The sequence below is a fragment of the Bufo bufo genome, chromosome 4 (genome assembly GCF_905171765.1).
Source record: "Bufo bufo chromosome 4, aBufBuf1.1, whole genome shotgun sequence".
In the NCBI taxonomy this organism is placed as follows: domain Eukaryota; kingdom Metazoa; phylum Chordata; class Amphibia; order Anura; family Bufonidae; genus Bufo; species Bufo bufo.
Window position 1 is genome coordinate 430299834 of NC_053392.1, and position 1153433 is coordinate 431453266.

The 1153433-nt window shown below is 43.9% G+C and overlaps 3 protein-coding genes across 13 annotated transcripts; 1 reads left to right on the forward strand and 2 right to left on the reverse strand.

The window, feature by feature from the left end:
* Positions 1-72430: 72430 nt before the first annotated feature.
* WDR27 (WD repeat domain 27) lies at positions 72431-768776 on the reverse strand. 5 transcript variants are annotated; one of them, XM_040429334.1, is made up of 26 exons: positions 768568-768776; positions 767636-767719; positions 761400-761602; positions 751789-751930; positions 743949-744073; positions 715854-715961; positions 715627-715678; positions 708989-709059; positions 705232-705352; positions 696434-696539; positions 679918-680021; positions 678042-678106; positions 677088-677221; positions 671103-671173; positions 640592-640670; positions 585694-585765; positions 582610-582716; positions 576607-576696; positions 522233-522354; positions 481807-481940; positions 410110-410207; positions 408428-408549; positions 326293-326390; positions 274152-274254; positions 239484-239582; positions 72431-72549 (listed from the first exon to the last, which is right to left on the reverse strand). In XM_040429334.1, exons 2-26 carry the CDS (start codon positions 767667-767669, stop codon positions 72502-72504), a joined length of 2508 nt encoding a protein of 835 aa, XP_040285268.1. In that variant the 5' UTR covers positions 767670-767719; positions 768568-768776; the 3' UTR covers positions 72431-72501. The 5 variants fall into 5 exon arrangements, with proteins under 5 accessions (XP_040285268.1, XP_040285267.1, XP_040285271.1 ...); XM_040429333.1 differs by having other exon boundaries at positions 761400-761599; positions 767630-767719; XM_040429337.1 differs by having other exon boundaries at positions 767636-767658; positions 768711-768755.
* An 83-nt stretch (positions 768777-768859) lies between these two features.
* Positions 768860-790356, forward strand: C4H6orf120 (chromosome 4 C6orf120 homolog). 6 transcript variants are annotated; one of them, XM_040429345.1, is made up of 2 exons: positions 768860-768962; positions 788826-790356. In XM_040429345.1, the coding sequence occupies exon 2, from the start codon at positions 788836-788838 to the stop codon at positions 789388-789390; it is 555 nt and encodes a 184-aa protein (XP_040285279.1). In that variant the 5' UTR covers positions 768860-768962; positions 788826-788835; the 3' UTR covers positions 789391-790356. The 6 variants fall into 6 exon arrangements, with proteins under 6 accessions (XP_040285279.1, XP_040285277.1, XP_040285276.1 ...); XM_040429343.1 differs by having other exon boundaries at positions 768901-768994; XM_040429342.1 differs by lacking the exon at positions 768860-768962 and adding an exon at positions 768971-768994 and having other exon boundaries at positions 788831-790356.
* A 4779-nt stretch (positions 790357-795135) lies between these two features.
* PHF10 (PHD finger protein 10) lies at positions 795136-945456 on the reverse strand. 2 transcript variants are annotated; one of them, XM_040429338.1, is made up of 13 exons: positions 945313-945456; positions 942948-943075; positions 932573-932703; positions 908890-908973; positions 905191-905324; positions 887440-887493; positions 887215-887355; positions 880366-880475; positions 868333-868486; positions 855255-855404; positions 826883-826991; positions 802226-802414; positions 795136-795784 (listed from the first exon to the last, which is right to left on the reverse strand). In XM_040429338.1, exons 1-13 carry the CDS (start codon positions 945385-945387, stop codon positions 795699-795701), a joined length of 1545 nt encoding a protein of 514 aa, XP_040285272.1. In that variant the 5' UTR covers positions 945388-945456; the 3' UTR covers positions 795136-795698. The 2 variants fall into 2 exon arrangements, with proteins under 2 accessions (XP_040285272.1, XP_040285273.1); XM_040429339.1 differs by lacking the exon at positions 887440-887493.
* Between the last annotated feature and the right edge of the window lie 207977 nt (positions 945457-1153433).

Sequence of the window (1153433 nt, forward strand, 5' to 3'; positions counted from 1 at the left end):
CCTTGGTAATAAAACTGCCCTACTAATGCCCACTACAGTGTCCCCATTAAGTTCCTTCAGTGCCCATAGTAATGCCCCCTATATCATCACTAGTGTTGATCAGGAATATTCGAATTTCGAATTTTTATCGCGAATATAGGTACTTCGAAAATTCGCGAAAATTTCGAATATAGTTATATATATTCGTAATTTCGAATATTCAAATTATTTTTTATTTTTTTTATCAGTACACATGATCCCTCACTGCTTCTAGCTTGTGGGCCAATAAGAAGGCTGCAATATACTTGACTTTAGGAGTAGTAGTGTTTGCGAATTTTGCTCTATATTCGTTTTTTTTGAATATTCGCTATATTGCTATATATTCTTGTTTTAGAATATTACGAATATTCGAAAAAACAAAGTTATAGCAATATAGAGAATATTCGAAAAAAATCGAATAGAGCAATTTAGCTAATATAGTGCTATAATCTTCTTTGTCCAATAGTTGTAAGTTGAAAAATTCGCAATAAAAAATTTGAATCCGAAAATTCGAATTCCGAAAATTCGCATATTACACAATCATTACCTTTCCGGTTTTTAGAGTAAAAAAAAAATCGTGAATTTTCGAATTTGCAAATTTTCAACGAATATTCTACAAAATAAAATATCGCGAATTCGAATATGACCCCTGCCGCTCATCACTAATCATCACACCACTTGAAACCTGGCCCAAGCAGTCGCAGTGTAATTGCTTCATGACTGCCTGTGTTGGTCTACTAGCTCATAGGCTTCAGATGTAGTGGCCTGTGACTGATTTGGGAGAACAGCAGGGGACCATTACCTAACATTCCCAGTGTTAATTAATGCTGGGTGTGTCAGATGTATGTATCTGGCTGCCGGCTATATTAACAAATAATGACAGACTAAGGTCAAGCTCACTAAAAGTAAGTGCAAAGTCACACAATTAACCATTAAGGACAGGACCAATTTATGTTTTTGTTTTCCTGGAGCCAATATTCTATTCACATAGTTGTATGAGAGCTTGTTTTTTGTCGGATTAGTTGTACTTTCTAATGGCCCCATTTTATTTGGCATATGATGTAGTTGGAAGCTGGAAAAAACTTCCAAAAGGAGTGAAATTAGAAAAAAATGCCATAGTTTTATGGGTTTTGTTTTTAAAGCATTCGCTACGCCTTAAAAATTACCTGTTCGTTTCATTCTCTGGGACAGTACAATCGAGGTAAAGGAAGAAAAAGAGAGGGTTAATCCTGTACTCCTATGGAAGGAGATATGGGATAAACGCACAGGGCGCCAGAGGTGGAGACCAGAGTGGAGAGAAAAGTATATGATAAGTAAGAAATAGTTAAAAGTCCAGGAAATACTGAACAGTGAGAACCTAGCACAGAAGCAGGGCAGCCTAGGTGATAAACTATAAGCAAGAATGCAATATAGAAATAGTGGACTGGAAAAAAAAGAGGAAAAAAATCACCAAGTGGCGCCTGACTGGTTATGCAAATGAATGTATGTAAATCAATAAAATATACACCAATGGTAAGAACTGGAGATGATAAAAAATAAAAAAGTGGATAACTACCCCTTGCCAATAAAAAAGGAGGGGTGAACTGTAATACTCAGTAGCCATATGATGAAACCATATATCAGCTGGTAATTAATATCAGATTGAAAATAAAAACATATAAAAGGTGATAAACACCACACTCACTTCACCAGGTTGAGGTGTACTGGGATAAAGCTCAAGACACCCAGAACAACCACCTACCTCGCCTGGGTCGCTTATAGAATATCTGGAAAATACGGCAGTCCACTGCTTACCGTGTTTCCCCGAAAATAAGACCTACTTCCAGTTTTGCCTCTCGCTGTAATATAAGGCATCCCCCCGAAAATAAGACCTCCCCGATAATAAGGCCCCTCCGGAATATAAGGCCCCCGAAGCTACCGTAAGGCGTCTGACTCCTCTGGACCGTAGCGGTGGGTGCAGCCGCGCAGCTCACTGATTGGCCGCAGCGCAGCCAGAGCTGTTCAGGCAGTGCGAGGTCTCTTTAAATCAGAGAGCCCGCGCCGCCGCCAGGACAAGCTGCCGCCTGCTGCTCGCTCTGCCCTGACGGAGTCTGGCTGACTCACAATTAGACAGTGAGTGAGTCGCGCGGGGGAGGAGTCGGGCACATTGTGTGGAATCTGGCCAGCACGGACACACAGGGGTGACTGAGGGCGGGGAAGGGGGGGGGGAATGCCTGATAAAGTGGTGGGGGATGTCTGGTGAAGGTGGGAGGGGGGAGAGACTAAATAATCCACCAGCACAGGGGAGGGGGATCACTTAAAATGACATAGGGGGATCAAAATGACACAAGAGGATCAGAAGGGGGTACTAAAATGGTAATCCCCCCTCTGATTCTCCTGTGCCATTTTGATTCCCCCTTCTGATCCCCCTGTGTCATTTTGATTCCCCCTTCTGATCCCCCTGTGTCATGGAAAAATAAGACATCCCTGAAAATAAGACCTAGCGCATCTTTGGGAGCAAAAATTAATATAAGACACTGTCTTATTTTCAGGGAAACAGGGTAGAACTTCTGGTATAATCCTTTAATAAATAAATAGGTCAGGTGGGCTCAACGCGTTTCGGGGATAAACAAACCCCTTCCTCAGGAGAAGAGCAGGTATTAGGCTTATACAAGGTGTTATAAAAAACATACAGCTAAATATAGCAAGTCAGATTCAAACTAGAAGGCGTTATTGGCGCAAAAAAAAACACGTCAGTGTCACTTCCGGTTTACGTATAGGTAAAGACAAATGCAGGAAAAAACAGAACAAGTAAAGCTATGTAGTATACAATAAATATTTATACATATACATACTAGTCTTTATGGCCGCCCTGTAGAAAAATACAGAGGGACCAAAAATTATATATTGCAAGCAACGGGCGGGCGGGGACTGGAGTTCCGGTATATGGAACGCACCGGCCGGAAGTGCGTTCCAAATCGCGGCGACACAGGGAATAGACTGGGACGGGATAAACAGTTTTGAATACTAGTAAATGATGGATCGGTGGGGGTAGTATTCTATGTGTAAAATCTTTTGGGCCGGGCAGGGGAACATTATTTTATTGAACGCACGGAGACGAAAAAGTTGGTTCCGGTGTGTGGAACGCAACAACCGAAAGTGCGTTCCACCTCACATTATCCAAGGGGGGGGGGGGGCGGGATTAAGGTAGCTATGAATGGAATGCAAATACAGATGTTGGCATGGAGATTTGCGTTCCATTGGGCCTAAGTGCCGGAAATATCTATAATGGGATAGTGGGTGAGAGGGAACAGGAGTGACTAGAGGACTGATTAGAAGAAATATCGATATATAAAGGTAATAGGACAAGTGTGTTTTGAGCATCAATGATGGTAAAAAGATGTAAAACAATAAATGTATATAAATATTAAAAATATCGATATATAAAACAATACATATAATAGATAAAAATAAAAATAAAATAAAATAAAATAAAAAATAAAAAATGGTAAATCGATCCTACAGATACTAAAAGCTCATAAAAACAACTATAGAAGCACTATAGGTGAAAGACATACATATATAAATACATATACATACACAATATATATATATACACTGCTCAAAAAAATAAAGGGAACACAAAAATAACACATCCTAGATCTGAATTAATTAAATATTCTTCTGAAATACTTTGTTCTTTACATAGTTGAATGTGCTGACAACAAAATCACACAAAAATAAAAAAATGGAAATCAAATTTTTTAACCCATGGAGGTCTGGATTTGGAGTCACACTCAAAATTAAAGTGGAAAAACACACTACAGGCTGATCCAACTTTGATGTAATGTCCTTAAAACAAGTCAAAATGAGGCTCAGTAGTGTGTGGGGCCTCCACGTGCCTGTTTAACCTCCCTACAACGCCTGTGCATGCTCCTGATGAGGTGGCGGACGGTCTCCTGAGGGATCTCCTCCCAGACCTGGACTAAAGCATCTGCCAACTCCTGGACAGTCTGTGGTGCAACGTGACGTTGGTGGATAGAGCGAGACATGATGTCCCAGATGTGCTCAATTGGATTCAGGTCTGGGGAACGGGCGGGCCAGTCCATAGCATCAATGCCTTCGTCTTGCAGGAACTGCTGACACACTCCAGCCACATGAGGTCTAGCATTTTCTTGCATTAGGAGGAACCCAGGGCCAACCGCACCAGCATATGGTCTCACAAGGGGTCTGAGGATCTCATCTCGGTACCTAATGGCAGTCAGGCTACCTCTGGCTAGCATATGGAGGGCTGTGCGGCCCTCCAAAGAAATGCCACCCCACACCATTACTGACCCAATGCCAAACCGGTCATGCTGGAGGATGTTGCAGGCAGCAGAACATTCTCCATGGCGTCTCCAGACTCTGTCACGTCTGTCACATGTGCTCAGTGTGAACCTGCTTTCATCTGTGAAGAGCACAGGGCGCCAGTGGCGAATTTGCCAATCTTGGTGTTCTCTGGCAAATGCCAAACGTCCTGCACGGTGTTGGGCTGTAAGCACAACCCCCACCTGTGGACGTCGGGCCCTCATATCGCCCTCATGGAGTCTGTTTCTGACTGTTTGAGCAGACACATGCACATTTGTGGCCTGCTGGAGGTCATTTTGCAGCGCTTTGGCAGTGCTCCTCCTGTTCCTCCTTGCACAAAGGCGGAGGTAGCGGTCCTGCTGCTGGGTTGTTGCCCTCCTACAGCCTCCTCCACGTCTCCTGATGTACTGGCCTGTCTCCTGGTAGCGCCTCCATGCTCTGCACACTACGCTGACAGACACAGCAAACCTTCTTGCCACAGCTCGCATTGATGTGCCATCCTGGATAAGCTGCTCTACCTGAGCCACTTGTGTGGGTTGTAGACTCCGTCTCATGCTACCACTAGAGTGAAAGCACCGCCAGCATTCAAAAGTGACCAAAACATCAGCCAGGAAGCATAGGAACAGAGAAGTGGTCTGTGCTCACCACCTGCAGAACCACTCCTTTATTGGGGGTGTCTTGCTAATTGCCTATAATTTCCACCTGTTGTCTATCGCATTTGCACAACAGCATGTGAAATTGATTGTCACTCAGTGTTGCTTCCTAAGTGGACAGTTTGATTTCACAGAAGTGTGATTGACTTGGAGTTACATTGTGTTGTTTAAGTGTTCCCTTTATTTTTTTGAGCAGTGTATATATATATACATACATACAAATATATACGCATATACATACGCCTCTGGGTCAAAAATATCATATAGAAAACCCCTAAAGGAAGTATAGCAGAACATATATGTGTATGGATACCCATATATGTAATAACATATGTGCATATGTGCACTTGAAGGGTATATAAAAATAAGTCTAGGGGTATATAAGACAGAGGAGGCAAAGGCCGCCAAAAAGAGTAATTATTTAATATTTTGTGTACTCCAAACTCTCATTTAAACCAAAGGGTGTCAACGTGTTCATGCAGTAGATCCAAAACATTTCTTTTCTGGCCAGGTTCTGAAATGAGGACGGGACCAATTCAAGTGGAGTAACTTTCAAGAGATGTGGGTCACCATCATGTATTACCGAGAAATGTCTGGAAACACTGTGGGTCAATATTTTCCTTTTTATATTCGACGGGTGGTCATTCATACGTTCTCTGACCGTCTGAGTTGTTCTACCTATATATTTGAGTTGGCATGCACATTCCAATACGTATATAACATCTTTTGAGCTGCAGCTCAAATGATGTTTGAAAGTAAAGAGTTCCTGTGTGTCTGGGATATTAATTTCCTTCCTCCCATGTGCAATCATCCTGCAACATTTACACCTGGTCTTATTACATTTAAAAACACCCAAGGGGTCAGTTAAAGCTGCCATAGGTCCTATTATGTCTCTGAAGGTGGGCATAGGAGCGTGTTTCTGTTTCAGTTTAGGGCAAGAGGGAGCCAGTATGTTTTTCAAAGTAGGGGCTCGTCTAAATGTAAGAGAAGGGGTAGGGGGAATGATTTTCCCTAATATAGGCCAATATTTGGTTAATATTTCCCTGATTTTTTTATGTTCAATGTTATATCTAGTAACAAGGTGGGATTGAGTAGCCATTCCTTTGGTCGAGCGTTCTTTCTTGTCGATGATCCTAGGCCTGAGGGACTCTTCCTGGTCTAATTGTAATACCCGTTTCTCAGATCCTATTATAAGTGATTTGGGATAGCTTTTTTCTCTAAAGCATTTTTTTAGGGCAGATAATTGTGTTTTAAGTGTCTGGTCCTCTGAGCAGTTCCTTCTCAAGCGTTTCATTTGACTAAAGGTAATGTTCCTCTTCCATTTCAGATAATGACAACTGGTAAAATCTAAAAAACTGTTGGCATTCACTTTCTTAGGCCTCCTGCACACAACCGTTGTGTGCACCCGTGGCCGTTGTGCCATTTTCCGTTTTTTTTTCGCGGACCCATTGACTTTTAATGGGTCCGTGGAAAAATCTGAAAATGCACCGTTTTGCAGCCGCATCCGTGATCCGTGTTTCCTGTTCGTCAAAAATATATGACCTGTCCTATTTTTTTGACGGACAACGGTTCACGGACCCATTCAAGTCAATGGGTCCGTGAAAGAACACGGATGCACACAAGATTGGCATCCGCGTCCGTGATCCATGCCCGTAGGTTACTTTCATACAGACGATCCGAAGATCCGTCTGCATAAAAGCTTTTTCAGAGATGAGTTTTCACTTCGTGAAAACTCATATCCGACAGTATATTCTAACACAGAGGCGTTCCCATAGTGATGGGGATGCTTCTAGTTAGAATATACTACGAACTGTGTACATGACTGCCCCCTGCTGCCTGGCAGCACCCGATCTCCTACAGGGGGCTGTGATCCGCACAATTAACCCCTCAGGTGCTGCACCTGAGGGGTTAATTGTGCATATCATAGCCCCCTATAAGAGATCAGGGGCTGCCAGGCAGCAGGGGGCAGACCCCCTCCCTCCCCAGTTTTAATTTCATTGGTGGCCAGTGCGGCCCCCCCTGGCCCCCCCCTCCCTCTATTGTAATATCATTGGTGGCCAGTGCGGCCCCCCCGGCCCCCCTCCCTTTATTGTATTATCATTGGTGGCCAGTGTGCGGCCTCCCCCGGCCCCCCTCCCTCCCTCTATTGTAATATCATTGGTGGCCAGTGTGCGGCCCCTCCCCGGCCCCCCCTCTATTGTATTAATATCATTGGTGGCCAGTGTGCGGCCTCCCCTCTCCCCCCCGACCCCCCCCCCATCATTGGTGGCAGCGGAAATTCCGATCGGATTCCTACTGTCTGTGACCGGCCGGGAGCTCCTCCTACTGGTAAGTGACAGATCATTAAGAAATGCGCCGCACAGACCTGTCACTTACCAGTAGGAGGAGCTCCCGGCCGGACACAGACAGCGCAGCAGGTAAGTATGATGCTTCTAATATTGTAATATTGCTAAGTAACCATGGCAACCAGGCCTGCAGTAGCGTCCTGGTTACCATGGTTACCGATCAGAGCCCCAGAGCGATTAAACTGGGACTCCGATCGGAATCTCCGCTGCCACCAATGATCGGGGGGGGGGAGAGGGGAGGCCGCACACTGGCCACCAATGATATTAATACAATAGAGGGGGGGCTGGGGAGGCCGCACACTGGCCACCAATGATAATACAATAGAGGGAGGGAGGGGGGGCCGCACACTGGCCACTAATGATAATACAAAAAAGGGAGGGAGGGGGGGGCCGGGGGAGGCCGCACACTGGCCACCAATGATATTACAATAGAGGGAGGGGGGCCGCACTGGCCACCAATGATATTACAATAGAGGGAGGGGGGGCCGGGGGGGGTCACACTGGCCAGCAATGAAATTAAAACTGGGGAGGGAGGGGGGTCTGCCCCCTGCTGCCTGGCAGCCCCTGATCTCTTATAGGGGGCTATGATATGCACAATTAACCCCTCAGGTGCAGCACCTGAGGGGTTAATTGTGCGGATCACAGCCCCCTGTAAGAGATCGGGTGCTGCCAGGCAGCAGGGGGCAGTCATGTACACAGTTCGTAGTATATTCTAACTAGAAGCGTCCCCATCACCATGGGAACGCCTCTGTGTTAGAATATACTGTCGGATATGAGTTTCACGATCTAACTCATATCCGACAGTATATTCTAACATAGAGGCGTTCCCATGGTGATGGGGACGCTTCAAGTTTAAATATACCATCGGATTGGAGAAAACTCTGATCCGATGGTATAATAGGGACTCCTGACTTTACATATTGTGTCAACGTCAAACGGATCCGTCCCCATTGACTTGCATTGTAATTCAGGACGGATCCGTTTGGCTCCGCACGGCCAGGCGGACACCAAAACGACTTTATTTTCATGTCCGTGGATCCTCCAAAAACGGTCACGGATCACGGACCAACGGAACCCCGTTTTGCGAACCGTGAAAAAATACTGTCGTGTGCAGGAGGCCTTAAAGAAAGTTTTTGTCTTAATAGTATTATTGGTAGAATTGAGATTAATATCTAAAAAGATAGCTTCTGATGGGTGGTGCTCCACGCTAAAAGATAGGCCCCAATCATTAGTATTCAATGTATTAAAAGAGGCTAAAAGTTCATTATCGGTACCCTCCCAAATAGAAATAATATCGTCGATATAACGGTGGTAAAATTTAATCTTGGGGTTGTGTAGGAGATTGTGTAGCTCTTCAAAAAGGCCCATAAGAAGATTAGTGTACGACGGCGCGAATTTCGTCCCCATCGCGGTCCCTTTCTGTTGGATATAGAATTTATCATTAAAAGTAAAATAATTGTGATGAAGGATAAAATCGATCCCCTTACAGATAAATTCTTTTTGTGCATTTAGTAATGTCAGATCTCCTTCCAAAAAGTGTTTAACTGCCTTAAGGCCTAAGTCATGTCTAATATTGCTATATAGAGAGGTCACATCAAGGGTGACCCAGATATAATTATCTTGCCATTGTATATTTTTCAGAAGGTTAATCAGATGAGAGGAGTCTCTTAGGTAGGACGGCAAGAGTTGGACATATTTTTGGAGGAAAGAGTCGACATAAGCTGAAAGATTAGTAGTGAGGGAATCGATCCCTGATATGATAGGTCTACCAGGAGTTTTTTTTTTTTCATTTTTGTGAATCTTGGGAAGAAAATAAAAAATGGCAATGGCCGGGTGGAAAGGAATAAGGAATTTCTTCTCCTTTTTGTCTATGATCTCTGAGGCATAGCCTTGTTCAATCAGTGATGTAAGGGATTTTTTTGAAAATATCTGTCGGGTCCCCATCAAGGGTCCTATAATAATCTGGGTCTGAGAGTATTTTGTTTGCCTCTTTTAGGTAATAATCGGTATCCATAATTACAACCCCTCCTCCTTTATCGGCATTCTTCATAACAAATTCATTGTTGCTTCTCAGGTTCTTCAAAGCTCTTTTCTCTTTAGAAGTTAAATTATGATGTTTATCCACAGAGGGTAATTTATTAGTGGTGGTAAGGGATTTGAACTCATCAATGACTTATAGTAGCTCTCGAGGTGTGGCCCCTTACTCTCTAAGGGATAAAATGACAATTTCATTGAGAGTTTAGATCGTATAGGAAAAGGGCTGGTAGGGGAGTGAATTTCTTATGTAACCGCTGGTTGGGTGGAAGGGTCGACGATGGATGGTGTAGCTACTATCGCAATGTCGGCAATAGCCGTATTGGTGAGTTCTTTAATTTTAAAGTGGTGCTTAAGTGTGAGATTCTGTATAAATTTATTAAGGTCAACGAAGAGTTCAAAAGAGTCAGGTTGGTTGGATGGACAAAAAGATAGCCCTTTACTCAATAATTTGATTTCATCTGTACAGAGGGTATGTTTGGACAGGTTGAAAATACCTTTGGCGGTAATAACTTCGATTGAAGGGGGAGTCTCACCTATTGCGTTGGTCACGGAAGCAGTGGGTGCCTTACCGGGATCGGAAGTGCCTAATATGACAGAGGACCCTTCATTTTTATTTGGTGTTAATTTCCCTAAAAAAGGGCTCTCGGACCAGTTTTTTGGAAGGGCTAAAAAAAGATCATCATGGGTGGTAGATGTAGAATAAATGGAGAGGTTGAGTGTGGAATCTGCTGGATGTTCTTCTAGTGGTGCCTTGGAAGACTCCTCGACTATACCACTATAAGAGGATGTAGCCGCTAGTTTGCTACTAGTGGGTGGTGTTAGAATAGGGGTTGGCGTGATGTAGGTAGATAGTTCCAGGATGTTATCTACCATGGTAGTGGAAGTCTGGGGTCCCTCATCATGGGTAAAAGAATCTTGATTGAGGTTGGTAATATTGGTAAGGGGCTTGTCCTTAAGTGGTAGGTCAGGGGCTGTCTTAGGTGTAGCCAGCTTAATTGGATCTCTAGTTGGAAAAGACTGATGGGGGTGATCATTAGAGTGTTCTCTAGAGGGAGCTGTTTTTTGATGTTTGTGATAGTTCTTGTTATAGAAGGTTATTCTCTGTTGGGGATATGTGATAGGGTGAATATGCTCACGTCCCAGAGGCATCAATGGGGGAATTTGGGAGGGTCTAATGGTGTGAAGATTTTGGAGCTGAGCACTATGTTTCTGGGGCCATTTTCGTTCCCAATTCCTGATTTTATCCTGTCGATAGTCATTAAGATCCCTCAGAAGTTTACTACATTTTTTGCGTACCTCATTATATTCAAAGGACCTCAGGATACTATGTTTAGCGGATATGTTGGGATTGGAATTGCTGGGAGATAGAGATAACCCTAAATGGTCCAAAGTGTCCCTACGGTCTTGACAGATCAATTTTCTTTTTTTTATTAAAATTTTAAGAAATTGGACTGAGCAGGCATTGCTGATGTCCAACCATTTTTTAGAGAACAGCACATCGTTGTCAAAAGTTGGTTTTAACGGCAGTCTGAGGCCTCGTGGTATAAGTCCCAAAGCAATATAGCAAGAGAGAAAAAAACCAGTCAATCTCACTGTGTATGTAGTTCTTGGCGATGTCAATTAGATGTTGAACTCCTTTATCCGTCTGGAAATTCCGTTGGCGGTCATCCGGAGTCGGTTGAGTTCCCAAGATGTGGGCATCCAGTTTATGAAAATCCTCAATGGATAATGTAGAGCTAAGCTCCCTTCGGATTCTTTTGAAAAGATCAGGTAGATCTTTCTCCACATAGGTCCAACCTGAGTCAGCCTCTGCTCCTCTAATCGGCCTATGGTCTCCCATCGGCCGAGTAATGAATCGAGGTAAAGGAAGAAAAAGAGAGGGTTAATCCTGTACTCCTATGAAAGCAGATAAGGGATAAACGCACAGGGCGACAGAGGTGGAGACCAGAGTGGAGAGAAAAGTATATGATAAGTAAGAAATAGTTAAAAGTCCAGGAAATACTGAACAGTGAGAGCCTAGCACAGAAGCAGGGCAGTCTAGGTGATAAACTATAAGCAAGAATGCAATATAGTAATAGTGGACTGGAAAAAAAAGAGGAAAAAATCACCAAGTGGCGCCTGACTGGTTATGCAAATGAATGTATGTAAATCAATAAAATATACACCAATGGAAAGAACTGGAGATGATAAAAAATAAAAAAGTGGATAAATACCCCTTACCAATAAAAAAGGAGGGGTGAACTGTAATACTCAGTAGCCATATGATGAAACCATATATCAGCTGGTAATTAATATCAGATTGAAAATAAAAACATATAAAAGGTGATAAACACCATACTCTACCGGTCAGACGGTCAGAGAACGTATGAATGACCACCGGTCGAATATAAAAAGGAAAATATTGACCCACTACTATGGTAGATAACATCCTGGAACTATCTACCCACATCACGCCAACTCCTATTCTAACACCACCCACTAGTAGCAAACTAGCGGCTACATCCTCTTATAGTGGTATAGTCGAGGAGTCTTCCAAAAGACCACTAGAAGAACATCCAGCAGATTCCACACTCAACCTCTCCATTTATTCTACATCTACCACCCATGATGATCTTTTTTTAGCCCTTCCAAAAAACCTGTCCGAGAGCCCTTTTTTAGGGAAAATAACACCAAATACCACCCCACTTCTGCCCACACCACCAGCCACACCCACACTGTGCAGTGTCCAACAACTCACCCCATTCCTCACACCAACAGGTCTATCACCCCACAGGATGACAGCCGACAAACAAAACCACAAGATCACCCAATTTTTCACCCCCTTATCTCAATCAAGAAAAAGGCGAAACGTTCTAGAGGATGCCGTGGAGGCAAATTTAAGTATACCCGAAAAAAAAAAAAAAAAGAAGGGTCCTCTGTCATATTAGGCACTTCCGATCCCGGTAAGGTACCCACTGCTTCCGCGACCAACGCAATAGTTGAGAATCCCTCTTCAATCGAAGTTATTACCGCCAAAGGTATTTTTAACCTCTCCAAACATACCCTCTGTACAGATGAAATCAAATTATTGAGTAAAGGGCTATCTTTTTGTCCATCCAACCGACCTGACCCTTTTGAACTCTTCGTTGACCTTAATAAATTTATAAGGAACCTCACACTTAAGCGCCACTTTAAAATTAAAGAACTCACCAATATGGCTATTGCTGACATCGCGATAGTAGCTACACCATACATCGTCGACCCTTCCACCCAACCAGCGGTTACACAAGAAATTCAGTCCCCTACCAGCCCTATTCCTATACGATCTAAACTCTCAATGAAATCGTCATTTTATCCCTTAGAGAGTAAGGGGCCACACCTCGAGAGCTACTATAACATAGTCCTTGATGAGTTCAAATCCCTTACCACCATTAATAAATCACCCTCTGTGGATAAACATCATAATTTAACTTCTAAAGAGAAAGGAGCTTTGAAGAACCTGAGAAGCAACAATAAAATTGTTATTAAGAATGCTGACAAAGGAGGAGGTGTTGTAATTATGGATACCGATTATTACCTAAAAGAGGCAAACAAAATACTCTCAGACCCAGATTATTATAGGACCCTTGATGGGGACCCGACAGATATTTTAAAAAAATCCCTTACATCACTGATTGAACAAGGCTATGCCTCAGAGATCATAGATAGAGTTGAGCGAACACCTGGATGTTCGGGTTCGAGAAGTTCAGCCAAACTTCCCGGAAATGTTCGGGTTCGGGATCCGAACCCGACCCGAACTTCGTCCCGAACCCGAACCCCCCAGGAAAGGGCTAGAGGGCTGCAAAAGGCAGCAAAATGTAGTTAAATCCCCTGCAAACAAATGTGGATAGGGAAATGAATAAAAATAAAAATAAAATAAATAAAAATTAACCAATATCAATTGGAGAGAGGTCCCATAGCAGAGAATCAGGCTTCATGTCAGCAGAGAATCAGTCTTCATGTCATAGCAGAGAATCAGGCTTCACGTCAGCCAAAACTGGAACAGTCCATTGTCAGATATTTAGGCCCCGGCACCCAGGCAGAGGAGAGAGGTCCCATAACATAGAATCTGGCTTCATGTCAGCAGAGAATCAGTCTTCATGAATTAGGCTTCATGTCATAGCAGAGAATCAGGCTTCACGTCACCCACCACTGGAACAGTCCATTGTCAGATATTTAGGCCCAGGCACCCAGGCAGAGGAGAGAGGTCCCATAGCAGAGAATATGGCTTCATGTCAGCAGAGAATCAGTCTTCATGTCATAGCAGAGAATCAGGCTTCACGTCACCCACCACTGGAACAGTCCATTGTCAGATATTTAGGCCCCGGCACCCAGGCAGAGGAGAGAGGTCCCATAACAGAGATTCAGGCTTCATGTCAGCAGAGAATCAGTCTTCATGTCATAGCAGACAATCAAGCTTCACGTCACCCACCACTGGAACAGTCCATTGTCATATATTTAGGCCCCGGCACCCAGACAGAGGAGAGAGGTCCCATAGCAGAGAATCTGGCTTCATGTCAGCAGAGAATCAGTCTTCATGTCATAGCAGAGAATCATGCTTCACGTCACCCACCACTGGAACAGTCCATTGTCACATATTTAGGCCCAGGCACCCAGGCAGAGGAGAGAGGTCCCATAGCAGATAATCTGGCTTCATGTCAGCAGAGAATCAGTCTTCATGTCATAGCAGACAATCAGGCTTCACGTCACCCACCACTGGAACAGTCCATTGTCATATATTTAGGCCCCGGCACCCAGACAGAGGAGAGAGGTCCCATAACAGAGATTCAGGCTTCATGTCAGCGACTCAGCAGAGAATCAGTCTTCATGTCATAGCAGAGAATCAGGCTTCATGTCACCCACCACTGGAACAGGCCACTGTCAGATATTTTTAGGCCCCGGCACCCAGACAGAGGAGAGGTTCATTCAACTTTGGGTTGCCCCGCAATATAATGGTAAAATGAAAATAAAAATAGGATTGAATGAGGAAGTGCCCTGGAGTACAATAATATATGGTTAAGGGGAGGTAGTTAATGTCTAATCTGCACAAGGGATGGACAGGTCCTGTGGGATCCATGCCTGGTTCATTTTTATGAACGTCAGCTTGTCCACATTGGCTGTAGACAGGCGGCTGCGTTTGTCTGTAATGACGCCCCATGCCGTGCTGAATACACGTTCAGACAAAACGCTGGCCGCCGGGCAGGCCAGCACCTCCAAGGCATAAAAGGCTAGCTCTGGCCACGTGGACAATTTGGAGACCCAGAAGTTGAATGGGGCCGAACCATCAGTCAGTACGTGGAGGGGTGTGCACAGGTACTGTTCCACCATGTTAGTGAAATGTTGCCTCCTGCTAACACGTTCAGAATCAGGTGGTGGTGCAGTTAGCTGTGGCGTGGTGACAAAACTTTTCCACATCTCTGCCATGCTAACCCTGCCCTCAGAGGAGCTGGCCGTGACACAGCTGCATTGGCGACCTCTTGCTCCTCCTCTGCCTTCGCCTTGGGCTTCCACTTGTTCCCCTGTGACATTTGGGAATGCTCTCAGTAGCGCACCTACCAACGTGCACTTGTACTCGCGCATCTTCCTAATACGCTCCAGTGCAGGAAGTAAGGTGGGCACATTGTCTTTGTACCGTGGATCCATCAGGGTGGCAACCCAGTAGTCCGCACACATTAAAATGTGGGCAACTCTGCTGTCGTTGCGCAGGCACTGCAGCATGTAGTCGCTCATGTGTGCCAGGCTGCCCAGAGGTAAGGACAAGCTGTCCTCTGTGGGAGGCGTATCGTGATCGTCCTGCGTTTCCCCCCAGCCACGCACCAGTGATGGGCCCGAGCTGCGTTGGGTGCCACCCCGCTGTGAACATGCTTCCTCCTCCACCTCCTCCTCATCCTCCTTGTCCTCCAGTAGTGGGCCCTGTCTGGCCACATTTGTACCTGGCCTCTGCTGTTGCAAAAAACCTCCCTCTGAGTCACTTCGAAGAGACTGGCCTGAAAATGCTAAAAATGACCCCTCTTCCTCCTCCTCCTCCTGGGCCACCTCCTCTTCCATCATCGCTCTAAGTGTTTTCTCAAGGAGACATAGAAGTGGTATTGTAACGCTGATAATGGCGTCATCGCCACTGGCCATGTTGGTGGAGTACTCGAAACAGCGCAACAGGGCACACAGGTCTCGCATGGAGGCCCAGTCATTGGTGGTGAAGTGGTGCTGTTCTGCAGTGCGACTGACCCGTGCGTGCTGCAGCTGAAACTCCACTATGGCCTGCTGCTGTTCGCACAGTCTGTCCAGCATGTGCAAGGTGGAGTTCCACCTGGTGGGCACGTCGCATATGAGGCAGTGAGCGGGAAGGCCGAAGTTCCACTGTAGCGCAGACAGGCGAGCAGCGGCAGGATGTGAACGCCGGAAGCGCGAACAGACGGCCCGCACTTTATGCAGCAGCTCTGACTTGTCGGGGTAGTTGCGAATGCACTTCTGCACCACCAAATTCAGCACATGCGCCAGGCAAGGGATGTGCGTCAAAACGGCTAGCCCCAGAGCTGCAACGAGATTTCGCCCATTATCGCACACCACCAGGCCGGGCTTGAGGCTCACCGGCAGCAACCACTCGTCGGTCTGTTGTTCTATACCCTGCCTCAACTCCTGTGCGTTGTGGGGCCTGTCCCCCAAACATATGAGTTTCAGAATGGCCTGCTGACGTTTACCCCGGGCTGTGCTGAAGTTGGTGGTGAAGATGTGTGGCTGACTCGATGAGCAGGTGGAAGAAGAGGAGGAGGAAGCTGAGTAGGAGGAGGAGGAGACAGGAGGCAAAGAATGTTGCCCTGCGATCCTTGGCGGCGGAAGGACGTGCGCCAAACAGTTCTCCGCCTGGGGCCCAGCCGCCACTACATTTACCCAGTGTGCAGTTAGGGAGATATAGCGTCCCTGGCCGTGCTTACTGGTCCACGTATCTGTGGTTAGGTGGACCTTGCCACAGATGGCGTTGCGCAGTGCACACTTGATTTTATTGGATACTTGGTTGTGCAGGGAAGGCACGGCTCTCTTGGAGAAGTAGTGGCGGCTGGGAACAACATACTGTGGGACAGCAATCGACATTAGCTGTTTGAAGCTGTCTGTGTCCACCAGCCTAAATGACAGCATTTCATAGGCCAGTAGTTTAGAAATGATGGCATTCAGGGCCAGGGATCGAGGGTGGCTAGGTGGGAATTTACGCTTTCTCTCAAATGTTTGTGAGATGGAGAGCTGAACGCTGCCATGTAACATGGTTGAGATGCTTGGTGACGCAGGTGGTGGTGTTGGTGGTACATCCCATGTTTGCTGGGCAGCAGGTGCCAACGTTCCTCCAGAGGCGGAGAAAGAGGCCGAGGCGGCAGCAGCAGCAGAAGAGGCCGAGGCGGCAGCAGCAGAAGAGGAAGCAGGGGGAGCCTGAGTGACTTCCTTGTTTTTAAGGTGTTTACTCTACTGCAGTTCATGCTTTGCATGCAGGTGCCTGGTCATGCAGGTTGTGCTAAGGTTCAGAACGTTAATGCCTCGCTTCAGGCTCTGATGGCACAGCGTGCAAACCACTCGGGTCTTGTCGTCAGCACATTGCTTGAAGAAGTGCCATGCCAGGGAACTCCTTGAAGCTGCCTTTGGGGTGCTCGGTCCCAGATGGCGGCGGTCAGTAGCAGGCGGAGTCTCTTGGCGGCGGGTGTTCTGCTTTTGCCCACTGCTCCCTCTTTGTCTTTTGCTACGCTGTTGGCTCGGTCTCACCACTGCCTCTTCCTCCGAACTGTGAAAGTCAGTGGCACGACCTTCATTCCATGTGGGGTCTAGGACCTCATCGTCCCCTGCATCGTCTTCCACCCAGTCTTGATCCCTGACCTGTTCAGTCTGCACACTGCAGAAAGACGCAGCAGTTGGCACCTGTGTTTCGTCATCATCAGAGACGTGCTGAGGTGGTATTCCCATGTCCTCATCATCAGGAAACATAAGTGGTTGTGCGTTAGTGCATTCTATCTCTTCCACCCCTGGGGAAGGGCTAGGTGGATGCCCTTGGGAAACCCTGCCAGCAGAGTCTTCAAACAGCATAAGAGACTGCTGCATAACTTGAGGCTCAGACAGTTTCCCTGATATGCATGGGGGTGATGTGACAGACTGATGGGCTTGGTTTTCATGCGCCATCTGTGCGCTTTCTGCAGAAGACTGGGTGGGAGATAATGTGAACGTGCTGGATCCACTGTCGGCCACCCAATTGACTAATGCCTGTACCTGCTCAGGCCTTACCATCCTTAGAACGGCATTGGGCCCCACCAAATATCGCTGTAAATTCTGCTGGCTACTGGGACCCGAGGTAGTTGGTTCACTAGGACGTGTGGCTGTGGCAGAACGGCCACGTCCTCTCCCAGCACCAGAGGGTCCACTAACACCACCACGACCATGTCCGCGTCCGCGTCCCTTACTAGATGTTTTCCTCATTGTTACCGTTCACCACAATAAGAATAATATTATTTGGCCCAATGTATTGAATTCAAATACAGGCCTTTTTTTTACAGACACCTAAAACTATCTGGCTATCTATTTAGGTACCGTATTACACTAATAAAGGCACAGCAGTAACGACAGATTTAGCTGAATATAAATTTGAGGCCTAGTATTTAGACGCTGGATGACAGGTATACGTTTACGGACAGAATTAGACTTGGAATTGCACAGTAGCGTGTGTGTGAAGTTATTGAGAATAACCCTATCTGCACCTTGAATCTTATATACCCTTTTAGGGATAGATTTAAAGTAGGCCTGATACAGCAGAAACCACTAATTTAGAGAATTGTAAAATTGGGAATTGTATTTCAACCCAGAACAAAAACTGTGCTTTGACGGACACTAAATAACTTGACCAGCTAAAGCAATAATGACAGATTTGGATGAATATAAATTTGAGGCCTATTTTTTAGGCGCTGGGTGACAGGTATACGTTTACACACAGAATTAGACTTGGAATTTCACAGTAGCGTGTGTGTGAAGTTATTGAGAATAACCCTATCTGCACCTTGAATCTTATATACCCTTTTAGGGATAGATTTAAAGTAGGCCTGATACAGCAGAAACCACTAATTTAGAGAATTGCAAAATTGGGAATTGTATTTCAACCCAGAACAAAAACTGTGCTTTGACGGACACTAAATAACTTGACCAGCTAAAGCAATAATGACAGATTTGGATGAATATAAATTTGAGGCCTATTTTTTAGGCGCTGGGTGACAGGTATACGTTTAGACACAGAATTAGACTTGGAATTGCACAGTAGCGTGTGTGTGAAGTTATTGAGAATAACCCTATCTGCACCTTGAATCTTATATACCCTTTTAGGGATAGATTTAAAGTAGGCCTGATACAGCAGAAACCACTAATTTAGAGAATTGCAAAATTGGGAATTGTATTTCAACCGAGAACAAAAACTGTGCTTTGACGGACACTAAATAACTTGACCAGCTAAAGCAATAATGACAGATTTGGATGAATATAAATTTGAGGCCTATTTTTTAGGCGTAGGGTGACAGGTATACGTTTACGGACAGAATTAGACTTGGAATTTCACAGTAGCGTGTGTGTGAAGTTATTGAGAATAACCCTATCTGCACCTTGAATCTTATATACCCTTTTAGGGATAGATTTAAAGTAGGCCTGATACAGCAGAAACCACTAATTTAGAGAATTGCAAAATTGGGAATTGTATTTCAACCTAGAACAAAAACTGTGCTTTGACGGACACTAAATAACTTGACCAGCTAAAGCAATAATGACAGATTTGGATGAATATAAATTTGAGGCCTATTTTTTAGGCGCTGGGTGACAGGTATACGTTTACACACAGAATTAGACTTGGAATTGCACAGTAGTGTGTGTGTGAAGTTATTGAGAATAACCCTATCTGCACCTTGAATCTTATATACCCTTTTAGGGATAGATTTAAAGTAAGCCTGATACAGCAGAAACCACTAATTTAGAGAATTGCAAAATTGGGAATTGTATTTCAACCCAGAACAAAAACTGTGCTTTGACGGACACTAAATAACTTGACCAGCTAAAGCAATAATGACAGATTTGGATGAATATAAATTTGAGGCCTGTGGCGAAACCAACCTCGCCACTGGGTTTTAGAGAGGCCTGGCTGCTGGCCTCTTGCCCCAGGATTATGGGCCATACTATTTTTTAAACCCCTGAACCGATTCAAGTGAATTTTGGATAGGTTTGTCCCCAAGTTATACTGTTTAAATTGATGTAAGTTATATGTATGGCCAATGTAAACTCACAAAGTTGTAACAATTTATAATATGTGTAACTTGTCAGCTTGGGAGGAAAATGCTGGGTGTGTTTCTATTGTGCCATTGTCCCATTGTGTGTTTAAAGGGTGATGTCTGTCCTGTTGTCTGCGCATGTGTATTGGTGACTTCTCTTTGTCTTGAGAGATAATTGGATTACGCCATCGGTTGTCTCCGGGACAGAGAGGAGGAAACCATGATGCATTGTGGGGATGTATTGTCTCTGTGTATCCTACAGTGCTGCATATCTGTCCTATGTCACAAGTCTTCCTTCTGGTCCCCTAGGGGCGTGTACTTACATTGTATGTGTTGTAACATATTGATTGGCTGTATTTCAAACCCCTGTGGGCGGACCTGTATTTGCAACAACTGTAATAAAAACCAGGCTGGGTGTGCCAGCGCCTCAGACCACTGCTTGACCCTCAACACGGAGCCTTGTCTCGTTATTGGGGGGATTCGCTGTATGCTGTTATTAGACCGATTGCCAGAAGTGTAAGCTGATCCCTGTTCGTCTGCTAGCAGCTAATTGTGAGGTTCCAGTTTGGAGTGCTACTTTGTATCCCGTTCGGGAGGTTGGTGTCCTGCAGTAGCTGTGCCTGTCTCTCAGAAAGGGGCACATCGCCTGAACGGATTTTAACCCCTTGTCTGCTGAAACGGTCCGTTACAAGGCCTATTTTTTAGGCGCTGGGTGACAGGTATACGTTTACACACAGAATTAGACTTGGAATTGCACAGTAGCGTGTGTGTGAAGTTATTGAGAATAACCCTATCTGCACCTTGAATCTTATATACCCTTTTAGGGATAGATTTAAAGTAGGCCTGATACAGCAGAAACCACTAATTTAGAGAATTGCAAAATTGGGAATTGTATTTCAACCCAGAACAAAAACTGTGCTTTGACGGACACTAAATAACTTGACCAGCTAAAGCAATAATGACAGATTTGGATGAATATAAATTTGAGGCCTATTTTTTTAGGCGCTGGGTGACAGGTATATGTTTACACACAGAATTAGACTTGGAATTGCACAGTAGCGTGTGTGTGAAGTTATTGAGAATAACCCTATCAGCACCTTGAATCTAATATACCCTTTTAGGGATAGATTTAAATAACCACACTATTGATGGTTAAATGGACTTGGTGGCAACTTGCCCCTGATGTAGGATATAGCCAAAAAATAACCACACTATTGATGGTTAAATGGACTTGGTGGCAGCATGCCCCTGATGTACGATATAGCCAAAAAATAACCACACTATTGATGGTTAAATGGACTTGATGGCAGCTTGTGCTGGCGCACCACAAGCCACAAAATGTCCGCCGATCACCCCAGAAAAAAGTGACTGAAAAACGCTCTGGGCAGCCTAAAAACAGTGAGCAATTGAATAGCAGCAGTTCAATGTTCCACAGCTGTAGATCGATCACTGTCTTAAGTGTTTTGGAGGAGTTAATCACTGCCTAATCTCGCCCTAACGTCGCAGCTGCAACCTCTCCCTACACTTGTAACAGCAGAGTGACGTGCAGCGCTACATGACCCAAGCTTATATAGAGGCTGGGTCACATGCTGCACTGGCCAATCACAGCCATTCCAATAGTAGGCATGGCTGTGATGGCCTCTTGGGGCAAGTAGTATGACGCTTGTTGATTGGCTGCTTTGCAGCCTTTCAAAAAGCGCCAAGAAAGCGCCGAACACCGAACCCGAACTTTTACGAAAATGTTCGGGTTCGGGTCCGTGTCACGGACATCCCAAAATTCGATACGAACCCGAACTATACAGTTCTGGTTCGCTCATCCCTAGTCTTTATCTGAAATGGAAGAGGAACATTCCCTTTAGTCAAATGAAACACTTGAGAAGGAACTGCTCAGAGGACCAGACACTTAAAACACAATTATCTGCCCTAAAAAAACGTTTTAGAGAAAAAGGCTATCCCAAATAACTTATAATAGGATCTGAGAAACGGGTATTACAATTAGACCAGGAAGAGTCCCTCAGGCCTAGGATCATCGACAAGAAAGAACGCTCGACCAAAGGAATGGCTACTCAATCCCACCTTGTTACTAGATATAACATTGAACATAAAAAAATCAGGGAAATATTAACCAAACATTGGCCTATCCTACAAAAAGACCCTATATTAGGGAAAATTATTCCCCCTACCCCTTCTCTTACATTTAGACGAGCCCCTACTTTGAAAAACATACTGGCTCCCTCTTGCCCTAAACTGAAACAGAAACACGCTCCTATGCCCACCTTCAGAGACATATTAGGACCTATGGCAGCTTTAACTGACCCCTTGGGTGTTTTTAAATGTAATAAGACCAGGTGTAAATGTTGCAGGATGATTGCACATGGGAGGAAGGAAATTAATATCCCAGACACACAGGAACTCTTTACTTTCAAACATCATTTGAGCTGCAGCTCAAAAGATGTTATATACCTATTGGAATGTACATGCCAACTCAAATATATCGGTAGAACAACTCAGACGGTCAGAGAACGTATGACATTTCTCGGTAATACATGATGGTGACCCACATCTCTTGAAAGTTACTCCACTTGAATGGGTCCCGTCCTCATTTCAGAACCTGGCCAGAAAAGAAATGTTTTGGATCTACCGCATGAACACGTTGACACCTTTTGGTTTGAATGAGAGTTTGGAGTACACAAAATATTAAATTATTGCTCTTTTTGGCGGCCTTTTCCTCCTCTGTCTTATATACCCCTAGACTTATTTTTATATACCCTTCAAGTGCACATATGTTATTACATATATGGGTATCCATATATATACTGCTATACTTCCCTTAGGGGTTTTCTATATGATATTTTTGACCCAAAGGCGTATGTATATGCGTATATATATGTATGTATGTATATATATATATATATATATTGTGTATGTATATGTATTTATATATGTATGTCTTTCACCTATAGTGCTCCTATGGTTGTTTTTATGAGCTTTTAGTATCTGTAGGATCGATTTACCATTTTATTTTTATTTTTATCTATTATATGTATTGTTTTATATATCGATATTTTTTATATTTATATACATTTATTGTTTTACATCTTTTTACCTTCATTGATGCTCAAAACACACTTGTCCTATTACCTTTATATATCGATATTTCTTCTAATCAGTCCTCTAGTCACTCCTGTTCCCTCTCACCCACTATCCCATTATAGATATTTCCGGCACTTAGGCCCAATGGAACGCAAATCTCCATGCCAACATCTGTATTTGCGTTCCATTCATAGCTACCTTAATCCCGTTGTATAGTATTCAAAACTGTTTATGCCGTCCCAGTCTATTCCCTGTGTCGCCGCGATTTGGAACGCACTTCCGGCCGGTGCGTTCCATATACCGGAACTCCAGTCCCCGCCCGCCCGTGGCTTGCAATATATCATTTTTGGTCCCTCTGTATTTTTCTACAGGGCGGCCATAAAGACTAGTATGTATATGTATAAATATTTATTGTATACTACATAGCTTTACTTGTTCTGTTTTTTCCTGCATTTGTCTTTACCTATACGTAAACCGGAAGTGACACTGACGGGTTTTTTTTGGCGCCAATAACGCCTTCTAGTTTGAATCTGACTTGCTATATTTAGCTGTATGTTTGTTGTAACACCTTGTATAAGCCTAATACCTGCTCTGCTCCTGAGGAAGGGGTTTGTTTATCCCCGAAACGCGTTGAGCCCACCTGACCTATTTATTTATTAAAGGATTATACCAGAAGTTCTAAGCAGTGGACTGCTGTATTTTCCAGATATTCTACAAGCGACCCAGGCGAGGGAGGTGGTTGTTCTGGGTGTCTTGAGCTTTATCCCAGTACACCCCTCCCTGGTGAAGTGAGTGTGGTGTTTATCACCTTTTATATGTTTTTATTTTCAATCTGATATTAATTACCAGCTGATATATGGTTTCATCATATGGCTACTAAGTATTACAGTTCACCCCTCCTTTTTTATTGGTAAGGGGTATTTATCCACTTTTTTATTTTTTATCATCTCCAGTTCTTACCATTGGTGTATATTTTATTGATTTACATACATTCATTTGCATAAGCAGTCAGGCGCCACTTGGTGATTTTTTTCCAGGACAGTACAATCACAGAGATACCACATTTATATAGTTTTGCTTGTGTTTTAATATTTTTAAAAAAACGATATTGGTACCATTTTGGAGTGTGTACGACTTTTTGATGATTTTTTATTCAAATTTTTTGGGAGATGAAGCGACAAAAAAAAAAAAAAAAAAACAGAATCAGCCATCAGAGATAAATACAGTTCTATTTTAGTACAGGAGTTTTGAGACATGGTGATACCCTTTTTTATTTTGTTTATGTTTATTTTTAATATAGGGAAAGAGATGATGTTTTTTATATATGGAAAGAGGTGATTTTTTTAAAATATATTTTTAAAAACCTTTTTTTACTTTTTTTTTTACACTTTTTAAAATTCCCCTAAGGAACTTTAACATAAGATCCGTCTGATCACTTCTACCATGGACTGCAATGAATTGAACTATTGCAGCCTATGTGACATTTGCTATGTTCCTATGTAGCCCTTCCACAGCTAGGGCTGCATAGGAAGCAAAGCTGTGATTAAGAAATTGGGCATAGGGGGCACACCAAATCTGAACTAGTGCCAACCACGTTCTCAATCATATACAATACAAAAAAGATATACTGCATACAGGGCTGCACCTCTTATTATAAAAAATATAAAATTTATTATAAAACACAAAAACTCAAAGGATAAAATTTTTTTTTATACAATTGAAACAATGTGTGTGGACTAGACGTGTCCAACAAACAAACCTACACACACCAGTTTCTATATAGAAACATACAAATACTGCCAACATAATGCAAAAGCACATGAATATAACATCAAAAGTGATAAATATGCATAAAAAAAAAATCACAGATACTCATCATAATATATAGATCAGTGGGCATGGTGTGTAGGAGAATACACCCTACGAGTATCGCTAGGTCAAACTGGCTCAGTAGTCCATAAACTAAAGTAGATGTGCGGTTTATATATACACATATGCAATTAATAATAAATATCACCTGTAGAAAATGAATATGTCAGAGACAAGAGGGAGGAAAGGCCTATCTTTTTCACCAATGAGCACGCTGGATAAGTTTGAATTTGTCAAAGATGTTTATTTGTTTTGTTGACAGTTGTGTTAAAACACAACTGTCAACAAATTGATGTATGACCACCCATCGATGGTTCATGACCTTGCAGAAGATGAACGAGGTTTTTTCTTAGACCTCATGGATTTGCTTCAGGAGAACGATTCCAATACAGGTAGGAGGTGTTTTACTTTAAGAAGACCCTCTACAGTTACACTGTCTTTGGGCCTTTTTCCCAGCATTGGTTTGTTTTTTCAAGCAATTCTTCAGGAGATTCAGAAATTGACACCGAATAATATTCATGGCACAAATCTGGGGAAGGCGGAGCTTACCACGATTTGGAGTTTACAACAAAATACATAATTTGTGATTAAGGAGGTGGACAAAGGTGGGACTGTTGTTTTGTGGGATACGGACCTCTATGTTTTATACTCCATTGCCTTCAGATCCGACTGAAGTTTTAAAGAAAAAACTGGATAAGCTTCCAACTACAGCAATGAATATGAACATCATTACAAAGAGAGAATTTCAGTTTTTAGAGGTTTGTTATCCCATTATACCCACCATTTATATGCTCCCCAAGGTCTATAAGAGCCTCAAAAACCCTCCTGGCATTCTGATTGTGGCTGGAATCGGTGGCCTTTGTGAACAGGCCTGTATTTAACTTGATTTTTTTCTTCAATCTTATGTTCTAGGTTTAAGGTCGTATACTTGCGATTCCATGCATTTGATTGGAAATCTACATGATGTTACTCTACCGCCAAATATTTTGCTGGTTACCTGTTATGTTGAATCATTATATTCCAACATAGCACATACGGATGGTATTGCTGTTACAAAGTATTTTTGTCTAAATCATCGATGGGTAATCCAGCACACCGTACCTTTTTGGTAAGTCTGTTGGAGTTCATACTCAACCATAATTATGTCGTATTTGATCGGACTTTTTACAGGCAGGTTTCCGGTACAGCAATGGGTGCTCATTGTGCGCCCTCCTATGCCAATTTTTTTTGAGTTGGTGGGAGGAGACACGTGTGGATCCATTGGTTCTGTTTCGGGAACATGTTATTGGTTGGTTCCGCTACATCGATGATGTTCTATTTCTCTGACATGGACCTAAAGAGGCATGTGAACAGTTTATTGTCCTACTGAACCAGAATCGACTAAATATTTTTTTAACACACAACATCTCGGAGACGGAGGTTGATTTTCGGGATTTGAAGATTCGGATAAATGGTAACTGTATTGCAATATCTCTGTTCCGTAAGAGCACTGCTACCAATAGTTTACTTCATTACCAGAGCTTTCATCCAACTCATTTCAGAAAGGGAATGCCAAAAATCCAATTTCTGAGACTCCGCCAAAATTGTACATCTATGGCGAATTTCAAAGAAGCTTCCATCGAGTTATCATCGTGTTTCCGGAAGAGGGGATATCCCCAAATTTTTTTCTCATAGGCATATCGTTTGGCTAGTGAGTCTTGCTCTGTTTCAGCCACCATCTAGGATCAGCGACAAAAAAGTACGTCCCATCACCCGATACAATAACCTCGGACAAGAGATTAACCCGATATATTAATGCTAAGCCAAAAATTGTTGCCCGTAGGGAAATTAACCTGAAGGATAAATTGGTGCGCAGTCACTGTCAACACCAGGAGACCAAAAGGCACATACCCTTGTGGCAATTGTAATATTTGCCAATTTATGTTATGTTTTGATATCTTGACCAACCCTGGCAACCAAAAGAAAATTGTGCTCAAGCACTATGTGAATTGTCGCTTCAAAAATGTGGTTTATGCGCTACTGTGTCCCTGCGAAAAGCTATACATTGGAAAAACGACACAAGAGCTACGCAAGAGAATACAGCAACATCTTTCCAACATTGGATTGGCATCTTGTGACAAATTTAAGAAGGACAAACCCTTGACGTCAGTTGCTTCTTATTTCCTGGAAAATCATGGTGGTAGGCATAGTGGTCTGAGGATTGTGGGGTTGGATCTCATTTGTGGTAACATTAGGGGAGCACGCATAGTTCCACGGTTACTTAAATCTGAATCCAGCTGGATTTTCAACCTGGAATCTCTTACACAGTATGGTTTAAATAAAGAACTTACCTTCGCGGAATTCTATGCACAGTGATTTATGTACTTTTCCTTTGCACATTTATTAACGTTGTTTGTTTTGTTTTTAGATTTCTTCTGGGTGGTTTATTGGACATTTAGACATTTTGGCACGTTGAGCACATGCCACTTTTGGTTGGGATTCATACTATATGACCATAGGTTGGATTATCTTAAAGACACGTTTGAGACCACGCTACAAAGGACTTTGGGCCCTTTTGCCTACCATCGCATTTATATGAGGATTTATAAACTGACTTGGACACTCTGGGCCTATTCCTTCATAGTCGTGTTTTGGACTTGTTTGCATTTATTTATATCACCTCTGTTTTGGTTACCCGGGGCAGACAAACCCACATGTTTTTTTTTTTTTACAGAAGCCTGTGTTATAATATACAATACTACCCAATATATATGTTTGTGACATACATCATTACGCTTCAAAGGACTAATTGTATAGATACATGGGTTATTCATTATTTATTTATTATGGGCTATATATTGTGAATGTGTTTCATTACATATATTATGAATTTATTTATTTACATATTTATATAGTATGAATTTATTTAATTACACATATTCATTTATTTATAATGAGAAAAGTATATGAATTATATGGGTTTTGTCGGCTATAATAATCAGTGTATTATATTTTAATATTTTCGGTGAAATTCGATACATGCATGTATTATTTTTATTTTATAGGTGTTGGATATTACTATTATCACTACTTTATTGAATCATGAATTCATATATTTTTCATATATATACAGTACATACCAAAAGTTTGAACACACCTTCTCATTCAAAGAGTTTTCTTTATTTTCATGACTATGAAGGCATCAAAACTATGAATTAACACATGTGGAATTATATACATAACAAACAAGTGTGAAACAGCTGAAAATATGTCATATTCTAGGTTCTTCAAAGTAGCCACCTTTTGCTTTGATTACTGCTTTGCACACTCTTGGCATTCTCTTGATGAGCTTCAAGAGGTAGTCCCCTGAAATGGTCTTCCAACAGTCTTGAAGGAGTTCCAAGAGATGCTTAGCACTTGTTGGCCCTTTTGCCTTCACTCTGCGGTCCAGCTCACCCCAAACCATATTGATTGGGTTCACGTCTGGTGACTGTGGAGGCCAGGTCATCTGGCGCAGCACCCTATCACTCTCCTTCGTGGTCAAATAGCCCTTACTTTCAAAGTTTTCCCAATTTTTCGGCTGACTGACTGACCTTCATTTCTTAAAGTAATGATGGCCACTCGTTTTTCTTTACTTAGCTGCTTTTTTCTTGCCATAATACAAATTCTAACAGTCTATTCAGTAGGTCTATCAGCTGTGTATCCACCTGACTTCTCCTCAACGCAACTGATGGTCCCAACCCCATTTATAAGGCAAGAAATCCCACTTATTAAACCTGACAGGGCACACCTGTGAAGTGAAAACCATTTATGGGGACTACCTCTTGAAGCTCATCAAGAGAATGCCAAGAGTGTGCAAAGCAGTAATCAAAGCAAAAGGTGGCTACTTTGAAGAACCTAGAATATGACATATTTTCAGTTGTTTCACACTTGTTTGTTATGTATATAATTCCACATGTGTTAATTCATAGTTTTGATGCCTTCAGTCTGAATCTACAATTTTCAGTCATGAAAATAAAGAAAACTCTTTAAATGAGAAGGTGTCCAAACTTTTGATCTGTACTGTATATATATATATATATATATATATATATATATCTTGTATTACCTTTCGTTTAAATTTTTATGAATTATTTAATAAATTTTTCTTTCTTTCTAGTCACGTTTTTTAGCATCAATGGTGTAGTTCTGTTTTGATATTTTAGTTATTAATCAAGTGACGTCATGTATCATTATGATTATTTTCACTCACAGGGTTTACTATATAATTATATATATATATGTGCATATATATGGTGGGGTTGTTTTAAGTATGTCTCTGATCTGTATTATCACTTTTCTACATCACGTGATAATTCTCTTACTGAAATTTTCTGAGTTTTAGACGGTGCTGCCGGATCTGTATTTATTTATTTATTTATATATTTTCCTTTTTTTTTGTATTTAAAACAGTATTTCAATTAATCTGCTGTTTCTATTACTTTTGTCTGGTATGCATGATGGCACGCAGAGTTTGTATCCGGCATCCAATTATTTTTACAGGTACGAAGCGTTTCCGGTCTTTGGAACGCATCGTTTACTTCTTCCGGCCAGGTGCCATCTTGTACATGCCCGGTTTACTATCCATGATGCCGGGACACACTTTGCGGCGCCATCATGGTCTAATGTGGGTTGTGCAACCCTCCCTCTTGTCTCTGAAATAATCATTTTCTACAGGTGATACTTATTATTAATTACATATGTGTATATATACTCCGCACATCTACTTTAGTTCATGGACCCCTGAGGGAGCCAGTTTGACCTGGCATACCGCGTGGGGCGTAGTCCTCTACACACCATGCCCATTGATCTATATATTATGATGAGTATCTGTGATTTTTTGATGCCTATTTATCATTTTTGATGTTATATTCATGTCCTTTTGCATCATGTTGGCGGTATAGAAATTGGTGTGTGTAGGGTTATGTGTTGGACACATGTCTAGTCCAGACACATTGTTTCAATTGTATACAATGTTTTTATCCTTTGAGTTTTTGTGTTTTCTAATAAAATTTATATTTTTATAATAAGAGGTACAGCCTTGTATGCAGTATTTCTTTTTTGTATTGTATAGGAAGCAAAGCTGTGGCACGCCAGAAAGCTTGCAGAAGGCCCAAGGCTGCCACAGTACAGCTCCCCAAAACTCAGCACGGGTAGCCATTCAAGTCCCAGGAGAGCAGTGCTCTTGTGGAAAGCCCTCTCAGATATTATGGTTGCTATTGACTACAGCATCTGAGGAGTTAAATGTCTGATTATCACTGATCACAAACATTGCCTCCGGGTGTCTGCTGTGTAAAAAGGAGGTAATCAGTGGCTATGGTGCCTGCTCAGCTTCTGAGCAGGCACCATCTTTAAATCCTGGCCTTGCACTGTATATATATATATATATATATATACACTCACCTAAAGAATTATCAGGAACACCTGTTCTATTTCTCATTAATGCAATTATCTAGTCAACCAATCACATGGCAGTTGCTTCAATGCATTTAGGGGTGTGGTCCTGGTCAAGACAATCTCCTGAACTCCAAACTGAATGTCAGAATGGGAAAGAAAGGTGATTTAAGCAATTTTGAGCGTGGCATGGTTGTTGGTGCCAGACGGGCCAGTCTGAGTATTTCACAATCTGCTCAGTTACTGGGATTTTCACGCACAACCATTTCTAAGGTTTACAAAGAATGGTGTGAAAAGGGAAAAACATCCAGTATGCAGCAGTCCTGTGGGCAAAAATAAAATAATGAAAGAGAAAAAGAAATGAATCGCACATCCACTGCTAATGCTATGATCTCATCCCTGCATTTCTGCAGGAGACAGCACTAAATAGCGCATGTGTACTACCTCCATGCTACACGCTAAATGAGGCATTTGTGTACATTTTGATCAAAAGGCAATAAGCCCACTCACCACGCCAAGGTTGCCTTTATAAATGGGTTCTAACCTAAAATTGGCGCGGCGCTGCACGGCGACCGCACAGCGCTGTAGCGCCATCCCAGCCGGCGGCGGGACCCAGTGGCCAAGCAGCACCCCTGCTGCTTGACCATCAAAAGGTACACAAATGCCTCATTTAGCATGTAGCATGGAGGTAGTACACATGCGCTATTTAGTGCTGTCTCCTGCAGAAATGCAGGGATGAGATCATAGCATTAGCAGTGGATGTGCGATTCATTTCTTCTTCTCTCTCATTATTTTATACATAGAACCCTGTGGGCAAAAATGCCTTGTGGATGCTAGAGGTCAAAGGAGAATGGGCCGACTGATTCAAGCTGATAGAAGAGCATCGTTGACTGAAATAACCACTCGTTACAACCGAGGTATGCAGCGAAGCATTTGTGAAGCCACAACACGCACAACCTTGAGGCGGATGGGCTACAACAGCAGAAGACCCCACCGGGTACCACTCATCTCCACTACAAATAGGAAAAAGAGGCTACAATTTGCACGAGCTCACCAAAATTAGAATGTTGAAGACTGGAAAAATGTTGCCTGGTCTGATGAGTCTCAATTTCTGTTGAGACATTCAAATGGTAGAGTTTGAATTTGGCGTAAACAGAATGAGAACATGTATCAATCCTCTGATGGCTACTTCCAGCAGGATAATGCACCATGTCACAAAGCTCGAATCATTTCAAATTGGTTTCTTGAACATGACAATGAGTTCACTGTACTAAAATGGCCCCCACAGTCACCAGATCTCAACCCAATAGAGCATCTTTGGGATGTGGTGGAACGGGAGCTTCGTGCCCTGGATGTGCATCCCTCAAATCTCCATCAACTGCAAGATTCTATCCTATCAATATGGGCCAACATTTCTAAAGAATGCTATCAGCACCTTGTTGAATCAATGCCACGTAGAATTAAGGCAGTTCTGAAGGCAAAAGGGGGTCCAACACTGTATTAGTATGGTGTTCCTAATAATTCTTTAGGTGAGTGTGTGTATATATATATATATATATATATATATATATATATACATATACATATACATTGCTCATCCTGAGGGGGTTAAATTATATAGTTGTGGTCAAAAGTTCTGAAACTGACACAAATTATAATTTTCACAAAGTTTGCTGCTTCAATTTTTATGGTGGCAATTTGCATTAACTCTAGACGGTTATTAAGAGTGATCACATACAGTGCAATGATTTGCAAAGTCATTTGATGCTATGAAAATTTACTTAATCAAATAAAACCCATTTCCACTGCATTTCAGCACTGCAACAAAATGACTTGTTAACATCATTTTATTGATCGTTACGTTAGCTCAGGAGAAGGTGTTAACGAGCACAAGGCTGCTGACATCACTTTGTTATGCTGATTGAATTCGAATAGCAGATTGGTTGCTTTAAAAGGGGAAGGGGGTGCTTGAAATCATTGTCTTCTTCTGTTAACCATGGTTAGCTCCAAGGAAACATGTGCAGTCATCATTGCTTTACATCAAAAGGGCTTCACAGGCAAGAACTGTACCGCTTATAAGATTGCACCTAAATCAACTATTTATCAGTTCATCAAGAACTTTACGAAGATTTTCAATTGCTGTGAAGAAGACTTCAGGGTGCCTAAGAAAGCCCATCAAGTGTCAGGATTGTCTCCTAAAGAGGACTCAGCTATTGGATCAGGTCACCCAAAGTGCAGAGCTTGCTCAGAAATGGTAGTATGCAGTTGTGAGTGCATAAACATGCGCCATGAGGTGGAGGCTTTTGAATGCAAATTGACATTCTGCAGGACATATAGGGATTGTACTAAAAAGGACTGGAGTAAAGTTATTTTCTCTGATGAAGCCCCCTTCAGACTGTTTTGGACATCTGGAAAAATTATTGTCCAGAGAAGAAAAGGTGACTGCTACAATTAGAGTTGAGCGGACACCTGGATGTTCGAGTTCGACGGGTTCAGCCGGACTTCACAAAAAAGTTTGAGTTCGGGGCCCGAACTTGACCCCGAACCCCAATGAAGTCAATGGGGACCCGAACTTTTGAGCACTAAAATGGCTGTAAAAATGTCATGGAAAGGGCTAGAGGGCTGCAAATCAAAATGTGGTTAGGAGCATGGCAAGTGCTCTGCAAACAAATGTGGATAGGGAAAATGACTTTAAATAACATAAAATACGTAAAAATTTAAAATAATTATCTTGATCTAGGAGGATGAGGTCCATATGGAGTAGGAGGTTGAGGAGGCGGTGGATGTGGCGGTGTAGGTGGAAGCAGCTGTGGAGGAGGAGGTAGCCTACATTGCTTTTTGGTTTTAAATTTTTTTTATTTTTTTTTAATTAGGGTACACCTCAAAATATTGGGAAATATAACCTGTGATAACCCCCTCCAGTCATGCTAAACACACGTTCAGACAATACACTGGCTGCGGGTCAGGCCTCCAAGGCATAAAGGGCAAACTCAGGCCATGTGCCCAGTTTGGAGACCCAGAAGTTGAAGTAGGCAGACCCATCATTCAGTACGTGTAGGCTTGTGCACACATACTGCTTCACCATGTCGCAGATCCCCGTGATGTCCACGATTCAATTGGATATCTTCTCTATCAAATTTCGATGTTCTTTTATGCGCCTACCATGGTGATCATGGGTGGCAGGGAATCAGGGTTCCAGGCCGGAGAGGGAGCCTGAGAAAGGGATACCACATCCAAGGGAGGTCAATGGATAAAATTAAATGTAATCGAGCTGAGGTAGTGATGATAAATAACAATACAGGACTCTTAAGATGCCCTGCTATTTGAATGATTAATTAAATATTACAGGGAATGTCAGTGCGGTATTTTGGATTAGGAAACATTAGACAATAGAGGCCCTGCTGCCGCTTTGTTGACTCGAGATAACTTCTGCTAGATCGCACGTCCCTGTGACGTCCACCATCCATTTGGATATCTTCTCTATCAACTTTTGATGTTCTTTTCTGAGCCTACCATGTTGATCACGGTTATCGGCGAATCAGGGTTCCACGCCAGAGAGTGAGCGTGAGAAAGGGAGACCTCATCCAAGGGAGGTCAATGGCTGCAATGGGATGAAGCGGAAATGTGGGACAAATTATTAAAGCAGAAGGATCGAAGGAAAGGGGGGCCAATTAAAGACAAATTTTCGAATTTTAAGTCCCTGTCACCTATGCATAGCAGGGGTTTCTATCCGTCAAAATTGGTAAAATGTCACCTGACAATGTAATAAATGATTTTTTTAAATTTATGTTCCTGTCACCTATGCAGAGGTGCCCCCATGATGTCCACCATCCATTTGGATATCTTCTCTATCAACTTTCGATGTTCTTTTCTGAGCCTACCATGTTGATGATAGTTATCGGCGAATCAGGGTTCCACGCCGGAGAGGGAGCGTGAGAAAGAGACCACATCCAAGGGAGATAAATGGATGAAATTTTGTTTTGATCGAGCGGAAATATGGGAAAAGTTATTAAAGCAGAAGGATCGAAGGAAAGGGCCAATTAAAGACGAATTTTAAAAATTTAAGTCCCTGTCACCTATGCAGAGTAGGGGTTTTTCATCGCCAGAAATGGGTTAATGTCACCCACCAATGGAACTGATTATTTTTAAAAATTTCGATCCCTGTCACCTATGCAGAGCAGGGGTTTATTCACATCAAAAATTGTAAACTGTCAACCCAAGAATGTAACAGAAAAATTAGTGAAATTTATTAACCTGTCTACTAGGTAGAGCAGGGGTCTATCACAGCCAAGAATTGTTTAATGTCACCCGAAAATGTAAAATAAAAATTTGTGAAATTTATTAAGCTGTCAACTAGGTAGAGCAGGGGTATATCACAGCCAAAAATTGGTTAATTTCACCTGAAAATGTAAGACAAATTAGTGAATTTTTTTAACCTGTCTACTAGGTATAGCAGTGGTATATCACACCCAAAAATTGCGGAATTTCACCTGAAAATGTAACAGACAAATTAGTGAGATGACATAAAATAAAATACGTAAAAAAATTTAAATAAATTTGATTTATGAGGTGGAGGTCCATATGGAGTAGGAGTTTGAGGAGGCGGTGGATGTAGCAGTGTAGGTGGAAGCGGCGGTGGAGGAGGCTGTAGTCAACACTGGTTTTTGGTTTTAATTTTAATATTTTATTTTTATTAGGGTACACCCCAAAAGAGATATATCAAAAATACAACAAGGAGCAATTGCGCTGTAGTATAACAATGGCTGGGTAAGGCCGGGAATCAGCCGGTATGTCTATTCTGCACAAGGTACAGACAAGTCCTGTGGGATCCATGCCTGGTTCATTTTAATGAACGTGAGCTTGTCCACATTCGCTGTGGACAGGCGGCTGCGCTTGTCTGTGATAACGCCCCCTGCCATGCTAAACACACGTTCAGATAATACACTGTCTGCAGGGCAGGCCGGCACCTCCAAGGCGTAAAGGGCAAACTCAGGCCATGTGCCCAATTTGGAGACCCAGAAGTTGAAGGGGGCAGACCCGTCATTCAGTATGTGTAGGCATGTGCACACATACTGCTCCACCATGTTGGTAAAATGCTGCCTCCTGATAAGACGTTCCATATCAGCTGGTGGTGCTGGTTGTCACAATGACATATGCAGCAAAGGCTGCATAATTTAGTTTTTTGCCCAAAATGGGTGTTTGTTTAAAAACAGAATATGACAGCAGTATATAACCCTTGAATTTCACACGTGCAGATGCAGCAGGGGCTGTAAAATTGTGTATTTTGCCCAAAAAGGGTGTTTTATTAATAGCATAATGGAACCACAGTATCTAAAGTGTGTATCTCACACGTACAGATCCAGACTAGGCCACAATTAAAGTTTTTGGCCCAAAATGGGTGTTTTGCTAATAGCAGAATAGAACTACAGTATCTAAAGTGTGTATCTCACAATGACATATGCAGCAAAGGCTGCAAAATTAAGTTTTTTGCCCAAAATGGGTGTTTGTTTAATAACAGAATATGACAGCAGTATATAACCCTTGAATTTCACACGTGCAGATGCAGCAAGGGCTGTAAAATTGTGAATCTTACACGTACAGATCAAGACTAGGCCGCAATAAACGTTTTTTGCCCAAAATGGGTGTTTTATTAATACCAGAATAGAACCACAGTATGTAAAGTGTGTATCTCACACATACAGATCCAGACTAGGCTGCAATTAAAGTTTTTGGCCCAAAATGGCTGTTTTATTAATACCAGAATAGAGCCACAGTATGTAAAGTGTGTACATCACACGTACAGATGCAGACTAGGCCGCAATTAAAGTTTTTTGCCCAAAATTGGTGTTTGCTTAATAACAGAATATGACAGCAGTATATAACCCTTGAATTTCACACGTGCAGATGCAGCAAGGGCTGTAAAATTGTGTATTTTGCCCAAAAAGGGTGTTTTATTAATAGCATAATGGAACCACAGTATCTAAAGTGTGTATCTCACACGTACAGATCCAGACTAGGCCACAATTAAAGTTTTTGGCCCAAAATGGGTGTTTTGCTAATAGCAGAATAGAACTACAGTATCTAAAGTGTGTATCTCACAATGACATATGCAACAAAATAGGGTCTCCTGAATATGTGTTGGACTCTATATATCGCAACAATGTTCCTTTGCCAGATGGCAGTATGTATCCAAATCAATCGTGTTGGGGATACTGTCTCTTTAAATAGGAAATGTTACCAAGTCCATTAGTATCCTGCCCAGTGTCCACAATATATTAGCTCAATTGACCTTGGATCCGGATCAATTGAGCTAATATATTGTGGACACTGGGCAGGATACTAACGGACTTGGTAACATTTCCTATTTAAAGAGACAGTATCCCCAACACGATTGATTTGGATACATACTGCCATCTGGCAAAGGAACATTGTTGCGATATATAGAGTCCAACACATATTCAGGAGACCCTATTTTGTTGCGTTTCTGCATATATTTATATAACCAGTGCATTGTATTTTATTCCTTTTAGGGGTTTTTTAACGATTAATATTGTTTTAATTGTAAATTGTATCCATTGCTGCTATCACTCCACTGTTGAGTTGGCGGCTAATAAATAGTTGTTTGATGTGAACCACATAGTGAGTGCCATATCTCACTTTATGTGGTAATAACTTTGGAACGCCTTTATTTATCCAAGTCATTCAGAGATTGTTTTCTCGTGACACATTATACTTTATGATAGTCATAAATTTGAGTCAAAATATTTCACCTTTATTTATGAAAAAATCCCAAATTTACCCAAAAATTTGAAAAATTCGCAATTTTCTAAATTTCAATTTCTCTGCTTTTAAAACAGAAAATGATACCTCATAAAATATTTATTACTTAACATTCCCCATATGTCTACTTTACGTTGGCATCATTTTGGAAATGTCATTTTATTTTTTTAGGACGTTAGAAGGCTTAGAAGTTTAGAAGCAATTCTTCAAATTTTTAAGAAAATTGCCATAACCCACTTTTTAAGGACCAGTTCAGGTCTGAAGTCACTTTGTGGGGCCTACATAGTGGATACCCCCATAAATGACCCCATTGTAGAAACTACACCCCTCAAGGTATTCAAAACCGATTTTACAAACTTTTTTAACCCTTTAGGCGTTCCACAAGAATTAAAGGAAAATGGAGATCAAATTTTTTAATTTCACTTTTTTGGCAGATTTTCCATTTTAATCAATTTTTTTCTTTAACACATCGATGGTTAACAGCCAAACAAAACTCAATATTTATTACCCAGATTCTGCGGTTTACAGAAACACCCCACATGTGGTCATAAACCCCACACCCCACCCCACATGTGGTCATAAACTGCTGTATGGGCACACGGCAGGGCGCAGAAGAAAGGGAACTCCACATGGTTTTTAGATGCCATGTCCCATTTGAAGCCCCCTGATGCACCCTTACAGCAGAAACTCCCAAGAAGTGACCCCATTTTGGAAACTAGGGGATAAGGTGCCAGTTTTATTAGTACTATTTTTGGGTACATATGATTTTTTGATCATTCATTATAACACTTTATGGGGCAAGGTGACCAAAAAATTGGTTGTTTTAGCACAGTTTCTATTTATTTATTTTTACAGCGTTCACCTGAGGGGTTCAGTCAAGTGACATTTTTATAGAGCAGATTGTTACGGACGTGGTGATACCTAATATGTATACTTTTTCTCATTTATTAAAGTTTTACACAATAATAGCATTTTTGAAACAAAAAAATTATGTTTTAATGTGTCCATGTTCTGAGAGCTATATTTTTTTTTATTTTTTAAAAGATTTTCTTATGTAGGGGCTCATTTTTTGCGGGATGAGGTGACGGTTTTATTGGTACCATTTTGTTCACTTTTGATCACTTGGTGTTGCACCTTTTGTGATGTAAGGTGACAAAAATTGCTTGTTTTTACACATTTTTTTTTTTTTTTACGGTGTTCACCCGAGGGGTTAGGTCATGTGATATTATTATAGAGCTGGTTTTTACGGACGCGGCAATATCAAATATGTCTATTTTATTTAATTTTTTCTATTTTTAACTTTTTTTTTTCATTCCTTACTTGGGGACTTTTTTTTTACATGTGAAACTTTTTTTTATTTTTTAATTTTCAACCTTTTTTATTTTTTTTATTTTACACTTTTCGTCCCCCATAACCTCTTGGGGACATTTACTTCACTTTTTCTTTTTTTTTTCACTGTTGATTTCTCCTGTAACTGGGGCTGACATAGTAGCCCCAGTTACAGAAGAAATGCACCCCCCAGAGAGGCTGTACAGCATAATTCTGCGCTGTACAGCCTCAGAGCAGGGCTGATCAAGGTCTCTGAAAGACCTCACACAGCTCCTGCACTCTCCGGTCCCGGCGGTGACATGACCGTAGCGCTTCCTGCTCTGCATACACAGCGCTCGGTGAGCGCTGTGTCTGCAGCGATCCAGAAGGCAGGGACACCTGGGAACTGTCCCTGCCTTCTCTCTGGGTTGCCCTGCTGTCACTGACAGTGGGCAACCCGATCAGCAGCTGCACGATTAGCGTGCAGCTGCGATTTCTGAAAGGACGTTTTAAAACGTGCTTTCAGAAATAGAGGTCCACCCGTAGGACGTTTATATCCTATGGGCGGACGGAAAGTGGTTAATACCAGAATAGAACCACAGTATGTAAAGGGTGTATCTCACAATGACATATGCAGCAAAGGCTGCAAAATTAAGTTTTTTGCCCAAAATGGGTGTTTGTTTAATACCAGAATAGAACCACAGTATGTAAAGAGTGTATCTCACACGTACAGATCCAGACTAGGCCGCAATTAAAATTTTGGGCCCAAAATGGGTGTTTTGCTAATAGCAGAATAGAACTACAGTATCTAAAGGGTGTATCTCACAATGACATATGCGGCAAGGGCTGTAAAATTGTGCATTTTGCCCAAAATGGGTGTTTTATTAATAGCAGAATGGAACCACAGTATCTAAAGTGTGTATCTCACACGTACAGATCAAGACTAGGCCGCTATTAAAGTTTTTGGCCCAAAATGGGTGTTTGTTTAATAACAGAATATGACAGCAGTATATAACCGTTGAATTTCACACGTGCAGATGCAGCAAGGGCTGTAAAATTGTGCATTTTGCCCAAAATGGGTGTTTTATTAATACCAGAATAGAACCACAGTATGTAAAGTGTGTATCTCACATGTACAGATCCAGACTAGGCCACAATTAAAGTTTTTGGCCCAAAATGGGTGTTTTGCTAATAGCAGAATAGAACCACAGTATCTAAAGGGTGTATCTCACAATGGCATATGCCGCAAAGGCTGCAAAATTATGTTTTTTGCCCAAAAAAAATGTTTTTTAAAACCCAGAAAATTATAGCTGTATTAATAGCTTAAACTGCACACTGACTAATGTGGCAGAGGCCCAAAATGAAGGTTATTGCCAAAAATGGGTGTTTTTTCAAAGCCAGAATATTATTTAACTATTTCAAGCTTGTTTTTAACAATCACAGATGCAGCAAGGGCTGCAAAATTAAGTATTTTGCCAAAAAATTGTGTTTTTAAAAACCCAGAAAATTATAGCTGTATTTCTAGCTTAAATTGCACACTGACTAATCCTACAAAGGCACCAGATGTAGGATATTGCCAAAAAAAAGGGTGTTTTTTTAAAACCAGATTATTATTGAAGTATTTCAAGCTTGGATTTGAATGTCACAAAAGTACAAATGCAGTGCTGGTGTTCTGAGCTTGCATAAAATGCCCGCCGCCGCCCACCTAACTAACAGACGGATAAAAGGTTTTTTTCTCTGTCACTGGGCTCAGGGCAGGGTAAAAAGATTGTGCACTGCACCCACACAACTAAATCTATGTAGAGCGCTGAGTTCAATTGGAGTTCTGATAACAGATTCTGTCCTATTCTCTCCCTCACAGCAGCATCCTCTCCCTACACTAAGAACAGCAGAGTGACATGCAGCGCTACGTGACTACAGCTTATATAGAGGCTGGGTCACATGCTGTACTGGCCAATCACAGCCATGCCATTAGTAGGCATGGCTGTGATGGCTTCTAAGGGCACACAGTTAAACGCTAGTTGATTGGCTGCACTGCTGCCTTTCAAAAAGCGCTAAGAAATCGCTGAACACCGAACCTGAACCTTTACTGAAATGTTCGTGTTCGGGTCCGGGGTCCAAAAATTCTAAAGTTCGGTACGAACCTGACTCATGTGTCATACCAACAGTAAAGTATCTGAGATCATTCATGTGTGGGGTTGCTTCTCATCCGAGGGAGTGAGCTCACTCGCACTTTTACCTAATAACACCGCCATGGATAAAGAATGGTATCAAAACATCTTCCAAGAGGAACTTCTCCTAAAAATGTGATAACTAAGTGGCTCAGTGAACAAAACATTGAAATCTTGGGTCAATTGGCCAGAAACCTCCCCAGTTCTCATTCCCTCTCAAATAGAGAATGGATAAACAAAAACACAAAAAATGATACACTAAGCACTTATTAGGCAAAAATGTGTTACCTTCAACCAGGTTTTTGCACAGAAGCTGATATCCAGCATGCCAGAGCAAATTACAGAAGTCTTAAAAAGGAGGCTCCACACTGAAAATATTAAGTCTTCACAAAAACTTTATTTATTTGTCAATAAAAGTTAAGAAACTTATAAAATACATATAGTTGCACTTCTGACAAAAAGGTCTAAAAACACTGAAGCCGCAAACTTTGTGAAAATCATAATTTGTGTCAGTGTCTTTTTATTTTGGCTGGAGTTTCTATTGTATCTTATGCTTGAAAATAACAATGGGAAGATCTGGGTAAATGTTGACCATCTGTTTCCACAATGAAAATGCTTCATAAACCCAAAATATTCTACATGTGACTGCTGTCTTAGATTAGTTCATTATAGGTTCTTTCCATAACCCTAATTAAGGCAAAAAGACATAAAATACAATTCTGACAGTGGCACATAATACTGTCTGGTAAAACAAACCTCAATATATCCCTCAGTTTTAGGAATGTAACCTGCATATCCCCTACTTCTATTAGGCAATATGTCAACATCCATTTTGCAGTCATTTAATACAACTTGAAGCCTACAAATGGAAATTGAATTAAATTGTTTATAAACTTCATCACAATGACACTAAACACGTAACACAGCAGATTGGACAGTCAATTATGTTTTGAAATACTTGTATAAGTGTTCTGTAAATTGACAAATATTACTTACAGGCAAAAGGGGATATTTGCACCTGTTTTGACAGGTAATGTATTATATTTCCCATTGAGGTTAGAAGGGGAAAAATGCTAAATTGTCTACCTGGAGATAATAACCACAAGTGAACTGAATAAATCCTTAGTATATTATAGTGAAATACAGGATACAATCAGGGGAGGATTGGTGCCAGCTGTATTTCACAAACCAAGAATTCACTGGAGGGCATATTGGATAAATTGGATAAAATTAATAAAATTGACTAAATTTGTTCCAGTAGTTCTGGATATGAACAATAATCATCATTGGCATTTATAATTGAGGCCTATGTAGACTCTGAATTATCCTTGTCCCAGAAAAAGGAAATGTTCATATGAGTTAACCCTTGTAGTGATTATGCTTGTGGTGATAGAGGAATCCAGATATTAAAATTATTGTTAGGAGTAGGCAACCCCTCCCTTTGCATTCCTGTAGGGTGTCATTACCTCTTCCAGGTCCGTCCAGGCCGGAGATTTCAGCAATAAAAATCAGCAAGATGGAACAACACAGAAAACCAGAGACCCCTATCATAAAGTGTGAAGATGTCAGATACCAGCGACCAGAACCATTAGAGTGGTTAGGAAAAGGCTAGTGACCTTTCCACTGAGGTCACACATGAAACCCCTATCTTGCAATATACATGGAAGAAATAAGTGGACAAATGCATATTTGAGCCAAGTGCTTCCTCCTGAGAACTCCAGCCCTGTATATGCATCCATGGTATTAAAACCAAATCGATATCAGCTCAGTAAGGGGCAGCATTTAGATAACTACAGCTATCCTGCCGTTACCTCCGCCATGTTTTGTCCAGATGTGTGCGGGACATTCAGACGGAGTGGATGGTGAAATATGAAATTGCTAAAGTGAATATCCAAAAAGATATTTCCATACAAAGATTTTGAGGCAGACTTGGTTTCCAGCAAGTGGTTGTAAACACGGTCATAAAAGGTCATTACCATACTCCCTGGCCTCCTCTGACATCACAGGTGGGAGGGTGATGGGGTGGATGATACTGACCCTTTTTAACACATGCAGAGAGTAAAGTAAACGGTCATTCTTTGGGGATCATTAGTTTGATACACTGACTGATATTTCTGCTTCCCCAGGCAACCAGGCTTAACCGTCGCGTAACGTATTAAGTTCTGTTTTTATCCCTGTTATTTTGCACTGTATGTATACTGTATGTCTGTGTATTTTATTTTATATTTTCTATGATAACCCTATTGTTTGTACGCACTGTCCTTTTTTGATATTAAAACTTCACTTTAATAAGAGCCTTCTTGTGTTCTAACGATTCCATGACCGTAGAAGAAGTGTTACCTAGATTGAGTTATTAACCCTGTGAATGCTAGCAGTTGTAGCGTGTACTTAGGTGTTAAGCTTAGGCAGGAATAGGCTCTTCTCCATCACCCTAAACATCCCCAAACATCCTCAAAGCCAGATTCCTGACAAAAGCGACCCTTGGGCAGAGATATGGCAGTCCCCCCATTTAGAGCCTATCTGTAGTGGGATTGATGACACAATTAAAGTTACCAATAACTAACAAGGGACATTCGGGCCATTGCTCCATAAAAGTTAACAGAGAATTAAGTACATAGAGGGAAAAAGGAGGTGGGATATAAACAAAGGCCAGGATATAAAGTTTTCCAGCAAGTTTACAATATAAGAAAACAAATCTCCCCTGCTTATCAACAGAGGATGCCTCACAGACAAAATCAATCGCCCTATGAATAAGGACTGTCACTCCTCTAGAATAACTAGTAAAGGTAGAGTGATAAGTCTGGGCAGCCTATCCCCTGTCAAATCGCAGGGAAGTCTCCTCAGTAAATTGAGTCTCGACAAATGATCGCTGGTAGATGTCTCTGTACCAGATCGAGAACCGCTAGTCTCTTTAATTTATCCCCCAGACCCCAAACATTTCAGGTTAAAATTCTGACATTAAATTGGGCAACAACTCCCCAACTATGGGGATTTTCAATAACCCCATCCCCCTGCTCCTATCCTATGACACTCATAGCAACCCCCCCAAAAACCATATTTACCCCCCCAATCTTCTTGATCCGCCACATTCTGAAACAGATCTCTTAACTAGGACCATCCCTCCCCTCTCACGCCCACATAGCTCCACCACTACTACCAATCAGACCATTAGACAATGGGGGCATATCGCTAGGATATGCCCCCATTGTCTGATAGGTGCGGGTCTCACCTCTGGGACCCGCACCTACAAGGAGAACGGAGCCGGGGAGAGCTGTGAAGTGAAAGGGAGCGCACCGCGCATGCACAGCCACCGGTTCCAATTATTTCTATGGGGCCGACGGAAATAGCCGAGCCAGAGCTCGGATATTTTCGACGGCTCCATAAAAAATGAATGGAGGGTGGCTGCGCATGCGCAGTGCACCCTCCTCAACTTTTTCCGCTCCGTTCTCCTTGTAGGTGCGGGTCCCAGAGGTGGGACTCGCACCTATCAGACAATGGGGGCATATTATCTAAGATGGGATAACCCCTTTAAAGGGTAACAGTGATATTTTTTTATTTGCTAGTTTATTAGAGCTAGACATGTATACCTGAGTTAGTCTGTCAATGATTGTCAAAAGATCTGTACCTTATAATAACAGCTTTCATTTATGTCCTCTGTCCCTTTCCACTGCTCCCTTAAAAGACCATTACTACGGCTTGTCTGTCACCAAACTTAATGTAAACAGAAGACAGAGGGGCGGTCCTTCACTCTGCATGTCTGCATTAGGCTTCAGAGTGAGGAGGCGTGTCTCTCAGTAATCCAGTCTGATTGGCTGGCAGGGAGCTGCTGGCTACAGCAAGCGTGTATGGGAAGTGAGGGAAAGCAGTTTTGGCTTCAGAGAACTGGCAGAGGAGCCATCTTGAGAACGTCCTCATATTGTAAATGTTTAAACAGCCGTAACTAAAGGAAAAGCTCAAGGAAAACAGTGGTATGTGAAGAAACTAAAGATTGCTTTATGTATAATGCTGCTGCAGCAGTAACTTATGCTAAAATTTATTTTTTTGATGAAAACATAAGTTACCCTTTAATATCCTTTTCCTGTAGAAGTTTTTTTTACTGCGGTGAAACTATTTCTTCTTTCTTGGATCTCCTTGGAAAAGTCTGGAAAAAAAGACAGTCTACTCCCGTTGTATAGGATGGGAGGACAATCCCTCGCCCTTCTCAGTATCATATCTCTATCTCATGAGGCCAGTATCTTCACCAAGAGTGCCCGTGGCTGCCTTCCAGGAATTGGTTTACCCCAGGGAACCCAATGTGCCCTTTCCACCAGAAACAATGGAGAAAAAATTTATTTTCCAAACTTCTCCAAAATCAACATTTGTATCATTTGAGCAGTGCCCTCAGGTAGCCCCAGAATTCTCATATTACATCTCCTTGATCTGTTCTCCCGATCCACAACTTTTTTTTGAAGCATATTAAGATCCATCTTTAAGGTGGAGATTTCAGTTTTAAAGGGTTTCTGTCACCTGAAAAATGGGTATTAAGCTGGCTGACATACTAATGTCAGCTGAACATAACTATATTAGTGCCATCTCACTGCCTAAAGCCTTTATTGAGAAAAACATCCTTCACTCACTGCACCTGTGCCGAATACTGAATGGCGCGAGATTTACACTGCAGACACGGCCGGCGGGAGGAGAGCAGCACTGCCCTGGCCCTGTCAATCAAGAGAAGAAGGGCGTGAAAAGAGGTGGGCAAACGGAGCCTCTAGGAGCAGGTGCAACGCCCCCCCTGCTCCTAGAGGCTCATTTGCATATTATAAAAGTTAGTTTTTCTCAATAAAGGCTTTTTTGTGAGATGGCACTAATATTGTTATGTTCAGCAGACATTAAAACAAAAACTTTATTTTCATATTTATTAAAATAGTGGCGACCCACCACATGATAAACCTATCAGGCTAAGTCTGGAGGACACCACAATTGTATGGGTACAGCCTCTACCTCCACACTTATTGAAACAGTGTGTATTGTCTGGATGTATGAGGATTTCTTGTGTATCTCTATATACTCTCCTGCCCAATTATCCAGACACACTGTAGGTCAGGCATGCTCAACCTGCGGCCCTCCAGCTGTTGTAAAACTACAACTCCCACAATTCCCTGCTGTAGGCTGATAGTTGTAGGCTGTTCTGGCATGCTGGGAGTTGTAGTTTTGCAACAGCTGGAGGGCCGCATGTTGAGCATGCCTGCTGTAGGTGCTTGCTACGTGCGCTGAATACATATGTTTTTATTTAGGTAATTTATATCCACAGTCATATACAAAGTTGCAACTGTTGAAATGGTTGCAAAAGTGTATTGCACTAACAAACTTCTGCAAAAGGCGGAATAGGGTGGAAGTACTGCAGGTGAGAGCTATATTTATTGTTAAAGCTCTGCCCTGTAACCTGCTTCTCCCATCCTATTGATATCCATCACCATTTACAAAATTGTCAGGACTGTCCCTGCCTAATCCTGCATCTGCTCGACGCGTTTCTATATCACTGTTAGCGATATGTCCCCAGGAGCAGAGTCTAATGTTGGCATGAGTACAGTTCTCCCCATTTGTTTGTCGAGACTGACACTCTGCCTGCAGGTACACGCCGCTGCACGCTCCTGTTAGAGCCTCCGGCTCTGTTTACGGCCGTCGGGCGGCCGCTCGACCGCCGCTCTCATATTAAGATAGCCACTCCCATTAGGCGGAGCTCCTCAGCATGCGGATACGTCACCTAAGGAGGTGAGACATCATCTTGCTTCGCTATGCCCATTCTAATCATGCTAACCGCTGTCATGGTTATTCTTTTATGGGCAGAGAAAATTGCCTACCATGTCAGGGGATGTACTGAAAGATGTATCATCATCCTAGAGGTACATAAAAAAGGGAGGGGGGGGGGTGGCCACATCCCCGATCCCTCAGAGAGTCACTTAAATCAATGGTGACATATTTAATAAGAGTGTGACATGCCCGAGGATGTAGTTATCTATATCTCATATACCACATATACTGTAGATATATTGAAAGGATATACATGAGAAGTTGTTTTATTGTTTCCATAGACAATAACCACACCTCAGCATACATATGGAATCACCCTTAGCAACCAAATTTACTAGAGGGATATATATAAGCTGTAAAGGTGTTTTTCAAAAGTATATATACACTCACCTAAAGAATTATTAGGAACACCTGTTCTATTTCTCATTAATGCAATTATCTAGTCAACCAATCACATAGCAGTTGCTTCAATGCATTTAGGGGGGTGGTCCTGGTCAAGACAATCTCCTGAACTCCAAACTGAATGTCAGAATGGGAAAGAAAGGTGATTTAAGCAATTTTGAGCGTGGCATGGTTGTTGGTGCCAGACGGGCCGGTCTGAGTATTTCACAATCTGCTCAGTTACTGGGATTTTCATGCACAACCATTTCTAGGGTTTACAAAGAATGGTGTGAAAAGGGAAAAACATCCAGTATGCGGCAGTCCTGTGGGCGAAAATGCCTTGTGGATGCTAGAGGTCAGAGGAGAATGGGCCGACTGATTCAAGCTGATAGAAGAGCAACGTTGACTGAAATAACCAATCGTTACAACTGAGGTATGCAGCAAAGCATTTGTGAAGCCACAACACGCACAACCTTGAGGCGGATGGGCTACAACAGCAGAAGACCCCACCGGGTACCACTCATTTCCACTACAAATAGGAAAAAGAGGCTACAATTTGCACGAGCTCACCAAAATTGGACTGTTGAAGACTGGAAAAATGTTGCCTGGTCTGATGAGTCTCGATTTCTGTTGAGATATTCAAATGGTAGAGTCCGAATTTGGCGTAAACAGAATGAGAACATGTATCCATCCTCTGATGGCTACTTCCAGCAGGATAATGCACCATGTCACAAAGCTCGAATCATTTCAAATTGATTTCTTTAACATGACAATGAGTTCACTGTACTAAAATGGCCCCCACCGTCACCAGATCTCAACCCAATAGAGCATCTTTGGGATGTGGTGGAACGGGAGCTTCGTGCCCTGGATGTGCATCCCTCAAATCTCCATCAACTGCAAGATGCTATCTTATCAATATGGGCCAACATTTCTAAAGAATGCTATCAGCACCTTGTTGAATAAATGCCACGTAGAATTAAGGCAGTTCTGAAGGCAAAAGGGGGTCCAACACCGTATTAGTATGGTGTTCCTAATAATTCTTTAGGTGAGTGTATATACACCTCAGTATCCGTATGGAATCACCATTAACAACCAGTAAATCACTTTTGTATAGATCCCTATAGCTTTGGGATATTCAATTTGATAAATCCTGGGAATTGTCCTTTTAGATAAAACATGTGTAAGAAATAAAATTATTCAGACCAAAGGGTTTTACAGTTTTTAATGTGAATGTCCATTGCGCCTCTTTCCTCAGCAGCAAGTTGTCTATGTCCCCACCTCTCGGAGAGCCTCTGACATGTTCAATACCCTGAAAGGATATACATTGTTTCACTCCTGGGTGACATTCCATTACATGTTGGATGATTGGAGTATCATCCTCATTGTTGATACTAAGCAAATGCTCTCCAATCCGTCTCCTAAATTCCCTTTTATTTTGCCTACGTATTGTTTTTGGCAGATACACGTCACCACGTAGATCACCCCTACCGTATTGCAGTTAATGAAGGACCTGATGACGAATTCTCATTCTGTTGTGGTGCATTTAACTATATTGCCCTTTTTGATGGTTTTACATGCAACACATTTACCGCATTTAAACATGCCGGGTGGTCTATTCGGTAGCCAGGTTGATTGTACTGGGGGACTGTACAGACTGTGCACCAGTTGGTCTCTTAAATTGCTGCCTCTTCTGTACGTGATAAGTGAGGATTCGCCCACAAGATGTCCAATCACCGGGTCTGATTTTAAGATCCCCCAGTTTTCCCTGATAATGTTCCGGACCTCCTTGTTGGCCTGATCATACGTACAGTTGTGTTCAAAATTATTCAACCCCCAATGCTGTAAAAGGTTTTAGGGAATTTAGTGTACATTTGTAATTGTGTTCAGAATGAAATCTTACAAGGACTTTTTAAAGAACCAAATGCAACTAAAATGACATCAATTGTTTTTGTAATAGAGTATTCAATTTTTTTGGGTGATTTCTTCATTTACACAATTATTCAACCCCTTAAAGACTACCACTCTTAAGAACAGAGGTTCATTCAAGTGTTTTCGATCAGGTATTGAAAACAACTGTGGATGTCAAGGAGCAGCAATCAAGCATAATAAGCACCAATTAGGCAGATTTAAATGGACTGTGATACTCAGCTCCTTCTAGACATTTACTGGTGTGTTTACAAACATGGTGAAGTCAAGAGAATGGTACAGGAAGACAAGAAAAGAAGTGATTTCTCTTCACAGGAAGGGCAATGGCTATAAGAAGATTGCAAAGATGTTAAACATACCAAGAGACACCATAGGAAGCATCATTCGCAAATTCAAGGCAAAGGGCACTGTTGAAACGCTACCTGGTCGTGGCAGAAAGAAGATGCTGACTTCGACTGCTGTGCGCTACCTGAAGCGCAAAGTGGAGAAAAGTCCCCGTGTGACTGCTGAGGAATAGGGATGAGCGAACCCGAACTGTATAGTTCGGGTTCGTACCGAATTTTGGGGTGTCCGTGACACGGACCCGAACCCGAACATTTTCGTAAAAGTCCGGGTTCGGTGTTCGGCGCTTTCTTGGTGCTTTTTGAAAGGCTGCAAAGCAGCCAATCAACAAGCGTCATACTACTTGCCCCAAGAGGCCATCACAGCCTTGCCTACTATTGGCATGGCTGTGATTGGCCAGTGCAGCATGTGACCCAGCCTCTATATAAGCTTGGGTCACGTTGCGCTGCACGTCACTCTGCTGATTCGAACATAGGGAGAGGTTGCAGCTGCGACGTTAGGGCGAGATTAGGCAGATTAACTCCTCCAAAAGACTTCATTCTGTGATCGATCTGCAGCTGTGGATCATTGAAGTGCTAATATTGACTTGCTCACTTTTTTGAGGCTGCCCAGAGCGTTTTTAGATCACTTTTTTTTCTGGGGTGATCGGCGGCCATTTTGTGACTTGTGGTGCGCCAGCACAAGCTATCACCAAGTGTATTTAACCATCAATAGTGTGGTTATTTTGTGCTATATCCTACATCAGCTGCAGGCTGAGCCTGTGTCACAGAAGTGCATTTAACCATCAACAGTCTGGTTATTTTTTGGCCATATACTACATCAGCTGCAGGCTGAGCCTGTGTCACCGAAGTGCATTTAACCATCAACAGTCTGGTTATTTTTTGGCCATATACTACATCTGGTGCAGGCTGAGCCTGTGTCACCCAAGTGCATTTAACCATCAACAGTGTGGTTATTTTTTGGCCATATACTACATCAGGGGCAAGTTGAGCCTGTCACCCAGCGCCTAAAAAATAGACCTGACATTTCTATTCAACCAAATCTGTACTGTTTTAGCTGGTCAAGTTATTTTTAGTGACCGTAAAAGCAGACTTTTTGTTCTGGGTTGAAAAACTATTCCCAAATTTGCCATTCTCAAAATAACTAGTTTCTGGTATATGAGGCCTACTTGAAATCTATCCCAAAAAGGATATCTTACATTGAAGGTGCTGATAGTGTCATTCAGAAAAACCTAAGACACACGCTACCATGCAGATAGAAGTCTAATTCTGTGATTAAACCTATACCTGTCACACAGTGCAAAAAAAAAACAGGCCTCACATTTCTATTCAACCAAATCTGTACTGTTTTAGCTGGTCAAGTTATTTGTAGTGACCGTAAAAGCAGACTTTTTGTTCTGGGTTGAAAAACTATTCCCAAATTTGCCATTCTCAAAATAACTAGTTTCTGGTATATGAGGCCTACTTGAAATCTATCCCAAAAAGGATATCTTACATTGAAGGTGCTGATAGTGTCATTCAGAAAAACCTAAGACACACGCTACCGTGCAGATAGAAGTCTAATTCTGTGATTAAACCTATACCTGTCACACAGCGCAAAAAAAAAACAGGCCTGACATTTCAATTCAACCAAATCTGTACTGTTTTAGCTGGTCAAGTTATTTGTAGTGACCGTAAAAGCAGACTTTTTGTTCTGGGTTGAAAAACCATTCCCAAATTTGCCATTCTCAAAATAACTAGTTTCTGTTATATGAGGCCTACTTGAAATCTATCCCAAAAAGGATATCTTACATTGAAGGTGCTGATAGTGTCATTCAGAAAAACCTAAGACACACGCTACCGTGCAGATAGAAGTCTGATTCTGTGATTAAACCTATACCTGTCACACAGCGCAAAAAAAAAACAGGCCTCACATTTCTATTCAACCAAATCTGTACTGTTTTAGCTGGTCAAGTTATTTGTAGTGACCGTAAAAGCAGACTTTTTGTTCTGGGTTGAAAAACTATTCCCAAATTTGCCATTCTCAAAATAACTAGTTTCTGGTATATGAGGCCTACTTGAAATCTATCCCAAAAAGGATTTACATTGAAGGTGCTGATAGTGTCATTCAGAAAAACCTAAGACACACGCTACCGTGCAGATAGAAGTCTGATTCTGTGATTAAACCTATACCTGTCACACAGCGCAAAAAAAAAACAGTCCTCACATTTCTATTCAACCAAATCTGTACTGTTTTAGCTGGTCAAGTTATTTGTAGTGACCGTAAAAGCACACTTTTTGTTCTGGGTTGAAAAACTATTCCCAAATTTGCCATTCTCAAAATTGTGGTGAACAGGAACAATGAGGAAAACATCTAATAAGGGACGCGGACGTGGACATGGTCGTGGTGGTGTTAGTGGACACTCTGGTGCTGGGAGAGGACGTGGCCGTTCTGCCACAGCCACACGTCCTAGTGTACCAACTACCTCAGGTCCCAGAAGCCGCCAGAATTTACAGCCATATTTGGTGGGGCCCAATGCCGTTCTAAGGATGGTAAGGCCTGAGCAGGTACAGGCATTAGTCAATTGGGTGGCCGACAGTGCATCCAGCACGTTCACATTATCTCCCACCCAGTCTTCTGCAGAAAGCGCACAGATGGCGCATGAAAACCAAGCCCATCAGTCTGTCACATCACCCCCATGCATATCAGGGAAACTGTCTGAGCCTCAAGTTATGCAGCAGTCTCTTATGCTGTTTGAAGACTCTGCTGCCAGGGTTTCCCAAGGGCATCCACCTAGCTCTTCCCCAGGGGTGGAAGAGATAGAATGCACTAACGCACAACCACTTATGTTTCCTGATGATGAGGACATGGGAATACCACCTCAGCACATCTCTGATGATGACGAAACACAGGTGCCAACTGCTGCGTCTTTCTGCAGTGGGCAGACTGAACAGGAGGTCAGGGATCAAGACTGGGTGGAAGACGATGCAGGGGACGATGAGGTCCTAGACCCCACATGGAATGAAGGTCGTGCCACTGAATTTCAGAGTTCGGAGGAAGAGGCAGTGGTGAGACCGAGCCAAAAGCGTAGCAAAAGAGGGAGCAGTGGGCAAAATCAGAACACCCGCCGCCAAGAGACTCCGCCTGCTACTGACCGCCGCCATCTGGGACCGAGCACCCCAAAGGCAGCTGCAAGGAGTTCCCTGGCATGGCACTTCTTCAAACAATGTGCTGACGACAAGACCCGAGTGGTTTGCACGCTGTGCCATTAGAGCCTGAAGCGAGGAATTAACGTTCTGAACCTTAGCACAACCTGCATGACCAGGCACCTGCATGCAAAGCATGAACTGCAGTGGAGTAAACAACTTAAAAACAAGGAAGTCCCTCAGGCTCCCCCTGCTGCCTCTTCTGCTGCTGCCGCCTCGGCCTCTTCTGCTGCTGACGCTGCCTCGGCCTCTTCTGCTGCTGCTGCCGCCGCCTCGACCTCTTCCTCTGCCTCTGGAGGAACGTTGGAACCTGCCGCCCAGCAAACAGGGGATGTACCACCAACACCACCACCTGCGTCACCAAGCATCTCAACCATGTCACACGGCAGCGTTCAGCTCTCTATCTCACAAACATTTGAGAGAAAGCGTAAATTCCCACCTAGCCACCCTCGATCCCTGGCCCTGAATGCCAGCATTTCTAAACTACTGGCCTATGAAATGCTGTCATTTAGGCTGGTGGACACACACAGCTTCAAACAGCTCATGTCGCTTGCTGTCCCACAGTATGTTGTTCCCAGCCGCCACTACTTCTCCAAGAGAGCCGTGCCTTCCCTGCACAACCAAGTATCCGATAAAATCAAGTGTGCACTGCGCAACGCCATCTGTGGCAAGGTCCACCTAACCACAGATACGTGGACCAGTAAGCACGGCCAGGGACGCTATATCTCCCTAACTGCACACTGGGTAAATGTAGTGGCGGCTGGGCCCCAGGCGGAGAGCTGTTTGGCGCACGTCCTTCCGCCGCCAAGGATCGCAGGGCAACATTCTTTGCCTCCTGTCTCCTCCTCCTCCTACTCAGCTTCCTCCTCCTCTTCTTCCACCTGCTCATCCAGTCAGCCACACACCTTCACCACCAACTTCAGCACAGCCCGGGGTAAACGTCAGCAGGCCATTCTGAAACTCATATGTTTGGGGGACAGGCCCCACACCGCACAGGAGTTGTGGCGGGGTATAGAACAACAGACCGACGAGTGGTTGCTGCCGGTGAGCCTCAAGCCCGGCCTGGTGGTGTGCGATAATGGGCGAAATCTCGTTGCAGCTCTGGGACTAGCCGGTTTGACGCACATTCCTTGCCTGGCGCATGTGCTGAATTTGGTGGTGCAGAAGTTCATTCGCAACTACCCCGACATGTCAGAGCTGCTGCATAAAGTGCGGGCCGTCTGTTCGCGCTTCCGGCGTTCACACCCTGCCGCTGCTCGCCTGTCTGTGCTACAGCGTAACTTCGGCCTTCCCGCTCACCGCCTCATATGCGACGTACCCACCAGGTGGAACTCCACCTTGCATATGCTGGACAGACTGTGCGAGCAGCAGCAGGCCATAGTGGAGTTTCAGCTGCAGCACGCACGGGTCAGTCGCACTGTGGATCAGACACACTTCACCACAATGACTGGGCCTCCATGCGAGACCTGTGTGCCCTGTTGCGTTGTTTCGAGTACTCCACCAACATGGCCAGTGGCGATGACGCCGTTATCAGCGTTACAATACCACTTCTATGTCTCCTTGAGAAAACACTTAGGGCGATGATAAAAGAGGAGGTGGCCCAGGAGGAAGAGGAGGAAGAGGGGTCATTTTTAGCACTTTCAGGCCAGTCTCTTCGAAGTGACTCAGAGGGAGGTTTTTTGCAACACCAGAGGCCAGGTACAAATGTGGCCAGAAAGGGCCCACTACTGGAGGACGAGGAGGACAAGGATGAGGAGGAGATGGAGGAGGATGAGGATGAAGCATGTTCACAGCGGGGTGGCACCCAAAGCAGCTCGGGCCCATCACTGGTGCGTGGCTGGGGGGAAACACAGGACGATGACGATACGCCTCCCACAGAGGACAGCTTGTCCTTACCTCTGGGCAGCCTGGCACACATGAGCGACTACATGCTGCAGTGCCTGCGCAACGACAGCAGAGTTGCCCACATTTTAACGTGTGCGGACTACTGGGTTGCCACCCTGCTGGATCCCCGGTACAAAGACAATGTGCCCACCTTACTTCCTACACTGGAGCGTGATAGGAAGATGCGCGAGTACAAGCGCACGTTGGTAGACGCGCTACTGAGAGCATTCCCAAATGTCACAGGGGAACCAGTGGAAGCCCAAGGCGAAGGCAGAGGAGGAGCAAGAGGTCGCCAACGCAGCTGTGTCACGGCCAGCTCCTCTGAGGGCAGGGTTAGCATGGCAGAGATGTGGAAAAGTTTTGTCAACACGCCACAGCTAACTGCACCACCACCTGATACGGAACGTGTTAGCAGGAGGCAACATTTCACTAACATGGTGGAACAGTACCTGTGCACACCCCTCCACGTACTGACTGATGGTTCGGCCCCATTCAACTTCTGGGTCTCCAAATTGTCCACGTGGCCAGAGCTAGCCTTTTATGCCTTGGAGGTGCTGGCCTGCCCGGCGGCCAGCGTTTTGTCTGAACGTGTATTCAGCACGGCAGGGGGCGTCATTACAGACAAACGCAGCCGCCTGTCTACAGCCAATGTGGACAAGCTGACGTTCATAAAAATGAACCAGGCATGGATCCCACAGGACCTGTCCATCCCTTGTGCAGATTAGATATTAACTACCTCCCCTTAACAATATATTATTCTACTCCAGGGCACTTCTTTATTCAATACCATTTTTAATTTCATTTTACCATTATATTGCGGGGCAACCCAAAGTTGAATGAACCTCTCCTCTGTCTGGGTGCCGGGGCCTAAATGTGTGACAGTGGCCTGTTCCAGTGGTGGGTGACGTGAAGCCTGTTTCTCTGCTATGACATGAAGACTTATTCTGCGCTGACATAAGGCCAGATTCTCAGTTACGGGATCTCTCTCCTCTGTCTGGGTGCCGGGGCCTAAATATGTGACAGTGGCCTGTTCCAGTGGTGGGTGACGTGAAGCCTGATTCTCTGCTATGACATGAAGACAGATTCTGTGCTGACATCAGGCCAGATTCTCTGTTACGGGACCTCTCTCCTCTGCCTGGGCCTAAATATGTGACAGTGGCCTGTTCCAGTGGTGGGTGACGTGAAGCCTGATTCTCTGCTATGACATGAAGACTGATTCTGTGCTGACATAAGGGCAGATTCTCTGTTACGGGACCTCTCTCCTCTGCCTGGGTGCCTGGGCCTAAATATGTGACAGTGGCCTGTTCCAGTGGTGGGTGACGTGAAGCCTGATTCTCTGCTATGACATGAAGACTGATTCTGCGCTGACATAAGGCCAGATTCTCTGTTACGGGACCTCTCCCCTCTGTCTGGGTGCCAGAGCCTAAATATGTGACAGTTGCCTGTTCCAGTGGTGGGTGACGTGAAGCCTGATTCTCTGCTATGACATGAAGACAGATTCTGTGTTGACATAAGGCCAGATTCTCTGTTACGGGACCTCTCTCCTCTGCCTGGGCCTAAATATGTGACAGTGGCCTGTTCCAGTGGTGGGTGACGTGAAGCCTGATTCTCTGCTATGACATGAAGACTGATTCTGCGCTGACATAAGGCCAGATTCTCTGTTACGGGACCTCTCTCCTCTGTCTGGGTGCCGGGGCCTAAATATGTGACAGTGGCCTGTTCCAGTGGTGGGTGACGTGAAGCCTGATTCTCTGCTTTGACATGAAGACAGATTCTGTGCTGACATAAGGCCAGATTCTCTGTTACGGGACCTCTCTCCTCTGCCTGGGTGCCTGGGCCTAAATATGTGACAGTGGCCTGTTCCAGTGGTGGGTGACGTGAAGCCTGATTCTCTGCTATGACATGAAGACTGATTCTGCGCTGACATAAGGCCAGATTCTCTGTTACGGGACCTCTCTCCTCTGCCTGGGTCTAAATATGTGACAGTGGCCTGTTCCAGTGGTGGGTGACGTGAAGCCTGATTCTCTGCTATGACATGAAGACTGATTCTGCGCTGACATAAGGCCAGATTCTCTGTTACGGGACCTCTCTCCTCTGCCTGGGTCTAAATATGTGACAGTGGCCTGTTCCAGTGGTGGGTGACGTGAAGCCTGATTCTCTGCTATGACATGAAGACTGATTCTGCGCTGACATAAGGCCAGATTCTCTGTTACGGGACCTCTCTCCTCTGCCTGGGTGCCTGGGCCTAAATATGTGACAGTGGCCTGTTCCAGTGGTGGGTGACGTGAAGCCTGATTCTCTGCTATGACATGAAGACTGATTCTGCGCTGACATAAGGCCAGATTCTCTGTTACGGGACCTCTCTCCTCTGCCTGGGTGCCTGGGCCTAAATATGTGACAGTGGCCTGTTCCAGTGGTGGGTGACGTGAAGCCTGATTCTCTGCTATGACATGAAGACTGATTCTGCGCTGACATAAGGCCAGATTCTCTGTTACGGGACCTCTCTCCTCTGCCTGGGTCTAAATATGTGACAGTGGCCTGTTCCAGTGGTGGGTGACGTGAAGCCTGATTCTCTGCTATGACATGAAGACTGATTCTGCGCTGACATAAGGCCAGATTCTCTGTTACGGGACCTCTCTCCTCTGCCTGGGTGCCTGGGCCTAAATATGTGACAGTGGCCTGTTCCAGTGGTGGGTGACGTGAAGCCTGATTCTCTGCTATGACATGAAGACTGATTCTGCGCTGACATAAGGCTAGATTCTCTGTTACGGGACCTCTCTCCTCTGCCTGGGTGCCTGGGCCTAAATATGTGACAGTGGCCTGTTCCAGTGGTGGGTGACGTGAAGCCTGATTCTCTGCTATGACATGAAGACTGATTCTGCGCTGACATAAGGCCAGATTCTCTGTTACGGGACCTCTCTCCTCTGCCTGGGTGCCTGGGCCTAAATATGTGACAGTGGCCTGTTCCAGTGGTGGGTGACGTGAAGCCTGATTCTCTGCTATGACATGAAGACTGATTCTGCGCTGACATAAGGCCAGATTCTCTGTTACGGGACCTCTCTCCTCTGTCTGGGTGCCGGGGCCTAAATATGTGACAGTGGCCTGTTCCAGTGGTGGGTGACGTGAAGCCTGATTCTCTGCTATGACATGAAGACTGATTCTGCGCTGACATAAGGCCAGATTCTCTGTTACAGGACCTCTCTCCTCTGCCTGGGTGCCGGTGCCTAAATATGTGACAGTGGCCTGTTCCAGTGGTGGGTGACGTGAAGCCTGATTCTCTGCTATGACATGAAGACTGATTCTGCGCTGACATAAGGCCAGATTCTCTGTTACGGGACCTCTCTCCTCTGCCTGGGTGCCTGGGCCTAAATATGTGACAGTGGCCTGTTCCAGTGGTGGGTGACGTGAAGCCTGATTCTCTACTATGACATGAAGACAGATTCTGCGTTGACATAAGGCCAGATTCTGTGTTACGGGACCTCTCTCCTCTGCCTGGGTGCCTGGGTCTAAATGTGTGACAGTGGCCTGTTCCAGTGGTGGGTGACGTGAAGCCTGATTCTCTGCTATGACATGAAGACAGATTCTGCGCTGACATAAGGCCAGATTCTCTGTTACGGGACCGCTCTACTCTGTCTGGGTGCCGGGGCCTAAATATGTGACAGTGGCCTCTTCCAGTGGTGGGTGACATGAAGCCAGATTCTCTGCTATGGCATGAAGAGACTGATTCTCTGCTGACATGAAGCCAGATTCTTTGCTATGGCATGAAGAGACTGATTCTCTGCTGACGTGAAGCCAGATTCTCTGCTATGGGACCTCTGTCCAATTGATATTGGGTCATTTTTATTTTTTTAATTTTTATTTTAATTCATTTCCCTATCCACATTTGTTTGCAGGGGATTTACCTACATGTTGCTGCCTTTTGCAGCCCTCTAGCTCTTTCCTGGGCTGTTTTACAGCCTTTTTAGTGCCCAAAAGTTCGGGTCCCCATTGACTGGTTCGGGACGAAGATCGGTTCGGGTTCGGCCGAAATTCTCGAACCCGAACATCCAGGTGTTCGCTCAACTCTACTGAGGAACTGAAAAAAGATTTGTCAGATGTGGGTACTGAAGTTTCAGCTCAGACAATAAGGCGCACACTGCGTAATGAAGGCCTCCATGCCAGAACTCCCAGGCGCACCCCCTTGCTGTCTCCAAAGAATAAGAAGAGTCGACTGCAGTATGCCAAAAGTCATGTGGACAAACCACAAAAGTTTTGGGATAGTGTTCTGTGGACTGATGAAACAAAATTAGAACAGTTTGGGCCCATGGATCAACGCTATGTTTGGAGGAGGAAGAACAAGGCCTATGAAGAAAAGAACACCTTGCCAACTGTGAAGCATGGCGGGGGGTCAATCATGATTTGGGGCTGTTTTGCTTCTACAGGTACAGGGAAGCTTCAGCGTGTGCAAGGTACCATGAATTCTCTTCAGTACCAGGAGATATTGGATGAAAATGTGATTCAGTCCGTCACAAACCTGAGGCTTGGGAGACGTTGGACCTTTTCAACAGGACAATGATCCCAAGCATACCTCCAAGTCCACTAGAGCATGGTTTCAGATTAAAGGCTGGAACATTTTGAAGTGGCCATCGCAGTCACCAGACTTAAATCCGATTGAGAACCTCTGGTGGGACTTAAAGAAAGCAGTTGCAGCGCGCAAGCCTAAGAATGTGACTGAACTGGGCGAAGAATGGGCGAAGATACCCGTAGATCGCTGCAAGAAACTTGTGTCAAGCTATGCTTCACGTTTAAAAGCTGTTATAACTGGAAAAGGATGTTGTACTAAGTACTAAGATTGAATGTCACTTGGGGGTTGAATAAAACTTCCCATGGCCACTCCCCTGAGCTGGTGGTAGAACTTACGATCAAATGTGAACACATTATGGCTCAAGATAAATTTTTATGTACCTCTAGGATGATGATACATCTTTCAGTACATCCCCTGACATGGTAGGCAATTTTCTCTGCCCATAAAAGAATAACCATGACAGCGGTTAGCATGATTAGAGCAAGATGATGTCTCACCTCCTTAGGTGACGTATCCGCATACTGAGGAGCTCCGCCTAATGGGAGTGGCTATCTTAATATGAGAGCGGCGGTCGAGCGGCCGCCCGACGGCCGTAAACAGAGCCGGCGGCGTGTACCTGCAGGCAGAGTGTCAGTCTCGACAAATAAATGGGGAGAACTGCACTCATGCCAACATTAGACTCTGCTCCTGAGGACATATCGCTAACAGTGATATAGAAACGCGTCGAGCAGACGCAGGATTAGGCTACTTTCACACTAGCGTTCGGGGCTCTGCTTGTTAGCTCCGCTTGAAGGGGCTCACAAGCGGCCCCGAACGCATCCGTCCAGCCCTAATGCATTCTGAGTGGAGCCGATCCGCTCAGAATGCATCAGTCTGGCGGCATTCAGCCTCCGCTCCGCTCAGCAGGCGGACACCTGAACGCTGCTTGCAGCGTTCGAGTGTCCGCCTGGCCGTGCGGAGGCAAGCGGATCCGTCCAGACTTACAATATAAGTCAATGGGGGACGGATCCGTTTGAAGATGACACTATATGGCTCAATCTTCAAACGGATCCGTCCCCCATTGACTTTCAATGTAAAGTCTGGACGGATCCGTTCAGGCTACTTTCACACTTAGAAATTTTTCTAAGTTATAATGCAGACGGATCCGTTCTGAACGGATACAAACGTCTGCATTATAGGAGCTGATCCGTCTGATGAAACATCAGACGGACCCGCCGTGAACGCTAGTGTGAAAGTAGCCTAAGGCAGGGACAGTCCTGACAATTTTGTAAATGGTGATGGATATCAATAGGATGGGAGAAGCAGGTTACAGGGCAGAGTTTTAACAATAAATATAGCTCTTACCTGCAGTACTTCCACCCTATTCCGCCTTTTGCAGAAGTTTGCTAGTGCACTACACTTTTGCAACCATTTCAACAGTTGCAACTTTGTATATGACTGTGGATATAAATGACCTAAATAAAAACATGTATTCAGCGCACGTAGCAAGCACGTGTGTCTGGATAATTGGGCAGGAGAGTATATAGAGATACACAAGAAATCCTGATACATCCAGACAATGCACACTGTTTCAATAAGTGTGGAGGTAGAGGCTGTACCCATACAATTGTGGTGTGAGCCATTCCTCCAGACTTAGCCTGATAGGTTTATCATGTGGTGGGTCGCCACTATTTTAATAAAAATGACAATAAAGTTTTTGTTTTAAGTGTTTATTCAGGCAGTAAAAATACAAATAATATATAAACGCAAAATTACCCCTATAGTTAAATCTTCAGCTGACATTAGCCCATCGTTAATGTCAGCCAGCTTAAGGCTACTTTCACACATGCGTTCGGAGCGGATCCGTCTGGTGTCTGCACAGATGGATCCGCTCCTATAATGCAAATGCTTGCATCCGTTCAGAACGGATCCGTCTGCATAACTGTTTTTTTCAGATCTGATTTTTCACTTTGTGAAAACTCAGATCCGACAGTATATTCTAACACAGAGGCGTTCCCATGGTGATGGGGACGCTTCAAGTTAGAATATACTAAAAGAACTGTGTACATGACTGCCCCCTGCTGCCTGGCAGCACCCGATCTCTTACAGGGGGCTGTGATCCGCACAATTAACCCCTCAGGTGCCGCACCTGAGGGGTTAATTGCGTGTATCATAGCTCCCTGTAAAAGATCAGGTGCTGCCAGGCAGGAGGGGGCAGACCCCCTTCCCGCCCTCCCCTGTATTTAACTCATTGGTGGCCAATGCGGCCCCCCCCTCCCTCCCTCCCCTGTATTTAATTCATTGGTGGCCAGTGCGGCCTCCCCTCCCCCTAATTAAAATCCCCCCCACCCCCCCCATCATTGGTGGCAGCGGAGAGTTCCGATCGGAGTCCCAGTTCGCTGGGGCTCCGATCGGTTACCATGGCAGCCAAGACGCTATTGCAGTCCTGGCTGCCATGGTTACTTAGCAATTTTAGAAGCATTATACTTACCTGCGATGTCTGTGACCGGCCGGGCGATCCTCCTACTGGTAAGTGAAAGGTCTGTGCTATAAGCAATGCGCCGCACAGACCTTTCACTTACCAGTAGGAGGACCGCCCGGCCGGTCACAGACATCGCAGGTAAGTATAATGCTTCTAAAATTGCTAACTGACCATGGCAGCCAGGACTGCAGTAGCGTCTTGGCTGCCATGGTAACCGATCGGAGCCCCAGAGATTAAACTGGGACTCCGATCGGAACTCTCCGCTGCCACCAATGATGGGGGGTCGGTCATTTTAATTAGGGGGGGGGGGAGGGGAGGCCGCACTGGCCACCAATGAATTAAATACAGGGGAGGGGAGCCGCACTGGCCACCAATGAGTTAAATACAGGGGAGGGAGGGAGGGGGGCCGCACTGGCTACCAATGAGTTAAATACAGGGGAGGGAGGGGGGCCGCACTGGCCACCAATGAATTTAAAACTGGGGAGGGAGGGGGGGGGGTCTGACCCCTGCTGCCTGGCAGCACCTGATCTCTTACAGGGGGCTATGATACGCACAATTAACCCCTCAGGTGCGGCACCTGAGGGGTTAATTGTGCGGATCACAGCCCCCTGTAAGAGATCAGGTGCTGCCAGACAGCAGGGGGCAGTTATTACACAGTTCTCAGTATATTCTAACTTGAAGCGTCCCCATCACTATGGGAACGCCTCTGTGTTAGAATATACTGTCGGATCTGAGTTTCACGATCTAAATCAAATCCGATGGTATATTCTAACATAGAGGCGTTCCCATGGTGATGGGGACGCTTCAAGTTAAAATATACCATCGGATTGGAGAAAACTCAGATCTGATGGTATATTAATAGGGACTCCTGACTTTACATTGAAAGTCAATGGGGGACAGATCCGTTTGCAATTGCACAATATTGTGTCAACGTCAAACGGATCCGTCGCATTGACTTGCATTGTAAGTCTGGACGAATCCGTTTGGCTCCGCACGGCCAGGCGGACACCCGAACGCTACAAGCTGCGTTCGGGTGTCTGCCTGCTGAGCGGAACGGAGGCCAAACGGTGCCAAACTGATGCATTCTGAGCGGATCCGCATCCACTCAGAATGCATTGGGGCTGTACGGATCCGTTCGGGGCCGCTTGTGAAAGCCTTCAAACGGAACTCACAAGCGGAACCCCAAACGCAAGTGTGAAAGTAACCTAATACTCATTTTTCAGGCGACAGGAACCCTTTAAGTGTTTTAAGTTCATTCTGTAGAACACCAACGGACTTTTCTATACCGTAGTAGTAACTCTGTACCGAATCTTCGATACATCGTCCCTTATAAGGGCGACATCAGACTGGATTGTCCCAAGCTGCATTGAAATATCATGTATTAATTCCCCATTTTTTTTACTGCCACCAATATTTATTTTAAAGGGGAAGATTCAGTGTTGGATAATTCTCCTTCCTCCACCCTCTCCATCCCTTGGGAATGTTCATCCAATGTTTCTTCCACAGTTATTGCGGAATTATTACTTCTTTTAAGATTGATACCCTGCATCCCTTTTTGTCTTGCTCTTGTACTGATCTTTGGAGATTTCAAAAACTGGTAAATTTTTGCTGATTCCAGAGGTCTCTGGCCTGTTTCTAACCCAGAGAAGTCTGCCGAGCGGCTATTTTGCTTTGGGCCCTATTTTTATTTTATTTTTTTCTCTCCCCCCTTTCTTTTTTTTTCTTTCTCCTTCCTTTTCTCTCCTACCCCTCTCCTTTTCTTCCTCTGCTCTTTTTCCCTTTTGAGGTTTTTATAAATTTTCCTTGTTTCCTTTTTTCCCCTTCCTTCCTCCCCTCTTCTTTCTTTTTTTTTTTTCTCCTTCCTTTCCTTTTCCTTTTTTTGTTTCTGACCAAGCTACTTAACCCCTTCTACCCCGGGCAATTTTCACCTTCCTACCCAGGCCATTTTTTGCAAATCTGACATGTGTCACTTTTTACAATATACAGTTATGGTGGCTCACTCCTCTGCAGTACATACTAGAAACCCATTGCAAAGAATAATTATATCCTCCATTCCAGCTGCCACTTACCAAGATGGCTTACAAACATACCGACTAGCCAATTTAGAAGACTAAAAAGAAATTGTACGGAAAATAGTCAATTTGAGGTAGAAGCAAATAGTCTAAAGAAAGAATTTTTGGCTAAAGAATATCCAATGAAACTAATAGAAAATTCCTTCGAAAAGGTGAAATTAATGGACAGGAACACTTTCTTCTCCTCATCACAAGATTCAATAAAAACCGAAGATGATAATATTAGATTAGTAATACCCTTCAACACACATTATAAGAAAGTAGAAAAGATAATCTACAAACACTGGCACCATTTATTGAAAGACAAATTAATAGCTAACATGCTTCCAGCGAAACCATTAATCACGTACACTAAGGCCCCAAATTTAGGCCTCAAAATAGCCGCAACAATAAAAAAGAAAATTAGCAGTATCAATTCCAACTGGCTATCACTAAAAGGTTTCTTTAGATGTGGAAGATGTAAAAACTGCAGAACTACAAACTTCCCTAAAAGAACGAACATAGTCCATTCCACACTAAATGACTTCACATATCAAATCCGTGAACATCTTTCTTGCAACTCTACGGATGTAATCTAACTATTACAGTGTCCTTGCCAAAAGCAGTACGTAGGCAGGACCAAAAGACTTTTTAAAACAAGAGTATCAGAACATATGGCGAATATTACCAAGGGATACGAGTTACATACAGTATCGAAACATTTTAAAGAACACCATAACAGTGACCCCTCATTATTGACCTTTATGGCTTTCGAAATAATAAAACGACATTGGAGAGGGGGAAATCATATAGAAAATATGTTGAGGGTAGAATCAAGAAGAATTTTTGAATTTGATACAATGATACCTACAGGCCTTAAAGGGGTTTTCCCACTTCATTAAATAGGTTTACCCTGATTTATTTTCCCCCTCTGAACATTTATTCCTATATATGCCTTTTAAAAAAAACTTTTCAATCTTCAGCAAACAGCTTCTATTAGAATTGTTTGTTTACACTTGTGTCCCATGGATACGGCCTCAGTTCGGGCGAGTCAGCGGAGTGAGCGGACGGACGTCGGAGGAACGGGATACTGTAAGTATAATATCTACTGGCCCACTAATCGACCAACGATTATTGAAAACTCTGCAATAAAGGGGGTTCATAGTGAATTCAATGGGGGCATTTTTATATACACTTTGGGCAACTATATTATATCTATTCACACTGGGGGCAACTATATTATATCTATGGACACTGGGGGCAACTATAATGTATGGAAACTGGGGGCAACTATATTATATCTATGGACAATGGGGGCAACTATATTATATGTATGGAAACTGGGGGCAACTATATTATATCTATGGACACTGGGGGCAACTATATTATATTTATATAAACTGGGAGGCAACTATATTATATCTATGGACACTGGGGGCAACTATATGAATTTTATGCACAATGGGGGCAACTATATTATATCTATGGACACTGGGGGCAACTATATGAATTTTATGCACAATGGGGGCAACTATATTATATCTATGGACACTGGTGGCAACTATATGAATTTTATGCACAATGGGGGCAACTATATTATATCTATGGACACTGGGGGCAACTATATGAATTTTATGCACGATGGGGGCAACTATATTATATCTATGGACACTGGGGGCAACTATATTATATCTATGGACACTGGGGGCAACTATATGAATTTTATGCACGATGGGGGCAACTATATTATATCTATTGACACTGGGGGCAACTATATTATATCTATGGACACTGGGGGCAACTATATTATATCTATGGACACTGGGGGCAACTATATTATATCTATGGACACTGGGGGCAACTATATGAATTTTATGCACAATGGGGGCAACTATATTATATCTATGGACACTGGGGGCAACTATATGAATTTTATGCACGATGGGGGCAACTATATTATATCTATGGACACTGGGGGCAACTATATGAATTTTATGCACAATGGGGGCAACTATATTATATCTATGGACACTGGGGGCAACTATATGAATTTTATGCACAATGGGGGCAACTATATTATATCTATGGACACTGGGGGCAACTATATGAATAAGATGGGTAATAGGTCAGTGATAATATCAGACACCGGGAAAGCTGGGTAATAAATCTGTAATAATATTGTACACCGGGAAAGCTGGGTAATAGGTCAGTGATAATATCAGACACTGGGAAAGCTGGGTAAAAAGTCTGTAATAATATTGTACACCGGGAAAGCTGGGTAATAAGTCAGTGATAATATTGTACACCGGGAAAGCTGGGTAATAAGTCAGTGATAATATCAGACACCGGGAAAGCTGGGTAATAAGTCTGTAATAATATTGTACACCGGGAAAGCTGGGTAATAAGTCTGTAATAATATTGTACACCGGGAAAGCTGGGTAATAAGTCAGTGATAATATCTGATACCGGGAAAGCTGGGTAATAAGTCTGTAATAATATTGTACACCGGGAAAGCTGGGTAATAAGTTAGTGATAATATCAGACACCGGGAAAGCTGGGTAATAAGTCAGTGATAATATCAGACACCGGGAAATCTGGGTAATAAGTCAGTGATAATATCAGACACCGGGAAAGCTGGGTAATAAGTCTGTAATAATATTGTACACCGGGAAAGCTGGGTAATAAGTCAGTGATAATATCAGACACCGGGAAAGCTGGGTAATAAGTCAGTGATAATATCAGACACCGGGAAAGCTGGGTAATAAGTCAGTGATAATATCAGACATCGGGAAAGCTGGGTAATAAGTCAGTGAATATATCTATCTATATCTAGCACAGATCATATGGCTACTAGCTAACATGCATTTGGGCTGTAGTGATTTATTGTTTTTGCTGCACAGAATGGGTTTGTAACACAGGTTTTATGTGTAAAAGTGTATTAGAATGCAGGACAGCCACAAGTTACTACATTAGTTCACTAGCATTGGTCAGTGGTCACTGAGTGATTCCCCTGAGTGATGGGCTTTACATACTCTGCAGGCTCCAGAAGGATGACTCATCCACATGAACGAGCACACAAGGACTGAGCTCTCAGGGTGAGTCATGAGGAGGTGTGGCCGGCCTTCACTCAACTGCCTGAGCCAAACCAGGAAGTTATCAGGACATTTACTGCTGGTAAGATTGAAAAAGCAAAGTGGGACAACCCCTTTAATGCCGAAATGGAAATATTAGGTTTTCTGTGACAATAGGATGACATTCAACATTAGGGTGGGATGTCCCCTGGTGACGCGGAGTCAAGTGTCCGGCTGCTTACCAGCACCTTGACCCCGCCTCCCGGGTGACCTCTCACCCCCATCGACTATAAATAGAATAGATACGTCCATCAAGATTAAAATATGTTTAGTAAAGAATATGCACATTTCCAGCAGTTTAATTAATTGAAAAAACAGACTAATATATATTTTTAAATATATTTTAAATACTTTTTTAATCGATACTTTTCTGTTGATTTTATATCAATTTACCCCTAAATTACGACAAATCGTGTTATCCATTTAATTACCTATCTATACACCTATTTATATACAACCTAATTCCTATTCCATTTATCTATATTTCATATTTTATAGTTTATATTTTATATATTCTTCTTATTTAATAATCAACCTATCTAAATTCCAGTCCATGTTTTACTAAAATCAGAAGAGGAGCCTACAACCCCCTCCTCCTAATCAATCAATTAATCAATAATGACAAAAGAATATATATGGGCAAAAGGACTATGGCTACTCATACCCACTGAAGAAGGAGCTGAAGGCTCTGAAACGAGTATGGGGAGAGAGCAGCCATAAGTCTCATATTTCTAATTATACTGGCCAGTATACTGAAAGATTGCGGATTATACAAAAAACCCGCCATTTTTTCAAAGATCCCGCTCAACAGAACACGTGGCACGCCAACTGCGGGGTTTCAAACACGTGACACGCTGACCGCGAAAATCTTCATCACCCCGAAGTGACGTTACCGAAAGAAAGAAAGAAAGAGCGTGAAGGCGATACTCGTGTAACCCACGTGCGCAATGATAAGGACGCCACCCACCACCCGGACGGCCGCAGAATCACATAGGAGTCGTAACGTACCCATGTGAAATCTTTATCTTCCAGGTGGAGATCCGGCCTCAATACAAATGCAAGCTCCCATATAAGAGCATATACAGACACTATTTACTTGTATTTACAACTACTCCTATTCACCCTTTTATTATAAGGGATCACCAATCATTTTATATTCAAAGAGACTAATATTGGGACCATCCAACCATTTATATGAACTGCCTTTCGTGATTTTCTTATATATTTAATCCAGTTTTGCTTCTCTTTATGAACTTCTTATAATTTTTGAACTATAGGAATTTTTTATGAATTTTTTTAAGGACCCTTTTTTGATTATATGAACTCCTGATTTTATGAATTGTATGGTCTTTTTATATGGACTTTTTTGGACTATATGAATTCTTATATGGACATAAATTCACATATGGACATTAATTAATATTTATCTTCTTTTTATATGGACATTTACTTACATCTTTTTATGGACATAAATTAACATCTTTTATAGGAACCAATATTTATTTATCTATTTACTAATTGTTTATTCTCTAAGGAGTGCGCACATCCTAACTTTTACTAAAACCATACAGAATAGATATACAACTATATGTTAATTACCATCTGGTATTTTTAAACTCCCTTATCCTTATAACCTAATAAATAATATCCATAGATCCCATTTGTTGCGAGTGCCGTCCATTAATTCCATTTTTATGTGTCACTTTATGTGGTAATAGCTTTGGAACAATTTTACTTATCCAAGCTATTCTGAGATTGTTTTATCGAGACACATTGTACTTCGAGATAGTTATAAATTTGAGTCAATATATTTCACCTTTATATGTGAAAAAATCCCAAATTTACCATAATGTTTAAAAAATCCCAAATTTTCTAATTTCTATTTCTCTACTTTTATAATAGATAGTGATACCTCATATAATAGTTATTAGTTTACACTTCCCATGTGTCTATTTCATGTCTGGATCATTTTGAAAATTAAATTTTATTTTTTGGGGACGTTAGAAGGCATAGAAGTTTGAAAGCAAATCTTGAAATTTTTTGGAAAATTTCCAAAACCCACTTTTTATGGACCAGTTCAGGTCTGAAGTCACTTTGTGAGGCTTACATAATAGAAACCACCCAAAAATGATCCCAAGTGGAAACTACACCCCTCAAGGTATACAAAATAGATTTTACAAACTTTGGTAACCCTTTAGGTGTTCCAAAAGAATTAATGGAAAATGGAGATGAAATTTCAGAATTTTATTTTTTGGGCAGATTTCAAATTTTAATCAATTTTTTCCAGTAGCAAAGCAAGGGTTAACAGTCAAACAAAACTCAATATTTATTACCCTGATTCTGCAGTTTACAGAAACACCCCACATGTGATCGTAAACTGCTGTACGGGCACACGGCAGGGCACAGTAGGAAAGGAACGCCATATGGTTTTTGGAAGGCAGATTTAGCTGAAATGGTTTTTAGAGTCCATGTCCCATTTGAAGCCCCCGTGATGCACCCCTACAGTAGAAACTCAAAAAAGTTACCACATTTTGGAAACTACGGGATAGGGTGCCAGTTTTATTGATATTTTGGGGTACATATGATTTTTAATTGCTCTATATTAAATTTTTTGTGAGGCAAGGTAACAAAAAAATTGATGTTCTGGCACCGTTTTTATTTTTAACAACATTCATCTGACAGGTTATATCATGGCAATTTTTATAGAGCAGGTTTTACGGACGCAATAATATCAAACATATCTACTTTCTTTGATGTCTGTTTCAGTTTTACATAATAAAGCATTTTTTTAAATAATAATTAGGTTTTTGTATCTCCATTTTCTGAACGCCCTATATTTTTCGTCTTGTGCACGGGCTCGTTTTTTTGCAGGAAGAGTTGACGTTTTTATTGGTACCATTTTTGGGTACATATGATTTTTTGATCATTTATTATTACACTTTATGGGGCAAGGTGACCAAAAATTGGTTGTTACGGACGTGGCAATACCTAATATGTATATTTTTTTTATGTATTTCACTTTAGCACAATAATAGCAGTTTTGAAACAAAAATACTTAAATACGAAATAATGATATTTTAGTGTCTCCATGTTCTGAGAGCTATAGTTTTTTTTTTTTTGGCCGATTTTCTTAGGTAGGGGCTCATTTTTGTGGGATGAGGTGACGATTTTATAGTGGGACATACGCCTTTTTGATCGCTTGGTGTTGCACTTTTTGTGATGTAAGGTGACAAAAATAGTTTTTATTTGTATGGTGTTTATCGGACAGGGTGTGTGATATATTTATAGAGCCGGTCATTACGGATGAGGCGATACCTAACATGTGTGTTTTTTTTTCTTTCTGTTTTTTATTATAAAATAAGCGGAAAGGGGAGTTTTTTTTCTTTTTTTACTTTATTAATTTTATTACTTTATAAATGTAATTAAAAACACTCTGTAATGATCCCCTCTGTAATGGATCTCTTGATCCCCTCTGTAATGCATTACAATACATCTGTATTGTAATGCATTGCCTGTTCGTGTACTACAGTGAGTAGTACACTAACAGGTTGTCTAGGAGACCCAGCCTGAGGCTGGCTCTCCTCGGCACCCATAGAAGGTCGTTCCCGATGCCGTGCAAGGCATTAGGCAACCTTCTGACACATCGAGTCCCCACCACAGCAGAGCGGGGACTCGATACGCTCCCTCACGCGACACAAACCCCTTTTATGTAGCGGTCAGCATTAACAACGATGGTTTGGAATGACTCGATTAGCTCAACTCTAATCATATAATACATGACAATCTCTTTCTAACAAATTTACAGCTCCCTCTATTCCTTGCTCTAGTTGCTTTGCTAGGTTCTCTTCAGCCTACAATCCTGGGGGTGTGTCCTTTATCAGGTGGCATGTCCTTTCTACTGCAGCAGCTGCCACCTTTGCTAGTGGTGTAAAAAGAATGAGCTTGCAATTGCACATTTTAAGTACACTGGGCAGATGGCAGCTGCTGAGGGAAACAGAACAGAGGAGGGAACTAGAAGGGAGCAGTATCAAGAGATGGAATCCACCCTCTATCCCTAGGCTTCTCCATGCTCCTAAATCCCTGCCTGCTTCTCCTGGCCCCTTGTTTGCATTGTAAATTCCATGTGATAAAGTATTCACTGTGAATGCACTAAGAGTGAAGCCACACACACTCCTTGCCCGGACAGACAGGGTGGTGGAGTTGGCCTCTTCCTATCAGGTAACTGCTCCTTCAACCCATCTCCACCATTTCACAACCTCCCCTCTTTTGAACTCCACTCCGTCCGCATCTTCTCTTCGTCCAACCTCCAAATAGCCTTCATCTACCGTTCACCAGGCACTGCTACTGCTTTTTTCGACTATTTCAATACTTGGCTTCTACACTTCCTCTCCACTGACATCCCCGCCATCATGAAGCATTTCAACATCACTATTGATAGACACACCTCTGCTCCCTATCTAACCTCTCAATCTCTCCTCTCCCCCTCTCTGACCACAATATTTTTATGTTCTTAACGACTCTCTCCTCAACTGCCCCTCCAGTGCATAAACTACCACACCCTCATATAAACCTTAAACATCTCTCAATTCACACACTGTCTGACTCTCTCTCATTGCTGTCCCCCATAGTTTACCTTAACGATGCTGACACAGCCACTGCTTTATATAACACCACAATTATTTCGACCTTGATTCAGTCTCCCCTCTCACACACACTAGAACCTGGCAAATCAATCGACCACCCTGGCACACTCACCAGACAAAAAAACGGAGACAAGCTTCCATAATCACAGAATGACGTGGGAAGTAAACCCACTCTAAAGAAGACTTCGTCCTATACGAACAAGCTTTTCTCAAATTCAAGTATGTACTCACCGATTCTAAAAAGGACTACTTCACTACGCTCATATCTCTTTCCTGCAACCCCAAACAACTGTTTACACCTTTAGAACATTATAAAGGGGATAATTTTTGCACTGGCACGCATTATAAAGGGGGATTTTTTTTCTACTGGCTCACATTATAACAGGGCATATTTTTACTGGCACACATTAAAAGGGGGCATTTTTGTATTGGTACACATTATATGGGGGTATGTTTTGTGCTGGCACACATTATAAGGGGGTATTTTTCGTATTGGCACACATAAGGGGGATTTTTTGTACTAATCCACATTATAAGGGGGTATTTTTGTACTGGCACACATTATAAGGGGATATTTATTGTACTGGCACACATTATAAGGGGGTATTTTTGTACTATCATACATTATAAGGGGATATTTTTTGTATAGGCACACAACATAAGGGGTATTTTTGTACTGTCATACATTATAACGGGGCATTTTTTGTACTGGCACACAGCATAAGGGGGTATTTTTTTGTACTGGGGCACTTTATAAGGGGATATTTGTTTGTACTGGGGCACTTTATAAGGGGGTATTTTTTGTGTACTGGCACACATTAAAAGAGGTATTTTTTGTGCTAGTGCACATTATATGGGGAGATTTTTTGTACTGACGCACATTATAAGGGGGAATTTTTTGTACTGCCACACTTTATTAGGGGGGATTTTTGGTACTGGCACACATTATAAGGGGATATTTTTGTAATGTCATACATTATAAGGGGGCATTTTTTGTACTGGCACACAACATAAGGGGGTATTTTTCATACTGGGACACTTAATAAGAGGGTATTTTTTGTACTGGGACACTTTATAAGGGGGTATTTTTTGTACTGGCACACATTATAAAAGGTATTTTTTGTACTGGTGCACATTATAAGGGGGTATTTTTTTGTACTGGAACACATTATTAAGGGATATTTTTGTCCTGGCACACATTAGGGGACATTTTTCTACTGGCGCACATTATAAGGAGAATTATTACTACTGGGGGAATTATGGTAAGCTTTATTACTCCTGGCGGACAATGGGGAACATGATTACGAATGTATAAGATAAGGAACATTTAGGAACATAAGAGGAAATCACTGGATGTAAGGTATTCTGCACTGTATTAACCAGTATGTAATTTTTCCATATATGTCTCTAACAGTAGGGATAAGTGAAACGGTTAGGTTGGGAATTTGGCATGGGGGGTGGCACAGTTAAAATTTTTGCCTCAGGCAGCAGAAAGGCTAGGTGCACCCCACAGTAGCTACTATGGCTGCTAAAGCAGGTGTTACACCACTGTGACTGTAAATTTATGGATTATTGGAAAACATGAAGAGACCTATTCTTTCTTGATTGTCTTAACAGCTGGAATCTTTGATTCACTTAGCCAATAAAAAAGATATCAGATAATTACTCTTCCTGCACATAGTTTGTCCATGAAGTACAAAATAATTCTTCAACATTACTATTTAGTTTTCTGTTGTCAATGTTTATTTCATATTTACAATTACAAAAGTACAACCGTAAAATAGATGTTAAACTGGCACTTTGATGAACACTTCATGCCATTGCCAGCTATCACTCCTTTCAAGGAACATACGTCTGTAGTTTTCCATCCAAAGTACAAGTTGTTAACTAAAAGAAAGAATAAAAGAATTGGATTATCTTAGAACTCACTTTCAATAGCATCATGACGGTTTGAGAGAGAATAATATAGGCATGTAGATCATGTTTGCAATTACAAAGGTTTTTTTTTAAACTAAAAATGCTTCTGGACAAAAAAATTGGTATAGAACATGTGCTTAGCATCTAAGAAACCGATAAAATACCACATTAAATACAAACTGCTAAGCAAATGCAGTACAGTATAAACAATACATCATTTGGCTATATGATACCATTATTTTTATGATTTCAAGAAGTCATTGTTCTGTGGATTAAGATGCCAATATTACGTGGATTTATTTAATTATGGTTATGCCACAAGGTTATTATATTTCATCAGTGAAATACATTCTTCTGTTTTAATATAGGATTTCCATACACTCTGTAATAGAGGAGGTGGTGATTTATGTATTTGTCTTAGCGTTTATCTATAAAAATTGTTTAAAAGAAGGCATTATGCTACAGTTTACCTTACATATCCCTTCCACTGACTATGGTACTGACCATGTTAGCAAAACATAATTTAAAAGGATTTCTGTTTTGCACATTCTAAGTATTATTTTTAAAAGGGTGTCGTCCTAATAAGCTGATCACAGTGCTACTATCCTCAGTAATCAGTTGTAATATGCCCAAATAAACTTACAATCAAAGCGGGGGGGGGGGGGGGGGGGGGGGATCCTGTGCATTGCAGGTGGTTAAGGATAAAATAAGAGGAGTGGAGATTGTGGAATGGGAATTTATATGCATGATAGAGAAAAAGAGTGCATTTAATGGCATTTTCACTTTCTAGATGTTGTCTGGAGGGCGTAAAATTATTTTCACAGTTGCTCTTTAAAAAAGGGAGAGCCCACTTTGGGTAGTGTACCTTAGTGAGTTATCGCTGACTGCTAGACATGCCTCTACAACACACTCAAGGACATTTTGCCCAATTGACAGATTTTGAGAGGAGCAGGATGGTCATTTTGATGAAATGGCCATCTAGGCTATTCTAACCTAGCTGTTAGGAGGTGTTAGGGGCAGTGGTTACGTGAGGACACACACACCAGGCAAACAGGTTCCAGATGTCTTAGACAGACCATGTTTTATCTGCCGACAAGCACAAGCAGCTTCCACAGTTCTGTTATCCACCATCCAGACACAGGTGACACCTTCATGACATACTCTTGTCTCTGCCCAGACCATGCCCAGACACTTTACAGAAAGAAATTTGGTGTGGCGATGCTCATTACGTGTCTTACCATCAGCAGCCATCGATCGTCGCCTTTGTTGACAGGGTGTACTGAACCAGAAACCTGAACTGCTATGGACTGGAACTCTATTGTCTTAAGTGACTAATTCAGGTTCTGTCTGGGATCCTATGACAGTTAGTAATAAGTATGGAGGCCTTGTGGTGAGTGCTTCAATCTTGCCTTTGCTGTGCAGCATACTGCCCCAAAGGCTGGTAATCCACTGCATACGATAGTTGGTCAACCCTAGTAGTGATATAAGGGACACTACCAGCTCAGCAAAATGTGCAGGACATCCTTCGGCTACATGTGTTGCCTCTCATGGCAAGAATTCCAACTGGCATTTTTCAGCAATAATGCTCGCCCACACAGGAAATGTCTCTGCCAGATGGCAACACTTCCCTAGCCTTCCTGCTCGTCAGATTTATCAGCAAATCAAGCATTTATGGAACCAGTGGGATGCCAGATTCTGCAACGTATGAGTCTGGCACAGGCTACCATACAGAGCCTGTACGCCTCCATGCCAAAACGTATTTCATCTTTTACCTAGGCTAGAGGCAGCCCAACATGGCACTAGAGCTTCCTGTCAATTGTACAGTTTCCCCAATAAACTTATCCTTTCACTCTAATATTGTAATCATTTTCATATATTATCACATTCACAAATACAAAGATACATTTGATACCAACAACTCCTTCTTGGCACTTTTTATTTTGCCAATGAATGTTTATAGTAGAATATGAAATTAATAATATCACAGCAGTAATGAGCAATTTTTCCAACATTCAATACATTTGATAACATTTATTAAATACATTTGTACTTTGTAAATGTAGTTATTCTCAAGGTAATACATAAAGAATAGAATAGGGACCTGAAGCAAATATCAGAAAACACACTTTTGGGAATTCCATAGAAGTGAATGAAGAGAGCTGCATATACGAGGCGACCACTCCATTCAGACTCCACTCCATGTCCCTGTTGTCAAAATAGGTGTGGGTCCAAGAGGTGATCTATTAAACATTCATAGGGGATGTGCCATAAATGTCTTCATGGGAAAACCCCTTTAAATCAACTAGTTGACTGAACTGTCACCTTTCCTTAGACCTTATACAGCAGGCCTCACGGTCATTCCTCCCATACTCCTTTTCCATCTAAAGTAGAATGAAAGGACAACATGACACAAATTCCTCTGTATGGTAACTCTGCATTGCCTGGGGATGGTGGGCAGGAAAGTAGATAATTTTTGTTCATATTTATATTATCCTAATTTTGCTTTATCTACCATACATCTAATTTTAGATACAGCCATGTTCAGCTTTATGTAATACTAGCAGAAGGACCAGGCTTCGCACGGGTATATTTCATCTATTTCATTTAATGTTTGCGTGTGTCGTTAAAAGATATCGACAGTATCCACTATAACAGTAAGTCACAGCTAAGGGTACTTTCACACTAGCATTATTCTTTTCCGGCATTGAGTTCCGTCCTAGGAGCTCAATACCAGAAAATAACTGATCAGTTTTATCCTAATGCATTCTGAATGGACAGCAATCTGTTCAGGATGCATCAGGATGTCTTCAGTTCAGTCTTTTTGCCTTTTCAGGACGAAGATAATACCGCAGCATGCGGTATCAAAATGCTGATCCGTCTGACAAATTACATCAGTTTGCATACCTATTGACAGATTCAGCAGGCAGTTCCGGCAACGGAACTGCCTGCCGGAATCCTCTGCCGCAAGTGTGAAAGTACCCTAAGATAGTAACCCGTCAAAGGGTAAAATCAATGTAGATGGTATATATCTCAACAATTGAATCACTGACTACCACCAATTTAAAATGTAGGCTTTAATAAATCACTTAAAAAACAACCACAAAATTAATCAATGATGTACACATAATGAAAACAAAACACACACCACTCGATGGTAGTAACTGAGGCGATCTTATAGGTATGGCTTGAGACTGATAAATAAAAGGGGGTGCTGACCCTAGGTCTCACCCTACGTTCAAGACCCTACCTAAAAACGGAATAGCCGCCCCGATAGGGGTGATCCCGTATCAGGAACCTCCTGAACACCCTAGGATGGCCCTGATAGTGGATGTGCGGCCTGCTATAATACCTGACCTCAAGTAACAATATAGATCAACTACCATAAGTACACAAAACAACAAAAACACATATAGTGATGTGGTAAAAAACAAGTGATTAATAAAACCATATCAACTCTTTATCGGTAACACCATATTCAGTTGTCACCATAATAGCTTGATGGCAAGGTGGTAAATCAATTTGATGCCCCAATTCCAACGCATTTCGCCCAACACAATTTTGGGGGCTCATATGGGGACGAACAAGGAAAACTCAATATAGAGAGTGTCAAATATATAGTTAATACTAAATAGTACACAATGAACCTTCTGGGTAACCCTCCTCATTGATAGTGGTATTCAATAATTGTGGCATAATACTGGCGTGCCTTTAAGAAAGGACAATGTGTAGACACGAGATGACCAAAGCTGCCATATCAGAGAGGCGTCATGTGAGGTACTCAGATGTGCGTGGCGTCCGCAATGGCGTGGCATCAGTGGTGGCATAACAGTGACATCTACAGTACCCCGCCCCCTTAACAGTGACCTCCACAGTGACCACCCCTTTATTAGTGACCTCCACAGCACTCCATCTCTTTAACAGTTATTTCCACAATAACTCCGCCCCCTTAACAGTGACCTCCACAAAGCTTCATTCCCTTAAAATGTGACCTCCACAACACCCCGCCCCTTAACAGTGGCCTCTACAGCACCCCACCTCTTAACACTGACCTCCATAGCGGACCATCCCCTTAACTGTGACCTCCACCGTTCCCTGCCCCTTAAAAGAGACCTCCACAGCCCCCACCCCTTTAACAGTGACCTCCACAGCATCCCACCCACTTAACAGTGACCTCCACAGCAGCCGACCCCTTTAACAGTGACCTCCACAGCATTCCACCCCCTTAACAGTGACCTCCACAGCAGCCACCCCTTTATTAGTGACCTCCACAGTGGCCGCCCCTTTATTAGCGACCTCCACAGTACCCTATTTCCTTAACAGTGATTTTCACAACGCCACGTCCCCTCCACAGCATCCCACCCTCTTAACAGTGACCTCCACATCAGCCTGCCCCTTTAACAATGACCTCCACAGCAGACTCCCTTTTATTAGTGACCTCCACAGTACCCCATCTCCTTAACTGTGATTTCCACAACACCCCGTCCCCTTAACAGTGGCCTCTACAGCAATCTGCCCCTTAACAGTGACCTCCATAGCGGACCATCCCCTTAACGGTTACCTTCACAGCAGCTTGCCCCTAGGGTTGCCAGATGTCCGGTTTTAGGCCGGACAGTCCAGCTTTCAGACTCCATGTCCCGGTCTGGAGCAGGGCCTGGATGGATACAGGAATGTCCTTTTGAACAACTCACTCTCAGACAGCAGCACTGTGCTGTCTGAGCGCGAGCTGCATGGAGAAATTCACCCTCCCTCTCACCCCTGCAGCTGACAGAAGTAGATTTTTACCTTCATTTTTTCAATCCACGTCTGCTGCGTGGGAAGGGCGTGGCCTAACTAGGTCGGGCTCTGGCATAGTGGGACCTGGGGCACTGACCTCCACAGCACTCGGCTCCCTTAACAGTGTCATCTACAGCGCCCTGCCCCTTTAAAGCAGTAAAGGAAAATGGCTGTGTTGTTATGGAAACCTGGTGTAAAACGGTCTGTATGTGGAGACTAAAGGCCTGCAAGCTTCTATTGGCTGATAAAGGTCGTGTTTGGCTAATGCATTTTTTTGGGAATATCTCAGGATTCAGTACGTGCTAGAGAGCCAGTCAAAAACCTTCCCGGAGACCTAATGTACCTGTGTGCCAAATTTTGGGATTGTAAATGCCATGGTGCGGATTCCTTTAGCGGACATACATACACACAGCTTTATATATTAGATTTCTGAATGTGTTTTAAATGTTTAATATCATATCACTGCAATAATATTGTTTCTTCAAAGGTTAACTGAACGTGAAATGTGATGGTACTGCTTTATGTTAGTCTTCTTATCTTAAATTAACATGAAGCACAAACTAAATTATCTTGACTGAGTCAGGGATTCCTTTCCGCTACTGTGCAGGAGAAATACTGTTTTACTAGAATTACAAACTACAGTATATCCAATTTTATGAGGATATGGAGCTAATATAAAAGATAAGTAGACAAAATTGCATCCATACTTCATAATCAGAACCCACAGAGAAAAAGTTATGTTAGAGGATGAAAAACAAAAAAGGCTAATGATCCCACAGGTACTAGTTTAAATGGGAAACATAACTAGTGATGAACAGCACAAAAAAATTCAATACATATGTACCATTCCCCAGTTGTTATGCATTGACAGGAGGCTGGACAAGGCTACTTTCACACTAGCGTTTTCAATTTCCGCTATTGAGATCCGTCATAGGATCTAAATAGCGGAGGAAAACGCTTCAGTTTTATCCCCATTCATTTTCAATGGGGACAAAACTGAACTGAATAAAATGGAATGCACCAGAATGCATTCTGTTCCGTTTCATTGCGTTCCCATGGCGCAAACAAAAGCGCAGCAAGCGGCGTGTTTGAGTGTATTTGGGATGCGGAGCAAGACTAATCCGTCGTGACTCACAATATAAGTCAATGGGAGCGCTTTCTCGGACACAATAGAAAACAGATCTGTCCCCCAGTGACTTTTAATGTCATGGCTATTTTAAACATAATAAAACCGGATTCATTCATAACGGATGTAGACGTTGTATGACGGATCCAGCAACAAACACTGGTGTGAAAGTAGCCTTAGCAAGTAGGTAGTAGCAGAACAAAAGTGCTAGCTGGTGTTAGGGCTGCCACTAGAGGAAACTGTTCATAGGCAGCATGGTGCATCTACCTTTGCTAGCTGTTCATAGGCAGCATGTTGCATCTGCCATCTGAGCAACCATCATTTTGATAGCTTGTATGCTACTACTAATACATGTGCAAAGGGAAGGGGGGAAGAAATTAAGAATAGTGGAATATGGGAGGCAAAAGAATGAGATGCAATACACTGATATCAGACTGTAAGAAGTACAGAGACTGACAGTAAAAAGCTAAACAGATGCATTGAAATAAAACAAACAAAAAGAGTAGAAATCAGAAAGTCTTAGGGTGGTTTCACATTACCGTTCTATTTTCCATTTTGGCAATCCGTTTAAATGAGATTAAAATGGAAAATAAGGGAAATGGCCAAATGGAATGCAAAACGGAAGGCATTCCGTTTAAATCCGTCATAATAGAAGTTTATGGTCACGGTTCCATTAATTAGAACAGAAACAAAAGTCCTGTTGACAGGATTTTTTTTCCTGTCCTACATAACGAAATTGTGATGGAATGCAGCTTTCCATTTTTTTCACATAGACTTCTTTTATGACGGATCAAAACAGAATGCCTCCTGTTTTGCATTCCGTTTGGCTAATTCTGTAATTTTTCTTTTTAATCACATCTAAATTGATTGCTAAAACGGAAAATAGAATGGTAGTGTGAAACCACCCTTAATAGATTGTTTGGCTGGCAAAAAATTTAAAAGTTTAAATAATGAGAAAGTTTTAGTCTGCAATCTTCATTTCTTCAATCATTTTCAGACCTCCCCTATCCAGTGTGCAAACTGTTACTAGTTTCAGAATTTTATTGTTGGTGTATCCCTCCAGTAATTTATGCTGGATTTGTGTGTTCAGGATGCTGCTTTCCTCCCTCCTGCAAACTGCCTTGTGTATGATTTATTTTCTATCTACAGCCTGTATGAGCTGTCTTCTTTGGATTCTTGTGAAAACAGGCACAAATTAAGATAAATGCGCTGGCCCCACCCTTCCCATGCCCCTTTTCCAAAAGTGGCGAGGGCAGCAGAAAAATGTTACTTGTGCCACAATTTGTCACAAGTGGCATTTAAAAAACTGTAAACACAGCATTTGCAATTTTTCATGGCACAAAAGTGGAACAGGAAGATGATAAATCTCTCCCTTATCATATTCTTTTTGCAAAATATCTCCCTATAACTATATGAACTATTACTCTTCACAGATAGATTTCAAAGACAAGTCAATGATTTCAGAAATAATTTTACTTTAAAAGTTACTGTAGAAAAGTGTAATGATATAAAAATAACGATTTAATCTCTGTCCATATCACATTTTAACAGTATTACTGTATGCTAGAGATGGCCTTGTGGTTCGCCCGGCAGTCGTTTCGCGGCAAACTTTGCACATTCGCGATTCGCACGCGCCATATTTTTTTGCACAGCGCCGAACTTTGACCCATGACACATCCATCAGGTAGGACAGGACAGCAAATTGAGACGTTTCAGCACATGGACACACCCCCACCCTATAAATAAACCCGATATGGCAGCCATTTTACATTCAGTTTTTTGCCAGTGTAGGGAGAGGTTGCTGTGTGGAGCAGGGACAGACTGTAAGGGATACCAAATGGTAGCCAATAGGGCCACAAAAGTCCTTTTAAGTAAACTGGTATAGGTGTGCTATCGATAGGAGTGACATACTGAGGGGTGTGATATACATAGAAAGTATATTATAGTGCATTTTTATTGTGCAGCAGTTGTGTGCGGTTCTGCAGCTAGACAGAGGGACTAACGCTATTGGAATAACTAATTGCAACTGGTGTGATATACCCCCCACCCAAAAAAAAAAAAAATGATTGAGGGGTGTGATATACCTGTAATATACCTTCTAACATAGAAAGTATATTATAGTGCATTTGTATTGTGCAGCAGTTGTGTGATGCTATTGGAATAGCTACAGTAATTGCAACTGGTGTGATATACCTGTTGCCCCCCCCCCAAAAAAAAAATATTTGATTTAGGGGTGTGATATACCTATAATATACCTTCTAACATAGAAAGTATATTATAGTGCATTTGTGGTGTGCAGCAGTTGTGTGCAGTGCTGCTGAGATACCGCAGCTAGATAGAGGGACAAATGCTATTGGAATAACTAATTGCAACTGGTGTGATATACTTGTTGCCCCCCCCCAAATAAAAATTATTGGGGGTGTGATATACTTTTAATATACCTTCTAACATAATTATAGTGCATTTGTATTGTGCAGAAGTTGTGCGCGGTTCTGTTGAGATACCACAGATAGATAGAGGGAAAAACGCTATTGGAATAACTAATTGCAACTGGTGTGATATACCTGTTCCCCCCCCCCCCCCCCAAAAAAAATCTGATTGAGGGGTGTGATATACCTATAATATACCTTCTAACATAGAAAGTATATTATAGTGCATTTGTATTGTGCAGCAGTTATGTGCGGTTCTGCTGATATACCCCAGCTAGATAGAGGGACAAACGCTATTGGAATAGGGTGTGATATACCTATAATATACCTTCTAACATAGAAAGTATATTATAGTGCATTTGTATTGTGCAGCAAGTGTGTGCGGTTCTGCTGAGATACCGCAGCTAGATAGAGGTACAAACGCTATTGGAATAACTACAGTAATTGCAACTGGTGTGATGTACCTGTTGCCACCCCAAAAAAAAATCAGATTGAGGGGTGTGATATACCTATAATACACCTTCTAACATAGAAAGTATATTATAATGCATTTGTATTGTGCAGCAGTTGTGTGCGGTTCTGTTAAGATACCGCAGACAGATAGAGGGACAAACGTTATTGGAATAACTAATTGCAACTGGTGTGATATACCCGTTGCCCCCCCAAAAAAAATAATCTGATTGAGGGGTGTGATATACCTATAATATACCTTCTAACATAATTATAGTGCATTTGTATTGTGCAGCAGTTATGTGCGGTTCTGCTGATATACCCCAGCTAGATAGAGGGACAAACGCTATTGGAATAGGGTGTGGTATACCTATAATATACCTTCTAACATAGAAAGTATATTATAGTGCATTTGTATTGTGCAGCAAGTGTGTGCGGTTCTGCTGAGATACCGCAGCTAGATAGAGGTACAAACGCTATTGGAATAACTACAGTAATTGCAACTGGTGTGATGTACCTGTTGCCACCCCAAAAAAAAATCAGATTGAGGGGTGTGATATACCTATAATATACCTTCTAACATAGAAAGTATATTATAATGCATTTGTATTGTGCAGCAGTTGTGTGCGGTTCTGTTAAGATACCGCAGACAGATAGAGGGACAAACGTTATTGGAATAACTAATTGCAACTGGTGTGATATACCCGTTGCCCCCTCAAAAAAAATAATCTGATTGAGGGGTGTGATATACCTATAATATACCTTCTAACATAATTATAGTGCATTTGTATTGTGCAGCAGTTATGTGCGGTTCTGCTGATATACCCCAGCTAGATAGAGGGACAAACGCTATTGGAATAGGGTGTGGTATACCTATAATATACCTTCTAACATAGAAAGTATATTATAATGCATTTGTATTGTGCAGCAGTTGTGTGCGGTTCTGTTAAGATACCGCAGATAGAGGGACAAACGTTATTGGAATAACTAATTGCAACTGGTGTGATGTACCTGTTGCCCCCCCAAAAAAAATAATCTGATTGAGTGGTGTGATATACCTATAATATACCTTCTAACATAGAAAGTATATTATAGTGCATTTGTATTGTGCAGCAGTTGTGTGCGGTTCTGCTGAGATACCGCAGCTATATAGAGGGACAAATGCTATTCGAATAACTAATTGCAACTGGTGTGATATACCTGTTGCCCCCCAAAAAACTGATTAAGGGGTGCTATATACCAGCTTCCACAAAATACTGATTGAGGGGTGTGATACACTAGCTTCCACAAAATATTGATTGAGGGGTGTGATACACCAGCTTCCAGCAAATACTCATTATTGGGTTCTATATACCTGTTTCCACAAAATACTGATACAGGGTATTGATATACCGGCTTCCACCAAATATTGATTGAGGCCTGCGATACACTGGCTTCCACCAAATATTGATTAAGGGGTTTGATTTACCGGCTTCCAGCAAATACTCATTATTGGGTTCAATATACCTGTTTCCACAAAATACTGATAGAGGGTATTGATAAACAGGCTTCCACTAAATATTGATTAAGGGGTTTTAATTACCAGCATTCAGAAAATACTCATTATTGGGTTCTATATACCTGTTTCCACAAAATACTGATAGAGGGTATTGATAAACCGGCTTCCTCCAAATATTGATTGAGGCCTGCGATACACCAGCTTCCACCAAATATTGATTAACCTCTTCAGGACACAGGGCGTACAGGTACGCCCTGATGTCCTGGTACTTAAGGACACAGGGAGTACCTGTACGCCCTGTGTATTTCTGATCACCGCCGCGCGGGGCTGTAGGGGATGTAGGGGGGACCCGATGGCATGGAAGGCAGCGCGATGCCTAAGGAAGGCATTGCGCTGCCTTTCGGTGACGAGCCTGTGAGATCCAGCCCCCTGGATCTCACAGGCCGGAAGCTGTATGAGTAATACACACAGTATTACTCATACAGCCAATGCATTCCAATACAGAATTATTGGAATGCATTGTAAAGTGATTAGACCCCCAAAAGTTCAAGTCCCAAAGTGGGACAAAAAATAAAGTGAAAAAATAAAGTTTTCCCTCCAAAGAAATTTTAAGTTTCAAGTAAAAATTAATTTCGTTTTCCCCAAATAAAGTAAAAAAAACTTGGTAAAAAATAGGGGGGGGGGGGAGTATACATATTAGGTATCGCAGCGTCCATATCGACCGGCTTTATAAACATATAACATGACCTAACCCCTCAGATGAACACTGTAAAAAATAAAAACTGTGCTAAATAAACCATTTTTTTGTCACCTTACATCACAAAAAGTACAATAGCAAGCGATCGAAAAGGCGTTTGCCCACCAAAATAGTACCAATCTAACCGTCACCTCATCCCGCAAAAATGAGCCCCTACCTGGGACAATCGCCCAAAAAAAAAAAAAAAATATAGCTCAGAATATGGAGACACTAAAACATCATTTTTTTTTTTTTAAAGCTGTTATTGTGTAAAACTTATATAAATAAAAAAAACTTATACATATTAGGTATCGCCGCGACCGTATCAACCGGCTCTATAAAAATATCACATGACCTAGCCCCTCAGGTGAACACCATAAAAAATAAAAACTGTGCTAAATAAACAATTTTTTGTCACCTTACATCACAAAAAGTGTAATAGCAAGCGATCAAAAACTCATATGCACCCCAAAATAGTGCCAATGAAACCATCCTCTCATCCCGCAAAAAATGAGAACCTACCTAAGATAATCGCCCAAAAACTGAAAAAACTATGGCTCTCAGAATATGGAGACACTAAAACATGATTTTTTTTTGTTTAAAAAATGATATTATTGTGTAAAACTGACATAAATAAAATAAAAAAGTATACATATTAGGTATCGCCGCGTCTGTATCGACTGGCTCTATAAAAATATCACATGACCTAAACCCTCAGATGAACACCGTAAAAAATAAAAAATAAAAACTGTGCTAAATAAGTAATTTTTTGTCACCTTACACCACAAAAAGTGTAATAGCAAGCGATCAAAAAGTCACACGCACCCCAAAATAGTGCCAAAAAAAACGTCATCTCATCCCGCAAAAATAATACCCTAACCAAGGTAATCGCCCAAAAACTGAAAAAATTATGGCTCTCAGACTATGTAAACACTAAAACATGATTTTTTTTTGCTTCAAAAATGAAATCATTGTGTAAAACTTACATAAATAAAAAAAAAGTATACATATTAGGTATCGCCGCATCCGTATCGACCGGCTCTATAAAAATATCACATGACCTAACCCCTCAGATGAACACCCTGTAAAAAAATTAAAATAAAAACTGTGCTAAATAAACAATTTTTTGTAACCTTACATCACAAAAAGTGTAATAGCAAGTGATCAAAAAGTCACACACCCCCCAAAATAGTGCCAATAAAACCGTCATCTCGTCCCGCAAAAATCATACCCTACCGAAGGTAATCGCCCAAAAACTGAAATAATTATGGCTCTCAGACTATGGAAACACTAAAACATGATTTATTTTGCTTCAAAAATGAAATCGATGTGTTAAAACGTACATAAATAAAAAAAAAGTATACATATTAGGTATCGCCGCGTCCGTGACAACCTGGTCTATAAAAATACCACATGATCTAACCTGTCAGATGAATGTTTTAAATAACAAAAAATAAAAACGGTGCCAAAACAGCTATTTCTTGTTACCTTGCCTCAAAAAAATTGTACTATAGAGCAACCAAAAATCATATGTATCCTAAACTAGTACCAAAAAAACTTCCACCCTATCCCGTAGTTTCACTTTTTTGGAGTTTCTACTCTAGGGGTGCAACCAGTCCAGCAAAATCTGCCTTCCAAAAACCGTATGGCATTCCTTTCCTTCTGCGCCCTGCCGTGTGCTCATACAGCAGTTTACGACCACATATGGGGTGTTTCTGTAAACTACAGAATCAGGGCCATAAATATTGAGTTTTGTTTGGCTGTTAACCCTTGCTTTGTAAAAGTAAAAAAAATATTAAATTAAAAAATCTGCCAAAAAAGTTAAATTTTGAAATTGTATCTCTATTTTCCATTAATTCTTGTGGAACACCTAAAGGGTTAACAAAGTTTGTAAAATACCTTGAATACCTTGAGGGTTGTAGTTTCTTAGATGGGGTCACTTTTATGGAGTTTCTACTCTAGGGGTGCATCAGGGCGGCTTCAAATGGGACATGGTGTAAAAAAAAAAACTGTCCAGCAAAACCTGCCTTCCAAAAACCATATGGCATTCCTTTCCTTCTGCGCCCTGCCGTGTGCCCGTACAGCGGTTTACGACCACATATGGGATGTTTCTGTAAACTACAGAATCAGAGCCAAAAATATTGAGTTTGGTTTGGCTGTTAACCCTTGCTTTGTAACTGGAAAAAAAAATATTAAAATGGAAAATCTGCCAAAAAAGTGAAATTTTGAAATTGTATCTCTATTTTCCATTAATTCTTGTGGAACACCTAAAGGGTTAAAAAAGTTAGTAAAATCAGTTTTGAATACCTTGAGGGGTGTAGTTTCTAGAATGGGGTCATTTTTGGGTGGTTTCTATTATGTAAGCCTCGCAAAGTGACTTCAGACCTGAACTGGTCCCTAAAAATTGGGTTTTTGAAAATTTCTGAAAAATTTCAAGATTTGCTTCTAAACTTCTAAGCCTTGTAACATCCCCAAAAAATAAAATATCATTCCCAAAATGATCCAAACATGAAGTAGACATATGGGGAATGTAAAGTAAGAACTATTTTGTGAGGCATTACTATGTATTATAGAAGTAGAGAAATTGAAACTTAGAAATTTGCTTTTTTCTGGAAAAATTTGGGTAAATTTGGTATTTTTTTATAAATAAAAATTATTTTTTTAAATTAATTTTACCAGTGTCATGAAGTACAATATGTGATGAAAAAACAATCTCAGAATGGCCTGGATAAGTCAAAGCGTTTTAAAGTTATCACCATTTAAATTGACACTGGTCAGATTTGCTAAAAATGGCCTGGTCCTTAAGGTGAAATAAGGCTGTGTCCTAAAGGGGTTAAGGGGTCTGATTTACCAGCTTCCCGCAAATACTCATTATTGGGTTCTATATACCTGTTTCCACAAAATACTGAAAGAGGGTATTGATAAACCGACTTCCACCAAATATTGATTGAGGCCTGCAACACACCGGCTTCCACCAAATATTGATTAAGGGGTTTGATTTACCAGCTTCCAGAAAATACTCATTATTGGGTTCTATATACCTGTTTCCACAAAATACTGATAGACCTGATTGATATACCGACTTCCACAAAATATTGATTCAGGCCTGCGATACACCAGCTTCCACCAAATATTGATTAAGGGGTTTGATTTACCGGCTTCCAGCAAATACTCATTAGTGGGTTCTATATACGTGTTTCCACAAAATACTGATACAGGGTATTGATATATTGGCTTCCACCAAATATTGATTGAGGCCTGCGATACACCAGCTTCCACCAAATATTGATTAAGGGGTTTGATTTACCAGCTTCCAGTAAATACTCATCATTGCGTTCTATATACCTGTTTCCACAAAATACTGATACAGGGTATTGATATACCGGCTTCCACCAAATATTGGTTGAGGCCTGCGATACACCAGCTTCCACCAAATATTGATTAAGGGGTTTGATTTACCGGCTTCCAGCAAATACTCATTATTGGGTTCTATATATCTGTTTCCACAAAATACTGATACAGGGTATTGATATACCGGCTTCCACCAAATATTTATTGAGGCCTGCGATACACCAGCTTCCACCTCCCTGGGGGGAGGAGACGAGGACAACATTCTCCTGGGCGATGAGCAGGAGCCACGCCGTTGCATCGCTTCCAATTTAGTGCAAAAGCATAAAGGGCAAGGACCAGTATTGGGTGGCAACGTACTTAGACCCTCGGTACAAATACAAAATGGCAGGCATGTTGCCAGCATCACAGAGGGCTGTCAGAATGCAGCATTTCCAGGCCTTGCTGCGAGAGATGCTGCATTATGCTGTTGCAGGCGCTGGCAGAGGAATTTCCACTCAAAGAGAAACAGTTGCGGGTACTAATCCTATAGCGCATGCAAGAACAGTGCGGTTTGAAGATGTGTTGGTCACTTCGGATATGAGATCATTCTTGCAACCAACCCATCGTCAGCCACCCTCCAGATACAGACTCAGGGAACGCCTAGACCGACAGGTGTCCGGCTACATCAGTTTAACAGCCGATGTGGACACTCTGAGAAGTGAGGAACACCTTGAATACTGGGTGTGCAGGCTTGACCTGTGTCCAGGGCTGGCACAATTTACCATGGAACTCTTGGCATGCCCCTCGCTGAGTGTCCTGTCCAACAGGACGTTCAGCGCAGCAGGGGGGAACGTGACCAATAAGCGCACTCGCCTAGCTCACGACAGTGTGGACTACCTCACATTTCTAAAAATGAATGAGGCATGGATCTCGGAGGAATGCAACACCTGTGATGACCACGTTTAATAGAATTTCCTCATGCCAGCTCACACATATCCACCACCACTCAGAACAAATAATGGTCCCTGTCTTATGTAAATACAGCGGCATAAAAGGCTTTTTCTGCCCGGTGAATGCCTAAAGTTTAGGGCCACGGAGGAAATCAACACCTGTGACGACCACCTGTTTTTAATCCAATTATATATTTTTATTTTTTTTAAATATAAGTATCTGGCCTGAAGTAAATATGATATTCAATGACAGTCTAACCTCTAGACACATAATCACGTTGTCAGGACTCGAACCCGTGGCCGGTCATGTCCCAGGCAGTAGCTCTAGAAAGAGACTCCAGGCGGCGAAAGTCTTTATGAAACTCGATCTTCGAGGGGGGATCTTCGAGGGGCCTATAATCTGGTTCGCATTCGCCTCGGGGATGAATGGAAGACCGCCTTTCGCACACAATATGGACATTTTGAATACTTAGTTATGCCCTTTGGACTTTGCAATGCCCCAGCCACTTTCCAACATTTCATTAATGACGTCCTTAGGGACATGCTAGATCTGTTAGTAGTGGTATACCTGGACGATATTTTAATTTTCTCTGAAAATCTCGAACAACATCGCGAACATGTCCGCAGGGTGTTACAAAGACTTCGCGAGCAGTCCCTTTACATCAAGCTCGAGAAATGCGAGTTCGAACAGACCACCACCCAGTTTCTCGGTTACATCATTTCCCCGGAAGGGCTGAGTATGGATCCTCGGAAAATTCAGGCTGTAATAGATCAGCCTCCCCCTAAGAACGAAAAAGAGATACAGAGGTTTGTCGGCTTCGCCAACTTTTACCGAAAATTTATTCGGAACTTCTTAAAAATCATTACTCCAATTACCAAAAAGACTGTGCCCTTTTCCTGGACACCCGAAGCACAGGAAGCCTTCACCAAGCTTAAATCCCTCTTCACGTCTGCTCCAATTCTGATCCATTCTAATCCTGAACTGCCATTCACAATCAAAGTGGAGGAGTACATTGTCTCAAAGATCCTTGACTCCAGACTCCATGGGGCAAAATCAAATACTTGATTTCCTGGAAAGGCTATCCTCCAGAAGACAACCCCTGGAAACCGGAGGAGAACATTCATGCCCCCAGACTTGTCAGGGAGTTCCATCTGAGTCACCCAGATATGCCTTCTCCTGCAGTGCCCAGAGGTCACCTTGGAAGGGGGGGAGTACTGTCAGGACTCGAACCCGTGGCCGGTCATGTCCCAGGCGGTAGCTCTACCCACTAGGCCACCGTCTCTCCTTGGACTGTTCTCTAGCTAACTTCTAACTACCTCTCTTGTTCTTGCCTTGACCTGCTGATTATTCCAATCTCTTGCACCTGCTACTTCCCTATAAAACCCAGCCCTTGAACCCAGCCCTCTGCTGGTTATTGTGCCTCCAAGCCAGTAGCAAGCTTCCTCTCTGCTCTTCCACCACTTTTGCTGATCTACCATCGTTGCCAACCCGGACCGTTTTGACCTCACTGAATTGCCGCCTGCATTGACTCACTGCTTACCACCGACCACGCCTCCGTCTACTCCTGCTGTTATCTCGCTGCCATCTCTGCTGCCAACCCGGACTGATCGACCACGCTACCTGCCTCCTGCTTCTGTGGGCCTCTGGACTCCATACTTCCAGCTCGGGTGTCCTCAGACTCAGGTGAGCCTGGATTGATACTACCATCCCGTAACACACGTGTTCTTTTCTGTACATTGAATTAATAATTTTTGGGGCCTGTACTCCACTGGCCTGAAGTAAATTTGTTATCCAATGACCGTCTAATATACCTCCAGCCACATATTCACTTGATGTTTTCTGTCCGATGAATGCCTAATGTTTGAGGCCTGTACTCCAATGGCCTGCAGTAAAATTGATATTTAATGACTGTCTAATATACCTCCAGCCACATAATCACTTGTTCTTTTATGTGCGGTGAATTAATAATTTTTGGGGCCTGTAGTCCACTGGCCTGCAGTAAAAGGGACCTCAGTCATGAGGAATGCTCTCTGCAACATCTGGACATAGCCAGCAGCCGTTTGACGCCCCTGCACTTCCTGAAGCTCCATTGTTCCACTGAAGGAAAAAGTACCCCAGACCATTATGGTGCCCCTACACTGTGGCACGTAGAAAACATCTCAGGTGGGATCTGCTTGTCATGCCAGTAACGTTGGAAACCATCAGGACCATCAAGGTAAAAAAAAATCTCATCCGAGAATAAAACTTTCTTCCATCTTTGAATGTCCCATGTTTGGTGCTCTCTTGCAAAGTCCAAACGAGCAGTTCTGTGGCGTTCAAGGAGTTGAGGTCTTTGAAGACGTTTTTTGTTTTTGAAGCCCTTCAGTCTCAGATGCCATCTGATGGTTATGGGGCTGCAGTCAGCACCAGTAAGGGCCTTAATTTGGGTCGAGGATCGTCCAGTGTCTTGACGGACAGCCAATTGAATCCTCCGGCTCAGTGCTGATGACATTTTTTTGGATCTTCCACTTGACTTTTTTGTTCCATAACCCTCATAATCATTTAAGAAATTCCAAACGACTGTCTTACTGCGTCCCACCTCAGCAGCGATGGCGCGTTGTCAGAAACCCTTCTTATGCAGTTCAACAACCCGACCACGTTCAAAAAGGGAGAGTTTTTTTGCCTTTGCCATCACAACGTCTGACTACCTGACAGAAAAGGACAATGAATCAAATCTTTGCACAGATTTGGCCTTTTAAAGGCATGTGGTCCTAAAATTTTGATCAGCTGAAAAACAGCCTGTTTCAGTTTAATCGTTATTTTCAATTAATTGAATGCTCAAAAAATGTTTTGTCTCACTCTCATTTCTTCTTATTGCATGTTGAAGCTCTACTTGGAACCTTGTTAAGATCCAACAATGTAAAATATGAATTTTTGCCATTTTTCAAGTGGTCTTAAACTTTTGATCAGAACTGTATTTTCTGTCCGGTGAATACCTAATGTTTGGACCCTGTACTCCACTGGCCTGCAATAAAATTGATATCCAATAGCCGTCTAATATACCTCCAGCCACAAAATCACTTGATGTTCTCTGTCCGGTGAATAAATTATTTTTGGGGCCTGTAGTCCACTGGCATGCAGTAAAATTGATATCAATTGACCGTCTAATATACCTCCAACCACATAATCACTTGATGATTTCTGTACGGTGAATGCCTAAATTGTTGGGGCCTCGGAGGAATTCAACACCTGTGACGACCACATGTTATCGAATTTCACCTATTATCATTTGGGGTTTATTCAAGAGGGGGGATTTCGTTAGCCATGTTTTTAATCCAATTTAATATTTTTAGTTATTTTAAACATATGTATTTGACATGTATTTGTACTGGCCTGCAGTAAAATTGATATCCAATGACCGTCTAATATACCTCCAGCCACATAATCACTTGTTCTTTTCTATACGTTGAATGAATAATTTTTGGGGCCTGTACTCCACTGGCCTGAAGTAAAATTGTTATCCAATGACCGTCTGATATACCTCCAGCCACATAATCACTTGATGTTTTCTGTACGGTGAATGCCTAATGTTTGGGGCCTGTACTCCCGTGGTCTAAAATAAAAATTTTCTAGGCTCCAGCAGGGCACATTTTTGACAGTTTCCCTTTAAGATGCATATTATTTAGTGTCCGTCAAAGCACAGTTTTTGTTCTGGGTTGAAATACAATTCCCAATTTTGCAATTCTCTAAATTAGTGGTTTCTGCTGTATCAGGCCTACTTTAAATCTATCCCTAAAAGGGTATATTAGATTCAAGGTGCTGATAGGGTAATTCTCAATAACTTCACACACACGCTACTGTGCAGATCCAAGTCTAATTCTGTCCGTAAACATATACCTGTCACCCAGCGCCTAAAAAATAGGCCTCACATTTATATTCATCCAAATCTGTCATTATTGCTTTAGCTGGTCAAGTTATTTATTGTCCGTCAAAGCACAGTTTTTGTTCTGGGTTGAAATACAATTCCCAATTTTGCAATTCTCTAAATTAGTGGTTTCTGCTGTATCAGGCCTACTTTAAATCTATCCCTAAAAGGGTATATTAGATTCAAGGTGCTAATAGGGTAATTCTCAATGACTTCACACACACGCTACTGTGCAGATCCAAGTCTAATTCTGTCCGTAAACGTATACCTGTCACCCAGCGCCTAAATAATAGGCCTCAAATTTATATTCAGCTAAATCTGTCATTACTGGTGTGCCTGTATTAGTGTAATACGGTACCTAAATAGATAGCCAGATAGTGTTAGGTGTCTGTAAAAAAAAGGCCTGAATTTGAATTCAATACATTGGCCCGAATAATATTTTTCTTATTGTGGTGAACGGTAACAATGAGGAAAACATCTAGTAAGGGACGCGGACATGGTCGTGGTGGTGTTAGTGGACCCTCTGGTGCTGGGAGAGGACGTGGCCGTTCTGCCACAGCCACACGTCCTAGTGTACCAACTACCTCAGGTCCCAGTAGCCGCCAGAATTTACAGCCATATTTGGTGGGGCCCAATGCCATTCTAAGGATGGTAAGGCCTGAGCAGGGACAGGCATTAGTCAATTGGGTGGCCGACAGTGGATCCAGCACGTTCACATTATCTCCCACCCAGTCTTCTGCAGAAAGCGCACAGATGGCGCATGAAAACAAAGCCCATCAGTCTGTCACATCACCCCCATGCATATCAGGGAAACTGTCTGAACCTCAAGTTATGCAGCAGTCTCTTATGCTGTTTGAAGACTCTGCTGGCAGGGTTTCCCAAGGGCATCAACCTAGACCTTCCACAGCGGTTGAAGACATAGAATGCACTAACGCACAACCACTTATGTTTCCTGATGATGAGGACATGGGAATACCACCTCAGCACGTCTCTGATGATGACGAAACACAGGTTCCAACTGCTGCGTCTTTCTGCAGTGTGCAGACTGAACAGGAGGTCAGGGATGAAGACGATGCAGGGGACGATGAGGTCCTAGACCCCACATGGAATGAAGGTCGTGCCACTGACTTTCACAGTTCGGAGGAAGAGGCAGTGGTGAGACCGAGCCAACAGCGTAGCAAAAGACAAAGAGGGAGCAGTGGGCAAAAGCAGAACACCCGCCGCCAAGAGACTCCGCCTGCTACTGACCGCTGCCATCTGGGACCGAGCACCCCAAAGGCAGCTTCAAGGAGTTCCCTGGCATGGCACTTCTTCAAACAATGTGCTGACGACAAGACCCGAGTGGTTTGCACGCTGTGCCATCAGAGCCTGAAGCGAGGCATTAACGTTCTGAACCTTAGCACAACCTGCATGACCAGGCACCTGCATGCAAAGCATGAACTGCAGTGGAGTAAACACCTTAAAAACAAGGAGGTCACTCAGGCTCCCCCTGCTACCTCTTCTGCTGCTGCCGCCTCAGCCTCTTCTGCTGCTGCCGCCGCCGCCTCGGCCTCTTCCTCCGCCTCTGGTGGAACGTTGGCACCTGCCGCCCAGCAAACATGGGATGTACCACCAACACCACCACCTGCGTCATCAAGCATCTCAACCATGTTACACGGCAGCGTTCAGCTCTCCATCTCACAAACATTTGAGAGAAAGCGTAAATTTCCACCTAGCCACCCTCGATCCCTGGCCCTGAATGCCAGCATTTCTAAACTACTGGCCTATGAAATGCTGTCATTTAGGCTGGTGGACACAGACAGCTTCAAACAGTTCATGTCGCTTGCTGTCCCACAGTATGTTGTTCCCAGCCGCCACTACTTCTCCAAGAGAGCCGTGCCTTCCCTGCACAACCAAGTATCCGATAAAATCAAGTGTGCACTGCGCAACGTCATCTGTGGCAAGGTCCACCTAACCACAGATACGTGGACCAGTAAGCACGGCCAGGGACGCTATAGCTCCCTAACTGCACACTGGGTAAAAGTAGTGGCGGCTGGGCCCCAGGCGGAGAGCTGTTTGGCGCACGTCCTTCCGCCGCAAGGATCGCAGGGCAACATTCTTTGCCTCCTGTCTCCTCCTCCTCCTACTCAGCTTCCTCCTCCTCTTCTTCCACCTGCTCATCCAGTCAGCCACACACCTTCACCACCAACTTCAGCACAGCCCGGGGTAAACGTCAGCAGGCCATTATGAAACTCATATGTTTGGGGGACAGGCCCCACACCGCACAGGAGTTGTGGCGGGGTATAGAACAACAGACCGACGAGTGGTTGCTGTCGGTGAGCCTCAACCCCGGCCTGGTGGTGTGCGATAATGGGCGAAATCTCGTTGCAGCTCTGGGACTAGCCGGTTTGACGCACATCCCTTGCCTGGCGCATGTGCTGAATTTGGTGGTGCAGAAGTTCATTCGCAACTACCCCGACATGTCAGAGCTGCTGCATAAAGTGCGGGCCGTCTGTTCGCGCTTCCGGCGTTCACATCCTGCCGCTGCTCGCCTGTCTGCGCTAAAGCGTAACTTCGGCCTTCCCGCTCACCGCCTCATATGCGACGTGCCCACCAGGTGGAACTCCACCTTGCACATGCTGGACAGAATGTGCGAGCAGCAGCAGGCCATAGTGGAGTTTCAGCTGCAGCACGCACGGGTCAGTCGCACTGCGGAACAGCACCACTTCACCACCAATGACTGGGCCTCCATGCGAGACCTGTGTGCCCTGTTGCGCTGTTTCGAATACTCCACCAACATGGCCAGTGGCGATGACGCCGTTATCAGCGTTACAATACCACTTCTATGTCTCCTTGAGAAAACACTTAGGGCGATGATAGAAGAGGAGGTGGCCCAGGAGCAGGAGGAGGAGGAGGAGGAGGAGGAGGAGGAAGAGGGGTAATTTTTAGCACTTTCAGGCCAGTCTCTTCGAAGTGACTCAGAGGGAGGTTTTTTGCAACAGCAGAGGCCAGGTACAAATGTGGCCAGACAGGGCCCACTACTGGAGGACGAGGAGGACGAGGATGAGGAGGAGGTGGAGGAGGATGAGGATGAAGCATGTTCACAGCGGGGTGGCACCCAAAGCAGCTCGGGCCCATCACTGGTGCGTGGCTGGGGGGAAATGCAGGACGATGACGATACGCCTCCCACAGAGGACAGCTTGTCCTTACCTCTGGGCAGCCTGGCACACATGAGCGACTACATGCTGCAGTGCCTGCGCAACGACAGCAGAGTTGCCCACATTTTAACGTGTGCAGAGTACTGGGTTGCCACCCTGCTGGATCCACGGTACAAAGACAATGTGCCCACCTTACTTCCTGCACTGGAGCGTGATAGGAAGATGCGCGAGTACAAGCGCACGTTGGTAGACACGCTACTGAGAGCATTCCCAAATGTCACATGGGAACAAGTGGAAGCCCAAGGCGAAGGCAGAGGAGGAGCAAGAGGTCGCCAACGCAGCTGTGTCACGGCCAGCTCCTCTGAGGGCAGGGTTAGCATGGCAGAGATGTGGAAAAGTTTTGTCACCACGCCACAGCTAACTGCACCACCACCTGATACGGAACGTGTTAGCAGGAGGCAACATTTCACTAACATGGTGGAACAGTACCTGTGCACACCCCTCCACGTACTGACTGATGGTTCGGCCCCATTCAACTTCTGGGTCTCCAAATTGTCCACGTGGCCAGAGCTAGCCTTTTATGCCTTGTAGGTGCTGGCCTGCCCGGCGGCCAGCGTTTTGTCTGAACATGTATTCAGCACGGCAGGGGGCGTCATTACAGACAAACGCAGCCGCCTGTCAACAGCCAATGTGGACAAGCTGACGTTCATAAAAATGAACCAGGCATGGATCCCACAGGACCTGTCCATCCCTTGTGCAGATTAGACATTAACTACCTCTCCTTAACCATATATTATTGTACTCCAGGGCACTTCCTCATTCAATCCTATTTTTATTTTCATTTTACCATTATATTGCGGGGCAACCCAAAGTTGAATGAACCTCTCCTCTGTCTGGGTGCCGGGGCCTAAAAATATCTGACAGTGGCCTGTTCCAGTGGTGGGTGACATGAAGCCTGATTGTCTGCTATGACATGAAGACTGATTCTCTGCTGACATGAAGCCAGATTCTGTGCTATGGGACCTCTCTACTCTGCCTGGGTGCCGGGGCCTAAATTATATGACAATGGACTGTTCCAATGTTGGGTGACGTGAAGCATGATTCTCTGCTATGACATGAAGACTGATTCTCTGCTGACATGAAGCCTGAATCTCTGTTATGGGACCTCTCTCCTCTGTCTGGGTGCCGGGGCCTAAAAATATCTGACAGTGGCCTGTTCCAGTGGTGGGTGACATGAAGCCTGATTGTCTGCTATGACATGAAGACTGATTCTCTGCTGACATGAAGCCAGATTCTGTGCTATGGGACCTCTCTCCTCTGCCTGGGTGCCGGGGCCTATATTATATGACAATGGACTGTTCCAATGTTGGGTGACGTGAAGCATGATTCTCTGCTATGACATGAAGACTGATTCTCTGCTGACATGAAGCCTGAATCTCTGCTATGGGACCTCTCTCCTCTGCCTGGGTGCCTGGGCCTAAATATCTGACAATGGACTGTTCCAGTGGTGGGTGATGTGAAGCCTGATTCTCTGCTATGACATGAAGACTGATTCTCTGCTGAAATGAAGGCAGATTCTCTGCTATGGGACCTCTCTCCTCTGCCTGGGTGCCTGGGCCTAAATATCTGACAATGGACTGTTCCAGTGGTGGGTGACGTGAAGCCTGATTCTCTGCTATGACATGAAGCCTGATTCTCTGCTATGACATGAAGACTGATTCTCTGCTGACATGAAGCCAGATTCTATGTTATGGGACCTCTCTCCTCTGCCTGGGTGCCGTGGCCTAAATATCTGACAATGGACTGTTCCAGTTTTGGGTGACGTGAAGCCTGATTCTCTGCTATGACATGAAGACTGATTCTCTGCTGACATGAAGCCTGATTCTCTGCTATGGGACCTCTCTCCAATTGATATTGGTTAATTTTTATTTATTTTATTTTAATTTTTATTCATTTCCCTATCCACATTTGTTTGCAGGGGATTTAACTACATTTTGCTGCCTTTTGCAGCCCTCTAGCCCTTTCCTGGGCTGTTTTACAGCCTTTTTAGTGCTGAAAAGTTCGGGTCCCCATTGACTTCAATGGGGTTCGGGTTCGGGACGAAGTTCGGGTCGGGTTCGAACCCGAACATCCAGGTGTTCGCTCAACTCTATTCACAACTTAATATTTCAATATTATAGATTAATTAGTAGGCACTTTCCCATCTGAAATGACCTGGTTGAAATCCAACATATATCAATAAAATATTGTTTAATAAAATCATATAACACCAAACAGCAGGGCCCTTGCTGTATAATAATGTATTAAAAATATCAATCCAGTACAATAGAGTAATCACATATGTGTATGTTCATATAGTTCTAAATGTGTTATATGCACAAATCCCAGTTAGTTCATTTATAAACTGCACAAGAAGCAAAAGAGTTGCGCCAAAAAGATACTACTGTAATACTGTCTCGCTGTAGCAACACCATTTCCACCATATATGGATATGCAAAGTATGATGTTAGTTGTGTGCTCGTAAGAACAGGTGTATTTGTGAGGCCGCTATCGCAGTCCTGATATCATCTCCTCCATGTGCACTGTTACTCTCTAGATCAAGCACAACGGTCGTGTAAACCCAATGATGGCCATAATTGCAGCGGCATCTCCTAGTCTTGTGGGGCAAAAGTTGTATTCCCCGTTGGGTCGGCAACCTCTGCAGGTTGTAGTCAGGACAAGGTGCCCACGAAGATCCTCGTGTAGACATTGAGCCGCTCTGATTCGCTGGATGTAATTTGCCTTGCATGGATTGGATTAGAGGAGTGCAGCTGATGATTCAGGTTGGTGGCATTAAAGTCTGAATATTTTCATAACCTTTCAATACCAATAGATTCCAGACGCATTTCGGAGTACATTTACTCCTTCCTCAGTGGCCATAAAATAGTCATTATCCCTGACTGTTTGATCACACTTCAGCAAACACCAAAGACGATAAGGATCTCAAATAAGGATACAATAAATACTTAAAAAACTGTCTGAATGTTTATTTATCGTTACAATAATCATTACATATAGTTTGACAATTCTGTCTACCATATACACTAATGCAATTGTGTACTTTACAATGGGATACACTTAATTGCATTTCATGTGTGTTTTCTCAGCATTTTTTATATATGAATTGATATATAAACATATACCGCTATATATAAAATGAAAATAAAAATATTAAAAATATGAAATTGATAAAAATTATTTTATGGCCACTGAGGATGAAGTAAGGTTACTCCGAAATGCGACTCTGAAATTCATGAAAGGCCAATTACATCCAGCAAAGCAAAGCGACTCATTGTTTACAAAAGGATCATTGCGGGCCTTGTCCTGGCTATTAGCTGTGGATGTTGCAAATACAACTTTTGCCCCGCAAGACTAGGAGACGCTGCTGCGATTGCAGCCATCATCGGGTTTACACGGCCGTTTTGCTTGATTTGGAGAGTTAACAGAGCACATGGAGGAGACACTATCAGGACAGCGATAGCAGTCTCACAGATACACTGCTCTCATGAGCACACAACATTGTAACTCTTCCTTTTTAAGGATCCTTTTGCTTCTAGTGCAGTTTACAAATGAAATAACCGGGATTTGTATTATACGAACATGCACATATGTGATTATTGTACTGGATTGATATTTTTTATATTTTGAATATATTGTTATGCAGCAAGGCCCCTGCTGTTTCGTGTTATATGATTTTATTAATAAATAATATTACATTGGTATATATTGGATTGAACCAGGTCATTTCAGATGGGGGAGTGCCTACTAATGAATATATAATGCATCTTGATAAATATTTTGGCAGTGTGTTGGTCAGATAGTAGAGCACCCCCTTATCTATACTCCAAATAGTGGAGAGCCACTGTATTTCTTTTATTATACTTAATATTTCAGTCAACAATTTTTCTGTTGACCATAAAGTAATATGCTGAGAATACATTAAAAATTAAGATAATGTATACCGTTTTTCTTTTGAAGCTGGAAAAATAAGAAATATTCGCTATGAATAAAGATGCCTTAGAAGTGACCTTATTGGTTGTAGTAGACCAAGAGCTACCACAAGAGGTAGCAATTAGAGGTAAGCGACTAGAGTCTAAATGAATCAAGTATGTCTCAAATTACCCAAAAATTCAGATTTCCATCTTTTGTGATCCGGTTCGGATGAATCTGTCAAAATGGTGGCCACCATTTTACAGGTCAGAACACAGAGAAGGCCATGTTTTAATTTAAAAAAAAAATCTGACTGTGCAGCGTGTTTTTAAACAGTCCGCTTTTTAAAACAACTCAGCCATATATGTCGCTGTCACTTCCTGCCTTGGTGTTAAAAAGGTGACCTTAGAGTGTCATGCACAACCGTTCAGGGCAATCTGAGCACTTTTCACTTGTGTCTAATCTCTGTACCTGAATTGAATCTGCAGACTAATTCATAATAATCTAAGCAAAAACTAATTTCAATAAATTTGCTTATCTCTAGTAGTAATGACAGATACTTTCACAGGATTTAAATTAATCTCCAATGTAAGAAGTCTAAATAATTATGTAAATTATATAAAGGCTTCATGGAGTATGAAAGAAATGGAACCCCATTCACCTCCCACCATGTGGAAATTTCTATCCCTTTTTTTCCAAGCTGAAATAGAAATACCATCTATACCCACAGAAAAAATTTGAAAGTTGCAGATTACTCTATTGTTATTAAAAGTAAATACCAGTTTAAATAGAACATAACATAAAGAAAATGTAAGGAGTGCATGAATAGTCAGTAATTTTCAGCGTTGCTCCTTTGGATTTGGCATCCATAATCTTCAGTAGTCAGTGTAACATTAGGAATAAAGATCCAGCAGACATTTTATTAGCTGACTAGTGGCAGAAGGCAATACTTGGTAAGGAAAGCAAATGTTTTCCTCTTTAAATATAACTAGCAAGGCTGCACTGAAGATCTTTAAAAAAAAAGGCTATATAGTTTTATACAGGGATGACAGATGTAGTGTAATACACTGTGTTATTGGGTGACAACATCTGTAATGTATGTTTGGTAAAGTGTAATAAAATACTAAGATACCGGAGAATGAGGCTTTGTTGGGTTCTTGGAGTTGTGCCAATGTATGCAGTAGAAATGTGCAATGCAACCTTTCAAGAATATCAGTCTTGTGTTATAATTCAAGGATTAAAAATAAAGGGCTTCTGTCAGCCCACTAAACCGTTTTTTTTTTTTGTTTAATAATAATCCCTACACTGCGATCTCTGCATACATAAGTAAAATAATAATTTTCGTTCAGTAGAATTTGATAAAACGCTATTTTTATAATATGTAAATTACCTTGCTACCAGCAAGTAGAGCGGCTACTTGCTGGTAGCAGCCGCATCCTCCGATCCTAATGACGCCCCCTCCGCATTGTGATTGACAGGGCCAGGGAACGGAATCGTTCTCTGCTGGCCCTGCCTGTTTTCATTCAATATCTGGCGCCTGCGCCGCGGCCGTACGTATCTTTAATCTGCGCAGGCGCACTGAGAGGCGGCCACTCACTCGGCCGCTCCATCCTCAATGCGCCTGCGCCGATGACGTCACATCTACACCCGGCGCAGGCGCATTGAGGAGCGAGCGGCCGAGTGAGTGGCCGCCTCTCAGTGCGCCTGCGCAAATTGAAGATAGGTATGGCCGCGGCGCAGGAGCCAGATATTGAATGAAAACAGGCAGGGCCAGCAGAGAACGATTCCGTTCCCTGGCCCTGTCAATCACAATGCGGAGGGGGCGTCATTAGGATCGGAGAATGCGGCTGCTACCAGCAAGTAGCCGCCCTACTTGCTGGTAGCAAGGTAATTTACATATTATAAAAATAGAGTTTTATCAAATTCTACTGAACGAAAATTATTATTTTACTTATGTATGCAGAGATCGCAGTGTAGGGATTATTATTAAACAAAACAAAAAAAAAACGGTTTAGTGGGCTGACAGAAGCCCTTTAAGTATCTTTACAGTATCCTGCTTCAATGAAGAAAATTAAGATTTTCTTTTCTATGCACAGTATATTTAAAGTTCAGTTGGTTGTTAAAAGACAATTAGCAGGAATATCCCATAAATGCCAAAACGTGCTTCTTAAATGATTAGAAAAGATATTGACAATGGAAACTAATCGGCAACTATTTAACAGCCCAACCTTTACAGTAAATTATATCTAAGTATCTTTGGTCAAATTGCCACTGTAAATCCCAACGGGGTATTATAAAAGCCATATGTTTTTAGTATTTCCACTTAGTTACTAAGCAGATATGTACAGATAAGCACATTTCTTTACGAAATGGGACTGAGGTATAAAGTTTCCATATATTGTTACATTTTCATCTGGATTTATTGAATGATTGTGTTACAGCAGTTACTTATAAAAGATTTAAAAAAAAACTTAAAATAAAACTTGTGAACATTAATTGGTCTTGAATCTGCATAGACTATGTTAGCATTGTGGGTAATAAATTCCACATATACACAATGTATTTTAAGCAAAATAAGCACAATATATACAGATAAATAAAGAGAACAGACTGCCCAGGGCGCAGAGCCACTAACAACCAGCAACTCTTGCTCTGATCATTTCAATCACCTGATACGGAATACTATATTTCCCCTAAAGGACAACGCAACACACATTAGGATCCAATAAATATTTTCAACTTACAAAATAGTATTTACTGCATGGGTCAGATAGCTTTTGTGCAGATATACTCTTGCTGAGAGGCACATCATTTTCTCAAAGTTCCCCGTAAGTGCAAACTCCTATTCAAACACACTCAAACGTTCTACCAAACTACCCCTTTTCTCATTAACCTTTTTGACATATATATATATATATACACAGTGGATATAAAAAGTCTACACATCCCTGTTAAAATGTCAGGTTTCTGTGATGTAAAAAAATGAGACAAAGATAAATCATTTCAAAACTTTTCCCACCTTTAATATGACCTATAAACTGTACCACTCAATTGAAAAACAAACTGAAATCTTTGAGGTGGAGGGAAGAAAACAAAAAAAAAAATATGTGGTTGCATAAGTGTGCACACCCTCTTATAACTGGGGATGTAGCAATCACATTCAAAATCATGTTAAATAAGAGTCAGCATACACCTGCCATCATTTAAAGTGCTTCTGGTTAACCCCAAATAAAGTTCTGCTGCTCTAGTTGGTCTTTCCTGAAATTTTCTTAGTCGCATCCCACAGAAAAAGCCATGGTCCACAGAGAGCTTCCAAAGCTTCAAAGGGATCTCATTCTTAGGCCTCATGCACACGACCGTTGTGTGCATCCGTGGCCGTTGTGCCGTTTTCCTTTTTTTTTTTCGCGGACCCATTGACTTTCAATAGGTCCGTGGAAAAATCGGAAAATGCACCGTTTTGCATCCGTGATCTGTGTTTCCTGTCCGTCAAAAAAATATGACCTGTCCTATTTTTTTGACGGACAACGGTTCACGGACCCATTCAAGTCAATGGGTCCGTGAAAGAACACGGATGCACACCAGATTAGCATCCGCGTCCGTGGCGTAGGTTACTTTCATACAGACGGATCCGAAGATCCATCTGCATAAAACCTTTTTCAGAGATGAGTTTTCACGTCGTGAAAACTCATATCCGACAGTATATTCTAAAACAGAGGCGTTCCCATAGTGATGGGGACGCTTCTAGTTAGAATATACTACGAACTGTGTACATGACTGCCCTCTGCTGCCTGGCAGCACCCGATCTCTTACAGGGGGCTGTGATCCGCACAATTAACCCCTCAGGTGCTGCACCTGAGGGGTTAATTGTGCATATCGTAGCCCCCTATAAGAGATCAGGGGCTGCCAGGCAGCAGGGGGCAGACCCCCCTCCCTCCCCAGTTTGAATATCATTGGTGGCCAGTGTGTGGCCTCCCCCGCCCCCCCCCCCCTCCCTCTATTGTAATATCATTGGTGGCCAGTGTGCGGCCCCCCTCCCTCCCTCTATTGTATTATCATTGGTGGCCAGTGTGTGCCCCCCCCGGCCCCCACTCCCTCCCTCTATTGTATTATCATTGGTGGCCAGTGTGCGGCTCCCCCTCCTTCTATTGTAATATAATTGGTGGCCAGCGTGCGCCCCCCCATCCCTCTATTGTAATCTCATTGGTGGCCAGTGTGCGGCCTCCCCCCCCCCCCCCCCGATCATTGGTGGCAGCGGAGAGTTCCGATCTGAGTCCCAGTTTAATCGCTGGGGCTCCGATCGGTAACCATGGCAACCAGGACGCTACTGCAGGCCTGGTTGCCATGGTTACTTAGCAATATTACAATATTAGAAGCATCATACTTACCTGCTGCGCTGTCTGTGACCGGCCGGGAGCTCCTCCTACTGGTAAGTGACAGATCATTAAGCAATGCGCCGCACAGACCTATCACTTACCAGTGGGAGGAGTTCCCGGCCGGTCACAGACAGCGCAGCAGTTAAGTATGATGCTTCTAATATTGTAATATTGCTAAGTAACCATGGCAACCAGGCCTGCAGTAGCGTCCTGGTTGCCATGGTTACCGATCGGAGCCCCAGCGATTAAACTGGGACTCCGATCGGAACTCTCCGCTGCCACCAATGATCGGGGGGGCGAGAGGGGAGGTCGCACACTGGCCACCAATGATATTACATTAGAGGGAGGGGGGGCGCACGCTGGCCACCAATGATGATACAATAAAGGGAGGGTGGGGGGGCCGGAGGAGGCCGCACACTGGCCACCAATGATATTACAATAGATGGAGGGAGGGGGGGCCGGGGGAGGCCGCACACTGGCCACCAATTATATTCAAACTGGGGAGGGAGGGGGGTCTGCCCCCTGCTGCCTGGCAGCCCCTGATCTCTTACAGGGGGCTATGATACGCACAATTAACCCCTTCAGGTGCGGCACCGGAGGGGTTAATTGTGCTGATCACAGCCCCCTGTAAGAGATCGGGTGCTGCCAGGCAGCAGGGGGCAGTCATGTACACAGTTCGTAGTATATTCTAACCTGAAGCGTCCCCATCACTATGGGAACGCCTCTGTGTTAGAATATACTGTCGGATCTGAGTTTCACGATGTAACTCAAATCCGATGGTATATTCTAACATAGAGGCGTTCCAATGGTGATGGGGACGCTTCAAGTTAAAATATACCATCGGATTGGAGAAAAATCCGATCCTATGGTATATTAACTCCTGACTTTACATTGAAAGTCAATGGGGGACGGATCCATTTGCAATTGCACCATATTGTGTCAACGTCAAACGGATCCGTCCCTATTGACTTGCATTGGAAGTCAGGACGGATCCGTTTGGCTCCGCACGGCCAGGCGGACACCAAAACGACTTTTTTTTCATGTCCGTGGATCCTCCAAAAATCAAGGAAGACCCACAGACGAAAAAAAGTGTGCATGAGGCCTTAAAAGGTATCAGTCAGGAGAAGGGTACAAAAGAATTTCCAAGGCATTAGATATACCATGGAACACAGTGAAGACAGTCATCAAGTGGAGAAAATATGGCACAACAGTGACATTACCAAGAACTGGACGTCCCTCCATAATTGATAAAAAGACGAGAAGAAAACTGGTCTGGGAGGCTACTAAGAGGCCTACAGCAACATTAAAGGAGCTGCATGAATATCTGGCAAGTACTGGCTGTGTGGTACATGTGACAACAATCTCCCGTATGCTTCATATGTCTGGGCTATGGGGTAGAGTGGCAAGACGAAAGCCTTTTATTACAAAGAAAAAACATCCAAGCCAGGCTATATTTTGCAAAAACACATCTGAAGTCTCCCAGAAGCATGTGGGAAAAGGTGATATGGTCTGATGAAACCAAGGTTGAACTTTTTTTTGCAAAAGATATGTTTGGCGCAAAAACAACACTGCACATCATCAAAAGAACACCATACCCACAGTGAAGCATGGTGGTGGCAGCATGATGCTTTGGGGCTGTTTTTCTTCAGCTGGAACTGGGGCCTTAGTTAAGCTAGAGGGAATTATGAACAGTTCCAAATACCAGTCAATATTGGCACAAAACCTTCAGGCTTCTGCTAGAAAGCTGAACATGAAGAGGAACTTCATCTTTCAGCATGACAACAACCCAAAATATACATCCAAATCAACAAAGGAATGGCTTCACCAGAAGAAGATTAAAGTTTTGGAATGACCCAGCCAGACCTGAATCTGATTGAAAATCTGTGGGGTGATCTGAAAAGAGCTGTGCAAAGGAGATGCCCTCACAATCTGACAGATATGGAGTGTTTTTGCAAAGAAGAGTGGGCAAATCTTGCCAAGTCGAAATGTGCCATGCTGATAGACTCATACCCAAAAAGACTGAGTGCTGTAATAAAATCAAAAGGTGCTTTAACAAAGTATTAGTTTAAGGGTGTGCATACTTATGCAACCATATTATTTTATTTTAATATTTTTTCTTCCCTCTACCTAAAAGATTTCAGTTTGTTTTTCAATTGAGTTGTACAGTTTATAGGTCACATTAAAGGTGGAAAAAGTTCGGAAATGATTTATCTTTGTCTCATTTTTTTACATCACAGAAACCTGACATTTTAACAGGGGTGGGTAGACTTTTTATATCCACTGTATATATTGAACTCCCTAAAATAAACCCCCTAACATAAGCTTTGAAATTTTCCTAGTTGAACCTACTGAAAAAATGATAAAATTTCATTATCCACCACCTCTGATCTAAGTACAGTAGAAAGCCATCCTGGATTTATTTTAAAGACATTCATGCCATATCCCCTCCTGATCGAGCTGGACAGACACCGTGAAATGATCTGATAACCTCCTCACCCCATATTTCAAACTAGAAATTAAAGGAATTATAAACCCATTGGCTAACGCCAGATGTATCCTAGAAGCAGAATTATATGAAGCAGAGAAACAAGAAAAAAAAGTTTATTTGGATTTAGTTGACATTTTAACTTTATTATTTTGTGTCAGTTGTATACGATTATATGTATTATAGGCACCAAACTTGTGGTTTTTGCAACGCTTTTCTATATAGAAAAAGTTTTTTTGAATGCTTTTTTTGTTTTTGTTTTAAGATTACTTTGCGTTCATCTTCAAAATCACCAGAAATGGAAAGACTAAAAATCTTTTTTTTACGGTACAAATTTTAAGAATGAAGAACCAATGAAACATGCTGAAAAGGGGTCTTAATAACATGCCGGTCTTATTTGAGGTCTGAATGGGGGTCTTAACATTGGGGTACTGATCTTAGCGTCTGAATACGGGTCTTATTAACATGGGGGTCTGATCTGGGGTCTAAATAGGGGTCCTAACACTGGGGGTCTGATCTGAGGGTCTGAATGGGGGTGTTATTAACATCGAGATCTGATACGAGGTCTGATTAGGGGTCTTATTAACATTGGGAGTCAGAACTGAGGTCTAATTGGAGGTCTCATTAACACTGAGGGTCTGATCTGAGGTCTGATTTGGGCTCTGAGCTGAGGTCTCATGGAAATTTTTTTTTTTTATTATTTTGCTCCTCTAAAACCTAGGTGCATCTTTTCGGCAGGTGAAAAATATGGTACATCCAAGCAGAGGTTTACACACAATAACAATGTTAATAAAATATATCATGATGTTAAACACTGATATATATTACATCAACAAGAGCATTTGCTCTCAAAAACCCTGAAACATAGGCCATGTAATATTTGGCCATTATCCACAAATGTGTGGATTATATACTGTATATGGCAAACAGCTATTATATTACCAAAGTATACAACATACTGAGCCAGATTTACTACAGAAAATGTGCTAGGTTGGCCTAGTTCCAGTGAAGGGAGATCTTGATGATTCAGCATAGCAAGACATTTTGGACAATTGTATGCCTCCAACTTTGAAAGAACATTTTGAGGAAGGCCATTTTCTGTTCCAGTAGGACTGTACCCCAGTGCACAAAGCAAGGTCCATAAAAGGATGGTTGGATGAGTTTGGTATTGAGGAACTTGACTGGCTCACACAGAGCCCTGACCTCAAAAACCTCAAACACCTTTGGGATGAACTAGAATCGAAATTAAGAGCCAGGCCCTCTCTCTCTCTATCTATCCAAGTTTTTGACATACATGTTCATGTTTAGTACACATGAATCCATCTCTCATGTTTCTTGTGTGTATATTTGATATATATTGCATAAGAATATGTGTATACAATATACATACTTATTTAATATATATATACACACATATGGACGTTTCTGTGTAATTCAGAGTCATATAGCAGCCAATTGTCTAAATATATGCACATCTTGATAATATTTTGTTATGTCTTCTACTAATTAGAGACAGATGGCAAGTTGCCCCCTTTATTGTTGTTGCACAGGGGCACCCTACTGTATACAGTATGTCAACCCCTGCCTGATATTTAGTGACAAGCTGAACGGGAGAAGAATGTTACTAGTAGCATTATTTCTATGCCTTCACTGTTACAGTCATATTTAAAAGAAGCAGAAAAAACTTTTAAAGATGTCAACATTAAACAAGCTATTTCTCAACAACCTTTGGCTCTTCACCAGCACTTTTTGGATTATTTTAGTGAAATCTCAATTAACAGTATCACTGTACACAGTCCCTTTTCTGAAGATTTGACATATATCGAGATTCTTTCACATGAGGCCGAAGAAAACTTGACAGCTAGACTATCTGACATGATCTTGAAGCAGTCAATTGGAGTAATGTCATAAAAAAAAAAGGTACTCCTGAGGATTATCCAAAATTGGTTTAAATATTAAAAGTGTCAGTGCCATTATGCTCTAAACCCTCATGTGAATCTGCTTTCTCTGCCCTTTTTTCAATCAAAACAAAATAAAGAACCTCTCTCCATTTGTTGTCCCTGATTAAGGGCTTATTTAGACAAGCAAATTAATATGGTTTCTGTGTTCTGTCTGTCCATTTTTTCTGTCAGTAAAAAGAATGCCCATCTAGAGTTTCTACAAGAACAGCTCAGGCAAGACGGCAGCCCCTTTAATCAGGTTCAGAAAATAGAATAAATACATAAATCTTTAATCTGAGAATAAAAACAGATTAGAAAAAAAGGGTATGTGTTGCTATTTGGTTATAACTGCCAGATAAAAGTTTTGGTGACACATTTAGTTTAGAAGTCTGTTTGAAGAATTATGCAAACCACCCCTTCAACCTGCTGTGTAATGTTAAACACCAATAGCATTATTATTTAATTTATTAGAATTAGAGAACAAATTGTATTGGGTTGTGACGGCTCACCTCGTTGTTCTATATGGAGCGGGTGCTCCAACCAATATAGACACACCCTATGAGGCAAAGAATAAATATAAAATGTAGGTTGGTTGTGCACACCTCATATGGAATATGTATATATATACACAGAGGCTTTGTTATATACGTATTAAATGTATTATACATATAAAACAATGTGTTAAAATATTGAATGGAATCACTGATATTCAAGATATTCGTCAAAAAAGGTCTTGATATCAAGACCTTTTTTGACGAATATCTTGAATATCAGTGATTCCATACAATATTTTAACACATTGTTTTATATGTATAATAAATATTTAATACGTATATAAAGAAGCCTCTGTGTATATATATACATATTCCATATGAGGTGTGCACAACCAACCTACATTTTATATTTATTAGAATTAGTTTTTAATGAATGTCATTTTGTTTACAAATAGAATTGTATGACTTGCTTATAGACACATTCATACAGGTCACTACTAATCAAAATAAGATCAGGAAAGCATGTCCTACATTGGAGCAAATAATATTTCCTAATGGTAAGCTCTTTCGTACAAATGATTTTGCAATACAGGTTCAAATGGAATTTTAATAGGAACAGTCCCTTAAGGTAGCTCTGTCCTCTTCCCAAAGCTGTGGCCAGTAATGTATTATTCCATACTGTTCCTTAGCGTAAACCTCTGCAGCCTGTGAAAGAGTACAGAGCAGTGGTGCTGGATCAAAGCGGGAGCAGGAAGGTAAGGTAAGTTTTTTTTTCTTATTTACCCAGGCTCCCGGCCCTTTAAGTGTTGTGTGACTTGGATTGCCAACACAACATTTGCTTGAAGGGTGCACATATTTTTCCCAGTCATGAACTATACTGGCTTCAGTTGCAGCAAGTGCAGAAGGTGTCAAAGTTGCCAGACACTATCTGATGGCTCAGACGTATCAGGAATCGGCATCCTGAAAAGACAAACATGGGACAGGTGTCAGCTTCAGTCAGATCCATCAGGGAAAGTACCTAAAGACCTTTAAACATATTACAGTGCCAACTTAAAGGCGTTGTCCACTTTCGTAATATTGATGACCTATCCTACGGATACGTTATCAATTTCAGATTGGTGGGGGGCCACCTCCTGACAGCCCCACCAAGGAGTACTGCCTCCTCTTCAAACAGACGGGGGTGGGGGGGGCAGGTTGTCGGATCTCTGCTGATCGGATATTGATGACCTAGGATAGGTCATCAATATATATTGTCTGCACAACTCCTTTAAGGGCAATTCTGAACAGGAGATTAACAGTAGTGAAGAATCATGTTTCTAGGGAATTGCATGATCTCAAATCCTGTAAAATATACAGATTTGTGTCTATGAAACTGTCTGACCTGTTACATGTGTGCTTGGCTGCTGAAGGCATCTGTTTTGGTCCCATGTTCATATTTGCCTGCACGGCTGAGAAAAATGAAGTTTTCATTCATGCAAATAGGCCTCTAGGATGGCAGTGGGGGTGTTGCCGTTACACCTAGAGGCTCTGCTCTCTCTGCAGCTGCAGGCCTTCTCTCTCGGGTTGATTGATAGAACTAAACAGTGTAAAAGTGATCACACCTGGCCCTGACTTCTCCGGAAGTGAACCAAAATACAGAGGATGCAGCAGTTGCAGAGAGAGCAGAGCCTTTAGGTGTAATGGCAAGCCCCTATTGCTCCGAGCGGCTCATTTGCATATATTAAAATATCACTTTTCTCAGCATGCGGGCACATATGAACATGGGACCAACACAGATGCCTTCAGCTGCCAAGAGCACATGCAACAGGTCAACCAGTTTCATAGGAACAAATTTGCTGACAGATGGGCTTTAAGGGTGTGTTTTCAACAGTTATATCAGTGATGGATTAGGTACCGTGTTTCTACTTCTAACATAACTGTACATAAACCTACAGCAACACATGCAGATGTAGCAGCCATTCACTTGACAGAGAGAGCGCTAACCTATTAACATAGTGCAAGGTTCTAGCACCCCATCTGTCCAGTTAACGGTACTACATCTGTGTCCTAATTCTTTTGGTAAGATTCTCCTATGCCACATATATAGTATTGTGACCTGAATGCTCTTTCACCACTTTCAGCAGCCATTTTCCATTTTTGTGTTTTTTATTCCATGCCTTCCAAAAGCTATAACTTTTAATGTTTCAATCCACATCGCCATAGGAGGGATGGAAACATAAGCCATTCGGGCACTAGAACCAGCGTGGTCCCAGTAAATTAACCCCTTAGTTACCACCCATAAGCCTTTTTATGGCGTTCACCAAGGGGCCTTAGGCTGGGCCTCCGCTTTTTATGGCGGCCCAGTCTAAGTGCTACACATGAGAGCCGCGGCCCTGCTCTAACTGCCTGGACCGGCAGGAGTGCAGATCTGGGCTGTTTAACACTTTATATGCCGTGGGCAATGGCGCCCGCCGCATGTAAAGTGCTGACAGAGGGAGCAGACTCCCTCTGTCTCCCATCGGCACCCCGCAGTGTGTGAAGGCTGGCAGGGCTCTGATGTAGGCCCCCAACCACTCTTCAGTAATTTCCAGCAGGCTTCGCCCCTCTGGCTCAGCCTGCTGGTCAAAGTTAGAGAAGCATTGCCATTAAAGGCAACTATAGGGATAATGCATTGCATTTTAAAAGCAATCAAAATGCTGTCTGTTATAGAAAATACGCTTTTCAATGAAAAAAGTTGCAAAAATAAAATAAAAAATCTCCTCCATATGTTTGGTATTGCTGCATCCGTAACTATCCGGACAACAGAAATATCACATGAATTATCCCCTACGGTGAATGCTGTAAAAAAAAAAAAAAGACAGAATTGCTCATTTATTCTTAGTTGCCACCGGAAAAATGTAATAACAAGTGATCAAAAAGTGCCATTTACTCCAAAATGATACCAATGAAAAATACAAGTTGCCCTGCAAAAATCAAGCTCTCACACAACTCCATGGAAAGAAAAATTTAAAGTTATGGGTCTTGGGAAGCGGTAATGCAAAAACATTTTTTTCCTTAAAAAAAGGTTTTATTGCAAAAAAGTAGTAAAACCTTAAAAAAAATACCGTATATGTATTTGGTATCACTGTAATCACACTGACCCAGAGAATAAAGATATTATGTTATTTATACCGAAAAATGAACACCATAAAATTTATAACGTAAAAACACAGTGGCAGTATTGCTATTTTTCCCATCTCCCTTCCAGAAAGAGTTAATAAAAGTTAATCAGAAAGCTATGAGTACCCCAAAATGGCGCCATTAAAAACTACAACTTGTCCCGCAAAAAACAAGCCATCATAAAGCTATATAGACGGAAAAATAAAAAAGTTATAGCTCTTGGACCGCGATGATGAAAAAAGGAAGAAAAACGCTTTGTCACTAAGTTCCAAAACAGGCTGGTCACTAAGGGGTTAAATTTCAGATACCATTGTTGCAAATGACCAAGGCACCTAAAGGGACTAAATATTCGTGATCAGAGCTGTATAAGCGGGCACCATTTTTAAAGACCCAACATCTGCTGTACATGTATAATGGATGTCGGAAAGGGGTTCAACTTGATCTATTTTTCAGTCTTCCAGATTGGAACTCAGCATCTATACTTTTGACATAAAATGTTAAAGAGGGTTACCTGCATAAAAATATCTAAGGGGGTAGTCTAAGTAATTTTTTTTAAACACCAGGGTCTATACCATTAACAGATTTATTTAACCAATCACTGGCAACAGGAGTCGTCACAGAAGATTGGAAATTAGCAAATGTGCCCATTCACAAGAAAGGTAGTAGGGAGGAATCGGGCAACTATAGGCCAGTAAGCCTGACATCAATAGTGGGGAAATTAATGCAGGGCTCCAGACTAAAAAAAATATCAAGGAGCCATTGGCTCCTAACCTGAAAAATTTAGGAGCCAAATGAAATTTTTAGTCGCCAAATTTAAAATACATACTATAGCTGGGATGCTTAGGAGCATGGGGTTTTCTAGGCTACAGCCCACGCAGTTAAAGGAGTTGTACACTCATTTCCATGACCTGTCAGACTAGCCAGATTCACGTTGATAATCCCTAGGTGCTGGGTCCCGGCTCATTCGCTTCCCGGCCTCCGCTGCTTGTCTTGGCTTTCTCCATGAAAACGTTTGGCTGCAGTGGCATCAAGACAATCTCTGGCCACGGTGGAGATCTGCTCCCCTGGCATCACAGGACCATTTAACATAATGCATGGGAAGCAGTGGTCAGTCATTGGCTGTAACACCGTCAAATAGGAGGTTTTCATGAAGGGACTCAAGACAAGCAACAAAGGCTGGGGAGCAAATGAGCCGGGACCCCGCACTGGGCATCAGGCAAGTATGATCACCAACAAAGGTCCTGCCAGTCTGAGGTCCAGAAATTAGTGTATCCAAACCCTTTAAGGAGTAATTTTTATATTTTGGTTTCAAACCAGTATTATTCTATATGTGACACAGAATGGGTTCAAAAAAACTATCCCCACTGCACTCCTTAAAAGGCCAATCACTTGAGAGTCGCCACTGCAACCAGTGACCACATCAGCAGGCATCAGTTGTGAAGACGCTGGCGACTCACTTCACTTAGGGGAGGGGGGCATTTTAGTTGGGGGGGCACAGCATGATGTAGGGGGGGCCATGGCCCCCTCTGGCCCCCCGGCGACGCCACTGGGCATCACGTGTTGACGGGACCAGCATGACAGTGGGGGTGGGGGGAGGGCAGCTTTTTTTTAATTTTTTTACATTAAGAAAAAATATAACAGCTAAAAATATAATACTACACGAGCTTTACTCTTTATTCTCAACCCCTCTGCTTGCCTGTCAGTGAATGAAAACCTCTTGTTTGCTGTTGTTTCTTGAGGAAAGATCGCCCATATTCTAGTGCTGCTCACTGTGGCTGGACATGGACATTCAGTCTGTCAATGTCAACCTTAAAGGTTTCCATTCACTGCCAGCAAGCAGAGATGTAGGAAAGCTAGGGGACCTCCTCTGGCAGCTGAACTAGCCTGTGCTTAACCCCTTATAGGCTGCTTCAGTGCCATTTTCCCTCTTTTTAACTCTACCACATGTCTTTGCAGTTAAGGGCTCTCTGCCCATCACCCCCGTGTCAGTAAGGAGCCGTGCACGGACATCGCCCTCCTTTTCTAGAACGTGCGCAGTATAGGCGGCAATCTCTCCTTGTCAATTGGTTTCACACCGGAGTCTGTCTGCAGGAGCTCTGCACTGTCGGGGTCGCAGAGCATTATATTGATTTATGATGCTATGTAACCCTTACAGTTCTGGAATGTATTGGATAACACTGACCGCATTAGGTCAGTGTTATCCAGTACATTCCAGACCTCTAAGGGTTACATAGCATCATAAATCAATAAAATGCCATGCGACCCCGGCAGTGCTATGCAGACCAGGACAGCGAGTGTTAAAGCAGCACAGCCGATGCTTATACTTGTTCTTACGGATCTCTGCCTTCTCCTTGTGACCCCATAAGGACCCAGTCCTATAAAACACACTAATAAATCTGCCTACGGGTGACTCGCCTCGTGTTATCAGCCGTGGACTGTGCGACCCTAGTTGAAGTGTCTCCAGCAGCCCAGCGCCGCAGCACAGACTCCACTCCAAAACTTGCCAGACTGCTGGAAGCGGGAGCACAAGCCACGCCCACCCTCTATGCCGGGTAATCTGAGGGGTGGGTCTTCACCCAGCAGACGTCTGCAGCGTGTCTCTGTCTGCTGGATGAAAGCCTTTTTTTTTTAAGAGGCAGAGCAGCGAGCGGAGGGTCTAGGCGCAAATGGCGACAAGACTACAAAGTCTTGTCGCCATTTAGCAGTTCTAAGTCGCATTGGCGACCATTTTGGTCGCCATCTGGAGCCCTGTAATGGAAACCATACTTAAGGAGAGGATTGTGGAACATCTAAAATCCCATGGATTGAAAGATGAAAAACAGCATGGATTTACTTCAGGGAGATCATGTCAAACTAATCTTATTGATTTTTTTGATTGGGTGACTAAAATAATAGATGGCGGAGGTGCAGTAGACATCGCTTATCTAGATTTTAGTAAGGCTTTTGATACTGTCCCACATAGAAGGCTTATCAATAAATTGCAGACTTTGTGCGTGGACTCCCATATTGTTGAATGGATTAGACAGTGGCCGAGGGACAGACAACAGAGGGTTGTAGTCAATGGAGTATATTCAGACCATGGTCTTGTTACCAGTGGGGTAACACAGGGATCTGTTCTGGGACCCATATTGTTTAATATCTTTATCAGCAAAATTGCAGAAGGCCTCGATGGTAATGTGTGTCTTTTTGCTGATGACACAAAGATTTGTAACAGGGTTGATGTTCCTGGATGGATACACCAAATGGAAAAGGATTTAGGAAAACTAGAGGAATGGTCAAAAATCTGGCAATTAAAATTTTATGTTGATAGGTGCAAGATAATGCACCTAGGTGGTAAAAACCCAAGAGCAGAATATAAAATCAGTGATACAGTCCTAACCTCAGTATCTGAGGAAAGGGATTTAGGGGTCATTATTTCAGAAGACTTAAAGGTAGGCAGACAATGTCATAGAGCAGCAGGAAATGCTAGCAGAATGCTTGGGTGTATAAGGAGAGGCATTACCAGTAGAAAGAGGGAGGTGCTCATGCCGCTCTACAGAGCACTAGTGAGACCTCATTTGGAGTATTGTGCGCAGTCCTGGAGACCATATCTCCAGAAGGATATTGATACTTTAAACATGTATAGCTTGGAAGAAAGACGAGACAGAGGGGATATGATAGAAACTTTTAAATAAATAAAGGGAATCAACAAGGTAAAAGAGGAGAGAATATTTAAAAGAAGAAAAACTGCTACAAGAGGACATAGTTTTAAATTAGAGGGGCAAAGGTTTAAAAGTAATATCAGGAAGTATTACTTTACTGAGAGAGTAGTGGATGCATGGAATAGCCTTCCTGCAGAAGTGGTAGCTGCAAATACAGTGAAGGAGTTTAAGCATGCATGGGATAGGCATAAGGCCATCCTTCATATAAGATAGAGCCAGGGGCTATTCATAGTATTCAGTATATTGGGCAGACTAGATGGGCCAAATGGTTCTTATCTGCCGACACATTCTATGTTTCTATGTTTCTATATTAGAATAATTGAAGAAAAGTTATACTCAACTTTCCAAACCTCCTAGGTTCCATTACCGCTGCCCCATCCTCCATCCAGTTTTTTTTTGTCCTGTTTGCCATAGTGACGTGCCATATACTGCATGTAACCAATGCAGTCAATCACTGGCCTCAGCAGTCTTATGCTATATAGCGCTAATGCCAGTGATTGGTCTCAGTGGTCCTGTCAGTATACAGGCACATCACTGCAGCAGCGAAAATATTTTTGCTATAGATGCAGCGGCATTTAAAAAAAATAACAACCCCTTTTCTGCAACCCACTCACTCAATGTACCACCAAGGCTTTGATGGGCATTCTTTCCTTAGGACAGCAGGCATTTCCTCAAACCAGCACTGCTCCTTACTTCTATATGCCTTCCATAATGATCTGTTGCTGATTTTGTAACAATAGCTTATTTGATGTGTATGAAAAAGCGCTTTTTAGAGCATTTTCCTACAACCAATAAAAAAGGACAGTGAGTGAACCTTCTGTGAAATTTAACTGTAGTCCTAACTCAATTGGATTTGGATTTATGTAATCTTGGCTGCTTCTGTTTCCTGTTCATGAAAAAAAGAAATCCAAAGAATGCAATGTATAATTCCTAACGATTATTTTCAATTTCCATATACTTAGATTTCAAAAAGGATTAACTGTTCCCTATGTGCCTGATGAGATGTATGCTCAAAGCTGTGCTTTGCAATTACATAACAGAAACTATCTCCACCGTTCATTACTTTAGCAGGCTAAGGTTCAAACCGCAATGTCTTCAATGGAGTCTATGATATGATTATATATGATAAATCATCATGCTTCACAGCATTCCAAGGTATTATAGCAAGTAGTTCCTAGCATAGTCCAAAAAAACATAAACAATGTCTGTTTATAAGGTACCACCATAGTGTAGATACTAGCTCATTTGAAATATTGAGATGAAAGTTCCATATGTTGCGTAATATGACGCTCTTGCGTACTCTAATCGGATGCTGGAGCTGACCTATATTTCTACATTTTATACAAAAAAGAAAGACTAGTGGTTTTTCTGTATGACAATGAACTGTTGGGTAACATGAAATATCCTTATAACTGAAAAGTATTCGCAAAATTAAATTACACAATAAAAATTTCTGGTACAGTCCTGATCAAAAGTTTAAGACCACTTGAAAAATGGCAAAAAATCATATTTAGCATGGCTGGATCTTAACAAGGTTCCAAGTAGAGCTTCAACATGCAACAAAAAGAAATGGAAGTGAGACAAAACATTTTTTGAGCATTCAATTTAATGAAAACAACGAATAAACTGAAACAGGCTGTTTTTCAGCTGATCAAAAGTTTAGGACCACATGCCTTTAAAAGGCCAAATCTGTGCAAAGATGTGGATTCATTGTCATTTTCTGTCAGGTAGTCACACGTTGTGATGGCAAAGGCAAAAAAACTCTCCCTTTTTGAACGTGGTCGGGTTGTTGAACTGCATAAGCAGGGTCTCTCACAGCGCGTCATCACTGCTGAGGTGGGACGCAGTAAGACAGTCATTTGGAATTTCTTAAATGATTATGAGGGTTATGGAACCAAAAAGTCAAGTGGAAGACCCAACAAAAATTTCATCAGCACTGAGCCGGAGGATCCAATTGGCTGTCCCTCAAAACACTGGACGATCCTCGACCAAAATGAAGGCCCTTACTAGTGCTGACTGCAGCCCCATAACCATCAGACGGCATCTGAGACTGAAGGGCTTCAAAAACAAAAAACGTCTTCAAAGACCTCGTCTCCTTGAACGCCACAGAACTGCTCGTTTGAACTTTGCAAGAGAGCACTAAACATTGGACATTCAAAGGTGGAAGAAAGTTTTATTCTCTGATGAGAAAAAATTTAACCTTGATGGTCCTGATGGTTTCCAAAGTTACTGGCATGACAAGCAGATCCCACCTGAGATGTTTTCTACGCGCCACAGTGGAGGGGGCGCCATAATGGTCTGGGGTGCTTTTTCTTTCAGTGGAACAATGTAGCTTCAGGAAGTGCACGGGCGTCAAACGGCCGCTGGCTATGTCCAGATGTTGCAGAGAGCATTCCTCATGACTGAGGGCCCTCGTCTGTGTGGTAACGACTGGGTTTTTCAACAGGACAACGCTACAGTACACAATGCCCGCAGGACAAGGGACTTCTTCCAGGAGAATAACATCACTCTTTCGGCCCATCCTGCGTGTTCCCCTGATCTAAATCCAATTAAGAACCTTTGGGGATGGATGGCAAGGGAAGTTTACAAAAACGGACAACAGTTCCAGACAGTAGATGGCCTTCGTGCGGCCGTCTTCACCACTTGGAGAAATGTTCCCACTCACCTCATGGAAACGCTTGCATCAAGCATGCCGAAACGAATTTTGGAAGTGATAAACAATAACGGTGGAGCTACTCATTACTGAGTTCATGTTTGGAAGTTGGATTTCTGTTTTGGGGGGGTTTAGTTTTTTTGGGAGGTGTGGTCCTAAACTTTTGATCAGATGAAAAACAGCCTGTTTCAGTTTATTCGTTGTTTTCATTAAATTGAATGCTCAAAAAATGTTTTGTCTCACTCCCATTTCTTCTTGTTGCATGTTGAAGCTCTACTTGGAACCTTGTTAAGATCCAGCCATGCTAAATATGATTTTTTGCCATTTTTCAAGTGGTCTTAAACTTTTGATCAGGACTGTATCTTACAAAGCTTATCAGAGCCAGACCACCGCCAACCAAATACCATTCCCTTCCCCACATAGGAATAAATATAATTTTTTGCTAATTGTGTCGAGATGTTATTTAAAATAATATTAAGAAAATGTTAAGCATCACTGTTTATTCAAGTGCAGTTATTCCAGAGTATGTAATGCCTGGCGATAAAGTAGATGTTATCACTGGTAGACTCCATCTTCATGATTATGTTACAGTTATTCCTCATTCACACATCAGTGTTTTGGTCAGTGATTTCCATCATTGATGGTGAACCAAAACCAGGTGTAGATCTTTCCCTTGTACCTTGTGGTCTGTGGAGGCTCCAATCCTGGTTTTATCTCACGATCACTGATGGAAGTCACTGACCAAAACACTGACGTGTGAAAGAGACTTTAATGGTTGATGCTTTGTCCCAAGCAAACTAATTCTTTGTTCTCCCACAATGTCTGAGCGCTGGTCTTAAATTGGTGTGTGTAGACATGGTTATAAGGGAAAATAATAGCATTCTTAATACAGAATGCTTACTAAAATGTCAATTGAGGGGTTAAAAATAAAAAAACTTAACTCACCTCATCCACTTGATCGTGCAGCCGACATTGTCTTCTTTCTTCTTCTTTCAGGACCTTCAAAAGGACCTTTGATGACGTAATCGCGCTCACCACTTGGTGAGCATGGTGACATCAGCGCAGGTCCTGCTGAATGAAGATAGAAGGATCTTCTATCTTCATTCATTAGGATCTGCGCTTACATCAACTGAGCATGATTACGTAATCAAAGGTCCTTTTACAGGACCTGAAATAAGAAGAAAGACAATGTCGGCTGCACGATCAAGTGGATAAGGTGAGTTAATTTTTTTAATTTTTAACCCCTCAATTGACATTTTAGTAAGTATTCTGTATTTAGAATGCTATTATTTTCCCTTATAAGCATGTTATAAGGAAAATAATAAAATCTACAGAACACTTAACCCAAACCCGACCTTTAGTGAAAAAGTCCTTGTTCGGGTCTGGGTACCACATTCAGTTTTTTTATCACGCGCGTGCTAAACGCATTGCACCCGCGTGATAAAAACTGAACAACGCAAAGCAATCACAGTCAAAACTGACTAAAATTGCGTGCACACTCGTGCGGGTTTCCCGCAATGCACACTCGACGCATCCGGAGAAAACCTGGGACAACCGTGTGAAAGAGGCCTAACAGTGTGTCACCTGCCATCGTTTAATGGATAAGGCTGTCAATGCATTACAATACAGGATGTATTCTACTGCATTGTAGAGGGGATCATACCCCCCAAAAGTTGAAGTCCCACAGTGGGATAAAAAACTAAAAGTAAAAACAAAATAAAAAACAAATAAATTTTAAAAAGTTTCACGTAAAAAAATGCCGCTTTGCAATTATAAAGATATATAAAACTGTGAAAAAAAATAGAAAAACAGAAAAACAGACATATTTATAGAGACCAGCTCTAAAAAAATATCACATGATCTAACCCATCAGGTGTACGCCGTAAAAAATAAATACATAAAAACTGTGCCAAAATAGCCATTTCTGGTCACTTTGCCGTACCAAAAAGTGTAATACCAAGCGATCAAAAAGTCATATGTACTCCAAAATCGTACCAATAAAACCATCATCTCATCCCACAACAAACAAGCCCCTACATAAGACAATCACCTGAAAAAAATTATGGCAGAAAATGACAACAGAAATTATTTTTATTTTCCTTTTGAAAAATGCTTTTAACTGTGTAAAAATTAACAAAAATAAAAAAAGTCATATTAGGCATCGCTTTGTCCATAAATACTTGGTCTATAAAAATATCATATGATCTACTCTCTCAGGAGAATACTGTAAAAAAGATTTTTTTTTTTTAAAAAGTGTGCCAAAACAGCCATTGTCAATTTGCCCCAAAAGATTTAATATTGAGCGATCAAAAAAATTATATCCATCCATAAATGTTACTAATAAAAACATCAACTCTTCCTGCACAAAGCCCCTAGACAAGACAATTGGCCGAATTTTTTTTTTAAATATGTCTTTCAGAAAATGAAAACTCTTTTACATATAAAAATATATAAACAATAAAAAAATAAACATATTAGGTATCGCACATCTGAAAATGTCTGAACTATTAAAAAATATATAAAAAAAAAATCATGCATGGTGAACGCCATAATGGGAAAAAAAATGAAGAACGCATGGTTCGAAATTGTTTTGTCATCTTGCCCCCCACAAAAGTTAAATAATAGTGATCAAAAAGACGTATATACTAGAAAAATTGTACCAATAAAAAAATCCAGTTCGTTATGCAAAAAACAAGCCTCTATACAGCTCTGTAGACTGAAATATAAAAAAGATGGATGTTAGAATATGGCAATGCAAAGAAAATTTCGATTTTTTTTTTCAAAGGTTTTTATTTTTTTAAAGTAATAAAACAAAAAAAAAAATTTGTGCTTAGACAAGTTTGGTATCGCCGCATTCGTATTGAGAAACAGAATAAGGACGTCAGGTCATTTTTAGCATGCAGTGATCGCTGTGTTTAGAGATGAGTGAATCAAAGCTGACGAAGTGGAATTCGATCCGAATTTCAGGAAAATTTAAGATTACACTCACCGGTAATCACTTTTCCATGAGCCCATGACAGCACCCTTGAGAGACCGCCTTCATCCAGGACAGGAAACAGGAACTTTCGTGGACAGCTCTTAAGGAGGGGCACTGATCCTATACCACCAGTTAATCGCGAGAACTTGTCCTAAAATACACTTTCACACAAAATTCCCCGTTTTTATTTTTTATTATATATATATATATATATATTATTTTTTATTTCACATATATATATATATATATATATAATCCAAATAAATGTAACGCAGCACTCCTTAGATAAAAAGTGAAAAAATACAAAATTTATTCAACACATGTTGATACAGACAAAGTTTCAGCTCTCTCACAGAGCCATTATCAAGCCAAGCGACTTTTTATCTAAGGAGTGCTGCGTTACATTTATTTGGATTGTGTTTGGACCCCAGGACACAGGGGAAAATGCTGGCACCTGAACCATTTGCATCACTTGAAGTGAGGAGTGCTGCCCTGCCATGCTTTGGATATATATATATATTTACCAGGGCCGGAATAAATCCCGGGTGCTGTCATGGGCTCATGGAAAAGTGATTACCGGTGAGTGTAATCTTAAATTTCCCTTACGCCAATGACAGCACCCTTGAGAGATGACTAGAATTGTAATCATTTCAGGGGTGGACTTTATATCTATGGTGGCCATGAAGCAGCCCTCGAATAAATGTTTTAGATCCGACTGTACACTGCGTGCAGAATTATTAGGCAAATGAGTATTTTGACCACATCATCCTCTTTATGCATGTTGTCTTACTCCAAGCTGTATAGGCTCGAAAGCCTACTACCAATTAAGCATATTAGGTGATGTGCATCTCTGTAATGAGAAGGGGTGTGGTCTAATGACATCAACACCCTATATTAGGTGTGCATAATTATTAGGCAACTTCCTTTCCTTTGGCAAATGGGTCAAAAGAAGGACTTGACAGGCTCAGAAAAGTAAAAAATAGTGAGATATCTTGCAGAGGGATGCAGCACTCTTAAAATTGCAAAGCTTCTGAAGCGTGATCATCGAACAATCAAGCGTTTCATTCAAAATAGTCAACAGGGTCGCAAGAAGCGTGTGGAAAAACCAAAGGTGCAAAATAACTGCCCATGAACTGAGAAAAGTCAAGCGTGCAGCTGCCAAGATGCCACTTGCCACCAGTTTGGCCATATTTCAGAGCTGCAACATCACTGGAGTGCCCAAAAGCACAAGGTGTGCAATACTCAGAGACATGGCCAAGGTAAGAAAGGCTGAAAGACGACCACCACTGAACAAGACACACAAGCTGAAACGTCAAGACTGATTTTTCTAAGGTTTTATGGACTGATGAAATGAGAGTGAGTCTTGATGGGCCAGATGGATGGGCCCGTGGCTGGATTGGTAAAGGGCAGAGAGCTCCAGTCCGACTCAGACGCCAGCAAGGTGGAGGTGGAGTACTGGTTTGGGCTGGTATCATCAAAGATGAGCTTGTGGGGCCTTTTCGGGTTGAGGATGGAGTCAAGCTCAACTCCCAGTCCTACTGCCAGTTTCTGGAAGACACCTTCTTCAAGCAGTGTTACAGGAAGAAGTCTGCATCCTTCAAGAAAAACATGATTTTCATGCAGGACAATGCTCCATCACACGCGTCCAAGTACTCCACAGCGTGGCTGGCAAGAAAGGGTATAAAAGAAGAAAATCTAATGACATGGCCTCCTTGTTCACCTGATCTGAACCCCATTGAGAACCTGTGGTCCATCATCAAATGTGAGATTTACAAGGAGGGAAAACAGTACACCTCTCTGAACAGTGTCTGGGAGGCTGTGGTTGCTGCTGCACGCAATGTTGATGGTGAACAGATCAAAACACTGACAGAATCCATGGATGGCAGGCTTTTGAGTGTCCTTGCAAAGAAAGGTGGCTATATTGGTCACTGATTTGTTTTTGTTTTGTTTTTGAATGTCAGAAATGTATATTTGTGAATGTTGAGATGTTATATTGGTTTCACTGGTAAAAATAAATAATTGAAATGGGTATATATTTGTTTTTTGTTAAGTTGCCTAATAATTATGCACAGTAATAGTCACCTGCACACACAGATATCCCCCTAAAATAGCTAAAACTAAAAACAAACTAAAAACTACTTCCAAAAATATTCAGCTTTGATATTAATGAGTTTTTTGGGTTCATTGAGAACATGGTTGTTGTTCAATAATAAAATGAATCCTCAAAAATACAACTTGCCTAATAATTCTGCACTCCCTGTATTGACTCCATCCTGAATTTTTTGTAACAGAGAAACTGATTTAGATCTTTTAAATTTAAAATCATCTGAACGTTCCATCTGGTTTGGGAACCAGAAAGAGGGGCGATGTCACCGCCAGATCTCTGACAGACGTTCTTCAGTACCTCTTGCAAGATGTTCTTTTGTTTTGGTTTCGTTTTGTCATCTCTCCTCCCTCTCCCAGCTGTCATCTATTTGCAGTGATCGCCTCCCTTTATATCCCCTCCCATACTGCTTCACTTTGCGGTTTATACCACTTCCTGGATTGTGCTCACTGCTAGATGCTACAACTGCTGGTCCCTCAGATAAGTCTATTTCTTTTTTTGTGTTTTGTGTTTTCCCAGCTTGATTCTAGGTGACCCTGACTCCCTCCGTATTGAGTGCAGGGTGGTCGTGTCCCCTCACTATTATAGGGTTTTCAGGTGTTACTCAGTCTAGGTACGGGGGCATGCAACTTTCTATCATTAAAATCTTTGCATGGGCTGAGCAGTCAGGGAGAGCTCTAGGGCTTTTATAGGGCTCACCCATATGTTCCTTAGTTTGGGATCAAGTCAGTCGGATCTTTATTTGTGACTTCTAGTTTTCTGCAACACCATCCGTGACAGACGAGTAGAAACCTTTCCTTTTTTCTGAGTCTGGGAATGGAACCAGGACATTTTTCTCTAAAAGAGAAAAAACCTCCTGTCTTAAAGCTAGGTTTTATGCAGAATTTTTAAAGATGTTTGTGACTCTGAAACTTTCCGGTGGACGAGAGACAAACTCCAGACGAAAACCATACTTTATAATGCCCAAAATCCAAAGGCTTGAGGAAATTTTCTCCCAAACCTGAAGTAAACGAGTCTGCCGCCCACAGGAGAGAAACCATCATTGTTGAGTGGGTCTGAATCCTGAGGAGGATTGGGAATTGAAGAGAAACCCCTTGTCTATTCTAATTTTATTTCCTCCTCTGAAATCCTTTCTTTATCCCCTATAGAATTCCCTTTTATTTTTCCGAAAAAACTGCTGTTTTTTGGGAGGTCTGGAGACAGGGAACCCTTTTTTATTATCAGACGCCTTATCCAGAAGGTCATCCAAAACTGACCCAAAAATATAATAGCAAAGGAATAGCACAAAGTTTATTCTTAGATCCTGTGTCTCCAGACCACCCTTTAAGCCAGATAGCTCTTCTTGCTGAGTTAGAGAGTTCTGCTGATCTAGCATTTAACTTCAACGCATCCGCAGAGGCATCTGATATAAAGTCTACCGCCTTAAAGATGGTGGGAAAGACAGCTAGAAATAGATTTCTTGAAGTTTTATTTTGCATGTGAGATTCGAATTCTTGTAGCCACAATTTTAAAGACCTAGCAGTGGAAGTGGTGGCAATATTTGGTTTGAACGCTTGAGCAGAGGTCTCCCAAACTTTTTTCAGGTAAACCTCAGCTCGTCTATCCATAGGGTCCTTAAGGGTGCCAAGGTCCTCAAATGGTAAGGCAGACCTTTTTGAGATTTTGGCAATGGGGCATCCAATTTAGGAGGCCTATCCCAACTAGCTGAGTCAGCTTCATCAAAAGGATATTTCCTTTTTACATTTTTTGGAACAAAGAATTTCTTATCAGGTTTCTTCCATTCTTTTTGGATCCGAAACTTTATATTCTTATTTACTGGAAAAAACACAGTTTTTTCTATGTCCTAACAAGTATGCAGTAGAGATGGAGGCAGGGAGTCCCTCCGAGTCACTTGCACAAACGGCCCGATGCATGCTCACTTGCTTGCGTAGTGACAGACGAATTGACACCATTAGGCAGAGGGATGACTTCTGGCTCTCCACCTTCTTGGACCCTCGCTACCGGTCCAAAATGGGGGCCTTTTTTACACTCGCTGAGAGGGAGGACAAACTGAACTACTATAGAGATATCCTATGTAGTCTGCTGGTCATTGCCTATCTTCGTCTTCATCCATCCTCTCGCAGGTCTGACCGGGGGGCCCTCTGCGCTCACGTTCTACTGCCATGGCTGATGGGGAGGGGTGGGGTGGCAGGAGCAGTACCAGCTCCATCAGCAGCAGCCTGAGTCTAGAGTCGCTGATTAGCAGCTTTCTTCACCCTCCTAGTGAAGAGACTACCCACCAGCAGCTAGACATAGAGAAGAACCTGAACCAGCAGGTGGTGGCATACTAGGAGTGCACCCTGCCAGCCGTCATTGAAGATCCGCTGGACTACTGGACAGCCAAACTGGATTTGTGGCCGCAACTGGCCGAGTTTGCCCTGGAAAAGCTGTCCTGCCCAGCCAGCAGTGTGGCATCAGAGCGGGTGTTTAGTGTGGCGGGGGCCATAGTTACCCCAAGGAGAACTCGCCTGTCCACCCTAAATGTGGAGAGACTGACATTTGTCAAGATGAATCAGGTGTGGATCAGCCTGGATTTCCACGCACCAATGGCTGATGCATCAGATTAGATCATCCATGGTGCCACACCAACACTTTGACAAAAGAGACCAATTTCTTCTGGCTACCTGCCTCAGCTACTATTTTGATGCTGCCACCCACCTGATGCCACACATCTGATGCCAAGTGCTCCTTCTTTGACTCACCATCTTCAGTGGGTACTGGTATTGCCACCCACCTCCACACTCTGTCACCTTGCCACTCTGTGGATTCCTCATGCTGCTGCCACCTCCACACTATGTCACCTTGCCACTCTATGGTCTTCTGGTGCTGATGCCACCTCCACACTGTGATTGTTCCACTCTGTGGCCTCCTGATCCTGCCGCCACCTCCAGACTCTGTCATTGGGCCACTCTGTGGTCTCCTCATGCTGCTTCCACCTCACCACTATGTCATAGGGCCACTCTGTGGACTTCTCATGCTGTTACCACCCTTCCTACTTCATGACTGGGCCACTATTTAGCCTCTTTGGCTTGGCTGACATCATCATTTATTTGACCCTTCTTCTGATGTCAGAAGGAAGGAAAAATGAGACGCACAATGGATCCTCTCTGTGTAGCAGCTGTAAGGCCTGTGTGGTCCCATCAGAATTGGCTTATGATTTGGTAGCCAAAAGCAGGAGTGGGTACAAAACACATTAGACATGCAAATATTCCGTTCACGTATCATATCTGTTTTGGATACACTGCTGTTTTTTTGGCATTAGCAATACTGATGGATTACTGACCAAATGCTGACCGAGTGAAGGTGGATGATCCGTTTTTTGTGCGTTATTGTTCTGACAGATCAGAGCAAGGGAACAATAATCAGTGATGTCAACACGAACTTACTGCTGACACCCTCTCCACTCTGTTGGGGGGCTCTACTTGTATAAACGTTTAATAGAACAGGTTCTGTAGACATCTATGTGGAATCAGCTGACGACGGTGTAAAAGGAGTGCGCTTCTTCTTGACGCTAACATAGACCTGAGTTCATACTTGAGTTATTTGGGCAGTTTTGGCCCTGTGACTGCCCAAATAAGTGAAGTGTGCAGTGATTCTAAGGCCCCTTTCACACGGGCGAGTTTTCCACACGGGTGCAATGCGTGAGGTGAACGCATTGCACCTGCACTGAATCCAGACCCATTCATTTCTATGGGGCTGTGCACATGAGCGTTCCATTTCACGCATCATTTGTGCGTTGCGTGAAAATCGCAGCATGATGTATATTTTGCATTTTTCACACAACGCAGGCCCCATAGAAGTGAATAGGGCTGCGTGAAAATCGCAAGCATCCGCAAGCAAGTGCGGATGCGGTGCGATTTTAACGCATGGTTGATAGGATGAAAGTCTATTCACTGTATTATTTTCCCTTATAACATGGTTATAAGGGAAAATAATAAAATTTACATAATACTGAACCCAAACCCGAACTTCTGTGAAGAAGTCCGGGTTCGGGTCTGGGTACCAAACATGCCGATTTTTCTCACGCGAGTGCAAAATGCATTAAAACGCTTTGCACTCGCGGTGAAAAGTTGTGCATGTTCCTGCAACGCACCCGCATCTTTTCCCGCAACGCCCATGTGAACCCAGCCTAAGAGCGACTCCTGTTATCTGCATGTTATACTGACTCACAGTATTATTTCACTACCACAGTGTTCTGCACCACTATAAAGACTTTTTGTAGCCAGGAAATAGACATTTTTTAACACGATTTGCCATGAATAAATTCAGATTGAAGAAATTTAAAAAAATAATAATTAGGCGAACCGGTGAATCGAATTTTTAAAAAATTTGCTCATCTCTAGCTGTGATGTCAAAACCCCCAAAAACTTGGTGGAATTCTGGTTTAGTTTTTTTCAATTTTGCCGAAGAATTTTTTTCCGGTTTTCCAATACGAGATATGGCAAATTAAATGGTGGCATTAACCCCTTAAGGACTCAGCCCTATTTCAACTTAAGGACCAGCCCATTTTTTTGCAAATCTGACCTTTAAGTGCTGATAACTTTAAAACGCTTTGACTTATCCAGGCCATTCTGAGATTGTTTTTTCGTCACATATTGTACTTCATGACACTGGTAAAATGAAGTAAAAAAAAAAATTTTTTATTTATAAAAAATACCAAATTTACCAAATATTTGTAAAAAATTGCAAATTTCCAAGTTTCAATTTCTCTACTTCTATAATACATAGTAATACCTCCAAAAATACAGGGTGGGCCATTTATATGGATACACCTTAATAAAATGGGAATGGTTGGTGATATTAACTTCCTGTTTGTGGCACATTGGTATATGTGAGGGGGGAAACTTTTCAAGATGGGTGGTGACCATGGTGGCCATTTTGAAGTCGACCATTTTGAATCCAACTTTTGTTTTTTCAATAGGAAGAGGGTCATATGACACATCAAACTTATTGGGAATTTCACAAGAAAAACAATGGTGTGCTTGGTTTTAACGTAACTTTATTCTTTCATGAGTTATTTCAAGTTTCTGACCACTTATAAAATGTGTTCAATGTGCTGCCCATTGTGTTGGATTGTCAATGCAACCCTCTTCTCCCACTCTTCACACACTGATAGCAACACCGCAGGAGAAATGCTAGCACAGGCTTCCAGTATCCGTAGTTTCAGGTGCTGCACATCTCATATCTTCACAGCATAGACGATTGCCTTCAGATGATACGAGATGTGCAGCACCTGAAACTACGGATACTGGAAGCCTGTGCTAGCATTTCTCCTGCGGTGTTGCTATCAGTGTGTGAAGAGTGGGAGAAAAGGGTTGCATTGACAATCCAACACAATGGGCAGCACATTGAACACATTTTGTAAGTGGTCAGAAACTTGAAATAACTCATGAAAGAATAAAGTTACGTTAAAACCAACCACACCATTGATTTTCTTGTGAAATTCCCAATAAGTTTGCTGTGTCAAATGACCATCTTCCTATTGAAAAAACAAAAGTTGGATTCAAAATGGCTGACTTCAAAATGGCCGCCATGGTCACCACCCATCTTGAAAAGTTTCCCCCCTCACATATACTAATGTGCCACAAACAGGAAGTTAATATCACCAACCATTCCCATTTTATTAAGGTGTATCCATATAAATGACCCACCCTGTAGTTATTACTTTACATTCCCCATATGTCTACTTCATGTATGGATCATTTTGGGAATGATATTTTATCATTTTGGGGATGTTACAAGGCTTAGAAGTTTAGAAGCATATCTTGAAATTTTTATGAAATTTTCAAAAACCCAATTTTTAGGGACCAGTTCAGGTCTGAAGTCACTTTGCGAGGCTTACATAATAGAAACCACCCAAAAATGACCCCATTCTAGAAACTACACCCCTCATGGTATTCAAAACTTATTTTACAAAATTTGTTAACCCTTTAGGTGTTCCACAAGAATTAATGGAAAATAGAGATACAATTTCAAAATTTCACTTTTTTGGCAGATTTTCCATTTTAATAATTTTTTTTCAGTTACAAAGCAAGGGTTAACAGCCAAACCAAACTCAATATTTATGGCCCTGATTCTGTAGTTTACAGAAACACCCCATATGTGGTCGTAAACCACTGTACAGGCACGCGGCAGGGCGCAGAAGGAAAGAAATGCCAAACGGTTTTTGGAAGGCAGGTTTTGCTGGACTGTTTTTTTTACACCATGTCCCATTTGAAGCCCCCAGATGCACCCCTAGAGTAGAAACTCCATAAAAGTGACCCCATCTAAGAAACTACACCCCTCAAGGTATTCAAAACTGATTTTACAAACGTCGTTAACCCTTTAGGTGTTCCACAAGAGTTATTGGCAAATGGAGATAAAATTTCAGAATTTCACTTTTTTGGCAGATTTTCCATTTTAATCAATTTTTCCTAGTAACAAAGCAAGGGTTAATAGCCAAACAAAACTCAATATTTATGTCCCTGATTCTGTAGTTTACAGAAACACCCCATATGTGGTCGTAAACAGCTGTACGGGCACACAGCAGGGCGCAGAAGGAAAGGAATGCCATACGGTTTTTGGAAGGCAGATTTTGCTGGACTGTTTTTTTTTACACCAAGTCCCATTTGAAGCCCCCCTGATGCACCCATAGAGTAGAAACTCCAAAAAAGTGGCCCCATTTTAGAAACTACGGGATAGGGTGGCAGTATTGTTGGTACTAGTTTAGGGTACATATGATTTTTGGTTGCTCTATATTAGACTTTTTGTGAGGCAAGATAACAAGAAATAGCTGTTTTGGCATCGTTTTTATTTTTTGTTATTTACAACATTCATCTGACAGGTTAGATCATGTGATATTTTTATAGACCAGGTTGTCACAGATGCGGCGATACCTAATATGTATACTTTTTTTTAATTTATGTATGTTTTACACAATGATTTCATTTTTGAAGCAAAAAAAATAATGTTTTAGTGTTTCCATAGTCTGAGAGACATCATTTTTTTCTGTTTTTCGGCGATTACCTTGGGTAGGGTATAATTTTTGCGGGATGAGATGACGGTTTTATTGCCACTATTTTGGGGTGCGTGTGACTTTTTGATCGCATGCTATTACACTTTTTGTGATGTAAGGTGACAAAAAATGGGTTATTTAGCAATTTTTTTTATTTTTTATGGTGTTCATCTGAGAGGTTAATATGTATACTTTTTTTTATTTATGTAAGTTTTACACAATAACAGCTTTTTTCAAACAATGATATTCTGAGCCATAGTTTTTTTAATTTTTTGGGCGATTGTCTCAGGTAGGGGCTCATTTTTTGCGGGATGAGGTGACGGTTAGATTGGTACTATTTTGGTGGGCAAACGCCTTTTTGATCGCTTGCTCTTGTACTTTTTGTGATGCAAGGTGACAAAAAAATGGTTTATTTAGCACAGTTTTTTATTTTTTACGGTGTTCATCTGAGGGGTTGGGTGTGATATGTTTATAGAGCCGGTCGATACGGACGCGGCGATACCTAATATGTAAATTTTTTATCAATTTTTTTTAACTTTATTTGGGGAAAATGACGTTTTTGTTTTTTACTTGAAACTTTTAATTTTTTTGGGGGAAAATTTTATTTTTTCAACATTTTTTTTTCACTTTATTTTTTGTCCCACTTTGGGACTTGAACTTTTGGGGGTATATTCCTTTACAATGCATTACAATACTTCTGTATTGGAATGCATTGGCTGTATGAGTAATACTGTGTGTATTACTCATACAGCTTCCGGGGCCTGTGAGATCCAGGGGGCTGGATCTCACAGACTCTTCACTGGAAGGCAGCGCAGAAGCCTCAGGAAGGCATCGCACTGCCTTCCATGCCATCGGGTCCCCCCTACAGCCCCATGGGGACCCGATGGCACCACCGCCACACCAGGTAAAAGCCGCAAACCGCAGGTCTGAATTGACCTGCGGTTTGCGGCGATCGCCGACACGGGGGGGGTCACGGGACATTTAGTCGAGGTGCCTGCTCAATGATTTGAGCAGGCACCTTGTTCCGATCACCGCCCGCCAGGCGGCGGTGATCGGAACAACACATGAAGTACCGGTACGTCATGTGTCCTTAAGGACTCGGGAAACATGCCGTACCGGTACGTCATGTGTCCGTAATGGGTTAAAAAATGCATCTTGTTCCACAAAAAATAAGCCTTCATACTGCTATGTGAACAGAAAAAAAAAAAAGTTATGGTTATTGGAACGTGGGGAGGAAAAATCCAAAATGCAAAAATTAAAATAGGCCTCAACGCCAAAGGGTTAAAAGCAGAGAAATTCTAATTTAAGAAATTGAGAATTTTTCAATTTTTTTTGTACATTTTGGATTTTATTATAAATAAAGATAAGACATATTGACTAAAATTTATCACTAACAAGAAGTAAAATCTGTCATAAGAAAACTGTCTTAGAATGGCTTGGATAAGTAAAAGCATTCCAGAGTTATTACCACATAAAGTGACACATGTCAGATTTGCAAAAAATTTCCCTGGGATTTAAAGTGAAAAGAGGCTTGGTACTGATGGGGTTAAAGGAGTTGTCTCACTTCAGCAAATAGTATTTATTATGTAGAGAAAGCTAATACAAGTCACTTTCTAATGCATTGTTATTATCCATATTGCTTTCTTTACTGGCTGGATTCATTTTTCCATCACATTATACACTGCTCGTTTCCATGGTTATTACCACCCTGCAATCAAGAAGTGGTGGTCGTGCTTGCAGGGTGGTCATATCCATGAAAACGAGCAGTGTATATTGTGATGGAAAAATAAATCCAGCCAGCAAAGAAAGCAATATGGACAATCACAATACATTAGTAAGTGCCTTGTGCTAACTTTCTCTACATAATAAATGCTATAAGTGAGACAACCCCTTTAATTTAATAAGTTATACTAAATCCTTTACCAATATCTGCTCAGCTCCTTCTGCTCTATAACACACTGCTGGCAGTTTGCACTGCATTATCATGGTGATAGGTTCCCTTTAAATCTCTGCTTATTGTGAGTTTAGGATTCATTTGGGTGGGCCTAATCAGTAACCAACTGCGTTCTACGTGCATATACCAAGGTCCAGTAGCCGTCAATCACTGATAGGACTGATGATCTAGTAGCGGAACCAGAGCACTCTGCACTTGCACAGCGGCGCAGGTTGAGATGGTCAGGGCCAGCCGAGATGTCTGGCCTTGTCAATCAGGCAACATGGGAAGCGTCTACAGCAGCAGAAACCCCCCCCCCCCCCCCCCCCCCAGGTGTAGAACTCTGCTTGATGAGAAAAATTTATTCTAATTACAATGTACATGTATATAAATGGATAATACAGAGATATTTCTATTTTTCTATACCTAGCCCTAGCGGAAAGAAAGTTTTACCGTCAACATGGTAGTTTTTTTTTACTCTAAGTGCAGCAAGATATCATATCAGCAATGTAACTGTTAATTTTCAAATAATATGTGCAATGTTGGTACAGTAGAGAGCATCTGATTCTATGATTTAGGCTTTATTTTCTTTTTTTAATTTTTACTTATTTTTACTTTGATTATGTTTTCTACTTAATTCAGGTCGTAAGAGATCTGTAGTGGACGCTGTGGGGGAGATTTATCAAAACTGATGTAAAGGCAAACTGGCTGACTTGCCCACAGCAACCAATCAGATTGATCCTGAGAAATAGAAGGTGGAATCTGATTGGCTGCTATGGGGAACTAAGACAGTTTTCATTTTTACCGTTTTTGATAAATCTTCACCTGTAACTTCATATTTAGTTTTTAAATACCTGTACATACGATTGCCACAACAGCTCTTGAGTAGTTGCTTGCTACTAATCCAGTCATTAAAGTAAGTGATTACATTTCTGTGTAATAGCTGACCAACATGACCTGGTATGTCAAATTTGAAGTATCATGATAATATTCTAGGTGGTACTAAGATAAATTATATCAATTCCATTTCATTGCGGTTTAAAATGTTCTGTTCTATGACAAAGTGTAACTTTAGAACAGAATTAAATTTAGTGTTAAAGACAGATGCAGAACATGCTGTCCTGAAACTTCGTGTTAAAATATTATTGGAATCAGCTGATGTGAAGATACTTCCATCAATTGACTTCCTAAGCAAATGTCTAAGGCATGAAGTGTTTTTATTTTATTTTTTATTTATACATTCAGAATTATATCCAATAAAGCGCCAAAAACAAAAACACAACAAACCATGCTGTAATGACAGAAAACTGCCAGAATATGTTTGCCTTTCACAGCAGAGCAAGAAGCTAATAAACAAGTAGAAGCAAGAAGAAGAGACAGAAAGAATAAGAAAACAAAAGAAAGAAAAAAAGGAAGAGGATGAAAAAACAGGAAAGTTTAACTATAATTCACCCCAACAGGGCAATGTACTAGGCAAATGTTTAATACAGTGCACCCCACTTTCTTCTATGCAGGCTTCTTAACACTGGTATGGCCATTATTTTATAAATTTCTGGGGACCTATCTGTCTTCCTTTTGGAGTTCAACTCAAGTCTGGCTGCCTTAAATAATCTATTACCCACATTAATCTATGGTGTCACAGGACAAACTTAATTCGGTAGCAGGGTTAATATAAGATATCATGACATATGTCTGTATGATGAGTCTGTCCCGGCAGATATGTATCATACTCCCCCTAGACTGACAATGACACAAGCAATGGTCTGAATAATTTAAGTAGGATTGTGCAAATCTGAGACGGGACAGGTACCATTATACTGCATTTTATGAGTGTCTTCTAGATGACTTTAAAAAATGTCTACTGGACCATCTTAATGATTGGAGCCAATTTTGCACGAAAAATATCTTTCCTAGATCAGTTTTCCCGTTTAATAATTCTCTTGTAGCTTTAAGGGGTTATCCGCATTTTGTTTCTTAATGGTTTTCCACCCTTTCATGTGATTAAACACTTTAACAGCGATAATGTTGAAAATATTCCTACCAGGTCAGAGCTGCGCCCCCTGCACTCCCCGGTGATTAAGGTAATCACAGAACATTGCAGACACTTCCTGGGTCACGTGCCATACATTTGGCATGTGATCCTAGCACAGTTACAACCTGCAATGCACGTGTGTTGCACCTGAGCAGTCAGGCAGCCTTGGGCACTTCGAGCAGTCAGTGCCTGAGGCTGCCTAACTGCTCATGAGAACAGCTTGTCTTTTACTGTAAAGTGCTCCACAGCATTTGAACAGAGCCATTGAACGGAGGGGGCCAATTTAAAAAAATAAATAAATAGCGCAATGAAATCTGCTCAAGGTAGACTACAGTATGAGTTTGCTCCTGTGAGTGTTTTGGACTGTTATTTTGTATTTGACTTCGGCTTGCCTTTGACCTACCTCTGTCTAGTTATTTTGTACCTTGATACCCGTCTGGTTTGGACCTTTGGCTTGGCTATTTTTGACTACCCTCCATCCTGTGATTTGGTACTGTATTGTCTTCCTGGCTTTGACCCATTTCTTTACGACCCTTTTCTGTGTGTTTGTATGTCGGGTTTCAGCTGTGTAAACAGGTCCCTGCAGTTTTTATCATGGGTGCTTGGATTTGGTCCCTGCACTTAGGGTGTCAAGAGCCACGTCTGACTCCGTTATACCCGGGGTCAGGAAGTCGCAGCGGGTGGCTGCGCGTTCGATGTACAAAGACAGTGCTGTTTCGTAATGGTAGCTTTCTGGGTTTGCCTTGCAATACTTTTTGGTTCACTCAGGGATCCGTAGCTTCTCCTCCTCAGCTGTTTCTTGTCCAGCAATCCCAACCTCTTTATATTCCCATCTCCCACTTCTCTGGTTGCCAGACATAGAGCTTCCTGCCTGGACTTCTATACTGACCCACTGGAGCTGAGTAGCTGAGATCCCTGGTTGTTGTTCAAGAGTGTTACCCTCCAGATCCCTGTTGGGCCTTGGTGGTCTGCTGTTGTCGCCCACCTGGGATTATACGTTTGTCTGTATTGTCTGTCCTCTCCTTGGTGTTTTCCTCTTAGTGTCAGTGGTGCGGACTAGTGATCCCACCGCCCTGTTCACTACACAGGGCTCATCTTAGGGAAAGCCAGGGTTTAGGCACGTGATCGGCGTACGGGTGAGGAACCCATCTAGGGACGTCAGGGCAGTCAGGTGCCAGCCGCAAGGTGAGTCAGGGGTCACCACCTTTCCCTCTCCCTTGGACAGGGCCTTCCCATCTCCCTCCCTTTGCGTGACGCCGGTCATTACACATAGGGACGGTCAACCATTTACAGATTGCGGCTTGCACTGCAAGTTGGCAGGGACACCGGGTTGGGTTCCAGTTAGGGCTTACTGTGTGTGTGTGTGTGTGTGTGTGTGTGTTTCCTTGTCTACGGCCATGACACTGGAAAAGCACTTCAATGTTTTAATGTTAACCTCCTTCCTGTCCCAATTTTTTTTTTTTATCCCACCTATGTGACTTCAGCATGTGATCATTAGATCGTTTCTACCATAGCCTGCAACAATTTACCATTGGAACTTTGCTATGGCAAGCCTGGGAGCCTTCACAAGGCTCACAGCTGCCATAGCAATAGTCCGGCTCCCAGAAGCAGTCTTCTCCCAGTAAATGACCCCCTTACAATTGACCATGGCATCTGAGAAATTAAGGGGATCATTTATTATCAGATATATGCCTATAGACTTTCCCCCCATCACAACAGGTGTAAAAAAAGAGGGCATGGGCAGAGAAGGGCCAGGCCGTCTCATTTATCATTTTCTATGCCTGTTTTAGGTGTAGAAATGATCTAAATCTACACCAGCAAGGGAGCTGGTGTAAATTTGGACATTCGGTGGATGCGCTTAAGTTATGTAGAGGCCGATGCCTCTACATAACTTTAGCGCATCCACCGCCAGCGCTCGGGGTATTAAGACCAGCATCTAAAATGCCGATCTTAATAAATGACCCCATAAATGTCTATAATCGGAGGTGCTTCTGATCAAGGACACTGCCAATGGCTGACTGTCGTGCAACACACCAGTCATTCGCCAGATACAGTGGCGGAAATAATTATTTGACCCCTCACTGATTTTGTAAGTTTGTCCAATGACAAAGAAATGAAAAGTCTCAGAACAGTATCATTTCAATGGTAGGTTTATTGTAACAGTGGCAGATAGCACATCAAAAGGAAAATCGAAAAAATAACTTTAAATAAAAGATAGCAACTGATTTGCATTTCATTGAGTGAAATAAGTATTTGAACCCCTACCAACCATTAAGAGTTCTGGCTCCCACAGAGTGGTTAGACACTTCTACTCAATTAGTCACCCTCATTAAGGACACCTGTCTTAACTAGTCACCTGTATAAAAGACACCTGTCCACAGAATCAATCAATCAAGCAGACTCCAAACTCTCCAACATGGGAAAGACCAAAGAGCTGTCCAAGGATGTCAGAGACAAAATTGTAGACCTGCACAAGGCTGGAATGGGCTACAAAACCATTAGCAAGAAGCTGGGAGAGAAGGTGACAACTGTTGGTGCGATTGTTCGAAAATGGAAGGAGCACAAAATGACCATCAATCGACCTCGCTCTGGGGCTCCACGCAAGATCTCACCTCGTGGGGTGTCAATGGTTCTGAGAAAGGTGAAAAAGCATCCTAGAACTACACGGGAGGAGTTAGTTAATGACCTCAAATTAGCAGGGACCACAGTCACCAAGAAAACCATTGGAAACACATTACACCGCAATGGATTAAAATCCTGCAGGGCTCGCAAGGTCCCCCTGCTCAGGAAGGCACATGTGCAGGCCCGTCTGAAGTTTGCCAATGAACACCTGAATGATTCAGAGAGTGACTGGGAGAAGGTGCTGTGGTCTGATGAGACCAAAATAGAGCTCTTTGGCATTAACTCAACTCGCTGTGTTTGGAGGAAGAAAAATGCTGCCTATGACCCCCAAAACACCGTCCCCACCGTCAAGCATGGGGGTGGAAACATTTTGCTTTGGGGGTGTTTTTCTGCTAAGGGCACAGGACAACTTATTCGCATAAACGGGAAAATGGACGGAGCCATGTATCGTGAAATCCTGAGCGACAACCTCCTTCCCTCTGCCAGGAAACTGAAAATGGGTCGTGGATGGGTGTTCCAGCACGACAATGACCCAAAACATACAGCAAAGGCAACAAAGGAGTGGCTCAAGAAGAAGCACATTAAGGTCATGGAGTGGCCTAGTCAGTCTCCGGACCTTAATCCAATCGAAAACCTATGGAGGGAGCTCAAGCTCAGAGTTGCACAGAGACAGCCTCGAAACCTTAGGGATTTAGAGATGATCTGCAAAGAGGAGTGGACCAACATTCCTCCTAAAATGTGCGCAAACTTGGTCATCAATTACAAGAAACGTTTGACCTCTGTGCTTGCAAACAAGGGTTTTTCCACCAAGTATTAAGTCTTTTTTTGTTAGAGGGTTCAAATACTTATTTCACTCAATGAAATGCAAATCAGTTGCTATCTTTTATTTAAAGTTATTTTTTTGATTTTCCTTTTGATGTGCTATCTGCCACTGTTACAATAAACCTACCATTGAAATGATACTGTTCTGAGACTTTTCATTTCTTTGTCATTGGACAAACTTACAAAATCAGTGAGGGGTCAAATAATTATTTCCGCCACTGTATGTGCCAATATTACAGTACTTTACAATGGACAATCATGTGGTAAAGAATTAGCTTCTTTTCATAAGAAAATTAAGCACAAATTCCGTTTGTAAAGTACATTAAGGGTGGATTTTCTGCAGGGGAACTTGTATGTCAGAAATATCCACAATAAATGCACAGCAAAATTAAAATGTTATATCTGAATTTTTTGTGTATTCTGTTGCACATTTTTAACCTATGTATTGCAGGGTGAAATCCACTGTTCAAATCAGCAGCGTAAACTGACATGCTGTGGATTCAAAATCTGCACTACAGGTAAAGTTCCACTGCTGATTTATTTTTATTTATTTTTTTACCAACATCTGGATGAAATTTTGTAAAATATACACCAGGGATAAAACATATTGTAAAATTTATTTTATGCCTAGCATAAAAGCAATAGCCATTGTTTAAGGTCCTTTTAATTCACAGCAAATGACTCATATAATAGCAATATCATGTTTGCTGTAGCATAAAGAAGCTATTTTTTTTATATTTATACTGATTTTCATTTAAACAGTCCTAGATTTGTATTCTGATGGCATGATATGAATAAGTAAAAAAATAAAAGAACCTTACAAAACCATACAATACTACAATGTTAAAACTGTAAGACTGTCTCAACTGTTTTCTTTATCACTTATCTGTACTGTCCATACCATTATGTCAGTGAAGCCAAATAGTCTGGTCAAAATATGCAGATAAGCAATTACAATCAGAAAGGACACTTTGTTTTGTGGTTCTAAAAAAAACTGCAGTGCAGCAGAATGTAGCTAGTGGCAATATGGCAACAGTCCTTACCCATGTTGTTATTCCTGTTGAACATTTTGACACTCCGCAATGCTGAGATAATGTTAGGAAATGATAGAATTTGAAGCAATGCCAAAAATATATAAAAAAATAAAAACTTTTACTTGGCCCATCAAATCTTTCCCAGTAAAGCAGAAATGAACAGAACCTTGTTGACCACGTAAAGCATAACAGCATAAGGTGATACATGAACAAAAGAAATAAAGGCACCAAAACCAACATACAGACCACAGGGTATAAATACAAATGAACATATTGCCCTCAAAGGCCCTTTTCGAATCAATATACAAACACATGGTTACATCTAAATATATGCACACTAACCAATTAGTGGGTTCCGCTGTGATATTGATACTTTTTCACATTACATGTCCAATCAAAGTGTGCTGCCAGAGTTACATGCTGTTTCATGGAAAATGCCTTTACACTTGTCCAATCACATGACTGTCACATAACCGACTCCCAGCCAGCAGAACAGCACAATGATTGGTTATTCAGATCACTATAACCATGGGACTGTTTTCTCACTCCACACTGTTACAATGTGTTACAAAGCCTCCTGCAGAAGATGTAGACACACTGGATTCCTAACAGATTTGGCGCAGGGCTAACAGGGGAGCAAAGGCTAAGGGATTGTGAGTTCTTCATCAGTTATGGACTATCCACAGGCAATTCCCAGGTCAGTACAACTGGAGTAGTCTCTGTCAGCAACAGCTGGCACATGGATGGATGCTGTCAACTCAGTTGGCACAATGCTTCCAAAACCATTGTCGGTAACAATAAGACAAGGTTAAATAACAAGCTGGATCAGTAACAAATCAATATGGAACAGCACAACTTTGCAAAGGAAAAGAACCTAATGGACCTTAACCACTATAGGACCGCCGTACGCAGGATTGCGTCTTTGCAGCGGCCCTGTTATTCTGGGTGGACGCGCCGTTGCGTCCTCTCGCAAGACGCGAGTTTTCAGGCAAAGCCGGCCCGCGCATGCGCATCGCGGGCCGGCAAAAGTTAAAAGACAAGTTCGTCATCAGCCTGCCAGCCAATGATCGTCGCTGGCAGGCTGATGATTTTCAAAAAAAACGAATCAGAAGCCAGTTAACAAATTATATTTATAAATATAATGTGTTAAATGGCTTCTGTGCTCCTCTGCTGGTCCTTTTCGTCGGTTGGTCTCAGCAGAGGAGCACACATCACAGTGAGTACACCCAACACTACACTTAGCCCCCAGATCACCCTCCATCACCCCAATTAACCCCTTGATCACCCCTGTCAATCACCTAGTGAAAGGGAAAAAAGTGATCAGTGTAAACTGTCACTTTTTTTTTCCAATGGTATTGACTGTTAGGTTTTAGGATAGTTTAGGCCCCTTGATTAGGTAGTTAGCGATCTTTTAGCGCCCAGCCCACCGCAGTCACTGATTCACTAATTAGCGTATCGCTAATTAGCATTTGTACTTTTATAGTATCTGTAAGTGATCAGAACTGATCACATTCAGATCTACAAACCGGATTCCCAAAAAGTTGAGACACTATACAAATCGTGAATATAAACTGAATGCAATGATGTGGAGGTGCCAACTTCTAATATTTTATTCAGAATAGAACATAAATCACGGAACAAAAGTTTAAACTGAGAAAATGTACCATTTTAAGGGAAAAATATGTTGAGTCGGAATTTCATGGTGTCAACAAATCCCCAAAAAGTTGGGACAAGGCCATTTTCACCACTGTGTGGCATCTCCCCTTCTTCTTATAACACTCAACAGACGTCTGGGGACCGAGGAGACCAGTTTCTCAAGTTTAGAAATAGGAATGTTCTCCCATTCTTGTCTAATACAGGCCTCTAACTGTTCAATCGTCTTGGGCCTTCTTTGTTGCACCTTCCTCTTTATGATGCGCCAAATGTTCTCTATAGGTGAAAGATCTGGACTGCAGACTGGCTATTTCAGTACCCGGATCCTTCTCCTACGCAGCCATGATGTTGTGATTGATGCAGAATGTGGTCTGGCATTATCTTGTTGAAAAATGCAGGGTCTTCCCTGAAAGAGATGACGTCTGGATGGGAGCCCATGCCACACGCACTCATGCAACCCCATACCATCAGAGATGCAGGCTTCTGAACTGAGCATTGATAACAACTTGGGTTGTCCTTGTCCTCTTTGGTCCGGATGACATGGCGTCCCAGATTTCCAAAAAGAACTTTGAATCGTGACTCGTCTGACCACAGAACAGTCTTCCATTTTGCCACACTCCATTTTAAATGATCCCTGGCCCAGTGAAAATGCCTGAGCTTGTGGATCTTGCTTAGAAATGGCTTCTTCTTTGCACTGTAGAGTTTCAGCTGGCAACGGCGGATGGCACGGTGGATTGTGTTCACTGACAATGGTTTCTGGAAGTATTCCTGAGCCCATTCTGTGATTTCCTTTACAGTAGCATTCCTGTTTGTGGTGCAGTGTCGTTTAAGGGCCCGGAGACCCTTACGCACAGAGATTGTACCAGATTCTCTGAATTTTCGGATGATGTTATGCACAGTTGATGATGATAGATGCAAAGTCTTTGCAATTTTTCGCTGGGTAACACCTTTCTGATATTGCTCCACTATCTTTCTGCGCAACATTGTGGGAATTGGTGATCCTCTACCCATCTTGGCTTCTGAGAGACACTGCCACTCTGAGAAGCTCTTTTTATACCCAATCATGTTGCCAATTGACCTAATTAGTGTTAATTGGTCTTCCAGCTCTTCGTTATGCTCAAATTTACTTTTTCCAGCCTCTTATTGCTACTTGTCCCAACTTTTTGGGGATTTGCTGACACCGTGAAATTTTGAATCAACGTATTTTTCCTTTAAAATGATACATTTACTCGGATTAAACGTTTGATCTGTCATCTACGTTCTATGGCCTCATGCACACGACCGTATTTTTTTGCGGTCCGCAAAACGGGGTTCCGTTTTCCCGTGATCCGTGACCGTTTTTTCGTCCGTGGGTCTTCCTTGATTTTTGGAGGATCCACGGACATGAAAAAAAAGTCGTTTTGGTGTCCGCCTGGCCGTGCGGAGCCAAACGGATCCGTCCTGAATTACAATGCAAGTCAATGGGGACGGATCCGTTTGACGTTGACACAATATGGTGCCATTTCAAACGGATCCGTCCCCATTGACTTTCAATGTAAAGTCTGGAGTCCCTTTTATACCATCGGATCGGAGTTTTCTCCAATCCGATGGTATATTTTAACTTGAAGCGTCCCCATCACCATGGGAACGACTCTATGTTAGAATATACTGTCGGATATGAGTTAGATCGTGAAACCTCATTTCCGACAGTATATTCTAACACAGAGGCGTTCCCATGGTGATGGGGACGCTTCTAGTTAGAATATACTACAAACTGTGTACATGATTGCCCCCTGGCAGCACCCGATCTCTTACAGGGGGCCGTGATCAGCACAATTAACCCCTCAGGTGCCGCACCTGAAGGGGTTAATTGTACTATCATATCCCCCTGTAACAGATCAGGGCTGCCAGGCAGCAGGGGGCAGACCCCCCCCCTCCCCAGTTTCAATATCATTGGTGGCCAGTGCGGCCCCCCCCCTTCCTCCCTCTATTGTAATAATTCGTTGGTGGCACAGTGTGCCCCCCCCTTCCTCCCTCTATTGTAATAAATCGTTGGTGGCACAGTGTGCGCCCCCCATCGGCCCCCCCTCCCTCTATAGCATTAACAACATTGGTGGCCAGTGTGCGGCCTCCCATCTCTCCCCCCCCCGCCCGATCATTGGTGGCAGCGGGTTACTAGCAATAGTACAATAGTAAAAGATTCATACTTACCTGGGAGCTGCGATGTCTGTGTCCGGCCGGGAGCTCCTCCTACTGGGAAGTGACAGTTCATTTAGCAATGCGCCGCACAGACCTGTCACTTACCAGTAGGTGGAGCTCCCGGCCGGACACGAACATCGCAGCAGCAGGTAAGTATGAATCTTCTACTATTGTACTATTGCTAAGTAACCATGGCAACCAGGACTGTAGTAGCGTCCTGGTTGCCATGGTTACCGATCGGAGCCCCAGCGATTAAACTGGGACTCCGATCGGAACTCCGCTGCCACCAATGATGGGGGGGGGGAGATGGGAGGCCGCACACTGGCCACCAATGTTGTTAATGCTATAGAGGGAGGGGGGCCGATGGGGGGCGCACACTGTGCCACCAAGGAATTATTACAATAGAGGGAGGGAGGGGGGGGGCGCACACTGTGCCACCAACGAATTATTACAATAGAGGGAGGGGGGGCCGCACAGGCCATCAATGATATTCAAACTGGGGAGGGGGGGGGGGGTCTGCCCCCTGCTGCCTGGCAGCCCTGATCTCTTACAGGGGGATATGATAGTACAATTAACCCTTTCAGGTGCCGCACCTGAAGGGGTTAATTGTGCTGATCACGGCCCCCTGTAAGAGATCGGGTGCTGCCAGGCAGCAGGGGGCAGTCTTGTACACAATTTGTAGTGTATTCTAACTAGAAGCGTCCCCATCACCATGGGAACGCTTCTGTGTTAGAATATACTGTCGGTTCTGAGTTTTCACAAAGTGAAAACTCAGCTTTGAAAAAGCTTTATGCAGACGGATCTTCGGATCCGTCTGTATAAAAACTAACCTACGGCCACGGATCACGGACACGGATGCCAATCTTGTGTGCATCCGTGTTCTTTCACGGACCCATTGACTTGAATGGGTCCGTGAACCGTTGGCCGTGAAAAAAATAGGACAGGTCATATTTTTTTCACGGCCAGGAAACACGGATCACGGATGCGGCTGCAAAACGGTGCATTTTCCGATTTTTCCACGGACCTATTGAAAGTCAATGGGTCCGCGAAAAAAAACGGAAAACGGCACAACGGCCACGGGTGCACACAACGGTCGTGTGCATGAGGCCTATTACAAATAAAATATTGACATTTGCCATCTCCACATCATTGCATTCAGTTTTTATTCACAATTTGTTTAGTGTCCTAACTTTTTTGGAATCCGGTTTGTATAATAGTATTAGTGTCACCTTAGTTCGCCCTCCACCCAAAACGCAGTGTTTGTCCAATCAGACCTGATCGGTCGCCCACACGTGCGTTCACCCACACCCGCCCCGCCGCAGTGACAAATTTTTTTATTTTTTTTTATCACTGCACAATCACTTTACAATCGCAGCGGCCTCCGGTACTTCGCTAGCCTCCCATTTGTAAGACAGGCTTGCTTTTTTTCTTGGGTAGTCTCAGGGAATACCCCCTAAATTTAGTTGACCAAATGGCAAACAAGGGGTATTCTTCTGAAGAGGCCTACAGGATTCTGACCCAGTCAGATGAGGAATGGGAACCCTCATCTGACGAATCCAGCGGGTCAGAATATGAACCTGTAGAAAGCAGTGGCAGTCTGACCCAAAGTTCGGACGAGGAGGTTGAGGTCCCTGATACCACCAGGCATACCTGGCCCCATGTTGCTACACCACAGGTTGCGCAGGATCCGCTTCAAGGGCAGCAGAGTGGGGCTGGCGCTGTCGGATTACCTGGTGAGGCATACACCAGCAGCGCAGCCCATCCTGGACCTAGTACCAGCACTGCCGTACAACATGGTGAAGTGGCGAGCACCAGAAGGGCAGTTGAAGCTGGTGCGGTGGCTGCGACGGGGGAACTAATGCACGTGCCACCGTACCAGCTTCAACTGCCCTTCTGGTGCTCGCCACTTCACCACAGACAGGCCCGTAGAGCCCCTAGAGTCCCTGAGGTGCTGGCAAACCCTGATTGGCAGCCCCCAACTTCAGCCGCACCAGTAGTTCCCCCTTTCACCGCCCAGTCTGGAGTTCGGGTTGAGACAGCTCAGATCGGTTCGGCACTGGGGTTTTTTGAGCTGTTCTTGACTGCGGAGCTCTTGGACTTAGTTGTGGCAGAAACAAACCGATATGCCACTGAATTTATAGCCGCCAACCCGTGAAGCTCTTATGCCCAGTCTTTCCGGTGGAAACCCGTCCAAGTTTCTGAATTTAAAATTTTTCTGGGCCTTCTCCTCAACATGGGCTTAACCAAAAAGCATGAATTGCGGTCATATTGGTCCACGAACCCAATTCATCACATGCCCATGTTCTCTGCTGCCATGTCCAGGACACGATTTGAGACCATCCTGCGTTTCCTGCACTTTAGCGACAACAGCACCTCTCGTCCCAGAGGCCACCCAGCTTTTGACCGGCTCCACAAAATTCAGCCCCTCATAGACCACTTCAACACCAAATTTGCAGATTTGTATACCCCTGAGCAAAACATCTGCGTAGACGAGTCCCTTATACATTTTACCGGGCGCCTTGGCTTCAAACAATACATCCCAAGCAAGCGCGCCCGGTATGGGGTCAAATTGTATAAGCTCTGTGAAAGGGCCACAGGCTATACCCACAAATTTTGGATCTATGAGGGTAAAGATCAGACCCTGGAGCTGGTCGGTTGCCCTGACTACCTGGGGAGCAGTGGGAAGACAGTCTGGGACTTGGTGTCACCCTTATTTGGCAAGGGGTACCATGTTTATGTGGACAATTTCTACACAAGTGTGCCCCTCTTCAGGCATTTGTTCCTAGAACAGATTGGCTGCTATGGCACCGCGCGACCTAGTCGCCGGGGCTTCCCCCAACGGCTCGTTACCACCCGTCTTGCAAGGGGGGAGAGGGCTGCCTTGTGTAACCAAGAACTGCTCGCGGTGAAATGGAGAGACAAGCGTGACGTTTACATGCTCTCCTCCATTCACGCAGACACGACAATCCAAATTAAACGAGCAACCAGTGTCATTGAAAAGCCCCTTTGTGTCCACGACTATAATTTGCTCATGGGAGGGGTGGACTTCAATGACCAGATGTTGGCTCCTTATCTACTTTCCCGCAGGACCAGACGCTGGTATAAGAAGGTGTCTGTATATTTGATTCAATTGGCTGTATATAATAGTTTTGTTCTCTACAGTAAGGCTGGGAGAACAGGATCCTTCCTCAACTTTCAGGAAGAGATCATCGAGAACCTCCTGTATCCAGGAGGTTCCGTGGCCCCATCCACCAGTGTAGTGAGCCGTCTACACGAGCGACATTTCCCCAGTGTCGTTGCTGGTACCGCCACCCCAAAATTTTTTTTGTGTCTGTAGCAGGAGTGGAATAAGGCGTGACACTCGCTATTTCTGTCCTGACTGCCCTGACCACCCTGCCCTATGCTTAGGGGAGTGTTTCCGGAAGTACCACACACAGGTTCACTTAGCATAGGGATTGCGTTTCACAGGACAGGCACACAGGGCTATTAGGGCCCTTTCACTCACAGCTGCTGCAAACCTCTCCTTTCACCTGGGACAAAGTGCATAATGTACTTCGCCACATCTTTGGGCGATTTGCGCTTTGCACATTTTCCCATGGGGAAGGAGAGGTCTGTCCTATAAAGGTAAAAAAAAAAAAAAAAAATCACCGGTAAGCAAAAAAGTTAGCGTTCTGTTCAAAAAGTTAAATAAAGTTTATATGTTCCGTTCAAATGTTATTATAAAGTTAATAAATTGATTGCGTTGCGGCCTGGTTTTTTCTTTTTTACCTTCTAGGTGGACCAACCGATGAACCAGCTGCAGCACTGATGTGCATTCTGACAGAAGCATTGCGCTGCTGTCAGATTACACAAAAGTCGGTGAATGCGGCGCTGCAAGACGAGATTTCTCCTCTGCAGTAAAAGATATGTTTGCCGAGGCATATGAGCTGAGGGGCGCGGTGTTCATATGCTTTGGCAAACACTTTGTATATAAAAAAAATAATAAAAAAATCCCGGCAATGATTTATTCATCCACATCGATTGATGTGAATGGAGAAATCGGGTTTGCCAGGGCATACGGGCTGAGTGGGTTTGGATGTTGGGCAGAGCTCCTATATCCTGGCAGAAGCCTTTCCCCTCCTTTTTTTTTTTGGGGCAGAGATTTTTTCATCCACATTGATCAATGCGAATGAAGAAATCTGTGCCGTTCATTTTTTTCTTTCAGCCCAGAGGCTGAACGGAAAAAATATATATCATTAACCGTATGCTCAATATAAGGAGAGTAGCAGAAACTCCTAATGCTGGCCATACATGTAATGATTGCAGAGACCCTCAAATGCCAGGGCAGTACAAACACCCCACAAATGACCCCATTTTGGAAAGAAGACACCCCAAGGTATTCGCTGAGGGGCATATTGAGTCCATGAAAGATTTAAATTTTTGTCCCAAGTTAGCGGAAAGGGAGACTTTGTGAGAAAAAAAATAAAAAAATTTCCGCTAACTTGTGCAAAAAAAAAAATCTTCTATGAACTCGCCATGCCCCTCATTGAATACCTTGGGGTGTCTTCTTTCCAAAATGGGGTCACATGTGGGGTATTTATACTGCCCTAAAGCGTGAGAAGAAGTCTGGGATCCAAATGTCTAAAAATGCCCTCCTAAAAGGAATTTGGGCCCCTTTGTGCATCTAGGCTGCAAAAAAGTGTCACACATTTGGTATCGCCGTACTCAGGAGAAGTTGGGCAATGTGTTTTGGGGTGTCATTTATATATACCCATGCTGGGTGAGATAAATATCTTGATCAAATACCAACTTTCTATAAAAAAATGGGAAAAGTTGTCTTTTGCCGAGATATTTCTCTCACCCAGCATGGGTATATGTAAAAAGACACCCCAAAACACATTGCCCAACTTCTCCTGAGTACGGCAATACCACGTGTGACACTTTTTTGCAGCCTAGGTGGGCAAAGGGGCCCACATTCCAAAGAGCACCTTTAGGATTTCACAGGGCATTTTTTACACATTTTGATTTCAAACTACTTCTCACGCATTAGGACCCCTAAAATGCCAGGGCAGTATAACTACCCCACAAGTGACCCCATTTTGGAAAGAAGACACCCCAAGGTATTCCGTGAGGGGTATGGCAAAGTTCCTAGAATTTTTTATTTTTTTTTGTCACAAGTTAGCGGAAAATGATGATTTTTATTGAATTTTTTATTTTTCTTACAAAGTCTCATATTCCACTAACTTGTGACAAAAAAATGAAAACTTCAATGAACTCACTATGCCCATCACAAAATACCCTGGGGTGTCTTCTTTCCAAAATGGGGTCACTTGTGGGGTAGTTATACTGCCCTGGCATTTTAGGGGCCCTAATGCGTGAGAAGTAGTTTGAAATCAAAATGTGTAAAAAATGCCCTGTGAAATCCTAAAGGTGCTCTTTGGAATGTGGGCCCCTTTGCCCACCTAGGCTGCAAAAAAGTGTCACACATGTGGTATCGCCATACTCAGGAGAAGTTGGGCAATGTGTTTTGGGGTGTCATTTTACATATACCCATGCTGGGTGAGATAAATATCTCGGTCAAATGCCAACTTTGTATAAAAAAAATGGGAAAAGTGGTCTTTTGCCGAGATATTTCTCTCACCCAGCATGGGTATATGTAAAAAGACACCCAAAAACACATTGCCCAACTTCTCCTGAGTACGGCGATACCACATGTGTGACACTTTTTTTCAGCCTAGGTGGGCAAAGGGGCCCACATTCCAAAGAGCACCTTTAGGATTTCACAGGGCATTTTTTACACATTTTGATTTCAAACTACTTCTCACGCATTAGGGCCCCTAAAATGCCAGGGCAGTATAACTACCCCACAAGTGACCCCATTTTGGAAAGAAGACACCCCAAGGTATTCCGTGAGGGGTATGGCGAGTTCCTAGAATTTTTTATTTTTTTGTCACAAGTTAGCGGAAAATGATGATTTTAATTTTTTTTCTTCTTACAAAGTCTCATATTCCACTAACTTGTGACAAAAAATAAAAACTTCCATGAACTCAATATGCCCATCACAAAATACCTTGGGGTGTCTTCTTTCCAAAATGGGGACACTTGTGGGGTATTTATACTGCCCTGGCATTTTAGGGGCCCTAATGCGTGAGAAGTAGTTTGAAATCAAAATATGTAAAAAATGCTCTGTGAAATCCTAAAGGTGCTCTTTGGAATGTGGGCCCCTTTGCCCACCTAGGCTGCAAAAAAGTGTCACACATGTGGTATTGCCGTACTCAGGAGAAGTTGGGCAATGTGTTTTGGGGTGTCATTTTACATATACCCATGCTGGGTGAGATAAATATCTCGGTCAAATGCCAACTTTGTATAAAAAAAATGGGAAAAGTTGTCTTTTGCCGAGATATTTCTCTCACCCAGCATGGGTATATGTAAAAATACACCCCAAAACACATTGCCCAAATTCTTCTGAGTACGGCGATACCACATGTGTGACACTTTTTTTGCAGTCTAGGTGGGCAAAGGGGCCCACATTCCAAAGAGCACCTTTAGGATTTCACAGGGCATTTTTTACACATTTTGATTTCAAACTACTTCTCACGCATTAGGGCCCCTAAAATGCCAGGGCAGTATAACTACCCCACAAGTGACCCAATTTTAGAAAGAAGACACCCCAAGGTATTCCGTGAGGGGAATGGCGAGTTCCTAGAATTTTTTATTTTTTGTCACAAGTTAGCGGAAAATTAGACTTTGTAAGAAAAAAAAATCATCATTTTCCGCTAACTTGTGACAAAAAATAAAAAGTTCTATGAACTCACTATGCCCATCAGCGAATACCTTAGGGTGTCTACTTTCCGAAATGGGGTCATTTGTGGGTTTTTTCTACTGTCTGGGCATTGTAGAACCTCAGGAAACATGACAGGTGCTCAGAAAGTCAGAGCTGCTTCAAAAAGCGGAAATTCACATTTTTGTACCATAGTTTGTAAACGCTATAACTTTTACCCAAACCATTTTTTTTTTACCCAAACATTTTTTTTATCAAAGACATGTAGAACAATAAATTTAGAGAAAAAATTTTATAGAAATGTAGTTTTATTTGAAAAAATTTACAACTGAAATTGAAAAATGACATTTTTTTGCAAAAAAAATCGGTAAATTTCGATTAATAACAAAAAAAAGTAAAAATTTCAGCAGCAATGAAATACCACCAAATGAAAGCTCTATTAGTGAGAAGAAAAGGAGGTAAAATTCATTTGGGTGGTAAGTTGCATGACCGAGCAATAAACCGTGAAAGTAGTGTAGTGCAGAATTGTAAAAAGTGGTCTGGTCATTAAGGGTGTTTAAGCTAGGGGAGCTGAGGTGGTTAAAGGGGTTTTCCGAAACCTAAATACTGAAGACCTGTCCTCTGGACTTTCCGAATGCATTGTATACTGTAACAAATAAGTAGATGTATACTGTATGTTAATTAGAAGTACTGCACTCTGGAAATCTGTTCCTGGCCTGTACACGTTTCCTTTTCCCCATTCTTTAGCATTTGCTTCTGGAAATGTGAAATTTCTGTGTTGATGGCTGGTGTAGAGGTCATGCCCTTTGCATTACAGTAATTTTTGGAATTGCTCACTCATCCTGATCAATAAGATGAGGATGGCAAAGATATTGTTAGCACAGGACATCTAGAGCCCATGCTCATATTTTTCATGCTATGTCTTGGGTAGACGGGTGACCTCCACATTTAAAGGATAACTGTCATTATTTTTATTAATTTTTTTGCTAAAGTGTAGGGCAAGTGATAGGTAACAGTTTTACAATAGACTTTATTTTGCCAAAACGTTTATTTTTGGTAGAAAACTGGGGCTGAAATGGCCCTCAGCAGCACTCTTCAAATGAGCGTTGCTAAGGGCCATCCGTCTCCTATTAGAAAAGGGGAGATGGGCTGTGCAGACGCTGTGCTGCTGACTCCCGTGCTTCCTTGGGAGACAGAAGGCTGGGCACAGGAGTCTTAGGAGTTAAAATTACATTTATATTCCCCCTTTCTATGCAATCTAATGCTCTGTTACATTCACTGACCTGCAATCCCTGTGATAATAATTCATGAAGCAGCAGCCGGCTCACTGCGTCTACTTCCGGCAGCTGTTTCATGAATTATCACAGGGATCGCAGGTCAGTGAATGTAACGGAGCATTAGATTGCATAGAAAGGGGGGATAATAATGTAATTTTAACTCCTAAGACTCCTGTGCCCAGCCTTCTGTCTCCGAGGGAAGCACGAGTCAGAAGCACAGCATCTGCACAGCCCATCTTTTCTAATGGACGGATGGCCCTTAGCATTTTGAAGAGTGCTGCTAAGGGGCATTTCAGCCCCAGTTGTCTACCAAAAATAAACGTTTTGGCAAAATAAAGTCTATTGCAAAATTTTTACCTATCACTTGCCCTACACTTTAGCAAAAAAAAGAAAATTTGACAGTTATTCTTTAACTGTATCCATATCCAAAGGACATACAGTAGATATGCTGTAGTATGACACAAATACTATGGCAAAGCTGGAACCTGTCCCTTCATGTCCCTTTATTCCCTATACAGATGGCGCACACGATGCAGTGATGCCATTGCTCTGACTGTTAGCCCACTACATGGGACATGAGCCACTCTGCTCCACATGGAATGTGGATGAGAAATTTGCTTTATTATTTATGAAGGCACATGTTGAGCACTGTTATTGTGTAGGAGGCACTATTATTTTGGGGCACAAAGGGGATATTTTTTCTTTGTGAGGGCACTCAGGAGAATTATTCTTTTTTATTTAAATTATCAAATACAATTCTAGCCACCTTTGGAACAGAGAGAAAGACAAAATATAGAAATATAGTAAAAAATAAATAAAATGATTGTTCCAAATTGATCCAAACCAAGGTGTCCACAATGTAATTACCATAATAAGTACTCAGTGTTTTTTTTCTCGAATTCATATTTACCCACTGCATTGAACTAACCCACTTCCTGAAAAGGAACTGCAGGATTCATCCTTTTACTAACTATAATTTTCCTAGCCACAAAAAGGGCACTATTTTTGCTTATTTATACAACTTCAGACTTTTACCCAATGCAGTAAATGTGGTGACACAGACATTTGTTCAGTAATTTAATATATTTGTTACAAAAACCCTTGAAGATTTGAGCACCTCTATAACAAATGAGAGTTGCCTGGTATATGTCACATTTGGGACAGTTTGAGTTGTCCTCCTTCCTATTTTCTACAAAAAAACATGAATAATACAGTCCTGATCAAAAGTTTAAGACCACTTGACAAATGGCAAAAAAATCATATTTAACATGGCTGGATCTTAACAAGGTTCCAAGTAGAGCTTCAACATGCAACAAGAAGAAATGGGAGTGAGACAAAACATTTTTTGAGCATTCAATTTAATGAAAACAACGAATAAACTGAAACAGGCTGTTTTTCAGCTGATCAAAAGTTTAGGACCACACCTCCAAAAAAAAACTAACCCCCCCCCCCCAAAACAGTAATCCAACTTCCAAACATGAACTCAGTATTGTTTATCACTTTCAAAATTCGTTTTGGCATGCTTGATGCAAGCGTTTCCATTAGGTGAGTGGGAACATTTCTCCAAGTGGTGAAGACGGCCGCACGAAGGCCATCTACTGTCTGGAACTGTTGTCCATTTTTGTAAACTTCCCTTGCGATCCATCCCCAAAGGTTCTCAATTGGATTTAGATCAGGGGAACATGCAGGATGAGCCAAAAGAGTGATGTCATTCTCCTGGAAGAAGTCCCTTGTCCTGCGGGCATTGTGTACTGTAGCGTTGTTCTGTTGAAAAACCCAGTCGTTACCACACGGATGAGGGCCCTCAGTCACGAGGAATGCTCTCTGCAACATCTGTACATAGACAGCGGCCGTTTGACGCCCCTGCACTTCCTGAAGCTCCATTGTTCCACTGAAGGAAAAAGCACCCCAGACCATTATGGCGCCCCCTCCACTGTGGCGCGTAGAAAACATCTCAGGTGGGATCTGCTTGTCATGCCAGTAACGTTGGAAACCATCAGGACCATCAAGGTTACATTTTTTCTCATCAGAGAATAAAACTTTCTTCCACCTTTAAATGTCCCATGTTTGGTGCTCTCTTGCAAAGTCCAAACGAGCAGTTCTGTGGCGTTCAAGGAGACAAGGTCTTTAAAGACGCTTTTTGTTTTTGAAGCCCTTCAGTCTCAGATGCCGTCTGATGGTTATAGGGCTGCAGTCAGCACCAGTAAGGGCCTTAATTTGGGTCGAGGATCGTCCAGTGTCTTGACGGACAGCCAATTGGATCCTCCGGCTCAGTGCTGATGAAATTTTATTGGGTCTTCCACTTGACTTTTTTGTTCCATAACCCTCAGGATCATTTAAGAAATTCCAAATGACTGTCTTATTGCGTCTCACCTCAGCAACGATGGCGCGCTGTGAGAGACCCTGCTTATGCAGTCCGACCACGTTAAAAAAGGGAGAGTTTTTTTACCTTTGCCATCACAACGTGTTACTACCTGATCATCACAACTTTTGATCAGGACTGTATAAGGTGAAAATTAAAAAACTGAGTGATAGTTAATGCATAACACTGACAGCCTTCTGTCATATTATTCAACATTACCACCCAATGTCCCAATTTGAAAGGGTCCACATATTTTTCCCATTTATATTTTGTCTTAACTGAGAATGTTTCCACCCATTTATTTACAAGTTTGTCATAAGTAAATGTGATCATTTTCTTTTTACCCTGAAGTGTGAACTCAGCCTTACAGGTCAATGTTAGAGTCAGGTATAATTAATCATTGTGGACTTAACCGTGCAGTGGCCCAAGATTCAAGTAGTGGTCCCATGACCGTTGGGGAGGGTGTCAGCAGTAAAGTTGTGTTCACCTCACTGTTTATTTTTCTGCCAAAAAAAGGGGATCCTGTATTTTGAGCATCCGCCTATAAAACCGTCAGTATTTGGTCAGCATTTAATCAGTATTTGTCAGGCAAAAACAGGAGTGGGTACAAAACAGAGATAATGTGATGGAAATATTTGTATCTGTTTAGTGTTATGGACCCACTCCTGATTTTGTCTTCCAAATCATGATCAAATCCGGATGTAAAATACTGATCGTGTCATAGACGCCACATGCTCAATTTGCATGAGTTTTGACCATTTGTATATGAAATTGGTTTTATTCAGACAGTGATAGAGGTCTTATGGATGCTCAAATGACAGGACCCGTTTTTTTTGTTATCTTTGTCCGCTCAGAAGAATGGAAAAATAAACGGAGATGTCAACTTGGCCAAACGACATTTGTGGCCTTGTAACAGACTGGTGAGAGTGGCAACAGCATGAAGAGTCACAGTAGTGGCCCCAGAACAGAGGGGTGAGGGTGGCAACAGCATGAAATGTAACAATAGTGGCCCTGGAACAGTGTCGTGAGGGTGGCAACAGCATAAAGAGTCACAATTGTGGCCCCAAAACAAAGTGGTGAGGGTGGCAACAGCATGAGGAATCAAAATAGTGCCACCGGAAAAGAGTGGGGAGGGGGAGCAACAGCAGTGGCAGTAACAACACAAGATGGTGGCAGATCACAGTAGGAACAGATGGCAGTAGAAGCAGCCAGCTTGTGGCATCTGGTGGGTGCAATTGGGCAGAAGTATCGGGCCATTTGTCACAATGTTCTGGTGTGGCAGCACACTAGTCAGATTATTACTGCCCGAATGATCTAATCTGTTGGATCAGGCACAGATGTCTGGAAATCTTGGTTTATCCACGCCTGATTCATCTTTATGAAGGTAAGTCTCTCAACATTTTGTGTTGAAAGGTGCTTGTCACATCCCTCCCTATGCTCAGTTCACAGTGAAATGCCGGGGATTGGCTGGCTGCATGGCATTATGGGTGACCTTGCGTTCCCGGGCTTCTTACTTTCACTTTGTAACATGTGTAGCTGTCATTTTAGGGGGAAAAAACTATTCGTTCCACTTGGTTAATTTCGATTTGCTCAACACTAGTCAGGAGATCTGTCTGTGAGCTGAATCTCAAGAGAATGTGAGTCACTCAGCAAGACAAGGACCCTAAGCCACAAGTCATTCTACCAAAAAATTGTTAAAGAATAAAGTTAAAGCTTTGGAATACCCAAGTCTAAGTCTTGACCTTAAATAGAAATATTATGGAAGGACAAGGACCTAAAGTGAGAAAATCATTGGAGCAAACCAACCAACAATGCTGAAGCTGTTTTATACAGAGGGATGGGCTAAAATTTCACCAAGCCAATTTGCAGGACTAACCAACAATTAACAAAAACGTTTAGTTGCAGTTACTGCTGCAAAAGGGGAACACACCAGATACTGAAAGCAAAGGTTTACATACTTTTACCACTCACAGACATGTGATATTGCCGATATTGATTTCTCAATACATAAATGATCAAGTATAATATTTTTGACTCATTTGTTTGATTTGGTTATCTTTATCCACTTTTAGGACTTGTAAGGAATTACAAATTAGGTCAAATTTACTCAGAAATATAGAAAATTCTGTGACAGCCAGGGACCCTGAGGAGAAGACTTAGGAAGCAGTTTGCTATTAATTCTGCCTTCTCCCTTCCTCAGTGCATAGTGCTCAATAAATGCTATGCAGTGAATGGAGGAGATGGATATGCTAGTTCCTCTACTGGACCCGGTGATCATGTGATCGTCGGGTGTCCTAGGCATAGGAGAGCTGCAGGGTCTTAGCAGATCCTGATCAGCTCTGCTTGATTACAATCAAGAACCAAAGATGGCTGTTTTCCTCTGTAACTGGAGCTCCTTTTGGATGCCCCAGTTACAGTGGCAATAACGCAAAATACAAAGAAAATGTGTCAGTGTCCCCCAGAGGTTTTTAGTGACCTTTGGGGGACACGTTATGTGTCAAAAATACAAAAAAGTTAAAATATAATAAAAATCCAAATAAATAAAAAACAAAATACCCACACCATCTGAAACTGATCGCTCCGTTCATGCAAAACTATACATATTATATCAAAAAGACTGAAATAATTTATTTCGGTGTCGGTTTGCATATTGTGTATATATAGTGTAAAAAATAAATAAATAAGAAGCTATAGTGTAAACAAAATTACTTTTTAAAATATTTGCACAGTAGTACTCAAGTAATTTCAAAAAAGTTGCTAAAAACATTTAAAAAAAAGCCCAATATGCCACAAAAAAATTTGCTAAAATTATTTTGGTAGAAATTTATTTAAAAAAGTTAAAGCCATGAAACCACCACATGCGCTCAGTCACAAAAAAAGTGTCTGGTCATTAAGACCTTTTCAGTCCTGGTCATTTAGGAGTTAAGCAACAGCAAGCAAAGTCAACATTACATAAACATTGCTGAAAATAATAGGACAACCACTGTAAAATCTGTTTTCCAGATAAACCAAGTAACTTTGGTTATCTTGGCAGTAGCTGAATACAGTTTAATCCGCAACTTCCTGTCTATGTTGCCAAATTCTCCAAGGAGTTTGACCTTATTTCACCAGCTGTGTAAGACGTTTACCTCGAAGTGTCATATTCAAACTCAGACTACAAAGTAAAAGTACTAGACAGAAGTCTGCAACACCACTATATTTTATTTATTTTACTCCCTTATATAGCGCTGACATACTGTGCAGCGCTTTAGACATTATCATCACTTTTCTGTCCCTAGCTTACAATCTGAATTCATGATTACTATGGGGGACCTTTACTAAGCATGTTGCACCAGAATTATGGTGTAAAATGAGCCAAAAAGAATGGAGTTTTGATTTGCACAAATACATCAACTGTTTTCTCCAGAATTTTCACCATAAAGAATGCATCACGCCAGAAATGAGTTATAAATGTCAAAGTGGGTGGAGCTATCAAACTGGTGCATATTACTCATCATTTATCATACTTTTACCAGTAGAAATGGCCCAAATTGTTGCAGAGAATTAAGCCAGCTTATGTGGTGGTGTTTTGTGTAAAAAGTCGCATTTATGGCATAAAGACGCAACTTTTTGTCAAAAAGTCGCATTTATTAAAAGTAAAACCAAATCGTCGTGGGAACAAGTGATAGATAAGTAATAAAACAGGACACATTTATTTCTATCTAATATAAATGAGCTACAGTAAACAGCAGGGTTCTGTGAGTAAAGTGAGATTCAACAAAAACGTCCCAAGTCTGAGACAAAAGTTGCAATTTACCACTGGAAATATGCTTCAAAAGTCCCAAATATGTTTCACAAGTGTAGTCTGGCAGCAATGACTGAAATGGAGCATTTTGGTTTAAAAAAGTCGCATTTTAGTGCTATTGGCACAGGAATGTAACACCCACATAAACATATAGACATTCTACAGTCATCATTGTCCCCAATCTCTTCCTTCTCCTGTTCTGATCTCACTGCAGAACACTGAAATGATACCCTCAGAAGTACCCTAGATGAAGTAGTGCCCCCTACACTCAGAATCTCTCAAAAGAAATGAAAGCAACCCTGGCACACACCTCAAACTCGCCTTCTCCAGGGGTGCTCCAGGAGTGCTGGACACCTATGGAGATAAGCTCATACACCAGATTCCTCCATTCCAAATTTATGCTGATAACTTGGCCCTTCATCACACTAAACAGACATATTTCACGACTCTGCTCTCTTCACTAACCGATATCCAAAAAACACTCCCTCCTCAGTTCTAAAGTGCAAGTGCCTCTTACAGACATCTGTGGTGTAGACCTGGCCACTCATGAAATCATGTCCCAGGCTCCAAGTATCAACGATCCCCTTCCCCACCACACCTCCTAAGGTTCAATTTCATAGCCCCCTTTGGACAGACTATCAGTAGATTTTGTTTTAATATGATCTCTATGCTGATGATCCCCAACTATATACTTCCTCTTGTGAAATCACCGTTGTAATACTACAAAACAACAGTGACTGACCGTCCGCTGTCTCTAACATCATGTCATCACTCTATCTGAAAAAACCTATTTCAAAAACGGAACTTCTTGTGTTTACACCATGTACTAACCTACCTAAACCTGATATCTCCCTCTCACCATGTAGCACTACAATAATTCCTGGGCAGCACGCCTGCTGTCTCACTGTTATGTTTTACACTGATCTTTCCTTTACCAGCTATATTCAATCATTTGCCCACTCATGCTGCCTGCACCTCAAAAACACCTTTAGAATTTGCCCCTTTCTTGCTGTGGAAAAAACAAAAACTCTCATTGTTGCCCTGATCCATTCCTGTCTTGATTACTAGTGATGAGCGGCAGGGGTCATATTCGAATTCGCGATATTTCGCGAATATTTTGTAGAATATTCGTCTAGAATTCGCGATTTTTTTTTAATCTAAACATCGGAAAGGTAATGATTGTGTAATATGCGAATTTTCGGATTCAAATTTTTTATTGCGAATTTTTCAACTTACAACTATTGGACAAAGAAGATTATAGCACTATATTAGCTAAATTGCTCTATTCGATTTTTTTCGAATATTCTCTATATTGCTATAACTTCGTTTTTTCGAATATTCGTAATATTCTAAAACAAGAATATATAGCAATATAGCGAATATAAAAAAAGAATATAGAGCAAAATTCGCAAACACTACTACTCCTAAAGTCAAGTATATTGCAGCCTTCTTATTGGCCCACAATCTAGAAGCAGTGAGGGATCATGTGTACTGATAAAAAAATAAAAATAAAAAATCGGAAAAAAAAAATTAGGAAAAAAAATCGAATATTCGATTATATTTTATACCTATAATCGCGATAAAAATTCGAAATTCGAATATTCGTTATCAACACTATTGATTACTACAAATCATTACTAATCAGTCTTTCCCTCACTAAACTCTCCCCTTTCCAATCTATCCTTAATGCAGCAGTTAGGCTAATCTATATGTCTAACATCTAGTGTGATGCCTCCAACCTGTGCCAGTTATTCTCACCCAAAGATATCTATGGTGCTGCATCCCCCTGTATCTCCTCCCTCATTTCTGTCTACCACCCTACCCGTGCTCTTCGTTCTGCTAATGAATTATGACATCCACCATTATGCGAACCTCTCACTCCCATCTTTAAGACTTCTTTCAAGATGCACCAGTTCTCTGGAATGCCCTCCTCCAAGAAATTAGGCTAATTCACAGCATCCAGGGTTTTAGGTGCTCCCTATAAACACATCTTTTTAGGGTGGCCTATCAAATCCCTTAACCTAACCAGACTCCTGCCCTTCCTCCTCTTCACTAACTCTCGATTCACTGCTCAGATCCATCTTCTGTGACGACAGGCTGCCTGCTCACTAAAGGTTCAGTAAAGGAAATTCTGATCATACGCAAAATCACTGGTTCAAGCAGGTCTCTGTAGGTGAATCTTCTTTATTTACATAATAGGCATATGTGCATAGAACAATGCGTTTCGGGGCTCAAACTGTCCCCTTCATCAGGTTAACATGTAGTCACAATAACTAGTAATAGTTACAAGTTTATATAGATGTAAAAAAAACACCAAAAAACGGATTACATGAGGGCTGCCCACAGGTGGGAGGGGCTAGCCCCAGGTATAATGTCATATATTAAGATATAACCATTTTCAACCCTTTTACAACATCAAAATACATATCATTCTATACTAGTATGGATTCATTTATAAAACTATTAGAAAGATGTAAGCAAATAGATAAAACTAGAATAAGTATAATCCGGCCGAGAAACAAGGGTCACATGACCGCCTCACTGCGATCACGTGATAGGGGTGGGCCGGCTGGTGAGTTCACTGAGCGCTAGCGCATGCGCTCTGTTTACCTCTATTTCCTCTGTAGACAGCCCGGTCATGTGATCGCCAGACCAGCGGTCACATGGCCGATCTCCATGGCAGCAAGGACGCTTATGTGCGCCTCAATGGAGCGCAGTGCCTGCGGCTGAGAGCCATCGGTCACAGCGCGATATACTAAGGATGTAGGAAGTATATATATAAGGGGACATATCGATATGTAGGGACCAGTAGCAGGGTACAAGTAGGGATCAATATGACAATTAGATGTATATAGGTATATATACACAATAGGAACACACATATAGTGTGATCAATTATGTAAATGAATATATATAGTATCGGACTTATCTAATACTTGAGGGGAATGAGTGGAGTTAGGAGGTGAAAATTAGAGGGCTGGCCCACTAGAAGGAGGGGCGGAGGTTTGAAGATTACAATTATATATAGTTAGGTGTAGATAGATACACAAATAAATAAATGTAGTGAATGTCCTAAATATATGACCTAAAAAGATGGCTATATACTATGTATTGGAATTAATCAGTAGGTCTGGAGAAGTGGCCTATATTTGTATATATAGGGAATGATTGTAAATCTTTCTCATAAGGAACTCTTATATAAAAAAAACTCTTGTATATATAAAAAGGGTTTATATAATCGATACAAGCGATGGATAAAATGAATCAAAAATACCTACAGGGAGTGCAGAATTATTAGGCAAGTTGTATTTTTGAGGATTAATTTTATTATTGAACAACAACCATGTTCTCAATGAACCCAAAAAACTCATTAATATCAAAGCTGAATATTTTTGGAAGTAGTTTTTAGTTTGTTTTTAGTTTTAGCTATTTTAGGGGGATATCTGTGTGTGCAGGTGACTATTACTGTGCATAATTATTAGGCAACTTAACAAAAAACAAATATATACCCATTTCAATTATTTATTTTTTACCAGTGAAACCAATATAACATCTCAACATTCACAAATATACATTTCTGACATTCAAAAACAAAACAAAAACAAATCAGCGACCAATATAGCCACCTTTCTTTGCAAGGACACTCAAAAGCCTGCCATCCATGGATTCTGTCAGTGTTTTGATCTGTTCACCATCAACATTGCGTGCAGCAGCAACCACAGCCTCCCAGACACTGTTCAGAGAGGTGTACTGTTTTCCCTCCTTGTAAATCTCACATTTGATGATGGACCACAGGTTCTCAATGGGGTTCAGATCAGGTGAACAAGGAGGCCATGTCATTAGATTTTCTTCTTTTATACCCTTTCTTGCCAGCCACGCTGTGGAGTACTTGGACGCGTGTGATGGAGCATTGTCCTGCATGAAAATCATGTTTTTCTTGAAGGATGCAGACTTCTTCCTGTACCACTGCTTGAAGAAGGTGTCTTCCAGAAACTGGCAGTAGGACTGGGAGTTGAGCTTGACTCCATCCTCAACCCGAAAAGGCCCCACAAGCTCATCTTTGATGATACCAGCCCAAACCAGTACTCCACCTCCACCTTGCTGGCGTCTGAGTCGGACTGGAGCTCTCTGCCCTTTACCAATCCAGCCACGGGCCCATCCATCTGGCCCATCAAGACTCACTCTCATTTCATCAGTCCATAAAACCTTAGAAAAATCAGTCTTGAGATATTTCTTGGCCCAGTCTTGACGTTTCAGCTTGTGTGTCTTGTTCAGTGGTGGTCATCTTTCAGCCTTTCTTACCTTGGCCATGTCTCTGAGTATTGCACACCTTGTGCTTTTGGGCACTCCAGTGATGTTGCAGCTCTGAAATATGGCCAAACTGGTGGCAAGTGGCATCTTGGCAGCTGCACGCTTGACTTTTCTCAGTTCATGGGCAGTTATTTTGCGCCTTGGTTTTTCCACACGCTTCTTGCGACCCTGTTGACTATTTTGAATGAAACGCTTGATTGTTCGATGATCACGCTTCAGAAGCTTTGCAATTTTAAGAGTGCTGCATCCCTCTGCAAGATCTCTCACTATTTTTGACTTTTCTGAGCCTGTCAAGTCCTTCTTTTGACCCATTTTGCCAAAGGAAAGGAATTTGCCTAATAATTATGCACACCTAATATAGGATGTTGATGTCATTAGACCACACCCCTTCTCATTACAGAGATGCACATCACCTAATATGCTTAATTGGTAGTAGGCTTTCGAACCTATACAGCTTGGAGTAAGACAACATGCATAAAGAGGATGATGTGGTCAAAATACTCATTTGCCTAATAATTCTGCACGCAGTGTATAAATAGATGCTTAAAATACTTATAGGGATAATGAACATTACGCGCACAAATGATATATAAAAATAATATTACAATAAATAAACCAAAAAGGCGGTAATAAATATATAAATATCAAATACTGGTTCTACCTAGATTTAAAATACTTGGCTTTTATAAATTGATCTCAAATGCTTCATTGAGACCATAGGGATTCAAACTATTCAATTTGAAAATCCAGTACATTTCTCTGCGTCTAATGTACTGAGTGTCTTTATATAGGTGACTTGGGATTTGTTCGATCGGGGTCACATTGAACCCAGCTGAACTACCCTCATGATGTTCTGTCGCGTGTCTGGATACATTGTGTTTCAAATATTTTTTCTTGATGTTTGATCTATGTTTGTTCAGTCTGTTCCGCAGTGTTTGAATCGTGCGCCCCACATACTGTAAATGGCACGGACACTCTAAGAGGTATATAACGTGGTTAGATTCACAGTTTAGACTACTCAAAATAGGGAAGGACTCCCCACTAACTCGGCTATAGAAAATAGATTTCTGACATATACTGGAGCAGCATAGACATCTTTTATGTCCGCACCTTGAGCTGCCTTTGGGGACGATGGTACCATGGTTCTCAGTACGATGTTTGACTGGATTCAGTTTACTAGGTGCAAGAATATTTTTTAGAGTGCGCGCTCTCTTATATGGGAGTTTCGGGGGCTCTGGAATAATTTGGTTCAGAATGGGGTCTCTTTTTAAAATATGCCAGTTTTTCTAAAATCGCTTTTATGGACATATGGTTTTAGTTGTAAGTAGTAATAAAATTGCAACTGTATCTCTCGTTACTGTTGTCTTTTTTCTTTTTAGATAAAGGAATCAGACATTCGTCTTCAGTGAATTCTGTGGCTTTTGTTCTTGCACCAGAGATAATATTAGAGGGATAGCCTTTTTGGCTTAACCTGGAAGCCAGAATTTCACACTGTTGGATGAAGTCGTCTTCAAGAGTACAATTTCGTCTCAGTCGTTTGAATTGACTGAAAGGGATGTTTGCCTTCCATTTTCTATAGTGTGTGCTCTTGAAGTCTAGATAGCTGTTACTATCAACCTTTTTGAAAAAAGTGCGTGTGTTTATTTTATTGTCCTGAATAAAGAATTCTAGATCCAGAAACTCGGTTTTTATGTTGTCGTATGTTCCAGTGAAGGAGATTCCCCAGTCATTGGTATTGAGGTATGAAATAAAGCTATCAATAGATACTGAGTCCCCATTCCAAATGAAAATCAGATCATCGATATATCTGCGAAAAAAGACAATATTGTTGTTGGCCCAGAAGCTTAAATGGTAGATAAACTCCTCCTCGAACGCCCCCATAAATAGATTCGCGAAACTGGGCGCAAAACGCGTCCCCATTGCGGTCCCACGTATCTGCTTGTAAATATCATTTTGGAACGTAAACACATTGTGCGTGAGTATGAATTCAATGCCCCTCATAATAAACGCCTTTTGTGTAACAGGCATTTCAAGATCATTATCTAAGAATCTGGATGTGCACTTCATACCTAAATCGTGGGAGATGTTTGAATATAGTGCCGAAACATCCAGAGTCACCCAATAGTAGCCATCTAGCCACTCGATATCTTTAAGTAGAGTAATGAGGGATGCAGAGTCTCTCAGATGGGATTTTAGGTTGAGAACAGGTCTCTGTTATATACGTCTTAGAGTGTCCGTGCCATTTACAGTATGTGGGGCGCACGATTCAAACACTGCGGAACAGACTGAACAAACATAGATCAAACATCAAGAAAAAATATTTGAAACACAGTGTATCCAGACACGCGACAGAACATCATGAGGGTAGTTCAGCTGGGTTCAATGTGACCCCGATCGAACAAATCCCAAGTCACCTATATAAAGACAATTACAGTACATTAGACGCAGAGAAATGTACTGGATTTTCAAATTGAATAGTTTGAATCCCTATGGTCTCAACAAAGCATTTGAGATCAATTTATAAAAGCCAAGTATTTTAAATCTAGGTAGAACCAGTATTTGATATTTATATATTTATTACCGCCTTTTTGGTTTCAGCTAATTTTAATAATCATTTTATTGTTGTTATAATAATTTTATATTCATTGTAATATTATTTTTATATATCATATGTGCACGTAATATTCATTATCCCTATAAGTATTTTAAGCATGTATTTATATATTTATAGGTATTTATTTGATTCATTTTATCCATCGCTTGTATCGATTATATAAACCCTTTTTATATATACAAGAGTTTTTTATATAAGAGTTCCTTATGAGAAAGATTTACAATCGTTCTTTATATATAAAAATATAGGCCACTTCTCCAGACCTACTGATTAATTCCAATACATAGTATATAGCCATCTTTTTAGGTCATATATTTAGGACATTCACTACATTTATTTATTTGTGTATCTATCTACACCTAACTATATATAATTGTAATCTTCAAACCTCCGCCCCTCCTTCTAGTGGGCCAGCCCTCTAATTTTCACCTCCTTACCTCCCCTCATTCCCTTCAAGTATTAGATAAGTCCGATACTATATATATTCATTTACATAATTGATCACACTATATGTGTGGTCCTATTGTGTATATATACCTACATATACATCTAATTGTCATATTGACCCTGCTACTGGTCCCTACATATCGATATGTCCCCTTATATATATACTTCCTACATCCTTAGTATATTGCGCTGTGACCGATGGCTCCCAGCCGCAGGCACTGCGCTCCGTTGAGGCGCACATAAGCGTCCTTGCTGCCATGGAGATCGGCCATGTGACCGCTGGTCTGGGAATCACATGACCGGGCTGTCTACAGAGGAAATAGAGGGAAACAGAGCGCATGCGCTAGCGCTCAGTGAACTCACCAGCCGGCCCGCCCCTATCACATGATCGCAGTGAGGCGGTCACGTGACCCTTGTTTCCCGGCCAGATTATACTTATTCTAGTTTTATCCATTTGCTTACATCTTTCCAATAGTTTTATAAATGAATCCATACTAGTATAGAATTATATGTATTTTGATGTTGTAAAAGGGTTGAAAATGGTTATATCTTAATATATGACATTATACCTGGGGCTAGCCCCTCCCACCTGTGGGCAGCCCTCAGGTAATCCGTTTTTTGGCGTTTTTTTTACATCTATATAAACTTGTAACTATTACTAGTTATTGTGACTACATGTTAACCTGATGATGCGGACAGTTTGAGCCCCTAAACGCATTGTTCTATGCACATATGCTTATTATGTAAATAAAGAAGATTCACCTACAGAGACCTGCTTGAACCAGTGATTTTGCGCCTGATCAGAATTTCCTTTACTACAAGCACCCTTTGGGGGATTGGGCACCTGATCCCAAAGATACTTCTGGATCCTAAAGGTCTATATATACCTATAAATCTACGATAGAGTTGTGTCTATTTTTGCACAACCCTAAAAGGTGAGCACCCTTATCTGTCAATCAATTCATTTTGTATTGAACGTACTACCCTATTGTGCGCCCCCCACCCTCTTCTCTCGTCTCTCTATTCCCCTCGTGACCGACTGGAATTTAGATTCGCCCGTGGTTGCCAAGAACACTAAAGGTTCAGGTCAATTACGCAGAATTCTATGGGGGGAGAAGGGAAGTGCTGCAGTCAAGAAGAGGCAGGGAGACTAAGAGACTGCAGCTTGTTTGTAAGTGATTTACATCCCTATTTAACTGCTGGATTCACATCTAATCTGCTTAGTTAAGCAGTACAAGTAAAAAAAAGGTTTTACAAATATAAAAAAAAGGTTCAAATCAGCCCCCTTTCCTTAAAATTAAAATACTTAACCAATAAAAAAAATAAACATCATGGGCATCGCCGCATGCAAAATTGCCCATACTATTAAAATATAACAATATTAATGGCATACAGCAAATGGGGTAGCGGGAAAAAATATAAAAACAGCTAATTTGCCATTTTTTGTCACTTCAACTGCCCAATAATTTCTTTTATAAAAAGTGATCAAAAAGTCACACACACTTAAAATTGGTATCACTGAAAAGAACAGATCGTTCCGCAAAAAATTTGCCCTCACACAGCCCCGTACACATAGCTACAAAAAAGTTATAGGGATCAGAATATGGTTATGAAAATTTTTTTTTATTTAAATTTAAGGTTTTAATTTTGTTTTCAGTATAAAAAACGCAAGAAAAATTATACAAGTGTGATATCGTTGGAACCGCACTGACCTGGAGAATGAAGATAACAGGTCAGTTTTACCACATAGTGTACAGTGTAAAAAATACAAATAAAAACCTTTATTAGAACTGCGTTTTTTCCCAATTCTACCCCATTTGGAATTTTTTGCCTGCTTCCTACTACATGGTATGCAACCGTAAATGGTGCCATTAGAAATTACAACTTGTCCCACAAAAAATAAGCCCTCATAAGGCTATGTAAATGAAAAAAAAAAAAAAAAGTTAGGACTATGGGAAGGCGGGGAATGAAAAACAAAAATGCAAAAATGGAAAATCCCAGGGTCCTTAAGGGGTTAAGATCAGAGAGGTTCACAGTAAATAGAAGACAATAGCTAGTTATATTTATAATTATTTTACATAGAGAGGTTTGAAAGACAAGAGTCAGTGTGTCACATTGTGTAACTAATACAGGCTGCCTCAGGGGAGGCTGGTTTGGCCAGCCCTGTGAATCATACCAATCTTCATCACATGATTCAAAATCACAGACAGTAAATCTGCAACCATGATGTTATTTAAATAGGCATTCCGGTTATAGAAAGTTATCCCTTAGGCCTCATGCACACGACCGTATTTTTTTGCGGTCCGCAAAACGGGGTTCCGTTTTCCCGTGATCCGTGACCGTTTTTTCGTCCGTGGGTCTTCCTTGATTTTTGGAGGATCCACGGACATGAAAAAAAAGTCGTTTTGGTGTCCGCCTGGCCGTGCGGAGCCAAACGGATCCGTCCTGAATTACAATGCAAGTCAATGGGGACGGATCCGTTTGACGTTGACACAATATGGTGCCATTTCAAACGGATCCGTCCCCATTGACTTTCAATGTAAAGTCTGGAGTCCCTTTTATACCATGGGATCGGAGTTTTCTCCAATCCGATGGTATATTTTAACTTGAAGCGTCCCCATCACCATGGGAACGCCTCTATGTTAGAATATACTGTCGGATATGAGTTAGATCGTGAAACCTCATTTCCGACAGTATATTCTAACACAGAGGCGTTCCCATGGTGATGGGGACGCTTCTAGTTAGAAAAGACTACAAACTGTGTACATGACTGCCCCCTGCTGCCTAGCAGCATCCGATCTCTTACAGGGGGCCGTGATCATCACAATTAACCCCTCAGGTGCCGCACCTGAAGGGGTTAATTGTACTATCATATCCCCCTGTAAGAGATCAGGGCTGCCAGGCAGCAGGGGGCAGACCCCCCCCCTCCCCAGTTTGAATATCATTGGTGGCCAGTGCGCCCCCCCCCCCTTCCTCCCTCTATTGTAATAATTCGTTGGTGGCACAGTGTGCCCCCCCCCTCTATTGTAATAATTTGTTGGTGGCACAGTGTGCGCCCCCCCCCTTCCTCCCTCTATTGTAATAAATCGTTGGTGGCACAGTGTGCGCCCCCCATTGGCCCCCCCCTCCCTCTATAGCATTAACAACATTGGTGGCCAGTGTGCGGCCTCCCATCTCCCCCCTCCCCGATCATTGGTGGCAGCGGGTTACTAGCAATAGTACAATAGTAAAAGATTCATACTTACCTGGGAGCTGCGATGTTCGTGTCCGGCCGGGAGCTCCTCCTACTAGTAAGTGACAGTTCATTTAGCAATGCGCCGCACAGACCTGTCACTTACCAGTAGGTGGAGCTCCCGGCCGGACACGAACATCGCAGCAGCAGCCAGCAGCAGGTAAGTATGAATCTTCTACTATTGTACTATTGCTAAGTAACCATGGCAACCAGGACTGTAGTAGCGTCCTGGTTGCCATGGTTACCGATCGGAGCCCCAGCGATTAAACTGGGACTCCGATCGGAACTCCGCTGCCACCAATGATGAGGGGGGGGGGGGGAGATGGGAGGCCGCACACTGGCCACCAATGTTGTTAATGCCGCACCAACGAATTATTACAATAGAGGGAGGGGGGGGCCGCACTGGCCACCAACCTATTATTACAATAGAGGGGGGGGCCGCACTGGCCACCAATGATATTCAAACTGGGGAGGGGGGGGGAGGGTCTGCCCCCTGCTGCCTGGCAGCCCTGATCTCTTACAGGGGGCCGTGATCAGCACAATTAACCCCTTCAGGTGCCGCACCTGAAGGGGTTAATTGTGCTGATCACGGCCCCCTGTAAGAGATCGGGTGCTGCCAGGCAGCAGGGGGCAGTCTTGTACACAGTTTGTAGTGTATTCTAACTAGAAGCGTCCCCATCACCATGGGAACGCTTCTGTGTTAGAATATACTGTCGGTTCTGAGTTTTCACGAAGTGAAAACTCAGCTTTGAAAAAGCTTTTATGCAGACGGATCTTCGGATCCGTCTGTATAACGGCCACGAATCACGGACACGGATGCCAATCTTGTGTGCATCCGTGTTCTTTCACGGACCCATTGACTTGAATGGGTCCGTGAACCGTTGGCCGTGAAAAAAATAGGACAGGTCTTATTTTTTTCACGGCCAGGAAACACGGATCACGGATGCGGCTGCAAAACGGTGCATTTTCAGATTTTTCCACGGACCCATTGAAAGTCAATGGGTCCGCGAAAAAAAATGGAAAACGGCACAACGGCCACGGGTGCACACAACGGTCGTGTGCATGAGGCCTTATGCATAGGATAGGGGATAGCAGATTGGCGAGGGCCCTACCGCTGGGATCCCCATCAATCATGAGAATGGGGGCTTTATAGCCTGTGGAGCCCCCTGAAATGCATGGAGTGGTTGGTTGCCAAAGCGCTCTGCCTCTTCATTCATTTCTATGGGAGCACAGGAGGAAGCCAAGTATATCTCCAGAGCTCCCATAGAAATGAATGAAGAGGCAGTGCGCTTTGCCAATCAGCACCTTCATCCATTTTAGGGGGCTTCACAGGTTATGAGGCCCCCATTCTCATGATTGGTAAGGTCCCAGTGGAAGGACCCCATAGATCGTATAGTTTTCCCCTATGCAGGGCTGTATGAGGTCTCATTTTTTGCGGGGTGATCTGTAGTTTTTACTGACACCATTTTGGAGTGGGTACAACTTTTTGTTCACTTTTAATTCAAATTTTTTGGAAGATGAAGCAATGAAAAAAACGGTGAATCGGCCATTTAAATCCCCCCACCCACCCCCGTTACACTGTTCGCTGTGCAGGATAAATGCTTTTATATTTTAATAGTACAAGTGTTTTATGAAATGGGGATGACAATAATCTTTATTTTTTATTATTTCAATTTTTAAATGGGGAAAAGGGAGTGATTTGAATGTTTATATTTTTCTATTTTTACTTTTTAAAGTTTCCCCAGGGGATTTGAACATGCGATCGTCCGATCGCTTCTGATCATGTTCCTATGGAGCCCTGGTAGGCACAGAAGCTACTAGCAGGTTCCAAGCTGCCACAACGTGAATCAACAACTTTCTTGATGTCAACACGGGGAAGTAGTTCTGGGATTTCACTGCACAGGTGCCGTGTAGTGTTGAGCGAACAGTTCGAGCATAGTTCGGGTCCGTACCGAATTTTGGGGTGTTCGTGACACGGACCCGAACCCGAACTTTTTCGTAAAAGTTCGGGTTCGGGTTCGTCGTTCGGCATGTATTTTGGCGCATTTTGAAAGGCTGCAAAGCAGCCAATCAACATGCATCATACTACTTGCCCTAAGATGCCATCGCAGCCATGCCTACTATTGGCAAGGCTGTGATTGGCCAAGTGCAGCATGTGACTCAGCCTCTTTATAAGCTTGTGCGCACGTCGGGACGTGCTCACTCCCGATGTGAATAGAACAGGGATAGACGCAGCTGATGCTAGGGCGAGAATAGGCAGGGATAATTGAATAACTGGAAGCAAATTTCTCTCCTCCACCTGTGATTCATCTGAACAACTGCAGCTGAGCTGCTTTTTTGATAGGGATTGGCTATTTTTAGAGTGGCCAGAGTGATTTTTCCATCCACATGTACCTGGGCTGACCGCCGGCCGCCATTTTGCGACTTGTAGTGCTGCAGCAGAAGCTGCCACAGTGTGCATTCCAAAGCTCCAAACAAGTCAGACATCTACACCTGGGATTCAGACCAATAGCGATTTAGCAGCACAGTCCAAGGCTATTTTTTTTAAAGGTTGTGCAGACCATTTTGTGGCACATGTTACTGGGCTGATAGGCGGCGGCCATCTTGGGACTAGTGCTGCAGCACAATCTCTCCCAACGTCCATTAATCACTTGTAATAGTGGTCTGTGCCATAGAAATCCTACATCAGGGACTTGGGTGTGCTTGTGTCACCCCTACTAATACCAGTCCACCTGTAATCCATACAGTGAAAAGCCATAAAGTATTACAGTGAGGGAATTTTTTTTTTATTTAAAAAAGGCCAAGTTAGTTTATCTGGCGTTCAATATACTAGATACAGTTAGGCCTGCGTTTCATACATCTGGAATTAGCAAACTAATGTGCTGGGGTTGGGAAAACATATATGTACCCATACTAGAATCTGTCAAAGAAAGCGGTACTCACATATAACAGTCATTCCATCTGTAATCCATACAGTCAAAAGACTGAAAGTATTCCAGTGAGGGAATTTTTTTTATTTAAAAAAGGCCAAGTTAGTTTATCTGGCGTTCAATATACTAGATACAGTTAGGCCTGCGTTTCATACATCTGGAATTAGCAAACTAATGTGCTGGGGTTGGGAAAACATATATGTACCCATACTAGAATCTGTCAAAGAAAGCGGTACTCACATATAACAGTCATTCCATCTGTAATCCATACAGTCAAAAGACTGAAAGTATTCCAGTGAGGGAATTTTTTTTATTTAAAAAAGGCCAAGTTAGTTTATCTGGCGTTCAATATACTAGATACAGTTAGGCCTGCGTTTCATACATCTGGAATTAGCAAACTAATGTGCTGGGGTTGGGAAAACATATATGTACCCATACTAGAATCTGTCAAAGAAAGCGGTACTCACATATAACAGTCATTCCATCTGTAATCCATACAGTCAAAATCCATAAAGTATTCCAGTGAGGGAATTTTTTTTTTATTTAAAAAAGGCCAAGTTAGTTTATCTGGCGTTCAATATACTAGATACAGTTAGGCCTGCGTTTCATACATCTGGAATTAGCAAACTAATGTGCTGGGGTTGGGAAAACATATATGTACCCATACTAGAATCTGTCAAAGAAAGCGGTACTCACATATAACAGTCATTCCATCTGTAATCCATACAGTCAAAAGACTGAAAGTATTCCAGTGAGGGAATTTTTTTTATTTAAAAAAGGCCAAGTTAGTTTATCTGGCGTTCAATATACTAGATACAGTTAGGCCTGCGTTTCATACATCTGGAATTAGCAAACTAATGTGCTGGGGTTGGGAAAACATATATGTACCCATACTAGAATCTGTCAAAGAAAGCGGTACTCACATATAACAGTCATTCCATCTGTAATCCATACAGTCAAAAGACTGAAAGTATTCCAGTGAGGGAATTTTTTTTATTTAAAAAAGGCCAAGTTAGTTTATCTGGCGTTCAATATACTAGATACAGTTAGGCCTGCGTTTCATACATCTGGAATTAGCAAACTAATGTGCTGGGGTTGGGAAAACATATATGTACCCATACTAGAATCTGTCAAAGAAAGCGGTACTCACATATAACAGTCATTCCATCTGTAATCCATACAGTCAAAAGACTGAAAGTATTCCAGTGAGGGAATTTTTTTTATTTAAAAAAGGCCAAGTTAGTTTATCTGGCGTTCAATATACTAGATACAGTTAGGCCTGCGTTTCATACATCTGGAATTAGCAAACTAATGTGCTGGGGTTGGGAAAACATATATGTACCCATACTAGAATCTGTCAAAGAAAGCGGTACTCACATATAACAGTCATTCCATCTGTAATCCATACAGTCAAAAGACTGAAAGTATTCCAGTGAGGGAATTTTTTTTATTTAAAAAAGGCCAAGTTAGTTTATCTGGCGTTCAATATACTAGATACAGTTAGGCCTGCGTTTCATACATCTGGAATTAGCAAACTAATGTGCTGGGGTTGGGAAAACATATATGTACCCATACTAGAATCTGTCAAAGAAAGCGGTACTCACATATAACAGTCATTCCATCTGTAATCCATACAGTCAAAAGCCATAAAGTATTCCAGTGAGGGAATTTTTTTTTTATTTAAAAAAGGCCAAGTTAGTTTATCTGGCGTTCAATATACTAGATACAGTTAGGCCTGCGTTTCATACATCTGGAATTAGCAAACTAATGTGCTGGGGTTGGGAAAACATATATGTACCCATACTAGAATCTGTCAAAGAAAGCGGTACTCACATATAACAGTCATTCCATCTGTAATCCATAGAGTCAAAAGACTGAAAGTATTCCAGTGAGGGAATTTTTTTTATTTAAAAAAGGCCAAGTTAGTTTATCTGGCGTTCAATATACTAGATACAGTTAGGCCTGCGTTTCATACATCTGGAATTAGCAAACTAATGTGCTGGGGTTGGGAAAACATATATGTACCCATACTAGAATCTGTCAAAGAAAGCGGTACTCACATATAACAGTCATTCCAAATGTAATCCATACAGTCAAAAGACTGAAAGTATTCCAGTGAGGGAATTTTTTTTATTTAAAAAAGGCCAAGTTAGTTTATCTGGCGTTCAATATACTAGATACAGTTAGGCCTGCGTTTCATACATCTGGAATTAGCAAACTAATGTGCTGGGGTTGGGAAAACATATATGTACCCATACTAGAATCTGTCAAAGAAAGCGGTACTCACATATAACAGTCATTCCATCTGTAATCCATACAGTCAAAAGACTGAAAGTATTCCAGTGAGGGAATTTTTTTTATTTAAAAAAGGCCAAGTTAGTTTATCTGGCGTTCAATATACTAGATACAGTTAGGCCTGCGTTTCATACATCTGGAATTAGCAAACTAATGTGCTGGGGTTGGGAAAACATATATGTACCCATACTAGAATCTGTCAAAGAAAGCGGTACTCACATATAACAGTCATTCCATCTGTAATCCATACAGTCAAAAGACTGAAAGTATTCCAGTGAGGGAATTTTTTTTATTTAAAAAAGGCCAAGTTAGTTTATCTGGCGTTCAATATACTAGATACAGTTAGGCCTGCGTTTCATACATCTGGAATTAGCAAACTAATGTGCTGGGGTTGGGAAAACATATATGTACCCATACTAGAATCTGTCAAAGAAAGCGGTACTCACATATAACAGTCATTCCATCTGTAATCCATACAGTCAAAAGACTGAAAGTATTCCAGTGAGGGGATTTTGCTTATAAAAAATAATATATTTCATTGTGGTGCGAGTTGAATCGCAACAATGAAGAAAAATACTATTAAGGGACGAGGACGCGGTCGTGGTGGTGTCCGTGGAGCCTCTGTTGCTGGTAGAGGACGTGGCCGTTCGGCCCCAGGCGCACACAGTAGGGAACGAACTCCCTCAACTAGCCGGCAGAATGTACCGCAATATCTCGTGGGGCCCAATGACGCTCTTAGGATGGTAAGGCCTGAGCAGGTACAGGCATTAATCGATTGGGTGGCCGACAGTGCTTCCAGCACGTTCACCACATGGTCTTCCACCCAGTCTTCTGCGGAAAGCGCACAGGTGGCACCTGAAAACCAAGCCCATCAGTCTGTCACATCACCCCCAAGCATATCAGGGAAACGGTCTGAGCCACAAGTTATGCAGCAGTCTCTTCTTCTGTTTGAAGACTCTGCTTCCAGGGTTTCCCAGGGGCGTCCACCTAGCCCTTCCCCAGTGGAGGAAGACATACCATGCACTGACGCACAACCACTTATGTCTCCAGATGAAGAGGACATGGGAATACCACCACAGCAGAGTCACCGACTCTCTGATGATGACGAAACACAGGTGCCCACTGCCGCGTCTTTTTGCAGTGTGCAGACTGAACAGGAGGAGGTCAGGGAGGGAGACTGGGTGGAAGACGATGCAGAGGACGATGAGGTCTTAGACCCCACATGGACTGAAGGTCGTGGCGATGACTTTCACAGTTCAGAGGAAGAGGTAGTGGTGAGACCGAGACAACAGCGAAGCCAAAGAGGGAGCAGGGGGCCAAAGCAGACGAGCCGCCGCCCCCAGAGTTCGCCTGCTACTGGACATCGCCAACAGGGACCCAGCCCCACAAAGGCAGCTTCAAAGAGTTCCCTGGCATGGCACTTCTTTAAACAATGTCCTACCGACAAGACCCGAGTGACTTGCACGCTCTGCCATCAGAGCCTGAGGCGAGGCATTAACGTTCTGAACCTCAGCACAACCTGCATGACCAGGCATCTACATGCAAAGCATGAACTGCAGTGGGGTACACACCTTAAAAACCAGGCACTCGCTGAGGCTCCCCCTGCTCCCTCTACCGCTGCTGCCTCGGCTTCCGCCTCGAGAGGAATGTTGCCACCTGCCGAGCAGCAAACAGAGGATGTGCCACCGACACCACCACCACCGCCACCGTCAACTAGCGTCTCCACTATATCACACAGCAGCGTTCAGCTCTCAATATCTCAAACCTTAGAGAGGAAGCGCAAATTCCCCCCGAGTCACCCTCGAGCCCTTGGCCTGAACGCCAGCATTTCTAAACTGCTGGCCTTTGAAATGCTGTCATTCCGGCTGGTGGACACAGACAGCTTCAAACAGCTGATGGCCATGGCTGTCCCGCAGTATGTGGTTCCCAGCCGCCACTACTTCTCCAAGACAGCCGTGCCTTCCCTGCACATGCAAGTGTCCGATAAAATCAAGTGTGCACTGCGCAACGCCATTTGTGGCAAGGTCCACCTAACCACAGATACGTGGACCAGTAAGCACGGCCAGGGACGCTATATCTCACTAACTGCACACTGGATGAATGTAGTGGCGGCTGGGCCCCCGGCGGACAGTTCCTTGGCGCACGTCCTTCCGCCCCCTAGGATCGCAGGGCATCATTCTCTGCCTCCTGTAGCCTCCTCCTCCTACTCGGCTTCCTCCTCCACTGCTTCCACCAGCTCATCCGGTCAGCCACACACCTTCACCACCAACTTCAGCACAGCCCGGGGTAAACGTCAGCAGGCCATTCTGAAACTCATATGTTTGGGGGACAGGCCCCACACCGCACAGGAGTTGTGGCGGGGTATTGAACAACAGACCGACGAGTGGTTTCTGCCGGTGGGCCTCAAGCCAGGCCTGGTGGTATGCGATAATGGGCGAAATCTCGTGGCAGCTCTGGGACTAGCCGGTTTGACGCACATCCCTTGCCTGGCGCATGTGCTGAACTTGGTGGTGCAGAGGTTCATTCACCACTACCCCAACATGTCAGAGCTGCTGCATAAAGTGCGGGCCGTCTGTGCGCGCTTCCGCCGTTCACATCCTGCCGCTGCTCGCCTGTCTGCGCTACAGCGGAACTTCGGCCTTCCCGCTCACCGCCTCATATGCGACGTGCCCACCCGGTGGAACTCCACCTTGCACATGCTGGAGAGACTGTGCGAGCAGCAGCAGGCCATAGTGGAGTTTCAGCTGCAGCACGCTCGCGTCAGTCGTACTGCCGAACAGCACCACTTCACCACCAATGATTGGGCCTCCATGCGAGACCTGTGTGCCCTGCTGCGCTGTTTCGAGTACTCCACCAACATGGCCAGTGGCGATGACACTGTTATCAGCGTTACAATACCACTTCTATGTCTCCTTGAGAAAACACTTAGGGCAATGATGTTAGAGGAGGTGGCCCAGGTGGAGGAGGAGGAGGAGGATGAGGGCTCGTTTCTAACACTTTCGGGCCAGTCTGTTCGAAGTGGCTCAGAGGGAGGTTTGTTTAAGCAGCAGAGGACAGGTTCACAAGTCGCCAGCCAAGGCACTGTACAGGAGGACGAGGAGGAGGAGGAGGTGGAGGGGGACGAGGATGACGCAAGTTCACAGCGGGGTGGCAGCCCAGGCCCATCACTGGTGCGTGGCTGGGGGGATACGGTGGACGATGACGATACGCCTCCCACAGAGGACAGCTTGTCCATACCCATGGGTAGCCTGGCCCACATGAGCGAATATATGCTCCAATGCCTGCGCAACGACAGCAGAGTTGCCCACGTTTTAACGTGTGCAGACTACTGGGTGGCCACCCTGCTGGATCCCCGGTATAAAGACAATGTGCCCACTTTAATTCCTGAACTGGAGCGCGACCGTAAGATGCGCGAGTACAAGCGCACGCTGATAGAGGCGCTCTTGAGAGCATTCCCACATGTCACAGGGGAACAGGTGGAAGGTGAAGGCAGAGGAGTGGCAAGAGGTCGCCAACGCAGCTGTGTCACGGCCAGCTCATCTGAGGGCAGGGTTAGCATGGCAGAAATTTGGAAAAGTTTTGTCTCCACGCCACAGCTATCTGCACCGACACCTGATACGGAACGTGTTAGCAGGAGGCAGCATTTCACTAACATGGTTGAACAGTATGTCTGCACACCCCTCCACATCCTGACGGATGGTTCGGCCCCATTCAACTACTGGGTTTCGAAATTGTCCACGTGGCCAGAGTTAGCATGTTATGCCTTGGAGGTGCTTTCCTGCCCGGCGGCCAGCGTTTTATCTGAACGCGTATTCAGCACGGCAGGGGGCGTCATTACTGACAAGCGCAGCCGCCTGTCCACAGCCAACGTGGACAAGCTGACCTTCATAAAGATGAACCAGGCATGGATCCCACAGGACCTGTCCCTCCCTTGTGCAGAGTAGTCCTTATTAACTGCCTAAAACATGTCTTGTTGTGCTACGGGCCACTTCTTTATTTGATACAAATTTTATGAAACCCACAGTTGAATGAAACTCTTCTCTGTCTGGGCGCCGGGGCCTAACCAGATGAAAGTGGCCGGTTAAACTAACGGGTGACATGAAGCCATAACCTCTGCCATGCTACCTCTGTCTTCTGTCTGGGTGCTGAGGCCTAAGTCAAATAAAGCGGTCTTCTGCTGTGCTGGGGGATATGAAGCTAATCTCTGACCTCTCTCCTCTGTCTGGGTCCAAAGGCCTAAATCACTGAAAGAGGCCTTCTCCTGTGGTGTGTGATATGATGCCAGAATATGTGCTGTGGGGCCTCTCTCCTCTTCCTGGGTGCAGGGGTCAAATAAACTAAATTGTGGCCTACTCCTGTGGTGGTTGATATGATGCCTGATTCTCTGATGTGGAACCTCTCTCCTCTGTTTGGGTGAAGGGGTCAAAGTAACTAAATGGTGGCTTCTCCTGTGGTGGCTGATATGATGCCAGAATATGTGCTGTGGTGCCTCTCTCCTCTTCCTGGGTGCGGGGGTCAAAGTAACTCAATAGTGGCTTCTCCTGTGGTGGCTGATATGATGCCAGAATATGTGCTGTGGTGCCTCTCTCCTCTTCCTGGGTGCGGGGGTCAAAGTAACTCAATGGTGGCTTCTCCTGTGGTGGCTGATATGATGCCAGAATATGTGCTGTGGTGCCTCTCTCCTCTTCCTGGGTGCAGGGGTCAAAGTAACTAAATGGTGGCTTCTCCTGTGGTGGTTGATATGATGCCTGATTCTCTGCTGTGAAACCTCTCTCCTCCATCTGGGTGTAGGGGTCAAAGTCTTTCAAAGTCGCCTTCTCCTGTGCTGATTGATATGAAGCTGATGGTTGTGCCATCTGACATGGTTGCCGGGGTCCCATTAAATTGGGGCCTACTCCTGTGGTGGGTGATCTAAATGCCTGATTCTCTGCTTTGAAACCTCTCTCCTCCGTCCGGGTGTAGGGGTCAAAGTCTGTCAAAGTCGCCTTCTCCTGTGCTGATTGATATAAAGCTTATGCTTGTGCCATCTGACATGGTTGCCGGGGTCTGATTCAATGGTGGCCTACTCCTGTGGTGGGTGATCTAAATGCCTGATTCTCTGCTGTGTAACCTCTCTCCTCCGTCTGGGTGTAGAGGTCAAAGTAACTAAATGGTGGCCTACTCCTGTGGTGGGTGATATGATGCCTGGTTCTCTGCTGTGGGACCTCTCTCCTTTGTCTGGGTGCTGTGGTCAAAATAATAGTAAGTGACCTTCTCCATTGGTGGGTGACTTGAAGCCTGATTCTGTGCTATGGGACCTCACTCCAATTAATATTGTTTAATTTTTATTTATTTTATGTTAACTCATCATTTCCCTATCTACATTTGTTTGCAGGGGATTTAACTACATTTTGCTGCCTTTTGCAGCCTTCTAGCCCTTTCCGGGTGTGTTTTACAGCCTTTTTAGTGCCCAAAAGTTCGGGTCCCCATTGACTTCTATGGGGTTCGGGTTCGGGATGAAGTTCGGGTCGAGTTCGGATCCCGAACCCGAACATTTTTCGAAAGTTCGGCCGAACTCGTCGAACCCGAACATCCAGGTGTTCGCTCAACTCTAGTGCCGTGGTCACAACTCATTGCTGATCGTGGACATTGCCCCTAGGTGTCTGCTGTGTAAAACTTATCAATCGTATATTGTAGTGGACTCTGCCCAACTGACCATTTAAAAAAATGTAATTTTTTTTTTAAAGTTTCAGTTGATTACTTTAGATTAGTGTATCTGACCTGGTATATTGGTGTGCATCACAGTTACCAACAACATATTGTAGTGGACTCACTGTCCAATTGACCATTTATAAAAAAAAAAACATTTTTGTTTCATCAACATTAGTGTACCAACCAACCATATTAAGAAGAATAGGACCCAGGACAGATGTCACGGTGCGGTTCACCGTGACGTGGATTTCCATGCAGGCTGGCTGCACACCTTTTGCGTACTGGCTGCAGTGTTCCGTGCAGGCTGATTGCTTTTGGCTGCGGGCTGGCTGCGATATCTTGTGTGTTCCTGCCCATGTGTGTGCGTGTGCCTCCCTTTGGCTGTATGGTCTCCCTGTGGGTATTCAGGTCTGTAGCGCTCTTGCGTACTGGCTGCGGTATTCCGTGCATGCTGGTTGCTAGGAGCAACGTTTCTGTCTATATTTGCCTTGCCAGGTTTTGCCCTTTGCTACTGACCCAAGGGGTCCGGCCACCTACGTCTCGGCATGTACCTCCTGGTTCTGCATTGTTGTCTTCTGTCCTGTACCTTGCTATGTCTTGTCCATGCTTTGCACCATGCCTTGTATCATGCCTGGTTTCTTTTCTGTATTTTTTCACCTAGCAGTGCGTAACTGCATCTTGTCCATGTTCGCCTAGCACTGCGTAACTGCATCTGATAGCCTAGCAGTGCTTATATGCGTCTGGTTAGCCTAGCACAGCTGATCTGCATATGCTCCTGTTCATGTCTGTTCCATGTTCCTGTTATTGTCTGTCTGGCAGTCCTTACTGCTTCTGGTATTCCGTTCATGTCTGTTTCTGTTCTTGTCAGTCCATGTCCGCCTTCGGAAGAGGGTTCCTGTGTTGCCCGGAGGGGGAATGCCCATTCTCTGCCTTGCTATGCCTTGTCTATCTCTATGTCTTGTCTCTGTTCTGTACCATGCTATGCCTTGCTCATGTACTGTCGGTACCTTGTCTGGTATCTCCTTGCCGCCGGCTCCTGCTGCCACTGACTTGGTTTAAGCTCTGGAGTAGCCCCTGGCAACTACCGTGGCTCAAGTCTATCCTCACCACCAGAGGCACTAGTGAAGACCGGGTGTTGCTTAGTTACACCTCTCTAGAGAGTATTGCTATTCAGTGGCGCAGTGGGTTCTCACCCACTGATCTGGTTCAGTACATTGAGGTCTTCTATTATTGTCATTGTCACGTGTCTTGATTCCTTTGTAATAGTTATGTGTTCCGTGGTCCTTGACCTGTTTTGTCTTGTCTAGCTCGTATTGCGTTCTGGAGGTTCCCCTTGAGACCCCCGGCATGTGACAACAGATCCTTGAGGTACATCACTTGTAACATGGCTTTCATCAGAATGCAAACCATTAACAACAACACTCTGATATCTATTGTTAGTGGAATCTATAAGTCAGTTATAAAGTCCATTACAATATGAGTCTAAGGAGAGTCTGGTGCAATATTCCAGCAGGGTTCTGACATGAACCTTTGTTTTGTGCACACATAGAGCAAGCTGCCACAAAGTCTTTGATGTCACAAGCCTAGGGGTACCAATAATGGCCAGAGACAAAATCCATGGTCTTCCATACTCCTCGGTCACCTGCCAATTTAGAGAAGTAACCCCAAGAAAGAATTTTCTTCCTCCCCAGGAAAGAAATTGCTTACCCCTGACTTTCCTAGAGTAATGTCACAAACTTGGACTGGAATGACCGAAAAAAGGGGAATTGGGATAATAATATACTAAGGTTCAGCATTCATATCAGATGAGTCAAAATACAGAGAGAAGGTATTGGACTTTACATTCTTATCTGCAGGACGAAAATGAAGATAAAAGTCAAAGTGGTAAAAAATACAAACCAATGTGTTGACATAGAATCAGATGATGAGTGACTGTAAATATTATAAATTACTATTGTCTGTAAGGATGGTCACTGGGTTTTTGTGACAGGACTGCTCTGACAACTACATAAGAAGCATCAACCTCCAAAAAGAAGGGCTTAAAGGTGTGTGGGGATTTGCTCTGGTAGGCAGCTTAGCGGACACAGTATAGAGGCAATCACAAAGACTTTAACTTAAATAGTTCAATGTTTATTCACACAAAGGGCAAAACAAAATAATTGTTTGCAGTATTGGTGTATGTTCACACCATGGAAAGTTCACAGAACACAAACGTTCACCTGGTCAGCAATGCGGCTCTCAGCCCTTTAGCACGGCACACCTCATGCAGATCCCAAAACCACAGCGTCTCCACAGCTTTACTGTGAAGTGGAGGATAATCCACACAGCTGAGACTGCTGGCTGGGTTTTTATATCCCAAACCAAAACCCAGACTGGAACGTGGGGAGAAGCCACCCACCCTGCTCCCAGTAAGACCCGGTCCGGATCGGCTCTACAGCCATACTAAATAACAAATAGTGTCAGTCAGCACTAACTGCTGCTGACACTTAAAATTATTGGCGCTTACCTCACCGAGGTCAGGAATCTTGGTGACACATACCTTCCGTCAATGACGGACCCTTGCGCCTTCATACATACCTCCCTCCTTTGTTCAACCCTGAAGGGGTGAACACTTGACAGACAGTGTACGCGGGACAGGGCATCCGCGTTTCTCTGTAACCTGCCTGCCCTATATTCCACAGAAAACTTAAAGTTTTGTAAAGACAAGAACCGCCTGGTGACCCGAGCATTCCTCTCTTTGGCTTGGCTCATCCACTCGAGAGGGGAGTGGTCGGTCACCAGATGGAACTTTCTCCCCAACAGATAATAGCGGAGAGACTCGAATGCCCACTTCATGGCCAGGAGCTCTATCTCCGCTATACTGTAACTAGTCTCGGCTGCGGTAAGCTTTCGGCTCAGGAAAACAACAGGATGTTCCTCCCCATTGATGTCCTGAGAGAGTACAACTCAGAGGCCTTCAGAGGCATCGGTCTGTACCACAAACTCCCTCTTGAAGTCGGGCGTCACTAATACCGGGGATCCACACAGGGCCGACTTCAAAGCTGAGAAAGCCTATTCCGCCTGCTCATTCCACTGGACAGTCACTGACTTGCGTCCCTTCAAAAGGCCTGTCAATGGTGCGGCGACTGTAGCAAATTTGGGGACAAACCTCATATAGTACCCCACCATACCCAGGAACGACTATTGCCTACATTTTGTTCACTTGAGGTTTGATCATTCCGCGCCCAATTACATACCCCAGGTACTTGGTCTCTTCTAACCCTATCGCGCACTTTTTTGGGTTAGCGGTTAAGCCAGCCTTCCTAAGGGAGTCAACTACAGCCTGTACTGTAGGTAGGTGACTTTCCCAGTTGGTGCTATGGACAACGATATTGTCCAGGTACGCCGAAGCGTACCGACGATGTGGACGGAGTACAATGTCCATTAGCCTTTGAAACGTGGCGGGAGCACCATGTAGACCAAAGGGTAATACCTTGTACTGATACAGCCCCTCTGGCGTGATGAAAGCCGTTTTTTCCTTGGCAGCCTCCGTCAAGGATACCTGCCAGTACCCTTTGGTGAGGTCCAACACAGAAAAATACCGGGCTTGGCCTAAATTATCAATAAGCTCATCTACTCGGGGCATGGGATACCCGTCAAACTTGGACATCTCATTCAGTTTGCGGAAATCGTTACAGAACCGCAATGCCCCGTCCGGCTTGAGTATTAAGACTATCGGACTGGCCCATTCACTTTTTGATTCCTCGATGACACCTAGCTGGAGCATAAGCTGCAGTTCCTCCGCGATGGCTTATCGCCGAGCCTCGGGTACCCGGTATGGTTTTAACCGGACTTTTGCCTGAGGCTCAGTGACAATGTCATGCCGGATTATGAACGTGCGTCCAGAGAGGTCCGAGAACACATCTGTGTTCCGACTAATGAACTCCCTGGCTTCCTGAGCCTGTTTAGAGGAGAGGCTGTCAACAATTTTCACTGTGGCAGCCGCTTCTTTTGCTTCAGACAAAGAGGCCGAAACCGCTTCCACTAGGAACTCTGGTCGTGGGCTGTCTTCCGTACAGGTTTCCCTATCTTTCCAGGGTTTGAGCAGATTCACATGGTACACCTGCTCCGGCTTTCACCTCCCTGGCTGGTGTACCTTGTAATCTACCTCTCCAATTTTTTCAAGTACCTCATAGGGCCCCTGCCACCCAGCTAGGAACTTACTGTCTACGGTCGGTACCAGAACCAACACCCGGTCACCCGGGTTAAAGTTCCGGACCCGAGCCTGCCTATTATAGACCCTACTCTGGGCTCGCTGTGCTGCCTCCATATGTTCCCTAACCAGAGGCAACACTCTTTCCATCCGTCCCTGCATCTGGGTGACGTACTCAACCACACTTTTGTGCGGTGTGGGCTGTTGTTCCCACGCCTCTTTGGCGATGTCCAACAGACCGCGAGGGTGTCTGCCGTATAGCAGTTCGAAGGGCGAGAACCCAGTAGAGTCCTGGGGCACTTCTCGCACTGCGAACATGAGATAGGGCAGAAGAAGGTTCCAGTCCTTCCCATTCTTAGACACCACTCTTTTTAAAATATTTTTTTGTGTTTGATAAAACCTCTCTACCATGCCATCCGTTTGCGGATAATACACAGACGTCCGTAGCTGTTTTATGTGGAGCAACTTACAGAGTTCCCGCATGACCTTGGACATAAACGGGGTTCCTTGGTCAGTCAGAACCTCCTTAGGCAGACCCACTCGAGAAAACATCTCCAATAACTCCTTAGCTATGAGTTTGGCTGATGTATGAAGCAGCGGCACCGCCTCCGGGTACCGAGTGGCATAGTCGAGGATGACTAAGATGTGTTGGTGCCTCTATTGGACTTCGGTACTGGGCCTATGAAATCCATAGCGATCCGCTCGAATGGAATCTCAATAATCGGGAGAGGGACCAGGGGACTACGGAAATGTGGCTGGGGGCTGGTTATCTGGCAAGTTGGGCAAGACTTGCAATACTCTTCCACCTCTCTGAACACACTGGGCCAGTAGAACCACTGTAGAATCCAGTCCTGCGTTTTCTGCTGGCCCAGGTGTCCACCAAGAACATGGTGGGCTAACTCTAACACGAGCTTGCGATACGCCTTGGGCACCACCAGCTGTTCAATATGCTCACCCCAAAGTAGATTTACCCGGTACAGCATCTCCTGTTGAACCACAAAACGGGGGAACATAGAATCGGCCCCCGGTTGCTGCGGCTCACCCTCAACTACTACCACATTTTCCCAGGCTCGAGATAGAGTTGGGTCCTGGTGTTGTGCTGTACCAAAGTTATCTCCGGAGACGTTGAGATCTGCCAACTCCAGACCCGGCGGTAAGTCCTCTACATCTCCCACCATCACACTTAGTGGGGTTGTCTGCCCTTCTTCCACCAAAGTGGCGGGCACCCCTAGTGCTGGCCCTTCGAACTCAGGTTCCCAGGGTTCTGGTCTCCCCCCTGAGCTGGGACACTCTGCTAGGGTCACATCTGTCTCCCGGGTATCGGTAACTTTCATCTCCGGCTATAGTGCATAGAGAAGTCTCTCCCAATTATTAGTTCATAGAGCAACTTTGTAGCGACGGCCACCTCATGAGTCCATATGCTGGCCACCGTGGATAGTGACACCAGGGCGGTGGGATAGTCCTTTAAGTCTCCATGGATGCACACTACACCTACTTTTCGGCCAGTATACTCGGCGGGCCGCACCAGGGCAGATCTTACCAGGGAAACCAGGCTCCCCGAGTCCAGCAGCGCCACTGCAAGGGTATCTTCCACTTGCACCTGGCACAGGTGACTATTGTCTATTGTCTCGGGGTTACTGGATGCACACAGCCTCCTGGCATACATTGAGGGGCAGTAGCCAAAGTTAGTGTCCATGGGTTCACCCCGATGGGGACAGTCGGCCCTTATGTGTCCAGACTCATGACACCGGCAGCAGACCACCGGGGCTGGGTATGCAGGGGGTATGTCCTGGGCGGTTTTGGCTGGCAACAGCTGCCGGGACTGGGGTGAAGATTTCCGGGGTTTGACTGGCCGCCTCCCAAAAGAACCCCTCTGCAGATTTCTGGTGGCCTCGTAGCGCTCCACCAGGTCGACCATCTCTAGGGAATTACCAGGAGACACCTGGCCGATCCAGTGCTGGAGAGGGTACAGTAAAGCCCTCCAGAACACATCCGCCAACAGGCGGTCCAGTATAGCAGTGGGACTCAGTACGTCAGGCTGCAGCCATTTTTGCAGCCGCTGTAGCAATCATAATACTGCGGTCTGGCAAGTTCAGCCGGGTTAAATTCCCACTGACGCACTCGCTGGGCCCGGACCAATACATTCACCCCCAGTCTTGCCAGAATCTAACCTTTTACGGTCAGGTAGTCGGCCGCTTGGTCAGCTGGTACGTCGAAAAACACCTGCTGGGGTCCAGGCGCCAAGAACGGAGCGATGACCTCAGCCCATTGGTCTCTGGTAGAGTTGAGCGAACACCTGGATGTTCGGGTTCGAGAAGTTCGGCCGAACTTCCCGGAAATGTTCGGGTTCGGGATCCGAACCCGACCCGAACTTCGTCCCGAACCCCATTGAAGTCAATGGGGACCCGAACTTTTCGGCACTAAAAAGGCTGTAAAACAGCCCAGGAAAAAGCTAGAGGGCTGCAAAAGGCAGCAACATGTAGGTAAATCCCCTGCAAACAAATGTGGATAGGGAAATGAATTAAAAAAAAATAATAAAAATAAAAAATTAACCAATATCAATTGGACAGAGGTCCCATAGCAGAGAATCGGGCTTCACGTCAGCAGAGAATCAGTCTCTTCATGCCATAGCAGAGAATCTGGCTTCATGTCAGCAGAGAATCAGTCTTCATGTCATAGCAGAGAATCAGGCTTCACGTCACCCACCACTGGAACAGGCCACTGTCACATATTTAGGCCCAGGCACCCAGGCAGAGGAGAGAGGTCCCATAACAGAGATTCAGGCTTCATGTCAGCAGAGAATCAGTCTTCATGTCATAGCAGAGAATCAGGCTTCACGTCAACCACCACTGGAACAGGCCACTGTCACATATTTAGGCCCATGTACCCAGGCAGAGGAGAGAGGTCCCATAACAGAGATTCAGGCTTCATGTCAGCAGAGAATCAGTCTTCATGTCATAGCAGAGAATCAGGCTTCACGTCACCCACCACTGGAACAGGCCACTGTCACAAATTTAGGCCCAGGCACCCAGGCAGAGGAGAGAGGTCCCATAACAGAGATTCAGGCTTCATGTCAGCACAGAATAAGTCTTCATGTCATAGCAGAGAATCAGGCTTCACGTCACCCACCACTGGAACAGGCCACTGTCACATATTTAGGCCCCGGCACCCAGACAGAGGAGAGAGGTCCCGTAACAGAGAATCTGGCTTCATTTCAGCACAGAATCAGTCTTCATGTCATAGCAGAGAATCAGGCTTCACGTCACCCACCACTGGAACAGGCCACTGTCACATATTTAGGCCCCGGGACCCAGACAGAGGAGAGAGGTCCCGTAACAGAGAATCTGGCTTCATGTCAGCACAGAATCAGTCTTCATGTCATAGCAAAGAATCAAGCTTCACGTCACCCACCACTGGAACAGCCCACTGTCACATAATTAGGCCCAGGCACCCAGGCAGAGGAGAGAGGTCCCATAACAGAGATTCAGGCTTCATGTCAGCAGAGAATCTGTCTTCATGTCATAGCAGAGAATCAGGCTTCACGTCACCCACCACTGGAACAGGCCACTGTCACATATTTAGGCCCAGGCACCCAGGCAGAGGAGAGAGGTCCCATAACAGAGATTCAGGCTTCATGTCAGCAGAGAATCAGTCTTCATGTCATAGCAGAGAATCCGGCTTCACGTCACCCACCACTGGAACAGGCCACTGTCACATATTTAGGCCCAGGCACCCAGGTAGAGGAGAGAGGTCCCATAACAGAGATTCAGGCTTCATGTCAGCACAGAATCAGTCTTCATGTCATAGCAGAGAATCAGGCTTCACGTCACCCACCACTGGAACAGGCCACTGTCACATATTTAGGCCCATGTACCCAGGGAGAGGAGAGAGGTCCCATAACAGAGATTCAGGCTTCATGTCAGCAGAGAATCAGTCTTCATGTCATAGCAAAGAATCAGGCTTCACGTCACCCACCACTGGAACAGGCCACTGTCACATATTTAGGCCCAGGCACCCAGGCAGAGGAGAGAGGTCCCATAACAGAGATTCAGGCTTCATGTCAGCAGAGAATCAGTCTTCATGTCATAGCAGAGAATCAGGCTTCACGTCACCCACCACTGGAACAGGCCACTGTCACATATTTAGGCCCAGGCACCCAGGCAGAGGAGAGAGGTCCCGTAACAGAGATTCAGGCTTCATGTCAGCAGAGAATCAGTCTTCATATCATAGCAAAGAATCAGGCTTCACGTCACCCACCACTGGAACAGGCCACTGTCACATATTTAGGCCCAGGCACCCAGGCAGAGGAGAGAGGTCGCGTAACAGAGAATCTGGCTTCATGTCAGCACAGAATCAGTCTTCATGTCATAGCAGAGAATCAGGCTTCACGTCACCCACCACTGGAACAGGCCACTGTCACACATTTAGGCCCCGGCACCCAGACAGAGGAGAGGTTCATTCAACTTTGGGTTGCCCTGCAATATAATGGTAAAATGAAAATAAAAATAGGATTGAATGAGGAAGTGCCCTGGAGTACAATAATATATTGTTAAGGGGAGGTAGTTAATGTCTAATCTGCACAAGGGATGGACAGGTCCTGTGGGATCCATGCCTGGTTCATTTTTATGAACGTCAGCTTGTCCACATTGGCTGTAGACAGGCGGCTGCGTTTGTCTGTAATGACGCCCCCTGCCGTGCTGAATACACTTTCAGACAAAACGCTGGCCGCCGGGCAGGCCAGCACCTCCAAGGCATAAAAGGCTAGCTCTGGCCACGTGGACAATTTGGAGACCCAGAAGTTGAATGGGGCCGAACCATCAGTCAGTACGTGGAGGGGTGTGCACAGGTACTGTTCCACCATGTTAGTGAAATGTTGCCTCCTGCTAACACGTTCCGTATCAGGTGGTGGTGCAGTTAGCTGTGGCGTGGTGACAAAACTTTTCCACATCTCTGCCATGCTAACCCTGCCCTCAGAGGAGCTGGCCGTGACACAGCTGCGTTGGCGACCTCTTGCTCCTCCTCTGCCTTCGCCTTGGGCTTCCACTGGTTCCCCTGTGACATTTGGGAATGCTCTCAGTAGCGCGTCTACCAACGTGCGCTTGTACTCGCGCATCTTCCTATCACGCTCCAGTGTAGGAAGTAAGGTGGGCACATTGTCTTTGTACCGGGGATCCAGCAGGGTGGCAACCCAGTAGTCCGCACACGTTAAAATGTGGGCAACTCTGCTGTCGTTGCGCAGGCACTGCAGCATGTAGTCGCTCATGTGTGCCAGGCTGCCCAGAGGTAAGGACAAGCTGTCCTCTGTGGGAGGCGTATCGTCATCGTCCTGTGTTTCCCCCCAGCCACGCACCAGTGATGGGCCCGAGCTGCTTTGGGTGCCACCCCGCTGTGAACATGCTTCATCCTCATCCTCCTCCACCTCCTCCTCATCCTCGTCCTCCTCGTCCTCCAGTAGTGGGCCCTGTCTGGCCACATTTGTACCTGGCCTCTGCTGTTGCAAAAAACCTCCCTCTGAGTCACTTCGAAGAGACTGGCCTGAAAGTGCTAAAAATGACCCCTCTTCCTCCTCTTCCTCCTGGGCCACCTCCTCTTCCATCATCGCCCTAAGTGTTTTCTCAAGGAGACATAGAAGTGGTATTGTAACGCTGATAACGGCGTCATCGCCACTGGCCATGTTGGTGGAGTACTCGAAACAGCGCAACAGGGCACACAGGTCTCGCATGGAGGCCCAGTCATTGGTGGTGAAGTGGTGCTGTTCCGCAGTGCGACTGACCCGTGCGTGCTGCAGCTGAAACTCCACTATGGCCTGCTGCTGCTCGCACAGTCTGTCCAGCATGTGCAAGGTGGAGTTCCACCTGGTGGGCGCGTCGCATATGAGGCGGTGAGCGGGAAGGCCGAAGTTACGCTGTAGCGCAGACAGGCATGCAGCGGCAGGGTGTGAACGCCGGAAGCGCGAACAGACGGCCCGCACTTTATGCAGCAGCTCTGACATGTCGGGGTAGTTGCGAATGAACTTCTGCACCACCAAATTCAGCACATGCGCCAGGCAAGGGATGTGCGTCAAACCGGCTAGTCCCAGAGCTGCAACGAGATTTCGCCCATTATTGCACACCACCAGGCCGGGCTTGAGGCTCACCGGCAGCAACCACTCGTCGGTCTGTTGTTCTATACCCCGCCACAACTCCTGTGCGGTGTGGGGCCTGTCCCCCAAACATATGAGTTTCAGAACGGCCTGCTGACGTTTACCCCGGGCTGTGCTGAAGTAGGTGGTGAAGGTGTGTGGCTGACTGGATGAGCAGGTGGAAGAAGAGGAGGAGGAAGCTGAGTAGGAGGAGGAGGAGACAGGAGGCAAAGAATGTTGCCCTGCGATCCTTGGCGGCGGAAGGACGTGCGCCAAACAGCTCTCCGCCTGGGGCCCAGCCGCCACTACATTTACCCAGTGTGCAGTTAGGGAGATATAGCGTCCACTACATTTACCCAGTGTGCAGTTAGGGAGATATAGCGTCCCTGGCCGTGCTTACTGGTCCACGTATCTGTGGTTAGGTGGACCTTGCCACAGGTGGCGTTGCGCAGTGCACACTTGATTTTATCGGACACTTGGTTGTGCAGGGAAGGCACGGCTCTCTTGGAGAAGTAGTGCCGGCTGGGAACAACATACTGTGGGACAGCAAGCGACATGAGCTGTTTGAAGCTGTCTGTGTCCACCAGCCTAAATGACAGCATTTCATAGGCCAGTAGTTTAGAAATGCTGGCATTCAGGGCCAGGGATCGAGGGTGGCTAGGTGGGAATTTACGCTTTCTCTCAAATGTTTGTGAGATGGAGAGCTGAACGCTGCCGTGTGACATGGTTGAGATGCTTGGTGACGCAGGTGGTGGTGTTGGTGGTACATCCCATGTTTGCTGGGCGGCAGGTGCCAACGTTCCTCCAGAGGCAGAGGAAGAGGCCGAGGCGGCGGCAGCAGCAGAAGAGGCCGAGGCGGCAGCAGCAGAAGAGGTAGCAGGGGGAGCCTGAGTGACTTCTTTGTTTTTAAGGTGTTTACTCCACTGCAGTTCATGCTTTGTATGCAGGTGCCTGGTCATGCAGGTTGTGCTAAGGTTCAGAACGTTAAAGCCTCGGTTCAGGCTCTGATGGCACAGCGTGCAAACCACTCGGGTCTTGTCGTCAGCACATTGTTTAAAGAAGTGCCATGCCAGGGAACTCTTTGAAGCTGCCTTTGGGGTGCTCGGTCCCAGATGGCGGCGGTCAGTAGCAGGCGGAGTCTCTTGGCGGCGGGTGTTCTGATTTTGCCCACTGCTCCCTCTTTGTCTTTTGCTACGGTGTTGGCTCGGTCTCACCACTGCCTCTTCCTCCGAACTGTGAAAGTCAGTGGCACGACCTTCATTCCATGTGGGGTCTAGGACCTCATCGTCCCCTGCATCGTCTTCCACCCAGTCTTGATCCCTGACCTCCTGTTCAGTCTGCACACTGCAGAAAGACGCAGCAGTTGGCACCTGTGTTTCGTCATCATCAGAGACGTGCTGAGGTGGTATTCCCATGTCCTCATCATCAGGAAACATAAGTGGTTGTGCGTTAGTGCATTCTATCTCTTCCACCCCTGGGGAAGGGCTAGGTGGATGCCCTTGGGAAACCCTGCCAGCAGAGTCTTCAAACAGCATAAGAGACTGCTGCATAACTTGAGGCTCAGACAGTTTCCCTGATATGCATGGGGGTGATGTGACAGACTGATGGGCTTGGTTTTCATGCGCCATCTGTGCGCTTTCTGCAGAAGACTGGGTGGGAGATAATGTGAACGTGCTGGATGCACTGTCGGCCACCCAATTGACTAATGCCTGTACCTGCTCAGGCCTTACCATCCTTAGAACGGCATTGGGCCCCACCAAATATCCCTGTAAATTCTGGCGGCTACTGGGACCTGAGGTAGTTGGTACACTAGGACGTGTGGCTGTGGCAGAACGGCCACGTCCTCTCCCAGCACCAGAGGGTCCACTAACACCACCATGACCATGTCCACGTCCGCGTCCCTTACTAGTTGTTTTCCTCATTGTTACCGTTCACCACAATAAGAAAAATATTATTCGGGCTAATGTATTGAATTAAAATTCAGGCCTTTTTTTACAGACACCTAACACTGTCTGGCTATCTATTTAGGTACCGTATTACACTAATACAGGCACAAAAGTAATGACAGATTTGGTTGAATATAAATGTGAGGCCTATTTTTTACGCGCTGTGTGACAGATATACCTTTAATCACAGAATTAGACTTGTATCTGCACTGTAGCGTGTGTGTTAAGTTTTTCAGAATGACACTATCAGCACCTTCAATCTAAGATATCCTTTTTGGGATAGATTTAAAGTAGGCCTGATATAGCAGAAACTACTAATTTTGAGAATGGCAAATTTGGGAATAGTTTTTCAACCCAGAACAAAAACTGGGCTTTTACGGTCACTAAATATAACTTGACCAGCTAAAACTGTACTGATTTGGAGGAATAGAAATGTCAGGCCTATTTTTTACGCGCTGTGTGACAGATATACCTTTAATCACAGAATTAGACTTGTATCTGCACTGTAGCGTGTGTGTTAAGTTTTTCAGAATGACACTATCAGCACCTTCAATCTAATATATCCTTTTTGGGATAGATTTAAAGTAGGCCTGATATAGCAGAAACTACTAATTTTGAGAATGGCAAATTTGGGAATAGTTTTTCAACCCAGAACAAAAACTGTGCTTTTACGGTCACTACAAATAACTTGACCAGCTAAAACAGTACTGATTTGGAGGAATATAAACGTCAGGGCTATTTTTTAGGCGCTGGGTGACAGGCTCAACTTGCCCCTGATGTAGTATATGGCCAAATAATAACCACACTATTGATGGTTAAATGCACTTGGGTGACACAGGCTCAGCCTGCACCTGATGTAGTATATGGCCAAAAAATAACCACACTGTTGATGGTTAAATGCACTTGGGTGACACAGGCTCAGCCTGCACCTGATGTAGTATATGGCCAAAAAATAACCACACTGTTGATGGTTAAATGCACTTGGGTGACACAGGCTCAGCCTACACCTGATGTAGTATATGGCCAAAAAATAACCACACTGTTGATGGTTAAATGCACTTGGGTGACACAGGCTCAGCCTGCAGCTGATGTAGGATATAGCAAAAAATAACCACACTATTGATGGTTAAATGCACTTGGTGGTAGCTTGTGCTGGCGCACCACAAGCCACAAAATGGCCGCCGATCACCCCAGAAAAAAATGATATAAAAACGCTCTGGGCAGCCTAAAAAAAGTGAGCAATTCAATATCAGCACTTTAATGATCCACAGCTGGAGATCGATCACTGAATTAAGTCTTTTGGAGGAGTTAATCTGCCTAATCTCGCCCTAACGTCGCAGCAGCAACCTCTCCCTATGCTTGAATCAGCAGAGTGACGTGCAGCGCTACGTGACCCAAGCTTATATAGAGGCTGGGTCACATGCTGCACTGGCCAATCACAGCCATGCCAATACTAGGCAAGGCTGTAATGGCCTCTTGGGGCAAGTAGTATGACGCTTGTTGATTGGCTGCTTTGCAGCCTTTCAAAAAGCGCCAAGAAAGCGCCGAACACCGAACCCGAACTTTTACGAAAATGTTCGGGTTCGGGTCCGTGTCACGGACACCCCAAAATTCGGTACGAACCCGAACTATACAGTTCGGGTTCGCTCATCCCTACTAATGAGCGCTTCCATTATGGAAGCGCTCATTAGTACTGGAGGTCCGGGAAGCAGTGAAGGCTTTGTACTCACCGCTTCCTGGTCCTCAGCTGTCGGCTGTGAAGGCTGCGCACAGCGTGACTGCGCTCTGTGATCTCATGCTGTGCGCAACCTTCACAGCACAGCCGGAAGACAGAGCACGCTGGAGGATAGGAGCGCCGGCATCCAGGAGCAGGAGAGGTAAGTGGTTTATTTATTTTATTAAACATGAGGGCAATATAAGAGACAATGTGGGCAATATGAGAGGCAATGGGGGCAATATGAGAGGCAATGGGGGCAATATGAGAGGCAATTGGGAGCTACAGAGGGCTGATATGAGGCAATAGGGGCTGCTGGGGGCCAATATGAGAGGCAGTGGGGCTGATATGAGGTCTGATTGGGGTGTGAGGTCTGATTGGGGGTCATTCACATGACTTGTTGGGGTCTTATTAACATTGGGGGTCTGATTGGGGCTGTTAGCTAAGGTATGATCTGAGATGTAATGGAATATTTATATTTTTTTCTAAAGCCTAGATGCATCTTGTGGGCCAGTCTTATAGGGTGAAAAATACGGTAATAAACAGTAAAATAAAAATTATTGGTATGAGTAGTCAAGCTCTTTTGCAGTTGAATAAAGCAAGGAGATAAAGAGTAAATGCATTATATATATAAATAACACTAGAAAGGTTTATAAAGATTTGGAATTGTTACATTCAAAACATTAATAACACTAAGAAAACAACAAATGAAATGTCAAATAATATGAACTTAAGTGAAAGGAACAATTATGAACACTTAGGCAATGATGCAAGGGTGTGAGTTCAGAAATGGCAGCCCTAGCGGATACTGTTGTCCCTAACAGCCGGGAGAACAACCCAGCTAGTAGTTGGGGAGATGGTAGTGCAGGTAGGCCAGACAGTTAGTGGTTATAGGGGATTCTATAATCAGGAAGACGGATAAAATAATTTGTCGACAAGATCGGTGTCTCCCTGGTGCCAGGGTTCGGCATGTGGTGGAACGGATAGCTAAATTACTGAGAGGGGCTGGGGATGACCCAGCTGTCGTTGTCCATGTTGGTACCAATGACAAAATAAATGGTAGGTGGAAGGTCCTTAAGGATAATTTTAAAGAACTAGGCTCCAAACAGAAGGGAAGGAACGCCAGTTCTTTGGAATACTACCTGTGCAATGCGCTACACAGGGCCGTCAGTGGGAGCTTAGGGAGTTCCTCTTGGTGTAGAGCAGAAGGGTTTGGGTTCCTAGACCGGGCTGACTTTTCACTGGGGTACAATCTGTTTTCCGCAGATAATTTGCACCTCAATGGAGAATTCTGGCTGGGGTGGCAATGCATTTAAACTAGGGACGAGGAGGGAGAATATGGCTATAAATATGGAAGTAGATAGGTTAGAGAGGGGTCAGAATATATTGGTGGGGGGAATGGATGGTGGGGGGAGGATTAGAAAAGTGGATAACGAGATCTGTCAGTCGCAAACCAACTCTGAAGGAGGAAAAAATAATTATAAAAAAAAATCAAAAAATAAATTTCCTAAAAGTGAAAAATTTGATGGCAACTTAAAATGTATGTTCACAAATGCCAGAAGTCTAGCAAGCAAAGTGGGAGTGCTTGAGGCCTTTGTACTGGAAAAACATATTGATGTAGTTGGTGTTGCTGAGACATGGCTGGTGTCTTCTCATGATTGGACTGTAACTCTTAAAGATTTTACACTTTTTAGAAACGATAGGGATAAACGCAAAGGTGGTGGTGTATGTTTGTATGCTAGGAGTGATATGAAAGTAAGTGTGAAAAAAACAAATGTGGATAAAGGTTGTGAGGATGTTTAAACCTTGTGGGTGGAAATTCAGAGGGAAAAAAATAATGAAAAAATAATTCTTGGTGTGATCTACAGACCCCCAATATCACTGAGAAGATAGAAATTCAGCTGAATGTGCGAATGGAGCAGGCGGCGCAGGCTGGCACAGTAGTTATAATGGGAGATTTTTACTATCCAAACACAAATTGGGAACATGGTTCTGCCTCTGCTGCAAAACCGAGAAAATTCCTCAGCTTTTTGCAGGATAATTTTATAGGCCAGTTTGTAGAAGATCCTACTAGAGGCGATGCTCTTCTGGATGGAGTAATTTCTAACAATGCAGAGCTTGTAAGAAATGTCAATGCAGAGCTTGTAAGAAATGTCACTGTCCATGAAAACCTTGGTAACAGTGACCACAATATAATTATATTCCAACTAAACTGTAAAAAACAAAGGTCGGTAGGGCAAAAACACTTAATTTCAAAAAGGCGAAGTTCCCAGGGTTGAATGCTGCACTTCAGGACATAGACTGGGAGCAACTATTGTCACACAATGACACTAATGCTAAATGGGAGTGCTTTAAATCTACTTTGGATAAGTATATTGTTAAATACATTCCTAGAGGTAAAAAGTACAAACGAATAGAAGAAATACAAATCAGAGGGGTCAGTTGTAACCTTAAAAAGTATAAAGAACTAAATAAATTATGTAAGGGGGTAATAAAATCTGTGAAAATATACAATGAAATACAGGTGGCCAAAGAAAGTAAGAACAGCCCCAAAACATTCTTCAAATAAATAAATGCAAAAAAAAACAAGGTCAGAACATGTAGGACCCCTAAATGATGGTAACGGGGTGTTGGTCAACCAGTCATAGCAGCATACACCTGCACTTTGGGATGTGCTGACCACCCCCTTTTGTGTTTCCCTTGTATTTTGTACTGAAGGTGTGGCTGACTCCAGTCGGTCGTGCACTCCTAACCAGCCTGCCTGCCTCATAGGCTGATTTTAATTAGCATGAGTATAAAGCTTAGCCTGCTCCTCCCCACTCACTCAGGAGAGGCATGGAGTGGGTAGTGGACTCGGCATGCATGTTGGTACTTGCATCCCCTGTATTCAATGGAGGCCATTTTGGCACCAAAAATGATAAAAACCGAAGGGGAACCAACATGCATGTGGAACCTACATCCCCTGAATTTCATGGTCGCTGTCATGGCACTTAACAGGTAGAACTTAATGTTAGGTTCCCGTTTTACAGAGATCACCTTGACGTGCGGCAGACGGGCTCAAATAATTTTGTACAAAATGTATTTGCCAAGCATCTCTACTTTATTAGGATAGCATTAGCATTACAATATGTTTTTGTACTTTATTTGGTTCGCAGAGAGCTGTTGCATTATATGTTGTGTTGTTTTGGGGTGTTGGTCACTGGGGATCGAGAGAAGGCAGAGCTCCTAAATGGGTTTTTTAGCTCTGTATATACAAAAGAAGAGAGGGCATCTCATGAGGGTGGCGCCACTGGTGGAAATACCTCAAATAACATACTTACCTGGCTGACTGTAGATATGGTCTTTAATATGCTAAAAAATAAATAAAAGTGAACAAGGCCCCAGGTCTAGATGGAATACTCCCTAGATTTCTGAAGGAGCTCAGTTCAGTTACAGGTATTGCTTTGCCTCTGTTCATAATATTTACAGATTCTTTAATGACCAAGAGACTGGCGCAAGGCGAATGTAGTGCCCATTTTCAAAAAAGTGCTAGGTCTTCACCAGGAAATTATAGACCAGTAAGCTTACCATCCGTAGTAGAAAAATGTTTGAGGGCCTTCTAAGGGACTACATACAGGATTATGTAACTGTCAATAATATAATAAGTGATAGCCAACATGGTTTTACTAAGAACAGAAGCTGTCAAACTAACCAGATTTGTTTTAATGAGGAGGCGAGTAGAAGCCTGGACAGAGGAAAGGCTGTTATTCGATATTGTGTTTTTGGACTTTGCAAAGGAGTTTGATACTATCCCACACGGACGACTAATGGGTAAATTGAGGTCTATTGGTTTAAAAAATATAATTTGTAATTGGATCGAAAATTGGCTTCATGATCGTATCCAAAGAGTTGTGGTCCATGATTCCTACTCTGAATGGTCCCCGGTTATAAGGGGTGTACCCCAAGGTTCTGTGCTGAGTCCGCTATTATTTAACTTATTTATTAATGACATAGAGGATGGGATTAATAGTGCGGTTTCTATTTTTGCAGATGACACCAAACTTTGTAATACAGTCCAGTCTATGGAAGATGTTAATAAGTTACAAGCTGACTTGGACAAACTTACTGTTTGGGCCTCCACTTGGCAAATGAGGTTCAATAGAGATAAATGTAAAGTTATGCACTTGGGGGCTAATAATCTGCATGCAGCATATGTCTTAGGGGGAGTAAAACTGGAAGAGTCCCGTGTTGAGAAGGATCTGGGTGTATTAGTAGATCATAGATTAAATAACAGCATGAAATGCCAGTCAGCTGCCTCTAAGGCCAACAGAATTTTGTCTTGTATTAAAAGAGGTATGGACTCGCGGGACAGGGATGTAATATTACCACTATACAAAGCGTTGGTGCAGCCTCAACTGGAATACGCAGTTCAGTTCTGGGCACCAGTCCAAAAAAGGATGCCCTGGAGTTAGAAAAAGTACAGAGGGGAGCAACTAAACTCATAAAGGGCCTGGAAGATCTTAGTTATGAGCAAAGATTAATTGAAGTTAATTTGTTTAGCCTTGAAAAAAAGACATCGAAGGGAGACATGATTAACCTGTACAAATACACTGCTCAAAAAAATAAAGGGAACGAAAAATAACACATCCTAGATCTGAATTAATTAAATATTCTTCTGAAATACTTTGTTCTTTACATAGTTGAATGTGCTGACAACAAAATCACACAAAAATTAAAAAATGGAAATCAAATTTTTCAACCCATGAAGGTCTGGATTTGGAGTCACACTCAAAATTAAAGTGGAAAAACACACTACAGGCTGATCCAACTTTGATGTAATGTCCTTAAAAAAAGTCAAAATGAGGCTCAGTAGTGTGTGTGGCCTCCACGTGCCTGTATGACCTCCCTACAACGCCTGTGCATGCTACTGATGAGGTGGCGGACAGTCTCCTGAGGGATCTCCTCCCAGACCTGGACTAAAGCATCTGCCAACTCCTGGACAGTCTGTGGTGCAACGTGACGTTGGTGGATAGAGCGAGACATGATGTCCCAGATGTGCTCAATTGGATTCAGGTCTGGGGAACGGGCGGGCCAGTCCATAGCATCAATGCCTTTGTCTTGCAGGAACTGCTGGACACACTCCAGCCACATGAGGTCTAGCATTGTATTGCATTAGGAGGAACCCAGGGCCAACCGCACCAGCATATGGTCTCACAAGGGGTCTGAGGATCTCATCTTGGTACCTAATGGCAGTCAGGCTACCTCTGGCGAGCACATGGAGGGCTGTGAGGCCCTCCAAAGAAATGCCACCCCACACCATTACTGACCCAATGCCAAACCGGTCATGCTGGAGGATGTTGCAGGCAGCAGAACGTTCTCCACGGCGTCTCCAGACTCTGTCACGTCTGTCACATGTGCTCAGTGTGAACCTGCTTTCATCTGTGAAGAGCACAGGGCGCAAGTGGCGAATTTGCCAATCTTGGTGTTCTCTGGCAAATTCCAAACGTCCTGCACGGTGTTGGGCTGTAAGCACAACCCCCACCTGTGGACGTCGGGCCCTCATATCACCCTCATGGAGTCTGTTTCTGACCGTTTGAGCAGACCCATGCACATTTGTGGCCTGCTGGAGGTCATTTTGCAGGACTCTGGCAGTGCTCCTCCTGTTCCTCCTTGCACAAAGGCGGAGGTAGCGGTCCTGCTGCTGGGTTGTTGCCCTCCTACGGCCTCCTCCACATCTCCTGATGTACTGGCCTGTCTCCTGGTAGCGCCTCCATGCTCTGGACACTACGCTGACAAACACAGCAAACCTTCTTGCCACAGCTCACATTGATGTGCCATCCTGGATAAGCTGCACTACCTGAGCCACTTGTGTGGGTTGTCGACTCCGTCTCATGCTACCACTAGAGTGAAAGCACCGCCAGCATTCAAAAGTGACCAAAACATCAGCCAGGAAGCATAGGAACTGAGTAGTGGTCTGTGGTCACCACCTGCAGAAACACTCCTTTATTGGGGGTGTCTTGCTAATTGCCTATAATTTTCACCTGTTGTCTATCCCATTTGCACAACAGCATGTGAAATTGATTGTCACTCAGTGTTGCTTCCTAAGTGGACAGTTTGATTTCACAGAAGTGTGATTGACTTGGAGTTACATTGTGTTGTTTAAGTGTTCCCTTTATTTTTTTGAGCAGTGTATATAAACGGACCATACAAAAAAATATCAAGGAAAGCTATTCTGTGTTAAACCCCCTCAAAAAGGAAGGGGCCACTCCTTACGACTGGAGAAAAAAGATTCAGTTATAAGAGGCGACAAGCATTCTTTACAGTAAGATCTGTGAATCTCTGGAATAGCTTGCCGCAGGAGCTGGTCACAGCAAATACAGTAGATGGCTTCAAAAAAGGTTTAGATTACTTTTTATTTCAAAATAACATTGAGGCTTATGACAATGTATAGAAATCTTGTTCTACACACCCTTTCCCTTTGGCCCAACCCCTTTTTAAAAAGAAGATGGACATTGATCAAGGGATCGATATAGGAGAATTACAGGTTGGACTTGATGGACTTTTTTTTTTTTTTCAACCTTAACAACTATGTAACTATCTAACTTGATATACCGTAACCACTGCATGTATATAAAGACAGTGAGGTCCAGAGTCAAAAAATTATTTGTAATCAAGGTTGTTGGTAATCGAAAGAAAATAACAAAACCTTTATTATAAATAACTTCTTAAAACTTATGGGCAGGACTTTATTTAATAATTGTATTTTATTTTCAGGCAGTGATTTGATGTCTATTCGGGTACAAATCTTCTTACATTTTTGAGTCAGTGGCTTTTGTTAGTGATCAATATGAAGCATTCTAGCCCTTAAAAAGTTATGCAGAAAAATACAAAATAAAAACAAAATGTTATGTCCAAACAGTATATGTATACCAAAATCAAACCAGCTCTGTATTGAGAGCAGGAGTCGGTTTGTGCATGTCACCCATTTTGGAATTTACTGCTTTTATTGTAAAATTCTGACATGTATGCAGGTCCAAACCAATGTGTTTTTTAAAGCAACTCTATTAAATATACTAAAAGTTCATGTTACAAAGATCTGTAATTGTAAGAGTGGCAACTTCGAAGAATTCTAGAAATCTCAGATCGCTATTAAAAACGGTCAGCAAAAATGTAGAAAAGGCAAACAACTGACATAACTATAAACAGTGAGCTATCAATACACATCACCAGAGAACTACACAATGTACGCAATACCATCACTCAACATTTTTTACTTCCTGTAGTAATAGAGTAATGAGCGAGCACTCATACACTTGGCAACCAAATTGACATGTGCAGAAAATATTTATTATATCCCCATAAAATACAAGTAATACAATTTATAAGAACAATGTAGCAATAATATACAACATTACAGTCACATATATTGTGGTAGATATGATCAACACTATATTCATATGACTCAATAGTGTCGATAAATTCAATAATATATATCACACCAAGAAACTTCAAGTATATGCTGTTATTTGGGAAAGAGGGGGTATTATCTTCTAGCGCTCTATCCCAATTTGGGAAACTGAATGTCACTGAAAATGCTGTAGGTGTATTCACTGGGAGTGCAATATGTTCATAAAGTGTCCACAGGAATCCTGATAATGTGAAAAGTCTCTTATAGCATATCCTTTTATGGTCGATATGAGGTTTGGATTGAAGAAAACTTTAAATTGATATTTTGCTTACCGTCTAGCGTCTGCTTTCTCCCTATTGCTTCAATGGAGCTTTAAATATTTGCCGGTTTATTCAGTCGCTCCATACAGCAAGCTGGTTTAAATTTCGCGGGAGTTCCAAAGATCGCGGGAGTTGCCACTCTGTTCCGCAATTTCCTTTGGTGCAGCTTTCGACGATAAGAATAGTTAATCCTTTACTGTAGAGATTTTCTTCTGTATGGCCATACAGTATTATCGGAGGCTTTTCAATGCAGGTACATCACTTGTTTCACCATACGCGTTACGGGTAGATTCACTCTCCCTTCCTCAGTGGTCAAGTGTCTGCCTGCTCTGCCTCCATTTTTATCCATTCCTTTGATTGCTTCCCAAATCTCGGACACCTGTTGTTCATGCTACTCCCAGTTTGCAAGGGAATCCTCCCACATAATCAAGGGATAATTCTATACATTCTTGATTTAAAAATATATATATTTTTTTTTTTCCCTCTTGCAGTTTCCATGCGTTTTTTATGCGTTTTTTTGGGGACACATGCGTTTTTTGGCCCAGATGTCCCAATTGGTGTGATATATCATTATGTGAAATATAAACTTGATATCTGATTGCCAACACTTATAAAATGACTTTTTATAATAAAATATTATTAAACAAATTTTCAAGATTAAAATATCAATATAAGAATATAAAACAATAAATAATAAATGTGAGGAATCTTGAAAGTTTCATAGGAATCCTAGAGTTTGATACAATTATTCGGATTTGATAGAGAAAGAAGGGTGGGTATCTCGGAGCCAAGGACACGTCGCAGCGCCGATAGACGGCCTAGCATGCGACGTGCCGTCGGCCTCGAGACATCCAACCTACATAAATCCAAAAATTTCCAACTCCGAATTAAGGCCTTTCGGTTGTAGAGATCCAAATTCATAAATGCGTCTGGATTCTATCCTAGACATTTGTCTGATAAAATCACTGCCTCTCCAGTGTTTCTCCACCTTCTCCAGTGCCGTAAACACCAGACTTGATGGATCCTGATTATGCATCTCTTTATAATGTTTAGATAGGGAATGTTTATCGTACCCCTTCCTGATGTTGGCAATATGTTCGGCCACTCTTTTGTTGAATGGCCTCTTGGTACGTCCTATATATTGTCTGTTACAGGGGCACTGGAGAAGGTAGATAACTCCACTGGAGTCACATGTAAGACAATCTTCTATCTCCCAATTATAGTTGTTCTGAGTCGAGGGGACATTAGTCGTCAGGCGGGGTTTTTTATTCATTCTACAACCCATACACCTTCCACATTTATAAAAACCCTTCAAACTCAGCCAAGTTCCTGAAAAACTCAACTTATTCTGTTTCCACGGTTTTACGGTAGGGGCCACCTTGATACCTAGATTGGGTGCCCTAGTGAAGGTAATCGTCGGAACAGTCGGGAGTAAGTGTCCCACAATTTTGTCATTCAACACATGGTGCCAATGGGTTTTAATAATTTTCTGAATCTTCTTATAATTCTCATTAAATGGAAGAACAACTCTCATGGCTTCTTTATTTAGTGTTTTATCTTCCTCATTATCCATCTCATTTTTATCTTTATTGTCCTCCTTATTAAAGAACTCTCTTCTATCTAATTTCCTAATTTGGTTGAGTGACTCCTCCACTAAGTTTTCAGGATATTCCTTCTCAATAAATTGTCTTTTCATCTCAATGGCTTCCATCTCAAAAGTATGTCCCTCTGTGCAGTTCCGCTTAATCCTACGGAACTGACCAGAGGGAACATTTGTCAGCCATTTCGGCAGGTGACAGCTAGAAAAATCGATATAACTATTTCTAGCTGTGGATTTACAAAATGTCTCACATATATATTTATTATCAGATTGTATGATTAATAAATCCAAGAATTCGGTGCTCTCCTTTATGTTTGAGGTAAAGACCAGATTTAAATTATTAATATTGATTGTTTCTAGGAATTTCTCCAATTCTTCTTTACTCTTTTTCCAGATGAAGATCACATCATCTATATAACGGCGCCACAGGGCCAGATCCGTCCCCAGCCTTGGCTTGATGTGGTTATATTCCCACTCGGCCAAGAATAAATTAGCATAGCTGGGGGCGAATCTGGTCCCCATGGCGGTACCCCGCTTCTGCAGGAAGAATTCCCCCTCAAAAAAGAAGTAGTTGTGGCTCAGGATATACTCTATTCCTTTCGTTATAAACTCTTTTTTTATTGCTCCATACGAGCCATCTCTTATTAATTGCATTTTTACAGCATCAATTCCTTAATAATAATTTGTTTAATAATATTTTATTATAAAAAGTCATTTTATAAGTGTTGGCAATCAGATATCAAGTTTATATTTCACATAATGATATATCACACCAATTGGGACATCTGGGCCAAAAAACGCATGTGTCCCCAAAAAAACGCATAAAAAACGCATGGAAACTGATTTAAAGTTTTCTTCAATCCAAAGCTCATATCGACCATAAAAGGATATGCTATAAGAGACTTTTCACATTATCAGGATTCCTGTGGACACTTTATGAACATATTGCACTCCCAGTGAATACACCTACAGCATTTTCAGTGACATTCAGTTTCCCAAATTGGGATAGAGCGCTAGAAGATAATACCCCCTCTTTCCCAAATAACAGCATATACTTGAAGTTTCTTGGTGTGATATATATTATTGAATTTATCGACACTATTGAGTCATATGAATATAGTGTTGATCATATCTACCACAATATATGTGACTGTAATGTTGTATATTATTGCTACATTGTTCTTATAAATTTTATTACTTGTATTTTATGGGGATATAATAAATATTTTCTGCACATGTCAATTTGGTTGCCAAGTGTATGAGTGCTCGCTCATTACTCTATTACTACATTTGCCTTTAAGAGAGGGTGGGGTGATTCCCTCTATATGAGCTTGCAGCACCATACCTTAACTACTTGCTAGTGAGCCACCACAACCTACCACTATTTTTTACTTCCTGCATTCCTCCCCACCAAGGAGGCTATATGGCAAACTTTGTCAGTATAGAAACTGTTCTATTGCATTTGATGGTAGCATAAGAAAATTAAGAAACGGTATGTGTTCCTCTAATGTCAGATTATAAGAGTTGTATGCTAATTATCTGGTATATACTCCCAATAAAAGTTTTCCTTAATGAATACATGCTCTCAATAAAAAAATATATATATATTTTCTTTCAGTAATGCCTGCACCTGATAAATGTATTTTCAGTAGTGTCTTAAATCATGAATTGGGCAGCAAGGCACTAGCTGGGGTGAATACTGGAACAGAGTTCACCCTTGTGGTGATCATGGGGTCCTGAACACCCAGTTTTAGAATTTATTACCTAGCCAGTAGATAGATGATAAATGTTTTTGGCTGGAATACCCCTTTAATTAGAAAGCGGATGAAGTTAATATTTAAGAAATCTTAATAACCATAATACTCATATTCTTAACAGTGCAGTCATCCTTTGTACTCATTAACAATGCTGTGTTATATGTGGTGCTGAGGAATAACCCCACATATAAATAAAGACACACATACCGGACAAACACCACACATGTCACTCACACAATGGACACATACTGCACAAGCATTACTGCAATCAGTATCATACCTGGCAGGGACTGGTTGAAGAGTCTCCTTCTCCTCTGTAGCCAGACTACAGCTGTACTCTGGGGGTTGGTGCAGAAATGAAGTCTAGAACTGTAACTGGCTAAGGTTCGACCAACCAGGGATAGGTCCAATATCTACATGCAAAGCTGAGACTGGTTCTCCTTCTCTTTTGCAGGACACTAGATTTACCCATGTAAGCTGATAAGCTGGAATTTGTGCAGAAAACAAGTCTATGCCTGATTCTGCTCTGCTACACAGCAAAGCATCTCCCAGCAAGATACAGTTTTAAACACCAGGGGACAACAACCACTTTAATGTTTGTGCCTCAGTTTACTATCCAAAACAGATTGTGTGAAGGGCCAGCAGCCACAGCACCTTTACTGGCCCATTTGCCAATTGCCAGTCTAGCTATGGTTTGTCACTCTAAATGTGTAAGCAAGACACAAAACAAGTAACATTCGACAATGCTGTGCTATTACCTGTAGACAGCAGCACATATCTCAACCTGGACCCCTGTATGTTATTATTCACTACAACTAAAATATGGTTATGATGTTTCTTATAATAAGTCTCACATGGATTTTTAGTTTGCAATCGTACTGTTTGATATCATGACAACAATAAATACCCTGCTGCTAAGTCTAGCCTCAATTAGATTTTAAAATTAATGAGGTGTGATTAAATACTTCTGATGCTGGCAGAGCAACAGACTTCCCAACGTGTGATCCCGGAAAGAATGAAAAGCCAATGCTGAGGTAAAGCGAAGATTTATTTAAGAACAATCAAAGCCAACGTTCCATACACACGGATCTAAAACAGACTTTTCCATATCAATACAAAGAAATGCTTTGCTTGTGGAAAAGTACTGCTGCCAAACATTAAATGATCAGTTAGGGGTATTCATTCAAGACAACAACCACAATTTAAGCTCTAGTTTGTTTAATCCATGCAGGGAAAACGTATGTGTTAATGTTAAAACAGATCAAATATAAAGCATTTGTTGATATTTAATACATAATACAGCACAATTATTCTTGGATAAAGCACTTCAAATGTTTTCAACAGAAATGTGATAAAAAAAAGGGGAAGAACCACATGAGGATCTTTGCTCCTTTAAAGCTTATGAAGCTGGAAATACTAAGCATGCAAAGTCTTAATATTCAGGAAAGCATATAGGCATGAGATGAAAGGCAGTAAGTGCAGTGCAGATGTAGGAGGCTTTAAAGGGGTTTTCCAAGATACAGCCAGGTCCATAAATATTGGGACATCGACACAATTCTAAAATCTTTGGCTCTATACACCACCACAATGGATTTGAAATGAAACTGACAAGATGTGCTTTAACTGCAGACTGTCAGCTTTAATTTGAGAGTATTTACATCCAAATCAGGTGAACGGTGTAGGAATTACAACAGTTTGCATATGTGCCTCCTACTTGTTAAGGAACCAAAAGTAATGGGACATAATAATAATAATCATAAATCAAACTTTCACTTTTTAATACTTGGTTCCAAATCCTTTGCAGTCAATTACAGCCTGAAATCTGGAACACATAGACATCACCAGACGCTGGGTTTCATCCCTAGTGATGCTCTGCCAGGCCTCTACGGCAACTGTCTTCATTTCCTGCTTGTTCTTGGGGCATTATCCCTTCAGTTTTGTCTTCAGCAAGTCAAATGCATGCTCAATCGGATTCAGGTCAGGTGATTGACTTGGCCATTGCATAACATTCCACTTCTTTCCCTTAAAAAACTCTTTGGTTGCTTTTGCAGTATGCTGTGGGTCATTGTCCATCTGCACTGTGAAGCGCCGTCCAATGAGTTCTGAAGCATTTGGCTGAATATGAGTAGATAATAAGGCCCGAAACACTTCAGAATTTATCCTGCTGCTTTTGTCAGCAGTCACATCATCAATTAATACAAGAGAACCAGTTTCATTGGCAGCCATACATGCCCACGCCATGACACTACCACCACCATGCTTCACTGATGAGGTGGTATGCTTAGGATCATGAGCAGTTCCTTTCCTTCTCCATACTCTTCTCTTCCCATCACTCTGGTACAAGTTGATCTTAGTCTCATCTGTCCATAGGATGTTGTTCCAGAACTGTGAAGGCTTTTTTAGATGTTGTTTGGCAAACTCTAATCTGGCCTTCCTGTTTTTGAGGCTCACCAATGGTTTACATCTTGTGGTGAACCCTCTGTATTCACTCTGGTGAAGTATTCTCTTGATTGTTGACTTTGACACACATACACCTACCTCCTGGAGAGTGTTCTTGATTTGTCCAACTGTTGTGAAGGGTGTTTTCTTCACCAGGGAAAGAATTCTTCGGTCATCCACCACAGTTGTTTTCCGTGGTCTTTTGGTGTTGCTGAGCTCACCGGTGCGTTCCTTCTTTTTAAGACTGTTCAAAACAGTTGTTTTGGCCACGCCTAATGTTTTTGCTATCTCTCTGATGGGTTTGTTTTGTTTTTTCAGCCTAATGATGGCTTGCTTCACTGATAGTGACAGCTCTTTGGATCTCATCTTGAGAGTTGACAGCAACAGATTCTAAATGCAAATAGCACACTTGAAATGAACTCTGGATCTTTTATCTGCTCATTGTAATTGGGATAATGAGGGAATAACACACACCTGGCCATGCAACAGCTGAGAAACCAATTGTCCAATTACTTTTGGTCCCTTAACAAGTGGGAGGCACATATGCAAACTGTTGTAATTCCTACACCGTTCACCTGATTTGGATGTACAGTACAGACCAAAAGTTTGGACACACCTTCTCATTCAAAGAGTTTTCTTTATTTTCATGACTATGAAGGCATCAAAACTATGAATTAACACATGTGGAATTATATACATAACAAACAAGTGTGAAACAACTGAAAATATGTCATATTCTAGGTTCTTCAAAATAGCCACCTTTTGCTTTGATTACTGCTTTGCACATTCTTGGCATTCTCTTGATGAGCTTCAAGAGGTAGTCCCCTGAAATGGTCTTCCAACAGTCTTGAAGGAGTTCCCAGAGATGCTTAGCACTTGTTGGACCTTTTGCCTTCACTCTGCGGTCCAGCTCACCCCAAACCATCTTGATTGGGTTCAGGTCCGGTGACTGTGGAGGCCAGGTCATCTGGCGCAGCACCCCATCACTCTCCTTCATGGTCAAATAGCCCTTACTTTCAAAGTTTTCCCAATTTTTCGGCTTACTGACTGACCTTCATTTCTTAAAGTAATGATGGCCACTCGTTTTTCTTTACTTAGCTGCTTTTTTCTTGCCATAATACAAATTCTATTCAGTACGACTATCAGCTGTGTATCCACCTGACTTCTCCTCAACGCAACTGATGGTCCCAACCCCATTTATAAGGCAAGAAATCCCACTTATTAAACCTGACAGGGCACACCTGTGAAGTGAAAACCATTTCAGGGGACTACCTCTTGAAGCTCATCAAGAGAATGCCAAGAGTGTCAAAGCAGTAATCAAAGCAAAAGGTGGCTACTTTGAAGAACCTAGAATATGACATATTTTCAGTTGTTTCACACTTGTGTGTTATGTATATAATTCCACATGTGTTAATTCATAGTTTTGATGCCTTCATAGTCATGAAAATAAAGAAAACTCTTCGAATGAGAAGGTGTGTCCAAACTTTTGGTCTGTACTGTACATACCCTCAAATTAAAGCTTATAGTCTGCAGTTAAATCGCATCTTGTTCGTTTCATTTCAAATCCATTGTGTATAGAGCTAAAAATTTTAGAATTCTGTCGATGTGCCAATATTTATGGACCTGACTGTATATCTACTGATCATGGGGGTCCGGCACCCAAGACACCTGCCGATCAGCTGTTTGAGAGGACATTGCCGCTCTTAGCAGAGCCGCAGCATTCTCACAGCTTTGACATCACGCTTATTGGCCACGTGGGTTAGGTACAGCTCAGCCTCATTGATGTGAACGGGCCTGAGCTCCGATACCAAGCACAGCAGCTATCAAATTGACAGCAATGTTCTTGGTTAGCAGAGAGAAGGCTGAGGCGCTATTGTGAGTGCAAGTGCCTTCCCAAACAGCTGTTTGGTGGAGGTCCTGGGTTTTAGACCCCCACCATCAGTTAATGATGACCTATCCAGAGGACATACTGTGGGGGAATTTATTAAGTCCTGCACTCCAGATTCTGGCTTCGAATGTCAATGCGTATACAAAAGGTGTGAGCATTTTTGAAACACACTCTAGTTTTGAAAATTGCGTGGGAAAATGGGCAGGGTTAAGTATGTAATTAGTTTCACTCTAGATTTATCAACTGAGACCAAAGAAAAAGTCACACACTCTAGTAGGAGGGTGCATTAAAACCTGGAGCAGCATTTCCAGACAAAGGCATTAGGTTTAAAGATGCACCAATTTTAACGAAGAAAATGCAACATTTGAAAAAATTGCCACAATGTACACCAACGCAGACTGAAGAAAAAATTACTTGGAAGTTCGAATATCAGTGCTATGCTGCAGCTACCCCTAATAATGTGCAACACAATATACACTGCTAAAAAAAAAAAAGGGAACACAAAAATAACACATCCTAGATCTGAATTAATTAAATTTTCTTCTGAAATACTTTGTTCTTTACATAGTTGAATGTGGTGACAACAAAATCACACAAAAATAAAAAAAAAATGGAAATCAAATTTTTCAACCCATGGAGGTCTGGATTTGGAGTCACACTCAAAATTAAAGTGGAAAAACACACTACAGGCTGATCCAACTTTGATGTAATGTCCTTAAAACAAGTCAAAATGAGGCTCAGTAGTGTGTGTGGCCTCCATGTGCCTGTATGACCTCCCTACAATGCCTGTGCATGCTCCTGATGAGGTGGCAGACGGTCTCCTGAGGCATCTCCTCCCAGACCTGGACTAAAGCATCTGCCGAATCCTGGACAGTCTATGGTGCAACGTGACGTTGGTGGATAGAGCGAGACATGATGTCCCAAATGTGCTCAATTGGATTCAGGTCTGGGGAACGGGCGGGCCAGTCCATAGCATCAATGCCTTTGTCTTGCAGGAACTGCTGACACACTCCAGCCACATGAGGTCTAGCATTGTCTTGCATTAGGAGGAACCCAGGGCCAACCGCACCAGCATATGGTCTCACAAGGGGTCTGAGGATCTCATCTCGGTACCTAATGGCAGTCAGGTTACCTCTGACGAGCACATGGAGGGCTGTGCGGCGCTCCAAAGAAATGCCACCCCACACCATTACTGACCCAATGCCAAACCGGTCATGCTGGAGGATGTTGCAGGCAGCAGAATGTTCTCCACGGCGTCTCAAGACTTTGTCACGTCTGTCACATGTGCTCAGTGTGAACCTGCTTTCACCTGTGAAGAGCACAGGGCGCAAGTGGCGAATTTGCCAATCTTGGTGTTGTCTGGCAAATGCCAAACGTCCTGCACGGTGTTGGGCTGTAAGCTCAACCCCCACTTGTGGACGTCGGGCCCTCATATCACCCTCATGGAGTCTGTTTCTGACCGTTTGAGCAGACACATGCACATTTGTGGCCTGCTGGAGGTCATTTTGCAGGGCTCTGGCAGTGCTCCTCCTGTTCCTCCTTGCACAAAGGCGGAGGTAGCGGTCCTGCTGCTGGGTTGTTGCCCTCCTACGGCCTCCTCCACGTCTCCTGATGTACTGGCCTGTCTCCTGGTAGCACCTCCATGCTCTGGACACTATGCTGACAGACACAGAGTGAAAGCACCGCCAGTATTCAAAAGTGACCAAAACATCAGCCAGGAAGCATAGGAACTGAGTAGTGGTCTGTGGTCACCACCTGCAGAACCACTCCTTTATTGGGGGTGTCTTGCTAATTTCCTATAATTTCTACCTGTTGTCTATCCCATTTGCACAACAGCATGTGAAATTGACTGTCACTCAGTGTTGCTTCCTAAGTGGACAGTTTGATTTCACAGAAGTGTGATTGACTTGGAGTTACATTGTGTTGTTTAAGTGTTCCCTTTATTTTTTTGAGCAGTGTATAAGCACAGTACATATTACAAGAGGCTAGGACACTACATACTTTCTTCATAATTGAAATTGCATCACCAAGAAAGAAAAGTCATGGATTTACGGAAATCAGAGGATTAACAGACATGTTAATGATATGCAAACGATAAAAAAAAGAAACAAAACTACTCAATACACCTCAATTTATTTACTATCGAGTGTGAGCACCATGCACAGAGATATACGCACTTACATGCCTTTGTACGGTATCAATGACTTTATTAATAGTTGTCTAAGGAATGTTCTGTCAGGCTGAATGTGATTTATCAAGCAAATCATCAAGATCCGCTGCTGGTAGATCCCTTTTCAATTGCCAACCAATGTCTTAGATGTGCTCAATGGGAGATAAGTCTGGAGATGCTGCACTCACAGTAGCATGAGCAACATGCAGCTTGATGTTGTCCTGTAGAAAAATGGTTTGTGGGATACTCAGGAGAAACTTCCGTGCCTCTAGTTCCACAACCAAATCAATGTAAAGCTGAGCTGTTAGTGTACCTGAAATGAAGACAAGAGGGCTTCCTACATTATGCCATCCCATACCATAATCCCTGTAGTAGGACCAGTGTGACATTCCCTTGTAAAGACCTCTTCATGATGTTGCCCACGTGGTCTCCAGACCAATCTCCAGCTACCATTGAGGCCAAGAAAAAAGCTGGTCTCTTCGTTGAAGAGGACAGACCTCCATTCCAGCGTACATTGCTGTCTTGCTGCGCACCATGATAGCTTTTGACAGCGGTGGCATGAGGTCCATGGAACACCTGTAGCTTCACATCTGGCTCATAGCCCAATGTCATGCAAATTCCTTTTGATGGTTTGTGTAGAAACTGTTTACCACCCTAGGCTTGGGATTTGACATCCAATTTCACTTGGATCTACGACATGCCATTCTTCTAAATCAGATGATCTGACCATGCAGAGTTTTGTCTCTGTGCACTTCTTGCAGTCATTCCAATTCTTCATCTTTCTCTTAAGCACTGGGAAACACAATGTTGAGCAGTGCTGACATCTTGGCCTAGGCATGTACCAATTTGCCAGAGAGATAAACCAAGGTTTCTTAGTTCAAGGATTCTGTCCCTCTCATTTTGCAACAAGTGGCAATAACTGGCACGTCCTTCTTTGTGTTGCAATCTTAATGTTGAGGAGTGTATATAAGTAAATAGCCATGACTTGGGCATTCCACGTAACCAATGGCACAAATAACTGACCCTCCACTGAGATTCATGAAAATATCAAAGCTTTAATAAATCAATCAGCCACCATTTGGATGTACCTGAATATAAGGCATAGGTTTGAAAGCTCAAAATGTAGCAGTGCTAATATATTTGGGGTAATAGAGTCATAGTACTTCACAGTCTAGTGATGATATGTATACAGTGAAATACTGTATAGTGGTATATGGATAGATATGTTGCATATAGCATATAACAGTACTTTAACTACATTATATGGACACAAGTAGAAAAATTGCAACCTCACAGACGTCCACCTAACTAACAGATGGATAAAAGTTATTTTTCTGTGTCACTGGGCTCAGGGCAGGGTAAAAAAAATGGTGCACTGCACCCACAAAACAAAATCGCTGTAGATCGCTGAGTTAACAAGCACTTCTGATAACAGATTCTTTCCTATTCTCTCCCTCACAGCAGCAGCATCCTATCCCTATACTAGTAAGAGCAGAGTGACGTGCAGCGCTCCGTGACTCCAGCTTATATAGAGGTTGGGTCACATGCTGCACTGACCAATCACAGCCATGCCATTAGTAGGCATGGCTGTGATGGCTTCTAAGGGCACACGAGTTAAACGCTTGTTGATTGGCTGCTCTGCAGCCTTTCAAAAAGTGCCATTAACTCGCCGAACACTGAACTCGAACTTTTACTGAAAAGTTCGGGTTCGGGTCCGGGGTCCAAAAATCCTAAAGTTCGGGTTCGCTCAACCCTAATAATGATGTTTTACAGACAGGTAACTTTTCATTCAAAAGCTAAATCTTTTTATGCAGTAGCTGGACCCTATCAATATACTATCATACATTTAGACTAACCTACCTATTTGGATAATTAAAGGAACAACCCCAAATCATACTTTCAAAATTGTTTTCACTCTGGAGAGGACAGGATTTACATCTTAGCTTAACCCTTTCACCCCCGGATTTTTTTTTTATTTTTTGCGTTTACGTTTTTCACTCTCTGCTTTTCCTAACTTTTTTATTTTTCCATTCACATAACTGTATAAGGGCTTGTTTTTTGTGGAACAAGTTGCAGTTTGTAATTCCACCACTTAATATTGAATACGATATATTGAGGTAAAATTGGAACAAAAATGCAATTCCGCGACATTTTTATGGGTTTTGTTTTTACAGCATTTGTAAGGTAAAACTGACCAATTACTTTAATCTCCAGGTCAGTATGATTACGGCAGTACCAAATATGTATTTTTATACTGAAAAAATAAATAAAAACCTTGAAAATATATATTTTTTCTTTTTGTCGCCATATTCTGACCCCTATTAACTTTTTTGTAGTTGTGTGTATGGAGCTGTGCGAGGGCTCATTTTTTGCAGAGGGATCTGTACTTTTCATTGAAACCATTTTGGGGTGTGTATGACATTTTGAACACTTTTTAGTTTTTTGTGGGAGGAGAAGTGACCAAAAAACAGAGAATTGGCCATTTTGATGTTTTCCGTATGGAATAAATATTTTTATATTTTATTAGTATGGGCTTTTTCACACGCAGCAATGCTCATGATTATTTTTTTATGTTTTTTTTATTTTCATTTTGGGAAAACTTGAGTGATCTGTATTTGTATATTTTAAAAAAAAAAATGTTTCATTTTTAAAAACATTTTCTTTACACCTTTTTATAGTTCCCATAGGGGACTATAACAAGCAATCATTACATTGCTTCTTTCATAGACTACAACGCATTAGCATTGGAGTCTATGGATATTATACTATGTTCCTATGGAGCCCTACCACAATCAGGGGGCTCAATATGAACTAATGTGCAGAAGCCTCCTTGTCACGACTGTGACTGATCCAGACAGGTCTGGGAGGAGAAGGTCGCAGCGACTTGCTACTCGCGATAGCTTGTGAGTTTGCTCCGTGGTTCAGGGTATGTAATCCGGGTTTTGCCTTGTGAACCTTTTTGTCCTGACTGGGAGTTTGTAGGCATCCTTCTCAGGTGAGTCCTGTCTGCCACTCCCAGATACTATATTAGTTTCAGTTTCACTTGCAGTCATTGCCAGATATAGTCCTTACTTCCAGTGCTATTCTGACCTTTGAAGGACATCGTTTGACGGTGTTGCTGTGGAGCTCTTGTCCGGCGTGGACTGTCGTGTTTGGGATCGCCTTCTCTGCTCGTGACTGGATAAGTCTATCTCTGCTGTTGATTGTTTGTTTGTTGCTGTCTTCCCCTGTTGTTCTCCTAGACGTGAGTGATGGTGACTAGTGCTCCCATCGGCCTTTCCCCAGTCTAGTCTTGTTAGGGTGACTGAGGGTTTAGGCATCCTGCTCGCCGCACGGGTTCACACCCCGTCTAGGGTATCAGGGCAGACAGGTGCCAGCTTAGGGTTAGACAGGGGTGGCCATTCTATTTCCCATCCGTAGATAAGGGTCCACCTTCCCCTCTGTCTGGTGCGACACGACTGCTGCTTGGATAGCGGTCGTGACAGTATATCTGGCCTTTAAAAAATAAATAAAAAAAAGTGACATTTCTTTTTTTTTTTTTTGCTTGCTGTTTTGCTTTGTATTTTTTCTGTTCCACTATGGATCCGGTTACGGTTTTGGCGAAACAATTAAAGGGGTTATCCCTTGAAGTGGCAGGATTAAAAGCAACAGTGCTGCAGCAGCAGCAGCAATCCTTGGGTTCCACCGTTGCTACAGGAAACCAAGGTACTCCTGAGCCAAAAGTGGCTTTGCCTGATGGTCTCTCCCTCCTGAGAACCTAATTTGTAACCTTCAGAGAAGCTTGAAAATTGTTCTTCAGGGTACGCCCTAGATCCTCCGGCGGTGAGGAACAACGGGTGGGCATTGTAATTTCTCTCCTGCAAGGAGATCCGCAGGCTTGGGCTTTCTCCCTACCATCAGACTCTCCGGCCTTACGATCAGTAGAGGAGTTTTTTGAAGCCTTGGGTCTCGTATATGATGACCCGGACAGGGTCTCACTGGCTGAGTCTAAGCTACGTAGACTTCGGCAAGAGAACCGGTCTGCTGAACTATATTGTTCCAAATTCCGTAGGTGGGCTACTGATACGTTATGGAACGACTCGGCCCTTAGGAGTCAGTTCTGCCAGGGGTTGTCTGAAAAATTAAAAGACGCGCTAGCAGTATACGAGGTCCCTGGGTCTCTTGAGGCTGCTATGTCTCTGTCCATAAGAATCGACAGACGACTCAGGGAGAGACTATTAAATTTTACGGAGGCCTCTATAGGGCAGGGATCGGTTTGTTATGATCCAATCGAACCAATGCAAATAGGGGGCGCCACTAGATGGGTGAATCCTCCTAAGTTCCGCCGTAGGTCAGAGGTTTGTTTTCGTTGTGGGGGGAGGCGTCATTTTGTAAAGGTTTGTCCCTCAGAACCCAAGAGACCACAAACAAAGGAGCCACCAGAAAACTAGAGTCCCCAGATTGTGCGGAGGATAACAGTCTGGGCGTATTTGTTTCCTCCATACGCATGTCTCAGTTTTTGTTGTCCGCTACCGTTGAGGCGGGCAATAAGACTGAGATCTGTTCTGTCTTTTTGGACAGTGGGGCGGGGGTCAACTTGGTGGATTCACGGTTTGCTCAGGCACTGGGTTTTACTCCGGAACCGGTACGCAGAACTATTCCTGTTTTTGCCATCGACTCCTCCCCTCTTACTCAGAGAGAGTTAACTCAGATCATCCATAATATCCATCTGCAGGTAGGGGACCTCCATAAAGAGCATATCTCTTGTTATGTCCTGGACGGTCTTCCGGCTCCTATGGTATTGGGGCTTCCCTGGCTGGTGACTCACAATCCAGTGGTGGATTGGCAGGCCGGGGAGATTGTGGAGTGGAGTGAACATTGTAAGGACAACTGCTTGAGTAGTAGGTGCTCTACACTCTCTGTAACATCTCTACCTGCCTTTCTGTCAGATTTTATGGATGTGTTCTCTGAGAAGGGTTGTCAGGGGTTACCACCTCATCGTCCATATGATTGCCCGATTAATCTATTACCTGGGGCAAAACTACCTAAAACCCGGTTATACAATCTTTCCGGCCCGGAGAGGAAGGCTATGCAAGATTATATTTCGGAGAGTTTGGCTAAAGGACACATCAGACCCTCTTCTTCACCCGTGGCTGCAGGGTTCTTTTTCGTTAAAAAGAAAGATGGGGGCCTGCGTCCTTGCCTGGATTTCCGGGAATTAAACCGGATAACTATCCGAGATCCCTATCCTCTTCCTCTCATTCCCGACCTCTTTAATCAGGTTGCTGGTGCTAAATGGTTCTCCAAAATGGATCTCAGAGGAGCCTATAACCTGGTTCGCATCAAAGAGGGGGATAAGTGAAAACGGCTTTTAATACTCCGGAAAGGGCATTATGAAAATCTGGTCATGCCATTTGGTCTTACTAATGCGCCTGCGGTGTTCCAACATTTTGTCCACTATATTTTTAGTCTCCTTATTTGTTGTGATATATCTTGATGACATCCTGGTCTATTCCCCGGATCTGGATACACATAAGATCCATGTGAGACAAGTGCTGCAGATATTAAGGGCCAACAAATTGTTTGCTAAATTAGAGAAATGTGTGTTCGCCGTAAAAGAACTGCCATTTCTGGGGTATGTGTTGTCAGATTCAGGTTTCCGCATGGATCCAGAGAAAGTCCGGGCGATTATGGACTGGGATCTGCCTGAGAACCTGAAGGCATTGCAACGCTTCCTGGGGTTTGCCAATTTTTATAGAAAGTTTATAAAGAACTATTCCTTGGTGGTCAAACCACTGACGGACATGACCCGAAAGGGATCCGATTTTTCCAAATGGTCACATGCAGCAAAAACTGCCTTTACATCTCTGAAGGAGAGATTCACATCGGCCCCTATTCTCGTACAGCCAGATGTCTCGCTTCCTTTTATTGTAGAGATTGACGCATCAGAGGTGGGGGTGGGTGCGGTACTATCTCAGGGCCCATCCCCTGGTGAATGGCATCCGTGTGCTTTCTTTTCGAAGAAATTGTCTACTGCAGAAAGGAACTATGATATTGGCAACAGGGAACTTTTGGCTATTAAGTTGGCCTTTGAGGAGTGGCGTCATTTTTTTGAGGGGGCGGTTTATCCCGTCACGGTGATTACTGATCACAAAAACGTATTATATCTGGAGTCTGCTAAACGTCTCACCCCTAGACAGGCTCGGTGGTAGTTATTTTTTACTAGGTTTAATTTTGTAATAACCTATCGCCCGGGGGCAAAAAATACTAAGGCAGATGCATTGTCCCGAAGTTTCCCTGGAGGGGGTGATGTTGATGTACCAGAGCCCATTTTGCAAAAGGTGGTGGTCTCTGCATTACACTCAGGTTTAGAGGGGAGGGTGTTGGAAGCTCAGGGGGACGCCCCGGCCTCCTGCCCCTCGGGTAAACTGTTTGTGCCAGAAAATTTACGCCTGGAGATACTAAAAGAACACCATAACTCCACAATGGCAGGACACCCAGGTAGTAGGGCAACCTCTGAGTTAGTGTCTCGTCGGTTCTGGTGGCCTAAGTGGCGCCAGGAGGTGTTGAATTTTGTCTCTGCATGTGCTACCTGTGCTCGTTCTAAGGTAGATCATACTCGTCCGGCAGGGCGTCTTTTACCTCTGGCCATCCCCAACAGGCCTTGGACGCACCTATCAATGGATTTCATTACAGATCTACCAGTATCAGAGGGGAAGACTGTTATTCTTGTAGTTGTTGACAGATTCAGTAAAATGGTGCACTTTATTGCTCTTGCCGCATTGCCTAATGCTAACACACTGGCTCAGGTTTTTATTGACCACATCGGGAAGCTTCACGGGGTCCCTTCCGATATTGTTTCAGATCGTGGTACCCAATTTGTTTCTAAATTTTGGAAAGCTTTTTGTTCTCGTTTAGGGGTTCATCTGTCGTTTTCTTCATCTTTCCATCCGCAGTCCAACGGTCAGACTGAACGTACCAATCAAAACCTAGAGACATATTTGAGATGCTTTGTTTCCGAAAATCAGGAGGAATGGTCATCTTATTTACCGTTAGCCGAGTTTGCCATTAATAATCGTCGTCAAGAATCTACCGATAAGTCACCATTTTTTGGTGCGTATGGTTTCCATCCTCAGTTTTGTACGTTTAGTAAGGGGGGGCCGTCTGGGATTCCCGAGGAGGAACGATTTGCGTCTTCACTTTCTTCAGTGTGGCAGAGTGTGCAAGAAAGTTTGAAGAGAATTGGTGGTAGATACAAACGTGTGGCTGATAGGAAGCGCTCTGAAGGTCCGGACCTTGGGGTGAATGACTTGGTGTGGTTGTCTACCAGAAATATCAAGTTGAAGGTTCCCTCGTGGAAATTAGGTCCGAGATTTATTGGTCCTTATAGGGTAATTAGGATCATTAACCCGGTGGCTTTTCGTCTGGAGCTACCTCAGACTCTAAGGATCCATAATGTCTTCCACAGGTCTCTGCTTAAGAGATATGTAGAACCTCCTGAACCATTGCCACTACCGCCTCCACTGGTGGTTGTTGATGGCAGTCTGGAGTTTCAGGTAGAAAAGATTGTTGATTCACAATATGTTCGCCGCTCTCTTCAGTACCTGGTGCACTGGAAAGGTTATGGTTCCGAAGAGAGAATGTGGGTTCCAGCATCAGAGATAAAAGCGGACAGACTTATTCGGGCTTTTCATAGCTCCCATCCGGAGAGGCCTGGTCTTGAAGGTCCGGGGGCCCCTCGTAGAAAGGGGGATACTGTCACGACTGTGACTGATCCAGACAGGTCTGGGAGGAGAAGGTCGCAGCGACTTGCTACTCGCGATAGCTTGTGAGTTTGCTCCGTGGTTCAGGGTATGTCATCCGGGTTTTGCCTTGTGAACCTTTTTGTCCTGACTGGGAGTTTGTAGGCATCCTTATCAGGGGAGTCCTGTCTGCCACTCCCAGATACTATATTAGTTTCAGTTTCACTTGCAGTCATTGCCAGATATAGTCCTTACTTCCAGTGCTATTCTGCCCTTTGAAGGAGATCGTTTGACGGTGTTGCTGTGGAGCTCTTGTCCGGCATGGACTGTCGTGTTTGGGATCGCCTTCTCTGCTCGTGACTGGATAAGTCTATCTCTGCTGTTGATTGTTTGTTTGTTGCTGTCTTCCCCTGTTGTTCTCCTAGACGTGAGTGATGGTGACTAGTGCTCCCATCGGCCTTTCCCCAGTCTAGTCTTGTTAGGGTGACTGAGGGTTTAGGTATCCTGCTCGCCGCATGGGTTCACACCCCGTCTAGGGTATCAGGGCAGACAGGTGCCAGCTTAGGGTTAGACAGGGGTGGCCATTCTATTTCCCATCCGTAGATAAGGGTCCTCCTTCCCCTCCGTCTGGTGCGACACGACTACTGCTGGGATAGCGGTCGTGACACTCCTATCACACAAACAGACAGGGGCTGACACACACACAGACTCCAGCTTCCCTGATGCTTGCCGAAGGGAGCCAGAGCACATAAGGAAGCTCGCTCTTCCGGGTTTTAACGTGTCAAGATGCTGTGGTCACATTTGACCATGGCATCTGAAGGATTAAAAGTCCGCAACTGTTAGCGAGCAAGCGCCATCTTTAAAGTCCCAGTCAGTACTTTACATGTACAGTGCTGGTCGGGAAGGGGTTAAAGACACAAATTACTCGATGGTAAAATTCTGATTAGCCAGTTGAGTACAATTACATCACACTTCTTCACAAATTCCCACTGTATGACAAATACTGATAATTTGTCTTTGACTCTGAAAACCAGGCACCCTTCTGCATGTGGCTATCCATATTAAGAGCATGTTCAGACCCACAGAACTTTGAGGAAGAAAATGATAAAGCAGCCATTAGATTCAAGGAGAGACGTTTCAGCGTTAGAAATATTCTAAATGCCAAATACAAGGTTGCTATTAGAAACAGGATGGAGCTGTTAAAAAAAAAACAAAAAAAAAACATCTCGTTTTAATGTTAACAACGAATGATAATTCAGTTACTTTTTCCACTAGCTTCTCTTCAGAGTATAATGAGATAGTCCGTATAATTAGGGATGAGCGAACCCGAACTGTATAGTTCGGGTTCGTACCGAATTTTGGGGTGTCCGTGACACGGACCCGAACCCGAACATTTTCGTAAAAGTTCGGGTTCGGTGTTCGGCGCTTTCTTGGGGCTTTTTGAAAGGCTGCAAAGCAGCCAATCAACAAGCGTCATACTACTTGCCCCAAGAGGCCATCACAGCCTTGCCTACTATTGGCATGGCTGTGATTGGCCAGTGCAGCATGTGACCCAGCCTCTATATAAGCTTGGGTCACGTTGCGCTGCACGTCACTCTGCTGATTCAAGCATAGGGAGAGGTTGCAGCTGCGACGTTAGGGCGAGATTAGGCAGATTAACTCCTCCAAAAGACTTCATTCTGTGATCGATCTGCAGCTGTGGATCATTGAAGTGCTAATATTGACTTGCTCACTTTTTTGAGGCTGCCCAGAGCGTTTTTAGATCACTTTTTTACTGGGGTGATCGGCGGCCATTTTGTGACATGTGGTGCGCCAGCACAAGCTATCACCAAGTGTATTTAACCATCAATAGTGTGGTTATTTTGTGCTATATCCTACATCAGCTGCAGGCTGAGCCTGTGTCACCGAAGTGCATTTAACCATCAACAGTCTGGTTATTTTTTGGCCATATACTACATCAGCTGCAGGCTGAGCCTGTGTCACCGAAGTGCATTTAACCATCAACAGTCTGGTTATTTTTTGGCCATATACTACATCAGGGGCAAGTTGAGCCTGTCACCCAGCGCCTAAAAAATAGACCTGACATTTCTATTCAACCAAATCTGTACTGTTTTAGCTGGTCAAGTTATTTGTAGTGACCGTAAAAGCAGACTTTTTGTTCTGGGTTGAAAAACAATTCCCAAATTTGCCATTCTCAAAATAACTAGTTTCTGGTATATGAGGCCTACTTGAAATCTATCCCAAAAAGGATATCTTACATTGAAGGTGCTGATAGTGTCATTCAGAAAAACCTAAGACACACGCTACCGTGCAGACAGAAGTCTAATTCTGTGATTAAACCTATACCTGTCACACAGCGCAAAAAAAAACCAGGCCTCACATTTCTATTCAACCAAATCTGTACTGTTTTAACTGGTCAAGTTATTTGTAGTGACCGTAAAAGCAGACTTTTTGTTCTGGGTTGAAAAACTATTCCCAAATTTGCCATTCTCAAAATAACTAGTTTCTGGTATATGAGGCCTACTTGAAATCTATCCCAAAAAGGATATCTTACATTGAAGGTGCTGATAGTGTCATTCAGAAAAACCTAAGACACACGCTACCGTGCAGATAGAAGTCTAATTCTGTGATTAAACCTATACCTGTCACACAGCGCAAAAAAAAAAACGGCCTCACATTTCTATTCAACCAAATCTGTACTGTTTAAGCTGGTCAAGTTATTTGTAGTGACCGTAAAAGCAGACTTTTTGTTCTGGGTTGAAAAACTATTCCCAAATTTGCCATTCTCAAAATAACTAGTTTCTGGTATATGAGGCCTACTTGAAAACTATCCCAAATAGGATATCTTACATTGAAGGTGCTGATAGTGTCATTCAGAAAAACCTAAGACACACGCTACCGTGCAGATAGAAGTCTGATTCTGTGATTAAACTTATACCTGTCACACAGCGCAAAAAAAAAACAGGCCTCACATTTCTATTCAACCAAATCTGTACTGTTTTAGCTGGTCAAGTTATTTGTAGTGACCGTAAAAGCAGACTTTTTGTTCTGGGTTGAAAAACTAATCCCAGATTTGCCATTCTCACAATAACTAGTTTCTGGTATATGAGGCCTACTTGAAATCTATCCCAAAAAGGATATCTTACATTGAAGGTGCTGATAGTGTCATTCAGAAAAACCTAAGACACACGCTACCGTGCAGACAGAAGTCTAATTCTGTGATTAAACCTATACCTGTCACACAGTGCAAAAAAAAAACAGGCCTCACATTTCTATTCAACCAAATCTGTACTGTTTTAGCTGGTCAAGTTATTTGTAGTGACCGTAAAAGCAGACTTTTTGTTCTGGGTTAAAAAACTATTCCCAAATTTGCCATTCTCAAAATAACTAGTTTCTGGTATATGAGGCCTACTTGAAATCTATCCCAAAAAGGATATCTTACATTGAAGGTGCTGATAGTGTCATTCAGAAAAACCTAAGACACACGCTACCGTGCAGATAGAAGTCTAATTCTGTGATTAAACCTATACCTGTCACACAGCGCAAAAAAAAAAACGGCCTCACATTTCTATTCAACCAAATCTGTACTGTTTAAGCTGGTCAAGTTATTTGTAGTGACCGTAAAAGCAGACTTTTTGTTCTGGGTTGAAAAACTATTCCCAAATTTGCCATTCTCAAAATAACTAGTTTCTGGTATATGAGGCCTACTTGAAAACTATCCCAAATAGGATATCTTACATTGAAGGTGCTGATAGTGTCATTCAGAAAAACCTAAGACACACGCTACCGTGCAGATAGAAGTCTGATTCTGTGATTAAACTTATACCTGTCACACAGCGCAAAAAAAAAACAGGCCTCACATTTCTATTCAACCAAATCTGTACTGTTTTAGCTGGTCAAGTTATTTGTAGTGACAGTAAAAGCAGACTTTTTGTTCTGGGTTGAAAAACTATTCCCAAATTTGCCATTCTCAAAATAACTAGTTTCTGGTATATGAGGCCTACTTGAAATCTATCCCAAAAAGGATATCTTACATTGAAGGTGCTGATAGTGTCATTCAGAAAAACCTAAGACACACGCTACCGTGCAGATAGAAGTCTAATTCTGTGATTAAACCTATACCTGTCACACAGCGCAAAAAAAAAAACGGCCTCACATTTCTATTCAACCAAATCTGTACTGTTTAAGCTGGTCAAGTTATTTGTAGTGACCGTAAAAGCAGACTTTTTGTTCTGGGTTGAAAAACTATTCCCAAATTTGCCATTCTCAAAATAACTAGTTTCTGGTATATGAGGCCTACTTGAAAACTATCCCAAATAGGATATCTTACATTGAAGGTGCTGATAGTGTCATTCAGAAAAACCTAAGACACACGCTACCGTGCAGATAGAAGTCTGATTCTGTGATTAAACTTATACCTGTCACACAGCGCAAAAAAAAAACAGGCCTCACATTTCTATTCAACCAAATCTGTACTGTTTTAGCTGGTCAAGTTATTTGTAGTGACCGTAAAAGCAGACTTTTTGTTCTGGGTTGAAAAACTAATCCCAAATTTGCCATTCTCACAATAACTAGTTTCTGGTATATGAGGCCTACTTGAAATCTATCCCAAAAAGGATATCTTACATTGAAGGTGCTGATAGTGTCATTCAGAAAAACCTAAGACACACGCTACCGTGCAGACAGAAGTCTAATTCTGTGATTAAACCTATACCTGTCACACAGTGCAAAAAAAAAACAGGCCTCACATTTCTATTCAACCAAATCTGTACTGTTTTAGCTGGTCAAGTTATTTGTAGTGACCGTAAAAGCAGACTTTTTGTTCTGGGTTAAAAAACTATTCCCAAATTTGCCATTCTCAAAATAACTAGTTTCTGGTATATGAGGCCTACTTGAAATCTATCCCAAAAAGGATATCTTACATTGAAGGTGCTGATAGTGTCATTCAGAAAAACCTAAGACACACGCTACCGTGCAGATAGAAGTCTAATTCTGTGATTAAACCTATACCTGTCACACAGCGCAAAAAAAAAAACGGCCTCACATTTCTATTCAACCAAATCTGTACTGTTTAAGCTGGTCAAGTTATTTGTAGTGACCGTAAAAGCAGACTTTTTGTTCTGGGTTGAAAAACTATTCCCAAATTTGCCATTCTCAAAATAACTAGTTTCTGGTATATGAGGCCTACTTGAAAACTATCCCAAATAGGATATCTTACATTGAAGGTGCTGATAGTGTCATTCAGAAAAACCTAAGACACACGCTACCGTGCAGATAGAAGTCTGATTCTGTGATTAAACTTATACCTGTCACACAGCGCAAAAAAAAAACAGGCCTCACATTTCTATTCAACCAAATCTGTACTGTTTTAGCTGGTCAAGTTATTTGTAGTGACAGTAAAAGCAGACTTTTTGTTCTGGGTTGAAAAACTATTCCCAAATTTGCCATTCTCAAAATAACTAGTTTCTGGTATATGAGGCCTACTTGAAATCTATCCCAAAAAGGATATCTTACATTGAAGGTGCTGATAGTGTCATTCAGAAAAACCTAAGACACACGCTACCGTGCAGATAGAAGTCTGATTCTGTGATTAAACCTATACCTGTCACACAGCGCAAAAAAAAAACAGGCCTCACATTTCTATTCAACCAAATCTGTACTGTTTTAGCTGGTCAAGTTATTTGTAGTGACCGTAAAAGCAGACTTTTTGTTCTGGGTTGAAAAACTATTCCCAAATTTGCCACTCTCAAAATAACTAGTTTCTGGTATATGAGGCCTACTTGAAATCTATCCCAAAAAGGATATCTTACATTGAAGGTGCTGATAGTGTCATTCAGAAAAACCTAAGACACACGCTACCGTGCAGATAGAAGTCTAATTCTGTGATTAAACCTATACCTGTCACACAGCGCAAAAAAAAAAACAGGCCTCACATTTCTATTCAACCAAATCTGTACTGTTTTAGCTGGTCAAGTTATTTGTAGTGACCGTAAAAGCAGACTTTTTGTTCTGGGTTAAAAAACTATTCCCAAATTTGCCATTCTCAAAATGACTAGTTTCTGGTATATGAGGCCTACTTGAAATCTATCCCAAAAAGGATATCTTACATTGAAGGTGCTGATAGTGTCATTCAGAAAAACCTAAGACACACGCTACCGTGCAGATAGAAGTCTGATTCTGTGATTAAACCTATACCTGTCACACAGCGCAAAAAAAAAACAGGCCTCACATTTCTATTCAACCAAATCTGTACTGTTTTAGCTGGTCAAGTTATTTGTAGTGACCGTAAAAGCAGACTTTTTGTTCTGGGTTGAAAAACTATTCCCAAATTTGCCATTCTCAAAATAACTAGTTTCTGGTATATGAGGCCTACTTGAAATCTATCCCAAAAAGGATATCTTACATTGAAGGTGCTGATAGTGTCATTCAGAAAAACCTAAGACACACGCTACCGTGCAGATAGAAGTCTGATTCTGTGATTAAACCTATACCTGTCACACAGCGCAAAAAAAAAACAGGCCTCACATTTCTATTCAACCAAATCTGTACTGTTTTAGCTGGTCAAGTTATTTGTAGTGACCGTAAAAGCACACTTTTTGTTCTGGGTTGAAAAACTATTCCCAAATTTGCCATTCTCAAAATAACTAGTTTCTGGTATATGAGGCCTACTTGAAATCTATCCCAAAAAGGATATCTTACATTGAAGGTGCTGATCGTGTCATTCAGAAAAACCTAAGACACACGCTACCGTGCAGATAGAAGTCTAATTCTGTGATTAAACCTATACCTGTCACACAGCGCAAAAAAAAAAACAGGCCTCACATTTCTATTCAACCAAATCTGTACTGTTTTAGCTGGTCAAGTTATTTGTAGTGACCGTAAAAGCAGACTTTTTGTTCTGGGTTGAAAAACTATTCCCAAATTTGCCATTCTCAAAATTGTGGTGAACGGGAACAATGAGGAAAACATCTAATAAGGGACGCGAACGCGGACGTGGACATGGTCGTGGTGGTGTTAGTGGACCCTCTGGTGCTGGGAGAGGACGTGGCCGTTCTGCCACAGCCACACGTCCTAGTGTACCAACTACCTCAGGTCCCAGTAGCCGCCAGAATTTACAGCCATATTTGGTGGGGCCCAATGCCGTTCTAAGGATGGTAAGGCCTGAGCAGGTACAGGCATTAGTCAATTGGGTGGCCGACAGTGCATCCAGCACGTTCGCATTATCTCCCACCCAGTCTTCTGCAGAAAGCGCACAGATGGCGCATGAAAACCAAGCCCATCAGTCTGTCACATCACGCCCATGCATATCAGGGAAACTGTCTGAGCCTCAAGTTATGCAGCAGTCTCTTATGCTGTTTGAAGACTCTGCTGCCAGGGTTTCCCAAGGGCATCCACCTAGCTCTTCACCAGGGGTGGAAGAGATAGAATGCACTAACGCACAACCACTTATGTTTCCTGATGATGAGGACATGGGAATACCACCTCAGCACGTCTCTGATGATGACGAAACACAGGTGCCAACTGCTGCGTCTTTCTGCAGTGTGCAGACTGAACAGGAGGTCAGGGATCAAGACTGGGTGGAAGACGATGCAGGGGACGATGAGGTCCTAGACCCCACATGGAATGAAGGTCGTGCCACTGACTTTCACAGTTCGGAGGAAGAGGCAGTGGTGAGACCGAGCCAACAGCGTAGCAAAAGAGGGAGCAGTGGGCAAAATCAGAACACCCGCCGCCAAGAGACTCCACCTGCTACTGACCGCCGCCATCTGGGACCGAGCACCCCAAAGGCAGCTTCAAGGAGTTCCCTGGCATGGCACTTCTTCAAACAATGTGCTGACGACAAGACCCGAGTGGTTTGCACGCTGTGCCATCAGAGCCTGAAGCGAGGCATTAACGTTCTGAACCTTAGCACAACCTGCATGACCAGGCACCTGCATGCAAAGCATGAACTGCAGTGGAGTAAACACCTTAAAAACAAGGAAGTCACTCAGGCTCCCCCTGCTGCCTCTTCTGCTGCTGCCGCCTCGGCCTCTTCTGCTGCTGCCGCCGCCTCGGCCTCTTCTGCTGCTGCTGCCGCCGCCTCGGCCTCTTCCTCTGCCTCTGGAGGAACGTTGGCACCTGCCGCCCAGCAAACATGGGATGCACCACCAACACCACCACCTGCGTCACCAAGCATCTCAACCATGTCACACGGCAGCGTTCAGCTCTCCATCTCACAAACATTTGAGAGAAAGAGTAAATTCCCACCTAGCCACCCTCGATCCCTGGCCCTGAATGCCAGCATTTCTAAACTACTGGCCTATGAAATGCTGTCATTTAGGCTGGTGGACACACACAGCTTCAAACAGCTCATGTCACTTGCTGTCCCACAGTATGTTGTTCCCAGCCGCCACTACTTCTCCAAGAGAGCCGTGCCTTCCCTGCACAAACAAGTGTCCGATAAAATCAAGTGTGCACTGCGCAACGCCATCTGTGGCAAGGTCCACCTAACCACAGATACGTGCACCAGTAAGCATGGCCAGGGACGCTATATCTCCCTAACTGCACACTGGGTAAATGTAGTGGCGGCTGGGCCCCAGGCGGAGAGCTGTTTGGCGCACGTCCTTCCGCCGCCAAGGATCGCAGGGCAACATTCTTTGCCTCCTGTCTCCTCCTCCTCCTACTCAGCTTCCTCCTCCTCTTCTTCCACCTGCTCATCCAGTCAGCCACACACCTTCACCACCAACTTCAGCACAGCCCGGGGTAAACGTCAGCAGGCCATTCTGAAACTCATATGTTTGGGGGACAGGCCCCACACCGCACAGGAGTTGTGGCGGGGTATAGAACAACAGACCAACGAGTGGTTGCTGCCGGTGAGCCTCAAGCCCGGCCTGGTGGTGTGCGATAATGGGCGAAATCTCGTTGCAGCTCTGGGACTAGCCGGTTTGACGCACATCCCTTGCCTGGCGCATGTGCTGAATTTGGTGGTGCAGAAGTTCATTCGCAACTACCCCGACATGTCAGAGCTGCTGCATAAAGTGCGGGCCGTCTGTTCGCTCTTCCGGCGTTCACACCCTGCCGCTGCTCGCCTGTCTGCGCTACAGCGTAACTTCGGCCTTCCCGCTCACCGCCTCATATGCGACGTACCCACCAGGTGGAACTCCACCTTGCATATGCTGGACAGACTGTGCGAGCAGCAGCAGGCCATAGTGGAGTTTCAGCTGCAGCACGCACGGGTCAGTCGCACTGTGGATCAGACACACTTCACCACCAATGACTGGGCCTCCATGCGAGACCTGTGTGCCCTGTTGCGTTGTTTCGAGTACTCCACCAACATGGCCAGTGGAGATGACGCCGTTATCAGCGTTACAATACCACTTCTATGTCTCCTTGAGAAAACACTTAGGGCGATGATGGAAGAGGAGGTGGCCCAGGAGGAAGAGGAGGAAGAGGGGTCATTTTTAGCACTTTCAGGCCAGTCTCTTCGAAGTGACTCAGAGGGAGGTTTTTTGCAACACCAGAGGCCAGGTACAAATGTGGCCAGACAGGGCCCACTACTGGAGGACGAGGAGGACGAGGATGAGGAGGAGGTGGAGGAGGATGAGGATGAAGCATGTTCACAGCGGGGTGGCACCCAAAGCAGCTCGGGCCCATCACTGGTGCGTGGCTGGGGGGAAACACAGGACGATGACGATACGCCTCCCACAGAGGACAGCTTGTCCTTACCTCTGGGCAGCCTGGCACACATGAGCGACTACATGCTGCAGTGCCTGCGCAACGACAGCAGAGTTGCCCACATTTTAACGTGTGCGGACTACTGGGTTGCCACCCTGCTGGATCCCCGGTACAAAGATAATGTGCCCACCTTACTTCCTACACTGGAGCGTGATAGGAAGATGCGCGAGTACAAGCGCACGTTGGTAGACGCGCTACTGAGAGCATTCCCAAATGTCACAGGGGAACCAGTGGAAGCCCAAGGCGAAAGGCAGAGGAGGAGCAAGAGGTCGCCAACGCAGCTGTGTCACGCCCAGCTCCTCTGAGGGCAGGGTTAGCATGGCAGAGATGTGGAAAAGTTTTGTCAACACGCCACAGCTAACTGCACCACCACCTGATACGGAACGTGTTAGCAGGAGGCAACATTTCACTAACATGGTGGAACAGTACCTGTGCACACCCCTCCACGTACTGACTGATGGTTCGGCCCCATTCAACTTCTGGGTCTCCAAATTGTCCACGTGGCCAGAGCTAGCCTTTTATGCCTTGGAGGTGCTGGCCTGCCCGGCGGCCAGCGTTTTGTCTGAACGTGTATTCAGCACGGCAGGGGGCGTCATTACAGACAAACGCAGCCGCCTGTCTACAGCCAATGTGGACAAGCTGACGTTCATAAAAATGAACCAGGCATGGATCCCACAGGACCTGTCCATCCCTTGTGCAGATTAGATATTAACTACCTCCCCTTAACAATATATTATTCTACTCCAGGGCACTTCCTCATTCAATACTATTTTTTATTTCATTTTACCATTATATTGCGAGGCAACCCAAAGTTGAATGAACCTCTCCTCTGTCTGGGTGCCGGGGCCTAAATGTGTGACAGTGGCCTGTTCCAGTGGTGGGTGACGTGAAGCCTGATTCTCTGCTATAACATTAAGACTTATTCTGTGCTGACATGAAGCCAGATTCTCTGTTACGCGACCTCTCTCCTCTGCCTGGGTGCCTGGGCCTAAATATGTGACAGTGGCCTGTTCCAGTGGTGGGTGACGTGAAGCCTGATTCTCTGCTATGACATGAAGACTGATTCTGCGCTGACATAAGGCCAGATTCTCTGTTACGGGACCTCTCTCCTCTGTCTGGGTGCCGGGGCCTAAATATGTGACAGTGGCCTGTTCCAGTGGTGGGTGACGTGAAGCCTGATTCTCTGCTATGACATGAAGACAGATTCTGTGCTGACATAAGGCCAGATTCTCTGTTACGGGACCTCTCTCCTCTGTCTGGGTCTAAATATGTGACAGTGGCCTGTTCCAGTGGTGGGTGACGTGAAGCCTGATTCTCTGCTATGACATGAAGACTGATTCTGCGCTGACATAAGGCTAGATTCTCTGTTACGGGACCTCTCTCCTCTGCCTGGGTGCCTGGGCCTAAATATGTGACAGTGGCCTGTTCCAGTGGTTTGTGACGTGAAGCCTGATTCTCTGCTATGACATGAAGACTGATTTTGCGCTGACATAAGGCCAGATTCTCTGTTACGGGACCTCTCTCCTCTGCCTGGGTGCCTGGGCCTAAATATGTGACAGTGGCCTGTTCCAGTGGTGGGTGACGTGAAGCCTGATTCTCTGCTATGACATGAAGACTGATTCTGCGCTGACATAAGGCCAGATTCTCTGTTACGGGACCTCTCTCCTCTGCCTGGGTGCCTGGGCCTAAATATGTGACAGTGGCCTGTTCCAGTGGTGGGTGACGTGAAGCCTGATTCTCTGCTATGACATGAAGACAGATTCTGCGCTGACATAAGGCCAGATTCTCTGTTACGGGACCTCTCTCCTCTGCCTGGGTGCCTGGGCCTAAATGTGTGACAGTGGCCTGTTCTAGTGGTGGGTGACGTGAAGCCTGATTCTCTGCTATGACATGAAGACAGATTCTGCGCGGACATAAGGCCAGATTCTCTGTTACGGGACCTCTCTCCTCTGCCTGGGTGCCTGGGCCTAAATGTGTGACAGTGGCCTGTTCCAGTGGTGGGTGACGTGAAGCCTGATTCTCTGCTATGACATGAAGACAGATTCTGCGCTGACATAAGGCCAGATTCTCTGTTACGGGACCTCTCTCCTCTGCCTGGGTGCCGGGGCCTAAATGTGTGACAGTGGCCTGTTCCAGTGGTGGGTGACGTGAAGCCTGATTCTCTGCTATGACATGAAGACAGATTCTGCGCTGACATAAGGCCAGATTCTCTGTTACGGGACCTCTCTCCTCTGCCTGGGTGCCTGGGCCTAAATGTGTGACAGTGGCCTGTTCCAGTGGTGGGTGACGTGAAGCCTGATTCTCTGCTATGACATGAAGACAGATTCTGTGCTGACATAAGGCCAGATTCTCTGTTACGGGACCTCTCTCCTCTGCCTGGGTGCCTGGGCCTAAATGTGTGACAGTGGCCTGTTCCAGTGGTGGGTGACGTGAAGCCTGATTCTCTGCTATGACATGAAGACAGATTCTGCGCTGACATAAGGCCAGATTCTCTGTTACGGGACCTCTCTCCTCTGTCTGGGTCTAAATATGTGACAGTGGCCTGTTCCAGTGGTGGGTGACGTGAAGCCTGATTCTCTGCTATGACATGAAGACTGATTCTGCGCTGACATAAGGCTAGATTCTCTGTTACGGGACCTCTCTCCTCTGCCTGGGTGCCTGGGCCTAAATATGTGACAGTGGCCTGTTCCAGTGGTTTGTGACGTGAAGCCTGATTCTCTGCTATGACATGAAGACTGATTTTGCGCTGACATAAGGCCAGATTCTCTGTTACGGGACCTCTCTCCTCTGCCTGGGTGCCTGGGCCTAAATATGTGACAGTGGCCTGTTCCAGTGGTGGGTGACGTGAAGCCTGATTCTCTGCTATGACATGAAGACTGATTCTGCGCTGACATAAGGCCAGATTCTCTGTTACGGGACCTCTCTCCTCTGCCTGGGTGCCTGGGCCTAAATATGTGACAGTGGCCTGTTCCAGTGGTGGGTGACGTGAAGCCTGATTCTCTGCTATGACATGAAGACAGATTCTGCGCTGACATAAGGCCAGATTCTCTGTTACGGGACCTCTCTCCTCTGCCTGGGTGCCTGGGCCTAAATGTGTGACAGTGGCCTGTTCTAGTGGTGGGTGACGTGAAGCCTGATTCTCTGCTATGACATGAAGACAGATTCTGCGCGGACATAAGGCCAGATTCTCTGTTACGGGACCTCTCTCCTCTGCCTGGGTGCCTGGGCCTAAATGTGTGACAGTGGCCTGTTCCAGTGGTGGGTGACGTGAAGCCTGATTCTCTGCTATGACATGAAGACAGATTCTGCGCTGACATAAGGCCAGATTCTCTGTTACGGGACCTCTCTCCTCTGCCTGGGTGCCTGGGCCTAAATGTGTGACAGTGGCCTGTTCCAGTGGTGGGTGACGTGAAGCCTGATTCTCTGCTATGACATGAAGACAGATTCTGCGCTGACATAAGGCCAGATTCTCTGTTACGGGACCTCTCTCCTCTGCCTGGGTGCCTGGGCCTAAATGTGTGACAGTGGCCTGTTCCAGTGGTGGGTGACGTGAAGCCTGATTCTCTGCTATGACATGAAGACAGATTCTGTGCTGACATAAGGCCAGATTCTCTGTTACGGGACCTCTCTCCTCTGCCTGGGTGCCTGGGCCTAAATGTGTGACAGTGGCCTGTTCCAGTGGTGGGTGACGTGAAGCCTGATTCTCTGCTATGACATGAAGACAGATTCTGCGCTGACATAAGGCCAGATTCTCTGTTACGGGACCGCTCTCCTCTGTCTGGGTGCCGGGGCCTAAATATGTGACAGTGGCCTCTTCCAGTGGTGGGTGACATGAAGCCAGATTCTCTGCTACGGCATGAAGAGACTGATTCTCTGCTGACATGAAGCCAGATTCTTTGCTATGGCATGAAGAGACTGATTCTCTGCTGACGTGAAGCCAGATTCTCTGCTATGGGACCTCTGTCCAATTGATATTGGGTCATTTTTTTTTATTTTTTTTTTATTTTAATTCATTTCCCTATCCACATTTGTTTGCAGGGGATTTACCTACATGTTGCTGCCTTTTGCAGCCCTCTAGCTCTTTCCTGTGCTGTTTTACAGCCTTTTTAGTTCCCAAAAGTTCGGGTCCCCATTGACTTCAATGGGGTTCGGGTTCGGGACGAAGTTCGGTTCGGGTTCGGATCTCGAACCCGAACATTTCCGGGAAGTTCGGCCGAACTTCTCGAACCCGAACATCTAGGTGTTCGCTCAACTCTACGTATAATTAAAAAAATATTTGCCCATATTAAATCAGGACAAAATTATGAGACATCCTAAAAAAGGATTATCCCTCGGAAGTATTGTAGCGCCATCTCCGTACACATCACCAACACCCCAACACCCACCAGTGAAACTTGGCTTAGGGGGAGTTCACATCACCGTTAGGGTACTTTCACACTAACGTTTTTCTTTTCCGGCATAGAGTTCCGTCACAGGGGCTCTATACCGGAAAAGAACTGATCAGGCATATCCGCATGCATTCTGAATGGAGAGTAATCCGTTCAGAATGCATTAGGATGTCTTCAGTTCAGTCATTTTGACTGATTAGGCAAAAGAGAAAACTGTAGCATGCTACGGTTTTATCTCCGGCGAAAAAAACTGAAGACTTGCCTGAATGCCGGCATTTCTTTTTCTCCATAGGAATGTATTAGTGCCAGAATGTACAAAATACCGGAATGCCGGATCCGTCCTATAGGTCTGCGGGAAAAAAAAGGTGAAAAAAGTAAATGCCGGATCCGTTTTGCCGGATGACACCGGAAAGACGGATCTGGCATTTCAATGCATTTTTTTGACTGATCAGGCATTTTTAAGACTGATCATGATCCTGATCAGTCTTACTAATGCCATCAGTTGGCATACGTTTTGCCGGCGACGGAACTGCTTGCCGGATCTTTCTGCTGCAAGTGTGAAAGTAGCCTTATTTTTCCATTCATCTGATCTGTCAGAAGAACAGAAAAATAAAGAAAAAACGGATCCTGTACATCAGTTCTGCACATTTGGCATCCGTTTGAGCCATTTCCACCAGAGACCCCTTATTTCTGACGGAAAAAAGCCCTGCATGCAGTACTTTTTTTCCCATCCAAAAAAACTTATCTGTGATGGAAATGGCTAAAACAGATGGCAATTTCTATATGATGCTACAGATTACAGTTCATTCTATTGTATGACACAGGAGATTATAAAGCTGCAGGGTGAGAAATCAGACATGTGCCTGACACACACAAACTGTTTAGAGGGCGGAGCCCTGGGAAATGAGCGGGCGGCGGGGTTGGTCTCCATACAGTATATATATCTATATGTTCAAGGGATGAGGCACCTGCTCCGCCGCTATCTGCTTGGCAACCGTTGACGCCTTCTTCCTTCTCTTCTAGCTGAGAGCCGTTGCTCTGCACACCGGAAGCTCTGACAGTCACGTGACTTTCGGGTCGGGCTCCTGCAGTCATATTGAGGGAAAGCGCCGGATGTGGGGGGGGGGGGCTTGGCGCTGGGGTGCGCAGCCAGGGCCGGCCTTAGGTGTTCAGGCGCCCTGTGCGATCTAACCTTGTGGTAGTGTTACCTGCAGTCCTATGTAAAACCACAGATAACACTAGTGCTGAATAATGTAGTAGTGTTACCTGCAGTCCTATGTAAAACCACAGATAACACTAGTGTAGATCATGTGGAAGTGTTACCTTCGTCCTTAGTGTGCCTCCCTGTGTCTATCGCACGGACTCCATGCTGGCGCTGCCTCCTCTTCCATCTTCTTCTTCTTGCCCCGCACAGAACGTTCTGAAGCAGCTGCGTCAAGACATAGGAACACTGTGGGCATGGTGATACACACAGGGAGAGACACACACACACAGGGACGGACACACACACACAGGGACGGACACACACACACAAAGGGACAGACACACACACACAGGGACGGACACACACACACAGGGACGGACACACACACACAAAGGGACGGACACACACACACAAAGGGACAGACACACACAGGGACGGACACACACACAGGGACGGACGGACACACACACACAGGGACGGACGGACACACACACACAGGGACGGACACACACACTGGCACACTCAACATCAGCAGCAAGGAGTTAAAGTCCAACCCTTAATGGCCCCCAAAATCCCTGGGGGGGGGGGGTTGATGTAGTAGCAGGAAAGCACACACTGTCCCCCTGTCCTCTATGAGCCCCCTCATGGCACATTTCTCCCACTCCTTCATGGGTCAGTGGCAGATGGGATCCATCCAGTTGTTATCTTTGTACAAAATTGTACTTTGTTCTACCAAATACCTGTAAGTTCTGTTAGTTGCTTGGCTGGCTCAGGCTGTGTCTGTTGTGGCTTCTGGCTGGGGCTCGGGCGCGCTCCGCCTCCTTCTTCTCTCTGCCTGTGCGGCAGCTGCATCACGCTCCAGCAGCCACTGGTCTGCTCTGTTAAAGAGACAGGCAGGCCAGGCAGCAGGCCAGGCACTCAGTCTATTTCTATAGTCCGGACCGTGACTTCGTGATGTTACATGGCCGGCGGCGGCAACAAAATATAGGGGGCCCAAGTAAATTCCAAGTAAAATGCTGCTTGGGCCCCCCAGGATCAACTGGGCCCGGGGCAGCTGCCCCTTTTGCCCCACAGTAAAGACGGCCCTGGGTGGGGGTGCCAGCTGTTGGACCCCCGCTGATCTGATATTGATTAACTATCCTTTAGATAGGCCATCAATAAAATAACTTGAACAACCCCTTTAACTGTTAAATTGTGTGCCGTCTAGATTGTAGTGGTGGTGCAGTGTAATTACAACTGTTCATCCTATTCTGCGCGAGAATTGGGGAATCACGGCCGCACTGCAGGCTGTCACTCTCAGGCAAGAGGGGACGGTTAGGGGGCGTAGTTACCTTGACTCGAAGCAAGGAGGCCGCTGCCCCCTTGACTTCAAGCTGGCCGGCACTATAGCGCTGATGAAATATATGATTATTAACAGGCTGCGGGCTACTATGAGGTACTGCTGGCGGGTGTAGATGCATTTTTGAGGTGACAGGTTCCATTTAAAAAAATGAGAGCGGAATCTGGAAATTACCCCTGCATGGCCTAGGCTGCCTGTTAATTTAAATCATTTTGACCACGTAATTTAATCAAATGTTCATTTGTTCTCAACATTCTTTCAAGTGGAAGGAAAATATGTCCTACTGTGAACATGCTGAAAATATGTTTTTAATTAAAATTTTATGTGAAAAGCAGTTTATAACAACATTTTTTTCTTTACTAAAAAGCAGATTAACACTATAGTGTATGCAGTATGGTTGTCATAGATCTTCATCAAGTGTCTGCATTATGGCATCCCCCCAGACAACAATCATTCAGCTCAACAAAAAGCATAAAAGAAGCAACCTGTACACACTGAGCCGTAAAAAACATTCACTGCACATGCACTTATGGTACTGCTACCAGCGCATGGGTGAGATTTCAAGGCCAAGCATCAGTGTAGTGAGGATGCCTAGCCCTGTTAATTTCACTAGGAGGCAGAGTAACAGTGGGGAGAGGAAGAAGTGAAATGGATCTCCAAGGGGTTCATTCTATACATTATTAAGCTATGAATTATACATTTTAACCACATTTTAATAATATGCTGAGTTAAGCAGTTACAGATGATTGTTAATTCATCCCCTTAAAACCGTACAAAGAAATATAGCAAAGCAGCAGCAAATAGAAAAAAAAACCCATATATATCTCCATATGAACTGCAGTAACCCTAGCTATTGATACATCCTCATCCACACTTCGTACCAGTAAAAATTGCCCTAAAGAACTGTAAACTAGACATATGCGTATTTTTTCTCCTTAAACTGGTTCTCTAAGAGTGGTATAAAAATGGTCTCCAACAACCTGTGTGTGATGTGGTGTCTCAATGTAATGAACTCCCAGGGGATGCTTTGTCTGTTCAATTCATATGATCATTTTATTATCATGGGTAAATATCCATAAAAGGGCGCGTTTCGGCCCGTCCAGCCTTCATCAGTTGATGAAGGCTGGACGGGCCGAAACGCGCCCTTTTATGGATATATACCCATGATAATGAAATGATCATATGAATTAAACAGACAAAGCATCCGCTGGGAGTTCGTTACATTAAATTTGCTGGAGTCTCTCCTTCCCGGGCCGAAGCAAAGTAAATTGGGTGCTGACCATCTTTTTATATATGAGAGAGCAGTCCGACAGGAAAGGGGAGCAAGACTGCATCCCTCCTCCCTGTTCTTGTAAGGCTGCTCAGCCATAACGGTATATTGCACAGAGGAGTGCATCTTTACTATCTATTGTAGAATGTAGAACAGAGTTGTGCTCTACAATAGATAGGAATGGAGTGATTGTGCATGAGATATGCTGTCAGGCTGAGTAGCCTGACAGCAAAGCTTAGCAATGTGAAGTGAATGCAGGCATCAGAGTGCAGTGGAACAAGGCACTGTCCCAATCCCCTTCACCTCCCTAAACAGCTCTGCAAATGGAGGCAACTGTCCTTATTACATTCTAGGACAGGTTGCTGGAGGCCATTTTTTTAATCGTTCCCCGAGAACCCCTTTACGTACAATGTCAATAGCCATTGTTCATTAATATAATCCCACCTTAAAAACAGTAAACACAAAAAATTTACTAAATCTCAGCAGCCACATGAAATTATTCCCACATTTTAGTTGTGTCTTTCTATTCTCCCCATGCAACCTCAAATTATCTGAAGGAGTTATCCAACAAGTATTGCGCCACCTTGATTATTTACCAGGCACAATTCCATACTCTTAGGGCTCATGCACAGGACCGTATGTATTTTGCGGTCCGCAAAAAACAGATCTGCAAAAAATACGGATGATATCCGTGTGCATTCCATATTTTGCGGAACGGAACAGCTGGCCCCTAATAAAACAGTACTATCCTTGTCCGTAATGCGGACAATACTAGGACATGTTCCATTTTTTTGCAGAACGGAAATACGGAAACGGAATGCACACGGAGCAACTTCAGTTTTTTTTGCGGACCCATTGAAAGGAATGGTTCCATATACGGTCCGCAAAAAAAAAACCGGAACGGACAAGGAAATATACGTTTGTGTGCATGAGCCCTTAGTAGTGGTCTGACATTACAATTCAAGTAAGGGTCCATTCACACGTCCGCAACGTGTTTTGCGGATCCACGGATCCGCAAAACACGGACAGCGGCAATGTGCGTTCCGCATTTTGCGGACCGCACATTGCCGGCACTAATAGAATATGCCTATTCTTGTCCGCAATTGCAGGCAAGAATAGGACGTTCTATTTTTTTCGGGAACGGAATTGCGGACCTGGAATGTGCGGACCACATCGTGCTGCCCCATAGAAATGAATGGTTCCGCAATTCCGTTCAGAAAAATGCTGAAGGAACAGTGCAAGTAAAAGAACAGACCTGTGCTTGGTGAACTGGACAAGGTGTTTATGGAGTGCTGCAGCCACTTCAAATAACTGATTGGCTGCGTGCTGAGACTCAGTCCTCCACAATCTAATTCTGCTGGCCTATCCCAACAATTGACCATCAATTTAACTTAATTTAGCTTATAATGTTTGGTAAATGTTACTTATTTACTTATGTGCTGTGGAAAAGAAATAGGTACTGACAGATATATTCCTGTCTGGATGTATTTTAAAGTGACATTCGCAAGAAGAACAAGCAGCATCTCCCACCTAAATTTGCAAGCAAGTGTGGAAGATGGAACATCGAAGAAAGCAGTACCATTTTTGAGACAATTATGTGACACCCAAAGCAGCCTCCTGCAGAACTATTTCTCAAAAGTCCATAGCAATTTTACAAACTGAAAGAGGAAAGAGCTAGTATTGTTAGAGATCTGTATATGCCTTTATAAATATCTAACAAATTGTGAACTGTTGACAGGTCCTCTTTGGGAATACTACCCTAGAATTAAAGGGGTTGTCTCATCTCACCGTTACTAAGGCGAGATAAGACTAAGCCCAAAAAAACAGGTGGCCAGAAACAGCTGAGCGGGCCGGCGCTCCCATTGCCGTACATGGAAGCTATGGAAACAGCGTAACACAGCAAGCTCTGCTGTTTCCAAGTTAGGGTGGCTTAGTCCCATCTCGCCTCAGTAACAGTGAGATGAGACAAACCCTTTAACTATATAACCACCTTTTAAAGGGATTGTTAGGTATTTCTGTACTAGAAAGTACATTGAGACAGTGTCTGGTGGCCACACACTGATCAGTCCCATTAAATGAGGCTAATTAACGTTTGGAACGTGGCAGAAACCCTAGGATCAGCCTCAGCTCTCTGCCGTTAGTTCCACAAGCAAAATACTCATATTTTTCCAACTTGTATTTTGCCCTGTGAACTTACTGTATCAATGGTTTTCAAGGCCACGCATTCAAATAAAGGTCCTAGGATGTACAATTGGGCTGTAAATTTTGAGCCACACATTTATCTAAGCTTCCAAAGAAAAAGCTATTATTCAGACATGGCATGCTCCTTCCACTCGGACAAACTAATGCTCTCATCAGACCTAAAACATTAGACATGAATAGAATATGCAGTTTGCAGAAGAACAGTTTGAATTTATTGTAAATGAAGCATAGTTTCTATTTCACATTCATAAACTGTCTGGTATTCACATTAGCTGCTATTTTAAATCTTGCTTACCCCATGTTATTAAAAAGGAACTTGCCTTTAACACTGAAATTACCTGTAGGGCACAAGAGTATTTCATGTGGCATGCTAATGGAAAGCATTAGGGCTCTTTCACACTTGCGTTCTTTTCTTCCGGCATAGAGTTCCGTCGTCGGGGCTCTATGCCGGAAGAATCCTGATCAGGATTATCCCCATGCATTCTGAATGGAGAGAAATCCATTCAGGATGCATCAGGATGTCTTCAGTTCCTGAACGGAACGTTTTTTGGCCGGAGAAAATACCGCAGCAAGCTGCGCTTTTTGCTCTGGTCAAAAGTCCGGAACACTTGCCGCAAGGCCGGATCCGGAATTAATGCCCATTGAAAGGCATTAATCCGGATCCGGCCTTAAGCTAAACGTCGTTTCGGCGCATTACCGGATCCGACGTTTAGCTTTTTCTGAATGGTTACTATGGCACCCAGGACGCTATTAAAGTCCTGGGTGCCATAGTAGTAGTGGGGAGCGGGGGAGCAGTATACTTACAGTCCGTGCGGCTCCCCGGGCGCTCCAGAGTGACGTCAGGGCGCCCCACACGCATGGATGACGTGATCACATGGATCATGTGATCCATGCGCATGGGGCGCTCTGACGTCATTCTGGAGCGCCCCGGGAGCCGCACGGACTGTAAGTATACTGCTCCCCTGCTCCCCACTACTACTATGGCAGCCAGGACTTTAATAGCGTCCTGGGTGCCATAGTAACACTGAAAGCATTTTGAAGACGGATCCGTCTTCAAATGCTTTCAGTTCACTTGCGTTGTTACGGATTCGGCGGGCACCTCCGGCAAATGGAGTGTACGACGGATCCGGACAACGCAAATGTGAAAGAGCCCTTATCCCATCATTTTAAACCACAGCAATTTTTTTTGTAATTTAAAGGAAGCTCTAGTTTAAGGCTACTGTAACTCGTATAATAGGAAACTTACTCACAGTGACTGTTGTGAACCCAAGCAATACTTCATGACAACCCCAGCCTGAACTCCATTCACAAAATGCAAGGTGCTCTATTGTGCCCTGGTGACTGACAACACTGGAGCTTCACTTTAATCCAAGACAACTGAATTAAATGAACACACCAAGAAAAACTGACACATTGAGGGAGATCAACTAAGCAAAATGTGCCAGACTCTGGCACAAATAGTGGCAAAAAAGTGGTTTACATAGTGTGCACCAAATTTATTGTGTTTAGCCAGTTTTTTCACCTTCTTCAAGAGTTTTGAAAAGTGTATGGGAAAAGGGTGGCTAAGATGACTTCAGATTTTGTTGCGCACCATTATTTTTGTCCAAAATATTTGTGTAAAGTATGCCAGGCAAGAGGTGGCATATGAAAGAAAAAAGTACCAAAAATCAAAAAATTTGTCAAACAGTCTGCACCACCGTGATGACTTTGATGACGTTTCTACCTGTTCTGTATAGTTTTATTCTGCCTAAATTTAAGAAAAAAAAGTAAATCTCCCCCACGGTCTATATAGTTAACAAATGTAAAATCGACTCCGTGTCTAATATGTAGCTTATAATGTTTGGTAAATTTTACTTATTTTTTATTCTTTTTATGATGTGTGGTGTGGAAAAGAAATCTCTACAGACAGATATATTCATGTCTGGATGTATTTTAAAGTGACATTCGCAAGAACAACAAGCAGCATCTACCACCAAAATTTGCAACTATGTGACACCCAAAGCAGCCTCCTGCAGAACTATTTTTGGTCCACACTCAAAAGTCCATAGCAATTTTACAAACTGAAAGAGAAAGGCGCTAGCATTGTTAGAGATCTGTATATGCCTCTATAAATATCTTCAGAATATGTCATATTATTGTGGTTAGTTTTATATGCATGTTCAATCTTAACACAATAGGAGCAATTATTGTTGTCAAGTAAATTGTAGTAAAAATACAGTACTCATGCAGAAAGAGTCCAAAACATCTGAACTTTTGGTTACATCTTTTAAAAGGGAACTGAACACTTTATAAATCAACCTACTGTTTTTAAAGTGATTACTTAATATTTTTTAAAAAAATCTACTGAAACATACCTGTGGAGAAGACGGATTGAATGCTACATTGATGACAGATTCTGAATGTTCTGGAAGCTTTTGCAGGTATATGCTGGAACGTGTTTCATAAATGTATGCCTGAAATGATGTATGAATACAGAGTATTTAGATTTTCCAAGAATGCAGATAATACGCTTTTGCAAGCAATATGGATTTAAGAAGCTTTCCCATTGGGACCAGGTTGCATTTGTGGCAGGTAGGGAAGCTAGGTATAATAATATACTTTGTACTGTTACTCCTATGCACAACATAGCAAGGTATCTATGTGACGCACAAAAAGCTTTCAACCTTGTGCATTGGTGCTTTCTGCATGCTTCCTTGAATCAGACTGGTTTATATTCCCAATTTATATAACACCTGATGGTACTATAATCAACACAAATGGCATGCGTGAGAGTAAATGGTATTACAGAAGCCACATATCTCTTTCCTTAATTCTCAAAGAATTTGACAGATTTGGTAGCCGCAGTATCTTTAAAGCCATCCTGTCAAAGACAGAAGCTTAGTTAGAGGAAGACACCCTCTACACCCATGTTCACCAAAAACCCTTATTTGATGAACATGTGTGCAGGAATATACGTTGAAACGAGTATGAATAAAATCTGAGATTTATTCATGGTTGTGGATGTCACTGAACAGATTTGCCTTATATTAGTGCCCCCCCCCCCCCCCAGTTCTTCTTCCTGTAACCCCTATACAGGGATCTGGACTCTGCTGCAGAGGAACCACCAGGCTGGCAGTCTCTGTTCACTGAAATATGACACAGGCAGGTCATTGGTGTGTAGCGCCGAGGGGACAGGCTAGTCAAAGGACGAACCAAGGTCAGGGTAGGCAGAGGTTGTTCAATCCGGTAATCAGTCCAAAGGTCGGGGCAGGCAGCATGGGGTCAACACAAGATTCAAGCTGGTCAAGGTCTGGTCAAGTAGCTGAGGGTCAAATTCACTAAATAGGCAGATGTTGAGCATAGGAAGTCAAAATTTAATACAGCGGACATTTGCAGGAACTTGAGATCTGGAGTAATTGTGGTGCACCAACGGTTTGATACAGGTGAGATACGGAGAAGGAGTTGTTGGGTATACAAAGGGATGGTGGCAGATGTAACCAGTAACATACTGGACTGATCCACCCCCGAACTTCATAATGACAGACGAAACGTGAAACAAACTTAAGAGAGTACCATCCGACAAATCTTTTCAGAAAAAATTTGCCTCCAGGAGTATGCTGGAGATGTTTGTTTCCAGTCAGCAGACTTTTTTCATATGGATGGCCACCTTGTCCAGAGAAGTTTTCGTCTCTTTCCAGGTCTGGAGAAATCAACAGCCGAAACAGAAGTTGGGAGCAAAATCTGCAGATGCTGACCATATACAATGAAAAATGGAGAGCTGCTGACAGACTCGCTAAAGTGATTGTTATATGAGAGTTTAGCCAAAGGAAGCAAAGACTCCCAATCCTCTTGATGAGTAGAAATAAAATGATGTAGGTAATTCTGCCTGTGACGGCTCAGCTGTGTTAAATCCTGGCATCACACATCTGGTTTCTGTACCGATGCACTATGCCAGGATTTAGCTGAGTGGAGCGGACACAGGCAAACGCAGCAATATTTTCTCCTTCCAGTACAGTGCTTGCTGTGTCCCCCATTCTATCAGTACAGTGGAACCCATACCGCCATTCACAACTGACATGTCAGTGGTGCATAAGTCTACTGATTCCAAAGTGCGATAGACACCTAGAACGGTAAAAAAATAAAAAAATAAAGTATATTAGAAAAATGTATTTCAGGCAATTTTTGAATAAAAGTTGTCTAAAAGGTTAGCTACCCTTTAACATCCAGTAATCTGCAAAGAGACCTCCAGAGCAGGGTCTGTCTGGGACGATGTGCTGAGGTATCCCATGAGGTATTCCATGTGTTTGATGAACAGGTGGACAAGACGAAAAGCAGAAAGAAGACCACACAACGGGACAAAAGGCGCCATTTTTGAGAAATGGTCCACAGTCACCCAGATGAAAGTGCAGCCAGGGGATCGGGGCAGATATGTGATAAATCCGATATGTTTCCACTGAGAATCTGGCAGGCCTCTGCTTTAAAGATTTGTTTTGTGCATATGTGTTGCAAGAGTCAACATAGTTGAGAATGTCCTGAAATAATGTAGGTCACAAATAGTGCTAGGAGACAAGTTTAAAGTCTTGCGGAGACCGAGACGTCAAGTAGAATTACACTTACATCCCCAAGCTGGGATCTGGTTTCTGTTAGGAACAAAGATTGTACCAGGTAGAATATTCTTGACCAAGACAGGAGCTACAGGTACAATTCAGATAGAGTCAATGATATTAATGATGATGATGTTTTTCTTGGCAGGACAGAAATGCAGAATGAAACTGAAGCGAGAGAAGAATAGAGACCAACTGGCTGAACAGATTTGGTTTATGTTAGTGCCTTTCTGCAGCCCCAAAACCTGACAGATCTAGAGAAGATCTGTGTGGAGGAGTGGGCCAAAATCCCTTTTGCAGTGGGTGCAAACCTGGTTAAGAACTACAGGAAACGTTTGACCTCTGTAATTGCAAACAAAAGCTTCTGTACCAAATATTAACACTGATTTTCTCAGGTATTCAAATACTCATGTTCAGCAGTTCAAGACAAATAAATTCTTTAAAAATCATACAATGTAATTTCCTGAATTTTCTATTTTTTTATTCTGTCTCTCAGAGTGGGAATGCACCTACAATGTGAATTTCAGACCCCTCCATGTTTTTTAAGTGATGGAACTTGCAAAATCGCAGGGTGTTCAAATACTTCTGTTTCTCACTGTATATGAAAGTTACCAATTGGGAAGGATTTATATACATTTGAGTCTGAAAATGAGAATTTTTATAGTTCTCACTAGCTCCGATCAAGCTGAAAATGGAACTGTATCGCTCCAGGAAGTTTGCGAGCAGGGATTTCTGTATAGGACGAGTCAGTCACTTAGGAGGTTACTCATAAGGAGGTAAAATTGCAGGTGTTCTTGCGTATGCCAAAGTGGTGGTAGTGTGGGGTCCAGATTCCTACCAGACGCGTTTCGAAGTCTCAAAGGTACTGACTTCTTCCTCAATTCAGACCTGCGGTTTGCTGTGCTTTCTGCCGGTTCTGATCGGATCAAACTTTAAAATGCCCCATATAAAGTTTTTTTCACCCCCCCTGCACCCCTGAATGATATTATGGCGGCGGGTGGTGCAGGGGGGGATGTTGCAGGCGATGCGGGTGGTGCTGGAAGCGGGCGGTGCGGCAGACGGGATCACGATCTCCTGCCCGCCTCCTCTTGAATAATCATTGGTGTTCAGTGGGTATACCAGAGTGTCAGCACATTGCTGACACTCTGGTATAAACGGCTGACATCTGTGATGCGATGTCAGCCGTTTAACCTTTTCCATACCGCGGTCCATACGGACCGCTGTATGGAAAAAAATAACAGTAAGATGGGCCTCCCTCCCTCTCCCATCGGGGGGCTGCTGTGCCTTTGCAGCCCCCCGACAGGATGGGGTGACAGAGGGAGGGAGCCCCCCTCCTTACCCTTCCCCGTCTGCCCCGTGGCCACAACTGAGCAGACGGGGAAGGTTCCCATGGCAACAGGACGCCTTCTCAGGCATCCTGCTGTCCATGGTGCTGAACAGATCTGTGCTAAAGGCATAGATCTGTTCAGACAAAGTGTAAGTAAAATACAGTACAATACCCTATATAGTGTACTGTACTGTATTATACAGACATCAGACCCACTGGATCTTCAAGTAAAAAAATGTGAAAAAAGTTAAGATAAAAAAAAAAACATTTATCACTGAATAAAAATTTAAAAAATAAAATACACTACACATATTAGGTATCGCCGCGTCCGTAACGACCTGATCTATAAAATGATAGATAAACCAACACTGTTTCCCTATTTTTTATCAAGTATGTGATCCATTATCACTCATAGCGTAACCAATAAAAGATATATGGATATATATAAATTCCAAATCACAACTCAAGCAACAAGATTTTATACAAAATCACTGATGTTTATTAGTACAAAATAGAGTTGTGACCACTGGCCACACAGACATTAAGAACACTTAAAATGTCATTCAGACCGCAGATGTGTGGTAATTACAATACATATACGTAAAGTGCAAGTGCTAAAATACTTTACAACAATAAGATACAGTCAGTGCCTAGCAGAGAGTATTGTCCTGTCTATGATGTATTATCAAAAGGTCAGACAGTGGACCCTAGACTCTATGGACATCAACTCACACTATATTATCTGAAAGGTAGTATAATGAACAAAAGATAAAGCATACTGACCAAAGTATCTACCACAACACTAGCAGTCCGTGCCCCGACGAGCGTTTCGCCGTCAGCTTTTTCAAGGGGTAATCTGCGGTCTGAATGACATTTTAAGTGTTCTTAATGTCTGTGTGGCCAGTGGTCACAACTCTATTTTGTACTAATAAACATCAGTGATTTTGTATAAAATCTTGTTGCTTGATCTATAAAATTGTCATGTTAATTTCCCCGCACGGTGAACGCCATAAAAATAAAAAAATAAAAACTATGAGGAAATTGAAATTTTGCCCACCTTACTTCCCAAAAAAGGTAATAAAAGTGATCAAAAAAGTCGCATGTACGCCAAAATAGTACCAATCAAACAGTCATCTCATCCCGCAAAAATCATACCCTACCCAAGATAATCGCCCAAAAACTGAAAAAACTATGGCTCTTAGACTATGGAAGCACTAAAACATGATTTTTTTTGTTTCAAAAATGAAATCATTGTGTAAAACTTACATAAATTAAAGAAAAGTATACATATTAGGTATCTCCGCGTCAGTATCGACCGGCTCTATAAAAATATCACATGACCTAACCCCTCAGGTGAACACCGTAAAAAAATAAAAATAAAAACGGTGTAAAAAAAGCCATTTTTTGTCATCTTACGTCACAAAAAGTGTAATAGCAAGCAATCAAAAAGTCATATGCACCCCAAAATAGTGCCAATCAAACCGTCATCTCATCCCACAAAAAAAGAGACCCTACCTAAGATAATCGCCCAAAAACTGAAAAAACTATGGCTCTCAGACTATGGAGACACTAAAACATGATTTTTTTTGGTTTCAAAAATGAAATCATTGTGTAAAACTTACATAAATAAAAAAATTGTATACATATTAGGTATTGCCGCGTCCGTGACAACCTGCTCTATAAAAATACCACATGATCTAACCTGTCAGATGAATGTTGTAAATAACAAAAAAAAAAACTGTGCCAAAAAAGCTATTTCTTGTTACCTTGCCTCACAAAAATTATAATATATAGAGCAACCAAAAATCATATGTACCCTAAACTAGTACCAACAAAACTTTCACCATATCCTGTACTTTCTAAAATGGGGTCACTTTTTTGGAGTTTCTACTCTAGGGGTGCATCAGGGGGGCTTCAAATGGGACATGGTGTCCAAAAAAACAGTCCAGCAAAATCTGCCTTCCAAAATCCGTATGGCATTCCTTTCCTTCTGCGCCCTGCCGTGTGCCCGTACTTGCAGTTTACGACCACATATGGGGTGTTTCTGTAAACTACAGAATCAGGGCCATAAATAATGAGTTTTGTTTGGCTGTTAACCCTTGCTTTGTAACTGGAAAAAAAATATTAAAATGGAAAATCTGCCATAAAAGTGAAATTTTCAAATTGTATCTCTATTTTCGATTAAATCTTGTGCAACACCTAAAGGGTAAGCAAAGTTTGTTAAATCAGTTTTGAATAAGTTGAGGGGTGTAGTTTCTTAGATGGGGTCAATTTTATGGAGTTTCTACTCTAGGGGTGCATCAGGGGGGCTTCAAATGGGACATGGTGTAAAAAAAACAGTCCAGCAAAATCTGCCTTCCAAAAACCATACGGCGCACCTTTCCCTCTACGCCCTACTGTGTGCCCGTACAGTAGTTTACGGCCACATATGGGGTGTTTCTGCAAACTACAGAATCGGGGCAATAAATATAGCATTTTGTTTGACTGTTAACCCTTGCTTTGTTACTGGGAAAAATGGATTAAAATGGAAAATTTGCCAAAAAATAGAAATTCTCAAATTTCATCTCCATTTGCCAATAACTCTTGTGCAACACCTAAAGGGTTATCAAAGTTTGTAAAATCAGTTTTGAATACCTTGAGGGGTGTAGTTTCTAGAATGGGGTAATTTTTGGGTGGTTTCTATTATGTAAGCCTCACAAAGTGACTTCAGACCTGAACTGGTCCCTAAAAAGTGGGTTTTTTAAAATTTCTGAAATATTTTAAGATTTTCTTCTAAACTTCTAAGCCTTGTAACATCCCCCAAAAATAAAATATCATTCCCAAATTGATCCAAACATGAAGTAGACATATGGGGAATGTAAAGTAATAACTATTTTTAGAGGTATTACTATGTATTATAAAAGTAGAGAAATTGAAACTTGGAAATTTGCAATTTTTTACAAATTTTTGGTAAATTTGGTATTTTTTTATAAATAAAAATGAATTTTTTTTACTTCATTTTACCAGTGTCATGAAGTACAATATGTGGAGAAAAAAACATTAAAATCGTATAAGTATACCCCCTGTCCACCTTATGAATACAGTAAACTCATGTTTTATAACCTGATAGAATCGTCTTCTTTCTGCCCAAGGGGCGGCGTTTCAGCTTCACTTGCGCCCAGCCAGCCGCCCCCAACCGCCGTTTTGAAGCGCCGCCCAGCTCATCAATATTCACTTCGCTGGGCGGCTTCTGCTGTCCCCGACGTTACGAGATCCAGCGCATGCCCAATACAAAGCTATGGGCATCGGACCCCATTTCATCTTCAGCGCATGCGCCCGGCACCCTCACTGGCCGCAATAGTATTAACCCCTTCTGATGTGTTTGAGAGCAGTGCTCTGAAGCGCTGCTCTGAAGAGTGCCCGGGGCAGGCGCAGAACGCAGAGGCTGAATCGGCCTCTAAGAAGCAGAGGGGACGCAGGCACGGATCTCGTAACGTCGGGGACAGCAGAAGCCGCCCAGCGAAGTGAATATTGATGAGTTGGGCGGCGCTTCAAAACGGCTGGGCGCCGCCGCCCCTTGGGCAGAAAGAAGACGATTCTATCAGGTTATAAAACATGAGTTTACTGTATTTATAAGGTGGACAGGGGGTATACTTATACGATTTTAATACACATTAGAAGACCTGTGCAGTCATATATATAGCTAAATATGCTTATTGGGCCTGTCAGTGTCCCTTTAAAGAACTTTGACATAAAGGTAAATTGCTTTGGATTTATAACATTTTAACCCCTTAAGGACTCAGCCCTATTTCACCTTAAGGACTTGGCCATTTTTTGCAAATCTGACTAGTGTCACTTTAAGTGCTGATAACTTTAAAACGCTTTGACTTATCCAGGCCATTCTGAGATTGTTTTTCGTCACATATTGTACTTCATGACACTGGTAAAATGAAGTGCCCAGCCAGCCGCCCCCCAACCGCCGTTTTGAAGCGCCGCCCAGCTCATCAATATTCACTTCGCTGGGCGGCTTCTGCTGTTCCCGACGTTACGAGATCCGGCGCATGCCCAATACAAAGCTATGGGCATCGGACTCCATTTCATCTTCAGCGCATGCGCCCGGCACCCTCACTGGCCGGGATCACATCGTGCCTGCGTCCCCTCTGCTTCTTAGAGGCTGATTCAGCCTCTGCATTCTGCGCCTGCGCCGGGCACTCTTCAGAGCAGCGCTTCAGAGCGCTGCTCTCAAACACATCAGAAGGGGTTAATACTATTGCGGCCAGTGAGGGTGCCGGGCGCATGCGCTGAAGATGAAATGGAGTCCGATGCCCATAGCTTTGTATTGGGCATGCGCTGGATCTCGTAACGTCGGGGACAGCAGAAGCCGCCCAGCGAAGTGAATATTGATGAGCTGGGCGGCGCTTCAAAACGGCGGTTGGGGGCGGCTGGCTGGGCGCAAGTGAAGCTGAAACGCCGCCCCTTGGGCAGAAAGAAGACGATTTTATCAGGTTATAAAACATGAGTTTACTGTATTTATAAGGTGGACAGGGGGTATACTTATACAATTTTAATACACATTAGAAGACCTGTTTAGTCATATATATATAGCTAAATATGCTTATTGGGCCTGTCAGTGTCCCTTTAATGTTCTTGGCAAAATCTACTAAATTTATCACTAACATCAAATATGTCTACCTTGTGATTATTCTCATACAAAATTTTCTACTTGACTGAAATTACAAAAAAACAACAACTTTGCTTTGCTAACATTCAAGGTTAATTCTCTTCATATTTAACCGCCTCCGGACCGCCTAACGCAGGATCGTTTTCCGGAGGCGGCAGCCCTGCGCAGAGTCACGCATCTACGCGTCATCTCGCGAGACGCGAGATTTCCTGTGAACGCGCGCACACAGGCGCGCGCGTTCACAGGATCGGAAGGTAAGCGAGTGGTTCTCCAGCCTGCCAGCGGCGATCGTTCGCTGGCAGGCTGGAGATGCGATTTTATTAACCCCTAACAGGTATATTAGACACTGTTTTGATAACAGCGTCTAATATACCTGCTACCTGGTCCTCTAGTGGTCCCTTTTGTTTGGATCGACCACCAGAGGACACAGGTAGCTCAGTAAAGTAGCACCAAACACCACTACACTACACTACACCACCCCCTGTCACTTATTAACCCCTTATGAACCCCTGATCACCCCATATAGACTCCCTGATCACCCCCCTGTCATTGATCACCCCCCTGTAAGGCTGCATTCAGATGTCGGTATGTTTTTTACGGATCCACGGATACATGGATCGGATCCGCAAAACACATACAGGCGTCTGAATAGAGCCTTACAGGGGGGTGATCACCCCATATAGACTCCCTGATCACCCCCCTGTCATTGATTACCCCCCTGTCATTGATCACCCCCCTGTAAGGCTGCATTCAGATGTCCGTATGATTTTTATGGATCCACTGATACAGGAATCGGATCCGCAAAACACATACGGACATCTGAATGGAGCCTTACAGGGGGGTGATCACCCCATATAGACTCCCTGATCACCCCCCTATCATTGATCACCCCCCTGTCATTGATCACCCCCCTGTAAGGCTGCATTCAGATGTCCGTATGATTTTTACGGATTCACTGATACATGGATCGGATCCGCAAAACACATACAGACATCTGAATGGAGCCTTATAGGGGGGTGATCACCCCATATAGACTCCCTGATCACCCCCCTGTCATTGATCACCCCCCTGTCATTGATCACCCCCCTGTCATTGATCACCCCCCTGTAAGGCTGCATTCAGATGTCCGTATGATTTTCACGGATCCACTGATACATGGATCGGATCCGCAAAACACATACGGACATCTGAATGGAGCCTTACAGGGGGGTGATCACCCATATAGACTCCCTGATCACCCCCTGTCATTGATCACCCCCCTGTCATTGATTACCCCCCTGTAAGGCTGCATTCAGATGTCCGTATGATTTTCACGGATCCACTGATACATGGATCGGATCCGCAAAACACATACAGGCGTCTGAATGGAGCCTTACAGGGGGGTGATCACCCCATATAGACTCCCTGATCCCCCCCCTGTCATTGATCACCCCCCTGTAAGGCTGCATTCAGATGTCCGTATGATTTTTACGGATCCACTGATACATGGATCGGATCCGCAAAACACATACGGACATCTGAATGGAGCCTTATAGGGGGGTGATCAATGACAGGGGGGTGATCACCCCATATAGACTCCCTGATCACCCCACTGTCATTGATCACCCCCCTGTCATTGATCACCCCCCTGTAAGGCTGCATTCAGATGTCCGTATGATTTTTACGGATCCACTGATACATGGATCGGATCCGCAAAACACATACGGACATCTGAATGGAGCCTTACAGGGGGGTGATCACCCCATATAGACTCCCTGATCACCCCCCTGTCATTGATCACACCCCTGTCATTGATCACCCCCCTGTAAGGCTGCATTCAGATGTCCGTATGATTTTTATGGATCCACTGATACATGGATCGGATCCGCAAAACACATACGGACATCTGAATAGAGCCTTACAGGGGGGTGATCACCCCATATAGACTCCCTGATCACCCCCCTATCATTGATCACCCCCCTGTCATTGATCACCCCCCTGTCATTGATCACCCCCCTGTAAGGCTGCATTCAGATGTCCGTATGATTTTTACGGATTCACTGATACATGGATCGGATCCGCAAAACACATACGGACATCTGAATGGAGCCTTATAGGGGGGTGATCACCCCATATAGACTCCCTGATCACCCCCCTGTCATTGATCACCCCCCTGTCATTGATCACCCCCCTGTCATTGATCACCCCCCTGTAAGGCTGCATTCAGATGTCCGTATGATTTTTACGGATCCACTGATACATGGATCGGATCCGCAAAACACATACGGACATCTGAATGGAGCCTTACAGGGGGGTGATCACCCCATATAGACTCCCTGATCACCCCCCTGTCATTGATCACCCCCCTGTCATTGATTACCCCCCTGTAAGGCTGCATTCAGATGTCCGTATGATTTTTACGGATCCACTGATACATGGATCGGATCCGCAAAACACATACGGACATCTGAATGGAGCTTTTCAGGGGGGTGATCACCCCATATAGACTCCCTGATCACCCCCCTGTCATTGATCACCCCCCTGTAAGGCTGCATTCAGATGTCCGTATGATTTTTACGGATCCACTGATACATGGATCGGATCCGCAAAACACATACGGACATCTGAGTGGAGCCTTATAGGGGGGTGATCACCCCATATAGACTCCCTGATCACCCCCCTGTCATTGATCACCCCCCTGTCATTGATCACCCCCCTGTCATTGATCACCCCCCTGTAAGGCTGCATTCAGATGTCCGTATGATTTTTACGGATCCACTGATACATGGATCGGATCCGCAAAACACATATGGACATCTGAATGGAGCCTTACAGGGGGGTGATCACCCCATATAGACTCCCTGATCACCCCCCTGTCATTGATCACCCCCCTGTAAGGCTGCATTCAGATGTCCGTATGATTTTTACGAATCCACTGATACATGGATCGGATCCGCAAAACACATACGGACATCTGAATGGAGCCTTACAGGGGGGTGATCACCCCATATAGACTCCCTGATCACCCCCCTGTCATTGATCACCCCCCTGTAAGGCTCCATTCAGACATTTTTTTTGGCCAAGTTAGCGGAAATTATTTATTTTTTTTCTTACAAAGTCTCATATTCCACTAACTTGTGTCAAAAAATAAAATCTCACATGAACTCACCATACCCCTCACGGAATCCAAATGCGTAAAAATTTTTAGACATTTATATTCCAGACTTCTTCTCACGCTTTAGGGCCCCTAGAATGCCAGGGCAGTATAAATACCCCACATGTGACCCCATTTCGGAAAGAAAACACCCTAAGGTATTCCGTGAGGGGCATATTGAGTCCATGAAAGATTGAAATTTTTGTCCCAAGTTAGCGGAAAAGGAGACTTTGTGAGAAAAAAAAAATATATCAATTTCCGCTAACTTGAGCCAAAAAAAATAAATTCTATGAACTCGCCATGCCCCTCATTGAATACCTTGGGGTGTCTTCTTTCCAAAATGGGGTCACATGTGGGGTATTTATACTGCCCTGGCATTCTAGGGGCCCTAAAGCGTGAGAAGAAGTCTGAAAATGCCCTCATAAAATGAATGTGGGCCCCTTTGCGCATCTAGGCTGCAAAAAAGTGTCACACATCTGGTATCGCCGTACTCAGGAGAAGTTGGGCAATGTGTTTTGGGGTGTCATTTTACATATACCCATGCTGGGTGAGATAAATATCTTGGTCAAATGCCAACTTTGTATAAAAAATGGGAAAAGTTGTCTTTTGCCGAGATATTTCTCTCACCCAGCATGAGTATATGTAAAAAGACACCCCAAAACACATTGCCCAACTTCTCCTGAATACGGCGATACCACATGTGTGACACTTTTTTGCAGCCTAGGTGGGCAAAGGGGCCCACATTCCAAAGAGCACCTTTCGGATTTCACAGGTCATTTACCTACTTACCACACATTAGGGCCCCTAGAATGCCAAGGCAGTATAACTACCCCATAAGTGACCCCATTTCGGAAAGAAGACACCCCAAGGTATTCCGTGAGGGGCATGGCGAGTTCTTAGAATTTTATATTTTTTGTCACAAGTTAGCGGAAAATGATGATTTTTTTTGTTTGTTTTTTTTCCTTACAAAGTCTCATATTCCACTAACTTGTGACAAAAAATAAAAACTTCCATGAACTCACTATGCCCATCACGAAATACCTTGGGGTGTCTTCTTTCCAAAATGGGGTCACTTGTGGGGTAGTTATACTGCCCTGGCATTTTAGGGGCCGAATGCGTGAGAAGTGGTTTGAAATCAAAATCTGTAAAAAATGGCCGGTGAAATCCGAAAGGTGCTCTTTGGAATGTGGGCCCCTTTGCCCACCTAGGCTGCAAAAAAGTGTCACACATCTGGTATCCCCGTACTCAGGAGAAGTTGGGCAATGTGTTTTGTGGTGTCTTTTTACATATACCCATGCTGGGTGAGAGAAATATCTTGGCAAAAGACAACTTTTCCAATTTTTTTATACAAAGTTGGCATTTGACCGAGATATTTATCTCACCCAGCATGGGTATATGTAAAATGACACCCCAAAACACATTGCCCAACTTCTCCTGAGTACGGGGATACCAGATGTGTGACACTTTTTTGCAGCCTAGGTGGGCAAAGGGGCCCACATTCCAAAGAGCACCTTTCGGATTTCACCGGCCATTTTTTACAGATTTTGATTTCAAACTACTTACCACAAATTAGGGCCTCTAGAATCCCAGGGCAGTATAACTACCCCACAAATGACCCCATTTTGGAAAGAAGACACCCCAAGGTATTCGCTGATGGGCATAGTGAGTTCATGGAAGTTTTTATTTTTTGTCACAAGTTAGTGGAATATGAGACTTTGTAAAAAAAAAAAAAATCATAATTTTCCGCTAACTTGTGACAAAAATAAAAAATTCTAAGAACTCGCCATGCCCCTCACGGAATACCTTGGGGTGTCTTCTTTCCAAAATGGGGTCACTTGTGGGGTAGTTATACTGCCCTGGGATTCTAGGGACCCAAATGTGTGGTAAGTAGTTTGAAATCAAAATCTGTAAAAAATGGCCGGTGTCATTTTACATATACCCATGCTGGGTGAGATAAATATCTTGGTCAAATGCCAACTTTGTATAAAAAAAATGGGAAAAGTTGTCTTTTGCCAAGTTATTTCTCTCACCCAGCATGGGTATATGTAAAATGACACCCAAAAACACATTGCCCTACTTCTCCTGAGTACGGAGATACCACATGTGTGACACTTTTTTGCAGCCTAGGTGGGCAAAGGGGCCCACATTCCAAAGAGCACCTTTCGGATTTCACCGGCCATTTTTTACAGATTTTGATTTCAAACTACTTACCACACATTAGGGCCCCTAGAATGCCAGGGCAGTATAACTACCCCACAAGTGACCCCATTTTGGAAAGAAGACACCCCAAGGTATTCGCTGATGGGCATAGTGAGTTCATAGAAGTTTTTATTTTTTGTCACAAGTTAGTGGAATATGAGACTTTGTAAGAAAAAAAAAAATAAAAATCATCATTTTCCGCTAACTTGTGACAAAAAATAAAAAGTTCTATGAACTCACTATGCCCATCAGCGAATACCTTAGGGTGTCTACTTTCCGAAATGGGGTCATTTGTGTGGTGTTTGTACTGTCTGGCCATTGTAGAACCTCAGGAAACATGACAGGTGCTCAGAAAGTCAGAGCTGCTTCAAAAAGCGGAAATTCATATTTTTGTACCCTAGTTTGTAAACACTATAACTTTTACCCAAACCATTTTTTTTTTACCCAAACATTTTTTTTTATCAAAGACATGTAGAACAATAAGTTTAGAGAAAAATTTATATATGGATGTCATTTTTTTTTGCAAAATTTTACAACTGAAAGTGAAAAATGTCATTTTTTTGCAAAAAAAATCGTTAAATTTCGATTAATAACAAAAAAAAGTAAAAATGTCAGCAGCAATGAAATACCACCAAATGAAAGCTCTATTAGTGAGAAGAAAATGAGGTAAAATTCATTTGGGTGGTAAGTTGCATGACCGAGCAATAAACGGTTAAAGTAGTGTAGGTCAGAAGTGTAAAAAGTGGCCTGGTCATTAAGGGTGTTTAAGCTAGGGGGGCTGAGGTGGTTAAAATACCACTTTATGCTGCTGAATTTTCTCTAAAAACAGAACCAAATCACTTTTGCTCATGAATACTGGGTTGTCTCTTCATCTCATTTAAAGATCAATTTTTTTTTTAATCTAACTATTCCATGGACTTGCCTATGCGTGACTGCCTGAACCTTATTTTGCAACTATCATATGTCATGAGTTATAAATCATTGTTGCAAGTAAATTCTTTGTAGTTTTATCAAGTGCCTTCAACCCCTTCATTTTGATTCCTTGGATCATTTCACTACAGAATGCAGTGTAATGAACACTTTAAATATACAAACTTTGGGAGGCCAGGGATGAACTGGTAGTATAAGAATAGGAGAAGAAAATGTAACTAGAATACAAGGAAAACTGCATATGTTTTATTCTTTTCTTGATCAGAACTTTTACCTTTTATCTAATTCTAGTTTCTTTATTGCTTGTTCTATACTAATAGAATAAGCCAGGGAATACTTGAGTAAATTGATATCACAATTCTCATTCCAGAATGTGCTAGATGAAAACACAGATACATACATACATTGCCAGTAATAAGTCAGAGCAAGTGGACTTGTATATTTTCTGTTAAATACGTTACACTAGTCATCCAATTGACTTTCTCAGTTAGAATGGCTTGCACAAGAAATTTCTGGGATTAAATACTAATGACTCAAGCTGTTTGTCATAATCAACTTGAGATCAAAGAACTAAAGTAAGATGTTGATTGCAATTTGCATGAATGAAGCTATTACATGTGAATAAAATGTCTTGTGTGATAGTGGATGGTCCACCTCATATCATACATTATATGTTATGTGATTTTATGAATTATATCATATGCCCCATGTGAGAGAGTGACTGGAAAAGTAGTAGAGAATCGTTATATTTCACCTAGGTTTCTTTCATATACCATGTACTATGCTACAGGAGGTGGATATCTCAACTAGGAAACCTGGGTGAGATATCAGAAATCCAGGAAAAGATGGTCTGCTTTAGCATAGCATAGTTTGCTGAGGACTTTGGTAAATTGTGTTGTCGGGCCTGGATTTTAATGGATTGAGGATGCAGGTTGGTAGCGGGGCTCCTCATTCCCTTCCTGTCCAGAACAGGTTTCATATAGAGCTCTCAGCCAGGTGATGGTGTTTAGTTCATTTCTGGGCTATCAAGGTTTGCACTATGAGCATGTCTGGGTGGGGACTGGTTGAACTGACTGGCTTTCACCATTGCTGCTGAAGTCTGTGCAAACAACAAAAAGGACACTGTGAGTTTATTTTGAATTGTGTTGTGTGGCTGATAGTAGGCCACCCGTATAGAAAGGGTGACTTTATGTTTAGTTAGTGCTCAGCCGAGCAGGGATTTATTTTGTATCGTTGCCTGAATGTAAAGGCCTTATATTTTGTTTGTGGATGAGAATAAAGAAAACAGGCAAACCCCTGTGTGAACTGTGCCATTGTGTCACTGTCTCTGACTGCTGTGCCTACTACTATTGAGCTGACCCCCACATATGGTGTCGGATGCGGGCACTTGGATCCAAAAATGCAGTCTTAAAGAGACAGACACCTAAAAAGTTTGTTGCACAGACCTGCCAGTTCACTTCACGGGTGGTGTAATGGAGGACTTTGGCAAACAGTTTGGACAAGCCATTATTTAACAGCAACAGCTGATTTTGTAGCAGCAGCAAACCTTTGCACAGGCTGACAAACGACAGCCCAGGCACAGGCCAGGCAGGATGATATGAATTGCCAATTAATGGAGAAAATGGCGGTGCTGAGTGAGGCAATGGCGGCTTTGCGACTTACCGGTGAAAATGCTGCCGTGTCAGGAAGCCGGGGAGCGTAACCAACAGCACGGGCTGCGGTACAAAGTTCACTCCAAAAGATGACGCCCACAGATGATGTGGAAGCCTATCTCATGGTCTTTGAGAGAGTAGCAGAGCGTGAAAAGTTACCAGTCGACCAGTGGGCGGATGTGGTGGCGCCTTTCTTAACTGGGGAACCGCAGAAGGCCTACTACGATTTGGGTGAGCCAGAGGCAAAAAAGTATGCAAAACTTAAGGGTGAGATACTTGCTCGACTTGGAGTAAACATGCATGTGCGTGCAGGCCGTGTGCACAACTGGACTTTCTCTGAGAGCTTGCCACCCCGTTCACAGATGCACGATCTGATCCATCTTGTGAGGAAATGGCTGCAGCCTGAGGAAAGTACCCCAGGTCAAATTGTAGAAAAAGTTGTCCTGGATAAGTTCATCAGGTCAGTACCCCCCAAGATCCAGCGCTGGGTTGGACAAGGAGGACCTACAACTGCTGACCAATTGGTGAGTCTCGTGGAGCAGTACAGTGCAACAGAGGACCTACTCCAAGCATCTTCCAGGTATGCCAGCCCCAGGGACAGCAGGTCACCGAAGTCTACTGGTAAGACGGTACCAATTGCTAGAGACGTGAGAAATGCTTTAAGGGGAGATGGCTCAAAGGGGGAGCCAGCTGGGCCACGTTCCGCTGGGACCTGGAGGTCCAGGCCAGGGTCCCAAAATGGGGAACAGTGCTGTGTATAGTGCTGGCGGTGTCATGAATTTGGACATGTGGTTGCTAATTGCCCCCTCACAACTGAGCCAATGGACTGCAATATGTCCAGACGTATTTATCTGTTTGCACAACCCGTGTATTCTGCAGAAACTGTGTCTAAGTTAGAACCTCAAATGTGTACTGTGTCCATAGGAGGTTGTACAGCTGAGGCGCTGTTGGACTCTGGGAGCTTGGTGACCTTGGTACATGGCTCTCTGGTAAACCCTGGGACATACAGTGGACATACTGTTGGGGTACTGTGCATACATGGAGAAACCAGAGAGTACCCAACTGCTCGGGTCACAATAGAAACTCCATGTGGTGTATCATGTCATGAAGTGGGTGTGGTTAAATCACTAATGCATAGTGTGATACTGGGAAGAGACTTTTCCCTATTCTGGGACTTATGGCAGAGCAGACATGTAACCTGTGGAGAAAATCTGACTGATAATGTGTGTACTGAGGTTACCCCTGAACCATATGACCCCGATTCTGAGGTTCCCGCAGTAGGGGTGACCACTGACGAAGTTGATAATTTTCCTCTAGCCGTTCTAGCTGGTGATACTGAAGATGTGGGGGGAAGGTTCCACATCTTCAGTATCGCAACTATATTTCTGTGTTTTTGTCTTGTTTTATATGTAGTGTATGTGCCTTTACCTGGCATTTAAACACTCTTTTGCACCTGGTGACCTCCATCACAGGGTCTGATATGGGTGTGGCTTGCAGTCTGGCTTTGTTCACATTGCACTAGTTGCCCTGCTAGGCGTTTGTGTGGAAGCCTGGCTGTGAGCTGGATTACATCACCTTCAGACCTTGTTCAAACCATAGTTAGCGTAGTGGTAGGACCCTTTGCCATGCTGAGTGACCGTGACGTGGTGCATGAAGGGCTCCGATATTTTCCTGTCAGGAATATATTGGCGAAAGTCTCAGCTTTTAATATCTGCATTTATGACTAGCCAGTATAGTCAGTGGCATATCCGTTTGGTGCATTTTTTCTGTGATTTATATGATTGTATTTACATCCGCACAATGCTCCGTTTTGTGTAGGATGCCCTTGTGGTGCATGTGGACCGCGCCGACATCCTCCACCGTATGCATTTTTTGCTGGGCATAGTCGTTTGCTGCGGTCCACATGCGGTGGGGCTGCTCCCCCAATGAAAAACACACTACAGTGTTAGGGGTTGAGCAGCTCCTCCAGTATTGCCACTATATTTCTGTGTTTTTGTCTTGTTTTATATGTAGTGTATGTGCCTTTACCTGGCATTCAAACACTCTTTTGCACCTGGTGACCTCCATCACAGGGTCTGATATGGGTGTGGCTTGCAGTCTGGCTTTGTTCACATTGCACTAGTTGTCCTGCTAGGCGTTTATGTGGAAGCCTGGCTGTGAGCTGGATTACATCACCTTCAGACCTTGTTCAAACCATAGTTAGCGTAGTGGTAGGACCCTTTGCCATGCTGAGTGACCGTGACGTGGTGCATGAAGGGCTCCGATATTTTCCTGTCAGGAATATATTGGCGAAAGTCTCAGCTTTTAATATCTGCATTTATGACTAGCCAGTATAGTCAGTGGCATATCCGTTTGGTGCATTTTTTCAGTGATTTATGGGGTTCCTGATATGCCTAATTTAGAGGTGTCTCCTGACAATTTTGGGACTGCTCAGCTCAGAGACCCCACTTTGACACTATCAAGGGAAAATGTGAAGGTGTTGAATGGTGTACGACAGTATCCAGGTGCTGATGGTGAGTTTCCCCATATGGCTGTTAACCAGGATCTATTATACCGGGTAGATAAAATACGTGGGGTAATTGTTGAGCAACTGGTGGTGCCCCAACCGTATCACAGACTGGTATTGGATCTAGCACACAAGCATGTGCTGGGAGGTCATCTTGGGTCTGAAAAGACCAGAGAACGCATCCTCCAGCGTTTTTTTTGGCCAGGGATTTTTTCTGAGGTACAGAGGTTTTGTGAATCCTGCCCAGAGTGTAAACTAACCTCTCCTGTGTCACGTTTTAGAAGTCCTTTGGTACCCTTGCCCATTATAGAAGTACCATTTGAAAGCGTGGCCATGGATTTGATAGGCCCTGTTGTAAAGTCTGCACGGGGACATCAACATATACTTGTAGTGTTAGATTACGCCACACGCTATCCTGAGGCAGTGCCTTTACGAAACACCTCTGCTAAGCTTATTGCCAAGGAGCTTTTTTACATGTTTTCTCGCACAGGCATACCAAAGGAGATCCTTACGGATCAGGGGACTCCTTTCATGTCCAAGGTCACTAAAGAAATGTGTAAGCTCTTGAAGATTAAACACCTGCGTACTTCCGTGTATCACCCTCAAACTGATGGCCTAGTTGAAAGATTTAACAAGACACTGAAGGGCATGTTAAAAAAAGTGGTTAGCAAGGATGGAAAGGACTGGGATTGTTTATTACCTTATTTGATGTTTTCAGTTCGGGAAGTACCGCAGTCCTCAACAGGTTTCTCCCCATTTGAGCTCTTATATGGCAGACACCCACGTGGTCTCCTTGACATTGCTAAGGAAACTTGGGAACAGGAACCCACCCCTTACCGAAGTGTAATAGAGCATATTGCTCTCATGCAAGACAGAATAGCTGCTGTCATGCCCATCGTCAAAGAACACTTAGAGCAGGCTCAAGAGGCACAAAGTTGTGTCTACAACCAGTCAGCTAAAGTTAGAACCTTTAACCCCGGTGACCGAGTGTTGGTGCTAGTGCCCACTGTAGAAAGTAAATTCCTGGCTAAGTGGCAAGGGCCATACGAGGTAATAGAAAAAGTGGGAGAGGTAAATTATAAAGTTTACCAGCCTGGTAAAAGAAAGCCTGAACAGTTGTATCATATAAATTTGCTCAAACCCTGGAAGGACAGAGGGACTCTGTCAGCAGTGAGTTCCCTTGGCAGTGTAGCCCCAGAGTTATCGGCAAACAAGATAAACAACCCTTGTAATAATACTGTAGGTGTGCATATTTCAGAGTCCTTGTCCAAGTTTCAAATGCAGGAGACAAAAGAATTTGTCTCAAAAAACACTTATGTGTTCTCAGATTTGCCTGGGCGCACCTCAGTTATCAAACATGACATAATCACTGAGCCGCAGGTACGAGTTCACTTGAAACCATTTAGCGTACCTGAAGCTCGGAGACAAGCTATATCTGAAGAAGTAAAAAAGATGTTAGAACTTGGGGTGATTGAAGAGTCGCAAAGTGAGAGGTCCAATCCCATAGTCCTAATCCCAAAGCCAGATGGTACAGTGAGGTTCTGTAATGACTTCCGAAAATGAAAGTTTGACGCATACCCAATGCCAAGAGTAGATTAATTAATTGAGAGACTTGGCCATGCAAGGTATTTCTCTACCCTTGACCTAACCAAGGGGTACTGGCAAGTGCCCCTTACTGACAGTGCTAAAGAAAAAACGTCTTTTGTCGTTCCAGAAGGCCTTTTTCAGTATGTCACCATGCCCTTTGGGTTACATGGGGCACCAGCAACCTTCCAAAGGTTAATGGATGTCATCCTCAAAACTCATCGTAGATATGCCTCTGCTTATCTAGATGATATCATCATTTTTAGTGATGACTGGGAAAGTCATTTACCAAAAGTGCAGGTGGTGCTGGATTCCCTCCGGGCAGCCGGGTTAACAGCAAACCCTAAGAAGTGTGCTTTAGGTCTTGAGGAAGCACGTTATCTAGGGTATATAATTGGGAGAGGTGTAATAAAACCTCAAGTGAATAAGGTAGAAGCCATCCAAGATTGGCCCCGGCCCATAACAAAAAAACAAGTGAGAGCCTTTTTGGGAATTGTGGGGTATTACCGTAGGTTTATCCCAAACTTTGCTAGTGTAGCAGTACCCTTGACAGACCTCACCAAGGGAAATAAGTCGGCCATGGTAAAATGGAGCACAGAAGCTAAGAGTGCATTTCAGGAGTTAAAGTCTGCCCTTTGTAGACAACCAGTGTTGATGACCCCAGATTTCAAAAAGGTGTTTACTGTACAGACTGATGCCTCTGATGCTGGTTTAGGGGCAGTCCTGTCACAGGAGGTTGGGGGAGAAGAACACCCCGTGACATACCTGAGTAGAAAACTTACTCCTGCAGAGAAAGATTATAGTATTGTCGAACGGGAATGTCTGGCAATTAAATGGGCTCTAGAGACTCTAAGATATTGTTGGGTTGACAGTTCAGGTTGGTGACAGATCATTCCCCCCTTACATGGATGAGTCGGGCCAAGGAGAAAAACGCGAGAGTCACAAGGTGGTTTCTGACTTTACAAAACTTTAAATTTTTGGTTGAGCTCAGGTCAGGCAAACTGCAAGGGAATGCCGATGCCCTGTCCAGAACACACTATTTGGTGAGTAAAAGTGTTCGGCCCCACAGGTTCGAACAAAGGGGGAGGGTATGTGAGAGAGTGACTGGAAAAGTAGTAGAGAATCGTTATATTTCGCCTAGGTTTCTTTCATATACCATGTACTATGCTACAGGAGGTGGATATCTCAACTAGGAAACCTGGGTGAGATATCAGAAATCCAGGAAAAGATGGTCTGCTTTAGCATAGCATAGTTTGCTGAGGACTTTGGTAAATTGTGTTGTCGGGCCTGGATTTTAATGGATTGAGGATGCAGGTTGGTAGCGGGGCTCCTCATTCCCTTCCTCTCCAGAACAGGTTTCATATAGAGCTCTCAGCCAGGTGATGGAGCTCAGCTCATTTCTGGGCTATCAAGGTTTGCACTATGAGCATGTCTGGGTGGGGACTGGTTGAACTGACTGGCTTTCACCATTGCTGCTGAAGTCTGTGCAAACAACAAAAAGGACACTGTGAGTTTATTTTGAATTGTGTCGTGTGGCTGGTAGTAGGCCACCCGTATAGAAAGGGTGACTTTATGTTTAGTTAGTGCTCAGCCGAGCAGGGATTTATTTTGTATCGTTGCCTGAATGTAAAGGCCTTATATTTTGTTTGTGGATGAGAAGAAAGAAAACAGGCAAACCCCTGTGTGAACTGTGCCATTGTGTCACTGTCTCTGACTGCTGTGCCTACTACTATTGAGCTGACCCCCACACCCATTATACGTCTATGGATAATATTGTATGTTGCTATGAAGCAATCCCTGGTGCTCAGCTGGTCTTATGAGTATGATAATAGAAGCCTCTTATGCTCCACTAAGTCTGGGATACTTTGTGGTGGTATAAACATTTTCCAGACTAGCCTTTGTGATCCATTTGCCTATCATATGCTAACACCTTTTGGTGGTACAACTGCTCTGTCCCATGGAGATTCATGAAGGGACTAGACAATGAGTCTGCACTCACACCAGAGGGCCTGGCGACACGAATGTCTCTATGAGTGAATAAACAATAGGCTATAAATCATTCTTGCTTCAACCTAGGTGTTAATAATTTTCATTAGCACATTCGGAACATCATGCACTTCGCATGAAGCCCAAAGACCACATATCTTACTGCCTGTGCCCCACTTAAAGGGGTTGTCCCAATAAAAATATTCCACAGTTTTCAAGCCAGCACTTGGATCTGAATCTTTTTGTAATTGCATGCAATTAAAAATTTTGTATAGCCACTGAGTTACTCACTGAAATCTATCTGTATAGCACCACCTGCTCTTAGTGTTTTTCTTATTTCTTTCTCCTGCATACTGAGAAGGCCACACATGCTCAGTTTCATCCCTCAGCTGCCTCATGTGTTGTGATAGGGAGAGCATGGACATACCTCCTGAGCTGTGAGAGCGAGCATGGACACGCCCCCTTATCTGCATCAGAAAAGACACTCCCTTTGAGCTGCCAGCTTGATATAAATATAGCAGAATAATAAATGGAGAGATCTCTGGATCCATGTGAAGTACAAGACTGGTTCTAGCTTTGTTAGAAAGGTATTGCTGTGCACTATATGGTGTCTAATTTCCATTTATTTACAATAATCATGGGATAACCCCCTTTAACCACATAACTGTTTTGCCTGGGTCCAGCTCGGGCAGAGGGAAAAGTAGCTAACTGGAGGGGGGAGGGCTGCTTTAGATGTTGCTATCTCCTGAATGGTAGCCGCTAGAAACATGATGAAATTTGAATTACAGTGGGAAAAATAAGTATTTGATATACCAGCGATTTTGCAAGTTTTCCCACTTACAAAGAAGAGGTAAGTGGGAGAGGTCTGTAATTTGTATTGGAGGTACACTTTAACTGTGAGAGACAGAATCTAAAAAAAAAAATCCTGAAAATTACATTGTATGATTTTAAAATAATTAATTTTCATTTTATTGCATCAAATAAATATTTAATCACCTACCAACCAGCAAGAATTCTGGCTCTCATAGGCCTGCTAGCTTTTCTTTAAGAAGCCTCCTACTCTACACTTATTACCTGTATTATTTGCACCTGTTTGCACTCGATACCTGTATAAAAGACAACTGTCCACACTCTCAATCACACACCAACTTTTCCACCATGGCCAAGACCAAAGAGCTGTCTAAGGACACCAGGGACAAAATTGTAAACCTGCACAAGGCTAGGATGGGCTGAATGACAATAGGCTAGTAGCTTGGTGAGAAGGCAACAACTGTTAGTGCAATTATTAGAAAATAGAAGAAGCACAAGATGACTGTCAATCTTGCTCGGTCTGGGACTCCATGCAAGATCTCGCCTTTTAGGGTAAGAAAGATTCTGAGAAAGGTCAAGAATCAGTCCAGAACTACACAGGAGGATCTGGTCAATGATGTGAAGAGAGCTGGGACCACAATCTCAAAGATTACTGTTAGTAACACACTATGCCGTCATGGATTAAAATCCTGCAGGGCACGAAGGGTCCCCCTGCTCAAGCCAGCACATGTCCAGGCCCGTTTGAAATTCACCAATGACCATCGGGATGATCCAGAGGAGGCATGGGAGAAGGTCATGTGGTCAGATGAGATCAAAATAGAACTTTTCTGTAAAGAGGACAGGATAACTGCACCGTATTAAAGGGAGGATGGATGGGGCCATGTATTGCGAGATAAATCGCGATAATTTTTTTTCAATTGGTCTTTATTTAAAATATTGAGCCATTCTGACACAAAGGGTTAACTGTTTTTCTAGCTGTGTGAATCAGTCTTTCACTTTGTGCCGGTCTATTTTAAGCCACATTCTTATCAGTAAGATAAGAATTCAGCTATAATGAATGTTTACAAGGTCAGAGATAAGGAGCCCATCAGCTAAGCTGCCTGATGGAACAGAGTGAAAATTCAGATCCTCTTAATAGAGAAAATCAAGGCTGCACAAAGACAGTGGTACAAGAAAAGACCAACTGAAAAAAATGATTTTTCTCTCAAAATGCAGTGTACAATGCAATAAAAAAAAGAAAAACTGTTCCCAAAGGTGTGCACAGCCTTTAACCACATAAGGACCCGCGCCGTTCATGTACGTGGACGTGACTTAAGGACCAGCAACGTAAATGTAAGACAGGCTGATCGGGAAGATACAAGAGCTGCGCCCGCCCGATCAGCAGCAGGGGTCCGACAGTCACTGAGAGCCGGACCCCTGCTGTATGCACAGGCATCGGTGAAAACACTGATGCCGGCGCATTAATCCTCGCACTGCCGCTGTCAGCGGTGACTGCGGCACGTACAGGGTGGCCATCGGGTCCCCACGCTGCTGCTGTCCTTTTCCCAAAATAAAAGTAAAAAAAATTGTAAGGGCTGTTTCACACGAGCGGATGCCGTGCGTGACATCCGCTCCGTGAATGACAGCCAAGACCCGATGCAGACTGCAGAAGCACGGAGCATTAACATGACTGATAATGCTCCGTGCCTCTCTGTGATCTCTTTACTACGAAATCACAGTGACAACTTTATCTCACTGTGATTTCGTAGTAAAGAGATCACAGAGAGGCACGGAGCATTATCAATCATGTTAATGCTCCGTGCTTCTGCAGTCTGCATCGGGTCTTGGCTGTCATTCACTGAGCGGATGTCACGCACGGCATCCGCTCGTGTGAAACAGTTCTAAAAGATAGGGAAAAAAAGAAAAGTAGACATTATGTAGCGCCTCATCCGAATCGACTGGCTCTAAAAAAATATCACATAACATAACCCCTCAGGTGAACACCGTCAAAAAAATAAAATAAAAATCGTGCTAAAAAAAACATTTTTTATGTCACTTTACCTCACTAAAAGTGCAACACCAAGCAATCAAAAAGGTGTATGCCACACAAAATAGTACTAATATAACCTTCACCTCATCCCGCAAAAAATTAGCCCCTACTTAAGAATATCGCCCAAAAAAAAAAATAATAATATGACTCTCAGACTATGGAGACAATAAAACATGTTTTTTTTTGTGTTTAAAAAATGCTTTTATTGTGTGAAATGTAAAAAAAATAAAAAAGATGATATATTAGGTATTGCCGCGTCCGTAACAACCTGCTCTATAAAAATACCACATGACCTAACCCTTCAGATGAACTCCGCAAAAAAGATAAAATAAAAACTGTGTCCAAAAAATTTGTTTTGTCACCTTACATCACAAAAAGTGTAATACCAAGCAATCAAAAAGTCATATGCACCTCAAAATAGTACCAATCAAACCATCAAAATGAACCCCTACATAAGACAGTCGCCGAAAAAAAACAAAAAAAACTATGCAGCAGCCAGACTCCTAGCCAATGCCCCACGTGGCTCACACATCTCCCTAGTACTGCAAACTCTTCACTGGTTGCCAGTAAAATGGAGAATTCATTTTAAAATCTGCCTGATGACATTCAAGGCACTAAACCACAGGGGACCCAAGTACATAGCGGATCTATTGGAACTTTATACCCCTACACTGCCCCTCCGCCAATAAGATGAATTTGGTTATTCCCAGGATCCATTTAAAATAATTTGGTGCAATTAGTGCGAGAGGCGCCTTCTGTGGACAGCTTTAAGATAAGGCTATAAACCCCCCTCTTTTCCCGAGCCTTTGAGACTGCAGAATGCAGAGTCACAGCGCTTTGAGTCCCCAGGGATAAAAGAGCTATAAAAAATATCATTATTATTATTATTATTATTATTATGGCTTTTAGAATATGGAGACATAAAAAAAAAACATTTTTTCAAAAATGCTTTATTATGAAAAACTGAAAGTAGTCATATTTGGTATTGTCGCGTCCGTAACAACCTGCTCTATAAAAATATTCGGCACAGGCGCAGTGAGTGAAGGACGCACTTCTACTGCCAGCTTCCTTCCTTCGGCGCAGGTGGAGTGAGGAAGCCAGCAGCAGGAGCGCGTCCTTCACTCACTGCGCCTGTGCCGAATACTAAACGGGATGGAGCATGCGCGGGTTTTACGGGATGATGAGAACTCGGACGTCAACCAACTGGACCTGGGCGTGCCAAAGGGTGGGTAGACTGAGCCTCTAGGTGCTGAAGCAATGCCCTAATAGCACCTAGAGGCTCATTAGCATATTTTAAATGTCTTTATTTTAAGAGAACGGCGGCAGGCAGGGAGTTATAAAGCATACTGTTATGTACTGCTGACATTAGCACATCGCTAATGTCAGTCAGCTACATAACGTTATTTCTCATGACAAAAATCCTTTAAAAATAATAAAATAGACAAATCGCCAGGATCAGATGGCATACACCCCCGCATCCTAAGAGAATTAAGTAATGTCACAGCCAGACCCTTATTTCTGATATTTAAGGACTCTATACTGACAGGGAGTGTTCCACAGAATTGGCGCATAGCAAATGTGGTGCCAATATTCCAAAAAGGTCCAAAAACAGAGCTTGGAAACTATAGGCCAGTAAGTTTAACATCTGTCGTGGGTAAACAGTTTGAAGGTCTTCTAAGAGATGCTATCTGTGTACCTCAATGAAAATAAGCAAATAACGCCATATCAGCATGGCTTCATGAGGGATCAGTCATGTCAAACTAATTTAATAAGTTTCTATGAGGAGGTAAGTTTTAGACTTGACAGCGGCGAATCAATGGATGTCGTATATCTGGACTTCTCCAAAGAATTTTACACTGTACCGCATAAAAGGTTAGTATATAAAATGAGAATGCTTGGACTGGGAGAAAATGTCTGTATGTGGGTTAGTAACTGAATCAGTAATAGAAAACAGAGGGTGGTTATTAATAGTATACACTCAGATTGGGCCACTGTCACTAGTGGGGTACCACAGGGGTCAGTATTGGGCCATATTCTCTTCAATATATTTATTAATGATCTTGTAGAAGGCTTGCACAGTAAAATATCAACTTTTGCAGTTGACACTAAACTGTGTAAAATAATTAACACAGAAGAGGACAGTATACTGGAGGCTTTTTAAGATAAGTGGCAGAAGAGGTTTAACACTGACAAATGTAAGGTCATGCACATGGGAAGGAATAATGCAAGTCACCAGTACATACTGAATACTAAAAGACTGGGTAACACTGACATGGAAAAGGACTTTTAGTCAAAAGAATTTTAGTGAAGAACAAACTAAACTGTAGAAACCAGTGTCAAGCAGTTGCTGCCAAGGCAAATAAGATAATGGATTGCATAAAAAGGGGCATAGATGCCCGTGATGAGAACATAATCCTGCCACTTTACAAATCACTAGTCACACCACACATGGAGTACCGTGTACAGTTCTGGGCACCTGTGAACAAGGCAGACATAGCAGAGCTGGAGAGGGTTCAGAGGAGGGCAACTAAAGTAATAACTGGAATGGGGGGATTACAGTACCCTTAAAGATTATCAAAATTAGGGTTATTAACTTTAGAAAAAAGATGACTGAGGGGAGATCTGATTATTATGTATAACTATATCAGGGGTCAGTACAGAGATCTCTCCCATCATCTATTTATCCCCAGGAGTGTGACTGTGACAAGGGGACATCCTCTGCGTCTGGAGGAAAGATGGTTTGTACACAAACATAGAAGAGGATTCTTTATGGTAAGAGCAGTGAGCCTATGGAACTCTCTGCCTGGGGAGGTGGTGATGGTGAGTTCAAGAGGGGCCTAGATGTATTTCTGGAGTGTAATATTATTACAGGTTATAGCTACTAGAGATGGGTCATTGATCCAGGGAGTTATTCTGATTGCCTGATTGGAGTCGGGATTTTTTAAGTGGGGAAAATTGGCTTCTACCTCTAGTTTTTTGCCTTCCTCTGGATCAACTTGCAGGATAACAGGCCGAACTGGATGGACAGATATCTTTTTTCGGCCTTTTAAACTATGTCACTATAGAGCAACCAAAAATCATATGTACCCTAAAATAGTACCAACAAAACTGCCACCTTATTCCGTAGTTTCCAAAATGGGGTCATTTTTTGGGGAGTTTCTACTCTAGGGGTGCATCAGGAGGTCTTCAAATGTGACATGGCAACTTAAAATTATTCCAGTGAAATGTGCCCTCCAAAAACCATATGGCGTTCCTTTCCTTCTGCACCCTGCCGTGTGCCCGTACAGAAGTTTACGACCACATATGGGGTGTTTCTGTAAACTACAGAATCGGGGCAATAAATATTGAGTTTTGTTTGGCTGTTAACCTTTGCTTTGTTAATGGAAAAAATTTATTAAAATGGAAAATCTGCCAAAAAAGTGAAATTCTGAAATGTCATCTACATTTTCTTTAATTCTTGTGGAGCACCTAATGGGTTAACAAAGTTTGTAAAATCAGTTTTGAATACCTTGAGGGGTGTAGTTTCTAAAATGGGGCCATTTATGGGTGGTTTCTATTATGTAAGCCTCACAAAGTGACTTCAGACCTAAACTGGTCCTCAAAAAGTGTGTTTTGGAAATTTTCAGAAAAATTTCAAGATTTCCTTTAAACTTCTACGCCTTCTAAACGTCCCAAAAAAAGAAAATTTATATTACAAAATGATCCAAACATGAAGTAGACATATGGGAAATGTAAAGTAATAACAATTTTGGGAAGCAGAGAAATTGAAATTTAGACAATTTTGGTAAATTTGGTATTTTTATAAATAAAAATGAAATATTTTGACTCAAATTTATTACTGTCATGAAGTACAATATGTGATGAGAAAACAGTCCCAGAATGGCTTGGATAAGTAAAAGCGTTTTAAAGTTATCATCACATAAAGTGACACATGTGAGATTTGTAAAAAAAAATGGCCTGCTCCTTAACCCCTTATTTCACCTAAAGGACTTGGCCATTTTTTGCAAATCTGACCAGTATCACTTTAAGTGCTGATAACTTTAAAACGCCTTTACTTACCCAGGTCGTTCTGAGATTGTTTTTTCGTCACATATTGTACTTCATTACACTGCTAAAATTGGGTCAAAATAGTAAATTTTTTTGCATAAAAAAATACCAAATTTACCAAAAATTTCGAAAAATTAGCAAATTTCAAAGTTTCAGTTTCACTACTTCTGTAATAAATAGTAATACCGCCAAAAATTGTGATGACTTTACATTCCCCATATGTCTACTTCATGTTTGTATCATTTTGGGAATGATATTTTATTTTTTGGGGATGTTACATAGCTTAGAAGTTTAGAAGCAAATTTTGAAATTTTTTTGAAATTTTCCAAATCCCACTTTTTACGGACCAGTTCAGTTCTGAAGTCACTTTGTGAGGCTTACGTAATAGAAACCATCCAAAAATGACCCTGTTCTAGAAACTACACCCCTCAAGGTATTTTATACTGTTTTTACAAACTTTGTTAACCCTTTAGGTCTTCCACAAGACTTCATGGCTAATCGGCATAAAATTTAATAATTTCGATTTTTTTTTAACATTTTACCAAACGGGGAGGACATAAAAGGAGGGGAATGCCATATGGTTTTTGCAAGGCAGATTTTGCAGGACTGGTTTTGTTTATACCATGTCCCATTTCAAGCCCCCCGTTGCACCCCTAGAATAGAAATTTCAAAAAAGTGACTCCATCTAAGAAAGTACACCCCTCAAGGTATTCAAAACTGGGTTTACAAACTTTGTTAACCCTTTAGGTGTTCCACAAGAGTTAATGGCAGATGGAGAAAAAATTTAGAAGTTAAAATTTTTGGGAAAATTTTCCATTTTAACCCATTTCTTCCAGTAATAAAGTAAGGGTTAACTGCCAAACAAAACTCAATATGGGTTGCCCTGATTCTGTAGTTTTCAAAAACACCCCATATGTGGTCGTAAACTACTGTTTGGCCAAATGGGAGGACATAGAAGGAGGGGAACGCCATATGGGTTTTGGAAGGCAGATTTTGCAGGACTGGTTTTGTTTATACCATGTCCCATTTCAAGCCCCCCGTTGCACCCCTAGAATAGAAATTCCAAAAAAGTGACTGAATCTAAGAAAGTACACCCCTCAAGTTATTCAAAACTGGGTTTACAAACTTTGTTAACCCTTTAGGTGTTCCACAAGAATTAATGGCAGATGGAGAAACAATTTTGGAATTTCTATTTTTTGGAAAATTTTCCATTTTAACCCTTACTTTATTACTGGAAAAAATGGGTTAACAGCCAAACAAAACTTAATATGGGTTGCCCTGATTCTGTAGTTTGCAGAAACACCCCATATGTGGTCATAAACTACTATTTGGCTAAACGGCAGGACATAGAAGAAGGGGAACGCCATATGGTTTTTGGAAGGCAGATTTTGCTGGACTGGTTTATTTACACCATGTACCCTTTCAAGCCCCCTGATGCACCCCTAGAGTAGAAACTCCATAAAAGTGACCCCATCTAGGAAACTACCGGATAAGGTGGTTGTTGTTTTTGGACTATTTTAGGGTAAATATGATTTTTGGTTGCTCTATATTACACATTTTTGAGGCAAGGTAACAAAAAAATGTAATTCTAAAATTGTTTCTACATTCGCTATTTAGTTTTGTGGAACACCTAAAGGGTTAAAAAAGTTTGTAAAGTAACTTTTGAATACCTTGAGGGGTGTAGTTTCTTAGATGGGGTCACTTTTTTGGAGTTTCTAGTCTAGGCTACATCAGGGGGGCTTCTAATGGGACATGGTGTAAATAAACCAGTCCATCAAAATCTGCTGTCCAGAAACCATATGGCGTTCCCTTCGTTCTATGCCCTGCCATGTGGCTATATAGCCATTTACGACCACATATGGGGTGTTTCTGCAAAGTACAGAATCAGGGCAATAAATATTTAGTTTTGTTTGGCTGTTAACCCTTGCTTTATTACCGGAAAAAAAGGATTCAAATGGAAATTTGGCACAGTTTTTATTTTATATTTTTAACGCTGTTCATCCGAGGGGTTTGGTCAAATGTTATTTTTATAGGGCAGATTCTTACGGACGCGGCGATACCTAATATGTTTACATTTTCAAATTTATTTAGATTTCACACTATATTATCATTTTAGGAACCCCAAAAAATTATTTTAGTATCTACATAGCCTGGGAGCTACAGTTTTTTTTTTTTTTTTGTTGGGCGACTATCAAATGTAGGGGCTCATTTTTTGCCGGATGAGATGGCTGTTTTATTGGCACTAATTGGGGGTGCATATGACATTTTGATCACTCGCTACGGACGCGGCGATGCCCAATATGTGTGGCTCTCAGACCTTGGAGACACTAAGCAGGCATCCTCAAACTGCGGCCCTCCAGATGTTGTAAAACTACAATTCCCACCATGCCCTGCTGATGGCTGTAGGTTGTCTGGGCATACTGGGAGTTATAGTTTTACAACATGTGGAGGGCCGCAGTTTGAGGATGCCTGCACTAAAACTAATATTTTTTTGGGGAAAAAAATTGTTTCCGTGTCTTCAAAGTCTGAGAGCCAAAGTTTTTTATGTTCTCTAGGGGACTGTTGGGGATTATAAAAATTTAGTACTCCATGGAAGTGTGATACTCTCTGAAGCAATCGATAACGCAGAGGCCCGGATGATCGGGGCAAGTGTCACATTGAGTGGTGGTGTCCTTCCGTATCCCCCTCTTGTGACACACTCTGATCCGGGCGCCTTCAATTCCCAAGGTACTCCGGCCTGCTCTTTTCCGGTCTGAAAAAATCAGGTCCTTGAGGACTGCCTCATAGAATTGGAGGAATGTCCCTGTGCTGCCAGCGCTTCGGGATAGTACAAAAGAGTTGTACAAGGCAACCTGTACCAAGTAGACCGCAACTTTTTTGTACCATGCCCGGGTTTTGCGCATGGCATTATATGGCTTGAGGACTTGATCAGAGAGATCAACTCCTCCCATATATCGATTGTAGTCGACGATACAATCGGGCTTGAGAACCGTTGCCGCGGTACCTTGCACAGAGACGGGGGTGCTGCTGCTACCGTGGATTGTGGACAGTACAAGGACATCCCTCTTGTCCTTATACCTGACCAGCAACAGGTTTCCACTAGTAAGGGCACGGGTCTCACCCCTGGGGATAAGTACCTGGAGAAGGGTGGGCAGGGAGGCCGCGTTGATTTTTCTGCACGGTCCCACAAACGAACGTGGATCTGGCGGCAAGGGACCTGAACAAGGGAATGCTAGTATAAAAGTTATCCACGTACAAGTGGTAACCCTTATCTAGCAGTGGGTACATAAGGTCCCACATGAGTTTCCCGCTAACACCCAGAGTGGGGGGACATTCTGGGGGTTGAATACGGGAATCTCGCCCCTCATACACACAAAATTTGTAAGTGTACCCTGAGGTACTCTCACAAATTTTGTACAGCTTCACGCAATACCTTGCCCGCTTAGTGGGAATGTATTGGCAGAAACTGAGTCTCCCCTTGAACGCAACGAGAGACTCATCAACCGCGACCTCCCTTCCAGGTACGTAGGCCTGCTCAAATTTGGCCCCGAAGTGATCGATGACCGGCCGTATCTTATACAGACGGTCATAGGCAGGATCACCTCGGGGGGGACATGCTGCATTATCTGAATAATGCAGACATTTCCGGATGGCCTCAAACCGGGGACGTGTCATGACCATACTGTAGAGTGGGGTCTGGTAGAGGACGTCCCCACTCCAGTATTGCCTGACACTGGGTTTTTGCACTAGACCCATGTGCAGCACAAGGCCCCAAAATGTCCTCATCTCGGCTGCACTGACCGACATCCAGCCACCGGGTCTAGCCAAAAAGGGCAAGTGGTAGGGGGGGTCTAGGGTCTCAAAGCAAGAAAATAATAAGTTTAGATAAAGCGTTTTTTTTTGTTTTTTTTTCTAACTAACTTTTCCCTTCTATCCCTGCCTAACGGTGCCTCTCACTCACTGACCCTAACCTACCTGGAGGGTGATAGGTGCAGGAGGGTGATGGGTGCCGATGGGGGGGATCGCAGGAGCATGGTAAGGACGGTGCTGCAGGGTGCAGGTGCTGAACAGGAAGAGGAGGGGAGAGAGGAGCGCAGGAAGTTTGAATCTCGCGCCTCTCTCCCTGCACCAATCAGCACACTGGACAGCAGCATTCAGCACCGAGGACAGCACCGCCTCTCCCAAATGTTCGTACTGTGATTGGTGGTGTGTAATCACACCACCGATCACAGTCTTTTTCCGGTTCATCGGGTCCCTGGAGACCCGAATGGACCGGAAACGCACCAAACCGCAGGTCTGAATTGACCTGCGATTTTCTGCAATCGCCGATACGGGGGGTCACATGACCCCCCCCCTCCCCTGGCGTTGTGACAGGATGCCGGCTGAATGATTTCAGCCGGCATCCCGTTCTGATTAACCCCCGCGGCGCCGCAATCGCATTTTAAAGCTATGACGTTCCGGTACGTCATGGGTCCTTATAAGGACTCGGGAAACATGCCGAACCGGTACGTCATGCGTCCCTAAGGGGTTAAGGTGACAAATGGCAAGGTCCTGAAGGGGTTAAACTGTAGGTACACAGCTGAAACCTGACCACAGGTGTTGGCACTTCTGTGCTGGGCCATATGCAGTTTTTAATTAACATTGCATACCTGTCTGCTTTAAAACCAGCAACACACGGAGGCAGCAACTGGTTCACTTAAAAAACACAACCCTGAAACAACCCATTGCGCACCCACTCGGTCCTGGCTATAAGAGAGGCCAACACTTTTTCCTGGTGTGCAAGCACATCCACCGCAGCTGGATTACAGGGTGGTCGTAACCCCTGGAAAGAACAGTGTATAATGTGATGGAAAAAACAATTAAGCCAGCAAAGGAGGCAATATAGACAATCACAATACATATAAAGTGCCTTGTATTAACGTTCTCTACATGATAAATGCAATTTGCTGAAGTGAGACAAAACCTTTAAGTCTAGTGTATTTTAAGGGTATTTTTTAAGTACTGATTAGTTCTGTCCCTTTAATTCTGTTCACTTTTATTATTACCATTCTGTGTAATGATGTGCCTTGTAATCTAGTACCCATCCCCCACTGTGCTGATAAGACCACATTCCTGATTGATCTCAGAGACATGCGTGCTGCACACTGGAGGAGGGGCTAACAGGTTTAAACTCTGTGAAACACATTCATTCAGGGCATTCCATTGAAGAATTCATTCTAGATAGGATGTAAGTATTGATTTGTCCTATTTCTCGTACACCCTGGGGTGTCGTCAATGTGCTACAACATGGCGACCGGAGTGCCACCCCATATTGCATGTTGTATATTTAGGCTAGTGATGTCTATTTATATTTATTCACTTAGCCTGCGTAAGCTTATTCATTCTAAAATCTTTTGAATTCACATTATGTTACATCTAGTATAATTCAGTAATCCTTGAAAATGTTTGCTATATATGTGACTTGTGGTAAAAGCTAATTGAACATAAATAGAACAGGAGTTATTGGTATAGATTTCAAGATGTAGTTCTTATAATAATAGCTTATTTTTAAAACATGAACTGAAAAGATGACTTACACATTTATCTTCTGATCCACAAGCAATAAACCTCCCACAAGGACTCATAGCAATACCACATGATTGGTAGCGATTTAAATGACCTTCAAAGCAACGTACACACCTAATAACAATTATAAATTAATAAAAATTAATAAAAACAAATGAAAGACAGCTTTCATACTTTTATTTCTGCTTGTACACATTAACTCCTAGCTAGGTTTTTTAAAGATGTGGCCTGCTGAGAGGCTGAATGGGAGAAATAGGTAGCAGGCACCTATTTACACAGCAGACACTTGCTGGCAGACTCACTGATCAGAGTTAGCAAGGATCACAGATGTTTAACTCATCAGATGCCATTGTCAATTGCACATCATTTGTTCCTTTTTTTTTTCATTTTCATTTGAAATTACAACTGTACTTTAGTGCATTCAGTTACTGGGGTTACGATTAAGAACACACCTGTGTTCAAAACGCGTCAACTTTTTCTTGGGTGGAGGACTATGTCTATGTGAGTCATTTGCTACAAGAATAAATAAAGCACAACAAAGTTTTATTGTGAGTGCTGGAACCTTTTATCTTCTTTTCCTTTTTGTGGGATTTGCCTGGTTCGTCCTCTGGGCTGTGGAATGTAAGGTGAGCTGGATATTTCTATATGCAGTTACTGCATCACCAAACATGCATTCACAACACAGATATAGAATTTAGCCAGTTTGGCACCTAATTAAGCACTGGTGTTCTACATAGCAGAAATTATCTATATGATTTAATTAATTGCAACTGGCTACATACAAAAAGGCATTGGGAATGTATCGCAACTGCATGTCGCAACTGCATCCTAACTCTGCAAATAATTACTGATTTGGATAAATGCAGATATGGTCCAAGCTAAGGTTATCTGGTTCTGCAGCTCAGCCCAGTCATTTACTTAAAGGGAGTCTGTCAGCAGTTTTGACCAGGCTAAACTGTTGACAGCTCTAGGTAGGGGTTGCTGAGCGCGGTACAAATATAACTTTTGTTGAGCTTTCAGTATCAGTAGTGTGAATATGATGATTAATTCTGTGATGCTCTGCTCTTGCAAGTGCCCATGGTAGGCCTTCACTGTAAACTTCTCTCTGCATGGAGCTGATTCATAGCCCATCCCATCTTTTGAGGGACAGATGCACTCGTCTCCTGGTTAGATACAACAACTGTCACTCACAACAGAGGATAGGGACTGTGAATCAGTTGAATGCAACTTCACAGTGAAGCTTTGCCTTGGGAATTTTCAAAAGCAGAATCTAGCAGAATACAACTTCATATTCTCACTAATCCTGATGAGAAAAGCTACACAAAAGGTATATTTGTACTGCTCTTCCCAGACCCTACCTAGTTCCTGCAGAATCCCTTTAAATGGATGTACCTATAAACCTGTCTGACCTGCTGCATGTGCCTGCATTACTGAGAAAAATTATATGCATATCAGCTTCTAGGAGCAACGGGGTGTTGCTGTTAGTTCTAGAGGTTCAGTTCTCTCTGCAACTGCCGCATTCTCTCCATTCTAATTGACAGGGCCAGGTGTGATGACATTTTTCACTGCCTGACTCTGTCAATCAATGTGCAGAGGGTGCGGCAGTTGCAGAGAGAGCAGAGCCTCTGGTAGTAATGGCAATGCCTCTGTTGCTCCTAAAGGCTCATTTGCATATATTAAAACATAGGGGGATATTTATCATTTGAGATTGTTTCCATGTGACTTTTAAGTCTGGTTTTGCATTGTGTGGTTGCACCAAACTTATGATATGGTGCACTGTTTTCATGTATTTGGTGTAACTGCATTTTGTTGTATGACTTTGTCTTAAAAAATACAACAGAATGCTGTATGGCGTAAGATGCGACTTTACTGCAATATTTCAAGTATCGCAGATAGTAAATGTGTAATAATCCAGGACTAAACTCAGTTTTCAGCCTTTAACATCCACCACATTGAAAAGCGGCGTGTCTCCTAAATGTCGCAAATCGTGATCGTGCAACATTTTTACACCAAAAAGTTTGCACTCACATAAAGATCTGTATCCTGTGGCCCATTAGAAAGGCACATGATGGAAACTTTATAGAAGGTAATTGCTGAATTTGTGAGTTATCCAATCCCTTCTGGTCCTCAGCTGTGTCGCATGACAAACACTCTGACTCTCCAACTGACACAGTATCTTATGTGTTGATAAGAAGTCTGTTACGCATTCCTATCAGACAGACATTGGGGCTCCCACATGCGCATGGCTGCTCCCTTCATTTCTATGGGAGTTCCGGAGATATCCGAGTACACTATCTCTGGAATTCCCATAGAAATTAATGGAGTGTCCGCGTGCATTCCCGACTGGCTGTTCCGTTCATTTCAGGGGGGGGGGGCTATAGGGAGTACGGGGCCCCCATTCTTGTGAACGATGGGAGTCTATTGCCACCGCCATGCACTGAAGAAAAGTCTGGTGTCACTATGGGCATTAAATTTTCACCATCCATAGGGAACATATATATGATGCAGTGGTAAAAAAAAGGTTTTTGTTGACTTTTGAGAATGATTATGCCCCCTAAATAGTCTGGTATGGTTGTTACATTGATAAATTATATTTGTGTGGTCTGGAGATGTGGCAGCAATACTGGACTATTTATAGCTATGGTAATGGTATGGTAATGTGAAATGTTCTTGCCTCGCTTCATATCACCCAGTCAGGGTTTTCCTTGGATTTGTAAAGATATGAGAAACAGGAGTGTGATTGGCTCTTTCAGGCTATACTCTTGTACAGCATTTTATCATTAGTAAGGGTCTGTACGCAATGACCTGAAATGCGTAGATGCTGATGTCTGTTTGCATAAATAAACTAAGCGGGTCATTTATTAACCTGAAATATGCCTATATTATATTGCACCGCAATTTGTGACTTTTCCCTGCTCAAGGCAGTTAAACAAAAAAGTGGGCATGGCACAGGTGGGGAAGGGGCGGGCCGGCAGGCCCGTCTCATTCATCATTTTCTACACCTGTTTCTACGCCTGCGCTTCTACATAACTTCGGTTATCCACAGCCAGCGCAGGGGCTTTATTAAGACTGGTGTCTAAATAATAAACGACCCCCTAAGTGTTTTTGTGGAAGCTGGATTTCTCCATAATTTTGTCATTTTGGGATGTGTATGACTTTTTCATCACTTTTTATTCAATTTATTGGGGGAGGTGAATCGATGAATTTGTCATTTTGACATTTTTTCTGTTTTGCCTTTTGCTATATGGGATAAATATTTTTATATTTAGTACAGGGGTTTCTAGATGTGGCGATGCCTATGATGTTTATTTTTCGGATTGTTTATTTATATTTTTATTCTAGGGAAAGGGGGTGATTTTAATTTTTAAAATCATATTTTTTGTTTTTTTTTAACCTAACTCTAGGCAACTATAAGAAGCATTCATTAAATTGCTTCTGCAATAGATTGCATTGAAGTGGTTAAGTAAGGCTACTTTCACATCAGCATTTTCAATTCCACTATTGAGATCCGTCATAAAATCCAAATAGCGGAAGAAAACGCTTCAATTTTGTCCCCATTCATTGTCAATGGGGACAAAACTGAACTGAACGAAATGGAGTGCACCAGAATGCCTTTCGTTCCGTTTGGTTGCGTCCCCATCGCGGACAGAAAAACGCTGCAAGCGTGGTGCGGAGCAAGACGGATCCGTTCTGACACACAATGTAAGTCAATGGGCACGGGTCCATCTTCTTTGACACAATAGAAAACGGATCTGTCCCCCACTAAGTTTCAATGGTGTTTATGACGGATCCGTCATGGCTATAGAAGACATAATACAACTGGATTCGTTCATGACGGACGCATGCGGTTGTATTATTGTAACGGAAGCGTTTTTGCAGATCTATGACAGATCCGCAAAAAACACTAATGTGAAAGTAGCCTAATTCAATGCTCTACTCTCAATGTTCTTATGAAGCCTTGCTACCTGCAGGGCTCCATAGCAACTACAACTCTTACAGCCGGTTCAGACCTGAGCGTACTGACCTGAGCGCTTTGTATGCGCGATTCTCCGGGCGTTTGACATACGCCCATTGTATGCGAACGCCCATTGTCGCGCGTTCCCGGAAGTCTATGTACGGGAACGCGCGACACTACGCCCCAAAGAAGCTCCTGAACTTCTTGGGGCGTCGGGGCGTTTTACAGCGCGATCGTACGAGCTGTAAAAAGCCCAGGTGAGAACCATGCCAATAGGGAAGCATTGGTTTCTCTGTGTTGAGCGTTTTACAGCGCGTAGGAACACGCTGTAAAACGCTCAGCTCTGAACCGGCTGTTAAAGCCCTGGTTTCTTCAGCAAGACAGGGCTTTCAATTTCAACCGCCTTTCCCGACTGCTGCACTGGGGATCCATGTTCATGGATTTTTCACTTCTCAGATGCCATGGTCATGAGGGGTTAAAGAGGGCCTATCATCAAAATATGCAACGTAATCTGACAGCACCATGTTATAGAGCAGGAAAAGCCGAGCAGATTGATATACCATATTTTTTGCTTTATAAGACGCACTTTTTTTTTAGCAAGAAGTCAGGGAGATCCAGCATGGCCAGACCTCCCCTGGCTGCTTCCTTAATGATCCGGCAGAGTGCACATTCAGCGCTTTGCCTGATCAGTGAGAGAGCTGTGCCTCTGCACTCACCTCTCTTTTCTTGCTGACACCGATCTGTGTGATCAGTGGCAAAAGAAGGGCACATGAGGGGGGGGCATGGCCTGAGCATGCAGCCGTGAAGACGCACATCTCAGAGCTCCCTGATCCCAGGCTCTTTTATACGCTATTAAAAGCAGCAATTTGAATGACACCGACCTAAACAGGATGGTCAGCCGCGCGGGTCCACATTTATGACCTCGGAACCCCATATCGCGAGGTATTTCTCTGCCACACCGGCTCCTGTACCAGAACCCTCAAAGATGGCACCGATGGAGGATGACGCGGCGCTGCAGGCTGCTTCCGCAGACCAAGTGAGTGACTGCCCCATTCAGACACGAGTGGTCTCCCCTTCGCCACTCTCCCTATCTTTGGACTGGCCTGAAGTGTTGGCAGCCAACACAGGTCTTACATACATACCGGGCAAGAAGTCCTATGTCCAGGCGGCCTCATGGTCCAAGATGGCGGCTGAGGGTCCGCAAGGGATGGTTACTACCCTCACTCCTGCCGTACCGGATGGTTCACGGGACTCTCCTAAGCAGGCTTCACAGCAGCCGGTCCCGATGCCCTTTAATCCTGCCTGTGGCGGCCCGCACCTGCAATCTCCTGCGTCTGCTCCCGGGCCCATGAACTCCGGCGAGACTCACAAGTTTACTCCGTTGAGTGAGACGCATGGTGACACTGCGCCTAGGCCAATCGCCGACAGCCTGCCGGCTTTGTCTCAGCTGCCTTGCCGCTCTGAGCCCCTTGCCCCACAGCCCGATGGACGCAAAACCACACTGGCGTCCCAACCACACGCACCTAATCAGTGGGCCCAAAACGGCGCGCAGGCCGCAATGAGGGATGTACAGCCATTACAGACTCCGTCTATGGATCTCCCCTCCACTCCTGCCATTTTCCATCCCTCGGCCGCTTCAGATTTATCTGAAGCATCATCATCTGCCTCCTCCTCTCATGGTAGAAGAGCTAAACGTCCTAAGCTGAAGGACATTTGGTCTCTCCTTAGTATGCTCCCAACTAAGTCAGACCTGGAGGTGATTATACAGAGGGTCGAAGCCAAACATGACCAGGCCATAGCTGAAGTCAAAGCTGACCTAACAGCTATTTCTACCAAAGTGACCTCGCAGAATCAAATCTCGGCCGAGCTAGATGCCCGCCTTACTACTGTGGAATAGACTGTCGCCTCACAACAGGCATTAAACAGGCACCTACTGTTGCAGTTGGACGATCAAGAGAACAGGGGCCGACAAAATAATATCAAGATCCGCGGGATCCCTGAGGATGTCAAAGCCACGGATTTAAGGAAAGCAGTGACCGCTGTCTTCAACTCTCTCTTTGACAGACCAGAGGAGTCTGAAATAGAACTGGACAGAGTGCACAGGGTCCTGGGCCCCAGACGTTCGGAAAATTCTGCTCCACGTGATGTTCTATGCAGGGTTCACTTCTTCAGGGAAAAGGAGGAACTTTTACAAAGAGCCTGGAGACAGGGTCCAGTATCCTTCTGTGGCGCACAGATCCAAATCTTACCTGACGTATCCAGGAGAACTTTGCTCATGAGGCGCACTCTTAAACCTCTTCTGAAAATTGTTACCAACTCTGGAGCCACATACCATTGGGGTCACCCATTTCACCTGATAATTCGTAAAAATGGTTCCACTTTTGCTCTACACTCCCCAGACCAGGCGGGTGAGCTTAGCCAGTTTCTGGACAGTCCGCCCATCTCTCTACCGGACTGGCTCCCCAATAACTGGCCCCCCGCCACGCCTGAATAGTGGTTCCCAAAGAGTCCGACCTCAGGTCCCACATTCTCCAGGATAGGGGACTGTTTTTCTCAACAAATCGTTCCTGTTACTAGGGGTTAAGACATACCCTTATTATATGTCCCACAGTACTTGAAATTGTCCAAGACGGGGAGCAGACACAGAGGACAGAGTGTAGTTTTAGCCCTCTCAACAAATGGGCTAGATCACTGGTAGCAATTTATTGCTGTTTTCCTCTGTCCTTTTGTGTCTCCTTCTGATACCTTTATATTGCTGTTTAAAAAAAATAAAAAATAAGGAAATCTGGGCCGGGGGAAAGGGTAGCCTCATAGTCTGCTCTGCTTAACCCCTACTAGGTCCGTGAGTCTTGGCTCACTCATTTTTGGGCTTCCCAAGAGTCGCATAGTGGATTCCACCTTCCACTGTTTTATTCATATTGGTTTTGTCTGAACTGGACTAGCCAGTTTTGATTCTTCGCCTTTCTCTTTTTGGCGTAGTTGTATCTGTTGATCTAATCCGTTTGTGTTGTCTGTCCACCCTTGTGTTCCTTATCCCCCCCATTTCTCCCCCCCCCCCCCCCGACTGTCTTCTCCTTTATTTCTTGTTTTCTACAGATCCTGAATATGTCTGAGATCACCTGTGTAGAAAGGTACAGATTGCCCTCATTCAGGAGACCCACTTCCGCAAAGACACTATACCGAAATTTAGTTCTCCCAGATTCCCAGATGCCTACCACAGCTGTTACGACTTATCCAAATCTAGGGGTGTGAGTATCCTTATTGCGAGATCTACCCCATGGGAATTCCTGGATTCAAGTTCGGATGATACCGGCAGGTTTATGTTTGTCAAAGGTAGATTAGGTGGCCAGGTGTATACTTTGGCTAACATATACCTGCCTAATACAAAGCAATTGAGAGCCTTGACAGGAATTCTATCCAAATTAGATGATTTTGCGGAAGGCACTCTATTGGTCGGAGGAGATCTAAATGTAGCACTGGACCCACTTGTAGATGTTTCTAAAGGATCCTCTCACCTAGCCTACTCCTATATCCGCCGCAGTAGGAGCCTTCTCCATACTCATCAGTTGGTGGATGTATGGCAAACAGTTAATCCTGAAACTAGGGATTACACGTTTTACTCGGCCCCTAGAGATGTATTCTCTAGATTGGATTATTTTTTGCTTAGACACTCGGCAGTTCCACTCATAGCTTCTTCCTCAATTGACCCTATCACTTTCTCTGACCACGCCATGCTGCATGTCTCCTTGAAATCCCCTCTTCCCATGGCTAGATCGTGGCAGTGGCGCCTTAATGAGTCGTTATTGCGGGATTTGGTAGTCTCACAAGACATTGGTCTGGCTCTCTCCCGCTATTTTGAGGAGAACCAGGTTAACGACACCTCACCTTTGACGGTGTGGGCCGCCCACAAATGTGTGATAAGAGGGGAGTTCATTATACATGGAGCCCGGCGTAAGAAGGAAAGGGCACTGGAAATTTCTCAAATCCTAAAGGAAATTTTGGAGCTGGAGCAGTTGCATAAACGCTCTCATGCGCAATCGACTCGTTCAGCTCTCTTATTGGCCAGATGTAAACTCAAGGACAAGTTAGACACCCGTACGAAATTTCTTCTTTCCAAGGGTAGAAGACATTTCTTCGAGTATGGTAATAAGTGTGGTAGACTACTAGCCAGATCATTGCGGGAACAGAGAGCTAGGAATTACGTCCCCCGCATCACTCCTCCACGGGGCCACGCTCTGAGCAATCCTAACTCCATAACGGAGGCTTTTGCCCACTTTTATCAGAATCTTTATAATCTCCCACAGTCTACCCAAGCTAGTTCGTCCCTGGATTCAGCCATGAGTACGTACCTGTCCACTTCAGGTCTACCCAAACTGCCGAGTGAGGCCCTTGGGGGTTTGAGTAGCCCGATTACTGCTGAGGAGATAGGTGAAGCCCTAAAGTCCATGCAGCCTAGTAAGGCTCCAGGCCCTGATGGCCTCCCGGCCTCATATTATAAGAGATATCTTCCCCTTCTCCAACTGTCTCTTACTAACGCCCTGAACAAGGTAAGCTCCGGTACTCCCCTCCCCAGGGATATGTCGCACCCTCTCTTATCATGGATACGCTCTCTCTACTCCTCCCCCTCGGCGTCCACAAAGGTTAATGGAGTGCTCTCACCTCCCTTTGATATTAGGAATGGCACCCGCCAAGGTTACCCCCTATCACCCTTAATTTTCATCCTTACCTTAGAACCCCTTCTGAGATCAATTAGGAAAAACCCTGACATCTCTGGTCTGGTAGTGGGGAGTCAGGAATTTAAAATAGCAGCTTACGCAGATGATCTGATGTTTATGATTACAAATCCCCGGATCACTTTCCCCAACCTAATTGCTGAATTTCAGGAGTTTCACAACTTGTCCAACTTGAAAATTAACTTACAAAAATCCGAGGCTCTTAATATATCCATACCAAACTCCCTAGAGGTGGAACTGGCTGGCTCCTTACCTTTCAGATGGACGAAAGGTGCCATTAAATACCTGGGCACGATGATCCCCAAGAATCTAAAGGAAGTGTTCTCTAGAAACTACATTCCCCTCTTGAGTCGGATCAGGGTGGACCTCAAGAGATGGTCCAAAGGCCTGTATACTTGGTTTGGCAGGTGCGCCATATTTAAAATGAATGTCCTCCCGCGCCTGTTATACTTATTCCAAACTCTCCCCATCCACATACCAACTAGTTTCTTTAATTCTGCTCACCGTGACCTCTTCAAATTTATATAGGCGGGAAGACATCCAAGAATTTCTAGATCCTTGCTGCATGTCCCGAGGGATAGGGGGGGGTCTAGGAATACCTGACTTAAGGAAATATCATGCTGCCTCCATGTTTCAGCGTGTGGTAGACTGGTGCCGACACGTCCCATTTAAACAATAGATTTCTATTGAACAACTCTCTTCCCGAACCCCGTTGGCTTTACTACCATGGGTTGATAGGAAGACTCCGACTGCAGTCTCCTCACACCCTATCATGGGCCCTACTCTACTTCAATTCTGCAAATACCAACAAATTTCCACAATCTCCCCTACACCATCCACGATGTTCCCAATTTTGGGACACCCGGACTTCCCGGCGAGTAGCTCGGGAGGCCCATTTGTGCAGTGGAGACGGAGTGGGAGGTGTCGTGCACCTTTCTTTAGAATCGCGGGACGCCGGCTTACTCACGCTGAACTCTTGGGGCAGTCTGAAGCCTGTACTTTCGGCCCATGGAGAACTAGGCAACTGCACCACTTCCATTCCTCTATTCCCTCTTCCCCGGACAACTAGGCAACTGCCCTTACTCCCTTTGAAAAAACATGCATAGGCTCAGGTGTATACCGCCACTCTCTCTCGGAATTGAACAAAAGGTTGTTAACGCCTGATGGAGATTTTTAACCTTCTTACGTGGACAAGTGGACTCAGGATCTGCAACTTGATATCTCTTCCGACCAATGGCTCAAAATATTTCAATTAGCTCATAAATCTTTCATTGCCAGTAAGTATCAAGAGGCCAGTTACAAAATATTGTCAAGATGGTACTATGTTCCGACCCGTCTCCAGAGAATGTTTCCGACAGCGTCCCCTTTGTGCTGGCGTTGTGAAACGTCTCAGGGTTCGCTTCTCCATATTTTCTAGCAATGTGACAGAATCAGGCATTTTTGGGACTCAATTCATAGGGCTTTGACGTCCATTTTCTCTTTCACCATTCCAAACTCGCCAGGTTTTTTCTTATTGTTTCACTCGGATCTACCCATGAGTTTATTCCGATGCTCCTGTTTGCGCCATCTGGTCACTGCGGCCAGATCTTGCATCCCGGTGAAGTGGAAATCCTCTGCTCCACCATCGTGGATTCAAAAAGTGGAAGAGATCCGGAGAATGGAGGAACTAACGGCATCTTTGAAGAGCAACAACAAAACTTTTGTTACAACTTGGACCCCTTGGTTTACCTTCCAAGATTCAGCCGAGTATCAATCCTTACTTACCTGATGGTGTCCTTTACGCTTAACCTCCTCTTAGGTCTTCTTCAACTGGATATGTCCTTCCCTCCCCTTTGTGGTGTGTCTTGTCTCTTCGTCAGCTATATTTGATACTATTGATATTATGCTAAGAATACTCTGTGCTGTGCCACTTTAGGAAAGTGGCTTTTCTTATTGTCTTGTCTTGTTTTTTTTTTATGTTGCTCAGTCACTATCAGGGATATCATATGCTATATATATTCAGATTCTATTGTCTGAATATCAATATGTTACTCATGTCTGTTTGCCGGACTGGTTTTCGGCTGTGCCATTTTGTTATATGTGATTTAACATATTACAAGTCTTGTCTTATTCTTGAAACTTATAAATAAAGAATAAAAAAATAAAATAAAAAAAGAAGGGCACATGAGGAGGAAGGTCCTATAGCTGTACTGAAGTAAATTAAAACTCCAAGTACACCTGACAGACCTTTGATGATGTCATCAATGAGATGGGCCAGAGCAAGAAAACTATACAGCCGGCACTAGGGAAATGTGAGATTTTTTTTTAAAGATGATAAATGTGTGTGTGTGTGTGTGTATGTATATGTGTATAGAAGAGCTGTAAGTGTGTACCAGACTTGTATGGATGTAGCAGAGCTGTATGTGTGTAAAAGAACTGTATGTGTGTAGTAGAGCTGTATTGGTATAGCAGAGCAGTATTTGTAAAGCAGAGCTGTATGTGTGTAGGAGAGTTGTATGTGTGTAGAAGAACTGCATGGGTGTAGCAAAGCTGAATCTGTGTAGCAGTGCTGTCTGTCTGTGTGTGTGTGTCACAGATAAATACCCAGACATTAGCCCCTAGTGTCTGATGCTTGCTTGCGGCTATGGTGCTTGCTCCACTCTGGCCTAACTAAAGTTGCTACCGCTGATGTATATAGTTGTACAGCAGTAGGGAAAAGGTTAAGTAATGCCTAGTTTTTACAAATCTGGTAGTGTATCATAGAAAGGCCTGACTAGTGAAAGCCCCCCACTCTGTTCTGACTGACAGCTGTAGAATCCAACCAGGAGACCATTACAGCTACCACTCAGAACAGGGGAGAGGGGCTGTGTGGCAGCTCATGTAGAGATCAGACAGCACTTTACAACAATGCTCTTCCCAAATTCTCCTAATGCTGTCAACAGTTTAGCATGGTCAAAACTGCTGACAAACGTCCTTTAATAAAAAAAAAATTTATGCATATCATATATTTATATAGTGTAGCCAAAAGAGCTTACTGTCTGAGCGGAATAGGTTATTCTGTCTTAGAGATGCAACATACGGATTGCTCTGGTGGTATAAAAACTTAATTATAACCTCCATACTAGGAGATGAGTAGTTAACAAACAGAGGTTTACCTTTAAGGATTCCTTTTTACTAGCCTGGGAAGAAACGTACAAAGACACCACTCTGTTGTGAGTATATCAGATCACTGAGCTCAGTGTAATGCCTCAGTGGGTACATCTGGTTATCAGGCTCAAAGCAGGCTCATGGCTGGGGAAAGTTTCCACTAGAAAAGGGTTGTCGAAAATGAACCCTCTTATGTCTCTCATATTTTATACATTAGTTACATTACATTTTGCAAGACAATATCAAAGAAGGTTTAACCGCAGTCTCATAAGAACACTCAGACAAGTACCTAGCACTTTTATGACACATAGTATAAGAGCAAAATTGATGGATTGAGGGATTTTTTTTTCCGGGATTTTTGCTAATGGCAGAAGTTAGTCAACAGAGAATATTTTCCTTGTACAGTCTAATACCTTTTCCCATGATTGATTACACAAACAGTGACCACCTCATAGTAATTTATATCTCCAGAAAAGAAGTGCTTAAGACAGAATGGAACAAGAAATAGAGATAAACCAGAAAAGAATGATGCAAAGACTAGTCAGAAACATCTAGACACACAGGAACATATCAAAAAGAATGTGGTCTGCAAGTCAGACATGACTCAGCCGGCAAGAGCATATGTGATCAATAAATAGATCAAATAACAAATGGAAAGACAACTTACTAAGATATATAAATATGCATTTTAATATTTCTGGAATGAAAATACCACAGGATGCCCCAAATGTGTTTGAATGTATACTATTATGGTTAGCTAAATTAGACTTTGTTGGCAAAAATATCTCCAAAAAAAAGAAATGTAAGAATCAAATTATGATCAAAGTTCCTTACAATCTTCAGATTTTGCATTCTGGTTAACTTAATATCATATGAAAACTATTAGTGGTCAGTGAAAGCAGTTAATGGCTCTTCCATATTGGATGCTATGAATTATAATACAAGCACAGTTTTAAGGTATCTTTACTTTGAATCAATGAAGAATATAAATGTTGGGTTTCCACAAGTTTTAGTGCAAGACATAGCCTTAACCCCTTAAAGGGGTTGTCTAAGTTATATTTATTAATGACCTATCTTCAGGATAGCAATAAACAAAGTGTAGAAGCAGCACCACTCGGTCCTTGTTGATGTATCCAAAGTATTTTATTCAAAATGAAAGTAATTGTGCACATCATATAAGATATATAAAATGGTACAGGAGTAAAATGCACCACGATAGGCATGTCATATATGCTAAGCAGGTATCATTACATCCAAATGGAATATGATGAAAAGTAAATAATGAGAATAACAAAAATAATCCAAAAAATAAAGCAAAATTAAATAAAATAAAATAAATTAACATATGGAGATCACATCCATGAGCCAAATTAGACCAATGCAATGATAAAAAATATTTAGAGACACATATCCGATGTATCCAAATAGATGCAACAGCCTCACCGATGGCCTTCGATCCAACGGCCAGAATATATAGAAAAATGCAGACGGTGTCAGCAGCATCTCACATCATCGACTTTATTCAGACTTCAAAGCAGTAATACAAATGGCAACGTTTCGGCTGATACACAGCTTTTGTCAAGCCTACTTACATTGTGTTACATACATTAATTTATAGTAAAAACAAGTGCGCCACCCCCATCCGGATTATCCAATTGCGGGCAATGTAACAGACTGTCCAATGAGAATGCGTATTCACTAAGTCAAATTCACCTATATGCCTCACCTGGGTATCCAACAATCCTCCTAAAGGTTAACCCCATCATCGCATACTTGCTGAGTCTCAAATATAAAGCAAAACAACACTTGCCATATCCGGTGTTCCTTACCTCTCAGTGCGCATGTATACCCAGCTGTCTAATCATTCACATCATCATTGATCGTCTACGTCCTGCGTCCGTGGGTCCGCCCCTAAGCATCACGTTGCTCCGTCCTCTACTGCCGACGTCATCCGGTCGCGACAATTGCTCCCGATTACATCATCCTGGCGTTGACGCGCAACTTACTGACCTCACGGAAGGTGTCCCACTGTTACCGCGGAAACACACAGAAACACTGAAGGTATCCAGGGATCCATAAAAGTCCCATAACTATAAACAGTGATCGATTGCATGCATAAGGGAAACTTAATGATCAATGATCCCAATCTACAACCCGGATTCCAAAAAAGTTGGGACACTAAACAAATTGTGAATAAAAACTGAATGCAATGATGTGGAGATGGCAAATGTCAATATTTTATTTGTAATAGAACGTAGATGACAGATTAAACGTTTAATCCGAGTAAATGTATCATTTTAAAGGAAAAATACGTTAATTCAAAATTTCACAGTGTCAACAAATCCCAAAAAAGTTGGGACAAGTAGCAATAAGTGTCACGACCGCTAGCCCAGCAGCAGTCGTGTCGCACCAGACGGAGGGGAAGGGGGACCACTGACTAACCCTAAGCTGGCACCTGTCTGCCCTGATACCCTAGACGGGGTGTGAACCCGTGCGGCGAGCAGGATGCCTAAACCCTCAGTCGCCCTAACAAGACTGGACTGGGGAAAGGCCGATGGGAGCGCTAGTCACCATCACTCACGTCTAGGAAAACAACAGGGGAAGACAGCAACAAACAAACAACAGCAGAGATAGACTTATCCAGTCACGAGCTGAGAAGGCGATCCCAAACACGACAGTCCACGCCGGACAAGAGCTCCACAGCAACACCATCAAACGATCTCCTTCCAAGGTCAGAGTAGCACTGGAAGTAAGGACTATATCTGGCAATGACTGCAAGTGAAACTGAAACTAATATAGTAGCTGGGAGTGGCAGACAGGACTCACCTGAGAAGGATGCCTACAAACTCCCAGTCAGGACAAAAAGGTTCACAAGGCAAAACCCAGATGACATACCCTGAACCACGGAGCAAACTCACAAGCTATCGCGAGTAGCAAGTCGCTGCGACCTTCTCCTCCCAGACCTGTCTGGATCAGTCACAGTCGTGACAATAAGAGGCTGGAAAAAGTAAATTTGAGCATAACGAAGAGCTGGAAGACCAATTAACACTAATTAGGTCAATTGGCAACATGATTGGGTATAAAAAGAGCTTCTCAGAGTGGCAGTGTCTCTCAGAAGCCAAGATGGGTAGAGGATCACCAATTCCCACAATGTTGCGCAGAAAGATAGTGGAGCAATATCAGAAAGGTGTTACCCAGCAAAAAATTGCAAAGACTTTGCATCTATCATCATCAACTGTGCATAACATCATCCGAAGATTCAGAGAATCTGGAACAATCTCTGTGCGTAAGGGTCAAGGCCGTAAAACCATACTGGATGGCCGTGATCTCCGGGCCCTTAAACGACACTGCACCACAAACAGGAATGCTACTGTAAAGGAAATCACAGAATGGGCTCAGGAATACTTCCAGAAACCATTGTCAGTGAACACAATCCACTGTGCCATTCGCCGTTGCCAGCTGAAACTCTACAGTGCAAAGAAGAAGCCATTTCTAAGCAAGATCCACAAGCTCAGGCGTTTTCACTGGGCCAGGGATCATTTAAAATGGAGTGTGGCAAAATGGAAGACTGTTCTGTGGTCAGACGAGTCACGATTCGAAGTTCTTTTTGGAAATCTGGGACGCCATGTCATCCGGACCAAAGAGAACAAGGACAACCCAAGTTGTTATCAACGCTCAGTTCAGAAGACTGCATGGTATGGGGTTGCATGAGTGCGTGTGGCATGGGCAGCTTGCATGTCTGGAAAGGCACCATCAATGCAGAAAAATATATTCAGGTTCTAGAACAACATATGCTCCCATCCAGACGTCATCTCTTTCAGGGAAGACCCTGCATTTTTCAACAAGATAATGCCAGACCACATTCTGCATCAATCACAACATCATGGCTGCGTAGGAGAAGGATCCGGGTACTGAAATGGCCAGTCTGCAGTCCAGATCTTTCACCTATAGAGAACATTTGGCGCATCATAAAGAGGAAGGTGCAACAAAGAAGGCCCAAGACGATTGAACAGTTAGAGGCCTGTATTAGACAAGAATAGGAGTGCATTCCTATTTCTAAACTTGAGAAACTGGTCTCCTCGGTCCCCAGACGTCTGTTGAGTGTTGTAAGAAGAAGGGGAGATGCCACACAGTGGTGAAAATGGCCTTGTCCCAACTTTTTGGGGATATGTTGACACCATGAAATTCTGATTCAACATATTTTTCCCTTAAAATGGTACATTTTCTCAGTTTAAACTTTTGTTCCGTGATTTATGTTCTATTCTGAATAAAATATTAGAAGTTGGCACCTCTACATCATTGCATTCAGTTTTTATTCGCGATTTGTATAGTGTCCCAACTTTTTTGGAATCCGGTTTGTATATATATGTATATATATATATATAATCCAGAAAATGGACAGCACTCCAGTTAGATGAAAAAAATGTGATTCCTTTATTCAACCATCCGATGCAACGTTTCGGCTCTAACTGAGCCTTTTTCCTGCTTGAAAAAGGCTCATTTAGAGCCGAAACGTTGCACCGGATGGTTGAATAAAGGAATCACATTTTTTTCATCTAACTGGAGTGCCGTCCATTTTCTGGATTTTATTGCGGGGTAAGAAGTCTATTCCCTAGGAACGTGCACCCTATTTTTCTCATTAATAGCCAGTGCCGCCATTTTTCTTCTATATATATATATATATATATATATATATATATTATAATAGTGACTGTTTCGCCTTAGAAAATATTGCATATATTATTTATGAATTCATTACCGTTACAACCCTTATTTTTTATAGTTTTTGATAGTAACCAGAAAAGACTCCACAAGAAAATTGTATAGCAATAAATGCATATACTTTCCGTTATTGATAAAACACAAGTTTGACTTATTTATTTGTATACATACTGTAGTAGAGGAATGGTTATCTAGAGTTATATGGCATTTGCATTTTCATGAGGCCTTTTTTTTTATAGAACCTTACCGTACATGATCATTTTTTAAATAATGTTTTTTATTGGTTTTCAAACATTAAAAAAAAAACACTCCAAATCGACTATTAAGTCAAAAACATATAATGTACAAAAACAGTAATACAACTGTCTCACATTGGTCAGCATCATATAACACGAAGGGCTAGAAAATAAAATAAAGCAGGTCCATCACATCATGTCATAATCCCGCACATAGCACTTATACAACACACCCCATCCTCCTTGAATCGTCATCCCAGGAGCAATTATGGATCCAAAGTACCCCGCAATTTCCTGGTAAGATACCAATCTGTGAACAGAGCCATAAGCTGGAGTAACTCAGCACATGCAAGATGACCATAAAGGGCATCCGTTTCCTATAAAAATTAGGCCGTCAGCCTGCTTTTAGGTTTCTCTGCATCTAATGTCTCCATCATCATCACCGTGGGTGTAGTGGGCTGTAACCACATTTGTAAAATGTTAAATTTAGCTACTAGACAAACAGTATGGAAGAGGTGAGGAGGAAGGATACTGCGTTTTCTGAGTTATCCCATCACCAGCCCTATCAAAAAAATGAAATAAGTAGGCCATGGGGGAACCAGTGAAATCCAAAGGCCCATATCAAACATCATTTTGAACACCTGGTTCCAGAAAACTACACTGAACAAAAATATAAACGCAACACTTTTGGCTTTGCTCCCATTTTGCATGAGGTGAACTCAAAGATCTGAACATTTTCTACATACACAAAAGACCCATTACTCTCAAATATTGTTCACAAATCTGTCTAAATCTGTGTTAGTGAGCACTTCTCCTTTGCCGAGATAATCCATCCCACCTCACAGGTGTGGCATATCAAGGTGCTGATTAGACAGCATGAATATTGCACAGGTGTACCTCAAACTGCCCACAATAAAAGACCACTCTGAAATGTGCAGTTTGATCACACAGCACAATGCCACAGATGTCGCAATGTTTCAGTGGCGTGGGCAGGGAAGGGGATACAGTTATTGCCATACAGTTATTGTATACCACCATCATACAATCACCAGATAACACCTCCATACAGTAACTGGATAACACCACCATACAGTGACCGGATAAAAGAGTATAAGAGGGCATAGTACAGGGTGGGGGGCACAGTTACGTGACCCTGTGATGTTAAAAGGTTCTTATGGTGCATGTGGTTTACACACCACCATAATGAGAGGCAGAGGAGTGAGACAGGTGACTGGGGCCCTGGATGGACAGGAGGGGTGGACACAGCAAGTACGTGGAAGGGGCTCTGAGGGGGATTGATACAAGAATTAGGGGTCAGGAGGTCTGTGCAGGGTAGCAATAGGAGATGGGAGGGTGGAACAGGAGATTTGGATACATGAGGGAGGAAAAAAGATAGCAGAGGCTTAGAGAAGGACAGGATATGGGGGGTAGGTGTCATGGAGGCAAACTGCTTAATGAGGCAGTAAAACAACTAAAGCATGAAGCTGCTGGTCTACTACAACATCCAGCAGAAGCTTGAAGAGTTCCCTGACATCAACCCCCCCTACCCCCCCCCCCCCGTCCCCGTCCCACAGAGAAGAAACACAGTGCAGACTCACTCGCAAAATGCATCTCTTCACACTGCTGCGCCAGCCCTGCAGTCTCTCTCCTCCTCAGGCAGCACGTCCTGTGTAAAGGGGGCTTGTCTGAAGCTTGTCAGGCAAGATGTCCTGCTCTGCTGAATGGAGTGAAGAGGGTGTGTGTCCGAAGCTCCGCAGCACAGGAGCTTGTAAGGGGAACAGCAGCAGCCGGCCTCATGTGACTATAAGAGGAAACACCAGAGGATGCTCCTTTGCTCCAATCTGAGCTGCGTACAGTAAGTGAAAGGACTGCAGCTACCTGCCTCTAGCAATGAGCTGTCATGTTCGGGTATGGGAGGGAAACACCCCACCGAACATAGGATGGAAAGGGGAGAGGGAATAAGGCCTGGAAACTAGGGAAAGGAGATGGACACCTCATAGTAAAACCCTAATCAAAGTCCTGACTAACTACCTATCACGGTCGGCGTGGCTATCACATACGTGACACAGAGGGAGGGAACGAGGAAGGCCCTGCCCAAGTGAGAGGGAAGATGGTGACCCCTGACTCACCTGGCGGCTGGCACCTGGCTGCCCTGACGTCCCTAGACGGGTTCCTCACCCGTACGCCGATCACGTGCCTAAAGCCCTGGCTTTCCCTGAGCTGAGCCCTAGGTAGTGAACAGGGCGATGGGAACACTAGTCCGCACCACTAACTCTAAGGGAAAACACCAAGGGGAGGACAGACAACACAGACTCAACATATATTCCCAGGTGGGCGACAACAGGAGACAACAATAAGCCCAACAGGGATCCGGAGGGTAGCACTCAGGAACGACAAGCAGGATTCACCACTCCAGTGGGTCAGTATAGATGTCCAGGCAGGAAGCTCTATAACTGGCAACTAGAGAAGTGTGAGGGGAGAATATAAGGAGGTAGGGAGTGGCAGACAAGAAACAGCTGAGGAGGAGAAGCTACGGATCCCTGAGAGAGACAAAAAGGATAGCAAGGCAAACACAGAAAACAATCACTAAAAAACAACGTGATCTTTAGATATAGAGCGCGCAGACACCCGCTGCGACTTCCTGACCCCGGGTATAACGGAGTCAGACGTGGCTCTTGATACCCTCGTGACAGTACCCCCCCTTTCACGAGGGGCCTCCAGACACTCAGGACCAGGTCTCTCTGGATGAGAGGCATGGAAAGTCTGAATTAACCTGTTGGCGTTTACCTCTGATGCTGGAACCCACATTCTTTCCTCGGGAGCGTAACCCCTCCAATGCACCAGATACTGAAGAGAGCGGCGGACCCGACGAGAATCAACAATTCTGGCTATTTGAAACTCCAGATTACCAGCCACAATGACAGGAGGTGGTGGCAGCGGCGATGGTTCTAGAGGTGGAACATACTTCTTGAGTAACGATTTATGGAAGACGTTATGGATCTTAAAAGTCTGAGGTAGCTCCAGGCGAAAAGCCACAGGGTTAATGACGGCTACTCTTTTATAGGGACCAATGAACCTAGGACCCAGTTTCCAAGAAGGAACCTTCAACTTAATATTCCTAGTAGACAACCACACATAGTCATTCACTCCTAGGTCCGGACCTGGCGACCGTTTCTTATCGGCCATGCATTTATATTTACCACTCATCTTTTTAAAGTTAACTTGCACCTTCTGCCATACCGATGAAAGAGATGAAGAAAACCTTTCCTCTTCGGGAACCCCAGAAGACCCCCCCTCTTTGAAAGTACAAAATTGGGGATGAAAACCGTATGCACCAAGGAATGGTGACTTGCCAGTGGACTCCTGATAATGATTATTTATGGCAAACTCAGCTAACGGTAAATATGATGACCACAACTCTTGGTTTTCAGACACAAAACACCTTAAATATGTTTCTAGGTTTTGGTTGGTACGCTCAGTCTGTCCATTCGACTGAGGATGGAAAGCTGAGGAAAAGGACAAGTGAACCCCCAAACGGGAACAAAAAGCTTTCTAAAACTTAGAAATAAACTGGGTTCCCCGATCCGAAACCACATCGGAAGGGACCCCGTGAAGCTTCACGATTTCACTGATAAACACCTGAGCGAGAGTTTTAGCATTAGGAAGTGCGGGTAGCGCAATAAAGTGTACCATTTTGCTAAACTTGTCTACTACTACCAAGATAACTGTTTTACCCGCCGACAACGGTAAGTCAGTGATGAAATCCATTGACAGATGTGTCCATGGCCTATTGGGGATGAAAAGTGGCAATAAAGACCCTGCTGGACGTGTATGAGAGACTTTCGCGCGTGCACAAGTAGAACAAGTAGACACGAAATCCATTACATCCTGACGCAACCTTGGCCACCAAAAACGACGAGATAAAAGCTCCAAGGTTGCTTTACTACCCGGGTGTCCAGCAAGTGCCGAATTATGATGTTCTTTTAATAATTCAAGACGCAGGTTTAACGGTACAAACAATTTCTCTGAGGGGCAAGAGGCCGGGGCGTCCCCCTGAGCCTCTAACACCTTTCCATCAAGAACAGAGTGTACAGCAGAGACAACCACTCCTCTTTGTAAAATAGGTACCGGATCACAAACATTACCCCCTCCAGGGAAACTACGAGATAATGCGTCTGCCTTGGTATTTTTTGCCCCAGGACGATAGGTGATTACAAAGTTAAATCTGGTAAAGAATAGCGACCACCTAGCTTGTCTAGGGGTGAGACGCTTAGCCGATTCTAGGTACAGAAGGTTCTTGTGATCCGTAATCACCGTGACGGGGTGGATTGCTCCCTCTAAGAAGTGACGCCACTCTTCAAGCGCCAGTTTAATCGCCAAAAGTTCCCTATTTCCAATATCATAATTCTTCTCCGCAGAAGATAATTTTTTGGAAAAGAAAGCGCAAGGACGCCATTTGCCAGGAGACGGACCCTGAGACAATACAGCTCCCACTCCCACCTCTGACGCATCTACCTCGACAATAAAAGGCTGGGAGACATCAGGTTGAATTAGAACAGGTGCCGAGGTAAACCTCTCCTTTAGAGAGGAAAATGCATCTTTAGCGGCGACAGACCATTTGGAAAAATCCGTCCCCTTCCTAGTCATGTCGGTAAGGGGTTTAACGATCACTGAATAATTTTTAATGAACTTTCTATAGAAATTAGCGAAACCCAAAAACCGTTGTAGGGCTTTAAGGTTCTCAGGAAGATCCCAATCTAAAATTGCCTGGACCTTCCCAGGATCCATGCGGAAACCTGAAGCAGATAATAGATATCCCAGGAACTGTAATTCCTGAACAGCGAAGACACATTTTTCAATTTTCGCATATAATTTATTTGTCCGTAGGACCTGCAGTACTTGCCTGACATGCACCTCATGTGTTTTCAGATCAGCCGAATAAATTAAGATATCATCTAGGTATATGACTACAAACCTGCCGATGAGATGACTAAAAATATCATTAACGAAATGTTGGAAGACAGCAGGGGCATTGGTCAGACCGAAAGGCATAACTAGATTTTCATAATGCCCCTCAGGGGTGTTAAAAGCTGTCTTCCACTCATCCCCTTCCCTGATACGAATCAGATTGTAGGCCCCCCTAAGATCAAGTTTGGAGAACCACTTAGCACCCGCAATCTGATTAAAAAGGTCAGGAATGAGAGGAAGAGGGTATGGGTCACGGATGGTTATCTGGTTTAACTCACGGAAATCTAAGCAAGGACGCAGGCCCCCATCTTTCTTTTTAACAAAGAAAAACCCTGCAGCCACGGGTGAAGAAGAGGGTCTGATGTGTCCCTTAGCCAGACTCTCGGAGATATAATCTTTCATGGCTTGTCTCTCGGGACCCGAAAGATTATACAACCTGGACTTGGGTAATTTTGCCCCGGGAATCAGGTTAACAGGGCAATCATAAGGACGATGAGGTGGTAGCTTCTGACAACCCTTTTCAGAAAAAACGTCCTCAAAGTCCGAAATAAATGTAGGTAGGGAAGCTATGGAGGCGATTAAGCAATTGTTATTTAAGCAATTCTCTCTGCAATGCTCACTCCACTCCAATATCTCCCTGGCCTGCCAATCCACCACTGGATTGTGCGCTATCAACCAGGGAAGACCCAATACCACCGGAGAGGGAAGGCCCTCCAGAACGTAACATGAAAGACACTCATTATGGTGGTCCCCTACCCGAAGGTGTAAATTACGAACAATGTGGGTGAGGTTTCTCTGAGACAGAGGAGCAGAATCTATAGCGAATACGGGAATAGGTCTCTGCAGCGTACAGAGAGACAAACCCATAGTGCGGGCAAAATGGGCACCAATCAAGTTTACCCCTGCTCCACTGTCTAGAAAAACAGAAATAGACTCAGTCTTAACACCAAAAACAATGACCGCTGGTAACACAAATTGAGATGTTCGTATGGAGGAAACGTATACTCCCCGGCTGACATCCTCCGCACAGCCCGGGGTTAGTAGTTTTCCGACGGTCTTTTGTTTTTGAGAAAGGAGGGACAGACATTAATGAAATGACCCCTCCCCCCACAGAAAAAACAAGCCCCCCCCCCTATGGCGAACCTCGGGAGGACGGACCTGACGAGAAGTTCCGCCTAGCTGCATAGGCTCATCTAAGTCAGTACAGGCTGACTGTTGCTTGGGAGAGGTAACCAATTGCTCCGGAATTTTCGATCTCTCCCTAAGACGTCTATCTATTCTGATAGAGAGGGACATAACAGCATCAAGGGAAAGGGGGGTCTCATACAGCGCCAGTGCATCCTTAACCCTTTCAGATAACCCAGAGCAGAACTGACTCCTGAGAGCCGGGTCGTTCCACTGAGTATCCGTAGCCCACCTACGGAACTCTGAGCAATATTCCTCTGCTGACGATCTCCCTGTAGGAGTCTCCGTAACTTCGACTCAACCAGGGCGACTCGGTCAGGGTCATCATATATGAGACCCAAAGCCCCAAAAAATCCCTCCACTGACCGAAGAGCCTGAGAACCAGGGGGTAACGAGAACGCCCAGGATTGCGGATCCCCCTGAAGCAGGGAAATGACAATCCCTACCCGCTGTTCTTCATGACCTGAGGAGTAAGGGCGCAACTTAAAATATAATTTGCAGGCCTCACGGAACGTCGCAAATTTGTCCCTTCCCCCAGAAAATCTGTCGGGAAGAGCAACCTTGGGTTCAGTGACAACCTGGTTACCCATAGCAACCGCTGGGGGTGCGGTCTGCTGCATTTGCTGCTGTTGTTGGAGAACAGACGCCTTCAATCCTGCCACCTCCAAAGACAGGCTTTGAAGCTGTTCTGCCAAGGCATCAATAGGATCCATATTGGATTCTAAGTAGAGAGAGAGAAAAAAAAACAACAAATAAAAAATTATATAAATTTTATTTATTTTTTCTCAAAAAGTAAGGGCCAGTTATAATATCACGGTCGGCGTGGCTATCACATACGTGACACAGGGGGAGGGAACGAGGAAGGCCCTGCCCAAGTGAGAGGGAAGATGGTGACCCCTGACTCACCTGGCGGCTGGCACCTGGCTGCCCTGACGTCCCTAGACGGGTTCCTCACCCGTACGCCGATCACGTGCCTAAAGCCCTGGCTTTCCCTGAGCTGAGCCCTAGGTAGTGAACAGGGCGATGGGAACACTAGTCCGCACCACTAACTCTAAGGGAAAACACCAAGGGGAGGACAGACAACACAGACTCAACATATATTCCCAGGTGGGCGACAACAGGAGACAACAATAAGCCCAACAGGGATCCGGAGGGTAGCACTCAGGAACGACAACCAGGATTCACCACTCCAGTGGGTCAGTATAGATGTCCAGGCAGGAAGCTCTATAACTGGCAACTAGAGAAGTGTGAGGGGAGAATATAAGGAGGTAGGGAGTGGCAGACAAGAAACAGCTGAGGAGGAGAAGCTACGGATCCCTGAGAGAGACAAAAAGGATAGCAAGGCAAACACAGAAAACAATCACTAAAAAACAACGTGATCTTTAGATATAGAGCGCGCAGCCACCCGCTGCGACTTCATGACCCCGGGTATAACGGAGTCAGACGTGGCTCTTGATACCCTCGTGACACTACCAGTATGAACAGACCCCAGAGGTAGGTGAGTTCATACACAGGAATACCTAATGTCCTAACTTACCCAACAGGATCCTGGTACTAATGTCAGGACTGAGACAACATGTTCCTCCAAAAGGAAGGACGAACAGGAATCTCACTCATAATATAAATGACAGGGAAATCCAGCACACAGAACTTAAACAAAATACAAAAGGGGAAAGGAAATACTGGAGGTGGGCCAGAGAACCAGGCAAGAAACAAGGGACGGGTCAAGATGGGCAGTTACCATCTTCCTCCTTGGCCTCCTCCTCTGGCAATGTGAATACCTCCGCCTCTTTTTTAGCAGTTGCCATATCATTTACGAGACAGAAAACTGTGCTCTGACAACTCCTTACAGATCATAAACCTTTCCTCACGGCTATTGAGTGAGGTTGAGATTGGCGTGCTAGGGAGGGGTATATCCTTTGTGCCGGCTGTGGATTTCAGACCCTTTACTTGGGTCAATGATCTGCCCCTCTTTTTCAGAAAGTTAAAATGGCATAAATTTTGCAGAAAAAATAGGCAGACGTGTGATAAATTGGAGATAAGTGAGGAGGACTTCCATGACCTACAGATCTTTTTAGACCTTATGGAGTTAGGCTCTAAGGGGGCTGGTGAGGGTCCATTTGCAAACCTATGCCCCATGAGTACCAGATTGCCACCCTTGTTCAACTATGAACACAGGGCTCCAGATGGCGACCAAAATGGTCGCCAATGCGACTTAGAATTTACAAATGGCTATTTGCGACTAGACTCGCCGCGGCAGCTTTGCAGTTGAATACCGGAGATGATAGTTCTCTGCCCCGCCGCCAATGTTCTTCTCAGCAGCGCAGTGGAGAAGTCTCTCCCCCCTGTGCTGCTGCCGCCAATAAGAAGAGAGACGGGAGGAGGAGGGGAGGGGCTGTGGACACTGCGCCACCAATGAAGATAACTGACCTGTTAATACAAATACAGGAGGCGGGTGCCGGAATCAAATACCCGACACCCGACCTCTATGACAGGGAGCGGCACCTGAGGGGTTAACTGCAGCGGATCGCAGCTTCCTGTCATAGAGGTCGGGTGCCGGCTATTTGATTCCAGGACCCGCCTCCTGTATTTGTATTAACAGGTCAGTTATCTTCATTGGTGGCGCAGTACGCCCCCCCCCCCCCCCCCCAACACCCCAGTATAATAAACATTGGTGGCGCAGTGCGCCTCCCCTCCTCCAACACCCCAGTATAATAAACATTGGTGGTGCAGTGCCAATGAGGGTTAAAAAATGAAAAAAAATATTAACTCCCCTCCTCCAATTGATCGCACAGCTGCAGGTCTCCTGTTCTTTCTTCAGGACCTGTGGTGACGTCACTGAGCTCATCACACGGTCAATTACCATGGTGATGGATCATGTGATGTACCATGTTTTTTTAACCCTCAATTGACCTTCTACTATGCATTCTGTATTAAAGAATGCTATTATTTTCCCTTATAACCATGTTATAAGGGAAAATAATACAGTGAATAGACTTTCATCCTAGCAACCATGCGTGAAAATCGCACCGCATCCTCACTTGCTTGCGGATGCTTGCGATTTTCACGCAGCCCCATTAACTTCTATGGGGCCTGCGTTGCGTGAAAATCACCGCTCATGTGCACAGCCCCATAGAAGTGAATGGGTCCGGATTCAGTGCGGGTGCAATGCGTTCACCTCACGCATTGCACCCGCGCAGAAATCTCGCCCTTGTGAAAGGGGCCTAAGGGTGAATAGGACAAGGGTTCCAGCCCCTAAAGCCTCATTCACACGTCAGTGTTTGGCCTCATGCACACGACCGTTGTGTGCATCCGTGGCCGTTGTGCCGTTTTCCATTTTTTCCTCCCTCGGCCCCCCTCCCTCCCTCTATTGTATTATCATTGGTGGCCAGTGTGCGGCCTCCCCTCTCCCCCCCCCCCCCCTCCGATCATTGGTGGCAGCAGAGAGTTCCGATCGGAGTCCCAGTTTTATCGCTCTGGGGCTCTGATCAGTAACCATGGCAACCAGGACGCTACTGCAGGCCTGGTTACCATGGTTACTTAGCAATATTACAATATTAGAAGCATCATACTTACCTGCTGCGCTGTCTGTGACTGGCCGGGAGCTCCTCCTACTGGTAAGTGACAGATCATTAAGCAATGCGCCGCACAGACCTGTCACTTACCAGTAGGAGGAGCTCCCGGCCGGTCACAGACAGCGCAGCAGGTAAGTATGATGCTTCTAATATTGTAATATTGCTAAGTAACCATGGCAACCAGGCCTGCAGTAGCGTCCTGGTTGCCATGGTTACCGATCGGAGCCCCAGCGATTAAACTGGGACTCCGATCGGAACTCTCCGCTGCCACCAATGATAGGGGGGGGAGAGGGGGGGCCGCACACTGGCCACGAATGATATTACAATAGAGGGAGGGAGGGGGGGCCGCACACTGGCCACCAATGATAATACAATAGATGGAGGGAGGGGGGGCCGGGGGGGCCGCACACTGGCCACCAATTACAATACAATAGAGGGAGGGAGGGGGGGCCGGGGGTGGGGGCCGCACACTGTCCACCAATGATATTCAAACTGGGGAGGGAGGGGGGTCTGCCCCCTGCTGCCTGGCAGCCCCTGATATCTTACAGGGGGCTATGATATGCACAATTAACCCCTCAGGTGCAGCACCTGAGGGGTTAATTGTGTGGATCACAGCCCCCTGTAAGAGATCGGGTGGTGCCAGGCAGCAGGGGGCAGTCATGTACACAGTTCGTAGTATATTCTAACTAGAAGCGCCCCCATCACTATGGGAACGCCTCTGTGTTAGAATATACTGTCGGATATGAGTTTCACGATCTAACTCATATCCGACAGTATATTCTAACATAGAGGCGTTCCCATGGTGATGGGGACGCTTCAAGTTAAAATATACCATCGGATTGGAGAAAACTCCAATCCGATGGTATAATAGGGACTCCTGACTTTACATTGAAAGTCAATGGGGGACGGATCCGTTTGAAATTGCACCATATTGTGTCAACCTCAAACGGATCCGTCCCCATTGACTTGCATTGGAATTCACGACGGTCCGTTTGGCTCCGCACGGCCAGGCGGACACCAAAACAACTTTTTCTTCATGTCCGTGGATCCTCCAAAAATCAAGGAAAACCCACGGACGAAAAAACGGTCACGGATCACGGACCAACGGAACCCCGTTTTGCGGACCGTGAAAAAATACGGTCGTGTGCATGGGGCCTTTTGTCAGTGATTTCCATCAGTGATTGTGAGCCAAAACCAGAATTGGAGCCTCCACAAACATAAGGTATAAGGGAAAGTTCTGCTCCTGTTCTGTGATTAGAGCCGCACCTGGTTTTGGGTCACAATCACTGATGGAAATCACTGACCAAAACACTGATGTGTGAATGAGGCTTAAGGGGGCTAATAGTAAGTTAAAAAAAAACACACAAACACTAAGGCTACTTTCACTAAGGCTGATCTGGATGTGACTGAAAGCATTTGTGAGACGCATCCGGATGCGGATCCATCTCACAAATGCATTGCAAGGACGGATCCGTCTCTCCGTCTTGTATATTTTTACACATTTTTACCGGTCTGCGCTTGCGCAGACCGGAAGGACGAATCCGGCACTAATACATTCCTATGGGGAAAAATGCCGGATCCGGCATTCAGGCAAGTCTTCAGTTTTTTTCGCCGGAGATAAAACCGTAGCATGCTACGGTTTTATCTTTTGCTTGATCAGTCAAAAAGACTGAACTGAAGACATCCTGAATGGATCACTCTCCATTCAGAATGCATGGGGATATAACTGATCAGTTCATTTCCGGTATAGAGCCCCTGTGACGGAACTCTATGCCGGAAATGAAAAATGCTAGTGTGAAAGTACCCTAAAATATTAAGTTTAAATCCCCCTTTTCCCAATTTTACATATAAAATATATAAACAATAAATAAATAAACATATTACATAGAGCTGCGTCCGAAAAGTCCAAACTATTCAATTATTTAAAAATATCTCCTATGCGGTGAGCACCGTAACAGACATAAATAAATAAAACCATGCGATTCGCCATTTTTTTGTCACCTTGTCACCCCAAAAAATAGGATAGGACTGTTCTATTATGGGCCGAACATTTCATAAAATGCGAAATGCACACGGCTTTTTTTGGTGTTTTTTTTTTTCTTTGCGTGGTATTAAGTATCGCATATGGTTTTATGGTGACGAAAGCGAATCAAAATTTTGGTATTGAAACAACACCGATCTGATCGGCGTAGCGTTGTCACGATACCAAAATTTTGATTCGTTTTCAATTTGGCGACTAAAAATGTAATTTGGCTCCTAAATTTTTCAGTTCAGGAGCCAATGGCGACTAGGTATTTTTTTTAGTCTGGAGCACTGGAACATATTGACATTTTCCTTCAACTTGTCATTTCTGATCTCGAGAAGTTGGACATTGGACATCTGTCTAATCGGAATCTGTCCAAAATTGAGACAGAGGCTCTGTGAGGGCTTGAAAGAGATAAAACCATTGTCATAAAACCATCTGACAAGAGTGGCAATTTGGTTATTATAAGCCATGATAACTATTGTGGAATGTGTGTTTATCTGTTAGAAGACAGAGGAACTATGAGATTTTGACATCTGACCCGAGTGCGGACTACTTGAGGGAATTGGAAAGGATTCTTAAGATTGGGATTGACAGGAGGGTGATTAGTCAAGCAGAGTTAAATTTTATGCTGCCAGAGAATCCACAAATCACAACTTTCTACGGATTGCCCAAGGTACACAAGGGGACAAATCCGTTACGAGGTTGCCCCATTGTTTCAGGAGTTAATTCCAAAATTGCGGTATTTATCTAGATTGTGTACTGAGAGAATTTGTACTTGCATTGCCTTCCTATACGAGGTATACCATGGATTTCCTGAGCAAGATAGAAACTATCAATGTTGATCCCTCTTGTCGGTTGGCTAGCATCGACGTAGAATCTTTATACAGTAGTATTCCCTATGAGAAGGGTTAATTGGCAGTCTATCACTATCTACGCACTCAGGGCATTTACTGCAGATCTCACAATGAATTTATCCTTAACCTCCTTAGTTTTGTCCTCACTCACTGTACCACCAGCAAAGAGGTACAGCAATGGGGAGCCCATCCGCCCCACCTATGCAAATTTGTTTCTGGGATGGTGGGAGGATATGATTGTTTTCCCTGACCACCAAATGTGGTGGCATAATAATATCATATTATGGACTCGTTACATCAATGATGTTTTCATCCTGTGGAATAGCAGTAGGGCTGAATTTACTAAGTTCGTGGACAGTCCTAACATCAACGAGGTTGGCCTGAAATTTACTTATGAAATCCATGAGGAGTCTATCACCTTCTTGGATGTCAGGGTCTCCAAACAGGGGGAGAAACTAGTGACAACTATCTTTAGGAAACCAACTGCGACCAATAATGTTTTGCATTGGGATGGTTGCCATCCTCTCCCCTTGAATGGGTATACCTAAGGGTCAATAATTAAGAGTAAGGAGGAATTGTTCCAATCCAGAGGAATTCCACAGTGAGGCCAGGAAGCTCTATACTAGGTTTTGTGATCGTTGCTATCCACAGGGGGTCTTCAGGAAGGCCTTTCAAGAAGTGCAGACCATAGATAGGAGGGACCTCTTAATCCCTAAAACATCAACGCAAAATCAGACTCCTATCCAAATGATCTCCACGTTTGATAGTGCTAATGTGGAGATGAAAAGGATCCTCAACAAACATTGGTCTATCTTGCTGATGGACCCTAACCTTACTGATACGATCACAAAGTACCCTAGCGTTACTTATCGTAAGGGCAGGAGTCTCCATGACTATTTAGTTCATAGCCACTATGTGGCTCCACCTGGTAAAGACACCTGGTTGCCTAGGAAACCCATCAGTATGTTTAAATGCGGAGGTTATAAGGCATGCACCTTTATTTCTATCTCGAAAACACTTACGTGTTTGGTCGGCAACCGCATTTTTTCGATTAGGAACTTTGTCAACTGCAAGACTAGGGGGGTGGTTTATGTCTGTCAGTGTCCTTGTCCAATGGACTATGCTGACAAAACCACCCACGAGTTGAGGAGGAGAGTCTGTGAACACATTAATGACGTTCTGAAGAAAAAGGATACCCCATTAGCCAGCCATGTAATGGAGAAACATTCAGGGCACCCTAAGGTACTACGGTTTTCGGTGCTGGAGATGATTCCTCCACCACTGAGGAAGGGGGACTGGGATAGGAAAATCCTACAAAAGGAATCAGAATGGATTTATCGTTTCCCATCCCAGTCCCCTAGAGGTTTTAATGAAAGGTTGACCTTTAGTTGCTTTCTGTAGATATAGGTTATTTTCCTTTTCTTTAAAGGGAGTCTGTCACCACATTTGAGCATATTAGACTGATCAAATAGCGTTATATGTGCCACCCAGAACTTAAAAACGGTACCTTTGTTGTATCTAATGGAGTTTTCTTTCAGCCAAAAATGAACTTTTAAGATTCTGTAAATACGCCCTCTCAAGTGCCCAGGGCGGCTGCGCTACGAATTTGACCGCGCAGCCGCAGTGGAAAAGGAGAGAGGAGGAGAGTAACTGGGCGGGCAGAGGCACACGGAGGGTGGGGTTATGAGCCGTTGAGGAGGTGCTGCCTGGGGCTCGGACGATTGAGACGCCGCCCTGGGCACTTGAGAGGGCGCATTTACAGAATCTTAAAAGTTTATTTTTGGCTGAAAGAAAACTCCATTAGATACAACAAGGTACAGTTTTTAAGTTCTGGGTGGCACATATAATGCTATTTGATCAGTCTAATATGCTCAAATGTGGTGACAGACTCCCTTTAATTCCCTTTAGCGGCCAGGGATGCGCAAAGCATCTGAGTTAATACGTGGGTGACTTTTATTATGCCACCCGGTTGTAACCATATAATGTATCTTTAGGAATTTTGCCCCCTTTTTCAAAAAAATAGGGCCGCTTCATCTTGGCACCTCTGGTGGGGCTGGACGAATGAGAATATGGACATAAGTGAGGAACCAGGCCATTCATACAATTGATCACATGTCTGCATCAGATATCTAAGTATCAACCAGCCCCACCTTCTTGGCGTGACCTTTCCCCTGTCCTCCACAGGTTTTGAGAAGTAGTGGATGGGACAGTCAGTGCCTTTGACTAGCTCTTTCTTTACCCTGTGTATGTACCACCTAAAAAACCCAAATGCTGGGGAAAAATGTAACGGGGTATTTATTGGCGTTTAGGGTGTTTTAGGGTTATCCAGGGTAGGTACGGGGACGGATGATCACCACCATCAGGGAATACCTCCGGGCTGAGGATTAGTTGGGACCTGTGTAGGGAAAGAACCTTGCCTTGCATGGTTATATCCTCACATATACCTGCTCCTGGACCCAATGTTTATCTGAATAAGGGTTGACCAATCAGGATCTTTTTATAGATATCAAATAAAGTATATATTTTTTTAAGGGTTCCATTATTTTTTTAGCTACTTTCGAAAGGAAATATTTAACTTCAAAGGAGCAATAGAAGCACCAGGAACTCCGCCGAGATCCACACACCAGCAATCCACAACTGAAACTGAAGCTATAAACCACACAGCATAGTGGGAGAAGCAACTATAAATAAGGAAGGTTAAATGACATTAGCAACACCTGAGGCAAGGGGTGTGGCCATTACCAGGAACAACACAGATGCCTATAGATCCACAAGGAAAACCTGTCAGATCAAACCACATGTTGCCAGTCTCACCGATCTCCTGCCACCTGTCGTGGGAACGTCCGTGACAGTACTCCCCTTTCTACGGGTGACCTCCGGGCACCCAGGACCGACCTTATCCGGGTGAGACCTGTAAAAAACTTTCACCAAACGACTGGCATTCATGTCAGATGCCGGTACCCACATCCTCTCCTCTGGTCCATAACCCTTCCAGTGAACAAGATACTGAAGAGATCTACGGAGAACTCGAGAGTCAATTATCTTGGCGATCTGAAATTCCAAACTACCGTCCACCATGACAGGAGCGGGTGGCAAGGAAGACAGCTCCAATGGTTTAACATATCTCTTCAACAAGGACTTATGAAACACATTATGAATTTTCAGGGCCTGAGGAAGTTCAAGACGAAAAGCTACAGGATTTATAATGGCAGTGATCTTATATGGATCAATAAACCTTGGACCCAACTTCCAAGCAGTCACCTTCAACTTAATATTTCTTGTGGACAGCCACACAGAATCACCCACTCTTAGGTCCGGACCATTCATACGTTTCCTGTCAGTCACACGTTTATACTTGTTGCCCATATTCATCAAGTTATTTAGAATTTTCCGCCATATTGATGACAATGAGGACAAAAAACATTCCCCCTTAGGGATACCAGAAGTATCAGAACCAGAAAATGTGCCAAACTGCGGGTGAAACCCATATCCCCCAAATAACCGAGTTACCAGTGGACTCCTGTCTATGATTGTTTATGGCAAACTCTGCCAAAGAAAAAAACGAAGACCACTCCTTCTGGTTCTCAGAGACAAAACATCTCAAGTAAGTCTCCAGACATTGATTAGTGTGTTCCGTCTGTCCGTTCGACGGAGGATGAAAAGCCGATGAAAAGGACAGTTGAACCCCCCAGTCGAGTACAGAACGCCTTCCAGAATTTGGAAACAAACTGAGTCCCACGATCCGAGACCACGTCAGAGGGAATGCCATGGAGTTTCACAATGTTGTCAACAAACACTTGTGCAAGTGTTTTAGCATTAGGTAGGCCCGATAATGCTATAAAGTGCACCATTTTACTAAAGCGATCAACTACCACCAGAATAACGGTCTTTCCTGAAGAATTAGGTAGATCAGTGATAAAATCCATGGATAAGTGAGTCCATGGTCTGGATGGGATGGGCAACGGAAGTAGAGATTTGGAAGGCCGAGTATGTGTCACCTTAGCACGTGCACAGGTACTACAGGCTGACACATAGTCCTCAACACACTTACGCAACCCAGAATCTATCTAGCTTGCCAATCGATGGTTGGATTGTGCTTGCTTAACCACGGTAAACCCAGAACCACCGGTGAAGGGAGACCCTTCAACACAAAACACTAGATAAATTCTAAAATTTAAGATACTCAATCTGATGATATGCACCACTTGAGATAAACATTTCTGAGCTAGAGGTGCAGAATCAATAGCAAAATTGGAAATGTTTTCTTCTAATACATTCGGTGACAACCCATGCATACGGAGGAACTGAGCATCAATCAGGTTCACCCCAGCCTCACTCCCCACAGTTTTTGTCTCTGGCGCCATCTCAGCAGCCAGGAGAAATCAGGTACTACCAGTAAAAGACAAATGCACATTTTCTGACTCTCCTCTCACCCCTCCAAGAGTCAGATGTGAATTAAATGTCCCTCTTTTTTTTTTTGCCGTTGAATGCATGAACATACTCTGATAAAATGTCCCTTTTCTCCGCAGAAAAAACACACTCCCTTCCTATTGCCAGTATGCTTAAAAGCGGATCCAGGAGTAGCTCCCCCTAATTGCATGGGTTTGTCCCCAGACATAAACCCAGGAGTATCTTCACCCAAAGTGTCAGAGGAAGACAATACGTTATGTGATAGTACGTCCTGAGAGTGGGGGCCCCTAGATCTCTCTCTCAGGCGTCTATCTATGCGTACTGCAAGAGACATAGCGGCTTCTAGAGACTCCGAATTCTCATGAAAGGCCAAAGCATCCTTCAGTCTCTCTCATAATCCCTGACAAAACTGACCACGGCGAACCGGATCGTTTCACTCAGGATCCGTAGCCCACCTCCTAAACTCAGAGCAATAGATCTCAGCAAAACGCTCTTCCTGACGAAGGCCATGTAGCTTGGTCTCGGCCAGGGAGGTCCGATCCGGGTCATCATAGATAAGACCCAGAGCTTTGAAAAATTTATCCACCGACCGGAGAGACTGCGATACGGTCGGCAGAGAAAAAGCCCATGACTGAGCGTCCCCTTTAAGCAACAAAATAACCACACCAACATTCTGAATCTCATCCCCAGATGAGTGTGGACGTAGCCTAAAATACAATTTGCACACCTCCCTAAACAAAATGAAATTATCACTTCCCCCAGAGAATCTGTCCGGGAGGGCAACTTTAGGCTCGAGACAGGCCTTGTAACCACCACTAGGACCAGCAGCCTGTGGTCTCTGGATCTGCGAGACGGTCGTGCGGAGGTCAGCTTCCTCCAGGGACAGCCCCTGCAGCTGTCCGGCCAGTGCAGCAATAGGATCCATGGATGCACTGAAACAAACAAAAAAATTACGGTTTTGGCGGTTTATAATGTTACGTTTGGTTGTGGGAGGGAAACACCATACTGAGCATAGGAGGGAAAGGGGTTAGGGAATAAGGCCTGGAAACTAGGGAAAGGAGATGGACACCTCATAGTAAAACCCTAATCAAAGTCCTGACTAACTACCAGTATGAACAGACCCCAGAGGTAGGCGAGTTCATACACAGGAATACTTAATGTCCTAACTCACCCTATAGGACCCTGGTACTAATGTCAGGACTGAGACAACCTGTTCCTCCAAAAGGAAGGACGAACAGGAATATCCCTCAGGCCTTAATACAAATGCCAGGGAAATGCAACACTGAAGCTATAAACCACACAGCATAGTGGAATAAGCAACTATAAATGAGGATGGTTAAATGACCACATTAGCAACACCTGAGGCAAAGGGTGTGGCCATTACCAGAAACAACACAGACACATAAATCCACAAGGAAAACCTGTCAGATCAAACCACGTGTTGCCAGTCTCACCGCTCTCCTGCCACCTGTCGCGGGAACGTCCGTGACATGAGCATTTCCATCTGTATTGATGGAAGCGCTGATAGCAACAGTGGGCCCCGGCACTTGCCTGGGTATGCATAAGTTAATTATTAGCTTTTTTTATTCACAAATTGTTGGCTTTTTATTCACCATCATTTACTGTATCTGAAGAAGCGGCCTGTATACAATGAAATGTACACTGTATTGTCCAGAAACGTTTACTTGTGAACTAAGAATTACTGCAGAAGAAAAACCTAAATGAGTTTTATCTCTATATTCGAAAAATGAGCACGCACACTTTAGGGTACGACCACATGGTGAGGTTTTCTGAAGCAGTTTTAGAAGCCAATATCAAAAAAGAGAAGTAGTATGCTTTTTCTATTTTTATGATCCACTCCTGATTTTGGTTTCCAAAACCTGACCATGTGGTCATATTCCTTCGCAAATGGTCATCTCTGAACTACAACAGAGGCTAAGTTTTGTTACATCTTCATAAAAATCACATGCCTACATTAGTGCGGCACCTAAACTGATAGCTATACCTTCCACGGTACATCTTTTCCTATTGTGCTGCTCATTGTTCTCCTTATTAATGTTTGCTGGAGATATTGTCTGATTAAATCTGCATACATTTTGTTTGTTTCTTATAGCATATAATCCTCACAGCTGTACTTTTGAGCTGGACTTGGGAGACATTTATTTTACATTCACCACCAGTGAGCTCTAAAGAACACCTGGTTGGAAAGCCAAACTTCCATACTTCTTTTTCTAGAACCCTGAACACCACTACCTTCCACATTCCTATCCTTACATTGTCTTGCTTTTGTGGCACCGTTTCTGAAAATAGAAGGTGATATTTTCATGACTATATACAGTCAGGTCCAGAAATATTGGGACATTGACACAATTCAATTTTTTTTGGCTCTATACACCACCACAATGGATTTGAAATGAAACAAACAAGATGTGCTTTAACTGCAGACTGTCAGCTTTAATTTGAGGGTATTAACATCTAAATCAGGTGAACGGTGTAGGAATTACAACAGTTTGCATGTGTGCCTCCCACTTGTTAAGTGACCAAAATTAATGGGACAATTGGCTTCTCAGTTGTTCCATGGCCAGGTGTGTGTTATTCCCTCATTATCCCAATTACAATGAGCAGATAAAAGGCCCAGAGTTCATTTCAAGTGTGCTATTTGCATTTGGAATCTGTTGCTGTCAACTCTCAAGATGAGATCCAAAGTCAGTATCAGTGAAGCAAGCCATCATTAGGCTGAAAAAACAAAACAAACCCATCAGAGAGATGGCAAAAACATTAGGCGTGGCCAAAACAACTATTTGGAACATTCTTAAAAAGAAGGAACACATCGGTGAGCTCAGCAACACCAAAATACCCGGTAGACCACGGAAAACAACTGTGGTGGATGACCGAAGAATTCTTACCCTGGTGAGAAAACACCCTTCACAACAGTTGGCCAGATCAAGAACACTCTCCAGGAGGTAGGTGTATGTGTGTCAAAGTCAACAATCAAGAGAAGACTTCACCAGAGTGAATACAGAGGGTTCACCACAAGATGTAAACCATTGGTGAGCCTCACAAACAGGAAGGTCAGATTAGAGTTTGCCAAACGACATCTAAAAAAGCCTTCACAGTTCTGGAACAACATCCTATGGACAGATGAGACCAAGATCAACTTGTACCAGAGTCATGGGAAGAGAAGAGTATGGAGAAGGAAAGGAACTGCTCATGATCCTAAGCATACCACCTCATCAGTGAAGCATGGTGGTGGTAGTGTCATGGCGTGGGCATATATGGCTGCCAATGGAACTGGTTCTCTTGTATTTATTGATGATGTGACTGCTGACAAAAGCAGCAGGATGAATTCTGAAGTGTTTCGGGCAATATTATCTGCTCATATTCAGCCAAATGCTCCAGAACTCATTGGACGGCGCTTCACAGTGCAGATGGACAATGACCCAAAGCATACTGAAAAAGCAACCAAAGAGTTTTTTAAGGGAAAGAAGTGGAATGTTATGCAATGGCCAAGTCAATCACCTGACCTGAATCTGATTGGGCATGCATTTCACTTGCTGAAGACAAAACTGAAGGGAAAATGCCCCAAGAACAAGCAGGAACTGAAGACAGTTGCAGTAGAGGCCTGGCAGAGCATCACCAGGGATGAAACCCAGCATCTGGTGATGTCTATGCGTTCCATACTTCAGACTGTAATTGACTGCAAAGGATTTGCAACCAAGTATTAAAAAGTGAAAGTTTAATTTATGAGTATTATTAGTATGTCCCATTACATTTGGTCCCTCAAAAAGTGGGAGGTACATATGCAAACTGTTGTAATTCCTACACCGTTCACCTGATTTGGATGTAAATACCCTCAAATTAAAGCTGACAGTCTGCAGTTAAAGCACATCTTGTTCATTTCATTTCAAATCCATTGTGGTGGTGTATAGAGCCAAAAAAGTTAGAATTGTGTCGATGTCCTAATATTTATGGACCTGACTGTGTATATATATATATATATATATATATATATATATATATGTATTTAGAGGTATTGCAGGCTATAAAAATGATACATGCATAGCTTCTAGTCCACATTTTTACTGACAAAGTTAGTTTAAGCATGCTGTTCTTCCCTGAGCATTCAAGGCACCATTTCTGGAACCACATAACCTCAGAAGCTTAAATGACATTACTTCATCAAAACATATACTAGCCACAATGCATGCCGAATGATCACTTCCAACAGAAAGGTTAACATTAGTAGTATATGATTTAACCCACATATTTCAACAAGTAAACATAGTAAAACTTGCTACAACAATCCAAAATGAACAGTGATCACATTTACAAAATATTTTTTTTACAGTTTGCTACAAAAATAACACAACTTTAGCAAACTAATTTAGTAAATCAAAAGCCTTCTTAATATGGGGGGGGGACATTATGTTATATTTCTTGTGAAGCTCATGTGAAAAAGTAAGGGCATTGCATGTAAAGCTTGTTTTTGTTTTTTTACTTTTAACATATGTAACAAATAGTGTATTTAAAGGGGTTCTCACTTCAGCAAATGGCATTTATCATGAAAAGAAATTTAATAAAAGTAACATACTGATGTATTTTGATTGTCCATATTGCCTCCTTTGCAGGCTTGAATGTTCGTAACCCCTGTATACAAGAAGTGTATAATGTGCTAGAAAAATTAATCAAGCCAGCAAAGGAGGCAATATGGATAGCAATACATTAGTAAGTGCCTTGTATTAACTTTCTCTACATGATACATTTATTGAAGTGAGACACCCCCTTTAAGTGTAGGTGTTTTGTTGCGAAGGTCACAAAATTGACACATAAAATACTACCCTTATTCAAAATTGGCAGAGACTCAGGTGTACCAGATTAGATGCAAATGATAAGAAAACATGTATGATTTTTTGTGGAAGATCAAATTTTTTATTTTTTTTGTAAAGTCTTTGTACAAGTAGAGCCAATTTTAAATAACTACGAACCTGCCTAGGCCATTGCATTGCCTTCAGTCTGAGAACAGAATTTCCTCATGAGCTCTACAGCTATCTCTTGACACTACTGGCCTCAATGTTTAATATATATTGGGGGTATGCCAGGAGGAAACTTTTAAAGTCTTGGAAAGAAATATCAACTACACAAATATCTGGATTTCTGGAATAATAAGCTCCAGCAGACAAAGATAAAATTATTATAAATTTGCCACAGTACAAGAAGACATGTTTGTTGAAAGACAAAATTTCATAAGAAACGGATGCCAAATGTAAAGCATGCAGGAGAAAATATATGGTTTGGGCTACTTTACAGCATTGAGGCAATTCACCATTACAGAGTTCACTATGAATTCTTTATTATGCTGCCAGATGGTACTTACCGTAAATGGGGCTATGTCATGACTAATTAAAAAAAAATAAAAAAATTTAAATCAGACATCACATAGTACATGACAATCTCTAACAAAGCTTGGACCAGCCCTGTACCTCACATAGATCCAGACATCTCCCCCTTCATTGCTCCAATTGTTCTGCTAGATTTATTTCAATCTGGCTGCTCAGGGGTGTGTTTCTTCTCATGGGGTGAGTCCCTTCTGCTGTAGCTCTTACCCTGAAACTGCCACAGCTTCTAACGGAAGATATGGCTGGTTGCAATTTAAGATTTAAACTGAAGGCATGCGACCACCTTGATGAGGTGGACAAGAAATAAGGAAAAGAGCAAACAGCAAGGTGGCATTATACAAATACATTTCATTGAATAGCTCACTGGCTACACTACGTTTTTGATTTCATGCAATTACAAAAGTATTCAGATCCAGGTGCTGGTTTGAAAAATGTAGAATATGTTTTATGGCACAACCCCTTTAAGAATAACTTGAAAGCATTTGTCAGATGATTGATTTTAGTTAAAACTAGACCTTGCAACATGACAAAAAAGTAAAAAACCTTTAAAAATATATATAACATTTTTTTTAAATCGTCCCCCTTTCCGTAGAATAAAAAATTAAATACATAAATAACCAAAAAAATAACCATCATACTATATTAAAATATAAAAAAAAAATCCAATATGGCGAATGGAATAACGGAAAAAAGGGTCTAAATGGCCAATTTGCCATTTTTTCATTGTTTTTCTTACACAAAAAAAGTAATAAAATATGATCAAAAAGTCACACACACTCCAAAATGGTATCAATAAAAATGACAGATTGTCCCGCAAAACATGAACCCCCACACAGCTTAGTAGATAACTATAAAAAATAAACTTATGGGGGGTCAGAATATGGTGATGTAAAAAAAAAAATCATTTTCTCAAAGTTAAAATTTATTTTTACACTATTTAGACATGAAAAAAATATATATTTGTGGTATTGTTGTAATCGTACTGACCCAGAGAATGAAGGGCACAGGTTAGTTTTGCTGCAAACAAAATGCCGTGGGAACAAAACCTGTAAACCGGGAGGAGGAAGTGTGTTTTTTTTCCAATTCCACTCCATTTGGAATTTTCTTCCTGCTTCCCACTACATTGTATGCCACATTAAATGGTGGCATTGGAAAGTACAACTTGCCCCTCAAAAAATAAGCCCTCCTACTGCTATGTGAACGGAAAAATTAAAAAGTAATGGCTCAAGGAAGATGGGGAAGAAAAATGAAAACAAAAAAAACCCTCCGGTATCCTAAGGGTTAAACCGGCTGTGCATTCAAGAAATACCTGGAACATTGCACAGCTAAAAAATAAACTCAGTGGAGCAGTGGAAAAAGTTCACTCAAGAGATATCACAGACTGGTTGACTGGTTAATAATACAAAAAAAAGTCTGCTGGTGGTGTTTTTTTCTTTACGAAAGGACACGTGGCAGGTATTAGATCAAGGGTAACTATTGGAAGCTCAAAATAGCATACATTGAATTTATATCCTGCAACCCAACTCTCAAACATGCCCCAGATCATAGCAGTGTGGTGGCTCAGTAGTTAGCACTGTTGCCTTGGGGTATGGGTTTCAAATCTGACCAAGGGAAATATTTGCATGGCATTTGAATAATCTCCTTGTACTTGCGTGGGTTGGTTCCCAATGCAACAGTTGTCTACCAAACAAAAAATAATAATATGGAAATAGGTTTATTTAAATTGTGTCCCCCAATTAGGACAAAGACCAGTGTGAGTAATGACAATCTCTGTACAGTGTTACAGAATATGTAAGCGGAATATAAATTATTAAAATAAATCTAATTTGGAAAAATCATCAACAATCAATTTTTTTTAAACCTTTCTGCTATTTAAAAATGTCACCTGTGAGGAATATGGATTATTATTTACTGTCAGCCATGGTCCCACACCAGCCATCTGCTGTCAGATAGCAGATAGTGAACTCGACAAGGGGGTCCTGCTTCAAAGCCCAGCCAAATGCCAGAGAACTTCTAGTAGGCCACCATTGTTTACAATTTGTCACCTCCATTCAGATAGCACGGATCCTGCAAAAAAAAAGCTTCCCTGCAGGGGGTCTAGGCCATTCCCCAGTTCAATGAACATTATCAGACATGGAACTGGCTTAAGGAATTATGAATCGCCCGTCCATCATAGACATAAACGAGATACAAATTTGTGTCCCTGTGGCCACGATGAACAGGCCGGTGGTCATAGTTAGGTGGTGGGATGCCAGGGAGGGGAGATCTACATATCTCCCCACAGAAACCAAATAAGGGAACCATGCTTGGACTCTACTGGTAGCCGGAACCCAGGCGACTCAATTGGTCCAAGAACCACCTCCCTGCGACATTCTGGTCTGGAGCCATGAGCCCTAATTGCGCACGGACTTAGTCTCTCAGCGTGGGCTATGGGATGTATATGCCTGCGCCAACACTTAGGCTATGGGTGCATCCCTCTGCCTTCACGCAGCTGTGCACGGACTTAGTCTCCCAGCGCACAGGATACATAAACCCCTTCAAGCTTATCCTCAGCTATGTAGGGACTTAGAGGCTGCGAGAAAGGGGCGCATGCTCTAACACTAAGTATCTGAGGCGCAGCCTAGTCATGAAGTCACACCCATCTAGGTGACGGTGATGCGAGTCACTGTGACCTTTAGCCTCTCCATTGGCAGGACAATTTAGGGGATGATCCTCCCTCCCTTACTCGATGAGTTTATTGGCTCTCCAGCCTGCTGTTAGGTGGAGATAGCCTTTATAAGGTTCAAGGATGGCGTCTTTATTCAATTCTGTCCGTTACCCCTGATGAAGCCAGGTTAGCTGGCGAAGCATGTTGGGGGACAGTAATTAGTGTTTTTAGATTCTTATGTCCGAGTTAGTTCTGGCAACTAGTGCAGCTGTCACGGCGGGCGTGCACTCAGTATGACAGATAACGAACCAACCAGGCTCTGGGCAAGAGACAGGGGGAGGGTCACCTCCTAGTAAATCCCTGACCTCTTTTTCTGCACTGCTCAGCCCATCTACAGATCTTGAAGGTAGATCTGAGATGTCCCCGTGCCTGGGCTGACAAAACCCTGAATTCCCTGAGATGGTGAAGTGGGAAATAGGAGCAGCCTGCTCGCACAGAACCTGGGTGGGAAAGATGACACAAAACAACCAACTAGAAACAACACTTATCTTCCTGAGCTGGAGCAGACAGCCAACCTTCCTTCCTAGCTTCCAAGATCACAATAATGAATATAATCCGCTCAGGGCACTGGGCAGAGGAGCTATTTAAACTAATGACTCCACCCAGTGCACCTGATGAGGGGCGGATCCAGCACGACTCCAAAACAAACACTAAACTCGTGCTGCAATCCTGGCCGACCTCCGCACATCGTCAGAGTGGGGCATGACAGTACCCCTCCTTCTACAGGTGACCTCCGGACACCCTGGACCAACCTTATCCGGATGGGACCTATGAAAGGCCCTCACCAGACGGCTGGCGTTGACATCTGATGCCGGAACCCACATCCTCTCCTCAGGACCGTATCCCCTCCAGTGAACCAGGTACTGGAGGGAACCCCGCAGAACTCTCGAGTCGAGAATCCTGGAGATCTCAAACTCCAAGTATCCCTCGACCAGAACAGGAGGAGGAGGCAATGGCGATGGTACCACCGGTTTAACATATTTTTTTAGTAAAGACTTGTGGAAGACATCGTGGATCCTCCAAGTCTGCGGCAGATTAAGTCGAAATGCCACAGGATTGATCACCGCAGAAATCTTATATGGACCAACAAATCTTGGACCCAGTTTCCAAGATGGCATTCTCAACTTGATATTCCTAGTGGACAACCACACCAAATCACCCACACACAGGTCCGGACCAGTCACACGTCTCCTGTCAGCCATTCGTTTATACCTCTCACCCATCCTCTCCAAATTCCCTTGAATCCCCCGCCAGATAGAGGATAAGGCAGAAGAGAATCTCTCCTCCTCTGGCATCCCGGAGGAACCAGACCCAGAAAAGGTACCAAACTGAGGATGGAAACCGTATGCGCCAAAAAATGGCGACTTACCCGTGGACTCCTGCCTACGGTTATTCAATGCAAATTCTGCTAAGGGCAAGAACGAGGACCAGTCCTCCTGATTCTCAGCCACAAAGCACCTCAAGTAGGTCTCCAGGTTTTGATTGGTACGCTCCGTCTGACCATTCGACTGTGGATGAAAAGCCGACGAGAAAGAAAGTTGAATGCCAAGTCGAGAGCAGAACGCCCTCCAAAACCTGGAGACAAACTGCGTGCCCCTATCAGAGACAATATCCGAAGGAATACCGTGCAATTTAACAATATTATCCACAAAAATCTGCGCAAGAGTCTTAGCGTTAGGGAGATTTGTTAGTGGTATAAAGTGAGCCATTTTACTGAATTGATCGACTACCACCAAAATCACTGTTCTCCCGGAGGAACTCGGTAGGTCCGTAATAAAGTCCATGGACAAATGTGTCCAAGGACGAGATGGAATAGACAATGGAAGAAGTGAACCAGGCGGTCGAGTATGAGTAACCTTAGACCGAGCGCAGGTTTCACAAGCTGCCACGTAATTCTCAATACTCTTACGCAAACCTGGCCACCAGAACCTCCGGGACACCAGATCACAGGTGGACTTACCACCAGGATGTCCAGCGAGAACAGTATCGTGATGTTCCTTAAACACCTTGTATCGTAGGCCCTCAGGAACAAACAACCTCCCTGGGGGACACGAACCAGGAGCCCCCTCCTGAGCTCCCAACACCTCTATCTCCAATTCAGGGTACAGAGCGGAGACCACCACTCCATCCGCCAAAATCGGCGCTGGATCTTCTGAATCACCTCCCCCAGGGAAGCTGCGAGACAAGGCATCAGCCTTGACGTTCTTGACCCCTGGGCGAAAGGTAACCACGAAAATGAACCTCGTAAAAAAAAAGTGACCATCTGGCCTGCCTAGGGTTCAGACGCTTGGCAGATTGCAGGTAAGCCAAATTCTTATGGTCAGTATACACCGTAACGGGGTGAGACTCCCCCTCCAACCAGTGGCGCCATTCCTCAAAGGCCAACAACTCTCTATCTCCAACATCATAATTCCTCTCGGCAACCGAGAGCTTCTTGGAGAAGAAGGCACACGGGACCCACTTGCCAGGAGATGAACCCTGTGACAGCACCGCCCCAACCCCCACCTCTAATGCATCAACCTCCACTACGAATGGTTGAGACACATCCGGCTGCACCAGAATGGGAGCGGACGCAAAACGCTCCTTAACAGCCGAAAAGGCCTGTAACGCCTCATCTGACCAGACAGAGACATCGGCGCCCTTCTTGGTCATATCAGTAAGAGGTTTTACTAGGGTAGAATAATTCAAAATAAATTTCCTATAATAATTTGTAAACCCCAAGAACCGCATCAAAGCTTTCTGATTCTCTGGTCGGTCCCACTCCAGAACCGCCCGGACCTTTTTCGGGGTCCATACAAAAACCGGAATCCGAAAGCATGTATCCCAAGAACGGAAGCTCTTGCACCACAAACAAACATTTCTCCAATTTGGCATACAACTTATTCTCCCGAAGGATCCTCAAAACCTGTCTCACATGATCCTGATGGGTCTTCAGATCAGGAGAATAAATTAAAATGTCATTCAGGTAAACTACTACGAACCTCCCCACCAAGTGATGAAAAATGTCATTGACGAATCGCTGAAATACTGCTGGCGCGTTCGTCAACCCAAAAGGCATCACCAGGTTCTCAAAATGACCCTCGTGCGTATTGAAGGCCGTTTTCCACTCATCCCCCTCCTTGATCCTGATCAGACTGTAGGCTCCTCTCAAATCCAACTTGGAGAACACCTTGGCTCCAACAATCTGATCAAAAAGATCAGAGATCAAGGGCAGGGGATATGGATCCCGGACTGTAATACGGTTTAACTCCCGGAAATCCAAACACGGTCTCAGTGATCCATCTTTTTTCTTCACAAAGAACAAACCTACTGCCACTGGAGACTTAGATGGTCTAATATGACCCTTTGCCAAACTCTCGGCGACATACTTTCGCATGACCTCTCTTTCGGGTTGAGAGAGGTTGTAAAGCCGAGACTTTGGCAACTTGGCGCCAGGAATGAGATTAACTGGACAATCATAGTCCCGATGAGGGGGCAATTCCTGAGCCCCACCCTCCGAAAAAACATCCGCAAAATCCGAGAGATACGGAGGTAAAGCCGTAATGGACACTTCAGAAATAGATGTGACAAGACAATTGTCCGAACAAAACTCGCTCCAACCAATGATTTGTTTCGCTTGCCAGTCTATAATTGGGTTATGTCTAATCAACCATGGCAACCCCAAAACTATAGGAGCTAGCAAATCCTTCATGACAAAACAAGAAATAATTTCAGCATGTGAATCACCCACCCTTAAATGAATACCATGAACAATGTGAGTGAGACTCCTTTGAGAAAGAGGGGAAGAATCAATTGCAAAAACACGAATCTCGTTTTCTAACGTGCAAGTACTTAGTCCCAGGTCTTGAAGAAAAAGAAAGTCAATTAGGTTTACCCCAGCACCACAATCAAGGAATACATCAACAAACACATTTTTTGACTCTAGCGCCACCATAGCTGAAAGGAGAAAACGGGAACTGCAGGGAGCTTGCATACCTGTCTGCTCCACCACACCATTCATACTACCAAGTGTGAGGGAGTTTTTTTTTTCTTTTTTCTTTTTCTCTTCCACCTGTGATTTAACATGAGGACAAAAGTAACATAGTTTGTGCAATTTCCTAAAGTCTCTACTATCAGAATGGCAAGAAATCTGACCCAATTGCATGGGTTCCTCCGCTACTCCAGAGTTATAAGCAATATCACCCTGGGCAGAAGAAGAAACAAAACCACACGCAGGAGGGATCCCCTGCACGGAGGGACCCTTACCCCTCTCTCGGATACGTCTATCCAACCGTATAGCCAAAGACATTACATTCTCTAAAGTATCCGGATACTCATGAAAAGCCAGGGCATTCTTCAACCTTTCAGATAACCCCTGACAAAACTGACTACTTAACGCGGGGTCGTTCCACCCCGACTCAGTAGCCCACCTCCTAAACTCTGTACAGTAACCCTCTGCAGTATGTTCACCCTGCAGTAAGTTACGCAATTTCGATTCTGCCATCGAGACCCGATCTGGGTCATCGTAAATCAATCCCAGGGCTTGGAAAAATTCTTCCACTGACCGGAGAGCCGGAGAACCGGGCGGCAGAGAAAAAGCCCAGGATTGAGCGTCCCCTTTAAGCAGAGACATGATGATACCAACCCTCTGATCCTCATTACCTGACGAAAATGGACGCAGTCGAAAGTACAATTTGCATGACTCTTTAAAGCAGAAAAAATCATCCGTACTCCCTGTAAATCTGTCGGGAAGAGTGACTTTAGACTCCCCACCAATTTGACCTGTACCTGATGCCAGAAACCTCTGACACTGTGTGACCGTACCACGCAGATCCGCAACCTCTAGGGATAAACCCTGCATGCGGTCAACCAGTGCATCAATTGACGCCATCACAAAAGCGCTGAGTGATGGCAGTCACAGTATGGCGGATTATAATGTCACGGCGGGCGTGCACTCAGTATGACAGATAACGAACCAACCAGGCTCTGGGCAAGAGACAGGGGAAGGGTCACCTCCTAGTAAATCCCTGACCTCTTTCTCTGCACTGCTCAGCCCATCTACAGATCTTGAAGGTAGATCTGAGATGTCCCCGTGCCTGGGCTGACAAAACCCTGAATTCCCTGAGATGGCAGTGAAAAGGATCCCTCAGCTTGGACAGGAGGATCCCTCTTGGACAGGAGGAGTCTGTGAACACTGTACCAAGCTGACCTTATCTGCTCCTCAGGGACGGCGTAACGTCACGCCTTGGTAACCAGTGAATATACCGTATCTCGCTGGCTCTACGTATTTGATGTCCGACGTCAGTCGGGGTACGGTATTTCTGTCGTGTTTCTCCTGTTTTAAACATTAGACACCCAGAGCCAATGTCTGCAATTGGCAATAATGCTGATCACATTTCACTCCTCTGATGCCGTGTTAAATTGTGACCACACCATCTGAAGTGGTATTTTCCCGGGAGGGCTCTGCTCCTAGGGCTTCAACAGCTTCCCTGTGCAAAGATCGAGAACACTGTTGCTTCTATATAAAAGCCTGCCTTCTCTCTGAAGAAACCAAGACTTTTATAACTGTGGCAGGCATCGGATGCTTCAGAGGGCACGAGACTGCTATAGCAATCAAACAGCTCCCTCGATTTTTGCATAGGGAAGCTGTTCGTATCATAGGTGCGCAGCACTCCAGGGGAAAGACTGATCAGATGTCATGGTCAAAATTGACCACAGCATCTGAGGGGTTAAATGACATTGCCTCTGGGTGTATGCTGTGTAAAACAGCAGGTACCCGGCGGCTACAACACTCACTTAGCTTCTGTGCAGGCGCAATATTTAAAGGACGGACTTCCGCCATCTATGTATAGGTCATTAAAAGGTCTAAAAGACCCATGTTTGTTCAGAATAAAAAAATACGAGCTTCAAAATCATAAAAAAAAAGTTTTAAAAAAAATGGTAAAAAAAATATATAAAAAAAGCTTACGAGCAGGCACAATTTTTAAAGGACGGACTTCTGCCATCTATGTGCTTGGTATTGCAGCTTAATCCTATTTACATTAATCAAACTCAGCTGCACAAAGGCCACGTGACCAATGGATGGGTTGCCACAGGTGCTTCAGTCTCTACCTGGTATGACCTATATTCAGGAGGTCAGTGTTGGTATCTTTTTACTATTGCATTGAAGCTGCGGTACTTTTTCCCCTGCATTGATTAGGAGCCTCCCTGCTCTGCGATTTGGTAGTCCTGTGCTTTCACTCTGGCTGACTCCAAGTATGACTCCGTATACAAAGCTCTGCTCTCTTGGAGTCCCTGTTTTCACTCTGGTTCACTCCACTCTATATATGGCTGTCTCTCCATTAGCGCTATGATTATAAAGCATTCTGACAGTGCTTAATACCCCTGCATATATTTAACTTTTATTCTGCCTCCCCTGTCACTGCTGGGTCCTGACCTTCTATATAGGAGGCAGAAACTCTAAGCAGTGAGCCGCAAAGCTCGCCATTATTAAAAGGAGTATTTTCTCTGATTAAAAACCATGCATAATGAACAGGTATCTACACATACATCACTTTATATATCAGACATTGTATGAGCGTTCTTTTTTTCGTTTATGAGGATAAAAGCAGAAGTATAACTATGTTAGTAATTGTGTAAAATAAGTAACAAAAATCACATATCCATTATAGGAGAACAATAAAAAAAAAAAATCAGATGAGGCATTTTCATCAAATTACAGAAATGAACACCACCCGATGGAACCCACTGACTATGATGGAATCTGGTATCCATTAGAAAACCGGGCATTTTACCAAACATGAAAACGCAGCATGATGTGCTTTTCTGTCCAATACAGATGTGGGCGATATGTAACATGGACTTACATATAGGGGTCTTATTTTCCAGAAAGGGTGAGAAGATGACCATTCATCTAATCCTCTTGGCACGGAATTAGTTATTTTTATTGACGCCATAACAGAGAAATTTACCAGCATCCAGATCAAAGCATAATATTAGTTACACCAAAGACAGAAAAAATACCAGTAAAGTCTCCGAGGTACACTGCCCCTCCAGTCCACACTGGATCTTCTGTAAACCTGTGGAGCACTTCTCCAGTGATACCCATTACACAATGCAGTAATAGTGACTATTACTAGACAGGAAAATAGATTTCTGACAGAATGAAAATACATTTCCTCACTGACATAAACCCTCATCTATTATTAGTTTTATATGACAAACCAGGGCAAACTGGATTCCTGCATAGGACTGCACAGGTAAGGGACAGTAGTAACACAAGTGTAGGAGATGGATTTTCCCTGGCTTTGTGGTTATTTGCTTCTCTATAACAGCTTATTCAATTACGCCTGTTCACATGAGGCCAGTGCAACAATTGAAATTAAAACAAAACAGGAAAAAATTACTTAATTTTTTTTTTTTAAAAGGAGCAGAACATAGAATATGATCGAACCATTGGTGTTAAATAACACCCCGTGTTAAGCCATGCCCCCAAAACCACACACCCTTTTTACATGTGTAAACATGGCTGGTATTTTTTATTGGAAAAGGTGGCAACACTATATGTAGCACTTCCTATTGTTGTATCCAACCAAACCCACAATGCACTTCTCCTTTTTCTGCCAAAGCTCCAGCACTGATGCTAATAATGCCCAACTAGTTTATAGCTCCACCAACCCAGTTAGTTCCATAGTCAATCCCCTATAACTGCTCGTGTCGCTACTTTGACATGCCATGGACATAACAATATAGGAAATAATAAAGAGCTGCATGGACATGGTCATGTGACCACAGCCCAGAACGTTAGATAAGAGCAATAAAGGTACAAGAAATACATAACAAAAATGTAGTTATTTTCATGAATTATTACTTTAAATGGGTTATCCAAGACCTATAATGCCACCCCATAAGCCTGGGCCCCTCACAGAGGAAGTTCATACAAACCAGAAAATCCTGCCCGATACCCATTATGAGGCCAGTTATCTGGTAAAACATGTCAGGGGACAGGATTTTATTATTTCAGAGGACAGCGCCTTTTAGAAAAATGAGAAAAATGTGCAGGGTCAGTGACAGTAACTGACCAAATAGCAGTAATAGTAGGGTGTTTTGGGGAATTTGCACTATCCCCTGAGCACCCATGCAGTACAGTTTGGAACTCAATTAAAGGCGCTTGCTAATTTTAACTGAGCAATAGTTCTTAGCACTGTAAAAATTTGCATCATAGTTATGTTTATTTATGGAATAACAAATAAAAGTTACGTTTTATTATTGTCTGGGGCAAGTAAGGGTATAATAGATGCTAAAACAGCATAACAAATCAAGGATATATAAAAGGAAATCTGTCACCAGTTTTATGCTGCTCTCTCTGAGGATAGCATAAATGGGCAACAGAGCCCCTAAGCACTTTCTTGAACTGACCCAAGCGTGTTGATAAAATCAGTATTGAGCCCTGCTGCCGATTGTCATAGAAAAAGAGCTGTCACTCAATGGCAGGGTGCATGGAGAGCTGGGAGCTCATGAACATCAGGCTTGAACTTGTACTGAGCAGACTCCAGTGATTGGCTTGCGCTGGAGCTGCTCAATATGATTTTAGCAAAGTAATTGGGTCGATTCAAGAAAGTGACCCAGCATTTTGCTCTAGTTTTCAGTCACCAGTTTATGCTACAGTGATTGGCTTGCCCTTTGACCCCTTCAGAGTGGTGCCGATTTTGGAAACTACATATTTTGCTTTAACTCCTCACCACTCAAAGGCCATAACTTTTTTTAATCTTTATGTTGATATATAGCTTGTATTTTACAAAACGAGATGTACTTCTAAAGGGTACCATTAAATGTGACATATAATTTAAGGAGCAACAAATGCAGTCACCATTTATATTTGGGTTTTGTTTCTGCAACATTCACTATGCAGATAAAATTACATCATGACAATTATTCCGTAGACCAGTACAATTACGGTGATATCACATTTATATACTGTTTATTATATTTTATTATATTTTGTCACTTAAAAAAAATTGTGTTGCCTTGTTCTGACACCCATAACTTTTTTTTTTTCCTTTGAGGGAGTTTTCTGAGAACTTGTTTTTTGGGGGGTAAACTGTAGTGTTCAAGCCCATCATTTCAGGAAAACAAGTAATTATTTTAAGTACAGGTAAATACTAGTAATTACACTATGGCAGTGCTACAGGGGAGATGACACATAGTGTAAAAAAGAGGAAGCGGCACTCGCCTGTAGCGATGCCTTCTCTTCAAACCGCTGTTGGACCCCCGCAGGTGTTGGACGCCCGCAGATCAGATATTGATGACCTATCCTGAGGATGTACTTTGCTTAACATATATTGTCACTTTAATACCCAAGAACAAGGGCTGCACAACCCCTTTAATTCTTTTTTTTTTTTACCGCACGTGATAAATTATTTTTATATTCATACCAATTGCATTTTTTTATATTTTTCTTTATGATAAATGTGACTTTTTTAATATTTAATATTTCAGATTTATATAATATATTTAAAATATATTTTCAAAAACTGATTTTTACTTTTAATTTTAGTCCTCTTAGGGAATCTGAACATGTGATTGTTTAATCGCTTGTACAGTTAACAGCGATACATCTGTAGTAATTCGGCCAGCATTTTACACTGTTTCAGAGGCAGCGTGTAACAGGATCAATAAGGCCCCTAGCTGCCATAGTAAGCGCAAATGCCGACAGTGTGAGTGATATCTCTGCTACTGAATCAAAGGGTTAAAAGGCCAGGATCTGAGTTATATCCAGTCCTGGTCACTGCAGGTGGGTATCTGCTATACAATACAGCTGGGATCTTCCATGTATGGAGTGAGCACAGCCCTTTAGTCTGCTCCAAACACTCTTTTTGCACCTTAGGTGTACAGTTATGCTGAAGTTAACAAAGAGGTTAAAGGGGTTGTCTAATCTTGCCGTTACGTGAGATGAGACACAGTCCCGACCACCAGCTGGCTGGGAAACAGCAGAGCACTCTGGCACTTTCTGTAGTTCCCATTGTGGTGCAAGAGAGTTACAGAAATAGCGTAGCACAGCAAGCTATGATGTTTCCCTAACTCTGTTTCCATAGCTTTCATGCACTGCAATGGGAACTACTGAAATAGTGCGCAGGAGCGCTCTGCTGTTTCCTGGTTGGGACTATGTCTCATCTCACCTTAGTAACGGTGAGATGAGACAACCCCTTTAAGCCTTTATATTTAAATATCTATGAATCAACAGAAACCAACATTCAGTCAGGTGTAAATTCTTTGCTTACCGCAAAGTCCTTATATCCCATAATTTTAGGCAGTCACCAATGGCCATGGTCACAAAAAGATTATAAGCTTCAGATGGCTGTGTGCTAAATGCAGAACCCTAAGAACAGAAAACAAGATAAATAGATTAATAAAATAAGTTCAACAGACTACGGCTACTTTCACACTTGGGTCATTGTTTTTCAGTATTGAGATCTGGCAGAGGATCTCAATACTGGGGAAAAAAAAGTTTTCATTTAGTCCTCATGCATTCTGAATGGAAAGAGTTCTGTTCAGATGCATCAAGATGTCTTCTGTTCCGGCAGCATTCCGTTTTGTGAATGGACATAAAACCGCTGCAAGCTGTGGTTTGTGTCCGGTCATAAAAACTGAAAAATAAAAGGATCCGTCACTGAAAACAATGTAAATCAATGGTGATGGATCCGTTTTTTTACCCATTGACTTTCAATGTATTTAGTGTTCCATTTTGATTTCACACAACTGCATCCTAATGGAACGGATGCATCCTGATGTGCAAGATCAAAACAGATTCTTTTAATTTTGGTATTAAGATCCTCTGCAGGATCTCAATACCGGAATAAACTGTAAAAGACAGTCTTTATAGTAATCCATTTTTAAAATGAATGGTGTGGCAGACACAATCCAATGATACAGAAACCGGCTATGCAGACTTCATCCTGGCACTATAAATACTATCCCACACATTATTTATATTCATCATTATCAGGTAATACATCATTACATAAAGAAAATTCAATCTAAATACGACAAAAGGCTGTAAGGCTGTTTTCACACAGTCACCGTTTGATCAGTGATTTCCATCGGTGATTGTGAGCAAGAACCAGGGCAGAACACATGCAAACCTTTCTGTTATATCTATATACTATTTCTGTATAGGTGCAGTATAAATATCAATTTTTTTAAATAAATCCTTTAAACTCCTTAGCGCTGTTTAAATTCACCCCTTTAATCAACACTTTGCTTATTTGAAAATTAAACATTCGTGACATACCTGAAAACCTCATGTGATGCTGCTTTAAGTTTGAATAAACTGCCTAAACCTACTCTTAGATGGACTAACATGTCACCATGCCCTGGTAAATGGTCATTCCAACTATCCCCTCTCTCAGTGCAAGATGTGCTGGAAGCCACCCTGAAATTGGATTAGATCCTTCCCTATGATAGTTATAGGACAATGTCCTTAATGATATTTCACAGAGAATAGTCAAAATCCAAAATGCTCCCATCTGGCTCGTTCAGTTGTTCAAAATGCACTGTGATCAATGCTGATATATTCCATTATCTGTGGGAATGCCGTAAGATACAACGAGTATGGAAGATGATACAACATCTTAAGAATTATTTTAGCATTAATATTGCTCTTACCATTCTTACTATTTTATGTGATTCTGAGTCTCATAGGTATATTTATAGTATTTGTTCTATTTCACTTTAATCTTAAAGAGGACCTGTCACCACTCCTGACATGCCTGTTTTAATAGCTTCAAGCATTTCCCATGTAATAACAATTCAGGAGCATCTATTCTTATGGGTCTGTGTTGTGCAATTCCTTTATTATTTCTAGAAGTTATGAATTAATTGCTAGCAGTCTGCAGTTATGGTACAGAGGGGAGGTAACCCCCTAAACAGTCTAAAAATGGCAGCACTGATTGGATAGAGTGAGTCTGTGCAGGTACACCCCCCCCAACTGGTTACCACCCCTCTGTACCCTTACTGCAGACTGCTAGCAATTCATTCATAACTTCTAGCAGAAATAATAGAGGAATGGCACAACATACAGACATAAGAATGGATGTTTCAGAATTGTTATTACATGGGGAATGCATTAACTATTAAAATAGGCAGGTCAGGAGCGGTAAAAGGTCATCTTTAAGGGTCCAAAACAATTTCAACGATTAAGTAACTTTTCTGCTCCTACTCTTCATAAAAAACTGTAAAAAGAGTTTAGATAAATAATGAGATACATTTGCAAAACAATTACATTTTGTTCCATAGAGATTCATATAATCTATAAACTGATAATCACAGAGTTGCCCAAGATGCAAAAACAATGCAGCTCAAATCAGGCAATACTTGCTGAAAAAGTAGCTATGTACTAAAGCAGGCATGCTCAACCTACGGCCCTCCGCAGTAAAACTACAACTCCCACAATGCCCTGCTGTAGGCTGATAGCTGTAGGCTGTTCAGGCATGCTGGGAGTTGTAGTTTTGCAACAGCTGGAGGGCCGCAGGTTGAGCATGCCTGTACTAAAGCATTTAAAACTTTTACTAGATAGAATTAAAACCATAGGACTACACAAAACACAACAGTTACCTTAAAGAAGAACCCCTACAAAAATTATGTTCTCTTGCTTCTTAGACAGGTACATGATAATTGTCTTCATTATTATTTACATCATGTGCATTTCAAACGGGCCACAGAAATGAGGTACAAGAGTCACCAGTAATCTGGTTCCCTGGGAGTCTCCATGACAGATCTGAGACAACTTTCTCCTGACAGGACAGGAAAAAACACAGCATGCCTTTTCCTTAACTTTTTGTGGCCTGTTCTGGAGATAGGAGCGGATCTCAGAGGTGGGACACGCACCTATCTCCAGAATGGGCGTCCAAAAGTGAAGAAAACTATGGTAGAATTATTATTTTTCCAGTTCCACCACATTTGAACATTTTCAAGTTTCCCACTACATTGTAAGTAATATAAAATGGTGCCACTAGAAAGTACATCTTTTCCTACAAAAAGCAATCCCTCATACAGCTATGTGAATGGAAAAATAAAAACAGTTATGGCTCCAGGAAGGCAGGGAGTACAAAAATGAAAACAAAAAATTGAAAATTGGTGGGTGCTTAATGTCTCATCTTAGACATTGCTGGCATATCACTAGGATATGTCACATATCTCCAGAATGGGACCCCCAAAGTGAGCGCAGAGCAGTCAATGGCGACACTTGAGCGGTGCGCTCTCCATTAATTTGTAAGGGACTCCAACAGAAATAAATAGAGAACACACCATCCATGCTCGGTGCACTCTCCTGCACTTTCGGGGGGCCCGTTCAGGAGATAGGTGCGGGTTTCAGACGTGGGACCTGCACATAACTGACTTTGACAGCATATGCCATCAAAGTCTGAGATGATATAACCCCTTTAAGGGGTTAAAGTGGTTGTCCAGGATTTTGATATTGATGGCCTATCCTCAGAATAGTTCATCAATATCTGATGTGTAGGGTTGAGACTTCTGGCACCCCTTGTAATCAGCTGTTTAAAGAGGCTTTGGAACTCCTGTGAGGGCTGCAGCCTCTTCCTGGGCCAGCTATACAATGCAAGGAATTGTGCTGTATTGTAAAGGTATTTTGAAGAACTGATTGGTTCTCTCCCCTTTAATTATGTCTCTTTTATATTACCTTTATAATTCTGTGTAATCATGTCTTCTTTGTAATGTAGTGGGTTAGAGATAGTTTGTATCAATCCCCCATTGTGCTGATAAGACCACATTCCTGAGTGATGTCAGAGATATGTGTGCAGCACACTGCAGGAGAGGCTGAAAGGTATAACTCTGGTTTTCACACATACAGGGAGTGCAGAATTATTAGGCAAGTTGTATTTTTGAGGATTAATTTTATTATTGAACAACAACCATGTTCTCAATGAACCCAAAAAACTCATTAATATCAAAGCTGAATATTTTTGGAAGTAGTTTTTAGTTTGTTTTTAGTTTTAGCTATTTTAGGGGGATATCTGTGTGTGCAGGTGACTATTACTGTGCAAAATTATTAGGCAACTTAACAAAAAACAAATATATACCCATTTCAATTATTTATTTTTACCAGTGAAACCAATATAACATCTCAACATTCACAAATATACATTTCTGACATTCAAAAACAAATCAGTGACCAATATAGCCACCTTTCTTTGCAAGGACACTCAAAAGCCTGCCATCCATGGATTCTGTCAGTGTTTTGATCTGTTCACCATCAACATTGCGTGCAGCAGCAACCACAGCCTCCCAGACACTATTCAGAGAGGTGTACTGTTTTCCCTCCTTGTAAATCTCACATTTGATGATGGACCACAGGTTCTCAATGGGGTTCAGATCAGGTGAACAAGGAAGCCATGTCATTAGATTTTCTTCTTTTATACCCTTTCTTGCCAGCCACGCTGTGGAGTACTTAGACGCGTGTGATGGAGCATTGTCCTGCATGAAAATCATGTTTTTCTTGAAGGATGCAGACTTCTTCCTGTACCACTGCTTGAAGAAGGTGTCTTCCAGAAACTGGCAGTAGGACTGGGAGTTGAGCTTGACTCCATCCTCAACCCGAAAAGGCCCCACAAGCTCATCTTTGATGATACCAGCCCAAACCAGTACTCCACCTCCACCTTGCTGGCATCTGAGTCGGACTGGAGCTCTCTGCCCTTTACCAATCCAGCCACGGGCCCATCCATCTGGCCCATCAAGACTCACTCTCATTTCATCAGTCCATAAAACCTTAGAAAAATCAGTCTTGAGATATTTCTTGGCCCAGTCTTGACGTTTCAGCTTGTGTGTCTTGTTCAGTGGTGGTCGTCTTTCAGCCTTTCTTACCTTGGCCATGTCTCTGAGTATTGCACACCTTGTGCTTTTGGGCACTCCAGTGATGTTGCAGCTCTGAAATATGGCCAAACTGGTGGCAAGTGGCATCTTGGCAGCTGCACGCTTGACTTTTCTCAGTTCATGGGCAGTTATTTTGCGCCTTGGTTTTTCCACACGCTTCTTGCGACCCTGTTGACTATTTTGAATGAAACGCTTGATTGTTCGATGATCACGCTTCAGAAGCTTTGCAATTTTAAGAGTGCTGCATCCCTCTGAAAGATATCTCACTATTTTTGACTTTTCTGAGCCTGTCAAGTCCTTCTTTTGATCCATTTTGCCAGAGGAAAGGAAGTTGCCTAATAATTATACACACCTAATATAGGGTGTTGATGTCATTAGACCACACCCCTTCTCATTACAGAGATGCACATCACCTAATATGCTTAGTTGGTAGTAGGCTTTCGAGCCTATACAGCTTGGAGTAAGACAACATGCATAAAGAGGATGATGTGGTCAAAATACTCATTTGCCTAATAATTCTGCACGCAGTGTACATTAGGGGGCACTCCATTAAAGACTTCATTCTAAGTAGGATGTAAGTATTGATTTGCCCTATCTCTTGTACACCCTGGGGTGTAGCGGCCACGTGCGGTAACATGGCCGACTCGGAGACCCCCCCACTGATGATTATTTACTTTTTATTATTCTGTATGTGATTTGTCTGTGTTATCTTATATTTAATAACAATTAGTTATTCATTCTTTTGAATTTCTGTTTTAAAACATGCTTGGCAAGTTGTGAGGAAGCTGCAGCCACTGCCGCTTTAAACAGCTTATTGGCAGGTGTGCTGGGAGTCGGATCTCCACCAATCAGATATTGATGACCAATCCTGAGGATAGTCCATCATTATCAAACAACCCCTTTTAGAATTTATCAGCTGAATGGATTAGGACTGACACCCTCCTCAAAAAGTGGAAAAAAAGAGTGCAGTAAGTAATCTCTGAAATGTATTTGACTTCCAGTCTTCTGGAATTCCTCACTACGAGTATCAAGGCCCAAGCCGATCTTACCTTAAAATTTAAGAAAAACTTACAAAAATATGAGCCATAAAATAGATGAAAAAATGAAAGAATATACATATGAAAATATTTTTTCACATTTTTGGTATTTTGTGGCTCATATGTTTGTAGAATTTAGTTATGTTCTTAGAGCCCTACCAGCCACTATATGGTCTACGAGGGTACTTTCCAATATACTGTATATTTATTTGATTTATTAGACAGAGCATAGGTACCTTTACTATTTGGTTGTTTTTTTATCATTGTGTCACTTCAGCAAATAACATTTATCATGTAGAGAAAGTTAATACAAGGCCATTACTAAGGTATTGTTATTATCCATATTGCTTCCTTTGCTGGCTGGATTCAATTTTCTATCACATTATACACTTCTCGTTGCCATGCTTATGACCACCCTGCAATCCAGGAGTGGTGGCCGTGCTTGCACACTATGGAAAAAAGTACCATCCTATGTGAGCTCTTACACTCCCGGCCACCAGAGAGGCGGGCACTTTTTCCTATAGTGTGCAAGCACGGCCACCGCTGATGGAATGCAGGGTGGTAGTAACCATGGAAACAAGCAGTGTATAACGTGATGGAAAAATGAATGAAACCAACAAAGGAAGCAATATGGATAATAACAATACATTAGTAAGTGCCTTGTATTAACTTTCTCTACATGATAAATGCCACTTGCTAAAGTGAAACAACCCCTTTAAGGATGTTCCAAACTTTAATTCTAAAGAGACAATGCTTCACAATACTTTGACAAGACATCAAGCCAATATAAAGGGATGGAAGACTTCCGGTTCCGGCGCTGGGATGAAAAGTGGTGTAGGGAGGAGCTCCGCTTTAACATCTCCCCAGAACAGCACATAACTGCATATAAAGCTGTCAGCTGGCACTTGTAAGCAGTGGCTTCACGTTCCCTACCTGTACCAGACGTTCCTCCATGGAGAAATATCTGCTCCGGAGCAGGGGCAAGCCGGTGCACATGCAAGAGTGCCCAGACGGAGGTGAAGGCAACATGGTGCCGGATAAGCGCGAACGCCAAGAAAATTGCGAGCATCGAGAAAATCGTGAATACCGCAAAAATCGTGAGCATCAAGAAAATAGCGAACATAGAGAAAATCGCGGTCATAGAGAAAATCACGAGAAGCGAGAAACTCGCGAACGCCATGAGAAGCGGGCGCATCAAGAAAATTGCGAACTTCGAGAAAATCGTGAACAGCATGAAAACCGTGCAAGTCAAGAAAAGCGGGAACATTGCGAAAATCGTGAAAGATGCGAAAATTGGGAAAACAACTCGAATATATATGAGAAGGAAGCCCATTCCCCAGACCTGATTGTGGAAGAGCAGGGACTGATATCTACTGGCAGTCTGGGAACCCTGCTGGACTATAAGAAATTAGCAATTAAAGAACTAAACATCTGGCCCCAGACATCAAAGACTCACTCATTACGGTGGTGTCAGCCTCACTTCAGGAGATACGTGCTGAAGTTGAATCTCATTCTTCTAGACTGGAAGAAATGGAGCAAAGAATTGTAGATCTGGAAGAAGAAGCCACATGGACATACAATAAATTGGGAGTGATCTCACACGAAAACACTATACTGCGTGATCGCATGGAAAACCTGGAAAATAGGTCGCGCAGGAACAACTTGCAAATCTTAGGGGTTCCTGAATCCATGAAACCTTCGCAAATGCAGGACTTTTGTGAAGCAGAGATCCCAGCGGCTCTAGGTCTGACGGGCCTTAAGAGAGTGGAAAGAGCTCACCGTGTGGGACCTGCTGTGATAGTCACGTACACTACACACAGGGGGGAGGATAGTGACAACTGCGCTCCACACTCACCCCTGGCCCTGCCTACTTGCCTCGCAAGTCCTAATGACAGGGGACAACTAGACGGCAGTCCCTAACTTAGGATACGTGCTGGGAAGACAGACAAGACAAATAACGGAATGTGAATGGACTGGGTCAGAACCAAGAGAGCTACGCAGTACAAAGGGTTAAACAAAGAATGGTCAGGAGAAGCCGGGGTCAAATACCAGGAGAGTAGAGAAGTACCAGAGGAGTCCGCAAAGAGTAGTCAGGTGGGAGCCGAGGTCACAATACAAGGAGGGATGCGCAGTACAGGAGGAGCAGGCAGAGGATCGTCAGGGAACAGGATCAGGAGAGTAATCAGTAGTCCAACAAATAGCCAGGAACCTAGAATTAACAGGAAACCTGTGGCCAGCAGGCTGCCTGCATTTATAGTGGGGTCTGAGGGTCATGTGACGTGGCCAGCGTTACATGACCGACAGACAGACAAGTCGAGCACCGAGTGATCAGCTTGGCGCTCAAGGCAGACCTAGGAGCAGGGAGCCTCCCAGCTAGCAAAGCTGCCCTGGGAACGAGGCCAAACACAGATCCTTGCTCCCGAAGCTAAGCAGCAGGTCTGCGGCTGATGGGAGACCGAGTGCGCCTTTGGCACCCCATGACTGTACCTCCCCCTTTTGCGAGGGGCCACCGGACCCAAGACTTCAGGCGATGGCCTTTCAGGGTGTTCTAAATGAAATTTTTGAACCAGTCTAGGAGTATGAACCTCCCTAGCAGGAACCCAAGATCTCTCTTCGGGTCCATACCCCTTCCAGTGAATCAGGTACTGTAAGGAATTACTCTCCTGACATCCACTATCTTAGACACCACATACTCGACACCATCATTAATAAGAATCGGCGGAGGCGAGGCTTTCGACGGTACAACAGGTTCAAAATATTTTTTAAGTAGAGATTTATGAAATACATTATGAATGTGGAACGACTCGGGCACCTCCCTGATCTTATACGTCCAATAAAACGAGGAGCAAATTTTCTAGCAGCTACCTTGAGAGATAGATTCTTGGAGGACAACCATACTTTATCCCCAACCTATAAGTTTACCCCCTTGGAACGTCTCCTATCGGCCTTGAGTTTTTGGGAACTTTGAGCCTTTTCTAGGTTCGATTGAACCCCGGGCCCAAACTGTGCACAGTTCGGAGGAGAGTTTATCTGCTTCAGGGTTAGAGGAGGAGACGGACGACCCAGAATGAAAACGGGGATGAAAACCATGGTTACAAAAGAAAGGGGAGATCCCAGCAGAAGAATTAACACGGTTATTCAAAGCAAATTCTGCCAACGGAAGGTATTTAACCCATAATTGCTGGTCATCAGCAACATACGACCTCAGGAATTGTTCCACAGACTGATTAAGGCGTTCCGTCTGCCCATTACTCTCAGGGTGGTAGGCGGAGGAAAAAGACAACGAAATCTGACATCTTTGACAGAAAGCCCTCCAAAATTTGGACACAAACTGCACACCCCTGTCAGATACAATATTTTCCGGGATACTATGTAACCGTACAATTTCTTTCACAAAAATAGACGCCAGGGTCTTGGCATTCGGGAATTTAGACAGAGGAATGAAATGAACCATCTTGCTAAACCTATTGACCACTACCCAAACCACAGTCATACCCTCCGCCGGCGGCAGGTCAGTAATAAAATCCATCGAGATATGGGACCAGGGTCTACTGGGAATGGGTAGGGTTCATAGGTTACCAGCAGGGGGAGTCCTAGGTGTCTTAGACCTAGCACAAACCTCACAGGCTGACACGTAGGACTTGACATCCCTAAATAGAGTGGGCCACCAATAAGATCTAGAAACCAGCTCTCTAGTGCCCTCAAAACCAGGATGTCCACAAAAGGCAGAATCATGACACTCACCCAACAGCTGGAGACTAAATTGTATGAGGACAAACAACTTATCTGTTGGGGTGGTTGCCGGTGCCAGATGTTGTTCAGCCTTAATGAGAGCCGAGATATCTTGGGTTAAGGCTGCTACGAAGATATTTGCTGGTAGGATGGATTCAGGCGGTGCCTCTGTAGGCTGAAAAGCATGGAAGCTCCGAGATAATGTATCAGCCTTCACGTTTTTACTTCCAGGCCTGAAATTAATGTAGAATTCAAAACGAGTAAAAAACAGTGCCCATCTAGCCTGACAGGGATTCAACCTCTTAGCAGATTCGAGAAACATAAGGTTCTTATGGTCAGTGACAACAGTTATACAATGCCTTGCCCCCTCCAGAAAATGCCTCCACTCCACAAATGCCCACTTAATGGCCAGCAACTCCCGATTCCCTATGTCGTAGTTTCTCTCGGTGGAAGAAAATTTTCTGGAAAAGAATGCACACGGTCTCAGGTTAGTTAGACTAGCAGGACCTTGTGAAAGGACTGCTCCTGCTCCGTCCTCAGACGCATCCACCTCCACAATAAAAGGTCTCTCCTGATCTGGCTGGATCAGAATGGGAGCGCTACTGAATGCCTTTTTTAGTGTTTCAAACGAAGTAATGGCTTCAGTAGACCAGTTCTCCAAATCCGCCCCTTTCTTAGTAAGGTCAGTCAACGGTTTAGCATTTACTGAAAAATTCTTAATAAATTTACGGTAGTAATTGGCAAAACCTAAGAACCATTGTAAGGCCTTTAAGGATGAAGGCCTTACCCATTCCTTAATAGCTAGTATCTTACCAGGATCCATCTTGAAGGCATGAGGGGTCAGGACACAGTATCTCCTGTACACCAAAGACACATTTCTCTTGTTTAGCGGACAACTGATTCTCCCTCAACACCTCTAATACTTGTCTAACATGAGACACATGAGATTTGAAATCAGGAGAAAATATCAAAATGTCGTCAAGATAGACAATGACAAATTTACCCTAAAAACTCTCTAAGAATATCATTCATAAAGTTTTGGAACACAGCTGGGGCATTGCTGAGTCCAAAAGGCATAACCTGATATTCAAAGTGTCCTGCCGGAGTATTGAACGCCGTCTTCCATTCGTCTCCCTCCTTGATTCGGATTAGATTATATGCCCCTTTCAGGTCAATCTTAGAAAACCAGGTTGCCCCTAGAACCTGGTTAAATAAATCCAGAATCAATGGGAGAGAGTATCTATTCTGGATAGTGATCTTATTCAATTTCCGGTAATCGATACAAGGCCTAAGACCACCATCCTTCTTCTTAACGAAGAAAAACCCCGCTCCCATAGGAGAGACAGAAGGTCTAATGTGCCCCTTACCGGGGCTTTCCTTAATATAATCCTACATGGCCTTGCGTTCGGGCTTAGAGAGATTATAAATACGCCCCTTAGGAAACCTGGCACCTTCTACTAACTCTATGGTGCAATCATAAGGTCTATGGGGTGGTAGAACCTCCGGGGTAGGTGATGAGAACACATCAGAATATTCCCTAATGACCGTGGGTAATATATCAGATTCTACTGAGACCCCAGCTTGTACCACAGACAAGCACGAGTCACACTTAGGTCCCCATTTCACAAACTCCCCCCTGGACCAATCAATAGTGTGGTTGTGTAATCGGAGCCAAGGCAACCCTAGTACCACCTCGACCGGTAAGTTCTCCAGGACTAAGAGGGAACATTTCTCAGAGTGGCACACCCCCACAGTTAAAGAAATCTCTGAGGTACATGACCTCACCATACCACCTACCAGGAGAGTGGCGTCAATAGCCATGACATGGATAGGTGTAGGAAGAGAAAAAATGGGAATACCCAGTCTAATGGCGTACTCAGAGTTAATAAAGCTGGCTGCTGAACCAGAGTCAATAAAGGCCTTACCCGGCCATTTATTAACCCCCAGAGATATTGTTATAGGTACCAAAAGCCTACATTTCATAATGTCAGGGTGTACCTGGTCTTTAGGTTGCCTTGCCTTGGGAGACTTAACGGAGAGGGCTTTCTTAGGACACTGGTTGATCCAATGGTCAGGATCTCCGCAGTAAAAACACACTCCACATCTGCGGCGCAGATTCCCTTGAGTCATGCCGACCTGCATGGGTTCCTCGGTAGAGACCTCAGCGTTGTTTCTGGGATAGACCTCAGGCTGGACCTCCAACTGAGAAGAGAACTGTTGTTCCTATCGTCTCTCTCTAACCCATCGGTCAAGTCGGACTTCAAGGGTCATCATCTCCTCTAGAGTCTCTGGAAGCTGATAACTCACTAGAACAGTGTTTCCCAACCATGGGGCCTCCAGCTGTTGCAAAACTACAACTCCCAGCATGCCCGCACAGCCTTTGGCTGTGCGGACATGCTGGGAGTTGTAGTTTTGCAACAGCTGGAGGCACACTGGTTGGGAAACACTGCACTAGAAGATCCTTTAAGTTATCAGACAGACCTGACCTGAACTGACTCTTAAGTGCTGGTTCATTCCATCCTGAGGGAACACACCACCTTCTGAATTGGGTGCAATACTCCTCCGCAGGTAGATCGCCCTGAACCAGAACCTTTAGAGCAGTCTCGGCTACCAGTGTCCTGTCTGCTTCATCATACAGGGTACCCAGGGCCTAAAAAAAAACCTCCACTGATGTTAAACAACTGGCGTCAGTCCTGGGGATCACCCTGTAACCTGGGAAATGACAATGCCCACGCGTTGACTCTCGGGGCCAGAGGATACGGGGCGCAAACGGAAAAAAAGTTTACAATTTTCTTTAAAGGAAAGAAACTTCTTCCGATCTCCAGAAAAGGGCTCAGGAAGCTTAATCTGGGGCTCTAAATGTGGACTGGAGGCCTAGCTCAAAAGAACAGAGTTTCTCCCCTAGCTCCTGCACCATCTGCGTCAGGTTAGAGACATGGTCAGTCAGGGTCAACAGAGGATTCATGATACAGTGGTTAGGTTATGGCCTGTTAATCTGTGACGGTCACGTACACTACACACAGGGGGGAGGATAGTGACCACTGCGCTCCACCCTCACCCCTGGCCCTGCCTACTTGCCTCGCAAGTCTTAATGACAGGGGACAACTAGATGGCAGTCCCTAACTTAGGATACGTGCTGGGAAGACAGACAAGACAAATAACGGAATGTGAACGGACCTGGTCAGAACCAAGAGAGCTATGCAGTAAAAAGGGTTAAGCAAAGAATGGTCAGGAGAAGCCGGGGTCAAATACCAGGAGAGTAGAGAAGTACCAGAGGAGTCCGCAAAGAGTAGTCAGGTGGGAGCCGAGGTCACAATACCAGGAGGGATGCGCAGTACAGGAGGAGCAGGCAGAGGATCGTCAGGGAACAGGATCAGGTGAGTAATCAGTAGTCCAACAAATAGCCAGGAACCTAGAATTAACAGGCAACCTGTGGCCAGCAGGAGCCTAATACAAAGGAAGGCCCTTTTCGTTGATATACTGTTTCGGTTTATGTTATTGCATTTATTTTTTGGCTGTGAAACTAACGGTTTACTTCTATACTTTATGGATCTGGTTACCAACTTAAATGCCTACGGAGCTAGAGACAGATTTTCCGTTAGGGATGACACAAGAGGGAAGTGCTATATATCTAAGATTTCTTTGCTTATATTTACCTTTGTCTGTATAATTAATAATGCGTATAGTCACTTGGAACGTTAAGGGACTCCGCTCCCCAAAGAAGCGGATGATGGTTCTCCGCCATTTGAAGAGATTAAGAGCAGACGTTGCATTGTTACAGGAATCTCATTTAGGAGAAGAGGAATGGAAATATATGTGTAAACTATGGGTAGGTTCCGTTTATGGCTCTCCAGCGCAGGGTAGATCTGCTGGTGTGCTTATCTTAATCCACAAATCTCTTCCACATAAGGTATTGGCTGTCACACCTGATGGGGATGGCTGCTTACTACACATGACCAGTGAAACACCATGTGGCCTATTAAAACCGTTCAATGTCTATGGGCCAAATAGCGACAATAAGGAATTCTTTCTTAAACTAGAAACTGAGGCGACCACTCAGACAGCAGGAATAAAATTAATTGGTGGGGATTTTAACTCTGTAGTGAATGAGGACATTGACAGGAGTCGAGACCCTTTGTCGCATAAACATATTAACAAGATGAGACACGAAAATATACTGGGCACGTTTATAGAATCCACAGGGCTGGTAGACACATGGAGATACCTGCATCCGGAGGGAAGGGAATACTCATTTCTCTCACATGCTCATGGCACCTGGTCCAGGATTGACTATATGCTGGTACAAAACACCATTCTTTCCAGGGTCATCTCATCAGAGCTGAAAGATATAGTTATTTCTGACCATGCCCCATTAGTACTGACAATGGCAGAGACTCAAAGAAAGGGCAGTGATATTTTATGGAGGTTTCCATCTCATTTAGGCAAAGATGAGAATTTTGCCTCACTTTTGAGAGGATGGTGGAGGGAATACGACATGGATAATATGGGTCATAGAGAAAATGTTAACTTATTCTGGGACACTGCAAAGGCGATCCTAAGGGGCAAAATCATTTCTTATGTAGCGGGCAGTAAAAAATAAATGTGGACTAGGTACAAACAGAATAGCCAAAAATTAGGCTGCTCATATGCCAATTATGTAAGATCCCCTTCAGCTGCTCACCTCCAAGATTGGAAAGAGGCCCAACAAGTCTTTAACCGGTGGGCAGCAGAGAAAGAGAATTTCTATAGAAAAGAATGGGAGGCCACCCTTTACAGGTATGGCAATAAATCAGGAGAATTACTAGCAAGCCTTTTTAAAGATAAACCTCCTGTGAATCACATAGGGGAGTTAACTGATGAAAAGGGTAATATAACTACAGACCCCCCAGAGTATAAATAGAATCCTAGGTGATTTTTACAGAAACCTATACGCTGATACATATGACCCCATACTGCAAACTACAATATTAGACTAGATACACATTCCTAAGGTATCAAGCAAACAGCTGGCTCTCTTAAATTCCCCAGTGACGGAGAGGGAGCTGTTAGATGCCTTTGGGGTGCAAAAGTCGTGCAAAGCACCGGGCCCAGATGGGCTGACGGGGGAATTTTATAAAATTTTAAAAGAGCAAATAGGGAGCACCCTTACTTCAATGTTTAATTCTGCCTTGGGACATGGTGGTCTCCCACAGTCAGCCTCCTTAGCCTATATAAAACTCCTGCTCAAGTCGGGTAAAAAGAGTTACACCCAGGCTCCTATCGACCTATCTCACTAATAAATGTGGATGCAAAGATTCTGTCAAAGATTATGGCTGACAGATTGGGATCCTTTATGCCTTCACTAATAAGCCCTGTGCAGGTGGGGTTCACTCAGGGTAGAGCAGCTGTGACGAATGTACGAACGGTTCTGGACAGAGTTCAACACTGACCCCATCAGGGAGAGACTTAAGCTTTGCTGACGGATGCAGAGAAAGCTTTTTTATAACGTCAGATGGAGCTGGCTGGGGTCAGTGTTGGACAAGATGAGATTTGAAGGCTTTCGAAAATTACTTAGCCATATTTACAAGCATCCCCAGGCAAGGGTTCACACTGGTGGATACTTGTCACCGCCCTTCGATTTACAAAAGGGTACGAGACAGGGTTGGCCCTTATCACCCTTGTTATTTAATTTAGCTATTGAACCCTTATCCCGATATCTTCAAACCTCTGATCTATTCAGAGGTATTAAAATGAGAGATCAAGAGGTTCGGTTGGCACTATTTGCTAACGATATTATTTTATTTTTAGATGACCCGATCACACATATCCCAAAAATATTCTTTGCATTGACAGAATTTGGTACATATTCAGGATATAAGGTGAATCTATCCAAATCTGAACTGTTAGCTCTAAATGGAAATACAGGCACAAAACCTATGGAATAGCGCCCCCAAGTGACCATATTAAATATCAAGGGATAAAGATAGGCAGACTTCCCGCCTCTCTATACAATCTGAACTACAAACCTCTGTTAGAAAGGATATTGTCCGACTTGAGAAGGTGGGCAAATCTTCCTCTCAACTTGGTGGGGAGATGTCACTTAGTCAAGATGTCATGCTTTGCCAGACTTTTGTACCCCTTACAAACGATACCAGTATTGATTAAACACAAAGATATTACTGCACTAAACTCACATTTTGTCACGTTTATTTGGGCAGGACGGAGACCCAGAATAGCCCTAGACAAACTTATGAGAGCAAAAACAGACGGTGGAGTAAATTTCCCTAATATAAGGGGTTATAATCTTGCTTGCTTATTGCGTCATATTTTGGATTGGAAAAGAAACACTAATTACTATTCAAATCTATCACTAGAAAAGGATATGGGTACTCAATTGGACCTGATGGCCTTGGTACACGTTCTATCCTTTTCAGAGACACGCTCATTACGTGGAAAGTAGCATGTAAACTATTTAATCTTACTTTTTCATGTTCTAAATATCTACAGAATTCCAGGAGGGAAATACGTTCCAAAGCTGGAAAGAAAAGGGAATAAACAAAGTAGGGAACTTGATTCATGATAAGGTACCAAGATGGCTAACACTAGAAGAAATAAGGGGAAAATGTAATCTTCAGGGACCCCAATACTTCCCTTACCAGCATATAACGCACTACTGTAGGACAAAATTGTTAGATATTGCCAGAGAAGCCCCTCTAAATGCTTTTGATACTCTCCTTGCTTCCAATAATAAATATTCCATCTCAGATTTATATTCCTTCGTTAGATCCAAGCTGCTCTCGGGGAACATCCACTCTGTTGCGGAGCTTCACGGTATACTCTCAATATCTTCACTTAAATCCCCTTGTAGCTGAAGAAGCAGGTCAATATCCAAGAGACAATTTCCCCAGTGACTGGACGACACACAGTTTGGGAGTCAACTGACTTTACTAGGCATGCGCACCTGGTTTCAAACCGCCAACAGCCTCATTTACATACAATACATAGATTACTATGGTACAAGGAGAAGTGGGGTCAGACAATAGCAAGTGCTGATGGGAGGTTGAGGGGGGACACTGCAGCTAGTTAAAACTGGTCTCCCAGTGTCCCTGAGACAACACCCTGCTGGGGAAACAATGGGACAGGAAAAGGGGGGAGGGGAAGAGGTACAGACAAGAAAGACATTCTGTAAGTGGCTAGGTTTGCCACAATTCTCCCCCAGAACCAAGCCGGCATACACAGTCTGATCCAAACGGATCGGCTTGGGGATGTCCGGAGGAGCGCTCACAGATCACTTTTCAAGTTCAGTTTGTCTGGAAAACCCGTCGGCGTTGCCATTTTGCTTTCCAGGGCGGTAGTGGATGGTAAAGTCAAAAGGCTGCAGCGCCAAACTCCAGCGCAGCAGCCTGGCATTGTCTCCTGACACCCTGTTCAGCCACACCAACGGGTTGTGATCTGTGAGTAAGGAAAAGGGTTGTCCATACAAATAGGGCTGAAGCTTTTTAAGGGCCCACACCACGGCCAGGCATTCTTTCTCTATGGCGGCGTAGCTTACTTCCCAGGGTAAAAGTTTTCTGCTTAAGTAAGCCACTGGATGCTCGCCGCCATCTTCTCCGACTTGGCTCAGTACTGCCACCAATCCAAACATAGAAGCGTCTGTGTGGACGAGAAAGCGTTTAGTTGGATCAGGGGCGGCAAGTTCAGGTGAATTCACAAGAGCCGTTTTTAGTTGCTGGAATGCCTGCTCACACTCTGGGGTCCAGACTACTATCTTAGGAAGATTCTTGCGGGTCAAATCGGTAAGGGGTTTGGCCAGGGTACTGTAGTTGGGTACAAATTTACGGTAGTATCCTGCGGTCCCTAGGAATGCCAGTACTTGATTTTTGGTACGAGGGGTTGGCCATTTGGCTACAGCCTCTACCTTAGCCGGTTCGGGTTTTTGTTGGCCGCTCCCTACCCGGTGTCCTAGGTATTGGACTTCTGCCATCCCTATATGGCACTTACTGGGTTTCAGAGTTAATCCTGCCTCCCTAATACGGTCTAGTACGGCTCCTATGTGAGTCAGGTGTTCAGTCCAGGAGTGGCTGAAGATCGCTATATCATCTAGATAGGCACAAGCGTACTCCTGGAACCCATCCAATAGCCGATCCACCATCCTCTGAAAAGTAGCCGGAGCGTTTTTCATCCCGAATGGCATGACCTTAAACTGGTACAGGCCAAACGGGGTGACAAACGCCGACTTAGGGATGGCGTCTTCGGCTAGGGGAATCTGCCAATAATCCTTACAAAGATCTATTGTGGTGAGGTATTGGCCCCTGGCCATTTTGTCCAGGAGCTCGTCTATCCGGGGCATAGGGTAGGCATCAGATACGGTCTTATCATTAAGCCTCCGGTAGTCTACGCAGAAGCGGGTACTCCCATCCCGCTTCGGCACCAGAACTACTGGGGAGGCCCAAGGGCTTTCAGAGTGCTCTTTGACTCCTAGTTGTAGCATTTCTTCAATTTCCTTGCACATATTATCCTTTACGGATTCAGGTATGCGGTAAGGAGGTTGGCGGAGAGGGGTCTGCCCTGGTGTTTCTACTCTGTGGGTGGCTAACGGGGTGTACCCGGGGAGATTAGAAAAAGTGCTTCCTTTTTCCCTTATTAGACTATGAGCCTGCGCCCTTTCCTGGGGACTCAGCCGTTCACCTAACTGAACCTCTTCCAGGTCCTCTTTCTGGCCCTCTTTCTCTAGGAGGTCTGGGAGAGGTAAATTGTCAAAGTCCTTGTCACGGCGGACGTGCACAGTATAAAAGATAACACACCAACCAGGCTCTGGACGAGAGACAGGGGAAGGGTCACCTCCTAGTTTATCCCTGACCTCTTTCCCAGCACTGCTCAGCCCACAGGCAGACCTTGAAGGTTGGTGTGCTGTGTCCTCCAGCCTGAACTGACAAAACCCTGAACTCCCTGAGATGGTGAAGTGGGGAGATAGGAGCAGCCTGCTCGCACAGAACCTGGATGGGATAGATGACAACAACATCCAAACAAGAAATGACACTTCTCTTCTGAGAGCAGGAACTGACAGCCAACCTTCCCTCCAAACTTCCCAGACCAAAATGATCAGTATAATCCGCTCAGAGCACTTAGCAGGAGACCATTTAAACTAATGACTCCACCCAGTGCACCTGATGAGAGGCGGATCCAGCACGGCACCAAAACAAATACTAAACTCGTGCTGCTATCCTGGCCGACCTCCGCACATCGTCAGAGTTGGGCATGACAGTACCCCCCCTTCTAGGGGTGACCTCCGGACACCCTGGACCAACCTTATCCGGATGGGACCTATGAAAGGCCCTCACCAGTCGGCTGGCATTGACATCTGACCCCGGAACCCACATCCTCTCCTCAGGACCGTATCCCCTCCAGTGCACCAGGTACTGGAGGCAACACCGCAGAACTCTCGAGTCGAGAATCCTGGAGATCTCGAACTCCAAGTTTCCATCGACTAGAACAGGAGGAGGAGGCAATGGCGATGGTACCACCGGTTTAACATATTTTTTTAGTAAAGACTTGTGGAAGACATCATGGATCCTCCAAGTCTGCGGCAGATCCAGTCGAAACGCCACAGGATTGATCACCGCAGAAATTTTATACGGACCAACAAATCTTGGACCCAGTTTCCAAGATGGCACTCTCAACTTGATATTCTTAGTGGACAACCACACCAGATCACCCAAGCACAGGTCCGGACCAGTCACATGTCTCCTGTCAGACATTCGTTTATACCTCTCACCCATCCTCTCCAGATTCCCTTGAATCGTCCGCCAGATAGAGGATAAGGCAGAAGAGAATCTCTCCTCCTCTGGCATCCCGGAGGAACCAGGCCCAGAAAAGGTACCAAACTGAGGATGGAAACCGTATGCGCCAAAAAATGGCGACTTACCTGTGGACTCCTGCCTACGGTTATTCAATGCAAATTCTGCTAAGGACAAGAATGAGGACCAGTCCTCCTGATTCTCAGCCACAAAGCACCTCAAGTAGGTCTCCAGGTTTTGATTGGTACGCTCCGTCTGACCATTCGACTGTGGATGAAAAGCCGACGAGAAAGAAAGTTGAATGCCAAGTCGAGAGCAGAACGCCCTCCAAAACCTGGAGACAAACTGCGTGCCCCTATCAGAGACCACATCCGAAGGAATACCATGCAATTTCACAATATTATCCACAAAAATCTGCACAAGAGTCTTAGCGTTAGGCAGACTTGTTAGTTGTATAAAGTGAGCCATTTTACTGAAACGGTCGACTACCACCAAAATCACTGTTCTACCGGAGGAACTCGGCAGGTCCGTAATAAAGTCCATGGACAAATGCGTCCAAGGACGAGATGGAATAGACAATGGAAAAAGTGAACCAGGCGGTCGAGTATGAGCAACCTTTGACCGAGCGTAGGTCTCACAAGTTGTCACGTAATTCTCAATACTCTTACGCAACCCTGGCCATCAGAACCTCCAGGACACCAGATCACAGGTGGACTTACCACCAGGATGTCCAGCGAGAACCATATCGTGATGTTCCTTGAACACCTTGTATCGTAAGCCCTCAGGAACAAACAACCTCCCTGGGGGACACGAACCAGGAGCCCTCTCCTGAGCTCCCAATACCTCCATCTCTAATTCTCAGGGTACAGAGCGGAGACCACCACTCCATCCGCCAAAATCGGCGCTGGATCTTATGAATCACCTCCCCCAGGGAAGCTGTGAGACAAGGCATCTGCCTTGACGTTCTTGACCCCTGGGCGAAAGGTAACCACGAAATTGAACCTGGTAAAAAACAATGACCATCTGGCCTGTCTAGAGTTCAGACGCTTGGCAGATTGCAGGTAAGCCAAATTCTTATGGTCTGTATACACAGTAACGGGGTGAGAAGCCCCCTCTAACCAGTGATGCCATTCTTCAAAGGCCAACAACTCCCTATCTCCAACATCATAATACCTCTCGGCGACCGAGAGCTTCCTGGAGAAGAAGGCACACGGGACACACTTGCCAGGAGAAGGACCCTGCGAAAGCACTGCCCCAACCCCCACCTCTGATGCATCAACCTCGACCACGAATGGCTGAGATACATCCGGCTGCACCAGAATGGGAGCAGACGCAAAACGCTCCTTAATAGCCGAAAAGGCCTGCAATGCCTCATCCGACCAGACAGAGACATCAGCTCCCTTCTTGGTCATATCAGTAAGAGGTTTGACTAGTGTGGAATTATTCGAAATAAATTTTCTATAATAATTCGCAAACCCCAAAAACCGCATCAAAGCTTTCTGACTCTCCGGTCGGTCCCACTCCAGAACCGCCCGGACCTTTTCGGGGACCATACGAAAACCGGAATCAGAAAGCATGTATCCCAAGAATGGAAGCTCTTGCACCGCAAACAAACATTTCTCCAATTTGGCGTATAACCTATTCTCCCGAAGGATCGTCAAAACCTGTCTCACATGATCCTGATGGGTCTTCAGATCAGGAGAATAAATTAAAATGTCATCTAGGTAGACTACTACGAACCTCCCCACCAAGTGATGAAAAATATCATTGACGAATCGCTGAAATACCGCTGGCGCATTCGTCAACCCAGTAGGCATTACCAGGTTCTCAAAATGACCCTCGTGCGTATTGAAGGCCGTTTTCCACTCATCCCCCTCCTTGATCCTCATCAGATTGTATGCTCCTCTTAAATCCAACTTGGAGAACACCTTGGCTCCAACAATCTGATCAAAAAGATCAGAGATCAAAGGCAGGGGATATGGATCCCGAACTGTAATACGGTTCAGCTCCCGGAAATCCAAACACGGTCTCAGTGATCCATCTTTCTTCTTCACAAAGAACAAACCTACAGCCACTGGAGACATACTTTCGCATGACCTCTCTCTCGGGTTGAGAGAGGTTGTAGAGCCGAGACTTAGGCAATTTAGCCCCCGGAATGAGATTCACTGGACAATCATAGTCACGATGAGGGGGCAATTCCTGAGCCCCACCCTCCGAAAAGACGTCCGAAAAATCCGAGAGATACTGAGGCAAGGCCGTAAAGGACACTTCAGAAATAGATGTAACAAGACAATTATCCGAACAAAACTTGCTCCAACCAATGATTTGTCTCGCTTGCCAGTCTATAATTGGGTTATGTCTAGACAACCATGGCAACCCCAAAACTATTGGAGCTGGCAAATCCTTCATGACGAAACAGGAAATAATCTCAGCATGTGAATCACCCACCCTTAAATGAATACCATGAACAACGTGAGTAAGGCTTCCTTGAGAAAGAGGGGAAGAATCAATAGCAAAAACACGAATCTCATTCTCTAACGTGCAAGTACTTAGTCCCAAACCCTCAAGAAACAGAAAGTCAATTAAATTTACCCCAGCACCACAATCAAGAAAAACATCAACAAACACATTTCTAGACTCTAGCGCCACCATAGCTGAAAGGAGAAAACGGGAACTGCAGGGAACTTGCATACCAGTCTGCTCCACCACACCATTCATACTTCCAAGCGTGAGGGGAGTTTTTTTTCTCTTTTTTCTTTATCTCTTCCCCCTGTGGTTCAATATACGGACAAGAAAAAACAAAATGACCCCTCTTCCCACAATAGAAACATAGGTTGTGCACTTTTCGAAAGTCTCTACTCTCCGAATGGCAAGATATCTGACCTAACTGCATGGGTTCCTCCCCTACCCCAGAGTAACAAGCAATATCACCCTGGGCAGCTGGTGAAACAAAACCACACGCGGGAGGAATCCCCTGCACGGAGGGACCCTTACACCTCTCTCTGATACGTCTATCTAAACGTATAGCCAAAGACATTGCGTTCTCCAAAGTATCTGGGTATTCATGAAAAGCCAGAGCATCTTTCAACCTTTCAGATAACCCCTGACAAAACTGGCTACGTAACGCGGGGTCGTTCCACCCCGACTCAGTAGCCCACCTCCTAAACTCTGTGCAGTAAACCTCAGCAGTATGTTTACCCTGTAGTAAGTTACGCAATTTTGATTCTGTCATCGAAACTCGATCTGGGTCATCGTAAATCAATCCCAGGGCTTTAAAAAATTCCTCCACCGACCAGAGGGCCAGAGAACCGGGCGGCAGAGAAAAAGCCCAGAATTGCGCGTCCCCTTTAAGCAAAGACATGATGATACCCACCCTCTGATCCTCATTACCTGATCAAAATGGGCACAATCGAAAGTACAAATTACATGACTCTTTGAAACGGAAAAAATCATCAGTACCCCCTACAAATTTCTCAGGAAGAGCGACTTTAGGCTCCCCAACAATTTGACCTGTACCTGAAGCCAACACCCTCTGACACTGTGTGACCATACTACGCAGATCCGCAACCTCCAGGGACAAACCCTGCATGCGGTCAACCAGTGCATCAATTGACGCCATTACATAAACGCTGAGCAATGGCAGTCACAGTATGGCGGATTATAATGTCACGGCGGACGTGCACAGTATAAAAGATAACACACCAACCAGGCTCTGGACGAGAGACAGGGGAAGGGTCACCTCCTAGTTTATCCCTGACCTCTTTCCCAGCACTGCTCAGCCCACAGGCAGACCTTGAAGTTAGGTGTGCTGTGTCCTCCAGCCTGAACTGACAAAACCCTGAACTCCCTGAGATGGTGATGTGGAGAGATAGGAGCAGCCTGCTCACACAGAACCTGGATGGGATAGATGATAACAACCAAACAAGAAATGACACTTATCTTCTGAGAGCAGGAACTGACAGCCAACCTTCCCTCCAAACTTCCCAGACCAAAATGATCAGTATAATCTGCTCAGAGCACTTAGCAGGAGACCATTTAAACTAATGACTCCACCCAGTGCACCTGATGAGAGGCGGATCCAGCACGGCACCAAAACAAATACTAAACTCGTGCTGCTATCCTGGCCGACCTCCGCACATCGTCAGAGTGGGGCATGACAGTCCTCTGCGGCAGAGGCGCAAATAGCGGTCACCTCTTCTATGCGCTCGTAGTAGGGCTTCAGCATGTTCACATGGAGCATGCGTCTGCCCCCTGCTCCAGCGCACGGGCCGATCACATAGGTGGTATCGCAGATTTGCTCCACCACCTTGTATAGGCCCTGCCAGGAGGCCTGCAGCTTGTCATTAGGGACTGGCCGTAGGATTAACACCTTCTGCCCAACCTGAAAGCTACGGTCTCTGGCCCCCTTATCATACCATCTGCGCTGTCGTTGTTGGGCCGCTTGGAGGTTAGTACGTACCGTCTGGATCAGAGCCTCCAAGCGTTCCCTAAATTCCAGCACGTATGGTACAATAGGGGTACCATTCGTAGTTACCCCTCCCTCCCAGTGTTCTCTGATAAGGTTTAAGGGACCCCTCACTCTCCTCCCGAACAATAATTCAAAAGGGGAGAATCCTGTGGATTCTTGGGGTACTTCCCTATAGGCAAAGAGCAAGTGGGGCAAAAACCGTTCCCAGTCTTTTTGAGTGTCTATGAACGTGCGGATCATCTGTTTAAGTGTTCCGTTAAACCGTTCACAGAGCCCGTTGGACTGGGGGTGGTAGGCGGAGTTTAAGATCGGTTTCACCCCACACACTTTCCAGAGTTGGTGGGTGACCTCTGCAGTGAACTGGGTGCCCTTATCCGATATAATCTCCCGGGGAAATCCCATACGGGAGAATATTTGCATAAGGGCATCGGCTATAGTCTCTGCATGTACGTTGGTCAACGCCACTGCCTCTGGGTATCTAGTGGCGTAGTCCACTACGGTCAAGATGTATTTCTTGCCGGAGGGACTGGGTTTCGCTAGGGGTCCTATTATGTCTACAGCTACTCGACTGAAGGGTTCTTCAATTATGGGCAGGGATCTGAGTTTGGCTTTATAGCGATCCCCTCTCTTCCCTACCCTCTGGCAGGTATCGCACGTTTGACAGTATTGTCTAATATCCTTTGAGATACCTGGCCAGAAGAAGTTCTGCGTCAGCCGATGTTTCGTTCGGCTGATTCCTAAATGTCCTGATAATGGTATATCGTGCGCGATGCGCAGCAACTCTTGTCTATACTTTCGGGGTACCACTAACTGCTTAGTGGGCACGGGTATGGACCCTGCTACTACCTTCTCTGCATAGCGGTATATGAGACCTTTGTCCCAAGCATATCTCTCTCCTTCCAACCCTCCTTGGTCCTTGTTTATCCTATCTTTATATACCTGAAGGGAGGGATCTAGGGCCACCTCACTGCCAAATTCCAGGGGGGCATCCCAGGGGAGAATAGGAGGGGTGTGTGGCATATTGTTTACCTGAGCCTCAGAGTGATCGGATGGAGCCGTGCTGCGTGCTTGCTGCCGGGTAACAACCGGGTAGGCCTCTTGGATAGTTGGTTGAGGGACAAAAGCAGAGGTGAGCTCCCCCAAGTCGTTGCCCAAAATAACATCAGCGGGCAAATCCTGCATAATTCCCACCTCCACGTTTCCATGCCCTGCCCCCCCAATTCAAATGCACCTTGGCAGTGGGAACTTTGTAAATTGCTCCCCCTGCCACCCCTACAGCTACACAGTCTCCGGTGAGGGTGTGCTTAGGCACCAAATGATTTCGGACCAGGGTTAACGTGGCCCCAGAGTCACGTAATCCTTGTATACTCTTCCCCTCCATGTGTATCACCTGGCGGTGCCCCTGGCGGTTGTCTGAGGCGGCTTGTATGGGGTTTACCTCGTGTAGGATCCCCAGAGGCTCTTCTATTGAGGTGACTGTGGATGTTGGGAGCACAGATTATCTTTGGCAGCAGTGTACTGCAGCACGATTGGGGGGAGGAGGACCCTGGTGGTCCCAGTTCTGGTGAGGTCTGTTATGTGGGCAGTCTCTCTGGATGTGCCCCTGTTGGTTGCAGGTGTGGCAGCGGATCGGTGGTTGGGTATTGTACCTAGCAGGGTACTGGTTGTGGCTCGCGGCTGGTCGTGGGTGAGCCAAGGTAGTCACTGCTGACAGAGGGGTGGTAGATCCATACGTGGTCCGGTGTGGTGTGCGTTGGTCTCGCCTGGTGTCTTGGAACTCGTCAGCTAGCTTGGCTGCCTCTGGTAAGGTACGGGGTTTGCGATCTCGTACCCAATTTTTCAGTTCTGTGGTTAGTCCATAAAAAAACTGCTCCATTACTATTAACTGGAACATCTCTTCCATAGTGGTGACCCGTGTCGCTTCCATCCACCCCTTGGCGGCTTGCTGTAGTCGGCGTGCCCATTCAGTGTGTTTGTTTGTTTCTTGATGTCCCGGAATTTGAGTCGGTATGCCTCAGAGGTAATTGCATACCGTGCTAGGATGGCTTGTTTGACTTTGGGATAATTCCTGATGTCTTCATCTGGGATGGTTCGGTATGCCTCTGCGGCGCGGCCTGACAATCTACCTGCCAGCAGGGGTACTTGGTCGGCTGGGCTGATGTCGTGTAGCTGGCACAACCTTTCGAAATCCTGTAGGTGTTCGTCAATATCACTTTCTCCTTCTGTGTAATTTTTAAAAGCTTGGTAGGGAATCTTAGCTTTTCCCTGGGTAGTGCTGGTGGGCGCTGGGGCTCCTTCCCCGACTCGCTAAATAGCGTTTTGCTTAGCTACAATGTACTCGTGTACATCTGCTATCAGTCTTTCTAGTGTCTCCTTGGAGGGGGTGTTTGGGTAAAAAGCTAACCTGCTATTGAGCTCTCTTGTAAATTCCGTTGGCTCTGTCTCCTGTGGAGTTGCCGCAGTGGTCGCTCTGTCTCCCTCCATGAGTTTGGCCACAAGAGTAGCTTTGGTTTTGTTGCTGGCTATTCTTCCCCTTGCTTCCAATAATTCCTTTAACGTAGTTCGTTTCAATGTTGCATAATTCGTCTCCATTCACAGTTCGTTCGAATGACTGCACATATTCTCGAACTCCGGTATATTCAAATGGCTGTTTCAACGAACTGCTGCGTTGCTGTGCTGCAAGGCTTGTATCCCGCCGCTTGCCACCAATTGTTGCGGAGCTTCACGGTATACTCTCAATATCTTCACTTAAATCCCCTTGTAGCTGAAGAAGAAGGTCAATATCCAAGAGACAATTTCCCCAGTGACTGGACGACACACAGTTTGGGAGTCAACTGACTTTACTAGGCATGCGCACCTGGTTTCAAACCGCCAACAGCCTCATTTACATACAATACATAGATTACTATGGTACAAGGAGAAGTGGGGTCAGACAATAGCAAGTGCTGATGGGCGGTTGAGGGGGGACACTGCAGCTAGTTTAAACTGGTCTCCCAGTGTCCCTGAGACAACACCCTGCTGGGGAAACAATGGGACAGGAAAAGGGGGTAGGGGAAGAGGTACAGACAAGAAAGACATTCTGTAAGTGGCTATGTTTGCCACACACTGCATATATAAAAGCTGGGCAAAGCAGTTGGATGAAGAAGATGTGGGAAGAGAGATTGTCGATGGGTGGATGGACTTTAGAAAACATGTCATATCAGAAAATTGGAGGGAAACCCAATTAAAAATCATGCATAGGGAAATTTATGCATTCAATTTGACACCATCAATCCATATGCCACACAGACAGACACAGTGCCCAAAATGTGAAAAACAAAAGTCTGATTTGTACCATGGGTTGTGGAGCTGCACTCAATTGAAGGACTTTTTGGTCGACATTCATGCAATAATTAAAAGATCAAGCAATTTTATGTGTCCCATAGACTGCAAAATGGCATTGTTCCATTCATGCAGCAGAAGGCCTAGCTCACATCTACCTCCCATAGCACATATCGTTATCATGGCGGCAAAGAAATGCATATTGGGTAGTTGGCTACTCCCACACCTCCCGAATTCTAACCAAGTAGTTTTGACCATAAAAAAAATACTATGGATAGAACAGTTGCTAGCGACCAAGGATAAAGAAAAACAAAGTGTTTTTTCAAAAAATGGAAATCTTTTATTTTATGTTATTGCACAGACAGCGAGAGAGAACAGCTGGTGGTATTTGTTAGAAGAACTCAAATGCACCTTAGGAAAATTAAAGAGGGAAGCTCCTAGGCAGTAGGCAGTTGGTATAAAAAGAAATATTCAGAAAAGTTTGTTACTTAACTAGTCGATTACATATTGCTTTCTGTATTTTAAAGTAACAGACTCATAAGGAAATTTCAGTCATTAGAAACGTATATATTGTTTCATATAAAGCTGGATTGTTAACCATTGTTTGTTATGTAACAAATAAAAATTGTATAATCCAATAAAATATTTTGGAAAAAAATAAAAAAAATAAAGGGATGGAAGCACAATAACATCTTAAGGGTATCACCAAGGACTTTAGGGTGGGGGGGGGGGAGGCTCACCCAGTTGCAGATTATTTCTACATTGATAGTTTTTGTGAGGTAGTAATGTAAAAATTTAAGACAATATGTCAACCTAATGGGGTTCGACAGAATCTTTCACATAATGAAGTACTCTGCTTATTGTCATGACCATTTAAAGGGAGACCAAAAAAATTATTTTGACAGTCCAACAAATGAAATAGTTAGGACCGTTAAACCACCATGTGCACTAAATCACAAAAAAGTGTCTGGTCATCAAGGCCTTTTCAGGCCGGATCATTAAAGGGTTAGCCTTCCACTTCTGGATGTTCCTATCCAAAAAGGTAACTATGGCATCATATATACTGGGGTCTATCATAAATCAAAGGCTAGTAATAACCTCCTCAGATGGGAGAGCTGCCTTTCGAGGCCCCTAATGAGTGGGATACCGAAGGGGCAGTTTCTTCATCCGAGGAGGAACTACCCTGAATGAGCCTCAATAAGTCTCAGGCCTGGGACCTACAGGGCAGATTCTTGAAATGTGGTTATCCTTAGGCAATGTCACTGTAATTTGTTGGCCCCACAAAGAAAAAATTATAATGGAGTGCTTTTCCAGAGGAGGCTGGACAATTTGACAGAGGGATTAATCTGGTGGGGAATATTCTGAGATATTGGAATATCTTGGTACTGGACCCAAATGCCAGGAATTTAATGCCATCTTTACCACCTATTTCTTTCAGGAAAGGCAGAAATTTGAGGTATTGCCTTGTAAAGAGCCACTATGTTCCACTAAAGCTATGAGTATGTGGCTACAGATTACAGTATATCACTGGTTTGTGTGTTCTTCATACTAATAGTATTCTTATAGATAATTATTTTAATTTGCACCCATATAGGATGCTTATGTTAGCACTGTACTTCATTCGTTTTTCATTTATTTATTGTAATAGATGAATACTCCATCCTAGATTGGATGCCATTGATATACAGGTAGTTCATTGAATTAGGACATCAGAGCATTACTGCCATTAATTACAATAATGATAGTCTTGCAACTGTTCTGATGGAATGTTATAGATGTGTATTTTCATTAGCAAAGTAGGTTATTAATGCTATAAGTTCTGATTATTACAATCTCATATTTGCATAGTGCAAATATCACATACCTCTTACCTCTGATACCTCATGACTGCTAGTAAGGTTTTAATGAGTCATGAGCAGGTGCTTCATGCATCCGGCACACTGTTAGTGCCAGTACTTGGCTGTAGCTTACAAATGGCAATGCCAACTGATGTGCTGTTTTCACTTACCCTGCAAACATGCATTAGACAGATTAGGACGTCTGCCGTCTACATGAGTAGGACCTCAAATGGGCCTTGACTTTTAAGTGAGTATAGGCACATGCTTAGCTTTTCCTGGCGTAGTGCCTTTCCCTATCTGTAGTGCATGCTGGTTGGATATATCCACCTGGGCATGTACTTTCTTAGCACACTCCATTGTGGGCTGGGTAAACATCATATACAGTTGCAAGAAAAAGTATGTGAACCCTTTGGAATGATATGGATTTCTGCACAAATTGGTCATAAAATGTTATCTGATCTTTATCTAAGTCACAACAATAGAAAATCACAGTCTGCTTAAACTAATAACACACAAAGAATGTTACCATGTTTTTATTGAACACACCATGTATACATTCACAGTGCAGGTGGAAAAAGTATGTGAATCCTTGGATTTAATAACTGGTTGAACCTCCTTTGGCAGCAATAACTTCAACCAAACGTTTCCTGTAGTTGCAGATCAGACGTGCACAACGGTCAGGAGTAATTCTTGACCATTCCTCTGTACAGAACTTTCTTGAAATCAAGCCACAGCATCTCAATCGGGTTGAGGTCAGGACTCTGACTGGGCAACTCCAGAAGGCGTATTTTCTTCTGTTTAAGCCATTCTGTTGTTGATTTACTTCTATGCGTTGGGTCGTTGTCCTGTTGCAACACCCATCTTCTGTTGAGCTCCAGCTGGTGGACAGATGGCCTTAAGTTCTCCTGCAAAATGTCTTGATAAAATTGTGAATTCATTTTTCCTTCGATGATAGCAATCCGTCCAGGCCCTGATGCAGCAAAGCAGCCCCAAACCATGATGCCCCCACCACCATACTTCACAGTTGGGATGAGGTTTTGATGTTGATGTGCTGTGCCTCTTTTTCTCCACACATAGTGTTGAGAGTTTCTTCCAAACAATTCAACTTTGGTTTCATCTGTCCACAGAATATTTTGCCAGTACTGCTGTGGAACATCCAGGTGCTCTTGTGCAAACTGTAAACGTGCAGCAATCTTTTTTTCGGTCAGCAGTGGCTTCCTCTGTGTTATCCTCCCATGAAATCCATTCTTGTTTAGTGTTTTACGTATCATAGATTCGCTAATAGGGATGTTAGCATACGCCAGCTGACACTCTAGGATTCTTCTTCACCTCATTGAGCAGTCTGCGCTGTGCTCTTGCAGTCATCTTTACAGGACGACCACTCCTAGGGAGTGTAGCAGCAGTGCTGAACTTTCTCCATTTATAGAAAAATTTTCTTACCGTGGACTGATGAACAGCAAGGCTTTTGGAGATACTTTTATAACCCTTTCCAGCTTTATGCAAGTCAACAATTCTTAATCGTAGGTCTTCTGAGAGTTCTTTTGTGCGAGGCATCATTCACATCAATGCAATGCTTCTTGTGAAAAGCAAACCCAGAACTGGTGTGTTTTTTATAGGGCAGGGCAGCTGTAACCAACACCTCCAATCTCATATCATTGATTGGACTCCAGTTGGCTGACACCTCACTCTAATTAGCTCTTGGAGATGTCATTAGTCTAGGGGTTCACATACTTTTTCCACCTGCACTGTGAATATTTTCATGGTGTGTTCAATAAAAACATTGTAACATTTAATTCTTTGTGTGTTATTAGTTTATGCAGACTGCAATTGTCTATTGTTGTGACTTAGATGAAGATCAGATCACATTTTATGACCAATTTGTGCAGAAATCCATATCATTCCAAAGGGTTTGCATACTTTTTCTTGCAACTGTATATGAACCACAGCAATGAAAATGGCAGAATTTTCTTTACCAGCTATCATGTAGGACATCTGTTCCAGCTGGAAATTGTCATACAACCTGTAACCCTATTAAGTGAACTTACTGATGAAGATGATTAAATCCTAGTGGAAATGATAGAGCATTTGTAGGGTCAGTCTGTAGGGTCACACTTTTCAGGGTGGATGCTCCGCTAACGGCAAATAAGTGTACTTTCACACTAGTGTTTTTGCTAGATCCGGCAGGGTTCAGCAAAAACGCTTCCATTACTGATAATACAACCATCTACATCCGTTATAATTGGATCCAGTTGTATTATCTGTAACATAGCCAAGACTATGTTATGAACTCATTTGAAAGTCAATGGAGGATGGATCAGTTTTCTGTTGTGTCAGATTGTGTCAGAGAAAACTGATCCGTCCCCAATGACTTGCATTGTGGGTCATGACGGATACATCTTGCTCAGCATCCCATGACGGAAAGAAAACCGCAGTATGAGAACACAACCAAAACGGAACAGAATGCATTTTGGAGCATTGTGTTTTGTTTAGTTATGTTTTGTCCCCATTGACAATGAATGGGGACAAAACTGAAGCGTTTTTTTCCTGTGCTTTTAGCTTTCAGTTTGGATTGGTAACTGAAGGTGGCCATGGTTTTTAGAAGAGATATACCAAATACTGCTAGTATATAATTGCTGAACACCTGCCTAGCCAGTACAGGTGCTACTTTTTCTACCGCATTTTGTGTGGTCACATTATTTTAACTGCACTTAGGAAAAGTTATGCCTTATAAGTTTGTAACTCCGCTCTCAGTTAGTATAAATTTATTAAATTGATGTTAAAAATATTAATTTAATTATAACTTAGAAGCTTTAGTCTCATAGAAAACTCATCTATGTTCCGGAAGCTGTTAACGGATGAGTTTTTAAACAGATCTTATAAAGATGGATTAATCTTCATTTTCAAAATGACAACACTATGATTTTTCTGCAGCCAATTGAATGGGTCAGTATTCAGTCTGAGTGCTGTCGATTCATAACTTGGATAGCACACAGACAAAACATCCGTGTAACGTTAGCCTAATTTCAAAGCATTTTGAAAGTGCACACATAAAAGGGTTTGTATTATCAAAGAAATTGGTGGCACATTGCTAAAATATGCCGCCAAGGTCTGATCCTCATCATATCATTATAATCAAAATCTATTTATATGACTGCCTGGAAAAAGCAGAGTGAAAATGTCTACAGACAAGGTGGCACTACTGCCACATGGTTTAGGACAAAGGTGCAGGTCACAGTGGTCATATCAGATACCTGAGGAAAATCCTACCAATAGGTCTAAACAAAACACAGAAGATGTTATTGAACACCAATGACCTCTCACACCTATTTGCCCACTGATGGGTCTACTGACTGAGTCTCCTCATTAGCTGGCCATCCAGACCTCCAGATTGGTGGAATGGCTTACTCCTGCGATAGAACACCTGACATTCCCACTGAGAAGACTGGAGAGGCACGGACATTGCAGGAGTGCCAGGAGGTAAGTACATTATGTTTATACAAGTGTCTTGTTTGGACAAAATGTGCAAAATGTATAGTAAACTGACTGTTAAGTATTAAAATACAAAATACCGCCACACCTTTAAATTAACAATTATAATCCCTCTTCAATCATATAATTACTACAAAAACAGAGATAAATGAAATAATATTTTCTCATCTAAAACAGTATAAGCTTTATTTACATATTCACTAAAAACACAGAATGCTCAAAACACTGAGAAGAACCCTTGACACACCATAGCCATTCCAATGCCAGGTTCAAATCTGTGGCGAAGGTTTCAATGGGAGCTTCAGTTGCAGATTCTGGCAAAAACAAAAGGACAAAATACTGCTGCACGCAGCTGAAATTTGTCTAGCAAAATGTCAAAATCCGTACTGGAAACTTGACAAAGCCCTTTATACTTAATGGGATCAGTCAGGTGGCATTAGTGTTTGGCCTATGCTGGTTCCAGCAGTTGCATTTTTCTGTTCCTGTACTGGAAAAACTACATTTTGCCATAAATCTCAAATTAGCCTTGCAGTACTGTATTAACCCCTTCCCAACATATGACGTAATAGTACATCATGGCGACAAGTGAACGCGCGCCCAAACACTGCAGGGGCCCGGAAGTCCCTGATAGCCGGGCCCCTGCTGTACCTGCTGGCATCGCTGAAAAAGCCAATGCCGGCATATTAACCCCTTCTATGCCGCGGTCAGCGCTAACCGCAGCATAGAAGGTGCATGCGGCGGGTGAGGGAGCCCATCGGGTTCCCATGCTGCTGTGGCAGGGACCCGATGGGTGACAAGGCAGCCCGATGCCATGCACAGGCTGCCCAATGCCTTGCACGGCATCAAGACCTGCCTTCTACAGAAGCAGAGGAGATCCAGCCCCAGGTTGGGTCTCCTAGGCAACTTATTAGTGTATTACTCTGTGTAATACACTAACAGGCAATGAATTACAATACAGATGTATTGTAATGCATTGCAGAGGGGATCAGACCCTCAAAAGTTAAAGTCCCAGAGTGGGACAGAAATAAAGTTTAAAAAAAAAGCAAAAAATGTGTTTTTAGTAAAAAAAAATAAAGTTTCAAGTAAAAAAAAGAAAAGAACGCCTCTTTCTCCAGATTTTCTAATAAAACTAGAAAGAAAATGGAAAAAACACACATATTAGGTATTACCGCGTCCGTACCGACTGTCTCTATATATATATATTACATGATCCACCCCGTCTGATAAACACCAGAAGAAAAAAAAAATTAACTGTGTCAAAAAAAGCAATTTTTGTGACCTTACATCACAAAAAGTGCAACACCAAGCGATCAAAAAGGCGTATGTCCCACAAAATGGTATCAATAAAACTGTCACCTCATCTTGCAAAAAATGAGCCCCTACATAAGACAATTGGTCAAAAATAAAAAAGCTATAGCTCTCAGAACATGGAGAAATTTTTTTTTTGCTTCAAAACTGCTATTATTGTGTTAAAGTGTAATAAATAAATAAAAAGTAGACATATTAGGTATTTCCGCGACCGTAACAACCTGCTCTATAAAAATATCACATAACCTAACCCCTCAGGTGAACACTGTAAAAAAAAATAAAAAAAAAGTGCCCAAAAAACTATTTTTTGTCACCCAACATCACATAAAGTGCAACACCAAGCGATCAAAAAGGCGTATGCCCCCCAAATAGTAGCAAACAAACTGTCACCTCTTCCCACAAAAATAAGACCCTATCTAAGACAATCAGTCAAGAAATAAAAAAAGCTATGACTCTCAGACTATGGAGACACTAAAACATTATTTTTTTTGTTTAAAAAATGCTATTATTGTGTAAAACTTAAATAAATAATATAAAGTATACATATTAGGTATTGCCACGTCTGTCACGATCTGCTCTAATGTCACATAACTTAACCCCTCAGGTGAACGCTATAAAAATAAATAAATAAAAACTGTGCCAAAACAACCAATATTTTGGTCACCTTGCCCCATAAAGTGTAATAATGAATGATCAAAAAATCATATGCATTAAAATGGTACCAATAAAAACGTCAACTCTTCCTGCAAAAAGCAACCCCGTGCACAAGACGATCGGCATAAAAATAAAAAAAATAAGGCGTTCAGAAAATGGAGACAGAAAAACATAATTTTTTTTCAAAAATGCTTTATTATATAAAACTGAAACAAAGAATGTAGACTTATTTGATATCACTGCATCCGTAACAACCTGCTCTATAAAAATAGCACATGATCTACCCTGTCAGATGAATGTTGTAAAAAAAGAAAACAGTGCCAAAACAGCAATTTTTTGGTTACCCTGCCTCACAAAAAATGTAATATAGAGCAATTAAAAGTTATATGTACCCCAAAATAGTACCAATTAAACTGGCACCTTATCCCCTAGTTTCCAAAATGGGGTCACTTTTGGGGAGTTTCTACTGTAAGGATGCATCAGGGGGGGCTTCAAATGGGACATGGCATCTAAAAACCAGTTCAGCAAAATCTGCCTTCCAAAAACAATATGGCGCTCCTTTTCTTCTGCGCCCTGCCGTGTGCCCTTACATCAGTTTATGACCACATGTGGGGTGTTTCTGTAAACCACAGAATCAGGATAATAAATATTGATTTTGTTTGGCTGTTAGCCCTCGATGTGTTATAGAAAAAATGGATTAAAATGGAAAATCTGCCAAAAAAGTGAAATTTAGAAATGTCATCTCCATTTTCTTTTAATTCTTGTGGAACACCTAAAGGGTTAACAAAGTTTCTAAAATCAGTTTTGAGTAACTTAAGGGGTGTAGTTTCTACAATGGGATTATTTATGGGGTGTTTCTACTATGTACGCCCCACAAAGTGACTTCAGATCTGAACTGGGTTTTGGAAATTTTCTTAAAAATTTAAGAATTGCTTCTAAAATTCTAAGCCTTCTAACGTCCTAAAAAAATTAAATGACATTTACAAAATGATGCCAACTTAAATTAGACATATGAGAAATGTTAAGTAATAAATATTTCTGTTTTAATAGCAGAGAAATTGAAATTTTGAAGATTGCAAATTTTTCAAACTTTTTGGTAAATTTTATATTTTTTCATAAATGAAGGTGAAATATATTGACTCAAATTTACCAGTATCATGAGTCAATGTGTCACGAGAAAACAATGTCAGAATGGCTTGGATAAATAAAAGTGTTCCAAAGCTATTACCACATAACGTCCGATTTGCCATAAATGGCCTGGGCAGAAGGGCAAAAACTGGCCCGGGGTAGAAGGAGTTAACTACAATGACAGCACAATAAACAATGTATCTTAGACCCTTCAGGACCAAGCCATTTTTTACTTTCGTGAACAAGACTAATTTTGCAAATCTGACATGTATCACTTTATGTAGTAATAACTTCATGTTTATAATACATTTGAGTCAATATGTTTATTTATTTTATTTTAAAAAATCCAAATATTACAGAAAATTTTGGGAAAAAAATTGCAATTTTCTAAATTTGAATTTCTATGCATAATGATACATCATAAAATAGTTATTCATTAAATTCACCATATGTCTACTTTATGTTGGCTTCATTTTGTAAATGGCATTTTATTTTTTTAGGACGTTAGAAGGCTTAGAATTTTAGAAACAGTTTTTAAAACTCTCTATAAAAAATTTTTTTTAAATGTTTTTAAGGACTAATTCAGTTTAGAAGTCACTTTGAGGGCCTTACATAATAAAAAACACCAACAAATAAACCCATTTGAGAAACTAAACCCCTCAAATTATTCAAAACTTATTTCTAAAACTTTGTTAACCCTTTAGGTGTTTCACAGGAATTAAAGCATAATGAAGGGGAAATTTAAAATTAACATTTTTTTGTGCAGATTCTCCATTGTAATAAATTTTTTCTTGTAACATCCATATTTATTACTCTTACAGAAACACCCCATATGTGATTGTACTTCTACATGGTCACATGGCAGGGTTCAGAAAGGAAGGAGCGCTATGTGGTTTTTGGAGGGCAGATTTTGCTGGAATGGTTTTCGGAAACCATGTTTCATTTGAAGGGAACCTGAGGTACCCCTAGAAAGGTAACCCACAAAAAGTAATCCCATTTTGCAAACTACACCCCTCAAAGAATTTATTGTGGGTGCAGTGAGTGCTATGACCCAAGTGTTTAATGTATTTTAGAAAAACTTGGCTGTGAAAATGAAAAACAAAATTTTTACAAGAAAATGCTGCTTTCGCCCTAAATTATTATTTTCACAAGAGGTAACAAGAGAAAATGCACCCCACAATTCTTAAGCCATTTTCTCCTGAATACAGCAACACCCCATATGTGGTTGTAAAGTGCTGTATGTGCAGATGGCAGGGTTCAAAAGGAAAGGAGTGGAATCTGCATTTTCTAACATGGAATTTTCTGAAGTTGTTTTTAAGAGCCTTAACTTTTTTATTTTTTGTTGACTGAGCTGTGTGAGGGCTACAGTTTTTATGGGAATTATATCTGGGTACAAATGACTTTTTGATAGCTTTTTATTTCATTTTTTTTAGGAGGTGAGGTGGGCAAAAATTGAAACTCAGTTTTTTAAATGTTTAATGGAGTTCCCGATGAGGTATATTTGAAATGATCATTTTATTCTACCGCTTGATATGATTATGGCAATACCAAATTCATATTGTTTTTTTCACGTTTTACCATTTTTATATCATAAAATCTCTTTTTATTAATTCTTATATATTTTTTTGCATTGCCATATCTAAAGACCCATAACTTATTTTTCAGTCAATGTACTTGTGCGAGGGCTTGCTTTTTGAATGACAGGCTGTTGTTTTTATTGGTATGATTATTGGGTACAAATAACCTTTTGATCCCTTTTTACAGTATTACATTTTTTTTTAGAGTTCTGTCATTTTTTTTTTTTATGTCTTTCACCATATGGGATAAGTAAAGTGATCCTTTTATAGATCACGTTGTTACAGACACGGTGATACCAATTATGTATAGTTTATCCCTTCATAGGGAGGCTTCTGACTGGTGCTGTACATATATATATATATATATATATATATACACACTCACTTAAAGAATTATTAGGAACACCTGTTCTATTTCTCATTAATGCAATTATCTAGTCAATCAATCACATGGCAGTTGCTTCAATGCATTTAGGGGTGTGGTCCTGGTCAAGACAATCTCCTGAACTCCAAACTGAATGTCAGAATGGGAAAGAAAGGTGATTTAAGCAATTTTGAGCGTGGCATGGTTGTTGGTTCCAGACGGGCACGCACAACCATTTCTAGGGTTTACAAAGAATGGTGTGAAAAGGGAAAAACATCCATTATGCGGCAGTCCTGTGGGCGAAAATGCCTTGTGGATAGCAACGTTGACTGAAATAACCACTCGTTACAACCGAGGTATGCAGCAAAGCATTTGTGAAGCCACAACACGCACAACCTTGAGGCAGATGGGCTACAACAGCAGAAGACCCCACCGGGTACCACTCATCTCCAATACAAATAGGAAAAAGAGGCTACAATTTGCACGAGTTAACCAAAATTGGACTGTTGAAGACTGGAAAAATGTTGCCTGGTCTGATGGTAGAGTCCGAATTTGGCGTAAACAGAATGAGAACATGTATCCATCATGCCTTGTTACCACTGTGCAGGCTGGTGGTGGTGGTGTAATGGTGTGGGGGATGTTTTCTGGGCACACTTTAGGCCCCTTAGTGCCAATTTGGCATCGTTTAAATGCCACAGGCTACCTGAGCATTGTTTCTGACCATGTCCATCCCTTCATGACCACCATGTACCCATCCTCTGATGGCTACTTCCAGCAGGATAATGCACCATGTCACAAAGCTTGAATCATTTTAAATTGGTTTCTTGAACATGACAATGAGTTCACTGTACTAAAATGGCCCCCACAGTCACCAGATCTCAACCCAATAGAGCATCTTTGGGATGTGGTGGAACAGGAGCTTCGTGCCCTGGATGTGCATCCCTCAAATCTCCATCAACTGCAAGATGCTATCCTATCAATATGGGCGAACATTTCTAAAGAATGCTATCAGCACCTTGTTGAATCAATGCCACGTAGAATTAAGGCAGTTCTGAAGGCAAAAGGGGGTCCGACACCGTATTAGTATGGTGTTCCTAATAATTCTTTAGGTGAGTGTATATGTTTTCCAATGGCCTATCCTCACTGTAGCTAATATAATACTGTTATACTGTCACCCAGTCCATATCAAGGATTCTTTCCCATTTTTTTTCCATTTTATGATTTTAGTATGTCATTTCAATAAAGCTTATGCGATGCAATTTATGAAATCATCTAAAAAAACTGACATTGTTGTCCTTTGTAACCACAGTGTATATATAAGAGTGAGGAAAAAGAAAGCAAAAAATGAGTATGATGAAGAGGGAGGTTACAGAAGCGCCAGGGAGACTGCTTGGTGGTGAAAAAAGATGAAAGAGAGGCGTATGACTGTTCCCGAGGCAGCACCCTTACGTATGCAGTGCACTCCCGTGCACTGCAGATAATTGTAGTTAGAGAAAAAAAGAAAAAAGATGTGTGTGCTAGGTGTTCCCCTGAGTGGCTTGGTGGTGGTGGTGGAGGGGGAATTAGCACTGGGGCGCCAGGGGGGTGGTGGGATTACCAAAATCTTGTAGTGTAATATATATACGTGTATATATATATATATATATAAGGCGGAGATGGGGGACTTACTTCACCAGGGAGGGCGGTATAGGATAAGCATATGACACCTATACCCTTCCCTCCCCCACCAAGATCGCTTGATAGAGTGGTATGAACTCGCCTCCACGTCCCAGAAGAAGGACACCAGGGTTCCAAGTGGAGAGTTCTTTAATGGTTAATAGCTCAACGAGTTTCGGGGTGTATACTGCCCTTTCTCAAGAGCAAATAAAATACAATACAGGAGTGTACATGGTGACATACATATATAGGGGTGGTAATCAGTCAATTAGGTATCAAATGGCGCAAAAATTGGCGCGGACCGGAAGTGGGCGGGGCTTCACTTCCGGTTTAATCGACCTAGTCATGTGACCTACAGTGATTGAGTTAATTATTAATTAGTGATTAATAACAATGTTATGCCTATAGGGTGGTGGCGTGTGAGAGCGTCGATGTTGAAATTTAGGGTCCTTGGGGAGAGCTTTCTCTTATCTGTGCTGAATCCTCGGCTGTAGTTGTCCATCGTGCGTTCCAAAGTGGAACGCACGGGATGACTTCCGGTTCTTATTGTGTGCGTTCCAAGGTGGAACGCACGCCCGAACTTCCGGTACACGGTGGAGCGCTAATGGGAGGCACAGTGAAGTTGCGTTCCACAGTGGAGCGCAACATATGAACAGATTGGTATAAATAATGAAAAAAGTGGAGACGGGGATTCATGTTCATGGGGAAGAAGAGGTCAATGTGGAATGGAAGAGCAATAAAGAGCAATAAAGGAACATATTGGCGTAACCTATCTATTGGTCTAAAAGGGGAAGTACTAGCATGACATATCTATTGATCAAGTACACATACAGTTGCAAGAAAAAGTATGTGAACCCTTTGGAATGATATGTATTTCTGCACAAATTGGTCATAAAATGTGATCTGATCTTCATCTAAGTCACAACAATAGACAATTACAGTCTGCTTAAACTAATAACACACAAAGAATTAAATGTTACCATGTTTTTATTGAACACACCATGTAAACATTCACAGTGCAGGTGGAAAAAGTTTGTGAACCCTTGGATTTAATAACTGGTTGAACCAATGTTTCCTGTAGTTGCAGATCAGACGTGCACAACGGTCAGGAGTAATTCTTGACCATTCATCTTTACAGAACTGTTTCAGTTCAGCAATATTCTTGGGATGTCTGGTGTGAATCGCTTTCTTGAGGTCATGCCACAGCATCTCAATCGGGTTGAGGTCAGGACTCTGACTGGGCCACTCCAGAAGGCGTATTTTCTTCTGTTTAAGCCATTCTGTTGTTGATTTAATTCTATGCTTTGGGTCGTTGTCCTGTTGCAACACCCATCTTCTGTTGAGCTTTAGCTGGTGGACAGATGGTCCTAAGTTCTCCTGCAAAATGTCTTGATAAACTTGGGAATTCATTTTTCCTTCGATGATAGAAATTCGTCTAGGCCCTGACGCAGCAAAGCAGCCCCAAACCATGATGCCCCCACCACCATACTTCACAGTTGGAATGAGGTTTTGATGTTGGTGTGCTGTGCCTCTTTTTCTCCACACATAGTGTTGTGAGTTTCTTCCAAACAGCTCAACTTTGTTTTCATCTGTCCACAGAATATTTTGCCAGTACTGCTGTGGAACATCCAGGTGTTCTTGTGCAAACTGTAAACGTGCAGCAATGTTTTTTTTGGACAGCAGTGGCTTCCTCTGTGGTATCCTCCCATGAAATCCATTCTTGTTGAGTATTTTACGTATCGTAGATTCGCTAACAGGGATGTTAGCATATGCCAGAGACTTTTTTAAGTCTTTAGCTGACACTCTAGGATTCTTCTTCACCTCATTGAGCAGTCAGCGCTGTGCTCTTGCAGTCATCTTTACAGGACGGCCACTCCTAGGGAGAGTAGCAGCAGTGCTGAACTTTCTCCATTTATAGACAATTTGTCTTACTGTGGACTGATGAACAGCAAGGCTTTTGAAGATACTTTTATAACCCTTTCCAGCTTTATGCAAGTCAACAATTCTTAATCGTAGGTCTTCTGAGAGCTCTTTTGTTTGAGGCATCATTCACATCAGGCAATACTTCTTGTGAAAAGCAAACCCAGAACTGGTGTGTGTTTTGTATAGGGCAGGGCAGCTGTAACCAACACCTCCAATCTCATCTCATCTCATTGATTGGACTCCAGTTGGCTGACACCTCACTCCAATTAGCTCTTGGAGATGTCATTAGTCTAGGGGTTCACATACTTTTTCCACCTGCACTGTAAATGTTTACATGGTGTGTTCAATAAAAACATGGTAACATTTAATTCTTTGTGTGTTATTAGTTTAAGCAGACTGTGATTGTCTATTGTTGTGACTTCGATAAAGATCAGATCACATGTTATGACCAATTTGTGCAGAAATCCATATCATTCCAAAGGGTTCACATACTTTTTCTTGCAACTGTATATATGTATATATATATATAATTGTATAGAGATATACATATGGATGAAGTGAATAAAAATGGGGTTGAATAGATATATATATATATATATATATATATATATAGATTAAAGAGGAAAAGAACATATAATAAACAGAACATGTTTGATGTAGAATTTGTATAGATAGATGAATAAGTAAATAAATAAATAGTATGGGAACATACATGCGTGATGTAGAATTTGTATATATAAAACAAAAAATAAATAAACAAATAAATACATAAATAGTATGGGAACATCAATGCGTATAGGCGAACATACATTAAATAAAATATATTTGATATAGAATTTGTACAAATAAATTAATTAATAAATAAATAGTGTGAAAACATTTATGCGTACATGCAATCACATACATGTGTAAAGAAGTTTGGATAAGTTAAGTAATGTAGTCACGACCCTATTGTATCGAGCCTAGGATCCAGAGGTTCGGGTCATTTTACTTGTGGAGTAATGGAAGAATGTAGTTGATCATTAGTATTTATTGTGTTCTAAGGATTCATTGAGGCCGGACGGGATAAGAGAGTTAAAGTGGAAAATCCAGTACATTTCTTTTTGACTTAGGCCTCTTTCACACTTGCGTTTTCCGGATCCGTCGTGTACTCCATTTGCCGGAGGTGCCCGCCGGATCCGTAACACCGCAAGTGAACTGAAAGCATTTGAAGACGGATCCGTCTTCAAAATGCGTTCAGTGTTACTATGGCAGCCAGGACGCTATTAAAGTCCTGGTTGCCATAGTAGTAGTGGGGAGCGGGGGAGCAGTATACTTACCGTCCGTGCGGCTCCCGGGGCGCTCCAGAATGACGTCAGGGCGCCCCATGCGCATGGATGACGTGATCCATGCGATCACGTCATCCATGCGCGTGGGGCGCCCTGACGTCACTCTGAAGCGCCACGGGAGCCGCATGGACGGTAAGTATACTGCTCCCCTGCTCCCCACTACACTTTACCATGGCAAACAGGACTTTAGTGTCCTGGCAGCCATGGTAACCATTCAGAATAAGCTAAACGTCGGATCCGGTAATGCGCCGAAACGACGTTTAGCTTAATCCCGGATCCGGATTAATGCCTTTCAATGGGCATTAATTCTCGATCCGGCCTTGCGGCAAGTGTTCAGGATTTTTGACCGGAGCAAAAAGCGCAGCATGCTGCGGTATTTTCTCCGGCCAAAAAACGTTCCGTTCCGGAACTGAAGACATCCTGATGCATCCTGAACGGATTTCTCTCCATTCAGAATGCATGGGGATAATCCTGATCAGGATTCTTCCGGCATAGAGCCCCGACGACGGAACTCTATGCCGGAAAAGAACAACGCAAGTGTGAAAGAGCCCTTAGTTGTCGAAAGGAATTCGGGATCCATTCTATGGGGGTCAAACTCAAGAGAGATGCGTTGCCAGAGTGGACTTGCGCGAAGTGTCTCGAGACACTATGTTTCATGTATTTTTTTGTTATATTTGAGCGGTGGGAATTGATACGGTCTCTAAGGCTCTGGGTGGTGCGGCCCACGTATTGGAGTCCACATGAGCACTGCAGCATGTATATTAAATAAGATGTGCTGCAGTCCATGTGGCTACGTAATGGGATTTTTTCACCTGAACAGGTGATCTCTACTTCTTTTAGCCCGTTTTTGATTGAGAGGCAACATTTACAGCGGCTGTGTCTGCATCTGAATGAGCCCTTGGGTTTAGTGGGTGCGGTGGTCGTGATATTGGTCAGTGGGTTGAGTTTGGGGCAGGATGGTGCTAGCATCTCTTTTAAAGATTTAGCTCTGCGGAAAGTTAGGTGTGGTTGTGCAGTGACAGTACTACCTAAAATGGGGTCCTTCTGTAAGATAGGCCAGTGGCGGTTCAGTATTTCTTTAATTCTGTAGTGGGCCGAGTTGTAGCGGGTCACGAAATTATATTTATATTTATCCCCTGTTGGTGGTATAGCTGACTGGTCTTTGTGTTTGGGCTGTTTTTTTATGAGACAATCGGATTGATTCTCCTTTTCTATTTTTTTATACGAGTCTTCAATCAGCCCTTTGGGGTAGCCTTTCTCAACAAATCTTGTTTTTAGGATGATAAGTTGTTGCCGCATGACCTGGTCGTTCGAACAATTCCTCCTAATCCTTCTCATCTGGCCGTAAGGAATGTTCCGCTTCCACTTGTGGTAGTGACAGCTTTAGTAATCTAGGTAACTGTTTGCATCTATTGTCTTAAAGTGTGTGCTTGTATCAATTTGGTCCCCATGGATCAATAGTTCCAAATCAAGGAAGGTCGCATGGTTTGGGTCTATATGGGCAATGAAATTAAGATTCCAACTATTGGAATTCAGGTTGAGGACAAATTGTTCCGGGGTAGTGCGTTCGCCTTTCCAGATAAAAATTATATTGTCAATATACAGTTTATAGAATAAAATATTGGGGTGGTGTAGAAGGCCTATTGTCTCCTCAAACGCTCCCATGAAGAGATTTGCGTAAGATGGGGCAAATTTCGTACCCATCGCAGTACCCCTTGTTTGGATAAAAAAATGTATTTTCATATTTAAAATAGTTATGGTTAAGAATGCATGAAATGGAAACTAAAATGAAATTCTTCTGCGTGGGTGGGATAAAAGGATCTGTGGAGAGAAATCTATCTACTGCGTTTATGCCCAACTCGTGGATGATGTTGCTGTACAGTGCCGATACGTCTAGGGTAGCCCAAAGCATATCGCTAGACCAGTGGATCTTGTCTAATAGTGTGATGAGGTGACTTGAGTCTCTAAGGTAGGCCGGTAGGTTGACAACATATTTTTATAGGAGGTTATCTACATAGGCAGATAAGTTGGAGGTGATGGAGTTAATACCGGATATGATGGGCCTGCCCGGTGGGTTGTTAGTGCTTTATGGATTTTGGGGAGAAAATAAAGGTAGGGAATGGAGGAGTGCTCAATTAAAATGAAGTTCTTCTCGTGTTTGTTCAGTGTTTTCTGTGCATGACCTGCCTGTACTAGCTCGAAAAGTTTTTTCTTAAATGAATCTGTGAGATCGAAAGATAGTTTTTGATAGTAATTAGTATCAGAGAGGATATTCAGAGCCTCTTTGGTATAATAGGTTATGTCCATAATGACCACCCCCCCACCTTTATCAGCGTTTTTAATAACAATCTCCCTATTTTTGGCCAGTCTGATGATGGCCTTCTGTTGGTTTTTGGAGAGATTTAGGGTGTGGAAGGAGCTAGATTCGCTAGTGGCTGGGGAAAAGGTTTATTTTAGGTCACTGAGTACTAGATTTTAAAAGGTTTCTAGATGTGGGCCCCTACTATCTAGGGGATAGAATGTGGATTTTGGTTTTAGGGAAGATGAGATCGGAGCATTAATTAGTTCCTCTAAAAGGAGTTCGATGTCGCTATCCCCTGTGTAGGGATCGTCTGTGGTCATCAAATTTGTAACAGAGGGTATGGTAGTGGGCACAGTGTGGGGTGGCGATGATGTTTAGCAGTATAATGTCGTTGGAGGGTGAGGTTGCGAATAAAGTGGTTAAGGTCCACAAATAATTCTAATAGATCTGGTCCATTGGTAGGGCAAAAAGAGAGGCTTTTGCTGAGGACTTCTACTTCCTCTCTTAAAAGTGTGTGATGGGATATATTAAAAATACCTCTGAATTTTAAAGCCTTAGGGGAATTTAGATCAAGTGGGGTTTGGCTTTTTTGGAGGTGTGATCGTTTCTGACCTCCTCGGGATCCCCGTCTCCTCCGTTTGATCTTGCTTTCCTCTTGGTTTGTTTTGGTGTGGTTATTGGGCTGTAGAAGTGAGTGATTTTCCCTTGTGGATGGACATAAGATGGAATGGGTATTTTGGATTGGACTATCCTTTGTGATAGTAGGGGTGTAAGAAGTTGGATGCTGGTTATGACAGATCGCGGAGGGGTGGGGGAGAGGTGGTTTAGTGGGGGGTTGTCGGAAAGGTTGGGGTTAGGGCTAAAAAAAGCTCTCGGAGTTGGAGTCTGAGTCACTGTATGTGGATATGTTGAGAAGGGTGGATGGGGAAATGTGGTCGGCATTAGTGTTGTGGGGTAGGTAGTCCGGGCCGTAATGAATGGAAATGTCATTGCTGCCAGATGGGAGGGGGGTGGCGGATAGGGATGGAAGGTTATTCCGACTGGTAAGGGTGGGGATGATGGTTACGTGGTGAGTGGACGGTAGGCTGTTAGGTGCGGTGAAGGGTGGGATGATTTCCAGGTTGGATGAGCTGATATTGGTGTTGGCCTCCTGAGTGGTGGAGGGGACGGAGTGGGTGGGTCTGGAGAGGTGGGGGGGGAGGTGGCGATCGCATGCTGCGGGCATTGATGTTGACGTGGACATGGGTGGTCGGTCCTGCTGGATGAGGCAGCGGCGTGTGTTCAGGTGTGGGGGCGTTCCCCTGGACAACAGATGGTATCAGCGAGGGGTGGGGCGGGGGCATGTGGTTAAGGGGTGGAATGATGGTGCTTTAGGACTGAGATATTGGGTATTGTTGAGGGCGATTGAACTGGCTGTTATAGAAGGTCCTGTTTCTGGTTGTTGTCTCAGTGGGGATGAGTGATGGAGGATGGGGGTATTTTTGGGCATGATGGGGGTTGAATTGATGGGATAGGGAGGTGTGGGTACTTCTCCTGTCCCATGTGCGAATATGGCTGTGGTTGTAGTCTGAAATATCCCTTAGTAGCTTATGGCATTTCTTCTTTACCAAGGTGTATTCTAGTTTGCGGAAGAATAGTCTCCCTAAGGAGATGGTCGTGGGCATTGTGCATGGATGTCTTAGTGGTTGTGGGGTTGTGTGTGCTATCATGGTATGGCACAATGTTCTGCATAGGGATTTCCATTTGTTGATGAGTTGTGTAATCAAATTCCTGGAGCAATCATCTGACATTTTGAGCCAATTAGAGGTGAAATCCTCATCGTTAGTCAAAGTGGGTTTTAGAGGCAACCGCTGCCCTCTTGGGATCATGTTTAAACATAGATAGATGTTGAGAAAGTACCAGTCTATTTCATGATGTAAAAAGTCCTGTGTATTCTTGTTGAGGTTCAGGCTATTGATGGATGGTGCCGGGGTGGTCTTGGGTTGTTGGGGCCAGGTGGATTGGGTTCCGTTTTCCCAGTTCTTTAGGTCCAAAAGGATTCTTTGTCTTATTAGATCATTGTGTATTCTTTTGAATAGGTACGGTAGATCCTCTAGTAGATATGTACGTAGTCCCGAGTCAGCTTCTGTAGTTTCGACCGGTCGGGGGGGGGGGGGGGGGGATTGGGGGTTCCGGTCCATCGTATATATATATATATATAAGAGTGAGGAAAAAGAAACAAAAAAATTAGGATGATAAAGAGGGAGGTTACAGAAGCGCAGTGGCGTCGCCAGGGGGGGGGGCAGTGGGGGCCACGGCCTACCCTATATCACGCTGTGCCCCCCCAACTAAAATGCCCCCCCCAAGAGAGCCGCCGTCGCCGGGCACAGGGAGATGAGCGCTTCCATTGCACTCATCTCCATAGTACTCTGCCTGTTCTGCGGCGGTGCAGGGGAGGGACAGGCGTGCCCCTTCCCCTTCCTCTGATAGGCTGCAGGCACTAGGCCGGCAGCCTATCAGAGGCCGGCGCAGGCGGCGCGATGACGTCATCGCGCCGCCTGAGCCATACAGTGCGGGACACAGGCCGGAAGAGGCCTGCATTGCATCGCTGACACTGAGGTAAGTATAATTTTTTTTTTTTTTTATTACAATAGTGTTACTGGCACATTGGGGGGCTTATTACAATACTGGCACATGATGGGCGGGGGGGCTTAATGGCACATGATGGGGGGGCTTAATGGCACATGATGGGGGGCTTAATGGCACATGATGGGGGGGCTTAATACTGGCACATGATGAGGGGGGCTTAATACTGGCACATGATGGGGGGGAGGCTTAATACTGGCACATGATGGGGGGAGGCTTAATACTGGCACATGATGGGGGGGCTTAATACTGGCACATGATGGGGGGCTTAATACTGGCACGTAATGGCGGGGCTTATTACTGGCACGTAATGGGGGGCTTATTACTGGCACGTGATTGGGGCTTATTACTGGCACGTGATGGGGGGCTTATTACTGGCACGTGATGGGGCTTATTACTGGCACGTGATGGGGGGCTTATTACTGGCACATTGGGGGGCTCTTGTTACTGGCACGTGATAGGGGGCACTTATTACTGGCACATTGGGGGGCTCTTGTTACTGGCACGTGATGGGGGCACTAATTACTGGCAGTGGCACGTTATTGAGGGCACTTATTACTGGCACATTATTGGTGGGCACTATAGGGGCATCTACTGAGGCCACAAAGAAGGGGTATTTTATATGGGGGGCTCTGTACAGTAGCATTTTATACTGGGATACATGGCGGGTACTATGGGGAAGGGGGGAGAGGAGTACTATGGAGTCATCTGCGGGGGGCACTAAGAAGGGGTATTTTATACTTGCAAATTATGGGGGACACTGAGGGCATCTACTTGGCACGATATATGGGGCATTTTATACTGGTACATTATGGGGGGCACTAGGAGGAAGGGGGAGAGGAGCACTATGGGGGCATTTACTGGGGGCACTATATAGGGGTATTTTATACTGGCACATTATGGGGGACATTAGCTCAACTGGGGGCATAAGGGGGTATATTTTGCATTGTCACATTATAAGGAGAATTATTTCTACTGGGGGGCATTATGGTGGGCTTTATTACTCCCCCATGGTATGACCCCCCCTAGTAGCAGCACCAGCCTCTGCCTGCTCTGTGACCCCTCAGCCCCTTCTCCGAATCCTTATTATGAAATCTCTCTCTTTAGGATAAAACACAACATCAGCTCCACCGAGCCCCCCAGCCAAGTGTTGAAGTTGTGTCCGAGATCCCCAAGGGCTAAGCCAAATAACAGTAAGTTTTCATGTGAAATATGTTTATGTTATAGACATATAGCATACACTGTGCCACACAATATACAGTATACCGCTACACTGTGCCACACAATATACAGTATACCTCTACACTGTGCCCCACAATATACAGTATACCTCTACACTGTGCCACACAATATACAGTATACCTCTACACTGTGTAGTCTGTTCTATAAGCACCCTTGTTCTGTGGCGGCGGACAGAAAATAATCTGGAAGTGCCCCTCCCGAGACCAGGCTCTTTATCCGCCACTGGTCTGGACCGCTCACAGGAGTGTACATCTCTTCTAAACTGTAATCTGTATGCTCTGACCTGCAGAAATCAGCACTCGCTCGATAACAACTAACAGGCAGTACCTATAGGCTGTAGCCTAGCCCTGTTACCGAAGCTAGCCGAGTGGTGTAAGGTTAAGGTACTAGTAGAGATGAGCGGCCGCTTAATCCTGATTTAAAGTTAAAGTTACTGCAGGATATGGATTACAGTTTAGAAATGTCAAATGTACACTCCTGTGAGAGGCGGGGAGGGGGATCTGTGGATGACACTGTTATAGGGAGGGGGATCTGTGGATGACACTGGTATAGGGAGGGGGATCTGTGGATGACACTGTTATAGGGAGGGGGATCTGTGGATGACACTGTTATAGGGAGGGGAATCTGTGGATGACACTGTTATAGGGAGGGAGATCTGTGGATGACACTGTTATGGAGGGGGAAATGGGGATTACACTGTCATGGGTTGGATCTGTGGATGACACATATAGCATAAGATGCTATATACGGTATGTGGCATCCACAGATCCCCCTCTCTATAAAAGTGTCATCCACAGACAGCAGGACTTTTCTTCCCTGTTGCGGTTTTAGGTATTGGGTAAAGTATCGCAGCATTTCTAAGCGTACTTGTGTAAATGTATCGTTGTTATAGCTGCCCCCACTACTTTTGTCCTGGCCCCCAGTGTGCCCCCCCAAAATTAGAAAGCTAGAGACGCCACTGCAGAAGCACCAGGGAGACTACTGGGTGGTGAAAAAAGATGAAAGAGAGGCGTATGACTGTTCCCGAGGCAGCACCTTTACGTAAGCAGTGCACTCCCGTGCAGATGATTGTAGTTAGAGAGAAAAAGAAAAAAAGATGTGTGTGCTAGGTGTTCCCCTGAGTGGCTTGGTGGTGGTGGTGGTGGAGGGGGAATTAGCACTGGGGCGCCAGGGTGGGATGTGGTGGGATTACCAAAATCTAATGTTAAAATCTTATATTGAAAAGGAAAAATATAGGTATAAAAATATATGTATAAAATAATATGTATAAAGTTATATAAATGAATATACAAACAAAGGAATTTTTTTTTAATAAATATAAAAAAATCTTAAAAATAAATAACAAGGAAATATATATATATATATATATATATATATATATATGCATGTTTTCCTATAACAAGAAGTCTGAGGTTGTGGATATTAAAATCTGGAATAGAAGGTATAAAAACAATAATAACAGTACGATATTGTAACACTGGAGAGTAGTGTAATATATATGCGTATATATATATATATATATATATATATATATATATGGTGGAGATGGGGGACTTACTTCACCAGGGAGGGCGGTATAGGATAAGCATATGACACCTATACCCTTCCCTCCCCTGATCCTCCGAGATCGCTTGATAGAGTGGTATGAACTCGCCTCCACGTCTCAGAAGAATGACACCAGGGTTCCAAGTGGAGAGTTCTTTAATGGTTAATATCTCAACGCGTTTCGGGGTGTATACTCCCCTTTCTCAAGAGCAAATAAAATACAATACAGGAGTGTACATGATGACATACATATATAGGGGTGGTAATCAGTCAATTAGGTATCAAATGGCGGCAAAATTGGAGCGGATTGGAAGTGGGCGGGGCTTCACTTCCAGTCTAATTAACCTAGTCATGTGACCTATAGTGATTGAGTTAATGATTAATTAGTGATTAATAACAATGTAGGGTGGCAGCGTGTGAGAGCGTCTCTGTTAAAATTTAGGGTCCTTGGGGAGAGCTTTCTCTTATCTGTGCTGTATCCTCGGCTGTAGTCGTCCATCGTGCGTTCCAAAGTGGAATGCACGGGATGACTTCTGGTTCTTATTGTGTGTGGAACGCACACCCGAACTTCCAGTACACGTCTGGAAGCTCAGAGTTCAGACGCATCCTCGCTCAGCCCCGAGGTGGAGCACTAATGGGAGGCACAGTGAAGTTGCGTTCCACAGTGGAGCGCAACATATGAGCAGATTGGTATGAATAATGAAAAAAGTGGAGATGGGGATTCATGTTCATGGGGAAGAAGAGGTCAATGTGGGGATATAAAGGAACATATTGGCGTAACCTATCTATTGGTCTAAAAGAAGAAGTACTAGCATGACATATGTATTGATAAAGTACACATTATATGTGTATATATATATATAATTGTACAGAGGTATACATATGGATGAAGTGAATAAAAATAGGACAGTTGCAAGAAAAAGTATGTGAACCCTTTGGAATGATAAACATTTCTGCACAAATTGGTCCTAAAATGTGATCTGATCTTCATCTAAGTCACAACAATAGACAATCAACGTCTGCTTAAACTAATAACACACAAAGAATTAACCACTTAAGGACCACAGGTTTATACCCCCCTAGTGACCAGGCCCTTTTTTACAAATCGGCACAACATTAACGGTTTGCCTCTCAGTGAATACTGGGGTCATTTGTGGGGTGTGTTTACTGTTCTGGCATTTTGGGCGGGACTAAATTGTGAGCAACCCTGTAAAGCCTAAAGGTACTCGTTGGACTTTCGGCCCCTTTACGTACCTAGGCTGCAAAAAAGTGTCACACATGTGGTATCGCCGTACTCAGAAGAAGTAGGGCAATGTGTTTTGGGGTGTATTTTTACATATACCCATGTTGGGTGAGAGAAATATCTCTGTAAATTGACAACTTTGTATAAAAAAAATTAAAAAGTTGAAATTTACAGAGATATTTCTCACACACAGTATGGGTATATGTAAAAATACACCCCAAAACACATTGCCCTACTTCTACGGCGATACCACATGTGTAACACTTTTTTGCAGCCTAGGTGCACAAAGGGGCCCAAATTCCAATGAGTACCTTTAGGATTTCACAGGGCATTTTTACGCATTTGGATTCCAAACTACTTCTCACGCTTTAGGGCCCCTAAAATGCCAGGGCAGTATAAATACCCCACAAGTGACCCCATTTTGGAAAGAAAACACCCCAAGGTATTCCGTGAGGGGCATGGCGAGTTCATAGAAGATTTATTTATTTTTTTGGCACAAGTTAGCGGAAATAGATATATATTTTTTTTCTCACAAAGTCTCCCTTTCCGCTAACTTGTGACAAAAAGTTCAATCTTTGAGGGACTCAATATGCCCCTCAGCGAATACTTTGGGGTGTCTTCTTTCCAAAATGGGGTCATTTGTGGGGTGTTTGTACTGCCCAGTGAAATCCTAAAAGTACTCATTGGAATTTGGGCCCCTTTGCGCATCTTGGCTGCAAAAAAGTGTCACTCGTGGTATCGCTGTACTCAGGAGAAGTAGGGCAATGTGTTTTGGGGTGTATTTTTACATATACCCATGCTGGGTGAGAGAAATATCTCTGTAAATTGACAACTTTGTATAAAAAAAATGGAAAAAGTTGTCATTTACAGAGATATTTCTCACACACAGGATGGGTATGTGTGAAAAGACACCCCAAAACACATTGCCCTACTTCTCCTGAGTATGGCGATACCACATGTGTGAAGCTTTTTTGCAGCCTAGGTGCGCAAAGGGGCCCAAATTCCAATGAGTACCTTTTAGGAGGGCATTTTTAGACCTTTGGATTCTAAACTTCTTCTCACGCTTTAGGGCCCCTAAAATTCCAGGGCAGTATAAATACCCCACATGTGACCCCATTTTGGAAAGAAGAAACCCCAAGGTATTCTGTGAGGGGCATGGCGAGTTCATAGAAGATTTATTTTTTTTGGCACAAGTTAGCGGAAATAGATTTTTTTTACAAACCGGATTCCAAAAAAGTTGGGACACTAAACAAATTGTGAATAAAAACTGAATGCAATGATGTAGAGATGGCAAATGTCAATATTTTATTTGTAATAGAACGTAGATGACAGATCAAACGTTTAATCCGAGTAAATGTATCATTTTAAAGGAAAAATACGTTGATTCCAATTTTCACGGTGTCAACAAATCCCAAAAAAGTTGGGACAAGTAGCAATAAGAGGCTGGAAAAAGTAAATTTGAGCATAACGAAGAGCTGGAAGACCAATTAACACTAATTAGGTCAATTGGCAACATGATTGGGTATAAAAAGAGCTTCTCAGAGTGGCAGTGTCTCTCAGAAGCCAAGATGGGTAGAGGATCACCAATTCCCACAATGTTGCGCAGAAAGATAGTGGAGCAATATCAGAAAGGTGTTACCCAGCGAAAAATTGCAAAGACTTTGCATCTATCATCATCAACTGTGCATAACATCATCCGAAGATTCAGAGAATCTGGAACAATCTCTGCGTAAGGGTCAAGGCCGTAAAACCATACTGGATGCCCGTGATCTCTGGGCCCTTAAACGACACTGCACCACAAACAGGAATGCTACTGTAAAGGAAATCACAGAATGGGCTCAGGAATACTTCCAGAAACCATTGTCAGTGAACACAATCCACCGTGCCATCCGCCGTTGCCAGCTGAAACGTTACAGTGCAAAGAAGAAGCCATTTCTAAGCAAGATCCACAAGCTCAGGCGTTTTCACTGGGCCAGGGATCATTTAAAATGGAGTGTGGCAAAATGGAAGACTGTTCTGTGGTCAGACGAGTCACGATTCAAAGTTCTTTTTGGAAATCTGGGACGCCATGTCATCCGGACCAAAGAGGACAAGGACAACCCAAGTTGTTATCAACGCTCAGTTCAGAAGCCTGCATCTCTGATGGTATGGGGTTGCATGAGTGCGTGTGGCATGGGCAGCTTGCATGTCTGGAAAGGCACCATCAATGCAGAAAAATATATTCAGGTTCTAGAACAACATATGCTCCTGTAACGGTCACGTCCACACACACACAGGGGAAAGGATAGTGACCACTGCGCTCCACCCTCACCCCTGGCCCTGCCTACTTGCCTCACGAGTCCTGATGACAGGGGACAACTGGACGACAGTCCCTAACTTAGGATATGTGCAGGGAAGACAGACAAGACAAAATACGGAACATGAACGGACCGGGTCAGAACACAGAGAGCTACGCAGTACAAAGGATTAAGCAAATAATGGTCAGGAGAATCCGGGGTCAAATACCAGGAGAGCAGAGAAGTACAAGAGGAGTCCTAAGAGAGTAGTCAGGTGGGAGCCGAGGTCACAATACCAGGACGGATGCGCAGTACAGGAGGAGCAGGCAAAAGGATGGTCAGGGAACAGGATCAGGTAATGTCACGGCTGTATGTGAGCAACAATAGTATACTGACCGGACCCAAACTAGGGCGGATAAAGGGTGACCCCTGTCCGACCCTCAAAGCTCTCCCTATGCTGCTAAAGCACATGCCCGGATCCAAATGGCGGAACGAGGCATGCCCACGTGCCTAAGACTGATGACCACTGTAACCCCTACAATAGTGGAAGGGGCACGGCCACCGGTGCCCTACTCAGTATATGGAAAGAACCGTGGCCACCTCAGATCCAGTCAGAAAATAATCAGGTACACAACAATGTCTGTACACTTAGCTGAAGGTGTTGCAGCCGCAGAGAAGACGGATCCAAGGACAGCTGGCAATATCCGGAGTGCTTGCTGCAGCAGAACACAGGTCCAGTGAACTGATAGCTACAAGTGAAGATACTAAAGCAAGAGCTACAACTGAAATGAGAACTATAATCCACGCCCTACAATAGGAGGAGGGGTGATATAAAGAGAGGGAAATCAAACGCATGAGGAACAGCTGGGAGGAAGGAAACCAAAAGTAAACAAAGCAGTGAGAACTCCTCCCAGCTCTAGAAGTGACATCATCACAGGGGTGGAGAAACAGAGCTGTGAGAACGTCCCAAAGCTCTGGTAGTGACAGGTAAGTATTCAGCGGTCCAACAAATAGCCATGAACCTAGAAATTAACAGGCAACCTGTAGCCAGCAGGCTGCCTGTATTTATAGTGGGGAGTGAGGGTCATGTGACGTGGCCAGCGTCACATGACCGACAGACCAACCAGTCGAGCACCGAGTGATCAGCTCGGCGCTCAAGGCAGACTAGGAGCAGGGAGCCACCCAGCTAGTAATACCGCCCTGGGAATGAGGTCACACACAGAACCTCATTCCAAAAGCTAAGCAACAGGTCTGCGGGCAATGGGGGACCGAGTGCACCTTCGGAACCCCGTGACAGTACCCCCCCTTTTACGAGGGGCCACCGGACCCAAGACTTCAGGCGATGGCTTTTCAGGGTGTTCTAAATGAAATTTACGAACAAGTCTAGGAGCATGAACCTCCCTGGCAGGTACCCAAGATCTCTCTTCAGGTCCATACCCCTTCCAGTGAATCAGGTACTGCAAGGAATTACGCACCTTCCTGACATCCACTATTTTAGACACCACATACTCAACAGCATCATTAACAAGAACCGGCGGAGGCGAGGCTTTTGATGGTACTACCGGTTCAAAATATTTTTTAAGCAGAGATTTATGGAACACATTATGAATGTGGAATGACTCAGGCAGCTCCAACCTAAAAGATACCGGGTTAATCACTTCCGTGATCTTATATGGTCCAATAAAACGAGGAGCAAATTTTTTAGAAGTTACCTTGAGAGATAGATTCTTGGAGGACAACCATACTTTATCCCCAACCTGAAACTTTACCCGCCTTGAACGTCTTCTATCGGCCTTGAGTTTTTGAGAACATTGAGCCTTTTCTAGGTTCGATTGAACCCGGGCCCAAACTGTGCACAGTTCAGAGGAGAGTTTATCCGCTTCAGGGTTAGAGGAGGAGACGGACGACCCAGAATGAAAACGGGGATGAAAACCATGGTTACAAAAGAAAGGGGAGACCCCAGCGGAAGAATTGACACGGTTATTCAAAGCAAATTCAGCCAACGGAAGGAATTTGACCCATAATTGCTGGTCATCAGCAACATACAACCTCAAGAATTGTTCCACAGACTGATTAAGGCGTTCAGTCTGCCCATTACTCTCAGGATGGTAGGCAGAAGAAAAAGACAATGAAATTTTACATCTTTGACAGAAGGCCCTCCAGAATTTGGACACAAACTGCACACCCCTGTCAGAAACAATATTTTCCGGGATGCCATGTAAACGAACAATCTCTCTCACAAAAATAGATGCTAGGGTTTTAGCATTCGGAAGTTTAGACAGGGGAATGAAATGAACCATCTTGCTAAACCTATCGACCACTACCCAAACCACAGTCTTACCCTCCGCCAGCGTTAGGTCAGTTATAAAGTCCATCGAGATATGGGACCAGGGTCTACTGGGAATGGGTAGGGGTCGTAAGTTACCAGCAGGGCGAGTCCTAGGTGTCTTAGACCTGGCACAAACCTCACAGGCTGACACGTAGGACTTAACATCCCTGGTCAGAGTGGGCCACCAATAAGATCTAGAAACCACATCCTTAGTGCCCTCAACACCCGGATGTCCACAAAAGGCAGAATCGTGACACTCCCCCAACAGCTGGAGACGAAATTGTACGGGAACAAACAACTTATCTGTTGGGGTGGATGCCGGTGCCAGATGTTGTTCAGCCTTAATGCGAGCCGAGATATCCTGGGTTAGAGCTGCTAAGAAGATGTTTGTTGGTAGGATGGATTCAGGCGGCGTCTCAGTGGGTTGAAAAGCATGGAAGCTCCGAGATAATGCGTCTGCTTTCACATTTTTAATTCCCGGCCTGAACGTAATGGAGAAATCAAAACGGGTAAAAAACAGAGCCCATCGGGCTTGTCGGGGATTCAACCTCTTAGCTGACTCGAGAAACATTAGGTTTTTATGATCAGTGACAACAGTTACTCGATGCCTTGCCCCCTCCAAAAAATGCCTCCACTCCTCAAATGCCCATTTAATAGCCAGCAGCTCCCTATTCCCTATGTCGTAGTTTCTCTCCGTGGGAGAGAATTTCCTGGAGAAGAAGGCACACGGTCTTAGGTTAGTGAGGCTAGCAGGACCTTGTGAAAGGACTGCTCCTACGCCATCCTCGGAAGCATCCACCTCCACAATAAAAGGTTTCTCCTGATCAGGCTGGATCAGAATGGGAGCGCTACTAAATGCCTTTTTTAAGGTTTCAAATGAAGAGATGGCCTTGGTAGACCAATTCTCCAAATCCGCCCCTTTCTTCGTAAGGTCGGTCAATGGCTTAGCAATTACAGAAAAATTCATGATAAATTTACGATAGTAATTAGCGAAACCCAAAAACCGTTGTAAAGCCTTTAAGGATGAAGGCCTTACCCATTCCTTAATTGCTAAAACCTTACCAGGATCCATCTTAAAGGCGTGAGGAGTCAAAACATGCCCTAGAAACAGTATCTCCTGTACACCAAAGACACATTTCTCTTGCTTAGCGGATAGCTGGTTCTCCCTCAACACCTCTAATACTTGTTTGACATGAGACACATGAGATTCGAAATCTGGAGAGAATATCAAAATGTCATCAAGATAGACAATAATAAATTTACCTAAGAACTCCCTGAGAATATCGTTCATTAAGTTTTGGAACACAGCTGGGGCATTGCTGAGTCCAAAAGGCATCACCTGATATTCAAAGTGTCCTATCGGAGTATTGAACGCTGTCTTCCATTCGTCTCCCTCCTTGATTCGGATTAGATTGTATGCCCCTTTCAGGTCAATCTTGGAAAACCAGGTTGCCCCCAGAACCTGGTTAAATAAATCCGGAATCAATGGGAGAGAGTATTTATTTTGGACAGTGATCTTATTCAATCTCCGGTAATCAATACAAGGCCTAAGACCACCATCCTTCTTTTTAACAAAGAAAAAACCTGCTCCTATAGGAGAGACTGAAGGTCTAATATGCCCTTTAGCAAGGCTCTCCTTAATATAATCTTCCATAGCCTTGCGTTCGAGCCCTGAAAGATTATGAATTCGCCCTTTAGGAAATTCGGTACCCTCTATTAGCTCTATGGAGCAATCATAAGGTCTATGGGGGGGTAGAACCTCTGGAGTAGGGGATGAGAATACATCAGAAAATTCTTTAATAACTGAGGGTAATGTATTAGACCTTACTGAAACCCCAGCCTGGACCACGGATAAGCAAGAGTCACACTTAGGTCCCCATTTCACCAACTCTCCTTTGGACCAATCAATTGTGGGGTTATGTAAACGGAGCCAAGGCAACCCTAGTACCACCTCAACCGGTAGGTTCTCCAGGACTAAAAGAGAACATCTCTCGGAGTGGCACACACCCACGGTCAGAGAAATTTCAGAGGTACATGACCTCACCGTACCACCCATCAGGGGAGTAGCATCAATAGCCATGACATGGATAGGTGTAGATAAAGCAAACATTGGAATACCCAATTTACTAGCAAATTCAAAGTCAATAAAGCTGGCCGCTGAACCGGAATCAATAAAGGCCTTACCCGGCCACTTTTTAACCCCCAGAGAAATTGTTATGGGTACCAAAAGCTTATATTTAGAAAAATCAGGGTGTACCTGGTCTTTAGGTTGTCTTGCCTTAGGAGATTTGTCAGAGAGGACCCTCTTAGGACACTTGTTGATCCAATGGCCAGGATCTCCACAGTAGAAGCACTCTCCGCGTCTGCGACGAAGATTACCGCGGGTCATGCCAACCTGCATGGGTTCCTCGGTGGAGGCCTCAGTGCTGTCCCTGGAAAAGGCCTCTGGCTGGAACACCATCTGAGAACAGAACTGTCGTTCTTGTCGTCTCTCTCTAACTCATCGGTCAAGTCGGACAACTAGGGTCATCATCTCTTCTAAGGTCTCTGGAATTTGATAACTGACTAATAGATCTTTTAAATTATTAGACAGACCAGACCTAAACTGACTCTTCAGGGCTGGTTCATTCCATCCTGAGGGGACACACCACCGTCTGAATTGGGTGCAATACTCCTCTGCAGGGAGATGGCCCTGAACCAGTGCCCTAAAAGCCGTCTCGGCTACCAGGGCCCTGTCTGGTTCGTCATAGAGGGTACCCAGGGCCTGAAAAAACCCCTCCACAGAAGTCAGACAACTGGCCCCAGGAGGTAACGAGAATGCCCAGGCCTGGGGATCACCCTGTAGAAGAGAAATGATAATCCCCACGCGTTGGCTCTTGGGACCGGAGGACACGGGGCGCAAACGGAAGTAGAGTTTGCAACTCTCCTTAAAGGAGAGAAACCTCTTCCGTTCTCCAGAAAAGGGTTCTGGGAGCTTGATCTGGGGTTCAAAATGTGGACTGGAGGGCAGAGGAGTGGAAGAACCTTGCCCTAACTCAAAATAACGGAGTTTCTCTCCTAGCTCCTGCACCACCTGTGTCAAGCTAGAGACATGGTCAGTCAGGGTAGTAAGCGGATTCATGATACAGTGGTTATTGGGCCTGTTAATCTGTAACGGTCACGTCCACACACACACAGGGGAAAGGATAGTGACCACTGCGCTCCACCCTCACCCCTGGCCCTGCCTACTTGCCTCACGAGTCCTGATGACAGGGGACAACTGGATATGTGCAGGGAAGACAGACAAGACAAAATACGGACCGGGTCAGAACCAAGAGAGCTACGCAGTACAAAGGATTAAGCAAAGAATGGTCAGGAGAAGCCGGGGTCAAATACCAGGAGAGCAGAGAAGTACAAGAGGAGTCCTAAGAGAGTAGTCAGGTGGGAGCCGAGGTCACAATACCAGGACGGATGCGCAGTACAGGAGGAGCAGGCAAAAGGATGGTCAGGGAACAGGATCAGGTAAGTATTCAGCAGTCCAACAAATAGCCAGGAACCTAGAAATTAACAGGCAACCTGTAGCCAGCAGGCTGCCTGTATTTATAGTGGGGAGTGAGGGTCATGTGACATGGCCAGCGTCACATGACCGACAGACCAACCAGTCGAGCACCGAGTGATCAGCTCGGCGCTCAAGGCAGACTAGGAGCAGGGAGCCACCCAGCTAGTAAAGCCGCCCTCGGAATGAGGTCACACACAGAACCTCATTCCAAAAGCTAAGCAACAGGTCTGCGGGCAATGGGGGACCTAGTGCACCTTCGGAACCCCGTGACAGCTCCCATCCAGACGTCATCTCTTTCAGGGAAGACCCTGCATTTTTCAACAAGATAATGCTAGACCACATTTTGCATCAATCACAACATCATGGCTGCGTAGGAGAAGGATCCGGGTACTGAAATGGCCAGTCTGCAGTCCAGATCTTTCACCTACAGAGAACATTTGGCGCATCATAAAGAGGAAGGTGCAACAAAGAAGGCCCAAGACGATTGAACAGTTAGAGGCCTGTATTAGACAAGAATGGGAGAGCATTCCTATTTCTAAACTTGAGAAACTGGTCTCCTTGGTCCCCAGACGTCTGTTGAGTGTTGTAAGAAGAAGGGGAGATGCCACACAGTGGTGAAAATGGCCTTGTCCCTACTTTTTGGGGATTTGTTGACACCATGAAATTCTGATTCAACATATTTTTCCCTTAAAATGGTACATTTTAAACTTTTGTTCTGTTATTTATGTTCTATTTTGAATAAAATGTTAGAAGTTGGCACCTCCACATCATTGCATTCAGTTTTTATTCACGATTTTTATAGTGTCCCAACTTTTTTGGAATCCGGTTTGTAGTTTTTTCTCACAAAGTCTCCCTTTCCGCTAACTTGTGACAAAAAGTTCAATCTTTCCCCAAGGTGCCCCTCAGCGAATACCTTGGGGTGTCTTCTTTCCAAAATGGGGTCCTTTGTGGGGTGTTTGTACTGCCCTGGCATTTGAGGGTCTCCACAATCATTACATGTATGGCCAGCATTAGGAGTTTCTGCTAGTCTCCTTATATTGAGCATACGGGTAATGAGATTTTTTTTTCCGTTCAGCCTCTGGGCTGAAAGAAAAAATGAACGGCACAGATTTCTTCATTCGCATCGATCAATGTGGATGAAAAAATCTCTGCCCAAAAATGTGCAAAAAAAAAAAAAAAGAGGAGAAAGGCGTATGCCAGGACATAGGAGCTCCGCCCAACATCCAAACCCACTTCAGCTCGTATGCCCTACCAAACCCGATTTCTCCATTCACACCATTCGATGTAGATGAATAAATCATTGCCAGAATTTTTTTTTTTTATACAAAGTGTTTGCCAAAGCATATGAACATCGCCCCTCAGCTCATAAGCCTCGGCAAACGTATCTTTTTTACTGCAGAGGAGAAATCTCGTCTTGCAGCGCCGCATACACCGACTTTGTGTAATCTGACAGCAGCGCAATGCTTCTGTCAGAATGCACATCAGTGCTGCAGCTGGTTGATAGTTTGGTCCACCTAGAAGATAAAAAAAAAAAAAGGCAGCAACGCAATAAATTTATTAACATCAACTTTTATAAACTTTATATAACATTTGAAACAGAACATTAACTTTTTTGCTTACCTGTGATTTATTTTATTTTTTTACCTTTAGAGGACAAACCTCTCCTTCCCCATGGGACAATGTGCAAAGCGCAAATCGCCCAGAGATGTGGCGAAGTACATTATGCACTTTGTCCCAGGTGAAAGGAGAGGTTTGTAGCAGCTCTGTGTGAAAGGGCCCTAAGACCCCTGTGTGCCTGTCCTGTGTCACGCGATCCCAACACTAATAGTGTACCTGTGTGTGGTACTTGCGGAAACACTCCCCTATGCATAGGGCAGGCTGGTCAGGACAGTCAGGACAAAAAACGGTGGTGTCACACCTTATTCCAGCCCTGCTACAGACACAACATCTTTTTCTTGGGGAACGCTGAGTTGGGGTACCAGGATAGACACTCGGGAAGTGTCTGTCATGTAGCCGGCTAACTACATCAGGGACTTGGGGAACGGACCCCTCCTGGATACAGGAGTTCCGAAATGATCTCTTCCTGGAATTTTAGGAAGGATCCCGTTCTCCCAGCCTTACTGTAGAGAACAAAACTATTATAGACAGCCAATTGAATTAAATAAACAGACACCTACTTATACCAGCGTCTGGTGCGGCGGGACACTAAATAGAGAGCCAACATTTGGTCATTGAAGTCCACCCCTTCCATGTGAAGGTTATAGTCGTGGACAGAGAGGGGTTTCTCAATGACTCCAGTTGCCCTTTCAATTTGTACTGTCGTGTCTGCGTGAATTGTGGACATAAGGTAAACGTCCCTCTTGTCCCTCCACTTCACTGCGAGCAGTTCTTGGTCACACAAGGCAGCCCTCTCCCCCCGTGCAAGTCGGGTATTAACGAGCCGTTGGGGGAAGCCCCAGCGACTAGGTCGCGCGGTGCCACAGCATTGAATTCCGATTATATGTAAGTGCCGAAAGAGGGCCACGCTTGTGTAAAAATTGTCCACGTATAAGTGGTACCCCTTGTGGAGTAAGGGTGACACCAAATCCCAGACAATCTTGCCACTGCTCCCGAGGTAGTCAGGGCATCCGACCGGATCCAGTTTTGAGTCTTTTCCCTCATAGACCCTAAAACGATATGTATAGCCTGTGGCCCTTTCACAGAGCTTATACAGTTTGACCCCATACCAGGCACGCTTGCTGGGGATGTACTGTTTGATGCCAAGGCGCCCGGTAAAATGCAGATGTTCTGATTGGGGGTATACACATCTGCAAACCTGGATGACAAACGGTCTATGAGGGGCCGAATTTTGTGGAGCCGGTCATAAGCAGGGTGGCCTCTTGGATGACAGGTTTTATTGTCAGTGAAATGCATAAAGCGCATGATGACCTCAAAACGTGCCCTGGACATAGCAGCAGAGAACATGGGCATGTAATGTATTGGGTCTTTATATCAATAGGACCGCAATACATTTTTTTTCAGTTAGACCCATGCTGAGGATAAGGCCCAAAAATATTTTAAATTCGGAAACTGTGACTGGTTTCCACCGGAAAGGCTGGGCATAGAAGCTTTCCGGATTGGCGGTTATATACTGTGTGGCGTAGTCATAGAGATCTGCGGTGAAGAACAGCTCAAAAAACTCAAGGGCTGATCCTAAATGAGCTGTCTCCAGACTAGGCGGTGAAAGGGGGAAATACGGGTGCGGCGGAAGCAGGGGATTGCCAATTTGGGTTTGCCAGCACCTCTGGGAGACTAAGGGCTCTACGGGCCTGTGAACGTGGTGGCTGCGACGGGGGAGTTACTGCACGTGCCACTGTACCAGCTTGAACTGCCCTTCTGGTGCTCGCCACTTCACCAGGGAATACGGCAGTGCTGATAGAAGGTCCAGGATGTGCTGCGCTGCTGGTGTATGCCGCACCATAAAAAGATCAGCGCTAGCACCACTCTGCTGCAAATGAGGCTCATCACGAGGGGTATGCAGAACACTGACATGGGGTCGGGTACGCCTGACCATAGCAGGGGCCTCAACCTCCTCATCTTCACTAGCGGTTAGAGTGCCACTGCTGTCTACAGGTTCATATTCTGAACCACTGGATTCAGCGGGTGAGGCGTCCGAATCGCTTTCATCTATCAGGGCCAGAATCCTGTAGGCCTCTTCAGTGGAATACCCCTTTTTTAACATTTTGGGCTAACTAAATTTAGGGGGTATTCCTCTGAGACTATCCAGGATAAAGAGCACACCTGCCTAGTAAAAATGAGTGCTTGCGAAGTAAAGCTGCGATCGCTAATAAAGATCCAGAAAGCTCAAAAGTGATCTTTATAGCGCCACAGCGATTTTACAGTGTTTTTGCAGTGATCAGGAAAAAAATAATTCGGTGGGGCGGACTGAACGTAAGTGTGGGAACAAGATCAGGCCTGATCGGGCGAACACTGTGTTTTTTGTAGAGCCTAAGGTGACCCTAATGTACTGATATAGATCTGATTGCGATCAGTCTTGATGACTTACAGATACTATATAGTACTAGTGCTGATTAGTGACAGCGGCGATGACGCTAATCAGCGACTAATCAGTGACTGCGGTGCGGTGGGCTGGGCGCTAGCTACCTAACAAGTAGCTAAGTAACTGGCGGTGATAAGGGACCCTTACAGGGGGGTGATCAATGACAGGGGGGTGACAGGGAGTCTATATGGGGTGATCAGGGGTTAATAAGAGGTTAATAAGTGACAGGGAGGGTGTAATGTGTGTGTGGTGTTTGGTGCTACTTACAGAGCTGCCTGTGTCCTCTGGTGGTCGATCCAAGCAAAAGGGACCACCAGAGGAGTAGGTAGCAGGTATATCAGACGCTATTTACAAAATAGCGTCTGATATACCTATTTGATTGGTTATTTTAAAAATTTACAGCCTGCCAGCCAATGATCAGCGCTGGCAGGCTGTAGTTCAACTTGTGAACTGCGCAATCCTATGAACCCACGCTCCTGTGAGCGCGCGTTCACAGGAAATCTCAGGTCTCTTGAGATGATGCCAATAGGCGTCGCTGAGACCTGAGAGCGCTGCCGTCCGGACGCCTATCGGCGTTACCGTGACGGCAAGCGGTTAAATGTTACCATGTTTTTATTGAACACACCATGTAAACATTCACAGTGCAGGTGGAAAAAGTATGTGAACCCTTGGATTTAATAACTGGTTGAACCTCCTTTGGCAGCAATAACTTCAACCAAACGTTTCCTGTAGTTGCAGATCAGACGTGCACAACAGTCAGGAGTAATTCTTGACCATTCCTCTGTACAGAACTGTTTCAGTTCAGCAATATTCTTGGGATGTCTGGTGTGAATCACTTTCTTGAGGTCATGCCACAGCATCTCAATCGGGTTGAGGTCAGTACTCTGACTGGGCAACTCCAAAAGGCGTATTTTCTTCTGTTTAAGCCATTCTGTTGTTGATTTAATTCTATGCTTTGGGTCGTTGTCCTGTTGCAACACCCATCTTCTGTTGAGCTCCAGCTGGTGGACAGATGGCCTTAAGTTCTCCTGCAAAATGTCTTGATAAAATTGTGAATTAATTTTTCCCTCGATGATAGCAATCCGTCCAGGCCCTGACGCAGCAAAGCAGCCCCAAACCATTATGCCCCCACCACCATACTTCACAGTTGGGATGAGGTTTTAATGTTGGTGTGCTGTGCTTCTTTCTCTCCACACATAGTGTTGTGAGTTTCTTCCAAACAACTCAACTTTGGTTTCATCTGTCCACAGAATATTTTGCCAGTACTGCTGTGGAACATCCAGGTGCTCTTGTGCAAACTGTAAACGTGTAGCAATGTTTTTTATGGACAGCAGTGGCTTCCTCTGTGGTATCCTCCCATGAAATCCATTCTTGTTTAGTGTTTTACGTATCGTAGGGAGAGTAGCAGCAGTGCTGAACTTTCTCTATTTATAGTCAATTTGTCTTACCGTTGACTGATGAACAGCAAGGCTTTTGGAGATAGTTTAATAACCCTTTCCAGCTTTATGCAAGTCGACAATTCTTAATCGTAGGTCTTGTGAGAGCTCTTTTGTGCAAGGCATCATTCACATCAGGCAATGCTACTTGTGAAAAGCAAATCCAGAACTGGTGTGCGTTTTTTATAGGGCAGGGCAGCTGTAACCAACACCTCCAATCTCATCTCATTGATTGGACTCCAGTTGGCTGACACCTCACTCCAATTAGCTCTTGGAGATGTCATTAGTCTAGGGGTTCACATACTTTTTCCACCTGCATTGTGAATGTTTACATGGTGTGTTCAATAAAAACATGGTAACATTTAATTCTTTGTGTGTTATTAGTTTAAGCAGACTGTGATTGTCTATTGTTGTGACTTAGATGAAGATCAGATCACATTTTATCACCAATTTGTGCAGAAATCCATATCATTCCAAAGGGTTCACATGCTTTTTCTTGCAACTGTATATATATAGATTAAAGAGGAAAAGAATAAAATTGGGGTTGAATGGAAGAGAGAGACTAAATGATGGGATAATGGTCCTTTACTGTCTAATGGATAAAATAATGGTCCTATACTGTCTATTGGATAAAAAAAATAAAAAAAAGGCTGTATTGTCAAATGAATGGTGAGGGGTGGGGGATAATATAATATATAGGGTGTGAGTGACGGGTAGAGATAAACTGTAGGGGCATATCCAAAAAATGGAACATTGGATTAGACCATCGGGGTGGGCATATATAGGGCATTGGGTGAACATATAATAAACAGAACATGTTTGATGTAGAAGTTGTATAGATAGATGAATAAGTGAATAAATAAATAGTATGGGAACATATATGCGTGATGTAGAATTTGCATATATAAAATAAAAAATAAATAAATACATAAATAGTATGGGAACATATATGCGTATAGGTGAACATACATTAAATAAAACATATTTGATATAGAATTTGTACAAACCACAGAAGGACCCCATTTTAGGTAGTACTGTCGCCACATAACCACACCTAACTTCCCGCAGAGCTAAATCTTTAAAAGAGATGCAAGCACCATCCTGCCCCAAACTCAACCAACTGACCAATATCACGACCACCGCAACCACTAAACCCAAGGGCTCATTCAGATGCGGACACAGCTGTTGTAAATGTTGCCTCTCGATCAAAAACGGGCTAAAAGAAGTAGAGATCACCTCTTCAGGTGAAAAAATCCCATTACGTAGCCACATGGACTGCAGCACATCTTATTTAATATACATGCTGCAGTGCCCATGTGGACTCCAATACGTGCACTGTACCACCCAGAGCCTTAGAGACCGTAACAATTCCCACCGCTCAAATATAACAAAAAAATACATGAAACATAGTGTCTCGAGACACTTCGCGCAAGTCCACTCTGGCAACGCATCTCTCCTGAGTTTGACCCCTATAGAATGGATCGACAACTATGTCAAAAAGAAATGTACTGGATTTTCCTCTTTAACTCTCTTATCCCATCTGGCCTCAATGAATCCTTAGAACACAATAAATACTAATGATCAACTACATTCTACCATTACTCCACAAGTAAAATGACCCGAACCTCTGGATCCTAGGCTCGATACAATAGGGTCGTGACTACATTATTTAACTTATCCAAACTTCTTTACACATGCATGTATCTCCGCACATATATGTGATAGCATGTACGCATAAATGTTTTCACACTATTTATTTATTAATTTATTTGTACAAATTCTATATCAAATATGTTTTATTTAATGTATGTTCGCCTATACGCATATATGTTCCCATACTATTTATGTATGTATTTATTTTTATATATACAAATTTTACATCACGCATATACACTCACCTAAAGAATTATTAGGAACACCATACTAATACGGTGTTGGATCCCCTTTTGCCTTCAGAACTTAATTCTACGTGGCATTTATTCAACAAGGTGCTGATAGCATTCTTTAGAAATGTTGGCCCATATTGATAGGATTGCATCTTGCAGTTGATGGAGATTTGAGGGATGCACATCCAGGGCACGAAGCTCCCATTCCACCACATCCCAAAGATGCTCTATTGGGTTGAGATCTGGTAACTGTGGGGGCCATTTTAGTACAGTGAACTCATTGTCATGTTCAAGAAACCAATTTGAAATGATTCGAGCTTTGTGACATAGTGCATTATCCTGCTTGAAGTAGCCATCAGAGGATGGGTACATGTTCTCATTCTGTTTATGCCAAATTCGGACTCTACCATTTGAATGTTTCAACAGAAATTGAGACTCATCAGACCAGGCAACATTTTTCCAGTCTTCAACAGTCCAATTTTGGTGAGCTCGTGCAAATCGTAGCCTCTTTTTCCTATTTGTAGTGGAGATGAGTGGTACCCGGTGGGGTCTTCTGCTGTTGTAGCCCATCCACCTCAACAACTTCTGCTGTTGTGCTTCACAAATGCTTTGCTGCATACCTCGGTTGTAACGAGTGGTTATTTCAGTCAACGTGGCTCTTCTATCAGCTTGAATCAGTCGGCCCATTCTCCTCTGACCTCTAGCATCCACAAGGCATTTTTGCCCACAGGACTGCCGCATACTGGATGTTTTTCCCTTTTCACACCATTCTTTGTAAACCCTAGAAATGGTTGTGCGTGAAAATCCCAGTAACTGAGCAGATTGTGAAATACTCAGACCGGCCCGTCTGGCACCAACAACCATGCCACGCTCAAAATTGCTTAAATCACCTTTCTTTCCCATTCTGACATTCAGTTTGGAGTTCAGGAGATTGTCTTGACCAGGACCACACCCCTAAATGCATTGAAGCAACTGCCATGTGATTGGTTGACTAGATAATTGCATTAATGAGAAATAGAACAGGTGTTCCTAATAATTCTTTAGGTGAGTGTATGTTCCCATACTATTTATTTATTTACTTATTCATCTATCTATACAAATTCTACATCAAACATGTTCTTTTTATTATATGTTCGGCCAATGCCCTATATACGCCCACCCCGATGGTCTAATCCAATGTTACATTTTTTGGATATGCCCCTACAGTTTATCTCTACCCGTCACTCACACCCTATATATTATATTACCCCCACCATTCATTTGACAATACAGCCTTTTTTTTTTATCCATTAGACAGTATAGGACCATTATCCCATCATTTAGTCTCTCTCTTCCATTCAACCCCAATTTTATTATTTTCCTCTTTAATCTATATATATATATATATATATATCTCCATTCAACCCCATTTGTATTCACTTTATCCCTATGTATGCCCCAGTGCTAATCCCCCCTCCACCACCAAGCCACTCAGAGGAACACCTAGCACACACATCTTTTTTTCTTTTTCTCTCTAACTTTGTAACCACAGTGAAGCTTTTTTTTTTTTTTTATTTAAAGTCAACGGCAACCATAATATATAAGTACAAATATTGTAAAATATTACATAAGCATTTAAACAAACAAAGTAAAGGATCAAAGTTACAAAAAACTTTTTTTTTAAATTTTAACTTCCCCGAAAAGCCCACCCACCCACCCGTCCCAAGAACAAATAAAAGAATAGAAGAAAAAAAATTTAAGTCTGAATTTCCTCCCTTTCCCTCCCTCAGATCATACTATTTATCTATAAAAGTCTTCCAATTACTCCATAGTCTACTGTGAATGTGCATTTTGTCTACTTTAATATAGCCTGCTTTCTCAATTGATCTGTCTAAATTAATCGTGTTTATCCACTCGTTTACATTAGGAACTTCAATTCTCATCCATCTTCTGGCCACCAATAGGCGGGCCAAGAAGAAAGATTTATACAGCATACATTCATTGTCTTTTGATAGGTTGTAAGGGATTTTGCCCAGGATACAAAGATCGACAAAGGTAACTTAAGGCAAAAAATATTGCTAATTAGTTCAATAAGATCCTGCCAAAAGGATTGTATTTTGGGGTATTGCCACCACATATGGATTATATCCGCTTTTAGATTTCCACATCTTGGACAAAGATTTAACGTACCGGATAAAAATCTTTGAAGCCATCTAGGGGTTACGTATAAGCAATGTAAGATCATAAATTGGGTAACTCTATGTGAACGATTTAGCAAATAATGACTCGCTTTCCACAAACTCTTCCATTGTTCCTCCGATGGAGCCTATATCCCTTTCCCATGGATCCTTACTATTACATCTCTCATTATTTTGAACTACTCGAAATCGAAACTGATCTATATTTACCCCGCCACCCTAAAATAAAATTTATCAATTCATGTAAGTGTAACACCATGGATTTCTTAATCTTCACTGCCTTAAAAATTACTAGTAATTGATTATACCTAAAATAAGTTTATAATAATAACCTATCATCACCCACATTCCCTAATAATTCTTCCCTAGATATCAATTCCGCATGTTTAATATATTGTGAGATATACCATAAACCTTTTGATGTCCAGTACTTAGACTCACCCAAAAAAGTGATATCCCCCAGTGTCCTATTATACCACAAAGGAGTCATTTGTGTAATTCCTTCTAAACCTAGATGACGCTTAACCAACAACCAGGTCTCGCCTAAAGGTTTTATCATGGGAATCTTATATGAACCCTTTTTATATAATTGTGCTGATTCGAGTAATGCAAACATATTTGGCAAACCACCTTCACTATTATGCACTAAATGTTGTAAAAAATGTATTTGTTCCCACTTCATTATCAACGCAATATTGACCGCTGAATAGTAAAGCCTCATGTCTGGAATTTCCAATCCTCCCTGATCATAAGCCCTGGTAAACCAACTTAGTCTTTTCCTAACCCTCTTACCAGCCCACAATAATTCATTGAATAACTTCTCTATTTCTAAGAAGACATATTTTCCTATAAAAATGGGACAATTTCTGACAACATATAATAATTAGGGTAACAAAACCATTTTAATAAATCCTATCCTATCCACTATATTTATAGGGAGTTTATTCCAGATCTTGATCCTCTCTCTAATTTTCCGAAATAGCGGCATGAAATTCAAATCTATAAATCTTGACTAGTCCTTTGCTATTTCTAGTCCCAAATTTTTAAAGCTCTTATGAGAGTTCACTATCCTTAAAGGGGTTGTCCGTGTTCAGAGCAGAACCCAGACATACCCAGAATTTCACCCAGGCAGCCCCCCTGACAACAGCATTGGAGCAGTTCTCCTTTGCCCTGCACTGAATCGTGCAGGGCAAAGGCATTTTGTGGAGTTCCTGTGTCGTACCGGGCTCTCCTTAGGGCTGCCAGGCGGAGGCTTCCACCCAGCAGTGAGCCCAGTGACATCACCGGCACTGATGGGAGGGCTTTAGCGCTGCCCTAGCCTGTAAAACGGCTAGCGCAGCGCTAAAGCCCGCCCATCAGAGCCGGTGACATCACCAAACACACTGCTGGGTGGAATACTCAGCCAAGCAATTTGTTATGGTAAATAAAAGAGCCCTTGCCCTGCTCCGATGCTCAAGTCAGGGGGGGCTGTCTGGGTGAAATTATGGGAATGTCCGAGTTCAGCTCTGAACCCGGACAACCCTTTTAAATTCTTAACTTTGATTTCAACATTATCGCTTAACAGAGATAAAATTGATTTATTCCAGTTGATTACTAGTATACCCGAGAGCTTACCAAACTCATTCATCACTTTAATAACATAATCTAAGTCCTTATTGGTGTCACCAGGAATAAAAAAGATCATCAGCGTAAAGTGATATTTTGTCCTCTTGCCCCCTAACCCCAAACTTTTGTAAATGCTTGTCCCATCTATTCTTAATCGCCAATGGCTACACAGCCAGGGCAAAGAGCGGAGGGGAGAGAGGACATCCCTGTCTCACACCTCTTTTAATGTTAAAGCTTTCAGACAAATGTCCGTTAGTGGAAATACGTACTGTCGGAACCCCGTAAATAATCTTTAACCAAGTTATAAATTCAGGGCCAATACAAAATTGACCCAATATTTCCCAGAGATATCCCCATTCCACACTGTCAAAAGCTTTTGTCGCATCTAATGACAGAATGGAACAGCGACCACAGTGCAGCTTTAATTTTATATTCTAGTTTAGAAAAATAAAAGTGGTGCTGCGACTGGTTGCTGTCAGCAACACCCTTTTTTAGCCAGTTTTGCAATACTGCCCCCATATGATTAATTTTTTGTAGGTGTTGAATAGGCATACATGCATGCAAACTTACATGTCAACCAAGTTTGCATGTACGAAGAAAATTAGACATGCCTGAGGAGGGCACAGTACATATTTTGTGACGCTACATTATTCAAATTGAACTTATTGCTTTTCAAAGTAATCCCCGTTGATTTCAACACACTTATTCCACTTCACCTCCAGTGATTGGATGCCCTCAGAATAGAGAAGACTTCTTGCTGCTACCGGAACCCTGTTACTGCCTCTTTGACTGCATCAGGAAATGGTTTCCCATACAGAAATTTCTTCAGGTTCCGGAAGAGAAAGTAATCACTGGGAACCAGGTCTGGACTGTAGGGTAGGTGGTTAAGCCGCGTTCCCTGATAGCAGCTTGTGATTTGTGAGATTTATGAGCTGGCGCATTGTCTTGAAGCAGCAACACACCTGCCGACAACTCCCCATGGTGTTTCTCTTTATTTGCCGCACGTGATCCCTTCATTGTTAAAGCAAAGGTGTCTGCAGTAAGTGCTGCCTTGTGTAGCATGAAATCTAGTAATTAAACGCCTTCTGTATCCCTGTTTTCATGATCTTTCCAGCTGACTGCTGCACATGTAATTTCTTTGGAGTTGGTAACCCATTGTTCTTCTACTGAATGGACTCTTGTTTCATCTCAGGATCTTGGTGGTGGACCCATGTTTCATCACCAGTAATAATTTGAGAATAGAAGTCTCCTGGATTTTCTCTAAGCATGTCTAAATTCTCTTGGCTAAATTGCTGGCGACAAGCTGTTTGCTCAGGTGTCAATATTCGTGACACCCATCAGGAACATGAATGGCACTGGAAACTGTGCCAACTGAAATGCCTAATTCATGGGCTATAACACTGGCTTTGACCCGATGATCTTCCAAAATCATGGCCTCCACTTTACGGCACATTTCGTCTCAAGATGCTTCAACAGGTCGCCCTGAACGGGGGTCATCTTCAATTGATTCCCTACCCCATTTAAACTGCTTGGCCCAAAACTTTACTTGGTAGTAGGAAGCTGCATTATCACCATATACAGCAAACATCCTTTCATGGATTATTTTCGTCCTTTGTAAGGAATTTAATCATGGAACGAAGCTCCAAATCCCTCACTTTATTTTTAGACCTACATTGCACTGCACTTGCCATCCTGTCACTTCCAATGCTTTCATCAGACTGAGCTGCTACTGTGTGTTGCATGTCTAAACATGTCACAACCTGCACAGACAAGCTCAAGCTCCCTAACACTGACAGAACATGCTGGGGTAGATCACTTATTGAACACTCCTTGTATCTTATCTATTTAGTGTCATATGGTTTTATTTTTATTATTACATTTGAGTTTATTTTAAATTCCAACTACATTAATTCTGTGGTCAAGGAACACACATCAGGGCTAGAGAAGCACACAACAGAAGCAGCTTATGGGGTCAGTGTGCCCTACTGTATATTTTAATACATTTACTAACTACTAGTAATGGTGAAAAGTAACATGTTAATAGCATTTTGGATGCACAATAAATGTTGAACAGAACTCCAGTGGACCATATTTTTCTTGCTTTATCCCGAAATACAGTAGCATGCAAAATAAAGTAGCTTTCAGGTCAGAATGTTCTTATACTTAACTTTAATAGATTCTACTTAGAGAAAATGATTTATAAGTTCCATTAATAGCTTTTTTTAGAATTAAGAAAACAAGCTAGGGTTTTCTTTCTAAACCACAGTGGATTCTGCACCTCCATTTCAGCCTCAAGAGATTTTATGTCCACAGCTTTGACAGCATCCAGTGCTTACCCAGGCCAAAATCACTCAGCTGACTGAGCAAAAGAATGGAACACCAGCAGCAGAATGACTGAATACGTGTTGTAAGTGATACGCAAGCATCTCAACATAGCTAAGTGTTTTACCAGATCACTCTGTACTTAAGTATATGCTTACATATTCTTAGAAATGTTGAAAGGATACCAATTTACTGAGAATTTGAGCTTTAAACAGACACAAAAATAATGTTCCTTTTATATACAATATATCATTAAACTACCGCAAATGTTGACTAGTTTTGGCAAAATGAAGTCATAGCCTGTAAGTAGTTGAAAATACGAAAGTGTTATATGAAAAATGTTAATTTACCAATTGAAATACAGTGGTGATTGAAACTTTGTGGACCCTTTGGAATTTTATATATTCCTGCATAAATTTGACCTAAAACTACATCAAATTTTTACAACTCCCAAAAGTAGATAAAGATAACCAATCAAATGAGTCAAAAATATTAGACAGTCATTTTTGGTCAATTATTGTTTTTTCTCGGTCAGTTGTTTTCAGTGTTTGTGGGCAACCTGTTTTACATATGTCCCAACTTTTGAAAATCATAAAAGAGGGACAACATGTGCAGCACACATAGCATGCCGCAGCTTTTTTTTCATACTAGGCCACGTCTCTAATTCCACCCAAAGCATAACTATACACACCCAGTCCCTTAATACCCTGACATAGTTATTATTCCGCCTTTGTGCCAGTACATAGTAGTTATGCACACACTGTGACCCCTTCACAGCAGTAATGCTCACATAAGCCCCCTTCACAGTAGTAATGCTCACATGTGCCCTCTTCACAGTAGATATGCCAAGATGTGCTCACTTCACAGTAGATATTCCAAGATGTGCCCCCTTTACAGTAGATATTCCAAGATGTGGCCCCTCCACAGTAGATATGCCAAGATGTACCCCCTCAGAGTAGTTACTGTATTCCCACATGTGCCCCTTCATAGTAATTATGCCCAGATGTGCCCCTTTATAGTAGTTATGCCAAGATGTGCCCCCTTTAAGAGAATTAAAAACAAACAAAAATTAACTACTCACCTGGTATCTCGAATGACCACAGCTGAGCAGCCGGTGCTCTCCAGCAGCATCACAATGTACTGTCACGCTTGCTGTGTAGGAGGAACCAAGGCTGATTCTACTCCTCCTACATCATGCCACTGCCGGGAAGGTGCCGACTGCTGAGAAGAATGGTGAAGCGGGGAGCAGATAGCTCCCTGCTTCACCATTACAATCAGCTGAGAGCATTACAGGATTGCAAGAAAAAAGTTGCTGCACTTCAAAAAGAACACTGTTGTCCATCTGCAGTTTGGTACAGAACACCAGGACAAGCCAGAAGGCTATTGGAGCAATGTTTTGTGGACCACAATTGAAATTTTAAGTTTAAATCAGAAGTTATATTCGGAGAAAGTATCTGGGCTAGGGTGAATAGCAATCATTGATGGCAGAATGAATTCTGAATTATACCAGTAAATTGTAAAGTAAAATAACAGAACATCTGTCCATGAGCTGAATCTCAAAAGACTGTAGGTGTCACCGCCAGTTCTGTGAGGTCTGTTAGACGTTCTTCTCTACCTCTTGCATGAGGTTCTTTGTTTTGGTTTCACTTTGTTATCTCCTTTCCTTCTCCCAGCTGTCACCTATTTACACTAATTGTCTCCCTTTATATTCCCTCCCATACTAGCTCACTTTGCGGTTTATACTTCTTCCTGGATGAGTTGTTCACTGCTGATTCCTCAGATAAGTCCTTTTCCTTTATTTGTGTTTCCTTGCTGGCTTGATTCTAGGTGACCCTGACTCCGTCCGTATTAAGTGCAGGGAGCCGGTGGTCGTGTCCCCTCACTATTATAGGGTTTTCAGGTGTCACACAGTATAAGGTACGTGGGCATGCAATTGTCTACCATAAAGACCTTTACATGGGCATAGCAGTCAGGGAGAGCTCTAGGGGTTTTATAGGGCTCACGGCTCACCCATATGCTCCTTAGTTTGTGATCAAGCCAGTCGGATGTTTATTTATAAGTTCCAGCTTTCTGCAACACCATCCGTGACATTATAAATCGTAATAACCGTCTTAAGCATGGATCCGGGTTCAGCCTTAAATGACCGCATGCAAGGTCTTTTGCTGGAGGTAGCAGATCTCCGTAAAGCTGTGTCTCAGTTTCAGGTGACCGGTTCTGCTGGCGTTCATGGAGTTTGTTCCGAGCCTAAGATCTCGCTTCCAGGTATACGTTCTCCGGGGGTAGTGAGAATTTTGTTCGCTTTAGAGAGGCTTGCAAACTCCATTTTCGCCTACTTCCCCGTTCCTCTGGTGATGAGGAGCAGAGGGTGGGGATCATCATCTCGCTGCTCAGGGATAACTCTCAGTCTTGGGCCTTTGCGCTGCCGGTGGGGGCACGGCCCCTCCGATCGGTGGTGAATTTTTTGTAGCCCTGGGGCAGATATATGAAGACCCGGATCGCATTGCTCTGGCTGAATCTAAACTGCGTCTTTTATGCCAGGGTAAACAGTCCGCAGAGATACAGTACAGACCAAAAGTTTGGACACACCTTCTCATTCAAAGAGTTTTCTTTATTTTCATGACTATGAAAATTGTAGATTCACACTGAAGGCATCAAAACTATGAATTAACACATGTGGAATTATATACATAACAAACAAGTGTGAAACAACTGAAAATATGTCATATTCTAGGTTCTTCAAAGTAGCCACCTTTTGCTTTGATTACTGCTTTGCACACTCTTGGCATTCTCTTGATGAGCTTCAAGAGGTAGTCCCCTGAAATGGTTTTCACTTCACAGGTGTGCCCTGTCAGGTTTAATAAGTGGGATTTCTTGCCTTATAAATGGGGTTGGGACCATCAGTTGCGTTGAGGAGAAGTCAGGTGGATACACAGCTGATAGTCCTACTGAACAGAATGTTAGAATTTGTATTATGGCAAGAAAAAAGCTGCTAAGTAAAGAAAAACAAGTGGCCATCATTACTTTAAGAAATGAAGGTCAGTCAGTCAGCCGAAAAATTGGGAAAACTTTGAAAGTAAGGGCTATTTGACCATGAAGGAGAGTGATGGGGTGCTGCGCCAGATGACCTGGCCTCCACAGTCACCGGACCTGAACCCAATCGAGATGGTTTGGGGTGAGCTGGACGGCAGAGTGAAGGCAAAAGGGCCAACAAGTGCTAAGCATCTCTGGGAACTCCTTCAAGACTTTTGGAAGACCATTTCAGGGGACTACCTCTTGAAGCTCATCAAGAGAATGCCAAGAGTGTGCAAAGCAGTAATCAAAGCAAAAGGTGGCTACTTTGAAGAACCTAGAATATGACATATTTTCAGTTGTTTCACACTTGTTTGTTATGTATATAATTCCACATGTGTTAATTCATAGTTTTGATGTCTTCATAGTCATGAAAATAAAGAAAACTCTTTGAATGAGAAGGTGTGTCCAAACTTTTGGTCTGTACTGTATATTGTTCAGAATTTCGGAAATGGGCAGCTAATACTCATTGGAATGATGCTGCACTCCGAAGTCAATTTTGCCATGGTCTTTCGGAAAGATTGAAAGATGCATTTGCTTTTCATGACAGACCAGCCTCGTTAGAATCTGCCATGTCTCTAGCTGTTCGTATTGACAGGCGTCTTAGAGAGAGGGAGGAGACTACTCCTTCCTGTCATATTCAGTCCAAGGACAGTGGGGCTGTCTCATTCAGTGCGCAGGGGTCTCAGTCTCTCTCAATCCCCTCTGAGGAGGAGGCCATGCAGCTGGGTTTGCTTGCCTCTGATAGTAGAGGATTCAGCTCTCAGAGGAGGGTTTGTTTCTGTTGTGGGGGTATAAATCATTTGGCTAATGTTTGCCCCTCAAGGAGATTCATGGAGTTTTCTGAGGGTAATAAAAGAAAAACAAAAATAAAAAAACCCTCTAAAAACTTTCCATTTGCTACTATTGGTAAGGTTGATGCGGAAATTGAAGATTTGCCGTTTACTTGTAGTTCCCGTTTTCTCCTACCTGCCAGGGTGGCGCTAGACAGCAAAAACATTGTTTGTGAGATTTTTGTAGAAAGAGGAGCAGCTGTCAATCTCATTGATAATCAATTTACAATAACGCATGGTTTCCAGGTATGCACTTTGGAAAAGGATATACCTGTTTTTGCTATCGATTCCGCTCCACTTTCTCAAAGATCGTTAAAGGGCATAGTTCACAATATCCGTTTGATTGTGGGTGATGCTCATGTTGAGCATATGTCATGTTTCGTCTTAAGCGGATTACCTACTCCTCTAGTGTTGGGGCTACCCTGGCTCACTAAACATAACCCCACCATTGATTGGCAAGCAAGGCAAATAAATGGTTGGAGTTTTGCAGAGAGAATTGCCTCACGGCGTCTCTTTCAGAGGTTTCTACCAAGACTGTGCCATCTTTTCTCTCTGAATTTTTGGATGCGTTTTCCGAGAGTGGTGTCCAGGAGTTGCCCCCGCAATGGGAGTACGACTGCCCTATTAATCTCATCCCAGGCGCCAAACTGCCAAAATCACGTTTATACAATCTCTCCCAACCTGAAAGAGTCGCTATCTCTGAGAGCCTGAGAAAGGGACACATCCAACCCTCGAAGTCACCTGTTGCCGCTGTTTTGTTTTTTTTAAGAAAAAAGATGGTTCTTTAAGACCTTGTCTGGATTTCAGGGAGCTGAACTGTATCACAATTCGTGACCCATATCCGCTTCCTCTGATCCCGGACCTGTTTAACCAGATTGTTGGGGCTAAGGTTTTTTCTAAGTTGGATTTAAGAGGGGCATACAACCTGGTCAGGGTCAGGGAAGGGGACGAATGGAAGACGGCCTTCAATACCCCTGAGGGTCATTTCGAGCATTTTTTATCATTTAATGGGGAAATTTGTACTGATGTATCTAGATGACATTTTGATTTTTTCTCCTGATTTCAAGACTCATCGAGACCACCTACGTCAGGTCTTGCTGATTCAGCGGGATAATAAATTGTACGCTAAGGCCTCTTTCACACTTGCGTTGTCCGGATCCGGCGTGTACTCCACTTGCCGGAATTACACGCCGGATCCGGAAAAACGCAAGTGTACTGAAAGCATTTGAAGACGGAACCGTCTTCCAAATGCGTTCAGTGTTACTATGGCACCCAGGACGCTATTAAAGTCCTGGTTGCCATAGTAGGAGCGGGGAGCGGGGGAGCGGTATACTTACAGTCCGTGCGGCTCCCGGGGCGCTCCAGAATGACGTCAGAGCGCCCCATGCGCATGGATGACGTGATCCATGTGATCACATGATCCATGCTCTTGGGGCGCCCTGACGTCACTCTGGAGCGCCCGGGGAGCCGCACGGACGGTAAGTACACTGCTCCCCCGCTCCCCGCTCCACTTTACCATGGCTGCCAGGACTTTAGCGTCCCGGCAGCCATGGTAACCACTCTGAAAAAGCTAAATGTCGGCTCCGGCAATGCGCCGAAACGACGTTTAGCTTAAGGCCGGATCCGGATCAATGCCTTTCAATGGGCATTAATTCCGGATCCGGCCTTGCGGCAAGTGTTCCGGATTTTTGGCCGGAGCAAAAAGCGCAGCATGCTGCGGTATTTTCTCCGGCCAAAAAACATTCCGTTCCGGAACTGAAGACATCCTGATGCATCCTGAACGGATTTCTCTCCATTCAGAATGCATTAGGATAATCCTGATCAGGATTCTTCCGGCATAGAGCCCCGACGACGGAACTCTATGCCGGAAGACAAGAACGCAAGTGTGAAAGAGCCCTAAACTGGAAAAATGTGTGTTTGCTGTTCCGGAGATTCAATTTCTTGGCTTTCTTCTCTCCGCTTCTGGTTTTCGCATGGACACTGAGAAGGTCAGCGCTGTGCTTGATTGGGAGCTTCCTGAGAATCAGAAGGCGCTGATGCGGTTTTTGGTTTTGCCAATTATTACAGAAAGTTCATTTTGAATTATTTCTATGTTGTTAAGCCACTCACTGATATGACTAAAAAGGGGGTAGATTTTTCTTTGTGGTCGGTAGATGCGCTTAAAGCCTTTTCTACTATCAAAGAGAGTTTTGCTTCTGCTCCCATTTTGGTACAACCTGATGTCTCTCTACTGTTTATTGTTGAGGTGGACGCTTCTGAGGTGGGTGTGGGTGCGGTCTTATCTCAGGGTCCCTCTTCTTTTTCTCAAGGAAACTCTCCTCTGCAGAGAGAAATTACGATGTGGGAGATAGGGAGTTGTTGGCCATCAAATTAGCTTTTGAGGAATGGCGCCATTGGTTAGAGGGAGCCAGACACCCTATTACCGTGTTTACAGACCATAAGAATCTGGCCTACTTGGAATCGGCCAAGCGTCTGAACCCGAGACAGGCCAGATGGTCTTTGTTCTTTTCTAGGTTTAATTTTGTTGTTACGTTCCGCCCTGGGGTTAGAAATGTGAAGGCGGATGCCCTGTCACGTTGTTTTCCGGGAGGGGGGAACTTTGAAGACCCGGGTCCTATTTTGGCTGAAGGGGTGGTAGTCTCTGCTCTTTATCCTGATTTGGAGGCAGAGGTTCAGGCAGCCCAGGCAGAGGCTCCTGATCTTTGTCCCCCTGGGAGGTTGTTTGTGCCTCTCGCTTTACGACACAAGGTTTTTAAGGAGCACCACGATACTGTCCTTGCTGGGCACCCGGGGAGTAGAGCCACAGTGGATCTCATTGCTCGGAGATTCTGGTGGCCGGCTCTTCGTAAGACGGTTGAGGGTTTTGTGGCAGCCTGCGAGATCTGCGCTCGTGCCAAGGTCCCTCATTCACGGCCATCGGGTTCTCTCCTCCCGTTACCCATTCCTTCCCGTCCTTGGACGCATCTGTCCATGGACTTCATTACGGACCTGCCTCGTTCCTCAAGGAAGACTGTGATTCTGGTAGTAGTGGACCGTTTAAGCAAAATGGGTCATTTCATTCCCTTTCCTGGGTTACCCAATGCTAAGACGCTGGCGCAAGCGTTTGTTGATCACATTGTTAAAGGGATTCTGTCATGAGATTTGAGCCCTATAAGCTAAACATATGGCCAGGTCCGTACTAATAACATGAATCCTAAACTGCCCTTATTAAACCTGCTTGTGGCTCTATTAGCCCAAAAAAACTGTTTTTTATAAGCTGTCACTCACCTACCTAAGGTGCCCAAGGGGTTTTACGTTAACCCAGGGTTCCCGCCCGCACCCCTCGCCGTCTGGTGCCCAGCGCCGCCTTCCTCACCTCAGCCCCGCCTCCGCAATCCTCCCGTCCCTCTGCTAGATCCGGCGCCTGCGCACTAGGCTCAGCCTGATGCGCCGCGGAATCCTGGCAGCGGCTTCATTGAGCGAAGTGCGCATGCGCCGCCTGATGCGCATGCGCACTTCGCTCAATGAAGCCGTTTTTGTCCCTTGCTGAGTTTGCTTTAAATAACCGTCGCCAGGAGTCCTCTGATAAGTCACAATTTTTTGGTGCATATGGATTTCATCCGCAGTTTGGGACATTCTCTGGAGAGGGGTCTTCTGGTTTACCTGATGAGGAGAGATTTTCCTCGTCTTTGTCATTTATTTGGCATAAAGATTCAGGATAATCTGAAGAGGATGAGTGAGAGATATAAGAGTGTGGCGGATAAGAGACGTGTGTCTGGTCCGGACCTGAATGTGGGTGATCTGGTGTGGTTGTCTACAAAGAATATCAAACTGAAGGTTCCCTCCTGGAAGTTGGGTCCTAAGTTTATTGGGCCTTGTCCGTCATCAATCCCGTTGCCTTCCGTCTTTATCTTCCTCAGACTTGGAAGATCCATTGTTTTTCACAGGTCCCTATTAAAACCTTATGTCCAACCCACTGTACCCTCCTCTTTGCCTCCTCCGATTGTTGTTGATGGTAATCTTGAATTTCAAGTCTCTAGGATTGTGGATTCTCGCATTATCCGCGGCTCTCTCCAGTACCTCGTTCATTGGGAGGGTTATGGTCCTGAGGAGAGGATATGGGTCCCAGTGGCGGACATTAAGGCCACTCGTCTCATCAGGGCTTTCAGGGCTTTCCATAGGTCTCATCCTGAGAAGGTGGGCTCTGAGTGTCCGGAGTCCACCCGTAGAGGGAGGGGTACTGTCACCGCCAGTTCTGTGAGAAGGTCTGTTAGACGTTCTTCTCTACCTCTTGCATGAGGTTCTTTGTTTTGGTTTCACATTGTCATCTCCTTTCCTTCTCCCAGCTGTCACATATTTACAATAATTGCCTCCCTTTATATTCCCTCCCATACTGCCTCACTTTGCGGTTTATACTTCTTCCTGGATGAGTTGTTCACTGCTGGAGGCTGCTACTGCTGATTCCTCAGATAAGTCCTTTTCCTTTATTTGTGTTTCCTTGCTGGCTTGATTCTAGGTGACCCTGACTCCGTCCGTATTAAGTGCAGGGAGCCGGTGGTCGTGTCCCCTCACTATTATAGGGTTTTCAGGTGTCACACAGTATAAGGTACGTGGGCATGCAATTGTCTACCATAAAGACCTTTGCATGGGCATAGCAGTCAGGGAGAGCTCTAGGGGTTTTATAGGGCTCACCCATATGCTCCTTAGTTTGTGATCAAGCCAGTCGGATGTTTATTTATAAGTTCCAGATTTCTGCAACACCATCCGTGACAGTAGGTCAGGCAGCAAGACAGCTACCTAAGTACACAAGTCATTTTACCAAATAATGGTTAAAGAATAAAGTTGAGGTTTTTCAATGGCCAAGTCAAAGTCCTGACTTTAAATAGGTTTTCTGAGACTTTAATACTTAGGACCTATTGTTTGGATAGGTCATCAGTATCTGAATAGTGGGGGTCCAACACCCGGGACCCCTGCTGATCAGCTGCTTGAGAAGGCTCCTGTAAGTGCCGCAGCCTTCACACTGCACACCAAGCACAGTGCCATATATTGTTCAGCAGCTGTGCTTGGTATCGCAGCTCAGCCCCATTCACTTGAACCCGTCATGTATGGAGAAATGGGCTAAAATTCCTCCAAACCAATGTGTGGGACTAAAAAACAATAATTAGAAACATTTAGTTGGTGTTACTGCTGTACAAGGGGGGCACACCAGCTACCAAAAGTAAATATTTGCATACTTATTTTTAACACTTTGGTTTGATTTGGCTATCCTTATCTACTACAGATTTTCAAGCAGCACTGTATTTTTACCTATACATAAAATCTATACATAGTGGTGTTGAAAGATAACTCTAAAACTTGACAAAGTTCTAAGCAATATCCAGAGATTTAAACCTCTTGGATCACAAAACTGTCAGAAAGTCTTAAAATGAATTAAATTTGAAAAAAAAATCTAATATATTTATATATATATGAACATACTGTTACCTTGTTCTGGCAGATTTGGTGAACTGCTCTTGGATGAACATCTGATATAGTTGCAATTCTGGTGCCTATATTCAGATCAAATATCTCTATATCGTGGTTACTTCCTGCAGCAAGCACAATATCTAATGGATTCACATTAAGGACTGAATTATCTAGAATGAGTAAAACTTTGTATCTTTAACAAAACAATTTTACAACATAAAAAATTTATCGATCAAGCAAGGTCATAAATCAATTTAAATTACAGCACCAATGTAAGTTTTAATATATGATAATTATTATCCCAGATGACATTAGGTAGGAAAGGAATAACAGTTAATTGGAGTTGATTTCTTTTCCAGTTTCTTCCTTTTCCTAACATGGCATCTGCAGTAATAAATGAATATGGCTAGGTTCACACTTTTTCTTAATACACTTGATCGGGCTGGATCAACAACCAATAAAAAGAGTTGTATAACTTTGAATCCATTTTACAATCCAATAAAAAAAATATATAAATTAATAAAAACATATGTCTCACAGTTTTTTATTATTGCGTGTTTTGTTTAAGTGGCTCTGTCAGCTCCTCAAAGAGCAACCACAAAGAGCTGAATGGACCTGCAGCATGCATACATGATTGCCACTCCATTCAACATGGGTCCCGATTCTTGTGAACAGCAGGTGCCTCAACGATCAGAACCCCGCTGATTTAGACACTTATCCCCTATCCTGTGGATAGGTGAAAATGTCTTCTAATGGGACCCCTTTAAGTGATTAACAGGTCTCCCTGTGCACAAACCTATACATAAAAAGCTGGTAATCACTCTGTGTGGGTAAAAGAAGCAGAACATAAAGGGGTTGGTTAATTCGTAAAAGTAATTGCAAACAAGTCCTGATCTGTTTCTTGTGTGACATAGAGATGTAACTTACACGCTCCCCCCCATCTATGGGCTGCATAAACATTATAAGTGGGTGCAAGATGGCAATGGTGAAGTGAATCACCTATATCACTGCTTTCTGTGCTGTCCCTAGAGCGAATAGAAAATTAATGAAATCCCTCTATATCATCAGGAACATCCACTATGACATGGTCACACCCATGTAATAATGTGCCCATATCATGCATAATAGGATACCGCAAACCCAAATAACTAAAGACTATTTATGTTTTTCCAACCTTGCCTTATTTGCTTCTAACACATAAAAAAATTATTTTGAGTATAGGTACTTACCACTCATTTAAATAACATATACCGGCTAACGGATGGGGCTATATTAATTAAGGGGAACCTTTGTTCTTGGGTAAAGTGACAATATATGTTAAGCAAAGTACATCCTCAAGATATGTCATCAATATCTGATCTGTGGGGGTCCAACACCCGGCAACCCTGCAGATCAGGTGTTTGAAGAGGAAGTGGCACTCCATGAAAGTGCTACTTCCACTTCATTACACTGCCTGTTATCTTGGAAGTCTCTGCGGTGCAGTGTAATTACAAGTACTTGCTCCATTCACTTCTATGCCGTATAATGAAGAGGAAGCAGCGCTTACATGGAGCACCACCTGCATGCGAGCGCTGATCAGCTGATTGACAGGAGTGCCAAGTGTCAGACCCCACCAAATCAGATATTGATGACCTATCCTGAGATATATTGCGTTGAATGTCTGTATTTTGTTTTTATCTTCAGTAAAATAATATGGATACAGGAATAAAAGTCATTTACAGCAGATAATCCGGTGATCTCCACGGCTGATTCCATCTGAAGTGTTTGTACTGGTTTGCACACACTATTTTGGTTATATCTATGAAAGAAAGAAAACAACATGAGAAAATCTAGTCACCATACAGTGTACAATTAAATGTGTTATCCAACAAATGTAAAACTCTTTTACTTACTTAGAGCATTGAAAGGACTTCCTGTGCATGGGTGGGCAGCAGCTCATGTGATACAATCTAATTGCAATTAGCCCTCACGTATAGCCCCAGAGATACTGTACATATGGTAAGGAAAGTTCCCACAACTTCTTCTCCGCTGTGTATTTCAATGAATTTAGAAGTTGGGATGAATGAATTAAGTCTGGACCACTTCACCTGCCTTACTATGAGATAACTAACCCAGCACTGAGGGGGGAGGGGAGCAGGGAAGCTACTAAGCTTGTTAGGTCACCTCTAAATGCTGGAGAAGGTAGACCAAAAGGATCAACAGCAGGGAGCACTACCAAAGAGGAAAATGTAATATCTAGTACATAAAAAATGTACTGCAATAATATTTAATTTTAAATGTCCTAATCATTGCATAATAATACTTTTTGTGGGATAAACCCTTTAAAGCAAAATGAAATGGAATCAAAGGGGGACATTTATTATTAAGTGATTTTATTTTGTGTCTACGCCAAATTTGAACTTTAATAATATATTTGGTGTCATTGCAATGTGGTATACACCTATATATGTGTAAAAGTACACCAGAGGGTTGCCTGGCATAAATATGTGACTTTTGTGCAACTTCTGCAAAAGTCACACATAGTAAATGTGCCATAATCTAGATCGAATCTCACTTTTGACCCTTAAACACAGACCACTTTGAAATGCTCAACTAATGTCACATGACTTGCGACATTTTGATAAATGTCCCCCATATTCTTTTAACCACCTCAGCCCCCTTAGCTTAAACACCCTTAATGACCAGGCCACTTTTTACACTTCTGACCTACACTACTTTAACCGTTTATTGCTCGGTCATGCAACTTACCACCCAAATGAATTTTACCTCCTTTTCTTCTCACTAATAGAGCTTTCATTTGGTGGTATTTCATTGCTGCTGACATTTTTACATTTTTTGTTATTAATCGAAATTTAACTTTCAGTTGTAAAATTTTGCAAAAAAAAATGACATCCATATATAAATTTTGCTCTAAATTTATTGTTCTACATGTCTTTGATAAAAAAAAAATGTTTGGGTAAAAAAAAAATGGTTTGAGTAAAAGTTATAGCGTTTACAAACTATGGTACAAAAATGTGAATTTCCGCTTTTTGAAGCAGTTCTGACTTTCTGAGCACCTGTCATGTTTCCTGAAGTTCTACAATGCCCAGACAGTAAAAACACCCCACAAATGACCCCATTTCGGAAAGTAGACACCCTAAGGTATTCGCTGATGGGCATAGTGAGTTCATAGAACTTTTTATTTTTTGTCACAAGTTAGCGGAAAATGATGATTTTTTCTTTTTTTTTTCTTACAAAGTCTCATATTCCACTAACTTGTGACAAAAAATAAAAACTTCTATGAACTCACTATGCCCATCAGCGAATACCTTGGGGTGTCTTCTTTCCAAAATGGGGTCACTTGTGGGGTAGTTATACTGCCCTGGAATTCTAGGGGCCCAAATGTGTGGTAAGTAGTTTGAAATCAAAATCTGTAAAAAATGGCCGGTGAAATCCGAAAGGTGCTCTTTCGAATGTGGGCCCCTTTGCCCACCTAGGCTGCAAAAAAGTGTCACACATCTGGTATCCCCGTACTCAGGAGAAGTTGGGCAATGTGTTTTGGGGTGTCATTTTACATATACCCATGCTGGGTGAGATAAATATCTCGGTCAAATGCCAACTTTGTATAAAAAAAATGCGAAAAGTTGTCTTTTGCCAAGATATTTCTCTCACCCAGCATGGGTATATGTAAAAAGACACCCCAAAACACATTGCCCAACTTCTCCTGAGTACGGGGATACCAGATGTGTGACACTTTTTTGCAGCCTAGGTGGGCAAAGTAGCCCACATTCCAAAGAGCACCTTTCGGATTTCACCGGCCATTTTTTACAGATTTTGATTTCAAACCACTTCTCACACATTCGGCCCCTAAAATGCCATGGCAGTATAACTAGTAGTTCATGGAAGTTTTTATATTTTGTCACAAGTTAGTGGAATATGAGACTTTGTAAGGAAAAAAATAAAAAATAAATCATCATTTTCCGCTAACTTGTGACAAAAAATAAAACATTCTAGGAACTCGCCATGCCCCTCACGGAATACCTTGGGGTGTCTTCTTTCCAAAATGGGGTCACTTGTGGGGTAGTTATACTGCCCTGGCATTCTAGGGGCCCTAATGTGTGGTAAGTAGGTAAATGACCTGTGAAATCCGAAAGGTGCTCTTTGGAATGTGGGCCCCTTTGCCCACCTAGGCTGCAAAAAAGTGTCACACATGTGGTATCGCCGTATTCAGGAGAAGTTGGGCAATGTGTTTTGGGGTGTCTTTTTACATATACTCATGCTGGGTGAGAGAAATATCTAAGCAAAAGACAACTTTTCCCATTTTTTATACAAAGTTGGCATTTGACCAAGATATTTATCTCACCCAGCATGGGTATATGTAAAAAGACACCCCAAAACACATTGCTCAACTTCTCCTGAGTATGGCGATACCAGATGTGTGACACTTTTTTGCAGCCTAGATGCGCAAAGGGGCCCACATTCCTTTTATGAGGGCATTTTTAGACATTTGGATCCCAGACTTCTTCTCAAACTTTAGGGCCCCTAGAATGCCAGGGCAGTATAAATACCCCACATGTGACCCCATTTTGAAAAGAAGACACCCCAAGGTATTCAATGAGGGGCATGGCGAGTTCATAGAATTTTTTTTTTTTGCCACATGTTAGCGGAAATTGAATTTTTTTTTTTTCTCACAAAGTCTCCCTTTCCACTAACTTGGGACAAAAATTTCAATCTTTCATGGACTCAATATGCCCCTCACGGAATACCTTGGGGTGTCTTCTTTCCAAAATGGGGTCATATGTGGGGTATTTATACTGCCCTGGCATTCTAGGGGCCCTAAAGCGTGAGAAGAAGTCTGGAATATAAATGTCTAAAAAATTTTACGCATTTGGATTCCGTGAGGGGTATGGTGAGTTCATGTGAGATTTTATTTTTTGACACAAGTTAGTGGACTATGAGACTTTGTAAGAAAATAAATAATAATTTCCGCTAACTTGGGCCAAAAAAATGTCTGAATGGAGCCTTACAGGGGGGTGATCAATGACAGGGGGGTGATCAATGACAGGGGGGTGATCAGGGAGTCTATATGGGGTGATCACCCCCCTGTCATTGATCACCCCCTTATAAGGCTCCATTCAGATGTCCGTATGTGTTTTGCGGATTCGATCCATGTATCAGTGGATCCGTAAAAATCATACGGACATCTGAATGCAGCCTTACAGGGGGTGATTAATGACAGGGGGGTGATCAATGACAGGGGGGTGATCAGGGAGTCTATATGGGGTGATCACCCCCTGTCATTGATCACCCCCCTGTAAGGCTCCATTCAGACATCCGTATGTGTTTTGCGGATCCGATCCATGTATCAGTGGATCAGTAAAAATCATACGGACATCTGAATGCAGCCTTACAGGGAGGTGATCAATGACAGGGGGGTGATCAATGACAGGGGGGTGATCAGGGAGTCTACAGGGAGTGCAGAATTATTAGGCAAATGAGTATTTTGACCACATCATCCTCTTTATGCATGTTGTCTTACTCCAAGCTGTATAGGCTCGAAAGCCTACTACCAATTAAGCATATTAGGTGATGTGCATCTCTGTAATGAGAAGGGATGTGGTCTAATGACATCAACACCCTATATTAGGTGTGCATAATTATTAGGTAACTTCCTTTCCTTTGGCAAAATGGGTCAAAAGAAGGACTTGACAGGCTCAGAAAAGTCAAAAATAGTGAGATATCTTGCAGAGGGATGCAGCACTCTTAAAATTGCAAAGCTTCTGAAGCGTGATCATCGAACAATCAAGCGTTTCATTCAAAATAGTCAACAGGGTCGCAAGAAGCGTGTGGAAAAACCAAGGCGCAAAATAACTGCCCATGAACTGAGAAAAGTCAAGCGTGCAGCTGCCAAGATGCCACTTGCCACCAGTTTGGCCATATTTCAGAGCTGCAACATCACTGGAGTGCCCAAAAGCACAAGGTGTGCAATACTCAGAGACATGGCCAAGGTAAGAAAGGCTGAAAGACGACCACCACTGAACAAGACACACAAGCTGAAACGTCAAGACTGGGCCAAGAAATATCTCAAGACTGATTTTTCTAAGGTTTTATGGACTGATGAAATGAGAGTGAGTCTTGATGGGCCAGATGGATGGGCCCGTGGCTGGATTGGTAAAGGGCAGAGAGCTCCAGTCCGACTCAGACGCCAGCAAGGTGGAGTGTCACTACCAGAGCTTTGAGACGTTCTCACAGCTCTGTTTCTCCACCCCTGTGATGATGTCACTACCAGAGCTTGGAGGAATTCTCACTGCTCTGTTTCTCCGCCCCTGGGATGAGGTCATTACTTTCTGTTTCCTTCCTTCCAGCTGTTCCTCCTATGTTTGATTTCTCTGTCTTTAAATCACCCCTCCTCCTTTTGTAGAGTGTGGATTATATTTCTCATTTGAGTTGTAGCTCTTGCTTGAGTATCTTCACTTGTATGCTATCTTTTCACTGGACCTTTGTTCTGCTGCAGCAAGTACTCCGGATATTGCCACCTGTCTTTGGATCCGTCTTCTCTGCTGCCGCAGCACCTTCAGCTAAGTGTGCAGACATTGTAGTGTATCTGTTTGTTTTCTGACCGGATCCGAGGCGACCACGGTTCCCTCCATATACTGAGCAGGGCACCGGTGGCCGTGCCCCTTCCACTATTGTAGGGGTTACAGTGGTCATCAGTCTTAGGTACGCGGGCATGCCTCGTTCCACCATTAGGATCCGGGTATGTGCTTAGCAGCATAGGGAAAGCTTTGAGGGTCTGACAGGGGTCACCCTTTATCCTCCCTAGTTTGGGTCCGGTCAGTGGCTCTATTTTCTGTCTATGCTCTAGTTGCTCACTTACAGCCGTGACATGGAGGTGGAGTACTAGTTTGGGCTGGTATCATCAAAGATGAGCTTCTGGGGCCTTTTCGGGTTGAGGATGGAGTCAAGCTCAACTCCCAGTCCTACTGCCAGGTTCTGGAAGACACCTTCTTCAAGCAGTGGTACAGGAAGAAGTCTGCATCCTTCAAGAAAAACATGATTTTCATGCAGGACAATGCTCTATCACACGCGTCCAAGTACTCCACAGCGTGGCTGGCAAGAAAGGGTATAAAAGAAGAAAATCTAATGACATTACCTCCTTGTTCACCTGATCTGAACCCCATTGAGAACCTGTGGTCCATCATCAAATGTGAGATTTACAAGGAGGGAAAACAGTACACCTCTCTGAACAGTGTCTGGGAGGCTGTGGTTGCTGCTGCACGCAATGTTGATGGTGAACAGATCAAAACACTGACAGAATCCATGGATGGCAGGCTTTTGAGTGTCCTTGCAAAGAAAGGTAGCTATATTGGTCACTGATTTGTTTTTGTTTTGTTTTTGAATGTCAGAAATGTATATTTGTAAATGTTGAGATGTTATATTGGTTTCGCTGGTAAAAATAAATAATTGAAATGGGTATATATTTGTTTTTTGTTAAGTTGCCTAATAATTATGCACAGTAATAGTCACCTGCACACACAGATATCCCCCTAAAATAGCTAAAACTAAAAACATTCAGCTTTGATATTAATGAGTTTTTTGGGTTCATTGAGAACATGGTTGTTGTTCAATAATAAAATTAATCCTCAAAAATACAACTTGCCTAATAATTCTGCACTCCCTGTATATGGGGTGATCACCCCCCTGTCATTGATCACCCCCCTATAAGGCTCCATTTAGATGTCCGTATGTGTTTTGCGGATCCGATCCATGTATCAGTGGATCCGTAAAAATCATACGGACATCTGAATGCAGCCTTACAGGGGGGTGATCAATGACAGGGGGGTGATCAATGACACGGGGGTGATCAGGGAGTCTATATGGGGTGATCACCCCCGTCATTGATCACCCCCCTGTAAGGCTGCATTCAGATGTCCGTATGCGTTTTGCAGATCCGATCCATGTATCAGTGGATCCGTAAAAATCATATGGACATCTGAATGCAGCCTTACAGGGGGGTGATCAATGACAGGGGGGTGATCAGGGAGTCTATATGGGGTGATCACCCCCATCATTGATCACCCCCCTGTAAGGCTGCATTCAGATGTCCGTATGCGTTTTGCGGATCCGATCCATGTATCAGTGGATCCGTAAAAATCATACGGACATCTGAATGCAGCCTTACAGGGGGGTGATCAATGAGAGGGGGGTGATCAGGGAGTCTATATGAAGTGATCACCCCCGTCATTGATCACCCCCCTGTAAGGCTGCATTCAGATGTCCGTATGCGTTTTGCGGATCCGATCCATGTATCAGTGGATCCGTAAAAATCATACGGACATCTGAATGCAGCCTTACAGGGGAGTGATCAATGACAGGGGGGTGATCAGGGAGTCTATATGGGGTGATCACCCCCGTCATTGATCACCCCCCTGTAAGGCTGCATTCAGATGTCCGTATGCATTTTGCGGATCCGATCCATGTATCAGTGGATCCGTAAAAATCATATGGACATCTGAATGCAGCCTTACAGGGGGGTGATCAATGACAGGGGGGTGATCAGGGAGTCTATATGGGGTGATCACCCCCATCATTGATCACCCCCCTGTAAGGCTGCATTCAGATGTCCGTATGCGTTTTGCGGATCCGATCCATGTATCAGTGGATCCGTAAAAATTATACGGACATCTGAATGCAGCCTTACAGGGGGGTGATCAATGACAGGGGGGTGATCAGGGAGTCTATATGGGGTGATCACCCCCCTGTAAGGCTGCATTCAGATGTCCGTATGCGTTTTGCGGATCCGATCCATGTATCAGTGGATCCGTAAAAATCATACGGACATCTGAATGCAGCCTTACAGGGGGGTAATCAATGACAGGGGGGTTATCAGGGAGTCTATATGGGGTGATCACCCCCGTCATTGATCACCCCCCTGTAAGGCTGCATTCAGATGTCCGTATGCGTTTTGCGGATCCGATCCATGTATCAGTGGATCCGTAAAAATCATACGGACGTCTGAATGGAGCCTTACAGGGGGGTGATCAATGACAGGGGGGTGATCAATGACAGGGGGGTGATCAGGGAGTCTATATGGGGTGATCAAGGGTGATCAGGGGTTAATAAGGGGTTAATAAGTGACAGGGGGGGGGGGTGTAGTGTAGTGTGGTGCTTGGTGCTACTTATTACTGAGCTACCTGTGTCCTCTGGTGGTCGATCCAAACAAAAGGGACCACCAGAGGACCAGGTAGCAGGTATATTAGACGCTGTTATCAAAACAGCGTGTAATATACCTGTTAGGGGTTAAAAAAATCGCATCTCCAGCCTGCCAGCGAACGATCGCCACTGGCAGGCTGGAGATCCACTCTCTTACCTTCCGTTCCTGTGAACGTGCGCGCCTGTGTGCGCGCGTTCACAGGAAATCTCGCGTCTCGCGAGATAACGCACGGATGCGTCCAGGAGGAATGAATCAACCACCTTCCGGACGCATCCGTGCGTTAGGCGGTCCGGAGGTGGTTAAAGTACGGTACATCAAATGTTTTACCGAGATAAAAAAAAACAACATGGCAAATTCCAAACAAAAAGCTACAAAAAAAATTTACAATTGAAAAACTCAGAGTTTCAGGAAATCAGCAAGGCTTATAAAACAAAGAAAGAAGTTGAGCACCTGTGAAAGGTCCTTCCGATGCAGTGCTGCAAGTTTCTTCCCTGGGGCTTTTTGTGTTGACATCACGTCCATTGTTCACATACCTATCAGCCATGAACAATACATGGCTGCTGGGTCAATTATTGGCTGAGAGGTCATGTGAACAATGAAATGACATTATCACTTCTGATCTGACGGGGATCAGAAGCCCCAGGGACCAGACCTGCAGAGCTGGAGGGGGGGCTTTTAGCAAGCAAGTTCAAATTCTTTATTTTTTAAAATTTTATTTTATATAATTTAAACCATGTCATAACATAAATATACAATTACAACCAAATCAAACCCGACCTATCTCCCCCAAGAAGAAGAGAAATAAAAATAAATGAAAATGGAATTGTCAGAAAAACTGTGTTTCCCATATATCAAGATGTTTTGTCCTAGGCTTTATTACTGGACACTTTGTGACACTCTCATATTTTGCTTAGATTATTTAAACCATGGTTAGTAAGATGGTCTATTTCAATGACATCCACTTCCTACTAATTAATAATCTCACAAAAAAAAACTGAAAACCTATTACAGCGATGATACTATTACCAGGGAGTGCAGCAAGGTCCCTAAATAAGCAGCAAAAGGTATCTAGTTCCAATTGATGTCCCATTTTAACATTCACCTGCCTACTAATTGGACACAGCCATTACAGGACAACAAGAGGAATCCCCAAAACTTGAAGAAAATACGTCCAGAGGAGAAATATAAAAGCTGTGTACAATCATATATTGTGTCATTTTATGGTTAAGGTTGTGTGTGGAATACATGGAGTTTGGCATAATCTCTCATTTTACATCTAAAATAGGTTCCAGATCCCTTTCCCAATGTTTGCTAGAATAATAAGATATTGTAGAGGCATTATTATACAATCTTATATGTATATTAGGATCGAATCCTCCCTTTACAAGCTTTACTAGGTACTAAATAAGCCCTGATTGGTGCATTGCAAATAGTAAAGTCTATTTAAGGCCTCCTGCACACGAACGTATTTTTTTGCGGTCCGCAAAACGTGGTTCCGTTGTTCCGTGACCGTTTTTGCTTCCGTTGTGCTTCCGTGTGTCCGTGTTCCCGTTTTTTTTGCGGCCCGCCTGAATTCATTTTCTTGGTGAAAAAAATGTAATTTTAATAACTCCACCCAGGATACTGGTATAAATGAGGGTCACCTGAGTATGCATTTGTGGCCATTTTCTGTAGTCTTCACAGAGTACAGAGATTCATTTGGCTGCTTCTCTTTGCTGTTTCACCATGTCTGATTCAGAGGAAGAGTTCTTACTGCATTGGCTTGTTTCCGGGCAATGTGGTCCGCGCAGTCCGTTGTTGCCTGAGGAACCGAGTAGAAGGCGACGATTTTGGGTCCATCCGATAGTTTCCCAACGGTACCGGAAAGGACATTTTCATTCCCTCTACCAAGATCTGCGCCTGCATCCTGCGAAGTTCTATTCCTTCTGTCGGATGACAGTGCCTACATTTGATCGCTTGCTGTCGTCTCTACGTACTGTCCTTACCTTCATGGACACCAATATGAGGCGCAGCATTACTCCTGAGGAAAGGCTCATCGTCACGTTGAGGTAAGCAGTATAGTACTTTTAAAGTTAAAACAGTAATGTGCAGTGCTTCTGTCAGGAGGATCATGTGCTCGAAAATGGCTGCTGTTAGACATGTGCTAATGTTTCCCGAAGTAACGTTTCTTTACCCTTTTTGGTTTTTTAATTCATTCGGTTGGTGTTGTTTTTTTATCCCCTTAATCCCTGGCACCTAACATCCCAGTATTGTTTATTTGTAACTTGCTTTTGTGCAAGTTTTAAACTTTAGTTCAGTTCCCGGCCTCCAGACAATCCAGGAATCCCCTGCACTCGCCAGTAGTTTGTTTGGAAAGTTGGTGGATTTAGTCAGTCAGCCATGTTACTGCAGTCTGTAACCTGCCTGTCTGGGTTTTTTTTTAAATATTTTTCTGGGATTACTGGCGAGTGCAGGGTATTATTGTTGGATTGTAAAAAAGTTGGGCCCTCTGTCAGGATGTCTATCTGCGTGCACCACCCTGTTCGAAGGCTGTATACCGGTCTGTACCCTATTTTGTAGGATTGTGCTGGTCCCAACCCCTGCGATTTCCATCAAACGTTCTCATCATGGCTAATGTTGTCAATATTTCATACGTGCACAACACTCTGCATTTTAAAGGGGCTAACCTCAGATGATGTAACTTAGTTGTGTTAGTACTGCCCACACCCCAATAGCTGGTAGTGTCTCGGGCATATACACCTTTATTTTTAGGACAGTTTAATCAACCGAGGACATAGGGCAGTGTTGTGGAGACGTTATCAGACAGAGTTGGCTATGTTGTACCCAGTTCCGTAGCTTTACTTTCAAAATGTCAACCCAGCAATTTGGCAAGAATACGGTACGGTAAAAATGTTGGAATTGCATTTTAGCATTTTTCACGAATTTGTGCCTTCAATCCAGTGCTGCCAGTAGATTTCATAGGGTGCCCTGTGCTGATGAATGCTTGGCAAACTCATGGGTGTATATTTATAAACCATAGTTGCTTCAATGGCTGTGGCTGCCCACAGAGTAGACATTGAATGCCGCCACAGGCACCCGTCCCATAGGTGCCACACCCTTAGACATAGGGTGCTTTCAAGCATGGAGTGTATACCACATTATACTTGAATGTTGAATCTGTTCTTCCCTTCGTTTTTTTGGTGACTGTTTGTCTTTTTTTTTTCTCTACAGATTCCTTGCAACTGGAAACTCTTTTGCATCCCTGCATTTTGAGTTTCTTTTAGGAACCTCAACGATCTCGAGTATTGTACGACACACTTGCCATGTAATCTGGCAGCAACTCCGAGAGACGGTGATGCCGCAGCCCAAGGTGGACGATTGGGTTCGGATCGCTGAGGGCTTCCAAAATTCTGCGCAGTTTCCAAACTGCATCGGGGCAATGGATGGCAAGCACATCCGTGTAAAGAAACCGCCACACTCAGGGAGCCGTTTCTTCAATTATAAACAGTATTTTTCGGTAGTGCTGATGGCAGTTGCTGACAGTAACTACCGGTTTATAATGGTTGATATCGGGGCCTACGGAAGCACTGCGGATGCTCGCATATTTAGTGCTTCTAGAATGGGTGAGCGGCTTCGTGCCAACCAGCTTGCCCTGCCGGAGTCCAGAAGACTGCCCGGATATGCAGGTCCGCCGGCTCCATTTGTCATCGTGGCGGATGAAGGGTTTGCATTGACTCCACATGTTATGCGGCCCTTTCCAAAGCGTGGTTTGGATGTCAGGAGGCGTATTTACAACTACCGGTTGACTCGTGCCCGTCGGTATGTTGAGTGCGCTTTCGGGATACTCTCTAGCAAGTGGAGGGTGTTTTTGGCATCCATACAGATGGCTCCGGATAATGCTACCGTGGTGATTAAAGCATGTGTTTTCTAATACCTCTTGATGACAGTATGCAAAAATAAACATGTTGATCATCTAAATAAAGTGTGGCTTTGTCAGTTTCAGTGTGTGTGGTTTTTGATACAATTCGAATTTGGACATGGAAATGTTCGTGGGAGTGTGCGAAATAAAAACCAGTCGCCTACTTTTTAGCAAAAAAAAACATTTATGAGGTATATTCTTAGTACCGTAACCCAAAGGTAAACAATGGTACAAACATTAAGGCTAAAACCATGTAAAGATCATAAACGACAAAAAAAATCACAAATTAAGAAGGTCCTGGGTGAAGGAACCTGGTGTAAAGGAGGCCCGTGGCCTTACATGGGCCTGTGGAGGGGCCATAGAAGAGAAACTGCCCGGGTAAAGGGGCTGACCCACTTGTTGCATGGGGCCGTGGTGTGGTCCATACTGGGGTTGAGGGTGATATGAAGGCCCTTGAAATGTTTGGGCCGCACCCTCAAAGGCTCCTGCCCTTTGCTGCTGGCCAGCATTTTCTATTTCCATTAATCTTTGCCAGAATGTCCCCATGGTTGGGGAGGGCAAACATCTTGATTACGACCGCTAATGAAGCAAGGCACTCATGATGCTCCAAAGGAGTGACGTGCTTCATTAGCGGCCCTAATCCACGGATGATTTTTTCCTCCACACCATCACTCCTCCTCTGGGCAAGAAACTCGATGAGCCGGGCATTAATCAGTTCACGACTCTCTTGCCCAGAGGTAGAGGGAGGGACTTGTCGCCGACGTCTTGGCTGTGCCTGTCCAATCCGGGGTGAACTGGCCAGTGGTAGGGGGGCCTCGGCCAGTGTGGAGTCCTCTGGGTCCTCAGCCAGCGGTGGAGCAGGACTTCTTTGTGGGGTGAAAACCGCAGGGGTTTCACTCCCCGACGTGTCCGAATCTGGGGACGGATCCAGACTGTCCACAGTACTGTATTTGAAAGAAAAACAATAAACCATTATCTAATTTGGTTGTAACATTTTTAAAAATACATCAAGTATATCATTGTAATAAAACAGCTGCGTGAATTAAATATATATACGGAGTGGCAGCATACATCATAGATTTGCTTTTACACAAAGAATACCAGCTTCTATGGGAAAATGGGAAATCACATTTGGATTACCTTAAAAAACTATTGATGGGCTAAGTCTTGGAAAGGCAGAATGTTACTGTAATGGCAAAACAGTGTTTGCGCTTTGGAGCTGTCCAGCCCCAGAAGAGGATTCCTCATTCAAGGACCAAACCCAGTGCTGAAATTCAGTCCTGGTCGTCTGTATGTGTCCCGCTACCACCATCCAAAGTTTCACGTTGTAATTTGTACGTAGTATAACAACATCCAATGAAAAACAACATGTACCAGGACACACTTGACCAGGGTGAGAGTAGTAGTTTGATTCCTGCTGGTCAAGCGTCATTTGAACTACATTATTAACCTTTTTCCTTGGAGCTGGTTTGGGACATTTTATATGACCAATGTAAGTAATCCATGAAGGGGTTTGGTGCACTAACATTTAAGCTATATAACTAACATTGGAAATCCCTATAGGGAAACCATTTCTTAAACATGCCCAAGTTAGATAATAGGTCTCAATGGTCCAAATTTCACGTTGGCCCAAGAATTACATCCAAAAAACACTAGTCATGGCTCCCATTAAAAAGTGTGGGTTTCGGAAAGCTTTACAAACTATTGCTGTGTGACAGGGAGCCGCAAAACCCAATGATCTACAGTATGAGGAAAAAATGCGTGCAGTGCGCAAGTGTCATCTCCATTCTCTTTTCTGGTTTGAATTGCAAACATCTATGTTCCACGAGGGCCAATAAATGGCTTCGACACGTCCACAAACAGAGAGGGGAGGCGACATCTGCACACTACACGTGTCGTCGCATCATACACAGCTCAAAAGCGGTCGCCCCTGGTTTGACTCCACCACCAAAATGAGGTTGCCATCCAACACCAGGCATGTCCAAACTGTTGCCCACCAGCTGATGGCCAACTCCAACTCCATGCAGGACTGGGTAGCTTCTAGCTATTCGGCCATGCTGGGAGTTTCAGAAGGAAAAGAGCTGAATGTAGTCAGTTAGGACATGGCTGCCCTACGTAAAGAATAGGTCTTCTATACAAGAACACCACTGTATCCATTAGTTTATTGGCCACTTTTGCTAGTCCAAATTGAAAGGAAAGTGTGAAAATTGTAAACATTTTAAAGAATACATTAATAATACTTACGTCCTCAATTCCATTACTGGCCGCAGAAACTGCAACTGGGCAGTATAAATGTAGGGCCGTTTCCGGGAGCTTCCCTCACCACTCCGGCCTTTGTTGGCCATCTCCCTCCGGAATTGGTCCCGGCAACTCGCCCAGCGTGTTTTGGTTTGTTTGACTGTTTTGAAATGACATAATACACATTTGTGAGCACCAAAAAGTAGAAAGGGGAAAAAAAGATGTCGGGTTGAAAAGCCATGTACAGGCCATTATGCCCAACGAGTCTGGACCACCAAATAAATACTATTGTCACCTCAGGGAAATTAAAACTACATCTTTTGGCCACACAGGGGGCAAGGACAGGCCAACTACATTACTATCACTTACCTAATTGGGCCCGCTCTCGACTATCCGCTTTGGACCATTCGCTTCGGCGCATGGTCCGTGCCACTTGCTCCCATGAAACATCCTTTTTTATGCGGTCACTATATGCATCTTGTCTGCTGTCCCATAACTCTGGCCTCTCCTGTACCAGGGTTATTAGTTTATCCACATTCCAGCGTGGCATGGTGGATGAATTTTGGAGCAGATGAAATGCCACCCTCACCACACACAACCTGTTTACCACAGATTGCAGGAAATTAGCATATCGTGTGACCTTCAACTTCCTGATTTTTATTTTTTTTTAAATTTATTGCCACAAGTTTTGCCAGACAATTTGGCCATGCCAGAAGATTAAATAAAACGGGCGCGGACGCGGCCGCGGATGTCAAGCGGGTGTGCAACCGCGTTTTTCACGGCCCTATTGACTTGAATGGGGCCGCGAACCGTTAGCCGTGAAAAAAATAGGACAGGTTATATTTTTTGACGGCCTGGAAAGACGGGTCACGGGCGCGGGTGACAAAACGGTGCAGTAGCCGAGTTTTCGACGGACCCATTGAAAGTCAATGGGACCGCAGAAAAACACGTTCAACGGGCCAACGGCCACGGGTGCACACAACGTTCGTGTGCAGGAGGCCTAAGACAAAGAAGAGACTGCATAGTGGATCTGTAAATATCTAAAATAAAATCTTTTTCAGCTAAAAAATGTGTAACTAATGTTTGGAAAGTTAAACCTTTAGATCTTCTGAATACAGAAAGAGATTTATCTCCAAACTGAGGAATATACAGTTTGTTCCATAAGGGGGAAACAAAAGGAAATTGTTCCAAAGAAAAAAAAAATATTAACATTTTTTGCACACTTTGATAAACATTTGGAATAATGGATTTTTCTTATACTCTCCCTGCCCGTACTGACCAGATTCCAAAACCTGACAGATATTTTCAAACTCAAAAAGAATAAGGCTACTTTCACATCTGCGCTTTTGCTGGATCCATCATGGATCAGCAAAAATGCTTCCATTAGGATAATACAACCGGCTACATCCGTTCTGAAACAGATCTGGCACTAAAACCATTGTAAGTCAATGGACGACAGATCCATTTCTTTTGCGTCCGAAAAAAAGCAACCCGCACCATTGACTTACATTGTGTTTTATGACGGATGAGTCTTGCTCCGCATCCGGTGACACACTCAGAAACGCTGGTTGCACAGCTTTTGTGTGCATCATGGGAATGCAACAAAACGGATTGGAATGCATTGCTGGTGCTCTCTGTTCAGTTCAGTTTTGTCCCCTTTGACAATAAATGGGTACAAAACTGAAGCGTTTTCCTCCTGTTTTGAGTTCCTATGACAGATCTCAATACCGGAAAAACGCAGATGTGAAAGTAGTCTAAAACATCACATAAACAAAGAAAAAAATCAAAGCCCATAAAATATTGATGCTGAGAAGCCAAAAAGTACATAAATTCGGGATATTGAACACACCTTTATTAAAAGGGGCTGAAAGGTTAACCAATCTCATGCATGGCTTTTACTTCCTCCAAATTAAATCACTCAATTAAGAATGAAAAGATCCGATCACCAAGCCAAAATGGGGAATTCATAAAAATAATTATCATAAAAAGGAAAATCATAATAGCTCTAGACACAGGAAGCACTTTCAATCTTCTTATCCTAGAAGAACATTAGCCTTTTAATGGTTGCAAATTTACATCCTCAAATTCCCATAACCAAGCTCATACTTTGATGACAAGATATTTAAAGTGAGAACCAGGTTCACGTATACAGTACAAACTACCACTCTGGTTCCAAACAAATCTAGATTTAATGAATGTGAACCTAAAGGTGCAAGAAACAATTTACTTTGATTAACTGAAAGACCAGAATACCAACTAAATCTATCAGCACCCGCGAAAACATACGGTAAATCCTCAACCATAAGCGATAAGTAAAACAAAATGTCGTCTGCATACTACGAAGTTCTGTCCCTCATGAACCAACCCACGGACGCAAACCTTCTCTAATCATTACCAGAGGTTTAATAACCAGCACAAAAAACAAAGAGGGAGAAGAAAGCACTACGGCATGCCCATGGTTATGAGAAATTTCTTTGTGAATTCTCCATTAACTATCAGTTTGGCAGTGGGTCGCCTATACAAAGTCTAAGCCACCACATGAAATTAGGGCCAAAACAGTATTTTTCCATCAATCCAGGAGACGGGCCTCCAAGGTTTTATTACATTCCTGCAACAGCACCCCCTGAAACTTTGAACAAACCTCAACGGAAGCCCGTCAGGTCTTGGAGATTTTTAATCCTAGCTTACAATTAGCTCCCCCAGGGTAACAGGGGCATTAAGTAAGCTAGTTTTGCCTTCACATCCTTCTCCAACTGCCTTTTATGTAACGACATACACTTCATCAGAAGTCCTCTCATAAAGGCCTTAGAGGTGTCCCAGATTACCTATACTGATGATGAATCTCTGTTCATGTCAAAATATTCTAGCATGCTGGATTCTACTTCATCGCAGTTTGTAGACAGATTGAGCCAAAAAGTGTTAAATTTAAACAAGGCAGGGATACATTATTGCCAATAAAGAAGAGTGATCTAAGACACCCTAGGTAATATAGTAGAGTTAACTAAAACCATGTCTATTCTAGATAAACTTTACAGGTTTATTATGGCAAGAAATTTAACCTTTTATGGGTTCACACTTCAATTCAAGCCAAATCTGATGCCTGAAATGATAATGGAGACTAGATACTAGAAAGTTTAATTGGTTTTCACGTTTTAGTCCCTCTTCATTCATACCCCAAAATAGCTTTAATAAATTGCTGTAGTTTAACTACACCAATAGGAAGAATGAGCCTAGAATATACAGTACATAATGGCCTGTACAAGTTTTATCCCATCAATGGAACACAAAATAAAAATATACAGACCGTCATTACCTACAGAAAGTGACAATTTCAGAAACCCAATGAGGGACATTTACTAAGCTAAGCATCTTGCACCAGGATTATGGTGTAAAATGCACCAAAAAGAATGGCATTTTGATTTATACCAAATAGGCGGGGCTATCAATTTTCGCACATTGCCCCTCATTTTTCGTCCTCTTATCGGCAGAAGTGGCTCAAATTGTTGTGGACAATTAAGCCAGCTTATGTGGTGGTGTTTTATGTAAAAAGTCGCTATTATGGCATAAAGATGCAACTTTTTGTCAAAAAGTCGCATTTATAAAAAAAGAAAACCAACTTGTCGTGGGAACAAGTGGGAGGTAAATATTAAAACAGGACGCATTTATTTTTATTGAATATAAATGAGCTAAACAATAGGGTTTTGTCAGTAAATTGACATTGAACAAAAAAAACAATAGCAAAAAAGTCTTGAAACAAAAGTCGAAATTTACCAGTTGAAATGTCGCATATAAACTTCAAAAGTCGCAAATATGTTTCAAAAGTAGCAAGTGTAGTCTGTTAGGGTTGGCTGAAATGACAAATTTCTGTTTAAAAATGTTGCATGTTTTTGCTATTGGATATTTCACAGGTACGGTAAAATACATACCGTATATTCAGTGGATATAGAAAGTCTACAAACAACTGTTAAAATGTCAGGTTTCTGTGATGTAAAAAAATAAGACAAAGATAAATCATTTCAGAACTCAATTGAAAAACAAACTGAAATCTTTAAGGTAGAGGGATGAAAAAATATAAAAATAAAATAATATGGTTGCAAAAGTGTGCACACCCTTAACCGCCTCCGGACCGCCTAACGCAGGCAGAGTCACGCATCTATGCGTCATCTCGCGAGACGCGAGATTTCAGGTGAACGCGCGCACACAGGCGCGCGTTCATATAGACTCCCTGATCACCCCCCTGTAAGGCTCCATTCAGACGTCTGTATGTTTTTTACGGATCCACGGATACATGGATCGGATCCGCAAAACACATACGGACGTCTAAATGGAGCCTTACAGGGGGGTGATCAATGACAGGGGGGTGATCACCCCATATAGACTCCCTGATCACCCCCCTGTCATTGATCACCCCCCTGTCATTGATCACCCCCCTGTAAGGCTCCATTCAGACGTCCGTATGTTTTTTACGGATCCACGGATAGGATCCGCAAAACACATACGGACGTCTAAATGGAGCCTTACAGGGGGGTGATCAATGACAGGGGGGTGATCACCCCATATAGACTCCCTGATCACCCCCCTGTCATTGATCACCCCCCTGTAAGGCTCCATTCAGACGTCCGTATGTTTTTTACGGATCCACGGATACATGGATCGGATCCGCAAAACACATATGGATGTCTGAATGGAGCCTTACAGGGGGGTGATCAATGACAGGGGGGTGATCACCCCATATAGACTCCCTGATCACCCCCCTGTCATTGATCACCCCCCTGTAAGGCTCCATTCAGACATCCGTATGTTTTTTACGGATCCACGGATACATGGATCGGATCCGCAAAACACATACGGACGTCTGAAAGGAGCCTTACAGGGGGGTGATCAATGACAGGGGGGTGATCACCCCATATAGACTCCCTGATCACCCCCCTGTCATTGATCAACCCCCTGTAAGGCTCCATTCAGACGTCCGTATGTGTTTTGCGGATCCACGGATCCATGGATCGGATCCGCAAAACACATATGGACGTCTGAATGGAGCCTTATGGGGGGTGATCAATGACAGGGTGGTGATCACCCCATATAGACTTCCTGATCACCCCCCTGTCATTGATCACCCCCCTGTCATTGATCACCCCCCTGTAAGGCTCCTTTCAGACGTCCGTATGTGTTTTGCGGATCCACGGATCCATGGATCGTATCCGCAAAACACATACGGACGTCTGAATGGAGCCTTACAGGGGGATGATCAATGACAGGGTGGTGATCACCCCATATAGACTCCCTGATCACCCCCCTGTCATTGATCACCCCCCTGTCATTGATCACCCCCCTGTAAGGCTCTATTCAGACGTCCGTATGTGTTTTGCGGATCCGTGGATCCGCAAAACACGGACACCGCGGATCTGCAAAACACATACGAACGTCTGAATGGAGCCTTACAGGGGGGTTATCAATGACAGGGGGGTGATAACCCCATATAGACTCCCTGATCACCCCCTGTCATTGATCACCCCCCTGTAAGGCTCCATTCAGACATTTTTTGGGCCCAAGTTAGCGGAAATTTATTTATTTATTTTTTCTTACAAAGTCTCATATTCCACTAACTTGTGTCAAAAAATAAAATCTCACATGAACTCACCATACCCCTCACGGAATCCAAATGTGTAAAAATTTTTAGACATTTATATTCCAGACTTCTTCTCACGCTTTAGGGCCCCTAAAATGCCAGGGCAGTATAAATATCCCACATGTGACCCCATTTCGGAAAGAAGACACCCCAAGGTATTCCATGAGGGGCATATTGAGTCCATGAAAGATTTAAATTTTTGTCCCAAGTTAGCGGAAAGGGAGACTTTGTGAGAAAAAACATTGAATACTTTGGGGTGTCTTCTTTCCGAAATGGGGTCACATGTGGGGTATTTATACTGCCCTGACATTTTAGGGACCCTAAAGCGTGAGAAGAAGTCTGGGATCCAAATGTCTAAAAATGCCCTCATAAAAGGAATTTGGGCCCCTTTGCGCATCTAGGCTGCAAAAAAGTGTCACACATGTGGTATCTCCGTACTCAGGAGAAGTTGGGCAATGTGTTTTGGGGTGTCATTTTACATATACCCATGCTAATTGAGATAAATATCTTGGTCAAATGCCAACTTTGTATAAAAAAATGGGAAAAGTTGTCTTTTGCCGAGATATTTCTCTCACCCAACATGGGTATATGTAAAATGACACCCCAAAACACATTGCCCAACTTCTCCTGAGTACGGCGATACCAGATGTGTGACATTTTTTTGCAGCCTAGGTGGCAAAGGGGCCCACATTCCAAAGAGCACCTTTCGGATTTCACAGGGCATTTTTTACACATTTTGATTTCAAACTACTTCTCACACATTAGGGCCCCTAGAATGCCAGGGCAGTATAACTACCCCACAAGTGACCCCATTTTGGAAAGAAGACACCCCAAGGTATTCCGTGAGGGGCATGGGGAGTTCCTAGAATTTTTTAATTTTTGTCACAAGTTAGCGGAAATTGATGATTTTATTATTTATTTTGTTTCTTACAAAGTCTCATATTCCACTAACTTGTGTCAAAAAATAAAATCTCACATGAACTCACCTTACCCCTCACGGAATCCAAATGTGTAAAAAATTTTAGACATTTATATTCCAGACTTCTTCTCACGCTTTAGGGCCCCTAAAATGCCAGGGCAGTATAAATACCCCACATGTGACCCCATTTCGGAAAGAAGACACCCCAAGGTATTCCATGAGGGGCATATTGAGTCCATGAAAGATTTAAATTTTTGTCCCAAGTTAGCGGAAAGGGAGACTTTGTGAGAAAAAACATTGAATACTTTGGGGTGTCTTCTTTCCGAAATGGGGTCACATGTGGGGTATTTATACTGCCCTGACATTTTAGGGACCCTAAAGCGTGAGAAGAAGTCTGGGATCCAAATGTCTAAAAATGCCCTCATAAAAGGAATTTGGGCCCCTTTGCGCATCTAGGCTGCAAAAAAGTGTCACACATGTGGTATCTCCGTACTCAGGAGAAGTTGGGCAATGTGTTTTGGGGTGTCATTTTACATATACCCATGTTAATTGAGATAAATATCTTGGTCAAATGCCAACTTTGTATAAAAAAATGGGAAAAGTTGTTTTTTGCCGAGATATTTCTCTCACCCAACATGGGTATATGTAAAATGACACCCCAAAACACATTGCCCAACTTCTCCTGAGTACGGCGATACCAGATGTGTGACATTTTTTTGCAGCCTAGGTGGCAAAGGGGCCCACATTCCAAAGAGCACCTTTCGGATTTCACAGGGCATTTTTTACACATTTTGATTTCAAACTACTTCTCACACATTAGGGCCCCTAGAATGCCAGGGCAGTATAACTACCCCACAAGTGACCCCATTTTGGAAAGAAGACACCCCAAGGTATTCCGTGAGGGGCATGGGGAGTTCCTAGAATTTTTTAATTTTTGTCACAAGTTAGCGGAAAATTATGATTTTATTATTTATTTTGTTTCTTACAAAGTCTCATATTCCACTAACTTGTGATAAAAAATAAAAACTTCCATGAACTCACTATGCCCATCAAGAAATACCTTGGGGTATCTTCTTTCCAAAATGGGGTCACTTGTGGGGTAGTTATACTGCCCTGGCATTCTAGGGGCCCTAATGTGTGAGAAGTAGTTTGAAATCAAAATGTGTAAAAAATGCCCTGTGAAATCCGAAAGGTGCTCTTTGAAATGTGGGCCCCTTTGCCCATCTAGGCTGCAAAAAAGTGTTACACATCTTGGCATTTGACCGATTGAAGAAAGACAAGGTGAAAACCAGTAACAGGCTGATCCACAAATACGCATTTTTCCTCCAACTCTAAAGCTCAGAGCCACTACAAAAGTAGCATTAATATTGGAATTCATTTAATGCAGTTCATCCTCCCAATATGATTTTCTAGACTACTCATGCAGTATATTTTTATAAATTACTTTTGTGGGATTTATTTTAAGAAGTAAATATAAAAGTTAAGTTTTAAGTAGGTTCATTTTTTCAGTGATTAGAATGATTTTTCTATTGGCTTTAAAATGTTGCAAATCAAGAGTAATAGCAGGGCTCCAGACAAAAAAAAATATCAAGGAGCCATTGGCTCCTAACCTGAAAAATTTAGGAGCCAAATAAAAAATTTTAGTCGCCAAATTTAAAATGCATATAATATAGCTGGGATGCTTAGGACTAGGAGCATGGGGTTTTTTAGGTTACAGCCCACGCAGTTAAAAGGGGTGGTGCACTCATTCCCATGACCTGTCAGACTAGCCAGATTCACGTTGGTAATCCCTAGAGGCTGGGTCCCAGCTCATTCGCTTCCCGGCCTCCGCTGCTTGTCTTGGGTTTCTCTATGAAAACGTTAGACTGCAGTGCCATCAAGACAATTACTGGCCACAGTGGAGATCTGCTTCCCTTGCATCACATGACCATTTAACATAATGCAAGGGAAGCAGACAGGAGCCCATGGGTGCAGCCACTGGCATCTAATCTGTATGAGGACCCTAGTCTGGTCACAGTCGCTGTATCGGGTGACGCCCCTCTTCAGGACTATCAGACAGGGCAGAGGGCGGCTATGGCTGTGACCGGACTATCAGATACGGCAGAAGGCGGCTATGGCTGTGACCGGACTATCAGATACGGCAGAAGGCGGCTATGGCTGTGACCGGACTATCAGATACGGCAGAAGGCGGCTATGGCTGTGACCGGACTATCAGATACGGCAGAAGGCGGCTATGGCTGTGACCGGACTATCAGATACGGCATAAGGCGGCTATGGCTGTCACCGGACTATCAGATATGGCAGAGGGTGGCTGACTCTAGGGACTGTCACCAGGTCCCCAAACACAGCGAACACTCCTGACGGAACGTCACCTCCGCCCCACTGGCCGTATCCAGCACAGTAGGGGTTGTCAGAGGCGCCTTTCAGAGAAAACTTCAGTGGGACATTTTACCTAGCACTGTGGCCCCTTGGGTCTATGGACTGGTGGGGACCCCAGTGTGAGAAAAAACCCCTTCTTTGCTGTAACACATGGCAGTTATGATGCACCCAGGATTGTAAAGGGGTACTATAAAATAAAAATACACTTAATAAGATATAGTAAAATACAAATAAAAAAAAAAGTTAAATCTCCAGGAGAGCAGAATTACATACATAAAAAAAAAGTGTAGTTATAATTAACCACTCAACAACAGCCCCCCACCCCACACACACACTTCAGCATAAAATGGGTGATGCGCAGAGAAAGTTAGATAGGTAGGTGGGGGGATACTGGGCAGCGCCAGCCATTAGCAAGTGGCGAGGTGATAATCAGTCATCTCACCACTTGCTAATGTTAAGTATGTAAAGGGTTAATAGCAGCCCCGCGCTGGTCAAGACACTAAAGCCAGTGAACCATATCTCTTTCAAAAGTTGGTGCTTAGTAGGAGGGGAGGTTATCTCCTCCTACTAAGCACGGACTATTGAAAGAGATATGGTTCACTGGCTTTAGTGTCTTGACCAGCGCGGGGCTGCTATTAACCCTTTTATTCCCTTATTAAGAATGTTTGTGAGCCCAGGCAGGGAGCTCACACGGAGCACCAGCAGCGGCCCCTGAGTGTTATCAGGGTCGTAAAGACGATAAGGATTAGCCTTTATCAGCGCAGGGGTGACTGACAGTCTGTTTGTGGATTGTTAAGTATCCGCTTCTCAAGCTAACCTGTTCTATGGAGCAGTCGGCATGGAGCGGCTCCCTGTTTTCATGACTCTGACTGAAGATCAAGCTGCTGCTGTGTTCAGCGCGGGAGAATGGGGGTGTGAGAGGAGCAGCCAATGGCAGGGCAGCCCGGGGATTCTATGACCAACCAGCAGCCTCCTCTCTAATAACAGAGCTCTGTACTGTGCGGAGCGTTATTGGATTGCCGTCTGCCTGCTGTATGAAATGCCGTTCTTCTTAAAGCGGCAGAGCAGCGGAGGCTCTAGGCGCAAATGGCGACATTTTACAAATCTAAGTCTAAAAATTTCAATTTCAAAGTTTACATTTCTCTACTTCTATAACAGAAACATAGAATGTGTCGGCAGATAAGAACCATTTGGCCCATCTAGTCTGCCCAATATACTGAATACTATGAATAGCCCTTGGCCCTATATATGAAGGATGGCCTTATGCCTATCCCATGCATGCTTAAACTCCTTCACTGTATTTGCAGCTACCACTTCTGCAGGAAGGATATTCCATGCATCCACTACTCTCTCAGTAAAGTAATACTTCCTGATATTACTTTTAAACCTTTGCCCCTCTAATTTAAAACTATGTCCTCTTGTAGCAGTTTTTCTTCTTTTAAATATCCTCTCCTCTTTTACCTTGTTGATTCCCTTTATGTATTTAAAAGTTTCTATCATATCCCCTCTGTCTCGTCTTTCTTCCAAGCTATACATGTTAAGGTCCTTTAATCTTTCCTGGTAAGTTTTATCCTGCAATCCATGTACTAGTTTAGTAGCTCTTCTCTGAACTCTCTCCAAAGTATCAATATCCTTCTGGAGATATGGTCTCCAGTACTGAGCACAATACTCCAAATGAGGTCTCACTAGTGCTCTGTAGAGCAGCATGAGCACCTCCCTCTTTCTACTGGTAATGCCTCTCCCTATACACCCAAGCATTCTGCTAGCATTTCCTGCTGCTCTATGACATTGTCTGCCTACCTTTAACCTCCTCCCGACCGCCTAACGCAGGGATGCGTCCTGCGGGCGGTCGGTTTGTTCCTCTTGGACGCATCGGCGCGTCATCTGGAGAGACGCGAGATTTCCTGTGAACGCGCGCACACAGGAGCGCGCGTTCACAGGATCGGAAGGTAAATGAGCTGATCTACAGCCTGCGATCATTCGCTGGCAGGCTGTAGATGCGATTTTTTTAACCCCTGAAAGGTATATCAGATGCGGTTTTGTTAACAGCGTCTGATATACCTGCTACCTGGTCCTCTGGTGGTCCCTTTTGCTTGGATCGACCACCAGAGGACACAGGCAGCTCTGGAAAGTAGCACCAATCACCACACTACACCCCCCCCCCCCCCGCTGTCACTTATTAACCCCTTATTAACCCCTGATCACCCCATATAGACTTCCTGATCACCCCCCTGTCATTGATCACCCCCCTGTAAGGCTCCATTCAGACGTCCGTATGTGTTTTGCGGATCCGCTAAACACGGACACCGGCAATGTGCTCTCCGGATTTTGCGGATCCGCACATTGCCAGAACTATATAGAAAATGCCTTTTCTTGTCCGCAATTGCGGACAAGAATAGGACATGTTCTATAGGCTCTACAAAAAAAGCAGTGTTCGCCCGATCAGGCCTGATCTTGTGCGCACACTTGCGTTCAGTCCGCCCCACCGCAGTGACAGAATTTTTTGTTTTTCTGATCACTGCAAAAACACCGTAAAATCGCTGTGGCGCTATAAAGATCACTTTTGAGGGGCATGGCGAGTTCATAGAAGATTTTTTTATTTGGGCACAAGTTAGCGGAAATAGATATATCTTTTTTTTTTCTTACAAAGTCTCATATTTCACTAACTTGTGACAAAAAATAAAATCTCACATGAACTCACCATACCCCTCACGGAATCCAAATGCGTAAATTTTTTTAGACATTTATATTCCAGACTTCTTCTCACGCTTTAGGGCCCCTAAAATGCCAGGACAGTATAAATACCCCACATGTGACCCCATTTTGGAAAGAAGACACCCCAAGGTATTTCGTGAGGGGCATGGCGAGTTCATGTAAAATTTTATTTTTTGTCACAAGTTAGTGGAATATGAGACTTTGTAAGAGAAAAAAATATATATAATTTTCCGCTAACTTGTGCCAAAAAAAAGAATATTCTAGGAACTCGCCATGCCCCTCACAGAATACCTTGGGGTGTCTTCTTTCCAAAATGGGGTCACATGTGGGGTATTTATACTGCCCTGGCATTTTAGGGGCCCTAAAGCGTGAGAAGAAGTCTGGAATCCAAATGCCTAAAAATGCCCTGTGAAATTCTAAAGATACTCATTGGAATTTGGGCCCCTTTGTGCACCTAGGCTGCAAACAAGTGTCACACATGTGGTATCGCCGTACTCAGGAGAAGTAGGGCAATGTGTTTTGGGGTGTATTTTTACATATACCCATACTGTGTGTGAGAAATATCTCTGTAAAATGACAACTTTGTATAAAAAAATGGGAAAAGTTGTCTTTTATAGAGATATTTATCTCACCCAGCATGGGTATATGTAAAAATACACCTCAAAACACATAGCCCTACTTCTTCTGAGTACGGCGATACCACATGTGTGACACTTTTTTGCAGACTAGGTGCGCAAAGGGGCCTAAATTTCAATGAGAATCTTTACGATTTCACAGGGCATTTTTTACGCATTTGGATTCCAAACTACTTCTCACGCTTTAGGGCCCCTAAAATGCAAGGGCAGTATAAATACCCCACAAGTGACCACATTTTAGAAAGAAGACACCCCAAAATATTCCGTGAGGGGTATGGTGAGTTCATGGAAAATTTTATTTTTTGTCACAAGTAAGTGGAATATGAGACTTTGTAAGAAAAAAAATAAAAATAAAATCAATTTCCGCTAACTTGTGACAAAAAATAAAAACTTCCATGAACTCACTATGCCCATCAGCGAATACCTTAGGGTGTCTACTTTCCGAAATGGGGTCATTTGTGGGGTGTTTCTACTGTCTGGGCATTGTAGAACCTCAGGAAACATGACAGGTGCTGTCACGGTGGGCGTGCACTCAGTATGACAGATAACGAACCAACCAGGCTCTGGGCGAGAGACAGGGAAAGGGTCACCTCCTAGCTAATCCCTGACCTCTTTCTCTGCACTGCTCAGCCCATCTACAGATCTTGAAGGTAGATCTGAGATGTCCCCGTGCCTGGGCTGACAAAACCCTGAATTCCCTGAGATGGTGAAGTGGGAAATAGGAGCACCCTGCTCGCACAGAACCTGGATGGGAAAGATGACACAAAACAACCAACTAGAAACAACACTTATCTTCCTGAGCTGGAGCAGACAGCCAACCTTCCATCCTAGCTTCCAAGATCACAATGATGAATATAATCCGCTCAGGGCACTGGGCGGAGGAGCTATTTAAACTAATGACTCCACCCAGTGCACCTGATGAGGGGCGGATCCAGCACGACTCCAAAACAAACACTAAACTCGTGCTGCAATCCTGGCCGACCTCCGCACATCGTCAGAGTGGGGCATGACAGTACCCCCCCTTCTACGGGTGACCTCCGGACACCCTGGACCAACCTTATCCGGATGAGACCTATGAAAAGCCCTCACCAGTCGGCTGGCGTTGACATCCGACGCCGGAACCCACATCCTCTCCTCAGGACCGTATCCCCTCCAGTGCACCAGGTACTGAAGGGAACCCCGAAGAACTCTCGAGTCGAGAATCCTGGAGATCTCAAACTCCAAGTTTCCCTCGACTAGAACAGGAGGAGGAGGCAATTGCGATGGTTCCACCGGTCTCACATATTTTTTTAGTAAAGACCTGTGGAACACATCATGGATCTTCCAAATCTGCGGAAGATCCAGCCGAAACGCCACAGGATTGATCACCGCAGAAATTTTATACGGACCAATAAATCTTGGACCCAGTTTCCAAGATGGGACTCTCAATTTGATATTTTTAGTGGACAACCACACTAGATCACCCACACACAGGTCCGGACCAGTCATACGTCTCTTGTCAGCCATTCGTTTATACCTTTCACCCATCCTCTCCAAATTCCCTTGAATCCTCCGCCAGATAGAGGATAAGTCAGAAGAGAATCTCTCCTCCTCTGGCATCCCAGAGGAACCAGACCCAGAGAAGGTACCAAACTGGGGATGGAACCCGTATGCGCCAAAAAATGGCGACTTACCCGTGGACTCCTGTCTACGGTTATTCAACGCAAATTCTGCTAAAGACAAGAATGAGGACCAGTCCTCCTGATTCTTAGCCACAAAGCACCTCAAGTAGGTCTCCAGGTTTTGATTAGTACGCTCCGTCTGACCATTCGACTGCGTATGAAAAGCCGAAGAGAATGAAAGTTGAATGCCAAGCCGAGAGCAGAACGCCCTCCAAAACCTGTAGACAAACTGTGTGCCCCTATCAGAGACCACGTCCGAGGGAATACCATGCAATTTCACAATATTATCCACAAAAATCTGCGCAAGAGTCTTAGCATTAGGCAGACTAGTTAGTGGTATAAAGTGAGCCATCTTACTGAAACGGTCAACCACCACCAAAATCACTGTTCTCCCGGAGGAACTCGGCAGATCCGTAATAAAGTCCATAGACAAATGCGTCCAAGGACGAGATGGAATAGACAATGGAAGAAGTGAACCAGGCGGTCGAGTATGAGCAACCTTTGACCGAGCGCAGGGTTCACAAGCTTTCACGTAATTCTCAATACTCTTATGCAACCCTGGCGACCAGAACCTCCGGGACACCAGATCACAGGTGGACTTACCACCAGGATGTCCAGCGAGAACAGTATCGCGATGTTCCTTGAACACCTTGAATCGTAGGCCCTCAGGAACAAACAACCTCCCTGGGGGACAAGAACCAGGAGCTCCCTCCTGGGCTCCCAACACCTCCATCTCCAATTCAGGGTACAGAGCGGAGACCACCACCCCATCCGCCAAAATCGGCGCCGGATCTTCTGAATCACCTCCCCCAGGAAAGCTGCGAGATAAGGCATCTGCCTTGACGTTCTTGACCCCTGGGCGAAAGGTAACCACGAAATTGAACCTGGTAAAAAACAATGACCATCTGGCCTGCCTAGGGTTCAGACGCTTGGCAGATTGCAGGTAAGCCAAATTCTTATGGTCAGTATACACCGTAACGGGGTGAGACGCCCCCTCCAACCAGTGGTGCCATTCCTCAAAGGCCAACTTGATAGCCAACAACTCTCTATCTCCAACATCAGAATTCCTTTCGGCAACCGAGAGCTTCTTGGAGAAGAAGGTACACGGGACCCACTTGCCAGGAGATGAACCCTGTGACAGCACCGCCCCAACCCCCACCTCTGATGCATCAACCTCCACTACGAATGGTTGAGACACATCCGGCTGCATCAGAATGGGAGCGGACGCAAAACGCTCCTTAACAGCCGAAAAGGCCTGCAATGCCTCATCCGACCAGACAGAGACATCGGCGCCCTTCTTGGTCATATCAGTAAGAGGTTTTACTAGGGTAAAATAATTCGAAATAAATTTCCTATAATAATTTGTAAACCCCAAGAACCGCATCAAAGCTTTCTGATTCTCTGGTCGGTCCCACTCCAGAACCGCCCGGACCTTTTCGGGATCCATACGAAAACCGGAATCAGAAAGCATGTATCCCAAGAACGGAAGCTCTTGCACCGCAAACAAACATTTCTCCAATTTGGCATACAACTTATTCTCCCGAAGGATCGTCAAAACCTGTCTCACATGATCCTGATAGGTCTTCAGATCAGGAGAATAAATTAAAATGTCATCCAGGTAAACTACTACGAACCTCCCCACCAAGTGATGAAAAATGTCATTGACGAATCGCTGAAATACTGCTGGCGCGTTCGTCAACCCAAAAGGCATCACCAGGTTCTCAAAATGACCCTCGTGCGTATTGAAGGCCGTTTTCCACTCATCCCCCTCCTTGATCCTGATCAGATTGTAGGCTCCTCTCAAATCCAACTTGGAGAACACCTTGGCTCCAACAATCTGATCAAAAAGATCAGAGATCAAGGGCAGGGGATATGGATCCCGGACTGTAATACGGTTCAACTCCCGAAAATCCAAACACGGTCTCGGTGATCCATCTTTTATCTTCACAAAGAACAAACCTACTGCCACTGGAGACTTAGATGGTCTAATATGACCCTTTGCCAAACTTTCGGCGACATACTTTCGCATGACCTCTCTTTCGGGTTGAGAGAGGTTGTAAAGCCGAGACTTTGGCAACTTAGCGCCAGGAATGAGATTAACTGGACAATCATAGTCCCGATGAGGGGGCAATTCCTGAGCCCCACCCTCCGAAAAGACATCCGCAAAATCCGAGAGATACGGAGGTAAAGCCGTAATGGACACTTCAGAAATAGATGTGACAAGACAATTATCTGAACAAAACTCGCTCCAACCAATGATTTGTCTCGCTTGCCAGTCTATAATTGGGTTATGTCTAGTCAACCATGCAACCCCAAAACTATAGGACCTGGCAAATCCTTCATGACAAAACAAGAAATAATTTCAGCATGTGAATCACCCACCCTTAAATGAATACCATGAACAATGTGAGTGAGACTCCTTTGAGAAAGAGGGGAAGAATCAATTGCAAAAACACGAACCTCGTTCTCTAACGTGCAAGTACTTAGTCCCAGGCCTTGAAGAAAAAGAAAGTCAATTAGGTTTACCCCAGCACCACAATCAAGGAATACATCAACAAACACATTTTTTGACTCTAGCGCCACCATAGCTGAAAGGAGAAAACGGGAACTGCAGGGAGCTTGCATACCTGTCTGCTCCCTGTCTGCTCCACCACACCATTCATACTACCAAGTGTGAGGGAGTTTTTTTTTTCTTTTTTCCTTTTCTCTTTTACCTGTGATTTAACATGAGGACAAGAAAAAATAAAATGACCCCTCTTTCCACAAAAGTAACATAGTTTGTGCAATTTCCTAAAGTCTCTAATATTAGAATCGCAAGAAATCTGACCCAATTGCATGGGTTCCTCCGCTACTCCAGAGTTATAAGCAATATCACCCTGGGCAGAAGAAGAAACAAAACCACACGCAGGAGGGATCCCCTGCACGGAGGGACCCTTACCCCTCTCTCGGATACGTCTATCCAACCGTATAGCCAAAGACATTGCATTCTCTAAAGTATCCGGATACTCATGAAAAGCCAGGGCATCCTTCAACCTTTCAGATAACCCCTGACAAAACTGACCACGTAACGCGGGGTCGTTCCACCCCGACTCAGTAGCCCACCTCCTAAACTCTGTGCAGTATGTTCACCCTGCAGTAAGTTACGCAATTTCGATTCTGCCATCGAGACCCGATCTGGGTCATCGTAAATTAATCCCAGGGCTTGGAAAAATTCCTCCACTGACCGGAGAGCCAGAGAACCGGGCGACAGAGAAAAAGCCCAGGATTGAGCGTCCCCTTTAAGTAGAGACATGATGATACCAACCCTCTGATCCTCATTACCTGACGAAAATGGACGCAGTCGAAAGTACAATTTGCATGACTCTTTAAAGCGGAAAAAATCATCCGTACTCCCTGTAGATCTGTCGGGAAGAGCTACTTTAGGCTCCCCACCAATTTGACCTGTACCTGATGCCAGAAACCTCTGACACTGTGTGACCGTACCACGCAGATCCGCAACCTCTAGGGATAAACCCTGCATGCGGTCAACCAGTGCATCAATTGACGCCATCACCAAAGCGCTGAGTGATGGCAGTCACAGTATGGCGGATTATATGTCACGGTGGGCGTGCACTCAGTATGACAGATAACGAACCAACCAGGCTCTGGGCGAGAGACAGGGAAAGGGTCACATCCTAGCTAATCCCTGACCTCTTTCTCTGCACTGCTCAGCCCATCTACAGATCTTGAAGGTAGATCTGAGATGTCCCCGTGCCTGGGCTGACAAAACCCTGAATTCCCTGAGATGGTGAAGTGGGAAATAGGAGCAGCCTGCTCGCACAGAACCTGGATGGGAAAGATGACACAAAACAACCAACTAGAAACAACACTTATCTTCCTGAGCTGGAGCAGACAGCCAACCTTCCTTCCTAGCTTCCAAGATCACAATGATGAATATAATCCGCTCAGGGCACTGGGCGGAGGAGCTATTTAAACTAATGACTCCACCCAGTGCACCTGATGAGGGGCGGATCCAGCACGACTCCAAAACAAACACTAAACTCGTGCTGCAATCCTGGCCGACCTCCGCACATCGTCAGAGTGGGGCATGACAGGTGCTCAGAAAGTCAAAGTGTGTAAATTCACATTTTTGCACCATAGTTTGTAAACGCTATAACTTTTACCCAAACCAATAAATATGCACTTATTGCATTTTTTTTTATCAAAGACATGTAGAACAATAAATTTAGAGAAAAATTTATATAGAAATGTAGTTATATTTTTAAAAATTTTACAACAGAAAGTGAAAAATGTCATTTTTTTCCAAAAATTTCGGTCAATTTTGATTAATATCAAAAAAAGTTAAAATGTCAGCAGCAATGAAATACCACTAAATCAAAGCTCTATTAGTGAGAAGAAAAGGAGGTAAAATTCAATGAAAGTAGTGTAGTGCAGAATTGTAAAAAGTGGTCTGGTCATTAAGGGGGTTTAAGCTAGGGGAGCTGAGGTGGTTAAATCTTCTGAAATAATGACCCCTAAATTCCTTTCTTCAGATACTGAGGTTAGGACTGTATCACTGATTTTATATTCTGCTCTTGGGTTTTTACGCCCCAGGTGCATTATATTGCACTTAACAACATTAAATTTTAGTTGCCAGATTTTTGACCATTCCCTTAAATCCTTTTCCATTTGGTGTATCCCTCCAGGAGCATCAACCCTGTTACAAATCTTTGTGTCATCAGCAAAAAGACACACCTTACCATCGAGGCCTTCTGCAATTTCGCTGATAAAGATATTAAACAATATGGGTCCCAGAACAGATCCCTGAGGTACCCCACTGATAGCAAGACCATGGTCTGAATATACTCTATTGACTCCAACCCTCTGTTGTCTGTCCCTCAGCCACTGCCTAATCCATTCAACAATATGGGAGTCCAAGCCCAAAGACTCTAATTTATTGATTAGCCTTTTATGTTGGACAATATCAAAAGCCTTACTAAAGTCTAGATAAGCAATGTCTACTGCACCATCGCCATCTATTATTTTAGTCACCCAATCAAAAAAATCTATAAGATTAGTTTGACATGATCTCTCTGAAGTAAACCCATGCTGTTTTTCATCTTTCAATCCATGGGATTTTAGATGTTCCACAATCCTCTCCTTAAGTATGGTTTCCATTAATTTCCCCACTATTGATATCAGGCTTACTGGCCTATAGTTGCCCGATTCCTCGCTACTACCTTTCTTGTGAATGGGCACAACATTTTCTAATTTCCAATCTTCTGGGACGACTCCTGTTACTAGTGATTAGTTAAATAAATCTGTTAATGGTTTTGCTAGTTCACCGCTAAGTTCTTTTAATAGCTTTGGGTGTATCCCATCAGGCCCCTGTGACTTATTTGTATTAATTTTAGACAGCTGACTTAGAACCTCTTCCTCTGTAAAGACACATGCATCAAAAGATTCATTAGGCTTCCTTCCTAACTGAAGTCCTTTTCCTTAATTTTCCTTTGTAAAAACTAACCAGAAATATTCATTGAGGCAGTCAGCTAGTTCTTTATCTTCTTCCATATACCTTCCTTCTTTTGTTTTTAATTTGTTAATTCCTTGTTTTAGTTTCCTTTTCTCATTTATGTATCTGAAGATTGTCTTATCGCCTTTTTTCACTGACTGAGCTAATTTCTCTTCTGCCTGTGCTTTAGAAGCTTTTATAAATTGTTTGGCCTCTCTCTGCCTAATCTTATAAATTGGCCTGTCATCCTTGTTTTTTTTTTTTTTTTATAATTACTAAATGCTATCTTCTTGTTTTTAATGATTTTGGCCACTTCTGCTGAGTACCACAGTGGTCGCTTCCTTTTTTTGCTTTTACTGACAAGCCTAATGCAATTATCTGTTGCCTTCAATAGTGTCACTTTTAAGTAGTCCCATTTCTCCTGGACTCCATTGAAATGGTTCCAATCTGATAGGGACTCGTATACCACTAATCTAATTTTTGAAAAGTCAGTTTTTCTAAAATCTAAAACTTTTGTTTTTGTGCGGTGTGACTTAGTCACTGTACTTATAGTAAACCACACTGACTGGTGATCACTAGTAGGGATCGACCGATTATCGGTTTGGCCGATATTATCGGCCGATATTGAGGATTTTGAACGTTATCGGTATCGGCATCAATTTTGCCGATATACCGATAACGTATGGGGAACACAGAATGCGCTGCTGACAGCGCTCTCTGTGTTCCCTCCGCAGCACAGGGGAGAAGGAAGCAGTGTCTCCTCCCCCTGTGCTGCTGCTGCCGCTGCCGCCAATGAAGGGATAGAACATAAGAGGAGGGGAGGGGCTGTGGCCGCTGCGCCACCAATGAAGATAAGCCTTTCATTCATTCATATATACAGGAGGCGGGAGCTGGCTGCAGAATCACATAGCCGGCTCCCGACCTCTATGAGCAATAGCTGCGGTCCGCGGTAGTTAACTCCTCAGGTGCCGCGGATCGCAGCTACCGCTGATAGAGGTCGGGAGCCGGCTATGTGATTCTGCAGCCAGCTCCCGCCTCCTGTATATGAATGATCGATAGACTTATCTTCATTGGTGGCGCAGTGCGCCCCCCCAAGCCCCCCAGTATTAATCATTGGTGGCGCAGTGCGCCCCCCACCCCTATCCCAATCCCGGCCAATAGTAAAAACATTGGTGGCGCAGTGCCAGAATATCGGTATAAATTATCGGCTATCGGCCTGAAAGTTCACAAATTATCGGTATCGGCCCTAAAAAATCTATATCGGTCGATCCCTAATCACTAGATCCCAAGCTTTCCCCTACAGTAATATCAGATACCAAATTCCCATTTGTGAATACTAAATCTAAAATGGCCTCTTTCCGGGTTGGTTCCTCAACTACTTGCTGTAGAGATAATCCCAGTAGGGAATTTAGAATATCTGTACTTCTGGCAGAACTAGCTATTTTGGTTTTCCAGTTTACATCAGGAAGATTAAAGTCTCCCATAATGATAACTTAACCTTTCAATGTCATTTTAGCTATTTCCTCAACTAGTAGATCATCTAATTCTTTGACTTGGCTAGGTGGTCTATATATCACACCTACACGAGTTACCTTATGATTATCAAGCTGCAAGGTAACCCAAACTGACTCTAAATTGGTCTCGCTAACTTGTATTAAATTAGATTTTATGCTATCTTTCACATACAGGGCCACCCCTCCCCCTTTCTTGCCTTCTCTGTCTTTCCTATATAGAGAGAACCCTGCTATTGTTATATCCCAGTCATTACTCCCATTGAACCATGTCTCAGTAACAGCCACTAAATCTATATTCTCAGATGCCATTATAGACTTAAGTTCATTGATCTTATTCCCTAAACTGCGAGCATTTGTAGACAAAACTCTGAGCTTTTCATTTCTTAACCTCTGTGCTACTGGCATCTTCTGGCATTGTTTCGGGGGGCAGTCGGACTGCTGGATTATCACCCTTTTGCCCCCCTTTCCTAGTTTAAATGCTCCTTAGCAAATACTTTGAACTGTTCACTGAGGACATTTCTTCCCCTGAGAGAAAGATGCAAACCATCTTTCTTGTACAGTTCTTTTCCATTCCAACGAGAGCTAACATGAGACACAAAGCCAAACCCTTGGTTCAGATACCATTCACCAAGCCATACATTGAATTCCTTAATGCTCATCTTCCTGTCATGCTGAAGGTTATGCACAGGTAAAACTGCAGAAAATGAAACAGTTGATGCAACTTCCCGTATATCATTTCCAAGTGTGTGAAAAGCTTCCTTCACCTTTGAAACCTCAATACATAGGTAATACATAGTAATACCTCCAAAAATAGTTATTAATTTACATTCCCCATATGTCTACTTCATTTTTGGATCATTATGGGAATGCCATTTTATTTTTTGGGGACGTTACCAGGCTTAGAAGTTTAGAAGCAATTCTTGAGATTTTTCTGACATTTTTCAAAACCCACTTTTTAAGGACCAGTTCAGGTCTGAAGTCACTGAAGTCACCCCATTCTAGAAACTACACCCCTCAAGGTATTCAAAACTTTGTTAACCCTTTAGGTGTTCCACAAGAGTTAATGGCAAATGGAGATAAAATTTCAGAATTTAAATTTTTGGGTAAATTTTCCATTTTAATCCATTTTTTCCAGTAACAAAGCAAGGGTTAACAGCCAAGCAAAACTCAATATTTATTAACCTGATTCTGTAGTTTGCAGAAACACCCCATATGTGGTCGTAAACTGCTGTTCGGGCACACGGCAGGGCACAGAAGGAAGGGAACGCCATATGGCTTTTGGAAGGCAGATTTTGCTGGACTGGTTTATTTACACCATGTCCCATTTGAAGCCCCCCTGATGCACCCCTACAGTAGAAACTCCAAAAAAGTGACCACATTTTGGAAACTACGGGATAAGGTGGCAGTTCTGTTGGTACTATTCTAGGGTAAATATGATTTTTGGCTGCTCTAGATTACACTTTTTTTGAGGCAAGGTAACAAAAAATAGAAATTCTGAAATTTCATCTCCATTTGCCAATAGCTCTTGTGGAACACCTAAAGGGTTAAAAAAAAGTTAGTAAAATCAGTTTTGAATACCTTAAGGGGTGTAGTTTCTTAGATGGAGTCATTATTTTGGAGTCTCTACTCTAGGGGTACATCAGGGGGGCTTCAAATGGGACATGGTGTGTTGTGCCTTTTCATAGGTAAATGCATTGATATCCAATACATTATTGTCAAGATGGATGTTCATTGCCTTTAAGAGCCATGCTCGACTATAGTTGCAATTTTGTATGTCTTGAGTAGGCCAAATTAAGGTCACACAAAGCTTAATGTTATTCTTTTCATGAATGTACCAGTCTGAGAATAAGCCTCCTTGTTTACTTTTAAATTTATGACGGGAGATAAAGATAAGCTCTATACAGCTGGTGATAATTACCTATACAATTAGGCATTTATTAATGAAGCAAAATATATAATATGTACAGTACAGACCAAAAGTTTGGACACACCTTCTCATTCAAAGAGTTTTCTTTATTTTCATGACTATGAAGGCATCAAAACTATGAATTAACATATGTGGAATTATATACATAACAAACAAGTGTGAAACAACTGAAAATATGTAATATTCTAGGTTCTTCAAAGTAGCCACCTTTTGCTTTGATTACTGCTTTGCACACTCTTGGCATTCTCTTGATGAGCTTCAAGAGGTAGTCCCCTGAAATGGTCTTCCAACAGTCTTGAAGGAGTTCCCAGAGATGCTTAGCACTTTTTGGCCCTTTTGCCTTCACTCTGCGGTCCAGCTCACCCCAAACCATCTCGATTGGGTTCAGGTCCGGTGACTGTGGAGGCCAGGTCATCTGGCGCAGCACCCCATCACTCTCCTTCATGGTCAAATAGCCCTTACTTTCAAAGTTTTCCCAATTTTTCGGCTGACTGACTGACCTTCATTTCTTAAAGTAATGATGGCCACTCGTTTTTCTTTACTTAGCTGCTTTTTTCTTGCCATAATACCAATTCTAACAGTCTATTCAGTAGGACTATCAGCTGTGTAACCACCTGACTTCTCCTCAACGCAACTGATGGTCCCAACCCCATTTATAAGGCAAGAAATCCCACTTATTAAACCTGACAGGGCACAACTGTGAAGTGAAAACCATTTCAGGGGACTACCTCTTGAAGCTCATCAAGAGAATGCCAAGAGTGTGCAAAGCAGTAATCAAAGCAAAAGGTGGCTACTTTGAGGAACCTAGAATATGACATATTTTCAGTTGTTTCACACTTGTTTGTTATGTATATAATTCCACATGTGTTAATTCATAGTTTTGATGCCTTCAGTGTGAATCTACAATTTTCATAGTCATGAAAATAAAGAAAACTCTTTGAATGAGAAGGTGTGTCCAAACTTTTGATCTGTACTGTATGTATTCTTTTAATGAGCCTTAGTTAGTCCTTAGCATAAGACAATCAGTAGGACATATATATATATTTGGTTATATTATATTGTTATATGTTACGAAGACAACATGTATCCAGTATATTATATATATTTCTCATTAGGAGTATCTGTCTCTAAAAGAGTGTCTGTAAAGATGTGTGTCTTGTAACAATTATTCACATCTTTGGCATGACAGGAGGTACCGATATCTCTGTGAGAAAACAAAGCCATTCAAACTATTTATGAATCCATAAATCAACAGTGTGAGAAACATTCAAAGAGACGCCTAGAGGTCTGTCTCTAATTGCTACAAGTGTCAGAATTAATCCCTATAGCTTTGAATTAAAGCTTCTAAGGTCAAAATGTATATTCAGACTTACATAAGTTAACCCTTTATACTATGATGCAAATAGCTTATACAGTAATGCCACCTAGGTATCAGTAGGTGACATTACAACAGTAGCAAAAGTGCATTCTGGGTAAGGTTATGATGTCACATTTTTCATCAATGGTCACGCCCATCCGACAATGATTGGAAAGTTCCAAACTAGGAAGGTGTGTCTAACTGATAAGTTTGTGATCATAAGCCATACACAGGAGGTAGAGAGAAGGAAGGAGTGGAGAAAAAGAGAAAAGGAGAAAGAGAGAAGAAGAGAAGTTGATCTCTCTAGAGGGGTTTATCAAGATGAAAGCCATAATGAGATGCGCTATGATGGACCACCCAGCTTTCCTAGGAGCAGAAGTGAGATTCCTACTAGGACTTGGTAAGAGACACAGAAAATGATATTTCATTTTATTAAGACTAATTTGATAGTGTGGGGGAAATTATACAATCTAGATTGGCAAATAAATAATTAAATTAATTGATCATCTGCATATTGAGATGTAATCTTAGGATATTATGAGGCTTCATTCTACCTGCAGAAGAATCTAGACTCATAATCTAGCAAAGCATTAAATAATTGCTTTTATATATATATATATATATATATATATATATATATATATATTTATTTATTTATTGATAGAACATTCTTCGCCAAGCTAAGTGATGGATTCCCACAGGAAAGACTTGTTTCAAATCCTTCCCATTTAAGATCCTAGATCCCTGTTATTTGTCTTAATAGTCTTACCAAAGTTATATATGTGAAGTAAAAAATATAGAAGCAAATATAAATATAAAAAATATAGAAGCAAAAAATTATGATAAAAAAATACAAAGTAAAAAAATGTAGAAAAAAAATTCAATATGCAGTTGCTAATGGAAACCGTCACCATAGTTGCCTACTTCACTCAAATATATAAATGTTATACATCAAAACTATAGTCAGAAAATAGGGAACCCATTGCAATAATTCATTTTTGTGTCCGTTTTAATATTTAAGAAATAAAAAGCTATAATTAAAATAAGAATTTTTAATAAGAATAAGCAGTTTTCCCCAAATTAAAACTAAGAAAAGGAAAAAAAATCTCAAAAAAAAAACATGCTAATAAAAAGTGTCAAGTAAAGAACATCACAAAAATTAATTTGTAGTTAAACAAATAAAAAAGGAAGGGTCACTAAACCACATCGTGCACAAATTCACAAAAAATTGCCTGGACATTCAGGCCTGGTCATGAAAGGGTTAATTAATTTAAAATTGGGGATTTATTGATGTCCGTTGTAATCAGTATATTTATTAAATTACAACTAGTTTGCAATAAGCACATACATGCCAAACACAAGTCCTTATCAGACATATTCCAATTACAATGAAACAATTTATTTTTATTTAAAAAACCATCTTGATTTATTGAATTTTTCCCTTTGAAGTTGCATTTAGTCTTAAAACACTCAGGCGTTTTTGGGTCATATAATGCTATGTGTGTCATGTGATCCCCAGTCTGAGTACTAGTCCAGAACATGACTTCCTGTGTAGAGAGGCGGTCTGTCCTGTGTGGCTTGCCTTCATGTGAAATGCAGGATTACGTCAGCATCTATAAAATCCCTCCTGGCAGCTCTCAGACACCTCTTCTCTCCACTCAGCTCCAACTTCCTTGTTTCTCTGTACTCTATATACCTTCAGTTATACAGTACTGCTGAAGATAACATTTCTGGCTTATCTAAGAGACCAGGAGTGCAGTGATATAATTAACTGAGTCAAGAGGCGCAGCTAGAGGTTCAAAAGATATGAGGGCTGAATGGGCCACCAACTCAGGTAAACCCACAAAGACTAGTATTGACTAGCATAGATAAGAGAACGACAAACGCTCTGCAGATAGTAGTGATTACTGTAAAGTAGAATCAAATTATTTACAGTTGATATGTTCAAAAATTGGAGTGGTTTGCTTTTTCTGTCTTTTCCACCTTGCCTAGATTATCTTGAGGACTTCTCCCAGTCACAAGTTGTGTCTGCAGAGTTTGCAACAGACATATCTTTCTTAGTTTTTTCAGTGCCTTTCCCAACGTACACAAAATTCCCATCCTGATACTGCTAAAACTTTTGCTATTTCGGTCCAATTTACCCTTATGGTGGTACTTATTTTGTGGCATGATGCCCTCAAAACCTGTACATAGTGCCCATATAGTACCCCAGATGGTTATAATGCACCACACTGTAAAAGTGTCTTATTTTGTACCTCACAGTAAAAATGCCCCTTACATGCCCCCACAGATAATAATGTCCAATGGTGTCCATTACAAACAATTCATAACTCTCTTTGTGCCCTCCAGAAAGTAATAATGTCTGCTGTGTGCCGCCTCAAAAGTAACAATGCCCCCAACAAAGTAACAGTTCTTTCTTTTTCCTCTAGACATTAATAAGGCACCTGTATACCTCTTGAAAGTAATAATGCCCCCAAGTGTCATCTAAATAGTAATAACAGAGTGCCTTCTAGAAATAATAATGCCTCCTGAGTGGCCCCTAAAAAGTAACAAGGCCTTCATTACCCCCTTAAAAAGTTTAAATGCCCTTTAGAGTCCCCTTGAAAAGTTATAATGACCACACACCACAGTTGCAGCCTGTTTGCCCTCCAAAACATTACAACATTTACTCACCTCACCACAATTCCCCTAGGAGCAACGCAATAAAGTCCATGTACAGTCCAAGGCTCAGTGGCTAGCACTGGTGCATTGAACCATTGGGGTCTGATCAAGGAAAACATCTACCTTGAGTTTGTATGTTCTCTCCATGCGTGGGTTTCCTCAGGGTACTCTGATTTCCTCCCACATTCCAAAGAAATACTGATAGGAAATTTAGATTGGGAGCTCCAATGGAGACAGCACATGATTATAATGTCTGTGTCACCGCCAGCTCTCTGAGAAGTTCTGGCAGACGTTCTTCTGTACCTCTTGCATGATGTTCTTTGTTTTGGTTTCACTTTGTCATCTCCTTTCCTTCTCCCAGCTGTCACCTATTCACACTAATTGCCTCCCTTTATATTCCCTCCCATACTGCCTCACTTTGCAGTTTATATTACTTCCTGGATTGAAGTGATCACTGCTGGAGACATCTGTTACTGCTTGTTCAGATAAGTCCTTTCTTGTGTTGTGTTTACTTGCTGGCTTGATTCTAGGTGACCCTGACTCCCTCCGTATTAAGTGCAGGGAGCCGGTGGTCGTGTCCCCTCACTATTATAGGGTTTTCAGGTGTCACTAGGTACGAGGGCATGCAATCGTCTACCTCTGAGACCTTTGTATGAGCTTAGCAGTCAGGGTGAGCTCTTAGGGTTTTCCAGGGGTCACCTTTATGCTCCTTAGTTTGGGATCAAGCCAGTCAGATGTTTATCCATAACTTCCAGCTATCTGCAATGTCATCCGTGACAGTCTGTGAAGTGCTTCCGAATATGTTGGCTCTATATAAGTAAAAAAAATATGAATAAATCCTGGGGGAAGGGGGCACAATATGCTGAAATCTATGAGCTGTCTACAACCTCTGTTTGCTCTCAGAGTACTGTAGGATACGGGCTAAAGTGGTTTACAAGATGGTAAATGGTAGGACAGAGAGCATATGACTCTCCTCTCTACCACACAGATCAACTTTATTTACAGGTGAGAGTGGCACTCCCGTGGTGGGCCTGTGTCATTGCTCTTCTGCACCACTAGCTAGATATATGGTTGGGTGAGTCCATCCAATGATTAGCTGCAGAGTTATAAAACAATCCAAACTGTCTATACTGTGCATGCTTCCATGCACATCTATAAGATGCTGCTTCAAATTACTCTCCTCTGGCTACAAAGCAAGAGGCATAATAGGAAATACAAGCTGCATTGAAGAAACCACATGTAAGGGGAAGAAGGAACCAAGATGGGGGACAGCCCATAAATTGCACATGAAGTAAAATAGACATACACAAGAGCCTCTACAATAATCTTTATTAATAGGCTATTCTGTATTATAGAGGCAAAAAGTAACCGCTGGAGAACTTGTTTTAAATAAGCATAAGATCTACATATCCACAACACACTTTGCATCATTGACCATAAAAAGACCAATGTCAATAGAGGCAGTTTTATCCTTGTATTCCAGGATGTTCCGTTCATGATTTGTTTTAGTTACATGGAACATCCAGAACAAAAAAACATAATGCTTTATTTACAAAAACAAAACATATTGACAGTACAAAGCCTGTCTCAATTATTTGTCTGGAAACTTTTAGTTATTTACAGTATGCCTGCATAAGACTCCTATTGCTCATGATGAGACATAACACCTCTAACCAAGATACTCAGCAAATAATAATAAACATTTGAAGGTTGCTTGAATTTCTGGGAAACTACTGTACTAGGGTTGAGTGAACACCTGGAGATTTGGGTTTGCCGAGTTCGGCCGAACTTCGCCGCAAAGTTCGGGTTCGGGACCCGAACTTGACCTTAACCCGAACCACATTGAAGTTAATGGGGACCCGAACTTTGGGGCACTAAAATGGCTCTAAAAAAGTCAGAGAATGGGCTAGAGGGCTGCAAAAGGAAGCAAAATAGGGGTAAGAGCAGGACAATTGCACTGCAAAAAAATGTGGGTAGAAAAATGAATTAAAAAAACATAGAATAAAAAAAAAAAAAAAGTAAAAACGAAATGACCTTGAATTGGAGGCGGATGTAAAGTGGAATAGGAGGTTGAGGAGTCGGTGTAGGTGGAAGCGGTGGTGGAGGAGGAGGTAGCCAACATTATTTTTGTATTTTTTTTATAAATTTGGGAAGACCCCAAAACATTGGGAAATATAAAAAAGAAAACAAAGAGAAAGTGCGCTGGAGTATAACAATGGCTGGGTGCGGCCGGTATACTTGTCTTTTCAGCACAAGGTACGGACAAGTCCTGTGGGATCCATGCCTGGTTCATTTTAATGAACATGGCTGTGGACAGGCAGCTGCGCTTGTCTGTGATCACTCCCCCTGCCGTGCTGAACACACGTTCGGACAATACACTAGCCGCAGGGCATGCCAGCACCTCCAGGGCGTAAAGGGCAAGCTCAGGTCATGTGCCCAATTTGGAGACCCAGAAGTTGAATGCGGCAGACCTATCAGTCAGTACGTGTAGGCGGAGGCAACAGAAGGCAAAGAGAAACGTCCTGCAATCCTCGGTGGCGGAAGGACATGCGCCAAACTGCTATCCGCCTCAGGCCTAGCCGACACTGCATTTACCCAGTGTACAGTTAGAGAGATATAACGTCCCTGCTCGTGCTTACTGGTCCACATATCGGTGGTTATGTGGACCTTACCACAGAAAGCGTTGCGCAGTGCACATCTAATTTTGTTCGCCACTTGGTTGTGCAGTGCGGGGATGGCTCACCTGAAAAAGTAGTGGCGGCTGGGAACCACGTACTATGGGACAGCCGCCGCCATAAGTTTTTTAAAAGTCTCCGTCTCCACCAGACGGAATGACAGCTTTTTCAAAGGCCAGGAATAGCGGGTGGGTAGTGCGGTACTTCCTCTTTCTCTCCAGTGTTTGGGAGATGGACAGCTGAACGCTTCCATGGGACATTGTGGAGGTGCTTGGTGAAGGTGACGGACGTGGTGGCGTTGCTGCCATATCCCCTGTTTGTGGGGTGGCAGATGCCACTGTCACTCCAGAGGGGGAGAAAGAGGCTGAGACTGCAGCAGAAGAGGGACCAAGAGGAGCCTGAGATCTTTCGTGGTTTTTGAGGTGTTTACTGCACTGCAGCTCGTGCTTTGCATTTAGATGCCTGGTCATGCAGGTGGTGCTCAGGTTTAGAACATTTATGCCTCGCTTCAGGCTTTGATTGCACAGCGTGCAAACCACTCGCATTTTTTCATTAGCACATTTTCTGAAGAACTGCCATGCCATGGAACTCCTTAGAGCTGGCTTTGGTGCGCTCAGTTCCTGGGTGCGGTGGGCAGTAGCAGGCATACTGGCTAGGGGACAGTGCTTTTGCACACTGCTTCCTCTTTTGCCATGCGGCTGGTGCTGTGTAACCACCACCTCCGAACTGCACACGTCACTCTCATGACCTTGATTCCATGTGGGGTCTAGGACTTCATCATCCTTCTACATCATCTTCCACCCACTCTTCACACCTGCCCTCCTTGCCGGTCTGCACACTGCAGAAAGCCGCAGAAGTTGGCACCTGTGTTTCGTCATCATCAGAGATGTGCTGCGGTGGTCCTCCCATGTCCACATCCTGAAACATAAGTGGGTGGGCATCAGTGCACTCAATCTCTTCCACATCTGGAGCAGGGCTATGTGGACGGCCCTCGGAAACCCTGCCAGCAGAGTCATCAAAAAGCATAACAGACTGCTGCATGACCTGGGGCTCAGAATGCTTGGCTGATTTGCAAGGAGGTGAGGTGAAAGACAGATGCCCATGGGCTGCAAGTGCCAATTCTGTGCTTTCAGCAGGGGACCGGGTGGCAGACAATGTGAAGGAACTGGAGGCACTGTCTGCCACCCAATCTACTACCGCCTCTACTTTTTCTGGCCTCACCATTCATATACCGGTATTCAGGCCTACAAAATAACGTTGAACGTTCTGTCACATACGTGTACCTGAGGAAGGTGTTTCATTTGAGCGTGTAGTTGGCACAGATCGACCACGTCATCTCCCTGCAACAGGAGCACCACCAACCCCAGCAGCACCACGACCAGGGCCACGTCCCTTATTTGATGCTCTCCTCATTCTTTGAGGTCACCCACTGAACTAACAGACAGATTAAATATATTATTTTCCCTGTCATGTATGAAGTGCAGGTGTACTTCACGCAATAAATGGGTATATGACACGCACCTAACTAACAGACGGATTAACTATATCAATTTCCCTGTCACGTATGCAGTGCAGGTGTTCTTCACGCAAGAAATGGGTATATGACGTGCACCCAGGGTGGATAAAAATCAATGATTAAAAAAAAAAAAAATCGGATTTTTTTTTATTTTACTCAGATTTTTTTTATTTTAATCAGATTTTTTTTTTATATAAAATGCTTTTTGAGGAAAATATATTATAATCCAAAGGTTATTCCATCATGAAATAAAGCTTCGTTTTTTAATTATGTAGAATAAGGATGTATATGTTAATTTTTTGGGGTAAATAAATTCCATGAATCCATTCACAATGGGAGGGAAGAAATGCAAATGAGCTCTTAACAAGCTTTGCTTCTAATGCCACCAGATGTAAGGCAGCTATCCTATAAGTCAATATTCAGCTCTTAAAATAAGCCTTGAGACATGACTTGGATATTAAATAAGCCAACACCTCATCTGCAGACAGCTGTTTCGGGGTGATTGCCCCTCATCAGTGCAGAACAGAGAGTACTGGCTTAACTGGGTAGGAGGCCTGTGTCCGAAACAGCTGTCTGCAGATGAGGTACTGGCTTATTTAATATCCAAGTCATGTCTCAAGGCTTATTTTAAGAGCTGAATATTGATTTATAGGATAGCTGCCTTACATCTGGTGGCATTAGAGGCAAAGCTTGTTAAGAGCTCATTTGCATTTCTTCCCTCCCAGAATTCCAGAGGAGCATGTATGGCCTAAAAGTCTCCTCACACTGATTAAGGTGCTCTCTCTCTAAGGAGAGTTAGTTTCCCCCTTTGTCCATTCACAATGTCATGCTCTTCCAGAGGTTTTTGTAAGATTATTGGGCAGTTTCTCTGCCTACAAGATATTATCACAGATGCTTGGTTTACTTTTGCAGTTCTCAAAACTGAATTTGACTCAGCAGAGATCACATGCCTCTTCTTCACAGCAAAAATGTTATAACATGAACAGAGTTGAGAAAAAGACCTTAATCCTAACTTCTACAAACCTATGAATACAGAATCAACCTAATCAAACTAATATGAAAAGTTGTTATTCTAAAAATCTTCATCTACTTGCATATTATAAGTTATACCAGCAAGAATTAGTCTTTATGTAGAAAACTATGATTTAAATCAAGCCTTACTGACTAGTGACTTAAATCGTGATTTAAATCAGTTTGATTTAAATCAAATCCACCCTGCGTGCACCTAACTAACAGACGGATTAACTATATTATTTTCCCTGTATGCAGTGCAGGTGTACTTCATGCAATAAATGGGTATATGACGCGCACCTAACTAACAGACGGTAATGAGGGATCGTTTAATCCACTCACTGAATGGGAGGCATGTAAAGCAGTGATGAGGGGAGTCTGTATCTCAGCCATTGCCCCTCATAGAGCAGAACTGAGGATTACAAGAAATAGACTAGAGGCTGATCTGATGGAGGCGAAAAAGGCTTATATTGCAGACTCAAATAAGGATTGTCAGGAGAAATGGCTTACCCTTCAGAGAGATTATAGGCTAAATCTCACTGAATATACCCAGAAGCGCCTTATGGCACAACGGCAGAATATCTTTTCGGATGGAGACAAAAATGGGAAAGCCCTAGCCTATTTGGCGAGGACAGAAACTCCCCAAATGATAGTGGCAGCAATTAAACTAGATTCTGGGGTGGAGGTGTCTAAGCTGGAGGAGGTCTGTGCCCAATTTGTATCTTATTACACTAAACTTTATGCATCAAGACATGCCCCATGACTGACAGTTTGAGGACATACCTAGATCAGATTAAATTCACGAGACTATCTAGGGAAGATAGAGATACTAGATTCCCCAATATCAGCTGCAGAGATTCAGATAGCAATAAGAGGTATGGCCCTACATAGGACCCCAGGTCCGGACGGCTTTCCTGCCAAATGGTACAAACTATACGCCGAGAATATGGGCGCACAATTAAGTAGGCTGTTTATATATGCCCTGCAGAATTTTGAATTACCACCATCTTTTTCTGAAGCTATAATAGTGGTGATTCACAAGGCGGGGAAGCCACCGGATCAATGTAGTTCATACCGGCCCATCTCACTTATAAATTTAGATGCCAAAATCTTGGCCATATGATTGAAGGGGGTTATCCTATCTATCATGGGGACAGACCAATCTGGCAATAGAGCCATAGCCTCATTAGATAATGAAAAGGCCTTTGACTCAGTAGAATGGACTTTTCTCTGGGAAATCTTGGAAAGATTTGGGATCCCAGGGAACTTTGTGCAGTGGTTAAGACTCCTATATTGGAATCCGACAGCTCGTGTTAGAGTTAATGGATATTTGTCAGAACCATTCCCCATACATAGAGGCACACGACAGGGATGTCCTTTATCCCCTTTGATATTTGCATTGGTGATGGAACCTCTGATGTGTCTCTTAAATAGTTGTAGTCGTATAGAGGGCTGGAACCTCGCGGGGATAACTGAGAAGTTATCCTTATACGCAGACGATATGCTGGTGTATTTGGGAGACACAAGTGGGTCGCTGGAGGCGCTTCTGGAAGTAGTGAATGAATATGGTGGATTTTCTGGTCCGAGTGTTAACTGGGCTAAATCAGTGCTGTATCTAGTAGACGGAGGGGAGGAGACACCGGTCTCTTCCAGATCCAAGTTGTTGGTGGTGGATCAATTTAAATATCTGGGAATTATAATACATATATATATGCAGCAATTTATCCCACTTAATATTTCACTGACCATGGAATACATCAACCGAAAACTGAAGGCATGGGAAAGCCTCCCTCTGTCACTAATGGGACGTATCAACATTTGTAAAATTATAATTCTACCTAAATTACTATATGTATATAGAGCAGCGCCAGTTGTCCTACAGAAACCTCATTTTGTGGCAATTGACAAACTATTGACTCCATTCCTCTAGACGAACAGGAAACCTAGATTGGCTAGGGAAACTCTAAAAGCGCCATGCACTCGGGGTGGCTTGGCTCTACCGGACATGTATAGATATTACTGTGCTGTTCAGTTGACGTATGCAAGCTAGTGGGTAAGGGCGGATGCTAACAATTCGGCAGTGGTGCTGGAAGCGGCACTCCTTGGATCATATGAGGCTCTGACAAATTTTCTGTACAGAATGGGTAAATATCCAGTTAAAAACCTCACCTCTAACATGACTGCGATAAAAAAAATATGGAAAGAACATGTGTAGGTTTAAGGTAATAGGGGAGGTGGAGAGGGATGGTCCCCTGTGTTGCCATTGTGGAGGAATGTAAAATTACCGGAACTAGATTCACTTCCCGATTTTGAGTTTTGGCCAAAACAGAGAATTAAATATTTGACTCAGTTGTTCTCCGAAGGAGCTTTTAAAACCTTTCCTGAGTTAAAAGAGGAGTTCGGCCTACCAAGTAATAGCCTGTTTAGATATTTTCAATTGAGACATGCCTGTGCAGAGCAATTTGGTAGTGGTAGGATCAAGATAGAATATGGAGAGATTGAAATAATTGCTAGACACACAAATCTATGTAAACCAGTAGCCTCCTTCTACTCAGTACTCATGTCCCAATTGGCTTCTCCGCTGACCAAAGCATTGGCAAAGTGGCAGATGGATATCCCTAGACCAGAAGACAGGCATGAAAGAGAGCTCAAGTATAACTGGAGGAGTACAGTCAAAGTGCTAGGGATCAGTTGATACAGGTGAAGTGGTTGCACAGAGTCTATCTGACTCCAGTCAGGCTGGAACAAATGCGTCAACTTAATAGTTCTGTATGTTCTAGATGTAATAGAGCGACTGGCACTCTAAAGCACATGATCTGGGAATCTCCAAAAATTGCGGAATTCTGGTCAGTAGAGTTAAGCGAACACCTGGATGTTCGGGTTCGAGAAGTTCGGCCGAACTTCCCGGAAATGTTCGGGTTCGGGATCCGAACCCGACCCGGACTTCGTCCCGAACCTGAACCCCATTGAAGTCAATGGGGACCCAAACTTTTCGGCACTAAAAAGGCTGTAAAACAGCCCAGGAAAGGGCTAGAGGGCTGCAAAAGGCAGCAAAATGTAGTTAAATCCCCTGCAAACAAATGTGGATAGGGAAATGAATAAAAATAAAAATAAAATAAATAAAAATTAACCAATATCAATTGGAGAGAGGTCCCATAGCAGAGAATCAGGCTTCATGTCAGCAGAGAATCAGTCTTCATGTGATAGCAGAGAATCAGGCTTCACGTCAGCCAAAACTGGAACAGTTCATTGTCAGATATTTAGGCCCCGGCACCCAGGCAGAGGAGAGAGGTCCCATAACATAGAATCTGGCTTCATGTCAGCAGAGAATCAGTCTTCGTGTCATAGCAGAGAATCAGGCTTCATGTCATAGCAGAGAATCAGGCTTCACGTCACCCACCACTGGAACAGTCCATTGTCAGATATTTAGGCCCCAGCACCCAGGCAGAGGAGAGAGGTCCCATAACAGAGATTCAGGCTTCATGTCAGCAGAGAATCAGTCTTCATGTCATAGCAGACAATCAGGCTTCACGTCACCCACCACTGGAACAGTCCATTGTCATATATTTAGGCCCCGGCACTCAGACAGAGGAGAGAGGTCCCATAGCAGAGAATCTGGCTTCATGTCAGCAGAGAATCAGTCTTCATGTCATAGCAGAGCATAATGCTTCACGTCACCCACCACTGGAACAGTCCATTGTCACATATTTAGGCCCAGGCACCCAGGCAGAGGAGAGAGGTCCCATAGCAGAGAATCTGGCTTCATGACAGCAGAGAATCAGTCTTCATGTCATAGAAGAGAATCATGCTTCACGTCACCCAACATTGGAACAGTCCATTGTCATATATTTAGGCCCCGGCACCCAGACAGAGGAGAGAGGTCCCATAACAGAGATTCAAGCTTCATGTCAGCGACTCAGCAGAGAATCAGTCTTCATGTCATAGCAGAGAATCAGGCTTCATGTCTGATATAAACAGGCCACTGTCAGATATTTTTAGGCCCCGGCACCAGGACAGAGGAGAGGTTCATTCAACTTTGGGTTGCCCCGCAATATAATGGTAAAATGAAAATAAAAATAGGATTGAATGAGGAAGTGCCCTGGAGTACAATAATATATGGTTAAGGGGAGGTAGTTAATGTCTAATCTGCACAAGGGATGGACAGGTCCTGTGGGATCCATGCCTGGTTCATTTTTATGAACGTCAGCTTGTCCACATTGGCTGTAGACAGGCGGCTGCGTTTGTCTGTAATGACGCCCCCTGCCGTGCTGAATACACGTTCAGACAAAACGCTGGCCGCCGGGCAGGCCAGCACCTCCAAGGCATAAAAGGCTAGCTCTGGCCACGGGGACAATTTGGAGACCCAGAAGTTGAATGGGGCCGAACCATCAGTCAGTACGTGGAGGGGTGTGCACAGGTACTGTTCCACCATGTTAGTGAAATGTTGCCTCCTGCTAACATCATCCTGCGTTTCCCCCCAGCCACGCACCAGTGATGGGCCCGAGCTGCGTTGGGTGCCAGCCCGCTGTGAACATGCTTCATCCTCATCCTCCTCCACCTCCTCCTCATCCTCCTTGTCCTCCAGTAGTGGGCCCTGTCTGGCCACATTTGTACCTGGCCTCTGCTGTTGCAAAAAACACTCCATCCTCCTCCTGGGCCACCTCCTCTTCCATCATCGCCCTAAGTGTTTTATCAAGGAGACATAGAAGTGGTATTGTAACGCTGATAACGGCGTCATCGCCACTGGCCATGTTGGTGGAGTACTCGAAACAGCGCAACAGGGCACACAGGTCAAGCATGGAGGCCCAGTCATTGGTGGTGAAGTGGTGCTGTTCCGCAGTGCAACTGACCCGTGCGTGCTGCAGCTGAAACTCCACTATGGCCTGCTGCTGCTCGCACAGTCTGTCCAGCATGTGCAAGGTGGAGTTCCACCTGGTGGGCACGTCGCATATGAGGCAGTGAGCGGGAAGGCCGAAGTTACGCTGTAGCGCAGACAGGCGAGCAGCGGCAGGATGTGAACGCCGGAAGCGCGAACAGACGGCCCGCACTTTATGCAGCAGCTCTGATATGTCGGAATAGTTGCGAATGAACTTCTGCACCACCAAATTCAGCACATGCGCCAGGCAAGAGATGTGCGTCAAACCGGCTAGTCCCAGAGCTGCAACGAGATTTCGCCCATTATCGCACACCACCAGGCCGGGCTTGAGGCTCACCGGCAGCAACCACTCGTCGGTCTGTTGTTCTATACCCCGCCACAACTCCTGTGCGTTGTGGGGCCTGTCCCCCAAATATATGAGTTTTAGAATGGCCTGCTGACGTTTACCCCGGGCTGTGCTGAAGTTGGTGGTGAAGGTGTGTGGCTGACTGGATGAGCAGGTGGAAGAAGAGGAGGAGGAGACAGGAGGCAAAGAATGTTGCCCTGCGATCCTTGGCAGCAGAAGGACGTGCGCCAAACAGCTCTCCGCCTGGGGCCCAGCCGCCACTACATTTACCCAGTGTGCAGTTAGGGAGATATAGCGTCCCTGGCCGTGCTTACTGGTCCACGTATCTGTGGTTAGGTGGACCTTGCCACAGATGGCATTGCGCAGTGCACACTTGATTTTATCGGATACTTGGTTGTGCAGGGAAGGCACGGCTCTCTTGGAGAAGTAGTGCCGGCTGGGAACAACATACTGTGGGACAGCAAGCGACATGAGCTGTTTGAAGCTGTCTGTGTCCACCAGCCTAAATTACAGCATTTCATAGGCCAGTAGTTTAGAAATGCTGGCATTCAGGGCCAGGGATCGAGGGTGGCTAGGTGGGAATTTACGCTTTCTCTCAAATGTTTGTGAGATGGAGAGCTGAACGCTGCCGTGTGACATGGTTGAGATGCTTGGTGACGCAGGTGGTGGTGTTGGTGGTACATCCCATGTTTGCTGGGCGGCAGGTGCCAACGTTCCTCCAGAGGCGGAGGAAGAGGCCGAGGCGGCAGCAGCAGAAGAGGCCGAGGTAGCAGCAGCAGAAGAGGTAGCAGGGGGAGCCTAAGTGACTTCCTTGTTTTTAAGGTGTTTACTCCACTGCAGTTCATGCTTTGCATGCAGGTTGTGCTAAGGTTCAGAACGTTAATGCCTCGCTTCAGGCTCTGATGGCACAGCGTGCAAACCACTCGGGTCTTGTCGTCAGCACATTGTTTGAAGAAGTGCCATGCCAGGGAACTCCTTGAAGCTGCCTTTGGGGTGCTCGGTCCCAGATGGGGGCGGTCAGTAGCAGGCGGAGTCTCTTGGCGGCGGGCGTTCTGCTTTTGCCCACTGCTCCCTCTTTTGCTACGCTGTTGGCTCGGTCTCACCACTGCCTCTTCCTCCGAACTGTGAAAGTCAGTGGCACGACCTTCATTCCATGTGGGGTCTAGGACCTCATCGTCCCCTGCATCGTCTTCCACCCAGTCTTGATCCCTGTCCTCCTGTTCAGTCTGCACACTGCAGAAAGACGCAGCAGTTGGCACCTGTGTTTTGTCATCATCAGAGACGTGCTGAGGTGGTATTCCCATGTCCTCATCATCAGGAAACATAAGTGGTTGTGCGTTAGTGCATTCTATCTCTTCCACCCCTGGGGAAGGGCTAGGTGGATGCCCTTGGGAAACTCTGCCAGCAGAGTCTTCAAACAGCATAAGAGACTGCTGCATAACTTGAGGCTCAGACAGTTTCCCTGATATGCATGGGGGTGATGTGACAGACTGATGGGCTTGGTTTTCATGCGCCATCTGTGCGCTTTCTGCAGAAGACTGGGTGGGAGATAATGTGAACGTGCTGGATCCACTGTCGGCCACCCAATTGACTAATGCCTGTACCTGCTCAGGCCTTATCATCCTTAGAACGGCATTGGGCCCCACCAAATATCGCTGTAAATTCTGCTGGCTACTGGGACCCGAGGTAGTTGGTTCACTAGGACGTGTGGCTGTGGCAGAATGGCCATGTCCTCTCCCAGCACCAGAAGGTCCACTAACACCACCACGACCATGTCCGCGTCCCTTACTAGATGTTTTCCTCATTGTTACCGTTCACCACAATAAGAAAAATATTATTTGGCCCAATGTATTGAATTCAAATTCAGGTCTTTTTTTAAAGACACCTAACACTATCTGGCTATCTATTTAGGTACCGTATTACACTAATAAAGGCACAGCAGTAACGACAGATTTAGCTGAATATAAATTTGAGGCCTAGTATTTAGGCGCTGGATGACAGGTATACGTTTACGGACAGAATTAGACTTGGAATTGCACAGTAGCATGTGTGTGAAGTTATTGAGAATAACCCTATCTGCACCTTGAATCTTATATACCCTTTTAGGGATAGATTTAAAGTAGGCCTGATACAGCAGAAACCCCTAATTTAGAGAATTGCAAAATTGGGAATTGTATTTCAACCCAGAACAAAAACTGTGCTTTGACGGACACTAAATAACTTGACCAGCTAAAGCAATAATGACAGATTTGGATGAATATAAATTTGAGGCCTATTTTTTAGGCGCTGGGTGACAGGTATACGTTTACACACAGAATTAGACTTGGAATTGCACAGTAGCGTGTGTGTGAAGTTATTGAGAATAACCCTATCTGCACCTTGAATCTTATATACCCTTTTAGGGATAGATTCAAAGTAGGCCTGATACAGCAGAAACCACTAATTTAGAGAATTGCAAAATTGGGAATTGTATTTCAACCCAGAACAAAAACTGTGCTTTGACGGACACTAAATAACTTGACCAGCTAAAGCAATAATGACAGATTTGGATGAATATAAATTTGAGGCCTATTTTCTAGGCGTTGGGTGACAGGTATACGTTTACACACAGAACTAGACTTGGAATTGCACAGTAGCATGTGTGTGAAGTTATTGAGAATAACCCTATCTGCACCTTGAATCTTATATACCCTTTTAGGGATAGATTTAAAGTAGGCCTGATACAGCAGAAACCACTAATTTAGAGAATTGCAAAATTGGGAATTGTATTTCAACCCAGAACAAAAACTGTGCTTTGACGAACACTAAATAACTTGACCAGCTAAAGCAATAATGACAGATTTGGATGAATATAAATTTGAGGCCTATTTTGTAGGTGCTGGGTGACAGGTATACGTTTACACACAGAATTAGACTTGGAATTGCACAGCAGCGTGTGTGTGAAGTTATTGAGAATGACCCTATCACTATAAATAACCACACTATTGATGGTTAAATGGACTTGGTGGCAGCTTGCCCCTGATGTAGGATATAGCAAAAAAATAACCACACTATTGATGGTTAAATGGACTTGGTGGCAGCTTGCCCCTGATGTAGGATATAGCCAAAAAATAACCACACTATTGATGGTTAAATGGACTTGGTGGCAGCTTGTGCTGGCGCACCACAAGCCACAAAATGGCCGCCCATCACCCCAGAAAAAAGCGACTGAAAAACGCTCTGGGCAGCCTAAAAACAGTGAGCAATTGAATAGCAGCAGTTCAATGATCCACAGCTGTAGATCGATCACTGTCTTAAGTGTTTTGGAGGAGTTAATCACTGCCTAATCTCGCCCTAACGTCGCAGCTGCAACCTCTCCCTACACTTGTAACAGCAGAGTGACGTGCAGCGCTACGTGACCCAAGCTTATATAGAGGCTGGGTCACATGCTGCACTGGCCAATCACAGCCATTCCAATAGTAGGCATGGCTGTGATGGCCTCTTGGGGCAAGTAGTATGACGCTTGTTGATTGGCTGCATTGCAGCCTTTCAAAAAGCGCCAAGAAAGCGCCGAACACCGAACCTGGACTTTTACGAAAATGTTCGGGTTCGGGTCCGTGTCACGGACATCCCAAAATTTGGTACGAACCCGAACTATACAGTTCGGGTTCGCTCATCCCTACTGGTCAGCAATTCATGAGTTTTTGAACTTGAAACTGGGATTGCCGGTGGTATGCTCCCCTGAAAATAGCCTGTTAGGACTTGTGGATGATCTGTTGCAAACCAAATACTCTAAAAAAAAACTATATTGACTTCTAATGTTCTATGCTAGGAAGTCTATCCTATTGAATTGAAAGCCCCGGAAAGCCCCCTCAATCCAACATTGGATGCAACTTATAGATGAAGCCTTACCAATGTATAAAATTACATATTTGGCTAGAAATAATCCTGAGAGATTTGACAAAATATGGGGACTGTGGTTGACTGCTAGAACGTCGGTGGTCTAAAGGAATGTGGTAGCCCTGCGGCGCTGCGGGGGGTGTATGAGAGAGTGAATGATATTAAAATGTATAAGATAATTATTATGAAGCAAAGACGAAAAGGCAGCCCTGAAGAAATTACACGGCCAGACTTTTATGACATCTGTTTAATGTACCAAACCGTTGCCAACATGTTTCACTGAATTGTGTGAATCTGTTTCTTTGAAATGTTCTAAATGTTTATTTCTTAAAATGACAAACAAAAATAAAAAAATAAAAAACTAACAGACGGATTAACTATATCAATTTCCCTATCACATATGCAATGCAGGTGTACTTCACGCAATAAATGGGTATATGACGCGCACCTAACTAAGAGACGGATTAACTATATCAATTTCCCTGTCACATATGCAGTGCAGGTGTACTTCACGCAATAAATGGGTAAATGACGTGCACCTGACTAACAGACGGATTAACTATTATATTTGTGTGTCAGGGGTACAAAGTACAATGTTGCATTGCACCCACAAAGGAAATCGCTGTAGATCCCCCACAGAATTAACAGCCAGATTTATGATTATATTTCTGTGTCAGCGGTGCAAAGATGGTGTATTGCACCCACAAAAAAAAATCGCACTAACACTGTCCCTCACTTCAGCTGCCGGCTTCCCCTTCACTACTGAGAGCTGATGGGCGGTGCTAATCGTGATCCAGCTTATATAGAGCCTGGGACACATGATGTACCGGCCAATCACAGCCATGCCATTAGTAGGCATGGCTGTGATGGCTTTTAAGGGCACACAGCTTAAAAGCTTGCTGATTGGCTGCCCTGCAGCCTTTCAACAAGCTTTATTAAATGCCCGAACACCGAACTCAAACTTTTCCGGCAAATTTCGGGTTTGGGTACCAAAAATCGTAAAGTTCGGTACGGACCAAACTTTACAGTTCGGGTTCGCTCAACACTATACTGTTCACATCAAGTAAATGTCATGTCAAACAATCTATGGTATCCTAAAATCCTGAATTATTCTAAACTTTGTTTGATATCTACACTGTATCAGTTACAATCGCTCAACCAGAAAAAAAAAAATCATTACTTATTACAGGGTAGTCTTCTTAATCATTATTTATATATGTCACGGGGTAATGTGGATACCAGGTACACCAGATAAACAGACAGCATAGGATAAAAGTCTAGGCCTAGAAGCTAGTGAGGGAGAGATGGTTACCTCCAAGCAATCCCTGAGTCTCTCCCTGACTCCTGACAGTATGTGTAAGCCCTGATGGTGGACGAACACATATACACGTACCTAGACCCTGCTAATACTGTAGCAAACCCTAGATTAGGGAACCGGGAATGAGACTGCCAGTACCTTCCACAGTGAAGGGGCCAGCGTCTCCCTGAGACCTAGACTGACACAAACAACACAGAGCAAAAATGGAACTTAGCTTGGGAAGAGTGAGGAACAAGGGATCCACAAACAACCAGCAGGAACTCCAGAAGGAAATATCAACCGCATGGTGAGAAGTCAGAGGCAGACTAAAATAGCGCCTCTAAACAGCAAACGCGCCAAACCTGTGGAGAGGTGGGATCCCGCCCACAACAACAAACTGAAAGGAAACACCTAGAACCTGTCAGATAGACTCACGTGCAGCAAGTCTATGTGATCTCCTCAGATCTCTCATAGGGCAGGCAATGACAATATAGCGACAACATATTCTGCAGAGCTGCACAATCCAAAGGTTCATGTACAAATAAAATCATACATTACATAACTAACAAGTCAACAATGAAAACAAGAGGAATGAGGAGATAGGGATAACAGAAAAGGTAAAACGTGCTTGTTTTGTACAATGGTCCAGCCATCTTAACAAAATAGGGTGGTAGATATAAAACTGCATGAGCCATTCACCAGCAAGATACCTGTAGTGTTTTTGAGTGCATAGGGTGTGATGATCAGGCTCTGAAGGATAAGGTTGAAGGGAGAGGGTTCAATGGATTACGGGATGTGATAAGCTAAAGTCACGGAAAATAATGCACTAGAACGAAATCTGAGACTCTTAGGCAATATATTTTGATCAAAACACATCTGTGCCCACCTACCCACGCCATGGTGGTCTCAGTCAGGCAGGTCCTACTCTAAACCTACCTATGCTATATGGACATCTATATTCAGGAGAGCAGACCCTGCACATAAAGTGTGTTGCTCCTAGTTACCTCTGTGTGCACCAAGCAACTGATGAGAGGAGGAGCACGCACAGCTACAGGGAGTGCAGAATTATTAGGCAAGTTGTATTTTTGAGGATTAATTTTATTATTGAACAACAACCATGTACTCAATGAACCCAAAAAACTCATTAATATCAAAGCTGAATATTTTTGGAAGTAGTTTTTAGTTTGTTTTTAGTTTTAGCTATTTTAGGGGGATATCTGTGTGTGCAGGTGACTATTACTGTGCATAATTATTAGGCAACTTAACAAAAAACAAATATATACCCATTTCAATTATTTATTTTTACCAGTGAAACCAATATAACATCTCAACATTCACAAATATACATTTCTGACATTCAAAAACAAAACAAAAACAAATCAGCGACCAATATAGCCACCTTTCTTTGCAAGGACACTCAAAAGCCTGCCATCCATGGATTCTGTCAGTGTTTTGATCTGTTCACCATCAACATTGCGTGCAGCAGCAACCACAGCCTCCCAGACACTGTTCAGAGAGGTGTACTGTTTTCCCTCCTTGTAAATCTCACATTTGATGATGGACCACAGGTTCTCAATGGGGTTCAGATCAGGTGAACAAGGAGGCCATGTCATTAGATTTTCTTCTTTTATACCCTTTCTTGCCAGCCACGCTGTGGAGTACTTGGACGCGTGTGATGGAGCATTGTCCTGCATGAAAATCATGTTTTTCTTGAAGGATGCAGACTTCTTCCTGTACCACTGCTTGAAGAAGGTGTCTTCCAGAAACTGGCAGTAGGACTGGGAGTTGAGCTTGACTCCATCCTCAACCCGAAAAGGCCCCACAAGCTCATCTTTGATGATACCAGCCCAAACCAGTACTCCACCTCCACCTTGCTGGCGTCTGAGTCGGACTGGAGCTCTCTGCCCTTTACCAATCCAGCCACGGGCCCATCCATCTGGCCCATCAAGACTCACTCTCATTTCATCAGTCCATAAAACCTTAGAAAAAGCAGTCTTGAGATATTTCTTGGCCCAGTCTTGACGTTTCAGCTTGTGTGTCTTGTTCAGTGGTGGTCGTCTTTCAGCCTTTCTTACCTTGGCCATGTCTCTGAGTATTGCACACCTTGTGCTTTTGGGCACTCCAGTGATGTTGCAGCTCTGAAATATGGCCAAACTGGTGGCAAGTGGCATCTTGGCAGCTCCACGCTTGACTTTTCTCAGTTCATGGGCAGTTATTTTGCGCCTTGGTTTTTCCACACGCTTCTTGCGACCCTGTTGACTATTTTGAATGAAACGCTTGATTGTTCGATGATCACGCTTCAGAAGCTTTGCAATTTTAAGAGTGATGCATCCCTCTGCAAGATATCTCACTATTTTTGACTTTTCTGAGCCTGTCAAGTCCTTCTTTTGACCCATTTTGCCAAAGGAAAGGAAGTTGCCTAATAATTATGCACACCTAATATAGGGTGTTGATGTCATTAGACCACACCCCTTCTCATTACAGAGATGCACATCACCTAATATGCTTAATTGGTAGTAGGCTTTCGAGCCTATACAGCTTGGAGTAAGACAACATGCATAAAGAGGATGATGTGGTCAAAATACTCATTTGCCTAATAATTCTGCACTCCCTGTATATGTACCACCTTAATCAAGGTCGCCTATTAGATAGGTGGGGCAAAAGTGCACATGAATGCTACTCCCAGGATAGAAGCACATTCACACCTGAAGGTGCCACTCCAAAACAAATCAAAAAAGTACAAATGTGTTTTGATCAAAATATATTGGCTAAGAGTCGAGTCTTCTAAAAGGAAGTGAAAAGCACTCTAGGAAGATGGGGGGCAGTGTTCTCCATGTCTGAACAGAAAGATGACCTGTGCTTTCTAGTCCCTCCCTTTGTTTGGATATAGTATCAGCAGCCATAAGAACACTTAGGACAGTTCTGACCCTGTTATGAAGTTGTAATGTATCACTGTGTAATTGAGTAACTTGGCCTGGCCACATGATCAGCCATTATGGTTCTATACTATGTTTGTATTGGCATATACTGTTTATATTGTATTAGAAGCTGATATCTTTCCAGTTTCTCTACAGTCTGGCTTAGAACATGTTAGCCTACTGTATGTTACTTATGGTTGCACTTTATGTAATGCTATAGTCTAATGGAATGTATATTCTTACTTGTTCCTCAGTTTCACCCTAATCCTACATCTTCCTACATCTATATATATAAAAAGGACGTATATATGTATGTATGTGTGTATGTTCGGCGATCACTCAAAAACGAAACCATCGATTGCAACGAAACTTGGTATACACATCCCTTGCTACCTGGAAATAAATCTTGTGGGGGTCTCACTCAGCTCTCTAGGACGTACCGTTCCTGAGATATTCCCAAGAAAATGAATTAGCAAATGGAAGCCTGGTCACATGATTATTATCAGCCAAGAGAAGCTTGCAGGCCCTTAGTCTCCACATACACACAGTTTTACTCCAGGTTTCCATAACAACCCGGCCATGTTTTACAGTATCACACAGTATTGGATTAGATACACAGCTCAGCAGACAGTATCACACATGATAGGATTAGATACACAGCTCAGCAGGTAGTATCACACAGGATAGGATATTAGATACACAGCTCAGCAGACAGTATCACGCAGGATAGGATTAGACACAGCTCAGCAGACAGTATCACACAGGATAGGATATTAGATACACAGCTCAGCAGACAGTATCACACAGGATAGGATTAGATACACAGCTCAGCAGACTATATCACACATGTTGCAGTGCAACACCATAGCCTATCATTATAAAAATTGTTGAGACAAAATGTTGCGCGACACGTCGTCGTGTAGCCCTACCATTTAAGCGTCAGGGCGCTGCGGAGGTCACTGTTAAAGGGGTGGGCACTGTGGAGGTCACAGTTAAAGAGGCGTTCACTGTGGATGTTACTGTTAAGGGGGCGGACACTGTGGAGGTCACTGTAAAGGGGGCAGGGGCCACTATTAAAGGGGCAACTGTTAAGGCAGTGGGGTACTGTGGAGGTCACTGTTAAGGGGACAGGCCCCTGAGGAGGTCACTGTCAAGGCAGTGGGGTGCTGTGAAACTCACTGTTAAAGGGGAGGGCTGCTGTGAAGGTCAACGTTAAGGGCATGGGCTGCTGTGGAGGTCCCATTTTAAAGTGGCGGAGCACTGTAGGGGGTCAGTGTTAAGGGGTGGGTGACTGTGAAGTTTACTGTTAAAGGGGCCGGGTGCTGTAGAGGTCACTGTTATAGGGGATACTGTTGATATCTTTTAACGACACACAAACATTAAATAAAGCCAGGTCCTTCTGCTAGTCCAGTTAATAAAGCAACAGACTTCCTCCCCGTCTCATTTATTGGCTAATAGAAAGGTGTTTAACTGCCTGTCGAGCTTGACATAGACCATGGGGGTACAAGGAGAGGGGGAGAGACAGAGATCTTTAGGATTACTGAATAGTAAAAAGACGAGAGTGGTGAAGCATGGTTGTTTGGTGAAGTGCAGACTTACAGGTTCTGAGCTTAAACTCATAATGGGAGAAATCTTCTGGCGTATGACATTTTCTCCATAGACATTCAACTCACCTGGGATACTGCAGAAGAAAAATTGTGACGTCCATCAGGGTTGTGGTTTTCTGTGTCAAATGATTTATTGGTGGGGGGATGATGCTCTGTCCAGGGCAGTTTTATGAGTATCACTGTAATGTCTGGCAGCCAGGAAGATTAGGGACATTGGTGATAATAGAGTGTCTATAAGTTTTTGAGTGTTAATAATGCATAACTTTATGTATGTGTGATACGTAGGAGCATCCTGAGAAGGATAAGAATAAGACAGCAAGTGTGATAGTAAGGACAGAAACCAAGCAGAGCCAGAAGAAGACCAAGTCAAATGTATTACAATCTTTACATCAAAGTTGTAAAGGGCCAAGAAAGGAGGTTACAAATAGAATGTGAGATGAAGATGGGAAGGTAGGGTTGTCTATAATGATGTTAAAGTCAAATGTGAGCTGGTAGTTCACCAGACAGAAAATATGGAAGTCAGGCAACCAAGTGATCCAAGAAATGACACTACGTAAGGATAGAAGAGTCTCAGGGTATGGTCCTCAAAAGATGATAATTTCAGTGGTGTTGGGGGAAAGACTTGGAAGGTGCATTTTAAGGAAATAAGTATTCCTACTTGTCCACAGTGCCTGTTCCCAGGTCTAGGGGTATGAAATAAATGTAGGTCATCATTAGGTCAGCTTGGGGACAATATACAGTCACATATGCATGTATGGAGCATACATGACTATAAATGACATTATAAACTGGCCAACCCCTTTAACTGCATGATGTTTAGAAATTATGATACTTAGAATTAGATGACTTCTGCTCTAGTGCCAGCACCTGCATGAGTGTCTCTTCTTTATGCTAAGCGAGTGCTTAGATTTGGGGGTAATTTAGTTTATTAATCCATAAATCAATTGCTTTTAGCAAATGAGGTTAAAATACTAAGCAAATATAAATCTTTTAAGGCTTGTTCCTGATAATTGCCACACAGATCAGCCAACAAACAAGCAAACTCTTGTTCATCAGGTGATTTCATATTTTATGTGGCACATAAGAGTCCATTAATCACCCTATGTAAACTGGGATGTGCTTTCAGCAAACAATGAACCTCTATCGGGGCGAGCAACTGCAGTAGCAAAACAAAAGCTACCCTAGCTAAACAAACCAGAATGAGCCTGAAAGGGGTTTTCTGGGATTACTATGGTTTTTAACCGATAAGCACACGTCCAAGAACATCACAGGAAACAAAAAAGAGCTGCATGGACATGGTTATGTTATCATAGCCCAGAAAGGAAGACAGGAGCAATAAAGGTAAAAGCAACAAAATTGCAGTTCCCTTCATACATGACTATTTTAAATGGTGTTCATGCAAACCCGGAAAACCCTTTTAAAGGTTTACTCCCATCTTAGGCATTTACAGTATATCCCCAGGAGATGCAATACATTTCTGACATGTATGGGTCACAGGGGTGGCACTGCATCTGTCTCAAGAACAGGGACAGTCTGAGGTGATTGGTCGGAGTGGGCTGTACTACACTGCTTTCCATAGCTCCCGCCTAAGTGAATGCAAAAACAGCAAAGCAAAGGAAATTAGCAATTAGCTCTTTCAGTAGTGCTGACCACCTTTGGCTGCTACATCTGGGTGGGATGTTGTCGGTGTAGCATTCTAGAGATGGGGGCCTGCATCTGCCACACATTTACTGCATAATCTGTGCATATGCTATGAACTTCAGAAATGGGATCAACTTTTTAATAACAAAAGAATAATAGACAGGGTTATGCAGATTTGCCTTGTGACTCAGTGTATTCTAGGATTGTGACTATGCTATGGTCCAGGTATATTCTGCCTGATATATTATCATGTGGAAACCTGCAAGAGACAGTACTGGAATCAAACATCACAATTTCAGGTAAACATTTACATGAGTAAGGCTACTTTCACACTAGCGTTCGGAGCGGGTCCGTCTGATGTTTCATCAGACGGATCCGCTCCTATAATGCAGACGTTTGCATCCGTTCAGAACGGATCCGTCTGCATTACAACTTAGAAAAATTTCTAAGTGTGAAAGTAGCCTGAGCGGATCCGTTCAGACTTTACATTGAAAGTCAATGGGGGACGGATCCGCTTGAAGATTGAGCCATATAGTGTCATCTTCAAGCGGATCCGTCCCCATTGACTTCCATTATAAGTCTGGACGGATCCGCTCGCCTCCGCACGGCCAGGCGGACACCCGAACGCTGCAAGCAGCGTTCAGGTGTCCGCTCACTGAGCGGAGCGGAGGCTGAGCGCTGGCAGGCGGATGCATTCTCAGTGGATCCGCCTCCACTGAGAATGCATTAGGGCCGGACGGCTGCGTTCAGGGCCGCTCGTGAGCCCCTTCAAACGGAGCTCACGAGCGGACACCTGAACGCAGGTGTGAAAGTAGCCTAACTATGGTACTCATTAGTTTCTTGAATATGAGATTAAACAAGTAAATTTAGTTATTGAAAAGGTGAATGGGATAGACGGCTCTACTGTACAAGCAAATGATAGAGGTGCAAGACTGCTAAATCTGACTCACCCAGTCAGGATAGTGGAAAATAAGAAGTAAAGAGATAAGCAGGCACACTCATATATGGGTAAAATCTGACCTAGTTTATTTATAGGAATAATATATAGATAATAGGATATAGATAAAAATGCTGGTTAAGATATAGTTGTAAAATATGAGATGAATTTGATCAATAGTCCAAAATGAGAGTCAATAAAAATGTTCCTTGGAGTAAAAATAAAAATATAGAATAAAAATAAAATAAAATAAAATAGCCACTTATGGTGAAAATGGTATTTAGTAGATAAAAAGTAGTCAATGAATGGAGTTCCACCGTGGGATAATCCTTCACAAGACAAGTGAAGATATGCGGTGATTAACACTGATCTTGTATTAAACCAGGAACGGTCTTCCTTGATCTGGGGCTTCAGGATGTATGTATAGAAACAATATATATAAAGTCAAATGGCTGTAATGCTGCACAGTGCTGTGGGAAGAAAAGGTGCTCTGTGCCTAAGAGCGGCATCCCGCGCTGTCTCCGGCTACAGAGATCACTTACCCACCAACCGGCACTGCTGGAACGGATCCTCCGATGACGGTCGGCTGTTCCTGGAAGAATTTGCAAAGTCCAACGCGATCTGGTGGTGAAGTCTTCGGCGTTCCTCGTGGCGCCCGGGCCGTGGTTCGCGCGTCTGTAGTATGACGCGGGTGGTCACGTGATCGCGATCTTTGCAATATTTTTCGGAGCGCTCCTTATGGTGTAGTTGAGATGATACACCGTAGTTCGTGTTTGACAATCCTCTATAGGCTTTTGCTTAGAGGCGTTTCAGGAGACTCTCCCTTCATCAGTAAGACTTACTGATGATCTCTGTAGCTGGAGACAGCGCGGGACGCCGCGCTTAGGCACAGAGCACCTTTTCTTCCCACAGCACCGTGCAGCATTACAGCCATTTGACTTTATATATAATGTTTCTATACATACATCCTGAAGCCCCAGATCAAGGAAGACCGTTCCTGGTTTAATACAAGATCAGGGTTAATCACCACATATCTTCACTTGTCTTGTGAAGGATTATCCCACGGTGGAACTCCATTCATTGACTACTTTTTATCTACTAAATACCATTTTTACCATAAGTGGCTATTTATTTATTTTTTATTCTATATTTTTATTTTTACTCCAAGGAACATTTTTATTGACTCTCATTTTGGACTATTGATCAAAATCATCTCATATTTTACAACTATATCTTAACCAGCATTTTTATCTATATCCTATTATCTATTAGTGATGAAGCGGGAGGTGCCATATTCGATTTCGCGATATTTCGCGAATATTCGCATGAATATTCGTGTTATATTCGTCGAAATCGAATATTCGCAATTATTCCAATTATCGCGAAATTATTTTTTCGCATATTGCGAAAATTTATCTTGATAGTATAAGGCAACGTTCCTATGCTAATGACTATGGCTAGGCTAATATGTGTATTTTACGAAATTTCGTAATATTGCTCTAACTTCGTCTCTTAGAATATTACGAATATTCTAAAAGACGAAGTTAGAGCAATATTAAGAACATTTGCAAAAGTCGAAATTGCGATGCGAGTAATATAACACGAAATAGTCGCATGAAGATTTAAACTTAGCACTGCTATATTCCATATTCTAGCCTAATATGGAATATAGCTGTGCTAAGTTAGCACTGCTATATTCCATATTAGGCTAGAATATGGAATATAGCTCTGCTAAGTTGAAATCTTCATGCGACTATTTCGTGTTATATTACTCGCATCGCAATTTCGACTTTTGCAAATGTTCTTAATATTGCTCTAACTTCGTCTTTTAGAATATTCGTAATATTCTAAAAGACGAAGTTAGAGCAATATTACGAAATTTCGTAAAATACACATAGATTGTATTTAAGCTAATATACTGCTATAGTAATAATTAATAATAGTGTACATATTTTACAAAACTTAAGTTCAGAAGAGGCAAAAAAAAATTACAGGAAAAAAAAGGGATTATAGCACTATATTAGCTAAATTAGAATCTATATGTGTATTTTACGAAATTTCGTAATATTGCTCTAACTTCGTCTTTTAGAATATTCGTAATATTCTAAGAGACGAAGTTAGAGCAATATTACGAAATTTCTAAAAGACGAAGTTAGAGCAATATTAAGAACATTTGAAAAAGTTGAAATTGCGATGCGACTATTATAACACGAAATATTCGCATGAAGATTTCAACTTAGCACTGCTATACTCCATATTCTAGCCTAATATGGAATATAGCAGTGCTAACTTAGCACAGCTATATTCCATATTAGGCTAGAATATGGAGTATAGCAGTGCTAAGTTGAAATCTTCATGCGAATATTTCGTGTTATATTACTCGCATCGCAATTGCGACTATTGCGAAATTTCGTAAAATACACATATAGATTAGATTGTAATTTAGCTAATATGGAATATAGCAGCAAGTTGAAAACGCCACTGACTGGAGCAGCCAGGAAGCCAGGAATCCAAAGGACAGGTAAGAACAACTTTAGGGAAGTGGGAAAGAAAAAAATATAATAAAAAAAAAAAGAAAAAAAAAGAATATTCGATTTCGCGAATATATAGAACGATATTCTAAATATTCGCGAAATCTCGAAATTGCGATATTCGAGAAAAAAATTCGCAATTCGAATATTCGCGCTCAACACTATTATCTATATATTATTCCTATAAAAAAACTAGATCAGATTTTACCCATATATGAGTGCGCCGCTTATCTCTTTACTTCTTAAATTTAGTTATTGTACAAGAACCATACATGTAGATAGATCCGGCACAGATAGGAGATTAGTGCGTCTCTTCTTGATACTATTTAATCCAGACAGTTAAAGAATTCCTTCAAATACAATGGCAAGTAATGAAGAAATTATCAAGCCATACAGCATTTTGAAGATTGAGGGGAAGAAATAAAAAATATTCTACAAGTGTACTCATTTCCAGTTTAAATCAGTTTTACTATGATTTGCAATTTCTGCATTTACAGCCAAAATAAACCGCAAACGATTATTTATGCTAATAAGTACTAAGAAACCATGTCTTTCCATGTGCGTGCACGGAAAAGAACACTTTCGTCACACTAAAAAATGTTCTGGGCTTAGAGTCTCTTCCGACTGCTCTGCCAATAAAATGTTCAAATTACAACCAAGAAAAAAATGTAGGTAAGCAATTTTTGATAACCTAAACCAAAAGGGATTATTTAATCCCAAATTTCAGGACTTGCGAAATATTTGTGTTGTTTTTTTTATTTCATTCAAAACCACAAGGCAAAAACATTTTTGCTACACTAAAGAGAAATCCAGCTAACAGTAAAATTCCCAAAGCAGTTTACCGATGACAGGAATTGTCTGAATCTTATATTATATACAGTCTGGGAGGTGGCAATATGTAGGGCGAGATTGTTAAAGATATTTAGTTCCAAATCAATACACAAAGATCTAGCATAGGCACTGCTAAGGGGGTTACAAAGGATTCATTTCATATTATTATATCTTCCTGAATAGCTGACAAAGAAAAATGTGAGAAACACATTTTATACATTTGATTTGAAACCCTAAAATATACAAAAAACACATATTAGGAACTTGTTCCAGGGAAACAGGTTCCAACTGGTATATTTAATAATCCTGTTTCTTATATAATGGGAAAAGATAAAGCATAAATGCATAAATAGTCTTAGCTAAAATGAAAATTGAAAATTTGGTAAAGTTAGCAATTCCCCAAATTTGAATTTAACTACTTTTATGATAGATGGCAATGTCACGCAAAACACTAATAACTTGTACCATATGTCTACATTATGTTAGCATAATTTTTCGAACATACCGTATTTTTCAGACTATAAGACACACCCCAGATTTAAACAGGAAATGAAAAAAAATTATCTGCTACATGCACACGAAAGGTCTACTAAATGTACACAAAAACACAGTCCTGCTACATACACACACACACTATGCTACATATCCACATACAGGTCTGCTAAATGCATACACCAAACTCAGCACTGCTACATACACAATCATCTCTGCTACATGCACACACACACACCCACAGCCCTGCAACACACACATATGGACATAGGATACACCTTTAATAAAAACTTGTTTTTCTGTAATTCCTGTCTGGCTCCGCCCACTGGTGACATCATCATGGGTTGGTGACTTCATGCTGCAGTTCTGAGCTTTCATCTCAGTAGAAGTGGGCTTCTTTCATAATTGTGTTTAGGTCTCAGACAGTCTGTTCTGGCAGAGAACAGCAATGTCACATCGGGGCACACAAGGCTTGCTGATTTTCTAATTACCATACAGAACGAAGTGTCAGACACCATCGAGGGTCTGTGATGAGTATGGGCAGTGTGCTGCCAAAGAGAATGCCTTAACTGTGTGAACAGTGAGGCTGGGTGCAGCTGGCCCACTGCACAGTAAAAGGCAAGCGGCCGGGAATCTTCCTGGTAGAGTGAATGGCCAATCCGCCTCTACAGATTGGTGTCGGGCAGAGAGTGTTACAAGTGTGCAGACACACCACAGCTTTCTCACTGAACCAGCAGAGCGCAGTGTAAGCGCTCTGCCGGATCATTTAGGGAACCTGGCACTGCTAAAAATTGTGTCTTATAGTTAAAAAAAATACAGTACTTTTATAAAAAAAATAATTAGGACGCTAGAAGGCTTATAACTTTAACAGCATCAAGAAAATTTCGCAAAGTTACTTTTTTAGGGACTAATCCAGTTCTGAAGTGACTTTGAAGGGCCTATTTAATAAAAACCCCACAAATTACATTTTAGGCACTGCGCCCGTACAAGAATTTAAAACTGCATAGAGGAACTTTGCTTACACAGGAGGAAAAGCAAAATGACTGTGACATCAAATTTTTTTTTTTACTGATTTTCCATTTGAAGCTATTTTTTTTCCTGTAAGTTTCTGCAGTTTGTAAAAATATCCCATACAGTATGTGGCCCTAGTGTGCAACTTGACTCAAAAGCAGGCCTCAGAAGGGAAGGTGCACTTTGTGGATTTTAAGCTGTGGAGTCAGTAAACCCAAATTCTGATTCCTGCATTTTATCAAAACATTCCGACTCCTTCATAAATGGCCAATAATTTAGTAATAATAAATTTACTGTAGTAAAATGGAAACATTGGGCGTTTTCTCACCATTCTGTAAGTAATCAGGCTACATAGAAACAACTTAAACCATATTTATTATAATACAATTACTGAAATTCGTAACATTTTAAAATTTCTGTCAGTAAATATGCAATGCACTATGCATTTAATAACTAGAAAACACAATAATTTATAACATTAAAAAAAACTATATGTATGTTCTGGAAATGCAGAGAATTACTTGCGAGACTAAATCTGAATAAAAGAAGAATTTATAAAGTGTAGCTGCTATATTCAATGCTTGCCATAAAAGGGTTGTACCTATGGAAAGATTCATACTTGTTTTCTATCCGAAACTCTGGTTGTTACGGACAATGGTTGTGGAACCACTGTGTCAACTAACCAGTTGTCCAGAGAGCGCAGACCTAGCGGTCCCCTAGTTTTCACCCTCTAACCCCTATACATGGATCTGGTCTTCGCTGCAGGGGAGCCACAGGGGCGCTACCTCTTGAAGAAATTCTGGTGTAGTTGGCAGCTGACCCACAGAGATGAGAAAACACCATTGCAAAGCACCGAAACAGGCAATATACACAGATAGAATCAGGGAGAGTACATGCAATTCCAAAGCAAATACAGAATACAGGCATAAAGCAGAACTAGGAGCACAGACAGACGGACAGACTTCAGGAACTCAGGCATACAGGCTTCAGGAACACAGGCAGACAGACAGAAGCTGGCACACAGACAGACAAACAGAACCCAAAGCAACAGGCAACTGCACAGGCACACGCCTCGGAACAAGAACACAGAATATATACAGTACAGTGGGGAAAATAAGTGTTTGACACTGGCTGGCGATTTTGCAAGTTTTCCCTCCTACAAAGAATGGAGAGGTCTGTAATTTTAATCATAGGTACACTTCAACTATGAGACAGAATCCCAAAAAATCCAGAAAATCACATTGTATAATTTTTAAACACCTCCTGCCACAATGTGTCCACCCACCCCTCCTACATCACATTCAAACCATAACTCTGCCCCCCTTTTCCCTGCTCCCAGCATGAGGGCGGGATTGGGCACTAGCAGGAAGTGTGCCTGGGCTCCTTCCTGCAAGAGTGACGCCACTATGGGCGCCTTACGGGATCATTTGCATAGCAAATAAACTGGATTTCCCATCTGATTCTGGAACAAAGGCACATCTGGAAATCAGGTACTAAGTGCTATTAGGCCATGGCTTTACTTCAATAGCAATTATCCTGGTGACAGATTTCCTTTAAGCATTTTCTCCTAAATATGGAAGCATCCCATATGTGTTCGTAAACTCCAGTAGATTTTAATTCTATGTATTACTGATCACGTACCTATTTACCCTTTTGCTGCTATTTCATGAGTATCTGCGGAAGAAGGCAGACCGCCTTCGAAACGCGTCACACCATGCATTTAGTCATTTATTTTATTTTTTTCATGTTTTAATAATTTCCAAGTTTTGCAATTCATCTGGACAGCGCCCGTCAATCCTCTTTTTTCTGCTTTCCATTACCACTACACAGAGATATTTGATATTGCCTCTATGAAAATGGAAGGTGTGTAGAGATTCAAGGGCAGTTTATTACATTGTACTGTATTACTGCCCTGTTCGATGCTTTCAGCAGTCAGCACACAGCCAGTAGACTTGCACTTGTGAGTGGAGGTTCCAAATTATATGGCAGACAGATAAATTTGGTCTCATCCTGAACCTAGTCATATATACTACAGTTGACAAAGACTCACGAAAGGCAGAGACAAACCCTTGTATCTGTATGCCAGCATAATAGTGCGAGTGCCAGGGTTCTTACTATATTGTATCATTGCTCTAGCATGAATTATTTACTGTACATTGGTATTCCCATCTTATAATAATGTTAGAATTTCATTGATATGCTGTATCATTATGATCTGTGGAGATCCAACTTCTGTGATAACCAAGTCTGATCATGGGAACAAAGGGACCGATACAGCAAAGCTCTATTCAAGTGAATGGGTCACAGGTCTTAAAGGGGTAATCCCATGATTAATATAAAAAAAGGGAAATCAGACACAATGTGTTCTTTCTGCCTAAAGAGGACCTTTCATCGGTCCAAACATTGTAAGATAATTATCAGGCTACATAGAGGGATCTCACTGCACTTACTATTATCCCTGGGCGCCACTCCGTTCGCCTGCTGTGTCCTCCGGTATCTTCACTGAATTGGTTCGACTAGGCGGAGTCTGCCCGGTTTGACCCTGGGCGTTCCTTCTCCCAGACTGTGAGATCTGCACTGCGATTGGACAGCGCTACAGCCTGAGAGGACTGCCCCTTTCTATTGTTACACCCTTTTGTGGCTAAGAAATAAAAGTGAAGAGACTGGGCAGGAGGAGGGGGCAGTGCTCAACAGAAGTCTACAATGAAGCACCGTGTCTGAGTCTTGAAGAGGTTTACCTTTCCTTACACAAAAGAGCTTGATAGATGTGCTTGATGCAAGCAAATTTCTACAACACCTATGACTGAACACAGATTATAATGAACTAAAGTAAATATCTTTCATCTAGAGCATTTAGTATTTTTTGCTCTATAACACGCATCTGACCATATGACACACCTAGGTTTTAGAGGATGAAAAAATATATATTTTTCATCAGACCTCAGATTACACCTCCAATCTTCATCAGACCCCCATATTAGACCAATTCTCATCAGACCTCGGATCAGACTCCCAACCTTCATCAGAACCCCAATCTTTATCAGACCTCAGATAAGACCCCCAGTCCTCATCAGACTTCAGATCAGACTGCCATTCTTCATCAGACCTCAGATCACACATAAAATAAAAGAACTTACCTCTCCTGCTCCAGACAGCATCGCTACTCCAGAGAGCCAGTAACCTCTTCCTGATGAGCTGCATTGCATTGTGTCAGGTCATAGTGTGTGCTTACACGCAGCACGTCCTGCTCAGTGCAGCGCTGGCAGGGAGCGGTGAGTAAAGCCAGCACCAGGAGCACTATATTTACTGCTCCCTGGATCTACTAACTAATGATGAATAATTATAGAAGCATTAATCAATATTCACTTCATAGGATGCACAGCTATTTTCCCTCCACATAGTGCGTCTTATGGAGCAAAATATTTGGTATATTAATAATCAGTTAATATTCGGCCACCTCATTTAACTAGTAATACCGTACCTTTAGTCTGAGGGGCAGCAGTAATCCAGGCAGCTAAAACTCGACCAAACACTGTGGAGTAATGGCACACCCTAGTAAAATCTCATCACTTATTATAACGGGAATACCTATTTAATTATAAATTCAATTACCTCTTTATTTCATCCTTGCTTTCATCCAGATAATATCTCATTAACTGAATCTCAGCTCCAGATGACAGCAAAATAAACCTGTCCATGTAATAAAACTGAGGAAAACGAGCAGGCTTGGAGAATATTTCTTTCCCCTAAAATGAAGCAGAGAAGAATACAATGTGGGATGAAAAGACAGGTTAATGTCTAAATAAGAATGTTTGATATAATAATAATAATTCAGGGGTGGCTCAATCTAGTGCAAAGTAGATCAAAACTGACATGTGAAACAGTTTTGTCAACCCCATTTTTCCTGCCTGAATTGTTAGGCCTGTAGTTGCTAGCCTCAAAATGGTTCCACTATCGAAAACAGGAAATACCTAGAAGATAACAGTGGCAGATATATCCTTCACTGAGAGGGTTTAAATGCCCGCTTGGAATGGATACATCCGATACTCAGCGTAAAGAGGTTAAGAGTACAACTTCAATATTAATGCTTAATTTAAAACATATGTTAACTTTTAAACAGCTCATGCTAGGATTAAAAAAATGTAGCCCCTATCAACAGAATAGGAGGTAAGCATCTGATTGGTGGGGGACCATCTACAAGGATCCCCACTGATCACAAGAATAGGAGATCTATGCAAACGTATAATGCAACTATTTATTCTGGATGGGACTGCCAGAGATAGCAGAGTGGACAGGGGTTACGTAGATATTATGGTACCATCTCTTCAATAAGATTTTCTACAAGACATTCTAAATTACTGACAGATGAGAAAGTTTCAGTTTATAGTTAGATTCTCTGTTTGGAATGTCACATGGCAAGCTATTGCAATAAAGGCTTAAAAGGGGGTCACCAGAAAATTCACTTGTAAACTAGGCACCATGACTGGTATAGCTGGCTCAGTTGAATGTACTAATACCTTACACTTAGCAATCTATTGCTTCATTCTGGAGGAAAAAGGACTCTTTTGAGCAGTTTAATGACCAAGGGTAGGCCCAAGCAAATATATGCATCATTGATCCTCCTACTTCCCCTGGCAGTTCCACCCTCCCTTCTCCTTTCCTGATTAAAATGGCCAGGTGAGATGACTATGTAGGAACCTCTACCTGTCAATCAAGAAGGAGAGGGAGCGGCTGGGAAAGGAAGCAGGAGGAGCAAAAGTGCACAGTGTGGCTTGGGCCTGTTTCCACAGTGGACTTGACTGCTCATTTGCATATGGATTAAAAGTACTTTTTCTCCAGAATGAAGCAACAGATTGCTTATGAAATGTATCTTACATTCAAGAGAGCTAGCCCTACAAAACATTGTTCCTGATTTAACATTGAATTTCCTGGAGACAGATTCCCTCTAACCTATTAAGGATATGGGCTAGCTAGTTATCAAAAAATCACTCCCACAAATATTTTTAGTGTCTGGCCCATTAGAATGGTACATGATGTAAATTGTAGTGAAGGTATTCCGGTTACTTGTGGCTGTATTTGTTAGTTATCCACTTCCTCTAATCCTCAGCTGTGTCATGTGACCGACACACTGACTCTTCAACTTACACAGCATCTTATGCGTGGACAGGAAGTCAGTTCCTCTATGTATTCCTATGTGAGCCTCAATGTCAATCTCATAGGAATGAATAGAGAAGTAACTGACTTCCTGTCCACACATAAGGCGCTGAGTTGGTTGGAGATCAGAGTGTCGATCACATTACAAAGCTGAGGGCAAGAAGAGAGCTGATAACTCACAAATACAGTAACCAGTAAGAAGAGTACCTTCACTACAATTTACATGATGTACTTTTGTAACAGCCCAGAGAAAAAACATTTTTTTGGGAGTGCTTCTTTAAGGCTCTGATTTAATTTATTTTCCTTTTATATTTTTTGATCTCTGCATTTTAAATGTATTCTGCAAGTCAGTACAATCACAGAGCTTCAAATTTATGTTTTTTTTATGTTTTACTATTTAAAAAAATGTAAAAAAAAGATTGCTCTGCGTCTCCATATTCTGACACCTATAGCCTTTTTATTTTTCTGCCAATGGAGCGGTATGAAGGCTCATGTTTTGCAGGACCAGCGGTATACACTTTCTTGATACCATTTGGGGATACATGGGACCTTTTCATAATTTTTTATTTTATTTTTTTATATTTATGTTCTTTAGCATTTTTAAAACTTTATTGTACTTTCATTTTTTATACTTTTTTCAGTCCTCTTAGGGTACTTGAACGTGCAATCTATTGAACACTAGTACTATGCACTGTAGTACTCCTGTATTCCAGTGCATAGTTATTCTGACAGGCATGGTAATAAATTCTGTTGCAGGTAGCTAGGACATGACGGGCCTGGGGCCCTTCAGAATGCCCCTGGCTGCTACGTCAAGCAATTGATTTCGTAAAGTGCCCACTGGAGGAAATCTGATAGGTTAAACGGCTTGGAGTGTATTTTGTGCTGCTGGCAGTATTTTGTGATGGACTGTCGTATTTGGCTCTGTTTGGGGTGGTATAATGTGTCAGAATATAGTATTAATAGCCCTGCCTTCCATCAATTTGGACCCAACTATTCCAAACGGGGCCACTTTTCATATTTTCTCCAGGGCCACTTTAAGTTCCCAGTCCGTCCCTGCAAACGCCTGTCCCTGAAGTCTCGAGGGGGCATGTTTGGCGCACACATCAACAGGATGTAGTGCCTGGTGTTCTGCATCCCTGTACAGCATGTGCTCCAAACACACTCCTGCGAGACTTCAGGACTACATCTTCACTGTCTGGCCCTGTCAATCAAAGTGGTGGGGACGCGGCCATCAGTGAAGGGCTGAGACTTGGAAGCAACAAGGTTCAACAGAACCGCCCTCAAAATAAAATGTCCATTTTGTCTACATTGAGGCCACCGATAGACAGAACAAAGACCATTCAAATATTCTGACCAGTGTGCATCGGCATGTAAGGTACTGTAAGAAAGATTGATCACAACATATATTGGTGACAGTTTCCTTTATCAAAAGTGCACTGGAGTAAGATATGCAAAATGCATTGAAGGAAACCTGCCATCATAGAAATACTTTTTAATGTATCATCATCATTTTACAGAGCAGGAGGAGCTGAACAATTTGATATAAATGTTAGTGGGAAATCAATTAGTATATCTAGTAAAATATTGAAAAAAATCCCTGCTCTTCCATGAACAGGAGTCCAGTGGGATGTTGTAGCCAAGTGACTGACATTATTCAGAGCATGCATATGGAGGGAGCAGGGGCCCACCCACTGGACTCTTAATCATGGAAAGAGCAAGGATTTCGATCAATAAATAAGATGTACTGATGACTTTCCCATAAGTCTACAGTACTGTGCAAAGGTTTTAGGCAGGTGTGGAAAAATGCTGCATAGTAAGAAGGCTGTCAAAAATAGAGATGTTGATCGTTCATTTTATCAATTAAAAAACTGCAAAGTGAATGAACAAAAGGGAAATCTAAATCTAATTAGTATTTGGTGTGACCACCGTTTACCTTCAAAACAGTACTAATTCTTCCAGGCACAATAGGCAACAGGTTTTGAAGAAAGTCGCAGGGATGTTGTTCCAAACATGCTGGAGAACTAACCACAAATCTTCGGTGGATGTAAACTTGCTCAAATCCAAAAGTCTCCTCCTGTAATCCCAGACAGACTTGATGATGTTGTGAGGGCCATATTGTCACTTCTAGTACTCCTTGTTCTTTACACTGAACATGGTTCTTAAAGGGTTTCTATCACTTCGTTTCACATAATTAGCTGTCAGACACTAGCGATCCGCGACATCCATATATAAATTTTTCTCTAAATTTATTGTTCTACATGTCTTAAAAAAAAAAAATGTTTGGGTAAAAAAAAAAATGGTTTGGGTAAAAGTTATAGCGTTTACAAACTATGGTACAAAAATGTGAATTTCCGCATTTTGAAGCAGCTCTGACTTTCTGAGCACCTGTCATGTTTCCTGAGGTTCTACAATGCCCAGACAGTACAAACACCCCACAAATGACCCCATTTCGGAAAGTAGACACCCTAAGGTATTCGCTGATGGGCATAGTGAGTTCATAGAACTTTTTATTTTTTGTCACAAGTTAGTGGAAATTGATGATTTTTTTTTTTTTTTCTTACAAAGTCTCATATTCCACTTACTTGTGACAAAAAATAAAAACTTCTATGAACTCACTATGCCCATCAGCGAATACCTTGGGGTGTCTTCTTTCCAAAATGGGGTCACTTGTGGGGTAGTTATACTGCCCTGGCATTCTAGGGGCCCAAATGTGTGGTAAGTAGTTTGAAATCAAAATCTGTAAAAAATGGCCGGTGAAATCCGAAAGGTGCTCTTTGGAATGTGGGCCCCTTTGCCCACCTAGGCTGCAAAAAAGTGTCACACATCTGGTATCTCCGTACTCAGGAGAAGTTGGGCAATGTGTTTTGGGGTGTCATTTTACATATACCCATGCTGGGTGAGATAAATATCTTGGTCAAAAGCCAACTTTGTATAAAAAAATGGGAAAAGTTGTCTTTGGCCAAGATATTTCTTCCTCAGCTCATATGCCTCGGCAAACGTATCTTTTACTGCAGAGGAGAAATCTCGTCTTGCAGCGCCGCATACACCGACTTGCGTGTAATCTGACAGCAGCGCAATGCTTCTGTCAGAATGCACATCAGTGCTGCAGCTAGTCGATCGGTTGGTCCACCTGGAAGGTAAAAAAAAAAAAAAAAAAAAAGAAAAAACCAGGCCGCAACGCAATCATTTTATTAACTTTGGAACAGAACATATAAACTTTAACTTTTTGAACTGAACATTAACCTTTTTGCTTACTGGTGTTTTTTTTTGTTTTTTTTTACCTTTATAGAACAAACCTCTCCTTCCCCATGGGTCAATGTGCAAAGCGCAAATCGCCCAAAGATTGTGGCGAAGTGCGTTATGCACTTTGTCCCAGGTGAAAGGAGACGTTTGCAGCAGCTGTGAGTGAATGGGCCCTAATAGCCCTGTGTGCCTGTCCTGGTGAGATGTGATCCCTATGCTAGGTGTACCTGTGTGTGGTACTTCCGGAAACACTCCCCTAAGCATAGGGCAGGGGGGTCAGGACAGTCAGGACAGAAATAGCGGGTGTCACGCCTTATTCCACTCCTGCTTCAGACACGACATCTTTTTCGGGGTGACGGTTGGGTTGAGGTACAGGCAACGACATTGGGGAAATGTCGCTCGTGTAGATGGCTAACTACACTGGTGGATGGGGCCACGGAACCTCCTGGGTACAGGAGGTTCTCGATGATCTCTTCCTGAAATTTGAGGAAGGATCGTGTTCTCCCAGCCTTACTGTAGAGAACAAAACTATTATACAGAGCCAATTGAATCAAATATACAGACACCTTCTTATACCAGCGTCTGGTTCTGAGGGACACTAAATACGGAGACAACATCTGGTCATTGAAGTCCACCCCTCCCATGTGAAGGTTATAGTCGTGGACTGAGAGGGGCTTTTCAATGACACGGGTTGCTCGCTCAATTTGGATTGTCGTGTCTGCGTGAATGGAGGAGAGCATGTAAACATCACGCTTGTCTCTCCATTTCACCGCGAGCAGTTCTTCGTTACACAAGGCAGCCCTCTCCCCCCTTGCAAGATGGGTGGTAACGAGCCGTTGGGGGAAGCCCGCGCGACTAGTTCGCGCGATGCCACAGGCGCCAATCTGTTCTAGAAACAAATGCCTAAAGAGGGCCACACTTGTGTAGAAATTGTCCACATAAAGATGGTACCCCTTGCCAAATAAGGGTGACACCAAGTCCCAGACTGTCTTCCCACTGCTCCCCAGGTAGTCAGGGCAACCGACCGGCTCCAGGGTCTGATCTTTTCCCTTATAGACATGAAATTTGTGGGTATAGCCTGTGGCCCTTTCACAGAGCTTATACAATTTGACCCCATACCGGGCACGCTTGCTTGGGATGTATTGTTTGAAGCCAAGGCGCCCGGTAAAATGTATTAGGGACTCGTCTACGCAGATGTTTTGCTCTGGGGTATACAAATCTGAAAATTTCTGGTTGAAATGGTCTATGAGGGGCCGAATTTTGTGGAGCCGGTCAAAAGCTGGGTGGCCTCTGGGATGGGAGGTGGTGTTGTCGCTAAAATGCAGGAAATGCAGGATGGTCTCAAATCGTGTCCTGGACATAGCAGCAGAGAACATGGGCATGTGATGAATTGGGTTCGTGGACCAATATGACCGCAATTCATGCTTTTTAGTTAGACTCATGTTGAGGAGAAGGCCCAGAAAAATTTTAATTTCGGAAACTTGGGCTGGTTTCCACCGGAAAGGCTGGGCATAAAAGCTTCCTGGGTTGGCAGTTATAAATTGTGTGGCATACCGATTTGTTTCTGCCACAACTAAGTCTAAGAGCTCCGCAGTCAAGAACAGCTCAAAAAATCCCAGGGCCGAACCGATCTGAGCTGTCTCAACCCGAACTCCAGACTGGGCGGTGAAAGGGGGAACTACAGGTGTGGCTGAAGTTGGGGACTGCCAATCAGGGTTTGCCAGCACCTCAGGGATTCTAGGGGCTCTACGGGCCCGTCTTTGCGGTGGCTGCGACGGGGTAACTACTGCACGTGCCACCGTACCAGCTTCAACTGCCCTTCTGGTGCTCGCTACTTCACCATGTTGTACGGCAGTGCTGGTACTAGGTCCAGGAAGGGCTGCGCTGCTGGTGTATGCCTCACCACGTAATCCGACAGCGCCAGCCCCACTCTGCTGCTCTTGAAGCGGATCCTGCGCAACCTGTGGTCTAGCGACACGGGGCCGGGTACGCCTGGTGCTATCAGGGACCTCAGCCTCCTCGTCCGAACTTTGGGTCAGAGAGCCACTGCTTTCTACAGGTTCATATTCTGACCCGCTAGATTCATCAGATGAGGGTTCCCACTCCTCATCCGACTGGGTCAGAATCCTGTAGGCCTCTTCAAAAGAATACCCCCTGTTTGACATTTGGGCAACTAAATTTAGGGGTATTCCCTGAGACTACCCAAGAAAAAAAGCAAGCCTGTCTTACAAATGGGAGGCTAGCGAAATACCGGAGGCCGCTGCGGTTGATAAAAAATATCAAAACTGATTTTTTTTATCGCCGCAGCACGTGTAAAGTGAATGTGCAGTGATAAAAATAAATAAAAATTTTGTCACTGCGGTGGGGCGGGCGTGGGTGAACGCACGTGTGGGCGACCGATCAGGCCTGATCGGGCAAACACTGCGTTTTGGGTGGAGGGCGAACTAAAGTGACACTAATACTATTATAGATCTGACCGTGATCAGTTTTGATCACTTACAGATACTATAAAAGTACAAATGCTGATTAGCTATACGCTAATCAGCGAATAAGGGACTGCGGTGCAGTGGGCTGGGCGCTAACTGATCCCTAAACTACCTAACCAAGGGGCCTAAACTATCCCTAAAACCTAACAGTCAATACCAGTGAAAAAAAATAAATGACAGTTTACACTGATCACTTTTTTCCTTTCACTAGTGATTGACAGGGGTGATCAAAGGGTTAATTGGGGTGCAGGGGGTGATCTGGGGCTAAAGTGTAGTGTTGGTGCTACTCACTGTGAAGCCTGCTTCTCTGCTGAATCCAACCGACGAAAAGGACCAGCAGAGGAGCAGACAAGCCATATAACAGATCATATTTACTAATATGATCTGTTATATGGCTTGTGATTCGATTTATTAAAAATCAGCAACCTGCCAGCCACGATCATTGGCTGGCAGGTTGCTGACGAAATACTCCTTTAACTTTTGCCGGCCCGCGATGCGCATGTGCGGGCCGGCTCTGACCGAAATCTCGCGTCTCGCGAGATGACGCACGGATGCGTCCAGGAGGAAGGAATCAACCACCTTCCGGACGCATCCGTGCGTTAGGCGGTCCGGAGGTGGTTAAGCTGATTACTGATCACCATAAATAGCGTGTTGACTATGTTGTACTGCTTATTTTTATTACAGGGATACTAAATATTGTTTTGTAATATTTAATAGTAAGTATGTTACATAAATGCATTTGTTTTAATAGATTTTACTCAATTTTTTTTTAGTAACATTAACTTTGCAGAACAATGTGACTTTTACCATAAAAAAAAAGGCTATTTCCGCCCTAAATTTTAGTAAAACAATTATTTTACAGGTGGGATTTGAACCCCTGAACTTCTCATCAAGTAGACTTTCCATTCATCTGTAGCACTGCTCTGTTCTTTTGTTTCCAGCTTTTCTTTTTATGGTAAAAGTTACAATATTCTGCAAAGCTATCGTTACTTAAAAAAAGTAATGTAGCAAAAACCATTACAGTTTTTGTAATATAATTAGTATAAAATATCACAAAACATAATCCTAATTAGAACGGCTTTATTAATATTCACAGCACTGGGCCCCTGACTGCAGTACAGCTCTGATGGTGACCTAACCTGCAGTCATTCCTTTTTGTTCTGCTCTCCAATCATTTGGCGAACAAACTGTCTTCTTTTACAGCCTTATATTTAAACAGTCCAGAGCACCTGCTGCCATTTTTCCACACTCTAGTTCCTATGTATTGTTTGGCCTTTTTTCCACGTCAAAGGTATGGCTTTTTGGTCGCAATTCTTCCATGAAGACCACTTCTGGCCAGGCTCTTCCAAACAGTAGATAGGTGAGTCCAACTGGTTTCTGGCAGTTCTGAGCTGATGGTGCTGGAGGACATCTTCCAATTTTGAGGGGAAGTAAGCATAATGGGGGGTGATTTATCAAACTGGTGTAAAGTAGAACTGGCTTAACCTCTTCCGGACACAGGGCGTACAGGTACGCCCTTAAGTCCTTGTACTTAAGGACACAGGGAGTACCTGTATGCCCTGTGTATTTCCGATCACTGCCGCTCGGTGAGCAGGCACCTTGGCTAAATCATTGAGCAGGCACCTTGGCTAAATGCGAGGGGGGGGGGGTCCCGTGACCCCCCCCGCGTCGAAGATCGCTGCAAACCGCAGGTCAATTCAGACCTGCGGTTTGCGGTTTTATCTTATCCGGCGGGCAGCGGTGCCATCGGGTCCCCATGCGGCTGTAGGGGGGACCCGATGGCATGGAAGACAGCACGATGCCTAAGGAAGGCATCTGCGCTGCCTTCCGGTGACGGGCCTGTGAGATCCAGCCCCTAGCCGGAAGCTGTATGAGTAATACACACAGTATTACTCATACAGCCAATGCATTCCAATACAGAAGTATTGGAATGCATTGTAAAAGGGATTAGACCCCCAAAAGTTGAAGTCCCAAAGTGGGACAAAAAAATAAAGTAAAAAAAAAAGTTGAAAAAATAAAGTTTTCTCCCCCAAAAATTAAAAATTGAAAGTAAAAATAAACAAAAACGTAATTTTCCCCAAATAAAGTTAAAAAAATTGGTAAAAAATAGGAAGAAAAAAAAAGTTGACACATTAGGTATTGCCGCGTCCATATGGACCGGCTCTATAAACATATCACATGACCTAATCCCTCAGATGAACACCATGTAAGGTGATGTAAGGTGATTACATCACAAAAAGTACAACAGTAAGCAATCAAAAAAGGCGTATGCCCACCAAATTAGTACCAATCTAACCGTCACCTCAAGAAATGAGACCCTACCTAAGACAATCGCCCAAAAAAAAAAAAAATATGGCTCAGAAATGAATATGGAGACACTAAAACATCATTTTTTTTGTTTAATAAAAGCTGTTATTGTGTAAAACTTACATAAATAAAAAAAAGTATACATAATAGGTATCGCCGCGTCCGTAATAACCTACTCTATAAAAATATCACATGAACAAACCCCTCAGGTAAACACCGTAAAAAGAAAAAAAAAACGGTGTAAAGAAGGCCAATTTTTGTCATCTTACATCACAAAAAGTGTAATAGCAAGCGATGAAAAAGTCATATTCACCCCAAAATAGTGCCAATCAAACCGTCATCTTATCCCGCAAAAAATGAGACCATACCCAAGATAATCACCCAAAAACTGAAAAAACTATGGCTCTCAGACTATGGAGACAATAAAACATGATTTTTTTTGTTTCAAAAATGAAATCATTGTGTAAAACTTACATAAATAAAAAAAATTGTATGCATATTAGGTATTGTCACGTCTGTGACGACCTGCTCTATAAAAATACAACATGATCTAACCTGTCAGATGAATTTTGTAAATAAAAATAAAAAAACGGTGCCAAAACAGCTATTTCTTGTTACCTTGCCTCACAAAAAGTGTAATATAGAGCAACCAAAAATCATATGTACCCTAAACTAGTACAAACAAAACTTCTACCCTATCCCGTAGTTTATAAATTGGGGTCACTTTTTGGAGTTTCTACCCTAGGGGGCATCAGTGGGGGCTTCAAATGGGACATGGTGTCAAAAAACCAGTCCAGCTAAATCTGCCTTCCAAAAACCGTATGGCATTCCTTTCCTTCTGCGCCCTGCCGTGTGCCCGGACAGCCGTTTACGACCACATATGGGGTGTTTCTGTAAACTGCAGAATCAGGGCCATAAATATTGAGTTTTGTTTGGCTGTTAATCCTTGCTTTGTAACTGGAAAAAAAATATTAAAATGGAAAATCTGCCAAAAAAGTGAAATTTTGAAATTGTATCTCTATTTTCCATTCATTCTTGTGTAACACCTAAAGGGTTAACGACGTTTGTAAAATCAGTTTTGAATACCATGAGGGGTGTAGTTTCTAGAATGGGGTCATTTTTGGGTGGTTTCTATTATGTAAGCCTCATAAAGTGACTTCAGACCTGAAGTGGTCCTTAAAAAGTTGGTTTTTGAAAATTTCTGAGAAATTTTAAGATTTACTTCTAAACTTCTAAGCCTTGCAACGTCACCCAAGAATAAAATGTCATTCCCAAAATGATTCTAACATGAAGTAGACATATGGGGAATGTAAAGTAATTACTATTTTTGTAGGTATTACTTACTATGTATTATAAAAATGCTTTTTTTTTTACTCCATTTCACCAGTGTCATGAAGTACAATATGTGACGAAAAAAACAATCTCAGAATGGCCTGGATAAGTAAAAGCGTTTTATCACCACTTAAAGTGACACTGGTCAGATTTGCAAAAAATGGACTGGTCCTTAAGGTGAAATAAGAGGTTGTCCGGTCCCAAAATCAAACTTCTTTTTCTATGCTCCTAACACCCCTCACCTTCCATACATATGCCCCCAATACCTGTTTTTCATGTCTGAGCTTTCTTTCCCTCCTGCAAAACTATAGATTATCCTGGCAGATCTGTTTACTTTCTCCCCTTCTTGTTTTGTTGAATACATAACTTTATTGATACACAATTCTGGCTGCACTGCACAGTGATGAGTCACAGGCTGGCCATGCCCACCCCCCCACCCCCACCCCACCGCTCTGCCTGCAGCATACACCCAGACAGGAATCTACTTCTCACTCTGTCTCCTATTAGGAGCGCCCCCATAACAGTGACATCTAGAGTGCCCCATAACAATGAAATCCACCGTACCCCATGTGCCATCCACAATGCTCTGAGTGCCATCCAGTGCCCTCCGTGCCATTCACAGTGCCTCATGTGCCACCCAGTGCTCCATGTGCTATCCACAGTGCCCCACGTGCCATCCAGTGTGCCCCATGTGCCATCCACAGTGCCCCATGTGTCATCCACTGTGCCCCATGTGTCATCCACTGTGCCCCATGTGTCATCCACTGTGCCCCATGTGCCATCCACAGTGCCCCATGTGTCATCCACTGTGCCCCATGTGCCATCCACAGTGCCCAAGTGACATCCAGTGACCCTATGTGCCATCCACATGGCCCCAGTGACATCAATAGTGCTCCCATTGCCCTAATTGCCATCCAAATTGCCCCATGTGCCATCCACAGTGCCCCAGTGAAATCCAGTGCCTCCATGTGCCATTTACACTGCCCCAATGTGCCATCCACAGTGTCAGTCAGTGCCCCCAGTGAGATCCACAGCATAGCAATCAGCCACTGTGGCTGATCACTATGCTGTCACTCGTGCATAGCTCTTACATCGCGCTGTGCAGGAGTCAGTACAGGCTTCACATAGAAGTCTGTACACTACAGAGAGCAGCCGGCAATCCCGCACAGGCGCACTAGCTGAATGCTAGTGTGCATGCGCGGTGAGTGAAAACGGCCGGCCGGAGCTTTCTTTAGCAGGAGGCAGTGACGTCATTCATGACGATGCGTCTCCTGCTCAAGAAAGGAAGAGAAGACAGGAAGAGAAGAAGACTGAGACTTACCGGAAGACCAGAAAGCCCGACAGGAGCAGCCATGTGACCGGGAGGCGAATCTTGGAAAGGGTTGCGCTGTGGAAGGTAAGTACCAGACCAACATTCTTCCCTCCACAGGTTAGAATTATGCCCCAAATTTAGGGTTAGCCCGGAGAACCCCTTTAATTGCCCATAGAAACCAATCAGATCCTACCTTTCATTTTCCAAAGGAGCTGTGAAAAATGAAAGGTGGGATCTGATTGGTTGCTATGGGCAACTAAACCAGTTCTACTTTACATCAGTTTGATAAATCTCCCCCAGTGTGTCTTTAATCTGCTGCACTTTTCAACAAACACAATGTTGTCCTCAATGCAGACAAATACAGGCAGATTATTATTCATCATGCAGATAGATCTGTGAATAGTTCTCCTTGTCTGGGACAACCTTTTTGAAAAGTTCCTTTAAAAACTGTGCAATGTGTACCTAGAAGAGTTGATTATTTTTGAAGGCAAAGAGTGGACACACCAAATACTGATTAGATTTCTCTTTTGCTCATTCAATTTGCATTTTGTCAATTGCTAAAAATAAACTAATTTCCACACCTCCCTAAAATCTTTGCAAAGTACTATATATATCAAGCTGCTCATTTCCTCCAGCTCTATACCATGATGCTGGTAGATTGCTGTGATAAACGTACCTGTGCAGGCTCCAGCAGCACGATCCTCAGCCTCGGCTGCTGAGCCACGCCCCCTGGTGACACAACAGCATCCTTAGTAACAGGATGCAATGCTTTGTTTCTCCCCGCAATGGGCTTGTGCTGGGGGAGATTAGCAGTGGGCTGATTAGCTCAGCTGCTCTATTATTGTGTACTAGTGTTCATGACTAATGGAGCACCGAGTCAATGGACCTATCAGTTCCTGATCCAGGGACTCAGCACTCTTTTTAAATCCCTTCCTGGCCAAACACTATTGCCAATGATAGTCTTTGTTGGCTTGTTCCCTTGCTCCTGTATTGCTATTTGTTCCCAGTGTTCCTGACCCTGGCTTGTCTGACCGCTTTCTGTGTGTATTTTTTTCCCCTGCACCTCTTCTAGTGTAGGGACTGTTGTCCAGTTGTGGTACTGCCTTTTAGGGTTTATACTGTAAGTAGGTAGGGAAAGCGGGCTGGGTTCTAGTTCAGGGACTCCCTGTCCTAGTCTGTCCCTAACTACAGTCGTTACAATTGCACTGCATTTTCATAGTGACAGGTTTACTTTAAAGTGTAACTGCCGTTTTATTTTTTATACCGTAATGGTATAGTACACCCTACAGTATATGTGAATTTGTGTTTTAAAATTTAATCATTTTCCGTTTCTCCTCACAATAAATCCAAGAAATGCATGCCACTTTGCCATTCTGCAGGCATCTTCCCACAGCGCTGTCATGTGCAGGCTGTCTCCTCTCTGTTATAAATGGAGAAATCACTGTTAGAAATCGAGTCGGGAATAATCGCAAGTAAAACCTTTTTTATTTTTTTTTACTTTCAGCTTCATTCACTGCATCCCGATTTCTGTCAGTGATAACTTCCCCTGTGTGTTGAACATACTGCTCTCATTCTGGTATTGTCTGAAAGCTTGGAATGTCAGCTTTCAAACAATACAAATCAGAGATATGAGCAGCTAAAGGACACCCCAATCAGTGTGAAGGAGAATGAGGGAGAAGCTGCAGGAGGAGAGAAAAAAATATATAGAAACAAGGTATCATCATTGTACTGACCCACATAATAAAATTACATCATTTATACCACACAGTGAACGCCGTAAATAAATTCCACAAAATAATGTAAAAATTGCATTTTTTTTTATATAAAAGTTATTTAATACACTATATATTCCCCAAAATGAGGTAAGCTAAAACTAATCCCGCAAAAAAAATAAAAAAATAAACATTAAGAAGAAAAAAAGAAAAACTTACGAATCCTAGAACACAACGGGGGAAAATATTATTGGTCCTTAGGGCTAAAATTAATGTTGTCACTAAGGGGTTAAAAATGCAATAGTGTCCCCTGAGTTGTGCGCCAAGATTTACTGCAGACACACATTAAAAACCTACAAGAAAAAAAGTGACATTTTTGGGAGGGTTTTCCCAATTTTAAGGTGACTGTTAAGAGGCTAAAACAATTGCTTACTGATTTCATGTAATTGCAGGGATTGTCTGTCTCTGGTTAGCTGTATGTGAGAGAATACACACTGCTGTGGGGTAGTGGGGGAAGTTATCTGCATTCTAATAGGTCTTGTCTGTCTCTGGTTAGTTGTATGTGAGAGGATACACACTGCTCTGGGGAAGTGGGGGAGGTTATCTGATTTCTGATTGGTCTTGTCTGTCTCTGGTTAGCTGTATGTGAGAAGATACACACTGCTCTGGGGTAGTGAGGGAGGTTATCTGCATTCTGATTGGTCTTGTCTGTCTCTGGTTAGCTGTATGTGAGAGGATACACACTGCTCTGGGGAAGTGGGGGAGGTTATCTGCATTTTGATTGGTCTTGTCTGTCTCTGGTTAGCTGTATGTGAGAGGATACACACTGCTCTGGGGTAGTGGGGGAGGTTATCTGCATTCTGATTGTGCTTGTCTGTCTCTGGTTAGCTGTATGAGAGAGGATAGGAGTACAAAGCAATAGCCAAAGGCTATACCAATTCTGATTAAGGCCAAATTATTTTCTTACTTTATAAAAAAAATCAACCTTTATTGCATCTATTTAAAATAAACAATAGATGCTTAAGAATTGTCCCTAACCGTGTGTTAAGGGAAATATGGCTTTCAGCCAGAACCTCATCCTGATAACCACACAAATATGCCTAATAATTGGACCCAGTGGTATTCACCTATTCAGTCAGTTGAACAACATCCTCTTGACCAAGAGATGGGGGAAGATATTTGGGTGGTCACAGGGTGGAGTCTATGGGGGGGGGGGGGGGCTGGGACATCGCATATCTAGATTTTAGTAAGGCTTTTGACACTGTCCCACATAGAAGACTTATCAATAAACTGCAGTCATTGAGCATGGACTCCCATATTGTTGAGTGGATTAGGCAGTGGCTGAGTGACAGACAGCAGAGGGTTGTAGTCAATGGAGAACATTCAAAACAAGGTCATGTTACCAGTGGGGTTCCACAGGGATCTGTACTGGGACCGATTTTGTTTAATATCTTCATAAGTGATATTGCAAAAGGCCTCGCTGGTAAGGTTTGTCTTTTTGCTGATGACACAAAGATATGTAACAGGGTTGATGTTCCTGGAGGGAAACGCCAAATGGAAAAGGATTTAGGAAAACTTGAAGAATGGTCAGAACTCTGGAAACTGAAATTTAATGTGGCTAAGTGCAAGATAATGCACCTGGGGCGTAAAAACCCAAGGGCAGAATATAGAATATTTGACACAGTCCTGACCTCAGTATCTGAGGAAAGGGATTTAGGAGTAATTATTTCAGAAGACTTAAAGGTGGGAAGACAATGTAATAGAGCAGCATGAAATGCCAGCAGAATGCTTGGATGTATAGGGAGAGGTATAGGCAGTAGAAAGAGTGAAGTGCTTATGCCGCTGTACAGAACACTGGTGAGACCTCACTTGGAGTATTGTGCGCAGTACTGGAGGCCATATCTCCAGAAGGATATAGATACTCTAGAGAGAGTTCAGAGAAGAGCTACTAAACTAGTACATGGATTGCAGGATAAAACTTACCAGGAAAGGTTAAAGGACCTTAATATGTATAGCTTGGAAGAAAGAAGAGACAGAGGGGATATGATAGAAACTTTTAAATACATAAAGGGAATCAACTCGGTAAAGGAAGAGAGCATATTTAAAAGAAGAAAAACTACCACAAGAGGACACAGTTTTAAATTAGAGGGGCAAAGGTTTAAAAGTAATATAAGGAAGTATTACTTTACTGAGAGAGTAGTGGATGCATGGAATAGCCTTCCTGCAGAAGTGGTAGCTGCAAATACAGTGAAGGGGTTTAAGCATGCATGGGATAGGCATAAGGCCATCCTTCATATAAGATAGGGCCGGGGGCTATCCATAGTATTCAGTATATTGGGCAGACTAGATGGGCCAAATGGTTCTTATCTGCCGACACATTCTATGTTTCTATGTAAGATATAGGTGAAAGTTGGGAGTGAGGCTGGGGCTTCTCTTCCTGGACACCGATGGATGCAGGAGCAAGCTAAGTTATATGTGTGCGTATGTGGGTATGTATATAAGTATAATATCCCAGTAGACTTTATATGTGTACATATAGATATTAGCAGTCTGCAATTGTATTACCAGTTAGATTATATGCTGTTTATGCATGAGTCTCTATATGTACATGTACTAATGGTCAGGTACTGGAGGTGAGTTAGAAGAGTAGATCCAGTAGACTGTATATTGGTGGACTCTGGATATACTGTATATACATACACATTATTAGCCACATTTGCTTAGCATCCAGGGTGGACAGGAACTGAGGTGGCTGTGTGTGGTGGTGTCCTCTATGAATTGTGTTATCTGTATCTCTATGTATATTGTCCATTGCTTTGTCATCTCCATGTTATCAGTAAACTATTTTTATATATAAGTATCTGCGAGGGTTGTGTGTTGCTCCTGGGATATATGAAGGACTGGAAGAGGTGTAATTATACACAGGATATTCGGGCTGTATGCAAAACAAAGGCAACATGCTAGGAATAGAATAGAAGGGATGGAAAACGGAGATATACATAAATCTCCATTTTCCAGGAGACAAAAATCCCCTCTTCAATGGCGAGCTAGGCCCAAATGTTTTAATTGATCTCTGTTAGGATATACTGTTGAAATTGCTGTTATACTGTGAATTTAGGTTTTTAGACCTGGGAAATTCGGACAGGTAACACAGTTTCATTGAGTCCTAGTGTGAGTACAATTAATTACAGAGAACCTATTTAAGTGACATTCCTAGGTTACTGACTGTTTCCCATTATAACCTGTGAGGTACTTGTTTTTGTTTTGCATTTTTTGGTTTTTTATTTTATTTTTTTCTCCAGTCCTTCAGTAGAATCCTGCTGGTTGGTAAAAGATTCTTTCAGGAGTAACACACAGATTGCAGGGATAACCATGAGTGACAAAGCAGGACATGGGACTTCTGAAAAGTTAAGTAGATACAGTACGTTTAACCCTGTATTGCCTAGATCAAATGAATCTGTGCAAATGTTATGGGAATCTCTGGTAGATCAAGCTGATTCCTATGACAAATTACACATTGCTAAGCGTGGTGTACTCAAACAAACTTCCAAGCACCTTCACATGCTTGCTAAGCTGATGTGCATATTTAATGATGCCATTAGCAAGCTGGAGAAGGTGCAATCCTTTGAAGAGACAATGCCCCCTGTAAATTTGCATTGTTATTGTTGTGCAGAAGCGGTTAAACAGGTTTCTAGTCTAGAAACACAACACAAAGAGAAAGACAGTCAGATCAGCCTGCTGCAGTCTCAGTTAGCGGAGAAAGAAAAATACTATACAGATGTTGATAAAGTTTTTATACAGCTGTATATGGAGATAACGGGCTATAAGGAAAAAGCAGCCTCTACAGAGGTGATAATTGCTGATCTGAGGGCCGAGTTAACAAAGAGGGATGAGAAAATTATCAACATGCAGAAGACCATAACTGAGATCTCACATCACAAAGATTTGCACTCAAAGCAAATTTGTGTTTTGAGTGCAAACAGGGGGACAGATGAGAGTGAGACCGCTCCTATGGCTGCCTCCAATCAGACTGACTCCTCTCCAATAGCTGTACAAAGTGCTGCTGGTGACACCATTCGTGGATTAGGAGGTGGCATGGGACAGACCACTTCCAACTCACAGACGTGTCACAGCAATGCGGCAGAATTGCATTCTTTCCATAACATGGAGAGGATGCAATTTATGCTAAAGATATGTAAACTGATTCCTACATATGATCCAGACGCAGATCCTTTCACTTCCTGTGATACTTTTGAGGGACATTGCCAGAAATTTTCTGTCCCTCCAGAATATTGCATGGAACTGTTCAAGCTATGGTTGCCTACACATCTTTTTCAAAGATATGAGGTCATAGAAAAAATTGCCTCCAGGAATGGCCTATTTCATGATGAGGAAGACAGGCTTTCCATCCTCATGAAATTGGTAACAGGGCATACGGACGTCAGCCCAGAGGTCCTAAGTAACTTCAGGCCTACCATCCATGATGATCCCTTGTCGATTTGTGGAAGGTTTGAAGTTATGTATAGGGAGGTGACAAAGGATCATGGTGTAGGAGCCCCACAAGGCATGATACGTATGTTTGTGGAGAAGTTTCCATATCTTGATACCACAATTTGCTTAACTGCAGCTAAGGAGACATCACTGATTGAAGCAGCAATGGTAATAGAGCAGGTCAGACAGGATTTGCTAAAGAGTCACAAATCTATAAAAATCAGGAAGAAGGTAGAATTTAATAAAAAAATGCAAGATGGCTGCAAGTTAAAGGGAATGGCAGCTAACAAAATATCTGTGTATTCTAGTGCTCTTCAAAGAAGAAAGTGGGAAAATATACAGTGTTTCCATTGTCTGCAATCTGGACACATAAAACGACTCTGTCCGCTTAGAGATGTAAGGCGGGGTGGCTTTCAACCACACATACAATTGCAGAGACAGAGACCTGTTTCATTTGTGAGCCAACAGGCTACACATGAAACAGGGCTGCAAAAAGACACCATTACAACAGATATCCCTACTGGGAATCTGTTATAATAGATTTGTGGTGGGGATCCCTAAAGATCTGGCCATAATATGTAACTCGGGGGTCCCCCATATACTGGCCAGAGCAGGCAATCAATGTAAACCCATAATAGCCCCAGTGCATGGGGACATGGTCACCAACACAGGGAGGGGGGTTAGGTTTACTGTTGCAGAACCTTTTGTTTGTTTGTCCTCAGTGTGTGATGCAAATGTTATAGAGTTCTTATCTTTAATCTCTACACCCAGGTGTCTGTTGGGGGAGCTGTTAGGAATTTATGACTCTCTTTATTGTAGGGGTAAGACCATACAGCTCACAAACAGATGGTATTGTCCCTCAACCATGAGGAGACAATGGATTTTAGATGAGCTCTTTTGCTTGCATCAATTGGCAATACTGTTGGTTCATAAAGGATAACTTCTTGTACAATAGGACAGTTCAGTCTGGGAGTGCTCTTTTCATGTTGGGCAGGTACCTTAAAAAAAAAAAATAATAATAATAATTCTTTCGTGCCAAGGTCTGTTGCCCCCTTAACTTGCCTCAGAGTGTCATCATAAGGGCATGTCGTTGCATATATCCAGTGTGTCTTACTCAAGTAAACCCTTTACTGTCAGCTTCTGAATTAGGTCACTAAAGAGTATGGAGAAATGGCAGTCTATCTCCCTGTCTGTCACTGGGACTTAGGCGTTCAGTCAGGCCAAAACTGACTGGGCCCATTAACGGTAGTAACTAACTACCATGGATACATGGCATGTAATTTGGGTGCTAGCCCACAAAGTCCGCGGCGCAGCCAGTAGGTTGTGGGGCATAGCTCCCCCTATTGGGGATTCTGCGAGGGAGTGGGATGACCCCACAGTGATCTGCAGAGGCACTTTGTATAAATTGCAACTGTCCAGTCGGAAGCGGAACTTGGGCGCAGCAGTTGCAAGTGGAAGCTCCCACTGGGTTGTGATATATAGCCTCAATTTGTAATGTACCTACTAAGAGTTCCAAGTGTTATCTAGAGATACTGTCAACAGGGGGAGGCCATGATATCTCCTGATGGATTTTCAGAACTGCAGCTGTTGAGGTGTGCTCCCCTGAGGAGCAGACTGTTTAATATGATTCCAGGTGGAGAAATGCCTAGAGACACAATGATTGCCCTTGATCTAAGAAGATGACCAGACATCTGTACCCATCATGAAGCCACCAGATGATCCCAGATGAAATCCCAGATGAACATCAGAACCATCCATACACAAGAAGATGAATCAACCGATTGGCCAAAAATGCAACATAAATGAGCTTATAATGTATTGTGTTTGTTCTTATTGTAAACACCTCCACACACAGACCAGGCTTCCAACATAGTGTGTCGGTATACCGACAACAGGGGGATATGTTAAGCGAAATATGGCTTTCAGCCAGAACCTCATCCTGATGACCACACAAATATGCCTAATAATTGGACCCAGTGGTATTCACCCATTTAGTCAGTTGAACATCCTCTTGACCAAGAGATGGGGGAAGATATTTGGGTGGTCACAGGGTGGAGTCTATGGTGGTGGGGGGCTGGGACACAGCAAGATATAGGTGAAAGTTGGGAGTGAGGCTGGGGCTTCTCTTCCTGGACACCGATGGATGCAGGAGCAAGCTAAGTTATATGCGTGCGTATGTGGGTATGTATATAAGTATAATATCCCAGTAGACTTTATATGTGTACATATAGATATTAGCAGTCTGCAATTGTATTACCAGTTAGATTATATGCTGTTTATGCATGAGTCTCTATATGTACATGTACTAATGGTCAGGTACTGGATGTGAGTTGGTTAGAAGAGTAGATCCAGTAGACTGTATATTGGTGGACTCTGGATATACTGTATATACATACACATTATTAGCCACATTTGCTTAGCATCCAGGGTGGACAGGAACTGAGGTGGCTGTGTGTGGTGGTGTCCTCTATGTATTGTGTTATCTGTATCTCTATGTATAATGTCCATTGCTTTGTCATCTCTATGTTATCAGTAAACTATTTTTATATATAAGTATCTGCGAGGGTTGTGTGTTGCTCCTGGGATATATGAAGGACTGGAAGAGGTGTAATTATACACAGGATATTCGGGCTGTATGGGAAAAAAAAGGCAACATGCTAGGAATAGAATAGAAAGGATGGAAAACGGAGATATACATAAATCTCCATTTTCCAGGAGACAAAAATCCCCTCTTCACCATGTTTTATTATTTATGAGCCTGATAGTGATTTAAAAACAAAAAGAAACATAAGTGTATTATTTTTCAAATTCTCCAATCTACTATAGATATTTTATGGTGTTGATAGTTGGACAAGGGTTTATTCAATCGCTGGTTGTATTATTTCTCACACACCAGCGCTTTATTGTCATATCCTTTTAACATTTAATAGTAGCTGTCATTAAATACAGTCCTGATCAAAAGTTTAAGACCACTTGAAAAATGGCAAAAAATCATATTTAGCATGGCTGGATCTTAACAAGGTTCCAAGTAGATCTTCAACATGCAACAAGAAGAAATGGGAGTGAGACAAAACATTTTTTGAGCATTCAATTTAATGAAAACAACGAATAAACTGAAACAGGCTGTTTTTCAGCTGATCAAAAGTTTAGGACCACACCTCCAAAAAAAAACTAAACCCCCCCAAAACAGAAATCCAACTTCCAAACATGAACTCAGTAATGAGTAGCTCTGCCGTTATTGTTTATCACTTCAAAAATTTGTTTCGACATGCTTGCTGCAAGCGTTTCCATGAGGTGAGTGGGAACATTTCTCCAAGTGGTGAAGACGGCCGCACGAAGGCCATCTACTGTCTGGAACTGTTGTCCATTTTTGTAAACTTCCCTTGCCATCCATCCCCAAAGGTTCTCAATTGGATTTAGATCAGGGGAACACGCAGGATGGGCCAAAAGAGTGATGTTATTCTCCTGGAAGAAGTCCCTTGTCCTGCGGGCATTGTGTACTGTAGCGTTGTCCTGTTGAAAAACCCAGTCGTTACCACACAGACAAGGGCCCTCAGTCATAAGGAATGCTCTCTGCAACATCTGGACATAGCCAGCGGCCGTTTGACGCCCCTGCACTTCCTGAAGCTCCATTGTTCCACTGAAGGAAAAAGCACCCCAGACCATTATGGCGCCCCCTCCACTGTGGCGCGTAGAAAACATCTCAGGTGGGATCTGCTTGTCATGCCAGTAACGTTGGAAACCATCAGGACCATCAAGGTAAAAAAAAATCTCATCCGAGAATAAAACTTTCTTCCATCTTTGAATGTCCCATGTTTGGTGCTCTCTTGCAAAGTCCAAACGAGCAGTTCTGTGGCGTTCAAGGAGACGAGGTCTTTGAAGACGTTTTTTGCTCAGTGCTGATGAAATTTTTTTGGGTCTTCCACTTGATTTTTTTGTTCCATAACCCTCAGGATCATTTAAGAAATTCCAAATGACTGTCTTACTGTGTCCCACCTCAGCAGCGATGGCGCGCTGTGAGAGACCCTGCTTATGCAGTTCAACAACCCGACCACGTTCAAAAAGGGAGAGTTTTTTTGCCTTTGCCATCACAATGTGTAACTACCTGACAGAAAATGACAATGAATCCACATCTTTGCACAGATTTGGCCTTTTAAAGGCATGTGGTCCTAAAATGTGGATCAGCTGAAAAACAGCCTGTTTCAGTTTAATCGTTATTTCCAATTAATTGAATGCTCAAAAAATGGTTTGTCTCACTCTCATTTCTTCTTGTTGCATGTTGAAGCTCTACTTGGAACCTTGTTAAGATCCAACAATGTAAAATATGATTTTTTTGCCATTTTTCAAGTGGTCTTAAACTTTTGATCAGGACTGTATTAGCAACTATATTTGTTGCCAATAAAGAGATTTCTTATGCTGTTCCATCAGCTTTATTTCAGCTGAGTTTCTATGTGACAGCTATCTCTTACTTATTTCCTTTCTGTTGGCAACAATGTTTGCTACCAATAGTATAGTTAGGTACACTATTCAGCTGAATTTCTAGGTGACAGCTACCACTCTCCCTTTTAAATCAAATCATTTGTAAATTCTTCCTTTTCCAACTATCTCCCAGTTCTATTTCTCTGTGTTTAGTTGCAGGAAGACGCCTGCAGGTCGGCCCCCTTGTACTAAGTAAGACTGATGGTCTTTAGTTTAAAGGGCTTCTGTCACCCCACTAAACAGTTTTATCTTTCTTTGGTTACTTATAATCCCTATACTGCGATTTATGCATACATACTGTAATTAATCATTTTGGTTCAGCAGATTATGTTAAAAACGTACTTTTAAAATATGCAAATTACCTTGCTACCAGCAAGTAGAGAGGCTACTTGCTGGTAGCAGCCGCATCCTCCTATCCTAAAGACGCCCCCTCCACATGTTGATTGACAGGGCCAGCGGACGGGATCTCTCTCTGCTGGCCCTGTTTGCATTCAAAATCTGGCGCCTGCGCCGTACCTGTCTTCAGTCGGCGCAGGCGCACTGAGAGGCGGACGCTCGCTCGGCCGCTCCATTCTCAATGCGCCTGCGCCGATGACGTCACATCTACACCCGGCGCAGGCGCATTGAGGAAGGAGCGGCCGAGCGAGCGTCCCCCTTCTCAATGCGCCTGCGCCGGGTGTAGATGTGACGTCATCGGCGCAGGCGCATTGAGGATGGAGCGGCCGAGCGAGCGTCCGCCTCTCAGTGCGCCTGCGCCGACTGAAGACAGGTACGGCGCAGGCGCCAGATTTTGAATGCAAACAGGGCCAGCAGAGAGATCCCATCCGCTGGCCCTGTCAATCAACATGCGGAGGGGGCGTCTTTAGGATAGGAGGATGCGGCTGCTACCAGCAAGTAGCCGCCCTACTTGCTGGTAGCAAGGTAATTTGCATATTTTAAAAGTACGTTTTAAACATAATCTGCTGAACCAAAATGATTAATTACAGTATGTATGCATAAATCACATTATAGGCATTATAAGTAACCAAAAAAATAAAAATAAAATGTTTAGTGGGGTGACAGAAGCCCTTTAAAGCAAAAAAAACTAAAAACTCCCCGAACATGTTTCACCACGTATGTGGCGTCTTCAGGGGTTAGGAGCATGTAGCACGAGCGCTGGGTTCATTAGGTTATTATAGGGGCTGGGAGACCACCTCTGCCTGTCTCATCCATTCCCAGCGTTTGGTCTCTAAATTGACAATGCCTGTCTCCATACAGATCAAAAGGGATGGGAGGGCTTCAGGATTATTGGAGCCCATACCCCCTGACATCATGATCAGAGTAACCAATCGTCCGTTCGGATCTGCGTCTGCGTGTGAAATTTAGAAAATCGCTCACCCGCCTGTTCTGTCCGTATCGCAGTGTAGTTCTTTCCCCTTCTATCTTACCGCGCATGTCTCTGGACTTTGTTTTTTTCAACAAAAGATTGCTCCCCCTCCTGTTCTGTCCGCATCGCTAAGTCTGGCTCACTCCCCTTCTATCTCACTGCGCATGTTTCCGGACTTTGTTTTTACCAACAGCTCTCTGTTCTATCACTGAATGAATTCTGTGTGTATTATCCTTTATGTAATTATTGCAATGAATTTACTTCTGCTATTATTACTTTTTTGGTAATTTAAAAGGGGAGGGGGGAATTTTAATGATATTTTAGGGGAGATAGTTTATTCATACTATATTGGTTTATTCTGAAAACATGATTTACAATAGAAAAAAAGGGGGGGGGGGGGTAATAGATGAGACCAAGAAGAAATATATGATCAGAAAATTAGAAACAATCTGTAACCCTATATCTATAACTCAGATATATTGCATACATGAGCCATTACTGTACAGATATAAGGTGGAACAGGCACTCTATCACCCGAAGCTGCGAAGAGGTAATTCTATAGGTAAGTAGGGTGTTTGGATATAGTGTACACTGAGACAATATATTGTATGAAAAATATTTATTTATTCCATTTAAAACATCCAATTCAGATAGTTGCTCAAAGTTGAGTTAAAAAAGGTGAAATAGATAAAATGGTAGATAAAGAGGGTGTAAAATGGTATGAGGTGATCAAATGATGGTCAAAAAATGATGATCAGAAATATAACAAGGTCCTGAAAAGATGCAATAAAGTCCTAAAAAGTAGTTCATGCGAAGATGTAGTAAAATCTTAAAAAGTGATTCAAGCAAAAATAGTTCAGCTGCATGAACTACTTTTTAAGATTTTACTACATCTTCGCATGAACTACTTTTTAGGACTTTATTGCATCTTTTCAGGATCTTGTTACATTTCTAATCATCATTTTTTGATCATCATTTTTGATCATTATTTGATCACCTCATACCATTTTACACCCACCTTTTTATCTACCATTTTATCTATTTCACCTTTTTTAACTAAATTTTGAGCAACTATATGAATTGGATGTTTTAAATGGAATAAATAAATATTTTTAATACAATATACTGTCTCAGTGTACACTATATCCAAACACCATACTTACCTATAGAAATACCTTTTCGCAGCTTCGGGTGATCGAGTGCCTGTTCCACCTTATATACTTACCTGATCTATTTCCTTAACCGCCTCCGGACCGCCTAACGCAGGACCGCGTTCCGGAGGTGGCAGCTGCAGGCAGAGTCACGCATATACGCGTCATCTCGCGAGACGCGAGATTTCGCTCAAAGCCGGCCCGCACATGCGCATCGCGGGCCGGCAAAAGTTAGAGGAGTATTTTGTCAGCAACCTGCCAGCCAATGATCGTCGCTGGCAGGTTGCTGATTTTTAAAAAATCTAATCACAAGCCATCTAAGGGCTCTTTCACACCTGCGTTCTTTTCTTCCGGCATAGAGTTCCGTCGTCGGGGCTCTATGCCGGAAGAATCCTGATCAGGATTATCCCCATGCATTCTAAATGGAGTGAAATACGTTCAGGATGCATCAGGATGTCTTCAGTTCCGGAACGTTTTTTGGCCGGAGAAAATACCGCAGCATGCTGCGCTTTTTGCTCCGGCCAAAAATCCGGAAGACTTGCCGCAAGGCCGGATCCGGAATTAATGCCCATTGAAAGGCATTGATCCGGATCCGGCCTTAAGCTAAACGTCGTTTCGGCGCATTGCCGGAGCCGACATTTAGCATTTTCTGAATGGTTACCATGGCTGCCGGGACGCTTAAAGTCCTGGCAGCCATGGTAAAGTGTAGTGGGGAGCAGTATACTTACCGTCAGTGCGGCTCCCCGGGCGCTCCAGAGTGACGTCAGGGAGCCCCAAGCGCATGGATCACATGATCGCATTGGACACGTCATCCATGCGCATGGGGCGCTCTGACGTCATTCTGGAGCGCCCCGGGAGCAGCACGGACTGTAAGTATACCGCTCCCCTCTCCTACTATGGCAACCAGGACTTTAATAGCGTCCTGGGTGCCATAGTAACACTGAACGCATTTTGAAGACGGTTGCGTGTTCAAATGCTTTCAGTACACTTGCGTTTTTCCGGATCCGGAGTGTAATTCCGGCAAGTGGAGTGCACGCCGGATCCGGACAACGCAAGTGTGAAAGAGCCCTAATACCTTATATTTATATATATTATATAAATATAAGGTGTTAAATGGCTTCTCTGCTCCTCTGCTGGTCCTTTTGGTCGTTTGGTTCCAGCAGAGGAGCAGACCTCACAGTGAGTACACCCAACACCATACTTAGCCCCCAGATCACACCAATTAACCCCTTGATCACCCCTGTCAATCACTAGTGAAAGGGAAAAAAGTGATCAGTGTAAACTGTAACTTTTTTTTCCCACTAGTATTGACTGTTAGGTTTTAGAATAGTTTAGGTCCCTTGGTTAGGTAGTTAGCGCCAGTTAGCGCCCAGCCCACCGCAGTCACTGATTCGCTGATTAGCGTATCGCTAATCAGCATTTGTACTTTTATAGTATCTGTAAGTGATCAAAACTGATCACAGTCAGATCTATAATAGTATCAGTGTCACCTTAGTTCGCCCTCCACCCAAAACGTAGTGTTTGCCCGATCAGGCCTGATCGGTCGCCCACACGTGCGTTCACCCACGCCGGCCCCGCCGCAGTGACAAAAAATTATTTATTTTTTGATCACTGCACAATCACTTTACAAGCGCTGCGGCGATAAAAAAATCAGTTTTGATATTTTTTATCAATCGCAGCGGCCTCTGGTACTTCGCTAGCCTCCCATTTGTAAGACAGGCTTGCTTTTTTTCTTGGGTAGTCTCAGGGAATACCCCTAAATTTAGTAGTCCAAATGTCAAACAGGGGGTATTCTTCTGAAGAGGCCTACAGGATTCTGACCCAGTCGGATGAGGAATGGGAACCCTCATCTTACAAATCTAGCGGGTCAGAATATGAACCTGTAGAAAGCAGTGGCAGTCTGACCCAAAGTTCAGACGAGGAGGTTGAGGTCCCTGATAGCACCAGGCGTACCCGGCCCCGTGTTGCTAGACCACAGGTTGCGCAGGATCCGCTTCAAGAGCAGCAGAGTGGGGCTGGCGCTGTCGGATTACGTGGTGAGGCATACACCAGCAGCGCAGCCCTCCCTGGACCTAGTACCAGCACTGCCGTACAACATGGTGAAGTGGCGAGCACCAGAAGGGCAGTTTAAGCTGGTACGGCGGCACGTGCAATAGTTACCCCGTCGCAGCCACCGCACAGACAGGCCCGTAGAGCCCCTAGAGTCCCTGAGGTGCTGGCAAACCCTGATTGGCAGTCCCCAACTTCAGCCCCACCTGTAGTTCCCCCTTTCACCGCCCAGTCTGGAGTTCGGGTTGAGACAGCTCAGATCGGTTCGGCCCTGGGATTTTTTGAGCTGTTCTTGACTGCGGAGCTCTTGGACTTAGTCGTGGCAGAAACAAATCAGTATGCCACTCAATTTATAGCCGCCAACCCAGGAAGCTATTATGCCCAGCCTTTCCGGTGGAAACCAGTCCAAGTTTCCGAATTAAAAAAATTTCTGGCCCTTCTCCTCAACATGGGTCTAAACAAAAAGCATGAATTGGCGTCATATTGGTCCACAAACCCAATTCATCACATGCCCATGTTCTCTGCTGCTATGTCCAGGGCACGATTTGAGGCCATCCTGCGTTTCCTGCACTTTAGCGACAACACCACCTCCCGTCCCAGATGCCACCCAGCTTTTGACCGGCTCCACAAAATTCGGCCCCTCATAGAACACTTCAACAACAAATTTGCAGATTTGTATACCCCTGAGCAAAACATCTGCGTAGACGAGTCCCTTATACATTTTACCGGGCAAACAATACATCCCAAGCAAGCGCGCCCGGTATGGGGTCAATTTGTATAAGCTCTGTGAAAGGGCCACAGGCTATACCCACAAATTTCGGATCTATGAGGGAAAAGATCAGACCCTGGAGCTGGTCGGTTGCCCTGACTACCTGGGGAGCAGTGGGAAGACAGTCTGGGACTTGGTGTCACCCTTATTTGGCAAGGGGTACCATCTTTATGTGGACAATTTTTACACAAGTGTGCCCCTCTTCAGGCATTTGTTCCTAGAACAGATTGGCTGCTGTGGCACCGTGCGACCTAGTCGCCGGGGCTTCCCCCAACGGCTGGTTACCACCCGTCTTGCAAGGGGGGAGAGGGCTGCCTTGTTTAACGAAGAACTGCTCACGGTGAAATTGAGAGACAAGCGTGACGTTTACATGCTCTCCTCCATTCACGCAGACACGACAATACAAATTGAACGGGCAACCAGTGTCATTGAAAAGCCCCTCTCAGTCCACGACTATAATGCACTCATGGGAGGGGTGGACTTCAATGACCAGATGTTGGCTCCCTATTTAGTTTCCCGACGCACCAGACGCTGGTATAAGAAGGTGTCTGTATATTTGATTCAATTGGCGATGTACAATAGTTTTGTTCTCTACAGTAAGGCTGGGAGAACAGGATCCTTCCTCAAATTTCAGGAAGAGATCATCGCGAACCTCCTGTATCCAGGAGGTTCCGTGGCCTCAACCAGCAGTGTAGTGAGCCGTCTACACGAGCGACATTTCCCCAATGTCGTTGCTGGTACCTCAACCCAACCGTCACCCCGAAAAAGATGTCGTGTCTGTAGCAGGAGTGGAATAAGGCGTGACACCCGCTATTTCTGTCCTGACTGCCCTGACCACCCTGCCCTATGCTTAGGGGAAGGTTTCCGGAAGTACCACACACAGGTACACTTAGCATAGGGATTGCATCTCACAGGACAGGCACACAGGGCTATTAGGGCCCTTTCACTCACAGCTGCTGCAAACCTCTCCTTTCACCTGGGATAAAGTGCATAATGTACTTCGCCACATCTTTGGGCGATTTGCGCTTTGCACATTGTCCCATGCGGAAGGAGAGGTTTGTCCTATAAAGGTAAAAAAAAATTTAAAAAAACACCGGTAAGCAAAAAAGTTAACGTTCAGTTCAAAAAGTTCAATAAAGTTTATATGTTCCGTTCAAATGTTATTATAAAGTTAATAAATTTATTGCGTTGCGGCCTGGTTTTTTCTTTTTTGTTTTGTTTTCTTTACCTTCCAGGTGGACCAACCGATCGACTAGCTGCAGCACTGATGTGCATTCTGACAGAAGCATTGCGCTGCTGTCAGATTACACAAAAGTCGGTGTATGCGGCGCTGCAAGACGAAATTTCTCCTCTGCAGTAAAAGATACGTTTGCCAAGGCATATGAGCTGAGCAGGCGGCGGTGTTCATATACTTTGGCAAACACTTTGTATATAAAAAAAATAATAAAAAAATCCTGGCAATGATTTATTCATCCACATCGATTGATGTGAATGGAGAAATCGGGTTTGCCAGGGCATACGAGCTAAGTGGGTATGGATGTTGGGGGCGGAGCTCCTATGTCCTAGCAGACGCCTTTCCCCTCCTTTTTTTTTTTTTTTGGCTGAGATTTTTTCATCCACATTGATCGATGCGAATGAAGAAATCTGTGCCGTTCATTTTTTCTTTCAGCCCAGAGGCTGAACGGAAAAAAAAAATCTCATTACCCGTATGCTCAATATAAGGAGAATAGCAGAAACTCCTAATGCTGGCCATACATGTAATGATTGCGGAGACCCTCAAATGCCAGGGCAGTACAAAGACACCCCAAGGTATTCACTGAGGGGCATATTGAGTCCATGAATGATTGAAATTTTTGTCCCAAGTTAGCGGAAAGGGAGACTTTGTGAGAAAAAAATTCTATGAACTCGCCATGCCCCTCATTGAATACCACTTGGGGTGTCTTCTTTCCAAAATGGGGTCACATGTGGGGTATTTATACTGCCCTGGCATTTTAGGGGCCCTAAAGTGTGAGAAGAAGTCTGGGATCCAAATGTCTAAAAATGCCCTCCTAAAAGGAATGTGGGCCCCTTTGCGCATCTAGGCTGCAAAAAAGTGTCACACATCTGGTATCGCCGTACTCAGGAGAAATTGGGGAATGTGTTTTTTGGTGTCATTTTACATATACCCATGCTGGGTGAGATAAATATCTTGGTCAAATGCCAACTTTGTATAAAAAAAATGGGAAAAGTTGTATTTTGCCGAGATATTTCTCTCACCCAGCATGGGTATATGTAAAATGACACCTCAAAACACATTGCCCAACTTCTCCTGAGTACGGCGATACCAGATGTGTGACACTTTTTTGCAGCCTAGGTGGGCAAAGGGGCCCACATTCCAAAGAGCACCTTTAGGATTTCACAGGTCATTTTTTACACATTTTGATTTCAAACTACTCATGAAAGAATATAGTTACATTAAAACCAAGCACACCATTGTTTTTCTTGTGAAATTCCCAATAAGTTTGATGTGTCACATGACCCTCTTCCTATTGAAAAAACAAAAGTTGGATTCAAAATGGCCAACTTCAAAATGGCTGCCATGGTCACCACCCATCTTGAAAAGTTTCCCCCCTCACATATACTAATGTGCCACAAACAGGAAGTTAATATCACCAACCATTGCCATTTTATTAAGGTGTATCCATATAAATTGCCCACTCTAAACTCTAAATCAGTTTGTGGGTATATGTCCCTTACTCACAATAAATTATCTAGCCTGATGGGAACGTTAAAAATCAAAATAATAAATCTTTATTGGTGAAGAATGTTTAAAAATATAGGGAATAACCCCACTAATAAATAAACAGGCTTAAAGAGGCGTATCTGTTGTATGGCTCAGTACATATTGCTGAATACATATAGCTATATACAAATAGCCTATTATATACACATATCAATGAATGGAGTGATGTGCAGATATATGAAGTACTTTATTCTGCTGGTGCTCACTAATCCATACTACACACCTCCACTAATAAAAATAAGTCACTGAGGGCTGACTCATCAGGGTAAATAGTATGCCCCAGACAGCTATCATAGGACACAGTTAGCCCACACGCTGCCTATGACTTTAAGTGACCAGCCGGTCACTCACTACTGCCCTCACAAGCGACTGTTCTCATCTAACAGCAATGTATGAGGCAATTATTACACATAGCTGAATAATGTGTCCAGCTTTCTGTAATTAGCTCAATTGGCTCAAAGCATTTCCATGCCTGCATAGACTCGGCACTTCCTCAGGAGCCTATTGCTATAAGAAGCACAGTTTAAAGGATAACTGTCACACTTAGACCCTAATTTCAATTTTCATATATGTAGTTAGTAATAACCTGATATTCCAGAATCAGTTACTATTAGACTGACTTACCCCATATTTAATAAGATTCAGCCCTTAGCAACCAGTCTGCATAAAAATGGTATTACTTACCGGTAATTTGATTTTACAGAGCCCATGACAGCACCACCGGAGAGAGGAGGATCCGCCCCACAGAGACAGGAAACCTGCAGAATAAAACGGGCGGGCATACTCCTCCTCGTCAGTGAGTTTTCCAAGTATCGGAGGAAGGCCGCCACATGAATTAGACATGCAATTTGTATAAAGGGAACATATATTATATATATTCTTTTTTTTTTTTTATATAAAATTTTTTTTTTTTTTCTTTTTTTTTTCTTTTTCTCTGCACACCCGTGTAATAAAGAAGAACCACCAGGGAGGGAAACCCAGGGTGCTGTCATGGGCTCTGTAAAATCAAATTACCGGTAAGTAATACCATTTTTTCCTATCGCCCATGACAGCACCACCGGAGATTTACTAGAGTAATCCATAAGGGTGGGAAGTAGAAAGAAGAACCCCTTTACCAAAGGAAGGATCACCAGAAGAGTTCAAGTCCAACCTATAGTGCCTAAAAAAGGTCAAAGGGGAAGACCAGGTCGCTGCCTCACAAATTTTCTCCATTGGAACAGAAGACCTCTCAGCCCAGGAGGCAGCCACTGCCCTGGTTGAGTGGGCCCTTAGGCCCCCCGGGGGAGACAACCCCGATGAAAGGTAGGATAAGGAGATGGCTGACACGACCCACCGAGATATAGAACTCTTTGAGGCAGCAGAACCTTTGTTTCTCCCTTGAAACTGTAAGAAGAGTGAGGAAGATTTTCGCCAGGAAGAGGTAGAGGACAGATAGGCCAAAAGGGCTCTCTTGACATCCAGACAGTGGAGAGATTCTTCTTCCTCAGAGGAAGGATTTTGACAGAGAGTGGGAAGAACAATCTCCTGAGAGCGGTGGAATTTGGAGGCGACTTTTGGAAGAAAAGCCGGGTCAGGACGGATGATAACTTTGTCCTCTAAAATCAAGGTATACGGAGGGTTGATGGAGATGGCCTGGATCTCCCCAATCCTCCGAGCAGAAGTCAAGGCTATCAGAACGGATAGCTTTAGGGTAAGGTGCTTAATCGAAATAGAATCAATGGGCTCAAAGGGAGGCCCAGACAAAGCTTTTAATACCACCTCTAGACTCCAGGGGGGGGCTTTTGGAACTACCACCAGGGAAGACCTCTCCACAGCCCTAAAAAACCTGGCAACCCAAGGGCTACTAGCTATGTTCTGATTAAACAGAATCGACAGGGCAGAGACCTGAACTCTCAGGGTACTGACTGATAGACCCATTTCTAAACCTTTCTGGAGAAACTCAAGAATAGAAAGCAAGGGAGCAACCCTAGGTAGGCTCCTTAACTGGATCTGGGCAAAATTTAAGAATTTGTGCCAAACTCTGCTATAGATCTTTATAGTAACCTCCTTTTTACTTTTTAGCAGGGTAGAAACCAAGGCATTAGAGAACCCTTCCTTCTCTAATAACCACCTTTCAAAATGCAGGCCGTTAAATGTAGGCTGTCTACAGCTGGATGTCTCACTGGTCCCTGGCTCAGAAGGCCCCGGACCGTCGGAAGCACCCAGGGATCGGCGATCGACATGGTTCGGAGTCCCGTGAACCAGGACCTCCTGGGCCAGAAGGGCGCGATCAGGATTACTGTGGCCCGCTCTTCCCTGATTTTCCGTAAAACTCGGGGAATCAGGGGAAGAGGGGGAAAGGCATAAGCCAGGCGGAAATTCCACTCCTGTGTCAAGGGCGTCTATCCCACAGGGGGATCCCGCTCTGCTTAGGGAATAGAACCTGGCCACCTTCTTGTTTGAATACGTGGCAAACAAGTCGATTTCGGGAACTCCCCAGAGATCTACTATCTTCTGGAAAACAATGGGGTCTAGGGACCATTCCCCCTGGGACAGGGTATGGCGGCTCAGAAAATCTGCCTGTCTGTTCTCTACCCCTCTGATGTGGACTGTTGAAATCGAGGTGCATATTCTTTCTGCTAGACTCAGAGTGACAAAGGCTTCCTCCATAAGAGCCCTGCATCTTGTCCCTCCCTGCCTGTTCAAATAGGAGACTACAGTCCTGTTGTCCGAAAGGATCCTTAGGTCCTTCCCTTTTATCTTCGGAAGGGAGGCCCTCATCGCAAGGCCGACTGCCATCAATTCTTTCAGGTTGGAGGTTCCTTGAATGTGGGCACCCCACCCCCACGGGCTTGCATCTGTAGTCAGGCACACCAATCTTCCTATTTTCCACGGGATCCCCTGGACGAGATTTTCCGTATCCAGCCACCATGATAGTTTCTGTAAGGTCTGGACTGAGATCTCCATTTTTGCATTCAAGGACCGGCTTTCCTTCCAAGCAGACAGGATTTCCCACTGTAAGGCTCTGGAGTGCAGCTGAGCCCACCTTACTCCCGGAATACAGGATGTGAGGGAGCCGAGGACCGACATTGCTGTTCTTACTGAAGTAACCGGTCTCCGGGTTAGATCCTGGATCTTGTTCTGGATAACTACTACCTTGTTTGTAGGTAAAAGGGTTTTTTGGAGAGAAGAGTCCAGTATTAGGCCTAAAAAGGTCTGCCTCCTCGATGGACGGGGTCTTGACTTCTCCTCGTTTATTATCCACCCTAACCTGTTCAGGATAACCCGGATCTCTGATACTGCCCAGATGCATGCTTCTTCTGTCTGACCTACTATTAAGAAGTCGTCCAGGTAAGGGACGAAGAGAATGTCCTTTTCCCTTATGTGGGCTGCTACTTCCGCCACTAGTTTTGTAAACACCCTTGGGGCCATGGAAAGGCCAAAGGGTAGAGCCTGGAATTGGAAATGCTCCAGTTGACCTTTCAACTGGATGGCCACCCTTAAAAACCTCTGGTGTTCTATTGCAATGGGGACGTGGTAGTATGCGTCTTTTAAGTCGAGAACGGCCATGAAGCATAATGGATAAAGAAGATTGATTGTTGATCGTATTGTTTCCATTTTGAATCTTTTGGGCTGAATGAATTGATTTAATCTTTTCAGATTTATAATGGTCCTGAAAGAACCGTCTGGTTTTTTTACCAAAAAAAGTGGAGAGTAGAATCCTCTGCCTACTTCTTCCTTTAATACTGGGATCAAGACCGATTTCTCTATTAAATTCAGCACTTCTGCCTGTATCACTGATTTCCCTAGGACTGAAGGGGGGACTATGGTTGGAAGGAATCGGGCCGGAGGGGACTGAAGGAATTCCAACTTTAACCCTTGGCTGACTGTATCTAAAACCCACGGACTTAGGGAAATTTTCTTCCACTCCGTTAAGAAGCCCTTCAGCCTGCCCCCAACCGGAATCCTGGCGTCATTGTTGTTCAGGCTTTCTCTTGTCTGCGGAGGACTGGTTAAAGAAAAAATTTCTATTTTTCCTCTGACCTCTGAATCGGTCCTCCCTAGTTCTCCTATCCTGTTCCTGGCTACCCCTAAAGGGACGAAAGGACCGACTAAACCTATTTCTGCTAGAAAAGGATCCTTGAAACCCCGGAAACTTTTTATTCCTGTCTGCCGCTTTATCTAGCAGGTCGTCCAGACTTGGACCGAAAAGGTATTCCCCTTCACATGGAACACCACAAAGCTTGGATTTAGAAGACATGTCTCCAGACCAGCCCTTCAGCCAAAGAGATCTCCGTGCAGAATTTGACAAAGCCGCTGATCTGGCCGCCAATCTAACTGAGTCGGCTGAGGCATCTGCCAGAAAGTCTGCTGCCTTCCTAATTGTAGGGAGGGAGGCTAATATCTCTTCACGGGGGCATCTATTTTTTAATTGGGATTCAAGCTCATCCAACCATACAATAAGAGACCGGGCCGTGCAAGTGGAGGCTATACTAGGCCTAAAGGAAGAGGTAGATGCCTCCCAGGCCCCTTTCAGAAAGGCATCCGCCTTTTTATCCAGCGGGTCTTTCAAGATTCCCGTGTCATCAAATGGTAGGGCCGTTTTCCTGGAAACTTTGGATATAGCCACATCTATCCTAGGTGCCTTATCCCAAGACGCAGAATCTTCCTCCTTAAAAGGATATTTACGCTTGAGACTCCTGGAAATAAATACCCTCCTATTGGGTTTTTTCCATTCTCCTTTAATCAGAGCTGATACATTCCTATGCACTGGAAAGGTACCATGCTGCCTGGACTCCAACCCCCCGAACATAATATCCTGAACTGAGCGGGGCTCCCGAATTTCTTCTATGCCCATAGTCGAGCGAATAGCCTTAAGGAGTTTCTCGGTGTCCTCAACCGGAAAACAGGGTCTCCCCCCTATTTCTTCTTCCCCTGACGAGTCCTGTGACGAGATATCAGAAGGACCACATACTGAAGAAGGGATCTCACCCTCGTCTGACGATGGGGGTTCTCTGGAAGGTGCTCTGGTTTTAGGTTTCTGCCGTTTCTGGGCTACCTGGGATGCATTAATCTCAGAGCGCACCAACGTCTGCAAACACTTATAAAATGAGGGAGACTCTTCAGCCACCGTCCTATCTATACAGGGCTGGCACATCTTCTTATCCCTGGGAAATGAATTACACAGGTTTGCAGGTGAAAATGTAATTACCCAGTGATACTCCGTCTAAGCTATAACAACAGTTATGTTTAGACATTTTCCATCTTACCATTCAGATGGCAAGCCCTTGCTGCATAACGCACATTCTTTATTTTTCTTCTTTGCCCCCACTTTCTTGGGCTTAGCTGGGGCAGGAACTGTGGGATCCTCAGATCGCTTCTGAAGGCTCTCATTCTCCATGCTCTAGCCGGAATAGACACCGGGCCGACAACTGGTGCACCTCTCATAGGCGCCTGCAGATGACGTCACAGCCGGCGTCATGTGACTTTAGGAGCGCTCCACGGCCTACTCACAGCCGGAGCCGCTCCTCTTCCTCCCCCTGGTGGTCAGCGTTCTTCCTCCGGCGCCACACATGCCGCCCTCTCCCCGCACACTGCCGCCCCCTCCGGAGCTCAGATGTGCCTCTGCTGGCTCTGCAACTTCCAGGATCGCAGGTAAGTGGGGGACCCACCGGAGGGAAGGATCCAGCATGTCGCTCTGCAGGCTTCCCATCAGAGACAGGAAACCACACTGACGAGGAGGAGTATGCCCGCCCGTTTTATTCTGCAGGTTTCCTGTCTCTGTGGGGCGGATCCTCCTCTCTCCGGTGGTGCTGTCATGGGCGATAGGAAAAACTGCAATTTCACTATTCAGTTAAGATGGCCGCCACTGCCCTCACCCTGAGACTAATCCCGCCTGCCCTCACTAGCCAGTAACAATAGCCCCCCAAAAGTGTCAGTAACCAGAGCCCTCCCCCTAAAGGGTTAATCTCCTGCAGCACAAAGGGGTCCTCTTACCATATGTTGCTTTCATTTATACACTGAGCAGATGGCAGATCTGCCTTCCCTGGTCTCCGCTGATTCAACTCTGCCTTCTCCAGCTCTGCTGAGTGAGGGAGCGTCTGCCAAGCGCAGGGACAGGGAGAAGTGCACATAGCCCAGGCACTGTTATCAGCTGCTGGGGAGGACCTGACTTTAATCATTTACTTACAGTCCCTGGCTGTCAGTAATCTGACCTTGCACGCTGCGTGCTTCTGCGTCCTCCGTCCTTCAACAGATAGACGGACCATGCCTAGCAACCTTATTTTAAGCACAGGTAAAAGTAGGCAGTACAGGGAACAAAAGTGTGGAATTAAGGGGTAATTGAATACACAGTTAAAAGTTGAAATAGGGCCACCAAGGTGATGTTAATCACCACAATCCAATACTCCAAAAAATAAAAAATACGACAGTTATACTTTAAGTGATCATAGCGCTGATGCTCCAACCCGAATATCAATAACTAGGCAGAATATTGTTGCTGGTCACTTAAAGTCAAAGGCAGCGTGTGGGCTAACTGTGTCCTATGACTGTCTGGGGCATACTATTGACCCTGATGAGTCGGCACTCAGTGACTTATTTTATTAGTGGAGGTGTGTGGTATGGATTAGTGAGCACAAGCAGAGTGAAGTATTTCATATATCTGCACATCGCTCTATCCATGTGTGTATGGTAGGCCATTTGTATTCAGCTATATGTATTCAGCCATACAACGGATACCCTTCTTTAAGCCTGTTTATTTATTAGTAGGGTTATTCCCTATATTTTAAAACATTCTTCACCAATAAAGATTTATTATTTTGATTTTTAACATTCCCATCAGGCTAATTTATCGTGGAATCACTATACAGCAGGGGTCTCAAACTCGCGGCCCGCGGGCCATTTGCGGCCCTCAGTACAATATTTTGTGGCCCGCACCAACGGCCGGCCTGCGCAAAAAAGAATGAATGAAAAAAAAAAATCATCTGACTTACTGTAGTACTGCTGCAGCGCCGCGCCGCCCGCCAGCCTGCGAGTGCCGTCATGGCAACACACGGTCACATGGGCTCAGGGCAGGCCACGGGGGTGTGACAGGGTGAGTGAGCAGCGCCGCGGCGGCGGGAAGCAGCCAGAGCAGAGGGACTGTCAGAGGCGAGCAGTCTGACACAGCCACAGCGGTCAGAAAAAGATTGAATTGAAGAGTCGCAGGCAGCCGGCAGGAGAGTCAGGACAGGTCAGGTTGTGCTATGTTAGGGTAGCGAGTGTGATGTGAGTGATTATAGTCTATGGGGGTCTATGAGGTCCGTAGGCTCCGCTCGGCTCAGTTATGAGCCGAATCCGTCCTTTCCGTTCTCCTGCTCCTATAACGGAGCAGGAGAACGGAAAGGCTGAACGCTGATGTGAACAAGGCCTTAAACAGAATTGGTATAGCCTTTGGCTATTGATTTGTACTCGCATTCAAGGATATTCTGGGCCAACAAGAGGTCATCTTTTTTAGAAAAATGTGAGAGGATACACACTGCTCTGGGGTAGTGGGGGAAATGATATTCATTCTGATTGGTCTCGTCTGTCTCTGGTTAGCTGTATGTGAGAGGATACACACTGCTCTAGGGTAGTGGGGGAGGTTATCTGCATTCTGATTGGTCTTGTCTGTCTCTGGTTAGCTGTAAATGAGAGGATACACACTGCTCCGTGTTAGTGGTGGAGGTTATCTGCATTGTGATTAGTCTTGTCTGTCTCTGGGTAGCTGTATGTGAGAGGATACACACTGCTCTTGGGTAGTGGGGGAAGTTATCTGCATTCTGATTGGTCTTGCTTGTCTGCTAGTTCATATGAGGAGAGCAAGGGGTTATGGGAAGTGAGGGAAATACAGGATGGCCTCAAAGACATGGCAAATATCACCACAGGAAGTGCAGCAGAGGCTATCTTAGGAAGATACAGAAATAGAAGCACAGAGAAATAGGGTTGCTAAGAGCTGAATACAGACATCAGAAAGGTAAAATTAACTGAAAAATAAAGCTTTATGAATATCTTTTCTTCAGCATCACATGTGTTAGGAATTTCATTTATGGTAGTGAAATGGCAGTTACACTTTAAGAGTTGTAGGACTCTTAACAAATTCGTCATATCTCCTTCCAGTACGTTAGAAAATGAAATCTATGGCAATTATAGGCTGGCACAGATTTGCACTAAAATTTATGTCAGTTTTTCAGTAAATTATTGTAAATCTAATTGGGCCCCTTTAAGCCCTGCCCCTCAGTGTGACCACTTTTTTTGAAAAGTCGTGCACCAAAATTTGTGACTTTTTTATGACAGAAAACTGGCCAGAATTACATACTAATCCCCGTTTTTTAAGTGTTGTTTTGCTTTGTGTTGGTAAAGCTTTGTGCTTCCTGTTTGCTGCAGCATCAGGTGGCTGCTTTCTCCAGCTTTTCCAAAAAAAAAAAAAGAAGAAGTTTTATTTTTTTCCAGGAACAACACCATGTCTGTTTATTGGGTTGTGTCTGGCCGCTACATACAATTAAGTAGGGATGAACTGCAATACCACACACATGTGGACAGGTGTGGCATTGCTTTTGGAAGAAACCAAAATCTGTGGAAGATCTACTCAGACTGAGCAAGAATTTTGTAACACATGCCTTACCGTACATAATTTTTTTGGGCAGCATTCAGCAAGTGGGCGCAGAATAAAATCAAATGACAAACCAAAAGGTATGATGGGCAGCACTGTGGTAATGAAGTAATAACGGAGTGCCAGCAGCTTGGAAGGCGATCCACCAACAGCAAAGATAAAAAATTAAATTCCACGGAAGTGCCGTGGAATTTTATTTTTTATAGAATCAAATGAGAGACAAATAAGGTGCAACAACATGCAACAAAATTGTGCCTATTTGGCCTTTTTAATTAGCCTCTCAGAAACCAGATTACAAACTATCATGTTTACTATTATTATTTTTACTGTGCTATCGGTAACAAAATAACATTGATTTCTAATAAGCTCATTCAAAGAGCAGCACTCTGGCTTCAGGGTTAGCACTGGTTCCTTGCAGCTCTGGGGTCCTAGGTTAAAATTTGACCACGGACAACATCTGCATAAAGTTTGAATGTTCTCCCCGAGTTTTCTCCCACGTTCCAAAGACATACTGATAGGGAACTTAGACTGTAAACCCCATTGGGGACAACAAGTGATGCTAATGTATGTAAAGCGATGTTGAATATGTGTGCAAAGTAAATGAAAAGAAGCCACAGCAAAAGAAAAAAAAAATATGCTGTTCGTAAAAGAAACATAATTATCAAACTCTGGCTGCTGCTTTTTGTTTAAAGTTCCTAATATTTGGCAATTTATATGTTTTGTTGGGTTGAAAATGTCCTAAACCAGCATATTTTCAAAATGATAAAACAAAGCAAAAAAAAAAAAGCACAATATACCAGCACTAATGCTGAAGCCATATTTTTCACATTCCAAATTCTCACTGTTCGGTCATCAGCAGTAGAAACCAACCAATTCCTGTCATAGCTCCAGCCAAAGCCATTTACTGCACCATCATGGCCTAAAAGAAAAACATAAAATTGTCACAATGGCAATAAGACATACAACAATGTTTCCAATTAAATACATTTATTATATAAATTAATTCAACTTATGTAAATATCAAGTATGACAATTACAAGTCTCCATTGATGCAACGATAACTGGAGATGATGTGGGCAACATCATGAAATGGCTTTCATAAGAGAACATCACACCAACCCAACTCCTGGGATTATGGTGTATGGTGGCATAATTTAGGGTAGCCAGAACCCTCTAGACTTCATTTCAGGCACACTAACAGCTTGGCATTACATTTATTTGTAAGTAGAACCAGTGGTTTGGCCATTTTTCTAAAATGTCCTAGGAGCCGTTTTTCAACAGGATAATACAAGGCCACATGTTGGTCATGCTACTGTCAGCTGCCTGTGTTGCCTAAATGTGCTACCATGGTATCAGGGCTGAAATTCATACTGTGGCCACCTGACTCCAGATAGAAATCTTGTTCCCAGGGGTTCTGGCCACCAGTCTGCTATGTCCCTATGTCCCCCAGTGAGGCTGTGGGCTGCTTGCCAGAAAGGCCTCTCCTCATCCTGTAGGGTGGGCACACATGTTACATCTGTCTCTTAAAGCCTTATGGGAGGGTGCCTGAACAATAGGTTTTCTAGCATGCTAGTATCCTGTAAAGGTGTCTGCTCTGTTGCCTGCTGGTGTACTGACTTTCTGCCTGTTTACTGGATTCTAAACCACCCTTTTCACAGAACCAAACTTCATTCACTTCCTTCACTGCATGCCCTGACCTCGGACCATTTACCGCTCAGCACGTACTCTGCCTTCCCTGAGCTTGGCCTGTCCCTGACTATGATTCTGGCTGACCCCCTCGGTACCCTTTATCGGTGTCTCTGACCCCCTCAGTCAGATGTCAATCACAGAGTGACTACTTCTAGGAGGTAGCAGCCTGGGGGTTGCCACTGTACAAGGCATAAAGAGTGAACACCAGGGGTCTGCCAGGATAAGGCCTTTAGGATTAGCCGAAAGTGAAATTTGTTGGTTGACCCAGTGGTCCCACAACCACTGCCACAGCATGTACACTCCTCTGCATTGAAACTGCAACACCAAGGAGGACAAGATTATGCAAATTGAGAAAGAAGCAGGTGTCCCTAAAATCTGCAAATGATTACATTTTCTAGCATCTAGCTCCAATCTGTGATGTATGGGAGGGGCAAAAAAAGCCAAATAAAAAAAAATATTTTTAGCCACATGAAACCACAAAAAGTTATGTGGGATGGTTGTGTGATAACTCCTGTTCTTCAGTGTGCCAGTTATCACCAACTGTTGCAAACTGCAAAGGACAGAATCCTTGAATCGAGAGACCTTCATTCACTCCAGCAGATTGCTATGCACCTACATATAGATGTCAGCACTGTTCAACTCTGCATGTCCTGGTGGTTGGGAGAACAACAAACTGAAATGACACCAAGAGGTGCACTGAGGCAATCCGCTGCATATACGGATCATCTGATTAGAAGAATGGCTCGTGGTGATCCATCCTGTACTGCAACTCAAATTGGATGTCACATCCCAAGCGCAGAACGGCAGTGTCTATATAAACCATCAGAAGGCGTTTGCACGACACTGGATTACAAGCCACAAGTCCAGCTGCAAGTGTTTCAGTCACCTCATGCCACCATTCTCTAAGGCCATCATGGAGTACAACAAAACAGCAATGGAGGCTGGAATGAGGTCTATTCTGTACACTGATGAGTCACGCTCTTGTCTTAGATGCAACGATAACTGGAGATGATGAGGGCAACATCATAAAATGGCTTTCATAAGAGAACAAACATCACACCAACCCTACTCCTGGGATTATGGTGTAGGGTGGCATAATGTACAGTAGCCACCCCTCTAGTCTTCATTTCAGGCACATTAACAGCTAAGCGTTACATTTATTTGGACGTGGAACCAGGAGCCGTTTTTCAACAGGATAATACAAGGCCACATTTTGGTCATGCTACTGTGAGCTGCCTGTTTGGCCTAAATGTGCTACCAGGGCCGTCTTTACCAAGGGGCAAAAGGGGCAGCTGCCCCGAGCCCAGTTGCTCCTGGGGGGCCCAAGGCAGCTGCCTCTTGAGCTCTGCTAGCTACTGCCCCGGGTGTCAAGCTGTCAGCTACACAGGGGTGCTGCCGTGCCTGCCGGCACTGAGTCCAGGCATCATGATCGTACTGTGTTAAAGTTGTGATCAAGGACCTTAATGACATCATCACCATGTGACCAGTAACCTAGCAATTACTGGTCACATGGCTATGAGGTCATCACAGGTCCTACCAGGAGTGTTCTGTGGAGCTTTTTTGTGTGAACATTACATCAGAAAAAGGTGAAAGGGGCTGTTATGTTAATATACTGTAAACTACTGTATAGTGGTGGGCTGTATACTGTGTGGGGGCCTGTATACTGTGGGGGGGGGGCTGTATATTGTGTGGGGGCTGTATACTGTGTGGTGGGCTGTATACTGTGGGGGGGGGCTGTATACTGTGGGGGGGGCTGTATACTGTGTGGGGGGGCTGTATACTGTGTGGTGGGCTGTATACTGTGTGGGGGGGCTGTATACTGTGTGGTGGGCTGTATACTGTGTGGTGGGCTGTATACTGTGTGGTTGGCTGTATATTGTGTGGGGGCCTGTATACTGTGGGGGGGCTGTATACTGTGTGGTGGGCTGTATACTGTGCGGGACTGTATATTGTGTGGGGGCTGTATACTGTGTGGTGGGCTGTATACTGTGGGGGGGGGGGCTGTATACTGTGGGGGGGGGGCTGTATACTGTGGGGGTGGGCTGTATACTGTGTGGTGGGCTGTATACTGTGTGGTTGGCTGTATATTGTGTGGGGGCCTGTATACTGTGGGGGGGGGCTGTATACTGTGTGGTGGGCTGTATACTGTGCGGGACTGTATACTGTGTGGGGGCTTGTATACTGTGGAGGGGGGCCAGTATACTGTGGGGGGGGGCTGTATAGTGTGGGGGCCTGTATAGTGTGGGGGGCTATACTGCTGTACTGTATACTGTGGGGGTCTGTATACTGTATACTGTGGGTGCGGTATAGTGTGGAGTGCTATACTGCTGTACTGTATAGTGTGGGGGCTGTATCGCTGTATACAGTGAGGTGCTGTATACTGTGGGCTGCTATACTGCTCTACTATATACTGTGGGGTACTGTATAGTGTGGGGTGCTATACTGCTCTACTATTTACTGTGGGGTACTGTATAGTGTGGGGTGCTAAACTGCATACTGTGTGGTGCTGTATACTATAGGGTGCTATACTGCATACTGTGGGGTGCTGGGGTGCACTGTAACGCTAGGGTGAGCCGAGCCCTGGTCTCCTTCCTGCAGAGCGGTGCCCACTTCCAGCCTGAGCCCAGCTGCCCAGAGCACTGACCCTGAGCCGCTGGAGTCTTCAGACCTGGAAGTATTTACAGTCATTCACTGTACTCTACCAGATGTGTGGATTTTTTGTGTGTGTTGTGGTGGAGGGCGTGATTGCCTTCTAGGGTGTGGGAAGGCGGGATCCAGGGGGCCCAAGTAAATTTTTGCCCAGGGTCCAATCAATATTAAAGATGGCCCTGTGTGCTACCAGGGTCTGCAGCCCCCAAAGTGAAGGAAAGTGCACCGCACATGGGTGGTGTGCTCTCCATTCACTTCTATGGGAGTTCCAATAATAGTCAAGACAGCTTGCTCGGCTATTTTTAGAAATCCCATAGAAGTGAATAAAGAGAGCGCAGCACTTGCACAGCCACCTCTATTGAACAGCAATAGAAGTGAATGGAGGGTGGCGAGGCTTGTGCGGTCTGCTTTCCTTCACTTTGCGGGTGCCTGTCCTGGAGGTTAGGAGACTTGCTGCTGCATCCAATATACAGCACACATTAAAAACAAGAGATCCTGCTCCATCATCTCAACACACCCTCAGAAGCAGTAAAATGAAACAATACAGCAGGACTGAGCAGCATAGTTGGGATTAGAGCACTGGGGTAATATGGTAAAACACATACTAGAGCCAGCAACATTTCTGTGTGTGTCTCTCTGCCTCTGCAGCTGCTTTCTCCTTCTCCCCTTTCATAGAATTAAGGGCAGCATGTAACATCTGTCACTGAAAAGCAGCCTCCACTTGACTTGACCAGTTAATTCAAAAGGGATTGAACAGGTGGGGGCGTTTGAAAATAATTTGATAAATGGATAAAAAGGCATTAATGTGTAATAAGATATATTTACAAATTTTATTATCTAAGACTGTGCTATTGATTTATGAAAATTATTTATAATCAGATATACACTTTAATCCCTTTCCCTTGTGTGTATTTGTGGCCTTAGTGATCAAGCAACTTTGATTTTTTTTTTAATTGTCACATTCCAAGAGCTACAGTATAACTTTTTTATTTTTCCATCGATGTAGCCATATGAGGACTTTTTTATTGCGGGACTTGTAATTTTTAATGGAATCATTACTACTAATAATAATGTAGTAATAATAATCATTACACACAACTGTTTGAATAACTTTTATGAACTCTTTCTAGGGGGAATGTGGAAAAAACAGCAATACTGCTACTGAGTTTTAGGCCTCATGCACACGACCGTTGTGTGCATCCGTGTCCGTTGTTCCGTTTTCCGTGATTTTCTGCGGACCCATTGACTTTCAATGGGTCCGTTAAAAACTCGGAAACTGCACCGTTGTTCATCCGCGTCAGTGATCCGTGTTTTCTGTCCGTCAAAAAAATATGACCTGTCCTATTTTTTTGACGGACAACGGTTCACGGACCCATTCAAGTCAATGGGTCCGTGAAAAAACACGGATGCACACAAGAATGACATCCGTGTCCGTAGGCTACTTTCACACAGACAGATCCGAAGATCCGTCTGCATAAAAGCTTTTTCAGAGCTGAGTTTTCACTTCGTGAAAACTCAGATCGTCAGTATATTCTAACACAGAGGCGTTCCCATAGTGATGGGGACGCTTCAAGTTAGAATATACTATGAACTGTGTACATGACTGCCCCCTGCTGCCTGGCAGAACCTGATCTCTTACAGGGGGCTGTGATCCGCAATTAACCTCTCAGGTGCCGCACCTGAGGGGTTAATTGTGCGTATCATAGCCCCCTGTAAGAGATCAGGTGCTGCCAGGCAGGAGGGGGCAGACCCCCCTCCCTCCCCAGTATTATATTCATTGGTGGCCAGTGCGGCCTCCCCTCTCCCCCCCTAATTAAAATCACCTTCCCCCATAATTGGTGGCCAGTGCGGCCTACCCTCTCCCCCCCTAATTAAAATCACCTTCCCCCATCATTGATGGTCAGTGCGGCCTACCCTCTCCCCCTCCTAATTAAAATCACCTTCCCCCATCATTGGTGGCCAGTGCGGCCTACCCTCTCCCCCCCCAATTAAAATCACCTTCCCCCATCATTGGTGGCCAGTGCGGCCTCACCTCTCCCCCCCCCCTAATTAAAATCACCTTCCCCCATCATTGGTGGCCAGTGTGGCCTACCCTCTCCCCCCCCCTAATTAAAATCACCCCCCCATCATTGGTGGCCAGTGCGCCCTCCCCTCTCCCCCCCCCTAATTAAAATCACCTTCCCCCATCATTGGTGGCAACGGATAGTTCCGATCGGAGTCCCAGTTTAATTGCTGGGGCTCCGATCGGTTACCATGGCAGCCAAGACGCTACTGCAGTCCTGGCTGCCATGGTTACTTAGCAATTTTAGAAGCATTATACTTACCTGCGATGTCTGTGACCGGCCAGGCGCTCCTCCTACTGGTAAGTGACAGGTCTGTGCTATAAGCAATGTGCCGCACAGACCTGTCACTTACCAGTAGGAGGAGCGCCCGGCCGGTCACAGACATCGCAGGTAAGTATAATGCTTCTATTGCTAAGTAACCATGGCAGCCAGGACTGCAGTAGCGTCTTGGCTGCCATGGTAACCGATCGTAGCCCCAGCGATTAAACTGGGACTCTGATCGGAACTCTCCGCTGCCACCAATGATAAGGGAAGGTGATTTTAAATAGGGGGGAAGAGAGGGGAGGCCGCACTGGCCACCAATGATGGGGGGGTGATTTTAATTAGGGGGGGGGGAGGGGAGGCCGCACTGGCCACCAATGATGGGGGAAGGTGATTTTAATTAGGGGGGGGGAGAGGGGAGGCCGCACACTGGCCACCAATGATGGGGGAAGGTGATTTTAATTAAGGGGGGGAGAGGGGAGGCCGCACTGGCCACCAATGATGGGGGAAGGTGATTTTAATTAGGGGGGGAGAGAGGGTAGGCCGCACTGGCCACCAATGAATATAATTCTGGGGAGGGAGGGGGGTCTGCCCCCTCCTGCCTGGCAGCACCTGATCTCTTACAGGGGGCTATGATACACACAATTAACCCCTCAGGTGCGGCACCTGAGGGGTTAATTGTGCGGATCACAGCCCCCTGTAAGAGATCGGGTTCTGCCAGGCAGCAGGGGGAAGTCATGTACACAGTTCGTAGTATATTCTAACTTGAAGCGTCCCCATCACTATGGGAACGCCTCTGTGTTAGAATATACTGTCGGATCTGAGTTTCACGATCTAACTCAAATCCGATGGTATATTCTAACATAGAGGCGTTCCCATGGTGATGGGGACGCTTCAAGTTAAAATATACCATCGGATTGGAGAAAACTCCGATCAGATGGTATAATAGGGACTCCTGACTTTACATTGAAAGTCAATGGGGGATGGATCCGTTTGCAATTGCACCATATTGTGTCAACGTCAAACGGATCCGTCCCCATTGACTTGCATTGTAAGTCAGGACGGATCCGTTTGGGTCCGCACGGCCAGGCGGACACCAAAACGACTTTTTCCTTCATGTCCGTGGATCCTCCAAAAATCAAGGAAGACCCACAGAAGAAAAAACGGACACGGAACAACGGAAACCGTTTTTGCGGACCGCAAAAAAAAACGTCTGTGTGCATGAGGCCTTACATAGTACATTTTGTAACATTCACTTGCTAGGGTACAGCTTGTGATCTATTTTTGACTTTTACCGACACTTTTAAACAGGCTAGCAAAATAATGGAAAACCTCCCCACTACCAAGAATTTTTAAAATAAGAAAAGAATCTGAATTTGCCAATTTAATCCCATGCTGCATCCAGCGCAACCGCTCTGGTCCTCCCCACAGGCATATGTTCACATGTTAACAGCAACAAATTATATGTATAACCCACATGACTGCTGCAGCCATTTACTGACGTCTTGTGCAGTATTATAAGTTCAATAATCGGCTGCAGCAATGACATAGCATATATATGAACACGTCATCATTGCAGCTAAGTAAACAAATAACATGTATTGTTTTGTGTTTAGAATTTTTTATTTTAATCCCTTATTTTAACCCCTCGAGCCCCAGAGGATTTTTCATTTTTGTGTTTTCGTTTTTTCACTCTTTGCCTTTCTGGGGTCATAACTTTTTTTTTTTATTCACATAGCTGTATGAGAGCTTGTTTTTGCAGGGCAAGTTGTAGTTGCTAATGGCACCAATTAATCCCATCAGTACTGAGCCACTTTTCACCTTAAATCCCAAGCTGATTTTTGCAAATCTGACATGTGTCATTTTACATGGTAATCACTCTGGAATGCTTTTACGTATCCAAGCCATTCTGAGACTGTTTTCTAGTGACACATTGTACTTCATGTTAGTAATAAATTTGAGTCAATATGTTTCACCATTATTTATTTAACCACTTCACATCCGGGCCATTTCCCCCTTCCTGACAGAGCCTAATTTTGCAAATCTGACATGAGTCACGTCATGTGGTAATAACTTTGGAACGCTTTTACTTATCCAAGCCATTCTGAGAATGTTTTCTCGAGATACATTGTACTTCATGACAGTGGTAAATTTCAGTCGATATATTTCACCTTTATTTATAAAATAATCCCAAATTTACCAAAAAAATTTACAAATTCGCTATTTTTTGAATTTACATTTTTCTGCTTTTAAAACAGAAAGTGATACCTCATAAAATATTTATTACTTAACATTCCCCCATAGGTCTACTTTATGCTGGCATCATTTTGGAAATGTCATTATTTTTATTTTTTTAGTACATTAGAAGGCTTAGAATTTTAGAAGCAATTCTTAAAATTTTTAAGGAAATTTCCAAAACCCACTTTGGGTCTGAAGTCACTTTGTGGAGCTTACATAGTGGAAACACCCCATAAATGACTCCATTGTAGAAACTACACCCCTCAAGTTACTAAAATCTGATTTTTACAAATTTTGTTAACCCTTTAGGTGTTCCACAAGAATTAAAGGAAAATGGAGATGAGATTTAAATATTTCACTTTTTTGGGAGATTTTCCATTTTAATCCATTTTTTTCTTTAACACATCGAGGATTAACAGCCAAACAAAACTCAATGTTTATTACCCGGATTCTGCGGTTTACAGAAACACTCCACATGTGGTCGTAAACTGATGTAAGGGCACACGGCAGGGTGCAGAAGAAAAGGAGCGCCGTATAGTTTTTGGAAGGCAGATTTACCTGAACTGGTTTTTAGATGCCATTTCCCATTTGAAGCCCCCCTGATGCATCCTTACAGTAGAAACTCTCAAAATGTGACCCCATTTTAGAAACTAGGGGACAAGGTGCCAGTTTTATTGGAACTATTTTGGGGTACATATACTTTTAAATTGCTCTATATAAAAAATTTTGTGAGGCAAGGTAACCAACAAATGACAATTTTTTACAACATTCATCTGACAGGGTAGATCATGTGCTATTTTTATAGACCAAGTAGTTACGGACTCAATGATATCAAATATGTCTACTTTCTTTGTTTGTTTGTTTCAGTTTTACATAATAAAGCACTTTTGAAAAAAAATATTATGTTTTTGTGTCTCCATTTTTTTAAAATGTTTTTGTGTCTCCATATTTTTTTTATTTTTCTGCCGATCGTCTGGTGCAGGGGTTTGTTTTTTGCAGGAAGAGTTGACATTTTTATTGGTACCATTTTCGGGTACATATGATTTTTTGATAATTCATTATTTCACTTTATGCGACAAAGTGACCAAAAAATTTGTTGTTTTAGCACAGTTTTTCGTTATTTATTTTTATAGCGTTCACCTGAGGGGTTAGTTCATGTGACATTTTTATAGAGCAGATCCTTACGGACGTGGAAATACCTAATATGTATACTTTAATGTCTCCATAGTCTGAGAGCCATAGCTTTTTTATTTTTTGACCGATTGTCTTAGTTAGAATTAAATTTTTTTGCAGGATGAGTTGACGGTTTGAATGCTACTATTTTGGGGGGCATACGCCTTTTTGATCGCTTGGTGTTGCACTTTATGTGATGTTAGGTGACAAAAAAATTTTTTTTTTGGCACAGTTTTCATTTGTTTACAGTATTCACCTAAAGGGGTTAGGTCATGTGATATTTTTATAGAGCTGGTTGTTACAGATGCGGCAATACCTAATATGTATACTTTTTTAAATTAATTTAATGATGTTTTACTGTCTCCATGATCTGAGAGCTATATTTATTTTATTTTTTTTGAGCGATTTTCTTATGTAGGGGCTCATTTTTTGTGGGATGAGGTGACTGTTTTATTGGTACCATTTTGTGGGACATACACCTTTTTGATCACTTGGAGTTGCACTTTTTGTGATGTAAGGTGACAAAAATGGCTTTTTTTTTTATACACTTATTTTTTTTTAATGATGTTTATTCGACGGGGTGGATCATGTAATATATTTATAGAGCCGGTCGTTACAGGCGCAGCAATACCAAATATGTCTGTTTAATTTTTTCTATTTTTAACATTTTTTTAAAATTAATAATTGGGGAATTTTTGGCTTACATGTGAAACCTTTTTTTTTTTTTTAAAAACACTATTAATTTTTTATTTTACACTTTTTTACAAGACCTCTGGGGAACATTTCACTTTTTTTTTTCACTATTGATTTCTCCTGTAACTGGGGCTGACATAGTAGCCCCAGTTACAGGGGAAATACACCCCCCAGAGAGGCTGTACAGCAGAATACAACGCTGTACAGCCTCAGTGCAGGGCTGATCGATGTCTGTAGAAAACCCGACAGCTCCTGCACTCTCCCGGCCCGACGGTCACATGACCGCCGGGCTGGGACAGGAAGTGCATAGCGCTTCCTGATCTGTATACACAGCGCTTACCAATACAGCAATCTAGAAGGCAGGGACACCTGGGAACTGGCCCTGCCTTCTCTCTGGGTTGCCCTGCTGTCACTGACAGCGGGTCCCCCGCTCGGCAGCTCCACGATTAGAGTGCAGCTGCCATCTCTGAATAGACGTTCCAGATCATCCATTCAGAGATAAACATCCACCCACAGGACGTTTATATCCTATAGGCGGATGTAAAGTAGATCCAAATTTATCAAAAATTTTGAAAATTGCTTTTAAGGCAGATAGTGATACCTCATAAAATAGTTATTACTTTACATTTGTCCACTTTATGTCTGCATCATTTTGTAAATTACATATATATTTTTTTTAGGACATTATAAGGCTTACAATTTTAAAAGCAATTCTTAAAATTATTTTTTTTTTTTAGTTATGACCAGTTGAGTTATGAAGTCACTTTGTGGGGCTTAAACAGTAGAAATCTCCTATAAATGACCCAATTTTAGAAACTACACTCCTCAAGTTATTAAAAACTGATTTTACAAACTTTGTTAACCCTTTAGGTGTTCCACAAGAATTAAAGAATGGAGGTGAAATGTCACTTTTTTTGCAGATTTTCCATTTTAGTAAATTTTTCATGCAACACAACAAGGGTTAACAGCCAAACAAAACTCAATATTTATTACCCTGATTCTGAAGTTTACAGAAACACTCTACTTGTGGTTGTAAACTGCTGTATGGGCACAATGCAGAGCTCAGAAGGGAAAGGGCAGCATATGGTTTTTAGAGGGCAGATTTCACTGTCATAATTTTAAGTTGACATGTCACATTTGAAGACCCCTACAGTAGAAACTGAGCAGAGCCCAGTTTGAAAACTACAAGATAAGGAGACAGTATTTATTGGTACTGTTGTGGAAATTTTATTATGCGGACATTTTACTTTAGGATGTTTTTATAGATTGTCATCTGTCTCCCTGTGTCTGATTTAGCCAAAGAGCGCTCTAGCAGAGGGTACTTTGGCTGAATCGGGACCAGTGGTAAAACAGTCAGTATGAAAACCTTCTCGTGGGCTTGGAGACATATCTGCTTTTAAGACATGCATATCTGCCTTGTCGGTATACTAGTACCGTATACTGACAATAGCCGTAGCAATGTCTCGCAGATAATTTCAAGCCTATGGGAACCAGTAGAATGATCTTTATTAGATACTGATCACCTTTGAGCAGTATTGAATGAGGTCCATGCTGACAGTGATGGGGGGTGGGTGGCCACCTGGCTGATCAGACAATGGACATGACTCATCCTTCCTTATACAGGGATGGGGCGTGTGCATTGTCTGCCCAGCCACATTGATTGCCCCGCCCTGTCCTTTGACATCACTTCCTGCATGTTATAACTTGCTGTATCCTTGTCTTGGGCCATCCCCTTTTACATCTTTTGTTAGTAAATAAAGGTGAGCAGACTGAGCAGGGCGGAAGGAGTTGCTCAGAATTTTCTATCAAGATGGTAAAACAGGTGTCTCTCTCTGACTGGGGTTGAGGGAGGGGAGACTTACCTTTTTCCTTACAAAAACTTTGATGCGTTTACAAAAATGTTTTTTGCACACTCAATATTACACTTTTTGTGAGGCAAGGTAACCAAAAATGACATTTTTTTTACAGTGTTCACAGGATAGAGTATGTGTTAATTTCATAGAGCGGGTGATTACAGATGCGGCGATACCAAATATGTCTATTGGTATTTGTTTTACACAATAAAAGCATTTTTTTAAAATAATGTTTTTGTGTCTTCATTTTCTGAAAGCCATATTTCTTGTTTTTTGTGGTAAAAGTTAACGTTTTATTGGTACACTAGCAGAAGGACACGACTACGCATGGGTATATTTCATCTATTTAATTTAATGTTTGTGTGTCGTTAAAAGATGTCAACAGTATCCCCCATAACAGTGACCTCTACAGCACCCGCCCCCTTAACAGGGAACTTCACAGCCCGCCACCCCTTAACACTGTCCCCCCACAGTGCCCCGCCTCCTTAAAATGGGAACTCCACAGCAGCCCATACCCTTAACTTTGACCTTCACAGCAGCCCGCCCCTTTAACAGTGAGTTTCACAGCACCCCACTCCCTTTACATTGACTTTCTCAGGGGCCCTTCCCCTTAACAGTGACCTATACAGCACCTCGCCCCTTAACACTGATATCCATAGGGGACCATCCCCTTATCTGTGACCTCCACTGTTCCCTGCCCCCTTAACAGAGACCTCCACAGCACCAGTCCCTTTAAAAGTGACCTCCACAGTACCCCGTTTCCTTAACAGTGACCTCCACAGTACCCCGTTCCCTTAACAGTGACCTCCACAGTACCTCGCTCCCTTAACAGTGATCTCACAGTACCCTGCTGACTTAACAGTGACCTCCACAGCAGCTGCCCCTTTAATAGTGGCCCCTGCCCCTTAACAGTGACCTCCACAGTGCCCGCCCCTTTAACAGTGACCTCCACAGTGGCCTGCCATCTTAACAATAACATCCACAGTGAACGCCCCTTTAACAGTGACCTCCACAGTGCCCGCCCCTTTAACAGTGATCTCCACAGCAGCTGCCCTTTTAATAGTGGCCCTGCTCCCTTAACAGTGACCTCCACAGTGCCCGCCCCTTTAACAGTGATCTCCAAAGCAGCTGCCCCTTTAATAGTGTCCCCTGCCCCCTTAACAGTGACCTCCACAGGGCCCTGCCCCTTTAAGGCTAGTGCTACACGATGACATGTGTCACGCGACATTTCGTCGCACCAATGTCGCAGAACAATTTTTATAATGATAGGCTATGGTGTCGCACTGCGACATGCTGCGACTGCGACAGGACAGTCGTAAAAAATCCATTCAAGATGGATTTTTCTGTAACTGCCGCATCACAGTTGAAGCATGTCGCATGTCGCAGTGCAACATCATAGACTATGATTATAAAAATTGTCGTGCAATATCAATGTTGCAGTGTAGTTGTGCCCTATGTGTCGTGAGACTTATTGTCGTGCGACACAGGTCGTCGTGTAGCCCTAGCCTAAAGCTGACCTACAGCAGTGAATAAAAATGGCTGGGTTATTATGGAAACATGGAGTAAAACTGTGTGTATGTGTAGACTAAGGGCCTGCAAGCTTCTATTGGCTGATAAGGGACATGTGACCGTGTGCATGGCAGTTGGGATATGAAGAGAAATACTTGCACGCTTGTATTGGCTAATGCAGGTAATTTTGGGGGAATATCTCAGCAACGGTACGTCCTAGAGAGCTGAGACCTTCCTGGACACCTGATGTACCTGTGTGCCAAATTTGGTGAAGATCGGTCCAGTCGTTTGGTTGTGCATAAAGAACAGAGACACAGACAGACAGAAACTCATTTTTATAATATAAGAGATATGATTTGTTGATCATTCAGTATTACACTTTTTGAGGCAAGGTGACCAAAAATGGCTGCTTTTGCAGTTTTTATTTTTTTACGGCATTCACTTGAGGGGGTAGATGATGCAATATTTTTGCAGAGCAGGTCATTATGGATGCAGTAATACTAATATGTCTATTTTTTATTTTTGTTACGTTTTAAACACAGTAAAAGCATTTTTGTGTTGTTTTAAAGCCATTTTCTGAAAGCCATTTTTTTTATTTCTCGAGTGATGAGATTTAATTGGTACCATTTTGGGGTACATATGACTTTTTGATCGCTTGGTATTACACTTTTTGTGAGGCAAAGTGACCAAAAAATTGCTGTTTTGGCATAGTTTTTTTTTTTCTTGGCATTCACCTGACAAGACAGATCATGTTATATTTTTACAGAGCTGATCGTTATGGACACGGTGATACCTAATATATCTGTTTTTCTTTTTTTTCTTTCTCTTTTTTATATGTCTTTATTATGGTAAAGGGATTTTTTTCACTTAAAATTTTTATTTTTATTTTGATAAACTTTTTTTTTATTACTTTTTATTTTAGTTCTACTGTGGGACTTCAACTTTTGGGGCTCTGACCCCTCTGCAATGCATTGAAATACATGTGGGCTGGGTCTCACAGGCTTCTGTAGGAGGCAAGCAGGTTGCCTTCATAGCTACGTCCTGCAGGGCCATACATGTACAGTGCTGGGATCCTGCGGGTTAATATTGCATACAATAAACAAAAAAATCACAGAAAAAACAAAGATAAAAACATCCTGCACGGTATGATATATAAATGTGCGGATGTCCCTGGCCATATTATTGAAGAAAATCACAGAAATAAGATAATAATGCACTTAGTAAAGTAGATGCAAGCATTATATATGGACAAAGTCCTCACTCTGATATGATAAAATCTGAGACACTTAGCCAATATATTTTGATCAAAACACATCTGTGCCCGCCTACCAAGGGGCAAGGTGGTCTCAGGTCAGGCGGGTCCTACGCTAAACCTACCTAAGCCGTTGGGCTTCTATGTTCAGGAGCGCAGACCCCGCACATATGGTGTGCTTCTCCTAGTCTAAGTGTCTCAGATTTTATCATATCAGAGTGAGGACTTTGTCCATATATAATGCTTGCATCTACTTTATTAAGTGCATTATTATCTTATTTCTGTGATTTTCTTCAATTTTTTTGCATACAATGTAGCAGGAAGCTGGAAAAAAATCTCTATGCAGTAAAACTAACCTGTTACCTTTTTTCTCTGGGTCAGTAAGATTACAATACCGCCATATTCTGAGCCCCATAACTTTTAATAGTTAGGTCTACAGACAGAGACCTAACTAGATACCATTTTGGAATGTGTGACTTTTTATAAAAAAATTTGGGGAAGGTGAAGCAATGAAAAAATGGTGAATCAGCCATTTAAATTTTTTCTTTCATTACGCCATTCACCCTATGGGATAAATATTTTTATCGATTTAAATATTTAAGTACAGGCGGTTTCAGACATAGCAATGCCGATTGCTATGCAGATTTTTTTTATTATTTTTTTATTTTGGGGAAAGATTTTAGATTTTTTTTTGTTACTTTCTTTCTTACTTACTTTTCTCTTTCTCATCACCCTAGATCAGTGTTTCCCAACCAGTGTGCCTCCAGCTGTTGCAAAACTACACCTTTCCAGCATTCCCGCACAGCCAAAGGCTGTCCGGGCATGCTGGGAGTTGTAGTTTTGCAACAGCTGGAGGCACACTGGTTGGGAAACACTGCCCTAGATGACTATCAAGCAATTAATAGTATGGAAATTGATCCATTACTCAATATGGAATATAGTATATTGCAATGCAGTGCTGCCACCTACAGACCTGTATCTGAATATACCTGTGATCGGAGCCTCCAGCAGGCACCAACCTAACATTACCAGGCAACAGCTTCCCTAATCTCAGCCACGGTAAGCCGTTATTGGTGCGGGAGTGGTCTGCTCTTTCAATTTCATGGTCACATCGGTATTATCGCAGTCATTAGCCCAAGGTGTCTACTGTATGAAACAGCAGAAATCTAGCGGCTATGGCAACCTCTGCGCTTGTGAGTGGGCGCTATAGTCAAAGTAACAACTTCCACCTTACAATGTACGGAGGCGTAGCCTAAGGGTTAACTCAAATACTGCCTTCATCCAAGTTTTTCTTTATCTCAGACAATGCATTTAAAAGGAAAATTGCCTGTTTTTAAATCATATTTCTACCTAAAAACATTTTTTATTTTTTTTTGTCAATTTTGGTTTTCATTTTCCATGACACTGTCTATATTTCTTTTTATAACTGTATTCTTTATTTAAGTATTTTTTACCAAATACAATACAAGAGTGTAGTCTGATTTGTACAAAAACAGCAAGGCAAACAATGACATTGTCAGATGTGGAGCATGGGGCATACTATTAGGTAAGGCCAACAAGATAATGGGTTGCATCAAAAGGGGCATAGATTCCCGTGATATGAACATAGTCCTACCACTTTACAAAATCGCTAGTCAGACCACACATGGAGTACTTTGTACAGTTCTGGGCTCCTGTAAACAAGGCAGACATAGCAGAGCTAGAGAGGGTTCAGAGGAGGGCAACTAAAGTAATAACTGGAATGGGGCAACTACAGTACCCTGAAAGATTATCAAAATTAGGGTTATTCACTTTAGAAAAAAGATGACTGAGGGGAGATCTAATTAATATGTATAAATATATCAGGGGTCAGTACAGAGATCTATCCCATCAGCTATTTATCCCCAGGACTGTGACTGTGATGAGGGGACATCCTCTGCGTCTGGAGGAAAGAAGGTTTGTACACAAACATAGAAGAGGATTCTTTACGGTAAGAGCAGTGAGACTGTGGAACTCTCTGCCTGAGGAGGTGGTGATGGTGAGTACAATAAAGGAATTCAAGAGGGGCCTGGATGTATTTCTGGAGCTTAATAATATTACAGGCTATAGCTACTAGAGAGGGGTCGTTGATCCAGGGAGTTATTCTGATTGCATGATTGGAGTCGGGAAGGAATTTTTTATTCCCCTAAAGTGGAGAAAATGGGCTTCAACCTCACAGGGTTTTTTGCCTTCCTCTGGATCAACTTGCAGGATAACAGGCCGAACTGGATGGACAAATGTCTTTTTTCGGCCTTATGTACTATGTTACTATGTTACTATGTTACTAAATGCCCATAAAGCACACATTCAAGGTTATACAGGAATCTGCAAAGTCATATAAAAGGATAAAGTTGCAATGAAATGAAAATTCGGTTTGTTCACCAAAAAGAACAATAAGTCGGTAGCCTATTTTAAGGCTTTTCCTAGTTAACAACGGTAGATAAACCATTTGAAATCACCATACTGCAAACAGAAAGCTAATAAATGTTTATTGTAAGACATATAATAAAAAGGGAAAAAAAAGAGTGAAGAGTAAACACGCAAGTGAAAAGGTGGACTACAACAGGACATGACACAAGAGGGAGGACAAACAGGGAGGGGGATAGTATAACCTCTAAAGGCGTGTACAAGAATAATGATCCCATAATTGCCAAACGCGATCGAACCAGTCAACCTGGTTATTCATAATGGCTGTGAGATGTTATAATCTTCTAATGTCCAGAACCTTAGTGATGAGATCAAGTTGTATGGGTGCTACAGTCCTCTTCCAAAAGCTGGCAACAAGGCATCTAGCGGCCGTCAAAATACAGTCAGGTCCGGTCCATAAATATTGGGACATCGACACGGTTCTAACATTTATGGCTCTATACACCACCACAATGGATTTGAAATTAAACGAACAAGATGTGCTTTAACTGAAGACTGTCAGCTTTAATTTGAGGGTATTTACATCCAAATCAGGTGAACGGTGTAGGAATTACAACGGTTTGCATATGTGCCTCCCACTTGTTAAGGGACCAAAAGTAAGTAAGCAGTCATATCATCAATAAATACAAGAGAACCAGTTCCATTGGCAGCCATACATGTCCACACCATGACACTACCACCACCATGCTTCACTGATGAGGTGGCATGCTTAGGATCATGAGCAGTTCCTTTCCTTCTCCATACTTTCTCTTCCCATTACTCTGGTACAAGTTGATCTTGGTCTCATCTGTCCATAGGATGTTGTTCCAGAACTGAGAAGGCTTTTTTAGATGTCGTTTGGCAAACTCTAATCTTGCTGTCCTGTTTTTGAGGGCTCACCAATGGTTTACATCTTGTGGCGAATCCTCTGTATTCACTCTGGTGAAGTCTTCTCTTGATTGTTAAGGCCTCCTGCACACGACAGTATTTTTTCACGGACGGTCCGCAAAACGGGGTTCCGTTGGTCCGTGATCCGTGACCGTTTTTACGTCCGTGGGTCTTCTTTGATTTTTGGAGGATCCACGCCTGGCCGTGCGGAGCCAAACGGATCCGTCCTGAATTACAATGCAAGTCAATGGGGACGGATCCGTTTGACGTTGACACAATATGGTGCAATTTCAAACGGATCCGTCCCCCATTGACTTTCAATGTAAAGTCAAGAGTCCCTATTATACTATCGATCAGAGTTTTCTCCAATCCGATGGTATATTTTAACTTGAAGCGTCCCCATCACCATGGGAACGCCTCTATGTTAGAATATACTGTCGGATGTGAGTTAGATCGTGAAACTCATATCCGACAGTATATTCTAACACAGAGGCGTTCCCATAGTGATGGGGACGCTTCTAGTTAGAATATACTACGAACTGTGTACATGACCTCTATTGTATGATCATTGGTGGCCAGTGTGCGGCCCCCCTCTATTGTATTAATATCATTGGTGGCCAGTGTGCGGCCTCCCCTCCCCCCGATCATTGGTGGCAGCGGAGATTCCGATCGGAGTCCCAGTTTAATCGCTCTGGGGCTCCGATCGGTAACCATGGCAACCAGGACGCTACTGCATAAAAAAGCTTTTATGCAGACGGATCTTCGGATCCGTCTGTATGAAAGTAACCTACGGCCACGGATCACGGACGCGGATGCCAATCTTGTGTGCATCCGTGTTCTTTCATGGACCCATTGACTTGAATGGGTCCGTGAACCGTTGTCCGTCCAAAAAATAGGACAGGTCCTATTTTTTTGACGGACAGGAAACACGGAAGCGGCTGCAAAACGGTGCATTTTCCGATTTTTCCACGGACCCATTGAAAGTCAATGGGTCCACGAAAAAAAATGGAAAACGGCACAACGGCCACAGGTGCACACAACGGTCGTGTGCAGGAGGCCTAACTTTGACACACATACACCTACCTCCTGGAGAGTGTTCTTGATCTGGCCAACTGTTGTGAAGGGTGTTTAATTCACCAGGGAAAGAATTCTTCGGTCATCCACCACAGTTGTTTACCGTGGTCTTCTGGGTCTTTTGGTGTTGCTGAGCTCACTGGTGCGTTCCTTCTTTTTAAGAAAGTTCAAAACAGTTGTTTTGGCCACGCCTAATGTTTTTGCTATCTCAATGATGGGTTTGTTTTGTTTTTTCAGCCTAATGATGGCTTGCTTCACTGATAGTGATAGCTCTTAGGATCTCATCTTGAGAGTTGACAGCAACAGATTCCAAATGCAAATAGCACACTTGAAATGAACTCTGGACCTTTTATCTGCTCATTGTAATTGGGATAATGAGGGAATAACACACACCTGGCCATGGAACAGCTGAGAAGCCAATTGTCCCATTACTTTTGGTCCCATAACAAGTGGGGGGTACATCTGCAAACTGTGGTAATTCCTACACCGGGCACCTGATTTGGATGTAAATACCCTCAAATTAAAGCTGACATGGTGCAGTTAAAGCACATCTTATTCGTTTCATTTCAAATCCATTGTGGTGGTGTATAAAGCCAAAAATGTTAGAATTGTGTCGATGTCCCAATATTTATGGACCTGACTGTATGTAATATCAATGCCAAAGAGTGTTTTCTCTGAGGTGTGGGAAGCATATTTAGTAGGTAATAGAAACGATCTAAAGGAAACCTAATGTCCAGGAGTTGGAAGAGAATACCCTGAACCATTCTCCAAAAAGGACATATCAATGGGCACTCCCAAAAAATATGTATAAGGGATTCTACTCCTGTTCAGCACCTATCCGAGACATTGGGGTTGAGATGCCTCAACAGTTGTGGGGTGTGGTACCAAAACATCAATATTTTATACGAGTTCCCCCTGTGGGAGACACAAGTAGAAGTCAAGGCGGCTCTCCTCCAAATCAGTTTCCATTCTTCGGGGGAGATTGCACGGTCCAAGATTGTATCCCATTTAGTCATATACAAGTGTCGGACAGGGGCGGAGGAGGGAGGAGAGGAGAGGATAACGCAGATCTCGGAAAGGAGTCCCTTGGTCGAATCCGAAAGTTTGCACAATTTCTCGAATGAGGTTGGAATAGAGACCTGTGGGGATTTAAATAAACTGTTGAAGAAGTGTTGTATTTGAAGATACTGGTATGTAGTGGAGTCTGGGAGCTGGAAGGTAGATCCAAGAGCATCAAATGGTAAGAGGCGCAGGGTTCTGTAGCCTACTACTTCTGTAAAGCGGATTACCGTAACTTGTTAGAAAACCATGGCCTAAAAATGGAAGGGAGCATTACCTCCGGGAATATGGAATTGAATAGAAAATAAGTTATAGAGGACTTATCGGAGACCAAAGCAAATCGTTGGCTGCATGTTACACGTAAAGGACATCGGGCACAATAAATGTGACTGTGTTGGGGGCAGATTAAGTGACCATAGAAAGGAATTTAGATGTATGGGTGCTAGCCATAGTTTTTCGATTTCCATCCATCTAGAATAGGCATAAAGGCAGGACCAGTCTGGGAGTGGCCTTAGATGTGTGGCCCAAATAGTACCTAGTAATATCTGGGACTGACAGTCCTCCCTGCGTTTTAAGAGCCGTAAGGACCCCGCAGGCTATTCTATGTCTTTTTCCATTCCATATGAACCGCAAGATAGTGGATTGGATAACTCGTAATTTCTTCCCAGGCACAGGAACAGGAAGGGTCTCAAACAGGTATAGCAATTTGGGAAGAATGAACATTTTAAATGTTGCTATTCATCCAAAGAAGGATATCGACAAGGTCATCCATTTAGTCATAAGGGCTTTAAGATCATGGATGAGAGGTGAGAAATTTTGGGCATATAGGGAGAAGTATGCAGGAATTAATTGTATACCTAGGTAGTGCAAAGATTTAGCACTCCACTTAAAAGGAAAGTTGGTTTGCAATAAAGCTAACCCATCAGGGGGAGGTTAAGTGGGAGGGCTTCAGTTTTAGTTGTATTTACTTTGTACCCTGATATTCTACCGTAGTCTGACAATAAACAGAAAAGATTTGGAAGAGTGACATGTAAGTCAGATAAGGTGAGAAGAATGTCATCTCCAAACAAAGAGACTTTAGATTCTACATTATTAACTAAAACTCCATGAATGTCAGGATGTGCATTAAAGTAGAAAAAAGGTTTTGGCAGTCTGTCTGGTTGGATGGGAGTTGTTGTGAGAGCGAGTATAGAGCTGTGTAATATTCTTGGAAAAGGGTGGAAATAGCATTAGGGCCCTATATCGTAGAGCCATCAGCTTGCAGCAGTGCTGTTGGGGTTCCTGTTATATTGGACTCACGCAATTGACATGCTAATATAGTGTGGGTCTTATTAGCCCATGTGTAGAAGCGTTGCTGTGAATACAATAGCAACTTTTCTGTTTTCGCAATGGCTAGTTCCTGGAGTCTAGCGTGCAAAAGTACTATACGGTGTAGCAGATGGCACGACGACGTGTTCCTAGCTGAGATTCTACATCCTTTAGCTGAGCAGTGACTGTGGCCTTTTGCAAAGCAGTTTCTCGTTTCAGTCTGGAGCCCAGGGCAATACGGTTTCCCCTGCAGACCGCCTTATGTGCCTCTCATAGTTTAGAGATGGATGATACAGAAGACTAGTTAATAGAGAAACATTCAGAGAGGGTGTTGTGAAGTTCCTGTTTAAGTAATGGCCTGGTGAGTAAGGAATCGTTTAGTCTCCAATGACATACTCTAGTGTGGTATCCAGAGGTTTTAAGAGAGATAGAAATTGGGGCATGGTGTGACCACGTAATGTTTCCCAACTCCGCATCACAGAGCAATCGGAGGGTGGATATATTTACAAAAAAAAAAAATCTATACGGGTGTACATCCGATGTGGATGTGAGTAGAAAGTGTATGATCTGGATGTGGGATAGTTTATCCGCCACAGGTCATAGAGTTCAAAATTCCGGATTAGGCGCCTAAAGAGTCGTTAAAGTCTACGTTGGGAGAGTGAAGGTGTAGATTCATTCTGTCTAAGTGTTCACAGAAGGAGACAATAAAATCTCCCCCCTTCCACCCCCCACCCCCCCCACAATCAGTGCGGCAAGAAGATAGCGAGAAAGCTTAAAAAAAAAAAATATTCAAAAAAGAAATCTGGGAGGAGTTCGGACCATATATATTACAGTGTAAAAGTGGAACACCATTGAGAGTAGTTTTGAGGATGACAAATCTACCCTTCACACCAGATATGAATGACTCAACCTGTAAGGGACAGTTGGCAGGTAGTAGGATGGCTACTCCGGCTGTCTTTTTATCCGCTGAAGCGAAATATACTCGTGGGAATGATCTAGTTGCGAACCCAAAAGGAGCCGTCATGGCCAAAATGGGTATCCTGGAGGAAAACTGCATCTGCTTTTTGGGAGCGGCATTCAGTAAGGGGTAATCTCCTTTTAACATTGGAGTTAATGCCTTTTACAAATTGAGATACACTGCTCAAAAAAATAAAGGGAACACAAAAATAACACATCCTAGATCTGAATTAATTAAATATTCTTCTGAAATACTTTGTTCTTTACATAGTTGAATGTGCTGACAACAAAATCACACAAAAAAAAAAAAAATGGAAATCAAATGTTTCAATCCATGGAGGTCTGGATTTGGAGTCACACTCAAAATTAAAGTGGAAAAACACACTACAGGCTGATCCAACTTTGATGTAATGTCCTTAAAACAAGTCAAAATGAGGCTCAGTAGTATGTGTGGCCTCCACGTGCCTGTATGACCTCCCTACAACGCCTGTGTAAGCTCCTGATGAGGTGGCGAACGGTCTCCTGAGGGATCTCCTCCCAGACCTGGACTAAAGCATCTGCCAACTCCTGGACAGTCTGTGGTGCAACGTGACGTTGGTGGATAGAGCGAGACATGATGTCCCAGATGTGCTCAATTGGATTCAGGTCTGGGGAACGGGCGGGCCAGTCCATAGCATCAATGCCTTCGTCTTGCAGGAACTGCTGACACACTCCAGCCACATGAGGTCTAGCATTGTCTTGCATTAGGAGGAACCCAGGGCCAACCGCACCAGCATATGGTCTCACAAGGGGTCTGAGGATCTCATCTCGGTACCTAATGGCAGTCAGGCTACCTCTGGCGAGCACATGGAGGGCTGTGCGGCCCTCAAAAGAAATGCCACCCCATACCATTACTGACCCAATGCCAAACCGGTCATGCTGGAGGATGTTGCAGGCAGCAGAACGTTCTCCACGGCATCTCAAGACTCTGTCACGTCTGTCACATGTGCTCAGTGTGAACCTGCTTTCATCTGTGAAGAGCACAGGGCGCCAGTGGCGAATTTGCCAATCTTGGTGTTCTCTGGCAAATGCCAAACGTCCTGCACGGTGTTGGGCTGTAAGCACAACCCCCACCTGTGGACGTCGGGCCCTCGTATCACCCTCATGGAGTCTGTTTCTGACCGTTTGAGCAGACACATGCACATTTGTGGCCTGCTGGAGGTCATTTTGAAGGGCTCTGGCAGTGCTCCTCCTGTTCCTCCTTACACAAAGGCGGAGGTAGCGGTCCTGCTGCTGGGTTGTTACCCTCCTACGGCCTCCTCCACGTCTCCTGATGTACTGGCCTGTCTCCTGGTAGCGCCTCCATGCTCTGGACACTACGCTGACAGACACAGCAAACCTTCTTGCCACAGCTCGCATTGATGTGCCATCCTGGATAAGCTGCACTACCTGAGCCACTTGTGTGGGTTGTAGACTCCGTCTCATGCTACCACTAGAGTGAAAGCACCGCCAGCATTCAAAAATGACCAAAACATCAGCCAGGAAGCATAGGAACTGAGAAGTGATCTGTGGTCACCACCTGCAAAACCACTCCTTTATTGGGGGTGTCTTGCTAATTGCCTATAATTTCCACCTGTTGTCTATCCCATTTGCACAACAGCATGTGAAATTGATTGTCACTCAGTGTTGCTTCCTAAGTGGACAGTTTGATTTCACAGAAGTGTGATTGACTTGGAGTTACATTGTGTTGTTTAAGTGTTCCCTTTATTTTTTTGAGCAGTGTACATTTAATCATAGTGTAAGTGTGTAATTAGCACCATACTTGCTGTTAGAGGCATACACAAGATCCATCCAGGAGAGCTAAAGCCAGGGGTACCAAGCAGGAGTGTCCCAGTGCGTGTGGGATGACAACAGAGTGCCTGTGAAGCTTAAATGGAGAAGGGAGAAACACATAAGGGAGAGGGGAAACACAGAAGACAACGGACACAATTAAAGAAACATGGAAAATTCCAAACATTAGGCAGCAATGCCCAGGTAGGGGTTAATGAGATATGCCAAAGAAACCTAGTACTCCCCAACTTCCTTCCACCAACAACAAAAAGGAAGGGGGAGAGAGAAAGGACAGAAAGAAAAACCCTGTACACATAAGGTAACACACGTAACACATTCTATAACGTCTTTGAAGAGCCAAGCCAGACGGATTTTCCTTCCTGTATTTCTGTCAGGGCACGACATCAGTCAGAAAGTATGCCATCCAGTTCCGTACCATCTCCATGGTGTTGCCCTGGAACAATGAGGCCCTGGAGGGTGCCTTTTGAGGGTACCTGGCCGGTTGTATCAAAGATGAACTGGTAGGTCCAGATTTACCAGTTACTCTGGATGATTTGATCACTTCACAACTAGCACCTACAGTCCATAAGTCCTTGCTCCTCTATTCTCCGTCCTCTCCAGTGGAACCTATGCAACTGGATAGAGTTAAATTAACAGAGGAAGAGCAGCAACACTGACCCAGCAAAAACTTGTCTCTACTGTAGTGGCAAGGGTCATTATGTGAGGAATTACCCGCTCAAGTCAGAAAATTCCAATGCCTAGGGTCGATTGGAGAGACAACCATAAGTGAAATTTTTTTCTCCCTGAAACAAACAATTCCTGTGGTACTGTCCAGTAGTATCATCCAGTTCACTGAACCGGCTTTTCTGAATCCAGGTTCTGCTGGCATCAAGCCTTAGTGATCCACTATTGCATACCTACAGTAAACCTGGATAGAATACAGGCTGTTGTGTTTGGCTACAGAGTACCTCTTCCTGCACCTGTCCAGTGCGCTATATGGCCCATGAAACTCCAGGTGGGAGTTCTGCATTCTGAGAAAAATACTTCTATGTTCTCCCCGAGTCCATCAGTCCTGTCCTGCTAGGGTTACCGTAGCACCACCTCCATGCCCCAGTGAATGGAACAATGAAGAGGTTCTGCGGTGGGGTCTTTGAGGTCATTCTTGCTGTCTTGTTATGGTACAACTGGCCCTGAGACCTAAATCCCACAAAGTCTCCAGAACCTGCCTCCAAATTAGCCCTATGACTGTACTATTGATTTGTAGCCTGGAACCACTCCTATATGGGGTCGTATATACACTGCTCAAAAAGGGAACACTTAAACAACACAATGTAACTCCAAGTCAATCACACTTCTGTGAAATCAAACTGTCCACTTAGGAAGCAACACTGAGTGACAATCAATTTCACATGCTGTTGTGCAAATGGGATAGACAACAGGTGAAAATTATAGGCAATTAGCAAGACACCCCCAATAAAGGAGTGGTTCTGCAGGTGGTGACCACAGACCATTTCTCAGTTCCTATGCTTCCTGGCTGATGTTTTGGTCACTTTTGAATGCTGGCGGTGCTTTCACTCTAGTGGTAGCATGAGACGGAGTCTACAACCCACACAAGTGGCTCAGGTAGTGCAGCTTATCCAGGATGGCACATCAATGCGAGCTGTGGCAAGAAGGTTTGCTGTGTCTGTCAGCGTAGTGTCCAGAGCATGGAGGCGCTACCAGGAGACAGGCCAGTACATCAGGAGACGTGGAGGAGGCCGTAGGAGGGCAACAGCCCAGCAGCAGGACCGCTACCTCCGCCTTTGTGCAAGGAGGAACAGGAGGAGCACTGCCAGAGCCCTGCAAAATGACCTCCAGCAGGCCACAAATGTGCATGTGTCTGCTCAAACGGTCAGAAACAGACTCCATGAGGGTGATATGAGGGCCCGACATCCACAGGTGGGGGTTGTGCTTACAGCCCAACACCGTGCAGGATGTTTGGCATTTGCCAGAGAACACCAAGATTGGCAGATTCGCCACTGGCGCCCTGTGCTCTTCACAGATGAAAGCAGGTTCACACTGAGCACATGTGACAGACGTGACAGAGTCTGGAGACGCCGTGGAGAACATTCTGCTGCCTGCAACATCCTCCAGCATGACCGGTTTGGCATTGGGTCAGTAATGGTGTGGGGTGGCATTTCTTTGGAGGGCCGCACAGCCCTCCATGTGCTCGCCAGAGGTAGCCTGACTGCCATTAGGTACCGAGATGAGATCCTCAGACCCCTTGTGAGACCATATGCTGGTGCGGTTGGCCCTGGGTTCCTCCTAATGCAAGACAATGCTAGACCTCATGTGGCTGGAGTGTGTCAGCAGTTCCTGCAAGACGATGCTATGGACTGGCCCGCCCGTTCCCCAGACCTGAATCCAATTGAGCACATCTGGGACATCATGTCTCGCTCTATCCACCAACGTCACATTGCACCACAGACTGTCCAGGAGTTGGCAGATGCTTTAGTCCAGGTCTGGGAGGAGATCCCTTTAGGAGACCGTCCGCCACCTCATCAGGAGCATGCACAGGCGTTGTAGGGAGGTCATACAGGCACGTGGAGGCCACACACACTACTGAGCTTCATTTTGACTTGTTTTAAGGACATTACATCAAAGTTGGATCAGCCTGTAGTGTGTTTTTCCACTTTAATTTTGAGTGTGACTCCAAATCCAGACCTACATTGGTTAAAAAATTAGATTTCCATTTTTTTTTTTGTGTGATTTTGTTGTCAGCACATTCAACTATGTAAAGAACAAAGTATTTCAGAAGAATATTTAATTAATTCAGATCTAGGATGTGTTATTTTTGTGTTCCCTTTATTTTTTTTGAGCAGTGTATAAGCTGTCATTGCTTGAGACACAAGCAGGGCAGATTGGCCATAGACCTTACAGGGAAATTTCAAGGTTGAGACAATGCCCAGAGGGCCGCCCGAGGCTGTTGGCTGGGTGCATAATCATCTTATGGTCTCAGCATTTATTGAATACTGTGGTAAGGGCACCAGTATTTTGTGCTGGACTATGGTATTTGGTTCTGCTGGGGCGGTATTTTGCACTGCACTATGGTATTGCTGGCTCTGTCTATTTCTGTTTTCCCTGCCTACTTATGCCATCCTTATCTACTTGTGTTACCTCACTTTCTGTCAATTTGGACCTGCCTACATATGGCTACTTTTATTTTTTTTTCCGGGGCCACTTTAGGTTCCCAGTTCGTCCATGGACACAAGTCATGTCAGAGTAAATTAAAGAAAACCTTGAGAGTATTCTTACCAGATATATTTGGATGGATAGGTTAAGCAAATTAATCAGATTCTGGACAACTATCTATGTCACTTCATTTCTTTTAATCAATTGTGTGTTTTTACTTTCTTAGGCCTCATGCACACAACCGTTGTGTGCATCCGTGGGCGTTGTGCCGTTTTCCGTTTTTTTTCGCGGACCCATTGACTTTCAATGGGTCCGTGGAAAAATCGGAAAATGCACCGTTTTGCAGCCGCATCTGTGATCCGTGTTTCCTGTCCGTCAAAAAAATATGACCTGTCCTATTTTTTTGACGGACAACGGTTCACGGACCCATTCAAGTCAATGGGTCCGTGAAAGAACACGGATGCACACAAGATTGGCATCCGCGTCCGTGATCTGTGGCCGTAGGTTACTTTCATACAGACGGATCCGAAGATCCGTCTGCATAAAAGCTTTTTCAGAGATGAGTTTTCACTTCGTGAAAACTCATATCCGACAGCATATTCTAACACAGAGGCGTTCCCATAGTGATGGGGACGCTTCTAGTTAGAATATACTACGAACTGTGTACATGACTGCCCCCTGCTGCCTGGCAGCACCCGATCTCTTACAGGGGGCTGTGATCCGCACAATTAACCCCTCAGGTGTGCACCTGAGGGGTTAATTGTGCATATCATAGCCCCCTATAAGAGATCAGGGGCTGCCATTGCAGCAGGGGGCAGACCCCCCTCCCTCCCCAGTTTGAATATCATTGGTGGCCAGTGTGCGGCCCCCCCGCCCCCCCCCCCCCCCCCCTCTATTGTAATATCATTGGTGGCCAGTGTGCGGCCTCCCCCGCCCCCCCTCCCTCTCTCTATTGTAATATCATTGGTGGCCGGTGTGCGGCCTCCGTCGGCCCCCCTCCCTCCCTCTATTGTAATATCATTGGTGGCCAGTGTGCGACCTCCGTCGGCCCCCCTCCCTTTATTGTAATATCATTGGTGGCCAGCGTGCGGCCCCCCCCTTCCTCTATTGTAATATCATTGGTGGCCAGTGTGCGGCCCCCCCCGGCCCCCCCTCTATTGTATTAATATCATTGGTGGCCAGTGTGCGGCCTCCCCTCTCCCCCCCCCCCAATCATTGGTGGCAGCGGAGAGTTCCGATCGGAGTCCCAGTTTAATCGCTGGGGCTCCGATCGGTAACCATGGCAACCAGGACGCTACTGCAGGCCTGGTTGCCATGGTTACTTAGCAATATTACAATATTAGAAGCATCATACTTACCTGCTGTCTGTGACCGGCCAGGAGCGCCTCCTACTGGTAAGTGACAGATCATTAAGCAATGCGCCGCACAAACCTGTCACTTACCAGTAGGAGGAGCTCCCGGCCGGTCACAGACAGCGCAGCAGGTAAGTATGATGCTTCTAATATTGTAATATTGCTAAGTAACCATGGCATCCAGGCCTGCAGTAGCGTCCTGGTTGCCATGGTTACCGATCGGAGCCCCAGCGATTAAACTGGGACTCCGATCGGAACTCTCCGCTGCCACCAATGATCGGGCAGGGGGGAGAGGGGAGGCCGCACACTGGCCACCAATGATATTACAATAGAGGGGGGGGTGCACGCTGGCCACCAATGATATTACAATAAAGGGAGGGAGGGGGGCCGCACGCTGGCCACCAATGATATTACAATAGAGGGAGGGGGGCCGACGGAGGCCGCACACTGGCCACCAATGATATTACAATAAAGGGAGGGAGGGAGGGGGGGCAGACGGAGGCCGCACACTGGCCACCAATGATATTACAATAGAGGGGGGGCCGGGGGGGGCCTTTCATTTTTCCTTTCATTTTCCAAAGGAGCTGTCTAAAATAAAAGCTGTAATCTGATTGGTTGCTATGAGCAACTAAGCCAGTTCTACTTTACACCAGTTTGATAAATGACCCCCTAAAACTTTCCTGGACAATGCACCTGCTTGTATGAAAAAGTCTTACTCCTGGAAAAAAGTCTCATTCTCCAGAAATATTCAGGTAAAGGTACCTTACTACAAGTCTGCACCTCATTTCTTGGGTCTATTTGAAGTTTTGAGCCATATCAACCCTGTCTTTTACAAGATGAGTCTCCCACCATTACCTTGCATTCTGAACTACTTCCATGTGCCTCATCTCAAGCCTTTGGTGTTCAACAACTACTCCAGTTCCTCAATCTCTGCTCCATTCAACCCCAACAATAAGTTTCAGGTGAATAGCATCTTGGATGTTAAGACAGTTGGGAGGAGAACTTACTGTTTGGTGAACTGGAAGGGTTTTGGCCCTGAGGAGAGATCCTGGGAGCCTGCCGGAAACATCAAGGCTCTAGCTATTCTAAAAAAAATTATTTTCTACAGTCTGGACAAAAGAAGAGGAGGCGTAATGGGGAAGGTACTGTTATACCGGCAGCCTGTGAGCACCATTTGTGCAGGTAAGGCGTCCAGAGTGCTCACCTCCTCTCCTCTGCTGCTCCTACTGGCAGGTCTGGCCACAGAAGCAAGCACTCCTCCGTCCAATCCATGTAGGCTGAGGTTGCCCATAGGATTTCTCTAGATCTTATAGGGCCAGCACACCTCAAGGCATTTAAGGCACCTTGCCCTGAGGTGGTCCTAAGCAATAGGTTCTAGTAAGTATATTTCCTTCAAAAGTGTGCCACTGTACTGCTTGCCTGCCCAGGTACTGATCTCTTCCTTTTTCCAGATTTGGAACTTCTCTGCCTGATCCTCATTTTGACCCAGTGCTGCCCACCCTGACCTTTGGAATGTTTACTGGATTGCTTATACTTTGCCTGCCTTGACCTTTGCTGGTTTCCTAACTACAGTGGAGTCTAGATCCATATATAAGGGCTAAAGGGTAAATAGCGGGGGGCACTTAGATAACATCCTTAGGAGCAGCCCAAAGTAAAATTTGTTTAGTAGACAGAGCGGATCCACATCTACTTTTATAACATTGTACAATACAATTACTATTTTTGGCTTTCATTTAGAACATTAGTTGTCTGCTATAAATTAGATTTTTATGGTTTACAGAAATAAACCATATGCTGAACTAATGGTAAGTTGGATAACAAAGCTTAAAATTCTTACATGTAGTTTGACTATCAATAAAAATAAATTGATAGTAGGGGTAACACAAATATCAGCACATGTACCATATATAGAGAACCATATTGTTAAAGCAAAACTATATTTATTTTGGTATTTAACTGCTATGAAACCACATTTATGTGCTCAAAAAAATACCGTATATGCCGGCGTATAAGACGACCCCCAACTTTTACACTGAAAATATATAGTTTGGGATATACTCGCCGTATAAGACTACCCCTTTTTCAACACACAGCAGTACATTACTGCATCCCACCACCATCCCTGGGTACCTCTGCCATCCCTGAATCCCACCACCATCCCTAGGTACCACCGCCACCCCATGGTATCACCACCATCCCTGCATCCCACCACCTTCCTTGTCCTCCCTCCCTGCCTCCCAGACCCTAAACATGTGCCACCTATACCCTGAACATGTTTTTGTTATGTTATTCTTCATATTCACATTCACATATGCAAATCTGCGCCGCACTTAGATACGCCGCACGGAGATCTCGCACATGCGCAGGAACGAGATGCGAGCGGCCGTGAGGATCCCGTGTATCCACGCTCGCCGCATGAAATCTCGCACATGTGTAGGAGCGAGATGCGAGCGGCCGGGAGGATGGCGGTACAAGGAGCATAGAAGGTACAGAGCAGGGGGGAGACATACAAGGTACAGAGCAGGGGGCGGTATACAAGGTACAGCGCGGGGGGGGCATATGCCGTGGGTTACATCGCAGCTCTCAGCTGGCGGGGATACAAGGCAATAGCCCGGGCTCTCTCTGTTGATAATTCGGGCGTCCCGGCACTGCAGCGCCCGCCATACCCGGCGTATAAGACGACCCCCGACTTTTGAGAAGATTTTCATGTGTTAAAAAGTAGTCTTATACGCAGGAATATACAGTACTAGGAGCACCGGTAAATAATTTTTCTGGATATTACTCCATGTATACTTCTTCTGGTCCTGGCTCTTTAAAGGCTATGGATACTTTTAGGGGAATTTTTTTTTTCATTATTGCATTTTGATCATTTTGGGTTAAAATAATTTGGTTGGTCTTTATTAGAATTTTTTCAACTGTTTTTCTTCTACAGCTTTCAGTTTCTGTGCATTTGAAAAGAAGTAGGCAGTGTTGAGCAAACTTGCGATTTGCAAGGCGTTCGGGTTATCTAAGAATTCCGTAATGGATTCGGTTATCACGGACCATAACGGAATTCTATGACAGCATGCACCATGGAAGCCTATAAGAGACATTCGGTATTGCATTCTGTCATAATAGAAGTCTATGCTGGCCACAGGCTTCTATTATGATGCAATGCAATACGGAATGCCTCCGTGGTGCATGCCATCATAGAATTCTGTTATGGTCCGTTGTAACGGAAACCATTATTGAATTCTTAGATAACCCGAACGCCGAACTTGTAAATTGCAAGTTCACTCAACACTAGTAGTAGGCTCTCTGGATCACAAAACTGATCTGTTAGTTGAATCTGTAGTCCTTTTCTGTACTTACCTAACAGCTCATAAACACTCATTACAGATACATTCTTATCAGCTTGATAGGAATTCATCTTAAAGGGTGCCTGTCAGCACATTTGACATATGCACCTAATGATATGGTGCTGCTGTTCAAAGCACAGCAAAATCATTGACATGTCTGTTGAAACTGTCAAGCATTTTGTTACAAATCTACTTTGAAAATGTACAGTCGTGGCCAAAAGTTTTGAGAATTACATAAATATTTGAAATTGGAAAAGTTGCTGCTTAAGTTTTTATAATAGCAATTTGCATATACTCCAGAATGTTATAAAGAGTGATCAGATGAATTGCATAGTCCTCCTGCCATGAAAATTAACTTAATCCCCAAAAAAAACTATAATATGACATATTTTCAGTTGTTTCACACTTGTTTGTTATGTATATAATTCAACATGTGTTAATTCATTGTTTTGATGCCTTCATAGTCATGAAAATAAAGAAAACTCTTTGAATGAGAAGGTGTGTCCAAAATTTTGGTCTGTACTGTACATAACAAACAAGTGTGAAACAACTGAAAATATGTCATATTCTAGGTTCTTCAAAGTAGCCACCTTTTGCTTTGATTACTGCTTTGCACACTCTTGGCATTCTCTTGATGAGCTTCAAGAGGTAGTCCCCTGAAATGGTCTTCCAACAGTCTTGAAGGAGTTCCCAGAGATGCTTAGCACTTGTTGGCCCTTTTGCCTTCACTCTGCGGTCCAGCTCACCCCAAACCATCTCGATTGGGTTCAGGTCCGGTGACTGTGGAGGCCAGGTCATCTGGCGCAGCACCCCATCACTCTTCTTCATGGTCAAATAGCCCTTACTTTCAAAGTTTTCCCAATTTTTCGGCTGACTGACTGACCTTCATTTCTTAAAGTAATGATGGCCACTCGTTTTTCTTTACTTAGCTGCTTTTTCCTTGCCATAATACAAATTCTAACAGTCTATTCAGTAAGACTATCAGCTGTGTATCCACCTGACTTCTCCTCAACGCAACTGATGGTCCCAACCCCATTTATAAGGCAAGAAATCCCACTAATTAAACCTGACAGGGCACACCTGTGAAGTGAAAACCATTTCAGGGGTCTACCTCTTGAAGCTCATTAAGAGAATGCCAAGAGTGTGCAAAGCAGTAATCAAAGCAAAAGGTGGCTACTTTGAAGAACCTAGAATATGACATATTTTCAGTTGTTTCACACTTGTTTGTTATGTATATAATTCCACATGTGTTAATTCATAGTTTTGATGCCTTCAGTGTGAATCTACAATTTTCATAGTCATGAAAATAAAGAAAACTCTTTGAATGAGGTGTGTCCAAACTTTTGGTCTGTACTGTATATAATTTAACTCACCTCACCCACTTGTTCGCGCAGCCCGGCTTCTCTTCTTTCTTCTTCTTTGATGGTGATGGATCATGTGATGGACCATGTGATGAGCGCAGTGACGTCACCAAAGGTCCTTTTTCTCAAAGAAGAAGAAAGAAGAGAAGCCGGGCTGCGCAAACAAGTGGATTAAGGCAAGTTTAATTTAATTAAATTTTTTTAACCCCTCCATCACAATTTTACCAAGCATTCTGTATTAGGAATGCTATTATTTCCCCTTATAACCATTGTGACGGACTGAACCGTCACTGTGGCTGCTGGAGAAGCCTGAGGGCCAGCCTCCTTCCTACAGACTATGGACCGAGAACTATGGAGACCCCCTAAGACCTTTTGGGGTTACAAGGAACTATGAACCCTGATTTATGTGTGTAATTTATATGCCAGTATATTTCCTATGGCCCATTAAAAAGGCATGGTGTGGATTCAGCAACACAAAAAGGGTTAACTCTGCACTGAGACTCCCACTGATTGTGTTAGTAATGGGACTAAGATAGTTCATTATAATAGCAGCCGACTCCAATGATACACTCAGGAGATAATCCCATCACATGTGTCTCCTCTTCCCATTCATTCATTATGGAGGGGGTGAAGATATCCGTTTGCATGCTCATTGTTGATTGCGTCAAAGACAATGCCAGTGTGTTTGTTAATTGCGTCACAGACAATGCCATTGTGTTTGTTGAATAGGGTAGTTTTGTGTTTAAACTGTACAGGATTGGCTGCTATGTCATGTCCTCAGTATGTCATGTGTATATGTCAATGCTGTGTGTTCAATAAAGAGTTCCTGTTTTACCCTTCATCATGTTGAGGCTGGTGTTTGGGTAACTGATCGACACTGGGGATTGCTATACGCTGAAGATTTGCTATACTCCCCTGGCTATAACTACTAGCTCTTGTAAGAGCTGTTCCTGCTCTCTGGATTTAGGAGAGGTTCACCCACTGGAGCCTGGAGCCTTGTCGTAGGTCCAGGGTGGGTAGGAGATGGCGAGACCTCAACCAAGCTTCGGCGGTTCGTGGAGTCTGTGGCGGTTATGGTGTCAAGTGGAGTGCTTGGAGTCCTCGGGAAGCGCTAGGAGCATCCATCGACGGAGGTACCCGGTCGGGGTGCCAGGAGATCCGTTACAACCATGTTATAAGGGAAAATAATAAAATCTACACAACACCTAACCCAAACCCGAACTTCTGTGAAGAAGTCCGGGTTTGGGTGTGGGTACCAAACATGACGATTTTTCTCACACGCGTGCAAAACGCATTGAAATGCTTTACACTCGCACGGAAAATTACATATTTTCCCACTACGCACCTGCATCCTATTCGGCCCAAATCCATCATGCCTGTGTGAAAGAGGCCTAAGTGGATTTACAACAAAATGCCTAAACTGACAGTCGACAAAGCAGCAGATTATTGGTAAGGAAGCGCTTCTTCATGACAATCTGCTGCTCGCTGGTGGAGGAGACCGCTACATGCAGTGATCTCCTCCAGAATATGAGGCGGCATCATTGCTAGTGCCAACGCTCTTCCCCATACTGACTGGTTGTTTGCCAACAGCAGATTGTGTTTACACAGCACGATCTGCTGCCGGATGATTTTTGCATACGCACAAACTATGTGATTCTGTATGGGGACAAGGGATCACAAATGTGATCCCTTGTTCTCATACTGTGAAGGAGATCGTTGCATGAAAATGCAGCAGTCTCCTTCACTGAATGAGCAGCCGACTGTCGGGAAGGAACGTTTCCTTCTCAACAATCGGCTGTAACATTGTGCAGTGTAAACCCGCCTTTAGGCTGCCCGATTTTCTGGCAGATTATCGGGAACGACCGCTCCTGCGAATAATTGTTCCCGACAATCTGCCTATCTAAACGTGCCGCCAATCACCCAATGAACGAGTGAAACACTCGTTCATCGGGTGATCCTTTTATTTGTGCAGTCACATCAATCATTGTTTCTGGGCAGTAGATCATGCTGTCTAAATAGCGATCTGCTGCCCAGAAACAGCGATTCTGTATGGGCATGACGAATCACAATAGCGATCCATTATCCTCATACTATGAATACACACAGCGGTCTCCTTCACTGAACAAGCAGTCGACTGTCGAGAAGGAATGGTTCCTTCCCGACAATCGGCTGTAACATCGTGCAGTGTAAACCCGCCTTTAGTGCCACTGCTACTTTGTTCTAATGATCTTTAGAGGTCACATCAGATGGACACCCATTGATTAGGGACTGGTGGTATATCCTAAAGATATGCCTGTAACGTCTATGCTGAGACAACTCCTTTACCCCTAAATGCCCAAAAAGAATATATGTAAAGTGGTTCTCAAAAGGTGACTAGCCCCTTAAATTTGTATTCCATCTAAGTTTTAGATGGCTTAGATCATGCAGTAGAAAAGTTACACTTACTGCAGTATAAATGTTACCTGAAACATATAGTATTAAAAAATGAATGATCTTAACATGTGAATATAAATTGCTGCTTATTTTAAACACCTAGGGGGACATTTACTAAGACCTGCAATTTAGACAGGGGTCTTAGTTCCTGTCCACTGCAGCTTGATATGCCTAAGTTATGTAAAGGCGCCTCTACAGAACTTAGGCAGATGATCTGGTGGCCATTCAACAAGATTACATATAAGTCAGCTCCCTGAGTCATTTTCTATGCCAAAAACAGGCTTAGAAAATGATGAATGAGATGGGCCTACCGGCCCACCCTCCTCCCCGCCCCCTTCTCTCGGAACACGAGAAAAGAAGTGTTAGTGGCATACACAGGGAACACCTTTGCAACAACATCTGTGCCTTAAATATGCAAAAAGGTGGCTTATATTGTTTGATAAATGACCCTCCCCCCTTAACATTTTTATTTGGTAAGATTATCTGTCTGCTCAAGCACATTGGCAAAAGTTTATAAGATGCATTTAATTATTTGCGTTGGCTAAAGCATGACTTATTACCAAGACCAACCCTAACAAATAAGTCAGCAAAAGCCAAGCATTTAAAAGGTTTACAAATATGAAGTAATATTTCAAGTAAAAGGAACTAAATACACTACCTGACACAGAGAAACTGGTCTCTAAGACTTTTACAAAGATTGGAGCCTTTAGTAAGATATTATGTTAACCATTATGTTTTAGAAGTAGTATGCTCAAGAGTAGGCTGCATTTACCTAGGGCTGACATTGGCTCATTAGTACAATACATACAGTCCTGATCAATAGTTTAAGACCCTTTGAAAAATGGCAAAAAAACATATTTTACATTGTTGGATCTTAACAAGGTTCCAAGTATAGCTTCAACATGCAACAAGAAGAAATGAGAGTGAGCCAAAACATTTTTTGAGCATTCAATTAATTGAAAAGAACGATTAAACTGAAACAGGCTGATCCAAATTTTAGGACCACATGCCGTTAAAAAGGCCAAATCTGTGCAAAGATGTGGATTCACTGTCATTTTCTGTCAGGTAGTCACACGTAGAGATGTTCCGAATTATCCGCCGGCGAACAATTCCCGGCGAACATCGCTTGTTCGCGTTCACCGCGCGAACATATGCAATGATGCAATGTTCGGTCCGCCCCCTATACGTCATCATTGAGCAAACTTTGACCCTGTACCTCACAGTCAGCAGACACATTCCAGCCAATCAGCAGCATACCCTCCCTCCCAGACCCTCCCACCTCCTATCAAAAAGCAAGGACAGCATCCATCTTAGATTCATTCGGAAGCTGCAGTGTTAGTGAGAGGAGGGACAGTGCAGCTGCTGCTGATTTAATAGGGAAATCGATAGCTAGGCCAGTGTATTCAGTGTCCACTCCAGTCCTCAAAGACTCATCTGATCTGCTGTAAGGACAGCGTCCTGACAGCACCCCAAAAAGCCCTTTTTAGGGCTAGTACATCAGTCTGCTTTTTTATTTTCTCTGTGTGTCAGGCCTACAGCGTGTACTGTGCCCACTACTGCCAGTGCCCAGTGCCACCACTAATATCTGGTGTCACAGTAGCTTGGATTTAAAAAAATAAAACTAATTTTTTCACTGTAATATAATTGCAGTTGCCTGCAAGCGTGTGTGTCAGGCCCACAGCGTGTACTGTGCCCACTACTGCCAGTGCCACCACTCATATCTGGTGTCACAGTAGCTTGCACGCATAGTACAACTAATCGGAAAAAAAATGACAGGCAGAGGCAGGCCACCCCGCAGGGGCCGTCGTGGTCGTGGTGCTGTGATTTCCTTTGGCCCTAGAATAATGCCCAGTGTTCAGAGGCCACGTACCCTGAACTCGAAAAGTTCTGAAGACATAGTTGACTGGCTTACACAGGACACCCAATCTTCTACATCTTTCGCTCGGAACCTTGACGCACCATCCTCCTCCAGCTCAGCTTCGGGCACCTCTAAAGTTACCACTCGCCCGACTGCCGCCACCACCAACACTAGCACCACAGCTGCTTCACTTGATCTGTCAGAGGAGTTATTTACACATCAGTTGGAAGCAATGAGTGATGCGCAACCATTATTGCCAGAGGATGTAGATAACAGGGATATGTCTCAGTCAGGCAGCATTACACACATGGACATACGGTGTGGTGAGGATGATGATGTTGTACCTGCTGCTGCTTCCTTTGCTGAGTTCTCAGATACAAGTGAAGCGGTTGATGATGACGATGTGTCCGTGGATGTCACGTGGGTGCTCGCTCGAAGAGAAGAAGAACATGGGGAAAGTTCAGATGGGGAGACAGAGAGGAGGAGACGAGTTGGAAGCAGGGGGAGGTCGTCACAAGGAGATAGTGGCACAGTCAGACAGCATGTATCGGCACCCCGGGTCAGGCAGGCAGCACGCCAATCAAAGCATGCTGTTTCCACCACCAGAATGCCGTCATTGCAAAGCTCATCAGTGTGGCATTTTTTTTGTGTGTCTGCCTCTGATAACAGCGATGCCATTTTCAACCTGTGCTAAAAGAAACTGAGTAGTGGGAAGTCCAACACCCACCTAGGTACAACTGCTTTGCAAAGGCACATGATCTCAAATCACAAACGCCTATGGGATCAACACATGATGAGTACAAGCAGCACACAAACTCAAAGCAAACATCCTCCTCCTGGTCCAGCATCTTCAGCCACGTCAACCACTGCTGTCCTCGTTGCCCCCTCTCAAACATCCGCCACTTCGCCTCTCACCTTCAGCAGTTCCTGCTCATCTGCCCACAGTCAGGTGTCTGTCAAGGAAATGTTTGAGTGTAAGAAGCCAATGTCACAGAGTCACCGCCTTGCCCGGCGTCTGACAGCTGGCTTGTCGGAACTCTTAGCCTGCCAGCTTTTACCATACAAGCTGGTGGAGTCTGAGGCCTTCAAGAAATTTGTAGCTATTGGGACACCGCAGTGGAAGGTTCCCGGCCGAAATTTCTTTTCACAAAAGGCAATCCCCAACCTGTACTCTATTGTGGAAAAGGAAGTCATGGCATGTCTGGCAAACAGTGTTGGGGCAAGGGTCCATCTGACCACTGATACCTGGTCTGCAAAGCACGGTCAGGGCAGGTATATCATGTACACTGCGCATTGGGTAAACCTGCTGACAGCTGCCAAGCATGGAATGCGTGGCTCTGCAGAGGAGTTGGTGACACCGCCACGACTTGCAGGCAGGCCTGCTGCCACCTCCTCTACTCCTCCTACTCCATCCTCTTCGCTAACCTCCTCGGCTGAGTCCTCTTCTGCTGCTGCGTCTTGCTCCACATCAACTGCACCCTCCCAGCTCCCCAGGGGCTATTCCACATCCTGGATACGACAGTGTCATGCCGTCTTGGGGTTGACTTGCCTGAAAGCAGAGAGTCACACCGGACCAGCACTCCTGTCTGCCCTGAACGCACAGGTGGATCAGTGGCTTACTCCGCACCAACTATAGATCGGCAAAGTGGTGTGTGACAACGGAAGCAATTTGTTGGCGGCATTGAATTTGGGCAAGTTGACACATGTGCCGTGCATGGCACATGTGTTGAATCTGATCGTACAACGCTTTGTGCATAAGTACCCAGGCTTACAGGACGTCCTCAAGCAGGCCAGGAAGGTGTGTGGCCATTTCAGGCGTTCCAACACGGCCATGGCGCACTTTTCAGATATTCAGCGGCGAAACAACATGCCAGTGAGGCGCTTGATTTGCGACAGCCCGACACGTTGGAATTCAACACTCCTAATATTCGACCGCCTGCTCCAACAAGAAAAAGCCGTCAACGAGTATTTGTATGACCGGGGTGCTAGGACAGCCTCTGCGGAGCTGGGTATTTTTTTGCCACGTTACTGGACGCTCATGCGCAATGCCTGTAGGCTCATGCATCCTTTTGAGGAGGTGACAAACATAGTCAGTCGCACCGAAGGCACCATCAGCGACATCATCCCATTTGTTTTCTTCCTGGAGCGTGCCCTGCGAAGAGTGCTGGATCAGGCCGTAGATGAGCATGAAGAGGAAGAGTTGTGGTCACCATCACCACCAGAAGCAGCCTTGTCGTCGTCGATTGCTGGACCTGCGGCAACGCAGAGAGAGGAGTCTGAAGAAGAGGAGTCAGAGGAGGAAGGTGGCTTTGAGGAGGTGGAAGACCAACCACAGCGGGCATCCCAGGGGGCTTGTTGTCACCTTTCGGGGACCCTTGGTGTTGTACGTGGTTGGGTGGAGGAAGAGACCTTCAATGATGTCAGTGAGGACAAGGAACGGGACATGGCTAGCTTGGTATCCAACCTTGTGCAAATGGGGAGTTTGCGGTTGTGCAAATGGACTGTTTGCGGTTGTTTGCGGTGCGATAAACGAGGAGTTTGGTCTGTCATAGTTTGGTCTGTCACTGTGAAGCGGGCGTAACCCTTACACTACCTGATCGATACAACATCATACCTGATCGTATACACACACTGGATGTTTTAAAGCACGTTATTCCACACAATTTAGGAACGTTAGGTGATTTATGCCTTTTATGGATTAAAACCCGACTCTGCGTCAACTACGTAATTTTCCATGGGAGTTTTGCCATGGATCCCCCTCCGGCATGCCACAGTCCAGGTGTTAGTCCCCTTGAAACAACTTTTCCATCAATATTGTGGCCAGAAAGAGTCCCTGTGGGTTTTAAAATTCGCCTGCCTATTGAAGTCTATGGTGGTTCGCCCGTTCGCGAACATTTGCGGAAATTCGCGTTCGCCGTTCGCGAACGGAAAATTTTATGTCCGCGACATCTCTAGTCACACGTTCTGATGGCCAAGGCAAAGAAACTCTCCCTTTTTGAACGTGGTCGGGTTGTTGAACTGCATAAGCAGGGTCTCTCACAGCACGCCATCGCTGCTGAGGTGGGACGCAGTAAGACAGTCATTTGGAATTTCTTAAATGATCCTGAGGGTTATGCAACAAAAAAGTCAAGTGGAATACCCGAAAAAATTTCATCAGCACTGAGCCGGAGGATCCAATTGACTGTCCGTCAAGACACTGGACGATCCTCGACCCAAATTAAGGCCCTTACTGGTGCTGACTGCAGCCCCATTACCATCAGACGGCATCTGAGACTGAAGGGCTTCAAAAACAAAAAACGTCTTCAAAGACCTCGTCACCTTGAACGCCACAGAACTGCTCATTTGGACTTTGCAAGAGAGCACCAAACATGGGACATTCAAAGGTGGAAGAAAGTTTTATTCTCTGATGAGAATTTTTTTTACCTTGATGGTCCTGATGGTTTCCAACGTTACTGGCATGACAAGCAGATCCCACCTGAGATGTTTTCTACGCGCCACAGTGGAGGGGGCGCCATAATAGTCTGGGGTGCTTTTTCCTTCAGTGGAACAATGGAGCTTCAGGAAGTGCAGGGGCATCAAACGGCCGCTGGCTATGTCCAGATGTTGCGGAGAGCATTCCTCATGACTGAGGGCCCTCGTCTGTGTGGTAACGACTGGGTTTTTTAACAGGACAACGCTACAGTACACAATGCCCGCAGGACAAGGGACTTCTTCCAGGAGAATAGCATCACTCTTTTGGCCCATCCTGCGTGTTTCCCTGATCTAAATACAATTGAGAACCTTTGGGGATGGATGGCAAGGGAAGTTTACAAAAATGGACAACAGTTCCAGACAGTAGATGGCCTTCGTGCGGCCGTCTTCACCACTTGGAGAAATGTTCCCACTCACCTCATGGAAACGCTTGCATCAAGCATGCCGAAACGAATTTTTTAAGTGATAAACAATAACGGTGGAGCTACTTATTACTGAGTTCATGTTTGGAAGTTGGATTTCTGTTTTGGGGGGGTTTAGGATTTTTTTGGAGATGTGGTCCTAAACTTTTGATCAGCTGAAAAACAGCCTGTTTCAGTTTATTCGTTGTTTTCATTAAATTGAATGCTCAAAAAATGTTTGGTCTCACTCCCATTTCTTCGTGTTGCATGCTGAAGCTCTACTTGGAACCTTGTTAAGATCCAGCCATGCTAAATATGATTTTTTGCCATTTTTCAAGTGGTCTTAAACTTTTGATCAGGACTGTATAATTAAAGGGTTGTCTCACTGCATCAAATGGCATTTATCATGAGGACAAAATTAATACAAGGTACTTTCTAATGTATTGTTATTATCCATATTGCTTCCTTTGCTGGCTTGATTCATTTTTCCATCACATTATACACTGCTTGTATCCAGGGGTTAGAACCACCCTGTAATCCAGCAGCGGTGGCCATGCTTGAATCCTATAGGAAAAGGCGCCAGCCTCTCTGGTGGCCGGGACTGTGGGAGTGTGCATGGGCGATTTTGTCTATAGTGTGCTGCTGGATTGTAAGGTGGTCGTAACCCCTGGAGTTGAGACAATTATTTTAATACTTTTTAAAGGTCAACAGAAAGTATACAGTGACTTGTAGCTGACAGAAAAGAAACTGACAGGAATAGATGGTAGAAATACGCCTGTAATGGTACATTTTAATTCAGAAACAGAAAATGCAGGGAAATGTGTAGCAGTTGCCAGCAGTAACCAATTAGATTTAATTGCCTATTTTTCAAAGACCCTTCGGAAAATTAAACCTGTTTTCGTTCCGCTACTATATCTAAGGGTATGATCACACCGCAACTTTTGACATTGGAAATTTGGCGCAGATTCCACAGCACAAAAGCTACCTCCAAATAAGTGGAATCCGCCACCCACTGTTCTTAATAGGAGGCCTTGCTTTATGGCCACGACCATGCCAAGAAAGGATATGTCCTTTCTTGATGTGGTCGCAAGCATGGCAGCGTGGTTTGCCACTGATTCTGAGCGACCGCCAAAAGCTTCAATATATGTCAAACATCATTATCATGTTTGTATCAATAAGAAAGACAAAAACGTAAGTACACAACTATTGTAAAACAAAAAAATTGTCATTTGTTAAATTACTACCCTCTATTGCTTTCTCACAGACCAAAATGCAGTGTGCAGGTTTAAGCAGCTTACTTATTTATTTTACTTATGTATCTTTTCCTTTATTATGCGGTACTTCTTTATAGCAAAAATAAATTGTGGGTCATAACATATAATGGAAGAAAATGCCAGGCTGTGAGCTCTAAAGGTTGCTGCAATTAATCAGAACCTGCTTGGGTTAGGGAGAAATGCACATACTGTAATTAATTCCCTTGTGTCTAGTGGATTTCCCCCTGTTAGATTAAGGAGCTGACATAGATATGCCAATGCACACACTTAAGCAGCCCGTTGATTTTGGCAGGACTAGCTGACCCTTTTAATGTGTATGGCGATCTCTTGACTCTCCTGGCTTGAATTTCAACTTGCGAGATCCTTTTGTTCTTACGGGAGATAAGGCGCTGCCAGAAGTGGCATACTCTACCCATTCATGCACAGTAGAAAGTTGTGTGTACTAAGTGAAAGTCTACTACATGCTTGGACTGGAAGGTTATCTATACCCCGTGAGATCACGTCTGATTATTCTACCAAGCCTGTCACACTTGAAAGTATGGTTTGGCAGTTTGTGGAAGTTTATCTGCTCTCCTCTGTTAGGTCACTGAACTGCTATTGTTTGACACCCCAGAAGAAAACCTGATAAAGAACTATGAGAAGATGATTAAGGACAGAAAAACAGTTTGTTTATTTGTATCAAAGAACAATCCTCCTAATTCAATTGTGGTTAATATAGGTCCCTTTTTTACGGGACAATTTGGCAGACGACTGTCGGAAAGGAAGAAATGCAGCAATCTCCTCCACAGTATGGAGAGGAACGATCGCTAATGCCATCGCTTGTTCCTATACATAATCATTGTATGGCAGCAGCAGAATGCTGTTTAGACGGCACGATCTGCTGCCAGCAAACAGCGATTTAGTGGACTACATGAAAGATGTGATTACCCGATAAACTAGCATTTTACTCGATCATCAGGTAATCGCTGGCACCTTTACACTGCCAGATAAGTGCTAACTAGCGTTCCTCTGAATGCTTGTTAGTGATTATCTGGACGATTCTTGGCCTGTTTAAAGGGTCCTTATTAGCCTTTACAACTTAACATTTTAGAGCAATATGTTGATGCTGTCTGTGATGCAGCAACAAGTTGGAAGGTTTTTGTTATAAAAATAGGAGTTATGAGCGATGGGCCTCTTATTCATAAAACATATTCAATATCAAATTTCAAACTTTATTTTCATCTTAAGTAAAATTTCAGTAATCACATTGCATGTCTTAAGATGTCTTTGACAAATCAGTTTTTCGCATATGATGGCAAAAAAATACTACTACAGACAAAAAGTGGAACCATTTTTTATAGCAATTACAATCAGATGACTTTTTACTTCCTAACCACTGTAATCTAATTGGTTGTTAAAAGTTAAAGTTAGTATGTGCGTTAGTATATTGCTATCAGGTTTTCCTCTTATACGTATCACCTGGGACTGCTTATCGGGTAGTGTCTGTATATATTATATATAACCTTGTGGATATTTACAACTTTATGCGCATGAATTAGGTTGTTTGGAGCGTATAGTGAAGTGCGGTAGTGCCTTATACAGATCTGTTAAAATTAACCCCCCACTCTTGCTAGAGCTTGGGATTGAGCTTACAGCTGTAACCTATCGATCTATATAAAAAAATATTAAAAATGCCGCCAAAGTACCGTAGATCAGGAGGATTGTCCTCACCGAAAGGTTCGGGGGGGGGGAGCCCACAGGCGCGTTTAGATAAATTCTTGAAGTCGCCACCACCCAAAACCAGGGGAGGTGCTCAAAGATCTGCCCCACGGGCTGAGTCCGTATCAGTTAACACAGAAGAACAGGGTTCATTAAAGACCAGCTCGCCCCAGAGTGAAGGCCTGGAAAGTATTAATAAAAAATTAGCGGATATACTGGGTGTTGTAAACGCTACTAGCACCTCAGTGGCAGAGTTGACCTTCTCCCTCTCAGTTGTACAAGGAGATGTCACGATTATTAGAGATGAAATGACAAAGCTGAGATTAAAAGGTGAAGGAATTGGAACTCGCAGTCAATTCTGTCACTTCAGAGAATGGTGTATTAAAAAAAACATTAGAAGAAGTAGATGAAGATCGTGCTTGGCTTAGAAAGAAAGTGGCAGAGTTGGAGGATAGATCACGCAGATATAATTTGCGGCTGGTAGGGTTCCCAGAAAGGGCAGAACAGGAAAATTTTATTCAAAAATGGCTGGTGGAAAATTTAGGTCCTGATTATGACGCATCCACCTTCTGTGTGGAAAGGGCCCACAGAATCCCTTTTAAAAAACCTCCTCCAGGGCCGGCCCCCCAAGGTCAATCCTAGCAAAATTTGTTTGCTCAAAGGATAGGGACTGGGTACTTAGACGTAAAAGAGAAGCAGCAGATATACATTTTGATGGTAATTTAATATCAATATTCCCAGATTTCTCGCGAGAGACCCAAATGAAAAGAAGAATGTTTCTAGATGTGAAAAAAAGACTGGCTGCAGCTAAGATTAAGTATTCCATGTTATACCCCGCCAAATTGAGGGTGGTACATAAGGATTCTGTTCGGTTTTTTTCCACACAGACAGATGCGGTGCAATGGTTGGACTCCATGGGCATATGAAAGAGTATGTAGAGGTGGGGAGGAGGAAGGACAAGAGGAGAGATGGTGGGGGGGAGTATTGGTGGTAGGTATGAGGTTGATGGGTAGTACGAATTACCTTGTCAACCATGTTGGGGGGGTTTTTGGGGGAGGGTCTGAGGGAGGGATTGGATGTCGTCACTTGCTTTGTAGGTCTGCGTGCCTCTCTACTAGATGGGGGGCTGGGAGTCGCATCTATATACAGTCGTGGCCAAAAGTTTTGAGAATTACATAAATATTGGAAATTGGAAAAGTTGCTGCTTAAGTTTTTATAATAGCAATTTGCATATACTCCAGAATGTTATGAAGAGTGATCAGATGAATTGCATAGTCCTTCTTTGCCATGAAAATTAACTTAATCCCAAAAAAAACTTTCCACTGCATTTCATTGCTGTCATTAAAGGACCTGCTGAGATCATTTCAGTAATCGTCTTGTTAACTCAGGTGAGAATGTTGACAAGCACAAGGCTGGAGATCATTATGTCAGGCTGATTGGGTTAAAATGACAGACTTGACAGGTTAAAAGGAGGGTGATGCTTGAAATCATTGTTCTTCCATTGTTAACCATGGTGACCTGCAAAGAAACGCGTGCAGCCATCATTGCGTTGCATAAAAATGGCTTCACAGGCAAGGATATTGTGGCTACTAAGATTGCACCTCAATCAACAATTTATAGGATCATCAAGAACTTCAAGGAAAGAGGTTCAATTCTTGTTAAGAAGGCTTCAGGGCGTCCAAGAAAGTCCAGCAAGCGCCATGATCGTCTCCTAAAGAGGATTCAGCTGCGGGATCGGAGTGCCAGCAGTGCAGAGCTTGCTCAGAATGGCAGCAGGCAGGTGTGAGCGCATCTGCACGCACAGTGAGGCGAAGACTTTTGGAAGATGGCCTGGTGTCAAGAAGGGCAGAAAAGAAGCCACTTCTCTCCAAAAAAAACATCAGGGACAGATTGATCTTCTGCAGAAAGTATGGTGAATGGACTGCTGAGGACTGGGGCAAAGTCATATTCTCCAATGAAGCCTCTTTCCGATTGTTTGGGGCATCTGGAAAAAGGCTTGTCCGGAGAAGAAAAGGTGAGCGCTGCCATCAGTCCTGTGTCATGCCAACAGTAAAGCATCCTGAGACCATTCATGTGTGGGGTTGCTTCTCATCCAAGGGAGTGGGCTCACTCACAATTTTGGCCAAAAACACAGCCATGAATAAAGAATGGTACCAAAACACCCTCCAACAGCAACTTCTTCCAACAATCCAACAACAGTTTGGTGAAGAACAATGCATTTTCCAGCACGATGGAGCACCATGCCATAAGGCCAAAGTGATAACTAAGTGTCTCGGGGACCAAAACGTTGACATTTTGGGTCCATGGCCTGGAAACTTCCTAGATCTTAATCCCATTGAGAACTTGTGGTCAATCCTCAAGAGGCGGGTGGACAAACAAAAACCTACTAATTCTGACAAACTCCAAGAAGTGATTATGAAAGAATGGGTTGCTATCAGTCAGGAATTGGCCCAGAAGTTGATTGAGAGCATGCCCAGTCGAATTGCAGAGGTCCTGAAAAAGAAGGGCCAACAACTGCAAATACTGACTCTTTGCATAAATGTCATGTAATTGTCGATAAAAGCCTTTGAAACATATGAAGTGCGTGTAATTATATTTCACTACATCACAGAAACAACTGAAACAAAGATCTAAAAGCAGTTTAGCAGCAAACTTTGTGAAAACTAATATTTGTGTCATTATCAAAACTTTTGGCCACGACTGTATATAGCTTATGCCAGGTAATATTTTATTCTGGAATGTGAGAGGGCTGGGAGACAGAGTGAAGAGGATGGTAGTGTTTGATCTTGTGGTCCGTCATTTGCCGGCTATTGTGGTTTTATTGGAGACCCACGCAACAGCAGATAGGCTTTATACACTGAAAAGGAAATGGACTTCTTTTGAGTACCACGCTTATTATTCGTCCTATTCAAGAGGCGTCAGCGTTTATATTCACAGTGGGATGGAGTTTCAACCTGTAGATAATATGATAGCCAAATATATAGCCACAAAAAATCAATGCGCATTATTAGTGGCAGGAGATTTTAACGCAGTTCTTGACCCTGAGTTGGATCGGTTCTCCGCCTCTTCTGGACAGGGCCGGACGGGATCGCCTTTGAGTAGTATTTACCAGAAGCTGGCGTTGGTGGATATCTGGCGCCACCTCTATGGCAATAAGAAAATTTTCTCTTGCTTTAGCCAGTGTAGCGGGATTAGCTCACGGGACCGCCGTCTCCTGGGATAGACGGGCGCTATAGGCACATAAAACACAGTCCAGTCCAAGCAAGTATGGTGCAACTGGCCTCAGCCAGTTTTATTGACTTTTGCAGAAAAAGAATTAAACAAAACAGTTCAAAACAAATGAAATACCTGGCCGTCTGGCCACTACTTCTAGACAGGTAGTAGTCCCTAACTACATGAAACTGAGCCTTGTGCCCAGCTCCATCAACAAAACACACTGTTGTTTTTACTCACACATAAGGGTTCTTCCCAGGAGCAGAGAGATCAGCTAGTGAGCTGTTTGCCCTTTTATAGCACACTCAGGTTCCAAGGTGATTAGCCACAGTTACCCTGAATACCTGGAGTGGCTAATTGGAGCAGGGACCCACCCAACTCTCCCTGCTCCAAGCAGCCAGGCCCTTCTAACCAGGTTTTTAACAAAACCCTTGCAAAGAGAAAACCTAGTTTTCCTTGCTGTCAATTCCCTGGCTGCTTTTTAGAACGTATAGGACAGGAACCTAGGTGAAATGTAGACTCCTTCCACCACTTTCCCCCTGGTCCTGTCACACCAGTCATATGGGTCAATGTCCCGTATTGACTTGGCTCTTGCAACCCATGATCTGAGTCATCAGGCACTGAAAATGAAGTACGAGCCCCATGGAATTTCAGATCATTCCCCAGTCCTGATCGTGTTCAGGGGGGCGGAGGCTCCAGCTTTGGGCAGAACCTTCAAATTGAACTCGCATTGGTTTGATGTGATAGGGGAGCAATGTCGAATTGACCAGGATATACAGGAATTTTGGGGCTTTAATGTAGGCTCAACACATATACACTATGTGTGGGATGCATTGAAGGCCCATATAAGGGGCCTATACTTCACTAAAATCAATAGGCGTAGATTTGAATGGCGTCAAAGGGAACAACAGTTGACAGAGTTAATTAGGAGTCCATGTGCTTCATTAATTGTCCGCCATAATGCGCAAAATATAAAGGAGTTAAAAGAGGCTAATCTACAGCTCAAGACCCTTTTGTATAGTAAAGCACAACATAAGCTTCTTTTCCAAGGCCAAAATCGCTTTTGTGAATCGGGTAAAACGGGCAAGTTTCTTCCACGATTAGTAGCCAATCAGAGAGAGCCCACTACCATAAGGGAAATTAGGAACGCACAAGGAAATAGGGTGAGGTCCTCAGAGGAGATAAGGGAGGAATTTGTGAAATATTATTCCACTCTCTATAAATCTGATTGTAGGTGTAGTCACAATGATATGGACCAATATTTACAACAATTGGATCTCCCCCAGCTAGCCGAACAGGACAGAGAAATGTTGGATCGCCCTATACTTTAATTGACACTCCAATACTACAATTGACACTCCAATCCCTAAAGTATAACTCATCCCCTGGTCCAGACGGCCTCCCGTTTGAATTGTACAGGTATCATGCTAAATCGCTCCTCCCGATTCTTCTGCGGGCCCTGAATGAATCCTGTTTATATGGCTCTTTACCTCCATCATTTAGAGAGGCAGTGATCACCCTGATGTTAAAAAAGGATAAAGACACAAGCGATATGGGGTCATATAGACCCATATCGCTCTTAAATACGGACTACAAGATATTCGCTAAAATACTGGCCAATCGCTTGAAGAGGGTTATAGCCTCTTTGGTACACCCCAATCAGACAGGTTTTATTCCGGGTCGACAAATACAGATGAGCTTATATAGGGTGTATTTGAATCTCTCTGTCGGGGGTAGTATAGACCACTCCATCCTGTCTTTAGATGCTGCAAAGGCGTTTGACAGGATGGAGTGGCCTTTTTTGTGGGCTACCATGTCTCAACTTGGTTTGGGGAATACGTTCATGGAAAGGACCCAAATGCTATATGAACAGCCGGTGACATGTATCAATATTAATGGTAGTAGATCTTCTCCCGTTACGATGCGGCGAGGGATGAGACAGGGATGCCCCCTGTCCCCCCTTCTTTTCGCCCTATTTATCGAAACGTTGGCCTGTAAGATTCGAATAGATAAGCGTATAGACGGCTTCGGGGTGGCGGGAGTGAGCGATAAAATAAGACTATATGTCGATGATGTTATTCTGTTCCTGGATCAGGGATGGAAAACCCTCCCTTATGTGATAGAAGTAATAGAGGAATTTGGTAAACTCTCAGGCTATTTGATTAACTGGACTAAGTCATCGCTCCTCCCGTTGAACCGTAAGGCCGTAGATGTGGGGAGTGGAGTTAGTGTTCTGACCCGTAATGATACCTTGGATTATTTGGGGGTTAGAATTGGGGTTCCCATAAACAGATTTTATGAGCTCAATTTGGTCCCGGTTTTGAATAAAGTTAAGTCCAAAATACGCGCTTGGCAGAAACTAATATTGGCACAGACAGATCGAATAGCATTGGTCAAAATGATTATCCTGCCCATTGTGATGTACCCATTGTGTGCTTCCCCTGTTTGGATCGATTACATATTTTTTCATAGATTGGAAACTCTTATCAATGATCTAATTTGGGGAAGGAAGAGGGTGCGTATAAAGCAGCGATATTTATGGTTGTCAGAGTTAGATGGTGGCCTGTCATTTCCTTTCTTTCCAGGATATTATTTATGTGCACAGATTCAGCTTTGTTGTAACAATAAAGAGAACTCACTTGCACAATATTTGATAAAGGTTATGGATAAACCAATAGAGAATATTTTCACATGCTTGGAGTCGGGGTATATGGGATTGAGGAAGTCTTTGCCGATCCCTTGCTCCCTACAGAGGGCTTGGAATAAGTTTAAGGGGATTCTTAAAGTTTCCTGCCCTTTTACCTTTTCCCCTCTGTGGGAGAACAGGGCTCTGGTGGAATTCTTCAAAATTACAGATTGTGTGTACTGGTTACGTAAGGGAGTCATAAATGTGTGTCACCTGTTTTATGGGGGACATTTTAAATCCTTTAGAGAACCTAATTTGACTGATAGTTCACCATTAGATTTGTTTATGTATGCACGTTTAAAACACACTTTTGAAGCCTCTAGAAATAAAGGCTATATTTTTCCACAAGAGAATTTATTCTTTGATTATTGTTACGTCCAGAAGGAAAGGAAGGTTAAGATATCTAGACTATACGGTACACTCCGAAAGGCTTTGGCAACTGTGACACTTTTTAAAAGCCCTAGTAAATGGGAGCAAGAGTTGCACTGCTCCCCACTGCGGTGGACTAATATCTACAGGAATGTAAGGAAAGCTACAGATTACAATGCTCATAGATTGATCCAATTTAAGATCCTTCACCGACTGTATTACGCGCCAAAAATGCAGGCTAAATTTCCCCAAAATAAAGACCGAGACTGTTGCTGCCCTAAATGCGGATATGTGAATGCGGACTTCGCTCATCTACTTTGGAGTTGTAGTAAACTACAAAATTACTGGGAGCAGGTTTTTACAACCTTACAAAAGGAGTCTGCTATGACGTTTAACCCCGGGGTGTTGACGGTGATATTGGGATATTTTGCTCCAGAAATGGAGATCCCGGTTCGGGTCAGACAGATTTGGATGAGGGGCCTGATGGTGGCAAAAGTTATGTTGGTCAAGCACTGGGGCTCTGCATCCCCGCCCTCTGTAAATGAATGGATTCTGTACCTTCAACAAATTAGAATGTTTGAGGATATTGAAAGGAAACGGAGAGCGGCACGCATGACTGTTTAGTTATAATTAATACCGCTAGTGTGGGTATATAAGATTGAGCAGGTGTGACGACAGCCAATTGGGAGGGGGGGATGCAATAACTTTATGCTGTGTTTATAAATTTGGAAGTTATAGTACTATGTACAAATCTGTTAGGGTTTTGCCTACCCTACGGGGTAGTTGAAGACAAATGGCTATCCTGTACGTAAATTGTCTTGTATACTATAACGCACTGTGTATTTATATTGGTCTGAAATCTTTAAAATAAAAACGGTTAACAAAAAAAAAAGTTAAAGGGGTTATCCTCATGTATGGATTATACTTATGTATAAACAAGAAACAGAACTAGATCGCACATCCTCAATACTATGCTTTTATCTAGCTGCTTCTCAGCATAATAAACATCACTTCTCAGCGTAATTTATCGTATACCTACCCCTATGCTGCATGCTAACATGAGGCATTAGTATACAATTTGATCAAAAAGCATAGGCCCACTCACCGTGAAAAGGTTGCCTCTTTGAATGGGACCCTATTCTAAATGTCGATTATATTTACCTGCTCCATGGCACCCGCGTCGCTCCGGATCTCTGCATGGCCACCGCTGCATCTCCCCATCACTCGGAACAAAACATCCCACGACAGGGGGAGCAGCCAATTGCAAGCCCCGACAGTCAGGCCGCTGAGCTCGGGCTGTGGGAAAAGTACTTAACTGGAAGTGGAAGGGGAGGGGGGCTGCTTTAGCTGCTGATATTTCCTGAATAGTAGCTGCTACAAGCATGGAGCCGGCATTCTAGGCTTTCATACAAGACTAAAATGACTGCATTAGTCCAAGCTAAACAGGAGATGTCACTGTTAGAAACGGAGTTGGGAATAATAGCAGGTAAAACCTGTGTTCACTTTCAGCTATATTCACTGCATTTTTAAACAGTGATATCTTCCCATGTACTGAAGATATTGCTGTCATTCTGGTATTGTTTAAAAGCTTGGAATGTCAACTTTCAAACAATACAAAGCCCATATTTCTAGCTGTTACCAGAGATATGAGCAGCTAAAGCGGCTGCCCCCACCCCTTCAGTTGTTGAATTGGAGGGCTACAGGAGGAGAGGAAAAACCGTAAAAAAATATATAGAAATGTGGCATGTGACTCACATAATAAAATTATGTTATTTTTACCACACAGTGAATGCCATAAATAAATTCCACAAAATAATCTTAAAATTGCTGTTTTTTATTTTTCCCCCTTAAAATAAAATGATAAAAGTTATTTACTACACTATATATACACCCCAAAATGGTTCCTAAAAAACCTACAACTAATCCCGCAAAATAAAAAAAAAGAATTTAGAAATTAAAAAAGTTATGACTTCTAAAACACAAAGGGGGAAAATATTATTGGTCCTTATGGCTAAAATTAATTATGTCAATAAGGGGTTAAAAATGCAATAGTGTCCCCTGAGTTGTGCGCCAACAAGATTTACTGCAGACACACATAAAAAATCAGCAATAAAAAAAAAAATTGGGGAGTTATTTTATTGAATTTTTTTCATTTTAAAATGTTAGGACGTTAAAGGCGTTGTCCCATGATTAATGTAAACAATGAAAATCAGATATTGTACAGTGCATGACAGTCTCTTTCTAACAACCTTAGACCCAGTCCTGCACCTCACATGGATACAGGGATCTCCCCATTAATTGCTCCAATTGCTCTGTTAGATGTATTTCAAGTTGGCACTTTCTAGGGGAAGTGTCCTTTCTACTGCAACTGGTGGCAGTCGATGGATGGAACTAAGAATGTGCTTCCATCTCAGTGAGCAGGACAGGGAAATTAGAAAAGAAAGCAAGCAGCAGGTTGCGCTGTACGGATAGATTGTAGTGAATAACAGTGGCTATACTAGATTTTTTATTATATGTAATTATAAAGGTATTCAGATCCAGATGCAGATTTTTTTAAGGGACAACCCGTTTAATAATTACTTAAATGAGGCGACTGTTCCTGTGACAACGGTGAATTACTGGGAGACATTTTTTTGTCAAAGAGACAATAATTTTATTGGCTGACAACTTATGCAGAATATTTTACAAAAAATAATTTTAGGGTTCCTCACATATCATTTGTGGAAAGGTCGCAAAGTTAACCAACGTGCTCTGTGATGTTGTTGGAGACGTCCCTCTTCCACAACTCCTCCTATATACAAACTTGCACTACAACGCAGTCTTGTATCTATAGCCAATCATCACAGACTGTAAAGGCATACTTACACGGACCAACTAAGCAGACACTTATCAGGAAGGAACCATTCCATCCAGATAACTGCCTGCTCTTTGGTGGAGGCGAAGAGCTGTGCAGCGATCACCTCCACTGTATGGGGACAAGCAATGGCTACTGCAATCCCGCATCCTCGTACAGCTGCATTGTTTCTGGGCAGTAGATCACAGTTTACACAGCACGATCTGCTGCCCAGAAACGATGATTCAGATATCCATATGAACAATGAATTAATCCGATGAATGAGTATTTTGTGGATTCGCGGCACATTTACATGGGCCCATTATCGGGAACAATCACTCCTACTTTCATTCCCAATAATCGGCACAACTACTGCCCTGTATAATTCTGGTTTAAGCCTGGCTATGGGTTATATCTGATCTGTTTAGAAATACGAAGCACATATGTAATATTTATATTATTAAAAAAAGCAACTATGACACTATAGAACTGCTGTCAGCCTGCATTCTTATATATGTCATTACTTGTAATATCTTGCAGTGTAGATGTCCTTATCAGTGCACACATTTGTATAGTTTCTGGAACTAAAGATCTTATACTTATTTTATTTTTTTAAATTATATGGGGAGATTTATGAAACTGTAAAGGAATAATTGTCTTTGCTGCCCATATTTTATTTGTTTCTCTGCTCCTAAAAAAATAAGACATCTTTCATATATCTGCCCCAACATTCTGTTATATACATACCCTGTCCCATCATGTAATAATTTTATCAATGTAGTACATAGCATCCAGGCAAGTGCTGTGAGAATACCTGTAAAAACAGCTGGCTCCCCACTGAATGTAGAACTAAACACCAATAAAGATTTGTCAGCTAATCCACAAGCAAGTTTCATTCCATCTCCTAAGGAAAACATAAAACAGATGTTAATAATGTGCCTCAGTATGACACAGCAATCCACTGCAAATAAAATTGTACATTGCTCCTACTGCGCTGGAGCCATTCATACATGATGGCATTTAGAGGTTTATTATCATCATGTTTGTTCGCAGTAAATACCGTACCTCTGACTACAAAGCTTATAAGAATGTCACTTCTCATTAGGATTTAGCATAGATTTCAGCTGTTCCATTTCAAGCACGATCAATATGTTCTATTGCGGCTACATGGATTCTATTACCTTACATGGAGCATTTTGGGACAAGCGATTAGTATGTGTATAACATATGGGCATACTTTTACAACCTGGTTATGAGGAAGTTGAGACAAGGGATGAACAGGATGTCTTGATATATACAGTGAACATAATGTAATGATCTTCTTTTTTCTATCCCTAGATGAACCCTCCACAGGCATGTTTCGCTAAAAAAAGAACTATTATTGATATGCTAATGAGCCTCTAGGTGCTATGGGGGCGTCATTAGCACCTAGAGGCTCGGTCTACCTTCACAAACTGCCGCCGCCCAGCGCGTCCCTCCAGCCCGCCCATCTCCTCTGGAATGCGATCCTCCCTGTGAGCGTATGTATTCGGCGCATGCGCAGTGAATGTCTGACCGCTTCCCTGCCCAGACATCTCCACTGTGCCTGTTCCTCGGAGCACTATGACGTCATCGCGCAGGCGCAGTGGAGATGTCTGAGCAGGGAAGCGGTCAGACATTCACTGCGCATGCGCCGAATACATGAGCTCACAGGGAGGATTGCATTCAGAAGGAGATGGGCGGGCTGGATGGACGCGCTGGGCGGCGGCAGTTTGTGAAGGTAGACCGAGCCTCTAGGTGCTAATGACGCCCCCATAGCACCTAGAGGCTCATTAGCATATCAATAAAAGTAATTTTTTTTGCGAAACGCCTGCCCCAAAAGCAATTATATTAGGATGGTTTGGCAGAGCAGACACTAGCGGATCGCTAGTGTCTGACAGCTAAATATGTGAAACGAAGTGGTAGAAACCCTTTAACCGCCTCCGGACCGCCTAACGCAGGATCGCGTTCCGGAGGCGGCAGCCCTGCGCAGAGTCACGCATATATGCGTCATCTCGCGAGACGCGAGATTTCCTGTGAACGCGCGCACACAGGCGCGCGCGTTCACAGGATCGGAAGGTAAGCGAGTGGATCTCCAGCCTGCCAGCGGCGATCGTTCGCTGGCAGGCTGGAGATGCGATTTTTTTTTTAACCCCTAACAGGTATATTAGACGCTGTTTTGATAACAGTGTCTAATATACCTGCTACCTGGTCCTCTGGTGGTCCCTTTTGTTTGGATCGACCACCAGAGGACGCAGGTAGCTCAGTAATAAGTAGCACCAAGCACCACACTACACTACATCCCCCCTGTCACTTATTAACCCCTTATTAACCCCTGATCACCCCCCTGTCTTTGATCACCCCCCTGTCATTGATCACCCCCCTGTAAGGCTCCATTCAGACGTCCGTATGATTTTTACGGATCCACGGATCGGATCCGCAAAACACATACAGACGTCTGAATGGAGCCTTACAGGGGGGTGATCAATGACAGGGGGGTGATCACCCCATATAGACTCCCTGATCACCCCCCTGTCATTGATCACCCCCCTGTAAGGCTGCATTCAGATGTCCGTATGTTTTTTACGGATCCACGGATACATGGATCGGATCCGCAAAACACATACAGACATCTGAATGGAGCCTTATAGGGGGGTGATCAATGACAGGGGGGTGATCAATCCATATAGACTCCCTGATCACCCCCCTGTCATTGATCACCCCCCTGTCATTGATCACCTTCCCTGTAAGGCTCCATTCAGACATTTTTTTGGCCCAAGTTAGCGGAAATTATTATTTTTTTCTTACAAAGTCTCATATTCCACTAACTTGTGTCAAAAAATAAAATCTCACATGAACTCCCCATACCCCTCACGGAATCCAAATGCGTAAAATTTTTTTGACATTTATATTCCAGACTTCTTCTCACGCTTTAGGGCCCCTAGAATGCCAGGGCAGTATAAATACCCCACATGTGACCCCATTTAGGAAAGAAGACACCCCAAGGTATTCGCTGAGGGTCATATTGAGTTCATGAAAGATTTAAATTTTTGTCCCAAGTTAGCGGAAAGGGAGACTTTGTGAGAAAAAAAATAAAAAATCAATTGCCGCTAACTTGTGCCAAAAAAATAAAAAATTCTATGAACTCGCCATGCGCCTCATTGAATACCTTGGGGTGTCTTCTTTCCAAAATGGGGTCACATGTGGGGTATTTATACTGCCCTGGCATTTTAGGGGCCCTAAAGCGTGAGAAGTCGTCTGGGATCCAAATGTCTAAAAATGCCCTCATAAAAGGAATGTGGGCCCCTTTGCGCATCTAGGCTGCAAAAAAGTGTCACACATCTGGTATCGCCGTACTCAGGAGAAGTTGGACAATGTGTTTTGGAGTGTCATTTTACATATACCCATTCTGGGTGAGAGAAATATCTTGGTCAAATGCCAACTTTGTATAAAAAATGGGAAAAGTTGTCTTTTGCCGAGATATTTATCTCACCCAGCATGGGTATATGTAAAAAGACACCCCAAAACACATTGCCCAACTTCTCCTGAATACGGCGATACCACATGTGTGACACTTTTTTGCAGCCTAGGTGGGCAAAGGGGCCCACATTCCAAAGAGCACCTTTCGGATTTCACAGGTCATTTACCTACTTACCACACATTAGGGCCCCTAGAATGCCAGGGCAGTATAACACCCCACAAATGACCCCATTTTGGAAAGAAGACACCCCAAGGTATTCCGTGAGGGGCATGGCGAGTTCCTAGAATTTTTTTTTTTTTGTCACAAGTTAGCGGAAAATTATGATTTTTTTTTTCTTTTTCTTACAAAGTCTCATATTCCACTAACTTGTGACAAAAAATAAAAACTTCCATGAACTCACTATGCCCATCACGAAATACCTTGGGGTGTCTTCTTTCCAAAATGGGGTCAATTGTGGGGTAGTTATAATGCCCTGGCATTTTAGGGGCCGAAAGCGTGAGAAGTGGTTTGAAATCAAAATCTGTAAAAAATGGCCGGTAAAATCTGAAAGGTGCTCTTTGGAATGTGGGCTCCTTTGCCCACCTAGGCTGCAAAAAAGTGTCACACATCTGGTATCCCCGTACTCAGGAGAAGTTGGGCAATGTGTTTTGGGGTGTCATTTTACATATACCCATGCTGGGTGAGAGAAATATCTTGGCAAAAGACAACTTTTCCCATTTTTTTATACAAAGTTGGCATTTGACCGAGATATTTCTCTCACCCAGCATGGGTATATGTAAAATGACACCCCAAAAAACATTGCCCAACTTCTCCTGAGTACGGCAATACCACATGTGTGACACTTTTTTGCAGTCTAGGTGGGCAAAGGGGCCCACATTCCAAAGAGCACCTTTCGGATTTCACCGGCCATTTTTTACAGATTTTGATTTCAAACTACTTTGCACGCATTTGGGCCCCTAAAATGCCAGGGCAGTATAACTACCCCACAAGTGACCCCATTTTGGAAAGAAGACACCCCAAGGTATTTCGTGATGGGCATAGTGAGTTCATGGAAGTTTTTATTTTTTGACACAAGTTAGTGGAATATGATACTTTGTAAGAAAAAAAAAATCATTATTTTCCGCTAACTTGTGACAAAAAATAAAAAATTCTAGGAACTCGCCATGCCCCTCACGGAATACCTTGGGGTGTCTTCTTTCCAAAATTGGGTCACTTGTGGGGTAGTTATACTGCCCTGGCATTCTAGGGGCCCTAATGTGTGGTAAGTAGTTTGAAATCAAAATCTGTAAAAAATGGCCGGTGAAATCCGAAAGGTGCTCTTTGGAATGTGGGCCCCTTTGCCCACCTAGGCTGCAAAAAAGTGTCACACATGTGGTATCTCCGTACTCAGGAGAAGTTGGGAAATGTGTTTTGGGGTGTCATTTTACATATACCCATGCTGAGTGAGAGAAATATCTTGGCAAAAGACAACTTTTCCCATTTTTTTATACAAAGTTGGCATTTGACCAAGATATTTATCTCACCCAGCATGGGTATATGTAAAATGACACCCCAAAACATATTGCCCAACTTCTCCTGAGTACGGAGATACCACATGTGTGACACTTTTTTGCAGCCTAGGTGGGCAAAGGGGCCCACATTCCAAAAAGCACCTTTCGGATTTCACTGGCCATTTTTTACAGATTTTGATTTCAAACTACTTACCACACATTAGGGCCCCTAGAATGCCAGGGCAGTATAACTACCCCACAAGTGACCCCATTTTGGAAAGAAGACACCCCAAGGTATTTCGTGATGGGCATAGTGAGTTCATGGAAGCTTTTATTTTTTGTCACAAGTTAGTGGAATATGAGACTTTGTAAGAAAAAAATAAATAAAAAAAAAATCATCATTTTCCGCTAACTTGTGACAAAAAATAAAAAGTTCTATGAACTCACTATGCCCATCAGCGAATACCTTAGGGTGTCTACTTTCCGAAATGGGGTCATTTGTGGGGTGTTTGTACTGTCTGGCCACTGTAGAACCTCAGGAAACATGACAGGTGCTCAAAGTCAGAGCTGCTTCAAAAAGCGGAAATTCACATTTTTGTACCATAGTTTGTAAACGCTATAACTTTTAACCAAACCATTTTTTTTTTTTACCCAAACATTTTTTTTTTATCAAAGACATGTAGAACAATAAATTTTGAGAAAAATTTATATCTGGATGTCGTTTTTTTTTGCAAAATTTTACTACTGAAAGTGAAAAATGTCATTTTTTTGCAAAAAAATCGTTACATTTCGATTAATAACAAAAAAAGTTAAAATTTCAGCAGCAATGAAATACCACCAAATGAAAGCTCTATTAGTGAGAAGAAAAGGAGGTAAAATTCATTTGGGTGGTAAGTTGCATGACCGAGCAATAAACGGTGAAATTAGGGTAGGTCAGAAGTGTAAAAAGTGGCCTGGTCATTAAGGGTGTTTAAGCTAGGGGGGCTGAGGTGGTTAATAGGGTTGATGCTTCTGACAGATACCCTTTAGGACAATACCAGGACACATAGCTTAAGTTCTTCCATTTAGCCATTTCAAAATTACAATTGCAGCGATATGATTTTTGAGTTGCTCAACAGCAAAATATAAAATGAAAAAAAAAAAAAACATGGATTTTGCATATGGATATATTATACATGATCCCTGTCACAGAGCATTATGATGCAGACAGGAAAGCAGAAGTAGTTATAGTAGTTATAGTTCACACAAGAATGCTTATTCTGGTCACTACCAAGAATGGATCTTGAAATAAAGAGGAGTTAAAGGGAATGTGTCATCAGAAAATGACCTATTGTTTAAATCATGTTTTTATGTTAAACATTTTTTTTAAAGAATTTTAGTGGTTATCTGCAGTTATCTGCTAATCATTACTAACACAGGATCCACCATTCACAATAGGCGTCAAAGCTTATCTACTCCCTCCTGACCTCTGCACAGGTCACAGAATATGCCCAAAAAACTGTCCTATAGAAGTCAGTGAGGTCCTCTCCTGTCCATTTTGTCTATCGTCTACGTGGCTACTGTAAAGCAATTCTCTAAATGCTCCTAAATGCTGTTAAGAACAACTCTGGTAAGATGGCAGCCCCCATATTTAGAAAATAAAGAAATTGTATAAGAAAAAAAGGATATATGTCGCTATCAGTTTTTTTTGGGGAACTAGTTGCAGCTTTGGAAAAAAAAATCTATGAAAAACTGCACTACAGGTGCATTGTGTGAGCTTATTCACATGCACCATTGCAGAAAAAACATTAATATGCACGTCTGACCACATAAACAGTGTAATTCATACCAGAGTACTGAATGCCACAGGCAGATGTTGGCTTGTTACATAGTGTTATCTGTTTTTTAAGAGTAGAGGGTGCTTGGACATCCAGAGGATACTCTTTTCTGGATCCACTGAAATAAAAGGAACATACATAACATTACAAATTGAATTGCAGAGCTCTTCCGTCAGCACAACCCCAGGATCCCTCATCTTCTTAGTTCCCATAACATATAATTTTCGTCAGAACTGGGGGAATCTCTTCCTTTGCACAGCTTCAAAATAGATACACAATACCCTGAAATACCCCATATCAATACTGCCAATTGAGGTACGCCTTATTGACCCAATTTCCCAAACATCGTTCACGGATATCCTTCCACTTATCCATAGGAATCGTGGCCTGATATCATCCCTATATACTCTTAAAATACTGAACAGATGTATGGTAAACAATATAGAAGTTGTTTACTCACGGAAATTAGCCGATTTTTTGTGTATTTCTGGCGCAGATTGTGGCACAAAGGTTATTTTGCAGAGCAATCTGCGACTTTTCCCCATTCACGCCAGGTCTAAAAAAGGGAGCGTAGCATGGGGGAGGATGGGCCAGGAGGCCCATCTCATTTTTCATTTTCTTTGCCTGTCTTAGGTGTAGAAAATGGTCTAAATTTAAGCCACCAAGGAAGCTGGTGTAGATTTAGACCAGTGGTGAATGCGCCAAAGTTATGCAGAGGCCAGCACCTCTTCATAACTTCGGCAGATCCACCACCAGCGAACGGGGTTATCAAATAAATGACCCCCTATACACCTTTTTTCACTGAGGACTGGATAGAAGTTACTATTACTCATGTCCCCAGCAGCAGGCATCAAACTTAAATAATTGTACATTTATAATACCCTAATTTTTCTCCACAGAATTGGTAGGCTTGACTTGGCACATTGCGGCAACTGCCCAGGGATGTTGCCAACTTATTCTGGGAGTACCCTCAGGTTAGAGGTTTCTAGGAAAAGGTGTTAGACATCACATCAGAGTACATCCAAGCAATAGAACTTACCTCACCAGAGGTATGTATGCTTCTTGGGCTTTCTTAGGAAAAAGACTCTATTACTTGCTTGGAAGTCAGTGGCCATTTGGTTAATGGACTGGCACACACCTTTTACTGGGCATTGTAACAATATGATCAAAAATATCATTCTACACAAGGTGGCTGTATTAAAAAATAGAGGTTGCCCCCAACAATGGGGAAAAAATTGCACATACAGTACAGGAGGATTGTTCTTTAAAAGAGCTGTTGACAACCAGGACCTTTAGGGCAGACCCCCCAGAGTGGTAGGACTTGTGAAGGGACTCATACTTACCTGATCCCTGCTGTTGGGTTTTGATTCCTTCATTCCCTCACCGCTGAAGATCTCTGGCCTCAACATCTGGTTTGACAAATGAGTAGCCACAGTGGTGATGTATCCCGCAAGTGTAAAGTGACCCAGTGACATGACGCATTGGGGGACATGTCACCGCTGCAGCCAGTCATTGGCTGAAGTTATCAAGTGACCCGTGTCAAACCAGCTGTTGATAGGTGGGTGAACAACTTTGTCAAAGTGAATCTGTCACCACAGACCTCCCTATCCAACAGTTTGCAAAGATACATAACAGTGGTTCACCTGATTAAACCCTTCCTGTATTATCACGTACATGTACGTGCGTGAATGTGCTGCCTTACCGAATTCCTATGTGCATGTACGTGATGGGATCGGGCCTGGCTGTTACTGATAACAGCTGGGCCCATGCTGCTTCCGCCGGCATCGCTGTATGCGGTGATGTCGGTGGATTAACCCTTTCACATGCCGCGGTCAGCGCTGAACGTGGCATGTGCGGGGTTTACAGAGGGAGGGGGCTCCCTCTGACGCCTTCGCCCCCCCGCGCTGCGCTGACAGGTGGCCGATGGTTGCCATGGCCTCCCCAATGCCTTACACAGGCATTGGGGCCTGCCAGCTACGGAAGCCAAGGAGATCCAGCCTGAGGGCTAGGTCTCCTAGGCAACTGTCAGCATCTTACTGTGTAAGACGCTGACAGTTCAATTCATTACAATATAGAATGTATTGTACTGAATTGAAACAGAAATCAAACCCTGAAAAGGTGAAGTCCCACAGTGGGACAAATATAAAAAGTGGAAAAAAAGTGAAAAAAAGCATCCTTCTCCAGAAATAAAGTTAAAAAAATAGGGGAAAAAATAGGGAAAATAAGAAAAGTAGACAAATTAGGTATCGCCGCTTCCGTATCGTCTGGCTCTAAAAATATATCACATGACCTAACCTCTCAGGTAAACACCGTCAAAAAATAAAATAAAAAAACTGTTCTAAAATAAAATAAAAATTGTCAGCTTACATCACTAAAAGTGCAAACATCTAAGCCTTCTAAGTCCCAAAAAAGTTAAATGTAATCCAAACATGAAGTAGACATATAGGGAATGTAAAGAAATAACTATTTTGGAGGTATTACTTTCTATTATAAAAGTAGAAAGATTGAAATTTAAAAATTTGTCCAAATTTTGGGTAAATTTGGTATTTTTTCATAAATAAAAATGAAATGTTTTGACTCAATTTTACCACTGATACAATATGTGATGAGAAAACAGTCTCAGAATGGCTTTGATAAGTAAAAGCGTTTAAAAGTTATTACCACATAAAGTGACACATGTCAGATTTGCAAAATTATGTTGTGTCCTGAAGGTGAAAATTGGCTGTGTCCTGAAGGGGTTAAAGCACTGTTTTCCTTCTGTTGATTCAAGGCTCCATTCCTGAGTTATGACACTTTTTCTTAATATGTTCATTAGGCCCTTGATGCAATTAGGGTGCCACCATTGCTCTTGTTGCACCAAAGCTCCACTCATTTCTGTGGCCAGCCCCACCCTCTCTGCTTTGCCACTATCTGGGCTGCCAAACAAAGCAGCCAAGGACAGCCTAGTAATGTTATGCTAATTCCTTGGCACCTTGCCATGCTTTATAGATACCCTGCAAGCATTTTGCTGTAAACCTGTTTTATATGTTTTATATACATGTGTTTGGGATCTGAAAACCATCAAAGGTGGTCAAAATAACTACCAGAAGTATTACTTTGAGATCTCTTTCTTCATTTTTGAAACTTGACTTGTCTTTACATTTGTTTTTGGAGAAAACATCTTCATTCTGGAAGAAAAAAAATTGGGCTACTTTAGAATAAAATTCAAGAACAAAATTCATGCACCAAACAGATGATGAGCGTGGATATAAAAACACTGAAATTCTGAGGTTTAATAGAATTGATATTTTTTTTTCATGTACTTGTATTTCTGCTTGTTCAGCTGAAATAATTAAAAAAGTTCTATTTTTTGCTTGTTTTGCAATAAAAGAAGTAACAACCAAAGAAAGTGGAAAACTTTTTATAAGGCTTCCCATATACACATATACAGGCGCACCCACATTTATATATCTTTAACAACGTTCTTGTCACTTACCAGGCTGTCACAACCATACCTCCCTGATCCATCTGCATGTTTTTGTATGCTCCTCCTTTGTTTTGTGACAAACGGGTAAGGAATTTACATAGTGAGCTCCACTGAGGACAGCAAGTGGTGATAATGTCTGTAAAGTTCTGTGGAATATTTGACTCTATATACAGTCAGGTCCATAAATATTGGGACGTCAACACAATTCTAACATTTTTGGCTCTATACACCACCACAATGGATTTGAAATGAAACAAACAAGATGTGTTTTAACTGCAGACTGTCAGCTTTAATTTGAGGGTATTTACATCCAAATCAGGTGAACAGTGTAGGAATTACAACAGTTTGCATATGTGCCTCCCACTTGTTACGGGACCAAAAGTAATGGGACAATTGGCTTCTCAGCTGTTCCATGGCCAGGTGTGCGTTATTTCCTCATTATCCCAATTACAATGAGCAGATAAAAGGTCCAGAGTTAATTTCGAGTGTGCTATTTGCATTTGGAATCTGTTGCTGTCAACTCTCAAGATGAGATCCAAAGAGCTGTCACTATCAGTGAAGCAAGCCATCATTAGGCTGAAAAATAAAACAAACCCATCAGAAAGATAGCAAAAACATAAGGCGTGGCCAAAACAACTGTTTGGAACATTCTTAAAAAGAAGGAATGCACTGGTGAGCTCAGCAACACCAAAAGACCCAGAAGACCACGGAAAACAACTGTGGTGGATGACCGAATAATTCTTTCCCTGGTGAAGAAAACACCCTTCACAACAGTTGGCCAGATCAAGAACACTCTCCAGGAGGTAGGTGTATGTGTGTCAAAGTCAACAATCAAGAGAAGACTTCACCAGAGTGAATACAGAAGGTTGACCACAGAATGTAAACCATTGGTGACCCTGAAAAACAGGAAGGCCAGATTAGAGTTTGCCAAACGACATCTAAAAAAGCCTTCACAGTTCTGGAACAACATCCTATGGACAGATGAGACCAAGGTCAACTTGTACCAGAGTGATGGTAAGAGAAAAGAATGGAGAAGGAAAGGAACTGCTCATGATTCCTAAGCATACCACCTCATCGGTGAAGCATGGTGGTAGTGTCATGGCGTGGGCATGTATGGCTGCCTATGGAACTGGTTTTTTTGTATTTATTGATGATGTGACTGCTGGCAAAAGCAGCAGGATGAATTCTGAAGTGTTTCGGGCAATATTATTTGCTCATATTCAGCCAAATGCTTCAGAACTCATTGGACGGCGCTTCACAGTGCAGATGGACAATGACCCAAAGCATACTGCAAAAGCAACCAAAGAGTTTTTTAAGGAAAAGAAGTGCAATGTTATGCAATGCAATGGCCAAGTCAATCACCTGACCTGAATCCGATTGAGCATGCATTTCACTTGCTGAAGACAAAACTGAAGATCCTAAGAGCAAGTAGGAACTGAAGACAGTTGCAGTAGAGGCCTGGCAGAGCATCACCAGGGATGAAACCCAGGGTCTAGTGATGTCTATGCATTCCAGACTTCAGGCTGTAATTGACTGCAAAGGATTTGCAACCAAGTATTAAAAAGTGAAAGTTTGATTTATGATTATTATTCTGTCCCATTACTTTTGGTATTTTAACAAGTGGGAGGCACAAATCCAAACAGTTGTAATTCCTACACCGTTCACCTGATTTGGATGTAAATACCCTCAAATTAAAGCTGACAGTCTGCAGTTAAAGCACATCTTGTTTCATTTCAAACCCATTGTGGTGGTGTATAGAGCCAAAAATGTTAGAATTGTGTTGATGTCCCAATATTTATGGACCTGACTGTAAGTTCAGAGGGAGTCTGGAGAACTGAAGAGCAGGTAAGTGACCGGAGAAGTCTTCTGAAGCTCTCCCTCCATGTTGCTACAATTGGGGAGGAGAGGTCAAGGGTAAGGTCTCTTTCACACCAGCGTGACGGATTAGGTCCGGATGTGTTCAGTGTGCGTTCAGGGAACCTTGCACCATTTTGCAAGCAAGTTCAGTCAGTTTTGTCTGCGATTGCGTTCAGTTTTTTCCACGTGGGTGCAATGCGTTTTGATGCATTTTTCACGCGCATGATAATAAACTGAAGGTTTACAAACAACTTCTCTTAGCAACCATCAGTGAAAAATACACTGCATCCGCACTTGCTTGCGGATGCAATGCGTTTTTCACTGAAGGGGCCAGGGCTGCGTGAAAAACGCAGAATATAGAACATATGGCGTTTTTCACGCAACACAGAACTGATGTGTGAAAAACAACGCTCATGTACACAGACCCATTGAAATGAATGGGTCAGGATTCAGTACGGGTGCAATGCGTTCACGTCAAGCATTGCACCCGCGCGGAAAACTTGCTCGTGTGAAAGGGGCCTAATAGTGTTGTCAGTGATGGAGGGGTGGTTAGGGATAAGAATACTGCTGTCACTGTTGCTGCACTGTGGTGCTTGGTGCTGCAGTGTGCTATTTTGTGCTGCGCTGTGATATATATATTTGGTGCTGCTGGGAGGTATTCTGTGCTGCACTGTTATATATATTTGCATTGCTGGGAGGTATTCTGTGCTGCACGGTTATATATATTTGCATTGCTGGGAGGTATTCTGTGCTGCACTGTAATATATAGATTTGGCGCTGCTAGGAGGCATTCTGTGCTGCACTGATATATATATATATATATATATACACACACCGTATTTTTCGCCCTATAAGACGCACCTAGGTTTTTTGAGGAGGAAAAAAAAAAATATATATTTTTAACCAAAAGGTGTGCTTTTGGTGGGCTTTGAACTAATGGTGGTCTGTGCATGACACTACTATGGGGGATCTGTGGGTGGCATTGTTATGGGGGGATCTGTGGGTGGCACTGTTATGGGGGGATCTGAGGGGGGCACTGTTATGGGGGATCTGTGGATGGCACTGTTATGGGGGGGTGATCTGTGGATGGCACTGTTATGGGAGGGTGATCTGTGGATGGCACTGTTATGGGGGGGATCTGTGGATGGCACTGTTATGGGGGGGGGTGATCTGTGGATGGCACTGTTATGGGGGGGTGATCTGTGTTATGGGGGGTGGATGGCACTGCTATATATGTGTCACCCACAGATCCCCCACCCCATAACAGTGCCATCCACATATGCCACACCTCATAATAGTGGCATCCACAGATCACCCCCCCATAACAGTGCCATCCACAGACCCCCCCTATAACAGTGCCATCCACAGACCCCCCCCCTATAACAGTGCCATCCACATATCCCCCACCCCATAATAGTGCCATCCACATATGCCCTAATATACCTGTGGGAGGGGCCGGTGGCATGCAAATGCAGCGGGGCCGGTGCGGTCACTATACTCCGGCCCCACCGCTTACTCACTGCTATATTGCCGAAAAATTTTATAATAATAGCTTTCATTGAAGTTCCGATCCCCAGCCCCATCTGTACTACTTACTAAATGTCCTGTAGCAGGCAGAGCAGGGAGGGCGGCCGGCCGTAACTCACTGACGTCATGTGCCTGCGCCGCCTACTTTATTCATAAAGTAGGCGGCACAAGCACGTGACGTCAGCGAGTTACGGCCGGCCACCCGCCCGCCCTGCTCTGCCTGCTACAGGACATTTATTAAGTAGTACAGATGGGGCTGGGGATCGGAACTTTAATGAAAGCTATAATAAAAGGTTTAGGCATTAAGGAAGTGAGTGAGCGGTGGGGCCGGAGTACAGTGACCGCACCAGCCCAGCCGCATTCGCATGACACCAGCCCCTCCTCCCTCCCCTGTCCAGCTGATACATCGCAGACTGCGATGTAAAATGGCAACATTTTCCCCATAAGACACAGGGGCATTTGTCCCCCACTTTTGGGGGGGAAAAAGTGGGTCCTATGGGGCGAAAAATACGGTACTAGTTGAAGGACTTGGCTTCGCACGGGTATATTTTATCTTTTTCATGTAATGTTTCTGTGTGTCATTAATAGATAGACAGTATCTCCCATAAAAGTGACCTATACAGCACCTTGCCCCCTTAACAGTGAACTCCACAGCCCCTTACCTCTTAACACTGACTCCCCCCAAAGTTCCCTGCCTCCTTAAAATAGGACCTCCACAGCAGCCCGCCCCTTTAACAGTGACCTCTACAGCACCCCGCCCCTTAAACACTGATCTCCATAGCAGACCGTCCCCTTAACTGTGATCTCCAATGTTCCCTGCACCCTTAACAGAGATCTCCACAGCGTCCACCCCTTTAACAGTGACTGCTACAGTACTGCCGCTCCCTTAACAGTGACCTCACAGTACCCTGCTGCCTTAACAGTGACCTCAAGAGCAGCTGCTTCTTTAACAGTGGCCTCCAAGGTCCCCTGCCCCCTTAACAGTAACATCCGCAGTAAACGCCCCTTAAACAGTGACCTTCACTATGGCCACCCCTTTATTAGTGACCTCCACAGTACCCCGTCTCCTTAACAATGATTTCCACAACAACCTGCCCCCTTAACAGTGACCTCCACAGCAGCTGCCCCTTTAACTGTGACCTCTACAGTCCCTCGCCCCCTTAACAGTAACCTCCACAGCTCCCGTCCCTTTAACAGTGGCCTCCACAGCAGCCCACTGTTTATTTGTGACCTACACAGTACTCCATCTAGTTAACAGTAATTTGCTTAATAATCCATCCCCTTACACGACTTTTCTCTTAGCATCTGACGACAATCGTCCAATCGAATTCCTTTTTTTACAGGGCATTATTGTCTTTAATTGACAGTATATAAACCCCACAGAATTAGTATACACTTAAGGTCATGTGAGTTACATCACCCTCTACAACAATGTTGGCTAAGCGTCGCAATCGAAATCATATTAACTCACACATAAGCTGTCTTATACTGAGAATGTCCTTCTATAGCAACCAATCAGAGCTCATATTAATGACCTGTAGCAAAATAGGAGCTGAGCTTGATTGGTTGCTACATGCAACCTGATGAATATCCAGGCTAACTGCCACAACAGCCAACAGATAATGGCTCCTGTAGTTTGGTGGTTAGGTTACTAAGCGTATTTTTTGGCAAATAATTGGAAGGCGAGGGGTGAAAATTTCCACTCAAAACATAGTCTGTGATGTTCCCCAAGTCACAGGAGGCGGCTATGCAAAATGTTGTGATTGTAAATTCGACGGTGCAATTTCATTTAGCGGACATACAGCACATACACTCAGCTTTATATAATTAATATATACATATATATATACAGTCGTGGCCAAAAGTTTTGAGAATGACACAAATATTGGTTTTCACAAAGTTTGCTGCTAAACTGCTTTTAGATCTTTGTTTCAGTTGTTTCTGTGACGTAGTGAAATATAATTACACGCACTTCATATGTTTCAAAGGCTTTTATCGACAATTACATGACATTTATGCAAAGAGTCAGTATTTGCAGTGTTGGCCCTTCTTTTTCAGGACCTCTGCAATTCGACTGGGCATGCTCTCAATCAACTTCTGGGCCAATTCCTGACTGATAGCAACCCATTCTTTCATAATCACTTCTTGGAGTTTGTCAGAATTAGTAGGTTTTTGTTTGTCCACCCGCCTCTTGAGGATTGACCACAAGTTCTCAATGGGATTAAGATCTCGGGAGTTTCCAGGCCATGGACCCAAAATGTCAACGTTTTGGTCGCCGAGCCACTTAGTTATCACTTTTGCCTTATGGCACGGTGCTCCATTGTGCTGGAAAATGCATTGTTTTTCACCAAACTGTTGTTGGATTGTTGGAAGAAGTTGCTGTTGGAGGGTGTTTTGGTACCATTCTTTATTCATGGCTGTGTTTTTGGGCAAAATTGTGAGTGAGCCCACTCCCTTGGATGAGAAGCAACCCCACACATGAATGGTCTCAGGATGTTTTACTGTTGGCATGACACAGGACTGATGGTAGCGCTCACCTTTTCTTCTCCGGACAAGCCTTTTTCCAGATGCCCCAAACAATCGGAAAGGGGCTTCATCGGAGAATATGACTTTGCCCCAGTCCTCAGCAGTCCATTCACCAAACTTTCTGCAGAAGATCAATCTGTCCCTGATGGTTTTTTTTGGAGAGAAGTGGTTTCTTTTCTGCCCTTCTTGACACCAGGCCATCTTCCAAAAGTCTTCGCCTCACTGTGCGTGCAGATGCGCTCACACCTGCCTGCTGCCATTCCTGAGCAAGCTCTGCACTGGTGGCACTCCGATCCCGCAGCTGAATCCTCTTTAGGAGACGATCCTGGCGCTTGCTGGACTTTCTTGGACACCCTGAAGATTTCTTAACAAGAATTGAACCTCTTTCCTTGAAGTTCTTGATGATCCTATAAATTGTTGATTGAGGTGCAATCTTAGTAGCCACAATATCCTTGACTGTGAAGCCATTTTTATGCAACACAATGATGGCTGCACGCGTTTCTTTGCAGGTCACCATGGTTAACAATGGAAGAACAATGATTTCAAGCATCACCCTCCTTTTAACATGTCAAGTCTGCCATTTTAACCCAATCAGCCTGACATAATGATCTCCAGCCTTGTGCTCGTTAACATTCTCACCTGAGTTAACAAGACGATTACTGAAATGATCTCAGCAGGTCCTTTAATGACAGCAATGAAATGCAGTGGAAAGTTTTTTTTGGGATTAAGTTAATTTTCATGGCAAAGAAGGACTATGCAATTCATCTGATCACTCTTCATAACATTCTGGAGTATATGCAAATTGCTATTATAAAAACTTAAGCAGCAACTTTTCCAATTTCCAATATTTATGGAATTCTCAAAACTTTTGGCCACGACTGTGTATATATATATATATTAGCTGAAGGACCCGGCTTCGATCGGGTATATTTAATCTATTTCATTTAATGTTTGTGTGTGTTGTTAAAAGATATCAACACTATCCACTATAACAGTGACGTCTACAGCACCCCGCCCCTTAACACTGACCCCCCCACAGTGTCCCGTCCTTTAAAATTGGACCTCCACAGCAGCCCACCCCCTTAACTTTGACGTTTACAACAGCCTTCCCCTTTAACAGTGACTTTTACAGCATACCACCCCTTGACAGTGACCTCCACAGGGACCCGCCGTCTTAACAGTGGCCTTTACTGGATCGGGGGCGTGTCCTTTTGAACAGCTCACTCTAAGACAGCAGCACTGTACTGTCTGAGTGTGAGCAATCTGCCCCTTAACAACCCTTAACACTGACCTCCATAGCGGACCGCCCCTAGAGTGGCCAGAGGTCCGGTTTTAGGCTTGCAGTCTCAGTGTCCGATGCAGGGCCTGGACAAACACAGGGATGTCCTTTTGAACAGCTCACTCTCAGACAGCAGCACTGTGCTGTCTGAGTGTAAGCTGCAGGGAGAAGGTCACCCTCCCTCCCACCCCTGCAACTGACAGAAGTTTATTTATACCTTTTTCAATCCCCGTCGGCTCAGGAGTGGGAAGGGGGGCGTAGCCTAACCAGATCAAGGGCGTGGCTTAGCGGGACCTGGGGGCAGGGTTTAAATCTTTTAAAGGGTGGACACATTGTGGCAGGGGGCGAGTCTGGGCTCCTTCCTGCAAAAGTGACGCCCCTCTGGGCACCTTACTGGCTCATTTGCATACCAAATAAACTGTATTTTCAGAGGATAAAAACATCTACCGCTGGAAAAAAGGCACATCTTGAAATAAGGTACTAAGTGCTATTAGGTCATGGCTTTACTTCAATAGCTATTATCCTGGTGACAGATTTCCTTTAAAGCTCTCCTACAGCATTGAAGAAAAATGGTGGGGTTGCTATGGAAACCTGGAGTAAAACTGTGTATGTGGAAGCTGGAGGACCTGCGAGCTTCTATTGGCTGATAAGGGTCATGTGACCAAGCTTCTATTAGATAATGCATTTTTTGGGGAATATCTTTATATAACATACATATATACACACACCTAAAGAATTATTAGGAACATCTGTTCTATTTATCATTAATGCAATTATCTTGTCAACCAATCACATGGCAGTTGCTTCAATGCATTTAGGGGGGTGGTCCTGGTCAAGACAATCTCCTGAACTCCAAACTGAATGTCAGAATGGGAAAGAAAGGTGATTTAATCAATTTTGAGCGTGGCATGGTTGTTAGTGTCAGACGGGCCGGTCTGAGTATTTCACAATCTGCTCAGTTACTGGGATTTTAACGCACAACCATTTCTAGGGTTTACAAAGAATGGTGTGAAAAGGGAAAAACATCCAGTATGCGGCAGTCCTGTGGGCAAAAATGCCTTGTGGATGCTAGAGGTCAGAGGAGAATGGGCCGACTGATTCAAGCTGATAGAAGAGCAACGTTGACTGAAATAACCACTCGTTACAACCGAGGTATGCAGCAAAGCATTTGTGAAGCCACAACACCCACAACCTTGAGGCGGATGGGCTACAACAGCAGAAGACCCCACAGGGTACCACTCATCTCCACTATAAATAGGAAAAAGAGGATACAATTTGCACGAGCTCACCAAAATTGGACTGTTGAAGACTGGAAAAATGTTGCCTGGTCTGATGAGTCTCGATTTCTGTTGAAACATTCAAATGGTAGAGTCCGAATTTGGCGTAAACAGAATGAGAACATGTATCCATCCTCTGATGGCTACTTCCAGCAGGATAATGCACCATGTCACAAAGCTCGAATCATTTCAAATTGGTTTCTTGGCCCCCACAGTCACCAGATCTCAACCCAATAGAGCATCTTTGGGATGTGGTGGAACGGGAGCTTCGTGCCCTGGATGTGCATCCCTCAAATCTCCATCAACTGCAAGATGCTATCCTATCAATATGGGCCAACATTTCTAAAGAATGCTATCAGCACCTTGTTGAATCAATGCCACGTAGAATTAAGGCAGTTCTGAAGGCAAAAGGGGGTCCAACACCGTATTAGTATGGTGTTCCTAATAATTCTTTAAGTGAGTGTATATATACAGTCCTGATCAAAATTTTAAGACCACTTGAAAAATGGCAAAAAATCATATTTTACATTGTTGGATCTTAACAAGGTTCCAAGTAGAGCTTCAACATGCAACAAGAACAAATGAGTGAGGCCTCATGCACACGCTCCTCCTACTGGTAAGTGAAAGGTCTGTGCGGCGCATTGCTTATAGCACAGACCTGTCACTCACCAGTAGGAGGAGCGCCCGGCCGGTCACAGACATCGCAGCTCACAGGTAAGTATAATGCTTCTAAAAATTGCTAAGTAACCATGGCAACCAGGACTGCAGTAGCGTCCTGGTTGCCATGATTACCGATCGGAGCCCCAGCGATTAAACTGGGACTCCGATCGGAACTCTCCGCTGCCACCAATGATAGGGGGGGAGGTTTTAATAAGGAGGGGGAGGGGGGGGGCCCACTGGCCACCAATGAATGGACAGTAATACAGGGGAGGGAGGGGGGGCCCACTGACCACCAATGAATTTAAAACTGGGGCGGGAGGGGGGGTGCCCCCTCCTGCCTGGCAGCACATGATCTCTTACAGGGGGCTATGATACACACAATTAACCCCTCAGGTGCAGCACCTGAGGGGTTAATTGTGCGGATCACAGCCCCCTGTAAGAGATCGGGTGCTGCCAGGCAGCAGGGGGCAGTCATGTACACAGTTCAAAGTATATTCTAACTAGAAGCGTCCCCATCACTATGGGAACGAAGTGAAAACTCAGCTCTGAAAAAGCTTTTATGCAGACCGATCTGCGGATCCGTCTGTGTGAAAGTAGCCTACGGACCACGGACGCGGATGCCAATCTTGTGTGCATCCGTGTTTTTTCACGGACCCATTGACTTGAATGGGTCCGTGAACCGTTGTCCGTCAAAAAAATAGGATAGGTCATGTTTTTTTGATGGACAGGAAACACTGATCACGGATGTGGCTGCAAAACGGTGCATTTTCAGATTTTTCCACGGACCCATTGAAAGTCACCTGATTTGGATATAAATACCCCCAAATTAAAGCTGACAGTCTGCAGTTAAAGCACATTTTGTTTGTTTCATTTCAAATCCATTGTGGTGGTGTATAGAGCCAAAGAAGGTTAGAATTGTGTCAATGTCCCAATATTTATGGACCTGACTGTATATATATTTTACACAATATGTCCAAGATGCTCATCAGTCTATGGACTGTAGCGCGGCCCACCAACTACCTATTGATGTTTTAATATATAATACAGAAAAGAGAGAATAGTCAGCTCACAGTCAATTTGCATACACTTTACTAAATTAATACATATACATTCTTAGAAAAATCATAAAAACAATATCTCTATTATAAAGTTATTCAAAAACACATTCTCAGTCCCTTTAGGTATTTATAATGTGGAGCTCACGCATAAAACCTTTAAATATTGCAAAATGTGGCCTTATGATCTTTATAGTTCCTTGTATCTATGTACCTAATGCGCATTTAATTGTATCTTATATACATGTCTTAATATCCACTTTTGCGCTCAGGCTAGGACTTGTTGTTCTAATATGCTGTGACGGAATTGTCCCGTTTTGATTAAATGTTCAATAGTCTAGCGCTCCTACGCTTAACCCCTTAAGGACACAGCCTTTTTACACCTTAGGACCAGGCCATTTTTTGCAAATCTGACCAGAGTCAGAGTCAGAGTAGAGGTCAGAGGAGAATGGGCCGACTGATTCAAGCTGATAGAAGAGCAACGTTGACTGAAATAACCACTCGTTACAACCTGACGTATGCAGCAAAGCATTTGTGAAGCCACAACACGCACAACCTTGAGGCGGATGGGCTACAACAGCAGAAGACCCCACCGGGTACCACTCATCTCCACTACAAATAGGAAAAAGAGGCTACAATTTGCACGAGCTCCTCTGATGGCTACTTCCAGCAGGATAATGCACCATGTCACAAAGCTCGAATCATTTCAAATTGGTTTCTTGAACATGACAATGAGTTCACTGTACTAAAATGGCCCCCACAGTCACCAGATCTCAACCCAATAGAGCATCTTTGGGATGTGGTGGAACGGGAGCTTTGTGCCCTGGATGTGCATCCCTCAAATCAACTGCAAGATGCTATCCTATCAATATGGGCCAACATTTCTAAAGAATGCTATCAGCACCTTGTTGAATCAATGCCACGTAGAATTAAGGCAGTTCTGAAGGCAAAAGGGGGTCCAACACCAAATTAGTATGGTGTTCCTAATAATTCTTTAGGTGAGTGTATATGCCAGTGTACGTGTCCAATGGACTATATAGGTAAAACAGTGAGAGAGGTGAGAAGGAGAATCCTTGAACATGTCAATGACGTAGTGAAGAAGAATGTGACACTGGTGGCATTGCATGTTAATGATCATCATGGGGGGCTGTAATAACCGACGTCACGCACAGGGAGGATAAAAGGGAAAGCCCTGCCCAAGGGAGAGGAAAAGGTGGTGACCCCTAACTCACCTTGCGGCTGGCACCTGACTGCCCTGACGTCCCTAGACGGGTTCCTCACCCGTGCGGCGATCACGTGCCAAAACCCTGGCTTTCCCTAAAATGAGCCCTAGATAGTGAACGGGCTGGTGGGATCGCTAGTCCGCACCACTATCACTAAGAGGGAAACACCAGGGAGAGGACAGACAAAACAGACAAACACATACACCCATGTGGGCGATCACAATAGACCACAAAGGTCCAACACGGATCCGGAGGGTAGCGTTCTGGACCAACTACCAGAGAACGCAGCAACACAGCTCCAGAAGGTCAGAATAGATGTCCAGGCAGGAAGTTCTATCTCTGGCAACCAGAGAAGTGTGAGAGAGGAATATAAGGAGGTTTGGGAGTGCTGGACAAGGAACAGCTGAGGAGAAGGAGCTACGGATCCCTGAGTGAGCCAAAAGGGTTTGCAAAGCAAACCCAGAAAGCTACCATAAGGAAAACAGCCCTATCTTAAATAGAGCGTGCAGCCAACCGCTGCGACTTCCTGACCCCGGGTATAACGGAGTCAGGCGTGGTTCTCGATACCCTCGTGACAGGGGGACCCGAGATTTCTAAAATTCTCGGTCCTTGAATTGGTACCTCCATCTCCCCCAGGGGGTGACTGGGACAGGAAGATCCTTCAGAAGGAATGTGAATGGATACATCGGTTCCGGTCCCAGTCCCCCCACGGGATTAATGAAATATTGACCTTCGCTTGTTTTCTCTGACAGTTTTTTCTGATCGCTATTATGAAAACAATGGGTGCCGTGTACTGGTTGCCTTTATCTGATATGGTTGGGCCCATTGAGAAATTAAGTTTCCCTTTTATTGGCCAAGATGCGGGAAGCATCTTTAAACTGAATATTATCATGATCAATGAACATAATAGTTTTCATTGCTAGTTTTGACACCCTCTATAACCTCTAGTGGGTGCCTATTGACAGGATTGGACCATGGGTCTATTAATCATTGAATAGTCTAAAAGTAGTGGGTCCGCCCCTTTTATTACCCAATGCCAATGTCACTGTTATTCCTGACAGCGATATTCCTTTATTGCCCTGGTGTGTGCCATGCTGCGGTCTGTCTATGCACTGGTTTTAGGTAGACAAAGGTAGCCTGGGTATTATTTATCGTCTGGTAATGCTTGGCAGCGCTTTTACCATGTTCTATCTACAATATAGGTCCGTAACCACGTGACCGGGCTTGCGCTCCATAGCAATCACATGATGAACGTGCGTTCCACCTACCGGAAATGACTCACTTCATAGACCGGAAGTGATGCTAAGCGAAACGGACGCAGCATCCAGGGGCGGGAATCTTGACCGGCAGGAGTATATTTAAAGGGGACCTGGGGCATATGTGATAGCGGACCTCTGAAGGAGCCGGCATGCCTTATCCCATAGCTGGACGACTAACTGTAAGTAGGGACATATTCTCCCCAGGTTTTTTTCATCATTCCTATGTCCCTTGGTGATATTGAGCATGCTGCTTTTTTATGACTTAGGTTATCTAGATTTGCTGACGCCATCTAGCGACTCTTTGGACATTCTTTTATATCTGTGGAGACTGTGAGTTTTGTTTTCTGATATTGGTGGCTACTGGTGGAGGTGATATTTGTGAACCTGGTGTGTTCGATACCATTATATCTATTTCTCCCCCACAGATGCCTCTATGGAAATGTGACCGTATGGAACAACCACTTCCCTATGTTATGGTCGGTGCACAGTCCAATTGAGATTGATCTCCTCCCACTATCATTTGATGGCCCCCTTATAATCAAGATGAATACTTAACGGACACTGATTTATCAATATTGGTGGTCCTCACCCAAGTTACGGATATCACTTTATCGGATGGGTATCCGATATCTATGACATCAGCTTTTGATCTTACCTACCCCCTGATGATCCCACATAGTGGGGGAAACATGTTCTGGTTTTTTGTATGTCTTTCTATGTTTAGGGTGATTCATATACCTTGATGCACTGTGTACCTTGTTGACTGTTATCATACGGCACTAGGGCTGTATACAGAGTCCATCAATTTACCCTATGTCTATAGGGGAGTGTATATGTACAGTGTCTTTCTTATTTTCTACTGGCAGGCACCTACTCTACCCTCTATCCTCCACCTTATTGTTAGGGTTGTCTTAGGACTTTGTGAGTCCAGGTTCGAGGACAGGGAGTCCCCACCATCAGGGGTCGTCCCTGGGCTGAGCACTAGACTAGGGTGAGAATGTAGGGACAGCTCTCCCCACCCTTCAGGATATAGGGGTATGGTTGCCTGCGGTAGATCTATCTGAGATTATCTCAGTGATTCTTGTCCCGTGTGTCTTACTTTAAGGATATTTATTAAAGTTTATCAATTTTAAGGGTTATAATATTTGCTGGAACTAGATGTTTTTCCATAACAACCCAGCCATTGTTCTTAACTGCTGCAGGTCAGCTTTAAAGTTAATCTGTCACCAGGATAATCACTATTATTTATTTTTATTACTTTTTTTTACTTTTTTTTTAAATTTTACAAAAAATACAAAATTACAAAAATACAGAGGAGCTAAAAAGAGCAAAGAATCCCATCAAGATAAGGGTACGCACACATTTGGACAAAATTATATAGTAGATCCCAAATCACATCCTTAATAAGCTCATATCTACCCTCCTCTATCTCATTATTAAAATACAAAATATATTTTCTACTCCCTATCCCTTACCCCCCTCCCCGACTGTCCGCGATGGGAGCCCCCGACACTCCCCCTTCAGAAACCAGAGGGATGTCCTTCGGTGGTCCAGGTTAATAGGGTTCAGCCCAGTTGGCCCATACCAACTCCCTTTTCCGCCTCTGACCCTCAGTCGTACAGCCAAAAAGTTCATAATACTTTATCCTACTCGTATAGTTTTTCCATTCGGCGAAGGTCGGGGTGTTTTCAGATCCCCATTTCTGAATAATCAATACTTTAGCAATCATTAAACCCTTCATCCATAGTTGTAATAAGGTGTACCATATTTTACTTTTGATATCAGTTGAACCTAATCCAAAAATAACGAACTCAAACGAAGGATCCGGGCTAAATTTATCCACAATTCCCAAATTTTCAAAAATGGGTTGCCAGTACCTCTGAACACTGGGGCATCTCCATAAAAGATGCAAAAAAACAGCCTCTTCGCTTCCACACTTCCTACAGGGGAAAACTCTCCCGTTACCTCGATATATTTTAGACAGAAGAGTAGGGGTATAATAGAGCCTATGCACAATCTTAAATTGAATCAGCCTATGTTAATTTGACACCGAGACCCTTGCCTAATCCCTAACCGTGCCACCCAATTCCTTATTCCATTTCCTTTCACTCAAACTTTGCAAGTCGACCTAGCTCTACTTGTAACCTAGCATAAATGTGTGATATTTTAACATTCGTGCTTAACGCAGAAAAGCAAAAATCTAAAAACGATTGCTCCTGAACACATAGTGAAACCTTATTAGTAGTGGATAAAGCAGCATGTACAACCTGTGCAAACCTAAACTGCACCATAAAAGTGATATCTTCATCTAAAAAGATTTCAGAAAGGGCTTTTAATTTGCCCTTCCGAAAAAAGTGTGCAACTGTCGTAATCCCCCTATTCATCCAAAAGTGATAGTCCATTATCTTATCAAACTCAATTAAGGCAAAATTATTCCACAGAGGGGAAAAGTGCAGCGCATGCGTAACATCAAGGAGCCCCTTAACTTTATTCCAGACTTTCTGCAACATATAGGAGATCGGGCACTCAGGGCCCCTAGTCTCCAACCGCCCCGACCCCAATAGGGAAAACAGATCAGCACACGAATCAATGCGTTCCCCATGGAGAAACCCCAGTAACCCATTCTCCCTAGCATTCAAACACCACTAAATTTGTGCACAGAGATAGTATCCCTGGAAGAAGGGGAGAGATAATCCCCCGTCCCCCTGGGAGAGATAGATATTTCAGCTTAATTCGTACCCTTAATCACCGATAATCACTATTGAAGTAGCCATAGCCTGATAGCACTTAGTACCTTATTTTCATATGTGCCTTTGTTCCAGCAATAGATTTTTATCCTCTGAAAATCCAGTTTATTTGGTATGCAAATGAGCCAGTAAGGTGCCCAGAGGGGCATTATTCTTGCAGGAAGGAGCCCAGGCACGCCTCCTGCCACAATGTGTCCACCCACCCCTCCTATATCACATTCAAGCCATAACTCTGCCCCCCTTTTCCCTGCTCCCAGCATGAGGGCGGGATTGAACTCCTTCCTGCAAAAGTGACACCCCTCTGGGCACCTTACTGGCTCATTTGCATACCAAATAAACTGGATTTTCAGAAGATAGAAAACATCTATTGCTGAAACAAAGGCATATCTAGAAATAAGGTACTAAGTGCTATTACGCTATGGCTTTACTTCAATAGCGATTATCCTGGTGACAGATTTCCTTTAACCACCTCCGGACCGCCTAACGCAGATTCGCGTTCCGGAGGTGGCAGCGCTGCGCACAGTCACGCATATACGCGTCATCTCGCGAGACGCGAGATTTCGCTCCAAGCCGGCCCGCGCATGCGCATCGCGGGCCGGCAAAAGTTAAAGAACAAGTTCGTCACCAGCCTGCCAGCAACGATCATTGGCTGGCAGGCTGGCGATTTTTAAAAAATCCAATCACAAGCCATATAACAGATCATATTAGTAAATATGATCTGTTATATGGCTTCTCTGCTCCTGTGCTGGTCCTTTTCGTCGGTTGGATCCAGCACAGGAGCAGACTGAACTGTGAGTAGCACCAACACTACACCTTAGCCCCAGATCACCCCCCTGCACCCCAATTAACCCTTTGATCACCCCTTTGATCGCCCCTGTCAATCACCAGTGAAAGGAAAAAAAGTGATCAGTGTAAACTGTCACTTTTTTTTTTTCACTAGTATTGGCTGTTAGGTTTTAGGGATAGTTTAGGCCCCTTGGTTAGGTAGTTAGCGTCAGTTAGCGCCCACCCCACCGCACCGCAGTCACTTTTATTCGCTGAATAGCGTATCGCTAATCAGCATTTGTACTTTTATAGTATCTGTAAGTGATCAAAACTGATCACGGTCAGATCTATAATAGTATTAGTGTCACTTTAGTTCGCCCTCCACCCAAAACGCAGTGTTTGCCCGATCAGGCCTGATCGGTCGCCCACACGTGCGTTCACCCACGCCCGCCCCACCGCAGTGACAAAAAATATATATTTTTTGATCACTGCACATTCATTTTACACGCACTGCGGCGATAAAAAAATCTGTTTTGATATTTTTTATCAACCGCAGCGGCCTCCGGTACTTCGCTAGCCTCCCCTTTGTAAGACAGGCTTGCTTTTTTTCTTGGGTAGTCTCAGGGAATACCCCTAAATTTAGTAGTCCAAAATGTCAAACAGGGGGGGGTATTCTTCTGAAGAGGCCTACAGGATTCTGACCCAGTCGGATGAGGAGTGGGAACCCTCATCTGATGAATCTAGCGGGTCAGAATATGAACCTGTGGAAAGCAGTGGCTCTCTGACCTAAAGTTCGGATGAGGAGGTGGAGGTCCCTGGCAGCACCAGGCGTACCCGGCCCCATGTCGCTAGACCACAGGTTATGCAGGATCCGCTTCAAGAGCAGCAGAGTGGGGCTGTCGCTGCCGGATCACGTGGTGAGGCATACACCAGCAGCGCAGCCCTCCCTGGACCTAGTACCAGCACTGCCGTACAACATGGTGACGTGGCGAGCACCAGAAGGGCAGTTGAAGCTGGTACGGTGGCACGTGCACTAGTTACCCCGTCGCAGCCACCGCAAAGACAGGCCCGTAGAGCCCCTAGAATCCCTGAGGTGCTGGCAAACCCTGATTGGCAGTCACCAACTTCAGCCGCACCTGTAGTTCCCCCTTTCACCGCCCAGTCTGGAGTTCGGGTTGAGACGGCTCAAATCGGTTCGGCCCTGGGATTTTTTGAGCTGTTCTTGACTGCGGAGCTCTTGGACTTAGTTGTGGCAGAGACCAACCAGTATGCCACACAATTTATATCCGCCAACCCGGGAAGCTTTTATGCCCAGCCTTTCCGGTGGAAACCAGTCCAAGTTTCCGAAATTAAAATTTTTTTGGGCCTTCTCCTCAACATGGGCCTGACAAAAAAGCATGAATTGCGGTCATATTGGTCAACGCACCCGATTCATCACATGCCCATGTTCTCTGCTGCTATGTCCAGGGCACGATTTGAGGCCATCCTCCGTTTCCTGCATTTTAGCGACAACACCACCTCCCGTCCCAGAGGCCACCCAGCTTTTGACCGGCTCCACAAAATTCGGCCCCTCATAGACCATTTCAACCAGAAATTTGCAGATTTGTATACCCCCGAGCAAAACATCTGCGTAGACGAGTCCCTAATACATTTTACCGGGCGCCTTGGCTTCAAACAGTACATCCCAAGCAAGCGTGCCCGGTATGGGGTCAAATTGTATAAGCTCTGTGAAAGGGCCACAGGCTATACCCACAAATTTCGTGTCTATGAGGGAAAAGATCAGACCCTGGAGCCGGTCGGTTGCCCTGACTACCTGGGGAGCAGTGGGAAGACAGTCTGGGACTTGGTGTCACCCTTATTCGGCAAGGGGTACCATCTTTATGTGGACAATTTTTACACAAGTGTGGCCCTCTTTAGGCATTTGTTTCTAGAACGGATTTGCGCCTGTGGCACCGCGCGAACTAGTCGCGTGGGCTTCCCCCAACGGCTTGTAACCACCCGTCTTGCAAGGGGGGAGAGGGCTGCCTTGTGTAACGAAGAACTGCTCGCGGTGAAATGGAGAGACAAGCGTGACGTTTACATGCTCTCCTCCATTCACGCAGACACGACAATCCAAATTGAGCGAGCAACCCGTGTCATTGAAAAGCCCCTCTGTGTCCACGACTATAATGCGCTCATGGGAGGGGTGGACTTCAATGACCAGATGTTGTCTCCGTATTTAGTTTCCCGCAGAACCAGACGCTGGTATAAGAAGGTGTCTGTATATTTAATTCAATTGGCGCTGTACAATAGTTTTGTTCTCTACAGTAAGGCTGGGAGAACACGATCTTTCCTCAAATTCCAGGAAGAGATCATCGAGAACCTCCTTTACCCAGGAGGTTCCGTGGCCCCATCCCCCAGTGTAGTTAGCCGTCTACACGAGCGACATTTCCCCAGTGTCGTTCCTGGTACCTCAACCCAACCGTCACCCCGAAAAAGATGTCGTGTCTGTAGCAGGAGTGGAATAAGGCGTGACACCCGCTATTTCTGTCCTGACTGTGCTGACCACCCTGCCCTATGCTATGGAGAGTGTTTCCGGAAGTACCACACACAGGTACACCTAGCATAGGGATTGCATCTCACAGGACAGGCACACAGGGCTATTAGGGCCCTTTTACTCTCAGCTGCTGCAAACCTCTCCTTTCACCTGGGATAAAGTGCATAACGTACTTCGCCACATCTTTGGGCGATTTGCGCTTTGCACATTGTCCCATGGGGAAGGAGAGGTTTGTTCTATAAAGGTAAAAAAAACTAAACAAAAAAAAAATTACCGGTAAGTAAAAAAGTTAAAAAAGTTTAAAAAAGTTAATATGTTCTGTTCTAAAGTTAATAAAGTTATTGCTTTGCGGCCTGGTTTTTTCTTTTTTGTTTTGTTTTTTTACCTTCCAGGTGGACCAACCGATCGACCAGCTGCAGCACTGATGTGCATTCGGACAGAAGCATTGTGCTGCTGTCAGATTACACGCAAGTCGGTGTATGCGGCGCTGCAAGACGAGATTTCTCCTCTGCAGTAAAAGATATGTTTGCCGAGGCATATGAGCTGAGGAGGTGGCGGTGTTCATATACTTTGGCAAACACTTTGTATATATAAAAAAAAAAAATCCCGGCAATGATTTATTCATCCACATCGATTGATGTGAATGGAGAAATCTGGTTTGCCAGGGCATACGAGCTGAAGTGGGTATGGATGTTGGGCGGAGCTCCTATGTCCTGGCAGACGCCTTTCCCCTCCTTTTTCTTTTTTTGGCAGAGATTTTTTCATCCACATTGATCGATGCGAATGAAGAAATCTGTGCCGTTCATTTTTTTCTTTCAGCCCAGAGGCTGAACGGAAAAAAAAAATCTCATTACCCGTATGCTCAATATAAGGAGAATAGCAGAAACTCCTAATGCTGGGCATACATGTAATGATTGCGGAGACCCTCAAATGCCAGGGCAGTACAAACACCCCACAAATAACACCATTTTGGAAAGAAGACACCCCAAGGTATTCGCTGAGGGGCATATTGAGTCCATGAAAGATTGAAATTTTTGTCCCAAGTTAGCGGAAAGGGAGACTTTGTGAGAACAAAATCCAAAAAATCAATTTCCGCTAACTTGTGCCAAAATTTTTTTTTTTCAATGAACTCGCCATGCCCCTCATTGAATACCTTGGGGTGTCTTCTTTCCAAAATGGGGTCACATGTGGGGTATTTATACTGCCCTGGCATTTTAGGGGCCCCAAAGCGTGAGAAGAAGTCTGGTATCCAAATGTCTAAAAATGCCCTCCTAAAAGGAATTTGGGCCCCTTTGCCCACCTAGGCTGCAAAAAAGTGTCACACATGTGGTATCTCCGTATTCAGCAGAAGTTGGGGAATATGTTTTGGGGTGTCATTTTACATATACCCATGCTGGGTGAGATAAATATCTTGGTCAAATGCCAACTTTGTATAAAAAAAATGGGAAAAGTTGTCTTTTGCCAAGATATTTCTCTCACCCAGCATGGGTATATGTAAAATGACACCCCAAAACACATTCCTTACCTTCTCCTGAGTACGGAGATACCAGATGTGTGACACTTTTTTGCAGCCTAGCTGGGCAAAGGGGCCCACATTCCAAAGAGCACCTTTCAGATTTCACAGGTCATTTACCTACTTACCAGACATTAGGGCCCCTGGAAAATGCCAGGGCAGTATAACTGCCCCACAAGTGACCCCATTTTGGAAAGAAGACACCCCAAGGTATTCCGTGAGGGGCATGGCAAGTTCCTAGAATTTTTTATTTTTTGTCACAAGTTAGTGGACAATGATGATTTTTTTTTTTTTTTTTTTTTTCATACAAAGTCTCCTATTCCACTAACTTGTGACAAAAAAAAAAAATTTCCATGAACTCACTATGCCCATCAGCGAATACCTTGGGGTCTCTTCTTTCCAAAATGGGGTCACTTGTGGGGTAGTTATACTGCCCTGGCATTCTAGGGGCCCAAATGTGTGGTAAGGAGTTTGAAATCAAATTCAGTAAAAAATGACCTGTGAAATCCGAAAGGTGCTCTTTGGAATATGGGCCCCTTTGCCCACCTAGGCTGCAAAAAAGTGTCACACATCTGGTATCTCCGTACTCAGGAGAAGGTGGGGAATGTGTTTTGGGGTGTCATTTTATATATACCCATGCTGGGTGAGAGAAATATCTTGGCAAAAGACAACTTTTCCCATTTTTTTATACAAAGTTGTCATTTGACCAAGATATTTATCTCACCCAGCATGGGTATATGTAAAAAGACACCCCAAAACACATTCCTCAACTTCTCCTGAGTACGGCAATACCACATGTGTGACACTTTTTTGCAGCCTAGGTGGGCAAAGGGGCCCATATTCCAAAGAGCACCTTTCGGATTTCACTCGTCATTTTTTACAGAATTTGATTTCAAACTCCTTACCACACATTTGGGCCCCTAGAATGCCAGGGCAGTATAACTACCCCACAAGTGACCCCATTTTGGAAAGAAGAGACCCCAAGGTATTCGCTGATGGGCATAGTGAGTTCATGGAAGTTTTTATTTTTTGTCACAAGTTAGTGGAATATGAGACTTTGTATGAAAAAAAAAAAAAAAAAAAAAAATCATCATTTTCCACTAACTTGTGACAAAAAATAAAAAATTCTAGGAACTCGCCATGCCCCTCACGGAATAGCTTGGGGTGTCTTCTTTCCAAAATGGGGTCACTTGTGGGGTAGTTATACTGCCCTGGCATTCTAGGGGCCCAAATGTGTGGTAAGGAGTTTGAAATCAAATTCTGTAAAAAATGACGAGTGAAATCCGAAAGGTGCTCTTTGGAATATGGGCCCCTTTGCCCACCTAGGCTGCAAAAAAGTGTCACACATCTGGTATCTCCGTACTCAGGGGAAGGTGGGGAATGTGTTTTGGGGTGTCATTTTATATATACCCATGCTGGGTGAGAGAAATATCTTGGCAAAAGACAACTTTTCCCATTTTTTTATACAAAGTTGTCATTTGACCAAGATATTTATCTCACCCAGCATGGGTATATGTAAAAAGACACCCCAAAACACATTCCTCAACTTCTCCTGAGTACGGGGATACCAGATGTGTGACACTTTTTTGCAGCCTAGGTGGGCAAAGGGGCCCATATTCCAAAGAGCACCTTTCGGATTTCACAGGTCATTTTTTACTGAATTTGATTTCAAACTCTTTACCACACATTTGGGCCCCTAGAATGCCAGGGCAGTATAACTACCCCACAAGTGACCCCATTTTGGAAAGAAGAGACCCCAAGGTATTCGCTGATGGGCATAGTGAGTTCATAGAACTTTTTATTTTTTGTCACAAGTTAGTGGAATATGAGACTTTGTAAGAAAAAAAATAAAATAAAATAAAATCATCATTTTCCGCTAACTTGTGACAAAAAATAAAAAGTTCTATGAACTCACTATGCCCATCAGCGAATACCTTAGGGTGTGTACTTTCAGAAATGGGGTCATTTGTGGGGTGTTTGTACTGTCTGGGCATTGTAGAACCTCAGGAAACATGACAGGTGCTCAGAAAGTCAGAGCTGCTTCAAAAAGCGGAAATTCACATTTTTGTACCATAGTTTGTAAACGCTATAACTTTTACCCAAACCATTTTTTTTTTACCCAAACATTTTTTTTTTATCAAAGACATGTAGAACTATAGATTTAGAGCAAAATTTCTATATGGATGTCGTTTTTTTTTGCAAAATTTTACAACTGAAAGTGAAAAATGTCATTTTTTTGCAAAAAAATCGTTAAATTTCGATTAATAACAAAAAAAGTAAAAATGTCAGCAGCAATGAAATACCACCAAATGAAAGCTCTATTAGTGAGAAGAAAAGGAGGTAAAATTCATTTGGGTGGTAAGTTGCATGACCGAGCAATAAACGGTGAAAGTAGTGTAGGTCAGAAGTGTAAAAAGTGGCCTGGTCTTTCAGGGTGTTTAAGCACTGGGGGCTGAGGTGGTTAAAGGGGCACTGTGGATGACACCGTAAAGGGCGCGTAGTGCTGTGCAGGGGGGGTCAGGGTGGCAGGTCGGATGGCCATTCAGGCCACCCTCAAAAGACAGACTTTAAAACCCTGCCCCCATGTCCTGATAAGCCGCGCCCTGACCCGGTTAGGCCATGCCCCCTCCCACTTCGCAGCCGACGGGGATTGAAAAAATTAAGGTAAAAATCAACTTCTGTCAGCTGCAGGGGTGTAAGGGAGGGTGACTTTCTCCCTGCAGCTCACGTTTAGACAGCACAGTGCAGCTGTCTGAGAGTGAACTGTTCAAACAGACATCCTTCTGTTCGTCCAGGCCCTGCATCGGACACGGAGACTGAAAGCCTAAAACCGGACCTCTGGCCATCCTAGGGGTGGTCCGCTATGGAGGTTAGTGTTAAGGGGCAGATTGCTGTAGAGGCCACTAATAAAGGGACGGGCCGCTGTGGAGGTCACTGTTAAGGGGGAAGGATGCTGTGGAGGTCTCTGTTAAGGGGGAAGGGAATGGTGGAGGTCACAGTTAAGAGGAGTGTAACATATGGTCAGTGTTAAGGGGCGGGTGCTGTAAAGGTCACTGTCAAGGGGGTGGGGTGCTGTAGAGCTCACCAGTAAAGGGCACATGGGGGGGGGCTGTTATTACTGGCACATGGTGGGGTTGTTATTACTGGCACATGGGGGGCGGTTATTACTGGCACATGGGGGGGCTATTACTGGCACATGGGGGGGCTGTTATTACTGGCACATGGGGGGCTGTTATTACTGGCACATGGGGGGGCTGTTATTACTGGCACATGGGGGGGCTGTTATTACTGGCACATGGGGGGGCTGTTATTACTGGCACATGGGGCGGCTGTTATTACTGGCACATGGGGGGGCTATTACTGGCACATGGGGGGCCATTACTGGCACATGGGTGGCCATTACTGGCACATGGGGGGCCATTACTGGCACATGGGGGGCCATTACTGGCACGGGGGGGCTGTTATTACTGGCACATGGGGGGGCTGTTATTACTGGCACATGGGGGGGCTGTTATTACTGGCACATGGGGGGGCTGTTATTACTGGCACATGGGGGGGCTTTTATTACTGGCAAATGATTGGGGGGGTTGATCTTGTTACTGGCACATTATTGGGGCACTATAGGGGCATCTACTGAGGCCACAAAGAAGGGGTATTTTATATGGGGGGCTCTGTACAGTAGAATTTTATACTGGGATACATTATGGTGGGTACTATGGGGAAGGGGGGAAAGGACTACTATGGGGTCATCTACGGGGGCACTAAGAAGGGGTATTTTATACTTGCAAATTATGGGGGACACTGAGGGCCTCTACTGGAGCATTTTATACTGGTACATTATGGGGGCACTAGGAGGAAGGGAGGAGTGGAGCACTATGGGGGCATTTACTGGGGGCACTATATAGGGGTATGTTAAACTGGCACATTATGGGGGCACTATGGGGACATTAGCTCACCTGGGGGCATTACAAGGGGGTATTTTTTGCACTGCCACATTATAAGGAGAATTATTTCTACTGGGGGGGCATTATGGTGGGCTTTATTACACCCCCATGGTATGACCCCCTAGTAGCAGCACCAGCCTCAACCTGCTCTGATATCCCTATGCCCCTTCTCCAAAATACATATTATGAAATCTTTCTCATTGGGATAAAACACATCAGCTCCGCCGAGCCCCCCAGCCAAAGTGTTGAAGTGGCGTCCGAGATCCCCAAGGGCCAAGCCAAGTTTTCATGTGAAATATGTTTGTTGTAAACATATAGGATACACTGTGCCACACAATATACAGTATACCGCTACACTGTGGAGTCTGTTCTACAAGCACCATTGTTTTGTGGCAGCGGACAGAAAATAATCTAGAAGGGTCCCTCCCGAGACCAGGCTCTGGATCCGCCACTGCCCCCTCCTCTGTTCAAACCTGTGGGGGTGAACATTGGCACCAAACCAGGATGCTCGTGATAGGGCATCCTTATTATCTACAGTTTTCCCTTTGTTCTGCCACACTCAGGCCAGTAGAGACACGCCCATTTAATGGCCAGACACACTCGTTCTACTCTTTCACAAGCGACGATAATGCGCTTTCACATCCTTTTATCTCCCTCTCTTTGTTTCTTTATTTTACTCTCAGAGTTTTGGTCTTGGCTTCTGGAACTCCTTTCAGAAGATGTTTTTATACAAACTATAGGCTCTCCCTTTGGATTCTCTGGCTCCCGCACATGCCCTTTCTTGGACTGCTGCAACTCTTGACTGACTGGTTCACAGTTGTTCCAAGTTATGTTCGTATCCAGACACTTCCTCTTTTACTTTGCGGAACACCTTCAGCAGAGCATGCTTGTCCCCGCTCACTCCTTTTAAACGCATCTGGTTCACTTCTTCTTTGGCCTTTTGCGGTTTTCCTTCCAGGGACCTCAATTTTGTTTCCACTTCTATTTTGACAGATCTTTCAGCATCTCTGCTTCCAGACTTGATAGTTCTGGAATGATCAGACATTCTATTTCCACTCTCTTTCTTCTCTTTGGCAGTGGTTTCCTCAGGTTTGGCGGCAGCTTCAGAGTCCTTGGCTTCTTAAGTGGCTCTTTCCACTTCTGCAGACTCTCCTTCAGCCTTATCTTTGGTCTCGGCAGCGTCTTAAGATTTCTCCCACTCCAGCTCATCTGCCTTAGCTTCTTCAGCCTTTGTCTCTTTGGAGTCTCCCTTCTCTTTGTAAGGCCTCTTTTACACTACCGTTTTTTTTTTTCTGTTTTGCGGGCCGTTTTTTGCGTTCCGTATACGGTCCGTTTATGGAACCATTCATTTCAATGGTTCCGCAAAAAAAACGGAATGTACTCCGTATGCATTCCGTTTCCGTAGTTCCATTTTTACGTTCCGTTGAAAGATAGAACATGTCCTATTATTGCCCGCAAATCACGTTCCGTGGCTCCATTCAAGTCAACGGGTCCGCAAAAAAAAAAAAACACATACGGAAATGCATCCGTATGTCTTCCGTATCCGTTCCGTTTTTGCGGAACCATCTATTGAAAATGTTATGCCCAGCCCAATTTTTTATATGTAATTACTGTATACTGTATATGTCATACGGAAGAACGGAAAAACTGAACAGAAACGGAAACACAACAGAAAAAAAAAAACGGAAGAAGGATCAATGAAAAACGGACCGCAAAACACTGAAATAGCCATACGGTAGTATGAAAGAGGCCTGAGGCTGCATTCACACATCCGTGGAACACGGTCCGTGTGATACCGGCCTGGATTTTTACAGAGTGCAGGAGCGCATGGCGTCATTGGTTGCTATGACGCCGTGCGCTTCCTGCTGCCACCGCTGTACAGTGATACACTCGTATAGATCATACCAGTGTATCACTGTACTGCGGCGGTAGCAGGAAGCGCACAGCGTCATAGCAACCTATGACGCCGTGCGCTCCTGCACTCTGAAGAAATCCAGGCCGGTATCACACGGACCGTGTTTCACGGAACTGTGAATCCAGGCTTAGCCTTCTCATCCTTCTCGTACATGGCATCATATACAGTCAGGTCCATAAATATTGGGACATCGACGCAATTCTAACATTTTTGGCTCTATACACCACCACAATGGATTTGAAATGAAACGAACAAAATGTGTTTTAACTTTAGACTGTCAGCTTTAATTTGAGGGTATTTACATCCAAATCAGCTGAATGGTGTAGGAATTACAACAGTTTGCATATGTGCCTCCCACTTGTTAAGGAACCAAAAGTAATGGGACATAATAATAATCATAAATCAAACTTTCACTTTTTAATACTTGGTTGCAAATCCTTTGCAGTCAATTACTGCCTGAAGTCTGGAATGCATAGACATCACCAGACGCTGGGTTTCATCCCTGGTGATGCTCTGCCAGGCCTCTACTGCTACAGTCTTCAGTTCCTGCTTGTTCTTGGGGCATTTTCCCTTCAGTTTTGTCTTCAGCAAGTGAAATGCATGCTCAATCGTATTCAGGTCAGGTGATTGACTTGGCCATTGCATAACATTCCACTTCTTTCCCTTAAAAAACGCTTTGGTTGCTTTTGCAGTATGCTTTGGGTCATTGTCCATCTGCACTGTGAAGCGCCGTCCAATGAGTTCTGAAGCATTTGGCTAAATATAAGCAGATAATATTGCCCGAAACACTTCAGAATTCATCCTGCTGCTTTTGTCAGCAGTCACATCAATAAATACAAGAGAACCAGTTCCATTGGCAGCCGTACATGCCCACGCCATGACACTACCACCACCATGCTTCACTGATGAGGTGATATGCTTAGGATCATGAGCAGTTCCTTTCCTTCTCCATACTCTTCTCTTCCCATCACTCTGGTACAAGTTGATCTTGGTCTCATCTGTCCATAGGATGTTGTTCCAGAACTGTGAAGGCTTTTTTAGATGTCGTTTGGCAAACTCTAATCTGGCCTTCCTGTTTTTGAGGCTCACCAATGGTTTACATCTTGTGGTAAACCCTCTGTATTCACCCTGATGAAGTCTTCTCTTGATTGTTGACTTTGACACCCATACACCTACCTCCTTGAGAGTGTTCTTGATCTGGCGAACTGTTGTGAAGGGCGTTTTCTTCACCAGGGAAAGAATTCTTCGGTCATCCACCACAGTTGTTTTCCGTGGTTTTCCGGGTCTTTTGGTGTAGCTGAGCTCACCGGTGCGTTCCTTCTTTTTAGAAAAAATAATATGGTGTCTCTCCAGGGTAGATGACTGCGTGTGCAGTTCTCCTGGATACCGCTCAAAAGAGTGAAGCACAACTGGAGAAGGGGAGCAGTAACAAATAAATCTTAACTTTTAATATGTCGATTCTCCCAGGGCAGGGAGTAAAAGACCCCTTACAAACATGAAAACACATAAAGACAGACTTGAATCCTGGATTGGTGTGCCGCATAAATTGTCTGCACACCAAATCAGGTGTCGTCCTCCCTAGGCCGGTGACAAATGTCACGAAGGCTCGCGGGGGACAAACCGTAAAATCACTTTGTCCTGATCCCAGGGGAGGGTATCCAGACCAAGAGGGAGAAATGGAATGGTCTTACCAGTTCTTAGAAAGGCCTCACTTGTTAGCCACGTAAAGTGGGTTAGTACAGGAGGTGGTCACGTACTGCCTCACTTGTTAGCCATGTACAACCGCAATATGATTGCGCGTCCTGTGGTATGTAAGCGTGTCCCTGACACGCTTACATACCACAGGACGCGCAATCATATTGCGGTTGTTTACCATTTATCTCCACACGCTAACATATTACGGCATACGCAATTTAATTACGGTTATCATACCTCCCCTTGCCTTATAAATCGGGGTTAGTCCCTGGTCACCCTGTGATAAGGTCACATAGGGACTCCTTATCAGGGCAAGGTTCCAGACGGGGCCACCCCTTGCGGGGCACGGACCCCGTGTTAGGTCACCAGGGCCAAATAGGTCAAGCAGGGCGGTACTAGGGTAAGTTTCTCTTTTGAGGCTACTCCAATACTGGGTATGACTGTTATCTTGGATATCCTTTTACCCACGGGACATCTGATGAATGACCAGCCTGCTGTACGTGACCACCTCCTGTACTAACCCACTTTACGTGGCTAACAAGTGAGGCCTTTCTAAGAACTGGTAAGACCATTCCATTTCTCCCTCTTGGTCCGGATACCCTCCCCTGGGATCAGGACAAAGTGATTTTACGGTTTGTCCCCTGTGAGCCTTCGTGACATTTGTCACCGGCCTAGGGAGGATGACACCTGATTTGGTGTGCAGACAATTTATGCGGCACTCCAATCCAGGATTCAAGTCTGTCTTTATGTGTTTTCAGGTTCCTTCTTTTTAAGATTGTTCCAAACAGTTGTTTTTGCCACGCCTAATGTTTTTGCTATCTCTCTGATGGGTTTGTTTTGTTTTTTCAGCCTAATGATGGCACATATGCAAACTGTTGTAATTCCTACACCGTTCACCTGATTTGGATGTATATACCCTAACATTAAAGCTGACAGTCTGCAGTTAAAGCACATCTTGTTTGTTTCATTTTAAATCCATTGCGGTGGTGTATAGAGCCAAAAATGTTAGAATTGTGTTGATGTCCCAATATTTATAGACCTGACTGTACCTGCACTCCTACCTCCCCCCTTTCTTTCTCATCGAGGTTGGATGCAATGTGGACATTTGGGTCCAAATTAGACTCTTCATCTTCCTCTTCTGGCACTCCCTCCAGAGTGTTAACCAGGACATTGTTCTCCATTCGTGCCAGCTCCAGGAGAGCCATCCCATAGAAGTAGAAGGTATCTGCAGACTGTTCAGCAGTCTCCCCGTATTTATTCCCCAGAAGGCTGCCTGCTTCCTGGAAGGTATTGATGCCGGAGGGAATGTCTTTCATGACCAGGTTCTAGTTATTCACTGCCATGAGTCTCTTGGCTTCTGCATCCACATCAGCCCCATCAACCTTTTTTAATCTTCTCTGCCACGGCCGGCAAAAAGGAAAAGGGTCACCACCTATAAAACCCTGCTCCTGGCCCTAACTCCTATCCGTATGGGCACCTCTCGATGGTTGAGATACCCATACATGGGAACCTAGAAAACCCTAAAGATAATGGCAGGGCAGAGACCACCCGTTCCTTCCCTGGTGAAGGAACTAGCGTCTCACTGAGGCCTAGTAAACAACCGGGGGGGGGGGGGGGGGGGATACAAAACACGACAAGCGGAACACTTAACTTAAGAGGATGAAGGATGAACAGGACTTTAACACGAACCACACTCCAGCTTTTTCAAGACCAAATGAAGCTATGCCAAGCAAGGAGCGATGGGAAAAGTCAGACTAAATAGGGCGAGGTAAAGGTCACATGATCCACACCTGAACAGTAGGTGTGAACATACCAGCAACACACAGACAAAGTGAAACCAAAAAAGGCTGTCAGATCACTAATGCGTAGATAATCTTTCAGACCTTCTGAGACCTGTCACAGATGTGACAGTACCCCCACTTCTACGGGTGACCTCTGGGCACCCAGGACCGACCTTATCAGGATGAGCTCTGTGGAATGCTCTCACCAGATGACTAGCATTAACATTGGTCACTGGAACCCACATCCTCTCCTCTGGTCCGTACCCTCTCCAATGAACGAGATACTGGAGGGATCTCTGGAGAACTCAGGAGTCCACAATCCTGCTGATCTGAAATTCTAAATTGCCATCCACCATGACAGGAACGGGAGGCAAGGAGGACGGCACAACAGGTTCGACACATTTCTTTAGCAACGATTTATGAAATACGTTATGGATTTTCAATGCCTGAGGAAGTTCAAGACGGAAGGCTACAGGGTTAACAATGGCAGTGATCTTATATGGACCAATAAATCTTGGGCCCAACTTCCAAGAAGGTACCTTAAGTTTAATGTTTCTTGTAGATAACCACACAAAATCACCCACTCTCAGGTCCGGACCTCTCATACGTCTCCTGTCAGCCACACGCTTATACCTGTTGCCCATCTTTTTCAGGTTATTTGGGATTTTGCCGCCTAATAGAAGACAAAGAAGAGGAAAATCGTTCCTCCTCAGGAATGCCGGAATTTTGAGCACCAGAAAATGTACCAAACTGTGGATGGAACCCATATGCCCCAAAAAACTGTGACTTATCAGTGGATTCCTGTCTACAGTTATTTATAGCAAACTCAGCTAACGACAGAAATGACCACCACTCTCCCTGATTCTCTGAAACAAAACATCTCAAGTAAGTCTCCAGATTCTGATTAGTGCGCTCCGTCTGTCCATTCGACTGAGGATGAAAAGCCGAAGAGAAGGACAATTGTACACCCAGACGAGTACAGAACGCTTTCCAGAATCTGGAAACAAACTGAGTCCCTCTATCGGACACCACATCAGAGGGAATGCCATGTAGTTTCACGATGTTGTCGACAAACACCTGTGCAAGAGTTTTAGCATTGGGTAGACTAGGTAATGCAATAAAGTGTGCCATTTTACTAAAATGATCTACAACCACAAGAATCACAGTTTTTCCCAAAGAATTTGGTAAATCCGTGATAAAATCCATGGATAAATGGGTCCAAAGGTCTGGATGGGATGGGCAATGGAAGCAGAGATCCGGAAGTCCGAGTATGTGTCACCTTATCACGTGCACAGGTACCACAGGCTGACACATAGTCCTCAACACACTTATGCAACCCCGGCCACTAAAATCTGCGAGAGATGAGATCGACAGTCGATCTGCTCCCAGGGTGCCCAGCAAGCACCGTACAGTAATGTTCCTCAAACACCTTGTGACGTAATTCGGAGGGAACAAACAACTTCCCCTGAGGACAAGAGTCCAGAGCATCCTCCTGTGCCTCCAACACCCTGGCCTCAAGATCAGGATAAAGAGCGGATATGACTACCCCTTCAGATAAAATGGGACTAGGGTCATTTGACTCACCCCACCCAGGAAAGCTACGTGACAAAGCGTCCGCCTTGACGTTCTTAACCCCAGGGCGGTAAGTGACAAAGTTAAATCTGGTGAAAAACAATTACCATCTGGCCTGCCTTGGGTTCAGTCGCTTAGCCGACTCCAGGTAGGCCAGATTCTTGTGATCCGTAATTACCGTAATAAGGTGAATTGCTCCTTCCAACCAATGCCGCCATTCCTCGAACGCCGACTTAATGGCCAGCAATTCCCTATTCCCCACATCATAATTCCTTTCAGCAGTAGAGAGTTTTTTAGAGAAAAATGCACATGGGCGCCATTTACTAGGTGAAGGACCTTGCGACAAGATTGCTCCTACCCCTACCTCGGACACGTCAACCTCAACAATAAATGGCTGAGTCACGTCCGGTTGCATCAGAATAGGGGCCGAAGCAAAACATTCTTTCACAGCAGAAAAGGCCTGTAATGCCGCATCAGACCAGACAGAAATATCCGCACCCTTCCTAGTCATGTCTGCTAAAGGTTTAACCACCGATGAATAGTTCAAGATAAATTTATGGTAGTAGTTGGTAAACCCCAAAAACCGCATAAGCGCTTTCAGATTTTCGGGTCGATCCCAGTCCAACACGGCACGGACCTTCTTGGGATCCATACGAAAACCTGAGGATGAGAGCAAGTAACCCAGAAATTGCACTTCCTGTACAGCAAATACACACTTTTCCATCTTAGCATACAACTTATTCTCTCTTAGGATCTGTAACACCTGTCTCACAAGATTCTGATGAGTCTCCATATTAGGCGAATAAATTAGTATGTCATCAAGGTATACAACGACAAACCTCCCCACCAGATGATGAAAGATGTCATTGACAAAGTGTTGAAAAACCGCAGCAGCATTGGTTATCCCAAAGGGCATGACCAGGTTTTTAAAATGACCCTCAGGGGTATTAAATGCGGTCTTCCACTCATCCACCTCCTTGATCCTTACCAGATTATATGCCCCCCTCAGATCCAACTTAGAGAACACCTTGGCACCGACAATCTGACTAAACAAATCCGGAATCAAAAGGAAGGGGGTAAGGATCACGGACGGTAATACGATTGAGCTCACGGAAGTCCAGGCATGGTCTCAGGGTACCATCTTTTTCCTTTACAAAGAAAAACCCAGCAGCCACTGGGGACTTGGATGGTCTAATATGTCCCTTTGCCAAACTCTCGGTAATATACTCTCGCATGGCCTTTCTTTCGGGTTCCAAAAGATTATACAACCGAGATTTGGGCAATTTAGCTCCGGGAATAAGATTGACGAGACAGTCGTACTCCCGGTGCGGAGCCAACTCCTGATTACCACTCTCAGAGAAAACATCAGAAAATTCTGAAATGAACGAGGGTACAGTTTTAGTGGTCACCATAGAGAATGATGCATTAAGACAGTTGTCCATGCAAAAATCACTCCAATCGAGAATCTGTCTCGCTTGTCAGTCGATGTTAGGGTTATGTTTGCTTAACCATGGTAAGCCCAACACCAACGGCAAATCACTCACTCTTAGGGTCCATTCACACGTCCGTTGTTTCTTTCCTGATCTGTTCCGTTTTTTGCTGAACAGATCTGGACCAGATCTGGACCCATTCATTTTCAATGGGTCCTGAAAAAAAATCAGACATTGAGCTGTCCGTTTTTTTCCAGGACCCATTGAAAATGAATGGGTCCAGATCTGGTCCAGATCTGTTCAGCAAAAAACGGAACAGATCAGGAAAGAAAAAACGGACGTGTGAATGGACCCTTAAATGAATGTCATTCACTACATGCGACAGGCATTTTTGGGTGAGAGGTGCTGAGTCAATTGCAAAGACAGAAATACTTTTCTCTAATGCATTAGTAGTCAACCCATGAATGCGTACAAACTCTCCATCAATCAAGTTAACTCCTGCCCCACTGTCGATAAATGCTTTGATTTTCACAGTTTTTGACTCTAGCGCCACCTCGGCAGACAGGAGAAAACGGGCACTACCAGTAAAAGACAAAAGTAGGTTTTCTTGCTCCCCATCCACACCACCAATAGTAATTTGAGGATTAAAAGTTTTTTTCTTTTTGTTTACACCTTGATGCTGCAAGTACGGAGAAATATTCACAAAATGTCCCTTCTTGCCACAATAAAAGCAGACTCCTTTAACATGACCCAAGCTTTTGCCAGGAGTAGCTCCTCCTAACTGCATAGGCTCATCATAAGGCGCAACTACCAGTGTCTCTCCACCATAAGTGTCAAAGGAAGCAGTACCCTTATTGGGCAGTACGTCCTGAAGGTGAGGACCCCTAGATCTCTCTCTCAGGCATCTATCTAGACGTACAGCAAGGGACATAGCTGCCTCCAATGACACAGGATTTTCATGAAAGGCCAACGCGTCCTGCAGTCTCTCAGAGAGACCCTGACAGAATTGGCTACGGAGAGCAGGATCGTTCAACTCAGTATCGGTAGCCCATCTCCTAAATTCAGAGCAATAGGTCTCCGCGGAACGTTCTCCCTGCCTCAAACTCCGTAACTTGGTCTTGGCCTGAGAGATCCGATCCGGGGACGCCCAAGGCTCTGAAGAATTCATCTACCGACCGGAGGGATGGTGATCCAGTCGGCAGAGAAAAAGCCCAAGATTGGGCGTCCTCTTTAAGCAATGAAATAATCATACCCACACGTTGACACTCATCCCCAGAAGAGTATGGACGCAGCTTAAAGTATAATTTACATGACTCCCTGAACCGGATGAAATTGTCACTACCCCCGGAAAACCTGTCCGGGAGAGCCACCTTCGGTTCAGGACAGGCCTGAGACCCACCACCGGAACCAGCAGCCTGTTGACTCTGAATCTGCAAGACAGTTGCGCGGAGGTCTGCTACCTCCAAAGTCAGATTCTGCATCTGTTTGACCAGTGCAGACATAGTATCCATAGCTGCACAGATCAGAACAAAAATGGCGGTATTGGCTTGGGATAATGTCACGGATGTAGTAGGGGAGAACACCAAAAGACAATCAAGAAGAAAGGGGAAAGACACTAGGCCTCACCGCTAGGGAAGGAAAAGGGTCACCACCTATAAAACCCTGCTCCTGGCCCTAACTCCTATCCGTATGGGCACCTCTCGATGGTAGAGATACCCATACATGTGAACCTAGAAAACCCTGGTGACCCTCAGATGCCCTAAAGATAATGACAGGGCAGAGACCACCCGTTCCTTCCCTGGTGAAGTAACTAGCATTACACTGAGGCCTAGTAAACAACCGGGGGGGGGGGGGGAATACAAAACACGACAAGCGGAACACTTAACTTCAGAGGATGAAGGATGAACAGGACTTCAACACGAACCACACTCCAGCTCTTTCAAGACCAAATGAAGCTATGCCAAGCAAGGAGCGATGGGAAAAGTCCGACTAAATAGGGCGAGGTAAAGGTCACATGATCCACACCTGAACAGGAGGTGTGGACATACCAGCAACACACAGACAAAGTGAAACCAAAAGAGGCTGTCCGATCACTAATGCGTAGATAATCTTTCAGACCTTCTGAAACCTGTTACAGATGTGACAGCAGCATCACCATCTCTAGACCCATTCTTAACAGGCTCTGGCTTGGACTTCTTGGCATCTTTCAGAGGATTCTCCTCCTCAGGTCTCCTATTTATCTTCTTCCATAGTAGATGAGAGATGTCTGATACACAGTTGGTTCCCTATACAATATAGTCCCCACTCTTCTCTGTTGCAGCAGCAGATGTAGGGATACCACCGTTCTCTTTTGGAAGCCCTGAGGAAGTTCCATCCAGGGTATCTTTAAGTGCTTTGTCTGTGTCTTCTGCAGTTTTCTGTGCTTCTTGGGAGACTATAATCTTCTCCTTGATATCAGGCAGTAGACCCTTCATTTCATTCATCTCCTTCTGGGTCTCATTCTCTGACTTTTCTGAAGCCTTCTCCAGTTGTTCTGTGATGACAGCTAGTCTCTTCTCTATCGTATCTATGTACTGTGTGGAGAGAGAGAAAGCATCCTCATAATTGCAGCTGTACTGATATGCCAGGCCCAGCTAGTAGTGAGCCTCTGCTAGCAGTCGGTCCTGCTCTTCTAGACGCTCCCTTTGGATGGTCAGACCTGTCAGGAAGTCTTCCACTGCCTGGGTCTAGTTCTCAGACTCTACGCTGACCTCTCCCTGCTTGATCAGGTTCATGTCCTGAACCCCATCAGGCGCTCTTTCATGTGCCCGATTCATGTTGTATGTCACTCACGACCACTTCATCAACCCTGCACCTGAGCTCACTAACCATAGAACACTGTGGAGACTGCTTATCCGCACCTGCTGTGTGTGGTACACACTGCAGCACTGCCACACTTTCCTGCACATTTATTACAGTGGGTTCCCTCAGTTGTGTGCTCTCAACATCAATCAGCATCTTTAACTCACATACATTTTTACCACCAGGGGGAGCTTCTTCCCCCGAACACAGCCTGCAAAGGAAAGGGGGTGTAATAATAATAATCATCATCATATATTTCAGGTGACCCCACATTTTCATCATACATTTCAGTTAGGTTGACATGTTTACTCTGCACCTTATTTACACCATTGTTTTCAATGGTCGTTTCACCTAAACCATTGTATATACTGTGCATCTCACCTTCATTTAAGGCCTCATGCACATGACCGTTATATGTTTTGCGGTCCGCAAATTGTGGATCCGCAAAACACGGACGGCATCCGTGTGCGCTCCGCAATTTGCGAAACGACACGGATAGCCATTGATATAACTGCCTATTTTTGTCCGCAAAACGGACAAGAATAGGACAGGTTATATTTTTTTGCAGACCACGGAACGGAGCAACGGATGCGGACAGCAAATGGAGTGCTGTCCGCATCTTTTGCGGCCCCATTGAAGTGAATGGGTCCGCATCCAAGCTGCAAAAACTGCGGCTCGGATGCGGACAGAAACAACGGTCATGTGCATGAGGCCTAAAGGGACAGGTACAGGTTCTGCAGGCGTTTAATCACTTGTTGCAGAAGTATTTTCATTTCCCCACAACTTCCAGAACAAGGGGAAATCACGGCCTAACATTACATCATGCATGAGCGTATTTGCAACACCAAGTTCATAAGTCCCAGTTCTCACTGGAGTCTCACACTCAGTGAGAGCCACAGGATAGTTCTTTCTATCCCCATGTATGTCCAGCACACTAAGCATTTTGTCCAACACATAGTCCCCAGCCACCAAGCTGGCATGTACCAGGCTCACCTAGCTCCCTTCGTCCAACAACGCTTGGACTGGACTACCATCCACTACAATGTCACACATTTTTGTTGCATTCTCTAGTGCCGGTGTCTTAACACCTACTGGCTCAGGCTACTTTCACACTAGCGTTCTGCTGTCCGCTCGTGAGCTCCGTTTGAAGGGGCTCACGAGCGGAGCAGAACGCTTCCGTCCAGCCCTGATGCAGTCTGAATGGATGCGGATCCGCTCAGACTGCATCAGTCTGGCGGCGTTCAGCCTCCGCTCCGCTCGCCTCCGCACGGCCAGGCGGACAGCTGAACGCTGCTTGCAGCGTTCGGGTGTCCGCCTGGCCGTGCGGAGGCGTGCGGATCCGTCCAGACTTACAATGTAAGTCAATGGGAACGGATCCGCTTGAAGATGACACCATATGGCTCAATCTTCAAGCGGATGCGTCCCCCATTGACTTTACATTGAAAGTCTGAACGGATCCGCTCAGGCTACTTTCGCACTTAGAAATTTTTCTAAGTTATTAATGCAGACGGATCCGTACTGAACGGAGCCTCCGTCTGCATTAATATGATCGGATCCGTTCAGAACGGATCCGATCAAGCGCAAGTGTGAAAGTAGCCTCACACCACAGTTCACGGCATCTGAGGTAGTAGAGCACTGGTCAGCAAAATGCCCAACCTCTAGAGCCTTGCCCACTATCACATTGTCTGCTACACAAGCAATAACAGGAATGTTCTTACCCATTGATGTCACTGGTTTGGCACTCCCGGGAGATGAGGGTGCTTCAGGAACATCTCCGCCGTCCTCCTTCTCCTGGATCTTGGGAACCTCCTGCCCTTGGTTCCTGGTGCCACGATCACATAAAGTGCTGTCGAACATATCTAAAACTTTACTTTTATTAAATTTCTTTTAAAATGCTACTTTATTTAACATAGATCACACATAGACAGGTTAAAACTACCAGTGGTGCGGGTAGCTCCGTCTTGCAGGACAGTGTTATTGCTGTTGATTCACAGCTCGTATTTCTACACTATTAGTTGCAGCTTGTGTGTTGCTTGCAACTATTTCCTCTTGTCAACTGTACTAGCTGAAAATTACTCCTTTTGCGGAGCTCTGCAAAAGGAGTAATTTTCAGCTAGTACAGTTGACAAGAGGAAATAGTTGCAAGCAATACACAAGCTGCAACCAATAGTACAGTTGATAAGAGGAAACAGTTGCAAGCAACACACAAGCTGCAACTAATAGTGTAGAAATACGAGCTGTTAATCAACAGCAATAACACTGTCCTGCAAGACGGAGCTACCCGCACCACTGGTAGTTTTAACCTGTCTATGTGTGGTCTATGTTAAATAAAGTAGCATTTTAAAAGAAACTTAATAAAAGTAAAGTTTTAGATATGTTCGACAGCACATGATCCAAAGATGTATTTAGGTCCAATTGGACTATCTGTTAGCTTGCTAAAATAGTAAACGTTTACATGTGCTGGGAGGTCGTATTATATAAAATATATAGTTGCTGACGATCACATAAAGGCTCCTCAATGCAGTGGTTCCTATGGGAAACGCCTTGACCTTGAATCCAGTGTTCTCTCAGGATGATGAGTCACACATTTTTCCTCCGATTCTCCAGCCGCACAATTTGAAGCACTTTCTCTGCCCCATAGATGCCAGAAAAACTTAAAGTCTCTGCCTAGTATGAATTCCACCTCCAGGGTCTTTCATTTTAAGACCTCCCACTGTACAGAGCCATAGTCCGTTACAAAAATCAGAGCCACAGTGGTATCTGTCTCTTGCCCCCTATCCAGGAAGTCTAGTATGCTGGGCATAACCAGGGATACTCGTTGGCGAACATCTAGAATGACTCCCAGCGGGATTCCCCCAATCATCAAATCGCAGGATCTTTCACATGTTTTGTCAGATTTTCTAAACACAGGACAATCAGGTGCACACTTTCCCACTTGACGGCATCTCCAGCAGCGCTCTCTCTGTTGCTGCACAGCTGCAGGCTGTAGTGGTTGGTTGCTCCCAGCAATGGCAGTATGGCAACTCCGCGCATCCTCTCTAGGACTCTCTACACATTGACAGGGAACATATGAACTCCTGAGAGCTGAACCTCTCTCCATCTCACTTTGCTCCGGTTGGTTGCCCTTAGCAACGGCACACATCACCTTTTCCTCTGGAACTCCAGACACATCACCAACACCTTGGACCTTTACAAAGTGTCCACTCAGCGCTGAAGACTTTATCTTCAGGGCCAACTGCAGTTGCACCTCGAAAGCCTCCCTCTCTGCATTAAACCGCACCATTTCACTTTGGGTACAACCCATCTGTTTGGCCAGGTTTTCCTGATGTTTTATCTGCCACAACCGCCTGACATATTCTTCCATGAGACCCATGGTAACAGACAGTCCTGTAGCAACACAGTTTCTGCAACCTGGACTTCTGGCCCTTTAAATTTCAGCAAGTTTTCCTTGCAACACAACAGAAGTGTCCAGATTAGCAAGAGCAGCAGCTTCATCAGACAACCAGGCTTCTGGCCCTTTAACTCCAACACAGTAACAAAGCAGCAGCTTTATCAAGACATTGGGCTTCCGGCACTTTAAATGTCCAACTCAGTTTCATGCAAGATAGCCAAAGTGTCTGGATTAGCAGCATTCAGCAACACCTGCTCTTCTTGTCATGCCGTTGCCCCTAGCAACAATCATTGTGCCCTTTTTGCATGGACACTGCACGCATCCTCCACCATATGTAAGGGATCGCTCTCTCAAGCAGGGTTGTGATAAGAGATACCGCATCAAACAGGGTGTGTACATGTATGGCGCTGGTGGACGTCACTTAAAGACTAGCGCCGTACATGTACGGTGGGCTGATCGGTCCTTGATCAGCAGCACGGAACTGGCAGTCACAGACAGCCGGGCCCCTGCTGCATACGCCGGCATCGGTGAAGACACTGATGCGGGCCTATTAACCCCCAGCTTTGACCGCGGCATGCAGTGTGTTTGCGGAGGGTACATGTGCCCTCTGCATCTCCATCGGGTCCCCACGCTGCAGTGGTGGGGACCTGATGGCAGAGAAGGCAAGCCCAATGCCTTCCATAGGCATCGGGTCTTGCCTTCCACGGAAGCCTGTGAGATCCAGCCCTTAGGCCGAATGCACACTATACGAGTGTATTACTGTACAGCAGCGGCGGCATAGCAACCAATGACGCCGTGCGCTCCTGCTCTGAACAGGAATCCAGCCCGGCATACCACGGACCGCTCTCGGCCGCGGAACACGGCCATGTGCATTCGGCCTTAGGCTGGGTATCACAGGCAGGCTGTCAGCATACAGGATGTATTGTAATACATTGCAGAGGGGATCAGACCACAGAAGTTGAAGACAAAAAAAAAAAAAGTAAAAAAAAGTGTTTCAGAATAAAAAAAAAAGTTTCAAGTAAAAAAAAATTATTTTAATTTACCAAAATAAAATATAAAATTGTAAAAAAAAATAAAAAAAAATTGAAAATCAAACATATTGGGTATTGCCCCGTCCGAAACGACCACCTCTATGAAAATATCACATGATCCACCCCCTCATCTGAACGCCGTAGGAAAAAAAAAAAAGTGCTAAAAATTTGCCTATACATAAAACAATCGGGCAAAAAATAAAAAAACTATGGCTCTCAGAATATGGAGACACTAAAACATGATTTTTTTTGTTTCAAAAATGCTTTTATTGTGTAAAACTTAAATAAATAAAAAAAGTATATATATTAGGTATTGCCATGTCTGTAACGACCTGCTGTATAAAGCTATCACAGGTGAACACCGTAAAAAAATTTTAATTAAAACGGTGTGAAAAAAGCCATTTTTTGTCACCTTATATCACAAAAAGTGTAATACCAAGCGATCAAAAAGTCATATGCACCCTAAAATAGTTCCAATCAAACCGTCATCTCATTCCGAAAAAAATTATTCCCTACATAAGGCAGTCGCCCAAAAAATGGAGACACAAAAAAAATCATTTTGTTTCAAAAATGCTTTATTATGTAAAACTGAAACAAACAACCAAAAAAGTAGTCATATTTGGTATTGTCGTGTCCGTTAAAAGCTGCTCTATAAAAATTTCACATTATCTAACCTGTCAGATGAATGCTGTAAAAAGCTAAAAATAAAAACTCTGCCAAAACAGCAATTTTTTAACTTACCTCACAAAAAATAGAATATAGAGCAACCAAAAATCATATGTACCCTAACATAGTACCAAAAAAACTTCCATCTTATCCTGTAGTTTTCTAAATGGGGTCACTTTTTTTTTTGAGTTTCTACTCTAGGAGTGCATGGCAACATAAAATTATCCCAGTGAAATTTGCCCTCCAAAAATAATATGGCGTTTCATTCTTTCTGCGCCCTGCCGTATGCTTGTACAGCAGTTTACGACCACATAAGAGGTGTTTCTGTAAACTACAGAATCAGGGCAAATATTGAGTTTTGTTTGGCTGTTAACCCTTGCTTTGGTACTGGAAAAAATGGAAAATCTGCCAAAAAAAAGTTAAATTCTGAAATTTCATCTACATTTAGCCTTCATTCTTGTGTAACACCTAAAGGGTTAACAAAGTTAGTAAATTCAGTTTTGAATACCATGAGAGGTATAGTTTCTAAAATGGGGCCATTTATGAGTGGTTTCTATTATGTAAGCATCAAAAAGTGACTTCAGCCCCGAACTGATCTTTAAAAATTGGGTTTTGGAAATTTTCTTAAAAATTTTAAGATTTGCTTCTAGACTTCTAACGTCCCAAAAAAAGAAAATGATCCAAACATGAAGTAGATATATGGGAAATGTAAACTAAGAACTATTTTACAAGTTTGTTTTAAAAGCAGAAAAATTGAAATTTTAAAAATCGCGAATTTTTTGGAATTTCTGAATATAAAGAGAGGGATTAGCTGTATTTTATATAATCACCTTTAATAAAGTTTTGTTATTATTTTCATTTTAACCGTCCTATTAGGCAGTGAACTTACTTTAATTGAAAGAGATGGAAATTACCCTGGATAGTTGTTCTGTGAGATTACTCACTTCAGCAAGTGGCATTTATCATGTAGAGAAAGTTAATACAAGCCACTTAGTAATGCATTGTGATTGTCCATATTGCCTCCTTTTCTGGCTGGATTCATTTTTCCATCACATTATACACTGCTCATTTCTATGGTTACGACCACACTGCACTCCATCAGTGGTAGTCGTGCTTGCACACTATAGGAAAAAGCGCTGGCCCATCTGGCAGCCGGGCCATGAGAGTGTACATGGGCTAGTGGTTTTTCCTATAGTATGCAAGCATGACCACCACTGACGGACTGCAGGGTGATCGTAACCATGGAAACGGGCAGTGTATAATGTGATAGAAAAAGGAATCTAGCCAGCAAAGGAGACAATATGGACAACCACAATACTGTACATTAGTAAGTAAATGTGAGTAAATTGGCTCTCAAAGCCCAACCAACTCCTCTTTTTGGTGTTTCCTAAATTAGGCTGGGTTCACACGAGCATGTCCGGATTAGGTCCGGATGCGTCCCGGTGTGTTGCGGCAAACCCGCGCGAGTAGGAATGCAATTGCAGTCAGTTTTGACTGCGATTGCGTTCCAATGTTCAGTTTTTATCGCGCGGGTGCAATGTGTTCTACACGCGCGTGATAAAAAACCGACTGTGGTACCCAGACCCGAACTTCTTCACAGAAGTTCAGGTTTGGGTTAGTTGTAGTGTAGATTGTATTATTTTCCCTTATAACATGGTTATAGGGGAAAATAATAGCATTCTGAATACAGAATGCTTAGTAAAATAGCGCTGGAGGGGTTAAAAAAAAATAAACAAATTAACTCACCTTCTCCTCTTGTTCGCAAAGTTCCCGGTATGATGAGTTGTGGGCTAAAGGACCTTTGGTGACGTCAGATCACATGCTCCAATCACATGGTACATCACCACGGTCCCGAACTAAACTAAATACCAGAATTTGACCACTCACAAAATAACTATAAGACAGTTTATTGTGCAGAAGGCCACATCTGTCTGTCTATTCTTCCTCCTTATGTACTCATAAAATTTTAAAAAAAGGGCATTACATTAACCCCTTCTTTAGCAACAGTCAGAAAATGTATTTAGTTTTTTTTCTGTATACCACCCAAAGATAAAAATGTGGCATATATTTAACAAAGTAACAGAGTTATAGTCACATGTTAATACATATTTTACTGTATCTTGTGAAAATGTCTAAAATCTAATTTGAAGGAAAAAAAATATACAGGTACATTTCAATAAATTAGAATATCATTGAAAAGTTAATTTATTTCAGCAATTCAATTCAAAAAGTTAAACTTTTTACACACAGAGTGATCCATTTCAAGCATTTATTTCTGTTTTGTGAGGGTATTTTTAAGTACTGGTTGGTTGTGTCCCCTTTAATTCTGTCCCCTTTTACATGAACTATTATGCCTAAGGCTACATGCACACGAACATATTTTGTTTCCGTGTCCGTTCTGTTATTTTTGCGGATAGGATGCGGACCCATTCATTTCAATGGGTCTGCAAAAAATGTGGACAGCACACTGTCCGCATCAGTACATACAGTACAGAACAAAAGTTTGGACACACCTTCTCATTCAAAGAGTTTTCTTTATTTTCATGACTATGAAAATTGTAGATTCACACTGAAGGCATCAAAACTATGAATTAACACATGTGGAATTATATACATAACAAACAAGTGTGAAACAACTGAAAATATGTCATATTCTAGGTTCTTCAAAGTAGCCACCTTTTGCTTTGATTACTGCTTTGCACACTCTTGGCATTCTCTTGATGAGCTTCAAGAGGTAGTCCCCTGAAATGGTTTTCACTTCACAGGTGTGCCCTGTCAGGTTTAATAAGTGGGATTTCTTGCCTTATAAATGGGGTTGGGACCATCAGTGGCGTTGAGGAGAAGTCAGGTGGATACACAGCTGATAGTCCTACTGAATAGACTGTTAGAATTTGTATTATGGCAAGAAAAAAGCAGCTAAGTAATGAAAAACTAGTGGCCATCATTACTTTAAGAAATGAAGGTCAGTCAGTCAGCCGCAAAATTGGGAAAACTTTGAAAGTAAGGGCTATTTGACCATGAAGGAGAGTGATGAGGTGCTGCGCCAGATGACCTGGCCTCCACAGTCACCGGACCTGAACCCAATCGAGATGGTTTGGGGTGAGCTGGACCGCAGAGTGAAGGCAAAAGGGCCAACAAGTGCTAAGCATCTCTGGGAACTCCTTCAAGACTGTTGGAAGACCATTTCAGGGGACTACCTCTTGAAGCTCATCAAGAGAATGCCAAGAGTGTGCAAAGCAGTAATCAAAGCAAAAGGTGGCTACTTTGAAGAACCTAGAATATGACATATTTTCAGCTGTTTCACACTTGTTTGTTATGTATATAATTCCACATGTGTTAATTCATAGTTTTGATGCCTTCATAGTCATGAAAATAAAGAAAACTCTTTGAATGAGAAGGTGTGTCCAAACTTTTGGTCTGTACTGTATGTCTGTCCTATTCTTGTCCATTTTAGGCATTGTTACAATGGATCTGCAAAAAAAAAAAATGGTTGGCATACGGATGTCATCTTTTTTTTTTTTTTTGGAGGTGTGGTCCTAAACTTTTGATCAGCTGAAAAACAGCCTGTTTCAGTTTATTCGTTGTTTTCATTAAATTGAATGTTCAAAAAATGTTTTGTCTCACTCCCATTACTTCTTGTTGCATGTTGAAGATCTACTTGGAACCTTGTTAAGATTCAGCCATGCTAAATATGATTTTTTGTTATTTTTCAAGTGGTCTTAAACTTTTGATTTGGACTATATCAAGTTAGCAGTCTTCCCTATGATTGTGTAGTCTACTGAACCAGACTGAGGGACCATTTAAAGGTTAAGGAAACCTGAGCTGAGCTCAGGCAGGAACAGTTAGGTAGTTAAAGGGAACCTGTCACCTGGATTTTGTGTATAGAGCTGAGGACATGGGTTGCTAGATGGCTGCTAGCACATCCGCAATATCAATTCCCCATAGCTCTCTGTGCTTTTATTGTGTAAAAAAAACAGATTTGATACATATGCAAATTAACCTGAGAGGAGTCAGAGCTTGAAAATATGACTCTTCTCTGGTCACACAAGTAAGATATTACTCTTATGTTAATTTGCATATCTATCAAATCGGGTTTTTTACAAAATAAAAGCACACAGAGCTATGGGGACTGGGTATTGCGGATGTGCTAGCGGCCATCTAGCAACCCATGTCCTCAGCTCTATACACAAAATCCAGGTGACAGGTTCCCTTTAAGCTGGATGACTTTAGGAGTGTGCTAATATCAGCTGAAGCTAACAGCCTTTGTACCTTCTTTCTATGTGCCTCCTTTTTTGTAAAAAATTAACTTTTATTTTATGCAAATGAGCCTCTAGAAGCAAAGGGGGTGTTGCCCTACTCCTAGAGACTCAGTTCTCCCTCCTCTCGCTGCACCTTCATCATGTTGATTGACAGGGCCAGGCAGTGCTCACATTATTCTGCCTGGCCCTGTCGATCAACATGATGAGGACGCAGCGAGAGAAGGGGGAGAACAGAGCCTGTAGGAGTAGGTAAAAAATCCCCAGTGCTCTTAGAGGCTCATTTGCATAAAATAAAAGTTCATTTTTCACAAAAAAGGAGGCACATAGAAAGGAGGGACAAATATTGTTAGCTTCAGTTGAAATTAGCACATCTAAAGTCAGCCAGCTTAACCACCTAACGGTTCTGTCCGAGCTCAGGCTGTGGGAAATGTAATTAAAGGGGTTGTCCGGGATTGGGGACATTGTTGTATGTGTACAATAGTCCCCTAAATATTACATTCATGCCTGTCCTACCTTTAACAGACATTTCTGATGCCCCTTTTGCAATTCACAAAATCTCAGCCGGAAGTGCCGTTCTTCTAAGAGTCAGTGACGTACCGGGTCCCTTTCTGCAGAGCGAAGCCTCTTCTTCCGCTTCGCAAGGAGCCCGGTGACATCACCGTCAGCCAAAGTAATTATTCACAGCGCATGGATCGGCGGTAGCTAGGCAACAAACCGCGCTAAACCACGCCCCTCTGGTCCGGTGACGTCACCGGTAAGGGCGCTTTATTATCAGTGAAGGAGGCATAGTTTAGGGGCGTAACTAAGGGGGAGGAATATGTGCGGCAGGAGGCGGCATATGAATCAGGGGGCGGATGCACGGAGGAGCAGACAGACACCAGAAACCACGCGATGCTGCTCTGCGCTGGGACCCAGAAGGTAGTGCGGCAGGAAGTTACCGCACACTCAAACATAGATGTCAACAATCAGTGGGGGACTGTCGGAGCACTGCTGATGTCGAAAAATACATAAAAACATCTGGGGGGCCTTGAAACAGCTATTAATAGTGAGTAAACTGTTTTGTAAAAAATATTTTGATCCCGGACAACCCCTTTAACTGTTCTGTCCGAGCCGAGCTCTGGAACAAGTGGAGGGGGAGGGCTGGTTTAGCTGCTGATATATCCTGAATGATAGCAGCTAAAGGCATGGAACGGGTCTTGTTTGGGCTTTCATACAAGACCAAAATTACAGCATTAGTCCAAGCTAAACAGGAGATATCATTGTTAGAAATTGAGTTAGGAATAATCGTGGGTAAAACTTGTTTTTACTTTCAGCTGCATTCACAGCATTACGATTTCTAACAGTGAAATCTTTCCATGTACTGAAGATATTGCTGTCCTTCTGGTATTGTATGAAAGCTTGGAATGCCAGCTTTCAGACAATACATATCTCTAGCTGGTACAAAACCAGCGATATGAGCAGCTAAAGCAGTCGCCCCCTTCCACTACAGTCTGGAGGAGGAGGAAGAGGCAGTTGTAGAGCTGACAGTCTGGAGGAGGAGCGAAAAAAGAATACAAATATATAGAAATTTGACATTATCATTATTTTACGGACCCACATAATCAAATTATGTTTTTTTATATTTCCATACACAAATCCCTGCAAAAAATGCACCAAAATGATACGCAAATGACAATACTAGCTAATTCCTCAAGCCGATGTTAAAAGCTGAGAACTTTGCCAATATCTTCCAGTCAGGAACATATCGGAGCCCCTCATGCACCACGTCACGGTGTCTCAGCAAGCATGGGGTCCTACCACTCAACTACCCGTGGTGTGTGAACAGGGTCTGAACAGTGCTAGAAACCAACTCACAGCTAGACTCTCACATGGCTCCATAGTGGTATCACCAATGCACTGTGAGGTAGGATAAAGCTGTGAGCCGCACCCACAACAGACCATGTGACACAGAAGCTACCAGGTGCAAAAGAATGTAACCAACAAAATGAAGTGGCACATTCCATACACATAAAGACAAAAACTCACTGAAAAAAGTGGCCTAAACGGGTGGAAATGCTCCAAACCCAGACACTGTAGCGTGTCTATAACCGGGTGAGCAATTCGTCCGCATGCGGTCCGCAGACAACGGCAATCCCCAGCAAAAAATGGGTACAATGGAGGATGCCGGGGCGGACCACATGCACCACAAGGACATCTTACATATGAGGGGCTCCGATATGTTCCTGACTGGAAGATATTTGCAAAGTTCTCAGCTTTTAACAACGGCTTGAGGAATTAGCTAGTATTGTCAGTTGCGTATCATTTTGGTGCATTTTTTGGAGTAATTTGTGTATGTATATATTTTTTCATCTGCACAATGTATCAGTTTGTGTAAGATGTCCTTGTGGTCCGCCCCCGCCCCGTTATCTGCGGACCGCATGCAGAGGAATTGCTCCCCCGGTTATAGACACACTACAGTGTCTGGGTTTGGAGCATTTCCACCCGTTTAGGCCACTTTTTTCAGTGAGTTTTTTATATTTCCCCCTAAAAATTAAATAATAAAAGTTACTTAATACTGTGAGGATTTGCTCTGGTAGGCAGGGTAAGCGGACACAGTACAGAGGCAAAACAAGTTTGTAAATCAAAATGTCAGTGTTTATTCACACAAAAGGCAAAAGAAAAACAACTCATAACAGTCTTTGTGTTAATTCACACAATAAAAAGTCCATAGAACGTCACCTTGCTAGCCGTTTTATCCCCGGCAGTCCACAGCAGGCTTTAGGGGCCTGTTTCCCAGCATACAGCCTTCATGCGGCTCTGAACCTTCCAGCACAGCACCATGCTTCAGATCCCAAGACAGAGACTCTGAGTCTGGCACTTAAACTCCGGTCCGGTATTTGATCTCACCTGGCTGGAAATCAGCCCAGCCTCCCATGTTGGGAAGAAAATAAACGCCTTCCCAAACAAAACCCCTTGCAATATCACAATACACTATACAGTTGCAAGAAAAAGTATGTGAACCCTTTGGAATGATATGGATTTCTGCACAAATTGGTCATAAAATGTGATCTGATCTTCATCTAAGTCACAACAATAGACAATCACAGAAAAAAGAGATTGTGAGACGCACAGGACTGAGGAAAAGTCAGGAGGAGGTGCTGCCAGTAAAGAGGATCCGCCCTTCCTCTAGGAGTGTATAAATAAGGATAAAAAATATACTGGGCACACTCACTTATGCAGAATCATACACTTTATTATACACATATATAATACAATCAATTGGTCTATAAACGCATTAATACAATAAAACCATGAGTGGGTTTAAAATGGAATAGAATAAATAACACCCTAAAATCACTAGGTCTTCAACAATATATAAATTGTTGAAGACCTAGTGATTTTAGGGTGTTATTTATTCTATTCCATTTTAAACCCACTCATGGTTTTATTGTATTAATGCGTTTATAGACCAATTGATTGTATTATATATGTGTATAATAAAGTGTATGATTCTGCATAAGTGAGTGTGCCCAGTATATTTTTAATCCTTAAATAGACAATCACAGTCTGCATAAACTAATAACACACAAAGAATTAAATGTTACCATGTTTTTATTGAACACACCATGTAAACATTCACTATGCAGGTGGAAAAAGTATGTGAACCCCTAGAGTAATGACATCTTCAAGAGCTAATTGGAGTGAGGTGTCAGCCAACTGGAGTCCAATCAATGAGATGAGATGGGAGGTGTTGGGTACAGCTGTCCTGCCCTATAAAAACACACACCAGTTCTGGGTTTGCTTTTCACAAGAAGCATTGCCTGATGTGAATGATGCCTCGCACAAAATAGCAATCAGAAGACCTACGATTAAGAATTGTTGACTTGCATAAAGCTGGAAAGGGTTATAAAAGTATCTCCAAAAGCCTTGCTGTTCATCAGTCCTCTGTATGACAAATTGACTATAAATGGAGAAAGTTCAGCACTGCTGCTACTCTCCCTAGGAGTGGCCATCCTGTAAAGATGACTGCAAGAGCACAGCGCAGACTGCTCAATGAGGTGAAGAAGAATCCTAGAGTGTCAGCTAAAAGACTTACAAAAGTCTCTGGCATATGCTAACATCCCTGTTAGCGAATCTACGATACGTAAAACACTAAACAAGAATGGATTTCATGGGAGGCTACCACAGAGGAAGCCACTGCTGACCAAAAAAACAATGCTGCACATTTACAGTTTGCACAAGAGCACCTGGATGTTCCACAGCAGTACTGGCAAAATATTCTGTGGACAGATGAAACCAAAATTGAGTTGTTAGGAAGAAACACACAACACTATGAGGGGAGAAAAAGAGGCACAGCACACCAACATCAAAACCTCATCCCAACTGTGAAGTATGGTGGTGGGGACATCATTGTTTGGGGCTGCTTTGCTGCATCAGAGCCTGGACGGATTGCTATCATCGAAGCTCAACAGAAGATGGGTGTTGCAATTGAACAACGACCCAAAGCATAGAAGTAAATCAACAACAGAATGGCTTAAACAGAAGAAAATACACCTTCTGGAGTGGCCCAGTCAGTGTCCTGACCTCAACCCGATTGAGATGCTGTGGCATGACCGCAAGAAAGCGATTCACACCAGACATCCCAAGAATATTGCTGAACTGAAACAGTTCTGTAAAGAGGAATGGTCAAGAATTTGTTACGACTGAGGATGGGGAAAACCCTCAGCCGTGCGGTATCAGCAGATGGAGTCGCTGCAAGGCCAGGACAGAGAATTAGGGAGCTGGTCACCTCCTACACATCCCTAACTCTGACCCTGTCTCCTATCCGTATGAGCCAACCCTGAAGGTAGGAGGGCTCATACTCCGGAACCTGATATTCCTGCTCGCCCTCAGGGTGGCCCTGGACTAGGAGCAGGGTAAGACGACCCGTTCCTCCTAGACACGGAGGAACAGGAGTCTCACTGGCCAAGATACATAGAAAGGGGGAACATAAACAGACATATGGCAATGACAGGTAAGTGAGACTAGTTCCACACTTACCTGCCACAGACACACAACCTGGAACCCATGTGCAAGTGCTGCTATCCACAACCAACATAAAGGACACAGCACACAACAGACATCACACGGGAACCCAGTAAACCATATGCTGCAATAACAGATAAACCATAAACTAACACCAGACATAACGTTTATGACAACCAGGGTGGCCCTCACTGGCAGATGGTAAATAAGCAGGAGGATGTCTCCAGCAAGCATGGCTGAAGCACCCTCTCTGACTACTGCCTTCCACTGAGGCTTTATAGGGCCAAGTAGCCACACCCACAGTCAGACACACCCAGTGCACACACACACTAGGAAGGAAGTTAACCCTTCCAACACCAGGGAAGGGAAGACAACAACTTAAAGGGGAAGTGCACACAACACATCCAACACCCCGTGCACACCGATAAAAGGCACACCTATAAAGAGAGGTTGCCAGGTGCAACCGCATGCCTACTGCAGCAAGCTGCCTAGCACCGCTCAGGCTGCTCTGCTGCCACATACACAATGTTGCCAGCGGCAACAACAGGTGAGGCAACATACTATAGCCCTCACCTGTGATTGACAACAACACCAAGACCGCAGGCAACTGCTTGCGGTGACAGGAGTCACGACCATGACTATGACCGTGACAGAATTACTCCTGACCGTTGTGCACGTCTGATCTGCAACTACAGGAAACGTTTGGTTGAAGTTATTGCTGCCAAAGGAGGTTCAACCAGTTATTAAATCCAAGGGTTCACATACTTTTTCCACCTGCACTGTGAATGTTTACATGGTGTGTTCAATAAAAACATGGTAACATTTAATTCTTTGTGTGTTATTAGTTTAAGCAGACTGTGATTGTCTATTGTTGTGACTTAGATGAAGATCAGATCACATTTTATGACCAATTTGTGCAGAAATCCATATCATTCCAAAGGGTTCACATACTTTTTCTTGCAACAGTATATAACCTAAAATGGTTCCTAAAAAAACCTACAACTAATCCAGCAAAAAAAAAAATGTTAAGAAGAAAATAAAAAAGTTATGACTGCTAGAACACAAAGGGGGAAAATATTATTGGTCCTTAAAGCTAAAATTAATTATGTCACTAAGGGGTTAAAAATGCAATTTTGTCCCTTGAGTTAGGCGCAAACAAGATTTACTGCAGACACACATTAAAAAGCTATAATAAAAAAGTGACATTTGTGGGAGGGTTTTTCCAATCTTAATGTGACTGTTAGGAGGTTAATAACCATGTTCCTGATGACTGAAGGTCTTTTATGTTGCAGAATAATGTATGTAATCCAGCATGAGCGCCTGATGTCAAATTTCCTATGCTGAACTTCTCAGTTTCAACCAGAGAAGGCTCTTAAATTACATGACAAATTACTGTCTCTGTTGGGGTTGGGGTCAAGGTCACTGGCAGTATTACAGTCAATGTTTAGTCTGCAAACGATCCAAACATTCCTTCATATACTCTGGCTGTGTAGTGCTATATAAGACAGCACCTAGCGGTTGGTCAACCATATACATTTTTATAACTACTCTGCATAGCGTAAAATAAATTAAAAAAATGCTCACATTACTGATTCCTCACGGCTTCTGTGCTTACGTTTCACAATCTGCCACAGGATCTCTACTTAATTGCCCTTCTGACAGGCAGGAAATTACTACTCTGCCAATCGCTGCACTGGTGGTGGATGCTCCAAAGTTATGAAGAGGCACCGGCCTCTACAAAACTTTGGTGGATCCACAGCTGCTTCTATATGCAAGACACCATCTATGCCCACTTTTTTAGACCTGGCGTGAGCAGGCAGTAGTCGCAAAGGATCTGCCCCAGAAATACGCCTATACATTCAAAACATTAGAGTGATGTCATACAGTGCAAAGCCAAAACCATGTCTTACAGTAGGCTCCTATTTTTATTATATATATATATATATATATATATATATATATATATATACACAGGTCCATAAATATTGGGACATCGACACAATTCTAACATTTTTGGCTCTATACACCACCACAATGGATTTGAAATGAAACGAACAAGATGTGCTTTAACTGCAGACTGTCAGCTTTACTTTGAGGGTATTTACATCCAAATCAGGTGAACGGTGTAGGAATTACAACAGTTTGCATATGTGCCTCCCACTTGTTAAGGGACCAAAAGTAATAGGACAGAATAATAATGATAAATCAAACTTTCACTTTTTAATACTTGGTTGCAAATTCTTTGCAGTCAATTACAGCCTGAAGTCTGGAACGCATAGACATCAACAGACGCTGGGTTTCATCCCTGGTGATGCTCTGCCAGGCCTCTACTACAACTGTCTTCAGTTCCTGCTTGTTCTTGGGGCATTTTCCCTTCAGTTTTGTCTTCAGCAAGTGAAATGCATGCTCAAATCGGATTCAGGTCAGGTAATTGACTTGGCCATTGCATAACTTTCCACTTCTTTCCCTTAAAAAACTCTTTGGTTGCTTTTGCAGTATGCTTTGGGTCATTGTCCATCTGCACTGTGAAGCGCTGTCCAATGAGTTCTGAAGCATTTGGCTGAATATGAGCAGATAGAATTTATCCTGCTGCTTTTGTCAGCAGTCACATCATCAATAAATACAAGAGAACCAGTTCCATTGGCAGCCATACATGCCCACGCCATGACACTACCACCACCATGCTTCACTGATGAGGTGGTATGCTTAGGATCATGAGCAGTTCTTTCCTTCTCCATACTCTTCTCTTCCCATCCCTCTGGTACAAGTTGATCTTGGTCTCATCTGTCCATAGGATGTTTTTCCATAACTGTGAAGGCTTTTTTAGATGTCGTTTGGCAAACTCTAATCTGGCCATCCTGTTTTTGAGGCTCACCAATGGTTTACATCTTGTGGTGAACCCTCTGTATTCACTCTGGTGAGGTCTTCTCTTGATTGTTCACTTTGACACCCATACACCTACCTCCTGGAGAGTGTTCTTGATCTGGCCAACTGTTGTGAAGGGTGTTTTCTTAACCAGGGAAAGAATTCTTCAGTCATCCACCACAGTTGTTTTCTGTGGTCTTCGGGTCTTTTGGTGTTGCTGAGCTCACCGATGCGTTCCTTCTTTTTAAGAATGTTCCAAACAGTTGTTTTGGCCACGCCTAATGTTTTTGCTATCTCTCTGATGGGTTTGTTTTGTTTTTTCAGCCTAATGATGGCTTGCTTCACTGATAGTGACAGCTCTTTGGATCTCATCTTGAGAGTTGACAGCATCAGATTCCAAATGCAAATAGCAGACTTGAAATGAACTCTGGACCTTTTATCTGCTCATTGTAATTGGGATAATGAGGGAATAACACACACCTGGCCATGGAACAGCTGAGAAGCCAATTGTCCCATTACTTTTGGTCCCTTAACAAGTGGGAGGCACATATGCAAACTGTTGTAATTCCTACACCGTTCATCTGATTTTGATGTAAATACCCTCAAATTAAAGCTGACAGTCTGCAGTTAAAGCACATCTTGTTCGTTTCATTTCAAATCCATTGTGGTGGTGTATGGAGCCAAAAATGTTAGAATTGTGTCGATGTCCCAATATTTATGGACCTGACTGTATATTGTTTTTTTTTTTTTTTTTGCATTTATTTTATTTATAAATTCTTCCTTCATAGGTGGGGATGACTGAGGTTAGTTGGCTCCATAGAACACCTCAAACATTTAGCATCTACTCTAATTTCTGGTTGGAAGGAAAAGAGGAGTTTTATACACTCTAAAAAATGTACAACTGCAGGAGTCTACAGCATTCTCCATGAAAACATTAGGGACAGACTTGACCACTATTCACCATGGTCCCAATGTCTCTCTCCCAGTCGTGCATATTAAATAAGAGTAATTTCTAGGTATCTGCAAAAAAAAAAGATTATATAAAATGGAAATCGGCCATGATGTATACCCTACAGATGTTAGGCTACTTTCACACTCGTGCTTGGTGCGGATCCGTCTTGTATCTGCACGGACGGATACGCATCAATAATGCAAACACTTGTATCCGTTAATATCGGATCCGTTTGCATTATTCATTTAAAAAAAAAGTCTAAGTCAAAACAGATCCGTCTCGACTTACATTGAAAGTCAATGGGGGACGGATCCATTTTCAATTGCACCATATTGTGTCAGTATAAAAAACGGATCCGTCCCCATTGACTTACATTGTAAGTCTAGACGGATCCGTTAGGCTTCGCATAGTCAGACGGTCACCAAAATGCTGCAAGCTTCGTTTTAGTGACCATCTAAAAAACACAATGGAGACCAAACGCAGCAAAATTGATGCATTCTAAACGGATCCTTATCCATTCAGAATGCATTGGGGCTAAACTGATCCGTTTTGGGCCGCTTGTGAAACGGATCTCACAAGCGGACCCAGAAACGCCAGTGTGAAAGTAGCCATATAGTATTGAACATTGCATCTGTCTGTATCATCAGAATATCATACCTTGTAAAAACCGTGGGGAGGTAACTGAGATTACTCCTGTAATATCTAACAATTTCCAAGCATCAAATACTCAAAAATTAGCAAATTCTGGCAAATTACAATTTAGTCATAAAGGACTGTACTCGGTATAACCTTTGATGCCTCTCAATTATTTTAACTTATTCCATTATTGTTGAAGATCTGGAGTCCTATAGTTCCTAAAATAGGATTTATTTCTACTGGCTGTATGGGAGTCAGTACTTTACATTTCTGTGCTATAGGCATATATTTATTAATGGTGTACAATCGAGATCTAGTTACCTGGGTGCTGCGGTGTAACCAGATGACTTGATTTTACTGTGGAAAACAAGTGGTTGGTCCTTTACTTTGCCTTGCGGCCCTGCATGGAACAAATAAAATATATAAATTAAATAATGAAATTAATTTACTGAATGGCACTAATATCAGGCACAACCACAACTAATGCTGCATTTAGACTGCCCAACTGTCAGGCAGATTACTGGCAAGGACCGCTCATTCCCGATAACCTGCCCGTGTAAAGGTGCCGCATATCACGTGTGCAGGTGCTGCACATCATGTGTAAATGTGACACAGATCACCTAGTGAATTAGAAAAACACTTGTTCATTTGGCGAAATGATCTAAGGTGTGGACACCTCAACCATCATTTTTGGGCAGCAGATCATGTAGTCTGAACAGGACACTGCTGCGCAGAAACAATACATTTCTATGAGGATGAGAAATGGCGTTAGCCATTTCCAGGGCAATCTTTAATATTGATTGGACCCTGGGCAAGAATTTACTTGGGCCCCCTGGATCCTGCCTTCACACACCCTAGCATGCAATCACGCCCTCCAACACAACACACAGTGAATGGGTCCGCACCCAAACAACAGCCGTGTGCATGAGGCCTAAGCACATGCAGTCTCAGGAGTGGTCCACACCGCACCCCTGCCTTGCAGCCTCACAGGAGTACAGGACCAGTATCTGCACACGTATGTATGGCATAAATGGGATGCACATCACACATGACATGACACAGGTCTTTACCAGGCTGCAGGCCAGCAGACACATTATTATTGCCACATGTGTCACATGCCACTACTGACTGTACAGGCGTTCAGAGTTCAGACAGTTCACAGTTCCACTTCCTTCAGAAAAGCGAGCCTGCCGTGCACTTACAGATAGAGGCAGTGGCGTTGCTATGGCTGGTGCCACCCTTTGCTCAGGGGGGGCCCTCATGGTGTGGTGTGGAATGGTCATTTTTACTAAGGAATATAGTTTAACCGTTTATGTGCAAAAGAGAAAAAAAGAAGTCACTAAGTCAGCTCCAATCAGATATCTGCACATAGACCAAGACTCTGGGTCTATGTGCAGATATCTGATTGGAGCTGACTTAGTGACTTCTATTTTTCTCTTTTGCACATAAACGGTTAAACTATATTCCTTAGTAAAAATGACCAGTCCACACCCCACCATGAGGGCCCCCCTGAGCAAAGATTAGTAAATGTGGCCGGCCGGCCGGGTGGGCCCAGGCCAGGCCACAGTTCAGCAGACAGAGAGAACCCAACTCCTTTGTCTCTCGTCTCTCTAATAATCCACCAGTAATTTAAATAACACCATTAGTGGGGGATTATTAGAGAGACGGGAGACAAAGGAGTTGGGTTCTCTCTGTCTGCTGAACTGTGGCCTGGGCCCGACCGGCCACATTTACTAATCTTTGCTCAGGGGGGGTCCTCATGGTGTGGACTTGTCATTTTTTCTAAGGAATATAGTTTAACCGTTTATGTGCAAAAGAGAAAAAAAGAGGTCACTAAGTCAGCTCCAATCAGATATCTGCACATAGACCCAGAGTCTTGGTGCAGATATCTGATTGGAGCTGACTTCTTATTTTCTCTTTTGCACATAAATGGTTAAACTATATTCCTTAGTGAAAATGACCAGTCCAGTCCACACCACACCATGAGGGCCCCCCAGGCCCCCCCTGAGCAAAGATTAGTAAATGTGGCAGGTGGTGGCCCCAGGCCACAGTTCAGCAGCAGAGTCAGACAGAGAGAAGAACCCAACCCAACCCCTTATGTCTCCTGGGGCCGTCTGTCTCTATAATAATCCCTTATCCCCCACTTATTTATGAATGGTCAGATCTGGGGTTAATTATTAAATCAGATTCGGTGACCTGACCGGTTTCTTCTAATATAAAATAAAGTCAATATATATATGCGCAGCAGTTGCTTTACCTTACCTCCTCAGTCCTCCCCTCCTGGCGCGGCAGTGGCAGGTCTGGCTGGCTGACTGTAACTTAAGGTACTACTACTATTAGGTCAGGTGACGTGAGTGAGTCACTAGTCTGGTTCTTGTCTGGTCACGTGAGGCCGTGACTCACCACCGCCACCCAATCCCTTTAGCTCTGGACCGGAGGCGGGGACTTGGTCCCTGCTGCTGGCTGCTCCGCCGCGGCGCCACTCACCAGGCTGAGGTGAGTCACACACCCCCTTTTACCACGTGACGGGCGCCGAAGTGCTTCGCTTGTAAGTTCAAGTTGTTCTAGTGAAGACTGCTGCGCTGCGCCTGCACTGCTGCATAGACAGTCAGAGTCAGTGGATGGGAGTCGCGAGGGCCCCCAGGAGCAACTGGGCCCGGGGCAGCTGCCCCTTTTGCCCTGCGGCAAAGACGGCCCTGGCCATCTCTCGTCCTCATTCAGTGGAGGTGATCATTGTATGTAAATGCAGCGCTTCACCTCCATTGAGGAACGCTTCCTTCCTGAAACTGTATGCTCATCAGCGCGGTGTAAATGCACCTTAGCCCCTCAGGACCCTGCCATTTTTCACCTTAAAGACCAGGCCATTTTTAGCAAATATGACATGTGTCATTTTGAGATTATTTTCTCGTCACATATTGTACTTCATGACAGTAGTAAAATTGAGTCCAAATATTTCAGTTTTATTTATAAAAAAAATACAAAATTTACCCCAAATGTTTGAATAATTAGCAAATTTCAATTACTCTACTTTTATAACAGATAGTAATACCTCCAAAAATAGTTATTACTTTACATTCCCCATATGTCTACTTTATGTTTCGATCATTTTGAAGACTTGGAAGTTTAGAAGCAAATCTTAAAAAAAACTGTTCAGTTATGAAGTCACTTTGTGGGGCTCACATATTAGAAACAACCCATCCATCACCCCATTTTAGAAACTACACCCCTCAAGCTATTCAAAACTGATTTTAAAAACTTTGTTAACCCTTTAGGTGCCCCACGAGAATTAAAGGAAAATGGGAATGAAATTTCAAAATTTCACTTTTTTTAGCAGATTTTTAAATTTTAATCCTTTCTTTCTGCAACACATCAATGGTTAACAGCCAAACAAAACTCAAATTCTATTACCCCGAATCTGGAGTTTACAGAAACACCCCATATGTGCTCAAAAACTGATGTATGGGCGCACAGAAGGGTTCAGAGTGGAAGGAGCACCATATAGCTTTAGGAGAGCGGATTTAGATAAAATGGCAATTAGGAGCTATGTCGCATTTGAAGACACCCTGAGGTGGCCCTACAGTGGAAACCCCCAAAAAGGGAACCCATTTTGAAAACTACACCCCTCAAGGAATCTTTCAAGGTGTGTAGTGAGCACTTTGACCTCAAAGGTGTTTCCTAGAATTAGGAAACACTTGGCAGTGAAAATAAAAATTGCATTTTTTTTTTCACAAATAAATTGCTTTACACTCACATTTTTCACTTTCCCAAAGGGTAACAGGACAAAATGCCCCCCACATTTTGTTCCCCATTTCCCCCCGAATACGGCAAAACCCCATATGTGCTCCAAAAATATGGGCGCACAGCATGACTCTAGAGTCAAACAGCAAAATATGGATTTTGCTCACCTGAATTGGAAGGCATTGATTTTAGGTGCCATGTTGCATTTAAAAGATTCCCGAGGTCCCCAGAAATTAAGAACCCCAATAAGTGACCCCATTTTGGAAAGAGCACACCCGTACGAACATTTTAAGGGGTGGGCTCTTTTGACTTAACAGAAATGAATATGCAGTGGTTGGTGAAAAGTGGATCTGTAAGCTATGCGGACTAAATTAGAGATATAAGGTGGTAAAACTACAGGGTCCATCATGGATGAAATTAAATTAATACTCCATGGATGAGTGGTAGATTTTAAAACACTCCTGCACGCACAGGCCAGGTTTTTCGGGGCAGGTTTCACAGTGGTAAATGGTATCTTCTAGGGGTGCACCGAAATTCCGGCGGCCGAAAATATCGGCCGAAAATGGGCCTAATCCATTTCGGCCGATATTGGTACATATCGGCAGAAAATATTGGGTTTGGGATTTGTGGGATTTGTCACCCACCAAGTAGCTCACGATCCGCGCTGTGAGAAGACCGCACACTGCCGCCGCGCAGCCTTCAAACCGGAAGTGCCGTGAGAGAAGTGGGGCACTGCTACACTGCTGTAAGATTGCCTGCGGTAAGTAATTATATTTGTTAATAAAATTAATTACATAGATTCAGTAAGAATCCCCAATCCTGTGGGAAGCCATCCACCTAGATATATATTAAAATGATGATTGCCCTGATGTACAGGAGGCTAATTGTGTCTTAGCCTCCAGGAAGATAAAGCTGACTGTCACTGTACTGTAACAATTTTCGCGCCCATCCGACATTTTGTTGTTTCTAAAAATAGTGCCATGAGTCTGACTAGCACTCAGACTCAAATGTAAATAAATATAATTAATAAAGTATTATATTATTATTATAATTAATAATATGTAGGGTGACACCAGAGTGATTCCTACCTAGAGCATTTTGATACAAAAAACAGCTGGAGATTTACCTTGCTGAACTACCCATCGCCAGAAGCGACAATCCCCTTGACTACTGGTGCATGAACAAAGATCGCCTTCCATTGCTTGCACGGATTGCACGCAGATATTTATCTGCCCCAAGCACCAGCACAGAGAGCGAGAGACTATTCAGTGCAGCATCTCATGTTCTTGATGAGAAGCGGAACAGTCTCTCGTGCGAGAAAGCTGAGCAACTTTTGTTCTTGAAAAGAAACCTGCCACTTTTACTTAAATAGAAAGCAGTCCAAGTTGTGTGTAGTTATTTTATTTACATTTAAAAAAAATTGTGTAGCCCAGCAAAAATTTGTTCTTGACCTGAGGCTACGTCTGTTTACAGTTTGAGGTTGGTTTTACAACTGTTTCTTGCACTGTTGTTTTGTACAATCACTTGTACATGTTGTTTTGTACAATCACTTGTGTATGAGGAAGCACCATGTTATATAATATGTGGCTTAGTTAATAATATCATTACATGGCAGTTTCGGTTTCGGTTTTCGGTCAAGGGCATCCTGAATTTTCGGTTTCGGACCAGAATTTTCCTTTCGGTGCACCCCTACTTCCCTTATCCCCCTTCTGGAACACACCCTACATCTTTTTTGGGTCCTTCCTTGCTGTCTGGGAGACTTGACCTGGAAAATGTTGCCCTGGTACAACACAGGCACCATGAGTTCCTGAAGTACTGGTACCCTCCCCAGCCTGGCTTTGAAAAATTAGGGCCTTGATAACCACCTCTTGGAACTGAAAGAAAGTTCCTGTGTGGCCTGCAGATTGAAATAGCACGTACACATTGCACATTGCCATGTGTACAATGTGTATGGCCAGCTTTTTGTACCACAACTTTCGTTTTTCATGTAGCACTGTAGGGCTTCAGAAGTTGATCTGAAAGATCCACCCTTCCATGTGCCTGTTGTAGTCCAGGATACAAACTGGTTTGGGGATAATGGTTGCGGTACCTTGTACAGGAGCAGGGGAGCTGGTGTTAGTGTGAATGATGGCCAGTACAAGGACTTCCCTCTTGTCCTTGTACTTTACCACCTGCATGTTCTCATGGAGAGCCCTACTTTCACCCACTCAGTGGTTGCCCTACCAAGGATCTAGGGAGGCCTCTCTGATCTTTGCGCACTGTGACGCAAGCCACAGTACGTCTGGCAGTTAGGGACATGAATATGGGTATGCTGGTATAATAGTTATTCACATAGAGGTGGTAACCCTTATCCAGCAGTGGGTGCAGTAAGTCCCACACGATCTTCCACTAACTCCTCGGATGGGGGGGCATTCTGGGGGTTCTATCCGGGAATCTTTCCCTTCGTAAATGCGGAACTTTGTAGGTGTACCCGGAGCTACTCTCACAAAGTTTGTATATCTTTATGCCATACCTTGCCCGTTTGCTAGGCAGGTACTGGCGGAATCTAATCCTCCTTTTGAAAAGTAATAGGGACTTATCTACACAGACATTTTTATCTGGGTTGTACACCTCTGCAAACTTTGTGCTGAAGTGGTCAATGACAGGCCTAACCTTGAACAGACGGTCAAATGTTAGGTAGTTTTGGGGTGGGCACTGTGCATTGTCATTGTAGTGTAGGAATTTCCTAATTGACTCAAATAACTTCCGGGTCATGGTCTGACTGTAAATTGGAGTCTGGTAGAAAATGTCTGAACTCCAATATTGTTTAACGCAGGGGTGTGGAAATCGTATCACCCGACGCCCGGACATGCTGTTCCGGGCGCCGGGCAGGTAGTTTGTTCAGTAGCTTAGCCCTGCTGCGGGCAAGTAGTGATGTCCGGTTCATGAACGAATCGTTCTTTTGAATTGATTCATTTCACTGAACCGGAGGAGTCGATTCATCTGACTGAACTAATCCGTTTGAAACAGCTCAGTCAGATAGCATAGCAATAGCAGAGAGACGGCTAACACTGGAGACCCCTGTCTGACCTCAGAGGAGACCGGTGCGGTCACCTCCCCATGTCCCCCCCCCCCGCGCAGATTCTGTTAAAAACGTACTTTTAAAATATGCAAATTACCTTGCTACCAGCAAGTAGAGAGGCTACTTGCTGGTAGCAGCCGCATCCTCCTATCCTAAAGACGCCCCCTCCGCATGTTGATTGACAGGGCCAGCGGACGGGATCTTTCTCTGCTGGCCCTGTTTGCATTCAAAATCTGGCACCTGCGCCATACCTGTCTTCAGTCCGCGCAGGCGCACTGAGAGGAGGACGCTCGCTCGGCCGCTCCTTCCTCAATGCGCCTGCGCTGGGTGTAGATGTGATGTCATCGGCGCAGGCGCATGGAGCGGCCGAAGGCGTGTCCGCCTCTCAGTGCGCCTGCGCCGACTGAATACCGTTACGGCGCAGGCGCGAGATCCTGATAGAAGACAGGACCAGCCAGAGGACGATCCCGTCCGCTGGCCCTGTCAATCAACATGTGGAGGGGGCGTCTTTAGGATAGGAGGATGCGGCTGCTACCAGCAAGTAGCCGCCCTACTTGCTGGTAGCAAGGAAATTTGCATATTTTAAAAGTACGTTTTTAACAGAATCTGCTGAACCAAAATGATTAATTACAGTATGTATGCATAAATCGCAGTATAGGGATTATAAGTAACTAAAAAAAAAAAAATAATGTTTAGTGGGGTGACAGAAGCCCTTTAACCACTTCAGCCCCCCTAGCTTAAAACACCCTTAATGACCAGGCCACTTTTTACACTTCTGCACTACACTACTTTCACCGTTTATTGCTCGGTCATGCAACTTACCACCCAAATGAATTTTACCTCCTTTTCTTGTCACTAATAGAGCATTGATATTAGTATTTCGTATTTCATTGCTGCTGACATTTTTACTTTTTTTGTTATTAATCAAAATTTAACGAAATTTTTGCAAAAAAATGAAATTTTTCACTTTCAGTTGTAAAATTAAAAAAAAAAAACGACATCCATATATAAATTTTTCTCTAAATCTATTGTTCTACATGTCTTTGATAAAAAAAAAAATGTTTGGGTAAAAAAAAAAATGGTTTGGGTAAAAGTTATAGCGTTTACAAATTATGGTACAAAAATATGAATTTCCGCTTTTTGAAGCAGCTCTGACTTTCTGAGCACCTGTCATGTTTCCTGAGGTTCTACAATGGCCAGACAGTACAAACACCCCACAAATGACCCCATTTCGGAAAGTAGACACCCTAAGGTATTCGCTGATGGGCATAGTGAGTTCATAGAACTTTTTATATTTTGTCACAAGTTAGCGGAAAATGATGATTTTTTATTTATTTTATTTTTTCCTTACAAGGTCTCATATTCCACTAACTTGTGACAAAAAATAAAAACTTCCATGAACTCACTATGCCCATCAAGAAATACCTTGGGGTGTCTTCTTTCCAAAATGGGGTCACTTGTGGGGTATTTATACTGCCCTGGCAATTTAGAGGCCCTAATGTGTGGTAAGTAGTTTGAAATCAAAATGTGTAAAAAATGACCTGTGAAATCCTAAAGGTGCTCTTTGGAATGTGGGCCCCTTTGACACCTAGGCTGCAAAAAAGTGTCACACATCTGGTATCGCCGTACTCAGGAGAAGTTGGGCAATGTGTTTTGGGGTGTCATTTTACATATACCCATGCTGGGTGAGAGAAATATCTCGGCAAAAGACAACTTTTCCCATTTTTTTATACAAAGTTGGCATTTGACCAAGATATTTATCTCACCCAGCATGGGTATATGTAAAATGACACCCCAAAACACATTGCCCAACTTCTCCTGAGTACGGCGATACCAGATGTGTGACACATTTTTGCAGCCTAGATGCGCAAAGGGGCCCAAATTCCTTTTAGGAGGGCATTTTTAGACATTTGGATCCCAGACTTCTTCTCACGCTTTACGGCCCCTAAAAGGCCAGAACAGTATAAATACCCCACATGTGACCCCATTTTGGAAAGAAGACACCCCAAGGTATTCAATGAGGGGCATGGCGAGTTCATAGAAAAAAAAAATTTTTTGCCACAAATTAGCAGAAATTGTTTTTTTTTTTTTTTTTTCTCACAAAGTCTCCATTTCCGCTAACTTGGGACAAAAATTCCAATCTTTCATGGACTCAATATGCCCCTCAGCGAATACCTTGGGGTGTCTTCTTTCCAAAATGGGGTCATTTGTGGGGTGTTTGTACTGCCCTGGCATTTGAGGGTCTCCGCAATCATTACATGTATGGCCAGCATTAGGAGTTTCTGCTATTCTCCTTATATTGAGCATACGGGTAATGATATTTTTTTTTTTCGTTCAGCCTCTGGGCTGAAAGAAAAAATGAACGGCACAGATTTCTTCATTCGCATCGATCAATGTGGATGAAAAAATCTCTGCCAAAAAAAAAAAAAGGAGGGGAAAGGCGTCTGCCAGGACATAGGCACTCCGCCCAACATCCATACCCACTTAGCCCGTATGCCCTGGCAAACCAGATTTCTCCATTCACATCAATCGATGTGAATGAATAAATCATTGCCGGGATTTATTATTATTTTTTTATATACAAAGTGTTTGCCAAAGTATATGAACACCGCCGCCTCCTCAGCTCATATGCCTCGGCAAACGTATCTTTTACTGCAGAGGAGAAATCTCGTCTTGCAGCGCCGCATACACCGACTTTTGTGTAATCTGACAGCAGCGCAATGCTTCTGTCAGAATGCACATCAGTGCTGCAGCTAGTCGATCGGTTGGTCCACCTGGAAGGTAAAAAAAACAAAACAAAAAAGGAAAAACCAGGCCGCAACGCAATAAATTTATTAACTTTATAATAAAATTTGAACGGAACATATAAACTTTATTTAACTTTTTGAACTGAACGTTAACTTTTTTGCTTACCGGTGATTTTTTTTTAATTTTTTTTTTACCTTTATAGGTCAAACCTCTCCTTCCCCATGGGACAGTGTGCAAAGAGCAAATCGCCCAAAGATGGGGCGAAGTACATTATGCACTTTATCCCAGGTGAAAGGAGAGGTTTGCAGCAGCTGTGAGTGTAAGGGCCCTAATAGCCCTGTGTGCCTGTCCTGTGAGATCCCTATGCTAAGTGTACCTGTGTGTGGTACTTCCGGAAACACTTCCCTAAGCATAGGGCAGGGTGGTCAGGGCAGTCAGGACAGAAATAGCGGGTGTCACGCCTTATTCCACTCCTGCTACAGACACGACATCTTTTTCGGGGTGACGGTTGGGTTGAGGTACCAGCATTGGGGAAATGTCGCTCGTGTAGACGGCTCACTACACTGGTGGATGGGGTCACGGAACCTCCTGGATACAGGAGGTTCTCGATGATCTCTTCCTGAAATTTGAGGAAGGATCCTGTTCTCCCAGCCTTACTGTAGAGAACAAAACTATTATATGCAGCCAATTGAATCAAATATACAGACACCTTCTTATACCAGCGTCTGGTGCGTCGGGAAACTAAATAGGGAGCCAACATCTGGTCATTGAAGTCCACCCCTCTCATGTGAAGGTTATAGTCGTGGACTGAGAGGGGCTTTTCAATGACAATGGTTGCCCGTTCAATTTGTATTGTCGTGTCTGCGTAAATGGAGGAGAGCATGTAAACGTCACGCTTGTCTCTCCATTTCACCGCGAGCAGTTCTTGGTTACACAAGGCAGCCCTCTCCCCCCTTGCAAGACGGGTGGTAACGAGCCGTTGGGGGAAGCCCCGGCGACTAGGTCGCACGGTGCCACAGCAGCCAATCTGTTCTAGAAACAAATGCCTGAAGAGGGGCACACTTGTGTAAAAATTGTCCACATAAAGATGGTACCCCTTGCCAAATAAGGGTGACACCAAGCCCCAGACTGTCTTCCCACTGCTCCCCAGGTAGTCAGGGCAACCGACCGGCTCCAGGGTCTGATCTTTTCCCTCATAGATCCGAAATTTGTGGGTATAGCCTGTGGCCCTTTCACATACCAGGCGCGCTTGCTGGGGATGTATTGTTTGAAGCCAAGGCGCCCGGTAAAATGTATAAGGGACTCGTCTACGCAGATGTTTTGCTCAGGGGTATACAAATCTGCAAATTTGTTGTTGAATTGGTCTATGAGGGGCCGAATTTTGTGGAGCCAGTCAAAAGCTGGGTGGCCTCTGGGACGGGAGGTGCTGTTTTCGCTCAAGTGCAGGAAACGCAGGATGGTCTCAAATCGTGTCCTGGACATAGCAGCAGAGAACATGGGCATGTAATGAATTGGGTTCGTGGACCAATATGACCGCAATTCATGCTTTTTGGTTAGACCCATGTTGAGGAGAAGGCCCAGAAAAATGTTAATTTCGGAAACTTGGACTGGTTTCCACCGGAAAGGCTGGGCATAAAAGCTTCCCGGGTTGGCGGCTATAAATTGAGTGGCATACCGATTTGTTTCTGCCACGACTATGTCCAAGAGCTCCGCAGTCAAGAACAGCTCAAAAAAATCCCAGTGCCGAACCGATCTGAGCTGTCTCAACCCGAACTCCAGACTGGGCGGTGAAAGGGGGAACTACAGGTGCGGCTGAAGTTGGGGACTGCCAATCAGGGTTTGCCAGCACCTCAGGGACTCTAGGGGCTCTACGGGCCTGTCTGTGCGGTGGCTGCGACGGGGTAACTACTGCACGTGCCACCGTACCAGCTTCAACTGCCCTTCTGGTGCTCGCCACTTCACCATGTTGTACGGCAGTGCTGGTACTAGGTCCAGGATGGGCTGCGCTGCTGGTGTATGCCTCACCACGTAATCCGACAGCGCCAGCCCCACTCTGTTGCCCTTGAAACGGATCCTGCGCAACCTGTGGTCTAGCGACACGGGGCCGGGTACGCCTGGTGCTATCAGGGACCTCAACCTCCTCGTCCGAACTTTGGGTCAGACTGCCACTGCTTTCTACAGGTTCATATTCTGACCCGCTAGATTCGTCAGATGAGTGTTCCCATTCCTCATCCGACTGGGTCAGAATCCTGTAGGCCTCTTCAGAAGAATACCCCCTGTTTGACATTTGGACTACTAAATTTAGGGGTATTCCGTGAGACTAGCCAAGAAAAAAAGCAAGCCTGTCTTACAAATGGGAGGCTAGTGAAGTACCGGAGGCCGCTGCGATTGATAAAAAATATCAAAATGGATTTTTTGATCGCCGCAGCGCTTGTAAAGTGATCAAAAAAAAATTTAAAAAAATTTGGCACTGCGGCGGGGCGGGCATGGGTGAACGTACGCGTGGGCGACCGTCAGGTCTGATCGGGCAAACACTGCGTTTTGGGTGGAGGGCGAGCTAAGGTGACACTAATACAAATCAGTGACTGCGGTGCGGTGGGCTAGGCGCTAACCGACGCTAACTACCTAACCAAGGGGCCTAAACTATCCTAAAACCTAACAGTCAATACCAGTGAAAAAATAAAAGTGACAGTTTACACTGATTACATTTTTCCCTTTCACTAAGTGATTGACAGGGGCGATCAAGGGGTTAATTGGGGTGATGGGGTGATGGGGGGTTATCTGGGGCTAAGTGTGGTGTTGGTGGGTTCTCACTGTGAGGTCTGCTCCTCTGCTGGAACCAACCGACGAAAAGGACCAGCAGAGGAGCAGAGAAGCCATTTAACACCTTATATTTATAAATATAAGGTGTTAGATGGCTTGTGATTAGATTTTTTAAAAATCAGCAACCTGCCAGCGACGATCATTGGCTGGCAAGTTGCTGATGAAATACTCCTCTAACTTTTGCCGGCCCGCGATGCGCATGCGCGGGCCGGCTCTGACCGAAATCTCGCGTCTCGCGAGATGACGCACGGATGCGTCCAGGAGGAATGAATCGACCGCCTCCAGGACGCATCCGTGCGTTAGGCGGTCCGGAGGCGGTTAAGCATGATTTTTTGGTGCCTGCTAAACAATGAAAGAGACACATCAATGGCCAGGGTGCCAGGAGTCAGACCGTCACCAACCAGATATTGAAAGCTTATACTAAGCATAGTCCACCAAAATCACAGTGCCAGATAAAAAATCCTTTAATGATTTTATAAAATTATGCCTGCATCCCCCTCTCATGCTCCCTTCGGAGTAGTTAGCATAAGAGATTTACCAGAACTGCTTAAAAGTTGCCCTAGGCCAGGTAACAGTTTTCAATTTTAATCTTTGAAATACCTCACTTCATTTCAATAAAAAATGATTTCCTAAATATGTCAAAGTTACAGCCTGTGACTGTGCCAGAGACTTCCCAGTATAAGCAGGGATTTAGAAGTGCTAACCACACATTTAGATATCAGCAGGTCATAAAGTTATCTGGTTCCCAGTCTTTACTATGAAGAGAGCAAAATAACTGTCGCTTATATTAGGGAAAAACAACAAGATCAGAGGGGTTGAATTCCAATCCCTCCATGGGAGAGGTCACTGGACAGTGGAACTGTCTTGGTAGATAGTAGATCACAAAAATGTCGTGAAGAAAACCGAAAACATTCAAATCATTGGAGGGAACTGCTGACAAAACAGTCATGTCTATGGTGAGATTTAACAAACACTATATGCAGCAGCACACTGCTCCATGTACAGTCCTGATCAAAAGTTTAAGCGCACTTGAAAAATGGCAAAAAATCATATTTAGCATGGCTGAATCTAAACAAGGTTCCAAGTAGAGCTTAAACATGCAACAAGAAGAAATGAGTGAGACAAAACATTTTTTGAGCATTCAATTTAATGAAAACAACAAATAAACTGAAACAGGCTGTTTTTCAGCTGATCAAAATTTTAGGACCACACCTCCAAAAAAAAACTAAACCCCCCCAAAACAGAAATCCAACTTCCAAACATGAACTCAGTAATGAGTAGCTCCGCCGTTATGGTTTATCACTTCAAATATCACTTGATGCAAGCGTTTCCATGAGGTGAGTGGGAACATTTCTCCAAGTGGTGAAGACGGCCGCACGAAGGCCATCTACTGTCTGGAACTGTTGTCCATTTTTGTAAACTTCCCTTGCCATCAATCCCCAAAGGTTCTCAATTGGATTTAGATCAGGGGAACACGCAGGATGGGCCAAAAGAGTGATGTTATTCTCCTGGAAGAACTCCCTTGTCCTGCGGGCATTGTGTACTGTAGCGTTGTCCTGTTCAAAAACCTAGTCGTTACCACACAGACGAGGGCCCTCAGTCATGAGGAATGCTCTCTGCAACATCTGGACATAGTCAGCGGCCATTTGACGCCCCTGCACTTCCTGAAGCTCCATTGTTCCACTGAAGGAAAAAGCCCCCCAGACCATTATGGCGCCCCCTCCACTGTGGCGCGTAGAAAACATCTCAGGTGGGATCTGCCTGTCATGCCAGTAACGTTAGAAACCATTAGGACCATCAAGGTTCAGAGAATAAAACTTTCTTCCACCTTTGAATGTCCCATGTTTGGTGCTCTCTTGCAAAGTCCAAACGAGCAGTTCTGTGGCGTTCAAGGAGACTAGGTCTTTGAAGACGTTTTTTGTTTTTGAAGCCCTTCAGTCTCGGATGCCGTCTGATGGTTATGGGGCTGCAGTCAGCACCAGTAAGGGCCTTAATTTGGGTCGAGGATCGTCCAGTGTCTTGACGGACAGCCAATTGGATCCTCCGGCTCAGTGCTGATGGAACCTTGTTAAGATCCGGCCATGCTAAATATGATTTATTGCCGTTTTTCAAGTGGTCTCAAACTTTTGATCAGGACTGTATAAAGACGCATGCCAACCTTGGAAAAATGAATAAATCTGAATTGCATCACAGCTTTACTTATTATATGAAAATGAGAATTTTTTTGCGCACATTTGTAATTAAAATAGTGTTGGGCCCATCTACCAGCGACAAAGTGGCTTCAATAGACGGGACCTACACTATCAGACTTGGCTCTCCTGCGCCCAAACGTACCACATTCAGGACAATGTAGAATCCATCTATATTATACAGTGATTAGAAGCCCAGGGAAGTTAGACTAGCACCTCTAAATGGTGACATTTAGTCATCCAGGTCATATCGTTAAAGCTGGTCACAGACATGATATAATTGTCAGCGGTTACCTCGAATGATCTGGCCATGTTTTTCCCCATATAATCTTACTGCAATCCAAAAGCAGAGGTGTAGCTATTTTGTTGCACAAAAACCTGACATGTATCACTCATGATACATATGCAGACCCAGAGGGCAGATTTCTCTAGCTTAATCCCTTCCCAAACATGTACGGCGCTGGACGGGACTTTAAAGATGGCGCCCGTGCAAGTGGGGATCATAGTCGCTGGATGCCTGCTGTTCTAAGTGATTGATAATAATGTCAATCACATAGAGTTAACCCCTCAGATGCCATGATCAAACATGACCATGGCATCTGGGAGCACAAAAACCCAGAAGCGCACGCTTCAAGGTGTGCAATTGCTCCCTCTACTGAGAACACGGGTGTGACATCACGTTTATCAGTCACGTGACCTAGGCACAGGTCAGCCCCTTAGAACTGAAAGGGGCTGAGCACGATAGCAAGCTTGGTGAGCACAGAGAAAACCGTGACGCTCACAGGAGCACCAATGCCTTCTCAAATAGCTGATCGTTGGGAGTCTTGGGTGTAGGAACCCCATCTATCATATACTGATGACCTATCCAGAGGATACTGATGACCTATTCAGTTATAAAATCTTAGTGAACCCTTTTAAGGGTACCATCATTTTTGTCCAGGCCAGAATGATTAGTTTCATTAATTATTCTGATGAATCATAATTCAAAAGCAATTTCTGATTTTCATTTGTTGATTTTCAGTATTTTTTTTAATTTATCATTACTTTTGCCAGTTTCAAGTTATTTCAGTGACCATTGTAGATTTTTCTTTATTTAATGGAAGGGTACCAACTATTTTTTCTACGTGTGTGTAACCGATTACTTTGAAGACTTTCATAGAGCGACTCCATTCAGCCATAATAAAACTCATTCCTTCTTTGGGTCTTAGACTCCCTTCACTTACAAATGACCACATATTAATTCTGGAAGGTGATATTAGACTAAAAGATGTTAAAACACACCTTCCGAGTCCCATAACAACAATACCGCAGGTCATGATGGGTATTCTAAAGAATATTACTCTTGCACTTGTCAAAGTTATTACCCTATTTAACCCCAATTAACAATAGCCTATATAAAAAGAAACATCCACTAATATTACTATCAATGGTAAAAACTCTTACTCATTGATATCATTAGGGGTACCAGGAAGAGGTGTATTTTTTAACACAGCCATTGATCCTTTACTTTAGCACCTCCAATCCACGTTCTACCTTCTCAGCCATTCTCCTAAGGGAATCTGAAGTTAGAATAATGGCTTTTGCAGATAACGTCTTAGTGGTCATAAAAAATGTACATGGCAATCTGGCCAAAAAATACCTGAGGTGGTTATATCCAGGCAGCCATCTAGGATCTATTCATTAAATATTTGTCACGGTGGGGAGTGGGGGAAGACAACTAGGCCTGGACACCGGGAAAAGGGAGTAGGAATGAGCAGACCCAGATGGTAGGACGGCTCATACCCAGGAACCTCGGACCCCGAGTCCCCCTTATAATCCCTGGAATAGAAGCAGGAGTGAGACGACCTGTTCTTCCATGACACGGATGAACAGAAGTCTCAACCGGCCTAGATGCAAGGAAGGGAGAGACAGTGAGACGCAATTGGATCGGCAGGCAAGAACCAGAACCACTAGCACTTACCTGTCGCAGCAACAACGACTGGAACCCGTGCCTATGTACTGGAACCCCCACACCAACCAGGACACAGTACAAACAACATACACAGGAATCCAGCATACCAATAACTGCCTGGACCCCTATGCAGACAGGATGCATGGCGGCCCCAGGCAGACCCGCTCGCTGACTTATGGTTCCCCCTCCGGGGAACCCAGGGGCCCTCTCACTGAAGGCTAAGACAGACAAGGGAAATGTCTAGCAAACATGCTGGACAACAAACACCAAACGACCAGACATGGAACAACGACTAGACAGACAATAAAACCCCAAACAAAACCCACACCATACAAAGAATAGGGGAGGTAGGGTAAAAGACAAAGAGGAGACATGGGGGAGACATCGATGTCCCACTAGGTGGCCCTCAAGCACTGGGCAGATAGCACACCCAGAAAAGGAGCATAGCTCAAGCACCAACAAAGGCTGGACGACAACTGACCTCACGCACACAGCACCAGATTAAGTAGAGCCATGAGGCCACACCCAGAACACACCTAGACAAAAAGTTAACCCCTCCAGTGCCAGACAGGGAAAGAACCAGGAGAAGGAGGAAATTACAAACATGCTGCAACAACAACGCGTTTCCCCTGGCAACCAGCATGCACGGCAAAAGTGTCACGGCGCACAACAACAAAACCGTGACACAGCTGTGAATATATTACTCCATATATCACTAGTCCAGATCTATTGGTAGGGCAAGCCTTTCAAAAATTATTGAAATACCAATGTTACTGTATTTGTTACCGCCCAAGGGCAAAAGTAGGATTCATTTTCTTTTCAGAGCATTAATATGGGGTAGAAGCATTCCAAAATAGCCTTTCATATTCAGCAACCACACTTACATGGTGGATTCAACTTTCCATATATTAGCACTCTCAACTTATCTACTGTTAGTAGGGTGACCATAAAATAGACCTAACATTCTCTAACACTTTTTCACTTCTTAATTTACCCCATCAGGCGTTTTAGACAGTATTACAAGAAATTATATTTAACTCTATTACTGACCACATCCAAATGTTTCATATCTCCTCTGTATAAGGTATTCTTATCTGGCCTTCACTATAGAACTATATCTACCGCTCTTACAAGGTGGACTGAAGCCACAATACCATACTTCTACAATTCTTAAATGGGTATTCCGGTAATTTTACATGATACCCTATGCATAGGATAGCGATTAACTAGTAGATTGTCCGGGTTCCTACTGCTGGAACCACCACCGATCACGAGGCCCTATACCCCACATGGCTCCCCAAAATGAATAGAGCAGCAGGTTGAGCATGCAAAATGCTGTTCCATTCATCTGTCGGACATAGACGAGTACAATGCTTGGTACAGGGCCATTGTTCTCCTGATTGGTGGGGGTCCTAATGGTCTAACAGTTATCCCCTATCCACACATCAAATTAGCGGAATACTCCTTTAATTTCCTTAGCTACTCATCTGGAAATACAGCTACTACACAGGTCATATACAGTATTTCTCCACATAGGGGTTTTCTGATGGGAATATACCCTACAGACAGATGCCCAAAATGTGGTCTTACCAGGGTTGATATTTTCTACTGTGTGTGGATATACCCCAATATCCAGAACTTCGGAAACAGGTCTGTGACGTCAGAAAAAACTCACTTAATGAACTTTTTCCTGTATGAACCATTAATTTCTGAGTGGCTTGAACCCAGTACGTATAGCTGTACCAACGGTAGTAAGAAACTACTTCACTGTGCAGCAGTCATAGAGGGAAAAGTAATTTTACAGTTGTAGATAACCTCTCAATCATCCTCTAAAGGGCTATTCTTAGAGAAGTTGTCCTGTTTGTTACAGATGGACTAGATAGACATGGCCATTCGCAAGGAGCAAAAAAACTAAAAGCTTTTTTGAAAATTGGAAGAGTTTTCTACTGACAGTCCCTTGACATATACAACTCAAAATCAAATGTCCCTTTTCCCAGACTACATGGTACCTATAAAGAGAAACATTAGGTGATTTTATTTACCTAGCCCTTGCTCCTCTCTCCTGTGCAGGAATTCACCAGCTATACTGTTGTCTCCTTTCCACCCTCCTTTTATTTTCTATTTGTTATTGATAAATCCTTTAAAATCATCTATTATGAAAGTAGCTGTAATTTTGTAGCCCACATTGCTGAGAATTTTTTTTTTAATATACGGAAATGAACCCCTAGGAGCAACGGGTTAGTTGCCATTACCCCTAGAGTCTCTGCTTTCTCTGCAACTGCCACAACCTCTCCACTTTGACTGACAGGGAGAAACAGTGTAAACAGCATAACACCTAGCCCTGTCAATCAGAGTGCAGAGGGAGCAGCAGTTGCAAAGAGAGCAGAGCATTTAGGTGTAATGGCAACTCCCCCATTGCTCCTAGGGGCTAATTTGCATATATTAAATCTTCATTTTTCTCAATAATGTAGGAACATATGAACATGAGACCAACACAGATGCCTTCAGCTGCCAAGTGTACATGCAACAGGTCACCCAGTTTCAAAGGTACAAATCTGCTGACAGATGTCCTTTAAATACATGGCAGGCTTAGGGGTATTTGGGAGGTCATGGATGCCTAGGCAACCATTTAGCGCCGCATGATCATGTTGTAGGGCTCCAGTGCGGTGACAGAGGAAGCCTATCGGACACAGCATATACAAGATATTTATATATGATATACAAAGATATTTATATATAATATATATTGTGTTCTGCTATATGTTCTATATATTGTTATTATATTACTAGAGCTGAAACCCACTGCTGACGGCCCAAGCACAGGTCCCTTGTCCACGCAATCACTGCCTCATACATTCACAGCAAGGTGCGGTAAGAACTGGTAAACATATTTCCTTACAGTGAATACTGTAATTTATGTGCTTTTTTGTAAAAATGACAACGTGAAGAACAGCCGTATTGGTTGTCGCCCTTGAATTAGCTCCTCAGCAAACTGTTAGTTTTGCCATTAGTTTCTGAAAAGAAACACTAAAGGGTAACAACTAGACATGAGCAAATTTCATGTTATGAAATTCGTTCACGCTTCGTTTGGTGGTAAAAGCAGAATGGCAATTCTGCTTTTACCACCGAACGAAGCGTGAACGAATTTCAAAATATGAAATTCGCTCATCTCTAGTGACAACCATATTGAGCGAACATATTGGCTGATGTTCGCTTTTTCACTTTTGTAAAAAAAATTTATAAATATGGCCATCCCAGCAAAACATTAAAAAAATTGCCATAATCTTTGTCAGTGATAAACCCGTCTGATTTACAAATATATGTCCATTTTTACATAGCAAAAAGGCTAAATAACTTAAAATAAGGCTGGTTGATAGAAATGTAATCTTAATAGTCTGGTTTGCAAAACTGCTCATCATGCATCTATTTAAAAATTCTATGAATTTTGCATCGCGGAAGGACATTTAGTACCTACCTCACAGCACTTAAAGGGGGTTTCTGAGGTTACTATAGTTTTAACAGATATGCTCATGCATTTACTTACTTGACATCCTGTATGTAGCACTTCCTGTTGCCGTATCCAACCAAACCCATAAGGCCCACCTCCAGCACCGCCCAGCTAGTTTATAGCTCCTCCTACCCAGCTAGTTAATAGACACTCCCCTATCACTGTCCCTGTTGCTGCTTGGACACACCCATTGACATAATATCACAGGAAGGAAGCAAATGCTCCATGGTCATGTCACCACAGCCCAGAACAGAGAATAGGATTGATAAAGGTAAAAGAAACACAATTACAGCTAACTTCATAAATGATTATATTAAAGGATGCTCCGAAAAAACCTCTTTAAATAATAGCAAAATGTATAAATGTCATTTTGTAATTTTTTAAGCCAAGCTCGTAAAAGTAATCATGGATTGTCCTGTGGGCAGGTATTTGATTATCTTTCCGGCCGAGCACAGTTGTTCTTGTGTCTCACTTTAATTAAGTGTGATCACTGATCCTTTTAGAAGGCCTTTTGTACATACATAGTTCATTGGCACGTTTGCAATTCATTTTGAAGAGCAAAAGGTTTTGTACTTTGGGCTACATTTTTGTGGTTAGCTGGTGTGAGCTAAAGACATGCTTATTTGTATGCCTCATTCCATTTTATGTGGAAATTTGACTTGCTTGATGCTAATGCTTAAACCAACTTATTTTTAGATTCAAATTCCATCCTTTTATAGTCATCTTCATGATGTAAAAGGCAGACTACCTCATTTTTCGCACATCTCAAGCAATAGATTACATTTACAGCTTCTTTCATTTATAATTTGACACATGAGCAATATCCACGGTGCCATATACATCATTTTATGCAATGACAACATTTGGAAAATGTAACAAGTAGCTTGATAAGTCAATTCCCTTACAGTATATATTAGGAAACAGCATAAACAGCAAAGTCCTATGCATACAAACGTTTTCCCAAAGCTAGGCCTGTAGCATTTCATATATGGAGATCACAATCTCTTATTTTTGCAAGTATGCAAGCTTTATGGGAAAAGATTCAATATAAGCTGTATTTATTAGTTGGAATCCCTGCTCTTTCTAGACCACTGGGTAGTCTTAATAGTACCTGTAAGCCTTTCCTACACAGATAGCGGTCAATAAGAGACATCCCACTCGGGCTGCTGAGCTCAGAAAGACTATAAAACTATATATCAATCAGATCCATAAGATGCTGCTTGCATACTACACTACATTCCCATGATTAAAGGTGTTATTCCTGGGACATATGGTATGTGCTCCTTGCTTTTCCACTGGTGATCAAAACCTGGACGCCCCTGGTTTATTTGGGAGCATATATGTATTTTGTGCGATTTTTTGTTGTAACTTTATTATTTTCTGATACATGCATTGATTTATGACATTACTATTGGACTGTAGTCATATTAGGTCTCATCTCGGGTGGCAGTAGCTATCCCTTGTCAGGCACATATAGGGCCTATCAGGAGGTTCCTGACACAGGAGGTTCCAGACGCGGCCATTCCGTTTTGCTAGGCAGGGCCTATAGCTTGATAGGGCAAGTGTGAGGGTGAGTCAATTCTCCTTTCCTTGTCCTGCCCAGCCTCATTGTTATTTGCATTTGAAGGGCACGATATGAGTGATTTTTAATGATCATCAGTAAAGGTTACGTTTTACACTGGTGAAAGTACTCTGTGACTACATTATAATTAAGTTACACTAGTGACTACCTGACATCTGATGTCTATATCTATCAGAACTGTGAAAAATTATATAGACTACCGTAATATAGTCCTGTTGATTCACAGATATGGCTTGCATGTTCCTTAGTTACCTCCCTGCAGTATTTAGTGGTACAAAAAACATATTTAAACTTTACATTTCGAAAATCAGTTTCATTATATTAAAATCCCATTCATTCCCATCACAACACCATCAACATTATCCCTGAGAGACATAAATCTACAAACTAACAGCTAAAAGGCAAGTCTCCTGTAAAGCACAATGGCTCCTATACCAATCTGATCTCCAAACTTGTCTCCTTTACATTTCAAATGACTGATAAAAGCAATGAGTGACTTTAGAAATGACCTTTCAATAATACATAACATAGATTTTACACAAACACGCACCAATTGTACTATGTTATACTGTGGTTTATACTGTAAGTTTGCTGCTTTTCCATAGCTTGCTGCTTTTCCAAGGCTGCTATTTCAAGTGCTGATCTACAAGTGCATTGGAGATATTCAGGAGACTAACTTAGTCTAAGGCCTCATGCACACAACGGTCCGCAAAACGGATTTCCGTTGTTCCGTGATCGTTTTTTCCTCCGTGGGTCCTCCTTGATTTTTGAAGGATCCACGGACATGAAAAGTGAAAAAAGAAAACTAAGTCAAGTTTCCATTGAAAATGATAGGAAAAACGGACACGGATCACGGACACGGACGACTATTGACTTGGAAGGGTCCGTGAACCGTTGTCCGTGAAAAAAATTGGACAGGTCATATTTTTTTCACGGACTGGAAAAACGGATCATGGACGCGGAAACCAAACGGTGCATTTTCAGATTTTTCCACGGACCCATTGAAAGTCAATGGGTCCGCGAAAAAAGAACTGAAAATGGAACAACGGCCGCGGATGCACACAACGGTCGTGTGCATGAGGCCTAACTCAGAGATTTTTCCACTGTAGCAGAACTGTGTTTTTAAAAGAGCAGAACTTCAGTGGTGTTTCTGGTGGATACTCAGACACTGTTTCAAAATAGGCTGCTATTTCAAGTGCTGATCCACAAGTGCATTGGAGATATTCAGGAGATACTCAGGAGGTAATCTGGAGGTGGATACAATCTAAACAAGTAAGATTTGTTTGTTTAAAATCTTTCCCCTTTTTACAATGGCAGACCTGGTTCTGTGCAGGAATTGTTGTGCTTTTATTTCAGGCTCCACACTTCAGAGGTTTGGATACTGTCTGATCTGTAGACAGCTCTCCATAATGCAGCAGGAAATTACCTTTTTGAAATATGAGATTTGTAAATTAACCATTAAACAAACTCAGGCTGAGAACATTGCAATGCCACTGCCACAGAGGCCCCCTAGAAATGGAAGATGGGTTACTGTAGGTTCTGGTAGACTGAGAGTTGTGGATAGAAGACATGTCCCACAGTCTGTGGCTCTCTATAATTCATTTGCAGCACTTTCAGAGTGCAAGAGCAACATGGAGGATGACTCAAGCACAGTGGGTGAGAAACAATCATCTCCCATGCCTAAAGTATGCAAGACTGCAGCCAAAGACAAAAAGGAGAAGGTGAGTATTGATAGTAAGCAGCTGTTGGTGGGCGATTCCATCATAAGAGGTGTGAAGTTTGAGAATGGTGTTGTGAGATGTCTCCCTGGTGCTACCGCTAGCAGGGATAGACGACGGATCCTTAATATTGTTAGACAAGCAAAGCAGGAAAGGGAAGTGGATGTTATTGTCCATCTTGGGACAAACGATCTGGCGTGCAATGAGGTTTCAAAGGTGAAAGAAGCTTTTCACACACTTGGAAAGGATATACGGGAGGTTGCATCAACTGTTTCATTCTCTGCAGTTTTGCCTGTGCATAACCTTCAGCATGACAGGAAGATGCGCATTAAGGAATTCAATGTATGGCTTGGTGAATGGTGTCTGAACCAAGGGTTTGGCTTTGTGTCTCATGTTAGCTTTTGTTGGAATGGAAAAGAACTGTACAAGAAAGATGGTTTGCATCTTTCTCTCAAGGGAACGAATGTCCTCGGTGAACAGTTCCAAGTATTTGCTAAGGAGCATTTAAACTAGGAAAGGGGGGCAAAAGAGTGATAATCCAGCAGTCCAACTGCCCCCCGGAACACTGCCAAAAGATGCCAGTAGCACAAAGGTTAAGAAATGACAAGCTCAGATTCTTGTCTACAAATGCTCGCAGTTTAGGGAATAAGATCAATGAACTTGAGGCTATAATGGCATCTGAGAATATAGATGTAGTGGCTGTTACTGAGACGTGGTTCAAGGGGAGTAATGACTGGGATATAACAATACCAGGGTTCTCTCTATATAGGAAAGACAGAGAAGGCAAGAAGGGGGAGGGGTGGCCCTGTATGTGAAAGATAGCATGAAATCTAATTTAATACAAGTTAGCGAGAACAATTTAGAGTCAGTTTGGGCTACCTTGCAGCTTGATAATCATAAGGTAACTTGTGTAGGTGTAATATATAGACCACCTAGCCAAGTCAAAGAATTTGATGATCTACTAGTTGAGGAAATAGCTAAAATGACATTGAAGGGGGAAGTTATCATTATGGGGGACATCAATCTTCCATATGTAAACTGGAAAACCAAAATAGCTAGTTCTGCCAGGAGTACAGATATTCTAAATTCCCTACTGGGATTATCTCTACAGCAAGTAGTTGAGGAGCAAACCCGGAAGGAGGCCATTTTAGATTTAGTATTCACAAATGGGAATTTGGTATATGATATTACTGTAGGGGAAAGCTTGGGATCTAGTGATCACCAGTCAGTGTGGTTTACTATAAGTACAGTGAGTCACACCACACAAAAACAAAAGTTTTAGATTTTAGAAAAACTGACTTTTCTAAAATTAGATTAGTGGTATACGAGTCCCTATCAGATTGGAACAGTTTCAATGGAGTCCAGGAGAAATGGGACTACTTAAGGGCTCTTTCACACCTGCGTTCTTGTCTTCCGGCATAGAGTTCCGTCGTCGGGGCTCTATGCCGGAAGAATCCTGATCCGGATTATCCTAATGCATTCTGAATGGAGAGAAATCCGTTCAGGATGCATCAGGATGCATCAGGATGTCTTCAGTTCCGGAACGGAACGTTTTTTGGCCGGAGAAAATACCGCAGCATGCTGCGCTTTTTGCTCCGGCCAAAAATCCGGAACACTTGCCGCAAGGCCGGATCCGGAATTAATGCCCATTGAAAGGCATTGATCCGGATCCGGCCTTAAGCTAAACGTCGTTTCGGCGCATTGCCGGAGCCGACATTTAGCTTTTTCAGAGTGGTTACCATGGCTGCCGGGACGCTAAAGTCCTGGCAGCCATGGTAAAGTGTAGCGGGGAGCGGGGGAGCGGTATACTTACAGTCCGTGCGGCTCCCGGGGCGCTCCAGAGTGACGTCAGGGCGCCCCAAGCGCATGGATCATGTGATCACATGGATCACGTCATCCATGCGCATGGGGTGCTCTGACGTCATTCTGGAGCGCCCCGGGAGCCGCACGGACTGTAAGTATACCGCTCCCCCGCTCCCCGCTCCTACTATGGCAACCAGGACTTTAATAGCGTCCTGGGTGCCATAGTAACACTGAACGCATTTGGAAGACGGTTCCGTCTTCAAATGCTTTCAGTACACTTGCGTTTTTCCGGATCCGGCGTGTAATTCCGGCAAGTGGAGGACACGCCGGATCCGGACAACGCAAGTGTGAAAGAGGCCTAAAAGTGGCACTATTGAAGGCAACAGAAAATTGCATTAGGCTTGTCAGTAAAAGCATTTAGGAATTATAAAAAAAAAAGAAAACGAGGATGACAGGCAAATTTATAAGATTAGGCAGAGAGAGGCCAAACAAGTTATAAGAGCTTCTAAAGAACAGGCAGAAGAGAAATTAGCTCAGTCAGGGAAAAAAGGCGATAAGGCATTCTTCAGATACATAAATGAAAAAAGGAAACTAAAACAAGGAATTATCAAATTAAAAACAAAAGAAGGAAGGTATATGGAAGAAGATAAAGAACTAGCTGACTGCCTCAATGAATACTTCTGTTCAGTTTTTAGGCCTCTTTCACACTTGCGTTGTCCGGATCCGGCGTGTACTCCACTTGCCGGAATTACACGCCGGATCCGGAAAAACGCAAGTGTACTGAAAGCATTTGAAGACGGAACCGTCTTCCAAATGCGTTCAGTGTTACTATGGCACCCAGTACGCTATTAAAGTCCTGGTTGCCATAGTAGGAGCGGGGAGCGGGGGAGCGGTATACTTACAGTCCGTGCGGCTCCCGGGGCGCTCCAGAGTGACGTCAGAGCGCCCCATGCGCATGGATGACGTGATCCATGTGATCACATGATCCATGCGCTTGGGGCGCCCTGACGTCACTCTGGAGCGCCCGGGGAGCCGCACGGACGGTAAGTATACTGCTCCCCCGCTCCCCACTACACTTTACCATGGCTGCCAGGACTTTAGTGTCCCGGCAGCCATGGTAACCACTCTGAAAAAGCTAAATGTCGGCTCCGGCAATGCGCCGAAATGACGTTTAGCTTAAGGCCGGATCCGGATCAATGCCTTTCAATGGGCATTAATTCCGGATCCGGCCTTGCGGCAAGTGTTCCGGATTTTTGGCCGGAGCAAAAAGCGCAGCATGCTGCGGTATTTTCTCCGGCCAAAAAACGTTCCGTTCCGGAACTGAAGACATCCTGATGCATCCTGAACGGATTTCTCTCCATTCAGAATGCATTAGGATAATCCTGATCAGGATTCTTCCGGCATAGAGCCCCGACGACGGAACTCTATGCCGGAAGACAAGAACGCAAGTGTGAAAGAGCCCTTACAAAGGAAAATGAAGGAAAAGGACCTCAGTTAGGAAAGAAGACTAATGAATCTTTTGATGCATGTGTCTTTACAGAGGAAGAGGTTCTAAGTCAGCTGTCTAAAATTAATACAAATAAGTCACAGGGGCCTGATGGGATACACCCAAAGCTATTTAAAGAGCTCAGCGGTGAACTAGCAAAACCATTAAAAGATTTATTTAACCAATCACTGGCAACAGGAGTCGTCCCAGAAGATTGGAAATTAGCAAATTTTGTGCCCATTCACAAGAAAGGTAGTAGGGAGGAATCGGGCAACTATAGGCCAGTAAGCCTGACATCAATAGTGGGGAAATTAATGGAAACCATACTTAAGGAGAGTATTGCGGAACATCTAAAATCCCATGGATTGAAAGATGAAAAACAGCATGGGTTTACTTCAGGGAGATCATGTCAAACTAATCTTATTGATTTAAAAGAAGAAAAACTGCTACAAGAGGACATAGTTTTAAATTAGAGGGGCAAAGGTTTAAAAGTAATATCAGGAAGTATTACTTTACTGAGAGAGTAGTGGATGCATGGAATAACCTTCCTGCAGAAGTGGTAGCTGCAAATACAGTGAAGGAGTTTAAGCATGCATGGGATAGGCATAAGGCCATCCTTCATATAAGATAGGGCCAGGGGCTATCCATAGTATTCAGTATATTGGGCAGACTAAATGGGCCAAATGGTTCTTATCTGCCGACACATTCTATGTTTCTATAAGTTACAGAATATGCTTGAAATGGGTTCTCAGCTGTATAGATATTGATGACCTGTCTTCTGATTGTGGAGGTCAGACATCTGGAACACCCACACTTAGCTGATTTCGGCACCCGCCAGGTCCAAAAAAAACACAGTGGACAGGGTCGGAAGCAGAAGGCTCTGACCGTGCTGGGTAACCGCATGACAGCTCCTACTCTGAGATGAGCTGCAGTACAGCCATTGCACAATAGATGGAACCTTCTATGTCTGGCTCCGGGCATTGTCCAGAAATGGATAGTGTGTTGCCCCCAGTGATATGACATTGATGATCTATCCCGTGGATAGGTCATCAATATCTAGAAATTGAAGAATCCCTTTAAAGCCACATTCGTTTTGGGTTTTGAAAATTGGCTAAACAAAATGGCTTTTTGAAGGACTACATCAATGGTAAGTTATTTCCTAGAGGGAAGGACATTCCATACATGATACTGCCAGAAAAACGAATATTTCATACAAAAAAAAATGTGAAATACTGTTTTGACAGGACAGGCAAACTGACTCTTCAGTTCAGTTTCTTGAAAAAAAAGATGCGTGTGCAGGTGCTACTATACCAAGGTAAGCAGACTTGGCTGGAGTCAAAGATTTCACTATACATTCCTGCTGGATCCAGGAGGTCTTGTCGTCACACTGTAAAGCTGCCATAAACTGTGATTTATAGAGTACAATACCGCTCAGTCGTACAATGTTGTGCTGTCCCTATGTGGCCAGCTTTAGATTGGTGCAAATGTCATGTAAATTATGCAGCATACATACAGATTTCATAGTATACATCTAAGTTATGGAAAATTATTACAGTGGAGTAGTCCACGTCTATCTCCTAGGCACCCATATTCACTTGGTGACCTCTGCGACGAAGCTTCAAGCAGAGACTGAAGCTTCTGGATTTAAACAGAAGAGAGGCACAAGTATATTGCAAAGAGGTTTCTATTACTGTGAGCCAGGTCATAAAAAAATAACGTAACTGAAAAGCAGAAAACTTACGAGACGGCATATATATCACTAACTCATGGACCCTTGTTAGCACATACTTTAGTGGCAGAATAAGAACCATTGTGCTTTCAGAGAAAATGGAAAATTTTTAGACTGCAAATCTGAAGGAGATCTAACGATTAAACATCATGTATCCCTGCAAGTAAACGTGAATTTTGGAACAGACATGAGGTATGATTCCATTCATTATATGGGAAAGCTGTTCAAGCAGAAGCTTCAGTCTCACAAGATTTATGAAATAAGCTGTGTGTGGTGGTTAAAGTCTTTCGATGTAAATAGGGCCAAAAGGTTTGGAACATTTGATGTCCAACACACGCTGCTCAAGCCATTCCAAGGCGTTTTATACTTTCTGTCTTAATCTCTTCTACAAGGCAAAGTGATTCTATTTTATACTTGTCAAATGATCTATGAGCTGCAAACACGGCATGGTCAATGAATGTCTTTGTTAAAGTCATTTAGTGTGACACATTTCATAGGCTAATAAAACAGAAGCGCTTCTAAAGGAAGGACCTGGATGACGCTGGTAGGATGTGTTCTTTGTAAAAGTCTCTAGTTCATACTAATATAACAAGCATCAAAGACAAGTGAACAGAGCAGAAATCAGCATGTATGTGCACAACCATTTCTGGTTCGGGGCCACATTGTCAGCCTGAACCAATTCTAAGGGCCGGAAATAAAACTTAAAGGGGTATTACCAACTGAAATACTATATTTATAGCATATTGAACATACAGTATATATCATAAATGTCTAGTTGCACTTCTAGTACTCCCATCTAATGGGGAATTACATAAAAGATCCATGTGAGCAGCCACTAAACATAGACATACATGTCTGTTACCAGATGGTTGGGGGCCACACAGAATGGTATCGAGGGCCATATGTGGCCCCCGGGCCGCAGGTTGTGCACCCCTGCTCTATAGGCACTGGCAAGCTATCAAACAATATTGACACTACTGGGAAAAATCCACAGTATATGCATTTTTGGGTCTTTTTTGCCACATACTGTACAATGGATATGTTAAAACCCCTTTTAAGACAACAGTTCATTAACCTCCTTTATTCACTGCCATTTGAAATCGAGAGGGTTAGTTTTCTTTACTGAGCACAAATATGGTGTAAGCAGATGTTCACTGCGGGCCTTATTACACTGCAGGATTATAGGTAATATGAATTCTTACTCCCGATATTCAATTCATATCATCGAGCAGCTAATCAGCCAATGAACGAACAAAAGCTTACTTTTAAAGGTCTTGGTGGGGTATGAACCCCAAACCTTCTATACAGTAGACAACAGCCTTACCCACTTCTCTATAGAAAAGTTTTGCTATGAAGACAGGATTTTTTTTATGCCCAATAGTTTACTGTTTTCCTAAGGCTCCTTTCACATCACCATTTCTCCTTTCCGTTCTCCGGCTCCGTTGAGGAGCAGGAGAATGGAAAGGACGGATTCTGCAGATAACTGAGACCTAACTGAGCGTAACTGAGTCTAAAGACCCCACAGACTATAATGGGGTCCGTTACACTGTAGTTTTTTAAGCATAGAAATTTATCTCTTTACAACAGAGCCCTGCTATAGATTATTGGGAAGTCTATTGCCTCATGTTCAGAATATCAGGGGTTCAAATCCCACCAAGACCTGTAAACTAACTGTTTTACTAAAACTATTTTAACTTTCCATAATTTTTTCTTTTATGGTAAAAGTTACATTGTTCTACAAAGTTAAAGTTACAACAAAAAAATAACGGAGCACAATCCATTACAATAAATGTGTTTTTGTAACATATTTACTATAGAACAGTACTTGGTATCCCTATAATCATAATAATATGTACAATATATATAGTTCTGATTCTTATGACTATGAATGTGAGAAGGGACGAGGGGGGCCAACATGGTTTGCCTCGATGGCAATCATGGCAATCCTGGGGTCACATATGTGGCAACCAAGTCCGCTAGTCTGTCGTGGCAGAGGAATAGACTACCAGAGTTACTGTACCCAGCACAGCCAGATACTGCTGCACACCGTCAGCTCCCCATTGACTATAATGGGATCCAACGGGGATCCAGCTGCTCGCAGCTGTATTTTTCTGTCCAAAAGATGAAATTTATGCCAGAAAGCAGCTGTAACTCCGTCAGATCCCATTATAGTCAATGAGGATCCAGCGGTGAACAGCAGTATCCAGCTATAACAGATACAGTAACTCCAGTAGTCTGTTTATCTGTCAGAAAAGACTACCAGAGTTGGTTGCCTCATATGTGAACCTACCCTTGTGCACTTCTGGCATCTGTTTTTTACTATAGAAGCCTAGATATCAGTTACACAGTTTTTTTAAATAAAAAATCTGATCATTTTAAATGAATCAAAAAATGCAGTGTGAAAGAGCCCTAACGGAGTAAAACAACAGAAGTGAGAACACCGATGTGAACGAGGCCTAAAAAAATATAGGGTACATTCTATCAGTCCTTATATACCTTTTGGCTTTGGTTTGTCCTGCTTCTTTGAAATATCACACCGTAAAGGAGATGTCAATAGCAGTGGATCACTAAAGAAGGAAAAATAAATACATTTTAACACATGAGACAAAGACTGCTTCCAGTTTGAAGTGACAGCAACAGGAAAACAGTGTCCAGGCAAGGAGATCTGGCAAAAGAGCACGGTCACTTTTGCCTCACATCAGTTCATGAAACTTCTGATTTGCTAGATCTGTCTCAGTAAATTGTAAGTATTATTACTATGAACTAAACAACTTCGCCATAAGGGAGTGGCTAATGCAGATTCGGTTTTTCAGGAAAATATATTTATGACTTATCCTTAGGATAGGTCATCAGTATCAGATCTGTGGGGGTACGACACCTGGGACCCCACCGATCAGCGGTTAGATGAGGCCTTGAGTGCTGCAGGCCAGTGACTGTACATCAGCATACAAACAAGTTTGACGGCAGCATCTCCAGAAATAAACTTTTACTCATAGTGGGTCCATGAAAAAATGTGCAGCATAGCCAAAAAGTATTGCAACGTTTCGACTACATAGTAGTCTTTGTCAAAAGGCCGGAAAAATGCTAACTACCAAAATACATAGGGGAGATTTATCAAAACTGGTGTCAAGTAAAACTGACTTATTGCCCATAGAAACCAATCAAATTCCGACTTTCATTTTTCAGAGCTCCTTTGGAAAATGAAAGGTGGAATCTGATTGGCTGCTAGGGGCAACTAATTCAGTTATCTTTTGCACCACTTTTGATAAATCACCCCCATAGAATGTTATATGCAACAAGCTCATATAGATGTGGTGGTCAGGTGTCCATGTCCACATATTTCTAGCATATAATGTAGACAGAATAGCACTTTACTACTTAAAGGGGTTTTTCCAGGAGTAGGATTTTGATGATGTATCCTCAGGATAGGTCATCAATATCTGATTGGTGGGGGCCTGAATGCCAGCACCACTACTGATCAGCTGTGTCAAGACACAGGTGTTCTAGAGAGTGTTGCGGCCTCCTCATGGCATACCAAGCACATCGCTGTACACTGTGACGTGGCTGTGCTTGGTATTGCAGCCCAGGATCATTCACTTAAATGGGACTGCGTGCACAAAGACCATGTGACCGATGAATAAGATGTCAGTGGCCCAGTAAGAGGCTGTAGCTCTCATCTGAGCTCTGTGGCCTCTTTAAACATTTGATTGGCGGTGGTGCCGGGAGTTTGACCCCCATCAATCACATATTGATGACCGATCCTCACGATAGGTTGTCAATATTTCACTCCTGGAAAAACGCTTTAAAATGTAAATTGAACTTGTCTACAAATAACAAACACAATTCCTCAACTGATGAACATGCATTCATTCTCAAAACTGCTAAACCAGTGACTAAATACTGTATATCAGTATATAGAATTATTGCAGAGTTGGTTGAAAACCCCTTCACATCCCATCAGCACATAAATTACCAGGTTAATTGGACTGGTCCCTTAATTTACCTAATAAACCTCATACCACTGCCTGCTCCTGTAAGCAGTTCCATAAGGCCTCTTTCACACGGCCGTTGCCCCGCCATGGCCGTATTGCGGCCTGCATACAGTGGGTCTGCAATACACGGGGCACCAGTCATGTGCATTCCGCATCACGGATGCGGATCCATTCACTTGAATGGGTCCGCAAATCCGGAGATGCGGTGCGAAATGGAGCGGAAGCATGGAACGGAACCCCATTGAAGCACTACAGAGTGCTTCCGTGGGGTTCCGTTCCATGCTTCCGTTCTGCAAAAAAATAGAACTTGTTCTATCTTTTTGCAGAACGGAAGGATCGCTGACCCCATTCACGATCCGCATGCGGCTGGCCCACGGTCGGTGCCCGTGCATTGCGGACCCCAATGAAAGAGGCCTAAGGAAGATCAGACTGTCACAGAATTACCCTTAAAAAAAAACACATTGAGCGCTGAATCTCTGGCACTGTTTCTACATGTGGATGGTTGCTAGTCAGTGCCATGACATCAGTAATATCACAGGGAATCTGTGCAGAGCGGGGGCTTAGAAGAATGTGATATGCATCTTCTTTGCATGTCTGATCATACTGATCACTGGTAACAGTGATCTATGGGTTATTTCTATTAGACCACTGTTAATCTGTATATGGGAACACATAAGCAAGAAAACTGACGTAAATTCTGATAAATGTGCAGAGGCCCATACCCCACCTATGCCACCCTCTCGTTTCAGAAAGTGACGAGGTTGGCATTGAAATCCCACTTGCGCCTAGACTTAGGTGCAATGGCCTTTAAAGGGCAGCTGTCAGCAGATTTGTACCTATGACACTGGCTGACCTGTTACATGTGCGCTTGGCAGCTGAAGGCATCTCTGTTGGTCCCATGTTCATATGTGCCTGCACTGCTGAAAAAAAATGATGTTTTAATATATATGCCTGAGGACCTGACGTCCTTGAAAAATCCAATTTTGTGTCATGCATAATGTCTAAAATTGATTGGTATCGATTTTGGGGGAGGTGTGCACTTTTTTGGGGGAGCTGCTTTCTTTTTTACATTTTATTTTTATTTAACTATTATTATTATTTTGCATTTATTTATCCAATTTTTTTTTACCATGGGGGCACAGATTAGCAGGGAACACATTATGGGTGCAATTTGCACATGCACATTAGTCACATGACTAAATGTAAAAAGATCATGTTAGAGAGGCAGAGCCTTTCAGAGGCAAAGATGGGCAGAGGTTCAACAATCTGCGAAAAACTATGTCTAAAAATTATGGAACAATTTCAGAAAAATGTCCCTCAACATAAAATTACAAACACTTTGAATATCCCACCATCTAAAGTACATAATGTCATTAAAATATTCAGAGTATCTGTAGAAATCCATGTGCGCAGGGACAAGGCCAACAATCAATACAGGATTTTCATGATCTACCAGCCCTCAGACAGCACTGCATTAAAAACAGGTATGATTTTGTACTGGAAATCACTGCATGTGCTCAGGAACACTTCCAGAACACAGTTCAACGTGCAATCCACAGATGCCAGTTAATGCTGTATCATGCAAAGAAGAAGCCGCCATCTTCTCTAGGTCAAAGTTTATTTAAAATGGACAGGGGCATAAAGGAAAACTGTTTTGTGGTCCTATTACAAATTTGAAATTCTTTTTGGAAACCATGGACATCATGTTCTACGATCTCAAAAGGAGAGGGACCATCCAGCTTATCAGCACACAGTTCAGAAGCCTGCATCTCTGATGGTATGGGTGACATTAGTGCGTATGGTGCGGGCAGCTTACACATCTGGAAAGGCATTATCAATGCTGAATAATATATAGCAGTTCTAGAACAACATATGCTCGCATCCAAAAAATGCCTTTTGGGCAGGCCTTGCATATTTCAGCAAGATAATGCTAAACAACATACGAAATACATCACAACAGCATGGCTTCACAGAAGAAGAGTCCTGGTGCTGAACTGGCCTGCCGTCCAGGCCTTTCAGCAATAGAAAACATTTGGTGCATAATGAAATGAAAAGAAAGAAGACCCAGGCCATTGAGCAGCTAGAATCCTACATCAGACAATAATGGGACAACATTCCTCTCCCAAATCTCCAGCAATTGGTCTCCTCACTTCCCAGACATTTACAGACTGTTGTTAAAAGAAGCAGGGATTCTACACAATGGTAGTCATGGCCCTGTCCCAACTTTTTTGAGACGTGTTGCTGCCATCAAGATCTAAATGAGTTAATTTTTTTTCATGAAATGTCTCACTTTCAACATCTGATATGTGTTCTGTGATCTACTGTGAATAAAATATGGGTCTATGAGATTTGCAAATCACTGCATTCTGTTTTTATTTACTGTATATTTTGCCCTATAAGACGCACTTTTCCCCCCAAAGTGGGGGGGGTGGAATGATAGTGCGTCTTATAAGACGAATACAGGGGTAAGGAAAAAGAAAGGCTGGCGTTTTGCATGTGGCATAAAAACAGCAGCCTGCGATCTACCGGACATCGATCCTGGTGTGTACGGTACCTGCTGAGGAAGAGCCCATTGTTTTTATGTGGCCTGGTTAAGGGGACAGCCTGGCCGGCAGCGCTCCTGCCAATCTGCAGCATTGAGGATGTGGGCGGTGCGCTGCTCGGGACACTTCATTTTCACTTCGGCTGCTGAAGAAGGAGAGAGGGAGTCCCTCCCTCCTATGATGCAGCCGTCACTGCCCCAATGAAAACAGTGGGCTGTGAAGCTGCCCACACCACTGCAAATAATGAATGAGCCGATAATTATAGGAAGAGGAGGGACAGGGGAGGGAATAAACTGCTGCGCCATCTGAGCTTGTGAGTGTGATGAACAGCAGCAGCAGCCTTCCCTCCTGACTGTCCTCCTCAGTATAAGCCCGGGCCCCAGCCCCACAGTGTGCACTTCACTCAGCAGCAGCCAGCAGGTATCGCACATCCTCTCCCCCCCCCCAGTACAAGAGTGATTAGTGTGTCTGAAAATAAAGGCAGGCAAAAACATATGTACCAGGCAGCCAGCAAGATTGGGGTTAATGTGATTCATTTTTCCTATTTTTTTTCCTATTTTCATTTTCCTATTATTCTATTTTTCTCAAAAACCGAGTTGCGTCTTATGGGCAGGTGCGTCTTATAGGGCGAAAAATACGGTACATTAATTTAGATTTACACAGCGTCCAAACTTTGTTGGAATTGGAGTTCTATAAGTCAATACATAAAAAAATTTTGTGAGCGTGCTTTTTATGCCATGTGGATTTATATGGCACTACATTGATACATGGGGGAAAATGAGGAACAAAAATGGAATGTGTGGAATACTGGTTGCTAACATACAGTACAGACCAAAAGTTTGGACACACCTTCTCATTCAAAGAGTTTTCTTTATTTTCATGACTATGAAAATTGTAGATTCACACTGAAGGCATCAAAACTATGAATTAACACATGTGGAATTATATACATAACAAACAAGTGTGAAACAACTGAAAATATGTAATATTCTAGGTTCTTCAAAGTAGCCACCTTTTGCTTTGATTACTGCTTTGCACACTCTTGGCATTCTCTTGATGAGCTTCAAGAGGTAGTCCCCTGAAATAGTTTTCACTTCACAGGTGTGCCCTGTCAGGTTTAATAAGTGGGATTTCTTGCCTTATAAATGGGGTTGGGACCATCAGTTGCATTGAGGAGAAGTCAGGTGGATACACAGCTGATCGTCCTACTGAATAGACTGTTAGAATTTGTATTATGGCAAGAAAAAAGCAGCTAAGTAAAGAAAAACGAGTGGCCATCATTACTTTAAGAAATGAAGGTCAGTCAGTAAGCCGAAAAATTGGGAAAACTTTGAAAATAAGGGCTATTTGACCATGAAGGAGAGTGATGGGGTGCTGCGCCAGATGACCTGGCCTCCACAGTCACCGGACCTGAACCCAATCGAGATGGTTTGGGGTGAGCTGGACCGCAGAGTGAAGGCAAAAGCGACAACAAGTGCTAAGCATCTCTGGGAACTCCTTCAAGACTGTTGGAAGACCATTTCAGGTGACTACCTCTTGAAGCTCATCAAGAGAATGCCAAGAGTGTGCAAAGCAGTAATCAAAGCAAAAGGTGGCTACTTTGAAGAACCTAGAATATGACATTTTCAGTTGTTTCACACTTGTTTGTTATGTATATAATTCCACATGTGTTAATTCATAGTTTTGATGCCTTCATAGTCATGAAAATAAAGAAAACTCTTTGAATGAGAAGGTGTCCAAACTTTTGGTCTGTACTGTATATATAATATCTGTTCACAAAAAGCAATAAATTAGCAAAGAAAAATATAGTCTGAACAAGAAATATTTGCAAATATAGCAGAATCATGAAGAAATGGCAAAGAGGTGAATGCTGCACTGACATATAGGACGATCCAAAAGAAACATAGGCTGTCGTGTTACTCAAGGATTATTGAAATTACTATTACCTGGAAACAATGGACAAATTGGTTCCTGGTCCAAAATCCTGCAGTTGGCGCTTTTCAAGTTGCAAAAAGGCGTGTGCATCAAACCTTATTAAAGATATTTTGCATCCAAACATTGAAGCAATTAAAGAAATAACCTGCACAAGAATAAGATGTTTTGAGAGCAAATTCATGGGACAAAAAACATTACAATGTAAATGGTAAGATATTTATAATAAATATTATCCATAAATGATGAGATAAATGCTATAAAGCATTTGAAAGAAATCTGAAAGCAAAGTACAACAAAACAGTAATAATTTTAACATTGTGACCACGCAATTTTTTTTTAAATGGCATTCCAAGAGCTATAACTTTTAGGTTATAGGCATTTATATTGAAGGCTGTCCGTGCTGTTCCGCAAATTGCAGAACGCGCACGGACGTCATCCGTGTTTTGCGGATCCGTGATTTGCGGACCGCGAAACACACCACGGTCGTGTGCATGAGGCCTAACTCCTAGAATATCTCCTAGCAACCATCAGTGAAAAACGCATTGCATCCGGATGCCTTCCATTTTTCACGCCACATTCATTTCTTTGGAGCCAGGGCTCTGTGAATGCACAATATAGAACTTGCTGTGATTTTTCCTGAACGCAAAGATAATGCGTGAAAAACTACCCGTGGAAATGAATGGGTCAGGATTCAGTCCAGATGCTGTGCGTTTCACATCCGGACAGAAAACTCGTTCATGTGAAAGAACCCTTAGTTAGTTAAGTCTGGGTTCACATCATGTTTTCAGCATCAGATTAACAGATACCCAAAACACAGAAGCCTATATTAAACGGATCCAAAGGATGCACTTCAGTTCGTCTTCATTTGTATACCTTTTTTTGAGTACCTGTTAAACAGATTTGCTAAGTGGATGATAGAAATGTGATTTTTAGTAAAGGAAATAATAAAATACTGTGTAACTTACTTTTTCTCCAGATATACAGGAAATGGAGATTGATCCAGCTAACTGAATGCTGAGGTTGTCATAATCTTTACAAGAAAAACAAAGTAAGTTTAGAAGGTCTAACAAGATAGATAAATCAAGTGTCACGTTATATACACATTTATTTAGAGTGTTATTGGCCGTGGGTAACGACTGCGGTTTTCTGCTAATTGCTGGACTGGAGTTGCAATTTTTTCAACATATAATACTAGACCTGAAGGTAAGACAAATGACCACAAATGTTGGTGCTGCTCTGGGATTCCCAAGGGTTGAAAGTAAGTTGGAAGATGATAGGAACACAAACAATACTAGTTTATTTAATAAAAACATACAACACATTTCAGTTCTGGATCGGAGCCTTCATCAAGTACAATACGCATTTGGCGATAAACTGAGCATTATATAAACTAAAGTGGGAAAGTTATTAAAAATGATAGCACCAAAAACTATAAGAAGATACATAAATGACAACAGTATAAAATCTATGAACATATATGAAAGCCAACAGAGATATGTCACAAACAAAAATGTCATTGTGATCAGGAAATAAAAAAATAATACACATTTGAAAATAGTAACATACTTACCTCCCACGATGTCAGTTCCTACCAACCGCTGCTGTAGTCCTCTCCGTGGTGTTAGTAGGGATGTCGGGGAGTGAGTGCACAGTGCTATCCACCAATCAATAAGTCTGGCTGGCCAGCCAAACAGAAGGTTTGTTTAGCAAACCAATCAGGGGAATGTTCGGGTTACCAATCCAAGCACCTGGCATTCTATTTGAACTTGGTTTGTGCTCCCTCCTGTGCCAGTTATTGTGTCCTGCAACCTGATGTGTTATGGCTATGATACTGTATACCCCTTTCTTGACCTGGCTCGCATTTGACTACTCTTCTGTCTGACTTGCTTTAGCCTGTTGTTCTGTCACTTGTAGTTCCCTCCAGGAACTCACCCTGCTTGGGGTACGACCTGTATTTGGATCTCGCCTTGCTTTGGCATTCTCTCTCCTGTTTCCTGTTATCAACTCTCTGCTCTTCTGACTAGGATGTCTCCTGTTTGCTCTACCAGTTGGCAACTACTCTGCATTTGCAATCTGAGGACTCACAGCAGCAAAGTCCAGATCTATGTGTAGGGGTGAGAACTTGTTGTCCCTTAGATGCTGCTAAACAGAGTTGCCCAGTGCAACTGTAGAAGCTCTACTTTTAAACAGGAAAGCTAAACCATTACAAAAACAGTAGGAATGCCATGGTTGGAGAAAGAAAAAAATAAAAAATAAATGGGGGGGGGGGGTAGAGGGCTTTGTAGGATAGGTAAACTGCATTGCAATGGAGTGGAATACGTTGCCTGTTGCCACGTAACAGTTTGGGGCTAAGAAAAAGAGAACAAAACACGAAGAAAAGCAAAGTGACACTTCACACTGCAAATTAATGCACATGGAAGGTATCCGTACGCTGAGGATGTGGTTTATAGACTGTAATATGGACATGGTCATGTGCATGAGGCCAAAGGTGCATGTAAACTTATGACTTTTAATACTGATGACCTATCCTCTGGATAGGTCATCAGTATCTGAACAGTGGGGCCCAACCCCCCACTGTAGAATCGCTTTGAAGTGAATGGGGCTGAGCATAATACCAAGCGCAGCTGCTATACCATGTACGGCACTGTACTTGGTAAGCACAGAGAAGGCCGCGGTGCTCATAGGTGTGCCACTGTCTTCTCAAACAGCTGGATAGGTCATCCATATTAACATCTCAAACCCTTTTATACCTAGTTTTATAAAGTAAGGACTTTTTTTTTACCGTGGTTGACATTTTTTTGTGAATACTTTATGTAAACATTGTCTATTACTGATTCTTACCTTTAAAATGCAGAACACCTTCAATTTCAGAGTTAGTTATATTAACTAAAAACAAATCAATGGCACTTCCCACCCACAGACGTACAGAATTTCCACAGAGTGGCCTAAAATAAAAATAAAGGAATGTAAAATCTATGAAACCTGAATGATTCAAACAGCTAAAAGTAGTGAAAATATAGTTATATGTCAGACTGTACTATATCTGAGCCTACCAGATGAACAATGTGATCTAAACAGCATCCTAAAAAAGCCAAACGATAGGACAAAAGGGAATAACTGATGATGTTTGTTGGAAATGCTTACAGGGGTATCAAACACAAACGTAGTTATCCAACTTAACAGTTGCACATCTGGCGACCAATTTTTATTTTTCATAAAACATGTTTATCGGTTGTTGCCAGGAAAAGTTTAGTATGACGTTTAATGAATGACCTACTGTTAATGGAGATATGATAAATTGTACACGTAATCTAATGTGTAAACAACATGAACAAAAAAGTACCCAATTACTTAACCCCCTAAGGGTCCATTCACACGTCCGTAGAATGTGTCCGCACCCGTTCCGCAAATATCCGAAACAGGTGTGGACCCATTCATTCTCTATAGGGCAGGAATTAATGCTGCTCAGGAAAAAAAAATAGAACATATCCTATTTTTATCCGCAATAGCGGCCAAGAAGAGGCAGTTCTATGAGGGTACCGGCCGGGATGTATTGCGGATCCGCAATACACTACAGACGTGTGAATGGACCCTAATGCTACATGGATACGACCGTATGTGTTTTGGGGTCCGCAAATTGCGGATCCGTTGTTCCATTATTAGTTTCTGTTTGTGTTCCCGTTGCGTTTCCATGTGTCTTCCAGTTTTTTTTGCGGACTGCAAAAAAACAAGGGAAGGAGGAATTTGTGTGATTTTAATATCCCCACCCAGGATACAGGTATTGTCACGACAGGTAGGTAAGCAGGGAAACAACCAAACACGGGAAAACAAACTGAACAAACGACTAGGCCCAAAAACTAGGGAGAAAGGGTCACCTCCTAGCGATCCCTAAAAGCTTTCCCTAAGCTGCTGTGCCCATGTGCATACCCTTAGGGTGGATATGCACAAGCCCTCATGCCTAAACCTGAACTCCCTGGGCAAACCCTAAGCAGTAGGGAAGAGGCAATGTGCTTCTTCAAACCAGGAAGAAGCAAGCGTCTCCCTAGAGGCCTAGTTAAAACACACAAAGGGAAATGAAGGAGAGGACTTGAGCAGAGCTGGAGCAGACGATCCGCCACAAATCAAGAGCTCCCAGGAAAAGAACTATAACCCGCACAGGCCACTGGGGGAAGGAGGGATAAATAGCCTCACTAACAATGAAACCCAGTACACCTGAGGGAAGGTGGATCCAGCTCAAATCCAAATCAAAACAAACCAAGTAGTCAGACATGTGCAGCCAGTCTGACAGATCTCCGCACAATCACAAGGCAAGGCGTGACAGTACCCCCCCCCCCCCCCTTCTACGGATGACCTCCGGACACCCCAGACCAACTTTATCTGGGTGTGCCCTTTGAAAGGCCCTCACCAGGTGGCTAGCACTGACATCAGCAGCCGGAACCCACATTATTTCCTCGGGACCGTATCCCTTCCAGTGCACCAGATACTGGAGGGAACCCCGAAGAACACGTGAGTCGAGAATCTTAGAGATTTCAAACTCCAAATTGCCATCCACCAGGACAGGGGGAGGTGGCAATGGAGATGGTTCCACAGGTTCCACATATTTCTTTAATAAAGACCTGTGAAACACATTATGGATCTTCCAGGTCTGCGGAAGATCCAGACGAAACGCCACCAGGTTGACAATCGCAGAGATTTTGTAAGGGCCAAGAAATCTTGGACCCAATTTCCAAGATGGTACCTTCAGCTTAATGTTTCTAGTGGACAACCACACCGAATGACCCACACACAGGTCCGGACCAGTCATACGTCTCCTGTCAGCCACCCGTTTATATCTTTAACCCATCTTTTCCAAATTAACTTGGATCTTCCGCCAGATAGATGACAAGGCGGAAGAGAATCTCTCCTCTTCTGGCATCCCAGAAGATCCAGTCCCAGAAAAAGTACCAAACTGTGGGTGAAAACCATATGCGCCAAAAAATTGTGACTTATCAGTGGACTCCTGTCTACGGTTATTCAAGGCAAATTCGGCTAGAGACAAGAACGAGGACCAGTCATCCTGGTTCTCGGCAACAAAACACCTCAAATAGGTCTCCAGGTTTTGGTTAGTGCGCTCTGTCTGACCGTTCGACTGGGGATGAAAAGCCGAAGAAAAAGACAGTTGAATTCCTAGATGAGAGCAGAACGCCCTCCAAAACCTGGAAACAAATTGTGTCCCCCTATCAGACACCACATCAGAGGGGATGTCATGTAGTTTCACAATGTTATCGATAAAAATCTGAGCGAGAGTTTTGGCATTGGGCAAGCCAGTTAACGGTACAAAGTGGGCCATCTTACTGAAGCGGTCCACTGCCACCAAAAGGACAGTTTTCCCAGAGGAACACGGTAAATCGGTAATAAAGTCCATGGACAAATGCGTCCAAGGACGAGACGGGATGGATAAAGGAAGAAGGGATCCTGAAGGCCGAGTATGAGCCACTTTCGCGCGTGCACAGGTCTCAGAAGCTGTCACATAACCCTCCACACCCTTGCGCAACCCTGGGCACCAGAATCTCCGGGAATCACTCCCCCCAGGAAAACTACGTGACAACGCATCTGCCTTGATGTTTTTAACCCCAGGGCAAAAAGGTGACCACAAAATTGAAGCTAGTAAAAAACTGTGACCATCTAGCCTGTCTAGGATTCAGGCCCTTAGCAGACTGCAAGTAAGCCAAATTCTTGTGGTCAGTATATACCGTAATAGGATGAGTAGCCCCCTCCAAACAATGACGCTATTCCTCAAAGGCCAATTTAATGGCCAGCAACTCTTTATCTCCTACATCATAATTTCTTTCAGCGGCCGAGAGTTTTTTGGAGAAAAAAGCACACGGACGCCATTTACTAGGGGATGGACCCTGCGACAGAACTGCTCCGACCCCCACTTCTGATGCATCAACCTCCACGATAAACGGTTGAGACACATCAGGTTGCATCAGAATGGGAGCAGATGCAAAACATTTCTTAATAGCAGAAAAGGCCTGTAATGCCTCATCTGACCAGACAGAAAAGTCAGTGCCTTTTTTAGTCATATCTGTCAAAGGTTTTACAATGGTGGAATAATTAAAGATGAATTTTCTGTAGTAATTGGTAAAATCCAAAAACTGCATCATAGCTTTCTGATTCTCAGGCCGGTCTCATTCCAATACCGCCCGGACCTTTTTGGGGTCCATACGAAAACCAGAGTCAGAAAGCAGGTATTCTAAAAACGGTAGCTCCTGGACAGCAAATACACATTTTTCCAATTTAGCATACAATTTATTCTCCCAAAGGATCGACAACACCTATCTCACGTGATCCTGATGGGTCTCCAAATCGGGTGAGTAAATTAGTATATAAATCAAGGTAAATAACAATGAATCTTCCCACTAAATGATGGAAAATAACATTCACAAATTGCTGAAAGACCGCTGGCGCATTAGTTAAACCAAAGGGCATGACAAGATTCTCGAAATGACCTTCGGGTGTATTGAAGGCCGTTTTCCACTCATCTCCTTCCTCGATTCTGATCAGATTATAAGCTCCTCTTAAATCCAACTTGGAGAACACCTTGGCTCCGACAATTTGATCAAATAGATCAGAAATAGGGTTGAGCGAACCCGAACTGCAAAGTTCGGGTTCGTACCGAACTTTACGGTGTTCGGCACCTGAACCCGACCATTTCAGTAAAAGTTCGGGTTCAGTGTTCGGGTAATATTAATATACGATCGGATCGAAGTTTTCTCCAATCCGATGGTATATTTTAACTTGAAGCGTCCCCATCACCATGGGAACGCCTCTATGTTAGAATATACCATCGGATTTGAGTTAGATCGTGAAAACTCAGATCCGACAGTATATTTTAACACAGAGGCGTTCCCATAGTGATGGGGACGCTTTAAGTTAGAATATACTGAGAACTGTGGACATAACGGCCCCACCTGCGGGGTTAATTGTGCGGATCTCAGCCCCCTGTAAGAGATCGGGTGCTGCCAGGCAGCAGGGGCCAGACCCCCCTCCCTCCCCAGTATTAAAATAATTGGTGGCCAGTGCGCCCCCCCCCCCTCCATCCCTCCCCAGTATTAAAATCATTGGTGGCCAGTGCGGCCCCCCCACCCCCACCTATTAAAATCATTGGTGATTAGTGCGGCCCCCCCCCTATTAAAATCATTGGTGTCCAGTGCGGCCTCCCCTTTACCCCCCTACCCCTAATTAAAATCATTGGTGGCTAGTGCGGCCCCCCACCCCCTATTAAAATCATTGGTGTCCAGTGCGGCCTCCCCTCTCCCCCCCCCCCCCCCGATTAAAATCATTGGTGGCAGTGGAGCAGCAGTTCCGATCGGAGTCCCAGTTTAATCGCTGGGGCTCCGATTGGTTACGCTACTGCAGTCCTGGCTGCCATGGTTACTTAGCACTTTTAGCACAGACAGCGCACGTAAATATAATGCTGCTAAAAGTGCTAAGTAACCATGGCAGCCAGGACTACGGTAGCGTCCTGGCTGCCATGGTAACCGATCGGAGCCCCAGCGATTAAACTGGGACTCCGATCGGAACTGCCGCTCCGCTGCCACCAATGATGGGGGGGAGGGGGGGTTGTTAACCTGTGGCCACTGCCACCAATTATTTTAATTAGGGGTGGGGGGGGAGAGGCCGCACTGGACACCAATGATTTTAATAGGGGGGGGGCCGCACTAACCACCAATGATTTTAATAGGGGGGGGGCCGCACTGGCCACCAATGATTTTAATACTGGGGAGGGAGGGGGGGCCGCACTGGCCACCAATGATTTTAATACTGGGGAGGGAGAGGGGTCTGGCCCCTGCTGCCTGGCAGCACCGATCTCTTACAGGGGGCTGAGATCCGCACAATTAGGGGTTAATTGTGCGGATCATAGCCCCCCTGTAAGAGATCAGGTGCTGCCAGGCAGCAGGGGGCAGTTATGTACACAGTTCTTAGTATATTCTAACTTGAAGCGTCCCCATCACCATGGGAACGCCTCTGTGTTAGAATATACTATCGTGAAAACTCAGATCTGAAAAAGCTAATACTATTATTTTCCTTTATAACTATGTTATAACAGAAAATAATGAAGTGAAGTTCGGGTCCCCATTGACTTCAATAGGGTTCGGGTTCGTGTCCAAGTTCGGATCAAGTTCGGGTCCCGAACTTTTTTTTAAAGTTCGGCCGAACTCCCCGAACATCTAGGTGTTCGCTCAACTCTAATCAGAAATCACTGAAGGGGATACGGATCACGGACCGTAATGAGATTCAATTCCCGTAAATCTAAACACGGTCTAAGTGATCCGTCTTTCTTTTTTACGGAGGCCACAGGGGACTTAGATGGCCGCTTTGCCAAACTCTCTGCAATATACTTCCCCATAGCTTCTCTTTCGGGTTGGGAAAGGTTGTATAGTCGAGATTTTAGTAGTTTAGCTCCAGGGATGAAATTGACTTGACAATCATATTCTCGATGTGGTGGCAGCTCCAGGGCTCCACCCTCCGAGAATACGTCCGCAAAATCAGAGAGAAACTGAGGTAGGACCGTAGTTGACATCCCTGAGATAAAAGCACCAAGACAGTTGTCCGAACAAAATAGTAGGGTTATGCTTTATCAACCACGGTAAACCCAGAACCATTGGAGCAGGCAAGCCCTTCATAACAAAACAAGAAATGGACTCAACATGTGAATCACCCACCCTTAAAGGGACACTGACAGGCCCTATCAACATATTTAGTTATTCCTATGCAGTCATAGATCTATTAAAGTGTATTCCAATGATATAAGAGTACCCCCTGTCCGCATTGTAAACCATGTAAAAACAACTTTATATTCATCTGTCAATCACATTTCTTTATGCCCAAGGGGCGTTTTTTCTCATACCTTTGTGCCCAGCCGCGCCTCAACTGTCGATTCCTACCGCCGCCCAGCTCATTATTATTCACTGCGCTGGGCGGCTCTTACATTCCCCGATCCTGTCAGTTCCCGCGCATGCCCGATAGAGACTTATGGGCTAAAGTCTTATCGGCCTAAATCGGACCATCTGCGCATTCGCCGGCACCCTCCCAAGCCTGTAATTGAATGCGCCTGCGTCCGATCTCTCCTCCAAGGCAGTCGTATCCAGCGCTTCAGCGCGCTGATGTCATCAGAAATTCAGATAGTTAATGCGCCTGCGACGCCAATAAACTCTTCTCTCCGCTGACAGGATCGGGGAATGTAAGAGCCGCCTAGCGCAGTGAATAATAATGAGATGGCGGCGCTAGGAATCAACAGTTGAGGAGCGGCTGGGCACAAAGGTATGAGAAAAAACGCCCTTTGGGCATAAAGAAATGTGATTGACAGATGAATATAAAGTTGTTTTTACATGGTTTACAATGCGGACAGGGGGTACTCTTATATCATTGGAATACACTTTAATAGATCTCTTTTTTTTTTTAAGTTTTTTTTCTCTTTATGTGAATACCTCCGTAGTTTTTCATTACTACTTTGAGGTTTAACAAAAGGACATGCACAAACAAAATGACCTTCTTTTCCACAGAAGCAACATAGTTTATTCAGCTTCCTAAAATCCCTATCACCTGAGCGAGAGGAAACCTGGCCCAACTACATAGGCTCCTCTCCTGCCCCAGATTCAAAGGTCATATAACCCCGGCGACTAGGTGGGACAGATCCACTCACAGATGGGACCCCCCCCCCCGCGCTCGAGAGAAATCTTATACCTTTCTCTAAGACGTCTATCAAGCCGCACTGCCAAAGACATGGCCGTCTCCAATGAATCAGGATACTCATGAAAAGCAAGAGCATCTTTCAATCTCTCAGATAGCCCCTGACAAAACTGACTCCAGAGTGCAGAATCATTCCACCCAGAGTCAGTTGCCCATCTTCTAAATTCTGCACAATACAACTCCTTAGTACGTTCTCCCTGTAACAAACTGCGCAGCTTAGATTCGGCCATAGAGATGCGGTCTGGGTCATCATAAATCAAGCCCAAGGCTCTAAAAAATTCATCCACCGACCGGAGGGATGGTGAACCGGTCGGCAGAGAAAAAGCCGAGGACTGCGTGTCCCCTTTGAGCATAGGTATAATGATCCCCACTCTATGATTCTCGTCACCAGATGACATCGGCCGCAGACGAAAATACAACCTGCAGGACTCCCTGAACTGTATAAAGTCATCACCACCCCCTGAGAACCTATCAGGGAGAGCGACTTTAGGCTCTAAGCAGACCTGATTTCCTCTAACGGTGCCAGACGCCAGAGCATTCTGACACCGTGCAACAGAACTGCGGAGATCAGCAACCTCCAGCGATAATCCCTGCATGCGATCAACCAAGGAATCCATAGCCTCCAACAGCTGGGATATGACAGTTTTTTGGCGGGTTATAATGTCACGACAGGTAGGTAAGCAGGGAAACAACCAAACACGGGAAAACAAACGAATAGGTCCGAAAGCTAGGGAGAAAGGGTCACCTCCTAGCGATCTCTAAAAGCTTTCCCTAAGCTGCTGTGCCCATGTGCATACCCTTAGGGTGGATATGCACATGCCCTCATGCCTAAACCTGAACTCCTTGGGCAAACCCTAAGCAGCAGGGAAAAGGGAAGAGGCTTCTTCAAAACAGGAAGAAGCAAGAGTCTCCCTAGAGGCCTAGTTAAAACACACAAAGGGAAATGAAGGAGAGGACTTATCTTGAGCAGAGCTGGAGCAGACGATCCACCACAAATCAAGAGCTCCCAGGAAAAGAACTATAACCCGCACAGGCCACGGGGGGAAGGAGGGATAAATAGCCTCACTAACAATGAAACACAGTACCCCTGAGGGAAGGTGGATCCAGCTCAAAACAAACCAAGAAGTCAGACATGTGTAGCCAGTCTGACAGATCTCCGCACATTCACAGGGCAAGGCGTGACAGGTATATATGCTGGTCACCTGAGTGTTCGGTGGCCATCTTCTGTAGTCTTTCCAGGGTACAGAGTTTCTTTTGATTCCTTGGCTTTGCTGATCTTTGATTCTAACGTTTTTGCATCTTGGTTTCACCATGGCGGATGACTCTGAGGATGAGGTCGTACTGCACTGGCTTATTTCTCAGCGATAGGGACATCGTCCTTTCTGTTGGACGAGGAACCAAGTAGAAGGAGGAGATTTGTCCATCCCATTGTTTCCCAACGGTACAGGAAAGGTCACTACCATACCCTCTACACAGATCTTCGTCAGCATCAAGAGAAGTTATTTTCGTTCTGTCTGATGTCAGTGGGTACTTTGCTTGCTGTTGTCTCTACGTACTGTCCTCTTTTGGGAACCTCTACGATTTCTCGGATTGTGCGTCACACTTTCCGTGTCATCTGGCATCGACTCCGAGAGACGATGATGCCACAGCCCAAAGCAGACGACTGGGTTTGAATCGCTGAAAGCTTCAATCTTTCTGCACAGTTTCCAAACTGCATTGGGGCAATGGATGGTAAGCACATTCATGTGAAGAAGCCTCCTCACTCAGCGACCCGATTCTTCAATTATAAGGAATATTTTTCGGTAGTGCTTTTGGCTTTGGCTGACATTAACTACCGGTTTATAATGGTTGATATCAGGGCCTATGGAAGCACAGCAGATGTTCGCATCTTTAGTGCTTTTAGAATGGGTGAGCGGCTTCGTGCCAACCAGCTTGCCCTGCCCAAATCCAGAAGACTGCCCGGATATGCATGTCCGCCGGCTCCATTTGGGATTGTGGCGGATGAGGGGTTTGCATTGACTCACCATGTTATGCGGCCCTTCCCAAAGCGTGGTTTGGATGTCAGGAGGCGTATTTTTAACTACTGGTTGACTGGTGCCCGTCTGTATTTTGAGTGCGCTTTCGGAATACTCTCTAGCAAGTAGAGGGTGTTTTTTTTCATCCATACAGATGGATCCAGAGAATGCTACCATGATGATTCAAGCTTGTGTTGTTCTACACAACTTCACCAGGATTCACGAGGCTTCCTCTTCTGTTGACATGGAAGAATTTCCTACATCATCAGGTTTGGGTAGGACCCTGCATAGACAAGCTGGGACTGCAGGCAATGCAGTTCGGGAACTCTATGCAGACTACTTTTTCAGCCCAGAGGGGTCCTTGCCATGGCAGATGGACGCTATTCATGGCAGTGTTTGATTTTTTCTGTGCTCGTTAGTTTTTTTTTATTTTTCAGATAGATTATTGAATTTATGTGGTAGTTGAGTGTAGAGACTCGCAAAAGAATGAGGACCCTTGACGTGGGCTTGCGTGCTGAGATTTTTGGGACATAAAAGTATTAAAGTAGAATATAATTAATAAAGATGCTTATCAAAGTCGAGTGTTATAAACATCATTATTCTATTTTCTATATGGCCCCAAAAACCTTCTAATACCTCATTTAACCGCCTCACGTCCGCCCATAGGATATAAACGTCCTATGGGTGGACGTCTATTTCTGACAGCACGTTTTAAAACGTCCTGTCAGAAATAGCAGCTGCACGCTAATCGTGCAGCTGCTGATCGGGTTGCCCGCTGTCAGTGACAGCAGGGCAACCCAGAGATAAGGCAGGGACAGTGCCCAGGTGTCCCTGCCTTCACGATCGCTGCAGACACAGCGCTCGCCGAGCGCTGTGTCTGCAGAGCAGGAAGCGCTGTGCGCTTCCTGTTCCGGCCCGGCGGTCATGTGACCGCCGGGACCGGAGAGTGCAGGGGCTGTGTGAGGTCTCTCAGAGACCTCGATCAGCCCTGCTGTGAGGCTGTACAGCGCAGGATTGCTGCTGTACAGCCTCTATAGGGGTGCATTTGTCCTGTAACTGGGGCTACTATCTCAGCCCCAGTTACAGGAGAAATCAACTGTGAAAAAAAAAAAGTGAAGTAAATGTCCCCCCCTTGTATGACCTTATGGGGGACGAAAAGTGTAAAATAAAATAAAAATAAAATAAAGTGTTGAAAAAATAAAATAAAAAAAGGTTCACATGTAAAAAAAAAAAAAAAATCCCAAGTAAGGAAAAAAAAAAAAAAAAAAAAATAGAAAAAATAAAATAAAATAGACATATTTAGTATTGCCCGCGTCCGTAAAAACCAGCTCTATAAAAAATATCACATGACCTAACCCCTCGGGTGAACACCGTAAAAAATAAATAAAAAAAACTGTCAAAACAAGCAATTTTTGTCACCTTGCATCACAAAAGGTGCAACACCAAGTGATCAAAAACGCGTAGGTCCCACAAAATGGTACCAATAAAACCGTCACCTCATCCCGCAAAAAAATGAGCCCCTACATAAGAAAATCTCTCAAAAATAAAAAACTATAGCTCTTAGAACATGGAGACACTAAAACATCATTTTTTTGGTTTCAAAAATGCTATTATTGTGTTAAAGTGAAACAAATAAAAAAAAAGTATACATATTAGGTATTGCCGCGTCCGTATAAACCAGCTCTATAAAAATATCACATGACCTAACCCCTCGGGTGAACACCGTAAAAAATAAATAAAAAAAACTGTGTCAAAACAAGCAATTTTTGTCACCTTGCATCACAAAAGGTGCAACACCAAGTGATCAAAAACGCGTATGTCCCACAAAATAGTACCAATAAAACCGTCACCTCATCCCGCAAAAAATGAGCCCCTACATAAGAAAATCTCTCAAAAAATAAAAAAAACTATAGCTCTCAGAACATGGACACATTAAAACATAATTTTTTGGTTTCAAAAATGCTATTATTGTGTAAAACTTTAATAAATGAGAAAAAGTATACATATTAGGTATCGCCACGTCCGTAACAATCTGCTCTATAAAAATGTCACTTGACTGAACCCCTCAGGTGAACGCTGTAAAAATAAATAAATAGAAAACTGTGCTAAAACAACCAATTTTTTGGGTCACCTTGCCCCATAAAGTGTTATAATGAATGATCAAAAAATCATATGTACCCAAAAATAGTACTAATAAAACTGGCACCTTATCCCCTAGTTTCCAAAATGGGGTCACTTCTTGGGAGTTTCTACTGTAAGGGTGCATCAGGGGGCTTCAATGTGGGGTGTTTCTGTAAACCGCAGAATCTGGGTAATAAATATTGAGTTTTGTTTGGCTGTTAACCATCGATGTGTTAAAGAAAAAAATTGATTAAAATGGAAAATCTGCCAAAAAAGTGAAATTTAAAAATTTGATCTCCATTTTCCTTTAATTCTTGTGGAACGCCTAAAGGGTTAACAAAGTTTGTAAAATCGGTTTTGAATACCTTGAGGGTGTAGTTTCTACAATGGGGTCATTTATGGGGGTATCCACTATGTAGGCCCCACAAAGTGACTTCAGACCTGAACTGGTCCTTATAAAGTGGGTTTGGCAATTTTCTTACAAATTTGAAGAATTGCTTCTAAACTTCTAAGCCTTCTAACGTCCTAAAAAAATAAAATGACATTTCCAAAATGATGCCAACATAAAGTAGGACATATGGGAAATGTTAAATAATAACTATTTATGAGGTATCACTTTCTGTTTTGAAAGCAGAGAAATTGAAATTTAGAAAATTGCGAATTTTTCACATTTTTGGGTAAATTTGGGATTTTTTCATAAATAAAGGTGAAATATTTTGACTCAAATTTATGACTATCATGAAGTACAATGTGTCACGAGAAAACAATCTCTGAATGACTTGGATAAATAAAGGCGTTCCAAAGTTATTACCACATAAAGTGAGATATGTCAGTTTTGCAAAATTTGGCCTGGTCAGGAAGGGGGCAAAGGGCCCAGATGGGAAGTGGTTAAAGAATCATACTTAACCAATTAGGTGTATAAATAAAGTGATAGTACTTAAAGTATTGTGTGTGTCTATGTTATATTGAAATGTGTTGAACTGTTAATGTAATTTGTCTCAAAAGCAAGAACAGAAGGCAATTGACATTTTCAAAAAATGTTTTGCTTAAACCCTAGCCCCCCCCAAACAAAATAAACAGACAATCGCTGTATCTACTAAATAAAGATAAATATCAATAAGTAAAAACAAGAATTTAAAAAATTTAAAGGTCTAAAAGGTCTCGAGTGAACGAGCCTGGGGAATATGAGGGTCCTGGGCAGATCTGGGGCCCCTGTTGAGTAAGTGGCCAGATTACTGGGCTGGCCAAGGGTGGGTGGAGTCTTGGGACCCGCGGAAAGGGGAAAGGTTGGGTTTGAAAGGTGGCCCTTGGGGTGGGTCTTGAGGATGCGGGTAGCTGGTGGCCTGCTGAGAGGGGGAATCAATATTTGACGCCGTAGGTTATTTATTTGAGAGTGTATGTCTCCCTGGTACTGGGAGGCATACATCTAAAACACCAGTGCTACTGAGACAATACACAGATTATGCCTCTGTATAGGGACCCGTATGAGTAATGGCACCAGCCCTCTCAATAATGCTTCTTGTCTCTCAGTCCTCCTCTGGGCTATGAACTCTATTACTCGGGCACCTATCATTTCCCGTGTATCTATGCCAGAGGAAGACTGGCGGACATTCCTCCTTCGCCTGGGCTGAGGCTGTTGAGATGCTTCAGGGCTCCCTTCAGAAATGGCGGTAGTATCCCTGGCCGGTTGTGCTTGGTCCTCAGCCGATGTGGTGCTGGACTTGAGGCTGAGGAAAATACAGCTGGAGTTTCCGCCCCTCCCAAATCTGATTCCTCCGGGTCATCCAGACTGTCCACAGTACTGTATAGAAAAAAGACATGAAAAAAGATCTAACATTATTTCAAAATTACATAAAAAAATACAAAAATCATTATGGCAAAAATAATGCTGTATGTCTACTATAAGGTGATCCTGCATAGATCACATAAGGGTGAAAAATTATAAACTTTGCCCTAAAAAATTTAGGACACATTACATAATCCTACATTTGAAGGACTGTTGCTTTGGACAGTGTTCAAATATCAAACAAACATTTTGAAGATTGATAGGTGTTTTGAGCTGTCCAGCACAAAAACATGTTGACACATTCAGGAGCTAACCAAGTGCTGATATTCTGTCCGTCTATATCTGGCCTGCTCAACCTGCGGCCCTCCAGCTGTTGCAAAACTACAACTCCCATCATTCCCATACAGCCTACAGAAGGGCATGTGGGAGTTGTAGTTTTACAACAGCTGGAGGGCCACAGGTTGAGCATCCCTGGGGTATCTGAAGGGAGAGGGAGATTCGCATTGCTTGCTATAGTTTAGCAAACAGTCATTTTGTGGATTTTTACTCAGGTGGGTTTGAAGCAAACATTAAAAATATGTAAAAGGCAAAAACACAAAAAAAAAACACGTGTATCCAAAAACATTTACACACATCAATCGCATGTCCACTTCAACTGTATAAAAAGCCACACATTTTGAAAAGAACTACAAAAAATGTCTCATCACGTTTCTGTGCCAAAACACCTTCTGGAGTAACAAAAGTCATTATCCAAGATTATGAAATATTGGCCACAAATGGGTAGAACTGTGCATCCTGTGTGCAAGAAAAACAAAATATCTGGGATAGGCCACCGCCATCATAGATAGCAGACCAAACCCGGAAGAAAGGTCTGCTATATTCTCGTAGTGGCCAATGACCTATACAGTTCAATACAGTTCCATCACAGGCCGTAGAAACTTTAGTTGCTCTGTGTACAAATAAGGCCTTTTCTTCAGAGCACCATCACCACTGTGGCCCTTTTCGCTGAGTTCCCGGCAAAACTGGTCCCGGCAGCTGTTCCACCAGGTCTTTGTCTTCTCAGTATGAAAACATCAAACATAAAAAAAATATATATATATTTAAATCAACTATAACAAATAACAGTACAATTAACATCAAAAGATGACAAGAAAACCAAATCGATTACAAACAATGCTAAGAGGGGAGATTGCACAGCACATGGTACAGTAGGGCAGGTGTGGGTATCCTAATGTTCAATAATTGCATGAAGCAGGAGATTATTTGTGCTAGGCCTATGTAACATACTACTTTATAATATGGGAAGGAGACAGATGTTTGCTGATCAATTACAACAGGGCCACACGTGCACATGCTGGGTAGACATTACTACTGTGTGCTGTAGCTAAGGTCGGGACATCCATTAAAACATGTTGGTGTTTGGGAAAAATTGCACTAAAAAACAAACAAAAACATGTACATCCCACTACAGAATTAAGCCTGGCCACAAAAGGGACATGATTATGACCTCATGGAAGTAGTAGCAAAATCATTAGGGACAACACAGGGGCAGGACACAACCACGACATAGCTTGCACTTACCTAAATCACCACGACCTCTGCTATCCGCTTTCTCCCATTCTGAAGGCCTCATGCGACAGGCCATTTGCTCCCACGACACTTGCATCCTCACCCCAGCTTGATATACATTGCTCCGGGTGTCCCAAAGCTCGGGCCTTTCCTGGACCAAACTTATTAATTTATCCACATTCACACATGGCATTTTTGTTTTCTGAGAAAAATGACAGACTGCCAAAAGCACACTCCAAGCTGTGGCAGGTGTCTAGCTATCACCAAAGTCTTGCCAATCTGTGAGTTTGAACTTCCTGTACATTTATTTTTTTTATTGGCAAAGGTCCTGGACACAGGACAACGGGGCAATGGATCCGCAAAAAATGCGAATGCGAATGACATACGGATGGCTTCGGTTGTGCATCCCCAGTTTTTGAGGACCCATTGACTTGAATGGGTCCGCAAACCGTTTTTTGCGGACAAGAATAGGACAGGTTATATTTTTTTTGCGGAATGGAACCACGGAAGCGGATACCAAACGGTTGTCTGTCCGCATTTTCCACGACTCTGTAGAAATTAATGGGTCCACATCAGAACCGCAAAATCTGCGGAACGGATGTGGACCAAAACAACGGTCGTGTGCATGAGGCCTAACAGTCACATTAAAATTGGAAAAACCCTCCCGAAAACGTCGTTTTTTAAATGTAGATTTTTTATATATGTCTGTAATATTAGCCTTAAGACGGGTTATCCCATGACTAATGTAAAAAATGAAGATGAAAAGAAATCTTATTGGACATCACACTCTCTCTCTACATCAAGCTGACAGCTCAAAGGGAGTGTCTTTTCTCCTGTAGCTCAGGGAACGTGTGGCTTCTGCTGAAGCTCTCTCCCTATCACAGCTGGAACTGAGCATGTGCAGCCATATCAGTGAGCCGGACAATGAAATAAGAAAAAGAACAAACAGGTGGTACTATACAAATACATTTTAAAGAAAAACCGAATAACTTTGGTATTTGATTTTAAACTGGAAAACCATTTTAAAACCTGAATCTGAACTCAGCTTCAGTTCCTTGGTACCAATCGTTTTAAAATAATTTTCCAGTTTAAAAATCAAATACTGAAGTTATTCACTGAAGTCTCGCGAAACTTGATTTTGCAGGATGACTTGTAGTTTTTTTAGGAATCATTTTGGGGTACATACAGGGGGTCATTTATTAAGACCGATGTTTTAGATGCTGGTCTTAACCCCTATATCTGGCGGTGGATCCGCCGAAGTTATGAAGAGGTGCAGGCCTCTACATAACTTCGGCGCATCCAGCGCCAGTCTAAATGTAGACCAGCTTCCTAAAACAGGCGTAGAAAATGATGAATGAGACGGGCCTGCTGGCATGTCCCCTTCCCCGCCCCATCCACTTTTTTAAACCTGCCGTGAGCGAGGAACCCCACAGTGTATTAAATAACTTTTACTATTTTATTGTTAGGAAAAAAAAGATAAAACACTGCAATTTTAACATTATTTTGTGGAATGTATTTACTGCATTCACTGTGTAGTGTAAGTAACATGATAACTTTATTCTGTAGCTGAATTGGGGAGGGCTGCTGTAGCCCCTCATATCTTGGGATTGGTAGTAGCTAGAGATATAGGCCAGGTCTTGCTTGAAAATATTCCAAGCTTTCAAACAAGACCAGAGTCACAGGTATAGCTGTTAAAAATTAGGTTGGCAGTGAAAGCAGCTGAAAGTGAAAGTAAAAGCAGGTTTCTCTCCCGACCCGATTTCTAACAGCTATATCTTACAATGTATAGGAGATAATGTTGTGATTCTGGTTTTGTTTGAAATGCCAGTTTTCAAATGAGACCAGGCCCATATCTCTAGCTGCTACCATTCCTGAGATATCAGCAACTAAAGCATCCCTTCCTCCCCTCAACCTGCTGCCCAAGCTCTGCTCGGGCTGAACTGTTAACTTCTTTTCTCAAAAATTGTTAAGTGGGTAAAGAAAACCTTTTCTTGGAATTAAACTTGCTGCAGGTCAGCTATCAGAAGTGCAAGCAAAGTGACAGCTTGTAACTGTTAAGTAGGTGCAACTGACAAAATCGTAAATGTCATCCAGAAAATTCTTGCAAAAGGAAGGTTTTTGTTTAACTTACATGTCATATTCCTGATTCAGCTGTGCACATTTCTCTATATGTAATATTGGAAGACCGGAATCCACTATATCCTCAGAACTTTTGTCCTTGGTGGAAGTTTTTTTATCTGTAAATATGGGGAAAATAGTCAAAAGCAATAACTAAAATTGAAAGCATTTTAAAACGATTGGTCAGTTTATGCATGCAAGCATTATTAAAACTATAGGCACTGATATCCAATAGTTTAATATAAATAATTCATAATTATATGCAGTTTCCCTGACCTGCATGCCTACGCTGTGCAGGGAACATGGCCGTTGAGTGAGGAACCCCTCATTCAGCAACCTCCATTTACTTATACCGAGGACCAACTGCACATGCTATTTCCCCTAACTGTCTCCAGTGTAAATGAATAGAGGCTCTTCCATCAACGGCCTTGTTCCTAGTGTAGTGCCAACACGCAGGTCAGGAGACCTGCATGTAAACATGAATCATACATATTAAACTATCGGATATCAGCACCGTTTATTAATAATGCTTATTACTATCTGTATGCATTTGATGTTACCAGCACATGTGCAGTTACTAATATAAACTGGCCAACCCCTTTAACACAACAAGGTAATGCAGCAGAGTTCACCAGAAGTGCTGTGTCTGGTGTGATCTGTAGTCAACAGACTTCCAATGTAATAACTTCTTGAGGGATATGGAAATACATTTTAGCATAGTTTAGCACAGGGCTTGACAAATTTCCTTGGAATCTAGGAGCCAGCTAAAAAAGTTAGGAGCCAGGCGGAGCCGCGTCATAAAGCCCCCAGTAGGTGCCCCCATAGTGCTCCCCCCCCACTTTTCCATAGAGCCCCCCAATAATGCTGTATACCATGTTGCATATACCGCCGTCCGTCCCCGGACCCTATTGACTATAATGGGGACGGGGGTGGAGCTCCGGCACAGCACGGCAGTTCGCGGTGAGAGGCCGCCGGACTAAAAAGTTGGACATGCAGTACTTTTAGTCCGGCGGCCTTTCACCATGCACTGCCGTGCTGCGCCAGAGCTCTGCCCCATTATAGTCAATGGGGACGGAGCGGTGGTCCCGGCGAAACAGCGGAAGGACGGATCCGACAGGGTGAAACAGCCTGCCGGATCCATCCTGCCGCAAGTGTGGAAAGTACCCTTAGTTATATAGCTACTGAATGAGACAGAAGAAGGGATGCCTTTTAACATGTATATCTCCTTGAGAAGCCAATTTGATCCTAAGGGTTAATTCAACCTGTAATCTAAACTGTGTGTCATCTGTCACTTTTATCTCTCTGCTCCTGTCCCTTAATCTGATCACTGCTGCAAACAAAAGCATCAGCCACAGCCTTCAGTGTAACCTGTTCTTTTAACTCAAAGAATCGAATGAGTCACTAACTAATCGGATCTTTAGATTCTTTAACCTGAGACTCATTCGATTCTTTCTAGACTCCCTCCTGTACTTGTGTCAGTGACCCAGAGCTGCTAGTGCTTGCCTCAGCTCTGATTGGTTGGTGGGCGGGGAGGGGCTGGCAGAAGCAGCTTCCACTCTAGGATCAGATTACACTCCTCCCGAGCCCCTCCCCTCCCTGCTGCCAGCGTCTCGCTCTCTGTGTGCTGTGACTCACTGACTGAGGAGCTGTTCACACGGTGCTGCCTCTGGACAGAACGGCAGCTCCTCACCCATCGCCCGGGCACCTTTGAAAACGGGCTGACAAATACCCAAGCGCCAGGACTAAATTTCTGGTCGCCATGGCGACCTGGCGCCTGGGATTTGTCGAGCCCTGGTTTAGCATATTACCCTTGGCATTAAAGGGAACTTCAAATTTCTAGGACTTCTATACTGATGACTTATGCTTAGGATAGGATGGACATCAATATCAGATCATGAGGATCCGACACTCGGAAACCTCACGATCAGCTGCTAACAGGAGCACCAGAAATGAGGCAGAGTTGAAGCATCCAGGCACAGCCAATACAATGTACAGAACTGTCTACCCACTGTGTTAGTTCAAGTGGTCACAGTTTCTGCTAGCTGCTGATCATGGGGGTGCCGGGTGTCGGACACCTACTGATCTGAAATTTATTACCTATCCTAATGATAGGTCATCAATATCAAAGTCTGAGAAACCCCTTTAACGTGCATACGAGTTTGTATTATAACATTAAAGTATACAGTTTCACACCATGCTACCGCCTAATTGGCTATATTTCTTTCTGTTTTACAACGATCAGTCATAACATAAAAAAAAAAAAATACGTGCCTTGTGCTACCAAAATAGTTTCTAACTTGTCAAGGCATGGACTCATATCTGGCACCAAAACATTAGTAGTGGATCCTTTTAGTCCTGCAAGTTATAAGGTGCAACATCTATGGATCAAAGTTGTTTTTCCAGCATATCCAATAGAAGGTCCATCAGATTGAGATTTTGGGAATTTGGAGGCCAATTCAATTACTTGAAGTCCTTTGTCATTTCTTCAAACCATTCCAGAGCAATTTTTGCAATGTGGCAGGGTACATTATTCTGCTGAAAGAGGGCACTGCCATTAGGGGAACCCATTTCCATAAAGGGGTATTCCTAGTCTGTAACACTGTTTAGCTAGGTGATACATGTCCAAGGAACATCCACCTAAATGACAGGGCTCAGGGTAAACTGCCTTCTTCTCATAGCACATCCTGGTGCCATCTCTTTCCCAGGTAAACAATGCACATGCACTCGGCTGTCCACATGTAAAATTCATGTAAAAATCTGATTCATTAGATCGGGGCACCATCTTCTATTGCTCCATGATCTAGTTCTCATGCTCATGTGCCCATTCTAGGCACTCTCAACAACATACAGGGGTCAGCATGGGCTACGCAGCTCCATATAAAGCAAGGTGCTATGAACTATGTTCTGACACTATCTTATCATTGGCAAGCATTAACTCTTTTCAGCAATTTGTGCTACAGTACCTCTTCTGTGGGACTGGACCAGACAAGGTAGCCATCATCCCTGATACCTAAAGAGCATTCAGCGACAATGGCCCAATTGCCAATAGTCTTTTTTGGACAACTTTTGGTAGGTACTAACCACTCAGGAACACCACACAAGCCTATTGTTTTAGAGATGCTCTGACACAATTCTAGCATAAAGGCTGCTATGAGGATCCTTTAAAGGAAATATCTGGTCAAAATAATCTGTTATGTCATATATATACACACACACATGTGAGAAAATCACAAAATTCAAGTCTTCAATAAAGAATATAAAGGCTCAACAGAGAGCTCAAACATAAATGGGCTGCTCCAATCAAGTTTTTATAGCACTTAGTCAGATTTATGTTTCAAAAATAATTGTTGAAAGATAGGCAACTACCCATTTACATAATGATAACAAGAAGACAAGGAATAATTTGACTTAATAAATGCCTACTGAGACCAAATAAACTCTCCCTACTGGCTCTCCCAGCTCACGAGATGAAAGAAAGAAAGAAAAAAAGAAAGTAAAAAAATAAAATAAAATAAAAAGCGGGGGGAAATGGGGAAGGGATGTTCTATTTCATCCTAGAGACAAAAAGTAAGCTAGTTAGGTAACTCAGCACATCTCATCCAGGATGTTCACATTTTAGTAAACTGCTCTCTAGTGTCAATAATGGTAGCATTAATCTTTCCACAAAGAAGATCATATAAACAATTGGATGATTCCCATCTCGAGGAAATATGGATTCTTACAGCCATAAATATGTATTGCAGAAGCTTGTATGCTGCACAAGTAAACAAAGGAGGTTTAAGGACCCAGCAAATACAGAGAGAAAGAGTAAAAGAAAAGAGAAGGGGGGGCATTAATGGGAAAGGGGAAGGAAGGAGAGTACAGGATGACTTCCAAGGAGGAGTAAATAGGAAAGAAAAGAAGAAGAGAAAGAAGAGTCTGCAAGGAAGGCCTACACTTGCGTGCAGAATTATTAGGCAAATGAGTATTTTGACCACATCATCCTCTTTATGCTTGTTGTCTTACTCCAAGCTGTATAGCTCGAAAGGCCTACTACCAATTAAGGCATATTAGGTGATGTGCATCTCTGTAATGAGAAGGGGTGTGGTCTAATGACATCAACACCCTATATTAGTGTGCAATAATTATTAGGCAACTTCCTTTCCTTTGGCAAAATGGGTCAAAAGAAGGACTTGACAGGCTCAGAAAAGTCAAAAAATAGTGAGATATCTTGCAGAGGGATGCAGCACTCCACTTAAATTGCAAAGCTTCTGAAGCGTGATCATCGAACAATCAAGTGTTTCATTCAAAAACAGTCAACAGGGTCGCAAGAAGCGTGTGGAAAACCAAGGCGCAAAATAACTGCCCAAGAAACTGAGAAAAGTCAAGCGTGCAGCTGCCAAGAGCCACTTGCCACCATTTGGCCATATTTCAGAGCTGCAACAATCACTGGAGTGCCCAAAAGCACAAGGTGTGCAATACTCAGAGACATGGCCAAGGTAAGAAAGGCTGAAAGACGACCACCACTGAACAAGACACACAAGCTGAAACGTCAAGACTGGGCCAAGAAATATCTCAAGACTGATTTTTTCTAAGGTTTTATGGACTGATGAAATGAGAGTGAGTCTTGATGGGCCAGATGGATGGGCCCGTGGCTGGATTGGTAAAGGGCAGAGAGCACCAGTCCGACTCAGACGCCAGCAAGGTGGAGGTGGAGTACTGGTTTGGGCTGGTATCATCAAAGATGAGCTTGTGGGGCCTTTCGGGTTGAGGATGGAGTCAAGCTCAACTCCCAGTCCTACTGCCAGTTTCTGGAAGACACCTTCTTCAAGCAGTGTACAGGAAGAAGTCTGCATCCTTCAAGAAAAACATGATTTTCATGCAGGACAATGCTCATCACACGCGTCCAAGTACTCCACAGCGTGGCTGGCAAGAAAGGGTATAAAAGTAGAAATCTAATGACATGGCCTCCTTGTTCACCTGATCTGAACCCCATTGAGAACCTGTGGTCCATCATCAAATGTGAGATTTACAAGGAGGGAAAACAGTACACCTCTCTGAACAGTGTCTGGGAGGCTGTGGTTGCTGCTGCACGCAATGTTGATGGTGAACAGATCAAAACACTGACAGAATCCATGGATGGCAGGCTTTTGAGTGTCCTTGCAAAGAAAGGTGGCTATATTGGTCACTGATTTGTTTTTGTTTTGTTTTTGAATGTCAGAAATGTATATTTGTGAATGTTGAGATGTTATATTGGTTTCACTGGTAAAAATAAATAATTGAAATGGGTATATATTGTTTTTTGTTAAGTTGCCTAATAATTATGCACAGTAATAGTCACCTGCACACACAGATATCCCCCTAAAATAGCTAAAACTAAAAACAAACTAAAAACTACTTCCAAAAATATTCAGCTTTGATATTAATAAGTTTTTTGGGTTCATTGAGAACATGGTTGTTGTTCAATAATAAAATTAATCCTCAAAAATACAACTTGCCTAATAATTCTGCACTCCCTGTATAAAGTGAGTTACTCACAGTTGGTAGAAGTAATAGCAAACCAAAGGCCCCAGATCTTTTTGAACTTGTCAGGGCACCCACAGGACATACCGGGGTAAGTTTGTATAATGGGAACACTTTTAAGTTTTACGTATTACTGTGATTAATGCCTCAAGCATATCAGGGGGTAGAGGGTCTCCACAGGGGATATGATTACAGAAACCTTTTAAGTGTGGTAATAATATGTCTTTAAACAAGGGCTTTGCTATTTTTAAGGGATGTGATTGCTAGATCTATTTAGTCATCAGAGACTTAAGAGAATTAAGGAGCTGAGCATCAGCTGAGGATATACTTAGTGTGGGCAGTTGGGCTAGTATAGAGTCTCTCTCATGTGGAGAAATATCAATAAGTGCTCATTGCAAGTAGATCAGGGTCGCACTTTAGGTCCCATAAAGTAACTGCACATATCACATAGACATTACTGACATCTACCCAAACAAAAGATATTGTTTCCCAAATGGCATACAGTGATGCGATTAAACGCACAGTTCTACAGAGGTGAATTTTAGAGGCCCAGATACTAGAGTACTTTCTCCAGTTTATGGAGGTGTAGAAGATGTGGTCATCTGGTAGATTACGATGCCTTCTGGTCGGCCACAATCTAGCCAGCTATTGCAGCAATGGATCAGGGCAAGCTGCTTGGTCCACATGGATACCTTCTCATTGCAGAATATCGCAGCCTTTCTTAAGATCTTTAATCAAGTACTCTGGATTCCCAATTGTACAAGCAACATTAAACAGGAATCCCTAGAGGGCGATAGTCACTGAGCGCATGGGTCGGCATCTCTCTAGAGTTGCAGGGGCTAGGTCGAAAAACAACTTTACCGATTAGTCGACACCAGGGAGAGGCTGTAAATTGCGAGTGGAAGCTTGGAGATGATCTCTCAAATCAGGATAATGAAACTGAAGGATATCTCTTGGCAAGTTAGAATTCTTGGACGTCCCAGTGCTCTATGGATACGATCAATTCTAAGCAAAGTTGTGTCTGCTTAAGATAAGAGAGCCTGGAAAAGGTTAAGAACAGTAGGCTGTAAAGCGGTGATTGATTCAGGCATTACCCAGATCCTAATATTTGCCTTCCAACTGCAATTTTCTAGATCCTCCAATTAAAGCTCCAGCACGTCCAGTCTATGAACATGGTCATTCAGATGAATCTTGTCCTCCTCCATGGCATGGCAAGTCCTGTAGCTGTTTGGTAAAATCTGCCACTGCCTTAGGGAGTTCCATCGACAAAAGCTGTTTAATGTTAGCACAGAGTTTCCTGCAGTAAGATCAGGTTCTGATGGTATCAGTGAGTTTGTGCTGATCTCTCCATGCCAGGAGGGGGATTTCTACCTAGACTTTTTCTTTTGTTACTTTGCAAGCATGTCCCACGTTCTGAGTAGATGTAGCGTAGTAATTAAGCCAGTTTGATACAGACAAGGACTATTAGTGCCACAGATGGAGAAAGGCTATTTAGTGAGATATTAATATACTATTGTAGGTTTACTATCTCATTGTAATAAGGAGCATTTCAGAATTGCCAAAAGATGGTGCTAGGTGACCAATAATAACCATGGTATGGGCAATATGAGATGAGCCCACACAGCAAAAAATACAGACTGCAATGGGCAAGAGTAGTCACAAGATGGCGACATATTTCCAGTAATGATATGAAGAGTGAAGAACTATAGTATAAGTAAGAGGGAGGAAAGAAATTTCCAATGTAATTATGGAGTTCTGCAAAGCAAGATGCTACAGCAACAATGTATACCCCTCTTCTCCAAGTTCCAGCAGAATCATATACTAAAATGGGGACCATCTGTAATTAAACATGAAAGTCCTTGTCTGTTAGGTGTAATGAGTCTTCACCTCCACACTGTCTCACAAGTGGTAGGGGCCAGGGAGTGATTAGTCACACTTCTTAGCCAGAATGCAGGCCTAAAACGTCACAGATATTCGGCCCACTGGAGCCTAGTAGCAATCCCAGCAGGGAGATGGATTGTGAAATGACAAGAGTCGTCTGAGAGCTGTGGGTGCGGCAGCTTACTAGGCATGCAATAAGCCTTATTCGGTGGTGGGAACCAGGTTACTGTTGTCCAGAGCGCCCAGGACCCAACAAAAAGGCACTGGACTGTGTCGCTTGGAGGAGGCAATGCCAGGTGAGTGAAGGCAAGGTATCTGCGCAAGTCAGTAGGGCACAGGATGTGAAAATTACAGGGTCCAAGTGGAGCTCTCCTCGTTGTGTGCTAGTCATACCACCCGCCCCACACACACATTATACTCTAGTCAGATTTAAGTAACAGAACGCTCTGTCAAGATCTCCGGGGTTTAGCCACACTATATAGCCATTAAATTCTGGAAACAGGTGTTACTCACAGATCATAGACTTAAAGAGTAACTAAACCTTTACATAAGCATATATGTTGTCCCTAATGTCCTAATAAAGCTATCTCTAATATACTTAATTTATAAATTTTCTATTTTTACTACACTTTTCCCTGCCTAAAGCGCATCAATCCCTGGTGCGCTTAAAACTCAGTTCTCTGTACACAGCTGACAGCTCAGCGGTGTACGGAGTACAGAATACATTTTATCAATGGGGCCGCAGCAGCGCTGTAAGTATGGGCAGGAGCGCATACTGCTACTCCTGCCCATGATCCCTGGACGATTACCCACTCTTGGCAAAGCACATGGTTACCCTGTACCCCTGTACTATGCCAGGATCAACTGAGCGGAGCGGGCTCCTGCCTCTGCCTGCTCCGCTAAGCTAAGAGAACTGAATGTCAGCCCCATTGATAAAATGTACTTCGTACGCTGTAGACCGCTGAGCTGTGGCCTCTGAGTTTTAAGTGCACCAGGGAATGTTGTGAAGTAACTTCATGTATGATTAGGACAGGTTTTGTGTGTACTAACATGACGGTGGCCATTTTATTTCTCCTAATGATTGCTCCCTAGGCAAAACTAGCCATTCTAACTAATGAAAGGTATTTGGAAATATATATTTATCATAAAGTAATACTTAAATATTTTCATTTTCTTAAATCCTGGAGAACCCCTTTAAGTAACGTCATCTTCTCACCTGTATTATTCATATAGATCAGAAAATCATTTTGACTTGACTTCTCCTTTTACCCTACATAATGTATAATTATCCACATCTGACATGATCTAAAATACATACCATGTCTAACTGCAAATGCTTTTGACAGTTACTAATTAAGAAAGCATTCAGTGTAATTTATCATATCTAAATCTGAAAAAATGTACTTTCCATTCATTTAAAGAAATTACCTGGTTTTTCATTCTGTGCAGTTTTTGGGATTATATTGTAGAATTTGTGTTTCTTTTTTGGAAGGTTCATGTGGCAAATACTTTGAAAATGATGTTCCTTTGCCAAACTAAAAACTCTCAACTAGAAAATAAAAATCAAATCAAATGAAAATCTTTCTTTATCCACAGTATTTAATGCAATTTTCAATTTGTAGTATATGTTAATCTATATATATATAAATAAGTACGTATATATGTTTGTATGTATGTATGTTCCGTGATCACTCAAAAACCATTGATTTCAACAAAACTTGGTATACACATCCCTTGCAACCTGAAAAGAAATCTTGTGGGGGTCAAAGCTCTCTAGCACATACCGTTGCTGAGATATTCCCAAAAAATGCAAATATGTCACATCACATGACCTACATTAGCCAATAGAGGCTGCAGGTCTTTATCTTCATATCCCAACTGCCATACACATGGTCACATGACCCTTATCAGCCAATAGATGCTCACAGGTCTTTAGTCTCCACATACACACAGTTTTACACCAGGTTTCCATAACAACCCAGCCATTTTTCTTCACTGCTGCAGGTCAGCTTTAAAGTGGCAGGGCGCTGTGGATGACACTGTTAAGGGAGCGGAGTGCTGTGGAGATGACAGTTCAGGGGCAAGTAGGGTGGCCATTCAGGCCACCCTCAAAAGACGGACTTAAAAACCCCATCCCCAGGTCCCGCTAAGCCACGCCTCCTCCCACTCCGCAGCCGACAGGTATTGAAAAAATGAAGGTAAAAATCAACTTCTGTCCAGCTGCAGGGGATCGAGGGAGGGTGACTTTTTCCCTGCAGCTCATGCTCAGACAGCACAGTGTTGCTTTCTGAGAGTGAGCTGTTCAAAAGAACATCCCTGTGTCCGTCCAGGCCCTGCGCCAGACGGAGGACAGGGAGTCTGAAAGCTGGACTGTCCGGCCTAAAACCAGACCTCCGGCCACCCTATGGGCAGGCTGCTGTGGAGGTCACAGTTAAGGGGACGCTCTGCTATGGAGGTCAGTGTTAAGGGGCAGTTTGCTGTAGAGGCCACTGTTAAGGAGAAGGGGTACTGTGGAGGTCACTAATGAAGGGCCAGCTGCTGTGGAGGTCACTTTTAAGGGGGCGGGATGCTGTTGAGGTCACTGTTAAAGGGACAGGCTGCTGTGGAGGTCACTGATAAGGGGGCAATCACTGTGGAGGTCACAGTTAAGGGGAGGGTCTGCTATAGAGGTCAGTGTTAAGGGGCGGGGTGCTGTAGAGGTCACTGTTAAGGGGGATACTGTCGATATCCTTTAATGAAATACACAAACATTAAATGAAATATACCCGTGCGAAGCCGGGTCCTTCTGCTAGTTGATACCTATAATGCATTCAGAAAGTCTTCAGACCCTTTCAATTTTTTTCACATTTTGTTATGTTGCGCTACAATAAAAAAATAAAAAATGTTACCCATCAATCTGCTCTGAATACTCCATAATGAGAAAGTGAAAACAGAATTTTAGAAATTAGAGGGAGAAACAAATTTCACATGGACATAAGTATTTAGACCCTTTACTAGGACACTGAAAATTTAGCTCTGAGGGCTTCCCATTTCTCTTAATCATCTTTGAGATATTTCTACACCTTGATTGGAGTCCACCTGTAGTAAATTCAGTTGAGTGGAAATGATTTGGAAAGACACCACAAGTCTATATAAGGTCTCACAGCTGACAATGCATATCCGAGAAAAAAAACAAGCCATAAAGAGGAAGAACTGATTGTAGAGCTTAAGACAGTATTGAGTGAGGCACAGATCTGGAGAAAAGTACAAAAACACTTCTGTGCACTGAAAGTTCCCAGGAGCACAGTGGCATCCATCATTCTTAAATGGAAGATGTTTGGATCAGGACGCTTCCTAGAGCTGGCCACCCCTCCAAACTAAGGAGTTGGTAAGAGAGGTGACCAAAACTAGGTGGTCACTCTGGCTGATCTCCAAAGATCCTATTTGCAGAGGGGAGAGACTTCCATAAGGGTCAACCATCACTCCAGCATTCCACCAATCTGGGCTTTTGGCAGAGTGATCAGAAAGAAGCCTCTCCTCACTATAAGACACATGAAAGTTTGCAAAAGGTACCTAAAGGACTCTCATACTGTGAGAAACAAGATTCTCTGCTATGATGAAAACAAAATTGCATTTTTGCCTTGAATCTAAGAGTCATGTCTAGAGGAAACCATTGCACTTACTCATCACCTGCCCAATACATCCCTACAGTGCATGAAAGGAATGCAGAGAGAAAGGCAGAAAACCCAGGCTTCATACCAAAGATTACTGGAGGCTGTAAACCGATGCCAAAGGTGCTTAACTAAGTTTCTGAGTAAAGGGTCTCACATCTGATACATATGTCAAAGCAGTATTTTAGTTTTTCTTGTTAGATAAATAGGGTCTGAATACTTTGCTGAATGCACTGCATAAAATTCAAATCAGTGCCATACATAATGGGACCCTTATGCTATGGTTTGTTTCCTAGGTATTACACACTGGGTAGAGGTCATCAACTTGACTCTTAACGCGTTAAGTAAACAATGTCAAGAAACTGTTGATTGCCTTTTTCAATGGCTTTCAATAGATTTTATGTTGAGACTTCACGGTCACATACACTGCTCAGCAACACTGAATGCTATTTGTTAAATTCTCCAAGCACGACACATACATGTCATATGCATAACAATTTATGGCATTTGTGATTACAGGTACATCTATGCTTCTGAGATAACTTTGTATTGTACGTGTATGTGGAGCTGGCCTTACTGTTCATATTTAGGGTGTTGGACATGTATTAAATGGGTTTGTCAGTAGACTTAAATACTGATGACCTGTCCTCAGGATAGTATCTAATCGATGGGGGTCTGACACCCGGGACACCCGCCAATCAGCTGTATGAAAAGCACTGGCGCTCGTAGTAGCACCACAGCCTTCTCCAGCTTTCCGTAGGCCAAGTGACAACGCATTCATTGGTCACATGGCCTAGGCGCAGCTCAGCCTCATACAAGTGAATCTGCAGTGCTTCCACAATATGTGGCGGTATCCAAAAGGTAATGTTTTTTTTTACATTTCACAAAACCCCCAACTCCCTTCTCAATTTTTTTAATCTTTGAGAACCTATTTAAGAAACTATAGTTACTGCTAAAATGCAACCACTTTCATTAAGGTATATTAGTGTCCACATCCGTTCCGCAATTTTGCAGAACGTATGCGAACCCCTTTCATTTAAAAAAAAAACATGTCATATTCTTGTCCGTTTTTGCAGACAAGAATAGGCATTTCTATCATGGGCTGGCCGTTCCACAAAATGCGAAACGCACACAGCTGGTATCCATGTTTTGCGGATCCACAATTTGCAGACCGCAAAACAGATGTGGTCGTCTGAATGAGTCCTAAAGAAAATTTGCACTTTAGAAAAACTTCTATGTCATGACCAAAGGTTTTGATTGATGGGGGGTGTGAACACTGTAAATGTGTAAAGTCAGAAGTGCTCCACTGAGCACTGCTGAAGGTGGGCTGAAGAGGGACTCTGTAGAAAGTCTACGAGGTGGTCTTCAGCAGCTAGGAGAGACAGGGCTCAGCTGAGAGCTTCAAACTTCTTGTTTTAGTGACAAGTGAGGGTCTCAGAACTTGGACCCCCACCAATCAATAGCTTTGATTCTTTAAACAATTCCTGTGATTGTGATAACCCCAAATTAACCAAAGTAGTCAAAAGGTATTTTACCATCCCATCTGCACAGCCAGTAATAAGCTGCTCGTTTTCTGCATCAATGTACATCTTCAGAAGAGGAAATGCTGTGAATATCAGACAGTATATATATTATATCACAGATCTCTAAAAACAACATATAATATGTATACTTACATTTTTGGGAACAAGTCCACATTTTCTATTTAGCATATTCTAAAATGAACTGCTATATTAGTAGAGCTCTGTTCACATTAAGAGTGGGTCATTTATTTCACATATTGTATACATTGGGAAATACTCATAATGTATAGCTTCAATAGTTAATGATACTGTATGCCATAAGTCATGTGAAAAATCACTGTCTAACTAGGCAAGGCCTTTAACCCCTTCCCGTAATCCACCATACATGTATGGCATTTGTTGGGTATTTAAAGATGGTGCCCGCTCCGGAGAGGAGCGAGCGCCATAGCTATCGCGTGTCTTCATACAGCAGACACCTGTGGCTAATGTCAGCGATCGGCAATAATGTGCCGATCACGGCCATTTAACCCCTCAAATGCAGTGGTTAAATGTGACCAGACCATGGCACCAGGGAGGACGTAAACCTAGAAACGTGTGCTTCGCGGACAGAAACAAGTCCCTCCGGCGGAGATTGGAGAAGGCATTCCATGTAAGTAATGAGCCATGAGCCTGTACTAGTATATTACAATTCAGGCCAGCATGTGGCAGCACTAAATAGTAATATAGTGATTTCCGTATAGGATAATGGAGAAAATTCCATTACTTTAAACAAATTGCAATCTGATGATTGCATGTTGTGGTCCACTTGGGAACCTAAAAAAAAATGTGAAAAAAAAAGTTTTTGAAAATATAAAAAAAAAAAATCATGGGCATCACAAAAGTGCAAAAACAAAGAATGAAAATAAATATAAATCAAAATGTCCAATTTGCTGATTTTTCATAACTTTACGTCCCCAATTTTTTTTTATAAAAAGTGATCAAAAAGTTATACACACCTTAAATTGGTATTAAAAACAACAGATCTTCTCGCAAAAAATGAGCCCTCACACATCTCCGTAGACAAAACTACAAAGAATTTATGGGGGGGTCAAAATATAAAAATAAAAAAAATCTGTATTAAAATGCAAGAAAAACTATACAAGTGTAGTATTATCGTAATCGTACTGAGCTACAGAATGAAGAGCACAAGTCAGCTTTACCGCATAGTGAACGCCATAAAAACAAAACCCAGAAAACTGTGTGTTTTTTTTTCAAATTCCACCCCATTTGGAATTTCCAGCTTCCCACTACATCCTATACATTAGAAAATGGTGCCATTAGAAAGCACAAATTTGTTCCGCAAAAAACAAGTCCTCATATGGCTATGTGAATGGAAAAAAAATAAACTATGGCTCTGGGAAGGCAAAAAAAAGGGTTAAAAAACATTCTCGTTTTGAAAATGCTACCAGAAAATATTGCCAGCTTTGTTCTGCCATGCTGCCAAATATTAAATCTGATTTTCATATTTAAATATTAAAGAGACTGCCTATTGTATTTCATTTTTAAAAATATAGGGGTCAGAAATGATGATAATAAAAATCATACTCAGCTCCTTATCTCCCTCTGCTCCTGTTTCGACACTTCTAAGTCCCCCATGCAGGAAATGATAGCTCAGCCAATAACTGACCAAAGTGGTGACCCACCTTAGGCAGTGATTGGCTCATTTTCTATGTGGGAAAAGGACTGGCCGGGGGACCGCGAAGTGCTGAAAAGAGCAGGGGATTATCGGTAGTATTATATATCATTTTGACACTTAAAAAATAAATAAATAAATAAAAATCACCTATCAAGCCTCTATATAAGAATAAAAAAATAAATAAAAATAAGCTGATATTTTGTACACAGCAGTACAAATCTAGTGGTTTAAAATTACAAATGTTTTAATAACTGTAAATTAAAGAGGTTCTTAATTTTTTATTAAAGGGCAATATCTCATACAGTATTTAACCCCTTAAGGACACAGTCTTTTTACACCTTAGGACCAGGCCATTTTTTGCAAATCTGACCAGAGTCCCTTTAAGTGCTGATAACTTTAAAACGCTTTGACTTATCCAGGCCGTTCTGAGATTGTTTTTTCATCACATATTGTACTTCATGACACTGGTAAAATGAAGTCCAAAAAATTATTTTTTTTGCACCAAAAAAATACAGAATTTAACAAAAATTTGGAAAAATTTGGAAAAATTTGCAAATTTCAAAGTTTCAGTTTCTCTACTTCTGTAATACATAGTAATACCCCCAAAAATTGTGATGACTTTACATTCCCCATATGTCTACTTCATGTTTGAATTGTTTTGGGAATGATATTTTATTTTTTGGGGATGTTATAAAGCTTAGAAGTTTAGAAGCAAATCTTGAAATTTTTCAGAAATGTACAAAAACTCAATTTTTAGGGACCAGTTCAGGTCTCAAGTCACTTTGCGAGGCTTACATAATAGAAACCACCCAAAAATGACCCCATCTAAGAAACTACACCCCTCAAGGTATTCAAAACTGATTTTGCATACGTTGTTAACCCTTTAGGTGTTGCACAAGAGTTATTGGCAAATGGGGAGGAAATTTGAGAATTTCATTTTTTTGTCTAATTTTTCATTTTAACCCATTTTTTCCACCAACAAAGCAAGGGTTAACAGCCAAACAAGACTGTATCTTTATTGCCCTGACTCTGCCGTTTACAGAAACACCCAATATGTGGCCGTAAACTACTGTACGGCCACACAGCGGGGCGTAGAGTCAAAGGTGCGCCGTTTGGTTTTTGGAAGGCTGATTTCTATGGACTGGTTTTTTTACACCATGTCCCATCTGAAGCCCCCTGATGCACCCCTAGAGGAGAAACTCCATAAAAGTGATCCCATCTAAGAAACTACACCCCTCAAGGTATTCAAAACTGATTTTACATACGTCGTTAACCCTTTAGGTGTTGCACAAGAGTTATTGGCAAATGGCGATGAAATTTGAGAATTTAATTTTTTTGCCTAATTTTCCATTTTAACCCATTTTTTCCACTAACAAAGCAAGGGTTAACAGCCAAACAAGACTGTATCTTTATTGCCCTGACTCTGCTGTTTACAGAAACACCCAATATGTGGCCGTAAACTACTGTACGGCCACACAGCGGGGTGTAGAGGGAAAGGTGCGCCATTTGGTTTTTGGAGGGCTGATTTTGCTGGACTGTTTTTTTGACACCATGTCCCATTTGAAGCCCCCCTGATGCACCCCTAGATTATAAACTCCATAAAAGTGACCCCATCTAAAAAACTACACCCCTCAAGGTATTCAAAACTGATTTTACAAACTTTGTTAACCCTTTAGGTGTTGCACAAGATTTAATGGAAAATAGAGATACAATTTCAAAATTTCACTTTTTTGGCAGATTTTCCATTTTAATATTTTTTTTCCAGCTACAAAGCAAGGGTTAACAGCCAAACAAAACTCATTATTTATGGCCCTAATTCTGTTAGTTTACAGAAACACCCCATATGTGGTCGTAAACTGCTGTACGGGCACACGGCAGGGCGCAGAAGGAAAGGAATGCCATACGGTTTTTGGAAGGCAGATTTTGCTGGACTGGTTTTTTTACACCATGTCCCATTTGAAGCCCCCCTGATGCACCCCTAGAGTATAAACTCCAAAAAAGTGACCCCATTTTAGAAACTATGGGATAGGTTGGCAGTTTTGTTGGTACTAGTTTAGGGTACATATGATTTTTGGTTGCTCTATATTACACTTTTTTTGCGGCAAAGTAACAAGAAATAGCTTTTTTGGCACCGTTTTTTTTTTTGTTATTTACAACATTCATCTGACAGGTTAGATCATGTGGTAATTTTATAGAGCAGGTTGTCACGGACGCGGCGATACCTAATATGTATACAATTTTTTTTATTTATGTAAGTTTTACACAATGATTTCATTTTTAAAACAAAAAAATGTTTTAGTGTCTCCATAGTCTAAGATCCATAGTTTTTTCAGTTTTTGGGCGATTATCTTAAGTAGGGTCTCATTTTTTGCGGGATGAGATGACGGTTTGATTGGCCTCTATTTTGGGGTGCATATGACTTTTTGATTGCTTGCTATTACACTTTTTGTGACGTAATATGACAAAAAATTGCATTTTTACACCGTTTTTATTTTTATTTTTTTACGGTGGTCATCTGAGGGGTTAGATCATGTGATATTTTTATAGAGCTGGTCGATACGGACGCGGCGATACCTAATATGTATACTTTTTTTTTATTCATGTAAGTTTTACACAATGATTTCATTTTTGAAACAAAAAAAATCATGTTTTAGTGTTTCCATAGTCTGAGAGCCATAGTTTTTTCAGTTTTTGGGCGATTATCTTGGATAGGGTATGATTTTTGCGGGATGAGATGACGGTTTGATTGTTACAATTTTGGCGTACATGCAACTTTTTTGATCACTTTTATTACCTTTTTTGGGAAGTAAGGTGGGCAAAATTTCAATTTCATCATAGTTTTTTATTTTTTATGGCGTTCACCGTTCGGGTAAAGTAACATGACCGTTTTATAGATCAGGTCGTTACGGACGCGGCGATACCAAACATGTGTAGGGAATTTTATTTTTTTCATTTTTAATCAGTGATAAATGTGTTTTTTGATTTTTACTTTTTTTTCACTTTTATTCACTTTTTTTTTGACCCAGACCCACTTGGTTCTTGAAGATCCAGTGGGTCTGATGTCTGTATAATACAGTACAGTACAATATATATATATTGTACTGTACTGTATTTTACACTTTGTCTGAACAGATCTATGCCTTTTAGCACAGATCTGTTCAGCACCATGGACAGCAGGACGCCTGAGACGGCGTCCTGTTGCCATGGGAACCTTCCCCGTCTGCTCAGTAGTGGTCAGAACTGCGCAGACGGGGAAGGGTAAGGAGGGGATCTGTCGGGGGGCTGTCTGGGGGCTCTCTCCCTCCCATCGGGGGGCTGCAAAGGCACAGTAGCCCCCCGATGGGAGAGGGAGGGAGCTCCCTGCGCTGTTAACCTTTTCCATACAGCGGTCCCTACGGACCGCTGTATGGAAAGGGTTAAACGGCTGACATCGCATCGCAGATGTCAGCCGTTTATACCAGGGTGCCAGCAATGTGCTGGCACCCTGGTATACCCACTAGAAGCCAACGATTATACCAGGGGAGGCCGGCGGGGGATCGCGATCCCGCCTGCCGCACCGCCCGCCTCCCGCACCGCCCCCACCCCTCCCGCCACCATAAAATCATTCGGGGGTGCAGGGGGGGTGAATAAAACTTTATTTTAGGCATATAAAGTTTCTGATGCCCGCGGTCAGGGACCGCGGGGATCAGAAAATGCAGAAATCGCAGCAAACCGCAGGTCTGAATTGACCTGCGGTTTGCCGCGATCGCCGACATGGGGGGGTCACGGGAACCCCCCGCGCATTTAGCCTAGGTGCCTGCTCAATGATTTGAGCAGGCACCGGGTTCCGATCACTGCCAGCCGCACGGCAGTGATCGAAAATACACAGGGCGTACATGTACGCCCTGTGTCCTTAAGTACCAGGGCACAAGGGCGTACCTGTACGCCCTATGTCCTTAAGAGGTTAAAGAGAACCTGTCACCGGGATTTTGTTTATAGAGCTGAGGACATGGGTTGTTAGATGGCAGGTAGCACATCCGCAATACCCATTCCCCATAGCTCTGTGTGCTTTTATTGTGTAAAAACAAACGAACTGCGCATGCGCTAGCTCGCACATCGCGAGATTACGGCGTTCTATCTTTCTGAAGTCAGGGAGCAAGGTGGAGATTCTGAGGATGCGGGGCGGTGCTGGGCTCCTTCACGCTGCACTCATCTCAGGGACAGGACTCATCTCACGTTAATTTGCATATGTATCAAATAGTTTTTTTTTACACAATAAAAGCACACAGAGCTATAGGGACTGGGTATTGCGGATGGGCTAGCAGCAATCTAGCAACCCATGTCCTCAGCTCTATACACAAAATCCCGGTGACAGAATTCCTTTAAAGGGGTTCTGCACTTTGTTTAAACTGATAATCTATCCTCTGGACAGATCATCAGCTTCTGATCGGCGGGGGTCCGACACCCGGGACCCCCACCGATCAGCTGTTTGAGAAGGCAGTGGCACTCCAGCAGCGCCGCGGCCTTCTCACTGTTTAACAACGCAGGCCCAGTGACGTCACGACTTGTATCACTGGCCTGGGCACGGCTAAGCTCCGTTCCCTTGAATGGAGCTTAGCCGCGCCCAGGCCAGTGATACAAGTCGTGACGTCACTCGGCCAGCGGTAAACAGTGAGAAGGCCGCGGCGCTGCTGGAGTGCCGCTGCCTTCTCAAACAGCTGATCGGTGGGGGTCCCGGGTGTCGGACCCCTGCCGATCAGAAGCTGATGATCTATCCAGAGGATAGATCATCAGTTTAAACAAAGTGCAGAACCCCTTTAAGATATATTTGTAGATTTCTGTTATTACATCCTAACAAATTATTCTAAGCTTAGACTGTTGTCAGAAATCTAAACAGTGTCACAAATCATTAAAGGGGTTACCCCACTGATATGGGTGTCAATGCCACTGAGAAAGAACTATCAGAAACTAAATATTGTCAGTAATCTCCAATTACCTGATATTATTCCCGACTGGTAAATCAGGTGCTGTGCGCAATAATCCCAGACCTGCAAAAACCAGATTATTTTCAGTGTAATGACTTTCTCAGACATCTAAAATAATGCATAAAGACTAAAAGGTCTTAATTATCACAGTCAGACCCTCTTCTATCATAAAGCATTGGATCCTACATCCATACATCTACTTTTCACAAATAGTACTGTAGTTCAGTGTGTATATTACCGAAAATGTTCGATCTTCAGATATGCATATGAGAAAGCTATTGCACCAAAATTCAGCTGCAGTCACTGGACCTGAGTGCACCACTAATTCTGTAATTGTTTCTTCTTGCTGTAATTAAGTAAAAAAAATAAACCTTAGAGCATGAGCTAAACAGAAATACAATAAATACAAATACAGATAAATGCAAAAGAATTCATGTACGAGTGACTGATGTAATGTACAAGTTAGGGCTCATGCACACGACCGTATGCCCTCCGAGACATACGGTCGGTGAGCGGGCCATATGTCCCGGAGCAGCATACATCGTGTGAAAAGGAGCGCACAGCATTATAGGTTACTATGATACTGTTTGCATTGGGCCACCTGCAGGACTACTGTCCTGCAATCATATGATCATATGAGTGCAGGACAATAGTCCCACGGGCGGCCCGATGATGATGATGTGCACTTCCATGCGCACGATGTATGCCGTTCCGGGACATATGGCCCGCTCACGGACCGTATGTCTCGGAGGGCATACAGTCGTGTGCATGAGCCCTTAGGCTACTTTCACACTCGCGTTTTGTGCGGATCCGTCATGCAGATAATACAACCGTCTGCATCCGTTCTGAACGGATCCGTTTGTATTATCTTTAACCCCTTCTACCCCATGCCAGTTTTCACCTTCCTGCCCAGGCCATTTTTTGCGTCACTTTATGTGGTAATAGCTTTGGAACACTTTTACGTATCCAAGCCATTCTGAGAATGTTTTCTCGTGACACATTGTACTTCATGATGGTCATAAATATTTCACCTTTATTTGTGAAAAAATCCAAAATGTACCAAAAATTTCGAAAAATTTCCAAATTTTCATATTTAAATTTCTTTACTTTTATAATAGATAGTGATATCCCATATAATAGTTATTACTTTACATTCCCCATATGTCTACTTCATGTTTGGATCATTTTGTAAATTACATTTTATTTTTTGGGGGCGTTTGAAGGCTTACAAAAATTTCCAAAACCCACTTTTCAAGGACCAGTTCAGGTCTGAAGTCACTTTGTGGAGCTTACATAATAGAAACCACCCAAAAATGACCCCATTTTAAAAACTACACCCCTCAAGGTGTTCAAAACTGATTTTACAAACTTTGTTAACCCTTTAGGTGTTCCACAAGAATTAATGGAAAATGGAGATGTGTTGAGGGAAGTGTTAGATTAAATATATATGTATATATGCCACTATATATATATATATATATATATATATATATATATATATATAAAAAATTTCAAAAAAGGGCAGCACTCCAGAAAGTAAAAGAAGAAAAACTTTAATTACCCATATGGGACAGGCGACGTGAGCCGAAACGTCGCCTGTCCCATATGGGTAATTAAAGTTTTTCTTCTTTTACTTTCGGGAGTGCTGCCCTTTTTTGAAATTTTATCTATTTGGATTGGCTTTTATCCACACTGGGCCAGCTGCACCCGTATTTTTTCCTTTGACTGTGCTGCCACTGAACTTTTTTGTTTTTTATATATATATATATATATATATATATATATATATATATATATATATATATATATATATATATACACACACACACACACACACTCACCTAAAGAATTATTAGGAACACCATACTAATATGGTGTTGGACCCCCTTTTGCCTTCAGAACTGCCTTAATTCTACGTGGCATTGATTCAACAAGGTGCTGATAGGATTCTTTAGAAATGTTGGCCCATATTGATAGGATAGAATCTTGCAGTTGATGGAGATTTGAGGGATGCACATCCAGGGCATGAAGCTCCCGTTCCACCACATCCCAAAGATGCTCTATTGGGTTGAGATCTGGTGACTGTGGGGGCCATTTTAGTACAGTGAACTCATTGTCATGTTCAAGAAACCAATTTGAAATGATTTGAGCTTTGTGACATGGTGCATTATCCTGCTGGAAGTAGCCATCAGAGGATGGATACATGTTCTCATTCTGTTTACGCCAAATTCGGACCTGAATGTCTCAACAGAAATCGAGACTCATCAGATCAGGCAACATTTTTCCAGTCTTCAACAGTCCAATTTTGGTGAGCTCGTGCAAATTGTAGCCTCTTTTCCTATTTGTAGTGGAGATGAGTGGTACCCGGTGGGGTCTTCTGCTGTTGTAGCCCATCCGCCTCAAGGTTGTGCGTGTTCTGGCTTCACAAATGCTTTGCTGCATACCTCGGTTGTAACGAGTGGTTATTTCAGTCAACGTTGCTCTTCTATCAGCTTGAATCAGTCGGCCCATTCTCCTCTGACCTCTAGCATCCTCAAGGCATTTTTGCCCACAGGACTGCCGCATACTGGATTTTTTTCCCTTTTCACACCATTCTTTGTAAACCCTAGAAATGGTTGTGCGTGAAAATCCCAGTAACTGAGCAGATTGTGAAATACTCAGACTGGCCCGTCTGGCACCAACAACCATGCCACGCTCAAAATTGCTTAAATCACCTTTCTTTCCCATTCTGACATTCAGTTTGGAGTTCAGGAGATTGTCTTGACCAGGACCACACCCCTAAATGCATTGAAGCAACTGCCATGTGATTAATGCAATTATCTAGGCAACCAATGAGAAATAGAACAGGTGTTCCTAATAATTCTTTAGGGGAGTGTATATATATATATATATATATATATATATTATTTTTTTATTTTTATGGATGTGCCCCAAGCATCTATAAAAGTATATATATATGTACAGTTAAACTGTGCCCAGAAGCTCCCATGGATGCCCCCCTCTTGAATGTGCCTGCTGGGGGGGGGGGGGGGGGGGGGGAAGAGACCGACAACTCGACAATTATGTCCAGTTTCGGCCTCTTCAAAGGACAGATGATCAATAAAGATCCTCTGCCCTTTGTCACCATCTCCGGAGATGGTATGCCTAACATGGACATGAGAACAAAGAGTTCCCATGCCCCTGTGTGCCGCTCACCTCCGTGAGATATCTCCACAGGCAGGAGGATCAAAGGATCCCCCACGCCTGGGAGCACAGGCTGTGGTGCGGTGATGTCATATCACCGCGCCAGCCCACGTGGTCATGGCGGGAAAACGGGAGCGAGCGCCGCAGGATTTAAATAACCCAGCGGCACTGCGCTCGGGAGATCGGGACCCCCCCTGAAGGAGAGCGCATCCAGCGCTAAAACTCTGAACCCCTACCCTCCTCCTGAAAGCAGAGCACTGTGCTGCACTCAGGAGCAGTCTCCACCCCGACATCCCCTGCAAGAAGGAGAGCGCAGGCAGCGATGTGCCGCGCTCTGAAGACCAGGTGACCGGCCCCCCCTACAGAGAGGAGAGAGAGCGCAGTCAGCGCTGAGAAGGAAGGAGCTGCGCTAACCCACATACCCTGCACTTACCCGACCAGCTCAGATCCCCGGCAGCCCCAGAGAAGATAGAGAGAGGGAGCAGACAGTGCTCATCGCTGACCGAGTCGTGGATTGGCTGAGTATCCATGTCTCCTTCCCCTGCAGCAGTCCCTGTGTTAACCCCTTCAGTGACCTGTTCCCCTGCTCTGCCCTGACACCCCTGCATTGCCCTGTCCCAGCAGAGCCCTGACCATTAACCCCTTCACTGCATGCTGCCCTGCCTCAGCATTAACCCCTGCTGAGATCCTGTACCCTGGCAGACCTCTGCAGCAGTCCCTGTGTTAACCCCTTCACTGCCTGATCCCTGCTGCAGTCTGCTGCCCTGATAACCCCTGCCATTCCAGGTGTTAACCCTTTCCTGGGTTACCCCTTGCCCTGCCTTTCCCAGAACCCTGTGTTCCTTGGCCTGCATGTATTAACCCCTGCAGTGCCACAATTGTGTGTTTTACCCCTTGTACCCCGTATGGACAGTGAGTAGCCAGGCGGGTGGGTTACCGATATTTGTGTGTATGTAAGTGTATTATTGTAATTGTAGTTCCTGGGGAGGACTTGGGACTGTGTTAGCGTAGTTAGGACCGTATTAGTGTGTTTGTTTACTTATATATATTTATAGCAGCACACAGCAATATATCTATTCCATTGATATAGATATATATATATAATTATAAGCAAATATTAGACTGTGACGTATAGTGTGTTAATAAATACCTTTTATTTAAGCACAGTGTGTAGTCTTTTGTAGTAGTAAGGCGCAGCAGCAATAGTCACAGGGAGTTCAGTGTAGAGTAAGGTAATCAGTAGTGTTTGTTTATTTAGGCATAAATAGGCGGAGTCATCACTAGATGACTCACGCCTATTTATGAATATTAATTATTGAGATTTGCATAAATAGCAATAAATAATATCCCCTTTAACAAGATGAAATTTCAGAATTTCACTTTTTTGGCCGATTTTACAATTTAATCAATTTTTCCAGTAGCAAAGCAAGGGTTAACAGCCAAACAAAACTCAATATTTATTACCCTAATTCCGCGGTTTACAGAAACACCCCACATGTGGTCATAAACTGCTGTATGGCCACACGGCAGGGCGCAGAAGGAAAGGAACGCCATATGGTTTTTGGAAGGCAGATTTAGCTGAACTGGTTTTTAGATGCCACATCCCATTTGAAGCCCCCCTGATGCACCCCTACAGTAGAAACTCAAAAAAGTGAACACATTTTGGAAACTACGGGATAAGGTGCCAGTTTTATTGGTACTATTTTGGGGTACATATGATTTTTAATTACTCTATATTACGTTTTTTGTAAAGCAAGGTAACCCAAAAATTTATGCTTTTGGCACCGTTTTTTATTTTTAACAACATTCATCTGACAGGTTAGATCATGCACTATTTTTATAGAGCAGGTTGTTACGGACGCAATGATATCAAATATGTCTACTTTCTATGATGTTTGTTTCAGTTTTACATAATAAAGCATTTAAAAAAATATATATGTTTTTGTATCTTCATTTTCTGAATGCCCTATTTTTTATTTTTCTGCCGATTGTCTTGTGTAGGAGCTCGTTTTTTGCAGGAACAGTTGACGTTTTTATTGGTACCATTTTTGGGTACATATGATTTTTTGATCATTCATTATTACACTTTATGGGGCAAGGTGAGCAAAAAATTGGTTGTTTTTGCGCAGTTTTGTTTTTGTGGGACCTTTTTATAGATGTGGCAATACCCAATATGTCTACTTTTTCTTATTTATTTAAGTTTTACACAATAATAGAATAATGTTTTAGTGTATCCATAGTCTGAGAGCCATAGCTTTTTTATTTTTTGACCGATTGTCTTAGGTAAGAACTCATTTTTTGTGGGATGAGGTGACGGTTTGATTGGTACTATTTTGGGGGGTATATGCCTTTTTGATCGCTTGGTGTTGCAATTTTTGTGACAAAAATTGCTTTTTTCTTACACAGTTTTTATTTTTATTTTTTTACGGCGTTCACCTGAGGGGTTAGGTCATGTGATATTTTTATAGAGCTGGTTGTTACGGACGTGGCGATACCTAATATGTATATTTTTTTAATGTATTTCACTTAAGCACAATAATAGCAGTTTTGAAACTGAAAGTTTAGATTTTTTGGGCGATTGTCTTAGGTAGCAGCACATTTTTTATGGGATAAGGTGACGGTCTTATTGATACCATTTTGTGGGACATACACCTTTTTGATCACTTGGTGTTGCACTTTTTGTGTTGTAAGGTTTTTTATGGTGTTTATCGTACAGCGTGGATCATGTGATATATTCATAGAGCCGGTCATTACGGATGCAGCGATACCTAATATGTGTGCTTTTTGTTGTTTTTTTCTGATAAAATAAGGGGAAAGGGGCGATTTTTATTTTATTTTTTACTTAAAAACTTTATTAATTTTTATTAAAAAACATATTTTTTTTACTTTTTTTTCTTTACTTTATTTCTAACATTCACTTTTGGGGGTCTGATCCCCTCTGCAATGCATTACAATACATCTGTATTGTAATACATTGTCTGTTTGTGTACTACAGTGAGTAGTACACTACAGGGAGTGCAGAATTATTAGGCAAGTTGTATTTTTGAGGATTAATTTTATTATTGAACAACAACCATGTTCTCAATAAACCCAAAAAACTCATTAATATCAAAGCTGAATATTTTTGGAAGTAGTTTTTAGTTTGTTTTTAGTTTTAGCTATTTTAGGGGGATATCTGTGTGTGCAGGTGACTATTACTGTGCATAATTATTAGGCAACTTAACAAAAAACAAATATATACCCATTTCAATTATTTATTTTTACCAGTGAAACCAATATAACATCTCAACATTCACAAATATACATTTCTGACATTCAAAAACAAAACAAAAACAAATCAGTGACCAATATAGCCACCTTTCTTTGCAAGGACACTCAAAAGCCTGCCATCCATGGATTCTGTCAGTGGTTTGATCTGTTCACCATCAACATTGCGTGCAGCAGCAACCACAGCCTCCCAGACACTGTTCAGAGAGGTGTACTGTTTTCCCTCCTTGTAAATCTCACATTTGATGATGGACCACAGGTTCTCAATGGGGTTCAGATCAGGTGAACAAGGAGGCCATGTCATTAGATTTTCTTCTTTTATACCCTTTCTTGCCAGCCACGCTGTGGAGTACTTGGACGCGTGTGATGGAGCATTGTCCTGCATGAAAATCATGTTTTTCTTGAAGGATGCAGACTTCGTCCTGTACCACTGCTTGAAGAAGGTGTCTTCCAGAAACTGGCAGTAGGACTGGGAGTTGAGCTTGACTCCATCCTCAACCCGAAAAGGCCCCACAAGCTCATCTTTGATGATACCAGCCCAAACCAGTACTCCACCTCCACCTTGCTGGCGTCTGAGTCGGACTGGAGCTCTCTGCCCTTTACCAATCCAGCCACGGGCCCATCCATCTGGCCCATCAAGACTCACTCTCATTTCATCAGTCCATAAAACCTTAGAAAAATCAGTCTTGAGATATTTCTTGGCCCAGTCTTGACGTTTCAGCTTGTGTGTCTTGTTCAGTGGTGGTCGTCTTTCAGCCTTTCTTACCTTGGCCATGTCTCTGAGTATTGCACACCTTGTGCTTTTGGGCACTCCAGTCATGTTACAGCTCTGAAATATGGCCAAACTGGTGGCAAGTGGCATCTTGGCAGCTGCACGCTTGACTTTTCTCAGTTCATGGGCAGTTATTTTACGCCTTGGTTTTTCCACACGCTTCTTGCGACCCTGTTGACTATTTTGAATGAAACGCTTGATTGTTCGATGATCACGCTTCAGAAGCTTTGCAATTTTAAGAGTGCTGCATCCCTCTGCAAGATATCTCACTATTTTTGACTTTTCTGAGCCTGTCAAGTCCTTCTTTTGACCCATTTTGCCAAAGGAAAGTAAGTTGCCTAATAATTATGCACACCTAATATAGGGTGTTGATGTCATTAGACCACACCCCTTCTCATTACAGAGATGCACATCACCTAATATGCTTAATTGGTAGTAGGCTTTCGAGCCTATACAGCTTGGAGTAAGACAACATGCATAAAGAGGATGATGTGGTCAAAATACTCATTTGCCTAATAATTCTGCACTCCCTGTAAACAGGTTGCCTAGGAGACACAGCCTGAGGGTGGATCTCCTGGGCACCCGTAGAAGGCAGGTCCCAATGCCGTGCAAGGCATTGGGCAGCCTCTGCACGGCATCGGGCTGCCTTCTGACACATCGAGTCCCCGCCACAGCAGCGCGGGGACTCGATGCGCTCCCTCATCTGACACAAACCCCTTCTATGTCGCGGTCAGCGCGGACCGCGGCAAAGAAGGGGTTAATCCGCCGGTATCGGCTTCTACAGCGATGCCGGTGGATACAGCAGGGGCCCGGCTACCAGAGACTGCCGGACCCCTGCAGTGATCAGGCGTGCACCGCTCCGGTGCCCGCCCGATCACCATGAAGTACTATTACGTCAAATAGCGGGAACGCAGTGGCTTACATGAAGTAATAGTACGTCATGTGTCGGGAAGGGGTTAACATAGCTAAGACGGATCCGTCTTGAACACCATTGAAAGTCAATGGAGGACGGATCCGTTTTCTATTGTGCCAGATTGTGTCAGTGAAAACGGATCCGTACATTGTGTGCCAGGACGGATCCGTTTGGCGCAGTTTCATCAGACGGACACCAAAACGCTGCAAGCAGCGTTTTGGTGTCCGTCTCAAAAGCGGAATGGAGACTGAACTGATGCAAACTGATGCATTCTGATCGGATCCTTTTCTATTCAGAATGCATTAGAATGCAAACAAATCCGTTTTGGACCACTTGTGAGAGCCCTGAACGGATCTCACAAATGGAAAGCCAAAATGCCAGTGTGAAAGTAGACTTACAATACTAACTTATTGCAGGACAACCATTGTAGGTTGAAAACATTATAACTTCACAACGTAACTCTACAGAAAACTAGAGATGGGTTCCAAAGCCCCTAAAATGTCATTCATTCCCCCCCCCCCCCCCCCCCCTCCCCTAAATAAAATAAGGAAAAATAAGTAGATAACTAGTAAAGATAAAGCAAGCCCTTAAGAGTCAGAAAGAGCAACTGGAAGCTGTAAATCACTTAAGGAGTGAACCTGCTTCCCAACCAATAACCAGACAACATTCTTCATGGCAAAAATATGTCACAATTTTATTGGAACATTAAAAGTATTAAAACATACATCAGGGAGCCCGACAAAAGCATCACTGTGCCTTGGGTGTAGTGTCACAATTTCCACCTTACACAACCCAGTTACTATTGTATAAAACCATTAGAGAAAAAAACAAATAAATCTAAGGCTAGTTTCGCACTAGCGCTTGAGATCCAGTCAGCTGTTCTGGCAGGGATCAGCTGACTGGATCTCTCTGCATTCCGGAAGTTTTCTTCTGGCTAATTCTTGGCATATTTGCCAAGTTGCTGACAGATCTCTGCCGGTGTTCATTATAGTTAATGGGGCTGGATAGAGACTTACAAACTTCCGGCAATGCTGGAATTCAGAGAGATCTGGTACGGCGGTTCCATGTCAGAAAAGCTGGACGGATCTCAAGCACCAGCGTGAAACTAGCCGTACCTGACTGTAGCACATTGGATGGTGGGTGGGAAAAAAAAACATAAAAACCCCTTTTAATTCTACCTCAACTGACTAGGCAAATGGTGAGCAAATTTTTTGGTCAACTGAGCCAAATATCAACAAAACCGCGATTGAAATTTCTCTTAAGAGCCAAATTTTTTTTCACTACCTTTCACTACCCTCGTCACGCCCTGGTTCTGTTTGGACTGGAGAAATGTGCATGGGGAAAGGGGGGGGGGGGGGTCGAATGACTCAGTCATGAGAGAGATGTCTGTGCATGTGCTGGCACTGGCACTGCTGGAGAAATGTGGCAAGGGGCCGCGGCCGACCTGATTCTGCTTGGACTGGACTAGAGAAATGTGCACTGGGGGGGTGGACCTTCCCTGGCAGAGTCTGTGGGATGTGGCTGGCTGCCGCTGGTTCTTCTTCTCTGCTCTGGGGGCGGAGCTGTGGCATAGTCAGACAGACGTGGCATGCTCACTCACAGCCACTGCTCTTCGAGTCTCTTAAAGAGGCAGGCAGAGCGGGGCTTAGAGCGGCCACCGGCATGGGGCCCCCTCCTTTCCATATTAGTCCGGACCGCGCGCCGCCCAGGACTCCATGCGCAGCTGCGCTTAGCGTAGCGACAGTAGCGGAGTTAGAAAACTTAGCAGCGCCGCCACACAGGTCACCTGTAAGAGCCACATTCAAGGGGCTAAAGAGCCGCTTGTGGTTCGCGAGCCGTGGTTTGCCGACCACTGGCCTCTGACCCTGGCCCAATCCTGGCCCCCCGCTTTCTCACAGAAAATCCCATTTTGTTAAGGAACTCCTGCAAAATGTTTTTTATTCTCTGTTAGAAAGGTACATGATGTAATCTGTAGTGAATGTAATCTTCTCATCAGTGACTGGATTTGTGAGTTATCCTCTGCCTTCTGATCCTCAGCTGTGTCATGTGACCAACTTTCTGATCTACACTGACACAGGACAGGAAGTCAGTAACTTCTCTATTTATTCCTATGAGACTGACATTGAGACTCCCATAGAAATACATAGAGAAACTGACTTCCTGTCCACACTTTTAACCCCTTAAGGACCGGGCCATTTTTCACCTTAAGGATCGAACTGATTTTTGCAAATCTGACATCTGTCACTTTGTGTGGTAATACGCTTTTACTTATCCAAGCCATTCTGAGATTGTTTTCTTGTCACATATTGTACTTCATGACACTGGTAAAAATTCATTTTTATTTATAAAAAAAATACCAAATTTACCAAAAATTGGGAAAAGTGTACAAATTTCCAAGTTTCAATTTCTCTACTTCTATAATACATAGTAATACCTCCAAAAATAGTTATTAATTTACATTCCCCATATGTCTACTTCATGTTTGGATCATTTTGGGAATGCCATTTTATTTTTTGGGGACGTTACAAAGCTTAGAAGTTTAGAAGCAAATCTTGAAATTTTTCTGAAAATTTCCAAAACCAACTTTTTAAGGACCAGTTCAGGTCTGAAGTCAATTTGTGAGGCTTACATAATAGAAACCACCCAAAAATGACCCCATTTTAGAAATTACACCCCTCAAGGTATTCAAAACTAATTTTACAAACGTTAATTATGGAATTAAGAATTAATGGAAAAATGGAGATGAAATTTCAGAATTTCACTTTGGCAGATTTTCCATTTTAGTCCATTTTTTCCAGTAACAAAGCAAGGGTTAACAGCCAAACCAAGCAATATTTATTGCCCTGATTCTGTAGTTTACAGAAACACCCCATATGTGTCCGTAAACTGCTGTATGGGCACACGGCAGGGCTTAGAAGGAAAGGACCGCTATATGGTTTTTGGAGGGCAGATTCCGCTGGAATAATTTTCAGGTGCCATGTCACATATGAAGACACCCTGAGGTACCTCCACAGTGGAAAACCCCAAGAAGTGACCCCATTTTGGAAACTACACCCCCCAAGGAATTTTTCAAGGCATGTAGCGAGCACTTTGACCTAACAAGCGATTCATAGAATTTAGAAATATTTGGCTGTGAAAACGAAAAAAAAATTTTTTTTTACAAGAAAATGTCCCTTTAGGACCACATTATTTATTTTCACAAGGGGTAACAGAGTAAATTACACCTACTATTTGTTACCCATTCTCTCCTGAATATGGCAACACTTCATATGTGGCTGTAAACTGCTGTATGGGCACATTGTAAAGTTCAGTGTACTGATAAACAACACCTGATGTATTCGGTATCCTACAAATTTTATATATACTGTATAAGCTTTATATGGTAGGACATAGTCGCCAAATATAGCAGCTAAAAGAAACAAGGGTCTCAAATTATATCAAAGAAATATGTTGTATATTATATGTCATCACATTGCAGAGGCACTGAGCTACTAGAACATACAAAAGGTCTAGTCCCCTTTTGTAAAACAACACCCGTCAAGGTATTTATCTAGTGGTGTAATGAGAATTTTTTGCTTTGTTATGGTATTATTAGAATGCCAATTGAAATGTGGAGAAACAGGAAATTAGAATTTTTACCAGCATACAGTTTCAAGGGGGTGTTTTATAAAATGATCAAAGGGGGTTTAGTTAAAAGTCAACAGAGGTGTGGTAGATTCTAAAACAATCTTTTATGCAAAGACCCGGCTTTGATGGGCACGTCTCACAATGATGAATTGTGTCTTTCTTGATTCCATTTCTGGAGCATACCCGACACCTTTTTTGTGGCCTTCTCCGTGTCTCTGTGTGGGGAATTACCCCAGGGAAATGCTGTCCTCGTATTATTCTGCTCTCACTTCCTGTCGCCCTGCTCCCTTCCCCCTCCTGTTCCCCAAATAAAAAGTTCTTTATTACTTTTTCTTAAAAGTGCAGGAATTTTCTTCTGTTTCCTGCACTTCTGTATATTACAAAAGCATTATAGAGGGCAATTTGCGTCACGTGCAATGCCAATTTTTTATACCATGCCCGAGTTTTGAGAAGGGCAGTGTATGGTTGCAGTACCTGGTCTGACAGATCCACCCCTCCCAAAAACGTATTATAGTCCTGGATGCACACAGGTTTGGGGACTGATTCTGTGGATCCACGAACTGGAACAGGGGTGGATCTGTCAGCATGTATGGTAGTAAGTACAAAGACGTCACGCTCGTCTTTGTACTTAACAAGCATCATGTTATCATTGCAAACTGCCCTGCTTTCCCTCACTCTTATTCTTTGGTCTATAAAATTTTTAGGCAGATGTTTTTGGTTTCGTCTGATAGTTCCGCATGCAACAGTGTCTCTGGAAAACAGGCATTTCAGTAGTGGGACACTTGTGTAGAAGTTGTCAAGGTACAAGTTGTACCCTTGACATAGCAGGGGGTAAATCAAGTCCCATACTATTTTTCCTGCTATTCCAAGGAGAGGGGGGCACTCTGGGGCTTCAATTTTTGAATCTTTTCCCTCGTAAACTCTAAATTTATGTGTATAGCCACTTTGGCTTTCACATAGTTTGTAGAGTTTGATGCCATATCTGGCCTGTTTGTTGGCAGGTATTGGCGAAAATGCAGTCTGCCCTTGAAGTGCACAAGGGATTCATCAATGTACAGATGCTTTTGGGGGTTGTATACCTGGGCAAACTTGAGATTATAAATTATCTATAATGGGACGAATCTTGTATAAACAATCGTATCTAGGATCATTAGGGGGTGGACAATCTGCATTATTGTTATAATGTAGAAATTTCAGGAGACTTTCGAATTGGGTCCTGGACATTATGTTGCGGCATATTGGCGTGTGATGTAAAAGGTCATTACTCCAATATGACCATAGTGATGTTTTTTTATTATCCCCATATTAAGTATTAGACCCCAACATTTTTTTTTATCTCCAAAGGGGTCGTGGGAGTCCACTGAAGGGATCTTGCATAGTATGAGTTGGGGTGGGCGGCTAAAAATTGATTGGCATAAAGATTAGTTTGCTCCACCATCATGTCTATCAATTCAACAGAAAAAAAAGGTGGAAAAAAATCAGCTTCCGTGAACCCTGTAGTGTTCACATGAATGCCTGTAGTGGCCGTAAAGTCCGGCACTTGAGGTACAAAGATAGTAGCAGAAATCCAGCTGGGGTCATTTGTAGAAGCTGATGCGCTGCTAACTCTACTGCGTCTGTGAGAGGATTCGTCAACTGATGAATCAGAAGAAGAGCTATACACAAGAAAAGATTCTTCTTCTCCACTGTCAAAGTCAGACTCTGAGGCTAGTATGGCATAAGCCTCCTCTGCGCTGTACACCCGTTGAGACATTTTGTAAAATTTTTATTATATACATACACCCACTTAAAGAATTATTAGGAACACCTGTTCTATTTCTCATTAATGCAATTATCTAGTCAACCAATCACATGGCAGTTGCTTCAATGCATTTAGGGATGTGGTCCTGGTCAAGACAATCTCCTGAACTCCAAACAGAATGTCAGAATGGGAAAGAAAGGTGATTTAAGCAATTTTGAGCGTGGCATGGTTGTTGGTGCCAGACGGGCCGGTCTGAGTATTTCACAATCTGCTCAGTTACTGGGATTTTCACTCACAACCATCTCTAGGGTTTACAAAGAATGGTGTGAAAAGGGAAAAACATCCAGTATGCGGCAGTCCTGTGGGCAAAAATGCCTTGTGGATGCTAGAGGTCAGAGGAGAATGGGCCGATTGATTCAAGCTGATAGAAGAGCAACGTTGACTGAAATAACCACTCGTTACAACCGAGATATGCAGCAAAGCATTTGTGAAGCCACAACACGAACAACCCTGAGGCCGATGGGCTACAACAGCAGAAGACCCCACCGGGTACCACTCATCTCCACTACAAATAGGAAAAAGAGGCTACAATTTGCACGAGCTCACTAAAATTGGACTATTGAAGACTGGAAAAATGTTGCCTGGTCTGATGAGTCTCGATTTCTGTTGAGACATTCAAATGGTGGAGTCCGAATTTGGCGTAAACAGAATGAGAACATGTATCCATCCTCTGATGGCTACTTCCAGCAGGATAATGCACCATGTCACAAAGCTCGAATCATTTCAAATTGGTTTCTTGAACATGACAATGAGTTCACTGTACTAAAATGGCCCCCACAGTCACCAGATCTCAACCCAATAGAGCATTCTTTGGGATGTGGTGGAACGGGAGCTTCGTGCCCTGGATGTGCATCCCTCAAATCTCCATCAACTGCAAGATGCTATCCTATCAATATGGGCCAACATTTCTAAAGAATGCTATCAGCACCTTGTTGAATCAATGCCACGTAGAATTTAAGGCAGTTCTGAAAGCAAAAGGGGGTCCAACACCGTATTAGTATGGGTGTTCCTAATAATTATTTAGGTGAGTGTATATATATATATATATATATATATATATATATTTCTTTTTCTATTTATTTCTGAATAAAAAAATAAAAAAAATTTTTTTTTAATATATATATATATATATATATATATATACACACACACACACATGCATACATACATACATACACACACACACACACACAGTTGCAAGAAAAAAAAAAGTATGTGAACCCTTTGGAATGATATGGATTTCTGCACAAATTGGTCATAATATGTGATCTGATCTTCATCTAAGTCACAAGAATAGGCAATCACAGCCTGCTTAAACTAATAACAAACAAAGAATTAAATGTTACCATGTTTTTATTGAACACACCATGTAAACATTCAAAGTGCAAGTGGAAAAAGTATGTGAACCCTTGGATTTAATAACTGGTTGAACCTCCTTTGACAGCAATAACTTCAACCAAACGTTTCCGGTAGTTGCAGATCAGACGTGCACAACGGTCAGGAATAATTCTTTACAGAACTGTTTCAGTTTAGCAATATTCTTGGGATGTCTGGTGTGAATCGCTTTCTTGAGGTCATGCCACAGCATCTCAATCGGGTTGAGGTCAGGACTCTGACTGGGCCACTCCAGAAGGCGTATTTTCTTCTGTTTAAGCCATTCTGTTGTTGATTTACTACTATGCTTTGGGTCGTTGTCCTGTTGCAACACCCATCTTCTGTTGAGCCTCAGCTGGTGGACAGATGGCCTTAAGTTCTCCTGCAAAATGTCTTGATAAACTTGGGAATTCATTTTTCCTTCGATAATAGCAATCGGTCCAGGCCCTGATGCAGCAAAGCAGCCCCAAACCATGATGCCCCCACCACCATACTTCCCAGTTGGGATGAGGTTTTGATGTTGGTGTGCTGTGCTTTTTCTCCACACATAGTGTTGTGTGTTTCTTCCAAACAACTCAACTTTGGTTTCATCTGTCCACAGAATATTTTGTCAGTACTGCTGTGGAACATCCAGGTGCTCTTGTGCAAACTGCAAATGTGCAGCAATGGGTTTTTTGGACAGCGGTGGCTTCCTCTGTGGTATCCTCCAATGAAATCCATTCTTGTTTAGTGTTTTACGTATCGTACTTTCACTAACAGGAATGTTAGCATATGCCAGAGACTTTTGTAAGTCTTTAGCTGACACTCTAGGATTCTTCTTCACCTCATTAAGCAGTCTGCGCTGTGCTCTTGCAGTCATCTTTACAGGACGGCCACTCCTAGGGAGAGTAGCAGCAGTGCTGAACTTTCTCCATTTATAGACAATTTGTCTTACCGTGAACTGATGAACAGCAAGGCTTTTGGAGATACTTTTATAACCCTTTCCAGCTTTATGCAAGTCAACAATTCTTAATCGTAGGTCTTCTGAGAGCTCTTTTGTGCGAGGCATCATTCACATCAGGCAATGCTTCTTTTGAAAAGTAAACCCATAACTTGTGTGTGTTTTTTTATAGGGCAGGGCAGCTGTAACCAACAACTCCAATCTCATCTCATTGATTGGACTCCAGTTGGCTGACACCTCACTCCAATTAGCTCTTGGAGATTTCATGAGTCTAGTGGTTCACATACTTTTTCCACCTGCACTATGAATGTTTACATAGTGTGTTCAATAAAAACATGGTAACATTTAATTCTTTGTGTGTTATTAGTTTAAGCAGACTGTGATTGTCTATTGTTGTGACTTAGATGAAGATCAGATCACATTTTATGACCAATTTGTGCAGAAATCCATATCATTCCAAAGGGTTCACATATTTTTTCTTGCAACTGTGTATATATATATATATATATATATATATATATATATACACAGTACAGACCAAAAGTTTGGACACACCTTCTCATTCAAAGAGTTTTCTTTATTTTCATGACTATGAAGGCATCAAAACTATGAATTAACACATGTGGAATTATATACATAACAAACAAGTGTGAAACAACTGAAAATATGTCATATTCTAGGTTCTTCAAAGTAGCCACCTTTTGCTTTGATTACTGCTTTGCACACTCTTGGCATTCTCTTGATGAGCTTCAAGAGCTAGTCACCTGAAATGGTCTTCCAACAGTCTTGAAGGAATTCCCAGAGATGCTTAGCACTTGTTGGCCCTTTTGCCTTCACTCTGCGGTCCAGCTCACCCCAAACCATCTCGATTAGGTTCAGGTCCGGTGACTGTGGAGGCCAGGTCATCTGGCGCAGCACCCCATCACTCTCCTTCATGTTCAAATAGCCCTTACTTTCAAAGTATTCCCAATTTTTCGGCTGACTGACTGACCTTCATTTCTTAAAGTAATGATGGCCACTCGTTTTTCTTTACTTAGCTGCTTTTTTATTGCCATAATACAAATTCTAACAGTCTATTCAGTAGGACTATCAGCTGTGTATCCACCTGACTTCTCCTCAACGCAACTGATGGTCCCAACCTCCTTTAATAAGGCAAGAAATCCCACTTATTAAACCTGACAGGGCACACCTGTGAAGTGAAAACCATTTCAGGGGACTACCTCTTGAAGCTCATCAAGAGAATGCCAAGAGTGTGCAAAGCAGTAATCAAAGCAAAAGGTGGCTACTTTGAAGAACCTAGAATATGACATATTATCAGTTGTTTCACACTTGTTTGTTATGTATATAATTCCACATGTGTTAATTCATAGTTTTGATGCCTTCAGTGTGAATCTACAATTTTCATAGTCATGAAAATAAAGAAAACTCTTTGAATGAGGTGTGTCCAAACTTTTGGTCTGTACTGTATATATTGTAGGGATTTGCTCTGGTAGGCAGGGTAAGCGGACGCAGTACAGAGGCAAGAACACGGTAGTAAAGCAAAAAGTTCAGTGTTTATTCACACCCAAGGAAAAACATAACACAAACACTTTGCAGAGTCCTGGCTGACACATAAAATAACCGGTTCTTATCTCACCGAGGCCAGGAACCTCGGTGATACGTACCTTCCGTCAATGACGGACCCTTGCGCCTTCCTACATACCTCCCCCCTTTGTTCAACCCTGAGGGGGTGAACACACGCCAGACAGTGTACTCGAGACAGGGCATCCGCGTTTCCCTGTAACCGGCCTGCCCCGTGTTCTACTGTGAACTTAAAGTTTTGCAGCGATAAGAACCACCTGGTGACCCAAGCATTCCTCTCTTTGGCCTGGCTCATCCACTTGAGAGGGGAGTGATCGGTCACCAGACGGAATTTCCTCCCAACAGATAATAGCGGAGAGACTCGAGTGCCCACTTGATGGCCAGGCACTCTCTCTCCACTATACTGTACCGGCCTCCGCTGGAGTGAGCTTACGGCTGAGGAAGACAACGGGATGCTCCTCCCCGTTGACTTCCTGAGACAGTACCGCACCGAGGCCCACTTCGGAGGCATCAGTCTGGACCACAAATTCCCTCTTGAAGTCGGGCGTCACCAAAACCGGGGACCCACACAGGGCCGACTTCAAAGCGGAGAAAGCCTCTTATGCCTGGTCATTCCAGTGGACTATCACGGACTTCCGTCCCCTTAAAAGCCCTGTCAACGGAGCCGCTAAAGTGGCAAAATGGGGAACAAACCTCATGTAATAGCCCACCATTCCCAGGAATGACCTTACTTGTCTAGAGGTGGCAGGTCGGGGCCAATTCCGTATCGCCTCTATTTTGCTCACTTGGGGTTTAATGACTCAGCGCCCAATGACATACCCAAGGTATTTAGTCTCCTCTAACCCTATTGCACATTTCTTTGGGTTAGCTGTTAGTCCCGCCTTTCGAAGGGAGTCCACTACAGCCTGTACTTTAGGTAGGTGACTTTCCCAGTCGGTGCTATGGACAACGATATCGTCCAGGTACGCCGAAGCGTATCGACAATGTGGACGGAGTACAATATCCATTAGCCTTTGAAACATGGCGGGAGCGCCATGTAGACCAAAGGGTAATACCTTGTACTGATACAGCCCCTCTGGCGTGACAAAAGCCATTTTTTCTTTGGCAGCCTCTGTCAAGGGTACCTGCCAGTACCCTTTGGTGAGGTCCAACACAGAAAAATACCGGGTTTGGCTCAACTTTTCAATAAGCTCATCCACTCGGGGCATGGGATAAGCGTCAAATTTGGACACCTCATTAAGTTTGCGGAAGTCATTACAGAACCTCAATGTCCCGTCTGGCTTGGGTATTAATACTATCGGACTGGCCCACTCACTTTTAGACTCCTTAATGACATCCAGCCGCAACATGAGTTGCACTCCGAGATGGGTTTTCGCCGAGCCTCGGGTACTCGGTATGGTTTTAACCGGATTTTTGCCTGAGGCTCAGTGACAATGTCATGTTGGATTACGGAAGTGCGTCCAGGGAGATCTGTAACGGATCACCTGGCACCCCTAGACTGAGTACCTCCGTTGACGGATGCTCCTAGCACTCTGGCAGACACCACCATCACCGAACCGAAGAAGCATATAAATCCTCTTCAAGCCTATGAATGCTGTAGACAGTTGAATAGGAAACCATACGAATAGGTTTACACTCCTAGCAGTCAAACTGGGACAGCATGCAATCAATCCTCCCCCAAGAATGAGACAACACTCACCTTGAGTGTTAAAACAGGAACTAACTTTATTTAGACACAGCACACCTACTTTAAACCCCCCAACAGCCTCATTTACATACAATAGGGTACCTAGGACTATGGTACAAGGAAGGGTGGGGCCAGACAATAGCAAGGGCTGATGGGAGATTGAGGAGGGACAGAGCAGCTGGTTTAAACTGGTCTCTCAGTGTCCCTGAGACAACACCCTGCCGGGGGAACAATGGGTCAGGAAAAAGGGGGAGGAGAAGAGGCACAGAAAAGCAATGCCTGTAACATAGCAATCATTACAGTAAGAGCAAGATATATACAGTCCACAACACAGAGCAATACAAAATACCACATGCCCAAATTGCATTCAACATACAAATTCACCAGGGGCCATAGTCAGTAGGTAGGAGGCGGGTAGCCAGGCCTCTCCAATGCCCAGTGGCGAGGCGGGTTCCGCCACAACATCCGTGTTCCGACTAACGAACTCCCTGGTTTCCTGAGCCTGTTTAGAGGAGAGGCTGTCAGCAATTTTTATTGTGGCAACCGCTTCCCTTGCATCAGACTTAGGAGCCGGAATCTCCTGTCCAAGAAAGCCCGTCCGTGGACTGTCTTCCGTACAGGTTTCCCTATCCTTCCAAGGTTTTAGCAAATTAACATGGTAAACCTGCTCCGGCTTTCGCCTCCCCGGCTGGTGTACTTTGTAATTTACCTCTCCTATTTTTTCACGTAGCTCGTAGGGCCCCTGCCACCTGGCTAGGAACTTACTGTCCACTGTCGGCACCAGAACCAAAACCCGATCACCCGGGTTAAAGTTCCGGACCCGAGCCTGCCGATTATAGATCCGACTCTGAGCTCGCTGAGCGGCCTCCATATGTTCTCTGACAAGAGGCAAAACGGTCTTTATCCGCTGTTGCATCTTGGTAACATATTCCAGGACGCTTTTATGCGGAGTGGGTTGTTGTTCCCATTCCTCTTTGGCTACGTCCAACAAGCCATGAGGCTGTCTGCAATATAGCAATTCGAAGGGCGAGAACCCAGTAGAGGCCTGGGGCACTTCTCACACTGCGAACCTAAGATAGGGCAGAAGGTCCCAATCCTTTCCATCTTTGGTCACCACCCTTTTTAACATGGTTTTTAGAGTTTTATTAAACCTTTCCACTAGTCCATCCGTTTGTGGATGGTACACGGACGTCCGTAACTGTTTTATACACAGCAACTTGCAGAGTTCCCTCATGACCTTGGACATAAAAGGGGTCCCCTGGTCAGTCAGGACCTCTTTAGGTAGCCCCACTCGGGAGAACATCTCAATTAGCTCTTTAGCTATAAGTTTCGCAGAAGTATGTCGCAGTGGCACTGCCTCCGGGTACCGAGTAGCGTAATCAAGGACAACCAAGATGTGTTGGTGTCCCCTGGCGGACTTTGGTACAGGACCTTCTAGGTCCATAGCGATTCGCTCAAACGGTACATCAATGATCGGGAGGGGTACCAAGGGACTGAGAAAAAGGTGGTGGGGGCTAGTTGCCCGGCAGGTCGGGCAAGACTTACAGAACTCGTTCACCTCTTTAAACACACTGGGCCAGTACAACCGTTGTAGTATCCTGTGTTTTCTGCATTCCCAGATGACCCCTGAGAACATGCTGGTGTGCTAACTCTAACACGAGTTTGCGATAAGCCAGAGGCACCACCAACTGTTCAACGGATTCACCTCTAAGCTGATTTACCCGATACAACATCTCCTGATGGATTTTCCCAGGCTCGGAACAAGGTTGGATCCCGCTGTTGCTCGGTACCAAAATTATCCCCGGAGACATTGAGGTCTGCCAGCTCAGGCCCCGGCGGCAAGTCCTCCATGTCTCCCACCATTACACTCAGCGGAGTTGTCTCCTCCTCTTCCACCGAAGTGGCGGTCACCCCTACCGCGGGACCTTCGGACTCAGGTTCCCAGGGTTCTGGTCTCCCCCCTGAGCCGGGCCATTCTGCTAGGGTTACACCTGTATCATGCGTATCAGTCACTCTCGGAACCGGCCACAGTGCCGTGAAACCCGGGAAGTCTCTCCCTACTATAAGTTCATAGTGGAGGTGGGTTGCAACAGCCACCTCGTGGATCCACCTGCCGGAAACCGTAGACAGAGACACCATAGCAGTAGGATAGTCTTTTAAGTCCCTATGGAAACAAATGACTCCAACCTTACGGCCGGTGTACTCAGCGGAGCGTACCAGGGAAGCCCTTACCAGGGTCACCAGACTTCCTGAGTCATACAGAGCCTCCGCTGGAGTGTCTCCCACCTCAACCTGGCACAGGTGGTTCAGAGACTCCGAAGCACCCACTGCACACAGTTTCCTGGCATATAATGATTGACGGAAGCCACAGTTCGTGTCCATGGGTTCCCCCTGACGTGGACAGTCCGCTCGAACATGGCCTGGCTCTCGACACCGCCAGCAGATTATTGGAGCTGGGTCCACAGGGGTTATATCCCGGGCAGGTTTGATGGGCACCTGTAAGTTCCGGGTAGCCTCATAGCGCTCCACAAGGTCGACCATCTCCAGCGCATTCCCTGGGGAGACCTGGCCAATCCATTGCTGGAGAGGGGGTGGCAGAGCCCTCCAGAACCTGTCTGCTAATAACCGGTCCAACATAGCAGTGGGGCTCAACACGTCAGGTTGTAGCCACTTTTGTAACAGGTTAAGCAGGTCATAATACTGGGGTCTCACGGGCTCCGCCGGGTTGAACCCCCACTAATGCACCCGCTGGGCCCAGACCAGCACATTCACCCCCAGTCTTGCCAAAATCTCCCCCTTTACCTTTGGGTAGTCGGCCGCTTGATCATCAGGCAAGTCGAAAAACACCCGCTGGGACTCTGATGTCAGAAAAGGAGCGACGACCTCAGCCCACTGGTCTTGGGGCAGCTTTTCCCTGGTGGCCACTTTTTCATACATCGCCAGGTAGGTCTCGATGTCGTCTGCGGGGGTCATTTTAGGGATCGCTGCACGTACTGCTTTCCGGGCATCGTGTACGCTTGGGGTTGCTCCTGCTGACTGTAACGCCATTACATGTTGTAGCAGCAACTGGTTGGTCTCCTGCTGCTGCTTATTAGCCTCGCGTTGTTGCAGGTCAGCCTCCACGAGGGCCTTCATAACAGCCTCCATTTCGTCTCTTGACACCGGTTTGAATCTAGCCGGTTTGATAAATAACATACAACCGTGAGAAAAAAAGAAAGAATGTCGGCGTTCACGCCAGCCTCACTGCGCTTGCCCGCTGTCACGGGGTTCCGAAGGTGCACTCGGTCCCCCATTGCCCGCAGACCTGTTGCTTAGCTTTTAGAATGAGGTTCTGTGTTTGACCTCATTCCCAGGGCGGCTTTACTAGCTGGGTGGCTCCCTGCTCCTAGTCTGCCTTGAGCGCCGAGCTGATCACTCGGTGCTCGACTGGTTGGTCTGTCGGTCATGTGACGCTGGCCACGTCACATGACCCTCACTCCCCACTATAAATACAGGCAGCCTGCTGGCTACAGGTTGCCTGTTAATTTCTAGGTTCCTGGCTATTTGTTGGACTGCTGAATACTTACCTGATCCTGTTCCCTGACCATCCTTTTGCCTGCTCCTCCTGTACTGCGCATCCGTCCTGGTATTGTGACCTCGGCTCCCACCTGACTACTCTCTTAGGACTCCTCTTGTACTTCTCTGCTCTCCTGGTATTTGACCCCGGCTTCTCCTGACCATTCTTTGCTTAATCCTTTGTACTGCGTAGCTCTCTTGGTTCTGACCCGGTCCGTTCATGTTCCGTATTTTGTCTTGTCTGTCTTCCCTGCACATATCCTAAGTTAGGGACTGTCGTCCAGTTGTCCCCTGTCATCAGGACTCGTGAGGCAAGTAGGCAGGGCCAGGGGTGAGGGTGGAGCGCAGTGGTCACTATCCTTCCCCCTGTGTGTGTGTGGACGTGACCGTTACACCCGCATCCACCACCAACTGTAGGGATTTGCTCTGGTAGGCAGGGTAAGCGGACGCAGTACAGAGGCAAGAACACAGTAGTAAAGCAAAAAGTTCAGTGTTTATTCACACCCAAGGAAAAACATAACACAAACACTTTGCAGAGTCCTGGTGTTAATTCACACCACAGGAATTCCTTGTGTTATTTCACACGGCCAAAGTCCACAGAAATCATAACAAAAACGTCACCTGGATATCCACAGCAGGCTTTAGGGCGCCTGGCTTCCAGCTGGTGGCTCTCATGCAGCTTCCAGAGACACAGAGCCTTCACAGCTCCACTTTCACTTGGAGGAACATACCACCCCCAGCTGAGCTGCTGGCTGGGTTTTTAAACCCCAGCCCAAAACCTGGCCTGGACGTGGGGAACAGCCACCCACCCTGCTCTTTGGCTGCTCCCAATAAGAACCGGCCCGGATCGGCTTTTCAGCCACACTAAGAATAAACAGTGTCACTAAGCACTAGCTGCGGCTGACACATAAAATAACCGGTTCTTATCTCACCGAGGCCAGGAACCTCGGTGACACGTACCGTCCGTCAATGACGGACCCTTGCGCCTTCCTACAATAATATATATATTAATTTTTTTATTCAGAAAAAAAATAGAAAAAGAAAAGTACTCCAAAAGCAGTGGAGTTTTAAGTCACTGGTGACAGAAATTTGTCACTGCTGGCAAATTCAGTGACAAGGACTGGTCACAGATAGAAGATAGAGGTTCGGAGGTATGAGGGGGGCTTGAAACTGAGTATTTATAATCGGACACAAGTACGAACATCCCCAATATTTTTTAGTTATTTTATTTTTTTCCAATAAACGTCTAACTTACACTAAAACAAGAGCTCAAACCCTGATAACTCCCTAACTAACCCTAATGATTTGCCAAAAACAGGTCACTGACAGGATGGATGACAGGGACTGGGGTGCTGATGTACTGTCACTATCGGCAGACAGCACACAGGTACGGGGACAAATGAGGGGTGATGAGGGTCACAGGGGACAAATGAAGGGCACTTTTGGAGTGTGTGTGTGGTTTTTTTTTTGCCAGAAGAGGAGGAGATGTGTGCGTGCATGCGCACACGCGAGAGATCGCTCATTGGGAGAAGATGATGTGTGGAGGTGATCTGCGGCCGGGACCACTGCTGATCGATCCCTGGCCATCAAGGGGGAGCTGTTTGATCCCCGACACAGCAAGGTAATTTGCGCTTCAGGTGCGCGATCTCGGCAGGGGAGCATTTAAATGAACGCCGTGCATGTACGGCATTCTGCGTTCTGGCACAGTTTTCCCCGCCGTATATGCACGGCGTTCTGCGCTAAGGGGTTAAAGCTGTGTGAGGCTACTTTCACACTAGAGTTTTTGCTGGATCCGGCAGGGTTCAGCAAAAACGATTCAGTTACTGATAATACAACCATCTGCATCTGTTAAGAACGGATCCGGTTGTATTATCTTTAAGGCCCCTTGCAGACGAGCATTCCTCCATTATGCCAGTGTTATCCAGTACATTCCAGAACTGTAAGGGTTACATAGCATCATAAATCAATATAATGTTATGTGACTCCCGGCAGCGATGGGCAGTCAGGCCGGGTTCTGCGATGCGGACTCGCTGCAGGAGGAACGCTTGTCAGCAAGGGGCCTAACATAGCCAAGACAGATCCGTCATGAACACCACTGAAAGTCAATGGGGGACGGATCCGTTTTCTATTGTCATTGACTTGCATTTTAGGTCATGACTGATCCGTCTTGCTCCGCATCCCATGACGGAAAGAAAACTGCAGCTTGCTGTGGTTTGCTCTCCGGTATGGGAACGCAACCAAACGGAACCAAATGCGTTTTGGAGCATTCCGTTCTGTTCAGTTACATTTTGTCCCCATTGACAATGAATGGGAACAAAACGGAAGCCTTTTTCTCCGGTATTTCGACCCTATGACGATTTCATAGAATCACTAGTGTGAAAGTAGCCTTATTTCGAAAGTTTGATTGCTCTTCACATGACACAGCTAAGGATCAGAAGGGATACGGGTAAGAAGATTACATCATGTACCTTTCGAGCAGGTCAGAGAATTTTTGCGGGAGTTCTTCTTTAATCATTCATTGGCCCATTCACCTTCTGCACTCCCCTCCCCAACACCATTAGCCCTCAGTGCCCTCTTGGCTCCACCATGCCTCCCTCCCTATTTTTATCAACTTCTCAAAGTATCCGTAAATTGCATACTTCAACTGCATTTAAATCCATTGCACACATGGGTCACAAAGATTGGTTCTTAAAGCTGTTAACATGGAGTTCCCTGCATTTGTTGCTCTTTCTACATAAAGGACAGGGTATTCTTCAGTGCACACAGTGTACCAGAATTACCAAACACCATGTATAAAAAAAAAATAAATGGAGCTGCCCTTAGTCAGATGGCCAAAGGATCAGCTCATCCTGATACAGGTAAAGGACAGTACTGAACATGAAGCACAGTACTGCACTTCAGTAGGCACCATTAGACAGTCAATCGGTGCATGCATTTCAGTATACCGATTGGCTGGATCTTCCAGAACATTGTATGTACCACACATTGGCAGTTTCTGTAGCATTGTAGTTGCAATGTTTCAAGCTACAATAGCCCAGGAAAGACCATCGGATTTTGAAAGTATTGTACCTTGAGGCCAGGATTACCATAAGGGCTGTACTGACGATACTGCAGTTAGGGGCCCCAAGCAGCTGGGGAGCCCGGAAAGACACTTGTGGTCTCTGACATTAAAAAGCCTCATTAATACTCATTTTAGTGCAGTGAAAATTAATGAAACTGTGTGGCCCATCTCCTCGATATAAGTTGGGGAGGGGCCCTCTCCCAGCATATAGAGTTTTACTAAAGAAGATTTACCACTACACTATAGACCTGCCTTATTGGAAAGACTGGATTTTTTAAATAGCATTATTGTTTTCTTTACAGGTATAATATTCATCCCTTAAAGGGGTTGTCTCATCATGGACAATGGGGGCATATCGCTAGGATATGCCCCATTGTCTTATAGGTGCGGGTCTCATCGCTGGGACCCGCACCTATATCGAGAACGGAGCCCCGCAAGTGAAGGAGGGCGCACTGTGCATGCGCAGCCGCCCTCCACTCATTTTCTATGGGGCCGGCAACAACAGCTCAGCTTTTTCTGTCGGCCCCATAGAAACGAATCGGAGCGGGGGCCGCGCATGCGCGGTACGCTCCCATTCACTTCTATGGGGAGCCATCTTGCGGGGCTCCGTTCTCTATATAGGTGCAGGTCCCAGCGGTGGGACCCGCACCTGTTAGACAACGGGGGCATATCCTAGCGATATGCCCACATTGTCCATGATGAGACAACCCCTTTAAGAAACGGGCCATTTTTTGTTTCTGTATTTTCATTTTTTCCCTTCTTTCCTCCATAAGCCACAGCTTTTAAATGTTTTATTCACATGAGGGCTTATTTTTGCTGCATTTGTTTTATTTTTTAATGGCACTATTTAATTTACCATATCTTGTATTAAAAAACGGTAAAAAAAAATATATTTGAGGGGTGAAACAAAAAAAAGCACACAATTACCCCAAAGTTTTTCAGATTTTTATTATTACAGTGTTCACTGTGCACAAAAAATTACATGACATCCTTATTTTGCGGATCAGTGTAGGATTACGGCGATAACAATTGTTTAGTTCTTATCACGTTTTACTTCTTTTTGAAAAAATAAAAACCTTTGAAAAAATAAACATTTGATTTGCAGGGCTTTTCAGGAAAAATATTTGGATATTTTAATAGTTCGGACATTTTTGGAAAAGTATAATCTGCTATGTTTATTTTTTACGGTTTATTTTTCTATGTAAAACTAGGAAAGAGGATGATAAGAATTTTTCCTATTTTTGAATTTTTGAACTTTAAAAACTTTTTTTTGCTGTAACTTTTAGTCCCCTTAGGGGATTTGAACGTGCAATCTTCTGATTGCTTCTCCCATAGACTGAAAAAGAATACTACTGCAGTCCATGGGATCACTGGCTGCCTGTGAAGCCATGCCTCACACATGGCCTTTCAGGCCATAGTAGTGCTGTTTAGTAGCTTTTTATGCACAGAAAATCATATCCGCACATCACAGCAGTTCTATAGAGTAGTGGTAAATGTGCTGCTTGCTATACAGAAGGCCTGGGGTTCAATTTTCTGTGGAAAATTATGGCAGAAAAATGGAACTTCTATTTTTTTAATTTTCTACTTTACTAAACTATTTATGCAGATTAACTTTATATGTAAACACACATTTCTATAACTAGGCCAAAGATTTTTTGTCCATCCTTGTTTATCTGTAATTTGGCATGGATTGAATAAAGCCACTGAAACAGGACAGATGAGTGACGCTTTATGTATTCAAGAGGGGCCTGGATGTATTTCTGGAGCGTAATAATATTACAGGCTATAGCTACTAGAGAAGGGTCGTTGATCCAGGGAGTTAGTCTGATTGCCTGATTGGAGTCGGGAAGGAACTTTTTATTCCCCTTAAGTGGGGAAAATTGGCTTCTACCTCGCAGGTTTTTTTTTTTTTTTGCCTTCCTCTGGATCAACTTGCAGGATAACAGGCCGAACTGGATGGACAAATGTCTTTTTTCGGCCTTATGTACTATGTTACTATGAAAGATGAATGTCTGCAACTGATTTTGCAAGCGAGCACCATGGAAAGGTTGTGCGACTGTCCAGGCAACTGTGGATTGCTATTAAGGGTTAAAGGGGTTATCCAATATCATAAAGCCCCCCCATGTGCCGGGCCCCTCAGAGGGAATATACTTACCCGGGTCCCTGTTCCCTGCACCTCTCTTGGTCCCCGCACCACCAATGCTGCTTCTTCCTGTACACAGATAAAAAACATCTGGTGTCGGTGGGGAGCAGCCAATGGCAGGTGGGAATGGGGACGAGCCTGCCTAGCGTCACCCGTGATGCTAGGGAGACTCATCCCCATCCCCGCCTGCCATCGGCTGCTTCCCCCCCAACACTGGATGTTTTCATGCATGCACAAGGAGAAGCAGTAGCGGCGGTGCGGGGACCAGGAGCGCCGCAGGGAGCGGGGAGCAGGGTTAGAATATTCCCTCTGAGGGGCCCGGCACATGGGATAACCCCTTTAATGCTCTTGCAGAGAAGTGGCGCTGGTGCAGTGTTGGTTCTTTGCGGTGAACACTTCTACAACTGACTTTACTAAAAAGTCACTTACCTCAGCACTAAGAATCAATACTCTGGCACCTGCACATACTGCCACTAGTTGTTTGTCAGGATGCATGCTCAAATGTTGAACAGTACCTAAGAGCGTTCCAATGACATGACCACGAGGAAGCCGTCCTAAAAATTAAAACAAAATGTTAATGAGGTAGGTAGGTAGAGGCTTTTGTTTCAAAATGACAACATATTAAGGCTACATGCACACGAACGTATTTCGTTTCCGCGTCCATTCCGTTTTTTTTTGCGGATAGTATGTGGACCCATTCATTTCTATGGAGCTGTTAAAAAATAGTCAACCATTTGTTTTCCGCGTCCGTGGTTCCATTCCGCAAAAAAATAGAGCATGTCCTATTCTTGTCCGTTTTGCGGACAAGGATAGGCATGTACAATGGATCCGCAAAAAAAACAGATGCCCTACGGACGTCATCCGTTTTTTTTTTGCGGACCGCAAAACACATACGGTCATGTGTATCTAGCCTAAAACAGATACAATTTTTGTGTGTGTTTTTTTTATTTAATCAGGCAGTGAAGCTTTCTTATACCCAAATGACATTTACGGAAGATGTCACAAAAGGTGTTAAAGGAGTTTTGCCATAAACTACTTTTCATTCTAAGGTTTATTTTCATCAATTACTGTACAGCAGCTTGCATTTTTTCCCCCAAATTTACCTCATTTGCAGTTTTCTCTTATCCCCTATCCTTAAATCCTACTTCCTGGTTTCTGCTGTCCCATCATACCTTAGGGCAGTGAGGTGTGTCCTAACACCCCTCTTTTTCCTACCATTGACACTCGTGCATCCTACATTAAAACGTTCCAACGCAGGACGCAACTTACACCCAATAACAAAACAGATTTGCCACAGGGTGCAACTGTAGGCTAATAACTTTTGAGAAAGGCAGTTTTGCTAAATGGTATTTGGGGAAAGTGATATAACAGCGATATCTGTTGGACAGGATACATTCATATTAGTGACACAGGATTTATCAAGATTATAACGGCAGGGAATAGTTAAAAAAAACAAAACACAACACTCACCTGCAGCAATGCTGATTCCATGGTCCCTACTGGTCTTATGGCTCTTTCACAAGAGCGGATGCCGTGCGGGTAATCCGCTGCGTGTAAGACAGCCAAGCCCATCTCCGGACAGCAGAGACACGGAGTAGTAACATAATTGATAATGCTCCGTGCCTCTCTGTGATCTTTTTACTACAAAATCACAGTGAGATAAAGTTGTCACTGATTTTGTGTCTCTGCTGTCTTAAACTGGGCTTGGCACTCTTTCACGCACGGGATCCGCTCATGTGAAAGATCCCTTAGTAAACTTCCATGCAGCTGATTATGTGCTAATCACTGAGGCCACATGGGGATAGTGATGGGCAGGGCCGGGCCGACACAGAGGCTGGGCAGGATCCAGCCTCAGGGCGCAGGCCAGCTCCCCAGCCTCTGGGCGGCAGGCAGGCCACTGACCACGTCGCTGCTGCTGCCGCGCCTGCCGGCCGCGCTGGAGGACGGAGGGAGTAGTGAGCACTTGGCACTGACTTACGTGCTCCCTCCCCGCTCCGCCTCCTGGCTCGGCCGCTCCGCTGCTCTGGTCTCTGCTCAGTCGCTTGCCTGACTGGCTGCGTACAGCGCGCACTTTGATCTGACGCGCTGTACGCAGTCAGGTCACATGTGCGCCTTCTGGAGACCAGAAGCAGCGCGGGCAGCAGCACAGCACTGTGTCACGACCCAGCCCAGTCCCCAGCAGGGATAGAGTGTGAGAGTCTGCCCTGAAGTGAAGTAAGATAATTCTTAAATAAAGATAATATACTTTTCCGTCTGATCTGAGGTCTGATGGGGTAAAATTACAAGGAACGCCCCAAGGAGGGGGGGGGGGGGGCGCACTTGGGCAGCTCAGCCTCTGTTGGTGGTGGACCTTGTCCCAGCCCTGGTGATGGGCTAGCGATACCTGTTGTGTATTAACCTTTTCTACCCCGAAGGTTTTTTTGACTTTGCGTTTTCTTTTTTGCTCCCCGTTTTCCCATTGCCATAACTTTTTTATTTTTCCGGGCTTATTTTTTGCGGGATAAGTTGTACTTTCCAACACCACCATTTAATGTTGCATAGAATGGAGTGGGAAAAAATTCCAGAGCTTTACGGGTTGTTTTTTTTTATGAAGTTCATTATGCGGTAAAATTGACTTGTGATCTTTATTCTCCAGGTCAGTAAGAATCCAGCAATACCACATATACACTGACCTAAAGAATTATTAGGAACACCATACTAATACGGTGTTGGACCCCCTTTTGCCTTCAGAACTGCCTTAATTCTATGTGGCATTGATTCAACATGGTGCTGATAGCATTCTTTAGAAATGTTGGCCCATATTGATAGGATAGCATCTTGCAGTTGATGGAGATTTGAGGGATGCACATCCAGGGCACGAAGCTCCCGTTCCACCACATCCCAAAGATGCTCTATTGGGTAAAGATCTGGTGACTGTGGGGGCCATTTTAGTACAGTGAACTCATTGTCATGTTCAAGAAACCAATTTGAAATGATTCGAGCTTTGTGACATGGTGCATTATCCTGCTGGAAGTAGCCATCAGAGGATGGATACATGTTCTCATTCTGTTTACGCCAAATTCAGACTCTACCATTTGAATGTCTCAACAGAAATCGAGACTCATCAGACCAGGCAACATTTTTCCAGTCTTCAACAGTCCAATTTTGGTGAGCTCGTGCAAATTGTAACCTCTTTTTCCTATTTGTAGTGGAGATGAGTGGTACCCGGTGGGGTCTTCTGCTGTTGTAGCCCATCCGCCTCAAGGTTGTGCGTGTGGTGGCTTCACAAATGCTTTGCTGCATACCTCGGTTGTAACGAGTGGTTATTTCAGTCAACGTTTAAGGAGGTCATGATTAAGAACCATCTGGTTCGAAACGCATAGACCGTATTGGGGCTTGTATTTTGAGGATTCTTTCACCGCTGTATATTTGGTTTGTGGAATAAAACACCGTCAAGCAAGAACAACGAGATGCTGGATTTCTTTTCCTCTAACGTTGCTCTTCTATCAGCTTGAATCAGTTGGCCCATTCTCCTCTGACCTCTAGCATCCACAAGTCATTTTTGCCCACAGGACTGCCGCATACTGGATGTTGTTCCCTTTTCACACCTTTCTTTGTAAACCCTAGAAATGGTTGTGCGTGAAAATCCCAGTAACTGAGCAGATTGTGAAATACTCAGACCGGCCCGTCTGGCACCAACAACCATGCCACGCTCAAAATTGCTTAAATCACCTTTCTTTCCCATTCTGACATTCAGTTTGGAGTTCAGGAGATTGTCTTGACCAGGACCACACCCCTAAATGCATTGAAGCAACTGCCATGTGATTGGTTGACTAGATAATTGCATTAATGAGAAATAGAACAGGTGTTCCTAATAATTCTTTAGGTGAGTGTATATACTTTTCCTTGTGTCTTGCTGCTGAAAAAAAAAAAAAAAAAAAAAACTTGGAAAACTTTTTTATTTATTTTTTGCTGTCATTTTCTGACCCCTATAACTTTTTTGTAGTTATGTGTGCGAAGGCGATCTGTACTTTTCATTCATACCATTCTGGGGCGTGTACAACTTTTTGATCACTTTTTATTAAATTTTTTGTGGGAGGAGAAGTGACCAAAAAATGGCAAATCGGCCATTTTGACCTTTTTTTTTCCTTTTTGCCTTTATGGGATTAATACTTTTATATTTTGATAGTACAGGCGTTTACAAATAGGCGATACCCAGGATGTATATTTTTTTTATTTTTGTACATTTTTTATTCTCAATTTGGGGAAAGGGGGGCGATTTGAACTTTTATATATTTTTTTCATTTCTTTTATTTGTAAAAAATGTATAAATGGTTTTACACTTTTTTATAGTTCCCATAGGGATTGCTATTATCATAGACTCCAATGCACTAGCATTGGGGTCAATGATGATTTTACTACTTTCTTATGGAGCCCTATTACAGGCAAGGGCTCCATAGGAAAGACTGTGCAGCAGCCTCCTGTCACAGACTATGACAGGGGCTGCCGCACACAAGCATTGGCTCCTCCAATCGCCGCATGGGAGAGCCCAAGCATAACCGGAAGCGTGCGTTTTCGGTTTCTAGTGTGCTCAGATGCCGTGGTCAGGTTTGACCGCAGCATCTGAGGGGTTAAATGTCCGTAATCTGCATTACCTCCGGTCGTGGACATTAGCCATGGGTTTCTGCCGTAAGAAACAGCAGCCACCCGGTTGCTATGGCGCCCTCTCCGCTCAGGAGCGGCGCCATCTTTAAAGACCCGACATGCGATGTACTATTACGTCACATGTCAGGAAGGGATTAAAGAGGCTCTATCACCAGGATCAACCCTATTAAACTAGACATATTGCCTGGTAGGGCTCATCATGCTGATTAAAATTATACCTTTCTTTTGTCTGTATGCTAAACAGCTGCAGAGATATCTGATTTTATGCATATGCAAATGAGTAATTCAAGCACCAAGAGGCAAGGCTGAATAGTCTGAGCACTGCTTTGTAAACACCCCTGTGCTGTGCACCCCCCCCCCCCCCCCCTCCCCTTGATTGGCAGTGCAAGACAGACTGAGGGCAGAGCTGTGCCCTGACTTATACATATCTACTGTATATATGAGTATTGTACACACACTGTACTATAGCTTCACCATGCCGAGACCTGATCAGAAAGCTAAACTACATACTAAATTTTTTGTGGGAGGAGAAGGGTACCAAAAAATGGCAAATCGGCCATTTTGACCTTTTTTTTTCCTTTTTGCCTTTATGGGATTAATACTTTTATATTTTGATAGTACGGGTGTTTACAAATAGGCGATACCCAGGATGTATATTTTAACTTGAAGCGTCCCCATCACCATGGGAACGCCTCTGTTAGAATATACCATCGGATTTGAGTTAGATCGTGAAACTCAGATCCGACAGTATATTCTAACACAGAGGCGTTCCCATGGTGATGGGGACGCTTCAGGTTAGAATATACTAAAAGAACTGTGTACATGACTGCCCCCTGCTGTATTTAACTCATTGGTGGCCAGTGCGGGCCGGGGGGGCCGGCCGCACTGGCCACCAATGTGTTAAATACAAGGGAAGGAGGGGGGGCCCACTGGCCACCAATGAATTTAAAACTGGGGAGGGGGGGGGGGTCTGCCCCCTCCTGCCTGGCAGCACATGATCTCTTACAGGGGGCTATGATACGCACAATTAACCCCTCAGGTGCAGCACCTGAGGGGTTAATTGTGCGGATCACAGCCCCCTGTAAGAGATCGGGTGCTGCCAGGCAGCAGTCATGTACACAGTTCAAAGTATATTCTAACTAGAAAAAAAAGCTTTTATGCAGACGGATCTGCGGATCCGTCTGTGTGAAAGTAGCCTACGGCCACGGACCACGGACGCGGATGCCAATCTTGTGTGCATCCGTGTTTTTTCACGACCCATTGACTTGAATGGGTCCGTGAACCGTTGTCCGTCAAAAGAAAATAGGACAGGTCATATTTTTTGGACGGACAGGAAACACGGATCACGGATGCGGCTGCAAAACGGTGCATTTTCCGATTTTTCCACGGACCCATTGAAAGAGTAGGAAAACGGAAAACGGCACAACGGCCACGGATGCACACAACGGTTGTGTGCATGAGGCCTTAACTTAACACTTCTGTCTAGAAAAGCTACTCCAGTTTTCCTACTCCTACTCCTAGAGTGGGACAGCGACTTTTTAAAAAAGTCACAATGAAAAGTAGGTAACTACACCCACTTTTCCACCCATATTACAAAACTGGAGTGAGTGGTGTAAAACTGCAAAAAGTTGCAAAATACAGGGGTAGACCAATACACCACCAAGCTATTGCATTACCACATGGAGATGCATGGTTTTTCCATGCTTATAAGCTGACACATATTACTGGTGTCTGTATGATCATATATTATGTCTGTGAATCAAGCGGTAATATGTAGATTAGCTCTCTGAGCAGATCTAGGCATGGTGAAGCTATAGTGTGAATAATACACATATATGCAGTAGATATGTATAAGCCAGGACACAGCTCTACATGCTGATGTCTAGACTACCTATAAAATGGATGCCAGACTGCTTATAATCAATATAATTTTTATTAATCAATCAGACCAATACAGAAGTTAAAAACAGGTAAGGCTACTTTCACACTAGCGTCGGGGTTACGCTTGTGAGCTCCGTTTGAAGAGTCTCACAAGCGGCCCCGAACGCATCCGTCCAGCTACCAATGCATTCTGAGTGGATGCGGATCCGCTCAGAATGCATCAGTCTGGCACCGTTTGTCCTCCGCTCCGCTCAGCAAGCGGACACCTGAACGCTGCTTGCAGCGTTCGGGTGTCCGTCTGGCCGTGCGGAGGCAAACGGATCCGTCCAGACTTACAATGTAAGTCAATGGGGACGGATCCGTTTGAATTTGACACTATATGGCTCAATTTTCAAATGGATCCGTCCCCCATTGACTTTCAATGTAAAGTCTGGACGGATCCGTCTGAAGCTACTTTCACACTTAGAATTTTTTCTACAATATAATGCAGACGGATCCGTTCTGAACGGATCCCAAGTCTGCACTATATGAGCGGATCCGTCTGGGCAGACCCCAGACGGATCCGCTCTGAACGCAAGTGTGAAAGTAGCCTAAAGGTACAGGGCAAAAAGGCGACATCTACTGGAGGAGAAACACAGTGGGAACAGTTCATATATGTCCACAAAAACAAAAAGAGAAATAAAGTGTAAGTGCAAAAGCCAGTCAGCAACAAAATGTATAGGACAAGAAGCAGTTACCCATACTGTGTCTCCTCCAGGATGGCACCAAACCCGGCGCGCGTTTCGGCGAACCTAGTCCTATCAATCAAGGGAGGGGGCGTGGGCAGAGCAGTGCTCAAAATATTCAGCCCCACTTCTTAGTGCATAAATTGCTCATTTGCATATGATTAAAATGCAGATTTCTCTGAGGCTGTTTAGCATACAGACAAAAGAAAGGCACAGTGTTAATCAGCATGATGAGCCCTACCAGCCAGTATGTCTGGTTGAATAGGGTTGATCCTGGTGACAGAGCCGCTTTAACTGTGGATTTCCACAGCGGAATCGCACATAGAAATCCACAATATTTAGAGTAGAAGCAATGTGGAACCCAGAATTCCTTTATAGGCTATACAACTATGGGGTTTCTAAACTGGACGACCCTAATAAGTAGTGGCAGTAATTTATTTCAGATGAAACCTTAAGGTTAACATGGATTTTGTGTAAAGAGGTCTGAGCGTGCCATCTAGTGAAACTACTAATAACTGCCCCCTTTTATGTAACTACTCACAGTTTAATGAAAAGTCCTAAAAGTGTGTGTTTTATTCCAGGCTCAATCAGATTCTAGAACATTTAAGTGGAAAATCTAAAAGGGTAAACTCAAAATTCAAGTAATTTTTCTGATAAGTCACCAAACTATAGAGCATCAAAAAACCCACTAAAATCTTATGAAATGTGAAACATTGAACCATTCAAGAGACCAAATGTTTCATGTAGAAAGTTGTGTCAGTGAATTCCAGCACCGAGCTCGCCCAATAGTGACCAAGTGGTTTTGGACGCTGTATAAAGTCAAAACTCTTTGCTGGAAAGGAACTCACGGACTCCTTGATCATCTGGAGGGTGTCTATGACGTGTTACTTGTGAGCGATTTTCCGCTCTAATAAAGGTCACCGACCGAACTTATTAAGAAACAATGTAAATGTCTGATATGAATAGCAGCTAGAGACTTTGTTTTCAAGACAACATAAAAAAGCTAAAACCATGTTCACCTTGATCAGCAGCTTGGATGCATTCTTGTATGTTCCACATTATGACGTAGTCTTGAGACGCAGAGCAGGCTAAGCATTGCCTCCCATCATTCTTCAGTGTAACAGCAGTGATTGGATGATGGTGACCTTTTAAAGTTAAAGGCTGCACACACACAACAGATTACAAAAGACACAAAATACAAAGCTCAACGTGCATTCACTAATTTATAGAGATCAACAAAATTCTCAGCTAGGATATGCCATAGATGTCTGATAAAGGTGGGTCCCACCTCTGGGATCTGCACCTATGTCTAGAACAGGGTCTCCCCATCCCATCCCGGTGGCCACCGCATCCAGGCTGTGAGAGGTGGCAGAGTTTAAGGAAACAGCCAAGCTTCCTGTTACTCCCCTAGAAGTGAATGTAAGTTACACAAACATTTCGGTGAACCCATCTACTTCTCAAAACCTGGATGCAATGGCCACAGAGCGGAACAGAGTGAGTAGTGATGCCATCGGTGGACCTCCGTGCTAGAGGTTGTTGCAGATCCCAAAGGTGAGATCCATCTATCCTGTGGAAATGTCATAAAGGTATATTCACATGACTTTGTCTTGCCACAGACTCTGGACTGTTTTCACATCAAAATCTGTGGGGAAAAAACACCTAACATAACTGACCACTGTTGTAAATTGGAATCTGCCCCATAGTCTATTTTCTGCATGTGGATTTGTATGTTATCTTGTACGTTTCAGAACAGTATTATAGTTAGATTCTGTGGACAAAAAATGGCATTTCACCCGTGGTTATGTCATGCTTTACCTGCCAACCAGCTCATGTAATGCCACAATAAGGAATGTTTTTCAAGACATAGTAATGCAAATAAAGGGGTTAAAGGGAATCTGTCAGCAGTTTTATAGTGTCTTAACTAAGGGCAACATAAACTAGTGACAGGTCTCCTTGGTAAAAGGCTGGGTCACTTTTCTGGGCAAAATCTTGTATTGAATAGCTCCGGCACATGCCAATGAGTCCTGATATAACGGAGCCCTGACCTCACCGTCTGAGTAGACTCTAAGACATGGTTTGCACTGGTTACTAAGGCGACCAGAGGGTAGGGTATAGGTTCTCAGAGTTCCTACATCCCATCAACATTATCTCCTGTGCATTTGCCACAGAGCCACCCGCTGCTGCCACTATGTGGTTTCACCCTGTAGACTGCAACCCACTGACACCACTGTAGTTTACAGAAACACCTCATATGTGGTCGTAAACTGCTGTACGGGCACACGGTAGGGCGCAGAAGGAAAGGAATGCCATACGGTTTTTGGGAGGCAGATTTTGCTGGACTGATTTTTTTGACACCATGTCCCATTTGAAGCCCCCCTGATGCACCCCTACAGTAGAAACTCCATAAAAGTGACCCCATCTAAGAAACTACACCCCTCAAGGTATTCAAAACTGATTTTACAAACGTCGTTAACCCTTTAGGTGTTCCACAAGAGTTATTGGCAAATGGAGATGAAATTTCAGAATTTCAATTTTTTGCCAAATTTTCAATTTTAATCCATTTTTTCCAGTAACAAAGCAAGGGTTAACAGCCAAACAAAACTCAATATTTATGGCCCTGATTCAGTAGTTTACAGGAACACCCCATATGTGGTCGTAAACTGCTGTACGGGCACACGACAGGGCGCAGAAGGAAAGGAATGCCATACGGTTTTTGGAAGGCAGATTTTGCTGGACTGTTTTTTTTTACACCATGTCCCATTTGAAGCCCAGAGTAGAAACTCCAAAAAAGTGACTCCATTTTAGAAACTATGGGATAGGGTGGAAGTTTTGTTGGTACTAGTTTAGGGTACATATGATTTTTGGTTGCTCTATATTACACTTTTTGTGAGGCAAGGTAACAAGAAATAGCTGTTTTGGCACCGTTTTTATTTTTTGTTATTTACAACATTTATTTTTTGCGGGATGAGGTGACGGTTAGATTGGTACTATTTTGGCAGGCAAACGCCTTTTTGATTGCTTGCTGTTGTACTTTTTGTGATGTAAGGTGACAAAAAAATGGTTTATTTAGCACAGTTTTTATTTTTTATGGTGTTCATCTGAGGGGTTAGGTCATGTGATATGTTTATAGAGCAGGTCGATACAGATGCGGCGATACCTAATAGGTCTACTTTTTTTTTTCCCTATTTTTTACGAATTTTTTTCACTTTATTTGGGGAAAATGACGTTTTTGTTTATTTTTACTTGAAACTGTAAATTTTTTGGGGGGAAACTTTATTTTTTCAACTTTTTTTTAATTTATTTTTTGTCCCACTTTGGGACTTGAACTTTTGGGGGTCTAATCCCTTTACAATGCATTCCAATACTTCTGTATTGGAATGCATTGGCTGTATGAGTAATACAGTGTGTATTACTCATACAGCTTCCTGCCTGTGAAATCCAGGGGGCTGGATCTCACAGGCTCGTCACCGGAAGGCAGCGCGATGCCTTCCTTAGGCATCGCGCTGCCTTCCATGCCATCGGGTCCCCCCTACAGCCGCATGGGGACCCGATGGCACTGCCGCCAGCAGCCTCAACCGCAGGTAAAAGCCGCAAACCGCAGGTCTGAATTGACCTGCGGTTTGCGGCGATCGCCGGCACGGGGGGGGGTCACGCATTTAGCCAAGGTGCCTGCTCAAATCATTGAGGTCCCATGACCCCCCCGTGCCGGCGATCGCCGCAAACCGCAGGTCAATTCAGACCTGCGGTTTGCGGCTTTTACCTGCGGTTGAGGCTGCTGGCGGCAGTGCTATCGGGTCCCCATGCGGCTGTAGGGGGGGCACCGGGTTCCGATCACCGCCCGCCGGGTGGCGGTGATCGGAACTATACATGACGTACCGGTGCGTCATGTGTCCTGAAGAGGTTAAAGGTCTGCACATGTGCAGACCGCAAAACCGGATCCGTTTTTCCGGAACACTTGGGGCCAGATCCGGCATTAATGCATTTCAATGTAAAATAATGCCAGCAAGTGTTCCGTAATTTTGGACGGAGAAAATACAGCAGCATGCTGCGATATTTTCTCCATCCAAAAGCCGTACAGTGACTGAACTGAAGACATTCTGATGCATACTGAACGGATTGCTCTCCACTCAGAATGCACTAGGATAAAACTGATCAGTTTTTTTCCGATATTGAGAACCTAGGACGGAACTCAATACCGGAAAAGTTTAATCCAAGTGTGAAAGTAGCCTTAGTTTGCAGTGGGGTTGTGAATGAGAAACCTGGACTGCTATGGACTAGAGCCCTATTGTCTTTAGCAATGGATCCATGTTCTGCTTGGGATCCCAGGATGGCCAGGTTCCAGTATGGAGGCCTCATGGTAAGCGTTTCAATCCTGCCTTTACTGTGAAGCGACATACTGCCCCAACTCCTGGTGTGATGATCTGGGGAGCCATTGCATATGACAGTCATCCCTATTACTGTTAAGAGGGACATTAACAAATCATCCCTCCTCCCTATAGATAATGTAGATCACTCTGTGGGTTATGCTCAGTCAGGACTGCAGGTGGTGAGTGAATTTAAGTATTTGGGGGGGGGGGGGGGTCCAGGAAACTTACAGAATATGAGAAACTAAATTTATCCTCCCTCATAGGCAGATTCAAACAGAAAATGCATGTGTGGTCTAAGCTGCCACTGTCCGTAGTAGGACGGATTAATCTTATTAAGATGATCTGGATTCTGCAGCTACTTTATCTACTACATAACTCCCCCATAAGGTTGCCTTTCAGGTTTTTTCACTCAATTAATAAGGTGTTTGGGGACCTTATATGGAGAGGGGGATCGGCAAGGCTGAGGCTGGAGACACTGCAGTAAAACTGATGGGGGATTGGCTCTTCCGAATCCATGGGTGTATTTCCTAGCCGCCTAACTTCAGCATATGCGGGACTGGGAAAGGGGAGAGGGAGATGCCCAAAATAGGCTATTAAGAGGCCTCTTGGCGGTACCAAACTTATATAAAGCGTTGGAGGCAAATAAGCTGAACATGTCAGGTTTGGCATTCCCTACATTGTGTCTCTTGCATAAGGTGGAAGGTGAGGGACATACAGGGCATAAAAGGCATCATGCAGTATACTTCTATATGGGACACTCCATGGTTGCCGCATCTAGGCTCCCTGCAGGGAATGGGGGGGGGGGGGGGGGGTGGCGCCATAGGGGTATTATCAGAGTCCACCAACTTCTAGATAATAATGGTCTCAAAACTTATGGGTAACTTCAGACGGAAACTGGTTTACTATCCTCAGACTTTTATAGGTATTTGCAGCTGCGCCATGCCTTCTGGGCTGATTATGATGGGTGGTATGTCGAGCACAGTACACCAAAACAAAATCATTGCTCTTATAGACAAGAGGAACTCCTCATCTGGAGTTCCTCTTTGCTCTATCAGGCTACATTAGACCGATTTTTGCAAGACTACTCAGTGAATAGTAGGGCAAAATGGGAAGTAGAGATGAGACCATTAGAGGAAAACCAGTGGTAGGAGATATTGGAGAGGACACCGCAGCTCTCACTCAGTGAAGCCCATAGGTTGTCACAATTATATCTGACCCATCGGGTTTACAGAACCCCTCAGTTTCTGTTTAATAGTGGACTCTTCCAAATGCCTGAGATGTGGGGAGAAGGATGCGGGTATGTTACACATGCTGTGGTCGTGCTCAGCCTTGGAGGGCTTTTGACGTGATGTGCTGCATCTCATTCATTTTCTGTATGAAGTTACACTGGATGTGACCCGATTTGTTTGTGTATTGGGATATGTGGAGGATCTGCCAATCACTGAGCCCAGGAAGGTAGCGGTGGCCAGAATGTTATATATGGCTCGTAAGTTGATTGCTCAACACTGGCTAGATGAGTGTAGTCCTAGCGAACCGAATATATAGCTAAGATTAATTGGCTAATCAATTTGGAACAAGGGGTTTATAGAAAGAGGGGTGCTATGACCAAATTTGAAAAACTCTGGACTCCTTGGATTGATGCCCCAGGGCTGGCGTCCAGGGAACTTCAGAGATATCGTTCCTTGGATTGATGCCCCAGGGCTGGCATCCAGGGAACATCAGAGATATCGTTTGGGATTAGCATGAGGGGTACTATCGCTCGCTGTGTGTATATGGCTCCGTGGTTGGTGGTTTCTTGCAGGATTTAGGGAATGTCTATTCACTATTTAATAAAAGGAAGTTGTGTCTGATGAGAAATGTACTTTTATCCACAGGTTCAAGGATTTCATTCCATTGCACTGATGGGAATGCTGTAGGGAAGGGGCATGTATTTATTTATTATACAGACATATGGTGTAATTGTATGGTGAAAGATGTGGAGGATGGAGATAGGGGTGCACCGAAATTCCGGCAGCCGAAAATATCGGCCGAAAATGTACCTAATCCATTTCGGCCGATATTGTTACATATCGGCCGAAAATATGGGGTGTGGGATTTGTCACCCACCATCTGCGGGCGGGCGACGGGCGGGCGGTTTACTGCATCTTTATTTTACCTTACAATCGTGACGCTCCAGTAAGAACTCTGCAGGCAGAGCGGAGGGCGGCGTAACGTCACTTACTCACGTGACGCGCCTGCTCCGCCTCCTTCATTCATAAAGTGGGCGGAGCAGGTACGTCACGTGAGTAAGTGACGTTACGCCGCCCTCCGCTCTGCCTGCAGAGTTCTTACTGCAGCGTCACGATTGTAAGGTAAAATAAAGATGCAGTGAGTGATGCTGTGAGCAGCAGGGCCGGGGCTGTTATGGGTAGGGGGATCGGTCTATGGCACTGCTATGGGGAGGGGGGATCTGTGCACTGCTATGGGGAGGGGGGATCTGTGCACTGTAATGGGGAAAGGGATCTGTGCACTGTTATGGGGAAAGGGATCTGTGCACTGTTATGCCCATAACAGTGCACATATCCCCCCCCCTCCATAACAGCGCCACCCACAGATCCCCCTCTCCATAACAGCGCCACCCACAGATCCCCCTCTCCATAACAGCGCCACCCACAGATCCCCCTCTCCATAACAGCGCCACCCACAGATCCCCCTCTCCATAAAAGAGCCACCCACAGATCCCCCTCTCCATAACAGCGCCACCCACAGATCCCCCTCTCCATAACAGCGCCACCCACAGATCCCCCTCTCCATAACAGCGCCACCCACAGATCCCCCTCTCCATAACAGCGCCACCCAAAGATCCCCCTCTCCATAACAGCGCCACCCACAGATTCCCCTCTCCATAACAGCGCCACCCACAGATCCCCCTCTCCATAACAGCGCCACCCACAGATCCCCCTCTCCATAACAGCGCCACCCACAGATCCCCCTCTCCATAACAGCGCCACCCACAGATCCCCCTCTCCATAACAGCGCCACCCACAGATCCCCCTCTCCATAACAGCGCCACCCACAGATCCCCCTCTCCATAACAGAGCCACCCACAGATCCCTCTCTCCATAACAGCGCCACCCACAGATCCCCCTCTCCATAACAGTGCCACCCACAGATCCCTCTCTCCATAACAGCGCCACCCACAGATCCCCCTCTCCATAACAGCGCCAATCATTAAAAAAAAAAGTATTTTAAAAGTATTTGGGCAAAAAGGCAGTTTCGGTTTTCGGTCAAGGGCATCCTGAATTTTCGGTTTCGGTTTCGGACCAGAATTTTCATTTCGGTGCACCCCTAGATGGAGAGCATCATTAAGATGGTATGTGGGGGGAGGGTATGCGGGTGTTGGGGTTTTAGGTCTGTAAAAATTTAAAATATGTTAATAAAAATTACTTAATATAAAAAAAAAAGAGGGACATTAACAGCTTAGAGATACAGTATGTGCAGTACAGCCTGCGACCACATGTTGCCTCTCATGGCAAGGCTTCCACAGTGACATCTGTGGGCAAATGTACCGCAGGATACCATACGGAGCCGGTATGCCTCCATGGCCAAGCATATCTCATCTTGTATCCAGGCTAGAGACGGTCAACAGGCTACTGGAGCGAGTTTCCCCAATAAACTTATCTCTTTGCTCTAATATTGTAATCACTTATATCATCATTACATTCACACATAGAAAGTTTCATTTGGTTTCCAAAAAAACTCCTTCCTAGCGCGTTGTTTTTTTTTGTCAATAAGTGTAGCTTCCCTGCATAAATAGTGACCTCTAAACATTATGTATGCAGAAGTATTATTTATTTTCAGCACTGCAAATTTCATACTCCACCTGGGCTAACAATAGCCCTCAGAAATGAAAGAAGAATTTTATTCTGCCTCTGTTGGTGGGGACGCTGTGTATCCATGTTTATTGCACATGGGCACTGCTGCTCTATTCAGAGTATATGGGACCACCAAAAATAGCAGAGCACAACCCACAGCTATCTCAGCCAACTCCTTCCGGCTCAACCGCTACTCCATTCACGACCGACACTGGGAAACCTTGCCCTCTGTTTTAGTGATCAGTGGGGGTCCCGGGGACCAGACCGCCACCAATGATCACTTATCACCTAACCTGTGCCATTCTGCAACTGTGTGGCATCACAATAATTAATACCATTTTTATGTCAATATATTTTTAAGATTTATTTTCATTTTCCAGGTCATTTTCTAGATTTTGGTAAATACGGATGTTCCCATGAAATAATATTTCTGAAGCATCTTTTCTTATAACTGTATTGTGCTATTCCTCTGTTATCACTGATAGAAACTTAAAAGGGTTTAAAGAGAAAGTAATACAAGGTATTTTTAGTATCCATATTGCTTCCTTTGCTGGCTGGATTCATTTTTCCATCCAATACACTGCTTGTTTCCATAGTTCCGACCACCCTGCAGTCCAGCAGTGGTGAATGTGCTTGCACTTTATAAAAAAAGCACCAGGCTATGTGCGCTCCCAAAGTCCAGCACTTTTTCCTATAGTGTTCAAGCACAGCCCCCGTTGCTGGATTACAGGGCGGTCATAATCATGGAAACAAGCAGTGTATAATGTGATGGAAAAATGAATCAGGCCAGCAAAAGTAGCAATATGTATAATATTAATACATTAGTAAGTGCCTTGTATTAACTTTCTCTACATAATAAATGGCACTTGCTGAAGTGAGACAACCTGTTTAAAGGGACTTTCCTGGGATTTTTGAACTGATGACCTGATCGGTGGGGATCTGACACCCGAGATCCCTGTCAATCAGCTGTTTGAGATGTCGGCCTTCTCTTTGCTCACCAAGTGCCATCCACTTGATATAGCAGCTGGTATTACAGACCAGCCACATTTACTTCAATGGGGCTGAGCTGCGCTTAGGCCATGTGACCAACGAACGGGACATCACATGACCTAGGCAAAGCTGTGAGAAGGCCTTGGCGCTACTGTGAACGCCGATGCTTTCTTAAATAGCTAATGGGAGTGGGGGTCCCATGTGTAAGATCCCCAACAATCAGATACTGATGAGCTACCCAGTGTCAGGTTTTGATTAATCGCTAGTGTTGAGCGAACTTGTGTTTTTAAGTTCGGCGTCTAAAGTTCGGGTTCGGGTTATCGAAGAATCGCGTTATGGATTCTAAATTCCGTAATGGTCTGTGGTAGCGGAATCCATAACGCGATTCTTTGATGACCGGAACCTGAACTTTAGACGCCAAACTTAAAACACAAGTTCGCTCAACACTATTAATCGCCAAATCTAAAATTGTTTGCAAAATGGCGCCCACCATGCTTCTAGCAGGAGGTAGGGTTGCTGGTAATATTTCCTGTCGAATGCTGCACATGCTGATTTTTGCCTCCGCAGCTTTGTTTGGCACCGGTAAGAAGTTATTGGGAGTTGAGCATCTCTGGCGCAAAGATGCAGGGGAGGAGTTCAGCAGTGCTGGGCACATCTGGGGGGACCTTGTGATTTCACACCTTAGAAAATGGATGTTGGCTGGACTGGTCGCTAACATCTGGACTGCATGGACTCAGGCTGATGAACTTAGAGGAACGCTCACATGAAAGGAGGTCGGTATGTCTGTGTTTAGGAGGGGCGTCTACTGCACTTGTCCCTTGGCTGTCAGGCTTCAAGTAGTAGCAGCCTGTGCCAGAGCCAGGACTGCTGCACATCAGTTATACACGCATGACCCCTTTTTGCAACTTTATATTTAAAGTTACTTAGTTCTTATGCCGTCCGCACCACTTTGGAGTGGCAGGGGCAGGAATGTCGTCCATGGCAAATTTACTAACATTTACATCTGTAAACAGGCGAAAAACTGACTGCGATAGAATTTATGATGAGAAGCATGCCGCATCATAAATAATGCGCCTCCTCCGGCAGTTTGATAAATCTCCCCCTTTGGACGATCCATCCGCCAGTCTTGATCTCCATGCGCTGGAGTGAAATGCGTCTGATTTGTTAAGAGGCATCAGGTGCATCTCTGCCCTGCCGTGTGCCAGAAACTGAAGTCTACGCCAGCCTAACTTCCGCCACTTTCTAGAGAAAGTCACAGAAAATGTGTCGGTGCTGTGAAGCCACACCCTCTTCTGCTAAGCCACTCCCCCTTTTCTCTGCACTTTTGAAAAGTGCAGAGACGCTCGAAAAGTCAGAAATGATGTGCGTCATAATGTGCCTTTATAAATGTCCCTTATTGTCTTTCCTTTAAGACTCTACCTGTTCCTGAAGTAAAGATGAGTTCCAGATGCAAAGGTCATTTCCATTTAATGGGAAAGCACAATATCGGTGACTAGATGCGAGCTGTACGTGGGATAGAGGCGACGTGGACGCTGCAGATCGCACCTCAGAAACCAGACTGTGACATCCAGGTCCTTCAAAGCCAGATATGTCTCTTCTCATCATTTTATTATTACAGCCTGGAAATACACATGTGAACAGACAGAAATCACCGCATGTTACAGGCACAGCAGCAGAGTGGACTAGAATGGGATTATTCAAGGAAATGTGCACTTCTTTACTGGTTACTACTCTGGCCAACCCTCACACCACGTAAAGAGTATACTTACAATTCATTCACAGTTTGCTGTGATCTCCAGAATTGTGAACTGGGTTATGTATCCTACTCCTATAGCCAGTTCTGTTAATGGACTGCACATGGAAGAGGTCCACGGTTTGCTGACCACAAAACGGATGCAGTCACATGCATGTAGCCAAAAGCAGGGAGAAAAGAATCATTGTCAGGTATTGTATATGTCAGGGATGGCCAACCGGCGGCTCTCCAGCTGTTGTAAAACTACAATTCCCACCATGCACTGCTGTAGGCTGTCTTTGCCTGCTGGGAGTTGTAGTTTTGCAACAGCTGGAGAGCCGCCTTTTGGCCATCCCTGGTATATGTGATCATGATGCAGTCCAAATGGGCATAGGTGCATTTAAGTGATAACATGAACATTGCCGTTGACTATTTTATTAATAGATGACTGCAGAAAAATGCCACTCAAACTTGTTGTTATATCCAAAGTAAAGATGCCTATACACATTGTCTAAACCAGTCAATCGGAGAAGTAATGTGTGCAAGGGATGTCCAGACGCTTCCCCAAAAGCAAATATTTCTATGAAAAATAAGCCAGATGTGTCAGGTCCTCAATGAAAACGCATACACACTCTGCCGAGCATGCATGTGAAAGGGGGCATTGGGTGCGACAGATCTGGATAAATAAATATATACACTGCTCAAAAAAATAAAGGGAATACAAAAATAACACATCCTAGATCTGAATTAATTAAATATTCTTCTGAAATACTTTGTTCTTTACATAGTTGAATGTGCTGACAACAAAATCACACAAAAATAAAAAAATGGAAATCACATTTTTTAACCCATGGAGGTCTGGATTTGGAGTCACACTCAAAATTAAAGTGGAAAAACACACTGCAGGCTGATCCAACTTTTTATGTAATGTCCTTAAAACAAGTCAAAATGAAGCTCAGTAGTGTGTGTGGCCTCCACGTGCCTGTATGACCTCCCTACAACGCCTGTGCATGCTCCTGATGAGGTGGCGGACGGTCTCCTGAGGGATCTCCTCCCAGACCTGGACTAAAGCATCTGCCAACTCCTGGACAGTCTGTGGTGCAACGTGACGTTGGTGGATAGAGCGAGACATGATGTCCCAGATGTGCTCAATTGGATTCAGGTCTGGGGAACGGGCGGGCCAGTCCATAGCATCAATGCCTTCGTCTTGCAGGAACTGCTGACACACTCCAGCCACATGAGGTCTAGCATTGTCTTGCATTAGGAGGAACCCAGGGCCAACCGCACCAGCATATGGCCTCACAAGGGGTCTGAGGATCTCATCTCGGTACCTAATGGCAGTCAGGCTACCTCTGGCGAGCACATGGAGGGCTGTGCGGCCCTCCAAAGAAATGCCACCCCACACCATTACTGACCCAATGCCAAACCGGTCATGCTGGAGGATGTTGCAGGCAGCAGAACGTTCTCCACGGCGTCTCCAGACTGTGTCACGTCTGTCACATGTGCTCAGTGTGAACCTGCTTTCATCTGTGAAGAGCACAGGGCGCCAGTGGCGAATCTGCCAATCTTGGTGTTCTCTGGCAAATGCCAAACGTCCTGCACGGTGTTGGGCTGTAAGCACAACCCCCACCTGTGGACGTCAGGCCCTCATATCACCCTCATGGAGTCTGTTTCTGACCGTTTGAGCAGACACATGCACATTTGTGGCTGGGTTGTTGCCCTCCTACGGCCCTCCTACGGCCTGTCTCCTGGTAGCGCCTCCATGCTCTGGACACTACGCTGACAGACACAGCAAACCTTCTTGCCACAGCTCGCATTGATGTGCCATCCTGGATAAGCTGCACTACCTGAGCCACTTGTGTGGGTTGTAGACTCCGTCTCATGCTACCACTAGAGTGAAAGCACCGCCAGCATTCAAAAGTGACCAAAACATCAGCCAGGAAGCATAGGAACTGAGAAGTGGTCTGTGGTCACCACCTGCCGAACCACTCCTTTATTGGGGGTGTCTTGCTAATTGCCTATAATTTCCACCTGTTGTCTATCCCATTTGCACAACAGCATGTGAAATTGATTGTCACTCAGTGTTGCTTCCTAAGTGGACAGTTTGATTTCACAGAAGTGTGATTGGCTTGGAGTTACATTGTGTTGTTTAAGTGTTCCCTTTATTTTTTTGAGCAGTGTATATATAAAAATTATACCAGAAGAACGGTAGCACTCCAAAAATAGAAAAATAAAACCTTTTATTCACCAGTGTGGTACTGCTGTATAGCTGAACCGCATGGGTGAATAAAAGGTTTTATTTTTCTATTTTTGGAGTGTTGCCCTTCTTCTGGTATTCTATATGGTGGGTAATTGCTTATTCCCATAGGGCGTTGCACCCACTCACTACTATTATTGTCTGTGCAGACATTTTTTCTTATATATATATATATATATATATATATATATACACACACACACACACACACACACACACATATACACACTAGGGGTGGGCGATACGGTCTAAAATTTATATTGCGATATAATTTTAAGCATGTGCGATATGCGATATATATTGTTTTCTATATTGGGGGGGGTGTTTAAACTTTTTTTTTTTTTACTTTTTATTTAATAACTATTAGCCTCCTTAAGGGCTAGAACCCTTGTCATATTCACCCTAATAGAGCTCTATTAGGGTGAATAGGACTTTACACTCTCCCTGCTGCCCTGTGCTTTGTGCACACAACAGCAGGGAGCTGACCATGGCAGCCAGCCTCTCATGTGCCCCCCAGCCTCTCATGTGCCCCTCCAGCCTCTGATCTGCCCCTCCAGCCTCTGATCTGCCCCCCCAGGCTCTGATCTGCCCCCCCAAACCTCTGATCTGCCCCCCCAGCCTCTGATCTGCCCCCCCAGGCGCTGATCTGCCCCCCCAAACCTCTGATCTGCCCCCCCAGCCTCTGATCTGCCCCCCCAGCCTCTGATCTGCCCCCCCCAAGCCTCTGATCTGCCCCCCCCAAGCCTCTGATCTGCCCCCCCCAAGCCTCTGATCTGCCCCCCCCAAGCCTCTGATCTGCCCCCCTATGGTAACTCAAACCCACCCCCCCCTCCCTCCCCAGTATTAATCATTGGTGGCAGTGGCCACAGGGTCCCCCTCCCCCCCCATCATTGGTGGCAGTGGGCAGTTCCGATCGGTGTCCCAGCAGTGTAATGCTGGGTCTCCGATCGGTTACCATGGCAGCCAGGACGCTACTGAAGTCCTGGCTGCGATGGTATGTTAGTGAGCAGCATTATACTCACGTGCGCCGTGGCCGCCGGTCGCTCCTTCTTCTCATAGGTCTGTGCGGCGCATTGCTAATGCTATAAGCATTAGCAATGAGCCGCACAGACAGAAGAAGGAGCGCCCGGCGGCCACGGCGCACGTGAGTATAATGCTGCTCACTAACATACCATCGCAGCCAGGACTTCAGTAGCGTGACTCCTGGCTGCCATGGTAACCGATCGGAGCCCCAGCATTACAGTGCTGGGACTCCGATCGGAACTGCTCACTGCCACCAATGATGGGGGGGAGGAGGAGGACCCTGTGGGATATGGCCGGCACATTCATTGGTGGCGCAGTGGCCACAGTCCCTCCCCTACTCCTCCTACTCTGTCCTCATTGGTGTTCAGCGGCAGCCGCGCACAGTGGGGAGGGAGGGACTCCCTCCTTCTTCCTCCACTGTGCCGGCTCAGGAGAAAATGGTGCGCGCAGAAAATCCATATCGTGGCCCACATTTATATCGCATATCGCCTATACCGCCCACCCCTAATATACACACACACACACACACACATTATAGGCCACATTTACTTAGTTTCCAGGGAGGGCAGGAAAGGAGTAATCTGTGTGGCGGGGTCCTCTATGTAATGTATTGTATTTGTATCTTTATGTAATGTCCATTACTTTGTCACCTCTATGTTGTTAGTAAAGTATTTTATTAATAAGTATCTGTGAGGGTTATATGATATAAAGCACTCTATATAGGAAACAAAGACAACAGTCCAGGAACAAAATAAAAGGGACGGAATACGGAGACAGATAAGACAATGACCAGCTCCCCTGCAGCAGAGGTGGTTCTTAATACAGGTATTATGCAAGGTCCAGCAGGTATCAAGGACAAGTCTAGAAGTTAAAGGGGTTCTCCAGGACTAGAAAAAAAAGGATTTTTTTTTTTTAATAAAAAAGTATCACACCTGTCCACAGTTTGTGTGTAGATGGCTGTATCTGTTGTCTCAGGTTCCCACCACTCTTTCCTGGGATACATAGAGAAGGCTGTACCTGTTTCTCAGGTTCCCATTACTTTTTCCTGAGATTCATAGAGAAGGATGTACCCGTTTCAGGTTCCCACCACTCTTAACTGAGATACACAGAGAAGGCTGTACCTGTTGTTTCAGGTTTCCACCACTCTTAACGAAGATACATAGAGACAGTTGTAGCTGTTGTCTCTGGTTCCCACCACTCTTTCCTGGGATAAATAGAAAAGGTTTCATCTGTTGTCTCGGGTTCCCACCACTCTTTCCTGGGATACATATTGAAGGCTGTACCTGTTTTCTCAGGTTCCCATTACTTTTTCCTGGGATACATAGAGAATGATGTACCTGCTGTTGCAGGTTCCCACCACTCCTAACTGAGATACATAGAGAAGGCTGTACCTGTTGTTTCAGTTTCCCACCACTCTTTCCTAGGATCCACAGAGAAGGTTGTATCTGTTGTCTCAGGTTCCCACCACTCTTTCCAGGAATACATAGAGAAGGCTGTACCTGTTGTCTCTGGTTCCCACCACTCTTTCCTAGGATCCATAGAGAAGTTAGTACCTGTTGTCTCAACTTAGTTCCCACCACTCTTTCCTGGGACACATAGAGAAGGTTGTACCCGTTGTCTCAAGTTCCCACCACTCTTTCCTGGGATACATAGAGAAGGATGTACCTGTTGTCTCAGGTTCCCATTACTTTTTCTAAGGATACACAGAGAAGGCTGTACCTGTTGTTTCAGTTTCCCACCACTCTTTCCTAGGATCCACAGAGAAAGTTGTATCTGTTGTCTCAGGTTCCCACCACTCTTTCCAGGAATACATAGAGAAGGCTGTACCTGTTATCTCTGGTTCCCACCACTCTTTCCTAGGATCCATAGAGAAGTTAGTACCTGTTGTCTCAAGTTCCCACCACTCTTTCCTGGGACACATAGAGAAGGTTGTACCCATTGTCTCAAGTTCCCACCACTCTTTCCTGGGATACATAGAGAAGGATGTACCTGTTGTCTCAGGTTCCCATTACTTTTTCTAGGGATACACAGAGAAGGCTGTACCTGTTGTTTCTCCTTCCCACCACTCTTTCCTGAGATACATAGAGACAGTTGTACCAGTTGTACAAGGTTTCCACCACTCTTTCCTAGGACACATAGAGATGGCTGTATCTGTTGTTTCAGGTTCCCACCACACTTTTCTGGGAAGCATAGAGACGGTTGTACCTGTTGTCTCTGATTCCCACCACTTTTTCCTGAGATACATAGAGATGGCTGTATCTGTTTTCTCAGGTTCCCACCACTCTTTCCTGGGATACATAGAGAAGGCTGTACCTGTTGCCTCTAATTCCCACCACTCTTTCCTAGGATCCACAGAGAAGTTTGTATCCGTTGTCTCAGGTTCCCACCACTCTTTCCAGGAATACATAGAGAAGGCTGTACCTGTTGTCTCTGGTTTTCACCACTCTTTCCTAGGATCCATAGAGAAGTTTGTACCTGTTGTCTCAAGTTCCCACCACTCTTTCCTGGGACACATAGAGAAGGTTGTACCCGTTGTCTCAAGTTCCCACCACTCTTTCCTGGGATACATAGAGAAGGCTGTACCTGTTTTCTCAGGTTCCCATTACTTTTGCCTGGGATACATAGAGAAGGCTGTACCTGTTGTTTCAGGTTCCCACCGCTCTTTCCTGGGAAACATAGAGACGGTTGTATCTGTTGTCTCAGGTACACACCACTCTTCTGGTTTCACTGCAAAAAAACTGGTGTAACTGTATGGATAAAGACCCCTGTGTGATCACAGGTTTCATGACTATAAAGACAGAAAGAAAAGACTAAACTTCTACAAAACAGCAGTGGATGCAGCAAGTCCCAGAAACCATGTACAGTAAGTGTGATTGACACCTATGAGAACTGACAAGTCACTTACTAACCTGGCAATTACAACTCAAATTGGAGAATAACTGAAAATGGCAAGTTTTTATTACAATATCTCTTCGTGGATGTCATTACATGTACAATGTCCGTCACCCGCGATGCTAGGAAGGCTCGTCCCTATCCCCGCCTACCATTGACTGTTCGCCCCCAACACCGGATGTTTTCATCCGTATACAGGTGGAGGCAGCAGCGGCGGTGCGGGGACCAGCAGGGGCAGAGCAGGGTAAGTAAATTCAGTGTTGGGGGCCCCGCATATTGGGGGAAATTTTATACTCTCGGATAACCCCTTTAAGGCCAAGTTCTCACTTCAGTTATTTGGTCAGTTATTTCCATCAGTGATTGTGAGGCAAAACCATTCGTGAAGCCGACTCAGCGATAAAGTATAATGGGAAGGTCTGCACCTGTTCTCTGTCTTTTTACCCGAACCTGGTTTTGGCTCACAAATCACTGATGGAAATAAGTGACCAAATAACTGAAGTGTGAACTCAGCCTAACAAACATTTTCATAAAAAAAAAAAAACATGTCCTTAATGATAAAACGCACATATTGTTAGCTTCAGTGATGAAGCTCTATAAGGGTGACTGGAAACCGTCAGTTTTCCGCTCGTGCGGCACAGAAGGCAGACACCGACATAAGTTTACAACATGAACATACGTCTTACCTCGTGCAGCTCCGCCAAGCTCCGTATCCTAGCAACCGAGCGTGTGTACTGTAAGGTAGCCGAGACGGATCAAATATTTTTGTCTGTCAAAATCAATTTATCAGGTCTGTTTTCCAACGTAACGTAAAAATAATAGTATTTACCTCTTACAGCAAAATTATACCAGTGCGAAAAAGCGCTTTGCCAAAGGAAAACCTAAGACTACCGAGACCGGACCGGAAAAAGTAACAGGTAAAACTTGGGTCTGCCAGTAGATGGCGCTGTATCATTATCTTCCACGTTACAGAGGGCGTCACCGATCTCCACTCCAATCGCAGATGCGTTGTGCGTGTCACTTGGCGCTAGTAGAGCTGGTCCTGGCAGTGGGGTAGTAAGATCACGTCACGTCATCGCATGTATGTGCAGCTCCTACAATGGTGGATAGAAGGTGTTTTATTAGAGTGTTTATACGTGTACATAACCTTTATGTTTGCACATTGAGAGGTCTCTAGTGTACATTCCTATCACCGCAGTCACTCCGGGTGAGCGCAGTCCAGCTGTGACGTCTGGTAATGTCGCTCTCTTTGGAACACTTCCTGTGCCTTCCGTCCTCCTCTCGGTAGATTACTACTTCCTGTCAGGGCGCTCTGATAGGACGGGGCCCTGGCGCTCGCCTCTGAGGGAGATTGCATGCTCCTCTATGGTGAGTGCAACTCCTGTGCTCGGGGGCACCACACCGGTATCAGTGCCCTGGGTAATGGTGCGTGTTTGTTAAGTTACGGAGTGTGCTTTGTGAATGCTCAGTATACCGATGAAAGGTCGAAAAGCATGACTGTAAGTGGCCTGCATGGCTGTACTTGTCTTCCAGACTTCGAAAGACTTTAGCAGGTGCTCACTGCCAGTGACGGAAAACTTTCAGTCACATTTGTTATGACCCACTGCCAAAATCAGGGGCTCCTCAACCGGCCATCTGTACTCAGTGCTGACCGGGGGCTCCTCAACCGGCCATCTCTACTGACCGGGGGCTCCTCAACCGGCCATCTGTACTGAGTGCTGACCGGGGGCTTCTCAACCGGCCATCTGTACTGAGTGCTGACCGTGGGCTTCTCAACCGGCCATCTGTACTGAGTGCTGACCGGGGGCTCCTCAACCGGCCATCTGTACTCAGTGCTGACCGGGGGCTCCTCAACCGGCCATCTCTACTGACTGGGGGCTCCTCAACCGGCCATCTGTACTGAGTGCTGACCGGGGGCTTCTCAACCGGCCATCTGTACTGAGTGCTGACCGTGGGCTTCTCAACCGGCCATCTGTACTGAGTGCTGACCGGGGGCTCCTCAACCGGCCATCTGTACTCAGTGCTGACCGGGGGCTCCTCAACCGGCCATCTCTACTGACCGGGGGCTCCTCAACTGGCCATCTGTACTGAGTGCTGACCGGGGGCTTCTCAACTGGCCATCTGTACTGAGTGCTGACCGTGGGCTTCTCAACCGGCCATCTGTACTGAGTGCTGACCGGGGGCTCCTCAACCGGCCATCTGTACTGAGTGCTGACCGGGGGCTCCTCAACCGGCCATCTGTACTGAGTGCTGACCGGGGGCTCCTCAACCGGCCATCTGTACTGAGTGCTGACCGGGGGCTCCTCAACCGGCCATCTCTACTGACTGGGGGCTCCTCAACCGGCCATCTGTACTGAGTGCTGACCGGGGGCTTCTCAACCGGCCATCTGTACTGAGTGCTGACCGGGGGCTCCTCAACCGGCCATCTGTACTGAGTGCTGACCGGGGGCTCCTCAACCGGCCATCTGTACTGAGTGCTGACCGGGGGCTCCTCAACCGGCCATCTGTACTGAGTGCTGACCGGGGGCTCCTCAACCGGCCATCTCTACTGACCGGGGGCTCCTCAACCGGCCATCTGTACTGAGTGCTGACCGGGGGCTTCTCAACCGGCCATCTGTACTGAGTGCTGACCGGGGCCTTCTCAACCGGCCATCTGTACTGAGTGCTGACCGGGGGCTTCTCAACCGGCCATCTGTACTGAGTGCTGACCGGGGGCTTCTCAACCGGCCATCTGTACTGAGTGCTGACCGGGGGCTTCTCAACCGGCCATCTGTACTGAGTGCTGACCGGGGGCTTCTCAACCGGCCATCTGTACTGAGTGCTGACCGGGGGCTTCTCAACCGGCCATCTGTACTGAGTGCTGACCGGGGGCTTCTCAACCGGCCATCTGTACTGAGTGCTGACCGGTGGCTTCTCAACCGGCCATCTGTACTGAGTGCTGACCGGGGGCTTCTCAACCGGCCATCTGTACTGAGTGCTGACCGGGGGCTCCTCCACCGGCCGTCTGCAATGACCGGGGGCTCCTCCACCGGCCGTCTGCAATGACCGGGGGCTCCTCCACAGGCCGTCTGTAATGAACGGAGGCTCCTCAACTGGCCGTCTGTAAAATTATTATTAAAATATAATATGACCTAACCCCTCAGGTGAACACTGTCAAAAATATAAAATAAAAACTGTGCTAATAAAACATTTGTTTTGTCACCTGCAACACCAAGTGATCAAAAAGGCATATGTCCCCCAAAATAGTACCAATTTAACCGTCATCTCATCCCGCAAATAATGAGCCCCTACCTAAGACAATCGCCCAAAAAATAAAAAAAAACTATGGCTCTCAGACTATGGAGACACTAAAATGTTTTTTTTTTTTGTTATATTATTGTGTAAAACTTAAATTAAAAAAAGTAAACATATTAGGTATCGCTGCGTCAGTAAGAACCTGCTCTATAAAAATAGCACATGATCTAACCTGTCAGATGAACGTTGTAAATAATAAAAACTGCCAAAACGGCAATTTTTTGGCAAATTTTCAATTTTTTCCAGTAACAAAGCAAGGGTTAACAGCCAAACAAAACTCTATATTTATTGCCCTGATTCTGTAGTTTACAGAAACACCCCATATGTGGTCGTAAACTGCTGTGTGGCCACACAGCAGGTTGCAGAAGGAAAGGAATATATGCCATATGGTTTTTGGAAGGCAGTTTTTGCTGGACTGTGTTTTTTGACACCATGTCCCATTTGAAGCCCCCCTGATGCACCCCTAGAGTAGAAACTCCAAAAAAGTTACCCCATTTAAGAAACTACACCCCTCAAGGTATTCAAAACTGATTTTACAAACTTTGTTAACCCTTTAGGTGTTCCACAAGAGTTAATTGCAAATGGAGATGACATTTCAGAATTTCTTTTTTTTTGTTACTTTGCCTCACAAAAAGTGTAATATAGAGCAACCAAAAATCATATGTACCCTAAAATAGTACCAACAAAACTGCCACCTTTCCAACATGGTGTTCCTTTTTGGAGTTTCTACTCTAGGGGTGCATCAGGTTAACCCTTGCTTTGTTAGCGGGAAAAAATGATTAAAATGGAAAATCTGCCAAAAAAGGGAAATTCTGAAATTTCATCTCCATTTTCCATTATTTTTTGTGGAACACCTAAAGGGTTAACAACTTTTGTAAAATCAGTAATGAATACATTGAGGGGTGTAGTTTCTAAAATGGGGTAATTTTTGGGTGGTTTCTAACCCTTTCATGACCAAGGGTCATTGATGCCCCAGTGTCCAGGTCAAAATTTACAAATCTGACATGCGTCACTTTATGTGGTAATAGCTTTGGAACACTTTTACTTATCCAAGCCATTCTGAGATTGTTTTCTCGTGACACATTGTACTTCATGATAGTCATATATTTGAGTCAATATATTTCACCTTTATTCATGAAAAAATCCCAAATTTTCCAAATTTCAATTTCTCTGCTTCTAAAACAGAAAGTGATACCTAATAAAATATTTATTACTTAACATTCCCCATATGTCTACTTTATGTTGGCATCATTTTGGAAATGTCATTTCATTTTTTTAGGACGTTAGAAGGCTTAGAAGTTTAGAAGCAATTCTTAAAATTTTTAAGAAAATTTCCAAAACCCACTTTTTAACCACCTCAGCCCCCAGTGCTTAAACACCCTGAAAGACCAGGCCACTTTTTACACTTCTGACCTACACTACTTTCACCGTTTATTGCTCGGTCATGCAACTTACCACCCAAATTAATTTTACCTCCTTTTCTTCTCACTAATAGAGCTTTCATTTGGTGGTATTTCATTGCTGCTGACATTTTTACTTTTTTTGTTATTAATCGAAATTTAACGATTTTTTTTGCAAAAAAATGACATTTTTCACTTTCAGTTGTCAAATTTTGCAGAAAAAACGAGATCCATATATAAATTTTGCTCTAAATTTATTGTTTTACATGTCTTTGATAAAAAAAAATGGTTTGGGTAAAAGTTATAGCGTTTACAAACTATGGTACAAAAATGTGAATTTCCGCTTTTTGAAGCAGCTCTGACTTTCTGAGCACCTGTCATGTTTCCTGAGGTTCTACAATGCCCAGACAGTACAAACACCCCACAAATGACCCCATTTCGGAAAGTACACACCCTAAGGTATTCGCTGATGGGCATAGTGAGTTCATAGAACTTTTTATTTTTTGTCACAAGTTAGCGGAAAATTATGATTTTTTTTTTTTTTCTTACAAAGTCTCATATTCCACTAACTTGTGACAAAAAATAAAAAGTTCTATGAACTCACTATGCCCATCACGAAATACCTTGGGGTCTCTTCTTTCCAAAATGGGGTCACTTGTGGGGTAGTTCTACTGCCCTGGCATTCTAGGGGCCCAAATGTGTGGTAAGGAGTTTGAAATCAAATTCTGTAAAAAATGACCTGTGAAAACCGAAAGGTGCTCTTTGGAATATGGGCCCCTTTGCCCACTTAGGCTGCAAAAAAGTGTCACACATCTGGTATCTCTGTATTCAGTAGAAGTTGAGGAATGTGTTTTGGGGTGTCTTTTTACATATACCCATGCTGGGTGAGATAAATATCTTGGTCAAATGCCAACTTTGTATAAAAAAATGGGAAAAGTTGTCTTTTGCCAAGATATTTCTCTCACCCAGCATGGGTATATGTAAAATGACACCCCAAAACACATTCCCCACCTTCTCCTGAGTACGGAGATACCAGATGTGTGACACTTTTTTGCAGCCTAGGTGGGCAAAGGGGCCCATATTCCAAAGAGCACCTTTCGGATTTCACAGGTCATTTTTTACAGAATTTGATTTCAAACTCCTTACCACACATTTGGGCCCCTAGAATGCCCACTAACTTGTGACAAAAAATAAAAAATTCTAGGAACTTGCCATGCCCCTCACGGAATACCTTGGGGTGTCTTCTTTCCAAAATGGGGTCACTTGTGGGGTAGTTATACTGCCCTGGCATTTTCCAGGGGCCCTAATGTGTGGTAAGTAGGTAAATGACTTGTGAAATCCGAAAGGTGCTCTTTGGAATGTGGGCCCCTTTGCCCACCTAGGCTGCAAAAAAGTGTCACACATCTGGTATCTCCGTACTCAGGAGAAGGTGGGGAATGTGTTTTGGCGTGTCATTTTACATATACCCATGCTGGGTAAGAGAAATATCTTGGCAAAAGACAACTTTTCCCATTTTTTTTATACAAAGTTGGCATTTGACCAAGATATTTATCTCAAAAGAAGGGGAGTGAGCACTCTCAACACTCGGACCACAGGATATTGGGATCAATATGATATTTAATAGGACCTGATGGATCCAATCACATACATATAATAAAATTGATACATAAAAACACTAAAATTGATCGGTACCGATATATACACTGACAAGGGATAAATAACACAATTCAGTAAACCATTATAGCATTCAAGTTGCTCCTGGTACTGGTAGTACCACGAAAAAGTGTCCAGAGTAAAAGGCCACAAGTGGACCCTGTAGGACCGCAGACCGCTTCTCAGAAAAGTAGTTATCACGGACAGTTTGCAAAAAGTCTTAAACCAATATGGTGGATTCAATGTCCCATATAGTGCTCCGTGGTTATTTGTAAATAATATTACACTCCTTCCCGGTTCATAGATAAAGGTACAGCCGCTCCGGATAGTATGCTGCAACTACTTCACTCGGAGAAAAAGGTTCCTACCTGGTTCCTGATGTCCGCTCCCGCTGCCGCGTCTCAGAATATTCCACGAGAGGCGAGCTGCGCCGGCTGCTTCGGCGTCTAGCGTCAGCCGTCCCGTACTGATGACGTCGTACTATCGCGGGATTGAACAGGCAATGGTGGTACCTTAGTCAGATCCGTAGTCTGTATAGTAGAGTGGTTTCTATGTAAATATTTTCTCCTTTATAACTTCTTATCGCATGGCCATGCAACGGAAATCCAAAAGATTAGGTGGACGCTTCTCTCCTTAACACCAGACGCGTTTCGGGGAGTCTGCACCCCTTCATCAGTGGTTGAAGCGCCACTCATACCTCTCCACCTTTTATAGTCTATTAAGTAATCTCAAAAATCCGGATCCTGGATTCATTTTAGCAAGATTCCATCATTGCGGTTTTCATGCGGTTCAATTGCGGTTTTTCAACTCAGATGCGTTTTTTCTCATAATACATCCTGTACACTCCAGGATTATGTCATATTGTGTTTCAAAATAAAACTAATTAAAAACTTAGTTAGAAATTACATTTTAATCCATACAAATAGCAAATGTTTAAAAAATTAAGAATATAAATACATATAAATCTTTATAAATCTTCATTGTGATTTAAAATACTTATAAGATCCCTTGGCTGAAAATTTATGCTTATAATTTGATAGAGAGGATCGGGACAGATAATGAGGTTCTCTCTATCAAATTATAAGCATAAATTTTCAGCCAAGGGATCTTATAAGTATTTTAAATCACAATGAAGATTTATAAAGATTTATATGTATTTATATTCTTAATTTTTTAAACATTTGCTATTTGTATGGATTAAAATGTAATTTCTAACTAAGTTTTTAATTAGTTTTATTTTGAAACACAATATGACATAATCCTGGAGTGTACAGGATGTATTATGAGAAAAAACGCATCTGAGTTGAAAAACCGCAATTGAACCGCATGAAAACCGCAATGATGGAATCTTGCTAAAATTAATCCAGGATCCGGATTTTTGAGATTACTTAATAGACTATAAAAGGTGGAGAGGTATGAGTGGCGCTTCAACCACTGATGAAGGGGTGCAGACTCCCCGAAACGCGTCTGGTGTTAAGGAGAGAAGCGTCCACCTAATCTTTTGGATTTCCGTTGCATGGCCATGCGATAAGAAGTTATAAAGGAGAAAATATTTACATAGAAACCGCTCTACTATACAGACTACGGATCTGACTAAGGTACCACCATTGCCTGTTCAATCCCGCGATAGTACGACATCATCAGTACGGGACGGCTGACGCTAGACGCCGGCGCAGCTCGCCTCTCGTGGAAGATTCTGAGACGCGGCAGCGGGAGCGGACATCAGGAACCAGGTAGGAACCTTTTTCTCCGAGTGAAGTAGTTGCAGCATACTATCCGGAGCGGCTGTACCTTTATCTATGAACCGGGAAGGAGTGTAATATTATTTACAAATAACCACGGAGCACTATATGGGACATTGAATCCACCATATTGGTTTAAGACTTTTTGCAAACTGTCCGTGATAACTACTTTTCTGAGAAGCGGTCTGCGGTCCTACAGGGTCCACTTGTGGCCTTTTACTCTGGACACTTTTTCGTGGTACTACCAGTACCAGGAGCAACTTGAATGCTATAATGGTTTACTGAATTGTGTTATTTATCCCTTGTCAGTGTATATATCGGTACCGATCAATTTTAGTGTTTTTATGTATCAATTTTATTATATGTATGTGATTGGATCCATCAGGTCCTATTAAATATCATATTGATCCCAATATCCTGTGGTCCGAGTGTTGAGAGTGCTCACTCCCCTTCTTTTGGTATTTATCTGTTTTTGGGCTGGGCACCCAAGTTGAGTTAGCAGCACCCATCATAGCCGCCAATTGTGAGCCAACCACTTATTCACATTTCTACAAGATATTTATCTCACCCAGCATGGGTATATGTAAAAAGACACCCCAAAACACATTCCTCAACTTCTCCTGAATACAGAGATACCAGATGTGTGACACTTTTTTGCAGCCTAGGTGGGCAAAGGTGCCCAAATTCCTTTTAGGAGGGCATTTTTAGACATTTGGATACCAGACTTCTTCTCACGCTTTGGGCCCCTAAAATGCCAGGGCAGTATAAATACCCCACATGTGACCCCATTTTGGAAAGAAGACACCCCAAGGTATTCAATGAGGGGCATGGCAAGTTCATAGAAAAAAAAAATTTTTGGCACAAGTTAGCGGAAATAGATTTTTTTGATTTTGTTCTCACAAAGTCTCCCTTTCCGCTAACTTGGGACAAAAATTTCAATCTTTCATGGACTCAATATGCCCCTCAGCGAATACCTTGGGGTGTCTTCTTTCCAAAATGGTGTTATTTGTGGGGTGTTTGTACTGCCCTGGCATTTGAGGGTCTCCACAATCATTACATGTATGCCCAGCATTAGGAGTTTCTGCTATTCTCCTTATATTGAGCATACGGGTAATGAGATTTTTTTTTTCCGTTCAGCCTCTGGGCTGAAAGAAAAAAATGAACAGCACAGATTTCTTCATTCGCATCGATCAATGTGGATGAAAAAATCTCTGCCAAAAAAAAAAAAGGAGGGGAAAGGCGTCTGCCAGGACATAGGAGCTCCGCCCAACATCCATACCCACTTAGCCCGTATGCCCTGGCAAACCCGATTTCTCCATTCACATCAATCGATGTGGATGAATAAATCATTGCCGGGATTATTTTTTTTATATATACAAAGTGTTTGCCAAAGTATATGAACACCGCCACCTCCTCAGCTCATATGCCTCGGCAAACGTATCTTTTACTGCAGAGGAGAAATCTCGTCTTGCAGCGCCGCATACACTGACTTTTGTGTAATCTGACAGCAGTGCAATGCTTCTGTCAGAATGCACATCAGTGCTGCAGCTAGTCGATCGGTTGGTCCACCTGAAAGGTAAAAAAAACAAAACAAAAAAGAAAAAACCAGGCCGCAACGCAATAACTTTATTAACTTTAGAACAGAACATATTAACTTTTTTTAAACTTTTTTTACTTACCGGTAATTTTTTTTTGTTTAGTTTTTTTTACCTTTATAGAACAAACCTCTCCTTCCCCATGGGACAATGTGCAAAGCGCAAATCGCCCAAAGATGTGGCAAAGTACGTTATGCACTTTATCCCAGGTGAAAGGAGAGGTTTGCAGCAGCTGAGAGTAAAAGGGCCCTAATAGCCCTGTGTGCCTGTCCTGTGAGATGCAATCCCTATGCTAAGTGTACCTGTGTGTGGTACTTCCGGAAACACTCTCCATAGCATAAGGCAGGGTGGTCAGCACAGTCAGGACAGAAATAGCGGGTGTCACGCCTTATTCCACTCCTGCTACAGACACGACATCTTTTTCGGGGTGACGGTTGGGTTGAGGTACCAGGAACGACACTGGGGAAATGTCGCTCGTGTAGACGGCTAACTACACTGGTGGATGGGGCCACGGAACCTCCTGGGTAAAGGAGGTTCTCGATGATCTCTTCCTGGAATTTGAGGAAGGATCCTGTTCTCCCAGCCTTACTGTAGAGAACAAAACTATTATACAGCGCCAATTGAATTAAATATACAGACACCTTCTTATAACAGCGTCTGGTTCTGCGGGAAACTAAATACGGAGACAACATCTGGTCATTGAAGTCCACCCCTCCCATGAGCGCATTATAGTCGTGGACACAGAGGGGCTTTTCAATGACACGGGTTGCTCGCTCAATTTGGATTGTCGTGTCTGCGTGAATGGAGGAGAGCATGTAAACGTCACGCTTGTCTCTCCATTTCACCGCGAGCAGTTCTTCGTTACACAAGGCAGCCCCCTCCCACCTTGCAAGACGGGTGGTTACAAGCCGTTGGGGGAAGCCCACGCAACTAGTTCGCGCGGTGCCACAGGCGCAAATCCGTTCTAGAAACAAATGCCTAAAGAGGGCCACACTTGTGTAGAAATTGTCCACATAAAGATGGTACCCCTTGCCGAATAAGGGTGACACCAAGTCCCAGACTGTCTTCCCACTGCTCCCCAGGTAGTCAGGGCAACCGACCGGCTCCAGGGTCTGATCTTTTCCCTCATAGATCCGAAATTTGTGGGTATAGCCTGTGGCCCTTTCACAGAGCTTATACAATTTGACCCCATACCGGGCACGCTTGCTTGGGATGTATTGTTTGAAGCCAAGGCGCCCGGTAAAATGTATTAGGGACTCGTCTACGCAGATGTTTTGCTCAGGGGTATACAAATCTTCAAATTTCTGGTTGAAATGGTCTATGAGGGGCCGAATTTTGTGGAGCCGGTCAAAAGCAGGGTGGCCTCTGGGACGGGAGGTGGTGTTGTCGCTAAAATGCAGAAAACGCAGGATGGTCTCAAATCGTGTCCTGGACATAGCAGCAGAGAACATGGGCATGTGATGAATCGGGTGCGTTGACCAATATGACCGCAATTCATGCTTTTTTGTCAGGCCCATGTTGAGGAGAAGGCCCAGAAAAATTTTAAGTTCGGAAACTTGGACTGGTTTCCACCGGAAAGGCTGGGCATAATAGCTTCCCGGGTTTGCGGTTATAAATTGTGTGGCATACCGGTTTGTCTCTGCCACGACTAAGTCCAAGAGCTCCGCAGTCAAGAACAGCTCAAAAAATCCCAGGGCCGAACCGATTTGAGCCGTCTCAACCCGAACTCCAGACTGGGCGGTGAAAGGGCGAACTACTGGTGCGGCTGAAGTTGGTGACTGCCAATCAGGATTTGCCAGCACCTCAGGGACTCTAGGGGCCTGTCTGTGCGGTGGCTGCGACGGGGTAACTATTGCACGTGCCACCGTACCAGCTTCAACTGCCCTTCTGGTGCTCGCTACTTCACCATGTTGTACGGCAGTGCTGGTACTAGGTCCAGGAAGGGCTGCGCTGCTGGTGTATGCCTCACCACGTGATCCGGCAGCGACAGCCCCACTCTGCTGCTTTTGAAGCGGATCCTGCGCAACCTGTGGTCTAGCGACATGGGGCCGGGTACGCCTGGTGCTGCCAGGGACCTCCACCTCCTCGTCCGAACTTTGGGTCAGAGAGCCACTGCTTTCCACAGGTTCATATTCTGACCCGCTAGATTCGTCAGATGAGGGTTCCCACTCCTCATCCGACTGGGTCAGAATCCTGTAGGCCTCTTCAGAAGAATACCCCCTGTTTGACATTTTGGACTACTAAATTTAGGGGTATTCCCTGAGACTACCCAAGAAAAAAAGCAAACCTGTCTTACAAAGGGGAGGCTAGTAGAAGTAGAAGTACCGGAGGCTGCTGCGGTTGATAAAAAATATCAAAACTGATTTTTTTTTTATCGCCGCAGTGCGTGTAAAGTGAATGTGCAGTGATCAAAAAAAAATATTTTTTTGTCACTGCGGTGGGGCGGGTGTGGGTGAACGCACGTGTGGGCGACCGATCAGGCCTGATCGGGCAAACACTGCGTTTTGAGTGGAGGGCGAGCTAAGGTGACACTAATACTATTATAGATCTGACCGTGATCAGTTTTGATCACTTACAGATACTATAAAAGTACAAATGCTGATTAGCGATACGCTAATCAGCGAATAAAAGTGACTGCGGTGGGGTGGGCGCTAACTACCTAAGGCTACTTTCACACTTGCGCTTGATCGGATCCGTTCTGAACGGATCCGATCATATTAATGCAGACGGAGGCTCCGTTCAGAACGGATCCGTCTGCATTAATAACTTAGAAAAATTTCTAAGTGCGAAAGTAGCCTGAGCGGATCCGTTCAGACTTTCAATGTAAAGTCAATGGGGGACGGATCCGCTTGAAGATGACACCATATGGTGTCATCTTCAAGCGGATCCGTTCCCATTTACTTACATTGTAAGTCTGGACGGATCCGCACGGCCAGGCGGACACCCGAACGCTGCAAGCAGCGTTCAGCTGTCCGCCTGGCCGTGCGGAGGCGAGCGGAGCGGAGGCTGAACGCCGCCAGACTGATGCAGTCTGAGCGGATCCGCATCCATTCAGACTGCATCAGGGCTGGACGGAAGCGTTCTGCTCCGCTCGTGAGCCCCTTCAAACGGAGCTCCCGAGCGGACAGCAGAACGCTAGTGTGAAAGTAGCCTAACCAAGGGGCCTAAACTATCCCTAAAACCTAACAGCCAATACTAGTGAAAAAAAAAAGTGACAGTTTACACTGATCACTTTTTGTCTTTCACTAGTGATTGACAGGGGTGATCAAAGGGTTAATTGGGGTGCAGGGGGGTGATCAGGGGCTACAGTGAAGTGTTTGGTGCTACTCACAGTTCAGTCTGCTTCTCTGCTGGATCCAACTGACGAAAAGGACCAGCAGAGAAGCCATATAACAGATCATATTTACTAATATGATCTGTTATATGGCTTGTGATTGGATTTTTTAAAAATGATCGTTGCTGGCAGGCTAGTGACGAACTTCTTCTTTAACTTTTGCCGGCCCGCGATGCGCGGGCCGGCTTTGAGCGAAATCTCGCGAGATGACGCGTATATGCGTGACTCTGCGCAGCGCTGCCACCTCCGGAACGCGATCCTGCGTTAGGCGGTCCGGAGGTGGTTAAGGGCCAGTTCAGGTCTAAAGTCACTTTGTGGGGCTTACATAGTGGAAACCCCCATAAATGACCCCATTGTAGAAACTACACCCCTCCAAGTTACTCAAAACTGATTTTACAAACTTTGTTAACCCTTTGGCCTCTTTCACACGGGCGTTGCGGGAACACCCGCGATTTTTCTGCGCGAGTGCAAAACATTGTAATGTGTTTTGCAATCGCGTGAGAAAAATCATGCATGTTTGGTACCCAAACCCGAACTTCTTCACAGAAGTTCGGGCTTGGGTTAGGTGTTGTGTAGATGTTATTATTTTCCCTTATAACATGGTTATAAGGGAAAGTAATAGCATTCTGAATACAGAATGCTTAGTAGGTGATCAATTGAGGGTTAAAAAAAAATTAACTCACCTTCTCCTCTTGTTCGCGTAGTTACCGGTCTCTTCTTTACTTCTTTAATGATGAGCTGTGGGCTAAAGGACCTTTGGTGACGTCAGATCACATGCTCCAATCACATGGTCCATCACCGTGGTGATGGACCATGTGATCTGACGTCACCACAGGTCCTACCCGATAGTTCATCATTATAGAAGTAAAGAAGAGACCGGGAACTACGCGAACAAGAGGAGAAGGTGAGTTAATTTTTTTTTTTTTTTTTTAACACTGAATTGATCACCTACTAAGCATTCTGTATTCAGAATGCTATTATTTTCCCTTATAACCATGTTATAAGGGAAAATAATAGTGTATAGACTGTCACCTAGCAACCATGCGTGAAAATCGCACCGCATCCGCACTTGCTTGCGGATGCTTGCGATTTTCACGCAACCCCATTCACTTCTATGGGGCCTGCGTTGCGTGAAAAACGCAGAATATAGAGCATGCTGCGATTTTCACGCAACGCACAAGTGATGCGTGAAAATCACCGCTCATGTGAACGGCCCCGTAGAAATTAATGGGTCGGTATTCAGTGCGGGTGCAATGCATTCAACTCACGCATCGCATCCGCGCGGAATACTCGCCCGTGTGAAAGGGGCCTTTAGGCGTTCCACAAGAATTAAAGGAAAATGGAGATGAAATTTCTAAATTTCACTTTTTTGGCAGATTTTCCATTTTATTAATTTTTTTTCTGTAACACATTGAGGGTTAACAGCCAAACAAAACTCAATATTTATTACCCTGATTCCGCGGTTTACATAAACACCCCACATGTGGTCGTAAACTGCTGTACGGGCGCTCGGCAGGGCGCAGAAGGAAAGGAATGCCATACGGTTTTTGGAAGGCAGATTGTGCTGGATTGGTTTTCTGAACGCCATATGTTTTTTATTTTTCTGCCGATCGTCTTGTGCAGGGGCTCGTTTTTTTGCAGAAAGTGTTAAGGTTTTTATTGGTACCATTTTTGGGTACATAGGATTTTTTGATCATTCATTATTACACTTTATGGGGCAAGGTGACCCAAAAATTGGCTGTTTTGGAACAGTTTTCATTTATTTATTTTTACAGCGTTCATCTGAGGAGTTAGGTCATGTGATAGTTTTATAGAAAAGATCGTTACGGACGTGGCAATACCTAATATGTATACTTTTTCTTATTTTTTTTAAGTTTTACACAATAATAGCATTTCTGAAACCAAATAAATGATGTTTTAGTGTCTCTATAGTCTGAGAGCCATAGCTTTTTAGTTTTTGGGCGATTGTCTTAAATAGGGTATCATTTTTTGCGGAACGAGGTGACTGTTTGATTGGTACTATTTTGGGGGTCATAAGCCTTTTTGATTGCTTGCTGTTGCACTTTTTTGTGATGTAAGGTGACAAAAATAGCTTTTTTGGCACTTTTTTAAATTTTTTTTATGGTGTTTATCGGACGGGGTCTATCATGTGATATATTTATAGAGACTGTTGTTACGGACGCGGTGACACCTAATATGTGTATTTTATTTTTTCATTTTTTTTATAGCAAAAGGCAATTTCTTTTTTTAATTTACATTTATTTATTTATTTATTTTTCATTTTTATTATTTTCACTTTCTTTTTTTATCAAGTCCCTCTTGGATCATGAAGATCCAGTGGGGCTGATGGCTGTACTATACTTTGCAATTCTCTTGCATTGCAAAGTATAATACTATTAGATGCCCTGTAGGTGGCAACAGCGGACGCTTTTGCAAAGCGTCCGGTTGCCATGGCAACCATCGAGTGCTGCAATCACAGCGCTGCTGCCCTGATGGTTGAGAGAGGGAGCTCCCTCCCTCTATTAACCCCATAAATCCCGCAACCGCGGCATCTATGGGGTTACAGTAGAGTGTCAGCATAGAGCTGACACTCTCTGCTGATGGCGGCGGCTCAGTAATGGAGCCGCCGCCATCACACACAGCAGGGGGATCGGGGGGGGGGTTCGGGGGCAGCGCTGGAAGGGGGGGGGGATCGTTGGGGTATGGCCGCCAATATTGAGGGAGGCTGGGGCGGGTGAGAATGAATGCATGGGGCGGGGAGGGGGCGGACCGCATCAGGGCAGCTGCCTCTAGATGAGCTGCAGGCAGACACAAGGGGGGGCTTGGAGGGGCACAGATGGGGTGCACAGCCACAGATCGGGGGCACAGATGGGGAAGGGGGGGTATTATGAGGACCCTACCTGATTTCATGCTCTGATCTGCAGAGCGCAGATCAGAGCATGAAACCGGCATTTTTTTCACTGCCGCGATTCGATTGGTTAGTCTGCACAGACTAACCAATCGGATCGATTGTCGACAAGGGGCCACTCTGATTGGTCCCTTGCCGGCATTACTAGACTGTATGCTGTCCGTGACAGCAGCAGGGCTCGGGCAGAAGCTTTATTCCAAGCGCTTTGCAGCGCTTAGATTAAAGAGCTGGTTTGACGTTTATATACGTGGTAGCTGCACGGGGTATGTGCAGCTATCATGTATATATACAGATTGCGGTCGGGAAGGGGTTAAAAAATGGGTTTTGGAAATTTTCCGAAAAGTTTTAAGATTTGCTTCTAAGCCTTCTAATGTCCCAAAAAAATAAAATGTCATTTACAAAATGATCCAAACATGTAGACATATGGGGAATGTAAAGTAATAACTATTTTTGGAGGTATTATTATCTATTCTAAAAATAGAGAAATTTAAATTTGCAAATTTGCTAATTTTTCAACATATTTGGTAAAATTATTTTTAATAAAAATAAAATTTTTGACTTAATTTTACCACTGTAATGAAGTACAATATGTGACGAGAAAACAGTCTCAGAATGGCATGGATAAGTAAAAGCGTTTAAAAGTTATCTTGACATAAAGTGACACTTGTCAGATTTGAATAAAATTGCCTGGTCCTTAAGGGGTTAATAGTTCCCATAAGGATCCAGAACAAGCAATCATCAGATGCATTAGCTTTGGAGTCTATTAGCAATACACTATGGAAGTCATTCATGAAACAGGTATATACCACATTTGTGGTGTTTATCTGGCGCAAATTCTGTCGCATGTCATGTTGAGGCAGAATCTGCAACTTCTTCCCTGCTCACGCCAGGTCTTAAAAAGGGAGCGTGGCGGAGAAGGGGACAGGCCTGTCTCGTTTATCATTTTCTACGCAAGGAAGCTGTCTTAGGCCTCTTTCACACAAGTGTAACGGATTGACTCCGGATGCATTCAGGTTGCATTCAGTGAAACTTGCACCATTTTGCAAGTCAGTTTTGTCTGCGATTGCGATCAGTTTTTTCCACGCGGGTGCAATGCATTTTGATGCGTTTTTCACGTGCGTGATAAAAAACCGAAGGTTTACAAACAGCAACCATCAGTGAAAAACGCATTGCATCTGCACTTGCTTCCGGATGCAATGTGTTTTTCACTAAAGCCCCATTCACTTCTATGGTCCAGGGCTGCGTGAAAAACGCTGAATATAAAACATTCTGCATTCTTCACGCCGCGCAGAACTGATGCGTGAGAAAAACCGCTCATGTACACAGACCCATTGAAATGAATGGGTCAGGATTCAGTGCGGGTGCTATGCGTTCACGTCACGCATTGCATCCTCCCAGAAAACTCACTCGTGTGAAAGTGGCCTTATATTTAGAAGTGGCGGAGGGTCCGCCGAAGTTATGTAGAGGCCAACGCCTCTTCCTAACTCTGGCTATCCACCACCACGTCTTAGTAAATGTGCCCCTATGGAACGAATGTACAGCAGCTTCTTGTCACTCAGGAGGACTGTCTGCCACACACACTCCGGCTCCTCCGATCCTTGCGAGAGGAGCCAGTGCACAGCCAGGAGAGCATGCTTCCGGTCTTTATCCTCAAAGATACCGTGGGTCACATTTGACCACAGCAGCTGAGGCGTTTAATCGATGTTAGGGCTCTTTCACACTTGCGTTATTGTCTTCAGGCATAGAGTTCCGTCGTCGGGGCTCTATGCCGGAAGAATCCTGATCAGGATTATCCTAATGCATTCTGAATGGAGAGAAATCCGTTCAGGATGCATCAGGATGTCTTCAGTTCCGGAACGGAACGTTTTTTGGCCGGAGAAAATACCGCAGCATGCTGCGCTTTTTGCTCCGGCCAAAAATCCGGAACACTTGCCGCAAGGCCGGATCCGGAATTAATGCCCATTAAAAAGGCATTGATCCGGATCCGGCCTTAAGCTAAACGTCGTTTCGGCGCATTGCCGGAGCCGACATTTAGCTTTTTCAGAGTGGTTACCATGGCTGCCGGGACGCTAAAGTCCTGGCAGCCATGGTAAAGTGTAGTGGGGAGCAGGGGCGCAGTATACTTACCGTCTGTGCGGCTCCCGGGGCGCTTCAGAGTGACGTCAGGGCGCCCCAAGCGCATGGATCACGTCATCCATGCGCATGGGGCGCTCTGACGTCACTCTGGAGCGCCCCGGGAGCCGCACGGACGGTAAGTATACTGCTCCCCCGCTCCCCGCTCCTACTATGGCAACCAGGACTTTAATAGCGTCCTGGGTGCCATAGTAACACTGAACGCATTTGGAAGACGGTTCCGTCTTCAAATGCTTTCAGTACACTTGCGTTTTTCCGGATCCGGCGTGTAATTCCGGCAAGTGGCGTACACGCCGGATCCGGACAACGCAAGTGTGAAAGAGGCCTTAGAAACATATTTCAAGTCCTGACCACAGACTTAAAGTTACAGAAGGGGTTTAGGCCTCGTGCACATGACCATATTTTTCATCTGTGTGCCATCTTCTTCTTTTCTTTTTTTTTTTCCCCCCGGATATCACACGGTCAGATTCGTTCCTTTGGTGCCATGCATACATCTGTAGTTTTTGTGAATCCGTGTGTTCTTTTCTGGTCCGTATTTCAGGTGAGAATAGCACTTGAAGTGCAGGCAGAAGGTATCTGTATTTTGTGGACCAGGACCATATCAGTGTGCTACGCTCTAGGGTTCCCAGAGAATATGCCTTTTTGATCACTTGCTGTTGCAATTTTTGTGATGTAATGTGACAAAAATGGCTTTTTTTTTTACGGTGTTCACCTGAGTGGTTAGGTCATATAATATTTTTATAGAGCTGGTTGTCACAGACGTGGCGATACCTAATATGTGTTTTTTTTTATATATATTTCACTTTAGCACAATAATAGCAGTTTTGAAACAAAAAAAATGTTTTAGTGTCTCCGTGTTCTGAGAGCTATAGTTTTTTTTATTTTTTGGGCGATTGTCTTAGGTAGGGGCTAATTTTTTGCGGGATGAGGTGACGTTTTTATTCATACCATTGTGGGGGGACATAGGCCTTTTTGATCGCTTGGTGTTGCACTTTTTGTGATGTAAGGTGACAAAAATGGCTTTTTTTTTTATGGTGTTTATCGGACAGGGTGGATCATGTGATATATTTATAGAGCCGGTCATTACGGACGCTGCGATACCTAATATGTGTGGGTTTTGTGTTTTTTTTATTATAAAATAAGGGGAAAGGGGCGTTTTTTTTTTTCTTTTTTACTTTAATAATTTTATTAAAAACACTTTATTCTTTACTTTATTTATGACATTCACTTTTGGGGGTCTGATCCCCTCTGTAATGCATTACAATATATCTGTATTGTAATGCATCGCCTGTTAGTTTATGACACTGAGTCATACACTAACAGGTTGCCTAGGAGACCCAGCCTGAGGCTGGATCTCCTCGGCTCCCGTAGAAGGCAGTTCCCGATGCCGTGCAAGGCATTGGGCAGCCTCTGCACGGCATCAGGCTGCCTTGTGTCGCATCGTGTCCCCGCCACAGCAGTGTGTCGTTCACCTGACACAAACCTCTTCTATGTCGCGGTCAGCGGCATAGAAGGGGTTAATCCGCCGGAATCTGCTTTTACAGCGAAGCCGGCGGATACAGCAGGAGCCCGGCTACCACGGACCGCCAGGCCCCTGCAGTGATCGCGCGTGCACCCCTCCGGTGCCCGCACAATCACTATGACGTACTATTACGTCAAATTGCGGGAACTCAGTGGTTCCCATGACGTAACAGTACGTCAAAGGTCGGGAACAGGTTAAGGACGAATATCGATTTTTCTCAATGTATTTTTTTTATTTTTTATGTAGGCATATTAAGGCTTGTTTTTTGCAGGGTGAATTTTATTTCTTATTGACACCATTTTGGGCACATAACTTACCTATTTGCGCATTATAAATGATGCCTGTTTTCGGGTCTCCACTCCCAGTGGAGAATACTGTAGATGTGTGTTGTTTTTATTTTGGTTTTCTTTACTTTTACAAATTTAAAACCACTTTTTATGGAAAAAATTGTTCTTTTTAAAAAAACTTTATTAGCCTTCCTTTATTTTTTGATTGTTTAGTGCCAATAGGAGACAAGGCTATTATAATGCAGTGGTATACCTTGTACGTCTGGTACAATGGAAAGATCTGCTCCTGTTCTGTGTTTAGATCAACACCTGGTTTTGGCTCACAATCACTGACCGAATAGACCTCCTTTATGAAAACTGTCTTAGCTGCCCATAAAAAAAAAATCAGAGCTCGCCTTTCATTTCTTAGTGTTTTCAAAAAATGATGGTTGAGCAACAGCCAGTTTTGATGACTGTATTAATAAGGCCTTTGGATGCTGTTACTGCATCAACAAACGTGCATTCAGAACGCAGTTTTATTTATTGTAGGCAGCGGAAATGAGTTAAATAATTTAGAGGACTTCTAGTTGGTCGCGCTCGCTAGCATTAACCACCTCCTTAGAATGGATGGGGGGGACCCCATTCTCAGCTTAGGCCTTAATCACACGGTCAGTGGTTTGCATCAGTGACAAAAACTAGGAGTAGAACCTACACAGTATAGGTATAATGGAAAGATGTCCACTACTGTGGTTTTGGCTCGCAGTAACTGATGGAAATCGCTTACCTACGGCCTCGTTCACATCTCCATTTGAAGATCTGGCAGTTTTTTTAGTCCGCCAACAGCTGGCATTTGCACTGGATCAGGCTGCCAGATCTCTGAAACGGAGATGTGAACGCAGCCAAACACTGACTGTATGGATAAGGCCTAGGTGCAGGACCTAGAGGTAGGATCTGGTATCTCCCATCAATGCTGCATTAAAGACCACACCGATTGTATTTAAGAAAATCGTTTTTTTTTTATTTGGTTGACATTTTAGCATTATTTGCTTCTCAATCTAGATGATAATGTATTTTCCCTTTACTGTGTTCACTTCAAGATCAGTAGAGATGGTGATCCACTGGAAAAAAGGCCTTCTGTTTGCATTGTGCACTTTATCCTACGTTGAATGTTTCGCGGTCGATGAAATACCGGATGAGTGGATGCTTCTCCATGTGGTCCAGGGACAAATAGGTGCAGGAAACTACAGTTACCTGAGACTTAACCATGAAGGAAGGATAATACTGGAGATGAAGAGCCTGAAAGGTGATGCAGACATTTATGTTTCTGCTTCAACCCTTAATCCCAATTTTGATGAGTACGAGCTCCAATCTACAACATGTGGCCTGGATACAGTAGTTGTCCCAGACCATTTCAACCGCCCAGTGGGAATTGGAATTTATGGGCATCCATCTTCTCTCGAGAGTGAATTTGAAATTAAAGTATATTATGACAGAACTATTCAAGAGGACCCTTTTGCCGATGCCTCATATTACCCCGAACTCCTAGAGGCAAGTCGCAAACCACAAAAACAAGCCCCACAGGATGCACCTCAGGAGGAGGAATCTATGATACGAACTATATTAATAGGCATTCTCAAGATTGTTCTAGAGATACTTTTCTAAGTGCTAATATTTGTATTCTCTAACAAATTGATTTCTACTTCTATAAGAACTGGAATATTAAGAAATAAAGGACAACATCCAGGATGTAAGACGCACAGCAGCATTTCTTTCATCAGCTAAAAACTGACCAAAACAAATAACTCTAGAGACTTGGTTACCTCCTTTAAAATTAATTTTGCCCTTAACTGTTCTGGTTAGTTAATCTATGGCACTGCCCTTTTACAGTGGGGTGTAAAAACGGCTACTGTGTCCTGACAGGGCAAGACATGTCTCAGGCATGCTGCAACTAGTGTGTTTAATGGGGGTTGTCCAACAGTTAACATTTTTTTTTTTTAAAAGGCTCCACATGGTGTAAAATAATCATTTTTCCACCAGTCCGACACTTTCAGGTCCCATGCCAGTCTCTAATTCCTAGTCCCTTTTATCATGGAGCACATTATTGCTCAGCCAGCCTATCACTGGCTGAAATGAGTCATCACCGCAGCTGCTATGAGGAAGCAAAAACCAGGGGGGTGAAGAACCGAATCAGGAACAGCAGGGGAACTGTAAGGTGAACCTGATTTCTGTTATTTTAAACCATGCGGATATACCAAGCCCTGAATTTCAGAATCGTATCTTTAAAAGGTCACAAAAAAAAGCTTACTTTTGCAAAACTTTTACAACTTTTTGCATTTTTAAACCAGTTTTGGAAAGTGTGTTTGGTTAGCTTTGAAAATTAGTTACGCTCTAAATTTATCACTGTGGCTATTTTATTATAAAATTTTAAGCTGACTCCAGTAGAGGGGTGGTGTAAAAAATTGGAGTAGTAGTTCTAGCCAAAAGTGCCAAGTTGAAAGAGGTATTCCGGGAGTTCAGTGTTGATGACCAATCCTCCTCACGCCCCACTGATCAGCGTCGTCCTAGGCCAGTGACAATGTGTTTGTCAATCACATGGCCTAGACACAGTCCAGTCCCGTTCAAGTGAATGGGCCTGAGCTGCAATACCAGACACAGCCACTTGGCAGTGCTGCTGGGAGTTGGACCCCACTGATCTAATATTAATGACCTAACCTGAGAATAGGTCATCAATATCAAACTCTTAGTTTGTTAAAAGGCATTTTCTATGTGCAACAGTTGATACATTTGGAGCAAATTATTCTAACACAGACAAAATATTCCCCATCCCCCAATGCTTTTAAAGTCTCACTGGTACACACTTGTCTATAAAAGGAGCGTATCAAGTGTTACTGCTGTTGGCTTTACTATAGCATAGCCCATATGTTAGGTAAGTACTCATGTTGGTCTAAGGCCTCTTTCACACGATCAATATGGACTGCGTCAGGATCGGTTCATGGAAAAATTTGCTCATGTGAAAGAGGCCTAAATAGGAAACATCAGGAGCTGCAATATGAACAATTTTTTTTACCAAAATACATTTCTTACGAGGTTGCTTTTTCTGTATATAGAATTAGTTAATTGAGGATACAGTTTATGTAAACCAGAGTAGGGTCAGAAAGGGATTTCTAGCCGTCCAGTTCTTGCATGGACATGGCTTGGAAATAAAACATTAGCTGCCAGTAGTCATGTGTCTCTTCATTACAAGGGATGTGAACATAGTCAATGACTTGCAAAATGGTCTTCCAGTAAGGCAGGGGCTACATGCCAGACACCACCACTAAAACATTAAAGCAAGAAATAGAAAATAACTGCTAGAGAGTCTATAGCAGTTATTATTTTCTATTTCTTGCTTTAACATTATAGTGGTGGTGTCTTCCCCTTACAACGTGCCATACTTTGTTACTGTGAGAATGAAATGGCTCGGAATTAATGTCTTCTTTAGGGCTAAATTGGCCTGACAGCTGTAGACTTTATTTTACATGCCTAGTCTTTTTATTAGAGGAATGTGACTTCACCTGCAGTGCTGTGTAAGGTAATAAGCTTTGGTTGAAATAAAAAAAAGGCATTGAGGATAAAAAATAGCAGACTCTGGATACTTTCACACTAGAGTTTTAATTTTCCGGCATTGAGTTCTGTCCTAGGGGCTCAATACCGGAAAAGAACTGATCAGTTTTATCCCCATGCTTTCTGAATGGAGAGCAATCTGTTCAGGATGCATCAGTTCAGTCCCTCTTATGTTTTTTTGGCCAGAGAAAATACTGCAGCATGCTGCGGTTTTATCTCAGTCCAAAATTCCGGAATTTCTCCCATTGAAATGAAATAATGCCGGATCCGGCCCAGAGTGTTCCAGCAAAACGGATCCGGCATTGCGGTCTGCGCATGTTCAGACCGCAGAAAATGTGAAAAATAAATAAATGCCGAATCAGTTTTTCCTGATGACACTGGAGATACGGATCTGGCATTTCAATGCATTTGTCATACGGATCAGGATCCTGAACCGTCTGACAAATGCCATCAGTTTGCATACGTTTTGACGGATCTAGCAGGCAGTTACGGCGACGGAACTGCCTGCCAGAATCCTCTGCCGCAAGTATGAAAAGTACCCTCATACTGTGATTTGAAGAAAAAAAAAAAAAATTACACTGAACCAAAAGGGCACCTCAAAGTAGACAAAAAAAATAATAAAAAGCCACTGCGTCAGCCAACTCCAGCACTCTCCATAAAGAATTAATGGAATGGCAGTATGGTCGGGGCCCCAACGATCAACTAGTTATCCCCTATTCTGTTGATGGGGGATAACTTAAAGGCTATGTACACCTTTGGGGGCATTTTTTTTTATTATTGCATTGTACTTGCACTGACCAAAAATATAAACGCAACACTTTGGGTTTTGCTCCCATTTTGCATGAGCTGAACTCGAAGATCTGAAACATTTTCTACATACACAAAAGACCCATTACTCTCAAATATTGTTCACAAACCAGTCCAGGACCTCCACATCCAGCATGTTCACCTCCATGATCATCTGAGACCAGCCACCCAGACTGCTGCAGCAACAATCTGTTTGCATAACCAAAGGATTTCTGCACAAACTGTCAGAAACAGTCTCAGGGAAGCTCATCTGCATGCTCGTCGTCCTCATCGGGGTCTGGACCTGACTGCAGTTCGTCGTCGTAACTGACTTGAGTGGGCAAATGCTCACATTCGATGGCGTATGGCACGTTGGAGAGGAGTTCTGTTCACGAATGAGTCCCGGTTTTCACTGTTCAGGGCAGATGGCAGACAGCGTGTGTGGGTGAGCGGTTTGCTGACGTCAGTGTGGATCGAGTGGCCCATGGTGGCGGTGGGGTTATGGTATAGGCAGGTGTATGTTATAAACCGACCACAGGTGCATTTTACTGATGGCATTTTGAATGCACAGAGATACCGTGACTAGATTCTGAGGCCAATTGTTGTGCCATTCATCCACAACCATCACCTCATGTTGCAGCATGATAATGCACTGCCCCATATTGCAAGGGTCTGTACACAATTTCTGGAAGCTGAAAACATCCCAGTTGCATGGCCAGCATACTCACCGGACATGTCATGTTTGGGATGCTCTGGATCGGCGCATAAGACAGCATGTTCCAGTTCCTGCCGCGCGCGCGCGCGCCCCCCCCCCCCCCCAATAAGGCAAAACTGTGCACATTTCAGAGTGGACTTTTATTGTGGGCAGTCTAAGGCACACCTGTGCAATATTCATGCTGTCTAATCAGCACCTTGATATGCCACACCTGTGAGGTGGGATGGATTATCTCAGCAAAGGAGACGTGCTCACTAACAGATTTAGACAGATTTGTGAACAATATTTGAGAGTAATGGGTCTTCTGTGTATGTAGAAAATGTTTCAGATATTTGAGTTCAGCTCATGCAAAACCCAAAGTGTTGCGTTTATATTTTTGGTCAGTGTATTTTGAGCTAAAAATCAATATTAACAATATGGAATCCTTTTTTGTGTACAGAGCTTACATGCTCTGCCTGTGTATTTTCTGTCTTTTCCGTCAGACCAGGAGCAGATGGACCCTTACCTTTTGCTCTCTGACCCTATAAACACATTATAGCTCAGTTCTTATCTCACTGATAAGAATGTGGCTTAAATAAGTGTTTATGACCTCTCCGTAGCTTAGAGATAAGGTTTATTAGATGACTGGCACAAAGTATGATTCACACAGCTAGAGAAAGTTAACACTTTGTGACAGAATGGCTCAATATTTTTTTAATAAAGGACAAATGAAAATATTAATTTTAGCAAATGCAGTCATGAACAAAAATTGCCTCTGAAGGTGTACACAACCTTTAAAAACTTGGCACAACTCCTTTCAAGGGGTATTCCCACCTCAGACCCAGAATATGCCATCAATGTCAGATAGGAACTGGTTTCAGAGTTGGGACCCACAACTATCTCCAGATCTCCAAAGTGAAGGAGAGAGCACAGATATGGGACTCTCAAAAAAAAAAAGCAGAGCATGCATTCTGGAGATAGGAATGGGCCTATGCTACAACTGAATGAGATAGGTATAACCTTTTAACTTCGGCGACCTGCAGATGGTACTTACTCAGGTTATACCTGTCTTGGCCATGAAAGGTTCAAGTGAGAATACCCCTTTAATATATCCTATAAAACATCTTGAGCTGCCATTTTTTTTATTATAACATACAAGGGGGAAAATGCACATAAAAAAAAAAAAATCAAATATCAGGGGGAAAAAAACCTGTGACACCAGCCTTACAGGCTAAATGTAGTGAAACTGGGCAGTGACCACTTTCTGGTAGGCTAGACGGTTAAAAAAAATGTAAACAATTAAAACACAGAAATCTGTTTAAAATGCGACATTTGTATCTTTAGTTAAGATTTTAAAGTAATTTAAATAACTTCCAAGCAGCATAATTAATTAGGTTAAAAATGGTCCCCATCACCACTTCAAAGCATCTCAAATCACAAAAACTAACAGAACTATATTTTAAAAATGTTTTAAACTTTAGACTGGAGTTACATAGTGGCATATGTCGTACTGGGTCATCTTCTGTACTGTTTGTCTATGGAGTCGCTATGGGACCGGCCATGACTGAGTTGACCAGTGTAAAAAAATAAAATAAATTCTAACACTGTTAGGCTACTTTCACACTAGTGTTAATATTTTCAGATATTGAGATTCATCAGAGTCTGGCACAATCTGACAATAGAAAACTGATCCATCCCCCATTGACTTTCAATGGAGTTCATGACTGATCCGTCTTGGGTATGTTACAGATAATACAACCGGATCCGTTCATAACGGATGCAGATGGTTGTATTATCAGTAACGGAAGCGTTTTTGCTGAACCCTGCCGGATGCAGAAACGCTAGTGTGAAAGTAGCCTTAACATGTCTGGTTTCAAGTCACACGCGACTGTCATCATAGACCACAATACAAGCCGCTTGTGAGCCAAATCTCAGCTCTAATACAGCCATGTGACAGCAAGTTGCAAACACACATGACTGAGACTTGCTGCACATGTTGCCATGTAACCCCAGCCTTCTAGTACACCTTTCATAGTTGATGTTGACGCTAGGCCTTCAGCAGCTTTTGTGGAGTTTGCATTTAGGAAAAAAACAAATAAAAACAAAAAAAGAGTGGAAAAGACAGCACAATACGTGAAATTAAGAACTAATACTATCTCAGCATTAAGGGAAGTTTATGTCCAAGGAACCCCTCTAAGAGTTTTCAATGGGAGGTGGCACTCGTTCATGTGGCCGCAGTTTATGACTGCGCCAAGTAAGGACGTGTTCTTTATTGGCACAGTGTCCACGAGGAGGCTGCTGGAAAACATGGCAGGTGTCAATGGGGCTAAACCACGAGCAACTCCGCTGAATCCAAATTGAAAACCTGCTGCACAAACCAGAGGGCTTCTGCCGTGAGGGATTTAGACAAACAAAATTCACAATGTGAACTAGCCCTAAGAGTACCAGTAGTACATAGCATACGACTACTCTGTATTAGCAAGGATTTCATAACTGTTAATTACAGCGTTTATGCAAAGGGTGCAACTAAAAGTTAGCACTTCATGGTTTGCTATTAAGAAAGACCGTTCTCTTGGAGGTTGTAGGCTACATGGAATTATCAGTACATCCCACAGTGTTTTTCACTTTAAGCCTATTAGTGTGAGGTATGTTTTTTGTGTTGATTTTACAAAAAGCTCAAAAGGTTTGCCTATAATAGATGGGCATTCACCTGAAGTCCTAGCATGCTAGGAAAATTAAGTAAAATTCTAAAATATTTCATTTGGTGTAAAAAGGTGAAAAAGTGGTACATGTGTGATCTTTCCAAGGACCACGCCATAGTATTTTGTTGTGTAGCACCGTTTGAAAGGCTTGTACAATTCTCCGATACGTAGGAGTAAAAATGGATTTATCCTTCTTTACTGTTTTTGCCCCTTTTCGCTCCTTTTTTTGGCATAGCTGGGACATTTTGACAGCAGTCACATATCCAACGACCTGAAATGAAAGACCCGATTTGTATTTACCAAGACTTGTCTAACAATTATGATTTAAAGGGTTTGCCACAGATAAGGAATAGCTATGCATCTCTCCCGTCTCATTCATACACAATACACATGTACGCTTGGCCAAGGGTATCTTGAAATCCAACATGTCTTACCCTTCTTACCCCAGACATCTGCTGTCAAGTGGGACCACCATACAGATAAAATGGTCAACTTATTTGGCCAACAAACATCTGTGTATGGCCAGGTGTACTCTTAGGCTCCATTCACATGTCCGCATCCGTTCCGCAATTTTGCAGAACGGGTGCGGACCCATTCATTTTCTATGGGGACGGAATGGATGCGGACAGCACACAGTGTGCTATCCGCATTTGCAGAGCGCGGCCCCGATCTTCGGGTCCGCAGCTCCGCAAAAGATAGAACGTGTCATTCTTGTCCGCAGCTGCGTACAAGAATAGGCATTTCTATAGGGGTGCCGGGCGGGTGTGTTGCGGGTCCGGAACACACCACAGACGTGTGAATGGAGCCTTAACAATTTTAGTATTATATCATTAGTTTGACAAATGGCAAGCGATAGTGATAGGGTAGAGCGAATCGCGCTTTGGATCCAAGATCCAAAGTCAATTAGTTACCCAACTTCCTTTTAATGCTGTACCGAGACCTGTTCGAGGTACCACTCGGTACAGAGTCTGACTTCAGATTCCTGTTTTAAAGGGAACCCGTCACCTCCCAAAACCAGCAGCATGTTTCTGATGATGCCTTTCTTCCTGAAGGCAGATGCAGCAAAAGTACTGAAAACTTTGCAGCAGCCTCCTTGCTTCAAGTCACGGTAACCACACCCCCTTCCCTGCGACTGACAGCCGGCTGTTTGGCTGGCTTTGCCGAACTCTCTGCATAAGCGCTGTCAGTCACAGGGAAGGGGGCGTAGTTACCGTGACTTGAAGCAAGGAGGCCGCTGCCCCCTTGACTTCAACCATGTGTGGAGAAGCACGCCAGGCAGGGGATAAAAACGTTTTTAGTACTTTTGCTGCATCTGCCTTCAGGAAGAAAGGCATCATCAGAAACACGCTGCTCGCTACAGGCAGGTACTGCTGGTGGCTTGGGATGGTTTTGGGAGGTGACAGGTTCCCTTTAAAAAGTTTTCAAAGTTGTAGAATCGAAGGCTGAAGTTCTTCACTTTTGAAAGACTTTTTGGACTGAAGAAATTTTGCCTCAGACAGGTCTCTGTACAGCATTAAAACTAAGTTGGGGAAGAAATTGACTTTGGATCCAAAGCACGATTTACTCACCCTTTTTGGCAGTGACAAAATATTTGGTTTAAAGAAGCACTTCCACAAACATTTATATTCTCTGACCAGTTAGAAGAGTGCATGATGTAAATTGTAGTGAAGGTAATCTTGCCAGTGACTATATAACCTCCCTTCTGAGTCTCTGCTGTCATGTGACCAGCACTCTGATCTCCAACTGACACAGGATAGGAAGTCAGTTACTACTCTATTCATTCCTATGAGACTGACATTTAGGCTCCCATAGGAATACATAAGAGGAACTGACTTCCTGTCCACACATAAGATATTTTATGTGTTATTAAGGTGTTATTTGGAAAGTCAGAGTGTTAGTCACATGACACAGCTGAGGATCAGAAGGGAGGGGAATAGCTGGCAAATACAGTCAGTCACTGTTTACATGATGCACCTTTCTAACAGGTCAGAATAAATATTTTGAGGGAGTACCCCTTTAAAATTTTTTTGGAAAAATGAATTTTTAATGTTAACTATTTAAAAAGTTTGTCCTACTATTTTATGTTGTCTAAAACCTGGGTGCGTCCTACAGACAGGTGCCTCGCGTAGTCCAAAAATACGATGTTTTAAAACTTATTTGCATAATTTTTAAGTGTACAGAGGGTAGGCCCTAGCTAGCACCCTGGCTCCTCTACTCTGCTTCCTTGGACACTTACCGGTACCTCTCTACTTCATCGACAAAGCCAGGTATTCAAGTGGAGGGAGAGTATCCAGGAAAGTAGAAAGGAAGAGCTAAGGGTGGCTATGGGCCTACCCTCAGTGCACTCCTTCCCTAATCTGCATAATTTATACCCTTATTTCTCCTAAACACAGCAACAGCTATGGGAATGAAAGGCACTTTTTTCATCAACAGGCTCCGCCCTATCAGATATTATGACTGGATTAATAGGTTGATTCTTCTGGCAGATGCCATTTAAAGGGAACCAGTCACCTCCAAAAGTGGTATAAAACTGCCAACATTACCTTATAACAGCCCCCAGTCTGTAATTGATAGTATGTGTGAGCCAGAAATTCGATAATCCATACTTGTGAAAAACGCCATTTTAATCTCCATGAGCGCTCTGTTTGCAGTGAACTTGAAGTCAAGGGGGGCAGCAGCCTCCTTGCTTCAAGTCAAGCAATGCCCGCCTCTTACCCCGTCCCCTCCTGACTATAATTTACATATGTACCAATCCTTGGGATCGTGCCAGTCTGGCGCCTGCACGGTGCGCCACTTGTGACTGCATGATCCTGTCTCAGGCTCCCGCAATCAGCCGGGCATAATTTTGTAACTGCGCATGCGCCGGCCGGCTCGCGCTGTGAATATAACTCGCCAGCGTGAGCGCACGCCGAATCGAGCTGACAGTCGCATGCGCAGTTACAAAATTATGCCCGGCTGACTGCGGGAGCCCGAGACAGGATCACGCAGGCGCCAGACTGGCACGATCCTAAGGAATAGTAAATATGTAAATTATAGTCAGGAGGGGACAGGTAAGAGGCGGGCATTGCTTGACTTGAAGCAAGGAGGCCGCTGCCCCCTTAACTTCAAGCTCACTGCAAACAGAGCTCATGGAGATTAAATGGCGTTTTTCACAAGTATGGATTGACGAATTTCTGGCTCACACACACAATCAATTACAGACTGGGGGCTCCTATAAAAGGTAATGCTGGCAGTTTTATACCACTTTTGGAGGTGACTGGTTCCCTTTAACCACTTACCGTCACGCTAACGCCGAAAGGCGTCATTTCTGCGGCGCTCCCAGGTCACACTAACGCCGATTGGCGTCATCTCGCGTGAGCCGAGATTTCCTGTGAACGCGGGCACACAGGCGCGCGCGCACACAGGAACGGAAGGTAAGAGAGTTGATCTCCAGCCTGCCAGCGGCGATCGTTCGCTGGCAGGCTGGAGATGTGTTTTTTTTTAACCCCTAACAGGTATATTAGACGCTGTTTTGATAACAGCGTCTAATATACCTGCTACCTGGTCCTCTGGTGGTCCCCTTTGTTTGGATCGACCACCAGAGGACACAGGTAGCTCAGTAAAGTAGCACCAAGCACCACTACACTACACCCCCCCCCCCGGTCACTTATTAACCCCTTATTAGCCCCTGATCACCCCATATAGACTCCCTGATCACTCCCCTGTCATTGATCACACCCCTGTAAAGCTCCATTCAGATGTCCGCATGATTTTTACGGATCCACTGATAGATGGATCGGATCCGCAAAACGCATACGGACGTCTGAATGGAGCCTTACAGGGGCATCATCAATGACTGTGGTGATCACCCCATATAGACTCCCTGATCACCCCCTGTCATTGATTACACCCCTGTCATTGATCACACCCCTGTAAAGCTCCATTCAGACGTCCGCATGATTTTTACGGATCCACTGATAGATGGATCGGATCCGCAAAACACATACAGGCGTCTCCCTGGAGCCTTCCAGGGGGGGTGATCACCCCATATAGACTCCCTGATCACCCCCCTGTCATTGATCACCCCCCCTGTCAGGCTGCATTCAGATGTCTGTATGATTTTTACGGATACATGGATCGGATCCGCAAAACACATACGGACATCTGAATGGAGCCTTATAGGGGGGTGATCAATGACAGGGGGGTGATCACCCCATATAGACTCCCTGATCACCCCCCTGTCATTGATCACCCCTCTGTAAGGCTCCATTCAGACATTTTTTTGGCCCAAGTTAGCGGAATTTTTTCTTTTTTTTTCTTACAAAGTCTCATATTCCACTAACTTGTGTCAAAAAATAAAATCTCACATGAACTCACCATACCCCTCACGGAATCCAAATGCGTAAAATTTTTTAGACATTTATATTCCAGACTTCTTCTCACGCTTTAGGGCCCCTAGAATGCCAGGGCAGTATAAATACCCCACATGTGACCCCATTTCGGAAAGAAGACACCCCCAGGTATTCCGTGAGGGGCATATTGAGTCCATGAAAGATTGAAATTTTTGTCCCAAGTTAGCGGAAAGGGAGACTTTGTGAGAAAAAAATAAAAAATATCAAATTTGCGCTAACTTGTGCCAAAAAACAAAATTTCTATGAACTCGCCATGCCCCTCATTGAATACCTTGGGGTGTCTTCTTTCCAAAATGGGGTCACATGTGGGGTATTTATACTGCCCTGGCATTCTAGGGGCCTCAAAGCATGAGAAGAAGTCTGGTATCCAAATGTCTAAAAATGCCCTCCTGAAAGGAATTTGGGCACCTTTGCGCATCTAGGCTGCAAAAAAGTGTCACACATCTGGTATCGCCGTACTCAGGAGAAGTTGGGGAATGTGTTTTGGGGTGTCATTTTACATATACCCATGCTGGGTGAGAGAAATATCTTGGTCAAATGCCAACTTTGTATAAAAAAATGGGAAAAGTTGTCTTTTGCCAAGATATTTCTCTCACCCAGCATGGGTATATGTAAAATGACACCGCAAAACACATTCCCCAACTTCTCCCGAGTACGGAGATACCACATGTGTGACACTTTTTTGTAGTGTGGGCAAAGGGGCCCATATTCCAAAGAGCACCTTTCGGATTTCACAGGTCATTTACCTACTTACCACACATTAGGGCCCCTGGAAAATGCCAGGGCAGTATAACTACCCCACAAGTGACCCCATTTTGGAAATAAGACACCCCAAGGTATTCCGTGAGGGGCATGGCGAGTTCCTAGAATTTTTTGTCACAAGTTTGTATGAAAAAATAAATAAATAAAAAAAATCATCATTTTCCACTAACTTGTGACAAAAAATAAAAAATTCTAGGAACTCGCCATGCCCCTCACGGAATACCTTGGGGTGTCTTCTGTCCAAAATGGGGTCACTTGTGGGGTAGTTATACTGCCCTGGCATTCTAGGGGCCCAAATGTGTGGTAAGGAGTTTGAAATCAAATTCTGTAAAAAATAACCAGTGAAATCCGAAAGGTGCTCTTTGGAATGTGGGCCCCTTTGCCCACCTAGGCTGCAAAAAAGTGTCACACATCTGGTATCTCCGTACTCAGGAGAAGTTGGGGAATGTGTTTTGGGGTGTCATTTTACATATACCCATGCTGGGTGAGAGAAATATCTTGGCAAATGACAACTTTTCCCATTTTTTTATACAAAGTTGGCATTTGACCAAGATATTTATCTCACCCAGCATGGGTATATGTAAAAAGACACCCCAAAACACATTCCTCAACTTCTCCTGAATACAGAGATACCAGATGTGAGACACTTTTTTGCAGCCTAGGTGGGCAAAGGGGCCCATATTCCAAAGAGCACCTTTCGGATTTCACTGGTCATTTTTTACAGAATTTGATTTCAAACTCCTTACCACACATTTGGGCCCCTAGAATGCCAGGGCAGTAGAACTACCCCACAAGTGACCCCATTTTGGAAAGAAGAGACCCCAAGGTATTTCGTGATGGGCATAGTGAGTTCATAGAACTTTTATATTTTTTGTCACAAGTTAGTGGAATATGAGACTTTGTAAGAAAAAAAAAAAAAATCATCATTTTCCGCTAACTTGTGACAAAAAATAAAAAGTTCTATGAACTCACTATGCCCATCAGCGAATACCTTAGGGTGTCTACTTTCCGAAATGGGGTCATTTGTGGGGTGTTTGTACTGTCTGGCCATTGTAGAACCTCAGGAAACATGACAGGTGCTCAGAAAGTCAGAGCTGCTTCAAAAAGCGGAAATTCACATTTTTGTACCATAGTTTGTAAACGCTATAACTTTTACCCAAACCATTTTTTTTTTACCCAAACATTTTTTTTTTTCAAAGACATGTAGAACAATAAATTTTGAGCAAAATTTATATATTTATATATATTTATATCTCGTTTTTTTTGCAAAATTTTACAACTGAAAGTGAAAAATGTCATTTTTTTGCAAAAAAATCGTTAAATTTCGATTAATAACAAAAAAAGTAAAAATGTCAGCAGCAATGAAATACCACCAAATGAAAGCTCTATTAGTGAGAAGAAAAGGAGGTAAAATTCATTTGGGTGGTAAGTTGCATGACCGAGCAATAAACCGCTAAAGTTGTGGAGTGCCGATTTGTAAAAAAGGGCCTGGTCTTTAGGGGGGTATAAACCTGTGGTCCTTAAGTGGTTAAAGACATAAAATACAAAAACAAACATACCTGATGGAAGAGCACCAAGACCAACACAAAAAGTGTGGTAGCCACGGTCACAGTGGTCACAGAACATCATTTCCTCTTCATGGTGAGGCTGTCCACATATAATACATGTTTTACACTCCATACACTGCCAGGGATATTTCTTTATTACCACAACTAATTCGGGTGACATATCCAGACATGAAGGATGACCTATGGATAAATGGAAAAAATCTCAGTAATAATCTTTATCAGTGGAAAATAATAAATTTGATTCCTATAAACGAAATAAAACTCTTGCTTCCAAAAACATTACACATTTACAGAACCTTAAGGCGTTGTCCTAACTTGATTACCATTCTAAAAAGACTATCCTTCCAGCAATCAGCCGATCACTGGTTGTCAAGCTACAGATACTACTCCACTTGTATCACCAATACCAGTCTATGCAGAGGAAATGTTAAAGCACCTCCAGATCCTGCAGAAATTTCTGCTAGTGCAAAACCATTTCCAATGAATTTTGTGCTGCAGAAATCTATGTAACAAAATGTGCTGCTTATTTAAGGCAGTTTTTCAGCAAAAGCATACATACACACACATACTTAGAGTGCATGAAAACTTAAATGAACCACGTGAATGGCCCATGTGCTTGTTCTGTGCCCCCCCTGCAGCAGGGGTGTATGTAACAGAGAACACTGGAGAGTTCTCTGATCTCCGGCTGTAGATCTTTGTAACCAGCAGAGACTGTGGTATGTTCAAAGGGGTCTAAAAAGGGTTCATATCAGCTAATCTCTATTTTTCTCCCTGTGAAATGACTTCTTGTAGCAGAAAAGTCGTGCAACATTTTTTGTAATGATAGTCGTGTCACACTGCGACATGCTGCAAAATGACATTTGCAAAAAATCCAATTTGGATTTTTGTACGACTGTCACGTCGCAGTGAGACACCACTGACTACACCGCGCAACAATGATTTTGCTACTGAGAGAAAAACGTGATTTATACTAAAATGAGCACACTGATTCCAAATATGAACTCAATTTCCCTGACATGTCTAGATTTTAAGTTATGCATGCAAAGCCTATTCAGTTATAATATTAATGCATATATTGGAGATATTCCAATGGACATGTCCAGACCTGTTTGGACGCACTCAGGCTTATGTCAGCAGTAAGTATATAAGGCAAGCTGGACAGATTTTGATAAAGTGATCTGTTATAGTGCTATCAGTTTTATTACTTAAAGGGAACCTGTCACCTCTTCTATGCTACCCTCACTGAGCGTTTCTAAATGTTCATTGTGTTACCCTAAACATATAAATTATACTTTTAATTTCATTTGCAGACTAATTCAATAAGTATTATGCATTTTTGTACTTCCCGCCTTTTATGCAAATTAACATAAGTCATATCTTACCTGTGTGACCAGAGAAGAGTCATATTTTCAAGCTCTGACTCATCTCAGGTTAATTTGCATACGTTTAAAAATCGTTTTTTTAACACAATAAAAGCACACAGAGCTATGGGAACTGGGTATTGCGGATGTGCTAGTGGCCATCTAGCAACCCATGTCCTCAGCTCTATACCCAAAATCCAGATGACAGGTTCCCTTTAAGATGGATAAAAGCAAATGTGTTAACAATCCAGACAATTTCTGCTACATATGTGACAAACACACTAACTTATGATCAGCGCAAGAATCTGACAAAGAGTGCGTCTTGCTTACAAGTATTACTTTGACTGTAAAATTGGAGGAGATCAAGATAAAAGCTGGGCACCTCATGTTTGTTGCACTGTGTGTTACTCTGGGCTAACTCAGTGGTTGAATGGTAAAAGGAAAGGAATGGCTTTTGCAGTGCCTATGGTTTGGCGTGAGCAGAAAAATCACTAGACTGTTACTTTTGCATGACTAAAATTGCTGGATATTCAAAGAGAAACAAGTCACTAATTGTGTACCCTGACTGAGTCTGCTCCTAAACCAGTACCACACGATGTAGAGAATCCAGTGCCTGCCCCTCCCACAGCAGGAACGTCAATTGAAACAGACGGTTCTGATCCTGATAAAGAAGATGTTGATTGTCACAATGTATTTCCTGATCCAGAACAACTGGAGGGTCAGCGGCACTTGCTGAGCCAATCAGATTTAGATTATCTGGTAAGAGATCTGTCATTATCTAAAGAAAAGTCAGAACTGCTAGCTTCTAGACTTCAGGAATGGAATTTGCTACAACGAGGCACCACAACTTCACACTTTCATCAGACACACCAAGTTAGCTGCATACTATGCAATGGAAAGCGATGAATGTTTCTGTACTGATGTAAATGGTCTTATGATGGAGTTAGATGGTACACATGTTCCCAATGAATGGAGGTTATTCATAGACTCTAGCAAAACAAGTTTGAAAGCTGTCTTGTTGCACAATGGTAACGAAAAACCATCTGTTCCATTGGCTCATGCGGTTGGAATGAAAGATACCCATGCTTCTATGGAGTTGATTTTGAAAATGATCAAATACTCAGAACATAAATGGAAAATTTGTGCTGACCTGAAAGTGGTAGCACTGCGGCTTGGCCTACAGTTAGGGTACACAAAGCATATGTGTTTCTTGTGCCTATTGAACAATTGTGATGACAACAATCATTACAAAATGAGACCGTGACCGCTCAGAGTCGAGCACATAGTTGGTCAGTACAATGTACAACACAAATCACTGGTCGATCCACTTCAAGTTTATCTTCCACCACTTCACATTAAACTTGGTTTAATGAAAAATTTTGTCATTGCACTTGATCGTGATGGAAATGGTTTCCAGTATTTGAAGGAGAAGTTTAGCACACTGAAAACTGATGCTAAAAATAAAGGCCAGAATTTTTATTGGCCCCGAAATCAACAAACTAATGCATGATGACACATTCAGAACAAAACTCAACCCTCTGGAACTTGCAGCTTGGGATGCATTTGTGCTAGTAGTGAAGAACTTGCTTGGGAACAGACGAGCTGCAAACTATGCTGAATCAGTGGACATGCTTACAGCATATGAATAACTTGGCTGCCAAATGTCATTGAAAGTGCATTTATTACATTCCCATCTTGACTTGTTCCCACCCAATCTGGGACACTTAAGTGACGAATATGGAGAGCAGTTACATAAAGATATTTCTACAATGGAGAACAGGTATCAAGGCCGTTGGAATCCCAACATGATGGGGGACTACTGCTGGTTTTTGCAACAGGAAAATATGTGCGTTCACAAAAGCAAAAGCAGATGCCTGAAGCACTTTTAACAGTACTGGGCCTTGCTCAAGTAAGACTTTTAAACTGAAAAACGAGACTTTTAGAAATTGTGTTATTCCATTACATTTTCATCACCATTTACTACGCAAACTTTGATGTAGATCAGGTAATTGTTGGAGTAAAACTCATTCTGTTCAAAATTATTCAATGCTTTCCAAGTGCTTAATTCATTTAGACATACTTATGCATAGCAAAATTTAGTGACGTGTTGCAACAATTTTTTTTTTTAAGCTTGTTTTATTGAAAGAGTAACAAGGCATGATTGTGGTACAATCAGATGGACATAAGTCAAGAGTATGCAGTATACAATATCTTGTAATTCAAAAGGTATCATTTGTACTTAGGCAAGTTGATGCATAAGAGCAAAGCAATGCTTCTTCACATTTAAAGCATGAATACAATAAATTGAGCTAATACATTAATAACGTGTGAGGTCTTTGTGTTATGACAAATTTAAGGGCCAATGGAGATCGCAGATCCAGAGGAAGTGGTTAAAGATGAATCACACCAGAGACCCCATACTTTCTGGAGTTTGTCAGGACATTTCCTGTGCATAAATATTACATTTTCAAGAGGTATTACTTGATTCACTAGCCTTTTCCAAGTCCCTAGTGTAGGTAGATCATCTGCCATCCATTTAAGAGCAATTACCTTACGGGCGAGAAACAGTTTCGCTCAGGAATATTTTATTGTAATGAGACCAACCATCATTGTCCAAAATACCCAGCAAGCATACCTTAGGAGATAATGGTATTGGGCCTATGCCCAGTGATGAAAGTACCCCAAGCACTTCCTGCCATTATGATCCAATGTACCTGCATTCCCCCATCATGTGCCAAAAATCTGCACTATTATGAGAGCATCTTAGACAACTAGGTTGAGACATTTTCCCCATTCTGTGCAGTCTAGTGGGAGTTAAGTAACTGCGATGTAGCATAAATAATTGAATGAGTCGGTTATTGACAGAGGGAGACACATTAGTGACCGCCTCCACCCAATCCTCTGCAGAGAGAGATGGGGAATATTCCCTTTCCACCTGGCCTCGGCTAGTATGGGTTGTAATGACATATGGTTAGCTAAAAGGTAGGTATAGAGTGCTGATAATATACCTCTAGGTCCTTGTGATTTAATAACCCCAATTAAAAGATAAGAGGAAATGGCCCTGTTGCCCTCCAGGAACAATTTAGGGATGGAATGTCTGATCTGTAAATATTTAGAAAAACTGGGTGCGTACTATACCATATTGCTCTTGAATTTGGGAAAATGAGCGCAAAACTCCATTTTGATATAGGTCTCGCAATGTAGTGATTCCAGATGTTTCCCAGGTATGTGTCCCTTCTATACCCTGTAAGTGGGGGAACAATGGGTTATCCCACAGAGGTATGGTATCGGCCCAGTCTTTATATTGTCGTAATTTGGCATCTCTCCACACCTGTTGTGCCAATCTATGGATCTGCAACATTTGTCCCGATAGGGATCCATTATTTTCTAGTACTGGCCACAAATTGGACAGACCTAGGTATTGTTGCAAATAGTACTCCATATTCTGAAGGGGTTCCACGTTGACCCAGTTAGCTAGGAACCTCAACTGCCCTGCGAGGAAATACAAATGAAAGTTTGGTAGCGCTGCACCTCCCTGTATCTTAGATAGTTGCAGTGTGTTCAATGCAAGTTTGTGTCTGGCCTTTCCCCAAATAAAGTTAACCATTAGAGAATGAAGGCGGTCAAAGAAGCTTCGGGATATCGGGGTGCAAGCATGCTCCAATATATAGTCCTTTGGGTAATAAGATCATTTTTATTAGGTTGATCCTACCCATGATGGACAAAGGTAGGGTTTTCCACACCTTAAATTTGTCAGTAAAGATGGCTTCTAATGGGGCAATGTTTTTAGAATAGGAGTCTTTCGGCACTCTAGTAATAAAAACACCTAGGTATTTAAAGTGGTCCACTATCTTGAGATTGTGATAAACCCCAGGCCAGTCGGATCGCCACAACGGTATCAGGGCAGACTTAGCCCAATTTATATGTAACCCTGAGAAGTGCCCAAATGTTTCTATGATTGCAATCGCTCGTGGTAGAGAAATGTCCATCTCACTCATAAATATAAGGTCGTCCGCATACAGACCGACTGTCCTCTCTCTCCCCTAGCGCCACCCCTTTAAATGTCGAGTCCTGCCGAATTCGTAGAGCCAGATGTTCAATGGCAATTGCAAACAGTAGGGGAGAGAGAGGACAACCCTGCCTCGTACCCCGCTGCAGGGTAAAATATGAAGAGGCCATACCGTTAACCATAATACTGGCCCTAGGATCTCTATATAATTATCTGTACCCATTGTAGGAATCTAAGGCCAAAGCCAAACTTCTCCAGTGTTCTCATTAGGTAGGGCCATTCCAACGAGTCAAAGGCTTTGGCCGTATCTAAGAAGGCCATTGTCTGTCGTGATGCGCTATGACTTGTGCTCTGTGGATATTATTGGAAGTCGACCTTCCTGGTATGAAACCAGTTTGATCGGCGTGTATTATGAGTTATTATTTTGTTCAACCTATTGGCCAAAATTTTGTAATCTAAGTTTAATAAGGATATCGGACGATATGAGGCACAGTCCAACGGATCCTTGTCCGGCTTTAGCAATACTACTATGGACGCCTCATAAAGGAATCAGGTAATTTGCCCATCCACCATGCCTCTTTGAACATATCTTCCAGCTGGGGACCTAAGATATCTACATATTTGGAATAAATCTCCAGGGGCAGCCCATCAGGTCCAGGAGATTTCCCATTCGCCAAACCATTAATTGCCTCCTGTATCTCCTCCAAGGTTATATCCTCCTATCAAATTGCTGTCCTCTACTGTTAGTTTTGGGTAAGCTCTATCATCTAGATATTCCTCCAGCTCAGAGTACGTCACTTGGGATCGGTATAAATCACGGTAGGAGTCAGCAAAACCCGTTACAATGCCTAGGGCAGAGTCCCTAACCTCGCCACTTGGGATCTGTATGCGTAAGACCGGTGGAGCAGATGTATTCCTGTGGACTATATGGGCTAGCACTCTCCCTGCCTTATCTCCCAATTTAAAGGCCTGTTTATAAAAAAATAACTTGATTACTTTTTTCATGTAGATGGACCATATACATGCTACCCTTCTTTAACCAATACTGTCTATTTGCTTCAGAAGGATCAGAGACAAACCTTTGCCTCGGCTTCCTTGACACAAATACTAAGGGAGTCCTCTTTTTTTCCGTGCGTCCCTTTTAATGTAGGAGATGGAGGATTTAAGGCACCCCCTGAGATACGCTTTCAGCATATCCCACAGTAACAAGGTATTCGTATCTACGTCATGTAACTCTAGGAACATTTGTAGTTGGTCTGGGATCCTATCTTGATCCGTCAGGAGGGTGAGCCAGAATGGATGTATTCTCGTTTTCAAGCAAGGGCTGAGTATATATGGAACATTGAACTGTGCTATTATGGGTGCATGGTCAGACACACCTTGGGGGCCATGAGATATAGTTGATAACTAAGTTTAAGTCAGGGGAGCCAAACATGTAATCGATCCTGGATAATGCTCCACAAGAGGGAGTGAAACAGGAGTACGCTACAGAACCTCTCCACAAATCTAACCACCCCATTTCCTCAATCTAGGCTGATAAAGTGGGCGAGCTGCTGACTGTGGAAGTCGGGTAAACATGGAAACGATCCATATGTGAATTCATGACCATATTAAGGTCCCCCGTACATATTAATTTAGCATGCGGATACTGAGCCGCAACAATGGCCGCAGTCTGCAAAAGCGATAAATTAGCAGGAGGAGGACAGTAAATGTTCAGAATTGCATATGGAGCACAATTCACGTGTGCATACACAAAAATATACCTCCCCTCTGGGTCAATATCAACTGTATGCGGTTCCCATCTAATGGAGCGATGAATTAGAAGAGACACTCCTCTAGAGTGTGAGGTGCTATATATGAGTGACTTGACCATTGAACCCATGGTTTCTGAAGTCTAGTGGCCGTTTCAGCCGTCAAATGGGTTTCTTGCAAGCTGAGTATATGTGGGTTATACCTGCGGACATGCGCAAAAACAGCCATTCTTTTACCCGGATTACCCATCCCCCTCACATTCCAGGACATTATCGATAGGGGGGCCATATTGTATGTGGATTATATCTGGATACAAATCTGCCCTTCTGCTGTGCTTCAGGAGAACTTCTCCACATCAAAATGCCTAGTACATATATAAGACTACATACATGTAGTGATCTACCACATTGTGCCCAAACAGAATATATAAACTGAAGATAGAACAAATAATGCCATAAACTAACATTGAGATAGAATAAGCAATGCCAAGAATGGGTGGTTAAACTCCCTGTGGCTGAGTAGTCAGGGACCTGCATAGTACAAGGTGGTGAAGGTCTATGCAGGTGTCTGACCCGCTCCCTATGCATGATACACATCATGCAGACACCCAGCCAATAATGCACACATTAAACAGTAAAACTCACTCCGGATCAACTATGCGCAACTTTTACGGAGTCCGTAACGATATAACGGTGCCTGGATCGGATGGCGGATTTCCTCAGACATCGCAGGTATTGTGCCCTGTTAGCCGTGTCCTCAGGCAAAAGATGAGATGGCGGTGCCGTCCCGTACATCAAGATGGCGACAGTCTGTGCGACTTCTTAGAGATCCAGTCATCCGCTTCTTTGGGATCTGTGAAGAAATGAGATTTTTTTTTCCCCCTCTACCACGCGCAGCCTGGCGGGGTAAGCCATGGAGTATGGTAAGTTCATATTACGGAGCCTTCTTTTAACGGAGACGAAGGTCGCCCTTTTCTTTTGAAGTTCAGCTGAAAAGTCAGGGAACAAGGACACTTTGGCGTTGTCATATGTGATGGACTGTGTAACAGATGGACCCTTTTATATTATTTTATGTTCCACTGTCTATATACCCCCTTTCCCCTTCCTCACTTTCCTGTTCCATTGTTTCCCAACATCAGGGCGGTGTCCCAGGGACACTGCCAAACCTGTTTAAACTAGCTACAGTGTCCCCCCTCCCATCAGCCCTTGCTATTGTCTGACCCCACCTTTCCTTGTACCATAGTAATCTATGTATTGTATGTAAATGAGGCTGTTGGGAGTTTGAAACCAGGTGCGCATGCCTAGTAAAGTCAGTTGACTCCCAAACTGTGTATCGTCCAGTTACTGGGGAAATTGTCTCTTGGATATTGACCTGCTTCTTCAGCTACAAGGGGATTTAAGTGGAGATATTGATGGTATACCTTGAAGCTCCGCAACAGACTGCATCCGTCTTGCCTGGCTAAGAATAAGGTCCCGGTCTTTCCAGTTTAACATGCGAGCCAAAAGAGGCCTAGGTGGGGCCCCAGGTGGTGGTGGGCGAGCTGGAACCCTGTGGGCCCGCTCTACTGCATATGCCATAGAAAAGGCTGCCTCGGGGAAGGTAGACTTGAACCAGGTCTCCAAGAAGGTGGCAGGATCCGAGCCTTCTGTTCTTTCGGGCAAGCCCAATATGCGCACGTTGTTCCTCCTGGCAGTCACATTTGTTTCCATAAAGTGACCGAGTCTTCCAGGGCATGGATCTTGGAAGGTTAGGGATGGGTGAGGTCCTCTAGCTCAGAGATACTCTCCTCCGCTCCCCGCACCCGTTCTGAGTTGTTGGACATCTTGTCTGAGGAAACCCAAATCCACATGCACCTCAGCAATCTTGGTGGTGAGAGAAGTTTGGCAGGCCAGAATCGCTGACATAAGCTGCTCATGCGCCTCTTTCAATGTAAGCTCAGGTGCCTCCGTCTCATCAGTGGCTGCTTGTTGTGCAGCTTGTCCGCGAGTATGTTAAGCACGAGGTGTACTGGCTGCAGTGGCGCCATGTTGGTTATCTTGGAGCACGAATTCATTTAGGCGTTCTGCTGCTGCTTGAGCCTTGCTGGGTCCCATGGTTAGGTGCAGTGAGATCCCGTGGCGATGTACACCGTGTAGGTTGCCAAATGAGTGGTGTCAGCACTCAGGATGGAGCAGGACGGTAATCGGGAGCCGGAGAGCAGATCAGATGCGGCCGTTCATGCCGGCAGCTAGCCACGCCCCCCTGTTGCAACAATTTTGACTTCAGATTAGTAATCCGCACACTCTATTTAGTATAGGACAAATGGTTTTTGCCCAGTAGCAGACGAAACTTTCTTTTTTTTTTTTGCAAGGCGCCATCATTACATGCTATGTAGCCTTAGCCTAATAGTGAACGTCTGTGGTTTGTTAAGGCATGTCCATACTGGGCCGATATGCTGCAGATTTTCCATCCAGACAGCCCAGCTCTAAAATATGGAAACTTTGAGGGAAAATGATGATTACACTTACCGGTAATCGGATTTTCCTGACCCCACGACAGCACCTTAGAGAGAGATGGCTCCGCCCCAGGACAGGAAATTTGCAGCATAAAAAGGTGGAGCCGCTCTCCGACCTCAGTGAGTTTCCACAGCATGAGAGGGACACCCCCTTACGTTAGTTTAGTTATTACACTTTTTATTTTTTTTTATTTTTTTTGCAACACCCGTGAACACACAGCCCTACATTAACAGGGAGGGAATAAAGAGGTGCTGTTGTGGGGTCAGGAAAATGTGATTACCGGTAAGTGTAATCATCATTTTTCCCCTCCCCCACAACAGGACCTTAGAGAGAGATTTCAGAGATCATCCTCAGGGTGGGAGACAGTACTCAAGACCTTTGTACCAAAGAGAAGATCAGAAATAGAGTCGAGCTGAAGCCTATAGTGCTTATAGAAAGTGGACGGAGAAGACCAGGTGGCAGCCCGACAGATCTGTTCAATAGATACGCTGGCCCTCTCAGTCCAAGAAGTGGACACCGCCCTCGTGGAGTGAGCCCTCACAGAAACAGGGGGGGACGCCCCGGACACTGAATCCGCCATGGATATAGCTTCTCTGATCCAGCGGGCAATAGATGCTTTAGAGGCAGTATTACCTTTTCTAGCCCCACCGAACAGAACAAATTAGGCGGAAGATTTTCTCCAGTCTTTAGTCACATCCAGGTACTGCAAAATACACCTCCTGACATCAAGGGAATGCAGCTCCTTCTCTCTCATCTTTTGGTTCTGAAAAGAAAGCTGGAAGAACTACCTCCTGAACCCTATTTGTCCTAGAAGGAACCTTCGGCATAAAACCAGGATCTGGTCTGAGAACTACCCTGTCTTCTCTAATGGACATAAAAGGGGGGTTAATGGAGAGGGCCTGAATCTCCCCAACCCTCCTGGCTGACGTTAAGGCCACTAGCAAAACTAGTTTAAGGGAAAGTACTTTAACCGAGCAAGAGACTAGAGGTTCAAAGGGATGTCTGGTAAGGGCATTTAACACTAGGTTAAGGTCCCAGGGAGGAAATCTAGGGCCTGCTACTGGGGTAATCCTATCTACTGCCTTAAAAAACCTAACGACCCAAGGGTCTATGGCTAAACTCCTTCTCCCTAAGACCGACAAAGCTGACACCTGCACCTTTAGTGTACTTTTTGCCAACCCGAGCGACAATCCCTTTTGTAAAAAATCCAACACCTGAACCACTGAAAATTCTAACAGCCAGGAAACCCTTACAACACCTATAAAGGACAGGAACTTTCTCCAGACCTGCGCATAGATAATATTAGTCACCTCCTTCCTACTTTTCATTAGACTGGAAATGACCTCCTTAGAAAATCCCTGACTAGCTAAAAATTACCTCTCAAATTCCACGCCGAAAGATGTAGAGACTCTACTTCCGGGTGGAACACTGGACCCTGTGACAATAGGTCCGGAATTCCTGGCAGGATCCATGGATCCGAAACCGACATGGCTCTCAACAGGGAAAACTACGCCCTCCTGGGCCAGAAGGGAGCTATCAGAATTACTCTTGCCCCTTCGTATCTGATCTTCCTTATCACTAGAGGAATCAACTGTAGCGGGGGAAAGGCATATCTCTGGAGGAAGGCGTCCACCCCAGATGGGCACTCCTCTGGACTGAGGGAGAAGAATTTTCGTACCTTTCTGTTCTCCCTTGAGGCGAACATGTCTACTGAAGGCAGACCCCATAAATCTACTATCTGGGAAAAAATCTCTGGATTCAGAGACCACTCCCCCTGACGTAACCTGTGGCGACTCAGGAAGTCCGCTCGATAATTCTCGACCCCTCTGATATGAATGGCAGAGAGCTGAAGCACTCTCCCCTCTATCTCTTCGAAAATCCATTTCGCCTCTTTTTGTAAGGAATCTGACCTGGTTCCTCCCTGATGATTGAGATATGAGATCACTGTCCGATTGTCGGACATCACTCTCACATGTCTGTTCTGGATCATAGGAAGAACTGCTCTCAAGGCCAGCAAAACCGCCCTCAGTTCCTTTCGATTTGACGAGAACAGTCTCTGACCCTGGGACCACTCTCCCTGAAAAATCTAATCCTCCCATCCCCAAGGGCTGGCGTCCGTAGTCACAACTACTGGTTCTGGAAAGGACCAGGGAAGTCCCTGAGTCAGATTCTCTACTTCCTTCCACCAATTTAGAGATGAAAGAGTTCTGTCTGATAACTTTATACCTGACTCCAGGGACGTCCCTGCCCGTCTTGTGGCGGCCAAGAACTCTCCCTGTAACTGTCGAGAGTGTCGCTGCGCCCACTGGACCGCTGGCATGCAGGATGTTAAAACTCCTAACAGGGACATCGCTTTCCTTATGGATAGGGCTTCTCCTGACTGAACCCCCTGAACTCTTCCCTGAACCCCAGCTACCTTCTCCTCTGTGAGGAAAGTTTTTTCCAGCCTGGAATTTAAAACCAGACCCAAAAAAAATCTGGCTTGTTGTCGGCTCCATCCTGGACTTCTGAACATTCAAACAGCCACCCCAGGGACTGAAGTACCTCCATCACCCGATTCAGAGCCCTGACACACTCCACTTGAGATTGGGCCACCACCAGAAAGTCGTCCAGGTAAGGCAAAAACGTGATGTTCTCCCTTCTGATGAAGGAAGCCATCTCCGCCACTACCTTGGTAAAGATCCGAGGCGCCATGGAAAGGCCAAAGGGAAGAGTGTGGAACTGATAGTGAAGACCCGCCTCGGTTCTTACAGCCACCCGGAGGAATCTCTGGTGATCTGGATGAATCGGAATATGATGGTAAGCATCTTTTAAATCCAGAACCGCCATATGACAGCCTGGAGATAAAAGATATATCGCTGACCTGATAGTCTCCATTTAGAATTTTCTGCCTTTCAGGAACTTGTTCAGGTATCTGAGGTTTATTATAGTCCGGTATGACCCATCTGGTTTCTTCACTAGAAACAGGGTGGAATAGAAACCTTTCCCTAGCTCTGACTCTGGGACAGGAATTAACACCTTTTTGCTTATCAATTTTCTTGCAGCATAATGAGAAAATCTTGAAATCACAAATCTTTCCGCGGGGAATCTCAAGAACTCCAATCTTAAACCTTCCCGCAGAAGACCTATCAACCATTTCCCTGCCATCTTTTCCCAAGCAGGAAGGAAGAATTTTAATCTTCCTCCTACTGGTATCATGGCATCATTGCTTTCCTTGTTTTCCCGCACGAGCTGTGGCTGATCTAAACAAAAAACCTTTACTTCCTGATCTGGGCCTTGCTCCCTGCTCTCTATCCCCGTCTGCTTTTTATTTTGAAATCTTGACTGTTTCCGAAAGGGCCGTTTATACTGCTTGAACTGAGTAAATGATTCCTGGGGAAATTTTTTCTTTCTATCTGCCGCTTTTTCGAGTAAGGAGTCAAGTTCAGACCCGAAAAGAAACTGGCCATCACAGGGGATGCTACATAACCTCAGTCTGCGGCCTTCTGGAAAGTGGGTATAGACGCTAGTAACTGCTCTCTAGGGCATTTATCCCTAATCTGCCCTTCTAGCCTATCTAACCACAGTGACATAGACCTCGCAACAACGGTGGCAGCTATACTAGGCCTAAAAGCAGCAGCAGCAGAAGATTCCCACGAGTTCTTAAGGGAAGAATCTATTCTTTTATCTAAGGGGTCCCTTAAAAATCCCATATCCTCAAAGGGCAATGAGGATCTTTTAGAAATCTTAGAAATGGCTACATCCAGTTTCGGGGCCTTGTCCCAAGATGTAGAAGCCTCTTCCTCAAAGGGGTACTTCTGTTTAAAGGTCTTAGAAATGAATGGTTTTTTATCTGTTTTTTTCCACTCTTTCTCTATCACCACAGAAATAGATCTATGGACAGGGAAACATCTACGCTTCCTTTCCCTAAGCCCCTCAAACACGACATCCTCTACAGATCTATCCTCTCTGGTATCCTCCAACTCCAGGGTAGATCGGATAACTTAACAATTTGTCCGTATCCTCTGCTGGAAATAGGAACTTCCCTTCTCTTGCGTTATCTTCAGAAGAGGAGGAATCATTAGAGTCCTCATTCCCGGAGAGAGATTCACTGTCTTCTGATTCTACGTCCGACTCCTGCCTCACCGCTCTTCTCCTCTTCCTACCGGCTTTCAGGGAATTTTTAACTTCTGACATAATAGATTTTAGATCTTTCAGAAGACTCGGGGTCTCCTCAGCCACAGTCTTCTCAATGCACTGCTGACAGAGCTTCTTAGTGTAAGAAGAAGACAGCGAGCACTTGCAGATAGGGCATTCCTTGTTCCTTTTCTTGGCCACCACCTTCTTAGGCACAGTCTAAGAAAAAAGGAACATACCCAAAACTAAGGAACAGCCTACACCCTTTAAGGACCGAGATTAGGACTCACAATACCGGCGGCAGGATTTCAATATCCGCACTTTCAGACCTCCTCTCTTCATCCATAATGAAGATAAACCTGCACTGATGAAACATTGTCAAAGTTACCTTCTGCCACCAAGTATTCCTCTCACCTGAGAGATACACAGCTTCCTGCAGACCCACCACTCCACAGATAGCACTGGAACAGAACCTGGTCCACTTTCTGGCACTCTGAATTCAGACACCGGTGTCCAAATAACCCAAGCACACTCATACCTGAATAGAGCTGGTTTTAACCTCCTCAGGACCGCCGTACGCAGGATTGCGTCTTTGCGGCGGTCCTGTTGTTCTGGGTGGACGCGCCGGTGCGTCCTCTCGCGAGACGCGAGATTTCGTGCATTGCCGGCCCGCGCATGCGCATCGCGGGCCGGCAAAAGTTAAAGATCATTGGCTGGCAGGCTGGCGATTTTCAAAAAATCAAATCAGAAGCCAGATAACAGATCATATTAGTAAATATGATCTGTTATATGGCCTCTCTGCTTCTCTGCTGGTCCTTTTCGTCGGTTGGATCCAGCAGAGAAGCAGAGATCACTGTGAGTACCCACCAACACTACACCTTAGCCCCTGATCACCTTCCATCACCCCCATCATCCTAATTAACCCCTTGATCGCCCCCTGTCAATCACTTAGTGAAAGACAAAAAGTGATCAGTGTAAACTGTCACTTTTTTTTTCCACTAGTATTGGCTGTTAGGTTTTAGGGATAGTTTAGGCCCCTTGGTTAGGTAGTTAGCGTCAGTTAGCGCCCAGCCCACCGCACCGCAGTCACTTTTATTCGCTGTTTAGCGTATCGCTAATCAGCATTTGTACTTTTATAGTATCTGTAAGTGATCAAAACTGATCACGGTCAGATCTATAATTGTATTAGTGTCACTTTAGTTCGCCCTCCACTCAAAACGCAGTGTTTGCCCGATCAGGCCTGATCGGTCGCCCACACGTGCGTTCACCCACGCCCGCCCCACCGCAGTGACAAAAAAAAATTTGTTTTTTGATCACTGCACATTCACTTTACACGCACTGCGGCGATAAAAAAATCTGTTTTGATATTTTTTATCAACCGCAGCGGCCTCCGGTACTTCGCTAGCCTCCCCTTTGTAAGACAGGCTTGCTTTTTTTCTTGGGTAGTCTCAGGGAATACCCCTAAATTTAGTAGTCCAAAATGTCAAACAGGGGGTATTCTTCTGAAGAGGCCTACAGGATTCTGACCCAGTCGGATGAGGAGTGGGAACCCTCATCTGACGAATCTAGCGGGTCAGAATATGAACCTGTGGAAAGCAGTGGCTCTCTGACCCAAAGTTCGGACGAGGAGGTGGAGGTCCCTGGCAGCACCAGGCGTACCCGGCCCCGTGTCGCTAGACCACAGGTTATGCAGGATCCGCTTCAAGAGCAGCAGAGTGGGGCTGTCGCTGCCGGATCACGTGGTGAGGCATACACCAGCAGCGCAGCCCTTCCTGGACCTAGTACCAGCACTGCCGTACAACATGGTGACGTGGCGAGCACCAGAAGGGCAGTTGAAGCTGGTACGGTGGCACGTGCACTAGTTACCCCGTCGCAGCCACCGCGCAGACAGGCCCGTAGAGCCCCTAGAATCCCTGAGGTGCTGGCAAACCCTGATTGGCAGTCACCAACTTCAGCCGCACCTGTAGTTCCCCCTTTCACCGCCCAGTCTGGAGTTCGGGTTGAGACGGCTCAAATCGGTTCGGCCCTGGGATTTTTTGAGCTGTTCTTGACTGCGGAGCTCTTGGACTTAGTCGTGGCAGAGACAAACCGGTATGCCACACAATTTATATCCGCCAACCCGGGAAGCTCTTATGCCCAGTCTTTCCGGTGGAAACCAGTCCAAGTTTCCGAACTTAAAATTTTTCTGGGCCTTCTCCTCAACATGGGTCTAACTAAAAAGCATGAATTGCGGTCATATTGGTCCACGAACCCGATTCATCACATGCCCATGTTCTCTGCTGCTATGTCCAGGACACGATTTGAGACCATCCTGCGTTTCCTGCACTTTAGCGACAACACCACCTCCCGTCCCAGAGGCCACCCAGCTTTTGACCGGCTCCACAAAATTCGGCCCCTCATAGACCATTTCAACCAGAAATTTGCAGATTTGTATACCCCCGAGCAAAACATCTGCGTAGACGAGTCCCTAATACATTTTACCGGGCGCCTTGGCTTCAAACAATACATCCCAAGCAAGCGTGCCCGGTATGGGGTCAAATTGTATAAGCTCTGTGAAAGGGCCACAGGCTATACCCACAAATTTCGGATCTATGAGGGAAAAGATCAGACCCTGGAGCCGGTCGGTTGCCCTGACTACCTGGGGAGCAGTGGGAAGACAGTCTGGGACTTGGTGTCACCCTTATTCGGCAAGGGGTACCATCTTTATGTGGACAATTTTTACACAAGTGTGGCCCTCTTTAGGCATTTGTTTCTAGAACGGATTTGCGCCTGTGGCACCGCGCGAACTAGTCGCGTGGGCTTCCCCCAACGGCTTGTAACCACCCGTCTTGCAAGGGGGGAGAGGGCTGCCTTGTGTAACGAAGAACTGCTCGCGGTGAAATGGAGAGACAAGCGTGACGTTTACATGCTCTCCTCCATTCACGCAGACACGACAATCCAAATTGAAAGGGCAACCCGTGTCATTGAAAAGCCCCTCTCAGTCCAAGACTATAATGCGCTCATGGGAGGGGTGGACTTCAATGACCAGATGTTGGCTCCCTATTTAGTTTCCCGCAGAACCAGACGCTGGTATAAGAAGGTGTCTGTATATTTAATTCAATTGGCTGCCTATAATAGTTTTGTTCTCTACAGTAAGGCTGGGAGAACAGGATCCTTCCTCAAATTCCAGGAAGAGATCATCGAGAACCTCATTTATCCGGGAGGTTCCGTGGCCCCATCCACCAGTGTAGTTAGCCGTCTACACGAGCGACATTTCCCCAGTGTCGTTGCTGGTACCTCAACCCAACCGCCACCCCGAAAAAAATGTCGTGTCTGTAGCAGGAGTGGAATAAGGCGTGACACCCGCTATTTCTGTCCTGACTGTCCGGACCACCCTGCCCTATGCTATGGTGAGTGTTTCCGGAAGTACCACACACAGGTACACCTAGCATAGGGATCACATCTCACCAGGACAGGCACACAGGGCTATTAGGGCCCTTTCTCTCACAGCTGCTGCAAACCTCTCCTTTTACCTGGGATAAAGTGCATAACGTACTTCGCCACATCTTTGGGCGATTTGCGCTTTGCACATTGTCCCATGGGGAAGGAGAGGTTTGCTCTATAAAGGTAAAAAAAACTAAACAAAAAAAAAAATACCGGTAAGTAAAAAAGTTAAACGTTCAGTTAAAAAAGTTTAAAAAAAGTTTCTATGTTCTGTTCAACAGTTAATAAAGTTATTGCGTTGCGGCCTGGTTTTTTCTTTTTTTTTTTTTTTTTTTTTACCTTCCAGGTGGACCAACCGATCGACCAGCTGCAGCACTGATGTGCATTCGGACAGCAAGTCGGTGTATGCGGCGCTGCAAGACGAGATTTCTCCTCTGCAGTAAAAGATATGTTTGCCGAGGCATATGAGCTGAGGAGGTGGCGGTGTTCATATACTTTGGCAAACACTTTGTATATATAAAAAAAAAAATCCCGGCAATGATTTATTCATCCACATCGATTGATGTGAATGGAGAAATCTGGTTTGCCAGGGCATACGAGCTGAAGTGGGTATGGATGTTGGGCGGAGCTCCTATGTCCTGGCAGACGCCTTTCCCCTCCTTTTTCTTTTTTTGGCAGAGATTTTTTCATCCACATTGATCGATGCGAATGAAGAAATCTGTGCCGTTCATTTTTTTCTTTCAGCCCAGAGGCTGAACGGAAAAAAAAAAATCTGGGCCCCTTTGCCCACCTAGGCTGCAAAAAAGTGTCACACATCTGGTATCTCCGTACTCAGGAGAAGGTGGGGAATGTGTTTTGGGGTGTCATTTTACATATACCCATGCTGGGTGAGAGAAATATCTTGGCAAAAGACAACTTTTCCCATTTTTTTTATACAAAGTTGTCATTTGACCAGATATTTATCTCACCCAGCATGGGTATATGTAAAAAGACACCCCAAAACACATTCCTCAACTTCTCCTGAGTACGGGGATACCAGATGTGTGACACTTTTTTGCAGCCTAGGTGGGCAAAGGGGCCCATATTCCAAAGAGCACCTTTCGGATTTCACTCGTCATTTTTTACAGAATTTGATTTCAAACTCCTTACCACACATTTGGGCCCCTAGAATGCCAGGGCAGTATAACTACCCCACAAGTGACCCCATTTTGGAAAGAAGAGACCCCAAGGTATTCGCTGATGGGCATAGTGAGTTCATGGAAGTTTTTATTTTTTGTCACAAGTTAGTGGAATATGAGACTTTGTATGAAAAAAAAAAAAAAAAAATCATAATTTTCCACTAACTTGTGACAAAAAATAAAAAATTCTAGGAACTCGCCATGCCCCTCACGGAATAGCTTGGGGTGTCTTCTTTCCAAAATGGGGTCACTTGTGGGGTAGTTATACTGCCCTGGCATTCTAGGGGCCCAAATGTGTGGTAAGGAGTTAGAAATCAAATTCTGTAAAAAATGATGAGTGAAATCCGAAAGGTGCTCTTTGGAATATGGGCCCCTTTGCCCACCTAGGCTGCAAAAAAGTGTCACACATCTGGTATCTCCGTACTAAGGAGAAGGTGGGGAATGTGTTTTGGGGTGTCATTTTATATATACCCATGCTGGGTGAGAGAAATATCTTGGCAAAAGACAACTTTTCCCATTTTTTTATACAAAGTTGTCATTTGACCAAGATATTTATCTCACCCAGCATGGGTATATGTAAAAAGACACCCCAAAACACATTCCTCAACTTCTCCTGAGTACGGGGATACCAGATGTGTGACACTTTTTTGCAGCCTAGGTGGGCAAAGGGGCCCATATTCCAAAGAGCACCTTTCGGATTTCACAGGTCATTTTTTACTGAATTTGATTTCAAACTCCTTACCACACATTTGGGCCCCTAGAATGCCAGGGCAGTATAACTACCCCACAAGTGACCCCATTTTGGAAAGAAGAGACCCCAAGGTATTCGCTGATGGGCATAGTGAGTTCATAGAACTTTTTATTTTTTGTCACAAGTTAGTGGATTATGAGACTTTGTAAGAAAAAAATAAATAAAAAATAAAATCATCATTTTCCGCTAACTTGTGACAAAAAATAAAAAGTTCTATGAACTCACTATGCCCATCAGCGAATACCTTAGGGTGTGTACTTTCAGAAATGGGGTCATTTGTGGGGTGTTTGTACTGTCTGGGCATTGTAGAACCTCAGGAAACATGACAGGTGCTCAGAAAGTCAGAGCTGCTTCAAAAAGCGGAAATTCACATTTTTGTACCATAGTTTGTAAACGCTATAACTTTTACCCAAACCATTTTTTTTTTACCCAAACATTTTTTTTTTATCAAAGACATGTAGAACTATAAATTTAGAGCAAAATTTCTATATGGATGTCGTTTTTTTTGCAAAATTTTACAACTGAAAGTGAAAAATGTCATTTTTTTGCAAAAAAATCGTTAAATTTCGATTAATAACAAAAAAAGTAAAAATGTCAGCAGCAATGAAATACCACCAAATGAAAGCTCTATTAGTGAGAAGAAAAGGAGGTAAAATTCATTTGGGTGGTAAGTTGCATGACCGAGCAATAAACGGTGAAAGTAGTGTAGGTCAGAAGTGTAAAAAGTGGCCTGGTCTTTCAGGGTGTTTAAGCACTGGGGGCTGAGGTGGTTAAAACTGCCGGGATGCCAAACTTCCGGTCACCTGACCGGAAGCGCTCAGCCGTGGAACGCATGGCACTTCCTGCCCGGACGCCACTAACCAGCGTCTACATCCAGTGGCGTCCTGGCTGATCTGCAGCAACTTGGGGTCTTCTGGCCACACTCAATCAGTTGGTGCGGTCCTCCTCGCCTGAGGGACCGGCACCTTCTGCCTCTGTGGCCCGGAATCTCAGTCACCGGCATCCTGCCCCCCCCCCCCCCCCCCCCCCGCAACCCCCCCCACCACCCGCCCCGCCACCCCCTTCTTGCGTATGTAGTAGAAAGAGCAGAGGGAAGACATAGAGGAGACTGAAGTCCTGCCATGGAGACACCAGCGCGTCCACCCCATACGCCTTCGGATCCCGGGAGCGAGTCAGGGACACCGGGAGCTTGTTGTTGAGCCTAGACGCTATCAAGTCCACATCCGGACAGACAAACTGACAATGTCGACCCCCAATGGCGAAGCGCAGGAATAGTTGGTGGGATTCCGCGATCGGGACATGCAGATAGGCTTAGTAGCAGCAGGACGGGCTGACTGGGCCCTCTAGCACCAGGAAGGCTGGTTTGAAGGCGGGCCTTATTGCGGACGACCTGATATCTCCAGCAGAGGAAGTAGGCGACGGCCTTTCAGACGAGAAAAGGCAAAAGGCATGCAGAGATGAACTCGTCTAGCTGATCCCCATAAGGTCTGAAAACCCCAAGGGGGAGATTAGCGAGGGAACGCTTGGTGGATGCGTCTGACGACCCACACCTTTAAATCAGCCCTCTGCGCTGAATGACAGATGGCTAACATGCGGGCAAAGAGGAAAACAATGCCCCAGAAGCTTCGCAAAGAAGCTTAGAAGCCTGAGACATCTGGAGAACCAAATCCAGTGTGTCAGTAGACGCATCTAGTTCCGCCAGTTCTTGATGGCGGCGTTGTAACCACACCGAGAGAGCACTGGCCTCCCCTGCTGAGACAAAAGGTAGGTCGCAGGTACGCGCCTGCCAGTGAAAAATGGACCTGGAAGGATAGTCTATGCGCCTGTCTACAGTGTCCTTGCAAAGAGGAACTGTCTAAGACAGGGAGGGCCATATAACTGGCTAGTCCGGCCACCGGGGTTCCACCTTAGGGAGAGGAGACACCTCTCCTTGCCGTCAGCAGGGAAAGGAGAAAGTGTATTCATGCGCTTGGTGGTCGAGAACCTTGTTAGGACGGCCCCAGGCCGTGGATATGACTGCGAAAAATCCCTCATGGACCAGGAACGCGGTAGTCTCCGCTTCCTGGACGGAAAAAGGGGGGAACTCCTGACCCGTGGAAGGAGGAGAATCTCCCTGGAGAATAAAGGTGTCTCAGACAGTCGCCACTAAGTCAGCCACATAGTGGAGAGCTTAGGTGAGGGGTCCCGCTCCATGACCTGGTCAGAGCCGGACAATTCCCCTTCAGACTTGCGCTCCCTAAGGGGGAGGGGAGAGTCGTCCGAACGCGCCTCTAGGCGAGGGGGAAGGGGGGAGAGACTGAGTCATCCGAGGAGGGATACTGCCGCTCACGCTCCCTGTTAGTAGTTGGGCGTCTTCTGTGGAAAAAACCACAGAGAGGTGGTTGGCGTCACAGGATTTGCAAATGCCCTATAATCCAAAAAGGACATGGCTCGTCCGAGCCGTCTTCATGGACCGGAAAGACAGCAGCCTCCGGTTTTTTGGGAGGAAAAAGGGGCAAACTCTCTCCTAGTGGAAGGAGGAGAATCCCCTTAGAGATTAAAGGTGTCACGCACAGCCACCATGGTGGAGAGCTTTGGCGGAAGGTCTCTCTCAGTGACCTCGTCCGAGCCGGACAATTCCCCTTCAGACCTGCGCTCCCTAGGGAGAAGGGAGAGGAGTCTGAGCAAGCTTCTAGCCGAGGGGGAGAAGCGGAGTCACCCGAGGAGGGATGCTGTCGCTCACGCTGCCTATTAGTAGTCAGGCGTCCTCTGCGGGAACCACCGTGAGGGGACGGAGTGGTTGTCGCCGCAGGATTGGAAACGGACATACGTTCCATAAAAGACATGGCTGCCTTGGCGAACAGGGCCAAATCAGCAACCGCGCAGGACATGGCAGATGCCCAAGCGGGAGCCGCTGACTCCGCAATGACCGGGGGGGGGGGGGGGGGGGGGGGGGGGGCTGGACTGGGCAAGAGAAGGGGGTGAAGGGTGATTCTGTCCAGGAGCAGGACAGGAGGCACGGGTACCAGTGACCGAAAGTGGGAGCAGACACTCCATACAGGATCCTATTGGGGTCTGAGAAGAGGTCTAACGGACTTAGGCCTAGGCATGATGATCCCTCACAAAGAGTGATGAAAAAAACCTACCGCTCAGGTAACAGCGCAAGCCACAAACCCAGAGAGGAGCAGGGGAGCAGCCGTTCAGTGAGAGAAGCCTCAGTAGCAGCAGGAAGGAGCCGGAGCGCAGATTAGGCTCCGCCCCCCCGCAGCAGCAGCAGCCTTTTTTTTTTTGCTGATTAGGCTCTGCCCCGGTCGCGATTAGGCTCCGCCCCCTAGAAGCGCGCGAAAAGAGCGTGCGCTCCGCTCTCTGTTTAAAGAAGATGAATAAAATGGCCCCCCGACGCCCTCGGCGAGGGAGTAACAAAGATATGGCATCCCCAGCAAAGGGGTTGTAAGGCCCAGAGAGAGCGGAGACCGGAGGGGGAAGTGCGCTGCCTGCAGAGAGTAGCCGCTTCATAGAAAATGATATGCTGCCAAAGAAAGCCGTAAGGAGCAGGAGCGTCAAGAGACGCCTGCCCAGCTAAGTGGCTCCAGACCCTTGCACCCCAGACAGAACAAGCAATGACACCCAGATCCCCTTCACCCAGGAGGCCCATAGGTCTTTAGTGCAGAGGGAGGGGGTGGCGGGACACAGAGGACATGGCTGCCTTGCAGCTTCATACTTATCTGCTCCTGCAGATCTTCTCCCTCGACTCCAGGACCAGCAGGGATGCACCTCTTCAGACTTCTGACTCCTTGCCCAGGAGTGCAGTACTCTGGCGGAGGATGGCAGCAGGTGACCCAGGAGCTGGTGGGATGCCGGAGCTAACAGGTCGAGCCCGGATCCACTTGCCTTCTCGAGGGGATAATGGAGGCAGCCTGGCAACGTCCAAAGATGGCGGCGGGCACTCCATGGGGGACCAGGAAGGCGCCAAGCCGACCTGTGTCCCCATCTAGAAAGAAAATAACAAACCAGAGTAGAGATAGTGTAGCGTGTCAACCTCCTTCACCAGACACTAAGCAAAGACTGAGTTCCTCCTGGTGGAGTCGGGGGGGTATAGCCCGAGGAGGAGGAGCTCTTTTGTATTTGCATAGTGTCCCTCCTACTAATACCTCTAAGCTATACCCATGGTCTGTGTCCCCCAATGGATAAAAGTACGAGAAATGCCCTACACGTAACGCCAGGTGTTTGCATATTTTGAGGATTCTCTGATAGTGATATTTGGTTTCACACCTCTGGTGTGAATTCCGTCTAGGAATCGTCCGGACACAAATTGCAGCATGCAGCTCTCTGCGGATCTCTGCCCGACCCCATATATAATGGGGCTGGCAGGCATTCCGTTGGCACCCGGCAGCGCTGGACCGGTAAATTCCGGCAGGCTGTTCTGACGGAATATCCCAATGGAATACACACCAGAGGTGTGAAACTAGCCTATGTAAAACTCGCTTTAATACAATGTGTAGTTTTGTTACATTTTAAAATTAAATAAGTGTGAGCCAAACGTAACAGCTCAATGGCGGCGAGAGGCTCATGTTAAAAGTTATGGCAAATATATATTTAAAGTTTATGGTAGCTGTCATGGCACATAACAGGTAGAATTTAGTATTAGGTTCCTGTCTTACAGAGATCGCCTTGACGTATGGCAGACGGGCCCAAATTATTTTGTACAAAATGTATTTGCCAAGAATCTAAAATTTACTTAAGCATTATGTATTTTTTTCTTTGTGTTTTCAGCCATAGCAACGTGCACCTGCACGTTGGAATGTGCGGACTGACCCCCTTTTTCTCTTTGCAGTTTGTACTGGAGTTGTGGCGGACTCTATTTAGTCTTGCACCCCTGACCAGCCTCTCTGCCCCATAGGCTGATTTTAATTAGTATAAGTATAAAGCTTAGCCTGCTCTCCCTCACTCACTGGAAGCCTTTTGGCACCAGAAGAGGTATAGGGTGGACTCTCATTGCATTCGTTGGGGTCATCTGGCACCAGGAGAGGTGTGGAGTGGGCTCGGCATGCATGTTGGTACCTGTGTTCCCTGGATTTAATGGAGGCCATTTTGGCACCAAAAATGACAAACTAAGGTGGGCCCAGCATGCACGTGGAACCTACACTCCCTGAATTTTATGGTAGCCGTCATGGCACATAACAGGTAGAATTTAGTGTTAGGTTCCAGTCTTACAGGAATCGCCAAGAATCTCAAATTTACTTAATAAGCATAGCATTAACATTAAAATACTTTTTTTTGTACTTTATTTGATTTGCAGAGTGCTGTTGCATTGTATTTTTATTCATTTTTTCTATATATTTAAAGTTGCTTGACATCCAACAGCATGGAGTGCCAAATGGAAAAAAAATATTGGTGCAACTAGGAGAAATTAAGGGAGGACTACATTCTAGGGATAGGTAGGGGTCCCAGTAGTCCGCATCCTAGCAATGTGCTATCACTTCTGGTGGGGAAAACCCATTCAAGAGATAGTAGCATAACTTGGGAATTACACAATATTTTGCTGTTGCTACAAAAAAGGATATACTATAAATTAGTAACTTACCACTGTTATCACACTGGGAGCAGTGTATAAGCCTTTCGGATTTTCCCTTCTTGGCGACGTCCTTACCCTTCAGACAAATTCCACAAATAGCATTTGGGATGGACTTAGGCTGGAACGGTAGAAAAGGGTAGTAATGTCACCTCATACAAACCCAGTTGGAGTTCTTCATAATTCCAATATTCAACATTAAAAGGAAAAAAAACAACCTTCACATACTTCTCTACTTAATGTAAAATGGAGTTTAAGTTTTGCAAAAAATTATAAAAAGGTCATATTTTTTCATAAGGTTCATCAATACATATATGGGACACAAGTACTGGTAACGGAAATGTAGGCTGATTTCTGCCAAATAAATTTTATAAATAAAACTGCTTTGCCAGACCATCAAATCAAGAAAACTATGCAAATAAAATGCCAGACTTAAAAAAGAAATGTGTCACCTGGAATTTTGTCTGCCACTTAGCAACACATATCCTTTTTTCTAATATGGCTTTATTCTCAGATTGTAGATTTTTTTATTCTATTTTATTATCTATTAAAGAAAGTGACCTTGCATTTTGTTAAGGGGATCTGTCACTAGTTTATTTTGCCATTAGTTAGGACACCATAAAACTGGTGACAGATTCCCTTTCAAGGGAACCTGTCACCATGAAAATTCTGTAAGTTTTGAAGTCAAGAAGGCGATTCTATCAGTGATTGACATCCCTCCGTCTATGACTGTGTATACACATGTAGCTGTCAGTCACTGATAGGACTGCCTCCTGGACTTCAAAGCCCAGAATGAGCAGGAACTTAAATGAATAAGGCCTTTTGCACACAAACGTTTTTTTTTCCCCCGTTTAAGTTCCGTATACGGAATTATTCATTTCAATGCATCTGCAAAAAAAAAAAAAAAAAAAAAAAAAGGAAGGAAGGAAGGAACTCTGTATGCCTTCCGTTTCTGTATTTCCATTTTTCCGTTCCAAGATAGAACATGTCCTATTATTGTCCGCATAACGGACAAGGATAGTACTGTTTTATCAGGGGCCACCTTTTCCGTTCTGCAAAAAGCGGAATGCACACGAACGTCATCTATTTTTTGCAGATCCATTTTAACTGGATATCAATCTGCCAAGCAAATCCTGCTCTATAACATGCTGTTCGCAAATTGCACCATAATTGGTGGGCAATCTCAGGCGCTCCCATAGAGAATGAATGGAACTGCAGCGCTGCATCAGACCGGGGAACAAAGCCCCCGTCCTTGGGATCGGTGGGGTCTCAGTGGTCAGACCCCAGCAATCAGCTACTATAGTTATCCCTTATCCTGTGGATAAGGGATGACTTATACACTTGGCACAAACCCCCGCCGATCAGCTGTTTGAGAAGGCAGCAGCGCTCCAGGAGCGCCGTGGTCTTCTCACTGTTTACCGCAGGCCCAGTGACGTCACGACTAGTATAAACTGGCCTGGGCAGGGCTAAGCTCCATTCAAGTGAACAGAGCTTAGCAGTCCCCAGGTCAGTTGATACTAGTCGTGACTAGTCGCTGCCTTCTCAAACAGCTGATCTCGGACCCCCACCGATCAGATGCGGATGATCTATCCAGAGGATAGATCATCGGTTTAAACAAACTGCAGAACCCCTTTAACCTCCTTGAAGAGACCATTCCGGTATGAATACTTACTGGAAGTACTGTTGGTAGATTCGGATTCATCCTGCTTTGGACTAATCCAAATCTTTTTGCTACTTTCAGTAAAAAGGAGTTCCCAATTGCTGTACCTTCCTTATACTGTATTGGCTCCACTGTGGCTGAATGAACATGGCCACCAGTAACACGACACTATGTGAGTCTCGCACATGCGCAGTTACTGAAAGCAGCAGCACATGCTGAACTGTATTACACAACTAATCCGAACCTGAATTCAAGATTGCACCGCAAACCATAAAGACTCCAGGTTTGGATTTGTTGCGCTGCTACTTACAGTACTGGTGCATGAGCGAGATTCACAGTCTTGCGTTACTAGCAGCTATGTTCATTCAGCCACAGTGGAGCCAATACAGTATAAGGGAGGTATGACAATCAGGAACTCATTGGGGTCATTTAACAAAACTGGTGTAAAGGAAAACTGGCTTATTTGCCTATAGCAACCAATCTGATTCCACCTTTCATTTTTCACAGCTCCTTTAGCAAATGAAGGGTGAAATCTGTCTGGCTGCTATGGGCAACTAAGCCTATTTTACTTTACACCATTTTGATAAATCTCCCCCATAATGTTTACTAAAAGCAGCAAAAACATTCGGACTCATCAAAGCAGGACAAATCCAAATCTACCAACACTAGTATGCAGACTTATTGGCAATGCTCCATGGAAAACCAGTATCCAAAGAGGTAACTTCCAAAGAAGAACCATCTCATTAGCGCCACCTCTTGGAAGCGGCTCTTTGGGAGACGCATATGAAGCCATTTTTTAGTTATCTTTACATTATATGGTTTGTGACAACCAGTAATGGCAATGTCATCATGATTACAATTATTCTATACAATGTGTAAGCCATTTTTCAGGCTGATATTTGCTAAAACTTCAGAATACCATACAATTTACAGTAAGATGGATAATTAGTATTCATTTGATGTTTTTGGTCTATAGAATTTTGCACGCTATGGAGTATTCAAGAGGTTTTCCAAGATGGGAAGAAAATGGATTCAATGGAGAACATGTGATAAAATAAACCAATATGCATCTGATAAATCCACCGCAGCATTGCTGCTTTGAAAATCCCCACCAGTCTATCTTGCTGCAACAAAGATGTGCCTGTCTACCATCCACTGACCGCCACAGCCAATCACAGGCCTCAGCAATATCTAGCAGTAAACCACTGCAGCCAGTGACTGGCTTCTGCAGTCATGTGTGTGGGTGGGAACATTATTCATGGAGCAAAGTAAAGGAAAAAAAAATGGCAATGGGTTTATCAGGCAAATGGAGGTTAATTTTATGCCATTTCCCCCATTTAGGCGGTTTCCACCACAAAAACAAAAGAAAAATAAAAGAAATTCATGTAGATGCCAGCATCGTTTGCGTGGCTACCATGGCATTATTAAGATAATACAGATTTGTATGCCGAGCATATACTCTAGGCCGTCATGTTGTGTAATCTTAAAAGATGACAGAAACAATCAATCAGAATGACATTAATGCTATTTATTTAAAAATAAAGCATTTCAGCCTCTTTTTACACAATAAATGCAAAATATATGTGAAACATTCAGAAATGTCTACAGCTAAAAAATAAATACTGTAACGGAAATCAAACATTTCATAGGACGATATGCCTATATCACACTGTTCTTGCTTGTGATCGATTTTTATGCACTCATACTGTAGCTATTTTGTCTGTAACGTGGATAACAAACCTTTGGCATTTTACTGTTAATCTGTACAATGCTGACCTAAGGAATAACCGGAATGCAATTGTACAAAACTTCACAAATGAAGTAAGGCACATTTTCAGGGTTCCCATCACTACCACTTTAGTGGAGATAACTAAAATTTAAGGGGAAACAGCTCCCCTATATCTTTCAAAGTTCACCTTTGACATTCTCATACTCTGTCAATGTTACTTCACTAGGAGGGCACTACAAAAGAGAAGCATGGTGGTAAGATCATGTATACAGAGCTAATTTATATAAAAGGAGTCCAGATAAGTGCACATCTTTTGTTTCTAAGATCTAGCATGTAAAAATGCACCACTAGACATACACCACAGAAATTAATTAGGTTCTAAAGTGCAAACGGCTTCATATAGGAATGGGTTACAGATGGTGGATTTCACTAGACACTGCATCATCATCTAGTGACTTATGTCTGCTAAAATCCAAGGTACGGAGATTCGCCACTGCTGCTTTCTTAGCATATTGTGCAACAAGACCATAGTCTGAGAAATCTAAGTTCCTGTGGCACATCCCAGTAAATTAAGTGTTTCTTTAAACGTAAGCTTAAAGGCTACCTTAAATTATAAACAACTGAATGACTCAACAGTACAAGCATAACATTTTTTGTAATATATCATATTAGAGAAAAATGCCTCTCAACTTATCAGGTTCCATTCCTCTCCCACCAACTGCCTCCTACACTGTATACTTACTCTGAATTCACTGCTAAAATCCAGGTCCAAAGAGACGTCTTAGCTTCACTGAAAAATCAGGTCAGACTTGTCAATATAAGTCGATGGAGAGTAGAGGGGAAGAGAAAGCAGCCACAGAGTTTTCTATCTCCCCTTAGTGCCAAATTCGCTGTTACACTGCTCAGTACTGCTGTATAATGTCCTCCATACTGCTGCTGTTTGTGAGGGTGTGGTACAGAGATATGGGGGCAGGATTTCCTCTTCTATGTGCCTTGTATTCGAGACATCACAGCTGCTAGTCTCTTGCTTCTACTCCCATCTCCAAGTGTAACTATCTGATGCGAAAGGTGAGGTCCTCTACTACATATTTTATCAGGTCAATTCTAAGTAAACCGTTTAGGAGGGAGGAGGATGTGGAAAATAGCCTGATGAATGGAGGAGGCAGCATTTTTTCTAATAGGATATATTACTAAGTTTATCTTTGCTTATACTACTGATCTGTGGAAAGTGGTTTATAAATCGGAGGTACACTTTAATACTACTTGGCCTCCAAAAAATATATTTTGATCAGGTGAACGTTCACTCATTGTTAATAGTGAATTTAAAAAAAAAAGCGCTGGTCTTCATGTATAAGAAGATGCACAAAGAAACAAGTTATCTTTTGGTTGCTATGTGTATAAGTTGTCACACATGAAACCTGTTGGTAACCAGTGTACATGTTCACTTAAAAAGCACGATAAAACTGTTTAACATTTTATTAGATGCACATTACAGCCATTTTGTTCAGCATGCTAAAGCTAAAGGACAAAACAAAAGAGGCTAGCGATAGTCACATATAATTTTTGGAGTCATTTATCAAACTGGTGTAAAATAGAATTTGCTTAGTTGCCCATAGCAACCCAATTCCACCTTTCATTTTTGACAGCTCCTTTGGAAAATGAAAGGTGAAATCTGATTGGTTGCTATGGGCAACTAAGCCAGTTCTACTTTACACTAGCTTGATAAATGACCTCAGCAGTGTCTTAAGGGACTCTAATGTACTTTTCAAAAAAGCAATTAGAAAATATTAGCCCTACCCAATACAGTACATATAACAGTTAACCCTATACCTGACAAGAAATTGCAACAAGTGCAAGATACCATAGAATCATTTGTGTCAAATAAATTTATTGTACCATATTTTTGGGTAATTCTGGTTAAAACCAAATTCTACAAAAATAGAAATGGAGACATTTACACATCTCAGCTGTTTGTCAATTAAAGTGGTTTTCTGGGATTTTGATAACATTTACCTATCCTTTGGATTGGTCATGAGTGTCTGATTGGTGGGGGTCCGACACCCTGGAACCCTGCCAATCAGCTGTTGAGAAGGCATCGGCGCTTCAGCCTTGCCAGTGCTTACCAAGCATATCGCCATATATTGTGTAGCGGCTGTGCTTGGTATTGCACTCAGCCCCATTTACTTCAATGTGGCCGAGCAGCACCTAGGCCATGTGCCCGATGAACGTGTTGCCACTGGCGTAGGGAAAGCTGGGAAGGCAGAGATTAAAATCTCAGAAAACCCCTTACGGCTATGTTCACATCAACATAGGCGATTCCATTTAGCAGCCTCAGTTGTAAATCCCTTAAAAAAGGTCTGAGAAAATAGCACAGCTTGCTGTGCCACTTTGTCCCGTAAAAAATGACGGAAACCATGATGGACGACTGGAGTCAGTCACATGACTGATACAGCACTGCCATTATTTCTCTTTTCTTGTTTCTATAACAGAACCGAAAAATGCAAATAAGGGCACCTACGTGAACCTAGCCTTTCACTAATCTGATCATACCAACATCATTCATCCAAGCACCACTGCCAACCCAAACCCAAAATATGAATCTACAACTGGGCATGTAGTTTTCAGAAGCATTCATGAATGGCTCTGCAGTAAGATGCTTCCAGATTCATTATACTTAGATTTAAAAGGGAACCTGTCACCAGTTTTATGGTGTCCTAACTAAGGGCAACATAAATAAGTGATTGATTCTCTTAGCACAATGCTGGGTCACTTTCTTTAATTGACCCAGTCAATCTGCCAACATCTTGTATTGAAAAGCTCCAGCTGATAATGATGAGTCATGAATATTCATGAGCTCCTGCCTCTCCCCGCCCACCTGCTGCTGAATGACAGTTTGTTTCCATATGAACCAGCAGCAGGTGGCAGGGGAGTGGCTATAGCTCTGAATTAAATATACGCTGGACTGAATGACATCACGCCGGACTCCAATCAGCTCATTAGCATGCGGCATCTTTGTGTGGATATTATGAGGTAACCATCTGTCACACCAGTAAGTGAATACATCTAAGGTACTTTTTAGTAGTTAATGATTATAATCTAACTAATTATATACAATCAAATATCCACATGACAGGTTCCCTTTAACTGTTGTCTGGGGCAAGTATACAAAGCAAAGGTCCTTGTACATAAAATTTTTGACAGGTTCAGCTGTTTAACCACTTCAGCATGCTGCTATTTTCAGTTTTGTTTTTATTTTCCTTTTTTTTTTTTTATCCCTGCCTGCAGCCATAACTTTTTCATTTTTCCATTCACATAGCCGTATAAGGGGTTTTGCTGGGTCAGTACGATTAGTGTAATAACACATTTTTATAGATTTTCTTGTGTTTTAATATTTAAAAATGTTTAATTTTAATATTTTTGCATAGCCATCATCTAACCCCCACAACTTTATTTTTACATCTACAGCACTTTGTGAGGGCTCATTTATTGCAGGACGATCTGTAGTTTTTCTTGATACCATTTTGTGGTATGACTTTTTGATCACTCTTTAGTCAATATTTTTTTGTGAGGTGAATTTTTTTCCCATTGTCCATTTTTTTCACCGTAGGGGATAAATATATATTTTAATAGTACAGGAGTTTTGGAAAGTGGCAAAGGTAATTATCTATTTATTGTTTATTTTTAATATGGGAAAAGGGGGTGAATGTTTATCATTATAACATTTTTATTAAAAAAAAAAAAATTTACACTTATTTTAAGTCCCCCAAGAAAACTTTAATATGTGATCATCGGATTGCTTCTCCAATAGACTGCAAAAGGTCCAAGGCTGCCATAGCAACCGAACAGCCTCAATCTCAGGTGGAACACAGCACTCCCAAAAGACGGTATCTGAAGAGTTAAATGTCTATGATCTGCATTATCGCCGATCACAGACTCTGCCTCTGGGTGTCTGCTGTGTAAAACAGGCACCTAGTAGCTTTGGTGGCCTCTCGGCTCCTATCGAGTGCCATCTTTAACCCTTTTGGGAAACTGCCCATCTTCCAAAAGTTCTATTTTTTATATTTTTTTTGTTTTATGCTTACATAGCTGTAGAAGGGCTTGTTTTTTTTATGAGACAAGTTGTATTTTTAATGGTCATTGTTTGTTTATTTTACCATTGCAATGGAAAAACAGAAAAAAAAATGGGGGGGGGGGGTTGTTTTCATGCCATTCAGTGTGCTACACAAATAGTGCAGTACAATGGCGGATTCCCACAGTATTCTGTTGCATCAAGTGTTGCTTGTGTGGGAACAGGTCACCCCTTTTTCAATATGTCGCATAGAAAGGAACCAGCAGGAATGGCGCCTGGTGAGCTGTATAGCAGCAACAGAATTCCCTGGGAATCCACCATTGTACTGCACTAAACCTATAGCACGTGGAGTATTAAGTATTTAATTTTACTTTGCTGACATACTCTACTTTTCACAATAAATCACAAACTTTGCATTGGAACTTCTTGAAAGTCCGTGGGATTTTGATATCCTTATATCCACAGTACCCCAGCCAACATGACAGATCAAATGAACTGGTCTTGTACCTAGCAATTATATTAGCCAGCCAGTCTACTGAGCTGGAGAGACAGCAACTAACACACTGTCCTACCATGCATGTCCCTTACCATCCAATGCGGCACATATCCAGCAAGATTCTAGAAGGTCAATGTACTTTGGCTGCAAGTCTTATAATAACCATCTTTTTGGGGTTGTCAAGTCTCAGGAACAAACTGGACAACACATAGAAGATCCACTTGCAATAATGAGGTGATTATTACCTGGCAGATGCCTCGTTGCAGCTCCGGTTCTCACAGACAGAATCTGTTACCCGGCTGCAGCGGTGACATCACGTCAACAACAAATGACCCCAATTGCTTCTTCAGTGGACCACTGAGGCTAGTGATTGGCTGCAGCAGTGACATACTGTCGATGCGACATCACCGCTGCAGCTGGGTAACAACCTGGCCAGGAGAACTGGAGCAGCACCTGGGATCTACCAGGTAAGTAATGATCACTACTTTATTATAGTTGGGTGACCTGTGTTGTCCAGTTTCCTTCTGAATCCGTAAAATCCTTTTAAAAGAACCTGTCACCATGATATACAGTGCAGTGTACAGGAACAATGTTATAGAGCAAAAAGAGCTGATTAAATTTATATATAGTTTTATAGGTAAAGATTCAGTAAAACTTGTCATTTATACATTTCATGTATCACTAAAAATTGTATCTGCCAGTTAAAACTAGATAGTGACACATCTCCTTTATATCTAATGTGCTTTTATTTTCTGCAAACTTATTTATTCTATTTCCTGAACATTATTATGGGGGCTGCCATCATGTCGGAGCTATACTTTGTTACGGGGTATCAGTTACCATTTTTAAACGCCAACTTTCATCTATGTTAGGGCATTATCATTGCTAACGTATATATATGTAGATAATTTTCTGCTTTCCCCCTTTTTTTAGGGTGATCTAGGGTAAGCAGGGGAGGTAAGAGGACAGGGAAACCCCTGATGATGGTCCCTGGGCTGAGGCTAGATCAGGATCTTACTAGGTAAAGTTCTCCCATACAGCGAGACACCAGCTTCTTTACCTCAACATTGAGTTAGTGACCTTCTTCCCTATCCGTTGTTGTATTACGTCTATTAGTCACAATCGTGGTGGATGCCATATGTGCAGTAATAGGTAGGCGGCAAATGGTCTGCCCATGTTTGCGTTGCTATCTGCTACCGAGACTGGGGCATATATATAATTTTAACTGAATTAATAATAAAAGTTATATTTAAAGTGTCTTACTTCCTTTAGGGTTAACTGCAGTAAAATGATCTGTACAGACCAAGAAGTGGCACCTTTTATTAAGCTTAGTAGCAAGTGCAAAAACTGCAGGATTTTGCGTTTTTTGTTTAAAAAAAAGATAACAATGACTGTGCTTCTTAGGACAAGCATAACTGAAGGAACAGTTATGTTTAGGCTTCCCTAAAGACTCTTTCAACCATATTATTCCCTGTTTCAGCTGCACAGCTAGATGCATTTCTCCCTTCTGCCAGTAATGTATGCAGTGACTTCACTTATATGCCACTATGTTTGTTTTCTTCTAGGCAGATCTCTATGATCTGATAAGGAGGGAGAGATCACACCTACAGAAAGACAGGAGGCTCCTGTGATGTTCAGGAGTGTAGAAGCAGTTATTTTATCAGGCTCCCGATAACATCCAAAAATTCGTTAAAAATATGTTAAACATAGAAACGTGAAACTAAACAATAGGTAATTTTTCGGATGACATTCCCTTTAAATCTCTGCTTTTTCTGCCTTCAGTTGTACACGAGGCAGTCTTATATGTTTGATAGAATTCCCTGTGTGTGTGCAGATAGCTTTCAGTCACTAATAGTTGTGCACGGGAAATCTTAACTTCAAAAAGAGCATAGGCTTAAGTATATAAATTATAAAGTTTTGCGTAATCTTTTCCCTCAAAACTATGTACTAAACTGCTCAGCTCCTCCTTCTGTGTAACATGCTGCCTGCAGATTGCACTGCATTTCATGGTCACAAGTTCTCTTCAACTTTTTGTTTTGTCCTAAAATTGTGTTTAAAATCGCCATAAATAACAAAAAGACACTACCTCCTTTGGTGAGTCCTTATCATGAACCAATAAGTGTGCAAGGGCCTCAGTATTCAAAAGATAATATGAAACCTTTGCAAAAAATGTAATATCAGTTTTTTGTGTCCTGTTAAAGGGGTTTTCAGACACTTTAACTGATCACCTATACTCTGGATAGGTCATCAGCATCTGATCAGTGGGGGTCCAACACCCGGGCTCAGCTGTTTGAGAAGGAACTGCCACTCCTGTAAGCACCGTTCAAGTAAAGGAGACCGCTACATTTACATGCTATTGTGATCCCTAGTCCTCATACAGATTCATTGTTTCTGAGCAGCAGATCGGGTCTTCGGCAGCACATTTACATAGGCAGATTGTCAGGCACGACCATTCGCAGGAACGTTCATTCCCGAGAGTCTGGATTATTATTGACATATGTAAATGCTTCAGCTTCAGGTTCATGCTGCAGATTGTAAAAATCCTGAACAGAACACAGGTTAATCACCTGCTTATCTGTTACACCTCTGGCTGGTGGCCGGCTGCGGGGCAGGACTTAGACCGAATACAGCTGGTAGTCTACTGCTCCAGCGAGATGCCTTAGGCTGGGTTCACACGGGCGTTGCGGGTGACGTGGGAACAGATGCGGGTGCATTGCGGGAACATGCACGATTTTTCCCCGCGAGTGCAAATCGTTTTAACGTGTTTTACACGCGCGTGAGAAAAATAGTCATGTTTGTTACCCAGTATTCTGTAAATTTTATTATTTTCCCTTATAACCTGGTTATAAGGGAAAATAATAGCATTCTTTTTTTTAAATCAGATGTTTCTTTATTAACAATTTTCAGTCATTGTTTGTAACATTAACATTACAATCTTTTTCCTTTTTTTGTAGACAGTAGACATGTATTTTATCAGTCATATATACAATATAATATATATCTTTATGAAGCATATATCTACAAAGGACATGACATTAATCTACATACAAATTCAAGTATCAAGGACATTTCCAATGTGGGAATAAATGTCTTCCATAAACAAATAACCCCAAACTCCCACCCCCCCCTCCCAAACCCTACAAGAGCAGGACACATTTATAACATCCTTCTTTTTATTATTACTCCTGGGGTGTCGGCCCCACTATACTCAATAGTCAACCGCCTTCTAGTAACAAGTTTCAACCATCCATATGTTTACAAAACATTTCCCTCCAGCATCCATTCTTTCATACAGCCGCCTTATAGTTCCACATAAACCAATTTCCAACAGGCTTCTAAACATGCGCCACACCCCTACTACCATTTGTGGCCTCCCCCCCTTTTGAGATTCACTTCAATATTATAACTATCCTCCAACTTCACTTCATTGCCCTTTTTCATATAAAACTCCTTGTAAGCGCCAACCAGGAGCTGCAGCACCCAGAATTATCAATCCAGCTGCCCCAGATCGCTTCAAATTTGGACAAACATTTCCTTTTTTGATATACTCCCCTTTCTAAGCGAATCACTACATTTAATCTAGCAACATATTCCGATATATCAGGGGGTATGGGCTGGATCCACTTTGCTGCTAACGTTTTCCTAGCTTGATATAGCATCCTCTCTATTCCAGTTATTATAACCAATTGTAGATTATTTTCTGGTATCAAGCCCAGTACACATACTTTGGGTTCCAATTTAAGATTAGCACTATACACCTTGTTCACTAGATGCAGTACCGCCTTCCAGTAGGATGTCAGTGATGAGCACGACCATAACATGTGCAATAGATCAGCCTCAGCACTTCCACACTTCGGACAAGCAGGGCTGTCTCTGTATCCTATTTTATATAAAAACATTGGGGTCTTATATACCCTGTGTATTAAATACAGGTGAGACAACCGTGCTGCCTCACTAAGGGATAAAGTAGGGGTAAGTTCCACTACCTCCACCCACTGCTCATCTGTAAGTTCACCTAGATCTTTTTCCCATTGGCGTCTACTTGTCAGTGGATACCCCTTAAGAAAGTCCTCCAATAGGGCTTGATATACCATGGAGATTGCTCCCTTTACTGATCCAGCAGCAACCACTTTATTTAATATCTGATTTGATATAAATGTCACCGGTGCTATCCTAGATTGAGCTTCCAAAGCATGTCTAAGTTGCAGATATCGATAAAACTGTGAAGCGGGCAGCCCAAATTCAGAGCACAATTGTTGATATTGCTTTAAGATTCCACTAGAATAAATGTGACCTAGATTCCATACCCCCCTAGTATTCCATTGAGAGAATCCAGTTAGGTCAGCCAATTCCTGGAGTGCGGGATTATGCCATATAGGCGAGATGCTCATTAACCCCGTGATCCCTAAAATATTCCTTGCCTTATTCCATACTCTCCTCATAAGTATCAGGGTCGGGATATTTCCCACATTTCCTTTTATTTCTCCTTCAATAGCTACCAGCGGGGGAGACCTATTTGAAACCCATCTTATCAACCGACCACTCTTCCCTCCCATATCATCTATTGTCCCCCACCCTTTAAAATGCTGCAATTGGGCCGATAGGAAGTATAACATGGGATTGGGTAGTGCCAGGCCCCCAGCTTCCTTATTCCTTTGTAGAATTTCGTACCTTATTCTACCTCTATTATTTTTCCATATAAAAAAACGGAACAGTTGTTGTATTTTATAGAAATGATGCATTGGGATCCATATGGGGGAATTATGTAAAATATAAAGCAACTGGGGCATAAATATCATTTTTAATAAATTACCTCTACCGATCATGGAAAGAGGCAATCTATGCCAGACAGCAACCTTCTCTTTAAATTTCCCTAACAGGGGTAATAGGTTATTAGGAATGTAGTCTGCAGGGTTCATTGATACAGTTACTCCAAGGTATTTAAAAGAACGCACCACCTTTAGTTCAGCGAAAGTAGCATGAGTGGTATGTATTTGAGAAGATATTGGGAGAATTACTGATTTATCCCAGTTTATAAGAAGTCCAGATTGGTCACCAAACTGCGATACTACAGAGATTATAGAGTCTATGGAGTCTACTAGATTACCTACATAGATTAGCATATCATCTGCGTATAGGGATACACGTTCCTCACCAGAGCCCCTCACCAGTCCTCTCATCAATGAAGTAGATCGCAAAATGCATGCCAATGGTTCAATTGCTATTGCAAATAGCAAGGGAGACAACGGACAGCCTTGTCTCGTCCCCCTTTCCAATGCAACTGTGGGTGATAATTGACCATTCACTCTAATTCTGGCTCTAGGCTCACAGTATAGAAGCTTGACCCACCTCAAAAAACCTGTTCCAAAACCCATCCGAGTCATAACCGCCCACAGATACTCCCACTCGACACTGTCAAAAGCTTTGGCAGCATCGAGTGAGACCACCGCAGCGCTACTATCCTGACTTTCCCTTTCCTCCAATTGTAGGTTTAAAAATAAGCGCCTAAGATTCAACGCCGTGGATTTTCCAGGCATGAACCCAGACTGATCATCATGAATAATAGATTGAATGACCCTACTCAGTCGATTAGCCAGAACCTTGGCCAGAATTTTCACATCTACAGTCAAGAGTGAGATGGGCCTATATGAGTCCACAAGTGAGGGATCTTTACCTGGCTTAGGTATCACCACAACTATAGCTTCTCTCATGGAACAGGGTAACCTACCTTCGTGGTATGAGTCTTTAAATACTGTTAAAAGATGTGGAAGTAGTAGCTCCCCATGCCTTTTATAGAATTCCCCAGGGAGGCCATCCCCACCAGGTGCTTTTTCATTGGGCATGGAATTCAACGCCATTTCAAGTTCTTCCAGGGTTATGTCTTCTAATAGCATTCTTTAATACAGAATGCTTAGTAGAAGGTCAATTAAGGGTAAAAAAAATATTTTTTTTTACTCACATCCTCCAATTGATCGCGTAGCTGCCGGCCTCCTGTTTTTTCTTCAGGACCTGTCAAAGGACCTGTGGTGAAGTCACTGAGCTCATCAGGTGGTCCATCACCATGGTGATGTATCATGTGATGAGCAGTGATGTCATCACAAGTCCGTTGACAGGTCCTGAAGAAAGAACAGGAGACCGGCAGCTACGCGATCAATTGGACGAGGAGAGTTAATATTTTTTTGATTTTTTAACCCTCAATTGACCTACTAAGCATTCTGTATCAAAGGGAAAATAATACAGTGAATAGACTTTCATCCTAGCAACGATGCAAGTGCGGATGCGGTTCGATTTTCAAGCAGCCCCATTCACTTCTATGGGGCCTGCGTTGCATGAAAAACGCACAAAGTAGAGCATGCTGCGATTTTCACGCAACGCACAAGTGATGCGTGAAAATCACCGCTCATGTGCACAGCCCCATAGAAATGAATGGGTCCGGATTCAGTGCGGGTGCAATGTGTTCACCTCACGCATTGCACCCGCGTGGAAATCTCGCCCATGTGAAAGAGGCCTTAGAGTTAGACACATGATAGTGAAGGTAAAGAGTAGGGGCATGGGCACACAGAACATTCTTTTATATATTTCTCAGTTGAACACCACCGTATGTACTTTGCAGCCCACAAAATATGGATGACGTCAGGGTTGAATCCTTTCTTTTTATTTGCAGACCCATTGACTTCAATATGTCAGTGGTCCGCATTTTATGGCCAAGTGTAGAACATGCTCTATCTTTCTGAGGAATGGACATACGGATGTGGAAAACGCACAGATGATCCATGTGCTTTCCACGTTCGTATCTCCATTCCACAAAATGAAGATAACAGACCCATTGAAATCAATCGGTCCACAAAATACAGATTATTATGAGTAATATGTAATGTAACATGAGATTGAATATGATCAAGTTAGAAGATAAAGATAAAGTGAAGGGATGGAATATTTTTTGTGCATTTTCTGTGATGCATTTTTAAGTGCTTTAGTTGAGAACATATACATTTGCAACTAGGGGGACAGAACCCCAGAAGAGATTTGGTGAAAGGATCAGAATACAAATGCACACACCAGCAGAAGGCAGATCTCAGAGTAAATCCACTTGCAGCATTTATTAGCGCTCATTCATCAGTTGAAACAATTGTTCATGCGGACACCTCAATTTAGGGTTGTTTCGGGTATCGACTTTTTGATACCCAAATCGATACTTTTGTCTGGTATCAACCTCGATACCAGGATTTGCTATTGCGCAGTCCAATATCAGATAACATGGCGCGCACTGCTCGCAGCGCGCTCCATGTTCCCCTCAGCAGCACAGGGAAGAAGGAAGCACTCTCCCTCCCCCTGTGCCGCTGCCACCAATGAGGAGAGAGGGGCGGGCGCACTGCACCACCAATGAAAGTAATTTAATACAAATACAGGAGGCGGGTGCTGGCGGGGAGCTGCGATCAGCGGCAGTTAAGGGTACTTTCACACTAGCGTTTTTCTTTTCCGGCATAGAGTTCCGTCACAGGGGCTCAATACCGGGAAAAAACGGATCAGTTTTATCCTAATGCATTCTGAATGGAGAGCAATCTGATCAGTCCATCTTACGTTATTTGGCCGGAGAAAATACTGCAGCATGCTGCAGTTCTTTCTCCGGCCAAAAATCCTGAACACTTGCCGGAATTTCCATTGAAATGCATTAATGCCGAATCTGGCCTAAATCAGACCTTTCAAAATGCAAAAAAAATTTAATTAAAAATACCGGATCCGTTTTTCCGGATGACACCGGAGAGACTGATCTGGTATTTCAATGCATTTGTCAGATGGATCCGCATCCGATCAGTCTGACAAATGCCATCCGCTTACGTCCGGATTGCCGGATCCGGCAGGCAGTTCCAGCAACAGAACTGCTTGCCGGAATCCTCTGCCGCAAGTGTTAAAGTACCCTAACCCCTCGCACCTGCCTCCTGTATTAAAATCATTGGTGGCAGTGGCCACAGAGTCCCCTCCCCTCAACCCCCCCAGTATTAAAATCATCGGTGGCAGTGGCCACAGGGTCCCTTCCCCTCCTCCTCATTGGTGGTGCAGTGGCAGCTTCTGATCGTTGCCCCGGCAGTGAAATCCTGGGGCTCCGATCGGTTACCATGGCAGCCAGGACGCTATTGAAGCTTTGGCTGCCATGGTAACCTCCCTGCTGCCGTGTGCACAAAGCACAGGGCAGCAGAAACAGTGTGAGGTCCTATTCACCCTAATAGAGCTCTATTAGGGTGAATAGGACAAGGGATTGAAAGATCCCAGGTTCTAGTCCCTAAGGGCTCTTTCACACTTGCGTTATTGTCTTCCGGCATAGAGTTCCGTCGTCGGGACTCTATGCCGGAAGAATACTGATCAGGATTATCCTAATGCATTCTGAATGGAGAGTAATCCGTTCAGGATGCATCAGGATGTCTTCAGTTCCGGTACGGAACGTTTTTTGGCCGGAGAAAATACCGCAGCATGCTGCGCTTTTTGCTCCGGCCAAAAATCCTGAAGACTTGCCGCAAGGCCGGATCCGGGATCAATGCCCATTGAAAGGCATTGATCCGGATCCGGCCTTAAGCTAAACGTCGTTTCGGCGCATTGCCGGACCCGACGTTTAGCTTTTTCTGAATAGTTACCATGGCTACCGGGACGCTAAAGTCCTGACAGCCATGGTAAGTGTAGCGGGGAGCAGGGGAGCAGTGTACTTACCGTCCGTGCGGCTCCCCGGGCGCTCCAGAGTGACGTCAGGGCGCCCCAAGCGCATGGATCACGTGATCACATGGATCACGTCATCCATGCGCATGGGGCGCTCTGACGTCATTCTGGAGCGCCCGGGGAGCCGCACGGACTGTAAGTATACCGCTCCCCCGCTCCCCGCTCCTACTCTGGCAACCAGGACTTTAATAGCGTCCTGGGTGCCATAGTAACACTGAAAGCATTTGGAAGACTGTTCCGTCTTCAAATGCTTTCAGTACACTTGCGTTGTTACGGATCCGGCAGGCACCTCCGGCAACGGAAGTGCATGCCGGATCCCAACAACGCAAGTGTGAAAGAGGCCTAAGGGGGAAAATAGTTCTTAAATAAAAAGTACAAAACACACACCAAAATATTAAGTATAAATAACCCCCTTTCCCAATTTTACATACACTGCTCAAAAAAATAAAGGGAACACAAAAATAACACATCCTAGATCTGAATTAATTAAATATTCTTCTGAAATACTTTGTTCTTTACATAGTTGAATGTGCTGACAACAAAATCACACAAAAATAAAAAATGGAAATCAAATTTTTCAACCCATGGAGGTCTGGATTTGGAGTCACACTCAAAATTAAAGTGGAAAAACACACTACAGGCTGATCCAACTTTGATGTAATGTCCTTAAAACAAGTCAAAATGAGGCTCAGTAGTGTGTGTGGCCTCCACGTGCCTTTATGACCTCCCTACAACGCCTGTGCATGCTCCTGATGAGGTGGCGGACGGTCTCCTGAGGGATCTCCTCCCAGACCTGGACTAAAGCATCTGCCAACTCCTGGACAGTCTGTGGTGCAACGTGACGTTGGTGGATAGAGCGAGACATGATGTCCCAGATGTGCTCAATTGGATTCAGGTATGGGGAACGAGCGGGCCAGTCCATAGCATCAATGTCTTCGTCTTGCAGGAACTGCTGACACACTCCAGCCACGAGGTCTAGCATTGTCTTGCATTAGGAGGAACCCAGGGCCAACCGCACCAGCATATGGTCTCACAAGGGGTCTGAGGATCTCATCTCTGTACCTAATGGCAGTCAGGCTACCTCTAGCGAGCACATGGAGGGCTGTGCGGCCCTCCAAAGAAATGCCACCCCACACCATTACTGACCCAATGCCAAACCGGTCATGCTGGAGGATGTTGCAGGCAGCAGAACGTTCTCCACGGCGTCTCCAGACTCTGTCACGTCTGTCACATGTGCTCACTGTGAACCTGCTTTCATCTGTGAAGAGCACAGGGCGCCAGTGGCGAATCTGCCAATCTTGGTGTTCTCTGGCAAATGCCAAACGTCCTGCACGGTGTTGGGCTGTAAGCACAACCCCCACCTGTGGACGTCGGGCCCTCATATCACCCTCATGGAGTCTGTTTGACCGTTTGAGCAGACCCATGCACATTTGTGGCCTGCTGGAGGTCATTTTGCAGGGCTTTGGCAGTGCTCCTCCTTGCACAAAGGCAGAGGTAGCGGTCCTGCTGCTGGGTTGTTGCCCTCCTACGGCCTCCTCCACGTCTCCTGATGTACTGACCTGTCTCCTGGTAGCGCCTCCATGCTCTGGACACTACGCTGACAGACACAGCAAACCTTCTTGCCACAGCTCGCATTGATGTGCCACCCTGGATAAGCTGCACTACCTGAGCCACTTGTGTGGGTTGTAGACTCCGTCTCATGCTACCACTAGAGTGAAAGCACCGCCAGCATTCAAAAGTGACCAAAACATCAGCCAGGAAGCATAGGAACTGAGAAGTGGTCTGTGATCACCACCTGCAGAACCACTCCTTTATTGGGGGTAACTTGCTAATTGCCTATAATTTCCACCTGTTGTCTATCCCATTTGCACAACAGCATGTGAAATTGATTGTCACTCAGTGTTGCTTCCTAAGTGGACAGTTTGATTTCACAGAAGTGTGATTGACTTGGAGTTACATTGTGTTGTTTAAGTGTTCCCTTTATTTTTTTGAGCAGTGTATAAAATATATAAGCAATAAATAAATAAACAAACAAACATATTACCGGTACATATCACCTCCGAAAAGTCCAAACTATTAAAATATTTTAAAAATGTCCTATGCGGTGAACGCTGTAACAGAAAAAAATAAAAAAATAAAAACTGCGTGATTCCCCATTTTTTCACCTTGTCCCCTCAAAAAATAAAATCAGACTGTTCAATTATGGCCCGAACGTTCCATAAAATGAGGAAGGCATGCAGCTTTTTTTGGGCATTTTTTTTTTTTTTCACGTGGTATCGAATATCGCAATACTTTTTTATGGTAACAAAACCAAATCAAAATTTTAGTATCAAAATAACCCTACCTCAATTATTTCTGTGCAGGAGATCCCACTGTCTAAACAGCACTCTACTGCCCAGAAACCATGCAGCTGTATGAGGACAAGCAATAGTAGTACTCATTACTCATCCTCCTACTGTGGAGGTGATTGCTGCATGTAAAAGCAGCTCTTCACCTCCAATAATAAGCAGGCAATTATCAGGAAGGAACACCTCCTTCCCGACAATAGTCTGCTCATCCGTGCAGTGTAAGGGCCAGTTCACACAACTGATCTTAAAATACACGCTTTAAAAAAAAATAAAAAACGCAGATTCCATGCGTGTCTTAATGTGGTTTTTTAAATGCGTTTCTTATGCTTCCTATTTTTTTATGATTCGTGCAGATTCTCCTCTAAGATAGGACATGCTGCTTCCTTTTTCCAAGCGAAAAAAAAAAAAGCAACTGCCGCTTTACACTGAAATGAATGGGAGGCTGTTTTGAGGCTTTTTTGGAGCTGATTTTGAGGCAGAACAATCCAAAATTGGTGCCAAAAAACGCCATGTGAACTGGCTCTAAATGCGCCTTTAACAGTAAACAAACGTGTGATTAAACCCAATCACATTATGACATACAGGTACGTCATTGCATGACAGGGGATGTATGGAGCGTTCCTCTGCAGTGAGCCAGCTCCATACACGCGATCTGCCAGCTGTATGATACAGCCGGCATCCGGCCGCATTTAACCCCTCAGGTGCCGCGATCAAGGCTGATCGTGACGTGATGCGCCTCCATCTTCCTTCCGATCGGAGCCCCCGCAGTTAAATCGCGGGGCTCCGATTGGTTGCCATGGCAGCCTGGACACTGCTGAAGCGATCCAGGCCTGCCATGGCTTTCTCCATACTGAGCTATGCACGAGGCATAGCGCTGAATGGATAGTGTAAAAATCCTATTCACCATAATAGATCTCTATTATGGTGAATAGGAGAGGGGATCAAAAAAAGTGTAAAAAAAAAAAATATATAATGTTAAAAAAACACCAATATATTAAAAGTTTGAATCACCCCCCTTTCCCAATTTTACTTTTAAAAATACATAAACAAAAAAAATAAACATATTGGGTATCGCCGCATCAAAAAATGTCTGAACTATTAAAATATTTTAAAAAAATCCTTGTGCGGTGAACGCAGTAACAGAAAAAAAAAAAAAAAAAGGGAAAAACACGCTATTTGCTATTTTTTTGGGGACATTTTGTCCCCCCCAAAAATTGAATAACTGATCAAAACGTTGTATAGACTACAAAAATGGCATCAATAAAAACTACAGTTCGTTACGCAAAAAACAAGACCTTATTAAGCTCTGTAGACCGCAATATAAAAAACTTATGGCTGTCAGAATACAGCGATGCAAATAAAATTTAGATTTTTCTGAAGTAGTAAAACAAAAAAACAAAAAACTGTTCAAGTTTGGTATCGCCGCATTCGTATTGAGCCACAGAATAAGAATCTCAGGTCATTTTTAGTGCACAGTGAATGTGGTGATGTCAAAACCCCAAAAACCTTGGTGGAATTCATTTATTTTTTTTCAATTTTGCCACACAAATAATTTTTTTCCTTTTTTCTAATACAAGACATGGTAAATTAAATGGTGGCATTAAAAAATGCGTCTTGTCCCGCAAAAAATAAGCCCTCATATAGCTATGTGAACGGAAAAATAAAACCGTTATGGCTTTTGGAACATGAGGAGGAAAAATCTAAAATGTAAAAATGAAAATAGGCCTGGTCTTGAAGAGGTTAAGAACTTCAAATCTGTTTGCCTGAAAACATGCTTGACTGGCACTGCTCACTATCTGTCTTGGGCTTTTAAAACAGACCCGTCACCTGTCCTGACCGTCCGTTTTAGTAACTCCATTCCCCATGTGATAATTCTGGGGCATCCATTCTTATGTGCCTTTCCTCGATGTTTATGAATCAATTGGCAGCAGTCTGCATCAAACATCCAACTTGATACCAGTTGGGGGCATGTCCCTGCTCAGTCTGACCGCACCCACAACTGGAAACACCTAGGCGGACCTTTATACAGACTGCTGGCAATTAGTTCATAAAACTTCTAGCAGTACTAATAAAGGAATGACAACACAGTCATTAGAATAGATGCACTAGAATCGTCATTGCATGGGGAATGTGAGTAGCTACTAAAGCTGAAATGTGCTTTTCAAACACTGACTTCAGGAAGGGAATAACGCATTTTTATGATTTTTTTTTCAATTTTACTACAAAAAAAATATATAAATCTATGATAAAACTCTGCTGTTAATAATCGTTCTACCAGAGTACAAGGTGACAAAAATACTTGACCATTTCATGATTGACATGGGTCTGCACATATGGGTGTCCAAGTGGCTAATGTAATCAGAAGGAGGACCTTGTCCCCAAAGCCCTGCTTCAACACTATGGCAAACATTCAGAGTTGTGATTTTGCAATGAAAAAAAAAATTGCACAACGATCAGCCAAATCAACTCGAAACCACAGGTAGCTACACCGCCTGTGGCAGAATTCCTCTAGGGAAGTGGACAACTCTTACTACACTGGTTACCTGCAGACGCCTACTCAGACTTCATTTTTGAGGTTTATTTCGGTGTTGAATAAGTTGTCCAGGATTAGTAAATAAGTCAGGGTTTCTGGTATTGCAGTTCCGCATCATTCACTTAAAATGGGATTTCAGTTTTAACACCAAACCCATACACACACTTTCCATATTTTTTTCTGGATAAACACCCTTTTGCCAATTATGGACAACCCCTTCAAAATAATAAAATGTATCTGAATACAAAAAACAAGCATTTAACCTCTTCAGGACACATGACGTACCGGTACGTCATGATGTCCTGGTACTTAAGGACACATGACGTACCGGTACGTCATGTGTTGTTCCGATCACTGCCGCCCGGCCGGCTGTGATCAGAACAAGGTGCCTGCTCAAATCATTGAGCAGGCACCTCGGCTAAAAGCGCGGGGGGGTCCCGTGACACCCCCCCCCCTTCATGTCGGCGATCGCAACAAACCGCAGGTCAATTCAGACCTGCGGTTTGTTGCGCTTTCAGCAGTTCCTGATCCCCGCGGTCAGGGAAACTTTATATGCCTAAAATATAGTTTTATTCAACCCCCCCTGCACCCACGAATGATTTTATGGCGGCGGGAGGTGCAGCGGGAGGGTTGCAAGCGGTGCGGCAGGCTGGATCGCGATCCCCCGCCCGCCTCCCCTTGAATAATCGTTGGTGTACAGTGGGTATACCAGGGTGTCAGCACATTGCTGACACCCTGGTATAAACGGCTGACATCTGTGATGCGATGTCAGCCGTTTAACCCTTCTCATACCGCGGTCCATACGGACCGCTGTATGGAAAAGTTTAACAGCTCACGGAGCTCCCTCCCTCTCCCATCGGGGGGCTGCTGTGCCTTTGCAGCCCCCCGATGGAGAGGGAGAAAGCCCCCAGACAGCCCCCCTCCTTACCCTTCCCCGTCTGCGCAGTTCTGGCCACTACTGAGCAGACGGGGAAGGTTCCCATGGCAACAGGATGCCTTCTCAGGCATCCTGCTGTCCATGGTGCTGAAAAGATCTGTGCTAAACGGCATAGATCTGTTCAGACAAAGTAAGTAAAATACAGTACAGTATATAGTGTACTGTATTATACAGACATCAGACCCACTGGATCTTCAAGAACCAAGTGGGTCTGGGTAAAAAAAAAGTGAAAAAAAGTGGAAAAAGTAAAAGTCAAAACACATTTATCACTGATTAAAAATGAAAAAAAAAAAATTCCCTACAAGTTTGGTATCGCCGCGTCCGTAACGACCTGATCTATAAAACGGTCATGTTACTTTACCCGACCGGTGAACGCCATAAAAATAAAAAACTATGATGAAATTGAAATTTTGCCCACCTTACTTCCCAAAAAAGGTAATAAAAGTGATCAAAATAGTCGCATGTACGCCAAAATTGTAACAATCAAAGTCATCTCATACCGCAAAAATCATACTCTACCCAAGATAATCTTTCAAAAACTGAAAAAACTATGGCTCTTAGACTATGGAAACACTAAAACATGATTTTTTTTGGTTTCAAAAATGAAATCATTGTGTAAAACTTACATAAATAAAAAAAAAGTATACATATTAGGTATCGCCGCGTCCGTATCGACCGGCTCTATAAAAATATCACATGACCTAACCCCTCAGGTGACCACCGTAAAAAAATAAAAATAAAAAACTGTAGAAAAAGCCATTTGTCATCTTACGTCACAAAAAGTGCGATCAAAAAGTCATATGCACCCCAAAATAGTGCCAATCAAACCGTCATCTCATCCCGCAAAAAATGAGACCCTACTTAAGATAATCGCCCAAAAACTGAAAAGGCTCTTAGACTATGGAGACACTAAAACTTTTTTTTGTTTTAAAAATGAAATCATTGTGTAAAACTTACATAAATAAAAAAAATTGTATACATATTAGGTATCGCCGCGTCCGTGACAACCTGCTCTATAAAATTACCACATGATCTAACCTGTCAGATGAATGTTGTAAATAACAAAAAAAAAAAAAAAAGTAATATACACAAAAAGTGTAATATAGAGCAACCAAAAATCATATATACACTAAGGGCCCTTTCACACTTGCGTTCTTTTCTTCCGGCATAGAGTTCAGTCGTCGGGGCTCTATGCCGTAAGAATCCTGATCAGTTTTATCCTAATGCATTCTGAATGGAGAGAAATCCGTTCAGGATGCATCAGGATGTCTTCAGTTCCGGACCGGAACGTTTTTTGGCCGGAGAAAATACCGAGGCATGCTGCGCTTTTTGCTCCGGCCAAAAATCCTGAACACTTGCCGCAAGGCCGGATCCGGAATTAATGCCCATTGAAAGACATTAATCCGGATCCGGCCTTAAGCTAAACATCGTTTCGGCGCATCGCCGGATCCGACGTTTAGCTTTTTCTGAATGGTTACCATGGCTGCCAAGACGCTAAAGTCCTGGCAGCCATGGTAAAGTGTAGTGAGGAGCGGGGGATCCGGCGTGTAATTCCGGCAAATGGAGTACACGCCGGATCCGGACAACGCAAGTGTGAAAGAACCCTAAACTAGTACCAACAAAACTGCCACCCTATCCCGTAGTTTCTAAAATGGGGTCACTTTGGAGTTTCTACTCTAGGGGTGCATCAGGGGGGCTTCAAATGGGACATGGTGTCAAAAAAAAACAGTCCAGCAAAATCTGCCTTCCAAAAACCGTATGGCATTCCTTTCCTTTTGCGCCCTGCCGTGTGCCCGTACAGCAGTTTACGACCACATATGGGGTGTTTCTGTAAACTACAGAATCAGGGCCATAAATAATGAGTTTTGTTTGGCTGTTAACCCTTGCTTTGTAACTGGAAAAAAATATTAAAATGGAAAATCTGCCAAAAAAGTGAAATTTTGAAATTGTATCTCTATTTTCCATTAAATCTTGTGCAACACCTAAAGGGTTAACAAAGTTTGTAAAATCAGTTTTGAATACCATGAGGGGTGTAGTTTCTTAGATGGGGTCACTTTTATGGAGTTTCTACTCTAGGGGTGCATCAGGGGGGCTTCAAATGGGACATGGTGTCAAAAAAACCAGTCCAGCAAAACCTGCCTTCCAAAAACCAAACGGCGCACCTTTCACTCTACGCCCCGCTGTGTGGCCGTACAGTAGTTTACGGCCACATATGGGGTGTTTCTGTAAACGGCAGAGTCAGGGCAATAAAGATACAGTCTTGTTTGGCTGTTAACCCTTGCTTTGTTAGTGGAGAAAATGGGTTAAAATGGAAAATTAGGCAAAAAAATTAAATTCTCAAATTTCATCCCCATTTGCCAATAACTGTTGTGCAACACCTAAAGGGTTAACGAAGTTTGTAAAATCAGTTTTGAATACCTTGAGGGGTGTAGTTTATAGAATGGGGTCATTTATGGGTGGTTTCTATTATGTAAGCCTCGCAAAGTGACTTCAGAGCTGTAGTGGTCCCTAAAAATTGGGTTTTTGTAAATTTCTGAAAGATTTCAAGATTTGCTTCTAAACTTCTAAGCCTTGTAACATCCCCAAAAAATAAAATATCATTCCCAAAATAATTCAAACATGAAGTAGACATATGGGGAATGTAAAGTCATCACAATTTTTAGGGGTAGTACTATGTATTACAGAAGTAGAGAAACTGAAATTTTGAAATGTGCAACTTTAAAAAATTTTGGTAAATTAGGTATTTTTTTTATGCAAAAAAATATAATTTTTTTTACTTCATTTTACCAGTGTCATGAAGTACAATATGTGACGGAAAAAAAAACTCTCTCAGAATGGCCTGGATAAGTCAAAGCGTTTTAAAGTTATCACCACTTAAAGTGACACTGGTCAGATTTGCAAAAAATGGCCTGGTCCTTAAGGTGAAATAAGGCTGTGTCCCTAAGGGGTTAAATGCCAATAACCGCAAGAGCTCATGTACAATACTGTATCTAAGGTGCTGTCAAACCATGAAAAATTATTTTGAAAACACTTTCAGAATGGGACTCCAGGGCTTCCCAAATCCCAGGTTCCAACTTCCAGCTTCCTCTCAATACAATCAATGACTACTTCACTGACTCATGTCTGTGTCAAGAGGGAGCAGGAAATTAAAGGGCATCTGTCAGTAGATTTGTACATATGAAACTCGCTGTCCTGTTACATTCTTCCACTCTACATTGCTCCACTCTTCCAGTTTTGAGGTTTCCAAGGTCCCTCATAGTCTTAAAGGGCATCTGTCAGCAGATTTGTACTTATAAAACAGGCTGTCCTGTTACATGTGCATATGTGCCCGCATTACTGAGAAAAATGTAGTTTTAATATATGCAAATGAGCCTCTAGGAGCAATGGGGGTGTTCTCGTTACACCTTTAGTCTCTGCTCCCTCTGCAACGGTCATGCCCTTTGCACTTTGACAGGGCCAGGTGCTATGAATATTTCAGTGCCTGGCCTGCAGAGGGTGCAGCTGTTGCAGAGAGAGCTGAGCCTCTAGGTGTAACGTCAACGCCCCCATTGCTCCTAGAGGCTCGTTTGCATGCACTAAAACTTCATTTTTCTCAGTAATGCGGTCACATATAAACATGGGACCAAGAACAGATGCTTCAGCTGCCAAGTGCACATGTAACAGGTCAGCCGGTTTTATAAGTACGAATCTGCTGACAGATGCCCTTTAAGACTAGGAGGGACCTTGGAAACCTCAAAACTGGAAGAGTGGAGCATCGGAGTATGACTTGATTTGTTTTATAACATTCTAAGGCTTTGTTTACTTCTGCATTAGTTCCGTTGTACTGCTCCATCATTGGATCCCTGACATTGCGGATACCAATGGAGCGAGATGAATCACATTGACCATGGTTTCCATCATGGTGTTGATTTACTGGACAAAATACAGCAGCGCGCTGCGCTATTCTGACTGGTAGCTTATGAGATTTGTGACTGAAGCTCTGAACAGCGCCTCCAACATAGATGTGAACAAAGCCTAAGCTGTTTTCAATATTTTCTACATTTTTCATGGCTGGAGAACCCTTTTAAGGCTTTTCGTGGCATCATATGGAGTCAATATCAGGCATCCATCAAAAAAGTTGTTCTCAAGTCTTGCTATGATAAACTTTTATCACATTCCCAGTCTAATCACCACTGGTTATTAGAAGTGGATTCCCTTTTCTCCCATGTATACCCCATTACCCTGCCTATAAATAATATGAATTCATATCACATACAAACATATAATTCAGCAAAAGGTGCAATTGTGCCATCTATAAGCTAGCCACAGAAGTTTTTTCCTCCTAACAGAGTAAAATGACTATCGTTAACCACTGTAAATTCATTCGTAAAGTTCATGGCGTTGTACAGCATTAGAAAAACACGGCAGAAACAGTGGCACACTGGACCACGAGTTGTGTCTGGTAGTGCAGCTCGTCTGTGTTGACAGGAAAGGGACTTGGTTGCAATACCACATCATGTGGACAAGTGTGGCTCTATTTTTGTAAAAGCCATATATTTGTAATTCTGTAAAACCCCCTCCACTGACAATCATTCCCTCTACAGCCAACCTAGAAAACAAATAAAAAAAATAATAAAATGACAAAAGAATCAAAAAAATATATATAAAAAAATAAATAAAATAAAAAAAAGGATTCCTGTAACAAGTTCCAGGGAGGTGATAACAGTGTTTGGCAATCTATAGAAACCTAAAAGCAGCTCGGAGGCAGAAGACGTGTAGATAAGTCATACTGCATGGGTCTTTATTGAGGAGCGAGGCTGAAATTTAGCATTATCAGATATCTCCAATACTGTAGAATATTGGTATACCGCCCAACCCTAGGTGTAAATTAATCTTTACCACTGTACCCTCTCTGGGAACCGTTCCTAATATTAACATTTAACAGGTATGTGAGTAAGTCCTTACAAAAAAATATATATATAATCCCCAATAAATATATGCAAGGGGCTGTTGAATGAATACATTGCTTGGAGTAGGCTGATAAAACAGCTCTTGAGGATCACTCATTCATATCTACAGAGCAAGAATCATTCAAATGTCTCCATGTCATCCCTCGAGTGCAGAAAAAGTTCCTCTGGAGCTGCAAACATCATGGAAATGATACTGCCAATGTGTCAGCCTGGGGTAAAGGTTCTTTTAAACCTACTAAAAATGAAGCGACACAAAAATAAAACACAAATAGGTGCAACTATCATAATTAAGTGCAAGAAGGAAGACCTCCTAGCGCTAGAGATTGAGGTTGCTTGCTTTCAAATAAACCGCTCTGTCTTCACCAGTGCTCTATAAGACAAAGATACCTGTGTACACATATTTTTGGTTCACACTATAAAAAGAAAGGGCTTAAAAGGTGCACTTCGTACCAGAAGATATAACAAAACTATTGGAAAGATGCCTTGCTTAAATAAAACTCAATATCGGAAAGTGAAAACTAAGTAATAAATCCATACAGGTTCTCATTTTTGGTAATGTATGCTAAAATACCACAACGGTTTTACAGTGCAGCAATACGATCAGTCTGCAAGAAATAAAGAGGGTGTTAAACCTTAAAACGTGTTACTTGGAAAGCACAGCGAGTTCAATAGCCACTCCATAGTAACCGTTATTAAAAGACCCCAACTGAATCAAAGAAGATTAGAGAAAAGAATAAGGAAAAGGTGTAAAAGAAAACCAGAGAAGGAAAGATGTGCTTAGAAGCAAAAAAAAAAATAATATAAAAACTATTAATGTGTATAATAAAAAGTAATAAAAAATTATTTTGTCAGTGTTTAAAAATAAGGAGAATTTTTTTAAAAAAAAAAGCAAGAGCATTTCAGGTAGAAAGGCTTGTCAGTAAAGAAGCCGAGTCAGGGGCTTTTTTCTTCTACCTTGTACCCAGTCGCTTTGGACATTACAGAACGTTTGGTGCCTTCCTTTTTGGGGGTGGATTTTTCTTTTGCCTTTGGTTTTCCCTGAAATGATTCCTCCTGGATATCCTGCGCATTCTCACCCTCGGAGACATTGCCAGATGAACTGTCCTGAAATGAAACCACTTTTTGTAAAGTTCTGTAAGAGATCTCCACATACATAAAACAGTAGAATTCCAGGAACAGCAGATCTCAGGTCAACGATAAAAAAAATTAAATAAAATACAAACTACTACCAAACACACTAATGGCAGCCTTTCGGTATTACGTAGTCAAGTATAAAAACATATTTCACACATCAAATAGAAATCTGAGGACTCTTGAGGGCCAAGTTGACTCTTGAACTCTGTCGTATTACTGAACAATTTTTTCAGTGTAGCAGGGCACGTTGTTATGCTGAAAAATACCACTGTCATTAGGAAATGTCTTCATGAAGGGGTGTACCTGCTCTGCAACAACTTCTAGGTACGTGTCAAACATTCATATGAATGCAAGGAACTAGGCTTTTCTTCCATAGTGCGTCCTGGTGTCACCTTTTCCCAAGGCAAGAAATGTACACTCAACCGGCCACCCACATTAGAGCTGCAACGATTACTCGATGTAATCGAGTCACAAAAAATCCTCAATGCAATTTCAGGGAGCTGGCCGACAAGTGCGTGCCCGGGAAGAGCTGGCAGCACTGGGATATTGACGAGCTGCTGGAGGCCGGGGAGCACCAGGAGGCGTTGGCCAGGATCTGCTCCGCCATAGACACAGGTAGGAAGCCTCCTGCCCATAGAGATATGTGCCTGGGAAAGCTGGGTGGCAGCAGTACTAGGCTCTCCAAGGCTGAATGCCAACACTACTGCTGTGACTACAGGGGAGCAGTGGGGTGACCCCTGTGCGGCGACTTCAGGGGAGCAGTGCGGTGACTCAGCTGTGACAGGGAGAGAGCTAGAGCAGAAAGGACATGCCCCCTGAGCGGTGACAGGGAGAGAGCTGGTGCAGAAAGGGCATGCCCCCTGAGCAGTGACAGGGAGAGAGCTGGAGCAGAAAGGACATGCCCCCTGAGCGGTGACAGGGAGAGAGCTGGTGCAGAAAGAACATGCCCCCTAAGCTGTGACAGGGAGAGATCTACAACAGATGCCATTACACCTACAGGCTCTGTATTGCCTCGTCCTTTCCACTCTGACAGGGGCAAGCACTGAAGACGCCATCATGCCTGGCCCGGTCATTCACAGTGCAAAGGGTGCAGCAGTTACAGACAGCAGCCTCTAGGAGTAACTGCAACGCCCCCGTTGCTTCTAGAGGCTCAATTGCATATATTAAATCTTCATTTTTCTCAGCAATGCGGACACATATGAACGTGGGACCAACACAGATGTCTTCAGCTGCCAAGCACACATGTAACAGGCCAGCCAGTGTCATAGGTACAGATCTGCTGACAGATGCTCTTCAAGCGTACTGTGCTTTGTACAGAATGCAATTAAAAGGTCAACTGATGAACGTTACATAAAATCATGTACATGAAAGAGTTAATATTTTGCTGATGCATATTGGATAAATCATGGTAAAATACTTCCCCTCACCCAGTGCTCTAGACTAAAAAAATACCTAGTAGCCATTGGCTCCTGAACTGAAATTTTTAGTCGCCAAATCGAAACAGAATCAAAATTTTGGTATTGTGACAACGCTACCCCGATCAGATCGGCATAGGGTTGTTTCGATACCAAAATTTTGATTCGCTTTCGTCACCATAAAAAAGTATTGTGATACTCAATACCACGCAAAAAACACCAAAAAAAGCCGCGTGCATTTTATGAAACGTTCGGCCCATAATAGAACAGTCCTATCCTATTTTTTGGGGTGATAAGGAGACTAAAAAATGTGAATCGCATGGTTTTTATTTATTTATGTCTGTTACGGCGCTCACCGCATAGGAGATATTTTTTAAATAATTTTATCGTTTGGACTTTTCGGATGCAGCGCTATGTAATATGTTTATTTATTTATTGTTTATATATTTTATATGTAAAATTGGGAAAGGGGGGATTTAAACTTAATATTTTAGGGTACTTCACACTAGCGTTTTTCATTTCCGGCATAGAGTTCCGTCACAGGGGCTCTATACAGGAAAATAACTGATGAGGTATACCCCATGCATTCTGAATGGAGAGTAATCCATTCAGGATGCATCAGGATGTCTTCAGTTCAGTCATTTTGACTGATCAGGCAAAAGAGAAAAACGTAGCATACTACGATTTTATCTCCGGCGAAAAAAAACTGAAGACTTGCCTGAATGCCGGATCTGGCATTTTCCACCATAGGAATGTATTAGTGCCGGATCCGGCATTCAAAATACCAGAATGCCGGATCAGTCCTTCCAGTCTGCGCATGCGAAGACCGGTACAAATGTGTAAAAAGATACAAGACGGATCCATCTGTCCGCATGACAAGCAGAGAGATGGATTTGTTCTTGCAATGCATCTGTGAGATGGATCCGCATCCGCATGCGTCTCACAAATGCTTTCAGTCACATCCAGATGGGCGGATCCGGCAGGCAGTTCCGACGACGGAACTGCTTGCCGGATCACACTGCCGCAAGTGTGAAAGTAGCCTTAGTGTTTTTTTTTTGTTTGTTATTTTTTTACTTACTATTAGCCCCCTTAGGGGCTGGAACCCTTGTCCTATTCACCCTTAGGCCCCTTTCACATGGGCGAGATTTCTGCGCGGGTGCAATGCGTGAGGTGAATGCATTGCACCCGCACTGAATCCGGACCCTGTGCACATGAGCGGTGATTTTCATGCTCTATATTGTGCGTTTTTCACGCAACGCAGGCCCCATAGAAGTTAATGGGGCTGCGTGAAAATCGCAAGCATCGGCAAGCAAGTGCGGATGCGTTGCGATTTTCACGCATGGTTGCTAGGATGAAAGTCTATTCACTGTGTTATTTTCCCTTATAACATGGTTATAATAGCATTCTTTAATACAGAATGCTTAGTAGAAGGTCAATTGAGGGTTAAAAAAAAAAAAGACTTACATTACTCTTACCGGTAATCGTTTTTTCCCTTTAGCCTCCACAACGGCAGTAAACATGGAGATTATCCCGCCTTCTCAGGGACAGAAAAACAGCTTTGTGGACCAGCCCATATAAGGCCCCCTCCCTCTTACCTCTCCAGTTAGTAACCTAGTACTCAGAGATAAATGCAAGGAAGGTTTAATAAAGAACAAAAGTAACAGATATCAGAGCCAGTCTGCTCTAAATTATAGGATTAGAAGAACATATATATTTCACCAATAGAATATACACATATAAGCATGAATACATATTTAATAATGTATATCTATATATATAGATTTTTTTTTTTGGGGGGGGGGGGGGGGAATTCCTCCTGCCGTTGTGGAGGCTAAAGGGAAAAAACGATTACCGGTAAGAGTAATGGGGGATCACAGTAGTGCCATCATTCTAAAATATAACTTTTAATGTTAGCGTATAAAAGTCAAAACACCCTTATAATTGTTAGATAATGAGAAAAATACATAAGGAAAAAATAGAGAAAATAATAATAGAATCTGGGGTCAGGATGTCTGCAGTATGATTAGTTGATGTTAATGGGGCCTAATGGGAAGATGTCCCTAATTTTAACCCTGATGTTAGTAGAGCCCTGCCTGGATACGGAATAGCCGCCCCGATAGGGGCGATCCCGTTTCTCGTACCTCCTGGTGTCCCTGGTTAACCCCTAGCAAGGAGTGGATACCTATACAGGGGGAGGGGGACCCTGAAGGATTGCCAGAGCTATTCTACACAATAGAAAATAAAAAGTGATTATAGTGAATACCCAAGGTGGATAAACAGACAATACCATACAGAAATATGTGAAATACAATAAAATCAATTGTCCATAAAGGTCCCTACGCGTTTCGCCTGGTTGGTGTCAGGCTCATCAGGGGACATACATGGCAAAAGAGTGCCCATCACCAAAGATAATCACCTAAGTGATACGAATATTTCTATAAACATCCAGATCGAGTTAGATAGTATTTTTCTCTCTTTTATGGTAATTCGAGAGGTTTGGGCACATATGCAGAAAAAATGCCGATAATACACAATGCTAGTCAATCCCAGATTGAGTTAGATAGTATTTTTCTCTCTTTTATGATAATTAGAGAGGTTAGGCCACATATGCAGAAAAAATGCCGATAATACACAATGTTAGTCAATCACTAGATGCAAGAATCAACGTGGTTACTGTACCAGAAAGCATTAACTAAATATAAAATGATCCATGATAGTCCAGAACCATTAATGTATCTCGTACAGTTGGCACCGGCCCGTGTTGTATATACCAATTAATACATTCTAGGTATATTACCAACACATAAGAAGATAATCAGATTCTACCCAATCGGTGTACAACAGACCACAGATAAAGCCAATGGAGTATGCTCCAATGTAGCAACACCACCCCCCGCTGGTGTAGGTGGTTTAATAATTATTCAAATAGCCCATGTATAATAACATAAATCATATATAGCAACCATGATCAATATTGACTGCTAAAGAATGGTTTAGGGCGATACTTGCATGCCCGTCCATGGCTAATTGCGTGGCCCAGTGTTAATGTAATGGGGATATGGATGCCGAAGTTGATAGCGGCGTCACGGGCCCCAGAATCTGGTTTTGTCCGGTAGGTAGGCGGCGCGATCTTACCGGCGTTGCTGCCTCTTAAAGAATTGCTATTTCCGGGTAGGACGTCACGTGAAGGGATCACATGATGTGAATGCCCAAATGGCGTCTGACGTCAGACGCCAGAGACGTAACTGGTGTGAATGCCCGAACAGCGTCTCACGTCAGACGCCGGAGACGTAGACACGTGATCAACTGGTGATGGTGTGTCGCGTCAGACGTCTCCGCTGTATGGGCACATCGGTCGGATGATTCTATGTTAAGGCCGGTCACATGATCATGATGTAGATCCCAACAAGAAAAAGGGGGGGGGGGGGAGCAGAACCGGAGAAAAATAATAGGATTACTTAATAGGTACTATTTAAGTATATCCCACTTGATTAAATCTGTGGCCATATAGTTAGAATATTATATATAAATAAGCACACAATGGGGTTACTAAATGTACAACTATTCAAATTTACCACTTTGATCAATTGGTACCGATTGGATAAGTAATTTGGGTAATATAAGGGTGATTGGCAAATATACAGTTGGGGTCCATTGTCAAAACGGCTATCCCCAATATTAATAAACAAAATGATATAAAGGATATGATGATCCTCAGACATAATAGAATAGGACGTCTTAAATAAAGCACGCAAAATCTATGGATTCATTTAGACCCGTTGGTGTAACGGTGTCCAGTCTAAAGATCCACCTAGATTCCTTTTGTTTCAATAGTTTGTCTAAGTCCCCGCCCCTTTTAGATATTTTAATTGCCTCAATCATAGAGAAATGTATAGTATTTACAGATCCAGCATGTTTAATCCATACATGTCTTGAAATTGGTTTATCGCGTTTGTTGCGAATGTCACCAATATGTTCAAGGATCCGTTTTTTGAAAGCCCTCTTGGTTTTACCAATATATTTCAGTCCACAGCCACATTGAGCCATATATACCAATCCAGAAGTGTTACAGTTGGCAAAATTACGGGTATGATAGATGTGGTTTCCCTGGCTGTTAGAGAAGGTTTTGCCTGGAGATATAAAGGTGCAGGCTTTGCATTTGCCACACTTGAATGTACCCACCTGTCTATTAGACAGCCATGTGTTTTTTTCTGGAGGCTCAAAGTGACTGTGGACTAATGTGTCGCCAACATTGCGCCCACGTCTAAAGGTTATGGCCGGATTTTCGGATAATACCTGAGTGAGATCAGGATCAGTTTTTAATAGGGACCAATAACGATTAAGGATGTCTCGGACCTGTTGGGACTCTGAATCATAAGTGCCAACAATTCTGATTGGTACTGAAGCAGTTGTTTTCTTGATTTGCGGGCGTAGTAGGGTCATGCGATCCCTCGAGTTCGCCCAGTCCCAAGCTTCATAGAGGCATGGATTAGGGTAGCCCCTCTGTTTAAACCGTTCGAAAAGCTTAGATGCTTCATGATTAAAATTTTTCTTATCAGAACAGTTTCTACGGACTCTTAGGAACTGGCCCTTTGGGATACCCCTTTTAAGGGGGATGGGATGGAAACTCTCCCAACGCAAAAGACTGTTTGTTGACGTCTTTTTTCTAAACAGGGTCGTCCTGATGTAATTCTGTTCGTCTCTTTCAAGACACACATCAAGAAAATTGATCGTGTTTCGGTGTATTTCAAAGGTGAAAAACAAGCCAATGTGATTCGAATTAAGTATGTCCATGAATTGCTGAAATTCACTAACTGTCCCAGACCATAGAAGAAAGATGTCATCTATGAATCTGGACCAGAGTGTGATATACCTGGTCCAAGAGATCATAGATTCACAGAATACGACTGTGTCCTCCCACCAGCCCAGGAGCAAGTTGGCATACGTGGGTGCACAAGGGCTACCCATCGCAGTAGAGTAATGTAAGTCTTTTCCCTACGCCTCCACAACGGCAGTAAACATGGAGGAAGTAACATAGGAGAATAGCCTAGGGTGGGACAACTGCAGATAGGACCCTCCGCCCAAAGGCTAAATCCCTATTTGCAGAAACATCTAACTTGTAAGGTCTAAAAAATGTACATGGATTGGACCATGTGGCTGCACGGCAGATGTCCTCTAAGGAAGCTGAAGCACCCTCAGCCCAGGACGTGGCTAGGGCCCTGGTAGAGTGAGCTTTGAGAAACTGTGGAGGAGGAACACCCTCTGTCTTGTAGGCTAGATAGATACAGGACTTGATCCATCTTGATATTGAAGTCTTGCTGGCAGCTTTCCCCTTCAACATGCCCAGGTATTGAATTAGAAGTTGATTAGTCTTCCTAATCTCCTTAGTGGCTTCCAGGTATTGGAGGATACATCTCCTGACGTCCAGGTTATGAAAAAGTCTCTTTTTCGTTCTTTGCCTGAGAACAAAAGGAGGGAAGGATAATTTCCTGTTGGCAGTGAAATTTAGAGCCTACTTTCGGAAGGAATTCAGGAGCATGTTTTAGCGTGATCCTGTAGTCTGAAACAGAAAGGTGTGGAGGCAGGATAGAAAAGGCTTGTATTTCGCCTACTCTTCTGGCCGTAGTGATGGCTAGCAGGAATGATGTCTTAAGAGTAAGAATTCTTAAGGGTATATCTGTAATTGGCTCAAATGGAGGGTACATAAGCTTGGACAGTACCAAGTTTAAGTCCCAGGGAGGCACTAGGGATCTTAACCTAGGGCAAATCCTGATGGCCGCCTTAAAAAACCTTTTTATTATTTCCATGTTAGCCAGTTTACAGTCCATAAATACACTCAAGGCTGCTATCTGAACTTTCAATGTACTTACTGCGAGGCCTTTATCCAACCCTGCTTGGAGAAAGTCCAGTATGAGGGACATTTGAGGTTCTCCTGATGGGTCGTATTTATTCTCCCCGAACAGTAGAAAGGATTTCCAGGCCCTCAGATATATTTTCGAGGTGACCGGTTTCCTACTGAGTAGTAAGGTGGCCATCACTTTCCCGGAGAAACCTTTGTTCCTCAGGATATTTCTTTCAGCCTCCAGGCCGTCAGACGGAGTTGAGAGACTTGAGGGTGAGAAACCGGACCCTGAAGTAGAAGGTCTGGGCGAGGGGGGAGGATCCAGAATTCTTCTCCTGCCAGAATGTTCAGGATCGGAAACCATGATCTGCGGGGCCAAAATGGAGTGATCAGGATGATTCGTACTTTTTCTTCCAAAATCTTTGCTATGACCCGCTGTATGAGGGAGAATGGTGGGAATGCATATAACAGGATTGGTGGCCAGGGTACCGAAAGCGCATCCACTCTTAAGGGTTGATCTTCTACTGCCAGAGAGTAGAAATTCGGAACCTGTCTGTTCTTTCTCCTGGCGAACAGGTCGATCTTCGGCGTTCCCCACCTGGAACAGATCTGCTTGAATACCTGGGGGTTTAGCATCCACTCTCCTGCGTTTAGCTGGTCCCGGCTGAGGAAGTCCGCCACCCGATTCTCTTTTCCTCTCACAGGGGCTGCTGAAAGAGACTGAACATTTTTTTCCGCCCAACTGAAGATTTTTTTCACCACCAGGGCTAGTGATAGGCTTCTTGTGCCGCCCTGTTTGTTCAGGTATGCCACTGTCGTAGAGTTGTCTGACAAGATCTTTACATTCCTCTGCAGGAGGGAGGGTGCAAATGTTTTCAGGGCTTCCCAAACCGCAGACAATTCTCTTTTGTTGGAGGAGGCTTTTTGCAGAACGAGACCCCACTGGCCTTGAGCTAGTTTCCCTTCCATGTGGGCTCCCCATCCTTGCTGGCTGGCGTCTGTAGTAATAACTACCTGGTCTGATGGTCTCCAGGGTACTCCTTTCAAAAGGTTTTTCCGATCTGCCCACCAATTCAAGGATGTCTTTACTGCCTGAGGGATTTTTACCTTCTTGTTTAAGGATGTCTGTTTCTTGTCCCAGGTTCTTAAGAGGAATGATTGGAGGGTCCTTGAGTGGAACTGTGCCCATTTTACTGAAGGGATAGTGGATGTCATTAGACCCAGGATGACCATTATATCTCTGAAAGAGACCGAGCCTTGTTTCTGAAATCTTCTCACTGTCGTGATCAGGAAATCTTGTTTCTGCAGAGGAAGAAAAGAGATCATTTTCTCCGAGTCTAACAGCACTCCTAGAAAGCTTATCTGGGTTGAGGGTAGGAGACAGGATTTTTCCGTATTGATTATCCACCCCAGGTTGGTAAGTGTGGTCCGGATTGTCTGGAGCTGCAGGAGTAACCGATACGCTGATGGGGCTGCTATTAGGAAATCGTCTAGATACGGAAAAAATAGAATTTCCTTTAGGTGAAAGAACTTTGATACCTCTGTTATGACCTTTGTAAAAAGCCTTGGGGCTGAGCTGAGACCAAACGGAAGTACCTGGAATTGGAAGTGGCACAGCTCTCCCTTGAACCAGGTCGCCAGTCTCAGGAATTTTTGATCTTCCTTTCTGATGGGTATATGGTAGTAGGCATCTGCCAAATCTAATGTTACCATGGCGCCGTTCTTTGGGATCAGGCTGATGACTGTCTTTATGGTTTCCATTTTGAACTTTTTGTATATGATGTATTTGTTTAACATCTTCAGGTTTATTATTAATCTGAACGAGCCGTTTGGTTTCTTTATTAAGAAGATCGGGGCGTAAAACCCTTTCCTCTGTTCCTGCTTTGGGACTGGGATGATGGCCCCTTTCTCCAGCAGAAGTCTCAACTGATGATCCATAGTCTGCTGGCTTATTTCCCCCAGACGAGGGTTCTCCATATATCTGTCTGGTGGGCAGGTTTTTAACTCTAGACTGTACCCGTTCTTTATGACTGACAGAACCCATGGAGAGGCCTGGATATTTACCCAGGCAGGATAGAATTGGGACAGTCTTCCTCCCACTACACCTTTGGCGTCATTGAGAAGAGGTGTGGGCCGATTTGTCAGGGTTAAACAGGAACCCTCTGCCTTTACCCCTATTGGACTGCCAGGCTGGTCTAGTGTCCTTTCTTTTTTGGTCCGGCCTAACTCGCTTCTGGGACCGAAAGGACCGCCTTTGTTGAAAAAATTTCGATTCTGTAGGAAAGCCCTTCTTCCTATCTGAAGCTTTCTCTAGAATGTCGTCCAAGGCCGTACCAAACACCCTATCCCACTCACATGGCAGAGTGCATAGCTTGTTTTTGGAGGCTGTGTCACCGGACCAGGTGCGTAACCATACTGCTCTTCTAGCAGAGTTAGAGAGGGCAGCAGATCTGGCTGAAAGCTTCACTATATCTGCTGATGCATCTGCCATAAAATTAGCAGCCTGTTTTAGCATTGGTATAGAAGCTAGGATGTCTTCTCGTGGAGTGCCTGACTCTAGATGTTCCTCCAATTGTCCCAACCAAAGGCCCAGGGTTCTTGCCGTATAAGTTGCGGAGATCCCTGGTCTTAGAGTGGCCGTAGAAGATTCCCACATCTTTTTAAGGAGGCTTTCACATCTTTTATCCATCGGATCTTTAAGAAGACCGAGGTCTTCAAATGGCAGGGCAGTTTTTTTGGAGATTCTTGCTACTGGGGCATCTACTTTAGGGGTCTTATCCCAGGCCACAGAATCTTCTTCCGCGAAAGGGTATTTTCTTTTTAACCACTTAGAGGCGGATTGTTTTTTCTCAGTGTCTCTCCATTCTGAGTGTATTAATGCCCGGATGTTAGGGTGGACGGGAAAAACTCGTTTTTTCTTGTCCCCTAATCCAGTAAACAATTGGTCCTGTACTGAAAGGGGTTCTCTGGGTTCTCCCAGGTTTATTGTAGCCCTAATTGTTTTCAGTAGGGAATCAGTCTCCTCAACTGAACAGAGAGGTTTACCGCCTGCTTGATCTGAAATATCAGAATCAGACCCAGAGGAAATTTCACCTTCATCCAGGTCAGAGTCCTGCACATTAGAGACTATGGCTCCTGAGGTAGATGGTCTGGGAGACAATGTAGATAACTTAGCTTCTACAGCTGCACCCACTTCTTCTCTGATTATGGTTTTCAGACTTTCTAATAAAGATGGGGTCTCCTCTGACACAACCTTGTCACAACACTTCTGGCACAAGGATTTCTTGTATGTACTAGACAGCGATTTCTTGCACATTACGCATTTTTTTCTTCAAAGGGGGATCTTTTTTTTAGGATTCTTTAACCTGAGAGACACAAAATTGGAGAGGAAAAGTTTATCCTTAGTCTCTTTAAAAAAAGAAGGGTAAAGAACCACCACCAAGGAGACCCCCATACAGGATAAAGCAACCTGTTTAGTAACGGGAGGAGGCTTACCGGGCTAGAGGGCCTGGAGGTATCTGTGGGCCGCCTGGGTGAATCGTCAGCTTGCTGGGACATCTTCTCAGGAGAGGAGCGCAGGAGCTGCACTGGAACGCCGGCAGCCGCGCTCCTTTACTTCCTGGTTCCCATTGATGACGACATTACTCCGCCCCCCCTCGCGTCACGCGCCGGCCACCGACGTCACATAGGATCCAACCGCCGCGCGCGCGCGCATAGGGGAAGATGTGGGGAGCGCTCCCAGGCCCAGGAACGCTCCCCCGGCTCGCAGAACAGGGCCGGTCCGCACTGGACGCGGGTCCATAGCCCGGGGTGGCCAGCAATGCTGGGCTTAAACCACAGGGAAGGAGGAACTTGAATAGAGTTCCGCGACCCTATCCCCTGCCTCAGCCCTCCGGCCAGAGCCGGGATAACAAACCGAAAAGGCTGGGCGCGTGCTGATCTATCCGGCAAGTCCTGACCTTCTGAGGGACAGGAAAACAACTGGAGAGGTAAGAGGGAGGGGGCCTTATATGGGCTGGTCCACAAAGCTGTTTTCCTATATATCTCCTCACCTCCTCCAATTGATCGCGTAGCTGCCGGTCTCCTGTTCTTTCTTCAGGACCTGTCAAAGGACCTGTGGTGACATCACTGAGCTCATCACATGGTCCATTACCATGGTGATGTACCATGTGATGAGCTCAGTGATATCACCACAGGTCCTTTGACAGGTCCTGAAGAAAGAACAGCAGACTGGCAGCTACGCGATTAATTGGAGGAGGCGAGTTAATTTTTTATTAATTTTTTAACCCTCATTGGCACTGCGCCACCAATGTTTATTATACTGGGGTGTTGGGGGCGCACTGCGCTACCAATGTTTATTATACTGGGGTGTTGCTGCAGTTAACCCCTCAGGTACCGCACCTGAAGGGTTAACTGCCGCTGATCGCAGCTCCCCGTCAGAGGTCGGGTGCCGGCTATTTGATTCCGGCACCCGCCTCCTGTATTTGTATTAACAGGTCAGTTATCTTCATTGGTGGCGCAGTGGCCACAGCCCCTCCCCTCCTCCTCCTGTCTATCCTCTTATTGGCGGCGGCAGCAGCACAGGGGGGAGGGAGAGACTCCTTCTCAACTGCGCTGCCGAGAAGAACATCGGCGGCGGGGAAGAGAACTATCAGCTCCTGTGCCCCGCCGCTGTATTCAACTGCAGAGCTGCGGCGGCGGGTCTAGTCGCAAATGACGACAAGACTAAAAAGTCTTGTCGCCATTTGTAAATTCTAAGTCGCATTGGCGACCATTTTGGTCGCCATCTGGAGCCCTGTCACCCCAGCTTAAAGGGAACCTGTCACCAAAAAAAAACACTTACTAAGCTGTTAATAGTACCTTATAGTGCTGCATAGTAGTTTCCTAATGCACTTTCATCGTTTAGCCGCATCTAGCCTCCTTGAGAAATCAATGTTTTATTCAGCCGCTGCCCCCTGCTTTAAGTCAGGTTTGAAGTCAAGGGGGCAGCGGCCTAGGCGTCACCAATGCTGCTCTCCCCGCCTCCCGCCACCTTTATTGACAAGCCGGATCTCAGTGCCGGGACCGCGCTCCCAGCCCGCATGCGCAGTAAAGGGCTGCTGTAGCGCGATCCCGGCTCCGGCTCGTACACTCAGCCGGCTTCAGTTTCGCTACTGCGCATGCGCCCGCCAGCCTTACATACTAGCGCAGTTACAGAAGATGCAGGGCGCATGCGCAATAGCGAAACTGAAGCCGGCTGAGTGTATGAGCCGGAGCCCGGATCGCGCTACAGCAGCCCTTTACTGCGCATGCGGGCTGGGAGCGCGGTCCCGGCACTGAGATCCGGCTTGTCAATAAAGGCGGCGGGAGGCGGGGAGAGCAGCATTGGAGACACCTAGGCCGCTGCCCCCTTGACTTCAAACCAGACTTGAAGCAGGGGGCAGCGGCTGAATAAAACATTGTTTTCTCAAGGAGGCTAGATGCAGCTAAACGATTAAAATGTGCATTAGGAAACTACTATGCAGCACTATAAGGTACTATTAACAGCTTAGTAAGCGTTTTTTTGGTGACAGGTTCCCTTTAACCACCATGAGGTTTGGTCTCAATTATATAATAAAAAATTTTTAAAAAAAATTAAAAAAATAAAATAAAAAAAACTTACTGAAGATTTGGTTTTCTTCTTTTCACGTCCTTCATCAATCTCATCAGAATCGCCATCACTATCAAGTGCCAGCAGTTCCGGGTCTAGAGGATCTAGTGGCGGCTCATACAAAGCGGTGTTTAATGGCAGGTACCGGAGTTCATTAGGGGAATACCTGGAAAACAATTCAATAAGACCGTAATGTACATGGACAGAATTAATCAGACCAGTCACGTGCACTACCCAAGCGCTCTGAGCTCTGCTACATATACCTTACTTGCCGCAGTACTTTATAGGAGGCAGCAGACTAAAGGGCCTATCAGACAGAGTGAGAATCATATGAATTTTCACACAATCGTTCAAATTTGTGAAATTATTGCACCACAAAACAGTGTACAGTGATCAAACGATGGGCGATAAATCATTGGCTTCCATGGATCGGACAAATCTACCTGAAAGATTATAGTTTATAGTCTGTCTAATGAGAAATCTGACAGTCTGGAGGCGAATGAGCAATAAAGAGCAAGCAAAAAAATGATTTAGTAATTATTGGTTCTTTTAACTGAACGTCTTTTGAACACAAACATCGCAGTAAATCGTCACATTCCGCTCCGTAATATAAAAAACTGCCCGTCTGATAGGACCCAAAGGCTCTGGTCATTAAAGAGTGTTTTATACAGATAGGTTATCAGTATCTGATCGGTGGGGGTCCGACGCCCTGCACCCGCTGTAGGCCACAGTGAGTATCCCAGTGAGCCTCGCAGCCTCCTAACTAGGCCGGTGACATCACAATCAATCAGTCACACAATCACTATCCGATCAAACATAAAATATATCAATGTGTAGAAGCTTCTATCTAACATATGCTTTAAAGAATGTAATATAATGCTTGGATTAGGAATGGGAAGAATGATCTGCTGTTAATCCAACTGAGACACTGCTAAAACCTACATCTAGCAGTTGTAATCTTTGAGAGAGCTGCCAGTAAGTCCTCAGTCACACGTCAGTGTTTGGTCAGTGATTTCCATCTGTGATTTTGAGCCAAAACCAGGTGCAGCCCTAGACACAGAACAGGTGCAGATCTTTCCCTTATACCTTATGTATTTGGAGTCTCCAATCCTGGTTTTAGATCACAATCACTGATGGAAATCACTGACCAAACACAGACGTGTGAATGAGGCTTAAAGGGGTTGTCCGGGTTCAGAGCTGAACCCGGACATACCTCCATTTTCACCCCGGCAGCCTCCCTGACAGGAGCATCGGAGCAGGGCAAAGGCATTTTTTGGAGATCCGGTGACGTACCGGGACTCTCCATGGGGCGGCCAGGAAGCCCAGTGGCGTCACCGGCACTGATGGGCGGGATTTAGCGCTGCCCTAGCCAGTAAAAAGGCTAGAGCAGCGCTAAAGCCCGCCCATCAGAGCCGGTGACATCACCGAACACACTGCTGGGCCTGGCAGCGTGTTATTGAAAACAAAAGAGCCCGTGCCCTGCGCAACCTAGCGCAGGGCAAGGGAGATCATCGGAGCATGAGATGCTCCGATGCTAGCCTCAGGGGGGCTGCCTGGGTGAAAATAAGGATACCCCTTTAAGTGTTCAATTTTCCTGCTGTACCAAAAGGGAAAATGAGCAATTCCACAGTTCCCATTGGTATCAATACCAGTATTCCATGTCTGTAGTAAATAATTATATTCCACATAGAGTGACAATTCTGGAGCATGACTCATTAACCCCTTAAGTACCGGGTCCATTTTTGGTTTTGCATTTTTCATTTTTTTTTCTCTCTATAACTTTTAAAATTTTCCATTCACATAGGGCTTATTTTTTTGCAGGATAAGTTGGATTTTTTATTTTTTTTTAAAGGACACCATTTAATTTACTATGTTATTGGAAAATGGGGACAAAAATCCTTGTGGGGTAAAATGGAAAGAAAAAATAAAATTTTAAAAAACACAATTTCACCAAGGTTTTAGGGGTTGTCATCACAGCGCTCAGTGCGCTGAAAAAATAAATAAATGGCATGATGTCCTTATTCTGTGGCTCAATACGAATACAGCGATTCCAAACTAGGCTTTTTTTTGTTTTACTACTTTAAAAAATAAAAATAAACACCTTTGAAAAAAAAAATTAAAAAAATTCTTTGCATTGTCATTTTCCAACAGCCATAACTTCATATTTCTGTCCAAGCTGTATGAGGGCTTGTTTTTTGTGGGACAAACTGTAGTTTTTATTGGTACCATTTTTTGTGGTACATAAGTCTTTTTGATCACTGTAATTTTTTTAAAATATTTTAATAGGTCAGACATTTTTTGGACGTGGCAATACCTGATTATTATTATTATTTTTATTGTTCAAACTTAAATATTTTTTTTATATTTTTTTTTTACTTTTCTTACTTTACAATAACTTTTAACCCTTTTGGGGGCTAGAACCTGGGATCTTTTGATCCCTTATCCCACTCACACTTAGGCCTCTTGAACACTACCGTGGGTTGGTTCCGCATCCGAGCCACATTTTTTGCGGCTCGGGTGTGGACCTATTCCCTTCAATGGGGCTGCAAAAGATGCGGACAGCACTCCGTGTGCTGTCCGCATCTGTTGCTCCATTCCGTGGCCCCGCAAAAAATTATAGATCATGTCCTATTCTTGTCCGTTTTGCGTACAAGAATAGGCATTTCTATAATAGGCCGTCTGTTCCATTCTGCAAATTGAGGAAGGCACACGGGCGGCATCCGTGTTTTGCAGATCGGCAATTTGCGGACCGCAAAACATGGCACGTTTGTGTGCAAGAGGCCTCATAGAAATTCTATTAGGATGAATGGAATTTTGACATGCTCCCTGCTAAGCTGTGCCTTGTGCACAGCTTAGCAGGGAGTTTACTATGACAGGCCTTGGAAGCTTCAGAAGAGTCCAGGCTGTCTCATCGGTTTCACTGCAGGGGCACAGATCAGAAGGCAGAGAGAGCAGTATCCATCTGCTTTACCTCAAAGATGCTGCATCTGAGAGGTTAAATGAAGGGGTTCGCGTGACCACCATTCTCAGTAATTGTGGCCATGTATGGAGCGGGCTCACATCAACAGCCTGCTCCATACATTACCTCAGCCACCATGACGTGCCGGTATGAAGGGATTGATGGGGTTGCCTCAGTATAGCTGATCACCACCTGATTTGCAGTTGTCTGGCACCCCTTGATGATCAGCTGTTGAGCTACACCGCAGCATCAACATGGTAGCAGAGGGAGCTTGCTACTTCAGCGTTGCTCCCATTGACTCCAACTGGAGCAGCGCTGTAGTGTCGAGCTCCCTCTGGCACAATGTTGACAGTGCTAGGTAGCTCTGGCACCATTTTCTGGCGACAGAGCTACACTGAACAGCTGATCAGCTGGAGGTACGGGGTGTCAGATCACCACCAATCAGCTAGTGATGGCCTATCCTGAGGCTAGGCTACCGCAGGGATGAGAAACTGCTAATCCCAGCATGCAAACATTCTCAGCTGCTCTTCTAACTCCCATGGAAGTGAATGAAGCATTCTGGGAGTTGTAGTTTCCAAACAGCTGGATTGCACACGGTTGCTGATCCCTGGGCTATCACTTGCTAAAGGCTGGAAAACCCCTTTAAGTGAAAAGATGCCCTATAACAGTGATGGCCAACCTAAGGCTCTCCAGCTGCTGCAAAACTACCAGCATGCCCAGACTGACTACAGCCATCAGACTACAGCAGGGCACGGTGGGAGTTGTAGTTTTGCAACAGCTGGAGAGCTGCAGGTTGGCCATCTCTGCCCTAGAATTATTCCACAGGGATTTCAAGTAGTTACTAAAACAGACCGGCCACGCCCACGCCCCCAGAAGCTGATATGAGCGGACGCATGTAGAGGAGCTCTGGACCCAATTCCCTTAACTTCTACTTTATCCTGATTATTACCTGATTATTACCTGCCGGACATTACCTCCAGAACCAGCAGGAGGTCGGGAAAAACCCGCAAACCAAGCATGTCCCGAAATCGAGCGCAGTCTGCAGCAGACCGGCTCCGAGAGTTTGCCCGCGTGGAAGACCAAGATGGCGCCGGCTCTCGGTCATCATCAGTAGAAAGGGCAAAGGAGGATCCTGTGCTTGAAGGAGCGGAACGCACAGCCGCCGAACCATCCTTTAAACAGGTCACTGAACAGCTGCTGCAAGCAATAGCTACCTGCCGCACGTACATAGTGGGTAAGCTGGAGGAAGTGAAAGTGGATATAGGCCTACTCCGCCATGACATGCAGGCCATACGGGACCGCGTTAAGGAGACAGAGAACAGGATCTCAGACGTGGAAGACCGCTTGCAACCACTTCCCACAAAGATACAAGAATTGGAGCAAAAATTCAATTTTTGGCAACAGAAATGTGACAATTATGAGAACCGCACACGGCACAATAACTTGCGGATAATTGGCATGCCTGAAAAAGCAGAGGGCAATAACCTGTGTGCGTTTGTCACTACCTGGCTCCGTGATACCTTTCCAGATGCGGCATTCTCGGCGGCATTCATCATTGAGCGAGCACATCGTGTTCCCGCCAAACCCTTTCCACCGGGGCCCCCTCCAAGACCCTTACTTGCTAGGCTTCTGAACTCTACGGACAGAGACCATGTGCTACAAATGGCGCGCACCAAGCAGGAGCTGAAGTTTGAGAACAGCACCATTATGATTTTTCCGGATTTCTCATCTGAATTGCAGAAACGCAGAGCAACGGAGACTGCGCGAGAAAAATTTACCCTATTCCATGGTTTATCCAGCCCGTCTGAGAATAGTAGATGGAGATGTAAGCAGATTCTTCAATAATCCTGAGGAAGCCACTAACTGGCTGGATGGAAGGGGAAGAAATGCAAGAGCCCCAAGATAAAGATGTGAACAGTCTCTTGTTATTGTTTGCAAAAGGAAGAGGGAACCCAGGGACTTGAACTTGGACCAACGGTGACATCTGGACTGACTAAGTATACACCCTGTTGAACGCTCCAGAGTTATTTTAATTGCCTGTCTGCTCTAGTGAGAATAACTAAGCCAGTTCATAGATAGTCAGGCGTGATTAAATGTGGTAGGAAGATAACATTGAGGATATGAATGTTGTCACACACGATAGGGGAGATGTTAAGTGATACATGTGATATCTGGTCTATCAAAGAGCTCCCCGCTGGTCCAGATATTCATGATCTGAACCGGGTTCCCACTAGAAGTTGGGGATTGGGTCCCTGGCTGAGTTAAGGTTTACTTTTATATAAACTACAAGATTCGTAGTGCTACTGGTAAATTGCCATAAGCACACCCCGTTTACTTGAAGTGCCACCTAACAAACGAGGTATTTTTTTTCTCTTTTCATGTGACAAGAGTGATATGAAAGGTTTAAAGTTACACCATGCAGGCACTCGTAGTATTTGTCAGGGTATGCCTAACGGTTCCAATGTTATATGTTCTGTGCTGTGTCAGTCATAATGAAGTGTTGGGGGAGGGACGGGAGGTAACTGAGGATCTTTATGTTAGATCAACATGTCAGAAATACGTATAATGTCGTGGAATGTCAGAGGATTGGGTACTGCCAGGAAACGCGCCATGTTATTTTCTGCAGTCAGGAGATTCAACCCGCATATTCTCTGCCTGCAGGAAACCCACTTGACAGAAGATAGTACGAGGCGCATACAAAAACCCTGGGCTCAATGGGCGCAGCATTCATGTTATACAAATCTGTCTAGGGGAGTATCTCTCATGGTGCACAAATCCCTTAGATGGGAGTTGGAAACATGCCAGATAGATTCGATAGATAGATCCGTCAGCCCGTGTAGTTAGCCTTGGAGATTTTAATATGACTCTAGACAGAGATCTAGATAGACACCATCAGGTAGAGGCTGCTGACAACCATCTTAATAACAAGACATCCCTAGCTGCATTAATGGAGGAGGTGGGATGGATGGATCTGTGGCGACTTAAATACCCTAATGCTAGACAATACTCATGCCATTCTGCTAGCTATAATACGTTATCACGAATAGATTACGCCCTAGGCAATTCTTCTATGTGCTCTTTAACATATAATATAGAGTATGGGCCAAGGGGTATATCCGACCATGCTCCAGTACAACTAACAATGAGGATGGGTGGGGATGTGATCAGATGCTCAGCACGGATTAATCCGTTTTGGTTGACCCTGTTTGGACTGTCTGATCGCATTCCTGATCAATTGCAGGTGTTCATGGAAGGGCATGAGGAGGAGCCAAATAGCACATTATTGTGGGAAACTATGAAAGCATATCTTAGAGGATGTCTCAGATCTACTATATCATACATAAAAAAAAAATCAGTGGCTAGACAGGAGGAAGGCTTGGCGGCTAATTGTTCTAGACTAGAAGCTGCATATATTGCCGATCCCAATGATTCAAATAAGGAGGCGTGGTTATCAATGGGGAGGCAATATTTGGCTTTGCTTAAGGAAAAAGCTCAAAGGAAGATGTTTTTTACCAAACAAACGTACTTTGAATTGGGCAATCAGTCCCGTAAATTACTAGCTCACATAGTTAGGCAAAACCAGGCATCCCCCGCTGTATTGCGTATCAAAGCATTGGATGGACAGGTACTATTAGATCCGGAAGCTATAGTGGGTAGGTTTCAAGCATACTATAGAGATCTATAAGAGTCCAAGGTGGATTATGGGTTAGATGATGTCATGCATTATTTTGAGGATCTGGACCTGCCTTGGAAATACAGGAATCTATTACACAACTAGCAAGAGGTAAGGCCCCCGGTCCTGATGGACTGCCTTTGGAAGTATATGTTAAGTATGCTGCCCACATTAACCCACTTCTGCTAAATATGTATAATGACGCATTCCAAAATGGATGCTTCCCACCTTCAATGTATGACGCAACTATAGTCGTACTTTTAAAACCGGGCAAGGAATCGGATGAATGCGGATCATATCGTCCGATATCCCTATTGAACATAGATTATAAGATCATAGCAAAAGATACTGGCCATACGTCTTGGTAAAGTAGCTACTACTTTAGTGCATCCGGATCAATCGGGATTTCTGCCTGGCAGGTCCACCACATACAATATTAGGAGGGTACAGGTGGTAACCCAGATTGGTCTTCAGAAACAGGAGAAATGGGCTCTAGCGTCCTTGGACACAGCAAAGGCGTTCGACTCGGTTGAATGGCCCTATTTATTCCAGGTTCTCAAGAAGTTTGGTTTTGGCCCTAACTTTATACACTGGGTTGAGATGTTATACAAAAATCCCAGGGCAGGCGTATTAGTGAATGGGACGTTATCGGACAGCTTCTGCCTAGGAAGAGGGACTAGACAGGGTTGTCCTCTGTCACCATTGCTGTTCGCCTTAGCTATTGAGCCACTGGCTATGCGAATTAGGGCGGACCCACAATTTCACGGAATTCAAATAGGAGAACAGGAGGATAGGGTCGGTTTATATGCTGATGACATGGTGCTCTTCATGTCACAAACAGAATCCACACTTCCTAGAGCAATCGCCATAATTGAATTATTCAGCCGGTTCTCGGGATTGAGGATAAACTGGTCCAAATCGACCCTATGCCCTCTATATCAGCTGGAGGATACGTTCTCCCCAGGAGAGCTGCCTATCGTGCATAGTTATAAATATCTGGGTATACATATAACCAAAGATGTCACGTCCTTCCATACACTGAATATCCAGCCTCTGATAATGTATTGTAAAGAAAAATTTAGGGTATGGCAGAGCTTGCCTTTGTCTGTACCGGGGAGGATCAATCTGATAAAACTGATTGTTCTACCAAAGTGTCTATATATTTTACAACATGCACCATACGCAGGCCCAAAATCGTTCTTTCAGAAACTTACCTCACTGATGTCACCCTTTATCTGGGGCGCAAATAGACCCAAGCTCTCGATAACAAACTTATCACGTTTTAAAAAGGAAGCGGGCATGTCCTTGCCTGATGTTTACTTATATTATTTAGCTGGGCAACTGAGGAACATCAAATCTTCGTTGTCACCGGGAGGTTGTCGCTATAGGCAAGAGAGGCAGCTCGCCGATTACCTGGGTCTTGCCAATTTATGGCCAGTACTAGAACAACCTAAACTATTCCCACGTAAGCTACTGCCAATTCATAGAGTGGCCGTTCAGGTCTGGACTGCTAGTAAGAGGCTACATAAAGTGGAGTCGGATCTGCTGGAAACTTCGATTTGGGATAACCCCATGTTCCCCGACCTGCTGACACTGCGAGAAAACCCCATGTTCCTTCCAGAACGCTCTATCACTCTGGGAAATATATACAGCAATAATGTTTTCAATGATTATGAATCCATGAGCCGCAGGCATGAACTCCATAGACAGGCATTCTATAGATTTCTGCAATTAAGACACGCTCTACAAACCCACTACAGAGATACCCCAATCTTACTGTCGACATTTCCAATGATTGGAATTATACGCTCTCAAGGACCACGTGGTTTCATATCAGCATTGTATACCCACCTCCTAGATGTCAGGCTGAAAGGTGTCCCACTACAAGCATTAAGTAAGTGGAACTTAACTAATGAAGATGAGGAAGACATTCTAGAGTCTCCCACACTAGTGTCACCTGCCATAAACAACAAGTTCATTTAAGTTTGCATGATACATCAAAGCTACCTGACTCCGCTAAGACTACATAGGATGGGTAGGCTTACCCACGCTGAGTGTCACAGATGTGCGTCAGTGGACGCAGATTTTTGGCATCTTATCTGGGCATGCCCCTATATACAGGCATTCTGGGGAGAAGTGATTAAGTTACTAACTGATCTCATAGAATGTGAAGTACCGTTACACCCGAAAATTTGTCTCTTTGGAATACTAGATGAGACTATTTACTCGCACCAATTCAGGATATTCCTGAGAGAAGTATTGTTCCTGGCGCGAAAGGCAATCGCCATGAGGTGGATGGGTGATGGACCACCCACCTTAGCGCAATGGAAACAACTAGTCAATACTGTTATACCATATGAGAACATAGTCTTTAAAAATAGGGGCTGTATGTCAAAATTTCAAAAAGGTGTAGGGGATATGGTGTGCATCTCCAATTACTACTTACTCAGCCCATAGGCTAACTGAAGCCTTAAGAGCAGAACAAACTGGACAGCGGTGAAGTTTGATGGATGGGAGGTAATGGAACATAGTGAATTAGACCAGCTATTATGGGTATGCAATGTCTGAAAAGTCTTATATGTACCAGTTGAGAACCTCTTGTCTGACAAAACGACACAAATATGCAGATACAGCACAGGTGTTTACTGTTTTTATTCAAAATGGGGTCACTTGTGGGGTATTTATACTGCCCTGGTATTTTAGGGGCCCTAAAGCGTGAGAAGTAGTTTGGAATTCAAATGCGTAAAAATGCCCTGTGAAATCCTAAAAGGTACTCATTGGAATTTGGGCCCCTTTGCGCACCTAGGCTGCAAAAAAAGTGTCACACATGTGGTATCGCCGTACTCAGAAGAAGTAGGGCAATGTGTTTTGGGGTGTATTTTTACATATACCCATACTGTGTGTGAGAAATATCTCTGTAAATGACAACTTTTTAAAAAAAATTTATACAAAGTTGTCAATTTACAGAGATATTTCTCTCACCCAGCATGGGTATATGTAAAAATACATGCAAAACACATTGCCCTACTTCTTCTGAGTATGGCGATACCACATGTGACACTTTTTTGCAGCCTAGGTGATTAAAGGGGCCGAAAGTCCAACGAGTACCTTTAGGCTTTACAGGGTTGCTCACAATTAAGCCCCGCCCAAAATGCCAGAACAGTAAACACACCCCACAAATGACCCCATTTCGGAAAGTAGACACACCAAGGTATTCACTGAGGGGCATAGCGAGTCCGTGGGAGATTTTTTTATTTTTTTTGCCAGAAGTTAGCAGAAATGAAAAAGTTATTCATTTATTTTTTCCTCAGAAAGTGTCATTTTCCGCTAACTTGTGAAAAAAAATTAAATCATACATGAACTCACCATGCCCCTCCGCGAATAATTTGGGGTGTCTTCTTTCTAAAATGGGGTCATTTTGGGGGTATTTATACTATCCTGGCATTCTAGCACCTCAAGAAACATGACAGGTGCTCAGAAAGTCAGAGCTGCTTCAAAATGCGGAAATTCACATTTTTGTACCATAGTTTGTAAACGCTATAACTTTTGCGCAAACCAATAAATATACACTTATTGGATTTTTTTTTTTTTTATCACAGACATGTAGCACAATAAATTCTGACACAAACTTGTATAGAAATGTAATTATATTTGAACAATTTTACCAGAAAAAGTTAAAAATACACTTTTTTTTGAGAAAATTGCGGTCTATTTTGATTAATATCAGAAAAACGAAAAATGTCAGCAGCAATCAAATACCACTAAAAAAAAGCTGTATTTGTGAGAAGAAAAGAAGGTAAAATTCATTTGGGTGCAAAGTTGTATGACCGAACAATAAACCGTGAAAGTAGTGTAGTGCAGAATTGTAAAAAGTGGTCTGGTCATTAAGGGGGTTTAAGCTAGGGGGGCTGAGGTGGTTAAACCGATGATCTATACTCTGGATAGATCAGCATCTGATCGGCGGGGGTCCGACACCCGACACCCCCGCAGATCAGCTGTTTGAGAAGGAAGTGGCGCTGGCAGTAGCGCTGCGGCCTTCTCGCTGTTTACCACAGGCCCAGTGACGTCACGACTAGTATCACTGGCCTGGGCGGGGCTAAGCTCTGTTAACTTAAATGGAGCTTAGCCCCGCCCAGGCCAGTGATACTAGTCGTGACGTCACTGGGCCTGTGGTAAACAGAGAGAAGGGCGCGGCGCTACTGCCAGCGCCTTCTCAAACAGCTGATCGGCAGGCGTGTCAGGCGTCGGACCCCCTCTGATCAGATGCCGATGATCTATCCAGAGTATAGATTATCAGTTTAAAGGAAATCTGTCATCAACTTTATGCTTACCTCACTGAGGGCAGCATAAATTATATAACAAAAACAAGGACAGGTGCACTCTGCGGTCTTATTAACCCTTACACTGGTGATCGAAAATTAGTGACAGAAATGGCGATTTCAGCGGTGTGTCACTCATGAGCTAAAAATACAGCATTTTTCACCCTATAAGACGCACCTAGGTTTTTGAGGAGGAAAATAAGAAAAAAAAATATTTTGAAAAGGTGTGCTTTTGGTGGGTTTTGAACTAATGGGGATCTGTGGATGGCGCCCTGTTATGGGGGGGGGGGGGGGGAGAGATAGAGAGATAGAGATATACACACACAGTATATAACCCCCAATACAGGGGGTGGGGGCCGGCATCTGGTGTTGTAATGGCAGCGGGGCCCGATGCAGTCACTGTATTCTATTACACAGGGCCCAGCTCACTGTAGTATTCATATGTAACATGTAGGCATTAAACTATAGCAATCCTCTGCGTACTCACTTGAAACTCCTGTAGCAGGCCGGGCAGCAGCGTAACTCACGTCGTCACGTGCCTGCTCCTCCAACTTTATAAATGAAGCAGGCGGAGCAGGCACGTGACGTAGTGAGTGACGTTACGCTGCCGCACGGCCTGCCTGCTATGGAAGTTTGAAGGGAGTACGCAGATGATTGCTATAGTTTAATAGAGTCAAATCTACATGAGAAGAGTCATGGTTATCCATAATCTCCTGCTCTCCCCGTCCATCTGCTGATGATTGCCAGTTCTCTCCAAGAGAGAAAGGGAGAAAACTAGGTAGAAGACTGTCAGTCATCAGGAGATGGGCAGGAGAGCAGGAATTCAATTGACTCTTTTTAAGGCCTGGGCTGCAATGATGTGATGTTGGTTCTTGGCAACCACTTACTTTTTACTTATAAATGACAGACCAATGAAATCAACTAACCTGTCTCTACTTTATTCTGCCATTAGTAAGGGCAGCATAAAGTTGATGACAGGTTCCCTTTAAAAGAACTGCAGAACCCAATCAATACAATACAGTCATTACAAGAAAATAGAAACTTATCCAGATGAATGAGTAAAATGAGCAAATTGCTATGGAATAAACACTTACCTCTTATAATACTCCTGAAATTGTCCGGGTATAAGGGAAACAGGGTAGGGGCTTACTTTAGTTGTTTCTGTAGGTAGAATCTTGTACTTTCCTTGAGGTACCTGGATTACCTAAGGTATACAACAAGGCATTAAAAAATGTTTTTATAATATATATATATATATATATATATATATATATATATATATATATATATATATATACATACATACATACATACATACATACACACACACTGCTCAAAAAAATAAAGGGAACACAAAAATAACATCCTAGATCTGAATTCATTAAATATTCTTCTGAAATACTTTGTTCTTTACATAGTTGAATGTGCTGACAACAAAATCACCCAAAAAAAAAAATATGGAAATCAAATTTTTAAACCCATAGAGGTCTGGATTTGGAGTCACACTCAAAATTAAAGTGGAAAAACACACTACAGGCTGATCCAACTTTGATGTAATGTCCTTAAAACAAGTCAAAATGAGGCTCAGTAGTGTGTATGGCCTCCACGTGCCTGTATGACCTCCCTACAACACCTGTGCATGCTCCTGATGAGGTGGCGGACGGTCTCCTGAGGGATCTCCTCCCAGACCTGGACTAAAGCATCTGCCAACTCCTGGACAGTCTGTGGTGCAACGTGACGTTGGTGGATAGAGCGAGACATGATGTCCCAGAGGTGCTCAATTAGATTCAGGTATGGGGAACGGGCGGGCCAGTCCATAGCATCAATGCCTTCGTCTTGCAGGAACTGCTGACACACTCCACCCACATGAGGTCTAGCATCGTCTTGCATTAGGAGGAACCCAGGGCCAACCGCACCAGCATATGGTCTCACAAGGGGTCTGAGGATCTCATCTCGGTACCTAATGGCAGTCAGGCTACCTCTGGCGAGCACATGGAGGGCTGTACGGCCCTCCAAAGAAATGCCACCCCACACCATTACTGACCCAATGCCAAACCGGTCATGCTGGAGGATGTTGCAGGCAGCTGAACGTTCTCCACGGCGTCTCCAGACTCTGTCACGTCTGTCACATGTGCTCAGTGTGAACCTGCTTTCATCTGGGCGCCAATGGCGAATTTGCCAATCTTGGTGTTCTCTGGCAAATGCCAAACGTCCTGCACGGTGTTGGGCTGTAAGCACAACCCCCACCTGTGGACGTCGGGCCCTCATATCACCCTCATGGAGTCTGTTTCTGACCGTTTGAGCAGACACATGCACATTTGTGGCCTGCTGGAGGTCATTTTGCAGGGCTCTGGCAGTGCTCCTCCTGTTCCTCCTTGCACAAAGGCAGAGGTAGCGGTCCTGCTGCTGGGTTGTTGCCCTCCTCCACGTCTCCTGATGTACGGGCCTGTCTCCTGGTAGCGCCTCCATGCTCTGGACACTACGCCGACAGACACAGCAAACCTTCTTGCCACAGCTCGCATTGATGTGCCATCCTGGATAAGCTGCACTACCTGAGCCACTTGTGTGGGTTGTAGACTCAGTCTCATGCTACCACTAGAGTGAAAGCACCGCCAGCATTCAAAAGTGACCAAAACATCAGCCAGGAAGCATAGGAACTGAGAAGTGGTGTGTGGTGACCACCTGCAGAACCACTCCTTTATTGGGGGTGTCTTGCTAATTGCCTATAATTTCCACCTGTTGTCTATCCCATTTGCACAACATAATGTGAAATTGATTGTCACTCAGTGTTGCTTCCTAAGTGGACAATTTGATTTCACAGAAGTGTGATTGACTTGGAGTTACATTGTGTTGTTTAAGTGTTCCCTTTATTTTTTTGAGCAGTGTGTGTGTGTGTGTGTGTGTGTGTGTGTGTATGTATGTGTGTATGTGTGTGTGTGTGTGTGTGTGTGTGTATGTGTGTATGTGTGTATGTGTGTATGTGTGTGTGTGTGTGTGTGTATGTGTGTGTATGTGTGTATGTATGTATGTATGTATGTATGTATGTATGTATGTATGTATGTATGTATGTATGTATGTATATGTATATGTATATGTATATGTATTTATTTTCGGAAAAGGACAGCAACTCCAATAGTACAAAAATGATTATTTATTGGGCCACAGTGGCACAGTGAGGCGACGTTTCGGCTCAAAATCCAGAGCCTTTCTCAAGCATCAAAACACAAGTGGAAGTGCACATTATAAATAGGTGTACATAATTGAAACATAGCAATAATCAATACTCACAATTGGTGTACAAATCAATAGATGAAACAGTGCATGGTGATTATAACGGTGACAACATATGAGGACAAATCCAGTGATACATGATTATGTATACGATTTACAATTAATGTAAACTAACATAATCCAAAATATAGATACAAGTGGCACCAATATACATCAGCTGCTTCAAATCTCTTTAATCACATTAAATAAAAACAAGGAGGAGCAAGAGGGAACAATGGTCACATACCACAGAGTAAGCGTGTATCCACATCTCCGCAATGGCCACAGTTGGCGTCCAGCTCGATGAAGTGCGCAGGTGTCAAGATACGTCCCGGAAAAATTGCGTCATATTACGCCTAAATTCGGCGTCCCACGTCACAACCTGCGCCGCGGAATACATAATGTCCATTGCTCTTCAGTGCGCATGCTCACAGCACTGTGACCGCAGACACGCCATGTTTAGCACTGGACGGGTTGCCCATAGTTAGTGAATACATATAATATGTGGCTAACTGGAGGAAAAACGAGGGAACCGTTTTGAGTTGCCCCTGTAAACTACTGTATGTAGGTGAGACGTCCACCGATTTAAAAACCAGATTAATCAATCACCGCTCCACTATTAGAAAAAAACGCCGGGATCTACCCATCCCTAAACATTTTTTGGAGATGAACCATACAGAACACCAATTAAAATGCTGGATTATAGACCACATTCCTTTGCCCAGACGAGGAGGCAACAGGAATTTATTATTGAAAAGGAAAGAGCTATTGTGGATACATACATTGAATACTCTGAGACCGAATGGTCTCAATGTGGACTTCAATTTAGGGGTTTGTACATAAAGGGGTGGTTTGCCCTATGATGTCATGTACCATCTGTTATTCGGCTTTCACTTGATTGTAGGTATTAGACACAAATGTCATTATAAGATCTAACGTACATTTTTCTTTCTTTCTTAAAAAATTTTTTCATCTTATATTTCAGATGATTAGGCAATATAAGAAAAGGAGCAATGGAATGACTATGCTGTCCTGCCACATTGAGATGCATTGTGTCCCACATCTGACTCTGTCCATAATTTGGTTTCACCTGGATTGGATTGCACTTTGGGGTCGGGCTGTGTTCCGACAGATCCCACATACTTTTTTTAATAATATATATCTATAAGGAGAACCCTGTTTGTGGCATCTTTAGGAGGCGCTATTGGGGCGGCACTTGGTGCACGATCGACACGGGGTGCCGATCTGGCTCATATTGCACGCCCATTGTAGGGTTACCATGACCCCTTGACAGGGATGCGTGGTTCCCTCGTTTTGCCTCCAGTTAGCCACATATTATATGTATTAACTAACTATGGGCAACCCGTCCAGTGCTAAACATGGCGGGTCTGTGGTCACAGTGCTGTGAGCATGCGCACTGAAGAGCAATGGACATTATGTATTCCGCGGCGCAGGTTGTGACGTGGGACGCCGAATTTAGGCGTAACATGACGCAATTTTGCCGAGATGTATCTCGACACCTGCGCACTCCATCGAGCTGGACGCCAACTGTGGCCATTGCGGAGATGTGGATACACGCTTACTCTGTGGTATGTGACCATTGTTCCCTCTTGCTCCTCCTTGTTTTTATTTAATGTGATTAAAGAGATTTGAAGCAGCTGATGTATATTGGTGCCACTTATATCTATATTTTTTGATTATGTTAGTTTACATTAATTTGTTGTAAATCGTATACATAATCATGTATCACTGGATTTGTCCTCATATGTTGTCACCGTTATAATCACCATGCACTGTTTCATCTATTGATTTGTACACCAATTGTGAGTATTGATTATTGCTATGTTTCAATTATGTACACCTATTTATAATGTGTTTTGATGCTTGAGAAAGGCTCTGGATTTTGAGCCGAAACGTCGCCTCACTGTGCCACTGTGGCCCAATAAATAATCATTTTTCTACTATTGGAGTTGCTGTCCTTTTCCGACTGTATGCAAGGGTAAGCAGTGAATTCCCTGGACATAGCACCCGTCCTATATGGTGTGAATTGGTGCTGCCATAAGTTTATTTTTAATAGATAGATAGATAGATAGATAGATAGATAGATAGATAGATAGATAGATAGATAGATAGATAGATAGATAGATAGATAGATAGATAGATAGATAGATATATCCCCTGTAAAAAATGCTAGAGGACAGAGGTAGAAAGCCCAAGTACTAAAGAGAAGCCGCAGCAAGTGATGCGATTCTACCAGTGGAAGAACAACTCTCTATAAACATAAGGTAAAGAAAGCTGGATGCAATAGTACAGACTCCACCTAAAATACTGACACCAGATCCACCAAATTATGGCTTTTAAACCGTACTCCTGACAGGCTTAGGAGGCAGCAACAAATGGGTTGGTTCTGCACGGCAAATTAGAATGTATGAGCCTGCCATTACACAGCATTTACTGTTTTCCGCTGTTCCCCTTGTAGTAAAAATAGTGATCCAGACCTCCCACCCAAACTTCCTCAGAAGCCCCACTTGTCCCACCCACATCCACAGCGGTTCCTGTTCCCCAGTCTATATTCACACCCTCCGCCCCTTTCCACAGTAAACTTTAAGGCATGCCTTACTTGGCCCCCCAATAGGGACAGAAAGCTTCCACCAGTCCATCCAAGCAGTCACTGCATGCCTCGCCAAATCCTCTCCACGCTTTTCGGCTGGCAGGGGGCTGCATACGTATGTAGCTTCCAGCATCAGACCCTAAGCACCCAGTACTCTGCGCTCACTCTGCCAAGCAGAATTGTTCTGCGATCGCTCCTGCACAGGAAAGTGCATTTGGCACTGGGAACAGCAAGGTGGCCAGAAAGCTAAAGGGCAAATTGTTTTTAGTTGGCAGAGCAGTCTGGTATTGCCCAGTCCAGATACACACACCTCCTGCTCAGCCATGATAGGTCAAGAAATGCTAGGAAAGGCCCAATGCCTAAGACAGGTCACCACTAAAGCTTAAAGGGATTCTGTCACCTCGTTTTAGCCTATAGAGCTGCAGACATGCACGGCTAGATCGCTGCTAGCATGTCCGCAATATACCTATCCCATAGCGCTGTGTGCTTTTATTGGGTTTAAAAAATGATTTAATAGATATGTAAATGAGCCTGGTAAGGAGCCCAAGGGGCTGAACTAACCTTCTTGGAGCCTAGCCACACCCCCTATGAAGGAGCCCAGCACCGCCTGCGTCCTCCGAATCTCCTCCTTGCTCACAGTTAGATTGCTGTAATCTCGCGGTGCGCGAGCTCGCGCATGTGCAGCTAATTCCCCGAGGTTGATGCCAGCACAGGGAAGGAACACTATCGGCACTGCGCAAGAGCGAGCTCGCGCATTGCGAGATTACGGCAATCTAACTGTGAGCAAGGAGGAGATTCGGAGGACGCAGGCGGTGCTGGGCTCCTTCACAGGGGGCGTGGCTTGTCTCCAAGAAGGTTAGTTCAGCCCCTTGGGCACCTTACCAGGCTCATTTTCATATCTATTAAATCATTTTTTAAATACAATAAAAGGACTATGGGACTATGGCGATCTAGCCATGCATGTCCGCAGCTCTATAAAGCTAAAACGAGGTGACTGAATCCCTTTAAGTGGGTGTCTTGATTCATTTTTCCATCACATTACACACTGCTCATATCCAGGGGTTATGACCACCCTGCAATTCAGCAACGGTGGTCATGCTTGCACACTATAGGAAAAAGTGCCGGCCTCTCTGGTGGTCGGGACCGAGGGAGTATGTATAGGCAGGCATACGCAGCAGCTCTTCTCCCAGCCACCTCGTATTTGAGCTGCAGCAGTGGACGTAACTATGGAAACTAGCAGTGTATAATGGGATGGAAAAATGAATCAAGCCAGCACAGGAGGCAATATGGACAATCACAATACATTAGAAAGTGCCTTCTATCAACTTCGGGGCAGATTTATTATGACCAGCGTTTGAGACGCCGGTCTTTATAAAGCCCTGCACTGGCGGTAAATCCGCCACAGTTATGTAGAAGCACCAGCATCTACATAACTTCAGCGGATCCACTGCCGCATCTAAATGTAAGACAGCTTCCTAGCGGTCTTACTTATAGACCATTTTCTACTACTAAGACAGGCGTAGAAAATGGTAAATGAGACGGGTCTGCTGGCCTGTCCCCTTCCACGTCCACTTTTTTAGACCTGGAATGAGCTGGGAAAAGTCATTTGAACCACAATCTGCCCCAGAAATATGCCTAATTTAGTCGCATTTCTGTTTAATAAATGACCCCCTTTGTCTACATGTTAATTGCCATTTGCTGAAGTGAGACAACCTCTGTCTATGCAAAGGCTGTAACAACGGAAGGAGGCTGACTTAGTTGCCCATTTTCCGAAACCATTTCATTAGCTATGATTGGCTGAGCAGGCTTTTCCTTGGTGTGTCAAGACTGGACCAGAAAGCAAGAGACCAATGGGAACCCAGTAAGCATCAGAATGGCAGTTGGGGATCACTGGGTACTGCTCGTTTTTAGCTATTCTGCCCCTTTTCTAAGGCATTTACATAGTCTGACAGCCCCTTTAAGTCATTTTTCTGGCTTCGTACATAGTGCAAACAAAAGGCAGCCATAGATCTCGCCTATCAAAGAAATATCACTTATTACAAACTGAAAGCTGAAGTCTTACATGCGTCTGTAAATCAAAGTAAGCTCTTCTATCTTCCATCCTTTCTCGATTTAAGTTACTGTTAAACTCTGCGGCTTTCTTGGCAGCTTTCTTGATATACTCTGGCACTTTACTCGCTTCCACCTTTTGTGTGTTCTGTTGCTGAAAAACAGGAATATATTTTACAGATCATTTCAGTCACACGATGTAAGGTAAAGTAGAAAAGTACTGTAAAACTTTGATTACTTTCCCTGTTTCATCCTGATCACATACTTCATTCTGAATCTCTTCAGTAGTTATCTGTTATGGAAAAATATTGGTGTAAAAACAGTTTGTGCTGTGCTTGTTATAAAGCCACTTATTGTACTGCCCAATCCCACTACAACCAAGAATAAACATTTCTAAAAGGTTAGCTAGATTGGATTTTATATGAACCATGCAATTTACATATGATCTCTAACATCAGGACATACCCTGGAGCATTAAAGGGGCTGTCTGATGCCCCCCTATGCGGCAACTGTGATAAAATATAATAATTACACCCCCACTGCTTCCAGCACTGCTCCGATCATCCCCACCACAACCAAAACATCATCTTCCTAGATACAATCACAGGCCTCAGTGGTATATGGCGCAAGATCGGTAAAGCCAGTAATTGGCTGCAGCAGCCACGTGGATTATAAGGAATATCACTGTTGCAGCCAAACAAAGCAAGCCCGGCAAGGATGATCACTTCAGAAACACTAGGCGGTGGCATTGATGATCTATCCTGAAGATAGGTGATCAGTATTATGCCACTCTATGGTCAGAGAAGCTCCGTCGTATGAACGCAAGATATTACACTTCCAGCTCCATGAACTCAGAGCACAGAAACAGGTGCATACGGTTTGTAACAAGCAAAGCATAACTGATCACATTATAGACTCAATAAATAATAACCCTCAAAGAGCATCTGTCACCATGATCGGCCCTATCAGGTACAGTGCCAGGTAGGAGTGATCATGGTGCCTAAAAGGAGTCCTTTCTCTCAGCAATTACTGATGCAAAATACTCTTATTTTAAGTTACATGCAAATTAGATGCTTGGAGCGTTGAGGGGGTGGCCTAACCCTTCAGAGCATCACTTTACAACTGCCCCTCGCCATTCCATTCAGATTGACCGGGGCAGGCATCGGGGCAGTGAAGATCTCTTCCAGTCATTCCCACTCAGATCTTCACTGCACACACAGCAACGGTACTGCCGCCACATGCAAGATAAAAGGCTCATTATAGTCACAATGATCAGTTCTATATGTATGCATGGTGATAGGACCAGTCACCACTTCTTACATGTCCATTTCAGTAAATAATTGTAAACTCATCCCAATTCTAAGTCAGAGTTGTCCCACTTGTAATTCCTACTACAAATTCATGAGTAAATTGGTGGTGGAGGGTGTCGGCACACATTCTCAGTCCAATCGCTGCTGCCATTGTCTGATTGTGTAGGGGCACACCCCTTTGGCAAGGAAATGGCAACACCTAGATTTTGGCAACACATACAATTTTAAACAGAATAACAGAGGAACAGCAGAACACGAAGTTGTAGTAAAGGTGCTCTAGAATTGTTCATTTATGGGGAATGAGAATTTACTGAACGGTAAAAGGTCCTCTTTAAAGGGGTTGTGCAGCGATTTTATATTAATGGCCTATTCTCGGGATAGCTACAAAAAACAAAATGGCTGCACACCATTATACATACAAACAATAGAGCTAAGGCTACTTTCACACTTATATTATTTCACCCAAAAATTTAAGTGTGAAAGTTAGTCAGACGGATCTGTCCAGACTTTGCATTGAAAGTCAATGGGGGACGGATCCGTTTGAAAATTGCACCATATTGTGTCAACTTCAAACAGATCCGTCCCCATTGACTTACATTGTAAGTCCGGACGGATCCGTTTGGCTCCCCACGGCCAGGCGGACACTCGAACGCTGCAAGCTGCGTTCGGGTGTCCGCCTGCTGAGCGGAACGGAGGCCAAGCGGAGCCAGACTAAGGCATTCTGAGCAGATCCGCATCCACTCAGAATGCATTGGGGCTGGACGGATGCGTTCGGGGCCGCTTGTGAGAGCCTTCAAACGGAGCTCACAAGCGGAACCCCGAACGCAAGTGTGAAAGTAGCCTAAGAAATGGGGGGTCATTCTAAATAAGTGGTACAATACTGACTATAAATGAGTTAATGGAAGCTCTTAGCGCACATATTTGCTCAAACATGTGTCGGGCCCATCTACCAGGCGTCAAGGTGGCTTCTGCAGATGGGTCCCTAACACTAAATATACTGCTTCTCTTTGGACTTACTTAAGTCTACAATATTCAGGGCTGTGTAGGAACCAGCTACATACGTACTCTGCTAGTCTAAATTTTCTTGCAATATATTGAGGGTAGCACCTCTTTTAGACTGAACACACCCATCTACCTGGGACTTCTGAACAGAGTACGTTTGTAGCTGGTTCCTACACGGGACTGAATATTGTAGGCTTAAGTAAGTCCAAAGAGAGGCAGTATATTTAGTGTTAGGGACCCATCTGCGGAAGCCACCTTGACACCTGGTAGATGGGCCCGACGCGTATGTGTGCTAAGAGCTTCTATTAACTCATTTATAGTCAGTATTGTACCACTTATTTAGAACGACCCCCATTTCTTAGCTCTATTGTTTGTATATATAACGGTGTGCAGCCATTTTGTTTTTTGTAATTATGTTTGCTTCATGTGCACCTGTGATTCTGAAGGTTCTAGTCTAAATTCTCTTGTACTATTCTCGGGATAGGTCATCAGTATCACAATGGCAGGGGTCCAACATCGCCTATCAGCTGTTTAAAGAGGAGGCAGCGCTCCATTCAAACTCTACTTCCCATTTATTACACTGCCAGTTGCCTCTGAAGTGCAGTGCAATTATAAATACTTATACAAACGGAAAATACAAATGTGATAGCACTCTGCATCCAGCATTCTGCCCTGCCTCCATGCTGGATGAGGCATTGGTGTACATTTTGAATAGAGAAAGTACTTGTAATAACACTACACCGCCGATGCAAGGGAGATGATGAGTAGTGTAATGAAGAGGAAGCAGCGCTTGGATGAAGCGCTGCCTCCTCTTCAAACAGCTGATCGGCAGGGGTGCCGAACCCCCGCAGGTCAGGAACAGCTTACTTGAGAATAGGTCATTAATTTAAAACCCTATTTTTGGCCTTTAGTATGCATTTTTTTCCCCTCCCCATCAGCACATTCCAAAAGCCATAACTCTTTTTTTCTGTTGACATACTTTTACGAGGACTTGTTTTTTGGTGGGATGAACTACAATATTCATTCGGACCACTGTGGGGTACATAGGACCTTTTGCTTAACATATACTTTTTGAGAGAGGGAATGAATAGATAAAAACCAGCAATTCTGTCATGTTTTTATTTAATAATGTTTTTATAGTGTTCCGCTATGGAGGCCATAACACTCTCTCTACCTACCTGTGGAGCAAATGTACCAAAAAGAGCGCCTCAACTCAACAATGGCTTTCCACGGTCAGGCCTTATTCACATGTCCATGTTCTGGCATCAGTGACAAAAGGGTCAGTGGTTCATCTGTGAGATGTCCATGATGGATCAATGTGTCCATTTTTTGCCCTCCAGATGTCATCCATATGCCACGGACGATGCTCAGAAGAAAATTAATTTCAAGAGCTTTTCCTAGCAACAATCTGTGAAACACAGATGCCATCCGTATTATGTGATTTTTCACAGACCCACAGACTATAGTGGGTATGACGAACAAATATAGGGCATGCTTCTGTGAAGTAACCACAGCCTCACGGACTGTGGTAACTCACGGGTGTGTGAATATACGCTTTAAAAATCAATGGGTATGTGTGATGTCCATAGAGAACATGATGTGTGAATAAAGCCTACACAGAGATAAGGTATAATGGAAAGATTTTCTCCTGTCCTGCGTTTTTTGAGCTACACCTTGTTGTGGCTCCAAATAACTGATGGAAATCTCTGATGAAAACACCCACATGTGAATTAGGCCTAAATCAATTATGCCCTTTTTAGCACACAGGCCTTTCTAATGGATGTGTAACAGACTGACAGTAGACAGCCATTGCCGAGTCGGGGAACTCTTTCAGGATGGTCGCTCCACATGTAGGGTCACTATAGGGACAGGTAAACCTGGAGAGCTCACCCACAGCCCTCCTATATATCATTACAGGACAAGAATTATTTCTGTGCTTTCAGAGCAATTGTAATTGACAGGTTTTAAATAATTAAAGATCAAGGTGTAGGGCGAGCACTCAACACTTGGACCAAACAGATAGCGATTCGATAAAATTTAATTAAATCACAATGGTAAAACACGTGAACATATACCTTGAATCTACAATTAACATATAAAATCTGAATAAAAACTGCAATAAAAAATAATAGCAAGGAAATACTTGGTAGATGACCACAGTTCAGGATAATGATGGCGTCAGTCCCTTATGCAGACAACATAATAATGGCATATATCTGGATTATGGCACTTCAATGTCCAGAGCACGCTCAGAGATATGTAGTGCTGCGGGTTGTGAACCCCAGTCCAATGTCAATAGTATCCTACAGTGGAACAGTTGAACCCTGCAGCTCCTACTCTGGTTAGCAGGCGTATCCCAATGCCCTTAGACACAAATGGCAAACAATGTACAGTCGCCTTGCTCAGTCAAATGACATACCCGTCTCATAGGATTCACAGATGGAACTCTCCTACCTCCGTTAGTGTGGCTCGTCGATGCCTCTGCAGACGTGAGCGGGAGGCGAGCGGAAGGTGAGCGGCGTGGGACGCTATCGGCGTCTTGCTTCTGGCCATGCAGAGAAGCTCATAACGGAAGAAATCTGAAATCCAGGACATAGAGCTGAGAATTGATCAACTACCGCTCTCTACTGTCTGGACACAGACTACGTCCGAAATCCCGCGAGATTTGAGACCAGCAACCCACAGGAGCCAGAAGCAAGACGCCGATAGCGTCCCACGCCGCTCACCTTCCGCTCGCCTCCCGCTCACCTCCCGCTCGCGTCTGCAGAGGCATCGACGAGCCACACTAACGGAGGTAGGAGAGTTCCATCTGTGAATCCTATGAGACGGGTATGTCATTTGACTGAGCAAGGCAACTGTACATTGTTTGCCATTTGTGTCTAAGGGCATTGGGATACGCCTGCTCACCAGAGTAGGAGATGCAGGGTTCAACTGTTCCACTGTAGGACACTATTGACATTGGACTGGGGTTCACAACCCGCAGCACTACATATCTCTGAGCGTGCTCTGGACATTGAAGTGCCATAATCCAGATATATGCTATTATTATGTTGTCTGCATAAGGGACTGACACCGTCATTATCCTGAACTGTGGTCATCTACCAAGTATTTCCTTGCTATTATTATTTTTTATTGCAGTTTTTATTCAGATTTTATATGTTAATTGTAGATTCAAGGTATATGTTCACGTGTTTTACCATTGTGATTTAATTAAATTTTATCGAATCGCTATCTGTTTGGTCCAAGTGTTGAGTGCTCGCCCTACACCTTGATCTTTTTGCTATATACTACTAGAGGAGGGGTGATCCTCTACATTGGGCTAGTAGCACCTTTATCCAGAACCCCGTCTGGAGTGAGCCACCATTCTTGAGTATCCTTTAAATAATTAAAGGCTATGTTTGACATAGGGTGTCAACATTTGCAGTGATAATATCCAGTGACACATATACCTACTTCACTGCATAAGGGTCCATTCACATGCAAAATGGGTACGCATCCGTTCCGCAATTTTGTGGAACGGGTGCAGACCCATTCATTTTCAATGGCGCCGGAATGTGCGGTCCGCATCCGCACTTCCGCAAAAAAAAAAAAATAGAACATGTCCTATTCTTGTCCGCAATTGCAGACAAGATTAGGTATTTTCTATTATAGTGCTGGTGATGTGCGGTCCGCAGAACACTTACGGACGTGTGAATGGACCCTAAAGAGGTAGAATCACACAGGAGGTGCTTGGGGAAAAATATATGTCAGAATATTGAACATACAAGTTAAACATACAAACAGTTTCCCTCCTGCAAAATCCAGGAAACCTTCAGAATTATTTGAATTGTTGCATAATGAACTCCATAAAGAGACTGACAAGGGGGCGCATACAGACTTTCTATACCAGGGCAGCACATGAGGGTACCACTGCTAGAGGGCAAGTGTCACTAGCTAAATGATCCTGCTGGTACAGACATCTACTGGTTAATGAAACCTGACCACTATGGACAGTACCCGTCTGCAGCCCTCACCACAGCCTCCATAAACTCTGCTTTTTGTTTGGCCTTGTGCTGCTGGAGTTGTTGTTTATTCCTTAACCCTTAAAGGGGTTGTCCAGTTTTGGGACTGGGTGGTAGCAAAGTGTTGTCCCTTTTGAAAAATCCATACTCTTCTTCTCCCTACCGCTCTGTTTTGTCCCCCAAGCAGCACATGACCCAGCAGTGTGACATGCAGCTTGGGAACACATCACTGCACAAACCAGTCATAAGCTGCAGCAGTGCACGTGACGCCATCTGTCCCAAAGGCAGACAACCCCTTTAAAAGGTGAATAGCTTCACAAAGGGAATGCATTACCCATGTTTTGCTATTTGAAACCAGATGATTATACACATTCAATCTGTCGTTTTTTTTATTAAAAATTTAATTTTTTTACTCTGCTTATGGGGGCCGGTCATCTTGCAGAGGCTGTTAACAGCAGTCAGAGATTTGCTTTATATCCGCTACACAGACCATAGGAACCCGTAGACTGGAAATTACTTATTAACTACAATGGGAGAATGTTCTAGGCATGCTCTGTGACCTGTGCAGAAGTAACTGTGCAGGGAGGGGGGGGGGGGGGGTGAGCGGTGACATCACCTCTCATGAATGGTAGAACCACTGTTACCTTTCATTGTAAAACTGTCTGTGGTGATGAAATGACTGCTGAAAAGTGAAAAATATTTGACAGTACCAGATAAAAGGTTATTATACACAATGAGAATGCTTGGACTGGGAGAAAATGTCAGTATATGGGTAAGTAACTGGCTCAGTGATAGAAAACAGAGGGTAGTTATTAACGGTACACACTCAGATTGGGTCACTGTCACTAGTGGGGTACCTCAGGGGTCAGTATTGGACCCTATTCTCTTCAATATATTTATTAATGATGATCTTGTAGAAGGCTTGCACAGTAAAATATAAATTTTTGCAGATGACACTAAACTGTGTAAAGTAATTGACACGGAAGAGGACAGTATACTGCTACAGAGGGATCTGAATAGATTGGAGGCTTGGGCAGATAAGTGGCAGATGAGGTTTAACACTGACAAATGTAAGGTTATGCACATGGGAAGGAATAATGCAAGTCACCCATACATACTAAATGGTAAAACACTGGGTAACACTGACATGGAAAAGGACCTAGGAATTTTAGTGAACAGCAAACTAAGCTATAAAAACCAGTGTCAGGCAGCTGCTGCCAAGGCCAATAAGATAATGGGTTGCATCAAAAGGGCCTAGATGCCAGAGACGCATACATAGCTCTATCACTTTAAAGACTGCATTTTTAGCATTGTGTAAAATTTTGGGCACCAGCACACAAGAAAGACAGAGCGCGTTCAAAGACAGGAAACTAAACTAAAAAATGTAATGGCTAGACTACAGTACCCAGAAAGATTTAGCAAAACTAAACCCTAATTTTGATAAAAATGGCTTAAGGGAGATCTAATTACTATGTATAAATGTATCAGGGGTCAGTAGAGAGATCTCTCCCATCATCTATTTATCCCCAGGACTGTGACAAGGGGACATCCTCTGCGTCAGGAGGAAAAGGAGATTTTTTGTGAAACTCACCTGTAAAATCTTTTTCTCAACTTTTCCATTGGGGGACACAGACCATGGGACACAGACCATGGGTATAGCTTAGAGGTATTAGTAGGAGGGACACTATGCAAATACAAAAGAGCTCCTCCTCCTCGGGCTATACCCCCCCCCCCCCCCCCCCCGACTCCAGCAGGAGGAACTCAGGCGGCCGCCTTACACAGCTGAGACGCAGATGTGCGATTGCGCCTTGCCCAGGAAGCCCCCAACGCCCTAGTGGAGTGAGCGGTAATCCGAGCCGGGGGAACCCTACCACGAGCGCGATAAGCCGTGGAAATAGCCGAGCGGATCCATCGCGCCACAGTGACCTTGGAGGCCGCAAGACCCCTACGAGGTCCCTGGGAATCACAAGAAGGGAATTCGAATGGTGGATGGAAACGGAAGCCGCGAGATACCCATCAGGGCCTGTACGACATCCAGGGAAGGTAGAGCGCGTTCCATGTGGTTTGCCGGGGAAGGGCAAAAGGAGGGCAGAACAAAATCCTCGTCAAGGTGGAAGGGAGAGACCACCTTAGGCAAAAAGAAGGGAACCGGACGGAGCACAACCTCGTCCTGGAGAAAAAAAAACAGAAAAAAGCTCCTGGCCAGAAGAGCGGTCAGCTCCGACACCCGTCTGATGGAAGTTATGGCCACAAGGAAGACCACCTTCCAGGTGAGAAAAGTAAGGGAGACCCCTCTCAGAGGCTCGAAGGGGGCCATCTGCAGAGCGCGCAGGACCAAATTAAGATCCCAAGGAGGCAAGGTGGGAACATACGGGAGAATCGAAAGTGCCACCCCCTGAAGAACTGTCTTCACAGGACCCATAAGAGCAAGGGACTTCTGAAAGAAGACGGCCAGCGTCGAAACCAGATTTTCCAGGGAACTCAAGCCCGGACTGAAGAAACGACAGCACCATCGGGATGGAAAAACGAAGGGGAGGGAACCCAGAGTTCTCACAAAAAGTCAGGAAGGCCTTCCAGGTTCGATAGTAAATCCTGGAGGAAATCCTTCCTCGCACTGACTATGGTTCTAATCACTGAATCCGAGAACCCCCTCTTCATCAGGATGGCGGGTCCAACAGCCACGCCGTTGAACGAAGAGACCGTAAATTCCGGTGGAAAAGCTGGCCCTGAGACAGTAGAACCCTTCTGTCGGGAAGAGGCAATGGGGAGTCCGCCACATCCAAGCCACGTCTGAGAACCATGCGCGGTGAGGCCACTCTGGGGCGATGAGAATGGTCGGAAACCCTTCCGCCCAATCCTGCGTATGTAGTAGAGAAAGCGGAGGGAGGACATAGAGGAGACTGAAGTCCTGCCATGGAGCGCGTCCACCCCGTACGCCTTCAGATCCCGGGAGCAAACCAGGAACACCGGGAGCTTGTTGTTGAGCCTGGATGCCATCAAGTCCACATCCGGACGGCCCCATCTGTGGGAGATTTCTTAGAATACACCTGGATTCAGAGACCACTCGCCTGGATCCACCTTGATGCGGCTTAGAAAGTCCACCATCCAGTTGTCCACTCCTGGAAGGTAAACTGCTGACAACACTGGAACGTGCAACTCCACCCATGTCAGAATTCTCGTCCCCTCCTGCACCACCATCCGGCTGCGGGTTCCGCCCTGATGGTTGATGTAGACCACAATCGTAGCACTGTCCGATCGGATCCTCATCGGGAGGCCCGCAAGGAGAGGAGTCCAATGGGAGAGGGAGTGGAAAATCGCCCTCAGCTCCAGAATGCTGATTGGAAGGCGAGATTCCGCCGTCGAACAAACCCCCTGAACCGTGCGAGACTGGAGAACGCCGCCCCAACCCAGGAGGCTGGCATCGGTGGTGATGATCGTCCAGGAGAATGGGAAAAAGGATCTCCCCGACCTCAGGTTCATCGGGGACAGCCACCAAGGGAGAGCTGCCCGAACCCGCTGAGACAAGCAGACGCTATCGCCCAGACCCCGAGAGGTCTTGTCCCAGAGGTAAAGGATCTCCTGTTGCCCCAGGAGAGTGTGAAACTGGGCATATGGAACGGCCTCGAAAGAGGCTACCATAAGACCCAAGACCTGCATGTATTCCCGTATGGAGAGGCACGGGGAGCGCAGCAGATGCGACACTGCCCCCTGGATCTGGGAGGACTTGAAGGCTGGCAGAATACTCTGGCGGCCGAGGTGTCCAAAATCATCCCCAGGAAGGAGAGCTTCTGGGACGGGAAGAGGCAGGAGTTTGGGAAAGTTATCAGCCAGCCGAACTGTTCCAGAGTCTGAACAGTGATCCGGACGCTGTCCTTGGCCTGCGGTAGAGAGGGGGCCTTTATCGGGATATCGTCCCGATAGGGCAGCAAAGGAATGCCCCTGGTACGAAGAAGCGCAATGAGTGGTCCAGGACCTTGGTAAGGACCCGAGGGGTGGTCGCCAACCCGAAGGAAGGGCGACAAACTGACAGTGTCGACCCCTAATGGCGAAGCGCAGGAATCAGTGGGATTCCCCGATCGGGACATGCAGATAGGCTTAGGAGCAGCAGGGTGGGCTTACTGGGCCCTCTAGTGCTGGGAAGGCTGGTTTAAAGGAAGGCCTTTTTGCGGACGACCTGAGACCCCCAGCGGAGGAAGCAGGCGACGGCCTACCAGACGAGAAACGGCAAAATGTCCGATCAACGCGGTCAGCCTAACCACCAGTGGGAACCAGGTGCACAGAAGTAGACACCATGAATGGGACTCAATTGGTGATAAATATTTCCTCTTATGATCTCACTGATGTGGAACTAAGAGTATTCAATAAGGGACTTTCTTTTTGCCCTACATCTATGGTTGACTGGTTTCAAAATGAGATTGATTTGTTACATTTCTTTAGGCGAATTAAGTTGAGAGTTTTTTTTCGATGGTCAGACTCAGAGGCCTAGGGATGGATTACCTCCAGAGGTCTGATGATATTGAACACAGTATCCTAACCTTGACTGATTTGGGGTTACACATTAAGAGTGACTTTCAACCCCCGGTATATCATAAAGCAATAGACACCTTTATGTCCTTGGTCCGGGCGGATGTCACCAGATTGAGACAACAAACTGATGATGGGGTGAGATCCAACCTGACCAAGGAGGAAAAAGCTGCGTTGACCTCCCTTAGTCGGCGAAAAGAGCTTACGATCAAAGCAGCCGACAAGGGAGGGGCAATTGTAGTGATGAATACCACTAAGTATGTTGCTGAAATAGAGAAACAACTACAAGACACAGAAGTCTATAGACAAGTCAATGGGGATCCGAAATTCTGAGTGATGAAAAAGATAAAAATACTGGTAGATAATGCTTATGCCAATAACATCATTGATTCAAAACTCCATAGCTATCTGATACAGAAACACCCGGTTACACCCACCCTGTATGTCTTGCCAAAGATACATAAGGACCTGTGTAATCCACCTGGACGTCCCATAGTGGCAGGTATTGATTCGGTCTTTGCCCCTGCGGCTGTGTTCATCGACAAATTGTTGAGGACTTCCGCTATAGGGGCAAAGTCATATGTGAGGGACACTACTGAATTTCTCAATAGGGTCCAACAGCTAACATTCGGTGCGGGTGATAGACTGGTGTCCTTTGACGTCACCAGTCTATACACTTCACCAGTCGAACATGAAAGGGGCTTAGAGGCGGTACAGTGGGCTTTATGACACACTGACTATCCCGCGGAACTATGTGAATTTGTTAGTTCACTGTTGGAGATCTTATTGACATGTAACTATTTCAGTTTTGATGACAGGTTCTACATCCAAAATCGTGGGACCGCCATGGGGTCTAATATGGCCCCGACATATGCCAATATCTATATGACATATGTGGAGGAGTCGTCTATATACCCATCCACCCTTTTCCGATTTGTGTCCGGGTGGATGAGGTATATAGACGACATCTTCCTCATATGGACAGGGACGGACGCGGACCTTCAGGAGTTTCATGATCATATCAATAGCGTCCACACGCAACTGAAGTTTACTAGAGTGGACTCGCCACACTCTATGCAATTTCTAGACACATTGGTTTATGTGACTGAAAGAGGTCTTCAAACAGACATCTTTGTTAAACCAACGGATCGAAATAATATGTTGCGCTTTGATAGTGCCCATCCGAAAAACATGTTGAGTTCTCTCCCATACAGCCAACTTCTGTGAGACGTATCATTTCAGAGGAAGATAAAGTAGATAATAGATTGCAGGTACTGAGCTCAAAGTTTACAGCCAGACAATACCCCAAAAAATTGGTCAAGAGACATCTTGACAAAGTCAGGCAGCAGACGCGGACGCATCTGTTGAGGATGACCAGAACGAAAACTGAAAATAGGAGACTACCTTTTGTGTCCACACATTCGGTTCTAAGCAAACAAATAGCGGGTACGCTTAGACGGAATTGGCAGATCCTGACACGCTCTTTCCCAGATATTGTCGAGTTCCAGACACCACCGCTTATGTCCTACAGGAGGTCAAACAATCTGGGGGATCAGTTAGTACACTCTTTTCTGCAGAGGCCCGATAAATCGCGCATCTCCAGAAAAGGTTGCTATCCTTGCCTCAGTTGCTGCAACTGCAATAATGTATTGAAGGGACAAACTTTTTTTCACCCACATACTGGAAAGAAATATGAGATAAAGGGTTTTTACACATGTTCCTCTGATTATGTGATCTATACATTGCAGTGCCCGTGTGGTCTCATCTATGTGGGTGAGACCACACAGGCCTGCAAGCTGAGGATTAACCAGCACAGGTACTCCATCCGGAAATTGTTTACCAGGATTGAGAATACGTCCGAAAATTTGGAAGGTGAACCCCCGGTCCCGGAACATTTTTATAGATGTAAACACAGCGTTGCGCAACTGAGGTTCAGGATCATTGATGGCGTCCCCGCACCACAGAGAGGTGGTGATCGGGAACGACTATTAAAACGACTGGAACTCAGATGGATCTTTGAATTGGACACTATTGAGCCTAAGGGGCTCAATCGGGAGTTCAAGGTGGGCTCCCTCTTTTAAGTTTTTAAGTCGCCAATGGGGGTGTGATAATAAGGTTTTTTTTATGTATTAAGTGGAAGTACCCGATATTATATCGAGATTATTAACAAATTTTACTTTCTTCTCTTTGTTTATCACTAACAGATAAGGCTGCCATGTGAGATTTGGGCAAAGGATGGACCAAGGTGTTTTGGAAGCAGCGACCTGGGAACCATCCAGCAGGTTTATTATATTATCGTACTAATTGTATGTTAGGTTTGGATTACATTGACTGGGTATGCGTGGCGGATGTGGACCACATATACAACGGGCAGGATTGTTAATCCCTGATCACTTACCTGGGGAGCTGTTCTATATATGCGGATTCTGTTCAGGTTCATTGGCATGGGGTGATGCTCATACAAAGTATGATAAAACTATGTTACATTAACAGGAGACAATGGGGATAGGCGTGGTAGGGGTCTTTTACTTAGCGGTTGGACCCAGACCAGGCAAAGGCTGACATCTGTGGTCTCTCTTTGACAGAGGGGGGCGATGGTTGTGGCCTTAGTATTCCTAGTCCAATTTACTCTCTATCATTCTTGGGTATATCATGCCGATACATCCCCTGGGTATTCACTTATGGGGAGTAACGGTTTGGTTACTTTATACCGTAAAGCACACGGGATCTCACCCTATATGCTATTTTGAACCTATTCCCTTGAAAGCGATCGGTTGATAGGGCCGCATCGTTTGAACAGCCCCGAGTTTCTATGAAAGGGTCTCCTTCGTGTTCGTGTGTGCGGTTACACATTTCCGCTTTACGTATGCCCAGTGGGGTACTGAACCGTAGTTCTGATATGAGTCTCTTTAGACATCCTGCAGGGTTTGGTACCTACGTCGTCTTAATAAAAATAAAATCACATTTTCCTAATTGATATCACCTGTCTGGCATTATGTCCGTGGGGATCGGCGTCTGTATATTAGCTGCGCATATTTGGAATAGCATTAAACAAAGAGTACCACATGGGACAATATACTATCTTTGCAGGACCTGGGGTTACCATGACAGCAATTAGACGCGTTACCTGTCAGGTGACCAATAGGAGCGTCACTGATCACATGACCGCTCTGTCGGCCATGCGAATCCCGTCTGGATACTCGCGCAGCCGCAGTTGTATGCGGAAGACGCCGAACACCATGGACACGCTACAGAATAGGAGCCTCCGCACTAACATTTGGTATGCCTTATATTATTATACACTGTTGTTGTTAATTTGATTTTGATTATGGATATTGTATTATATGATTGTCTGTACCTGTGAGGGGGCGGGCTTGTTGTTTGGAGCACACCCACTAAGTAATTGGTATGGATTTGTACCCTTATAAAATGTAGTGTGGGTCACTTGTAAACTTTTATGTAGCTTGATAAAGACTATATTGTCGAAACGTTGCTGCTGTACTTTTGGTGTAATAAAGAACACTGAATAAGGAAGCTTTTGGAGTGCCGTGACCATCTTCATTTCTACTGGTAACTTTGGGGGGTCTCTGAGGCCGAGACCTGACGCCACAAGCACCGCCGCTAAGTATTTTTGAGCTTATTCAAGTTAGTGGTGCTGTCCTACCACCTATTTTTTCCTGTTCATCATGACATTATAGGCATAGTGAGTACTGCAGATAAGCCATTACTGCTAGTTTAGCAAAGCAGCACTGCTAGGGGCTGCTGCATACACTTTATATGTGATGGCTGGGCTGCTATAACTGGGGCCCAATGTAATGGGGTCAGATCCCCCCATAACAGAGTCATCCACAGATCACCCAATAAGTGTCCTCCACAGATCACCCATTAGTTCAAAACCCACAAAAAGCACACCATTTGGTTTATTTTCTTAATTTCCTCTACAAAAACCTAGGTGCGTCTTATCATCAGGTGTGTCTTATAAAGCGAAAAATACAGTAACTGAACAAAAAAAAAAAAAAAAAAGAAATCAATGAAAGGTCCTCTTTAAAGCTGTTACGCAATGATTGATGTAAAAAATTAAAATCTATTTCTTTCTAACAAAGCTAGAACCAGCACTCGACATTCACTGCTCCAATTTGCTCTGCTAAATTTATATCAAGTTGGCAGCTGAGGGTTCATGTCCTTTCTGCTGCAGACTTTTCCCCATAGCTGCCACAGCTTCTAACAGAACAAATAGCTGGTGGCAGTTGAAGATTTAAACTGAGTGTGTGTGACCCCCTCAGAGGGAGAGGGAGAGGGAAAGGGAAAAGGAAAAGGGAAAAGGAGAGGGACAGCAGAAGGCGCTATACAGATACATTTTATTGAATAACTGGGTGGCTATGCTAAAAAAAATTTAATGACATGCTATTACAAAAGTACCGTATATACCGGCGTATAAGACGACTTTTGAGCCCTAGAAAATATTTTCTAGAGTGGGGGGTCGTCTTATACGCCGGGCAGGGCCGGCCTTTGGGGTGTGCGGGCTGTGCGGCTGCACAGGGCGCCATAGCAACAGGGGGCGCCGGGCGGCCGACAGCTCACAATGTAATATGCGGCAGGCGAGGCGGCACTTGTGTTCTCCCTCGGGGCGGGCCCCCCCACCCCCTCCATCTCCCCCTCCCCTGCACTTAGCAGGGGGCGCCCGGCGCCCGTTGCGGTCTAATAAATAAAATAAAAGTTACTTATATAAGTTCGGGCGGCCGGCGGCGCCCCTCATGCTGCGCCGCCTGAGCGGCTGAGGCTGAGCGCTTGCCGCTCTAAAGAATCCTGCCTGCGCCTGCTGTGTGCTGTTAATGTAGCGTGGCCGAGCTCTGTTCGATCCGCGGTACAGGAGCTTTTGTTTCCTGTACCCGGCCGGACTGACAGGAAGTGCTCACTTAGTGTGCACTTCCTGTCAGTCCGGCCGGGTACAGGAAACAAATGCTCCTGTACCGCGGATCGAACAGAGCTCGGCCACGCTACACTAGAGGTGGGAGTAGAATGAGAGTGACAAGGGGGGGGGGGGGGGAATAATGAGAGTGACAAGGGAGAGGGGGGGGAATAATGAGAGTGACAAGGGAAGGGGGGGGGGAATAATGAGAGTGACAAGGGAAGGGGGGGGGGGGGGGGAAAGAGTGACAAGGGGGGGGGGGGGGGAAGAAAGAGTGACAAGGGGGGGGGGGGGGGAGAAAGAGTGACAAGGGAAGGGGGGGGGGGGGGGGGAAGAGTGACAAGGGGGGGGGGGGGGGAAAGAGTGACAAGGGGGGGGGGGGGGGGAAAGAGTGACAAGGGAGGGGGGGAGAAGAGAGTGACAAGGGAGGGGGGGGGGGGGGGAAGAGTGACAAGGGGGGGGGGGGGGGGAAGAGGGGGACAAGGGGGGGGGGGGGGGGAGAGAGTGACAAGGGAGGGAAGGGGGGGGGGGGAGGGAAGAGAGGGACAAGGGAAGGGGGGGGGGGAAGAGAGTGACAAGGGAAGGGGGGGGGGAGGGGGACAAGGGAAGGGGGGGGGGAGAGAGTGACAAGGGAAGGGGGGGGGGGGGAGAGAAAGAGAGTGACAAGGGAGGGAGGGAGAAGAGAGTGACAATGGAGTCCCCAGAGCCAGACTGCAGCCATAGTCCAGAAAATCTTATTGTCCTGGTGGTAAGTAGACAATGCAATATGTTTATTATTTAATTGTTTAGTTATTAATACTACATTGGAAACTAATTTTCTCAGCTGGACACCGGCCGACACTGCGCATGCGCTGGGAGCCTCACCAGCGGTTAGGGTAGGGAAAAAGCACTGGCCCGTATGTAATTTTTCCCTTCCCTAACCGCTGGTGAGGCTCCCGGTGCATGCGCAGTGTCCGCCGGTGTTCAGCTGAGAACATCCATCCGATCACTGCGCCTGCGCATTGGCCCATAGTTTTTCCCTACCCTAACCGCCGGCGAGGCTCCTGGCGCATGCGCACTCTGCTGTGAAATTTCCCTAACCTGTCGTTGTGCGCCTGCGCGGCGCTGCACACCTCCTCACGTCATGTCCAGTGTGACCGTAAGTGACGAGGGTAGGGAAATCTCACGAAGTAGGGAAGTATAACATTACACCGGCCTTTGGGGTGTGTGGGCTGGTAACTACTTGGTTGGATAGTCAGCCAGCCTATGCCATGATGCCAGCAACAAGCAGTGTTTTTTTTTTGTTTTGGGGAAGGGTTTTGGGGAAGGGGGGGGGGGGCGCCACAGGGTTAGCTCGCACAGGGCGCCTGAACACCTAAGGCCGGCCCTGACGCCGGGTATGGCAGGCGCTGCAGTGCCGGGACGCCTGAATTATCAACAGAGAGAGCCCGGGCTATTGCCTTGTATCCCCAGCAGCTGAGAGCTGCGATGTAACCCACGGCATATGCCCCCCCTGCGCTGTACCTTGTATACCGCCCCCTGCTCTGTACCTTGTATGCTCCTTGTACCGCCATCCTCCCGGCCGCTCGCATCTCGCTCCTACGCATGTGCGAGATTTCATGCGGCGAGCGTGGATACACGGGATCCTCACGGGCGCTCGCATCTCGCTCCTGCGCATGTGCGAGATCTCCGTGCGGCGTATCTAAGTGCGGCGCAGATGTGCATATGTGAATGTGAATATGAAGAATAACATAACAAAAACATGTTCAGGGTATAGGTGGCACATGTTTAGGGTCTGGGAGGCAGGGAGGGAGGACAAGGAAGGTGGTGGGATGCAGGGATGGTGGTGATACCATGGGATGGCGGTGGTACCTAGGGATGGTGGTGGAATGCAGGGATGGCATGCAAACAGCATGTCATACTTATTTTAATTAAAATTACCATATTGAAATCAGATCTAATGCTTTTTAAATTTTTCTTTGGTGTGTGTTGAAAAAGGGGTAGTCTTATACGGCGAGTATATCCCTAACTCTATATTTTCAATGTAAAAGTTGGAGGTCGTCTTATACGCCGGCATATACGGTATTCAGATCCAGGTGCTGAAAACAATATTCTGCCTACTGCTGTCACTTAGCAAAGCCACATTTGATCATACTTGGTTTACAGGAGAAAGTAAATGTAATATCATCATCACACTGAACTAAACAAGTTATTGGAAGCCCCTCTGACATTTCCATGGAAAGTTTCTGTACTTCTCTACTTACCGAGTATTCCTTGTAATGATCTGTAATGCGTTGGCGCTCTTTTTCTTGAAGAATAATGGAGTACTCTGCATGCTTGGTAGGATATTCTTTTATCATGAGGTCAATAACTTCATCACTTTTCAGAGCTGTCAGACCTTTGAAAATGGCAAGGGGAGAGGATTCTGATAGTCTAGCAGCAGTGCAACCAAGCAATGACATTAAAAGATGTGTTAAAAACTATGAACAACTTTGGGGGACAATTTTTTTAAATCACAACTTTACTCATTTTGGACTTAAAAAATTAATAAAAATAAATTGATCTTTATAAAAAAAATTTCAACAGTTTTTGTTCCAGAGCTTTCAGTTTCAGTATATCTGCAGACAATCTTGCTTTCTATTTTACAGATAATCAGTCAGAAAGCCACTGATGGCTGTGAAGCTCTAATCTCTGAACTCCTGACAGCTCATGGACACTCATTAGAGCTAAATCCTTATTAGAGGAGTTTAGTTTAACCCCTTCCCAACCACCCACCATGAGGGCTCACGCACACAAACATATTTTTCGCTGTGTCGGTTCCATTTTCCTGCGGCCCGTATGCGGAACCATTCACTACACTGGGGCCGCAAAAAAAAAAAAAAAGAAGGAAATTACTCAGTGTTTATTCCATGTGCGTATGGCCATTCCGCAAAAGAACAGAACATGTCCTATTATTGTCCGCATTACGGACAAGGATTGGATTGTTTTATTAGGGGCCGTAAAATGTGGAATGCAGCTATGTCAATGGAAAAATAAAGTTAAATTACATCTGTTGAGATGCAGAAAATGAATAAATTCCTTTGGACTCAACACCAAAATAGGCATGGTACTTCGGGGGTTAAAGTTATCCCCTATTCAATATATATAGGGAGAAGCACAGATCCTGAGGACATGAGCCCTGTCCCCCTGGTTCTCCATTTCTTCTCTACAGAACTGCCACAGAGCAGGAATGAAAGAAAATGGAGATTAAAATAAAGGGGGCTTTCCTGGATTTTAATATTAATAGCCTATCCTCAGGGGTCCAACACCCTCCGTTTCGGAGTTGCCCCAGAGGCTGAACTACACAGCTCTCTCCACTGGATGGAGCAGCAGTGTAGTTCCATGCTTCTTCCACTGCAAAGCTGTGTAATTCCATGCAGAAGCTACTCAAACAAATGATTAGTGGGGTCAATATTGAAATCCCAGAAAACTCCTTCAATCTGGAAAATAGAAAAATAAATTTCAGGCGATATTGCCCGGACCTACAGACGAAGGGAACGTATATGGGAACCGCCCTCGGCCACATCTGTAATAGAGCAGCCTCTATTCAACCACTTAAACATAGCTGCTGAATAGATTTTAAGCGCCCACAGAGAACTGTACGGCAAAAACTGAAAAACTTATATTTTAGGCTACTTTCACACTAGCGGCAGGACGGATCCGACAGGCTGTTCACCCTGTCGGATCCGCCCTGCCGCTATTTCGCTGTGCCACCGGACTGCTGCTCCGTCCCCATGGACTATAATGGGGACGGAGCTCCGGCGCAGCACGGCAGTGTGTGGTGAGAGGCCACCGGACTAAAAAGTCGGATATGCAGTAATTTTAGTCCAGCGGCCATTTGCCGTGCACTGCCCTGCTGCGCCGAAGCTCTGCCCCCCGTCCACATTATAGTCCGGCGGCATGGCAAAATAGCGGCAGGATGGATCCGACAGGGTGAACAGCCTGTCGGATCAGTCCTGCCGCTAGTGTGAAAATAGCCTTAAATTGCTGTGTTTTTGCCACATTGTTCTCAACCGTGCAGCACAAACCCCTGGGTGAATACAGAACCTTTGTTCACATGGGCAATACCTGCCACTTATTCAAAACACAATCAACAGCTTCCCATTGAGTTCAAAGTAAAAAAAAAAAAAACTCAACCATGTGCACAACCATGTTTTTTTTTGTTGTTTTTTTCAGCAGATAATTTTAAAAACACTTGAGAAGTGAAAGGTTGCTTCTCTGAAGAGGATTTGATGGTGATTTTCCATAGAAGTCAACAGTGAAGCTGAAAAACTTTTAAAAAAAACTCATCTAAAAAAACAACACCAAAATAGAGAAGTGTCCATAAATAACCTGTTTTTAAGACACAGATTTTTCTGCTGCATATTTTGCCATGTGAATATAGCCTTATCGAAATGCAAAGAGAGCCATTGTGCACCCTGGTTCCTCGTGCTTCCTCTGGCAACCCTCCCTCTCTGAACTGAGACAACAGATAACTGCATGATGCAGAGGCAGGCTTCTCAGCCAGTCTCTGCCTACCCTGTTTGTGTTGGTACTGCCTTCAGTCCTGTCTCCCTAAAGCCTCATGCACACGTCAGTGTTTTGGTCAGTGATTTCTATCAGTGATTGCGAGCCAAAACCAGGATTGGAGCCTCAACAGACATAAGGTAAGACATAAGATCTGTACCTGTACAATGTTGCGCGACAATTTTTGTAATGATAGTCTAAGGTGTCGCACTGCGACGTGACAGTTGCAGAAAAATCCATCTTGGATAGATTTTTGGCTACCGTCATGTGGCAGTCGCAGCATGTCGCAGTGCGACACCATAGACCAGGGATGGACAACCTGCGGCACTCCAGCTGTTTTAAAACTACAACTCCCACCAAGCCCTGCTGTAGGCAGCCTGGGCATGCTGGGAGTTGTAGTTTTGCAACAGCTGGAGAGCCTCAGGTTGGCCATCCCTGCCATAGACTATAATTATAAAAATTGTTGTGCGACATGTCGTTGTGTAGCCCTAGCCTTAGGCCTAAAAGGTGTAATAAAACTTAAAGGGGTTCTGCAGTTTGTTTAAAGGGGTTCCTCTGGATAGATCATCAGCATCTGAGAGGCGGGGGTCCGACACCCAGGACCCATGCCAATCAGCTGTTTGAGAAGGCAGCTGCGCTCCAGGAGCGCCACAGCCTTCTCACTGTTTACCGCAGGCCCAGTGATGTCACGACTAGTATCAACTGGCCTGGGCGGGGCTAAGCTCTGTTCACTTGAATGGAGCTTAGCCCCGCCCAGGCCAGTTGATACTAGTCGTGACGTCACTGGGCCTGCGGTAAACAGTGAGAAGGCTGCGGCGCTCCTGGAGCGCCTCTGCCTTCTCAAACAGCTGATTGGCAGGGGTGTTGGACCCCCGCCGATCAGATGATGATGATGATGATCTATCAAGAGGATAGATCAGGTTAAACAAACTGCAGAACCCCTTTAATAAACCTAATGCTACATTCTTTCCTACAGTGTATCTGCTGCCAGCACTCCCCTCTACCTTCCCAATGCATCTGTGACCAGCAAAGGGAAGATTTGAAGAGAAGCGGCGCGGCAGCATTCAGGAACACAGTACACTTATGTCTGCTTGGAAACCTGCATCTCCTCTCTTTCTTCCCAGGGCTTTTCACTGAACAAAAAAGTATTCAACATGTCCAATCCTTCACTCCCCAACTTCATTTGCCAGGGAGCTCCCTGAAATTATGTTTTCGGCAGGTTTATACATGTATTTTAGGTTGATAATGGATTGTGTAATCTTTTTGAAGTCAACTGCAATATACAGTATACAGATTTTTTATTAATTTATTAACTTGCTGCCTTTAGTATTTATTTGATGAATGAATTCAGAAGCAGCAAACACACAAATCTATACTTAGGAAATACAATGGTAAAAAAGGACATTGTCTGTAATTACCTAATGTGCACTGAGTTTCTGTAATGACGTTGAGCTCCCTCAGGTAAAGTTTCTCCTTGTGTGAAAGATCTCTTCGTTCTAAATCTTTTAAGAAAAAGGTTTACAATTTCAGATTCAACAACAGCGAAGCAAACATGCCAAGACAGAACAACATTTTATTTTCCAGTAAGGAACAGCATGTAGTTATTTTACATGATGGGTTGTGGACGCTGTAGCACTGGGGAGGGTGGCTACAGAAGGCGACACGTACACTTAAGACAATTATTTTCATATGAGAACCTGTCATCACGACATGAAGTGCAGTATGCAGGCAGCATGTTCTTTATTTTACTCACTATAGCGTAGACATATTCCACAGCGGTGTACAGAAATCAGCATCACAATATCTCCAGAGGAGCTCACAATCTAAGTTCCCTATCAGTTTGGAGTTATAAAGCAGGAAGAACCGAGCAGAGCGATATATGGGGAAAACTTAGCAAAAGTTTTTACGCCACCGTTGGGGCATTAAAAAGTCACAAGTTAGGCCGCTCGGCATATTTGAGCCATAATTTGCAACATTTTAAGTTTCCTGCCACTAATGTTGTGAGAAAGGGGGCGGTGTTATAGCTCGAGTCTACGCCAGTCCCTAGCTGGCATGGAGCACAAGAGATGTGCCTAATTTATTAAGAGGCACACAAGGGATCAAGACTGGTGTATGGGAATGCCAATGTTGATAAATCCCCATAGTTTTGTAGGGAAAGATAAAGCAAAACTTGTAACTGATACATTTAAGTCTCTGCTTTTTCTGACCTCATCGAATCACCATGATCTTGGACTATTATCTGCAGTAATACATGAATAATACTGCAAATAAGGGGTCCAGATCGCTATTTTTAAAGTTTTTCTACTGCTATCAGCATTTAAATCTGGACTGAAATACATTCTTAAAGGGCTCTCCATTATGTTAATATGGCACAGCCATCCAGGCTGTGTATTTCAGTTCAGCTTTGAGTACTGACAGCAGGGGAATGAGGGGCAGTAGGAAAATAAAAAAATACCATATTTTTCAGACTATAAGACGCACCTAAGATTGGAGGAGGAAAATAAGAAAAAAATAATAATTCCCATCAAACCTCAGAGCAGACCCCCGAATCAGGCCCTATTCTTCAGACCCTCCTGAAACCCCCAATCAGCCTCAGATACAACCACCCAACCTCAGATTCCCATCATACCCACCCCCCCAGCCTCAGATCCAACCCCCCCAAACTCCATTAGCCTCAGATCTGACCCCTCAGACTCAGATCAGCACCCTTAAATCGCACCCACCAGACTCAGATTGGACCCCCATAAGACATTACAAAAATAAATCTTACGTCACTTACTCCAGACAGTGCCGCAGATCCAGGACACACTGCTCGATTGCTTCTTCTGGTTCCCACTGTGTACTGTGACATGACGGAGCACAGCGTCAAGTCATGGGGGGAATTGATCATTAGGAGAATATTTGAAGTCAGCTTTGCTTTAGTCTGTGTTGGAGTACTTTGTGCCACATTTATCAAATGTTGCATGTTTGATAAATTTGCCTTGTCCTTAAAGGGAACCTGTCACCGGGATTTTGTGTATAGAGCTGAGGACATGGGTTGCTAGCACATCCGCAATATCCAGTCCCCGTAGCTCTGTGTGCTTTTATTGTGTCAAAAAAACGATTTGATACATATGCAAATGAACCTGAGATGAGTCCTGTACGTGAGATGAGTCAGGGACAGGACTCATCTCAGGTTCATTTGCATATGTATCAAATCGGTTTTTTTGCACAATAAAAGCACACAGAGCTATGGGGACTGGATATTGCGGATGTGCTAGCGGCGATCTAGCAACCCATGTCCTCAGCTCTATACACAAAATCCCGGTGACAGGTTCCCTTTAAACCTAACACTTCTGTCTAGAGAAGCTACTCCAGTTTTCCTACTCCACCCTCCTCCTGGAGTGAGATTGCGACTTATTTGCGACTTTTTTTTTTAAAAGTCTCAATGATAAATCTGGAGTGAAACTCATTAACATAGCTCACCACGCCCACTTTTCCACCCATATTACAAAACTGGAGTGAGTGGTGTACACATACAAAAAGTCGCAAAATTTAGCGAGAGTGTAAAAAGTAAAGTTTTTGCACAAATCGCATAAATTATGCGTAAGAGAGTGCAAAAAAAGTCGCAAAAGCCCTATTTTGCGACTTTTTGATGCCAGAATTCTGGAGTGAAGGTAGGATAAATCAGGGCCATATAGTGCGTACCTACATGCACTACGCCCTGACGCTGTGCGCGATGAAGACACAGTGCACAGCGGGACCCAGAAGATGACCAGGGAAGCTGAGTAAAGCCAGCCCAGCGCTGCCCTCACCTCCCAGTTCCTCCCACACGCTAATGACAGATTCCATATTGGAAGCGGCCATTAGTATTTGGACTATAAGACGCACTGCGTGTCTCTTATAGTCTGAAAAATACGGTAGCTCTCTGGAGTCCTTATTTGAACTACTACTAAAATATTATTGCAGATAAAAGTCCAGAATCATGGTCACAAAATATATACACATACACACATATATATTATACACTGCTCAAAAAAATAAAGGGAACACTTAAACAACACAATGTAACTCCAAGTCAATCGCACTTCTGTGAAATCAAGCTGTCCACTTAGGAAGCAACACTGAGTGACAATCAATTTCACATGCTGTTGCGCAAATGGGATAGACAACAGGTGGAAATTATAGGCAATTAGTAAGACACCCCCAATAAAGGAGTGGTTCTGCAGGTGGTGACCACAGACCACTTCTCAGTTCCTATGCTTCCTGGCTGATGTTTTGGTCACTTTTGAATGCTGGCGGTGCTTTCACTCTAGTGGTAGCATGAGACGGAGTCTACAACTCACACAAGTGGCTCAGGTAGTGCAGCTTATCCAGGATGGCACATCAATGCGAGCTGTGGCAAGAAGGTTTGCGGTGTCTGTCAGCGTAGTGTCCAGAGCATGGAGGCGCTACCAGGAGACAGGCCAGTACATCAGGAGACGTGGAGGAGGCCGTAGGAGGGCAACAACCCAGCAGCAGGACCGCTACCTCCGCCTTTGTGCAAGGAGGAACAGGAGGAGCACTGCCAGAGCCCTTCAAAATGACCTCCAGCAGGCCACAAATGTGCATGTGTCTGCTCAAACGGTCAGAAACAGACTCCATGAGGGTGATATGAGGACCCGACGTCCACAGGTGGGGGTTGTGCTTACAGCCCAACACCGTGCAAGACGTTTGGCATTTGCCAAAGAACACCAAGATTGGCAAATTCGCCACTGGCGCCCTGTGCTCTTCACAGATGAAAGCAAGTTCACACTGAGCACATGTGACAGAGTCTGGAGACGCCGTGGAGAACGTTCTGCTGCCTGCAACATCCTCCAGCATGACCGGTTTGGCATTGGGTCAGTAATGGTGTGGGGTGGCATTTCTTTGGAGGGCCGCACAGCCCTCCATGTGTTCGCCAGAGGTAGCCTGACTGCCATTAGGTACCGAGATGAGATCCTCAGACCCCTTGTGAGACCATATGCTGGTGCGGTTGTCCCTGGGTTCCTCCTAATGCAAGACCATGCTAGACCTCATGTGGCTTGAGTGTGTCAGCAGTTCCTGCAAGACGAAGGCATTAATGCTATGGACTGGCCCGCCCGTTCCCCAGACCTGAATCCAATTGAGCACATCTGGGACATCATGTCTCGCTCTATCCACCAACGTCACGTTGCACCACAGACTGTCCAGGAGTTGGCAGATGCTTGAGTCCAGGTCTGGGAGGAGATCCCTCAGGAGACAGTCTGCCACCTCATCAGGAGCATGCACAGGCGTTGTAGGGAGGTCATACAGGCACGTGGAGGCCACACACATTACTGAGCCTCATTTTGACTTGTTTTAAGGACATTACATCAAAGTTGGATCAGCCTGTAGTGTGTTTTTCCACTTTAATTTTGAGTGTGACTCCAAATCCAGACCTCCATGGGTTGAAAAATTCGATTTCCATTTTTTTATTTTTGTGTGATTTTGTTGTCAGCACATTCAACTATGTAAAGAACAAAGTATTTCAGAAGAATATTTAATTAATTCAGATCTAGGATGTGTTATTTTTGTGTTGCCTTTATTTTTTTGAGCAGTGTATATAGTACTGTTCGTACCTCATAATAAAATGTCTGGACAACAGAAGATTGGAAAACAAAAGACCTAGGCCTCGTCATTCGAAAGTAAGTATGTGGGCAGTGGCAGCAACAGCCATCCGGCCAGCAATAGTAGTGGCACTTGTAACCATGGTGGTGGCAGTCGCGGTAGTGGCAGAAACAGTAGCAATCGGGACAAACGCAGAGCAGGAAATCGGGAGGGGAGCCCACAATATCAGTCTGATAAAAGTGTCAGGGAGGTTAAGGGCCATGACGTTTGTGTGTTGTATAGGAGACAAGGAGGAGATGACATCAGAGGAACAGGGCACTGGCCCCAGGAGAAACAGCAGAGATAAAGTACAATCAAAACTTCCCCAAAAACTTGCAGGGCTTGATCTGCTTATTGTGTGGACAGCTCAGGAACTGGTGATGTCACCAATTCTGTGGGCACAGGCTCAAAACCTGCCAGACCTAGGCCAAGCTCGGCGGCCTCTAGCTTTGCGCAAACCATTCCCGCATGTCTGCTTTTCTCCACAAGGCTGGGACACACAAAACCACAGCTGTGTGCAAGATCCACAGGATTTTATAATCATCCTTTCCAGGTTGTGTCACTCTCAATGATGCTAACTTGTTACACTAGAGGGGTTGTCTGAGAAATAAAAATCTTGGACAAGCTCTCCAATTGCCTAAAGTAGCAAATTATGTTATACTCACCCTTTTCTTCAGCACTGCACTCGTCATCCTGCTGCTTGTCCATGACATATACATTGAAGTACGTGCAACTGTTGCAGCCAATGAATGTCCTCAGTGGTCTACTGATATAAAGTACCTCACCATTGCAAGGCTTCAAGCAGGATCTTCTCAGACGGAAGTGGCCACTAAGCTTAGAGTGTCACCGTGTGTTATCAGCAGGTTGCAACAGAAATACACAGAGACTGGAAGAGTCACAGGAAGTCATAGTAGTCCTTTAGCCACATCCCACACTGATGACTGTTTCATTGTTAACAATGTCCTGCGGAAGCAGATGATGAATGCCACACAACTCCAGGCACATTTAATGGAGGTGAGAGGTACCCAAGTGTCACGTCAGACCATTTGAAATTATTTACATCAGTGTGGTCTGCGTGCTAGATGACCTGCAAGGGTACCTGACCTCGGGCGTCATCATCTTGAATGGGTCAGGGATCATCTACGCTGGACGAGGGATCAGTGGGCCTCAGTGCTGTTCACTGATGAAAGGCAATTCACGCTAGAGTTGTTGCGATACCAAATTTTTTATTCGGTTTCGATACCATGAAAAAGTATTGCGATACTCGATACCATGCGAAAAAATTTCCCCCCTTAGGGGCCAGAACCTGGGAATTTTTTCATCCCTTGTCCTATTCACCCTGATAGATCTCCATCAGGGTGAAAAGGACTTTACATTGTCCCTGCTGCTCTGTGCTCTGTGCACACAGCATCAGGGATGTTACCATGGCTGTCAGGGCTTCAGTAGCGTCCTGGTTGCCATGGTAACTGATCGGAGCCCCAGGATTATAGCTGGGGCTCCGACCAGAAGCTGCCACTGCACCACGAATGAGGGAAAGGGGAGGGGACCCTGTGGCCACTGCCACCAATGATTTTAATACTGGGGGTTGAGAGGGGCTGGCGCACTGTGCCACCAATGATTTTAATGGGGTGGGTGGTTGAGGGGGGCACACTGCGCCACCAATGATAATTACCCCTTAATACAGGAGGCAGGTACTGGCAGATCAGCGGCAGTTAACCCCTCAGGTGCCGCACCTGAGGGGTTAACTGCCGCTGATCGCAGCTCCTTGTCAGGGGCAGGGTGCCGGCAATGCGATTCTGCTGCAGTCACCCGCCTCCTGTATTATGTGTTAAAGACTACTTTTCCTGGGTCCAGACTTTAAGTATTAGGCTACACAGAGCAGCGCCCAGAGATGTCCCAGCACTTACTATTAGTCCTGGGTGCCGCTCCGTTCGCCCGCAGTGCCCGATTACTGTCTCCTCTCCTGCTCCATATGCTAAATTACTATCGGAGCATTGGGGAGGAGACATCAGCTTCTCTAGTGGGTGTTCCTTCTCCCTGGCTGTAGCGCTGTCCAATCACAGCGTAGCGCAGGGAGAAGGAACCCCCACTAGAGAAGGCGACAGTAATGGGGCACAGCGGGTGAACGGAGCAGCTCCCAGGAATCATTGGTGGCGCAGTGCGCCCGCCTTCATTGGTGGCAGCGGCAGCAGCACAGGGGGAGGGAGAACAGCTTCCTTCTCCCCTGTGCTGCTGAGGGAACATGAGCGCGCTCAAAGCAGCGCGCTGATGTTCAGAGATACTAGTTTAATTAGTCTTACCAGTAATTCCTTTTTCGCAAATCCTCCATGACGGCACCTTACTAGGAGATTATCCTCCTCCTCCTCCTCCATGCAGACAGGGACAGGAAGGTTCAAAAGGGCCCGCCTCCTCACTTATCTTCAGTGTCTTCTGGACATGACAGACCCTAAACTTACACACTCATTCATGACCTTCACCAGTGACTTAACTATTCTTTGTTATACATATTAAATCGCATACATATAACTCTAGACCAATTATTTAATTTCATAACTAGTTTTAGAATTTTATTTTTGGGGGGGGGGGGTTGGGGGGAGGAGAATATAAGCGGTGCAGTCATGGAGGATTCGCGAAAAAGGAATTACCGGTAAGACTAGTTCAACTTTTCCCCTCCCCTCCATGACGGCACCTTACTAGGAGAGCTAACAGATTAATGAATTAGGGAGGGACTACTGCTTGTAAAACTTTCCTACCGTAGGATAGGTCTCTTTTGGAATCAATATCTATCCTATAGTGTTTTACAAAAGGTATGAGGACTTGACCAGGTTGCTGCTAGGGATGTCCCGATACCGATACCAGTATCGGTATCGGGACCGATACCGGGCATTTGCACGAGTACATGTACTCGTGCAAATGTCCCCGATACCACTGCCGATACCTGTGCGCCGCTTCTATGTGTCTGTCAGTCCGCAGCCTGCCCCTGCACCTCGCACAGCTAACAGCTTCAGAGGGCAGCAGCAGGCACTGTGTAATAGGAGCCGACAGTGGAAGCTAGCCCCTCCCCGCCCTCCAACCAATCAGAGACTCACAGCACAGGGAGCGTAGTGCAGGGACTCAGAGAATCGTCTGACAGTTTATTAGTTAAAAGAATCCAATGAGTCACAGACTGTGTCACCGAGTCCCTGCCAGGCTTCCTGCTCTGCGGCTCCCGTCCCTGTAAGTACGTCCGGGGGGGAAGGGGGGGGGGGCATTATTAGCATAGCATGTAGTGGAGCTGGGTGTGTACAGGGTGCATGTAGCAGAGCAGGAAGTCTGGCAGGGACTCTGTGACACAGTCTCTGACTCATTAGATTCTTTTAACTAATAAACTCTCAGACGATTCTCTGAGTCCCTGCAATAACTATACATTGTAATTACATCAGTCTGCTCCACTGCATTCACTGCAGCAGAGCTGTGTTTGCCAGGAGCAAGTCCCTGGTGATAGTGTCTGTCTTCTATGGCCCTGGTCCTTCCCTTCCTGCTTGCAAGCTGCACATTGATCTCTAAAAGCAGGCATTAGGGCAAGAAGAAATATACATTACTGTATGATGGCCACAAGACTATTATACTGAGGAGGGGGGGCTTCAAAAATTGTTTTCCTGACTCCTTACAGTAGCGTCTCCTTGTGGCCGTCCCATACAGTATAACGTCTCCTTGTGGCCGCCCCATACAGTATAACGTCTCCTTGGGGCCGCCCCCATACAGTGTAACGTCTCCTTGTGGCCGCCCCCATACAGTATAATGTCTCCCTGCGGCTGCCCCCATACAGTATAATGTCTCATTGTAGCTGCCCCCATACAGTATAACGTCTCCTTGTGGCTGCCCCCCATACAGTATAACGTCTCCTTGTGGCTGCCCCCCATACAGTATAACCTCTCCTTGTGGCTGCCCCCATACAGTATAACATCTCCTTGTGGCTGCCCCTATACAGTATAACATCTCCTTGTGGCTGCCCCCATACAGTATAACATCTCCTTGTGGCTGCCCCTATACAGTATAACGTCTCCTTGTGGCTGCCCCCATACAGTATAACGTCTTCTTGTGGCTGCCCCCATACAGTATAACGTCTCCTTGTGGCTGCCCCCATACAGTGTAACGTCTCCTTGTGGCTGCCCCATACAGTATAATGTCTCCTTGGAATGTTATAGTTCTGTTTTTGGGCCTTTTGGTTGGTCAGTGGTCAGAAAATACATGTGTGTGTATTTTATTGTTAAAATTAGTATCGGTAATTGGTATCGGTGAGTACTTAAATAAAAGTATCGGTACTCGTACTCAGTCTTAAAAAAATGGTATCGGGACATCCCTAGTTGCTGCCCTACAGATTTGATCCAAGGAAGCGGATGCTTCTTCTGCCCATGAAGTCGATACTGCCCTTGTAGAATGAGCTTTGATATTTACCGGGGGTCGTTCTCCTATTGCTATGTAGGCTTCTGAGATGGCCGATTTTAGCCAGCGTGCAATAGAAGGTTTGGATGCTTTTAATCCTTTCCTACCCCCTAAGAATTGGATAAAGAGGTTATTAGATTTTCTCCAAGCTTTAGTTTCTGATATATACCTCAGAACACACCTTCTGACATCCAAAGTGTGAAAGACTTTTTTAGATCTGGGACTTTCACAAAATGAAGGAAGAACCACCTACTCCATCCTATGGAACTCCGAGACCACCTTAGGCAGATAGAATAGTCCTTTTTGATTTGACGATTCCTATCATCCCTGACAATCATGAAGGGTTTTTTAACTGAGAAGGCTTGTATCTCATTAACCCTACGTGCAGAAGTAATGGCAACTAGAAATACTGTTTTAAGGGTCAGATATCTGATATTTGCTGATTCCAAGGGTTCAAAAGGGGATTTAGCGAGACCAGAAAGAACAGTGTTTAAATCCCACAAAGCGACCAGAGTTCTACCTCTGGGTCTGAGCCTGTCGGTTCCATTCATAAAGCAAATGATCCAGCTATTTTTTCATCTAAATAGGCGCTTAATGCTGAAATTTGTACTCTAAGAGTGCTAGGTTTTAAACCCTTATTAAAGCCTTCTTGGAGAAAGTCTAGAATAGACAAAATACTTCCCGCTGAGTTAGAAGGATTTTCTGAACACCAGGAAACATTTGTTCCAGATTTTACGGTAAATTCTATTTGTGACTTCTTTTTACTGGCTAGCATGGTATTGATTACTCTGTCAGACAGACCCTTAGATTTTAAGATTGCCCTTTCAGGATCCAAGCCGAGAGGTGCAGACTTTGCGTCTTTGGGTGTAGAACCAGCCCTTGACTTAGGAGGTCTTCTGACCAGGGTAGAATCCATGGTTCCTCCGTGGACATTTTTGCCAGGAGAGGAAACCAAGATCTCCTCGGCCAATTGGGTACAATTAGAATTACATTGGTCCTCTCCTTTTATTTTTCTGAGTAACCTTGGAAACAGAGGCGGTAAGCAATATGCCAGTTGGAATTTCCAAGGAAGAGCCAGTGCATCCGTCCCTGCACTCCTCGATCCCTTGGATCTAGGGAAAAAATAAAGCTGGTAATTTCGAATTCGTCTTGTTTGCAAATAAGTCTCTGGGGAAGACCCCATTTTTGTGTTAAGGCTTGAAAAATTTCCTCTTTTAAACTCCACTCCCCCGGATCTAATTTCCTGCTGAAATCCGCTTGGATGTTTTGTGTCCCCTTTAAAAAAAAAAAAAACGCTGATAGGGAGAGGAGATTCTCCTCTGCCCACAAGAAAATTTTGTTGGTTAGGGCTTGTAGTCGCTCACTTTTCGTTCCTCCCTGGTGGTTTATATACGCTACAACCGTCTTGTTGTCGGATTTTATTTGTACATTGGAACCTTTTAGCTCCTCTGAGAAGTAACTTAGAGCACCCCAAACCGCCAGAAGTTCCCGGTGATTTGACGAGTATTTTTTCTGGGATTGGGACCACTCCCCTTGGGCCGACAATGCTTGGAGATGCGTTCCCCAGCCCCAGAGACTGGCATCCGTGGTGAGGATCAACTGATTTCTCACTATCCATGGTACTCCCTTCTGCAGGTTTAAAAATGTAATTCCCACCATTTTAGTGAGGACAGAATGTGATCCGGAATCGCTATTAGTCTGTCTAGGGAATCCTGTTTCCGGTTCCATTTTTTTTTTAACGTAAATCTCTGAAGAGGACGGGAATGTATTTGTGCATCACTGCCGGGATGCAAGCTGTAAAAGACCCTATCAGGGCCATCGTTTGCCTTATGGTGTGGGATTTTTGTTTTCTGAATTGTTTTACTTGGGATTGGATTTTTGCGACCTTCTCTACTGGTAAAAAACATTTTTGACTCACTGAGTCTATGAGAATTCCCAAAAAGACAATTTTTTGCATGGGAACTAAGCGAGACTTCTCCCGATTTAAAATCCAACCCAGTTGCTCCAGTCTGTCTATCGTTTTGGATAGATTGGTTTCTAGGTCTTTCTGGGAGTCCCCCACTATCAAAAGGTCGTCCAGGTATGGAACTATCATTACTTTCTCCTTTCTCAGAGGGGTTATCATCTCTAGCATAATTTTCGTAAAAACCCTGGGGGCAGTTGTTATCCCAAACGGTAGTGCTTGAAACTGAAAATGTTTTAGATGCCCTTGGACCCATACCGCTATTCTCAAAAATTGTTGTGACTCTGGATGAATGGGTACGTGAAAATACACATCTTTTAAGTCTCTGGATGCTAGAAACGCCCCTTCTTGTAAAACTGACCGTGGTTTTTATAGATTCCATCTTGAATTTTTTGTACTTTATGGACTTGTTCAGCATTTTCATATTTATGATAAGACGCACTTTCCCATTTGGCTTTCTTACCATAAAAACCCTGGAATAACAGCCCAGACCGACTTGATTCGTCGGTACCGGAACAAGACCGTTCAACTGAACTAGCAGTTCGATTTCTTGCTCCATGCAAAGCTGAAGATGTTCTGAGCTTTGAACTGGAGTCTGAACAAATAAAGTGGGGGACTTTTGACAAAGGGAATACTGTACCCTTCGTGGAGGGTATTTAATAACCAGCGGCTGCATGAGTATTTTTCCCAGCACTCCACAAATTTTCCCAGTCTTCCCCCCACTGGGGCTCTAGCGTCATTTTTTGGAAGACTCCTCAGAACGGGGAGAGAACATAAAACCCTTCCCTTTCTGTTTTCCCAATCTCCAGTTTTCTGTTTTACTCCTTTTGTTTTGAAAACTACCCTTTTTTTGGGGACGAAAAAAAAAAAAGGAGTTTTCCTTTACTTTTTATCCTCCGGGAAACTCTTTTTGAAATCAGAGGCTTTCTCTAGAATTTTATCTAAGTCCTGACCAAAGAGAAGATTACCATAAAACAGGATGTTGCATAATTTTGCCTTGGAGCCTGTCTCCAGACCAAGCTTTTAACCAAAGTGCCCTTCTAGAGTTGTTAGCTAGGGCCGTAGCTCTTGCGGTCAGCCTAACAGAATCCGCTGTTGTGTCTGACCAAAAAATCTTCGGCTTTTAATGAGAGGGAAGGAGTCTGCAAAGTTTTCTTATAGGGTATTGGATTTTAGTAATGCTTCCAGTTGTACCAGCAAACTTTTTAGGGATCTAGCTATGGATGTGGCCGCGATATTAGGTTTAACCACCTCAGCTCCCCTAGCTTAAACCCCCTTAATGACCAGACCACTTTTTACAATTCTGCACCACACTACTTTCACGGTTTATTGCTCGGTCATACAACTTACCACCCAAATAAATTTTACCTCCTTTTCTTCTCACTAATAGAGCTATCATTTGGTGGTATTTCATTGCTGCTGCCATTTTTACTTTTTTTTGTTATTAATCAAAATTTTTGCAAAAGAAATGAAATTTTTCACTTTAACATAGAAACATAGAAACATAGAATGTGTCGGCAGATAAGAACCATTCGGCCCATCTAGTCTGCCCAATATACTGAATACTATGGATAGCCCCCGGCCCTATCTTATATGAAGGATGGCCTTATGCCTATCCCATGCATGCTTAAACCCCTTCACTGTATTTGCAGCTACCACTTCTGCAGGAAGGCTATTCCATGCATCCACTATTCTCTCAGTAAAGTAATACTTCCTTATATTACTGTTAAACCTTTGCCCCTCTAATTTAAAACTGTGTCCTCTTGTGGTAGTTTTTCTTCTTTTAAATATGCTCTCTTCCTTTACCGAGTTGATTCCCTTTATGTATTTAAAAGTTTCTATCATATCCCCTCTGTCTCTTCTTTCTTCCAAGCTATACATATTAAGGTCCTTTAACCTTTCCTGGTAAGTTTTATCCTGCAATCCATGTACTAGTTTAGTAGCTCTTCTCTGAACTCTCTCTAGAGTATCTATATCCTTCTGGAGATATGGCCTCCAGTACTGCGCACAATACTCCAAGTGAGGTCTCACCAGTGTTCTGTACAGCGGCATAAGCACTTCACTCTTTCTACTGCTTATACCTCTCCCTATACATCCAAGCATTCTGCTGGCATTTCGTGCTGCTCTATTACATTGTCTTCCCACCTTTAAGTCTTCTGAAATAATTACTCCTAAATCCCTTTCCTCAGATACTGAGGTCAGGACTGTGTCAAATATTCTATATTCTGCCCTTGGGTTTTTACGCCCCAGGTGCATTATCTTGCACTTATCCACATTAAATTTCAGTTTCCAGAGTTCTGACCATTCTTTGTTGTAAACTTTTTCAAATAAAACTACATTTCTATATAAATTTTTCTCTAAATTAATTGTTCTACATGTCTTTGATAAAAAAAATAAAAAAAATGCAATAAGTGTATATTTATTGGTTTGCGCAAAAGTTATAGCGTTTACAAACTATGGTACAAAAATGTGAATTTCTGCATTTTGAAGCAGCTCTGAATTTCTGAGCACCTGTCATGTTTCCTGAGGTTCTACAATGCCCAGACAGTAGAAACACCCGACAAATGACCCCATTTCGGAAAGTAGACACCATAAGGTATTCGCTGATGGGCATAGTGAGTTCATGGAAGTTTTTAATTTTGTGTCACAAGTTAGCGGAAAATTATTATTTTTTTATTTTTATTTTTTTTCTTACAAAGTCTAATATTCCACTAACTTGTGACAAAAAATACAATTTTACATGAACTCGCCATGCCCCTCACGAAATACCTTGGGGTGTCTTCTTTCCAAAATGGGGTCACTTGTGGGGTATTTATAATGCCCTGGGATTTTAGGGGACCTAAAGCGTGAGAAGTAGTTTGGAATCCAAATGTGTAAAAAATGCCCCGCAAAATCGGAAAGTTACTCATTGGAATTTGGGCCCCTTTGCGCACCTAGGCTGCAAAAAAGTGTCACACGTGGTATCGCCGTACTCAGGAGAAGTAGGGCAATGCGTTTTGGGGTGTATTTTTACATATACCCATGCTGGGTGAGAGAAATATCTCTGTAAAAGACAACTTTTCCCATTTTTTTTTATACAAAGTTGTCATTTTACAGAGATATTTCTCTCACCCAGCATGGGTATATGTAAAAATACACCCCAAAACGCATTGCCCTACTTCTCCTGAGTACGGCGATACCACGTGTGACACTTTTTTGCAGCCTAGGTGCGCAAAGGGGCCCAAATTCCAATGAGTACCTTTTAGGAGGGCATTTTTAGACATTTGGATTCCAGACTACTTCTCACGCTTTAGGGCCCCTAAAATGCCAGGGCAGTATAAATACCCCACATGTGACCCCATTTTGGAAAGAAGATACCCCAAGGTATTCCGCGAGGGGCATGGCGAGTTCATAGAAGATTTTTTTTTTGGGCACAAGTTAGCGGAAATTGATTATTTTTATTTTTTTCTCACAAAGTCTCCCTTTCTGCTAACTTGGGACAAAAAGTTCAATCTTTCATGGACTCAATATGCCCCTCAGTGAATACCTTGGGGCGTCTTCTTTCCAAAATGGGGTCATTTGTGGGGTGTTTGTACTGCCCTGGCATTTGAGGGTCTCCGCAATCATTACATGTATGCCCGCAACGCAATAAATTTATTTACATTAAATTTATATAACATTTGAAACAGAACATTAACTTTTATAAACTTTATTGAACTTTTGGAACATTAACTTTTTTGCTTACCTGTGATTTTTTTTTTTTACCTTTATAGGACAAACCTCTCCTTCCCCATGGGACAATGTGCAAAGCGCAAATCGCCCAGAGATGTGGCGAACTACATTATGCACTTTGTCCCAGGTGAAAGGAGAGGTTTGCAGCAGCTCTGTGTAAAAGGGCCCTAAGACCCCTGTGTGCCTGTCCTGTGTCACGCAATCCCTATACTAATAGTGTACCTGTGTGTGGTACTTCCGGAAACACTCCCCTAAGCATAGGGCAGGGTGGTCAGGGCAGTCAGGACAGAAATAGCGGGTGTCACGCCTTATTCCACTCCTGCTACAGACACGACATTTTTTTCGGGGTGGCGCTTGGGTTGAGGTACCAGCAACGACATTGGGGAAATGTCGCTCGTGTAGACGGCTCACTACACTGGTGGTTGGGGCCACGGAGCCTCCTGGATACAGGAGGTTCTCGATGATCTCTTCCTGAAATTTGAGGAAGGATCTTGTTCTCCCAGCCTTACTTGTAGAGAACAAAACTATTGTACAATTAGGTATACAGACACCTTCCCTCTACCAGCGTCTGGTCCTGCGGGAGAGTACATAAGGAGCCAACATCTGGTCATTGAAGTCCACCCCTCCAATGAGCAAAATTATAGTTGTGGACACAGAGGGGCTTTTCAATGACTCTGGTTGCTCATTCAATTTGGATTGTCGTGTCTGCGTGAATGGAGGAGCGCATGTAAACGTCACGCTTGTCTCTCCATTTCACCGCGAGCAGTTCTTCGTTACACGAGGCAGCCCTCTCCCCCCCTTGCAAGACGGGTGGTAACGAGCCGTTGGGAGAAGCCCCGGCGACTAGGTCGCGCGGTGCCACAGCAGCCAATCTGTTCTAGAAACAAATGCCTGAAGAGGGGCACACTTGTGTAGAAATTGTCCACATAAAGGTGGTACCCCTTGCCAAATAAGGGTGACACCAAGTCCCAGACTGTCTTCCCACTGCTCCCCAGGTAGTCAGGGCAACCGACCGGCTCCAGGGTCTGATCTTTACCCTCAGACACAATTTGTGCGTATAGCCTGTGGCCCTTTCACAGAGCTTATACAATTTGACCCCATACCGGGCGCGCTTGCTTGGGATGTATTGTTTGAAGCCAAGGCGCCTGGTAAAATGTATGAGGGACTCTTCTACGCAGATGTTTTGCTCAGGGGTATACAAATCTGCAAATTTGGTGTTAAGGTGGTCTATGAGGGGCCGAATTTTGTGGAGCCGGTCAAAAGCTGGGTGGCCTCTGGGACAAGAGGTGCTTTCATCACTAAAGTGCCGGAAACGCAGGATGGTCTCAAATCGTGTCCTGGACATGGCAGCAGAGAACATGGGCATGTGATAAATTGGGTTCGTGGACCAATATGACCGCAATTCATGCTTGTCAGGCTTTGTCAGGCCCATGTTGAGGAGAAGGCCCAGAAAAGTTTTAAATTCGGAAACTTGGACGGGTTTCCACCGGAAAGAATGGGCAACCTGTGGTCTAGCAACACGGGGCCGGGTACGCCTGGTGGTATCAGGGACCTCAACCTCATCGTCCGAACTTTGGGTCAGACTGCCACTGCTTTCTACAGGTTCGTATTATGACCCGCTGGATTCGTCAGATGAAGGTTCCCATTTCTCATCCGACTGGGTCAGAAGCCTGTAGGCCTCTTCAGAAGAATACCCCTTACTTGCCATTTGGTCAACTAAATTTAGGGGGTATTCCCTGAGACTATCCAAGAAAAAAAAAGCAAGCCTGTCTTACAAATGGGAGGCTAGCGAAGTACAGGAAGCCGCTGCGATAAAAAAATCAGTTCTGATATTTTTTTATTAATCGCCGCAGCGCTTGTGTAGTGATTGTGCAGTGATAAAAAAAAAAAAATAATAATTTTGTCACTGCGGCGGGGCGGGCGTGGGTGAACGCACGTGTGGGTGACCGATCAGGCCTGATCGGGCAAACACTGCGTTTTGGGTGGAGGGCGAGCTAAGGTGACACTAATACTATTATAGATCTGACTGATCAGTTCTGATCACTTAGATACTATAAAAGTACCAATGCTGATTAGCGATACGCTAATCAGAGAATCGGTGACTGCAGTACGGTGCGGTGGGCTGGGCGCTAACTACCAAAGGGGCCTAAACCTAACAGTCAATACTGGTGAGAAAAAAAAAAGTGACAGTTTACACTGATCACTTTTTTCCCCTTTCACTAGTGATTGACAGGGGTGATCAAGGGGTTAATTGGGGTGATCTGGGGCTAAATTTGTTGTGCTTGGTGTACTCACAGTGATGTGTGCTCTCTGCTGGGACCAACCGATGAAAAGGACCCAGCAGAGAGCACAGAAGCCATTTAACACATTATATTTATAAATATAATGTGTTAAATGGCTTGTGATTTGATTTTTTAAAAGTCAGCAACCTGCCAGCGATGATCATTGGCTGGCAGGCTGGTGACGAACTTCTCCTGCGCCTTTTCCTGGCCCGCACTGCGCATGCGCGGGCCGGCTATGCTCGTAATCTCGCGAGAGGATGCGCCGATGCGTCCAGGAGGAATAACCTGGCCGCCCGCAGGACGCATCCCTGCGTTAGGCGGTCGGGAGGTGGTTAAATAAAGACGCGGCCGCGTCCCAGGTTCTCCTAAGGTTAGCATCCACCTTTTTATCCATAGGGTCACGTAATGAACCCGTATCTTCAAACGTTAAGGAAGAACCCTTAGCCATTTTGGAGAGTGATACATCTATTTTAGGACAATTTAAGAACGGGGATAATTCTTCTTCGTCGAAGGGTAGCCTTTTCCTAATTGTTCGGAGTAGGAAAACTTTCCTGTCTGGATTTTTCCACTCCCTCAAAATAAGAGACTGCAGATTTTTGTGTACCGGAAATACTCTTTCCTGGTTTCTAGTACTGAAAAGCAAAATGCAGAAATACAAAAAGAGGATTATGGTACAGTTTGAACTCCCTGGTCTTAGAAGCAGACCAGGAGTCGCAAAATGGGTACCTAGAGTAGAGGCTATCAGAGGCGCCAGGGGGCGGAGGTGTAAATAATAATATATATATATTACACATATACACACACGCTCGTCATTATGGAACAAGATAGGCAGCTCAAGTGTTTCAGTGGGTCAAGGATTACCCTTGCCCACTTTTGAAGAGATATAGACGGTGTGGAGAGGACAAAGGAAGAAAAGCCCTTCACACCCGTGGAGAAAAAAGTTTGAAACACGTACCAGGCGCCAGATCACTCGGTCATTAGTCGTAATGAAGATACAGATTGATTCTTATTTGTGTATAAGATATAAAGAAGACCTTCACCTAGGTCTATTTGAAGAGCTCGGAGTTTAGGAAAAACCCCTCAGCTCTATAGTGGGGATGTTGGAGATCATAAAATAATAATAATAAAATCAAATGCACTCACTTCACAGGGGGGGCAGTCACCAGGATAAACTCAAGACACCTGGGACTATTTCCCCCCCCCCCGGCCAGGATCGCATGTAGAGATGTAAATAATTGAACGCCGCCTACACACGTGGCTTCTGGTCAATCATTTTAATAATATAAGGCTCAACGCGTTTCGAGGGTCTGAGGCCCTCTTCTTCAGGAGAAATAAATAAATTTGGTTACAACAGAAAAATTTATATATATATATATATATATATATATATATATATATTAATTATATATAATCTACAATAACAAATGACAATTATTTTTTTATAGAGTTGTGTAAATATATATATATATATAATAAATTGTGTATACTTATGTGTGAATGTATACACACACAACCATACTCATGTGGAGGGTACTTTACCTCAAATTCTTCATTAAGTATATGGAATGGATCATAAAAATATGTATATGGTTAATATATATATCAAGTCTATTCATAGTATATGAGCACATACACCCAATAAAATAAATAGAGAAAACCCAATAGGACCTTGATAGAAATATAAAAAAAATAAAAAATTATATATATAAATATTCATATGTATAATGATGAACACATATATGCTGTCCAACCAGGATACGGATATAGATAAAAAAATAAATACACATAAAATCTACATAGAAATAACCTAAAATAAAATTATATTTATTTCTATAATAATAAGTCCAAAGAAGATTAAAGTGATCTCTACCTTCAGGAGTGCTTTAGCAGATTCTGAGACCAGTCTGGAGTCATTGGGATGAGTTACTACAGTGAAGTATTTATAGTTTGCACGTGTATTTCGGTTGTGGTCTCTGGAACCTCCTACTTCCTGTTTGTGTGAATCGAATTAAATCTTTTTCTGGGGTTTTCTGATTTATATCTAGTCTGTAATCTTTTATTTTCTTTTATTACAATAACATAGCAGTCCCTAGTTTTATTATTTTAGATCTAAAAACATTAGATGTTTCTAAAAACATTAGATGTTTCTAACCGCGATGCGTTCCACTGTGGAACGCACCGCCATTTTCTTCCGGTTGTTAGGTGTAGGTATGGGAGCTGGATTTGAGAGGTTAATGTATAAATAAGGGTCTTTTTTTAGGGGGGAGAAGAAAGGAGAGAGAAGGGCCAACTTCACTCCGATTTGGTGGCTCAAGTTATCCCCACAGTTGGTATGTGCTCATATACTATGAATAGACTTGATATATATTATCCATATACATATTTTTATGATCCATTCCATATACTTAATGAAGAATTTGAGGTAAAGTACCCTCCACATGAGTATGGTTGTGTATTATATATATATATATTTTTTTTTTATTATATATTTATTTATTTACACAACTCTATAAAAAAAAATTATGTCATTTGTTATTGTAGATTATATATATATATATATAATTTTTCTGTTGTAACCAAATTTATTTATTTCTCCTGAAGAAGAGGGCCTCAGACCCTCGAAACGCGTTGAGCCTTATATTATTAAAATGATTGACCAGAAGCCACGTGTGTAGGCGGCGTTCAATTATTTACATCTCCACATGCAATCCTGGCCGGGGGGGAAAAAATAGTCCCAGGTGTCTTGAGTTTATCCTGGTGACTTTTCCCCCTGTGAAGTGAGTGCATTTGATATTATTATTATTATTAGATCTCCAACATCACCACTATAGAGCTGAGGTGTTTTTCCTAAACTCCGAGCTCTTCAAATAGACCTAGGTGAAGGTCTTCTTTATATCTTATACACAAATAAGAATCAATCTGTATCTTCATCACGACTAATGACCGAGTGATCTGGCGCCTGGTACGTGTTTCAAACTTTTTTCTCCACGGGTGTGAAGGGCTTTTCTTCCTTTGTCCTCTCCACACCGTCTATATCTCTTCTAATACTGAAAACATTCTATCCTGGGCAGATCTATGCATTTTTTCTTCTTTAATTTCCATGGTATCCCTGACCGCTTTTAATAGATCGTTTATATCGTCAGATGAACAGCATGTGCAAGCAGCATTCCATACTCACAACCTGGATGTCACTCACTGCTACAGGCTGGTTCATAGCTTCCTCCGGATCCATGTGTGTGGATGGCCGAGGCTGCAGAAAGGCTTGTGACTTCTCTGGTCAGAGGGCGACATACGACTTGACCAGGGCGCCAGTTTTTCAAAAACATATGGCCGGAAGTCTCCCCAGGACCTCAGACTTCATCCAGGCCGGCAACTCTCAAACCACCCCTATTAGGCCCCCGGATGACGTTACCCGCCGGCACCGAGAATCTCGGGCAGCGGACGGCCTAGAACCCGGAAGTGATCCTTTGAGTGTCCGGGTGCCGCAGCCTGCCACTACGCGCTGGCGCGCAAGAGAGTTTTAACAAAAAAGACCGCGGCAGACACTCCATGGAACGGACTTACTTGCCCAAGGTAAGCCCGTGGCTGGCGCAATGCACCCGCCATCATGCGATAGCTCCTATCCTCCGCCTGGCAGGGACAGGAAGACACTGAAGATAAGTGAGGAGGCGGGCCCTTTTGAACCTTCCTGTCCCTGCCTGGCTGGAGGAGGAGGATAATCTCCTAGTAAGGTGCCATCATGGAGGGGAGGGGGAAAAAAAATTGAAATCTCGGTATCGTATCGATACCGGGACAAAAGTATTGATTGGGTATCGAAATTTCGATACCCACAACAGCCCTAATTCACGCTGAGCAGAAATTATGGCCACCACAGATGTTGGAGAAGACAAGGAAAGCGCTATGCATCAGCCACTGTTTGCCTTTGGTGTGGTCAGGTGTGTCTAGTCAATACAGAACTGCCCTACACTTTGTGAATGGTACAGTGACAAGCCCATACTACTTGATCATTAATCCAGTCATTCTGCCTCTGCATGAACAGCACAGGCCTAATTTAATATTTATTGACGACAATACGCCAGCTCATTGAGGTTGAATCATTAGGGAACAACTGCTGGAGACTGGGGTACCTCAAATGGAGTGGCCTGAACTGTCTCCAGACCTGAATCCTATCAAAAACCACTGTTGGCTTTTGTTTCAATAAATAGTTTGAGATGAGGAAATCACCATTGCTGCTTCTACTTAAATGTCCTACTTTCATGATACAATATCACTGTAGCGTGAACTTTTTATGTTTTCCATAAAAATTCACCAGAAAGCCAAAGATTATGTTCGGCATTGTTTCAGTAGAATAACATGAAATGGAGAAATCAAGCAGTAAAAGGCTCCTGCACATTTTGTTGCCTCTAGTGCTGGGGAAGTGACCTGACACATGGAAAGAGTCTGACTGGAAGCTTCAGGCAGTATTGAATCTATGCATCATCATGGGCGATTGCCACCCTTTCCCATGGCTTGCATAAAATTACTTCCTTTTGTCTATAGAAATGTACTCAACAAACTACATCACACGGTCTGTTGGATTCAGTAAGCCGCAGGCCAGATACTCTGTCCAATTCCATAATGGTGTTGTTTGGTTTCTCCAGATGCGTATTAAAGATGGCACCATATCATGTAAATTCTCCGGGGGAACACATATCAGGACTCAACGTAATTTAAAATTATTGCATCACCCACAATTTCATCCATCCATCAACATGGTGTAAGGAGAATTCTTACTGTACATGTCATCGACAGACATTGTGTGCACATTGATGTGCTGTTGTACAGCATGTGACCACTGCAGCCAATCACTGTCCTCTGCTGTAGACCACTGAGGACATTCATTGGCTGCAGCAGTTGCAAGTACTTCAATGTATATGTCCCATCATTTGCTACTTTAGGCAATTGAAGAGCTTGTCCAAGATTTTTAGTTATCTCAGGCGACCCCTCTAGTGTAACAAGTTAACATCAACCAGAGTGACACAGCCTGGAAAGGAGGATTACAAAATACTTACATATAAAGTGACAAAAACATTATTTATACACACCCAAACTTTTTCACTGTTTCTAAGTGCACATAAAAAATGTTTCACAATAGCAATTTTTACAACCATTTAATGTTTTTTTTATGCCAAACATCAATTATCCTGCAAACCTACCAAAATTTTTCAAATAAATATGCAATGGAGAAGGTTTAGGCTAGGTCTACACAACGACATGCGTCACGCGACAGATAGGGCACAACTACACTGCAACATTTGTCGCACCAATGTTGCGCAACAATTTTTATAATGATAGTCTATGGTGTCGCAATGCGACATGTTGTGACTGCGAGGTGACAGTTGCAGAAAAATCCATCTCGAATGGATTTTTTGCGACTGTCGCGTCGCAGCATGTCCCAGTGCAACAACTATAGACTATTATAAAAATGTCTCCATGTAAACCTAGCCTTAGGAATCTAGATAAGGTTAATTATCAGAACGAGATAAATTAATGTGCCTGATAATTGACCAATGAATATATGCTGCCGATTAGTCAACAAACGAGCAAAGGCTAGTATGATGGATGATCCAATCATCAGAGAAAGATCGCTTGTCAGCAGCACATGGACCTGTGTGATTGTACTAGCGATCACGCATGCCCATACAAGAGCGATCATTGCTGTAAAGGCAGCTAAGTGAGTGGACAACGATCACTTTTCAGCGCATCTGACGGTTTACATCTTCTCTTAAGGGTAGCTCACACTGGATTTTGCTGCGGTTTTTCACTTTGAATGCAGTAGACACCCTCTGCGACTTTCAGCGGCACCCTTGTGGACACCACTCCAAGAAAAGACATGTGCCTCCTGGCGCAGAAGAAGTGATAGCTGCAGGATCAGCAGCACGACCTCCCGTTGAAATCAATGGAAGGCCGTTACACTGTGCTCGAATACAGAGTCCATGGCAAATTCGGCGGAAAAAAGCCAAAGCCTTAGACCTGCAGTCTAAAGATGCTCTAAATTTAACATCATTGTTTCAGACTGGCTGATAAATTTAGGGAACGGTTAGACATTTTTGTCTAACTTTATACTACCTACTGGTTGGTTTGATTTGCAACAAAATCTGTGCCATGTTTTGGCTTAAAATTAGGCCAGGGCCCCTTTCCCACTTAAAGAGGACCTTTCATTACAAGAAAAAATCTAAACTAAGCATACAGACATGGAGAGCAGCGCCCAGGGATCTCCCTGCACTTACTATTATCCCGGTATAGGCTCCAGTATCTTCAGATTTTCAGCTCAACTGGGAGGAGCCTGCCGTTGTTCTCCTGGGCGTCTCCTTCTCCCAATCGCAGCGCTCAGCTCATAGCCTGAGAGTTTTTTTTCTCCCAGGCTATGAGCTGGGAGAAGGAGACGCCCAGGAGAACAACGGCAGGCTCCTCCCAGTTGAGCCGAAAATCTGAAGATACTGGAGCCTATACCGGGAGAACGGAGCGGCGCCCAGGGATAATAGTAAGTGCAGGGAGATCCCTTGGCGCTGCTCTCCATGTCTGTATGCTTAGTTTAGATTTTTTATTGTAATGAAAGGTCCTCTTTAAGCTTCCCTCCCGCGGGCCATTGCTTGTACTGTATTTTATGTTCACTATGTACTTTAATATTTGGTCGCAAAAAAAAAAAAAATTGGTTTTCCCACAATGGGATACTTTTTTCAAACTCTACTAACCCTTATAATTCACAAAAAGGGGCTATCCACGTTAAATAAAAACACAGAGCGGAGCGTGATAAAATAACAAAAAGTCATACTTTTTTTTTATTATTATTATTTCATGCCCAAACCCCCCCCCCCCCCCCCACCCCCAACCTGATGTGAATAACAACTTTTCCATTGATAATTATTCAATTTTGGGTAGTGAACCAGCACTGCGCTCCCCGGTCAAATGAACCTCCTGGATCAAGTGCCGTACATTGTGCATGAGACCCTAGCCCGGACTATGCTGGAGCAAGCCCACCAGTTTTCTTATATTGAGGACCCGGTTGGAGGTGATCCTTGCATTCTAGAATGAGGAGAACAAACCAAGTCTTACCTGGATATTTACGCTTGAAAGAGGTGACACCCAAATATTCACTGACTTGCTCTTGTAACATATAGTACTCCCCGGTCTCATCCGATGGCCATTTGTATTCAACTAAATTTTCAGCAGGGAAATAGCTGGAGCTGGTGAAAGAAATTATAACCTGTGTAATTAATTTTAGTACTTTCATAAGAAGCCGTCTCATGCACACAACACTACAAAGTCTTGTCGTCATTTTGCAATTCTAAAATTCTGGTCGCCATCTGAAGCCATTTATTACCTTCATTCTCCGGGTCAGAATGATTAGCAAAACCACATTTCGATATTTTTAAAATATTACAACACAAGAAAAACGAAATTAGATTTTTCTTTTCATCGCCACATTCTGACCTAATAACCTTTTTATATTTAAGTCTATTGAGTTGTAAGAGGGCTCATTTTTTGCAGGACAATCTGTTGTTTACAATGATACCATTTTGGAGTTTGTGTGAGTTTTTCGTCAATTTTTTGGGGAAGGTGAAGTGATGAAAAAAACAGCAAATTAGCTATATTGATTTTTTTTCCTATTATGGCATTGATTTTATGGGCTAAAAATTTTATTTTAATAATTCAGGCATTATAGGACACAGCAATACTAATGATTCCTGAGGCTCCAGCAATCCGTAAGCACTTAGGCCTCTTCCTGGGCTAGTGACGTTACCTTACATCGGTCAAATGGCCTAGGCGCAGCGCAGTGACGTTCAAGTGAATGGGCCTGAGCGCCAATACACGGTGCTGTGCTTGCTAAACTATGAGGAGACTGCAGAGCGCCGGTCACCACAGCAGACTCTTCAAACAGCTGATCGGTGGGGTGTAGGGTGCCCACCAACCTGAGGATAAGCCATCAATATCAAACTCCCCGATAACCCCTTTATTTATTGACCCCCGTATATAGAGAGATCAGGAAGGCAGGGGTATAATATGCTATCTCTGCCTTGTATCTGGACAACAAGCCCCATTATCTATATGATTTATGTGCAGCTGATGACTTTTTAAGTTTAGAAACCGTTTTTGCTGAGCTAATTGCAGACCAATCCAACATGTAAAGACGCTGGGACAGGATTGGATTCTGCAATGTAGAAATGTAAAAGGTTTGCATAGGAGCTATAAAACACAAAAGCAGGTAGGATATTTTGCCTCAGGACTATATACGAGGTTTTTCTTTATTTGAGGTGCATACACACAATACGAGCCGGCATCACTGCATAGAAACATAGAATGTGTCGGCAGATAAGAACCATTTGGCCCATCCAGTCTGCCCAATATACTAAATACTAGGGGTGCACCGAAATGAAAATTCTGGTCCGAAACCGAAAATTCAGGATGCCCTTGACCGAAAACCGAAACCGAAACTGCCTTTTTGCCCAAATACTTTTAAAATACTTTTTTTAATGATTTTATTAATAATTCTTTTTCATGAAAGAAATTCATCTGTGGGTGGCGCTGTTATGGAGAGGGGGATCTGTGGGTGGCGCTGTTATGGAGAGGGGGATCTGTGGGTGGCGCTGTTATGGAGAGGGGGATCTGTGGGTGGCGCTGTTATGGAGAGGGGGATCTGTGGGTGGCGCTGTTATGGAGAGGGGGATCTGTGGGTGGCGCTGTTATGGAGAGGGGGATCTGTGGGTGGCGCTGTTATGGAGAGGGGGATCTGTGGGTGGCGCTGTTATGGAGAGGGGGATCTGTGGGTGGCGCTGTTATGGAGAGGGGGATCTGTGGGTGGCGCTGTTATGGAGAGGGGGATCTGTGGGTGGCGCTGTTATGGAGAGGGGGATCTGTGGGTGGCGCTGTTATGGAGAGGGGGATCTGTGGGTGGCGCTGTTATGGAGAGGGGGATCTGTGGGTGGCGCTGTTATGGAGAGGGGGATCTGTGGGTGGCGCTGTTATGGAGAGGGGGATCTGTGGGTGGCGCTGTTATGGAGAGGGGGATCTGTGGGTGGCGCTGTTATGGAGAGGGGGATCTGTGGGTGGCGCTGTTATGGAGAGGGGGATCTGTGGGTGGCGCTGTTATGGAGAGGGGGATCTGTGGGTGGCGCTGTTATGGAGAGGGGGATCTGTGGGTGGCGCTGTTATGGAGAGGGGGATCTGTGGGTGGCGCTGTTATGGAGAGGGGGATCTGTGGGTGGCGCTGTTATGGAGAGGGGGATCTGTGGGTGGCGCTGTTATGGAGAGGGGGATCTGTGGGTGGCGCTGTTATGGAGAGGGGGATCTGTGGGTGGCGCTGTTATGGAGAGGGGGATCTGTGGGTGGCGCTGTTATGGAGAGGGGGATCTGTGGGTGGCGCTGTTATGGAGAGGGGGATCTGTGGGTGGCGCTGTTATGGAGAGGGGGATCTGTGGGTGGCGCTGTTATGGAGAGGGGGATCTGTGGGTGGCGCTGTTATGGAGAGGGGGATCTGTGGGTGGCGCTGTTATGGAGAGGGGGATCTGTGGGTGGCGCTGTTATGGAGAGGGGGATCTGTGGGTGGCGCTGTTATGGAGAGGGGGATCTGTGGGTGGCGCTGTTATGGAGAGGGGGATCTGTGGGTGGCGCTGTTATGGAGAGGGGGATCTGTGGGTGGCGCTGTTATGGAGAGGGGGATCTGTGGGTGGCGCTGTTATGGAGAGGGGGATCTGTGGGTGGCGCTGTTATGGAGAGGGGGATCTGTGGGTGGCGCTGTTATGGAGAGGGGGATCTGTGGGTGGCGCTGTTATGGAGAGGGGGATCTGTGGGTGGCGCTGTTATGGAGAGGGGGATCTGTGGGTGGCGCTGTTATGGAGAGGGGGATCTGTGGGTGGCGCTGTTATGGAGAGGGGGATCTGTGGGTGGCGCTGTTATGGAGAGGGGGATCTGTGGGTGGCGCTGTTATGGAGAGGGGGATCTGTGGGTGGCGCTGTTATGGAGAGGGGGATCTGTGGGTGGCGCTGTTATGGAGAGGGGGATCTGTGGGTGGCGCTGTTATGGAGGGGGGGATCTGTGGGTGGCGCTGTTATGGAGAGGGGGATCTGTGGGTGGCGCTGTTATGGAGAGGGGGATCTGTGGGTGGCGCTGTTATGGAGAGGGGGATCTGTGGGTGGCGCTGTTATGGAGAGGGGGATCTGTGGGTGGCGCTGTTATGGAGCGGGGGATCTGTGGGTGGCGCTGTTATGGAGAGGGGGATCTGTGGGTGGCGCTGTTATGGAGAGGGGGATCTGTGGGTGGCGCTGTTATGGAGAGGGGGATCTGTGGGTGGCGCTGTTATGGAGAGGGGGATCTGTGGGTGGCGCTGTTATGGAGAGGGGGATCTGTGGGTGGCGCTGTTATGGAGAGGGGGATCTGTGGGTGGCGCTGTTATGGAGAGGGGGATCTGTGGGTGGCGCTGTTATGGAGAGGGGGATCTGTGGGTGGCGCTGTTATGGAGAGGGGGATCTGTGGGTGGCGCTGTTATGGAGAGGGGGATCTGTGGGTGGCGCTGTTATGGGGAGGGGGATCTGTGGGTGGCGCTGTTATGGAGAGGGGGATCTGTGGGTGGCGCTGTTATGGAGAGGGGGATCTGTGGGTGGCGCTGTTATGGAGAGGGGGATCTGTGGGTGGCGCTGTTATGGAGAGGGGGATCTGTGGGTGGCGCTGTTATGGAGAGGGGGATCTGTGGGTGGCGCTGTTATGGAGAGGGGGATCTGTGGGTGGCGCTGTTATGGAGAGGGGGATCTGTGGGTGGCGCTGTTATGGAGAGGGGGATCTGTGGGTGGCGCTGTTATGGAGAGGGGGATCTGTGGGTGGCGCTGTTATGGAGAGGGGGATCTGTGGGTGGCGCTGTTATGGAGAGGGGGATCTGTGGGTGGCGCTGTTATGGAGAGGGGGATCTGTGGGTGGCGCTGTTATGGAGAGGGGGATCTGTGGGTGGCGCTGTTATGGAGAGGGGGATCTGTGGGTGGCGCTGTTATGGAGAGGGGGATCTGTGGGTGGCGCTGTTAGGGAGAGGGGGATCTGTGGGTGGCGCTGTTATGGAGAGGGGGATCTGTGGGTGGCGCTGTTATGGAGAGGGGGATCTGTGGGTGGCGCTGTTATGGAGAGGGGGATCTGTGGGTGGCGCTGTTATGGAGAGGGGGATCTGTGGGTGGCGCTGTTATGGAGAGGGGGATCTGTGGGTGGCGCTGTTATGGAGAGGGGGATCTGTGGGTGGCGCTGTTATGGAGAGGGGGATCTGTGGGTGGCGCTGTTATGGAGAGGGGGATCTGTGGGTGGCGCTGTTATGGAGAGGGGGATCTGTGGGTGGCGCTGTTATGGAGAGGGGGATCTGTGGGTGGCGCTGTTATGGAGAGGGGGATCTGTGGGTGGCGCTGTTATGGAGAGGGGGATCTGTGGGTGGCGCTGTTATGGAGAGGGGGATCTGTGGGTGGCGCTGTTATGGAGAGGGGGATCTGTGGGTGGCGCTGTTATGGAGAGGGGGATCTGTGGGTGGCGCTGTTATGGAGAGGGGGATCTGTGGGTGGCGCTGTTATGGAGAGGGGGATCTGTGGGTGGCGCTGTTATGGAGAGGGGGATCTGTGGGTGGCGCTGTTATGGAGAGGGGGATCTGTGGGTGGCGCTGTTATGGAGAGGGGGATCTGTGGGTGGCGCTGTTATGGAGAGGGGGATCTGTGGGTGGCGCTGTTATGGAGAGGGGGATCTGTGGGTGGCGCTGTTATGGAGAGGGGGATCTGTGGGTGGCGCTGTTATGGAGAGGGGGATCTGTGGGTGGCGCTGTTATGGAGAGGGGGATCTGTGGGTGGCGCTGTTATGGAGAGGGGGATCTGTGGGTGGCGCTGTTATGGAGAGGGGGATCTGTGGGTGGCGCTGTTATGGAGAGGGGGATCTGTGGGTGGCGCTGTTATGGAGAGGGGGATCTGTGGGTGGCGCTGTTATGGAGAGGGGGATCTGTGGGTGGCGCTGTTATGGAGAGGGGGATCTGTGGGTGGCGCTGTTATGGAGAGGGGGATCTGTGGGTGGCGCTGTTATGGAGAGGGGGATCTGTGGGTGGCGCTGTTATGGCGGGGGGGATCTGTGGGTGGCGCTGTTATGGAGAGGGGGATCTGTGGGTGGCGCTGTTATGGAGAGGGGGATCTGTGGGTGGCGCTGTTATGGAGAGGGGGATCTGTGGGTGGCGCTGTTATGGAGAGGGGGATCTGTGGGTGGCGCTGTTATGGAGAGGGGGATCTGTGGGTGGCGCTGTTATGGAGAGGGGGATCTGTGGGTGGCGCTGTTATGGAGAGGGGGATCTGTGGGTGGCGCTGTTATGGAGAGGGGGATCTGTGGGTGGCGCTGTTATGGAGAGGGGGATCTGTGGGTGGCGCTGTTATGGAGAGGGGGATCTGTGGGTGGCGCTGTTATGGAGAGGGGGATCTGTGGGTGGCGCTGTTATGGAGAGGGGGATCTGTGGGTGGCGCTGTTATGGAGAGGGGGATCTGTGGGTGGCGCTGTTATGGAGAGGGGGATCTGTGGGTGGCGCTGTTATGGAGAGGGGGATCTGTGGGTGGCGCTGTTATGGAGAGGGGGATCTGTGGGTGGCGCTGTTATGGAGAGGGGGATCTGTGGGTGGCGCTGTTATGGAGAGGGGGATCTGTGGGTGGCGCTGTTATGGAGAGGGGGATCTGTGGGTGGCGCTGTTATGGAGAGGGGGATCTGTGGGTGGCGCTGTTATGGAGAGGGGGATCTGTGGGTGGCGCTGTTATGGAGAGGGGGATCTGTGGGTGGCGCTGTTATGGAGAGGGGGATCTGTGGGTGGCGCTGTTATGGAGAGGGGGATCTGTGGGTGGCGCTGTTATGGAGAGGGGGATCTGTGGGTGGCGCTGTTATGGAGAGGGGGATCTGTGGGTGGCGCTGTTATGGAGAGGGGGATCTGTGGGTGGCGCTGTTATGGAGAGGGGGATCTGTGGGTGGGGCTGTTATGGAGAGGGGGATCTGTGGGTGGCGCTGTTATGGAGAGGGGGATCTGTGGGTGGCGCTGTTATGGAGAGGGGGATCTGTGGGTGGCGCTGTTATGGAGAGGGGGATCTGTGGGTGGCGCTGTTATGGAGAGGGGGATCTGTGGGTGGCGCTGTTATGGAGAGGGGGATCTGTGGGTGGCGCTGTTATGGAGAGGGGGATCTGTGGGTGGCGCTGTTATGGTGAGGGGGGTCTGTGGGTGGCGCTGTTATGGAGAGGGGGATCTGTGGGTGGCGCTGTTATGGAGAGGGGGATCTGTGGGTGGCGCTGTTATGGAGAGGGGGATCTGTGGGTGGCGCTGTTATGGAGAGGGGGATCTGTGGGTGGCGCTGTTATGGAGAGGGGGATCTGTGGGTGGCGCTGTTATGGAGAGGGGGATCTGTGGGTGGCGCTGTTATGGAGAGGGGGATCTGTGGGTGGCGCTGTTATGGAGAGGGGGATCTGTGGGTGGCGCTGTTATGGAGAGGGGGATCTGTGGGTGGCGCTGTTATGGAGAGGGGGATCTGTGGGTGGCGCTGTTATGGAGAGGGGGATCTGTGGGTGGCGCTGTTATGGAGAGGGGGATCTGTGGGTGGCGCTGTTATGGAGAGGGGGATCTGTGGGTGGCGCTGTTATGGAGAGGGGGATCTGTGGGTGGCGCTGTTATGGAGAGGGGGATCTGTGGGTGGCGCTGTTATGGAGAGGGGGATCTGTGGGTGGCGCTGTTATGGAGAGGGGGATCTGTGGGTGGCGCTGTTATGGAGAGGGGGATCTGTGGGTGGCGCTGTTATGGAGAGGGGGATCTGTGGGTGGCGCTGTTATGGAGAGGGGGATCTGTGGGTGGCGCTGTTATGGAGAGGGGGATCTGTGGGTGGCGCTGTTATGGGGAGGGGGATCTGTGGGTGGCGCTGTTATGGAGAGGGGGATCTGTGGGTGGCGCTGTTATGGAGAGGGGGATCTGTGGGTGGCGCTGTTATGGAGAGGGGGATCTGTGGGTGGCGCTGTTATGGAGAGGGGGATCTGTGGGTGGCGCTGTTATGGAGAGGGGGATCTGTGGGTGGCGCTGTTATGGAGAGGGGGATCTGTGGGTGGCGCTGTTATGGAGAGGGGGATCTGTGGGTGGCGCTGTTATGGAGAGGGGGATCTGTGGGTGGCGCTGTTATGGAGAGGGGGATCTGTGGGTGGCGCTGTTATGGAGAGGGGGATCTGTGGGTGGCGCTGTTATGGAGAGGGGGATCTGTGGGTGGCGCTGTTATGGAGAGGGGGATCTGTGGGTGGCGCTGTTATGGAGAGGGGGATCTGTGGGTGGCGCTGTTATGGAGAGGGGGATCTGTGGGTGGCGCTGTTATGGAGAGGGGGATCTGTGGGTGGCGCTGTTATGGAGAGGGGGATCTGTGGGTGGCGCTGTTATGGAGAGGGGGATCTGTGGGTGGCGCTGTTATGGAGAGGGGGATCTGTGGGTGGCGCTGTTATGGAGAGGGGGATCTGTGGGTGGCGCTGTTATGGAGAGGGGGATCTGTGGGTGGCGCTGTTATGGAGAGGGGGATCTGTGGGTGGCGCTGTTATGGAGAGGGGGATCTGTGGGTGGCGCTGTTATGGAGAGGGGGATCTGTGGGTGGCGCGGTTATGGAGAGGGGGATCTGTGGGTGGCGCTGTTATGGAGAGGGGGATCTGTGGGTGGCGCTGTTATGGAGAGGGGGATCTGTGGGTGGCGCTGTTATGGAGAGGGGGATCTGTGGGTGGCGCTGTTATGGAGAGGGGGATCTGTGGGTGGCGCTGTTATGGAGAGGGGGATCTGTGGGTGGCGCTGTTATGGAGAGGGGGATCTGTGGGTGGCGCTGTTATGGAGAGGGGGATCTGTGGGTGGCGCTGTTATGGAGAGGGGGATCTGTGGGTGGCGCTGTTATGGAGAGGGGGATCTGTGGGTGGCGCTGTTATGGAGAGGGGGATCTGTGGGTGGCGCTGTTATGGAGAGGGGGATCTGTGGGTGGCGCTGTTATGGAGAGGGGGATCTGTGGGTGGCGCTGTTATGGAGAGGGGGATCTGTGGGTGGCGCTGTTATGGAGAGGGGGATCTGTGGGTGGCGCTGTTATGGAGAGGGGGATCTGTGGGTGGCGCTGTTATGGAGAGGGGGATCTGTGGGTGGCGCTGTTATGGAGAGGGGGATCTGTGGGTGGCGCTGTTATGGAGAGGGGGATCTGTGGGTGGCGCTGTTATGGAGAGGGGGATCTGTGGGTGGCGCTGTTATGGAGAGGGGGATCTGTGGGTGGCGCTGTTATGGAGAGGGGGATCTGTGGGTGGCGCTGTTATGGAGAGGGGGATCTGTGGGTGGCGCTGTTATGGTGGGGGGGATCTGTGGGTGGCGCTGTTATGGAGAGGGGGATCTGTGGGTGGCGCTGTTATGGAGAGGGGGATCTGTGGGTGGCGCTGTTATGGAGAGGGGGATCTGTGGGTGGCGCTGTTATGGAGAGGGGGATCTGTGGGTGGCGCTGTTATGGAGAGGGGGATCTGTGGGTGGCGCTGTTATGGAGAGGGGGATCTGTGGGTGGCGCTGTTATGGAGAGGGGGATCTGTGGGTGGCGCTGTTATGGAGAGGGGGATCTGTGGGTGGCGCTGTTATGGAGAGGGGGATCTGTGGGTGGCGCTGTTATGGAGAGGGGGATCTGTGGGTGGCGCTGTTATGGAGAGGGGGATCTGTGGGTGGCGCTGTTATGGAGAGGGGGATCTGTGGGTGGCGCTGTTATGGAGAGGGGGATCTGTGGGTGGCGCTGTTATGGAGAGGGGGATCTGTGGGTGGCGCTGTTATGGAGAGGGGGATCTGTGGGTGGCGCTGTTATGGAGAGGGGGATCTGTGGGTGGCGCTGTTATGGAGAGGGGGATCTGTGGGTGGCGCTGTTATGGAGAGGGGGATCTGTGGGTGGCGCTGTTATGGAGAGGGGGATCTGTGGGTGGCGCTGTTATGGAGAGGGGGATCTGTGGGTGGCGCTGTTATGGAGAGGGGGATCTGTGGGTGGCGCTGTTATGGAGAGGGGGATCTGTGGGTGGCGCTGTTATGGAGAGGGGGATCTGTGGGTGGCGCTGTTATGGAGAGGGGGATCTGTGGGTGGCGCTGTTATGGAGAGGGGGGATCTGTGGGTGGCGCTGTTATGGAGAGGGGGATCTGTGGGTGGCGCTGTTATGGAGAGGGGGATCTGTGGGTGGCGCTGTTATGGAGAGGGGGATCTGTGGGTGGCGCTGTTATGGAGAGGGGGATCTGTGGGTGGCGCTGTTATGGAGAGGGGGATCTGTGCACTGTTATGGGCATAACAGTGCACAGATCCCTTTCCCCATAACAGTGCACAGATCCCTTTCCCCATAACAGTGCACAGATCCCTTTCCCCATAACAGTGCACAGATCCCTTTCCCCATAACAGTGCACAGATCCCTTTCCCCATAACAGTGCACAGATCCCCCCTCCCCATAACAGTGCACAGATCCCCCCTCCCCATAACAGTGCACAGATCCCCCCTCCCCATAACAGTGCACAGATCCCCCCTCCCCATAACAGTGCACAGATCCCCCCTCCCCATAGCAGTGCACAGATCCCCCCTCCCCATAGCAGTGCCATAGACCGATCCCCCTACCCATAACAGCCCCGGCCCTGCTGCTCACAGCATCACTCACTGCATCTTTATTTTACCTTACAATCGTGAGGCTCCAGTAACTAACAACTCTGCAGGCAGAGCGGAGGGCGGCGTAACGTCACTTACTCACGTGACGCACCTGCTCCGCCCACTTTATGAATGAAGGAGGCGGAGCAGGCGCGTCACGTGAGTAAGTGACGTTACGCCGCCCTCCGCTCTGCCTGCAGAGTTGTTACTGGAGCGTCACGATTGTAAGGTAAAATAAAGATGCAGTGACAAAGTAAACCGCCCGCCCGGCGCCCGCCCGCAGATGGTGGGTGACAAATCCCACACGCCATATTTTCGGCCGATATGTAACAATATCAGCCGAAGTGGATTAGGTGCATTTTCGGCCGATATTTTCGGCTGCCGAAATTTCGGTGCACCCCTACTAAATACTATGGATAGCCCCTGGCCCTATCTTATATGAAGGATGGCCTTATGCCTATCCCATGCATGCTTAAACTCCTCCACTGTATTTGCAGCTACCCATGTCATGGGTCTCAGCAGAACACTATCAGCCCTGTGACTGGTTATTTCAGCTGACACTTCAGTAGTCACCCTGGTCTCTGTGTATACAGCACAAGCTGCCGTCGTCCAGCTGTTGCAAAACTACAACTCCCAGTATGTCCTAACAGCTGAAGGCTTTGCACGAATGCTGGGAATTGTAGTTTTGCAACAGGTGGGGAGCCGCAGGTTGGGCATCCCTGGATTAAAAGACCAATTTATGTTCTAGTGGTGTCCAAATAAGGGGAGGGGGTTGCAGGAAGGAGAACAAATACATTTACCCAAAATCTTGGTTCGAATTTTCACAGCTTGGGGAGCTTTCTCCAGATACTGTACGCCTTCTCTTGGGGGGTTGACTTCCATCATTGGAGTTTTCCTCCAGATCTCTTCCATCATTTGAATTATCTTCCTGAAACATAAAAAAAAAAAAAAAAAAAGACAAATATCCCATCAACATAGGAGTCAAAGAAGTCAAAATGACAGCTAGCTGCAGAAAGTGGATAACTACATATACTGGGAGCCTGCAGACATCCCTGGGCTGGCCACCAAAACAAACCCACTCTGCCGTCTCAAACATTACAGCGGCTCTAAGCGCCAAAGCCGCACACACCCACAGCAGCGGCATGACTGTGGGTGGGCGTGGCCATCTTCATCGTTTGGCGTACCCTCGTGACCACGGATCTCTATGACCCTTTCAGTTTGAATCATTACACCTGCGGGCAGGACCTGTTACCATAATATGGGCGCCCCCACATTATGCTAGTGTGAACCAACATCAGAACTGAAATGTTAAAGGGGCTCTCTAGGCTTTTCAGTATTGATGACCTATCCTCAAGATAGGTCATCAATATCAGATCAGCGGGGATCCATATGAAGGTAAGGCGTGCCTTCTGCCTTCTCTCTTCCTGCTTGCCATAGGAAGCGAGACAGCACACTTGCGCCTTTCCTTCATACAGTTGATCGGCAGGGGACGGGGGTCCCGGATGTTGGACCTGAGGATAGGTCATCAATACATTAAAAGTCACATGTCTACATTTAGTATTTCGCATCACCAGAACTGTGCTCCATATTACAGATCCATAAAACACAGCATCCACATGTACAATACCATTCCTCAATTGATTTCTATGGGGAGAATAGGACAGTCATGTGGCATGCTGCATTTTGAACTTGTATGAAATGCACCACACAAAATAATGACCTATTCTATATGTTAATGTGATTTTTCAAGTTAATGAATGCAAAAAAAAAAAAAAAAAAGCTTAAAGGGGTTGTCCAGGCTTTACTAAGTGATGACCTATCCTCAGAATTAGCCATCACTAGATGATCAGCAGTTTCGACACCCTGAATCCCCAGCGATCAGTTGCTCGGGTGTAGCTTCACTGTGCCAGAGGTACACATCAACCTTACAGTGGACGGCGCTCATCGCTGCTCCCACTGACTGCAATGGGAGCAGTGCTGCAGTATGAAGCACTGTCCACTGCAAGGACCATGGGGCTGTGTACTTCCAGCGCTGACAGATCTACAACTGAGGATAGGCCATAGTTTAGTACAGCCTGGCCAACCCCTCTGAAGGGGTGTTCCAGGATTATGGCCCTTTTTAAAGGGAACCTGTCACCTGGATTTTGGGTATAGAGCTGCGGACATGGGCCGCTAGCACATCTGCAATACCCAGTCCCCATAGCTCTGAGTGCTTTTGTGTCAAAAAAACGATTTTATATATGTAAATGAGGCAAGTAAGGAGCCCAAGGGGCTGTTACTAACGCTTCTGGGGCCCAGCCACGCCCACTGTGAAGGAGCCCAGCACTGCCGACATCCTCTGAATCTCCTACTTGCTCACCGAGGTCACCAAGCTAGAGCGCCGTAATCTCACGCATGCTCGGGAGCAAGGAGGAGATTCAGAGGATGCGGGCAGTGCTGGGGTCCTTCACAGTGGGTGTGGCTGGGCTCCAGAAACGTTAGAAACAGCCCCTTGGGCTCCTTACTTGCCTCATTTACATATATGTAAAATCGTTTTTTTGCCTAAATAAAAGCACTCAGACCTACGGGGAATGTATATTGCGGACGTGCTAGCGGCGATCTAGCAGCGCATGTCCGCAGCTCTATAGGCAAAATCCCGGTGACAGGTTCCCTTTAACTAGCCCCAAAGCGTGTGGTACCTGATGAAAATCATACACACCATCCGCTCAGTTACAAGATATACCAATCCCCGGCGTTTACTTTCGGCCAGGGTACAGACAGGGTCACAGGCGAAGATGCAGCCAATGCAGTGATGTGTACCCAAGTAACACATGACCCAGCCTAGTGACATGCCGCTTCCTCACCTCTGAGGCCAATCACTGGCTGCAGCAGCACACGAGACCCCGGTTACAGGACTGGGGCAGGAGGAATATTACCAGACACAGGAACAGAGAGGTGGGACCAGGAAAGTAGCAGTCCTTTCCTGAGGTTTAGGTAAAAAAAACTGCCATAATCCCGGAAATCACTTTTAATAAGCGTAACTGATGGCAGCCCTCTCCCAGGGGTTCCCCTCCCGCCCCTCAACATGGATGCAATTCATCTACTCTGAGGGGAAAACTGATAGGGGAGTCAGAGCTGGCTCAGTCCACCATGCAGTCAGCACAGAGCCCCCTCTGCCTAGCTCACCTTCAGGGACGGCGCCGCAGGAGTGGCCGGATCGCTATCGCACGGGGCCCTGGCCGGTGACATGACGGCAGCCATGATGCACCAGCGTCACAACCAACAGCGCACCTCCACTAGTACAAGACCCCAACCCCGCCCCGAGCGTCCTCACCACGCCCCCGACCCCGCCCCTCAAGATACAATAAACGCTGAAAACGGCCCTCCCACTCACAACAATGGCGGCTCACATGATTTGTACGTACGACGTCAGTGCGGTCCTTGCGCCCAGATAGAGCGTGCTTCCTAAGAAGGACGCGGCGGCTGTGCGACTATTGTTGCAAACCAAATGTGATTTTTATTATTATTTTTTTTGTATATTCTATTTAATTTCCTATGGATTTCCTGCCCCTTTTTGATGTACCTTTTGAGTATCACAATGTATCTTTTTGGCAGCGGGGAAGTGAACCTATTAACCCTTTAAGGACCAGACTATTCTAGGCTTCAAGGGGGTTTCCCAAGGGTTTTTTTTTCTGCTAAACTTCTGAGTGAATGTTAATAAATACAAATTTAGAAAAATAGAAAAAATGACTGGGCACACCTAGGATATTTAGTAGCTGGTGTTTATTGTTACTCAAATATAAAATATGGATCCAATAGGGGGATGTACAACATATAATTTAATGGTGTGTACTTAAATAGTTAAAACGTTACCTATAGATAAAACAATATTCAAGGCAGATATTCTGTGTATTCTGCGGCCGAGGTGCTGCTGATTTGGTTACCCAATAGTGGTATTGTGACCCAACAGCCTCATCTCAGACGCATTATGAACAGAAATACTGAATAGAAAAAATGTGACAATAAATAGACAGCATAACACAATATTAGTAAAGCGTATTAGATGAAAAAAGTAAAAAATGTATAAACACCGGATGATGTAAAGAGTTGTCCTCAAGAAATCCGAATATAGTCAAGTCCCACTAATATAGGTAGCCAATTTGGACTAAAAGATAATACTGTACAGTAAATTGGCGGTCCTCAGATGCAATGATACTTTGCTCCGTCACTGACTCAGCGGCGTCCCGCTTTCAGTCAGAAAAGGAATCCAGCATTAAGTAGTAGTTAGTGAAGGAACGCTCTTACCATGGTTGGAGGGATCTCACAGGTCAGAGAAACCTCTGCCGTCTGTCGGAACTTTTAATCCCGATTTTCTTGTTGCGGTCAGGTAAAAAACCCGTAGTGGGTAGTATGGATCACCTGTTGGCAGTTGGATTTTCTGCACGAGGTCCCGCTTGTTGAGATCTGGATGAGATGTCCCAGCTTTTCGGGCAAAAGTTTCAGACCGGCTTTATTTCGTAAGGCGGCTCAGAGTTGTTCCTTAATAAGTTCAATGCGGTGCACTCGCATAGAGTTGGGGGGTCAGACCAGACGCGTTTCGGGGCTAGAGTATCCCCTTCCTCAGTGGCTTTTCTGACCTCCCCAAAAGACCCTTCTTTTATACTCAGCAAAGGAGTCAAAAACCCGGTTCGGATTTTGGTTCCGGAAGTCCTGTGAAGGGCGTTATCCAATCAGGAAATATTTCCATTATCACTGTGGTATAGCGGATTTTCGTATTTTATTTCTTTAACATTGGTGTGTGTCCACATATCTAAACTCATTTATAACTTGTGGAATTGTTATGTTAGGTGAATGGCAATAACTTTATGCCGCTGCGATTCCCCTGTGCTTTTGTAAAACGTCCGAACAGTAGCATAGTGACCATTATAAACATAAATAGATAATAAATCATGTATGAACAACATTTTAAAAGTGGTATCAATATTTGTATATGTGTTCAATCAATCAATTTACTAAAGAATAATACAAAACGAAAAGGTTAAAAAACGAAAGTGGAGGATTCCTAGTCAAATAAGTGTTAGAGGAACATATATACTACGAGGCTATCAGTATATATATTGGTATGATAAACAGATTATATATCTATATACCTATAGCCTCTATGTATAAATATTTATAAATATTTAATATCACTCATTAGTTCATTAATTTATATGAAGTCTTCTCTAAAATTTCAAAAAGTGAACAATCTATATATTTGATGATGGCCAAAAATTTGCATAAAGTAGTAAAAACATGTATAAATATTTGGTTCATTTTCACAATATATTTTTGAAAAATGTTTTTGTTCGTTCTCAACGTATATTTTTATATATAAAACCATCAATGTGTATTTCTAAAAGGCAAAAATTTATATTTCTAAAAGGCAAAAATTTGTATGTATGGATCATAAATATGATAAAAAAAATATGATAAAAAAATATATAATGTTAAAAATGTTAAAAAATAAATATCTGTTGTTTATAAAATTTAATGATGATCTCATAAATTCCCACACAAATAGTAAAAGTTCATAAATATTCACAAAAAAGATAAATATATAACAACTATTTTTGATTGTTTTTTGTAAAATATTTCTGATTCTTTATAAAAGAATTTTTTTCAAAGAAAATTCGATTGAATACCATGCTCAGTCAGTCGATGTTGTGAGATAAGGGACTGCCGTCGAGGGGGAGCCAGCCGGGGCAAAAAGCTACTCGGCATAGCTCACCCTCAAAGACAGGCCCCAACCCATATTTATAAAAAGCCAAAAATTTCATACTCTGCATTTAAACCATCAGGGATCATAGTTTCCATCTCAAAGATTCTCTGTGTCTCTAATCTTGACATTTTGCTGATGTGATTCCCTTTTCTCCAGCTTTTTGGTACCTTATCTATTGCTGCAAATTTTAGATTGGATGGGTCACTATTATGGGCAATTTTAAAATGTTTAGAAAGTGAATGAGTTTCTACGCCCTTTTTAATATTTGATATGTGTTCAGAAAGGCGTTTTTTAAGGGTTCTTTTGGTCCTGCCTATGTATTGGCGTTTACATGGACATTCTATCACATAGATAACATTTTCCGTACTACAGGTTAAAAATTCCTTTATAATGTGTTTATGTCCATTGGTGGTTGCAGTTATTTCTTTAGTTTGTTTTGTAAATGATGTTAGTTTGCAATTGCCACATTGGCCACATCTGAAAAAACCTTTTAGATCCATCCATTTTTGTATTGATGGGATATTTTTTTGTTGTTCATCCTCCTTGACTGTGGGGGCTATCTTATTGCCTAATGTTGGTGCTTTGGTAAAAACAATCAAGGGTTTTGGTGGAATTATTGTACCTATAGTTTTTTCTTTTTTGATAATATCCCAATGTTTGTATATGATGTTTTTTATCTTGCCATGTTCACTACTATATGGTAATATTATTTTTACTTGATTGTCCATATTCTCTTTGCGGTTTTTAGTTTTACCATTAAAAAACTCCTTTCTATCCATTTTAGTGACTTTGTCCAATGCCAAATTCAAAATTTCTTCTGGGTATTCTTTTTTTAAAAATTCTGACTTCATTTGCTCTGCCTCAGTTTGGAACTGGTCCATCATTGTACAATTACGTCTCAATCTTTGGAACTGTCCCTGCGGAATGTTAGTGAGCCAGCTTGGCAGGTGGCAGCTGTTAAATAAGATATAACTATTTCGCGTTGAGGGCTTGATGAACGTGCACGTTTTAAGTACATTTTCGTCTACATAAATTTTCAAATCTAAAAATTCTAAACTTTCTTTACTATTAATTCCCGAAAATTTAAGATTGAGATCATTATGGTTAATATCGTCTAAAAACTGGTTGAGTGATTCGGGGCCTGATTGCCAGATAAAAAACACATCATCGATGTATCTCTGCCAGAGCACCAGGTCCGTCCCCAGTCTAGGGGCCACGACCCGTTCTTCCCAATCTGCCATGAATAAATTGGCATAACTGGGGGCGAACCTGGTGCCCATGGCAGTACCCCGAATTTGCAAATAAAATGATCCATTAAAATAAAAATAGTTGTGTTTTAGAATAAAATCAATACCCTCAATTATAAAATCTATCTGTTTCTCTGTTAGTCTGCCTTCCGTTATAAGTTGTTTTTTTGTTGCTTTTTTACCTTGTTCATGGTCTATGACCGTATACAAGGATTGGACATCTAGAGAACCCTAGTGGATAGCACGGTTGGCTGATCCACCATGGATATTTGGGATCATATGGAGACCAAGAAACAAAAAGTGGACAATTTCCTTTTTGATAGTGTCAACATAGATACCGTCAACTCTGAAATATGTATCACTAATACTTTTAGAGAATTAGAAACACTATTAATCCGCCAGTTAAAACAACGGTGGGAAATTAAGACATTAAAAAGATGCATTGAAATTGACAAAATCCCTAAAGGATTATTGATTACTAAATATCCTGCACAAGATTTGCGTAGTGTGGAATTTGACAAAGAGTGGGAGGATTTACTCCATGGACAGTCAGTCGCATGTACAAAGTTAATTATTAAAAGACGCACAGAGATACTAGAAGACACTACTAAACGTATCTCTGAGCTAAAACCAATAATAGACAAATTCACTAGGAATGAGGAAATTAGTTTAATTCAGACTAACATATGTCAAAATTTAGACAGAATAGAACAGGAAATAATAGACAAAAAAGTAAAAAAGCTGAACTTTAAGAGAAGAGGGAGAATTGATAGGGAAATCACTAATAGGGAAGGTCATGATGAGCACAGATTAATGACAAGAGCAACTAGTAACACTGTAAAAGAAACAGACACGATTGAACAAGAATCAATAAGAAATGAACACTTCAATATACCCACGTATAATAGATTTGAAATATTAGAAGAAACAAATCATTTTTTAGACCGCACTCCCCCACATCACCGTGCACGTATAAGACAAAGATCACCTTCACCGAGGGCACAAACCACACAGAAAAACACGTATATAGACCACCAATACAATTTGAGAAACAAAACCCAGAACACCTCACAGACACACAAGACCCAAAACACGAGGAGACACAATTCACAGGACGAGTATCACAACCACAATCAAACACACAGGGTGAGACATCACGATACAGAAAGGGGAAGACACGAAGAGGAACAAGGAGAAAAAAGACACTATCACTACAGACATCACCCATAATTACAAATGATGCCATTATTAACTTAAGCTCAGTAACCCTATCAGATACACAGAAACAACTTCTCAACAAAGGTCTTAAATTCGCTCCAACAAAACCACTTAATAAATTTGAAACTTTTATTGGAGTGGAAAAATTCATAAGGAAATTATGTTTAAAAAAATACTTCCTAAAAAACCCAATGAATCGAGCAATTACTCCCTCCATGGATAATGATTCAATTATACACACTGCTTTGAAAAATAAATCAAAAAAGTATCCACGAAATAAGCTTAGTCAAGAACTAATCACATTTAAAGAATGTGTGATGAACGATGTAAAAAAGATAAAAAGTAATTTAAAATACAAACGCAACAATCTGACACAAAAAGAAATTACTGCACTTAAACATCTACAAAAGGACAATAACATTATTGTCCGGCCAGCGGACAAAGGAGGCTCTATAGTGATTCAGGATATTAAAAAATATAATGCGGAATGCTTACGGCAATTGGCTGATATTGGTACATACCAACTTTTAAAAAATGATCCAACTGATCAATTTTATATAAATTTAGGGAAATTCTGTAAGAGGGGGATGGATAGTGGAATTTTAAATAATGAGGAACATGACTTTATTTTAAACAAATACCCACGAATACCAGCGTTTTATTGCATTCCGAAAATACATAAGGACAAATCAAATCCACCAGGACGCCCCATTATCTCAGGGATAGAATCATTAACAGCTAATCTTTCAATGTATATTGACATTTTACTTCAAACTAAAGTGAAAAAAACACCTTCATATGTCAAAGATACAACACAAATTATACATAAAATAGAAAATATGCAATTTGAAAAACACTGGATAATGGGTTCTCTAGATGTCCAATCCTTGTATACGGTCATAGACCATGAACAAGGTAAAAAAGCAACAAAAAAACAACTTATAACGGAAGGCAGACTAACAGAGAAACAGATAGATTTTATAATTGAGGGTATTGATTTTATTCTAAAACACAACTATTTTTATTTTAATGGATCATTTTATTTGCAAATTCGGGGTACTGCCATGGGCACCAGGTTCGCCCCCAGTTATGCCAATTTATTCATGGCAGATTGGGAAGAACGGGTCGTGGCCCCTAGACTGGGGACGGACCTGGTGCTCTGGCAGAGATACATCGATGATGTGTTTTTTATCTGGCAATCAGGCCCCGAATCACTCAACCAGTTTTTAGACGATATTAACCATAATGATCTCAATCTTAAATTTTCGGGAATTAATAGTAAAGAAAGTTTAGAATTTTTAGATTTGAAAATTTATGTAGACGAAAATGTACTTAAAACGTGCACGTTCATCAAGCCCTCAACGCGAAATAGTTATATCTTATTTAACAGCTGCCACCTGCCAAGCTGGCTCACTAACATTCCGCAGGGACAGTTCCAAAGATTGAGACGTAATTGTACAATGATGGACCAGTTCCAAATTGAGGCAGAGCAAATGAAGTCAGAATTTTTAAAAAAAGAATACCCAGAAGAAATTTTGAATTTGGCATTGGACAAAGTCACTAAAATGGATAGAAAGGAGTTTTTTAATGGTAAAACTAAAAACCGCAAAGAGAATATGGACAATCAAGTAAAAATAATATTACCATATAGTAGTGAACATGGCAAGATAAAAAAACATCATATACAAACATTGGGATATTATCAAAAAAGAAAAAACTATAGGTACAATAATTCCACCAAAACCCTTGATTGTTTTTACCAAAGCACCAACATTAGGCAATAAGATAGCCCCCACAGTCAAGGAGGATGAACAACAAAAAAATATCCCATCAATACAAAAATGGATGGATCTAAAAGGTTTTTTCAGATGTGGCCAATGTGGCAATTGCAAACTAACATCATTTACAAAACAAACTAAAGAAATAACTGCAACCACCAATGGACATAAACACATTATAAAGGAATTTTTAACCTGTAGTACGGAAAATGTTATCTATGTGATAGAATGTCCATGTAAACGCCAATACATAGGCAGGACCAAAAGAACCCTTAAAAAACGCCTTTCTGAACACATATCAAATATTAAAAAGGGCGTAGAAACTCATTCACTTTCTAAACATTTTAAAATTGCCCATAATAGTGACCCATCCAATCTAAAATTTGCAGCAATAGATAAGGTACCAAAAAGCTGGAGAAAAGGGAATCACATCAGCAAAATGTCAAGATTAGAGACACAGAGAATCTTTGAGATGGAAACTATGATCCCTGATGGTTTAAATGCAGAGTATGAAATTTTTGGCTTTTTATAAATATGGGTTGGGGCCTGTCTTTGAGGGTGAGCTATGCCGAGTAGCTTTTTGCCCCGGCTGGCTCCCCCTCGACGGCAGTCCCTTATCTCACAACATCGACTGACTGAGCATGGTATTCAATCGAATTTTCTTTGAAAAAAATTCTTTTATAAAGAATCAGAAATATTTTACAAAAAACAATCAAAAATAGTTGTTATATATTTATCTTTTTTGTGAATATTTATGAACTTTTACTATTTGTGTGGGAATTTATGAGATCATCATTAAATTTTATAAACAACAGATATTTATTTTTTAACATTTTTAACATTATATATTTTTTTATCATATTTTTTTTATCATATTTATGATCCATACATACAAATTTTTGCCTTTTAGAAATATAAATTTTTGCCTTTTAGAAATACACATTGATGGTTTTATATATAAAAATATACGTTGAGAACGAACAAAAACATTTTTCAAAAATATATTGTGAAAATGAACCAAATATTTATACATGTTTTTACTACTTTATGCAAATTTTTGGCCATCATCAAATATATAGATTGTTCACTTTTTGAAATTTTAGAGAAGACTTCATATAAATTAATGAACTAATGAGTGATATTAAATATTTATAAATATTCATACATAGAGGCTATAGGTATATAGATATATAATCTGTTTATCATACCAATATATATACTGATAGCCTCGTAGTATATATGTTCCTCTAACACTTATTTGACTAGGAATCCTCCACTTTCGTTTTTTAACCTTTTCGTTTTGTATTATTCTTTAGTAAATTGATTGATTGAACACATATACAAATATTGATACCACTTTTAAAATGTTGTTCATACATGATTTATTATCTATTTATGTTTATAATGGTCACTATGCTACTGTTCGGACGTTTTACAAAAGCACAGGGGAATCGCAGCGGCATAAAGTTATTGCCATTCACCTAACATAACAATTCCACAAGTTATAAATGAGTTTAGATATGTGGACACACACCAATGTTAAAGAAATAAAATACGAAAATCCGCTATACCACAGTGATAATGGAAATATTTCCTGATTGGATAACGCCCTTCACAGGACTTCCGGAACCAAAATCCGAACCGGGTTTTTGACTCCTTTGCTGAGTATAAAAGAAGGGTCTTTTGGGGAGGTCAGAAAAGCCACTGAGGAAGGGGATACTCTAGCCCCGAAACGCGTCTGGTCTGACCCCCCAACTCTATGCGAGTGCACCGCATTGAACTTATTAAGGAACAACTCTGAGCCGCCTTACGAAATAAAGCCGGTCTGAAACTTTTGCCCGAAAAGCTGGGACATCTCATCCAGATCTCAACAAGCGGGACCTCGTGCAGAAAATCCAACTGCCAACAGGTGATCCATACTACCCACTACGGGTTTTTTACCTGACCGCAACAAGAAAATCGGGATTAAAAGTTCCGACAGACGGCAGAGGTTTCTCTGACCTGTGAGATCCCTCCAACCATGGTAAGAGCGTTCCTTCACTAACTACTACTTAATGCTGGATTCCTTTTCTGACTGAAAGCGGGACGCCGCTGAGTCAGTGACGGAGCAAAGTATCATTGCATCTGAGGACCGCCAATTTACTGTACAGTATTATCTTTTAGTCCAAATTGGCTACCTATATTAGTGGGACTTGACTATATTCGGATTTCTTGAGGACAACTCTTTACATCATCCGGTGTTTATACATTTTTTACTTTTTTCATCTAATACGCTTTACTAATATTGTGTTATGCTGTCTATTTATTGTCACATTTTTTCTATTCAGTATTTCTGTTCATAATGCGTCTGAGATGAGGCTGTTGGGTCACAATACCACTATTGGGTAACCAAATCAGCAGCACCTCGGCCGCAGAATACACAGAATATCTGCCTTGAATATTGTTTTATCTATAGGTAACGTTTTAACTATTTAAGTACACACCATTAAATTATATGTTGTACATCCCCCTATTGGATCCATATTTTATATTTGAGTAACAATAAACACCAGCTACTAAATATCCTAGGTGTGCCCAGTCATTTTTTCTATATTTCTGTCTTTCTTAGCAGCGGGGTGACGCTGCAAGACTGTGAGCACCCTGGTTGGCGGTTCAACCACCCTGTGCATCCAACTAATATATTATAATTGAATAAATACAAATTGCCTTAATTTCCCAAGCCCTACCAATCCAGCGCTGCTCAGTGGGCTGTAGCAATTGCACCCAGTATACTGCTGTAGCCGGAGACCACGGATTTGCTGCTCTGATATATGGGTCATCCGTGCTGTAGCCAGGCACTACCATACATCACAGCTGCAGAGCTATAGTCTTGGCAAGGTGTTTTTGTTATTACGATTATATTATTAACCACTTAAGGACCACAGGTTTATACCCCCCTAAAGACCAGGCCCTTTTTTACAAATCGGCACTCCACAACTTTAGCGGTTTATTGCTCGGTCATGCAACTTACCACCCAAATGAATTTTACCTCCTTTTCTTCTCACTAATAGAGCTTTCATTTGGTGGTATTTTATTGCTGCTGACATTTTTACTTTTTTTGTTATTAATCGAAATTTAACGATTTTTTTGCAAAAAAATGACATTTTTCACTTTCAGTTGCAAAATTTCGCAAAAAAAACGACATCCATATATAAATTTTTCTCTAAATTTATTGTTCTACATGTCTTTGATAAAAAAAAAAATGTTTGGGTAAAAAAAAAAATGGTTTGGGTAAAAGTTATAGCGTTTACAAACTATGGTACAAAAATGTGAATTTCCGCTTTTTGAAGCAGCTCTGACTTTCTGAGCACCTGTCATGTTTCCTGAGGTTCTACAATGCCCAGACAGTACAAACACCCCACAAATGACCCCATTTCGGAAAGTAGACACCCTAAGGTAATCGCTGATGGGCATAGTGAGTTCATAGAACTTTTTATTTTTTGTCACAAGTTAGTGGAAAATGATGATTTTGTTTTAATTTTTTTTTTCTTACAAAGTCTCATATTCCACTAACTTGTGACAAAAAATAAAAACTTCTATGAACTCACTATGCCCATCAGCGAATACCTTGGGGTGTCTTCTTTCCAAAATGGGGTCACTTGTGGGGTAGTTATACTGCCCTGGCATTCTAGGGGCCCAAATGTGTGGTAAGTAGTTTGAAATCAAAATGTGTAAAAAATGACCAGTGAAATCCGAAAGGTGCTCTTTGGAATGTGGGCCCCTTTGCCCACCTAGGCTGCAAAAAAGTGCCACACATGTGGTATCGCCGTACTCAGGAGAAGTTGGGGAATGTGTTTTGGGGTGTCATTTTACATATACCCATGCTGGGTGAGAGAAATATCTTGGTCAAATGCCAACTTTGTATAAAAAAATGGGAAAAGTTGTCTTTTGCCAAGATATTTCTCTCACCCAGCATGGGTATATGTAAAATGACACCCCAAAACACATTCCCCAACTTCTCCTGAATACGGAGATACCAGATGTGTGACTTTTTTGCAGCCTAGGTGGGCAAAGGGGCCCATATTCCAAAGAGCACCTTTCGGATTTCACTGGTCATTTTTTACACATTTTGATTTCAAACTTCTTACCACACATTTGGGCCCCTAGAATGCCAGGGCAGTATAACTACCCTACAAGTGACCCCATTTTGGAAAGAAGACACCCCCAGGTATTTCGTGATGGGCATAGTGAGTTCATGGAAGTTTTTATTTTTTGTCACAAGTTAGTGGAATATGAGACTTTGCAAGGGAAAAAAAAAAAATCATCATTTTCCGCTAACTTGTGACAAAAAATATAAAATTCTAGGAACTCGCCATGCCCCTCACAGAATACCTTGGGGTGTCTTCTTTCCAAAATGGGGTCACTTGTGGGATAGTTATACTGCCCTGGCATTTTCCAGGGGCCCTAATGTGTGGTAAGTAGGTAAATGACCTGTGAAATCCTAAAGGTGCTCTTTGGAATGTGGGCCCCTTTGCCCACCTAGGCTGCAAAAAAGTGTCACACATGTGGTATCGTCGTATTCAGGAGAAGTTGGGCAATGTGTTTTGGGGTGTCTTTTTACATATACTCATGCTGGGTGAGAGAAATATCTCGGCAAAAGACAACTTTTCCCATTTTTTTTATACAAAGTTGGCATTTGACCAAGATATTTATCTCACCCAGCATGGGTATATGTAAAATGACACCCCAAAACACATTGCCCAACTTCTCCTGAGTACGGCGATACCAGATGTGTGACACTTTTCTGCAGCCTAGATGCGCAAAGGGGCCCACATTCCTTTTATGAGGGCATTTTTAGACATTTGGATCCCAGACTTCTTCTCACGCTTTAGGGCCCCTAAAATGCCAGGGCAGTATAAATACCCCACATGTGACCCCATTTTGGAAAGAAGACACCCCAAGGTATTCAATGAGGGGCATGGCGAGTTCATATAAAAAAAAATTTTTTGGCACAAGTTAGCGGAAATTGATTTTATTTATTTTTTTCTCACAAAGTCTCCCTTTCCGCTAACTTGGGACAAAAATTTCAATCTTTCATGGACTCAATATGCCCCTCACGGAATACCTGGGGGTGTCTTCTTTCCGAAATGGGGTCACATGTGGGGTATTTATACTGCCCTGGAATTCTAGGGGCCCTAAAGCGTGAGAAGAAGTCTGGAATATAAATGTCTAAAATTTTTTACGCATTTGGATTCCGTGAGGGGTATGGTGAGTTCATGTAAGATTTAATTTTTTGACACAAGTTAGTGGAATATGAGACTTTGTAAGAAAAAAATAATAATTTCCGCTAACTTGGGCCAAAAAAATGTCTGAATGGACAGAGGGGTGATCAATGACAGGGGGGTGATCAATGACAGGGGGGTGATCAATGACAGGGGGGTGATCAGGGAGTCTATATGGGGTGATCACCCCCCTGTCATTGATCACCCTCCCTATAGGGCTCCATTTAGATGTCCGTATGTGTTTTGCGGATCCGATCCATGTATCCGTGGATCCGTAAAAATCATACGGACATCTGAATGCAGCCTGACAGGGAGGGTGATCAATGACAGGGGGGGTGATCAATGACGGGGGTGATCAGGGAGTCTATATGGGGTGATCAACCCCCCGGAAGGCTCCAGGGAGACGCCTGTATGTGTTTTGCGGATCCGATCCATCTATCAGTGGATCCGTAAAAATCATGCGGACGTCTGAATGGAGCTTTACAGGGGGGTGATCAATGACAGGGGGGTAATCAATGACAGGAGGGTGATCAGGGAGTCTATATGGGGTGATCACCACAGTCATTGATCACGCCCCTGTAAGGCTCCATTCAGACGTCCGTATGCGTTTTGCGGATCCGATCCATCTATCAGTGGATCCGTAAAAATCATGCGGACATCTGAATGGAGCTTTACAGGGGGGTGATCAAGGAGTCTATATGGGGTGATCACCACAGTCATTGATCATGCCCCTGTAAGGCTCCATTCAGACGTCCGTATGCGGTTTGCGGATCCGATCCATCTATCAGTGGATCCGTAAAAATCATGCGGACATCTGAATGGAGCTTTACAGGGGGGTGATCAATGACAGGGGGTTGATCAGGGAGTCTATATGGGGTGATCACCACAGTCATTGATCATGCCCCTGTAAGGCTCCATTCAGACGTCCGTATGCGGTTTGCGGATCCGATCCATCTATCAGTGGATCCGTAAAAATCATGCAGACATCTGAATGGAGCTTTACAGGGGGGTGATTAATGACAGGGGGGTAATCAATGACAGGGGGGTGATCAGGGAGTCTATATGGGGTGATCAGGGGTGATCAAGGGTGAATAAGGGGTTAATAAGTGACAGGGGGGGGGTGTAGTGTAGTGGTGCTTGGTGCAACATATTACTGAGCTACCTGTGTCCTCTGGTGGTCGATCCAAACAAAGGGGACCACCAGAGGACCAGGTAGCAGGTATATTAGACGCTGTTATCAAAACAGCGTCTAATATACCTGTTAGGGGTTGAAAAAAAAAACACATCTCCAGCCTGCCAGCGAACGATCGCCGCTGGCAGGCTGGAGATCCACTCTCTTACCTTCCGTTCCTGTGAGCTCGCGCGTTCACAGGAAATCTCGGCTCACGCGAGATGACGCCAATCGGCGTTAGCGTAGCCTGGGGGAGCCGCCGCGATGACGCCTTTCGGCGTTACAGTTGCGGCAAGTGGTTAAAGAGTAACTAAACATTTAATTAAGTTTTTGGTAAAATGTCCTAAATGCCCAAATAATACTTTTTGTCATATACTTTATTAATGTATTTTGTGTTTTTTAATATACTTTTCCCTCCCAAAAGTTAATTAAAAGTTTAGTTACTCTTTTTAATTATTTTAAATTCATTTTTTTTTATTATTTTAACTCAACAGTTTGGAAGTATAAAAAATAAAAACTATACAGTGCTGACCATAATTATTCATACCCCTGGCAAATTTTGACTTAGTTACTTTTATTCAACCAGCAAGTAATTTTTTTACGGGAAATGACATAGGTGTCTCCCAAAAGATAATAAGACAATGTTATTGTGTAAAAAAAAAAAAAAAAAAACATTTCAAAGCTTTTATTTACATTTAAGCAAAAAGTGTCCAGTCCAAAATTATTCATACCTTTCACAAACTGTCACAGTCTGTGGGAAAATCAAAAGTTCTATACCATTCCAGATAGTCCAAGCTGTTCTAAAGCATCCTAATTACCCTGATTAATTGGGAGCAGCTGTTTTAATCAACTCAACAGGTGAAAAACAGCAGCTCTCTGCAGTTGGTTTGTGGACAGTCATGGCTAAGACAAAGGAGCTCCGTGAGGACCTGCGGCTGCGCATTGTGACGGCTCACAAGACAGGAAAGGGCTACAAGGCAATTTCTAAATGTTTTCAAGTTCCAGTGGCTACAGTGCAAAGTATTATAAAAAAATACAAGATGTTCCGCACTGTGGAAAATCTCAGAGGACGTGGTCGGAAGCCAAAAGTGACACCTGTGCTAGCCAGGAGGATAGTTAGAGAGGGGAAAAAGAATCCAAGGATCACCACTAAGGCCATCCTGATGAATCTGGGCTCTGCTGTGTCGGGTATTTATTTCATATAAGATATGAAATCATAAAAATTATGATTTCATATTTTTATGAAATATGAAAAATTAAAAATTTAATTGGCGGACATATAAACGCCAGTTCTTTTATTGACGAGATCTAAAGTTAATTTGTGCAGATAATGAAACGGGGTGCAATTAATTATATAAAATATAATTTATTACAAATAAATACATGCAGTAAAAATGGCATACAAATGAATACAAGGATAATATCAAAATTGACCACAAGATGATGCTCCACCGTTTACACCGGGCTCACTTAATTTAGTACACCAAATACAATACAATACTACTCTTTTTCTTTTATCAAATTATTACCGATTAGTGTACTGATTATCAAAATATTATAATGTAACAATAACAACAAAACAATAGAAATGAATCTGTGGAAAATCCCTTATGCTCAATCAAAGAATATGGCAGTAAGAGACACCTTATAAATACGCTCGTTGGCCTAACTACGGATAATAAAATCCGATCAGAGATCCCACTCTGATAGCAATATTACAGGAATTCTAATGATGTGCACGTTCATTAAAGTTTCCCATAAAATTATTGTTTTAACACTATTGACCCACTAATAATGGGGTCTCAACTATATGCCAATTGGAGCGATTTATAATTACTGCAAATGAAATAGATTATACATTACCCCTGGCTTTGGGATAAAGAGCTTTTAGAATGGACCCAGCTTTGCAAGATTTAGATATGTCCCGTCCTGTGGTACGTTCCTGACGTGTGAAGTGATGCTGATGAATGAATCTTTGTGAAATGATCCTTTGTGAAGTGTTCCCCTTTTTGTGAAGTGTCATTTTGTGAAGTGTGTCTGATCTCCCAAAACTGGATCAGATATTCCAATCCTTATCTATGCCCATCCCCTCTTGGATTAGGGATTTCCAATTAGATAAGGTGGGTGTGACTTATGTTAAACATGGGAATGATGTCATTTAATTGACATTCCTTAGACACTTCTGCCCATCTACCACTTGATGGCACTGTTGTATCATATAACAATTTTAAATATTTTAAGAATTAACATATATATATATTGCTTTATTACCACTTAAACTTTGATCTCTTCCACCTTAAATCAATTAGGAGGGACTCTTTCTGACACTTTGCTCAGACTGACTGGCGGTATCAGAAGTTTCCCTAATCCCTGAATTTATGGGGCAGATAAGGGTATAATGGTTCTTAGAAAGTTTTCTCCTGGTTTGTGTATCTTAACTGTCTCAGCTATTGAGTAATGATGTTTGAAATAACATCAGCTCCTCTAAAATAAACCCTATTTAAGAAATTTCAACTTAAACACTCTCCATATCCCCTAGAATATATCCTCTCAGTGAGATACAGACACATAAAGATACATTAATAATATTCGGTTATAATACATCAATATTGCATAGTATATATGAATCATTAACAAGTTCAAACGCTAAATGAATGCACACAGGAATATATATATATATATATATATATATGTATGTGAATATATGAATAGATATCTATTCCACACCAGATGTGTTTTATGGACGTCTCTTAGCCATGAAACACCCATTGTTCCTCAGACAGACAAGTTTAGAGAAACCAGTGTAGATAAATCCATGTCTCTAAACAATAATAAAAGTGTAGTCTTCTCTATATATTCACTTTTAACACATTGAACTTGCCATGAACCCATCTTGTTTTTTTTTTTAGGTTCATGCTGATCACATGCTGTTAAAGGGAACCTGTCACCGGGATTTGGGGTATAGAGCTGAGGACATGGGTTGCTAGATGGCCGCTAGCACATCCGCAATATCCAGTCCCCATAGCTCTGTGTGCTTTTATTGTGTAAGAAAAACGATTTGATACATATGCAAAATAACCTGAGATGAGAAAATATGACTCTTCTCTGGTCACACAAGTAAGATATGACTCTTTTATGTCAATTTGCATATGTATCAAATCTGTTTTTTTTACACAATAAAAGCACACAGAGCTATAGGGACTGGGTATTGCGGATGTGCTAGTGGCCATCTAGCAGCTCATGTCCTCAGCTCTATACACAAAATCCCGGTGACAGGTTCCCTTTAAAGGCAATGATCATCCATATTGAATATAATATCATCAAATACATTGTACACTTATGAAAATGCACAACAGCTGGTGGCAATGTCTCAAGGCAGACAATCCAACGGAAACACTGCACCCTGCTGGGTTCCACGGATGCAGACCAAGGAGGACGCCACTTCTCCAGATAAGGCACACAAAAGCTCGCTTGCCCTTTGCAAAAGCTCATCTGGACAAAGAAGACTTTTGGTCTTCTGTGTTATGGTCAGATGAAACAACAATTGAATTGTTTGGTCACAATGATGTTTCCTTCATTTGGCGTAAAAAAAAGGAGAAGCCTTCAACCCAAAGAACACCATCCCCACTGTCAAACATGGTGGCGGGAACCTAATGCTTTGGGGGTGTTTTTCAGCCAATGGACCAGGGAACCTAATCACAGTAAACGGCACCATGAAAAAAGAGCAATACAAGAGGATTCTCAACGACATCAGGCAGTCTGCAGAGAAACTTGGCCTTGGGCACCAGTGGACATTTCAGCATGACAATGACCCAAAACATACAGCAAAAGTGGTGAAGAAAACAATATTGCTTACCGGTAATCGTTTTTCTCGATACCCATGACTGCACCCCATGCGACTCAGGACCTCCCACCTGGACAGGAAACCTGAGAAGATAAAAGGTTCACACCTCCACCAAGCCCCAGTGGAAGAAATAAATTGTACTCCGTATAGAGCTGTGTGTATAGAGCTATTACTCGCAATACTCAATTCTACAGTGGGTCTGATGCGTTTCACAGGGATGTATGGTTCATGGGTACTTCTCCAGTTACCAAGATGGCGCTCTGATACCAGATCTCTACAGGGCACCACTTGATTGGTGTAGCGCCGCGCCTGCGCAGTATGGTATACACAACGCCGAACAGCTGCATGGAATGAGCCTCCCGCCGGCTGGGTATGTCTGCACGATCGCTTCCCTGCTCCTCCCCCTGTATGTCACATGTTCATTAGATGCACGATTCGATCAGTTTTGTGTATCTGATCGATGAGTTTGTCACTTTATTAACACTATGTATGCAGATATGTGACATGCATGATCATGTCCCTTGCCTCACAACCTGTTTCACATTGTATCTTCACTGTCATTATTTTGTTTATTGTATTTTCATCTGTCATTATGTTATTGACACATCCTTGTAACACACCCACTGGGTGGAGTGTTGTCACATGATTTGTACATTGATTGATTCACTTATAACTGCCATCACTTGTATTGTATCTCTGCTTGAAAAATGCTCATTTTTGGAGCCGAAACGTTGCACCTTATGGGTGAATAAAGGAATCACTTGTTCTTAACTTACCGGAGTGCCGCTCATTTTCTGGATCCTATATTTATATATATATTTTTTTTTTTTTTATTATTATTATATATATTTTTTTATTATTATTTTTTTTTTTTTTAGGGAAGGGAATTTAACCACCTCAGCTCCCCTAGCTTAAACCCCCTTAAAGGGAACCTGTCATCTGGATTTTGGGTATAGAGCTGAGGACATGGGCTGCTAGATGGCCGTTAGCACATCCGCAATACCCATTCCCCATAGCTCTCTGTGCTTTTATTGTGTAAAAAAAAAAACGATTTGATACATATGCAAATTAACCTGAGATGAGTCCTGTCCCTGAGATGAGTCAGGGACAGGACTCATCTCAGGCTAATTTGCATATGTAACAAATCGGTTTTATTACACAATAAAAGCACACAGAGCTATGGGGACTGGGTATTGCGGATGTGCTAGCGGCCATCTAGCAACCCATGTCCTCAGCGCTATACGCAAAATCCCGGTGACAGGTTCCCTTTAATGACCAGACCACTTTACAATTCTGCACTACACTACTTTCACGGTTTATTGCTCGGTCATACAACTTATCACCCAAATTAATTTTACCTCCTTTTCTTCTCACTAATAAAGCTTTCATTTGGTGGTATTTCATTGCTGCTGACATTTTTACTTTTTTTGTTATTAATCAAAATTGAATGATTTTTTTGCAAAAAAAATGACATTTTTCACTTTCAGTTGTAAAATCTTGCAAAAAAAACGACATCCATATATAAATTTTTCTCTAAATTTATTGTTCTACATGTCTTTGATAAAAAAAAAAATGGTTTGGGTAAAATTTATAGCGTTTACAAACTATGGTACAAAAATGTGAATTTCCGCTTTTTGAAGCAGCTCTGACTTTCTGAGCACCTGGCATATTAAATTCAAAGAAATGGACGGCACTGTGCTTACGTGAAGGTCCGGTTGCACGGTTAACAGGTCGGATCCCCAGCAAAATGTAGTGAATAAACCGGCACTCCGTAATATCTTTGCAAAAGATTTCTTTATTCGTCACCCATATGTGACGCGCGTTTCGGCACTAACATGTGCCTTTGTCAGACAACAGGTGATAGTAGCTCATTCCCACAAGTTAAACAAACCTTTTTAAATGTTTTTAAATAACCCGCCCCTGATCACATGACCGGTCACAAAATTGTGACTGAAGGCAACCTGCCTCCTAGTCACATGACTGGTCATGTGATTGTGATATCATGTTGCTACGTGACACCGATTCAAACAAAATTGGATATACATAAAGATAAAGCAAGGCAGAGTATGTGTCTAAACTTATACATTAGTATAAAGCCTGAATAATTAAGTCGACAATCTATTATGTGAACCAAGTACACAATCTATTATAATAAATGTGCCATACGTTCCACAGGTTGATTTCAGATGAAGCTGTTCAATGTGTACTCCTTGTTTAAACCCTTGGGGGCAAGTGTCTTAAGCCGGTGGATCCAATATGCTTCACGTTGGTGGAGCATCTGGATCCGATTTCCTCCACGTCGAAGTGACCTTACCTCGACGTGGAGGAAATCGGATCCAGATGCTCCACCAACGTGAAGCATATTGGATCCACCGGCTTGAGACACTTGCCCCCAAGGGTTTAAACAAGGAGTACACATTGAACAGCTTCATCTGAAATCAACCTGTGGAACGTATGGCACATTTATTATAATAGATTGTGTACTTGGTTCACATAATAGATTGTCGACTTAATTATTCAGGCTTTATAATAATGTATAAGTTTAGACACATACTCTGCCTTGCTTTATCTTTATGTATATCCAATTTTGTTTGAATCGGTGTCACGTAGCAACATGATATCACAATCACATGACCAGTCATGTGACTAGGAGGCAGGTTGCCTTCAGTCACAATTTTGTGACCGGTCATGTGATCAGGGGCGGGTTATTTAAAAACATTTTAAAAGGTTTGTTTAACTTGTGGGAATGAGCTACTATCACCTGTTGTCTGACAAAGGCACATGTTAGTGCCGAAACGCGCGTCACATGTGGGTGACGAATAAAGAAATCTTTTGCAAAGATATTACGGAGTGCCGGTTTATTCACTACATTTTTCTGAGCACCTGTCATGTTTCCTGAGGTTCTACAATGCCCAGACAGTACAAACACCCCACAAATGACCCCATTTCGGAAAGTAGACACCCTAAGGTATTCGCTGATGGGCATAGTGAGTTCATAGAACTTTTTATTTTTTGTCACAAGTTAGTGGAAAATGATGATTTTTTTCTTTTTTTTCTTTTCTTACAAAGTCTCATATTCCACTAACTTGTGACAAAAAATAAAAACTTCCATGAACTCACTATGCCCATCACGAAATACCTTGGGGTGTCTTCTTTCCAAAATGGGGTCACTTGTGGGGTAATTATACTGCCCTGGCATTTTAGGGGCCCAAATGCGTGCAAAGTAGTTTGAAATCAAAATCTGTAAAAAATGGCCGGTGAAATCCGAAAGGTGCTCTTTGGAATGTGGGCCCCTTTGCCCACCTAGGCTGCAAAAAAGTGTCACACATGTGGTATTGCCGTACTCAGGAGAAGTTGGGCAATGTGTTTTGGGGTGTCATTTTACATATACCCATGCTGGGTGAGAGAAATATCTTGGCAAAAGACAACTTTTCCCATTTTTTTATACAAAGTTGGCATTTGACCAAGATATTTATCTCACCCAGCATGGGTATATGTAAAATGACACCCCAAAACACATTGCCCAACTTCTCCTGAGTACGGCAATACCACATGTGTGACACTTTTTTGCAGCCTAGGTGGGCAAAGGGGCCCACATTCCAAAGAGCACCTTTAGGATTTCACAGGTCATTTTTTACACATTTTGATTTCAAACTACTTACCACACATTAGGGCCCCTAGAATGCCAGGGCAGTATAACTACCCCACAAGTGACCCCATTTAGGGGCCCTAAAGCATGAGAAGAAGTCTGGAATATAAATGTCAAAAAATTTTTACGCATTTGGATTCCGTGAGGGGTATGGTGAGTTCATGTGAGATTTTATTTTTTGACACAAGTTAGTGGAATATGAGACAAGAAAAAAAAATGTTAAAAAAAATTCCGCTAACTTGGGCCAAAAAAAATGTCTGAATGGAGCCTTACAGGGGGGTGATCAATGACAGGGGGGTGATCAGGGAGTCTATATGGGGTGATCATTCCCCTGTCATTGATCACCCCCCTGTAAGGCTCCATTCAGACGTCCGTATGTTTTTTACGGATCCACGGATACATGGATCGGATCCGCAAAAAACATACGGACGTCTGAATGGAGCCTTACAAGGGGGTGATCAATGACAGGGGGGTGATCACCCCATTTAGACTCCCTGATCACCCCCCTGTCATTGATCACCCCCCTGTCATTGATCACCCCCCTGTAAGGCTCCATTCAGATGTCCGTACGTGTTTTGCGGATCCGATCCGTGGATCCGTAAAAAACATACGGACGTCTGAATGGAGCCTTACAGGGGGTGATCAATGACAGGGGGGTGATCAGGGAGTCTATATGGGGTGATCACCCCCCTGTAAGGCTCTAGTCAGACGTCTGTATGTGTTTTGCGGATCCGATCCATTTATCTGTGGATCCGTAAAAAACATACGGACGTCTGAATGGAGCCTTACAGGGGGGTGATCAGGGAGTCTATATGGGGTGATCACCCCCCTGTCATTGATCACCCCCTGTAAGGCTCCATTCAGATCTCTGTATGTAAAAGATAAAGTTATCTGGTATGGAAGTAATAGACAAAAAGCAGCGGTACCCTTAATGGAGTTGGTTCAATCTCCTAAATGGCTAAAACAAAAGGTGCGGGAACCGCGCTCTAAACAAACAATAAATGTCAGTGATAAAATCCTGTAAAAAAACTGAGATATAAAGTTCAAACCATTGCCAGGGATGAATACACGGAACCTGAATGTTCATGCAAAGGTGGTGACAAGTTCTTCTACTCCTGGTCCTTGGATAAGTCTCAGAAAAACTTTAACCAGATTTTAATCCGGAATAGAAGAAACAGGTGCTGAGGTCACACAGCTTGTACTAATCCCCAGATCTGATACAAAGATTCCAACCGCTGGATCCAAACACCGGACCTTCAAAAGGAATAAAGCAAATAGTGCAATACCTTCGGTATCTTCAATAGTAAGGATTTTATTATACTTACAACAGGTAAGATTTAAAGTTTGCACATAAAAATTGCCCGACCCGGGTTTCGCTGTTCGCTTCTTCAGGGGCTGCGGTATACAAACCACTGCAAGCCACGAGCAGAAGTAGCCCTCCGCCCCGGAACTGAAACGGGCTTCTGTATTCAGTGACATGTCAATCATTTTCAAACTTAAAACATACATTGACACAATCGTTTAAGATCACACAAAAAACACATTGAATTACATAGTAAAAATACACGTGCGTGAATAGAATGACTAAAACATATAAATATCGCTAAAATTACGTATAAAATTATTAAAACAGAAAGGTATCAAAACGGATCAAGCCATGCATACTGCCTTAATGTCCCACTCGATATTTAATCCTTGTGGCTGCAAGGTATCCATTTCAAATATCCACTGAGCTTCTTTTTTATTAATTTGTGTGGCAGGATTGCCACCTCGCCAGTATTGTTTAACTATTTCCACACCGCAAAATTTTAAACCACTAGGATTTTTTCCATGAAATCTTTTAAAATGGGCTGAGACACTATGAGTCTCCAAGCCCTTCTTTATGTTTCTAATGTGTTCTGACACCCGTACTTTTAGCTTCCTGAGGGTCCTACCTATGTATTGGAGCCCACAAGGGCACTCCAACACATAGATGACCCCCTTAGTCTCGCAAGAAATATTTCCTTTAATCTTAAAGACAGTTTTCTTAGAGGTAGAACCGATCTCTTTAATTTTTGATTTTTTCTTTTCTTCCCTAGAGCGGTTTTTACAACAGGGACAAAAGCCGCACCATGTGAATACACTGCAAGGTTTAGTAGTGCTGGGAATATCTTTTATAAAACTATGCACAAGGCTATTCCGAACAGTGGGTGCTCTTTTAAAAATAATGGGGGGTTTATTTGGAATAAGGTCCCCAATGGTGCGATCATTTTTCAACACATTCCAATTCTGTTGTATAATTTTTCTAATCTGGGGGCAAATAGTAGAATAGGAAGTGGAGAAAGCGAATTGATATTTCTCTTTCATAGAGTCTGAATATTCTTTAGAGTCCTTTTTTTTGGTTATTTTATCCTTATCTAATTTTATTTCTTCCCTTTGTTCATACAGTATTTCTTTTTCATATCCCTTCTCAATGAACCGATCTACAATAATACTACTTTGATCTTCATAATCTTTGACGTTGGTACAATTTCTTCTGATGCGTTTTAACTGACCTTTCGGTACGTTACATAACCAGGGCTTATAGTGACAACTACTCCTGTCTATGTACCCATTTCGGTCAGTCGGTTTAAAAAATGTTTTAGTTACAATTTTGCTATTTTCTAATCTGATCTCTAGATCAAGAAAGTAAATGGCACTTTTGCTAATTTCTGCAGTGAATTTAATATTCCATTCATTGGAATTTAATCCTGAAATGAAATGCTTCAATCCTTTTTCACTGCCTTCCCAGATGCCTAAGCAGTCATCAATATATCTCCTCCAAAACCGAAGACTGCCGGCATCAGTGTCACTCTATAGAGCAGGGGAGATAGTCAAATGCTCCCAATATGCCATAAAGAGGTTCGCACCCAGTTTCGCGAACCTCTTTATGGCATATTGGGAGCATTTCACTATCTCCCCTGCTCTAAAGAGTGACACTGATGCCGGCAGTCTTCGGTTTTGGAGGAGATATATTGATGACTGCTTAGGCATCTGGGAAGGCAGTGAAAAAGGATTGAAGCATTTCATTTCAGGATTAAATTCCAATGAATGGAATATTAAATTCACTGCAGAAATTAGCAAAAGTGCCATTTACTTTCTTGATCTAGAGATCAGATTAGAAAATAGCAAAATTGTAACTAAAACATTTTTTAAACCGACTGACCGAAATGGGTACATAGACAGGAGCAGTTGTCACTATAAGCCCTGGTTATGTACCGAAAGGTCAGTTAAAACGCATCAGAAGAAATTGTACCAACGTCAAAGATTATGAAGATCAAAGTAGTATTATTGTAGATCGGTTCATTGAGAAGGGATATGAAAAAGAAATACTGTATGAACAAAGGGAAGAAATAAAATTAGATAAGGATAAAATAACCAAAAAAAAGGACTCTAAAGAATATTCAGACTCTATGAAAGAGAAATATCAATTCGCTTTCTCCACTTCCTATTCTACTATTTGCCCCCAGATTAGAAAAATTATACAACAGAATTGGAATGTGTTGAAAAATGATCGCACCATTGGGGACCTTATTCCAAATAAACCCCCCATTATTTTTAAAAGAGCACCCACTGTTCGGAATAGCCTTGTGCATAGTTTTATAAAAGATATTCCCAGCACTACTAAACCTTGCAGTGTATTCACATGGTGCGGCTTTTGTCCCTGTTGTAAAAACCGCTCTAGGGAAGAAAAGAAAAAATCAAAAATTAAAGAGATCGGTTCTACCTCTAAGAAAACTGTCTTTAAGATTAAAGGAAATATTTCTTGCGAGACTAAGGGGGTCATCTATGTGTTGGAGTGCCCTTGTGGGCTCCAATACATAGGTAGGACCCTCAGGAAGCTAAAAGTACGGGTGTCAGAACACATTAGAAACATAAAGAAGGGCTTGGAGACTCATAGTGTCTCAGCCCATTTTAAAAGATTTCATGGAAAAAATCCTAGTGGTTTAAAATTTTGCGGTGTGGAAATAGTTAAACAATACTGGCGAGGTGGCAATCCTGCCACACAAATTAATAAAAAAGAAGCTCAGTGGATATTTGAAATGGATACCTTGCAGCCACAAGGATTAAATATCGAGTGGGACATTAAGGCAGTATGCATGGCTTGATCCGTTTTGATACCTTTCTGTTTTAATAATTTTATACGTAATTTTAGCGATATTTATATGTTTTAGTCATTCTATTCACGCACGTGTATTTTTACTATGTAATTCAATGTGTTTTTTATGTGATCTTAAACGATTGTGTCAATGTATGTTTTAAGTTTGAAAATGATTGACATGTCACTGAATACGGAAGCCCGTTTCAGTTCCGGGGCGGAGGGCTACTTCTGCTCGTGGCTTGCAGTGGTTTGTATACCGCAGCCCCTGAAGAAGCGAACAGCGAAACCCGGGTCGGGCAATTTTTATGTGCAAACTTTAAATCTTACCTGTTGTAAGTATAATAAAATCCTTACTATTGAAGATACCGAAGGTATTGCACTATTTGCTTTATTCCTTTTGAAGGTCCGGTGTTTGGATCCAGCGGTTGGAATCTTTGTATGAGATCTGGGGATTAGTACAAGCTGTGTGACCTCAGCACCTGTTTCTTCTATTCCGGATTAAAGTCTGGTTAAAGTTTTTCTGAGACTTATCCAAGGACCAGGAGTAGAAGAACTTGTCACCACCTTTGCATGAACATTCAGGTTCCGTGTATTCATCCCTGGCAATGGTTTGAACTTTATATCTCAGTTTTTTTACAGGATTTTATCACTGACATTTATTGTTTGTTTACAGCGCGGTTCCCGCACCTTTTGTTTTAGATCTCTGTATGTGTTTTGCGGATCCGATCCGTGGATCCGTAAAAAACATACGGACGTCTGAATGGAGCCTTACAGGGGGGTGATCAATGACAGGGGGGTGATCACCCCCCTGTCATTGATCACCCCCTGTAAGGCTCCATTCAGATCTCTGTATGTGTTTTGCGGATCCGATCCATGTATCCGTGGATCCGTAAAAAACATACGGACGTCTGAATGGAGCCTTACAGGGGGGTGATCAGGGAGTCTATATGGGGTGATCACCCCCCTGTAAGGCTCTAGTCAGACGTCTGTATGTGTTTTGCGAATCCGATCCATGTATCCGTGGATCCGTAAAAAACATACGGATGTCTGAATGGAGCCTTACAGGGGGGTGATCAATGACAGGGGGGTGATCAGGGAGTCTATATGGGGTGATCAGGGGTTAATAAGGGGTTATTGATCACCCCCTGTAAGGCTCCATTCAGACGTCCGTATGTGTTTTGCGGATCCGATCCATGTATCAGTGGATCCGTAAAAAACATATAGACGTCTGAATGGAGCCTTACAAGGGGGTGATCAATGACAGGGGGGTGATCAGGGAGTCTATATGGGGTGATCAGGGGTTAATAAGGGGTTAATAAGTGACAGGGGGGGGGGGTGTAGTGTAGTGGTGTTTGGTGCTACTTATTACTGAGCTGCCTGTGTCCTCTGGTGGTCGATCCAAGCAAAAGGGACCACCGGAGGACCAGGTAGCAGGTATATTAGACGCTGTTATCAAAACAGCGTCTAATATACCTGTTAGGGGTTAAAAAAATCGCATCTCCAGCCTGCCAGCGAACGATCGCCGCTGGCAGGCTGGAGATCCACTTGCTTACCTTCCGATCCTGTGAACGCCTGATCGGGCGATCGGGCGAACACTGCGTTTTTTGTAGAGTCTATAGAACATGTCCTATTCTTGTCCGCAATTGCGGACAAGAAAAGGCATTTTCTATATAGTTCTGGAAATGTGCGGATCCGCAAAATGCGGAAAGCACATTGCTGGTGTCCGTGTCTTGCGGATCCGTGGTGTCTGTGTTTTGCGGATCCGCAAAACACATACGGACGTCTGAATGGAGCCTTACCTGATCAATGACAGGGCGGTGATCAGGGAGTCTATATGGGGTGATCACCCCCCTGTAAGGCTCCATTCAGACGTCCGTATATGTTTTGCGGATCCGTGGATCCGCAAAACACATACGGACGTCTGAATGGAGTCTTACAGGGGGGTGATCAGGGGTTAATAAGTGACAGGGGGGGTGTAGTGTAGTGGTGTTTGGTGCTACTTACAGAGCTGCCTGTGTCCTCTGGTGGTCGATCCAAGCAAAAGGGACCACCAGAGGACCAGGTAGCAGGTATATTAGACGCTGTTAACAAAACAGCTTCTAATATACCTTTTTGGGGTTAAAAAAAATCGCATCTACAGCCTGCCAGCGAATGATCGCCGCTGGCAGGCTGTAGATCCACTCGTTTACCTTGCGAGCCTGTGAACGCGCGCTCCTGTGTGCGCGCGTTCACAGGAAATCTCGCGTCTCGCGATATGACGCGCCAGCGCGTCAAGGAGGACCAAATCGACCGCCTCCGGAACGCAATCCTGCGTTCGGCGGTCCTGAGGCGGTGCCATCATGGGTATCGAGAAAAACGATTACCAGTAAGCAATATTGTTTTCCCCTCACCCATGACGGCACCCCATGCGAGATAGACTTTAAATTGGAACTTAGGGAGGGATCACAGCCTGAAGAACCTTCTTACCAAAGGATGCATCAGAGTGAAGCTGCAGTCTATAATGTTTAAGGAATGTACGCGGCTGCTCTACAAATCTGCGCCAAGGAGGCATCCCCCCTTTCTGCCCAGGAGGTCGAGACTGCTCTAGTAAAGTGGGCCCCAAAGCCTGACGGAGGGGAAAGCCCCAAGGAAACATAAGCTTTTACTATGGCCTTTTTAATCCATCTAGAAGATGACAGCAGAGGATACTTTGCGTCCCTTGTTTTTTCCCCAAAAACTGGATCAGAAGATTCTCATCCAGCCTTCAAGAAGAAGTTGCCTCTAGATATGCTATCAGGCACCTTCTAACATCTAGACAGTTGAATTTTTGTTCTGAGCTGTTGGAAGGATTCTGAAAAAAAGAAGGTAATACAATATCCTGATTTCTGTGGAAGTCTGAAACTACCTTAGGCAGGAAAGATGGCAAGGGTCTAATAATTACTTGATTCTCTTGAATCGTAGTATAGGGAGGAAAGGCCAAAAATGCTTGGATCTCCAAGACCCTTCTTGCAGAGGTGATAGCTAAAAGAAAGACTGTTTTTATGGAGAGAATGTCAATCGGGAGATCAGACAGAGGCTCAAAAGGTTCTTGGGAAAGAGCTGTCAATACCCTATTTAGGTCCCATGGAGGGGATAGGGGTCTTATAGAAGGATGGAGTCTGGCAGCTGCTGACAGAAAGCGTTTGATCCAAGGATGGACCGCTAGTTTGTAGTAAAAAAAATAGCTCAATGCTGCTACTTGAACTCTTAAGGTGGATGCCTTGAGTCCCTTATCTAAACCTGCCTGCAGGAAGTCAAGGATCTTTGGGATTTCGGGAGGAATGAAAGGATCTGGATTGGATCCTAAAAAGGAGGAAAAGATTTTCCAGACCCGTTTATACTTCCTAGCTGTTGTTACCTTCCTGCTACCTAATAATGTTGAGACTACTGTCGGAAAGGCCTCTCCCTAACCAGATTTCCTTGTCAATTTCCAAGCTGCCAGCTGGAGAATCTCTGGATTGGGGTTAAGGACAGAACCCTGGGAGAGAAGATCCTCCCTTGGAGGAATGAACCAAGGAGGACCCGTTGTCAGGCTTATCAGAGTTGAATACCAGCTCCTCTTCGGCCATCTTGGAGCTATTAGTATGATGGAGACTCCTTCCCTCTGTACTTTCTTCAGGACTTGAATCAGGACAAATGGAGGGAAGGCGTACCCGAACTCCTGATTCCAGTCCTGTGCCAGACCATCTATTGCTGTAGGATTTTCTGAATAGTTGAGGGAGAAGAATCTTTCCACCTTTTTGTTTTTCCGGGACGCAAACAGATCTATTGTTGGAAGTCCAAATCTTATTGCAATCTGAGAAAAAGTTTCTGCGTTCAGACTCCATTCCCCTTGACTGAGCTTGTTTCGGCTTAGGTAATCTGCTAGGACATTCTCTTTCCCTTTTAGATGGATCGCAGATAGAAAAAGATTCCTCCTTTCTGCTAGTTGAAAAATTTTGTGGCAGAGGGAAAGAAGGGACGCCACTCGCGTCCCCCCCCTGGTGGTTTATATAAGCCACTGTTGTTGAGTTGTCGAAATAAAAGACCACCTTCCTGTGCGAGATCTCTGGAATCGCTACTTTTAGAGCCCTTTCCACTGCTTTCAGTTCTTTGAAGTTTGAAGTGGAATTCCTTGTTTTTAAATCCCACCTTCCCTGCCAGCATCTTCCTTCTGAATGTGCGCCCCATCCCCAGGGACTGGCATCCGTTGTTATCAAAATTGGGTTCGGAAAGGACCAGGGTCTTTCTTCTGAAAGGTTTCTTTGGGAGGTCCACCACAGAAGGGATGACCTTGCTCCATAGGAATCCCTTCCCTATCCCCCCAGAACCCACTTGTTCTGAGTAATCCTTAACCAAGCCGGGAGAAAGGATGACAGTCTTCCCCCAACCTGGAGTCTGGCGTCATTGCTTCTCTTTAGGTCTTCTATCTTGGGTCCTAAAAGAAATTCTCCTGATTTCCTCTAAAATCTGTCCTTTTCTTTTTTGTCGTATGGCCTTCCTCTTTGTCTCCTGAATCCATGCTGGGGTTTACGAAAAAAGGAATTCTTTTGAGGAATGGGAAACCCTTTTTTCCTGTCTGACGCCTTTTCTAGGATGTCGTCCAGACATGATCCAAAAAGTCTGTTGCCTTCACAAGGAAGGGAGCAGAGTCTAGCTTTTGAGCCGTGATCCCCTTTCCAAGATTTGAGCTATATTGCCCTTTTAGCTGCGTTAGTCATAGCAGAGGACTTTGCAGCAAACCGGATGACGTCTGTAGATGCGTCTGTTAAAAAATCTGCAGTAGTGAAGCTAGGATCTCTTCTCTGGATTTCTTTTCTTTAAGGTGAATTTCCAGTTGGTCTAACCAAAGACTGAGAGACCTAGATACCCAAGTGGCTGCGATAGCCGGTCTAAGACATGTGGCTGCCGTCTCCCAAGCCCGTTTTAAATAGATATCAGCTTTCTTATCTAGCGGATCAGTCAGGCAACCCAGTGTCACGACCGCTATCCCAGCAGCAGTCGTGTCGCACCAGACGGAGGGGAAGGGGGACCCTTATCTACGGATGGGAAATAGAATGGCCACCCCTGACTAACCCTAAGCTGGCACCTGTCTGCCCTGATACCCTAGACGGGGTGTGAAAACGTGCGGCGAGCAGGATGCCTAAACCCTCAGTCGCCCTAACAAGACTGGACTGGGGAAAGGCCGATGGGAGCGCTAGTCACCATCACTCACGTCTAGGAAAACAACAGGGGAAGACAGCAACAAACAAACAACAGCAGAGATAGACTTATCCAGTCACGAGCAGAGAAGGCGATCCCAAACACGACAGTCCACGCCGGACAAGAGCTCCACAGCAACACCATCAAACGATCTCCTTCCAAGGTCAGAGTAGCACTGGAAGTAAGGACTATATCTGGCAATGACTGCAAGTGAAACTGAAACTAATATAGTAGCTGGGAGTGGCAGACAGGACTCACCTGAGAAGGATGCCTACAAACTCCCAATCAGGACAAAAAGGTTCACAAGGCAAAACCCAGATGACATACCCTGAACCACGGATGAAAACTCACAAGCTATCACGAGTAGCAAGTCGCTGCGACCTTCTCCTCCCAGACCTGTCTGGATCAGTCACAGTCGTGACAGTACCCCCCTTTCTACGAGGGGCCCCTGGACCCTCAAGACCAGGCCTCTCCGGATGGGAGCTATGAAAAGCCCGAATGAGTCTGTCCGCTTTTATCTCTGATGCTGGAACCCACATTCTCTCTTCGGAACCATAACCTTTCCAGTGCACCAGGTACTGAAGAGAGCTGCGAATATATCGTGAATCAACAATCTTTTCTACCTGAAACTCAAGACTGCCATCAACAACCACCGGTGGAGGCGGTAGTGGCAATGGTTCAGGAGGTTCTACATATCTCTTAAGCAGAGATCTGTGGAAGACATTATGGATCCTTAGAGTCTGAGGTAGCTCCAGACGAAAAGCCACCGGGTTAATGATCTTAATTACCCTATAAGGACCAATAAATCTCGGACCTAATTTCCACGAGGGAACCTTCAACTTGATATTTCTGGTAGACAACCACACCAAGTCATTCACCCCAAGGTCCGGACCTTCAGAGCGCTTCCTATCAGCCGCACGTTTGTATCTACCACCAATTCTCTTCAAACTTTCTTGCACACTCTGCCACACTGAAGAAAGTGAAGACGCAAATCGTTCCTCCTCGGGAATCCCAGACGGCCCCCCCTCACTAAACGTACAAAACTGAGGATGGAAACCATACGCACCAAAAAATGGTGACTTATCGGTGGATTCTTGACGACGATTATTAATGGCAAACTCGGCTAACGGTAAATAAGATGACCATTCCTCCTGATTTTCGGAAACAAAGCATCTCAAATATGTCTCTAGGTTTTGATTGGTACGTTCAGTCTGACCGTTGGACTGCGGATGGAAAGATGAAGAAAACGACAGATGAACCCCTAAACGAGAACAAAAAGCTTTCCAAAATTTAGAAACGAATTGGGTACCACGATCCGAAACAATATCGGAAGGGACCCCGTGAAGCTTCACAATGTGGTCAATAAAAACCTGAGCCAGTGTGTTAGCATTAGGCAATGCGGCAAGAGCAATAAAGTGCACCATTTTACTAAATCTGTCAACAACTACAAGAATAACAGTCTTCCCCGCTGATACTGGTAGATCCGTAATGAAATCCATTGACAGGTGCGTCCAAGGCCTGTTGGGGATGGCCAGAGGTAAAAGACGCCCTGCCGGATGAGTATGATCTACCTTAGAACGAGCACAGGTAGCACATGCAGACACAAAATTCAACACCTCCTGGCGCCATTTAGGCCACCAGAACCGACGAGACACTAACTCAGAGGTTCCCCTACTACCTGGGTGTCCTGCCAGTGTGGAGTTATGGTGTTCTTTTAGTATCTCCAGTCGTAAATTTTCTGGCACAAACAGTTTACCCGAGGGGCAGGAGGCCGGGGCGTCCCCCTGAGCTTCCAACACCCTCCCCTCCAAACCTGAGTGTAATGCAGAGACCACCACCCCCTTTTGCAAAATGGGCTCTGGTACCTCAACATCACCCCCTCCAGGAAAACTTCGAGACAATGCATCCGCCTTAGTATTTTTTGCCCCCGGGCGATAGGTTATTACAAAATTAAACCTAGTAAAAAATAACGACCACCGAGCCTGTCTAGGGGTGAGACGTTTAGCAGACTCCAGATATAATACGTTTTTGTGATTAGTAATCACCGTGACAGGACGAACCGCCCCCTCCAAAAAATGACGCCACTCCTCAAAAGCCAACTTAATAGCCAAAAGTTCCCTGTTGCCAATATCATAGTTCCTTTCTGCAGTAGACAATTTCTTCGAAAAGAAAGCACACGGACGCCATTCACCAGGGGACGGGCCCTGAGATAGTACCGCTCCCACCCCCACCTCTGATGCGTCAACCTCTACAATAAAAGGAAGCGAGACATCTGGCTGTACGAGAATAGGGGCCGAGGTGAATCTCTCCTTCAGAGATGCAAAGGCAGTTTTGGCTGCATGTGACCATTTGGAAAAATCGGATCCCTTTCGGGTCATGTCCGTCAGTGGTTTGACCACCAAGGAATAGTTCTTTATAAACTTTCTATAAAAATTGGCAAACCCCAGGAAGCGTTGCAATGCCTTCAGGTTCTCAGGCAGATCCCAGTCTATAATCGCCCGGACTTTCTCTGGATCCATGCGGAAACCTGAATCTGACAACACATACCACAGAAATGGCAGTTCTTTTACAGCGAACACACATTTTTCTAACTTAGCAAACAATTTGTTGGCCCTTAATATCTGCAGCACTTGTCTCACATGGATCTTATGAGTATCCAGATCCGGGGAATAGACCAGGATGTCATCAAGATATATCACAACAAATCTCCCGATAAGGTGACTAAAAATATCGTTGACAAAATGTTGGAATACCGCAGGCGCATTAGTAAGACCAAATGGCATGACCAGATTTTCATAATGCCCTTCCGGAGTATTAAAAGCCGTCTTCCACTCATCCCCCTCTTTGATGCGAACCAGGTTATAGGCTCCTCTGAGATCCATTTTGGAGAACCATTTAGCACCAGCAACCTGATTAAAGAGGTCGGGAATGAGAGGAAGAGGATAGGGATCTCGGATAGTTATCCGGTTTAATTCCCGGAAATCCAGGCAAGGACGTAGGCCCCATCTTTCTTTTTAACGAAAAAGAACCCTGCAGCCACAGGTGAAGAAGAGGGTCTGATGTGTCCCTTAGCCAAACTCTCCGAAATATAATCTTTCATAGCCTTCCTCTCCGGGCCGGAAAGATTGTATAACCGGGTTTTAGGTAGTTTTGCCCCAGGTAATAGATTGATCGGGCAATCATATGGACGATGAGGTGGTAACCCCTGACAACCCTTCTCAGAGAACACATCCATAAAATCTGACAGAAAGGCAGGTAAAGATGTTACAGAGAGTGTAGAGCACCTACTACTCAAGCAGTTGTCCTTACAATGTTCACTCCACTCCACAATCTCCCCGGCCTGCCAATCCACCACTGGATTGTGAGTCACCAGCCAGGGAAGCCCCAATACCATAGGAGCCGGAAGACCGTCCAGGACATAACAAGAGATATGCTCTTTATGGAGGTCCCCTACCTGCAGATGGATATTATGGATGATCTGAGTTAACTCTCTCTGAGTAAGAGGGGAGGAGTCGATGGCAAAACAGGAATAGTTCTGCATACCGGTTCTGGAGTAAAACCCAGAGCCTGAGCAAACCGTGAATCCACCAAGTTGACCCCCGCCCCACTGTCCAAAAAGACGGAACAGATCTCAGTTTTATTGCCCGCCTCAACGGTAGCGGACAACAAAAACTGAGACATGCGTATGGAGGAAACGAATACGCCCAGACTGTTCTCCTCCGCACAATCTGGGGACTCTAGTTTTCCGGCGGCTCCTTTGTTTGTGGTCTCTTGGATTCTGAGGGACAAACCTTTACAAAAGGACCCCTCCCCCCACAACGAAAACAAACCTCTGACCTACGGCGGAACTTAGGAGGATTCACCCGTCTAGTGGCGCCCCCTATTTGCATTGGTTCGACTGGACCATAACAGACCGATCCCTGCCCTATAGAGGCCTCCGTAAAATGTAATAGTCTCTCCCTGAGTCGTCTGTCGATTCTTATGGACAGAGACATAGCAGCCTCAAGAGACCCAGGGACCTCGTATACCGCCAGCGCGTCTTTTAATTTTTCAGACAACCCCTGGCAGAACTGACTCCTAAGGGCCGAGTCGTTCCATAACGTATCAGTAGCCCACCTATGGAATTCGGAACAATATAGTTCAGCAGACCGGTTCTCTTGCCGAAGTCTACGTAGCTTAGACTGAGCCAGTGAGACCCTGTCCGGGTCATCATATACGAGACCCAGGGCTTCAAAAAACTCCTCCACTGATCGTAAGGCCGGAGAGTCTGATGGTAGGGAGAAAGCCCAAGCCTGCGGATCTCCTTGCAGGAGAGAAAATACAATGCCCACCCGTTGTTCCTCACCGCCGGAGGATCTAGGGCGTAACCTGAAGAACAATTTGCAAGCTTCTCTGAAGGTTACAAATTGGTCTCTCCCTCCTGAGAACCTATCAGGTAAAGCCACTTTTGGCTCAGGAGTACCTTGGTTTCCCGTAGCAACGGTGGAACCCAAGGATTGCTGCTGCAGCACTGTTGCTTTTAATCCTGCCACTTCAAGGGATAACCCCTGTAATTGTTTCGCCAAAACCGAAACCGGATCCATAGTGGAACAGACAAAATACAAAGCAAAACAGCAAGCAGAAAAAAAAAAAAAAGAAATGTCACTTTTTTTTTTTTTAAAAGGCCAGATATACTGTCACGACCGCTATCCCAGCAGCAGTCGTGTCGCACCAGACGGAGGGGAAGGGGGACCCTTATCTACGGATGAGAAATAGAATGGCCACCCCTGACTAACCCTAAGCTGGCACCTGTCTGCCCTGATACCCTAGACGGGGTGTGAACCCGTTCGGCGAGCAGGATACCTAAACCCTCAGTCGCCCTAACAAGACTGGACTGGGGAAAGGCCGATGGGAGCGCTAGTCACCATCACTCACGTCTAGGAAAACAACAGGGGAAGACAGCAACAAACAAACAACAGCAGAGATAGACTTATCCAGTCACGAGCAGAGAAGGCGATCCCAAACACGACAGTCCACGCCGGACAAGAGCTCCACAGCAACACCATCAAACGATCTCCTTCCAAGGTCAGAGTAGCACTGGAAGTAAGGACTATATCTGGCAATGACTGCAAGTGAAACTGAAACTAATATAGTAGCTGGGAGTGGCAGACAGGACTCACCTGAGAAGGATGCCTACAAACTCCCAGTCAGGACAAAAAGGTTCACAAGGCAAAACCCAGATGACATACCCTGAACCACGGAGCAAACTCACAAGCTATCGCGAGTAGCAAGTCGCTGCGACCTTCTCCTCCCAGACCTGTCTGGATCAGTCACAGTCGTGACACCTAGGTCATCAAAAGGAAGAGACGCTATTTTGGCAACCGGGGAATCCACGGTCGGAGCCTTATCCCACACTGTGGACACCGATTCGTCATATGGGTATTTTCTCTTAACAGAATTGGGGATGAAGAATTTCCTGTCAGGGTTCTTCCATTCTTTCCTAATTAAGGCCTGTAAATTTTCATGGATTGTGAATACTCAATGCTTTTTTGGGCCTAGGGCTTGAAAGGCTTGGTCCGCTACTGACTTAGATTGTTTAATATCCTCCAGTTGCATGGTAGATCTTACTGCCTTAAGTAATGGCTGCGTATCCTCAGTAGGAAAAAAGGATCTCCCAGAAAATTCCCCTTCTGAAGAATCAGAGTTGCTGGAAAATAATTGTCCTGATTCTTTATCTTCATTGTCGGAGGAGTCATTATCGGAACTGTCATACTCCGGGGATTTATCCGGGGATCTGGGACGACTCTTACTGAACGCTTTAAGAGAGGCTTTGACTGTTGACCTAATAAGCGACTTCATAGACCTGGTTAAACTCTGGGACTCTTCCGCCAATAGCTTATCATCACATGCTGGACATAACGGTTTAAGATATGAAGCTTCTAGTTTTGCATCCTGCACACTCTTTGTGCTTGACCTTGCTAGTAGATTTCTTGGGCGGCTTTGAGGTTTACAAACAATCAGAACAACACCCCATTAGTAAGGAAAAGATTTAGAAATTTTCCTTCCCCACTCCTTCGGACCGGTACCGGACTGACGGGCCTCAAGGGTTCCAGGGGTTCAGGGCGTCCATCTGAGGGTTCAGACATACTGCTACAAGGCTAGAATCCTCTTCAGCACAAACACTATGTGCCACTCCGCTGTCTTTCTGCTCCTGTAGCCTGTAGGGGTTCAGCTCTCTTTCGGGGGTCATTCTCACAGATATCTTCAGGACACCAAGTTTAAGGTCCAAACACTGTGCTTTATTGCGGCACATCCGCATAAACAATAATACAAAATAATAAACACTCGTCCGGCTGGGCTCTAACTAAACAAACAGATCCCTGACTCACCTAAGTCCCTGTTCACACCCTGTGAACACATGCGGCTTTCTGAGCCAATGTCCCACAGCCTCTGGGCTGTACAGAGCACAGTACGCCCACTGTCTCCAGTCCAGTGTCTCTTGGGGAATCGTGGTCTCTCAGCCCTCCTGGCTTGGACCACACTGGCAGAGCCTCCAGGCCTCTGTCCACAGGTAACACCCCCCCCCCCCCCCCTTTCTGACACCCTGGGAGGTGCTTTATGCCAGCCTGATTACTTCCAGCTGGTCTCGCCTGTGGTGGAATAGGGGTGTGGACCGAACTATCCACCCCTTCCTTGCCTCTACCCTGCTTGAGACCTGTCACTGTCTCACATTGACCCCCCCCCCTTTGTTCAAGCCCATGAGGGTGAACACCTGCATAACCACGGGAGGCTGGTGAGAGGGTGATAAAGACGCCCTAAATTAGGGCATTTAAGATACACTCTGGTGTTCCTAATCAATGTACCCTCAGGGGGTTAATATCCACGCGTGGTTGAGAGACTGGACACTGACACAGAAGTTGGTCAAAGCAATCTCTAACTTTATTTAAATCAGGTAAGCCGTATTATACATCTTCAGAAGAGGGCAGTCCTCTCTGAGGCTTAAACATTGTTTGATTGGTCAAAAAGGAAAAAGTGATAAGAGAAACATAGATAACACTCAACATCTGCGCAGTGAGTACCTTTTTTGGAATGTGAACTAATGTAAACATCTAGGTGTTCGCCATTTTGTAATGGCGGACAATCTAACAATAATACTGCATACGTCATATGTGACACTTCAAAGAGGTGCTTCTCTATAGGCAGTAAATAATATATATATCATCAAGCCATATGATTGGGTTACGCATCTCTACCACACTCTATGGGACACCTGCAAGAAGATGAGAAATCAGACACTTCTTACAGCCCAGCACTTTGCCCCCCTCTCTCTCCTCTCTAGCCTTGAAACAAAGAGAGGGATGGGGGGGGAGGCACTTGGAGTAGAAAAAGTTTAACTCATTACAGTCCTAGATATGCAAAAAATATAGAATAAAATTCACACATCTTTAACAGTCCCCCCTTGAATTTCATTCTCTCCCTAAACCTAACCATCTGTCCCAATGCTCCGCCTCCTCTTCGCCAGCTTCCACGACAAGTCATTCCTAGCGAACAACCTCCCGTGACACTGGATTTGAGCACGGGGAAGTCATATGATCTTTCCATAACCGGCGTTGACATTATATGGGGGGACTGGAGGTCATCAGTGCTCTTGATTTTCTGGATCGGTCTTCATACAATTCTCCCATCATCATCTCTGGTGTGGCCTCATCAACTGCCTTGTTGAGCAATTTCTTTACACAGGGAATAATACAGCAGATAATTAGAACAAGCAAAATCAAAACAACGATGATGATGATACCAATTTGCAACAACATCTGCTTCCAATTTTTGAACCAATTCTCTAGCCCTTCTGCCCATGAATTGTCTATTCCTGAATTCCTTTTTAATTCTTCTGATAGTGAGGTCAATCCCTTTAAAGCACTCATGACCTGTCCATTGGGCCCTAGATTATCGGGTATGACAGTACAGCAGGTTTCTCCTATCATTTTGCAAACTCCTCCTTTCTCTGCCAGCAACATGTCCAAAGCCATTCTGTTCTGGAATGCCATAGTACTGGTGGGACCCAATTGTTCTATTATACCTTTTAGGGCATCCCGAGTATAATTCACAAAGCGTTGCTGGTTATAGTAGATATAATTTATCCAATCCACATTTTTGTTTACCACAATTATTGGGAATATAGATTCAAATCCTGCTGCAACTTGATTCTGTGCCTTAAATTCATCAGGGACCCCCCTTGGGACTCCAATAGCATCTATATATACATGGGCGTCCAAACTACCACCTGGAATAGTCTCCCGTTTTTCCCTTGTCCCTATGTGCCCCTGGGATCTTGGAGACTGCTGTATCTGACTTACAACCTTCCTCCAATCAGGGATATCGAAAATATGGAAGGGCATCAATACCATGGCTAATGCACACTGACCATGCCATTGTACTTCGATTTTTGTTCTCAATTTCATGTCTGCACATATCCATACTATATCTCCTAGAGCCTGGGTTTGATTCACCAAATGGATTTTATACTCCTGTCCAGTGGTATTTACTATCTCACCACAATATCCTTCTGGGAATTTTCCCATCTCCTTTCCTTCCTTGCCCTCTATCTCAAAACAAGTGTAGTTGCCCTTGTATATAGTAATACCAACTATCTTGGGGCCTTCATTAAGAGGAGGGTACTGGTTTTTCCATCGTTCACAGGCTATCTCTTTAGATGTGGAGTTGGTGTATAGGCCAAGGAAACAGGTGAAATGATCTCGAGGGAGATGCAGAGGAACGGTACCTAGGTGGGGCCGGGCTGCAGCACAAGTTATACACGCACTCCTATTGGCCTGGGCTGTAGTATATCTCACCCAATCAAGCCACACATTACGATCTGCAAAGCCAGTTTCTGTGACTAAGGTTTCTTTCACGGTGTAGGGTTTCCTTCCCTCCTGACTGCGAGCAAGGGGCAGTAAGGGGTTTCCAGGGGTTGGAGTGGGGCCAATGAACCTACTTGCCAAATCCTTTAGGTACAAGGTGCATAGTTTCTATAATTTGACGGGTATCTTCTGAGTACGTACATGCCCAGATCTGTCCTTTGTGGGTTCTGCAATGTTAGGGTCAGGGGGTAACATTTTTGGGGACCCTTGCAAGTTATAGTATTTGGATATAGCTGACAACCACTGGGCCGAGTTTTCCCCACATTTCTGTCAAATAAACGCATTCTATGTATCAGGTTCTTTCCCTGTTTATCCTTACTTTTTAAAGCCTTTTGGGGCCTATATCCCCAATCTTCCCCTGTGTTAGTGATGACATTAGACCAGGAGGAACAGTAAGAGTTACCTGCTTCAGTAGCACAGATATAGTATTGGAACAGTTTATACTCCTGTATGGTCATCAAATCATAACATCTGCAATCAGCAACATCACAGTAATCAAAGTCATATACTTGAAGCTCTTTGGTTAAGTTGACCCAGAAGACCAAAGGACTTCTGTCTGAATGTGGTTCCCAATAATGACATTTCAGCGGAGGTTTTGGGCACACATCTTTGTAGAAACATTTGTCTGAGCTTACATAACCCCTCCATATGATGAATAGAATGAAAAAGGATATCATCATTGTTCAGGAGGTGAGTTAGGATTCGTGGTTCTTTTACAATGGGATGCGTGTATCCAAGTCTTTTTTCCCTCAAGTTTCACTGAGGTAGCCGTGGTGAGCAGTACTTGGTAAGGCCCCTCAAATCTGTGTTCCAGTGTCTTTCTGACGTGTTTCTTTACCAGGACCCAGTCTCCGGGCTGCAACTTGTGACTTCCAGGCATCTGCTCAGGATCTGGAATTGAAGAAAAAACTCGAAAATGTAGATCAGTCAAATGTTTACATAGAGCAATCACATAATCAGCTAGACAGTCATACTGTAATGCAAACTGTTCTGGAAAATACTGTCCTAGCTTAGGGGCACTACCAAATAAGATTTCAAAAGGGGATAGTTTCTCTTTCCCCCTGGGAGTATGGCGAACACTGGCCAGGGCAATTGGAAGGGTTTCTGGCCATGGTCTGCCAGTCTCTTGGGCCATCTTTAGCATCTTTAGTTTCAGAGTGCCGTTCATTCTCTCTACTTTTCCGCTGCTTTGTGGTCGATATGGTGTATGAAAGGCCAAGTGTGTTCCCAGAGCTGTCCATATTTCTTCTGCAATGTCCGTAGTGAAAGCAGTCCCTTGATCACTCTCGATCACTTCAGGTACCCCGAACCGGCAAACCACTTCGTTCAACAACTTCTTCACAGTAGTTTTCGCTGTCTGGTTCTTCACAGGGTAGGCTTCTGGCCATACAGAGAACATGTCTACAACCACCAAAGCATAATGGAACCCCTGTGCAGGGGGCATTTGGATGTGGTCGATTTGGATCCTTTGGAAAGGGTACAAGGGTTTTGCTAGGCACTTTGTGGGAACCTTCTCCAGCTTCCCTGGATTGCACTTGGCACAGACCATGCAGCTGTTCACATATCGAGAGGTGTAGGTGGAGATGGCGGGTGCAAACCATATGGAGGATATGAGATTGTTCATGGCTGTCTTCCCTAGATGTGTGGGTCCATGGGCCCAACAGACTACATTTGGATATAAACTTCTCGGTAGGCACAGGAGGTGGCCCAATCTCCATATTCGATCTTCATCTGGGCTATCATTTTTCCGAGCCCACACCTCATGCTCATCATCTGTAGCCTCACATTGTCTCTCTTCCAAGATATCCTTAGTGAGGAACAATCCCTTTGGAATTCCACCTTCTTTCCTGGCCACTTTACCCGGAGCGAAAGCCATTATGGTGCTGAGATCCTTCATTTCCCTCACTGCAGCTTCTTTAGCTGCCTTGTCTGCTAGAGCATTCCCCTGGGCCTCTGGAGTTTCCGCTTTTGAATGAGCTTTGATCTTCAAAATTGCAGCTTGTATGGGGAGGCTCAGGGCTTCCATCAGGGCCTGCACAGCTTCCGCATTCTTCACAGGTGTGCCTCCTGCTGTCAGAAACTTCCTGCTTCTCCATATTGGTCCAAAGTCATGGGCTACTCCAAAGGCATAACGTGAATCAGTATAGATGCTTGCAAGCCTCAGTCAGAGCTATTAATTCAGCCTCCTGTGCTGATTTATCCGGTGGAAGGGGTTGTTGCTGTAATACTGTTTCCATTGAGGTAACTGCATATCCTGTGTGGAATTTTCCTGTTTCATCTGCGTATCTAGATCCATCCACAAACAGTGTCAAGTCCGGGTCCAGAATAGGAGTTTCTTTGATGTTCCATAGGGGCTCAGTTTCTTGTTCAATTAATTGTAGGCAGTCATGGGCTTCCCCGTTATAAAACTCATCATCTGAGTATGTGGCATCGATGTTGTCGTCCTTCCCTTCTTGAGACCCCCCTTGAGGGAAAGGAAGGAGTGAAGCTGGATTGAGGACATGGCATCTGCCGATAGTGACCGTATCCGGAAGTAAGAGAGAACACTGCATTCTGAGATGTCTAGCTGCAGACAAGTGTTTTGGCTGAGTTTGCTGAAGGATGGCTGATATGTCATGAGGGGCCAGGATTTGAAGTGAATGACCCAGGACAACATCAGCTGTTTTGTCCAATAGCAAGTGACATGCATGAATGGCTCGGATACATGATGGACTTCCTCTGGCCACTGGGTCAAGTCTGGCCGAGTAGTAGCCCAGAGGGCGACTGCGGCCTCCATGTAGTTGAGTTAGCACACCTGTGGCATATCCTTGACGTTCCATGACGTAGAGTCTGAATGGTAAGTTGTAGTTCGGGAGACCCAAGGCTGGAGAGGATATGACTGCTTGTTTTTATAGTTCAAAGCATTGTTTTGCCTCAGAGGTGAGGTAGAAAGGCTGAGTAGGAACACAATCATACAAGGGCTGCATGAGGATTGAAGCATCCAGAATCCATGGTCGACAGTATGAGATGAGTCCTAGAAAGGCTTGAAGTTGTTTTGGTGTTGTAGGCTCAGTCATCTTCATAACCGCTGTCTTCCTATCTTCAGTCAGGTGTTTAGCCCCAGGGCTGAGACAATGGCCCAGGAAGACCACCTTGTCCTGACACCACTGGATTTTCGCAAGACTGACCTTGCATCCTTGTTGAGCCAAGAAGAGTAGTAGTGCAACAGAAGCTTCTCTGCATGTTTGTGCAGTGTTAGCACACAAGAGCAAATCATCCACATATTGCAGGAGTGCCACTGTATCATGCTCCATTCTCCATTCATCCAGTATGGAAGACATGGCTTTACTGAACTGAGAAGGACTGTTCTGTGCTCCTTGGGGCATGACCGTCCAGGTAAATTGGCATCCAGCATGTGTGAAAGCAAACAGATATTGACTGTTTGGATGAAGTGGCACAGAGAAGAAGGCATTTGCCAAATCAATTACAGTGAAACGGGTGGCTTCTGGAGGCACACATGACAAAAGGGTATATGGGTTTGATACCACTGGTGTTTCCAGGACTGTAACTTCATTGACAGCCCGTAGATCTTGTACCATACGATAAGTGTCTGGCTGTCCTTTTTTCCCCTTCTTTTTAACTGGGAAAAGGGGCGTGTTACACGGAGAGGTTGTTTTAATTATTGCTCCTTTTTCCTGGAATGCCAAGATTTGCTTAGTCACCGCATCTATTTGTGCCACTGACAATGGATATTGGGGTTTGCGTGGTAGGATGGCACCTGACTTGAGCGTGACTACTACCGCCTGGACCTTTAGTCTTCCAATATCTTGTGGCCCTGAGGACCATAAATGGGGAGGTATCAGCTTCATTACATCTGATGGGATCGCTGTTCCAGATATCTCATCCTGTATTATTTGTAGGGCAGCAAGCATAACTGTCTCTTCTGGTTGTAGGAGGGAAGAAAGTGTAATTGTTCCGTCTTCCTGGAACTGGATGTTTGCTTACATTTTTTTGGAGTAGGTCTGCCCCCAAGAGGTTGAGGGGGCAGGTAGTAGACACTACAAATTGTGACAGGACCGTGGGAGAAAGGACTAAACCTGAGGACACAGGCAATGGTTTATTCAGCACAGATGTTCTTGCCTCTCCATCAATACCAATACATTGTACAGTAATATTGTCCAGAAAGGACGGGTCATAGATCTCTTCAAGTCGGAGCACACTTTTGGCTGCACCAGTATCCACAAGAAAGGTGTGTGGGTTCCCCCCCACCTGCAGCTGCACAGTTGGTGTAGGGCCACACTGGGGAGGACACAAAGCCATAGTATTAATGGCCTCTCCGACTTGTGGATCTGACTTGCCCCCGTCCTATGGTTGATTTGGGGCTGCCCCCATTTGTTGAACTGCCTGGGCAGTTTGGGCCGGTGCCCAAGGAAATTGGGAAGGTCTCCTCTGCCCCCCCCCTGGCCGATGTGGGCATTCCCGTTTGAAATGTCCCTGTTGTCCACATCCATAGCAGGTGATACGGGCTCTCCAGGCTGGATCCTGAAATCTGTCTTCTGCTCCCCTGGGTCCTTCCCTGCTAACCATGACAGGATGAGTTCGAGGGGCTGCCTCAATGCTTTTTGCTATTACTACAAGTGTTTCCAGGTCAACCGTCCGATACTCAGGGCGGGCAATTTTTAAGGCTTTTTGGATAGGTATTTTTAGCCCATCCACGAAGGCACTGCTAAACGTAACATATTTTCCTCCTGTTCTATACTCCTCACTGGACCTGGCTGTTAAGGTCTGGGCTTGTCGTGTTAGGATGTCTATTTGTCCAGACAGTTTGGCTACCATCAGATCCAGTTCCTTCTCTTTCTCTACTCTGGACATATCATCCAACTCAGGTGGTTCCTCATCTGCTGCACCTGTACTCTCTCTGTCCTCATCGTTTGTTCTCTCATTAGATTTTGCAGCTCCTGTCTTCCTCACTCCTCCTGCCCCCATCATGATTGGCACCACTGGTTTCACTCTTTGTGACACTCCCTTTTCTGGTACGTAGTAGGTGCCGTCAGTATTTATGACTGGACATATGGGCGCTGGCAGGGGGGGCATGGGCTGAGTTGGCTCCTTTGTTTCCCCAAGGGAGATGAGAGGCGGTACATTATCTGCAGCCACAAGGGGGGGGGGGCTGAGGGGTTTGCAGCCACTGCTATCAGAGAAGAGGCGTTACGAAGCATGGGGGCTCCACATGCCAGGCAAGTGTTATGTGCATCTGGATTTTTCTGCCTGCATACATTACAAACCCACCCCTCTGGTCTCTGTTGGGGGGGGGGGGGGGCACTTTTCAACAGGGGCTGCCAGCTCTTTTGTTTGTGAGCACCATGATAGGGTGGTGGCTCATCTGGTCCCACAGTATACATATACATCTTTGTTTTTTCATCCCATCTTTCTGTCCCTCCAGTTGCCATAAATCGACTTGCCGCTCGGTGCCATGCCTGTGCAGCACCTAATAACCCTTCATCATTCAGCTTTCCCTGACATCGCTGTATCAGCCGTTTCAATATTTCAACATTCAATTCTCCATTTATATCACATCCTGCAATCTTCATTAACTTCTTATAACTTTTCACATGTTGACTTCCTTCTTCTCTCGCTACAATCTGAGGAGCAGTATATTCTGTATATTCTCCTTCTCCAGCTCCATGTAAGTGGGAGTGGCCCATCTTAACAACAGTATTTCAGACTGACACACACACACAAAACAGAGGAGTGATCGGCACCTTTAACCCTTTCCTCCGCAGACAAAGGATTCACCCTCCCCACTGGTTTGCTCAAATCTGACTATCACGTCTGACTAGTCAGCCGGGACTCCCCGCACGTCTTCCCCAAAACCAGGGGTCAGGCCGGGCTCCGTCGCATCTTCCTGGGGGTCAGGTCAGGTAGTCTCCACAGTCTTCCATTACATCAAAAAGGTCATGAGAGGTTCTACCATCTTCCTAGGGTCAGGTCAGGTAGTCTCCGCAGTCTTCCATTTAGATCAAAACGGTCATGTGGAACTACAGTCTCCCTGGTCAGGTCAGCCGGAGTTCCTTTGTCCCACACCTCAGCGCTACAGCGCCCCCTTCCAAACCAGGAGGTTACGGTCCCCTCCCTTTGTCTGTGGTTTTACCGTCTGTGCTCAACTCACTCCTCACATATACAAACACACACGAAACATATACACACCAGAGTGATCTATAAATTCAGACTATTGGTTCTATAGACTCCAAGCTTCAGCATTACAGCCGACCACTATACTTACATCAGTACCACCTCACAGCAGAAAGTAAATAGCAGAAAGGCAGATAAGATAAAAGTTTTCTCACCTTTCTTTGAGGCTGCAGTCCTCTCCCCTCTGCCGTTCGTCAAGCTCAGGGCCCGTCTTGTCAGCTGTTGGACGCTACTTCGCTCAGAGTCCCTTCGTGGTCGCCATTTTGATAAAGACGCCCTAAATTAGGGCATTTAAGATACACTCTGGTGTTCCTAATCAATGTACCCTCAGGGGGTTAATATCCACGTGTGGTTGAGAGACTGTACACTGACACAGAAGTTGGTCAAAGCAATCTCTAACTTTATTTAAATCAGGTAAGCCGTATTATACATCTTCAGAAGAGGGCAGTCCTCTCTGAGGCTTAAACATTGTTTCATTGGTCAAAAAGGAAAAAGTGATAAGAGAAACATAGATAACACTCAACATCTGCGCAGTGAGTACCTTTTTTGGAATGTGAACTAATGTAAACATCTAGGTGTTCGCCATTTTGTAATGGCGGACAATCTAACAATAATACTGCATACGTCATATGTGCCACTTCAAAGAGGTGCTTCTCTATAGGCAGTGAATAATATATATATCATCAAGCCATATGATTGGGTTACGCATCTCTACCACACTCTATGGGACACCTGCAAGAAGATGAGAAATCAGACACTTCTTACAGCCCAGCACTTTGCCCCCCTCTCTCTCCTCTCTAGCCTTGAAACAAAGAGAGGGATGGGGGGGGGGCACTTGGAGTAGAAAAAGTTTAACTCATTACAGTCCTAGATATACAAAAAATATAGAATAAAATTCACACATCTTTAACAAGGGCATCCACCTGGCCTGGACGTGGGGAACAGCCAACCACCCTGCTCTTTGGCTGCTCCCAATAAGAACCGGCCCAGATTGGCTTTACAGCCACACTAAGTAGCACAGTGTCAGCGAGCACTAGATGCCGCTGACACTGAAAATTACCGGTTCTTATTTCACCGAGGCCAGGAACCTCGGTGACACGTACCTTCCCTTTGTTCTGCCAGCAGAGCTTGGCTTATCACCAAAACTAACATCTTGCCCAATCTAAACTGCCTAAAGGCCTCATGTGCCCATCTCATGGCCAGGTACTCATTTCTACTCTTTCGCGGGTGATAATGATGCGCTCTCGCACTCTTTGATCTCTCTCTCTTTTTTTGATCTTATGGCTCCCGCACATGCGCCTCATGTCCTTTCTTGGACTGCTGCAGCTCTTGACTGAACTGTTCCCAGTCATGGTCCTGTTCCGACACTTTCTCCTTTGCTTTGCAGGGCTCCTTCAGCAGAGCATGCCTGCCCCTGCTCGCTTCTTTTACGTGCACCTGGGTCACTTCTTCCTTCTTTCCAGCAGTAGTTACCCCAGCTATGGTGGCAGTTTCAGAGACCTCTGCTTTTTTAGTGGCTTTTTCCACTTCGGCTGCCGCTCCCTTTGTCTTAACTTTGGTCTCTGCAGCACCTGGGGACTTTATGTCAACCAACACATCGGCCTTACATTCTTCAGCCTTCGTCTTCTCAGAGTCTCCAGTTTTTTTGAGAGCCTTCTCAGACATGGCACCATACGCTTGTCCTCTTAACCCCTCCCCCTCTTTCTCATCGAGGCAGGAGGCATCCGGGTCTTCAGCATACTCCTCGTCTTTTGGCGTTTTCTCCAGAGGCTCACCCAGGACACTGGTCTCCTTTTGGGGAGGAGACAGGAGAGACAGCCCATCGTAATAGCCCGGATCCAAAAACTGATCATTCACCTCCTCGTACTTCTTCCCCAGCAGGCTGCTGGCTATTCGGAAAGGCCTTGGGGGGGACATCTGCCCGGCCTGGGCTACACTTTACCACGGGTCTGTGGTCTTCGGCATCCACATCAGCACCAACAACTGGTTCAGCAGAAGCATCTTCCATCTTCTCTGCCACAGCCAGCACCGCAGTGCCACCATCTCCAGACCCATTCTTAATATGCTCTAACCTAGACTTCTCCAACTCATAGACGTTCTTCCCAACGTCATCCTTTGAGCTCACAAGATCATCTATCTCATCTCTGAGTTGCTTGTTCAGCCTCTCAAAGTTATCTCGCTCCTCAAGCGCTTCTTCAAGGGCTCTAGCCAAGGAGAGGGCCCTGGTCTCCTTCTCCTGAGCATCAGCCTCCGCTCGGTCACGTTCCTCTGCATATCGAGCCGATATGCACCTCTCTTCAACCAGGAGCTGGTCAAACTTCTTCTGTTTCTTCTCCAATCTAGACACAGTTTGTCTCTGGTGGTCCAGGTCCACCATCCGATCACGCAACTCTTGATCAAGTTGAGCCATCCTGGCTTCCAAATGTCTTTTCTCCTCCAAGAGAGCAGATTTTTCTGAGGCGCTGTTTAAGACCTCATCAGCCAGCTCATCCCTTTCCTGCTCTGCATGACGTCTGGATTGCTCAGAAGCTGCAAGTTCCTCTTGAAGTTGGAGAATTTCTGCTTCTATTTGTGACTCTAGATCCTTCAGTTCATTCACCTCTTTCTGAGTCTCTTCCTGTGACTCCTCTGGAGCTTTCTGCAGTTGCTCTGCAAGAACCGCTAGTCCCTTCTCTAGTGTATCTAGGGACTGTGCGAAGCGAGGGAAAACATCTTCAAGTTTCTAGCTGTACTGACCTGTCAGGTCATCTACCCCTGCCCGCGTATGGGTCTCAGACACTAGGCTGCCGTCTCCCCAGTCAGCTCTCGCCCGTCAGGTATAACTGTCATCTGGTTGCTACTAGTGACCGCCTGAATTTCGCAATACTTTGACCTGGTAGCTTCCCTCTCGGAGTTGCTAATAGTCACAGCACATATATAGCCTATGTTACTCGTGTCATTATTAACGCTGACCTCTAGGGGTACACATGAGCTAATCTCCACCTTGGACATTTCCTCAGTAACCATAGAACCCCGTGGAGACTGCATACCCACTTCTTGTACGTGTGGAACAAACTTTAGCCCCGCCACATTGTCTACAATGGGGTCTTCTAGTGGTGTTTCTTCAACATTTATCAACACTTTTATATCAGATACATGTTTACCAACAGGGGGAGCTTTTTCCCCAATCACAGCCTGCAAAGGAAAAGGCATGTCATTATTATCACATATTTCACATGACATCACATTTCCATTATGCATTTCGGCAAACATAGTACCATCACTTTGCACCTTATCTGCACCCTTGTTCTCAATGTGCAGCTCCTTCACATTATCATTTAAAGGGACAGGTACAGGTTCTGCAGGAGTTTTGTCATTCTCTGCAGAAGGGTCTCCATTACTTAAAACCTCCAAGCATAAGGGGAAATTACGGCCCACCATTCCCTCATGTATGATCGTATTTGTAACATCAGGTTCACAAGTCCCAGTTCTCACCGGAGACTCTCCCTCAGTGAGAACCACCTGATAGTCCGTATTATTCACATAATTGTCATGAACATGTAACACTCTATCAGTCTCTGGGGCGGCCATCATGCTACCTCTTACCTGGGCTAGCATGGGATCTCTGACTTTCACCACCCCAAATCTAGCTTTGATCACAGGCTCTTTGGGCGACCCAGAAACCTTCTCCCCTGCAGGTTCCTGTGAGGGAGTATCCGCAACAGGCTTACCCGCCTGTTCAGACACTGCGATTTTCCCGATGTCATACACTTCCGAGACTTTTTCTCGCCTCAGTGATTTTTTTTTCATTGACCCAGCCGGTTTCCACTGCGGCCAGCTTACGGTCACTGGATCTGCCACACAACTATTAACAGGAACAGTCTTACCGCCTGATGTCATGGATTCGGGAGACAACGATATTCCCAGGACATCTCTACCAAGATCACCAGCCTTCTCTTGGTTCCTGGTATTCCGAACACCCGCAGACTCCTTACTGCAAACGTTGCCACCGGAAACAGCATGGCCTGGAGTCCCGACTTTTCCTGGACGGTAACTCTGGGCTTCTGGCCCTTTAAATCTCTGCACCACAGCAAAAATAGTCCACAATAGCACGAGCAGCACCTGCTCCACCGAACAAACAGGCTTCTGGCCCTTTAACTCCACACACTGCAAAACAGCTTTCAGCAGCACCTGCTGTCTCGTCGTTGCCCTTCTCTCATGGACAACTTGCCCGCATCCGACACCAATTGTAGGGGATCAGCTCTCTTTCGGGGGTCATTCTCACAGATATCTTCAGGACACAAGTTTAAGATCCAAACACTGTGCTTTATTGCGGCACATCTGCATAAACAAACAATAATACAAAATAATAAACACTCGCCCGGCTGGGCTCTAACTAAACATACAGATCCCTGACTCACCTAAGTCCCTGTTCACACCCTGTGAACACATGCGGCTTTCTGAGCCAATGTCCCACAGCCTCCTGGCTGTACAGAGCACAGTACGCCCACTGTCTCCAGTCCAGTGTCTCTTGGGGAATCGTGGTCTCTCAGCCCTCCTGGCTTGGACCACACTGGCAGAGCCTCCAGGCCTCTGTCCACAGGTAACACACTCCCCCCTTTCTGACACCCTGGCAGGTGCTTTATGCCAGCCTGATTACTTCCAGCTGGTCTCGTCTGTGGTGGAATAGGGGTGTGGACCGAACTATCCACCCCTTCCTTGCCTCTACCCTGCGTGAGACCTGTCACTGTCTCACAAGCCGCATTTGTAGATTTTGAAGGACGCGCCTCGGCTCTACTTCCGGCCCTGCGGCCGGGGAGGAAGCTCCGTCCCTTCAGCTGACGTCATTGAAAAAGCGCCAGGCAGAACGCGGGCGCAGAAGCGCCGATGCCCGGGGCCTACACGCCGATTGCTGGCGGAGGCCCCAACCCGGAAGTAGCAGTGGGGAGCCGCCTGAACACGGCCACAGCGGCTCCCCGCAGGTCCGGACAGTAGGCAGGACGCAGGCCGACTTACGGGGAGCGGCTCCCGGACACGGCCACAGGACTACCGCTCCCCTGGGAAGGGGTCCCCTATGGTAGAAGCTGCCCCCCCCAACCAGCGGCAGGGTACTACAGATGGAGGTGAGGAATCTCAGCGGATCTCCGCTGGACATGCTTCTCAGGATCTCCCATCCGGAGGCTTGGTGGAGGTGTGAACCTTTTATCTTCTCAGGTTTCCTGTCCAGGTGGGGGGTCCTGAGTCGCATGGGGTGCCGTCATGGGTGAGGGGAAATGGTTAGCAGACAACAACATTAACGTTTTGGAGTGGCCCAGCCAGAGTCCAGACTTGAATCCAATTGAGAATCTGTGGAGGGAGCTAAAGATCAGGGTGATGGCAAGAAGACCCTCCAACCTGAAAGATTTGGAGCTCATTGCTAAAGATGAATGGGCAAAAATACCTGTGGAGACATGCAAAAAGCTGGTCTGCAATTATAGGAAGTGTTTGATTGCTGTAATAGCCAATAAAGGCTTTTCTATTGATTATTGAGAAGGGTATGAATAATTTTGGACTAGACACTTTTTGCTCAAATGTAAATAAAAGCTGAGAAATGTTTTTTCACAATAATGCCTCTTGTACATAGTCTTATTATCTTTTGGGAGACACCTATGTAGTTTCCCATCAAAAAATTACTTGCTGGTTAAATAAAAGTAACTTTAAGTCAAAATTTGCCAGGGGTATGAATAATTATGGGCAGCACTGTAACAACACCCGTTTCAAGAGCCACAGCTTGTATTATTTTGTTCTATTTGATGATATAGCTGTAGGCTACTTTCACATCAGCATTTTCCTTTCTGGTATTGAAATCCGTAATAGAGTCTCAAAACTGGAGGAAAACGCTTCAGTTTTGTCCCCATTGTCAAACGGGGTGCAGCCAGAATCCATTCCATTTGGTTGCACTGCAAGCAGTGTTTTTGAGTGCAGCATGAGATACTGATCAAGACTAATCCAGCAGGAAACAGTGTAAGTCAATAGTGCCGGATCCGTTTTCTCGGACACAAACGAAAGCGGATCCAACGCCTATTGACTTCAATGGTTTTAGAGACGGATCTGTCTTAGTCATTTTAGAGATAATACAACCGGATCCGTTCAGAACGGATGCATGCGGTTGTATTATCATGACGGAAGCATTTTTGCTGATCCATGACGGATCCAAAAAAAACACAGATGTGAAGGTAGCCGTATAAAGGATTATTACTTTTTTCAGGGCAAGATGTATTTTTCAATGGCACCATTGTCGAGGACATGTAATTTCCAAATACAACAACAGATGATAGGACAGAATATCCAACCATTAAGTTAACGTTAAGTTTAAAGGGACACTGACAGGCCCAAAAAGCATATTTAGGTATACAGGGAGTGCAGAATTATTAGGCAAATGAGTATTTTGACCACATCATCCTCTTTATGCATGTTGTCTTACTCCAAGCTGTATAGGCTCGAAAGCCTACTACCAATTAAGCATATTAGGTGATGTGCATCTCTGTAATGAGAAGGGGTGTGGTCTAATGACATCAACACCCTATATTAGGTGTGCATAATTATTAGGCAACTTCCTTTCCTTTGGCAAAATGGGTCAAAAGAAGGACTTGACAGGCTCAGAAAAGTCAAAAATAGTGAGATATCTTGCAGAGGGATGCAGCACTCTTAAAATTGCAAAGCTTCTGAAGCGTGATCATCGAACAATCAAGCGTTTCATTCAAAATAGTCAACAGGGTCGCAAGAAGCGTGTGGAAAAACCAAGGCGCAAAATAACTGCCCATGAACTGAGAAAAGTCAAGCGTGCAGCTGCCAAGATGCCACTTGCCACCAGTTTGGCCATATTTCAGAGCTGCAACATCACTGGAGTGCCCAAAAGCACAAGGTGTGCAATACTCAGAGACATGGCCAAGGTAAGAAAGGCTGAAAGACGACCACCACTGAACAAGACACACAAGCTGAAACGTCAAGACTGGGCCAAGAAATATCTCAAGACTGATTTTTCTAAGGTTTTATGGACTGATGAAATGAGAGTGAGTCTTGATGGGCCAGATGGATGGGCCCGTGGCTGGATTGGTAAAGGGCAGAGAGCTCCAGTCCGACTCAGACGCCAGCAAGGTGGAGGTGGAGTACTGGTTTGGGCTGGTATCATCAAAGATGAGCTTGTGGGGCCTTTTCGGGTTGAGGATGGAGTCAAGCTCAACTCCCAGTCCTACTGCCAGTTTCTGGAAGACACCTTCTTCAAGCAGTGGTACAGGAAGAAGTCTGCATCCTTCAAGAAAAACATGATTTTCATGCAGGACAATGCTCCATCACACGCGTCCAAGTACTCCACAGCGTGGCTGGCAAGAAAGGGTATAAAAGAAGAAAATCTAATGACATGGCCTCCTTGTTCACCTGATCTGAACCCCATTGAGAACCTGTGGTCCATCATCAAATGTGAGATTTACAAGGAGGGAAAACAGTACACCTCTCTGAACAGTGTCTGGGAGGCTGTGGTTGCTGCTGCACGCAATGTTGATGGTGAACAGATCAAAACACTGACAGAATCCATGGATGGCAGGCTTTTGAGTGTCCTTGCAAAGAAAGGTGGCTATATTGGTCACTGATTTGTTTTTGTTTTGTTTTTGAATGTCAGAAATGTATATTTGTGAATGTTGAGATGTTATATTGGTTTCACTGGTAAAAATAAATAATTGAAATGGGTATATATTTGTTTTTTGTTAAGTTGCCTAATAATTATGCACAGTAATAGTCACCTGCACACACAGATATCCCCCTAAAATAGCTAAAACTAAAAACAAACTAAAAACTACTTCCAAAAATATTCAGCTTTGATATTAATGAGTTTTTTGGGTTCATTGAGAACATGGTTGTTGTTCAATAATAAAATTAATCCTCAAAAATACAACTTGCCTAATAATTCTGCACTCCCTGTATATATGACAGTACAGGTCTTATAAAGTGTATTAGAATCATCTAAGTATCCCCCCTGTCCACCTTATAATTACAGTAAAATGAAGTTTTATAACCTCATCAATATTCACTTCGCTGGGCGGCTACTAGTGTCCCCGACTCAAGATCCGGCGCATGCCCAATACAATCCTATGAGCCGGAGGCTGATGCCCATAGGATTGTATTGGGCATGCGCCGGATCTTGCGTCGGGGACACTAGTAGCCGCCCAGCGAAGTGAATATTGATGAGCTGGGCGGCGCTTCAAACGGCAGTTGGGGCGAGGCTGGCTGGGCGCAAGTTGAGATGAAACACCGCCCCTTGGGCAGATTGAACACGATTCAAGCAGGTTATAAAACTTCATTTTACTGTATTTATAAGGTGGACAGGGAGGATACTTAGATGATTCTAATACACTTTATAAGACCTGTACTGTCATATATATATACCTAAATATGCTTTTTGGGCCTGTCAGTGTCCCTTTAACCCCTTCCTGACTAGGGCTGAAATGATTACTTGACAAAAAAAATCCTTGATGCTAATTTTTTGCATCGAGGATTCGTTCGTGTCATGTGACCACAGAGCGGGAGTGAAGCGCTTGCTATTACTCACTGCTCCGTGGTCACCTGCCGGCCTGCACCACGCTGCACTTTCCTCCTGACACATCGTCAGGACATAAGCGTGCACTATGACCTGATGCTGTGGGACGTCAGCGCGCAGGAGAAGAAGATGGACGGGCTGTGGAGTGTTGCCCCTACAGGAGAGGTAAGTATTTTATCTCACTGGTGCTGGGTACATGGAACTGAGGGGGCAGCTAATGGCATGGGGGAACCTGATGGCACGGGGGGGGCTGATGAGTTTATATAAAAATAAAAAATGTTCTTTTAATTCGTTTTTTATTAGAGTACTCGATTAATCATTGGATTCATCGATAGAATACTTGATTACAAAAATAGTAGATAACTGCAGCCCTATTCCTGACAGTCATTTTCCACTTTCCTAATAGAGCCTGTTTTTGCAAATTTTACATGTCACTTTATGTGGCAATTTTGGAATGTATTTACCTATCCAATCGATTCTGAGTGTTTTCTTGTTACACATCGTACTTCCTGTTACTGGTAAATGTGAGTCGCTATGTGTTACTTTTTTTTTTAATCAAAAATTTACGGAAATTTTTTGAAAAATAGTTATTAATATTCACCTATGTCTATATTTATGTAGAGATGAAATATCCATATCTCACCTTTTTTTTGCACTCTTTCCATTTTAATCAATTTTTTTACTGTAACACAGCAAGGGTTAAAGCAAAACAAACCTCAATATTTATTACCCTGTTCCTACAGTTTACAGAAACACCCCATATGTGGCTGTAAAATATTGTATGAGTACACAGCTCATACCTGTAAAAATTCCACAGATACAGCATTTCAGTGTCCAATATACTGTGCCCAGGTGGTGCAACCACACTCCTTAACCCTTTCTTTTTTTTTTTTTAACTGTTTTTATTAAGTTTTCAAATATTTAAAGAATAAACATACAAACAAAGGCAGTGTCGCACTGCTACCATTGGTATCCATTCTTACAAGTGCAAAGTAATTTACCAGTTGTAGTATCCATGAACATACAGAGGCTGACAAAAACCCAACTAAACTGTCAGTATTAGCCGTCCGCCTCCGTGGGATACAATAGCAGCCATCCCCGAGAGAGCCTTAATATTATAGACTGATATGATCCCTAGTGGGCTCCCGGGGTAGATGCCCTGATATTGTCTCATTCCTATTGTACTTTGTAGTAGTGAATTAGAGAACAACACAAACAAATAAAGAAAAGACTAGAACAAAAACGGAGATGCTCGGGAGTGTTTGGGCTCAATGATCCCCCCCCCAATTCAGGATAGTAGAACCGGTTCTTCGCCAGCTGTCATCTGTTGCAGAAACCACGTGGTCCCCGAAAAGCATTCGTGTATGGCCTTACGGATATGTAACGGCAGTATATTAATAAAGCTTTCCCACACCTGAAAGAAATGTTCTACTTTTTTGTCTTTATGGTGTGACGCCTCCACCCAGTCCATGCGCATGATATAGGATAGTTTCTCCAAGAATAATTTAAAAGGGGGAATTGTGGGCTGTAACCAGACTTGCAAAATTGCCTTGGTGCCCGCCGCTGCCACAAAGTGTAGCAGTTTCCTACATCCCGGGGTGCAGTTGTATTTGTCCTTATCCAAATAACCGAACAGCGCCCAAAGTGGGTCGCGTGGGGTAAAATTGGTCAAGGGTGTGTTAGTGAAGGTGATGATTTTGTCCCAAAACTTTCTTATCATTGGACAGTCCCATAGACAATGGTAAAGTCCAGCGTCCAAAGTCCCGCATTTAAAGCAATTGGTGGTGTCATATATACCCATTCTAAACCCCCTTCTCGGAGTCAGATATGATCTATGACAGATTTGTAGGATCATCTCTGTGTATCTTGCTACAGGTAAATGTTTGTATGAGAATTCAAGTGCCCGGAGTATCACTGATGGGGTGGCTTGTGGTACCTCTGTCTGCCATCTAGTCATGGGAACTGTGGATGTGGAATAGTCAATTGGTACATGGAGGAATTTGTAATTTGATGATATTTGTTTCTTCCCCTCATTGGGATTCGAGAACCATTTTTTAAAGTATGGACTCCACTCACGTTCCGTCAAGGCGGAAATCACTTCATTGATATAGCTTTTTGCTTGTAAGTATGGGAAAAAGGGAAAAACTATGTGTGGGTATTCCTTCTGCAAGTCCTGGAGTGGTTTAACCATTCGTGTTTGCGTGCTTATAAGTTTGTCAATGTTGGTGATGCCTTGCGATTGCCAGCGTTTGAATGTTGAGTGGGAAGATCCGTTCAGAAATGAGGGGTTCCTTACTAGTGTCAGATGCACCGAAAATGATGCATGTAATTTACACAGAACTCTTGCCCTGCACCATGCCCGCCATGTTGTCATGAGGAGAGGATTAGTTTTTAGCATTTGGGGGAGATTTCCGAATGAGATATGCAGTAGGTTCGGTAGTGCTATATGTGGAATAAAGGCTTGGTCCAGCGTAACCAGAGTGTATTTCGACGTAGAGTGTAGCCTGATTACTTCCAGCTGGTCTCGTCTGTGGTGGAATAGGGGTGTGGACCGAACTATCCACCCCTTCCTTGCCTCTACCCTGCGTGAGACCTGTCACTGTCTCACAAGCCGCATTTGTAGATTTTGAAGGACGCGCCTCGGCTCTACTTCCGGCCCTGCGGCCGGGGAGGAAGCTCCGTCCCTTCAGCTGACGTCATTGAAAAAGCGCCAGGCAGAACGCGGGCGCAGAAGCGCCGATGCCCGGGGCCTACACGCCGATTGCTGGCGGAGGCCCCAACCCGGAAGTAGCAGTGGGGAGCCGCCTGAACACGGCCACAGCGGCTCCCCGCAGGTCCGGACAGTAGGCAGGACGCAGGCCGACTTACGGGGAGCGGCTCCCGGACACGGCCACAGGACTACCGCTCCCCTGGGAAGGGGTCCCCTATGGTAGAAGCTGCCCCCCCCCAACCAGCGGCAGGGTACTACAGATGGAGGTGAGGAATCTCAGCGGATCTCCGCTGGACATGCTTCTCAGGATCTCCCATCCGGAGGCTTGGTGGAGGTGTGAACCTTTTATCTTCTCAGGTTTCCTGTCCAGGTGGGGGGTCCTGAGTCGCATGGGGTGCCGTCATGGGTGAGGGGAAATGGTTAGCAGACAACAACATTAACGTTTTGGAGTGGCCCAGCCAGAGTCCAGACTTGAATCCAATTGAGAATCTGTGGAGGGAGCTAAAGATCAGGGTGATGGCAAGAAGACCCTCCAACCTGAAAGATTTGGAGCTCATTGCTAAAGATGAATGGGCAAAAATACCTGTGGAGACATGCAAAAAGCTGGTCTGCAATTATAGGAAGTGTTTGATTGCTGTAGCCAATAAAGGCTTTTCTATTGATTATTGAGAAGGGTATGAATAATTTTGGACTAGACACTTTTTGCTCAAATGTAAATAAAAGCTGAGAAATGTTTTTTCACAATAATGCCTCTTGTACATAGTCTTATTATCTTTTGGGAGACACCTATGTAGTTTCCCATCAAAAAATTACTTGCTGGTTAAATAAAAGTAACTTTAAGTCAAAATTTGCCAGGGGTATGAATAATTATGGGCAGCACTGTAACAACACCCGTTTCAAGAGCCACAGCTTGTATTATTTTGTTCTATTTGATGATATAGCTGTAGGCTACTTTCACATCAGCATTTTCCTTTCTGGTATTGAAATCCGTAATAGAGTCTCAAAACTGGAGGAAAACGCTTCAGTTTTGTCCCCATTGTCAAACGGGGTGCAGCCAGAATCCATTCCATTTGGTTGCACTGCAAGCAGTGTTTTTGAGTGCAGCATGAGATACTGATCAAGACTAATCCAGCAGGAAACAGTGTAAGTCAATAGTGCCGGATCCGTTTTCTCGGACACAAACGAAAGCGGATCCAACGCCTATTGACTTCAATGGTTTTAGAGACGGATCTGTCTTAGTCATTTTAGAGATAATACAACCGGATCCGTTCAGAACGGATGCATGCGGTTGTATTATCATGACGGAAGCATTTTTGCTGATCCATGACGGATCCAAAAAAAACACAGATGTGAAGGTAGCCGTATAAAGGATTATTACTTTTTTCAGGGCAAGATGTATTTTTCAATGGCACCATTGTCGAGGACATGTAATTTCCAAATACAACAACAGATGATAGGACAGAATATCCAACCATTAAGTTAACGTTAAGTTTAAAGGGACACTGACAGGCCCAAAAAGCATATTTAGGTATACAGGGAGTGCAGAATTATTAGGCAAATGAGTATTTTGACCACATCATCCTCTTTATGCATGTTGTCTTACTCCAAGCTGTATAGGCTCGAAAGCCTACTACCAATTAAGCATATTAGGTGATGTGCATCTCTGTAATGAGAAGGGGTGTGGTCTAATGACATCAACACCCTATATTAGGTGTGCATAATTATTAGGCAACTTCCTTTCCTTTGGCAAAATGGGTCAAAAGAAGGACTTGACAGGCTCAGAAAAGTCAAAAATAGTGAGATATCTTGCAGAGGGATGCAGCACTCTTAAAATTGCAAAGCTTCTGAAGCGTGATCATCGAACAATCAAGCGTTTCATTCAAAATAGTCAACAGGGTCGCAAGAAGCGTGTGGAAAAACCAAGGCGCAAAATAACTGCCCATGAACTGAGAAAAGTCAAGCGTGCAGCTGCCAAGATGCCACTTGCCACCAGTTTGGCCATATTTCAGAGCTGCAACATCACTGGAGTGCCCAAAAGCACAAGGTGTGCAATACTCAGAGACATGGCCAAGGTAAGAAAGGCTGAAAGACGACCACCACTGAACAAGACACACAAGCTGAAACGTCAAGACTGGGCCAAGAAATATCTCAAGACTGATTTTTCTAAGGTTTTATGGACTGATGAAATGAGAGTGAGTCTTGATGGGCCAGATGGATGGGCCCGTGGCTGGATTGGTAAAGGGCAGAGAGCTCCAGTCCGACTCAGACGCCAGCAAGGTGGAGGTGGAGTACTGGTTTGGGCTGGTATCATCAAAGATGAGCTTGTGGGGCCTTTTCGGGTTGAGGATGGAGTCAAGCTCAACTCCCAGTCCTACTGCCAGTTTCTGGAAGACACCTTCTTCAAGCAGTGGTACAGGAAGAAGTCTGCATCCTTCAAGAAAAACATGATTTTCATGCAGGACAATGCTCCATCACACGCGTCCAAGTACTCCACAGCGTGGCTGGCAAGAAAGGGTATAAATGAAGAAAATCTAATGACATGGCCTCCTTGTTCACCTGATCTGAACCCCATTGAGAACCTGTGGTCCATCATCAAATGTGAGATTTACAAGGAGGGAAAACAGTACACCTCTCTGAACAGTGTCTGGGAGGCTGTGGTTGCTGCTGCACGCAATGTTGATGGTGAACAGATCAAAACACTGACAGAATCCATGGATGGCAGGCTTTTGAGTGTCCTTGCAAAGAAAGGTGGCTATATTGGTCACTGATTTGTTTTTGTTTTGTTTTTGAATGTCAGTAATGTATATTTGTGAATGTTGAGATGTTATATTGGTTTCACTGGTAAAAATAAATAATTGAAATGGGTATATATTTGTTTTTTGTTAAGTTGCCTAATAATTATGCACAGTAATAGTCACCTGCACACACAGATATCCCCCTAAAATAGCTAAAACTAAAAACAAACTAAAAACTACTTCCAAAAATATTCAGCTTTGATATTAATGAGTTTTTTGGGTTCATTGAGAACATGGTTGTTGTTCAATAATAAAATTAATCCTCAAAAATACAACTTGCCTAATAATTCTGCACTCCCTGTATATATGACAGTACAGGTCTTATAAAGTGTATTAGAATCATCTAAGTATCCCCCCTGTCCACCTTATAATTACAGTAAAATGAAGTTTTATAACCTCATCAATATTCACTTCGCTGGGCGGCTACTAGTGTCCCCGACGCAAGATCCGGCGCATGCCCAATACAATCCTATGAGCCGGAGGCTGATGCCCATAGGATTGTATTGGGCATGCGCCGGATCTTGCGTCGGGGACACTAGTAGCCGCCCAGCGAAGTGAATATTGATGAGCTGGGCGGCGCTTCAAACGGCAGTTGGGGCGAGGCTGGCTGGGCGCAAGTTGAGATGAAACACCGCCCCTTGGGCAGATTGAACACGATTCAAGCAGGTTATAAAACTTCATTTTACTGTATTTATAAGGTGGACAGGGAGGATACTTAGATGATTCTAATACACTTTATAAGACCTGTACTGTCATATATATATACCTAAATATGCTTTTTGGGCCTGTCAGTGTCCCTTTAACCCCTTCCTGACTAGGGCTGAAATGATTACTTGACAAAAAAAATCCTTGATGCTAATTTTTTGCATCGAGGATTCGTTCGTGTCATGTGACCACAGAGCGGGAGTGAAGCGCTTGCTATTACTCACTGCTCCGTGGTCACCTGCCGGCCTGCACCACGCTGCACTTTCCTCCTGACACATCGTCAGGACATAAGCGTGCACTATGACCTGATGCTGTGGGACGTCAGCGCGCAGGAGAAGAAGATGGACGGGCTGTGGAGTGTTGCCCCTACAGGAGAGGTAAGTATTTTATCTCACTGGTGCTGGGTACATGGAACTGAGGGGGCAGCTAATGGCATGGGGGAACCTGATGGCACGGGGGGGGCTGATGAGTTTATATAAAAATAAAAAATGTTCTTTTAATTCGTTTTTTATTAGAGTACTCGATTAATCATTGGATTCATCGATAGAATACTTGATTACAAAAATAGTAGATAACTGCAGCACTATTCCTGACAGTCATTTTCCACTTTCCTAATAGAGCCTGTTTTTGCAAATTTTACATGTCACTTTATGTGGCAATTTTGGAATGTATTTACCTATCCAATCGATTCTGAGTGTTTTCTTGTTACACATCGTACTTCCTGTTACTGGTAAATGTGAGTCGCTATGTGTTACTTTTTTTTTTAATCAAAAATTTACGGAAATTTTTTGAAAAATAGTTATTAATATTCACCTATGTCTATATTTATGTAGAGATGAAATATCCATATCTCACCTTTTTTTTTCACTCTTTCCATTTTAATCAATTTTTTTACTGTAACACAGCAAGGGTTAAAGCAAAACAAACCTCAATATTTATTACCCTGTTCCTACAGTTTACAGAAACACCCCATATGTGGTTGTAAAATATTGTATGAGTACACAGCTCATACCTGTAAAAATTCCACAGATACAGCATTTCAGTGTCCAATATACTGTGCCCAGGTGGTGCAACCACACTCCTTAACCCTTTCTTTTTTTTTTTTTAACTGTTTTTATTAAGTTTTCAAATATTTAAAGAATAAACATACAAACAAAGGCAGTGTCGCACTGCTACCATTGGTATCCATTCTTACAAGTGCAAAGTAATTTACCAGTTGTAGTATCCATGAACATACAGAGGCTGACAAAAACCCAACTAAACTGTCAGTATTAGCCGTCCGCCTCCGTGGGATACAATAGCAGCCATCCCCGAGAGAGCCTTAATATTATAGACTGATATGATCCCTAGTGGGCTCCCGGGGTAGATGCCCTGATATTGTCTCATTCCTATTGTACTTTGTAGTAGTGAATTAGAGAACAACACAAACAAATAAAGAAAAGACTAGAACAAAAACGGAGATGCTCGGGAGTGTTTGGGCTCAATGATCCCCCCCCCAATTCAGGATAGTAGAACCGGTTCTTCGCCAGCTGTCATCTGTTGCAGAAACCACGTGGTCCCCGAAAAGCATTCGTGTATGGCCTTACGGATATGTAACGGCAGTATATTAATAAAGCTTTCCCACACCTGAAAGAAATGTTCTACTTTTTTGTCTTTATGGTGTGACGCCTCCACCCAGTCCATGCGCATGATATAGGATAGTTTCTCCAAGAATAATTTAAAAGGGGGAATTGTGGGCTGTAACCAGACTTGCAAAATTGCCTTGGTGCCCGCCGCTGCCACAAAGTGTAGCAGTTTCCTACATCCCGGGGTGCAGTTGTATTTGTCCTTATCCAAATAACCGAACAGCGCCCAAAGTGGGTCGCGTGGGGTAAAATTGGTCAAGGGTGTGTTAGTGAAGGTGATGATTTTGTCCCAAAACTTTCTTATCATTGGACAGTCCCATAGACAATGGTAAAGTCCAGCGTCCAAAGTCCCGCATTTAAAGCAATTGGTGGTGTCATATATACCCATTCTAAACCCCCTTCTCGGAGTCAGATATGATCTATGACAGATTTGTAGGATCATCTCTGTGTATCTTGCTACAGGTAAATGTTTGTATGAGAATTCAAGTGCCCGGAGTATCACTGATGGGGTGGCTTGTGGTACCTCTGTCTGCCATCTAGTCATGGGAACTGTGGATGTGGAATAGTCAATTGGTACATGGAGGAATTTGTAATTTGATGATATTTGTTTCTTCCCCTCATTGGGATTCGAGAACCATTTTTTAAAGTATGGACTCCACTCACGTTCCGTCAAGGCGGAAATCACTTCATTGATATAGCTTTTTGCTTGTAAGTATGGGAAAAAGGGAAAAACTATGTGTGGGTATTCCTTCTGCAAGTCCTGGAGTGGTTTAACCATTCGTGTTTGCGTGCTTATAAGTTTGTCAATGTTGGTGATGCCTTGCGATTGCCAGCGTTTGAATGTTGAGTGGGAAGATCCGTTCAGAAATGAGGGGTTCCTTACTAGTGTCAGATGCACCGAAAATGATGCATGTAATTTACACAGAACTCTTGCCCTGCACCATGCCCGCCATGTTGTCATGAGGAGAGGATTAGTTTTTAGCATTTGGGGGAGATTTCCGAATGAGATATGCAGTAGGTTCGGTAGTGCTATATGTGGAATAAAGGCTTGGTCCAGCGTAACCAGAGTGTATTTCGACGTAGAGTGTAGCCTGATTACTTCCAGCTGGTCTCGTCTGTGGTGGAATAGGGGTGTGGACCGAACTATCCACCCCTTCCTTGCCTCTACCCTGCGTGAGACCTGTCACTGTCTCACAAGCCGCATTTGTAGATTTTGAAGGACGCGCCTCGGCTCTACTTCCGGCCCTGCGGCCGGGGAGGAAGCTCCGTCCCTTCAGCTGACGTCATTGAAAAAGCGCCAGGCAGAACGCGGGCGCAGAAGCGCCGATGCCCGGGGCCTACACGCCGATTGCTGGCGGAGGCCCCAACCCGGAAGTAGCAGTGGGGAGCCGCCTGAACACGGCCACAGCGGCTCCCCGCAGGTCCGGACAGTAGGCAGGACGCAGGCCGACTTACGGGGAGCGGCTCCCGGACACGGCCACAGGACTACCGCTCCCCTGGGAAGGGGTCCCCTATGGTAGAAGCTGCCCCCCCCAACCAGCGGCAGGGTACTACAGATGGAGGTGAGGAATCTCAGCGGATCTCCGCTGGACATGCTTCTCAGGATCTCCCATCCGGAGGCTTGGTGGAGGTGTGAACCTTTTATCTTCTCAGGTTTCCTGTCCAGGTGGGGGGTCCTGAGTCGCATGGGGTGCCGTCATGGGTGAGGGGAAATGGTTAGCAGACAACAACATTAACGTTTTGGAGTGGCCCAGCCAGAGTCCAGACTTGAATCCAATTGAGAATCTGTGGAGGGAGCTAAAGATCAGGGTGATGGCAAGAAGACCCTCCAACCTGAAAGATTTGGAGCTCATTGCTAAAGATGAATGGGCAAAAATACCTGTGGAGACATGCAAAAAGCTGGTCTGCAATTATAGGAAGTGTTTGATTGCTGTAATAGCCAATAAAGGCTTTTCTATTGATTATTGAGAAGGGTATGAATAATTTTGGACTAGACACTTTTTGCTCAAATGTAAATAAAAGCTGAGAAATGTTTTTTCACAATAATGCCTCTTGTACATAGTCTTATTATCTTTTGGGAGACACCTATGTAGTTTCCCATCAAAAAACTACTTGCTGGTTAAATAAAAGTAACTTTAAGTCAAAATTTGCCAGGGGTATGAATAATTATGGGCAGCACTGTAACAACACCCGTTTCAAGAGCCACAGCTTGTATTATTTTGTTCTATTTGATGATATAGCTGTAGGCTACTTTCACATCAGCATTTTCCTTTCTGGTATTGAAATCCGTAATAGAGTCTCAAAACTGGAGGAAAACGCTTCAGTTTTGTCCCCATTGTCAAACGGGGTGCAGCCAGAATCCATTCCATTTGGTTGCACTGCAAGCAGTGTTTTTGAGTGCAGCATGAGATACTGATCAAGACTAATCCAGCAGGAAACAGTGTAAGTCAATAGTGCCGGATCCGTTTTCTCGGACACAAACGAAAGCGGATCCAACGCCTATTGACTTCAATGGTTTTAGAGACGGATCTGTCTTAGTCATTTTAGAGATAATACAACCGGATCCGTTCAGAACGGATGCATGCGGTTGTATTATCATGACGGAAGCATTTTTGCTGATCCATGACGGATCCAAAAAAAACACAGATGTGAAGGTAGCCGTATAAAGGATTATTACTTTTTTCAGGGCAAGATGTATTTTTCAATGGCACCATTGTCGAGGACATGTAATTTCCAAATACAACAACAGATGATAGGACAGAATATCCAACCATTAAGTTAACGTTAAGTTTAAAGGGACACTGACAGGCCCAAAAAGCATATTTAGGTATACAGGGAGTGCAGAATTATTAGGCAAATGAGTATTTTGACCACATCATCCTCTTTATGCATGTTGTCTTACTCCAAGCTGTATAGGCTCGAAAGCCTACTACCAATTAAGCATATTAGGTGATGTGCATCTCTGTAATGAGAAGGGGTGTGGTCTAATGACATCAACACCCTATATTAGGTGTGCATAATTATTAGGCAACTTCCTTTCCTTTGGCAAAATGGGTCAAAAGAAGGACTTGACAGGCTCAGAAAAGTCAAAAATAGTGAGATATCTTGCAGAGGGATGCAGCACTCTTAAAATTGCAAAGCTTCTGAAGCGTGATCATCGAACAATCAAGCGTTTCATTCAAAATAGTCAACAGGGTCGCAAGAAGCGTGTGGAAAAACCAAGGCGCAAAATAACTGCCCATGAACTGAGAAAAGTCAAGCGTGCAGCTGCCAAGATGCCACTTGCCACCAGTTTGGCCATATTTCAGAGCTGCAACATCACTGGAGTGCCCAAAAGCACAAGGTGTGCAATACTCAGAGACATGGCCAAGGTAAGAAAGGCTGAAAGACGACCACCACTGAACAAGACACACAAGCTGAAACGTCAAGACTGGGCCAAGAAATATCTCAAGACTGATTTTTCTAAGGTTTTATGGACTGATGAAATGAGAGTGAGTCTTGATGGGCCAGATGGATGGGCCCGTGGCTGGATTGGTAAAGGGCAGAGAGCTCCAGTCCGACTCAGACGCCAGCAAGGTGGAGGTGGAGTACTGGTTTGGGCTGGTATCATCAAAGATGAGCTTGTGGGGCCTTTTCGGGTTGAGGATGGAGTCAAGCTCAACTCCCAGTCCTACTGCCAGTTTCTGGAAGACACCTTCTTCAAGCAGTGGTACAGGAAGAAGTCTGCATCCTTCAAGAAAAACATGATTTTCATGCAGGACAATGCTCCATCACACGCGTCCAAGTACTCCACAGCGTGGCTGGCAAGAAAGGGTATAAAAGAAGAAAATCTAATGACATGGCCTCCTTGTTCACCTGATCTGAACCCCATTGAGAACCTGTGGTCCATCATCAAATGTGAGATTTACAAGGAGGGAAAACAGTACACCTCTCTGAACAGTGTCTGGGAGGCTGTGGTTGCTGCTGCACGCAATGTTGATGGTGAACAGATCAAAACACTGACAGAATCCATGGATGGCAGGCTTTTGAGTGTCCTTGCAAAGAAAGGTGGCTATATTGGTCACTGATTTGTTTTTGTTTTGTTTTTGAATGTCAGAAATGTATATTTGTGAATGTTGAGATGTTATATTGGTTTCACTGGTAAAAATAAATAATTGAAATGGGTATATATTTGTTTTTTGTTAAGTTGCCTAATAATTATGCACAGTAATAGTCACCTGCACACACAGATATCCCCCTAAAATAGCTAAAACTAAAAACAAACTAAAAACTACTTCCAAAAATATTCAGCTTTGATATTAATGAGTTTTTTGGGTTCATTGAGAACATGGTTGTTGTTCAATAATAAAATTAATCCTCAAAAATACAACTTGCCTAATAATTCTGCACTCCCTGTATATATGACAGTACAGGTCTTATAAAGTGTATTAGAATCATCTAAGTATCCCCCCTGTCCACCTTATAATTACAGTAAAATGAAGTTTTATAACCTCATCAATATTCACTTCGCTGGGCGGCTACTAGTGTCCCCGACTCAAGATCCGGCGCATGCCCAATACAATCCTATGAGCCGGAGGCTGATGCCCATAGGATTGTATTGGGCATGCGCCGGATCTTGCGTCGGGGACACTAGTAGCCGCCCAGCGAAGTGAATATTGATGAGCTGGGCGGCGCTTCAAACGGCAGTTGGGGCGAGGCTGGCTGGGCGCAAGTTGAGATGAAACACCGCCCCTTGGGCAGATTGAACACGATTCAAGCAGGTTATAAAACTTCATTTTACTGTATTTATAAGGTGGACAGGGAGGATACTTAGATGATTCTAATACACTTTATAAGACCTGTACTGTCATATATATATACCTAAATATGCTTTTTGGGCCTGTCAGTGTCCCTTTAACCCCTTCCTGACTAGGGCTGAAATGATTACTTGACAAAAAAAATCCTTGATGCTAATTTTTTGCATCGAGGATTCGTTCGTGTCATGTGACCACAGAGCGGGAGTGAAGCGCTTGCTATTACTCACTGCTCCGTGGTCACCTGCCGGCCTGCACCACGCTGCACTTTCCTCCTGACACATCGTCAGGACATAAGCGTGCACTATGACCTGATGCTGTGGGACGTCAGCGCGCAGGAGAAGAAGATGGACGGGCTGTGGAGTGTTGCCCCTACAGGAGAGGTAAGTATTTTATCTCACTGGTGCTGGGTACATGGAACTGAGGGGGCAGCTAATGGCATGGGGGAACCTGATGGCACGGGGGGGGCTGATGAGTTTATATAAAAATAAAAAATGTTCTTTTAATTCGTTTTTTATTAGAGTACTCGATTAATCATTGGATTCATCGATAGAATACTTGATTACAAAAATAGTAGATAACTGCAGCCCTATTCCTGACAGTCATTTTCCACTTTCCTAATAGAGCCTGTTTTTGCAAATTTTACATGTCACTTTATGTGGCAATTTTGGAATGTATTTACCTATCCAATCGATTCTGAGTGTTTTCTTGTTACACATCGTACTTCCTGTTACTGGTAAATGTGAGTCGCTATGTGTTACTTTTTTTTTTAATCAAAAATTTACGGAAATTTTTTGAAAAATAGTTATTAATATTCACCTATGTCTATATTTATGTAGAGATGAAATATCCATATCTCACCTTTTTTTTGCACTCTTTCCATTTTAATCAATTTTTTTACTGTAACACAGCAAGGGTTAAAGCAAAACAAACCTCAATATTTATTACCCTGTTCCTACAGTTTACAGAAACACCCCATATGTGGTTGTAAAATATTGTATGAGTACACAGCTCATACCTGTAAAAATTCCACAGATACAGCATTTCAGTGTCCAATATACTGTGCCCAGGTGGTGCAACCACACTCCTTAACCCTTTCTTTTTTTTTTTTTAACTGTTTTTATTAAGTTTTCAAATATTTAAAGAATAAACATACAAACAAAGGCAGTGTCGCACTGCTACCATTGGTATCCATTCTTACAAGTGCAAAGTAATTTACCAGTTGTAGTATCCATGAACATACAGAGGCTGACAAAAACCCAACTAAACTGTCAGTATTAGCCGTCCGCCTCCGTGGGATACAATAGCAGCCATCCCCGAGAGAGCCTTAATATTATAGACTGATATGATCCCTAGTGGGCTCCCGGGGTAGATGCCCTGATATTGTCTCATTCCTATTGTACTTTGTAGTAGTGAATTAGAGAACAACACAAACAAATAAAGAAAAGACTAGAACAAAAACGGAGATGCTCGGGAGTGTTTGGGCTCAATGATCCCCCCCCCAATTCAGGATAGTAGAACCGGTTCTTCGCCAGCTGTCATCTGTTGCAGAAACCACGTGGTCCCCGAAAAGCATTCGTGTATGGCCTTACGGATATGTAACGGCAGTATATTAATAAAGCTTTCCCACACCTGAAAGAAATGTTCTACTTTTTTGTCTTTATGGTGTGACGCCTCCACCCAGTCCATGCGCATGATATAGGATAGTTTCTCCAAGAATAATTTAAAAGGGGGAATTGTGGGCTGTAACCAGACTTGCAAAATTGCCTTGGTGCCCGCCGCTGCCACAAAGTGTAGCAGTTTCCTACATCCCGGGGTGCAGTTGTATTTGTCCTTATCCAAATAACCGAACAGCGCCCAAAGTGGGTCGCGTGGGGTAAAATTGGTCAAGGGTGTGTTAGTGAAGGTGATGATTTTGTCCCAAAACTTTCTTATCATTGGACAGTCCCATAGACAATGGTAAAGTCCAGCGTCCAAAGTCCCGCATTTAAAGCAATTGGTGGTGTCATATATACCCATTCTAAACCCCCTTCTCGGAGTCAGATATGATCTATGACAGATTTGTAGGATCATCTCTGTGTATCTTGCTACAGGTAAATGTTTGTATGAGAATTCAAGTGCCCGGAGTATCACTGATGGGGTGGCTTGTGGTACCTCTGTCTGCCATCTAGTCATGGGAACTGTGGATGTGGAATAGTCAATTGGTACATGGAGGAATTTGTAATTTGATGATATTTGTTTCTTCCCCTCATTGGGATTCGAGAACCATTTTTTAAAGTATGGACTCCACTCACGTTCCGTCAAGGCGGAAATCACTTCATTGATATAGCTTTTTGCTTGTAAGTATGGGAAAAAGGGAAAAACTATGTGTGGGTATTCCTTCTGCAAGTCCTGGAGTGGTTTAACCATTCGTGTTTGCGTGCTTATAAGTTTGTCAATGTTGGTGATGCCTTGCGATTGCCAGCGTTTGAATGTTGAGTGGGAAGATCCGTTCAGAAATGAGGGGTTCCTTACTAGTGTCAGATGCACCGAAAATGATGCATGTAATTTACACAGAACTCTTGCCCTGCACCATGCCCGCCATGTTGTCATGAGGAGAGGATTAGTTTTTAGCATTTGGGGGAGATTTCCGAATGAGATATGCAGTAGGTTCGGTAGTGCTATATGTGGAATAAAGGCTTGGTCCAGCGTAACCAGAGTGTATTTCGACGTAGAGTGTAGCCAGTCTCGTACCACTCTCATCAGAGCCGCAATATTGTATGATCTAATATTAGGAAAGTTTAGGCCCCCATTTAATTTTGGTTGTTGTAGTATGTGCCAAGCTATTCTAGGGCGCCTCCCATTCCAGACAAACATCCTATATAGATAGTTTATCCTTTTTTCGTCTTTAGGCCTAAGGCAGATGGGCAGCATTTGGAGGATATACAATAGCCTGGGAAACTCTGACATTTTAAGAAGGTTTGTCCTCCCCACATATGAGAGTGTTAAATGCTTCCAGGTCGCCAGGGTAGACTCCAGAGAAGAGAGATAGGGTCCTATGTTACAGTTATACAATTGCGATGGTTTTTTGGGGATAGAAACCCCTAGGTATGTTATGGTCTTATCGTTCCATGAAAATGGGAAGGCCCTTGTCCATATCGGAATCCCAGGTCCGCTCACTAGTAGTGCCTCCGTTTTGTCCAGGTTAATGTTATATCCTGATAAAGTACCAATATCCTGGATCTCAGCCAATAAAATTTCAAGTGAATTTTTGGGGTCTGAGATCATCAGCAGGACATCGTCCGCAAATGCTGCCGTTCTCATTTCCGTGTTACCTATCGTCACCCCACGAAAACTATGCGTGGATTGAAGATAGTATAGGAGCGGATCCAGGGACAGATTAAACAAGATTGGGGAAAGGGGGCATCCTTGTCTCGTACCCCTAAAGAGGTCGAGGACTCCCGAGTTTTTCCCGTTAATAGTTATCATAGTTGTGACATCAGTATATGTATTAGTTATGAATTGCCTAAATCCGTTGCCAAAGCCGCGGATATCTAGGACGGTTTGTAGGTGTCACGGATGGTGTACAGGAAACAAGACAATACAATATAAACAATGACTCACTGGATCCACAACTAAGGAACAAAAGGGAGACCCCTGCATGAGACCTGCCGCTCTCCCTTATTGCTCAGCCTATGCGACCACCCCAAAGGTGGATGGGCGCATATCCACGTACCTCGACTATCTTACACCTGAAGACCCTACAATAGTGAGGGGATACGACCACCGGCTCCCTACACAGACACGGAGGGAGTCAGGGTCACCTGGATCCAGAAAACAGAAAATACATAAACAGCACTTATCTTGCAGACGACTGGAGACTGTGGACTGAGAACTAGGAACAGCATGCACACACACTCCAGGAAGTTGTATAAGCCGCACACTACTGCATTCTGGGGAGGAACTTAAAGTGCAGCAATCAGTCCAACTGCATGACAGCTGAGATAGACTAACGAGATGAGGAATTCAACCAAAACAAAGAAATTCAAGGAGGAGGATCTGAAAGGCTCCTGTCAGAGCTTCTCAGCTGTCTGGCTGTGACAGTACCCCTCCCTCTACGAGTGGACTCCGGACACTCAGAGCCCACCTTCTCAGGATGGGACCTATGGAAAGCCCTGATGAGACGAGAGGCCTTAATGTCCGTCACTGGGACCCACATCCTCTCCTCAGGACCATAACCCTCCCAATGAACGAGGTACTGGAGGGAACCGCGGACAAGACGAGAATCCACAATCCTAGAGACCTGAAATTCAAGATTTCCATCAACCATAATCGGAGGAGGAGGCAAAGGCGAGGGTACAATAGGTTGAACATAAGGTTTCAATAAGGACTTATGAAAAACATTATGGATCTTCCAAGTCTGAGGAAGATCAAGACGGTAGGCAACAGGATTGATGACAGACAGTATCTTGTAAGGCCCAATAAACCTAGGACCCAACTTCCAGGAGGGAACCTTCAATTTGATATTCTTGGTAGACAACCACACCACATCACCAACATTCAGGTCCGGACCAGGCACACGTCTCTTATCTGCCACATGCTTATATCTCTCACTCATGCTCTTTAGATTATCCTGAATCTTTTGCCAAATAGATGACAAAGACGAGGAGAATCTGTCCTCATCAGGTAAACCAGAAGACCCCTCTCCCGAGAAAGTCCCAAACTGCGGATGAAACCCATATGCACCAAAAAATGGTGACTTATCAGAGGACTACGGTTATTTAAAGCAAACTCAGCAAGGGACAAAAAAGAACACCAATCCTCCTGATTCTCCGCCACAAAACAGCGCAGATATGTCTCCAGATTCTGATTGACGCGCTCCGTCTGGCCATTCGACTGCGGGTGGAAAGCAGAAGAGAATGACAACCGAACCCCCAAGCGAGAACAGAAAGCCTTCCAGAATCTGGAAACAAACTGTGTGCCCCTATCAGAGACTATGTCTGAAGGAATACCATGCAATTTGACAATGTGGTCAATAAATGCCTGCGCCAGCGTCTTAGCATTGGGCAAACCAGGAAAAGGGATAAAATGCACCATTTTGCTAAAACGGTCCACCACCACCAGAATCACAGTCTTCCCCGAGGAACGAGGCAAGTCCGTTATGAAGTCCATGGACAGATGTGTCCAAGGACGGAAAGGAATGGGCAAAGGGAGGAGAGGACCTGATGGCCATGAATGAGGGACTTTGGCACGAGCGCAAGTCTCGCAAGCTGCCACAAAACCCTCAACTGACTTACGAAGCGCAGGCCACCAGAATCTCCGAGCGATGAGATCTAGTGTGGCTCTTGCCCCCGGGTGCCCAGCAAGGACCGTATCGTGGTGTTCTTTAAAAATCTTGTGTCTCAAAGCGAGAGGCACAAACAACCTCCCAGGAGGACAAAGATCAGGAGCTTTGGGCTGCCTGCACCTCTGCCTCAAATTCAGGAAAAAGAGCAGAGACCACCACACCTTCAGCCAAAATGGGACCTGGGTCTTCAAAATTCCCACCTCCCGGAAAACAACGTGACAGGGCATCTGCCTTCACATTCTTAACCCCAGGGCGGAACGTGACAACAAAATTAAACCTTGAAAAGAACAAAGACCATCTGGCCTGTCTCGGGTTCAGACGCTTGGCTGACTCCAAGTAGGCCAGATTTTTATGGTCAGTAAACACGGTAATAGGGTGTCTGGCTCCCTCTAGCCAATGGCGCCATTCCTCAAAAGCCAACTTGATGGCCAACAATTCCCTATCTCCCACATCATAATTTCTCTCTGCGGAGGAGAGTTTCTTCGAGAAAAAGGCACATGGTTGCCATTTGGCAGGAGAGGAACCCTGAGACAAGACCGCACCCACCCCTACCTCAGAAGCATCAACCTCAACTATGAAGGGTAACGAAATATCAGGTTGTACCAGGATGGGAGCGGAAGCAAAACTCTCCTTGATATTAGAAAAGGCCTTACGCGCCTCTACCGACCAGGAAGAAAAATCTACCCCCTTTCTGGTCATATCAGTGAGTGGTTTAACAACAGAGGAATAATTCAAAATAAATTTCCTGTAATAATTGGCAAAGCCCAAAAAACGCATCAGCGCCTTCTGATTTTCAGGAAGCTCCCACTCAAGCACAGCGCGGACCTTCTCGGGGTCCATGCGAAAACCAGAAGCGGAGAGAAGAAACCCCAGAAATTGAATTTCTGGAACCGCAAACACACATTTTTCCAGTTTCGCGTATAATTTATTCTCCCGCAGGATGAGCAAGACCTGACGTAAGTGTTCCTTATGAGTCTTGAAATCAGGAGAAAAAATCAAAATGTCATCCAAATACACTAATACAAATTTTCCCATTAAATGATAAAAAATGCTGTTCACGAAATGCTGAAAAACGGCTGGGGCATTCATCAAACCAAAAGGCATAACCAAATTCTCAAAATGGCCCTCAGGGGTATTGAAAGCAGTCTTCCATTCGTCTCCTTCTCTGACCCTGACCAGGTTGTATGCCCCTCTTAGGTCTAATTTGGAAAAGACTTTAGCCCCAACAACCTGGTTAAACAGGTCCGGGATCAGAGGAAGCGGATAAGGGTCACGAATAGTGATACTGTTCAGCTCCCTGAAATCCAGACAAGGTCTTAAAGAACCATCTTTTTTCTTAACAAAGAAAAAGCCAGCGGCAACAGGTGACTTCGAGGGTCATATGTGTCCTTTTCTCAGACTCTCAGAGATATAAGCACGCATAGCGACCCTCTCAGGTTGGGAAAGATTGTATAAACGAGATTTAGGCAGCTTGGCGCCTGGGATGAGATTAATAGGGCAATCATACTCCCTGTGCGGAGGCAAATCCTGAACTGCACTCTCAGAGAAGACATCCGAAAATTCAGAGAGGAAAGGTGGTACAGTCTTAGTAGAAACCTCAGAAACAGATGTCATGAGGCAATTCTCTCTGCAAAAGTCACTCCAACCATTTATTTGCCTCGCTTGCCAATCAATGGGGGGGTTATGTTTAGTGAGCCAGGATAGTCCCAACACTAGAGGAGTAGGCAAACCGCTAAGGACGAAACATGACACATCCTCAACATGAGCATCACTCACAATTAAACGGATATTGTGAACTATGCCCTTTAATGATTTCTGAGAAAGTGGAGCGGAATCAATAGCAAAAACAGGAATATCCTTTCCCAAAGTGCATACCTGGAAACCATGAGTTATTGCAAATTGATTATCAATGAGATTGACAGCTGCTCCACTATCCACAAAAATCTCACAAAAAATGCTCTTGCTCTCCAGCGCCACCCTAGCAGGTAGGACAAAACGGGAACTACAAGCAAACGGAAAACCTTCAATTTCCGCCTCAACCCTGCCAATAGTAACAGACGGAACATTTTTAAAAGATTTTTTCTTTTTTGTCTCTTTATTACTCCCAGAAAACTGCCTGAATCTCCTAGAGGGACAAACATTTGCCAAATGATTTATACCTCCACAACAAAAACAAACCCTGCCATGCGGGCTGAATCTTCTATTGTCAGAGGCAATCAACCCCAGCTGCATGGGCTCCTGCTCAGAAGGGGCTGACAGCGACTGAGACCCCTGCGCACAGAATGAGACCGCTGCACTGTCCCGGGACTGAGTATGACAGGAAGGAGAGATCTCTCCTCTCTCACTAAGACGCCTGTCAATACGAACGGCCTGAGACATAGCAGAGTCCAGGGAGATTGGCCTCTCATGAAAGGCAAATGCATCTTTCAATCCCTCTGAAAGACCCTGGCAAAATTGACTTCGGAGTGCAGCATCATTCCAACCAGTATCAGCTGCCCATCTCCGAAATTCTGAGCAGTATATCTCTGCGGATTGTTTACCCTGGCATAACAGACGTAGTCTAGACTCAGCCAGAGCAATACGATCCGGATCATCATATATCTGACCCAGGGCTAAAAAGAATTCATCCACTGAACGGAGGGGCCGTGCCCCCTCCGGCAGCGAAAAGGCCCAGGATTGAGCGTTACCCCTGAGCAGCGATATAATGATCCCCACCCTCCGTTCTTCATCACCAGAGGAATGGGGAAGAAGGCGAAAATGGAGTTTGCAAGCCTCTCTAAAACGCACAAAATACTCACTACCCCCAGAGAACGTATCCGGGAGCGAGATCTTAGGCTCAGCACAAACTCCATGAACGCAAGCTGAACCGGTCACTTGAAACTGAGAAAAAATCCTACGGAGATCAGCTACCTCCAATGAAAGACCCTGGAGGCGTTCAGCCAAAAGTGAAACCAAATCCATGCTTGAGACGGTTTTGGCGGCTTATAATGTCACGGATGGTGTACAGGAAACAAGACAATACAATATAAACAATGACTCACTGGATCCACAACTAAGGAACAAAAGGGAGACCCCTGCATGAGACCTGCCGCTCTCCCTTATTGCTCAGCCTATGCGACCACCCCAAAGGTGGATGGGCGCATATCCACGTACCTCGACTATCTTACACCTGAAGACCCTACAATAGTGAGGGGATATGACCACCGGCTCCCTACACAGACACGGAGGGAGTCAGGGTCACCTGGATCCAGAAAACAGAAAATCATAAATACATAAACAGCACTTATCTTGCAGACGACTGGGGACTGTGGACTGAGAACTAGGAACAGCATGCACACACACTCCAGGAAGTTGTATAAGCCGCACACTACTGCCTTCTGGGGAGGAACTTAAAGAGCAGCAATCAGTCCAACTGCATGACAGCTGAGATAGACTAACGAGATGAGGAACTCAACCAAAACAAAGAAATTCAAGGAGGAGGATCTGAAAGGCTCCTGTCAGAGCTTCTCAGCTGTCTGGCTGTGACAGTAGGAAGGACCAAGACACCTTGTCGAAAGCCTTCTCGGCATCTAAGCCGAGAAGGAGTATTTGTGGTTGCGTGGGGTCCTGAGCCGCGACTGTGGCTGCTACTACTCTGCGGAAATTATTAACTGCATGTCTCCCTTGTGTGAAACCCATCTGGGTGGGGTGGATTAGGGTCGGAATAAAGGATTGCAATCTATTTGCAATGATTTTAGCTAAAAATTTGTAGTCTTGGTTCATTAAGGTTATTGGCCTGTAGGATTGTGGTAGGTCAGGATCCCTATCTGGTTTGGGAAACACTATCACCCTAGATTCTGTAAATCTGTCTACCTCCACACCCTCTTTGTATATTTGTGTGTACAACGTGGTCAGGGTTGAAATAATCACTGGTGCTAACATCTTGTAATATTCCGCAGTTAGGCCGTCAGGCCCTGGTGTTTTGTGATTGTGAGATTCTGAAATGGCCTGTTTCACCTCATCCTCAGTAATGTCAGCGTCTAAATATGTTTTTTGTTCTTCAGATAGGGAGGGCATGGACAGGGAGTTCAGGAAGGATCGATTTCTCCCCTGGTCTGTGGGGGAGGCGCTATAAAGGTCCTCGTAATATTTAAAAAAGACCTCAATTATTTCATCTGTCGTAGAGTATAGGTGGCCAGTCTCAGGGCACTTGATTCGTGCAATTGGTTTAGTGCTTTTAAAAGGTTTAGTTAGGGAGGCTAGCAGGGTTCCCGCCTTATTGCCCCAGCGGAAATATTTGTTCTGTATGCACCGGGTAAACCAGTGTGCCTGACCCTGAACGAATGTATCTAATAGTGTTTTGGCATCTATGAACGCCTGTTTTGTTTGAGGTGTGAGGGACTCTGAATGAGCTTTCTGAGCTGACAGAAGGTCACAATGTAACGTGTTAAAGCGATCCCTCTCCATTTTTTTTTTGTGTGCCATGTAAGCTATTACATGCCCGCGCATAACCACCTTGGAGGTTGCCCATAGCAATGGGGTGTCTTCGAGATGCACGTCATTGTCATCCAAGTAATTTGTCCATTGGACCTTGAGGTACGTCCTAAAGTCCTCTGACTCAGAGAGGTATGTGGGGAACCTCCATAGGCGGGATCTTATTTGCGGTTGCAAGGCTTGAATAGTGACCGTTACAGGTGCATGGTCCGAAATTAATATCGGGTGTATAGTGGTATCCAGCAAATTATCCAACAGAGTGGTGGAGGTCAGAATCAGATCAATTCGTGAGAATGAATCATGGGTTTTGGAGTAGCAGCTATATTCTCGAGTGTTGTCGTGAATCGTTCTCCATATGTCACATAAGTGTAACCGGTCCATTAGTTGTAATATCGCGCGGGAAGCCGGTGAGGTTTGTGGTCTATGGTGTGATCTGTCTAAGTGTGGATTTAATGTGGCGTTAAAATCTCCTGCCATTATGAGCCTGCGTGACACTCGGTTGGTGAGTATCCCTGATATTTTGGTGAAAAAAGCCGGGCTCTGGGAATTGGGGGCATATATATTTAGTAGGGAGTATGGTACAACTTCTATCAATACGTCCAGAAGAAGGTAACGTTCCGCTGGATCCATTGATGAGTCCTGTATCTCATATTTTAGTCCACGTCTGAACAGAATCGCCACTCCCCTGGACTTAGAGGTGTGTGAGGCTGTCAGACACTCAGAGAGCCAAGGGGCTTTTAGTGTAGACTGAGAGGATTTCTTCCAGTGCGTTTCTTGGAGAAATATAATGTCGGGCTTAAATCGTTTAAGGTGTGTCACAACTTTCCTTCTCTTAGTTGGGGTATTTAACCCTGCCACATTCCATGTGAGCAGTTTTAAATGTGGTGAGGTGTTGTAGGTGGGTGTGGTGGATTCAAGTGTGGTACTCATCTGGCCAAGGGGGTATACGGTAGTCATCGGAAGGGTCAGTCACATTGAGGTCCTCTCCCACCCGTCCCAGCGAGCGAGCAAGAGTGGCGTTACGCGGTAGAGAAGGGGGTCCCAAGTCCCGAGCATCACAGTTAACAATCTGAAACACAAAACACAACTTGTAATATACAAAGATAAACATTAGTGAATGTCAAGTGGCATCCCTTGGTAGGGCATTTAAGTGCAATTCAAAAGGCAGAAACACAGAACAATTGAAATTAGGAGGTTCTCCCCCCAATGTGCGACGAATGTTCATCCCGCATCTAGTTGGTCGAAGAATCTTCTGGCGTCTGCTGGGTTGTCGAACAGTTGCGTGCGTCCCTCGTGTTGGACTCGCAGCCTTGCCGGGTACAGGAGCTGGAAGCGACTGCCACGGTCATGGAGGTAGCTGCATATTCCCACGAACGCTTTTCTTTTCTGTGTCACCAATGCTGAAAACTCTTGGAAAATGAGAATTCTCTGGCCTTCTATCACCATTTGTCATTGGTTACGGTAAGCTCTGAGAATCTTTTCTTTGGTGGCCCAGTGGACGTATTTAGCAATTGCGGGTCTAGGGCGACCCCCCCCCCCCCCCCCTTGGTCTCTGGGTGGTCCTATTCTGTGCGCCCTCTCTACTATCATAGGATCAGCTGGCAGGTTAAGCTGTAGGGCCTGCAGAATTTTTAGTACCAGATAAGCTGTTAGTGCCTCCCCAGTCACCGACTCCGGAATTCCCACAAATCGGAGATTGTTTCTCCTATCCCTGTTCTCCAGGTCTTCCAGTTTTTCTCTAAGCAGCATCTCTGTGCCTTCGCACTGTCGTAATGAGGCCAACGCCGCCTCCATATTAGTTTCTCCTGTGACCACTCTGTTTTCTAGATCTGTGATCCTTTGTGTATTAGCGGTGATCTGAGCCATTGCAGAGTTAATGGAGGCGTGTAGGATGTCAAATCTTTTATCAAACAGTGGTAGCAGTAGACGGGTCACTTCTTGGGCCACTGCCGCAGCCTGTGCATTGTCCTGGGGTGGCTGAGGAGACGGGCTGTGTGGAGGTGAAAGGTTTGGTGGCGTGATATCATCCGTTATCATTTCTTGCGAGGAGAGTGGCGACTCAGAAGCCTGTTCCTCCATTCGGGACGATGAAGGTGTCTGTTTATTCCTCAGCGTAGGTTTATTGGAAACTTTAGTTGGTTGAGATTTGGGAGCCATTTGACTTGGCTGCATCTTGCGTTGTTGTATCTGAGGTTGGGGTCCCATGAGGAATTTGTCCATTCCTGTGCCCTGTGTAGGGAGAGTGAGGGAGGTCGGTCAAGAGGGGGCCTTAGAAGAACCAGATCTTTACATTAGGAGGGTGGGCCTCTCTTCCGCTGGAGTAATTTATAGCATTTCATGCGGAGGTCTATGACCGCTGGAAAAGTGAGCGTTTGGTAAGAAGTTGCTCAGTGTTCTGCACAGTTGTACGCATTAATAGGTTAATAGATGTGCCAGCATAGAAGATATTGGGGTCCCAATTGGTCAGGATTGCTTCGCCTGATTGTAGAGGTATTCTGGAAAGCTATTTCAGTAGGCGTAAGAGATCCGTAGCTCAATTTGACTTTTATGGGTTAACGGTCACACGGTGCGTTCACCCAGTACAATATTTATACCGATAGGAATAAAAAGCAAGGTTTGGCCATAAAAAATTGCAGGAACAGTAGTATTAGTATTAGATGGTGTTATACCGGGATACACCACTAGATGGCACTGTTGGCCCAAAATTTCACTACGTGGAGAGAAGTGAAGAGAACTTCAGCATGGACGGGGAAGCGCCATCATGGAAGTACTCACAAGTCCCTGTACTGCAGGTAAGGTACCTTCTTCACTCCAGGAGAGGGTTCTGTGTGAGGTCGCTGGTCTCCCTGGCAGATGCACTATGTCCCAGCTTCTGGTGCTGTGCAGTGGGGGTGGGAGGGTGCGGGCCTCGGTAGTGAGGATTTCCTTCAGGGCTCTGGTAGTGGATTTGTGGCCCCTGCGCTTCCTCCCCTTCTTGGGAAAGGGCCCGCTTGGTGTGCTTCTCTGTTGCTGGCCCCGACGATCGGGATTGAAGGGGCCGGGTGGCAGGGAGCGGATGCAGGCAGCAGCCCGTGGTCCAGCGGCCTAAACCAGTGCTGTGCAGCTCACTGCTGCGGACTCCGGGCAATGTTATCTGTCTCCCTCCAATCTTTGTGTCCTGGAGGGTTTATGCCTTCTTGGTAGGTATGTCTGACGCCTTGTTGGACGCCGATGGTGGCAGATTTTTTAGTTGACCAGGAGGACGCTGTTAAAATGCGGCCATACTTGATGTCCCGCCCCCGGAAGTCCCTCCTTAACCCTTTCGCTACCAGCACCGTACATGTACTTCGCTGGAGCGATGTGTAAACATGGCACATACAGTGAGCACATTCAAACAGCAGAGACCCACAGCTAATGACCGTGATCGGCAATAATGCCAATTGCAGTCATTAAAGCCTTTAAATGCCACGATCAAGTGTGATCGACATCTAAACAGTGAAAAACACAGAAGCACGTGCTTCCGGGTTATTACCGGCATCCCCGTGTGGCCAATGGGGATGTTGGCAACTCACTTTAATCCCTTAAGGACCCATGACGTACATGTACGTCATTTCTTTCTGGGACTTAAAGACCCGTGACGTACATGTACTTCATGGGGATCGGGCGGGTGCAGGACATACAGCCAATGCATTCCAATACAGAATTATTGGAATGCATTGTAAAGGGGACCAGACTCCCAAAGTGGGACAAAAAATAAGAAATTCATTTTTCCCAAATAAAGTAAAAAATTTTTTTGTAAAATAAAGGGACAAAAAGAAAAGTAGACATATTAGGTATCGCTGCGTCCATATCGACCGACTCTATAAACATATCACTTGACCTAACCCCTCAGATGAACACCGTAAAGAAAAAGAAAAACACTGTGCTAAAAAACCCATCTTTTTGTCACCTTACATCGCTAAAAGTACAACACCAAGCGATCAAAAAGGCATATGCCCGCCAAATTAATACCACTCTAACCATCACCTCATCCCGCAAAAAATTTGCCCCTACCTAAGACAATCGCCCCAAAAATAAAAAAAAACTATGGCTCAGACTATGGAGACACTAAAACATGATTTTTTTTGTTTCAAAAATGAAATCGTTGTGTAAAACTTAGGCTACTTTCACACTGGCGTTTTGGCTTTCCGTTTGTGAGATCCGTTTAGGGCTCTTACAAGCGGTCCAAAACGGATCAGTTTTGCCCTAATGCATTCTGAATGGAAAAGGATCCGCTCAGAATGCATCAGTTTGCATCTGTTTTGTCTCCATTCCGCTTTGGAGGCAGACACCAAAACGCTGCCTGCAGCGTTTTGGTGTCCGTCTGATGAAACTGAGCCAAATGGATCCGTTCTGACACAATGTAAGTCAATGGGTACGGATCCGTTTTCTATGACACAATCTGGCACAATAGAAAACGGATCCGTCCTCCATTGACTTTCAATGGTGTTTAAGGCGGATCCCTCTTGGCTATGTTAAAGATATTATAAATGGATCCGTTCTGAACGGATGCATGCGGTTGTATTATCTGAACAGATCTGTCTGTGCAGATCAATGACGGATCCGCACCAAATGCAAGTGTGAAAGTAGCCTTACATAAATAAAAAAAAGTAGACATTAGGTATTGCCACGTCCGTAATAACCTTCTCAATAAAAATATCACATGACCTAACCCCTCAGGTGAATACCGTTTTTTTTTAAAATAAAAACGGTGTGAAAAAAGCCATTTTTTGACACCTTACATCGCAAAAAGTGTAATAGCAAGCGATCAAAAAGTCATATGCACCCTATAATAGTACCAATCAAACCGTCATCTCATCCCGAAAAAAAATGAGCCCCTACACAAGACAGTCGCCCAAAAAATAAATAAAACTACGGTTTTCAGAATGTCGAGGCAGTAAAAAATCTTTTTTCTTTTTTTTTTTAAAATGCTTTGTTATGTAAAACTGAAACAAACAACCATCATATTTGGTATTGTCGCGTCCGTAACAACCTGCTCTATAAAAATACCACAAGATCTAACTTGTCAGATGAATGTTGTAAATAACAAAAAATAAAAACTGTGGCAAAACAGCTATTTCTTGCTACCTTGCCTCACAAAAAGTGTAATATAGAGCAACCAAAAATCATATGTACCCTAAAATAGTAGCAACAAAACTGCCACCTTATCCCGAAGTTTCCAAAATGGGGCAATTTTTTTGGGAGTTTCTACTCTAGGGGTTCATCAGGGGGGCTTCAAATGGGACATGGTGTCAAAAAAAACAATCCAGCAAAATCTGCCTTCCAAAAACCGTATGGCATTCCTTTCCTTCTGCGCCCTGCCGTGTGCCCGTACAGCAGTTTACGACCACATATGGGGTGTTTCTGTAAACTACAGAATCAGGGCCATAAATATTGAGTTTTGTTTGGCTGTTAACCCTTGCTTTGTAACTGGAAAAAAAATATTAAAATGGAAAATCTGCCAAAAAAGTGAAATTTTTAAATTGTATCTATTTTCCATTAATTCTTGTGGAACACCTAAAGGGTTAACGATGTTTGTAAAATCTGTTTTGAATACCTTGCGGGGTGTAGTTTCTCGAATGGGGTCATTTTTGGGTGGTTTCTATAATGTAAGCCTCACAAAGTGACTTCAGACCTGAACTGGTCCTTAAAAAGTTGGTTTTTGAAAATTTGAGACATTTCAAGATTTACTTCTAAACTTCTAAGCCTTGTAACGTCCCCAAAAAATAAAATGTCAATCCCAAAATGATCCTAACATGAAGTAGACATGGGAAATGTAAAGTAATAACTATTTTTGTAGGTATTAATATGTATTATAGAAGTAGAGAAATTGAAACTTGGAAATTTGCAACTTTTTCAAAATTTTGGGCAAATTTGGTATTTTTGATAAATAAAAAAGAATTTTTTTGACTCCATTATACCAGTGTCATGAAGTACAATATGTGACGAAAAAACTATCTCAGAATGGCCTGGATAAGTCAAAGCGGTTTAAAGTTATCACCACTTAAAGTGACACTGGTCAGATTTGCAAAAAAATGGCCAGGTCCTTAAGGTGAAATAAGGCTGTGTCCTTAAATGGAACCTGTCACCTAGTTTTACCCTATAGAGCTGCGGACATGCACGGATAGATCTCCGCTAGCATGTCCGCAATATACCTGTCCCATAGCTCTGTGTAGATATGTAAATTAGTAAAGTAAGGTGCCCAAGGCGTGGTTACTTACAGTTAAGGAGCCCAGCCACGCCCCCTGTGAAGGAGCCCAGCACCGCATGCATCCAGGAATCTCCTACTTTCTCACAAAGTTACAGTGCCGTAATCTTGCAATGCGCGAGCTAACGCATGCGCAGTTCATTCACTGAGGCTGATGCCAGCAAAGGGAACAAACACTTTGCCGGCACTGTGCATGCGCTAGCTCGCGCATTGCGAGAATACAGCACTGTAACTTTGTGAGCACAGAGGAGATTCCTGGATGCAGGCGGTGCTGGGCTCCTTCACAGGGGGCGTGGCTGGGCTCCTTAACGGTAAGTAACCACGCCTCGGGGACCTTACTTGGCTAATTTACATATCTATAAAATAGTTTTTTAAACAAAATAAAACCACACAGCGCTATGGGACAGGTATATTGCGGACATGCTAGCGGAGATCTATCCCTGCATGTCCGCAGCTTTATAGATTAAAACTAGGTGACAGATTCCCTTTAACTGCGGTGGTGCAGGATTTACGGGACTCGCAGGCAAAGCGCCTGACCGCCCGCTCCCGCCCACATAGCAATGAATCGGCCGATTATTCGATAACGGGATTTGTTGACAACGAATCCAGTTATCGAATATTATTGATAACGTCGATTAATCGTTGCAGCCCTAGTGGTTTCCTCGTCTCAATGAATTTATTGAAACAAAAGTCAACAACAGTGGTGTGTATATCCCCACAAAAAAGGTCAATGTCTCAAAAACTTGTCATGTGTGTCACGGTGGACAGTGGGGGAAACCCCCCACCGTGCGGTGTCAAAGGGTAAAAGGGAATCAGCCTGGCCAAAAGGAGTAATAAGGGAGCAGGTCACCTCCTACAGCGTCCCTATTCCTCTCCCTGACTCCTCACCGTATGAGCGGACCCCGATGGTAGGATGACTCATACTCAGGATTCCTAGAGACCCTAAGTCGCCCGGGTAATCTCTCACCAAGGAGCAGGGAAGAGACGACCTGTTCATCCCAGTAATGGAGGAACAGGAGTCTCTATCTGAGGCCAGGCTGCAAGGAGAGGGGAACACATACAGCAAAAGGAGATGGCAGGTAAGCGAAACCAATAACAGACTTACCTGCCACAGACACACTGACTGGAACCCGTGCACTAGTGCTGCTGTCCACACCAACATTAAAGGACACAGCACACACCACAAACCACACAGGAACCCAGGACACCCATAGCTGCAATAAACATGAGACAGGGGAATGTCTAGTAAACATGCACCCAACACCACCAGACATGTAACACCAAACTAGACATACAAACACCCTGAACATAACCCACTCCATACAAATAGGGACAGAAAGGGAAGGAGACACCGGAATAACATTGAACATCTATGACCACAAGGGTGGCCCTCACTGGAAAGATGGAACAAACCAGGAACCATGAACCACCAGCATACATCAAGGCTGGAAGAACCCAGAGCTTCAGGCATCCAGCAGAGGCTAAATAGCCCAAGCAGCCACACACACACACACATAAACCCAGTGTTCACAAAACACTAGGAAGGGAGTTAACCCTTCCAACACCAGACAAGGAAACCGGCAACAGCATGCGTAGCAACCATGTCCCGGCAATCACCCAGAAGGCCGAGACACTGCCACCGCATGCCCTCACAACAACAACACGTTGCCGCGGGCAACAGCAAGTGTGGCAACAGTGTCACAGCGCAAACCAAAGGCCGTGACAATCCCTCTTTCTACTTATCGGCACTCTGTGATTCTCCATCTTTGTTTTAAAACTTGCATTACTCTCTAGAACTATTATTTTATTCTCATTTGCGACCTGCCTGACATATTTTGGAATGGTTATGGAATGGTTATTATTTTGCAAAAAGTTAAGTAAAATAACTTCCCCCAAAAAATTCAAAAACTGCAAAACTCTTAAAACACTGGAAAAAAAGGTTGACATCCAACATACATTGTTTTTGGTTTTCTTTTACAATGTGTTACATGTACACCCTAGGAAACATGACATACACCCACTTAGGTACATGTTCCAAAATTTGAAAATATAACCCTTTGAGACCAAATAATGCCTAAGAAAGTCCATGGCACCCTTTTTCCTCATAATTAGTAGTTGACCACTTGTTACAGTGTCAACAGCTGTTAAAGAAACCAGATTTTGCCCCTCAGAAGAGAGGTTCATTAGTTAACAAAATATAAATAAGACCAGCAATCTCAAAATGGTCTTTAACCCCTTGAGGACCCTGGGATTTTCCATTTTTACGTTTTCGTTTTTCCCATAGTATTAACTTTTTTATTTTTCCACTCACATAGCCTTATGAGGGCTTATTTTTTGCGGGACAAGTTGGACTTTCTAATGGCACCATTTACGGTTGCATACCATGTAGTAGGAAGCGGGTACAAAATTCCAAATTGGGTAGAATTGGGAAAAAAATGCAATTCTGATAAAGGTTTTTATTTTTTGCACTGTACACTATGTGGTGAAATTGACCTATTATCTTCATTCTACAGGTCAATACGGTTCCAACTATACCACACTTGTATAATTTTTAATGCGTTTTAATACTGAAAAAAATATTAAAACCTCTGAGGGAAAAAAAGTTTTTTTTTCATAACCATATTCTGACCCCTATAACTTTTTTGTAGCTATGTGTACGGGGCTGTGGGAGGGCTAATATTTTAACGGGACGATCTGTTCTTTTCAGTGATACCAGTTTTAAGTGTGTGCGACTTTTTGATCACTTTTAATAAAAAAAATTATTGGGTAGTTGAAGTGACATAAAATGGCAAATTGTTTTTTTTTTCCCCGCTATGCCATTAATATTGTTATATTTTAATAGTATGGGCATTTTCGCACACGGCGATGCCCATTATGTTTATTTTTTTTATTGGTTAAGTATTTTTATTTTAAGGAAAGGGGGGTGATTTGAACTGTTAGGTTTTAAAAAAAAGAAAATATTTGTAAAAACTTTTCTACTTTTTTAAGTCACCTTGGGTGACAATAACTGGCAATCATTCGATTGCCCATAGTATTCAGTGATGGCTAAATAGCTATCATTGAAGACTTCATTTGCACTATATCAATACAAGGCAGCCACCTAGTGGCCTGTATTGATATATACATCTAACTGACTCTGAAGCCTGCTTGAGGCTTCGGTCAATTAGCGCAAGGTAACAAGTACCCCGATCTCAGCCAGGGAACGCTGTTACCGGATCGGAAGCGCGCGACTTCCGGTTCCGGTCTGCGCAGATGCCGTGGTTACATTTGACCACGGCATCTGAAGGGTAAGATGTATGCGATCAGCCTTATGGCTGATCGCATACATGTGCCGCGGGTCTCTGCCATTTAAAATAGCAAAAACCCCGTGGCTAAGGCACCCGCTGCTGTCACCGCCAGCTCTGTGAGAAGGTCTGACAGACGTTCTTCTCTACCTTTTGTATGACGTTCTTTGTTTTGGTTTCACTTTGTCATCTCCTTTCCCTCTGCCAGGTGTCACTTATTTAGACTAATCGTCTTCCTTTATATTCCCTCCCATACTGCCTCACTTTGCGGTTTATACTACTTCCTGGATGAAGTGTTCACTGCTGGAGGCTGCTGCTGCTGTTTGCTCAGATAAGTCTTTTCCTTTATTGTGTGCTGGCTTGATTCTAGGTGACCCTGACTCCGTCTGTATTAAGTGCATGGAGCCGGTGGTCGTGTCCCCTCACTATTATAGGGTTTTCAGGTGTCACACAGTCTTAGGTACGTGGGCATGCAATCGTCTACCATTGAGACCCTTGCATGTGCAAAGCAGTCAGGGAGAGCTCTTAGGGTTTTATAGGGCTCATCTATATGCTCCTTAGTTTGGGATCAAGCCAGTCGGTCGTTTATTTATAAGTTCCAGCTATCAGCAAATTCATCCGTGACAGCTGCTTGTGCGAGCGGGCGCCATGTTTAGGGATCGGACCCATAACGTACATCTACGTCATAGGTCCTTAAAAGGTTAAAGCATCCATACACATGAAGCTCCAGATATCATGTTGCAGTACTCTTTCAGATACACACATTGAAAAAAATATATATATCCAGATAAAAATGTCGGATTGGACTTCCGGTTTCGGTGCTGGGATGCAGGACACGGAGTGAGCTAGCTACGGGCGCCCGTCCTCCTCATATCACCTGCGCTCCGTTCCTAGTGACAATAAATGGCTCTGAAAGACACCCAGGAGACCCCTCCCAGCGAAGGCCACCGGCCCATGGACCGATATCTATTACGGAGCGGCAGATGGCAAGTAAAGAGCGGTGCAAAGCAGACCGCAAGCACTATGTTGAGCAAGATGGTGGATTCCCGCCCCGCGTCTCCGATTGACATCAAAGAAGCTGAAGCTACGGCGGGTGAGAACGGCATTGCAAATAGCGAACTGATCAAAATTGATTACAAGACCCTGGCCATAGAAGTGGCCAAGTATTTAGCTTCAGACATCAAGGAGACACTTTCCAAGACTCTCTCTCAGTCTCTCCATGAGCTACATGACAACGTAGCGAGACATGCTGCGAGCATAGAGGAACTGGAGAAAAGGGTTGCAGTAATGGGGGAAGATGTATCCAGATCCAATCGAGACGCTCAGGACCTATATAAGCAAAATATAATCCTGAAAGACCATCTGGAAGACCTGGAAAACAGGTCCAGGCGGAACAATCTGAGGATTGTAGGTCTGCCAGAAAGCATTAAACAGCCGGCCCTAAAAGAAATATGTGAGATCGAGTTGCCACAAGCCTTAAACTTGAATGGGAGGCCCAAAGTTGAAAGAGTTCACCGCGTTGGACCTGCTATAGAACTTCAAAAACCAAGGGGTACAGACACCCAAAACCCCGCATCAAAACCGCGCCAAGTTATTATGCGATTTCTGGACTATAGCGACAAAGAGTCCATTCTACGGGCTTTTAGAGCTCGCAAAGGGCCATTAAGGGTGAGGGGCCACACCATCTTGATATTCGCAGATTACTCGGCTCTAGTAGCAAAGAGCCATGTCTGCTCGGAACTTTACAAACAGCAAGTTAAGTTCCAGCTATTATTCCCGGCAATTTTAAGAGTGACCACAAAGGATGGCACGGTCAAAACTTGCCATGACCCTGACGCAGCAGCAGAGCTTCTTCGCTCAAGTGGTCGATCTGGAGACCCAAGACAAAGAGGAAGATTCCCACGGTGACGTCAGCAGAGCAGGGAACTGTCGAGGAGCCCAGAGTGGAGACGTACACCGCCAGCAGACAGATTGAGACGAGACTGGGAACTGGTCCCGGTAGACAAGCGGGATCCTCATCCAATGAGAAGGGCCTCCTGGTCGCGATAATCTCCTCTCTACAGGTAGCCAAGACTGAGCTCGGCATGGGACTTCTACGATTCCTTTGATGCCAGTTGAGCGAGGTGGCGGCGGTAATACATGATTGGTTAACAACGAGATATATGAGTGACTGAATACTGCATCACTTTCCATGTTTTTATACCTGGTTCTATATGTTTGCGGTTCGCATTCTAAATGTTAAGGGGGAAGGGTGGCTAGGTTCTGTAGCCTAGAAAAAAGGGAAGTCATGAAGAAAGTAGAGAGGGCAATATGTGTGTTGCTAAGTTATAAAAGGGGTGAGAAAATAGGATGTCAACCTAACAAGGGGATGGGGGAGAGGTAGTTTGTTATGTATTTGGGGGTGTTATTCTTATTCATGCATCAGCCGACGCTCACTTTACGACCTATCAAGTATCGGGTTATGCCCATTTAGTTACAGATCCTGTCATTAGAATGCCTTATAACTGGTTTAGGGATATATATGAAGATTGTTAGTTGGAATGTAAGGGGCTTGCGCTCGCCGCAGAAGAGGTGGATGATCCTGCGTCACCTTAAAAAAATGAAACCGGACATAGCCCTGCTTCAGGAAACCCATCTGGAAGCAGGAGACTTTGGGAGAATGAAAAAATTGTGGGTCGGGCAGGTGATTGGATCAGCCTCCTCTGAGCGGAAGGCAGGAGTTCTGATTTTGTTTAATAGAGCGTTTAATTACAAGCTGTTGGATTCTGCCTCGGATGACAAAGGTAGATGGGTCAAGGTCTCAATACGAGTCCAAAATTCAGAATACACTATTTATAATGTATACGGTCCGAACTCCAATAATTTGTTTTTCAGGTTACTGGAAAGCAACTTACTCACAGATAAGGCTTCAAACCTGGTAGTAGGGGGCGACTTTAATTTTGTAGTGGTAGGGCGGGAGGACAGGAAAACTAACTCAGATGAACGTAAGGGAAGCACTGCTCAGGACGCAGTTTTAGGGCCTTTAATGGAATCGGTAGGACTAGTGGACCCCTGGCGGCAATTTCATCCGGATGAGAGGGCTTTTACCTTTTATTCTCACGCCACGAGATTCATGGTCACGCATAGACTATATTTTAACCCAGGGCTCTCTGTCGGGCTTGGTGGAGCATGCTGATATCGGCAACATTGTTATATCGGATCATGCTCCGGTGACCCTGAACTTGAAAGACACATTCCCTAAAGGCACAGATTACCTGTGGAGTTTTCCCTCAAATTTGATAAGTAATGAGGATTTTACCAATAAATTTGTGGGATGGTGGGAATAATATAAGGAGGATAACCAGTCCCACCTAGATGCCCCTGAACTCTTTTGGCAAACATCCAAAGCGGTTATAAGGGGGCGCATCTAGGGCTATGTATTCAGCAAAAGGAAAGCTTGTCAACAGTTACTAGAGCAAGCAAGTATCAGAGACAGGCAAACATATAGGCAGTTCATTGACCTACCCTCAGCAGAAAACAAGGCAAAATGGGTGGAAGCCCGCCAGGCTTTTGATAAGTGCGAAAAGGATAGAGAATCCTTGAAACAAACACAGTTTGAAGCTAAAATGTACAAGTACGGAAACAAGGCCGGACGTTTACTGGCTAATCTAGCCAAGGGTCAGAGAACACCTCAGTTTATATCTAGCCTCAAGGATGATAACGGGAGGGTAGTAACAGACCCAGCGGGCATAAATTAAATTGTGGGCCACTTTTATGCGGCTTTATATGATGATACCTCCCCATCTCCTTTAATTGATACTTTATTAGATCGTGTAAAACTACCCGCTGTAAATACCGAACAGCTCCAGAAATTAAACGCTGACGTTACTCTAGAGGAACTTCAATCTGTTATTAAGGGTCTAGGAAATGCTAAAGCCCCGGGACCTGATGGGTTTACAGGGGAATATTATAAGATGTTACTATCCCAGGTCTCCCCTATATTACTACAACTCTATAATGACATACTTAAGGGTAAGGCCCACCCAGACAAGGAGAATGTATCTTACATTAAACTTTTACCTAAACCGGGAAAAGATCCCCTATTGCCTAGCTCATACAGTCCTATTTCCCTTATAAATGTAGACACGAAAATTCTAAAATCATAGTGGATAGGCTGGCAGCGTTTCTCCCGTCTCTGATAGGGGCAGAACAGATAGGGTTTGTCCAGGGTCGCTCAGCTGTTATGAACATCAGAACGGTCCTGGATAGGGTCCATCACAGGCCTCAACCTGGGGAAACACCAGCCATGCTTACCTTAGATGCCGAAAAAGCTTTTGATAATGTCAGGTGGGCATGGCTGGAGGCGGTACTGGACAAACTAGGCTTCAGGGGAGCTTTTAGAACATTTATTACTAACTTATATAAGAATCCGAAAGCTCGGGTGTATACTCAGGGCTATCTTTCAAAGCCCTTTGAATTGAAGAAAGGCACACGGCAGGGGTGTCCGCTTTCACCTTTGCTGTTTAATTTATTTGCCATTAGAACCTCTGTCTCGACTCCTGTGCTCTTCGGACCCGTATGAAGGAATAGCGGTGGGCTCCTCACAAGTGAAAGCAGCACTTTTTGCTGATGATGTGGTCTTATTTCTGGCGAAGCCGGAAGAACACATACCAGATATATTTAAAGCCCTGGAGGCTTTCGGAACATACTCTGGATATAAGGTAAACATATCTAAATGTGAGATCCTACCTCTATTACCCGTGGGATGAGCCCTAAAGCAATTGACCATGAAGCTGGGAATCACAGTAGTCAAATCCCATATAACATATCTGGGGGTGAAAGTAGGGAGAGATCCACATTCCTTGTACCAACTAAATTTTCCTCCTCTGTTATCCCGGATTAGAGCTGATCTAGACAGATGGCAGGGCTTACCTCTTTCTTTAGCAGGGAGATGACATCTAGTGAAAATGATGGGGGTCGCTAAACTGTTATATCCCATGCAGACAATCCCACTTTTACTACGGCATGCAGATGTGAAACTTTTTGAAATTAAGTTCATGCAGTTTATATGACAGGGCAAAAAACCAAGGATCTCTTTAGACAAACTGAAATTAAGGAAAGATCAGGGTGGCCTTAACTTTCCGGACATCAGAGGCTATAATCTAGCTTGTGATAGCAGATATATTTTGGATTGGGCCAACCGGACATCTTTTTACTCCAATTTTAGACTGGAAAAACAACTTGCAAAGCCTTGGGATCTGGTGGCACTGTTACACACTAGTGTCTCTAGACTCCCGCTGCTAATAAAAAGGTCCCTGGTCATGAGAGATACAATTATGACATGGAAAATAATATGGAAGATGTACGGCTTGCCTTATCAAAGGGGAATTAGGAAAATGGGAGACATGTTTCATGAGACAGAAGCTAGATGGATGACGCAGGCAGAATTGAGAGAGAAGTGGAATCTGAAGGGGTCAACCTTTTTACCGTATTTACAGCTTGTGACGTACAGTAAAAGCCTGGTCAAGGATTTGTCCAGGGAATGGAGATCGAATGATTTTGACTCGCTTCTGAAAGTTAAAACTAGACCGTCGATTTCACTTCTCTACCAATCTCTTAGGGAAACGTGGGAGAGGATAGAGCCCAAGAAGATGTTCCGAAGATGGGAGGCAGTCTTAGAGGTAAAAGAAATACATAAACCTATATATGCAGGAATAGCGGCATTATATAAATCCATGCCAAACGAGTACTGGCGGAAAACCCATTTAAGGATCTTGCACCATGGGATTTATGGGTTTGACATTCCCAGATCTGGCTCGAATCGAGATAGGTTGACGGCATGCCCAAAATGCAACTTATTGAAGTCGGACTTATTCCATGGATTATGGAGTTGTCAGACGTTGGGGGATTATTGGAATGACCTTAGTATCCTTATGAAAAAGTGCAGTGGGAAAGAGGCAGACATTACTCCTGCAATGGCAATATTACATGTGTAGGTTATCAGGAATGACCAGTCAAATGAATACTTAACAGCATCTATATCTTCATTGGGTCATAAAATTCTGTTAGCGGCCAAAAAGTGTACACTGAAGTTATGGCTACAGCCACAGTTCCCTTTTGTCTCTATAGTTGTTGCACAGCTCAAGCATATATTTAATCTAGAATGGCTTGAGGCATTGCAACAGAAGGAAATATTAGGAAAAAAATCTATATTTAACTTGGTGCAAGTTTATATTGAATTATATATAGTTTCAGGAATACTCAAGAATTATGTCTCCTTTCAAGTTGACATCATGGTATTTGCTTGAAGATCTAAAGGATAAACTGGGGGCTTTGAGAGTGGCATAACCCTATAGATGTGTTTGTATAACTAAACGGCCAGTATTGGAGATTAGGCTGATGCAAGGGAGGGGGAATATTGTATTGTATTGTATTTTATTTGTATTGCATATTCAGAATATTATTTGTAATGATACATTGTATGACTGTCCTTTATATTCTGGACCATTGATGATATTGCTATCATTACTTTTTGGAAAAATAAATTAAAATTATATAAAAAATAAAATGTCGGATTGGTAAAAAACCAGGCATGAAGTTATGTCTCGGGCAGATATTTAAATAATTACAGGTGTTGGTCTGATTAGATACTTGGTCTTGTCATAATACAACGTAAAAGTGGTTCCCTCACTGCCCTATTAAAAAAAAAAAAAAGCTCTTTTGGGTAGTATACCTCTTGGTGAAAAATCGTTGACTGCTAGACATGCCTCTATGATGCACTCAAAGACATTTTGCCCAGTCGTCAGACCTGGAGAGTGGCTGGATGGTCTTTTGGATAATTTGCGAGCCATCTAGGTTGTTCTGACTTCGCTGCTAGGGGGTGTTGGGAGCAGTGGTTATGTGGGGGCACCCACACATGTTCAAGACATTCTGGATGGCCCAGACAGACCACCAGAGAGGATTGTTTGCTCCACTGACAGGCATAAGCAGTTTCGCTGTTCAATATCTAGACACCGGTTGCACCTTCCTGAACCTTTTCCAGGTGTTTAGCAGAAGGAAATTTTATCTCACAGTGCCCATTACATGTCCTACTTTTGACAGCAAACCACTGTTGCTTTGTTTGTAGTTGTCGTGAAAGAGACATCTGGACTGCTGTGGACTTGAACTGCATTGTCTTTAGCAATGAATCCAGGTTCCATTTGGGATACTACAACAGCAGAGGTGTAGCTAGGCTTTCCAGCAACTGGGGCAAGGGTTCAGCACTATGGGACGGGATGGTAACTGTCCCTGTTAAATATATAGGAGGGGGCGCTGTGCTGGCCCTGTAAAACTGAGCCATCCCAATGTATAACAGGGTAAACTAGGGCATTTTCCCTTAGTACTACCACACAGTACTAATGCCCACATTGTGCCCCCTTTACAGCAGAAATGCCCACATTGTGTCCTCACAGTAGTCATGTCCTCCTTGTGGCCCCTTCACATTAGTTATGCCCACATTTGTTCCCTTTCACAGTAGTTATCTCCTTGTGCTCCTCTGTGCCCTCTCCAGCTCCATAAAATAAAATAAAAAAAACACAAATACTTACCTGTTTCCCTGATGATTGGGCACATCTGGCGTTCCCAGCGACAGCTGTCACGGTCCCTCCCATGACAGAGGTGAGAAGATCTGAGAGACTGGCGGCACGTAAGGGTATCTGACAGTCTCTCTGTTTTCTCCTTGCAGTGTTGTTTGGGTATGACCACACCTCTTGTCAATATGAATGAAACCACACACTCTCTAAGTAATATGCAAGGGTAGGTTTAATGTAATGCTCCTTTATACCAAAATAGGTATATACAGTCCTGATCAAAAGTTTAAGACCACTTGAAAAATGGCAAAATATCATATTTAGCATGACTGGATCTTAACAAGGTTCCAAGTAGTACCGCGGACTGCCTGCGCCTGTGCCATGTAGAAGCTTTTCCCTATGGTTTGTACCGTTGACTTGTGCTCACACTGTTATTCTCACAGTGTATTAGAGCTGGCAGTCTCGGGGGAGCACTCTCTTAACAGGCCTGCCTGTCTGAAATACACTGTATAATGATCGCTAGTTGCTGACCACAGACACTCGCTGTCTAAAATCACACACTATCACACTCTGCCCCCCGACATGTTTCGCCAAACACTTGGCGTCCTCAGGGGTTCGGGCAGTCTGCTAGTGAAGGGGTCGGGACCGGAGCTTTTAAAACCTCCCTCTGGTGGCGTCATCATCTGATTGGCTACTATGTATTAGTTGAATCGCTACGTTCGCTATTGGCCTATCAGAGGGGGGCTTATAAACATGTTATACCTCCACACTCCCACTTGGGCGTTCATCCAATGAATACTTGCGTTCTTCTTTGCACAGGCGCTGGGACTTAGACATAGTTTCCTCTGCGTATCCTCCATTGCGCATGTCACAGGACTTATACATTAAATGGACCTCAGGTCTTCATTGCGCATGCGTTCCAACTTAGAGGATTCTATTGCAGTATCTGACCGTTGCACATGCGCTAGACCTACTCTTCTGCTGCGCATGTCAATGCACTTAGATGTTACTACATTCTGCATGCATTCTGAATAGGGAAAAGGAGAGGAGACAGTTAGGTAGGGAACATATGAGAACCTCTAGCCAACCCTGAAGTGTTACTACGATTGATTATAACTGAAGCAATATGTTCACAGACACATCTGATAATTTTAAACGTTAGTTGAGTACAATGTTTTATTAAAGACAATAAACGTTATGTTTTATATAGGGTAATATTCACACGTGTAAATCAAGAGACAATTATTGGTCCATGTGACCATTTGTAAATATGTCTGCCTGATGCGCCACATGACGATGGATGACAGCTCCTGCACTGCAGCAAAAGCAGGTCGGGCCCCTCCGCTGGAAGTGATAGTGAGGGAGCCGAGGAGAAGGCAAAGATGAGCGGCGCGATGAGCGGCTTGGGGCAGAGGAGCGCAGAGCTGCAGGGTCAGTAGACCCTGATCAGCTTTGCCTTCTACAAATTCCCACAGCAGGCTGGTTTCCCATGTAACTGGGGAACATTGTCTCCCAAAGGTATTTCAGTGACCTCTTGGGAACAAATTACGGTATGTGGAAAAAATATATAAAAAAATAAGTACAATTTTTTTTTCTTCTAACTAAATTAAAAATATAATAAAATACAAAAAAAATAAAAAATCTATATATTATGTGGCAAAAAAATAGAATATCATAAAAATTAATTGAAATTTCAAAAAGAAATAAATAAAAATAAAACGGAATTAAAAGACATTAAATAAATAAAATACAGATAAAAAAAAAATAGGAAGAAGTGTTCATTGTCCCCCAACAGACTTTTTATGAACTCTTGGGGGACATATTATGTAGAAAAAATATATTAAAAGTAAATAAGTAATAAACCAATTATAAAAAAAAACAATACAATAAAATAGTAAAAAATTGATTTGTGCAAAATTTATTTTTTGGATACTTGGGTGATTAAAGGCCAGAATAATTGTATACAAACTGACTTGCATATTAAAAAAACAGACAAAAATAGTTTGCTACATTATTCTAGCAATCACTCACCATCAGTCAAGAAATCCTTGCCTCTTTCGCAATTTAGACGAGTAGAGAGAATTGTGTCAGACAAATCATTGAGGGTCACTAGATTGGAGGAGATGGCGGATAAATTTTACTGCAGGGGCTATCCGAGATCCTTGCTGGATTCTGAAATAAAAAAATGTAGTGGCAGTGCTGATATATCAAAATCTGGCAGTGACAATAGACGTTTACCGTTTATTGTAAAATACCATCCATGGATTAATAAGTTTCGCCATGTTATTAACAAACATTGGGGGATCGTGCGTGCTGCTTACCCAGATGTTGTGGAGTTCAGGGATATTCCTATGATCTGCTACAAAAGAACTAAAAATATTAGGGATAGTATTGTGAAGGCAGACATAGGAGGTACTATAAACATGCCACGCCAACTTTTTCTTTCTACTCCTAAGAAGGGTACCTTCCCATGTTTGCAGTGTGTCCATTGCTCAGCAGTAATTAAGGGAGAATTTTTTTCTCACCCGCATACAGGTAAAAAATACCCTGTGAGTTTTTTTTTTACCTGTGATACTAATTATGTAGTGTACCTGTTGAAGTGCCCCTGTGGCTTGGTATACATTGGTGAGACTTCTACCAGAATGAAGGATAGGTTTAGTAACCATGAATCTAGCATACGAAAGAAAAATTTGCTATTACCAGTCCCCTTTCATTTTGATAGATGCTCTCACAATGTATCCCAATTAAGATTCCAGATCATTGAACAGGTTCAACAACCCCGGAGAGGGGGTAATAGGTTACTAATGCTTAAAAAACGAGAAAGTTTTTGGATCCATACTTTGCAAACTTTAGAACCAAGGGGTCTCAATCGAGAATATGAATTGAGTGCATTTTTGTAGAAATTAAATGAATTCCTGTTTTCTTTATATTTCTATTATATATATTTTTCGTCTTTTGATCATATATATTTATTTACTCAGTCACAGAAAAAATGAAAAAAATGAAAGAAATAATTTTTGACTAAAATATATCCAGAATGGAAGCCCCTGAACCAAGCATAGCCTGTACGAGATAAATACATCTCAGGGTAATTATTTTTTTCTTATGGCTTTAATACATTATGTTTGTGTGTATTGCATGCTTACTGGCTTATCTTTTGTATTTTCTTTCCACATAGATAGGATATTCACTATTGTTGCGATTATGAATTATAATATGCCTTTTGTTGAGAAACTATGTTTTGTATATATGTTGCCATGGTGATGTGACGTCAACACGTGTGGACGCCGGAGATGGCGCACTATTTAAATGTGTTTGGAGTAATGCATATTATGCTTGACAAAGGCTCGCATTCGAGCCGAAACACGTGTCGCCTGTTGTGCTGTATCCTATGCGATGTATCCTATGCTTTTTCAATAAAAGCCAACAATTCACAACGAGTGAGTGCCGGTCTTCTTTCTTTGATAATACAATAAAATATTAATAAAATACAAATAAAAATAAAAGGTGCAAATTAAAAAAACGGTCATTGTCCCCCAAAGGTCTTTAAAAAAATGTTTTTTCATAAAATGCCTAAACAGCCATTTTTTTCACCTTGCCTCACAAAAAGTGTATTACCAAGCAATCAAAAAGTCTTATATACCCCAAAATGGTACCAATGAACACGTCACTACATCCCGCAAAAAATAGGGTCACTTTTTGAGGGTTTCCACTGTAGGGGTACGTCAGGGTCTCTTCAAATACAAAATGGTGCCTAAAAACCATTCTAGAAAAATCTGCCTCCAAAATCTATACAGGGAGTGCAGAATTATTAGGCAAATGAGTATTTTGACCACATCATCCTCTTTATGCATGTTGTCTTACTCTAAGCTGTATAGGCTCGAAAGCCTACTACCAATTAAGCATATTAGGTGATGTGCATCTCTGTAATGAGAAGGGGTGTGGTCTAATGACATCAACACCCTATATTAGGTGTGCATAATTATTAGGCAACTTCCTTTCCTTTGGCAAAATGGGTCAAAAGAAGGACTTGACAGGCTCAGAAAAGTCAAAAATAGTGAGATATCTTGCAGAGGGATGCAGCACTCTTAAAATTGCAAAGCTTCTGAAGCGTGATCATCGAACAATCAAGCGTTTCATTCAAAATAGTCAACAGGGTCGCAAGAAGCGTGTGGAAAAACCAAGGCGCAAAATAACTGCCCATGAACTGAGAAAAGTCAAGCGTGCAGCTGCCAAGATGCCACTTGCCACCAGTTTGGCCATATTTCAGAGCTGCAACATCACTGGAGTGCCCAAAAGCACAAGGTGTGCAATACTCAGAGACATGGCCAAGGTAAGAAAGGCTGAAAGACGACCACCACTGAACAAGACACACAAGCTGAAACGTCAAGACTGGGCCAAGAAATATCTCAAGACTGATTTTTCTAAGGTTTTATGGACTGATGAAATGAGAGTGAGTCTTGATGGGCCAGATGGATGGGCCCGTGGCTGGATTGGTAAAGGGCAGAGAGCTCCAGTCCGACTCAGACGCCAGCAAGGTGGAGGTGGAGTACTGGTTTGGGCTGGTATCATCAAATATGAGCTTGTGGGGCCTTTTCGGGTTGAGGATGGAGTCAAGCTCAACTCCCAGTCCTACTGCCAGTTTCTGGAAGACACCTTCTTCAAGCAGTGGTACAGGAAGAAGTCTGCATCCTTCAAGAAAAACATGATTTTCATGCAGGACAATGCTCCATCACACGCGTCCAAGTACTCCACAGCGTGGCTGGCAAGAAAGGGTATAAAAGAAGAAAATCTAATGACATGGCCTCCTTGTTCACCTGATCTGAACCCCATTGAGAACCTGTGGTCCATCATCAAATGTGAGATTTACAAGGAGGGAAAACAGTACACCTCTCTGAACAGTGTCTGGGAGGCTGTGGTTGCTGCTGCACGCAATGTTGATGGTGAACAGATCAAAACACTGACAGAATCCATGGATGGCAGGCTTTTGAGTGTCCTTGCAAAGAAAGGTGGCTATATTGGTCACTGATTTGTTTTTGTTTTGTTTTTGAATGTCAGAAATGTATATTTGTGAATGTTTAGATGTTATATTGGTTTCACTGGTAAAAATAAATAATTGAAATGGGTATATATTTGTTTTTTGTTAAGTTGCCTAATAATTATGCACAGTAATAGTCACCTGCACACACAGATATCCCCCTAAAATAGCTAAAACTAAAAACAAACTAAAAACTACTTCCAAAAATATTCAGCTTTGATATTAATGAGTTTTTTGGGTTCATTGAGAACATGGTTGTTGTTCAATAATAAAATTAATCCTCAAAAATACAACTTGCCTAATAATTCTGCACTCCCTATATGGCGCTCCTTTACTTCTGACCACTGCTACATGCCCATAGAGTAGTTTACTGCCACATATAGGGTATTTCTGTAAACTGCAGAATCAGAGTAATATATATTGAGGTTTATTTTGCTGTTAACCCTTGCTGTGTTGCAATAAAAAAAATTGAGTAACATAAAAAAATCTACCAAAAAAGTTAAATTTTTTAATTTCACCTCCATATTCCTTTGATTCTTATGGAACACCTAAAGGGTTAACAAAGTTTGTAACATCAGTTTTGATGGGTGTAGTTTCTCAAATTTCATTTATGGGAGGTTTCCATTACGTAAGCCCCTCAAAATCACTTTATAACTGAATTGGTGCCTAAAATGTCCTAAAAAAATAAAATGACATTTACAAAATTATGCCAACATAAAGCAGACATATGGGGAATGTATTTTTTTCTAGTTACATTTTTTTTATTTTTTTTTGCCATCATACAAATAATCACAAGACATGTGAGACAGGTACAAAATCAATACAGACAGAGACAAAATGAACAAGCCCTTAGAAAATACTTAAAACCCTTGGGGTACCAAGGCAAAACAAAAAAGGGAATAGCCAATTTGTTTCTTGTTGAGTAAATAATTCTCTCACAAACTTTCACTTTCTCCATTAAATTAATCCAGTTGTTTATAGCAGGCGGTTCTCTAGCCATCCACATCCACAATAATTACACGGGCCATGAGAAGCACTCTGGTAATACAGGAATTTGGTTAGGGCACACGGAACCTCCCAAGTTGTTAAGAACAGCAACCTGAGGATCAAAAGCAAGCACAATACTAGTCCTGCCTCTAATAGTCTCGCCCCTGCCAAAATTCCTGAACATATTTCCAGGACCAGCATAAATCTAGGAAATCAGCCACATCCTGATCCCCACGCAGACAGCAGGGATTCCGTCCTTTCTTCATCCATATTATCTTGGCAGGGGAAACATATAGCCAATGAATAGAGATGTCGCGAACATAAAATTTTCCGTTCGCAAACGGCGAACGCGAATTTCTGCAAATGTTCACGAACGGGCGAACCGCCATAGACTTCAATAGGCAGGCGAATTTTAAAACTCACAGGGACTCTTTCTAGCCACAGTAGTGATGGAAAAGTTGTTTCAAGGGGACTAACACCTGGACTGTGGCATGCCGGAGGGGGATCCATGGCAAAACTCCCATGGAAAATTACATAGTTGACGCAGAGTTGGATTTTAATCCATAAAGGGCATAAATCACCTAACAATCCCAATTTTTTTTGAACAACCTGGTTTAAAACATCCAGTGTGTGTATACGATCAGGTATGATGTTGTATCGATCAGGTAGTGTAAGGGTTACGCCCGCTTCACAGACATTGACAGACCAAACTCCCCTTTTAATGCACCGCAAACAACCGCAAACAGTCCATTTGCCCAACCGCAAACTTCCCATTTGCACAAGGTTGGATACCAAGCTAGCCATGTCCCGTCGATGTCATTGAAGGTTTCTTCCTCCACCCAGCCACGTACAACACCAAGGTTCCCCGAAAGGTGAATTGAATAGATTTTTCGAACGGGCAGATGGTTAAAAAAACGCTGGCTCCCTCCCCTTTGTTTGAATCCACGCCACGGTCACTGCGTCTGCGCCGTGTAATTTACTGTCACACCCGTGAGTGGTATGTTCTGTAGTACTATTCTCATCAGTTTAATCCCTGTATGGTCCCCAATCTGGGATCCATTTATTAAATAGATTTTTCGAACGGGGAGATGGTTAAAAAAACGCTGGCTCCCTCCCCTTTGTTTGAATCCACGCCACGGTCACTGCGTCTGTGCCGTGCAATTTACTGTCACACCCGATATGAGTGGTATTTTCTGTAGTACTATTCTCATCAGTTTAATCCCTGTTATGTCCCATATCAGGGTGGGATTGCCTTTTGTGAATTTTTTTTTAGCCCGGGTACCTTAGACTGCTTCACAGTGACAGACCAAACTCTGATACACCAAAATGAATGGATTTTAGGAACCGGGAGATGGAAAAAGCAGCTTGGTCGGTCCTCTTACTCAGTCCCAAGTTGGGGCACTGCGCGTGCACGGAGCAATGTGCTGTGACACCCTATATGAGTGGTGTCTTAACTAGTACTATTCCTATCAGTTTAATCCCTGTTACGTCCCCTATCCGGGGACGTGTGTTGAATTGATTAACCATTGTCAAATTAACGAACCATTACGACATCCTGGAATAATTTAGTTCTGAGCTTTGTACTTGCTTTGTATTGGAATTGATGGGGATTTTTTAAATTGTCTGCATTATTTCTAATAAACTATTAAGAGACTTTATTATGATTTTTTGATTTTATGTATTAAAAACCCACCCATACAATTTTAAAAAAAAAAATTTTTTTTTTATATGAAAAATTATCCAGCTGATCGCTTTTGGTCTGATCATAATGAAGCAACGGCCTTATCATCTGGGGTGTGGCAACATTGCCGACACACTCATAGAGGTGATGATCGCTTCATTGTGATACGCAAGGCCCTTCACAACAACAAGGTAACGATCACGAAGGGGAATTGACACTTGTATGTGCCTTTTTGTTTTGTTTTTGCAGCCACAGTGCAGCACCAGAGGCCAGAAAAATTAGGCATGTACATATGCCTGAAAAATAATGTTATTGTTGCAGCCGCTGTTGTAGCAGCGGCCGGAAAAATTTATGTTTTCAAGGCAGAAAGGTGACTAAAACATTGCGGCTTGAAACCTAGTTGGTGGCGGAGAATTCACGAAAGTCATCCGATATGCAGACATTAAATACAGCAGCATGGGGACCGTTTTGAGGCCAAGGCATGTCATCAGGCCTTTTGTTAGTCAAACGTATCCCCCACTGTCAGTCCCTTCGGGATCCATGCCTCATTCATCTTAATGAAGGTTAGGTAATCAACACTTTTTTGACCGAGGCAACTTCTTTTGTCAGTGACAATGCCTCCTGCTGCACTGAAGGTCCTTTCTGACAGGACACTTGAAGCGGGGCAGGCCAGAAGTTCTTTCGCAAACTGGGATAGCTCAGGCCACAGGTCAAGCCTGCACACCCAGTAGTCAAGGGGTTCATCGCTCCTCAGAGTGTCGATATCTGCAGTTAAGGCAAGGTAGTCTGCTACCAGTCGGTCGAGTCGTTCTCTAAGGCTGGATCCCGAAGGGCTGTGGCGATGTGTAGGACTGAAAAAGCTCTGCATGTCCTCCATCAGCAACACATCTGTAAAGCGTCCTGTCCTTGCCGCCGTGGTCGTGGTAGGAGGAGGATTACTTTCACCTCTTCCCCTGTTAGATTCCCGTTGTGCTGTGACATCCCCCTTATAAGCTGTGTAAAGCATATTTTTTAGTTTTGTTTTGAACTGCTGCATCCTTTCTGACTTTCGGTAATTTGGTAACATTTCTGCCACTTTCTGCTTATACCGGGGGTCTAGTAGCGTGGCCACCCAGTACAGGTCGTTCTCCTTTATCCTTTTTATACGAGGGTCCCTCAACAGACATGACAGCATGAAAGACCCCATTTGCACAAGGTTGGAGGCCGAGCTACTCATTTCCCGTTCCTCGTCCTCACTGATGTCATTGACGGTCTGTTCTTCACCCCAGCCACGTACAACACCACTGGTCCCAGATAGGTGACAACAACATGCACCCTGGGATGCCTGCTGTGGTTGGTCTTCCTCCTCCTCAAAGCCACATTCCTCCTCTGACTCCTCTTCCTCATACTCCTCTTGCAGCGTTGCCGCTGGTCCGGCAAGCGATGATGACAAGGCTGTTTCTGGTGGCGATGGTGACCACAACTCTTCCTCTTCCTCTTCACGCTCATCTACAGCCTGATCCAGCACTCTTCGCAGGGCACGCTCCAGGAAGAAAACAAATGGGATGAGGTCGCTGATGGTGCCTTCGGTGCGACTGACTAGATTTGTCACCTCCTCAAAAGGACACATGAGCCTACAGGCATTGCGCATGAGCGTCCAGTAACGTGGCAAAAAAATTCCCAGCTCCGCAGAGGCTGTCCTAGAACCCCGGTCATACAAATACTCGTTGACGGCTTTTTCTTGTTGGAGCAGGCGGTCGAACATTAGGAGTGTTGAATTCCAACGTGTCGGGCTGTCGCAAATCAAGCGCCTCACTGGCATGTTGTTTCGGCGCTGAATGTCTGAAAAGTGCGCCATGGCCATGTAGGAACGCCTGAAATGGCCACACACCTTCCTGGCCTGCTTGAGGACGTCCTGTAAACCCCAAGACAGCGTGACACTGTCGTATCCGGGATGTGGAATAGCCCCTGGGAAGCTGGGGGGATTCAGTTGATGTGCAGCCAGACGCCGCAGCAGAAGAGGACTCAGCCGAGGAGGTTATGGAAGAGGATGGAGTAGGAGGAGTAGAGGAGGTGGCAGTAGGCCTGCCTGCAAGTCGTGGCGGTGTCACCAACTCCACTGCAGAGACACACATTCCATGCTTGGCAGCCGTCAGCAGGTTGACCCAATGCGCAGTGTAGGTGATATACCTGCCCTGACCGTGCTTTGCAGACCAGGTATCAGTGGTCAGATGGACCCGTGCCCCAACACTGTATGCCAGAGATGCCATGACTTCCTTTTCAATCACTGAGTAGAGGTTTGGGATTGCCTTTGTCTGACAAATTTTTTGAAGGCCTCAGACTCCACCAGCTGGTATGGTAAAAGCTGGCGGGCTAAGAGTTCCGTCAAGCCAGCTGTCAGACGCCGGGCAAGGGGGTGACTCTGTGACATTGGCTTCCTACGCTCAAACATTTCCTTTACAGACACCTGACTGTGGGCAGATGAGATGGAACTGCTGAAGGCGAGAGGCGGAGTGGCGGGTGGTTGAGAGGGGGCAAGGAGGAGGATGGTGGCTTTGAGCTTGTGTGCTGCTTCTACTCGTCATCATGTGTTGATCCCATAGGCGTTTGTGATGTGCGATCATGTGCCTTCGCAAAGCAGTTGTACCTAGGTGGGTGTTGGATTTCCCACGACTCAGTTTCTTTTGGCACAGGTTGCAAATGGCATCGCTGTTGTCAGAGGCAGACACACAAACGCCACACACTGCTGAGCTTTTCAATGACGGCATTCTGGTGGTGGCAACAGCATGTGTTGATTGGCGTACTGTCTGACTGACCCTGGGTGCCGATACATGCTGTCTGACTGTCCCACTAGCTCCTTGCGACGACCTCCCCCTGCTTCCAACTCGTCTCCTCCTTCTCTCTGTCTCCCCTTCTGAACTTTCCCCCTCTTCTTCTTCTCTTCAAGCAGGCACCCACGTGGCATCCACGGACACATTGTCATCATCAACCACTTCACTTGTATCTGACACCTCAGCAAAGGAAGCAGCAGCGGGTACAACATCATCATCATCATCACACTGTACGTCCATGTGTGTAATGCTGCCTGACTGAGACATATCCCTGTTATCTCCATCCTCTGGCAATAATGGTTGTGCATCACTAATTTCATCCAACTGATGTGTAAATAACTCCTCTGAGGGATCAAGTGAAGCGGCTGTGGTGGCTGTGGTGGTAGTAGTGGTGGTGGCGGCGGGCGGGCGGGAGAGTGGTAACTTGAGAGCAGGTGACAAAAGCTGAGCTCGAGGAGGATGGTGCGTCAAGGTACTTAGCGGCAGCTGTTGAAGATTGGGTGTCCTGTGTAAGTCAGTCAACTATTTTCTCCGAATTCTTTGGGTTCAGGGTACGTGGCCTCTGAACACTGGGCATTATTCCAGGGCCAGTGGAAATCACATCACCACGACCACGACGGCCCCTGCCAGGGGCGTAACTAGAAGTGACTGGGCCCCACAGCAAATATTTGTAAGGGCCCCTCCAGCGCGCTTCGCACCTCCCTCCTCCTGTGTAAACCCCACTCCTTTGGCACAGTGTAGCGGTATACTGTATATTGTGTGGCACAGTGTAGAGGTATACTGTATATTGTGTGGCACAGTGGATGCTATATGTGTATAACATAAACATATTTCATATGAAAACTTACAGTTACTTGACCCTTGGGGATCTCGGACGCCACTTCAACACTTGGCCGGGGGCTCGGCGGAGCTGATGTTGTGCTTTATCCTAATGAGAAAGATTTCATAATAAGGATTTGGAGAAGGGGCAGAGGGATAGCAGAGCAGGGAGAGGCTGGTGCTGCTACTAGGGGGTCATACCATGGGGGAGTAATAAAGCCCACCATAATGCCCCCCCAGTAGTAATAATTCTCCTTATAATGTGACAGTGCAAAAATACCCCCTTGTAATGCCCCAGTTGAGCTAATGTCCCCATAGTGCCCCCATAATGTCCCAGTATAAAATACCCCTATATAGTGCCCCCAGTAAATTCCCCCATAGTGCTCCTCTCCCCCCTTCCTGATAGTGCCCCCCATAATGTACCAGTATAAAATGCCCTATATATAGTGCCCCAGTAGATGCCCCTCAGTGTCCGACCTCTGATAGGCTGCCGGCCTAGTGTCCCCCATAATGCCCCCCAATAATGTGCCAGTAAGTGTCCCCATAGATGCCCCCCCATCATGTGCCAGTATCAAGTGCCTCTCTCCTCCCCCCCACATGTCCCAGTATCATAGTGCCATCTCCCCCCCCCAATGTGCCAGTATCAAGTGCCTCTCTCCTTCCCACCCCCCATGTGCCAGTATCATAGTTCCAAACCCCCCCATGTGCCAGTATCAAGTGCCTCTCTCTCCCCCCCCATGTCCCAGTATCATAGTGCCATCTCCCCCCCCAAAAAAGTGGCAGTATCAAGTGCATCTCCCCCTATGTGCCAGTATCAGGTGCCACCCCCCCCTCCCCCCAGGTGTCAGTATCAAGTGCCTCTCCCCCCCCCATGTGCCAGTATCAGGTGCCAACCCCCCTCCACCCCAGGTGCCAGTATCAGGTGCCTCTCTCCCCCCCATGTGCCAGTATCAGGTGCCAACCCCCCCTCCCCCAGGTGTCAGTATCAAGTACCTCTCTCCTCCCCCCCATGTCCCAGTATCATAGTGCCATCTCCCCCCCACAAAAAAAGTGCCAGTATCAAGTGCCTCTCTCCTCCCCCCCCATGTGCCAGTATCAGGTGCCAAACCCCCCTCCACCCAGGTGTCAGTATCAAGTGCCTCTCTCCTCCCCCATGTACCAGTATCAAAGTGCCATCTCCCCCCCCCCACAAAAACAGTGCCAGTATCAAGTGCCTCTCTCCCTCCCCCCCATGTGCCAGTATCAGGTGCCTCTCCCCCCCATGTGCCAGTATCAGGTGCCAACCCCCCTCCCCCCCAGGTGCCAGTATCAGGTGCCAACCCCTCTCCCCTCCCATGTGCCAGTATCAGGTGCCTCTCTCTTCCCCCATGTGCCAGTATCAGGTGCCAACCCCCCCTCAGGTGCCAGTATCAGGTGCCAACCCCCCTCCCCCCATGTGCCAGTATTAAGTGCCTCCCGCTCCCCCTATGGCAGTAACAGTCGGGTATTAAAAAAAATAATAAACACTTCTACTTACCTCCATGTCAGCGATGCGATGCAGCCTCTTCCTGTGTCCCGCCCTGTATGTCCATATATGGAGTCAGTGCTTGTATTTCAGAAAAGTTTCTGCTGGGATTCGAACCCATGACCTTCTGTATCAGAGGCAAAGCACCTAACCACAAGACCATAAGAGCTGCCTTGCTGCTGACTGAAAAAATATGAGACTTCTACTGTTATAGCTGGCTAAGTGTACATCTATACACATGACAGCTGCTCATATATAGAGATATAGCAGAGCTGAGTGTGCTGGGACAGCTGTCATATAGAGATATAGCAGTGCTGGGTGTGTTGGGGCAGCTGTCATGTGTATAGATGTACACTTAGCCAGCTATAACAGTAGAAGTCTCATATTTTTTTCAATCAGTTGCAATGCAGCCTTTATGGCTGTGAGGGTAAATGCTTTGCCTCTGATACATTGGAGGTTGTGGGTTCGAATCCCAGACACATTAGGAGACAGTAAGAATAGATCACATTAGCGAGGGGGCCTGGTCAGCCGCTGCTGCTGTGAAGGGGTCCTGAACATTAAGACAAGAATCGATATTTAACTAACTTGAAAATAAACTGTCACACACTCTGCCGGGCCCCCTTGGTAGTTACGCCACTGGCCCCTGCGGCATGGCCTGCCTCTGCCTGTCATTTTTTATTAGATAAGTGTTACTATGCGTGCAAGGTACTGTGCCACCCTATATAAGTGGTGGGCAGTGGGCACATTACAGTCTGTGTGGGCCTGACACACACTGGCTTGCAACTGTGATTATATCACAGAAAAAGATTAAATATATATTTTTTTTATCTGCGAGGTATTTGTGAGTGAGTGACACCCTGTAACGGTATGAGTGGAGGCCTAGCCACTAGCCAGTGGCCACAATACAGTCTGTGTGGGCCTGACACACACGAGCTTGCAACTGTGATTATATCACAGAAAAATATTAAATAGAATTTTTTTTTATCTGAAAGGTATTTGAGTGAGTGACACCCTGTAACGGTATGAGTGGAGGCCTAGCCAGTGGCCACAATACAGTCTGTGTGGGCTTGACACACACTGGCTTGCAACTGTGATTATATCACAGAAAAAGATTAAATATAATTTTTTTTTATCTGCGAGGTATTTGTGAGTGAGTGACACCCTGTAACGGTATAAGTGGAGGCCTAGAGGAAAAAAAGGAGACAATGCAGCAGCACTCTGCAAATCAGACAAAGTACAACAATGCTTACAAAAATTATGGTGCTAATACTATGCTTATTTATAAAAGCGAGATGCTTGGTCAATGCATTTTGTACAAAATCATCTAAGCCCGTATGCCAAACGTCAAGGCGATCTCTGTTACACGGGTCCTAACACTAAATACTACCTGTTATGCGCCATATTGACCGCCATAAAATTCAGGGAGTGGAGGCCTAGCCAGTGGCCACAATACAGTCTGTGTGGGCCTGACACACACTGGCTTGCAACTGTGATTATATCACAGAAAAAGATTAAATATAATTTTTTTTTATCTGCGAGGTATTTTATGTCACACCCTGTATGAATGGTGTGCACACAGTACTGTCTGTGACTGAGCCTGCAGCCTCTCACACACGGGCAGGCAACTGCAATATATATATATATATTTTTTTTTAAAAAGCAGACTGATGTACCAGCCCTGAAAAGGGCTTTTTGGGGTGCTGTCAGGACGCTGTCCTAACAGCAGATGAGTCTGTGGACACAGAACACTGCCCTAGCTAACGCTTTCCCTATTGAATCAGCAGCAGCAGCACTGTCCCTCCTCTCACTGAGAATGCAGATTCCGAATTAATCTAAAATGGATGCTGTCCAGGAGGTGGGAGGGTCTGGGAGGGAGGGTCTGCTACTGATTGTCTGGAATATGTCTGCTGACTATGAGGTACAGGGTCAAAGTTTACTCAATGATGATGTATAGGGGGCGGACCGAACATCGCATATGTTCGCCCGCCGCGGCGAACGCGAACAAGCTATGTTCGCCGGGAACTATTCGCCGGCGAACTATTCGGGCCATCTCTACCAATGTATAGAAAAAAACTAAACCATAAATTAAAGGGGTTGTCCGGGTTCAGAGCTGAACCCCGACATTCCCATAATTTCACCCAGGCAGCCCCCCTGATGTTAACATCGGAGCATGTTATGCTCCGATGCGCTCCCTTGCCCTGCGCTGGATCGCGCATGGCAAGGGCTCTTTTATTTACAATAACACACTGCCACGCGTTGGCTTCCACCTAGCAGTGTGTTCGGTGACGTCACCAGCTCTGATGGGCGGACTTTAACAGTGCCCTAGCCGTTTTACAGGCTAAGGCAGCGCTAAAGCCCGCCCATAAGTGCGGGTGACATCACTAGGCTCACTGCTGGGCGGAAGCCTCCGCCTGGCAGCCCCATGGAGAGCCTGGTTGTTCACCGGAACTCCAAAAAATGCCTTTGCCCTGCGCAATCATGAACTGCTCCGATGCTCAAGATAGGGGGGCTTGCTAGGTGAAAATGGGGATATATCCGGGTTCAACTCTGAACCGGGACAACCCCTTTAAGTGAGCAAAAGCTCAAATATTTGTGAATCCTATCCCAATCCATATAGTTCAGTCGCTTATCCTCCCGACACCATATCTATTGCCCAGGTGATAGATTTTTTTAAATTTATTTTTTTAAACTGTTTTTATTAAGTTTTCAAATATTTAAAGAATAAACATACAAACAAAGGCAGTGTCGCACTGCTACCATTGGTATCCATTCTTACAAGTGCAAAGTAATTTACCAGTTGTAGTGTCCATGAACATACAGAGGCTGACAAAAACCCAACTAAGCTGTCAGTATTAGCCGTCCGCCTCCTTGGGATACAATAGCAGCCATCCCCGAGAGAGCCTTAATATTATAGACTGATATGATCCCTAGTGGGCTCCCGGGGTAGATGCCCTGATATTGTCTCATTCCTATTGTACTTTGTAGTAGTGAATTAGAGAACGACACAGACAAATAAAGAAAAGACTAGAACAAAAACGGAGATGCTCGGGAGTGTTTGGGCTCAATGATCCCCCCCCCCAATTCAGGATAGTAGAACCGGTTCTTCGCCAGCTGTCATCTGTTGCAGAAACCACGTGGTCCCCGAAAAGCATTCGTGTATGGCCTTACGGATATGTAACGGCAGTATATTAATAAAGCTTTCCCACACCTGAAAGAAATGTTCTACTTTTTTGTCTTTTTGGTGTGACGCCTCCATCCAGTCCATGCGCATGATATAACATAGTTTCTCCAAGAATAATTTAAAAGGGGGAATTGTGGGCTGTAACCAGACTTGCAAAATTGCCTTGGTGCCCGCTGCTGCCACAAAGTGTAGCAGTTTCCTACATCCCGGGGTGCAGTTGTATTTGTCCTTATCCAAATAACCGAACAGCGCCCAAAGTGGGTCGCGTGGGGTAAAATTGGTCAAGTGTGTGTTAGTGAAGGTGATGATTTTGTCCCAAAACTTTCTTATCATTGGACAGTCCCATAGACAATGGTAAAGTCCAGCGTCCAAAGTCCCGCATTTAAAGCAATTGGTGGTGTCATATATACCCATTCTAAACCCCCTTCTCGGAGTCAGATATGATCTATGACAGATTTGTAGGATCATCTCTGTGTATCTTGCTACAGGTAAATGTTTGTATGAGAATTCCAGTGTCCGGAGTATCACTGATGGGGTGGCTTGTGGTACCTCTGTCTGCCATCTAGTCATGGGAACTGTGGATGTGGAATAGTCAATTGGTACATGGAGGAATTTGTAATTTGATGATATTTGTTTCTTCCCCTCATTGGGATTCGAGAACCATTTTTTAAAGTATGGACTCCACTCACATTCCGTCAAGGCGGAAATCACTTCATTGATATAGCTTTTTGCTTGTAAGTATGGGAAAAAGGGAAAAACTATGTGTGGGTATTCCTTCTGCAAGTCCTGGAGTGGTTTAACCATTCGTGTTTGCGTGCTTATAAGTTTGTCAATGTTGGTGATGCCTTGCGATTGCCAGCGTTTTAACGTTGAGTGGGAAGATCCGTTCTGAAATGAGGGGTTCCTTACTAGTGTCAGATGCACCTAAAATGATGCATGTAATTTACACAGAACTCTTGCCCTGCACCATGCCCGCCATGTTGTCATGAGGAGAGGATTAATTTTTACCATTTGGGGGAGATTTCCGAATGAGATATGCAGTAGGTTCGGTAGTGCTATATGTGGAATAAAGGCTTGGTCCAGCGTAACCAGAGTGTATTTCGACGTAGAGTGTAGCCAGTCTCGTACCACTCTCATCAGAGCCGCAATATTGTATGATCTAATATTAGGAAAGTTTAGGCCCCCATTTAATTTTGGTTGTTGTAGTATGTGCCAAGCTATTCTAGGGCGCCTCCCATTCCAGACAAACATCCTATATAGATAGTTTATCCTTTTTTCGTCTTTAGGCCTAAGGCAGATGGGCAGCATTTGGAGGATATACAATAGCCTGGGAAACTCTGACATTTTAAGAAGGTTTGTCCTCCCCACATATGAGAGTGTGAAATGTTTCCAGGTCGCCAGGGTAGACTCCAGAGAAGAGAGATAGGGTCCTATGTTACAGTTATACAATTGCGATGGTTTTTTGGGGATAGAAACCCCTAGGTATGTTATGGTCTTATCGTTCCATGAAAATGGGAAGGCCCTTGTCCATATCGGCCTCCCAGGTCCGCTCACTAGTAGTGCTTCCGTTTTGTCCAGGTTAATGGTATATCCTGATAAAGTACCAATATCCTGGATCTCAGCCAATAAAATTTCAAGTGAATTTTTGAGGTCGGAGATCATCAGCAGGACATCGTCCGCAAATGCTGCCGTTCTCATTTCCGTGTTACCTATCGTCACCCTACGAAAACTATGCGTGGATTGAAGATAGTATAGGAGCGGATCCAGGGACAGATTAAACAAGATTGGGGAGAGGGGGCATCCTTGTCTCGTACCCCTGAAGAGGTCGAGGACTCCCGAGTTTTTCCCGTTAATAGTTATCATAGTTGTGACATCAGTATATGTATTAGTTATGAATTGCCTAAATCCGTTGCCAAAGCCGCGGATATCTAGGACGGTTTGTAGGAAGGACCAAGACACCTTGTCGAAAGCCTTCTCGGCATCTAAGCCGAGAAGGAGTATTTGTGGTTGCGTGGGGTCCTGAGCCGCGACTGTGGCTGCTACTACTCTGCGGACATTATTAACTGCATGTCTCCCTTGTGTGAAAACCATCTGGGTGGGGTGGATTAGGGTCGGAATAAAGGTTTGCAATCTATTTGCAATGATTTTAGCTAAAAATTTGTAGTCTTGGTTCATTAAGGTTATTGGCCTGTGGGATTGTGGTAGGTCAGGATCCTTATCTGGTTTGGGAAACACTATCACCCTAGATTCCGTAAATCTGTCTACCTCCACACCCTCTTTGTATATTTGTGTGTACAACGTGGTCAGTGTTGGAATAATCACTGGTGCTAACATCTTGTAATATTCCGCAGTTAGGCTGTCAGGCCCTGGTGTTTTGTGATTGTGAGATTCTGAAATGGCTTGTTTCACCTCATCCTCAGTAATGTCAGCGTCTAAATATGTTTTTTGTTCTTCAGATAGGGAGGGCATGGACAGGAGTTCAGGAAGGATCGATTTCTCCCCTGGTCTGTGGTGGAGGCCCTATAAAGGTCCTCATAATATTTAAAAAAGACCTCAATTATTTCATCTGTTGTAGAGAATAGGTGGCCAGTCTCAGGGCACTTGATTCGTGCAATTGGTTTAGTGCTTTTAAAAGGTTTAGTTAGGGAGGCTAGCAGGGTTCCCGCCCTATTGCCCCAGTGGAAATATTTGTTCTGTATGCACCGGGTAAACCAGTGTGCCTGACCCTGGACGAATGTATCTAATAGTGTTTTGGCATCTATGAACGCCTGTTTTGTTTGAGGTGTGAGGGACTCTGAATGGGCTTTCTGAGCTGACAGAAGGTCACAATGTAACGTGTTAAAGCGATCCCTCGCCATTTTTTTCTTGTGTGCCATGTAAGCTATTACATGCCTGCGCATAACCGCCTTGGAGGTTGCCCATAGCAATGTGGTGTCTTCGAGATGCACGTCATTGTCATCCAAGTAATTTGTCCATTGGACCTTGAGGTACGTCCTAAAGTCCTCTGACTCAGAGAGGTATGTGGGGAACCTCCATAGGCGGGATCTTATTTGCGGTTGCAAGGCTTGAATAGTGACCGTTACAGGTGCATGGTCCGAAATTAATATCGGGTGTATAGTGGTATCCAGCAAATTATCCAACAGAGTGATGGAGGTCAGAATCAGATCAATTCGTGAGAATGAATCATGGGTTTTGGAGTAGCAGCTATATTCTCGAGTGTTGTCGTGAATCGTTCTCCATATGTCACATAAGTGTAACCGGTCCATTAGTTGTAATATCGCGCGGGAAGCCGGTGAGGTTTGTGGTCTAAGGTGTGATCTGTCTAAGTGTGGATTTAATGTGGCATTAAAATCTCCTGCCATTATGAGCCTGCGTGACACTCGATTGGTGAGTATCCCTGATATTTTGGTGAAAAAAGCCGGGCTCAGGGAATTGGGGGCATATATATTTAGTAGGGAGTATGGTACACCTTCTATCAATACGTCCAGAAGGAGGTAACGTCCCGCTGGATCTATTGATGAGTCCTGTATCTCATATTTTAGTCCACGTCTGAACAGAATCACCACTCCCCTGGACTTAGAGGTGTGTGAGGCTGTCAGACACTCAGAGAGCCAAGGGGCTTTTAGTGTAGACTGAGAGGATTTCTTCCAGTGCGTTTCTTAGAGAAATAAAATGTCGGGTTTAAATAGTTTAAGGTGTGTCGCAACTTTCCTTCTCTTAGTTGGGGTATTTAACCCTGCCACATTCCATGTGAGCAGTTTTAAATGTGGTGAGGTGTTGTAGGTGGGTGTGGTGGATTCAAGTGTGGTACTCATCTGGCCAAGGGGGTATACGGTAGTCATCGGAAGGGTCAGTCACATTGAGGTCCTCTCCCACCCGTCCCAGCGAGCGAGCAAGAGTGGCATTACACGGTAGAGAAGGGGGTCCCAAGTCCCGAGCATCACAGTTAACAATCTGAAACACAAAACACAACTTGTAATATACAAAGATAAACATTAGTGAATGTCAAGTGGCATCCCTTGGTAGGGCATTCAAGTGCAATTCAAAAGGCAGAAACACAGAACAATTGAAATTAGGAGGTTCTCCCCCCAATGTGCAACGAATGTTCATCCCGCATCTGGTTGGCCGAAGAATCTTCTGGCGTCCGCTGGGTTGTCGAACAGGTGCGTGCGTCCCTCATGTTGGACTCGCAGCCTTGCCGGGTACAGGAGCTGGAAGCGAATGCCACGGTCAGGGCCGGCGCCACCACCCGGCAAACCCGGGCAAATGCCGAGGCCCCCTGCTCCTGGAGGGGGCCCACTGTGCCCGCTCACTCCTGCAGCTGTGTCCTGCCTGTTTTGAATTCTAGGGCAGCTTACCCCAGCAATGCAGACAATTTTCGCCATGTGCACTGCTGGGGTAAGCGGCCCCAGAACTCAGAACAGGGTAGATGGAGTTTCGGTAGATGATTGATCCTATGCTAGAATGTAGTTGTTAGAAGGAGTTCTGTGACATCACTGGTCACATGCTCCTTCATGGTCACATGACAAACCCTGACGGCAGCAGCAGCTTGTGGAAGGAGGAGGGGCTGTGTGTGCCTGCAAAATGCAGAGTGAGGTAGGATGTGCTGCTGGAGAACCAGAACTTCATGAGGGGAAGCATATGGAGCTCATATATGAGGGGGCAGGTGGAGCACTCAGGGGCAGTGGGGTTCAAGTGGAGTGGAATCTGGTGCAATTAAGGGGGTTTATCATACAGATCCAGGTGTATTCTGAGGGCCATGATGTGTGTGTCTGTCTGTCCCTGTGTGTGTGTCTGTCAGTCTGTCTGTCCTTGTGTGTGTGCCCCTTTCTGTGTCTATGGCCTCATGCACACCGGCCGTGGGCATCACTTGAATGGGTCCGCAATCGCTCAATGGGAAGCACTACGGAGTGCTTCTGTGGTGTTTCCGTCCGTGCCTCCGCACCGCAAAAAAATAGAACATGTTCTTTTTTTTTTGTGCGGTGCGGCCGGATCATGGACTTATTCAGGTTGAAAGGGTCTCAATCTGTCCCGGCCACCGCACGGACGTTGCCAGTGCATTGGGGACCACAAATTGTGGTCCCCAATGCACGGAACGGACGCATAACAGCAGTGTGCATGAGGCTTGAGGCATTGCTTAGACTCCATCCCACAGTCTAGCCAGTGCCTAATGGGTTACGGTTTAGACCATCTTGTGGTACATGTTGATAATTCCCTTTTAAACCCCAGTCCATGTCCCCTCAGTACTGGGAATCAGTGGGGGTCATATTAGAAGGTAACAAAAGGTTGGAGCATAACTAAAGGTGAAATTCCCTTTTAGATAGAAGTTGGTTGATGATTACACAGGTGTCTGTCCCTGTGTGTGTGTGTGTGTGTGTGTGTCTGTCCCTGTGTGTGTCTGTCCCCGTGTGTGTGTGTGCGTGTCTGTCCCTGTGTGTGTGTGCGCGTGTCTGTCCCTGTGTGTGTGTCTGTCCCTGTGTGTGTGTGCGTGTCTATCCCTGTATGTGTGCGTGTCTGTCCCTGTGTGTGTGTGTGTGTGTGTGCGTGCGTGTCTGTCCCTGTGTGTATGCGTGTCTGTCCCTGTGTGTGTGTGCGTGTCTGTCCCTGTGTGCGTGTCTGTCCCTGTGTGTGTGTGCGTGTCTGTCCCTGTGTGTGTGTGCGTGTCTGTCCCTGTGTGTGTGTGCCTGTCCCTGTGTGTGTGTGTGTCTGTCCCTGTGTGTGTGTGTGTCTGTCCCTGTGTGTGTGTGCGTGTCTGTCCCTGTGTGTGTGTGTGTGTGCGTGTCTGTCCCTGTGTGTGTGTGTGTGCGTCTGTCCCTATGTGTGTGTGTGTGTCTGTCCCTGTGTGTGTGTCTGTCCCTGTGTGTGTGTGTGTGTCTGTCCCTGTGTGTGTGTGTCTGTCCATGTGTCTGTCCCTGTGTGTGTGTGTGTGTCTGTCCCTGTGTGTGTGTGTCTGTCCCTGTGTGTGTGTGTGTCTGTCCCTGTGTGTGTGTGTCTGTCCCTGTGTGTGTGTCACCATCACCATGCCCACAGTGTTCCCTTTGTCTTGACGCAGCTGCATCAGGACATTCTGTGCGGGGCAAGATGAAGATGGAAGAGGAGGCAGCACCGCCAGCATGGAGTCTGTGGTAGAGGCACACTAAGGACGCAGGTAACACTACTACATGATCTACACTAGTGTTATCTGTGGTTTACATAGGACTACAGGTAACACTATCACATTATCAGCACTAGTGTTATCTGTGGTTTTACATAGGACTGCAGGTAACACTACTACATTTTCTGTACTCAGATAGCCATGACTGTGTTATCTATGCTGTTACATAGGACTGCATGTGATATCTACTGTATTATCTGTACTCAGAGAGTTACCACTGTGTAAGGGGGCCCACTGAGACTTTATCGCCCAAGGGCCCACATGATCCTGGAGCCGGCCCTGGCCACGGTCATGGAGGTAGCTGCATATTCCCACGAACGCTTTTCTTTTTTGTGTCACCAATGCCGAAAAGTCTTGGAAAATGAGAATTCTCTGGCCTTCTATCACCATTTGTCGTTGGTTATGGTAAGCTCTGAGAATCTTTTCTTTGGTGGCCCAGTGGACGTATTTAGCAATTGCGGGTCTAGGGCGACCTTCCCCCTTGCTTGGTCTCTGGGTGGTCCTATTCTGTGCGCCCTCTCTACTATCATAGGATCAGCTGGCAGGTTAAGCTGTAGGGCCTGCGGAATTTTTAGTGCCAGATAAGCTGTTAGTGCCTCCCCAGTCACTGACTCCGGAATTCCCACAAATCGGAGATTGTTTCTCCTATCCCTGTTCTCCAGGTCTTCCAGTTTTTCTCTAAGCAGCTGTCACGACCGCTAGCCCAGCAGCAGTCGTGTCGCACCATACGGAGGGGAAGGGGGACCCTTATCTACGGATGGGAAATAGAATGGCCACCCCTGACTAACCCTAAGCTGGCACCTGTCTGCCCTGATACCCTAGACGGGGTGTGAACCCGTGCGGCGAGCAGGATGCCTAAACCCTCAGTCGCCCTATCAAGCCTAGAGTGGGGAAAGGCCGATGGGAGCGCTAGTCACCATCACTCACGTCTAGGAAAACAACAGGGGAAGACAGCAACAAACAAACAACAGCAGAGATAGACTTATCCAGTCACGAGCAGAGAAGGCGATCCCAAACACGACAGTCCACGCCGGACAAGAGCTCCACAGCAACACCATCAAACGATCTCCTTCCAAGGTCAGAGTAGCACTGGAGGTAAGGACTATATCTGGCAATGACTGCAAGTGAAACTGAAACTAATATAGTAGCTGGGAGTGGCAGACAGGACTCACCTGAGAAGGATGCCTACAAACTCCCAGTCAGGACAAAAAGGTTCACAAGGCAAAACCCAGATGACATACCCTGAACCACGGAGCAAACTCACAAGCTATCGCGAGTAGCAAGTCGCTGCGACCTTCTCCTCCCAGACCTGTCTGGATCAGTCACAGTCGTGACAGCAGCATCTCTGTGGCTTCGCACTGTCGTAATGAGGCCAACGCCGCCTCCATATTAGTTTCTCCTGTGACCACTCTGTTTTCTAGATCTGTGATCCTTTGTGTATTAGCGGTGATCTGGGCCATTGCAGAGTTAATGGAGGCGTGTAGGATGTCAAATCTTTTATCAAACAATGGTAGCAGTAGTATTCGGGTCACTTCTTGGGCCACTGCCGCAGCCTGTGCGTTGTCCTGGGGTGGCTGAGGAGACGGGCTGTGTGGAGGTGAAAGGTTTGGTGGCGTGATATCATCCGTTATCATTTCTTGCGAAGAGAGTGGCGACTCAGGAGCCTGTTCCTCCATTCGGGACGATGAAGGTGTCTGTTTATTCCTCAGCGTAGGTTTATTGGAAACTTTCGTTGGTTGAGATTTGGAAGCCATTTGACTTGGCTGCGTCTTGCGTTGTAGTCTCTGAGGTTGGGGTCCTATGAGGAATTTGTCCATTCCTGTGCCCTGTGTAGGGAGAGTGAGGGCGGTCGGTCAAGAGGGGGCCTTAGAAGAACCAGATCTTTACATTAGGAGGGTGGGCCTCTCTTCCGCTGGAGTAATTTATAACATTTCATGCGGAGGTCTATGACCGCTGGAAAAGTGAGAGATTGGTAAGAAGTTGCTCAGTGTTCTGCGCGGTTGTACGCATTAATAGGTTAATAGATGTGCCAGCATAGAAGATATTGGGGTCCCAATTGGTCAGGATTGCTTCGCCTGATTGTAGAGGTATTCTGGAAAGCTATTTCAGTTGGCGTAAGAGATCCGTAGCTCAATTTGACTTTTATGGGTTAACGGTCACACGGTGCGTTCACCCAGTACAATATTTATACCGATAGGAATAAAAAGCAAGGTTTGGCCATAAAGAATTGCAGGAACAGTAGTATTAGTATTAGATGGTGTTATACCGGGATACACCACTAGATGGCACTGTTGGCTCAAAAATTCACTATGTGGAGAGAAGTGAAGAGAACTTCAGCATGGGCGGGGAAGCGCCATCTTGGAAGTACTCACAAGTCCCTGTACTGCAGGTAAGGTACCTTCTTCACTCCAGGAGAGGGTTCTGTGTGGGGTCGCTGGTCTCCCTGGCAGATGCACTATGTCCCAGCTTCTGGTCGCTGGTCTCCCTGGCAAATGCACTATGTCCCAGCTTCTGGTGCTGTGCAGTGGGGGTGGGAGGGTGCAGGCCTCGGTAGTGAGGATTTCCTTCAGGGCTATGGTAGTGGATTTGTGGCCCCTGCGCTTCCTCCCCTTCTTGGGAAAGGGCCCGCTTGGTGTGCTTCTCTGTTGCTGGCCCCGACGATCGGGATTGAAGGGGCCGGGTGGCAGGGAGTGGATGCAGGCAGCAGCCCCGTGGTCTAGCGGCCTAAACCAGTGCTGTGCAGCTCACTGCTGCGGACTCCGGGCAATGTTATCTGTCTCCCTCCAATCCTTGTGTCCTGGAGGGTTTATGCCTTCTTGGTAGGTATGTCAGACGCCTTGTTGGACGCCGATGGTGGCAGATTATTTAGCTGACGAGGAGGACGCTGTTAAAATGCGGCCATACTTGATGTCCCGCCCCCGGAAGTCCCCAGGTGATAGATATTTGGAGGTAGCACACTGAACCAAATGTTTTTATATCCCTGACAACTTAATTTCTAGGACGTCCTCCATGACAGCACTACATGGAGGTTGTCTCCCCCGCCCACTATTGGGACAGGAAACAGAGAGGTTAAAAGCTCCCCCCCCCCACCCACCATCACCAGTGTTTTTTCCTGTCCCAATAATGGACAGGGCAGAGAGGGGTCTCTCTTGTAGACCTGTATAAATTTTTTCTATTTTCCCTATTTCGCCGGGCTAAAACCCCTATGCTGGGGTCCCTTAGCCTCCCAGCCCTCTCCAGTACCTGTGGGTCATGCGACTCTCGGCTGGAAACGGGTATACCAGGGGCTGGGAAACGGTAGCCGCAACCCCGCCGGGGCTCTGGGCTGCAGGACGCTCCTCCAGGAGGGATCGCGCGGGAGCCGGAGCATCTTTTTTCTCACTTCCGGCTTCGGCGCTGAGCCGGAAGTGACGTCTAAGCGCCGGCAGAGGAGTGCGCATGTGCGTGACCTCCGACGCCGGATCCAGTATGGCGGCGCCCTGCGATCGGTCCCCAAGCGGCGAGGGACGCTGGAGGCCTAGCGGTCGGCCTCGCGTCCATCCAGAATCTATGGGAGGAGCATCCACGTCAGGAGGGGTAAGTGCCAGTGGCATTTATAGTCTGGTTGGGCTAGGTGTCAGTCCCTCAGTCATGGACTCGTCCGGTATGAGAGAGCAGTCCCCAGACCCTCCTGCCCAGGGACATGTGAGTAACCCAGCACTACATGGTGGGAATAGTGATAGGCTCAGAAAGTTTATGGCCTGTTTTTTCTATCATCATGTCTCCTAGGGAGAGAAAGATCCTACCCTAAAGGTGGACATCAAAAAGAAGCCCAAAAGATGCGCTAAACAAAAGGCTTCAGGAGTCATATACAAAGAAGCTTTGTACCGATTGTATTAACAAAATGATGAAAGAGGAACAGTCGTCCCTTTTAACAGACATTAGAGCCATCATTAAAGAAGAGGTTAAAGCGTCAGTTTCCTCCTTAATAACGCCTAAGGTGGCTGAACAGACCACCGGGATTAAAAGACCTAGGGAAATCTTGGAGTCAGACACAGAAGTCATAGAGGTGGAATATTCAGGGGAGGAGTCTTTACCTTCCTCATCCCATGAGGAGAAACGCAAGTACTGTTTCTCAACTGAGGATATGGATTCCCTCCTAACTGCAGTTAGACAGACTATGGATATCTCAGACGAACCAACTAAGAGGTCCATTCAGGAGGAGATGTTTGCTGGCCTAATTACAAAACAGTGGAAGGTGTTCCCCTTAAATTCTAGCCTAAAACAAATGATCCTGGATGAATGGGAGGATGTAGAAAAAAGGCTGTTTATTCCCAGGGAATTTAAAAGCCGTTTATCCTTCGACAAAGAGGACACTAAAATTTGGGAAGAAATCCCCAAGATCGACGCCCCGGTCGCCAGGGTAGCTAAGAAAACAGCGATCCCATTCGAGGACTCTTCCCAGCTGAAAGACCCCATGGACCGCAAAGCCGATGGTCTCCTGAGGAAATCTTGGGAGGCTTCTGCGGCCTTAATTTCTACTAACGTGGCAGCTACTTCAGTGGCTAAGTCCCTATTATTGTGGTTATCTCAGCTGGAGAATCATTTGTCAATGGGAACTCCCAGGGAGGACATTTTGGAGACTATCCTGCTCCTAAAGATGGCGACAGCCTTTACAGCGGACGCCTCAGCAGAGTAAGTCAGGTTCGCAGCTAAAGGCGGGGCCCTTCTGAACACTGCAAGAAGGGCTTTGTGGCTGAAGAACTGGTCTGGTGATCTCACCTCAAAGAATAAGCTATGTGCAATCCCTTTTTCAGGATCATACGTGTTCGGCCCTAGTCTGGACAAAATTCTTGAGAAGGCCTCAGATAAAAAGATAGGGTTTCCTGAAACTAAAACTAGGAAGACATAGTTTTTTCGGAAGAAATTCCAGCCAAAAAACCAAACGTATAAGGATAAGGGGAAGTCGGGGAGATGGTCCTATCCTAAAGGGGGTAAGGGCAGAGGATTTCTGCTTAATCCCAACACTTCCCAAGACAAACAATGACGCCAGACCAGTCGGGGGGAGATTAAGATCCTTTAGATAGATAGAATTTATATCTATTCCGCAACACAAATTTGTGCTGACAGGGTACGGAGGAGGTACACAACAGGAAAATCTTTTAAAAGACGTCGCAAAATTAAAAAATCTAGGCGCAGTGACTCGCGTCCCTGCGGGTCAGGAAGGCAGGGGCTTCTATTCAAGGTTATTCCTGGTCAAAAAGCCAGATGGTTCTTTCAGAACTATAATCAACCTAAAACCCCTAAACGTCTTTATAAAGTACCGTCGTTTCAAGATGGAATCGATAAGATCAACAACACCCCTCATTTCTCAGGGAGCGGTAATGTGCACCTTGGACTTAAAAGATGCTTATTACCATGTACCAATACATCCGGACCACCAAAAATTCCTAAGATTCGCGGTAAGGGAAGCAGGCAAAGTAAACCATTATCAGTTTCAGTGCCTGCCCTTTTGGATATCAACAGCCCCCCGGGTGTTTACAAAGTTGATAATAGAGATAGTGGCCTTCCTCAGACTGAAGGGAATAAAGATTGTACCTTATCTAGACGATCTCCTCCTAACCGCAGACTCTGCACCGGTTCTAGCGACACAAACCCAGACAACAATATCCCTCTTACAGGATCTCGGCTGGATCATAAATTGGGAAAAATCAGACCTAGTACCAGAGATTAAGAAGATCTTCCTGGGAACACTATTAGATTCGAACCTACAGAGGTCTTTCCTTCCACCTCAAAAACAACAAAACCTTGTCAAGAAATTGAAAGCGTTTCAAGAGAAATCAGTGTGCACCATCAGAAACGCCATGAGCATTCTGGGCCTGATGACATCTTGCATATTCACGGTACCGTGGAGTCAACATCACACGAGAGTCCTACAGAAGATGATTCTATCAGTCTGGGACGGAGACCACCGATCCATAGACCGGAAAATCCTTATAAAGGAGAATGCTCGCCCACCTGGATTGGTGGCAGACATCAAGCAACCTATCAAAAGGCGTCTCCTGGAATCTAAATCCGTACGTCGTAGTAACTACAGATGCCAGCCAACAAGGTTGGGGTGCAAAGGTTGGAATCTACTATTTCCAAGGAACCTGGAGCCAGACCATAAAAAACAGGTCTTCAAACTTCAGAGAACTTCAGGCCGTCTGGGAAACTCTCAAACAGAGTCAGGATCTTCTGAGCGGACAGAACATACGAATCCTGTCAGACAACATGACAGCAGTCTCTTTCCTCAGACATCAGGGAGGAACAAGATACCCTCTCCTCCAGAATCTAACAAACAAAATTTTTTCCTGGGCAGAGGAGAATGTGCTGTCAATCTCAGCAGTACACCTACAGGGTTCAAAAAACCAGTCGGCAGATTTCCTCAGCAGACACTTTATAGATCCAAACGAGTGGACTTTGAACAGACAGGTGTTTCTAGAGTTGACAGCTTCATGGGGATATCCGGACATCGACCTCTTTGCTTCAAGGGAGAATACTCAAACAACCTCCTTCTTCTCCCGGAATCCTGCCGATCACCCCACGGCAGTAGACGCTTTATCTCAGTCCTGGAACATGAAGCTGGCGTATGCGTTTCCTCCTTTCCCTCTGATTTCAGTAGCCCTAAAGAAGATCAGCAGGGAATCGTCCAAAGTGATCTTCATAGCTCCCTTTTGGCCAAAACAAGCCTGGTTCCCGGTCCTGTCCTCTCTGAGTCAAGAAGAACCGATTCCCCTCCCTCTCAGGCCAGACCTGTTGCATCAGAGTCCAATCTGGAATCCGGAAATAAACAGGCTGAAATTAACAGCGTGGCTTCTGAAAGGGACTTGTTAAAATTACAGGGATTCTCAGACGAAGTAATAGCCACTATTCAGAGAGGCCATAAACAGGTGACATCGGCGATTTATAATAAAATCTGGAAAAAATTCTGCTCCTGGATGGCGCTGAGAGGGAAGAATCCTCTACTCCCGAGTGTGGGAGATATTCTTGATTTCCTCCAGGAAGGGTTTAACATGGGTCTTAGGCCCAGTACCCTTAAGGTCCAAACTGCAGCCTTAAGTTGGTTTCTAAATTACTCCCTGTCAGAAAATCGATGGGTAAGCAGGTTCTTAAAGGCAACCACACGGATTAGGCCAACACTAAGGTCCCCGGTCCCTCCCTGGGATCTGTCGCTAGTTCTTAATGCCTTAACAAAACCACCTTTTGAACACCTACACGAGAGTAGCCTAAGAAACCTAACCTTAAAAATGATGTTCTTAGTGGCTATCACATCAGCCCGTAGGCTAGGAGAGATCCAGGCCCTCACCATCCGTGAGCCGTACCTTACAATCTGTGAAGATAGAGTCATATTAAGGCTAGACCCGTCCTTTATACCTAAGGTAGCTTCTTCCTTTCATCGTAACCAGGAAATAGTACTACCAACTTTCTTCACAGACCCAAAGACCGAAAGGGAGAAGGAGTTCCATCTTCTAGACGTCAGACGTTCTCTCCTTTCCTACCTAGACGTTACCAGTACCTTTAGATTGGACTCAAATCTGTTTATTCAATTTTCAGGCCGCAATAAAGGCAAGAAAGCTTTTAAAGCAACATTAGCAAGATGAATTAAAATAGTCATTAAAGAGGCCTATCAGAGCCAGGAGCTTCCCTGTCCCCAGGAGATTAGGGCTCATTCAACGAGAGCTTCATGGGCCGAACATGCGAATGCTTCTATCGACCAGATATGTAGGGCAGCCACCTGGGAAAGCTCCTAAACCTTTTGTAAGCATTACAGATTAAATGTGTCAGGGAATATTGACCAGTCTTTTGGATGTAAGGTTCTTCAGGCTGCAGTCCCTCCCTAGTTATTGGATTAATTTGGTATTCCTACTCCATGTAGTGCTGTCATGGAGGACGTCCTGGAAAGTAAGAATTAGTCTTACCGGTAATGATGTTTCCAGGAGTCCGACATGACAGCACTGGTAGTTCCCTCCCTAATGGTTAGAGTAATCTTCCTTTTCTTCTTTTCTTTTGTACTATGTTACCCATTATTGTGTGATAATCTAAAAAACACTAGTGATGGTGGGTGGAGGGGGGGAGCTTTTAACCTCTCTGTTTCCTGTCCCAATAGTGGGCGGGGGAGACAACCTCCATGTAGTGCTGTCATGTCGGACTCCTGGAAACATCATTACTGGTAAGACTAATTCTTACTTTTCCTCCCCTGTGCATCAACCAGTGTTTCCAAACTTTTACTCGAGTCAGTAGTAAAAAAGGGGACTGACCTGTACGAATATAAGCTGAAACTAATTGGTTATATCGAAACCAACTGATTCCTTGTATCCCTTCCATCTGCGGAATTTAATCCAAAGTTACTAAACCATCTCTGAATATTTGTGAAATGTACTGTATAGCCGAACTCTTCCAAAAGGTATCTACAGACCTAAACCTAAATTCTTTTAGGTTTTCGTTGTCCATTATTGGTGTGCATTTAAGTGCATTCAATAAACCTAATGACTGTTTTATAGCATTTGATACCCTAACAGTGATACCCTAACTAAATCTTTTCTGGGGTGATTCTTACTCCTATTTAATTGGCCAGATTTCAATAGCTCAAAAATATTTCTGTAGCCCGATTTTCAAACCAACCTGCCTAGGATCACATTCTGCTGCCATTCGGCTAACGCACATACTTGTGCTGCCAGATCATAACCTTTGAAGAAAGGAACTGCTAGTCCTCCCTGCTTTATTGGACCGTATAAATATTTGATTTTCATTCTAAATCTTTTTTCTCCCCCAAATAAGCTCGTTCAGTAACTTTTCTACAATGGCGAATGTACTATTATCAATCCATATAGGTGAAGCCATAAACAAATATAAAAATTGGGGGAGAATTATACATTTTCACCAACGCGATTCGATCCGCCAGTGATAGCAGGGATCTCAACCACACCGCAATCTTTGATTTCACAGTTTTAATCAATGGTACAGTATTGACATAAATAAAGTAATCTATTGAAGGAGTAATCACTATTCCTAAATATTCAAAGGATTCCTGTTCCCCAATTATCTTAAGAACCTCTGTATTCCGCATAGAAAATATATCATCAGCATATAGAGAGATCTTTCCTATACTCCCATCTGGTCCAAAGCCTTTAATTACCTGAGCTTGTCTGATCATTAAAGCTAAAGGTTCCAAAAATATATCAAATAGTAATGGAGATAGGGGACAACCCTGCCGCATGCTTCTAAATAAAAAGATTTCGGGGGTTAGAACACCGTTAACATTAACACTCGCAATAGGATTGGTATACAAATGTTTAACGATGTCGATGAACTTGTCTCCAAATCCAAAGCGTCTCAACACCAACCATAAGAATCCCCACTCCACCCTATCAAAGGCTTTAGTAGCATCCAATAAAAGGATGGAGCGGGAATCCCCCCCACCTGCATATTTGTAAAAAGTCTTCTAATATTATTGTGCAGACTTTTTTTTAGGAATAAAACCTCATTGGTCCGGGTGAATAATTTCCTCAATAAACCTGGCTAATCTAATGGCCAAAACCTTAGCTACAAGCTTAATATCTGTATTAAGCAGAGAGATGGCCATTAGTCATGGACGAACATCGCCGGGACGTTTTGCAAACCCATGTTCGCGATTAAATTGTCGTGAACCGCGCGTTCACGGCAGGCCCCATTAACTTTAATGGCAGGCAAACCTGAAAAACCTTCAGGTCATATTTGCAGCCACCAAATACTTACTAGAAGTGTGCAAATAGTCCCACAACATGGACAGTGACATACCAGATGGGGATCAATGGCAAAAAATTCCAACAAAAAATATGAATTTTAATCAGGGGCCTTTTTTATGCATCTTAAAAAGAAACTCCTAAAAATGTGCACTGCTGGAGCCTATGAAAATTGTATTTTAAGCCATGGGAGTACAGGACCCAAAAATTAGGCATTTACCTGACAGAATAGAACTTGTGATTATGTGGCTGGAGGTACATTAGGCGGTCACTAGATACATTTTTTACTGTAGGCCACTGGAGTACAGGCCCCAAACATTAGTCATTCACATGACAGAAAAGAACTTGTGATTATGTGGCTGGAGGTACATTAGGAGGTAAATTGATAAAAATTTTACTCACTTCCGGTTCCGGCGCTGGGATGCGAGCAGCGGAGTGAAGGAGCTCCGGCGCTCTCCCACCAACAAAACATCCCTGATCACCCTGAGAGGAGAGGGGGGGGGGGTCATTAGTGAACACCCGGAACACCCAGCTTACCGATACACTCGGTTAATGGACCGCTATCTCCTGCGGAGCGATCTTGCATGGCACAGGAGCGAGAGACATGCTGAGCAAAATGGCGGAGGCGCGCCCCTCCTCACCAGGTCCGGCACCTCAGGAAAACAGTGAGTCACAGACACAGCACAATGAACAACCAGCCCCAGCCAATATCAATTATAAATCGCTGGCCATAGAGGTGGCTACACATTTGGCCTCTGACATAAGAGATACACTCTCTAAGACACTGTCAGTGTCGCTTCAGCAGCTTCATGATGCAATAAACCAGCATGATACTAAACTGGAAGAGCTGGAGCAGAGAATGCTGTCTCTAGAGGATGATAATGCTAAATATGCTCAGTCGATCAATGAGCTATCCAAACAAAATGCTATCCTGAGGGAACGGATTGAAGACCAAGAAAACCGATCCAGACGCAACAACTTGCGACTCCTGGGCCTCCCAGAATAAGTCAAGCCCCAAGCTCTTAAGAGCCTCTGTGAATCAGATCTGCCACAGGCACTAGGGCTGGGAGGCTGCCAGAAGGTGCAAAGGGCCCATAGAGTGGGTCCCGTGGCAGAGGTGCGACATGGTCAGCCAGGAGGGTCACAAAATGAAACACCAAGACCCCGCCAAGGGATAATAAAATTCTTGGACTATTGTGATAAGGAGGCAATACTCCGAGCTTTTAGGTCCAGGAAAGGCCCACTGAAATTAATGGGCCATACAATCCTGTTATTCGCGGATTACTCATCGTCAGTAGCAAAGAAAAGAAGAGAATTTAGCCAAGTCTGTTCAATGCTACACAAGAGACTCCGAGTAACACATGCGGATGGATCTGTCATTATTTTCCATGAACCGGCAGCAGCGGAGAAGATGATGGAATCCTTACAGAATCGGGGAGAAGATGGAAATGAGAAGAGGAATCGGAGAGGGGGACCCCCAAGACAGGAGCGATATGGAAGAGACACTCCCAGAAGGGAGACGGACTATGAACGAGGTTATGAGAGTGTAAGGGGGAAATCGCCTGACTGTAAGGAAGCGTCTTTACCGAGGAGATGAGTTAATAGACTTACTCTGGTACCATGCAAAGGTACAAATATCCTTTTTTGATTGCAATATAAATGGCAGGGGGGAAACCCTCAATTGCGAACTGGACCATATAGTTAAATCATATCAAGAGTTTAGCGGTCACAACCGCATTGATGTTATCATTGGTTATACAATTTGAAATGTGCTTATTAGGAGGGTGAGCTACATCCTACGTTAATGTTAATATGTGATGGGAGGGATTAATCTGCAAATTGGAGGCCGCAAGAGGTTACTGGGTAGTTATCTTTTGATAAGGTGGGAGAGTTCCGCAACCCAGAAAAAAGGAAGTTACGAAAACAAGTGTTTTAAGTTAGCGTTTACTCTAATCACACAAAGTTCTTATACATCCGTACACCTCTTTTGGTTTCTACGTGCCACTGGTCTACTAGTGGGATATCTACACTTAGCAAGACATGAAGGTGATCTCTTGGAATATAAAAGGCCTGAAATCACCACATAAAAGGTGGATGGTCATCGGAAATCTTAAGAAGCTCAGGCCAGATGTTGTTCTCCTTCAAGAGACTCACTTAGGGATGACCGACTTTTATAGGATGAGAAAATCCTGGGTGGGCAAAGTGGTAGGGTCTCCATCACTTAACCGTAAGGCAGGAGTATTAATACTGATCAATAAGCAATTGAATTGTAGTGTATTACAGCATTCGGCGGACAGGTAGATGGGTACAGGTAGATGGGTACAGGTACTCCTACAAGTACAGGACACCCAATATAGTATACAGTGGGATGCGAAAGTTTGGGCAACCTTGTTAATCGTCATGATTTTCCTGTATAAATCGTTGGTTGTTACGATAAAAAATGTCAGTTAAATATATCATATAGGAGACACACACAGTGATATTTGAGAAGTGAAATGAAATTTATTGGATTTACAGAAAGTGTGCTATAATTGTTTAAACAAAATTAGGCAGGTGCATAAATTTGGGCACTGTTGTCATTTTATTGATTCCAAAACCTTTAGAACTAATTATTGGAACTCAAATTGGCTTGGTAAGCTCAGTGACCCCTGACCTACATACACAGGTGAATCCAATTATGAGAAAGAGTATTTAAGGGTGTCAATTGTAAGTTTCCCTCCTCTTTTAATTTTCTCTGAAGAGTAGCAACATGGGGGTCTCAAAACAACTCTCAAATGACCTGAAGACAAAGATTGTTCACCATCATGGTTTAGGGGAAGGATACAGAAAGCTTTCTCAGAGATTTCAGCTGTCTGTTTCCACAGTTAGGAACATATTGAGGAAATGGAAGACCACAGGCTCAGTTCAAGTTAAGGCTCGAAGTGGCAGACCAAGAAAAATGTCGGAAAGACAGAAGCGACGAATGGTGAGAACAGTCAGAGTCAACCCACAGACCAGCACCAAAGACCTACAACATCATCTTGCTGCAGATGGAGTCACTGTGCATCGTTCAACCATTCGGCGCACTTTACACAAGGAGATGCTGTATGCGAGAGTGATGCAGAGGAAGCTTTTTCTCCGCCAACAGCACAAAAAGTGCCGCTTGAGGTGGGCTAAAGCACATTTGGACAAGCCAGCTTCATTTTGGAATAAGGTGCTGTGGACTGATGAAACTAAAATTGAGTTATTTGGCCATAACAAGGGGCGTTATGCATGGAGGAAAAAGAACACAGCATTCCAAGAAAAACACCTGCTACCTACAGTAAAATATGGTGGTGGTTCCATCATGCTGTGTGGCCAGTGCAGGGACTGGGAATCTTGTCAAAGTTGAGGGATGCATGTATCAGCAGATTCTGGAGACCAATGTCCAGGAATCAGTGACAAATCTGAAGCTGCGCCGGGGCTGGATCTTTCAACAAGACAACGACCCTAAACACTGCTCAAGATCCACTAAGGCATTTATGCAGAGGAACAAGTACAACGTTCTGGAATGGCCATCTCAGTCCCCAGACCTGAATATAATTGAAAATATGTGGTGTGACTTAAAGAGAGCTGTCCATGCTCGGAAGCCATCAAACCTGAATAAACTAAAGAGGAATGGTCCAAAATACCTTCAACCAGAATCCAGACTCTCATTGGAATCTACAGGAAGCGTTTTTAGAGGCTGTAATTTCTGAAAAAGGAGGATCTACTAAATATTGATTTCATTTCTTTTTTGTGGTGCCCAAATTTATGCACCTGCCTAATTTTGTTTAAACAATTATAGCACACTTTCTGTAAATCCAATAAACTTAATTTCACTTCTCAAATATCACTGTGTGTGTCTCCTATATGATATATTTAACTGACATTTTTTATCGTAACAACCAACGATTTTTACAGGAAAATCATGACGATTAACAAGGTTGCCCAAACTTTCGCATCCTACTGTATATAACATTTATGGCCCAAACTCTAATAACACCTCTTTCTTTAAAGACCTAGAAGCGACTCTACTAGGAGATTCTTGTGGGAACAAAATCATTGGAGGGGATTTTAATTCGGTACTAAATGGGGAGGAAGACAGGAAACATGCAGGAGACAGAATAGGAACTAATGGACCCCAGGATAAGATATTGAAACCCATGATCAACAGTGTTGGCCTATCACATCCATGGCGCCAACTTTACCCAGACGACAGGTGCTTCACTTTTTATTCACACTCCCAGAAATCGTGGTCTCGTATAGACTATATATTCTTACCCCATTCGCTGATGCATAAGGTGGAAAGGGCAGAAATTGAAGATATCATAATATCTGATCATGCACCGGTTACAGTTACCCTGACAGATACCTACCACAGAGGCCCAGATTATATCTGGCGCTTCCCTTCTCTTTTAAGTTCCAGGGAGGAGTTTCAGGAGAAACCGGGCATCTGGTGGGAGGATTACAAATCAGAGAATGAGACCCACATTACGACCCCTGACTTGTTCTGGAATCCATCAAAGGCGGTAATAAGGGGTAGAATCATAGGCTATGTTACCGGAATAAGGAAAAAAGCACAACTTCTTTTCAGCCAGGCTAGCCAGAAGGTTAGAGAAACATATATTAATTTTACCATCGATCCTTCAGAAGTTAATAAGAGGAAGTGGGTGGAAGAACGCCAGACGTTCGAGAAATGTGTAAAGGACAGGGAATCTCTAAGAAGCTCGGAAATGGAGGCCAGACTGTATAAATATGGGAACAAGTCTGGGAAAATACTAGCCAATTTGGCTAAAGGCTTGCGACAACCGCAATATATCTCTTGCTTAAAGAATCCCGAGGGAAACCTAGTACATAATCCAGCGGAAATTAATTCAATAGTTGGGAAGTATTACGAGAACTTATATAAAGACGAGGCGCCGTTCGACCTGTCTGATTCTCTTCTAGACAGAGTGCGACTCCCTAGACTTAATGATGACCAACTCAGTGCCCTGAATACAGAAATGTCACTGGGAGAACTACAGAAAGTAATCAAACATTTGGGTAATTCAAAAGCCCCAGGTCCAGATGGATACACAGGGGAGTATTACAAGATACTGTTAAACCAGGTCTCACCAGTTCTATTAGAACTGTTTAATGGAGTCCTCCAGAGTCATAGATCATTAGATAAAGAAAATATGTCATATATCAAGCTGTTGCCTAAGCCAGGAAAAGATCCCTTGCTTCCTGGGTCTTACAGGCCCATATCGCTAATAAACGTAGATGCTAAAATTCTGGCCAAGATTGTCGCAGATCGTCTTGCCAGATTATTACCGCAACTAATAGGACCGGAACAGGTAGATCAGCAGTAACAAACATCAGAACGGTACTGACGGTCCTAGATAGGGTGCAATACATGCCTGAGGGGGGAGAACTTCCAGCCATGCCCACTTTGAACGGAGAAAAAGCCTTTGATAATGTCAGGTGGGCATGGCTGGAGGTGGTCCTGGATAAAATGGGATTCACAGGTGCATTCAGAACTTATCTGTCCCAGATGTATTGTAACCCACGAGCTAGGGTTTATACCCAGGGTTTTCTATCTAAGCTTTTTAACTTGTTAAAGGGGACCCGACAGGGCTGCCCACTATCACCCCTTCTTTTCAATTCGGCTTTAAAACCGCTAGCCAGAGAGCTGTGCAGCTCTAATGTTTTTGATGGAATCAAGGTGGGGGATACTCAGGTGAGAGCAGCGTTGTTTGCAGACGATGTCATATTGTTTTTGGCCAAACCAAGGGAACATTTAGGGAGAGTGTTCGAGTTGTTGAGGAGTTTTGGGAGTTACTCTGGGTATACTATCAATGTCTCCAAATGTGAGCTGTTACCCCTAACACATGGGGACAAATGTTCTTACATTAAATCTTCAGGATTCGGTATTTCTCAGGCGTTGTCGCAAATCATCTATTTAGGAATCAAGATAGGGAAATCCCCGCATTCCATTTATCAACTGAACTATCCTCCCCAAATAGCCAAAATAAAAAATGACCTGGATAGATGGCAAAATTTGCCCTTGTCGCTGGTTGGCCGTTGCCACCTGGTTAAGATGATGGTAATGGCGAAATTACTGTACTCTCTACATACCATTCCTGTTCTCCTGCGCCATGCACATACTAAAGGGTTAGAGAGTAAGTTTATACGCTTTATCTGGAATGGAAAGAAACCTAGAATTTCCTTGAGCAAGTTAAAACTGCGGAAAGAACACGGAGGCCTTAATTTCCCAGATATTAGGGGTTACAATATAACATGTCTTAGTAGACATATATTGGACTGGTTTAATATAGAAAGGCAGTTGGCTGTGCCTAGGGATCTGATGGCTTTGCTACATACTAGATTACCTAAACTCCCATGGGTGGCAAGACGATCAATAATCCTGAGAGATACCATCATAACATGGAAAAATGTTAGGAAATTGTTTGGTCTATCATATCAGTTCTCTAGACATCTCCCCATACACAATAACCAGTTCAAAATGAAAAATCCTTTAGATATTGGGCAACAAAGGGAGTAGTGAAAATGGGAGACCTCTTTCATGAACGGGAACCCAGGTGGACGACTGCCGTGGACGTGCCGGATAGATGGAATTTGGAAGGCCCAAGTTTATTCCCTTATATGCAAGTGAGGAGTTATGGGAGGAGCCTAGTTAATGACGTATCCAAAGAATTACAAAAGAATAAATTTGATTCTTTTATAGAGAACAAAAAAAGTAAAACGTCCATTTCAGTATTATACTGTATATTGTTTTGAGAGATTTGTGGGAAGACTCTATTTCTGAAGGGTTATTTAAAAAATGGGGCATTATACTGGACATTGAGGATGTCCAGCCGGTGGTACGAGAAGGCATTATTGCTTTAAATAAGGCAGTACAAAATGAAAGGATGAGAAAAACACAGTTTAAGATTCTTCACCATGCATTGTATGGTTTTAATTTACCTGTGACAGCGGCAAAGCCGGACAGAATCACAGCTTGTCCCAAATGTAACTCCCCAAAAACAGATCTATTCCACGGTCTATGGAGTTGCCCGAAGTTGGGAGAGTTTTAGAAGCAGATGACCCTAATTTTGAAACAAACATGCAACCGTCAAACAGATTTAACACCGACATTAGCTGTACTTCAGGCAGAAGTCAAGGGGGCACCTAGGGTTAGGGGAGGGGAAGAAGAGGTAGGACTCAATGTGTTGGGGCATAAGGAGGTTCTACAGGCCAAACGATGCTTGTTATCGAGGTGGCTTGACCCAGAGATACCGAATGCTCAAATGTTACTCAATCAACTACGGCAAATATTCCACTTAGAATGGTTAGACGCTCTTACTAGAAAAGAAATCCTAGGGAAAATACATAATAAGACTTGGAGAAAGTTTATTTTGGAGCATATTCCAAATTCTGGAACCATGGAACCATTCCAACTGACTTCATGGTACCTACTAGAGGATCTAAAGGGTCAATTAGGTAGATTGAAAATATGAGGTTGAGGACTGCCCTTTCTTGAACGAGATCAGTGATTAGTAAATCATGTCTATGCGGAAGAGGTAGATCAGGTGAGCGGGTGGGATATCTAGAGAGGTGTGGGGTAAAGGGGATCCGAGGAGGGGGGAGGGAAAGGAGGGGAGGGGAATAAATATGTAAAAAAATTATTTTGTCATGCTGCCAGATTGTGTTGTCCAACTTGTACTGACAATACTGAACTGTATAATGCATTGGATATGTGATCTTTTCCGAATGTATTGTTGCACTTACTTCTCTGTGACATGACAATAATAAAATATTGTTTAAAAATTTTTTTTTTTTTTACTGTAGGCCACTGACTGGATAAAATTTTTACTGTAGGCCACTGGAGTAGAGGCCCCAAACATTAGACATTCACCTGACAGAAAATAACTTGTGATTATGTGGCTGGATGTACATTAGGAGGACACTGCATAAAATTTTTACTGTAGGCCACTGGAGTACAGGCCCTAAACATTAGGCATTCACCTGACAGAAAAAAAATTGTGATTATGTGGCTGGAGGTACATTAGGATACAATGTACTGGATACAAATTTTACTGTAGGCCAGTACAGGCCCCAAACATTAGGCATTCACCTGACAGAAAAGAACTTGTGATTATGTGGCTAGAGGTACTTTAGGCAGTCACTGGATAAGAATTTTATTGTAGGCCAGTACAGGCCCCAAAAATTAGACATTAACCTGACAGAAAACAATTTGTGAATTGATTATGTGGCTAAAGGTACATTAGGCGGTCACTGGATAAAAAAATTATTGTAGGCCTTTGGAGTACAGGCCCCAAAAATTAGGCATTCATCTGACAGAAAAGGCCTTTTATGTCGCTGTATATAAATAAGACAAGGACCATTCTTTGTTCTGGGTGGTGGCGGATATGTGTGGGCTGGCATGAGGAAATTCAATTACATGTGGTCATCACAGGTGTTGAATTCCTCCGAGATTCGTGCCTCATTCATTTTTAGAAATGTGAGGTAGTCCACACTGTCGTGAGCTAGGCGAGCGAGCTTATCTGTCTCGATCCCCTCTACTGTGCTAAACGTCCTTTCAGACAGGACACTCGACGAGGGGCAAGCCAAGAGTTCCATGGCAAATTGTGCCAGCTCTGGCCACAGGTCAAGCCTGCACACCCAGTAGTCCAGGGGTTCCTCGCTTCTCAGAGCGTCCACATCAGCCGTTAACCTGATGTAGTCAGACACCTGTCGGTCTAGGCATTCCCTGAGGATGGATCCGGAGGGCGGCTGTCTATCCGAAGTGACCAACACATCTTCAAATCGCCCTCTTCTTGCAGGCGCGGTAGGATTGGTACCCACACCTGTTTTGCTGTGGGTGGAAATTCCTCTGCCAGTGCCCACAACAGCAGAATGCAGCATCTCTCGCAGCAAGGCCTGGAAATGCTGCATTCTGCCAGCCGTCTGTGATGCTGGTAACGTGTCCGCCATTTTGTGTTTGTACCGGGGGCCACCCAGTACTGGTCCTTGCCCTTTATGCTTTTTATACGGGGGTCCCTCTTCAAACACTGGAGCATGAAGGCCCTTATTTGCACTAAATTGGAAGCGGTGGAGCGCCCTGGCTCCTGCTCATCGCCCAGGAGAATGTCGTCCTCGGTCTCCTCCCCCCAGCCACGGACAACACCAGGGATCCCCAAAAAGTTTAAAGTCCCCCTCAAAGCCTGCTCTTCTTGATCCTCCTCCTCCTCCCCCCAGTCACCATCCTCCTCTGACTCCTCTTCAGACTCCTGCTGACTTGTCTCAGATGGAGTAGTCCCCCCTGGGAATTCATTCAGCATTGCGACTTCCTCATCTTCCAGCTCCTGCTCCTCAACGGCTTGATTAATGACACGACGAAATGCACGCTCCAGAAAGAAGGCGTAAGGTACGATGTCACTGATGGCGCCCTGACCAGTTTGGTGATCTCATCAAATGGCCGCAGAAGTCTGCATGCGTCGCGCATGAGCAGCCACTGGCGCGGTGAAAAGAAACCAAGCTCCCCAGAACCTGTCCTGCTGCAGAGTTCGTACAGGTAGTCGTTAACGGCACGTTGCAGCTGGAGCAGCCTAACAAGCATATACAAGGTGGAGTTCCAGTGCGTCGGGCTGTCACAAATCAGACGTCTTATGGGCAGGTGGTGTCGCCGCTGTATGTCAGCAAGGCAGCCATGGCCGTGTAAGATCTTCTAAAATGGTCAGAGATTTTCCTGGCCTGCCGCAAGCTGTCCTGGACCCCGGGCTATTTGGCAACGAATCGCTGCACGACTAAGTTCAGGATGTGTGCCATGCACGGCACATATGTCATTTTGTCCTGTTTCAGTGCACTCAGCAGATTGCCACCATTGTCGCACACCATTTTATTAACTGTCAAATTGAGCGGAGTTAGACACTGATCGGCCTGTGACCGCAGAGCTGAAAGGAGTGCAGGACCAGTGTGGCTCTTAGCTTTCAGGCACAACAGCCACAGCACAGCATGGCAACGTCTCACCTGGCACGTCAATTAGGTTCTGGGGAGCTTGGGGGGGCAGCAGAAGAGGCGGTAGCAGTGGAAAAGGAGGAGTCAGCTGAGGAGGAGATGGAGGATGGAGTAGGAGGAGGAAAAGAAGAGGCAGGCCTGCATGCAATCTGTGGCGGTAACACCCAATCCACATGGGTGCCACGGGTTACATGCTTGACTACCGTCAGAAGGTTCACCCAGTGGGCAGTAAAAGTTATGTACCTTCCCTGCCCGTGTTTTCTAGACCATGTTTCTGTGGTCAGATGTATCTTGGCACCGACACTGTGTGCCAGAGATATATTTACTTGCCGCTGAACGTGTCTATATAGCTCTGGGATGCCCTTCTGGGAGAAATATTTTCTTCCGGGGACCTTCCATTGCGGTGTGCCAATGGCCACAAATTTTCTAAAGGCCTCTGAGTCCACCAGTTTATATGGCAGTAGTTGGAAAGGTAGCAGTTCCGTCAAGCCAGAGGTCAGCCGTTAGGCAAGAGGGTTATCTGGCGTCATCAACTTTTAAAACTCGAACAGTTGGGCCACGGAAGGCTGCCTTCTGCCAGATGAACACAACAACGGCACGGTGGAAGGTGGAGTGGAGAACAAATGGGAGGAGAAGGAGAAGAGGCAGGACATGGAGTGCCGGGAGTCTGGCTTTGTGGGTTCTGACGGCGTTGCTTCCACTGCGCTTGGTGACGGGAGGCCAGGTGCCTTCTTAAGGTGGTCGTCCCTAGGTGAGTGTTGGGCTTACCGCAACGTATGCGATGACAGCACAGGCTGCAGATGGCAACACTATTGTCAGAAGCTGACACGTTAATAAAAGTCCACACTGCAGAGCTATGTGCCGGCGTCCTGGGAGCACAAGATTTGACCGTAAATGGTGGATGGCTCACTCCAGATACATTTGCAGTCTGCTTTTTGCCTCCTGTGCACTGTGAGTTCTGCCTGCTTCTCCTCCCTATCTGCTGCTCCGTCTCTCCCTCTACGCTCCTCTCCTCTTGTGGGCACCCACGTGACGTCTATCGACATGTCATCATCGTCACCTTCACCATCACTGACATTAGAGATCTCGGAGTAGGCAGCAACAGCGGCGACCACCCTCCTTGAGCTGATCTGGGTACTGTCGTCAGATCGCTGGGTCGCGGCCTTTGCTACTTCCTCATCCAATGCCAAGAATGGCTGCGCATCGGTAAGGTCTGGGAATGGATGCAAAAATAATTCCTCTGACTCGAGTGGCGGGGCTATGGTGGTGGTGGTGGTGTCTTTGGTGGTGCACACAGCAGAGAGTGAGGAGGGTGCAGATACAGAGGATGAGGAGGGTGCAGAGGCGGAAGGCTGAGTGAGCCACTCAACCAACTCTGTTGCGTCCTTTGATGTAATCGCACGCACCTTCTCCAACTTCCGACCCCTATGGAATGGCCTGCCTCTTCCTCTGCCTGTCATTTTCAAAATGACCCTGTGTCGAAGTCCCTAGAGAAGAGCAGTATTTGTGGAAGCAGGTATATCGCAGGCCTCAATCAGTATTTGGTGGAAACAGGTATTTTGTGGAAGCAGGTTGTAACGGGGTGCCGAAGGCACACTCGGTCTCCCATCAGCCGCAGAACTGCTGCTTAGCTTCGGGAGTGAGTTTCTGTGTTTGACCTCTTTCCCAGGGCAGCTTTGCTAGCTGGGAGGCTCCCTGCTCCTAGGTCTGCCTTGAGCGCCAATCTGATCATTCGGTGCTCGACTGGTTGGTCTGTCGGTCATGTGACGCTGGCCACGTCACATGACCCTCACTCCCCACTATAAATACAGGCAGCCTGCTGGCCACAGGTTGCCTGTTAATTTAGGTTCCTGGCAGTTGTTGGATACCTGTGTACTTACCTGATCCTGTTCCCTGACTATGACCCCGGCTTCTCCTGACCTTTCTTTGCTTATCCCTCTGTACTGCGTTGTCCTCTTGGTTTTGACCCGGTCCATTCATTATCCGTTATTTGTCGTGTCTGTCCTTCCCGCACGTATCATAAGTTAGGGACTGCCGTCCAGTTGTCCCCTGTCATCAGGACTCGTGAGGCAAGTAGGCAGGGCCAGGGGTGAGGGTGGAGCGCAGTGGTCACTATCCTTCCCCCTGTGTGTGTGTGTACGTGACCGTTACACAGGTATATCAAACCCTTAATCAGTATTTTGTGGAAGCAGGTGTATCGCAGGCCTCAATCAATATTTGGTGAATGTAGATATATCAATCCCCTCAATCAGTATTTTGTGGAAGCAGGTATATCGCACCCCTCAATCAGAATTTTGTGGAAGCAGGTATATAGAACCCCTTAATCACTATTTTGTGGAAGCAGTTATATCACACCCCTCAATCAGTATTTTGTGGAAGCAGGTGTATTGCAGCCCTCAATCAGTATTTGGTGGAAGCAGGTTTATCAAACCCCTTAATAAGTATTTTGTGGAAGCAGGTATATCACACCCCTCAATCAGTATTTGGTGGAAACAGGTATATCAATCCCCTTAATCAATATTTGGTGGAAGCAGGTATATCGCACCCCTCAATCAGTATTTTGTCGAAGCAATATATCGCACCCCTCAATCAGTATTTTGTGGAAGCTGGTATATCAAGCACCTTAATCAGTATTTTGTGGAAGTAGATGTATCGTAGGCCTCAATCAATATTTAGTGGAAGCAGGTATATCAATCCCCTTAATCAGTATTTTGTGGAAGCAGGTATATAGAACCCCTTAATCAATATTTGGTGGAAGCAGGTACATCAAACACCTTAATCAGTATTTTGTGGAAGCAGGTGTATCGCAGGCCTCAATCAATATTTGGTGAAAGCAGATATATCAATCCCCTAAATCAGAATTTTGTGGAAGCAGGTATATAGAACCCCATAATCACTATTTTGTGAAAGCAGGTATATCACACCCCTCAATCAGTATTTTGTGGAAGCAGGTATATCAATCCCCTTAATCAGTATTTTGTGGAAGCAGGTAAATAGAACCCCTTAATCAATATTTGGTGGAAGCAGGAATATCACACCCCTCAATCTGTATTTTGTGGAAGCAGGTATATCAAACCCCTTAATAAGTGTATTGTGGAAGCAGGTATATCGCACCCCTCAATTAGTATTTTGTGGAAGCAGGTATATCAAAGCCCTTAATCAGTATTTTGTGGAAGCAGATATATCACACCCCTTAATCAGTATTTTGTGGAAGCAGGTATATAGAACCCCTTAATCAATATTTGATGGAAGCAGGTATATCGCACCCCTCAATCAATATTTTTTTGGAAGCAAGTATATAAAAACCCCATAATCAGTATTTTGTGAAAGCAGGTATATTGCACCCCTCAATCTGTATTTTGTGGAAGCAAGTATATAGAACCCCTTAATCAATATTTTCTGGAAGCAGGTATATCGCACCCCTCAATCAGTATTTTGTGGAAGCAGGTATAGCAAACCCCTTAATCAGTATTTTGTGGAAGCAGGTATATCGCACCCCTCAATCAGTATTTTGTGGAAACAGGTATATAGAGCCCCTTAATCAATATTTGGTGGAAGCAGGTATATCGCACCCCTCAATCAGTATTTTGTGGAAGCAGGTATATAAAAACTCCTTAATCAGTATTTGGTGGAAGCAGGTATATCGCACGCCTCAATCAGTATTTTGTGGAAGCAGGTATATAAAAACTCCTTAATCAGTATTTTGTGGAAGCAGGTATATCAAACCCCTCAATCTGTATTTTTTGGAAGCAGGTATATAGAACCCCTTAATCAATATTTGGTGGAAGCAGGTATATCGCACCCCTCAATCAGTATTTTGTGGAAGCAGGTATATCGCAAGCCTCAATCAATACTTGGTGGAAGCAGATATATCGCACCCCTCAATCAGTATTTTGTGGAAGCAGGTATATCGCAAGCCTCAATCAATATTTGGTGGAAGCAGATAAATCGCACCCCTCAATCAGTATTTTGTGGAAGCAATATATCGCACCCCTCAATCAGTATTTTGTGGAAGCTGGTATATCAAACACCTTAATCAGTATTTTGTGGAAGTAGATGTATCGTAGGCCTCAATCAATATTTAGTGGAAGCAGGTATATCAATCCCCTTAATCAGTATTTTGTGGAAGCAGGTATATAGAGCCCCTTAATCAATATTTGGTGGAAGCAGGTATATCGCACCCCTCAATCAGTATTTTGTGGAAGCAGGTATATAAAAACTCCTTAATCAGTATTTGGTGGAAGCAGGTATATCGCACACCTCAATCAGTATTTTGTGGAAGCAGGTATATCAAACCTCTTAATCAGTACTTTGTGGAAGCAGGTATATTGCACCCTTCAATCAGTTTTTTTGGGGGCAACAGGTATGTCACACCCATTGCAAATAGTTGTTCCAATAGCGCTTGTCCCTCTATATACCTGCAGTATCGCAGCAGAACCGCACAAAACTGCTGCACAATACAAATGCACTATATACTTTCTATGTTAGAAAGTATATTATAGGTATATCACACCACTCAATCATTTTTTTTTGGGGCAACAGGTATATCACACCAGTTGCAATTAGTTATTCCAAAAGCGTTTGACCCTCTATATAGCTGCGGTATCGTAGCAGAACCGCACACAACTGCTGCACAATACAAATGCACTATAATATACTTTCTAACATAGAAAGTATATAAGTATATCACACCTATCGATAGCACACCTATACCAGTCCTTAAAAGGACTTTTGTGGCCCTATTAGCTAGCGTTTGGTGTTCCTAACCGTCTGTCCCTGCTCCACAAAGCAACCTCTCCCTACACTGGCAAAATGCAGAATGTGAAATGGCTGCCAAATCAGGTTCTGTTGTAGGGTGGGGGTGTGTCCATGTGCTGAAACGTCTCAATTGGCTGTCCGATGGCGGAGTAAGCAGCACGCAGCCTGAGCTCCTGAACGCCGCCGGCTTCTAACACATTGCCATAGCGCAAAGAGAACCGCAAGATCTTACATGGGTCGCAAGAGAGGTCCACCTTCCACCCCAGCACCTGCAGTGCGTGAACCGGGCGACATATCAAGATTTTTCGGCCTGTCCAGCCAGCCCGGGAGCTCAGGCTCGGAAGCCACTGTTTCCAAGATGGCGGAGCTAGCACATGAGCCCGGCGCCTCAACGCCGGTGACCAGAGGGAAGACCGCAGCCCTCAGTTCCCGCACCCAGGGAGAACATCTCACTGGAGGCCCCCCGACTTCATATGCAGCAGCAGTGAATCCAGCATCTGTGGCCACGTCCTCCACGCCTCCGTCTAGAGGCTCTGAGGCCTCACCAGGCCCGCAGCTTCCCCAGCGTGGATCCCCAGCCATGTCAGCTGCTTCACCTACCATCCACTCTCAAGTCGATGAGTGGGATTGGAAAATGCATTTAAAATCTCTCCCCACTACTACAGAAGTGGACGCCTTACTTAGTAGGATGGAAGCCTTCCACAAGCAGGATATGGCGGCCTTACACCAAGACATCAAACATGTAGGGCAGAGAGTGGAGGAAGTAGAAAACAAACAGGAGCATATCCTCAATACCCTGGATTCCCACCACAAAGTCATAAATGAGCATGCTGCTCAATTGCAGGACATTTTGACCCTTATTGATTACATTGAAAATCGTAACCGGAGGAATAACCTTCGGGTCAGAGGGGTTCCTGAAACTGTAGATGACCTTGCCGCCTGGGCACAAAGCTATTTTGCAGCATTATTGAAGGTAACTCTGTGTCTGCTTTCTGTGGACGCAGAGAAGGCTTTTGATAGAGTTAATTGGAGTTTTCTGGCCCAAACGCTAGAGTGTGTAGGTCTCGGCTCTAGAATGATTACTCATATCATGGCACTATACTCCTCTCCTTCAGCTCAGGTCCGAGTTAATGGCCTCCTCTCAACGCCTTTCGCTATAAAAAACGGAATGCGCCAGGGTTGCCCCCTCTCCCCCTTCCTTTACATCCTGACCATGGAATCCCTGGCTAATGCACTACGGAGCAACCAATCTATAAAAGGGGTTACGGTTGGGGCCAAGGAACACAAACTGTCCCTTTTTGCGGACGACCTGCTTCTATATCTTTCCTCCCCCAGAATAAGGCTTCCTTCGGGAATTTGAGAGATTCGGCAGGCTTAGCAATTTCAAAATAAACATCCAGAAATCCGAAATTTTGAATATCTCACTTGCTCATCAGGAAGTTGCCCACATCAAAGAAACATTCTCGTTTAAAGGGAACCTGTCACCGCGATTTTGGGTATAGAGCTGAGGACATGGGTTGCTAGAAGGCTGCTAGTACATCCGCAATACCCAGTCCCCACACCTCTGTGTGCTTTTATTGTGTAAAAAAAAAACGATTTGATACATATGCAAATTAACATAAAAGAGTCATATCTTACTTGTGCGACCAGAGAAGAGTCATATTTTCAAGCTCTGAGTCATCTCAGGTTAATTTGCATATGTATCAAATCGTTTTTTTTACACAATAAAAGCACACAGAGCTATGGGGACTGGGTATTGCGGATGTGCTAGTGGCCATCTAGCAACCCATGTCTTCAGCTCTATACCCCAAATCCAGGTGACAGGTTCCCTTTAAAGTGGCCACTGACTCGATCCGCCATCTGGGCATCAATCTCCCTGCTAACCCTAATCATCTTTTTAAACTTAACTACAAACCGTTGCTTAGAACCGTTGAATCTAACCTCCAGAAATGGTCCCCCCTTCAGATTTCTTGGTTTGGTAGAATTAATGCCCTGAAAATGGACATTCTACCCAAAATCCTCTACCTGTTCCAGACAGTCCCCTGTAATATCCCTAACAGATTCTTTATCCAACTTCAGTCATTAGACTCTCGGTTTATTTGGAATGGCTCCAGGGCTAGAGTGAGTTATAAAATTTTATCTAGAGCGAAGAGTTTGGGGGGAGCGGGTCTTCCTGATTTTCAGGCATACTATAGAGCATCCATTTCAAATTGTGTGTTGGACCTAATTCATAATTGTACCTTGAAACTATGGGTAGACATAGAACATACCCTCGCCCCGCATCTTGTGCCAGGGATCTTCTGGCTTCCTGACGCCACACAAAATAATGTCCTCCATACTCTTCGCTCTCCATTACTTCAAATACTGACAAAGTCTTGGGGAAGATTTGCCTCCAAAATAAATCTAATCTCTGCACCAGGCCCGCTGACAGCTTTTGCTGCTCATCCTGACCTACCCTCCTCTATTAGAAACATGCCATTATTTCGGACTTCTCCTCCTCCAGAGTTCCTAATAAGAGACATTTTTAAAGAATCAGGTCTTCTACCCCTTAGTGATCTGCCACACATCTTTCTCAACTCTCCAAGTCGTTGGTTTCATTACCTCCAACTCCGCAGCTTTATAGGATCTCTGGCTCCCGGACCACAATTATCCGCTCCTCTGACAAATTTTGAAAAGCTCTGTGTAGCTAGCACAGGTCCCTGTCATTGTATATCTTTGATTTATGGTCTGCTTGGTGATGGGGAGGTAGGGGATATTTAATTAACTGATCAGTTGAGAAATGTTGGATTTGTCTCTGGTTGGGAGAGTGAACTGGCGGTCTCTTTATCTGCTGAACAATGGAACCACTCCCTCTTATTTACACATAAATTGACTACATCTTGTCGTCTGCAAGACTTGAATTATAAAATTCTTACACGTTGGTATAGGACTCCGGTCAAGCTACATCAATTCTATCCATCGGTCCTTAACACCTGCTGGCGATGCCAAGCGGCAGTTGGATCTCTGCTCCACATCTGGTGGGACTGCCCGGGGGTCGCCCCCCTGTGGCAGGATATCTTTGCTCTTTACAATGCTCTATACCGGACTGCTATATCACCAACCCCTCTGATAGCTCTACTTTCTGTTTATTCGGGCAGATTTCAGCATGTCAAAAAAGGGGCTCTTAAAACATTTGTTCAGTCTATGAGGCAGATTATACCGCGCCAGTGGAAATCATCAGACAGCTTGCGGAGAGTCACGTGGGTACGTGCCTTGGATGCCTTGGTCCGAATGGAGGAGTTAGGGGCTTAGGCCCATAATCAAACCCAAATATACACACAGACCTGGGAGCCCTGGCTACAATTTAGGCCTCTTTCACACTTGCGTTGTCCGGATCCGGCGTGTACTCCACTTGCCGGAATTACACGCCGGATCCGGAAAAACGCAAGTGTACTGAAAGCATTTGAAGACGGAACAGTCTTCCAAATGCGTTCAGTGTTACTATGGCACCCAGGACGCTATTAAAGTCCTGGTTGCCATAGTAGTAGTGGGGAGCGGGGGAGCGGTATACTTACAGTCCGTGCGGCTCCCGGGGCACTCCAGAGTGACGTCAGAGCGCCCCATGCGCATGGATGACGTGATCCATGTGATCACATGATCCATGCGCTTGGGGCGCCCTGACGTCACTCTGAAGCGCCCCGGGAGCCGCACAGACGGTAAGTATACTGCTCCCCCGCTCCCCGCTACACTTTACCATGGCTGCCAGGACTTTAGCGTCCCGGCAGCCATGGTAACCACTCTGAAAAAGCTAAATGTCGGCTCCGGCAATGCGCCGAAACGACGTTTAGCTTAAGGCCGGATCCGGATCAATGCCTTTCAATGGGCATTAATTCCGGATCCGGCCTTGCGGCAAGTGTTCCGGATTTTTGGCCGGAGCAAAAAGCGCAGCATGCTGCAGTATTTTCTCCGGCCAAAAAACGTTCCGTTCCGGAACTGAAGACATCCTGATGCATCCTGAACGGATTTCTCTCCATTCAGAATGCATTAGGATAATCCTGATCAGGATTCTTCCGGCATAGAGCCCCGACGACGGAACTCTATGCCGGAAGACAAGAACGCAAGTGTGAAAGAGCCCTTAGGAGCTCCTCTCGCTTCCAAATCTGGTTAGATACAGGTGATTACACCTGACGACATCTCTGATAACTTCTCCAGGAGTCCCTCTTCCCTTCTCCCGTCCTCCTTTTCTCCCTCTGCCCTCCCCTGGTCTATTGTCTGTCTTTGTCTCATTTTTGTATTTTTCTTTCTTGTTTTTGTTTGTAGATATTTTGCGTTTCTATCTCTGAGCCACGATTCCATAAGCACTACACTTGCCTCACTATTAATGTGTAAAATAGGCGCCCAACGCGAGTGCTTGTTACATTAATTTCCAGCATATTTGGCTCATATAACGTGCATTTTATGTCTCCTTTTTCTCTAATATAAGTGTCTGCACAATGTAGGACTCGAGACGACACACCTTCCCTAGTTAGAGAGTTAATATGTCTTCAAGTCAGGGTCTATCTCCTAAGAATGCACGCAATTTCGCAGGTAAACTCAGTCTCACAATGCTTGTTAATCTGGGAGGAATCTCCAGATTATTATGTCTCAAAATGTGCCTTGAATTGTGGACTGCGTTGTAATGTAATGCTGCTATACCACAGATGCTCTTACCCAAAGCTGGAAAGAGGCGGCATTTAATGTTTATAATGTTTATAATGCTTTGTTTCTCTTGCTTTGTCCTTGCATACAATAAAAAGAGATGTAACAATAAAACGCCTTGACTCATCCAGGCCATTCTGAGATTGTGTTTTCGTCACATATTGTACTTCATGACACTGGTAAAATGAAGTAAAAAAAAAAAATAATGTATTTATAAAAAAATACAAAATTTTCCAAGTTTCAATTTCCCTACTTCTATAATACATGGTAATACCTCCAAAAATAGTTATTACTTTACATTCCCCATATGTCTACTTCATGTTTCGATCATTTTGGGAATGATATTTAATATTTTGGGGATGTTACAAGGCTTAGAAGTTTAGAAGCAAATCTTGAAATTTTTCAGAAATTTTCAAAAACCAAATTTTTAGGGACCAGTTCAGGTCTGAAGTCACTTTGTGAGGCTTACATAATAGAAACCACCCAAAAATGACCCCATTCTAGAAACTACACCCCTCAAGGTATTCTAAACTGATTTTACAAACGTTGTTAACCCTTTAGGTGTTGCACAAGAGTTATTGGCAAATGGAGATGAAATTTGAGAATTAAATTTTTTGGGCAAATTTTCAATTTTAATAAATTTTTTCCAGTAACAAATCAAGGGTTAACAGCCAAACAAAATTCTATATTTATTGCCCCGATTCTGTAGTTTGCAGAAACACCCCATATGTGGCCGTAAACTACTGTACGGGCACACAGTAGGGCGTAGAGGGAAAGGTGTGCCGTATGGTTTTTGGAAGGCCGATTTTGCTGGACTGGTTTATTTACACCATGTCCCATTTAAAGCCCCCCTGATACACCCCTAGAGTATAAACTCCATAAAAGTTACATCATCTAAGAAACTACACCCCTCAAGGTATTCAAAACTGATTTTACAAACTTTGTTAACCCTTTAGGTGTTGCACAAGAGTTATTGGCAAATAGAGATTAAATTTGAGAATTCCAATTTTTTGGCTAATTTTCCATTTTAATAAATTTTTTCCAGTAACAAATCAAGGGTTAACAGCCAAACAAAATGCTATATTTATTGCCCCGATTCTGTAGTTTGCGGAAACACCCTATATGTGGCCGTAAACTACTGTACGGGCACACAGTAGGGCGTAGAGGGAAAGGTGCGCCGTATGGGTTTTGGAAGGCGGATTTTGCTGGACTGGTTTATTTACACCATGTCCCATTTGAAGCCCCACTGATGCACCCCTAGAGTAGAAACTCCATAAAAGTGACACCATCTAAGAAACTACACCCCTCAAGGTATTCAAAACTGATTTTACAAACTTTGTTAACCCTTTAGTTTCAAAGTATTTTATTGGTAATACCATCATGAATATCAAAAAAGCATACAAACAATGGCATTGACGTAACAGTATCAAGAAATCCAAATAAGATGTAAAAGTACCATAGCATCTATCCAAGACACGATACATTACTTATTATAGGAAAGACAATAAAACAATAAAAAAGGAAATGGGTTAAATAAAAGTAGGGATAAATTAAAATAAAATAAAATAATAGAGCTCGAACCTATGAAGATCATACCTAGGAATCAAGATATACCATTTTGGTGCCAAAGCATATAAAGGCCTACATACTGCCAGAGTACAGAGGCAAACAAGACATGTGCCCTGAGTTTTGTAATCAGTATTGAGCCAGGTTATACTGTAGTGTCATTGAATGCGGTGAGGACATCCAGGGATCCCACAGCTTCTCGAAGGCCTCGTATGTGTCTTGGCGAATGGCGTTTAATCTTTCATAAAGAAAAATTTTGTTAATTCTGTCAACTACTGCTTGAAAGCTAAGAGTTGACGACCGCCATTTATATGCTATATGAATCCTGGCAGCTAATAACATATGCTGGGACAGCTTAAAATTGGAATATGACATCCTTGGCAATTTGTCGCCAAGAAGACACAAAGCGGGCTCCAGTGGGAAGGCACAGTTCATCATCGAGGAGACCAGGTCACATATTTTGCCCCAAAAACTCTGTACAACTGGACAAGACCACCAAACGTGATAGACCGTGCCATCCACTCCGCACCCCCTGAAGCACAACGGGGAGACCTCTGGGTAAATTCGGTGTAGCCTGTAAGGAACTAGGTAAGTCCTGTGAAGGACCTTAATTGAGGTTTCCGCTAGAGTAATTTGCCACGAGGTTTTAGTCAGGGTCTGAGAGCATTGGCGCCATTTTGGAACCGTGAGTTCCCTTTGGATGTCCCCCTCCCACTCCAACATATATGGCAACTTAAGACCCTCAGGCAAGGTGTTTAGTAAACCATAGATCTTAGAGAGAAGCCCCTGTTTGCATAGCGAATAATTGATAAATCTTTCAAAGGGTGTAAAATCCAACTTCGTGTCGTTTATCTTAAGGGATTGAAGGCATGAGAATATTTGTAAGGCATTAAAAGACTCACTATCAGGTAAGTTATACTTGTTTTTTAAGTCAGATATAGACATAAGTTTACCCCTAACCAAGAACTTATAAAGGGAAGTGTAGTTATTTAAAATCCACCACTGGAATGTCTCTGCCCGAAGGCCTGGGAGAAACAATGGATTACCGAATAAGTGGAAAAGCGGTGTATTTTTGGACTGGAAGTCTGCCTTAAATCTAACAGACTGCCATAAAATCAGTGAATGATACGATAATGGAGAGGCTGTACGTAATGTCGTGGGCAGGGGAACTGTATTCCAGAGCAAGGATCTCCAAGTCCAGGGGGTAAAAAGGGACTGTTCCAACGACACCCACAGAGGAAGACTCTCTGGTTTTAAGTGAGTCACAAATAATTGAGCTAGGCCTGCTGCTCTATAGTATTTAGTGAAATCCGGGACAGACAGGCCTCCCTGAGATTTATGCCTACACATCGTGGACTTGGAGATCCTGGCCCGTTTGCCAGCCCATATAAATTTCATAGTATCTGCCTGTAGGTCTCGAAGATCTTTAATGGGAACCCGAATTGGAAGGGTTCGAAATAAATAGAGAATACGAGGCAGAACTACCATTCTGACAATATGTATTCTCCCTATCCATGAAACCAGTAATGTGCGCCAATTCTTGTAGTCCTCCCTAATCTTACGATAAAGTGGGATATAGTTGAGCTTGTAGGCTGAGGACAGCTTCGCAGGTATTGAGGTACCTAGGTACTGGATATGAGTAGTTAGTTGGGAGAAGGAAAAATTTTGGGAAAGTGAGGTTTGAAGAGACGGGGGAGAGTTGCATAATAGAAGTTCAGACTTCTTGTGATTAATTTTGAGCCCAGAAGCTAGGGAAAATTTATTTAGCAAACTTAGGAGGTTTGGGAGCGAAATGAGGGGGTTAGACAGGGAGAGTAAGAGGTCATCAGCAAACATGCTCAACTTGTAGTCAGTGTTACCAATCTTAATACCCGACACATTGGGGTCGTTCCTAATAGAGATGGCAAGGGGTTCTATGGCAAGCGCAAACAAAGCGGGAGAGAGGGGGCAGCCCTGTCTAGTGCCTCTAAGGATATGGATCGGAGAAGGGTGGGTTGTCGGGAGTTTGAGGTATGCAACAGGATCTGAGTATATAGCCCGTACCGCTTGCAGAAAATGACCTTTGATGTCCATATTGAATAATACACTGCTCAAAAAAATAAAGGGAACACAAAAATAACACATGCTAGATCTGAATTAATTAAATATTCTTCTGAAATACTTTGTTCTTTACATAGTTGAATGTGCTGACAACAAAATCACACAAAAAAAAAAAAATGGAAATCAAATTTTTTAACCCATGGAGGTCTGGATTTGGAGTCACCCTCAAAATTAAAGTGGAAAAACACACTACAGGCTGATCCAACTTTGATGTAATGTCCTTAAAACAAGTCAAAATGAGGCTCAGTAGTGTGTGTGGCCTCCACGTGCCTGTATGACATCCCTACAACGCCTGTGCATGCTCCTGATAAGGTGGCAGACGGTCTCCTGAGGGATCTCCTCACAGACCTGGACTAAAGCATCTGCCAACTCCTGGACAGTCTGTGGTGCAACGTGACGTTGGTGGATAGAGCGAGACGTGATGTCCCAGATGTGCTCAATTGGATTCAGGTCTGGGGAACGGGTGGGCCAGTCCATAGCATCAATGCCTTCGTCTTGCAGGAACTGCTGACACACTCCAGCCACATGAGGTCTAGCATTGTCTTGCATTAGGAGGAACCCAGGGCCAACCGCACCAGCATATGGTCTCACAAGGGGTCTGAGGATCTCATCTCGGTACCTAATGGCAGTCAGGCTACCTCTGGCGAGCACATGGAGGGCTGTGCGGCCCTCCAAAGAAATGCCACCCACACCACTACTGACCCAATGCCAAACCGGTCATGCTGGAGGATGTTGCAGGCAGCAGAACGTTCTCCACGGCGTCTCCAGACTCTGTCACGTCTGTCACATGTGCTCAGTGTGAACCTGCTTTCATCTGTGAAGAGCACAGGGCGCCAGTGGCAAATTTGCCAATCTTGGTGTTTTCTGGCAAATGCCAAACGTCCTGCACGGTGTTGGGCTGTAAGCACAACCCCCACCTGTGGACGTCGGACCCTCATATCACCCTCATGGAGTCTGTTTCTGACCGTTTGAGCAGACACATGCACATTTGTGGCCTGCTGGAGGTCATTTTGCAGGGCTCTGGCAGTGCTCCTCCTGTTCCTCCTTGCACAAAGGCGGAGGTAGCGGTCCTGCTGCTGGGTTGTTGCCCTCCTACGGCCTCCTCCACGTCTCCTGATGTACTGGCCTGTCTCCTGGTAGCGCCTCCATGCTCTGGATACTACGCTGACAGACACAGCAAACCTTCTTGCCACAGCTCGCATTGATGTGCCATCCTGGATAAGCTGCACTACCTGAGCCACTTGTGTGGGTTGTAGACTCCGTCTCATGCTACCACTAGAGTGAAAGCACCGGCAGCATTCAAAAGTGACCAAAACATCAGCCAGGAAGCATAGGAACTGAGAAGTGGTCAGGTCACCACCTGCAGAACCACTCCTTTATTGGGGGTGTCTTGCTAATTGCCTATAATTTCCCCCTGTTGTCTATCCCATTTGCACAACAGCATGTGAAATTGATTGTCACTCAGTGTTGCTTCCTAAGTGGACAGTTTGATTTCACAGAAGTGTGATTGACTTGGAGTTACATTGTGTTGTTTAAGTGTTCCCTTTATTTTTTTGAGCAGTGTACTTTGTATAGGTATTCCCAGCTAACAGAATCAAAGGCCTTTTCAATATCCAACGCCAAAATGGCCAGATTTTTTCTTTCAGTGTTGGCTATCTGAATAATATTAAATACTTTCCTAATATTATCTGGAGCTTCTCTGTCTGGAATGAATCCCACCTGATCTTTATGTATAAGACCAGGGAGAAGGATATTGAGACGTCTTGCTAAAATCGATGTGAATATTTTAGTATCTAAATTTAACAGGGATATCGGTCTGTAATTAGCTGGAGATAAGGGGTCTTTTTTAGGTTTGGGCAAAACAGTAATGTTGGCATACAGAAAGTCAGGATAGGGAGTGTGGCCTAGCAACAGATGATTGCAGTATTGTACAATGTGTGGTGCTAAGACCGAGGCGTATTTTTTATAGTACAGGGCCGACAGTCCATCTGGGCCCGGGGCTTTCCCTAATTTTAAGGAGTTAATTGTATAGGTTACCTCCTCAGAACTAATGGCTCTATTCAGATCATGTAGTGCTTCGGGGGTAACCTTGGGTAATGATACTGACGACAGGAAGTCCTCTCTAGCCTGGGCGTGTCCATCATCCGAGCCTTTATATAGCTGTTGGTAAAAAGCGTGAAACATGTCATAAATAGTTTTGGGGTTGGAGGTTATATAACCTGAATGTGACCGGAGTTGGAAAACCTGGTTAATTCTCTGTTTATTTTTCAGTTGACGCGCTAGCATTTTATCAGGCTTGTTTGCATATCTATAAAAATACGAAGCGGTCCAACGTAAAGCTTTCTCAGTATCATTGGATAGTATTAGGTTTATCTGCATTTTAGTGTCTTTAACTGCTTTGAGTAAATAAAGAGAGGGCGACCTCTGGTGTGCTTGGACCAGTCTGCCTAATTTTGCTTCAAGCGCCAGGAGGGCTGACTGTCTACCCCTCTTTAATTGGGAAGCTTCTTTAATTATTCTACCCCGCATGTAAGCCTTATGGGCTAGCCATGTAATCATAGGATCCACATCTGGATGTACATTTTCCGCAAAAAAGCCTCTCATGTCCTCCTGGAGTCTACCACGGACAGCAGGTCTCGTCAGCAGTGATTCATTAAGCCTCCAAGAAAATAGACGGCTTGTAGGGACATTCGGAGCCAACTCTATCATCACCATGTCGTGATCCGACCAGGAGGACACGATATGCCTGCTGTATGCTAAGGAGGGGAGCATAGTGCCCGAAAGTAAAATATGGTCAATGCGGGAGTATAAACCGTGAGCTGGAGAGAAATACGTGTATCCCCTCTGTCCACCGTTGTGCTCCCTCCACGAATCTGCTAGTGAAAGAGATTCCATAGTTTTCCTGATAGTGGCTTTACTTGAGGTCGTACGTGGGATGGTGGGAGGAGCAGAACGGTCCAGCGCAGGATCCATCGCAAAGTTGAAATCCCCACACCAAATTATTTTGTCATAAGTAAGGGGCTCTAATGTATTTCGCATATGGGAGAAAAATGCAATTGAGTCAAGATTGGGAGCATACACGTTGACTAAGCACCACACCTCACCGCAAAACTCGCCTAGCAGTATGACGTAACGTCCATCCTGGTCTATTAAAGAGCTAGTGACCTGAAATGGGAAGTTGTTCCTAAGTAGAATCATGACCCCTCTAGATTTGGATTGAAAATTGGATGAATAGAATCTGGTATATTGAGGATGAAAGTACTTAGGATGGGAGGTTGCGGTGAAGTGGGTCTCCTGGAGGCAAATAACATCAGGTTTGTTTCTATGATAAGTAGAAAAAGCCGTTTTTCGTTTTCTCGGGGAGTTAAAACCCCGAACATTATGCGTTAATACCCTGCACATGTCTGAATATGCAACAAGAGCTCAATAGTGTAGGGCACAGTATGCATTATCGAGAGACTTATATGGCACACAATAGGATCTTCAATAATAAAATAAAAGAGAAAAAAAGGAGAAAAAGAAATAATGAAAGAAAAGAGGATAACGGTTGAAAAAGTCAATGCACTATAGAGTGCAACAAAACACATTCTAAATGGGTGAATTGTAGTCATCAGGAGAAAAAAGAACAGACCTGATTCTACAATAAACAGATAACCCATAATGGCGGGCAACAAGAACATCCGATCCGTCATATCCCTTTGTAAAAACAAGTGGATCATTAAGGGGGGTACTCAGGCACCAAGCTTATTTCTTTTTTAAGAATGACTGGGCATGTCACGAGTTACCCCTAGTTCGAGGAAACTCTGTTAGTTCGGCGCTACCACGCTCGTCCGAGATTCGGCCGTTATGTCATTGGCGATCTGGCACCTGCTGAAGACGCTGAGACGACTCTCGTCCATTCCCTCGCCGGGCGTTGGGGCCTAGGACGTGTTGGGGAGCCCTCAGGACGATCAAATTCAACGCCGGCCCTCTGCAGGACCTCCATCCCTTCAGCCGGCGTGCGAATGGTGTGGCTGCGAGCATTCAGCTGAAAGGAGAGGGCGAAGGGGAAACCCCATCTGTACTTCACCTGCGCTTGCTGAAGGGCCTGCGTCACAGGCCTCATTTCCCTCCGCTTCCGCAGAGTAGATGGCGCCAAGTCCGCGTAAAGATGAACCGAGGCGGGGAGTCCAGGTAAGTTGGGCATGTTCCGTGCAGCCTGTAAAATTCTGTCCCTCATCTCAGGGTGGTGCATACGGAGGACAACATCCCTCGGCATGTCTGGGGTTCTTGGTTTCCCCAGAGACCGGTGTACTCTATCCATCCTAAGATGGTCCGGTGCAGTGTCCGGTAGTAATTCTGCAAATAGAGAGCCCATTGTAGCTGATAGATCTTGGAAAAGTTCCGGTAATCCTCGGACCCTGATGTTACCTCTTCTGGACCTGTTTTCTAGGTCCTCGATTTTGAGCTCGAGTTCTTGCAGCTGGGCTGAATGTGAGTCTATATCAGCTCTGTCCGCTCCTATGGCGTCTGCTAGCTCATCGGCTTTAGACTCAATGTCAGATACCCGGTTGCCCAGATCATGTATTTGCCGAGTAAATTCAGCCACTGCTTGTGATAACTCGGTTCGAAATAGGGCTGCAATGTTGTTGTAGAGGTCAGTCGAGGTTTGCTGCACCTCTTCTGGAGCTGGTTGATGTCCACTATCAGTGGAGGATGCAGGACTTGCCGGGTGTGAGGCCTGGTCCGCCATGATGGATTGGCGCGTGGATCGGAAAATCTCCGGTATAGTCTGGGACTGAGCAGGTGTAGTCGGGAATTTAGACTTCCCTTTGCTCCGGGCGGTCTTCTGCGTCCCCTGCATGAGCGCACTATTGTAATGGAGCCGCGATGACGGCGATTAAGACGGGATTAAGACGGCGGTCGGTGCGGAGCTCACTCAGGCATGTCCTCCTAGTAAGCCGCGCGCATGCGCCCCCTTTGTTAACCCTTTAGGTGTTGCACAAGAGTTATTGGCAAATGGAGATGGAAAATTTGCCCCAAAATTTTAATTCTCAAATTTCATTTTAATACATTTTTTCCAGTAACAAAGCAAGGGTTAACAGCCAAACAAAATGCTATATTTATTGCCCCGATTCTGTAGTTTGCAGGAACACCCCATATGTGGCCGTAAACTACTGTACGGGCACACAGTAGGGCGTAGAGGGAAAGGTGTGCCGTATGGTTTTTGGAAGGCCGATTTTGCTGGACTGGTTTATTTACACCATGTCCCATTTGAAGCCCCCCTGATACACCCCTAGAGTAGAAACTCCATAAAAGTTACATCATCTAAGAAACTACACCCCTCAAGGTATTCAAAACTGATTTTACAAACTTTGTTAACCCTTTAGGTGTTGCACAAGAGTTATTGGCAAATAGAGATGAAATTTGAGAATTCCAATTTTTTGGCTAATTTTCCATTTTAATAAATTTTTTCCAGTAACAAATCAAGGGTTAACAGCCAAACAAAATGCTATATTTATTGCCCCGATTCTGTAGTTTGCAGAAACACCCCATATGTGGCCGTAAACTACTGTACAGGCACACAGTAGGGCGTAGAGGGAAAGGTGCGCCGTATGGGTTTTGGAAGGCGGATTTTGCTGGACTGGTTTATTTACACCATGTCCCATTTGAAGCCCCCCTGATGCACCCCTAGAGTAGAAACTCCATAAAAGTGACACCATCTAAGAAACTACACCCCTCAAGGTATTCAAAACTGATTTTACAAACTTTGTTAACCCTTTAGGTGTTGCACAAGAGTTATTGGCAAATGGAGATGGAAAATTTGCCCAAAATTTTTAATTCTCAAATTTCATTTTAATACATTTTTTCCAGTAACAAAGCAAGGGGTAACAGCCAAACAAAATGCTATATTTATTGCCCCGATTCTGTAGTTTGCAGAAACACCCCATATGTGGCCGTAAACTACTGTACGGGCACACAGTAGGGCGGAGAGGCAAAGGTGTGCCGTATGGTTTTTGGAAGGCCGATTTTGCTGGACTGGTTTATTTACACCATGTCCCATTTGAAGCCCCCCTGATGCACCCCTAGAGTAGAAACTCCATATAAGTGACATCATCTAAGAAACTACACCCCTCAAGGTATTCAAAACTGATTTTACAAACTTTGTTAACCCTTTAGGTGTTGCACAAGAGTTATTGGCAAATGGAGATGAAATTTGAGAATTCCAATTTTTTGGCAAATTTTCCATTTTAATAAATTTTTTTCAGTAACAAATCAAGGGTTAACAGCCAAACAAAATGCTATATTTATTGCCCCGATTTTGTAGTTTGCAGAAACACCCCATATGTGGCCGTAAACTACTGTACGGGCACACAGTAAGGCTACTTTCACACTAGCGTTCGGGGCTCCGCTTGTGAGCTCCATTTGAAGGGGCTCACAAGCGGCCCCGAACGCATCCGTCCAGCCCTAATGCATTCTGAGTGGACACGGATCCGCTCAGAATGCATCAGTCTGCCAGCGTTCAGCCTCTGCTCCGCTCAGCAAGCGGACACCTGAACGCTGCTTGCAGCGTTCGGGTGTCCGCCTGGCCGTGCGGAGGCAAACGGATCCGTCCAGACTTACAATGTAAGTCAATGGGGACGGATCCGTTTGAATTTGACACTATATGGCTCAATTTTCAAACGGATCCGTCCCCCATTGACTTTCAATGTAAAGTCTGGACGGATCCGTCTGAAGCTACTTTCACACTTAGAATTTTTTCTACAATATAATGCAGACGGATCCGTTCTGAACGGATCCCAAGTCTGCATTATATGAGCGGGTCCGTCTGGGCAGACCCCAGACGGATCCGCTCTGAACGCTAGTGTGAAAGTAGCCTAAGGCGTAGAGGGAAAGGTGCGCCGTATGGTTTTTGGAAGGCGGATTTTGCTGGACTGGTTTATTTACACCATGTCCCATTTGAAGCCCCCCTGATGCACCCCTAGAGTAGAAAATCCATAAAAGTGACCCCATTTTGGAAACTACGGGATAAGGTGGCAGTTTTGTTGGGACTTTTCTTAGGGTACATATTATTTTTGGTTTATCTATATTACATTTTTGTGAGGCAAGGTTACCAGAAATAGAAATTCTGAAATTTCATCTCCATTTGCCAATAACTCTTGTGGAACACCAAAAGGGTTAATGACATTTGTAAAATCAGTTTTGGATACCTTGAGGGGTGTAGTTTCTTAGATGGGGTCGCTTTTATGGAGTTTTTACTCTAGGGGTGCATCAGGGGGGCTTCAAATGGGACATTGTGCCAAAAAAAAAAGGCTATCAAAATCTGCCTTCCAGAAACCATACGGCGTTCCTTTCCTTCTGCGCCCTACCGTTTAGTCATACAGCAGTTTACGACCACATATGGGGTGTTTCTGTAAACTGCGGTATGAGGGTAATAAATATTAAGTTTTGTTTGGCTGTTAACCCTTGCTTTGTTAGTGGAAAAAAACTGATTAACATGGAAAATTTGCCAAAAAATTGCTTTTTTGGCACCGTTTTTATTTTTTATTTTTTACCGTGTTCATCTGAGGGGTTGGGGGGGGCTATTTTTAATGAGCAGATTCTTACGGACGCGGCAATACCTAATATGTCTACTTTTTATTTATTTATTTATGTTTTACACTATATTATCTTTTTATAAAGAAAAAAAATAACATTTTAGTATCTCCATAGTCTAAGAGTCATTTTTGTTTTTGTTTTTAGCTGATTAGCTTATGTAGGGGCTCATTTTATGCAGGATGAAAGGACGGTTTTATTGGCACTATTTTGGGGGGCATATGACTTTTTGATCGCTTGCTATTACAATCTTTGTGATGTAAGGTGACAAAACTTTTTTTTGCACCGTTTATTTTTATTTTTTTAACCGTGTTCATCTGAGGGGTTGGGGGGGGCTATTTTTATAGAGCAGATTATTACAGATGCGGCGATACCTAATAAGTCTACTTTTTTTATTTATTTTAGTTTTACTAAATAATATTTTTTTTTAATGAATTTTTTTGTTTTAGTGTCTCAAGTCTGAGAACAGGTTTTTATCCTTTTTATGGCCTCAAATCGGGTACGTGTCATGGCCGTACTGTAAAGTGGGGTCTGGTAGAGGACGTCCCCACTCCAGTAATGCCTGAAACTAGGTTTCTTGACTAGGCCCATGTGCAGCACGAGGCCTCAAAATGTCCTCATCTCGGCTGCACTGACCGGGGTCCAGCCACCGGGCCTAGCCAAAAAGGAGCCCGGGTGTTGAGCAACAAACTGTTGGGCGTACAGGTTTGTTTGCTCCACCATTAGATTTACAAAGTGGTCACTGAAAAAAAGACTAAAAAAGTCATATTCAGTGACGCCCACTGTGGAAATCTGGATTCCTGGTTAACCTACAAAATCAGGAATCACGGGCTCAAATCGCTCTGGGGTACACCAGACAAGTTCACCGGCAGGGGGCTCCGGTGGATTTAACTGGTGGGCCGGAAAACTAGTACGAGCCACAGGGTCCCTAGCATGGCAGTCCCCTTGCTCCACCTGGCGGCCCAAAAAAGTTGTGAGGGGGGGAGGGGGGCAAGCAGCAGCACCCCTGGGGGGTCTAGGGTCACACAGCTGTGCTATGGACCCCAGACACCCTATTTAGGGTGATGCAATCAAAGTTTTTTTCCCCACTAACTTTCCCTTTATATCCCTGCCTAGCCCAACCTTTCCCTAGCCTTTCCCTAATTACCTGGCTGATCATATGAGGGGTGCTGGGGCACAGATCGGGTGCTGGGGCACGGATGGGTGCTGGGGCACAGATGGGGTGATGCTGGCTGAGATCCACACGTGCAGCGGCAGCGCTCCTCTCTCCTCTGTTCCCCGGACACAAAAGGAGGAGGAGAGGAGCGTTGCCAAGATTTGAACGTCCCGCCGCCCGCCCACCTACCAATCAGAGGCGATCCTGAGAGGTGATGTCACATCACCTCTCAGGATCGCAGGATGGTGATTGGTGGTGTAATATCACACCACCGATCACCATCCTGTTCCAGGTTATCGGGTCCTCAGAGACCCGAATAACCCGGAAACGCAGCAAACCGCTGTGTCCTTAAGTACGAGGACATCAGGGCGTACCTGTACGCCCTGTGTCTTAAAGAGGTTAACTGCGTTACCTCTGCTACACACAGTGCGAAAATTTAAAGGAAAACCTAAACTGGTGTGAAAGACCAGTGGGCCCCAAAACAACATATAGAAGCGGGGTGTTATCTAAGAATATACTTCTCTAATAGTGTATTTGTGTGCTGCAGAAATTTATCAGCTTTCACTGCATTACCTCTGCTACACACAGTGAGAAAATTTAAAGGAAAACCTAAACTGGTGTGAAAGACCAGTGGGCCCCAAAACAACATATAGAAGCGAGGTGTTATCTAAGAATATACTTCTCTAATAGTGTATTTGTGTGCTGCAGAAATTTATTCGCTTTCACTGCATTACCTCTGCTACACACAGTGAGAAAATTTAAAGGAAAACATTAACTGGTGTGAAAGACCAGTGGGCCCCAAAACAACATATAGAAGCGGGGTGTTATCTAAGAATATACTACTCAAATAGTGTATTTGTGTGCTGCAGAAATTTATCCGCTTTCACTGCTTTACCTCTGCTACACACAGTGAGAAAATTTTAAGGATTTTTTTTTTTTAAACTGGTGTGATTATAGACCAGTTGACACCAAAACGACATATAGAAGCAGTGTGTTATCTAGTACTACACTACTGGAGAAAATTAGGCCGCTTTCACTGCGTTACCTCTGCTACACACAGTGATAAAATGTAAAATTTTTTTTTTGTTTAAAACTGGTTTGATTATAGACCAGTTGATACCAAAATGACATATTGAAGCAGGGTATTATATACCTTCTTCCACAAACACTGCGCTTCTCTATAGACTTTTGTCAACGGGTCATTTAAAAAATGACAGGCAGAGGAAGAGGCAGGCCCTTCCGGAGGGGTGGTAGGGGTTGGGCAGTAGCACCAGCCCAGAGCCAAAGTGGGAAGTTGCAGAAGGTGCATTCAATTATGTCAAAGGACGCACCAGACTTGGTCGAGTGGCTCACTCTGCCTTCCGCTTCTATACCCTCCTCATCCTCTCTATCTGCACCCTCTTCACTCTCTGCTGTGTGCACCCCCAAAGACACCAACACCACCACCACCATATACCCTCCACTTGAGTCACAGGAATTATTTTCCGATCCATCACAAGACATTTCCGATGCGCAGCCATTCTTGTCATCGGATCAGGAAGAGGATGTAGCAACAGCCGCCACTCAGCAGTCTGACGACAGTACACAGATCAGCCCAAGGAGGTTGGTCCCCGCTGTTGCTGCCTACTTCGAGATCTCAAATGTTAGTGATGGGGAAGGTGACGTCGATGATGACGTGTCTATGGGTGTAACGTGGGTGCCCACAAGAGAGGAAGAGGAGGGGAATTCAGAGGGAGAGATGGACCAGCAGATAGGGAGGAGAAGCAGGCCGAACTTACATTGCACAGGAGGGACAAACCAGACTGCTAATGTATCAGGAGCGAGCCATCAACCATGTACGGTCACATCTGGCGCTCCCAGGACGCCGGCACATGGCTCCGCAGTGTGGGCTTTTTTTAATGTGTCAGCTGCTGACAATAGTGTTGCCATCTCCAGCCTTTGCAGTCAACGCATAATTCGCGGTAACCCAACACTCACCTAGGGACGACCGCCTTAAGAAGGCACCTGGCCTCACATCACAGAGCCCAGTGGGAGCAACGCTGTCAGAACCCACAAAGCCACACTCCAGGCTCTCACCGTCCAGCCTCTTCTCCTTCTCCTCTCTCCTCCCAATTGTCCTCCACTCCACCTTCCATCATGCCATCCTCACGTTTGTCAGGAAAAAGGCAGGCTTCCGTGGCCCAAATGTTTGACCGTAAAAAAATGATGACTGCCATATAAACTTGTGGACTCGGAGGCCTTTCAAAAATTTGTGGCCATTGGAACACCACAATGGAAGGTCCCAGGAAGGAAATATTTCTCGCAGAAGGGCATCCCAGAGCTATATGGCCACGTTCAGCGGCAAGTGAATGTATCTCTGGCACACAGTGTCGGTGCCAAGATACATCTGACCACAGACACTTGGTCTAGCAAACAAAGGCAGGGAAGGTATATAACTTTTACTGCCCACTGGGGAACCTTCTGACAGCCGTCAAGCATGTAACCCGTGGCACCCGTGTAGATTTCGTTTTACCGCCACAGATTGCATGCAGGCCTGCCTATTCTTCTCCTCCTCCTACTCCATCCTCCCTCTCCTCCTCGGCTGACCCCTCTTTTTCCGCTGCGACCGTCTCTTCCGCTGCGCCAACCAAGATCCCCAGAACCTATTCGACATGCCAGGTTAGACGTTGCCATGCTGTGCTGCGTCTGTTGTGCCTGGAAGCCAAGAGCCACACCGGTCCTGCCCTCCTTTCAGCTTTGCGTTCACAGGCAGATCAGTGGCTAACACCGCTCCATTTGACAGTTGCTAATGTGGTGTGCGACAACTGTGCCAATCTGCTGAGCGTGCTGAAACAGGGCAAAATGACACACATGCCGTGCATGGCACACGTCCTGAACTTGGTCATGCAGCGATTCGTTGTCAAATACCCCGGGGTCCAGGACGTCTTGCGGCAGGCCAGGAAAATCGCAGGCCATTTCAGAAGATCTTACACGGCCATGGCTCGCCTTGCTGAAATCCAGCGGCGACACCACCTGCCCATCAGACAACTTATTTGTGACTGCCCGACGCGATGGAACTCAACCTTGTATATGCTCGATAGGCTGCTCCAGCAGAAATGTGCAGTTAACATCTACCTGTACGAACTCTGCGGCAGGACTGGTTCTGGGAGCTTGGTTTTTACCGTGCCAGTGGCATGCAGACTTCTGCGGCCATTTGAAGAGATCACCAAAATGGTCAGTCACAGCCAGGGCACCATCAGTGACATCGTACCTTACGCCTTCTTTCTGGAGCGTGCATTGCGTCGTGTCATTGATCAAGCCGTCGAGGAGCAGGAGCAGGAAGATGAGGAAGTAGCAATGCTGGATGAATTCCCAGGGGGGGCTACTTCATCTGAGATAAGTCAACAACAGGAGTCTGAAGAGGAGTCAGAGGAGGATGGTGCCGGGGAGAAGGAGGATCAAGAAGAGCATGCTTTAAACCTTTCTGGGATCCCCGGTGTTGTCCGTGGATGGGGGGAGGAGAACGAGGATGACATTATCCTGGATGATGAGCAGGAGCCAGGCCACTACAACCCTTCAGTTTAGTGCAAATAGGGCCTTCATGCTCCAGTCTTTTAAGAGGGACCCCATATAAAAAGCACCAAGGGCAAGGACCAGTTCTGGGTGGCAACGTATTGGCAGAAATTTTACCACCATCACAGAGGGCTGTCAGAATGCAGCACTTCCAGGCATTGCTTTGAGAAATGCTGCATGCTGCTTTTTTAGGCGCTGACAGAGGAGTTTCCACTCACTGAGAAACTGTTGTGGGTACCAATCCAACTGCGCCTGCAAGAAGAGGGCGGTTTGAAGATGTGTTGGTCGCTTCTGATATGAGAACATTCTTTCAGGCGACCCATCGACAGGTGTCCTCCGGATCCAGCCTCAGGGAACGCCTAGACCGACAGGTGTCCGACTACATCGGGTTAACGGCCGATTTGGACGCTCTGAAAAGTGATGAACCCCTGGACTACTGGGTGGGCAGGCTTGACCTCTGGCCAGAACTTGCACAATTTGCAATGGAACTGTTGCTTGCTCCTCATCAAGTGTCCTGTCCGAAAGGACGTTCAGTGCAGCTGGGGATATCGTGACCGATAAGCAGACTCGTCTAGCTCACGACAGTGTTGACTACCTCACATTTCTAAAAATGAATGAGGCATGGATCTCGGAGGAATTCAACACATGTGAACAGTAGACCATGTTTGTTTAAAATTCCTCATGACAGCCCATATCCGCCACCACCCAAAACTATTTATGGTCCCTGCCTTCGGTAAATACAGCAGCATAAAATGCCTTTTATGTCCGTTGAATGCCTAGTTTTTGTGGCCTGTAATGGCCAACACTTACTTATGTATACTGTGAATGCGTAATGTACCACCAGCAACAGAATACAAAGTTATTTGCTGTCAGGGGAACGCCTGTCGGCTAATTTTTGAGGCCTGTAATGGCTGACACTTAGTTCTGTATCCTGTGAATGCCTAATGTACCACCAGCAACAGAATACAAAGTTATTTGCTGTCAGGGGAACGCCTGTTGGCTAATTTTTGGGGCCTGTAATGGCCGACACTTACTTATGTATCCTGTGAATGCCTAATGTACCAACAGCAACAGAATACAAAGTTATTTGCTGTCAGGGGAACGCCTGTCGGCTAATTTTTGGGGCCTGTAATGGCTGACACTTACTTCTGTATCCTGTGAATGCGTAATTTTTCGAACTGGAATTTAAAATCAATGTGTCTGTAAACGTTCATCCCAATTATGGTATGCGGACACATTTAACAGACGTGTGAATGGACCCTATATGTATTTGGCATGTATTTACAGGCTGCTGTCAGTTCTGGCTGATTTAGGCCGAGCTATTACAATAAAACCGAGCAATATAAAAAAAAAACATAATATACATTATAACTGTACAAACGATTTATATAACTTAGTAGAAAAAATAAAATAAAAATTAAGGCAACTTTTCCAAAAGCATGATCATCTCATGCACCCCCTTCATGGCCTGGCATTGCCTCTCCTCCATGGCCTTCAAGCGCTCATGTACAGCCCGCATATCATTGAGATGCGCCCTTTGCATTTTGGCCAATTTGGCCTTCAATGTCTTCATTCCTGTTTGAAAAAAAAATAAAAATTAACATTATTTGCAACTCTTATTAAACCTTTCATTTGTGGTGCATCTGACTTTATGATCGCTTGCTATTACACCTTTTTGTGAGAAAAGCTGTCCATAAAATTGCCTTTTTTAACAGTTTTAAATTTTTGTTTAAAAAGGTGTCCAACTAAGGGGTTATTTGGTATGATATTTTTAGACATCTGGTTGTTACAGGTGCGGCCAAACCTACTATTTTTCCTTATTTTATAGTTAATAGTCTTTTACACAATAAAAGCATTGTTGAACCCCAAAAAATTCATGTTTTACCGTCTCCATATTTTGAGAGCCAAATTATTGATTTTATGTGGCAATTGTATAACGGTTGGGTCTCATTTCTAGCAGAATGCACTGACTGTTACTATTTTGGGGGGCATATGCCTATTTTGATAGCTGGGTGTTGCACTTTTAGTGATGTTAGGTTGAATAAATTCATTTTTTTTTTTTGTGTAAATTGTTCACCGGAGGGGTTATATCATAGGATATTTTTATAGAGACGGTCGATATGTAAGACGGCGGTACAAAATATGTCTGTTTGTCTATTGTTTACCTTCTTTTTTTTTTTCCTTTAAAGTCTTTATACACATTGACGATTCAAATCTCAATACGTTAGTTAGTGATCTTTATGATCATTATATGGTTTATTAGTTAGTGATATTTCAGTACATTATAATTTTATTTTGTTTGTTAGTTAATGATAGTTCAATTGAGTTTAATATTATTTATTTGTTAAAGCAATTGTTTTTATGTAGATTAAAGAGTTATTGGCCAGTAAAAAAAGTAGTAAATGAGGCGCACAGGAACACACAAAGACCAAGCAGAGGTGCACTCAGTAAAGTGGACTCACCCAGTCCACTAAAAATAACGTGCAACTTGTGATAAATGAACTGGGCACTCTCAGGATACAGGGATCACACAGATATTTATTAATATATAAGGCAAAAAACGACAATAAAAGAGAGAATATGGCCCTCCTGTAGGAAAGCTATGTATAAAACAACACTTGCTCACTATAACCGGCACTCTGACTCTAGATGGATATTATAAACTACACATGGCATATTCTAACATTAAAACGACAATAAAAAGGTACATCATAGATTATTCACACAATAAAAGAATCGCACAATTAAAACGCATATATATCGCAAATGCTGAATTTTTACTGGGAAAACTACAATTGCGAGTTGTTCCCCAACTCACTGGCGAAGTTCTGAAGCTCCAAGGTAACAGTTAGAGGCACCGTGACGTGATAGTCCCACAACAAAACAGGTATAGCGGCGTCCCGCTCTATATTCAACCAGTAGCGTCCCACTGGGCTAATAGCATTTGAGTCTTGTTAAATCTCTTGTCAGCAAATATTTGATGAAAAAGATAGTCTTACCGGAAAGGTTCTCCTCACCACTTCGCTGCACACCGTCGCTCTGCTGGGTCGTGTTTTTAATTACCTCCAGGCTTTCTTGAGCGGTCAGGTTGTTAAAATCCCACGTAGGTAAAAGTTTGGCATGTGCAGCCCGGTCTCTGCTGTAGGCTGTCACGGATTCTTTATACTTGAACCTTATCGTGGTGTTTAGCAGTATGGTGCGAGGTTCCGGCACTATCTATTGGTCCTCACTCCTTAAAAATTCGGGGTCCTGTTAGAGCTAGACGCGTTTCGGGGCTTAAGATTGCCCCTTCCTCAGTAGCTACCAGTCCCCCTGAAAATGCTTCCTTTTATAGTCCTAGACTACTTCTTCAAAACCCGGCATGGATCCTGACCGGAATCTGGACCCACAGTTTACTGGAGCTGATGTTTGCTCCTAGAACACATGGAGCTTTGTTTCTTTTATGCTTCCAGCATATTGAGTTTATAAATAATAGTGTTCAATAACCTACATCATGTTTATACAAAAACTATTAAAAACACATCAAAGCAATATCAGTTTTAAAAAATATTCATACCAGTGACTTATCTCTCTCTGCTGGTTGTATTGCACCAAAAAACGCATCTACACCCATGCGGTTCTGGTGCGTTTTTCATGCGGTTTTTTTTATTTTATTTTTTTTATTTTATTTTTTTCTCTTTCCCTTTTATAAAATAAAATATAACAAAACATCTGTTCATGCTCCCTACTGTCTGTTGGGTAGTGGACAATACATAACAATTAAGTCTATAACTTCAAAGTGATAAAAAACAGTCGCTTAAGAACATACTTCTAAAAAATACAAAAATTCATCAATCAATACCACTAATAAGCCGTTTCAATATAACTATTTGGGTCTTGCCATTCGATACTTCCAATATTTTCAATATTCCGTAAAGTTGTAGGAGTGGGGGGATATGTGAGGAAGGGAGTGGGAGCCCACTGCCAAGGACCATCCCACCTAATAGACAAAGAAGGTTGGGTTGGCCTTCAGCAGGGGGCACCCACCCCTACTTTAGAGAAAACCAAACAACTCAAATTCTGCATTTAGCCCTCCTGGGAGTAGAGTGTTGAGTTCGAAAATACGCTGTGTCTCCAACCTTGACATTTTGTTGATATGGTTGCCCCCCCTCCAATCTCTATTCACCTTATCTATGGCCGCAAATTTCAGACCCTTTGGATTTTTATTATGTACTATTTTAAAATGATTGGATAAGGAATGTGTCTCCAATCCTTTTCTGATGTTGGCCATATGTTCAGAAATTCGTTTTTTCAATGTCCTTTTCGTCCTCCCCACATATTGTTTTCTACAAGGACATTCTATGATGTAAATTACATCAGTGGAATTACATGATAGAAATTCTTTAATTGGGTGTTTATACTTGTTGGTAGTGGAGATAATTTCACTGGTTTTCCGTGGAAAATCTGTATTTTTGCAGTTACTGCACTGCCCACATTTAAAAAAACCATTAATGTTTGCCCACCCTTGGACTGAGCACCCCTGCTTGCTTTGCCATTTGATCGTTGGGGCTACTTTATTACTTAAGCTGGGGGCTTTCGTAAATGTAATTAAGGGATTCACAGGAATGGCAGGGCCTACGGTTTTATCCTTTTGTATTAGGTGCCAGTGTCTCCGTATTATTTTTTGTACCCTTTTATAATCCCTACTAAAAGGTAAAACCATCCGTATTTCTCCTTCCTTCCGTTTTTTATCTTTTTCTCTATCTTCTCTTTCCTTAAAAAAATCTTCCCTCTCCATATCCCTAACCTTGTTAAGGGCTCCTTCCACGAGACCCACAGGGTAATTTTTCTCCAGGAATGCATCCTTCATTTCTTTTGCTTCGGTTTCGAAACACTCCTTTACAGTGCAGTTGCGCTTTAACCTCCGGAATTGGCCCTGAGGTATATTTATTAGCCAACTCGGGAGGTGGCAACTGCTATATAAAATATAGCTGTTCCTGGAGGAAGGTTTCGTATAGGTACAACATTTCACCCTACTTTCTTCCACATAAATGCTTAGATCTAAAAATTCCACTTTTTCAGTACTAATGGTTCCAGAAAATTTAAGATTATATTCATTAAAATTAATTGCTGCTAAAAAAATGTCCAACTTCTCCCTTCCAGACCTCCATATAAAAAATACATCATCGATGTACCTTTGCCAGAGCACCAGGTCCGTCCCCAGTCGGGGGGCGATGGTGTGCTCCTCCCAATTGGCCATAAACAAATTGGCATAACTGGGGGCGAACCTGGTGCTCTGGCAAAGGTACATCGATGATGTATTTTTTATATGGAGGTCTGGAAGGGAGAAGTTGGACATTTTTTTAGCAGCAATTAATTTTAATGAATATAATCTTAAATTTTCTGGAACCATTAGTACTGAAAAAGTGGAATTTTTAGATCTAAGCATTTATGTGGAAGAAAGTACGGTGAAATGTTGTACCTATACGAAACCTTCCTCCAGGAACAGCTATATTTTATATAGCAGTTGCCACCTCCCGAGTTGGCTAATAAATATACCTCAGGGCCAATTCCGGAGGTTAAAGCGCAACTGCACTGTAAAGGAGTGTTTCGAAACCGAAGCAAAAGAAATGAAGGATGCATTCCTCGAGAAAAATTACCCTGTGGGTCTCGTGGAAGGAGCCCTTAACAAGGTTAGGGATATGGAGAGGGAAGATTTTTTTAAGGAAAGAGAAGATAGAGAAAAAGATAAAAAACGGAAGGAAGGAGAAATACGGATGGTTTTACCTTTTAGTAGTGATTATAAAAGGGTACAAAAAATAATACGGAGACACTGGCACCTAATACAAAAGGATAAAACCGTAGGCCCTGCCATTCCTGTGAATCCCTTAATTACATTTACGAAAGCCCCCAGCTTAAGTAATAAAGTAGCCCCAACGATCAAATGGCAAAGCAAGCAGGGGTGCTCAGTCCAAGGGTGGGCAAACATTAATGGTTTTTTTAAATGTGGGCAGTGCAGTAACTGCAAAAATACAGATTTTCCACGGAAAACCAGTGAAATTATCTCCACTACCAACAAGTATAAACACCCAATTAAAGAATTTCTATCATGTAATTCCACTGATGTAATTTACATCATAGAATGTCCTTGTAGAAAACAATATGTGGGGAGGACGAAAAGGACATTGAAAAAACGAATTTCTGAACATATGGCCAACATCAGAAAAGGATTGGAGACACATTCCTTATCCAATCATTTTAAAATAGTACATAATAAAAATCCAAAGGGTCTGAAATTTGCGGCCATAGATAAGGTGAATAGAGATTGGAGGGGGGGCAACCATATCAACAAAATGTCAAGGTTGGAGACACAGCGTATTTTCGAACTCAACACTCTACTCCCAGGAGGGCTAAATGCAGAATTTGAGTTGTTTGGTTTTCTCTAAAGTAGGGGTGGGTGCCCCCTGCTGAAGGCCAACCCAACCTTCTTTGTCTATTAGGTGGGATGGTCCTTGGCAGTGGGCTCCCACTCCCTTCCTCACATATCCCCCCACTCCTACAACTTTACGGAATATTGAAAATATTGGAAGTATCGAATGGCAAGACCCAAATAGTTATATTGAAACGGCTTATTAGTGGTATTGATTGATGAATTTTTGTATTTTTTAGAAGTATGTTCTTAAGCGACTGTTTTTTATCACTTTGAAGTTATAGACTTAATTGTTATGTATTGTCCACTACCCAACAGACAGTAGGGAGCATGAACAGATGTTTTGTTATATTTTATTTTATAAAAGGGAAAGAGAAAAAAATAAAATAAAAAAAATAAAATAAAAAAAACCGCATGAAAAACGCACCAGAACCGCATGGGTGTAGATGCGTTTTTTGGTGCAATACAACCAGCAGAGAGAGATAAGTCACTGGTATGAATATTTTTTAAAACTGATATTGCTTTGATGTGTTTTTAATAGTTTTTGTATAAACATGATGTAGGTTATTGAACACTATTATTTATAAACTCAATATGCTGGAAGCATAAAAGAAACAAAGCTCCATGTGTTCTAGGAGCAAACATCAGCTCCAGTAAACTGTGGGTCCAGATTCCGGTCAGGATCCATGCCGGGTTTTGAAGAAGTAGTCTAGGACTATAAAAGGAAGCATTTTCAGGGGGACTGGTAGCTACTGAGGAAGGGGCAATCTTAAGCCCCGAAACGCGTCTAGCTCTAACAGGACCCCGAATTTTTAAGGAGTGAGGACCAATAGATAGTGCCGGAACCTCGCACCATACTGCTAAACACCACGATAAGGTTCAAGTATAAAGAATCCGTGACAGCCTACAGCAGAGACCGGGCTGCACATGCCAAACTTTTACCTACGTGGGATTTTAACAACCTGACCGCTCAAGAAAGCCTGGAGGTAATTAAAAACACGACCCAGCAGAGCGACGGTGTGCAGCGAAGTGGTGAGGAGAACCTTTCCGGTAAGACTATCTTTTTCATCAAATATTTGCTGACAAGAGATTTAACAAGACTCAAATGCTATTAGCCCAGTGGGACGCTACTGGTTGAATATAGAGCGGGACGCCGCTATACCTGTTTTGTTGTGGGACTATCACGTCACGGTGCCTCTAACTGTTACCTTGGAGCTTCAGAACTTCGCCAGTGAGTTGGGGAACAACTCGCAATTGTAGTTTTCCCAGTAAAAATTCAGCATTTGCGATATATATGCGTTTTAATTGTGCGATTCTTTTATTGTGTGAATAATCTATGATGTACCTTTTTATTGTCGTTTTAATGTTAGAATATGCCATGTGTAGTTTATAATATCCATCTAGAGTCAGAGTGCCGGTTATAGTGAGCAAGTGTTGTTTTATACATAGCTTTCCTACAGGAGGGCCATATTCTCTCTTTTATTGTCAGTTATTGGCCAGTGTTCTTTTTTTGTATTACTAGAGTGTATGTTGTCGCCTCATTGTCGGCCCTTTTAATGTTTATGTACATGTTATGGATACATAATCATATTGCTATGTGCACATATTTACCCTCCTGCCGGGGGCTGGTGATCACCTCCTCTTCCTCCGAGTCCTGAGATGGGGTGGTGCTGGAGGGTACAGCACTTTCCACTTCCTTCACTTCTCCCACATCTGGCTCAATAGGCTGGGATTGTCCGGCCTCCACCTCCTCTTCCTCCTCTACCTCCACAACCTCCACCGGTCGCCTTCTCCGAATGGAGGGAATAGGAACGTCTGTGATCACAAAAAGTTTAGATTTTAGATAAACAACTCCAAAATCTTAAAAACATTTGATATAAAGATATTCCAATATGGAGGAATCTATATATATTTGCAGTGGCTGCCAGCTTTATAATGCATAACTCAATCCCAAATTAACAGTATGAAAAAAGACATCCCCTCCACAGTGTCTTGATGGAACAATAGGGCGAGAGGAGACCCATGGCATTGGATTATCTCCTGATTGTATCATAGGATGATCTAATCCTCAGCTACTTCTTAATCGCATCACTAACAGAATAGGACAAAGGGAAAAATAAACCAACACATTCATTTGGAGTCTCAGAGCAGAGTTAACCCTTATTGCGTTTATGGATTCACACCATGCTACTTTAATGGGGAATACGAAAAATGTGCCCGATAAACTTAACCAAAAATTCATGGTTTATAGTTCCCTCTAACCCAAATAGGTCAGAGTGGGGGTCTCCATAGTCCTGTGTACAAAGCCTGTAGGAAGGAGGCTAGGCCTCAGGCTTCTACTGCAGACACAGTGATTGGTTCAGTCCGTCACTTGTCTGGCACAAAGTCAACAACACATCACATCACCCAAAGAACATCATCCCCACAATAAAACATGGTGGTGGCAGCCGGGACTGGGAAACTGGTCAGAGCTGAGGGAAAGATGGACAGGGATATTCTTGAGCAAAACCTGTACCACTCTGTGCGTGATTTGAGGGTAAGACAGAGGTTCAGCTTCCAGCAGGACAATGACCCCCAACACACTGCTGAAGCAACACTTGAGTGGTTTAAGGGGAAACATATAAATGTGTTGGAATGGCCTAGTCAAAGCCCAGATCTCAATCCAATAGAAAATCTGTGTTTAGACTTAAAGATTGCTGTTCACAATCACATTGTATAGATAAGACTCGGCACTCGTGTCTATTTAGACCGTGGTGCTAGTTGTGCTGGCTTCCCAGCCAGAATCATACATTGAAAGGAAAAACAACCACACTCAATACAAGAACTTTTGTTCCGGTTTGTTTATTTTTGTGCCAACTTCACCAATTTGTGACGTTTCAGTCATAAGACCTTTATCAAACACTGTGATAATGAGAAAATATTCCATAAGTATACATAATAGTGGCAACATCAACTTAAATATATATCCATGACATCTATTATCATCAAGTAGTGCTGACACCTTACATACTGAGTAATAATCGAATATAATTGCAGAAAACATCAAAAAAATGTCAAAAATTAGGAAAAGGAAAAACTTTTGCGGTACAGAGACTTCATGTACATAAATCTAGCTATATATATATACACTTATTGTCGGAAAGCAAGAAACAATTGGATTGTAGCAGTCAAATGAAACTCCATATCTATTAAATCGACATTCAGGATAAATATTGGATTATAATATACATAAAGGAGTGTATCATCTACAATCTGCGATCCTTTGATATAGACAGCAGCCCATACAGTCTGGGAGCGACCTAAGCCCCAGAGTAACATTAGGAAAAATAGAGACATTCAGATGCATATATGGCTATTGGGATAGAACCGGGTGCCCCCATACGGACAAAACAACACTTACCAAGTTGCCGTAAAGAAGAAACGTGGAAGGAATAGAGCTGATGGTGTATCCACACCCATATAGACACTAAGGCTGAGAGTTACATGTGGTAAGATATAGCCGGCCCGGAAGGAAGTAACCAAAAAACCGGAAGTGTCTATGCGTTCCATGCTGGAACGCATACCACCTTTCATATATCCTCAAAGTACTGTTAATGTTGCACTTGTCCAGGGGGATAATATGTATGTCTTATTGGGAGCCAAGAATAGCAGGAATGTAGAGGACATGTATGCATATGGTTAACTCGCCACAGAGATCGCAACCGGAAGTGCGTTCCAGCCGCGACCAGAAGTAGCAGATGCTTTCCAGCTTGGAACGCACCGGATCCGATCCTCCTATTCAAACTGGCCACAGTAGATATTCTGTTGTAAATGAGCTGGGCATCTCAAACTAGGGACAATATGGAGCAGATTATTATAGGGAAGATGTGTAAATTTAGAGAGAATGAGCCAATCATCAACTATAGATGAAAATGAACTGAGGGAGAACAATAGAAAGAAACAGTGGAAAAGGAAAAAGAAAGGAGGAAGAAAGAGAAAAAGAGAAGGAAGGTGGAAAAAAGGGACGAACAATAGAGATCAGGGGAAGAAAAGAGACCAACACCTAAAAAGGATACAGAAAAGGACGGCAAACATGGTGGGGGTCCGGTTCTTAATGCATCTGGAAAAGATAAAAAGATGGTAGTTAGTAATCGTATCCACTGTTTGACACATATTGATGACATTACATTCATTCAAATAAACGAGGACAGTTCATAATCCCTGTTGAGCCCCTTAGGTTCTAGGCTTTGTAGTCTATGTATCCAATACGCCTCTCGTTTTTTAAGCATTACTTGTCTGTTGCCACCTCTTCTTGGTAATTCTATTTTTTCTATTATTTGGAATTTCAGTTGGGATACATTGTGCTTCATTTTGTGAAAATGGTGAGGGACCAGGAGTAGCAGGTTCTCACATCGGATAGTGGACTTGTGTTGACAGATACGATCCCTCACATTCTGGGTGGTCTCCCCTACATATATTAGGCCGCATGGACATTTCAAGAGATAGATTACATAGTTGGATTGACATGTATGGAACCCTTTAATTTGTATGGACTCCCCAGTCTGTGGGTGATAGATTTTGTCCCCTTTCATTACATTAGAACACTGCGCACAGTGTAGACAGGGAAACGTGCCCTGTCTTGCTTTACCTAATAGGCGCTGATGTGAGATGGTCCTACTCGGGCCAATATCTGCTCTAACAAGCCAATCTTTCAAATTTTTCGGTCTCCTACTGCATGGTAAACACCGTGTCTGAAATTCCTCTATATTGGGAAAGGAACGGGCAAGTATGTTCCAATGTTTGTTGAGGATATTAACAATTTTGTAGGAAAGTGGATGATAGGTATGTACAAAGGGAATTCTCTTTTTAGTCCCATTTTTTTGTCGTACAGTGGAAACTGAATTTGGTGAGATTATTGCCAAAGAATATCCTCTTTGTTGGAATTTATGAGTCATTTCTAGAACTCTTTTATGTTTGTCCTCCTCTAATGTCACTATTCTCGTGATGCGCTCAAACTGTGATCTGGGTATTGATTTTTTTGTGGAGGGTGCATGGCAACTATTGTAATGGAGTAAATTGTTTCTATCCGTAGGTTTACGGTACAGATCTGTGTGTAAGGAACCATCCTTTTGTTTAAGAACCAGAGTGTCAAGGAAACTGATACTATGCTGATCATAATGTATTGTAAATTGCAATTCTGGATAGATGGTATTCAGATATGAGTGAAAGTTGAGGAGTGACTCCTCCGAGCCTTCCCATAGACAAAAAATATCATCTATGTATCTTTTCCATATTTTGGCATGTTGTATGAATAAACCTTGCGGATATACATGTTCAATTTCGAACCTTGTCATGTACCCATTAGCATAAGGTGGCGCTGCATGTGACCCCATTGCGGTCCCTTGTTTTTGTATATAAAAGGAGTCTTCAAACATAAAGAAGTTTTTTTTCAGAACTATAGTGAGAAGATCCAAATAGAATTCCACAAGTTGAGGTGTTATGTTAGCTTCCTCTAAGAGGAGTTTAGTGGCCCTGATGCCTTTAGTATGGTGAATGGACGTGTAGAGGCTATTGACATCCCATGTCATCCCACAAAATGGGACTAAAAAGAGAATTCCCTTTGTACATACCTATCATCCACATTCCTACAAAATTGTTAATATCCTCAACAAACATTGGAACATACTTGCCCATTCCTTTCCCAATATAGAGGAATTTCAGACACAGTGTTTACCATGCAGTAGGAGACCGAAAAATTTGAGAGATTGGCTTGTTAGAGCAGATATTGGCCCGAGTAGGACCATCTCACATCAGCGCCTATTAGGTAAAGCAAGACAGGGCACGTTTCCCTGTCTACACTGTGCGCAGTGTTCTAATGTAATGAAAGGGGACAAAATCTATCATCCACAGACTGGGGAGTCCATACAAATTAAAGGGTTCCATACATGTCAATCCAACTATGTAATCTATCTCTTGAAATGTCCATGCGGCCTAATATATGTAGGGGAGACCACCCAGAATGTGAGGGATCGTATCTGTCAACACAAGTCCACTATCCGATGTGAGAACCTGCTACTCCCGGTCCCTCACCATTTTCACAAAATGAAGCACAATGTATCCCAACTGAAATTCCAAATAATAGAAAAAATAGAATTACCAAGAAGAGGTGGCAACAGACAAGTAATGCTTAAAAAACGAGAGGCGTATTGGATACATAGACTACAAAGCCTAGAACCTAAGGGGCTCAACAGGGATTACGAACTGTCCTCGTTTATTTAAATGAATGTAATGTCATCAATATGTGTCAAACAGTGGATACGATTACTAACTACCATTTTTTTATCTTTTCCAGATGCATTAAGAACCGGACCCCCACCATGTTTGCCGTCCTTTTCTGTATCCTTTTTAGGTGTTAGTCTCTTTTCTTCCCCTGATCTCTATTGTTCTTCCCTTTTTTCCACCTTCCTTCTCTTTTTCTCTTTCTTCCTCCTTTCTTTTTCCTTTTCCACTGTTTCTTTCTATTGTTCTCCCTCAGTTCATTTTCATCTATAGTTGATGATTGGCTCATTCTCTCTAAATTTACACATCTTCCCAATAATAATCTGCTCCATATTGTCCCTAGTTTGAGATGCCCAGCTCATTTACAACAGAATATCTACTGTGGCCAGTTTGAATAGGAGGATCGGATCCGGTGCGTTCCAAGCTGGAACGCATCTGCTACTTCCGGTCGCGGCTGGAACGCACTTCCGGTTGCGATCTCTGTGGCGAGTTAACCATATGCATACATGTCCTCTACATTCCTGCTATTCTTGGCTCCCAATAAGACATACATATTATCCCCCTGGACAAGTGCAACATTAACAGTACTTTGAGGATATATGAAAGGTGGTATGCGTTCCAGCATGGAACGCATAGACACTTCCGGTTTTTTGGTTACTTCCTTCCGGGCCGGCTATATCTTACCACATGTACCTCTCAGCCTTAGCGTCTATATGGGTGTGGATACACCATCAGCTCTATTCCTTCCACGTTTCTTCTTTACGGCAACTTGGTAAGTGTTGTTTTGTCCGTATGGGGGCACCCGGTTCTATCCCAATAGCCATATATGCATCTGAATGTCTCTATTTTTCCTAATGTTACTCTGGGGCTTAGGTCGCTCCCAGACTGTATGGGCTGCTGCCTATATCAAAGGATCGCAGATTGTAGATGATACACTCCTTTATGTATATTATAATCCAATATTTATCCTGAATGTCGATTTAATAGATATGGAGTTTCATTTGACTGCTACAATCCAATTGTTTCTTGCTTTCCGACAATAAGTGTATATATATATAGCTAGATTTATGTACATGAAGTCTCTGTACCGCAAAAGTTTTTCCTTTTCCTAATTTTTGACATTTTTTTGATGTTTTCTGCAATTATATTTGATTATTACTCAGTATGTAAGGTGTCAGCACTACTTGATGATAATAGATGTCATGGATATATATTAAAGTTGATGTTGCCACTATTATGTATACTTATGGAATATTTTCTCATTATCACAGTGTTTGATAAAGGTCTTATGACCGAAACGTCACAAATTGGTGAAGTTGGCACAAAAATAAACAAACCGGAACAAAAGTTCTTGTATTGAGTGCGGTTGTTTTTCCTTTCAATGTTCACAATCACAAGCGCAAACCATCAAATTTGAAGGAGCAGAATCAGTAATGCAAGGAGGAATGGGCAAAAACGCCTGTGGTAAGATGTGGCAAGTTGCTCACAGAGACTTATCCAAAGCGACTTGGAGCTGTGATTGCCGCAAAAGGTGGCTCTACTAAGTATTGACTTTAGGGGGGTGAATAGTTATGCACATTGACCTTTTCTGTTATTGTGTCCTATTAGTTGTTTGCTTTACAATTAACCTATTTAAAAGAAGGCCTAAGTTGTGGGCATGTTCTACAAATTACATGATGGAAATCCTCAAACAATCAATGTTAAGTCCAGGGGGTAAGGCAACAAAAAAAAGAACGAACTCAAGGGGGGTGAAAACTTTTGCTTTGCACTGTATACATTACAGAGTGTTGGCAAAACATACAAAAGTTATTTACGTATGTACCTGGGCATTTTTCGTCCCAGATTCTTTTAATGAAACGGGGCTGCCTTCTCTTCATGTCTGACCATTTCTTTATAATGGCCAGACCACAGTGTTTGCGATCCATTTTGCTCCACATTTCATAGGCCAACTGCCGCACAATCTTTTGTTTCTCGGCGTGGGATCGGGTGCGGTCGTAGCCCCGAACCAACATCCGCTGCAAGAGAAAAATGCAAGCATATAATCCCCATTTTTAACAATAATAGTATTGAAAATAATTTACTCAAGTAAACTGCAAAAAGTATTTAATGCTTTGAGGTGGAAATATTAGATTTAGGCCGCCTGCACCTCCAGTATTTGATGGTTCATTTACAGTTACCCAGGGTGCATCCTGGGGAGACAAACCAGCTGTACACCCCATACCGTACCGTCACTTCACTGGTACATGCACAGGTACATCTCTGCTTAGCTGGACAATATCGGATAGCTCAGACCCCACCCACATACAGTCGTAATACAATCCCATCTTCTAACCGCAACAGTAAGGCCGCATGCACACGGGCGTGTTTTTCAAAACTACGGACCGTACAAACCCGTCCTGACGTCCTGCAGAGTGGACAAGCGCACGGCGTCATTGGTTGCTATGACTACGTGCGCTTCCAGGCCTCCACCGCTGTACTGTGATACACTTGTATGATCTATACAAGTGTATTACTGTACAGTGGTGGCGGCAAGAAGCGCACAGCGTCATAGCGAGTTAGCATTAGCAACCAATGACGCCGTGCACTCTGCAGGGTAACCTAACATAGTGAGTGTAATGTCACAGGAATACTTAGTGCAAAAATCAATAATATCTAGTGAGACCTTTTAAAATGTGAAGTTTGGTGCACTTAAGAAAATTTAGAATCGCAGAAGGTCGCACTGGCGATTTTTTTATAACACTCTTTATGCATATAAAGCGATTGTTCAGACATGCAGGTGAAATGTAATCAAATACACTACTTTAATGTAAGATTACTTACAGTCACCAGGAGTTCTTCCTCTTCGTCGTTGAACTTCGCTCCAACCATCGCATCCATCTAATTGCTAGTCGGTGTGTAAACCAGTTCCTGTACGCCACGCCTTCAGAACGCATGTGCTCTTGCGATTAATACTTTGCCGAAATTTCGCAGATAAAAAAAAATGCTTGTAGATCGTAAAATCGCTTAATACTTCTGGTATGTCAGTGTCCATGTTGCGGGACTATGTGTGCGCATTTACTAAGTATTTTGTGGCTGCAAATATGACCTGGAGGTTTCTCATGTTCGCATGCCATTAAAATGAATGGGACCCGCCGCGAACCTGCGGTTCGCGAACATTAGAGCGAGTTCGAGCGATCGCATTCGCGAACCGTCCCATCTGATGTTCGTCCATCACTAGTACTGACCGCTGATATATTTATAAATAGTAATTAGATCCCCCTCAGTCGTCTTTTTTCTAAAGTGAATAACCCTAATGTTGATAATCTTTAACCCCTTAAGGACTCGGCCATTTCACCTTCTGGACTTGGACATTTTTTGCAATCTGACCAGTGTCAGTTTAAGTGCTGATAACTTTAAAACGCTTTGACTTATCCAGGCTATTCTGAGATAGTTTTTTTCGTCACATATTGTACTTCATGACACTGGTAAAATGAAGTAAAAAAAAATTCATTTTTAGTTATAAAAAAATACAAAATTTACCAAAAATTTGTCAAAAATTGCAAATTTCCAAGTTTCAATTTCTCTACTTCTATAATACATAGTAATACCTCCAAAAATAGTTATTACTTTACATTCCCCATAAGTCTACTTCATGTTTGGATCATTTTGGGAATGATATTTAATTTTTTGCGGATGTTACAAGGCTTAGAAGTTTAAAAGCAAATCTTCAGCAAGTCACTTTGCGAGGCTTACATAATAGAAACCACCCAAAAATGACCCCATTCTATAAACTACACCCCTCAAGGTATTCAAAACTGATTTTACAAACTTTGTTAACCCTTTAGGTGTTCCATAAGAATTAATGGAAAATAGAGATACAATTTCAAAATTTCCCTTTTTTGGCAGATTTTCCATTTTAATCATTTTTTTTCCAGTTACCAAGCAAGGGTTAACAGCCAAACCAAACTCAATATTTATGGTCCTGATTCTGTCGTTTACAGAAACACCCCATATGTGGTCGTAAACTACTGTACGGGCACACGGCAGGGCGCAGAAGGAAAGGAATGCCATACGGTTTTTGGAAGGCAAATTTTGCTGGACTGGTTTTTTTGACACCATGTCCCATTTGAAGCCCCCCTGATGCACCCCTAGAGTAGAAACTCCAAAAAAGTGAACCCATCTAAGAAACTACACCCCTCAAGGTATTCAAAACTGATTTTATAAACATCGTTAACCCTTTAGATGTTCCACAAGAATAAATGAAAAATAGAGATACAATTTCAAAATTTCACTTTTTTGGCAGATTTTCCATTTTAATTTTTTTTTTCCAGTTACAAAGTAAGGGTTAACAGCCAAACCAAACTCAATATTTATGGCCCTGATTCTGTAGTTTACAGAAAGACCCCATATGTGGTCGTAAACCGCTGTACGGGCACACGGCAGGGCGCAGAAGGAAAGGAATGCCATACGGTTTTTGGAAGGCAGATTTTGCTGGACTGTTTTTTTTGACACCATGTCCCATTTGAAGCCCCCCTGATGCACCCCTAGAGTAGAAACTCCAAAAAAGTGACCCCATTTTAGAAACTAAGGGATAGGGTGGCAGTTTTGTTGGTACTAGTTTAGGGTACATATGATTTTTGGTTGCTCTATATTACACTTTTTGTGCGGCAAGGTAACAAGAAATAGCTTTTTTGGCACTTTTTTTTTTTGTTATTTACAACATTCATCTGACAGGTTAGATCATGTGGTAATTTTATAGAGCAGGTTGTCACGGACGCGGCGATACCTAATATGTATACAGTTTTTTTTATTTATGTAAGTTTTATACAATAACTTCATTTTTAAAACCAAAAAAATGTTTTAGTGTCTCCATGGGGTGCATATGACTTTTTGATCACTTGCTATTACACTTTTTGTGACGTAAGATGGCAAAAAATAGCTTTTTTTACACCTTTTTTTTTTTTTTTTTTACGGTGGTCATCTGAGGGGTTAGGTCATGTGATATTTTTATAGAGCCGGTCGATAAGGATGCGGAGATACCTAATATGTATACTTTATTTTTATTTATGTAAGTTTTACACAATGATTTCATTTTTGAAACAAAAAAAAATCATGTTTTAGTGTTTCCATAGTCTAAGAGCCATAGTTTTTTCAGTTTTTGGGCGATTATCTTGAGTAGGGTCTCATTTTTTTCGGGATTAGATGACGGTTTGATTGGTACTATTTTGGCGTACATGCGACTTTTTTGATCACTTTTATTACCTTTTTTGGGAAGTAAGGTGGGCAAAATTTCAATTTTCTCATAGTTTTTATTTTTTTATTTTTATGGCATTCACCATGCGGGGAAAGTAACATGACCGTTATATAGATCAGGTCGTTACGGACGCGACGATACCTAATATGTGTAGTTTATTTAATTTTTTAAATTTTTGTTCAGTGATAAATGTTTTTTTTTTATCTTAACTTTTTTCACTTTTTTTTTACACTTTTTTGACCCAGTCCCACTTGGTTCTTGAAGATCCAGTGGGTCTGATGTCTGTATAATACAGTACAGAACCCTATATAGGGCTCTGCACTGTATTTTACTTACACTGCTTTTAGCATAGATCTGTTCAGCACCATGGACAGTAGGACGCCTGAGAAGGCGTCCTGTTGCCATGGGAACCTTCCCCGTCTGCCACAACTTCGCAGACGGGGAAGGGTAAGCACAGGGCTGAGGGGGGCTGTCTGGGGCTCCCTGACCGATGACAGTTAACTTTTTCCATACAGCGGTCCGTATGGACCGCGTTATGGAAAGGGTTAAACGGCTGACATCTGCACAGATGTCAGCCGTTTATAACAGGGTGCCAGCAATGTGCTGGCACCCTGGTATACCCACTAGAAGCCGACGATCATTCAAGGGGAGGCGGGCGGGGGATCGCGATCCCGCCTGCCGCACCGCCCGCCTCCCGCAACGCCCCCACCGCCTGCGACACCCCCCCGCACCACCCGCTGGCATCAAATCGTGCAGGGGTGCAGGAAGGCGGTGAAAAATATTAATTTTAGGCACTCTAAAGTTTCTGATCCCCGCGGTCAGGTCAGGGACCGCGGGGATCAGAAACTGCAAAAAGCGCAGCAAACCGCAGGTCTGAATTGACCTGCGGTTTGCTGCGATCGCCGACACGGGGGGGGGGGTCACATGACCCCCCCTGGCGTTGTGACAGGATGCCGGCTGAATGATTTCATCCGGCATCCTGTTCAGATTAACCCCTGGGGCGCCGGAATGCCTATTTAAAGTTAGGACGTACCGGTACGTCCTGGGTCCTTAAGGACTCGAGAAATAGGGCGTACCGGTACGTCCTATGTCCTTAAGGGGTTAAGGACTCGGGAACCATGCCGTACCGATACGTCATAGGTCCCTAAGGGGTTAAGGGTACTGTAGTTCCCCCATTCCAATTATTACTTTAGTTGCCCTCCTCTGTGCCCTCTCCAGCTCTGCTATGTCTGCCTTGTTCACAGGAGCCCAGAACTGTACACAGTACTCCATGTGTGGTCTGTCTAGTGATTTGTAAAGTGGTAGGACTATGTTCTCATCACAGGCATCTATGGCCCTTTTGATGCAACCCATTATCTTATTGGCCTTGGCAGCAGCTGACACTGGTTCTTACAGCTTAGTTTGCTGTTCACTAAAATTCCTAGGTCCTTTTCCATGTCAGTGTTACCCAGTGTTTTACCATTTAGTATGTGCGGGTGACTTGCATTATTACTTCCCATGTGCATAACCTTACATTTGTCAATGTTAAACCTCATTTGCCACTTATCTGCCCAAGCCTCTAATCTATCCAGATCCATCTGTAGCAGTATACTGTCCTGTTCCGTGTCAATTACTTTACACAGTTTAGTGTCATCTGCAAAAATTTAAATTTTACTGTGCAAGCCTTCTACAAGATCATTAATAAAAATATTGAAGAAAATAGGTCCCAATACTGACCCCCAGGGGTGTTGCTAGGGTCTGAAGACATCCAGGGCACGAGCCCACGTGCCATGAAGCCACGCTCTCATCGGGGGGGGGGGGGGCCTTCACAGTAGTTATTAACCCCTTTCAGCAGTGTCCCTTTCAGTGAATGGGGGACTGCTGAATGGGGTTAATAACTACAGTGAAAGGCCTAGCCGTCTGGGCAACCCCACAGATCATCCATAACAGTGCCATCCACAGATCCCCCTTCCCATAACAGTGCCATCCACAGATCTTCCTCCCCATAACAGTGCCATCCACAGATCCCCCTCCCCATAACAGTGCCATCCACAGATCCCCCTCCCCATAACAGTGCCATCCACAGACCCCCCTCCCCAAAACAGTGCCATCCACAGATCCCCCTCCCCAAAACAGTGCCATCCACAGATCCCCCTCCCCAAAACAGTGCCATCCACAGATCCCCCTCCCCATAACAGTGCCATCCACAGATCCCCCTCCCCATAACAGTGCCATCCACAGATCCCCCTCCACATAACAGTGCCTTCCACAGATCCCCCTCCCCATAACTGTGCCATCCACCACAGATCCCTCTCCCAATAACAGTGCCATCCATCACAGATCCCCCTCCCCATAACTGTGCCATCCACCACAGATCCCTCTCCCAATAACAGTGCCACCCACCACAGATCCCCCTCCCCATAACTGTGCCATCCACCACAGATCCCTCTCCCAATAACAGTGCCAACAGAGCTGCAGTAAGAAATCTAGTTAGATGAGCGGCGCCGGCTGCTGCTGATTTTTCAAGTTAAAAGTTAAGTAAGTCTGCAGGCAGGGCAGGCGGAGATTAGGATTATTTACACATACAGTTTTGGAGTGAGGCGAGCGGCGGGGCCGGTGTAGCACAGGAGAGTCAGAGCGCCGGCCCTGCCAGTGCCAGCAATGCATTCGGAGCACTGGTCAAAACATCCGGGGCTCAAGCCCTGAATGTTTTGACCTAACGACGCCCCTGCTGACCCCTGAGGTACTTCACTAGTGACAGTGACCCAATCTGAGTGTGTACCGTTAATAACCACCCTCTGTTTTCTATCACAGAGCCAGTTACTTACCCACATACAGACATTTTCTCCCAGTCCAAGCATTCTCATTTTATATAATAACCTTTTATGCGGTACAGTGTCAAATGCTTTGGAGAAGTCCAGATATACAGCATCCATTGATTCACCGCTGTCAAGTCTAGAACTTACCTCCTCATAGAAACTGATAAAATTATTTTGACATGACCGATCCCTTATAAAGCCATGCTGATATGGCGTTATTTGCTTATTTTCCTTGAGGTATTCCAAGATAGCATCGCTTAGAAAACCTTCAAACAGTTTACCCATGCTAGATATTAAACTTACCGGCCTATAGTTTCTGGGCTCTTTTTTCGGACCCTTTTTGAATATTGGCATAACATTTGCTATGCGCCAATCCTGTGGAACACTCCCTGTCAGTATAGAGTCCTTAAATATCAGAAATAAGGGTCTGGCTATGACATTACTTAATTCTCTTAGGATACGGGGGTGTATGCCATCTGGTCCTGGCGATTTGTCTATTTTAATTTTTTTAAGACGCCTCTGTACTTCTTTCTGTGTCAGACAGGGCACTTTTTTTTTTTTTATTACGTTTTTATTAGTTCTGTCACAGTACAACATCTGGGTACGCAGACCCGAACAACGTAAATTACAGAAACAAACAATAGAATTTCAGTTTGAGATACATGATCCCCAAGACTCATTTATCAGTAAAAAGGTCTATATGTCTTCTAACATTCCCCCCCCCCCAAATAATTAGGGTATCTTCACAGCACATCTATTGAGCATCATTCAATTTTATTGAGTAGTACTTCATATTCAGAATTATCATATATCCTCCCTGTGCAAGTTAGTGGTATCTTTATTTAGTGCAGGTTGCGCACTCGTGTTATGTAGCAACAGCCTTACCAATCTCCCCTTCATCTGCTCAATCAAGTACCATTCCGTGAGGGAGAAAGGCTGCATTATTTTTTGTATTTCAGTATCAGAGATGTGTGTGATAATAAAGTTTTTCCATTTTTGAAAAAGTTTTTGCGTTTGTATATCTTTTGATTTCATTGTCTCTAAACTTTAAAAAAAAAGTTTTTTTAAGTCTTCTATAATGTTGTGTATTGTGGGCAGCTCTGTTTGTAGCCACCTTTGTAGTATACTCCTTTTAACAACCATGCAGATCGAATGGAATAGGTTATAATAATTAAATATATAAAGTTGTGGTGTAACATCTACTCTCTGTCCCTATATAGCTTGAACCATCTCTCCTACTTTCTCCCAGAACTGCTTACTTTTTCACACATTGCCACAGTCCATGGTATAGATCAGTGTATCCCTGGCCACATTTAGGAAAATTCGTTATACGGTCTAGTTTGTTTGGATGTGGAGGAATGTTGAAGCCATATATGGCTCTATGTATTATTCTCAGTTGCGTGTCCCTCCATACTTCATTAATGATATGTCTTCTCACCCTCATCCACCCTTGCTTCATCATTTGAGTGATATGGTCAATTCCCAACAGTTCTTCCCATTTTTTGAAGTCCCCAGTCCTTTCTCTCTGGGAGTCTGCTTCTCTAATTTTAAAATAAACAGACGAGACTGAGACCCTTCCTCCTCCCAACTCCAGAATTTTATCTAGTGTGTTTTGACTCATTTTCTTATGCACCACTATAAGATTTGATATGATAGCTGCTTTAACCTGAGCAAATTGTATAATCTGAAATGGGCGGAAGGAAAATTTGGCTGGGCTCTCTATAATGTAGTAATTGCTTCACCTGAATGATCCCTTTAGATTTCCACTCCGAAAATAAGCTATTTGTTTGGCCCTGTTTAACCCCTTCCCGACCTAAGACGTACTACTATGTCATGGGAACCACTGCGTTCCCACAATTTGACGTAATAGTACGTCATAGTGATCGCGCGGGCTACGGAGTGGTGCGCGCGATCACTGCAGGGGCCCGGCAGTCCGTGGTAGCCGGGCCCCTGCTGTATCCGCCGGCATCGCTGTAAAAGCCGATGCCGGCGGATTAACCCCTTCTATGCCGCGGTCCGCGCTGACCGCGACATAGAAGAGGTTTGTGTCGGGTGAGCGATCGCATCAAGTCCCCGCGCTGCTGTGGCGGGGACCCGATGCGACACAAGGCAGCGAGATGCCTTGCAGAGGCTCCCCAATGCCTTGCAGGTCATCGGCAACTGCCTTCTACGTGTGCCGAGGAGATCCAGCCTCAGACTGGGTCTCCTAGACAACCTGTTAGTGTATGATTCAGTGTCATGCACTAACAGGCAATGCAATACAATACAGATGTACTGTAATCCATTGCAGAGGGGATCAGACCCCCAAAAGTGAACATCAGAAATAAAGTAAAGAAAAAAAAGTTAAAAAAAAATAGTGTTTTTAATAAAATTAATAAAGTAATAAAATTTATAAAGTAAAAAAGAAAAAAACGCCCCTTTGCCCTTATTTTATAATAAAAAACTGAAAAAAAAACATACATATTAGGTATCGCCGCGTCTGTAATGACCGGCTCTATAAATATATCACATGATCCACCCTGTCTGATAAACACCATAAAAAAATTAAAATGTGTAAAAAAAAGCCATTTTTGTCACCTTACATCACAAAAAGTGCAACACCAAGCGATCAAAAAGGCGTATGTCCCACAAAATGGTATCAATACAACCGACACCTCATCCCGCAAAAAATGAGCCCCTACCTAAGACAATCGCCCAAAAAATAAAAAAAACTATAGCTCTCAGAACATGGAGACACTAAAACATCATTTTTTTGTTTCAAAACTGCTATTATTGTGCTAAAGTGAAATACATAAAAAAAATACATATTAGGTATCGCCACGTCCATAACAACCAGCTGTATAAAAATATCACATGACCTAACCCCTCAGGTGAACACTGTAAAAAAAAAAAAAAAAAAAAAAATTTTTGGCACGTAACATCACAAAAATTGCAACAGTAAGTGATCAAAAAGGCGTATGCCCCCCAAAATAGTACCAATCAGACCGTCACCTCATACCGCAAAAAATGAGACCCTACCTAAGAGAATCGGTCAATAAATAAAAAAGTTATGGCTCTCAGACTATGGAGACACTAAAATATGATTATGTTTTGCTTCAAAACTGCTATTATTGTGCTTAAGTGAAAAAAAATTAAAAAAGTATACATATTAGGTATCGCCACGTCTGTAACAACCAGCTCTATAAAAATATCACATGACCTAACCATTTAGGTGAACACTGTAAAAAAAAAAAAAAAAAAAATCTGTAAAAAAGGCGTATGCACCCCAAATAGTACCAATCAGACCGTCACCTCATCCCGCAAAAAATGAGACCCTACCTGAGAGAATCGGTGAAAAATTAAAAAGCTATGGCTCTCAGACTATGGAGACACTAAAATATCATTATTTCGGTTTCAAAAATGCTATTATTGTGTAAAACTTAAATAAATAAGAAAAAGTAGACATATTAGGTATTGCCACATGCGTAATGATCTGCTCTATAAAGAAGTCACATGACCTAATCCCTTGAGTAAGCGCTTTAAAAATTAAAAATAAAAATGGTGCAAAAACATCAATTTTTTGGTTACCTTGCCTCACAAAAAACGTAATAAAAAGCAATTAAGAATCATATGTACCCCGAAATAGTACCAATAAAACTGGCACCTTATCCCGTAGTTTCCAAAATGTGGTCACTTTTTTGAGTTTCTACTGTAGGGGTGCATCAGGGGGCTTCAAATGGGACATGGCATCAAAAAAACTGTTCAGCTAAATTTGCCTTCCAAAAACCATATGGAGTTCCCTTCCTTCTGCGCAATTCAGAGTGCCTGTACAGCAGTTTACGATCACATGTGGGGTGTTTCTGTAAACCGCAGAATAAGGGTAATAAATATTGACTTTTGTTTGGCTGTTAACCCTTGCTTTGCTACTGGAAAAAATGGATTAAAATGGAAAATCTGCCAAAAAAGTGAAATTCTGAAATTTCATCTCCATTTTCCATTAATTCTTGTGGAACACCTAAAGGGTTAACAATGCTTGTAAAATCAGTTTTGTATACCTTGAGGGGTGTAGTTTCTAAAATGGGGTCATTTTTGTGTGGTTTCTATTATGTAAGCCTCACAAAGTGACTTCAGACCTGAACTGGTCCTTAAAAAGTGGGTTTTGGAAATTTTCCGAAAAATTTAAAGATTTGCTTCCAAACTTCAAAGCCTTCTAACGTCCCCAAAAAATGAAATGTCATTTTCAAAATGATCCAAACATTAGGTAGACATATGGGGAATGTAAAGTAATTACTATTTTTGGAGGTATTACTATCTATTATAAAAGTAGAGAAATTGAAATTTGCTAAATTTGATAATTTTGACTCAATTTTACCACTGTCATGGAGTACAATATGTGACGAGAAAACAATATCAGAATGGCCTGTATAAGTAAAAGTGTTCTAAAGTTATCACCACATAAAGTGACACATATCAGATTTGCAAAAAATGGCCCGGGCAGGAAGGTGAAAACAGGCCCGGGGTTGAAGGGGTTAAACTCCGGGTTATTCCATAACGGGAGATGCTTAGATATTCTAAAAGACATTACGAATAAATGAATGAAGAGCACAGTAGAAAATGGCGGCACTACTTTGACAAGCAAGGATGACCCAAATAACCAGTAAGACTCAGACCATTCAGCATCTACGCAACATCTTCTGTAATAGATCGAATGCCAGGACAACAGGTACAAATATGCGCAGTGATAAGAGAGAGAAAATTTGGCACTCACCAAGTTGCTAATACAATTTCAGGCTTTATTCCTTCATATATGGAAACAACAGACAGGCAGGGGAGCAGAGCAAGCCCTTCACTGAGGATCGGCGGTGACGGCCGTTTCGCGCTGAACTAGCGCTTCGTTGGACCGCAATGACGTCTCTGCGCACCAGACGTGCTACAAATAGGCGTCACCTGAACCATTCCCATAGTGAAGGCAAGACGCTCCATGTATAGACAGAAACAAAGTAAGACCACATTAAGAAAAGGACACGTGTACAAGAGCATATCGATACATGAAGGCACTAATGTAGCCAAAAAATAATAACAAGTAACTAATGAGAAAGCGAGCACAAACAAGTAGTGGGAGTGGAAAGACAAAGTAGACTAATAAGTGTCCCAATAGATAAACTATAAGAACACCGCCATGTCATTTTTATCATTCAAGCCGTGTGGGCCAGTAGCTTTGGATTTTAGGATCCACCGTGCCTCCCGCTGCAACAAGAGACGGTGGCGATCACCACCCCTAGGGATGGGTCCCACTGCCTCTATGCCTGCAAAAAAGAGGCACCGCGGATCCCCACCATGTACGGCACATACATGCTCCACGAGGCAGGGAGAACCTTGACCGGTTCTGAATGAGCCAAGGTGCTCACATACCCGTTTGTGAACTTTTGACATTCACAGACTATGGCGTACACTACAAAAGGTGTACGACAAGTGATGAAATCCCTCACGTTATATACAACACCTCCTAAATGCAAAATCTTGCTTTGTGAGTTACGGGGACAAAAGGAGCATGTCCCACACTTATGATTCCCCACTGGCTTATTGCTTTGTAGCCAATCCAATCGTTTAGATTGTTTGACCACACTGTGAACAAGTTTGTCTTTGAGGGTGTGACTTCTCTTAAAGGTAACTAATGGCCTCCTAGACGTCAAGTCCCCCAAACTAGAATCGCCCTTTAGCAGATCCCAGTTATTCAGGACTGCCTGTTTCACTATATCAGCGGCCGGGCTAAACTTGAATTCAAAAGCAAACCTATCACTTTCACGTTCCCTGACTCATTCAGCCAGTAGATTGTGCCAAGTGTAATTGCCAGCCCGGTGCATTGCTGCAAGAACGTCCCTCCGCGGGTAATCCCTCTCTAAGAGTCGATCCTTCAACTGATGAGCTTGGCGAGAATACCCACTGTCAGTGCTATTAATTCTGCAGAGCCGGACGAACTGTCCAAAGGGGACCGCGTCCTTAACCGCAGCAGGATGGAAGCTGGTCTGGTGGAGCAGCGAGTTGGTAGTGGTAGGCTTACCAGTAGTGGACAAAGTACCATCCACGGCGGTGACTCGCACGTCTAAAAAGTCCAGTGAGTCACCGCCAAAGTTCAAAGTGAACTTCATGTTCATCTGGTTGGTGCCATTAAGATACTGTACAAACTGCTGACAAACCTCCTCGCTGCCCGACCAGACCAGAAACACATCGTCAACATAGCGTAGGAACAAGTGGATATATCTCAGAAAGGGGTTATCCACAGAGAAGACGTAGGTCTCCTCAAATACCGCCAGATATAGGTTAGCGAACATACACGACACAGGCGTGCCCATCGCTGTGCCCAATACTTGGCGGTATCACTGTCGGTCAAACTGGAATACATTGTTGGTTAGTATCAAATCCAGGGCTTCCTGGATGAATTTGCAAAAGACGTTGCCCTTATCAGACCGATTCAAAACTACCTTGATGGCACGTAGCCCCAAATTATGGGGAATCCTGGTATAAAGGCTTTCAACATCCAAGGACACAAGGCGGAATTCCTCCCGCCACTCAAAGTGATTGAGGGCACGGAGGAAGTCCCCGGTGTCCTTCAGATATGTTGGGGTGCCATAAAGCAATGGCATTAACAGCCAATCGACGTATCTGGAAATGGGTTCAGTCAATGACCCGACACCCGCAACAATGGGTCGACCAGGAGGCCGAGTCAGTGACTTGTGAATTTTGGGGACAAAATACCAAACAGGATTCTTAGGAAATTTAGGAATAAGTTTGTCTAGAATATTTCTAGGCAAGAACTGTACATCAATATACAGTACAGACCAAAAGTTTGGACACACCTTCTCATTCAAAGAGTTTTCTTTATTTTCATGACTATGAAAATTGTAGATTCACACTGAAGGCATCAAAACTATGAATTAACACATGTGGAATTATATACATAACAAACAAGTGTGAAACAACTGAAAATATGTCATATTCTAGGTTCTTCAAAGTAGCCACCTTTTGCTTTGATTACTGCTTTGCACACTCTTGGTATTCTCTTGATGAGCTTCAAGAGGTAGTCCCCTGAAATGGTTTTCACTTCACAGGTGTGCCCTGTCAGGTTTAATAAGTGGAATTTCTTGCCTTATAAATGGGGTTGGGACCATCAGTTGCGTTGAGGAGAAGTCAGGTGGATACACAGCTGATAGTCCTACTGTATAGACTGTTAGAATTTGTATTATGGCAAGAAAAAAGCAGCTAAGTAAAGAAAAACGAGTGGCCATCATTACTTTAAGAAATAAAGGTCAGTCAGTCAGCCAAAAAATTGGGAAAACTTTGAAAGTAAGGGCTATTTGACCATGAAGGAGAGTGATGGGGTGCTGCGCCAGATGACCTGGCCTCCACAGTCACCGGACCTCAACCCAATCGAGATGGTTTGGGGTGAGCTGGACCGCAGAGTGAAGGCAAAAGGGCCAAATAGTGCTAAGCATCTCTGGGAACTCCTTCAAGACTGTTGGAAGACCATTTCAGGGGACTACCTCTTGAAGCTCATCAAGAGAATGCCAAGAGTGTGCAAAGCAGTAATCAAAGCAAAAGGTGGCTACTTTGAAGAACCTAGAATATGACATATTTTCAGTTGTTTCACACTTGTTTGTTATGTATATAATTCCACATGTGTTAATTCATAGTTTTGATGCCTTCAGAGTCATGAAAATAAAGAAAACTCTTTGAATGAGAAGGTGTGTCCAAACTTTTGGTCTGTACTGTACCTGTCAAGTAGACGTTCCAAGTATAGAAGGAACAGGGCTCTCTCTCAGTTTTTCATAAACGCTCCTATCATTGAGCTACCTAGCTGCTTCTTCCAAGTAATAATCCTTGGTCATCAGGACCACATTCCCTCCCTTGTCGGCCGGCTTGATGACCACGTCATCAAGCCCCATTAGCCACTTAAGGGCAGACCATTCCTCGCGAGTAGTGTTAGGGGGTGCTACCGGATACACCAATGCACGTACATCCCTAAGAACTCTTTTATGGATAAGGTCAATGGCAGAGCCGGCCGGCATGGGAGGGAGGAAAGTGGACCTGATGCCACCCAAGAACCCACTACGATCGACATGAGCAACATCCTCTGCAATCCCAACATCAGCCAGAAAAGCTGTTTAAGGTGGAAATCGGCACATGTCATGGATGCAGGGACTTCCCCGGGCAACGGTGGGGGACCAATATGAGAAGACTCACTAAACATCTTCTTCAAAAACAATTTACGTATGGTCTTATATAAATCTATTTCAAAGTCTACCACACAGAATTGCTCTACAAAGCTGTATCCCAGTCCTCGATTGAGGAGTGAGAGACAGCTTGGGGGCAATTCGTGTGGCGTCAGGTGGACCACAACATTGGGGGAGTCACACTGCAAGGTAATAAGAATGGGGGAGGAATGGAAGGAGGGACTAGAACAATTCAGAAGGAAAGGTGTAGGGTAAAAAATATACATAAACCTCTCAAATGTATGTATACTAATGCCAGAAGCCTGACTAATAAAACTGGTGAACTGGAATTAGTGATGTGTGAGGAGGACTATGACATAGTGGGAATAACTGAGACATGGCTGGATGATAGCTATGACTGGGCAGTTAATGTACAAGGTTACAGTCTGTTTAGAAAGGATCGTCAAAACCGGAGAGGGGGAGGGGTCTGCCTTTATATAAAGTCCTGTCTAAAGCCCACAGTCCGAGAAGATATAAGTGAGGGACATGAACATGTGGAGTCACTATGGGTAGAGATACATGGAGCTAAAAACAACAATAAATTACTAATAGGAGTTTACTATAAACCACCTAATATACCAGAGTCCACAGAAAATCTACTACTAAACGAGATAGACGAGGCGGCAAATCATAATGAGGTGGTTATTATGGGGGACTTCAACTACCCAGATATAGACTGGGAAACTGAAACTTGTATATCTCATAAGGGAAACAGGTTCGTGGCTATAACCAAAGACAATTACCTCTCCCAACTGGTTCAGGACCCGACTAGAGGGACGGCCATACTGGACTTAGTATTAACCAATAGACCTGACAGAACAACAGACGTGCAGGTCGGGGGACACCTGGGAAATAGTGACCATAAAGTAATAACCTTCCAATTATCATTCAAAAGAGCGTTTCTACAGGGAGGAACAAAAATACCAAACTTCAAAAAAGCTAAATTTAGCCAACTAAGAGAGGCCATAGGCCAAACTAACTGGGACAAAGTCCTCACAAATACAGACACAAAATGGGATATCTTTAAAAACATCCTAAAAACTCATTGTCAGAGGTACATACCGTATGGTAATAAAAGGTTAAGGAACAAAAAGAAACCAATGTGGATAAATAGAACTGTAAAGAAAGCAATAAATGACAAAAAGAAAGCATATAAAACACTAAAACAGGAGGGTTGCACGGAAGCACTGAAAAACTATAAGGAAAAAAATAGAACATGTAAAAAACAAATAAAAGCGGCCAAACTAGAGACCGAGAGATTAATTGCCAAAGAGAGTAAAACCAACCCTAAAATGTTCTTCAATTATATAAATGTTAAAAAGTATAAAGCTGAAGGTGTTGGCCCTTTAAAGAGTAATGAGGGGGGAGTCGCAGAGAGCGACGAGGAGAAAGCAAAGCTGTTAAATATTTTTTTCTCCAATGTATTCACTGAGGAAAATAAATTGTCAGATGACATGCAGAATGCAAAAATAAATTCCTCATTAAAAGTGTCCTGTCTGACCCAGGAAGAAGTACATCAGCGGCTTAAAAAGATTAAAATAGACAAATCGCCAGGACCGGATGGCATACACCCCCGTATCCTAAAGGAATTAAGTAATGTCATAGCCAGACCCTTATTTCTGATATTTGCAGACTCTATACTGACAGGGAATGTCCCACAGGATTGGCGCGTGGCATATGTGGTGCCAATATTCAAAAAGGGGCCAAAAACAGAGCCTGGAAACTATAGGCCGGTAAGTTTAACATCTGTTGTGGGTAAACTGTTTGAAGGTTTTCTGAGAGATGCTATATTAGAGCATCTCCACGGAAATAAGCAAATAACGCCATATCAGCATGGCTTCGTGAGGGATCGGTCATGTCAAACGAATTTAATCAGTTTCTATGAGGAGGTAAGTTCTAGACTTGACAGCGGCGAATCAATGGATGTCGTATATCTGGACTTCTCCAAAGCATTTGACACTGTACCGCATAAAAGGTTAGTATATAAAATGAGAATGCTCGGACTGGGAGAAAACATCTGTATGTGGGTAAGTAACTGGCTGAGTGATAGAAAACAGAGGGTGGTTATTAACGGTACACATTCAGATTGGGTCACTGTCACTAGTGGGGTACCTCAGGGGTCAGTATTGGGCCCTATTCTCTTCAATATATTTATTAATGATCTTGTAGAAGGCTTGCATAGTAAAGTATCAATTTTCGCAGATGACACTAAACTGTGTAAAGTAATTAACACTGAAGAGGACAGTATACTACTACAGAGGGATCTGGATAGATTGGAGGCTTGGGCAGATAAGTGGCAGATGAGGTTTAACACTGATAAATGTAAGGTTATGCACATGGGAAGGAAAAATGCAAGTCACCCGTACATACTAAATGGTAAAACACTCGGTAACACTGACATGGAAAAGGATCTAGGAATTTTAATAAACAGCAAACTAAACAGCAAAAACCAGTGTCAGGCAGCTGCTGCCAAGGCCAACAAGATAATGGGTTGCATCAAAAGGGGCATAGATTCCCGTGATATGAACATAGTCCTACCACTTTACAAATCGCTAGTCAGACCACACATGAAGTACTGTGTACAGTTCTGACATTCAAAATACTGGACTTTCCCTTTAAGTGTCAGGATGCGGTGTTTTAACAATATACATAAACTAGTGTCCCTAGGACTGATTAACACCTGTTAATCCTGCACCTACCTCTATTCCTAAAACTTAACCTTTATTGTTATACTTTTTAGAATGCTAATTTCTAGCCACACATTTAAAATTCCAGTACATCCCAGCCATTCGTATATGTCTGTTTCCTATTAGGGATTTCCTAATAGGAAACAGACATATACGAATGGCTGGGATGTACTGGAATTTTAAATGTGTGGCTAGAAATTAGCATTCTAAAAAGTATAACAATAAAGGTTAAGTTTTAGGAATAGAGGTAGGTGCAGGATTAACAGGTGTTAATCAGTCCTAGGGACACTAGTTTATGTATAGTGTACAGTTCTGGGCTCCTGTAAACAAGGCAGACATAGCAGAGCTAGAGAGGGTTCAGAGGAGGGCAACTAAAGTAATAACTGGAATGGGGCAACTACAGTACCCTGAAAGATTATCAAAATTAGGGTTATTCACTTTAGAAAAAAGACGACTGAGGGGAGATCTAATTAATATGTATAAATATATCAGGGGTCAGTACAGAGATCTATCCCATCAGCTATTTATCCCCAGGACTGTGACTGTGACGAGGGGACATCCTCTGCGTCTGGAGGAAAGAAGGTTTGTACACAAACATAGAAGAGGATTCTTTACGGTAAGAGCAGTGAGACTATGGAACTCTCTGCCTGAGGAGGTGGTGATGGTGAGTACAATAAAGGAATTCAAGAGGGGCCTGGATGTGTTTCTAGAGCGTAATAATATTACAGGCTATAGCTACTAGAGAGGGGTCGTTGATCCAGGGAGTTATTCTGATTGGAGTCGGGAAGAAATTTTTTATTCCCCTAAAGTGGAGAAAATTGGCTTCTACCTCACAGGGTTTTTTGCCTTCCTCTGGATCAACTTGCAGGATAACAGGCCGAACTGGATGGACAAATGTCTTTTTTCGGCCTTATGTACTATGTTACTATGTTACACTGGGGGGACAGCAGCGGAGGGGTCCTTCTCCTCCTCATCGACTTAAGGATGTAATTGCCTCTTTCTTTTGCCACTTCTTCGCCCCCTTCTAACTCTTTTGCTAAAGGGGGACAATTAGTGACTGGAATCTGGGCCCCACTCTCCGATTGACTGGAGTCAGTAGTCCAGAACTCACACCTGCTTCGGTATTGATTGCGCCTGGGGCGGCCCCTGTTTTTGTTCCAGTCAAAGACCTTATCACATTCATAGTCATTCTTGCGTTCTTTTATCTCCATCTGGGTCACCGTTAATTTTTTAGTCAGTCTTTTTTCAAAGTTGGTATACTGTGTCTTTGTTAACCTCATCTTGAGTTCCGTACGTGCTTTCTCCAACTCCTGCACCACCACAGCATACTTCTTCTCATCACGCGTTAAAACCAAAATTAAAACTTGCATGGAAAACTCTAGATGCATAGACTTCCAAGTTTCGACAAGTCTCATCATCCTCGTATTAGAGCATATCTTTATATATCCCTATACGATTTAAAGGACTTAATTGTCCAAAACAATCTCACTTCTTTGTCAGACAATTGGAAGATTTTAGTGTCACGGGTAGAGTCACGGGAATCAAGATAGAGCGGAGGTGCATCCCCTGAGCTGCCACCCGGTCCCCTGTCCCTGCCTACTTGCACCACCCGCCCTAGGTGATGGAGCGCAACTGGGCGACAGTCCCTAACCTACTAAGTGCAAGCAGAGAGAAAGAGACAGCAGTGAAGAGGACAGCCACTGAGAAGTTACAATAAGCGGACAAGAGGTAGAACAAAAACGGAAGGTGAGGCGGGTCAACTAGCCGAGGTCAGTCCAGGAGGTCACGTCAGAACAAGAAATTGCTGGTTTGTGTGTGGGTGCACACAGTAGGGTATTTTTTTGGCGCACAAAAGACGACCTCAGTCAGCGGATTTTTGATGAAATAGCTGTTTTTATTGTTCAGTAGACAACGCGTTTCGGAGTTTATAACTCCTTTATCAAGTCTAAAACAAGGGTATAAAAAAGAGTGCCCGAGGCAAAAAGTATCCCCACCTGGTTAGATGGGTGTGGACATGCATTATACAGTAGAATATTTAGAGAGTTATGCGCGTGCATTAAGCATTAAAAGGTGTATAAATATATACATGAAAAAATAATAATACTAATAATAATATTAATAATAATAAGAACTGTACTTTGCAGAGAGAAATAAAATGCAAATGTCAATTTCAACAGCAGTTGGTAAAAAGCAAAGAAAGTCGATTTTTCAATGGTCCGCGTATAGGGCCACTTTTGGACCCGGTAGTGTCTACTATTTTTGCTAGCATAAAAATTGTGTGCTTAAATGTGTCTCAGGAGAACTGTGGTTATAGGATGAGTGAAGGTATACGGCATGTAGGAAAATAATAATAATAATAATAATGATAATAATAAATAATAAAAAAAAATAAAAAAAATATAATTTTTTTTTTTATAAGTAAAATATATAATAAAAAATATATATAATAAATAATAATAATAAAAAATATAAACACACTGGTGTCTCTAGTGTGGTATTGGGGTGGTGGTGTTTATATATTGACGGTAATTGTTGGAATGTAGTTGTGGGGAAGTGTGTAGGATGGAGGGAGGTTTACCTTATGGGGCGTCAGCAAAAAGACTGGCCGGATGGCTGTGGGAAAAAACATAACAATTGAATTAATAATTGAAAAAACGGAGACTGTACAATGAGGCATGATAATGTCTGTGTGTATGGTGATAAAAGTAAGGCGGAGCTGGATAAATTGTCTGTGGTGGGTGCACTGCAATGTAATAGGTTATATTAAAACTTGGCCGTGGGGGTATTCTGAAGGAGTGGGGGGCAGGTGGCCGGTGATAATGAGACAGGTGGGTGCAGTGTATTATAATATTATGGTATTGTTGTAGCGCTGCTGTGGGGGAGGAGGGAGGATGGATGACCTATGTTAGGATGGGGGTGATCATCTATAGGGTTAGAAGTGGCCCCACATGGTGGCTAGTTGGGGCTGGTGACCTGGCTGTTGAGGGTGCAGTGGGTGATGTGGACATCAAGGCGCTGTTATTCTGTGCCTCTTACCTGGAGCGTCTGGTTTAGCTGGAAGCGCCGCTCTCCATGTGCCTGAGCGCGCGCTATTTGAAGTACGGGTGGCGGGGGCGGGGTTGTGACGTCAGGCGGGGGCGTGGTAGTGACGTCAGGCGGGAATGGAAAATAACGCTGGCGGCGCCGATCAGCTGGTGTGCTGGGGGCGGGGTTGTGACGTCCGTGAATGCCGCTCGGCATGCGCTGGGCAGTGGGGGAATTGTAGAGGTGATTAGTGTGCAGCGCAGGAGGGGAAGGGGAATTGAGAGGCTGGCACTGTGTACTGTTATGTGGTGGCTGAAATGGGACATGGTGTGATATGGGGGCTGGTGTGTTGTGGCTGGTTTGTTCCATGTAAATAGGGTGGGGAGTGAACAATAGTGGCTAGTGGTGGCTAGTTTGGGGCATGTATGTAGGGTGGGGGATGAATCAGTGGTGGCTAGTTTAAGGCATGTGTGTATAGTGGGCGATGATTCAGTGGTGGGGGTGGTGGGGTGGGAGTAGGACATGATGTGGTGTGATGTTGTGATTGGTATGTGTGGTGTGGCTGGACTGGACCATGCAGGGGGATGAGGTCAAACTAGTTGGCGCGGTGGTTGGCAGGTGGGCAGAGGGGATGTGGTGATGGAAAAAGGGGGGGGGGTGTATGGGATGGAGCTGGATGAAATGTGGCAAAGGTAGAGTGGGGTGGCGATGTGGGATGGAGAGAAGAGGGCGCGTGAGGAGGGACAGTGGGTGCTGGGGGCGGCGGGCAAGGCGGGGAGGGGAGTGGGGGAGAGCGCAGTAGTGTGCGTGTGTGAAACGATGGGGAGGGATGCGTGGCGGAGTGGGTGGTGAGATTTGGGGGGCAGCGATCTGGGTTTTAGAAGCAGTTGGTTTCTAGCGATTCGTTTAGGCCGTATGGTTCTATGGTTTGTAGTTTGAATATCCAGTACATTTCTTTTCTCCTCAATTTCTGGTAGCGGTTTGCATGGGTGGCTGGGATTTCTTCAATGGGTAATAGGGAGAGATCTCCTGCATCTTTGTTGTGTGCCTGCAAGAAATGTCGGGATACTCCATGTTTGAGGAAGCCGTTCGTGATGTTCCATCCATCAGAGTGAGGGTGGTCCGGCCAACGTATTGCAATCCACAGCTGCATTCCAATAAATAAATTATGTATGTCGATGAACAGTTTAGAAAGTGCTTTATTTCAAAATTTTCTCCTGTTACATTACTGGAGAACTTGGTTGTCCGGTTTGAGATGTTCAGGCAACACTTGCATCTTTGGTGCCCGCATTTATAACTTCCCAGCATTTTGGGAAAAAAGCTTAAAATGGCTGGAGGATGTTTCTTCTGCGTGCGCAAGCGACTGGGGGCAATGAGATTTTTGATTGTTTGGGCTCTTCTAAAGGTAATGTGCGGTTCTGGTCGTATATGTTTTGTTAGGAAGGGATCTGCTTGTAGTATCTGCCAGTGTTTTTTCAGTATATTTCTCAGGGTCGTGTGGTTGGTATTGAACGTGGTTATGAAGGACGTCTTGTACTTTTTTGTGGTATCTGGATCACTTTGTTTGATGATTGGTAATCTAGTATCTGATGGTAGACAGTCCTCCTGGGTGTATTTCTGTGCCTGCCGTAGTGCTGCCTTGACGACGCCGCATGGGTATCCTTTGTTGTGAAATCTTTTTTCAATTACTTGGCTTTGTAGTTTGAAATCTTCATCCTTTGTGCAGTTTCGACGGATCCGCTCTGTTTTTCCACTTTTTGTGGTGCGCGCTCTTATAATCCAGATAACTGTTTCCATCTACTTTTTTGAAGAAGGTCTTGGTTTCGATGGTGTCTTCCTTAGTGGATAGGACTAGGTCCAGGTATTCTATAGATGTTTCGGAGTAGTTGGCTGTAAAGGTAAGGTTGAAGTTATTTTTGTTTAGGTGGGTGGTGAAATTGTTGGCCTCCTCTAGGCTACCATCCCAGATCAAAAGCAAGTCATCGATATAGCGTTTGTAGAAGACTAGTTTGTCTTGCCAAGGGTGTTTGTTATAAATGAATTGGTCTTCGAAGATCCCCATGTACAGATTCGCGAAGCTGGGCGCGAATCGCGTCCCCATAGCGGTCCCCCTGGTCTGCTTGTAGATTTTATTCTCAAAAGTGAAGATATTGTGTTTGAGGATGAAGTCGATGCCGTCCAGAATGAATTGTCCCTGTGAGGTTGGCAGGTTCGCGTCTTGTTGTAGGTACTGCCGTATGGCCTCTATCCCTGTATTGTGTGGGATGTTAGAGTATAATGAGGCTACGTCGAGTGTGGCCCAAATGTATGATTTTTTCCAGTTTACCCTTTTGAGCAAGGTAATTAGAGTGGCGGAATCCTTCAGGTGGGAGGGTAGTTGGACGACATATTTCTGTAGAAAAATGTCGATGTAGTGTGATAAATTGCATGTAAGCGAGGAGATGCCGGAAATGATCGGTCTCCCTGGCGGATTGTGGGTAGATTTATGTACTTTTGGTAGATGGTAAAAAAGTGCCAGGTTCGGGTGGTCTATGGTAATGTATTCTTTTTCCTTTTTGGTTAGTATTTCTTGTGATTCTGCTTTTTCCAGAAGACCCAATAGTTTTTTGGTGTCTTCCTTTATGGGGTTGTGGGATAAGATTTCATAGTAGTTTTTGTCTTCTAGGATTTTGTGTGCTTCAGCCAAATAATCCTCCCGGTCCTGAATCACGATGCCGCCTCCTTTATCGGCATTTCTGATGATGATGGTGTTATTATCCATGAGCTCTTTGACTGCGATTTTTTCTTTTTTGTTTAGGTTGTTTGGTGCTTTTAGATCTTTATTGATGGTTCTAAGGTCCTTTGTTACGAGCGCGGAGAAGGTTTCAATGTGGCTCCCCCTATGGTATATTGGGTTGAAGGTGGATTTGGGTTTTAGTCCTGTGGCGATGGCTCTTATGGTCTCGTCAGGTTGTGCATTATCGGTGCTAGTTTGCTTCGTGATTTTTGGTTTTGTGGACTGGATTTCAAAGTGCCTAGCTAATGTTAATTTCCGGATGTAGGAATTGAGGTCAACGAAAAGATCGAATTCATTGAACTTACCGCTTGGGCAAAATGACAACCCTTTCTGTAGCAGGCTTATTTCTGCTTCATTGGGTTTGTGCGATGAGAGGTTGAAGATCCTCACCAATGCTTCGTTTTGTTCCGTTTGGGACTTAGCTGATTTGGGGCCTGTTTCTGGATTGCCCCAGTTTTCTTTTCTTTCTGTTGTTGTTCTGCCTCTTCCTCCTCGTCGTCCTCTTCTAGGCTTATTTGTCTTTTTATTCCTCTGTTTGGGACTGGTCTGAATAAGTCGGTAATCATGGTTGTCCCTGATGGATGCCGCAAGGCATATACTGCTTCCGGGGTCAGGGCCCCGGGGAGGGGTAAAAAAGATGATGAATGTTGATGGACTGATTCGGTGATATCCTGGTTACTGGTGTTGTGGACAGTGATTGAGGAGCAGTTCTGTTGGTGGTCCAGAGGTTCGATGGTACCAAGATTGCTGTGGTTATGGATGGTGATAAGGGAATCTTCAGAGAGAGCAGAGTGGTCGAGTGTAGTGGTGGCGTGTTCAGGAGTCCGTGGTCGGAGGTTGGTATAGGGCTGGGAGTAGTAGGTGTCGGTGCTGAGATGGGGGGAGGACAAAATGTGGTGGGGGGGAATTGTAAGCGATTGTTGGATAGGTGATGAAGATCCGGAGGCGGGGTTGGGACGTGGTCATTGGGAATAAACCATTTGATGGAAGTGAGTTTCTGGCTCAGGTCTGTGGGGCCTTTGGGTGTGTGTTTAGAAGTGTTTAGAGGGGTAGGCTGTGATGTTGCGGGGTGACTGGTCTGGTTGATCAATGGTGGTAGGGAGTGTTTAGTGGATGTGGGGTTTGGAGGAAGTGAGGGTGGTGGTGATGTCTTGGGGGGAGTGTGGGCCTCCCCAGCTTCGTGATTGGGTTTGTTGTATGTGATGGGTGGTTTGGACCTATGGCTGTTATAGAATGTGTTCCTTTGATATCGTTTGTTGGTGGGGTGGTGGTTATGATGTTTACCGGAGGGGTAGGGGGAGTAGTTTCTGGAATGTGTTGCTCCTGAGGATCTAGTGTATTGTGGACGTTGGTGGGGGTGACGGTCAGTGGTATTGTCTGTGACGGTTCTCGGTGGTTGCACTGTTGTGGCATGTTGGTTGTGTGTGGTGGGCAGCGGATGGTTGCCCGATCCATTGAGCCAAAAATGGATATTGTTGGTGCTAAAGTCAGTTCTATCGCGATCAAGTTTTGAGAGTTTGCTATCTAGTATTTCTTTCTCGTATTGGAGTACTCTTGTGGTGATGGATCGGTCGTACTTGGTGAAATCTATGTGGGTAGCATACTGAGTTAGGGTGGCTGCTGATTCTTCAATCTGTGCCTTAAGGGTTTCACAGAGTTTTTTTCTTTTTGTCAATAGCATGATGAGCATGCCGCGTGCGCATTTCAGTAGGTATTCATCCCATTCTTTAGAAAAAGAGGGCTCGTTTGCGAAGCTACTTTTGAACCTCAGTCTGAGACCTCTGGGGACGAGGTTCTCTTTGAGGTAGATTTCGAGGAGTAACCAGTCTAAATGGTGCTGGATTTCCTCTTTTAGCAATTTTTCCAAACCAAAGAATAGGTGGAGAAGGTCTCTACTTTCAATCTTTGGCGTCGTCTTTGTTGGAGTCTCTACGCACTGTGTGTGTTCAGTAGTTGCTCCATTGTTTGTCCAGATTGATATCAATTTGGTCCGTTGTTGGATTCTCTTGGAGCAGTAGTCCATGATGGGCGTACAAATTTGTCACGGTGGGTGAGTGCCACGGGAGACCTAGAGCCGCCGTACTCCCAGGCCAAAAATACTTAAGGCCTTGGTCCTGACGTAGTCAGGAATATACAGCAATTCGGCGGGAGAAAAAGGAGAAGGGAGAGGCGCTCATAGGGTGGTGGGTAGCAGTTATGTGGTTTGACGAAGTGGTTGAAGTGTGCTCACCTTTTGGTGTTGTGCGGGTTGGAGCACAACGTCCGTGAAGGCAGGTACACGTGGAGAAAAAAGGGGGGGGGTTTTGGATGGTCGGTGCTGCCAATACCCGTTCGGTCCCTTAGGTGGAGTTGCCAAGGACTCCTAGGGACTGTAAAGGAAGAAATTGCTGGTTTGTGTGCGGGTGCACACAGTAGGGTATTTGTTTGGCGCACAAAAGACGAACTCAGTCAGCGGATTTTTGATGAAATAGCTGTTTTTATTGTTCAGTAGACAATATACGTGTACCTGCCTTCACGGACGTTGTGCTCCAACCCAAGGTGAGCACACTTCAACCACTTCGTCAAACCACATAACTGCTACCCACCACCCTATGAGCGCCTCTCCCTTCTCCTTTTTCTCCTGACTACGTCAGGACCAAGGCCTTAAGTATTTTTGGCCTGGGAGTACGGCGGCTCTAGGTCTCCCGTGGCACTCACCCACCGTGACAAATTTGGACGCCCATCATGGACTACTGCTCCAAGAGAATCCAACAACGCACCCTAACTCAGTATGCTACCCACATAGATTTCACCAAGTACGACCGATCCATCACCACAAGAGTACTCCAATACGAGAAAGAAATACTAGATAGCAAACTCTCAAAACTTGATCGCGATAGAACTGACTTTAGCACCAACAATATCAATTTTTGGCTCAATGGATCGGGCAACCATCCGCTGCCCACCACACACAACCAACATGCCACAACAGTGCAACCACCGAGAACCGTCACAGACAATACCACTGACCGTCACCCCCACCAACGTCCACAATACACTAGATCCTCAGGAGCAACACATTCCAGAAACTACTCCCCCTACCCCTCCGGTAAACATCATAACCACCACCCCACCAACAAACGATATCAAAGGAACACGTTCCATAACAGCCATAGGTCCAAACCACCCATCACATACAACAAACCCAATCACGAAGCTGGGGAGGCCCACACTCCCCCCAAGACATCACCACCACCCTCACTTCCTCCAAACCCCACATCCACTAAACACTCCCTACCACCATTGATCAACCAGACCAGTCACCCCGCAACATCACAGCCTGCCCCTCTAAACACTTCTAAACACACACCCAAAGGCCCCACAGACCTGAGCCAGAAACTCACTTCCATCAAATGGTTTATTCCCAATGACCACGTCCCAACCCCGCCTCCGGATCTTCATCACCTATCCAACAATCGCTTACAATTCCCCCCCACCACATTTTGTCCTCCCCCCACCTCAGAACCGACACCTACTACTCCCAGCCCTATACCAACCTCCGACCACGGACTCCTGAACACGCCACCACTACACTCGACCACTCTGCTCTCTCTGAAGATTCCCTTATCACCATCCATAACCACAGCAATCTTGGTACCATCGAACCTCTGGACCACCAACAGAACTGCTCCTCAATCACTGTCCACAACACCAGTAACCAGGATATCACCGAATCAGTCCATCAACATTCATCATCTTTTTTACCCCTCCCCGGGGCCCTGACCCCGGAAGCAGTATATGCCTTGCGGCATCCGTCAGGGACAACCATGATTACCGACTTCTTCAGACCAGTCCCAAACAGAGGAATAAAAAGACAAATAAGCCTAGAAGAGGACGACGAGGAGGAAGAGGCAGAACAACAACAGAAAGAAAAGAAAACCGGGGCAATCCAGAAACAGGCCCCAAATCAGCTAAGTCCCAAACGGAACAAAACAAAGCATCGGTGAAGATCTTCAACCTCTCATCGCACAAACCCAATGAAGCAGAAATAAGCCTGCTACAGAAAGGGTTGTCATTTTGCCCAAGCGGTAAGTTCAATGAATTCGATCTTTTCGTTGACCTCAATTCCTACATCCGGAAATTAACATTAGCTAGGCACTTCGAAATCCAGTCCACAAAACCAAAAATCACGAAGCAAACTAGCACCGATAATGCACAACCTGACGAGACCATAAGAGCCATCGCCACAGGACTAAAACCCAAATCCACCTTCAACCCAATATACCATAGGGGGAGCCACATTGAAACCTTCTCCGCGCTCGTAACAAAGGACCTTAGAACCATCAATAAAGATCTAAAAGCACCAAACAACCTAAACAAAAAAGAAAAAATCGCAGTCAAAGAGCTCATGGATAATAACACCATCATCATCAGAAATGCCGATAAAGGAGGCGGCATCGTGATTCAGGACCGGGAGGATTATTTGGCCGAAGCACACAAAATCCTAGAAGACAAAAACTACTATGAAATCTTATCCCACAACCCCATAAAGGAAGACACCAAAAAACTATTGGGTCTTCTGGAAAAAGCAGAATCACAAGAAATACTAACCAAAAAGGAAAAAGAATACATTACCATAGACCACCCGAACCTGGCACTTTTTTACCATCTACCAAAAGTACATAAATCTACCCACAATCCGCCAGGGAGACCGATCATTTCCGGCATCTCCTCGCTTACATGCAATTTATCACACTACATCGACATTTTTCTACAGAAATATGTCGTCCAACTACCCTCCCACCTGAAGGATTCCGCCACTCTAATTACCTTGCTCAAAAGGGTAAACTGGAAAAAATCATACATTTGGGCCACACTCGACGTAGCCTCATTATACTCTAACATCCCACACAATACAGGGATAGACGCCATACGGCAGTACCTACAACAAGACGCGAACCTGCCAACCTCACAGGGACAATTCATTCTGGATGGCATCGACTTCATCCTCAAACACAATATCTTCACTTTTGAGGATAAAATCTACAAGCAGACCAGGGGGACCGCTATGGGGACGCGATTCGCGCCCAGCTTCGCGAATCTGTACATGGGGATCTTCGAAGACCAATTCATTTATAACAAACACCCTTGGCAAGACAAACTAGTCTTCTACAAACGCTATATCGATGACTTGCTTTTGATCTGGGATGGTAGCCTAGAGGAGGCCAACAATTTCACCACCCACCTAAACAAAAATAACTTCAACCTTACCTTTACAGCCAACTACTCCGAAACATCTATAGAATACCTGGACCTAGTCCTATCCACTAAGGAAGACACCATCGAAACCAAGACCTTCTTCAAAAAAGTAGATGGAAACAGTTATCTGGATTATAAGAGCGCGCACCACAAAAAGTGGAAAAACAACATCCCATTCAGCCAATTCAAGCGGATCCGTCGAAACTGCACAAAGGATGAAGATTTCAAACTACAAAGCCAAGTAATTGAAAAAAGATTTCACAACAAAGGATACCCATGCGGCGTCGTCAAGGCAGCACTACGGCAGGCACAGAAATACACCCAGGAGGACTGTCTACCATCAGATACTAGATTACCAATCATCAAACAAAGTGATCCAGATACCACAAAAAAGTACAAGACGTCCTTCATAACCACGTTCAATACCAACCACACGACCCTGAGAAATATACTGAAAAAACACTGGCAGATACTACAAGCAGATCCCTTCCTAACAAAACATATACGACCAGAACCGCACATTACCTTTAGAAGAGCCCAAACAATCAAAAATCTCATTGCCCCCAGTCATTTTAAGCTTTTTTCCCAAAATGCTGGGAAGTTATAAATGCGGGCACCAAAGATGCAAGTGTTGCCTGAACATCTCAAACCGGACCACCAAGTTCTCCAGTAATGTAACAGGAGAAAATTTTGAAATAAAGCACTTTCTAAACCGTTCATCGACATACATAATTTATTTATTGGAATGCAGCTGTGGATTGCAATACGTTGGCCGGACCACCCTCACTCTGAGAGAGAGGATGAACAAGCACCGTTGGAACATCACGAACGGCTTCCTCAAACATGGAGTATCCCGACATTTCTTGCAGGCACACAACAAAGATGATCTCTCCCTATTACCCATTGAAGAAATCCCAGCCACCCATGCAAACCGCTACCAGAAATTGAGGAGAAAAGAAATGTACTGGATATTCAAACTACAAACCATAGAACTATACGGCCTAAACGAATCGCTAGAAACCAACTGCTTCTAAAACCCAGATCGCTGCCCCCCAAATCTCACCACCCACTCCGCCACGCATCCCTCCCCATCGTTTCACACACGCACACTACTGCGCTCTCCCCCACTCCCCTCCCCGCCTTGCCCGCCGCCCCCAGCACCCACTGTCCCTCCTCACGCGCCCTCTTCTCTCCATCCCACATCGCCACCCCACTCTACCTTTGCCACATTTCATCCAGCTCCATCCCATACACCCCCCCCCCTTTTTCCATCACCACATCCCCTCTGCCCACCTGCCAACCACCGCGCCAACTAGTTTGACCTCATCCCCCTGCATGGTCCAGTCCAGCCACACCACACATACCAATCACAACATCACACCACATCATGTCCTACTCCCACCCCACCACCCCCACCACTGAATCATCGCCCACTATACACACATGCCTTAAACTAGCCACCACTGATTCATCCCCCACCCTACATACATGCCCCAAACTAGCCACCACTAGCCACTATTGTTCACTCCCCACCCTATTTACATGGAACAAACCAGCCACAACACACCAGCCCCCATATCACACCATGTCCCATTTCAGCCACCACATAACAGTACACAGTGCCAGCCTCTCAATTCCCCTTCCCCTCCTGCGCTGCACACTAATCACCTCTACAATTCCCCCACTGCCCAGCGCATGCCGAGCGGCATTCACGGACGTCACAACCCCGCCCCCAGCACACCAGCTGATCGGCGCCGCCAGCGTTATTTTCCATTCCCGCCTGACGTCACTACCACGCCCCCGCCTGACGTCACAACCCCGCCCCCGCCACCCGTACTTCAAATAGCGCGCGCTCAGGCACATGGAGAGCGGCGCTTCCAGCTAAACCAGACGCTCCAGGTAAGAGGCACAGAATAACAGCGCCTTGATGTCCACATCACCCACTGCACCCTCAACAGCCAGGTCACCAGCCCCAACTAGCCACCATGTGGGGCCACTTCTAACCCTATAGATGATCACCCCCATCCTAACATAGGTCATCCATCCTCCCTCCTCCCCCACAGCAGCGCTACAACAATACCATAATATTATAATACACTGCACCCACCTGTCTCATTATCACCGGCCACCTGCCCCCCACTCCTTCAGAATACCCCCACGGCCAAGTTTTAATATAACCTATTACATTGCAGTGCACCCACCACAGGCAATTTATCCAGCTCCGCCTTACTTTTATCACCATACACACAGACATTATCATGCCTCATTGTACAGTCTCCGTTTTTTCAATTATTAATTCAATTGTTATGTTTTTTCCCACAGCCATCCGGCCAGTCTTTTTGCTGACGCCCCACAAGGTAAACCTCGCTCCATCCTACACACTTCCCCACAACTACATTCCAACAATTACCGTCAATATATAAACACCACCACCCCAATACCACACTAGAGACACCAGTGTGTTTATATTTTTTATTATTATTATTTATTATATATATTTTTTATTATATATTTTACTTATAATTTTTTTTTAATTTTTTTTAATTTTTTATTATTATTTATTGTTATCATTATTATTATTATTATTTTTTTTTTCCTACATGCCGTATACCTTCACTCATCCCATAACCACAGTTCTCCTGAGACACATTTAAGCACACAATTTTTATGCTAGCAAAAATAGTAGACACTACCGGGTCCAAAAGTGGCCCTATACGCGGACCATTGAAAAATCGACTTTCTTTGCTTTTCACCAACTGCTGTTGAAATTGACATTTGCATTTTATTTCTCTCTGCAAAGTATAGTTCTTATTATTATTAATATTATTATTAGTATTATTATTTTTTCATGTATATATTTATACACCTTTTAATGCTTAATGCACGCGCATAACTCTCTAAATATTCTACTGTATAATGCATGTCCACACCCATCTAACCAGGTGGGGATACTTTTTGCCTCGGGCACTCTTTTTTATACCCTTGTTTTAGACTTGATAAAGGAGTTATAAACTCCGAAACGCGTTGTCTACTGAACAATAAAAACAGCTATTTCATCAAAAATCCGCTGACTAAGGTCGTCTTTTGTGCACCAAACAAAGACCCTACTGTGTGCACCCGCACACAAACCAGCAATTTCTTCCTTCACAGTCCCTAGGAGTCCTTGGCAACTCCACCTAAGGGACCGAACGGGTATTGGCAGCACCGACCATCCAAAACCCCCCCCCCTTTTTTTCTCCACGTGTACCTGCCTTCATGGACGTTGTGCTCCAACCCGCACAACACCAAAAGGTGAGCACACTTCAACCACTTCGTCAAACCACATAACTGCTACCCACCACCCTATGAGCGCCTCTCCCTTCTCCTTTTTCTCCCGCCGAATTGCTGACGTCAGAACAAGGGAAGAGGCAAAGACAATGCCGCCCTGGGAACGAGGCCAAACACAGATCCTCACTCCCGAAGCTAAGCCGCAGGTTTGCGGCTGATGGGAGACCGGGTGCGCCTTCGGCGCCCCGTTACAGTACCCCCCCTTTTACGAGGGGCCACCGGACCCAAGCATTGTGGACGAGGTTTCTCAGGGTGTTCCCGGTGAAATTTAGTAATTAACCTGGAAGCATGCATCCTAGACATAGGTATCCAGGACCTCTCCTCAGGTCCAAAACCTTTCCAGTGGACCAGGTATTGAAAGGAATTTCTGACATCTATTATTTTAGAAATAATGAATTCCTCCTGACCCTCAACCTCCACAGGTAGAGGAGGTTTTTTAACCGGAACCACTGGTGACACATATTTCTTAAGTAACGACTTATGGAACACATTATGTATACGGAGGGAGTCGGGTAGCTTAAGTCTGAAAGATACTGGGTTAATAAGCTCAATAATATTGTATGGTCCAATGAAACGCGGCGAGAATTTCTTAGAACATTGTTTCAAAGCAAGATTTTTGGTCGACAACCACACCTTATCGCCGAGTACAAAATTTACCCCTTTGGAACGTCTCTTATTAGCGTGTTTAGGCAAAAAAATTGATCAGAGCCCTGATACAATTCAGGCTTTGAATACACTCCAAGTTAATGAGCAGGCAATGGGCCCCTAAGCAAAGGGAGGGGGGAGTGTACTTATTTAAAATATAGCTTTTAATAAGTTATACGATAAGCAGAGTAAAAAGGACTCACTAAACGAAAAACATACAAACATAGATAGGACCAATTAGTACCAGGCTGGTACAAATGAAAAATTCTGCTCCGTCTGTGAGGACGCGAGCAGTCTTACCAGACCCTTTGTAGTAAGTGGGTACGGTTCCTTGGTAACCGGAGGCAGGAAAACCTGGGAGTATGCCGGGCGGAGGACGGATGCTTCAGCTGTGCAGTCAGGTAGATCAGACAGTGTAGTCAGGTAGATCAGACAATAGGAGGAGTCCTATATATCCCTATCAAGGTGAGAGGGGCTATTATGCTGCTACCTGTCTATACAGAGCACTCGCCTTGAAAAAGGCGACCCCGTCCGGTAACCTGTCCCTATGGTGGACCTGTACCCTAGAACTACAGAAGGTTTTGTTCAGTGATGAATGGATGATGATACTTCCAGTGGTCACCCGACGTGGCACGTTTCTGTCCGTGACTTCTTCAGGGGGAACGACTGCAGGAGGTAACAATATAGCCGTAGGTATTTAACCTTAGGCTAGTTTAGCACTGAGGAAAAAGGACAGGCTGTAATGGCCTGTGGATTGCTGAAGCCTGGTTGGGCTGCAGTTGCTGCTTAATCCAGGGTGGAAAGCAGAGTGGCACAGGAGGGGTAGTCTTGTGCAGGACGGTCTGGGGAATCTAGTAATCCCTTTCAAACATGTGCAACCCCTATGGTTGGGGGTGACAGTGTAGACCAGCCGCGATTGTATGTCACAGAAGTGAGTTTAAATATCCGCGCCTCAGTTCCGTCGCCCCGCCCCCCAGTGACGTCATCGACGCAGGACGCCACCCGGGAG

What these genes read in the sequence shown, in the direction of transcription:
- WDR27 (XM_040429333.1), bottom strand. Translation starts at nt 767,669, where the DNA reads ATGTTTCCCAGGAAAGAGCGGTGGGAACCTGAAACAACAG. An exon ending in AGGTGTTCTGCATTTTAAAG is followed by an intron (nt 678,107 to 679,917) that starts GTAAGAATCAGT and finishes TTTCTTGTAAAG; the next exon opens with ATTATGACAACCTCAGCATT. An exon ending in GTGGATCAGAAGATAAATGT is followed by an intron (nt 239,583 to 274,151) that starts GTAAGTCATCTT and finishes ACATCATTTCAG; the next exon opens with GCATACATTTATGAAACACG.
- PHF10 (XM_040429338.1), bottom strand. Translation starts at nt 945,387, where the DNA reads ATGGCTGCCGTCATGTCACCGGCCAGGGCCCCGTGCGATAGCGATCCG. An exon ending in AGAAACTCAGTGCACATTAG is followed by an intron (nt 905,325 to 908,889) that starts GTAATTACAGAC and finishes CCATTTTCAAAG; the next exon opens with GTCTGACAGCTCTGAAAAGT. An exon ending in ATCAGGATGAAACAGGGAAA is followed by an intron (nt 887,356 to 887,439) that starts GTAATCAAAGTT and finishes CCTGTTTTTCAG; the next exon opens with CAACAGAACACACAAAAGGT.
- C4H6orf120 (XM_040429341.1), top strand. Translation starts at nt 769,237, where the DNA reads ATGCTCCTCTATGGTGAGTGCAACTCCTGTGCTCGGGGGCACCACACC. An exon ending in TATCAGTGCCCTGGGTAATG is followed by an intron (nt 769,307 to 788,830) that starts GTGCGTGTTTGT and finishes CTTCAAGATCAG; the next exon opens with TAGAGATGGTGATCCACTGG.